The sequence below is a fragment of the Schistocerca nitens genome, chromosome 1, assembly GCF_023898315.1.
Source record: "Schistocerca nitens isolate TAMUIC-IGC-003100 chromosome 1, iqSchNite1.1, whole genome shotgun sequence".
NCBI classification, from domain to species: Eukaryota; Metazoa; Arthropoda; class Insecta; order Orthoptera; family Acrididae; genus Schistocerca; species Schistocerca nitens.
The window spans coordinates 948,812,087-949,767,615 of NC_064614.1; the positions used below are offsets into that span (position 1 = coordinate 948,812,087).

General features: G+C 42.3%; 3 protein-coding genes, 1 non-coding gene and 1 pseudogene across 5 annotated transcripts; 3 read left to right on the top strand and 2 right to left on the bottom strand.

Moving 5' to 3' along the window:
• The first annotated feature begins 1,786 nt into the window (after positions 1–1,786).
• Positions 1,787–407,709, top strand: LOC126194520 (leucine-rich repeat serine/threonine-protein kinase 1). Its single transcript, XM_049932772.1, has 46 exons — positions 1,787–2,483; positions 19,802–19,958; positions 20,061–20,101; positions 39,037–39,202; positions 234,450–234,609; positions 243,904–244,048; positions 254,207–254,343; positions 265,103–265,256; positions 268,233–268,365; positions 274,626–274,798; positions 274,882–275,076; positions 276,491–276,670; positions 278,257–278,402; positions 281,179–281,329; positions 283,216–283,392; positions 283,475–283,662; positions 284,410–284,610; positions 284,835–285,028; positions 285,233–285,405; positions 289,995–290,145; positions 290,919–291,196; positions 292,503–292,648; positions 292,758–292,902; positions 293,016–293,125; positions 293,213–293,352; positions 303,261–303,485; positions 308,847–308,969; positions 313,248–313,447; positions 317,376–317,532; positions 317,708–317,913; positions 318,019–318,179; positions 331,229–331,473; positions 331,591–331,757; positions 337,216–337,328; positions 340,669–340,858; positions 340,951–341,157; positions 352,047–352,298; positions 356,476–356,617; positions 356,741–356,850; positions 361,334–361,456; positions 366,109–366,304; positions 388,473–388,659; positions 405,065–405,319; positions 405,455–405,654; positions 406,135–406,268; positions 406,660–407,709. The coding sequence occupies exons 1-46, from the start codon at positions 2,430–2,432 to the stop codon at positions 407,035–407,037; spliced, it is 7,866 nt and encodes a 2,621-aa protein (XP_049788729.1). The 5' UTR covers positions 1,787–2,429; the 3' UTR covers positions 407,038–407,709.
• On the top strand, positions 396,225–396,299 carry Trnas-cga (transfer RNA serine (anticodon CGA)). Its single transcript has one exon. It is a non-coding gene; the product is annotated as a tRNA-Ser (tRNA).
• A 7,194-nt stretch (positions 407,710–414,903) lies between the features above and the next one.
• Positions 414,904–783,314, bottom strand: LOC126194536 (serine/arginine repetitive matrix protein 1). 2 transcript variants are annotated; one of them, XM_049932774.1, is made up of 9 exons: positions 783,148–783,314; positions 550,395–550,488; positions 434,824–435,029; positions 430,371–430,446; positions 429,967–430,104; positions 428,041–428,104; positions 426,300–427,755; positions 421,232–421,489; positions 414,904–415,758 (listed from the first exon to the last, which is right to left on the bottom strand). In XM_049932774.1, exons 2-9 carry the CDS (start codon positions 550,486–550,488, stop codon positions 415,618–415,620), a joined length of 2,433 nt encoding a protein of 810 aa, XP_049788731.1. In that variant the 5' UTR covers positions 783,148–783,314; the 3' UTR covers positions 414,904–415,617. The 2 variants fall into 2 exon arrangements, with proteins under 2 accessions (XP_049788731.1, XP_049788730.1); XM_049932773.1 differs by lacking the exon at positions 783,148–783,314 and adding an exon at positions 628,015–628,083.
• LOC126203040 (5S ribosomal RNA) lies at positions 597,930–598,047 on the top strand (annotated as a pseudogene).
• Positions 783,315–795,260: 11,946 nt separating the features above from the next.
• LOC126194562 (cathepsin B) lies at positions 795,261–836,316 on the bottom strand. Its single transcript, XM_049932775.1, has 6 exons — positions 836,013–836,316; positions 809,278–809,487; positions 806,719–806,919; positions 804,139–804,286; positions 799,275–799,391; positions 795,261–795,484 (listed from the first exon to the last, which is right to left on the bottom strand). The coding sequence occupies exons 1-6, from the start codon at positions 836,130–836,132 to the stop codon at positions 795,267–795,269; spliced, it is 1,014 nt and encodes a 337-aa protein (XP_049788732.1). The 5' UTR covers positions 836,133–836,316; the 3' UTR covers positions 795,261–795,266.
• Between the last annotated feature and the right edge of the window lie 119,213 nt (positions 836,317–955,529).

Genomic DNA, 955,529 nt, shown 5'->3' on the forward strand with positions numbered 1-955,529 from the left:
TTTGGACTATCTTTATCAAAACATAAGAAGCTTCTTAAATAAGAAAGATGAGCTTCTGATACCAATACAAAACATTGAATAATCTGAAGGCATTTCTGCAGATGTGTTATACATAACAGAATGTTATTGGAAAATAACAGAAATTGAACACACGCATTTACATGGATGCAAGTTAACATCACATTACTGTAGGAGGAATACAATATCCAGTCACACTGTGACCATCTGACGGAAGCCTCAATAGCTATCTTTTGCAGTGCAGACTACTGTGAGACATGCAAGAAGAGAGTCGATGAGGTTCTGGAAGATACCCACAGAAACGTGGAGCCATGCCAACTCCAGTGAGTGTCAAGCTGTGCTAAGTTTCTCGGTTGAGGATCCATGTGCAAACAACCCCTTCGAGGTGGTCCCACAGATTCTCCATTGGGTTTAAATCCGGGAAGATTGGTGGCCAGGTGATTAAAATAGTCATCCCGGTGCTTTTTGAACCACGAGCTGCACTGTGGACTGTAAGACACACTGCCTGATACTGCAGCTTTGAGTGTGTGTGTTGTCATCAATGAACAGCAGTCAGCGTGGGTGCATGAACTAAACAGGTGTTGCAGAGGTCCATGCGCAGCAACATTCATTGAGGAGATGTTGCTGACAACCCCTTGGTTTATCTGGGTGGACATTTGCTCAACAGTTGCTCACATCTATTTGCCTCCACAACTCTGCAACTGTCATTCACCCATCATCTGTGGCCCATGGTGCACCACAGTTACCTTGGCACCAGTTTTGTATAATGCTATTTTGCCATGCACAGTATACTTTAACCATGCCATGTAAACAGTTTACAAATTCAGCTATTTCAGAAATGCTTCCACCCTTGCCCCAAAAGACAATGGTCATACCCTTTTGGACATCAGATAGATTGCTCTGTTTTCACATTGTGACAACGTCACTGTTTTCTGTCTCTCCCCAAAATGCTTTATATACTCTCCACTGCTAGTGCTGATATCTGTGAGTTGTTATTGCTCATTGACAATGAACATTGGCGGTGGTCGCAATAATGTGACTGGAGTCAGGGGGAAGTGGCCATATATTCAAATTGTAGAATAAAGTCTCATGCTCTTGAAGGAGCAATGCTTTGGCTGTCTTTACGAGTACGGTCAATATTAAGGAAGCAGCATTCTCAGTAAATGGGTAGGGGGGGGTTATCAAAAGACTTTGAAACCCGTTGCCTGAGACACCGTTATCGTTATGACAAAACTAAGTTGGTCTGTGGGTATTAATATATAAAATACGTGTATTTACTAACAGTTCATTGCCACTGAAGCAGTTAAGCTTACTTGCAATTTAGTGTAATAATAATAATCCTCGTCGTGCAGGGCATGAAACATTTCCTCTTTGCATGAACACCAGCGCTGCTTTGGAAATCCAAAAGTAACATTTTTTTCTTAAAAAATTGCAATGACGCTTGTTAATTATTAAATACAACAATACTGAACCACCTGCCTTAATATTACAGTGTTTTGGAGTCTTTTGGGTAACGCTGATCTACTGCTTTACACACGACATGGTGTGTTTACAATTTGCTGCTTGAGTCATTTTCGGCTCTTATTTATGAGTCAATGATTTCTACCATATGCTCCATCAATGGACCATTTTTTGGGTATTATTCATATATTTATTGGTCTCAATGTTTTTTGCATTATAAGTCCACTTAATTTTGACCCTCGATTTACGTTATCAACACCTATGGCATAAAACCCGTTTTCTCACTGAGCTGAAATAGCAGGTCCTAACAAATACACAAATACGAGTCAACAATGACACTAAGCTTAACAGAAGTACAGTATTCACGACACCAAAAGTTAACAAACGCGGTTTTACTGTATGAAACTGGTATAAAATATCAGACGAACAGTGGACTCTTGCGTGGGTGTTTCGCTACAATAACCAACCTTCCCTTTTGCGCGACTTCCTCTTCGCGCTTTGAGAAGCTACAAAAACTTTCACTGTCATCGTTAGCGTCGTCTGCAACACATCGGGACCATTTGAGAGAGAAAGTGCGTCAAAAACTAGAGAGCAATGGAATAAATGGAAATAATGCAATGAACTTTAGTTAGTTATGTCCATTCATGTCATTTTGCTGTCTCTGTAGAATTAACGATGCATTACTGCAATAAATATTTCAGTTTACTAATGTCAAACGGGTTTGTATCTCATCAGCCAGACATGTCTTCGTGAAGATCTTTGAACAGAATGTTTATTTAGAAATCATTGACAGTTTCGTCTGTACGAAAGAAAGTAAAATCATTATCTTAATCATGTTGCAAATTTTACGTATTAGTGTTTCTTCAGGAAAGATAGTATCCTCTGTTGTGGCTATATTTAACCACCTTTCCGGCTGTATATGGAAGAAGTAAGTGGGTGTCTACTGAACCATGGATAATTTGACTCCTGAAGACGAAGATTTTCCTGGCAGGCTTTTACACCAGGTAATGTCAAAATTTAAAATGCATGTAAAATTAAGCGTCTGAATTTGATGTGTAATATTTTATGTTACATGTATTAAGTGTCAAATATTCTTTTTTGTTTGGTGGACGAAAAATGTTAGATGATTAAGACAGCTTTTTGAGAAACAGGCCGCGGTTGGCAATGTTATATTAACAAACACTGTTTGAAGTTTCTACACAGAATAGGAGAATTAAGTTTCAGGAGAGAAGTACGAATCTTAAATGTTTCCCATTGATCATCAGGGGATCATACAGTAGACAACCTGTAATGATGCAGCCTGTCTCATTGATAGTCATCAATCCACGCCGTTCATTACATGGACACACTGATGTAATGTAACATAAAGCAAACACGGAAGCGCTCACTCTTCTATTTCTTCCAGTTTGCATACAGCACCTCTTGTGACATATACTTATTGTGTGGCATCCAAACAATGCTGCAGTCCAATGTGACACTCAGATATTTCTGTTTTGTACTGTTGTTTCGCCCCAGGAGAATTATAAGTTCCTCATTGCCTCCTGATTTCTCAGGTAAAATCAACTTGCTTAGATTTTCTGTGTGTGGGTTGAGTGTTTTTGTTTTATGACAAGCAGAGACTATGTCTAGGGTTGTTGACAACTTCTGCATTCTCAAATATCTTGCTGTGGACAATGATAGCATGATTGTTGCTATCCATGAAATGTCAGTTCCCTTCAGGTAAGGGTTGGTCAATAGCATAAATATTCTGGAATCAGATGTGCATCAATCTTTCTCCATGTATCTTCAGATGATTAGTCTTTGCAGCTACTAGCATAGGTGGTATAACAAGGAAATTAATCAGTAATTTGTTAGGGGCTTTTTCTCTTCTGTAAAACATTGGTAAACCCAGGTTTTTTTTGCAAATGCTGCAGTTATCTATAATGAAATACTAGCTAGTTTTTTTATATACATATAACGGTTGAAAATGGTCCAAAGATTGGTAGCTTGCCTAAATGTTCAGAAATTGAAATTGTGTGCTTCATGAATTGCAAGAACATAATATCCTATGCACAATATCAAATAGATACAGTTGGAATGAGCCAATTCATACAGATTTACATTTGCCTGTACCATACATCCGCACTCTGAAAACCACTGTGTTGTGCATGGCAGAAGATACCCCTCCCCCCTCCATATCATATATTAGGATTTCTTAAACAACTGTTGCCAGGGAAAGGAACACCTCATAAGACAAATGGGCAGCTTTGAAAGATGAAATAGTGAAGGCAGCAGTGGATGAAATAGGCAGAAAGATCTGTGTCAAAACAAGGCCTCCTTAATAGGTGACATTTGTTGGAAGAATCAACTGTGACAGAAATACTCTCCTTATTTGTAAGATATAGAAATACCCTCAGACTTCAAGAAGACTTTAATAATCCCATTCCAAAAAAAGGCAGGTGTTGATAGATGTGAGAATCTCTGAACCATCAGTTTAATAAGTCGTGGACCACGGGATTAGCCGAGCGGTCTAAGGCGCTGCAGTCATGGACTGTGTGGCTGGTCCCGGCGGAGGTTCGAGTCCTCCCTCGGGCATGGGTGTGTGTGTTTGTCCTAAGGAAAATTTAGGTTAAGTAGTGTGTAAGCTTCGGGACTGATGACCTTAGTTAAGTCCCATAAGATTTCACACACACACACACACACAAGTCGTGGTTACAAAATACTTGCACAGATTATTTACAAATAAGTAGAAATACTGGTGGAATCTGACGTTGAGGAAGATCAGTTGGGCCAGCCGGTGTGGCCTTGCGGTTCTAGGCGCTTCAGTCTGGAACCGCGTGACTGCTACGGTCGCAGGTTCGAATCCTGCCTCGGGCATGGATGTGTGTGATGTCCTTAGGTTAGTTAGGTTTAAGTAGTTCTAAGTTGTAGGGGACTGATGTCCACAGATGTTAAGTCCCATAGTGCTCAGAGCCATTTTTTTGAAGATCAGTTGGATTTTCAGAGAATGGCTATACTGACACTGTGGCTTACCATAGAAGATAGACTGATGAACGACTAATCTACATTTACAGCATTTGTGTATTTAGAGAAATTTTGCCAATGTTGATTGGAAAACATTCTTTTAAATTCTTGACATATAAGATACACGGGGTAAAAAGGTATCTAAAACTTGAACATAAACTGGACTGCTATTATGAGAAGTACATTAAAGGAATACCCAATATTGTCTGGAAAGTTCAAGTTGTATGGTGCAGTGGACGTCTGGTTTCAACTGGAGGAGTTGTTGCCTGAATCATATGTGTAAATGTACATTGGAGAATGTGATGCAATGTGTGGGTGATCCACCAAAAGTGGTATTTTGTGGACAAAAATCTTCAGGCAGTGGGAGTAAATGATACTTTTGTTCTGTATTGCATGAACTGAAATACAGTGTTCCATTACAAAACAGGTACAAAGCTCTGTCTGAAGACAGTGAAAACGTTGGAAAAGGACTGCAGTGTCATAAAAGAATGCTGAATTGACCGAAACAAGCATAGACAGATTTCATTCACATTACAATCTAGGCTTAAGATTCATGAATGCTCAAACTTGCAGAGGAAAAACAATTATAAACTACACAAATCATATCAGGCATTGTCATAAGAAGGTGAAGGGTAAAATACTCATCTTATCCACAAGCCATGGAAAGGGTTTACCTGTAATCATGGCAGAGAAGTACGTACAGTACCTAGTGACAAGAAACACAAAACCAAGTGTACCATTAAGTGAAGTGCTCAGGTAGTGTGATAAATTGGTGAAAAAGGTACCAACTGGATCGTAATTGGCAGAAGTGGGGTTTCTACCCTGTCCGGCCATCCCGACTTAGGTTTTCCATGGTTTTGTGAAGTTGCTAAGGTGAATGCTGGACTGGTTCCTTTGATAAGACCATGGCCAACTTCCTGCCCTATCTTCACCTAATCTTATCCTAATTTGTGTGTGTTTATACATGTATATATTACTTCTGTCATGTATCTGACGTGTGCTATATTATTGTGCTGAATGATCAAAGGATAAATAAATAAATAAAAATGAAGAAAATGATTCCTTTTATAGACTACCAAGCCCCCCCCCCCCCCCCCACACAACCCCCAAATATAACCAGAACTTCAGAGAAAACCCTGAGTCCAGTTGTGCATATGTTTGTCAATCATACTGTTGTCATTGAAGGAGACTTTAATTGTCCAACAACCAAGTGTGATAGTTACAGTTCTGTAAGCAGTGGGTTTGACAAAATCTTTCTGTGACAAAACAAAATGCATCCTCTTAAAAACTACATAGAGCAGATAGTTTGGAAGCTCACTCATAACAATAGTATATTAGATCTAATGGTAACAAATAGACCTGACCTCTTTGAGGAAATCATGTTGAAATTTGTATCAATGACTGTGAGATAGTTGTGGCAAAAAAAAAAAAAAAAAAAAAAAAAAAAAAACTGGAAACTTAAACAAGCAGAAATATTTATATGTTCAGTAACCGAGATAAAGAAACAGTAGTGTCATATCCCAAGGAGAGGCTCTGGGCAGGATCTTATAGAAGAATAATTGACCAAGAACTAGATACATACATGCATGTAGTAGAAAGGTTTGCAATGGGAGGTACCGTCCATGTTATACAGTCTTTACAAAGAAACTACAAAAGAAACAGGAATGACTGCACTTGAATGTGAAATAAAGCATAGAGCTCTCGGTCTGTGGGAGGTGCTAATGGAAACATGTTTGTCTGTCAGAAGGGAAATGTATGAAGCTACAAAGACTGTTAAAGATCTCAATAAATCCTAAGAAATTCTGTTGTTTGTAAAGGCTGTTAACTTGTGCCTTAGTGCCCAGACATCCATTAATGACACAAGAACTGAAATTGAGGAAGCAAAGCAAAATTAGAAATGCTGAACTCCATTTCCAAATTTTGCTTTACAAGGGGGGAATGCAGAAGAGCAGCTCCAGATACTAGTGTCAGCAGCATTAAAAAATAGTGGGGGTGGTTAAAACTAAAAGAGACTCCAGAGCCCAACAGAATTCCTACCTAACTCTAATGGAATTTGTTGCAGAGTTAGTCTGTATTTAACTGTGATATACTGTAGGTGCTGGAAACAAAAATCTGTAACCGGTAGATGCCTTTCATACCCATCTCTTGCAGAAACATTGAATGTTTTCTGAGCTTTAACATAATGAAGTATCTCCATGCCAACCAACATGGATTCCAGAAACATTCACATTGTGAATCCCATCCTGCACTTTTGTCTACTGATGTTCTGAAAGCCATAATGCAAGGCAGTCCAGTGGATGCACTATTTCCTGACTTTCAAAAAACATTTGTCTCAGTACAGCACCAATACTTATTAATGAATATATGATCATATGGGTTGTTTGTGTTGTGGTCTTCAGTCCTAAGACTGATTTACTGCTGCTTTGCGTCCTGTTTTTCCTGAGCAAGCCTCTTCATTTCTGAATAACTACAGCAGTCTAAAGCATTTGGATCTGCGTACTATCGTCATTTCTGTCTCCCTCTACGGTTTTTACTCCCCATATTTCCCCCGATACTGTATTGATGAGCCCTTGATGTCTCAGAATGTGTCCTACCAACTGGTTGCTTTTTTAGTCAGGTTATGCCACAAATTTCTTTGCTCCCATATAACCTTCAGCGTTCTTCTGGAGCACCACATTTCAAAAGCTTTTATTCTCCTCATGTCTGAACTGTTTATCATTCGATGTTTCACTTCCATACAAGGCTACCTTCAAAAAAGATTTCCAAACACTTAAATTTATATTTAATGTCAACAAATTTCTCTTCTTCAGAAACACTTTTCTTGTCGTTGCTAGTCTACATTTTATATTCTCTCTACTTCAGCCATCATCAGTTATTTTGCTGCCCAAACAGCAGAACCCATCTACTACTTTTAGTCTCTCATTTCCTAATCTAATTCCTTCAGCATCACCTGATTTGACTGCACTTCATTATCCTTGTTTTGCTTTTGTTAATGTTCATTGTATATTTTACTTTAAAGACACTGTCCATTCTGTTCGATTGCTCTTCCGAGTTCTTTGCTGTCTCTGGCAGAATTATAGTGTCATCTGCATACCTCAAAGTTTTTTTATTTCTTCTCCCTGAACTTTAATTCCTTCTCTAAATTTTTCTTTGGTTTTCTTTACTGCTTGCTCGATGTACAGATTGAATAACATCGGGGATTGGCCACAGCCTTTTCAACCACTGCTTCCCTTTCATGCCCCATGACTCTTGTAACTGCTGTCTGGTTTCTGTACAAGTTGTATATAAACTTTCACTTCCTGTATTTTACTCCTGCTACTTTCATAATTTCAAAGAGTGTATTCTGGCATATGGGTTGCAAACAAAATTTGTGATGGAATTGAGAGTGTCTTGGCAGGAGGATGCAGAATGCGCCTAACAAGACAATTTATTAACAGATGTAGGAGTAACTTCAGATGTGCCCCAGGGAAGTATGTTGGAACTCATGCTGTATATTAATAATATACCTCAGACTTTTTAAGGTGATGACACTCATTGATAATGAAGTACAGTCTGAAAGAAAAAAGGACTAATATTCAACCAGGTCTTGATGCAATTTCAAAGTGTTGCTAAGACTGGCGACTTCCATTTAATGTTTTTTTTATTATTATTTTTTATTTTTTTTTTAAATTTTGATCCAACATCAACTGATTACAAAAAAGGTTTTTTTTCCAGTCTTCTGGATAAGTCAGAGCCTTACTTACTAGGGTTACATATTATTGGCTGGCACTTTTATCTACACAACTTTTTCTAAATTTAGTTGAGAGAACAGAGTTACATATATGAACTACACAGAAAAAAACTGTTATTGCCATACTTAGATTAAGGAATCTACAGTTTGTAACACAGTATTCATATCTGACATTCAAATATTACAGTTTGTGACACAGTCTAAGACCTGAGATTACATATATTTTTAGATAGATGGTCTTCCATCATACGAGTGTACTAAATCTAGAAACTCATCTATTGAATATACAGGATTGTTTAGGAGCCATAATTTTAATTTAATTTTTAGTTTTGTAATGGGCAATTTGGAGATATTAGGATGGAAGCAATTCAGTAGTTCTATGCCTGCATAGTGAGGGCTTTTCTCATACAGTGTTGTTCTATGAGAGATGATGTGGGGTCTCTCTCTACCTCTAGTGTTGTGATCGTGTATTTCTTTATTAAGTGTTTTGTTACTGTTTACTGCCATAATGATGATCTTCAGCACATACAGGTTATGAACAGTTAGTATTTTAAATTCTTTAAACAAATTTGTGCAGGACTCCCTGGCACATTTCTTTCCCATAATTCTAAGTGCCTTCTTTTGTAAGGTAAGTACACTTTTCTTATTACCTTTACTGCTGGATCCCCATACCTCTATCCCATAACTTAGATGGGATTCAAATAGTGCAAAATATATTTGCCTCAGAGTGGTGATGTTGCAAAAAGGTGTCAGTTTTCTTAGGACATATATGGTAGTACATAGCATTTTGCAAATATCATTCACATGATCAGACCAGTTTAACTCTGCATCTAGTATCAGCCCAAGAAATTTGGTCGAGTATTGTTTTTTAATGCATTTGTCACCCATTAAGATTTGATTTTAATGAGTTTTTTGCCTCCCAAGATCAAATTCAATATAGACAGATTTATTTGTGTTTAATTTTAGTTTGTTTTCATTAAAATTCTGCAGAATTAAGCCTGCTGCAGTATTGGATTCCACTTCGAGCTGTGAATAGCTTGGATTGCTGCATATTAACGTGGTGTCATCTGCATATAAAATAGCTGTTGCATGGTTTGTTATGGACTGAATATCATTTACATAGATAATAAAAAGAAGTGGTCCTAATATTGACCCCTGTGGGATACCAAAATTTATGTCAGTGGTGTTTGATTTGTATGTTCCCTCTGTAGTGCTAATAGACACAAACTGCTTCCTATTTGTCAAGTAGGAGCTCATCAGATTATGGGCTGTGCCTCGAATGCCATAGTTCCACAGTTTGTCCAGCAATATGGTCGTATCAACACGGTCAAATGCTTTTTGTAAGTCTAGAAAGATGCCACATACATGTTTTTTATTATCTATTGCTTGAGTGACACCTTCGATTAAGTTGGATGCTGCTGTAATGGTGGATGACCCCTTGACATCACTTTTTTGCATACCAGGAAGTTCCAGATTCTTATGTATATTACTTTCTCAAAGATTTTGGATATTATTGGAAGAACAGAAATGGGTCGAAAGTTTTCTACTAAATTCCTGTTTCCTTTTTTGAAAATAGGCACAACTCGGCAATTTTCAACTCATCTGGAAATAGACCATCTTCCATATGAGAATTGATAACTGTTGATACCGAGCGAGGTGACGCAGTGGTTAGCACACTGGACTCGCATTCGGAAGGACGACGGTTCAATCCCGTCTCCGGTCATCCTGATTTAGGTTTTCCGTGATTTCCCTAAATCGTTTCAGGCAAATGCCGGGATGGTTCCTTTGAAAGGGCACGGCCGATTGCCTTCCCAATCCTTCCCTAACCCGAGCTTGCGCTCCGTCTCTAATGACCTCGTTGTCGACGGGACGTTAAACACTAACCACCACCACCACCACCACCACCACCACCACCACCACTGTTGATAAAGGTGATGCAATTTTATGTATACATTTCTTAAGAGTGTCCAGACTAAGACCATCATATCCTGCTGCATGGGAATTCTTTAAACTACTCACTATTTTAATTATTTCTTCTTTACGTGTTGGCATCAAAAATATACTTCCTGACACTGGTGTTCCTCTGAATTTGTATTTATGATTTTTAAGCTGATTGTTTATGCTCGAGCCAACAGAAGCAAAGTAATTGTTAAATAGATCTGCTATCTTATTCTGATCAGTTTCTATTGTGCCGTTTATCAGCAAGTGATTTTCAGTTGTATGGTTCCCAGATTTACCTATTTCTCTATTTACTAGTGACCATGATGTTTTGGAGATATTATTTGAGTTCTGAATGACACTTTCAAAATGTTTCTGTTTTTTTGAAATTAGGAGGTCTACATAGTATTTCTGATACTTTTTGAACTGTTCTTTTAATTTTTTATTGCTCAAGTCATTTAACATAGCATACTCATACCATCTTAGTTTTTCTCTAGCCTCAGTGACTGAACTTGATATCCAGTTTCGGGTTACAGCATGTGACTGAATTCTCTTTTTTATTAATGGGCAGGCTTGGTTAAGAATGTAGAATAGTTCACTTGAGAATTTGCCATAACTATGAAGTGTCGTTAGAACACTGTTCCAATCCACATTCCTTAGCATATTATTCAACTGAGTTATATTTTGGTCTGTATTCATCCTAATATATCTATAGCAACTGTGTGTAGGAACCTTTTTTATGTGCACACTTAGTTCTACTGCATGGTGGTCTGACAAAGCACTTATAACAGCAGAAGATGTAAGATCGTAAAGATGAATACCAGTGATTATGTTATCTATTGCAGACTGGCATGTTTCAGTCTCCCTGGTTGCAGTGTTTATCAGGTATCTTACATTATATTCAAGCAGAGTATTCTTGAATAGTCTAGTGTGTAACTTATCTGCTAATACATTTATGTTGAAATCTCCTATAATTACTAACTTGTTCAGGTGTGATATAAAAACATTCTCTATCATGTCACAAAACATTGTTAAGAAAACTTCGAAGTTTCCATCTGGTGGTCTATATATACATGTAACATAAATTTCATCATATGGTATCTTTATACGTGCTGCACATAATTCAATTGTTCCTTCTAATGAATATTTATTTACATTTACAGAATTAAAATCAAATGTGCTCTTTACATACATTGATACACCCCCACCTCTGATAGTAGATCTGCAAAACTTATTAGCTAGTACCATGTTTAGAGGTTTAAAAAGTTCTAATTTGGCATCAGATAGCCAGTGTTCACTAATACCTAGCACATCAGGCATAGTTTCATTTACAAACATGTCTAATTGTTCATATTTCTTGCTCAATCCCTGTACATTCTGGTGGATTATTTTAAAGTTGTAAATACCTTGTTGTAGATTTCTCTGCTTTACTGACTTAAACAAGGTCAAATCTCTGTTTCTCTTGTGGGCTTCCTCCTCTTTCTGGTTTCCACTAAAAAATCATTTAGATGGGATGGAGGCACTGGCTTCCGTCTGCTGTCTGAAGTTTTTTTAGTTGACAGTACTGGTTCTGATAATGTTGGAGTTGATTCTGCTGCTATTGTGGATGGTTCTGCTGTTGCTAATGATGGTTCTGTTGTTTTTGCTGTTGATTTTCCTGCTGGTATTAAGGTTGGCTCTGCAGTTGATGGAGCTGTTACTGCATTTGTTGTTGTTAGAATAACCATTCTTGATGCTTTTACTACTTTTGGCGGAGTTGGTCCAGCTGCCATTGATTCTGTTGCCGTTGCTGGTAGCAGAGGTGGCTCTGCTGTTGATGTAGCTGCCGTTGCTGCTTTTGTTGTTGTTGTTCAGAACTATTAAATTGTACACTTACAAAATGCATCTTCTTTCTCAACATTTGTCCCACAATTTAATGGGATTCGCCCATTTGGCTCTTCATATCCACTTATCACGACCTTGTGCTTCGTCAGGATGGAGACTTGCTATCAAGAGGTCTACTTGGAGGGTATCAAGCCAGTGTTGCCTCAGACTCCCAATAGATCACTGACCAACAATTTTCAACAAAAACTCAGGTTTTTATTATTATTTCTTGATCTGCTCAAAGTATGTGCCCATACCAACATAGGTCCCCCATCTTCTCAACAGTAGGTGTCATGCTGTACTGCCTGAGAATGTCATCCTTGGTCACATTATTGTAAGGTGTCAGGTTACATGTCAAGAGAAGCTTTTTGATTTCCTGTGACTGCAATATCATTGAGTCTCAGTTGGAATTGGTCAACTCATTCAAATGCCATTGTGTTAATGTTCGTGGGGTTTATGGTACAGAACATAAGCTCAGTTGTGGGTAATGCAGGTAGCAGACTTCAGTTGGTTGGTATGATACTGGATTAATGCAATCTGAGTACAAAGGAGATCTCTTGCAAAATATTCATACACTGCATCCTGCACTGTCTGACAAAAACACTGAAGCACTCAAAAAGGCAAATGAAATAAAACTTCATGCGATTGAGTGGGAATGTGATGTTATTTTAGTGATTACAAGAGTTGAATCAAATTTAGAAAGAACTTGACAGTATGAGCCAACTTATCAGTATGATATTGCACCCCCTCTGGCCTGGATGCATGCACAAATTCCATTGGAAAGGCTGTCATAATGTTGGCCCACAACTGTTGTAACTAGTCCTCAGTATACTGGATACTGGCACTGGTAGGGAATTGACATCTGAGATGGTCCCTCACATGTCTTGGTGACACATCTGGGTATCTTGTTGGCCACAGCAGTACCTCAACACCACGCAGACAGTATATAGAGACACATGCCAAGTGTGGACATGTATTGTCCTTTTAAAAAATGGCAATCTGACACACTCACATGAGAGGGTGTCCACGACTTGCCATTATGCTGTCAGAATTCCCTCAATCACTACCAGCCATGACGCACGAGGTGTGGCAATCAAGAAACTGATCTGGTTGTTGTGTGCATTTCTGGCTTCATCGATGAAAAAGAGAAGATTGGGGGAATAACCGTGGACCCTTGCTGACACACATACAAAATTACATGCCACTGTGATGGTTAGTCTGGCTGTGAGTCTTCCTAGAAATGGGTCATGTGTCTGAGCCCTATCAGAGCTGTGCTATGCACTAGAGTGGAACAATGTGTTAACATTGAATTCCTCACAAAACTTGGAAAATTCACCACAGAAACTTACAATTTTTTGAAACAAGTTTATGGTGATCAGTGTTGGACACCCAAGGTTTTGATTGGGTAAAGAGGTTCAAGGATGCTACGGAAGACATCGAAGATGATCAAAAATCGGTTTGTCCTTCCACTTCAAAAACTGAAGAGATTGTGGAGAAGGTCAGTGGAATTGTTTGAGTAATTTCAGAACTTGCCTGCACCGTTAGATTTTGCATGATGATCTGGGCATGACAAAGATTTGTGTCAAACTGATGCCAAGCATCCTTATAAACAAGCAAAAGTAACATTGAATGGACTGCTGTGCTGACACTCTTGAAAACATTGAAAATGACCCTGATTATCCAACAAAGTAACTGTGTGTGGGAAACATGGATATTCTAATACAATCCAGAGACTAAGTGACAATCCAAGCATTGGAAGAGTCCTCAATCCCCTAGGAAGAAGGAAGCACACATGAGCAAATCAAAATTCAAAGCAATGATGATTGTTTTCCTTGATTTCTGAGGGGTTATTTACATTGATTGGGTGCCCGAAAGTCAGACTGTCAATCAGGCTTATTATGTAACTCTTCTGAAGGCCCTCCATGAATGTGTGTGATGAAAGAGACTAGATCTGTGGATGAATCGCACTTGGGTTCTTCGTCAAGACAGTGCGTCGGCCCATAATGTGATGCCTGTGGCGCCGGCCGCGGTGGCCGTGCGGTTCTAGGCGCTCCAGTCCGGAGCCGCGCTGCTGCTACGGTCGCAGGTTCGAATCCTGCCTCGGGCATGGGTGTGTGTGATGTCCTTAGGTTAGTTAGGTTTAAGTAGTTCTAAGTTCTAGGGGACTGATGACCACAGCAGTTGAGTCCCATAGTGCTCAGAGCCATTTGAACCATTTTGATGCCTGTGAAGACGTTTTTGGTGAAAAGCAACATTCCAATAATGGAACATCCACTGTATTCTCACGACCTAGCCCCATGCAACTTCTTCTCTATTCCCAAAACTGAAGTCTCCACTCAAAGGAGTCAGGTACAAGTCCATGGATGCAATGAAGGAAAAAGTAATGAGCCTCCTCAACAGCATAAAAGAAAAAGACTTACAGCACTGCTTCCAACAGTGGAAAATTTGCATGGAGCAGTGCAGCGATCGGGGTGGGGACTTGCTCAGTAGAGTGGTAGCCCATGAGTCTGGTTTCTTTATTGCCACATCTCGTACGTCATACCCTGTGGCTTCATACACCATGACGCCAGGAGTAACATTGATGTGCCTCTCCAAAACATTAGAAAAATGGGACACCTCACTAGCCCTACGCGCCAATGTGTCCATGCTTCCTGGTCATGGCTCCACTCAAGACAAAATTGTTTGTGTTGTGGTAAAAAGTGCAAAAAAGAACGCGTTAAACTTCAGTTACACGATAAATCAGTCTAATCTAAGAGCTGTAAATTCAACTAAATACCTAGGAATTACAATTACAAATAATTTAAATTGGAAGGAACACATAGAAAATGTTGAGGGGAAGGCTAACCACAGACTGCGTTTCATTGGGAGGACACTTAGAAATTGTAACAGACCTACTAAGGAGACTGCCTACACTACACTTGTCCATCCTCTTTTAGAATACTGTTGTGCGGTGTGGGATCCTTACCAGATAGGACTGACTGAGTACATCGAAAAAGTTCAAAGAAAGGCAGCACGTTTTGTATTATCGCAAAATATGAGAGAGAGTGTCACAGAAATGATACAGGATTTGGGATGGATATCATTAAAAGAAAGGCGTTTTTTGTTGCGACGGAATCTTCCCACGAAATTCCAATCACCAACTTTCTCCTCCGAATGCGAAAATATTTTGTTGACACTGACTTACATAGGGAGGAATGATCAGAAAGATAAAATAAGGGAAATCAGAGCTCGTACAGAATGATATAGGTGTTCATTCTTCCCGCGCGCTGTACGAGATTGAAATAATAGAGAATTGTGAAGGTGGTTCAATGAACCCTCTGCCAGGCACTTAAATGTGATTTGCAGAGTATCCTTGTAGATGTAGATGTAGATTAATGGCAGCATACGCATGACATGATAATTCTGTAGTCTGGCTGCTACTAGTCTTCAACCAGAGGTGCAGGGTGTCACAGAATGTTGCAGAGACTCCTTTATGTGTTCTCAGATAACAGGCACAGATTTTAAGGGGATGTGATGTGCTTGGTACATAATGTGGCAGTCCTCTCTTGAGGTGCTCAGATGTGAGTGACTGGAATCTTGATGACGAGCATGCCTGCCCTCAGGTTCCAATGCAGTCCAACTTTGGGCCACTATCACATGCGAGTGTCCCACAAATCTGGATATTGCCCAATTTGAAGAGCTGGACAACTGGAGACTCAATGTGAGGCCCCTTTCAAACTGTCAAACTCTGTTAAGTGCTTCTAATGCTGTCTCACACTAGTACACTGTGTCTCCATGTCCACCATAGTGTTCACACAACACCGTCACACTCCTATATGCCCTAGTAGGTCTGGTAACAACACTAGACACGAACAACGCTAACACTCTCTGACTGCTGTCTACCTCTCACAGAGAATTGCAGCTCTGATCATTTTACATACAAGCTGATGGTGTGTACATATGGAAAGCTACATTGACATCTGACAATGTCTTTTTGGGCCCTTCACTTTTTGTCAGACACTGTAAACCATTACTCAGATGTGTGGGACCCACAAGGGGTTATTGATGTACCAGGTGATAAAAAAGTCAGTATAAATTTGAAAACTGAATAAATCACAGAATAATGTAGATAGAGAGGTACAAATTGACACACGTGCTTGGAATGAAATACAAAAGTTCAAAAATTGTCGGACAGATGGCGCTTCATCTGATCAGAATAGCAATAATTAGCATAACAACGTAAGACAAAGCAAAGATGATGTTCTTTACAGGAAATGCTCACTATGTCCACCATCATTCCTCAACAATAGCTGTAGTCGAGGAATAATGTTGTGAACAGCACTGTAAAGCATGTCCGGAGTTATGGTGAGGCATTGGCGTCGGATGTTGTCTTTCAGCTTCCCTAGAGATGTCGGTCGATCACGATACACTTGCGACTTCAGGTAACCCCAAAGCCAACAATCACACGGACTGAGGTCTGGGGACCTGGGAGGCCAAGTATGACAAAAGTGGCGGCTGAGCACACGATCATCACCAAACGATGCGCGCAAGAGATCTTTCATGCGTCTAGCAATATGGGGTGGAGCGCCATCCTGCGTAAACATTGTACGTTCCAGCAGGTGTTTATCAGCCAGGCTGGGGATGATGCGATTCTGTAACATATCGGCGTACCTCTCACCTGTCACGGTAGCAGTTACAAAACCAGAATCACACATTCCCTCGAAGAAAAAAGGCCCGATGACGGTAGATGTGGTAAATCCAGCCCATACCATGACTTTCTCGTAGTGCAATGGAGTTTCCACGACAGTTCTAGGATTTTCGGTATCCCAAATTCTGCAGTTGTGGGCGTTGACAGACCCCCGGAGCGTGAAATGAGCTTCGCCGGTCCACAACACGTTACTCAACCAATCGTCATCTTCCGCCATTTTTTGAAACGCCCACACCACAAATACCCTCCGCTTCACTAAATCGCCAGGTAACAATCCACGATGCCAATGGATTTTGTACAGATAGCATCGGAGGGTACGCCTAAGTGCCAACCAAACAGTAGTGTATGGAATGCCGGTGCAACATGCGACTGCATGAGCGCTGACTTCTCCGTGCATAGGCAAACCCGCTACAGTCTCCATTTCTTCCTGAACTGTCTCAGCAGCATTACGCCTTGTGTTCGGTCGGCCACTACGGGGCCTATCGTCTAAACGACCCGTGGCTTCGAACTTCGAAATCATTCTCGCTACAGCTGCTTTCGTCAACGGACCTTTACCCGTTCGAATCCCCTTCCTATGGCGATAGGATCGTAATGCTGAACTAGCACATTCCCTATTCTGATAATACAGCTTCACTAAAAGCACCTTTTCAGGTAATGTCAACATGCTGCGACTGCTGGCGCATCTGATTCTCTCTCTCATTATAGCTCCTTTTATACACGATTGTCATGCGCAGTCACTGACATTTTGCTGTCCAACTCCATCTGTCGGACAATTTGTGAACTTTTTTTTTTTTTTTGGGGGGTGGGGGTGGGGTGGGGGGGGGTCTGATAAAACCCCACGTCATTCCAAGCATGTATGTCAATTTTTACCTCTCTATCCACATTATTCCGTGGTTTATTAAGTTTTCAAATTTGTACTGACTTTTTGATCACCCGGTATTCAGAAAAATGCAGTGTGGATGGTCACACATTCATTTGATCCACTAGAGAACATCTTGTAGATATGAAAAACCTGAACTGGCAGATGTTTGGATAAGTGCCAGCTATCCTGCAAAATTCTATTTACAAAGTTTTAAGAATGAATGTTAAGCAATAAATATAGGAATATACTACAGCCCAATATGTATTGGTCCCATAAGGACAGTGAAGATAAATTTATACTAACTACAGGTATTTAAGCAGTCATTCCTTCAGTGCTCCATATGTGAAATAAATAGGAAATACCATTTGCAATGCACTTTCCACGGTAACCTCATTTTCTGGGCATCCTGGTGATCCTCATCAAAAACAGATGTTGGACCATATTTAAATTTGTTGCACTGTTTCTAACTGTTAAAATAAAAAATTGAAAGTCCAGGATGGAATAATGACAATATTATGAAAAGGATAGTTGCTACTCATCATATAGTGAAGATGCTGAGACACAGACAGACACAACAAAAAGACTGTCAAACAAAGCTTTCGGCCTATCTGTGACTCAGAATCTCCACTGTATGATGAGTAGCAACTATCCTTTTCATAATCTTGTATCCAACTGTTGTCATATTTGGTGAACAGCCACCAAAATTAGGATTGAGTTTTTGCTTGTATCACACGCATTTTCCCATCCAAAAGCAAAAAGTGAATCACTGAATGACACTACACTTTCTCCATCTGGGTGAAAACCATGTGACTCCATTTACTGAAATGGCTGAAAATCCAAACTAAGTGACAAATCAGAGCAATTTTTTAACACATGGTAATGCCAGTTTGTGTTAACGACAATGTCTGTCTTCAAACATGGGTACTTACTGAATCACCCTCATCTCTGCACTCAAACACTGGAAAGATGCAAGTGTTACCATGATTTTTATTGTATCAATGTACATTGCTACCCAGGCATTAAAGGACAATGTGGAGCATAAATAGATTGTACTTCCATGTTTTTATACCCATAAATGCAAGTTTTTGATATACAACTTACAATGATGTCACCACTGAAAGATTTAATCTGTTCTACATTTTACGTGCTTTGTCAGCTGTTGCTTAGTTTGCCAAGTGTTAGTACAGTTGACTTCTTCTTCTTTAATGTGTCTGTTATATCAAATTTCAATTGGAGGTTCTCTTCTTCTTTAATGTGTCTGTTATATCACATTTCAATTGGAGGTTCTCTGTTATGTCCTTTCCTGAGTATTATGCTTCATCATGTTTGTCCATTTCTTCCAAATCTCTTTCTATCTCTTCCTCTCATTTCTTCCACATTTTCTTCTATAATTCTTTGTTGCAGATAATTCCTATGCAGTAAATGTCCCAGCCAAGAGTTTTTCCTCATTGTGATCAATTTTAATAATCTCTTTCCTTCCTCTATTTTCTTCATTAGCTCTTCATTCTTAAGTCTATCAGTCCACTTCACCTTAACCATTTATCTCCATAGCTACATTTCAAACCTTTTGAAATATTTTACTGTCCACTGTTCACTGCTGTATAACATTGTACTTCAGATGTAACTTTTAGCAGGTATTTTCCTCGGCTCTATTGGAAATCTTCTAGCTTTTAGCAAGTGCTACACCTTTTCAAATGCTTTCTTTGCTACATATAGTCTCCTCCTTAATTCCTCTGTACAGCTTTCCTTCCATGTCATTAAGCTTTCCGGGTACAGAAAGTATGTGATTTGTTCTATCTTTTTTCTGTGTAAGAACATTAAAAGTACCACATACTAAATAGTTAATATTTATGTTGTGTCTTCTGTCTGTAGGTTTCATAGAGGATAATTTCATGCTTCTTTCTTGAATACTTTTATTGCAGTGAAGTGACATATTGATGTACTTTAATGGCAAGTCAGTTTAGTTTTAGCCAGAGAATTTAGTAAAACTGACACAATGTGAATTTAGTATTATACCAAATACTCATGGCCTGAGCTAACTCTGTATTGTATATGCAGTATTCTTATTTGTGTGTTTTGGCATAAACTTTGTTTTCTTCTTTTGTATGATTTATATACATTAAAAAATTTCATGAAATACATATATGGACCTGTGAAACATGAGTGGTATTTTGTAATCCGTATGTTGTGTGAAATATCCCTATTGTTAGTCAGTGATTGTAAGTTATTCTTTCTGCAGGCAGCATTATGGGATAATGCCGAATTGTTGGAAGATTTATTGCGTGGAGAACAGGTTGCGCACATCAACAGTCAAGATTCTTGGGGTCGAACTCCTCTTCACGCAGCAGCAACTACAGATAATTCCCGCTGCTTGAGTGTTTTGTTAAATGCTGGTGGTATGTTCCTTTATTTTTGTTTCTGTGCTTTTTGTGTTGATGTAATAAATTTCAAAGTATAGCATCAGTAACACAAATTTTATTGATTTTTTTTTTTTTCAGCTGATCCGAATATTGCCTGTGGAATAAGAGGTGAAAATAAGGTAATAAGGTTTTAGGGTTATAAATCATTTGTATTTTTTAACTCTTGAATGCACTGCAAGGCATTTACTTGTGTGTTGTTAACAAGCTTGTGTTATCGAACTACACCAATAAGTGAATGCTTTGAAAGTGTGTTGCGTATGCACTACGTAATGAACCTGTAGTGTACAGCTACATCAGGAAGTTACTGTAATGTTATTACTTAAATAGCTACTCATAATTGGTGTCACAGACTTGTAGAGAAGCTAATATGTGAGAGATTGTATGTGGATGCCAATACTTTAATATCCTTCTACCCTCATTTGAAATACTAGGTTATTATAAATGGTTGAAGGAATTTCACAGGTTTACTGTAGCTATATTACAGAAAGAGAGAGAAAGAGAGAGAGAGAGAGAGAGAAAAGCAGCAGTTGAGTGACATAAATGAAAACACCAAGAAGCAGTCGGGTGACATAAATGGGGAGTTGATGTCAGTCAAGAATACTGTGAAGGCGAAAAAGATGCCATGTGGTTGAACGGGGTCATGTAATAGGGCTGTGAGAAACTGGATGTTCCTTCTGCAATACTACAGAAAAACTTGGCAGGAATGTAGCCACTGTACATGGTTGCTGGTAGTGGTTCCCACAAGGATGTACTGTTGCAAGAAGGCCAGGCTCTGGACAGCCACATGGCACTACGGAGAGGGAAGACCATCGTGTTCGATGTATTGGCTGTGGCACATTGTACTGCATCTGCAGCAGCGGTTGGCAGCACAGTGACACAATGAACTGTTACAAATCAGTTACATCAAGAGCAGGTTCAAGCCAAGTGCTCCGTAGAGTGTGTTCCACTGGCTCCAGACCACCACCATTTGCAACTTCAGTGGTATCAAGCATGAGTCCATTGGAGGGCAGGGGGACATCTGTTGTGTTTTCTGATGAAAGATGGTTTTGCCTTGGTGCTAGTGATCACTGTGTGTGTTGGTTAGGAGGAGGCCAGTTGAGGACCTGCCCACGACGTGTCTGCATGCTAGACATACTGGACCTACACCTGGAGTAATGATCTGAGGTGCAATTTTAGATGACAGCAGGATCACTGTCATGGTTATCCGATACATTTTTACAGCCAATTTGCTTGTCAGTCTTGTGATACAACCTGTTGCTCTGCCAGTCATGAATGGATTCCAGGGAGTGTTTTCCAACAGGATGATAATGCTCGCCCACAAACCGCTGTTGTAACCCAACGTGCTCTACAGACCATCAACACATTGCCTTGGCCTGCTTGATCACCAGATCTCCAATTGACCACGTATGGGACATAATCGGATGACAACTCCAGCGTCATCCACAACCAGCATTACCCATCGCTGTCTTGACTAACCAAGTGCAACAGGCAAGGAATTCCTTCGCCCAAACTGACAGCTGGCACCTTTACAACACAATGCTTGCATGTTTGCATGCTTGAATTCGACATTCTGGTAATTACACTGGTTATTAATGTACCAGCATGTCTCATTTGCAGTGGCTTACATTAATCTACGATCTTGAAATTTTAATCACGTAAAAAAAGTTACATAGACAAATGTATTCCCAAAATTTCATTACTCTAATTAGCTTTTTTTAGTGGTGCAATCCCGCCCGTACTGACACTGCAGATATCAAGTTTATAACATCTACATATACATAAATACTCTGCAAGCCACTGTTTGATGCAAGGTGGAGGGTACCCCGTACCACTGCAAGTTCTCCCCAAGTCTGGCTTAGTGTGTCCCTGTCAATCTGTTAAAACACTGTTGATATGAGCTCACAGTATGGTAGGTTTGATTTTAGAGGAGGTGTAAACACCTAATCTTTCACATAACTTCACTCAAAAAAATTGCGTGGGTGTAGGTCGAGATGCCTTGACATGAATTGCTGATCATCAACCCCACCTTGACCGATCAATCGATTTCTCAAATATCATGATGGAAGTTGAGTGGAGCACCATCCTATTGGTAGATGAGGTCCACATATCAAGCTCAATTTGTGGCCTGATCCAGTTTTCCACCATGTTCAGATACACATGTCCTGTAACAATCTTTTAGCAGAAGAATAATAGACACTAACTTTAAGCTGTGAGACTGCACAGAACACATTAACTTTGGTTGAAACCTGAGTGTTCTGCATGATAGTGTTGGGATTCTCTGTACCCCCAGATTCACACATTATGTTTGATCACTGACATTATGTCTGATCACTGTGCCTGTCACAAAGATGTTGCTTCATCATTGAAGATGAATTTCTCACAAAACTCATCCTCTTCCATAAACTTCTATAACTGTGCCGAAAATTCAGAGTATCTGATTTTGTCTGCAGGATTCAGAGCTTGTAGCAATTGCAAGCGGGAGGCTTCAGTTTCAGTCATTTCTTTAAGATCTTCCAAATGGTCAGCTGTGATATGTTCAGCTCTATGCTTGCTCTGTTCATAAACTTCTCTAGGCTACATGCAAAACTCTCCTGCATGCTGTCAACCATTTCTTCGCTTGCTATATATCAGCCCATTGATTTCCCCTTGCAGATGTATACTGAAAGTTTAAAGTGCGCGTATCATTGGCGAATGTAGTTGGCAAATAATGGATATTTGTTCAGCTTTATTCTGAAGTTTTATTGCACCATTGCGGCAGACTGATGTTAATGCATTTCAAGCACAAAATAAATTTTCTTGATGCTTGCCACATCTTGCCAAACTGCTCACTTCTGCACTCTCATGGCAGAAACCTGAAGTGCAGCTGCTGCAGTGCAAAACTTTTTGAGCTTCCTATATGAGTGTTGAATTTTCTCACAATATATCAGTTAATGCAGATGTTGTGATTTTATGAAATTGCTTCACTCATTTACAATGACCTTGCACGAGCATCTCCCTGCAACAGAATGCAGCATAGAAGGGTTTGAGAATATGGACACTGCTGGTATGTGAATCACACATTGGTTTCTGATGAAATTACTCTGTTCTGCAGGTAAAACCCAGATTTAAATGAATGAGTGAAGTTGTGAGCTACTACAATGGATAGCAACAGTCAGACACTGAGTTTTTTCATTAAATGGAAGCAACAGTATGAATATCAGCTAATCAGAAGTGGAGTGAATGCCCAAGCTCTCTAATGACTTCACCAAAAACAGTCGCCATAATGATATATCATTTGCATTGACTGTTGGAGAACAGCTAAAAAATGTTGGAGCTTTCCATCATTGAACATAGTGTAGTTACCATTATTGATAAAGGGGTTTCCAAAGGTTTTGAGCATGATAGGTACTGCAGATGACAACTAGCCGTAATAAAGTTACAAGGAAAACAGTAGCCAACAATTTGTTGCATCATTTCAAAACTGAAAGAGAAAACTGTGATGACATGGGCTGATTTCTTCAAACTTAAATAAAAAATAATGGCAGTTGACAGCACAGCCTAAGGAAAAAAATTTAAAGCTGTATCCACAACAAAAGTGATGGAAATTTTCTTTTGGAATTCAGAGCCTGTACAACCTGGTGATGTTTTTGGAGAAGGGGAAAGTAATCAATCCTGTGCAATGCATCAGCAGCTAGAAAAACTTGAGCCACAACTTCTTCAGATTTGTGAAGTGAAAATTCTGGTGCTTCTATGTGACAACATTAAACAACAAATACTTGATCTTACGAGTACATCCTAATTACAGTGTGCTGTATATCTGTTAGTATGCAAGTACTATTCCTTTTATTGCCCATTTTGTATCCTTTTAATTTTTTTTAACTGTTTTGATACTATGCTAGTAAGTTTTTGCCTTTTTCTCTCTTTTTTACCATATCATATGTCTTCTTCTCTAGATTTCTCTCCTCCTGTGTCAGCAGAGAGCCTATCTTTTATTTTCCCTAAAATGTTTCTTAAATTTCACTGTACATTTGACCTATTTTTGCAAGTATTACTCAGCAACATGAACTGGTTTCCTGAGTATAGCAGGAGCTACGTTGGTCTATTTACAGTCATATTACAGATCAAATTAGGGTGTGTTATTACCTTGCAGTGTGGTGCTAAAAGTGATAGTGGAAAATACCTTCACAATAAACTGTGACAAACAGCCGTTAATGTCATTAATCTTACTGACAGTTAGAATGAGAGAAGTATGATAGTGCTGACAGAGAAGGCAATGGAATGAGCAATCAAATGATTACAAGCAGATATAAGTAAGTCAGTGGTGTGCAAATTACGGAAGGAGGGAATGATGCCGCATTGAACAGTATTCAAGTATCTGCCCCAAAGGAGTATAAGTAAAATGAACACAACAAATATTTCATTGATGATACAGACAAGTGTGTTATTAAACAGCATTTTATATATCATGAACAGTACAAGGAAATACTATTTTTGCTTGCATGGAAGTCCAGTTTTGTGCAGCAAAAGCTGTGAAGTCTTTGCAAAAATAGTTTTCATCAAAGTCATTATTTGCAGATGAGAGAACATACAGTAAACTCCCATTTATCCAAATTGCGTTTATCCGAAATCTGCTTTATCCTAACAAATTTTTCCAATTTTTGCTGCTCTCATTGGTGCTGTCTGACGCATCGTGCAGCTACACTTTTGGCTACCTAGACTGACACTTGACAAGTTTCAACTTGTTTGCACCTCTAAACATGCATTCGCTGGTGTTTTCCGGCAGTCTACTGCTAATCAGTGCACTGGCACTTGTCAAAAGTCTGAGTGTTGTCAATTTGTGCGAGTGTTGGTTGAAGTTTTAGCGTGTTTCTTGTTTGTATTGTGTGGTTTCATGACATTGCCATCTACTGGAACTCCTTGGACGTACGGTACATAGAGTATTGGTCTATGCAGCACAACAGCCCTGTTGAAACCGACAATGAGAGTGCAGCGGCACACACTTTTTGCCTGGTATCGGTACATCAGACGAAGCCAAGCATTTAACAGTTTAGTAGTGAATGTACAATGCATTGTTGTGATGCTGCATGGGCTTGGGTAGGACAGGGGAGAGGGGATAGATGTATCGAATGTTTTCATGCGATGGCTGCCATAGTGTGGTTTCAAAACTCAAAACCTTTGTCTAGTGCTCCTCGACTGTTGTCAAGTCTTACATGTGTGTTTTCTATTTAATGTTTCGTGTTTACACTACATGCTTTAAAATGTCCAGATATAAAAATGGCCAAAAACCAAAAGAGAATCAGTCGAGTGTCAGCAAAAAAAAAAAAAAAAAAAAAAAAAAAAAGAAAAAAAAGAAACCCACTGGACATGACTACGGGTGTGAAACAAAAAAAGAATGTGATCTGGTTGGAACAAAAGCTTTGCACTTTGCAGAGAATTGATGCTGGTGAGCCACCTGTGAAGGTTGTGTGGATTTGAACATCAGGAGGAATACGATTACTGATTGGAAGACAAGTCGATCATAAATTGAAAAATTTGGTATGTCCAAGCGTCAGGAGCACAGTGACATCTCAAAAAACAATGAGAAAAGGTGCGCATCCTCAGTTAGAACAGGCCTTGTTTTTGTGGTACGAACAAATAAGAGACAAAGGTGTGTCAGTTTCAGGTCCTGCACTTTGTCAAAAACTGAAGAGTTTTTATGAGCTGATTGAAGGAAAGGAGCAAGAATTCCTCGGGAGTGATGGCTGGCTGGATTGGTTCAAGAGGCGGCATGCCGTTCATGAAATTGCCATCAGCTCAAATCATAATCCGGCAATGAAGCCACTATCGCTGATTTTAAGAAGAAACTGCACACAATCATTGACAAAGGTGGTTATACTGGTGATCAGCTTATTAACGGCGATGAAACCGGGTTGAATTATAAAATGTTGTGAACGGAAACCATTGTCTTTAAACTAGAAAAACGGCATCTGGATATAGAAAAGCAAAGAAAGAGTTACTGTCCTCACATGCAGTAATGCCACTGGCAATCATTAATTGCGCTCTAATTTAATTGGCAGATCCAAAAAGCCAAGAGCATTAAGATGGCAGCCAGCTGATAAACCTTTGCCATTGTGGTACACGAATCAGTCTAAGGTATAGCTGAATGGTGCCATCTTCAAAGAGTGGTTCCAGGGAGAGGTTGTTCCAGCTGTAGAAAAATACATGGAGGAAAATGGACTTCCTCAAAAAGCACTACTTGTTGTGGTCAATGCTCCTTCTCACCCAGGAGATTACAAATGGAGTTGTGAACGCTGTGTTTCTCTCACCAAATGTCACATCTCTACAATGGACCAAGATGTTCTTGAGGCAATGAAAAAACATTACAGATGCAAGCTGCTGGAATTCTTAATCAGTGCGATTGATGCTGAAGATGATTTTGTGCAAGCTCTTAAACAAATCGATCCATTGGATTGCTGAAGCTTGGAATCTAATTCCTCCGATTTCTCTCTTTAGGTCATGGAAAAAACTCTTAGGTCATAAGGCAACTCATCAGTGGTGGGAAGAAGGAGGCAACACTGTAACTCAAGCTGACGTGCCAGAAACAGATGAAAATGATGTAATTTTGGTGAATTTACTGGAGAAGCTACCAGGTTGTGAAGACAAAATCTTCAAAGACATTGAAGAGTGAATGGAAAACAAATTTTTTGATTTGACTGAGGAAGAAACCGTCCAAGTTGCGACCAATCAGAAAGCGTCAGAAGAATGTGTCTCTAATGATGAAGCAGAGAAAAAGATTCCTCACACAGTTGGCTACGAAGCAATCCAAACTACCCCGGAGTACATCAGCCAACAGGAGGAGGCGACTTATCCCGTATTCGTTTGTTTCCACAGTTGGAGATATATTGCTGCAACAAAAGCTTCTCATGCCAAAAACCAGAAAACAATTATAGACTTTTTTTACTGAAAAGTAAATTCTAATAAGTGTCCTAGAACACAATGTCTTTTTACTGTAAAGTTCCTCTAGACAAACTTTTTGTTCCTTTGAGTAATCTCTAGATTTGTTTCTTAATTTTGTACATTAGTTTATTTTTTATTCAGAACAGTAGGTTGTAAAATTAAAACTTCTGTTTTTTCCTGCTGCCAAATAAGTCAGACTTTTTCTGTAAGAACACAAAATAAACAAGCTTTGTTATTTAGCATTTAAAAGCTTAGAGTTTTCATTCATACTTTGGCACCTTTTTAACACGTTAACACAATTTTTTCAGTTAAAAACATGTAGGCTTATTCACAGCCATATCAATAACTTTCTACATACCCTACGCACGTTTTACAATCATATTTCACAGTATTGACGCAATTTGGGGTGTTTAATGTGTGAAAATGGGGACTTTGGTTTATCTGAAATTTTCGTTTTCCGAACCGGTTGCTGTCCCGATCATTTCGGATAAACGGGAGTTTACTGTACTAGCAAAATGATGCAAAGATGACATTTGTCCTCATAGGAAAAATTTTTTGACAGTCACTTGACAATAAATTTGCAATCTGACTTCTGTTGTGGTTAGATCATCTCAGCCCTAAATGTGACATATGCATTCTTGTAATCAGTTTAGTTCTCTCTACATTTTGCACTTAGTGCAGTTAATATTTCACTTCACTTTTGCTTGCTCATGTAAACATCAACATAAAACTTTGTTTCATTTTTCACTGCACTTAGAAACACACAGAAACATCAATATAAATCATTGTGTAAAATGTTTTCCACAATACATATACACAGCAGTATTTTATGTCACCTGTGCATTTACACATCAATATTTATTTGCAGTGTAGAAAAAGATAGATTGCTACTTACCATAAGGAAGACGTCTTAAGCTAGAGACAGGCACAACTGAAAGTGTCTTTCAGTGAAGTACAACACCTCTGTGGGACAGAAACAAATTGTGATTCCAAGACATTTCTGAGTAAATATGCTGCTCTCGGAAAGCTGTTTCCTCCTCTGTTTCTGCTATTTTATGAGCCGCTACACTAAGGTCATCTAAATGCTGTATTAACAATATAGGGAAAATAGATTGCTACTTACCATAAAGATGACCCTCTATGTTGCAGACAGACACAATTGAGACACATATAAGCCTTCGGCCACAGCCTTCATCAGAAAAAGAAAAACACAACATTCATTCACGCAAGCAAGCATATCTTGCACACACATGACTACCAACACTGGCAGCTTGGACCAAAATTTTAAGCTTTATTGTTATATTACATGCTTCATTGGCATGCCCAACTTCAACTCAGAAATGTTCCTCCATTCCTTGTTTATTATACAGCAGTCAGTCTACATGTTTAGAGCCAGTACTATATCCTCATTGGTTACATTAATTATTTTTATTTGTTTAGACTATATGAACACCTGTGTTCCATATTCTTCACAGTTGCCATAAAATGTAAGTTTCCATATATCTTTAGCCAGTACATCTTTTGGCTTGTCGTTATTACACAGAATTGTCAAGCCTTCCCCTTTCGGGGCAATGAATAACCATAGTTCCTGACTCAGGGGAGTCCAAATACTATCATATAATTTTGCAAACTTCTTAATGCAGTCCTTGGGAATTTCTCGTACTGGTTGAAGCATTGTAGCTTCACATGGTTAATGATCATAAGTGGACATTAAAATAAACTTTTGCTCACAAATTTTGTGACTGTGATCTATCTCTTTACACATCAGTTAGTTGTTGCTCAGTTTTGCGTGGTACTGCTTTGGCTTGTCTGTTAACATATAATCTCTCTGTGGTTGTGTGTTACATGAATATATTTTGACTTCCTTCAGTTTTGGAAGGTATGGGTAGTTCTCTGTATGAATGAAACCCTTAATTTTCCACTTATGGGACATTCAGTACACAGCTTAATATATGACCAGACATAAACTCCTATCAACCTTACTTATGCATAACAACTGGTGTCCACTCTGTTCTGTCAGAGCAATTTGGGACTCCTTGTCTCTAATGTCATTGCAAATAAAATGCAAGTATTTAACTATTTGTACTGAATTATTAAGTGAGGTTCCAGTATTTCTTTCTGTGCATTTACTCTGACTCATTATGTATTGATACCAATTGTATTAACTGTTCATTGAAAGTAGTGATCACAAATTAAGAACTGTATCATCTGATCAGTGCTATTAGCAAATTCATTCAAGTATTCATGAAGCCTTTCCACAGTCTTGACAGCGATTTCCTCGTTACCATGAAGGTTAGCTACTATGTAACTGAAACTTTTTAAAGTTGCTTTGACTGTTACTTGCTCTTTGGTCAACTTAAGCAATTACCTCTTTTCATTTTCAATTAAATCAATATTTGAATTGAAATGTAGGGCATCCTGTTTATCTAATATCCCAGACAATATTTTACTAATTTCCCCCATGAAATTTAAGACACCTCGTTTCCTCTGTGTTTCACGTTTTGTTAATAGTCCAGTTAGATCTTGCAAAGACTTGATATTTATCACATGCCATTCTAAGGTTTGTTCTATGGTTGTACTTTCTTGATCACTTATTCCCAAACTTGTTAACTTTTTTTAAAATAACCTACAGATAAATGTGCCAGTCTCTCTGCCTTATTAGATTTTCCATGAAGCTCCCTGAAATGAGCATAGCTAAAGATTTTCCATTTCACACTATAAATTTGTACTTTGCTGTAACTATCGTAACGTAAGCCTGGTGACAAAGGAAACTTATCTTTGCCAAAACCCTGATATTGTCCAATGGTCTACACCGCTGCAATACAGTTCATCAGGCGCAACACCCTCGTCAGTTTCTTCATCTGAAATTCAAATAAAACTTCTATTTTAGTAGAACTCCTTTAATCTATTGGCATGCACCATTAAAAATTTGTTTCTCTTTCAACAAATGACCACATTTCAGCTTTTTTGGCCTTGTCACTGTGTATCTATCTTATTCCTTCTGCCCCTTCTAACTCTTTCATTGTATAATAGAACTTGATCACCTGTATTAAAATCTTTTGAATTCTGATCTCTATCATAGTACTCCTAATTGTTCTCTTTACACTGTTTGTTATAATCCATGGCACATTGGTGCATCTGACTGATCTCTTTAAATTCAAGTACGCAATGTTGTAATTATAACTGACACCTGTGGCACCTCTTTGCAATGCACACAGTATGTTACATTGTGTGCTGGAAAACAACTTGTGATGTTTAATTTTTTATGTTCTGGGGAGTGGTATTATACACAAATACCACAAATTGGAACTGTTGGTTGCAATCTGATTGCACCTTGTTGATGCAATGACTCAGAAATTCCACTGTATTTGTATGTAATCTTTCCAATGTTCCATGTGACTGGAGATTGTAAGAAGTAGTGTGTAGCCTACCAGTCTTTTACAATCTGCTCGCTTTCTGTAGTGTCACTCAGTATTACCGACAGTTTCCCACATCTCAAAATGATTATTTCCTCAAGGATATGAGCCACTGTACCTGAACCCTGCTTTTATATCAGTTCTGCTACTATGGACTTTGTTGCAGCATCCTTTAGTGTTACTATGTACTTATTATTTCTATGCGTTACCATCAATGGACCGACAATATCAATATCACATTTACCAAACACCCCTTGATGTTGGTGGTGCAACCAACGGTATTTATGTCATCTTTTTTTAAATTTTTTTTATTATGTTCTTGTGATTCCGTGATGACCATCTATGGGTGCATCATGGAATTGCCGCAAAATTTCCACTTTTTCTTCAGCAGTAATCTCATGTCATTCATCTTCCTTGACTGTTGACTTTTCCTGCCTTTCATTTTCCCCAGTTTTGGCATCAGCTGACTGGACCTCCCCTATTCTAACCAGTGCATCAACTACCTGCTCATTTTTGCTCTTTTTGTATAATTTTGCAATCACACTCCTCTAATTTCAGTCTGAACTTCTTTAAACATAAGGACAGATTGCCAATATTTGTGAGCCACTGCAGTGGTTTACGATCTGTACAAATGGTAAACTTATGGCCAAACACATACAAGCTGAAATGTTGGACTGCCCAAACTATGGCTGATAACTCTTTTTCAGTTGTTCAGTTTATTCAGCATTGTTCAGAGTTCTGGATGTGTATGCAACGAGGTCTTTACCTACCTCCCCTTGGCTAAGAACAGTGCCAATTGCTTGTGTCAGTCAGGATTATAAACTTTTTACAAAAATCAGGGTACAGTAATACAGGGAGGTTGAAAAGCTTCTCTTTTAGCACTTGGAACATGTGCTCTTGCTTGGTGTCACTCGACTTTTTTCTCACTCCAGAGTTATTCTATCTTAAATGCAGTCTGCTTCAGACTTGTGCTAAATTGCGGAACTTCTGCCACTTTAATTTGAGGCATCTCAATAGAAACCACCTCCTCTCATGTATTAACACAGTAATCAAACAAGAGCTTTCTCATACTCTCACCAGTATTTCTGGTTGGTGCGTGCCTTCCTACAACATCCACACCCTTTATCCTCAAAATCCTCTCGCCATGAGGACCTAATTTTTTATTTTAGCTATCTGACCTTCCTTACACTCTGCAACTTTCATTTCTTGTTGGCGACACGTCTGCCTACCGATATACGAGTACCTTGTTTACTTAGCCATTTCTTTGGCTTACTTTTGTTTACTGGCTCCTCTGTGTGATTCAGAGAAATATTAACTCTAGTGCATACACACTTCACAGTTTAAAAACGTTTTTGTGGCTTTGTAAGCCTCCACCCCTGTGTACTTGCACCCAGCATTTTTATCCCTGTACATAGTTTAACTGGCTTGGCCCTGAACCACAGGTTTTACTTTGCTGTAATTAATTACTATGCAATACTTCGTGAAGAAGTCTATCAGTTGAACTGGCAAAGGGAATATCCAGTTCCTCTCCTGCCTAGATCTAAAACAGCTGTCAGCACTACAAACTCATTTTTATTTTCACTGTCAACTTGAAATATTTTTCCCAATTCAGTGTAAGGCAACTAATCTTATGCTTTGCTGTCATTACCCTGCTTCTTGTTTTTCACAGACTACCACATTTTGTTGGTACACTCACTAGCCATGTGCCCTGGCCTGTGGCACTTGAAACACACAATTGGCTTCACTTTCTTAGAGGGACTCTGACTGTTTTTGAAGTCTCTGATTCTCGACTCACGTGAGCCAATTATACTTTATGTGCCCATCAAAGATTCTCTGAATGGCTACTGCTCTACTTAATACTCCCACTTATGCCAAAAATCTTGCCGGTTTCTTACTCTGGCATTGCACCATGGGCAGCCTCACAAAATTGATGTTGAAGCAAATCTACTTTACTTTCCCAGTCTGCAATTGATTCTCTGATTGTTTACTGGAACCCTTTTTAAAGGCATAGAAGTCCGAGGTATATGAACGTGCATAATTTTTGAACAATTTTTTTACTTCTTCCCATGAGCACTTTACTCCATGTAGGACCCCAATATGGGTAATTACAAATTTTAATGTATTGGATGGTCCACTTCATGCACTAGTTCAAAAGCAATGTCCACAGTGTTTATAAATTCAGTGAATGCAGATTTTGTACCATTGAAATCCTGGAGAATAAGTTTAAGGGCATCACTGATGTTAATGTTATCTGCTGCTCCATTCCTGGCATTTGTAGTGTCAGATGAGGCCATGACTTACTTTGTCTACTGAAGAGTTGTACAGAGACAAGCAGAAATTTCATAGCCACTGAGTGTGTGTCATCACAGGTATGCCGTGCTATGAGGGACATGACTGCACGACTCCCACAGTGTTGCTTTGCTCTCCTGTGCAGGGCCATTGCCCGCTGAGTCGCTGCTCACTGCATGTAGTTTGCGTGGAAATTGCTGGAACTCACAAAGACGCCTTGCGCCCTCAGGACCACGCTGCCTCTGCTGCCATCACAGCTGAGCTGTTGCCGTGGCGGCCTGTCAGGACCAAGGCCCCTGTTCCAGTACGTTGTTGCTCAGTCATTCCCATGCCTTCCATGACGTCGTGCAGTCATGAAGATGGTCTGCCCTGGCTGCATTTTCCATTGTCCGGACATTTGATTCTTCCTTCTACTCTTCTTGCTCCATCTGTTCTCACTGGAGTGCATGTGATGCTTTTAATACAGTTTCAATGATATCAGTCCAGTCATGACATTGGGCTTGGTCTGAATATATGTGAACTACCCATCGATCTCAAAAATCACATAAACTACCCCTCACCTTGCTCCAGAAATTGTTTACATATGTCTTGTCCTGGTATGTCTTGTTGTGGCATAGGATGGAGGAAGACTCTGAGAACTTAAAGGGGGTTGCAGGTCAGTCTGCAGTTACTGAGCAGTTAGGAGCAAATGCAGGAAGGTAAAAAGCTTCCCATTATGGCAGGTGATTGTAAGAATATTTTACACAACGTTAAATAAGTCAAAGGTCTGAAATATACGTACTTATTGCATTCGTACTAACTAGTGCACTGAAGGCTATTTCTAAGCATTAGAAAAAGCAAATAATTTGACTTTTGGCACAACAGATGTCAGTATCTGAATCCGTGGGGTGAGAGCTAACAGAAACAGTAGTCACTAGAATCATCGTAAGGTACAAAAATTCTAGGGGGCACTCCAAGTGAGAAAACAGACTTGTTGAGGAACACATAGTTAATGTCCTGACAGTCTGACTAAGCATTCTTTTGAATAAAAACAAGAGTTTTTAAAGGATAATTGTGACAGACAGTTCTCTCTATCAATCATCAGTGCGCAAAACCACCGGTGCTTTATAAACATCGACCAGTCTGACATGTGGCTCTGCACCTCCCTGATGCTGTGGCCAACCACCCTCAGATCCTTTCCCTTCTCCTACTCTATAGGTAGGAATTTTCCTGGCCTCTACGCTAACAAACTCTATGTTTTGTAGCAACAGTGTTAAACTAAAAACTAAACCTCACTACTCTTCCTAAAATGCTAGCAACAACAGTGTTTCACGTTGCTTTGGCCCACCCTATGAGCGAGGACTGTTTCTCAGGGGTAGGCACTACAGTTCCAGCAGTTTAATTCATTTCCTGCCTCACTTGTGTGAATCCACTGGCACTGCTGTTCTCAGGAGTAAGTACGAGCTTGCTGCATATGCTAAAATGTGCCATTTTGCGATTGCCATTTACTGTGACACTTTACCAATGAATTCTCTGAACTGAAATTCCTGCCTTGGAACAGCTGCCTGGAGTCTCTGCAAGTCCAGATGTCTCTCCATTACTGTTTACCTCCTGAAATCTAAACGCTACAATTTCCACCTGCCCTCTGCATTTTGTCTCTCTTTCCTGTCTTGGAGTGCCTTCACTGGCTTCCAACAGTCCCATACTTAACAATGGATTAGTCAATAAGTCATCAATGCATGGGAGACTAACAGCTGATGCTTTTACTGCTACGTAATAAATGTCATGTGCCATCTAGCCTGATGTAAACTGTTTCATGTAATGATACTTCAACGACTTGGGCATCAGTTGTGCTGCATTGTATATAAAAGTGGCTTTTCAGTTGGCCTCACAAGGCTGAGTGGTTCTCCTTCCAGATCTTTCAACCAGAGAAAAATTTGAGTTCATTACAGGGATTTGAACTAGGACTTTGGCATTAACAACCAAAAACACTAATCATTACATCACACACAAGTTTGCTCACACTTCTGTGACATTAGCATTTAATTAATTTTGTGACATTATAAGAATTGAAAGGCTGTGTATCATACCAAAATAGCGTTTGCTGACTTCTGGGGCAGAGGTACTTTGAGAGGAGACAAAACTGAAAATGTAATAAAATCAGGTGGCATAGCTTCGAACAAAGGGTCGGCGTTATTACCCATGACTGAAGCAGCATATGATGAATCAACAGATATGGCTGCTGAAGATAGCAGTGTCAGTGGAGAAGGTAATTTTATGGATAATGCCACCGAAGCATTGTGAGCAGCCAAGGTGAGATAAACTGTATGTTCTGTTTCTGCTCATGTTGTAAACAGGTACTTCATTCAGTGGCACATACAGATATGTAGCGTGTCACAGTGCTGCACTTTTAATATTACTGGAGTGTAGATCATTACTCCCTCTCCTCCACGCTTCTTGGACATAAACACAATGGTGCTGAAAACCTGACTGTGTAATCATTTTGCTTTGCCAAATAATACTTTATATGTAAACTGAAGGGGGAGGGGGCAGAAAGCACGGGAAATGGAAGGGATTACTAACGTCACCCGCATTGGAAAATTGGAATCAACAGCAACAAGTGAAAATGTGTGCTGGACTGGGATTCGAACCGGGGGTCTCCTTCTTACTAGGCAGGTGCATTAACCAGTGTGCCACCCAGACACAGTGTTCATCGCAACTGCGTGGACTATCTTGGCATGCCTCACTGCTGACCCACATTCACACTGAGCACCATCTATCCACAGTCCCTGTCCATTTCCCCCATGCTCGCTACTCTGAGATTCCCACAGGAGCTTAGATGTACTTTTGCATCTGCACTGAAGAATGTGCATCTATTGCCCATCTAGGTGAACCAATTATATGAATGCAAGGTGTCTGTTCTTTCGGACGTGTCTGATTTCATTGTTTCCAGTCTTGACATTTAGTTTCCAGGTCTGCGACTTGTCTGTTACATACCAAGCTTGCACATTGCTAAGACACTGGTCTCATATTCAGGAGGACTGGGGCTCAGATTCAGATCTGGCATTGCAGATTTAGGTTTTCCATGGTTTCCCTAAATGGCTTAAGTAAAATCTAGAGGAGTGGTACATTTGAAAAGCACAAATGCAATTTCCTACCCCTGCCTTCTCCAATTTGAGCTTGTGCTCCCCTTCTTCAATTTGAGCTTGTGCTCCAGCTCTAGAGATTTCATCATTTATCTTTTATTTTTCTCTTGTGTAATAAATGTAGAGTCTGAAACATTGTAACTAATGCAGTCTCAGTTCTTAATATCTTGTGTCATTCTAAGATTTTGATACTTGTTATTGAAGTTAATAGTTTTCAGTTTTGGAAGCTTTGATTTTTCTAAATTGTTCCCTAATAGTGTTATATGCCTACACGTATTACCACTACCTTTTTACTTTTGCTCCCTGAGAGGGAGAACAAGCTACATTTTATTTGTATTAAAAGGCAAAAAAATCATACATCAGTGGCATTATTAGTGAAATCAGTTAGTGATATCAGATTTAATCTGTACCTAGGACATGTTAAATTCCTTTTTGGTAACAGCAGCCAATCTCATGGCCTTTTCAGACATGGCTAGAATGTTACTGAAATTGATCCACGTGTGAATGTTAAGAGTCATGGAAATAAATTATAGCCTTATATGATCAGATATTAAAATACATCTTGAGAAGGCACTTCTTTCATTGTTATATCGTGATGTTTGTTCACTTCCATATTCAGTGTTGATGAAGTTAAGGCAAAGTGTGGAATCATGTTACAATTTGAGTCTAAATAAATCGTAAGATTAAGCACAAATAAAAAGATTAAGTTCTCTGAGGGTGGTGATGAAAATGACAGAGGAAAAGAATGTAAATGAAATTGCATGTACTGAAAATGTGCCATTCACTTACAGGCCTGCTTCTGTAAATAGTGTTGTTTTTGATCTTCCTTGCTGTTGGAGAGTAGAACAGGAAATGTTTCTTTAATGAGAACAAGTCGTAGATAGGAAAAAAAACTAGAAACTACCTAGCAAAAGTTGTAAGAAATTTGGGATACTGGGTCCAGGAAGGAGTATATGAGGAATTAATATTTCATAGCAGTGTTCAACAGTTTGTGTCATGCTGTGGAGAAAGGAAAATAAACCAGATGATGTCCCTGTGAAAGAATATCTTGAAACATAAAGTTCAGCCCACAAAGCTGCTTTGTAAATATTATCTATAGCAAGTGAAAAATCTTTAGAACTTGTGTTAAAGCACTGGAGAGAGACAGATAAGAAACAGCTAATGTTTTCAGAACTGTCTAAAAAGTTGCCAAAGCGAATCACCTGTTAGATGATTTTGAGTAAGAAATTGATGTTCAGAATTTAAATGAAGTGCACATGGGTCGTACTCATTCCAAGTTCACCTGTGTCAACATACTAAGTCATGCTGCTGCAGACATGAAATCCAAAGTCTTCAAAAAATAATTGAATTGTATAGCAAAATTTCTGTGATACTTGATGCAAATTCAATGATCAGCCAATTGTCTTAAATGATTATTGATATTTGAGCAATGCTCCCTGATATGTTGGAACCAGTTGATACTTCCCTACATGTCATTGAAACAGAATGCATGACAGCTGAAAGCACAGTCAATACTGTGATGCAGGAACTCCTTCACAACTGTTCAACCTGACTCTTTGTGGAGACATGGTTCCTGAATGGAAGATAATTGATAAGAGGCAACAAAAGGAAGGAGCAGAAACAGGAGAAATATGTTAAAGATATTTTGATGCTGATTTGGGACCTGATTTAAACAATCAGATTCATCTGCAAGGCATTTCTTTTCACCTTAATTCTAGATATTATACATGAATCTGAATTACGAGGGCCATTCAGAAAGTAACCTCCGGTTGATTTAAAAAAATACACCAAGTTAAATAAAAATATTTTAATATATACATCTTACAACTACATCTTTGCACTATTTTTCTACATAGTCTCCATAGCGATTGAGGCACTTATCGTATCTCTTCACAAGCTTTGAAATTCCTTCTGCATAAAAATCACCCGCTTGTGCCTGGAGCCAGCCTGTGACCGCATCTTTGAGCTCTTCGTCGTCATCAAACCGCTGTGACCCGAGCCATTTCTTCAAATGCATGAAGAGGTGATAATCACTTGGCACCAGGTCTGGGCTGTAAGGTGGATGGTTGATAACGTCCCACTTGAAGGACTCAAGAAGGGCCGTTGTTCTGCGAGCAGAGTGAGGACGGGCGTTATCGTGCAAAAAAACGATACCGGAAGTCAGCATACCACGGCGTTTGTTCTGTATAGCCCGTCGTAACTTTTTTATTGTTTCACAGTACACCTCTTGATTAATGGTCGTACCACGTTCCATGAATTCAACCAACAACACCCCTTTGGCATCCCAAAACACCGTTGCCATCAGTTTTCTGGCAGAAAAATCTTGCGAGGCTTTTCTTGGTTTGGTAGGTGAATTTGAATGTGCCCACATCTTTGATTGTTCTTTTGTCTCAGGGTTCACGTACTTAATCCAGGTTTCGTCACCGGTCACGATTCTGTTTAACAATGGTTCTCCTTCGTCCTCATAACGTGACAGAAAGTCTAATGCAGAGGCCATTCTTTGAGTTTTGTGGTGGTCGGTAAGAATTTTGGGCACCCATCGTGCACAGAACTTACGGTAACCCAATCTTGCTGTCACTATCTCGTACAAGAGAGTCTTAGAAATCTGTGGAAAACCAGTAGACAACTCCGACATTGAGAAACGTCGATTTTCACGAACTTTTGCATCAACTGTCTGAACGAGTTCGTCAGTCACCAATGATGGTCTACCACTCCTCTCTTCATCATGAACGTTTTCTCGTCCACTTTTAAATAAACGTACCCATTCACGGACAACTCCTTCACTCATATCTCTTGGTCCGTACACGGCACAAAGCCCACGATGAATAGCTGCTGCAGAATATCCTTTGGCTGTAAAAAACCTTATGACAGCACGCACTTCACATTTGGCGGGGTTTTCTATTGCAGCACACATTTCAAACTGCCACAAAAACTAAACTAGCGCAGGTACGACGTTCACTCGATCACGGCTTGATGCCGACTGACCTGTTGAGTGCGTGAACACACAGATGACGTCGCTACTCCCCCCACAACCCGCACTGTGACCAATCGGAGGTTACTTTCTGAACCGCCCTCGTATTTGCTTACATTAAGTTACACATTAAAAGCATGATGTAATTTCTTACAGAAATAATTTCCAAATGTTAGACATTGGAAGCAGGTCACTCCAGTACCACTTAACTTTTTCCAGAAAATCGGCACTGCATATTACCAATTGCAGCTGTCAGAATAAATATTATAACTTTATTTAAACTCAATGATTTCAAGTTTCTTACCTTGCTTTGAAAGACTGTATATATGTGTTTATAGGTCCCTCTGCATATCAGTGCTGAGCATGGGTATGTCAATAATATTAAACATCTCCTAGCACGTGGTGCAGATGTGGTGGCAACAGACAGCAGTGGCCTAACAGCCCTGGATATTGCTGAGAAATGTGAACATACAGAATGTATGGAAGTACTGAAAAGGGCAGCTGGTAAGTGTCAAGTTCACGCAGAGTTTTTGTTAACTAAGATGATGATGGATGTTATATTCAGATTTTCATCAGTTAAGAGTTGTATACAATTTATATAAATAAAAATGATAATTACTGTCTTACATTACTGTTATTTGAAGCAGAGAGAAAAATGTGTGATTTTTCACTATGTAGTGACTTTATCAATAAGTATTTTTATGATTATTTAATTGATATCAGGTGAATGGTATTGGAAAGAGGAGGAAGAGAATTGACTGGTAAATCAGCGTGTTGTGTACTGGATGACAACATAGCAAAATATTGTATCTGGGAAATATGTAAATGGTACAGTTGCTGTTACAGAATCATAACTTTCTTTGGCAGATGTGTGATATAAAATATCTTTTGTGAGAAACAGTAAACAGAAAAATTACAGAATCTATCTCATACTCAAGAATATGAAAATTGGAGACTAGAATATGAAAATTGGAGACTACAGTAGTCAATATCAGGTCATTACCACAGCTAAAAAACAGAAAACATATTTTAAAACATAATGTAATTGGATAGATAAAAAATTTACTCACCAAGTGGCAGCAGGAGAACACACAGATATATTTGGCTAATAGATAAACAATTGTGAAATTTATGTATCTGAATAAGCACAAATGTGAAGAACATAGTTGTTTTACGGGTTGAATTAAAAAAGTGACAGCAGAACACATCAGGAAATGGAAATTGGAATGTTATTGTCAGCTGTGTGTTTTTCCTTTTTAAAAAAGATGTAAAAAGACATGGGATTCCATTTTTTTTTAAAATAATAATGTAATGTTATTGCCAGAAGAGTTAAATTTTTCATCAACAGATGGTTCTTCACTTGAGTTAGTAGAGTATGGAGAGCTGTAAAACAACCCACAGTTGTGTACATTTACACATACAATTTAAAAGCAAAAGTCACTTTTCCACAGGGTATTTTACAGGAAGTTTGCACTAAATTATCCATTTCTACCAGACAACAAGTCTTTTAAAATAACGCCAGCTTAGCAAGATGAAGCTCTGTATATGGAAAGATTGGCCATTCTTTTCCTCTTTGCATGCTGCCATCAAGTCACATCTGACCGTACTGGATACTCCTGTTACGTATGTAGCATATAGGATGTGTTGTATATTTCAGTAGTTTCCTTTGAAGTAATGGAACAGTGTTGTTGGCTACACCTTTCAAGGCGTGGAGGGTGGAAAATTTTATGCGATATATTTACACACATTTATTGCATTGTCACAGGAAGCAAAGTGATAAAAAAGAAGATAAGAAAAGACATGAAAGATGTACAAATTTATTTAACAAAAGCTACTCCAGAATTCTGCTGTTCGTCCTGCTGCTTGGATGTTCCCTCGTAAAAATGATGTTTTTCAATGTAATATCAGTACATTTTTTTCTGCTGCTATTGCTGATTTTTTTCTGCTGCTGTTGCTGATGAATCACAAAGCTACTTATGACAACACTAGCTATAGCCCGCGTCACGTAGTATGGTACTACCATGCATAGAGGCAGAGTGTAGGCAAGCGTGGAGGCTATGAGGTCTGTGCGTGCGTGGCTGCAGAGAGCGGATAAACAAAAGTCCGTGTTGCCGAACTGTGTTGCTGCCATCAATAGTCAGGTTCACTTGCCTATGGTGCATGTTATTATTTGTTCAAATCTATGAGAGGGAACAATACATTTTAAAACCAATTTCGATCAGTCGTCTACATGAGAGAAATCTTACTTCACGTCTTGACTTTGCGTCTGCTACTCCACAACATTAGCCTGCATTATGTTGGAAAACAAGAACAGCTGATGCAGCTTTATGGAGACATCAGGTACAATTTTTCTCAAAATCATGATTGTCTAATGACAAGATAATCGAAACTGGTTGTGACACTTGTCATTTATTACAATTTGGATTGTATTATAAGTAAAAATGTAATACACAAGAAAATTAACTTAAAACTGAAATCAAAATCATTATATACGCTTGACAGCTGTTTTTACTCCATGCATTTTTTTAAAAATGTGTATAATTTGTGAATCTCTATGGGTGTGTCTGACTGTAGTTAAATGTAAATTCTTGTGAGTAAAAATGTATTACTGGTATGAAAGACTAATGCAAAAGACTATCATAAAAATTGGCTGTATGTTATCGTAGTTCTTGCTGTCAAAGGCCATTGTGTGTGGAAACTAACTCTTTCGACTCTACAGTGAGAGAATGTATTTATGATCCACTGCAGAGACAAATAGTTGACCATCTTCTATGAATAACTCGAGGGAATGCTGACCAATAACATCAAAAACCACCGATATCTTGACAGAAAACACTTCTCGTCATTTTGAGGCATTTTCCAGTTCATGCCTTGATAATGATAGGGATGTACTTGTCGCAATATCGAAGTTTATGACGAATTTGTCCAGCCACATTCTTGCGAGTAATTAGGCATACAGCACGCTGGGCAGAGCTTAGCTTCTCCTTGAACAATATGTTGAACATTATAGTCTACATACTTCATGACATACTAATTCCTAATCAATAAAGCCTAGGAAGTTCTTGTATACCATGTGTGCAATTGGTATGTTGACAAATATATTTTCTTAAACCATGAGTCTTTAAAATGAAGAAATAATATTAGTGCACTATGTTCCAAAGTCTGCATTGTAATACAATCGTCACTGCTATCTGAGTCCATGTCTGAACCACCTAATTGTAGATTCAGGATAGGTTCACTGCTTCTGTCCATCTTGAACTCCCTATCAAAGTCACCCTTTCCAAAATGTACCTTGTAACACAATCGCCACTGCTATCTGAGTTCATGTCTGAACCACCTAATTGTAGATTCAGGATAGGTTCACTGCTTCTGTCCATCTTGAACTCCCTATCAAAGTCACCCTTTCCAAAGTGTACCTTGTAACACAATCGCCACTGCTATCTGAGTTCATGTCTGAACCACCTAATTGTAGATTCAGGATAGGTTCACTGCTTCTGTCCATCTCAACTCCCTATCAATGTCTTCTTTCTGAAGCTTTTCAGTGTGCCGCACACAGTGTGCTTACGCTGAAGGAGATGTTGTCTGTTGCTTTACGCACATGTGATTCAGGTTCTGTTATGTTGAATGTTTTGTTTTTTCCTCCACGTATCCCTTAACCTAAGCCCAAATTAATTCTGTCGGATTATACTGACAGTGATATGTGACTAAGTGTAAAACTGTGTGACCACATTCATGTATATGGAAGTGACCACATTCATGTATATGGAAGTCAAATTCACATGTCCTTTGGGTGACTTGTATAAATTAACAAGCCACAGAAATTTGGCATGAGCCTGGCTTATAATGTGCAGAATATTTTCATTTAAGCCAGAGCACTATATCCGCTTTCGTGGTGTTTGTACTTAGTGTTTTCTCTGTAACAGCTGATTGATAACAGGCATTTTGATTACTATGACCAACTTTGAAGCAAGGTATGGCAAGAACTGTTTGGTGAACCACTTCTTGAAACTGACAGTATTCATTTCCAAATGATAATCGCTGCTGTTATTCTTATACCTATATATAAGTTTACTCTCTGGAACGAAACAAAAGGAAGAGCCACCATGCAGTATAATTATCCAAGAATGTTTCATACAGGTAATACATTTTTAACTACTTCCTTGTCTTGTATCGTGCACCTTTATAAGAGATTTGGTTCATGCTGCATCTACACTATGTGACACCCCCAAAAAATACGTTTTTCATACTAGGTGCATTGTGCTGCCATCTACTGCCAGGTACTCCATATCAGCGACCTCAGTAGTTATTAGACATCGTGAGAGAGCAGAATGGGCTGCTCCACAGAACTCACAGACTTTGAACATGGTCAGATGATTGGGTGTCACTTGTATCATATGTGTGTCACTTGTATCATATGTCTGTAAATGAGATTGCCACACTCCTAAATATCCATAGGTCCACTGTTTTCAATGTGATAGTGAAGAAGAAACATGAAGGGACACATACAGCACAAAAGTGTACAGGCTGAACTCGTCTGTTGTCTAACAGAGTCTGCCGACAGTTGAAGAGGGTTGTAATGTGTAATAGGCAAAAATTTATCCAGACCATCACACAGGAATTCCAAACTGCATAAGGATCCACCACAAGTACTATGACAGTTAGGTGGGAGGTTGGAAAACTTGGATTTCATGATCGAGCGACTGCTCATAAGTCACACATCACGTCAGTAAATGCCAAACAACGCCTCGCTTGCTGTAAGGAGCATAAACGTTGGGTGACTGAACAGTGTAAAAACATTGTGTGGAGTGACAAATCATGGTACACATTGTGGCTCCCCAATGGCAGGGTGTGGGTATGGCGGATGCCCAGCTTGTGTAGCGCCAACAGTAAAATTCGGAGGCGGTGGTGTTACGGTGTGGTCATGTTTTTCATGGAGGGGGCTTCCACCCCTTGTTGTTTTGCCTGGCACTATCAAGCAAAGGCCTACATTATTGTTTCAAGCAACTTCTTGCTTCCCACTGTTGAAGAGCAAATCAGGGATGGTGAGTGCACCTTTAAAGACGATCGAGCACTTGTTCATAATGCACGGCCTGTGATGGGGTGGTTACATAACAATAACATCCCTGTAATAGTCTGACCTGCACAGAGTCCTGACCTGAATCCTATAGAACACCTTTCGGATGTTTTGGAACACTGATTTAAAAATGGGCTGCCATTCCCCAAGCACCTTCCAACACCTGACTGAACATATGCCTGCAATAGTGGAAGCTGTCATCAAGACTAAGGGTAGCCCAACACCATATTGAATTCCAGCACTACCGATGGAGGACGCCACGAACTTGTAAATCATTTTCAGCCAGGTGTCAGGACATTTTTGATCATATGAGGTATGTCACTTCTTTCAATCAAAAAGTCTTTTCTTAACATATTTGAAATCAATGTCTTTTAAAATTATTTGCATTGACGAAGTGCTATCTCTGAAGCCAATTTTCTCATGAATAACTGTAACAAGTTTTTGTGATGTCGGGTATTCACTAGTTATGTTCAATTCAAACATGGAGCACTTTAAAATATCATTGTCAAAACCATCCATTTGTGTTACAGGTTTCCTGCGATTTCAATGCTTTCCAGGTGACACAAAACCAAATTTTCCTGAGGTTTCTATAACCCTGACTCTTTCATTTACTATTCTCTGTATAGTTCTTTGCTAACATGTACTTCTGCAATTTGCACTTGTATCTTCAAAATGTCAAAAATAGGAGTCCCGCTTTCACATCCACGTTTGAAAAATTTGTAAATGTGGTAAACAAGCCTATTGCCTGCTTGTGAAGCACTTCACATCTACTGCATTCATTTGACATATTTATTTGGCAATCATTCCAGAACATTTACAGATACACATTCACTTCTATACTGATACAATAAAGTAACATTGACAACTGAATGGATAATTCGGTTGGTCTGTGAATGAAACTGTATTGTCCCAAAGTATGGCGACAGTGCAGCATGCAGGAGAGTAATTTTTGCAGTCTGGTTGTAAATCATGGCTAGCAGTTCAGAGAGAGAATGAATCTTACTGGTTGCATGCAGTCAATGGAGGGGGATGCGCAGAATGGCTGAAAATTGGACCGCCTTTCTACATGAAGCGAACTGTAACTGAGCTTGCTGCTGTAAGAGGAACTGCAAAAGTTGTTGCTGTCACTCGTAGCAAATGAAAGCAATACAAAACTCTAGGGTTTATTCTCATCACCAAAACTATTTTTGATACATTTTGTATACATATTTTGTTGCTAAAGTTCTTTTAATAGAAACTGTTCAATATACTATGGTAGTCAATGTATGAGCAGCAATGTATGACAACTGCCAGCAAGCAGACAATAATTTCTCTATGCAGAGCCTTCGCTTAGAAACAGCTACAGTGCCATTTGTTTGTGAGAAATATAACTGTAAACATTTTTGTATTATTTTTTAAATAATTCCATGTTTCTGGCTATTTGTTGAAACTGCATTACAAGAGGGCAAGTACGAAAAAATGTATAGAGTAGCCAAGGAAGTAGTATTTCAGGGAAGGAAGAACAAAACAAATAAGGAGATAGAAGGGAAAGTAACCCACATGCTGTTCAGAATAGATCTAAATAATATATTGAAACACACTATGAAATGGATCAAAGACCTTCCAATCTGCAGATTGAAAAGGAAGGATCAGTAAATGAATATAAGTAAAGGAGATTTATCCTAGTTTCATAGGTAAATAAGGCATTGGGAGAACTTACAAACAACAAAGCATATGGGGTATATGACATTCCGGCAGAAATGAAATTTAAAAGAAACAACCGAAAATGAGTTCACCTCTCTTTGCAACTACATCTATGACAAAGGGGAATAGCCAGAAGACTTTCTCGTAAGTATGATAGTCCCAATTTCAAAGACTAATAATACCAAAAAGTGTGAAGACCAAGGGACAATCAGCCTAATATCGCAGGCAGCAAAAGTAGTTCTTCGAATTATGAATAGGAGACTATATCGAATGCTGGAAGAAACACTTGGTGAAGAACAATATGGTTTCATAAGGGGAAAGGGAACATGAGATGCCATTGGACTTCTTAGAACCATTGGCGAAAGATACATAGAAAAGGGCAAAGAAGTGTATGCTGTCTTCATAGACCTCATAAAGGCCTTTGATAGAGTGCAGTGGGATAAGCTGTTAGATATCATGAAAAAGAAGGGAGTAAAGTGGAAGGAGAGAAGATTGATCGCAAATCTGTACCTGAATCAGAAAGCTTGGGTACGAATAGGTAATGGGATCCTGAAGACAGCAAGATTGGAAGAGGTGTTAGACAGGGCTGTTGTCTCTCACCGATTCTTGAGGAAGTACTGGAAAGCTATTTGGATGGGATAAGAGGCATCAGGATAGGTGGGCAGAAAATTGAATGTATACAATTTGCAAATGACATGGCAAACCTTGCAGAAAATCAAGAGGTGCCAACTTAAATGCTAAATTACCTGAATGGAGCCTGTGCAGCATATGGCATGAAAATTAATAAAAAGAAAACCAAAAGCATGGTGATAGTCCTAAAGAAAAGAAGAGTGAAAATTAAGTTGGGCTCAGAAATCATAAAACGGGTAAGAGCATTCAAGTATTTGGGAAGTTGAATTAAAGAAGACATGGATTGCCAGCAAGATATCAAAGTGAGAATGGCTCTGGCAAAAGAGGCATTTCAAAATCAGAGAAGACTCCTAACTAGTTGTGTAAATAAGGAAATAAAGAAGCCAACTGGTTAAGTGCTTAATATGGAACCCCCCAATAACCATGGATCTTGCAGTTGGTGGGGAGGCTTGCGTGCCTCAGCAATACAGATAGCTGTACCGTAGGTGCAACCACAACGGATGGGTATCTGTTGAGAGGCCAGACAAATGTGTGCTTCCTGAAGAGGGGCAGCAGCCTTTTCAGTAGTTGCAGGGGCAACAGTCTGGATGATTGACTGATCTGGCCAAGCAACACTAACCAAAACGGCCTTGCTGTGCTGGTACTGCGAACGGTTGAAAGCAAGGGGAAACTACAGCCGTAATTTTTCCCGAGGGCATCCAGCTTTACTGTATGGTTAAATGATGATGGCGTCTTCTTGGGTAAAATATTCCGGAGGTAAAATAGTCCCCCATTCGGATCCCCGGGCGGGGACTACTCAAGAGGACGTCGTCAGGAGAAAAAAAAACTACTCTACCATATGGTGGGAAAGATGTATGAGACAGGCGAAATACCCTCAGACTTCAAGAAGAATATAATAATTCCAATCTCAAAGAAATCAGGTGTTGACAGATGTGAAAATTACCGAATTATCAGTTTAATAAGTCACGGCTGCAAAATACTAACATGAATTCTTTACAGACGAATGGAAAAACTAGTAGAAGCCGACCTCGGGGAAGATCAGTTTGGATTCTGTAGAAATATTGGAACACGTGAGGCAATACTGACCCTACGACTTATCTTGGAAGCTAGATTAAGGAAAGGCAAACCTACGTTTCTAGCATTTGTAGACTTAGAGAAAGCTTTTGACAATGTTGACTGGAATACTCTCTTTCAGATTCTGAAGGTGGCAGGGGTAAAATACAGAGAGCGAAAGACTATTTACAATTTGTACAGTAACCAAATGGCAGTTATACGAGTTGAGGGGCATGAAAGGGAAGCAGTGGTTGGAAAGGGAGTGAGACAGGGTTGTAGCCTCTCCCCGATGTTATTCAATCTGTATGTTGAGCAAGCAGTGAAGGAAACAAAAGAAAAATTTGGAGTAGGTATTAAAATCCACGAAGAAGAAATAAAAACTTTGAGGTTCGCTGATGACATTGTAATTCTGTCAGAGACAGCAAAAGACTTGGAAGAGCAGTTGAACGGAATGGATAGCGTCTTGAAAGGAGGGTATAAGATGAACATCAACAAAAGCAAAACGAGGATAATGGAATGTAGTCGAACTAAGTCGGGAGATGCTGAGGGTATTAGATTAGGAAATGAGACACTTAAATTAGTAAAGGAGTTTTGCTATATGGGGAGCAAAATAACTGATGATGGTCGAAGTAGAGAGGATATAAAATGTAGACTGGCAATAGCAAGGAAATCGTTTCTGAAGAAGAGAAATTTGTTAACATCGAGTATAGATTTAAGTGTCAGGAAGTCGTTTCTGAAAGTATTTGTATGGAGTGTAGCCATGTATGGAAGTGAAACATGGATGATAAATAGTTTGGACAAGAAGAGAATAGAAGCTTTCGAAATGTGGTGCTACAGAAGAATGCTGAAGATTAGATGGGTAGATCACATAACTAATGAGGAGGTATTGAATAGAATTGGGGAAAAGAGGAGTTTGTGGCACAACTTGACTAGAAGAAGGGATCGATTGGTAGGACATGTTCTGAGGCATCAAGGGATCACCAATTTAGCATTGTAGGGCAGCGTGGGGGGGTAAAAATCGTAGAGGGAGACCAAGAGATGAATACACCAAGCAGATTCAGAAGGATGTAGGTTGCAGTAGGTACTGGGAGATGATGAAGCTTGCACAGGATAGAGTAGCATGGAGAGCTGCATCAAACCCGTCTTGGGACTGAAGACCACAACAACAACATGGAGCATGACCATGTCTGGAGCAGAAACATGGACTTTGAGAAAGCAGGATGAGAAGAGAATTGAAGCTTGTGAAATGTGGATATGGCAGAGAATGGAGATGATCAGCTGGACTGATAAAGTCAGGAATGAAGTAGTACTGAGGAGAATTGGAGAAGAATGGAGGATGCTGCTGACGGTGAAGAACAGGAAACTAAACTGGATAGGCCACCATCTAAGAAGAGATTGCCTTCTAGTTCAGGCAATTGAAGATTTCATTGAAGGAAAGACAGGGAAGGGCAGAAGAAGGTTCCAGATGCTGGATGATGTCAGCAGGCAACAAGGAGGGTACCAAAGAATGAAAAGAAACACAGAAGACAGAGAAGCATGGAGGGCTATGCAGTCAAATCCTCCCACAAGGCAGACAACCCAATGATGATGATTACTTTAACAGCAGTCTTTCTCTTGTTTTTTGAGTAGTAAGCAAATTTGAAAAGGGATGCAATTTTTCAGAAATACCTCATGAATATGGATAAATGTCTCGTAGAAATGTCTCACTATGGCAATCATGCCTTAAGGATTCATTTACTTCAGACTAGAATGACTAAGTGAGAAAGAACTTTAAATGCTGTGGTGCTATGTATTTTTCTTACGAAGATTATAGTGTAGTAGTATGACTTACTTAGATGTTAGTTATATAAAAGAAACTATTTAAGGAGTGGTTACACAACTACTTAATAATTACTATTTTACCAGTTTCAAAATTGATACAAGCAACGTTACATACAATTAAACTCAGTTCTGACATGTTTGTTGTCTCATTGCCACATCAGTACTTAACTACTGTAAAGTACTAACAAGTAGCCTACAGTATTTTCACCAAGTGAGCTGGTATGGTGGTTAAGACACTGGATACACATTTGCTAGGATGGTGGTTCAAATCTGAGTCTGGGCATCTAAATTTAGATTTCCATTCCTTACATTAATTAGGGCAAATACTGAGATGGTTCCTTTGAAAAGAATGTGGCTGGCTTCCATCCCCAACCTACGCTTGTGGTCTTCTCCTAATGGCCTCAGTCTTCTTTCTTTTTTATAGTATTTCCAGATCTATACTATTACTTTGTGCAAAAATAAAACAGCACTTTTCCAAAAGAGAAAGGGAAGATGAACATCTGGGCAGTACCACTTCTGTAATTCATTTGTACTCACAGCTTATCAGCATGTCCATATGGCTCATTGTGAAGGATGATATTGGTAAATCATAATCTTATTCGAAACATTACAGTACTCAGTAGTGCAGGCACTCTTAAAGTACTACTAGTCTTTTTTTTCCAGGTGTTCCTTTCATTTCAGGAATGCATTAAGTGCTAGTGGAAGATTATTCATCTCCTGCCTATGGAAGGAGCATATAGACGGCTGTGAAATGCTAGGGAGTTTCTAGTAGGAACCATGTTATTGAACTATAGCAAACAACTTTCATAGCCATTTGGAGGAGGGGGGAGGGGGGGGGGGTAATGCTGACCACATCCGTGGTATTTTCAATAAAAATTAATAACTGAGATGAAAGCAATAGAAAGGAAACAGTATAGGTAGAGATAAGAAAGAAATAATGACTACCAGCCGCATAGGGCATTGCAGCAATGCAATGGTGCGACTTGAAAATTTATGACAGACTGAGACTTTAACCCAGATGCTCTGCTTCTTTAGAAAGGTTGCCTTAAGTGTCTCAGCTATCCGGACAAGCTTTCTGTCAGACCCAACTTCCCACTTGTTGCACTGCAATGACTCCCACCCATTAACCCCCTACTCATATATTTGTGATTCTTGTATGAGTTCAGACGTTGACTGTGCCTGAGCTATGCTGTGCTCATAGAATTATAGATATGAGTGGCGTCTGTTTTATCAGACATGTCTGACAAAACTCAGTTCTAAGCACAGAAGGGAAAGCAGAAAGGTGGATGAAGTATATAGAGGGTCCATACAAGGGCAATGTTCTTGAGGACAATATTATAGAAATGGGAGAGAATGTAGATGAAGATGAAATAGGAGATATGACACTGTGTGAAGAGTTTGACAGAGCACTGAAAGACCTCAGTCGAAACAAGGCCCCCGGAGTAGACAACATTCCATTGGAACTACTGACGGCCTTGGGAGAGCCAGTCCTGACAAAACTCTACCATCTGGTGAGCAAGATGTGCGAGACAGGCAAAATACCCTCAGACTTCAAGAAGAGCTCTTGATATTCGTGCAAGTGGTTCTCTTTTCTCCGAAGGTCTCTTTAATTTTCCTGTAGGCAGTATCTATCTTACCCTAGTGATATCTGCCTCTACATCCTTACAATTGTCCTCTAGCCATCCCTGCTTAGCCGTTTTGCACTTCCTGTCGATCTCATTTTTGAGACGTTTGTATTCCTTTTTGCCTGCTTCATTTACTACATTTTTATATTGTCTCCTTTCATCAATTAAATTCAATATCTCTTCTGTTACCCAAGGAGTTCTATTAGCCCTCGTCTTTTTACCTACTTGATTCTCTGCTACCTTCACTATTTCGTCTCTCAAAGCTACCCATTCTTTTTCTACTGTATTTCTTTCCCCCATTCTTGTCAATCATTCCCTAATGCTCTCCCTGAAGCTCTCTACAACCTCTGGTTCTTTCAGTTTATCCAGGTCCCATCTCCTTAAATTCCCACCTTTTTGCAGTTTCTTCAGTTTTAATCTGCAGTTCATAACCAATAGATTGTGGTAGAGTCCACATCTGCCACTGGAAATTTCTTACAATTTAAAACCTGGTTCCTGAATCTCTGTCTTACCATTATATAATCTATCTGATACCTTCTAGCATCTCCAGGCTTCTTCCATGTATACAACCTTCTTTCATGATTTTTGAACCAAGTGTTGGTTATGATTAAGTTATGCACTGTGCAAAGTTCTACCAGGCTAATTCCTCTTTCATTTCTTTCCCCCAATCCATATTCACCTACTACATTTCCTTCTCTCCCTTTTCCTACTGTTGAATTCCATTCAGCCATGACTATTAAATTTTCGTCTTCCTTCACTATCTGCATAATTTCTTTTGTCTCATCATACATTTCATCAGTCTCTTCGTCATCTGCGGAGCTAGTTGGCATATAAACTTGTACTACTGTGGTAGGCTTGGGCTTCATATTTATCTTGGCCACAATAATGCGTTCACTATGCTGTTTGTAGTAGTTTACCCGCATTCCTATTTTCCTATTCATTATTAAACCTACTCCTGCATTACCCCAATTTGATTTTGTATTTATAACCCTATATTCACCTGACCAGAAGTCTTGTTCCTCCTGCCACCGAACTTCACTAATTCCCACTATATCTAACTTTAACCTGTCCATATCCCTTTTTAAATTTTCTAACCTACCTGCCCGATTAAGGGATTTGATATTCCACCCTCCGTAGAACACCAGTTTTCTTTCCCCTGATAACTACGTCCTCCTGAGTAGTCCCCACCCGGAGATCCGAATGGGGGACTATTTTACCTCCGGAATATTTTACCCAAGAGAATGCCATCATCATTTAACCATTCAGTAAAGCTGCATGCCATCGGGAAAAATGTTCTTCATACCACAAACAAATAGTGAAGAATAAACAGTGCCAACACCATGATTTTGCCGAACTGAGAGTGTTGTGCTGACCGAGAAATGCCGCACTGCAGTGCTAAATGAAATGAGTGCTGTTCTGTGTACTTCCAAGGAGGACCGAGCAAATCCGAATGACAGGCCGGGCCTTGGTCCAAACGCGGCTTACACACGCTGCACTCGTGAAGTTGGCACACCATGGCCAGCCCCGGTGTGGAGGAAATATAGCTCGAGTTCAGAAGAATAGTTAACTATGCACTGAAGAGGTATGTATCTAATAGGGATACTGTATGGGAGGGACACTGGATAAAAATGTGCCCAGTAAAACACTTCAGGATGGGAGGGATGCATCATGGAAGAAACTTCTGAAGACACAGAGACTACTGCATAATGGCTGTAAAACAGCAGGGGGCTATAGAGAGAGAGAAATGTTGAATAAACGTGTTTGGCTGTCAAGAGAGCACTGTGTTAAGCCTTTAATGACTGCTATAGCAGAATTTTATTGAAAGATTTGTCTGTATGTAGTGGCTGTTAGTGGCAACAAAGATACTCATGGACAAGACAGGAACTGAAATAGGGGGTAGGAAAAAAAACCAGAAATGCCTATTTTCAATAACCCTTTACAAAGGAAAGTTCAATAGTAATGCACCAATTCGATTCTCGCACTGCTGAAAAGCTGAGTGAAATAGATATTAGTATCAGTGGCATTGAGAAACAGCAGAAATTATTCAAAATGAACAAAACTCCTGGGCCTGATGGAATCCCTAGTAGATTTTGTACCAAATATTTGGCTGAGTTAGCTCCTCCATTAATCATAAGATACTGAAGATCCTTCAAACAGAAAACTGAAGATAGCACATCACACCCTTCTATAAAAGGACAGCATAAGTGACCCAAAACTACCATCCAGTGTCACTGACATCCATTATTTGTTGCAGAAGCTTACAATATATTTTGATATCAAATATGGTGAGTTACCCAAAACAGATGACCTGCCTCATGCAAATCTGCGTGGATTCTGAAAATATTGATTGTGTAAAAATAAATTTACACTTATCTCTTATGATATTCTGAAAGCCATGGATCAAGACAGTCAAAAAGATGCAGTATTTTTTGACTGCCAGAAAGGCATTTGACTCAGTACCACACATATGCTTATTGTCAAAATTATTATCATATGGGGTATGAAGCAAGATTTGTGCCTGGATTGAGGATTTTTTGATGGGAAGGACACAGCGTATTATTTTTAACAGGGAGTTACCGACAGATGTTCAAGTAATTTGAGGTGTGCCCTGAGGAAGCATGTTGGGACCCTTCTTTTCATTTTGTATATTAGTGACCTTGCAGACAATATTAATAGTAACCTGAGACATTTTGCAGATTATGCAGCTATCAATAATGACGTACAGTCTGAAAAAGCTGCACAAATATTCAATCAAATCTGGATAAGGTTTCAAAGTGATGCAAAGAGTTAAAACTTGCTTTAGAAGGTTCAGGAATGTAAAATTGTGTATAAGGCAAAATGAAAAACTATAGTATCATATTATTACAATATCAGTGAGTCAAAGGTAGAATTGATCAACTCAGTGCAACGGTTTGTAGGTATAGAAAATGGAATGATACCATAGCCTTTGTTGTAGGTAAAGCAGGTGACACACTGCAGTTCATTGGTATGCTAGGGAACTGTCATCAGTTTACAATGAAGGTTGCATACAGAACATTTGTGCAGTCCATCTGGAATATTGCTGAAGTGTGTGGGAGCTGCACCAAATAGGACTAACAGTGGATATTGAATGGACACAGAGAAGGGCAGCACAAATCATAACAGGTATGTATGACCCACGGGAGAGTGTCATGAAGATGCTGAAAGACCTGAACTGGCAGAGACTTGAAGATAGATACATGCTACCCCATGATAGCATACTAGAAAGTTTCTAGAACCAGCATTAAGTGGTGAATCTAGTAATATATAATAACCCATAAATATTGCTCCCATAGGGATCGCAAAGACAAGGTTAGCTAATTACAGTGCAGACAGATGCTTTTAAGCATCATAATCACAAGTACAAATATTTGTTGTCAAATATAACATTCATACATCATCAAAATTCACGAGACTTCAGACCCTTTCATTACAAATCAGTTTCATTTGTTCGTGGTAGCTCTTCCTTTACTTCTCACTGAATCCATATACAAAATAATCTAATCATCATATTGCTACCCAAATCCTTAAGATACATTTTTTACTCTCTGCCTACTTGTTCTCTATCTCTCTTTTTTTTTATTAACTGTTATATTTATCTCTTTCTCATTGTAAGTTTGGTAGTGTTATACTGAGTGCAATATAAGACATGAGTAATTGCCATGGTGCTCTTCAGTTGAAAGACACTTTTTCTGCAGGCTTCCATAGTAGTTGTACCATGTACAAGCTTCTTCTGCAAAACTATTACATTCTACAGCCACATGTACCTGCTTGCTGTAGTCAGGCCTTGGTTTCCTCTGTGTTGTCCACCTCTCTCCATTATAAACCTAACTATTCCCTGATTCTTCAGGATGTATCCTAAAGATCTCTTCTTTCAGTGAAATTGTGCCATAAATTTCTTTCTCTTCACTTTGATTCAGTACTTCCTAATTAGTTATGTGATCTACCTATATAATATTCAGCATCCTTATATAGAAACACTTTCAGAAGTTTTTGTTTTCTACTTGTGTGAACTGTTTATCATCTGCATTTAATTTCCATACAAGTAGGGCAAGTCTGAGGACATTTTTCCACACAAGTGTCATATCACTTGGTGCCGTCTCCCCCCTTCTTTTTTCATTTCCACGTAACGTTATTCCTGAGAACTTCAAAGCTTTTGGTGGATAGAGAAATAAGTAGGTCTACTGTATTGTTGTAGTTGTAAAAATGTGTGCCATTTATTAAATTGAGTTGAAAGAATGAAAAAAAATATATTTTTTGAAAGTAATGGAAACTTTTAATCCTATAATTTAAGCATTATTTCATTATCCTTTGGAAAAAGTGAGACAGAAATACATGTTAAATATAAGCACTGTTTAACTACATAAGTTGTATGCTGTGTATCAAAGATACTCAGTCAACAGGTAAATTTTAGAAAATTTACCATGAAAGTAGTTGAAAGATTGATAAACACTGTCAATTTTTTATGTATGCAATTGGAAAGGAAAACATAAACTTTTGTGTGGTACAAGATACTAATATTAAGAACATGAAAATAACTGTGTCTATTAAGTTTTCACAACTACTGAACAGATATCAGTGATGTTTGGCATGGAGATAGTTTGAACGTTGAAGAAGAACATACACTACTCGAGAAAGTGTGTAGTACAGTATGTTTATTGGTATGAAGAATGTAACACAAATTAGAGAAAAATTTTTGCTTTTTGAAAGAGTTATTTACTCTTTGAGTTTTGAACTTTATCATATTTGTGAAAATGCTGTCCTTGGTTGATACGTTTTCTGTAATACAATTCAACATAATAGATACAATGCAGGTTTCATCTGTTTCATCTATACTTCTTCCATACTAATATTATTAAATGTGGAAGTAGCTTCTGTTACATTTTCATGAGTACACTGGTGAAGTGATTTTGATGAGATTTGATATCAATAGGGCTTGAACCCTGGGGAGTAACATAGGCTACTTTAGCAGAAAAAAATCAACCCCTAATGTGTGAAGTGGGGAATGCAACATCCTTTTTAACATCACTGAACATAAGCAATGTTAAAAAATTATTAAATTTGTTGCATAATGTATAACTACTTCGATAGCTCGATGAGTAAATGTCCATACCTCTCTGCACACAACTTTATAGCAACACTGTGTGTGCTGCTTAATTGGGTGGTGGGGCAATTGCTGGCGATGGAGGAGGGGGGAGGAGGTGACACATCATGAGCTATGATTATCTGAACAGCCAGATGTATGAGGACAGCTGACATTATTGCATGCACAGTAGCTTACTTTCTCACTATCAGTCATCTTAACAAAAGTACTGATGAGCGAGCTTGGCTGTGATAACACCTAGTTCTGTTAAAAAAGTCATTTATAATTTTCAAAGTTGTTCAGCATATATACCGATGTTATTTCTATTGAATAAGAAGGTTATATTGAAATTTTTCTAACATTTATTTTAGCACCATCTTCTGAAATATAAAATTTGACACTATTGACTTGCAGCTATAGGCTCAGATGGCTGAGGTTGACACTCCACAGAACCATTATTCAGGAAATGTTGACTTTTCAGCTTGGGTTTTAAAAACCTCCTTTCACTGCTAGAAGGATTCATAAGCTTACAAATGTATTGGAAAATATTCCAATAAAATTGCATTTTTTAATCGACATCACTTGACAGAGTTTCAAGATGGAGGCATGTGGCTTGTAGTTGTCCACCACCCCACATCTGCAGACCAAGAATATTGTAAAGAAAGCTGAATCCATTAATATTACTATCCAAAAGTTCATATCTATTTTTGTGTGTGCAGGCAGCTGTATCTACAATAATGTAGAAAAAAATTACCGTAAAGGTATGATCTTCTTCACTTTCATCAATGGATTCATCGTCAGACTCATAAGTAAATTGTTTCTTCACTCTTCTGGGTTGAATTTTCTCTCCTTTTTCAAAGTGTGAAAGAGATCCAACTTTGCGTCCATTATCATGCCTCTGGAACCGCTCTCACCTCAGCATCCTAAGAAGCTGCTTGTTTTGCTTGGGCTTTAAATCGTCCATGCACACAAGGCAATACACCAGATAAATGCCTTCTGAAAAGACTTCCTAGTTCTTACATTTACATTCAGTGATTACAAATTTATCTTGTAGAGAAATAGTTTTGTTGTTATGGTTAGTCTGCATTTTAATTCTCTACTTACCATTGTCATTTATTTTGTTGTCCAAATAGCAAAACTCATCTGTTGGTTTTAGTACCTCATTTCCTAATCTAATTCCCAGATTAAATTTGACTACTTTCATTAGACCACAGATTTTTAGGTCATTAAGAGTGCATTTTAGGCACTTAAAATAGGCTCTTTCAGGTACCACGTTTACGCTATGTAAAACCTAAAATAGGCCCTAAAAAGTATTCTGCAGAAAAACTAAACATAATGTAAAATACACAGTGTTGACATATGAGCATATTATTATTAGTTAAAAATAGGAAAATGAAACAGACAGGTTGCAGTGTCATTAATTAAAAGTGTTTGCTTCAATTTTGATTTTAGTTCAACATTTGTCTTGTGTAAGTGGAACATTTTATCATTCGAAACTAATGCAAGAAAGAAATGAGATGCTATATAGAAGAGCATATAAAAAGCTCTTGGTATTATTAAGGGTCACTGGTAGTTAATTTTATCAAAATAAAATTAAAAAAAACATACAACACACTTTAGTGATTTTAGTTTTCCACCCATCCTGCCCATGCCTAGATTTTTGTCACAATTCAAAACTTTTGAAAAAAATCAAAACTTGGTGCATCATGTTAAAAACATTTATGCTTTGCCTTGCAGGTTTGACATTTTCACAATGTTTACTTCTCCTTTGTATCAAAATTGAACTCTGCTATTTAAAAATGATGAAGTAAACAATTGAGTTCCGGTGTCTTTTAGTGTAAGTTTAAGTGGTATTTCTAAAATACTCTGCATCACAAATGCTCTGGTGTCAAAAGATGTGAGAAGAAATTCGCAATTCTGAAATGGCAGGAAAACCTAAGAAGGATAAAAACATAACACCTAACCTCTTTGTTCCATGGTTGGCAGAATATAATTTTTCTATCAGTTGTATAGTGCGGAAGCTCTGGTAGCCACAGTATTATACACCTAGATTTTCCACTGGTAGTTTTCGGCATTTTCTTCTGTTTAACTATTGGTTCACTGAAACTAGAATGAGTTTTGAACGATGAACATCTTACACTTCATGCGTCCATCAGTACACTCCGTACCAGTTCAGTTCGATGGGTGGAAAACAAAAATTTGACAATATCCTCACTTTCCTACAGTGAGAGCCTGTGTGTAAACAAGGAGTGAGATGAGGTTCTATTACTAAAATGGCTAGCCAGCTTTTAAGTCTCCCTTCTTGTATGTGCTCGTTCATTTGAGGTCAGTTCAAGGTCTATGAATTATTTCCTTTGTGGAAACAGGCAGTTGGATAGGATTATATGAGCTTCAGACATTTTTTCCCCAATTATTGCAATTCCGAAATTACAGGGAAACCTAAGAAATATACAAATATAACAACTAACCTCCTCGTTGCATGTTTGGCAGCCTTGTAAGCAAATCTAATTTTATGAAAATACAAGAATTTTATCTTAAATTAAAGAAGTAGATACATTTTGTGATTTTAAAGCCAGAATAGGCAAAAAATAGGTGTTAATGTCGAAATAGGCTGTTTTAGGTACTAAAAAATTAATAGTTTCAAGTTTAATTAGTCATGAAATGCATAAGTACAAGTTTATTTGCAACTATGAACCCAGAAAAAGAATAGGGTTTTCCCTAAAAGTCCGGAGTGTATTCATTGTGTATTTTTCAGATTTGTTGATATTCATCTTATAAGCTCTTTTCAAGACATCAATTCAGTTCAACTGATCCCTGACACCCAAACTAATCTTCCTGAAGGTTGGCTGCTACCAGTTTTTCCATTTCTTTTGTAAATAATTTGTGTCAGTATTTTGTGGCAATGACTAAATAAACTGATGGTTTGGTAATTTTCACTTCTATCATTACTTGCCTTCTTTGGAATTGGTATTATAACATTTTTGTTGAAGTCTATTTTACCTTTCTCATATAGTACATACTAGTGGAATAGTTTTGTTGTGGAAGGTTCTCCCAAGGATGTCAATAATTCTGAGAGAATGTGCTTTACGCCAGATGTCTCTCAGTGCTCGTTCAAATTTCTCTCATATCTTATCTCCCATCTCATACTCATCTACTTCCTCTTGCCTTCCCATAATATTGTCTTCAGGGTTGTTTCCATAGAACTGTCTTGCCACCCGTGCTCTTTGATATTCATTTGATACCTCTCATTTTTTTTTCCCCCAAGATCTCTTTAATTTTCCTCAAAGTGACATCTATCTTGCCCATAGTCATGCACACTTCTTCAGCTTTGCATTCTCCTCTAGCCATTTCTGGTTACCCATTTTACTCATGTCAGTCTCGTTTGTTAATTATGTGTATTATTCCCATTTGCTGTCTTCATTTTCTGCATTTTTATATTTTCTCATTTTGTCAGTTGAATTCAGTATTGTATGTTATTCAAATATTTCTGCTGGGCCTTGTGTTTTTTATTTTTTATCATCTGCTTCACTAGTGCAGCTTTCACAGCACACAATTTATTGTATGTGTTTCAGTGATTGTATGTGATTCAGTTTCTGTCAAGAAAGAGAATATGAATAAGTAAGTGCACGCCATTAATTGTAACATCCGTGGTTCAGTATGAGAGAGTCTCTGAATGTTTTAATCTGACTATCGTAAATAATTCCATAAAAACTAAAAAGATGGCCTTATGATCTCCTTCACAGATCTGAGGAAGGCTTGGGAATTCCATTTAATAAGATCATGCCTAGTAAAGTAATGAAGTATTCAGAACATTGTTTGGGCTCATGGCTATTTCAGTACTTTGTCAAGCTATCAGGATAACAGGTATTAACATTTTTCCTGTTGTTGCAATTTCTCTCAGAAACCTGATGTACTGGCCAAATGAAAAGTCATTAACCACATTACTTTTTTTGGTTTTGCTGTAGGTTCATCATTCTGCCAGCTGGTTTGATACAGTTTACAGTTTCTTTTTGCAATGTGCTACTCTTTTCATCTATGTATCTGGGTATATAAGTTTTTGCCCTTTTTAAGTGTCCTTCCAGTGAATAATTTACCATTTTGTATAAACTAAATCAATCTGCAAACGTGTTTCTTCTTCTGATAAGAGATTTTCCCTTTCCTTATCTGTTCCTTTCCTCCTTGTACCACCCCCCTATTTTATGTCATTGTCAGATTGCTAAATTTAACATCAATCGCTGGGTGACAATATTTGAAGGGAACATCATTTGCTGCTGTGTGGTATCAGCGCTGCAGCTCTATTTCTGTGGTTGGCATAAGTTCGTTGCTTCCTCCTATCCCTGTTCGCCCCAGTCAGAACTCGCGCTGGTCCCGGTCGAGTGTCTCCCAGTCTGCAGTCACAGCGAAGGTCGCCCACTTTCCCTGCTGCCAACGGCCTGCGGAAGGCACAATGTCCGCAGCGTCTTTCCGTGTCTTCCCATACCCCTCTGCTTTGTTGACTTGGCGTCGCGCACGCCATTTGGCAAGAACAGGTGCAGGAAACAGCGGAAGGAGCGACTAACGTCTCTCTTGTCTCAGCGAAGTACCTCCGCGTCAGGCTGTCTGCGGGAAATGTTTGGCTCGTGAGTGAAGTAGTCGCCAGTGCGAAGCATATTTTGAACACGACAGTACTTTTCTGTGCGATCTCCGTATTAGAAGTGCTATTTCTGACAAAAAGAATGTATCAGTTGGCAGGACACATCCTGGGACATCAAAGAATTGTCTGTTTAGTGATGGAGGGAAGTGTGTGTGTGTGTGTGTGTGTGTGTGTGTGTGTGTACAGTAAGCAGATTCAAATGGATGATGGTTGCAGTAGTTATTCGGAAATGAAGACGCGTGAACAGGTAGACTAAATGGAGAGATGTATCAAACCAATATTGAGACCGAAGACCTCAGTAACAACCTTTGTTTTCCACCAATCTGATAATCGGTTTACCATACCAGCTGAGGGAATCTACCATTGAACGTAGCACCTAAACTACATTTCTTATCATACGGGTATGCAGTGCATTGGCTGAGGTGAAAATCGCATTTAGTGTCAACATCTGTAGTTGCTTGGGAATCGAAACCTTTTTAAAAATAATCTGACTCTGACGTCATATAGTAAACTTATAAATTTGTTACCATTTACGAAGTGTTAATCGCAAGCGGTTGACTTCGTTTGATTGGCAGGATATTGGTAAAATGCATGTCTACAAAAGAGATCACTCGCAAAACACACGTGCTACCCGTCGTAGATTATTGCTCAAGTGTGTGGGACTCACGCCAAATACGTTTAACGGGGATATTTGACGTATACAAAGAGGGGCAACACGAATAGTGACAGGTTTGTTTGAGTCACAGGAGAGTCTCACGGAAATGCAGAAATACCTGAGCGGACAGGTGATTGAAGATACACGCAAATTATTCCACGAAAGCCTGCTTACAAAATTGCAAGAACCAGCTTTAAGTGAGGAATCAAGGCATATACTATTGCCCCCTACATATCGACATCGTAGCGACTGCGAAGGCAAGATGAAATTAATTACTGCGCCCCACTCCCCCCCCCCCCTTCCACCACACACACACATACATTTAAAGCACCCATTCTGCACTCCATACACGAATAGAACGGGGAAAGAAACCGTAATGCGTGACGCTGTGGGATTGCCCTCTGCTATGCACTTCACAGTGGTTTGCGGAGTATGGATGTAGATGTAGAGAGGGCGACTGAATAAAAAATGTATTGCTTGCAGTTAAAAAAAAACTAGCAGATCCGAAGTAAGTTGTCGTTCACCATGATTTTCCGTGTGTCAGTACGTATCCGGAGAAAATATTTAAATGCTCTCCGCCCCCTTAGCTGAGTAGTCAGCGGACCGGGATTCGATTCCCTGCCGGGTCGGAGACTTTTTCCGCTCGAGGACAGTTCTTGTGTTGTCTTCATCATCATCGACATGCAGGTCGCTCAGGTGGGGACTCCCGTCCATCAATGCCATCAGATCATTTCATTTAAATGATAGTTGGTTTTGATTCGTCGCATGTTCTATATTCGATAGGCCTAACACACACGTTTTAATGGAAAAACCTTCGACCACATTCGTAGCCGAAGGTAGCCGGCACGATAGCTCAGCGTGGTCGGACAGAGGTTTAGCTGCCCTCAGTAATAAAAAGTTGAGTGAACGGATCAATGATGAACTTGGACCGATGTCATGGGAGGTCCGCCCCAGACAAATGCAATGAACAATAACGAACAAAATGAGATCAACAACAACAAAAAAGTTAGCATCGCTGCTTTCGGTGCGGAAGGAGCCGGGTTCGATTCCCGGTACTTCCTCAATTTTTTGTAGGTAGGAGCATTTGTGGGGTCATATAAGGAGCTGCTTGAATAAAGAATCAGCGGCATCATCGGTATCCATCTATTGGCAATACAACTGATGGATTGATCGATCATCTCACGTCCCACTTTCATATATCGTTTCTCGCACTACCTTGTAGACAGCAGTCGGCCACTCGCAATAGGCCTAAAGCAAATTCGTAAATGGCGTTTACATTTACGGAAAAAGCTCCAACTAGTGGGATAGCACTGAAAAATATAAGTTCTTCAGTTAACCTTAGATGTATCACTAACATGACATGTGAAATGTAGCCGAGATGTACACAAAGTTAGCAGTGGTCGGTATTCATTGTGCTTTCCGAAGTAAATTATTGATTGTGTATATAAAATAAAAGTAAAAAGAAGTTTGCAGACCAGTGTGACCCGCGTTCCTCGGTGACAGATACAGTTAAGTGCACAGTGAAGAATATTGGTACTGCAAGAAAAATAGAAAACTACGTCAGATAAATTGTAAGACTAATTGAAAAGAAGTAGTAAAGCTTGAACATTTAGTTACACAGTGCGTCGCCGATTTCGTTTCTGGTGACACATTTCCAGTGGGGCATCCCTTTGCGGAGTTAGTGTTTATAAGCTGGGTCAAAAGCGTTAAGGAAGCGTGCGTCCTTGTATACGCTCCCAAGTCCAGTGACGGTAAAGGAGTGTTTTTTCAGTGGAATATTCATGTGGGGTGGCCTTTAAGATCAGTGCGAGTATGAGAGACCTCTGTACATGACGTACAGTAAAGCAGTTTGGTTTGTGACCTGATCCGTTGGTGGCAGTTTCCGCATTCTGATGGAAGAGGATGGGGAGCTGTCTGTGTGGTCAACAGTAAGAACCCTCATATCTATAATTAAGAATCGAGATACTTCTTACTGTACGCGTAAGTACATACACTAACAACGCTTTCCAGTGCGCTGAGAATGTGCGAATCAAGACACTGTGAAATACCGCTTACACGAGCTACAATCAGCGCTCATCGTACTTTCTGGATTTAGGCAAGTCAGTGAGTGGAATCCAAAGGGTTCGAGGTCGATCCTCGGCAGCAGATGGTATGGATTTGCAACTCATCTTTAAGAATTGCAAAACATGTTTGATCCACCGCGTGAAAAGGCGCGTCCTTGTTTTGGCATATGATCTTGCCTTCGGTACTTCTCCTGGATTACTCCTGAAAATTTAGCATACAGCACTTCGACTGAGGATTTCTGAAAAGGCAGTGCACAAAATTTAGAATTTGTTGGATGTATTCCAGTTTGTCTTCCCTTATACACTCTACAGCTCGCCCAAGTAGGGGAAATTATTCCCTGGTGTCCTTAACCCATGTTCTAACTTCGTTTACTTCGCCGTCCACAGTTCTCCTACTCTTCGTTACTTTCGTCGTTCTTCGGTTTACTTTCTGTCTATATTCTACACTCGTTCGACTGTCATTCCATTCAATAGGTCCTGTAATTCTTCTTCACTCTCATAGAAAAAAACCAATGTTATCAGCGAATCCTATCATTGATACCCTTTTACCGGGAATTTTAATCGCACTCTTGAACCTTTCTTTTATTTCCGTCAATACTCCTTCGACGCATAGATTGAACAGTAGGGGCGAAAGACTGCATACCTGCCTTATACCCGTTTTAATTCGAGCACTTCGTTCTTGGTCTTACATTTTTACAGTTTTCTCGTAGTTACCCATCTTTCCCGGTGGCTCATTCCTATTTTTCGTTGAATTTCGAACAACTTGCCCCGTTTTCCAATATCGAACGCCTGTTGTAGGTCGACAAATCCCTATGAACGTGTCTTGCTTTTGTTACAAAAGTCACGTCAGAAATTCCTTGGTGGTGTCTTTACGTTTCCGAAAAACCAAACTGATCCCCATCTAATAGATCTTCAATTTTCTTTTCCATTCGTCTGTATATTAGTCATGTTCGACAACTTGGATGCATGAGCTCTTAAACTGATTGTGTGATAGTTCTCGCTTTGCTTCTGGATCCTGTGGATGAAATTTTTCCTAAAGTCTACGTCTATGTAAATCTGTAGTCTCATAGATTCTACACATCTACTTGAACAGTCGTTTGGTTGCCACGTTTCCGGATTGTTTTAGAATTTCTAATGACTCTTATCTACCGCTTCTACCTTATTTGATCGCAAGTCTTAAAACCTGTGTTAAATTTCGCCTCTAATACTGGATCCGTTACGTCATCCATATCGACTCCGTTTCTCCTTCTACTACATCATCGAACAGTTTGACATCTGTATGACTCTCATTTCTTCTTCTATCACGTTATCGGATAGTTCCTCCACCTCAAGTAGCCATCCAATTTTCTCTTTTTCCTACCCATTCTACTATCTGCGTTTAACAGTGCAATTCTCATTGCACCCTTAACGTTGAAGCCGTTGCTTTTAATTTTACCGAAGGCTGAGCGTTTTACGTTGGTACTCGCGTATCAGAATACTCTTAATGATGGCAGTAGGCCGTAACCGGTCATATCGTGAATTATACAATAATGTGCGATCAAGACGGATAATGATTATTATTATTATTATTATTATTATTATTATTAGCGAATTTACCAATAAATGTAAACAAACAGTTAACTCAATCAAATTTTCTTTAGGATCTTCTTCTTGTTCCAATAGGCTTTCATTCTTTACGAGAGGGCTTGTTTACGTTCTTCCCACCCCTTTGCTCTGTACTGTTTTTGTGTTGATTGCTCTGATGTAACTTCCCATTTGTTTACTTTTCATTGTCCACTTTCAGATGTCGGTTGGTCTTATCAACGGTCGTGGATATGTCGTCCTAAAATGTTCCAAATGATTTTTCTCTCTTCTGCGTTGATATTTCAAGTTCTTGTTTTCTGTTGAGCGTCAGTGTTTCGCTCGCGTAGAGGACGGTTGGTTTTATGACTGTCTTTAATAGTGCCGAATTTTTGTCAGCCTGACATGGATTTTTTGTTGTAGAGGTTTCCTACCAACCATAATGCGATTTTACTGCGAGATGTTTTCAAGGCCTGTCGGTTCGATGAATTCTCAGAGATATTTAAAGGGCGGGACACTTGATTTTACTGTATTTTGTTTTGTGGCTCGTGATTTCTGTCTTTGAACTAAGAGCTCAGTTTTCTCAAATGCGATTCGTATCCATACTCTCTAAAAAGGGCCATCACAGAAGTTGGGAAGGAAAACATAGGTACAAAGAAGGTAGCTGCGAAGAAACCATGGGTAGCAGAAGAAATACTTCAGTTGATTGATGAAAGGGGGAAGTACAAACATGTTCCGGGAAAATCAGGAATACAGAAATACAAGTCGCTGAGGAATGAAATAAATAGGAAGTGCAGGGAAGCTAAGACGAAATGGCTGCAGGAAAAATGTGAAGACATCGAAAAAGATATGATTGTCGGAAGGACAGACTCAGCATACAGGCAAGTCAAAACAACCTTTGGTGATATTAAAAGCAACGGTGGTAACATTAAGAGTGCAACGGGAATTCCAATGTTAAATGCAGAGGAGAGAGCAGATAGGTGGAAAGAATACATTGAAAGCCTCTATGAGGGTGAAGATTTGTCTGATGTGATAGAAGAAGAAACAGGAGTCGATTTAGAAGAGATAGGGGATCCAGTATTAGAATCGGAATTTAAAAGAGCTTTGGAGGACTTACGGTCAAATAAGGCAGAAGGGATGGATAACATTCCATCATAATTTCTAAAATCATTGGGGGAAGTGGCAACAAAACGACTATTCACGTTGGTGTGTAGAATATATGAGTCTGGCGACATACCATCTGACTTTCGGAAAAGCATCATCCACACAATTCCGAAGTCGGCAAGAGCTGACAAGTGCGAGAATTATCGCACAATCAGCTTAACAGCTCATGCATCCAAGCTGCTTACAATAATAATGTACAGAAGAATGGAAAAGAAAATTGAGAATGCGCTAGGTGACGACCAGTTTGGCTTTAGGAAAAGTAAAGGAACGAGAGAGGCAATTCTGACGTTACGGCTGATAATGGAAGCAAGGCTAAAGAAAAATCAAGACAGTTTCATAGGATTTGTCGACCTGGAAAAAGCGTTCGACAATATAAAATGGTGCAAGCTGTTCGAGATTCTGAAAAAAGTAGGGGTAAGCTATATACAATATGTACAACAACCAAGAGGGAATAATAAGAGTGGACGATCAAGAACGAAGTGCTCGTATTAAGAAGGGTGTAAGACAAGGCTGTAGCCTTTCGCCCCTACTCTTCAATCTGTACATCGAGGAAGCAATGATGGAAATAAAAGAAAGGTTCAGGAGTGGAATTAAAATACAAGGTGAAAGGATATCAATGATACGATTCGCTGATGACATTGCTATCCTGAGTGAAAGTGAAGAAGAATTAAATGATCTGCTGAACGGAATGAACAGTCTAATGAGTACACAGTATGGTTTGAGAGTAAATCGCAGAAAGACGAAGGTAATGAGAAGTAGTAGAAATGAGAACAGCGAGAAACTAAACATCAGGATTGATGGTCACGAAGTCAATGAAGTTAAGGAATTCTGCTACCTAGGCAGTAAAATAACCAATGACGGACGGAGCAAGGAGGACATCAAAAGCAGACTCGCTATGGCAAAAAAGGCATTTCTGGCCAAGAGAAGTCTACTAATATCAAATACCGGCCTTAATTTGAGGAAGAAATTTCTGAGGATGTACGTCTGGAGTACAGCATTGTATGGTAGTGAAACATGGACTGTGGGAAAACCGGAACAGAAGAGAATCGAAGCATTTGAGATGTGGTGCTATAGACGAATGTTGAAAATTAGGTTGACTGATAAGGTAAGGAATGAGGAGGTTCTACGCAGAATCGGAGACGAAAGGAATATGTGGAAAACACTGATAAGGAGAAGGGACAGGATGATAGGACATCTGCTAAGACATGAGGGAATGACTTCCATGGTACTAGAGGGAGCTGTAGAGGGCAAAAACTGTAGAGGAAGACAGAGATTGGAATACGTCAAGCAAATAATTGAGGACGTAGGTTGCAAGTGCTACTCTGAGATGAAGAGGTTAGCACAGGAAAGGAATTCGTGGCGGGCCGCATCAAACCCGTCAGTAGAATGATGACAAAAAAAACCCTACTCTTTCTGCACATTCTTTAAGCGTCTCTTCGTCCTCTGCAAGTATCGCTAGGTCGTCCGCAGAAGTGAGATATTGTATACAGAGGTTGTTTTTGGGAAAGCCCAATAGGACTGGCTTCCAAAGCCCACTTTTCTCGAGTTCTTTCTTCCATTCTTCCATAACCGTATCTAGGACGACGATGAACAGAATAGGAGAGAGTACATCTCCTTGTGTCACACCTGTTTGATGAATGTCAGATTTCTGAGATTTCCCCCAGGAATTTTACTTTAGATTTCGTGCCAGTTTGTGTTTGTTTTATGAGTTCCCTTGTTGTTGGATCAAGTCCCCTCTCTTCTAAAATTTGGAATAGTAAGGGCCTGTAAACAGAGTCGTACACCGTTCAGAAATCTACAAATGTGGATACTAGAAGTTTTTGTCTGAGGGCTCGCTTTTGAGTATTGTTTTGACTTTAAAATTTTGTTCTGGGTGTGACTTGTTCGGTCTGAATCCTGTATGATATTATGTTAATTTGGGTTCTCATTGCTTTTGTGCTCTATCCAAGAGACAAGCCGATAGCATATTGTAGGTGAACGGTAAGAGGGAAAGTCCTCCGTAGTTGTTTACATCTGATTTGTTGCCTTTTTTATGTAGTGGATGGATTAGAGCAGTCTTCCAGCCAGGATTTTTCTTTTTTTCTTTGAGTGAGTACGGGCCTAAATTTTTCAAGATATTACCGTCCTCCCCTGAGTTTTCTGCATGTGTTGGTGGTGACGAACTCTCTTTTGTGATTTCTGGATGTAATTTCAGGAACCTCTCTTTCGGTCCAGGACGATTTAAAAGCTGTGAAAAATGTGTGACTAGTTCATAGCAGTTTTCTTTATTTGCGAAGGTTGATTTACCATCTTGTTTTCGAAAGCAGTGGTTCAGTGGCGTGAGTACCCATTGATTAGGTTTGCAAAGGTCTCGTAGAAATCACATGTGTTGTAATTTTTGAAGTTTTCTACAATTGACTCCAGTTGGTCACTGATATTTTCGTTTATTTTGTCTTAAAATCTTGGACATTTGTTTGCGAACTTCGGGGAATTATTTCTGTGTTTCTTCTGATTTGTTGGATTTGTGATTTTGAAATACCTTTTTTGTTTCTTCTAATGCGCTTTATACTCTTGATTCCAGCAGAGGTATCTTGGTTTCTTGTGAAGAGAGATCAGGTCTTTCACTGTTTTGATGATTTTAGTTAGAAATTTCTCCCAGTCTTCTGCAGTTCTCCCCGTTTTTCTGTTATTTGAGCGTATTCGATTTTGTGTATATCAGATTTTGGGATCATGGGTGTTTTCCTTATGAATTTTTTTGGGTGTGACTTCAGTTTTGATTCTGGTTAAATAATGATCCGAGACGTTGTTTGCACCTTTGCGTACTTGCACATCGCGCGTTTCTATTTGGTAGTCATACGATATAGCGACATGATGAATGTGCAGTTCTAAATGGCGGATTGGTAATCGCCAGGTTTTTTTGTTTTTTGGGCTTTCCCCGAAGTGAGATTGACATAATTTTTAGATTGTTCTGTTGGAATAACTCAACGAGTCGTGTACCATTGTTATCGGTGAACTTATGAACAGAATAGTCTCCCTCCTTGTCTAGCTTTGGTTAACGTGAGTTTGTGGAATTGTTGACTAGTAGGTCTTTGGCCGTGCGTTGGTACACTTACGTTATGAATGGGTAGTGCGAGAGGATTCGTTGCCCACTTAACACTCAAATAATACACAGCAAGATATATGATACAAAAACCAAATTTATTAAATCAGGTGGAAATACACGGAGTGTTCCATTGATTGCGGAGCTAACAGGCTGACACATACACTATCTGTTCAAAAGTATCCAAACACCTATTGCTGAACATTAATGTAGGGTGTGTCCGCCCTTCGCCTTTATAATGGCCTGAACTCTGCTGGGATATCTCTCTGTGGTGTGTGTGTGTGTGTGTGTGTGTGTGTGTGTGTGTAGATGCATGGCAGCCAATTCTTCCTCAAGGGCCGAAAACAGTAGCTATGTTGGACGCTTGGGTCTGGAACGATGTCGATGTTCTAACTCATAGCAAAGGGTTCAGGTCGAGACTCTTTGCACGCTAGTCCATTTCAGAAACATTGATGTTCACGAATACAGCTTTATAACAAGGTGCTTTGTCATGCTGATACAGTCATCGACTCCATAAAAATGTCTTCATATCTTTCCACATTTAGAATTTATTTAAGTGCAATAAGAAGACCACACCCTAAGCACGAAAAAAAGTAACACCAAGTCCTCCGTACTTCAAAGTTGGCCCTACACATGATGCCAGAAAACGTTCTTCAGGCGTTCGCCAAACCCAAACCTTTTCTTCGGATTGCCACATGGTATAGCGCGATGAATTACTCCAAATCACTCGTTTCCAGTCATTCACTACCCAGAGACGTCGCTCTTCACACCAACTCAAATGTCGCAGAAATGTGACTTGCGTGTCGATGGGTATGAAATGATGATAATAAGGACAACACAACATCCAGTCGCTGAGCGGAGAAAATCTCCGACCCAGCCGGGAATCGAAGCCGGGCCGTTAGGTATGGCATTCCGCCGCGCTGACCACCATCCTTTGGCACTTTTCTCCTTTCAGGAAGTGCACGAGAAAAAATCGATTGAACATGAGCTAATTTTTCAAATTTTATCCTCGCTCTTCTTGTACGGCTTTCCAGGGTTTGTGATATTTCTGCGCTGTTCTATTTTTGTCCAAGAGTATATTCGTGGGAGCTCAATTCTATTTCTTGTCGTGGAGAGTGTTGATTTTCAGTTTACCTGTCACCGTTGTTCAGCTAGCATCTACGTAATAACTTTGTGTTGATCAAACTGGCCTACAAATTTCTCCATTCATTTTAGTTCGGCAAGAATCCGAGACGAGTATCTGCACTAAAGAATTGGTTGAACCATTGTGTGAGACGTCTTTGATAATTTAACTGCACCTCCTTAGTACGTTCTTAATGTATACAATAGGTTCCACTAAATAATATATTTTACTGTGTCAGAGTGGCCAGCCGTAGCTATTGCTTTGTGCTACTGATTTTAAATGATTCGTCTTCGAAGTACTGAAACGTCGCGGTGACCGAAGACAAATATGGAGTCTGTGAGAATTTCAGAGAAACTAACGTCATTAAAAAGAGAGAGAGAGAAAATATGGTCGCACATTCAGGAAGACAAAGCACCACACATGAATACCGAATTGCCAACGAGGAGCTCGATGAAATTCCTCGAATACGAACTATATGCTCGTTTCCCGACGTTTACGTATGCATATGTGCTCCGCAAGCTGAGTACAGTGCGTTGTGGACGATAGTTCGTGGTTCGTACCACAGTTAGCGACTTTTGGTTCTGTTCCTTCGCGTATGGGGAGGGTAATATGACTATGCGGTCCTATACGCGCCCCACGTCTATTATTTTCATTATCTCTACGAGACGAGTATGATGAGGCTAGAATTGTTGCACAGTTTTCCACGAATACCATTCTCTAAACTTACCAGACCAGGGTATCGCGAGAAACCAAGGTATTCTTCCAGATTTTTGCATGGACTGTAAAAGACGTTACGGTCCTAGCAGGATGTATCAGAATTTTTCTCGTGTCTGCTTTCACATTTGCGTGATAAACACACTGGAGCAGTACTCTAAAATTAGTCGCATTAGCGTCTTGTGCGTGATTTCCTTCATAGAAGCACAGAATTTTCCTCGAATACTCCCACCAAAAATATCCCGTTCACCTTTCTGAATACTGATTTCACTCGTTCATTGCGTTGCATCTGTCTTTGAAATATTACCTTTTGATATTTAAATGCTCTTATACGCTCCAGAAGTATATAATTCATCTTGAAATCGTATACTATGAAGTCACTTGAGTCTGTTCTTTTAAGCACAACTGGGATAGTGTAGAGTGGGATGTGCGAACCTTGGACCCTGCCCCGACCAAACTGTGAGCCTTGTGGACGGCTGTTTAAAGACAGAGTATCTCCAGTGCTTCCTATGTGTTGCAGAGTTGGTGATGCGATTAGTAGCTCCGCCGTAGCTATTTGGCAGATGTGTCTTATTGTATTGTTAATTTATGTAGATGACATACAGCTGAGATGACTGTCTAGAAACATCTGTCAAATCGATACTAGTGACTAGCATGTACGATTATTCAGAATTATTTTTTACTTTTTTAAACCGCATGGAAATTTTGCAGTAAATTGTGACACCTATTCCAGTAGCGAGAAATTTTTCAAAAAAAGTGGTTTAGTTATGGCTATCTGACACTGTCAGCAGGAGAGCGATTTCTGAATTCGAAAAATGTAATCTTACTAAAGAGTGTGCAGCTCGTGGTCTAGTGGCTAGCATTGATGCCTGTGGATCACGGGGTCCCGGGTTCGATTCCCGGCCGTGTTGGGGACTTTCTACGTCTGTGGACTGGGTGTATGTGTTGTCCTCATCATTTCATCATCATCATCATCATTTGTGACAGTGGCCAGATTAGACTGTGTAAAAAATTGTATTGTGAAAAAAATTGAGACTTTGTATGGGCGCTGATGACCGCGCAGTTGAGCGCTCCATTAACCAATCATCATCATCACTAAAGAAGTTTTATTTGCCCAGATCGCAATAAATACATATATAGACAACTAGTTTCGGCACTCTAAATTGCCATCTTCAGATCGTCCACATACATCAATCATTGTGCCACTCAGTGTAGCGCCCTGTCATCTAGTCATAAACATATTTGGAAGCAATTCGTTGAAGAAGACGCACCAGTGTAACGTCATATATCATACAATGAAACGATACCTGTGCTAAACACAAAAGTTTTTAATAAAGTACATTTGGTTCACAGGGTGTTGCATGCTGTGTCTGTGTTGACAGCTGACGGTACAAACATTTTTCAGAATAGTGTAGGTTTACAGCTAGAGAGCCTTAGCAACGTTTAACATGAACGCTTATTTTGGCAATCACAGTGCACAATATGTGCTTCCGTTGCGATAGTGAAACGACTACTTAAAGTAACTAGAAAAGCTGTCACCAACAACAACAATAGCATAACGAATAGTTACTTGAAATTTATGTACATCACTGTCTGCTCACACCTCGGGTGTGCCATCCGACACCAAGCAACCTAATGTGAATCATTTCAGAGAATTTAATGTCACACATTAATTACAGTAATAATTTAATAACTACCAAGAAGATCGCTGTCATAGAAACATGCGAGAAGAAAACTCAACCAAACATTTAGCACTAAAGCGCCCATGGCGCACTGGAGAAAAGTATGACTTTTTCTAGTGTGGCCAGGAGATGACTTTAACTCCCCTGCATCTTTTCTCATTGGCGTCCCGTGTGTCACAACTCCCAGTTAATCTCGTGAATCTTCGGAGCGGTGTTTGTGGGGCCGTGACCCCAGCCAGATGCGGCGCCCCAACACGTGTGTGGGATTAAATGGATTATCACACAGATGGGCGCTGTGTTACTGAAGGTGAACACACTCAGCACCTGTGGACGGCGTGACAAGCGTTGATAACTGATCAGTGTCACGAAAGTGTATCTGTTCCTTAAGTTATTCATTGGTAATCTGTTCAACTAGTTGAAGTGTAGTAGGGCATGAGAAGAAAAAGTTGAAATAATTACCAGCTCATTTGTTTGAAATAATGTAAGATGTAACATAACATTTTCAATAGTCGAACTGCACTTTCATATTATACAACTTTCTGTACCATTCGTGCGTAGTTTTACGCAGTTTGTTTTATTATCGCACTAAACAATTTACTTGCAACTCATGAGAACTTAGTCCTAGATGGCATGGGAGTCTGATCCAAACTCTTAAAAGGCTTAAATGATGTATATTGAGTAGGGAGAGATGATAGTCTGGATAAAACTATTGTTATTCAACGTGTCAGGTTTCACGATTAGCAGAGGTGGAAGGAAATATAACCTTCGTGCAGCAGCCATTGCCAGTGACACCAGCAATGTTAAATTGCACCAACAGCCAATCGTGTAAGTTTAAGAGACTTGCAACTCCGTTAAATATTTGCAACAGCCAAGTTTTTCTCGTAAGCTCTAAACCTTGGTAATACAGGGTGTTTCACAACTCCTATTATAGGCTTCTAGCGGGTTTCTTACGACTACAATGACGGCTGCGAGAAAATGGTACGTTCGCGACTAGGGGGGTTGACCGAGGTGTTCCACGGGCGCCCCGCATTCTCGACTTTGAAGAGCACGTCCTTCGTCACGTAGAAGAGAACCCTACGACGCCCGTGCCGTGGCTTCCTGTAGAGCACACGGATCAGAGCTCAGGCTGTGTGCCACGAATCGGGAGATAGGAAAGTGATCCGATCCTCAGACTTACTTTACATCCGAACGCTACTTTTTCGGACGTGGGTTCCTTATAAAAACTGAAAGCTTGTAATAGGAATTGTGGAATACTTTTATGTCCTCCTTCAGGGGAAAATTTGAGCTTGAAACAGTAGAATATTGCGATTTTGAGGATGTACTCTGCACCACAGATATCCATATTTCTGAATCACTGGTTCACTACTCTGAAAGATTAATTCCTCAAACATGAATAATGAAATGATTAAGCATCGCATCGCCTGCAGGGATATACGAGGGTCATTCAGTAATTAAAGAGACAAATTGGTGTGAGAAAAAAACTGTTTATAGGGCAAGTTTGGTACTTTTATGGCTTTAAGTTGGCATCACTGGGATAAGTCCTGAACAGCTGATGTATCACCACTGTTTTGTTTATAACCTCAAAAATACATTTCAAGATGGCTAGTCCGCTTGAAACGTCCACATTAGTGGAAAAATGTTCTGTTACTCGTTTTTTATTCGCTGAAGGCGAGAAACCAGTTAGTATATACTGTGGAATTTCTAAAGATTATGGTGAAGGTTGTACGAATCGTGTAAATTTTTACAAGTGGGTAGAGCCGTTAAAAAATGGTCGCGATTCAGTGACTGACGAACACCATTCTGGCCGACCAGTTGCGGTTTCAACTCCCTCACTTGAAAGTCGAATTGATGACATTATTCGTCTCGACCGTCTTGTGATTGTGGAAATCATAGTTTATAAGGTTCAAATTAGTACTGGTACGGATCATAACATCTGTAACAACCCGAAATACCACAAAACGTGCAAGATGGGTCCCAGAGGAGTTGACGCGGATACACAGGGAAACAAGGTTGAGAGTGTGCACGGAGCTAAAGGAACGTTATGAAAGATAAGGTGGGCACTTCCTCAGCAAAATTTTAACTTGTGATAAAACTTGGAGTCACTATTATGAGCCAGAATCAAACAAAGTATGGAGTGGAAGCACACAAACTAACCAGTCAAGAAAAAAAAAAAAAACAAAACCCAGGCATCAGCAGGAAAAGTCATGTTGACGGTGTTTTGGGATGCTGGAGGTCCAGTATTTTGTGGTTATGTCGAAGAGCAGCGTACAGTGAACAGCCAATACTACTCGGATTTGCTTTTAAACAAGGTGAAGCCAGCCATGAGAGAGAGACGTCATGGATCTCAGAGGAGACATGTGGTCCTCCAGCAAACCAACGCGCGTCCTCATACACTACTGGCCATTAAAATTGCTACACCAAGAAAAAAATGCAGATGATAAACGGGTATTCATTGGACAAATATATTATACTAGAGCTGACATGTGATTACATTTTCACGCAATTTGGGTGTATAGATCCAGAGAAATCAGTATCCAGAACAACCACCTCTGGCCGTAATAACTGCATTCATACGCCTGGGCATTGAATCAAACAGAGCTTGGATGGCGTGTACAGGCACAGATGCCCATGCAGCTTCAACACGATACCACAGTTCATCAAGAGTAGTGACTGGCGTATTGTGACGAGCCAGTTGCTCGGCCACCATTGACCAGGCGTTTTCAATTGGTGAGAGATCTGGAGAATGTGCCGGCTAGGGCAGCAGTCGAACATTTTCTGTATCCACAAAGGCCCGTACAGGACCTGCAACATGCGGTTGTGCATTATCATGCTGAAATGTAGGGTCTCGCAGGGATCGAATGAAGGGTAGAGCCACGGGTCGTAACACATCTGAAAGGTAAAATCCACTGCTCAAAGTGCCGTCAATGCGAACAAGAGGTGACCGAGACGTGTAACCAATGGCACCCCATACCATCACGCCGGGTGATACGCCAGTATGGCAATGACGAATACACGCTTCCAATGTGCGTTCACCGGGATGTCGCCAAACACGGATGCGACCATCATGATGCTGTAAACAGAACCTGGATTCATCCTAAAAAATGAAGTTTAGCCATTCGTGCGCCCACGTTCGTCGTTGAGTACACCATCGCAGGCGCTCTTGTCTGTGATGCAGCTTCAAGGATAACCGCGGCCATGGTGTCCGAGCTGATAGTCCATACTGCTGCAGACGTCGTCAAACTGTTCGTGCAGATGGTTGTCGTCTTGCAAACGTTCCCATCTGTTGACTTAGAGATCGAGATGTGGCTGCACGATCCGTTACAGCCATGCGGATAAGATGCCTGTCATCTCGACTGCTAGTGATACGAGGCCGTTGAGATCCAGCACGGCGTTCCGCATTACCCTCCTGAACCCACCGATTCCATATTCTGCTAACAGTCATTGGATCTCGACCAACGCGAGCAGTAATGTCGCGATACGATCAACCGGAATCGCGATAGGCTACGATCCGACCTTTATCAAACTCAGAAACGTGATGGTACGCATTTCTCCTCCTTACACGAGGCGTCACAACAACGTTTCACCAGGCATCGCCGGTCAACTGCTGTTTGTGTATGAGAAATCGGTTGGAAACTTTCCTCATGTCAGCACGTTGTAGGTGTCGCTACCGGCGCCAACCTTGTGTGAATACTCTGAATAGCTAATCATTTGCATATCACAGCATCTTCTTCCTGTCAGTTAAATTCGTCATCTTCGTGGTGTAGCATTTTTAATGACCAGTAATGTATATCTCAACTAACCCGGGAAACCATCGACAATATGGGCTGGGAAGTACTGCCTCATTCCCCTTACAGTCCTGATTTGGCACCTAGTGATTTCCATTTGTTTTATGCACTGAAGGAGGCATTATGTGAGAAGATGGTTCAAATTGCTCTGACCACTATGGGACTTAACTTCTCAGGTCATCAGTCCCCTAGAACTTAGAAATACTTAAACCTAATTAACCTAAGGACATCACACACATCTATGCCCGAGGCAGGATTCGAACCTGCGACCGGAGCGGTCGCGCAGCTCCGGACTGTAGCGCCTAGAACCGCTCGGTCACTCCGGCCGGCAATGTGAGAAGAGGTTCCAGGACAACGAGGACGTGAAAAAGTTTGTGGGGAAATTGTTTCAAACATCAAGATATAGAGTTACTTGGAGCCGGAATAAAAAAAAACTTGTAGCCCGTTGAAACAAGTGCATAAATGTTCAAGAGGATTCTATTGAATAGTAGAAAAAGTATTGCTTTTAAAAATAAACGCTTTTTTCTCCATACCAATTTATCTTTTTAATTATTGAATGACTCTCGTACATATTGTTGGGATTTTCTGGTATATTGCCGTTGATCTACATCGAGGTAATGTCGAAACAATAAGTTTTGCTAACATATGTTTGTATCATATAGTGGTTGGGCCTAATAATGAAAAATACATCGATAAATAAAAAGATGTCACAAAGTGCAGTGAATTATTCTTATGTCAACAGATCAAAGATGCTCCAATGTTTATCGAGATTGGTCTTCAGATATTAATTATTCGTGTATTTTAAATCCAGTTCCCTTTTTTTATCATAGCGTATGGCTTTAGACAGGCCTACGAGCCTGCACTTTGAAACTGCATACTCGCTCACGGCCAACGTGTTTATAGGAGCTTCACATGAGTCCACGGAAGAAGGAAGCTGACTGCCACCACTGCAGAAGTGTAATATCGTATTCGAGGAATAAAGGACGTTGTTTTTGCGGCGGACGATGTATGACGCTACTTAGTCTCCAGAATGACCAGGGTTTGCTTCCACTATCATGACAAATTCGCGATTGCAGCGTGCACTGTTGGTTTCAACGGCGTTGAACCATTAAAAGCGATGTAAATATCACAGGTGTTACGAAAGTAAGAACGTAAAAGTTCGGTGTCGTTCGCAATTGTGCAAAGAGCTGAAAGGCGACGCTTTTCCACGACAGTCTTTTTTGGAATTCATTTAAGTGCCTAAGATCATTATATTTTTCATTTGGCATTTCTTCTCGCTCCATGGCCACGAACTTTGGTAATTCATTCACGCGGGTCAGAACTTCTCTTGGAGATCAGAGACGACCAGGAGTCCAAACAAGAGCAGCCACTAAAGAAAACTCGTTTCATATTTAGGGAACTGAATAGAACGCTCGCCGCACCTGCCAATACATTACGAGTGCATTCTGATACAGATCTGCGCTTCTGTATAACGGCTCACAGTGAGAGCGTTCATGTCAGTAAGGATTATACTCTCTCTGTTTGTTTGCATTAAAACCTGAAATTTTCGTGGCGGTTCCGATCTTTTAACGTCGCCTCTTGTAACACATGTATACAATGTGCATTTTTGCTTTCGGTCACTGGTATTGTACGAGCACAATGAGACTTCGATAACGTCTACCGGCAAATGGCTGACTTAACGCGGACACATGGCTGAGTCCTGGAGTTTTTTGTTCCCTGAGTCAATTTGCACATGTGATTTTCCAACACCTTCTGTAAAGTATAACAAAGTAGTTCCTTTGTCTTCCTTTCCAGTGCATTTCGAATGTTTACCATATTGAGAGCTGGTTAGTAAAGTTATCCCTTGCGCTGTTTGTGGATAGGCGTATGTAGACAGTATTCGAATTTCCGGAAACAAATGTAAACTACTGGATGTCCTTCACGCTTCGGAAGGCAGACAAAGCGTTTGTACGGAAGTATAAAAATGCTTAACGTTGACAGAAGTTTTGAGGAAACAAATGTTCGTGTTTGGTGAAATCAGAACATTTTTCAGAGAGATCGAAAATACTAATGCCTAGTGAAAGTGGGAACAGAAATAAAAATCATTATAGCTGGTTCTGCCTCAGCGGATTATGTTCTCTGTAGATTAACTGTATAAAGTTCCATAAGCGTCCATGCCGTGGCGCACGTGAGCCGTCCGATTGCATGTATAAATTATATAAGCAGTCTCACCCATACTGAGTCACGGGTCACAAGACGCCATTTCGACACTGGCTCGGCGCAGGAGCGCTAACCAGGAAAAATTTACCACATCGAAATACGAAAACAGGGAGATGATCTGTTCATAAAATATTTTCATCCTAACTAAACCTGCAGCTATTTTTTGTACAAAGTGTTCCCTTTCGAATTGCAGTCAATGCAGTCGGTTCAAAGAGTGTACGGAAACCAGCGTCGCGAAAGTAATTCATAATCGTCATAAAATTACAAAGCATAATTAACAACGTTATCAGGAGAAAGAAAACTGGCATTCTACGGATCGGAGCGTGGAATGTCAGATCCCTTAATCGGGCAGGTAGGTTAGAAAATTTAAAAAGGGAAATGGATAGGTTAAAGTTAGATATAGTGGGAATTAGTGAAGTTCGGTGGCAGGAGGAACAAGACTTTTGGTCAGGTGATTACAGGGTTATAAATACAAAATCAAATAGGGGTAATGCAGGAGTAGGTTTAATACTGAATAAAAAAATAGGAGTGCGGGTTAGCTACTACAAACAGCATAGTGAACGCATTATTGTGGCCAAGATAGACACAAAGCCCATGCCTACTACAGTAGTACAAGTTTATATGCCAACTAGCTCTGCAGATGATGAAGAAATTGATGAAATGTATGACGAGATAAAAGAAATTATTCAGGTAGTGAAGGGAGACGAAAATTTAATAGTCATGGGTGACTGGAATTCGTCAGTAGGAAAAGGGAGAGAAGGAAACATAGTAGGTGAATATGGATTGGGGGGAAGAAATGAAAGAGGAAGCCGCCTTGTAGAATTTTGCACAGAGCATAACTTAATCATAGCTAACACTTGGTTCAAGAATCATAAAAGAAGGTTGTATACCTGGAAGAATCCTGGAGATACTAATAGGTATCAGATAGATTATATAATGGTAAGACAGAGATTTAGGAACCAGGTTTTAAATTGTAAGACATTTCCAGGGGCAGATGTGGATTCTGACCACAATCTATTGGTTATGAACTGCAGATTGAAACTGAAGAAACTGCAAAAAGGTGGGAATTTAAGGAGATGGGACCTGGATAAACTGAAAGAACCAGAGGTTGTAGAGTGTTTCAGGGAGAGCATAAGGGAACAATTGACAGGAATGGGGGAAAGAAATACAGTAGAAGAAGAATGGGTAGCTCTGAGGGATGAAGTAGTGAAGGCAGCAGAGGATCAAGTAGGTAAAAAGACGAGGGCTAATAGAAATCCTTGGGTAACAGAAGAAATATTGAATTTAATTGATGAAAGGAGAAAATATAAAAATGCAGTAAATGAAGCAGGCAAAAGGGAATACAAACGTCTCAAAAATGAGATCGACAGAAAGTGCAAAATGGCTAAGCAGGGATGGCTAGAGGACAAATGTAAGGATGTAGAGGCTTGTCTCACTAGGGGTAAGATAGATACTGCCTACAGGAAAATTAAAGAGACCTTTGGAGAGAAGAGAACCACTTGTATGAATATCAAGAGCTCAGATGGCAATCCAGCTCTAAGCAAAGAAGGGAAGGCAGAAAGGTGGAAGGAGTATATAGAGGGTTTATACAAGGGCGATGTACTTGAGGACAGTATTATGGAAATGGAAGAGGATGTAGATGAAGATGAAATGGGAGATAAGATACTGCGTGAAGAGTTTGACAGAGCACTGAAAGACCTGAGTCGAAACAAGGCCCCGGGAGTAGACAACATTCCATTAGAACTACTGATGGCCTTGGGAGAGCCAGTCATGACAAAACTCTACCATCTGGTGAGCAAGATGTATGAGACAGGCGAAATACCCACAGACTTAAAGAAGAATATAATAATTCCAATACCAAAGAAAGCAGGTGTTGACAGATGTGAAAATTACCGAACTATCAGTTTAATAAGTCACAGCTGCAAAATACTAACGCGAATTCTTTACAGACGAATGGAAAAACTGGTAGAAGCGGACCTCGGGGAAGATCAGTTTGGATTCCGTAGAAATGTTGGAACACGTGAGGCAATACTAACCTTACGACTTATCTTAGAAGAAAGATTAAGAAAAGGCAAACCTACGTTTCTAGCATTTGTAGACTTAGAGAAAGCTTTTGACAACGTTAACTGGAATACTGTCTTTCAAATTCTGAAGGTGGCAGGGGTAAAATACAGGGAGCGAAAGGCTATTTACAATTTGTACAGAAACCGGATGGCAGTTATAAGAGTCGAGGGGCATGAAAGGGAAGCAGTGGTTGGGAAAGGAGTGAGACAGGGTTGTAGCCTCTCCCCGATGTTATTCAATCTGTATATTGAGCAAGCAGTAAAGGAAACAAAAGAAAAATTCGGAGTAGGTATTAAAATTCATGGAGAAGAAGTAAAAACTTTGAGGTTCGCCGATGACATTGTAATTCTGTCAGAGACAGCAAAGGACTTGGAAGAGCAGTTGAACGGAATGGACAGTGTCTTGAAAGGAGGATATAAGATGAACATCAACAAAAACAAAACGAGGATAATGGAATGTAGTCAAATTAAATCGGGTGATGCTGACGGAATTAGATTAGGAAATGAGACACTTAAAGTAGTAAAGGAGTTTTGCTATTTAGGGAGTAAAATAACTGATGATGGTCGAAGTAGAGAGGATATAAAATGTAGACTGGCAATGGCAAGGAAAGCGTTTCTGAAGAAAAGAAATTTGTTAACATCGAGTATAGATTTAAGTGTCAGGAAGTCGTTTCTGAAAGTATTTGTATGGAGTGTAGCCATGTATGGAAGTGAAACATGGACGATAACCAGTTTGGACAAGAAGAGAATAGAAGCTTTCGAAATGTGGTGCTACAGAAGAATGCTGAAGATAAGGTGGGTAGATCACATAACTAATGAGGAGGTATTGAATAGGATTGGGGAGAAGAGAAGTTTGTGGCACAACTTGACTAGAAGAAGGGATCGGTTGGTAGGACATGTTTTGAGGCATCAAGGGATCACAAATTTAGCATTGGAGGGCAGCGTGGAGGGTAAAAATCGTAGAGGGAGACCAAGAGATCAATACACTAAGCAGATTCAGAAGGATGTAGGTTGCAGTAGGTACTGGGAGATGAAGAAGCTTGCACAGGATAGAGTAGCATGGAGAGCTGCATCAAACCAGTCTCAGGACTGAAGACCACAACAACAACAACAATTAACAACGATTTAACTGTTGAAATACTATAAATAAATTGCTTCGAAAAACGAGTAGCAAAAATTCGCACACACAAGTGACGACAGAAGTCGGAGGGCGAGAAATTAATTTATGTTCGTAAACCAAATCTTCCGTAATTGCAAATTTTATTTATACTTGATTGTCTGATATATTCACATACTTGTCTTTTTATTATTCATAAATAAGCTGTTGCATCCTCAATCATATTGATGGAGTTGACGACTTGTCAGGGGAATGAGTGGATACTAAACTTTCACAGGCCATTTAAACAATATTGCGAGTTCCTTTCCCCATTCAAAGACTTTTCGTGAGCGATGGTCGCTTCATCCTTAATGAATCGTCGCCGCACACCACTAGATTAGAAGTGAACACACTTCAAGTTCTATACTAAACGTGTCCACGGACTTTGGGTCTTGTCACTAGGGTGTTTTTAAGGCGAGGACGGGTTGGAAGGAGGGGGGGGGGGAGGCATTGTGTGTCTCATCGATACTGGTAGTCGCAACATAGGCGCAAATTAACAAAAATGGTTCAAATGGCTCTGAGCACTATGGGACTTAACTTCTGAGGTCATTAGTCCCCTAGAACTTAGAATTACTTAAACCTAACTAACCTAAGGACATCACACACATCCATGCCCGAGGCAGGATTCGAACCTGCGACCGTAGCGGTCGCGCGGTTCCAGACTGTAGCGCCTAGAACCGCTCCGGCCGGCTGCAAATTAACAGCTGAGGAGTGTCTGTCGAAAAGCCAGAGTAACATGTCTTTTCAGCATTTTTAGCGGCAACAATTGATTGTTTTAACGATATGGCCTTGTAACATTAGGTAGCATGGCTTTGCTGTGTTGGTACTGCAAACACCTGACAGCAAGGGGAAACTATTGTCGTTATGTGCACCTTTAATGTGCGTCTTAATGATGATGGCATCCTCTTGGATGAAATATTCTGGGTGCTAAATAGCCTCCCATTTGCATCTCTGGGTGGACCTACACAGGAGGATGTGGACATAGAGAAGAACAAAACTGACATTTTACACGTCGTAGCGTGGAATGTCAGATCTCTTAGTCGTGTAAGCAGCTTGGAGAATTCAAAAAGGCGAATGGATATGTTAAAGTTAGATGTAGTGTGAGTTAGTGAAGTTCGATGGCAGGAGGAACGGGCTTGTGGTCTGGTGAATACAGGGTTATAAATACAAAATGAAACAGGGTAATGTAGTACTACGTCTAATAATAAATAAGAAAACATGAATGAGGGTAAGCAATTATAAGCAGCATAGCGAACATTTTATCGTAGCGCAGACAGAAGCGAAGTCAACATCCGCCACTGCAGTAGACGTTAATATGATGGTGAAGCGATTGAAAGAATGTATGATGAGGCAAATTATTGAGATACACTATGCGATCAAAAGTATCCGGACACCCCCAAAAACATACGTTTTTCATATTGGGTGCATTGTGCTGCCACCTACTGCCAGGTATTCCATATCGGCGACATCAGTAGTCATTAGACATCGTGAGAGAGCAGAATGGAACCGCTCCACGGAACTCACGGACTTTGAACGTGGTCAGGTGATTCGGTGTCACTTGTGTCATACGTCTGTACGCGAGATTTACACTCCTAAACATCCCTAGGTCCACTGTTTCCGATGTTATAGTGAAGTGGATACGTGAAGGGATACGTACAGCAAAAAAGCGTACAATCCGACCTCGTCTGTTGACTGACAGAGACCGCCAACAGTTGAAGAGGGTCGCAATGTGTAATAGTCAGACATCTATCCAGACTATCGAACAGGAATTCCAAACTGCATCAGGATTCACTGGAGGTACTAAGACATTTAGGCGGGAGGTGAGAAAACTTGGATTTCATGGTCGAGCGGCTGCTCATAAGCCACACATCATGCCGGTAAATGCCAAACGACGCCACGCTCGGTGTAAGGAGCGTAAACATTGGACGATTGAACAGTGGAAAAACGTTGTGTGGAGTGACGAATCACGGTACATAATGTGGCGATCCGATGGCAGGATGTGGTTATGGCGAATGCCCAGTGAACGTCATCTGCCAGCGTGTGTAGTGCTAACAGTAAAATTCGGAGGCGGTGGTGTTACGGTGTGGTCATGTTATTCGTGGAGGGGTCTTGCATCCCTTGTTGTTTTGCGTGGCACTATCACAGCACAGGCCTACATTGTTTTAAGCACCTTCTTGCTTCCTACTGTTGAAGAATAATTCGGGGATGGGGATTGCATCTTTCAGCACGATCGATCACCTGTTCATAATGCACGTCCTGTGGCGGAGTGGTTACACTACAATAACATCCCTGTAATGGACTGGCCTGCACATAGTCTTGATCCGAATCGTATAGAACACCTCTGGGATGTTTTGGAACGCCAACATCGTGCCAGGCCACACCGACCGACATCGTTACCTCTCCTCAGCACAGCAGTCCGTGAAGAATGGGCTGCCATTCCCCAAGAAATCTTCCAGCACCCGAGTGAACGTATGCCTGCGAGAGTGGAAGCTGCCATCAAGGCTAAGGGTGAGCCAACACCACATTGAATTCCAGCATTACCAATAGAGGGCGCCATGAACTTGTCTTTTTCAGCCAGGTGTCCGGATACTGTTGATCACATAGTGTAGTTAAGGGAGACTGGAATTCAACAGTTGGAAAAGAAAGAGAAGGAAAAATAGTAGGAGGATACCAACAGGAGAGAACGGAATGAAAGGGGAAGTCGCCTTGTAGAATTTTGCACAGAGCATAATCCAGTCATTCCTGACTCTTGGTTTAAGAGTCATGAAAGAAGGTTGTGCACAGGGAAGAGTACTGAAGTCACCAGAAGCTTTTGTGCAAACGAGGAATAGATGAAGAAATCTTGGGCTGACACAGGAATGGCGTTGAAATCGATGAATGTTGTATTTGTCATGTTGTTGCGTCGTAATAACAGTCAAACGTCAATGTCGTACTTTAACTAGTTTTCTTTATAGCTTAAGTAATCTTGTTCTGTGTGTTTCGTTCCGTTGGGTAAACTGGAATGCTGTAGCATCATGGTTTTGCCGCTGGCGAAAATGTATGGTGAAGGTGTGTGTGGAGTTTCCTCTTTTACTTTCTACAGTGAATAAACGAGAGTAGCTGAATTATGGCAGAACGTCTATTGAACAGGTTCCACGTGAGGGACATCCCGAAATGTAAACACTTGAAGTATCTGTTGACTAAACACGTGTCAGATTTAGCAGAGACCATAGGCATACCGGAAGAGAGTAGGGTGAAGTTTTACGTGAAAAATTGAGTATGAGAGGCTTTGGGCTACACGAATGCTGCAGTTGTGGAATGATGACGGAATGTATATGAAATAACGAATTTCTGAAGAATGTTTGATCATTCTGAAAGTTATCCAGCTGATGAGATGCGCTGATTTGTTATTGTTGGTGAGACCTGGATCAACAGCGCCAGAAACAAAGCAGGTATCGAAGCCGGTGGCTGTACACCGATAAGGGGACGTCCATTTTATATGCCGAAAAGGTTGCGGCCAATTTCTTCTGGGAGTTGAAATGGAATCTTCGTTTTCATTATCTGGGAAAAACAGTAAATAGCGAACTCATCACTCCTCTAACGCAAATTGATGAGACAATACGTTAGTAAAGACCTGTATTGCAAATTGTAAAATCACTCCTTAGTACAATGCACATCATCTTAAACCTGTTTTGAAAATTAGAAACTTTAGGCAATAAAGTACGAAATGGCCTTTTATAACAACACTTAGTGTGTGTCTCAGTGGTTCAGTGGTAAAGTGCCTCAAATCCGAAAGTCACAGGTCCAATTCCCGATCACTCCTAGAATTTTATTTAAATAGTTCGTTCACCTCTGGAAATTTTTATTACTGTGCAAAATGCACCTACATTTTACTGAAGGCTTCACGATGGTTACATCAGTTCAGTTGTAGCTAACAGCGTATCGCCACCAGTAGGACTCTGCCTAGTATAGCACTGTGGTGTTCAGACCAACCTTTAGTTTGCTGACTGCTGTGCGTTTTTAACTGCACTTCGAGAGTGGGATCTAGTCCTGAAAAAATGTTCAACATACAACATTGACCCAAAACGGGATTACGTCAGAAATTACTGCATGTTTCTGATATTATTATTATTTTATTTATTTGTTTATTGTTTTGCAACTCGTCTCACGTAACGTATCAAAAACTTTACCGTGCTAAGGACGCAGAAAAATTCTCTTTATGTGCCAGCATTCTCCAACTACTTGTGATGTGGTCTGAATCAGATACTGAACCTGTAACATCCATGATCACTCAGTACCCGAACCTTACAAATTCCCCATCGTCTGTGAATGGGAAACGAGAACTTTATCAGGGAGAGGGTTTTTTTCAGTTCCTACTCTCAAAAAATGAGCCTTTTGGGGTATTTAAAGTGCAGTCTTAGATGTTTTCCTCCTATTTTGTTTTTCTTTTCGCAGTGCGCTATAGTTGCCTGAAAAAAATTCATGGATAGAATCAGCGGAAGTCGAACTGTGGCTATTAGCACCCCTCTTACAATTACGCGCGGCTGTCAGGCTTCACACGCAGTTCGTAGTTGTCACAGTCCGGTTTTAGACAAGCATGCTGTTGCCCCCCCCCCCCCCCCCCCTCTCATATAGCGACATCGAAATTGTACGTTCTGCTACAGCGACCAGGTCAAAATTCTCTGTTGACATCCGTGTCGGTCTCTGTGCCATCAATTTTAAATTGGAAGTCTGGGAATAATGGCGTACTATGACGTTACGTTTTTACTTTGACACGGGATTTTGGCTATTAATTAAATTATTGTCTGCTCCCTCATGCTTGACGCACTATCGGAGACACGGTGCTTTTTCTGAAAGAGACGTGGTCACGAATATGAAATTTCATCCGCAGTTACATAATACGCCAGCTGATTAAGTTCCGTCGCAGTTTATCTGACAGTAATATATGCTTCGTAGCTGCCGAGTTTGTGTCTTGTGCATTGACATTACTTCGACGATGTCCTTGAATAATCCTGTAGTTCCAATTTACGGCATTAGTGCGTAAAAATCGGCGGAAGACTCATTCCTTGAATATTACTGAATAAGACAATTTTTGTGCTACATGCCACATCACGGATTTCGAGTGCAAATACGGATCTCCTATATATCATTCTATTTCAAATACTTTATTGTATCGATTTTCAACAGGTGGGTTTGCGTGTGGTCGGTGGTGTGTCGGATATACGAGAGATCAGTATTGACGGGAAGGGGTAATAAAGCAAATTAAGAAAATAGAAGACGGTTCTTACGATGGATAAGTGACATCCAAATAACAGCTAATGAAGCCAGATCTAAACTAGCTCATTTTATAGTTCAACGAATTGTAGGGGCACATGCATGACGTCTTGTGCTCTATATATCGCTACGCACAGTTCACGACCTATTTCTATTTCGCAGTCACGTTTTCAGAGTGCGGTAGCTACTTTTTCATCAAGGTCGTTCTCAAAGAAGTGAACTGAATGACATTTCCGATAAAGGTATAAAAGTAGGGTTGAGTAAAGTACCATGTGAAGGAATCGACAATACCTTTTTTGGCTGGAGGGTTAGACACTGAGAGTAGTGTATTTTATGGCTTTTTGCACACATATATATCTCTCCACATATTCCTTTCAGTATGTGGTTAGCGCCTGATTCCCATGTTTATTGACGGTAACCTGAAGTTTCGCACCTTTGTTAGGTCAGTTACGAAGAAACCAATTTCCGTAGTACCTTGTGGCAGCGGGTGGAATACCCCAATACATGAAAGAAAATAGTGTCACGGAAAGTATTTCAAAGAAGTTAAATTGTTAGTCATGAAAGATGGACTGTCCACTGAATTTACACATTTCTGAAAGTTCGTTACTGCAATCTGCGTAGATCAGGAGAAATACAATTGCGGAAATATCAAAAATGGTTCAAATGACTCTGAGCACCGTGGGACTTAACTTCTGAGGTCATCAGTCCCCTAGAACTTAGAACTACTTAAACCGCGCGGTTCCAGACTGTAGCGCCTAGAACCGCTCAGCCACTCCGGCCGGCGCAGAAATATCGTGAATAACTCTTACCATTTAGTAGGTCTGTGTTGGCGGCGAGAGAGCTTTTTCTGCTTGAACCAACATAAAAACTTAAAGCAGCTTCGCGTTATGGTTAATGTTTTTTTGGCTCATTAGTTTCATTCAGGTAGACCGAACTGCTGCAACATCAGTTTCTCACTTGCTTGTGCACCTGATTTATGTAACATTCCTACAGATGCAATAACACACAAATTAATACAAGCCAATTAAAAATTGGCTGAATTGTTCCTCTAAATCAGGGATGTCCAACCTTTTAGCTCACCTGGGGCACATTGGAAGAAGGCGAGTATTTTCGAGCTACACATAATATACTGTACTTAACAGTAATAATAACCGCTGAGAGAAAAAAGGAAGACGGTCGGAGGTATATGGTTAACGCATTTAAGTAGTTTAGAATTTATTATTTCATGATTCTTTATTCCAAGAATGCAATATGGAATTAGACATTTTATACAGTGTGCTCAGAAACAGCCTGAAAAGCTTGTAAGGGTGCTGCAGGCTTGTCTGTGTTGAGACGTACTCGTTAAGATACGTTACGCCGTTTCCGAGTTAATTAGCATTGAAGTTAGCCAGTCAGGCCGTTGCGCGCGTGAATTCAAGTGGACCATCAGAGACGGAGCCGCTCGACGTGGTCTTTCGTTTTGCTTTCCTAAAACCGAACGACAGAGCGATACAAAACTTGGGCATGGGACGGTAGTAAAGATCGAACCCGAGCCAAATGCTGAGCAGTCTCGTGCGCTATACGAGGTGTGGCTAGAAAAAAACCGGACTAGTACTGGTGAAACAATAAAACGAATGCAATAAGGCTGAAAGTCGCGTGGCCTGTCACGTGACTCTCGCTCCGCCTACTGGTCGAGTTTCATCTGCCTCCTGCACTCAGTCTGCCCGTGGCGTCTGTTTTAAGTAGTTGACGTTTTGTCTGTGCGTCGGAAAATGTTGAGTGTACAGAAAGAACAGCGTGTTAACATCAAATTTTGTTTCAAACTAGGAAAATCTGCAAGTGAAACGTTTGTAATGTTACAACAAGTGTACGGCGATGATTGTTTATCGCGAACACAAGTGTTTGAGTGGTTTAAACGATTTAAAGATGGCCGCGAAGACATCAGTGATGACACTCGCACTGGCAGACCATTGTCAGCAAAAACTGATGCAAACATTGAAAAAATCGGTAAACTTGTTCGACAAGATCGCCGTTTAACAATCAGAGCAGTGTCTGAGTTAACAGGAGTTGACAAGGAAAGTGTCGAACAAGTTTACCGATTTTTTCAATGTTTGCATCAGTTTTTGCTGACAATGGTCTGCCAGTGCGAGTGCACTGGTGTCTTCGCGGCCATCTTTAAATCGTTTAAACCACTCAAACACTTGTGTTCGCGATAAACAATCATCGCCGTACACTTGTTGTAACATTACAAACGTTTCACTTGCAGATTTTCCTAGTTTGAAACAAAATTTGATGTTAACACGCTGTTCTTTCTGTACACTCAACATTTTCCGACGCACAGACAAAACGTCAACTACTTAAAACAGACGCCACGGGCAGACTGAGTGCAGGAGGCAGATGAAACTCGACCAGTAGGCGGAGCGAGAGTCACGTGACAGGCCACGCGACTTTCAGCCTTATTGCATTCGTTTTATTGTTTCACCAGTACTAGTCCGGTTTTTTTCTAGCCACACCTCGTAATGTACATTACGAGAACAACTGACACTATTTGCTTCTGGTGGGCCGCTTTAGTTTGCGCCCGCAACGGCCTAATTGGCTAACCTCAATGCTAATTGTCCGCCTGCTTAGCTGGGCGGTAACGTGCTCTTGCCTTCTATTCACTGGGCCCGGGTCCGATTCCCGGTCGGGTTGGAGATTTTCTCCGCTCGGGGACTGGGTGTTGTGTTGTTCTCATCATCATTTCATCCTCATCACCGGCCGCAAGTCGGCCAGTGTGGCGCCGACTGAAATAAGACTTGCACTTGGCAGCCGAACTCGACTGGGACTTCCCGGCCAACAATGCCATACGATCATTTCATTTCAATGCTAATTAACACGGAAATGACGCGACGTGTCGATTTCTTTCCTTAACAGTTATTTCTCAGTAAATCTACCCTGGAACACCTTTACAAACTTATGGCAGTTTGTAACCGCTGTGTATATGCTATTTCATTATTTGCTCACCTCTTGGGCCGCATGCGAACTGCGGACCCTGAGTTGGAAACCCCTCCTCTAAATTTTGGTTACACGAAACGTTAGCTGAATTGTCACTCTTTAAAGACTATTGCCTACGTAAAGAAGATATGTACGGTTACAACTTGTGGTACACGAGTAGGTTCTTACACTGTTACTGACATATGTGGTATGCTCTCGTAGTTTATCTGGTTTCCTTTCACAATATTTGGAAATAGAAAATGTATCAATTAAGAACTGTTGTGTTACTTATTTTAGCTAAATTTACCTTCCATGAACCAAACGATCAGACCATCCTTTGCGTGTAGTAATGCGCCTATCGTGACGATTATTTCACAAATAATGTTGACCTGAACACCTTAAGTGAAAAATATAAGAGAATAATAATAATAATAATAATAATAATAATAATAATAATGAAAGGCACGTTTTCTCGTACGTACACTGAGATGAGAAAAGTCATGGGATACCGATATGGCCGGCCGCTGTGGCCGAGCTGTTGTAGACGCTTCAGTCCGGAAACGCGCGACCGCTACGGTCGCAGGTTCGAATCCTGCCTCGGGCATGGATGTGTGTGATGTCCTTAGGTTAGTTAGGTTTAAGTAATTCTAAGTCTAGGCGACTGATGACCTCATATGTTAAGTCCCATAGTGCTTAGAGCCATTTGAACTATTTGACACCGATATGCAGATATACATATGGCAGTAGCGTCGTATACAAAAAGTATAAAAGGGTAGTGAATTCACGGAGCTGTCATTTGTACTCAGGTGAGTTATGCGGAAGGGTTTCCGACGTGGTTATGGCCGCATGAAAGGAATCAACAGATTTTGAACGCGGAATGTAGTTGGAGCTAGACGCATGGGACATTACATTTCGAAAATCGTTAGGGAATTCAATATCCCGAGATCCGCAATGTCAAGAGTGTGCCGAGAACACCAGATTTCAGGCATTACCTCTCACCTCGGACAAGGCAGTGGCCGGCGGCCTTCACTTAACGACCGAGAGCAGCGGCGTTTGCATAGAGTTATCAGTGCGAACAAACAACACTGCGTTAAATAACTGCAGAAATCAACGTGGTACGTACGACGAACGTATCCGTTAGAACAGTGCGGCGAAATTTGTCGTTAATGGGCTATGGCGGCAGACGACCGACGCGAGTACCTTTGTTAACAGCACGACGTCGCCTGCAACACATGTCTTGGGCTTGTGATCATATCGGTTGGACCCTAGACGACTGGAAAACCGTAGGCGGGTTCAAATGGCTCTGAGCATTATGGGACTTAACTTCTGAGGTCATCAGTCCCCTAGAACTTAGAACTACTTAAACCTAACAAACCTAAGGACATCACACACATCCATGCCCGAGGCAGGATTCGAACCTGCGTGGTTCCAGACTGTTGCGCCTAGAACCGCTCGGCCACTCCGGCCGGCGTGGGCGGGCCTTATGAGGCCCGATGTCGGTTGGTAAGAGCTGATGTTAGGGTTAGAGTGTGGGCAGACCTAACGAAGCCATGGGCCCAAGTTGTCAACAAGGCATTGTGCAAGCTGGCGATGGCTCCTTAATGGTTGGGCAGGAATGGTCTGAGTCCTCTGGTCCAACGGTACCGATCATTCATTGGTAACTGTTAGTTCTGCTACTTGGAGACCAATTGCAACCAGTCATGAAGTTCACGTTCCCAAACAACTATGGAATGGGACAATGCGCCATATTAACGGACCATAGTTGTTTGCGATTGTTTTGAAGAAGATTTTCGACAGTTCAAGCGAATGACTTGGCCACTCAGACCGCCCGATATGAACATTTACGGGACATAATTGAGAGGTCAGTTCGTGCACAAAATCCTGCATCGGAACCACTTTCGCAATTATGGACGACTGTAGTGACAGCATGGCTCCACATTTCTGCAGGGGTCTTCCAACGACTTGTTGAGTGCGTGCCAGGTCGAGTCGCTTCACTACGCCGGGCAAAAGGAAGGTCCGACACACTATTAGGAGGTACTCCACGATTTTTTTTCCACATTGTATAACTTAAACCAAACTAAAGTAATAGGTTGGTAACGGTAGCTATAGCGGTGCTACTTTGCTCTTGTTGTGCTCATCAGTCCGAAGATTGGTTTGATACAGATCACCACGCTAATCTGCACTGTGCAAGCCTTTTCATCTCTGAATAACTGCTGCATCATACATCCATTTGAACCTGCCTACTGTTTTCGATCCAAGCATCACAGTTCCCTCCACTACCAAACAGACGATTCGTTGATGCCTCAAGATGTGCCCTATCAACCGATCCCTTCCTTTATTCAGTTTTCGTCACAATTCCCCCCCCCCCTCCCTCCCCTCGCTACCGTCTGAATTCAGTACCTCCTCAATAATTATTCTACCTACCGATATAATCTTCAGCGTTCTCATGTAGCGCCACAGTTAAAAAAGCGTATATTCTATTCTTGTCCACGTTTCACTTCCGTAAAATGCTACGCTACAGATAGATACCTTAAAAAAAGAGTTCCTAACATTTAAGTTAATATTCAGTATTAACAACTTTCTCCTTTTCAGAAATGTGTTGCTTGCTGTTGCCAGTCTACATTTTATACCATCATCAGTTATTTTTATGCCCAGATATCAAAATTCATTTAGTACTTTACCACTCCTTCAAAAAATGATTGATCAGTATTAAATGTGTTGGCATTTCCGTTTGTTCTAGTGTTTAGCTCATTCCTATTAATGATTCTCTCTTCCATCTCTTTTGTTATTATCTTACCTGTGACGTGCTATGCAAGAATGCGTGGCACTTCTCAACACTATTAGTCAGAAGTGGCACAGCAGTAGTGTTATGTCGCCTCCTGCACCGGGCCACTTGTGTTGAACGGAAATCGCGCTATAGCATTAACTAGCCAGCTGTGTGGCTGAATTAGTGGGGTTAGGAAGAGGAGGGAGGGCTACCGGGCTTATGTATACAATCCGTGTCGAGCTAACGACTGTCCTGAGGCCTCAGTCTGAGACAGAGAGCGTCATAAGCCTGTACGAAGAAGCCTACAATGACTGGTGCGTAAAATTACTAAACACTGTGTAGTCTCATTTGCAACAGAAAACGTGGGGGGGACGCATGCATTGTGAAAGTGAAAGAAACCTTTTTCGACGCGGTACGGGACGCAAATAGATCAGTCGTCACCATAATGGAACGCGTTAGTCTCAAATGCAACGAAAGAGTTATTCTAACAGTGCATTGACAGTATACAGTCCCCACATCATCAAATCAGTCTCGTTACATCGTCGTCAATGGACATATCCGCTTTAAACGGCAATACGTGTAGTCATGGCCTCGTGTTAACTCCAGCTAATTGCTGCACTAGGAGGAAATTAACGCTGCGGATGTAGGCGGGCATTAAATTTAACGTCTTCCGCTCTAATTATGATTCGAGTTTTTGCAGAAACTCAACCTTCTTTGGTGCCGTCTTAAATCGAGATAGCGATCTGCTAACGATGTCTCTGATGTCTTCAATATGTCACTGACAAAAAAGGTGTGGTTATAGCCAAGGAGTAATGCACGGCGCCCGCAATGCCGGTCAGGACTATGTCGGTGTGTAGCATCAAAGGAAGTGGAAATCTCAAGCAGACTGATAGAGGAAAATACACGTTTACGTGGAGAGATGAATAACAAGGCTTCATTCTTTTTATCTCAGAGGTGGAAGTAACGCGACCTTTCTTGTTACTAGTCGTCAATAGCAAGTTGCGAAATGCAAGAGAACTTACTGCAAAATCTGGCAACTAATTTTCTATACAAGCATATGTAATATGTTATGTTCAGGTGCAGGGTTATGTCGTGTCATACATCGATCTCATTTGTTTACACAATATTAATAATATATTTAAGAAATACTGCAATCATGGACATGTGGTTTATACCACTTCGAGCTGTAAAGTCTGCCAGACGGTGACGAAGATTCGAAACAAGGTGCAGGAAAAGAATAGTTTATTTAGTAGCAGCTTTCGGTGTTACATGTTAAAAATGGAATGTCACGCATTGACACAGGCGGTAATGATCATGTAATGTTGGTGTGTTTCTTAGATTTGCAGCCCTCATCTCGTGGTCGTGCGGTAGCTTTCTCGCTTCCCACGCCCGGGTTCCCGGGTTCGATTCCCGGCGGGGTCAGGGATTTTCTCTGCCTCGTGATGGCTGGGTGTTGTGTGCTGTCCTTAGGTTAGTTAGGTTTAAGTAGTTCTAATTTCTAGGGGACTGATGACCATAGATGTTAAGTCCCATAGTGCTCAGAGCCATTTGAACCATTTTTTTTTTTTTTTTAGATTTGCAGCCTGGTCATGTTGCTATAGTTGCATGACGAAAAAATGGTTCAAATGGCTCTGAGCACTATGGGACTTAACATCTATGGTCATCAGTCCCCTAGAACTTAGAACTACTTAAACCTAACTAACCTAAGGACAGCACACAACACCCAGCCATCACGAGGCAGAGAAAATCCCTGACCCCGCCGGGAATCGAACCCGCGAACCCGGGCGTGGGAAGCGAGAACGCTACCGCACGACCACGAGATGCGGGCAGTTGCATGACGTTTTGTGTGATAACCTTCACGGTGTCATCATTCGAAACATTTCTAAAACCTCGAGATACAATTTAAAAAGTAGTAATAACTATCACGACATTGACGTTAAACGTTTATGGCAACTTATGTTGTGTATGGAATCAAATGGTTCAAATGGCTCTGAGCACTATGGGACTTAACATCTATGGTCATCAGTCCCCTAGAACTTAGAACTACTTAAACCTAACTAACCTAAGGGCATCACACAACACCCAGCCATCACGAGGCAGAGAAAATCCCTGACCCCGCCGGGAATCGAACCCGGGAACCCGGGCGTGGGAAGCGAGAACGCTACCGCACGACCACGAGATGCGGGCAAGTATGGAATCCTTACCTGCATGTCATAGTGCAAAATGCGTCGCTTGGTAGTTAACAACGTTGGCAAAATTGATGCTCTTTACTTGATGTTGTACTCGTATAATAAAGTTAGGTGTAAAACAGTTTTAATGATCTCATCCAGAAGCTTGAGATCTGGAATCACGTTTTTCGAGATGTTGTACTCCATTTTACATTCCTCCCCTTACGTAGTGCTCGGCAACTTCAGAATTGTTAGGCCGCGTGAGACTCGGTTATTTCGATGTTCATAGAAGTGGTTATTAACATTGGTTTGCTCTGTATATACATGTCCATACTCGCAGAGAATATTGTACATATCTGTTTTTCGCAACCTAAATCACTCTTCACGGAACCGAACAGTTTCCTGGTTTTGTGTGTGAATGAAACTCGCATTTTTCTTTATAGTACCTCGAGGTTCGTACAACTTTTAACTCTATTTATGGAAGACATTTTTTTGTAATCGTTTTCTCCCCAATTAAGTCTGTTCTTGTTTAGAACTTTCTACTCGCCCAGACGCCATTGAAATGCTTTAAGTCAAAAAGCGTTCAACGCTCACAGCCAGCTAAATTTAACTAGTACTTTTCCGAAACATCTCCGTCTGACAAAAAATTCTACGTTTTTGAGTACCATCACTCGGTTGTGAACCCAGGAGACATTTCAACAGTCGTTACGCTGGGAAAATCTTAAAGTTGAGATCCTGCGTTTTTGTTTTTTGTTGATACAACTCTGTGTCATGAGAGACCATCGGAAAAAATGAGATTTTTAAAAAGGTACTACGACCTAAATATAATTGTAGCGGTGTCTGATGTCGTCATGAGATTTATCGCGAGCACTCGCAAATGCATAGGAATGTAAGTAGGAATTTTCTCACGGAAATACCGTCAGACCCAAATTTCGGATACTGTCCGACTCCCTGGGATCCACACTGAATGGAATTAACAAAGCAGATAGATAAGGTTGATAGGTTAGTTGTGTGCTTAATCGCGATTTTATTTAGGTAGATCGAATGTGCCACAGGTATGCACAACAGGGTCTGATGTGAGATGCCAAAAGGAAGATGCCTTGCTTCGTAAGATGTAAGTTCGAGACTCCACATTCTTAGAGGAGCCATGGAAGAACTAATGCTAGCTGCATATACAGGGCTATTACAAATGATTGAAGCGATTTCATAAATTCACTGTAGCTCCATTCATTGACATATGGTCAAGACACACTACAGATACGTAGAAAAACTCAAAGTTTTGTTCGGCTGAAGCCGCACTTCAAGTTTCTGCCGCCAGAGCGCTCGAGAGCGCAGTGAGACAAAATGCCGACAGGAGCCGAGAAAGCGTATGTCGTGCTTGAAATGCACTCACATGTCAGTCATAACAGTGCAACGACACTTCAGGACGAAGTTCAACAAAGATCCACCAACTGCTAACTCCATTCGGCGATGGTATGCGCAGTTTAAAGCTTCTGGATGCCTCTGTAAGGGTAAATCAACGGGTCGGCCTGCAGTGAGCGAAGAAACGGTTGAACGCGTGCGGGCAAGTTTCACGCGTAGCCCGCGGAAGTCGACGAATAAAGCAAGCAGGGAGCTAAACGTACCACAGCCGACGGTTTGGAAAATCTTACGGAAAAGGATAAAGCAGAAGCCTTACCGTTTACAATTGCTACAAGCCCTGACACCCGATGACAAAGTCAAACGCTTTGAATTTTCGGCGCGGTTGCAACAGCTCATGGAAGAGGATGCGTTCAGTGCGAAACTTGTTTTCAGTGATGAAGCAACATTTTTTCTTGATAGGGAAGTGAACAGACACAATGTGCGAATCTGGGCGGTAGAGAATCCTCACGCATTCGTGCAGCAAATTCGCAGTTCACCAAAAGTTAACGTGTTTTGTGCAATCTCACGGTTTAAAGTTTACGGCCCCTTTTTCTTCTGCGAAAAAAACGTTACAGGACACGTGTATCTGGACATGCTGGAAAATTGGCTCATGCCACAACTGGAGACCGACAGCGCCGACTTCATCTTTCAACAGGATGGTGCTCCATCGCACTTCCATCATCATGTTCGGCATTTCTTAAACAGGAGATCGGAAAACCGATGGATCGGTCGTGGTGGAGATCATGATCAGCAATTCATGTCATGGCCTCCACGCTCTCCCGACTTAACCCCATGCGATTTCTTTCTGTGGGGTTATGTGAAAGGTTCAGTGTTTAAACCTCCTCTACCAAGAAACGTGCCAGAACTGCGAGCTCGCATCAACGATGCTTTCGAACTCATTGATGGGGACATGCTGCGCCGAGTGTGGGAGGAACTTGATTATCGGCTTGATGTCTGCCGAATCACTAAAGGGGCACATATCGAACATTTGTGAATGCCTAAAAAAACTTTTTGAGTTTTTGTATGTGTGTGCAAAGCATTGTGAAAATATCTCAAATAATAAAGTTATTGTAGAGCTGTGAAATCGCTTCAATCATTTGTAATAACCCTGTATATAAAAATCTGGACTCATATGGAGGTGTGCAGGCATTCGTCCCGTGAGCGCACCATCGGCGATTGGAACAGGGAGGCAGACTAATGATATGGTAAAGTACAGTTGACTTAATCTATGGGGTGAAGTGTGTTATGAAAACAGGTGTCACGTAATAGCCGTGTGAGAAACCTGGTCTACAATGTGCAGGATATAAGCTGACGCGTTTGTGTTATAGGAATGAAGACGTTGAGGAAGAAAGGAACATTATTGTTTAAGGTCCCGTCGACGACAAGGTCACTACAGACTGAGCGCAAGCCAAGGTTGGGGAAGGATAGAGGAGGTTATTGGCGCTGCTATTGGAACAGAACCATGCTGGCTTTCGCCTTAATTGATAAGTGGCGGTGGAGGTATACTGGAAAAACAGGAACTAGCGGAACGTTATGGGGGTGATACGATATTACGCAGAATGGGAAACACATGGCCAATTATCGCTCACAAGTGTGAGTGAGGTTCGATTCCTCCCTCGGCACGGGTATTTGTGTTTGTCCTTAGGATAATTTAGGTTAAGTAGTGTGTGAACTTAGGGACTGATGACCTTAGCAGTTAAGTCTCATAAGATTTCACACACATTTGAACATTTTTTTCCCCCGAGTATTCTACCAATGAACCGAAGTCTGCCGCCTGTTTTGGCTATGACTTTACCTACAAGCTGTATGACCGTTCCATTTCACAACCCTATATTTGAGGCACTGCTCAAAATCTTTCAGCCAAGATGTTGTTGTTGTCTTCAGTCCTGAGATTGGTTTGATGCAGCTCTCCATGCTACTCTATCCTGTGCAAGCTTCTTCATCTCCCAGTACCTACTGCAGCCTACATCCTTCTGAATCTGCTTAGTGTATTCATCTCTTGGTCTCCTCCTACGATTTTTACCCTCCACGCTGCCCTCCAATACTAAATTGGTGATCCCTCGATGTCTCAGAACATGTCCTACCAACCGATCCCTTCTTCTAGTCAAGTTGTGCCACAAGCTCCTCTTCTCCCCAATTCTATTCAGTACCTCCTCATTAGTTACACGTGATCTACCCATCTAATCTTCAGCATTCGTCTGTAGCACCACATTTCGAAAGCTTCTATTCTCTTCTTGTCTAAGCTATTTATCGTCCACGTTTCACTTCCATACATGGCTGCACTCCATATAAATACTTTCAGAAAAGACTTACTGACATTTAAATCTATACTCGATGTTAACAAATTTTTCTTCTTCAGAAACGCTTTCCTTGCCATTGCCAGTCTACATTTTATATCCTCTCTACTTCGACCATCATAAGTTATTTTGCTCCCCAAATAGCAAAACTCCTTTACTAATTTAAGTGTCTCATTTCCTAATCTAAAACCCTCAGCATCTCCCGACTTAGTTCGACTACATTCCATTATCCTTGGTTTGATTTTGTTGATGTTCATCTTATACCCTCCTTTCAAGACGCTATCCATTCCGTTCAACTGCTCTTCCAAGTCCTTTGCTGTCTCTGACAGAATTACAGTGTCATCGGCGAACCTCAAAGTTTTCATTTCTTCTTTGTGGATTTTAATACTTACTCCGAACTTTTCTTTTGTTTCCTTTATTGCTTGCTCAATATACAGATTGAATAATATCGGGGAGAGGCTACAACCCTGTCTCACTCCCTTTCCAACCACTGCTTCCCTTTCATACCCCTCGACTCTTATAACTGCCATATGCTTTCTGTACAAATTGTAAATAGCCTTTCGCTCTCGGTAGTTTACCCCTGCCACCTTCAGAATTTGAAAGAGAGTATTACAATCAACACTGTCAAAGGCTTTCTCTAAGTCTACAAATGCTAGAAACGTAGGTTTGCCTTTCCTTAATCTTTCTTCTAAGTCGTAGGGTCAGTATTCCCTCACGTGTTCCAACATTTCTATGGAACCAAAGTGATCTTCCCCGAGGTCAGCTTCTATCAGTTTTTCCATTCGTCTGTAAAGAATTCGCGTTAGTATTTTGCAGCTGTGACTTATTAAACTGATAGTTCGGTAATTTTCACATCTATCAACGCCTGCTTTCTTTGGGATTGGGATTATTATATTCTTCTTGAAGGTTAAGGGTATTTCGCCTGTCTCATACATCTTGCTCGCCAGATGGTAGAGTTTTGTCAGGACTGGCTCTCCCAAGGCTGTCAGTAGTTCTAATGAAATGTTGTCTACTCCCGGGGCCTTGTTTCGACTCAGGTCTTTCAGTGCTCTGTCAAACTCTTCACGCAATATCATATCTCCAATTTCATCTTCATCTACATCTTTTTCCATTTCCATAATATTGTCCTCAAGTACATCGCCCTTGTATAGATCCTTTATATACTCCTTCCACCTTTCTGCTTTCCCTTCTTTGCTTAGAACTGGGTTTCCATCAAAGCTCTTGATATTCAAGCAAGTGGTTCTCCTTTCTCCAAAGGTCTCTTTAATTTTCCCTTAGGGGGTATCTTCCTTACCCCTAGTGAGATAAGCCTCTACATCCTTACATTTGTCCTCTAGCCATCCCTGCTTAGCCATTTTGCACTTCCTGTCGATATCATTTTTGAGCCAAGATGTGAGGATTGCTATATAAACTGTCTCGTTTTGATGCACTGTCTACGCATTTGCTTTAGCGTTTACTTTGATGCGGAAAAAGAGGAGGATCGGTCCACTTTTTGTGAGACGGCCACCCACTGCTGTGTCGGTGGCTACATCTGAATTTGGTTGTCGAGCCTCTAGCGCACGGACTGGTCTCAGTCGCACGCATTAGGCAATGGAGCAGCAGTGGCAGCCTCCGCCTTCCACGGTGTCCACCCAGCTGTGGCGGCAACAGCGACGGGTCGATTGCGCGAGAAGTCGACCAGCGTGATTCGACCGTCGGCGAACACACGTGCGAGAGCGCCGCCGGCTAGCCGCCAGTGCTCAGCCGACGCTCAGCCCGGCAACGTCTGAGCGAGCCTGCGTTAAGTCGTCGTGCTCACAGTTCCGTCCTCGCGTGCCTCCCCGCACAGCATAATATATAGATTATCTGTGCAGTAGTGTTCCTATATCGCATTGCTCACCAGGGATGCGCGTCGACCGCTGCTGCAGCCCGACTCTCGCCAACCACATCTGCCGTGCCAGTCTGCGGTAGCCACACGGTTAGAAGCCGACCAGGACCCTGTGGTGATGCTACAGCATAAGCCGCTATCGCTCGCTTCCCGTTCTCTCGGTCGCATCAACAATTTGTAACGCCTTGTGAATGCCTTGTGTTCACTTGAATCGTGTGGGTAGCGGATACCTAGGAAAACAATGTGTTACTGGTTCCCTGCAAGAATCTACCGGAAGCCAGTCAGACGCCTTCTCCCATCTATCTTCTACGTGATTTTTATTTTTTTCTTCCGTATCATTTTATCTCATCGTGTCCAGCCCATCTTTTCTGTTGACTGTTTACGATTGCTTTTCGCACTAATAGAGGATTCATTTGCACGTAACCTTTATCGATGCCTGATCTTTTTGTCTCTTCTTGCAATGCATCACCTCATCAGAATCTCTTCACTTGAAATATTTACAGTTTCGTGCTCGAGCGTGGTAGCTTAAGACATGGACTCGCTTTCTGGGCACTAATCTGCTGTTCTGTTTTGGTTGCTCTTGCATCATTCGTGTCATATGTTGGATTTAGTTAGTGTCTTTTTTTTTAGGTTCACTAAATTCCTTGCCCATACTTGGATGCTTTTCGATTGTACAGGATCGCATATAGTATTCACGATTTTCATTTTCTCGCTGTAATGAAACTCGTTCACTTTTCGTAATATTCACTTTCTTTTATCCTTTAATAGCAGATAAGTATGACAATAATAGCTACAGTTGGTGTAATCCTCACATATGTTGTGCCCTTATAGGACTAGTAATATTGACTTATTTTCAAGATGGTGCAATGGTGTGTAAACACTGTTCTGCCTAAAACAGCACTCGGAAATGGCTAGAATGGAAACTTGTTAATTGCAGGCAGGTGGACTTTTAATGTCGTTGCCTTAAAAAAATTACGGTAGTTGTAAAGTTTACTGCCCAGAGCACTTTGCGTTTGCTCGTTTGTTTCCTCGTTACCCTTCTGTAAATAGTGATAGCATCTAAAGTTGCGTTACACTTCATAAACTTACGTTCCATACTTGTTCATTTTCGTTTGTTTATCCGTACGCTTGTAAGTGTAGCGATTATTTTTATTACTATGACTCGCATAGACCATGTGAATAGTACAAAATGGCTCTGAGCACTATGGGACTCAACTGCTGTGGTCATAAGTCCCCTAGAACATAGAACTACTTAAACCTAGCTAACCTAAGGACAGCACACAACACCCAGCCATCACGAGGCAGAGAAAATCCCTGACCCCGCCGGGAATCGAACCCGGGAACCCGTGCGTGGGAAGCAAGAACGCTACCGCACGACCACGAGATGCGGGCTGAATAGTACAGACATCGTGTTGCTTCAGCGAAATCGGTTCAGTTATGAAATTGCAGAACGATTGAGACCAACTGCACCAACTTTATTGTCTCTTCGCGAATTCTCCGATTGTGAAGTAGTTTGGGCCTGACGGGAAAAACTCGACGAAGAAACTAGACATGTCCTCTACTTCAAGAGGTAGGGGTGGCGTAGATTATTTGTTGTGTCTCAGAACAGTCGTTTTATCCATGAGATTTTGCCCTTTGTAGTGACCGATGTAACATTGGTAAAACGAAGAATATCGTCGTTACTAAACAGATAGTTGACAAAAGTGAAAGATTGTGTAAATGCTCGTGAAAATTTACAACATAAGCAGCACAATAATATTCACAGCTCGACATATTCACTCTGGGAAAATTTGTGAACAAAGCACAGTCTGTCTCGGCCGAACAGGGCTCTTCTTATGTAAAATGTGGAGCGCTCTGTAGGTGACAACTATTATCGGCATCGGCTGATACGCATCGTCAAAACTGCAATTGATGCCGGCGATCCTCTCTACAAGATGTGCACCAACGGATGCCGGTCATGCTATCATACCATCCATATTCCGTACACGAATACGAACTATTCAGCCGATACCGGTCGTTACAGTAAATATACAAATTGCAGATTGTGCTTTGTTGATACATTTACATAAAAAAAACGAGTTCACCTGCCCTGGTGACATGGCCGCTTTCCTGAAAACTAAAAATTGTGAATCCCGATTACGTTCTACAAATGACTGAAAAAGTGTCAGTGTCTTAAGAGTCGGGTGGATACGGTTCTCGGAAGTGTGTTGCAATTAGGGATGTGCGTTGTTGGCAAATTGTCGACGCTGATTTATATTTAATGGTAGACGTCGTAATATCCATGGCCAGTAACAATAGACTCTAGAACATCGATGTTAAATACGAAAAAGCTGAATTTGAAGAATGGCATATAAAGCAACGTACAGATACGTCTAATATTATATTTATCAACCTTAAATACAGCAATGATTAAGATTACATAACTAACAACATTGTGTCTACAGACTAAAAAAAAAGACATTTTCGAAAGATATTTATCCTTCAGTCTTGCTATTTTGAGAAGGAGCATATCCTGCTCTTGAGAACAGTCTGGAAAGTGATGATGTGGCTATATAGTTAAAATATTTAAGTGCAGTTTTTTAAAATAATTTCATACTTCTAATAGATCGCGTTTAAGATGTAGGAGGCTAAACAATGATTTTACTTGCATTTCTATTACAGTTCGCACATTAGTCTTTTTTGTGCTATTTTATAACGCTCAATTCACAAATAAAATTTGGTTTCTCAGTTTACCCAAGCTGCTCACACTACTTGACATCGCGAAAGCACGAAGTCAGTGAACAATAAAAAGCTTAGGCAACACACAGCTACAACACTAGCCAATGGTTTTAGTTCCACTTTACCTTCCCATGGCCACAACTGACAAGTGGTAAATGTGTTGGGCTTGTGTTGTTACGCAGTGAAGAAAATGCTGACTGGTAACAAGTAGCCTGGTCTTTTTGCCAGCATGATGGTCGATATTTTATCTTTAAGATCCGCGTTTTAAATACTTCAGTTTCGATATTGTACCGTTTCATCCGTGTTTAAACGTCATATATCGATGTTAATCGAACATCCTTGGATGCGATCTCCTGAAAATATGATGTGCTGCGTGTCGAAGAATTATTGTCTCTGTTGTCAGCTCTTGGGCTCGCAATCCACAACAACCCTTAGCCGTTTGGGCCGGCCGAGAAAAAGCCTCTTCTCGCTACGTCGTTTTATCTCGGAATTGATGCCTCCGGTTGCAGGTGATTGCGGCCGATTGATATAGCGAGGTAGAGTTTCTAGGGTGAGGAATTCGCGAGGAGCGGCAGTTGCATAATGCTCACGTGGGTCGACCCCGTGAGCCCCGCCGCCGCGGTGCAGTCCTGCCGGCAGACGCCGCTTAAGAAACGCACGCCGGACGCCGGCTGCTCGCCATGTGGTCTTCGGCGTCGGGCCTCGCTCTCGTATCGATTGGCCGTGTCGTCGGCCCGTGCGTAAAGACCTCCCCCGACACACGCGCCGAGCCCATCACGCCACCCTTCCATTGTGGCCTCTGCCAAGTCACTCCACTAGGAGCACAGCCTCGTGTGAGACAGAGTTGACTCCCTGTTGTGCTCTCCATTAGCGAGCTATCCCTTCCAGTAATATTTGAAGAAGAAGAAGAACGGAGAAACTGGTAGTATCCGAGCTCGTAGAAGATCAGTTTGGGTTGTGGAGAAATGCAGAAACACGCGAGGCCACACTGTCCTTGCGATTTTTTTCGCAGAAGAATGTCTGAAGAAAGGCAAACCTACTTTTGCAGCATTTCAAGACTTACAAAAAGCTTTTGTTAGTGTTGAACGGAATACACTCTTTGAATCTCTGAATGTAACGGGGCTAAAGTACGGGGAGCGAAAGGTTATGTACAACTTGCACGGAAACCGGACTGTAGTTGTAAAAGACGAAAGACGAGCAGTAGTTGAGAAGGGAGCGACACAGGGCTACAGAGCGTAATCAGCGTTATTCGATCTGTCGACTGACCAAGCAATAGAGGAAACCGAGAAGAAATTTGGCAAGGGATGTAAAGTTTTGATGTTTGCCGATGACACTGTAATTCGGTCAGAGACTGCTAGGTCTTGGAAGAGGAGTTGAACGGAATGGATTGTGTCTTGAAAAAGAGATCATAAGCTGATTACTAACAAAAGTAACCCATTCGCCTTCCCCACTACAATTCTTACATGCTCGTTCCATTTCGTATCGCTTTGCAACGTGAGGCCTGTATATTTAAACGACGGGACTTTGTCAAGTAGGACACTACTGATGCTGTATTCGAACATTACCGGTTCGTTTTTCGTACTCATTTGCATTAGCTTATATTTTTCTATATTTAGAGCTAGCTGCCATTCATCACACCAACTATAAATTTTGTCTAAGTCATCTTGTAACCTCCTACAGACACTCATCTTCGACTCCTTACCGTACACCACAGCATCATCAGCAAACAGCAGATTGCTGCCCACCCTGTCCGCCAGATTTTTAGGTACATAGAAAATAATAGCGGTCCTGGCACACTTCTCTGGGGTACTCATGGTTCTAACAATGTCTCTGATGAATACTCGCAGTCGACGACAACGTACTGGGTCCTATTACTTAAGAAGCTCTCGAACCACTCATATTTGGGAACCTATTCTGTATGCTTGAACTTTCGTTAACAATCTACAGTGGGGCACCGTGTCAAATGCTTTTCGGAAACCTAGGATAATAGAATCTGCATGTTGCTCTTCACCCATACTACATAGGGTTTTTGACTGTTGCCGTACCGAGCACGATCTCCACATCTCTCACTCAGTGAGAATATCTCGTAATGCGATGCCGAGAGACTGGCTTTCTACCACTCGCCAGGCACTACGATGCACGAACAGTATGGCACAGACTTGAAGCAGATTAGATTAGATTAGATTAATACTAGTTCCATGGATCATGAATACGATATTTCGTAATGATGTGGAACGAGTCGAATTTTCCAATACATGACATAATTAGGTTAATTTAACAACATACTTAAGTTAATATAACAACTTTATTTTATTGTGTTTTTTGTTTTTCTTTATTTTTTATTTTTATTTTTTTAATTTTTTAAATATTTTTTTGTTTTTTTTTTTTAATATTTTTTTTGTTGTTTTTTCCTTAATTTATATCTAAAAATTCCTCTATGGAGTAGAAGTAGTTGTCATTCAGAAATTCTTTTAATTTCTTCTTAAATACTTGTTGGTTATCTGTCACACTTTTGATACTATTTGGTAAGTGACCAAAGACTTTAGTGCCAGTATAATTCACCCCTTTCTGTGCCAAAGTTAGATTTAATCTTGAATAGTGAAGATCATCCTTTCTCCTAGTATTGTAGTTATGCACACTGCTATTACTTTTGAATTGGGTTTGGTTGTTAATAACAAATTTCATAAGAGAGTATATATACTGAGAAGCTACTGTGAATATCCCTAGATCCTTAAATAAATGTCTGCAGGATGATCTTGGGTGGACTCCAGCTATTATTCTGATTACACGCTTTTGTGCAATAAATACTTTATTCCTCAGTGATGAATTACCCCAAAATATGATGCCATATGAAAGCAATGAGTGAAAATAGGCGTAGTAAGCTAATTTACTAAGATGTTTATCACCAAAATTTGCAATGACCCTTATTGCATAAGTAGCTGAACTCAAACGTTTCAGCAGATCATCAATGTGTTTCTTCCAATTTAATCTCTCATCAATGGACACACCTAAAAATTTGCAATATTCTACCTTAGCTATATGCTTCTGATTAAGGTCAATATTTATTAATGGCGTCATCCATTCACTGTACGGAACTGTATGTACTGTGTCTTATCAAAATTCAGTGAGAGTCCGTTTACAAGGAACCACTTAGTAATTTTCTGAAAGACAGTATTGACAATTTCATCAGTTAATTCTTGTTTGTCAGGTGTGATTACTATACTTGTATCATCAGCAAAGAGAACTAACTTTGCCTCTTCATGAATATAGAATGGCAAGTCATTAATATATAATAAGAACAACAAAGGACCCAAGACTGACCCTTGTGGAACCCCATTCTTGATAGTTCCCCAGTTTGAGGAATGTGCTGATCTTTGCATGTTACGAGAACTACTTATTTCTACTTTCTGCACTCTTCCAGTTAGGTACGAATTAAACCATTTGTGCACTGTCCCACTCATGCCACAATACTTGAGCTTGTCTAGCAGAATTTCATGATTTACACAATCAAAAGCCTTTGAGAGATCACAAAAAATCCCAATGGGTGGTGTTCGGTTATTCAGATCATTCAAAATTTGACTGGTGAAAGCATATATGGCATTTTCTGTTGAAAAACCTTTCTGGAAACCAAACTGACATTTTGTTAGTACTTCATTTTTACAGATATGTGAAGCTACTCTTGAATACATTACTTTCTCAAAAATTTTGGATAAAGCTGTTAGAAGGGAGATTGGACGGTAATTGTTGACATCAGATCTATCCCCCTTTTTATGCAAAGGTATAACAATAGCATATTTCAGTCTATCAGGGAAAATGCCCTGTTCCAGAGAGCTATTACACAGGTGGCTGAGAATCTTACTTATCTGTTGAGAACAAGCTTTTAGTATTTTGCTGGAAATGCCATCAATTCCATTTGAGTTTTTGCTTTTAAGCAAGTTTATTATTTTCCTAATTTCAGAGGGAGAAGTGGGTGAGATTTCGATTGTATCAAATTGCATAGGTATGGCCTCTTCCATTAACAGCCTAGCATCTTCTAATGAACACCTGGATCCTACTATATCCCCAACATTTAGAAAATGATTATTAAAAATATTTTCAACTTCTGACTTTTTGTTCGTAAAGTTTTCATTCAATTTGATGGTAATACTGTCTTCCTCTGCTCTTGGTTGACCTGTTTCTCTTTTAATAATATTCCAAATTGTTTTAATTTTATTATCAGAGTTGCTGATTTCAGACATGATACACATACTCCTGGATTTTTTAATAACTTTTCTTAATATAACACAGTAGCTTTATAATTTTTGATAGTTTCTGGGTCACTACTCTTTCTTGCTGTCAGATACGCATGCACTCGTCAATCAAATAAGCCAAAAATCGCCCGCGCCTCTCTTTGTATGCACTGAACGTCCCTTGAGAGTCCGATCTGATATAGGATTAAGACTTACTGAACGAACATGGCACCAAGCGTTGGTGGTATATCTGTTCCCTCTCACATAGTGTACGCTGAGGAATTGGCCCCCTTTCGTGGCTTATGTATATCGAAAAAGCGATCCGTCCCTGGTGGCTGCAAAAGCGCGATTCTCTTGCGCGTATAAAGAGAGTGAGAGAAAGGATGCGCAGGACTGCAAACCAGTATCACTAACGTCAATCTTTGCACGGAGAATTTCCTAGCCTCCAACATCATGACGTTCTTGGGGGGAAAGAACAATATCTTGTGAAACATAGCTTCCCCCCCCCCCCCCCCCCCACACAACGTATCTTCCAAATAGAGCATTTGTGTGACAGAATCACGTAAGTTACACTGGATGGCTAATGTTCAACAGAAACGACAGGAATGTCGTGGGCCTCAAGGGTGCATATAATACGGCTGGTTATGTTCTCAATATATAAATGGTTCATCAGACAGATCAGTGCCATTGGTTTATCAGACAGGATCAGTGGCACTCTCGTTCGCTCATGCTCTGTTGTCTCTGCGGAAGAACAGTTGCTGTACGATTGTAAAGAAGTGCAGAAAGATTTCCACAGTATTTCCACATGGCGTACATAATATGAATTCTACTTAAATATGAGTAAATCCAAGTTAACGTTCATCACAGTGTAACAGTGCAGGATAGAATTCGATTAAAAGAACAGGGTAAAACTTCTGTAGTTTGTCATGCCTTTGAAATACCAAGGAATAATACTACGAAGTAATCGGAATTGGTGCTATGGGAAGACAGATTTGTTGGGCGGTCCGCGGAAACTGCGATGCATTTGTAACGTAAACCGCACATAAGATGCTGTTGCGACCAATTCTCTAACCAATTGCCATAGACACGTAAACCAACTTGTTGTCTTCCTTTCGTTATGTTAGTCACTACGCTTTGGCAGACTTGTCTCCGTCTTGAACAGTGCCGAGATACGGTGTTACTTTGTTACGAAGCAATAAAGTAATGTTATCGTGATACAAAAGGAATTTTCATTTCCTGGACATTTGAAGTTCCTTGAGGCTTTCCGCGTATGATGATGTATACAGGGAAGTCACAACGCTAGAAAATTGTAGCGACGCTTGTTGGAAGGAGTAGCAATGGACCCTCAACATAAACAAATGTAAAGGATTGCGTGTCAGTATGCAGAAAGATTCGTTATTACACGATAGCAAGCCCAGGTACTTCCATAAAATATATAGAGTATGCTTACGGAGAGATCTGAAATGGAACGACCGCATAAAATTATCACGACTAAGGCGGACACCACACTGAGGTTCATTGGAAGAATCCTCAGGAAATCTAGTCCCTCAACAAAGGAGATAGCTTATAAAACCTGCGCTCGATTAGTACTTGGATATTGGTCGTCACTCTGCGATCTGCACCGGATAGCTTTGATAGAGGAGATAGAGAAGATCCAGAGGCGAGCAGCTTATTTCGCTAAGGTTCATGTAGTAAGGACGAGAGGGTCACAGAGATGATCAATCAACTCCAGTGTCAGATTCCGCAAGAGAGACGTTCTGCATCACGGTGTGGTTTACTGCTAAAGTTCCGAGAGTGTACCTTCCTAGATGAGTGAGTAATTATATTGCTTAACCCCAAGTATACCTCGCGAAAAGACCATGAAGATAGAATTAGTGTATCGAGCCCACGTGTAGGCTTACCGACAGTCGCCCTTCCCGCGAAACATTCGCTACTGGGACAGGAAAGGAGGGGAGTGGCAGTGGTACACAGAGTATCCTCCCTCACACAACGCAAGATGACTTGCTGAGTGTAGACGTACATGAAGAATCCACGAGCTCCTAGTGGAAACAGCGAAAGAGATGATGCAGCGCTTAAGCCATTGGAATCATATTCTATAGAACAGCTGTTTAGATGCTGACCCGGGCATCCACTGTAATGTTTTCCACGTTTTGCCTAAATCCATTAAGAGAAAGGCAGGGGTGCTTTTTATCTAAAGGACACGACCGATTTACTGAACCATTCCGATATGGTCCCCAGTCTCTAACGAACTAGTCGTCAATGTGACATTAAACCTTAATCTTTCAGTCCTCCCGAGTGAAATACGAATGTGTCGCAGAACAGTGAAGAAATACTACACAGCGGTCTCAAACTGGACTGGTAATAACGCTTTATCGATTGAATCAGTTTAGTTACTTGCTCGGTCTCAACGGATAGTGCAAAGAAAATGGACGCTCTTGCGTCGATGTTATTACACTTCTTGTAGATTACAGTGGTAATGAGTTAAAGTGACGGCATTTCGTAAAACTTACCTACTCTCCAGAGACGTTTAGAGCGCGGAAGTCTCTATAGCGGTCAGCCCAATCCCTAAACAAAAGGGGGCGGGGAGAGGGGGTGGGGTAAAATAAAAGTAAAGCTGCTGTTTCTACACAGATTCGCGTTCCTTATACAGTTACGAGTTCAGTGGTTGTTGGCATGGGGCTGCACAGCCCTTGATTAAAAAGATGATGAATTTAATTCGCTTGATTGCGCTCTGTAACCACAGATAGCTTGTCTGAGTACAGGACTATCAAACGGTGAGGGCGGGGAAATTTCTGGGTTCAACTACCAGTTCACAGTGGCTTAGTACTCTACAAGGTCTAGTGGTCAATGGTTTGAAACATCCCCACAAGGCGACGGTTGCGCGAAGGGACACCGGCCTCTTCGACGGCCAGACTCCCTCTCATGTTGGCAGCAGGGACCTTTTCCTCTTGGAGGAGGCATACAGTGTGCAAGGACCCGAGTTTAAAAACCTTCTGAGAGTCGCTCTCTTGGGCTCAGTGATTGGTAGCGTCACTTCGTGGCAATGTAGTTTAGGCTTTATTTCGTGACCAGCAGTCGTGCAACAGTATCTGCCATTTTCCGCTTCATGTGTTCGTGTCCAGTGTCATGGAAGCAACCAGGCACCCTTATCCTCAGTTTTTCTCAAGCCATTCGCGGTAGAGTGCTCATTGCAAAGCCGACCGTGTTTAAGATTTAAATATTCGGTTATAACCGCGAGATATCAGCATCAGCCTCCCGTTTTTATCAATGTTAATTCGATTGTCTTTGTCGTGCTGTCCCCTGTCCGTATGCTCGCAACGCATTTCCACTCGCGGCTCTTTACCATAACTTGTGATTCGAATCCTGGAATTCATCTTTGTTAAGTTGCATCAAAACCCTTTGTAGGGACTGAAATAGTATTCATATTTTGTATCTTTCCATGTACTTGTGGCTTGGCCCACAGCAACTCTGCAGGTAGCCTGTATAGTCAGAAGTTGTGAACTGGCTAGTTGACGTCAGTTTCTATCGAGACTGCCTCTTATTTCAGTACGTAAACTACGAGAATATATCTGCTTTTCTTTTAGCTCTCAGTTACTGGGGTGTAGTCTCCTCCTGTTCTCTTCATTAACTAGTTAATTTCAACCAGCAGTCGAAATCTTTGCAGTATCCGACGCTATCATAGCCCGAAGAGCAGCAGATCATGAGGTGAGGGTCTTCTAACTTCATGATAGGGAACACGGTGACAGACAGGACTTACTTCTTTCATTTCGATCCCTCCCAAGTGAAAAGCAAACAGCAAGCAACAGTGCAAATAAACCACGAGTCACTGACATCACTGATGAGCCAAGACATTATGTCCGCATGCTTAATAGCTTGCTGATACACTTTTGGAACGCAATACAGCAGCGATTTCTGCGTGACACGGAATCAACACGTCTGTAGCAAGTTTTCGTACGCATGTCGCCCCAGATGTCTACGCTCAGACCGCACAATTGCTGTAAATTGCGGACTGGTGGTTGGTGGCCGCGAAGCTGACGCCGAATAGGACCCAAAGATGTTCCACCAGGGTCAGATCAGACGAATTTGCACCTCAAACCACTGCAGCCTGATTCCAGTCTTTTGAAAAGGACTGTTATTCTACTGGAAGATGCCATCGTTGTCGGCGAAGACATCAAGCAGAGTGAATGCAAGTGGTCCGCAATAATGTTCACGTAGTCCACGGCCGCCATGGTGCCATCAGTTACTACCACATCTCCTGTGGAAGTCCGGTGACTGTCCGTCATAACGTAGTAAAGCCCCCAACGGCCCGAGTCTGTGGCGCGGTGTATTTTTCGAGCAGCCGTTCACCTGTATGAGGGCGTATCTACATACTACCATCGACCAGCTGCTAAAGAAAAATTATTCCTCTGATCAGGCGACATATTTCCATTGATCTACAGGCCAATATCGATGATCCCATGCCCACTGCAGTCGTAATTGAATTACAGGTCATCTTCTGCGGAGACCCATGTTCAACAATGTGCTCTGAACAGCGTGTTCCGAACGCTTCTGCCTGCACCAGCACTGTGCTCTGTCCTCAGATCTGTTGCAGCTCGCCTTCTATCCTAGTTGACAGAGCGGGCAAGCGGCGGCCTCCGAGGTCTTTGATGAGGTAGTAACGTCCCTACCTTGTTGCCTACGTATGATTTTGCCGTTCTTCAGCCGCTTTCCATAGATGCTCGTGACAACAGTAGCGAACAGATGACAGCTTCGTCGTTTCCGAGAGGCTCTTTTTCCCGGCACCTGGCCATAAAAATATGCCTTGTATCAAAATAGCTTATGTCATTCTCCATTTGAGAGCAGTATCGAAGCTAGAATGATTCCCTGTTCGTCTCTAATCCTTACCGCGTCACATACCCACTTCGCGCGGCGTTCAGTCTCGCCGTGGGCTGTGGTCATAATCTTTTAGATCATTAGATTAGATTGCAGATCAGCGTTTTGATAAGGACAGAAAATACACATACATTTATGGTGTGGAAACCGCAATATCTAAGGTTCAGGTGACTAACTGGAAATGTTTTTATTTTCTTCACACATTACCAGCTTTCCTATATGAAACGCGACAGTCGTCTGTAGTGTAATTGATTTTACTGTGGGTAACTGGTCAGTATGTGCAGTCTAATGTTGGTTCTGGTTTGTTGAACACAATGGTAGGACTGGGAGATGGTCAAACAGGGTGCAGGTACCTGGCTACTTTTCTCAAATACCACCAAGGGAACCTCTGAGTTGAAAGTGTCTACATGACAAGAGAGACACCATCGACACTGGTACATGGCCTCCATCTATGGGGAGCTGCTGAGGGGCTTGGAATTTAACACAAGGCACTGACGGATCGCGTGTGTCGTTAAGGCCCGGACTATGCAGAGCACAGCGGCTACGCGCTTTCGCGGCTTCGCGCTGCTGAGGACAGAAGGGGGTCACTACGAAGATCCAAAGAAGACTCCACACTTCGTTACAAGTTTGCTTGCTCACATTAGAAGTGCCTTCGACATACCGAGAGATAAAAAAGGGAGGTGCCGTAGAACAAAGACATTGCTGATTACACAAAGGATTATTCTTAAAATCCCATTAACCTTCTTCCGAGCGCAGGAAAGGGCTAGACTGACCACAGTTGTGAAATTAAGAAACTGAGTTTCTTAGAGGTATGTACAGAAGCTTCATTCTCGTATGAGGAAAGCATGGAGGCTAATGATACTGTTGTTGTTGTTGTTGTTTTCAGTCTGAAAATGGTTCAAATGGCTCTGAGCTCTATGGGACCTAACTGCTGAGGTCATCAGGCCCCTAGAACTTAGAACTACTTAAACCTAACTAACCTAAGGACACCACACACATCCATGCCCGAGGCAGGATTCGAACCTGCGACCATTTCAGTCCGACCACCGCAGCTCTCCGCGCTAGCCTGCCCTGTGCAAGTCTCCTCATCTCTGCATAAATTAATGCGACCTGTTTCCGATTAAAATTACTTGTGTTACCCAAGTCATCTATTACTTTTTATTGTTCCATTTCCTAATCTAATTCCCTCAGAATCGCCCGATTTAGTTGGACTACATTCTATTACTCTTGTTTCACCTTTGTTGTTGTTCAAGTTGCAACCTTTTTTCACCATTCAACTACCCTTGCAAGACCTGTGCCGTCTCTATAAAAGTTTTTACAGATATTTCTTCTCCGCGAATTTTAATGGCTTTCTTAAATTTCTTCTTGGTTCCTGTTACTGCCTCCTCAGCCTACAGATCGAATTACGTCGAAAATAGGCTACAACTCTGCATTATTTCCTTCTCAACCATTGCTTCCCTTTCATGTACTTCGACTCTTTATTAACGCAGTCTTTAATCTGCGCGAATTGTGGATAAGTCTTTTGCGCCCTGTATTTTATACCTGCTACCATGAGAACTGCAATTTCAATCAACACTGCCAGAAACTTTATTGAAATCTATGAACGCTAAAACTAATTCTGCCTTTCTTCAGTCTGTCTTTTAAGATAAGTGATTCCACACTGACCCACTTTTTCCGCAGTTTGTGCGGAGTCCGAACTGATTTTTCCCGAGTTTACCAGTTTTTCCTGTAACAAGGGCCTTATCGACCATACGCTTGTTCTACGAGCCTCTTACATTTCTCTCCGTCGAGTGCAGCGCTTGTCCATTCGGCGTTGATGTTCATCCTATCCGTGTCCTCCCGGATGTTATCTCACCACCTAATTCTAGGTCTTCCTGTTCCTCTCGTTCCACCTACTGTCCTGCCGTATGGTATTTTAGATAGTCTGTTATTGCTACAGGGCCTACCCAGTTCAACCTTATCTTCTTTAAGATATCAACTAAGTCGTGATGTTTGTACAGCTCTTTTAATTCTTCATTTTTTTCTAATCTTACATTCCATGTAATTTTCATCATATACCGATCCAAAATCCTTCCTTAATATTTTTCTTTCGACTATTAACAGTTTTCGTTTATCTTTCTTTCTGAATTTTAATGCTTCACATCCGTATGATGGTAGTGGTATAATAGTCGGTGGAGACAAGCGGATTTTTTGATAAGTTGGTCCTTTCTTTAAGATTTTGATAAAACTAAAATGTGTTCTCGCTGTTGATAGACGTACATCTATTTCTATGTCCATTCTACTGTTGTTAGTAAAGATACTCCCTAAGTACTTGAAGCGGTCAACTGACTTGAAAGTGAATCGCTGTACAGCCAATGTTGCATCACTTTGGATTTTCTTACTTATGACCATATATTCTGTCTTTTCTTCATTGACACGTAATCCTGTTCTCTGAGTGATTTTGTAATAATTTTGCATCATTCTTATTAATTGTATTGTGGAATTACTTCTTAATACTACTTCATCTGAGTGGGCAAGTGCGGTAATGTGCAGCTCTTGTCTTCGGACTCCTTATGGACTAGTTTTCCTAAATTCGTTATAGATCTTAAGACGAGGTTAAAGAAAGTAAGTGCCGCGCTGGATTAGCCGAGCGGTCTGAGGCGCTGCAGTCATGGACTGTGCGGCTGGTCCTGGCGGAGGTTCGAGTCCTTCCTCGGGCATGGGTGTGTGTGTTTGTCTTTAGGATAATTTAGGTTAAGTAGTGTGTAAGCTGAGGGACTGATGACCTTAGCAGTTAAGTCCCATAAGATTTCACACACATTTGAAAGAAAGTAGGTGAAATAGCGTCCCCTTGCCTGAGTCCAGTGACCACCTTAAAATTTTAAGTTTCTCCTACAGGTGTCTCCGTATGATATAAAGTTCCATCAATACAGGTTTTTACTAATCTGATTAAATCCGACGATATTTCAAATTCCCTCGTGATATTTAGGAGTGTCTGTCGGTGTGTGCAATTTTTTATGACCATGACTTTTTAATGTGTACATCTGTCAGCACTTGCTTTCCTTGTAATTGGAAGTATTACGTCGGTCTCGAAGTCTGAGGGTAGTTCACTTGTTTCATATCTTGCATAACAGGTCGTGCAAAGTAATTCTCCTGTAACATTCCATTGATATACACGTCAAGCTAGTTTTACGCCTCAGATTTTATCTCCGTTAAGGACAGCATTCCGTATTGTGTTTACTAGGAAGCGGAACTAGGAATTCGGTCACAAGGTGCTCTACCTTAGTGCGAGGTGGTTATTTGCTTGTCTAAAAAGAATCCATTTAGGTTGTTTCTCCCCTTCTTAGCTACCTGACACAGCCGTATTAGTGCAAGATCTAGCGACGGGTAATTGGCAGAAGCGTGATGGATGTAGCGGGTGAGGCGCCGTAAGGGGTGGGCGGACCTGTCGCCCTCGCAGTGGCCGGAACCTGCTGCGGAGGCCGCGACGGCGCCCGAGTCAGCTGCCTGCCTCTAGCTTGCCGCCTGTCCCTGGCAACGAGGCTCTTCGCCGTTCCTGGACCGCTGACGAACAAACCTCTCCATGGAGACAAACACGGGGTGTTCAAAAAGTCTCTCCGCAGTGCCGTATGATTGTTAGCCTCGCGTGCCGTATGCCGCAGTGAATATGCCGAAATGAAACTCAGTGAAATACAAGTTATTTATTACTGACGCTGGCTGAGATAAACGAAACAGTGGAATGTCTACTTTGAAGGGAAGTAACCCAGGCAGGCGAGCAGTCATACGGCACGCGCGGCTAACAATCATACGGCACTGCGGAGAGACTTTTTGAACACCCCGTATAACTTAATATGTATACGTACACTAACAAACCGTACGTAACGGGAACAACAGCGCCGCTTTGATGACAACGTTGCCCGTGTGTAAGGTTTGACTGAGAAAAATTCAGTGTCACAATGTTGATATCGATCATGGTGCGGGAATCCCGCAGTGCCAGAAGAGGTTTTTTATTGTCTTCGAATCGTCAATAAAGTGACAAGTATCGTAGACCAATGTCTGATTCACCGAAGGACGTCACTATGTATTTCCTAGGTTTGATCTCCGCACGGATGCGAAAGCGACAGTTGTAGAAATAATCAAGGGTTGTAAAAATAAGCGAGGGCAGGTTTGAAAAACAGCGTAAATACTTACATATTATAAAAATGGATGTGCGTGTGTATAATTTCAAACCCTTACGAATTTTTTTCTCGCTTACAACCCCTACAAAATAATGTAAGGAAACACGTTTATCGCGTACTGCTTTTCCATTGCTAGTGCAATAAAAGTGCCGCATGAGGAATGACTTTATAATTTATTACTTCTTTATGACTAACTGCATTAACGATTTTGTGGGCAATATGCACATATGCCACTGAATGTAAGTGCAAAATTATTTAATAGTACGAGACATAGTTCAGGAGATATGACGTCATAAACAGTGAGATGCATGAAAAACTGCCGCGTTGTGCATGAAGTTTAAATTTATTACTTCGTTGGTGCTGACTCCATTCGCAACATATTTTGCATACAGTACCAATATTTGCCGCTGAATGTACCTACAAAATTATATCATTGTACGATTCACAGTTCAGGAAATAAGACGCCACAGCTATAAGCAAGTCATTCTACAGGATGAAGAAAAACTCGCAGCGCGATTCCTCACATAACTGGCAATACAAAAATGTTTCCCACGAAGTTTCGTCGTGCGCATAGTTCGGGCAGTAAATGGACGTTAAAGATCGGGACTCTGGCAACACAGTAATCAGGTGTACGGTAATTATCTCTGTCAAGATACAGTAGTATTGCTGTGCAGTTGGTGCAGTAGATAGCGTTCTGGGTTAGCATGCAGGGGAGGTTGAGGATTCGATTCTGCGCCGTGGATTATTTGTTTTTATTTGTTAAAAGTAGTCTTTTTGGTACGGTATCTGGCGCCTTGATCGTCACACAGCGATTGCGGTGGATCTTCTACGAAACACTTGCAGTTATGCATTACGAACACAGAAATGGAAATACAATCGTTTTCACTGGTTAGATTTCAAAGAAACCTTTTGTATGTTGTGGACGCGAATTATTTCGCACCACTGCATGTACTAGATTTCAAACTTGTTTTGTGTACCCTCCACCAATTGTCCCATAGATTAATACCAACCATTATTCTTACCACGTTCAGGTCCATTACAGTCTGTTAGGGCCTTACGTCAACTGTAGGGCTAGCAAAGTGCTTTGCAAATAATTTCGATGGGAGTATTGGGGAAGGGTACACAGAAAACAGAGTAAATCTAGTAGTTGCAGTGCTGCTAAAGAATTTGCGTCCATGACGTACAAAAGGTTTCTTTAAAACCTGGCCAATGAAAACGTACGTAACTGCTAATATTTGTAGAAGACCCCCTGTGATCGTTGTATGACGATTAAGAGGACAGATACCGTATCACACGGACTACTTTTAGCAAATAAAAACAAATATGTCTCGATTAGAATCGAAACCGAGACCTCCTGCATGCCAACTTAAAACACTATCCACTGCACCAACTGCACAGCGCTAAGCTGTCTGCAGACAGAGATAGTTACTGTACATGTGATTAAAGTGGTACCAGATTGCTAATCTTTAACGTCCATTTACTGTCCGAAATACGAGCAGGACGAAATTTTGTGAGAGAGATTTTTGTATTCCCAGTACGAGAGGAATCGCGCTGCGAAGTTCCAGTGCGCAAGTTTGTCTTCGCCCTATAAATAGGAAAGGCCATAGGACCTAACGATGTGTCTGTTAGATTCTATTTCGAGTATGCGGAAAAAACTGACCCCTCTTTTAGCATCAGTTAATCGTAGGTCGCTCGAACAGCGAAGCGTACCACGCGATTGAAAAAAGAAAAGCGCGGCTCGTTCCAGTCTATGAGAAGGATCACAACACCGGTGCCGAGAACTGTGAACCTATCTGACTGTGATCAATTTCTTTTGGAATTATGGAAGATACACTTTGTTAGGATATGAAGACATTTTGGAGACTGGACAACGCCTTTGTCAGGATCAACATGGTTTCTGTAGCAGCGATCGTGTAAAGTTCTGCTTGATCTGTTAGTGAAATCGAAAAGGCGATAGATAGCTCAGATCAGCTCGATGCTGGTTTCTTGATTTCCAGAAAGCCTTTGGTACAATCCCATATCGTCGCCTATTAAACAACGTACTCTGGTGAAGCAACCATTGTGACAACATGTTAATAGCGGATTGGTCCACCTTTCGAACGCAATACAGCCGCGATTCTGCATGGCGTATATTCGACAAGTCTTTTGTAAATTTGCGTATGTACGTGGCACCAGATGTTCCTCAGTGGTTCGTTGCCGCGGAGCTGGCGCCCAGTGGCGTGCCAAATGTATTCCATTGAGTTCAGATCAGACGAATTTGGCACCAAAGACGTCGAAATGAGTTCACAGCCCTGCTCCCAAACCACTGCAGCACGATTCCGAAAGTTACCCGCTGAAAGATGCTGTAGGCAGCAGTCATGAAGGGATGCAAGTGGTCCTCAATGTTCAGTAAGACCGCAACTGTCAAAGTGGCTTTAATTACTTCCACAGGTAACTCCACGTCAACGCCCCCAACAGCATACCCCACCAGCCTGCGTCTTCGCGATCGTAACCTACGATATGGTTGGTTGGGTCATCATGGGAACACGCTGTCCTCACCACACTTTTCTATAGTTTCTGATCCATTGTCAACATGACATCCCCGACAAAAACTCCAACTCCACCCATATGTTTCTTCTTGCTCTAACCCTGCTTCTCTTGCTCGCCACTATTAAAATCATATTCCTCCTAGGTATGTTCTTTTCAACTGTATGTGCCACAGAATCACATGATTTTAAACGTATTTTTTCACACTATCTGCTACATGGGATTCCAGATTCCGATATGTTCTAAATGAAGATTCTTGCTATACATGTGGTTACAGTGTTGCCTAATTGCCATTTTTGACGCTCATTTTCTGTCGAAACTATGAAGAAGGCAAAATTTTGTTTCTGGCTTTTATATATGGGTAGTAGACAAGGAATTGCGCCGTGAAGCTCAAGAACGCGATTTTTATTTTATTTTTATTTTTTACTATGCGTGTTAGCGACTTGGCCGATAAAATATGGTAACCGTTTGAGCGTGTTTGCAGACAACGAAATTGTGTACATGCAGCACACACACACACACACACACACACACACACACACACACACACACACACACACAGAGAGAGAGAGAGAGAGAGAGAGCGCATGGGAACATCTAGGGGTCTTCTGCTGCCTGCACCGTACTTCTCTATATTTTCTGATCCATAGTCAACATGACTTCGCCGATAAAAACCCGTCTGGCATCAGAACCCCGACGATACTTGTGCCTTGCCATTGAATTCTTCGTTTTGTCCCAACGGTCCTACTGAGAAAGCTGAGACAGCCCCTCACCACAGCGAATGACATGTTAAGCTCAAGAAATTGGAAAGAGGGTAGAGTAGCCATCACAGATCCTGGGCATAAAATTTTATAATAAGACTCGTAAAACTTTTGCAGTTTACTGTGGAATGTGAGTTGCTGATTATTATTAAATGTTCATTTTTTTACCATTCCGTACTCTGTGTTGCCTCAATCTGTGTAGCATGAATTACGTAAAAGCTATGCTTTAACTGTCTTTATGAGAGTTTAATGACATTATAAAATTTTGTATTTCAGTTATCTCTTTAATATCCTTCAGTAGTTCATTGTACAATTTTATATCCTTGTGTTAAATGCAGTTTGGTGATTTTTGTTTGCTTACTCTTGGTAAATGTAAGGTTACTCTGCCACCCCGGTAAATGTTTCTCGATTTTATTGGCGCATCAGATTTGTTTGCGTACTCGAGCTGTCAACGACCTCCTGTGTCGTCATCGCCAGGAGTTTACTGTCGTACTAATAACTCGTGTTGTTGTTTCGTGTGTAGGTGGCCAAATGTACCACGTGGCCTATTAGTACGACAGTAAACTCCTGGCGACGACGACAACGGAAGACGTCGAAAGCTCGAGTATGCAAACAATTATGGAGCGGAAAGCAAACCGACAAACGTTTATGCGAGAATGTCGCCGCGAAAAACTAAGTTATCATAACACACTTCCTCCAACTCAGATCTCGTGTAATGGTCACGATGTTAAAATTAGGGGAATTTGGCCTCACTTGGAGGAGCACTGAAATCTTCCTTTCCTCATATCATCTGATAATGAAACAGGTTGGTAGGAAAACGAGGCTGGGTATCCTTTGATCCCTCCTACCCAACGTGCGCTGACTTGAAGAGTACAGATGCAGCTATATGTATATGTATGGGTGTGATGAGTGCTTGTACAATGTAGCGTGCGAACCATGGATGCAGGCCAACAGGCACATGCCATCTTCGTAGATTTCTGGAAAGCTTTTGATACAGTGTCACACTGAAGGCCGTTAATGAAGGTCCAAGAATGCGGCATAGGTTGTCAGACATCTATGTCTGAATGGCTCGAAGGCTTTAAGTAATACACCCCAGTAGATTGACCTGGACGGCGAATGTTCATCAGAGACAAAGATATTGTCGGACTGCCACAGGGAAGTGTGATAGTATCTCTCTTGATCTCTATATAGGTTCGGTAGTGGACGATAACTTGTGTGACCACCTTCTCTTCGTCGTGAAACCACACTGGCGCTAAGCAACATTAAACGGTGCGCCCGCGTCGGTCTCTACCAATAGATGACGACACCTTACCCGCAGTTATGTGGTGCCACCTTACGTGTAAAGCAAAGGTAGACGCACTGACCAAGTTTCATTTGAATGAACCTCATACATAAATAATGTCAAGTACAGGGCGAGCAGCAGTTTGCGACTGTTTGCTGATGACGCTGTTGTGTACAGGAAAGTGTCATCGTTGAGTGACTGTAGAAGGACACAGGATGACATACACTCCTGGAAATTGAAATAAGAACACCGTGAATTCATTGTCCCAGGAAGGGGAAACTTTATTCACACATTCCTGGGGTCAGATACATCACATGATCACACTGACAAAACCACAGGCACATAGACACAGGCAACAGAGCATGCACAATGTCGGCACTAGTACAGTGTATATCCACCTTTCGCAGCAATGCAGGCTGCTATTCTCCCATGGAGACGATCGTAGAGATGCTGGATGTAGTCCTGTGGAACGGCTTGCCATGCCATTTCCACCTGGCGCCTCAGTTGGACCAGCGTTCGTGCTGGACGTGCAGACCGCGTGAGACGACGCTTCATCCAGTCCCAAACATGCTCAATGGGGGACAGATCCGGAGATCTTGCTGGCCAGGGTAGTTGACTTACACCTTCTAGAGCACGTTGGGTGGCACGGGATACATGCGGACGTGCATTGTCCTGTTGGAACAGCAAGTTCCCTTGCCGGTCTAGGAATGGTAGAACGATGGGTTCGGTGACGGTTTGGATGTACCGTGCACTATTCAGTGTCCCCTCGACGATCACCAGTGGTGTACGGCCAGTGTAGGAGATCGCTCCCCACACCATGATGCCGGGTGTTGGCCCTGTGTGCCTCGGTCGTATGCAGTCCTGATTGTGGCGCTCACCTGCACGGCGCCAAACACGCATACGACCATCATTGGCACCAAGGCAGAAGCGACTCTCATCGCTGAAGACGACACGTCTCCATTCGTCCCTCCATTCACGCCTGTCGCGACACCACTGGAGGCGGGCTGCACGATGTTGGGGCGTGAGCGGAAGACGGCCTAACGGTGTGCGGGACCGTAGCCCAGCTTCATGGAGACGGTTGCGAATGGTCCTCGCCGATACCCCAGGAGCAACAGTGTCCCTAATTTGCTGGGAAGTGGCGGTGCGGTCCCCTACGGCACTGCGTAGGATCCTACGGTCTTGGCGTGCATCCGTGCGTCGCTGCGGTCCGGTCCCAGGTCGACGGGCACGTGCACCTTCCGCCGACCACTGGCGACAACATCGATGTACTGTGGAGACCTCACGCCCCACGTGTTGAGCAATTCGGCGGTACGTCCACCCGGCCTCCCGCATGCCCACTATACGCCCTCGCTCAAAGTCCGTCAACTGCACATACGGTTCACGTCCACGCTGTCGCGGCATGCTACCAGTGTTAAAGACTGCGATGGAGCTCCGTATGCCACGGCAAACTGGCTGACACTGACGGCGGCGGTGCACAAATGCTGCGCAGCTAGCGCCATTCGACGGCCAACACCGCGGTTCCTGGTGTGTCCGCTGTGCCGTGCGTGTGATCATTGCTTGTACAGCCCTCTCGCAGTGTCCGGAGCTAGTATGGTGGGTCTGACACACCGGTGTCAATGTGTTCTTTTTTCCATTTCCAGGAGTGTAGATAGAATTTCTGTTTGATGTTATAAATGGCAGCTTGTTCTACTGTTATAAATGGCAGCTTGCTCTACAGGTAGAAAAATGTACTTTAATGCAGATCACTACAAAAAACAATCCTGTAATGTTACAATAAGGTGTTAGTAATGTGCTGCATGATGTAGTCATGTCGATTATATGCATAAGCAGGAGGCCACGTTCTCTTCTGCTCGAGTGTTCTGGATTCTCACCAAGTCGGATTAAAGGAAGACATCAAAGCGATTCAGAGGCGTGTTGCTAGATTTGTTACCGTTGGGTTCGATCAAAATGAGTATTACAGAAGTGGTCCGTGAACTGAAATGGGAATTCATGGAGAAAAAGAGGACGTTCTTTTCGCGAAACAGTATTGAGCAAGTTTAGAGAACGGGCATTTGCGACAGACTACAGAATGCTTTACTGCCACCAACATACATCTCCCGTAAGGACTTCGAAGACAAGATAAAATAAATCCGGACACATAGTATACAGGGTGGTCCATTGATCGTGACCGGGCCAAATATCTCACGAAATAAGCATCAAACGAAAAAACTACAAAGAATGAAACTCGTCTAGCTTCAAGGGGGAAACCAGATGGCGCTATGGTTGAACCGCTAGATGGCGCTGCTATAGGTCAAACGGATATCACTCCCTTTTTTAAAAATAGGAACCTCCATTTTTTATTACATATTCGTGTAGTACGTAAATAAATATGAATTATTTACTTGGACCAATTTTTTCGCTTTGTGATAGATGGCGCTGTAATAGTCACAAACGTATAAGTACGTGGTATCACGTAACATTCCGCCAGTGCGGACGGTATTTGCTTCGTGATACATTACCCGTGTTAAAATGGACCGTTTACCAATTGCGGAAAAGGTCGATATCGTGTTGATGTATATCTATTGTGATCAAAATGCCTAACGGGCGTGTGCTATGTATGCTGCTCGATATCCTGGACGACATCATCCAAGTGTCCGGACCGTTCGCTGGATAGTTACGTTATTTAAGGAAACAGGAAGTGTTCAGCCACACATGTGAAACGTCAACCACGATCTGCAACAAATGATGATGCCCAAGTAGGTGTTTTAGCTACTGTCGCGGCTAATCCGCACATCAGTAGCAGACAAATTGCGTGAGAACTGGGAATCTCAAAAACGTCGGTGTTGAGAATGCTACATCGATTGCACCCGTACCATATTTCTATGCACCAGGAATTGCATGGCGACGACTTTGAACGTCGTGTACAGTTCTGCCACTGGGCACATGAGAAATTACGGGACGATGACAGATTTTTTGCACGCGTTCTATTTAGCGACGAAGCGTCATTCACCAACAGCGGTAACGTAAACCGACATAATATGCACTATTATGCAACGGAAAATCCACGATGGCTGCGACAAGTGGAACATCGGCGACCTTGGCGGGTTAATCTATGGTGCGGCATTATGGGAGGAATGATAATTGGCCCCCATTTTATCGATGGCAATCTAAATGGTGCAATGTATGCTGATTTCCTACGTAATGTTCTACCGATGTTACTAGAAGATATTTCACTGCATGACAGAATGGCGATGTACTTCCGGCACATAGCTCGCGTGCGGTTGAAGCGGTATTGAATAGCATATTTCATGACAGGTGGATTGGTCGTCGAAGCACCATACCATGGCCCGCACGTTCACCGGATCTGACGTCCCCGGACTTTTTTTCTATCTGCTGCTTTGCTATCGTGATCCACCGACAACGCCTGACAACATGCGTCAGCGCATTGTCAATGCATGTGCGAACATTACGGAAGGCGAACTACTCGCTGTTGAGAGGAATGTCGTTACACGTATTGCCAAATGCACTGAGGTTGACGGACATCATTTTGAGTATTTATTGAATTAATGTGGTATTTACAGGTAATCACGCTGTAAGAGCATGCGTTCTCAGAAATGATAAGTTCACAAAGGTACATGTATCACATTGGAACAACCGAAATAAATTGTTGAAACGTACTTACGTTCTGTATTTTAATTTAAAAAACCTAGCTTTACCAACTGTTCGCCTAAAATAGTGAGCCATGTGTTTGTGACTATTACAGCGCCATCTATCACAAAGCGAAAAAAGTGGTCCAACTAAAACAATCATATTTCTTTACGTACTACACGAACATGTAATAAAAATGGGGGCTCCTATTTTAAAAAAACGCAGTTGATATCCGTTTGACCTATGGCAGTGCCATCTAGCGGGCCAACCATAGCGCCATCTGGTTTCCTCCTTCAAGCTAGACAAGTTTCGTTCTTTGTAGATTTTTCGTTTGACGCTTGTTTCGTGAGATATTTGCCCCTGTCACTATCAATGGACCACCCTGTACAGTAATTTCTTATTCGCTCCAGTTGCGAGTGGAACAGTAAACAGAATGAGTAGCAGAGGTTAAGGTACGCTCCGTCAAGCAGTATGGGGGTTTGCGAACTCTGGATGTTAATATCTTAAAACTGAACTTTTTATGGCAGTATTTCAATTATTGTTCTTCCTTAGAAATTTCAGTCACCTTAATCGTACTTAAACCAATAATCAGCTGCTTCACTTCCACACTTACGAGGCAGAATAAGCATAGCCAAATCATTCAACTTACAAGAATATACAAGTGAATATACAAATCCGTGTAGGACTTACAGAACACTCGATGGTAGCAATAGTAACCAAATGTTCTTAATGTTCACTAACATTAGTTTTGATACAATTAGAAGTGGAACATTGCTTTCTCTTGTAGTAACGTCTGGCCGTGTCACGGTCGCTGCTCCGTCACACACCTTGTCTAACGATGTGCTCAGTCTTACTCAGTCCACATACATGCAAGACAATGTCAGCTCAAACACCTGAAACAGTTTGTGTGAGGCAAGAAATAACAGTATCTGTAGAAGACAAATAGCTTCAGCTGCAGCCACTTGCCACCACAGTTACGGCAAGCGGTCTTTACCAGCGCCATTAATAAACAACCAGGCATTAATTCTGTCATTAGTGACAACCCCTACTTCATGGATCTATTTAGCACAATACACTGAAGCAACAATTCAGTCTCTTAACTCAAAACGCTGCACAATCCTAAAAAGTCAAGGCTTTAAACACAAGCATGAGAAATGTGATACTGGCGCTCCATAAGTTAATGTTCGACCAAGATGATGAGCCTATAATATTGACGAATGAAAGTACCTTTAGCAAACCTTCAATTAACTCAGCGGCTACATTAACACTTCAGGTATCGGGCCACTTGAGACATGTTAGGTGTACCACTGTCTGCCTCTAGCCACTGTGCCTCTTACTTCCTCCGTCCACGAAGCTAATCGCTCTTGAAAGCGTATGTTCCATAGAGTAAACACCAGCGCACTCGCTTCGCGCCACGCTTTCCTCTCAAACCCAAGTTTCTTCCTTCTCCGTACATTCGACTTCTCTCTCTCTCTCTCTCTCTCTCTCTCTCTCTCTCTCTCTCTCTCTGACCACTGATGGTTAGGTTAGGTTAGGTTAGAAACTTTGCCTGTTCCACAAGTAACCCCTTTCCTCCTCAGAGGAGTTCCACAAACATAGGCAGGATAGTCCGACCAACCCAGATCGGTTCGTGCCGACATAAATCATCGTGCTGTACACGCACAGTGTCAATGTAAATTAGACAAAGAAAGGGACGGAGAGGACGATAACTGGCATCGGCACATAATCTACGCCTCTGCAGTATGACAACGGGGCCGTCAAGCTTAACATTTACATCCGAGGGACGGTTCACTATCGGCTATGCCACATGCCCTCATTTCATGAGACATTGGGGTAGCATTTGTGACATAATCCATGATGTTCTTGTATAATTTGGTGACGAGAACTTGTATACCTCCACTACCACTCACCATGCCGCCAAAATTTTGTCGATAAAAACGTCTTTCATCGCAAGAAATCCTCTTGGTTAACTTCGACTCGGCACTCGATACTACCGGCATGCGTTCACGATCTCGGCAACGGAGACTTCTTTTCTTTGGTTCCATAAATCACGGGTGATTTTCGAAACATTTTTTGAAGAAGACCACTACCGACATCTTCCCCTTTTCTCAGAATAGTGTGTAATGATCTTTCTATCGTGAGTACATTGTCAGAATAACTCAAATTCCTATCGGACTTAATTTTATATATTTTTCATTTAGGCATACTGTTTAATATAAAACGTACAGCAAACTCTGGTGTTGATTTATATTGTTTGTTCTTCACATAGACGTACTTTCCTGTATTCTAACGAATTAGTATTCAATACTCGTGCGTCCCGGCCGTCCTGATTTAGTATTATCGTGGGAATGTTCCCAGTGGAAGACCGCTGTCGAAATCTCCTCTCCTCCCCTGGGCGGCCAGTGACATCGCTGTGTGCGGGACATTAAACCCTCTCCTCCCGCCCGAGTCCAACAACCATCGCGTGTCTGCTGAGTGTTGTCTCATTATCCTGCTGATTATAGATAGGTAACGAAGATTTCTCGGTATTGCCGCTGAGTAAGTACGTTGCTGAGTGTAGCCCGAAGCGGTCCACCGGCTAAAGTGGAATCCGTGAGTTTTTTGCCGTCAGTGCTCGGTACTGAGGGAGGTGGTGCAGTCGTTAAGTCACTGCGTTCGCTGTCTGGCGACCCGGGTTCATATCGCCTGTGGCCATCCAGATTTAGGTTTCTGTGCCTTCCCTCAATAGGTTGAAGCAGCACAATTGCGCAGTGGTTCCTGTGAAATGGACACGGCCAACTTTCTTCCGCTTCCTTCCAAAATCCGAGCATGTGCTCCATCTCTAATGATCTCGTCATTGACAGGATTTTAACCCTGATTCTCCTCCTCCCTCCATCTTCCTCATCTTCATCGCCTCCGGACGTCCACTGTAATTAGTGGTAACAGTCAACCGTGTCTACCCCTGCAGTTTTCCTCCTCTTACTTCCAGCGCCAAGTTAGTTATTCGTTAGATGTGATAGCACATGCCTCAATAATCACCCCGTTCATTTTCGCAGAGTTACATATAAACTTCCTTTTTCATCTATTTTATGTGATCCCCTTTCATTTCATACTTTGTAATTTTAATTAATATACACAGCGCCCTTTAAAATTGCAACTCTGTGAAGACAACATGCAACAAATAAAAGTGTAAGTGGAAACTGTTCGAAGTGACAGTTCTTATATTTGTCAGAGGAATGATAACACAGTGTACCTCTCTTTGTACACAGCTAATCTGTATCCAGAAAACTGAGTAGGTAACTGATAATGCTGAATTATGCTGCTTACCGCAAAAAATGATACAAATTGGAAAATACTTCTTTGAGAACGTTGTAAGTGCTGTACCTGGAAACTGACTGGTTGCAAGTGCAGTAAGAAAGATTTTACAAGTTGACTCAAGCAAAGAAGAAAACAGCAACCAGCCACTGTTAATAATGCTATTTACTTATACAAATAGCGCCGTTACTCGTTTCGAACCGACAGGTTTTTCATCAGACGGCTCTTGAGGTTTGTATTACATTTATTATTGTTTATATTAGTTCTTAGCTGTTTTTTGTTCGGCAACTAATGTAAATGACAGCGAATATAATATAAACATGAACAGCGGTCTAAAGATGAACCTGACGATTCGAAACCGGCAACGGCGCTATATGAGTAAGTAAATCGCATTAGTAATAGTGGCTGGTCGCTGTTTTGTTCTTTGCAAGAGTCGACTTGTATTTTGGTCACAACTACGGCCCCTGAAATGCCAGTTTTCGGCAAGACAGGTGGAAGAAAATATTTGTTTGAAGTGCCATTAATAGAGAGGCACTTGTAGATCGTAGTGAAAAAAAAACTGTTTCTTGTGCCTTTTAATGTTTGGGCCTTCAGAGGGAATCACAGCTTGGCCCAAAGACGATGTGCTGTCTAGTAACGCATGTATGTAAGACTTTCTCCGTATTTGGCACCTGAATCAAGTCTGTGGACGTGCAACAAAGTACAGAGAACAGAAAAGTATTGAAAACGCGTTTTGTGAAATAGTGGCGTTTAGAACGTATTCCATTTCCACTTTTCAAGTCTCTAATTGACACGCTTCGATACGCAAATGATAAGCCTTTCGCCGCAACCCAGTGATGTAGGTAAGAGGAACGCCATCATCATTCCTGCACAAGAAAAGATTACTCAGCGTGTTTATCGTCCAGAAATCGTGTCTGAATGTTGGATGTTTGTGAGAAGATCGTGTTATGGCACGTATAAGGAGGAGAAACGTCTGCCAGCACGTATCGCGACTGCACCGCGGTCCGCCGAAACTGTAGTTTATCGTTCCGCGGTATTGGTGCTCGCCGTGGTTGGAACCCTACGACTACCATGTAGATACGGATGGAATCTATGGATTCAGGAGGGTTATACTTAACGACATGGAGGGTTCCAGCGCACCATGTACAACTACCGCCCGAGAGGATGAGCATAAGTGTTCGCTCGGCCGTGCAAGATCGTACAGCCTGGTCATCTACCTTGAATAGGAGGTGGTCTTCGTTGCAGTGAGACAAGCGCGACGACGTCTGGAGCAGCACGGGGATCATTGTTGCTATTTCCCTTCGCGACAGCAGAGAGATGTGCGCGGAGAATTTGTGTCGATGGACAACACTGTACACATAAGTGAGGAATCCCACCACCACCACCACCACCACCACCACCACTACCACCATCGTCATCGTCATCATCATCTTCTTCTTCTTCTTCATCATCATCATCATAAGGGACCCAGTATGGCGTGGTGTTATCTCTGTATACTAAATTTTGCGTCCTGTATATCCCCAAAGCACCTAAAAACTTAGTCATGAATTGTTCCTGCCCTCCTGTTTGCGCACAATAAGTAAAATTTCCATATTTTATAACTTTCCCGGTGTTCCAGTTTTAATGGCCAGTAGTGTACTTACAATCTGCTCTCGGACTGCATCCTCCATGCTATCAGTTTCTCTTTCCTAGTTTTCGCACAGTCCACATTTCGTTTCCATTAAGCGCAGTTTACCAAATGTACAGTTTCAGAAATTCTTTACTCAAATCTGCATCAGTATTTGTAAATATGTAGAGGTCTTCTGTTGAAAAACTCATTTTTGGCTTGTGCCAGTCTGCTTGTTGTGGTTCCCTCGCTTTGGCATATTTGGCTTATCTGAAGTCTCATTGGTTATCGTTATGTATAGTCTTCGGTAACTGCCTCCTTTCTCCACTGTTACAGTTTCCAGCTGACAAGAATGTCATATTCTCAGCCCATTCCACAAATTTTATAAAAACTCGCTTGCCCCAAACGTTCTCCAAGTTTTATATAAAACTAAACAACGGATGTCAACATTCGCTTCATAGTGACTCCCGCTATTTACCACCTTCCTCTTCACAATACTGCCAATATGTCCATTATTCGTTAACGCTGTTGTTGTGGATGGCAGTTATCAGAATTGTTTTTAATTTTTCTCTTGCATGACACTAGTCTTCACTAACTTAACGCTCTAGCACTGAATCTCACTCTTTGGATTTTCCAGTTTTCCCATGTTGTTCACACTTCCAGCATCGCACAATGTGATTTGCAGAATTTGAATTCCACTTCTTCACTCTTAATACCCTTTACTGATCTTTTCTACTCAAAGATTTGTACTGTGGCCAGGATGAGATTATTTGAGAAGCCTGAAACTAAAAAAGTTCCTAAACATGGGATTTTATTTCACAGCTAGAACCCCCAGTACTCATCTTCATTTTCATAATCTCAGAATATCTCAGTTCACTGTTTCGAAGATCACTGTCCAGTCACATTTATGTGACCACCAGGAAAAGCCTGAATAACAACGTTTTCTAGCGCGGACCGCTGCGAGACGTGCAGGAAAAGAGTCGGTGAAGTTCTTGAAGGTACCGACAGTGCTGTGGAGCCATGTCGGCTCCAGTGCCGTGACCAGCTGTGATAGGTTTATCGGTAGTGTTCATGGCACGAACAGATCGATCGAAATGGTCCCACAGATTCTCGATTGGATTTAAATCTGGGAGTTTCGGTGGTCAGGGATGTAGGGCAAACCCATCCCGATGCTCTTCGAACCACACACGTTCACTACGAACTGTGTGATACGTTGCGTTGTCCTGCCGATAGATGCCATTATTTTCGAGAAAAAATAAACTGCATGTAGGGGTGGACATGCTCCCCGACTTGTGTTGATCTATTGTGCCTTTCTGAAAGGCGAGATCACCCAGGCATGTCACGAAAATATTTCCCAGTCCATAGCTCTCCCTCCCCTGGCCTGGACCCATTGCTTTCAGACGTTTCACGCCGTAATTGCCAACGGCGATGGCGCATAAAACGTGATTCATCTGAAAAGGCCAACTGTCGCCATTCAGTGGACGTCCAGTTGCTCATTGGCCTGCAAATTCCAACCTTCGCCGCCGATGAAACCTGCCAACACGGGTGCATGAACCTGGCGCCTGCTCCAGAGGCCCGTACGAACCAACGTTCGCTGAACGGACGCTGTTGGTAACCCCTTGGTTCATCTAGGCGGTCAGTTACTCAACAGTTGCATGTCTGTTAGCCCTTACGCATCTCCGCAGCTGTTGTTCACACCTGTCATCTGTGGCCCGTGGTGCACCACAGATGCTTCGCCACGGTATACTTTAACTACGGCGGCACGCGAACAGTTTACACACTTACCTGTTTTGGAAATGCCCGAAAGCCAATGATCATGACCGTTTGGACGTCAGGTAAATCTCTCAGTTTCCCATTAAGCAGTGTCTTCCTCGCCCCCGCTCTCCTCCTCGAAACGCTTTATATACCCTCCAGTGCTAGTGGTGTCACCTGCTTTGTACCGAGCGAGGTGGCGCAGTGGTTAGACACTGGACTCGCATTCGGGAGGACGACGGTTCAATCCCGCGTCCGGCCATCCTGATTTAGGTTTTCCGTGATTTCCCTAAATCGCTCCAGGCAAATGCCGGGATGGTTCCTTTCAAAGGGCACGGACGACTTCCTTCCCCATCCTTCCCTAATCTGATGAGACCGATGACCTCGCTGTCTGGTCTCCTTCCCCCAACAAACCAACCAACCAACCTGCTGTGTGTCAGTGGTTGTTGCACGTTGACGCCGAACATAGGAGGTGGTCACATGATTGTGACTGGACCGTGTATTACCAGCATGTTCGTCTCATCCGACTGGCTTGTAACCTATTCGCATTCAAAGGTCTTGCCCATCCAGTTTTCAATCAACTGAATTCAATCTATATGACACCCGTTACGTACCTGTCATTACGATTATTTTCGGGGATTGAATCATGTCACTGTAGTTAATCTGGAGGGTGCGTTTTGTTTAAGGCATTGCGAAAGTTAACAGCCCTTGTACTGCATATTTTGATTTCCATATGTAAGAAGCAAACTCTGATGTGCAGATTCCCGTAGACAGCGCGGTCATTAGAGTGGAAATTCATCGCTACGCCATAAATGTACAGGTTGTCAGATAAGTGACCCGTCTTGTTTATAGGAAGCGTGTTGGAGCTGGTACCATATGAAAATGCAGGACTGTGAAATACTATTCGTGGTTTATCGAGGTAAACTTAAGGACAGGAGAGAGAGAAAGTTCCCTAGAGCGTACTGCATGCTGCATTACCTTCTTCGCAAGAGGTCAAATTTCCTGAGAGCCAGGGTTAAAAAGCAGTGGTCGAAAGGATAACCAGTTAAATAGAGACAAACCTGTTTGGAGTTTGTGATTTCTGAGGTTTCAGGATGTGGCTGATAGAATGTGTGTTTCTGAGTGTGCACTCAGTGCAAAGAAATTGAATTATCAATCCCTCTGAAACAGTACCCAGGATTCCCCCACCGCGCCAATGTAACTTAGCCTCCACCATTATTTTTAATATGCCACATATAACGTTCTAAACTTATTTTTACTGCTAGTATACGTCTGCTAGGGTTCATTAATATCTGCAACCACAGTAGCTGCTTAAGACCTAGACTCGCGTCTAGAGTGGAATTAACGCTTTTCAGTTTTTAAGAGAAGAGAACGCGGATTAACTCAGTCTTTTTCTGTTTGTGGGATAAAAGCTTTCTCAGAGAGTTAGGGTGCAAGTACGATTCCTCTGACAATAATTCAGCATAAATCGCATTTTCAGTAGTACAAGATAATCGTTTCATATCTCTCTGACAGTCACGTCAACGTATAAAGCAAGCCTGTTGCACGGTCGATTAGCGGTAACTTGCTATTACTACAGATTACTGCTATTCTAAGTTGAAATGCCATTTTGAGACTTTGAATTGAAATTCACCACTGTTTACTGATGGAAAAATTGAAACAAAAAAAAAATAATTAATGCAGAGTAATGATATTTCGAGAATACAATTGTCTTGGTGACATATTCAAGTGATTAACCCGTTAAGTACCAAATTTTTCTTCGATCTACATGTATTTTTGTGTTGCCTGATTGACTTAGACATGAGGAAAAGGAATATAAAATAAAAAAAATGCATCAACCTTGAAATAGATGATTGATTTTAATCTATCACCAAATGGGTATCAAAGCACATGCAACTCTCTTTTAACATTTTCTTTTCTTTTTGGGCCAGACAACAAAGCAATCAATATGAAGTCCCACATCGCACATACAACGCTGTTTCCTCACATTTTTCTTGCAAATTGCACATTTTCTTTGTCTCCCTAGTGTTGTGTGCGTTCAATCACATGTCCGATTCCAGAAGTCCTGAGTTCAATTGGAACACGCGAACGGGATGATTTTGGATATGATGGACGTCTTGCCATTTTCGGATCAGAAGCAGCAGATGATTGAACACCATCCTTGCCACCACCATCTGGAATTGAAGCAGTGGAATATTTTCATTCGGGAGGCAGTAGATGACGTGCGCTTTGACCAGTGCTACATGTATTGCAGTGATGAACAGTGGGAAGCACCATTTCTTACCTCGAATTCTCACACGATATTTCTGCACAATCCGGTCCAGTCTGTCCACACCTCCCATATGATTGTTATATTCCGACATCATTCTTGGCTGTGGAACTTGGCACTTCTTTGTTCTCAGTTTTGCTCCATCTCTTTATTTGGCTTACTGGATGCACTGTCTCATGTAAAAAGAACTTTACACAGTTGTTATCCTTCCACATTACTGCCATTATCTCCGTATTCTTGTCAAATCTATAGTCATACGCTTCTCTTCGTTTATTCTTCATGCTGTTCTCAGATTCTATTGGACAACTATTCATTCGGTTCGTATGGGCAGTACCAGTTGCCCTTACTCTCATTTCTGAGATCTTTTTCATCAAACGGAAGCTCATGAAAAAGTTATCAAAATATATTTTGTGAAGTTCAGGAATCTGCAGAAAAGAATTCATGTTCAACACAACTGATCCGCCAAGTCCCGGAATTAAAACATCACTTGTATCCTTCGATTTTCCTTCATAGACTAACATATGGTAACAGAAACTGCTGTGACAACAGCACGTGGCCCACTGTTTGAATCCAAATCTCACTGGTTCCCTGAGAATGAACTGTTCTAGGTAATGGTGTCCATAATCATACCATTTTCTCATCAATGTTCAGGATATCGGAAAAAAACTTGGAAATTTTATGAAATTATTATTCAGTAAGTCCATCAACGGATGAATTTTAAAAAGTTTACCCCTTGTATCAGGTAGGATTCTGTTCAGACGTGTGTCATCATAGAAATGAAGGTGACGCTTTATTTCCAGATATCTGTTGCGACTCATACACTGTCGTTCACACCTTATATCAAAGTCCTAATCTTCATTCCAATATAGCCTTTCCTGTGGAAGAGCATGGTATACAGTGAAGACTAGTATACCTATGAACTTTTTTACGCATCCATTGGATAACTCATAGCTGTGATAATTGTTCTGTGTAGAATATCGGACACTTTCACTGACAACCGAGTTCAATAATAGTTCATCAAAAGTTCATCAAAAAATTCTTCAAAGCACTCAACAGCAGATTTTGGTTTTAGTGCTGCTACCAAACTGGATTTTCGCTGTTCAATTTCTGCTGTATCAGAATAGGTTTTAGAGTAAGTCGCATCTTCTGTTGTCCAATTAGAAGTGATGGTAGCTTTCACTTTCTTCTTTCGTTGGCCTGCATGGTCCTAATTTCCCTTTTCTCCATTGGCATCAATTTCCAAGGAACCTGACATATCAGATGGAACGGTATTTTCAGCTATATTTTCGTCGATATCTTCACAGTCAGACATCTCATCTACACGATCTGGAGGGAGCTCGATAATACCAGTGATCTCATTCACATCACCATCACCACCAAAAGAAGCCATGAAGTTCGGATAATTAACATTTTTTTTTTCAATTTCCCTCATAGAAAGTGCTTCATAGCGATTCATTGTGCCTGAGGAGCAAATAGAAGGAAAATAAAGTTTTACGTGGAAACTGCCAATAGCCCCAAATCGGGATCGAAGGTCAGACAGGTGTCATGCAGAAGTAAAATAGGTCTTCGAAATAAATGATCGATAAACATCTTCTCAAATCATTACAGAGCATACCTGTACGCACATATTGGAAGTGATTTACATAATAATATAACTAACGCTGTTTTGAAAATGTGCAACTCTTGTACCATTGAAAAACGTAGCTTCTTCACAGAACTTAGAGTGTACAACTCACTAGTTTAACAACTACTGCCGGAAGTTCAACGCAAGAATGGCAAATGGTAGCATTCGCCGCCAGCATTATTAGAATTACAAAATTTACGTTACAAACTCAAATCCCCAAATGGGGATCATTGCAGTTAATGGGTAACATTGGAGGATCACAGGTTAAAAAGTGCGAGAAAAGCCATTGCAAATGTGAAACGCTGGTATATTAATAACTGGTTGACAGCAAGAATGTTGAATGCAAGCTTGCAAACGTGCATACATTGCGTTATGCAGGAGCCGGATGTCAGTTTGTGGGATGGAGTTCCACAGCTGTTGCACTTTGTCGGTCAATACGGGGACGCGAAATGCTGTTTACGGAAGACTATGGAGTTGTCGTCTGATGACGTCCCGTATTTGCTCGATTGGAGACAGATCTGGTGATCGAGCAGGTCAAGGCAACATGTCAACACGCTGTAGAGCATGGTGGGTTACATCAGTGGTGTGTTGGCGAGCGTTATCCTGTTGGGAAATACCCTCTGGAAAGATGTTCCTGAATGACAGGACAACAGGTCGAATCACTATATTTGCAGTCAGTGTGCGTTAGGTAACGACGAGAGTGCTCCTGCTGTAATACGAGATCGCACCCTAGACCCTAACTCCAGGTATAGGTCCAGTGTGTCTGGCACTCAGACGTGTTGGTTGCAGGCCCTCAGCTGGCCTCTTAACCAACACACGGCCATCACTGGCACCGAGGCAGAACCGGTTTTCATCAGGAAACACAAGAAACCTCCACCCTGCCCTCCAATGAGCTCTCGCTTCACACCACGAACTCGCATATGAAGGTGGTTTTTGGGGTCAGTGGAATGCACCCTACAGGGAGTCGTCCTTGAAGTAACCGATTTGTAACAGTTCTTTGCGCCATTGTGGTGCCAACTGCTGCACAAATTGCTGGCAGATGAAGTCGATGCACCAGAGCCATACACCGAAAACGATGGTATTTCTCTCGGTAGTGCCATGTGGCCGTCCAGAGCCTAGTCTTCTTGCGACCGTACATTCTCGTGACCACCACCGCCAGCGGCTACATACCTGCCAAGTCTTTCTGCAATATCGCAGACGCAGTTCAAACTCAGTGAGGGCTTGACAATGGCGTCTTTGTCGCTGTAAAGACATTCTTGAGTGACATTAACCCACCACGCCCAACCTCAAATGTAACCAACTCTCACGACCGTTACGGCGTGTATTTAAAGCATATCTGATTTGCATCCTCATAGTGGCGCTACTAGCACCACTCGTATGCGAGTGGCGGGAAATTTGAGTAGACATCATCTTTCAGATGCAGAAACACGCCTACCAACTTTCGTTTATGTCGCATAACTTTGTCGGTTAAATATCTCTCCTTCGTATTATCTACGGACGCTGTTTTATTATTTTTATTGTTGTGGTAAAATGTGATCTGCAAAGCACTTGTCCAAAAATTTGACACGCATCTGTGTCATGCGAACTATTGAAGTTACAAACTTTCACAGCTTATTTTCTATACAGTATATAAATCGAAGGCACTTGCTCGCGTCCATCTGTATATGGAGGCTAATCTCAGGAACTGCTGCAGGGATTGTGATCCGGTTTTGACTAATAGATATACTGATTCATGATTAAGGTTTTTATATGTAATTTATAAATATTTCGTACATATTGTCTGAATTATAATGAATTAAAGATAAGTTGTAAAAACCATGCTATCGTAACGTAGCCAGCAGCCGCCATAACTCGAGACAGCAGCAGTGTAGTGTATCGAGAAAGCGGCAAGCTGAATCTAATTTGCATCTGGTGTGGTGGTCCAGCGTTAGCGTATGGAGCTGGCAACCGAATGTTTGCCGGATCGAATCCTAGGTGGATCACTTTTTTTTCGCTGTGCATTTTCAACTAGCATTTACCTCTCATTGATGCGTATGTCGAAATATGACGACAATTTCGGCCAATCTGCTTTTCCCACAGGATAGCAATCGTAATTCGCACTCTTAATTCACTGCAAATTCTTCGAACAACGGGCAATGATTTATTCAACATTTAAATATCGTTACAAATACAACCAATAACGAAACGATAACCACCACTTCATCACGTTGTGAAGTGGGACTTGAAATTTGAAATAATCAAATATTTGTAACCAATAGTTTCCTGCAGTCGTTTGAGAACAAACATGCAGTTCCAAGATACAGGGTGGTTTGTAATTAAAATCTCGCTATTTTAGAGGCCCACTATAATAAACGAGTGATGGTAGGACAAAAATGTTTCAAATGGCTCTAAGCTCTATGGGACTTAACTCCTGAGGTCATCAGTCCCCTACACTTAGAACTACTTAAACCTAACTAACCTAAGGACATTGCACACATCCATGCCCGAGGCAGGATTCGAACCTGCGACCGCAGAACCGCTCGGCCACAGGATCGTAGGACAGTGAAAGTTAGTGGAAACATTTGTAAGGACATGCGGAAAAGAAATAACAAACAAACCATTGAAAGAAACACATTTTAATTTCCACACGAGAGAGTAACATTTGTTAATTGCGTATCATGTGTGCGTTCCAGGTTACAAATGTTGCTCCGTGTGAGACCAGCTGCATTCACGACAGTCTGGAAGTTTGTACGGACGCCATTTCGCAATTGTTCGTTGCACTTTTCGAACTGTGGACGGTGGAATATTCAGCTATTGTGGCATAAGTTGTGCACTGCTTGAAGATCGCACCTTGCGTCCAGCATTCTCAAGCAATAACAGCTACTTCTTCAACAGTTTATGGCGTAGTTGACAGTCGGCCTCTCCCAGATGTAATATCCAAATCGCCAGTTAATTCAAATTCCCGAATCACGCTTTTCAACGCTGTGAGGAAAGAGGATCTCGCTATATTCCTTTAAAGCGCCGATTCTCGCGAAGAGCAGCAGCACTATCGCTGTTGTTTTATAAAACAGCTTTGCAAGTAAAGCCCTGCTCACCTTGTCCCGACCCGTGCTGACGGTCTGCAACTGTAATGCACACTGAATCTTGCGTTTCAACTTTACATCTGCCAGGCACTTAAATGTGATTTGCAGAGTATCCATGTAGATGTACCAGCACCGGCGGCTAACGGCCGGTGATGACACTAATACTACCAACGCAGATCGTGCAGCGCACACTCTGGACATCATTCCTATAAAGTTTGGTACCCGCGAGGTAAATAGTTTTCCGGCAGCACTGGCTTAGGTAGCGAAAGTTAATTATAATCACCCTTTGTGTGGTGTTTTTGCTACAAGTAAAAAGTTTTACGAAAAACTTCTTCAGTATCTTTGGTTCGTTTGCATACGGTACGGTCTTTCAGCAGCGCAGCAGATGACTCGACTTCAGCTTTCTGACTTCTTTGTATCAAACCTAGATATGGACACGATTCTTTGCGTGACAGGACGAAGTAGTCTGCCATAAAGAGTCCACGACAAAGAATTTGATTCATAATATGAATGCTGAACCACGACTTAAAGATGTACATCATGAGTAATTTTTTGTATTTTTTCTTTTCTTTGTGTCACTTCAAGCAGCTTCCGATACATATTGAATGTCTTTCTCACACACACTCACAGACACGATTCGCATATAATATTTACATTGGTTGTAAACATATTACTTGCATTACAATGTCTTCCCATCATTTCCGTGAGATGTCAGTCCAAACGCCCGTTCAATATGGAACACACAGCGTTCATGCCTCCAGATAACTATCCTGTCGTGCGCTGCTTTGAATTTTATTCTTAACTCTGCGCATTGGACTTCAAACAAAATACATTGAAGCGCCAAAGAAACTGGTAGAAGCATGCGCATTCAAATACAGAGAGATGTAAAAAGGCGGAATACGGCACTGCGCTCGGAAACGCCTATACAGGGTGAGTCACCTAACGTTACCGCTGGATATATTTCGTAAACCACATCAAATACTGACGAACCGATTCCACAGACCGAACGTGAGGAGAGGGGCTAGTGTAATTGTTTGATACAAACCATACAAAAATGCGGAAGTATGTTTTTTAACACAAACCTACGTTTTTTAAATGGAACCATGTTAGTTTTGTTAGCACATCTGAACATATAAACAAATACGTAATCAGTGCCGTTTGTTGCATTGTAAAATGTTAATTACATCCGGAGATATTGTAACCTAAAATTGACGCTTGAAACCTCCGACGTTCAGTTGCGTGTTGTAACAAACACGGGCCACGGTCGGCGAGCAGCATCTGCAGGGACATATTTACGATGACGACTGTGTTTACGCGTGTGGCTGTAGTGCACTGTTGTGGCTTGGTCTAGCTGTCGCAGTGTCCGCATGTAGCGCTTGCTGCTATTGTTATTCTGCATTCGTCTCCGCACGCAGACCAACTGTAGTACACCGTGTTACCAGACGTCTGTGATAGTGTAGTGTTGTAGGAACTGTGACCATGGTGTATTCGAACTCTGAAAAGGTGGAGATGATACTCATCTACGGCGAGTGTCGACGAAATGCAGCTGAAGCCTGCAGGGTGTATGCAGAACGGTACCCGGACAGAGAGCATCCAACGTGCCGCACATTGCAAAACATCTACCGCCAACTGTATGCAACAGGTATGGTCGTAGCACGCAAACGGGTCCGTAACAGGCCCGTCACAGGAGAAGCGGGTGCAGTTGGTGTGTTAGCTGCTGTTGCCATGAACCCACACATGAGTACACGGGACATTGCGAGAGCCGGTGGACTGAGTCAAAGTAGTGTCATGCGCATACTGCATCGTCACCGCTTTCACCCGTTTCATGTGTCGCTACTTCAGCAATTACATGGTGATGACTTTAATCATCGAGTGCAATTCTGTGAATGGGCATTAACAGAGAATGCGTTGCAGTTCTACCTGTTTACCGATGAAGCGGGTTTCACAAACCACGGGGCAGTGAATCTACGGAACATGCGGGGCAGTGAATCAACGGAACATGCATTACTGGTCCGTGGACAATCCTCGCTGGCTCAGACAGGTAGAGCGACAGCGACCGTGGACTGTAAATGTATGGTGCGGAATCATTGGCGACCACCTCATTGGTCCTCACTTCATTGCAGTGCCCAAACAGCTGCAACATACATCGCGTTTCTACAGAATGATCCGCCAACGTTGCTCGAAAATGTCCCACTGGAAACGCGTCGACGTATGTGGTATCAGCATGATGGTGCACCTGCACATTCCGCAATTAACACTAGGCTGACCCTTGACAGGATGTTCGACGGGCGTTTCATAGGACGTGGAGGACGCATAAATTGGCCAGCCCGTTCTCCTGATCTTACACCTCTGGACTTCTTTCTGTGGGGTACGTTAAAGGAGAATGTGTACCGTGATGTGCCTACAACCCCAGAGGATATGAAACAACGTATTGTGGCAGCCTGCGGCGACATTACACCAGATGTACTGCGGCGTGTACGACATTCATTACACCAGAGATTGCAATTGTGTGCAGCAAATGATGGCCACCACATTGAACATCTATTGGCCTGACATGTCGGGACACACTCTATTCCACTCCGTAATTGAAAACGGAAACCACGTGTGTACGTGTACCTCACCCCTCGTGGTAATGTACATATGCGTCAGTGAAAAAGACCAATAAAAAGGTGTTAGCATGTGGACGTAATGTGCTGTTCCAGTCTCTTCTGTACCTAAGGTCCATCACCGTTCCCTTTGGATCCCTACGTAATTCGGTGCTCTCCGATACACACGATCGAACAGCGGAGGAGTGGTACTCAAGCGTCAACTTTAGGTTGCAATATCTCCGGATGTAATTAATATTTTACAATGCAACAAACGGCACTGATTAAGTATTTGTTTATATGTTCAGATGTGCTAGCAAACCTAACGTGGTTCAATTTAAAAAAAAACGTAGGTTTGTGTTAAAAAACATACTTCCGTGCATTTTTTTATGGTTTGTATTAACCAATTACACTAGCCCCTCCCCTCACGTTCGGTCTATGGAATCAGTTCGTCAGTATTTGATGTGGTTTACGAAATATATCCAGCGGTAATGTTAGGTGACTCACCCTGTATAAGACAAGAAGTGTCTGGCGCAGATGTTAGATCGGTTACTGATGCTACAATTGCGGGTTATCAAGATTTAAGTGAGTTTAACGTGGTGTTATTGTCGGCGCACGGGCGTTGGCTCACAGTATCTCCGAGGTAGCGATGTAGGGACGAAGTGGGGATTTTCCCGTACGATCATTTCATGAGTGTACCGTGAATATCAGGAATCCGGTAAAACATCACATCTCCGACATCACTGCGGCCGGGAAATGATCCTGCAAGAACGGCACCAACGACGACTGAAGAGAATCGTTCAACGTGACAGAAGAGCAACCCTTCCGCAAATTGCTGCAGATTTCATTGCTGGGCCATCAGCAAGTGTCAGCGTGCGAACTACTCAACGAAACATCATCGATATGGGCTTTTGGAGCGAAGGCCCACTCGTGTACCTTTGACAACTGCTTGAGTTGATAACTGGAAATATGTAGCCTGGTCGGACGAGTGTCATTTGAAATTGTATTGAGCGGATGGTCGTGTTCGGGTATGGAGACAACCTCATGAATCCATGGATCCGGCAAATCACCAGGGGACTGTTCCAGCTAGTGGAGTCTCTGTAATGATGTGGGGCGTGTGCAGTTGGAGTAATATGGGACCCCTGATACGTCTAGATACGATTCTGACTGGTGGCATGTACGTAAGCAGCATCCTGTATGATCACCTGCATCCATTCATATCCATCGTGAATTCCGACGGAATTGGGCAATTCCAACAGGACAATGCGACAGCCTAAACGTCCAGAATTGCGAAGGAGTGGCTCCACGAACAGTCATCTGAGTTTAAACACTCCCGCTGGCTACGAAACTCCCCAGACACGAGCATTATTGAGCATATCTGGGATGCCTTGCAACGCGCTGTTCAGAAGAAATCTCCACCCCCTCGTACTCTTAGGGATTTATGGACAGGCCTGCAGGATTCATGGTATCAGTTCCCTCCAGCACTACTTCAGACATCAGTCGAGTCCATGCCACATCGTGTTGCGGCAGTTCAGCGTGCTCGTGGGGGCCCTACACGATATTAGGCAGGTGTACCAGTTTCTTTGGCTCTTTAGTGTACGCTGCGCCACACCAATCGGCCCGATCGCTAATATGGTACAATATCGAAGCGTACACTCACCTATCAATATTTCACTTAGATCTAAGTTTGTGCGCACAGATCTTCAGACTATGACTGTGTAAGTGCTGTGGGAGGTGAGGATGATGTATCGTTCTGCCGTTTTAACCGACGTTCGGGGAAGTCAGTCTTCCTGTAATTTTGTCTTAGTGAATCATCTTTCCCCTTATATCTTGCCTTCTCTCGCCAGTTCCACCTACAGACTCACGACCCGTATCATATTTGTTGTTGGTAGCGCGTATGGTTAGTCTGTGAATGAGCAGTTTTTCTAAGCTGGAATGTTTTCGACACACCATAAATCAAGCCACGTGGGCTAACCGTCAAGAGCGCAACTGAAATGTATCCTGATCTAAAGGAAGATCCCTTTTTTTAACAGTTTTTTGCCATTTTCATGATTGTTAGTTTTCACGATACTGCAGTCTCCGAAAGTTAGCTGAAGAATTTGGAAATTAATAATGTAAAATTTTTAACGATTTTAGTAATTATTTGTTTCGTGCGAGGAAAGGGGGGGGGTGTCGGTCATTACCTACCGCCTTGGAGTTGTTACCTGCTATGAATCCTCAGAAATATATCCTTTTAGGTAATGAGGCACTGATAGCAACCAGTTAGTCATTGATAATTTTACTGCTGCAAACCTGTTTTACCACGACGCGACGCTCAGCTTAACTGATTTGCAGTGTTTCTTTTACTGTTTTGAATAGCTCATATTGTTTAGCAGCTGCCTAGAGTAACGTGCTTGCGTTTTGATATGAAAAGTATTTAGGACCATACTTGATATGAGTGTTTGGTTGACACCAAACATCTGCTAAAGACATAGCATCCATTTTTCAGTCTCTCTGCGGGAATAAATCACATTCTTTCCATACTTCGGGGTGTTTTGTGAGACCTTGCTTCACAGTTAACAGCAGATTATTGCGACTTACCACTTTTAGGTACAAAGTGGAATAGAATGAGTGTGTCTGCTCTTTTATAAATGACTGCATGCACGACTACATAGGTAATAAATAACTTCCAGTACTGAGTTACAGTGTATGTAGAGGAAAGTGATAATCTATTTGTCGTGACACACAAATATTTTGCAGCAGAATTAGTGAGAAGAGAAACATATCTCTCATAAAGGGGGCCAGCTGATAACGCCTCTGCGTACTGATTAACCCACATTCCTGGCTTAAGATGCAAATATGCCTGAGTGTGCCGTAGGCAGCCAGCAGCTGCCGTTACGTCATCGTCATCTGCGAATATCACCAGTGCAAAAAATTGTGTGTGTGTGTGTGTGTGTGTGTGTGTGTGTGTGTGTGTGAGAGAGTAAACTTCAGGAAGCAAACTGGCTACGGCCATAAAGCCCGAGTCGTGGCTTAAAATGGGCGAATTTCTAGGGAAAGCAATGCGTTGTTCTTGAAGTTCATACAGTGGAATCGAACGGCTTTAGCATATGCGTAAAATTATGATGAATGATGATAGAGAAACCAGAATGCTAGTTATAAATCAACAAACATAGTGGAAAGATGAATAGTTACAACGACCCTCCTTCAGGTAAGAGTTCCTAGGATAACCGGTGTCCGCGATCGAAAATTAAATCTCCTCCGCCATGTTGCAACCTCGAGAAAAGAGTAGTAAGCGTTTTGCATCCTGTGCTGTACCTGCTAAATCAAACCTCGGATAGCTCAGATGACAAACGCGCGTAAAAACATAAGATGTTAGATTGACACTGGGTTGGAAATTGGATCTAAATGGTGCGTCACTTAATAGACGACGATGACTGAAACGAAAGTGCTCCCTGTATGTAGTCTAGTTGAAAATTATCTACCCGCGACGAGATGGACGAGAGGAGGCGAAGTTGATAGAAGGCATCAGCCAATTTCCCGAATATCAGGAGTGAATTATATGATCGGCAGTCTGACGACGTGGATGTCACTGACCGTAGCTATAGTACGGTTCTCTCCTTTGATAACAAAAAAGTCAGGTCTCTCGTATTCTTCGCCGAACCTCAATGAACAGCCACCATGGTTAGCGGGCTATATTATCGCTGGTATTTTACTTATTTTGCCATTATTTTAAGATTTGGTGCGTTCGGAGGCTTGTCTGCTCTGTAAAGTACGATAGATGATGATTTGTGGCATCTCTACCTAAAGAGCACAATGCTTGCGCTCGCAGAAGTGTTTCCCCTACGACGATTGCAGTGGACACGGAACCAATCGGGATTCGACCGTCGATCAACGGAAACGGGTGAATCATATTTTTGCTATTCTAGGTCGATGGTCGCCTCCACAAACGGCGTCACCGAGGTGAACGGCGGGTCGAAACGTGCAGCCCGCCTCGGACGTAGGCTGGTAAGAACAGTATTAATGCTGTGGCAGGGATTGTCCTGCGCTTGCATGGAATCTGTGGCAGTAATCGAACACACAATGACAGCAGCTGCGAACCGTTTGCGACCCTTCATGGTTGCTGTCTTCCGCGACGGCAACGACATCTTTCGGCAGTGTAATTGTCCATGTCTCGGTGCTAGAAAAGTGATAAATTGTTTTGAGGAGCATTATATTGAACTCACGTTGATCTCTCTGCGATCTGAACCCTTCTTGGTCGCTATAGGCCCCATCATCGCGTATGCAAATCAGCGTCCCGTTATTAACGCGAATTACATGACCTGTGCGTAAACGTCTATGCTACATACTCCACAAACCTGGAACAAACTGTCGGTTGCCTGATACGCAACATCAGTGATGTATTTCTTGCCTAAGACTGACAAGCAAGCTATTAAGCAGGGCGTCAAAATGTTTTTGCTCATCAGTGTATTCATTTTAATTGCTTATGACAAAGCTGTTCGTATGTACATTGCGGTCTGTGTGGTTTCCTCGCGGAGGTCGATATTTTCTCACGTATATTTCATTTTCCGATATTACAAATTCTCCGTCTCGTCTGGTTTAGCTTAATATCGTAGACGGGTTCTGAATAAAAGAATTTCGGATTGGTACCTGTTCTTTCTCGTTAAAAGCAAAGAAAGCTTGCTTGATCACCACTTCCGCTGTACTTGACCTCACGGCGCTCTAGATATTCACAATTGCGTGCATCGTTCAGGGTGCCCTTCCTGCTGTCAGACCTTCGGCCAAGTTACCGACATTGATATGTCTGGATCTCCTTGAATAGCGTTGTCGAGTAAGTATTACTATCGTCACTAAATACCACGGTCATTCATATCACTCGCGATCGTTAACTTTTTATGTTTTCTTTTCTTCGGACGACTGTTTAGATGATTTGCAATCGGCAGGAGCGCGGTTCGAATCTCTGTGTAGTTTGTTGGTGCGATTCCCATGTAGAGAAGCGCAATTCTGTATCTTCTTTTTCTTCGTCTTTTTTTCTGAGGAACTGTTTGTCGTATATCACTGTACTACCGACCCTCCCCGATAATTTTGTTTTCGTTCCATTTCAAAGATAATCCGTAACAACACAGTCGATACAGTAGACTACAGAGACATCTGTTGGAGACAGGCTAAATGGTGGGAAGCTCCTGGTCTGCCACTCTTTCCGTAAGTCAAATGTGGCACTCCTACACTGAGACCATCTAGTCCCCTCCAAACCACTCCATCCTCACCGTTGTGGGTGTTACTCGTCATTCAACATTCTACAAAGGCCCACTTTCTCTGGTTTTGTTATCGCTCTGTTCAATCCAGAGCCTGAAATTCTCCCATTCAGTGAAATATTGTGGTTCAGTTTCTTCGGTAAATCCGTTCAACCACTGGAATTATTTTGTGTAAGAGGGGGTGATGATAAAACGGATCATCTATATTTACGAGCTTTTCTTATCTTTTCAACAAAAATGCAAGAAATGTATTCATAATCCTCCAAACCTTTAACCATGCTTTTATTATGTCGCTTTTTTTTGCATTTGATTTTAGACTAAAAACATCCCGATGAGCTAGAAACTTGAAATTTTAAACGTAACTCAGATCTGGATGACAATGCAATATTAACAGCCTTGCTTGCCTGCTGTGTGGTGGAGCGTACTTTCTGTACATCTGTCGTTTCCCCGCCGGCCGGAGTGGCCGTGCGGTTCTAGGCGCTACAGTCTGGAACCGAGCGACTGCTACGGTCGCAGGTTCGAATCCTGCCTCGGGCATGGATGTGTGTGATGTCCTTAGGTTAGTTAGGTTTAATTAGTTCTAAGTTCTAGGCGACTGATGACCTCAGAAGTTAAGTCGCATAGTGCTCAGAGCCATTCGAACCATTTTTTTTTTTTTTTTGTCGTTTCCCCTTTTTCCTGTTGAAGCCGTGAATGGTTCGCGGGAAGAACCATGCTGGTAAGCCTCCATTTGAGCTCGATTCTTTTGTTTTTAACTTTTCGCGAGATATATTGAGAACGAAGCAATATATTGGTTGAGTCACGTGAAGAGAGGTTGAAATAAACCTGAAATGTACCACATGTTTGTTATAATCTTATCAAACTGTTTGAAATCGATGAAAATTTTCACGCAAACAAGACTAAAAGATAAATAATTATTTTAATGAAAATCAGTTTTTAATATACCATCTTTTTAAATCGCACTAAAAAGTATAAAGTAACTTTTCCTAGTCCCATACAGATTCCTAACTCTGTGCAGGTAGTCTTGACAACTTGAGATTACGATTTTTTGATATCTATGGAGCTCATGCATTTCATAATTGATGCATGATTATTTCACTTCGTCACCGTCACACTACTTACTAATTGATGAATTATCTGTTACAGGCGTCCACGTTTTTCTTTTTAAATCGTAGAAGTATTGTCATGACTACCAAACATTCAGAATCACAAATTTTGAGGTCTATCTGTGTGGGGTTAGGAATCTGTGTGACACTAGGAAGAGTTACTCTATACTTATTAGTTCGTTTTAAATACTTGATTTGTAAAAACACCATTTTTATTTAAATAACTGGTTGACGAACTCAGCATTACCCACGTATTCAGTTTGCCAATTTTTTATTAGAAACAAAAAATGAACTGTGTTTGTAGTGTACTATCGAAAAAAAAATCATTTGTATGTGTTCGTGAGAACACTGTGAAACTATGGAACAGTCGTACAAAGAAATATGGGTAATACACAAATCTATAAGAACACTGTCCAAATTAAGAAACATAGCATGCAAAATAAAAAAATGTCTGTAATGTTTGTTTATTTCAGAACTTGATTATAAATAATATTTCTAATAACATTTCCATCGATATTTTTTCACGCATCTCAGTGTTTATGACGTCATATTTCCTGAACTATGAGTGGTACCATAATATAATTTTTGGGGGGAATTCAGCTGAATAGGTGGATACTGTCTGCTAAATTTATTGCTAATAGCGTTAGTAACACAGAAGTAATAAATTTAAACTTTATGCATGATGCGGCAGTTTTTCACGCATCTCATTGTTATGACGTCCCATCTTCTGAGCTATGATAGGTAGGTGGTTTTTACACCCCCCCCCCCACCCCCACCCCCAATGATCGTTATCTGACGGTAAGGGATACACGGGGTGATTTTTTCCAACGTATTCAAACTCAAGGGATTGATCGATGAGAGGATACGGAACAAAAAAGGACTAATGAAGTTATGTCCGGAAATGCATGGTTTCCATGCGAGAGCCCATTTGTTCAATCATACATTGTTACAGTGACTGCGGTCTAATACGCGCCGTCCTACGCTTCCAAAGTTACAGTATGTGTTGAAAATAGTTTCAGTGGGCCTCAGCGCATGCGTGTAGGCGTCTTAGCATGTTCCGTATCACACGTTCACATCCGGCAGGCTGCATCCGAAAAGTGTCAAAGACAGCATGAATACGCTACTCCAGTGTCTCAACATCTGGAATGGGTTCTGCATACACGATACTTCTGAGATGGCCCCTTAACCAGAAACCACACGGCTTGAGATCCGGTGAACAAGTAAGCTACGCAACTGGACCCCTTCGTCCGATCCATCGACCAAGGAAGACACCATTGAGATGCGTCTGGTCGTTAACAGCGAAGTGGGCTGGAGCACCGTGATGTAGCAGCTACATCAGCCTTCGAATCATCAATAGCACTTCTTCCAGTTGGTGAAGCAAAGTGACCTGAAAGAAATACCGATAGTTCCGGCCCGTTAGGCGACATGGAAGGAAGACTGATCCCAAAATACGGTCGCCAATTATCCCCGCCCACACATTGCGGCTGCACCGATGTTGATGATTCGCTGTCACTATACCATGGGGGTTCGGCATACTATCCCACAAATGACCGTTATGAAAGTTGAAGATATCACTCCGCGTAAAGGTGGCCTCATCTGTGGGTAGGATGGATGACACAAATCCCGGAATCGTGGTTGCCTGGTGAAGAAACCAGTGACAAAACTGCTCCCGATGTGGAAAGTCTGTTGCTAGTAAGCCCTACACACGCTGTAAGTGATAAGGATAGTAACAGTTGTCATTGAGAATGTTCCACACGGTCGTCTGGCTTACCCTGTACTGGCGAGCTAACTGCGTGGCAGTGACATGGCGGTCACCTAACAGTGTTAATCACATTTTCCTCCAAGTCCAGTGTCCGAACATTTCGGGTACGTCCTTCGTGATTTCTTACTTCCTGAAACGACCCTGCCTCAGACAAACGGTGAAACACTGTTGCAAATATTGAATGCTGTGGTTGCGGTGATAGGTCTCCTGATACAACATTACTGCTCGCCACCCATTGCCATTTGCCTTTCCGTAAGTAAGCACCACGTCGACAAGCTCTCGATTCGTATACGGAACCATTGTGTACAACGCTGTATCAGATCCACTACAAGGTGAGTCAGCAAGAGAAGTGAATCGGGCACAACTTTACCAGTGACAATGGCAGGAGAAGGCGCTAGGTGTAACGTATGTGGAGCACACCCACCCTCTAGGAGGAAACCATGCATAGTGTAACTGTGCCTGCATGATACAGCGCGTATTACATCACAGTCTCTAGCATGGAAACCGTGCATTATACATTTTTGTTCCGTTCCTCTCATAAATGAATCCCCAGAGTTCGAACAGGGTGGAAAAATTCACCCTGTATGTACCAAGTTTGGTTGAAATCGGTCCAGAAATTAATAGTAGGAGATATGGAACAAACATACATACTTGCATCTTTATAATTCTCATATGTATGGCTTATTCGTAACTTATGTTGTTTACGGTAAGAGTTCAAAAGAAACTTGGACTTAGAATTAAGGTAGGACTGTGGCAGTGTACAATTTTGTTACTACCGTTCAAGTTTGGTGGCCTCATTATGACTGTAAGCCCACACAGGCACCTTTTCTTTAAGTTGAATCGAGCCATCTGGTTCAATGGTAAAGGCGCCGAGTTCTCATTCGGGTGGGGCGGCGTTTCACATTCCCGCCCGGCCATACAGATTTAATGTTTCTGTCGGTTCTGTAAATATTTAAAGGAAAATGCAAGTGTGGTGCCTTTGAGGAAGACGCGAACAATTTCCTTCCCCAAATCGAGCTTTTACTCCGTCTTATGTGACTACATTGTCGGCGGGTCGTGGAATCCTAGTCTTCCTTGCCACAACTGAACATGTATTTTACATCAGTAGCACCTACTTCAGCTACCCCCTATAGGGCCTATCGTAGCAAAAGCAGCACGCACTCATTACGCAGAATCAGCCAGTGGTCGCGCTAGAACAGTAAAATACGAAAGCCTCGATGGATTTAATCTTTACGTTCGCTATTTGATTTGGGTTTGTTCCTCTTAAGTACGATCGCGGGGCCCAACCAGTTTTCCGTCTCCTTAGCTACCACAGCTCTTAGCGTTCTTATTTAGAATAAATGAAAAATTCTAAGGCTGTTTGCTGATTGCCCGTCAATAGCGTAGTGCTGTTGAACTCTACCAAGATATGCGAGGGCGGAGCTTGTAACCGATCACGTATGGATACGAATTCATTTGAGAAAATGCTAACAGGGATATGAATTATACTTTGTGGAAATCGTAACGTGGGCTCTGTATTAACGGTAGGCTGGAGGAACTCTCAAATCATCCTTTGTGCCGTCTGGCTCCCTCAAGATATACCGTGGGGATCCTGCGCCTCTGGCAGAACTGAGAATGCTACCCTCCCCTCCTCCCCCTCCGCCTTCCCTCTCCCCCGCCAACCACCGCCATAAAACTTCCTTTCTACAATTTATTCTTTGCAGATTTGGCAAATTTTGTAGTTTTGAATGGAGATAAGATGAAGATTAAGCACCCCGAAACCGAGTCTAGAGTAGCATTTCATACAAAAACTACATGGTTTAAACTTAGAGCTTAGGGCTTAGCAAGGAAACTCAAGACTTTCAATGCTGTGACGTATGTCAGAATTTCTCTCGTGCTATAATAAGAACGACAGTACATAAGTAAGGCCTATTTCCACTCGTGTTACGCCTCCAGTTGCCGCCACTGCACTGTGGCAGAGCAAACATTTGTTTCCGCAAGATTTCAGCTAGCTTAGATGAACAGAGTACTCTTCTCTGTGAGCAAATGGGCTAAAAACTCCCTTAATATTATTAATCAGCCACAGAAGACTTTTCCTCGATTCTGTTTTATTTACATAGCAGATCGTACCAATGGGAGCTGCAAAGCACTGGTTGGAAGGCCAAGTAAATTACGTACCCCTTCCACATTTTTTTCTCGGCTCCTCCAACATCGCCAGTCTATCCAGTCCTCAGTCGGGAGAAAACGGCAAAAATCGGAAGCCTGCGGTCAAACATATTTACTTCAGCGTCCGCTCGCCAACCGTTGAGATGCTATAATGCCACAGGGAAGTGGCAGCAAGAACACCATCATAGAACACGAGCGAGCTGTGTAGGCGGACGCAGGGTGAACAGAGCGCACAGTTGCTACACGAAGCAAGTTAGCGATAGATTTCTGTTGGGTGGTAGTCTCTTCTTCATGATGTTACTTGGATGAAATGTCGCTTCAGATATGCCACTATGGCAGCAGCGTGGCTTTACAGTCGCGGGCAGAGAGCAAAGCTGCTTCATGTAGGCAGAGTTAGGAGAACTCACATACTTCGGCCGGTTAAATCTTAAACTGTCGTTTTTTTTTCCCCCACCCTCTGTGTCTGCGTCCTTGGCTGGGGTACATCCTCTCGGCCACACTTTAAGTAGTATGAGGTCGCCGGCTGGCCTTGAGGAGACAAGAGTACGGTACCAGGTGGGAGCAAGCAACCACAGCGGTGCGGGTCTCCCGCGTCGTTCCCTACGCTCTGTGAAGGAGTATGGGACTTCATCATCATGCGATCACTAGAAGGGGAGGGCGGTACCGAGGGTCTGGCGAGGCAGGCCCCCGGCAAGGGTGCGAGCACAGAGGGGGGCATAAAAACTGATCCAAAAAATGAGGCCTTTCTCTCGGGTCGCTGCTGTAAATATTCGCTCGTACCACTGTTTCATTTCTACAGTGTCCTCCTCACGTCCAAGTACCATCATAAACAGACAATTATTCCCGAACAAACGTCTATAGCTAGAACTGTTTATGTAGTAACATTGTGCATCATTCACACAGTTGCCGCTTCCACAGCTCCCTCATATTCAACACTAGAGAGCGTGCTGCTACTTCTCTGTGGTACAGTTCGGTACAACTGTGTTAGAGCTAGAAAGCAAGCCGAATTATACATATGTTTCATTGCAGACGACTGATGATGTTTTTATATCAATAAAACGAACCGCGTCTGCCTCCTGCAAAAACACGCACTTTCTTAACGTTGCATAGACGAACGTAAAATATCATTGATAAATGTAAGACAACTAAGGACATTATAGCCACACAAATGAAGAACGTAAAAGTTACTTTATTTCAGTGACGAAATCAATTAATTTGCTTCGCCAAAAGCAAGGAAAAGCAAAGTTGTGTAATAAAAACATAATTCATGGAAATGGATAGTTTCTCCATTCTTTAATTATAGCCTCTTTTTCTTCTACTAGCTTTTCCCGGCCACGAATTGCTGTAGCTCTGTCTGGTTAAATGGAAAAGAAACCAAGGAGAAAGCGCGTATTTCTAATATGTATGAGAATCAGATATAAGTCCTAATTACCTTCTCCCTCCGTTCCTGACCATCACCCCCCCCCCCCCTGTACGACTTCTCCTCCCTCGTCCCCCCTGCCCCCCTCTCTCTCTCCCCCTCCCTCCCTCCTCCCCCCGTCCCCCTCACCCCGTCGATTCCTATCCCCTTAACTTTCCCCCTCTCTCCATCCATCACCTCCTGCCCCCGTTTTATGTCCAGCTTCTTCTCCCACCCCTCTTTCCATCTCCAGAGCTTCTTCTCCCTCCCCTATTTCCATCTCTTCCTGTCTCTCCTCTCTGCCCATCTCCTCATTTCTATGTCCATTTGTTCCCACGCCTCTGTCATCTCCTGTTCGCCCCTCTCTGACAGTGAGCCTTGTTTATTGTTATTACAAATTCAGATTCTGTAGTAGTATTCTAATCATATCTCGCTAAGACATGAATACAACTTTTCTGTTTGCTAACAACCTTTCATATATACACACCTCAGTTCCGACAGTTCCGGAACCTGTACAGAAAATTGAAGGAGCAAGCTTCGTTTGGCACTGGACTGCAGGGACTCATACCTTGCACGCCTCCCGTGAGGCCCACATTCCCAACTGTCAACAATCTACATACGTAATGTAACAGATCTGCAGAAGCTTAGTATGAACATCTTGTGCTACCTACACACAAAATCTTTCCATTGAATTTCCATGTGCATAAAACATGAAATAAGCAATCTGTTGGCACGTGAAAATTAAAAAATTATTATGTACGACGCAATTCACCAATTTGTGCGTAGATGGCACAAGATGTTTGTAATAACCTTTATGAAGATCAGAAGATGGTAACTCAGTTTTACCGTAAACAGTTGTCTACAATAAAACAATCGTGGCTAAGAAGTTCTTCTCCTAAGTAAAATGAAATTTGTCAGATTCTGTGGTGCCTCAATGGAAATGAATTGAGATGCCACACACCTCTTTGATTAAAGTTCGTCCAGCGTGGGGGAATAGTTCCAGCAGTGTCCTTCAGTGCGCTCCATAAAAAGTAGTCACAATTTGTCAAAGCTAGCGAATATGTTTCCAATCCATCCTTAAGCCATGAAATGTGCAATGATCCATCGCAGTGACTCTGTTCCCGAAGTATTTCTCGAGAAAGCAGAACACTTGGTCCGGGCGATGTGGTCTGGCTCCGTCTTGCATGAACCACTCGATTCCAAAATTGCAATGTAACTTTCACTAGTGATCGTTTCTCACAGGAAAAAGGGCCGATAATGCCTCTGCTGCATAGCACAGCCACAAACAGTGACTGTGGAGGAATAAGTTTGTTTCGTTTATCACAAACTGGAATTTTCAGAGTCCCAAAACGGCCAGATATATTTATCCCGACTCCACTCTGGTATAAATGTGCTTCACGTATGAATCAGATGCGGCCGACATCAAATCCTTCATTTTCTGTCATTGTGAGAATCTGTTTCGCAAAGTGAGTCCTCTGTCGCACCACTAATACTGATCTGGTTTTGGATTTTGAGTGGGAACGAATCAATGCTCTGCCTCAATTTTATGCATGCTGGAACGCTTCAAACCAGTCTCTGTTGCAATTTTTCGGTCGGATTTCCTTGGATTTTGGTGAATAATTCCAGAAACCGTGGCGACAGTTTCAGGAGTAACTTAAACTACAGTTTGTCTACGGCCAACATTCTCCGCTAGCTCATCAACCACGCTGCCTGTCTGTTGGAATTTGGAGAAGTTGCGAGTAGTTTTCGCATCGGGTCCTTTTGGTACATTAAATTGTCTGAAAACTGTGCCTTGTTGCCGTAGGACTGTGTTCTAACCTGTGGCATGCCAGTACCGGAAAAATGCTAGCTTCCTATCACGTTTCAACAGTGGAACTAATCGCTCTGAGCTGCGGCGCACTATTATAGAGCGTTTAAAATGAGTTGCGACTTCTGACAGTTCAGTGCGGAGGGTGTGGAGGGAAGCATAGTTGCCAGCTTATGTTGGGCGTGTCAAAAGGTGGCCACAATGCAAAGCCAGATCCACTCGGAGCGGAAGCTGTCAGGCTCGTTTGACTGCGTGAACAGCAAGCCAGCCGATCTGCGAGCTTTCTCAAAAGATTAAAAAGGAACTATTCAGTACTTAACTCTCATTCTCACACACTTTATAGTTTAATTCGTCAGCTTCACTATGAACCGCCCATCGTTTTGTCAATGGTCATAATTCTTGTGATATTTCGGTAATAGGTAAACTGCTGCAAGAAATTCTTAGCTTGTAGTGCAAAATAGGTATCACTATGAATTTGTGTTTGATTCGCGTTATATTACAGGTTGTTGCCTATTAAATGTAGATAATATATTGAATTATTATTTAAACTTGAAAGGATACTTGTGTCTCTTTCCGATTTCCAGAAAATGGAATTTATGGAAAGTGTCTTCGTCACGAACTCGTACGTCAGTGAACAAACTAGAATGAAATATTCATAAATTCCTCGTATCTCATAAATGGCTTGAGATATCGAAATAAGGTTTTGGCAAATGGCAGCGTGCAAAGTCAAGAGTGTTTTGCCGCGTGATTAATGTGCGATATTTCCTTATATACCGCGATGTTCAAGCGGCTACAGATTATTTCAGTGAAATAATGTGATTATTAAGGGCCATAGATACCTGATGAAACGAGAACTGGTGTGCGTTTTGTGACAATATAAGTGAAGAAGTTAAAAGTTTATTTTCATTCTGAGAATGGGCTGTTCGTAAACTATTGACCTAACTTGCACTGAGTTGTTAGTTTAATAATACATTATTTCAGGACCCTGTCGCAATTTCAACTGCATTAGAACGTTAGAGCGATGAATATTTCTAAACTCTGCTGTGTTTCGACAAAGGAAGCAGATTTTAACATTAGAACATGAGAAGTTACGTATTCCTCAAAAGTCATCACAGTCCTTCATGAACCAATGTCTCCTCGACTACTTTCTTGGTATGACTCATTGATCGAGACCAGTCGTATCGTGTAACATTGGCAGTGTTTCCTTCTGCCAGCATTTCAACCGCAGTGAGCGTAAACTTCTTGTTGCTTTTTGCATCATTACTTTTCATCTAGGCCCATATACTCTGTCGGATTTAAATGAGCATGGCACGCAGGTCGCCTGATTAAACTATTGCCTTTACCGTTATCTAGTTCGTCGACCTGCTAGCGTACAGTTTTTGGCTTGTACAGCAATACAAGTTCCATTAACTTCGCCTTTACATGCTAGGTTCAACTTTATCTCATGGAACATTTCTATTCTCTCAGAGCAAAATCCACTTTCCTCTACTGCATTGTTGGGGCTGTACGCATAACAATAGTGTGGTATGGCGTTTTGTACATTACTATTGTCGAATTCTGAGGAATGTTTTACAACAGAAAGTTATCTTCCCAGCCATTGAACTTGTTCTTGGACACACTTTTATTGCAAATCTCGTATTCAGATGTACTGCTTTTTCTTATTAATGGAACGCCAACACAAAACACTTGTTCACAATACCTGCCGGCTGCAGAACACTTCAACGCCAGAAAATACGACTTAATAACGAGAGCTGACGAACGTTGATGCTTCTAATGCATGACACCACGTGGTACTGTTTGTTCATGGCGTGGCAACAGGGGCACTTTACCAGTCGAACCGCTGGGGGTGTGGTAGGGAAAGCCGGCTCGTCATTGGTGTTACCCGGGCAACGGGGTCACGACCCTCTTCGATCAGTCAAACGTCAAAAGTCGCAACTAATTTTAAACGCACTATAGTAGGCACTACGTATTGCCATTACTGCGCCATCTGTTAGCAGTTTTTCGAGCTATTTGGAAGCTTCTGTATAAAATTCTTACAACTTGCACAATAAACATTGTTTGTTGCATTCATCTATTGATGTTAATGTTCGAGATATTTACTTTCGAGGTCAGGGACCCCTTCACTGGACGACTCTGTATATAAACATGATCTATGCATTGCTATGTCGCCTGCCAGGGTGTACATAAAGTCTGAGAACACTTTCAATTATTTATTGTACTAGAACTGAACATTGTACGGATGTCATACATATTGCATTTTGAAGATAAACTCTGAAATGTTTTTTTTTACAAACATTCGATATGCGAACCATGAGTGACCCGGCAGACGTCAATACGGTAATATAATTCTTGCCATACCCGTCCCAGCATGGCATCGTTGACTGTGGCAGTCGCTTCCCGAATTTTCTCCCGGAGCTCTGCTACATCATGTGTTTGAGGTGGTACATACACCAGATCTTTAATATGTCCCCACAGAAAAAAGTCACACGGAGTGAGATCTGGTGACCGGCGAGGCCATTACATGGAACTACACCCTTCTGTACCACGGCCGATCCATCGATGTGGCGACTGATGATCTCAGATGTTAAGTCCCATAGAGCTCAGAACTATCGATGCGGCAGCTCCACGAACTTCACGATGAAAATGGGGTGGAGCCCCATCCTGCTGAAAGATGAATGGAGAGTCCGATTGCATTTGAGGCATCAGCCATTGCTGCAACATGTCCAAGTAGGAATATCCAGTGGCAGTGCTCTGGGCGAAGAAGAATGGCCCGTACAATTTTCGACGTGACAAGACACAAAAAAAATTTAACTTTGGGGAATCACGCTCAAATTCAGTGCATTCGTGTGGATGCTTTGTACCCCAGATTCGACGATTATGCCTGTTCACTTTCCTATTAGTATGAAAAACTTCGTCGCTAAAAATTAAGCGATCAACAACGCCATCCCCTTGCTCATCCAATTGTTGCAGCTGCGAACAAAACTCAAAACGCTTGTATTTGTCGTCGTTATTGCGTTTCTCCACTAGCTCCAATTTGAATGGTTTCATAGACAGCTTCTGTCGCCAGGACTTTCCACACTGTCATTGGAGCCATTTCGAGTTCACGGGATGCACGGCGCACCGATTTCTTTGGACTCCTTTTGAATGTGTCTCGTACGCGCTCCACATTCACTTCACTCACACTGGGACGTTCGCTTCCTTTTGCCGGGCATAAGCAACCCGTCCTAACGAATTTGTTGTGCCAGTGATAAATGGCCTTCCTTCTTACCGTACTTGTTTCTAAACATCCGTTGAACAGCTGTAGCATACTTGTTTTTGTCCAACTCCAACACACACAAACCTTGCACCGCACCTGAACTCATTTTTGCGACTAGCGCTGACTATCGGCAAATTACCAAACTATGCTGTGGTGGTATACAAGAAAAAAAAAAAACTTTCAAGGTTTCTCTTCAAAATGTATGATATCTGTACAGTACAGTGTTTGGTTCTTGTGCAAGCCGGCCGCGGTGGCCATGCGGTTCTAGGCGCTCAGTCCGGAACCGCGCGACTGCTACGGTCGCAGGGTCGAATCCTGCCTCGGGCATGGATGTGTGTGATGTCCTTAAGTTAGTTAGGTTTAAGTAGTTCTAAGTTCTAGGGGACTGATGACCACAGATGTTAAGTCCCATAGTGCTCAGAGCCATTTGAACAATTTTTTTTTTCTTGTGCAATAAATAATTAAAAGTGTTCCCGGACTTTATGTACACTCTTTATTTACGTTCAATTCAGTTTTTCTTAGGTTCAGTAATTGCCGCAAATCGATTATCGTTTGTTTTATATGGCTATTCAGTTCAATTTTGTTTAATTTAACTCTTTTTTACGAATGAATTCATCAAATCGGTGAAAGACAATTATGGAAGTCGAGAAACCTCAGAAGTTTAGTGTAGTCGCTCAAGTGTTGTAAGTGTGAAGAGGGTCCGAACCCGATAATGCTCATTGCTTTTATCGTGAATCACATATTTTGAGGCCTTGCTGTGAGTAGTAGATTTAGCAGGTGGTATATCGCATTTGTTGTGTGAAACTGGTTCTTATGGACATCAAGTTTTATGAATTGTTTCTGTGCTATGTTTTCTAAGATTATTAATTTAAAACATAGGATTGCGTGAATACACTTAGTATATTGTCCGTAGGGGGAACATTGGTACTTCAGAATATTGTAGAAGATATCACCAATAACGATTTGAAATAGGACCAGTATTCACTTACTAAACTACAGTTCTTCATTTATTGGTTGACGTTAAGTCTGCAATGTGTATTACGTTGAAAACTGCCAAAGTGCAGTATAAGATTATTTTGCCTGTCTTTAATACCTGTCGTCGAAGTTTAACACAAGTGATACTTGGACGATGTAATACTATAACTGTTGTGATTTTTAGGCCTTTCGAAATGGCTTACGAGCGCAATTTTCTGGTTAGAGATCAGACAAGGTGTACACAAGTGATCACACACATCTTCAAGCGTCAGACGACGATTTGGACGACCATCGAAATGTACGAAAAATGAAATAGTAAATTTGGTTAGTTACCCGCAAATCGGTATTCTGTTGTAACTGCTGTTAACTGTTAACTATTAGATGAAGAATTAAATGAGTTCAGGTATCGTTGATAAGCAAGTATTAATTGCCAAGCAAATGTGGGAATAACCTCGACTAATTTTGAGGCTGCGTACGCCTACGACAAACATAAAAAAACTGCTGCTATAAGGAGATGGAATTCCTTTGGCCTATCCTTCGTCTGAGGAAGCAGCATTTTTGAAGCAGTTCCAACATCTTGTCGGGCTAATAGGCCAGGTTGTAGGATAGATAGAACAACAAATAAAAATATAGATCACGTTTAATGACGCCATAAACAGAGTTTCGTAAAAAATCTGATCACGTGCCAGAAAAATACTATGAAGGACGAGAGGTCAGAGAGAAAATTGTAGTTTGAGGGTCGCAAGTGCAGTGCCAACAAACAACCAGTTTTATTATATAAGGGGTTAGGGCAGTAGTTTGGAATGTTGGAAGAAATTCTTTAGAAAGGACTCGTTCAGATTTTTCCAACCTGTATGGAAGTTATATAACGTATGCTGTGTCTGGTGAAGAGTCTGGTGCAGTCGCTCAAGTGTTGGAAGCGTACGATAATGAACTACGAGCTAATGATGTATGTAAATATTACAGTATCAACAAAAAGATTAAATTACTGACAGTTCAGCCTGTAGTAGTCATTTAATGTGAGGTGTTGAGGTAACAGCGATACCATTACACGCCTTTGCAGTTTTCTACAGCAGCATGCTTGCTCCATGTAAAAAAGGTCTTATTAGGACGTTGCTGACGAACAATTAATAGACACGTTATACATCGCACCAGCATTGACTTTATTGAAATTAGTGTCGTCAACACACCTGCGGTTACTGAGAGCTGAAAGGAAGAAAACGGAATATAGTAGCAAAGGTGGAAAATTTATTGGTCGTTGGACATTCAGTTGATGGGAGAAATGATCAAATTCTATTCCAACGTAACGACAAAAATTCACCTGGATTTTAGCAAATTACACATACCACTTGCGACGACCACTATTTGAGTTTTCCATCATGAGCGCTTTCTCCCTGACGTGTTAATTGCTATCAGGTAGTGGTATCGCCCCTATTCACCTATTACTCCAACCGGCTTATTTGAACCCAACTACACGTCCTCTCTCAAATGCTGAGATCTACGTGTATGGTTCACGTGCCTGTCTGCGGAGAATAGTTGCTGTTTAACTGAGTACCCGGAGTGAAAGTCTCAAAGACTTTATGTACCCTGGTACCGACATGTCCCGTGTTTACTCTCCTTGCCAGCTGCACGGTGAAACTGCGCCGCAGCGCCACACATTCATCCATTGGCCGCTAAAGTTCACAGTTTCGAAATTTCCGTTGATATCTGTATAAATCTCAGTTTGTCATCAACTTGCAGAACTCCTTCGTGCTGCGTCGTTTTTCTTTCCTTTTGTTATTTCTTGGAGCGTATTTTCACTTACGTCGCTTCTCTTATGTTCAAAAAGAAAGAGTTTTGTATAAATTTTGTACCTGTTCCAAGTCGTGTCACATCTGAACAGAAACTCTAGCGCTGAAATATTCCGGCAGTCAGTCAAATGTGTGCAGACCCTTAAAAACTCGAGTACCTATTCAAAAGTAACACGGCTTGGAGCCGAAGAAAATTATAGGCAACTTGCCAGATAAACGCCATACGCAACTATGTTGCCTCCAAAAACTTCCGGGTCGTATCAGAAACTGTTTATTCGTCAAGCGAAATGTAGCTGCCGCTACGCGTTGTAGGCGCTTTCAGGTTCAAATGGTTCAAATGGCTCTGAGCACTATGGGACTCAACTGCTGTGGTCATAAGTCCCCTAGAACTTAGAACTACTTAAACCTAACTAACCTAAGGACATCACACACATCCATGCCCGAGGCAGGATTCGAACCTGCGACCGTAACAGTCGCACGGTTCCGGACTGCGCGCCTAGAACCGCGAGACCACCGCGGCCGGCAGCGCTTTCAGGTAACAGCTAAATGCAGGGATTTGTCAGAATGGATTACTTGTGTAGCCTTGTGACTTATGCAACGATCTTGCGAGAAGCATGGTTTACGTTTTCGCGTCGACACACATTCGATTGGCCGCATTGTAGCCGCTGAAGCCTTATGTATGGTGAGAACACGTGATTGTACGTTTTCTTTTGTGACTGCGACGCGCCACGCACGGTATTGTGACCTTAAAGAAACAGCTCGTATTTTGTCATAGCGAACTTTATTTATTCACGTCCCTTTTTTTGTAATTTGCTTCCTAATATGCTTTGTTATTAGATTTATTAATCTGTCAGGAAGTTTCATATCAGCACACACTCCGCTGAAGAGTGAAAGTCTCATTCTGGAAACATCCGCTAAGCTGTGGTTAAGCCATGTCTCCGCAATATCCTTTCTTCCAGGAGTGCTAGTTCTGCAAGGTTCGCAGAAGACCTTCTGTGAGGTTTGGACGGTAGTAGACGAGGTACTGGCAGAATTGAAGGTGTGAGGACGGGTCGTGAGTCGTGCTTGGGTAGTTCAGTTGGTAGAGCACTTGCCCACGAGTCGGTCGGAGTGGCCGAGCGGTTCTAGGCGCTACTGTCTGGAACCACGCGACCGCTACGATCGCAGGTTCGAATCCTACCTCGGGCATGGATGTGTGTGATGTCTGTAGGTTAGTCAGGTTTAAGTAGTTCTAAGTTCTAGGGGACTGATGACCTCAGAAGTCCCATAGTGCTCAGAGCCATCTGAACTTGAACTTGCCCGCGAAAGGCAGTAAAGGTCCAGAGTTAGAGTCTCGGTCCGGCCCCCAGTTTTAATCTGTCAGGAAGTTTCGTGTTTTGTTATTTATATTGTTACAGAAGACGTAGCTGTTTCATTTTCATCTGCCATACAGATGTACCACTGTAGACAGGGCAACGCCTGACCCACATCGTTTCATTCCCATATAGTAATGTAGCTTAGAAATGAGTAGATAATTTGTTCCAAGGAATAATTGCCAACTTCGTAAACATAGAAGTAAATAAGTTGACATGTTTTCGACGTTTTGCCGCGCGGGATTAGCCGAGCGGTCTTAGACGCTGCAGTCATGGGCTGTGCGGCTGGTCCCGGCGGAGGTTCGAGTCCTCCCTCGGGCACGAGTGTATGTGTTTGCCCTTAGGATAATTTAGGTTAAGTAGTGTGTAAGCTTAGGGACTGATGACCTTAGCAGTTAATTCCCATAAGATTTCACATACATTTGAACTTTTTTTTCGACGTTTTCATTTTTTCCTGCGGTGTACTTTGAGATGTATAATTTAAAAGAAAGCATTCATTGTGCAATAGAAACGATTAGATCTGCGTATGAGGATCAAACGAGTGCTTGTGAAAAACTTCAGTTTCATCAAGTACGGCTTAAAAATTTCTGACAGTAGACTCAATCTGTCGATTCGCTCTGGTTTGGGCACAGCAGCTAGATGCAAAAAACATCTTTACTAACATCTATTTGAAGTTAAAATTGAGAAACTGTGTTATATGTAAGACCATGAAATTCCATTATAACTCAGTCAAAAAAAATAATAATAATTTTCTGTTGATCGCCATAAATACATTCAAAGGCGAATGAAGTTGTTGCTTCTCTACGACTCTTTTTGTAGTAAATGGTTCGTCCCACGAAGAATAGAACAATGTCATTGATCAACTCTTAATAGTTTACTGTTCATATATAGCCATTTGTTTTTGTGGTCCCCACTCCGCAGTCGGAGTTTTGTAAATAACATTGGAGTTATTCCATCTTTTACGACTGCTTCTTCAGTGGTCAGTGTTTTGACTGATACCGTATTTCCATGCATTCTTCTACATACAGGCGTTCGAGTTTTAGCACACTTTACTGCACTGACAAACAACAGTTTTTCGTTAGTATTTTATACATACACAATCACATTACACACTACACAACAAAATACACGTGCTGAGAGTGGATATACAGGGTGGTCCATTGATCGTGACCAGGCCAAATATCTCCCGAAATAACCGTTAAACGAAAAAACTACAAAGAACGAAACTAGTCTAGCTTGAAGGGGGAAACCAGATGGCGCTATGGTTGGCCCGCTAGATGGCGCTGCCATACGTCAAACGGATATCAACTGCGTTTTTTTTTTAAATAGGAACCCCCATTTTTATTTCATGTTCGTGTAGTACGTAAAGAAATATGATGGCGCTGTAATAGTCACAAACACATGGCTCACTATTTTAGGCGAACAGTTGGTAACAGCTAGGTTTTTTAAATTAAAATACAGAACGTAAGTACGTTTCAACAATTTATTTCGGTTGTTCCAATGTGATACATGTGCCTTTGTGAACTTATCATTTCTGAGAACGCACGCTCTTACAGCGTGATTACCTGTAAATACCACATTAATTCAATAAATACTCAAAATGATGTCCGTCAACCTCAGTGCATTTGGCAATACGTGTAACGACATTCCTCTCAACAGCGAGTAGTTCGCCTTCCGTAATGTTCGCACATGCATTGACAATGCGCTGACGCATGTTGTCAGGCGTTGTCGGTGGATCACGATAGCAAAGCAGCAGATAGAAAAAAAGTCCGGGGACGTCAGATCCGGTGAACGTGCGGGCCATGGTATGGTGCTTCGACGACCAATCCACCTGTCATGAAATATGCTATTCAATACCGCTTCAACCGCACGCGAGCTATGTGCCGGAAGTACATCGCCATTCTGTCATGCAGTGAAACATCTTCTAGTAACATCGGTAGAACATTACGTAGGAAATCAGCATACATTGCACCATTTAGATTGCCATCGATAAAATGGGGGCCAATTATCATTCCTCCCATAATGCCGCACCATAGATTAACCCGCCAAGGTCGCCGATGTTCCACTTGTCGCAGCCATCGTGGATCTTCCGTTGCACAATAGTGCATATTATGTCGGTTTACGTTACCGCTGTTGATGAATGACGCTTCGTCGCTAAATAGAACGCGTGGAAAAAATCTGTCATCGTCCCGTAACTTCTCTTGTGCCCAGTGGCAGAACTGTACACGACGTTCAAAGTCGTCGCCATGCAATTCCTGGTGCATATAAATATAGTACGGGTGCAATCGATGTAGCATTCTCAACACCGACGTTTTTGAGATTCCCAGTTCTCACGCAGTTTGTCTGCTACTGATGTGCGGATTAGCCGCGACAGTAGCTAAAACACCTACTTGGGCATCATCATCAGTTGCAGGTCGTGGTTGACGTTTCACATGTGACTGAACACTTCCTGTTTCCTTAAATAATGTAACTATTCGGCGAACGGTCCGGACACTTGGATAATGTCGTCCAGATACCGAGCAGCATACATAGCACACGCCCGTTGGGCATTTTGATCACACTAGCCATACATCAACACGATATCGACCTTTTCCGCAATTGGTAAACGGTCCATTTTAACACGGGTAATGTATCACGAAGCAAATACCGTCCGCACTGGCGGAATGTTGCGTGATACCACGTACTTATACGTTTGTGACTATTACAGCGCCATCTATCACAAAGCGAAAAAAGTGGTCCAACTAAAAGAATCATATTTCTTTACGTACTACACGAACATGTAATAAAAATGGGGGTTCCTATTTTTAAAAAAACGCAGTTGATATCCGTTTGACCTATGGCAGCGCCATCTAGCGGGCCCACCATAGCGCCATCTGGTTTCCCACTTCAAGCTAGACGAGTTTCGTTCTTTGTAGTTTTTTCGTTTGATGCTTATTTCGTGAGATTTTTGGCCCGGACACTATCAATGGACCACCCTGTATATATAAAAGCATGCAAATTACTCGTGTGTAAAAGAACATATGGAAATAATGCAGGAACCAAAAACGTGACAACTGACAATCGAAGATGTCTTAAATAAAGCGAAACGCGTCTGGTCCAAGTAAGACTTTATTACAGCCGCAAAAGACGGAGTGACACCCATATTACTTGTTTACTAATAACAATTGCATTGTGTAGAGTGGAAGCCAAGTCGATCTACCTCGGTACTTGTGTACTTTTGCAGATGTTCTGAGTGGCTCATCGAACAGCTGGAGCGGCCGTTGCCATCGCGTGAACGGAGTATACTCGCTGAACACGCTCACGCCGCCGTCACTAGGCTGAACCCGTGCATGTGCGTAATGCGTTTAACCAGCACGGTCGCAGGCGCGCGGCCCAGGCGCGGCAGGAAGTGCGGCCACGTTACTTTCTATTGTTTTCGTTGGTCAATTCGCGGTTTCACATTTCTGTTTGCTGTCCGCTGCGTACTTAGGAAATTTTTTTGAATCACATAAATAGGAGCAGGCGAGAGCATGGCTGCCTTGCACATTAGGTAGAGGCTTTCAAGTTAGAATTATATCTTTCAGCAATTATCGAGCTCATATCGAAGTATGACATGTCAGTATCAATTGGTGCAGACAACGACTATGGACTTAATGTCATCGATCCGGAAATACAGGATGTCACATACCTTGTGGGTCAAAACTATATGTGATGTCAGAGGCTCCTAAACTGATTTCTTTGACATGAAGACATACCTTTTGGAAATGTTATTTAGTTTCGTATTGATGTAGACAGTTTACAAATTATAGTGACAAGCTCATTGGAACTGGTCTAGGTGACTATCGCCAACCTCAGTATGCATTGTAACGATGCATGAAAAAAATTTGTCCCCCACTCTCCCAAATTCCACTAATACAGGGTGACACAGAAAAACGGGAAAATTGCCACAATCCAATAAAACTAGAAGTGATGAAGGAAATAAAGTGAATTCATAGTAATTGTAACCTTACAACTTTGACATTTACCAAACACAGAAGCCATTTATCATTTTTTGAAAATTACGTCCTTTAAATGGCGTCCTCCTGTACGAATACATTCGTGAAATATGCTGTTGAGATTCCTCATTGGCCGCTGCAACTTCTCAGCTGGGATACTGCGAATTGTATCCCGAATTCTCTATTTTAACTCATCCAGGATTCTTGGTCGAGTCCTGTAGACTTTGCTCTTGAGGCAGCCCCACAAGAAAATAATCACAAACGGATAAATCTGGCGATCTAGTGGGCCCGCGAATGGTACCGAATCGTGAGATCACACGGTTGCCAAATAATCCTCGCACATATGCCATTGATTGCCTCGTACATATGCCATTGATTGCCGTGCAATGTGTGATGTCGCTCAGTCCTGATGAAACCAGATTTCTTGAAAATTTGGACAGTTGTTCAATGCAGGTGTAACGAAAGTTCGTAACATCTCCACGTAACGATCGGCATTGACAGTTATTGTGTTTCCCTGTTCATTTTCGAAAAAAATACGGTCCGGTAAACTAGTGTGATGAAACACCACACCACACTGTCACTTTAATAGCGTGTAAAGGCGCTCATGAATGTCATTAAGATTTGTGTTTGCCCAGTAACAGTGGTTATGTTTATTCACATAATCTGTGAGATGAAAATGTGCCCCCATCCACATCTTGTTTAGAAATTCATTGTCATTATTTATTTTTGTTATCATTTGTTGACACAATCCTAATCGTAACCGGTAATCGTTGTCCTTCAATTGTTGCACTATCTATAGTTTGTACGGATGAAATTTTAAATCAAGATGTAGAATTGTGCGAACACTCCCTGGGGCATTCCAACCACTGCTGCTTGCTTACGAATTGAACGCCGTGGGCTCCGTAAGAGAACGCTTGCTTCTTGGTCGTCCTGTTGGTTTTTTCTTGAGGGCAGATCCAGTCTCTTCAAAGTTATTAATCCAACATTTTATCGTGTGTTTCGACGGAACGGCATCATGACGTCCTAAATTATAAAAATGTCGAAATTCCCTTTGCGCCGCTACCAAACTGTCATTGTTTTTATAAAACATTTTTGTGGCTAACGCACGCTGTTGTTCATTCCACTGATCCATGATTACTGAAATGGCGGACTGTTTACTCGCTAACTGTAACGAAGTCGCTGTGCTGCCTCTTGCCCATAGCTGCCACTACTCATTTCAAACATTCCCGTTGTTCTGTGTCACCCTGTATATACCATATAAACAGCTAAAACCGTGCCAACAAATTCTTCATTAAGTCTCTCCTCGGATTCCATAGTGGGTGGAGCACGCATACTTTTATACAGCTGTACAACAATTTATTTTAATGTTCAAATATAATGTAAATCGATTTCAAGCCTGCCTTGAAATCGATTGTACGTTAATTGAATGTGAAATTGTGGTACAGCTTGATGGAAATATTCACTTAATTATTATTGGAATAAATTGTTCTTCAGTTTGTATCGGGTTTGGTAAGGTAAAAAAAATCATGTAAATCAGGATCCCGATTTCGCTTTGACCATGGGACACGAACTCCTAGTCTAATGATGAAGGTATCAGTTGTTCATGTCCTGATCGACATTAATGTCCAAGTGGAGTGGTGTATCTCATGTTGGAACATCCTCTCGCGGACAATAAGAGGTACAATGTCCAACATATACCTAGGGGTTGGTGGTTCGTGGGAGTAATGAGCCCCCCTCCTACCCCCCACCCCCAAAAAAAGAACTAATCACGAATGTAAACAAATATTGAAATTATATTAAAACATTTCATACAGTTTGGCAAAAGTGCAAATAAGATGTCCATGGTTTTTCCGTTGCATATTGCTGTTTGTTGGAGCTTCCCGTAATGAATGTTGGAAAGTGAACGCGATGTATCATGACTCGGACGTGGATAACAAACCCCATTGTTCGTTCGTAACTTCCTATGCTTCTTAAATGAAGTTAGCTGCTATTTTGTGCCACTCACAACAACTTAAATTGAGCTGAACTAACTACCCATCACTTCAAATATCGCGACATATTCCGAAAAACACACCAAATATTTGTGACAACCAGGATTACATGTCATTGAACGATTCTAATTGGCTATCGTATACTATTAGTTGATTGACTACGATCAAAGATAACGAATTGCCAACAACAACATGCAATTGAAGGGCTGCAGACACCGTAACTGCACTTTTGCCTTCATTGTATTTTTATTATTAAAGATCTAATCATGTGTGCCTTGTTGTGCATACGTGTGACGGTACGTTATATTTGGGGTCAGGGGGATTTAGGTATGCCAGTGAGTGTCGTAGCACGTTTCGAATGAACACTGGTTAACGTGCACTTCTCAAACTACTTGGGAATATATAAGACATTGTTAGTTAATGTTGCTTCCACCCTACAAGTCGACTGAGAACCATTGCTGTTGATCTGACATGAGCTTGTCGCGGTGATTTTCTTAACTACAGACATGGTTACTGCGTCCTATGAATACACAAAAACGGCTGGGAAGAGACGTCAACCATGAACAATACAAATGGCCCTGTGCAAGATATTCCGTTGTCAGAACTAAACTGTGTGTCCAAAATAATTTGGCCTAATTGTTTGCACACTTGGTCTACGATTGGGATGTAACTGCTGCTCTGCCAGGGCTTTGCACATTGTATTCTTCGCAGCGTGCATTTAGCAGAAAATTTGGCAATTGGTTGTTGGTCGGTCTTCTTCCACACGATCAAACTCATTTTCCTCAAAGTCTACAACTCTTTGTAGGGAAACTTCACCTTAACTATCCAGTTTCCTGTAATTTTCCACGTTCGGCGGACGCTTAATGTCTTCCAATTGGGATGGCGACTGTTGAAGTTTTCTCTGTTCATTTATTCAGCTTTCCACGTCCTGTTGCATCGTGCGCTAAATGCATCCCTGCAAATAATGCTCCGTCTTCGACTATCAGTTTATGAACTGTAACCTGTGGAAAACTTCACAGCAAACTCATCATGTGGCATCAACGTCGTTGCGTGAGTAACTTGTTTTATGAAACATAGCCAGTTTATAAACGCGTGCCTCATATGCGTTGCTTATCAAAGTTCTCGTTATGACTGACGTATTCATACCTTTCCTAATTGATAAATATCCGCACTAGGATCATCTGCCGTTCAAGGTATAATTTTGACCTTATAGGTTTAGATCAAACTGTGACTTTTACGTACACTGGGCTGACTGTAATGTCTTATTGCTCAAATGGTGATAAGTAAAAGAAAAATTTGTCTATAACCCTTTTCCCTTCGACTCCACATGCCTTATACTTTTCCCAGTGTAGCGAAGTTTTGAAAAAATGGCGCTCGTGTATAGCACTTTCAATACAGGCCTACAGATTAGTGTCGGGGCCGAAAGATTTGCTGCGTGGAGATTGTAATTTAGCATCCGGGCTCGAATGATAGTGACAAGTAATTACGGAACTGCTTTAATTCGCAACCTATACGTCCAGACTGAATGACCTAAAACTGTTTACGCTTTCGACAATGACAACCGTATCGTCCCTCGTTTGAATCCTGGGTGATTGGCTTGCTTGGTACATCGGAACCAATTACGCACACTCGGTCTGCATATTAGTTGTACATTAACACTTACATTAGTGTACGCTCAACAGCTCAATATAATCATTGCGTTGGTTTGGGTTGAGCCAAGAAGGAAGCTTTCGTCTCCGTTCTTGCAGCCGATCTGCGGCTGCATGTCAGACGATATGCGGCATACCAGGAACTTCGGAACCTGTTCGGTGGTCGATGCGTCGAATACTCGGCGCCCGCTTGTAATCAGGCAGCACCCAAGTGTGGAAAGTATTAAGACTGCCAACATCCAATACAATTCGTGTTGATAATTAGTTTACCGTAAACTATTCGAAGAGCGTATCAACCGGGAAGAGCTTAACGAGTTCGCAACACGCATTCTGCGCATTATGCCGCGTAGATGCGTAAGGACTTACCAGTGTTGGTCGTAATTCCAAAGTTCGAACTCTTTTGTTTTTCGATCATAAAATTGTACAACTTGTAAATTCTTCAGTGTTTTACTTCCTACTTGGTTTCTCGCGGTCACGGTTAAGTATTTGTATGGGAAAGTTTTCCCAGAATGAGCGATAAGATAGTCTGTTTCATAGCTAGAGGAGGAAAGGTGCTGGCGTGTAGCTAATTCTGCATCGATGATTTAAAATATAAATCTCATCACATATTTAAAGACTAAGAATTCACTGTTGAGGGTGATCTGTTCTTGATGCGTAGGTTAAATTCAACGGTCTGTATGCTTACTTCTCGAGGGTGCGATTTTGCTGACGCTGCCATACCCCGAATCTTCCTTTCATTTTCGTACACGTCCATAACATTTCTGCAGCGCTAGATTGCACGAACATTCACCAAAGATACCTACACGACAGATCCTCATATGCACCACACCATGCGCCAACTGTGGAATACTAAAGACTTCACAAAACTTATTAGATATTATGCGGTACCTTTGTCCACAACTTCTGATGAAAGATTTCGTAACAGTCGAGTGTATAAATACATTTTTTAAAAAAGCGCACCACGAAGGAATTATCCAAATGGGACTTAAATGGTTGATGTGATGTATATGTACCGAAAAATAAATGACTATAGTTTCAGAAAAATTGGATGATTTATTCAAGAAAAAGAGCTTCACAGATGGAGCAAGTCAGTAACGCATTGGTCCACCTCTGGTCCTTATGCAAGCAGTTATTCGCCTTGGCCTTGATTGATAGCGTTGTTGGACGCCCTCCTGAGGGATGTAGTGCTAAATATTGTCCGATTGGCGTGTTAGATCGTCAAAATCCCGAGACGGTTGGAGGACGCCGCCCTTAATGCTCCAAACGTTCTCAACTGTGGAGAGATCCGGCGACCCTGCTGGCCAAGATAGGGTTTGGCAAGCTCGAAGGAAACAGTAGAAACTCCCGCCTTGTGCGGGCGGGCAGTATCTTGCTGAAGTGTAAGCGCAGGATGGCTTGCCATGAAGGGCAACAAAACGGCGTGTAGAATATTGTCTATGGCGAAGGGCGCCGCGGATGACAACCAACGGGTCATGCTGTGAAAAGATATAGTACACCAGATCGTCAGTCCTGTTTGTCGGACCGTATGGCTTTCGACGGTTGGATGCATATCCTACCGCTGTCCGCGGCGTCTCCAGACGGGCGCAGCCCCGAATCCTCCCGAAACCATGTAGGTAAGCAGGTAACAGGACAGAATCCTCCCAAACGGACACAATGTGACGGAGTATTGTCTGCGCTAATGACCACAGCTACCTGCGGCCACTTCGCAGTTCGCGGCAGCTTACAGTTTCAGGGAAGGAAAATGTTGGTTTTGAAAGGTAACACCTTCGGTTTTCAAAAAGGCTGAAAGATGGTCTAGCGCGATGGACGTTCAACATTAATGGCTGCAGAAAATTTCTCTAAACTGTTTCTACTGAGGAGTGCCAAGAAGAGCACAATCATGAAGAAATGCCTCATAACAAAATTCAGAGGCAAGAAATCATTTCTGACCAAAAGAAAAAAGCCACAGAAGATATTTGTGAGAGACCGTCAAAAATAATTTACCAGAAGTTAAAAAGGAGAAGATACGCAAGATATAACTACGAGAGATGTCAACAATTTTCGTAAATCTATTTACAAAGCTAGGCGCAAAATTCTGCCAACACTGCCCACGAACGCTGCAGATGTTCGTGATGTTATCAACACGCTGAATGTGGTAACCACAGACGGGACAAAGTGTTTATTAGAAAATAACACAGAGAAAAAAGTGATCAGATTTTGTGACTCTGCAAACATTAAAACAATAACCCAGTGTGAATCTATATATGTTGATGGTACGTTCAAGTGCTGTCCAAAGTTTTTTTGTCAGCTGTTTACAATATTTGGGTTAGTGAATGGCCATTACATTCCATTGGTCTTCGAAGTATGCATTTAAAAGCGTTGTTGATAAATGTAGTGATATAGGTTTGAACTTTTCGCCATCAACAGTGTTTTCTGACTTTGAAGAGAGCATAATGAAAGCTGGAAGTGAGGTCTGGCCTGATATTCGCATTCAAGGATCCAAATTTCATTTAACACAGAGCTGATGGCTAAAAATACAAACATTGGGGCTTGCACGTGACTACTACGCAAAAAATGAAATTGGAAGGTTTCTGTCGTACATATTTGGTTTGCCCATGCTGGCTCCTGATATGGTTGGCGACTTTTTTGTTAACAATTTCATGGCAGAGATACCTGCATTGGAAAGATGTATAGATTCGAGTTGCGCCCCGAGGACCAGCGAAAATGTGTCTGGAGGCGCCCCGGACGGCGGTGGGATACCAGTCTGACTGTCCCCAAGAAATAATCAGAATCTGAAAGGCCCTGTATGTACTGTGTTTTCCCATCCTTCACGCATATCGCCCTCCAACCGACCTATTATCTTAATGTGGCTTCGCTGATGCCAAGTTCTCTGCCCTTGGTGTTCCATACATCATCTTTGTATATTTTATTTCTTAGTTTTCATTCTCATAACGTGTATCCCACAGCACAGCATGCGCTGCAGATTCCAGTGCACTACCGCGCCTCTGTTGTACCTACACACCACAGTCCATAGCTTTATTAGTTGACAGGCTGACATACGACTTTGTTTCAAGGACGAAGTGCAGTGTAACCAAGAGGTGCATTTCCTGTGCTTGGCAACACAAAATTTCCGTATGGCCAGTCTTCTTTATAGAATAGGTCACTCAGAATTACACTAGTTTCTTTTACGATTCCAGCAACGTAGCGATGTGACTGTAATTTTGGAACCAAGCGATGTGGTACAATTTTTAAGACATCGAACTCGCATTCGGCAAGTTTTCCGTGGCGGAAAATTTTCCGTGGTTTCCCTGAATCTGATAAGACAAATGCCGGGCTCATCCCTTTGAAAACGCCCTTCCCCTATATGAATTTGTTCCGGCGGAACATTGAAGGATGACCTTCCTTCCTTCCTCCCTCCTCTTGCAATTCTGGACACGTGCTACACTCAAGTTGCTGTTTTGGTTGAGAATATGTTCCATTTTCATTTAGTTGTGCTACTTGTGCAGATGGTCACGAGTGTTTATAGGTTTGACTTAAGATTAAACGATCGCCTCATATTAGATTCGGACTGTGATTCGTTTTCGAAATCCACAAAACGTTATTGTAAGGCATTTATCATTAACTTTACGAAGTTCGAAGTAACGAGACAATGTCTGTATCAGCAGTTTTATATGCATTTTGAAATGTTCACGTAGGACGTTCATGATGAAGAGCGAAGCGAACAATTACCAAAGTGAATGAGAAATTGGAAATTAGAGAGAGAGAGAAGGCGAGTCGTCATAACGATGTTTGCATTCCAGTTCCATAAATGACGAAGAAAATTAAATTATCAACAATTGAATCTCATCTTGTATGAAAATTTTCTACCACCTATAACAAAAATTAGTCTCAACGTACGGTGATTATATCAACAGTGATATATCACATCGGAGCGTGTTTTCAGTCAGCCCTGGAAACAATATTATGTAGTTTGTTCGCACAAGACAGTGTGGGGTTTGTGTCGCCGTTTTCAATGCTGCCTAGCATTTGAATACCTGACTACAGGACACACAAATGGGCCGCGCTATATACTGACTCGTGTTCCCGTTCGACACGGCTGTCCCAGGTGTACGTGCACCAACCATACAGCCAGAAGCAAGCGTGGCTTTCGTCTTGTCCCGTAGTACTTGTTCTACCTCTTACGTAACGTACAGCGCATCGACTGCCTGCGCTCGTGAAAACAGGAAAGTGAAAGCAATCTGCTAACTGGAATAACGCCTTCCATAAAGAGGAACGAGGAGCGAAAAAATACATACTACCCACAGTGTCTCATAAAAAAAGGGCACATGAAAAAAATCTTCAGTAGAAAGAAGAATCATCAGTCAGCCATAAATTAAGATCTTTTCTTAATGTATAAGAAATATAACATTATTAGTCACGAATTACGGTACAGCATCTACATGTTCTTGTAGTCGTAGGGGTCTAACTATTATAAAAATTCCATAGCGAAGTTGTACTTTGTAAACAGATTTGGAGAATGATGAAAATCGCTGTCAACCGGAAAATTCATCCGAGCGTCGAGATTAAACTTTTTTGTGGTTCCCGAAATAACTACTGGTGAGTGCTGGGACAAGGCGACTGCCGATTTCATTGCTAATGCTTGGGAATTGAGCCAGGGCTCAGTCTTAATTTTCCTAGCAGTCGACGACAGATCGAGCGCGAATCCTCATTCCGAATATTCGTTTGAAAACCGTCCTCCTTTAACTGGCACGGCGGTTGTCTTTCAGCGTCCTGTAAACGGACGTACCAAGCCACCTGTCTGTTAACGTGCAATTTAATATGGGTTACGAACCACTGTGCAGTTCGGTTGTTTCCACATGCAGGAAACACTGCCAGAGGTGAAAGCCACACATCAGAAGAAAAGCTAGCACAGGGATCGAACTCTGAAGAAGCCTTCGATTGATGCTCTGACACGCAGTGACAGAGGCGTCACAATTCGGATAGTTATAGGGATTAAACTTAAACCGTTAACTGATGTCCATTAATCTTAATTTCTGAATGAGATTTCCACTCTACAGCGGAGTGTGCGCTGATATGAAACTTCCTGGCAGATTAAAACTGTGTGCCGGACCGAGACTCGATCTCGGGACCTTTGCCTTTCGCGGGCAAGTGCTCTACCATCTGAGCTACCCAAGCACGACTCACGCCCCGTCCTCACAGCTTCACTTCTGCCAGGCAAAGGTCCCGAGTTCGAGTCTCGGTCCGGCACACAGTTTTAATCTGCCAGGAAGTTTCATTAATCTTAATTGATGTCCATTACCCATTTCCATTCTTGCCGTAATTTCGCGAAGAAGGAGTAGCTTTTGTGACACCTACACTACTTAGAGGTTTCTCAACTGAAATCTTGCAACTTTCACTGCTTAGACGACGAATTGGCGTAATTTGGTTTAGAAACGTTTTGCGGCGTATTAAATACGTCAACATTTGGTCATTGCTGGTCTATTGCATTCTTTTTCCCCTCAGGGCCAGACACAAATAAAATATTATCATTGTTTATTTAAGATCGATATCTTACTTTCATATTGTAAGATTACCAGCGACGTGCAACTCTTTGCTGATATACATTTTCCGACGAGATGCATGGATGCAGCTTCTCCCGTAAGCCTATACCGAATAAAAGTGGAGAATTTTAATGTGCTTACTACGCTATGTGTTACTTTCGCATCGGGAAGCTCCGTCGCTAGGGTCGAACTGTAAAGGAGTCATGTCATGTCATGATCACCAGGCGCGTGCGGTTGAACTCGAAATTGAATTTCAGGTTTTCCCATTAATTTCAAATTCTTATTTCAGTAATAGAGATACTCGTATTTGGCGCATCGATAGTACGTCAGATCCTGAGACACATAACAGACCTCTCTCTGGCCGAGATTTGACCATTGCTCTTGTTTCTCGCGGCCCTGAGATCAGGACCTTGAGGTCAACTACTCTACCCTTTCCGCCACCTGCCGACCTTTCCCAGATGGCAGCTGTAACTTCCGACGATTCCAGTGAAGGCCAGTAATAGAGAGAGAGCTTTTGGAGGGATAGGATAATTTTCAGCATTTGCACCACGTACTCAATGGAATGTAGTCGAATTAAGTCGGGTGATGCTGAGGGAATTAGATTAGGAAATGAGACACTTAAAGTAGTAAAGGAGTTTTGCTATTTGGGGAGCAAAATAACTGATGATGGTCGAAGTAGAGAGGATATCAAATGTAGACTGGCAATGGCAAGAAAAGTGTTTCTGAAGAAGAAAAATTTGTTAACATCGAGTATAGATTTAAGTGTCAGGAAGTCTTTTCTGAAAGTATTTGTATGGAGTGTAGCCATGTATGGAAGTGAAACATGGACGATAAATAGTTTGGACAAGAAGAGAATAGAAGCTTTCGAAATGTGGTGCTACAGAAGAATGCTGAAGATTAGATGGGTAGATTACATAACTAATGAGGAGCTATTGAATAGGATTGGGGAGAAGAGAAGTTTGTGGCGCAACTTGACTAGAAGAAGGGGTCGTTTGGTAGAACATGTTCTGAGGCATCAAGGGATCACCAATTTAGTATTGGAGGGCAGCGTGGAGGGTAAAAATCGTAGAGGGAGACCAAGAGATGAATACACTAAACAGATTCAGAAGGATGTAGGTTGCAGTAGGTAATGGGAGATGAAGAAGCTTGCACAGGATAGAGTAGCATGGAGAGCTGCATCAAACCAGTCTCAGGACTGAAGACCACAACAACAACAACTCATAGAATTACGTTCCATAGTTTTTCAGCTGATGATTCTACGAGGATCAAATTAATAAATATGTTTGTCTAACAATGCGAGGAATTTTTATTAAGAGCAATAACGTCTGTTCAGGATCTATAAAAATCTGCTGTTATAACCAAGGGGACGGCTGATACTGATCCGCAAATTAAAAGTATGCAAATACTAATGAAATTTGTTAATAAGATCTACTGTTGTACACTAGGAGATGCAAGTAAAGTATTTAATTGCCAGACATAGATTCACTGAAGCCGGTCATGTACCACTGCTGCAACATAGCTGGGAGACTACTACAGCTTAACTTGTCTTACCATTTTTCCTACCAAAACCGTTAGTGTATCGGTTTCTGGGTAATGTGTATGAATGCGGAAACCATCGAGGCCATGAAAAGATCTAAGGTCAATTTCTACTTCTACACTGATCACCCAGAACATTATGGCCACAGATTGATGTAAACCCGTCCAGGCGTCACCTGCCGAGGATTGACTGATCTTCAGACACACGCACGGTGAATGTACTATCAGTGAGCGTGCTGTCCGTTTGTAAAATGGGGAAAGCGCCCGATCTATCTGCGTTTGACCGAGAGCAGATTGTGACGACCCGAAGGCTCGGCCGGGCATTTCGAAAACTGCGCAACTTTTCAGGTGTTCGGGGAGTGTTGTAGTGAGGATCTTCAGCAAGTGGAGAAACCAATCTGAAACCACGCCCAGACTTCGTGCCGCTGCGCGGCCACCCCTCAAAAAAATGTCAGACGTCGTAGGATGGGCAGACTGTTAAAACAGGACAGGCGACGAAATTTGGCGAAACTAATATCAGGTTTTAATGCTGGGCACAGTACATGTGTGTCTGAACACACAATGCACCGAACACTCCTAACGATGGGCCTCTGCAGCCGACGACCCATGCATGTTTCTGTGTTAACACTATAACATCGGCAACTACGACTGAAATGGACACGGACATCGGCATTGGATGTTAGAGCTGTGGCAGAGCGTTGTATGGTTGATGAATTCCGATACCTTCGTCGTCATGCCGATGGGAGGGCGCGAATCCGTCGTCTTCCAGGAGAACAGCTCCTTGACACCTGCACTGCAAGACATAGACAAGCTGGTGACTGCTCCATTATGCTCTCGGGAACATTCACGTAGGCATCTGTGGTTCCAGTGGAGCTCGTGCAAGGCACCATGACGTCCAAGTAGTATCATACAGTGGTTGCAGACAACCTACACGACTTCATGACGATCATGTTTCCCAGCAGCAGTGGCATTTTTCAGCAAGATAATGCGCCATTTCACAAGGCCAGGAATGTGATGGAATGGTTCGAGGAATACAGTGCCGAGTTCCAATTAATGTGTTGCCCCCCCCCCCCCCCCTCCCACCCAACTCGCCAGATCTGAACCCGATCAAACATCTCTGGGATGTGATTGAACGTGGCGTCAGAGCTCATCGCCCCTCCCCGGAGTTTATGGAAATTAGGCGAATAGCGTGTGCAGAAGTGGTGCCAACTCCCTTCAGCGACTTACCTAGGCCTCATTGCTTCCATGTCACGACGCGTTGTCACTGTTATCCGTGCCAAAGGTGGACATATCGGCTATTAGGTAGGTGGTCGTAATGTTCTGGCTGATGAGTGTATATCTGTACTAAACAAATCTCTTTAAAGTGCTTTTCATCCTTTTCGCGATTCAAACGAAGGAGATGATTGATTATATGGCTCGCTGCGAGATATGTAGTGCAGTTTTAATGTCGCACTTTCTACGGCAGTTAACAGCGAATCAAGATATTCATTCACGAAAATTCATTTTTGAAATTTCCGACGTTTGTAAGGGAGCCTTCTTGTCTCATCGGTGATCTGCCAGTAGAGAATTTTTAACCTTTGACACTCCCTCATCAAATGGTGCAACACCTAACAATTTCTGGAGTCTGAGCCTGTGTTCCAATGAGTAGATGCAAATGGAACACAATTGTTTCTAAGTTTGGTTTAAACCATTACTCGTACATTTAATGCAAATGAGCTTTCAAATACCTGTGTTCTTGTGCTTAGGCAAGTGGTAGGGTACTTACCGTAAGTACATCATCATGTGACTTCCTAAACATTTCCATATGTGGTATAAATTAACAACTTAAAACCAAAGTTTCAAATCGAACTAAATGTGTCATTTACAAATGGACAATATGCAAAAATGTTTACAAAAACAAATAAAACAAGTGTTTCGTAACAAAATTTTGTTACGCCTAATACAGTTAACCAAATGAGCTTCCAAATCACGATAGAAAATACGCTTAAAATGAGCACGAACGTTCTGTGTCGTTTCCTGTACAATTATTTCAGGGAGCGAGAAAATTACTGATCTCGCCCTCTCCAGTAACTAGATGCCTACTTGCTATTAATTGCTTTACCATCTTCATTGTGCTGGCAAATTAACACTTGAATTTCGTCGTGAAGCTCAAGCCCTGGAGAGAGAGAGAGAGAGAGAGAGAGAGAGAGAGAGAGAGATGAATGAATTAAACATTTCACAACGCTCACTGTAAAGACGTAGGCATATGATAGATTAGAAAATAGTAAAAAAATCAGTATATTTTGCGTGATGACATGTAGGGTGCCTGTGTTGACACCTTGCTTTGATCTTTTAACAAGTACTGTGCTCGGCTTAGCGATCTAGAGACGTTTTGGTGGAAACTACCTGTTCCACCATGGCTGTTTCTTTCACTGAATACAGTGCAGCCGAGCCTTTGCTGGTGTACGCGTTATATAAACAGTGGCCCCGCATGCCTGACGAGTGGCAAACAGTGGACATAACCGGAGAAACGAGTCTTAGGTGCTGTTTTCTCGTTCACCACCACCCCTCTTCTTTTTCTTCTGAATACGGTTCGCGCCAAGTCCTGTCTGCTTTAATGATCTGGCATTGAGACCCTGTAGAGCGCCAAGGTTCTGGAAGACTAATCCTTCCGTTATATAAGTAGACTTGCGTGCTCCTAAGGGAGCTCTTGCCCTTCACACTGATACTATTTTAACGAAAGGTCACGTAAAAGAAGGGGGTGATTAAAAAGCTATGTAACAAGAGCTGTCAGGGACAAAGTTTATTCCACAAACTGTTATGCAAGTACATGATAGGACACTGGCTTTCATCACGTTTCAAAATGGACAAGATGCTGCAACCAGAAGGTCGAGGCATCTGTGACCCCGTAGAGAAAATCTGGATTACCTAAAGAAAATATGTGATAAAGGACTTGGATATTGTAATAAATATTTTATTTTCATTGAAACTCGAAAATTATCTTTTGAATGATTTCTTGATGTCTTAAGCCGCCATTCTCTTTATTTCATGTACGGTTGTGCGATTTCGACCTTAGGCCATTTTCAACTGTCTGAAAGAAAACATAATACATTGGATACACCACTAGTGTCACTCATTCAGAAAATTCATCGTGGGAAAATGCGTCGCAGTTGCAGACCTTGTGGCAATGTGAAAATTATTGAACATTATCTTTTGCATTTCACTATAGTAGACACAGAAGTCATGAATATTCACTGTTAATGAAATACTTGAAAAATAAAACATGTCATTGGTCCAGTCAAGGGACAGGTTTCCTTCATCGGGCCAGGCAGTTTCCACGAATGTGCATTAGTGTAATAGCTGTTAAATACTATTCACGTGTAAATAAATGTCAATACATGTCATATTTTTGTTGATAGGCCTTTTTTGTTGGCATTTGAAACAGAATATCATGTATTCGAACCAAGGAAGCTAAAAGCAGAAATGTCACCGTCGAGGTAAAAAGAAAAGCCCATTTGGCTGATTATCAAAATGCTTAAAAACCAGTAGAAAATACGTAATGAAAACAATTACATAAATTTTGGGCATAGGAGCCTGTTTAGGCCTAAGATTAGACAAACAAGACTTTGATTGTGTACACTTTTTAACTTTTGTCACACGGACTTTAGTTACAGTTTTCACGTTAGAACACTTTTGTCCCCTTTCTTACGCCAGCACGTTTTCGTGAACCCACTCTTTGCATACGAAACACTGAATCATATCATATTTTGTGTCATTGCCACAAAACCAAGTCTCCTTCCGAGACCTTGGCCTAGTCTTCTCTGAAACTTCTAGAGGAAACGAGAGCTGAGTTCCTGCTGATGTCTTGGGTGTATGTATGGTTTTGTAGACGTCTATTAGGCCTACTTGTTGTTTCCTTTTTATCCTTCCTTGTTTTCTGCTCCTTCCAGTCTCTGTAAGCACTGCTAGTGATTTTGGTTTTCTGACCTTTATTAAAGCTTCTTACTGGAGCCAATTTGTGCGGTGTGGGAGAGATTTCATCCAAGGAACCTTTCGGTGCCAGTGTTGCTATGCCAGGTAGAATGGAGTCTGGCCTGTCCTGACTTGCAGATGCTGAGAGGACAGCTTTGGACCAAGGCCTATGTAGATGCAGAATTAGCTCACTGACAGGTGCTTATCCTACATCATTTGTTTCAAACTGCATCACAGCTACAAAATGACAATCTTTTAAAACATTCCTTTTCACTAGCCAGTGTCTTGTCTTTACAAAGCCATTCACTGTGATATCTATTGTTCCAGGTGTCCATATGCTTTACCGAATTATTCAATTAATTGTTATGCAATTTATTGCTGCAAATTAATTTTTCAGTTAACTAATACCAGAACGAGTGTTATGTAATTAGTTTTCTCATTAATCATTGCTGATTTTGTTATTAATTATTCCATTACTTATCACTCAAATTATTAGCCAATTAGTTATTACTCGTGACATTAAATCAGCTATCGTGTTTGTGTGGTACGTAACTCAAACAGCTGTTGCGAGTGTAGGCGCGGATACAGTTCCCATCATTGGGTCAAAGGCTCATTCATGGAGACGCGGTCCACCCATATAGCTGAATGGTCAGCGTGACGTACTGCTGTCCTAAGGGGCCCGGTTCGATTCCCGGCAGGGTCGGGGATTTTCTCCGCTCAGGGACTGGATGTTGTGTTGTCTTCATCATCATTTCATCCCCATCCGGTTCGCAGGTCGCCCAATGTGGCGTCGAATATAATAAGACCTGCACCAAGACGGCCGGACCTGCCCCGTAAGGGGCCTCCCGGCCAATGACGCCAAACGCTCATTTCCATTTCCATGGAAACGCGAAGTCACTCATTCAAAGCAACCCGCACGGAATTGATCAACACCTAGTCTCCTCCACAGCACGTAAGTTTATACTCTGAATAGGACAAAATGGAGTGAATTGCTCGTACTTCCGAGTGATGGCTGCAGAAATTTAATCACTTACCATACGACCCAGACGTTTCAATTATTAATGCTAGTCAATTACAAGAACATAGTGAAAGTCTTACTTTTTAAGATAAGAGAAGTCGAGCCGGCCCATCGATAGCAGCGCTACCGTAATTCCATGGGGTCACGTCATGAGAGTGTAACTAACGCCCATATACACTAAGTGATCAAAAGTATCCAGACACCCCCAAAATCATATATCAGTTGTGTCATACGTCTGTACGCGAGATTTCCACACTTCTATACATCCCTAGGTCCACCGTTTCCGATGTGATAATGAAGTGGATAGGTGAAGGGACACGTACAGCACAAAACCGTACAGACCGACCTCGTCTATTGACTGACGGAGACCGTCAACAGTTGAAAAGGGACGTAATGTGTAATAGGCAGATATCTATCCAGACCATCACACAGGAATTCGAAACTGTATCAGGATCCACTGCAAGTACTATGACAGTTAGGCGGGAGGTGAGAAAACTTGGATTTAACGGTCGAGCTGCTGCAGTTAAGCCACACATCACGCCGGTCAGTGCCAAACGACGCCTCGCTTCGTGTAATGAGGGTAAACATTGGACGACTGAACAGTGAAAAGCGTTGTGTGGAGTGACGAATCACGGTACATAATGTGGCGATCCGATGGTAGGGTGTGGGTATCGAGAATGCCCATTGAACGTCATCTGCCAGAGTGTGTAGTGCCAACAGTAAAATTCGGAGGCGGTGGTGTTATGGTGTGAAGGTGTGGTCGTGTTTTTCATGGAGGGGCTTGAATTCCTTGTAATCCCTGTAATGGATTGCCCTGCACATAGTCCTGACTTGAATCGTATAGAACACTTCTGGAACGTTTCGGAACGCCGACATCGTGCGAGGCCTCCTCGACCGACATCCATACCTCTCCTCAGTGCAGCACTCTGTGAAGAGTGGGCAGCCATTCCCCAAGAAACCTTCCAGCACCTGATTGAACGTATGCCTGCGAGAGTGGAAGCTGTCATCAAGGTTGGGTGGGCCAACACCAGATTGAATTTCAGCGTTACCGATGGAAGGAGCCACGAACTTGTAAGTCATTTTCAGCACGAACTTGTAAGTCATTTTCAGCCAGATGTCCGGATACTTTTGATAACATAGTGTATGTAAGGAATCACCCGAACGAAAGCGTAGAGATACCCATCGGCTAAGTCACTGGACTCGCTTGGCCATTCACATTTAGGTTTTATGTAGTTTTCCCTCAGTCGCTAAAGGCAAATGCTGAAGTGGTCTCTTTTATAAAGCCACTGACAATTTCCTTCCCTGGTCCGAGCTTGTGTTCTAATACTTCTCTGTCGAGGACACATTAATCCATAATTCTCCTTTTTTTTAAATTAAGGTTCTCATATCATGGTTAAAGGAAATCGTTGATCAATTTAACTAATATTCGCGTCCGTCAAAGTCTATTGCTTGTATTCGTCTGGATCCTTTTACGCAGTTTGCATGTCAGTCGTGTCAAATGTGTAACTCTGTTAGTGTTTCTGATTGTTCATAGTAAGTGTAGGCTGTAGTGTCCTGTTTGTACGACGATGATCGAAAATGGGGAGGGTGAAACACCTTTTAAAGAACAAGGGTGCATATGAAACTACCGTCCACATCGTACAGAGGGCTTACGATCATCAGGTTTCAACGATCTTATTCTATAAGACAGTGCGTTGAGTTCCGGCTTTGTGTCCCGGACATTAATGTAAAGTCTAGTGCTTGGAAATTTCAAAGTGGTTCCTCAATCCCCTTTGGTGGCCGGATAATGGCGATAAAAAATTGTTTCACCGCATGGATTCGTACCGTCTAACAACGGAGACAGGTGCTTAATAAAATGAAACCTTATTGCCTGATGACTATAATATGCAAATAATCATTTAAAAACTTAATGTTGTGTGCAGCAGGTAGAGATACTGGATAGCTAAATGTTAAACTCTAGTAGATTTAGAGGAATTGTGATCTCTGGGGAAGTAGGGTGGATAACAGAAAGGAAAATTCAAGAAAGACAGTGTTGCAAAGATTGCACAAGGCAAAAGTGCTTTTTAGAAAAATAAACAGCTAGTAACGTCGAAACTCGTAAAGCTTGAGACCGGAAAAAGGTACATTTTTAGCATAGGTTGTGTGTGGATATGAAACATGGGCAGTGGGGGAAATACAAATGAAATGATTATAAACTTTTAAAACGTGGTGTCCCAGGCGGCTGTTTAAGATGAGATGGGTTGATCGAGTAAGCAACGAAGATTTCGTGCAATGAGTCAACGAAAAAAATCTAATAACGTACTTAATCAAAAAAGGGGATGGTTGGGCGTATGTTACGCCATAAGTGTGTGCTATAACGAGACTTGAAGTGATGGTAGAAGGAAAGAATCTCAGACACAGGCATAGATATGAGTACATCAGGCACATCGTCGATGTTGTTGGAAGCAACAGCTATAGCGCCACGGCACAGTTGTGCGTTAGTGAACTCTGTTGTGGAGGCGGGGATATTCTGTGTAAATTGCGTAAATTTCCTCTGGTTTCAAGCACAGTTTTATATCTTGTGAACCGTGCGTTACAAAAAGAGTGATACACTAGAGAAAACACACAGGCTGATTCCGTGATGAAGTTGCAAACTTTCAGAGATGATGAGAAGGGTCACGACTGAGTCGAAAGTTGTAAGCGAAAATCGTTCTTATACCTTTGACAGTGGAATACATTTACCGGTACTGTTATTGCTACCCAGGTTCCTGTAACATATCCCACTTTTTACTCGTCAAGGAATATGGTTCCGGTTTGATGGGGCGACACCTCACTTTGAACTGCGAGGGTTCGTCAACACCTGGATCAGACATTCTCTGATAATTGTATACGCAGAGGAAGTGCTGTTTCGTGGCCAGTACGTTGACCTGATCTCATCCCACTTGATTTCTTCTTGTGGTACCACACGAAAAGTCTTGTGCACGAGGGACGCCTGTCGAGAGTGAAGAGGATCTCTGGCAAGAATTCTCGTTGCCTGCGACACCGTTCAGACGACACCGGGGATATTAAAAACAAGTAGGAAAAAACTTTGTGCGACGATGCCATGCGTGCATTGATGACGGCGCGGTCGGGGGGGGGGGGGAGAGAGGAGAAGAAAAAGATGATGATTAGTGCGTCGACAACGGGGTCATTAGAGATGGAGCATAACCTTGGGTTAGGTAAGGACGGAGAAAGGAAGCGGCCTTGCCTTTTTCACAAGAACCATCCCGGCATTTGCCTTTAGCGATTCCGAGAAACCACGTTAAACCTAAACCAGGATGGCCGGACGCGGGTTTGAACCGTCGTCCTCCCGAATACGAGCCCAGTGGCTAACCACTGCGCTACCCCGCTCGGTTTGACGCTGGGGGACACCATTTTGAACAACTGTTGTATAAATGTAGCAGCTTGTGAAACTTGTGTAGGCAAATTGAATTCTTTATTACTATACCGTGGACTTAGATACGTGCGCCGTTAGTAGAGCGTCAACGGGGAAAGTTATCTGAGGGTATTCGGGAGTATTCGGTGGAAATTCTGTTCGTCATGATCAGGGTTCAGGAGTTGGGTTTTTAGCAGATTTCCGCTTATACAGGGTGGCGCAGGGAAACGGGAAATTTCGAAATAACGTCATTTCCATGAAAAAATTCATAAAACTAGTAATTTATTAACGAAAGTGAATGTATTCAGTATGCCATTATTCAGCATGTCTACAATCAAAATGTCCAAAAGTCTCTCTTTACTTTTTAAAGATGACATCGGAAAGATGTGCTCCCATTTGGCGTTCACACTCTAACAGCCTGTTATGAAAACTCTGGAATGCGCGGTGTAGCAAATCTTGGGGAATGGCAGTGATTTCGCTTTCAATGTTCTCCTTCAGTTCATGGATTGTTGCAGGACGTGTACGGTACACCTTGCCTTTAAGATATCCCCACAGGCAGAATTCGCACACACTAAGATCAGGGGATCTCGCAGGCCATGCAATGTCACCGTTACGTGAAACAATGCGTCTTCCAAACAATTGACGAACTGCTGCCATCGATTGTCGAGCAGTGTGTGACGTGGCTCCGTCCTGCTGAAACCACACGTTTTCGACGTTAAGGTTAAGCTCGTACAGTCTCGGTGTAAAGAATGTTTGAAGCATTTCAACATATCGAGCGGATGTTACTGTCACTGCACTGCCATCCTCACGTTCAAAAAAGTAAGGGCCGATAACACCATGACATGAAACAGCACACCATATTGTGACCTTGGCGCTATGTAGTGGTCGCTGGTGAAACTCACAAGTATTGTCCTGTGCCCAATAACGAAAATTCTGTTTGTTCACGAATCCGTTCAGGTGGAAATGGGCTTCGTCTGATATCATAAGTTACCAAGGAAATTCGCGTCCTCGTTGATTTTAGCAAATATCTGGCTACTAAACTCCATACGTGACGCTGGGTCTCGTTCATGTAAGTGTTGCACAATCTGCAACTTATAGGGATGGAAGTCTAATTCGTGCAGTATTCTTTGAAAGCTAGGTCGCTTAATCCCTAGCGAAGATGCATGCCGTGGAATGGAGCGGCGAGGACTTCTCTCGATTGCAGCTCTAGCAGCTGCTATGTTCTCTGGGGTACGTACCGTTGGAATACCACCTGGAGGTTTCTTTTTCAAGGCAGATCCTGTTTCTTCAAAATTACGCACCCACGTTGTAATCGCATGCGCAGATGGGACACGTCCATGACGTCCAAGCTGGTAATGCTGTCGAAAGGTTCTCTGCGCGGCAGTCGCACTATCACCATTTTTGTAAAACGCTCTCACAGCTACTGCACGTTCCGCACCAGTCCAATTCTCCATGATAACTAAATGGCAATGCGTTCACATTAATTGTGCAAAGTTTCGAAGGCGCTACAGTGCTGCCAACTGTAACGTTTAAAATTTCCCGTTTCCCTGCGCCACCCTGTACTTTTCAACTCGGTCGTTTCCGGACTTGATACATTTATCCTCCTCCTACATCCATGAAACTTTGTAACATCATCACGGAATTGCCCTTTATAGCTGCTGCGAATGGAAACTGTAACTGTGAGTGCGGATATACTGTGATACAGCTAGCTACATTGTTGGAACAGATGGCGGCTCCAGACGAAAAATCAGTTTTGTCATTTTTCTGCTAATTGTAGTTATTTGCAACCTGTTTGAGTATTGACGTATGTTGCGGTTGACTGGGCGCAACTATATGGCATTTAGCGCCTGGTTCCGCAGCCGCGTGACGTGCTTTACATAAGCAGCCTGAATGCTGCCGGAAGGTCACCGGACATCGCATCGGCCGTTACGTAAATTTTTTGAAACCGCAGTGTAATGCGGGGTTTAAGGGCGTCGCTGGACGGAGATCGGATAGCCGCCACCGCGCACGTAAGCGAGCGCCCCGCCGGCGGAAGGTCCGAAGACCGGCAGAGGGGACAGGTGGCTGTGGCTGTGGCTGTGGCTGGCCCTGAGAGGACGGCCGGGCAGCGCCAGCGACCTCCTGGGAATGCCGCGGCACTCTCTGTGAGGAGCGAAGCCGCCGCCAGACTGCCAGCCACCGCGCGCTCACAGCACCACACATTTTGTACAACTTTTTTCAATTCGTGGTCGGATGTTACAGTAACCAGAGATAAATGTTTTCAAGGGCTAAACAGTCTTGGATGCACAGGAATTTTATCAGTTTTCCACTGCCCGCTTTTTGTAGCCCAGTAGCCAGTATTATTTGCGGCCAGAAAAGTGCGACTGCGTTTCTCACGTGTTTACGTTTTGTGACGCATTTTCGAATGCTTGGTCCCGTTTTTGGGGTCTTTTGTACTGCGCCATATACTCGACAAGGTATCTCCTGCCTCCTTGTTTCTCAGTTCGCAGCTTAGAGGCATGAGCTGATTACTTGCCATGAATGCTGTTTTGGCTACGTTGTGATTCATTTTGTTTAATATGTCACTGCGTGAAATCTCTTAAAACTCTACAAGGGCAACTACCTACTGATATCTCATATCTATCTTAAATGTAACTTCCCATGTACACAACACTATATTATGTAAATTGTTTTGAATGAATTTTCTGTTGTGTGTACTGGAGTCTTTGATGGACAAGATCAGTTACTGGCTTCTGAATACATTGGGCTATTATATCCTATTTATTTTTATTTTAAAGGGACACCAGCAATGTTCTTAAAATATTGATAATGACGTCTACCTGCTAAGACATTTGCGAGAACGGCACCCTATGTATTTAACACCTGTCGTGCCAATAAATTTGTTTTAATATTTTCCTTGGTAGTCCAAAGTTTTACTAAATTTTGACTGGGTTTAAGTAGTACTAAGTTCTAGGGGACTGATGACCATAGATGTTAAGTCCCATAGTGCTGAGAGCCATTTGAACCATTTTTTTTTTACTAAATTTTACTACATTGGGATCATGCTATTTTTAAGAAAAGTCTTTATTTTTCTTTGTAGGCACAATATGATGATGACTTAAACCAGGCGAAACGTGTTATTGCCAAAATATAAAATAATGAAGCCGCTTTTGCAGCCACGATTGTCACGATTGTTCACTAACCTGCTGCCGCTTGGATGATCATGAGTCCATTTAAGCACACTGAACAAGAAATTGGTCCCCCTCTAACACACCCCTAGGCTTGATAAGTGCCCCAGTTCTGGGTGATTGATAGTCCATGAGTTTCTTCAGCTATGCCATATACAGGGGCTGTACAAAAGTACAGAAACATCACAAGAAATGTGTGTTGTTGTTGTGGTCTTCAGTCCTGAGACTGGTTTGATGCAGCTCTCCATGCTACTCTATCCTGTGCGAGCTTCTTCATGTCGCAGTACTTACTGCAACCTACGTCCTTCTGAATCTGCTTAGTGTATTCATCTCTTGGTCTCCCTCTATGATTTTACCCTCCACACTGCCCTCCAATGCTAAATTTGCGATCCCTTGATGCCTCAGAACATGTCCTACCAACCGGTCCCTTCTTCTTGTCAAGTTGTGCCACAAACTCCTCTTCTCCCCAAATTCAATACCTCCTCATTAGTTATGTGATCTACCCATGTGTGCTTCGGCATAAATGCAGATGATAGTCTAGCCTGCAGGTTGCGCAGTTACACAATATTTGACCACGAACGGTAGCCGTGCAATATGTTCCAAGTGTCAGTCATGATCAGAACAATGTTCTGTGTAGTTGCAGTGCATTATGTCGGAGCTGAGTGCATTCAAACGTTGGCAGATTGTTAGTGCTCGTATGGGTTTTTTTTTTTTTGGGGGGGGGGGGAGGTGCTTCAGTAAACAAGGTAGCCGAAGTGTTTGGTGTTTCAAAAGGTATTGTGTTGAAGATTTATATTGGACACAGGGAAAGTGAAAAAACATCGTCAGCTAACTGAGAACGCAGACGAAAGTGTGTGTTGAGTGATGTCGACATACGGTCATTGAAGAGGTTTGTGACGAAAAATAAGATGACGATGGCTATAGAAGCCATCGCAGAACTGAATATCGACTCATGAACCCTGTCAGCACCAAAACAACATGAAGGGAGCTCGATAAGCAGGGAACTGCAAGGGGAATTGGAATTCCAAATCCACCCATCAGTGATGCAAATGCCCGTTAACAGGAAAGCGTGGTGGCGAAACCATAAGAACTTCACTGTGGAGCAACGGGAAAAAGTCATTTGGTCGAATGAGTCTTGTTTCATACTGTTTCCAACTTCTGATCCGGTTTACATTTGGTGTACGCTCTAGAAAGCTCATGATGCAGACTACTTGCTGTTAAGAGTGAAACATTTCTAGAATTCATTGATGATTTGGGCAGTCGTATCATGCTATTCCATGGTCCCCATAGTTACTCAGCAAGGTCTCATTATTGTCAAGGATTATGTGACTATTTTGGCTGATCAGGTCCATTCCGAGGTATAGTAAATTTTCCTCGTGGTGGTTTCGAGACGACAGGGCCCCTGATCACAAGGCTCACATCGTTTAGTGAGCACGAGAACAAATTGTAGCATCTGTTCTTGCCACCTCAGTCACCAGATCTCAATATTATTGGGCCTTTAGACTTTGGAGAGAAGAGTACGTGATCACTGTGCATCTCCATCATCAAGACCACTATTTTGTAGGAAGAATGCTGTAAGACTTGCTTGAAAACCATGCAGAATTTGTGTTTATCCATTTCGAGGCAACTTGAAGCCGTTTTGAATTCCAAAACCTTTCTTATACCATGTTAGGCATAGTAATGGTTAGGCATAGTAATGCGTTGTGTTTTTGGTCTCTATTTTTTTCCACCCTGTGTACGGTGGAAGCCACTCATTACTGATTAGATCCCATGGTAGACGTACCAGACTGTGGGATGTTGACTGCTACGTTTCATCCGCCGTTCCAAATTATCCTAGGCATTTTATATGTAATTAAGACGGGTGATTTAGCGGGCCAGTCGAGGTGCGATAGTGTGCCAGAGTGTTTGTCAAACCAGGAACGTATGCATGGAGCCATGTCAACATGGACTAATGTAACGTCGGAAGATGTAACGTCGGCATCAAACCTGCCCAATCAGCTACTGCCCAGTTTCTGTTTGTTTTGGCAAACTGAAGACGTGTAGCTTTATATGGCGTTGTGAGAAATGGCCAGTTTCGAGGTACCCACTCCAAATTTTGTATATTGCATGTGGTATTATTCGCAGTGTTTGCTCGGAAACTGGTTGAGATGGAGTGCATTCAGTGATAGCAGCAATTCCTACCGGGTTTGAAGCCGATTGTCATTGGGGAGGCGCGACAGTTGTTTCTAGTCCCTGTTGCATGACTGCGAGTGGTACACCATTCTTTGCGAACATGCCGGCAGTCTGCGTCGATGTACCAACTAATCCTGCTACTTCGTTCACAGCGTACTCAAGGGCACGTCTAAATACGGTAGCTCCTTTCTGCTATTTTGCCACATCTCCTCGTCGACCCATCTCACGTAGACGTGACTTTACCGCCATGACTTCCGCTAATGGCTGATGGTCATAATATGGCTGCCTGGTATCAGCTTAACACCATTTACAGCGCCCCAAAGCTACGGCTGTGCTCTTTAAAGGGGGGAAACTAATAACTGGTCAGGTTGAATCGATCATATAGCTTTTGTGTTTCTGAAACTGTAAGACGTACTGTCGAAGCTGAATGGATGAAAAACCTCTATAAGTAAAATTAGTTGCCAGTCGCTTTATATGCGCCCGATAAAACCACTACAACTGAGAATCTTTTTCGTGATCAGGCCGTCTTCAGTCCGAAGACTTGTTTGGTTCAAGTCTCCACGCTACTCTATCCTGTGCAAGCTCCTTCGTCTCTGCGTATTCTGCAACCTACATCTTTTGCAGCTTGCTTACTATATTCAAGCCTTGGTTTCCCCCTGTCCTCACACCATCTTCGATTACCAAATTAACAATTCCTTTACACCTCAGGTTTTGTTCTCTCAAACGATTCCTTCTTTTAGCCAAGTTGTGCCTTTTTTTTCTCCAGCTCTAATTAACATCTCCTCATGTTTTATTTATTCGATCTACTAATCTAATCTTCAGCATTCTTCAATAGCACCAGATTTCAGAAGCTTCTAGTCTCTTCTTGCCTGGACTGTCACTTTCGTACAGGGCTACACTTTAGACAAATATCTCCTAACAATTAAATCTATATTACATGTTAACAGATTCCTCTTTTTCAGAAATGTTTTCTCGCTATTGCCAGTCTACATTTTAGATCCTATCTACTTCGGCCATCATCAGTTATTTTGATGCCCAAATAGTAATACTCGTCTACTACTATTAGTATCTTATTTCCTAATCATGTTCCCTCAGTGTCGGTTGATTTAATCCAAGTACATTTAGTTACCCTAGTTTTACTTTTGACGGTGTTCATTCTGTAATCTGTTTTCAAGAAACTGTACTGCACTTCCAAATCCTTTGTCGTCTCCGACAGGATTACCGTATCATCGGCAAACATTAAAATTTTTATTTCTTCTTCCTGAACTTTAATTCCTTTTTCAAATTTCTCTTTCGTTTCTTCACAGCTTTCTCATTGTAAAGAGTGAATACTTTCGACGACAGGCTACAATCATGTCTCACTCCCGTCTGAGCTATGGCGTGCCATATAACTGTATTCTGGTCTCACAAATTGTAAATAACAGTTCGCTGCAAAATGTCAAGGAGTCCAGCAAACATCGGCAAAAGCTTTCTCTAAATCTACAGATGCTATAAAAGTAGGTTTGCCTTTTGTCAACCTATCTTCTGAGATAACTCGCAGGGTCAGTATTGCCATTAGTGTCCTGCAGTTCTTTGGCACCCAAACTGTCTTCTCCGGGGTCGGCTTCTTCGAGTTTTTCCATTCTTCTGTAAATAATTCTTGTCAATTTTTTGCAAACAGGCTTATTAAACTGATAGCATCTGACTTCTTTGGAATTGTCTTAAGAGGGTGATCAAAAAGTTTCCGTTTGAGGGTGGTGTTGGTGCAACGTACACGCAGCGTAGCACGACTCTGATACGGGTATATAAGCAACGATATATAGGGAAGGGATTAGTGTGGCATTCGTGTCTTTCCGACGTGTGCACGGTAAATGTGGAAACATGAACTATGGGGCATTTATTACCAAATGCGTCCAAACAGGAACAATGTGTTGTTGGCCTTTTCTTGGCCGAAGGACAAACGCCGGTAACATTTATCGGAAAATAAAAAAAAAATGTGTGTGGGGAATCATTTCTGTCGAAAAGCACCGTTGTGGAATGCTACACCAAGGGATACTGCTGTCCCATGATAACGCACGTCCACCTGTCACAAATAGCGGAAGTTACGCCAACTCAACTGAAAGACACTTGAGCATCCTCCCTGCAGTCCTGATCACTCCCCATACGATTTCCACACCGTCGATCCCTTAAAAAAAAGTCTGTCAGACTAGGATAGGCAGCAGGCAGATACGGACTACTTCACGCAGCAGGACACGGTGTTTCGCCAAACGGGTATCTTCGGCTTGGCGAGTCGGTGGGGATGATTGGCTCAATGCTCACGGCGACTTTGCCTTATTGACGTATTGGTTCTGGACGGTATGGCCTCGAACGGAGACTTTGTGGTTGCCCCTCATACATTCTTCCTGAGATCTGAGGCTATTTCGGCTGCCTCATGTATCTTGCCCACCAGGTAGAATAATTTAATCATGGCTGCTCATCCCAACAATCTCAGTAATTCTCAGGGAATGTCGTGTGCTCCAGCAGCCTTGTTTACACTTAAGTCTTTCAATGCTTTGTCTAATTCTGCTCTCGTTTCGGAAGGACGACGGCTCAAATTCGTGTCCAGCCATCCGGATTTAGATTTTCTTTGGTTTCCCTAAGTCGCTCCAGGCAAATGCTGGACTGGTTCCTTTGAAAGGGCAGCACCGATTTCCTTGCCTATCCTTGAAACATTCCGAGTGCGTGCTCCGTCTCTAATAACTTCGATGTCTATGGGACTTAACCGTCCTTCCTTCTAAGCCTTCTCGGAGTATTATGTCTCCTACTCTACTTTCAGCTACTTTTTCTTCTGTTTCTGTAATATTGTTTTCAAGTCTGTTTTCGTTTATTACTTCCACGTTTTAGCTTTGCCTTCTTTGCTTAATACTGATTTGCTATCTGAGCCGTTGATATTCGTACAGCTGCTTCTCTCTTACCCACAGGCCTCTTTAATTTTCCTGTAGGCGGCATTTACATTTCCCCTAGTTGCACATGCTTCCGCAGCCTTGCTTTTGGCCTCCAATCGTTTCGGCCCAACCATTTTGCATTATCCATCTATCTCATTTTTAAAACGTCTGTATTTCCTGTAGCGTCCTTTATTTACTGCGTTTTTTCGTCTTTTCCTAACGTCAGTTAAATTCACTATCTTCTGTGTTACCCAGGGATATCCACTAAGCTTTATCTTTTCATCAATGTGGCCCTCTACTGTCTTCACTATTTCACCTCTTCTATTGTCTTATTTTCCCTCGCTTCCGTCCAACAATGCCTAATGCTCCCTCTGAAACTGTCAACAACCCACTGTTCTTTCAAATTATTCGGGTCCCATCTCCTTAATTTCCTACCGTTCTGCAGTTTCGTCAGTCTTAATCTGCAGTTCATCACCAGTAAGTTAGGGTCAGAAGCCACATCTGTTTCTGGAAATGACTTGCAGCAAAAAATCTTTTTTCAGCATCTGTTTCTTACCATTTTATAATCAGTCAGAAACCTTCCGGTGTCCCCAGATGCCTTCCACGTATACAGCCTAATTCCGTACTCATTAAACAAGTGTTATTGGTGATTACATTATGCTCTGTACAACATTCTCCCTAGCGGCTTCCTGTTTCATTGCTTTTCCCCAGTCCATATTCGCATACTACTTTACCTTCTCTTCCTTTTTCTAATTTCTAATTCCAGTCCCCCATCACAATTAAAATCTCATTTTCCTTAACTATCTCAATAATTCCTTTTGTCTCATTACACATTATTTCGATCTCATCGTCATCTGCAGAGTTAGAAAGCATATAAACTTGTGCTACTTTGATGGGTGTTGGCTTAATCTCATTCCTATTTTCTTATTCACTATTTGCCCCACTGCTGTATTATCCCTATCTGATTTTGTGTTGATAACCACGTACTGATCTGATCAAAAGTCGTGTCCTTACTGCTACCGCATTTCTCTAATTTCCACTATATCTAACTTCAAACTGTCACTTTCTCTTTTTAATTTCTCTTAGCCGGCCGGGGTGGCCGAGCGGCTCTAGGCGCTACAGTCTGGAACCGCGCGACCGCTACGGTCTGAGGTCCACGTTCCGACCCGTAGATAGCCAGATTTGTTTTTCCTTATGACGTCATTCTCGTGAGTAGTCCGCGCCCGGAATTCCGTATGAGGGGACTATTTTACCTAGGAAATATTTTACCCAGGATGATGCCATCACCATTCATACAGTAGAGCTGTATATCCTAGGAGAAAAAATGACGGTTATAGTTTACCCTTGCTTTCAGCCGTTCGCAGTACCAGCATATCAAGGCCGTGTTGGCTACTGTTACAGGTACCCCTCCGTTGTGGTTGCACCTAAGGCACGGCTATCTCTTTCATAAGGGCATGCAATACACCCTGCCTCGGCAAGATCCAGGGTTCATGGAAACCCTCTCTAAGAACGACTACCCAACGTACCGCCTCAGTAAGCAAGAGGCACTTTCAAGCAATGCGTGGAAACACCTAGTTTGCCTTTATTAATTTTTATTCGGAATTTTATATATACGTCACCTACGATTTTTCAGGCGAAGTATCTTTGGTGTTTCGGTATTTATTTGCAACTGTGTTTTTGCAGCGTGTAAAAAAACAAATACAGTGCATCAGTTCATCACATGTCCATACAACGTCTAGTGTCAACGGAAAACGTTGGTATGTTTCTCGTCACAAACAGTTTGCTAAGTGGAATTTTAAGTGTTCATTAGATGTAACGGCCCCAAATAAGTCTCACACGCTATTGGGCTTAACGACATGTATTAACACGAAGTAGTAATGAACATTATTCCAGCAGCGACTGCTGCTGCTGCTGCATGTTATTGGTTGCTGCTGGAGTACTGTACTGGCGATTCTCGTGTTTTGCTGCCCCTGTTGTTACACTAAATTTATTTGTGACCACTCCATCCTATGATCATTCAAAATTCCAATTTGAACAACATTTTGTTTACGAAAGAGATACGAACCAAAGTTTTCCGTTCATAATGGCCGCCGATGAAATACACGGTGACCGCTATATATTTTAGCGATTCCATCTACACATTGCAAAAACGAAATTGCAAATATCTGAAGAAACACCATAGAAATTGCGCCGACAACTCTTAGGGGATGCACCCAATGTGTAGATATGTATATTCCTATTAATTTGTGTATTTGGAGAAATCGGATGTTTAATTATTCGGATTTTGAAGACAACTCACAATGTAATGAATTAAAATGGATTCAGAAGACTCCTTATAAAGAAATCTAGCGCACTTGAATCAAATATTACGGACGCCTAACATGAAAATATCTACCAGCGTATCGAAAACAATTGATATGCAAGAAAATCTTTACACAGGGCTAACGTAGTGGTTAATGACGATTAAAATACAACGGGTACATTCATTTGAAGATCTAGTTCGCAATAAACATTATACTGACTTAGAAGACAGTAACCAGAGGTAAAAGAAGCCGAATGGATGCATTAAAAGCCATTTTGAAAACATATGAGGAAAAATCTTGCAAGCAGAATACCTAGAATATCTCTAAACCTGCTCTGTTCTATATTAGAGAGACATGAAGATGAAGGCCACAGGATAAGAGAAGACTAGAAATTTCAGAAATAAGATTGTAACGACAGATCAAGGAAGTGACTTGCTGAAATAAGTTTGTAAGTGAAGACATCCACAGGGAACGTAATATTAACAAAATGACAAACGAAACTACAAAATTACCATGGGCAACTTATATAACATTTGCAACAAATTATCCAACACCGTCTTCCGTGACAAGCGTCGTATGGGCCCAAAAGAAAACGAGTCGTTGACCAACCTCAAGAAAGTGCCACTCAGCAATTACGTAAGTTTCGTAACTGGATTTTTACCCAACCTTGCTTGGCAGAAGAAGAAAAATACGAATACGCTCTCCCCCCCCCCCCCCCCTTCCCTCCTCCATAATACCAAAACGAAAAAAAAAACATTTCTGTCAGTAAATGTGTAATGTAAGTCCCTAGGCGTTCACTTTGGTGCATCATTTTACAACATGACGAGGTCCATAACTTAGAATATTTTTATAGAATGTATATCATTCACATTTCTATAAGCGGAGAAAACGGATAAGTGAGAAATTCCTCTTTATAAGCGAAACAGTTTCCTGACCGCTTTAACTCTCGCTTAGTCAGGTTAGCTTGTGTATAGCAGATGATGTTAAAATTATGTGGAACATGAGGCTTAAGATTTCCAGCAAGCATTATCATCACTTTATCAGAGAACAGAGGGTAAGAAAAATGCGAAAATTATACGCGATCATGCGGTTGTAAATTGCTGATCTGAGTAATATACAGAGAAATAGCGCAGAAAATCTGAAAAGGTACTGGTGGTATGACAGTATTGTTTCAGGGAAAGATAAAGGTACCTGTGAAGCAATCCTCACTTTATGCGTTGTAATGGAAATAATAATCAGGATCTTTTCATAAAATGCGTGTTATTTTATCCTCATGCACAACAGATCAGTGTTGGACTTTTCCAACCGTTTACTTCTAATTATTCCCAGTGTCGATCAACCCTTAATCAAAACCTTGAAATCGGACGAAATTTTTGCATTTGGGAGAACCGTGGTTCAAACCCGCGTCCGGCCATCCGGATTTAGGGTCCCCTTCCCCGCCCCTCCTAAATCGCTTCAGGTAAATGTCAGGATGGTTCCTGTGAAAGGGCACGGCCGACTTCCTTCCCTAAATCGATGTGACCGATGGCCTCGCTGTTTGGTCCCCTCCGCCGAGTCAACCAACAGAGCAACCAACCGGATGCAATTTCAGTAGGTTGCGGTTGCGTGTGCGAGGTGACGTACGTTTACTGGCAGACCCACTCAGTGCGTTCCTATATTGGTATCCTGTTCGTGTTTTTTATGACAGAGGTGGGTGAAACCCAGTCCGCAGTACATAAAATCAAGAGGACAGTCGAGTTCTGCGTCCCTTCATCTAACGGATACATCGCAATCAACATTTTCGTATGCTCCTTGTTGCACGAGAGACGGCGATAGTTTTGTGATATAAGCGAGTACAGTGGTGCATAGTTCGTCGATCACATATATTGCGCCACCGATTCGTTCTTCCACTGCCAGATAGCTCCAGTCCGAGTCAGGAGCCGCAACAAAGCGTTGGTTAGTGAACTCTGCTACGTTGGCGGTACCAGCCGTGTAATTCTGCGCGTTATCGTCTTGGAAGATCCAACATTCTCTTGGAAACAAGACTCCACCAGTGCTTTAACCTAATTTTAAGTTCAGTGCCCCATGATGCCCATCGCGATTACACAATTAATAATAATGTGGGTGTAATTGCTTAAAGAAACTGCGGTAGGGGACGCTTTACGCCGCGAACTGATACGGGAAGCGGGAGGCACTATACGAATCCGTTATCTGAATAAACGACTGACGGTCTGCACGCCATACTCGACAGTCAGATCGTGGTACACGGCGATGTTACACTTTCGTTGTAGCAGTGCTATTTTCTCGGTTCTGGCCTCGAATACCCATTAAGCCAAAACATATATCGCAATAGCTCCAGGAAGAAGCGCGGAGTGACGTGGGTGCTACTACCTTACACTCTGATTTCTTTGCGTTTCTGTTCATAATGTGTGGCTAGTATACCAATTCAGAATGTACAAATATGTTGTGATGATGAAAAATTGGCGAAGTACGAGTACCACTCGCACGCTGAGTGTTCCGTGTAAGCCAGACTGTGTCAAAATCTCAGACTACCCCGGACATACAAAAAGAAGTGAACAAGGGACTTCAGTTTATATGTACATAGAGAGAAGATATTTTAAAATTGCAGTGTGTGTTCAAATGGAAAAAAGATATTTTATATATGATATTACAATCTAACAAGTTTCAGTTTTTTTTGCTTTACTTGTACTGTGAAACCGTGCTTCTTGGCGAATTTCATGATTGTGGGTCAACGGGGAATATCCTACAGGTTTTGACGAGTGAGTTTGTGAATATCAAAATATGTGACACAAATGGCCTTGTCTTTTGATTGAAGTGACTTAGCAGCTTAATATTTTTCTCCTCCAAGGGATCATTGACCTTAATATGCAACATAAATTTGAAATTGATATGTTTGCGCGTTCCTGAGAAAAAGGAGTCTTCACAGACGGACAGACTGATTGACGGACAACAAAGTGATTCTGTAAGAGTCCTGTTTTAACAGGCTGAGTCAGAGAACCCTAAAAAGCGATGGAAAAGAAGCAACAATAAACGACGTTTCATATATTTATTTCATCACAACCGTTTGAGGCTTAAGTCTATCTTCAAATAATGTTATACTTTTATTTGCACTTTATTACGTTATGCTAACGTGATTTTTATAGAATTTCTCGTATGTCAAGGCCAACTTTCTGAATATTAATGTGAGCTATAGTTTGCGGCAACGGTGACAAGTTCGCCTTCTGCTACAGAACAACTGTACGACGCTGTACACAAGTGTCTCGTGTCCAACTTTGTAATTAATGTTAACACATGTTAGGTAAGACTTCTGTACGTGAGAAGAATTCTATGAAAATTGCATACGTTAACATAACATACTAAGGGGTGTGAGGCTCTATCAGGAAATACATTCAAGCCTAATTACAGTGATACCTACACATTGTTATGACGAAGAAACCTTCAGCGGATGCAACGTTTTGGATTAATTTTCGGGTCCCGGGAGGGAGACGAAGATTGCTTGAAAAGAAGAGTGATTGCAGGGTGCTCCAGGAGGAACGGTCAGTATTTGAGGACATGATACGAACGATAATTCGAAACAGAAAATTCTAGTAAACATGAGCTCTAAAATGCATAGCGTAAGAGCTATGAGTCCTTGTTCAGCAGAAGAGATGTGTTCGAAAGTAGCGAAGGTGTACACATTTTAGAGCCCATATTTACTGGACTTTTTTGCTCCGAATGACTGTTCCTTTCATTTTCCCTCCTGGGACAACCATTACTACTTAAACTGATAGAGATTTTAATATTTACGCGTATCCATTTACATACTTTACGTGTTGTGTACTTTGGGGACAATTTCGTTGAAATGTAGGGAAATGTAATAACTAACAGTCGTTTGATACCCATATAAAAATAAAATTATTTTCATCTGAGTAGGCAGATTTCAATACCTCTGCTAGTGAACACGTGTTGTTTACGAAAAAAAAGAAAAAAATAAATGGAGTGAGGTGGCGCAGTGGTAAGACACTAGACTTCCACTCGTGAGGACGGTGGCTCAGTTTCCCGTCCAGCCACCCGAGCTTAGGTTTTCCTTGTTTCCTTCCCCCGAGCTTGTGCTTCATCTCTAATGGCCTCGTCGATGGCGAGACGTTAAATCCGTATTTTCCTCCCTTCTATTTTCTCCACAGAAACTCATTTTAAGCTACAGCTATATAGCTTTTCTCTTAACATTAATTTAAGAAGTCTTACATAAGTATTTTTTTTGTATAATTCGTAAACCGAAGAAGGAATTTCAGTGAGATAGTACGAACAACCAGTGACCCGCCCGGACCGCCGAGCGCTTCAACGCGTAGCTTCTGCCATACGGGGAGGTGAACCTGCCCAGGCTCGCGGGTTAACGACAAGGGCTGGTGAGCCGCCCAGGCTGAACGTGGTTATTAGGCTGTTTCTCACATCCAACTATGTGAATAACGGGCTGTTATCCACTTCCTCCCGCAGATACAAGCTACGCAAACGTTTATTAAACAACTTTCTCACACTTGAACATAGATTTACTCTGGATACAGACAAATGAAGTACGCAACATCCGTCTCGAGTAGGGGGGGGGGGGGGACGAGTGGTGGCGTCAGGAAGGCCATCCGCCTATCACCTGCCACGAACATTGCCTCTGTCCATACACACTGCTTCACGGCTGCTAGGAACATCTGGCACTTGCTGGGGAACAACCGCCAATTTCCGCGGAATAACCGCCAATTTCTGCGGAACAACCGCCAATTGCAACAGAACATCCGACCGATTGTAGTAAAAGGAAATGTAGAGGAGAGGACGTGTTAACTGCAGCGAAGACTGTGCAGCAACGATCTGTATGCATTCGACAATACATGCAATGCGTTGTTTGACAAAGGTTGTTGTGGATCCGATTAGGGCGACGTTTTGTGTGGCATGGCAAAATGTCTCAAAGACATCATATGGGTGCTTAAAATCGTGAACGAGTAGTTGGATAGCTCGAAGCCAGCCTAAGTGTCACCGCTGTGGTCGCACCAATGAGTGTGTCGAAAAGTGTCATCTAGCGATTAAAAGAGGCCACTGAAGGTGGAAATGGCGTGCGAAAATGTGCCGGATTAATAGACAAATCTCTCATCTATCCTATCTTCTTTTTATATTCTTCTTAAAAAAACAACAAAATTTTATTTATATTTCAACCTTAAATTATTGTTATTTTGAAAAGTATCATTCTTTGTAAATGCTGCAGATAAAACAAAAGGAAAGAAAACTGTAAAAAGATGAAAAACGAAAATTGTAAGATGTACGACCTGTTTTAAACATCAGGTAACAGGTCTATAATTTGGTAATAAATAAATAAAAATAAATAAATTAATAGACGGGCCAACACACTGCACGAGAATCGATCAGCAGGCCTGGTGGCAAAAGGAACAAACATTTCACTCGAAGGCAGATCGCTGCAGACCTTACGCTACCGGTACACGTGTGTCTGCGAGAACCATTTCCCCGCGTACAGCGGTTTGTTTGCTCGGAAGCCTGTTAAACGCATCCCACTTGAAGAACGCAACTATCGAGAAAGGGTTCATTGGTGGAGGGGGCATGTTGGTTGAGGTCTGTAACAGCGGCCCAGAGTGATGTTCTCCGACGAATCCCTCTCTTTTACTCTGGCAAGTGATTCTGGCCACCAAGTGGAGTGGAGAGAGAGGGGAACGCGTTACACACCACAGAATGATCATGAACGTCATCGGTGTGGCCTACGCGTTATGCTGTGGAGAGACATTGTGCACAGTGGCCAAACACTGCTGCATATCTTTGCGCGAGTTTCCGTTGCGGCACAGAAGTATTGCAGATAGGTCCCGACTTATTGTTTGTGGACGACATTGCCCACCCATACAGCACCCATGAAGTGCTGGACACACTGGGAAGTTAGATGTCGAATGTATGAGGTGGCGTGCGTACTCCCCGGACCTAAACCCTATAGAGAGTCCCTGGGATGCTCTTGTCACACGTGTTCCTCAATCAACCCCCCCCCCCCTCCCCCCACTTCCCGAACCGCGCAGGAACTGAAAACCGCCTTGAGAGAGTAGTGGGGCAATAGCGCCCAAGGATTCCTCAACATATTGGTAGCCATCATGAATAACACGTGCAAAATGTGCGCTAGTGCCCGCGGAGGGCATACACCTTACTCAGAGCCCGATATCGAACTTTACGGTGGATGTCTGGCCTGTGTTAGAACGTTGTTTATGTCTTTTATCCTGCTTTCCCTTGTGGTGAATTCTGTACAATTTTTCGTTGTAAATATAGCACTCCACCTCTATTCCACATGTACTGTGTACCATATCGTCCACTTGTGACTATTCGTGTTCAACACTGTCTCTGTTCATAGCAATTTTCAAGCAGAATAGCAATGCCGACCTCGTGGACGAATCGGGAAAAAGAAGAGGAGGAGAAGAAGCTGAACTATTTCATATAACTAAGTTGCTCTTAACCTACGTTCTCATATCTCTTTGTGAAATGAACGACCATTCATTCGTCAGTGAAAGAGAACAGCGCGCAAGCAACAGCGTCAGACTCGTGTGTTAGTGAAAGCATCCGCCCTTGACTTTGTAGGCCGCCACTCCATTCCCCTGGTAGTGGCAATCAAGCGACTAGCTAACTCCGCAAGAGAGCTTGTGGCTCCAGCTTCTTGATTCCCTCCACACCCCTTTCTCCGCAGTGAATAGTCATGTGTGAGAAGCGTAGTTGTACGCAAAACCTGAACTCGGTGTACGCGTTTACTGCGGCAAGTTTCATTTCTCAGTAGCATTTCCTCTCCCTAAGTATACTGTGTTAAACTTCCTTTCTCTGCAGAATATTTCAAGTTCGTAAAGAGCATATCAATGAATCATTCGTATTTCATTTCGTCACACACAACGTCCGCAGCTTGTCAAGTCACAAGCGAATCAGGTTTCAGTCAGTTCTGTCAAAAGAACCGGCGTGCCTCCTTTCATTATTTCAGTTTCTCTTTTATCTTTCACTACAAGTAATAGAAAGTAACTCTTCATATTTTATGGGTCAAGATTAAAATGTGTTACCGTGCTCTATCTCCGTCATCGACATCTACATACATACTCCACAAGCCATCGCATGGTGCATGGCATAGGGCACCTTGCACCACTGCTCGTTATTTCCTTTCCTGTTCCGCTCGCAAACAGAGCGAGGAAAAAGGCATGCCTATATGTGTCAGTACGAGTCCCGACTCCTCATATCCTCGAGCTCCCCACGTGAAATTCATGTTGGCTTCAGTTCAATAGTTCTGCAGTCAGTTTCAAATACCGGTTCTGCAAATTATCTCAATAGCGTTTCGCGAAAAGAAGGTCGTCCTACCTCCAGGGATTCTCATTTCAGTTCACGAAGCATCTCTGTAATCCTCGCGTGTTGATGAAATCTACGAGTAACAAATCTAACAGTCCGCCTCTGTATTGTTTCGACGTTTTTCTTTAATCTTACCTGGTAGGGATCCCAAACACCCGAGCAGTGCTAAAGAATGGGCCGCACAAGCGTTAATTGTGTGGTCTCCTTTACAGATGAACCACGCTTTCCTAAAACTCTCCCAATTAACCGAAGACCACCATTCCCCTTCCGAGCTACCGTCCTTCGGTGCTCGTTCCATTTCATTTAGCTCCGCAATGGTACGCCCAGATATTTAAACGATGTAACTGTGTGAAGCAGGACATTGCTAAAGCTATATTCGAACATTACGGGAGTGTTTTTCCTGCTCATCCGCATAAACTTACATTTTCTACTTCTAGAGAAAGCTACCATTCATCACGCCAAGTAGAAATTTTTGCCTAAGTAGTTTCGTATTCTGCTACAGCCGCTCAACGACGACAGCTTTCTGTACACTACAGTATCGTCAGCGAACAGCCGTAAATTGCTTATCACCTTGGCCGCCAGATCATTTATGTTTATATACTTCCCTAGTGACGACACTTTTGTCGCTTACAAACATCTACGAGGACAACGTACTGGGTGCTATTACCTAGGAAGTCTTCCAGCCATTCACAGATCTGGGAACCCTTAAGCCTGCAGTAGGACGCCGTATCAGACCCTTTCCGGAAATCTAGGAATATGGAATCCGCCTGTTGTCCTTCATCCATGGTTCGCAGGCTGTCATGGGAGAAAAGGGCAAACTGACTTTCGTTCAACCTTCTAAATCCGTACTGAGTTTTGGATAGCTTCTTTTCCACCACAGAGCCGACGAATCCTTTGGTTGAGACCCTCCACTCAGCTCCAAACCAAAGGACGTCGATCAACTGTGGGATCAATGCTGCACATTGCGAGCTCTGTTTGCACCCTGCGAACGATGCCTGCAGTCTCCACCACGTCCGCCAGCCGCCCGTATGAAGTGGGGAACCCAAGCAACAGACGTCAGCCGGCCGCGGTGGTCTCGCGGTTCTAGGCGCGCAGTCCGGAGCCGCGCGACTGCTACGGTCGCAGGTTCGAATCCTGCCTCGGGCATGGGTGTGTGTGATGTCCTTAGGTTAGTTAGGTTTAAGTAGTTCTAAGTTCTAGAGGACTTATGACCTAAGATGTTGAGTCCCATAGTGCTCAGAGCCATTTGAACCATTTGAACAGACGTCATTGGTGCTGACGTAAGCCAAACTTGCAGTCGACTTGGCCCTGCACACTAGCCGCAGGCAGGACCTCCTCCAACTCTCGGATGAGCACCCACCCCCTCTTCACTCCCCCACCCCCCACCCCGTGAGACATACCGAGCGCACATTGGGTTTCTTTCGGGCCATTGACGCCATTTCCCTAAGGGGCTCCATAAGACGCCTAACAGCTACGTTCCTGATGTGTGACCAACGGAGGGTGACGACTCACTGAGCTGTGTAGCTGGCCGTTCAAACGAAATGACATCTATGCTATAGACTGCGCAAATCTACACTTTACAGTTACTGAAACGCGAGATTACACCTCTTGAAATACAAACTCCCCCTCCTCTCTGTTATGTCATTGCTATAGATGCAACACCATCAAGAAGTATCTAGATGGGAGAGAAAGGAGAGTGACGAGCAAGCGAGGCAAAAATTGAAATACGAGGTTTTCAGAGACTCACGATGTAGCAGGTTTACATAGATGAAGGGATTTGCCAAGATAAATATTGTAATCATAGATACCGTAGAATACAAAACAAACAGGATGTGAGTATGTATAACGTCCCTCAGCGTCCTTTTTTCTGAGGGAACGTAAGGAATGACTTGTCGTCGTCGTCGTCGTCGTCGTCCTCCTCCTCCTCCTCCTCCTCCTTACGAATCGTGGATCTTGTCGCAGTGCGGTGGCTCGTGTGCCTCAACAATACAATAACCACCTCGTAGATGCAACCAGACCGGAGGGTTATCTTTGGAAATGCCGGATTAGCATGTGGTTCCTGAAGAAGGGCAGCAGCCTTTTCAGTAGTGCGGGGACAACATTCTGAATGATTGACAAATTCAGCTTTGTAACATAAACCATCATGACCTTACTGTGTTGATACTACGAACAACTAAAAGCAAGGAGTATAATACAGCTGTTTTATTTCGTTAGAGCATATTCCTCTACTATACGGCTAATGATTATGGTATCACTTTATGAATGATATGTGTAATGATTATTCGGCAGGAAAAAATACTGAAACTAGGTAGTTGTAACAGACTTCACTGATTTGTGACTTCGTTTATAATGTCCAACACACATTCATTTTGCAGAAGTTTGTTCCAGAACGTGTAGACACGAAAGTGGAAAATTGCGATTGATAATCAAGAAAAATAACTTCATTCACTGAATATTCGTTTACTGTTATAACCGAAGAGCAGGGGGAGACGATGATTTGTTGCGGTGGTGCAGGTAAAAGCCTGAGCAATAGTTTTAAGCAACAAATATGACAGCAGCGACTGGCGTTAATGTATATCAGAGCGTGCAATACCTCCAGTCACACAAAAAGCAGGTATGAAAATGAAACTTTTTCTTCCATGAAAACGGGTCATCCGGATTGGGAGCGCTGCGTAAAGGTACAAGACGTTGGATCGCTGACCCGGAAAGCGGCGAAGCTTTCACGATTCAGCGCCCCTTTTTTTGCATCGGCACTCTTACAACCGCTTCCACCGTAGGTATTCCGCTTTCTTGCACCCAATTGTGTAGTTATATGGACGTCTGCCTACCTAACGGACTGTGCCGGGTACTGCATCTTTTTTTTTCGCCATCTATTGAATGAAACGTTTTACCAATATATGGGTACTAAAAGCAATTGTTACGGAACTATTGCCGGCCGCGGTGGTCTCGCGGTTCTAGGCGCGCAGTCCGGAACCGTGCGACTGCTACGGTCGCAGGTTCGAATCCTGCCTCGGGCATGGATGTGTGTGATGTCCTTAGGTTAGTTAGGTTTAAGTAGTTCTAAGTTCTAGGGGACTGATGACCACAGCAGTTGAGTCCCATAGTGCTCAGAGCCATTTGAACCATTTGAACGGAACTATTTGTTTAGTGGCATGCATCCTCAGGACGATGATACGTGGATTCCAAATCGATGGGCGGGCTTCTTTTTTTGTCATGATCGGTTACAATGTTATTCGCAGAGACCCAAGGAGATAGCGTAAGAAAAAAGAATGCTTACGCTGTTCTGTGGCGTTTTAACCCACTCAGCATTTGCAGTAGTAAGTACAATCTGCGCTGAAAACTGTTAAACGAAATCAGCACTGAAATATTCGGTCCCCAGCTTCCGTGTGCGATGAAATTAGTATTTCTCGGTTGGTTAAAACTGGGCACTGGATCCGGACTCACACAGATTCTTAGGTCCCTAAGCACCATGTCTCATAGATCGTCTCTACGAGTATCTGTTTACAAATTTTCCAATCTCTGACAGAGTCATTCTTCGCCACGTCCTTACTCGCATATCTGCTACCAGAGGGCTTCTAATAGTGTGGGAAAGTAAGGGCAGAGAGAGACTGATCGACTGAAACTCTTAGTCGATCGATAAAGCCGTGCTCGGAAGGCCGAGATGCTCATAAGTTCCGAGCGAAGGTCACAGCAGTCAGTGGCCTGTGCTTCGCTTTTTCCTGTCAGAATGGTTCCGACAGTTTCGACGAACGATCAGTAATTACCGCTTCTGTGGAGCTGCATCAGTCTTGTTTGGATTTTTCACAATTGCTTGTCACCGTCCCAGGTGAATGTTAGGAGGGTCCATCAGTGAGCCATCAGCCATCTCCATTTCTGTTTAAAGTGACATGTTGTACCATATGTAATGACGTCATTGACAGATAAACGCTTATGTTATTCAAATGTTATTTCCTGATTCACTCGACCAAAGAAACTAATCCATTGGTAGAGTCACAGTGCGTATACGAAGTTTGAGTTAAAAAAAATAATGACTGCTCGCATTAGTAAGGAATTATTTGGCGTGGCGCGCTGTTTCTGAACCCTGTGACAATTCTCATCAAAATCATTCGACTCGGTAGCATTTAGGAAGATGTTTGTGAGGCCTGACACAAAATAAAGAGAAATATACTGCTGTTTTGTGTACTTACCAGTATGTTCATTTAATGGTTGTCGCTAACGATTCATGACCGTTTTGAGTCGACACGCGTACGAATACGTTCCTGTAACGTTATGCATAAGCTCTCCTGTCTTCGCGTTTCTGCGAAGCGCAAACACGTTAGTAGTAAATCGCTCGCCCATTGCTATTGACTTGATCGATTTTGATTAAATTAAGGACACGGTTCAAGGTCGAGAAACAGTCACGTACAATTAAATTTCTGCTTTGTCATATTTTGTACTTTTGTATTTAATGCTTAGTGAGCGGAAGCCCAAAGATTGCAGCGCGGTGTGTAGTGTGCCTCAGAATCTTAGCTTAAAAATAAAGAACTTCAAGGACCATCTCTTCTACATAATCATCTACCGTGATAGGTAGTTTATGTGCCTACCGAGTGGTCATTACCAATGCAAGTAGTGGAAAGTAATCTGCGTTCGCAATCTCATTGCTGTACGATGCCCGTTGCAGGAAGATAATATTCCAGCGTTCTGTACTACAGGCCTACCGTTCAAGGTCTCATCTGACTACCAGCGTGATCTGTGATGCGTACTGAATTTTGTTCGGCATTTTATGTTGTTTTTATTTAATTGTACTAGATAGTGATTCTAAAATCAGTATGCTTCGCTATCTTTCCGAGACGATTAAAATATCACAGTGTGTTACATAATTATGGCTCCAGCCATCTGTGGATCGGCTCCAAGAGTGGAACGAAGTACAACATAGAGAGGCTAAGCCGCGAACGTAAGTGATAGATGTCAATAGTTTAACGGACTTCATAGTCGACCGAGATAATTTCGACTCTCCTTAGCAATGTATAGTAGCAGCTATGGAAACGCCTGTTATCAAATCATATGAAACGTTCTCTTCAGCTTTCGTGAATACAAGTCTACCAGCACCATATTTTATTCGTTTGGTGCTGCCTGTTGGCTTGTTTTCAAATGTTGAGTTGACGACACGTATCAGACGATGTAGCTTTCACCACATTTGTACACTAACAGCTATAAATACTCGTATTGCGCCAATGACTGAAAGTCAGCTTTCAATCGTCAAACGCTGAAGTTTGACGACGTGTACGTTGGTATTAGTGTGATGCTGCTTTTTCCTTTAAAGCTCGTTTGTTAACTGCATTTGTTCTTTAGTGTCATTCACCGATTGAGACAACGTTGGATTAACGTGCTGACCTTGTCCCTTTCAAAGTCAGCCTCCTGACAGCTTTATTTGCATTTTGTATTTGAAGTTATTTACTTTGATTCCCACAGATGAATGATGGTTTCATTAGTGGAAGTCAAGGCTGATGTCAAAACGTAGTGTTCTGTTTCTACGGAATCACCTGTTGCCAAGAAGTTGCATGAAAAAAACCTCACTCTAAATCGAAGCTGAAGTTTTACATTTTTCCTACTCGTTCCAGTCTCTCATTAATAAATGGGTTCTCTAGCTAATTACTAGACTAACTGTTGGCAAGAACCACCCACAACAGCTGGGATTGAACAGCAAAGTTTTAAAGTATTTAGGGACCCTTTCTCTCACCTCTTAATCACATTTTGTTCCACAAGTGTTTACCTGTTAGCTTTCATACTGCCACTTTCTGAACAGTGAACTTTCTTTGCGGCGGTGGCGTGACTTCATCCCTTACGTCAACTACTTTCCCCTCTTCTGCCACTTTAATCAGTTTCTCGGTGGAAAGTTCTTCAGCCTTGCTGCCAAGGAGCCCATGAATATCTTCTTCATCAGTCTTCATTTCTAGCTCACTCACGAGCTTCGACTAATAATAAGCGAGCGGAGATGCTGGGGCGCCGGCTCCATGCGTAGCTAATTAGACTGTGGGTGATGATGGCAGGCTGCCAGACTCTGGTCAACCTCAAGAATAATGATACATTCTATAAAAATGTGTGTGTGTGTGTGTGTGCGTGTGCGTGTGCGTGTGCGTGCGTGCGTCCGTGCGTGTGCGTTCCACATCTCCTTCTAAACCACTGGACCGATTTCAACCACACCCGGTACACATGTCTCTTACTGTCAGGCGACAATCACTGTGGGGGTAAGAACCATCTATCAGAGTTCAGGAGATATGACTGCATAAACACCTAGATGCGTCAAAAAAAAAAAAAAAAATGGCTCTGAGCACTATGGGACTTAACTGCTGAGGTCATGAGTCCCGTAGAACTTAGAACTACTTAAACCTAACTAACCTAAGGACATCACACACATCCATGCCCGAGGCAGGATTCGAACTTGCGACCGTAGCGCTAGCGACTAGAGCCTAGAACCGCTCGGCCACTCTGGCCGGCAGATGGGTCAAAACTGCCGCACAATGCATGACGTTTAAATTTGTTACTTCTCTGCTACTACCTCTATTCGCAATAAATTTCGCTGACAGTATCCACATACATCGCTAAATGCACGTAAAAAATTATATCATGGTCCTACTTCCAATTCAAGAAATATGACGTAATAAACACTGATACGGGTGAAAAAATAATGACGCATTTTGCGTGAAGTCGTAACACATTTATTCTTTACTACTAAGACACTCCAACAGTCGAGACAACTGATGGAAATCCCTGACACTTTGTAGCGCTTTTGACAGGTTTCAATTGCGAAGCGCTAACGGCTGTAAGCGAAAACAATAGCTGTCAATAGAGCTTTGAAGAGGTGTTGTCCTAGAGACGTTTCCCAAATCGCGTTGTTGACTCGCGAAGCAGCTGCGCCCAGAGTACAGAAACTATACTTTCTAATACAAAATTGGCAAAATGAATACCAGGGCAATGCCGGATTTGTCACATAGTTCATCGTTTTCGATAAAATTCAAACGTTTTCACCGTCGCGACCCCATTAAGGTCGGTCTCTCTCTCCCTCCACCCCCCCCCCCCCCCACCAACCTCCTCCTACTTACTGTGTTGTTCAAAAGTTAACTACTTCGTTTTCCTGCCTGTGACAACTGCGTGCCTATTTCCCCGCAAATATTGACTGACAATATCCCGCAAATATTGAGTGACAATATGAAATACTTTTGCACGCTGCTTAATATTGTTATATCTACATCCCGTTGTAGTGAAAATAACATTAAAGGGATTTCATATGTTCGTTGCTAATGGGTGTCGTCTATATCCACCAACATTCTTGGCCTGTCGTTCCTGAGCAGTATTTTTCTCTCCTCCTAGACTTACACAGTAATTGTCGATTTCCCAACATTCGTGTACCGCATACACTGTCTAAATTGTTTCGTTCTTCTCGTTTTGCTTAAGGACCCATATTCCCGTTGAAGTGCGTCTGAATTTCGTTACGGCCTTCCTGAATTAGATTGTTCATAAGTTCTCTAAATTCTTTCAGCTAAGACTATACTTTCAATAAAATATGGAGAAATTTCCCCTTCCCCCTCCTACCAACTCCCTCATTATGCTCAGCAAAGTTGTCGACGGAACGTGTTTTATTTGGAATTACCTTCGGAACATGTTTTATTTGGAACTGCCTATGCAATAATCTTAACCGTGCTTTTGCTGTTCTTTAGAGTGCTTCTAGTGTTTTAAAATTGCACAGTATGTCAGAGGGTGCTATGGTACGAAGCTACACAAGTTCGTCAGAGTACGAATTTTTACATCGTTACATCGCATATATACTATGTGATCAAAAGTCTCTTGACACACCCCCACCCCCTCCAAAAAAAAAAGTTTTTCATATTAGGTGCATTGTACTGCCACCTACTGCCAGGTGCTCCATATCAACGACCTCAGCACTCATTAGACATCGTGAAAGAGCAGAAGGGGAGCTCCGCGGAACTCACGCACTTCAAACGTGGTCAGGTGATTGGGTGTCACTTGTGTCATACGTCTGTACGCGAGATTTCCACACACCTAAACATACCTAGGTCCTCTGTTTCCGACCTGATAGTGAAGTGGAAACGTGAAGGGACACGTACAGCACAAAAGCGCACAGGCCGACCTCGTCTATTGACTGACGGAGACCGTCGACAGTTGAAGAGAGTCGTAATGTGTAATAGGCAGATATCTATCCAGACAATCACACAGGAATTCCAAACTGCATCATGCTACAATGCAAGTATTATGACAGTTAGGCGGGAGGTGAGAAAACGTGCTGCATATAAGCCACACATCATGCCGGTAAATGCCAAACGACGCCTCGCTTGGTGTAAGGAACGTCAACATTTGACTATTGAACAGTTGAAAAAAGTTGTGTGGAATGACAAACCACGGTACACAGTGTGGCGATCCGATTGCAGGGTGTGGGTATGACGAAAGTCCGGTGACCGTCACCTGCCAAAGTGTGTAGTGCCAACAGTAAAATTCGGAGGCGGTGGTGTTATCGTGTGGTGGTGTTTTTTATGGAGCAGCTTTCACTCCTTGTTTTGCGTGCACTATCACAGCACAGGCCTACATTGATGTTTTAAGAACCTCCTTGCTTCCAACTGTTGAGCAATTCGGGTATGGCGATTGCATCTTTCAACACGATCGAACACCTGTTTATAATGCACGGCCTGCGGCGGAATGGTTACACGACAATAACACTTCTGTAATGGACTGGCCTGGACAGAGTCCTGACCTGAATCCTATGTTTTGGAACGTCGACTTCGTGCCAGGCCTCACCGAACCCTATCGATACCTCTCCTAACAGGGGAACCTCCCCATCGCACCCCCCTCAGATTTAGTTATAAGTTGGCACAGTGGATAGACCTTGAAAAACTGAACACAGATCAATCGAGAAAACAGGAAGAAGTTGTGTGGAACTATGAAAAAAATTAGTAAAATATACAAACTGAGTAGTCCATGCGAAGATAGGCAACATCAAGGACACTGGGAGTCAAGGTGCGCAGTGGTCCCGTGGTTACCGAGAGCAGCTACGGAACGAGAGGTCCTAGGTTCAAGTCTTCCTTCGAGTGAAAAGTTTAATTTTTTATTTTCAGTTTATGTGACACACTCTTATGTTTTCATCACTATTTTGGGAGTGATTATCACATCTACAAGAAAACCTAAATCGGGCAAGGTAGAAGAATCTTTTTACCCATTCGCCAAGTGTACAAGTTAGGTGGGTCGACAACATATTCCTGTCATGTGACGCACATGCCGTCACCAGTGTCGTATAGAATATATCAGACGTGTTTTCCCGTGGAGGAATCGGTTGACCTATGACCTTGCGATCAAATGTTTTCGGTTTCCATTGGAGAGGCACGTCCTTTCGTCTACTAAACGCACGGTTTTGCGGTGCGGTCGCAAAACACAGACACTAAACTTATTGCAGTGAACAGAAACGTCAATGAACGAACGGACAGATCATAACTTTGCGAAAATAAAGAAAGTAAAATTTTTAGTCGAGGAAAGACTTGAATCAAGGACCTCTCGTTCTGCAGCTACTCACGCTAACCACGGGACCAAGGCGCTGCTGAGCTCGCATTCTCCTTGATGTTGCCTATCTTGCATGTGGACTACTCAGTTTGTATATTTTACTAATTTTTTTCACGGTTCCACACAACTTCTTCCTGTTTTCTCGATTGATCTGTGTTCAGTTTTTCAAGGCCTATCCACTGTGCCAACTTATAACTAAATCTGAGGGGGGTTGCGATGGGGAGGTTCCCTTGTAAGTGCAGCACTCTGTGAATAATGGCTGCCATTCCCCAAGAAACCTTGCAGCACCTGATTGAACGTATGCCTGCAAGAGTAAAAGCTGTCATCAAGATTAAGGGTGGTCCAACACCATACTGAATTCCAGCATTACCGATGGAAGGTGCCACGAACTTGTCATTTTCACCCAGGTGTCCGCGGTGGCCGAGCGGTTCTAGGCGCTTCAGTCCGGAACCGCGCGACTGCTACGATCTTAGGTTCGAATCCTGCCGCGGGCATGGGTGTGTGTGATGTCCTTAGGTTAGTTAGGTTTAAGTAGTTCTAAGTTCTAGATGTTAAGTCCCATAGTGCTCAGAGCCATTTGAACCATTTTTGAACCCATCTAATCTCCAGCATTCTTCCTCCAGCACCACATTTCAAAAGCCTCTATTCTCTTCTTGTCTATACTGTTTATCGTCCATGTTTCGTTTCCATACATGACCACATTTCATACAAATACCTTCAGAAAAGACCACCTTACACTTATATTCATATTCGATGTTAGCAAATTTTTCTTCTTCAGTCTGCTTTTTGTACAAATTGTGAATAAACTTGCGCTTTCTCTATTTTACACCTACTACCTTTATAATATCCAACACTGCCAAAACATTTCTCTAAATGTGCAAATGCTACAAATGCCAGCTTGCCTTTCTTTAGACTATTTTCAAAGATAAGTCGTTGGGTCATTATTGCCTCGCGTGTTCCACCATTTATCCGGAAGTCTCGCATTCGGGAGGACGACGGTTCAATTCCGCGTCCGGCCATCCTGATTTAGGTTTTCCGTGATTTCCCTAAATCGCTTCAGGCAAATGCCGGGATGGTTCCTTAGAAAGGGCACGGCCGATTTCCTTCCCCATCCTTCCCTAATCCGAGCTTGTACTCCGTCTCTAATGACCTCGTTGTCGACGGGACGTTAAACAATAATCTTCTCCTCCTCCTCCTCTCCGGAAGCCGTACTAATTTTTCCCGACGTTGGTCTCTGTCAGTTTTTCCATTCTTCTGTAAATAATCCGTGCCAGGTTGTTGCAACCATGACTTATCAAACTGATATTTCTATAATATCCACAGTTGTCAGAACTTGCCTTGTTTGAAATTGATAATTATTACATTCTTCTTGAAAACTCGGGATAAAATGGCTCTGAGCACTATGCGACTTAAATTCTGAGGTCATCAGTCGCCTAGAACTTAGGACTAATTAAACCTAACTAACCTAAAGACATCACAAACATCCATTCCCGAGGCAGGATTCGAACCTGCGACCGTAGCGGTAGCTCGGTTCCAGACTGTAGCGCCCAGCACCGCACGGCCACTCCGGCCGGCAACTCGGGATATTTCACCAGCCTCATATATCTAGCACATCAGGTGGAATAGTTTTGTAAGGATCTCAACAATTCTGAGAGAATCTCGTCTACTCCACGTATTTCGAATCAGGTCTTCCAGTACTCTGTCATTTTTTTCTTGCAGTATTGTATCTCCCATTTCATCATCATAGTCTACTTCCTCTTTGGTTTCTATAGTGTTGCCTTCAAATTCATTTTTCTTTTATAACCCTTCTACATATTCCTTTCACCTTTCCCTTTCTTAACTCGGCACTAGTTTGCCGTTTCAGCTCGACACGGGGTTCACATGTTCACATGTCTGTGAAATCTTATGGGACTTAACTGCTAAGATCATCAGTCCCTAAGCTTACACACTACTTAAATTATCCTAAGGACGAACATACACACCCATGCCCGAGGGAGGACTCGAACCTCCGCCGGGATCAGCCGCACAGTCCATGCCTGCAGCGCCCTAGACCGCTCGGCTAATCCCGCGCGGCCGACACGGGGTCTTGAAATAACTGTGTATCAGTGTGTGGGTCAGATGTTTGTAAACTGCTTGTTTCATAACTAACAATTGCCTGCTCCGTCGACGTTAGTGGCGCTACCTTGGAAAACAGTATACAGACGTTCGTATTTTACCCACGTCGAGTTTACCACTGTTTATAGTTCACGACTGTAGTCGGAGATGAAGCGTCATTCAGAACAGGGAGTTGCTAACATATATTTAATGCATGCTGCGGTGGGATGTAGTAACCGGAAAGTTGAACGAATGGACAGAGAAAGTGTCGCAACAGGAGCCATATTAGTTGACAGAAATTTATCGCAGCGGGTATAGATTTACAAGAAATTGGGTCCTTCACGCCAGAGATATCTGTTCATAATTCCCGACAAACCATTTCTTCGTATAGTAACATTTGAGGAGATGAATTCGGACCATGTTCTAGAAGGTTCATCATTAAGAAACCCACGTGAAATGCACTTTTTTTAAAAATACAGTGTGGAGAATACTAGTGAAGCAGCAGCATTACCCATATCGCAGGCAATGAGTGTAAGCAATGTGGCCCTAAGAATACGAACTTAGATTTATTTTTTGTCCGTGAATTACGTTATAGTGCATGCGTTTAGGCCATAATTTTGAACCGTTTCTATGAGCTTAAGTTGTTACTATAAGGCGTAAGTAATACCATTAGCTTCTTATCTGAGAGTATTCGCCTGGATAACCAGACCTGCTGGAACGCCTGCTTCCGGACACGGCGAAGCGCGCGCACCTCGGATCTAATTTGCTCGGCTGATTAACGACGAGGGCCGGTGGCCCAGCCAACCTGGATGTGGCTTTTAGACGGTTTCCCACATCCAATTAGATAGATACCATGCTTGTATCCACGTTCCAACTCAGTTACATGCTATCCAAACATTTCGAAAAACTACCTGACACTTGCATACACACTGGTGACCATTGCCCATCACGACGTTGAATCCCGCCTGATGGCTTGCGGGCACATGACTCGGTAACAAAAGTATGTAAGCGGACCAGACACGGACGGGGGATCAGCCTAGCGAAGATACGGGCTGCAAATGGGGAAATCCATTCAGATAAGTGACTTTGACAAAGGGCAGATTATTATTACGTAGGGCCTGTCAACGAGTATCTCGAAAATGGCGAAGCTGGTCAAATGCTCACGTGCTACTGTCGTGAGCATCCATGTAAAGAGGTAGGACAGTGGAATCGCCAATAGGCGCCAAGTGGTTGGACGTCCACGACTCGTGACAGAACTTGGGGTTCGGAGGCTTGTCTGCTCTGCAAAATACGATAGATGGTGATCTGCAGCATCTCTGCCGAAAGAGTACAATCCTTGTGCACGCGCAAGTGTTTCGGAGCACACCGTATATCGTACATCGTTGAACGTGGAGCTCTGCAGCAGACCACCTCTACCTTTTCACATGTTGACCCAACGATATCGCCAACTACGATTCCAGTGTGCACGCGACGATCAGGATTCGACCGTCGATCAGTAGAAACTTGTCGGCTTTTCGGGAGAATCACATTTTTGCCACACTAGGTCGCTGGTAATATCCACAAACGCCATCATCGAGATGAACGGTAGCTCGAAACGTGCAGCACGCCACGGATGCAGGCTGGTGAGAGCAGCATTATGCTATTGGAGGCATTCTCCTTCGCTTGCATGGGACCTGTGGTAGTAATCAAATACACGCGGACAGCTGCAAACCACTGGCAGCCCTTCAAGCTTAATGTCTTCGCCGAGGGCGGTGTCATCTTTCAGCAGTATAATTGTCCATGTTTTGGAGCCAGAACTGTGCTACAGTTGTTTGAGGATCATTATAGTGATCTCACGTTGATATTTCGGCTGATGTAAATCCTATGGAACCCTCTGGGTCGCTATCGCGCGCCATCACCGCACATGTAAATCGCGGTCCGTTATTGACGTGAATAAAGCGATCTGTGCGTAGACATTTAATGCCACATACCTCCATAAACCTTCCAACAAACTTTCTGGTCTCTGACACGCAGAATCAGTGATGCATTTCGTTCCAAAGATGGACGAACAAGCTATTACGCAGGTGATTGTAATGTTTTGGCTCACCAGTGTAGTGGCAGACACATAGGGAACACAAATTCCGTCTCGGGGAGAGCGGTCGCGTCAAGCATCCGGCCACCCACTACTAACATTGCCAAATCCGAATTAACACACCGGCCCCGACACTAAAGTTTTTATGCATTCGTATAGTATAGTGCCCATATTGGCTACGCAGCATGCCATTATAGATCTGATATTTGCACATCAATCTGTAATAATCACAAATTAGAAGCCTCTGTTGAAATTTTGGATCGTCTCCTAAAACTGTAACAAACAGTTCAAGGTGAAACGCGAACCGTTTTAGCAATTCCCCTAAGATAGGTGACACTGTGCTAAAACAATGGTCTCGTATTTGAGGGATGGTGATTCAAATCCGGATGGTGGTTCAAATCCCCGTCCGGTCATCCACACGCAGGTTTTCCCACGATTTCTCTGTTTCGCTTAAAGCGTATGCCAGAATCGGTCCCCTTGAAAAGGAGAGAGACGATTTCCTTCACCTACACGAACTTGTGCCTAATCTCTTCTTTCTTTGTCGACGGAACGTGAACTCCAATCTTCCTCCTTTTATCAGTTCTTAGAGACAAATCTTTGTAAAACATGAGAACAATAAATATATCGAGTGTTTCAAAATAGATATAGAGATTTTAAGGCTTTGCAGCATTTATTATATTCAACTTAAAATTGAAAACAATAAATCAAACGAAGGAGCAACTCAGACGGTTTAAATTACAGGTGTTCCATGTGAGCACCATTCGCCACACATCACATGTCGAGTCGATAGGCGAGTTCTTCCCAAATCTTGATCAGTGTGCCTGGAGTAATTGTTGCAACAACTGGTTCCGTCTTGTTTCTGAAGTCGTGTAGATCAGCCGGTAGCGGAGGCACATACACACGATCCTTTGTGAACCTCCAAAGGCATGGCGTCAGATCGGGTGAACGTGGAGGCCAACCCGAACAAGCGCTGTCGTCTTGCCCCTGCCCCTTGCGGCCTAGCCAGCGGACGTGTACAACGTCGTGTCGTTTAACCGGTCGCCCACCGTTGCTTCATCGGAAAGGCAAGGCCCCTAAATTTTCCGCCGGGATATGTCACAGAAAAGATTAAATTTAGGGGAATCTCGTTGAAATTGTGGGGGATTTGCTGACAAACAGAACTGTTCCAGTTGCTCTTTCAAGCGATGCATTATTTATAAGTTGAATGCAGTAAGTGCTACAATGCCTTAAACCGCTAACATTCATTTTGAAACCACCGGTACGAATATTGTACTAAAGAGTCTCATACGCATTGAAGGTGAAAAAGACGAAACGTATACGCCAATACTGAACTATAAAAGCCAGTTGTTTCGATACTAGAGCGTAATTAGCACCACCGTTTGTTTCAAACCTAAACATATTCTGATCATACGTTAAGGCTGGTAATGGTACCAAAGTTAGTGTCCAGTCACACACAGACGAGACAGGAACTGAAACGCTTAAATCCGTTTTCAAATGTTCCTTTACGAACATAAACACAGCAGTATTGTCCAAATTTAATTTCTGTAGCCCTGAAAAGGTAAGTGAAATAGGTATATGTGTTAGTGACGACGAGAAACAGCTGAAATCACGAAAACTGACCAAAGGTACAGAGCCCGATGGAATCCCCATCAGATTATACAGGGTGTCCGATTTATCTTGACCACCCTAAATAACTGTTTGTCCAGATGCAAATTAGAAAACGTTTCAAGCAAATGTTCTTTAGCCGTCAGGGGGACATCTATCAGCATGTTTGCCTTCGTTGTAGCTTTGTTTTTTTACAAAGATATGAACAACGGTATGACTTTTTTTAAAAAAATGGAACAATGTATTTTTATTCGGTAATTCACTTCCTCTCCTAAAAACCTATTCAAAAATGTATCACAGTGTACCATTCACTGAAACACAACGTTATTAATTACATAACACAACATTGGCGTTGCTGCTACCAGCGCTTGGTGCAGGTACTCGGGGTAATGGAACACATCCACGTGCTGACGTTGACAGAGGACAGATGTAAACATAAGTAGATTGCACACCCGTCATTTCGTCAACCATCGTCAGTTGAAGAGTTGTGTGAGTAGAATTTACACCAACGAAGAGAAGGTAGAAATGCTACTCATCTATGCGGAATGTAAGTTAGCAGAACAGCAAATGCAATACTTTCTTCTTATGTACGGGTACATTTAGTACAGTAGTTTAGTCCTTTTAAATACTGTTGTGTAGTGTAGGCATACAGTAAAGACTGTCCTTCCTACAAACTGCATCGTCATAACGTTTCTTTTATTGTTGTTGTTGTTGTTGTTGTTGTTGAAGGTAGGCGAAATGCTACGCAAGCAGCGGAACTATACAGAGAGCGATATCCAGACAATAACCCACCTTCCCGACGGATGTTTTCTCGTCTTGCTGCGACGCTTCAGGAAACGGGAAGAAGTTTCAACCCACGGCAACGCAATCGTCGTAGCACTCGTACAGGCGAAACTGCTGAAATTAACTGTTCTCGCTTCCGTTGCTATGAATCCACATGTGAGCACACGACAGCTTGAACACGAGGTTGGCATTCCTAAAACCAGTGTACATCGTATTCTTACACGTCACTGGTTCCACTCTTGCCATGTACACCTACATCAAGAATTGCAATGGAATGATTCCCAGAATAGTGTACAGTTCTGTCAGTGGGCACAACAGCAAATCCTCGCCAACCCGAACTTTTTCTCCAATGTTCTATTTACCGATGAATGTTCCTTCTCAAACAAAGGACCGGTAAATACGAGGAACATGCATTATTGGTCCAGCGACAACCCACGATGGCTTAGACAGGGGGACCATCAGCGTCAGTGGAGAGTTTAGGTATGATGTGGGATGCTTGGCACTACAATTATTGGCCCTTATTTCATCAATGGTTAGTTTAAACGGCACAGCGTATGCCAACTTCCTCAGGCGAGTTCTTCCGCCTCTTCTGGATGAAGTGCCGCTAAGAATCAGAATGCTTATGTAGTATCAACACGATGGATGCCCAGCACATAATGCCTTGCGTGCACGTAGTGTTCTGAATCGAATGTATTCTACCAGATGGATTGGTCGAGGAGGAACAGTTACTTGGCCTGCTAGGTCTCCTGATTTAAATCCTCTGGACTTTTTTCTTTGGGGATGCACTAAAGACGTTGCCTATCGCGATATTCCAACAACGTATCGTGTTTGCTCGTAATTCTCTTCAGCAGGCAACACTGGAAGCAGTAACTAATTCTTTCACTCAACGAGTGTATCAGTGTATCGGTGTCCAGGGTCACCACTTTGAGCACCTTTGAATGTTCTTCTCCTGGGAAATGGTACAGGGGAGTCAAAGTCAATTTTGTGTTATATTTTTACTTAGTTTTCATTTGCTTTCTAACAACTCCAGCAAGTGCACGAGTTTGTGATCCCGGGCTCAAAGTCAACGTTGTGTTATGTAATTAATAACGTTGTGTTCCAGTGAATGGTACAATGTGATACATTTTTGAATAGGTCTTTAGGAGAGCAAATGAATTACCGAATAAAAAATACAAGGTTCCATTTTAAAAAGTCATACCACTGTTCATATGTTTGTAAAAAACAAAGCTACAACGAAGGAAATCATGCTGATTGATGTCCCCCTGACGGCTAAAGAACATTTGATTCAAACATTTTGTAATTTGCTTCTGGACAAACAGTTATTTAGGGTGGACAAGATAAATGGGGGCACCCTGTATACTGTATTTGCAGCTGACTTGACACGTTGTTCACTCATAATATACGCTAGGTCCCTCGAACAACAAATCGTGTCCAGTAGTGACACACGTCTACAAGAAGGGTAGCAGAAGTGATACACAAAACTATCGTCCAATATCTTTGACCTCAATTTCTTGTAGAATCGTAGCACATATTCTGAGTTCAAACAAGGTGAGGTGTCTTGACCAGAATGATTTCATCCATGCCAACCAACATGGATTCTGAAAACGCCAATCGCTTAAAAGCCAACTTTTTCATATAACATCCAGAAAGCCATGGAGCCAAGCAGTTAGGTAGATGCAGTATTTCTCGATTTCCGAAAAGCATTTGACTCAGTACCTTATCTACGCTTATTATCAAAAGTACGATCGTATGGGGTGTTAAGCGAAATGTGAGATTCGTTGATCGGTGATGCATCACGTTACTTTGTACAAAGAGTCGTTGACACATACAGAAGTAACTTCGTGTGTGTCCCAGAGAAGTGTGATGGGACCCTTGCTGTTCACGTTGCAGGTTAATGACCCTGCGGACAATATTGACAGTAATCTCTCACTTTTCGCAGATGACGCAGTTATCTATACTGGAGTAGGCCTACAGTGTGAATGAAGCTGCACAAATATTCAGTCAGAGCTGGATAAGGTGTCATAGTGGTGCAAAGATTGTCAACTTTCTTTACAAGTTCAGAAATGTAAAACTGTGCACTTCACAAAACGAAAAAAATTAATATCTTATGACTACAATAGCAGTGAGTCAGGGTTGGAATCAGTGAAGGCCGGCCGCCGTGACCGAGCGGTTCTAGGCGCTTCAGTCTGGAGCCGCGCGACCGCTGCGGTCGCAGGTTCGAATCCAGCCTCGGGCATGGATGTGTGTGATGTCCTTAGGTTAGTTAGGTTTAAGTAGCTCTAAGTTCTAGGGGACTGATGACCTCAGATGTTAAGTCCCATAGTGCTCAGAGCCATTTGAACCATTTTTTGAATCAGTGAACTCGTGTATAAGTGGGTGTAACAGTCTGTTAGGGATACGAAATGGAACGACCACATATTCTCAGTCGCTGATAAAGCAGACAATATATGGTTCATTGGTAGAATATTAAGGAAATGGAGGGAAGATTTCGTACAACCGTGCGACCAGTCCTAGAATATCGTTCAAATATGTGGAATCCGTACCAAATAGGACTAACAGGGGATACTGAACGTTTACAGAGAAAGGCAGCACGAATGGTTAGAGGTTTGTTCGACCCATAGAAGAGTGTCACGAAGATGCTGAAAGAAATGAACTGGCTGACGCTTGAAGATAGGATAGACGCAAACTATCCCGTGAAAATCTACTTAAAAAGTTTCTAGAACAAACTTGAAGTGATGAATCTAGGAATATATTACAGGGATCGTGAAGACAAGATTAGACTATTTGCAGCAATCATTCTTCCAGCTCTGCATACGTGATTAGAGCGAGAGAAAGCCCTAATAACTGGTACAATGGGGTGTGCTCTGCGTCATACACTTAAGTGTTTCTCAGTATGTGAATATAGCTATATATAGCTGAAGTTAATGACTGGGAACACAAGTCAATTCTCGGAACACTCTCAATACGTTCAAGATGTCTGTGTAAAGCTTTGTATGCAAATAACTTCACAATGTCTGAGGGTCCCTTTATCTGCACAAACGGTCTGCGGCGAGTAATGTCCGTCGCTTACAACTGGTGCACCATCGCCGCCTGGCTGTTTAGCATACAGCGTTTTGTTTTCACCGGCGCCATTTCAAAGCAATTGGCTTCAGAAAGCGGGCTGGTAACGCAGCGGACGCAGCAGTCTCTTCCTCTATCGGAGGTAATTGGGCCGCTTCCTGCACGCGGCGCCTCCTCTCCCTCCCACGCGCAGCACCTGCTGCTCCTGGGTGCAGGCAACAGCGTTCACAACAGACTCAACTTTATATTCAAAGAGCGCTTCAGTCGCGAAGGTGAACCTCTTTTAGACCTGGACTGTTCGGTGTCGTCAGACATACAGGGTGTTACAAAAAGGTACGGCCAAACTTTCAGGAAACATTCCTCACACACAAAGAAAGAACATATGTTATGTGGACATGTGTCCGGAAACGCTTACTTTCCATGTTGGAGCTCATTTTATTACTTCTCTTCAAATCACATTAATCATGGAATGGAAACACACAGCAACAGAACGTACCAGCGTTACTTCAAACTCTTTGTTACAGGAAATGTTCAAAACGTCCTCCGTTAGCGAGGATACATGCATCCACCCTCCGTCGCATGGAATCCCTAATGCGCTGATGCAGCCCTGGAGAATGGCGTATTGTATCACAGCCGTCCACAATACGAGCACGAAGAGTCTCTACATTTGGTACCGGTGTTGCGTAGACAAGAGCTTTCAAATGCCCCCATAAATGAAAGTCAAGAGGGTTGAGGTCAGGAGAGCGTGGACGCCATGGAATTGGTCCGCCTCTACCAATCCATCGGTCACCGAATCTGTTGTTGAGAGGCGTACGAATACTTCGACTGAAATGTGCAGGAGCTCCATCGTGCCGGTCGCGGTGGTCTCTCGGTTCTAGGCGCGCAGTCCGGAACCGTGCGACTGCTACGTCGCAGGTTCGAATCCTGTCTCGGGCATGGATGTGTGTGATGGTCCTTAGGTTAGTTAGGTTTAAGTAGATCTAAGCTCTAGGGGACTGATGACCACAGCAGTTGAGTCCCATAGTGCTCAGAGCCAGCTCCATCGTGCATGAAACACATGTTGTGTCGTACTTGTAAAGGCACATGTTGTAGCAGCACAGGTAGAGCATCCCGTATGAAATCATGATAACGTGTTCCATTGAGCGTAGGTGGAAGAACATGGGGCCCAATCAAGACATCACCAACAATGCCTGCCCAAACGTTCACAGAAAATCTGTGTTGATGACGTGATTGCACAAAGATTCTCGTCAGCCCACACATGTTGACATGAAAATTTACAATTTGATCACGTTGGAATGAAGCCTCATCCGTAAAGAGAACATTTGCGCTGAAATGAGGATTGACACATTGTTGGATGAATCATTCGCAGAAGTGTACTCGTGGAGGCCAATCAGCTGCTGATAGTGCCTGCACACGCTGTACATGGTACGGAAACAACTGGTTGTCTCGTAGCACTCTCCATACAGTGACGTGGTCCACGTTACCTTGTACAGCAGCAACGTCTCTGACGCTGACATTAGGGTTATCGTCAACTGCACGAAGAATTGCCTCGTCCATTGCAGGTGTCCTCGTCGTTCTAGGTCTTCCCCAGTCGCGAGTCATAGGCTGGAATGTTCCGTGCTCCCTAAGACGCCGATCAATTGCTTCCAACGTCTTCCTGTCGGGACATCTTCGTTCTGGAAATCCGTCTCGATACTAACGTACCGCGCCACGGCTATTGCCTCGTGCTAATCCATACATCAAAGGGGCATCTGCCAACTCCGCATTTGTAAACATTGCACTGACTGCAATACCACGTTCGTGATGAACACTAACCTGTTGATGCTACGTACTGATGTGCTTGATGCTAGTACTGTAGATCAATGAGTCGCATGTCAACACAAGCACCGAAGTCAACATTACCTTCCTTCAATTGGGCCAACTGGCGGTGAATCGAGGAAGTACAGTACATACTGACGAAACTAAAATGAGCTCTAACATGGAAATTAAGCGTTTGCGGACACATGTCCACATAACATCTTTTCTTTATTTGTGTGTGAGGAATGTTTCCTGAAAGTTTGGCCGTACCTTTTTGTAACACACTGTATGCAACACACAAACACCGCGGGTCACTTCACAAATGTTGTTAATGTGTAACGCGGAGCAATGTTGGAAGAGGCCGGCGAGGGGTATGATGGAAATGCAAGATGCTCTGTGGGCAGCTGATTTTAAGTGACAGTGACTGATCTGCAGCACACGACACGTCTCGTAGCCGCGAATATGAACTCGTGTGGTAACTTTTAACGACCTCCTGACGTGCAGTGTCTCCGAGAAAACAGCTGTCAGCGATCTGACGATCGCTTTGTTCACAGCAGTTAACGTTAACGTCTACGAACAAACTCAAGACAGAGAGATTTCACTTTCAGCCCTAAAAGCAAACTGTAATTTCTCGCTATCATTTATTACCTGAAACCACCCTCACTCTGGCTACACGAGCTGCCGCATTACCAACCGATGAGCAGCCCTGGTTGGCACTAGGTTGCAGATTATATGCGGCAAAGGCAGATTCCAAACGAAATAAATAAATAAATGATGGGAAGAAAGATAAGAGCAAATAAGAGTCAGTAAGATGATGAAAATGGCGCTGCAGATTATTGGAAATAAAGAAATGCATTTAAACACATTAACTGAATAATCATTCGATTTATACGCTAACCATTGCGTTACGCTATTGCACTGGATTGGATTGTTATAAATATAACTCTGCTGAAGCACTCGGAACGATGAATTGCAGTCTTCAAAAATTCGGCTTCACGCAATGTCGTGCGAAGTTTATCTATCTAATGTAGGTCGATCACTGTGTGGGGGACGCTGAGCCGCATCTTGTGTCGAAGTATCCAGCGTAGTTTGGTTAGTGCTTTGTATGAAACGTGTATGTTTCATTAGCATCGTGTGTGTGTTTTTTGCTTTTGGTGTGCTTATCATGTAGGATGAAGTACGAAATAAAAGAACAAACCCAGGACTTGGGATCCAAATACATCAGGCAAGAAAACCGGACGAGGAATTGGAAGTGAAATGACCATTTCTTGTGTCAGTTTGTCAACGACGAACGGTTCGGGCGTGACGTTCAGCGCTCTGATTGGAGGAAACCAACACGTGATGTGTCAACTATCGAGTAATTTTAATCGGGTCATTGTCAACCCAATTAAGGCCGGCCGTTGTGGCCGAGCGGTTCGGTTCTAGGCGCTTCAGTCTGGAATCGGGCGACCGCTACGGTCGCAGGTTCGAATCCTGCCTCGGGCATGTATGTGTGTGATGTCCTTAGGTTAGTTAGGTTTAAGTAGTTCTAAGTTCTAGGGGACTGATGACCTCAGATATTGAGTCCCATAGTGCTCAGAGCCATTTGAACCACTTCATCCAAATTGAGTATATCTGTGATATAACTAAAGCTACTCGTGCGAATGTTACATTGGTTGCTTAAACACATTTTATCAGTCACTCTCTTACTGGCCTAAGAAAAGCCAGATGTTATGCGGAAAGTATATCGTGGCAGCCGGCCGCAACCATAAACAAACGAGAACTTCATGGAAACTGCCCGAGGGGAGAGAAGCGATGCGGGGGAATAAGCCTCGCCTCACTCTCCTACGCCGCGTTCTGTGCTTCCACGAAAGAAGGACTGACATAAAGGTCATAAGAATCGCTGATTTATTTTGTTGTGGTGAGATTCTCATTCGAATCCCTTTATGCACCAGGAGGAGAGCCTCTTCACTCATTTCAAAATAAGAAAAAGAAAAAAAAAAGACAGTCCACAAACCAAAGCAAATTGGAGCGCACAAGGGATCTGGTAGTGGTCAAGCGCAATTGTTTGCTGCGGTTGGTAGTGGTAGTCCAGGCCAGACCTCTATCGGTATCTTATGCAGCCATAATTAAAAACACTCCCTCCCTAAAACTGCCACGATGTAGTGTCCCCGTAGTATTGAAGAAGAAAGGGCAAGGGGGCAGATTACAATGAAAGATCTCATCGACGACAAGATCATTAGAGGCTTGGCAAAAGTCTATCGGATGCGTGCTTTTCAAAGAAACCATTCCGCCAGTTGCCTTAAGCGATTTAGGGAGATCACAAATAACCTAACTAACCCTCCAGGACAGTCTCATCTGGGATAAGGGGAGGCGTGCTAGCCCCGAATCGAATCCACCCGGTGGATAAAAGACGATGGCCGGTGTGCCGGTCAGCCTAGATGCAGATATATGAGGTATACAAATTGTCCCCAAGGGGGAGCGGGGGGGGGGGGGGGAGGGCGACAAAGGGGTACTCGACTACCATCTACCACAAACAGTGCCAAATCTAGATTAACATTCTGACCTGGTGAAGATATGGGATAAGGCCAGAACCCCCCGAGTGTGGATCTATTGTCTTGCCACTACACCACCTCGTTTGATTGGACTGGTAAGCAAGTAAAGTTCATCGCTTTAAACTTTATTAAATTGTGGCACTTTTAACGCTTTCGTTTGATGGCAGCCATCTGAAGCGGCAACGTTTGGCATTGGAGATAACAGTAGCTATTAACACGTTGCTAATAAACTTTTTCATTCGAAAGACTGAACAGCTGGATAGACCAAAATTGAATTGGGTTAAATTTATCCAGACTTCCGCTGTGATTGTGACTACGTACCTCTGGTTTAATCGGTTCTAAATGTCGTCGCAAAAATGAAGAAGATAAAGCGTGCTCCGATCCAGCAGTTCAATTCATCACAAAGAAAATACTGAAAAGAAGAGGCTGATGATATAGTTACTGGAAGATCACAGTGGGCAACTGAATTACTTTATTAGATTCTGCACGAGAGACTGAATATGGGAAAGCTTTTTGTGCGTCCTAGTTGACGCGAGTGCAGTTTTTTGAACCAATTCTACGCATTATCATGCAACGTTCAGGTCCAGTCTACAGGAGGCTTTCCCCTAATCGTGACCTCAGATCAAGCTTGAGTCAATCACCACACTCCCGGGTTCAAACAACAATCTTAACGACGGACAAAGGCTGGTGACAGTCTTATCGAAGGTAAAAATAAAATAAAATTTAAAAAAAAAGTTTGTCGACTGCAAAGGTTCTGTAGACTTTTTGGGCCGTAAACTATTGATGAAAAACTCTTGGGTATCTAGCAGGTTGGCAGCGTCAAGATACCGAAATGTTTCGACGAGTGTCATACTAATCATCTTTTGACGCAGTGTTATACTTTGGCAAAAGATGATGAGTATGACACTCGTCGAAACATTGCAGTATTTTAACGCTGTCACCCGATCATAAACCCCATAGCTTCGCTTTTCATGTGCAAAGTTTCTGTTTTCAGAAATCGTCGGGGTGTAATCCCGTTACATTACTCGAACAAATCAAGAATGCTAAAAGACGCCTTTAGTGCTTCGTTATTAGTTTGAACAAAACTAAATTGAAGCACGACCAAATCTGACACCGACGGAAAGTACTGATTTCAGCGGTGCACGTTCGAAGTGACACCAGCTGTCGCAAACCAAAAGTTGCATGTGTAGTAATTGTGATTAATTTTTTGAGAATCTTACTCTTTTGTTTGAACCCCAAATAATTTAGTCCTATTTCTTAACATGAAAAATAACTTAATGAGGAGAAATTACCATCAAACTAAAATCCTGATTGCTTCCATAATGCAGTGTTTTGCAGTGTTAGATCAAAGTCTACTTTCATGATAGGCTGGTAAAATGTTGAAAATAACGAGATCAGAAGAAAAACCGCTGAAGGAAATGAAGAAGCGTTGAAACATGGAAATAAAAAAAGAAAACGTCTCCGCAGTTACCAGTCATCCCGTGATCAAGACATTTGATTCTAATTCGGGGAGAACATGGTCCGACCATCCTGATTCAGATCGCTCTAGTTCAAGAGAAAACTGGGCTGATCCTTGCCCAGTTCGATTTGTACTTCATTTTTAATTATTCCCAGCGTCGGCTGCGCTTTAGATATTCTACCCCTGCACTTGCCAGTCGGAACCAACTTCAGAAAAACATTATGTTAAAAGCAATGGCGATGTATTTTGACTTCAATATCGTGTCATCGAAGACAAGGAAGAAGACTACTGTACAGTGTGTTAACTGTAAGACGGCAGAGTTGCGAGGGGAGTGCGGGGAGAGGAGGAAGCAAGCATTGGCTGGCGATGGGAGAGGAGCCATTGGGGGGGGACAAGGCACGGCTACCAGTCGCAGTGCTGGCACTACAAATTGCGCGTCATGCTTACACGAAAGCAGACGAAAGGCTTGGAAGTAAAACTCGCTTTAAATGTTGTTCGTAAATGAAACTGAAATCGTCATATATATATATATATATATATATATATATATATATATATATATATATATATATTATGCGCTCACAAACCATTTGGAAATGTACTGTAATATGAATGTTTCGAAATAATACAGTAACCAGTGGTGTTTCCATACAAAGCAATACGGTAGCACGGAAAAATTAAATATAAGGTAATTCGGACGAAATAGGAGGTTCCTTCAAAGTGATCGTGAACAAAATATCTGAAATGGAAACTCACCTTTTCTTGCCAGGCGTTTGTGGTGATACGCCAGGATTATTCTTGGAAAACTGTTTGAATCTTACAATGCTACACATGCTTTGTCCTGTGTACGTAGCAGCTCTCACTGAAGATTTGTAAATGGGGTGAAGCAATTTTTTCTGCTCCCTTTCCCTTTCGCAGCATTCAATCACACGCAATATAATTTTGCGAGCGTCGCTACGTAATACTTGTTTCCTTCTAACCGTAGGCCTACCGGTACGGGTTGTTGGCGACTCCCGAGATGGACCAGCAACTGCCTCTTCACGCATTTTGATAATGTTTAGCACAACTGCACAATAAAATCACGCAGAACAGTACAGAGAAAAACAATAACGAAGCAGACGACAATGGCTACCTTGTACAACACAGTCAGCTACGTAATGTTGGCAGCAGTCGAAACTGCGTGCCTACCGAAGCCTCCCGACGTTTACCGACTTTTCTACCGATTCAGGACTAGGGAGAGGTCTGCCATCTAAAAGTTTACACGCTGTAGTGATTCGGTATTCCGTGACGTAAAGATTCCTCCACCAATTTATACCAGATATTTCAAAGTGCTATTGCGGTAACTTCACGTTCTTTGGGTGTACGAAGTTTTAAAACGGCCAAAATTTCGGCTATGCCCTATATTTTATATACGTTTGGCAAACGCACGATCCAGCACAGATGGTTGTCTTTTATCTAGTTGAATTTGTGGCCTTGTTCATCTGTCCTTCTGTAGAGCCTAACAAGGAACTGTAGATTTCTGTGTACTTACGTGTGTCCTTGGTTTCTCATCCACATTCTTGATTCACGGTACTTTCCGCATAGTTTTTTAGCATTATATGCTATTTACACCTGGAACGAAAGGTTACATTGGACTTTATTTTAGAATGAGTTTGCATCTTAGCAGATATCTTTCTTCCCTACTCAGATTGGTACCAGTTAGCCTTCCTACCATATGTTTTCCGCCTTCACCTTCTCCCCATTTTAACTGACAAAAAAGCCCGCATCTCGTGGTCGTGCGGTAGCGTTCTCGCTTCCCACGCCCGGGTTCCCGGGTTCGATTCCCGGCGGGGTAAGGGATTTTCTCTGCCTCGTGATGGCTGGGTGTTGTGTGCTGTCCTTAGTTCTAAGTTCTAGGGGACTTATGACCACAGCAGTTGAGTCCCATAGTGCTCAGAGCCATTTGAACCATTTGAACTGACAAAAAGATTGACCATCCCTATATGACAATTTCATTCATATTCTTGATAGAGCCTTTGCTCCAGAAAGAGACGTCCTCTTTCACGAAACCGCGGGATACGTTTCGTCTTGATTTGTCGGACACAGTGTTCAAGAACCGTTTTTGGAATTTCTTCTGTTTGTCGTTTAGTTCGATCCAAATTATGTATGGAAGCCAAGTCTCTCAGTATGCCTTCCTGAAGTTCCATTGTGTTTTTGAATGGTTTTGATTATTGCTACCTGTTTTCCAGTATTTAAGATTAGTGGTCGTTGGTGACTAATGAGAATGTTTGCTAGTATTTTTCTGGAATGAGGCAGGGGAGTTAGTGTAGCACTTGTAATCCACAATACCTGGTACCGTGTGCTTTCACAACAACGAGCTGAGTTGTAGGATATCGAGCCCTTGACATAGAATGCACTTTCACACTGTTTTTGGGATGTAGTTGTGTGGTCTGATGTTGTTTGTATGTAGGCCGTTGTTGATCTAATAGGCCTACTATATTCATCCCACCTGAACCATAACCTCCACAAAAATGTATTATGAGGACAATGATCATAGAATAATGGGTAAGGTTGTCGCATCTGTTAAGATTGGGGGCTCCAGCCAGCTTTTTATGTTTCTGTTCTAGTTTTTGTCCATTAAAACTGAAAAATACGAAAAGTTCATCTAGCGGAAACCTTGACCTACTGTGTAAAATAAACTTCAAGGAAAAATTAATATATCAAAGTAGCAACATTCAATGGTGTGTGCTGGTTAGAATATTTGAGATGGTGATGTTTCCTTCCAGTAATGAAGAAGGGGAAAAAAAAGCGCGGCGTACATAGACTGCTACACGTGCTCGAATACGACCAAATGTTTTGAATTCATCTTTGGCAACAGTATTTTATGAGTAACTCTTAAATGTTGCTAATAATATATCTTCAGATATAACTTTTAAGTAAACTGTAAATATGAAAAATAAAATATCTGCCAGTTACATAATTTTTGATAACTCGTACGACAGATTTGGATACTCATCATCAGCTACAATGAGTGAATTTCTACTAGTGTTAATGAGTACATGTTCTCCTTCCGCTGGATGCAGTCGCATGTGCGTTACATTTTCTAATGTTACAAAATACGTAGTACTACCCACGTGTTATTCATAATATGCTATTACACACGGTAATAAAATTTCTTACAAGATGATACAGTTAGTTGTAAACTGTTCGCATTTATCAGTAGCACACATTTTCAACTCTGAATGACAAATAAAAACAAAGACACGCCAAAGATAATGTAGTCAGAAGGCAAATTAGTGACTTACAAGCAACGCTGCGGCCAAGGAGGTGGGAAATATCTAAAGGGTTACACTGGGTTACACTAATATTAACTATGAGTATTTTATAATATACACACATCAAAAAAAGTTTTGCATCATCCCGGTTCCCAGAACTCCTGAAGATAGATGTTGACTGTTCAGAGATGTCACTAAACTCGCCCAACGATGTAAACAACCATGCGTAAGCAGTGCATATTAGACGGAGGAGGTCCGACGGCCGATGAGTTCGACATTCCACCAGGAAGGAAGTACACGGCTCGTGTTGTCTGTAGTTCAACCATGCCTAGATGGTCAATACCGCGGTTCGATCGCGTCCACATTGTTACTTTGTGCCAGGAAGGGCTCTCAACAAGGGAAGAATTCAGGCGTCTCGGAGCGAACAAAAGCGATGTTGTTTGGACATAGAGGAGACAGAGAAAGACAGGAACTGTCGATGACATGCCTCGCTCACGCCGCCCAAGAGCTACTACTGCAGTTGATGACCGTTCCCAACGGATTACGGCTTGGAGGAACCCTGACAGCAACGCCACCATGTTGAATAATGCAGACACAGGACGTCGTGTTACGACTCCAACTGTGTGCAATAGACAGACTGCATGATGCGCAACTTCACTCCTGACTTCCACAGCGAGGTCCATCTTTGCAACCATGACACCATGCAGGGTGGTACAGATGGGCCCAAGAACATGCTGAATGGACCGCTCAGGACTGGCATCACGTTCTCTTCACCGATGAATGTCGCATATGCCTTCAACCAGACAATTGTCAGAGACGTGTTTGGAGGCAACCCGGTCAAGCTGAAGCCTTAGACACACTGTGTAGTGAGAGCAGGGAACCTCCACCTTGCTGTAGTTTTGGGGTGGCATTATATGGGGCCGACGAACACTGCTGGCGGTCATGGAAGGCGCCGTAACCGCTGTACGAAACATGAATGCCACCCTCCGACCAATAGTGTAACCATATTGGCAGCATATTGGTGATGCATTCGTCTTCATGGACAATTCGCGTGCAACAGGGTAATTGACAGGTACATGGAAAAACTGGGCTTCTTTGATTGTGAAGGGCTCCCAGTATAAATCTGGAAAAATGGAACAACAGTAAAGAAAGGATAATCCGAGTGACATTGGGCAACCATTGTTCATGATACTGTATAGATCATTATGGTACTTTTGACTGGTCAGTGAGGGGTTATTTCATAATCAGTGATGAGTCTTTCCTAATCTCCTTATCACTATCGACTGCTTCCCAGGGAGATGGACGAAAGAGGACATGAATCACACCAAACCAAAAGCTCTCGATGAACTGGAAGAGCTAATTTTAGGAAGGAAGGAGAGAAGGGAGAAATGGTTGAGCATTCTATAAACAAACAGCCATAGCATTTTTGGAGGAACCTGACAGTATCTGACTAAACTGATTACCAGCATAAGGCTGAACTTACCGCTCATTGGTATTCCATGGATTGCAGAATAGGGACTCACTGCAGGAAGCGTACCCCGTGAACAGAGTTAGATGAAATCAGCAACCTCGGATTTCTTATGTGTCTCCACAAAAGACAGAACATTTGTAAAGTAGGGGCCTATTCTCAATAGATAAAGCTTTTTGAACAGAGTAGTAAATGTTGGCATGTAAACATTTTTGTGAAATGTATGGGATGATAATAATACGTTTACTACAGCTGTAGAAGTTTCATAAAATACACTAATGTATTCTCGACGCTATTCATAAAAATTACAAAAACAGTGTGCGATTCAGTACCTGAAATAGACCTAACTAATCTACTGCTACGCAGTAATAGCCCCAGCAAGATCTAAACATTGTCTGTCTGATTTATTTGCACCAAAGTAACTTACAGCATATACATTCAGGGAACATATGTTAGTTTTGCATTGAATTAAGAAATAATTTTGAGATTTAGTGACAAATGGTTATAGCTACACTTGCTATTAGTCAATGTTCATTACGTGCCCTGAAGTTCTTCAGACAGGTATTGAATTAATACGTCTGACTGTTTGATGGAGCAGGATGAGCGTACGGTTTGCGAAAATGTTTATGTTCTGGAGGGTTGGGGATTGAAGCACCTGCCCTTTCTGTGTGCATCCTTTCTTGCCTATTACACATTATTCCTCCCCTGTACATCTGTGGGCTTTTGCTCTAATTGCTGTAATTAGTGTCAGTAGAGTTCAGAAAGAAATGATTAAAAGGAAAATGCTGTAGCATCGTTCCACATTGTGTTCCGTCTCTAATTCTATCTCTTGCTGTTGTTGCTAACTTTGTTAATGGAAATCAGTTATCACATACCTTTTTATGGAAATCCCAATTTTTTGCTGGGCTCCATTTTGATATCTTTTAAAACATTTTTTATATAATTTTGCCCCACTGCTATTGTAACTATTGTTTTAAAAAATTATACTCTAGGTTCTTTTGGTCTTGGAAAGAACAACGAATACATAACATGGAGTTGTCAATATGACAAAGAAAGTGGATAGTGCAGGAACTTAAGATAGATATGGAAGCTGAGTTATAAGGAACAATGCAGCAGCTGCACAGGATGTGGAGCTCAGGCTCTGGAACTGATATCTCGGCTGATCCAGCATATGATGCCTGCAGCTACTTTGTAGATGATATCAGTATAGGCAAGTTGAATGTTAGATCCATGTTTTTTACTTACAATGGCAAAAGCAGTTGCTTAGGCCTCTAGCTGCTAGTCTATATTTAGTTGGGTTTTGAGTGTTTTTGAAAGATGTATGTGGAATACTAATAAGTGGTGTGATTAATTGAAAAAAAAAAAAGACTGTTACTCATATTGACATATATTTAAATATGGCCTTAAATGATGATGTGTTTTACCTATAGAAGTAAATTACTGTGATTGATTCTCTTTAATGTTACACTAACAAATGTTTGTTTGGTTTATTAGCTTGTTGATCACACTCACTAGTGTTGATTATTTTAAATATTTTGTTAATTGAAAATTGGACAGATATTTAGAAAGGTATTCAGTGGTTGACTCATGTCACTGTAATGCACCTTGCACACATGCACATTCTTATAAATATAATTGAAATTTGAATTGATTGCAAGATTTTGAATTTTCATATGAGCACAAGCTGTTACTTTATTAGTTACTTCCTAGTAAATATAATTGAAATTCAAATTTACTGCACGATTTTTAACTCAACATTACCTGAGTAACAGTGTAACCACCCCTCCTGCAAGCCAAATGTTATAAATTGCAAGTTATTTTCATCATGCTATAGTTATGGATATATAGAGCCTTCTTTTCCAGGAATGTGGTCTACTTAGAATTTTCAAAAATGCTAAGCATTTGTAGAATGAAAGTCATAGGAAGTGCTGGGAGAAAACTCTGTAATACTGATCAATCATCACACTTTGGATTTATAGTCAGATATGTGCTGATGGAGTCACCAAACCTACAATTAACATACTAATAAAGTATTATCTAACAATTTACAAAAACACAATGTACATCGTAATTAAGACTGTCCAATATGAATTCTGTTATGCTAACCAACTGAATGATGAATATTCATCAGAGACTTTTTAATCTTATGCTTCAGGTGTCTAATAATTTTTTCATTTATTCTATATTGATGTTGTGATCTTTCATCTTTATAATATTTCATGTTGGAAACAGTTACTAGGTCACGCTGTACACCTGTAGTTGACAGAAGAGCAGCAACAGTTGAATGTTACTTCTACTTTTCAAAATAGCTGTTGATTAATGTATTACTTTTGATGAATGATGTCATGAGAAGTAATAAAAGATAGCTCTTGATATTATATTTTATAAAATTATTGTGCTGTTCTTGTTGCAGATCTTAAAGAGTCAGAGAGACAAAATTCTCATCAAACATTACGTGAAGCATGTCTGAATGGTGATGTAGCTCTTGTGAAATCTATACTTCAACAACTGGGATCTGATGCAGAGCTTGTAGTTAACATGGCACCTAATGGATCCAACACACTACTATTCATGTAAGTTCTCTACACTGCTAACAAGTGTTTATTATTGCTATTATTATTATTATTATTATTATTATTATTTCTTTCCTTTCTCAGACCTTAGGTCTGGTTCGAAATGAAAGTGACACGGACCTTGATCAAGCGTGACTTCCTTTTAACTGTACGGTATATGTTACACTGCGTTTAGGAACTTTCGGGTAATTGAACATGTATCAATAATTACGGATTTCTGTAGTTGTATATATATGTTTGGATGTAGCTGTATTGCGTTGGTGTACTGGTGGATATTGTGTGGTATGACTCCTGTAGTTGATAGTATAATCGGTATAATGTCAACTTTATCCTTATGCCACATGCCCTTGACTTCCTCAGCCAGTTGGATGTATTTTTCAATTTTTTCTCCTGTTTTCTTTTGTATATTTGTTGTATTGGGTATGGATATTTCGATTAGTTGTGTTAATTTCTTCTTTTTATTGGTGAGTATGATGTCAGGTTTGTTATGTGGCGTTGTTTTATCTGTTATAATGGTTCTGTTCCAGTATAATTTGTATTCATCATTCTCCTGTACATTTTGTGGTGCATACTTGTATGTAGGAACGTGTTGTTTTATAAGTTTATGTTGTAAGGCAAGCTGTGGATGAATTATTTTTGCAACATTGTCATGTCTTCTGGGGTATTCTGTATTTGCTAGTATTGTACATCCGCTTGTGATGTGATCTACTGTTTCTATTTGTTGTTTGCAAAGTCTGCATTTATCTGTTGTGGTATTGGGATCTTTAATAATATGCTTGCTGTAATACCTGGTGTTTATTGTTTGATCCTGTATTGCAATCATGAATTCTTCCGTCTCACTGTATATATTGCCTTTTCTTAGCCATGTGTTGGATGCGTCTTGATCGATGTGTGGCTGTGTTAGATGATACGGGTGCTTGCCATGTAGTGTTTTCTTTTTCCAATTTACTTTCTTCGTATCTGTTGATGTTATGTGATCTCAAGGGTTGTAGAAGTGGTTATGAAATTGCAGTGGTGTAGCCGATGTATTTATATGAGTGATTGCTTTGTGTGTTTTGCTAGTTTCTGCTCGTTCTAGAAAGAATTTTCTTAAATTGTCTACCTGTCCATAATGTAGGTTTTTTATGTCGATAAATCCCCTTCCTCCTTCCTTTCTGCTTAATGTGAATCTTTCTGTTGCTGAATGTATGTGATGTATTCTATATTTGTGGCATTGTGATCGTGTAAGTGTATTGAATGCTTCTAGGTCTGTGTTACTCCATTTCACTACTCCAAATGAGAAGGTCAATATTGGTATAGCATAAGTATTTATAGCTTTTTTCTTGTTTCTTGCTGTCAATTCTGTTTTCAGCATTTTTGTTAGTCTTTGTCTATATTTTTCTTTTAGTTCTTCTTTAATATTTGTATTATCTATTCCTATTTTTTGTCTGTATCCTAGATATTTATAGGCATCTGTTTTTTCCGTCACTTCTATGCAGTCGCTGTGGTTATCCAATATGTAATCTTCTTGTTTAGTGTGTTTTCCCTTGACTATGCTATTTTTCTTACATTTGTCTGTTCCAAAAGCCATATTTATATCATTGCTGAATACTTCTGTTATCTTTAGTAATTGGTTGAGTTGTTGATTTGTTGCTGCGAGTAGTTTTAGATCATCCATGTATAGCAAATGTGTGATTTTGTGTGGGTATGTTCCAGTGATATTGTATCCATAATTTGTATTATTTAGCATGTTGGATAGTGGGTTCAGAGCAAGGCAGAACCAGAAAGGACTTAATGAATCTCCTTGGTATATTCCACGCTTAATCTGTATTGGCTGTGATGTGATATTATTTGAATTTGTTTGGATATTAAGTGTGGTTTTCTAATTTTTCATTACTATGTTTAGGAACTGTATCAATTTAGGATCTACTTTATATATTTCCAATATTTGTAACCATGAGTGGGGTACACTATCAAAAGCTTTTTGGTAATCAATGTATGCATAGTGTAGCGACCTTTGTTTAGTTTTAGCTTGATATGTCACCTCTGCATCTATTATCAGTTGCTCTTTACATCCTCATGCTCCTTTGCAACAGCCTTTTTGTTCTTCATTTATAATTTTGTTCTGTGTTGTATGTGTCATTAATTTCTGTGTAATGACTGAAGTTAATATTTTGTATGTTGTTGGTAGGCATGTTATGGGGCGATATTTAGCTGGGTTTGGTGTGTCTGCTTGATCTTTAGGTTTCAGATAAGTTATTCCATGTGTAAGTGTATAAGGGAATGTGTATGGGTCTGCAATGTAACTGTTAAATAATTTAGGGTTATAGTAGAGGAAAACATTCCACGTAGGAAAAATATATCTAAAAACAAAGATGATGTGACTTACCAAATGAAAGTCCTGGCAGGTCGACAGACACACAAACAAATACGAACATACACACAAAATTCAAGCTTTCGCAACAAACTGTTGCCTCATCAGGAAAGAGGGAAGGAGAGGGAAAGACGAAAGGATGTGGGTTTTAAGGGAGAGGGTAAGGAGTCATTCCAATCCCGGGAGCGGAAAGACTTACCTTAGGGGGAAAAAAGGACAGGTATACACTCGCACACACACACATATCCATCCACACATATACAGACACAAGCAGACACATTTAAAGACAAAGAGTTTGGGCCCAAACTCTTTGTCTTTAAATGTGTCTGCTTGTGTCTGTATATGTGTGGATGGATATGTGTGTGTGTGTGTGCGCGCGAGTGTATACCCGTCCTTTTTTCCCCCTAAGGTAAGTCTTTCCGCTCCCGGGATTGGAATGACTCCTTACCCTCTCCCTTAAAACCCACATCCTTTCGTCTTTCCCTCTCCTTCCCTCTTTCCTGATGAGGCAACAGTTTGTTGCGAAAGCTTGAATTTTGTGTGTATGTTCGTGTTTGTTTGTGTGTCTGTCGACCTGCCAGGACTTTCATTTGGTAAGTCACATCATCTTTTTTTTTAGATATGTTAAATAATTTAATCATAGCGTGTAGGCTTTCACGGCCGGCGTCTTCAGTAATTAAAACTTCCGGGCTAAGAGGCCGTGGTCCAATAATAGAAATACTTCTCCCTGACGTTTCGTTTCCAGCTGCGGGAAACATCATCTGAGGTGAGTCTACGACTGGCTGCTAGGCCGTGGAGGTCCTGTTTATATAGAGCGCGTAGAGGGCGCCACCACTCGTCACGTGTTGTCAACAGTAAAACTATCTCTGGCTGGCGTCATTACTCTCGATCGAAGGTAATCGATTGTCACATCTATGGTACAGAGTCGATCGCCATATCTTATCTAGCTTCAAGCCTTCTTCTTTCCTGTTAAAATTATTGTGGTGTTTAAAAATCTCTACAGCCTCTCTATACATACGTGCATAATAATGCGATGTCTTAGCTAGCACGCTCGTCTCACTAAATTTTATTTCATGGTCACCCGTTTCAAAAACATGTTCCGCTACAGCCGATTTGTCCGTGTGTCCCAGTCGACAGTTCCTTTTATGTTCAGTTAGGCGAGTATTGATACTTCTTTTTGTGGTTCCAATATAAACCTTCCCACAACTACACGGAATCTTATAGACACCAGGAGTAGCTAGAGGGTGTCGTGCATCTTTCGCCGATCTTAAGCATTCACTAATCTTCTTGGTGGGTCTGAAGATTGTTTCAACTCTGAACTTGGCCAGCACTTTCCCGATACGGTCCGTAACATTGTGGATGAATGGAAGAAAAACTTTCCCCACCGATGGTTGTTGTTGTTGTACGTTTTCGGACATTTTTCTTCTGGGATGGAGTGCTCTATCTATCTCCTTGCCAGCGTACCCATTTTTCTGGAAAGCGGTTCGCAAGTGGTTTAGTTCCTCTTGCAAATAAGCTGGCTCACAGATTTTATTAGCCCTGTCCACCAATGTCTTGATAATACCTCTCTTCTGCCTGGGATGATGGTTTGAATGCTTATGTAGATAACGATCGGTATGCGTATCTTTTCTGTAGACTTTGTGACCCAGAGTCCCATCTGCTCGTTTAATTACTGAGACGTCCAAAAAATTTATCTGTCCATTACTTTCTGTCTCCATAGTGAATTGTATTTTTGAATTAATGCCATTCAAATGCTTCAAAAAACGGTTCAGTTCTTCTTCACCGTGATTCCATATGACAAAAGTGTCGTCCACATACCGATACCACTTCAAAGGCCTTTTTCTGGCTGACTGCAGTGCTTGCTGTTCAAAAAATTCCATAAAAATATTAGCAACGGCTGGACTTAGAGGGCTACCCATTGACACTCCATTAATTTGTTCATAGAACTCATTATTATACTGAAAATAAGTCGTGGAAAGGCAATGTCTAAACAAAGCTACTATATCAGTCGGGTCACAAAGTCTACAGAAAAGATACGCATACCGATCGCTATCTACATAAGCATTCAAACCATCATCCCAGGCAGAAGAGAGGTATTATCAAGACATTGGTGGACAGGGCTAATAAAATCTGTGAGCCAGCTTATTTGCAAGAGGAACTAAACCACTTGCAAACCGCTTTCCAGAAAAATGGGTACGCTGGCAAGGAGATAGATAGAGCACTCCATCCCAGAAGAAAAATGTCCGAAAACGTACAACAACAACAACCATCAGTGGGGAAAGTTTTTCTTCCATTCATCCACAATGTTACGGACCGTATCGGGAAAGTGCTGGCCAAGTTCAGAGTTGAAACAATCTTCAGACCCACCAAGAAGATTAGTGAATGCTTAAGATCGGCGAAAGATGCACGACACCCTCTAGCTACTCCTGGTGTCTATAAGATTCCGTGTAGTTGTGGGAAGGTTTATATTGGAACCACAAAAAGAAGTATCAATACTCGCCTAACTGAACATAAAAGGAACTGTCGACTGGGACACACGGACAAATCGGCTGTAGCGGAACATGTTTTTGAAACGGGTGACCATGAAATAAAATTTAGTGAGACGAGCGTGCTAGCTAAGACATCGCATTATTATGCACGTATGTATAGAGAGGCTGTAGAGATTTTTAAACACCACAATAATTTTAACAGGAAAGAAGAAGGCTTGAAGCTAGATAAGATATGGCGATCGACTCTGTACCATAGATGTGACAATCGATTACCTTCGATCGAGAGTAATGACGCCAGCCAGAGATAGTTTTACTGTTGACAACACGTGACGAGTGGTGGCGCCCTCTACGCGCTCTATATAAACAGGACCTCCACGGCCTAGCAGCCAGTCGTAGACTCACCTCAGATGATGTTTCCCGCAGCTGGAAACGAAACGTCAGGGAGAAGTATTTCTATTATTGGACCACGGCCTCTTAGCCCGGAAGTTTTAATTATTAAATAATTTAGTTAGATGTGAATGTGTTGAGGTGAACTTCTTTAGCCAGAAATTTGCTATTTTATCTTTTCCAGGGGCTTTCCAATTGTGAGTAGAATTAATAGCTTGGGTGACTTCATGTTGCAAAATTACCACTTCAGGCATTTGTGGTATCATCTTGTATGTGTCTGTTTCTGCTTGTATCCACCGTGCATGCCTGTTATGTTGTACCGGGTTTGACCATATGTTGCTCCAGAAGTGTTCCATGTCTGTTATGTTTGGTGGATTGTTTATTTTAATGTGTGTGTTATCTATTGTCTGGTAAAATTTCTTTTGGTTTGCGTTGAATGTTTGATTTTGTTTCCTTCTATTTTCACTTTTTTTGTATCTCCTAAGTCGTTTGGCCAATGCTTGTAATTTCTTCTTCTTCTCATCTAATTGCTCTATCGCTTCTTGTTGTGAGATTTTACCTAACGTTTTTCGTTTTTTTTCTGACATTTCATTTCTTATAAATTGTGTTAGCTGTCCGATGTCCTTTCTCAGTTTTTCTATTCTGATCTGTAGCCTGTGTTGCCATGCTGGTTTTGTGGGTTTCTTCTGTGTGTTGGTTGGTTCTGATCTCTGCCTAGTGTGTATATTTAGTGTAGTGAGTGCTCCTATATAAACTAGTAGTTGTAACTCTTCCATAGTTGTATATTCATTTATTTTGTTGTGTATGATTGTGTTGATAGTTTTTATTGTTGTTTCGACTTGTGGGTTACTTGGCAGTCTATGTAAGAATGGTCTAATGTGTGTATTTGTGTCTTTGTAGTCTATATATGTCAGCTGAAATTTTTCTTCTATATCTAACATGTGTGTCACTTCGTGTTCTATTTGTGCTTGTTCTGGTGGCTGTCTTAAGATTTCGTTTTCCTCTGATTGTTTAATTGATGCATGTTGTTCTTTGTTTGTTTGCTCTGGGATGTTTGAGTCCATTACTGTATTTTCTTCTTCTTCTGTTTGCACATTATTTTGTTCCAGTATTTGTTGTACTTGTTGTTTGATGTTTTCTAATTCTGACTGGGGTATCCTGTTATTTTTGATTATTACACGGATCTGATCAGCTAGTCGTTGTTCTGTTAAAAATTTTAATTCTGGGTATCTGGTAATAAATGTTGTGTATACTTGTGATCTGTATCCAGTTGTGTTGGTTCCTAGGTTTGTTGCTTGGTAATAACAGAACATGAGGTGTCGGTTAACTTCATCTGACCATCTCATCCTCTGCCTTTGTTTTCCTTCTAGGGTGGTTGTAGGAAGCATATCCTGCAAAACACCTCTATTTGGATTTAAATCATTTTCCAGTTGGCTAGCAGTGTCGTTACCATTGTGGGCGGGCGTAGGGTTCAAGCGTCGTCCCCGACCATGACGGCACTTGTCCTAGGCTTCTTTAGTTCTGTCCTGAACCAACTCATCACACTAAAAGGGGGGTTAGCCCTATTAGTGGTTTGTTCTTTTCGTCGCCTTTTACGACTGGCAGAAAATATTATTATTATTGGTATTATTATTATTATTATCTTTACTTTCTCAGACGTTAAGTCTGGTGAGGAATGGAGTGACGCGGACCTTTATCAAGCGTCACTTCCTTTTTGCTGTACGGTATATGTTATATTGCATTTAGGAACTTTCGGGTAATTGAACATGTATCAATAATTACGGATTTCTGTAATTGTATATATATGTTTGGATGTAGCTGTATTGCATTGATGTATTGGTGGATATTGTGTGGTATGACTCCTGTAGTTGATAGTATAATTGGTATGATGTCAACTTTATCCTGATGCCACATGTCTTTGACTTCCTCAGCCAGTTGGATGTATTTTTCAATTTTTTCTCCTGTTTTCTTTTGTATATTTGTTGTATTGGGTATGGATATTTCGATTAGTTGTGTTAATTTCTTCTTTTTATTGGTGAGTATGATGTCAGGTTTGTTATGTGGCATTGTTTTATCTGTTATAATGGTTCTGTTCCATTATTATTATTATTATTATTATTATTATTATTATTATTATCATCATCATCATCATCATCATCATCATCATCATCGATGCAAATTAACCTATTTAGGAGTATACTGAGTACTTAGGAATGTTGTTTGATCTTCATTTGTGTACATATTTTCTTAATTCTTTTGCCATGAGATTGTTTCTTCTCTTCTTCAGATTTTCCTTGTTAACAACATGTCATTTACATTTTAAAAAAATTCTTGCTCCGGATACCTTCTTGTCTGATACCTGCCAACTTTAGATCTCTTTTTTTACGTCCTCAATTCACTTAGTAGTTTCTGGTTTTGCTTTACTGCTTGTGTAATGAATTCAACTCTTTGTTTTTTAAATCTATGTGGTTGCATTCTCTTGATATGGCTGTAAAAAAAATTGTGTTTGTTTTCTGTTGTCATTGTAAATGCCTGTGTACTGTGTGGCTGGCTGCTTGTCAGTCTAACCAGATAGCCTAAGCCCTTTTTGTCTTGAGTATTTTTATTATAACTTTTCATCCTCTTTTTTTCAATATTTCAGATATCTGCTTTCCTGTTCAAAATTAATGTTTCTGGAATCTAGAGTAATTATGATTTTATGATAGAACTATAATGTTTCAGTTTAATATATTTTAAGATGCGCTAGTTCTTGTAGACTTTTTGATGAGATGGTATGTTCTTTCCAATTTTCCACCATGTAACATAATTAGCTTTCATTTCAGTTCCTTGTTTCTAAATCATTTAACTGCTCTACTGATATTGTAGGACTCACTTTATTTACCTGTATGGTAATTATTTATTGCATATAATATATTCTAAATACAAAGATGATGTAATTTACCAAACGAAAGCGTTGGTATGTTGATAGAGACACTAACTATTCTGCATGTTAAAATGAAATTTACAACTCCAGTTTTTCTGCAATTTCTTTAAAGAGTTCAGTCCGTTTCTGGAATGTTTTGATGTCACAGGTCAGGTTGTATATATTTCCAGGTGTGTATTTCTCTGTGTACTATGCCATTTATTCATGAAGTAACTTCACAAACAAATGGCATTGTACACAGAGAAAGACACACTTGAAAATGGGAATCATTTCCTGAAATATGTCATGCTAAACATAAATGAAAGAAAATTATGACTGTTAGCAGAAATGTTATTTCATATACAAAACGCAGAGTTGATGTAATTTTGATTGCTTTCTTATGAAGAGTTTCCCAGGTTCCACCAAATGTCTCCTCATGTCTTCTGTTGTCTTATTAGACAGCCATGTGAGAGTTTATTAGTGTATATATTTTGCTTGCATCCTTTATGGTAATTTTTATTTTTGAGTTTCACATTTATTACTGAATTCGATATGCTACTGATTATTATTATTATTATTATTATTATTATTTCTGCTAGTACCACTACTATTACTACTACTACTACTACTACTACTACTACTACTACTACTACAAGTATCAGTAATAGTATTGGGACATTTTCACATATTGTTATTAAAAAGTTAATTTTTACTTTAATGTAGACAAACTGTTTTTACAGTTTAAGTGACTGTAATCATCTGACATTTGAACCATCAAGTTCAGTTTGAAAAGACAGAATTCATGCTGAACTAAAAATCTGCTTTTCATATTTCCTGTTTACTTACTTTCTGTAGTAACTGGGTTACAGGCACATGCCATTGGGTTCTTGACTCACATTATTTGTAAAGTTTAATGTATGTTACTAACAATTAAAACTCAACATTCTGTTGTTCTAAGATATTAGTATATATGATATCATACAACGTACAGCATACATAGTCTCTGTTTGTGGTTTGCTGCAGTACCGGTAGTTTACGTTGGAATTACAGTGAAAAGCAAAGAGTACTGAAATTTTTTCTTGAGAACATATTTTGTGATCTGCTTTTGAGAGAGTAGTGTATGATTATCATTTACATTTATAAATATCATTTACAATTTATAGGGCATGTGAATCTGGGCGGAAAGAAATTGCGAAGGTACTACTCGAATATGATGCTGATGGAAGAATGCATCCTGTAACAAAATACTCACCATTGTATATTGCATGCTATAGTGGGAGAAAGGACATTGTTGAAATGCTACTGAAGGTAAGCAACACAAGATATAAATTCCTGGCTGTATGTATTATATAACATATTACATATGTGCACTTGCTTTACATCATCCACTGTGGTATTGTGTTTGTAATCGCTGGCTTGCAATATGTGGGATCAGTTGTTTGATTTTGACTTTCTGCAGTTATCATCATTTAAGATTTGTAATTTTTAGGAGAGTCTTAGGTCTTACTTATCTGTGAAATACTGGAAATTACTAGAACATTTTGTCTTTGTTTAGATGGGAACAGGTATGTGAGCTCTGTGTGTATGTCTGAGTGCAGTTGAGGGGAGAGGGGTGGGGGGGAGGGGACAAACCACAATACGTGCCTGGAGAGCAATTTAGGAAAAAATCTTGTTTCACAAAGCGCCTAGCATCCAGCTCATGCTGATCCATCGATTATTCGTATGATTTTGAAACACATCCATGTTGGTTTTTGAACATTTTTGAACACATTCTAAGTTCATTTCTGAACAAATCACAAGTTGATATTTGAATGTGTGCATAGTGTACATGATGTCTGTGCCAGGGGAATCCCCATTGTGTCAAGAAATAAAATCTTTCACCCAGACAAAAGAGGATGGGGCTATAATAGCTGAGCCAAATAAATCTGAATGGGTTAATACCAATTGCTGTTTGTTCATGTGGTTGATTGGGTGTGCGAATGATAAGCATGTTTTAATTATTAGCAAAATCCATAGAATACCGGAGAGGAAATAAACAACTAACAGGAATAACAGGTATGAAAGATTAGATATTATCATCTTGGTGTACCCAGGAGAATGAAATTCGACAGAAAATTTTTGCCAGATTGCTACACTACTAAGGGCCAGTTGAACAGTCCCCAGTTAGCATCCGCTTAAGTTCTGTTCTTGGAAAAGTGCAGAAAATGTGTTGTATGTACACTTAATAACACCTAAGTGGAGAATAAATGCGGGATAACTGAACTGGTGATTCTGACAGGTTTAGTGAACTTAACTGGAGAATAAGTTTTGAGTGTGGGAGGAATAAACAGAATGAGTTATGTCATGTTAGTTTGTTAGAATGAGCAGGGAGAAGAAACTGGGACATCACACAAATTATGTGGAAGACTATGACAATTCCAAATTTATACAAAATTTTTGTACTACTATAGTTTTGATCTCATGATTGAGAAACTGGGTCATATGAATGAAATGTGAAACCATATCCTAGGAAAAAACTTTTTGCTTGTAATAGGCCTAACAAGCATTTTATATTACTAATTTGTGAATTATATTCTGTCATGTTTTTTATGTAAATGAGATAGATAAAAGTGACCATTTGTGTCAAAACAGTCACACTTATTTTTCATGTGTTGCAGTTACTGCGACATTAGAGGAGCCTATTTCATTTTATCTAGGAGACAGTGACAAAGTAGACGTAATCAAATTGAGAAACCGCACCACTCTTGGGTACTACTCATGTTAACAGCTTTTTCAGTATTAGTCAACGACATTTGTATTTTTCATGTAGTAAAATCTTTCACATACTTTGATGAGGTAATAGATCCTTACGCTGTGGAAAGCTGTAGTAAGATTAGAGAGGAAAAAATGCTGGGGCCTAAGGATTGAAGAAATGTGTACTGTCTTGCTTGTCTCTTGTCTTTACTGGTTTTATGTTTCACGTATTTAATTTTATGTCACGCAAAAGAGAAAGTTATTAGCTAATAGGCAATAGAGAGTCCAAATTTCCTGAAGAGCTCTTATTCTCCCATTCACAAATAATCCCACATAGATTTAATTGTGAGTTCCTTTTTTAGGGGGATAGGATGTCAAACTGGCCGATTGAGAGTAGTAGAGGCACGACAGGACACTTTAATTTCCACTGTCCTGAATATATGTTTGATGTTTTCCAGTATGAAATACACATGTTTGAATTCTACAGAGCGAAATACAATGATGTGCGATAGAAGAATGCCGTGTGAAGAGGCGTGGTACTCCACTTTGTACATTTAAGACCAAATAACATCTTACATTTCCTCGAACATATATGTTTTTATGTAACAAGCTCTTCAGAAAGATGTGTGCTACAAAATGAATGTATTTTTGAAAAATGGATCTTTTTTTAAATTTTTGACATCCTATCTCGTGCTCAAGTAAGAGGAGATGGGGAAAGGCATCACTAAAAAGTTTTTGCCCCATTTTGGAAATATCACAGATACAGGTCTGATTGAATATTCGGTTATTGTAAATGTTACTTGAGTCTGGATTCTACTTTGGTGGAGATGCCAGGTATCTCAGACGCTGACATTGCCTTGGCCCCAATACAACCATGCAAAAGCTGTCACATTCATGGGCAGGAATCCAAATACAAACAGCACTTTCCTCTTATGATCCAAATTGTCAAGGTACCATTGGGTACAAAAGTGTTGGCAAGTCAAATGCACATTAGATATTTAGCATTTTTTTCGTGAGGTGCTGGCCAAGATCTGACTAAATGGCTGAAAGGATTGATCTTTTCAGTAAATACAACAGAATGGGGTGACAAGACATGTCTTGTCAGTGTCTACGTTTATTGGGACTGTGCAACCCAGCGGTGGTTGGAGAACAAAGTAGAAAAGCTCATTAAGTGGGGCAAATTTCAGGTGAAAATTAATAGAATAGTTGGTGACAACTAGCAGTAGGTCCACATAGCTAAGGAAAAACTGGAGTACAGAGTGCAGTGCCAGGCGGAGACAACATATTCCTGCACACTGTGTTTTTTGGCTTTGTGTAAAATAGCAAACCTGAATATGATAAAAGTGAAACAAGTCCTAGTCTTAAGAGATTGTGTTTGCATAGGATGTGTATCAAGTGGTGCAAGCACATCAAGGTAATGCACCAGAAAAGAATCTGGTGAAAGACATTCAACAGATTCCCGAATGCCATACAGGTATCAGTCTTGGAAGACCATCAGGACCGTGCGTTGCTAATGTGACGAGTAATAAGATATAACAACATTGAGAAATGGTGTCAGAAACATTGGGTTTATGCCATAGCCATCAATTAACATCCAAGGTTCTCCGTGACACAGATACAGCTGGCTCTTGCGAGTTCGATCATGCACAGAAAAATGGGTTTGTTGAACACTACCATAAAGAAAGCAGGGGAGTATTTGATGAAATTTATGCCCCCAAGACGTCAAATAGGGCGACACTGGATGCCGAGGAGCTGCTGATGACAGCTGACGCATTTCAAATCCTATCACCATGTACTGATCACTGTCACTCTCAAATGCACCTCACTTATTTCCTGTCACCATATATTGTGAGTGAGGTGGCACAGAGGTTAGCAAACTGGACTTGCATTCGGGAGGATGATGTTGAAACCCACATCTGAACATTGAGATTTAGGTTTTCCGTGACTTCCGTAAATCACAAGGCAAATGGCTCCTTTGAAAGGGCACGCTGATTTCCTTCCCTATCCTTGACACAATCCGAGGTTTTTCTCCGTCTCTAATGAACTTGATGTCAATGGGAAATTAAACTCAATCTTCCTTCCTTCCTTTCTGTCACCATACAGAGATTTCAGTTGCGTCTACAGCCCCTGAAATCATTAAAACTAAATGAGGTGACCATTTATGAAGATGAGGCCAACACAGATGAAAATCTTTCATGTTCGACAGATGACTAACCTTTCCAGGCACTAGCCAATTCTGGAGCATTGTTTTTGGTGAATATTGGATGCTTATCAGTACCAACTGAAGATGATTGTGTTCTGAGACTCAAAGACCATTGTGATTACATGAGGTGTGGACACGGCTTCTTTTTAGGTTAGATGCACTCCCTCTGAAAGTCAGTGATCATCAGTCTGCCAAAAGCAAAGAGAAATCAGTCACATTACTCTCAGAGCACAACTTTTATCCTTCCATATCAGAAAGAGAGAATGTTAATATGACATTAGTGAATTGTAGGAGTGTCCATTGTAACATCCCAGGATTAGTATCACTTGTTAAAGTAATAATGCTCACATGGTGTTAGGAACAGAAAACTGGCTGAAACTAGACATAAATTACAACAAAATTCTAAATGTAGATTGAAATATATGAGGTATGTCCACAAAGTAATTTCTGTTTGGTTATATAAAACAAATGTGTACAGATACAGAAAAAATATTTATTGTACAAAAATACAAATATTAAACTACTTTTCTACATAGCTTCCGAAATGTTGTAGGTACTTGTAGTGTGGCACAAGTTTTTCTAGGCCTTCTTCATAGAAGGTTGCTGCCTGTGTATTCAACCATGTGGTAACATGTTCCTTCAGCTCGTCATTATCATTGAAGTGTTGACCACCAAGGACAGATTTTAGGTGTAAGAAGAGATAAAAGTCGCTAGGAGTGAGATCTGGGCTGTATGGAGGATAATCAAATGCATACCAGTGAAATCCCTGTAAGAGTTGTTTGGTCACTTTCGCCATGTGAGATTGGGCATTATTGTGGAAAAAAAACAACACCTCTTGACAGTATTTCTCGGCACTTGTTCTGTATTGCGCACTGCAATTTCTTAATGGTCTCGCAGTAACCATCTGCATTGGTTGGCTGGCCGCGGTGGTCTCGCGGTTCTAGGCGCGCAGTCCGGAACCGTGCGACTGCTACGGTCGCAGGTTCGAATCCTGCCTCGGGCATGGATGTGTGTGATGTCCTTAGGTTAGTTAGGTTTAAGTAGTTCTAAGTTCTAGGGGACTGATGACCACAGCAGTTGAGTCCCATAGTGCTCAGAGCCATTTTTTTGCATTGATTGTTTGGCCTTGTGGTAAGAAATAAATCAGCAAAATGCCTTTTCTGTCCCAAAAAATGGGTGCACGTGACTTTTTGAGGTGTCAAGATTTGCTTAGGCTTAACCTTCATTGGGGATGGAGTGTGCCTCGATTCGTTTGGTTGCCGTTTTGTTTCAGGGGTGTCGTACGATACCCAAGTTTCATCACCCATGACTATCCGAGAAAGAAAACCATTGCCTTCTTGATTGTAGTGTGTCAAAAACTGAAGTGCACTGCCCGTCAGTTGTTTTTTGTGTTGTTCAGTAAGAATTTTGGGTACCTAACATGAGCAAACTTTCGAAATTTCAGTTTTTCAGTAACAATTTCATGAATTAGTGATCATGAGATTTGTGGAACTTCCATAGCAAGGGCACTAAGTGTAACTTACAGTTGTGCTTAATCTTCTCTTCAGTTGTGTGAACCAGTTCATCAGTAACCACAGACAAGTGTCCACTTCGTTCTTCATCGTGCACTTGATCACGTCCTTCATTGAACAGTCTGACCCATCTTCTAACCATTGAATCACTCATAGCATTTTGTTCATAAACCTCACAGATTTTCCGATGAATTTCCTTTGGTTTAACTTACTTTGCATTTACAAAACGAATCACAGATCAGATTTCACACGCGGCGGTATTTTCAATTACGGCTGACATTATAAAGAAGCACTACGAAGCACGTGTCGGCAGCAGCGATCTCAAAATGGTGTACATGTCTTCTCCTTGAGTCAGAGTAACTGCCGCGCATGCTCAGAACTTCGATCATAGCACTACCGCGGATAGAAATAGATACGGAACTTACTTTGTGGACGACCCTCGTATATCAGAAAGTTAGGCCATCTGCTAATGTTAGCAGCATATTATTTGCCATAAAGAACTCAAAACAGTCTAGTGATGTTATAACGGAGTCCAAATGTGAAATAATCACGATAAAAATAAGCATCAAAGGTGAGGCACACATGATTAGTAAATGTTTGCCTCAGGAGCCACATTGTCAGAGCACTTCAGAGAAAACGTGGAGAATAACATGAATAAGTTTCTTGAACAAGCTATCATAGTATGGGGAGACTTACATTCGCTGGGTGGAAAATGAAAGTCATGCAATTAAAACTGGTGCCAAAGACAGGGATTCTGTGAGGCTGTTTTGAACGAATGATCTGAAACCTAGTTCTGGTAGATGGTAAGACAATTGACCCAAAAGGATAATGTTTTAAATGTCCTAGTAAACTACAGGTGTTGAAAGAAATGTTAAGAAAGGTATGAAAACATTTTTGCGTATTAAGAGTGACAGTATACCAATTGCAGAGTATCTTATAAGTCATCTCTGGGGACAGAGATCTGAAGAACAAATGGAGAAAATTCAGAAGTGTTATACAATACACCTGAGAAAAATATGTACCGAACAAGGTTGTAAGGGATGGTAAGAGCTGGCCCACCATGTTAACAATAGCTATGTTAGAAAGTTACTACAAAAGCAGAAGAGCATCATCACAGATTTAAGTGAAGTCACATTCTATTTTATAGACAAAAGGTGATTGGTTGGTTGGTTGGAACAATTATGCAATACTCTTATTAGTGACACCATCACACATTGATACCCCCATGTGGATATACTGACGGTTGGAATATATTATGCATAACAATTTTTAGTGGGATGTAGCTCGAAATGATGAATAGGGTGAAATTAGCTAAAGAAAGTCACAGCAGATGTGAACCTACACAAACAAAAGCAGTAGTCTCACTGTGCATCATCATCCATGAGATGACAAGTGGGCACCATCTGTAGATAATTGTGTCACAGAGCTTTCTAATAAGGCATTGAGAAATATGCTCTCGGTGCACAGTGACATTGGGCAAAGAGACTGGGGTATGATACTGCCTGTCGTAATATTCTTATACACAGCGAAACAAGAGATCACCGTTTTCACTCCATTTTTCCTGAGCCACAGTCAGACACACTGAAATCCATTGTTGAATGGATACTTTTTTTCTGTTTCAACCTGACAATGATTATGTCAAACAGCTCATCATCAGAACTTAAGAAAGGACACATTCCATGGTTCTTGAATGCTCATTACAAGGATCTTAAACATTATACCACCAGACAGTATCCTGTAACCGACAACCGAGGTGATCTAATATGAATTTTTTTCACCTGTGTGGAAGATCAGGCTATCAGAAAAATTATTAAAGCACTACTTAGGCCTATTTCAAATTCCGTGTCAGTTGTAAGACACTGCCTAAGAAGGCAAGGGTCATAAGATTCCACCGTGGAGACAAAAGTGCAGAGATGTCATCCATATCTTTTGCAGGAAATCTTAGCCCTGAGGCAAATAACTACGATGAGTCCTTCTAATACAAGGAATGTGAAGATGTATGTGATGATCAAGAAGCCTCAAAGGAAGTAACTGCATTTGAACATTACATCGACACATATGGACAGGACAATCCAGCCAGAATGTAAGGATCCATTAGCATGAGCTTTAGAACGACCTCCGACTAGATGTAGATTTAGGAAGCCAATGTCCACTCCAAAACAGCAGGTCATTTCTGAGAGGAAGGGCATCAGCACTTTGTGGTGTATGTCATCTCCCGTGGTGCAGAGGTTGAGGTCGCTGGCTGGCTGTGTGGGTCACCAGTTTTACTCATGTGCCCTGTAAGTACGTACCATTTATGATTGATAATTTTTGGAATGTTCTAGGAAATTATCAGTCATGAATACTGATTACCACTAGTAATTTATATTCACTGTTGATAACTTTTGATGCAGGTCATTATGGTAGTTTGGCGATAATAATTGTTTACAGAGTGTATCTTGTCTTACTGCATATGCCCAACATACCTACTAGGTTTTAAATTTCCTTGTATAATCCTCTGTTCCCGCATTTGTGCCTTCAAAATGACACGGTGTGCACCTCAAAATATCGGCAATTGTTAAAGACATCACCCGCTTGCATTCTTGTAAGTTTTTTGAACATTTTGTACACCAGGAGAGGTTCAAGTTGTGTGTATGTTTAAATAGGAGCAGACAGTTGATCTCCACCTGTACTTTTGTGTGTGGTTTACAAACATACTTTTAGTGTTAAGTGTGTGTGCTATAACTGGTACTCAGTTACAGATTCTGTATAACAAAAGGAGTATTCTGTACATTATAATGGAATAAGAATGAACAAAATTCAATATTTTTAATTATTGACCAATTATTATGTGTGAGGTTGTGTTTTCATTTTATCTGTACAGAGAAATAGTGGTATCAAGTATCATATTTCATATAAAATGACCAGTAATGTAATGCACAATGTGCAGTAGATCCAGATAGAGCATCAGACTGTGACATCTATTAGATGTAGGAAGACCCTATGATAACCTCTGGACAAAGGATATATGCACACCAAGGTGACAAAAAGTTATGGAATAGTGATACACACATATACAAATGGCAGTAGTATTGATGGACAAGGTATAAAAGGGCAGTGCATTAGCAGAGCTGTCATTTGTATGCAGGTGAAAAGGTTTCCAACACAATCATAGCCACACAACAGGAATTAACAGACTTTGAATGCAGAATAGTATTTGGAGCTAGATGCATTCAATTTTGGAAATTGTCAGGGAATTCAGTATTGTGAGATCCACATTGTCAAGAGTGTGCTGACATTACCAAATGTCAGGCATCACATCTCACCATGGACAATGCAGGGCCTGGTGGCCTTCACTTGACGACCGAGAGCACTGGTGTTTGCATAAAGCTGTTGGTGCTGACAAACAAGCAACACTGCATGAAATAACGGCAGAAATCTATGTGGGACATGCAATGAAGATATCCGTTAGGACAGTGTGATGAAATTTGGCATTAACTGGCTATGGCAGCACATGATTGATGCAAGTGCCTTTGTTAACAGCACGACATCATCTGCATGGGCTTGTGACCACATCAGTTGGACCTTAGACAACTGGAAAATTGTGGCCTGGTCAGATGAGTCCCAATTTCAGTTTGTAAGAGGTGGTGATAGTGCTCGAGTGTGGTGCAGGCCCCATGGAGGCATGGACACAAGTCGTGTACAAGGTACTGTGCAAGCTGGTGGTGGCTGTGTTTGCACGGAGTAGACTGGGTCTGCTGGCCCAACTGAACCAATCATTGACTGGAAATGGTTATGTTCTGTTACTCGCAGCCATTTATGGACTTCATGTTTCTGAGAAATGGTGGAATTTTTATGCTTGATTATGCATCATATTACTGAGCCACAATTGTTCACTGTTAGTTTGAAGAATATTTTGGACAATTCAGGTAAATGGTTTTCCCACCTGGACTATCCAAAATAAATTATGGGATGTAATTGAGAGGTCAGTTTGTGCACAAAAACCTGCACCAGCAATACTTTTGCAATTATGGATGGCTATAGAGGCAGGTAGCTGCAATGTTTCTTCAGGGGGGGTGGGGGGTTGCAATGACTTGTTGCGTCCATGCCACATTGAGTTGCTGCATCACACAAGGAAAAAGGAGGCATGACATGATATGAGGTGGTATCCCATGACTTTTGTCATCTCATTGTAGAAAGCACTGACAGGTATTTGGATGACAAAAACATGTAAATTGATATTTTTAAGGGCTGAACTCAAGATCTTTCAAAATAACTCATAAGCTAAGTCTGGAAGCCAGGAGTGGTTACTTGAAATACGGCTGATAGTTAATGGGTATGAGGACAGATCCATAGACAATGTCTCAGACACAAATCTGATGAAGGCATCACCAAGAAAGGCAAAGCGATATTCTTTTGCTCAGGTAGGCACCATATGCCACAAAAGTAACAGGCTGAATAAGTATAATACTTTGAAAGAATATGCTAAAGTCAACATTTTTATGGGAGAATGAAATAAAGAACTTCAAGCAGGCCCAGAATAGACTGTAAGGTTACAGTCATGGACCAACAGCAGAGTATATTCTGGATCCATTGAGAGCCTAATGTGCAACCATCTGTTTCTATTATACTGTGTTAAAATGAAAGTAAAAAAAGGTTGCCTTGCTATGCTCAACACTGTTTTTTGACTGTGTCCCCAGAACAAATGAGTCAATGCAGGTGTTCCTGAAGATTATCCCAATAACATGGACACAATATTGAGCTGAAGATGGTTTGAAGAGTGGTATAACTCAACAGTCCAGAAATTATAGATTTCATGATGACTTGTGAATGCCAACAAATGTATTCATTGTACTTTGTTTTGCCTCACTGACTGCAAATAAAATTTTTGGTGTTTGTTCCTTTGTTATATGATTTTGATAGAAAGTATTTATAAGGAGAAAAAAATTATTTGTCAGTATCTGCAATCAGTGTCTTTTATTTCTTATCTTCAAGATGAACTTGTTTTCTGATGTGTTGTTACTAATTGTTTTGATGCAGAAATTCCCAGTGCTGGTCAAACAATATACAGTGGAAAGATGGCTGCCTCTACATGCGTGCTGCATTAATGGGCATACACATGTCATGGAACTTCTACTTAAATACCAGTATCCCCCACACATAATGCAAAAATTCAGGTGACTATTTGTATTTCTTTGTGTGTGTGTGTGTGTGTGTGTGTGTGTGTGTGTGTGTGTCAGGGGGGGCGGGTTCTTTTTATTTTAAGTTAAATTATGTGATCATGCTGAGAACAAGTGACGGGGTTGCCTTTGTAGGCACAGTGACACAGTGAAGTATTAGTTCTTAATTCATCTGGTATCACTTACATATGCATTTGGCAATAATCCTCATTCAGTACAGAAAAGAGGATTTGGTACATGTCTTTGTGTGAGATTGATTTTTTTTCCCCGGTGGAAAGTTGAAATGTCATCTGTCATCAAATAAAAGTGAACAGCATCCTTTAATTCAGTGACTGTTCTTGATAACATATTTAATGCATGTCATATTGATTATAGATTTTGTTGTACCAGTTTTGCGCTTGTGAATAGTTTTCATTTGTAATCATAAAACAACTTTTTACATTTAGATTTATTAATAATGCCTTTTAGATAATAGTTGGTGAACTCTGGTGTTTCACATTACAAGGTTTTGTGTGCTGTCATCGAACACTAGTTGATTGAGACATTGTAGTTATTTTTATTAGGTTTCATATGTTTATTACTTTTATTATTATCTTCATTCTCTTGTTTGTTTTTTTATTCCCACTTCCTACTGATCATTGTGTCTAATACGAGAATTAACTATTTTTATATCCCCTTTCTTCCTGTAGTTTTTCTGTGTTCACTTTTCTTATACATTACTGTCAAGTGAACACACCTTTCTCTCCCTCCCTTTACCTTTTCACCCTCCATGTCCCTTTCTGTTTCTTCTTAATTTCCCCCACCATTAATCGTAAGTCTTGATACTTTTCACTTACCTCCTCCCCACCTTTTATTTTCCTTTACACACCACAGACAATCTCTTTGTTGACTCCATCTCTCATCCTTCCTCCATCCTCTGTTGTGTCTTTCTCACTGTTCTCCTTCTTCCTTCATCCTCCTTGTGTCCTTTCTATTAAACTGTCAGTGAGACGCTATTTATTTCACTTGAAATGAAAGTAAAATTGTGACAACATTTTGGATATCTGCAATTTATCAATTGCTTGAATTGGAACAGTTACACCTGTACTGAAAGATATAAAACGTGAGGGCTATATGTCCCTTTTTCTCTTTTTCTGTTACTGCAATGCAGATATTCATTGTATGTCAGATTAATAAAGAAAGAAAGTTATTGCAGCAAAAAAGCATTGTTGCCTTTCATAAATTACCGGTATGTGGAAATCTACATTGTCGTAAACACACTGGAATGTAATAAAGTACAGCTGATACTTCTCCCATCCCAAACGCTTTTTGTTTGTTTCCTTTTCTGAAACTATGAGAGGTATGAAAAATACTCTTGGAAAATAAATGGATGTGGTCCAAGTATATGTACATACAAAACAAGGCTGGAATTAATCTATGGCCTGTATGATGCTGCACACAGAAAGGATTTTATAAATAATTCAGGGATGCAACAGATTGATTATTGATGACTAACTGACAACCTCAGCTGCCGAAAGGTGTTGTTGATATACCTCGATGTGGACAGCTGAAAATGTGTGCCCCGACCGGGACTCGAACCCGGGATCTCCTGCTTACATGGCAGACGCTCTATCCATCTGAGCCACCGAGGACACAGATGAATAGCGCGACTGCAGGGACTTATCCCTTGCACGCTTCCCGTGAGACTCACATTCCCAACTGTCCACAATTCTACATATGTATTGAACCTTATAGACATTTGCCCACCCACTCATTACTTGCGCACGCTTTGGCGATTCCCGTAAGAGTTTGGGCAACCTGTGCGCATTCCCACAGACGAAGGTCAATGGCTGGGTAGCCTTTAACTATATATACGAAGATAGTAACTTGTTCTCGAAAGAACAGTTACTGTTGATGACCGTGCAGCTTTTCTCTGGAATAAATGATGACTAACTGACAACCTCAGCTGCCGAAAGGTGTTGTTGATATACCTGTCCACATCGAGGTATATCAACACCACCTTTCGGCAGCTGAGGTTGTCAGTTAGTCATCATTTATTCCAGAGAAAAGCTGCACGGTCATCAACAGTAACTGTTCTTTCGAGGACAAGTTACTATCTTTGTATATATAGTTAAAGGCTACCCAGCCATTGACCTTCGTCTGTGTGAATGCGCACAGGTTGCTCAAACTCTTACGGGAATCGCCAAAGCGTACGCGAGTAATGAGTGGCTGGGCAAATGTCTATAAGGTTCAATACATATGTAGAATTGTGGACAGTTGGGAATGTGAATCTCACGGGAAGTGTGCAAGGGATAAGTCCCTGCAGTCGCGCTATTCATCTGTGTCCTTGGTGGCTCAGATGGATAGAGCGTCTGCCATGTAAGCAGGAGATCCCGGGTTCGAGTCCCGGTCGGGGCACACATTTTCAGCTGTCCACATCGAGGTATATCAACACCTTTCGGCAGCTGAGGTTGTCAGTTAGTCATCATTTATTCCAGAGAAAAGTAACTGTTCTTTCGAGAACAAGTTACTATCTTCGTATAGATTGATCATTGTTAAAATAACGGCTTAAAAGTGATGTTTGGAGAATATAGTGATCTGTAATAGTAATATGTGAACTCAATAATGTATTTACTGCGTGCAATATGAAAATACCAAGAAACATTGTTTTCTGAGGATAAAAGTCGTAATGACTCATTAATAATACATAAGAAAGGAAATTGAATTAGAAAACTATAAAATTACAGAGAGACATTACGGCTGGCCAGTATTTAGTTTCAGGAGCTGAAATGTCAGTACTGCTGTCAGACATATGTAAATTAGTGTTCCAAAAGTTAGGGACAGCTTTACGCTTCTAAATGAGTCTGTTGACAGTACTGAATTTCATCTACTGGAGGTGAGTACCTGTTAGCCATGATGTCTCTTTGTAATTTTATAGTTTTCTCCAGTGCTTGATTTGTAAAAAAAAGAGGTAAATGCACTGTGATCTTCCACAGGATATTTTTGAAATTTAGACTTCTTAAAATGTTATTGTAACACTTTTCTGAATATTTTAAAAGTATGAATATCACATTTGTTCTGGTAGAAAATAAAACTCCGATATGAACCATCAACAATCTTTTATTACATGTTTCATTAATTAAGTTAAGTGTTCTCAATTTATGCTGTGTTACAAAAAACTAAACCACAGTAAGGTGAACCCATGTAAATTTGAACTATAAGGTACTGAAAAAGGGAAAAAATCTTAAATGCTTCTTAGCATAAAGTTTACAGAACTGTCCAAAGCTTTAAGAGGTTTTCATTGTCCATCCTTCTATCTTTCCTTGCTGTTGGTGCCCATAATGGAATGCTGCCCATGAAGCAGCCAAGATTCCATGTATCCTGAAGGGTCAAAACAAGTCAGTGGCAGGCCATCTCACACTGCCAGCCACTGCATACATCTGGGTAAAGCACAATCTAGTTCCACATTAAGTAGGCATAATTTTTCATCGCTTCAACCGCAGCAGAAGTTGTATCATATCGCATCTCAAAATCTGCGGTTCTGCTTTTTTTTTTTTTTTTTATCAGTGGTACTGGTGCAAGGTACCTTTGCACATAGTCACAAATTGAGTACTTGTTTTTGCTCATAAATAGTGGAACAACTGTTTTTTTTTTTTTTTTTGCTGTGACTTACAAATACAGTTAGATCCTCGTATACATCTGCAACTACGTCAATACTTTACAAGCTTTCTTGTGGTGTGTGGTGCAAGGCTATTGGTGTGCCATTTAACTCCTATCTAAATTAAAGTTTATCCGAATAGGCCATGAAGGCCCAATGGTACCAACCAGCTGCCATGTCATCCTCAGTCCACAGGCATCACTGGATGTGGATATGTAGGGGCATGTGGTCAGCACACCGCTCTCCCAGCCTTATGTCAGTTTCTGAGACCAGAGCCGTTACTTCTCAATCAAGTAGCTCCTCAGTTTGCCTCACAAGGGCTGAGTGCACCCCGCTTGCCAACAGCACTCGGCAGACCAGATGGTTACCCATCCAAGTGCTAGCCCAGCCCGACAGCGTTTAACTTCAGCAATCTGACAGGAACCGTGTTGCCACTGCAGCAAAGCCATTGGAACTTTAACTACTGTACCTATTCCAGTCACAAATGGTTCGAGGGAGGAATGATTGTTGGTAAGACTCTGTGTGAGCTCAGAACTGTCTGATTTTACATTTGTGGTTTGTGGCATTTTCACAAGATACACATCAGAGGAAGCAATATATATATAGTGCTTGACTCTTTTAGAAACATACTCTCTCAGAATTTTAACATTAAACCATTCCATGATAAACTACACCTCTCTTGTAGCAACTGCCACAGGAGTTGGATGAGCATCTCTGTGTTTCTTTCACACTTAACTAAATGAATGTGTGATGAAACATGCTGCTCTTTGTTAGACCTTGTTTATTTCTTCCATCAGTGGTACCTAGTAAAGGTTCCTGATTGATGAGCAGTACTAAGTATTTTGTCTACATTGGTGGCCAACTGCCCATCCCTAAATCAAGTGTTGATCCTCTGCTGGTCTTCCTGCATTTCACTGTAATATTTATACTATATTGTGGTATAGTGAACCGTGCATGCTTTACTACGTGGTGAAAGTCTGTTGAATAAATATTACTTTGCCCCAATTAATTATAGTTAATGAAATTAATCTATGAAGTGGGACTTCTTCACCAAAGTGCAGCTTTGATTTTACGAAAGAGATTAATAATTACTAGTTATTCCAAAACACCAGATTGCGTGGAATATGCACCACATCTAATGTCAAGCTTGCCAAACATTTTTTTTTTCTTTTATGAAATGAAGACATAAGTATTTAATACAGTCACACACAGACATCAGGAATTACTTTACTTCCTTTTTTTATTCTTTATTGAGAACATGTTTACAACAGGTCTTCAGCAATTACTAAGCATCAGTTAAAATTGATGTATTTCTGCAAATGAAATATGTGTGAATAACAGGCATCAACTCAAAAACTAAGTGCCTTTTTCAGTACTTTCTGCCATTCCAAAGTTTACTCCAGTGAATCTAACGAGCAACATGGAATATGTATAGACTCTTGCATTACTTCACATGCATATTATCTCTGGCTAGCCGGTAACTGATCAGCAGATGCAGTGACTTCTCTATCTACAACAGCATCACCTTCGAACCGCCTCAAGATGATTTCAGTCTTATCTACTAGGTCATTTATGTATGCTGTGATCAGTACTGGTCTTATGACACTCCCTCGCAGTACACCTAAAGTTACTTTTACATCTGAATACTTCTCTTGGTTAAAAATGATATGCTGTGTTCTATGTACTTCAAACTGTTTAATTTAATCCCAAAAATGGCCTGACATTATGCATCCTCCTATTTTGTGCATTAGGCGATAGTGTAGAATTGTGTAAAATGAGTTCTGGAAGACATGAAACAAAGCGTCAACCTGGTTGCTGATGTCTGTGACTTCTGGGACTCACAGATAAAGAGAATGAATTGGGTTTCACACAATTGTAATCCATATTTGTTCCTGCAGAGGAGATTTTCAGTCTCAGGAAAGGTCATAGTAAGCAAGCATAAAACATTTCCAAAATTCTGCATTACTGATATAAGTCTGTAGTTGGGTGCATCTGTTCAACACCTCTTCTTGGACATGGGATTGCCTTAGCATTTTTCCATTTGGAAACTATTTGACACTCCTGAGACCTGCATTACAGCACTGTTACAAGATGAGCAAATTCTTTTACATACTCTATGTAGAATCTTACAGTTACGCCATCAGGTCCAAACACCTTCCTCTATTCAGCAGCTTTAGTAGATTTTCTATCTGATGGTTAAATATTTTGATGCAGATCCTTTTTGCATTCATGCAATGAATGAAAGGAGTAGCTACATTGTCCTCCAGCACACAGTTTTGGAAAAAGGAATTTAATATTTTGGCATCTCCTTCTCATTCTTTGCTTTTAGGCCATTATGGTCTATTAGTGTCTGGAAAATGGTTTTTACCTCTTCACGTATTCAACATCAGGCAAAAACTATTTGAATTCTTTGTCAGATTGCTAGGTGCTATTTTACTTTTTTTAAATTCTTTGAACATTTCATGCGTAACTCTCCTTATGTTTAAGTTTGGCTTCATTCAGTTTTCTGTCTGTCTACAAGGCTTTTGATGTGTTTAAACGTTCAGTGAAGCTCTCTTAGGTTTTGGAGCAGCTTTATAACATAAATGTGAAATTATGGCAGGTTTTTCTCATTTCTCCAATTTTCCGCAGCAAACACCTGTCTAAGACATGTTATACAAAACTCTTGAACTTTGTACATTTACACTGAGTGTCTTCACTCTCATTGCTGAATGTTTGAGCCTCACTACTCAGGTAATCTGAAATCTGTTTCTTGTCACACTTACTTAGCAGAAAGTAAATAATTTACGAGTAAAATAGACCACTTACTGAATAGCAGGCACACACGAAAGAGAAAGAAGACTTGCTAACTTTTGGAATCAATTTTTCTTGAGCTCCAGTGCACACACACGCGTGCGCTCTCTCTCTCTCTCTCTCTCTCTCTCTCTCTCACACACACACACACACACACACACACACACACACACACACACACACACACACACACGCGGGTGGAGTGAGGGGCAGGGGTGGCACCCAATGCGTATGTGTATGTGTACTCTTTCTCAAGATAGTATCAATTCTCAAACAGAGCAAGTTCTTCTTTTCTTCTGTGTATGCCTGTCAATGACTCAACATTCCTGGTATTCAGTGAGTGGTCTTCTTTACTCCACAATTATTTACATTCTACCAGAAATATATTTATTTAGAAGATGTATTTTTCTTCCTTTGTTTACATTTTGCTATTGACCCCATGGTCATTTATATTATTGGTTTTATGGATCCTTGGTTTCCTGGTCTTCATTAACGTAACTGAAAATTTTGAATCTGTTAATTTTGTTATCATAAGATCTAAGATATACACTTGTGAGTCAGTTATCTTACTAACTTCACAATGAAAGTTCCATGTAACAGTATGTATAATGATAGTGTGTTAACCAAGAGTAATTTTAAACTTAAAGCATAAGGTTATGATCTCTGTTTCATAGTTTTGTCCAGTGTTTAGACTACTGTTTTGGTTTTCAACCCATGAAGTGCTTTGCAGTAGCCATTTCCATTGTTATCTGTTCGAAGCCAATTGCTTCAGGTGGTAATAGCTGTTGTGTATCTTTTACCTTTCCTCATTTGTTTGATGTATTTCTGCTTAGGTCTTCCTTTGCTGTTCAGTCCCTCCACTGTATCGACCTATATTAATTACGCCATACTTTTATGCTTTGGAGTTGACCTATCCAAGTTTTTTGCCTCCTCATTATTATAACTCATGGATCTAGTTTCATTCCAATTCATTGCAGCACTTCATCATTTCTTTCCCTTTTTGACTCAAGATATCTTTATGATTTGATGATACATACATTTTGGAGGCTTCAGTTCTTCTTTCCTGTGGTGCTCCCACTTTCCATATGTCCTGTTGTACAACAGCATAATCCATGCAGATAATTTCAATTGATTCTTTCCTGCTCCTAGATTTTTCCTGTATTAAATAAATAGTTTTATTTGACTGTTCCTTGACACTTCTGCTTGTTTAATTCTAGTTACATTTTCAATTCTGCTCCCACTATCAGATGTTATCTTACTTTGTAAGTAAGTAAAGTTTGATACGTTCTCCATTGTCACTACATTCCAGACAGTTTTTAGTTGTATTTTTATTTTACTCACAAATAATAATTTTTTTGTTTGCTTAGCATTAGAAATTGTTTGCATTCCTGTATTGTTTCATATTTACCAACATCTCTCTCAGCTGTTCGTCACTTTCTACCAATATTTCATTTTCAAAACTCAAACATGTAAATACTCTCTCTTTGGATGTTAATGCCTGCACCATTGTAACACTGAATTATAGTGGTGATAATAAGCATCTCTGTGTTTCACCTGTTCCTGTTTTGGCACATTGTTCATGCTAGCCAAATTTTACTACAGCCATTACTTCTTCGTATGTATGTATATATGTAGGTAAAGGAAGTATTAAAGATGACAACTCACCACATAGTTACAGCATTGAGTCATTGCTAGGCAGATAAACAATATTACGAATATTCGTAAGCTTTCAAACAAATTCTTCATCAAAGTTAACAATACATATGCAGATTACATTGTTCCAAGTGGTTGCATTCAGGCAGCACTGAAGCTTGAATAGGACAAAGGGTTGTATCAGGTGCAGTGGGCAAGGGTGTGTAGGAGGGGAGCAGAAGAGAAGGTTGTGGAGGTCTGATGGCTAGGAGGAAGAGGCAGCGGGTGCATTAGATATGATTGTGATTCCAGTGATCTAGTTCATCAGAAATGATATTGTAAAAAAAAATAAAAAATAAAAAAAGTGTTTCAAGTGAGTAGTGAGCAATCCAAGGCAGAGAAAAATGATGCTTGGGAAGCTGTAGTACACTTTGAAACAGCAGGCAGCTGTTCTGCATGGAGGGGAAGTAATGCTGTATGTTGTGTGCTTTTTTCTGTTTGTCATTCACCACAGTATGCTGATTATAGTAAATCACTGGTGATGTGCAGATCACTGTTTGAATTTTTGCTTGCCTCCTGCAATTATTCATTATTTAACATTAGTGATTTCTGGAATGGTGTGGGACTAACATATTTATGGAATATTGGACTTTACTAGAAAACTCTTGTGTAAATATAAATGAAAGGACTTGCTGCTGAGGCAACTTTCCTTGTTTAGATATTAAACTTCTTTCAGTCTGAAGTGTTAGTTCTTGTTGGCAAACTTACTGTTGTAGCTGGTGCTCAATTCTGGAGTCTGTGTGACAGTATCAAGACAGAATCGAAACTTCCTAGTTGTTTGATTGCTTGTTTGTCAACTCCATTTTTGATAGATGACAGCTTACCCTTCATGATTTTTTTCCCTTTCGTCAGATACAGTAACACAGGAATTACTTTTTTAAAATTTGTTATAATGCTTCATGAATCATTTTTGTTGTCAAACATAGTTTCACTATTGAATGTTCCCTAAAACATTATTTTCATTATTGTTAACATCTCCTTGTATCTTATCGTGGTTTTGTCTTTTGTGGCAGACACAGTTTTCAGATTGTATAATATTTTGTTTTATTTCCTACCAAAATTCCTAGCAGAACTGGCTATTAACTGGCAATTCCAAGTTGGGAGGACACAGTGAGGCAATGAGTAAAAGAGGTATCAGCATGGTGTTTTGTTTAAAAGACAAAGCCAAAATCAGGGCAAACTAAATTGTGTTCAAATATTGTTAATACCTTAGCATAAGTTAAATGCACGATGAGAGCTGATATTGCAGCACTAGCACAACAGGTGAACTTCCAGTATAACCTTTGTCACTGGCAGTGTTGTGAGGTGTTGTTGATTAGCTAGAGAAAAGGGTGTACTACAAACACTATGGTGGAAACTGCTGCTCAGTCAATTGACCCTGGGCCAGAGAGTGCTGGCTACATTGCTAGTTGGGATAAAGTAAATGCCATTAACTCAAAGTATGTTGTGTGATGAAGTGCCATGATTTGCAACATCTAGTTCATCAAGGGAGAGGCTGCTTCACTTTGTAAAACCATAAAGAAGTAAGATTAAGATGAGCTCATGTTATCAGAAGTTACTTTCAATATATAGTTACTAGAATAATGAAAACTGCATTTTATGGCCTTCCACTTCTTAACTATGCATTTTCTTCCATAACTTTTCTGAGCTTCATCTTGTCAATGTGATTAAGTTCATGCATTTGTATCCATTTTTTTTTAAATTTCCAAATTACTTGAATCTCACTTCCATGAAATTTCATACAGTGGCCAGAAGTGGAACTAGTTAAAACAGTTATGCAAAGATTTTGTTGTAATTACTGTTTAGACAGATTCTTCTAAAACTGTATTATGAAGAAAAAACAAGATTAATATTAAACAAATTTTCAATTTTGTTCAGGGATGACATAATGCACAGCATTTTTTTTTTTTTATGATGTCATTAACGTTTGATTCTGCAGTGTGTCTATGATCGTATTATGCCACGTAGTTCTCAATCCAAGTTGTTGAAGTTCATTTCTTTTCATGCTTCCCAGAAGTACTTGAACATGTCTAACTTTGACTAAGTTTTTGCAGTTGTTTGCACTTTTTATAAAACATAGCAGCTTTCACTATGTGCCAGAGACTAAACAGTAGCCCAAAGGTCAATGAAAGTAATAATTTCAAAAAAGTGAGCAAAGTGGTACCTGACAATGGTATCAGCTGCATGATCACTACATCAACTGATAGATAATAAAAGGTGATGTACCTACATTTGACACTGAAGATGGACCTTTTGCCTCACAAAAATGGCATCATCACTCTTAAAATGAAGTTACAAAATCTCATGAACTGTATTTATAGTTGCTGCCACAGATGCCAGTTACTATCAGATTGAATTCATAGTAAGTTTCTGCTTATCTCATATGCTGATAAATAGCATTCTGTATACATATTAAGAACAAGAGGCTCACATTAGGAACTAAAGGAATACTTGCAATGTAGATGTAAGTAAAGATTCCTACAGAAGAGGCTCAGCCTAGTTTTGATATTAAATTTACCTCATGTGTTAGCTGTAGATACTTGTAAGTTAGTTTCGTACGTTGTAAGTAAACATTATTTTAGTGTTTAGTAAAATTGGCATACTTAGTTATATACTTATTTCTATATCCTTTAGGGATCACACTGGTGAATGGGAATATGAGATGCCTTTTGACATTAATATGCGTGATGTAACTGGCCAGAATGTGTTGTATGTTGCTTCACTTCTTGGAAATTACAAAATGGTTGATCTCCTACTGAAATTTAGAGTCAAAGCATACCGTGTAAAGGTACGTATTCTTTACCGTTGGATTGTTCGCAAATAGATAGATATTCACTTAATAGAGTAATATTGCTTGTAACTGTGTTTGTATGTATCTTATCAACTTGCTTTGTTTTTAATTTGTCACTGCCATATGCTTCTTTTATTATTATTGTGTTCTCCCTCTATCTATGCCAACTACTCCTTAGAATTTCATTTAACTCAACAGTCATGGGTGTTCATGGATATTTATACAAGAGGATGTGAGATTGTGAAATTGCTGTTTTTGATACCAGAAAATTTGAACAATTTCTGGTGGTTATTAACAAAAATAACCAGTTGAAGTGAAAAAACAGGAAATAAAATGTAAAAACTCTTATTGAACTTATGCCACATATAACACTGTTTGCTTAGAAAACTTCACGTATTATCATGTTGGTAGATTTATTACAATTATTTTCATGCCATCCTGCTATGTTTTTGGGTTGCGTGGGTAAGTGTAACACATGCCAACATTCAGTTGAGATGAATGTGGGAAACTCCCTAGTTCAGACACAAATTTTGTGGTGCAGCCAACTCTTTTTACAGCCTAGAACTGGACCAAAATAACAGCGTATTGTGCTGTGTTGGACCTCATAGAGATTTAGATGATCACATCTAGAAATGAAGATCTTCTCTACCTTGATTTTTCACACTTTTTTCCTCTCTTCTAGCACAGAAATTGTATTTTTTTTTCTTTTAATCTGATACATTTGGGTCCTTAGATGAAATACAGATGAATGCATCTACTGTATAGCAATAGTAAAACTGGATGTTATTTCAGCGACCTTTGCTGGGACTTCTTTGGCCACATACAAATGGTGAAATACTGTTGTGATTAAGCTATACAGCAGTACTAGCAGTACTAGTAGTAGAAGAATTTCTTGTGGGAATTGGGGATAACACTGAACAGGTATACTACAGCCATGTTAATTTGTGCTGGGAATAGACACTGAGATTCGTGCACCAGTTTGTTCTAATGGTCCCTTTCTGGAGCTCAGTTAATAGTTTATGAGAAAAGAACAGAGAATGATTTTGAGAGTCTGTTTTGGCAGTATTCTGCAAATATTCACTTCCAATTTGAATGCAGGACAATACTGAAATTGTTGCTGTGCCAAATAAAAGGCATAATTTCCTGTGTGAGAAGTCTATACCTCAGAATCCAGAAGGGGACAAATTCACTTGTACATTCGCCCACTGCCAGCATTTGTCCTGCTTCTCTCTACTTTTCCATAGCTAATGTGGTTTTTCCCTGTCACTTACCAGTCATGTTTGTCCTTACTACATAGGGCCACAATGGCCTCTCCCATCTTTGCCTGTGGCCTTTCTGTCTCTGCTATTGCATATTTGCTGTAGCTTTCAACTAACATCTCACTTTTGCACCCATCCCCATTCCACCCAGCCTAACCAGTGGTGTCCTCCACACTGTGCTGCTATCAGCCATCCCCCCTCTCCCTTCCATTTTTCTCTTAAGTCCGTTATTTCATGAATACTGTTTAACTGAATTTCAAGTGTGGTGTATGCCATGACCTAGTAGAAGGATGACTTTAGGAACTGAAAGTTTCCTTACTGTTTGTAAAATTACATGCACCATTAATGTGCCACTATTGTTGTATGAAGGGCAGTTATAATTATCACCTAAAAAAATCAAATAATTCATTTTATGTTTCTTGTCAGGTACACATCTGCAGTCCTGTTCAAATCCCTGCATCACACTAATTAAATATATGGCTAGAGGAGTCAAAACAAAAATGACATAGTCCATTGATAAAGTGCAGTATTGTCCATAAATCATTTTCTGGATTTGAAAAGGAACTCTATGCTGGGTCGTTGAAAGTGTATGGAAACAAATGTACCATAGTTTATGACACTGGTTAGGGGGATACAGACACTTCCACTGTAGTCAAATAAGTTTGTGTGTTGAATAATTAAGTGACTGGCCATTTCTCTGTGAATGAGAATTGCAAGAGAAGTGGAGGCCCTGTTGCTCAAAGATCAGCATATCACAATTGAGCTGGTAGTTCAAAAAGTGAAAATCAGTCATGGATCCATTTTCAGTGTCTTCCACAAGATGATGAATGAGCTTACACTCATTCAAAAAGCCTGCTAGGAAATTTTTTTAGCCACTTCAGGGCAATCATGATGAGTTCTTTAGCTGCCTAATCACTATGGCCAAATGCCTAGTGTGTCACTATGACCCTGTGACAAAGCAGCAAAGGAAACGATGGAAACGTATCGATTCAGTACCACTGAAGAAAAGTAAGGGGCAAACCATTAGCAGTCAAGACTGCGCTGAGTGTTTTTTGAGACTGCCGTGGGTGATGCCACCAGATTATACTCATGAAGGTCAAACTGTCACAGGAGTATAGTACTGAAATCTCCTGATGAGGTTACGGGATACTGTCAAGACGAAGCATTATAGGAAGCTGTTCAAGGGGGGTAGTTTTTGCCCCTTGGCAACACCACAGCCTGTAATGCACAGAATCTAGTCACCCATGCTGTTTTTTGAGCTATTAAATTATGCCTCACTTCATCCTCTTCTCCTGACATGGCACTCTGTGATTTGTTCCTCTTTCCTTGGGTTAAGAAACCACTGTGTCACAGGCATTTCCACAAATACAACAAGGTGATGTTTGAAGTGGAACATTTCCTGAACAGCCAGAATACAGACATCTATTGTCATTGTCTCCAGAAACCCATCCATCCATCATGGAAAAAATGTGTTGCATTAAATAGTCAGTATGTAAAAAAGGACTGACACAATCACCAAGTTTCATGACCACAACTTAATATTTTGTAGGTGATGATTTAAACTTTATAGTTACTCCTCGTATTGTATGTGGATCCCCTTATAATAGTATTATGATCTTTTAATATGATACTGCTGACACTGTCAGCCCCTGGTCTTGACTATAATATTTGAATTGTCTTTGCTCATTTATTAATATTAATATTATAATTTCAGTCATTACAGAAAGATGATGAGAGTGATCCTGGCAGAAGTGGAGAGATTGTTAGCCCAACAAGGAGGCGCATTTCTGATGGAATTCAGTCAATCATGGCTCGTCTTAATCTCAGTCGGGCTGGAGAAAATCAAGGTAGTTTTTAAATTTAAATCTGCCAGTCACAGTTATACTGTCACTCATTTCCCCAAGTTTTATCTTCATCTTCTTCTGCCTGACTTACCCTTCAACTTGAGTGTCAGTTAATGTTTGTTTGTTGCTGCCAGTAAAATCTAATCTCCATTAATATCTAACAATGAAAACAAACACTGCTGCATATTTATTCATGAATGAGTCCACTGTCTCAGTGTAATTTCTGCATGATAAAACCAATTTAAAAAGCACTGTAGGCTGTCCATTTTATTATACAAGATGCCTTTGTTGCACCATGTATATACATTACTGGTCACTTCTGGCCTTTAGCCATTTTCAGATGTATAGTGTTGATGATGTATGTGTCACATTCAAAACCCACATAGTCTTAAATGTGACACACTCATCACCAACACCACAAATTTCAAAATGGCCAAAGGCTGAAATTGGCCAGTAATGTGATTTATATGCCGGGTGCAATACAGGCATCTTGCATAATAAAATTGACATTCTACTATGGTTTTTAAAATTGTTTTGTGATTTAGAAATTGCTAAGTGTAATGGAGTAAATATGTAGGAGAGCTTTAGGTTGCAAGCTACTTGATTAATTGGGTCTTTAGTATTTTGCTCTTGAGGCAGACAAAAAGAGCAGGGAAATACTTAAGGAAAGAGATCACATACTGAAGCATTGAGTTGTTGACAGGCTCAAATGAAAAAGGAAAAAAAAAATCTAGCCTTCAGAGTAATCCTTCTTCAAGCTAGATTACAAATACACACAGAAAACAAACAAATGCATGCATGTGCACAAATTATAGCATGCCTGTGCCTGAACGTGCACACGCGCCCCAATGCCTGTGCTGCATTTCAGCAAATGCACTACACTAGTTTGTGGTGAGGATTGTGTCGGGTGGGATGAATGGTGGGATACAGAGCCAGGAAAAGATTTGGGGATGTGTGGGAAACAGCTCAGAGGAAGGTAGCCAGTTTGCTGGCTAGTGACCTGGAAGAGAGGGGTGGCATGTGCGCGGGCTAGGCATGTGTTACAAGGTAGTTGGAGATGCTGGGGATCAGCACATATTGAAGGTTATGTGGCAACATGGTTGACAAGATGGAAGAAGAGGAAAGTGTTGGGTGAAGGGCATGGGGACATAGGATTACTGGAGATTGATGCCAGGAGAGTGACTGGAGTGAAGCATGTATTGCAAGAGTCACACGACGAGGCCCATACAACAGGTTTAAAGTGAACTTGCTACAGCTTGTTTAATAGAAGTGACAAAACCGTATGGTTATGCATTGAGTTTTATAAAGTTGACTTAGGACATGCCTTGTTTTAGGCAAACATTTAAATAATATTTTATGTTCTGAAGAAGACGTTATTACTAACGTTGAAACCTACGTAAACGATAAAGTTAACCTGCAACTGTAGACTGTATATTCTTATATATTGCAAGAGTAACTACATCTGCCTAGTTCAGAACAACCGGTGATGGAAGGAAGGATCCAGATGGCGTGGGTTGTGAAGCAGCCATTAAAATTGAGCATGTTATGTGAAGCTGAATGTTGTGCTACTGGATGGTCAAGTTTGTTCTTGACAACAATTTGGCTCTTGACAACAGTTTGGCTGCGGCCTTTCATCTTGGAGGACAGCTGGTTGGTAGTCGTGCTGACATAAAAAGCTGTCCAGTGTTTACAGAAGAGTTGGTATATGACTTGGCTACTTTCGCAGATGCCCCTGTCTCTGATGGGGTACGATAAGCTCCAGGTCCCATCCGAAGAACATTGGGCCTTTCAGCACAAAAAAGGACAGCCATACACAACCTTGAAACATATCCCAATTTAATCATCCTTCCTGCAGAAAAAGGCTCCTCCACTGATGTAATGAGTCACCGTGTCTACCTGGCAGAAGGCCTCCGACACTTTCCCATCCCAGAAGCCTGGGTTCGATTCCTGACCGGGTTGGGGATTTTCTCTGTCGGGGGACTGGGTGCTTGTGTTGTCCTCATCATTTCATCATCATCATTTGTGACAGTGATTAGATTGGATTGTGAAAAAAATGGACTGTGTAAAAATTGAGACTTTGTACGGGCGCTGATGACTGCACAGTGGAGTGTCCCATAAACCAGTCATCATCATGATCATCATGATCATCATCATGATCATCATCATGATCATCATCATGATCATCATCATGATCATCATCATGATCATCATCATGATCATCATCCCAGAAGTCACAAGATAACCTCCCATCCCCATTGAAATGCATAGACTCTTTCCAGAACCTCTCCCCCTGAGTCCACCTTTCTCCTTAACCGAATGAATTCTTCAACACTCACCTTCTACATCAGGCTGTTCCAGCTCGTCAGCTCCGTTGTGAGCCGCGGAGCGCTCCCTGCTCCAGGGAGCCGTGTTGCTCGCTGTGACAGTTCAAGTGGGCCGGCACGTGGCACGGCTGGCTAAGGCAGGCAGCAAGGCAAGCGTTTAGAGGTGCCAGCCGCGTCTTACAAGATTGAAAACCTCATACTCTTAGCTGCTAAGACGTGGTGACATGCTACATCAGGAAATACCATGTTCAGGAAATAAGTAAGAAACAACTGTTTTACAATGAATTGCATACTAAATTTATTGGGCCCCTGTAGCTTGACATTTTCTTTTCATTACAAGATCGGAAATATCAGGCGTCAAAGTGCTCGCAGCGTTAATGCGGAGGTTGGTGTTAATTGTTGCATCCTGAAGAAAAGATCGTTCCTAACTTTTTACTCGTTTAATTGCTGAGAAAAGCTGCTCACAACAACATGTAGATCCAAACATGCACATAATTTGAGCGGCATTGTTGTGACACTTGGAAAATGTTTTTTTCTGTAATGAATGATACCATCGTGACAAATCCAAAGTGTTGTAGTACCTCTCTCTCAACAAAGTTGAATTTTGCAAATCAATAATCTCCAATTGAAGTGACGATGACAAGTCATTGGCGGAAACTGAAAAAGGAGTGCTGAACACCTTAAGTTCCATTTCCAAACTAGTGAGGTCTCGGAATCGTGTTTCAAACGACGTGATGAGCTGCTTTAACTTTGCTTGGTAATCGCCGAAAGTAGTACCTTCCGGTAGTTTTAAAGAAGCAAGACGATTGAAGAACGTTAAATGTCCATTACTCATCTACCTCTCAAAGAAACGTAACTTTTCCATGATCGCTTTGATCTGGCTGTGCACGTCAATGATTAGCTGCCCCTTGCCCTGCAATGACAGATTGAAATTATTCAGATGTATAGTTATGACAGCTAGGAACGCCATTTTATATCTTTCAGACAATGCATTTCTTTCCCTTTCATTTCGAGAAAAAGGGATATTTCCTCACGAATGGCAAAGAAAACATCAAGAACTTTTCCCCGACTCAGCCAACGAACTGTACTGTGGTAAGGTATATCCCCATACTCCGCTTTCATATCTTTCAGGACTCCTTTGAACTGGCGATGATTCATACCGTGACGCCGCACAAAATTCACACAATTTACGACATCTTTCATTACGCCACCTAGATCTACTGTTTCAACACACAGTGCCTCTTGGTGAATAAAACACTGAAGAGTCAAAATGTCTTTCCCGAATTCGTCCCTCAGTTTATTGTTCAAACAAGAAGGAAAACCTTGGTGATGCCCGATCATTTGTGGTGCACCGTCTGTCGCTACAGAATGGAGCTTACCCCACGGCAAATCATATTGTCCACTGATTCACAAACAGCTTCAAAAATGTCACGCCCTGTTGCAGTGTAATCGAGTGGTACCACATCCGAGAGTTCTTCAGTTACTTGCAGCTCCATGTCGACGCCACACACAAAGACTGCAAGCTGAGCACAGTCCGAAATGTCGGTGCTTTCGTCAAGTGCTAGCGAAAATGCAACAAAGCGCTATGCCTTTTTCCTGAGCTGTATCTCTAAATCCGCTGCCATGTCCAGGATTCGACGACACATTGTTGGCTTTGACAGGCAGACCCCTTCAATTGCCTGCACCTCCCTTAGAAACAAACATTCTGCAACTGCTACCAAGCATGATTTTACGAGTGGTCCCAACGAAAACGGTTTGCCACTCGTCGCAATGATGTTAGCGACCCTTGCTCGAATTGCAGATTCAGTAGTGTTTCCTCCGCTCAGATTCACCTGAAAATTATAAACGCATTACAGAACACGAACTATGTTGCATGTTTTGATACCCTCTGTATAACGAAACCGTTTTTAAACTTACGTCTCCTGGTATGTCGTTCTTAAGCCTGGCTACCAGTTCTCTGCGTGCAACGCCTTGTACCTGATCATAGTGCGCTGTGTGAAAACGTGTATAATGTCGTTGTACATTGTGCCTCTTCGCAGAATGAAATACTTTATGACATAGAAGAGACTGCGGACGACCATCCCTCTCAATGAATAGAAAGGTATCCTCCAATAGAGGTACAGGGCTCCCGCAGCTAGTCATAGCTGTCATTGAACATGGATTATTGCGTCAGTTACGGCTGCATGCGGCCAGGGGGCAGTGAGTTTGCTTTCCCCCTCCACGTGGGCTCCGAGCTGCCGCAGTGAGCGCTCCGGAGCGCTCCGGCTCCCTGGAGCTTGGTTGGAACAGCCTGTTCTACATGCTCTCCAAAATCCACAAATCCAGCAATCTTGGACCCATTGGAGCTGATTGTTGTGATCCATCTGAAAGAATTTCTGCTCTTGTTGATCAACACCTCCAACCATTTGCCTGAAACGTAGCCTTCCATTTCAAAGACCAACTCTATGTAGTGACATTCCACCATCTCCACCCTGTTACCTTTTGGATCCCTACTCATCACTGTTAATGCCACCTCCCTGTACACCAACATTCCTCGTGTCCTTGGCCTTGCCGCTATCCAGCACTACCTATCCCTTCATTTGAATGGAAAGTATACAAACAAATCCACGGCGCAGTTAAGGGTACCCTTCTCACACCCCTAATCCCCTGACATCACCCTCATGAATCAACTACAAAGGGGTATTCTGTGGAAGACCAAGGTTTAAGACCTATCTGATCCACCAGTCTAGCACTTCTGGCTCCAGTCCTTATCCTACACCTTCAGAGGCCAGGCCAACTGTGAAAGCAGTCATGTCATGCACCAACTCTGCTGCAAACACTGCACAGCTTTTGATGTCGGTGTGACTACCAATCAGGTGTCCATCAGGACGAATGGTAATGACCAAACTTTTGCCAGGAACAAAGTTGACCACCTGGCAGCACAAAAATGCAGCTTAGCATAACACACTCAATTTCAGTCGCTGCTTCCCAACCCAGGCCATCTGGATCCTTCCTTTCACCAACAGCTTCTCTCAACTATGCTGATGGGAGTTATCCTTGCAACACATCCTTTGCTCCCAGAATCATCCTGGCCTCAATCTCCAGTAAACCCAGTGTTCCAAGTTCCAACACCCTCCACCCAACAATTTCTCTTTCCTCCATCCTGCTGCCCTTTACCATTTCATGCTCACACATCACCTTAGGTGTACACCACTCCCCGCTAAGCCCGTGTACTTGCAACATTTCCCTTATGTACTGCTAGCAGGCAAACCAACGTGTGTGTGTGTGTGTGTGTGTGTGTGTGTGTGTGTGTGTGTGTGTGCGTGCAGGGGGGGGGGGGAGGGGGGGATGCTCTAACTCAAGAAAGGATTACTCCAAAAGCTTGCCAATTTTCTTTCTACTTTTCGATGAGTGGTCCCCTTTACTCCTAAAGTATTTACATTCTACCAGAACTTTCCTATAGCTTTAAGGAAAGAGAGCTTGATGAAGATTAGGAGGCATAATGTCTGAGAAAAAGAAATAGCACTGAAATGAAATGGAGGACATCACAAAAATGAAGCTGGAGAACTGTAAAACAGAGGTGATGAAAGAACAGACACTCACTTAAACACAGCAGAGAAGTAGACCTTCAGTCATCTTCATCTGTTAATCTACACTTACTGTGGTTGTTGCGCCATCATAAGTTAATTTCTTTGTTCAGACTTTTGCAGTAGTTAATACTTAATTCTGGAACTCTGCTTTTGCCCTGATACATTTGAATCTCTCTGCACAATTTCTTATCCTTTCAAGATAATGAAATACTCATCTCGAAAACATTCAGTTCTCTGCATTTGAGTGTCTCTGTCATGTGTGCTGTAAGCTTTGAGCAAAGTAAGATACCATCTTGTTCAAAATAAGAGTATCATGTTCCACTATTAATCTTTGCTTAGAACACATACTAATAATTCAAATTCATTTCAGGTCAAGCTGCCAAAAATGACTGCATGCTAAGTCCTTTACAACTAAATATATACTGCAGCAACAACAGTGAAACAGCTCTTCATGTTGCTGTAAGAGGAAAGCATTATGAAGTAGCCAGTGCCTTACTGCTTTGTGGAGCTGATCCAAATTTAGCGTGTCGAATGTCAGACCAGGTATTGTATATGGGACCATTCATATTTGTGACAGATACTGGACTTCTAAGTGTCTCAGTGCCTTTAGAATGCTATTTTTGCAGGTATCCTCACCTGACACTGAAGACGTTGGTACTATTAGCAGTTCCACTGCACTTGTTGAGGCATGCAAGAATCGAGATATTGGCATGACAGATCTTCTTCTAAGGCATGGAGCTCGTGACGATGATTGCAAGGCACTTCGTGTTGCTACACAAAATCGTGATGACATTCTTACTGCCAAACTGCTATCAACAAAGGTTGGTAAATTAATACTGTTCACAGGCAGTATATTCAAATGTGACATAGAAAGAAATCCAAGCAGTTGAGGCCTTCGAATCAACTGACATATTACTCTTTGTGTGTATGTGTTTATTATCTTCCCACAAAATCACTAATTACAGGCTTTAGGACATTACTTTCTTTGAATAAATATACCTGAACGTTTTAATTTTTTTATTTTTTGTGTTTGTTTAAGAAATACATAACATATCTATATGGTAATTGCACATTTGCTTATTGAAATTGTTATATTCAATTGTGAGGCTGTTATTAATCTGAAGAGAGAACATGAAAGGCTAGGATTCTACTGTACTGGTACAAAGAGTGAAATATGTGGAGGTATCAGGGGAGGGATGGGAGCATTATTAAATCTGGAACAATAACTTGTACCTGGAAGAAATGGAGATGCACCTCCGAAGGAGATCACTTTGCAAGTTGCAAAGCTTGATAAAATCTGAAGAATTTATTAAACCACACTATAAAAGCCATACAAACAACACTAAACTTCATGCACTCTCATAACATATATATTCTGTGAATAGATTTACTCTAAATGAATACAAGGCATGTAAAAGAAGTTGCTAGGTGTCATCAAAAGAGAAATTCTAACACTTTGTGGAATGAATTAATGTCCACCTTCTTTTTCTTTGTTACTTTTAAAAGTTGCAATAAAAAGCTGGAGAAAAGGCTCCAGTCCATATTAGGAGAGCGGTAGGTGTGGAATTGTAAGAGTCCTGTGTACCTTGCTCATACAATATTGCCAACAAGAAAAATTGGATCTTTTTGTGCTTCATAAAATTTCTGCTAAGTTCACATTTCCCTCGCAGAGCTAACAAAGACAAATAGCTGTATTCGGAGTGGTGCTGTGACCAAGGAGTTGTGTATAGGATCCTTGGTTCAGCATGATTCATCACTCATTATCACTCAAAATGCATGCTTTTATAATGCCTGCTGCCTTAATATCATTGCTGTCGGGCATTGCTTTGCTAGTGTTTTTCACTTGGCTACAAATCTCCTATACAGTATGTTAAACAGATGTATGCAGGTTCTCATAATCTACCGCTGACTGCATTACATGACTGCCCTACACAATAAAAATAAAAATCATATTCACCAGGAGGCAGATTCAAATCCTATTCTTGTCACTTTGATTCAGAGTTTTACTTGGTTTTCTCTTACTTACATCAGGCATATGAGTGGTGTCTTTGCAAACAATACTGTAAATTCCTACGTACTAACTGTACTCTTAGAGAACTTTATATACAATGAGGAGTTAAATCCTAATACAGAAGAATAAAAAGAGGCTGTAGTGCTAACAAATATATGTATGTATGAGCTGTAATGTTCTGAAATTCAATTAACCATTTTCTAAAATCTTTTGTTTTATATTAGGCATACCCTGATCCCGAATACAGACTGAATAAAGCAGCCATGACAGAAGAAGGAATTGGTTCGGTGTCACACTTAGGCCTCAGCAGCTTAACATACAGCTCACTCTTTCCAAATACAGCTGTAATGATAAACTGGCACAACCAACAATGTGATCTCGCACAGCTACGAAAACAGTGGTTGGTGAGTAGTGTGTTCTCTTTTCTTTCATTGTTAAAAATAAATTGCTGTTAAGAAAAGTAAAGCATCCAGAAGACATGTTCAGATGTCAATATAACTTCGTACATGTACACACCAGAGATGGCTACTTGAATGTTTAAGAGTTGCAGTTCTAGATAGAATAACCATCAAATGCATTAGTGTTGTTTGTGTTTGGTGTTGCTACCAGGTCTGAACGGTGTCAGACATTGAGTAATCACTGTGAAGGACACTAAGATGCTGTGTACTCTTGTGAGACAGAGTTATCAGCACTTGACAGAATTCGATAGAGGACCCATTGTGGCTCTTTACATTATCCAGATTTGTGAGGCATTTGGGATGTGACAGTGGCCTGATGTCAGACCGCATGGGTAAAGGTAGGCGCTGCTTGGAGTGGCCGCGTGGTTTGAGGTACCACCTCAGAGACTGCACGGCCCCTCTTGCCGGAGGTTCGAGTCCTCCCTTGGACATGGGTGTATGTGTGTTGTTCTTAGCATAAGTTAGTTTAATTAGTGTGTAAGTCTAGGGACCGATGACCTCAGCAGTTTGATCCCTTAGGAATTCACACATATATGAACATTTTTTGTAAAGGTAGGCATAATCATTATCAAGGTTCCAATCGATTAAGTCGACCACGACAAGAAAAGATCACTATAATATGCGGCAGGTACATTGTAACCCCTTGACATCTTAATCTGCCATCTGAGAATAAGTAATGGTCTCTGTCACATTCTGTATCATCCCGCACCATTAGCCAGAGACTAGCAATAGCTGGGCCAAGGAATTCCATCCAACACACAGGCTATCATCAATACCACAAGACAAATACCTGTGTTTGGAGTGGTGCTGTGACCAAGAAGCTTGCAGTGCTGGTGAATGGCATTGTATTGTGTTCAGAAATGAATCATGGTTGTGCACTACCCGGATAACCGTCATCTGCAGGTATGGTGACATCCAGGGGAGAGGTCTCATTATTCTAATGCTTTGGAGTGACATAGTGGTGTTACTTCTGGCAGTGTGGAGTGGGGAGTCATCGGGCATGACTTCAGACCACAGCTGGTAGTGATTGATGGAACTCTGACGCCGCAACAGTACCTCACTGATATTGTGCATCCTCGTGTCTTACATCTCTTGCAACAGTATCGTGATGCCCTTTTTCAATAGGATAATGCTTATCCATATGTGGCCAGCGTTACTATGAATTGTCTGTGTGAGGTACTCCTATGAGCAGCAAGATCTCCAGTTTTTTTCCCAACAGAACATGTGTGGCACCAGCATGGATGTTAGCTCTGTCCTAGTGCCAATGTCCAGGATAATAGTTGTGGACCAGTTTGCTTCAGGAAAGGATACAATGGCTTTATAACACCCTTCCCAAGTGAATCAGAACATGCATCCAAGCGAGAGGGATGCAGTGTCGTGCTGATAAGTGGGTATTGCCAAGTTCTTTGTAAATTAGACCCTATCCACTTCTGAGTGCTTCACTCATTTTGTCACATAGTGTATTTTCCACCTTCATATTCTAAGCTTATTTTCACCAGCACAGTTTTAATATTTTTCTGATTTTTTTCTAGGTTGATGCAGCTCTGAATGTCAATCCCAAGCTTAAATTAAATCCAAAGAATCAAGATATTGTTCTCTACGCAATCACAAGGATAGACTTGTCAAAAAATTCACTTACGTGGTTACCTCTAGTCATTTTTCAACTTCATAGCCTCAGGTATGTTAAGAAAATTGTATGTTTATTTTTTATTTCCATAGTACCACACGTGTACAATGTGCTGTGTAAATTTGATTGAGCATGAGTGTTTCAGGGACGTGGAGTGGTGAAAGTATGGACTTTCATTTATTTCACATACCACTGCATTCAGTATTCTCTTGGTATAGGATTGGTGATTTGCTCTAAGATCTCGCACATGAGTCTGATCTGTCTGTCAGATAATCTAGGTTTTTAGGAAGTGTCCATTACTTTTTCTCAAAGGTTCCATTGTCTATTACACCATATGGCCTTAATATTATCTTGAAAGTGAGCTGATTTGTCAATCAGTAATTCACTCCTCCGCTTTCTTTCTTATGACTAGTATTCTTTATACAAGCTCCACAGACAATACTAGAGTATGTTCTTTGCAACCTAATGCTATACTAATATTTTACAAATAACAGATAACAAAATCAGTTTTTGAAAAATTAGGCTCCTAAAATTTCTTCAGTGGCAATGAGTTATTGCTTTTGTGTGTACTGGACTTATTCTTTTATTTTAGACTTGCAGCACTAATTCAGTACTTGACAACTGTGGTTATTCTGTTCAAGAATACTGACCATCTTCCATATATTAAACTATGGAAACTCCAGGTAGAAATATCAACAATGCAGGAAAAGTGTGTGCGTGACGTGTGCTTACTTCTGTGTGTGTGTGTGTGTGTGTGTGTGTGTGTGTGTGCGCTTTATTGATAAAAGCTATGGCCAAAAGCTATAAGTGACTGTGTTTTAATCATGCCTGTCTGCAACTTGATGTGTCTTCTTTACAGTAAGTAGCAATCTGTCTTTTCTTAGATTGTTCATCTTCTATATATTGGTAGATATGACTCTGAAGGAACTTAAATGTTTTTGTAGTGCAATAGGTGCTCATATTGCACAGGCATTATACTCAAATAAGTAAGTAAACAAGTAAAAGTTAATGATTAAGAAATTAACACAAGGGAATCTACGAAAGCATAGTTTAATTTGTGGTTAATTCATCAAGTGACATTGTCTCTAAGTGTTGAACACTTTACCCTAATCTGTAAACTATAAAATAATTGTAGGAAATCCATAGAATAATCCTGAAAATATGGGATGCATTGAGTTACATGAAAGCCAGGAAATAAAAATATTAATAGGTCCAATTTTGCAAAAGACAACATTATAATTGCTTGAAACATAAGCCAATACATGAAGTAGGTTGCCATATATTAATTAACATTACTGAAGAATGTCTGAATGAGGATACACTGTCAGTTATTTACAGACAACTAAATTTGTTCGCATTGCAAAAATCCAATCAAATGCAGGATACAGCAGCTCCATAGAGCACAGTGCAACTGTCGTTAGTATCTCCAACAAGGAGTAAATAATAAAAGGAGATCTGTGGGAAAGGAAAGAAAGTATAATGTTACCAGCTGACAGGGTAATGTTATGGACAATGCAATTAGTGAAGAAGAAGAAGAAGAAGAAGAAGAATTTCGGTCTTTTGACCTCTACATCATCATGGCTTATGTCAACACATTGGGTCTGCCACACAATTTCATTAAGTGTCAGAAAGTACAAGTAGCTGTAACACCGCAACATTATGAGCTTTCTAACCTTGGGAAGAAGGAATTCTTCTTATTGTAAGATAAGTAGTTAGTATATTTTGAATTGAGCAATGCAGTGGTGATGATGGGTAGCCAGTTTTCTATATTGTAATGAGCCACTGTATTGAACATTTTGCATGTCAGAATGTGTGAAGTTGAAGCAAATATGTTTCCATCTATTAACTGACTAGGATGAGACTGTTTTTTTATGGCTGCTTGGAAGATACTGCCATGTGTTTTTAGTATAGGAGGGTACTGTGGGGTCACATAGCATGGAGAGTACTTGTATTGATTGTTTGGAGCAGACTTAAGAGAAAATCATTGTGTAAAACATCTGAAAAAGCATAGAAGCATGCCTTGACTGCAAAATCAAATCCAGCACAGTATGCCATTTATTACATTTTATGGCATCACAAGCAAGTCACACATAAGAAGAACAAGGTAACAAATAGTCAAAGTTTGTTTCCCTGTATCGTAGAAAACTAAAGGGGAAGAATAATAAATAACAACAACATTATTCAGCTAAACAGCATTGCAGATAAGCACCCACTGCACAAGGTTCGAAGTATAATCATAAAATAAAACATAACAAGATGAATCTTCTAATGCAGTCTCAAGAGTTTCTGGAATAGCATAATTCAGAATGAACAAAGCAAGGATCTTGGAAAACCTAATGGACAATGAAAGAGATTTAAAAATAAGCAAGCCTTTGACTTCTGCTCTCGGTTTATTGATGTCTTGCTGATCATTTTATCAAACACAGACAATAAACTTCAAAGAGATGTGTGTTTCATTGAAGGACATTGCAAGAGTTAAAAATGGTCATATAAAACTTCACAACAGCAATATGGGTGTATAAAACTTCATGCCAGCAACATTACTATACAGTCAAGGTGGAGTCCATAAGAACAAAGATGTCTTGGCCGATCATCAAAATATTGTCCATGGACATGGAGCATCAGTTCCGTAGGATTCCTGAAAAATCACCCTTCGTTAATTTGTTAATTTTGATATGAAACACTTCTTTAAGATTAACTCGTGTACCATAATCTTTATCCTGTTTACTTCTTAAAGCTGGTCTGTGTTGTTATTAGATCTGCCTTATCTGAGCTTTTGCTTTTTCTGAAATGCTTTTCAGTTAATAAGTACATTTTCCTATTGCAGGTACTTGAATGTTGCTCAGAATAAAATTGAAAGACTACCACCCCCAAATGAAACAGGTTCACTTTCTCCAACACGAGGAGGAGGAAACAAGAATAACAAATTTAGAAAAACTGGATATACTGCACCAGTATTGGAGGAAGTTTATTTACAGGTTACCAACTATACAGAATAAACAGAACTTTTGCTTTAGTTATTAACACACTGATTGACTAAACATGATGTATAGCAGTTAAGGTGCCAGGCTGTATTTGAAGGGAGTGCATTTTAGTCTTAAATCATTCTTTGTCATGTTCAGTATGCAACATATTAAAGGAAAACTTTCATGGGTGTGGTATAACTCAAGGTATATTTTAACAAAGACAAGCCACTGTTACAAACTAGTTATGCTTATATTCTATGTTATTTGTGCTTATACATGCGAGAAATAACTTAATAAAACTAGCAGGAAACCTGTTTCAGAAGAAGCTGCTAATTCCCCAGTTACGAAGCAGCTGCTGTATATGTGCTAATGCTAAATGAATATTTACTGACTCCACAGACCTTTGTGAAAGAATAACATTTTATCAATTTACATTGAACAGTCTTAGTTTTCCACTACAAATGCCTATTACTGGCTTTTGATAATCAGAAATTTTCGGAATGATTAGCTAATAAGATGCAATTTTAATTTGCTTTTGATACTGTACAGATTTTCAAACCTGTACTGTTAAATGTGCCAACAGCTCGTTAAAGACCTATGTGTAAGTCCTGAGTGAAACTTTGCAAAGGAGCTAAGTGTTCAGGGAAATATCTTCTCTATCTTGTATTGTGGTTGTGTGTGCCACACTTAATATTTTTGTGGTTAGTACTAGTACCATTAAGCTGTAAATGTATTGGAAATGGAGCATAAAAATTGCAAGAGCTTTGTGGAAGCCCCTGTAAGATCTGCAAGTTATCCGCTTTATATTTTTATTTATATTTTCCTAAATCACTTCAGTTTCTTAAAAAAATTCCATGATCATTTTCTGCCCCCTCCATTGAGCAAATGAACTAAGCTTTGCTCCTGATAATCTTAATATGTTAACGGTACATTCACACTCCTACCTCACTTCTACTGCCATCTATCGCCCAACCCTGAACCCTGCCACCCTTCCACCCCCTATTACTGCATGCCATTCTGCCCGCAACTAGTGATGTGAACAAGTGGTAAAACACTGATTTATTTCCATATCATTCACCAATATGAGCTTCTGCTCTGTCTCCAGTAACCTCATCATTGGAGGGTGTTAAACTCTATTCTTCCGTATTTGTTTGTCTCATTAACAAAAAGAAAAATAATATTCAAAATGTACCTCAAATATGGTGCAGGAAATCACATTTTTACAGTTTTGTAAATGAGTGGAACAAAAAGATTTTCAAAGCAAAATAAGAAAAGAAGTAACTAATATTCCTGTTAAAGTATAACTCCCCATAGAGCATTTATGGAGTTTTGAAAATAGGAGAGACATATTGGTGGATAGAAGCCTCAACTTGACCCACATATTTGATCTGTTTGAAAAAGCCGTCTGATGATGAATTGTAAAAATTTGAAAACAGTAACAGTACTTTTTGAGTAAAGTAACCTGAAACCAGTTTGTGGCTGATAGCTGTACACCATCAACAATTTACACAGATTTAATGTGCCAGGATATTTCGAAACAACATACATTCTGCCTTGGGGTGTATAAGATTCATTCTGCTGTTTCTTTAATTACATTACTGTATTAGGCTGCTGTTACGTATTATTTAGGAATTCTTACCATCAATCTTAAATAGCTTTGTGTAAAAACTATTGATACATTTATTAATAAGGAAACAATAAGATATTATTGATGAAATTACTAGGGAAAGAAGAATTATGGTCAAAGTGGAATTTGGATAATAAGACAGTAATAAGTACAATGCTGAGAGGTTGTGAAAGTAAATAGTGACATACTGTTAAGTACATTTATGTATTCTGAATAAAAAATGAAGAAACATCTCCTTTTATAGATTTTTTTTTTTTTTTAACTTCTGCAGGATAATCGACTGGAAGTCATTAGTGATGACATTTTCAAATTGTCATCTCTTGTGACGTTGGATATTTCAAATAACAAATTGCAAGAGCTACCATATGCTGTGTGGAGAGCTCCAAAATTGAAAGAACTGAATGCCGCATTTAACCTGCTGAAAGAACTTCCTATATCTCCACCAGAGGTAAAAAATTATGCAATGACTGAAAATATTTTGATACAACTGTAAATTTAAAATTACACAAATGTGTATTAAAATTATTTAGGAGCATACTGAAGCCCAGAGTCCTGTGCATAGTGATGGTACAAAATCAGCTGGTGTAGCTGATTATGGTGACCATTCAGAATCGACCAGTTGCTCAGAAATTTCAGAAGACTTGAACCTTAGCAGTGAAGATCATCTCCTTGATGCGCAAACATTCCACTCAACATTCATGAAAACCAAAACTGTCGAGTGAGTATCACGAACTTGTATCAACAATCATATAACACAATTAGTCTTTGAATGTATGTAATACAATATGTTTTTGAATGAAACTAAGTTTTCTGTGAATGAATGTGCAGTTTCTTTTTAATCAATTCATTTTGACTTTCAGATCCATATTGATATTTTGAATTGTAAACAGTTTTTTTCCTTTTTTTCTATTTCTGCGCCACGACTTCGTTTCAGTAATCACAATAAGTTTATATAGCTCATGGACCACTGCAGATTATTTATGTTTCCTTGTGTTTTAGTAAATGATGTCTTATGTATAGTTACAATATTGCAGATTTTTCCCTTGTCCTTAATCCCATTTCCTACCTTTTTTAGTTTTGTTCCTTTCAGTCTCATTAATTCTTTTATCTTTGTTCTCCCATTTCTCCTACTCACTAATCCCTCTTTCCATTCATTACCCATTACACATTACCCGTTATTCATATTCATTATGCCCTCCTGTCTAGACTATCTCCCTCTTCATCTGTTATGGTCTTACTTCCCTTCACCTTCTTTCTTAGCCATTCTTTTGATATTGATGACATATTTATGCAATCAAAATGTATAATGTATGTTTAGACGTAGTAACTTACCTATTAAAACAAAACAACCTTATAAATAGCACTGTTTTTCTGCTGGTTTAATCCTACTGCTTTCCTTTATCAGTAATACTACTAAAACATGAAGTTCATTTGGTTATGTATTTCCTCTTTTTGTTTGTTGTAGACATTTGGATGTTTCTCATCACAACATATGGAGTCGCAGTGTGGAGGTGACTGAGCAGATCATGCACACAGATGAAGAACACGATGAGAATTGCTCAAAGCTCTCAGCTTTAAATTTGGCACATAATTTATTCACTGGTGTACCAATAGCGCTGCCTTGTTTGGCTGTAAATTTGACAAGACTGAACCTTAGCTATAATAGGTATTGCTCGTTCTGAAACTCTCTTGTATTTCTAGATATAAATATTTGTCACTGTAAATCATGACAAAAACAAAAGCTTCATGAATAGGATTCCAAGAGAGGTGTCATGTCATTTTAATTTTTGCAGTTTTCTTGTAGTTTTGTCATGGCTACTTTGCTTTTCTTATTCATTAATGTTGTCACATTGTACTATGAACATACAAAATGTTGTTAATGCTTCACAGCCTCCGTAGTATGAGCCACATCACATCATATCCAAGTTCACTGAAGCAGTTAGACGTGTCACACAACCAAATATGTTGCTGGCCAAGTTTACCACAGATTGATGGTGTTGATGGTAGTGAGCATTCAGTAACTGCCTGTTACTCTCTGGTAGATGCTGGTATGAAAGGAAGTACAAAAATACCATTAATGCCAGGCAAGTCATTCTAATCAGTATTAATTAATATGACATGCAGTGGAAAATTCACAAATTAATATACCATTCAATGCCAGATGGAAGGATGCTGTATGTATGTTTCATGTGCTGCCGAGTGATTATGAAGTCACTTGCTAAGTTAATAAAGAGAAACAGCGGAAAGCTTTCTTAACTTGTTTGTAATAAGTTTCTTTGTTCCTACAGGTCGACGATCATTAAGAAGTACCATCTTGAATTATGTTTGCACACACAGGCGACATCTTCGACTTGACAACCTCCGCACACTTATACTCTCCGACAACAACCTTAGCCGTATTCAGTTATCAACAGATGATGATGGGGGAAGTTCTGTATCTGAAGAAGATGAAACTGATTGGGTATGCTCACTCTGCAACTACTGAATTGATATAACATTATGTTGAAAGAACTCAAGAAATTAGAATAGATTTAAAATCCTAATCTCTTAATGACCTAGGTAAGTGTTTCATTGGCTGTTGTATAACTACATAACCTCTGCGCTGATATTTAGATTATTGTGAAATTTCATTTTCTTTCTCCGTACGATAACACCAAATGAGATACCACAAATAAAATATTCCAGGCTCTTGTTATGAAGAACCAAGCCCAAAACTTTCGTAGAAGCACTTGACACTTATTTCCACATAGAACATGATACAAACACATTAAATGAAATGAAATTCTATGAAATGAAATTATATAGGGTTAAAAAATGCAACCTTTTGACAGCTGCAGTGATACTGGCACTCCAAGCTGCTGGCTATTAGTAACAGAAGAACGCCATGGTATCAACTGAGAAATTGCTACTTTTAATACTGTTGCTTCCATATTTCCTAGTCACTAAATGGGGGGGGGGGTCCAATACAAACAGGAAAATGTAACTAAACTAATTTACCAGCTCCTGCTAATGTTAAAATACAACAATAAAATCAGGTTGCAATATAATATATACAGTTCACTGTAACAGAGTCACAATCATATCCTGGTAAATGCTTTAACACAAAAAATGAATTGTGACCTGATGTGTTTTAAGTTCGAAAGGAACTGATTATTAGTATATCTGGATGCTTGCCACGTATTTGCTGATGGTTACCTCCGATTGCAGTTAGTGTCAAGAGTTTCCTTACTTATGTTAATACGTTCAAAACCAGGCACAACTTTACATTCTTATGCATGAGCCACTATTTATTCATGTTGAAGACTATTTGGCACTGTACTTTCTTCTACGCCATGCATGTGCCTATCATGTTTATCAATTTCACTTCACAGGTATCAAAATGTATGTATCCCTTCTACATTCTTTTTCCAGGCTGTAACATTTAGCCTTCCAGCATGTCCACCTGTAGTGCTTTCTTCTAATTTACGTGCATACCTTAATCTACAGCTAGCACATATTCCATTACATTCAGCACAAATCCAGCTCCTGTTCACTTTTGGCTATCACTGCTGTATCATCAGTGAACTGTATTGTACTAATTTTGTGTCCTTGACAAACGACAGTAGTTCTTTGATGTCCTCATTCCCTTTTCATTGAACATATAGACATCAGAGAGGTGACAGTCATCTTGCCTTACACCTTTCCTGGTTTTGATGTCTTGTACAAATATGTCTGTACAGTTTATTCTAATTCACTTTGAAGAAAGAGAATGAGTTTCCATTTCTTTGTTATAGCTCAGTTTGAAAACCAAACACAGCCCAAGAAGTCGGACAGTTCATCTCATAACGCACACAGAGGTCAGTGTGGAAAGGCAGCATGAGTAAATACTGAAGTGGCCTATGCCAGACTCTAGCCTGCTGGCGCACATGGAGCCTGGCATGCATCACAGCACTTACAGAGTGCAGTGATGTATTTCCCATATCAGTGTATAGTGAGGCTCCTTAATCACAACCCCCACCCTCTATTTGGAAATGGCCTTTAGTTCCTAAAATGGCCTACCCAGTGCAAGGAGTATGCCTGTCATGTGTAGTGTAGGTAGGGTGCAAATGGTTGGCAGTCTTCTGCTTTGGGACATCCCTTGAGTGAGAAGGCTGTGGAGATGCTGTTTCATTTAAATGGGTGTTGCCACCGAATAGGATAAGAGAACAGTCAGTCAAAAGTTACTGAATGGTAGTTGCTGCATTACCTGGTGAGAGCTCATGACACCTGGCTCAGTTAGCATAAGCACTGCTGATCCTGGAGTTGTCACAGTTGATCCCGAGATGTTTCAACCATCACCAACTGATGGCCATGACGAGCCACAGCAGATCTCTGGTTTCATCCTGGTGTGACCCGACCCCAAATGTTTGTGCTCACTTTCGCATATCAACTTGGGATGGTGTGACACTGTCCTCCTCTCCCATCGTCGGTGTGAACAGTAAATTGGTGAGCATTCAGTGAGGCTGACTGAATCAGCTTGCCTTGCCTGCTGCCCTTGACGGGTGGTACTCTGTATAATGCTAGAAAACTATTTAATTTTCTTGCAGATGTGGTAACACAAAATTATTAAGCATCTGAATTTTTAAAAGTGCTGTTGTATGCAGGGTGATACAGGGACATGGTTAGAGGGTTCATGTTGTTGCAAGTGCAGAAGCACTTAAAAGTGGCTGCTGTAAGTTGCAATCCATTTATCAGTCTTGCACTGCGTGTACCCTCAGTGGTAAAGATATTTAATAAAGTCATAGTGGTGGCTCTCATGGCAGTGTGCTGTTAACTTAAGCACATATAGGAAGTAGGAGTATGAGTTATTCCAGTGAGCCACATGGCTTCCAAGAAATGTCCCACTAAATCAGCATCGGGACATTTGCTTGGGCTCCAGCCTTGTGGAAAATGTTTGCGAAGGCACTGATTATTGTGTTCTATGTACCTGGCAATGCTGGACAAGGTGTGTAATGCCCCGTCCAGTTTGGTTTAATTGACATACTTCTTATAAATATTTTTTATACTTGTAATTGATGAAGTAAGTTAAGAATGCAGTATAACAAAGAGTATGGAATAACAACCCTGCATATTTCATTCTCAGAAATTAAGAATAGCACACTTTTGAAAGCTTGAAGTTGTTGCTTTGCAAAATGTTGACACAGGGTTGACTGTTCAGTTGTTGATAGTGTGATTGGCCAAGCTTGTTGCGTATAGGGTAGTGCTTTTCTGAGAGTAGGATCTTGCCTCTTAGCTATTGCTACATCCTGAAACATGGTGAGGAAGCCTTATGGCAGTTGATTGATGTCACAGCCCATTTGAAAGGGAACAATTTAGTTGCTATTGATCCCTGGATCTGGTCCCATAGGCAGTGTAGGTAATAACTCTGCATTTGAGCATTGTTATGATGAGCAGTAATAAATGCTAATGTGCTTGATTTGAATGGCTTCTTCACAACCTGGATCATCTGGATACTTTCCTCCACCATCAACTCTTCTGAACTGCACAGATAGAAGCTGTAGTTATAGCACATTCTCTGCTCCCAAAATTATCCCACTCATCCTACAATACCTACTGTCCACACACCCTCCACCCAACAGTTTCTGCCCCCTCTGTTCTGTCACTTCCTCCCCTCAGCCTCATTGCATGCCACTCTCTTGCAATGCACCCATCAGTCTTTTCTCATTCTTCACTCCTTTCCTTTTCCATTCCCCATCCCCTCCCCCCTTACCTCCCCACAGCCTCCCAAAGCTGCCCCTGGCAGCCATGTTCTGCTGCCTTCTAGTCCTTGCACACACTGCCAGACAGCACTCTTCCCACCCCCACCTGTGCTCTGCTACCCTTCCCTTTTTCATGCCCCACTCCTGATGGCTGCTTTCCTTCAACACAAGAGTTGCAGTCCGGTCAGAGTGGCCGGAGATAGTCATCATGTGTGCATGAGGTGCATCTTTGTGTGTGTGTGTGTGTGTGTGTGTGTGTGTGTGTGTGTGTGTGCGCGCGCGCTTGCCTGATGTCATCTTCATGGTGAATAGTGATCTATCCTTTCATAATTGTTGATATTTTGGAGTGGAGCTGGTGTACAGTTTGATGGACAGTTGGAATTTTGGCCCAGAAAGGGAATGGAAGGTTTGTGCTTTGTAATTGGGTGAAATTTATAGCCATGTAAAAAAATATTTTAAATTTCTGTACACCAAAAGTAAAGGCTACAGCCTCCTTTTTCATTTGAGAACGTTATTTTTATGTTGGAAATAATGTTTTTTATGCAATTGGTGAAGGCCACTTGGAAAGTTATGTGATAAGACTGAGCCGATTCCATGTGAAGAGAAGTCAATTGCTAGGATCAGAGACAGACCTGGTTGATATGCCCATTGACAGGGTGATAATTTTATCTTGTTTTATAGTTACTGACATGTCAGTTGACATGCCTGGAATCACTCAAATTTTGAGTTTTTCTGGCATAACAGATTCAGAGAGAGATAGAGAGAGAGGGAGAGAGAGAGAGAGAGAGAGAGAGAGAGAGAGAGAGAGAACATCCAAGGATTTTGTTCATTAGACATTATGACTGCACAATCTTTTCTCAAGTGCCTCCAGTATGGTCCTAACATTCATTTTGTCCATCATAGGTGAACCTATCATTTACCTTCGTTTCTCTAACACCTATCTAATTTTCTGGAAATAATATTTAGTTTCTTATTTCAATACATGTTAAATCCACAAACAAATAACACTATGAGAAAGTTCCTGAGGTTCAGTGACAAAGTGAAAATTCAACTTCAATAACAAATAAGGGAATGTGATCCTTTAACTAGGATATTTGTTAAAATTCATGTGTGGCCCTAAAGAAAGTCATTTCAGTATTCTGCTAATAATTTTTCTCATTATTGTAGATGTAGTAGACTTGTACTACGTGATCGGTCATACACATTTCTTTGCACTATGAATTCCACTGTCCTTAATAGCAGTAAGCAAAAAACAAGTTTTTTGTACTGGAGGGAAGATTCCTATCATTTTGAAAATAAATAAAAAAGTGCTGTATCATTTTCCTATTTTCAGGACCTGTTAAATTCTCCTGCCAGTTCAAAGAATCGACTTATGTTTCCAAATTTGAGTATGTTGGACATTAGCAACAATCAGCTCCGTGAAATACCTCAAAACATCCATGAACTGAGTAACTTATCTGTTTTAAACGTCAGTGGAAATCCAGGTATTTATATACATTAACTGTGACCATCTGGTGTAGTGAAAAGCTTAATCATATATTGGTACTGTTACATATTTATCTTTTTACATTTGCAGAAAGTGTGTCAGTAGTTCTTAAATAGCTTGCATAAAAATATATATATATATTTTTTTAATTTGCCGTTAATCAGATTCACAAAAGCAAAAAGAAAAGGTGCATTTAAATATTTGTCTTTCATAATTGCACATATTTTCATGTTTTCCAGCCCACGTTTTGTAAATGGTTTTATTAGAGTGCAATTATTTCCATTTATTCACCTAATAAATAAAGGAAATATTTTACAGGAGAAATTGCCATAAAAATTAAAAAACTATCATTGTAACTGTTGAATCATATATTAAGTGGAAGGAAACTAGGACTAGGACATGATGCTCGTTTACTGTTCTCTATGCTTTTTCTTTTACTATTATTTTCTATATACGCTGGCAGCAAATGCAATCATTACCACCAATGCAACCATAGTTATCAATGCTAGGATGTTACTGTAGTTTATTATTACTTATTAGTTTTTGATGGTTTATTGTGAAACATTATCTTCAAACTTGGCAACGGTTTTGTGTCCGCTCTGTCACCTTCTGCATTTGCTTCCATTTCAGCAAGAGATAAGCAGTCTGCACTCATACTTCACAAAATGCCAGTCTTCATCTGATTTTCTTAAATGTTTACTTTTTAATCGTAAATATTTTGTAGATGGATTTTTTTCTGTATTTTTAGTGTGAATACTGTTTTATTTTCAGATATCTGTGAACTCCCACCCCAGATGGGTCTGTTATCCAGACTATGGAATCTAAATACACGTGGATGCAGTCTTCAGGAACCACTTAAATCTATGATTGATTCCAAGAAATATAAAACAATGGATGTAATTGGTTACCTGAAATCAGTACTTGAGGATGCAAGACCATATGCACGAATGAAGTTAATGATTGTTGGTGTCCAAGGAATTGGAAAAACTTCTCTTTTGGAGCAGTTGCGGCAGGAGGGAACTGGATCATACAAAAAGAAGCCTGTTGAGGTACATATTAATTTATAAACTTCAGTGTAGGAAACCAAAATGCTTTGTTATTGGTGTAAGACGGTTGTGAGAGGGTGCTAAATGTGTGACAAACAGAGGGCAGTAATTGTTTTCCAGGAATGAACATTTAGTAAAGAGTGAATGAAATATTGTACAAGTGAAGTGAAGTGAGATGAAACAGATCAGTTGAAAGAATCACATAAATGCAACTTTCCAGACTTTTGTGTTCACTTCATGTTATTTTACCCAACATTCATCTTTGCTGTTCAGAGAAAGATTTGATTGTATGGCAGTGTAGGATATCATTGAGACATTAGGGGATTTGTTATTTGCATGGTTTTCAAACATCCACTACCTCATTGAATTTGTACATAATGGTAAAGTTTGTATTAAAGCAAAGTCAATTTCTAGACACTTTACAGTGAGAATATTTATCTTACGCATCTGCACATATGTCTCTCTTGTTCTGCTGTCATCAGTGCCATATGAAATTTCTAATGTGCTAGATTTGTTTAATCAGTCTATGTATTATAATTGTGTGGACACTTTAACATGGTAGCTGCCCACAAGCATAAGAACATGAGAACTTCAATTTCCATGGGAAGGGTAGAGGGGTGTGGGGGATCAAGGATCACCTCCCTCTCACAGGGTTGGTAGCCTACATGTGTGATTGTGTTTCTGTGGAAACAAAACTGACATCTGGTCATAGGGATCATCAGTCTTTTCTGGTGTTGTGGGAGCTGTACCCGCACCCCTAGGTACATCAGGATTAGTCCCATTACTCATTTGAAAATAAGAAAAGAAAACATAACACAACAAAGTAAAGCGGATTACACAAGCTTCTGGTAATGGTGACAACGAAACTGGTTGCTGAAGTTGGAAATATCATAAACAAGACACTTCAGGCCCAACCTGTGCTGATATCTTACATAATCATAGATCTAAAACCTCCCAGCCATAACTGTCATGTTAAAAGTGTCTGCACTATGTTGTTGTTATCGTTATTGTTATTTCTTTCCTCCATTTCGTATACACGTGTTGATATCTAATCTATCTCCCCACTCTTCATTCACATATTGTATACTTTTAAGAAAAGTGGGAAATAAAAAATGAGGCATGTTATGTAATGAAAAGTAAGGGTGTCATGCTTTGATTTTCCTACTACATCGTGTTATCTGATACAGTAGTGGCTCGTTTCTCTTTCCTCTGTAATTCTCAACAACTGAGCATACCTTAATCTTAATATTCTACTTAACAGTGATAACAATTTTAGTTTTGGAAATCATTGCCAACCTTTATTTTTCAGCACTGGGCAAAAAGGATGGGCAATAAAAATATAAATGTGAAAACTGCAAGAGGATGTAACATGTCAACAGTTGGCGTAGACATTGGAGATTGGATTTATGAGAAGAAAATAAGAGGGCAGTCATCTTATGGACCAGTTGTTTTCAGGTTTTGTCTTTTACAGTAACAGATGTAGGAAATAATATATATGACTTAAACTGCAAATATATATCCTTGCTTAAGTTTGTAATATTTTGTTAATTGATTTTTGTTTTAGAACATGGGACTTTGGAGGTCAAAGGGAATATTATGCTACACATCAGTATTTCCTGTCCAAAAGAAGTTTGTATCTTGTTGTGTGGAGAATCCCTGATGGACAGAAGGGCATTAACGAGATTTTACAGTGGCTGGTGAACATACAGGTTAGCCTTTACAAGTGTTTGTGAATGAGAATTACAACTGAAGAAATTATTACCAGTGTTCAGAAATAGTTTCATGTTTTAAAGGTAATAACTATTATTATTCTTGCTGCTAGGCTAGAGCACCAAACTCACCTGTCTTAATTATTGGTACGCACTATGATCTCATGAGAGAACAGTATCCAGCATCAACATCAGAAGAACTTCAGCAGATAATCAGGGATAAGTACGTGTAAAAAATGATTTTCCCTTGTCCTAGTTAAAATGGAGTTTTTTTACATTTGTATTTGAACTTTTCATTTTGTTTTAACAGGTTTATCAACATAGTAGATGCTGAAAAGTGTGGCCTTCCAAGAGTACTCGACACAATAGAAGTCAGCTGTAAGACACGCCACAACATTAGACTTCTTTGCAATCTGGTTTATGACACAGTTTTCAGTCTGAGGTCACCAGGTGAGTCCTACACTTTCATTTGGCATACAATTCTGTTTGTTAAATACAAAAGCATGGATCTTCTTTTATAGTTTCTGGTAGAGTGGAAGCCTTGACCTCCACCAAAATGCATTCTCTATAAAGGCATACAGCTCATTATGCCTTCGCTAGTGGTGGTGCAATTATCATCAGCGATAAAATTTTATGATGTAACTAGAAAATAAAAAGCACACTTACAGTCGATAGAAAAATTTGCAATATTAATCTAAAATTAATTAGTAGCAATTAAATCCACATTTTTGTAACCAGTCTTTCTTCTTCTTCTCAAATACGTAAAAAAAAGTTGTTTGATTCTCTAGACAGAGATTATATGTTGGTAAATAAAATGATGTACAGACACAGCCCATCAGTTGAAACAGTGGGTTAGTACATTGTTTTATGCTACCTGTCAGAAGTGGATATACACTCCTGGAAATTGAAATAAGAACACCATGAATTCATTGTCCCAGGAAGGGAAAACTTTATTGACACATTCCTGGGGTCAGATACATCACATGATCACACTGACAGAACCACAGGCACATAGACACAGGCAACAGAGCATGCACAATGTCGGCACTAGTACAATGTATATCCACCTTTTGCAGCAATGCAGGCTGCTATTCTCCCATGGAGACGATCGTAGAGATGATGGATGTAGTCCTGTGGAACGGCTTGCCATGCCATTTCCACCTGGCGCCTCAGTTGGACCAGCATTCGTGCTGGACGTGCAGACCGTGTGAGACGACGCTTCATCCAGTCCCAAACATGCTCAATGGGGGACAGATCCGGAGATCTTGACTTACACCTTCTAGAGCACGTTGGGTGGCACGGGATACATGCGGACGTGCATTGTCCTGTTGGAACAGCAAGTTCCCTTGCCGGTCTAGGAATGGTAGAACGATGGGTTCGATGACGGATTGGATGCACCGTGCACTATTCAGTGTCCCCTCGACGATCACCAGTGGTGTACGGCCAGTGGAGGAGATCGCTCCCCACACCATGATGCCAGGTGTTGGCCCTGTGTGCCTCGGTCGTATGCAGTCCTGATTGTGGCGCTCACCTGCACGGCGCCAAACACGCATACGACCATCATTAGCACCAAGGCAGAAGCGACTCTCATCGCTGAAGACGACACGTCTCCATTCGTCCCTCCATTCACGCCTGTCGCGACACCACTGGAGGCGGGCTGCACGATGTTGGGGCGTGAGCGGAAGACGGCCTAACGGTGTGCGGGACCGTAGCCCAGCTTCATGGAGACGGTTGCGAATGGTCCTCGCCGATACCCCAGGAGCAACAGTGTCCCTAATTTGCTGGGAAGTGGCGGTGCGGTCCCCTACGGCACTGCGTAGGATCCTACGGTCTTGGCGTGCATCCGTGTGTCGCTGCGGTCCGGTCCCAGGTCGACTGGCACGTGCACCTTCCGCCGACCACTGGCGACAACATCGATGTACTGTGGAGACCTCACGCCCCACGTGTTGAGCAATTCGGCGGTACGTCCACCCGGCCTCCCGCATGCCCACTATACGCCCTCGCTCAAAGTCCGTCAACTGCACATACGGTTCACGTCCACGCTGTCGCGGCATGCTACCAGTGTTAAAGACTGCGATGGAGCTCCGTATGCCACGACAAACTGGCTGACACTGACGGCGGCGGTGCACAAATGCTGCGCAGCTAGCGCCATTCGACGGCCAACACCGCGGTTCCTGGTGTGTCCGCTGTGCCGTGCGTGTGATCATTGCTTGTACAGCCCTCTCGCAGTGTCCGGAGCAAGTATGGTGGGTCTGACACACCGGTGTCAATGTGTTCTTTTTTCCATTTCCAGGAGTGTAGATGAAGACAGGCATTAGCATCCAACACAAGTATTTAACAAAAGTAGTGGCCTCAGATTTCTGGAAAAAACTTCTTCCTGTGAGGATTGTAAAAGCAAAATGAAAAAAGTCACAGAAGTGCCAGCATTTTAAAAGTGAACAACAATAGCCAAGTCTCAAAGAGGCATTGTGTGAGCTGTGCTGCATGCAATAGGGCGTTGCGCAGGTTGCTGCTTCAAACCCGCTCACCAGCAATTACTGTTTTTCTTGTTTTGTATTCATCAATACTGGAAAGTTCTCAAAGTGATTTATGTTTGTAATGTTTGCATCTTCTCAAATATCTGATACTTGTATAAGTAGTAACACTCTCTATACAAGAGTTCAGTTGTGTTTTGTCAGTACATTGGTGTTCATAGTAGTCCTAGTGTGGCCGAGCGGTTCTAGGTGCTTCAGTCCGGAACCGTGCGACAGCTACAGTCGCAGGTTCAAATCCTGCCTCGGGCATGGATGTGTGTGATGCCCTTAGGTTAGTTAGGTTTAAGTAGTTCTGAGTTCTAGGGGACTGATGACCTCAGATGTTAAGTCCCATAGTGCTCAGAGCCATTTGAACCATAGTAGTCCAGTCAACAAAGGAAAATTAATGAAAAAAATCACATATTTACAAATTTTTGTACATTGTGGGAGGTGGGGGGGGGGGGGGGGATAGTGTTGGGAAAAACATTCTAAAACTCCTGACGTGTGTGTGTGTGTGTGTGTGTGTGTGTGTGTGTGTGTGTGTGTGTGTGTTTCTAGAGATCACTTTATTACGTTCCCACATTTATCAATCCAATCCCTTTCCCACCAACACTACATTATTATATGTACAAATTAAACCCTTCTCAGTCTTTGTTTATAGGAATGTATTTTCCATAAAAGCTCACTTATAAACTGAAAATAACTTCTGCTATACAAACACAAGTTCGGTGAAATTATTTTGTCTACTTATATAAGACAGCTAGACAGGAAATACTGGGTAGGTATAGTCTGTCTCTAAACTGAAAAGCAAGCAGTGCTTGTGGTGGAGGAAGCTGCCATTCCCAGGAGAATGCTACAGCTGCTATACAGAATGACTAAAAATCACTGTAGCGGTGTAGAAAACTGTGCAGAATTTGATAATATAGATTAATTCCATATGTTTTCCTTACATTGGTGTTCTTAGTAATCCACACCAGCCGGCCGGAGTGGCCGTGCGGTTCTAGGCGTTACAGTCTGAAGCCGAGCAATTGCTTCGGTCGCAGGTTCGAATACTGCCTCTGGCATGGATGTGTGTGATGTCCTTAGGTTAGTTAGGTTTAATTAGTTCTAAGTTCTTGGTGACTGATGACCTCAGAAGTTAAGTCGCATATTGCAAAAAAAAAAAAAAAAGTAATCCACACCAATGTTCCATGTAGTATTAACATACTCTCTGGAAAATAAACACTTCCGGGCATGTCTGCACATCACATTACAAGTGATTCATAAAGATTGCTGTGAAAGGGTCATATTTACTTTGTGAAATATCCTGTAGTTGCTTGTAGTGATGTAGTGGGGTAGAAAGAATGGGGAATCACTCGTTTGCTCTTCAGTTTACAGACCTATGAAGGACAGAAGTGTGTGACCACAATCCGGCAACCTGCTTTCTCTCACACTTGTAACCTCTACCCTCCCCCTCTCCACCCTGTTACAGACCCAGAATACAGTTTATCCTTTAATATGGTTCTCCTGTACTTAGATGTGGTACGCACATTTAATATTTGTTCTTAATCCATTTCATTTGACAATAAACATCAATTTTATACCACTAAAAAACTAGTTAAAATGATATGTGATTTTTCCATTCACTGCAAAGCAGAAACTATTAGTCCTAGAGAAAAAAATTAATCGGATCTTTTTTATAGAAAATTTAATATGGTTTTAATTTTGTACATTTTCGCTGGTAGCTCTGGATTTAACAAAAGGGTGTGGGTGGGTGGGGGGGGGGGCAACCTTAAAGACCCTCCATGCCCATGCTCACATCTCACCATTCAGGATTTTTAGTACGTTGTCCATGACACTCCCCTCCACCACTGTACAAAAATCTGCAATTACACAAATTTTTCTTGCTGTCGACCTTTTTTGGTCTTCCTTTATTGTGTGGTAGTAAACATGCTTTCGTTACTACTAAGTGAAACCCTGCTTTAGAATTGGACTTGATTGTAGTTATGATGTGACATTGTTTTGATGAGATACTGGGTAGTTGAAAATGTATGCCTCACTGTGAATCTAGTTAGGCAATATAGAAGCCATCAATTACACAGACTGGAACCAGAATGTCAGTAATACATTGTTCCCAAGGTCCACATGAATTCCAAAACAGCAGTAAGTGAACTGCACGAAAGATCCAACATGTTGCTGGTCAGAACCTAACAAAATGGTGCATAGTATTTCACCAAGTCACCAGATATAACAGATGGGATAATATGATGTGTTTCGCAGATGTGTACTTTTACTTGGATGGCACAACCTAGCAGTGTTTCGAGAACAGTGAAGAGGAGCTTTATAGCTGGGAAAAAATCCAGGTTTAACTGAAGGTAACATTTGGTGACAACCAGTAATTAGTCTGCTTAGTAGCAGAACAGTTGAAGAGAAGGGACCAGTGTAGTGGAGAAACAACACAGTCATACTAGACACAGAATGGCCTTATGTTGTTTTGTGAATCTGAATATGACAAAAGCTGACAAAATCCCATATCTAATTAAAGGAATTATGGAAAACATACACCAAGCACTTCTGGTAAAGGATGTTACAGCAACTGAGAAATTCATCAAGTGGTGCCACTGCAATGAGGAAAAGTAGGACACAGCGTGCTATAGTCAGCTCCAATGAAAACTTCTGAAAAAATGAAAAATGAGAAAAGACGGAACAATTTCATGAGCTGTGTTGCATCCAGTGTGTCATAGCAGCTATCGTCACTGGTCGGCATGCGGCAAGTTGCCAGTTCTAACTCGATCAACAACAAATATTTGTTATTTAGTATTTATCATTTATAAAAATTTCTTTAACTTTCTTATGTTTGTGATGTTTGCATATTCTGGAATATTCAATGTTTGTGTAAACAGCAGCACTGTCCATACAGTAGTTCAGTTCTATTCTGTCTCTGTGTAGGGGTTCCTAATAAGCATGCTTTCATTGCTAAGTGATGTGCATCATTGAGGGCACTGCTTTTGGATTTGGACTTGATTGTGGTTATGGCGTGACAGTGTCTAAGGTCATCTTGCTGTACATTTTACCCATTTAGAAACTTATACGAAACATCCCATACTTGTGAAGAACATTCAGTCTAGATGCTACAAATACATTTCTTATACAGGATATGATCAGTTTTCTCCCATCATTCTTCTCCTGTCCATGTTTTTTCATCTTAAATAGCGTGTCCTACACGTTCAGGAGTTTGCAATTCACTATTGACAATATAATCCTGCTGAAAATGGCCTATAACAGACTTTCCTACATGGACAACATTTAAATGTAGTATTTTTTAGTATCGAAAAGGTATATGGCACTACTTGATAGCACAGTATTCATACACAGCTTTATCTATAGGGCTTCTGAGATTGTCTGCTTACGTTCATGTGATCATTCCTATGACAACAGGTTTTTTTAGATACTGCATTGGTCATGTTCTATCTGATAGGTTGGAAAACAAGAACAGTATGTTTCAAGAAACTGAAGTTTTTCATTCTTTGCCATTGCTATTAATACTAGAAACATCTTTGGCAAAGAGCCAAATGCAATGTCCCTTATTTGTTGATAAGTTTTCTTCCCCTCTCCAACTCTGCAACAGCAATTCACCAGTTGCAACTTACACTTAGATGGTTATAGAAGACATTTGTTTTAGTTTATCTACAACTAAATGTGTGTGTGTGTGTGTGTGATTTTTAACCATTGTTGTCTTTTTATTTAAATGACCTACAATTTATCTTAAGCAAGATCCCTAAAACCACTGAACATCTCAAAGTGTCTTAGCTATAAGTCTCAGAAAGCAGACAGATCATACTGCTTAATTTTTGTAGAGGTATTGTTTGATCCCAACTGGACTAAAGGTGTACAGTGTAAATGAAATGAAATGATTGTATTGCATTGCATTGATGGTCAGGAATCCCCACCAGTGGAAGTCTGAGTGCTGAGTTGCAAGTCTTTTCAGTTGACACCACATTGGGCGACTTCAACATGACACCAATTCCCCACTAGGAGAAAATCTTCGACACAAGTGGGAATAAAACTCGGGTCCACTGCATGGCAGTCAGATGCGCTAAGCACTCAGCTAAGGGGTCAGACTGCATAGTGTAAGATGCAGCGAGACCTACTTGTCTCAAGACCATGGTCACTGCCCACTATGAAATTAGATTGGCTGCCACTGCCTGCTAGACCTATACCCAAGCTCTGTAGTGAGGCTGAAAAACTACTGCTTGCTTGCCAAATGATGGAAGGTCTTCATAGTGCACGAGACATAGAAATTCCTCGCTATTCCAGAACGTTAGTAGAATATCAAAAATATAAATTCCTTGCTGTTCCAGAACGTTAGCAGCATATCAATTCTTTGTTCATTCTGCTGCAGCATCAGTTTTTGTAAAATACCCATGAGAAACAAGGGCGATAACATAAGCTAGTGATACTTCTCATGGGAAAATTACCAGTCCCAACTCGGGATTTGTTCCGATTGCCACCATGGTTACTGAAGAGGCCCAGAAGTATTTTAGATTTATTGAGGTTACTGAAGAGTAGGTTCTGTGGGATATATTTTTAACTCTACATTTTATTAAGTTTCAAATAGGTGACACAACTATAAGGTTATTTTCACAGATGGGAATGAGGGGGACTGCTGTGCGATTTACCCTTAACATTAAAATTATGAATTTTCAATATCTAATGCATAGTTACACATTATCTTTTGGGCATTGTGGCAAATGAGATGTCCTTGTGGTTAGAAATTCCTCACCTTCTATAAGTGCTTACATTACTTTTAGTCTACATAATCTGTACTTGCCAGATAAACATGTAATGAATATCCTTCTTCAGCAACAAAGACTGAAAGTAAGAGGTGTCATTCTGAAGGCTGCCAGGGCACATGAGAACTCAGCAAGATGAATTAGCAGATGTTTTAGTGAAGAAAATATTAATGAAATTCCTGTGCCTCAATGTGTTGTTCTCCTATAGTCTATTGACCCATTATTAAGTTAGTCATGCATCAGTGTGAAGAAGAGCACCCAAACGTGATAGACAACAAGTCAGCTACTTGGTCACATCATCTGCTGTTTTGACCATTGTATGATGGGCTTAAGAGTAAAAGTGGATCATGTCCATAAAATTGAAAATCTTAGTTATATGGTAGTTGGGTTCAGATTGTCAACAGTTCTTCAGATAAATTGTGAACCAATCCATACATCAATATCAGTGTGCTGGTTGCAGTAGTTACTAATGCTATAAGACAATAGCACCTTCTGACATAGCTGTTGTGAGCCACAATACATTTCATAGCACATTACAGAAAGTCTTGAGGTAAAATGAGCCTGCAATAAAATGTATGTGGCCACATTTGCTTTGCAGAAGGCAGAAGGCTTTACCTTTCCTTAAACTATTGACATCTATATCATATTAAAAAGAAATGTGTATGCATACAATTTTGTCATTCATATTTCTTCAGTCGATCCGGAACCAAAACATAAAGATGGCTCTCACCATGTTACAGCTAGTCAATGATAGAAATGCAGGTGGAAATAATTGACCACATATTTATTATATTGAGCTATTTATAAAATTATTAATTAAAATTTATTAAAAGACAATTCCATTTCCAACCATGGCTCTTATACAGTCTCATCATTTATATCACAAAATTAGCTGATTTCGGCGACTTGCCATTTATATGTGCTACTCCTATCATTGTTTCTTTACACCATCACCCTGTGAGTGTATAGAAATGTGTAAATGTCATTTACACATATTGTTAATGTAACAAAATTGTTACATCCCATCCTGGATTTTACATTGTTTGATTTTTAACTGTCATTTAAATATTTAACCATCATTGTAGTAAACTGGAATGTAGACTGTTGTTTTCACTCAACCCATGCACAATGATTGTTCAATATTTAAATGACAGTCACACATTTGTACACATTCACACAAGGTGATGGTGTAAATTTACAGTGATGGGAGTATCACTGGAAAATAACATGTCGCCGAAATCACATAATTGTGTGATACGAGGGCGTGCTGAAAAGTAATGCCTCCAGATATTTTATGCGATAACTCTTAAAGCTTTTTCAACTGTAGTGTGCAACATGACAGTGTGTAATGAAACTACATCAGTACATCAAAAACAGCATGCTGTAATTGAGTTTCAAATTCAGAGTGTTTTTCCACAATGGAGTACCCCCTCATTCAGCATGACAATCCCAGACCACACACTAGTACTGTGACATTTGCAAAATTCGATGCCTTGGGTTCACTGGCATTGATCATCTTCATACAGTCCTGACTTGACACTATCCAATTTCCATCTGTTGACAAAACTTGAAGAATGCCTTTGAGGACTTCACTTTGGTAGTGGTGAAACAATGCAAACAGAGGTGAGTGAGATTGTGCATCCACCAACAAACATTCACAGCTATGGTATCAACAAACTGGTCTCTCGTTGAAGAAATATGTTTGTCACCAGGGTGACTATATTGAGAAATAAGTGTGTGTACATGAAGAATAAGGGTGTAGAGTGTTAATGATTTCTTTTTAAGTCAGTAGGTTTTGAGAGTATTCACATAAAAAATTTGGAGGCATTACCTTTCAAGCACACCCTTGTGAAATCTACAAAATGCAAAGCACCAAAATTTGAAGTTAATATAATGAAAAGGTAAAATCTTGTAAGTACAGATTCATTAGACCAGGCAATTACAAACAATAAACAAACTTTGATGGCTATGAAATAGATTAGATAAAAATTCAACAAGAGGAATAACAAAAAATGGCTGGCAACATTTTGTGAACATACTGATTTAGTGAGTTGAGGTGAAATGCTGTTATGTAATTAAGCAGAATGAGAAGAAGAAAAAGAAAAAGAAAAAACAAGGTTAAGTAAACTTGCTTGTAGGCTTGCAGTTTGGATAATTAATTAGAAGAAAAAATAATTTAAGAGTACACATTAAAATGTGGAAAGAATCAGAGGTGTAAGTTTAATTATATTTGAAGTCCACAGTGAAAATTTTGCAGTGTGCTAGTGATATGAGCCGTGTCCACTAAATTGAAAATAAACTGTAAACAAAACTTTTACGTTAGTGAACATGTCTGTATACATTGTATACTAGATTAGTTCATTTTGTTCTTTCCACTGTAAAAAATGTTAATGTTTAATTCTTCACCTACAATTAAAGTTATTACTTCAATTTTATATCAGTTTTACTCAAAAAGAGTATAATATGGACTTTGTTCACTTTATAATTGTAATTTGTGCATCAGAATATTGATTCTCATTCCAGATGTTATGACAGTTAGTGGAATGGGATGCTGTTCAGGGAGTGAAATGAAATACCATTCAGCGGCTATATCTTAAAACAGATACTTATTGTTGACTTGCGGCAGCTGGTTTGTGGACATGTGAATGCAACTGCAGAATACACTTTTGTACACTTTTAACCTGTAGTGTGCAGACTGTGCAGAAAAATTTCTTATAGCTGCTGCTTTGTTCTGTGGACAATTGAGTGTCCATTGATTCTATTCTTTTACATTGTTTGGTTTTTAGGGCAGTATTCTCACGGCTACACATAACTGATAAAATAACTTATCATATAGTATTTTTATTTTTATTTTGTGTACAAAAACTCTATCAATAATGCTGTACTATCAATCTTACCAAAATAATCCCTTGAAATCTGGTACTTGATGTAAAATACAAGTCATTTAGTTACTGTTACAGGTATCATTCCCTTGTCAGAATTTGAAGCTTCCAGGCAGTCTATCTGTGTATCAGTTTATAAACTGTTTTGTTAATTTATTCTTGGCATTCTATTTCAATTTTTCTGTTGACAGGAAGTAAGGAGTTACTTTTGGAACAACGTGTGCCAGCAAGTTACTTGGCCTTGGAAGATGTTGTCACACATCTGGCAGCTGAGAGACGACAGACTGGTGTGGACCCTGTCCTGAATGCCGAGCAGTACCGCGCTGTTGTAACAGCAGAAATGCAGTACCGATACCAGAGAACTTTCCGTGATGCAGCTGAACTACACCAAGCAACACTGTTCCTACATGATAATGGTAATCCTTTTATTCTGCTTGCATTTCATTTCAATTGCCAAATTGGCTTTGCAAATTAGCATTTGTTCGCTTGGTTGCAGAAATAAGGTACTGGTTGTTGTGCAGGCAAGCTATCAGGGATTGTGTCTCATTATGTGTGGAGTGAAAAGACAATAATGTTCAGTATTTAGGAACAGGATTCCTCATGTAAAAATACACAAAACAGTGTATAAAGACAAGTACAAAAGTCCTTACTGTGAGTAATAAGATAGCCAACTATGGATACTTCATCAGTTGTGTGTGTTTCAGAACTGAATTAAATATTTCTGGAACTATACATTATCGATTTACAAGAGTGTTCCACATATCATGGGCCATAGTAGCACAGTTAGCCAGAGAAATTATTTTAAAATCTGTCACATGTAGTAGAACACTGCTAACGAGTCAAACTCCCTTGCCCATACAGCAGGGTGAGACAGTGAATTCAGCAGAAGTCAGTGATGTCATCGAGCCAAGCAGTAGTGGCAGTGAGAATACAATGATTTAGTATAGCTGGCGATGATCTGCTTGAGGTGACTGGCTGAAGAGAACTAACTCATGTATGCTTTGTGACCAGTTATATTGCCATCTTATTAATTCCCCAGATTGCCGACTTGTGTTGCCTGTGGTCTATGACGTAGTTACCACCACTTGTGATGGGTCCCTAACCCTACAATGTCTGTGGTCTCTACCATTGATGTGTCTTTGTCCACTGATACAAAGATATAGCGTGATTCCGTGATGATGGAGAAAGATAAATGTATCAGTTTGAGATAAGGGACCCTGGGGGGCAGAGAGCTTTCAGAGATTGTAGTGCGAACATAAACATAAGCTCTAAACTGCATACCTTAAGAGCTTTGAGAACTTGTTCATCTTTGCTACTGTGAAATACATCTACTGAACAAGTGCTCATATTTTTCTTGTTTTGGTTCATACTTTGTATCACTCTGAATATTGTCTGCCCTACAAACTTATGTTCAGGATCCCCGGAACGGCTAAGGCGGTGGGCAGAAATAAATCATTTGGACAATTTTCGTGTGACAAGGCCATTTATTGGCAGAAAATGCATTCATATGGGCAACGTGAGTCAGGCCTAGGAAGGCGAGGGTGAGCCAGAGTGTAGTGGTAGGCGATGCATACTTCACATCAAACCTGGGCAAAGTTAATGAATAGTTGCATCTGCCATTCGGACAAGTCTGAATGGCATGGTGGCTACAAAGACAAAGTTCACGGCGCCGCAGCACCAGGAGAGGCAGGTGGTGTTCACAGCTACAGGGCACACGGCAGAGAGAGCGTCTCGCTGACAGGCGGCAGGGTACATCCAGCCCGGCCATGTGGCTTCCTCTACCCTGATTGGTCAGAAGCCGAGATACCCACTGGGGCAGCATGGAAAGTTCCGAAGCATGGCCCGGTCAGTGTCCGTAACGAGAGAATGAGTTTAACCTTTCGAAATAAATGAACGATAGAATCCAGAATCCCCTACTATCTGGCTCAACCTTACATACTAGTACATGTATTCCACTGTCAGAGGTATCAGAACAATTTTCGTTTGTAACTTTCAACGTGGTCATTTCCAGACCAGGGTCCAGTACTTCAGATTGATACATTTACTCTTTTCCATGATCCCTGAAAGTTTGTAACATCATCACACAATCATCCTCTATAACAGTGGATGAATTCCCTTACCTTCCCTAATCTTTCTTCCACTTTATTATTTTCACAGCAGATGACTTTATTTGTTGCTTGTCATATACTCATGTTTCAGTTTTTTTGGGAATAGATACAAAAATTAACTTTGTGCATGCTTGAGCAGCCTGATTCCATTGGACACCAGTCGTTTTTGGTAATGTCTAATAAAAGTGACAGTCACCATCTTTAATCATTTTCATAAATACTGTTTCATAATTTCCATATAATTCTTCTGGACTGTAGACCTTACCTGCTGTAAGATGATTTACCAGTGTTTTGTCCACTCTTGTAAGTGGACTTCATCAAAGGGTATATAACACTAGCAGAGCAGTGAAACCTTTTCTCTGATCGGAACACGCTTCTTTTGTCACCACAGCTGCCAGCTATAGCTACACATAGACACGCTGCACTCACAAGGCTGTCTCATCATGCATGGTTGCAACAACTTCTGCGGTAGGTATACTACATGTGCTGATCTGTCCAAACTGCTGTAGGCACAGCATCACATTGCAATTCTGATTTACCAATGTGAGCCAATAAAATGCCATCTTACAATTAATAAAGAATATCAGCTCCCTACTCTTCACTCCCACCATCTAATTGTGGCAGTTAAATTTTATTTATACTACTTTTAAGGAATTTTTGGGGATTGGAGGTAAGCCTGTGTCTTAAAGTTGTGTTGCGCCAATGGTATTACATTCCCTAATGGAAAGCCATTTGCAGCAGGGCTGAAATGTTGATACGTCATTTTATAATATGAAATAATCTACAGCAGTGAAGAATTCCAGGGGAAATTGAATCCAGCCATGAAAGCTTATGAACTTTCCCATGTTTCTTTAAATCTTCTCCTGTGCATGTGATAGAAAACTACAGGATCAGTTCTTATTTCCTCTCTTTTTAGCTGTGTATACCTCTCCTCTCTTCCAGTGCTCAAGTGCTCCAGGTGATGCAGTTAAGAGCAGTTGAGGAATTTGTCCCTTTAGCATTATTTTATCTGTTTTACTTTTCTTTGTGATGTTTCTTCGCAAAAGATTAATTAGTTTTATTCATTTTTGTAATAATGTAAGAACACCCTTTGGGATTATTTGGCTTGCCCTGCTATGTGATTGATGCCATTTACCTTCAGATATATTTCTTTATGTTTTCAGAGTGCCTTAAATATTCTTTTTTACCATTTTCTCTGGTGCTGTACAGAGATACTTTTAGTCTACTGGTCTAAGTTTATTGTTATTCAAATGGAAAATCCCTAAAGGAATAATGACAGTATTATGAAAAGGATAGATTGCTAATTGCCATATAGTGGAGATGCTGAGTCACAGATAGGCACAACGAAAAGACTGTCAAACAAGTAAGACTTACTTCAACAGCCAGAGACTGTGGTCAAGTAAGTGTGAGTTGTGTTTGCATGAGAGAGTTTGTTTCATTCCAGTGAAGGCATTTTTGGCTGAAAGCATTCTTGTTTGATGGTCATTTTGTTGTGCCTATCTGTGACTCAGCATCTCCCCTTTATTGTTTGTCTTTGGTATATAATTTAAAATGACGGTTTGTGTAACCAATTAGAATGTGTTTCCATTAACACTTAGCGTAGGTGTGTTATGGCCTTAATCTCATATTTGAACAGCCTCGAAAATATTAATCTAGTATTCATGTGCTATAATTCATTTCTTCCCACATTTTCAAACAGTGGAAAATCAAGGATAGAATAATGACAATGCAGGGTGTTTATAAATTAGTTACACAAAAGTAACCCTTCATTGTGAAAAAGGTAAATAATGTACAGAGACATTTGATACAGGCCTGAATGCAGTATTTCTTTAAGTTCTTTTCCTGCTAACCATTGTTAGTTCTGACATTCCTGCTAGGCTATATGTGCAAATAATTTGTTTCTGTGGTGTCACCGCTAGACACCACACTTGCTAGGTGGTAACTTAAATCGGCCGCGGTCCTGTGGTACATGTTGGACCCGCGTGTCGCCACTGTGGGATCGCAAACCTAGCGCCACCACAAGGCAGGTCTCGAGAGACTGAGGAGACCTCGCCCCCAGTTGTACGGACAACATAGCTAGCGATTGGACGTGCTAAGCCTTGCTCTCATTTGCCGAGAGATAGACAGTAGAATAGCCCTCTGCTAAGTTAAATGGCGACCACCTAGCAAGGCGCCATTTGTATCAGTGCCAATAGCTTACGAGTATGCAGGAGAGATGTATTCCAACAAGAGAATAAAGTTAAGTATTAAAAAAGCTACGTATTTTTCTTTAGTGCATTTATAAGTCTCATGTTCCAGACTTCACGCCCGTCTGCGTTAGCCTTGCGTGCCCTATCGGCTACAGCATTGTGTCTGGGCTGTATGGTCTAGACACAACAGTTTCAACAATCATCAGGAAGTTGTGTAACATTTGCTGGGCATGTGCATTGAAATGATTGTCCAATTATTAACAGTTTTCTTTGAGATCGTGGCTTGTGATATTCAGTCCTGAATTGTCTCTGAACTGTATTAGCAGATTTGGGTTTATGAAACCATAAATAACACTGTGCATGACGACTGTAGGAATATCTCTAATGTGTGTGCTACCTATTGAGTTTGTCAGGAACAAATAAAATTTGAAGACATACTGCATTCAGTGCTGTATATACCATTTCTGGAAGTTATTTATCCCTTTCACAATTAAATGTTACTTTCTTATAACTAATATATAAACGCCCTGTAAAAGATAGATTGCCACTCACTATATAGAGGATACATTGTGTCAAACACGAATAACAAATAGACTCCTACACATTTAAGCTTTCAGTCAAAAGGCCTTCTTAAAACACACACACACACACACACACACACACACACACACACACACATATATTCACAAAGCACAATTCACGCACACATGACAACTGTCTTTGGCCGGACTGTGCCCAGCAGATGCACATCATGGAAGAACCAATCAATGGATGGTGGGGGTAAGGAGAGGGCTAGTGCAGTGAGGGGTGAAGGATTGCAGGGTAGGGATGGAGGAAGGGTAGTGCTGGTTGTGGGTGCATGCAGGGATGTGGTGGGGATAGGGTAGGGCTGCTTGGTACAGCTGTCTCCACCGTATTCCTATGTGCTCCCACAAGCAGCACTACACCTTTCTAACCCCTATCCTGCAATCCCTCTCTATCCCCACCCCATTCTCCCCATTACCCCATAACATGCATTTGCTGGTCACAGTCCAGCCTCAGCAGCTAGACACAGTCGTCATGTGTTAGTTGTGTTTGTGTGAAGAAGGCTTATTGGCCAAAATCTTAAATGCTTAAGTCTTTTTGGTGTGCTTATCTGTTACTCATTGTCCCCTCTGTGTGGAAATTTGTCTTCCCACATTTTGTTCTGCAGCAGTTTGGGGTTCCACAGCACTTTGGGGTTCCACAGAAGCTACAAAGGGGTACTATGAAAAAAAGACCCCTAGGGTCAAATGTAAAATGAAATTATTTGAGTGAAATATGTTTAGGCAACAAAGGTCACTTTATGTAAGCACTTGGAAACTAAACTCTTGTGTGTTTTTAACAACACTGGTGTGTGGTTGTTTCAGCAGGTTTATTGTAAAATACATTGTGTAACTAAAGACTGGTAAATATTCCAAGTTTAAATTCTAAATTTGATGAAGTTTATTTGTCTTTTCAGGTGTTCTCCTCCACTATGATGATGCTACGTTGAAAGATTTATATTTTTTGGACCCACAGTGGTTATGTGATATGCTAGCACATGTTGTGACTATTCGTGAAATTAACCCATTTGCTCGTACTGGTAAGTGGAAAAAATCATTTAATACCTTTACCTGTCTTTGTTACATTGTCAACATTCCTGCAGAAATTTTTTTCAGTTATGTAGTTTGCACTATTTAACAAACAGTAGCATACATTTAAAGAAATTCTTTACAGTGATTTGTTGGCTTTTCCATCATGTTATGTTGTTTTTGAAGTGTCTAGTTTTGAAATTTTGTATGTACAAACAGTGAAGTAAATATGTGAGGGGTAATAGATAACAGATTATATTCTCGGTAGGAAACTTTTATAACCCACTACATATCCATAAACATAATCTCAAGTACCAGCAATGATAAGTTCCTTTTTCTCAAACTAAAATGAAGAAAATAAATTAAAAGATTGTATAAGCAAAACTGTATGCATATTTAGTATGGGTTGGTGATCAAGAAAAGCCCATGAGATAACAGATAACAAAGAAATCTGGATTGAGGATGTTACTTTGGTTCTGAAAGCTAGTGACTTGAAGAGCTTACTTGTGTGCTTTTGTATGTGCCATCTGTGTTTACCTTAGAACTCTGGATGAATTTGCTGCTTTATTCATGAATGACCCAATTTCCTCTCTTTGTCTAGATGAGAAAACCCTTGGTTCAAAAGCTAATGTTTTCATAATGTTTTGTCCTGTGCCATGTGTTGGCATGGAGTTTACTCATTACATAAAACACATTTAAAACTTTAATCAGAGTAAACTCCAGCTCAGAATCTCAACAATGTAAGGAAAACGTAGATTGCTGCTTACCATAAAGATGACATGAAGTTGCAGTCAGGCACAATTAAAAGACACTTGCATATCGGTTTTTGGCCACAGCCTTCATCAGAAAAAGAGAAAGAAAATACACACACACACACACACACACACACACAGATATATTCATTCACACAAGCAAGCACACCTCCTGCACAAATGATCACCATATCCAGCAGCTCAGTCGAGAATTCTTTCTGGTTCAAGCTGCTGGAGATGGTGGTCATGTGTGCAGGAGGTGTGCTTGCTTGTGTGAATGAATATATCTGTGTGTGTGTGTGTGTGTATGTGTGTGTGTGTGTGTGTGTGTGTGTGTGTGTGTGTGTGTGTGTGTGTTCTTCCTCTTTTTCTGATGAAGGCTGTGGCCAATAGCCGATATGCAAGTGTCTTTTAATTGTGCCTGTCTGAAACTACAAATTTCATTGATGTGTAATTGATTCCAGTGAATTCTATGAATTTTTAAAGTAGTAGTTTAATGTCTTTCAGAAAGTGACCTTGCCCTGGGGATATTAAGATTCAAAGCCCAAGAAGCCATTTTCATTTACACTATGTAATCAAAAGTATCCGGACACTTGGCTGAAAATTACTTAAAAGTTCCTGGTGCCCTCCATCGATAATGCTGGAATTCAATATGGTGTTGGCCCACCCTTAACCTTGATGATAGCTTCCACTCCCACAGGCATATGTTCAATCAGGTGCTGGAAGTTTTCTTGAGGAATGACAGCCCATTCTTTACAGAGTGCTGCACTGAGAAGAGGTATCAATGTCGTCAGTGAGGCCTGGCACGAAGTCGGCATTCCAAAACATCCCAAAGGTGTTCTGTAGGATTCAGGTCAGGACTGTGTGCAGGCCAGTCCATTACAGGAATTTTACTGTCATGTAACCACTCCACCACAGGCCGTGCATTATGAACACGTGCTTGATCATGTTGAAAGATGCAATTGCCATCCCCGAATTGCTCTTCAACAGTGGGAAGAAAGAACATAGGCCTGTGCTGTGATAGTGACATGCAAAACAACAAAGGGGTGCAAGCCTCTTCCATGAAAAACACAACCACACCATAACACCACCGCCTCAGAATTTTACTGTTGGCATTATACACTCTGGCAGATGACGCCATGTCCACACCCTGCCATCAGATTGCCACGTTGTGTACCGTAATTCGTCACTCCACACAACATTTTTCCACTGTTCAATCATCCAAAGTTTACGCTCTTACGCCAAGCAAAGCCTTGTTTGGCATTTACCGGCGTGATGTGTGGCTTATGAGCAGCCGCTTGGCCATGAAATCCAAGTTTTCTCACCTCCCGCCTTCCCGCCTAACTGTCATAGTACTTGCAGTGGATCCTGATGCAGTTTGGAATTCCTGTGTGATGGTCTGGATAGATGTCTGCCTATTACACATTACGACTCTCTTCAACTGTCGGTGGTCTCTGTCAGTCAAGAGATGAGGTCGGTCTGTACGCTTTTGTGCTGTACGTGTCCCTTCACATTTCCGCTTCACTATCACATTGGAAACAGTGGACCCAGGGATGTTTAGGAGTGTGGAAATCTTGCATACAGTCACATGACACAAGTGATACCCAATCACCTGACCACATTCGAAGTCCGTGAGTTCTGCAGAACACCCCATTCTGCTCTCTCATGATGGCTAATGACTACTGATGTCGCTGGTATGGAGTATGTAGCAGTAGGTGGCAGCACAATGCACCTAATATGAAAAACATATGTTTTTGGGGGTGTCCGGATACATTTGATCACATAGTCAATTACCATTATCTCCCTCGTCCATCAGAGGTACACTACCATCTCTAAGTACATTGATGTCAATGGACATCTAACCGTAATGGTAGAATGAAAAAATCTAAAATTTTTGTGGACTATATAACACAATTTCAAATTCTGAAGGTGGCAGGGGTAAAATACAGGGAGCGAAAGGCTATTTACAATTTGTACAGAAACCAGATGGCAGTTATAAGAGTCGAGGGGCATGAAAGGGAAGCAGTGGTTGGGAAAGGAGTGAGACAGGGTTGTAGCCTCTCCCCGATGTTATTCAATCTGTATATTGAGCAAGCAGTAAAGGAAACAAAAGAAAAATTCGGAGTAGGTATTAAAATTCATGGAGAAGAAGTAAAAACTTTGAGGTTTGCCAATGACATTGTAATTCTGTCACTGACAGCAAAGGACTTGGAAGAGCAGTTGAACGGAATGGACAGTGTCTTGAAAGGAGGATATAAGATGAACATCAACAAAAGCAAAACGAGGATAATGGAATGTAGTCAAATTAAATCGGGTGATGCTGAGGGGAGTAAAATAACTGATGATGGTTGAAGTAGAGAGGATATAAAATGTAGACTGGAAATGGCAAGGAAATCGTTTCTGAAGAAGAGAAATTTGTTAACATCGAGTATAGATTTAAATGTCAGGAAGTCATTTCTGAAAGTATTTGTATGGAGTGTAGCCATGTATGGAAGTGAAACATGGATGATAACCAGTTTGGACAAGAAGAGAATAGAAGCTTTCGAAATGTGGTGCTACAGAAGAATGCTGAAGATTAGATGGGTTGATCACATAACTAATGAGGAGGTATTGAAGAGGATTGGGGAGAAGAGAAGTTTGTGGCACAACTTGACTAGAAGAAGGGATCGGTTGGTAGGACATGTTTTGAGGCATCAAGGGATCACACATTTAGCATTGGAGGGCAGCGTGGAGGGTAAAAATCGTAGAGGGAGACTAAGAGATGAATACACTAAGCAGATTCAGAAGGATGTAGGTTGCAGTAGGTACTGGGAGATGAAGAAGCTTGCACAGGATAGAGTAGCATGGAGAGCTGCATCAAACCAGTCTCAGGACTGAAGACCACAACAACAACATCTAACACAAAAAATGAAATAGGAAGTCTTATGTTTACTAGAATCTTTACAGAAACGTCTTTAAGATAACATCAAATCAGTGCAGTCTCAAGGCTGTGTAATGTAGTATTAAGGGCCAGATTCTTTGAGAAATATGATTTTGAAGTATGAGTGATATTTGTCGTCTACAGAAGAAGTTATTAATGAAAGCTATTTCCATAAGTGAGGTAGGGTATTTTTTTATTTAATATGATTTGTTTGTAATATAAACAATGGAAGGAATAATGGTAATAGTTGAGGTGTTGAGCAGTAAACAGGCAGAACTGAAATCATTACAAGGCTTTCTGAGAGCTTAGAGGCTAATAGACACAAAATGCTAAATGTGTGTCTGTTTTTATTAAACTGCTAGCTCTGAAGAAGCTAAATGACAGTCTCATTCCTGTTTACATGCCTGTCGACCACTCCATGCCTCAGTTAATGGTGGTTGGGTACCTTTACTCATTCCTCTGTCCCTTCACAGCTTGATATTTTAATATTCATGCCTATTGACATTGTTGTGATTTTAGACAATGATGAGCAAAACTTTGTAGAATGTGCAGTGCTTCAGTTTCTGCTTTAAACATGTGTTATCACGTGAATGTTGTATCTGAATTTAAATTTTCAGGCGTGATGAAATTAGATGATCTGAAACATGTCTTTAAGTCATCAAACATTGGACCAGTGGACACCCGTGGCTACATTGTGAATTTGCTGAACAAGTTTGAAGTAGCACTAACATGGGACAACAGAACACTACTCATCCCATCATTGCTTCCCTCAGAAGAAAGTTTCAAAAGCAGTCATGTTCAGATAGTCAGGGTAAAGGTGCTGCAAATCATCTTCTTCTCTTTCTCTCTTTATTGTAAAATGCATGTTCTTTTTTATGAGCATTGCATTAGTATATCTGAAATCATGCATGCCTTGTATAGTTCTGAAATTCTCAATAATTTTTCTGTTGTATGAAGATGTAACAATGTTGTTTTCTTTTTCTTTATTTTGCTTAACAAGCATGTTCCTCTTGTATTGTTATCATATCTTGCACCTTTGTAATTATCTGAAATTATTTTATTTAACATATTACTCTTACTTCATATTGTTTGTTTGTGGTGTTTAGCTATACTAGGGAACAGCAAAACTGGCTGCAGAATGGGGCATGTGAGTTCTCTCATCCTTTGCCTTCTCTTCATTCACAACTGCCAATAAGCAGCTTTTGGCCTATCTGGCTTGGTCTCTGACCCTTAACTGCACACTGTTGTTACAGGTCATTTCTGCCACAGCTGCCATCCTGATCGCATATTAAGAAGTAACAATTACCAGAGACACACCTATTGCTTAGAGGTGTGGCAACACTGTGTTTCATTCATGCTTTGCAGTTTTGTAACTTCTGGTCCTTCACTACATAGAAGTGTTCTATGTTCGTGAAGAGAGCTATGATTCAGTTCTTGCATGCGAATTAAGAGATCACGTTATAAGACACACAGAGCCAAACAATAGAAATCACGTACTATGTGTGCAAATTACTGACATACAGGATTATGGATGTGCAGAATTTACTTGAGGAAATCACTGATGATGTTATTGTCGAAGGCTGAGTTAAATACATACACAAGCCCACAAAATTTGCAAGAAAATTACTGTCTGTAGAAAGCCATCTGAGAAAAAAATCATTAAGAGCATTTGATTGCTTAGTTCTTGGATACACTTAGTTCTTCTGAGCAGGACAGTTAAAAAAACCAATAAATTACATGTATTTTTATGTTTCTTGCTCTTTTTTTCCCCAAACTTGTAAACACTGCTCCCTCAATACATTTCCTTTCCTATCATATTGTCCTTTCTCCACTCTGCCAAAAAATTTATCAGTATGATGCAGAACAGTCGCCAAGTGTATAGTAACTGTGCTGGCGTGTTTGTCATCTACATCTACACTCCGCAAACCATCATGAGGTGCATAGCAGAGCGTACGTCCCATTGTACCAGTTATTAAGGTTTCTTCCCATTACATTCACACTTGGAGCACACGAAAAATGATTGCTTGCATACCTCTGTGCATTCAGTAATTAGTCTAATCCTTCCTCACAATCCCTATGTGAGCGACACATAGGGGGCTGTAGATACTCCTAGAATAATCATTTAAAGCCAGTTCTTAAAATTTTATTAACAGAATTTCTCAGGATAGTTTACTATGTCTGTCTTCAAGAGTCTTCCATGTCAGTTCCTTCAGTATCTGTGTGACACTCTCTCATGAATTAAATAAACCTGCAACCATTTGTGCTGCCCTTATGTGTATACATTGAATATCTCCTGTTAATTCTATCTGGTATGGGTCCCCCATACTTGAGCAATATTCTAGAACTGGTTGCACGAGTGATCGCTAAGGAATCTCCGTTGTAGATTGATTGCACTTCCTCAGTATTTTACCAATAAACCAAAGTTGTGTTAGTATTATTTGTGGGGAGCACAAGACTTGTATTGTCTGCTTTGTACCAAGATTAAAACTAACGTGCAGAACTGATGAATACGTAAACGTTCATGTAATCAAAACTGAAATAGCTTTTTAATTTAACAGATGAATACTGAAAGTGTAGTTTGCTACAATATAACTTAAAATACTGTGAAAATACATTAATATAGAAAGGCTCAAGAATGGACTCTGCCTTCTATTTCACTACAGCATTTTTCAAACATTTTCGTGATGTATTACTCCATAGTCATAAAAAATGACATTAAAGAGTCATTACTCATTTCTGGTTTTAAAATCTTTATTGCAGTTTGCTATGTGCTGATTTCAGTAATCATGTCATTTTCAAATGTGCGCCTAGTAGTAGAGTATGCATACATTTGTCAGACAGCAGGGTTTATTGATAAAGTTCGCTGAAGGCTTCCACATGGTGTTGGCGGGTGTATGACTAGAACTTGAATGAGTGAAGAATGCAAAAAATATAAAGGAAGCTACTTTCTATACGCGACCCTCCAGCTATCATTTTTGCTGTTCTGTAGAATAGCAGTGTTAACTGTTTTGCATTTCCTTAAAATTCCTAGCATAACTCTTATAATCCATATTATTTGTTCAATGCTCACAATTTCCTTGCATGTAATATCATATTCAAGCTTTTGAGGAGTTACATTTCAGTTGTTTGACTATTTTGTTTTTATGCATATTTCTGTGCTGTTAAGACACGTATTTAGCAATGCGTATTGATCCATTTCTATTGTAACTTGTTTGTAAAATAATCCAGTTACTTGTGAACAATAATATGAAACCTTTGAAAAATATGGTATGTAAGCATGACATAAAATTAACATGAACATTAGCAAATTTTATATTAATTTAGGTCTCAAACAAAAAACATATTTACCTCATGATTTGAAAAATACTGTGAAATTACTGATATTACAGTCTCTGCTAAGCTTAGTGAGTGTTAACTACCTTAGATAAATCTAGAATGTAAAAAGTAGACATTCATCAAAGGTCTCAATCAGGTTTCAGTGTCCTGTGCTTATACTGATATGCACCAAGCAAACTGATGATTGCATAATTTCTCCGTTATATCAACACTATCAAAACAATGAAAAACGCAATGCTAAATTTAGAACTAGTGGACATTAACTTCCTTTCGTGTCTCCCAACAGTGTTTGTGATGACAGTATATACTTGACATTTAACAGCACTTCAAGGTAGGTTTATTTGCTTGACATATAATGAAGTATTGGAAGGAAGTTGAATAGAGTAATGATTCACCAAACCTAATATGACATTCAGTTGAGTGTGATTGGACCCAGCAAATACCTAGTGAACAGTATTGTGGCTGTTGTGACATTTGGAGTAGTTGTATGGTGAAAATTTACCTTCTGCTTGGCCTTCTGGTTTTGTATGATGACAGAATAAACACAAATGTTTACAAAAACATTTTAGACAACAGGACACTTTGACAATGTTTTGGTATTTTACCTTAGCATTAATAATTCCCCTGTATACCAGGACAAGTCTTGTTGTATACCAGATCAAACTCCTACTTGAACACAAACATACATCTAGGAAAGTGCTTGTTGCATGCACGATGTTGAACAACAAAGCCTGACAGTCATTACTCGCCATACTTCATGATAAAATGGTGACAAGTAAGACTTCTGTACATGAAATTAAGCAATAACATTTTGAGGAGAAAAGTACCAACAGAAGCAGAGCTGTGAGGGTGGGTTGTGCCTGGGTAGCTCAATTAGTAGAGCATTTGCCCGTGAAAGGCAAAGATTCTGTGTCCATGTGCCAGTCCGGCACACAGTTTTAATCTTCCATGAAGCCTTATATTCATTATGAATTAGATATAAATTTTTTACAGTCTTTTAGTCCTATTAAGAGAGGACACTTCAAAAATGAAATGTAGCATGAAGAATTAAGTTACTTTTAACCCACAGAAATGAGTTGCTACTATGCAGCACTAGAAGTGAGACAAAATTCTTTTTCTCTTTGAAATTTCTTAGATGCATAAATCCAAAATCAGTTTAGTGTATTTTGATTAAATAATTTGTCAAAATTACATGGTGAATTACAAAGTCTCTAACATTTAAGTTTTTGCTCTTTCACATGTAACAAATGTGTGTGCACTGCATGTTGAAACAGCTTGATATTAAAATAATAGAAATGGGAAAATTTCACTGTATTAATCTGACAACAATATGTTGGACCTGTAAATAATTTTTTATGTCTATTTATCATTGTTTAATTTTTTTTATTAAATCTGGAACTTTGTGTCAGATTCCAGTTCGGTCCCGTGGGTGGGCAGTTCGAACCAAGAAAATGGCTATATCGAGTGCTTCTACACTTGTTGGAAATTCATCTTTCTATACACAGAGTCCAGAAAAATTTCGCTTGCAAAAACCGCATAGCTCCCCAGGTGCATTGAGGATATCAGGTAATTGCATACAGCAGCAAAAATGTCTTACAGATAGTGTATAAGCTAGGAGCAGCTGTTCATCTCTCACTAACTATGTTCTTCTCAGTTGTTTAAGTAAAGGCAAGACCGTAATGTTTGTCGATTCTTTTGTACTAAGGATGTTGATTTTGAAATCTTTATTTGTTTATATTAGGACCAGCTGCACCAGAAGAAGGAATGGATGTCTCAGCAGCAATGCAATGTGAAATCACACACCGGTCTGACCCTGAATGTTCCATTCGGCGTTTGCTCTTGATGTCATATTTTCCAAGTGGTTTTTGGTCCAGACTTATCACACGAATTTTAGCAGATGATGCTATTGTAGATATTGTCAGGTCATTTTTCATTATGCCAAAGGAGGTGAGTTAACATTCTAAGTTCCACTGGTTTCTACAGTGTGTATTGAACATTACTTTTGTCTTGATCAACTTGTACTTTCCAAAATCACACTGTCATTCTTATTAGGTTGTTCAAGATGCAAAGTTGGCTCATGTTCTTGATGTCAGAGCTGAATGGATTTTGTGGCAAACTGGAATGGAACTTCAGTACGCTGATACAGTCCTGTTTCGAATGAAGGAAGTTCTCCCTTCAATGAGAAACTCTCCAATAGACTACAGGCAACTGAGGTACAGCTTTTCTTCAGACATGAGGAAGTCATAGTGTACTTGAACAGATATTTTATGCATGTTTCTATGGTTTGTTACCATGTCTGAAATGAAAACTTTGCAAAGATTTTGTAATAATTTTTTCATTGCAGCCAATTCATTTTTTCTCTTTTTTTTCTTCTTTCTTTATGCTTTTTGTTTCTGTGGTGTAATGAAAACTACTTTATGCGAGTAATCTGGGGCAAGAGTAAATTACGAAAAATGCCTATTCTATACAATAAAATCAATTTCTGTGTGCAAGCAAAGCAAAACATAATATGTGAAGAAAAGCATTTTTATAGCCATCAGCAGGACACATTCAGCTTCATTCTTTTCTGGTTTCAGTTTTTACAACCATCATCACTGGAAGGAAAGCAGTACATCAGAAGGATCAAAACTGCATTCTATTCATACAAGACTCATTAGGAAACCAAATACAACAGTACCTCAAAATGGTATTAAAATACACACAATTTAACTATATAATGTAATTGGATAGATAAAAAAATCTACTAACCGAGTGGCAGCAAAACACACACATAAAAGAAGGTTATAATAAGGCAAGCTTTCAGAGTCTTTGGCACCATCTTCAGGTAGAAGTGTTGAAGGGGAAGGAAGAGGGTTGAAGGAAAAGAACTGGAGAGATCTAGGAAAAGTGGTAGATTATGGAAAAGTCACCCAGAACTTCAAGGCAGGGGAGACTTACCAGATGGATGAGAAGGAAGGACTGATTGCTGGGGACTGCACTGGATGAGATTTGAAAATCTGAGAGCTTAAAGTTGGTAGACAGGGTAATATGCAAGACAGAGATTACTGCTAAAAAATTGTGTACGAGTTAATAAGAGACGGAAGTTAAGTGCATTGTACATAACAGAGGTGGGAGGGTGATGGCAAAAAATAAGCAGGTAAGAAAATGACGGATTTAGAAAACTAAAAGGGAGTGAAGAAATGAGTAGTTACTGTGAAGAAATGCTGAGACCGAAGAAATTAACGTAAATTAAGGCCATTTGGGGGTGAGAACCATGGACTTGTTGTAGCACTAGTTCCCACACGCAGAGTTCTAAGAAACTGGTATCTGGGGGAAGAATCCGGATGGCACATGTACTGAAACAGGCACCAAGGTCATAATTGTTATGTTGTAGTGCATGCTGTGCAACAGGATATTGTGTGATGCCAGTATACACCCTGTGCCTACACCCATTTATTGTAACTGATGTAAAAGGCTGAACAGTGTGTACATAGCAGCTGGTATATGAAGTGTTGTTTCACATGTCTCTCTCTCTTTGATAGTATATGTTTTGCCAGTTACAGGGCTGGTATAGGGAGGGTGCGTAGGGCAACTCTTGCAGCATGTGCAGTCACAGGGATATGGACCATAGGGTAGGGAGATTTGTGCTAAAGGAGTATAGGGTCTGTCAAGAATATTGCGGAGATTGGGAGGGTGATGAACAATTGTGACCATGATCCCAACTTGATCCACCACAACTACCTCAAAATCATCCCTTATATGCATCCCAAGAATTCCTCACATCCAGCATTGCTTCACAATTCTTCCTCAGGTCTCTACAACTTGACCATAACCTGTCCTCTACAGAACTCCAGGCTTTACATTCCCTAAAAGCTAATGACTCCATCATTATCCTCCCAGCAGACAAAGAATCTACCACTGTGGTATTTGACTGAAAGGAGTATGTAAGTGAAGGTGTACACCAGCTATCTAACACCTCTACATACAGCGTGTGCCATCGAGATCCCAAACTGATTCAAACTGACCTGCAGGCCCTCCTTAAAACCTCAGGCACCTCACAAGGACTGTCACCTCAATCCGTAGAACTTCTCACTCCATCCAAACCACACATTCCTACCTTTTACTTTCCTCCTTAGATCCACGAAGCCAATCATCCTGGTCAACCTGTAGTTTCTGGCTTCAAAGCACCCACCGAATGTCTTTCTGCTTTAGCTGTTCAGCACCTGCAACCCATAGTACAAAGGCCTCCCTCCTATATCAAAGATACCAACCATTTCCTAGATTGTCTGAAATCCATGCCTGTCCCACTCCCACCGCACACGTTGCTTGTCCACATAGATGCCACCTCCTTCTGTACCAACATCCCCCACATACATGATCTGTCTGCTGTTGAACATTTCCTCAGTCAGCACCCACCTGATTCCAAACCTATGACATCTTTTCTACTCACCTTAATCAGCTTTATTCTTACCAACAACTACTTCACCTTTGAGGGCAGACATACAAACAGATGATGTGTATGGCCATGGGAACCAGGATGGCTCCTTCCTATGCCAACCTTTTCATGGGTCACTTGGAGGGGGCTTTCCTGGGATCCATAAGACTTCATCCCTTGGTTTGGTTTAGGTACATTGATGGCATCTTTACCATATGGATTCTGGTGAGGCTGACCTGTTAAAATTGCTGGAATTTCTGAATACCTTCTCCCAATTAAATTTCAAATGGTCCTATTCCAAATCCCATTCCATTTTCCTTGATGTTTATCTCATCCTCACCAAAGGACAGCTACTCACCAAATGCCAGTTGCACACTTCTGTCCACATTAAACCTACTAACAAATAACACTACTTACGTTTTGACAGTTGCCATCCTTTCCATATCAGGCGTTTCCACCCATAGAGCCTTGGCTTCCGAGGAAAACCTGTTTATTTGGGTGCAGACTCTTTACAGAAATACACCACCATTCTTCACTGGCTTTAATTACCCCACCAACCTAGTTCAAAAGCAGATTCCTCAAGCCATCACATCCAGTTCTGATACTGCTGATACCTCCAAAAAACAACTTCAGAACACACCACTGGTCACTCGGTATTATCCTAATCTGGAATGTGTTAATCAGCTACTTCTACAAGGCCATGACTTCCAAAAATCATGCCCTGAAATGAGATCCATTTTGTTGGAGATTTTGCCCACCACACAGAATAGCTTTTTGTCGCCCTCCAAATCTCCACAGTAATTCTTGTCAGACCCTATGCTCCTTCTGCAGTCATCTCCCTATCCTATGGCTCCTATTCCTGTGACCGTACCCACTGCAAGAGTTACCCCATGCACTCTCACACCACCACCTATACCAGCCCTGTAACTGACAAAACATATACTACCAAAGGGAGAGCCACCTGTGAAATGACACGTCATATACCAGTTGTTATGTAAACACTGTTTGGCCTTTTATATCGGCGTGACTACCATCAGAACATCAGTTATGATGAATGGGCATAGGCAGAGGATGTATACTGACAGCACACAAAATCCTATTGCAGAGCAAGCTCTACAACATGACAATCGTGAACTGGGTGCCTGTTTCACCACATACGCCATCTTGATTCTTCCCTCAGACACTAGTTTCTCAGAACTCTGTAGGTGGGAACTAGCGCTACAACATGTCCTTGGTTCTCACCACCCAAATGGCCTTAATTTACGTTAATTTCTTCGGTCTCAGCATTTCTTCACAGTAACTACTAATTTCTTCACTTCCTTTTAGTTTTCTACATCTGTCATTTCCTTACCTGTCTATTTTTCGCTGTCCCTCTCCCGCCTCTGTTATGTACAATGCACTTAGCTTCTGACTCTTATTAACTAGTATATGATGTTTTAGCTGTAATTACTCTATCTTCCACCTTTAAGCTCACAGGTTGTCAAATATCTTCCAGTGCAGTCCCCAACAATCAGTCTTCCTTCTCATCCCGTCTGATAAGTCTCCCCTGACCTGAGGTTCTGGGTGACTTTTCCGAAATTTGCTTCTTTTCCTAGACCTCTCCAGTACTTTTCCTTCACCCCTCTTCCTTCCCCTTCAACCTTTCTCCCTGAAAAAGGAGCCACTGGCTCCGAAAGCTTGCTTTATTATAACCTTCTTGTATGTTAGTGTTCTGTCACCGCTTGGTGTGTAGATTTTTTATCTATCCGATTGCATTATACTGTCAAAAATTGCTTGTTTTCATAGTTACATAATTTAACCAGTGTCATAAATCACATAGACAGTTTGCATAAGAAACTACTAACCGTTGTTTGCAGTAGCACACATTTTTTATCTATCTGATGTGTTGTGTTGGCAGAAGAGCCAACACCGTGTTACTAATGGAGGCCGAAATGCACACATTTTAGCTCAAGCAGGCTGGCGGGAGGAGGAAAGAACTATACTGACGTGAGGTCTGGAACATGACAAGGAATTAGAATTCAGAAAGCGGACGTAATTATTTTGATACTTAACTTTAATCCATTAATGATGTGGACTCGCATTCGGGAGGACGACAGTTCAATCCCGTCTCCAGCCATCCTGATTTAGGTTTTCCGTGATTTCCCTAAATCGTTTCAGGCAAATGCCGGGATGGTTCCTTTGAAAGGGCACGGCCGATTTCCTTCCCTAACCCGAGCTTGCGCTCCGTCTCTAATGACCTCGTTGTCAACGGGACGTTAAACACTAACTACCACCACCACCATTAATGATGAACGTCACTCTGGATGGTACATGATTCACAATATTATCTGTTCGAAGACATATAGTAACTGAATATGTTGCCTTTCTAGGTCGTAGCAAATGACGTAGCTGACGGCTATGCTAAATTGTCGTCTCTGCGAATGAGAGCGTATGTAGTCAGTGAACCATCGCTAGCAAAGTCGGCTGTACAACTGGGGCGAGTACTAGGGAGTCTCTCTAGACTAGACCTGCCGTGTGGCGGCGCTTGGTCTGCAATCACTGATTGTGGCGATACGCGGGTCCAACGTATACTAACGGACCGCGGCCGATTTAAAGGCTACCACCTAGCAAGTGTGGTGTCTGGCGATGACACCACATGATGTACTACTATTCTTCCAGTGGTGATGGTTTGATGGTTGTAAAAACCAAAGCTGGTTAAGAAAGAACTTGAATGTATATGACTGATGACTACAAAAAAGGTTTTCTTCAAATATTTAACAGCTATTGCAAGTTACTTATACAGCGTAACAAAGTATAATTTTTGGAAATTGGTGGATGGGTGTCTTGCCATCTAGTCTCCATAACATAAGAAATAATGCATCACAGTATCTGTGAGATAATGGACATGTTGATTCATAAGAAATTTTGTAATCACTTGTGCATTAACTTTATAAAATTTGAAACCATTGTGTGCTGTGACTTGACTAACGTCCTTGATTGATATCACACATATTGATGTTAGTGTGTTGCTGCTTAATATTTCATTATGTTTGGTGCACATGGTGACTTTCATCTGCCCAAGTTCCTATCATTTTTAAATATTTTAACCAGTCATATCCATTCTCTTGTTTATGGATGGATGCTTCATATTGGTACAATGTCAAGGTCTGAATTCCGTAAGGTATTACATCCTCTGTGTACAGGCACAGGACGGTTTGGTGATAAAGTCTGGCCACTGGCAAAGAGAGTAGGCTGAAGCATTATAATCGATTTGTTAGAGAACGGTGTTGTATTTCAAGTGTTTCAGAAAATAAATAGAATGACAAGAGGAAAAATGTGTGTTTTAAAACTAATACCAAGAAAAGGGATAGATTAATGTAACACATATTTAGAGAAGTCACTGACACAGGCTATTGATTGTTAACCCCTCAATTTCCCATCTCATAGTTGTTAACACTCCAGTTTTGTCATAGGCATATTCATTATGAATTAAAAATAACTTTTTTCGCCATCTGTTGATCCTGTTAAGAGAGGTATTTCAATAACAATGAAATATATCCTTGAGGAACATAGAAAAGTAAGCCTTGTGTAATTCAGAAAGAAAGTGGTACATGATTTCTTCTCTCAGAGTTTAGCACGTGAAGCTTGTATTAGGGATTGTAATACTATTAATCTAGTGTTGTGTGAGGTGTCGCAGTGCTAATGTCATTGGTCTTACATTTGGGGTGAGTGAGGATAAAATCCCCATGTTTTTCATATTTCTTCCAAATAAGTTATGGTGTACATAGGATGGGTCTGTAGAAAAGTAAGTGGATGCATTTCTTTCTTATACTTGATTATCCAAACTTGAGCTCCACTTCTAATGACATCACAGCCAACAAGAGATTAGATTTTGCTGTTTTCTGTTCCTCCTCCTGTGCTGCAGCAGCGACCTGTCAGTTAACAGCCTAGAGTGCGGGGGTTAGAAGAGTGGACTGCAAGAGAGGTTTTTCAGTTTTTGCAGATAAGTGTGTGTGTGTGTGTGTGTGTGTGTTCATTTTAATCGTTCGCAACATATTTTTAATTTACCTGACTTGCATATGAGGGCTATCATTCTACATTTTAAAAGACCCAGCGAGGTCTCTTGAGTCCAGACTGTAATGGTTACCACACTTGAGACACCTGAAAGCCAGGACCCAGAAGGCACTGTATATCTTAAAGTGCCTTAGCCACAGGTCTTGAGGAGCAGACAGGACTCATCTGCTCCAGTTTTATAGGGCTTTCTTGCACTCACAGGTAGACTGTGGGAGCACAGTGTATGGTACAGCGAGGCCTTCCTAACTGAAGATTATTGATGCTATCCACCATGAGGAAATTAGGCTGGCCAGTGGTGCATAGAGGACAAGGCCCATACCCAGTCTCTATGCTGAGGCTGGGGAACTCCCACTCGCCATCCAGTAGGAGCTTCTCAAGGTGTGTCAGGCATTTAAGTTTCTCACAGCTCCAACTTCATCTGCATACCATACTGTTGCTCGTCCACCTCTGGAACGCCTTTTCTCCAATTGTCCATATGCAACAAGGTCATTTGGTATCAGTGTGCAGAATGTGCTGGAGTCACTTGGCATGGAGCACATACAACCCCAAATCCAGGGTTTTAACTGCCTGCCAACATGATTACTGCAGAAGCCCAGAATAATTTTAGATTTGGTACAGTACAGGAGAGATTGCACTCCTGGATATGTTTTTAGTTCATTATTTTATGATTTTTTAACCGAGCACCACAACTCTAAAACTGCCTTTACAGGTGGGTTGAAATGGGAGAACTCTGTTGGTTACTCTGTTGTTTTCCCTGATCGTGTCCTCAAAGCCTGATTGCCTCTAGACTTTACTGTATTTAATGCAGTTCTTGCAGGCACTGGAGCAGATGAGGCATGCTTCAAGTGTTAAATTTTTGTCTGTTCCAATTCTTTGAGTGCTGTTCACTCTCTACAAATAAAGTAGTCCAGAATATTCAGGATGCCCTCCTTCAACTACATCGAGTGGGAAGGAGGTATCTTTCTCCTGGGGAGTGAAAGGAGGCATGTAGCAATCATCAGTTATTTCAGTGTGTTATCCTCTGCGTTCTATTACCTCTTTGTTGAGATACACAGTTATGCGTCGATGGGAAGATGAGTGGCTGGAAGTGACTAATAATAAACTGCGTCTAGTAAAGACCACTACATGGCCATGGCGCACCTCCTTCCAGCCATGCAGACAGGATGAAGTTCTCCTTACTCGTCTTTGCATAGGCCACAGTTCTCTGACTCATGGCTTCTTGCTCTGCCTAGAGTACCCTCCAGTGTGTGGTGCTTGTGACCTACAGATCACTGTACATCACATTTTACTAGATCAAGTGGCAGTGGCAGATTTGCTGGCAGATCTACCCTCTATTTTAAGTGAGAACAAAACAAATTTGGTTAGAGGTTTAAGGTTTTGTGCTATGTCAAACTTGTTTCCTCAGATTTTAGGGAAAGGTTCTTAATGTTTTAACAGGGTGACTGGCTCCCTATGTCGTTTGTAAGTGGTCAGCCAGTCACATTTTCCTATGCCTTTCTTTTAGCTCTTCTGTGGTTTTACTTATGTTTTAATCTACATCTACATCTACATTTATACTCCGCAAGCCACCCAACGGTGTGTGGCGGAGGGCACTTTACGTGCCACTGTCATTACCTCCCTTTCCTGTTCCAGTTGCGTATGGTTCGCGGGAAGAACGACTGTCTGAAAGCCTCCGTGCGCGCTCTAATCTCTCTAATTTTACATTCGTGATCTCCTCGGGAGGTATAAATAGGGGGAAGCAATATATTCGATACCTCATCCAGAAACGCACCCTCTCGAAACCTAGCGAGCAAGCTACACCGCGATGCAGAGCGCCTCTCTTGCAGAGTCTGCCACTTGAGTTTGCTAAACATCTCCGTAACGCTATCACGGTTACCAAATAACCCTGTGACGAAACGCGCCGCTCTTCTTTGGATCTTCTCTATCTCCTCCGTCAACCCGATCTGGTACGGATCCCACACTGATGAGCAATACTCAAGTATAGGTCGAACGAGTGTTTTGTAAGCCACCTCCTTTGTTGATGGACTACATTTTCTAAGCACTCTCCCAATGAATCTCAACCTGGTACCTGCCTTACCAACAATTAATTTTATATGATCATTCCACTTCAAATTGTTCCGCACGCATACTCCCAGATATTTTACAGAAGTAACTGCTACCAGTGTTTGTTCTGCTATCATATAATCATACAATAAAGGATCCTTCTTTCTATGTATTCGCAATACATTACATTTGTCTATGTTAAGGGACAGTTGCCACTCCCTGCACCAAGTGCCTATCCGCTGCAGATCTTCTTGCATTTTGCTACAATTTTCTAATGCTGCAACTTCTCTGTATACTACAGCATCATCCACGAAAAGCCGCATGGAACTTCCGACACTATCTACTAGGTCATTTATATATATTGTGAAAAGCAATGGTCCCATAACACTCCCCTGTGGCACGCCAGAGGTTACTTTAATGTCTGTAGACGTCTCTCCATTGATAACAACATGCTGTGTTCTGTTTGCTAAAAACTCTTCAATCCAGCCACACAGCTGGTCTGATATTCCGTAGGCTCTTACTTTGTTTATCAGGCGACAGTGCGGAACTGTATCGAATGCCTTCCGGAAGTCAAGAAAAATAGCATCTACCTGGGAGCCTGTATCTAATATTTTCTGGGTCTGATGAGCAAATAAAGCGAGTTGGGTCTCACACGATCGCTGTTTCTGGAATCCATGTTGATTCCTACATAGTAGATTCTGGGTTTCCAAAAACGACATGATACTCGAGCAAAAAACATGTTCTAAAATTCTACAACAGATTGACGTCAGAGATATAGGTCTATAGTTTTGCGCATCTGCTGGACGACCCTTCTTGAAGACTGGGACTACCTATGCTCTTTTCCAACCATTTGGAACCCTCCGTTCCTCTAGAGACTTGCGGTACACGGCTGTTAGAAGGGGGGCAAGTTCTTTCGCGTAGTCTGTGTAGAATCGAATTGGTATCCCGTCAGGTCCAGTGGACTTTCCTCTGTTGAGTGATTCCAGTTGCTTTTCTATTCCTTGGACACTTATTTCGATGTCAGCCATTTTTTCGTTTGTGTGAGGATTTACAGAAGGAACTGCAGTGCGGTCTTCCTCTGTGAAACAGCTTTGGAAAAAGGTGTTTAGTATTTCAGCTTTATGCGTGTCATCCTCTGTTTCAATGCCATCATCATCCCGGAGTGTCTGGATATGCTGTTTTGAGCCACTTACTGATTTAACTAAGACCAGAACTTCCTAGGATTTTCTGTCAAGTCGGTACATAGAATTTTACTTTCGAATTCACTGAACGCTTCATGCATAGCCCTCCTTACGCTAACTTTGACATAGTTTAGCTTCTGTTTGTCTGAGAGGTTTTGGCTGCGTTTAAACTTGGAGTGAAGCTCTCTTTGCTTTCGCAGTAGTTTCCTAACTTTGTTGTTGTACCACGGTGGATTTTTCCCGTACCTTACTGTTTTACTCGGCACATACCTGTCTAAAACGCATTTTACGATTGCCTTGAACTTTTTCCATAAACACTCAACATTGTCAGTGTCGGAACAGAAATTTTCGTTTTGATCTGTTAGGTAGTCTGAAATCTGCCTTCTATTACTTTTGCTAAACAGATAAACCTTCCTCCCTTTTTTTATATTCCTATTAACTTCCATATTCAGGGATGCTGCAATGGCCTTATGATCACTGATTCCCTGTTCTGCACATACAGAGTCGAAAAGTTCGGGTCTGTTTGTTATCAGTAGGTCCAAGATGTTATCTCCATGAGTCGGTTCTCTGTTTAATTGCTCGAGGTAATTTTCGGATAGTGCACTCAGTATAATGTCACTCGATGCTCTGTCCCTACCACCCGTCCTAAACATCTGAGTGTCCCAGTCTATATCTGGTAAATTGAAATCTCCACCTAAGACTATAACATGCTGAGAAAATTTCTGTGAAATGTATTCCAAATTTTCTCTCAGTTGTTTTGCCACTTATGCTGCTGAGTCGGGAGGTCGGTAAAAGGAGCCAATTATTAACCTAGCTCGGTTGTTGAGTGTAACCTCCACCCATAATAATTCACAGGAACTATCCACTTCTACTTCACTACAGGATAAACTACTACTAACAGCGACGAACGCTCCACCACCGATTGCATGCAATCTATCCTTTCTAAACACCGTCTGTACCTTTGAAAAATTTCGGCAGAATTTATCTCTGGCTTCAGCCAGCTTTCTGTACCTATAACGATTTCAGCTTCGGTGCTTTCTATCAGCGCTTGAAGTTCCGGCACTTTACCAACATAGCTTCGACAGTTGACAATTACAATACCGATTGCTGCTTGGTCCCCGCATGTCCTGACTTTGCCCCGCACCCATTGAGGCTGTTGCCCTTTCTGTACTTGCCCAAGGCCATCTAACCTAAAAAGCCGCCCAGCCCACACCACACAACCCCTGCTACCCGTGTAGCCGCTTGTTGCGTCTAGTGGACTCCTGACCTATCCAGCGGAACCCGAAACCCCACCACCCTATGGCTCAAGTCGAGGAATCTGCAGCACACACGGTCGCAGAACCGTCTCAGCCTCAGATTCAGACCCTCCACTCGGCTCTGTACCAAAGGTCCGCAGTCAGTCCTGTTGACGATTCTGCAGATGGTGAGCTCTGCTTTCATCCCGCTAGCGAGACTGGCAGTCTTCACCAAATCAGATAGCCGCCGGAAGCCAGAGAGGATTTCCTCCGATCCATAGCGACACACATCATTGGTGCCGACATGAGCGACTACCTGCAGATGGGTGCACCCTGTACCCTTCGTGGCACCCGGAAGGACCCTTTCCACATCTGGAATGACTCCCCCCGGTATGCACACGGAGTGTACATTGGTTTTCTTCCCCTCTCTTGCTGCCATTTCCCTAAGGGGCCCCATTTCGCGCCTGACGTTGGAGCTCCCAACTACCAGTAAGCCCACCCTCTGCGACCGCCCGGATCTTGCAGACTGAGGGGAAACCTCCGGAACAGGACAAGCAGCCATGTCAGCACCTTTTACCCTCCTCCGTTGTATTAAGGCCTGTAAGATAGAGTGATTGTGTGGGTTAATGCAAGTGAGGTGGGAATGAGTGCATGAGATATTTTATAGGTTTGCTCCTCACTGTGTAACTTAGTCATTTTATCCATCTTCGTTCCTTTTAATATGTACAAGGACACTGATAACCTTGTCACTGAGCACCTGTAAGCTCCAAATGCGCGCGCAAGTGGTCGCACGCGAACGCACGCGCACACACACACACACACACACACACACACACACACACACACACACACACACACACGTGCACACACTAGATGAGACTCCAGTATTCTTTCCATTCTTGCTTTCTTCATTTTTATGGAAGATGATACAGGTGTGAAGTACAACAGCACCACTACTAGTGTGGAGGCAGACAGTTGAGGCAGTTTATTTAATATTGGAAACTGTAGAAAAAAGGTAACTTTGTTGTGTTATGTTTTCTCTCAAGCCAGAAAGGTTACTTATTTTCATGTTTTAGAAGGCTGCCAACACTGTGTTGGCACATGACCTTACAAGTTTTATTTCATGGGATTTTATCAGCTTATATTTGTTGTTGCTTTGCTAAGAAATTTGTCTTTTTTTGTCATTGAGTAGTAAAAAACACACATTTTCTATAGTCTGATGTGAAATCAAAACTAGCAGAATTATACATCCACAGGATGAGAGAAAACTATCATTTATGCATTGGTAAAGAAAATATTTTGTAGTAATTTTCCAATCTGTTTTTCTTAACTTTGTTAGAAAACATATTTCCATTCAGTTCTAATTAACAACTGGACAAGGAGGTGTCCATACACAAGAGCTCATCAGAAGTTTCTGTTTTGCTCTTCTAACTTATTTTGGAAATAGTATTTTGCTACAAAGGTGACCTTGTGTAGTCAGTAATTAAAATTGCCCAGTGAGATGGCACACTGATTAAGACACTGGATTCATATTTGGGAGTATGGCTGTTCAGAACTCTGTCCAGTTATCCAGATTTTGATTTTCTTTGCTTTCCTCATCAAATGCTGTGATGGTTCATTTCAATAAGACATTATCCATTTCTTACCCATTGTTCACCAATCCAGGTGTGTGTTGTGTTCCCTCTCTAACAACCAAGTGATTGGTGGGAAGTTAAGTCATAATCTTTTTCCTTCTTCCAAAGAATGAACATTGTCAAAATTGGTACAAAATGTAATAGTTTTCACTCTTCTGGCATTATATTTTGAGGCTGGATGCAAAGTATCAATCAGCTAGATCTTGTAAATTAAACCCATAACATTAGAAGAATTATTCTCATGTTATTCTGTGCTCTGTGATATGAACATTTGTGAAAGAGAGAAATGTTTTATAACATATGCTTACATTACCTCTTGCTGCTAAACATATGACAATGGTGCCTGTGGTTTTGTGGGGCTTCTTGCTCCATTCTGGATGTAACTGGTTGCTGCATACTGAGATACCTGCTCCACTGATAATTACTCATTGTAAGAGACATTATCAAGAAGCAAATAAAATAAATACATTTTAAATATTTTTTTAATTTTTCTTCTTTGTGGATTGTTTAATTAGTCACCATATTTGATTTGTGCTGACATTGGTATCCTCTAGATGCCATGTTTATATCACACACACAGCTCAGATCAAATTTAAAACTGTTGCACTTTTTGAACTGTGTTCATATTTACTAAGAATTGTTCAATAGTCACAAGTATATTTTACATTACTTTTTATTTTTATTTTTTTCTTTTCTCTGTAGGTTTCGTCTGAAACAGGAGGAAGCTTGGACTGATGTTGATCTGATAAATTCTTCTATACTTGAAATATATTTTCCTGTAGATACCATTGTTATAAAGAGACCTATCACAGATGAATATGCTGAAGGAGAACCTATAGGTTATCAGGCAATTGTTCTGGACCCTAGTCCAGAATGCACTGCAAAACTCCTAGCATTAGCTGTGGATCATATTGACATCTTACTAGAGGACTGGTACCCTACTCTAGGTAATACTCCAATGACTGATTCCATCATATATCTCTTTGTGTTATCATTATCATTGGTGAATAGCACAGTTCTCATTTGTAGCTAATAATAGTTATGTTACTTGTCATGAATGACAGGAACCAGGTTTGTGCACACCTCAGAAGGAAAATTCCTGGTTACAAGACTAGTACCTTGTCCGAGGTGTCTCGCATCTTTGGGAGACATGGATCCTATGCAGCGTATGGAGAGCTGGCACAGTCACGATCCTAATAACTTAGGAGTAGGTCCAAGAAGCTTGGCAGAGGTAAAAATAAATTATACTGATCATTTTGGACATAGAGAAAGAATTTCACAGTAGAGAGGACTGCATATTCTAGTTGTGTATTGCAATAAAATATAACATAGATAAATCATAGGTAATTGTTGTATAACAAAGAGAAATGTTAAACTGGGTGCATATTTTTGAGTACTCATTACTGTATAAAATATAATGTCCAATATAGCAGGTACATCCTTGGTTTTTCATGAATGATTCAAAATATTGGAACAAGGTGTTTTGCAAGTAAAAGTACAATAAGGGATAAGTTTTTTAGTGTAATGTAAAAATTCTTCAATTTTTATCAATTGAACTAGGAAAACTACTTTGACATGATGAAGTTGCCAAAGTTTGCGATTAAAAAGAAAAAACAGGTTGACAAATGTGCTAAATATTTACGCTGAGAATATTATCGATGGTTTCACCTCCATTCCCACTTAAACATTACATTATATGTAACAAATTAACTGTGATAACTATCGAGTTATAAATACAAAATCAAATAGGGGTAATGCAGGAGTAGGTTTAATAATGAATAAAAAAATAGGAGTGCGGGTTAGCTATTACAAACAGCATAGTGAACGCATTATTGTGGCCAAGATAGACACAAAGCCCATGCCTACTACAGTAGTACAAGTTTATATGCCAACTAGCTCTGCAGATGATGAAGAAATTGATGAAATGTATGACGAGATAAAAGAAATTATTCAGGTAGTGAAGGGAGACGAAAATTTAATAGTCATGGGTGACTGGAATTCCTCAGTAGGAAAAGGGAGAGAAGGAAACATAGTAGGTGAATATGGATTGGGGGGAAGAAATGAAAGAGGAAGCCGCCTTGTAGAATTTTGCACAGAGCATAACTTAATCATAGCTGACACTTGGTTCAAGAATCATAAAAGAAGGTTGTATACCTGGAAGAAACCTGGAGATACTAAAAGGTATCAGATAGATTATATAATGGTAAGACAGAGATTTAGGAACCAGGTTTTAAATTGTAAGACATTTCCAGGTGCAGATGTGGATTCTGACCACAATCTATTGGTTATGAACTGCAGATTGAAACTGAAGAAACTGCAAAAAGGTGGGAATTTAAGGAGATGGGACCTGGATAAACTGAAAGAACCAGAGGTTGTAGAGAGTTTCAGGGAGAGCATAAGGGAACAATTGACAGGAATGGGGGAAAGAAATACAGTAGAAGAAGAATGGGTAGCTCTGAGGGATGAAGTAGTGAAGGCAGCAGAGGATCAAGTAGGTAAAAAGACGAGGGCTAATAGAAATCCTTGGGTAACAGAAGAAATATTGAATTTAGTTGATTAAAGGAGAAAATATAAAAATGCAGTAAATGAAGCAGGCAAAAAGGAATACAAACGTCTCAAAAATGAGATCGACAGGAAGTGCAAAATGGCTAAGCAGGGATGGGTAGAGGACAAATGTAAGGATGTAGAGGCTTGTCTCACTAGGGGTAAGATAGATACTGCCTACAGGAAAATTAAAGAGACCTTTGGAGAGAAGAGAACCACTTGTATGAATATCAAGAGCTCAGATAGCAACCCAGTTCTAAACAAAGAAGGGAAAGCAGAAAGGTGGAAGGAGTATATAGAGGGTTTATACAAGGGCAATGTACTTGAGGACAATATTATGGAAATGGAAGAGGATGTAGATGAAGATGAAATGGGAGATAAGATACTGCGTGAAGAGTTTGACAGAGCACTGAAAGACCTGAGTCGAAACAAGGCCCCGGGAGTAGACAACATTCCATTAGAACTACTGATGGCCTTGGGAGAGCCAGTCCTCACAAAACTCTACCATCTGGTGAGCAAGATGTATGAGACAGGCGAAATACCCACAGACTTCAAGAAGAATATAATAATTCCAATCCCAAAGAAAGCAGGTGTTGACAGATGTGAAAATTACCAAACTATCAGTTTAATAAGTCACAGCTGCAAAATACTAACACGAATTCTTTACAGACGAATGGAAAAACTGGTAGAAGCGGACCTCGGGGAAGATCAGTTTGGATTCCGTAGAAATGTTGGAACACGTGAGGCAATACTAACCTTACGACTTATCTTAGAAGAAAGATTAAGAAAAGGCAAACCTACGTTTCTAGCATTTGTAGACTTGGAGAAAGCTTTTGACAACGTTAACTGGAATACCCTCTTTCAAATTCTGAAGGTGGCAGGGGTAAAATACAAGGAGCGAAAGGCTATTTACAATTTGTACAGAAACCAGATGGCAGTTATAAGAGTCGAGGAGCATGAAAGGGAAGCAGTGGTTGGGAAGGGAGTGAGACAGTGTTGTAGCCTCTCCCCAATGTTGTTCAATCTGTATATTGAGCAAGCGGTGAAGGAAACAAAAGAAAAATTTGGAGTAGGAGAAGAAATAAAAACTTTGAGGTTCGCTGATGACATTGTAATTCTGTCAGACACAGCAAAGGACTTGGAAGAGCAGTTGAACGGAATGGACAGTGTCTTGAAAGGAGGATATAAGATGAACATCAACAAAAGCAAAACGAGGATAATGGAATGTAGTCAAATTAAATCGGGTGATGCTGAGGGGATTAGATTAGGAAATGAGACACTTAAAGTAGTAAAGGAGTTTTGCTATTTAGGGAGTAAAATAACTGATGATGGTCGAAGTAGAGAGGATATAAAATGTAGACTGGCAATGGCAAGGAAATCGTTTCTGAAGAAGAGAAATTTGTTAACATCTAGTATAGATTTAAGTGTCAGGAAGTCGTTTCTGAAAGTATTTGTATGGAGTGTAGCCATGTATGGAAGTGAAACATGGACGATAACCAGTTTGGACAAGAAGAGAAAAGAAGCTTTCGAAATGTGGTGCTACAGAAGAATGCTGAAGATAAGGTGGGTAGATCACGTAACTAATGAGGAGGTATTGAATAGGATTGGGGAGAAGAGAAGTTTGTGGCACATCTTGACTGGAAGAAGGGATCGGTTGGTAGGACATGTTTTGAGGCATCAAGGGATCGCAAATTTAGCACTGGAGGGCAGCGTGGGGGGTAAAAATCGTAGAGGGAGACCAAGAGATCAATACACTAAGCAGATTCAGAAGGATGTAGGTTGCAGTAGGTACTGGGAGATGAAGAAGCTTGCACAGGATAGAGTAGCATGGAGAGCTGCATCAAACCAGTCTCAGGACTGAAGACCACAACACAACAACAACAACTATTAAGTCTTGTGATTTCAAACTAAATGCAAGAATTTCAGAAGTTTTGAAGAGCCAGAAGAATTGGAATGACAGTTTGTAATAGATAGTACGGGTCCTTTAGAAATCATGGTCAGGAAAAATTTGCGATATGTGGAACCAAAGGGAACTAAGTGTAACGAAGGTGACTGTAGGCAAAATTAGAATTAAAGAAAATGTTCTTAGATTGAATTTTCTCATGTTGAGAAATCAGAAGGGAGTGATCTGTTTTATGTGCTAAAAAGTTTCTAAAGCCAAGATCACATAAATACTCTGGAAAACTACTGCAGATACAAATCCGGGACATGTTTTATTAGATTCACCAGATCAATAACAACAAAATAAATGGAAATCATGCTTTACTTTAACCTCATACAGTTTCGTGATGGCTTCTTATTAGCAAAGTTGCTAAATTTCAGGCAAAATCTTTTATTAACTGTAACTTCGTAGCTAAACATTTGCGGACCTATGTTTATACGAACTTTTTCCTTTAGTTTTACCTGCAGAATAACATATTAAAATATTTGCATATCTTTGTGAATCACCATGTATAAAGGTTTGTCATAAATAATGGAAAATCCAGGAAGGAATGTAACAATATTATGAAAAGAATAATTGCTACTCACCATATAGCAGAGATACTGAGTCACAGATAGGCACAACAAAAAGGCTGTCGGAAAGTTAGCTTTCGACCAACAAGGTCTTCATTGAAAATAGACAACATGCACGCACATACTCATGGAAATGCAACTCACACACACATCATCACAGTCTGTGGCAGCTGAAGATAGACTGCAAGCAGCAGCTCATAATTGGGAGAGGCAACTGGGTGATGGGGCTAAGGAGGAGACTAGGGCGGGGAGGGAGAAAGATAACAGGGTAGGGGTAGGGGTAGGGGACAGTTAAGTATTGTTCGTGGGAGCATGCAGGTATGAGGGGGAGAGAGGGTAGGGCAGCTAGGTACAATTGGGAGTTTAGGTGGAGAGTCTGGGGGAGGGGGGCAATAGAAAAGGAGAGAAATAAAAGAGACTGTGGATGAATTGGTAGAATAGAGGGCTGTGTAGTGCTGTAATGGCAACAGGAAAAGGCCGGAATGGGTAAGGACAATAACTAAAGAAGGTTGAGGTCTTGAGGTCAGGGGAGTTACAAAAAAGTAGGATAAATTTGCAGGGAGAGTTCCCACCTGTGCAACTCAGAAAAGCTAGTGTTGGTGGGAAGGATCAAGATGGTACAGACTGTGATGCAGTCACTGAAATGAAGAACGTTGTGTTGGGTGGTGGGCTCAGCGATTGGTGGTCCAGCTGTTTCTTGCCCACACTTTGTCGGTGGCTATTCATGTGGACAGACACCTCTTTGGTTGTCATTCCCTTGTACAAAGCAGCAGAGTGGTAGCAGCTTACCTTATAGATCACTTGAGTGGTTTCACAGGCAGCCCTGCCTTTGATGAGGTAGGTCATGTTTGTGATCAGACTGGAGTAGGTGGTGATGGGAGGTGTTGCATCCAGGTCTATTACAGGGTTATGAGCCACATGAGGCACGGGGCTGGGAGCAGGTAGGGATGGCCAAGAATATTGTATAAGTTCGGTTGGCAGTGTACTACTGTGGGAGGGGTGGGAAGGGTAGTGGGTAGTACATTCCTCATTTCAGGGCATGACAAGAGGTAGTCGAAACCCTGGTAGAGAATGTAGTTTAGTTGCTCCAGTCCTGGATGGTACTGACTCATGAGGAGAATGTGCTACATTTTATATGTATGACAGCTCGTCATGAGGTCCAATTCAAAATGAACACATTTTATAACAAAAATTTTTGAAGACCTGAAGATGGCAGCATAGTCTGTTGGCCTGGTTGTTAGTAAATGAAGAAATATTTTGCAATCATGTTCTTAAGTTGCAGAGGTTGGAAAGATGAGAAAAGAGCAATAAAGAAATAGGGAAGAAACAGTAGAAGGAAATGCATGGAGGAGTGAAAAGCCACTGGTATGAATGAAACCAAGCAAAGCACAATATTTTATTCATAATGCATTTAGCAGTGACAATTAACATTTGTTTATTGTGTGTGGCACCCTTACTACAGAATCTCCTTTTTTCTAGTAGCTATGTAAATCATGTATATTAAGTCAAAATTAACAAAAAAAGTAATATTAAAATAATAGTGATAAACAGTAATTGTTGCTTATTATAATGATAATGTGAAGTACAGACAGATGAAGAGCATTCTATATTGATTTTGATTTGTTGAAAAGGCACTACATCAGGCTGAGAGGGATCGCCAATATGGACCACAATTACGGAAGTCACAAGAGAGTTACACGTCAGATGTTGATAGTGGTGTTGGTCCTGATAGCACTGGCTCCAGGTATAACTTCCGATGTTACTTCAGTGATCTTGTGAGGAAATTTTAATTATATTCTCTTTCCTTTTAACACAGCTGATAAAATACACACTGATCAGCCAGAACATGATGACCACCTACCTGATAGCCAGTATGTCCACCTTTGGCACAAATAACAGCAGTGACACATCGTGGCATGGAAGCAATGAGGTCATGGTAGGCCGCTGGAGGAAGCTGGTACCACATTTTCACACCCAAGCTACCTAATTCATGTAAATTCTATGGGGTGGGGGACAAGCTCTGACACCACGTTCAGCAGTCATATTCCAGGTGTATTCAATTGGTTTCAGTTGGCAGGCCAGCACATCAATTGGAACTCACCCATATGTTTTTGGTAAACATTCCATCACACTCCTGGCCTTGTAACGTGACACACTATCCTGCTGAAAAATGCTACGGGTGTCGGGAAACATGATTGTCATGAAGGGTTGTACGTGGTCTGCAACAAGTGTACAATATTCCTTGACTGTCATATTGTCTTGCATGAGCTACACTGGACCCATGGATGCCCATGTGAATGTTTCCCAGAGCATAATGGAGCTCCCCGCACCTTGTCTCCATCTTACAGTACAGATATTGAGAAAAAAGCTGCTCCCCTGGAAGACAACGGATTCATGCCCTCCCATCGGCGTGGTGATGAATTTATCTGGATACATCAGATCATGCAACGCACTGCCACTGCGCCAATTTCCACTGCCAATATCAGTTGTATTTGCCAATGTCATGTGGTGTTAACCTTGGCACATGCACAGGAGGCTGCGGAGGTGCATCGTTAGGAGTGTTTGGTGCACTGTGTGTCCAGAAACACTTGTATTCTGCCCATCATTAAAGTCTGATGCTAGTTCTACCACAGTTTGCTGCCTGTCCTATTTTACCAGTCTTCCCAGCCTATGACACCTTATATCTGTTATGAGATGTGGCCACCCATTCCCACGACATATGGACATGGTTTCACCTCGGTTTCACCATGTGTTGAAGACACTCTCTACAGCATTCCTTGAACACCCAAGAAGTCGCGCAGTTTCCAAAATGCTCGTGCTGAGTCTCTGGCCCATCACAATCTGCTCTCGATCCGACTCAAATAGATCACATGCCTTCCGCATTCTACACACAGACAGTGTGCTCAATGGTACTGCATGCACCCTGTGTGTGTCTAACTAGCCGTCATTCCTTGCCAGGTGACCTTGCTATTGCTTGGACAGGTTTATATTGATAGTAGGTCAGTGATTATAATTTTCTGGCATTATCAGTGTAAATGCTGCTCTTTGTGCAGATTCATAGCTTAAAATAACAATATTTTATCCTTCTCCTTTTAATGCGTAGAATAAGTCTTACTTGGTTATACTTAAAGCCTATTTTACATGATGACATTGGGTTGCGCCACTTGTTGCATGGAATGAATTGCATGCAAATGATTTCGTATTTGACTGTAGACACGGCGAAACCAGTATACACTTAAGTTTCGTCATTTTGTGGGTTAATGAATCGTGTCTGAAATGATAGTTTTGGCAGCTGCACATCACATGAATTGTGATGGAGTTAAAACTTGTTGCATGGGATCGCTGCATAAGAAAATAATAAGAAACATGTTAAATTCGTGACTGAATGAAGAAAAGACATCAGCTCTGAAATAATTTGTAATGGAAGACCCAAGAAGTTCTTTTAATTATCTTAGAATGTCACCAGAACTGTTCATGTTTCTTCTAAACAGAGTTCATTCTGCGCTAAGGAATAAAGGTACTGTAATGCATGAAACACTGTCGCCAGAACTGAAATTACATATCACGTGTCAGGCATTACAATCGAGAACACTCGGCATGCCATATGAAGAGGTTTCAGTTGGTGATGACGCTTTTTCATTAACACCAATAATTATTTACATTAACAGTAATAATTATTAACATTAACAGTAATTATTTGAAGCAGGCCGCATTAAGAAGAGAATAGTTTGCAAACTACTCTCTTGAAATCTGTACAGTGGCAATATTTCAAAATTCAAATGTGAATGGGGAGCACTGCTGCGACTTTTTAAATAGATTAATATTGAATAAAGATTGCAGCTTCTTTATTTGTGTAGCCTTTCCTCCTGTCAACAATATTCCTTAAAAAAAAAATTTTGGCAAACTTGAACGATGGGATTTTAGTCTTGTAGACGAGCATTTCCACAGCTAGAATTACATTTGCTTGTATTTTTCTTAATTCAGTTGTATATGTGCTCTTAATTCAATAAATTTTGCCCTGCAGCTCAGATATTGTCAAACTGACTGTGTTCTGATCGCATGTGACGCTCCCAGGAGCACCAATGTGCTTATTTTTGTAATCCGCATCAATGAAATCTCACAAACACCTATGCAAAGTATAGAAATCCAAAAAGCGAACATTATTCCCCATTCCTCATTGCATATTTCAGTTTGTCTACACTCTACGAACACATATAACCTCAAAACTCATGCAACTAGTATCGCCAAATTTGGAAAATGCCGAAAATGTTTAGTTTCACCGACGAGTTGCGCGAACGTGTGGCGCGCTTGTGCAGTGGCGCAGTTGCCTGCAACCTAGTGTCTTCATGTAAACAAGGCTTAATGGTAAGTTGTAAGCTGAGGCTTGTTACTTGTAATGAAACCATTATAACTTCTGCTGTGCAGCCTTTTTCAAGTTGAATGGTGGCATCTTCATTGAGAGCTGAATTATCTGGAGCAATTAAAACAACTTGGTAAGTGTCCTGTTGGAGTGATGGAAACTAATGTTGGAAGACAATTTCCAGTGTACTAATGCCGCCACATCGTTTAGATCACCTGTCTTGTATATCACTTTTTCTGTGCAATTCTGAGGGCGCCAGATGGGAAAGGGATGAGTGAATGTGATCTCTCACATTGGAGGCAGGCACATATTTGTAATTAACTTCTGGGAGAATTTGTGGCTGATGTTTGTGGTGAACCAGAAAGTGAGTCATTAACTTTTGTGCGACTACTAAAGATTCATTACAACAGATGAAAAACGGTGTTCAGCAAGTCCTGTGGGATTGGCCCATTGTTTCATTGATCAGTTCGCCAGCAGCCATTTATCCAAAACTATGTAATTTTTGTCATATCAGTCACAGGCTACTGATAACTTGTGTAAGTAATATCTTGGTAGAAGAGATCCCATAACAAGTAGATACAATCTGAGTGGTCTTGTAAACCTGAAAAGACACTGCAACTCATTTACAGTTTCTGTTTTAATTTATTCTTTACACAAATGCTTTCTGTTTGTCTTATTTCTCTAGTAGCTTTGGTATTGATCTTCCTTCATTGATTTTGTGCAGCCGCAAGCCATCTGTTGAAGGTCACCCAGGAATTTGTGGAGAGGAAAGTTCACATTTACAAGAAGAAGTTGAGTCACCACCACAGTATAGTTGGATAGTTGAAGAATGTATCTTAGCTGCATATGACAAGAAAAGTGTGACATGCCCCACACATGGTGATATACCTCTTGCCCAAGTAGCACCAGACACAGTGAGTTAATTTTGTAGTGGTTTATAGGAAGAAATGGTGCCCATAATCAAATGTATATACAGCTTATTGAATTGATATTCTTTTTGCCAAAGGTGTTTTTAGACTTAGGAGAAAGATACCTTATCAGACCGGGAAACATCAAGAAAGGTCGCTTATTGGGAAGGGGAGCATTTGGCTTTGTATTCAGAGGATCATGCAAAGTACGAGGTTCCAACAATTACATTGACGTGGCCATGAAAATGTTGCAGCCTGTTCAGCCTGGTCCAAATGCCAGGCAATCTGCAGTAATTGCTTTCAAGGTAATGCAAGTTTTTCCCATAGAAATTTATATCTGAGTTGGAGGATGCAGTGTTTCAGTTTCTTGTTAACATTTTCTGTTTTCATTTTTTTTTCTGAATTGAGTTTAGTGCTTGAATAGCTGACATTTCATTTCAAATGTTCACCAAAGAAAACAAATTAAGACTGGTGGAGACCAGATGTTACTTAGAGTAGATGTTTGTAAAATACTTACTGCTACTACTTAGTGGACTTTTTTGTGGATATGAGTAAATCTGTTGATACTGTGAATCATAACATTTTATTGCATAAATCAGAGGAATCCAAGAAGATAGGATTAACCTTTAAACTACCTACCTAATAATTAAAAGATAGGAAACAATGTTTTAAGGTAACTTATAACAGGAATGAAAACTTGCTAAGAAATAAATCAACTTAAAATGTACGTCAGTGAGGCAAGCCCCAAAGGAGTGTATTAGGGCCTTGTCTGTTCCTTTTGCATGTTAATAATTTAATTTAGTTGCAAGATTAAAACCTATGCAGTTGCACATCCTTTGTCAGCTGGGGCAATGATGTGCAATCTAAATACAAATATTACTCCATTTACATCTCCGATGGCACTCTTGTATATAGATAAGCACAAATTTATGGGTATGATTGTAGATGAACATTTGTCATGCAAAGAACATATGAATCATATTTGTAAGGAAGTCAGTGGAAATTTGTATTGAATAAAATGCACCTCAGCCTTCCTGAACTGTGTTACCTAAAGGCAAATATATTTTGGATTGAAAAATCCTCATCTTCAATATGATATTGAGATCTGGGGTGAAGTACTAGCAGTCTATAGTCAGGCTTTTAGATCACAAAAAAGGCAGTATCAATGTTAGCAGTCATATGCAAGTAAGAACCTTGTAGTGAAATTTTCAGAAAATACAGGGTGATTCAAAAAAACATATTTTACAAACTGAGATGACATATCAATCATACAACAGGGATCAATAATCACATACGAACAAGATATTGCAAAGGCCATCTGGAGCTACTAAACAGCATTTCAGTTATTTAGTCATGTGCTAAAAATGGACACCCATTGCAGGAGATGCGCAAAGTTTTGTCCAGATGCATCAAGGCATGCTTGACATTGATGCTGCATTTAACGACAAACCCTTTCAAAGACGCCTGGTGTACCTCAAAGACGACCTGCTGCCACAACAATACTGCCTACTAGGTCCTCTAGTGAGATAACACATCTTACATACACAAGGCCCAGCAGATACCATCACAGAAAAAAATTTATTTTAGACAGATTGGGTGATTGTGGTGGCCATGCGACTGATCCACCGTGACCAATCCAGCGGCTGGGAAATGTTACCTGCAGACATGCCCTCATTTGTCTGCTGAAATGCCTGAGGTGCCATCATGCTGAAATCAAGTACAATGATGAATGGGCTTGGGAACATCATTCAGCATGTCTGGGAAAACTTCTTGCAGGAATATGAGATACAAATAATGATCAAGTCAGTCTGGGAGAATGTACAGCCAAATTCAACAGTCTCCAACAATGCCAGCCCACACATTAAGGGTAAATTGTCATTGTGAGACATGCATATGTACAGCATGTGGGTTCACATCCAACTACTTATGAAGGTTGTGAAAACAGTCATAATCACATCATTTAGCTGGTTCGAGAGTCTCATCATGACATTTGGTTTACACAATGCTGCTTTCTTACAAAGATTCATCGACTCCATGTTGCAAGTGTTGTCATTCTGTTCAGGATACCTAGATGACATCCTTGTCTTTTCACTCATTGCAGAACAGTGCCAGCAACACTTGATGGAAATTTTTGATACTTAGAATAGCATGACATGGTATTAAATACTGTGTGTTTTTGGTAACCCACAGATTACCTTCTTGGGTCATCTAATTCGACAGCTGCTGCTACTCGAGAAAGTAGCCTAAGGGCAGTTCACCTATCCGATGAATAAATCCAGTGAACTCTGCTTTTGAGGCTGCAAACCAAAGCATATAAAATGCTGCACTTCTAGCACACATCGCATTGGATGTATCTTTTGAATGGGGGATAGAAGCTTGCCAGGCTGTTATTGGTGCAGCATTGCAACAGCAAGTCGATGGTGCTTGATAACTACCCACCTTCTTCCCACACAAGCTCTCCTCTTTGCAACAAAAAGGATTCTGCATAGAACCTCCTCATTCCTTACCTTATCAGTCCACCTAATTTTCAACATTCGTCTATAGCACCACATCTCAAATGCTTCGATTCTCTTCTGTTCCGGTTTTCCTACAGTCCATGTTTCACTACCATACAATGCTGTACTCCAGACGTACATCCTCAGAAATTTCTTCCTCTAATTAAGGCCGGTATTTGATATTAGTAGACTTCTCTTGGCCAGAAATACCTTTTTTGCCATAGCGAGTCTGCTTTTGATGTCCTTCTTGCTCCATCCGTCATTGGTTATTTTACTGCCTAGGTAGCAGAATTCCTTAACTTCATTGACTTCGTGACCATCAATCCTGATGTTAAGTTTCTCGCTGTTCTCATTTCTACTACTTCTCATTACCTTCGTCTTTCTCCGATTTATTCTCAAACCATACTGTGTACTCATTAGACTGTTCATTCCGTTCAGCAGATCATTTAATTCTTCTTCACTTTCACTCAGGATAGCAATGTCATCAGCGAATCGTATCATTGATATCCTTTCACCTTGTATTTTAATTCCACTCCTGAACCTTTCTTTTATTTCCATCATTGCTTCCTCGATGTACAGATTGAAGAGTAGGGGCAAAAGGCTACAGCCTTGTCTTACACCCATCTTAATACGAGCACTTTGTTCTTGATCGTCCACTCTTATTATTCCCTCTTGGTTGTTGTACATATTGTATATGACCCGTCTCTCCCTATAGCTTACCCCTACTTTTTTCAGAATCTCGAACAGCTTGCACCATTTTATATTGTCGAACGCTTTTTCCAGGTCGACAAATCCTATGAAAGTGTCTTGATTTTTCTTTAGCCTTGCTTCCATCATTAGCCGTAACGTCAGAATTGCCTCTCTCGTCCCTTTACTTTTCCTAAAGCCAAACTGATCGTCACCTAGCGCATTCTCAATTTTCTTTTCCATTCTTCTGTATATTATTCTTGTAAGCAGCTTCGATGCATGAGCTGTTAAACTGATTGTGCGATAATTCTTACACTTGTCAGCTCTTGCCGTCTTCGGAATTGTGTGGATGATGCTTTTCCGAAAGTCAGATGGTATGTCGCCAGACTCGTATATTCTACACACGAACGTGAATAGTCGTTTTGTTGCCACTTCCCCCAATGATTTTAGAAATTCTGATGGAATGTTATCTATCCCTTCTGCCATATTTGACCGTAAGTCCTCCAAAGCTCTTTTAAATTCCGATTCTAATACTGGATCCCCTATCTCTTCTAAATCGACTCCTGTTTCTTCTTCTATCACATCAGACAAATCTTCACCCTCATAGAGGCTTTCAATGTATTCTTACCACCTGTCTGCTCTCTCCTCTGCATTTAACAGTGGAATTCCCGTTGCACTCTTAATGTTACCACCGTTGCTTTTAATGTCACCAAAGGTTGTTTTGACTTTCCTGTATGCTGAGTCTGTCCTTCCGACAATCATATCTTTTTCGATGTCTTCACATTTTTCCTGCAGCCATTTCGTCTTAGCTTCCCTGCACTTCCTATTTATTTCATTCCTCAGCGACTTGTATTTCTGTATTCCTGATTTTCCCGGAACATGTTTGTACTTCCTCCTTTCATCAATCAACTGAAGTATTTCTTCTGTTACCCATGGTTTCTTCGCATCTACCTTCTTTGTACCTATGTTTTCCTTCCCAACTTCTGTGATGGCCCTTTTTAGAGATGTCCATTCCTCTTCAACTGTACTGCCTACTGCGCTATTCCTTATTGCTGTATCTATAGCATTAGAGAACTTCAAACGTATCTCGTCATTCCTTAGTACTTCCGTATCCCACTTCTTTGCGTATTGATTCTTCCTGACTAATGTCTTGAACTTCAGCCTACTCTTCATCACTACTATATTGTGATCTGAGTCTATATCTGCTCCTGGGTACGCCTTACAATCCAGTATCTGATTTCGGAATCTCTGTCTGACCATGATGTAATCTAATTGAAATCTTCCCGTATCTCCCGGCCTTTTCCAAGTATACCTTTTCCTCTTGTGATTCTTGAACAGGGTATTCGCTATTACTAGCTGAAACTTGTTACAGAACTCAATTAATCTTTCTCCTCTTGCATTCCTTGTCCCAAGTCCATATTCTCCTGTAACCTTTTCTTCTACTCCTTCCCCTACAACTGCATTCCAGTCGCCCATGACTATTAGATTTTCGTCCCCCTTTACATACTGCATTACCCTTTCAATATCCTCATACACTTTCTCTATCTGTTCATCTTCAGCTTGCGACGTCGGCATGTATACCTGAACTATCATTGTCAGTGTTGGTCTGCTGTCGATTCTGATTAGAACAACCCGGTCACTGAACTGTTCTCAGTAACACACCCTCTGCCCCACCTTCCTATTCATAACAAATCCTACACCTGTTATACCATTTTCTGCTGCTGTTGATATTACCTGAAACTCATCTGACCAGAAATCCTTGTCTTCCTTCCACTTCACTTCACTGACCCCTACTATATCTAGATTGAGCCTTTGCATTTCCCTTTTCAGATTTTCTAGTTTCCCTACCACGTTCAAGCTTCTGACATTCCACGCCCCGACTCGTAGAACGTTATCCTTTCGTTGATTATTCAACCTTTTTCTCATGGTAACCTCCCCCTTGGCAGTCCCCTCCCGGAGATCCGAATGGGGGACTATTCCGGAATCTTTTGCCATTGGAGAGATCATCATGATACTTCTTCAATTACAGGCCACATGTCCTGTGGATACACATTACGTGTCTTTAATGCAGTGGTTTCCATTGCCTTCTGCATCCTCATGTCGTTGATCATTGCTGATTCTTCCGCCTTTAGGGGCAATTTCCCACCCCTAGGACAAGAGTGTGCCGTGAACCTCTATCCGCTCCTCCGCCCTCTTTGACAAGGCCGTTGGCAGAATTAGGCTGATTTCTTATGCCGGAAGTCTTCGGCCGCCAATGCTGATTATTTATCAAAATTTAGGCAGTGTCGGGGATCGAGCCCGGGACCGAAGACGTTTTGATTATGAATCAAAGACACTACTTCTAGACCACGGATCTTGCTGTCTACTGATCAATAAAGTCCTTTCATCCCCAGTTGGAAGTCAAGAGTTCATAATATTCACAGTCTACAAGCTACTTGTCTACATCTTCAGACAGAACAAGTGCTCGCTGTGACAGTGTAACTGCCTGAAATTCATTGCCCATTTCAGCATCAACATCTGCCATATTTCAAATATTGACAATGTGATTACCAACTACTTGTCTCAATTTAGCAGTGTATCAAATGTTATTGTTTTTGGCCAAATTGCAAGACACAACAGTCCGACCAGGGACTCTGAAAACTGTTGAATGACGCATCATCCACCCTTCAGTTGGTCAGTGTTCTGGGCTCAAGTGTGAAGCCACAATGACGAGTCCAACATATGACGACCACCTGCTTAATAGCTTGTTTGTCCATCTTTGGAAAGAGATCCATCACTGATTCTGTGTATCAGGGATCCAACAGTTTGTTTGTGGGTTTGTGCAGGTATATGGCATTAGCTGTGTGTGCACAGGTCACGTAATTTGTGTAAATAATGGGCCACTTATTTGCGTACATGGTGATGACAACCCAGATGGGTTCCAAAGGATTTCCATCAGGTGAATTTGGTCCCCAAGACATCAGAGTGAGTTCATTGTAATGCTCCTCAAACAACAGTAGCACAATTCTGGCTCCAACACACAGCTAAAAGATGACATCGCTTTCAGGGAAGACATCAAGAACAAAGGGATGCAGGTGGTTCGGAGCTATCAGCGTGTCTTCAATTACTAACATAGGTCCCATGCAAGTGCAGGAAAATGTCTCCCCATAGCATAATATTGCTCCCACCAGCCTGTGTCCATGGCGTGCTGCACATTTCACCCTCCGTTCACATCAGAGACGATGTTTATGGAGATAAGCATCGACCTAATGTAGCAAAAACGTGATTCATGCAAAGTGCTGACACATTTCCATTGATTGACAGTTGAATCTCGATGGTCCCATACCCATTGCAATCATAACTGACAATGTCATTGGTTCAACAGGTGAACGCATGTGGTGTGCTGTGGAACTCCATCTTCAGCAATTTACGATGAACGGTATGCTCCAGAACACTTGTGCGTGCACGAGCATTGTGCTCTTTTGGCAGAGGTGCCGCAGATCACCATCTATCATACTTTACAGAGCAGACAAGCCTCCAAACCCCAGGTTCAATGAAGAGTCATGAACATCCAACCATTTAGCGTCTATTGTTGGTTCAACTTTCCTCCTACCTCTTTCAATAGATGCACATGACAATAGCACGTGAACATTCGGCCAGCTTTGCCATTTTTGAGATACTTGTTCATGGGCTCTGTGTAATAATAATCTACCCTTTGTCAAAGTCGCTTGTCTCAATGGATTTGCCCATTTGCAACCCATATCTTCACTAGGTGATCCTCCATCAACGTCTGCTCCGCTTACATACTTTTGCCAGGCCATCACATGCCCACACCACCACCTGGTGGCATCCAACGTCGCAGTGGGCAGTGGTCATGAAGTTTTGGCTTATCAGTGTATATTGCAACATTTCGAGCTGAAGATCTCATCCTTTTCTGCTAAATGCATTCTAAATACATGTTTTCAATAGCCTTCACAGCGATGCCACCCTAGCATCAGGTGATCAACTCACATGTTTTTAATACATTTTATCTGGCCTGGTATCCCAAACGGTTGTCACAAGTGGGCTCATGTGTGCCTTCAGAATTACCATAGTAAGATATTCTGTCTTTTGCATGTGCCAGTTGGAGATTTTGTAGGTATGACAACACACTTTGTGCATGTACACATGGATGTGGTAGATCCACTTCCACCATCAAATGGCCAGTGCTATGTATTAACTGCAGTTGATTGTTTCACTTGTTTGTCAGATAGTACGCCAGTTGACAGCACATTGGCAGAAACACTAGCCTTTGCCTGTGTGTCAAATTGGGTATTGTGCTTTGGATGTCCACTGCACATCACAATGGACCACAGCTGGCAATTCAAATCATAGTTATTTACTCAACGTAGTAAATTATGTGCCATCATAGGCAATCAACAACCATCCAGGAAGCAATGTCGTGATCAAATGCTGGCACAATTCTTTAAAGGGCTGGACTGATGTCTCATTAACAACTGCCTTACCCATGGTCTCGCTTGGTCTTTGCACTGTGTACAAACTGGACTTTAATTCACTACCAGTAGAGCTAGTGTACGATGAAGCACTCTGACTGCATGGTGAGTTTATCGACCCAAGTTCTGTACGACTACCTGACCACAACCAATCAGACTTCATTTGTTGCCTTATGTAACATATTGCATGCATTTTACCATGTCAAGTGCCAAGTTGTGGAAGGATAACTGCCTACATGCATTGGTGACTTGCAAAAATACACGTCACGTTATGAACCAATGATTTCAAACCACTGCTACAACCCTCATACAAAGGGCCATATTGAGTCATCAGAAAAGGAGCACAAACTCTGGAAATACTATTTAATGGTAAGGTTACTATGGTCTCAATTGACAGACTGAAACGTTCAAACATTTTTCCAGGAGTGTCGCCAACACTCATGCTGCAAAACCAGCCACAGCTCCAACCACAGATGCAACCATACAAACCGGATTTAGTATCTGATCAAAGAATAAGTTCTGGATGTTGAGTGCACTTTTGTGCAAGATTTTTGGATGATGCTCTGCCTCCAGTAAGGTGGCTGATGGAGTGCTAGATCACTGACTGCTGTCTTTGTCAAAACTGTCAAGATTTCACATGCCAGCTGCCACAGTTACTGATGTTTGGGATCATTGATTCATTCTTGTTGTGTCTTGTGACATACTGTGAAAGTGTCAGGGTGTAAGAGCTTCATTGCAAATAGAGACAGATCTCTACGAGCACTAATTTAATGCAGAAAACTGGTCTCAAGTTCTTACACAATATCTTTTTCTGTTTACATTAATACAGGGCCCTGAGTTTGATTCCTGGCTGGGTCAGAGACTTTCTCCATCTGGGGCTGGGTGTTTGTGTTGTCCTCATCATTTCATCACTCGGGAAAGTGGCAAGACTGGACAGTGAAGAGATTGGGAATTTGTAGGGGTGATGATAACCACACTGTTGATCGCTCCACAAACCAAATATGATCATCATCATCATCATCATCATCATTATCATGTTTACATTAATAAAAGTCTGTTATTCCTGGTACATTGGATGCACACCCGGAGAGCATAATTAACATAGAGATTATTCCTCATGGAATTGTCATACAGACTATGCTAAAATGTTTCTCATATGCACAGAAGCTAATAAAAGTTAGACTGTCTGAAACAGTCAAGGTGATCAGCATTGTTTGGAATAGGTATGCTCAGCCAGAGAGATGCCCAGTAACCTGAAATCATAGAAGCAAGAAAAGAGAAAAGTCTAGATGATTTCTGAGAATTCATATTCTTTGAGAATTCTGGCAAAAGTTTTTTCCTTGCTATGTACATTTTCCATGAAGATAACAAAAAAAATGAAAGCATTAATGTTGTTTTTGTGGAGCAACAGCAATTATTCCTTTCGTTTTATAATTTATTCATCTCTGAATACAACGTGGAGAACCAAATGAAGTAGTACAATGCTTGGAACAATGGACTGTTATTTGGGAGGAGTGACCACCAATTCATGTCTGGCTTTCCAGATTTAGGTTCTACTACAGTTTCCTTAATAATATTAAGGTTCGTACTACAGATTTTCCTTTGGAAGATACATGGGCAATTTCCTTCTTCATCTTTATTGAATACTATTACTATTCTGTTTATAATGACCTCATCTTCCTTCATTTTTTCTTCAAACAAAAGAACGAAATACACCCAATCACACTCTACATTATGGTTCACAAAATACTTTTTCATACAAAATGTAAGGTCAGAGTATAAACTGATATTTCAATGAATTACTGTGGGTTACTCAGGTAATGGTTTACACCACTGAATTTTCTGCACTTATTGAAAGAACAATTCACACAAGTTACTACAGTCAGTGCAGGTATACATTTAGTGTCCTTTCCAGGATTATTGCATTTTTATTGCAGTGATAGAAGTTGGAGAAAGCTAAAAGATTTGAAAACCAAGACAGTCTTGATAGTCTCTGATCAACTGCTTTTGGTCCATGATAAGAAATTGTGCTGGATAACTAATTGACATTGAACAAACGACCTCCATTTAATGATAAATAAATACCATCTTCAAAGATAAAATTACTTTTCTGTTGCTGCTTACTGAATATCAAAATCTGTGGGTCCATTTTCAGGTACAGGTAACAACTGAAACATTCTGTTGTATTATGTGAGTATTTTGTGACTGAAGGCGGCCTGTATTTATCACAGAAGTGTCACAGCAGCAGTTGTGAAAACTTCCATTATAGATCAAATGAAGCTTTCAGTTTTGAGGAAATGCAATATTACCATCATAACACTGTTAATTAACTAAGCTGACATGATCTTGGAGTATTGCTTATGCCTTTTCTGAGAGACTTGACCATATTCTACGTCATTCAGTAGCTAAATGGTTTAACGTAGGAGGTCAGCTCCCTTAAAATTGCATGGGTTGCTATATACTTTATTCCTCAGTTACAACTCTAGAATTATTCATGATTGAGCATTAAGCTTGTAGATGCTGAGTAAGTGGTAAGGAGACCAAACAGCTGAGGTCATAAGTCTCTATTCATCTGCCAAGACAGAGGCAGGGTACTCGATATGTCTATGTATAGAATAAATTCATGATATGATTATAATAGAGGGAAACATTCCATGTAGGAAAAATATATCTAAAAACAAAGATGATGTGACTTACCAAATGAAAGTGCTGGCAGGTTGACAGACACACAAACAAACACAAACATACACACAAAATTCAAGCTTTCGCAGCAAACTGTTGCCTCATCAGGAAAGAGGGAAGGAGATTCCCTTTTTCCTGATGAGGCAACTGTTTGTTGCGAAAGCTTGAATTTTGTGTGTATGTTTGTGTTTGTTTGTGTGTCTGTCGACCTGCCAGCACTTTCATTTGGTAAGTCACATCATCTTTGTTTTTAGATATATAGAATAAATTCTGTATGCAAGTGCAAGAAACTGTTCTAATTGTTTTTGTAGCATGTTATCTGAGGCAGAACTTGGGAACAAGCCCACTAATCACCTAGTGGGAAATGGAAAATTGCCTAAAAACCAAACCATATTATTCTAGTTGCAAAGCATGGTATCTTTTGTGTTCACTGCATTGATAATCTTTACCCAGAACAGCAGTTCTGTTGGTTTTAACATGTTGTAATGAATTTTTGAAACAGATCCAGTGATTATTTCAGTTTCTGCTACTTTGCGGGAATAAACGCAAGTAACAGTTAATGAAATTATTTGAGTAATAGAAAGGTCTTTTCTTTAAGTTACTTGGTGACTTTTCTATTATCTATTAATTATTTGTTATATATAGTTTCCTCCCTTGTGCATATCTAAGTTTAAACATTGCAATGTTTTAAAATGTATATATTAACAATGTATGATTATCATGTGCAGTTAAATCTGACATTTGTCTTGGGAAATATACTTTGTTAAATGGTAATGAAATAGAACTGTGTGTGAGAAATTAATTTCATCTTCCTTTCAAATCAGTTTAAAGAAGTTGTGTTTTCATTTGTTGATATAGGCAGCCCAAGGAAAATGGGATCGCGATCCTTTACAGTATGCATGTAAGGCGTACTGTACAGCACGTCAAGAGCTCAACATTCTTCTGAATTTGCGGCATCCAAATATAGTGCCACTAGTGGGTGTCTGCCCACGACCACTCGCCCTTGTGCTGGATCTTGCACCCCAAGGAGCACTGGATGCAACCTTGAGACACTACAGACGCTCTGGTGCTCGCATTGGTGCTTATGCACTACAGGCCATTATCTTGCAGGTAGCTACATTGCTTTAAATGTTCTGTTTGATTATTTTTGAGTAAGTGTTGTAACATAAAGTTTATGTATAGATTTTACTGTCTTATATAATTCCATCCACAAAGAAGATGGTTGACTTTTCCTGTTGACGATGTTCCACAAGTCACAAATTACTTAAAATAAATTTGTGTACTTGACGGATAACCCTTTACTCAGAATGGCAGTTGTATTTTTTTACATGCCATGAATAATTTTTGTAAAAATTACAGTTTTTCTTGCTTTCAAAGCTCTCAGTCAATAATAAAAGTGCTCACAATGAGTCATTGGCTCTAACCAATAAGAAACAAGATACTTCAAGTACTTTCCTTTCTCCTGCCTTTAACTTTTTTATGTTAATTTCAGTAGATTCCTGACTTAGCAATACACAGACTGCATGTGCCATGATTTGTATCATTCCATTATTGGTAGGATGAAAAAGACCAAGTGTGATGACTCAGTGGTAAGACACTGGATTCACATTTGGGATGATAATGGTTCAAATCACCATCTGGACATTGGGTTTTATTAAATTATTTAAGGGAAACTCTGGGTTGGTTCCTTGGAAAGGGCACAGCTGATTTCCTTCCCAATTTTTCCCCAACCTAAGTGTTTGCTCTATCTCTAACCACCTCATTGTCAAAGGTATGTTAAATCCTGATCTCCCTTCTTTTGGGAGGAAACAGATTGTTGGATGTGACACATATGTATGGATTTAGTCACTCTGATTTTGAGATGCCATATCTCATTTCATAGAATGGTGTATTACAGTCATGTAAATATTCCTCATCTGTTGTTGTTGTTTTTGTTGTTTTCGTCATCATCATCTGGCTGAAAGCTAGTCTGGTACAGCACTCCATGCTAACTTCCTTGTGCAAGTCTTGGTTCCTTCTATTAACAAACTGATGATTCCTTGATGCCTCAGGATGCATCTGTATCGTATCCCAATCAATTTGTGTCATAAATAAACTTTTCCTTGATTCAGCAGTATGGAAAGGACAGATAGCTACTCATCTCATAGAGGAGTTTCAGACAGTTACAATGAAAAAGATACTAGAAATAAGACCCTTAGTACCCAGAGAGAGTGACTGTGTGTGTGTGAGTTGTGTGATTCTGTGAGAGTTCTACTTCTAAAGGACTTTGTTCGATAGCTGAAATATTTCTAGTATTCACACTGCTCGTGTGTGACTCAATGCCTGCTCTAGCAATATCTTCAGAATATGTTCTTCCCATATGGTTGTTTTTCCTTGATTCAGTTTGGTACCTTTTTGTTAGTTATCTTATGCACTCATCTGATCTGCATCGTTCTTCTATAACACTATATTTCAAACACTTTTATCCTCTTCTTGTCTGTATTTTCTGTTGTCAATTATACACTTCTATATTAAGTTATGCTCCAGACTAATACTTCCAGAGAAAACTTCCTTACACATAAACGTATATTAGAGGTTACAATATTATGAAAAGGAAAGTTACTACTCACCATATAGTGGAGATGCTGAGTCACAGATAGACACAACAAAAAGATTGTCATAAAATAAGCTTTCAGCCAACAAGGCCTTTGTCGGAAAATAGACACTCACCCCCCCCCCCCCCCCCACACACACACACGAAAATGCAATTCCGTGTGTGTGTGTGTGTGTGTGTGTGTGTGTTTTGTCTATTTTTGACAAAGGCGTTGTTGGCCGAAAGCTTATTTGTGACAGTCTTTTTGTTGTGCCTATCTGTGACTCAGCATCTCCACTGTCTGGTGAGTAGCAACTACTTTCCTTTTCATTATGTTGTTACTTTCCATCCTGGATTTTCCATTGTTATATCGGATGTTAACACCTTTTTCAGAAACAGTTTTCCTTTGATTTCCAGTCTGCATTTTATAGCATCTTTACTTCTGCAATTATCAGTTATTTTATTGCTGAAATAGTAAAATTCATTTACTTCGTTCAGTGTTTCATTTCATAATCAGATTGCCACATCATCACTTAATTTTATTCAACTACATTACATTAACATTACTCAACTTTTGTTGATGTTCACCTCATAACTTCTTTTCAAGGCACTATCCCATTCCATTTAACTGATCTTCTATGTCCTTTGCCATGCCTGGCAGAAGTACGCAATCAGAAAACCTCAAAGTATTTGTTTCTGATTGCTATTCCCATTTAATCAGTGTACGCATTTAACAAAATTGGGGTAGGCTACAACTCTCTCTCTCTCACCCTTCCCACCGGCTGCTTCCCTTTCATGCCTTCGAGTCTTGTAACTGTAGTCTAGTTTCTGCACAAATTGTGGATAACCTTTTACTCCTTGTATTTTTACCCTTCTATCTTCAGAATTTCAAAGAATCTATTCCAATCAAAAGATATCTCCAAATCTACAAATGTAGGTTTGTCTTTCTCCAACCTGTCTTGTAAGATAGGGTCAATATTGCCACTTGCGTTCCTACCTACCTCCAGAATCCGAACTGATCTTCTCCCAGGACAGTTTCAGTCTTTTGTAGAAAACTTGTGTTAGTGATTTGCAGCATGTCTTGTTAAACTGATAGTTCAGTGCTTCTTGCACTGTACAGCACCTACCTTCTTTGGTGAAGTCTTATCGTGTTGTGACTTTCTCAGGTGTCTTGCATACCAAGTATAACAGGATGTTAATGATCAGAAAGGAATGTATTCCAGGTACCCTTTTCCCATGTAGGTCATTAGACCAATAAGTATTCAAATTTTTATTACAAGTTTCAACTTACTTATTAAAAAAAGCATTGTCAAAATAAGTAATCCTGCCCATACATAAACATGCAAACATATGTAAGGAAAAAAAATGAAAGAACTGCAGCCATCATTTTTATGTTATTTTATTATATTGCAGCCTGTTTTTGTGACTCAGTAAACCATCTTCATGCCTTAATTGCTGCTGAGTGGTTGACCCCCATGCATCCAATTGTATACACAAACCATGAATGGTCAACGCCTATGAAGTGACTCCCATAGAATACTGTAAAAGCAATGTTGTGTTTGCAACCATCAACAACCTTTCCACCCCTGTAGTTTAAGGGACTGGCAATTATCACATTCAACTGTTTGCACTACTTTATCTTCCCATACCTAACTCTGCAACCTTATCTCACTTACTCTGCAAAATCAAAATGTGAATAACATGTTGCTACAGATGGTAAATAACTCCTGCACAGGAGACTGTTGTATAAGTTTTTTCACACCAGATGTCACAGCCTTGAATTTATTAAAAGACATTTCCACTTTGCTGTTATAAAATCACAGTCATTTATATTGCACAATTAGCTGATATCAGCAACATATCATTTTCAACTGCTACTCTTACAATCGTAACTTTACACCTCATGTGAGTGTGTACAAATATGTAACTGTCATTTAAATATTTAACCACTGTTGTAGTGGACTTGAGCATTCCAAAATGTTGTTCTCAGTCAAGCCAACTACAACAGTTGTTCAATATTTAAATGACAGTCACACATCTGTACACATTCATACAGGGTGATGGTGTAAAGCTATAATGACAGGAGTAGCACTTGAAAATGACATGTGGTGTTGTGTAATGTAACTGTGTCAGTGTGTGAGAAACAGTATGCTGTAATTGAATGTTATTAAAAGACAATTTCATTTACCATCTTGGCTGATTGGCCACACATGAAACACCCTCTCCTTCAGTATGACAATGCTAGACTACACATTAGTGCTGCGACATCTGCAACAATCTGATGCCTTTGGTTCACTGTCATTGATCAGCCTTCGTACAGTCACAACTTGGCCCCATGTGATTTTAATCTGTTCTAAAACTTAAAGATCACCTTCAAGGACTTATTTTGGTAGTGACGAAGGGGTGCAAGCAGATAATGATTTTATAATAGTCAAGGTGGAAAATGAAATTGTCCTAAAAGAAAACAGTTAAGTGGTAATCTTCAGCCTCTCCCTCTTTCTGCATGTTTCAAAAACTAAAATACTTTTTGTGTGTTTCCAGTGTGTTCCGTTGTTTACAGCATATGCTGCACCTTCAAAATGTTGATATGAAAAATAATTGTATGGTTGCAAACCTCCTGTCCTGATATTTCTGATTTCATTGTAATTTCACATGTTATTCATTTATATTCATTACAGATTCATTGCAAATATATTATTATGTTCTCATTCACAGGCAGCAAAGGCAATAGAATACCTCCATCAACAGCACATTATTTATCGTGATTTGAAGTCGGAGAATGTTTTAGTGTGGGAAATGCCACCACCATTTCATGACGAAGCTGATAACTGTGTTCATATAAAACTAGCTGATTATGGTAGGTTGTATCTCTTAGCTTAGCTTATTAATTTATGCAGTTACTGTTTGGGGAAAAAATATCATTGACACTTCAAACTAGAAGTTAAGACTGACCTTCTCAACAATAAATTCTCTATTTCAGGAATTAGTCGGTTGACGTTACCCTCTGGAACAAAAGGTTTTGGTGGAACAGAAGGGTTCATGGCTCCAGAAATTATGCGTTATAATGGTGAAGAAGAGTATACAGAAAAAGTAAATTTTTGTTTGTCACTTGTGTTCTTAGTAGTATTTAAATTAATCCTCTATTTTCCAAATATGTGTGCATTGAAACATTTTTGCAATGTATACTTCTGATTCATTTCAATTTACCACCTAGTTTCTTTAACTGAAATTACAGAGTATAAATAATGTTAAATTACAAAGGGACAGAATGGTTGTTCAATACTTACCTTTAGAAGGTGTCGTTCCTAATAAAGCCAATAGAAACACTTAAGCACGAAATAAATATGGAATGGAAAGGTATGTCAGAATGTAAATAATTTAACAACTCACCATGTGGTAGAATCATTGAGTTGTTACATTAAGTACAAAATAGTAATCCTAAAATTAAATAACTCCCTAAGATGATTAGGTGACATTTTAGAACTATGTGTTTCTTTCTTAATAAGAATGTAGGATTTGGTAAACAGAAGGGAGGGGGCACAGATCTCTAAGACAATTGGTTGAGAGGATGCCACCTGCTGTGAGGGTAAGGGGGATGTAAGGTAGGTAGTATGAATAATTATAATTGAAGCTTAGTCTTTATGTATAACTATTGGATGCTTCAGGTAGGTGGGTGCAAAGTGTTTTCATTGTTCAGTCACACAGGACATATATGGAGACTCTTGTGATATTGAACATTAGCCAGAAAGAGAGTCCTTTTAATCAAATCAAATATGTATTCAGTTAAAAACTGAAATCATAGAAATATCCATTTACTTTTCCCAGCAAAAATGAAATCCAGTCCTCTTCAGAAAGAAATACAGTAGTATGATTTTTGAGATGGTGTGCCTTTCCTAGACATTCAAATGCAACTTTTTATAAGCTGCTGAGAATTAAAGCTCATTTATTCAGTTCAAATTACAGCACACTCAACCTACTCTTAAGAGGAATTAGAACGGAAAAAACTTTTTTTCACATTTTTGGATTTTTATCTCATTACAAAATTTGCAATTTTCCAAATAAAATGATATATACATCACTTATAAACTCACATGGGAAGTATTCTATTTTATTTTTTTAAGTATAATCTACACCGATTGAGAATGTTAAAATTTATATGTGCATTACTTCAAGATTTAATAAAATTGGTAATTTTTTATATAGAAGGCTGTGTATTGCTGTGTTATAAAAGTTAAATTACGTGTTTGTATTGGTAGCACTGTCAAAAACAGTCGCGTATCATTACATAGTATAAACATGCGTTGTATGTCAAAGTGCTAACGTTTTTCTGAGGAAAAGTGATGAATAGATTGGTAAATCTCTCAAAAACAAAGTGTTTTTAAGAAATGTGGGTTTCACGGTAATAGATTTTTGAGTAAAGGGAAACATTGTATTCAACATGTGGTGTGTGAAGTTACAAACAATGAAATACAGGCAAACTCATCAATATCTAGAGAAACACCCATTAGTGCTTCGAAGATTAAAATAAAATGTTTTGATACACAGTTTTCTCAAAACAAAAGTGATGTAAATGGTAGGTTAGGTTATATTCTGATAGATTTACACATCCTAACAAGGGTGGTAGGTGAATGTGTGTGTGTGTGTGCGAAATATGTGGAGGGCCAATTAGTTTACATGAAGACAGTGAGGTATGAGATGGGATAGCCAGGAAACTTATCATTAATTGTGCCAGTTGTAAATATACTCATTCATTGTGGAATTCTGATAAGTGTAAAGATTTTTTGAAGTAAATGTTAGGTGCTTTTACGGATTGAGGGCTACTGGCAAAGGACACACTGCAGCAGAAACAATGTGCGCCGTGATGAATATGCCGCGCCCACCTTGTAAAATCAGCAAGTGCGCAGGATTTATTGGAGCTGCTGTGGAATCTGTTGCATGTGAGTCAATGAAGGGTGGTGCAAATGAAGCTGAGAAATAAATGATGGTATGACTGACATACCAGTAGCTTTTGATGGAACTTGACAGAAGAGCGGCTACAGTTATAGGAATTCTGAATGGTGGGCTCCATATGGTTCCCAAGTTGTGCAGCGATCATAAACCATAAAATTACCAAATAAGCAGCAACCAGTTGCAAAATCATGTTTTCTTTATTTACTTTTGCAAATCGATTTCAACTGATTAACAGCCATCATCGGTGCTTTCAACGTATATGTTCCCTGAGTAGTAACACTGTCTTAAGCACCGATGATGGCTGTAAATCAGTTGAAATCGATTTGCAAAAGTAAATAAAGAAAACATGATTTTGCGACTGGTTGCTGCTTATTTGGTAATTTTATAGGAATTCTGTTGCTACGGTGACCAGTGTGGAAAGGTAATAGATTTCCATATTTTAATCAAACATTGTTAAAAGTGTAAATCAGGAAATGAAAAGGGGCATATCTGTGACATAAATTATGAAGGAACAAGTAGTGGTATGGAGGCCTCTGCAGCTATTGAAATTTTTAGTGGATCTGTGAACGAAAGGGGAGTGTGTTACACTAAGTTCCTAGATGATGGAGACCCAAAAGCATATAACAGTGTAGCAGCCGCTCAACCTTATGGTGAGAAGATTATCACAAAACTGTAATGTGTTGGTCATGTCCAGAAGAGAATGGGCACCAAGTTGAGGAAGTTGAAACAAAATTTGAGAAGCAAGACACTCTCTGATGATAAGACCATAAGGCACAGGTTGACAGACAAAATGATTGATGAGTACAGCAGCATTATGAGATGGCCATTAGAAATAATACTGAGGATCTGTTGAAAATGAAGCAGACAGTATGGGCTACCATCTTCCACAGACTGTCAACTGATGAAAAACCAGTACATCACCTTTGCCCTCCTGGACCTGGTTCATGGTGCAATTACCGCAATGCCCAGTACTCAAACAGTTCATACAGCCATAAACATTCCATCCCAGCAGCAGTTCATGGATATCATAAAACCTATTTACAGAAATCTGGAAAATCCTGATTTACTGAAGAAGTGTCTGCATGGTCAGACTCAAAATCTCAATGAGTCATTCAATAATCTTATATGGACTCACTTACCAAAAACAATTTTTGTTGAAATTAAAAAATTGTATTTCCAAAAGCAGTGGCTGAAATGCAATTATTGTAATTCAGTAGACTCAAAACATACAGTTTAATGTCCAGTGAAAGTTTCATGTCAATGGCTACAGTGGTTCCTGAAATACAGGGAAGCCAAGTCACTAAATTTAACATTGTCAGGACAGGGCTTTCCAACTCCCCTTAAGAGAATGCGGATATGTGGCTCATGTGAGCACATCACAATCTTGTATGTTGAGAGTGTGACATTGAACTGAGCAGTAGCACATCACAGTCTTGTATGTTGAGAGTGTGACACTGAACTGAACAGTAGCACATAACTTCATATCCTTCATAACAGCAAATAAGGAAAAGGGTGATGCCCATGTCACTTCTCTGTGCCCTGTTCCTCATAGAACATTGTTTCAGGTCTGATCAGACCCAGTGTACAGCAACCATACATCTCCTTATGCGCTGTGCACTGCACATGTACAGGATGCGTTCCCTTGATGTGTGCTCTTGCTTAGCACTACCTGAGAACTTGCAGCAATATAGGACAATAGTGAAACTATACATAGTATAAAAGTACATACAATGCACTAACACAAAAGATCATATTTTTGAGCATCAGCTCCTCCCTTCAATCTGCTCTACTGGTACCTTCATGCTATTTCTTTGATCTGACAAATATTTATAGAGTAAAAGACACATACCAGTTCAAAGTTTACTATTTTTACTTTTGAAATATAGACTGTGCAAGTAATTTGAGTGTCCCACTAGTGAAATGCATGAGGAATCGCTCCAGTGGTGTGTATTTCACATGCCTATCCACCACAAATAACTGACATCACAAGATTGTCCTGTTATATAAGGTGTGGGCACGATTTCATCTCTCGTATCTTGAAAACAACAAAAAAACTAGAATTTAGTTCATCTCAATTCCAAGACACTTAAAGGATTCATTTGCTATCATTTTTGGAGAGATTTGGAGTCATGTTTTAAAACAAAAACAGAGCACTGATCTTTCAGATAAGTTATTTGAAGAGAGAAAGTAAGATGAAATACCTTATATTCAGGTATTTAGGTAAGATCAAACATTGGAAAATCCAGAATGGAACATAAAAAAACTATAATTAAAAGAATAGTTGCTACTCACCACATAGTCAATATGCTGAGTTGCAGAAAGGTGCAACAAAAAGGCTATCAGTAAGTTAGCTTTCGGCCTACAAGACCTTTGTCAAATCAACTATCCTTTTCATTGTGTTGGTATTTAGGTAAGATTACACAGCTACTTTTTTCTTATAATTACTTCCTGTTACTTTCAGTGTTGAACAACAATCACAATATTTTTGGATTTTACTGAACCAATTATCTTGTGTTGTAATTTCTTATCCCATTATGCTGCTGTAATTTTCTCTCTTATTTTACAGTTGAAGGAACATCTTCTGCCATAACTTCATGAAAATATTCTTTTTTTTTTTCTTCAGGTTGACTGCTTTTCATTTGGAATGTTTATTTATGAGCTGTTGACCCTTCACCAGCCTTTTGAGGGACATGAATCTGTAAAAGAGTGCATACTAGAGGGAGGAAGACCACCACTGACTTACAGGGTAATGTTTATTTTTTGGTTTTTCAAGATCTCTTTGCATTTTATGCGAGTTAAAAACATACGCAAAAATAAGTAAGACTTTTCTCAGTAAGCATGAATTTCTCTGCAGTTGAATATATGGATGTGACCAAACCTTCTAAACCAAAACAAAATATGTTCAGAGACAGGCTGAAAATGACATACACATTGATAAAACAAGTAGCCAGAAAGCAAATTTTTAATGTACACAATTCATGCAGACAACCTCTGATTGAAGAAAGAGATACTCAAAAATTGGCCAGAAAATTAGGTTCACCCAGTTGTAACTCAGCCAGTGCACAAAACCAATTATCCTTATTGCATCAGAATATCCAAGGACTAAGGAGTAAGCTTATGAGTTGCTTATTTGTGTTGAAGAATTGCAGTTGAGAAAACCAGTTGATATATTCTGCCTCTCTGAACATCCTGTGGCCGCTGGTATAGATATGTTTAATGTTACAGGACTCAAGTTAGCTTCTTACTTTTGTAGAGAAAATATGGAGAAAGGAGGAGTTGCCCCATTTGTCAGAAACTGTTTTGGTTCGAATAATATTGATATTAATAAATTTTTGCTCAGAGCAGCACTTAGAATCTTGTGCAACAGAAGTAGTATTTCATGAAAAGTCTTTTATAATAGTATGTATATACAGATCACCTTCAGGGAATTTTAACCTCTTCATAAAAAATCTGGTAGCCCTATTGTCCCATGTCACAGTAAAACATAAGGAAATAGAAGTTACCCAGAGAGGTGGCACAGTGGTTAGCACACTGGACTCGCATTCGGAAGGACGATGGTTCAATCCCACGTCCGGCCATCCTGATTTAGGTTTTCTGTGATTTCCCTAAATCTCTCCTGGCAAATACCAGGATTATTCCTTTAAAAGGGCACGGCCAGCTTCCTTCCCTAATCCTATGAGACCGATGACCTCGCTGTTTGGTATCTTCCCCCAAACAACCCAATCAAGGTCATGGAAATAGTGGTTGCTGGTCATGTTAATGTGGATTCATTGAAAAGTTCTGTCAGTGAAAAATTATTGTAGTCAGTAACACTATCATTCAATTTAGTTCCTTCTGTGAACTTTGCAATTAGGATATGTAAATGCTTTGAGATTGCTGTTAATATCTTTGTAGACAAATGTAGGGAAAAAAGTCATATCACAAAATCAGTAGTAAATGGGGTATCTGATGATGACATGCAGCATCTTGTGTTAAATGTTGGAACTTGTCAGGATAAAAAGTCTCTTAAATCAGCGTACAGGAGGGTAATAAATAAGTCAAAACTTGAGAAATTCAGGAAACTGCTCAAAGACATGAACTGGATAGATGTTTACAATACTCCTGACTCAAATGGAAAATACAAAGCATTCGTTAATAAAGTTACCTTCACTTTTAAAAATTGTTTTCGCCGAAAGGTAATTGAAATCACACAGAAGTCAAAAAATAAACCATGGATTACACAAGGAATAGAGATATCCTGTGGGACAAAAAGGTAACTGTATCTACTATCTAGGAACAGCTCTGATGTTAGCATTGTAATGCGTTACAAAGAATACTGCAAAATATTAAAGCAAGTAATCCAGAAATCAAAGCAGCTTTATTATGAGAAAAAGATAACTACATCAGGCAACAAAATAAAAACTGTATGGGATATTGTGAAGACAGAGACAGTTGGCACCAAGAAGGAGATATAAGTTTAAAAAATCTCACATACTTTGGTCACTTTCATTCAATTATGTCATACGGGATCATATTCTGGAATAACTCATCAAACCGAGCAAAAGTTTTTAGCGTGCAAAAGTGTGTAATAAGAATCATTTGCGGTGTAAATTCAAGAACATCTTGTAGAAACCTGTTCAAGGAACTTTGCATTCTAACCACTGCTTCTCAGTATATTTATTCCTTGATGAAATTTGTTTCGAGTAATATATCTCTATTTCCAACCAATAGCTCAATACATAGTATCAGTATTAGGAATAAGAGCGATCTACATAAAGACCTAAAATCACTTACTTTGGTCCAAAAAGGGGTCCAATATTCAGGAACACACATTTTCAATAAATTTCCAGCGACTATTAAAATTTGATTTCAGATAAAGCACAGTTTAAACAGAGTCTTTCTGACTTTTAGATAGGCAACTCCTACTCTGTAGATGAATATCATAACAGAGACTGTTAGGCCAGCGTAAGTAAAAATGTCTGTTGGATTTCAGTTTTGATAGCACTTTGTCACAACAGTCAAGATTAGGTATTTTGTATGTGATAAATTTATTAATAGTGCATAACAATATTTCATTCTGACAGTGTATTAATTCTGTAAATATTAGCTGTTCCAGTTTACTGTGTTGTATTCACCTATTTTGACGGTCTCCTGACATGTGATCAGGGTAGTAAGTATTATATTCAAATGTTTTATGTTTTTATGTTGTACTTTCTGACATGTTCCACACCCACGAGAATCATTTCATTTTTTGGGTCTGTGGAATGAAAACTGAATGTAACCCTATGTAATCTCTTTATCTCCTAAGTTGAAAGATTACCGTGTCCTACTATTGGTTTCCTTATTTCTCTCAGTATGTTATAGCCTTTATACACCTAATTATGACATGCTAATGAATTACTGTGTTGATATAAAGTCAGATGCGAAAATCATAAACTCTATTTTTTACATACATTTTTGTTTTTTCTGTGCTGCTAATCTTACACTATTGTTTACGTGAATTATCATATGACACTCAAGCCTGCTACATAAGTTACCAAAACTGTTCCTAATGTTTTTTTTTTTATCTACAACTGTAAATATTCCATCCATTACTCTATTTGTTCTTATACACAATTGAACTTGTCTCCTCAGTCTTTCACACATCCCACATTGTACTTAATGATGAAGTTGTCTACATGCACAGGAATTACTACAGAAGTTTTTAATTCTGGGAAACTAAATAAGATCTCTGAAGGTAGATGTAAACAAGAAATTGAAATAATAAAACAAACAGTTGTTGCAAATGGCTATAACAGCTCCTTAGTAGACACCCCAAAAACACTCAATAGTGCCAAAGCATTCACATCACAATAATAATAATAATAATAATAATAATAATAATAATAATAATATTGTCCATAAAATCCCATTTGTGGGTAGTACTTCATATCAGACTGCCAATGTCCTCAAATGAAAAGCATAAACATATCATTCACCACTGACAACAAGATTGCACAGACATTACCTCACAACAGCAATGGAATGGTCTCATTTACAAATATACCATCACACCAAAGGCTTATTTCTCCTGTCGGCTTGGGAATATATGTACATCAACTAACAGCATAAATTGTATATCTATCTGCATATTTTTAAAGCATAACCAATGTATTACTCCACCTTTTACTTAGTTATTATGTGAACAGATATAATCTTAAGAACCTTCCAATAAGCAAAAGTTTGCTCTCCTCCACCACTCCTTTCACCCTCTGTATCTGAATCTCTCCCATCACCCTGCCCCTGATATCTCTCTCTCTCTCTCTCTCTCTCTCTCTCTCTGTTTCTGCCTCCATCCTTTCCTTCCTATCTCTGAATCCCAGCTAAAATTATTAATTATGTGTAATTTTACCACTGTTAGCAGTGTAATTATTCTGCTTAAAGTTTGCAACCTGATGTAAACGAGTATAAAATTTAGTCTATATAAACTTGACAGAAAAGGATTTGTACACCACTTGAAATATTTATTCCAACACATGTATTCAGCAACTCAAACAAAGATTTCCCAAACCTTTAAAACTTATTCTGAAATAATAATGATGTTGTTGTGGTATATATTCTTTGTACTTCGAGATAATGTTTCTGTTTTGCTGTATGTTCTTTGCACCTAGTAGTTTCCAGAGACTATATTTGTTCACAAAATATGACAGTTTATGTATGTGGTATTATAACAGAGAAAGGAGCATGTGACCACAGGGGTTATTTTAGTTTAGTTTTATAAGTCTCTTTAATTCAGATATCTGAGCTTGTGGTGACTTTCATTTCCATTTTCAATAGGAGTTAAAAGGCTGGATGCCAGAAAAGTTACAGAATACCCACTTTTGTAAATATTGGTCTGGTTCCCAGGTTCTGCCTTGGTTAAGTGTTTTGTGAACACCTTGAAACATGATGTCACATTTAATCTATGATATACACTAGACACAGATAGGACATGTACATGGGTTCCTCTCTGGGATGGTGAGGGGCAGGGGTGAGCTAGCAGTAACTTTGAAATGTGTTTGGGAGTTGTGGCTTCATCATAATAACAGCATATATACAGGTCTGGTTCTCTGTGTAATTGGGGAATACCATATCGGACCCAACATGACATTCATTGGGTGCAGGACACCAAAATGGATGAATGAATAAGCTCTACAGAATGTTCACAGTTTTGTTAAGTAAGTTGAAATAGATGAACAGTGGATTCTATCTGTGTTACTGTGCTATTATCAACACAGCTTAATGAAGTTTGTTATCAACTTTTATGTTGTTTTTATTATACCACTACACACACCAGCACACATTAGCCAATTACTTCTTTTCCTTAAAAAGATACAGTATCATAACAAACTAATATTTTATTTAACTAACTCGTGAACTAATATACAAGTTTCATTGCAGGAAACACTTTATCCAAGCTTTATACTTGATCTGATGGTGCTTTGTTGGTCTCAGTCTCCAAGAGATAGACCATCTGCTAGCCAGATTGTGTCAATAGCATCTGCACCTGAATTCACACACCTTGGAGATACTGTGTCCCTAAGTCACACTGCTCCAGTTGTTGCCACAACAGTCGTCAACATGCCACAGTCTGCAGGTAAATCACTTTACTGATTTTTATTTTTCTGTAATCCATCTTAGCATTTCTTGTTATGATACTTTTAGGATTCATTGATCAGGTTCTGACCTTGATAATGAAAGAAAAAGTTTATAATTTGAAAACTGTTTCACTTTTCATTGTTCAGTAGCTCACAAACTAAGACTTATACTTAAGGTCTACTACGCTGAGAAGAAAAAATCATTTTTAAATTACAATCAAACAGTGGAGACACCAGGTAGTAATATCAATATCATTGGAAAAGACTGATTGCTACTTGTCGTAAGGAAGATATGTCAGGTTGCAAACAGGCACAAATAAGACACTTACAAGATGCTGGAGTTGGTGGTCATGTGTGTGTGTGTGTGTGTGTGTGTGTGTGTGTGTGTGTGTGTGTGTGTTGCTGATGAAGGCTGTGGCTAAAATCTTCATGTAAGTGTCTTTTAATTGTGCCTGTTTGCAACTTGATGTCTTTTCTCTATGGTAAGTAGCAGTCTGTCATTTCCTACGTTGTTGTTTTTTAAATTACAATTTTTATATGACATGAGGCTTTCTTGGTTTTGAAGATACGTAATTAGCTATGAGGACCAGTAACAAAACAGGATGTAGATGGAACATAATACTTTGATGCAGTGGCGGCTGCTGACGCATTCCATTGGCGGTGTCAAAAAAAGCTTAGTTTGGTAGCATCAAACGTATTAAGGAATTTTGTCAATAATTTATATATTTCATAAGATATTACATCAAACAAAACATACAGCGAAACAGAAATAAACACTTATTACAACAGCACCCTTCTTATGCACAGTAAGACTTTGATAAATTCCTGGAGAACATGATAGCAAGCGTTTGTATGAGAGAGAGAGATAGGTGGGGGGGGGGGGGCGGGGGGTCCTTCCTTAGCTATCTTTTTCGCATGCCTGCATGAGATATGAATCATAACACTAACTTTGAAAATCTCTCTCGCACACACAAAAGGTATGTGCGGTCACTTTTACTTGGTAGTCATAAGTACGGGGTGTTTTGCTGTATGGTTGCTTAAGGTACGTGTGAAGATCAAGCCTGAACTACCATGTTAATGACACTGCCAACCTCAGATAACAGTTGCGCTCTAGCTGTTACCGAATGATGTATGTGCTCTGCTTGACTTTGATTTGTGATTTCTTATTTTGAAATGAGTGCAGAGAGCAATCAGGATTTGAACATGACCCTCACAACACCAGATGGAATCATTGGTCCATATCTCCATTAGTAGGTCATTTCTACTGTTGTGGTTGGCAAGAGAGCCAACACCGTGTTACTAGAGGAGGCCGAAAGGCACGCGTTTAAGCTCATGCAGGCTGGCGTGAGGTCTGGAACAGGACAAGGAAATTAGACTTTAGAAAGCTGGTGGAATACTTAACTTTAATCCATTAATGATGAATGTCACTCTTGACGGTACATGATTCACAACATCAATAGTAACTGACTATGGCGCCTTGCTAGGTCGTAGCAAATGACGTAACTGAAGGCTATGCTAAACTATCGTCTCGGCAAATGAGAGCATATTTTGTCAGTGAACCATCGCTAGCAAAGTCGGTTGTACAACTGGGGTGAGTGCTAGGAAGTCTCTTTAGACCTGCCGTGTGGCGGCGCTCGGTCTGCAATCACTGATAGTGGCGACACGCGGGTCCGACGTATACTAACGGACCGCGGCCGATTTAAAGGCTACCACCTAGCAAGTGTGGTGTCTGGCGGTGAAACCACATCTACCTTTTCAGGAGCACAAAACATGAATGTAGGTTGGCAGCCATATGAGAGGGAGGCGTGGCTTGTACCCCCTCTATGCTCTTCTCCCATCGACAGCCAAAACTCCTCGTTTGTTTTCCGTTCTCAGCTGACTGCCGAAAGAGTATCCGCTACAACATGAGTGCCAGTACGAGAAATAATAGAGCATGTATAAATTATTCGAACTTGTAATCTAGATTTTATGAAGCAAATTTAATCAACTTACCAACATTTTAAAACTAAAAGCATTGTACTCACCAAAAGCAGCAACTCCGTGACTTCAGGAAGACAACTTCAAAATAATTAGTAGGAATAGTATTGGAAATCCATTCATTGCTCCTTCTTGTTGGCAAATAAATCTACCACTCTTGAACTGAAATCTTCAATTTTACACATGAATGACTTTTCACTGCATAGCATCCCTTAGGCACTCAGCTGTTCTTCTTTCATGGTGTTTCACAGGATTGTTTTAATTCTCTAGGGCATTCAAAAGCTCAGCTCAGTTTCTGATTTCAAGATGGGCATTGCGATTAGCAGTTTCAAAACTAGTAGTCTCATCGAATGCGTCACAAAGTTCATCGTCCAGAATCAGTGAAAGACATGGAACTGCACTAGAAACTGCTCTCAGCTCAGGCCTAGCATAGAAGACTTGAAGCTCACCCTTCAACTTTCTTTTTTCCAGAAATGTATATATGTGTGTAATTTCAAAGTATTTGTCTGGAAAATTTGTGATGTAATTGTCAAACTGATTTACATCAAATAAGTCAGCTGCAATGAGGTGTCCAGTCAACTGAAAACATAATTTTATTTCTGAATCGATGGCATCACACACTTCAAAAGCGTCTCTTTCTTTAAGAATCCATGGCTTCTTGGCAGGGATCATTTCATTGTTTTCGAAAGTAATCTCGTTAAGGATGGAGTCAGTGTCATCTCTGATGTTTTGCATTACTGCTTCAGAGTTCTGATTGTCTTGGTTTGCTTTGGTCAGTTCAGTTATCTTCTTCTGAAGCTCATTAAAAAGTAATCTGCATGAGGCGTTATCTTATAGAAAAATGATAGCCAGAAAATGAATTCGTTATCTTGCAGTCTTTGTCTGTATGAACTAACTTTTTCAATAGCAGAAGATAGTTTTATGCTCTCACTTGGTTCAGTGACTTCCATAACGGTAATAAGATTTTCCCTGTTTTCAAAAACATCTTTTACTCATCATGAATGGTAATTCCATCTCGTGACACACACATGGGGCAAACTTTTTTGATTAATGCTATGCAACTCTTCTGATATTTGTGGCGAGTTAGAAGATGAAGAAATATGTGGAAGATGTACAAAAAAGATGCAGGCTTCGCGATTAACAGAGGCTGCTGTAGACATCAGGTTGAACTGATGCGCATAACAATGGATGTAATTTGCATTTGGGTATTTGTCTTTAATTAATTTCTGCACCCCATTCAACTTTCCACTCATAATGTTTGAACCATCGTAACTCCGAGCTATTAGTTTTGCTCGGTCATCACCAATTAATTGATCAGTTTCTTTCAGAATATCCTCACTATTGTATGAGCATTCTGACTTTCTGGATTAACGAAGTTCCAAAATACTTCAACAGTTTTTCCCTCAACAACATAACACAAAACATTTGAAATTCACAAGACACATGTGTGGTTTCATCCACGATTATTGTAATGTAAACGGCATGTTTTATTTCTTTATGAATTTCATCATGGTACACTACCAACATGCATTGCAGTAGTTCGTTCTGAACAGTTTTAGAAATGCCTTTGCACAATGATGCTTGATTGAGGTGAGATCTTTATCCAGTTCCACATTGAACTGAATTAGCTCACAAGAAACCCCCTTATTTTGAGAGGCATCAGATTCATCGTGGCCTCTGAGAGCAAGTTCCAAAGCACCACAGAACCGAATACAGTTTACATTTAAGTTCAATGTATATCTATTCTTTTCTACATTTTTGTTGTGGCTGTCAATTGCTTGTCTATATCGCGAATCTAATTTCTGCTGAATTTTGGTTTTGTCTACAAATTAAAGACTAAGCACATTATTCCTGTGTCACTTTGTCATTTCATGTACTTTCATTCTAGACCATATGTGCCCAATATCAGTTCCCTCAGTCTTAGACCAATGAACATCTCCCCCAAATAACACACAAGGAAAACAGAAAATAGTGTTTCTTTTTTCACAGCCAAAAATCCATTTCTTCTTTTGGTAAATTTCTGGATTGAACTTACATCATCGATTTTTCTGTTTGCTGCTGCAGATTCAGATTTGGGGGCAGCCTACTTAGCGTTTTTATCTGAATTTTTTCACTGAAGGTCCTGTTGGTAAATGGTGTTTTTAATAACTCATTTATTTTGTTCATGTTTGCTATTTGCACAGTCAACTGAATTTTCCCTTGCAGATAACACTGCACACACCTATATACGGTCAATTATCTGACCTCACAATAACTACAGCTTGTTTGTAGAGAACTTATTACACGGACGTAATGACTAAGGAGTACAAGCAGAAATACTACACTGTTGTTTGGACGACAGATGCTCAATACATTAGTCTTTTTGTTCTGTAGCAATAGCCCTATTGTTGTGAAATATACCAATATTGAAATAATGCCTCTTAGTTTCAGAATCTAAGGGCATAACTATATTCAAATTGACAAACTGCCTATAGGCTTCTGTCTCGGGTTCTTCGGCCGACGTTCATCTAATGATTTTTCTGACGTTTCGCCAGCACGAGTGGCTGGCATTGTCAAAGCTTCACCCTCCATTGCCGGTGGTGAACTGGAGCCGAGCTCGCGGGCGCAGACTATATGTACCTGGCGCGCCAATGTCCGAGGGCTTCTCCGCGGTCATTTCCGGTGCGGTTCTCCTCTTGCTACCTGCGACGGTCGTTCGCTGCAGTACGGGAAGCCAGGATCCGTTGACCTTAAGGCTTTCCTCTTTCTTGTTCAAACTGTTCGCGTGTTTTTGTATTTCTACAGCTTCTCTGAACAAGCGCGTGTGATAGTGGTTCTCTACAGCCAGAACTTCCGTGTCGGCGAATTTTATTACGTGGTCGGTCTCATTCAGTGCGTGTTCTGCCACGGCCGATTTCTCCACCTGCCCCAACCTGCAATGTCGCTTATGCTCCTTGATCCTGGTGTTAATGGATCGTCCAGTCATCCCGACATAAACTTTTCCGCATGTGCATGGTATGCGGTATATTCCCGACATTGAAAGTGGGTCTCTTTTCTCCTTCGCCGATCTAAGACACTCTTTGATCTTCCTTGTCGGTTTGAAGATCGTCTTTACGCCATGTTTGCGCAATATACGGCCGATTCTGTCCGTCACTCTGGGAATGTATGGCAGAAAGGCCGTACCCGTATTTCTTTTTCTGGTTCCTTACTTCGCCGAGTGTTTGGCTCAGTTACACTTCTAATATAATTTGTGGAGTACCCATTGCTCCTCAGGACTGTTTCCAGGTGTTGCATTTCTCGTTTGAGGTGTTGCGGCTCACATATTCGTCCTGCTCTCGTTACGAGCGTACTAATCATGCCCCTTTTCTGGCTCGGGTGGTGGTTTGACAGTTTGTGCAGGTATCGGTCCGTGTGAGTCGGTTTTCGATACACGCTGTGTCCCAGGTTTTCGCCGTCCCTTGTGACCAGCACATCTAGAAATGGCAGTTTCTTGTCCTTTTCTACTTCCATGGTAAATGTTATGTTGGCATGGAGGCTGTTCAAGTGTCTTAGGAAGTCACCGAGCTGTTCTTCACCATGGCTCCACACCACGAAAGTATCATCGACGTACCTGTACCACACCTTAGGTTTGCAAGTGGCCGAGTCCAGTGCCTGTGCTTCGAATTGTTCCATGAAGAAGTTGGCCACCACTGGACTGAGAGGACTACCCATGGCGACGCCTTCCAGCTGTTCGTAGAAGTCGCCATTCCACGTGAAATAGCTCGTGGTGAGACATGCATGGAAGAGCTTTCTGATGTCTAGCGGGAAAATGGAACCGATGTGCTCCAGAGCGTCACTGAGTGGCACTTTCGTAAATAACGAAACAACATCAAAGCTGACCAGGATGTCGTTTGGTCCAAGTTTCAGTTTCTTCAGCTTCTCAATGAAATGTCCTGAGTCCTTAATGTATGTGTCGGTCTTCCCCACGTGTGGTTGGAGCAGAGAGGCCAAGTGTTTTGCCAGCTTATATGTCGGTGATCCAGGAGCGCTAACAATCGGTCTCAGTGGAACGTTGTTCTTATGGATCTTGGGTAATCCATACAGCCGAGGTGGTAGGGCTTCTGTGTTGCGCAGGTTTCTCTGTATGTCCGCCGGCAGAGAAGACGCCTTGATCAATCGATTCGTATTCCGTGTGATACGTTGCGTCGGATCTGCGCTTAGTTTTCGGTACGTCGTCGGATCTAATAGGTCTCGGATCTTTTGCTCATAATCTTCGGTCTTCATTACGACGGTCGCATTCCCCTTATCGGCAGGCAGTACCAATATACTCTTGTCGGCGTTGAGATTCTTAATGGCTTGTACCTCTTCTTTCTTCAGGTTGCAAGCTGGCGGTTTTGCTCGGCGCAGTATCCTGGCTGTTTCCGTGCGTATTTCCTCTGCCCTTTCACAAGGAAGGGCACGAATGGCTGCTTCGGTGTTGGCAATGATGTCCTCCATAGGTATGGTTCTCGGGATGATAGCGAAATTCCCTCCTTTTTGAAGAACAGACACTTCCGCTTCGGTCAATTGTCGTTCAGTGAGGTTGACCACTGTGTGTGACATGTCGGGAGTCGCCTTGTCGGTCTGATTCCGGCATCTTTCAAACTTTTTCTTCTGTCGCTCGGTGCAGCGCTCGAGTTCGTTCTGCATGCTCCTGTGAGTGATGCTGTCGATCTTGTCCCAGTCGTCTCGATGCATTCTGCTACTTAGTTGATAGAAAATGTCCAGAAGTTCCTGATCCGTTCTTGCCAAGTCTCTTCGTGTTGTATGTATTCGCTCACGAAGAAAAGCTCGTTCCATTCTGTCGTAGATACGATGTGCTTGGGCGGTGGTGAATAGGCGCTTGCATCTCAAGAACTTCGGTGTAGCGCATTCATCTCGGCACCGTGACAGAAAGGCGAGAGAGGACATCAGTTGCGCTTTCTTCTTCCGTCGTTGGTCAAGGCGTCGGTACAATCTGCAAATCTCCTCCCCGTAGAGGCGTAATACAAAATTGTTGAGGCTTTCGTGGCCACTTGTTGACAAACTGCCTATAGGCTTCTGTCTCGGGTTCTTCGGCCGACGTTCATCTAATGATTTTTTTTTGACCGCGGAGAAGCCCTCGGACGTTGGCGCGCCAGGTACATATAGTCTGCGCCCGCGAGCTCAGCTCCAGTTCACCACCGGCAATGGAGGGTAAAGCTTTGACAATGCCAGCCACTCGTGCTGGCGAAACGTCAGAAAAATCATTAGATGAACGTCGGCCGAAGAACCCGAGACAGAAGCCTATAGGCAGTTTGTCAACAAGTGGCCACGAAAGCCTCAACAATTTTGTATTACGCCTCTACGGGGAGGAGATTTGCAGATTGTACCGACGCCTTGACCAACGACGGAAGAAGAAAGCGCGACTGATGTCCTCTCTCGCCTTTCTGTCACGGTGCCGAGATGAATGTGCTACACCGAAGTTCTTGAGATGCAAGCGCCTATTCACCACCGCCCAAGCACATCGTATCTACGACAGAATGGAACGAGCTTTTCTTCGTGAGCGAATACATACAACACGAAGAGACTTGGCAAGAACGGATCAGGAACTTCTGGACATTTTCTATCAACTAAGTAGCAGAATGCATCGAGACGACTGGGACAAGATCGACAGCATCACTCACAGGAGCATGCAGAACGAACTCGAGCGCTGCACCGAGCGACAGAAGAAAAAGTTTGAAAGATGCCGGAATCAGACCGACAAGGCGACTCCCGACATGTCACACACAGTGGTCAACCTCACTGAACGACAATTGACCGAAGCGGAAGTGTCTGTTCTTCAAAAAGGAGGGAATTTCGCTATCATCCCGAGAACCATACCTATGGAGGACATCATTGCCAACACCGAAGCAGCCATTCGTGCCCTTCCTTGTGAAAGGGCAGAGGAAATACGCACGGAAACAGCCAGGATACTGCGCCGAGCAAAACCGCCAGCTTGCAACCTGAAGAAAGAAGAGGTACAAGCCATTAAGAATCTCAACGCCGACAAGAGTATATTGGTACTGCCTGCCGATAAGGGGAATGCGACCGTCGTAATGAAGACCGAAGATTATGAGCAAAAGATCCGAGACCTATTAGATCCGACGACGTACCGAAAACTAAGCGCAGATCCGACGCAACGTATCACACGGAATACGAATCGATTGATCAAGGCGTCTTCTCTGCCGGCGGACATACAGAGAAACCTGCGCAACACAGAAGCCCTACCACCTCGGCTGTATGGATTACCCAAGATCCATAAGAACAACGTTCCACTGAGACCGATTGTTAGCGCTCCTGGATCACCGACATATAAGCTGGCAAAACACTTGGCCTCTCTGCTCCAACCACACGTGGGGAAGACCGACACATACATTAAGGACTCAGGACATTTCATTGAGAAGCTGAAGAAACTGAAACTTGGACCAAACGACATCCTGGTCAGCTTTGATGTTGTTTCGTTATTTACGAAAGTGCCACTCAGTGACGCTCTGGAGCACATCGGTTCCATTTTCCCGCTAGACATCAGAAAGCTCTTCCATGCATGTCTCACCACGAGCTATTTCACGTGGAATGGCGACTTCTACGAACAGCTGGAAGGCGTCGCCATGGGTAGTCCTCTCAGTCCAGTGGTGGCCAACTTCTTCATGGAACAATTCGAAGCACAGGCACTGGACTCGGCCACTTGCAAACCTAAGGTGTGGTACAGGTACGTCGATGATACTTTCGTGGTGTGGAGCCATGGTGAAGAACAGCTCGGTGACTTCCTAAGACACTTGAACAGCCTCCATGCCAACATAACATTTACCATGGAAGTAGAAAAGGACAAGAAACTGCCATTTCTAGATGTGCTGGTCACAAGGGACGGCGAAAACCTGGGACACAGCGTGTATCGAAAACCGACTCACACGGACCGATACCTGCACAAACTGTCAAACCACCACCCGAGCCAGAAAAGGGGCATGATTAGTACGCTCGTAACGAGAGCAGGACGAATATGTGAGCCGCAACACCTCAAACGAGAAATGCAACACCTGGAAACAGTCCTGAGGAGCAATGGGTACTCCACAAATTATATTAGAAGTGTAACTGAGCCAAACACTCGGCGAAGTAAGGAACCAGAAAAAGAAATACGGGTACGGCCTTTCTGCCATACATTCCCAGAGTGACGGACAGAATCGGCCGTATATTGCGCAAACATGGCGTAAAGACGATCTTCAAACCGACAAGGAAGATCAAAGAGTGTCTTAGATCGGCGAAGGAGAAAAGAGACCCACTTTCAATGTCGGGAATATACCGCATACCATGCACATGCGGAAAAGTTTATGTCGGGATGACTGGACGATCCATTAACACCAGGATCAAGGAGCATAAGCGACATTGCAGGTTGGGGCAGGTGGAGAAATCGGCCGTGGCAGAACACGCACTGAATGAGACCGACCACGTAATAAAATTCGCCGACACGGAAGTTCTGGCTGTAGAGAACCACTATCACACGCGCTTGTTCAGAGAAGCTGTAGAAATACAAAAACACGCGAACAGTTTGAACAAGAAAGAGGAAAGCCTTAAGGTCAACGGATCCTGGCTTCCCGTACTGCAGCGAACGACCGTCGCAGGTAGCAAGAGGAGAACCGCACCGGAAATGACCGCGGAGAAGCCCTCGGACGTTGGCGCGCCAGGTACATATAGTCTGCGCCCGCGAGCTCGGCTCCAGTTCACCACCGGCAATGGAGGGTGAAGCTTTGACAATGCCAGCCACTCGTGCTGGCGAAACGTCAGAAAAATCATTAGATGAACGTCGGCCGAAGACCCCGAGACAGAAGCCTATAGGCAGTTTGTCAACAAGTGGCCACGAAAGCCTCAACAATTTTGTATATTCAAATTATATATAGCTGTTTATAATGATATTTAAGTGTATTATTTCTGTATTCTATTTAATTAAGCAATAATTTTCTTTTAGGAACACATTAGCATTAACTTGCAGAAAGATTGTAAAACTGGATTACAAGAAATTTTCGCCCTAATCTATTCTAACATGATTTTTTTTTTTTTTCCATACGAGTGGTGCCACAGCATAGCGACACTACCTCAGAAGCCGCCCCTGATTTGATGACGTACTGTGGTACTATTGGCTGGCAACTTTATTCTACTGAGGTCTTGCACTGAACGAAAATTTGTGTGTATTCTGATCATAAAAATTACTTTGCAGTAATGTGAAAGTTCACTACACCCACACTATCATTACTATGTGCTCACCACTTCTGTGGCTTTATCAACTCAATGTCGTTGTATGCACTATTATTTCTGGATGTAGTGCACACCTTAAAGGAGCCTCAATTCTTTTGGACCTTCACACTGTTCCTCAAAATCTGCACTTTTGCTTTAAAGATGGAAAAACTCTCCCATACTTAACAGCAAGTAGAAATGCAATTTTGCCTGATAAAGACATGATTGGAGACCATTGCTGTTATGTGATACAAGTCTTTGATGCTGTACCACAGCAACCAGCCATGAATTTGTGGCTGGTTGCTGCTGTACACCATTAACAATTTGTAAGAAAGTAGGAAGTTGTATTGGATAGTGAAGATAATGTCTCATCATCACCGTCGCCACCACCACCACCACCACCACCACCACCACCACCACCACCATTTGCAGAGTTTGTATCAAGATGTACTCGAACTTAATGTGTCAGTAAATAGGGCTTTTGCAAAGATGGATACTTCAAAGTACTTGGGCCTACATATTGATGGCGAACTGAAGTAGTCAATCAACAGCCTAAATTTGTGCCAAAAAAACTGCATTCTGCAACTTTTGCATTACATATAGTTTGCTATTTTTAGAATGGAGGATTCTGGATTGCTGGATGTAGAAGTATTAGCTACTTGCTTGAAAATTGGTGTGCACAAAGAAATGAGTCCTATGAACCATTCAAGTTCACCCTAAGTCTACGTTTAGAGAACCTCTTTTTTTGTCATCAGTCTTCTGACTGGTTTGATGTGGCCGACCACGCCATGAATTCCTCTCCTGTGCTAACCACTTTATCTCGGAATAGCACTTGCAATCTATGTCCTCAATTATTTGCTGGACATATTCCAATATCTGTATTTCTCTACCTTTTTTATGCTTTACAGCTCCCTAATGTCCTATCATCCTGTCTCTTGTTCTTGTCAGTGTTTTCCATATATTCCTTCTCCCGTCAATTCCCTGGAGAACCCCCTCATTCCATAGCTTATCAGTCCACCGGATTTTTAACATCCTTTTGTAGCACCACTTCTCAAATGCTTCGATTCCAGTTTTCCCACCATCCACGTTTTACTGCAGTATAATGCTGAGCTCCAGACATACATTCTCATAAATTTCTTCCTCAAATTAAGACCTATGTTTGATACAAGTATACTTTTTTGGCCAGGAATGCCCTTTTTGCCAGTGCTAGTCCGCTTTTTATGTCCTCTGTGCTCCATCCGTCATGGGCTATTTTGCTGCCCAGGCAGCACAATGCCGTAACTTCATCTCCTTTGTGATCACCAATTCTGATAAGTTTCTCTCTGTTCTCATTTCTGCTACTTCTCATTGCTTTCATCTTTCTTTGATTTATTCTCAAACTATATTCTTTGCTCATTAGGCTGTTCGTTCCATTCAGAAAACACTGTAATTCTTCTTCACTTTCATTGAGGATAACATCATCATCAGCAAATCTTAGCATACATATCCTTTCACCTTGAACTTTAATCCCACTCTTGAAACATCCTTTTACTTTTGTGATTGCTTCTTTGATGTATCAATTGAACTGTAGGTGTGAAAGACTACATGCCTGTCTTACATCCTTTTTAATTAGAGCATTTCATTCTTGGTCTTTATATACACGCACACATACACTCACACAAGCACACTCACATGCATGGCAGCAGAGCAGTTTCGGTTGCCTGATACTGCAGTTGTATGTGTGAGTTGGGTTTGCGTGAGTATATGTATGTGTGCTTATGTGTGTCTATTGTTGAAGGCCTTAATGGTCAAAAGCTTTAATTGTGAGAGTCTTTTTGTTGTACCTATCTGCGACTCAGCATCTCCGCTGTATGGTGAGTATCAACTTTGCTTCTCATAATATTGAAAACTGGTATCTGATCTGTTGCTTCAAAATAAAAAAAAATATATTAGGGGATGAAAGTTGCAATGGAAATGTCACCCCAAGACCTCAAAAGCAGTTTTAACAGAAATGTTGGGCTCCAACTACCAGAATTGCTTTTTGGTCAAAAATACATTTGGGAAAGACCATGCTTCTGTGGCATTAATTAATGTGAAAGTTTAGAAGGGGGTAACAGTTTGTGATCTAAATCAAAGAAAGCTATTTAACAGTCACTGCGACAAGTTGGCTTTGTCAGAATTGCATAAAAAAAGAAACGGCTCATGAATATATCAGTTTTTTAGTAGATCTAATATATGTTTATACATTATTTTCATAGTAATTACTATGAAATGCGAGCAAAAGAGTGAGTAGTAACATAGTAGTTTATATAACAGTCATTGTACTAGACGGAAATAAGACAATAACTTTGAGTTCACAAATCTGATTATGGTGCAGAAGGGGATCCAGTTCAGGTGCTGCAAGGTTTTTAAAGCTGTGCCTTCACAAAGTATGTAATGTACAGCCAAATATGCACCTATTTAAATGCTAGCTGTTACCTGCTGCTTTGCTTGCATATGAGTAATTTTATATGGTGAGTGATGGTGAATAAAGAAGCTAGTAGTTTTACAATATGTGTGCGTATATAATGGTGTAGAGCCGTAAGTATAAAAAATGTATGCAGTGCTAGTATGTATGTGCATAATGAATATGTTTCTGTTATTGTGCTGCTTGTCAAATCTGAAAGCCTGCATTAGATTTTCTAAAAATGCCTCGATTCATTAAATTTGTGCAGAAATAGAATTTGTAGGGGTTTCCCTGGCTCACCTCATCCTGGAAGTGAGATTTTGCCAGCAGAGCAACACATACCAGCCGTTTCTCCCTTCCATTTTTAATGCGTTGTGGTTCCTACATTTTTGATCCATCCTCCTATGATGATTAATTTATGATTAACATAATCAGTTAATAGATCATAATCAAATGCAACCTCACCAAAAACCTCCCACACTCCACATGTACAGGTATGATTCTCTATTTGTCATACAGCCTTCAAATGACGCTGTTGCTGTGAGTCTACAAGTGTCTTTCAAGCTGTAAGAGATGTGTGATGCTCAGCGTCTAAAATTTGATATACTTGTGACTGTTTTAATGTCCCTACAGCTCATAATGCTGCCTGAAGTTCTGCACCCAAATTCCACTAAATGTGAGATTGCTCTGAGATTTGTTGAATTTGAGTAACTTTCACAGCTTGCGCTCTTGTAAAACTATGCACTAAATCAGACTTACATTTCCGTTGCTTATAGTAACAGTTTTAAATATGGTTCTCAGGCTTAGTGCCCAATTGTATTGTTGTATCTCCACCAAAACAATCCAGCTATGCCATATGGTGTAGGAACTGGTTACATGCACAATAACATTGGATTTGCACTGTTACAGAATAATCGATAGACATTAAGATTCGGTGACCATCTCACAACCATTGTCCGCATGCATCTCACACATACCGTATCTAAAAAATGTACAACTTTCTAAAGTAGTCAATGACCTTTCTAAAGGCTGCAAATACCTCCATACCAAATACTATTGCAACTGGTCAGCAGTAGACTCGTTAAAATGTAACAGAGTGAGTTACTTTTGCAATTAATAATACTGTTCTTAGTATGATAGTATGGACTGAACATGTTGAGAATTGTATAAACGTTGTATTGCTTATGTTGAATCGTATTACGTAGAGCATATCTACCAACATTTATAATATTAGTAGCAAAGTGTGGACTGCCATGGATTAAACACGTTGAGGATTGTATAAGCATTGAATTCTAGCTGTTACCCATTACTGCGCTCACATACCAATAAAATGAAATGGCTTTATTGGACCGGAGACCCTGGTTGGGAAGTTTGGGATCTTGGTGCAGGTCTTTTTATTTGTGTCCATTTTGATGACTTGCAAGTCAATGATGATAAAATGATAATGACAAAAGACACATCCAGATTTGAGCAGGGGCTGGGGGGTGAGACCAAGCTAGAATTGAACCCAGGAACTCATGACCAAGAAATAGCAACACTAACTGCATGATCACATGCTGTTCATGCAAAGTTGAAAACAACAAAGGACTTACAAGTAACGCGAGATACACAGCAGTAAAAATGTGACAGACTTGTGATTGATATTAGTATGAAAGTATGGATTAGACACTTATAGGAGTATAGAAACATTGCACACAATACATTGAATTGTATTATGTAGAACATATTGAAAAACAAAAACATTTTCTCAAATATGATGATGATGATGATGTTGTTGTGGTCTTCAGTCCTGAGACTGGTTTGATGCAGCTCTCCATGCTACTCTATCCTGTGCAAGCTTCTTCATTTCCCAGTACCTACTGCAACCTACATCCTTCTGAATCTGTTTAGTGTATTCATCTCTTGGTCTCCCTCTATGATTTTTACCCTCCACACTACCCTCCCATACTAAATTGGTGATCCCTTGATGCCCCAGAACATGTCCTACCAACCGATCCCTTCTTCTAGTCAAGTTGTGCCACAAACTCCTCTTCTCACCAATCCTATTCAATACCTCCTCATTAGTTACATGTTCTACCCATCTAATTTTCAGCATTCTTCTGTAGCACCACATTTTGAAAGCTTCTATTCTCTTCTTGTCCAAACTAGTTATCGTCCATGTTTCACTTCTATACATGGCTACGCTCCATACAAATACTTTCAGAAATGACTTCCTGACACTTAAATCTATACTCGGTGCTAACAAATTTCTCTTCTTCAGAAACGCTTTCCTTGCCATTGCCAGTCTACATTTTATATCCTCTCTACTTCGACCATCATCAGTTATTTTGCTCCCCAAATAGCAAAACTCCTTTACTACTTTATGTATCTCATTTCCTAATCTAATTCCCTCAGCATCACCCGACTTAATTTGACTACATTCCATTATCCTCGTTTTGCTTTTGTTGATGTTGATGATCTTATATCCTCCTTTCAAGACACTGTCCATTCCGTTCAACTGCTCTTCCAAGTCCTTTGGTGTCTCTGACAGAATTACAATGTCATCGGCGAACCTCAAAGTTTTTATTTCTTCTCCCTGGGTTTTAATACCTACTCCAAATTTTTCTTTTGTTTCCTTTACTGCTTGCTCAATATACAGATTGAATAACATCGGGGAGAGGCTACAACCCTGTCTCACTCCCAACCACTGCTTCCCGTTCATGCCCTTTGACTCTTATAACTGCCATCTCGTTTCTGTACAAATTGTAAATAGACTTTCGCTCCCTGTATTTTACCCCTGCCACCTTCAGAATTTGAAAGAGAGTATTCTAGTCAACATTGTCAAAAGCTTTCTCTAAGTCTACAAATGCTAGAAAAATAGGTTTGCCTTTCCTTAATCTAGCTTCTAATATAAGTCGTAGGGTCAGTATTGTCTCACGTGTTCCAATATTTCTACGGAATCCAAACTGATCTTCCCCGAGGTCGGCTTCTACCAGTTTTTCCATTCGTCTGTAAAGAATTCGCGTTAGTATTTTGCAGCTGTGACTTATTAAACTGATAGTTCGGTAATTTTCACATCTGTCAACACCTGCTTTCTTTGGGATTGGAATTATTATATTCTTCTTGAAGTCTGAGGGTATTTCGCCTGTTTCATACATCTTGCTCACCAGATGGTAGAGTTTTGTGAGGACTGGCTCTCCCAAGGCCGTCAGTAGTTCTAATGGAATGTTGTCTACTCCCGGGGCCTTGTTTCGACTCAGGTCTTTCAGTGCTCTGTCAAACTCTTCATGCAGTATCGTATCTCCCATTTCATCTTCATCTACATCCTCTTCCATTTCCATAATATTGTCCTCAAGTACATCGCCCTTGTATAGACCCTTTATATACTCCTTCCACCTTTCTGCTTCCCTTCTTTGCTTAGAACTGGGTTTCCATCTGAGCTCTTGATATTCATACAATTGGTTCTCTTTTCTCCAAAGATCTCTTTAATTTTCCTGTAGGCAGTATCTATCTTACCCCTAGCAAGATATGCCTCTGCATCCTTACATTTGTTCTCTAGCCATCCCTGCTTAGTCATTTTGCACTTCCTGTCGATCTCATTTTTGAGATGTTTGTATTCCTTTTTCCCTGCTTCATTTACTGCATTTTTATATTTTCTTCTTTCATCAATTAAATTCAATATTTCTTCTGTTACCCAAGGATTTCTACTAGCCCTCATCTTTTTACCTACTTGACCCTCTGGTGCCTTCATTACTTCATCTCTCAAAGCTACCCATTCTTCTTCTACTGTATTTCTTTCCCCCATTCCTGTCAGTTGTTGCCTTATGTTCTCCCAGAAACTCTGTACAACCTCTGGTTTAGTCAGTTTATCCAGGTCCCATATCCTTAAATTCCCACCTTTTTGCAATTCCTTCAGTTTTAATCTACAGTTCATAACCAATAGATTGCGGTCAGAGTCCACATCTGCCCCTGGAAATCCCTTACAATATAAAACCTTGTTCCTAAATCTCTGTTTTACCATTATATAATCCAGGGCTTCCCAACCTTTTCAGCTGGCGGACCCCTTCTTCAGTCGAAAATCCATGGCGGACCCCTAGTCAGTCACGAGCACAGTAACTTTAAATTTCATAGCTAAAGCCATGGGAACTGAAAGCTTCTTAATGTAAGTCCATGTCCCCAATGACGTCCCCCCCCCCCCTCCCTCCGCCCCCCCCCCCCGAAGTATCAATAGTCTTTGGTTTAGAGATGAATGAAAAAACTTGAAGGTCAGAAATCGACTTATGAAATAGGTAGTACACTAACAAAGCAAGTTTAATATTTAATGATGCCTGGGGCCACATACATGCCAGCGAGTGCTGTGATTGGTCGACAAAGCTTGCTCCACTCATGCATAAAAGGTTTCAGCGCCGTGAGCCGGCGCACAAACGGCCCCCGTATTGTTGCGAAACAGTCGATCAGAGAAACCGCATTCTCAGGCACTAAACTGTGTATGCGTTCTCATTTAGGAACCGCAAAGGCTGCTTGGGAATACGACCTGAAGTAAAAGTACACGTTTTTCACACGAAAAGAAGTGATGAATTTGTTCACATTTTTATTCAATAATTTTATTGATTATTTTACACGATTTGGTGAAAGGTGGACGCGGACCCCCAAGAAAAAGCCAACGGACCCATAAGGGGTCCGCGGACCACACGTTGGGATGTCCTGATAGTCTATCTGAAACCTGTCAGTGTCTCCAGGCTTCTTCCATGTATACAACCTTCTTTTATGGTTCTTGAACCAAGTGTTAGCTATGATTAAGTTGTTCTCTGTGCAAAATTCTACCAGGCGGCTTCCTCTTTCATGTCTTAGCCCCAATCCATATTCACCTACTACATTTCCTTCTCTCCCTTTTCCTACTACCAAATTCCAGTCACGCATGACTATTAAATTTTCATCTCCCTTCACTATCTGAATAACTTCTTTTATTTCATCATTCATTTCTTCAATTTCTTCATCATATGCAGAGATAGTTGGCATATAAACTTGCACTACTGTAGTAGGCGTGGGCTTTGTGTCTATCTTGGCCACAATAATGCGTTCACTTTGCTGTATGTAGTAGCTTACCCACACTCCTATTTTGTTATTCATTATTAACCCGACTCCTGCATTACCCCTATTTGATTTTGTATTTATAACCCTGTATTTGCCTGACCAATAGTCTTTTTCCTCCTACCAGCGAACTTCACTAATTCCTATTATATCTAACGTTAACCTATCCATTTCCCTTTTTAAATTTTCTAACCTACCTGCTCGATTAAGGGATCTGACATTCCACCCTCCAATCCGCAGAATGCCAGTTTTCTTTCTCCTGATAACGATGTCCTCCTGAGTAGTCCCCTCCCGGAGATCCGAATGGGGGACTATTTTACCCAAGAGGACGCCATCATCATTTAACCATACAGTAAAGCTGCATGTCCTCGGGAAAAATTACGGCTGTAGTTTCCCCTTGCTTTCAGCCGTTCGCAGTACCAGCACAGCAAGGCCGATTTGGTTAGCGTTACAAGGACAGATCAGTCAATCATCCAGACTGTTGCCCCTGCAACTACTGAAAAGGCTGCTGCCCCTCTTCAGGAACCACACGTTTGTATGGCCTCTCAAGAGATACCCCTCCATTGTGGTTGCACCTACGGTATGGCTATCTGTATCGCTGAGGCACGCAAGCCTCCCCACCAACGGCTAGGTCCATGGTTCTTGGGGGGGTCAAATATGATAAAATTCAAAATTCAAAGAGTAAATAGTGTTTTCAAAGAGTTATTATTGTTCCACATTTCACATTATATTCTTTACATCAGTAAATATGTTTTCATGAAAGTGTAACAGACAGGGTTTGTTTCACATGTATAATATTAGTATGGATTAATTGGGTAGTACAGTAAAACCCTTTTTTTAGTTATTCTGTTGGTACCTAAGTATGTGATAAATGGAATTTATAATGTTTGAACTTGGAATATCTTCAAGAATTTTGCAGGATACTGCCGTTGAGGATATTCTTCTGTAATTATAGGGGTCTGTTCTTTTACCTTCCTTATACGCAGGAGTCGCCTGCACTTTTTCCAGTGACTTGAGAGATTGTGCTGAGCAAGAGATTCGTGATAAATGCAAGCTAACGCAATAAATGTAAGTTAAGTAAGTGGACAATGCCGCTGAGTATTCTCTGTAAAACAGAATTGGGATTCCTTCTGGACCTGGTGAGTTATTTGTTTTCAACTCTTTCAGTTGCTTCTCTACATCAGGGGTGCCTATTTCTATGACTCCATACCGAAGTGTGTGTGACACTCAAATAGCGATATGTTTGTGCAACCCTATTGTGTGAATGGTTTCTTAAATGTGAAATTTAAGACTTCAGCTTTCCTTTTGCTGTCTTCTATTGCCATCCCATACTGTTGGATGAGTGACTGGATAGAAGCCTTCAACCTGCTTATTGATTTTATATACGACCAGAATTTTCTTGGTTTCTCAGCAAGATCTTTCAGTAAGATATGATGGTGGAAGTTGTTGTATGCTATGCACGTTGAACTTCTTACAGATTTCCGAATTTCTAATAACTTTTCCGAGTCAATATTTGTGGGTTCTTTTTTGGACTGAGTATGAAGTAATCTCTTCCATCCTTAGTCCATTTACATGGTGCATAGTCTCCAGAGCACTATTTATAAGCAGGTTAAACTTTGCCTGTAAGTCAGTCATATTGGAATTAAATGATGGCCATTCATTGTCTAAGTGGTATGCTATCAACTGCTTATCTACTTTTTCTAGCATAAATACTCTCTTAGCCTTATTGAAGACTTCATTAACATTAAGGCATGCCTGTTTGTAGCTAGAAGGTCTAAAATATTTCCATTATGCATTGGTTGTCTAACTAGTTGTTCAAGGCAGTTTTTAGATGACGTATTCACAAGTACTTCATAAGACTGTCTGTCTGTACCGCCTGCAGTGAATCCATAGATGTCGAAGCCTATAGTCAATAGATTAAAGTCGCCTCCAACTAATACTGCACTGTCTACATATTTCTTCACTACTGAGCAGATACTTTCCTTGAATGATTCTGCAACTCTTACGGTTGAATCATATGGCCAGTATAAAATCTGACACCTAACTTGAGTTCACCTAGACCTGCTATTTGTGTCCAGATAACTTCACTCACAGTCAGACTGCATTTCGTCCTCTACAGACATAATATTTTTGTCACTGGCAATGAACAGTCCCCCTCCTGTGGTGTCTAATCTGTATTTTAATATATGTTCCATCCCTTGCTAAATGTTTCAGAGTTTTCTACTTCAGTTAATAGCTAGCTCTTCGGTCTGAGAATAATTGGAGCATATCAACTTTCCTAGAGATCAGTTAAGTTCAGGTACTTTGTTACGAGTACTTTGACAATTTACTGTTAAAATTATGTCAGTTGAAGTGTGTCTACTTTGTATGTGATCTGATTTCACACTCTGTTTATCAACTGGCAGTCATTCATCAGAGGATCTCAAACTACCGCCTAGCCTAAAAAAGCCCCATGTATAGTCTACAAGTACTGTGCCGCCCACTAGCTGCTTCCTTTGTGTAGTGCTCCCCTTACTTATCAGTGCGAGTCCCACACTTCTCCACCCTTAACACAGGTCCAGAAATCTGCAGCCATGGCCATTGCAGAATCAGCAGAGCCTCTGCTTGGGACCGTCCACTCAGCTCCCAGACAAATGGCCCAATTGCCTCTGGGTACGATGCTTGGCTTGCATCACACGAACAAGGCCAGCAGTCTTCAGCACTTCTGCCACTTGCCCACTTACAAAGAGAATGGGGAAGGCCAAACAACCAGCTTCCACACTGACTCTCCATCTCGAGCAATGCAACCATTTAATAACCCACCACTCACCCTGCAGTTATTGCAGATTCCCCACATCGGGTTTGCTGGAACGACTGTCAGCAGCAGAACCCATGTGCTAAACAAGCAACATCTGATGTCCACCATGCAATGCGCCAGTTTGTTTGCTGGCTGACTGAGCTGTGGTTACTGATCATTCAAAACAAACAAAAAGACAACCAAACAAATGATACTGTTTTACGGACTCTGCGAATGAACATGTTACCTTTACTAAAATGCAATGTTACAGCTCTCAAATATAAAAATACACAATAAATTTAATAATTAATCTGTTCAAACATACAAAAACATGCAAAGAATTTAAGAATTGAACTGTGAAAACAGATCAAAAACCTAAATAGGTGACTAACTAATCTGCTAGTGCTTGACCAACCAAAACAAACAAACAAATGTCTACTGTGCCACAGACTGCATAAATGTACCTGTTACCATTACTGAAATGCAATACTATACCTCCAAATACAAAAATATGCAGTGAATTTAAGAATTAAACTATGCAAGCACACAAAGGATGGAGCAATTAAGCTATGGAAAGAAACAAAAAAGCTAAATATGGAACTTGCTAGTATCTGGGTGCTTCATCAATGAAGGCATACTTGTTTGAAAATGCAAGGGATAACTCCAGACTCTTGGACTGGTTGGGAATTTCATAGCCGTTTACTGTTTGCAAACTTTTACTGCTACTGAAGGAGATATTCATTCAAGGTGGGAATTGCTTGAAAGTGGGTTCATTAATATGAGCTTTAACTGCAGTGTGCACTTAATCCCATGGAATGTTGTATTTCACCAGCCAAAACAATGTTCTAAAATTGAACTGTAACATACTGTATTGGTACTCACTATGCCCCCCCCCCCCCCCCACACACACAAACACACACACCAGCCCTCACCAGTGGCAATATGGTTAGAGCTACTTAGTAAACTTCCTGCACTTTCTACCTCAATTTCCAAAACTCCTCTGCTTTATTGTCATATATATCAAAATGGCCAGATGCCTGAAAAGGTCACTCTATTTCTTCCTAATCTTGGTTTCTGTAACTAAATCTGTTTCCCATATCCCATCCCTTCACCAGAAGCCATTTTCCTGAACATCAGCACATTGATACTTTCATGACAATTCAGCCAACCACCACAGAAGTCAACACTTCAACAACTGTCACATCTCAGACTCCAGTATTACTTTTCCCTACAGCCTTGATATATGTGAATGTCACATGCCTAGTAATGAATTGACTCTGATGGTGTGATGGAAACTTCCTCTACTTGGTCAAGTTAATAAACAAATCCTGCAGAGTTCTAGGATGAGAATGTAGTGCAGTTCTTCGTTCACGAATCTCGTATGTGGTTAGTTGTATTTGTTTTTTGCTCGTGATTAATTAGAATTGTTGGCACTCGTCACCATGAAAGGAATGTTTTTATATAGTTGCTCCTTTGTGAGTATTGTGCTTGCTAGTTTGCCACTCCTCCTAACTCTCTCTCTCTCTCTCTCTCTCTCTCTCTCTCTCTCTCTCTCTCTCTCTCTCTCTCTGCCCGTATATAGTGCCATAACTCCCAATTGCAGCCACTGTCACAAGCAAGCACCAAAATTATCCCAGCCGTTGACCTCCATCATCTTATAAATCATGAGTGGAACATAGATATTTTTTTGTTTCAGAAGGAACTGTCAATGGTTCTGAACTGTGGTTGGCATGCTCCAATGCCAGGGTGGATCTGCTGCTGGCTAGTAGCCGTGGCTGGCTACAGTACTGCAGCCTTTCTCTGCCTAAAAAGCCAACAGCAGCATGCACAGTCAATGGCAATGTTTGGCTTGGTGATAGCATTGGCCAAATACATGCATATGTGTGAGTACATGTTTCTGTAAGAAAAATTGTTTAATAGCTGTATTTAATCAAATTTGTATACTTTGATGTTAAAGAGCTATGCAGTTTTTATTTCAGTACTAAAGCTAAAATTAAAACATCTATTATTTGAAATACTATAGTTCATTGATAATTGTTGAGATATACGCAAGTCAGTTGCTCAGTTTAATACCTCAAAATGTGTACAATGTAATGGACTTCTTGTTTAAATGCAGGCATCTTCTAAACACAGTATATTTTTCTGACAAAGCAGTCATCATCACATTTAAAGAGTGTGTTATTTATGCATGCTTTATAGCACATTGCATTGGAAGCTCCTGATTGTGATTCAGGTAGGAACTAATGGCCATTCTGTTATAAATCAGTCTGAGCAACAACAATCATATTTCAGGATGAGTAATAGAGCATTGCCCTAAAAAAATGGCACACATGATAATCACAACTCTCTTGAAAATGGGAACATGCTAAAGCAACTATTATTTCATGGGATTTGAAACAGCTCCACTTTATTGTTTATCCTAGCAGGTGCTGCAGAAATTTCATGTAATCTACTTCAAGACTCAGTGATACAATAAATGTCTCCTTTGAAACCCCAGAATGGTGTTTTAAAATTAGATGCAGTAGTATGTAATTAACTTACATACTTTTTTAGTTTTTCAACAGATTTTCATAATATGATACTGGTTGCAAACTTTAACTGAAAGGAAGATCGTGATCTAGGTATTCTAGAAATCACAAATATTATGGATTCATGGAAAAGAAAAATATTGATTGTGAGATACTTGCGTTGAAATCTGTCAACAGCAGAATGATAAGTACTTAATTTTTTAGTAAATGGTCATGACAGTAATGAACTGTGAAGTTAAGCGGCTGTTGTATTGTGAAGCAACATAGTCCCATTTCGAACCTAAATCTGTAGTCTATGAATTTTCTGGAACAGTTTTTGTAAATGAGTAGGCCCCTTTAAATGGATAATGTCAGTTCTGCATATAAAGTCAGAGAGAAAAAGTTTGCATGCTTTATTACAGAACCAATATTGAATGTGAGTCAGGAATGTGTGTGATGGATTTATCTTCTAAAAATCAATTTTTCAAAAATATGTTTTGTAATATACAGAGTATGATTTGTGTAGTCTATAAATTTTGTTAGGATAGTAACATTGGAAATGCATTACAACTATTAAAATGTTTAACTCTGCACCTGCTGTCATACTTTCATTCCAGATGTTTGGGAAACTGGTGCCCATTGCAGAATTTGTTCTTATGTCAAGGCTCTTTTCATCTGATGTCTTTAACTGACAATTTTGCTGCATGACCCTACATTTCAGCTAAAAGCAGTATGTTTATGTTATGAATACAGTATATTTTTGTTATGAATACAGTTTAGTATGTGGTGAATGAATTTTCCAAACTGTATGTGAAAGTGAACAAAAATACATAATGAGAGGCAGTAAAATTGTGTTTAAGAAATATAGGTTCATGGAAATCGGTGTACCAAGAAAGCAGAGAACGCAACTAGAAATAAAGAACATAACCTTTCTAATTCAGCATCAAAAATTGGGGTGGGGGAGGGGAAGAAAAGCAACTGACACTGTTAACTATGAAACCAATTTTAGGCATTGTATGGTCTGAGATGCCTTGGAGAAGGTAGGGAAGAAGATAATTTATTGTCTGCTTTCCTGAACATGCCTCCATCATGTGTAAGGATGGACAAAATAAATAAAGAAATTTCTGGTGCTGTATGTGATATTGCCAAATTTGCAAAGAAGAAATCAGTAGAATAATCAGTGAAAATTAATAAAAAAGAAATAGATATTGAGGAAGATACCATGATAGTGCATCTCTTGCAAATACTATGAATCTATATGTTTTTGTAGATGGGACCTGGATGAACAAGAGGCACAAATCTCTCATTGTTATTACACCTGTAATTGACATTGATTCTAGTAAAGTTCTAGATATTGAAATTGTATCTAAATACTCCCACTTATGTAACTCTTAGGCTTTCCCAGCTTGGGTTGTCAGGTGTTCTGCCAGATATCAGCATCATACTTGCACAATGCTGATATCCGGCTGAACACCCGACAACGCAAGATGTCATTGCCACTTATGTTCAACAAGAATGAAGTCAGTCTTATAAATAAGAAGTCTAATTACTTCTTATTTTATTGTTATATCAATTTAAACCCTATTAAGTATTCTCTCTCTCTCTCTCTCTCTCTCTCTCTCTCTCTCTCTCTCTCTCTCTGTGTGTGTGTGTGTGTGTGTGTGTGTGTGTGTGTGTGTTATAACCTTTAATCACTAATAAATTGTGTGGATATACAAACGTAGAAACAATAGCGGGTTACATGCTACCAACTCCGTATTTGTCACTCAACTGCCGTGCCGTGACATGCGGCCGGCGCCGTTCATAGCCAGGTGGCGCGCTCCCGCGCTCGGCCGAGCTGCGGAGCGCCTCTATCGCCGTGTTTGCGTACTGACGTAGCGGCACTTTTAAATCTCGTGGCCCAGTCACAACACTTTTCCCCCCTTTGAAAAAAAAAAAAAAAAAACACTCACTTCCTTGGAGTGCGGAGACATCCATGGCCTCTTGGGAGGCCCCGAGAAGATCTCGCGGAGAAACACGAGAGTATGGTTGAAAATGTCCAGGACGGAAGCTTGCACGTGGAACGTGCCTCCTGGACGAGATGATGGGTGAAAACTCCAGAGCAGCATCCATAGGTGTCGTGGACCTGGGGGTGTGCTCCAGCGAGATGGGTCCCGGAGAAGGCGGCGTCGCGACTGGGGCCGATTCCGGCGTACTCGGAAGCAGTAGCGACGTCGGCTGCAGCAACACGCACGGGAGATCAACAGCAGCGACAGGACTGGCTTCTCGGGCTGGTGGAGGCAAAAGAAGGGGCGGTGGCACCGGCGTGGCCACCACTCGTGGGCGCATCTGGTCGTAATGGCGAACAACCATGCCGTCGTCCGTACGTATTTCACAAAGCCAGCGGCCGCGAAGAGCATGGACCACCCCTGGAATCCATTTAGGGCGAGATCCATACCCTCGTGCCCACACGTCGGTGCCCACCAAGTATTTTCCTGCACTAGGGGACACAGTACAAGGCCTGACAAGGTGAAGCAGGTGCAGTAGAGTGCGCGGTTGGCGGCCATGCAAGAGTTCAGCAGGGCTGCGATCACCCAGAGGCGTGAAGCGATAAGAACTCAGAAATTGCAACAGAGCGTCATCTGTGGAAAAATCACTAAGGAATTTTTTCATCTGGCTTTTGAAAGTGCGGACAAGGCGCTCGACCTCCCCATTCGATTGCGGATGGAAGGGCGGTGCTGTAACATGATGAATCCCTTGTCCATTACAAAAATCACGGAAGGCCTGCGAAGAGAACTGAGGGCCATTGTCCGTGACAATCGTGGATGGAAGACCTTCTAGCGCAAAGATTTTGGACAAAGCCAGCATCGTCTCCGCAGTGGTGGGCGACGGACATCGAACAACAAACGGAAACTTCGAGAAGGCATCAATCAACAGTAGCCAATAAGTGCCGAGGAAGGGGCCGGCAAAGTCAGCGTGCACCCGTTCCCACGGCTGCGCCGGATCAGGCCACGGAGAGGGCATTGTACGGGGTGCAGCCAGTTGTTGAGCACACTGACCACACGCAGCAACCATGTGGGCGATGTCCGAATCAATACCGGGCCAATAAATGTGCCTGCGGGCCAGGGACTTAGTCCGAGAAATCCCCCAATGGCCTTCATGCAATAGTTTGAGAACATCTTTGTGAAGAGAGGCTGGAACCACGACCTGTGGAGATGCGCCATCCATGGCCAGAAGAACAACACCCTCACGAACAGATGGACGAAGTCGCAAGGCATGGTAGTTGCGAAGGGGATCCGATGCCCAGCCCTTGGTCCTCTCTGGCCAACCCCGTTGAACAAAACCGATCACCTGACGCAGGACCGGGTCCCGCGCAGTAGCCGACGTGACCTGCGAACCTGTAAGTGGAAAACCCTCGACCGCACGACGTTCTTCCTCATCAATGTGGAAACAGTAGTTCATGTCGATCGAAAACCAGGTCGGGGCCCATCGGCAAACGCGACAACGCGTCAGCGTTGGCGTGCTCGGCCGTGGGGCGATAGTGAATCTCATAGTGAAAACGAGACAAGTATAAGGCCCAACGTTGCAGGCGGTGAGCTGCCTTATCCGGAAGCGACGCCGAGGGGCTGAACAGAGAGACCAGCGGCTTGTGGTCGGTGATGAGGTGAAACTTAGAACCATACAAAAAAACGCTGAACTTTTTTAGAGCATAAATGATAGCGAGCGCCTCCTTTTAGATTTGAGAGTAACGCCGTTGGGCATCATTGAGGGTCTTGGAAGCGAAGGCAATGGGTCGTTACGACCCATCCTCATACCGATGGGCGAGAACAGCCCCTAGGCCATACTGTGACGCGTCAGTCGCCAGAACCAAGTGCTGACCCGGACAGAATGTGGCAAGACAAGGCGCTGACTGCAAATGAGCCTTCTCACACTCATCGGACCAACAGAAAGGAACGTTTTTGCGTAACAGCTGATGCAGAGGATGAGCCACCGCCGCCGCGGATGGAATGAATTTCTGATAATAAGCAATCTTTCCTAGAAACGCCTGAAGTTCTTTGACCGTAGACGGCCAGGGTAGAGCGGTAATGGCCGCAACGTGCTGTCGTAGAGGACGTATACCCTCACGGGACAAGTGGAAACCAAGATACACAATGGAGGGTTGGAAGAACTGTGACTTGTCCAGATTGCACTTCAACCCAGCCGAATGCAGAACCCGAAACTGAACGCAAATTGCGAAGGTGCTCCTCAGTGGAGGCCCCCGTGACAACAATGTCATCCAGGTAGTTGATGCAGCCGGGAACGGAAGCCGTGAGCTGTTCCAAAAACCGCTGAAAAATGGCCGGCGCGCTAGCAACGCCAAATGGTAAACGCTGGTACTGATACAAACTACAAGGAGTGTTGATGACGAGAAATTCCTTTGGAAGATGCATCCAATGGCAACTGATGGTACACCTCCGATAAGTCAAGTTTGGAAAAGAACTGGCCCCCAGCGAGCTTGGTAAATAACTCCTCAGGATGGGGAAGAGGATAAGTGTCAATGAGGCTCTGAGGCTCTGAGCGTTGACAGTAGCTTTAAAATCACCACACAATTGCAGACTCCCGTTTGGTTTAGAAACCACCATGATTGGCGATGCCCATTCGCTGGAGGTAACAGGAAGGAGAATCCCTGAAGCTGTTAACCTGTCTATCTCAGCTTTGACAGGTGCACGCAACGCCATCGGAATAGGGCGTGCCCGGAAAAACTTAGGGCGAGCTGTAGGTTTAAGAGTAATGTGGGCTTCAAAATCCTTGGCACGACCCAGACCAGCAGAGAACATGGACGAGAATTCAGAACACAATCCATCCAGCTGTTGATACGGAATATCCTCAGATATGAGGTGCACATCATCATCAATGGAGAACCCGAACAACTGGAAAGCATCATAACCGAACAGGTTTTCAGTGCCCGCATGATCCACCACATAAAACGTGAGGGGCCTAACAACAGACTTGTAGGCAGTGGAAGCATCAAGCTGGCCAACAATAGGAATTTTCTGCTTATTATAAGTTCGTAGATTTTGCGTAACTGGAGACAATGGAGGGGAGCCCAACTCCAAATACGTGCGAGAATTAATGAGAGTTACTGCAGAGCCAGTGTCCACTTGCATGTGAATGTCTTTATCCAGAACACGAACAGTAACAAACAACTTATCTGTTTGAAAAAGCACACAGTTAACACCCATGTCCGATGCCTCGTCCTCGTCGACAGGAACTTTAGGGGACTGACACAAAGAACCAATGTGGCCATTTTTCTTACATGAATTACACGTGGCCCAACGTTTTGGACACGCGGCCCTGTCATGCTGTACGAAACAATGTGGACAAGAAGGAAGTGCGGAACGAACCTGCTTCTGTGGTTGCTGTTTTCGCTGCGAGCGTGGCGGCCCAACGCGACGTTGTTGACGCGAGTGAACTGCCGCCACATCGTCGTTCCCCTGTGAAACAGGCAAATTGTCCGCGTCGAAAGTGGTCTGTACGGCGCCTACATCACATCACGCGTCTATTTGCGCACCAGCAGCGTGAGACACTTCAAAAGATTGAGCGATGCTGAGAACTTCCGACAACGACGGGTTTGGCAGTTGTAAGGCACGTTGCCGAACTTCTTTATCAGGAGCAAGCCGTAGAATAGTGTCCCGAACCATTGAATCAGCATAAGACTCATGATGAGTGTCCGTGACAAACTGACATTTCCTACTCAGACCGTGTAGTTCCGCCGCCCAAGCCCGGTAAGATTGATGGGGCTGTTTACGACACCGGTAGAACGCCACGCGGGCGGCCACGACGTGGGTGTTTTTTCGGTAATAGTTAGACAATAAGTCACACATTTCTTGGAAGGACAGAGAGGCAGGTTCCCACAGAGGGGCTAACTGAGATAGCAGCTGATAGATCTGTGGGGAAATCCAAGATAGAAATAACGACTTACACATAGGGGCGTCGACAACACCGAAAGCCAAGAAGTGTTGCCGCAAACGCTTCTCATAATCCTCCCAGTCTTCAGTGGCCTCATCGTAAAAAGGGAACAGAGGCGGAGAAGAGGAAGACAGACGATGAGTAAGCGACGTCGACAACGCCTGAATAGCAGCCGTCAGCTTTGTTTGTTGTTCAATGAGCACTTGCAGAAGCTGTTCCATGTCTGCCCCGACACGAACACACAATTCCACAACGCAGGAAAAAAATATCCATCCTCATCGCCAAAAAGTGTTATAACCTTTAATCACTAATAAATTGCGTGGATATACAAACGCAGAAACAATAGCGGGTTACATGCTACCAACTCCGTATCTCGGCAGAAGTAAAACTGTGAGGACCGGGCGTGAGTCGTGCTTCGGTAGCTCAGTTGGTAGAGCACTTGCCCGCGAAAGGCAAAGGTCCCGAGTTCGAGTCTCAGTCGGGAATACAGTTTTAATCTGCCAGGAAGATTCATATCAGCGCACACTCTGCTGCAGAGTGAAAATCTCATTCTGGAAACATCCCCCAGGCTGTGGCTAAGCCATGTCTCCGCAATATCCTTTCTTTCAGGAGTGCTAGTTCTGCAAGGTTCGCAGGAGAGCTTCTGTAAAGTTTGGAAGGTAGGAGACGAGATACTGGCAGAAGTAAAGCTGTGAGGACCAGGCGTGAGTCGTGCTTTGGTAGCTCAGTTGGTAGAGCACTTGCCCGTGAAAGGCAAAGGTCCCGAGTTCGAGTCTCAGTCGGGCACACAGTTTTAATCTGCCAGGAAGTTTCATATCAGTGCACACTCTGCTGCAGAGTGAAAATCTCATTCTGGAAACATCCCCCAGGCTGTGGCTAAGCCATGTCTCCACAATATCCTTTCTTTCAGGAGTGCTAGTTCTGCAAGGTTCGCAGGAGAGCTTCTGTAAAGTTTGGAAGGTAGGAGACGAGATACTGGCAGAAGTAAAGCTGTGAGGACCGGGCGTGAGTCGTGCTTCGGTAGCTCAGTTGGTAGAGCAGTTGCCCGCGAAAGGCAAAGGTCCCGAGTTCGAGTCTCGGTCGGGCACACAGTTTTAATCTGCCAGGAAGTTTCATATCAGCGCACACTCCGCTGCAGAGTGAAAATCTCATTCTGGAATTTATGGACTGCTGTTTACTTTTAATGTCAAGCTCCCATTCTTAGTAAATTGTACAAGTTTTACCTCACTAAGCCTACTGGATGGACTGACTGCTTGTCCATCATTTACTTCTTTAGACATATGTTAGGTTAAGGCAGCAGTGGACTTGAAATGAAGTTTTTTTTTTTTTTCATTTTTAATGTAGGAACGGAAGTATCAGGCTTTTGATGAACTTTTAGCTTCAAAATAAACAGTTTTTCACTGGTTATTAATTAGCTCAGTCATAAAGAAAACTATACTGGAGATAAAAGTCAGTCATGGCAACCAATAACAGTCACTACTGAAGGAACAATGCCAAAGGTTTATAAGATTCTGCATGAAAAGCTTCAGGTTGAAAATAACTGCACTCATTGAGTGTGTCATCTTCAGACACCCTTAACAAAAAAATAAATGTGCTTGTTGACTTCAGCTACCAAATCGTACAAAAAATCAGTTCTATGCAATAAATAGCAGTGCTTAATGTTGTAACTGGTGATGTAACATGTCTCTCTACTACTTCGACTCTTACTCTTAAATAAAACAGCACTCACACTTTTGGGACCTGTTAAAAGTGAAAAAGAGTGTGAAGTGTGGGAAAATACTAACAATATAAAATCCAGATTAGAATGTAACAGTAGTGTGAAATGGAAAGTTGCTAATCACCATATAGCAGAGATACTGAGTCGCAGATAGGCACAACAAAAAGACTGTCACAAATATAGCTTTCGGCCAGTAAGGCCTTCATCAAAATTAGACAAAAAACACACACATACACACTCACGCAAATGCAACTCAGATACATGACTGCAGTCTGAGGCAGCAGAGGCCACACTGCGAGCAGCAGCACCAGTGCATGATAGGAGTGGCGACTGGGTGGGGGTAAGGAGGAGGCTGGGGTGGGGAGGGATAGTAGGGTAGTGGTGGCAAACAGTGACGTGCTGTGGGGAGCACGCTGGGACGTGGTGGAAAGAGGGAAGGGCAGCGGAGAGGTGGGGAGGGGGGGATAGCAGAAAAAGAGAGAAGTAAAAAGACGGATGCGATGGAGGAATGAGGGCTGTCTACTGCTGGAGTGGGAGCAGAGAAGAGGCTGGGTGGGAGAGGACAATGACTGAGGCTGAGGGCAGGAGGGTTATGGGAATGTAGGATATATTCCAGGGAAAGTTCCAACCTGCACTGTTCAGAAAAGCTGGTGTTGGTGGGAAGGATCCATATGGCACAGGCTGTGTAACAGTCATTTAAATGAAGGATGTCATGTTTGATAGCGTGCTCAGCAACAGAATGCTGCATTCTATGTGGGCATGACAACCAACAAGTTGTCTGTCCAAATGAATGGCCACCAACCAACAGCGGCCAAGAAACAAGTGGACCACTCTGTTGCTGCGCACACTGCCTAACGTGATGTCCTTCATTTCTGACTGCTTCATAGCCTATGCCATATGGATCCTTCCCACCAACACCAGTTTTTCTGAATTGCACAGGTAGGAACTTTCTCTGCAATGTACCCTATATTCCCATAACCCTCCTGGCCTCAACTTTCATTAGTCATTGTCCTCTCCCATCCAGCTCCTTCTCTGTTCCCATTCCAGCACTACACAACCCTCATTCTTCCATCTCACCCAGTCGTTTTACTTCTGTCCTTTTCCACTATATCATCCCCCACCCCCACCTCTCTGCTGCCCTCCGTCTAACCTCCCAACTGCACACAGTTGCCCTACCCTCTTTCCACCTCATCCCTGCGCGCTCCCCAACGGCACTCCTCTGTCCGCTACACCTACCCTACTATTCCTCCCTCTCCCCTCTCCTGCCTTCTTGTGCATTGGTGCGGCTGCTCCCAATGTCGCCTCAGTTGCCTCAAGATTGCTGTCATGTGTGTGAGTTGCGTTTGCATGAGTGTGTATGTGTGTGTTTGTCATCTAATTTTGACAAAGGCCTTACTGACCGAAAGCTATATTTGTGACAGTCCTTTTGATGTGCCTATCTGCGACGCAGCATCTCTGCTATATGGTGAGTAGCAACTTTCCTTTTCACAAGTGTGGGAAAAATATTGATCTGCATATTCTATGCAAAAAGTAGCCACTTTGCTACCTTTATTGAGAATAAAGGCAATAGAGTAACTTCAATTTGGTGTCCTGGATTCTGTCTGTCAAACTCTTCATATGCATAAAGGCAAAGTATCAGAATTTCGTTCTGACCTGGATCGTGTTGCATCTTGACAAATCACTAGCACACCTTGTGGAAAAATAACAATAGCTCTCCATAAGGTGACTCAAGTATATCCCTGATCTAGGTCCATGCATTTTCCTCTTGTTCCTCAAAGCAAAAGAAACCATCTGTGGTCATCAATTTGAACCACCAAAAGGAGCCACCCAAGTGTATCTGTGGACCTCATAATTGAAGCCTTCAGGTATTGGTTTGAACAGATGCAGTGATGCATAGAAAATCAACATACTTTGAAAAGATGTATTGGGATGAGGTTTAAAAGATGATGATTAAGTAAACATCTCAAAACATTCATAGTGTCCCTCTTGTATGTTAAAATTCAGTAAAATTCATTTGTAAAATAGTAGTAGTCCTAAGCAATAAACTACGGATTAGTGATAAGGGGTCATAAATTTTCATGATTGCATCTACAAACATAGTACATACTCCACAGGCCACCATGCACCACATGGTGGAGGATCCATTGAACCACTGTTATTCATTCTTGTCCCACTTGCAGATGGAGTGAGGGAAGAACAACTGTTGCTAAGCCTCTGTAATTTCTCTCACCGTATCTTCATAGTCGTTACACAAGATTATGTTGCTGGCAGTAGAATCATTCTGCAGTCAGCCACAAATGTTTTCCAAACTTTCTTGGTAGTATTTTGCGAGAAGCACATGGTTTTATCTGCAGGGATTCCCATTTGACTTCACAAAGTATTTCTGTAAATTCGCATATTGATCAGATCTATTGGTCACAAATCTAGCAGCACAGTGCAGAATTGCTTTGCTGTCTTCCTATAATCTGACCTGTTGGGAATAGCAAGCAGTTGAGCAGGACAAAAGAATGTGTCACACAAGTGTTCTATATGTGGTCTCTGTTATATATCAGCTACATTTTCATACAATTTTCCCAATAAATTGAAGTTGAGCATTTACCTTCCCTACAACCAATCTTATATGCTCATTCCATTTCATGATGATTTGCAGCTTATGTGCAGGTATTTAATCGACATGACTACATCAAGCAGCAAACCATTAATACTGTATTTGAACCTCAAATGATTCATTTTCATACTCATCTGCACTAGCTTTCATTTTTTAACACTTAGAGTAGTCTGTTTTTCAACACATCAAACAGGAATTCTAAGTCATTCTTTATTGGATGAAGGCAAGAAAGTCACTCAATGATGACTATCCTGTACACAAGTGTGTCATCAGCAAACAGTTGCAAATTGCTGCTCACCCTATCATACTTTTCAAACTTTTGGATCGACAGCTGTTCTTGAATTGAACATAAAAATGCACTGCTCATTTCTCAGTTTGACATCTTACTTGAAGTTGTGGGGTAAATAAACTTAAGTTTTGAAAAAATGAATGAAGGTAGTTATTTCTTTATAAGTGTTGGCATAACACATTCAAATCAACTTTTAGTGTTATTCTATCTTATCCTCACTATTAAATCAAAGGTAAGGATGAGCTTGCATAAGTAAGATATTGCAAAAGGTCTAAAAACTCTAAAGGCCTTGTTACTGGTTTGCTGGTACTCCTACTTCACCAAGCTCCAAAACTCATTCATTGATAAGGAAGTGAGTGATTTCAGAGTGGATTCTTTAGAGATATCAATAAATTGCTCTTGTTCTCCAGTGCTAAGTGTTGGTGGAAGTTCTGTACTGAAAGGGTCTTTGATCAAGTTGTGCTGATCTTGTTTTGGGAAGTGCTTCAGATAGTAATCACACAGTTCAGTTAAATTATCCACAAACACAGACTTCAATTCTTCTCACTGTCTTCTAAAACTGTGTGAAGAGGAGAGAAAACTTATCAGTTTGAGGTAAAGGATCCTGATCCAGAAACTACAGGGGTGGAAGTTGTAAGAGTCTGACTTTTAACTGCATACCTTTAACTGCTGTGAGCACTTGCCCGTCTTTGCTGCTGTGAAATGCATCTCTTCTACTGAACCTTAAAAGCTATGAGATTTGTTCATCTTTGCTACTGTGCAATGTATCTCTTCTACTGAAGAAGCTACCCATATTACTGGGCATTTTTTCTTGTTACAGTTCATACTAAGTACTCCCAAAACTTGGAAAGCAAAGAGCTTGGAGTAGAGGAGTTCCATTGTCAGGGATCTCAGATTGATTTTGGCCTATAACTTACGACTCTGTCATTTCTGGACCAGGATCCCTTATCTCAAACTGATATATTTACCCTGCTCAATCATCTCTCATGATTTGTAACATCATCATGAAATCATCCTTTGTATCTTTATCATTCAGCTTCCTGTTTCACAATACTTGTTTCTTTCTGAAGGCTGTGAATTGGTCTGACAGTTGCAGAATGTTGGTCTTACTACTTTGAAGAGATACAGTCAATGAATGGATTTTCAATGATTTCTCAAAGGTACACCAGCAACAAAATGTAGTCACCATTCTACGAACTTCTTGGTATGCAAATGTTCCTCTTGAACAAAACAAGGATAAAAGCCATTCCTGAGTTCAGACTTGCTTTTCAAGATATTCTTATGTGAAAGCCAATTAATAAATTAAGGAAATGGGCTCAACCCCCATGCCAACACACATCTGATGAAAAACATCTCAGTCCGCAGCTCGTGGTCGTGCGGTAGCGTTCTCGCTTCCCACGCCCGGGTTCCCGGGTTCGATTCCTGGTGGGGTCAGGGATTTTCTCTGCCTCGTGATCACTGGGTGTTGTGTGATGTCCTTAGGTTAGTTAGGTTTAAGTAGTTCTAAGTTCTAGGGGACTGATGACCATAGATGTTAAGTCCCATAGTGCTCAGAGCCATTTGAACCAAAACCATCTCAACTTAAGTAGCTGACATTTAATGAAGTTAATTCACTGATTGTAGAATGAACATCAAGGGCTCATGATTTTCAACACCACTACTTTTCGGTGAATAAAACAGTGTATACAGATGGCATGAGGAGTCTTCTTACAGATGAGAGCTTGCAGTCTGGTATAACAGCCTGCCATGCTATGACCTCCATCTGTACTCATACGTACACAGTTTTCCTAATTTATGTTATTTTGGTCCACAAAAATGTGTGATATTTCAAAGAGGCCTGTTGCATTTGTTCCATGAGTTATATTCATGCAAAAAACAAGATCTTTGATCTTTGTGAACTTTATTGCCTTGTGTCAATCACCATGTATCAGATTAGATAGACATTATTGTGTCTTCATTCAGCTGAATAATGGAATCACCATTACATTTGAGGTTTTAAAACACTGGATCATTAATGTCATCATTCATATTGAGTATTTGATTTAATAGTGTTGTCTGACAATGGCACACTTGCCAGCTGCTTAGCAGGAGACTCACCTATCACAATAGGTAACATGACCAGCTCCTCTCAGTTGCACAGACTTCTGCGAGTCCTTGCATTGTTGTGGAGAAGAGGAGGTATGTTTGTATTTTTGTGATGAAGAACACTTCCATAGGCCACTTTCGGCAATATCTGTGTCTCTGATTAACACTCGCCACCCAGGACAGTGTAATGGTGTAATGGATTGCATTACTTAAAAAGTCTTCAAGCCACTTGCATACCTGAGAACTTTTAATATTCGGAGACCTTAGGTAACAGGCTGCAGTGGGGCACTGTGTCAAATGTTTGCCGGAAATGTAGAAATATGAAATCTGCCTGTTGCCCTACATCCATGGTTTCCATAATATCATGCGAGAAGAGGGCAAGCTGAGTTTTGCATGAACTCAATTTGTTTTTTGCCTCTCTTGTGCCTGACTAAGATTAAATTAAGACCACTGGATGTAATTTTTATTCCTACAGTGTTCCTACCCCGTTATTCAGTAATACTACTGCATTTGTCAGATTCTGTGATAATATCAAAAGGCACAAAATAATTTTTATTATTATTTTATTCTTGATGATGCTACCACTGGACTAGTCATAATATTTGTCTGAAGTGCAGCGTGTAGAAGAATGGTCCTAATGAATCCTGCTTTGAAGAATATATAGAACAGTTTACAGTGATAAGTGATTCAGAGTGCTGCCTGTAGTGAAATGAACTGACTGGTGGGATAAACCCAAGAGTACCTTCTTTTGTGTTTATGGAAAATTCAATGCTATGGTAAGCTAAGTCACTGAAGAACTGTGAAACAAAATGAACAATGTTAGTGCCTTGCTAGTTATGTGAGGTATCTTGCTCTTCAATATGTATCACAAAGATGGAAGTTGGAAGGTGTGAGATCCAGGCTGTTGGGTGCATGAGGAAGAACAGTCCCGTGAAGTTTTGCGAGTTTTTTTCAGGTGCACAGACTTGAGAGTCCTTGCATTGTTATGGAGAAGAACAGGATTGTTTGCATTTTTGTGATGATGAATACATTGCTGGAGTCACAGTTGCGTGCAACCAGATGCCGTGTGGGAGATTGGACAGGTTTGCACAACTTTGTTGCAATGGTCACAGCGTCCAATGACTTGCCATGCTTTTGTTCACTGCCAGGTCTTTGTAGATGTTCTTCAGGCACCGCAATGGTCACAGCGTCCAATGACTTGCCATGCTTTTGTTCACTGCCAGGTCTTTGTAGATGTTCTTCAGGCACCTGCAAAAGTCTGTGATGCTGTGGTTTTCCACCAAAAGAAACTCAATGATAGCTCTCTGATGGGAACACATCTCTGTTGTAGACGCCATTTTGAAGGCTACATATAGTGCTGCCACATTTGAGAACTTCATGAAACTTTGCGGGCTGAAGCAGGAATATTCCACAATGTCCCAGAACAAATTTGACATTTTGTCATTGTAAATTGGCCTAGGAAGAAACGGTGTTGCACTGCATATTGAAAACCCCTTGTATAATTTGACTTCAATGCACTATGGGGATTCTGAACAAAAATCACTGCACTGACAAAATTTTGGAGCTCGAAATTCTATCCCTCCTTCAGAGAACTCAACATCCTTTATTTCAGGAAAACTATGCTTGACTGCATATGGTGAATAATGGTAGAACTATCTTTAATGAATGAGTACCGCTGCTTCCCAGGCAGTGTGTGTTTGTATGATGTGTCACCCATCAAAAATCTCTGGTATATGATTCATTGACAGTTTATTTCTTACCATCGTCAAACTTCCACTGTTCATACTGTGTGAGCTCACATATAAATCAGAGAGAGAAAGAGTCCTCAAGGACATATCCAGGCACTCTAATTTGCAAAGTCAGATATCATTTACAGTTTTGGAATTCATTTGTGTTAATCACCAGATGGCAGTTATAAGAGTCGAGGGACATGAAAGGGAAGCAGTGGTTGGGAAGGGAGTGAGACAGGGTTGTAGCCTCTCCCCGATGTTATTCAATCTGTATATTGAGCAAGCAGTAAAGGAAACAAAAGAAAAATTTGGAGTAGGTATTAAAACCCAGGGAGAAGAAATAAAAACTTTGAGGTTCGCCGATGACATTGTAATTCTGTCAGAGACACCAAAGGACTTGGAAGAGCAGTTGAACGGAATGGACAGTGTCTTGAAAGGAGGATATAAGATGAACATCAACAAAAGCAAAACGAGGATAATGGAATGTAGTCAAATTAAGTCGGGTGATGCTGAGGGAATTAGATTAGGAAATGAGATACATAAAGTAGTAAAGGAGTTTTGCTATTTGGGGAGCAAAATAACTGATGATGGTCGAAGTAGAGAGGATATAAAATGTAGACTGGCAATTGCAAGGAAAGCGTTTCTGAAGAAGAGAAATTTGTTAACATCAAGTATAGATTTAAGTGTCAGGAAGCCGTTTCTGAAAGTATTTGTATGGGGTGTAGCCATGTATGGAAGTGAAACGTGGACGATAAATAGTTTGAACAAGAAGAGAATAGAAGCTTTCGAAATGTGGTGCAACAGAAGAATGTTGAAGATTAGGTGGGTAGAACATGTAACTAATGAGGAGGTATTGAATAGGATTGGGGAGAAGAGGAGTTTGTGGCACAACTTGACTAGAAGAAGGGATCGGTTGGTAGGACATGTTCTGAGGGATCAAGGGATAACCAATTTAGTATTGGAGGGCAGCGTGGAGGGTAAAAATCGTAGAGGGAGACCAAGAGATGAATACACTAAGCAGATTCAGAAGGATGTAGGTTGCAGTAGGTACTGGAAGATGTACGAATAGCAGCTTGCACAGGATAGAGTAGCATGGAGAGCTGCATCAAACCAGTCTCAGGACTGAAGACCACAACAACAACAACAACAACAACAACAACAACAACAACAACAACAATCATGTATATAACCTGTGAGATAAAAGTCCATTTCAGTTACATATATATTCATGTACATTTTTCAGAAACGTTTATGTAATTAAACTGGAGCTTCTGTAACAAAGAAACAGCACCTACACGCCCAACTGTACAAAAATAACGTTGTTATAAAGTAATGGAATGTCACTTCATGTTCTTCTTTTGTATTGTGTGTATAGCTTCAGGAGACAAGTCTTGATTCTATTTATTTTGTCACAACCGATTTAGGGGGAGTGACTGTTGCAAGCTCTTCAGTTATGCACTTGACCCAGATGCACCAAAACCAGCAGCTGTCTGCAGCCTGGTACCTCTTCCAGAACTCCAAAGGGTCGCTATTGGACTTAGCAATGGCAGGCTATTTCTGGTTCGTAGTGATATGTTGCCTACATCTCCCACTATGGGAGAAGGAAGCTTTGTTATGACTGAGTTGGGAAGCAGCACAGCATTACATTCAATTACTGCTGTTTTTAGGGATAATGGCATGTAAGTACTAGCTTTCTAACTAATCACATATAATGACACATTTTCACTTTAACTGATAATATTACTGTGATTATGAATCAGTTTGCTGTATTTTGTAACCATGAAAAGTAATGTCCCATACTGGTTTTCTTTCAGAGAGTGTGAACTGTGGTGTGGAGAATCTCAAGGAAGTATTTCAATATACACAATCCGAGACAATATTGTAATGGCCCACAAAATTATAAACCATTATGAACCTGTGATTGAAAATGTTAATGTATTAAATCTTATTTCTACCCATGTTCCAATATATTATGACAATGAAGAAGTTGTTGTTTGCTCTTATGTGTACCCAGGTATGATTATATAAGAATGAAAATAATCAATTCTTGACAATATAATGTATTCGGATAGATAAAAATCTACTTACCAAGTAGCAGCAGGAAAACACACACATAAAAGGAAATCATACTATTGCAATCTTCGGAGCCAGTGGCTCCTTCTTCTGGCAGAATGGTTGAAGGGGTAGGAAGAGAGGTGAAGGAGAAGGACTGGAGAGATTTAGGAAAAGGGGTAATTTCAGAAAAGTTATGTAGAACTGCTGGTCAGGGGAGACATACCAAATGGGATAAGAGAGCAAGTTTCTGACTCAGAAAGCTTGCAGTTGTATAACCTTCTTTTATGTGTTTTCCTGCCACCACTTGGTGAGTAGATTTTTTTATGTATCCGATTACAGGTATGATTTTATGATTTTGTATAATCTCAGCACATATAAGTTACTAATTCTTCTCTTAAAATCCGTGATTAACAATTTTATGTATTCTTCTGTAACTTAGGGTGTGTTGTATATCAATGGGAAACAGCATCTCACACCATTGTCAATAAACTGGACTGTTCTAAGCTGGTTCCTTGCTCCGAAAGTTTGAAATCTATCAGTATTGAGGAACACCTGAGCCCAGGAAAGTGTCAGGTAAATTATTTTAATATTTCAAAATATATTAATCATAACTTCCCAGGACGATAGTGAAAGAGATCAAAAAATGTTATGACATTGAGTCATCAAGCAGTAGGAGGAGGAGGAGGAGGAGGAAGAAGAAGAAGAAGAAGAAGAAGAAGAATCCTCCGGTCTCATTTCATAAGCAGGGCTGCATTGTATTGCCCACTACTTTCAATTGTCTTCATAGTTAGCCTTCTTGTCACATGCTATAATGAGTTTTTCTAGGCATTTGTTATTAGCTTATTGCTTCAATATTAATATTTGTCCTCTCTTGACTTTTGAAAGAAAGATCCTGTTTTTGTTACTTAACTTTTTCAGGCATAGGATAGTTGTTTATGTATGTTATGAACTTTATCTGTTACAGGTAACAAGTTTAGCCATATTAAACAGTGAGTTGTACATTGGTACAACATGGGGATGTATCGTTGTCGCAGAACTGTCAACAATGCGCCCAATTACCGTGTTTCGGCCGTATGAGGAAGAAGTGAGAGCCATCATACCTTTAGTGAGACTTTCTGCTGATATTACTGGTTTCAGAAATACAACAGAGGACTGCAATACTGGAAAAATTTCATATCCACTGGTTGCTTCAGTAGGAAAAGGTTACCGCAGCTTAATTTCCCGATACACTGATACTGTTGTCACACCTTCAATACAGAGTCCTACAAGTGTACCTGCTGATGCACGTAACCAAAATATGTATATTATTCTGTGGCGAACAGAAAATTGGGCAGCTGCTTAGAATCTCTTATTGTCATTTCTTGGGGTATATTTCAATTACCTCATAACTATAGCACAAATTAACAACCTCACCTGCTCAGAGTGAAAAATCAAGTGATCTTGAAGTAATCATATAGTGAAATTTATTGACTCGCAGACATTGAGTTTCTTTTCTTATTCTCATCAGTAAAAATAAATGGATTTATTAATAAGAAATGATTGTGCACTGAAATCTTCAGTTGATATTATTGTGCCAGTGCCTCGCTTGACTGCTTGCCTTATACTTGCGATTTTTTGAGGAAAAAAATGTAGTAATAGTGTGAAAAGTTCATTTATTTTTGTTTGTTTAAATGTTCAGATGCAGATTCCTTGTATTTAAGTTCTCCTGCTTTGCAGCATTAAAACTCATCAGGTACTGCAACTAATTGGTTGTCAGTGCATAGAAAGGAGAAATGGGAAGTTTTCTCACTGCTCACCATTTTCTGGGTTCAGTATACTTATCGTAATACTTCTCCGGGTATTTGAATATATTTTCATAACTGCATATTTTTCACTTATGAAATAATTCAGCAACAGTTTCAGTTTGTTCTGGAACACAAGCATTTAACAATATGAGTCTTACTTTGTTTCTAGAGTACTTGTCTGAAAATTGCCATGCATATACAAATGTATGAAAACTGACTATATCTCAAAAAGTGTGAAACTATATAAGCTTTTTTTTTTTTAAAAAAAAAAAAAGAAGAAGTTATATATCTTATTCTGTTCTGCTTGAACAAATGAGTAGTATACATATGTGTAAATATTAAAAAATTATTTTTTTAACTTTTCTCAGAATGTAAGACAGAATTGCAGGAATCTCATCAAACTATCAGTTAAATTTTTTTTATGACATTCAGTTCATTCAGGCTTTTAACACAAAGCATATTTTAACATTGCAGAAAACTGCAAAGCCATACTATTTAGTACACTACTTGTGATACTCTATATCATTTATCATCTGATTAAATCCTTCGCCCGCCCCAGAATGGTGGAACTGTTACAGTGAAACATAATGATTGCAGTCTTCCTGTTTTCTGACAAGCAGATAATGTAAATGTAAATTAAAAATTAATACAGTCATTGAAAAGGAAGGTGGGGATAGTGCAGATTGGTACATGACGTGAACACCTGTCTGCAACAATTTCTCACTGTTGTATAATTCTGGTTTTTACTTTCGTTGTGAGATCAGTTATTAAAATTAATATATGCCTTCTGCAACATCCTCTGCTTGTCTGCAACATCCTCTGCACATTTGAAACAGGCTGTATGCTTTTTAAAGCAGGAATCTTCTGACTTTGGTGAGGACTTCCTGGAAAGTAACTTCTGTTAGGCTATAAATCAAATAATGGCTTAGCTAAAGCAAATTTAGTAGAAAAATCTTGAAAACTTCATCTTCTGTGCATAAAATTCTTTCACTTAAGATTTCTGGAACACAACGAGTACAGAACTTGCAGTACCCGAAATATTTAGCACAACTTGATGTGAAACACTTCAAGAACTCTGTGGAAAGTGCTTTAACATTTCGGATATTGTGAAATTTGTTCACAAATTTTTGTCAATTTTTTGTACCAGTTTGTTGTTACTTACAAGTGGACAGTCACTTCCATTGTCATCGTCATCGTCACCTGTTTCATCATATTCAGTCCACTTATGGCACAAATTTTGCAATAAATATCAGCAGCTTTCAGAATTTTTGTTACTAAAAATCAAATTTCTTATTTGACAAGATGTTCAGTTATAAAAATGAGCTTGAAATGCTCATTTTGAATGGCTACTGTAAGCAAACAAAAAACAATGTGGCTTTCTCATTATCTCAGCTCACTGGCCTACTGCATTTCGTATGCTCCCCTCTTTTTCCTATGCTACTTTTCAATAATAAGTACTGTTTGCCAACTTTTTGCATATGTTTTAATTAAATTTCTTGTGAAGCACATATGAAATAAATACAAAACTGAAGGCATATGTAACAAACATTTAACACTCATCAGGCAGTTTCATAATTACTACAAAATGTGATAAAGAATAGACGCACACAGAGTGTATTAAATATCTCAACATTTTGCACTCATTAAAATGGGTGACACTTTAGTTGTTAATTTAGCACATTTTGAAATACGATTTCAGAAATCACAGCTTAATAATTTCAGTAGCACATCCTGAAAGGTAATGTTATTTTGTTACTGACTTCCTAAAGCTATAGTTTGAAAGTAGCTACCATAAAATAACACCCTCTCTCTCTCATTAGGATGCATCTGTAGAATTTTTTTGGTAGGGAATTACTTGAGTTTACTGCCACTGACATTTATACTGTTTACAACAAAAATACATTCTTATTTGTAGAGCTTTAATTATATTGTTACTGTATTCATACAATTTTTTGTTCATGATAGTTCATTTATAATTAAGGCTTAGCAGTAGTATTTGAATCAAGTACCAATGCATAATTTCTTAACACTAGGTTCCTTTATCTTGAATGGCGAAAATATTTTGAGAGCATTTAAATGAAAAGCTTCCCCCTCAGAACAGATTTCAATGCAAGCATTTCTAAAGACTCACCACATGTTGTTTACCTCAGCAGAGGATTTTTACTGTCCATTTGTAGCAATTTTTATGTGTTTTAAAAGTATTAATATTTTCTTTAAATGCTGTGATACCTATACAGCTGTAAAAAAGTATGTTGGCCCAAAACGTCAGTCCTATGAAATATACTAGAAAAGTTGACTTCACAGCTTTTTTTTAGATTCTTGTGGTGTGATGATTACTGTGTTTGTAACAGTTTGAACATTTTGTATTTGTGTTATAGACTTAATTTATAAGAGAAGCTTGAAGCAATACTGTTGTTGTTGACAGTAATCCTGCTGTAACATTTGTAAGTCTGTATATGGTTGTGCAAATTACTGAAGAATTTCTAAAGTCTGTATTTCTAGTCATTTCAGTTACTCAGTGAATCCCGTAAATGTAAAGTATTAAAAGCAGCACTGACATCCAAATATATGTTTAAATGGAACATATTTTCATAGCATAGTGATTGCACATCTGTTTGTAATACTTCAGAAAACTGTATCAGATAAGAGGAAATAATTTTATATGAATTGTTTACAGAAAAAAATGAGGAAGCAATTTTTGAGAAAGTGGTTTCTTTGTTGTTGGTGTAAAGTGATCTCATTATTTTACCTGTTGTAAACTGTTGTTAATGAATGTAAATAATGATGTACATATTGTTTCTGCTTATAGTAAGCAATAAATTGTTCATGTTTCCAACTTTTGTTTACCTATCAACATAATCTTTATTGAAGAAAAATTTTCACTTATATTTTTGAAGTAGCAGTGACCTTTCCTGAGTAACACTTCCTCTCCTAATATAAATCTACAGATATAAAGTAATGCAGACATAGAGGGGTACTGGGGGAAGTACAACTGTGAGAGTGGATCATGAGTCATTCTTGGATAGTTTATTCTGTAGAGCACTTGTCCATGAAGGGGAATGGTCACAGGTTCGACTCTTGGTTCACCATAAGTTTTGATCTGCCAGAAAGTTTCAACGCAGAAGTAATTCCCATAATTATCAGTGTTTGTTGTTAGTGTATTTTATAGCAGTAGCCTGCAGCAACTGCTTTGCCTATTAACATATAACTTAACTTTATCCACATTCCTTCATTATGCGATTTATAGATGATGATGTCTGAATGAATGAATGAATGCAGTACATTTTTCCATGCCATATGTGCTGACTGCAGAACTGAACTGTGGGATGGAAGGTTGATAGCTTGGTAGAGAATAGGATGGGATGGTTCGTAAAGCAAATACAGGATAGTGCAACAGCAGGAATAACAGTACAGTATTAATCAAGCAGAAACATCATCAGAAAATTCCATAATTCAATCCTTAACTATGAAATCATTTTTTGGAGATCAAATACACAAGATATTGCACCATTTTCAAAGAAGTTTCCTTTAAAAATTTGAAGTGCATGTTAACTTCAATGATTTAGAAAGTGTCCACAGAGACAAAGTAGGTGATCGAACAAAAAACCAACCTTACATGTTTTCTGTGTCATGTCTGCCAGATTCCTTACATTTAGAACAAAGGCTTGTTGTGTATGAACTTCCCTATAATAAAGATTTGTGCAGACCAAGAAATCACAGGGCACACTTTTTCAAATCAGTCTGAATTCTTGCTCTGTTTACAAGGCATAAAAGGCACACGGTCACTTATCCTAATCCTCTGCTATAAGACAAATTCTACAGGATGCCTTGTCTGTGCCAAACTCCCCAGAAGTTATTTAAGTCAATGCCAAGGAGTAAACAAGGCATCAAAATTGCACCATGATAAGGAAGATATGATAATCCATTTGAACTTTCCTTTTTGACACTGTAGCCACATCTTACACAAAAAAGTTCAGAATGATCTCATTTATAAATTAAAAGCTTTAAATATTCAAGTAGAGCTGTTAGCATCCAAAACAAAAAATAGGACCTCCTCTACAAACCCACCAAAGTCTGTGTACAGCTGCAAAGGCATATGTAGTTTCTGATGTACTTTCTTCAACAACAGGAGCTTATATCCCGCTACGGCATTTCCTTTATAAAAACAATCAATTAAACTAGTGGTATTTGTTTATGCATATTACACTCGGTCTGGTGAGAAATTCTGTTGATGCTCGCCATAAAAATGGTACCGGATTTACACCAAAAACTAAATTTCCTAAGATATTTGGTGCGAAGGTGAAATAAAGAAGTGATATGTGGTACAAGTTTTGGCCATACAGTGAATCCAACAGGAAGATCTACAAGGGAAGCTTTAATGGATGTTCGAAATAAATGTTTTTCAAGACTCCATACAGCAGAAGACAACAAGGACTTTGTGAATGGTATTTTAAACATGTATGGAGTATCTATTACCAAATGTTTTCTTTTGTAGAAGTAAGCATCCAGTCATGCATGTGGTGTACCACTGCAGCGATAGATTTCCTGTCAAGTAGAAGCTGGTGCTCCACCTCTATTAATGTCATTGTTGACAGAACATTAAATGCTAAAATTCATCTTTCTTTCTTTCGGCAAATTTTATGTAAATTATCTGGCATATCATTCTTTTCAAACCTAACCATAGTTGAATATTTCATTCAGTTATTTTTATAAAATCATAATCAGACCAAAGGGCGCAGCTTGTGGTCTAGTGGCTAGCGTTGCTGCCACTGGATCACGGGGTCCTGGGTTCGATTCCCAGTCGGATTGCGGATTTTCTCTGCTCAGGGACCAGGTGTTTGTGTTGTCCTCACCATTTCATCATCATCATCATCATCATCATCATCATTCGTAACAGTGGCTCGATTGGATTGTGTAAAAATTGGACTGTGAAAAAATTGGGAATTTGTACTGGTGCTGATGTCTGCGCGTTTGAGTGCCTTCAAACTGAACATCATCATCATAATGAGACAAAAAAATTTACTATGGGCTTGTATAAATTTATTTGAAAAGGTTGAATTATAAGTCATTGGTATTAATTTAATTACAGCTGGATGTAAAAGCAAGTTGATGGAGTCAGTTGTAGAAAGTCCTCTGGTCATTGTTAGGAGTACCCAAAATGAACATCAATGTTGTACATTCAAATGATCAGCTCTATCTAATACAAAAAATTAACAGTGAAATATTCACTCCAAATATTGCAACAAATCTTATTATTACCCCATACAACTCCTTGGTAAAGTTTGATTCATTTTGTATTCACGGTTTGCACACATTCAGAAATGTGGCACAGAAGTCAAAGAAATATGTAGCACCGTTCTTGTTAGTAGCTTAGGTCGAGACTTGACATTGCTTTTTGTGTATATTATTACTTCTCCTTTCCTGTAGCCCTTTCTATACTAATATTCCTGGTCATCTTTTGTAGCTCTTCTGTTGTGCAGTAGTTTGGACATCTGTGGCTTATTCTATCAGTCAGAAGCATCACAATCTTCACACTAATGTCAGAGAATGCTAAGCCACCTGTCTCTTGTGATTTTCAATTCTGGAATTGAGTTTACTGTCCAAATTTTTATCTGGATTGTCATCTCTTTTCCTGACATGCCCCTCTAATGTGCTGACAAGTTAGGTCAAGATATTTATTAGGTTCATAATACGTGCAAACTTATGCCATGAATCTCATGCAGTTGATATATTTTTTAATCATTTCTCTTGAACTCTCTTACTGTAAATTAAGGCTGATAATGACCTGTTTTCAGTTTGAAAATATTTATGACAGGTTGGATATTTTATGAAGTATTGTATACAACGACTGTTTTCCAAAATTTCCACCAAAGAGTGTACTGAGCTGAAAGCAGATAAAGTTTATCACTAAACAGTTCTGAAATTGCTATAGCTGTATGCAATAGAGATGGGCAAACTCATTTATCCTTGGGAGCTAGTTCACTGGTGATCGCTCTTTTTTTGGAACTGTTCATTTTTACTCGTTCACCGTTCATATGTGCATGGTATATGGTTCTTATGAAAAATTGAAGATTAGTAGCATAGGTGACAGAACAATGAAAGATGCCAAGAGAGGGTACTTGCCTCTCCCCTGGAGTACAGAGTTTTTATTCATTACAGAATTCTCATGCACTCGTAGAAGGAATTTCCATGATTCTGCAAAACCTCTCATTTAGCCATCTGTAGCATTCTGTGGCTGATCGCAGTGAAATAATACAAGGTGGCACATGAAAAACCAACTCCAAGTACAGACTGCTCACCAATTATGCATGATTTGTTTACCACTATGAGCAGAATAGATAAATATGTAATAATTAGGCAGTAAAGAAATAACAAATAAGCTAATGCAAACAACAACTTCGAAACAATAGATAACTATTGGTGGGCGACATTGGGCAGTCTAGTACTTGGGCCAATTTTTTGTGCACCACCCTGTGCCACTGAAATAATGCTGTAGAACTTATCCCATTCTCTTTACAACATTTTAAACCAGACATTTGGTTGTAAGTTGGTCTGCATTCTTTAACAATGAACATTCTGTTTTACCTTGGATCAAAAAGGACGGAAAATGGTCACTCGTGTGTGGCATGCCGACTTCCTTTGAATGTGTGATAACGAAAAAATGTGCCTTTTCATAACTATGTCTTTGGTTGTTTATCGAAATAATGAAGTAAGCTGATATGCCCTTTTGTTACCTGAAAAGATGTATGTATTACATACAACATAATTTTTTATGTAATTTACATAATTATAAAATACATTTTAATTATTGGTCGTGAATGCTGAATAGAATACGGAAAGTACCAGAAGTCCAGAGTTGAAGAAAGGTTTGAAACAGATCTAGAATAGGCGTGTGCAGTGAACGAAATGAACAACAACTCAATACTAAACTAACTATGGGCAGCCGGCAGTGGAACTGCGATGAGTGGCCACACGAAGATGAACGAGTCCAGCCAAGGAAGACAGAGACGGGGATGAGTCCGAGGTTGTAACGAGACCAAACAACGTGCCATTGCAGGAACAAGACTGACTGTTTCTCGTTCCCGGGAACTATAACTAGAAAGCTGCAACCGAAGTGAATTATGAAAGATCATTTTCCTCCCGTTCATCTTGGTGAACCGTTCCACTGGGTCCATTAGTTCGTGAACGACCCATCTTTAGTATGCAATCAATGTAATTTTGGTAGCATAACAAATGCAAACTCCAGTGAATCTGACTTTTTGTGTTTTCTAGTATTCTTCATTTATGAGTTGATCATAATTGTACTCAAACATACTTAATCAGAATTTTGTGCCTCTTTAAGTGTTCTTAGTTAAAATTGGGAAAATAAGTGGAGAAAAAACTCATTTGTTGTAACAGTGACAAGACAGAAATACTATGCAATATTCATCTTTCATGAAGAAATATACAAATGTTTCTTTATTATTATTCAAAATAAAGAATATAATTTATGGATATTCTTATTACAAAATTATGGTGTTTTAACTTACTCCTCATTTTAGTGGCTGAGTTACAAAGCCTTGCAGCACAATGTACAGGTTAACTTTTTTCACTTATTAAAAAGCAAGCAGAAACAGTTTTACTTGATAACATCTATCAACAAGAGCTTTTAAAAAGTCCGTAACATATACCATATAAATCAATAATTCTATACAGTAAAAATATTCAGACCAGTGATTTCACAAATAAAATGCACACTAAATAAGTGACATCACAGTTCTTCTTAAAGCTCAAGTTCATTTGTGAATCATTCACTCACAATATCATTAAAAGAAGAAAAATTATAATTTTACAACTTCTTTTTGAGGCCATCGAAGCACTTAGCAGTTTCTCTATAAGTAATTATCATCACAGTCCTTCAGTTAGAGCAGCATGTACTTACAACACAGCATTACTGAAATTATATTGGGTCTTATTTCTAAACCCAAATGAAGTTCCAGTAAAAAAAATTGTTATTGGGGAAAGATAACACTCAGCATAGTTTAATACAATAACCAAGTAGGAGAATAGTGTGTATTTGAAATTAGACACCAGTTGATGGTGTTAGTTGTGACAAAATAATTTTCAAATTTATTCCCAGCAATCACTTATATGAAGAATCACATTATCACACATGGCATTGCACAGCACAAGGGGAGGCATACTGGCACAACAGCTGCACCTCCTGAGCTACTGCTCTTGGATTTACTGTAGCTTTCTGCTTCATATTTGTATTTCCCCTTTGCCCTCCTACCAGATGCCTGGAAAAAAAATGAACACCAGATTCAGTAAAGGACAGTGGTTTAAAGCAAAACAGAGCAAGGCAATGAACATTTGATACAACCTTTTTATTTCACTTTTGTATATGAGGTAACTTAATACAGATAACTAAGTCAGAAAAAAAGTTTGTATAAGGAAGTCATTTTTTTACATCTTACGAGGAATGTGAAATATGTGTGAATTAAGTATTTTGAGCAGACTCATGTAAGATAGTCATGGAGTCTTTATCAACCACAAATACCATCCAATACCCTCTAGTGATCTACAATGCTGTCACAGAAGATGATACGAAAATGTACAAGGTGGCCATTTGATGAAAGACAGCAATTGGATTGGCTTGTGTTTTCTAATATATCATCCATACTGTCTCATAGAGAGCAGCCAGTTAGTTAGTTTATATACACTCCTGGAAATGGAAAAAAGAACACATTGACACCGGTGTGTCAGACCCACCATACTTGCTCCGGACACTGCGAGAGGGCTGTACAAGCAATGATCACACGCACGGCACAGCGGACACACCAGGAACCGCGGTGTTGGCCGTCGAATGGCGCTAGCTGCGCAGCATTTGTGCACCGCCGCCGTCAGTGTCAGCCAGTTTGCCGTGGCATACGGAGCTCCATCGCAGTCTTTAACACTGGTAGCATGCCGCGACAGCGTGGACGTGAACCGTATGCGCAGTTGACGGACTTTGAGCGAGGGCGTATAGTGGGCATGCGGGAGGCCGGGTGGACGTACCGCCGAATTGCTCAACACGTGGGGCGTGAGGTCTCCACAGTACATCGATGTTGTCGCCAGTGGTCGGCGGAAGGTGCACGTGCCCGTCGACCTGGGACCGGACCGCAGCGACGCACGGATGCACGCCAAGACCGTAGGATCCTACGCAGTGCCGTAGGGGACCGCACCGCCACTTCCCAGCAAATTAGGGACACTGTTGCTCCTGGGGTATCGGCGAGGACCATTCGCAACCGTCTCCATGAAGCTGGGCTACGGTCCCGCACACCGTTAGGCCATCTTCCGCTCACCCCCCAACATCGTGCAGCCCGCCTCCAGTGGTGTCGCGACAGGCATGAATGGAGGGACGAATGGAGACGTGTCGTCTTCAGCGATGAGAGTCGCTTCTGCCTTGGTGCCAATGATGGTCGTATGCGTGTTTGGCGCCGTGCAGGTGAGCGCCACAATCAGGACTGCATATGACCGAGGCACACAGGGCCAACACCCGGCATCATGGTGTGGGGAGCGATCTCCTACACTGGCCGTACACCACTGGTGATTGTCGAGGGGACACTGAATAGTGCACGGTACATCCAAACTGTCATCGAACTCATCGTTCTACCATTCCTAGACTGGCAAGGGAACTTGCTGTTCCAACAGGACAATGCACGTCCGCATGTATCCCGTGCCACCCAACGTGCTCTAGAAGGTGTACGTCAACTACCCTGGCCAGCAAGATCTCCGGATCTGTCCCCCATTGAGCATGTTTGGGACTGGATGAAGCGTCGTCTCACGCGGTCTGCACGTCCAGCACGAACGCTGGTCCAACTGAGGCGCCAGGTGGAAATGGCATGGCAAGCCGTTCCACAGGACTACATCCAGCATCTCTACGATCGTCTCCATGGGAGAATAGCAGCCTGCATTGCTGCGAAAGGTGGATATACACTGTACTAGTGCCGACATTGTGCATGCTCTGTTGCCTGTGCCTATGTGCCTGTGGTTCTGTCAGTGTGATCATGTGATGTATCTGACCCCAGGAATGTGTCAATAAAGTTTCCCCTTCCTGGGACAATGAATTCACGGTGTTCTTATTTCAATTTCCAGGAGTGTATATTTAGGGGTTCTTCTCACACGTGCTTATGATTATTATTACATTTGTAATCAGAAATATTTTTAGATACATCAAAATGAAGCAAAAACATGTTAAATGTAGCTTGTATGGGTAGTCCTATATCACAGATGGAGGTGTGTTTGTGTGTGTGTGTGTGTGTGGGGGGGGGGGGGGGGCACCATTTGAACGAACACCATCCATAATTCTGTGTTTCTCTCAACAGCAAAATGCTTCGCCAAAACAAGGTACTCGTGTAATTGTGTATGACTACTCTGGGTTTATGTTGTCCATAAAGTAATTAATTTTATAATGTTATTATGTGCAACTGGTTTTAGGATCACAATGATTTTTATTAATGAAGAATTATCTGACAGTGTGCAAACTTATGGAACATGCATAAAGAGCAGCAGAACTCATCTAAACTTATTATTCTAGAATCAAAAAATCACCTTGTTTCTTGCAAAAAAAAAAAAAAAAAAAAAAAAAAAAAAAAAAATTGAATGTCTGCATCTCAGTAGTTAACAAGGTTATGATAAGACATGGTTCTCTATTTTATTAGGCCATAGTGGATAATGGGTCAGAGTGAAAGTAGATTATCAATATCTTTAGAATATCAAAAAGTACTGTAGTGCAACAGGTGCCTCGCCCTATATGAGGGATTTCAGTGAGCAATGCTACCCTGAGACCATGTTGGCTGAATTTTTGAAATTCTCTCGCTCAGAGTGAAACGGCCTGAAAGTTCTGCCCCAGAAAAAAATGCTCTGAGAGCAGCACTTGTGTTGTCCTTATTTCTACTTAAGGCAGTAAAACATGGTTTTTCAATGCAAAAAAAAAATCATTAAAAAATTGAAGGTTGCTCTGTGAGCTGGGAATCAGTAAGAGAGACAGGCAAAAAAAAAAAAAAAATATCAAGGGAACAAACTGGAAGAATGATATAATTACGACTAGTGAAAATGGAATGGAGGTGGGTGAGACATGTAGGAAGGTGAAGAATAGATAGTAGATGGATCAATGAAATTCTTCACTAGATTCCAAAAGATAAGGAAAGACATGATGATGACCTAATCAAAGGTTGGCGGCTGTACTTAGAAAATATGCAGGAATGACATAAATGCATAATATTGCCAAAATATGTATGAAAAAGTCTAGAGCAGGCCTTTTTTCCAGAAATGGAAGTCAGATGGCTGTTGTTGCTGCTAACGATGATGATAAATAAATCACAACAGGCAAGCTGCATGGCTTACAGTAGGAGAAGGATGAGCTTATCAGATTTTTCTGTATGTTACACTTAAATTTTGTACAGTAGGTGCTACAATTGCTGGAGCTTAAATTGTGTCCAGTGCATGGAGATTTTATAATCATCACCAGCAATTTAAGATATTTTTCCCCTTTCTGTTAGGTAGAGGCAAAGCTGTTGCAAAATGTGCTGAACAGTAGTGAAATTAAAAATGGTACGAGTGCAAGACTAAACAAAACAGTTTTATGGCACCATGAGAACAGCAGATTATTGTTGACAGAGATTTTAGGAGACAGTGTATATCACTTAAGTTTCACCATATGACATATGGTAAAGGATGCTCTCTTTTTTGTAAGATGTGTAACTATTGACAGAGAGCATAAGAAGACTAACAACCATACCAATGCAGCTGCCCCCCCCCCCCCCCCCCCCCCCGCCCCCGTCCCGCCTATCAGCAGATACCAGATACTGGCTTCAGCCATTAGCTCTCACGCTCAGATCAGAATCTGGGCTGTATCTCACTGAACTAATGCCACATATATAGGCTGAGAAAAGCATATGTCGCATGAACCAAAATTTGTGTCAGCACTGCCATTTAATGATACAACCTACACTAGTGAGCAATTGAATTACCATAGAAACAAATTCCATATAGAGGAGAACAGGTTCTTGTCACTATTCCTGACTATTGTGTTGCAGCTTGTCATGATTTCCTCCCTTGTGCCAATTCTTCATCTCAAAAGAGCACTTACACCAGACATCCTTAGATATTTGTTGGATACATTTCAGTCTCTGTCTTCCCTTACCATGGTAGACTGACCCCTTTGCCTGTGCTAGCCTGCTTTTTATGATCTCCTAGCTTCATTGGTCCTTCTCCATCCGTGTTTTGCTTCTAAGATATAATAATTCCTTCATTTTGTCTGCTTTGTGGCCCCAACTTTTATGTTAAGTTTATTGCTAATCTTATTTCTGCTACTCCTCATTACTTTCTTTATGCCATTCACTCTTCATCTATTAGTGTGTGGTTCTTAGACTGTTCCGAAATTCAACAGGTTCTGCAAGTGTCATCAGTGAATCTTAACACTGATATCTTTTCACCATGAATTTTAACCTTACTTCTTAAGTTGTCTTATTTTATTCATTGCTTCTTCAGTATACAGGTTTGAACTGTAGAGGAGATAGTCTGCATCCCTAACTTGCACCATTTTTAATCTGAGCACTTTTCTCCTGGTCTTTCAATCTTATTGTGGCCTTTTGGTTCTTGTGCATGTTGTGTATTACCAATCATTCCCTATAGCATATAACTATTTTTCTTGGGATTTCAAACATCTTGCACTGCTTTAAATTGTCAGGCACATGTTCTACATCATCAAATCCTGTGAAACTGACCTGATTTTTCTTGTCTTGCTGTGCAAAGATGTTTCATCAGTCTGAAAACTAACAGATTTCAAGTAATAATTGTTGGAACATCCATGCTTTTCACCAGATTCAGCAACCATTGGCTTTCAGTTATTCCCACATCTAAAGAAACCTGTGACAAGAATACTTTTAGCCTACAATTATAGCAAACATAGGCAGATGTTTTACAAACCTGCGAGGATCACATTAAAGGTATGGAGTCCCTACTTACTGGAAAACTGTTACACAAAGTGAACTGACCTAAAAGGCATATATAAAAGTTCTCACTGAATACTGTGCAGTTAGCATCTTGCATTATAACTAAACAAATCTGAAGGGCTGAAAGCTAATTAATTTTGCACAATTGAAAATGGACCACTTAAGAGTTAACAGTGTGCTGGTTGTGGGTTTTATGGCTGTGAGCTCAGAGTCCCTTAACAGCATATCTCACAGTGTCACAAACTTAATGCAACTTAAATTACATCAGTAACCTGCAGTTAGTTCTCTGTCTGATATTTAATTTTCTTTCTAGCTTCCTTGCATGGAATATTTTGATTCCTGTCATGAATCAGTCACTTTTATAACTTATAATTTAATTTACCTTCAGCTGATTTCATTGTGGGATAGGCAATAATTTAAGGAGTAGGTGGCTGTTTTATGTGCATATTTTCTGCTTCCTATTACTCTGCTCCAGATTACCACTAAATACATTGACTGAATTATTGCTGAGCTCCTTAAATGTAATCAAAATGACTCAGAATATTACCCTGAAGTATGACACATTTGACCAGAATGTTGCTTTAAAATTAAATTTCTCAAGCTGTTATTTGACTCTATAATGGTTTTGGCACTTTTAGTGCATTAGGCATACTGGACATTTTACTGTTCAAAATTAAAATAAAGACATGGACTATCATTGTTTTGGAAACAATAAGACTGCGTACTATACATATTTAGAATAAGAAAGTAATTCAATATACAAATAAAATTTTACCATTGCCATTGACTCCTCTTTCTTTGAAAAGAGCTCCACACCAGGTGGGTAGAACACGGGAGGTCCAGCCTTGTTGACAGTTCTTTCCCTTGCTTTTATTTCAGTTTTAGCTTTAGTTTCTTCGACTTTCACATTCTGCTGTGTTGGTGTGACAACAGCTACAGCATTAGTGTCAGCAGGCCCTCCCGGTGGATGAGCTGGACTGGCAGTCATCTGTTTTTCTACATTGTAGTGCTTGGGATGAGGTGATATATCAGTCTGAAACAATAAATTAATTGTTTGTCTATTGATAATGGAATTGTGGAGCACAATATACTAGAAAATACCATATGCAATGTTATGTCAATGCTAATTCCAAAATTTCCAGGAATGTCAGTAAATCAGTAAGTGTTTTGCACAGATAAAACAGATGACACTTAAATAGAAAGTTTCAAAGGCTCATTAGTAGGTGTAACTGGCAGTAATTTTTCAAAGGATGCAGAGATGTGTGAGGAAAGAGGAAGGATACTTAAAGCTCAGTGTACAGGTTGTATTAAAAGTTATGTTACAAGGCATGGTGATTATTAGATGGGTACCATGTGAGCATATTTTGCTAATAAACTTATGTAAAAAACACTTTGTTTGTTTGTTAACATCCCTAAAATGTGGACGTGGATGTACGCAGTGTGGACCACACAAGCTAGGTGAGGACTAAAGGAAAGGTGCTCAATATGAGTGCCACTGACTTCGATACATTTTGTGTATCACCTGATGACGTCTTACCGAACCCTGGAAAAGTTTCCAGCATATCATGGATGACTCAAGCTGTTACTTGTATTCATGCAGAATGATCTTGTGGAGACTCAACAGGTGTTTCGTACACCACGGTTTTCATGTACCCGCAAAATGAAAATCCAGTGGCATCATGCACGGTAAGCGAAGAGTCAAGAGTTTGGCAAGACATCATCAGCTAATACACATAATATATCAAAGCTGGTGGCTGTCATCTTAGGCACCTACTGTAAGTGCATTAAGCTGATGTTTATGGACAGTAATGTACATTGTCTCGGGTTACATGGTACCCATCTGTCAATCAAAAATACACCCTGCAGAGAATGATAACGCTATCAGGAATGATGTTGTTATGAAAGTAATTCACTTGCTAAAACAACAACAACAAATAAATTTCCCCTCTCTGATATGTTGAAAGAGCATTTTAATCTTGCATCAGTAACAAAATTCCCTTGTCTTCACAATGCAATATAGATTTTTTAAATGTTTCTCTCTAGAAGGTAGCTTCAAGCAGACATGTAAGCCCATTTCCTTCAACCCTTTTCCCTCTTTCATTAGACAAAAGGCGCTCTTGTTTTTGTAAAGTAATATTAGTATCAGTATTTTTGTTTCTTTTTTTGACTGTCATCAACTTAGGAGTAGTAGTTTCTCCTATATCTATTTGGTTATAGTTTCACTTGGAAATAGTTCTCTCAATAAATTATTCTTGTTTTTTATAAGGAATAAACTTGCTGTTTCTCTATTCTCATTTTAGAACATATGGTGAATATTCAAACAAGAAATGAATTATACAAAATCCAAACATTTTAAATAGACATTACAACATAAATATACTGCAGTTAAAACAGTTAAAATTGTGCTCAAACAAAGGTGACATTTTCCACTGAGGCTGTAATATTTATTAAGATCTCATGTTGATAACATCATATACACTGAAGTGCCAAAGAAGTGGAGTAGGTATGCATAACAGACATGTAAACAGGCAGAATATGGCGCAGCAGTCACAGATGCCTATATACGACAACAAGTGTCTGGCACAGTTATTAGATCAGTTACTGCTGCCACAATGCAGGTAATGAAGATTTAAGTGAGTTTGAACGTGGTGTTACAGTCGGCACACGAGCAATGGGACACAGCATCTCCGAGGTAGCAATGAATTGAGGTTTTTCCTGTACCACCAGTCCATGAGTGTACCGTTAATATCAAGAATCCAGTAAAACATCAGATCTCTGACATCGCTGTGGCCGGAAAAAGATCCTGCAAGAATGGGACCAACGATGAGTGAAGAGAATTGTTCAATGTGATAGAAGTGTAGCCCTTCTGCAAATTGCTGAAGATTTGAGTGCTGGGCCATCAACAAGTGTCAGCGTGTGAATCATTCAACGAAACATCATCAATGTGGGCTTTCAGGGCTGAAGGCCCACTCATGTACCCTTGATGACTGCACGACACAAAGCTTTATGTCTGGCCTGGGCCCTTCAACACTGACATTGGACTGTTGATGACTGGAAACATGTTGCCTGGTTGGATGAGTCTCATTCCAAATTGTATCATGCAGACAGACTTGTATGGGTATGGAGACAACCTCATGAATCCATGGACCCTGTATGTCAGCAGCGGACTGTTCAAGCTGATGGAGGCTCTGTAATGGTGAGGGACGTGTGCAGTTGGAGTGATATGGAACCCCTGATACATCTAGGTATGAGTCTGACAGGTGACAATATTATGAAAAGAAAAGTTGCTACTCTCATATAGTCGAGACGCTTAGTCACAGATAGGCACAACAAAAAGACTGTCACAAACAAAGCTTTTGGCCAGTAAGACCTTCGTCGAAAAGAGACAACCCCCACACACACACACACGCACATGCACACGAACATGCACGAAATGCTGCAGGTTAGACAGAGGGCAGGGGAGAGGTGGGGAGGGGTAGCAGAAAAGGATAGAAGTAAAAACACTGGGTGAAATGGTGGAATGATAGCTGTGTAGTGCTGGAATTGGAACGGGAAGAAGCTGGATGGGTGAGGACAGTGGCTAATAAAGGTTGGGGCCAGGAGGGTTGTGGGGACATAGGCTGTATTGCAGGGAAAGTTCCCACCTGCAGAATTTGGAAAAGCTGGTGTTGGTGGGAAGGATCCACATATCACAGGCTGTGAAGCAGTCATTGAAATGAAGGATGTCATATTTGGCAGCATTCTCAGAAACATGGTGGTCCACTTGTTTCTTGGCCACAGTTTATCAATGGCCATTTATGCGGACAGGCAGCTTGTGTGTTGTAATGGCCACTTCGAATGAATCACAGCGGTTGCAGCTTAGCTTATGGTTCACATCACTGGTTTCACAGGTAGCTGAGCATGCTGCCAAATATGACATCCTTTATTTCAATGACTGCTTCACACTCTGTGCCATATGGATCCTTCCCACCAACACCAGCTTTTCTGAATTGGACAGGTGGGAACTTTCCCTGCAATACATCATATGTACCCACAACCCTCTTGGCCTCAACCTTTGTTAGTCACTGTCCTCACCCACCCAGTCCCTTCCCTGTTCCCATTCCAGACTACATAGCTGTCATCCCAGCATTGCACCTAGTCTTTTTACTTCTCTCCTTTTCTGCTACCATTCCCCACCTCTCCTCTGCCCTCCATCTAACCTGCAGCACTTCACAATCCGCCATCTCTAGCCCTACTATCCCTCCCCCTCCCTTCCCCAGCCTCCTCCTTATCCCCACCCAGTTGCCACTCCCATTATGCACTGATGCTGCTGCTTGCAGTGTGTGTGGTTTCAGTTGCCTGAGACTGCAGTCATGTGTGTGTGTGTGTGTGTGTGTGTGTGTGTGGGTGTGGGTGCGCGCGCACGCAATCTATTTTTGACAAAGGTCCTGCTGACCAAAAGCTTTATTTGTGGAAGTCTTTTTGTTGTGCCTGTCAGCGACTCAGCATCTCTGCTACATGGTGAGTAGCAACTTTCCTTTTCATAGTATTGTTACATTCCATCCTGGATTTTCTGTTGTTTGATTTTTGCGTGGCAGGTGACCAGTACATAAGCATCCTGTCTGACCACTTGAATCCATTCATGTCCATTATGCATTCCAAGAAACTTGGGCAATTCCAGCAGGACAATGTGACAGCCTACACGTCCAGAACTGCTACAGAGTGGCTCCAGGAACACTCTTCTGAGTTTATACACTTTCGCTGGCCCCCAAACTCCCCAGACATGAACATTACTGAGCATATCTGCGATGTCTTGCAATGTGCTGTTCAGAAGAGATCTCCATCCCCTTGTACTCTTACGGATTTATGGACAGCTCTTGCAGGATTCATTGTTTCAGTTCCCTCTAGCACTACTGAAGACGTTAGTCAAGTCCATGCCACATCGTGTTGCGGCATTTCTGCATGCTTGTAGGGGCCCTGGATGATATTAGGCAGGTGTGTCACTTTCTTGGCTCTTCAGTGTATAAACGGTATTCAAAATCATTGCCTTTGAGATTAGTTAGTGGCTGAACTACAGCATATATTTAGTCAAAGGAATAAATCTACACAAATTTGTAGAATTTATGTTAATATGAAATACTAAAATGGTAACAATGTGTTTTGTGTGGACAGTTAGATCAGAATTTCTAATCTGTCCATTGCTTTGTACTGACACAGCCAAACGATGTACTGGCCTAATGTAAAATTTCCTGCTGGCTATATCTTTTGTCTACTGTTCTGGTCTCTTCAGTTAGTTTGTTACTGAAGAGGTAGCACTAGCACTAGCACTAACGGGAGAAATAATTGTGAGGAACATATATATTACATAGTGTGATATTAGTTCCAAAATTAATGTACCTATGCACTGAAATGAACCTTCACAGCAGTTGATGAACTGATCAGGGACATTCAGCTGAAACTATGGAAGTTTTGAGATTGCTAGACAGAAAGTACTATTTATGTAACCATAATGTAGAAAACAACATGCACTCTTTCTTGCAAACCTTTGAAATGTGTGTATACACAAGAAAACTACCTAAATTTCCATGCACTGATACAGCTTCAGGGAAAGATGGAAAGTCTCAGGATAAATGTGGTGTGTTTTCCTCTAATGAGCTAAACCTCCACTTCAGGCACAAGAAGGAAAAAACTGAGAAAAGTCATCAAGCTATGTAAAACATTGAGATTAAAATTAATGACCTAAAAAAAGAACTTATTGAATGCAACTTCCTGTCTGTGTTTCTTATAGACTCAGACATGAATTAATTTATACCATAACTAATACATTAAAGCAAGCATTACAAACTACAAGTAATCCCTCTTACCTCTGTATCAGAAAACGATGCCATAAGATCATCCAGCCTTTTTGGTGGTTGACCATTTGGAGGATAATCTGGTCCTGGAGAAGATGTAGGGAACGGACGAGGCAGAAGTGGTTGCTGCTCCTCTGGATGTGAGTGTGGTGGATATTTGTTGGTGGTATTATGACTGGAGTGGCTTGAGTATTTGTAAGTGATGACAGTGGGTGGAGGATTTGGCTCTGCAGGTATGACCAGTGGCTGGTGTTGTATTGGGAGGAGGGGTTCCTTCTCAGGCTGATGTTGTGGGGAAACATGATACGTCACCGTGTGTTCTACGTTTGGTTTGTGAGGCTGTTGATCTGGGTATGGATGGTCAGGTCCTGGTGGATAGGGGTGAGTATGCAAAACACCAGGCTCTCCTGGGAGCTCATAAGTGTACGTTCTCACTGTCGTCGTAACTTTAGTCGGAGGTTGGTCTGGACCATCACGGTAGATCACAGTCTGAGTTGGCGGTGATGAATGTTGTGTCGGTGGTGATTGTGGATAGTGAGATGGGATAGGAGGGGAAGTGTCAGGGTAAGCCGGTCTAGAATCAGGCACAGGACCAGACGTGTACGGAGGCTGAGTTACTGAACTGCTACTAGAACTGTAGTTGTAAGTGCGATATGCAGTGACAGATGTTGGCGCACTATTGGGCTGTGGAGCATAACGATCAGGCTTGTCTGTAGTGTCTGCAGGTGGTGATGTCTGCAGCCTATGAGGAGGTGGTGAAGGCTCTCTGTACCTGTCTGGTCTAGGAGAGGGCACTACTTTTGACACATTTCTGGTTTCATAATACACTTCCTGTCTCTGTGGTGGAAGGGTAGATGAATTTTTCGTTTCATAATAGACATCGTGCCTCACAGGTGGAAGTGTAGACGTTTTTGTGTCATAGTAAACGTCCTGTCTCTGTGGTGGTAATGTAGAAGTTTTGTGTTCATAATAAACATCTTGCCTCGGAGGAGGAAGAGTGCTGGATTTCTCTGTTTCATAATACACCTCGTGTCTTGACGTCGATGATGGTGGAGGAACACCAACTCCAGGTTCTGCATCGTAATAAACTTCGTGCCGCACAGTTGTGGGGTAGGGTGTCGAATCCTTCGTCTCATAATACACTTCTTTCTGAAGACGACGGTTAGAAGGTGACTTGTCACGATATCTGGCACTTCCGTCAGTCTCGTAATAGACTTCCCTTCGAGTGACAGATGTAGCTACAGGAGAAGGTGAGCGTGTGCGCGTGGACCGAGCCGGTGGCGACGGCTCGTAAGTGAGTTCACGCTGTGCAGAAGTTGAACGACGTGGCTGTAGCTGTGGCGCATTTCCAACATCGGTGTCAGCACTCGCACTGCGGGCTGAACTGTACTGACGATACTGCACGGACCGAGAAACGTGCTGCTGTTGCCGAGTTGGAGGAGCCGGTGTGCTTGTGTCCAGAGGTTCCCTGCAGTTAGGCAAGATAAAATAACTGTAATGTTCTTAAATCACTAGAGATAAAGTTAGATGATGCAGCTAGTCATGAATTTTTCAGTTGTGATTTGTCAAATGTCTTGTGTGTTCGTCTTGTTATTTAAATAATTTACTATTTTAGTACTAATAAAGTAACACTGTTCTAACCTGGACACTTGTTAATAGATCAAGGAAAATATTTACGGCACATTGCAGATACATTGTTAGAAAAATTTATCACATTTTTGGAAAATCATCAGTTAATGACAGTGTAACTTACAACAATCCAGGGTCCACTCCTGTGCGTGACACTTCAACTCTATTGACTGTGGCGCTTGCAGTTCCTGAAAACAAGCAGAATGTAAGGTGAACTAAAATGTATGTAAAACCTTTAGTGACAAAAAATGCAAAGATCAGAAATTAGATGTACTTTTCATACCAACTGATCCAGTGTGAGAAACTCCTCCTGAATGAAGAACATGTCAGAAAAACAATACACAATAAAAATTTTCAAGTAAAAACAAATATGTACTGTTCACAGATCCAAAGTGAAGTGGCCCTCAAGGATGTGGAATAAGTCAAAAAATCTTAAACATATTTTCATTTAAAATATTTATATTTAAAAAGTAATAGCTTGTCACAAAACATGTAAGAGTTCAGTACACTGACATGCATATGATAATTCTTAGGCTGTTAAAGCCATGCGTCGTCAAGCAGAAAAATTGTTTCTCAGCACTTGTTTACAATGACCACATTATTGCACTGAATTTTCAGAGTAGTCAGAGTTTACTAATACGCACATTACTTGATATTATTAGTAACATATATACAACAGTTGGTTCTACTCATAACTTCATCAGTGAAGTAGGAGTTGGTCACCATTTAATCCAATGGTCTCCTCTTAAACTGAACTTTATTAGTATTAAACTTTTTATAGCTGCTGGCAAGTTACTGAAAATTTGTGTTCCTGGATAATGGACACCTTTCTGGGCCAACATAAGTGACTTCAATCTTTGTGAAGATTATTCTTATTTCTAGTATTTATTCCATGTCCTTAGCTGTTGGTTTGAAAAAGAGATACTATATCTTTAGTGACAAATTCAGTTTCACAAAGGAATAAATACCAGGTGATCAAAAAATTAGTATAAATTTGAAAACTTTATTCCGTGGTTTATTATGTAGATAGAGAGGTAAAAATTGACACACGTGCTTGGAATGACACGGGGTTTTATTAAAACCACCCCATATTCATAGACATGTGAAAGATCTCTTGCGCACGTTGTTTGGTGATGTTCATGTGCTCAGTTGCCACTTTCATCAATGCTTGGCCTCCCAGGTCCCCGTACCTCAGTCCGTGCGATTATTGGCTTTGGGGTTACCTGAAGTCGCAAGTGTATCGTGATCGACCGACATCTCTAAGGATGCTGAAAGACAACATCCAATGCCAATGCCTCACCATAACTCCGGACATGCTTTACAGTGCTGTTCACAACATTATTCCTCGACTACAGCTGTTGTTGAGGAATGATGGTGGACATATTGAGCATTTCCTGTGAAGAACATCATCTTTGCTTTGTCTTACTTTGTTATGCTAATTATTGCTATTCTGATTAGATGAAGCGCCATCTGTCGGACATTTTTTGAACTTTTGTATTTTTTTGGTTCTAATAAAACCCCATGTCATTCCAAGCATCTGTGTCAATTTGTACCTCTCTATCTACATTATTCCGTGATTTATTCAGTTTTCAAATTTATACTGACTTTTTGATCACCTGGTATATTGGGAAACAGTATTTCCCTGCAGAATGTTCTTGAGTTCATACCACAAATAATTACTATTCATGGTTTTTAACCCAGAAAACTTTAGCTTGGCTTGATAAGTCACTCCAAAAAATAATCTCCTGTGACATTGTGGCATGAAGATAAGCATATTATGCTAGCTTTCATATTTTTATATCGCCTACATCTGACAACATTCACATTACATATAGATATTTGTTCACACACTGCAGCAGTTCTGTGGTACAATGAGAGGAAGTGATGGATGGGGGAGGTAGGGGGGGGGGGAGATGTGGTGATATTTGATAAGTATGACAATATGATCTGATTTAATGAAAATTCGAGGCACAGTGGCTAGGACATACAGAACATTATAAAAGGGCTTTGGAAGTTGTTAAAAAAATTTGTAAATCCTGAAATAACTCACCTTGTGGTGTTCCAAAGCCAGCTTTCTGTGCCTGGTGAAGGTCAACAAGCAGGCTATCAAGTTCATTTAGATTCTCCCTTAACCTCACATCAGGTGTCTGGTCTGAAGGACTGCCAGCACTGCTGCTCAGTGCATGCCCTTGAAAAAAAAAAAAATTTAAAATGTCCAATGACATCCAAATGTAATTATCAACAGAAGAAATGTGTTTTTCAGGTTTTCATTTAAGTTATATAATTTGAAAATATATTAAATTTTCATGTCCTCAAACAAAGTTATGAAACAATGCTTTTTTTTAAAAAAAATTCTTATTCAATTTTCTATTTATATGAAAGGCCCTGGATACACCAACTTGCTCAAAGTGAAAGAGTTAACCTAAGAACAGAGAAGTAAAGACAATATCTTACCAGGCTGACCATCAGATGCACTGTACTGATAAGAGACAGTTTTGTATGCAACACTTCTTTGTTCTCCTGCAGCAGGCTGAAAGAAATAAAAACATGTATGCTCAATTTCAAGTTTTAACAAAGCATAATTGATCTGTAAACATACCTATATGTTCTAGATGCTGTGTCCTGTGAATCAATAATAGCCTTAAGGCTACATAACAAAATCAGTCTCATTGTGAAAGAAACATGCAGTGGATGTAGTCTGAAAATAGTTTTGCAAATTAGAACACACACCCAATAGATCCTAGTTAAGGGTATTGAGTGATCTGGTCTGACACACACATGTACTCTGCTGAGGAGTAAAAACATGTCACCTCGTAGAAAATTTGTTTATTTTGAATACAGTAAGCTTCTAGCCCATTCTCTCCTAATTTCTCTTACGATGTTACTTTCTTGCTCCTAGTGAAACATGTAAATATAACAGTTTTTGTAGTTCACTCCTTCATACCGTATAACACTTATGCACTCATTCCAATACACAGATTGCTCAATATGTGACTTTCTCTACCTTCTGATAATCATTTTCATCTGACTAGACTTTCATTTAAGAGAGACAATTGTTTTATTTGAATGACAGCTGATATATGTTCTGCTCATCTAACAATTTTGGAGTTGAACCTGCCATGAACATACCTATACCACTTTTTTTTTTTTTAATTAATGATGATACCATGGAGTTAGCTGATGAGCTTTTGTAAAAAATGTCCTAGAATTTCTGTTGACGAGTACAATGGATCCTTTCATGAACAAAAGCTAAACCAGTTCACTCCTTGATCCTGTTAGTGCATGAGAATTGATATGATACACAACTTTGGTGAACATTATAACAACATTTTGGTCTTAAAACCATAACAAAAATGAAAGTGCACATCGTTATCTCACTCCTCTACTGTAAAGCTTATCCAACGTATGCAAGCAGTCTTAACATTCCCACACCAAAGAGGTGAACAATGTGAAACTTGAGTCAGGAGAAACTCAGGTTTCACATGTCCCACAGAATTTCTGGTAAACTAAACTGAATTATTAAAACAAAGCTTTGAGTACTTCTGAAACAAAAAGTTTACTGTCAATTTGTGTTAGCAGTTTTGATTTATGCTAATGAGACATGCACTTTTAATTAAAAACTAAGTGTTGCTCAGTGAACATGTTGGGAATTACTAGGAGAGAGAACAAAACAGATAAATGGATCAACAGATGGGTGGCCAAAAATTGTGTGGTACATCACAGAAATTACGCAGGAGCAGCAACAATGTGTAATACTGAATACTGTAATGCATGGAAAAGTCTAGACGAGGCCATTATTGAGCCGTGGATGTCAGGTGGTTGATGAGTATACCATTATTCACCTTTGTGTTCAAGCTAACAGAGTAATTACTGGTTTTTCTGAAAACACTACACATATAACCACATCAGGCAGTCACACATAATTCATCACATTCACCTCCCGTCAATTATAAAATGGCTGTATGTACAGTAATATGATCAGGTGTAGTGTGGTAGTTTTTTGCACCTCACAGGTGGAAATTCATTGTGGGGTGCACTGCTGATACCATCTTATAAACAATAGCTGTGGGTTTGTTGCAGAATGTGTAATTCGATACCAACATGCTTAGTGGGCAAAGATAAAATCAGCAAAGCACTGATGACAAATGATGATGTATGCCATATTTAAAATCTGGTGGTAAATCTTGTGAACAGAGTAATGGCCATCACTTACTGGTGGTACGTCTTGTGAATAGAACAACTGCTGTCACTTATTTGCCTCCCACCCAGAAGAATGTTAGCAATTATGCAATGAAATATGTTGGGAATGCAAAACATTGTGTTTATACTTGGTTTTAAGTAATCAATGAGAATGTACGTAACAGGTAGCCAAAGTATTTATAGAGATAGACTGAAGATAAACTTTCATATCATAATCTTATGAAATCCTCAGGTGTCCACTGTATTTTAAAAGGAAACTGATGGAACTAATGGAGAACCATGAAACACATAGGCTGTATGAGCAGCATATCTGAATGTCACTATAATGTCACATTTTGCAAATTACTCAAGAATATTGGGGTTAGCAATAGGTGGCATTTAGAGTGGAACTGTTAAACATGAAGGCCATGCTGCTGGAAATTTAAGGTAAGCTCTCACATGCCAGCCTAACCACAAACTTAAATCACATGTCTTTTAGTTTGAAAAACATTGGTCATCTATGTGTGGCAACTGATACAGTTCTCCTAAAGGATAAAGAATGGCTTCCAATACAGATTGTCTGCCTTAACATTTAGTGCCACTAACAAAATTACTTTCTGTGGGATGTACATAGTCTGTGAACATTGTCTTCTGAATCTCTCTTTGAACATTTCAGTAACTTCATTCAGGCTTCTCATGCTATTATATTTGTTGGTTTTACTAACCACACAACCAATCTAACCTAGACCTAGACTACACTACAGGGCAGTCTTGTACCACAACTTTCATTCCAGATAAAACTGAATGAAATACAAATATTTCAATTCCAGTGCTAATGCTAACTGACTCAAACGATCAGTGCGCATTACGCACACACACACTCATTCATGAACAACTTTGATAACAAGATATATGTTTACCCTGGCAATCAAAGATCACAAAGACATCAATGAGTGTCTGTGTTTCCCCATACACGAGATATTCTGAGAAAAGCATCATGTAAGACCACCTTTTGCCCAGAATAGTGCAGCAACTCAGCTTGGCATGCACTCAACATGTCTTTAGAAGCTCCAATGCTGCCTCTGTAGCCATCCATAACTGTGCAAGTATTGCCAATGCAGGATTTTGTGCACGAACTGACCTCTCATTTATGTTCCATAAATGTTCAATGGGATTCATTTTGGGCAATATGGGTGGCCAAATCATTCACTCGAACTGCCCAGAATGTTCTACAAACTGGTCACAAATAATTGTGGCCTGGAGACCTGGCAAATTGTCATCCATAAAAATTCTCTCATTGTTTGGGAACATGAAGTCAATGAATGGCTACAAATGGTCTCCAAGTAGCTGAACATAACCATTTCCAGTCAATGACTGGTTCAGTTCCATGTAAACCAGGCCACACTATTATGAAGCCACCACCAGCTTGCACCATGCATTGTTGAAAACTTGGATCTGTGGCTTTGTTGGGTCTACACCACACTCTAACCTTAGCATGAGCTCTTTCCAGCTCTTTCAGTTCTCATCTGATCAGGCCACTGTTTTCCAATTATCTTGGGACCAACCGATATGGTCATGAGCCCCTGAGGGGAACTACAGATGATGTCATACTGTTAGAAAAGGCACTCATATCTGTCATCTGCTGCTATAGCCCATTAGTGCCAAATTTTGCTGCACTGTTCTAACAGATATGTTCAGCATATGTTCCACATTGATTTCTGTGGTTATTTCTGTGCTTGTTTATCTGTTAGCATTGACAACTGTACAAAAACTCTGCTGCTCTCAATTATTATGTGAAGACATTGGCCACTGCATTGTCCATGGTGAAAGTAATGTCTAAATTTGGTGTTCTTGGCATGCTCTTGACACTGTGAATCTCACCGTATTGGCTTCCCTAACGATTTCTGAAATGGAATGTGTCATGTGTCTAGCTCCAACTACCATTCTGCAATCAAAGTCTGTTAACTCCCATCGTGCAGAGCCATAATTACGTCAGAAACCTTCCCACATGAATCACCTGAGTATAAACAACAGCTCTGCCAATGCACTGCCCTTTATGTATGCAATACTACCACCATCTGTATATGTGCACATCACTGTTCCATGACTTTTGTCACCCCAGTATATAATTACAACCATCAAATAAGGTTTAAATTCCTCAATTTACAAAGGAAGTTGAGTAAATTGCAAATGCCTTTGCTGGATTTCTGTAAAAGGAAGGAACAACTTATGCTGCCAGTTACTGAGGTAAAATAGAGTAGGCGGTCTGCAGAAAACAAATTACATTTCTGTTGACAGATGGGTAACATTTCTACTGCAATTTAATACTTATCTGTCAGCGCATGTAAATCATTACGTCACTTCATTAGTGCTGTACTGGGCTACCCCTGTCACAGTGACAAAAATGAATACAATGTTTTAGGCCCCCGAATAAGGAGCAGAACAGTCGTTTGTTCATACAATTGGCATGGCCACTTAGCACTGTACTGTGATATCGATGCACACACTTCTACAGATTTTTGCTTTTCGGACACGACATGACTTGGTATACTAATGCAACAAATATTGGAAAAGCTTGACTATTATGTTGAGAAGCAATGAGTACCAGTGCCACACTAGAGTATATTAATACACATGCTGTGGAGTGAGGGTGGTCTGTGAGAGCACTTGTTGCTCTACTTTCTGAATCAGTCTCATACAAGCTCACAGTGTGCTCGTGCTTACTGACCTGCAACAGGGGGCTGGGCTCCCGCTCAGCGACCACAGTCGTGGGGTTGGCAGGAGACAGGTATTGCACCTGCGGGGAGCCAGACACCTGCTGGCGTACTTGACGTATTTCGCGGTACTCCTGATGTTGCTGGTGACCGCCACTCGGCCCGTTCATGGCGCTGCGGCCTCGTGACACACTAGTCTGCAGGTCCTCCAGTAGTGCGTCTGTAACATGTCAGTAGTTTGACTCCTGTGCAAGCCAAGCTGGACTTATATGTAATGTAATACATGGAGCATTCATTCATTTATATATTGATCTTGGTAAGTCCCATCATGTTCAAGAAGCTTTGAGGGGAAGAATACATCAACAGAAAAGAAGTTACCAAAAACTAACTACTTTCAACTGTTGGTACAATGTACTGTCATTTAAAATAATCTCAATTAAATTTGACATTTTCAAACTGGAGCACACAATCTATTTTGAAAAATACTTTTTCATCCACAGTTGTCTTGATCGCACTTGGTGGGCTTATGACAGTTTGCTGGTTTCATTTACTATGAGTCATCATCAGAACTTAAAATCCAGAGAAGACTAAAATGTGAAATTACTATTAAATATTGAAACTTTTAAAAATATTAAAAAGTGGCAGATAAAGAGAAAAATTTATAATAACAACAGTTCACCTTTTGTCTTTTCTTGATGTTTAGTTCTGATGGTGGCTCAGAAGATTTGAAACTGATAAAACTGTCAGGTTCACCAAATGTGACCATGAAAGTTGCAAATTCTACAGTATTTTTTAAAAAAATAATCTAATGGACTTCTTGTGTTCCAAAGTCACAAAGTGTACATTTGTTTAAGTTGCCGCAGAAACCAATAGTTTGAAAAAAATATATAAGCATGTTATTTGATTCTTTCATCACTGCTTGGTAGGACTACTTCATAATTATAAATGAAAAGCATATAATTGTGGGTGTCCTACAGTAGATTTTGTGCTTTTCATATACAATTATACACTGAAGAGCCGAAGTAACTGGTACCCCTGCCTGATATCGTGTAGGGCCCCTACGAGCATGCAGAAGTGCCGCAACACAATGTGGCATGGACTCGACAAACGTCTGAAGTAGTGCTGGAGAGAATTCACATCATGAATCCTGCAGGGCTGTCCATAAATCCTTAAGGTACGAGGGGGTGGAGATCTCTTCTGAACAGCACATTGCAAGGCATTCCAGATATGTTCAATAGTGTTCATGTATGGGAGTTTTGTGTCCAGTGGAATACTTAAACTCAGAACAATGTTCCTGGAGCCATTCTAGCAATCCTGAATGTGTGCGGTGCCGCATTGTCCTGCTGGAATTGCCCAAGTTTGTCAGATTGCACAATGGATGTCAAGTGATCAGACAGGATGCTTACATACATCTCACCTGTCAGAGTCGAATCTAGACGTAACAGGGATCCCATATCACTCCAACTGTACATGCCCCACACCACTACAGAGCCTCCACCAGCTTGGACAGTCCCCTACTGACATGCAGGGTCCATGGATTCATAAGGTTGTCTCCATACAAGTACACGTCCATCTGCTCGATACAATTTGAAATGCGACTCGTCTGACCAGGCAATATGTTCCCAATCATCAACAGTCCAATGTCGCTGTTGACGGGCCGAGGCGAAGCATAAAGCTTTGTGTTGCGAAATCATCAAGGGTACAGGAGTGGGCCTTCGGCTCCAAAAGCCCATTCGATGATGTTTCACTGAATTATTTGTACGCTGTCACTTGTTGATGGCGCAGAGTTGAAATCTGCAGCAATTTGCGGAAGGGTTGCACTTCTGGCACACTGAACGATTCTCTTCAGTCATTGCCAGTCTTGTTCTTGCAGGATCTTTCTCTTCCCACTTCATCACTACCTCAGAGATGCTGTGTCCCATCGCTCGTGCGCAGACTGTAACACCACGTTCAGACTCACTTAAATCTTGATAACCTGTCATTGTAGCAGCAGTAACAGATCCAACAACTGTGCAAGACACTTGTTGCCTTATATAGAGGTTGCCAACTGCAGCGCCGTATTCTGCCTGTTTTCATGTCTCTGTATTTGAATACGCATGCCTATACCAGTTTCTTTGGTGCTTCCGTGTATAACCACTGTTCCATTACAGCTGTACAATAATACCCTTAATTTTATTTGGTGTACAAGTAGATTCTGTCATTTTTTTTTTCCAGATGTTCCATGTGAACTAAGCACATGTCATACATATCATCATACAATAATTTGATTATTCTATGAATTTCAGTAGGCTTCATCCTTCACAGCTGAAAAACTGAATTCTTTCCTTTTCCGCATTAGTCTGAAATGAAGTAACTATTTTAATGTAAAAAAAACTCATCTTTATGTTAATAAACTCAGTGTCTGTTCATCTACTCTCCGCTGATGCCATATGCTGAGCAAGTCGGTAGGTAATATTTTACAACACTTCCTACACTAAGAAGTGATGGAATTCTTGAATTTTCATTATAAGGGTGTACTGAAGATGAAGATAAACTGAACGGCTTTTTAAATTCCATGAAACACTTGACTAATTCACAACCTAAGACTTGCATGAACGGACCTGAAAAGATGGATGTGAATATATTGGCAATCCAGTGATACAAAAAGGTGTACTTCAAGGTATTGGTTAATATTGTAATACATCTGGAAACAACGTTTTCATATCGTGATAAACTGCTGTTCCTTAAGTTAAGCGATACTACTTACTTCGCCAATTATGCGTAGTATTTCCCCGTAGATAGCGTGCAATCAAACAAACGAATGGTACATCCTTCAGTCACTAACAGTTGCATACAGAACTGGAGACTGTATTTTCTTCCAAGCGCAAGGAAACACTTCACTCTGTCAATTTGTGAGACACCCAAAAGAATCACTAACAATAAAATGGACCCAATTTTTCTAAAAGCTTTCAAAATATTTTGTCCAAGTGCTACAAATCCTGCAACAGGTGCTTCAGTTGAAAGGAGTTTTTCTTGTCTTCAATGCATTAAAATACATTTGAGAGATAGCATAATGCAGGATCGTTTACCAGCTCTTGCTTGTACCTCAATTGGAAAACTAGCAGTGCGAATACTTAAAAAGGCGACACACACGGTACGGCAATGTCATCAAAAAATTCAGGAAGAATAAAGATTGTCGAGTGAAAAACGCTCAAACGCAAAGTCTATCAGTTCGTTCGTAAATATGTAAATAAAACTTAGTGTTAATTTTATTATAACCAGTAGTTGTTACAGTGGAAGTCGTCGCATTGGTGGTCGTTGGGAAACGCTAGGTAGGCCTGTCCTTACATTAAAAGGGAATAAAAGCGGATTTTCAAAATGTTTCCTGGCCACCCGGAATTTTCGTTCATAATAGGCTACTGCTGCGAAGAAAAAATAGACTAATTATAGCACGGACTGAGGTATTTAATTACGGATGCAGATCACGGATGGAGGTTATCGCTGAACAACCGATTGCAGTAATAAGGGTTTTTTCCACGCCAATTTAACCTAACTTAAAACGGCTCGAAAAACCGGTTTCTCAAACAACCAATTGTCGGTTTTTCATTCATATTATTTCCTGTAATAAACGTACAAATCAAACACAGATTGAACAGTTTTGACTCATTCAGTTTTAAGATACACAGAATCAAATTATTAAATTGAATACGCAAATAAAGCTTTCTACGCCCATAATCCGCTGCTTCTCGAAAAGTGGTCGAATGTTTCAAAAAATCACCAGTATTCTCTTGCTGATTCTAATTTTTTTAAACTGCTTAAAAACCATGTTGTAATCGAGAATCGTGCCACTGTTTGGGCATTACAAATACTCAGTGTTAATGGGTGAAAACTACGGTTGAAAAACACTGCTTTTCGTGTTGATTTGTCCGTTTTCAAGAGCTATAAGCGAATAAAGGCATATTATGTAGACACAGACAGCAGATCAGCCACTTCCTATTTTTATTGTATACTAAGAATGAATTGTTGTTTTTAATTTATTACTGCTACCATAATTTACTTTTTCTTTTATTATTTCATAGAAATGGCAGACAAATTTTAATCTTTTAAAGCAAATGAAACATAGTACTTTGTTCCTACGTTACTTCATAAAAATATTTCAGACTATTGTTTATGCCATTTTGGATTACAACAGTGAGAAACCACCGTATTGACCAGGTGCGGGCATACCTTGCACTGCACTAGGTCCGTGTTGCACACTGCACGTGCACGTATACGTTAGAACAACGACACTCGGCAACACGGACATTATCGTCTGTGCAATGCTACATCAATTCTTATGCCATGTATTTGTTGCTCCTTACTGTCGGCATTGTTATTAAAACAGCACTGATCGCTTTTCCCTTCTTCTATAAGAAGCCAATATGTCAAACCAATGAAGATTTTACGAACAAAAATTACTCCTCCTTTAAAAAAGGTTTCTTTAAAAACGAAAAATTTTAGCACTGTTGCTGTGTATAATTGGTATTTGATTTTTTACTCGGTTGTAAATAAAAACTAAAAAACTCCTGTTATAACTGAGATCAAACACCGAAAATACCTGTCATTCAGAACTAAAATACCGATATCGGTTTTAACTGGTCTATTTTTCTCCATCCCTAATGCAAATGTAGATTGATCCTGCATAATATGTCTAAAAGTGCCATGTATCCTCATCCTTCTTGGTTGAAAACATTAAATGTGTGCTTGTATCAATAATTATGTCAACAGGACGCCATATTTTGTGAGTCGAATATAAGAGGAAAAATTCCCAGGATCCTCTATTGCAAGCTCTCATGGAGGTAGGCATTTGGGTAGCAGTAAAAGTGTATGCTTTTGTTATGGTCCGGCGTCTACTTGGAAGGGTGGGGATGTTGCGTAGGCCGCAACGGCTCCGCAGAAGCGGTCAGAGGCCCTCCTGTGTGGCTGTTCCACTGACCGAGTGCGCTTTCCAGGGAGCCAAGTGTTGCTCAACAAGAGCTCTTTATAGACTCTGTGTTCATAATGACTCAAGAGCGCTTCAAGGATTCGCTGCGCTAGAACTGTGTATATTCACGTTTGTTGCTCTATACATGTAATGCATACGCTAGTAGGCGGAAGCTACGCTATGTACCAGTAATATTTTGCACCATCTTGTTCCTTTCACGGATGTTGCGAGGCAAGAATGACGATCACAAGCCCTATGTTTAAGCTCGAATTTGCCATATATTACTGTCATGTTCATTATGCGAAGTATATGTCGGAGAAAGTATTGTGTTCTTGACTTACCTTAGAATATGATGTATAATATGCTTCTTATATACCGCGTAGCATTTCGCTCTTAAGCTAACTGTGGTCTGACAAAATAAACGAGGTTTCTGTCGTTACTAGAGGACTCTCTGCCGTAACGGGTATGTGCATGTTTACTTGTCGTTTTTGGACTGTGTCTTTACATTGTGACAAATTTCATCAAATTTGACAGCTTAGCGACAGCAGGCGACAAAATTAACGACGGATGTGTTTATGACTGTTGCCTTCAAGCTTACAAGTGCTAGTCCAATAAAGCGAACACACAGTTTGCAGTATTTTCTAACATCTCTAGATATAGCATCAATTACGGCACCAGAGTCTCAGGCCGGCCGTTGTGACCGAGCGGTTCTAGGCGCTTCAGTCCGGAACCGCGCGACTGCTATGGTCGCAGGCTCGAATCCTGCCTCGGACATGGATGTCTGTGATGTCCTTGGGTTAGTTAAGTTTAAGTAGTTCTAAGGGACTGATGACCTCAGATGTTAAGTCCCATAGTGCTCAGAGCCCTTTTGAACCAGAGTCTCATTACTTATTTTTAAAAAAAGGCCGTGGTTGGCAACACGAAGTTTATTGAGCGCAAGTTTTGTAGGCTTCCGAATATGACAGATTAATTTGTCGAAACTGGTAGAGCAGAATAAAATTTATTTGCAACTGATGACTAAAATTTACCCTGAAAAAATAATATTATAGTTGTAGAAAATTACAGCCATGAATAAAATGGCTCTGAGCACTATGGGACTCAACTTCTGTGGTCATTAGTCCCCTAGAACTTAGAACCAGTTAAACCTAACTAACCTAAGGACATCACACACATCCATGCCCGAGACAGGATTCGAACCTGCGACCGTAGCGGTCTCGCGGTTCCGGACTGCAGCGCCTAGAACCGCACGGCCACTTCGGCCGGCTACAGCCATGAATAAAATAATACTTCTCCGTTTCTCGCTGACACATGAAACGTCACTCAAAACATTTTAGACGCTTTTCATAACCACAAATGTGCGAGAAAACGATTTTTGCCACTCACACACACCCTTTTCCAGCCACCCCTACCAGACTCCCTAACTATAACAGGAGGGACCAAGGGCTATCTACCACTACAATCGCGAGTGGGTGGCAATGGGTGGTCATGGAATAAAGTATGTTTTCGCGCGTACGCACTTGCCTATATATATATTGATTAACGAGCTGATAACTATATAAGAATGGCTTATCTGTAGCTTTCATGATGTATGAATATAGGTTCTTAACGGAGCCCCTATTAATATCCAAATAATAGCTGCAGATTTATTTTATTATTATTAACGTGTAAAGCAATTCTGCTGCGATTTTGATGCGTTTTACTCTTGCTGTCGACCGGCACTATAGAGCATTTCCTCAGATTTATTAAGATCCTTGGAAGAGTAAGCCACGACAAAACTATTCCTGCTGGTATGCAACATACATGATCCAGTCACGTTAATGCTACAGCTATTATGTTCGACCTCAAAGTGCAATAATCACTCACAGAAGGCAGGTGGCAGCACTAGCAGTGGAGGGTTATACAAGCGTGACGGGGGGGGGGGGGGACACTACACTCGTTGTTGATATGCGGAAACGGGGCGATTTATCTGACGTCCAAAAGACCGTGACCATTGGCTCTCAGGCCTAGGTTGGAAGGATTTCCGGAACGACTAAGTTTGAAAATCGTTCGCGCGCCGTCGTGATTAAAGCATACCGTTAAGGCCAGTTTTAAGCTATCACATTTCTTTGTCAAAAATTTGATCAAATATTCGTCAAATATATTTGACTAAGATCTTTGACGTGGCGCTAGAAAGGGGTATTACACTGTCATCATATTTTTCGTCAAAGGTCAAGATGGCTGACAACAACAACTGACTGGCTGTTGTTGTGTCGTCTGCATCATCATCATTCATCCCCATTACGGTCGGAGGAAGGCAATGACAAACCACCTCCGCTAGGACCTTGCCAAGTACGGCAGTGCGGGTCTCCCGCATCGTCCCCTACGCTCCTCGGAGTATGGGACTTCATCATCATCACCTTCGAGAACCTCACTGACTCTCTTCCTGCACTTCTCGCAGCGGTCGGCGTTGCAAAAGATGGTTACTTAGCCTCTTGTCAAGTGGTCACATTAACGTTACTAGTCAGTACATAATAGCCCCATACTCCAAGAAGAATGCAAGAATTTCGGCTGCGAAAAAGGCAGATGCTGACAATTCTGAATATTGCAGAACGGTTAGTTTAATAAGTCATGGATGGAAAATACTGACACGAATTATTTACAGAATAATGGAAAAACTGGTGGTTCCACCAACTCCCTCCCGAAATATTTACTATTTGTCTCGAAACACTCTGTATACTAAAATGTCTTTTGATGCTAATAGTCTACCTCTACTTGGTTACTCCGCAATTTCACACTTAAGTGCCTGGCAGAGGGTTCATGGAACCATTTTCATACTACTTCTCTACCATTCCACTCTCGAATGGTGCGTGAGGAAAAGGAACACTTAAATCTTTCCGTTCGAGCCCTAATTTCTCTTATTTTATTATGATGATCATTTCTCGCTACGTAGGTGGATCTCAACAAAATATTTTCGCGTTCGAAAGAGAAAGCTGGCGATTGAAATTTCGTAAATAGATCTCGCCGCAAAGAAAACTGCCTTTGTTTCAGTGACTGCTACCCCGACTCGCGTATCATATCAGTGACACTCTCACCCCTGTTGCGCGATAACAGGCAACGAGCTGCCCTTCTTTGCACTTTTTCGATGTCCTCCGTAAATCCTACCTGGTAAGGATCCCACACCGCGCAACAATATTCCAGCAAAGTAACTGATGTTTCAAGCAGCTGATGTTTCTTAATAACGCTGTTGACATGTCCATACAGTCGAAGAAAATGTGGTTTTGGTCTTCTTTACGCCAGCCGCACAGAGAATGATGTTCGAATCGATCGTGATTAAACGTTATACGGGATATAATGCCTAAAAACCGTCTGCACCTGAGCTCGCGGTACCGAGGTCTTGTTGCCATCGTTAATGCTAACGTATCACACGCTCTTCTTGTCGCCTGTGAGACTATCCAATATGTCTTCTTCCATGCCTTTGTAAATTACTCTCTTCGCCAGAGCGTCAGCTATTTGAATGGCTCTGACAAGGGAACCTCCCCATCGCACACCCCTCAGATTTTGTTATACGTTGGCACAGTGGATAGGCCTTGAAAAACTGAACACAGATCAATCGAGAAAACAGGAAGAAGTTGTGTGGAACTACGAAAAAATAAGCAAAATATACAAACTGAGTAGTCCATGCGCAACATAGGCAACATCAAGGCTAATATGAACTCACGAGCGCCGTGGTCCCGTGGTTAGCGTGAGCAGCTGCGGAACGAAAGGTCATTGGTTCAAGTCTTCCCTCGAGTGAAAAGTTTAATTTTTTATTTTCAGACAATTATCAAAATTCAGGCACTCACACACAATCAACTTCGCTCTCCAAAATTTCAGGACATGTTCAGATTTGCTTGGACATATGCAGGATTTGACGGTCTACACACGGAAAAATTTAAGAACGTTAGAAACATGTTTTGACAGAGCACAGGGAAAACTGCGACTGTGAAACTGTTGCATTCATTTGTTGCAGTTTATGTGACAAACTCTTATGTTTTCATCATTTTTTGGGAGTGATTATCATATCCACAAGAAAACCTAAATCGGGCAAGGTAGAAGAATCTTTTTACCCATTCGCCAAGTGTACAAGTTAGGTGGGTCGACAACATATTCCTGTCATGTGACGCACATGCCGTCACCAGTGTCGTATAGAATATATCAGACGCGTTTTCCTGTGGAAGAATCGGTTGACCTATGACCTTGCGATCAAATGTTTTCGGTTCCCATTGGAGAGGCACGTGCTTTCGTCTACTAATAGCACGGTTTTGCGGTGCGGTCGCAAAACACAGACTCTAAACTTATTACAGTGAACAGAGACGTCAATGAACGAACGGACAGATCATAACTTTGCGAAAATAAAGAAATTAAACTTTTCACTGGAGGGAAGGCTTGAATCAAGGACCACTCGTTCCACAGCTGCTCACGCTAACCACGGGACCACGGCGCTCCTGAGCTCAGGTTAGCCTTGATGTTGCCTATCTTACGCATCGACTACTCAGTTCGTATATTTTGCTTATTTTTTCGTAGTTCCACACAACTTCTTCCTGTTTCCTCGATTGATCTGTGTTCAGTTTTTCAAGGCCTATCCAGTGTGCCAACTTATATCTAAATCTGAGAGGGTGCGATGGGGAGGTTCCCTTGTGAGCACTATGGGACTTAACATCTTAGGTCATCAGTCCCCTAGAACATAGAACTACTTAAACCTAACTAACCTAAGGACATCACACACATCCATGCCCGAGGCAGGATTCGAACCTGCGACCGTAGCAGTCCCGTGGTTCTGGACTGAAGCGCCTAGAACCGCACGGCCACCGCGGCCGGCAGCTATTTGATTCGCTGGTGTGTTGATATGTGCTTTTGTCCAACAGTTTGCAATGCGGTGTCCCTTTCTAGTCAGCCGCGTCACATTGGACGCTTTCCGCTTTCTATGCGGCCCGTGGACGCAAATTTCAACGCTGCAGCGGTGACATCAGGCGTGGGCTGATCCAGCCGCAGTATTCCAGTTTGTGACGGGCCGACCGCAAAACCGCAGGCGTTCGCGACCCCACGAGGTCCAGTGCGAGAAGCAGCACGAACAGACCACTACAAGATGGCTAAGGAATTCTTTGGTTCAAAGAACGCACTGGCGATTCCTCTTCTTACGGATGGGGCGTTACTTTCTGTTGTTACTTCGCAGTTGTCCTAGCGATGCACTGACCTCAACCTTTCTTTAAGAAGTTAATTTCCCGTGATGATCATCTTAATGTAATTTTTTTGCTGTTAATAATGATAATGATGAAGCACAAAAATAACAAAATGAGATAAAAGATATCGATATGGAAACGCCCTAGTTAAAAGTAGGTCCTAAGTTGTTGTCAACGATCGCTAGGAGGTTGTTTCACTTCAGGGCAATCTAGAACACTATAATTACATTTACAGCAACTCTAGAGGCGACTACGTAGCATTCTAATACACTGCTGGCCATTAAAATTGCTACACCACGAAGATGATGTGCTATAGACGTGAAATTTAACCGACAGGAAGAAGATGCTGTGATATGCAAATGGTTAGCTTTTCAGAGCATTCACACAAGGTTGGCGCCGGTGGCGACACCTACAACGTGCTGACATGAGGAAAGTTTCCAACCGATTTCTCATACACCGACAGACAGCAGTTGACCGGCGTTGCCTGGTAAAACGTAGTTGTGATGCCTCGTGTATGGGGGAGAAATGCGTACCATCACGTTTCCGACTTTGATAAAGGTCGGATTGTAGCCCATCGCGATTGCGGTTTATCGTATCGCGACACTGCTGCTCGCATTGATCGAGATCCAATGACTGTTGGCAGAATATGGAATCGGTGGGTTCAGGAGGGTAATACGGAACGCCGTGCTGGACCCCAACGGCCTCGTATCACTAGCAGTCGAGAGGACAGGCATCTTATCCGCATGGCTGTAACGGACCGTGCAGCCACGTCTCAATCCCTGAGTCAACAGATGGGAACGTTTGCAAGACAACAACCATCTGCACGAACAGTTCGACGACGTTTGCAGCAGCATGGACTATCAGCTCGGAGACCATGGCTACGGTTACCCTTGATGCTGCATCACAGACAGGAGCGCCTGCGATGGTGTACTGAACGACGACCCTGGGTGCACGAATGGCAAAACGTCATTTTTTCGGATGAATCCAGCTTCTGTTTACAGCATCGTGAGGGTGGCATCCGTGTTTGGCGACATCGCTGTGAACGCACATTGGAAGCGTGTATTCGTCATCGCCATACTGGCGTATCACCCGGCGTGATGGTATGGGGTGTCATTGCTTACACGTCTCGGTCACCTCTTGTTCGCACTGACGGCACTTTGAACAGTGGACGTTACATTTCAGATGTGTTACGACCCGTGGCTCTACCCTTCATTCGATCCCTGCGAAACCCTACATTTCAGCAGGATAATGCACTAACGCATGTTGCAGGTCCTGTACGGACGTTTCTGGATACAGAAAATGTTCGACTGCTGCCCTGGCCAGCACATTCTCCAGATCTCTCAGCAATTGAAAACGTCTGGTCAATGGTGGCCGAGCAACTGGCTCGTCACAATACGCCAGTCACTGCTCTTGATGAACTGTGGTATCGTGTTGAAATGTGGTATCGTGTTGAAGCTGCATGGGCAGCTTTACCTGTACACGCCATCCAAGCTCTATTTGACTCAATGCCCAGGCGTATCAAGGCCGTTATTACGGCCAGAGGTGGTTGTTCTGGGTACTGTTTTCTCAGGATCTATGCACCCAAATTGCGTGAAAATGTAATCACATGTCAGTTCTAGTATAATATATTTGTGCAATGAATACCCGTTTATCATCTGCATTTCTTTTTGGTGTAGCAATTTTAATGGCCAGTAGTGTATTTCTGGTGTAGAAATGCATGAATAGCTACTAGGTCATAACATATCAAAACTTCCTACTCCGCTAGTAGCCCCGTTGTTCAGGCAAACGTACATCAACTATCCATAAGTCGACTATTCTATTAATTTCAGTAGGCTCCAACCTTTGCTGCTGAAAAACCGAACGCTGTCCATGTTCCACGTTAGTTTGAAATGAAGTAGCTATCTTCTGCTTGGCAATGTTAAGGGGTTTGTTCATCTGCATTCTACTGGTACTATATGCAGAACAGTCTGTACGTAACTTCTTACAATACTATCTACTTAAAGAGTGATGGCGGGACTATCAAATTTTCATTATAAAGGCATAGTTTCTATGTGTTTGTCTCATAGGAGCGACCCGTTACAGAGACCGCTCTGTACATTGCGTTGATTAGTTCCACGTTTTGTTATTTCTTGTACTTTAAAAACTGTGACCTTTGCGATTAAGTCGACAGGCAGAGTTCAACCCTGACATTACCGACAGGCTATATGAGCTCTTTAATGTTCACCAGGCTGCCCACTACTTACGATTCATTCCTACGAACTTTGATAGTTCCGATAGTGTTGCCAGATGTCTCGTTTGTCGCAATATATCATGACACGTCCAGCTTTGAGGATGCCAAATGTCCCGTCTTTACGGGACCGTCAACGATTCGAAATATAATGCCTATTTACTTGAAAAATGGTTAAGTACAAGAAAATTCCGAAGTTGGTTTCTGAAAACGTCGATAGAGGTAACCAAAAAGTTAGAATATAGTGCGTCAGGAGGTCGCGATCATGCGATGCACAAAAGGGATGCCTCAGAGCATGCACGGACTTTACGTTACGAAAACACTTAACCGCGTGACTTCCATTCTTATATTATTACCACCAGCCGATCCTTTCTGGACAGTGTTTGAACTTCTTCCTCCTTCATCTCACTGACTGGCCGCGACTTCTTCAATTAGGACTTTGTTGAATTGTGCTGAAGTGTGTTGGAATTTTTGTTATTGTCAGCCTGAAGCTGGTACAGCAGTTTTAAAGAATAGAAAAGTGCTTTTGAATACAGCTGCAACGGTGTACCAACTTTGTTCATTATCTATTATAAGGTTATATAATGATTGAAAATTTATTTTTTTCACATCTCGACTTTTACATACTTTTCCTGCAGATTTTTTAAAACCACTAGCCCCTAAGTTACTAAATTTTGCAAACAAGTTCTAGTACTAGTACTAACGCATCTGTGACCAGTGGAGACGCATCGTTCTGATGGCTTGTAATTTAGCGAAGCTCAATGGCTTCTGCAAGCTATCATCTAATCGTTCAAGGATGTTATCAGTATATCGAAAAATACCTGAATATAACTATCAGATTTAAAGCTTCATTTATGAGAGGCCTGACAAAAGCAAACAAGACTTTCCGTTTTACTAAGCAGGTGTTATCTTTTAGCAAAACAACACAAAAGACCCTGTTGTGAGTTATACTGGGATGGAATAATACACTATATGAACTTCGTAAGTGCTAAAGCGAACCTGGACTCTAAAAACATGAATTATTAATTGTTCACTCTGGAGTTACGGCGCAATGGCTCACGGAAGTAGCCGTTTAGACAAAAACTGTATGATTTGCATTGATTAGTCAGAACATTATGACCACCTAGCAAATGACCTTTGGGACGGATAAAAGTGGCGACACGTCGTAGAATGGAAGCACTGAGGCCTTGTTAGGTCGCTGGAGGGGGTTGGCACCACATCTGCAGACACAGGTCGCCTATTTCCCTTAAATTCCAAGGAGGGGGCGATGAACTCTGACGTCACAGTCAGTCACATCTTAGTTGTGCTCGATTCGGTTCAAGTGTGGGGAGTTGAGGGGCCAGCACATCAACTAGAATTCGCCACTGTGTTCCTCGAACCATTCCATCACACTCCTGGCCTTGTGACACGACGCATTATCTTGTTGAAAAATGCCGCTGCCGTCGGGAAACATGTTCGTCAAGAAGGGGTGTATGTGGCCTGCAACCAGTGTATGATACTTCTTGGCCGTTATGGTGCCTTGCACGAGCTCCACTGGACCCATGGGTGACCACGTGAATGTTCCCCAGATCATAACGGAGCCGCCGCCAGCTTCTCTCCATCCCACAGTGCAGGTGGCAAGGAGCTGTTCCCCAGGAAAACGACGGATTCACGCCTCCCAGCGTCATGATGAAGAAGATATCGGTATCATCAGCCCATGCAACGCTCTGCTACTGCGCCAATGTCCAGTGCCTATGGTCAGGTGCACATTTCAGTCGTAGTTGGCGATGTCGTTGTGTTAACATTGGCACATGTACGAGTCGTCGGCTGTGGGCCATCGTTATAAGTGTTCGGTGCACTTTGTGTACAGACACACTTACACTCTCCCCAGCATTAAAGTCTGATGTTAGTTGCGTCACAGTTCGCCGCCTGTCCTGTTTTACCGGTCCGTCCATCCTACTACGTCCGACATCTTAAATGAGGGGTGGCCAAACAACCCGACGACGTCTGGACGTGGTTTAACCTCGGTTTCACCACGTGCTGAAGACACACCACAGCAGTCCTCGAACATCCGACAAGTCGTACAATTTACGAAACGCTCGGGCCGAACCTACAGTCCATCACAATCTGCCCTCGGTCAAACTCAGATAGATCACGCGCCTTCCCCATTCTACACACAGACAGCACGTTCACTGATAGTACATGCACCGTGTGTGTGTCTGACTGGCAGTCATACCTTTCCAGGACACACCGCTATCGCCTGGACGGGTTTGAATCAACAGCAGGTCAGTGGTCACAATGTTCTGGCTAATCAGAGTATCACCGGTATACACTTGCTTCCAGTCGCTACCATCCTTCGCTTTCAATACTGCGTGCAAAAAGTAGAATATCTTCGTTGAACATATCAACAAATATAAACCATTTCAAATACGTATAACATTTCTGTGATCTATATCGTGTGCGAAGAGTATCTTCAATGAACAACAAATTAGAGATCACAAAAATTTTGTATGTAACTGAATTTGAAATGCTTTAAATTTGTTGATACGAGGGACGTTTGAAAAGTCTGTGCAAAAATAAAAACTACTTACGTGTTTGGGGTAGACCTTTTTTATTTTTCGACATAGTCTCCTTTTATACACTTCGTCCAACGCTGTTCTAATTTGTTGACCCCTTCCGAATAATAGGAATTGTCCAAGTCTGCAAAATAGCTACTAGTTGCTGTAATCACCTTCTCGTTTGAATAAAATCTTTGTCCCGCCAGCCATTTCTTCAAATTGGGGAACAAATAGTAGTCCGAGGGAGCCAAGTCTGGAGAAAAGGGGGATGTGAAACGAGTTGGAATCCTATTTCCAATAATTTTGCGACCACAACTGCTGAGGTGTGTGCTGGTGCATTGTCATGATGGAAAAGGACTTTTTTGCGGTCCAATCGCCGCCGTTTTTCTTGCAGCTCGGTTTTCAAACGGTCCAATAACGATGAATAATATGCACCTGTAATAGTTTTACCCTTTTCCAGATAGTCGATGATTATCCCTTGCGAATCCCAAAAGACAGTCACCATAAACTTTCCGACCGAAGAAATGGTCTTCGCTTTTTTTGGTGCAGATTCTCCCTTGGTAACCCATTGTCTAGATTGTTGTTTGGTCCAAGGAGTATAGTAATGTATCCATGTTTCTTCCACGGCGACGAAACCACGCTTTAACTCCTGCGGATTCTTCCTGAACAGCTGCAAACCATCCTTGTAACACTTCACACGATTCCGTTTTTGGTCAAGCGTGAGCAATAGTGGAACTCATCTTGCAGATAGCTTTCTAATGTCCAAATGTTTATGCAAAATATTATGTACCCGTTCATTCTAAATGCCCATAGCAATCTCACGTACCTTAACTCTTCTGTCATCCATCACCATATCATGGATTTTATCAGTGATTTCTGGAGTCGTAACTTCCACAGGGCGTCCAGAACGTTCAGCATCACTTGTGTCCATATGGCCACTCCGAAAATTTTGAAACCACTTATAAACCGTTCTAAACGAAAGTGCAAGACGCCGTAATGTTTATCAAGCTTCTGTTTAGTCTCCTGAGGCGTTTTGCCTTTCATAAAGTAATGTTTAATCTCCACACGAAATTCTTCTTCGTCAATTTTTTGTCAATCACTCGGCTTCCTTGATTCACACAAATGCCAAACACAAAGAAATAGACCAATATGGCTGAAACTTGGTGTGCGTTCTTTCCAAAGATGCTACTAATTAAACATAACCTCGGTATGCGCCGGTGGTGCCATCTCTCGGAGTTTGCACGGACTTTTCAAACGCCCCTCGTATATACAGTGAAGATAGTCTTCGAAACAATATTGAAAGCAAAGGTTGATAGCGACTCTGTGTTTTACGTGTTTTACGTCAGCTTTTTTTACGAGTATGTAAACGCACTGGACACACTGCTAATTATATACACATCAACGAAAGTTTTGCATCACCCCGACATGACGTCCTGTACCGATCGGAAGGTCACCCGTTGATGTTTGTAAACACACACGCAGTTATCACAAGCCATACTTACGGGTGGAACGACCCCAGCGAATGGACTGTAGCATTTCAGTTGAAAGTAAAGCACCAGTAGGGACACATAAGAGACGTCTGTGGTACAGCCATCATGCCATGAAGGGAAATGGTCCATCACGTTACGAAAAGAAGGCTTTTCAACCAGGGGAGAAGCTCGATGTGTGCACTAGGCTTGTCAACCAGGAGAGAATCTCGTTGTGTGCACTGGAGTCAATCTGGTTTGGTGTGAACATGGAATTGGTTCCAACTGACGGATTTACACCGCTCAGGCCGTCCACGTTCGACGCGTGTACAGGATGATGGATATCTATGACTTTTGAGTCAGAAGTACAGTGGGCTGTGTGCTCCAGAACTGAATTCGGTGTTGTAAGAGGTTACTGGACGTAATGTATCGCATCAAACTGTTAGGAGACGATTGCACGATGTAAATCTCTATTCAAGATGATCACAGGGAGCACCACGTCGGACACCACAACACCGAGGACTCCATTACAGATGAGCAAGAAATCATGCAGAATGGACGCCTCATGATTGCCATCGGGTGTTGCTTATGGGCGAAACTTAGATCTATTTGTTCTCTGATAATCGCAGACAACTTTTTTGGAGAAAATCTGGTAGTACAGAACGTCTCCGACGCTGTGTCTCACGTGTGAAACAAGGTGGTGGAGCAGGGATGTTCTGGGTTGTCATTACAGGGGGCCACCGTACATCTCTCGTGCTTGTTGAGGATAATTTCACTGCTCTACAGTACAGGGACGAGATTCTGCAACCAGTAGTGGGAACGTATCGCCACATTTTGGTGACATCATCCTTATGGATGACAACACGCATCGTCATCGTGCAGTTCTCATGCTAGGGTCACCAAAATGGAATGGTCTCACCGTTTCCTGGACATGAACCCAGTCGAGCGTGTGTGGGCTCGATTAAAACGAGCTGTTTTTGGATGTCGACAATGACGATCTATCTGCGTGACTTACACAGAATCGTCATTTGGAGCAGGTCTCGCTTGATGTTCTCGTCGATGGAATGCCACAACAGATTCAAGACGGCGTCGGAGCAGCGGGATGTTCCACCGCGTATTGACGTTGTTCTGGAACGCTGGGAGAAAACCCCCATAGCAAATGGGCGATTTTATCGTTACAAAAATGCTCGTCTTTTTGATTTGGCGATGTGGCCACACTGCAAATGAATGCGTGTCTCCGAGCCAATTTTTGTTTTCTGTGCCATGAATTTCGAAACAAAGGGGTGGTGCAAAGCTTTTTTTGCCCTCTCCTTCACCATCACAATGCAAGACCACACACGAACGCTGCAACAATGGAGGCCTTGGGTTCCCTGTCTCCGTTCATCTTCCATATAATCCCGATTTTGTCCCATCCGATTTCAATCTGTTTCCAAAACTTAAAGAACATCTTTGAGGACTTCACTTCGATAGTGATGAAGCGTTGCAAGCAGAGGTGAAGATGTGACTCCATCAATAAAGTCAAACATTCTACAGTGACGGTATCGCTAGGAGAAATGTGTTCATCGCCAGAGTGACGTATGTTGTGTTGAGAAATAAATATGTAGACATGAAGAATAAAGATGTAGAAGGTTAATAAAAAGCTTTAAGCGTTTTCACAAAAAAAAAAATGTAAATATCACTTTTGAGCATGCCTTGGTATTAAATTATCTTTAATGCCAACTCATAGGAACAGTATAATAATTCTTTGTAAAGTAAAACTAATTTCTCCATTCAGCTCAGATGACAGTTTAATTTTGCAATCGAACTGAACACTTTGTAAGAAAGGTAAGTAGGTCAGATTAAGGGGGCATTGCACGAAAAAATTCGTTGATATTTGAATTTTCTTTTTTCTACTCCATAATATATTTTGGACTTTCCTGAACATTTTCGTATATAGTACATTAAAATCAGACAATTGTGAGAACTTCAAATATTATTTTGAATGTTGACGTGTGACTGTCAGATTTCGCGGCTACGCATATACTGCCACAGTTGAGCAGTCATATCTTGGGAACTACACAGTCTAGAAGGCTGTGAATTTCTTTGTGTTGTGCCTACTGCTATGTCTCAGAAGTTGGCATTACGAATAAACAAATCAGTCCTTTGTTTCTGATACTAGTTTTCGTTGAAATTAGTGTGATTATCGGCTATTTTTGTAGTAAGCTAACTTCTATTGCTTTTTGTATGTAAATAAATTAAATTACAAGAATATTATGGGAAGGCCATTAGAGATGACTGTGACAATTTAGAGAAGATGAAAAGAGCTGTGGGGGGCACTTTCTTTCATCGAATATCAACCGATGAAGAGCCATGTCATGCTGCACCAAACACTTGGTGTAAATATAGGCAAGCTGAATTTTCTGGCACCCTGCATGAATTTACACATGAACATTCTCTTCCCTTGGCAGTAATGGAGGCAATCAAACCTATTTACAGAGATTTGGCAAATCCTGAGCTACTAAAGAAGTGTTTACATGGGAAGACCCAGAACGTGAATGAATCCTTCAATAATGTTGTGTGGTGCCGTGTGCCTAAAAAGGTATTTGTTGGCTTAATGACTCTAAAGTTAGCAGTGTCTGATGCTGTAATGACTTTTAATAGTGGGAACTATGAAAGACTTCAGGTTCTGGAGACGTTAGGGGTAAGATTTGGACAGAACACAGCTAAAGAACTGGGGGAACTGGATGAGTTTCGTGTACGTGAAGCAGAGTTACCTGCTCAGCAAATGACACAAGAAGCGAGGAAGAAAAGGAGGCAAGTACTGGGCTGTTGTGACACTGAAGAAGACACAGACTATGGGCCAGGGCAATCCTAGTGCGTAAAAGACGCAGAAATGTAAGTCTGTATAAGAATTTGTAATAAAAAAGGTTTTAAACCTCAATATCTCTGAACAAAATTTTTTGCAACAAATGACCCATTTTCTAAAAAAGTACTGATGGTAGAGACATGAAATTTTCACAGCATGCCAAGTGTTAGATTCAATACATATGGAACTAGAATAATTAAAATATCCTGAGTTGCTTCGTTTTTATGTTCATTTAATTACAAAACTCCGTCAAAAAATTGAGTGTTTGAAAAAAAACTAGATAACATGCCCCACAATACAATTTTACTAATAATTCTATTTCACTGTGTCTAGAAATGTGCAGTCAATTAATTATGGAAAATTGTAAGTCGGTGTCTTAAAAAGTTTCCAAGATAATGGGTCACAAAATTCGATAATTTAACAATGGCGGCATAGGACATACAATGTCCCCTCAATTGATGTTGGAGACATGCAGTCCCCACATGAATTATTCACGCGATATACTGCTCGCACACGGCGCAGAGTAAAAGTAGTATGTGTATACAGCAGCTCCTTACTGCTTAGCGCCAATTACGATCTTGCGGCAAAGTCCTGCGTGCGTCACGGTGTTTCCTCGCCACGTGTCCCTACCTTCTGTGTCCAGCTGTCTCTTTCAGGGCCGCACCGAGGGCCTGGCGAGACAGACAGGCCCCTGCCAAGGGCACAGGCGCAGAAGGGACACAAAAACTGACCGGAGAGAAAAAAAGGAGTTTTAAAAACTGACTGTGAGAGGTACAGGAGATCTCCTACACGTCGTGTACGTATCTTCTGTCTACGAGAGGAAGCTTTTGCTTTGGTCAGTGACGATAAAAGACACTGTCGTCACCGTATCATTTCGCCCGTGTTCTAACATAAAACATCTACCTACTGACGTCCATCATGTGACAGCAGTGCGCTTGGTTTACTTAGCTGCTGCCTCCTACAAAGCTCGTTCAAGTTCATCAGTGGAGTTCTGGCTGCTGCTATTCATCTGCAATGACTTAACATTTATTCGTTTGACAAACTGCCAATTGACTTCTGTCTCGGGTTCTTCGGCCGACGTTCCTCTAATGATTTTTCTGACGTTTCGCCAGCACGAGTGGCTGGCATTGTCAAAGCCGGTGGTGAACCGGCAATGGAGGGTGAAGCTTTGACAATGCCATTCACTCGTGCTGGCGAAACGTCAGAAAAATCATTAGATGAACGTCGGCCGAAGAACCCGAGTCAGAAGCCGATAGGCAGTTTGTCAACAAGTGGCCACGAAAACCTTAACAATTTTGTATTTATTCGTTTCTTCTCGAGACGAGCGGTGACCAGATAGCTGTTTGGCCTTCTGCGGTTTCTCTAAATCACCTTTGGTGAATGCTGGGATAGTTTCCTTAACGAGGCCACGTTTTATTCCGTCCCTTAAGCTGCTACACCAGGTATAGCGCTTCAGTTCTAATTGTCTCTGAGCTGACAAGATGTGAAACCGTAACCTTCCTTTTTCTTCGAAAGCTTCAGAGCTTTGGAGGCCAAGGACAAAAAGATAAAACTACTCAACGTGATGATAGACAGATTGGAAATGACGGGCGTAAGGCGAAAGCCAAGGCAAGGAAGTAAAGGGTACCGTAGCTATAAGACACGGAAGGAGACTAGTATGGCTGACGAATATCAGATAATTGATATTTTTAAGCCAAATGTAAAGTTTAGCGATTTCGCCTGTGATTTAAACTGTGTGGGTGACATCTTGACAAAGGAGGTTATTTTGCGACTACTGAGAGTGTAGGCCAGAATCAAACTGCGTGTCCCGACACCCCGGAGTCTCGAGTAACTGTAGCAAAGATGTCGCGGGACTAGCAGCATGTAAAACAAACGAAAAATTTGTAATAAAATAATACAAAAAATCCTTCTCTTCGTTCAGTGTAACCACAGATCAGGTATTGAACGAGTGATCGATATATTCAATTCCACTATTTTGTGCATGTTAACTCCAACTACGACACTATGTGTCTCTCTTGATTATTACGCGCTGCTTTTTTAGAAAGAGAAGCGCTCGTAACAAAAACCACTGGAAAGGATTTGAAATCAGTTTTGGAAAAGACTGTTAAAATGACAAGTTACATTAAGAGTAGGCTTCTCAACAGAAAACTTGTAGCTCAAATACACTCCTGGAAATTGAAATAAGAACACCGTGAATTCATTGTCCCAGGAAGGGGAAACTTTATTGACACATTCCTGGGGTCAGATACATCACATGATCACACTGACAGAACCACAGGCACATAGACACAGGCAACAGAGCATGCACAATGTCGGCACTAGTACAGTGTATATCCACCTTTCGCAGCAATGCAGGCTGCTATTCTCCCATGGAGACGATCGTAGAGATGCTGGATGTAGTCCTGTGGAACGGCTTGCCATGCCATTTCCACCTGGCGCCTCAGTTGGACCAGCGTTCGTGCTGGACGTGCAGACCGCGTGAGACGACGCTTCATCCAGTCCCAAACATGCTCAATGGGGGACAGATCCGGAGATCTTGCTGGCCAGGGTAGTTGACTTACACCTTCTAGAGCACGTTGGGTGGCACGGGATACATGCGGACGTGCATTGTCCTGTTGGAACAGCAAGTTCCCTTGCCGGTCTAGGAATGATAGAACGATGGGTTCGATGACGGTTTGGATGTACCGTGCACTATTCCGTGTCCCCTCGACGATCACCAGTGGTGTACGGCCAGTGTAGGAGATCGCTCCCCACACCATGATGCCGGGTGTTGGCCCTGTGTGCCTCGGTCGTATGCAGTCCTGATTGTGGCGCTCACCTGCACGGCGCCAAACACGCATACGACCATCATTGGCACCAAGGCAGAAGCGACTCTCATCGCTGAAGACGACACGTCTCCATTCGTCCCTCCATTCACGCCTGTCGCGACACCACTGGAGGCGGGCTGCACGATGTTGGGGCGTGAGCGGAAGACGGCCTCACGGTGTGCTGGACCGTAGCCCAGCTTCATGGAGACGGTTGCGAATGGTCCTCGCCGATACCCCAGGAGCAACAGTGTCCCTAATTTGCTGGGAAGTGGCGGTGCGGTCCCCTACGGCACTGCGTAGGATCCTACGGTCTTGGCGTGCATCCGTGCGTCGCTGCGGTCCGGTCCCAGGTCGACGGGCACGTGCACCTTCCGCCGACCACTGGCGACAACATCGATGTACTGTGGAGACCTCACGCCCCACGTGTTGAGCAATTCGGCGGTACGTCCACCCGGCCTCCCGCATGCCCACTATACGCCCTCGCTCAAAGTCCGTCAACTGCACATACGGTTCACGTCCACGCTGTCGCGGCATGCTACCAGTGTTAAAGCCTGCGATGGAGCTCCGTATGCCACGGCAAACTGGCTGACACTGACGGCGGCGGTGCACAAATGCTGCGCAGCTAGCGCCATTCGACGGCCAACACCGCGGTTCCTGGTGTGTCCGCTGTGCCGTGCGTGTGATCATTGCTTGTACAGCCATCTCGCAGTGTCCGGAGCAAGTATGGTGGGTCTGACACACCGGTGTCAATGTGTTCTTTTTTCCATTTCCAGGAGTGTATGTGACGAGCTAGGACACAGCATTGTCACCTCCTCCTTCATACAAAAATCCGCTGGCTATCGAGACGGAGAATACTTAGTACTGAATATGAACTTAAGGATGCAATGCTGCAATTATTTGAGCAAGAAAACAAAACCGAGTTTGTGGACACATTAGAAGACGGGTTGTGGAGCACAAAGCTAACTTTTCTTTCTGATTTATTTGAATCACTCAACAATACAAATGCTAGTCTACAAGGTCAGAGTGCGAATTTCATTACCGCCACTGACAAAACGTCAACCTTAAGAGATAAAGTCGAGGTATGGTTTAGAAAAATAAAACAAAGCAATTTTGAAATATTTCCATGAAATCTAAAATTGCATTTAATAGAAAAATTCAACCATTGATAAAAGACCATTTAGTGCTGCTGAAAGACTGAACAGATATTTCCCAACACTAGAGATAAATCAGTCTGGCTGAATGAGAAATCCGTTCGCGCTTTCCAGTACTTGTGGACTTCAACACGTTGAAGAGGAGGCAGACGTGAAGAACCGTACTTTAAAACTTAAGTACCAACAACCAAATTTATGCCCCTTCTGATTTTTAGCAAGACCATCCTCACGTACGTAAAAGAACAATCATAGTTTTGCTGCAGTTTTGTACAACATATTCGTGTGAAAGTGCCTTTTCTAGTATGTTTAACATAAATAAAGTTAAACTAGGAAGTATGAGAAAGGATGAGCAAATGGGTGTGAATTTGTCCTATATTCGAGGTGATATAAGATAGCTTTGTAACGCTCGTCAAGCCTACGTGAGTCACTGAATTCATAAAACAGTAGTAATGAGAAGTTTTGTATCTGTGAAAGGATATTTAATCTGTAATTATACTGTACTTGGAAATGAAATATGAAAATTAATATTCCTTTAAAATTTCATGTTACAGTAGAATCTCTTTTACTAATATCAGTGAAAGGATGTCTCGTGAAACTGTATCTATTTGAAGCGGGTTGCTATGAGGAAAAGTTTGGGAAGTTCTGGAGCAGGCAATACCTGGAGCTACCTTTACAAGAAACCAGTCTATGGACACTCAATTCTCTCCACAGCCGATCTACCCACGAAAGAGGTAGCACACACAAATCTTGTTCGACAGATTCTTGAGTCTGAGATTCTTAGGATTAATAGAGGAAATAGAGATTATCCGAAGAAGAGCAGCGCTTTTCGTCAACGGGTGGTGTCACTCAAGTCATAGGCGCTACAAGACAGGAGCTGTGCGTCACGGAGAGAAGTGCTGTTAAAATTCTGAGAACGTACAATCGTAGCAGAGCTCAGAAAGACATTGCTTCCTCTCACATATATCTCTCAAAATGACCACAACTGTAAAATTAGAAAACACGGGTCAATACGGTTGAATACTAACAGTCGTTCTTGCTACCCGACGTTTGCGAAAGGAACTTACGATTTATACATATCTACGTAGTCTAATGCTGAGCGAGTTTCCCAAATCCCTCTTTTCTCTGTCCTCTTCCCACATTTAAAACTTTGCTTTCGACGTTTCACTAACTCATAACCTTCTGATTCAAACAGAAAGTAAAGGTGAACATCAGCATCCATTGCCTCCCTTTGTCCTCTCAGCCAAACACTAAGAACTCTTCACAGATTATTAAGACTTTGGAAAAACAGCGACATCTTGCTTCATTTGTTGAAACATTTGGTTCAGAAATGTGTTCACTATCCGGGAACACAAATTTTCAATAACTTATCAGCTATAATAAAAAGTTTATTAGTAGTAAAAGTACAACTAGAGAGTAGGGTACACGATTTATTGGTGGCCAACTGTTACTCCAATGACGAGTAATTTTTTAGTGGAACCAACTGATGTAGATACCTTACATTTTTTTCATTTAAATCTGTGGAAGGAAAATTAGCGCATCTATTCAAAGTATATTTACCTAGTTATCTACCTATATTCTATCTACACTCCTGGAAATGGAAAAAAGAACACATTGACACCGGTGTGTCAGACCCACCATACTTGCTCCGGACACTGCGAGAGGGCTGTACAAGCAATGATCACACGCACGGCACAGCGGACACACCAGGAACCGCGGTGTTGGCCGTCGAATGGCGCTAGCTGCGCAGCATTTGTGCACCGCCGCCGTCAGTGTCAGCCAGTTTGCCGTGGCATACGGAGCTCCATCGCAGTCTTTAACACTGGTAGCATGCCGCGACAGCGTGGACGTGAACCGTATGTGCAGTTGACGGACTTTGAGCGAGGGCGTATAGTGGGCATGCGGGAGGCCGGGTGGACGTACCGCCGAATTGCTCAACACGTGGGGCGTGAGGTCTCCACAGTACATCGATGTTGTCGCCAGTGGTCGGCGGAAGGTGCACGTGCCCGTCGACCTGGGACCGGACCGCAGCGACGCACGGATGCACGCCAAGACCGTAGGATCCTACGCAGTGCCGTAGGGGACCGCACCGCCACTTCCCAGCAAATTAGGGACACTGTTGCTCCTGGGGTATCGGCGAGGACCATTCGCAACCGTCTCCATGAAGCTGGGCTACGGTTCAGCACACCGTTAGGCCGTCTTCCGCTCACGCCCCAACATCGTGCAGCCCGCCTCCAGTGGTGACGCGACAGGCGTGAATGGAGGGACGAATGGAGACGTGTCGTCTTCAGCGATGAGAGTCGCTTCTGCCTTGGTGCCAATGATGGTCGTATGCGTGTTTGGCGCCGTGTAGGTGAGCGCCACAATCAGGACTGCATACGACCGAGGCACACAGGGCCAACACCCGGCATCATGGTGTGGGGAGCGATCTCCTACACTGGCCGTACACCACTGGTGATCGTCGAGGGGACACTGAATAGTGCACGGTACATCCAAACCGTCATCGAACCCATCGTTCTACCATTCCTAGACCGGCAAGGGAACTTGCTGTTCCAACAGGACAATGCACGTCCGCATGTATCCCGTGCCACCCAACGTGCTCTAGAAGGTGTAAGTCAACTACCCTGGCCAGCAGGATCTCCGGATCTGTCCCCCATTGAGCATGTTTGGGACTGGATGAAGCGTCGTCTCACGCGGTCTGCACGTCCAGCACGAACGCTGGTCCAACTGAGGCGCCAGGTGGAAATGGCATGGCAAGCCGTTCCACAGGACTACATCCAGCATCTCTACGATCGTCTCCATAGGAGAATAGCAGCCTGCATTGCTGCGAAAGGTGGATATACACTATACTAGTGCCGACATTGTGCATGCTCTGTTGCCTGTGTCTATGTGCCTGTGGTTCTGTCAGTGTGATCATGTGATGTATCTGACCCCAGGAATGTGTCAATAAAGTTTCCCCTTCCTGGGACAATGAATTCACGGTGTTCTTATTTCAATTTCCAGGAGTGTATGTATATATCATCTATAGGAGCTTGCAATTTTTGAGAGAGAACGAAGATTTCTAGAAAATTATATGATGGTATGAGTACGTGGAAAACATTGGTTCGAAGTCAGGAGCGCATAGGAAAGATGTAGAAAACAGAGGACGTGAAAGAGTCAAGAAATAAATTAGTTTAGTTTAGTAAGTATCATGTTTAATTGATCAAATTTGTAATATGTCGTTATGGTGTGGAGATGTGGAACGTTTCAATTGCTTTACAAATATAACAAGCTTCTTCAGTGAAAGTGCAGTAAGCTAACCCTTTTACGATTGGGTTTTACATTAAATTTAATATAGGACTACGTTTAAAGATAGTAACTGGCTCTGCTTACAGACTTTATCTATGCAAGAGATGGAGTTGTCGCAAAAATAAGATTTATGTTCAGTTTATCTTGATCATTCTGAATAGCTTTTTGTTCGAAAGCAAAATAAAAAAAGTTGTTTAGTTACAAGAGGGCATTATCTAGCATGACTGCCTTTCTTGTAACCTTCTTCGTTACGAAGAGCAACTCGTCTTTTTTAAATAGCACCCCGTATTTTTATTCGGTAATCCACTTTCTCTCCTAAGATGCGTTCAAAAACGTTTCACATTGTGTCGTTCTCGTAAACGTGAAGCTATTAAAAACGTAACACACAACTGTCTTTGGCTTTACTTTTCCAGCAATACACCCGGGGTAACCTAACTCGTCCACTCGCTGGAGTTGATAGTAAACAAATGGAAAGACAGGGCAAACGCACACTAATAATTCAGTCGACCGTCTTCAGTTGAGGACTTGTGTGAGTACGATGTGCACTACCGAAGAGAAGCTAGAAATAGTTCAAATGGCTCTAAGCACTATGGGACTTAACATCTAAGGTCATCAGTCCCCTAGACTTAGAACTAATTAAACCTAACTAACCTAAGGACATCACACACATCCATGCCCGAAGCAGGATTCGAACCTGCGACCGTAGCAGCAGCGCGGTTCAGGATTGAAGCGCCTAGAACCGCTCGGCCACAAGGCCCAGAGGAGAAGGTAGAGATGCTGCTTATCTTCGGAGAAAGTAAGTTACCAGATCTGTAACTACGATAATGTTTTACCTCCTCTTCCTCAGTGTACATTGCACTCGCATGATCTCTAAACTGAAGACATTTGATTGAATGTCGAAATGCATTTACCTTTTGTTCCTATTTGTCCCTGTCAACTCCAACAAGTGGGACGAGTTAAGCTACCCCGGGTACCACCTGCAGTGTGTGAGAAGCCTCAAAGTCAGTTTTTTGTTAGGTCTTTTTGTAACGTCATATTTAATGGCTCTGAGCACTATGGGACTCAACTGCTGAGGTTATTAGTCCCCTAGAACTTAGAACTAGTTAAACCTAACTAACCTAAGGACATCACAAACATCCATGCCCGAGGCAGGATTCGAACCTGCGACCGTAGCGGTCTTGCGGTTCCAGACTGCAGCGCCTTTAACCGCACGGCCACTTCGGCCGGCATATTTAATGAATGGTACACTGTGATACGTTTTTGAACAGATCATGATGAAGTGGATTACCGAATAAAAAAATGTAGGGTGCTATTTAAAAATTTGCTGTTCATATCTTCGTATCGAACAATGTCATAAGAAGGACGATAATGCTGGTTAATGTCCCTCTGATAGCTAAAGAACGTTTGATTGACACTGTTTTCATATTTCTTCTGAAGAAAAATTCATGTAGCATCGCCACGATAAACGGGACACCGTTCATTTAATTCATAAGGGAGGTAGTCGAATATCCTTAGGCCGCATGGCTCATCTTGTGGTACATGAATTACAGGAAAGTAAAAAGAGCACAGGAGGAAAGTGACTAACGGCAAGGCCCAGAACGTAGAAGCGGCTTCAGGAAACGTCTTGCCGTGAAGCTGATCAACCTCGCAGCACAGTGGCAGATATGCCGCCGTAGCTGATCCAGGCTGCCACCCACGCAGGCGCCATTTAAAACCGGACTCCAGCGAGCTCTAGCTACAGCTGCAGCCACAGGTGCAGTTGGCGGGCTACGTTGGCCCGGTACGATGTCTGACCTTGTACGTTTTGCAAGGCTGTTAACCCGCCGTTTCTCCGCGTCACTGCTCTCTCGCGAAGGAACGTTGTTTGTGGCTTTGCGGTTAAGAAGGCAGTGTACTGAGCAAAAGGTTCGCTATTCGACACCTTCTCAGCCTATCTGGAAGGGGCACTTACGTAAAAATATGGCGTCGCTGAATAAAATATACGTAACTTCGGCAATCGCTCCTGAGGTATGTCCCTTCCCACTATCTAAGCGAAGCGCCACTTTGGAGAGAAAGGATCATCCATTAGCAAATGTTTCTGTGGGAGCAACGCACAGGCTCACTTTCGTGGCACGAGACAATGTTGAAGACAGATATATGGAGTTTTTGGTCACGAGTACATGTACTGTACGTGTCATTTTTTTCTCAGTGATCATTCAGTTCGATAAAGCGACAAATAATATCACAGCTGTTGTGTCAGTATCTTAAGGACGTCAAACGGGCCGACTTTGAGAAGGAGAGGCACCACAGGACATTTTAATTTGCACTGTCTATACTTTTACAAATAAATTCATAAAACTTTGTCAGCATGACCAGGAAAGATTCAGGATTCACACTCATAGCAGTGGAAGCTCAAAAACACGAAAAAATAATATTTTTTAAATGTGAAATTTCATGATTTTTTTCATTTGTTGCTATAGGTACATTTTTCTTCATAAGTAAGAGAGATTCTTCGATGAATTTTGCACAGCTTACAAACCATACTTACAGGTGTACGAAACTCTAGAATTTATTTAATCTATGGAAAAATGAATGGGCTGTTACGTTTTAAACTTCGTGTTGAGAGAAAACTCGAATTTTATAGTTAATTATCTCAATTTTTACCACAGTTTTTAACAGATTTTGGAAATTCTAGAGTTTCATACACCTGTAAGTATGGTTTGTATGCTGTGCAAAATTCATCGTAGAATCTCTTTTACTTATGAAGAAAAGTGTACCTATAGCAACAAATGCAGCCAATACCAAGTGAAAAAATGATGAAATTTCACATGTAAAAAAATTGTTTTGTTATGTTTTTGAACTTCCTCTGCTATGAGTGTGAATCCTGAATCCTTCCTGGTCATGCTAACAAAGTTTTATGAATTTATTTGTAAAAGTATTAACAGTGTAAATTAAAATGTCCTGTGGTGCCTCTCCTGCTCCAAGTCGGCCCGTTTCACGTCCTACCCCCCTTAAGGCAGTTTCACTACAGCAAACACAATTGCGTTTCGGTCACAAGGCTGTGAATGCTTATGAAGCAAACTGGAGTCGTAATTTAATACGAGACCGTGCCGTAAGCACTAAGCACACGGGGGACGTTCGATGATAGAACGGATACTGGCTGCTGTACGTCACAGGTGAACTGCATTATCGATGAATGCTTATCATTTGCAACGTAAGCCTCTCAGTGTACCCAACATAAGCTCATACAAAGGAAATACATTAATGAACTTTCTCTTCAGTACGAAAAGCTCATTCAATGAATTCATGTAGCGTCCATGAAAGAAAAAAAGAATACTCTATTAGTTACTCAGAATCTTATGGTGCTGTTGAATCGTATTGATTCAAGTTATGTATCTAGCAGCAGCGAATTTCAATATTTGTGCCTACACCTTGTTTAAAAGATGTATGTATTTCTCTAAATCTTTTTATTTATATTTAAGATTTGATTTGGTTCATTCGTCATCAGTTTTAATACGTCCAGTATGACTTCTTACTAATCACACTGCCACGCTGAAATTTCAGAATACTTTCAACGTTTCCGCCAAATTTGGCAATAGATTAGACGTCCAGTGCTCCAGTTTAGTTTCTCTTCAGAGAGTGAACTTTGTTTGTGAGTAAATGTCAATATGTATAGAGTGCCAAACTACAACCGCTTGCATTCACGGTTGGTGTATCAGCAAAGGCACAACATTTCTAATGTTACAGCTCAACGCAATGAAGTCAAGAATATTCTCAGCTTGACTGAACTTTGGACAGAGGAACACTCTTTGCATCTCCGTGTAAATTCATTAGTGTGACCGACTGCCTCAAATGCTTCGGCAGTTTCTTGAGCACTGTGTCACTGGCCTCGTTGTTGACAAAACACAAAGTTATGGCTTGGCTCTGAGCACTATGGGACTCAACTGCTGAGGTCATTAGTCCCCCAGAACTTAGAACTAGTTAAACCTAACTAACCTAAGGACATCACAAACATCCATGCCCGAGGCAGGATTCGAACCTGCGACCGCAGCGGTCTTGCGGTTCCAGACTGCAGCGCCTTTAACCGCACGGCCACAAAACACAAAGTTACTGAGATTTAAAAACAGCGCACGCTTGTAACGCGGAGTAATGAGTAATGCCTTCGGAGAAACAAAGTGAGGAAAATTAATGAAGTGGGCTCTTTAACACATCGGTACGGAAGTGTATAGAGAAGATACAACATCCCACTTGAAAAAGAACAAAACCTAGTTTATTTGTTGATCCGGTAAGTATATAATTTATTTAATACTGTTCCGTCACTCAGAGCATGGTACCGTTGTTTCATTCCGACACCACATTGTACGTTTAGCAGACAACGAGTGAAGAAGAGTTGATAAAGTTCCTGATCACAAGACTGTTCGTCGATCTCCCGAAGAGACACAGTGAACAAGGCTAGAAGGTACCGTTGACAGAGATCGTTAAAGCCACAGCCCCTGTTGGTATAGACTGGAAGTACCACTTCCCACGCTTTCTTTCCTATGTGTATCCACAACAATATTAAACACAAAACTCCACTGGACTTGCTCACCAATCACACGATACAGTTCTAATGACACATTGAACACAGATCGAAGGAAGTTAATGAAGAACAGTTTTCGCTAGCTTCTTGCCAATGACTAATTAATACAATCTCACATCTCGCAAAAGGCTCATCCTCAGAACTATGCTTTAATATACCCGCAGGATGCATAGCAGTCAATTTCCTTGATAAACAATCAAAATGCATATCGAATCAAGAGAAAATCGCAAGGAATTGTTCGTTTGTAAGAGACACATGCTGCGAGTTGTGTTGTCCACACCCCATACTAGTTATTTATAACACAAACTAGGTTGTATTATGTGAGAAATAAAATATCAGGACCACATGGCAACTGAAGTGATAATCTGCTATCTGACTCTAAAAATATACACAAAATTAATGCGTGAAATTGCACTTTTTTCTGAAACGAGTCTTGTAAAGTATCTCAGCGAAGTTCGTTGTAACTGTTCAGGATTGATGAAGGAAGTAAAAAGATACACATGTAAATGTCTCAAAAATCTGGTAGATTTCCCTTCAGACACATTTCAGCTGTCTCGTACGGAACAGTAAATTTGAACTGGCTTGTCGGCGCTAGGAAAGGTACATTCTTAATTATGCTACCGTCGTCTCCGTCAGTGTATTGTGTTTATATTAGAGATACTGTCTATAAAAGGTTTTCAGCGACCAAATACAAAACAGCTGAGTTTACTGACCTCCCTCTTCTGTATGAGGATGCAAGGAGCAAGAGCCAACAACCAACACATCTGCATGGAAAACGGTTCTCAACGAGGGCTTTACCTTCCCATCTCCAGTTTCAAAGATTTTATGGTACTTTTCGCGAGACAGAATCTTTAAAACCACATAACTTCAGCTTCGCTGATCTCGGAGTGTGAGAATAGTTCCACCTAAGGAGGCCATGTTATGGTCATTCGTGCAGTCCTTTAACCTGTGTGTTGTTCATTGATGAAATTTCTTTTACAATGGAAGGCACTGTCAGGAGAATTAATAGCCATAAATGAGACTTGGCAGGTTTGTGCGAGGTACTACAAACACAGGATTTACGCAAACGAATGAGACGGCATTCTACGTTACTGCCTGAGAGTAACATTTTGTCTAACACTCTCCGGGGAGGAAATCTGCTGTGAACCGTTACCAGAACTGGATATTGTCCCGCTAGCACTAAGACAATGATTATGTTTATAACGCGACGATGCGCTTTCACAAATTTGATATTCCTGTTAGCGATCGTATAAAAGATTATCTCACAGAAGTTGGTTGGATCCGATTTAAGAAGTATGAACTATGGAAATGATTAGTTAATATGAAAAATACAAAGCTCCACCATAGTCCGCAGTCTGTGTTAAACTGTAGATACCACAATAATAACTACATCGAAAAGGCAGTTCAGAGATCGGAGGAAGGCAAGGACATACCACCTCCAAAAGGAAGCACGAGTCGTTCAAGCTGCTTCCATCATTTGTGAAACTGCCAGCCATTTTGAGTGTGGTGGAGATTGTGGAATAACGTGCACGGAATGCAGTTTTATCTACATTCCCAAGTCGGCCAACAGTGAGCCGCAAGGCAGTTTGAACGCCATTTTCACTTACCAGTCCACAACCACGCAACTGTGTGTCCGCGAGTTTCTTCTTCACATAAAAGAGTGAGTCTCCTTACCCGTCTATCATCCGCGAAACGTTGTAAACGAACTACCTTAGGCGCACTGTACAAAGATATTCACGAAATTCACTTGCTGAGTTGTGCTTTCAGTACAATGAAAATGGTTAAATGAAACAGGTGTAATTCTCTTTAATCCCAGTTTTTGATCGCAAACGTAAATAAATTTACTATCGGCTTCTAATCTATGACAAACATCTTAAGACCTGTCTTATGGCCGGCCGAAGTGGCCGTGCGGTGCTAGGCGCTGCAGTCTGGAACCGCAAAACCGCTACGGTCGCAGGTTCGAATCCTGCCTCGGGCATGGATGTGTGTGATGTTCTTAGGTTTAACTAGTTCTAAGTTCTAGGGGACTAATGACCTCATAAGTTGAGTCCCATAGTGCTCAGAGCCATTAGCCTGTCTTATGATGGACAAATAAGTACCTTATGTAGTTTAAATTATACAGTTTTATTTATTTTATAATTTTTTTATATTTCTATTTTTCTGTAATAAAACATGGCTGAAATGATGAAATCTCGGCTTATCGACAGAGTCGTGGCGTTGTGTTGTCGCAACGTTTCGGCGAGTTCCCTCCTCATCATTTTCAGACCTGAAGATGACGAGTAGAAAACTCGTCGAAACCTTGCGACAACGTGACGCCGCGAATCGCTTGATAAGCCGAGAAAATTTGACCAATGAAATTCGCCGAGGAAGCCTACGTTTCCCCAAGGTCTGGAGACAGTCATCAAACACCGAAATCGATAGTGATGTACGTTTGCGATCAAACGCCTGGATTAAGGGGAATTAAAACTAGCACGCCCCAGATCGCTGTTTCTCTTCACTAACAAGATGCCACAAATAATTTAAATGCACGTAGCACGAGAATGGCTCCGGCTGGAAACACAGGTGAGATCAGTAAGGCCGGAGCACCATCCGCGTAACGGCGCTGAGGCAGCCCGACCGGGCGCAGGTTATCGCGTACCTCCCGGCCGTGCAGAAGCTCCGCCGTCGTGGTGGGTCGTAGCGGCAGCGCCTGGCTCGGCGGCTCGGCTCGTACTGGCGTGCTGCGGTGCAGCGCCTGCCGAGCAGGGGCAGCGCGCCGTCCGTGGGTGGCGAACGCCGTGGGCCGCGGACCGCTCCGCCTTACAAGGCACACCGGCTCACCGGCACGGCGGTCCAGTCCGCACCACGCCCACGTGCTGCCCTGGCCGCACACGGCAGTTATCACACGCCAACTCTCGCGACACCTGTTGTCCCACACGACGGACAGAGCACGGTTCAGCTGAAGACTGCCTGACGGGATTCGTGTCACTGCACAAGTGTATACACGAAAAGGTGAAACCACGGTCCCAGCTGTGTTGCTTGGAAACAAGAAGCAACTAGTCTAGTCCGTGCCTGTAGCATCGAATTCGCTTTCTGCTACATCGAATTCGCTTTCTTGACAACGACAGTGGAGTAGATTACACTGAGGTGACAAAAGTCATGCGACATCAATGTGCACACATACAGATGATGGGAGTATCGTGTACACACGGTATAAAAGGGCGATGCATTGGCAGAGCCGTCATTAGTAATCAGATGATTCCTGTGAAAAGGTTTCCGACGTAGTTAAGGCCGCACCTACTCCTCGATTTTTATAAAGGAGTTAATGGGGTTGATCAAAAATTATTATACTGCTGAGATGCTATACTATGTGCTCATATATTATTATACATATAAACTGAAGATCTACAACGTTACAATTATCCGCTTAATAGCGTGTTGGTCCGCCTTTGGCACACGACACAGCGGTGCCTCTGCGATAGGGTTAAATTCGACAAGTTCTTGGTAGGTTTCCGGAGGCGTGTGGGAGCAGGTCAGGCAAATCGCCGTAGATTACGGGCCAGTGCGGGTCTGGCGCCTGATAGCGTCCCACAAGGCTCACATCAGGTGAATTTGGTGCCCAAGACATCAACGTGAGTTCAGTATAATGTTCCTCAAACAACCGTAGCACGATTATGGCCTTTTGACACTGAAAGTTATATTGTCTGAAGAGGCAGTCGCCGCGGAGGAGGACACCGAGCATTACAGGATGCAGGTGGCGCGCAGTAAAGTGTTCAAGTGTTCGTAGTCCACAGTTGTCATGGTGGCTTCGATGACTATCACAGGTCTCACAGAAGCCCAAGACAATACCCCCCCCCTCCTTACAGCATAATAATTGTCGTAATTTAACCAGGTTAAAAAAATTAAGAAAGAAAGAGAGAGAAAGAGTTTAGAAAAAAGTTTAAAAACCGTAAAAAACAATAAAAACCAACTACATACTATTATAAAAATTTAATTAACATACAAAATGTTACTTGGTTAGCCGTACAAAAGTTAAGATCCATATATTTATTAAAGACAACTACTAGGGGCGCTCAATTAGTAATGCAACACATTTTTTTCTCGGCCAATTTAGGTTGAAAAAATGCGGAATTTGTCGTGAGACTTTGTGGAATACTCCCGCTTCAGCCCTTATAGTTCCCTGAAGCTCCGAGGGGTGGCAGCACTATACGTAGCCTTCAAAATTGTGTTTGTAACGGAGATGCGTTCGAAGCAGAGAGCTGTCATTAAGTTTCTTTTGGTGGAAAACCAGAGTATCGCTGGTTTTCATAGGCGACTCTAGAATATCTACGGAGATTTGGCGGTGAGCAAAAGCACGGTGAGTCGTTGGGCGAGGCGTCTGTCATCATCACAACAAGCTCTCGCAAATCAGTCCGATTTCCCACTGGCCGGCCGGCCGCACACGGCTGTCACTCCTACAACATTAGACTTCGGCGTGTTCGTCCTCACGAAAATACAAACGAACTTCTCCGTCTCCACGAAAACGCAAGGCCTCACGCAAATCTGAGCTCACAAACTTTTATTGGACTGTTCTTTCTCAGCCACCCTGCAGCCCGAATCTCGCACCTTCTATTTGTTTGGCCCAATGAAGGATGCACTCCGCTGGAAGCAGTACATGTGTGATGGGAAGTTTATTGATGCAGGAAGACGTCCGCTCCGACGCCGACCGGTACAGTGGTACCTCGCGGGCATACAGGCCCTGCCAGTAAGGTAGCGAAGGCCGTCACAATGAACAGACATTATGTTGAAAAATAGGGTTTTGTAGCCCAAAGGATGGGGAATAATATGGTGTACTGGAATCCTGAGTAAGACCAACCTGCTGTCAGAAAAAAATTTGTTGCGTTACTAATGGAAAGCCCCTCGAATTTACTAATACGAGAATATATTTTATTAATATTGTGTTTTAAGCTTTCATGCAATGTAAGAAACACAATTAAATAACAATTAACTTACAGAAAAAACTTTTACTGTTGTAGAATCGTAGTGAACATAAAGTACAATTTAGTCCTTTTTGGAACTATGCAGAAATTCACAAGACACTAATTTCTCAGTTTTATTCTCTGCAAAATTATTTCTTAAGTTTGACTAAACATTCGAGACGATTCTCTCAATGGATGCAGTGCTGTTAGGGCAAGAATTAAGCTTTTCTTAAAAGTAATAAATCCTGTTGGTTTGGATACATCTCTAAAAATAGTGAAAGGGTTCCAGTGCTTTTCGTTTCGTTCTTTTTTATTGCCGTCTTACAGGGTTCCATATCAGGACGTTCTAAAGATCTATCCATAGTTCGACAACTTGTGCAATATTTGTACTGTCTACCTGAAGAATGTCCACGGCTCTTCAAAGCTCTGACAGCTGTCGGAGGTGATAAGTGGCATCTTTATAAATTATAAGATTATCGAAGATTTTTCTAATGTCAGTAGGGACTTCTTCAGAGTGCTCTGTTACAATTTATATTTACTTAGAATAAAGTGGTTGTAAGAATGGATTAGTGTTTTAATCATAAAAATTTTAAATGAGCTATTTAATTGTCAGTGCAAAAAGTCCCAAAAATAATAAAAACTATAAAAACCCACTTAAGCCCACCGGGTAGATGGGATAGATATTCAACGATCACAGGCCCTGCAGACCACGCGCTGCTTCCACAAACTGCCTCCATTCCTCCCTGTTTTGTGCCCGGTTCCGGTTCCACCAGGTGTCTTCAATTCCCAGGGCTGCTAGGTCCTTCTCCAGGTCGTCCATCCAGCGTTGCCTTGGTCGTCCAATGGGGCGTTTGGTTTTTGGTTTCGCCGCTAGTGCCATCTTCGCCTGTCTTCCATCTGGCATACGGGCTACATGGCCCACCCATTGTATTCTTTTGCTCTTTATCTTCTGTAGGATAGTTGGTTGTCGCATCAGAAGGTAGATTTCCTCGTTTTTCCTCCTCCTCCATTCTCCATTATCTAAAACTGGTCCCCATATCTTCCTCATTACTCTTCTTTCAAATATTAATAGTTTTTCCCTTTCTCGCTTAGTCATTCTCCATGTTTCTGAACCGTACATTACTGCTGGGCATATCACCGTGTTGTAGATTTTCATTTTCGTGTTCACTGAGATCGATTTAGAGCCAAGCGTCCCTCTGAGGGTATGCATGCATTTCGTTCCCGCTGCTATTCTTTCCTTGATGCCCATTTTTATGTTGTTGTCCGTGGTAAACCACGATCCCACGTATTTGAACTGGTCTACTCTCTTGAACCTCTTGCCATCTATCTCAAGAAATTCTATCTGCTCTTGTCTTCTTCCTAATTGCATGAACTCTGTTTTGTCTCGATTCACTTTGAGCCATACCTTCTGTGCATAAGTGCCCATTTTCTGGTACATTCTTTCAACTCGTGCTTTGATTCACTTAATAGTACTATGTCATCTGCATATGCGAGACAACTGAAGTTACCGTCCATCTCTACTCCAGCCCACTCCTGTCGCCTGCACTCTTTTATTACTTTCTCTAAGATGACATTGAACAGAACACATGAGAGAGCATCCCCTTGTCAGAGGCCTGTCTCAATCTCGAATGTTTCTGATGTGGCTTCTCGGAAACGTAGCTGCTGCCTTTGACCCCGTGTACCGCAAGTCTCTAGAGGAACGGAAGGTTCCAAATGATTGGAAAAGAGCACAGGTAGTCCCAGTCTTCAAGAAGGGTCGTCGAGCAGATGCGCAAAACTATAGACCTATATCTCTGACGTCGATCTGTTGTAGAATTGTAGAACATGTTTTTTGCTCGAGTCTCATGTCGTTTTTGGAAACCCAGAATCTACTATGTAGGAATCAACATGGATTCCGGAAACAGCGATCGTGTGAGACCCAACTCGCGTTATTTGTTCATGAGACCCAGAAAATATTAGATACAGGCTCCCAGGTAGATGTTATTTTTCTTGACTTCCGGAAGGCGTTCGATACAGTTCCGCACTGTCGCCTGATAAACAAAGTAAGAGCCTACGGAATATCAGACCAGCTGTGTGGCTGGATTGAAGAGTTTTTAGCAAACAGAACACAGCATGTTGTTATCAATGGAGAGACGTCTACAGACGTTAAAGTAACCTCTGGCGTGCCACGGGGGAGTGTTATGGGACAATTGCTTTTCACAATATATATATAAATGACCTAGTAGATAGTGTCGGAAGTTCCATGTGGCTTTTCGCGGATGATGCTGTAGTATACAGAGAAGTTGCAGCATTAGAAAATTGTAGCGAAATGCAGGAAGATCTGCAGCGGATAGGCACTTGGTGCAGGGAGTGGCAACTGACCCTTAGCATAGACGAATGTAATGTATTGCGAATACATAGAAAGAAGGATCCTTTATTGTATGATTATATGATAGCGGGACAAACACTGGTAGCAGTTACTTCTGTAAAATATCTGGGAGTATGCGTGCGGAACGATTTGAAGTGGAATGATCACATAAAATTAATTGTTGGTAAGGCGGGTACCAGGTTGAGATTCATTGGGAGAGTGCTTAGAAAATGTAGTCCATCAACAAAGGAGGTGGCTTACAAAACACTCGTTCGACCTATACTTGAGTATTGCTCATCAGTGTGGGATCCGTACCAGATCGGGTTGACGGAGGAGATAGAGAAGATCCAAAGAAGAGCGGCGCGTTTCGTCACAGGGTTATTTGGTAACCGTGATAGCGTTACGGAGATGTTTAACAAACTCAAGTGGCAGACTCTGCAAGAGAGGCGCTCTGCATCGCGGTGTAGCTTGCTCGCCAGGTTTCGAGAGGGTGCGTTTCTGGAATAGGTATCGAATATATTGTTTCCCCCTACTTATACCTCCCGAGGAGATCACGAATGTAAAATTAGAGGGATTAGAGCGCGCATGGAGGCTTTCAGACAGTCGTTCTTCCCGCGAACCATACGCGACTGGAACAGGAAAGGGAGGTAATGACAGTGGCACGCAAAGTGCCCTCCGCCACACACCGTTGGGTGGCTTGCGGAGTATAAATGTAGATGTAGATGTAGATCCTTCCATACAAGCTTGCACCACTCTCACTAGCTTCTCAGGGATTCTGAAGTCCCGCATTGCATTGTATAGGCTATTCCTGTGGATGACGTCATACGCACGTTGAAAATCGACGAACAGGCTGTAGATATCTTTATCATATTCCCAATGTTTTTCAAACAACTGCCTTAGTGTGAAAATGTGATCTATTGTCGATCGGTTTGATCGAAAGCCAGCTTGGTACTCCTGTATGTTGTTCTCTATGAATGGTTGCAATTTTATAAGGATAATGATGGACAGCACCTTATACGTTACATTCAACAAGCTGATTCCTCTGTAGTTACCGCATTCCATTTTGCTTCCCTTCTTGTATATTGGGTATATTACAGCCAATTCCCATTCTTCTGGCAGTGTCTCCTTCTCCCATATCAACAGTTTATATATCTCTAAGTGTAAGCTCTCACCTCCCTCCTTGATTAATTCTGATGTTATTCCGCCCTCCCCTGGGGCTTTGTTGTTTCTGAGTCTTTTGATTGCGATTTTCACGTCTTCTTCACTAGCTTCCCATTCTTCTTCATCTTTCCTTTCCTCCGTAGTGTTTGCAGGTAATATCTCATCTTGGTCTGGGCGATTCAACAGTTCTGAGAAGTATTCTTTCCATCTTTCTAAAATTCTTTCATTGTCATTTCCTGGGTAGTTTTTCTTTTTAAACACCGAAGTTTTCCATACGCAGCTCACTGGTCTGCATCCACGGCAAGAAGCATGTTTCTAGTAGCACCGGCAGAGGGAGTTGCCGTTGTGGGGGCGCTTCGTTTTCCACACGTTCAGGCGCCGTGCGCTTAGCGCACGAGCAACACGCCGTCGTGCTGTGGCGTCATCGCTTCAGTGGATGCCGCCCACACAACTCACCACTTGGCGATACGGTACGAATAACTGTTTGTAAACACACGCTGTGTCCTGTTTAGCGGGCTTAACTACAGTTGTTCTCTGTTGCTCAACGGGACAGCGTCTGGACCACCAACTGTTTCAGGCACTTTCTCTGTACATAGATTCGCGCAGTTAATGGCACATTGAACAAAAAGGCCGTAGTTGCGACCCTCGAGTTCCTCCCAGGGGACTGAATACGAAAATAACTTAGGGCAGCCGACTAACGTCCTCGACAACGGCAGATGTTGAAATCCGCTTTGTTATTTGGCTGGCTTCCGTTCCGTGATGTTTCTCTGAGGAGGAAGGATGGTGGTACCTGGGACAAGTTATTTATAGCAAGCCATCTCATACTGATTTTTTAACTTCAGGCTGATAATTGTCAGCGCAAATCTCAGCGTAAAGGGATACTTCACAGCGTTGTTCATATGACCATGTCATCTAAGACCCAGAAAGTTTATCAGTTGAATTAATCCATCCTGAGGTGATCTTTCGTCAGATTGGGTATGGTGAGGGACAGATTGCAAGTGCATTGTGCTATCGACTTACTGTGAATGACATGCGTGATGAAAATAATGAGGTGGCAGTTCAATGTATAGTTTTCTCTCCTTATGCTGATAATATTTACAAAGGCATTGGAGAAAGAAAGTATGAATGTGTGTTTTCGATTTCCGTCTGAGGTTAGGTCTGTAAAGAATGATCTTGGTTTGCTAAGGCGGATTTTACCTTATACCGTGCACTTGTGTGGTATACATCAATGAGACCATAAGGATCGAGAAGGACCGGTGTGCAGAACATAAAACTCACCTACGCTTACAACTGTCTTGTCAATTTGTGATTGCAAAACACTGCCTTGGTACCAGACATCCGACGAAATATAACAACATACATATTCAGTTACTGTGATGGTCTTACTGAGGAAGCTGTTGGGATTACATTAGCAGCTGGCCTTATTACTAGAGGTGGAGCTATTTGCTTAACTCCTGTTTGGAATCTTGCTCCTTTCAAAAGTTATTTAGTAACATTATGTGTCAACAGAATTATCCAACGTGAAGAACCTTTCATTTTATTCACATGTTGAAATTTACTCACATTTTGTAAGTAACTGACAATTAGTCTAGGACACAACCAAATTTGTTCATTCTCAGAAGGCATAAGCAACCACAAGAAGTCAAATTGTCGTTTATAGCCAAAAGCTCAAGTACACGCTTTGAAATCCACCGAGCACTGAGAAAAATACAGCTTTAAGTAACGTTTAAAAAAAATGGTTCAAATGGCTCTGAGCACTATGGGACTTAACATCTGTGGTCATCAGTCCCCTAGAACTTAGAACTACTTAAACCTAACTAACCTAAGGACATCACAAACATCCATGCTCGAGGCATGATTCGAACCTGCGACCGTAGCGGTCACGCGGTTCCAGACTGAAGCGCCTAGAACCGCACGGCCACACCGGCCGGCAGTAACGTTTCACCCCGAGTATAATTTATTTAAATTTCAACTTCACAGCACATGCGGCATGGTGGAGTCGTGTCCGCAGCACATGGTCTAGTGGTTAGCGTTGCTCTCTCTAGATCCTGGGGTCTTAGGTTCGCTTCCCGGCTGGGTCAGGGATTTTCGCCGCTCGTGGACGAAGAGTTTTATTATTTCATTCATCACGACGGGCAAGTCGCCGAAGTACCTTCAATAGAAAGACTTGAATTAGGCACCCCAGACGAGATCTCCCGGCCAGTAATGGTATCCGATCATTTCATATCAGCAGAGTCATTATTGTCGTAATGTGTATCATGTGTGACCGTGCGGTTCAAGGCGCTTCAGTATGGAACCGCGTGACCGCTACGGTCGCAGGTTCGAATCCTGCCTCGGGCATGGATGTATATGATGTCCTTAGGTTAGTTAGGTTTAATTAGTTCTATGCTCTAGGTGACTGATGAGCTCAGAAGTTAAGTCGCATAGTGCTCAGAGCCATTTGTTTTATGTGAACTCTAATAAACTGGAAAAATTACACCATGGAGGAAGGGCTTTTTCGTATCGAGTTTGGAGATATTGGGTCAACGGCCTTGCCGCAGTGTAGCAGGGGTTTCCGTCATGTCACCGTAGTTAAGCGCTATCGGGCTTGGCTAGCACTTGGATGGGTGACCGTCCGGTTGTGCCGAGCACTGGTGCCAAGCAGGGTGCACTCAGTCCTTGTGAGGCCAATTGAGGAGCTACTTGATTGACAAATAGCGGCTACCTTCATGAAAGCTGACAACGACAGTGAGCGGTGTGCTTACCACTTGCCACTCCACGTCCGCATCCAGTGACGCCTATCATCGGAGGATGACACGGCGGTCGGTCGGTACCGTTGGGCTTTCAGAGGTCTGTGCGGATGGAGTTTTGGAAATATGGAATGGTGCGTGGTGTGTAATACATGTTTCAGAACAACGGATGTATGACCATACCACTGTGGTGGCGAGGAAAGTTGAAATCGTGAACTCCCATTATTTCTTGCCTCGTGGCTGTAATCTTGTATTTGTCAGACTACACACCAGAATGTTGTTGTTCGGGGAAAGTGATAATCGTCTCTCTATTTATACCTCTCACGCATGATGCTAGCGAGAGTTGTATTTGCATATTGTGCAGTGATTTTCCGTTAGTTGAACATGAGGGGAAGCGACTTATTCTGTAATCGCATTTTACGTGTTGCATAGACAGAGATACCGTTACAAGATGTGGTGTGTGTTCTTATGTAATGGAGAGAGATAGCGTCTCTTGCAGGAATAAATTCACACTAGCCGCATGTTCTCGAGTGAATTACATTTTCTCTTAAGTAATGTTCGCGTCGACAAGTATCTGTGCAGAAGATCTTGAAAAACGGTAGAACGTTGGTGTGAAAATAAAAAGCCTACAGCTGACGTGGCTTGGAGCAAAGACCGACAACTGATCTCAAATGTAAGCAAACGTAAGGCACCCAAACTCAGTAACAACCACTACGGCTACCAAACAGTAAAGGGCTATCTACGGGAGAGCAGATTATGACGGAACGATCACACAAATCCATGCGTTGGAAAGCAGATGCCAGGCTACGATTCATAGGGAGGAGTTCACTTACGAAAGACGTGATTTACAAAACTCTTGCCGGCCACTGTGGCCGAGCGGTTCTAGGCGCTTCAGTCCGGAACCACGCGGCTGCTACGGTCGCAGGTTCGAATCCTGCCTCGGGCATGGATGTGTTGATGTCCTTAGGTCAGTTAGATTTAAGTAGTTCTAAGCCTAGGGGACTAATGACCTCAGATGTTAAGTCCCATAGTGCTTAGAGCACTCTCATCCAGTGGTTCTGATTACCGTTCAGCGATCTGGTACAAAAAAACGATCAGAAAAGAGAAAATTGTTGAAGAAGAATTTCCAGTTTAGTTATTGGTTTGATCAGTCAGAGCTTAGACTCACGGATGGCATCATCCAAGTGCATGGGATACTCTCGAAAGATTTTGAGCATTACTCTTAAAATTCCGAAAACTCAACTTCCAAGAGAAAGAATCAGATTTCTTCGACCTATACACAAAAATGAGTAACGCCCACGGCAGTGAAACTGACGAGGTTTGAACTCAGAAGGATTCTTTTGTCCTTCCCGTCAACGACTGGAATGGAGAGTTTGTGGTGTTGGTAGTGATTGTGACTGTATACTGTGACCTGAGAAGTACAACTGAATTTGTGAAAGTTGGACGAAGATATAAATAATGTACAGACAATTCTGCGGAGGCCAAGAAAGTTCTTGTAATTCTCTGCTTTCACATCCGTTGTCTTCGCCAACTCACAACTAGACCGACACATTCCAGCGTAACCTGGACCTCGCGCTAAGCTACAGATCAGTCTGTTACCACAACCAGGTTTTTGCTTCCATATTCGTTAGCTTCGCCAGTCCACGAACTACCTGCAGAATGCCTCTCAGCCCAGCGACCGCCCCAGGCTCCGCAGAAATGTCACTCCGCAGAAGTGTCACACCGCACACGTGTACCAACACCGGGGCAAATGCAGCTGTAGGTTCAGGCTGGGAAAAGGTGCCTAAAAATAGAACTTGGCCTGGGTGACACATCAGATACTGAAATGTTCTTTCTTCGTGGCCGAAGGCATTGTTCAGCGATGTGCGGCGTACACAACTCTGCTTTGCGACGTTAGCGATCTTTGGTCGATAATTAAAATTCATTGGTCCACCACATCCAGTAATTTGTTCATTTAACTACTAATTTGACCCACAACTCCTCTTCCAGTGATCTGGCCTCTGTTAATATCTGGTTGCACTTCGGAAAATCCCAGATGCGGCTACTTGACGGATGTTGCACATCGCCTGTTGTCGCTTACCATCAACAAAGAGAATGTCTTTCTATGTCTGAGAATAGAAGTGTCAGGAGAATGCTTAATAGGACGAAAGTTCGCTGTCACTCAAATTTAAGTACGTTAGGTTACACAGAAACAATACTGTTAATTCGTTTCGATTGATCTCAGCCAAGTTCGCTACGTCAATCATAGCCTTGACATAAAGCTGAAGAATCTACAAGAAGAGTAAAATACATTATGAAACTTAGCTCGTTTAGAGGCTATGTAGTTTCATTTCAGTCATAACAAACTCAAGTTACATGAATAACAGAATGGGCAGTAAGAGCAGTCAGTTGGATGATGCTTCCACTTGGGCTCACACAAGCACCCCACATGAGACATCGCGCTAACACCAGCTAACACCGCCCCTAGCGTTGATAACTGCTTCGATTCAGCGAGGAACAGGGTCCAAACGTTTCTTCGGTACGTCGTATCCGACCAAAGCCAGCCACTGCTGAGTACATCCCGTGGAGCTGCTAAACCGTGCGTGTCTTGACTGCTACATTTGACAAGCAGTTTAAAATAGTGAATGCAAACGCCACTCAGGCCTTGGGCCTGCTCCGACTGGCTGACTGCTACCTATAAGGGAATATCAAGAGCGATCTATAATCTTGGGACATGTGAATAGCATGTCGCCAGTCCCTCCGGTCGTTATTGTCGGTAGATGGATCCTAATTGTGCCACTGCTTCTTCGCCGCTCTTCATTTGGACTCTCGCGACTGAGTGGATCCCGTTCCAGACATCTCCAGAGAAATTCGAGGAGGCAACAATCTCCAGCGTCGAAGGCAGCAACGTTAAGCATTCGGCTACGAAAACGGTCATTGTAAATAGTTCCAAATAGTTTCAGCCATTTTCTATGGGATTAAGATCGGATGATACAGAGGCCAGTCGAGGTACGATATGCTGCCTGATTGTTCGCCAGGCCATGAACGATGCTTGCAGACCTGTGAGTACATGTGTTGTCGCCTTGGAATACAGAAGCATGTATGTCCTTGATAGTTGGTTGGTTTTTGGGGAAGGAGACCAGACAGCGTGGTCATCGGTCTCATCGGATTAGGGAAGGATGGGGAAGGAAGTCGGCCGTGCCCTTTCAGAGGAACCATCCCGGCATTTGCCTGGAGTGATTTAGGGAAATCACACTTGATAAATTTCTCTGACAGAGAAGAATGTTCTCCACAAATCAACATGGATTTAGTAAGCATCGATCTTGTGAAAAACAGTTTATCCTTTTCTCGCACGATATCCTGCAGACCACAGATGAAAGACAAAAGGCAGATTCTACGAGTATACTATCAGGTTTGCGGAAAGCGTTTAACGCAGTGTCACAGTGCAAACGGCTGAGCAAAGTCCAAGCATAAGGAATATTTTGCTACACATGTGAATAGCTCGAAGACTTGTTAAGTGATACTGCCTAGTGCGTTTCTTGAAATGCTAGTGTTCGTCGGAGACAAAAGTATCCACAGCAGATTCGCAGCGAAGTGCGACAGGACCCGTCTTGTTCACTATATACGTAAACGGTCTGGCTGATGGGGTGAGCAGCAATTGTGACTGCGATTGCTGATGACGCTGTAGTGAACGGGAAGGCTCGTCTTTTAGTCACTGTAGGAGGATACAGGGTGACGTTGTTAGAATTACTATTTGTTGTGATGAATGGCAGCTGGCTCTACATGTGCAAAAATGTAAATTAACGTAGATGAGAAGGACAAACAATTCTGTAATTTTCGAATAAAGCATTCAGCATTATGCATCTTAACACAGAATCACCGATTAAATACCTACGAGTAACGTCGCGAAACGACATGAAATGGAACGAGCACGTAAGGTTGATTGTAGGCAAGGCGAACTGTCGACTTAGGTTTATTGCGAGAATTCTAGGAAAGTGTAGCTCCTCTACAAAGGTGACCACGTGCAGAACTCTTTTGGCACCTATGCTTGAGTATTGCTCGATTGTTTGGAATCCCCAGCAGGTCGGATTAAAGGAAGCGACTGAAGCAGTCGAGAGATATACTGTTAGATTTGTTACCAGTAAAATCGACTGACACCACGAGTGCTATGGGAATGCTCCTCTGGAATCTTACAGAGATCGTGTTGCCACACCAAAGTTGGCAACGCGAATCGATACCACAGACATTAGAGAGGGATCGCTGCAATCCGCAACATATGGGAGGCGCCCCTGAAGACTACGCCTCACCTCTCAACACTGCAGTGCCCTCACCCTGAGGTCAATATAGTGCCGAGATAGCAAGAGCTCTGCCCCAGTTCGTCACGTCATTTGAAGGAGCCAACGTAACAGTGCAGGACCAACATGATGGTTAAAGTTTCTGATGGACATGTTTATTTAAATGTCGAACATTGTATCCGAAGAGAACAGTTTGTTAATTACAACATCAAGTGATGCTTTGCTAGTAAATGATGCTTGTAAATTATAAAGCAATCCTTTGGGAAAGATCTATGTCGAAGTTAAGTAAATCTTTTATTCATTTATGCAATAAAGTGAACTAATATTTCATGTGTTCTAGGTTGATATGCCGCCTCACCGAGCAGTCAAAGAATCCACACTTTTGGCAAGACGAAAGTAGTTTCGCCTGGTTACAACAGCTCCGTGAAATCAAATGGGAACCTCTGGAAGGAGCACGACGATCTTTCCGCGAAACATTGTTGAGAAAGTCTAGAAACTGGTTGTTGTTGTTGTGGTCTTCAGTCCTGAGACTGGTTTGATGCAGCTCTCCATGCTACTCTATCCTGTGCAAGCTTCTTCATTTCCCAGTACCTACTGCAACCTACATCCTTCTGAATCTGCTTAGTGTATTCATCTCTAGGTCTCCCTCTACGATTTTTACCCTCCACGTTGCCCTGCAATACTAAAATTGGTGATCCCTTGATGCCTCAGTATATGTCCTGCCAACCGATCCCTCCTTCAAGTCGTGCCACAAAGTTCTCTTCTCAGCAATTCTATTCAATACCTCCTCATTAGGTATGTGATCTACCCATCTAATCTTCAGCACTCTTCTGTAGCACCACATTTCGAAAGCTTCTATTCTCTTCTTGTACAAACTATTTATCGTCTACGTTTCACTTCCATAGATGGCTACACTTCATATAAATACTTTCAGAAACGACTTCCTGACACTTAAATCTATACTCGATGGTAACAAATTGTTATCTGCCACAAACTGCAGAACGATCCTACTGTTACCAAGATCCATCTCGCATAAGTACTGCGGAGACAAAATAAGAGAAATTAGTGAGCGTGCGGCAGCATATAGACTGTTGTTTCTCCATCGCTCCTTTTGCGAGTGGAACAGGAGGGAGAATGACTGTCAGTGGTACAAGGCACTCTCCGCCAAGCACCGCGTGGTGGCTCGAGCATTACCTAGGTAGATATGGGCAGCAGATTCACCATAAATACGTAGAAGAAAGGGCTACGATTACATTATTGAAAGATTCACACCGGGAATCGTCGAAGGAGACTACACGACTCCAGTTTCTGTCTTCTTTGGCTCACTGAAGATGTGCAGCTTTACGTGCCGCTACGAACAATGACCTTCTGCGATATACCCGACTCCAAACTATTGCCGGCCTTTGTGGCCGAGCGGTTCTAGGAGCTTCAGTCTGGGACCGCGCGACCGCTACGGTCGCAGGTTCGAATCCTGCCTCGGGCATGGATGTGTGTGCTGTCCCTAGGTTAGTTAGGTTTAAGTAGTTCTAAATTCTAAGGGACTGATGACCTCAGATAGTAAGTCCCATAGTGCTCAGAGCCATTTGAACCATTTTGAATCCAAACTATTGTTGCCAGTCCCTTCGCAACGTTCTTTCGGAAACTCGTTGAGACGTACCTGCATTGGCTGACGGCTTCTGTACGTCATTTGAAATCGATTATCACCACTGATAAGGTGTGACACTCGACCCGGTCTCTATCGATTAGGACCCTTTCACGACCACTGTTATTACGCCATTGATACTTGGTGCAGGTGGTACACCATTCCTCGTCATATTGGACTATCCAATTTGATACAGCAATAGATAAGGCAGCTTCATTCGCAGGTGTGGAATGTCTTCCATTTTGTTGCATCCAACACGTCGACCCGTTTCATTGCGTTGATTACACACAACCTGCTGGTACATATGCACCACTCGACTGCCACGATTGAAGAAGAACGTGAGTTTCTACCAAAGAAGTTGGTGACTGGAGTCTGCTGCGAGGAACGGGCCTGCGAGATGCGAACCATCCCAGGCCGGGCCTTCAAGGTCGACCGCAGCGTAGCCGCAGAGCCTGGGGCACGGAAGTGCGCGGCGCGGCAGCTATAGAGGCAGGGGCGCACAGCCGGCGACCTGCCTTCCTGCCGACACGGCCTCGAAACTTGCGCTCTCGGTCTGTACCACCAACAAGGGGAAGGCCTCAGACACGACGCCCCGTATCGGCTCATATTTGGCAGCTCGCTTGTGCACAACCTACACTACTGGCCATTAAATTGCTACACCAAGAAGGAATGCAGATGATAAACGGGTATTCATTGGACAAATATATTATACTAGAACTGACATGTGATTACATTTCTACGCAGTTAGGGTGCATAGATCCCGAGAAATCAGTACCCAGAACAACCACCTCTGGCCCTAATAACGGCCTTGATCCGCCTGGGCATTAAATCAAACAGAGCTTGGATGGCGTGTATAGGTACAGCTGCCCATGCAGCTTCAACACCATATCACAGTTCTTCAAGAGTAGTGACTAACGTATTGTGACGAGCCAGTTGCTCGGCCACCAAATGGCTCTGAGCACTATGCGACTTAACTTCGGAGGTCATCAGTCGCCTAGAACTTAGAACTAATTAAACCTAACTAACCTAAGGACATCACACACATCCATGCCCGAGGCAGGATTCGAACCTGCGACCGTAGCGGTCACGCGGTTCCAGACTGCAGCGCCTTTAACCGCACGGCCACTTCGGCCGGCTGATGGTCTCCGAGCTGATAGTCCATGCTGCTGCAAACTTCGTCGAACTGTTCGTGCAGATGGTTGTTGTCTTGCAAACGTTCCCATCTGTTGATTCAGGGATCGAGACGTGGCTGCACGGTCCGTTACAGCCATGCGAATAAGATGCCCGTCATCTCGACTGCTAGTGAAACGAGGCCGTTGGGATCCAGCACGGCGTTCCGTATTACCCTCCTGAACCCACAGATTCCATATTCTGCTACAGTCATTGGATCTCGATCAACGCGAGCAGTAATGTCGCGATACGATAAACCGCAATCGCGATAGGCTACAATCCGATCTTTATGAAAGTCGGAAATGTGATGCTATGCATTTCTCCTCCTTACACGAGGCATCACAACAACGTTTCACCAGTCAACGCCGGTCAACTGCTGTTTGTGTATGAGAAATCGGTTGGAAACTTTCCTCAGGTCAGCACGTTGTAGGTGTCGCCACCGGCGCCAACCTTGTGTGAATGCTCTGAAAATCTAATCATTTGGATATCACAGCATCTTCTTCCTGTCGGTTAAATTTCGCGTCTGTAGCACGTCATCTTCGTGGTGTAGCAATTGTAATGGCCAGTAGTGTAAGACGGAAAACTCTTGAGATACACTGAAGGATAAAATCGCAACACCAAAAAATTATTTATGTAGAGTAATGAAATCACAGGTTAATATAAGCGCGAGATAAACCGTTGCAAATGTGAGACGCTGGTTTTTTAATGTTGAATGTAGCATGCAGACGTGCATGCATTGCGTTGTACAGGTGCCGAATGTCAGTTTGTGAAATGGAGTTCCATGCCTGTTACTCTTGGTCAGCCAAGACAGGAATGCTTAATGCTGTTTGTGGATGACACTGGAGTTGTCGTCTGATGATGTCTCATACGTGCTCGATTAGAGACAGATTTGACGATCGAGCAGGCCAAGGCAACATGCCGACACTCTGTATGGCATGTTGGGTTACAACAGTGTGTGTGGACGAGCGTTATCCAGTTGGAAAAGTCCCACTGGAACGCCGTTCACGAATGGCTGCACAACAAGTTGAATAACCAGATTGACGCACAATTTTCCAGTTAGGGTGCGTGCGATAACCACGAGAGTGCTCCTGCTGTCATAAGAAATCGCACCCCAGAGCATAACTACAGATGTAGGTCCGGTATGTCTAGCAGGCAGACAGGTTGGCTGCAAGTCCTTAACTGGCCTTCTTCGAAACCATCACACGGCCAGCACTGGCACCGAGGCAGAACCAGTTTTCTTCAGAAGATACAACAGACCTCCGCCCACGAGTGAGCTCTCGCTTGACACTACTGAAGTCGCAAGTGGCCGTGGTTTCGGGTCAGTGGAAAGCTCGTTATAGGGCGTCTGGCTCGGAGCTGTCCTTCAATTAACCGATTTGTAAGAGATCGTTGTGTCACTACGGTGTCGTCTGCTGCTCAGATTTCTGCAGCAGGTACAGTACGATGCGGCAGTGCCTCGGTAGTGCCACGTGTTCTTCCGAAGCTCAGTCTTCTTGCTACCGTACATTCTCGTGACCACCGCTGCCTGCAGTCATTTACAGTGGCTTCATTCCCGCCAAGCCTTTCTGCAGTATCGCAGAAGGAACATCCAGCTTCTCGTAATCGCATTACACGACCTCGTTCAAACTCAGTGAGGTGTTGATAATGGCGTTTTTGTCGCCTTAAAGATGTTCTTGACTAACATGAACTCACCAAGTCCAATTTCAAAGGTGACTAACGCTCAGCTAATCTAATATGCATCCTCATAGCGGGCTACTAGCGCCACTCTTATGCGATTGGTGCGAAATTTGCATAGACATAGTCTTTCTGATTAAAAACAGCCTTCCAAATTTCGTTTATGTCGCGCAACTCCTCCTTGGTGTTGCGCTTTTTTCCGTAAGTGTATTTTGGCTTAGCACGCCTTCGGCTTGGAGAAAAACCACCACTAAAGTTCACAACGCGCAATCGACTCAAAACTGACAGGATAGGTAGATAATTGGAAACTGAGAATTTTTCGTAATCATATACCGAGTGAGCAAATGGATATTTTTCCCAGAAATCGAGGTAGAACTCTGTCACAACCGCCGCTTAGGTACCAATAAAGTAACTTCTGTTCATCGAAAGCGTCGATAGCGTTGCGATCAAGTCGTCTGACGGGGAGGAAAGAATCTGTATTCGAATCTCATTCTACAGCTTTTTTAATTTGTATTTTTTGCGCATCAGAATTGATAGGAATAGTATGGCTTGTAAGGTAATCAATAGAGGAGTAGTAACAAGGAAGGCACTGAACTGCTACACTGTAGTACAGTAGTAAACTGAAAGAAAGACGCAGTTACACGAACAGAAATTACACCCTTAATGAAAGACAATAATTACATTAAAGTCACCGCGATTCCTATTGGTTGCCTGGACTTTCCAAAAAGGGGGACATGGGTAATGGTTCATCTACATCTACATACATACTCTGCAAATCACATTTAAGTGCCTGGCAGAGGGTTCATCGAACCACCTTCACAATTCTCCATTATTCCAATGTCGTATAACGCGCGGAAAGAATGAACACAAATATCTTTCCGCACGAGCTCTAATTTCCCTTATTTTATCGTGGTGATCGTTTCTCCCTATGTCGCTAGGTGGCAACAAAATATTTTCGCATTCGGAGGAGAAAGTCGATGATTGGAATTTCGTGAGAAGACTCCGTCGCAACGGAAAACGCCTTTCTTTTAATGATGTCCAGCCCAAATCCTGTATAAATTCAGTGACACTCTCTCCCATATTTCGCGATAATACAAAACGTGCTGCCCTTCTTTGAACTTTTCCGATGTACTCCGTCAGTCCTATCTGGTAAGGATCCCACACCGCGCAGGAGTATTCTAAAAGAGGACGGACAAGCGTAGTGTAGGCAGTCTCCTTAGTAGATGTGCTACATTTTCTAAGTGTCTTGCCAATAAAACGCAGTCTTTGGTTAGCCTTCCCCACAACATTTTCTATGTGTTCCTTCCAATTTAAGTTGTTCGTAATTATAATGCCTGGGTATTTAGTTGAATTTACGGCTTTTAGATTAGACTGATTTATCGTGTAACCGAAGTTTAACTAATTCCTTTTAGCACTCATGTGGATGACCTCACACTTTTCGTTATTTAGGGTCAATTGCCAATTTTCGCACCATTCAGATATCTTTTCTAAATCGTTTGTCAGTTTGTTTTGATCTTCTGATGAGTTTATTGGGCGAGAAACGAGAGCGTCATCTGCAAACAACCTAAGACGGCTGCTAGGATTGTCTCCCAAGGAACAGCAAAGGGCCTATGACACTACCTTGGGGAATGCCATAAATCACTTCTGTTTTACTCGATGACTTTCCGTCAATTACTACGATCTGTGACCTCTCTGACAGGAAATCACAAATCCAGTCACATAACTAAGACGATATTCCATAAGCACGCCATTTCACTACAAGCTGCTTGTGTGGTACAGTGTCAAAAGCCTACCGGAAATGCAGAAATATGGAATCGATCTGAAATCCCTTGTCAACAGCACTCAACACTTTATGTGAATAAAGAGCTAAGTTATTAATAACTTACCGTGTTTGATCACCATACGCGGTACTGCATGTTCTGCAACTTGCACCCATGCCGGCTGAAACGTTGATACGGAGTTCTTGTGGTGGGCGTTCCATTCCTCCACCAGCGCGGTTCACGACTGCTGGACGATGGTTGGTGCGTGTGGACGTGCTGCAGTACGTCTGCCCATCTCGATGGGATTTACGCCGGAGGAAAGGACAGGCCAGTCCATTCGCTAAATATCATCTCATTCCAAGAGATCCTCCATCTGAGCTGTTCGATGCGGTTGCGCATTTTCATTCGTAAAAACAAATTCAGGAACGAACGAACGCCTGGAAGGAGGCATATGGCAAAAGAATACAGTGTCACAGCACCACTGACTGTCGAGTGGACCGTGTTCAAAGATTTGGAAGTCAGGGCGCCTATGCAACATTATGTTCGATAACGTTCCTGGCTTTACGTGTTCCCACCTCTCACCATATGAGGGTACGTGCAGCATTGTTCACCACGATCGTTCCGATGGCACAGGTATTATGATGTGGCGGCATAATGTTGCCTGGCAGCGGTGACCCCCAAATCTTTGACAACTCTAAATTCACCAGTAAAGTTATTGTGACGCTGCTGTTCTTCTTCCCCAACTTCGTCTTTTCAAGGGCACGTTGGGTCCGGACTTCATTTTCATGAATGACAGTGGACGACAGCACAAACAACGCAGATGGAAGAGGGCTTGGAACGCGACCATATTCGGCAAATAGACAGGCCTACTCGTTTCCCTATTCTCATCGAACATGTCCCCTGATAGCTGAGGGGTCAGCACGACGGAATGTTATACCTAACGGCCCGGCTTCGTTTCCCGGCTGGGTCGGAGATTTTCTCCTCTCAGGGACTGGGTGTTGTTGTTCTTATCATCATCATTTCATCCCCATCGACCCGCAAATCGCCGAAGTGGCGTCAACTCGAAAGACTTGCACCAGGCGAACGGTCTAACCGACAGGAGGCCCTAGCCACACGCCATCTAGCACGTGTGGTATGCGTAGGGGAGAGGTATTCCAGCATGTCCACATGCACCAACGACCGTTCAGAAGCCGTCAGCTGTGCTGGTGGAGGAATGGAAAGCCCTACACAAGATCTTCTCCTAAACCTTGTGGCCAGTGTGGGAGAACGTTGCACAGCACGCACTGCCGTCCGTGACGTCACACACCACACTGAGAACCATGTAAACCATGCCCCGCCTTTTGCAATGCCCAGAGGACCGTCAATAATCGCGGTGGCTTCATTGTAATTACTGTGTCTGAATGACGTCTAACTTCTGTTTGTGTCATTACGTATTCCTTTCAATTAACTTCTGTAATATGCTGTAGCAGTTTCTTCTATGATTGGTCCAAGTTTCATCGAGGTATGTTACTTGGCAGCGACACATCATGCAAAGGTTATTTTCGCCCTTAACTTTTACACACCTGTGTATTTTCACAATCTGTAAGAGGAAGCACGAAGAATCATCGTGTAATAGCATGTTGATGTGTGTTCTGTTATTCGCAACAAGGAAAGTTATTACGGTACATTCACAAGTGGACATTTGTTTACGTTTCATCTGGTGAGAGGCTTCACGGACTGTGCAAAATGCCTCTGTTAGTTGTTGCCCACATTAATAGTCTTATTTACTTATACTTTGCATCCGAAGAGTTTGCTACTTTTGAATTCCCACTCCCCTTCCACTACTTGACAAGCAAACAAATTACGATAAGAAGACATACATAAGAACGGCATGTTACGATATACCAACAGGAATTACTAACTCACTTTGTATGCGATCGAAGTATGTCACTTTGGGCATAAGGTCCTTTATTTCATACTGGAGGGTTCTAGTTGTAGGACCGAGCGAGGTGGGGCAGTGGAAGACACTGGACTCTTATTTGTGAGGACGACGGTGCAAATCTCAGTTCATCCATGTAGATTCAAGTTTCCTGCGATTTGCTTAAATTGCTTAAGACGAACTCCAGGAAGGTTCCTATGGGAAGGTATGGCCAACTTCCTTTTTAGGCCTTTCCTAATCCGAATATGTGCTCTGTCTCAAGTGACCCTACCGTGAAGATTTTTTCTTTCTGACTAGTGCATTTACGCAGTACTCCGGAAAAGAAGAAGTCCCATGATCCGAAGCAGACTTAAGCAGTCATTACGTAAAATACAGCTTCAGTAAGGGTAGTTCTATGGGAATTGGTACTCCCTTGTATTTGTGAGACATCATACGAATTACAAGCAGAAAGTGAGCCATTTTTCAGAGTATTGCCATATCTCCAGGTGACGGAAAGTGGGATAATAGATCCCTGAATCACCAGGTGATCAAATCGTGTACTCTGTTACTGTACGCACAGTCACCAGGCCGCATCACCCCTTCCCACAGACGGTTGACTCTTAACACTTGTTGGGCTCCCGTCCGCTTGACTCTCCGTAAAGCCGTCTTCATACGGAACACCGTTGATCTTGAATGTACCGTGGATTTTTTACGCCGTGGGGCATTTCCGGGAGCTAAGAGCGCAAACATGTACTTAGGATTTTCTAATCGTGCTATAAAACGTAAACCGATGCTTTGCAACATCGATTTCTACGACACAAGCCGAACCGAGAAGTCTCTGTATATTTCTCAAGCTAAAGTGCCTCATTCAGTGCTTTTTATGCTAGAACTTGAGCAGTTAAGAAACACATTTAAGACACCAGCGTTATTATTATATTATCTCAAATTGGTCATTTTTGTTAGAAAACATCTTTGTCTAAATGTAAGAATGGGGACAAGAACTTCTCCAAGGGGTTTCTGTCCAACGGCTGTGGAAATCTCCACTGATGATAGGGCCTCCCGTCGGGTAGACCGTTCGCCGGGTGCAAGTCTTTCGATTTGATGCCACTTCGGCGACTTGGCGCGTCGATGGGGATGAAATGATGGTGATTAGGACAACACAACACCCAGTCCCTGAGCGGAGAAAATCTCCGAAAAAGCCAGGAATCGAACCGGGACCTTAGGATTGACATTCTGTCGCGCTGACCACTCAGCTACCGGGGGGCGGACATCGAGATAACTACACTATCTAGTCAAAAGTATCCGGAAACTCCTATGTAATGCGGAATGTACCATTGGATGTCACGAGAGACGAATGTGCCTTGTAAAAGGAAACGGAAAGTATTGTTTTATTAGTAGAAAAGCAGTAACAGCGAAATGGATCGGTCAGGAAACCTCACTGCCTTCGAACGTCGACTAGTCATTGGATGTCACCAGAGCAACAAATCTATCAGGAACATTTCAATCCCTCTAAAGCTGCCCAAATCGACTGTTGAGGATGTGATTGTGAAGTGGAAACGCAAAGGAACTGTCACAGCTAAAACAAGACCAGACAGAACTCACGTACTAACGGACAGGGACTTTCGAACATTGCGGATGATGGTTGCAAAAAATCGCATAAAATCAGCGCAAGAAATCACTCATCAGTTCCAAAGTTCTACCAGCCAGCACAGTGATTGTGCCTACGGAGTTAAAAAAAATGGCGTGCAGTGGATCGAGATAATCCTCATATGGCAGACGTTTCTGCGAATGCCCGGAGAACGTTATCTGCAATCTCGTACAGCGGCAGCAGTGATGCACAGAAGAGGTGGTGTTACGGTATGGGGATGTTTTTCGTGTTCAGGGTGTGGTCCCCTTATTCCGCCTAAGGAAACGGTAAATGTGGAAGGATATGAACATATTTTACAGCATTGTCTATTGCGTACAGTAAAGGAGCAGTTCGGAGACAATGATTGATTGCATCGGCATAACAGTGCACCGTGTCATAAAGCATCATCTATGAAGCAGTGGTTTGTGACAATAGCATCGCTGAAATGCACTGGCCTCCCCAGCGTCGTGGCCAAAAACAATGGAACACGTTCGAGATGAGTTAGAACGTCGACTTGGCTCCAGATCCCAGTGTCCAACATCACCATTTTCTCTGGTTTCGGCTCTTGAGGAAGGTTATAAATTCCTTCACAGACATTCAGATATGCCGGCCACTGTGGCCGAGCGGCTCTAGGCGCTTCAGTCCGGAACCGCGCTGCTACTACGGTCGCAGGTTCGAGTCCTGCCTCGGGCATGGATGTGTGTGATGTCCTTAGGTTAGTTAGATTTAAGTAGTACTAAGTCTAGGGGACTGATGACCTCAGATGTTAAGTCCCATAGTGCTTAGAGCCATTTGAACCATTTGAACATTCAGATACCTCACTGAAACTGTCCGCAGCAGAGTTCTAGCCGTCATTAAGGCGAAGGGTGGACACACTTTATAACGTCCACTACTAGGTGACCAGATAATTTTGATCGGATAGTGTACGTTTCGTTATCGAGTCTTCATAGCGGATAGTTGAGGGGTTGGTTTGATTGAGTGCGATGACGCGATCCGCAGCTTACAGCAGCCTATAAGCGTCTACCCGTCTTTGCAAAGAAAGAAAACAACTGCACCGGTAGACACATTAACGGGAGGAGATCTGCGCAGCCCTCCGAACCATGCTTCCAGAGACGGGTAGAAATGTACGCGGGACGTCTGCCGACTACGGGCTAGAGACGACGGTGACGTAACAAGGTGGCGAAGAGCAGGTTCGCGGAAAGCGGCGGTCAGCGGTGAGATCAGCCCGCATTTCACTCTCCCGCAGCTTCTGGTAACTGGGACGACCAGTTAGCTGGTAGCCGATGGCCTTATACGTGCGGACTCGGCGAACTGAGACTCTAGTCACTTTCGTGCTTAACCCAAGCGGTAAATAACGCGTAATTACCCACGAACACAACGTTAAACCCTCCTCCGCCATCGTCTTACTTCCCACTTTTTATTACTACAAAGAAAATCACAAAGCGCGTTGATTTGTTTAAAACTGTGGACGCAGAGAAATGTTAAGCCGTGGATATGACGGATCAACTGAGTAAGTGAGTTTTTAGGCGCTGCCAGAGACACTTCGTGATCGTTATGGCCGTATCATCAGATGAAATCTGCATCTTCTTGTAAGGTCATTGAGTCTCGCAGCCGGTGTCAATTTCTATCGAATTCTTTTGGATTGCCGGCCGAATCATGTCGTAAAAGTATGTGCGAACGTTTTGATCACTGCTACAGTTGGTCTTCATCAGGCTATCTGATACTACTCGAGCAATTACTGCCCCAGTAGTATTACGTACACCGGTGAAGGTCATTTCTAACAATGACCGAAACTAAGTTTGATCTTACATAACTTATCTGAAAGACACATGTGATAAATATGACAGTGCAAACGATAACCATTTTAGTTTTACAGCAACCCATCTGTGTGGTGCTCTCTCAATCATCCTCTTGCTCTTTCTCCTTCGACTTTCCCCTCAGCAACATTGGTAATCCAGTTGGAGTTTGCAGAAAATTCTTTTTTCCTTGTTGTTAACGAAAACCTACAGTTTGACACCTTGTCAGTTTATGGTATTTTATTGCTCGCCGAATGCACAACATTTCGAAAGCCTCCAATTTATTTGTTTTATTTATCCTCGTGCTCCATCCTCTACTCGTAGCGCAGTAGGTAACGTCACTGTCTCTAGGCTGGATTTGATTCGTGCCGGGTCGAGATTTTCTTCGATGGGGGTTGGATGTTTGTATTGTCCTAACCAACTCGTCAAAGTAGCGTCAGGCAGATTTTCACCAGGCGGCCTAGCACCCGTCAATAGGATGTCGCGGCCACTAAGGACATACCATTATATCTCACGCTCCATGTCACTAGAAAATGCTTCTTCCGATGTAGATGTCGATATGGATGTTAACAGGGTTCACTTTTTGTTAAATGCTTTCCTAGTGTTAGCAATTCTTGATGGTGTCATCCATCACTTGCAGCTTCCACCTGAGGAGATAACGATGAGCAGATATCAGAATCCCTTCACGTGGATGAATTATATATCTCCAAAAGCGACTTACGCCTTTCAGTCCATTTGATACCTTTTTTTGGACATGTTTCTGTTCGTCATAAATTTGGCATATAGTTACTCATTTCATTGTTTCAGTGAGTTTTGTAGTTTCTCTTTAGTCTCAGCTTCACGGGCAATGTCACTTGTCAATCTGGTCATGATTTGTAGTACTAAAATGGTGTTTAGCTGAAATTTATCAAGTGGTATTGCATAAATGAATAGCTTTAAACTTTAAAACAACACACTTCTCGCAGTTTAGCACTGCAAAAAACACGAATATACTACAAGAGGAAACAGTAAACGGGGCAGAAAATTCTAAATTTCGCAGTTACGTTTTTGTGAGAACTTAACTTGGAAAAAAAAATTATATTGAAGGGGCTGCTAAAACGATCATTTCTATACTGACTAAGAAAATAATTTCTAACTTTGGAGTTAAAAGAATTGGAAACTTTTTCTCCAAATATTCCTTGTGAGCTACAAAATAAAGGCATACGGCAGGAACAACGGCAAGTGTATTTCTTGTGATTGTTCGCTACGACTCTCGCCTTCGAATAGTTCATATTGATCACCAGTCATGATCCATTCTTGCGTAAATTACTACGGACATCTGCAGTGCCTTACAACTTCGATGACTCATCTGCATTCATCAGCGTACATTTAGGTTTGTCAACACGGACGACAGAGAGCATCGTGTTTTTCTTTCTACACTGATGGCCATTAAAAGTGAGAAAATAACGCAGTGCTACTTCTTGTGTGTACAATATAGTAAGAACAATACGTATTTTACTACACATAGCTACGAGTCTGACGCAACAATGGCTAGAAGCCAGCTGGGCATCGAGTCGAACTGACCTTGAATGACAGACAGGGATACGTCTTTGGTTCAAATGGCTCTGAGCACTATGCGACTTAACTTCTGAGGTCATCAGTCGCCTAGAACTTAGAACTAATTAAACCTAACTAACCTAAGGACATCACACACATCCATGCCCGAGGCAGGATTCGAACCTGCGACCGTAGCGGTCGCTCGGTTCCAGACTGTAGCGCCTTGAACCGCACGGCCACTCCGGCCGGCTGGATACGTCTTTCAATGCCGCTTCAACTCTCTGCCAGAATTCATCAATCGTACAGTAATGCAAATCAGTATAAGGCAGGGTTCCTACGAAAGTAATGATACATTGTTCGAAGCATACGTGTATCGAATTTATTATGGGAATAGCCGATACAAATGACAAACAATCGTGACGAAATTACATAGTTTCTTTCATAGCACGAGTAACAAAATAAGGCGTTTGCATTTCCTGGATGGAAATTTATGTTATGTCACTCGCTGTGCGGTTGCGGTATTGCACTGTTAGTACTTTCTTCAACTTCCGTTCTTCCTAATTATCGCAGAAATTCCCTTCGCGTTGATTTTGTACAGGTCTGTAGTTCTTGCAATTAAATTGTCGCCCACTCTTCTTGTCAGGCTCTTTTCATCTCACATACGGCCTCACATTGCCTTCCATTGCGATATACAGCCTTGCAAGTACTCCCCAAAGGTTATCCGCGGGCAGCATGCCTTTATCTTCAAACGACTTTTTGTTTGTAGCAGGAACATGCACAGATGCCTAATCTAGTTGAAACATTAGAATTTCGCTCCTAGGCCCTTAGAAGTCCTACTCAATTTTGTCTCTAGCTTCTCAGTATACACGTTAAGAGTTCATTCTAGTGTTCAGCCAAGCACTGCTTGACTTACCTTTAGCGCAGAAGGATGCCTGCTACCAAAATTTCTGCTGAATGAGATTTTCACTCTGCAGTGAATGTGCGCTGATATTAAAACAATGTGCCTGACCGATACTCTAACTCACCATCCATTCTTACAGTTTATTTCAGCCAGTTCCTCGTCTCCTACCTTACAAACTTTGCAGAAGCTCTCCTGCGAAACCTGCAAGACTAGCACCCCTGGAAGAAAGGATATTACGGAGAGCACTTGCCTGCGAAAGGCAAAGGTTCCGAGTTCGAGTCTTGGTCCAGCACACAGTTCTAATCTGCCAGGAAGTTTCAAAATTTCTGCTCATTCTTTCCTGCTGCTCTGTTCTCAGATCATGCCAGTAGTATTGAATACCATCCGACCCGTCTAAATTAAACTTCTTCTCATCACTGAAGATCACGTTATCCCATTTTGGAGTCCGTGACACATGCTTTTCAGCGAACTCCAATCTAGCTGTTTATGTTTGGGTGTTACAGTAGGTTTCTGCAGTCGTTTCTTGAATGCAAGATATTTATCATTTGGCAAAATTTTTCGTACACGCATATCAGTTACTGGCAACTACAAATCAGTAACAAGTTGAGAAGAATAACGGTTTGAGACTCTTGCTATGCTCAAAAGCGACAATTTCGATGTCTCAAATAATTTTCTACTTTATCCATATTTTTCGTTCAGTCAACATCGTGCGCCCAATACAACAAAATTATCAGTCAACGTACTTGAAAGGCTCAACGTCTTTGCGATTTGACAATTAGAGAGCCTGATTTCCATGTACGAACCGATCTTTGCTTTTTCATCCCATGATAACGGTTTTCCGCATGGCACTGTCACAATCGTGGTTTATGTACACAACACGCACTGTCACTAATGATTACTACGAGGCCCACTAGAAAGACAGGCCGTGGAGCGTACGTCACAGCACGTGACATTGCAGGTCTTACGAGTGCCAGCAGCCGTCTCCGGAGGGGAGCGAATAACTGTTTCAGCCGAGTTTAATAATTCTTGGCTACGTGTTTAAGCGCATGCAAGTTCTCGATAGCATACGATAAAATTAAAACCTTTAGTGGGTACCTTTTCAACTATATATTGATTTCCCGTGGCCTCTGCACGGAGCCGATCGTTCCCGACGTTTGGCGGAGAAGACGACTCACGTGACGTCGCAATTTCGTTGAAGAGCCCGTATGTCTCGTTGGCTTCGTGGTTTCTGTTTCCCATCGCAATAAAGGCATGTAAGCACGCACTGACACTACACACATTGCCTCTATACCGAATTCCATCCTCTACCACCTGAATCGTTGATGTCTTGTTATGTACTCTACAGCTAACATCAAATGCGATACCATTTCACTGGATTAGTCGGTGTAATGGATGTCGTAGTACTGCATATTCATTGTGCGCAACTACTCCAATCGACAATGTTAATTTACCTACAAATATTCATGCCTTTAACTGATTTCCACTACTATAGTACCGACCGAGTGGTCTCTCGGCAATCCATGACTACATGTTTCCAGTAAGTGTGTGATCTGGAGACTGTGTTGGCCAGGACAACAGGAGAACAGCCGTTGTATCGTGGTAGGCCAGGAAAGAACGGACAACATCCGCTCTTGCTGAGCGATACTGTCACCTCTAAGATGGGGCACAGACACTCATCAAAAAAAAGTTTTGCTTCATCCCGGTTCCCAGAACACCTGAGGAGAGACGTTGGCTATTGGTATTGTATCAAGGACACAGTCCCTTTGACTGTTCAGATATGTCACTAAACCCGCCCAAAGATGTAAACAATCATGCAGGAGCAGCGCCTATTAGACGCAGGAGGTCCGACAGCCGATCAGTTTTAGTCATTCCACCAGGAATTTTTTGTCAGAAGAAATCCAAAACCATGTTCTGAAATAGTGTCTTGTTTCTCCACTAGGCAGTGCCACGAGTTCCTCCAAAAATCGTAACACAACACACATACAAATGTCATACTAACTAATGTAAATCCACCCGATGATAGAGGTTTACACCTTTGAAACGTGTCGTGGAAATAAATAAAACGGTGACTGGTAACAGTAAACTTGTTTCATTTAACTACTTTAGTCTGTTAAGGTCAATAGGCACAGTTCTATTTAAAAAAGTGTGTGTTTGTACAAAAAAATATATACTTTCTAAGTACCGGGTGATCAAAAGGTCAGTATAAATTTGAAAACTGAATGAATCACGGAATAATGTAGATAGAGAGGTACAAATTGACACACGTGCTTGGAATGACATGGGGTTTTATTAGAACCAAAAAAATACAAAAGTTCAAAAAATGTCCGACAGATGGCGCTTCATCTGATCAGAATAGCAATAATTAGCATAACAAAGTAAGACAAAGCAAAGATGATGTTCTTTAAGGAAATGCTCAATATGTCCACCATCACTCCTCAAAAATAGCTGTAGTCGAGGAATGATGTTGTGAACAGCACTATAAAGCATGTACGGAGTTATGGTGAGGCATTGGCGTCGGATGTTGTCTTTCAGGACCCCTAGAGATGTCGGTGGATCACGATACACTTGCGACTTCAGGTAACCCCAAAGCCAATAATCACACGGACTGAGGTCTGGGGACCTGGGAGGCCAAGCATGACGAAAGTGGCGGCTGAGCACACGATCATCACCAAACGACGCGCGCAAGAGATCTTTCACGCGTCTAGCAGTATGGGGTGGAGCGCCATCCTGCATTTTGGTTCTAATAAAACCCCATGTCATTCCAAGCATGTGTGTCAATTTTTACCGCTCTACCTACATTATTCCGTGATTTATTAAGTTTTCAAATTTATTCTGACTTTTTGATCACCCGATATTCTAAGGACCTGTTGACTGATTAACAGTACTAGCCACTGACTATCAATCCATTCTGTGAAAATCGCACATTAATAGCACTTTCCATTCCCGTAACATTTACGGTACAAGTTTTAGGTGATGCACCCTGTGTAGAGCGTAGATGCGTTTACCTACTTGCTAATGATTTGCACATCCCAGTATGCAGCAAGTCAATCTGATGTTTGTTTCACCCCCGCCTTCATGGTGCCGGAGTTTTAATAACCTGGACTGGATGCCAGTGGGAATTGAGGCCTTCCCTGGCGCCGCCCCCGGTTCCCTTCTGCGCAGCGACGCGGCGCCCTGGAGTGACCCGCTGTGCGTGTTCTCGCTGGCCCACATCCTCTGGGCCGCTCTAATTTTAATCGGCCCCATTACTGACGCGTGGGACGCATCTAGGAGCCCCCGTGCCTGCTACTCTCATGAAACTTGTTCAGCGCGCTGGCTTTCTGCCAGCACTGATTTCGCCTACGGCGCTGCGGGCGTGGAAACATTTCCTCTTCTACAGCCGGCAGCTTCTGTGATGTCTGGACGATAACATGGCTGTCATTCGAGGAAGAAAAACTTCCCTTTTATTAAGGTTCGATTACTGCACAATTTACTGGCTAGAGGACAAATGTAAGGATTTAGAAGCATGTATCACTAGGGGAAAGATTGATACAGCTTACGGAAAAATTAACGGGACCTATGGAGAAAATAGAAGCCGTTGGATGAACATCAAAAACTCAAATGGGAGCCAGTCCAAAACAAAGAAGGGAAAGTTGAAAAGTGGAAGGAGTATATGGAGGGTCTGTTCAAGGGAGATGTGCTTGCGGGAAGAGGACATAGATGAAGAGGAGGTAGTGTAAGTAGGCTGTTTAGGCTTTAGCGCTCTGTATGGAAATCACTGACTGTGCTGTGTGCAGTCTGTGGCTGGTTTGCATTGTTGGAATATTTGCTATTGTAGTGTTGGGCAGTTGGATGTAAACAGCGCGTAGCGCTGTGCAGTTTAGAGATGGGCAAACTGAAACACGTAACTGTTTCGAAACAAATGAAACAGTACAATGTAATGTTTCGATACGCTGTTTCGAAACAGTGAAACAGTTTGTGTTTTGTAATCTAATAAACCTAGACATTTTATCATCTTGAATGTCTACTGTATAGGTATGTCCATATAAACACAAATGAGGTGCGAGAGCGCTAATCATATCGCAGAAAGTATGAAACTATCACTTAGGCGTCTGGGCAGTTTCGTATTTCATGCAGCAAATGCGCTGCTTTCGTGTCGTGTGACTTTCATACTTTTCAATTGGCTGAGGACAGCCATAGCTGAAGACAGAAGAACCACCACGAACGGAACTGGAGGTGAGAGCGAACTGCAGAAACAACGGATATGGTACTGGGATTCCCACATTCCGCTAGTATGGGAATATACCCATCCTGCTAATTCCCATGCACACAAAGGGAATCATTGTGGATAATAGGCATAGTGACTATAGACTCACAAATAATGCCAAATAATTCGAATAAATAACAAAATATAACAGAAAAATTTTTGTCTTTCAAGGTGTTTCGAACCGTAACTATAAATTCACCATGCTTCCCAGCCCTTCCCGTTCACCATTACACTATCAGTGATATGTCAAACAGATTGCTTGCAATTATACCTACATTAAATTTATCTTATGTATAATAACTGTCACTCTACGCCTTTTTTTATTCAAAATGTTCTAGGCTTACTTGCGTTTCTTAATATGATTACTGTACTTGAACAGAGAAACGTATGTTATAAAAAAAAGTGTAATTTAACTGAATGATTTTCACATATTTATTATTTTGAATGTGAATAGTATGCGTTGTTTTATTGTTTGCTTAATGTTTATAAAGCAAATGTTACGCCATTTCGGAATAGGACAGTCATCTAGAAACGAAGCTTTATTTTCGGATATCTTAAGCTTCATGCTACTGCTTGTGAAAACGATTTCGACACTCTTGAAAGCGTTTCACGAAGTGGTATGTTGTGTTTCAGTACCTGTGCCGAGCCCGAATCTCGTCCGACACAGAGCGGAATGAAACATCACTGTTTCGATACAATCAGTCCGTTCCAAGCACAGGTGGACTGAAACAGCTTTATTTTGAAACAACGATACAGTTTCTGTGTCTGGCTCGAGATCGAATCTGGTCCGGATATCCGAGACAGGGGCAGAATGAAACACCACTGTTTCGAAACAGTGAACCACAGCCGTTCCGAAACACTGAAACAGTTCCACGTATCGATACACTGTATCGAAACATAGAAACAGTGGCCAAGTCTAGTGCAGTTGGAGGTGAGCCACCAGCAGTGTTGGATGTGGGGAGAGAAATGGCGGAGTTTTGACAGCGGATGATCTGGACATGTGTCCATCAGAAAGAATAAATTTGTAATACTGGATATCATGTATGATGAATTTTGAACATTATTAAGGTAAATACATTGTTTGTTCTCTATCAAAATCTTTCATTTGCTAACTATGCCTATCAGTAGTTAGTGCCTTCAGTAGGTAGAATCTTACTTAGCTGGCAGCATTGGCGCTCGCTGTTTTGCAGTAGTTCGAGTAAAAAAATGGCTCTGAGCACTATGGGACTCAATATCTTAGGTCATCACTCCCCTAGAACTTAGAACTACTTAAACCTAACTAACCTAAGGACGTCACACACATCCATGCCCGAGGCAGGATTCGAACCTGCGACCGTAGCAGCCGCGCGGTTCCGGACTGAAGCGCCTAGAACCGCTCGGCCAACGCGGCCGGCGTAGTTCGAGTAACGAAGATTTTTGTGAGGTAAGTGATTCATGAAAGTTATAGGTTATTGTTAGTCAGGACCATTCTTTTGTAGGGATTATTGAAAGTCATATTGCGTTGCGCTAAAAATATTGTGTGTCAGTTTAGTGATGATCAGAATAAGTAAAGAGAGAAATGTCTGAGTACGTTCAGTTTTGCTCGGCTGTTTGAAAATCAAATAATGTAAGAGATTTGTCAGCACAGTAATTCATTAATTTTTCTAAGGGGACGTTTCAGTAGTAGATACGATAGTGCGAGAGGAATTTCACACAGCCGGCCGCGGTGGTCTCGCGGTTCTAGGCGCTCAGTCCGGAACCGCGCGACTGCTACGGTCGCAGGTTCGAATCCTGCCTCGGGCATGGATGTGTGTGATATCCTTAGGTTAGTTAGGTTTAAGTAGTTCTAAGTTCTAGGGGACTGATGACCATAGCTGTTAAGTCCCATAATTCTCAGAGCCATTTGAACCAATTTTTGAATTTCACACAGCCCTGAAAGACCTAAGTTCAAACAAGTTCCCGAGAGTAGATGACATTCCGTTAGAACTATTGATAGCATTGGGGATCCAACTACCACAAAACTCTTCAATCTGGTGTACAAGATGTATGAGACAGGCGAAATACCCTCAGACTTCAAGACTAAGCTATAATTCCAATTCCAAAGAAAGCAGGTGTTAACATGTGAGAATATTACCGAACTGTCAGTTTAATAAGTCATGGCTGCAAAATACTAGCCCGAATTCTTTATATAAGAATCGAAAAACTGGGGGAAGATCAGTTTGGGTTCCAGAGGCATGTTGGAACACGTGAGGAAGTATTGACCCTTCGACTTCTATTAGAAGAAAAGGAAAGACGAATACACTTTTATAGCATTTTTAGACTTTCAGAAAGCTTTTGACATTACTGACTGGAGTGTTCCCTTTGAAATTATGAAGGCGGAAGGGGTAAAATATAGGAATCGAAAGGCTACTTATAACTTGTATAGAAACCAGTCGGCAATTGTTGGAGGCGAAGGGCAAGAAAGAGAAGCAGTGGTTGAGAAGGGAGTGATTCAGGGTTGTAGCCTATCCACGATGTTATTCAATCTGTAATTGAGCTAGCAGTAAAGGAAGAAAAAGAATAAATTGAGAGTAGGAATTAAAGTTCATGGAGAAGAAATAAAAACCTTGGGATTTGCCGATGATATTGTAATTCTGTCAGAGACAACACTGGACTTTGAAGAGCAGTAGAACAGAATTGACAATGTGTTGAAAGGAGGATACAACATGAACGTCAACAAAAGCAAAGGAAGGATAATGGAATGTACTTGAATCGAATGACGCTGAGGGAATTAGGGTGGGACATGAGTCACTTAACGTAGTAGATGAGTTTTGCTTTTTGAGCCACAAAATAACTGATGATGACCAAAGCACAGAGAATAAAAATGTAGACTGACAATTTCAAGAAAAACGGTTCTGAAGAAGAGAAATTTGTTAACATCGCATATAGATTTAAGTGTCAGGAATTTTCTGAAGCTATTTGTATGGACGTACAAATGTATGTAAGTGAAACATGGACGATAAACAGCTTCGACAGGAAGAGAATAGAAGATTTTGAAATGTGGTGCTTTAGAGGAATGCTGAATATTAGATAGGTAGATCATGTAACTAACCAGGAGGTACTGAATAGAACTGGGGAGAAAAGAAATTTGTGGTACAATCTGACTAGGAGAATGGACTGGTTGATAGAACACATTCTGAGACATCAAGGGATAACCAATTTTGCACTGGAGGGAGGTCTGTGTGTGTGTGTGTGTGTGTGTGTGTGTGTGTGTGTGTGTGTGTGTGTGCGAGGGTGGGGAAGAGGGGGAGGGAATCGTAGAGGGAGACCAAGAGATGAATATAGTTAGCAGATTCAGAAGGATATAGGTTGCTGTAGTTATTCGGAGATGAAGAGGTCTGCGCGGGACAGAGTAGTATGGAGAGCTGCATCAAACCATTCTTGGGGCTGAAGGCCACAACAAATGCGCAATATCGGCTGTAAAGCTGTATGTACGAACAGCGTATTAGAGAGGCCACAGTTGTATCACCTTCCAAGAGTTCATCATCTCACGCATGCGAGAGTGTCATTGTGGCAAGTTGGCCTCTGTATGATACTTCATTATGAAAGGCACAAGTGTATCTACACCGACGGAAATGGAGAGTGTTACACCATCAACACCTAACGATACCACACTGATACACCAGTCAGAGTTAAAATGGGCTCAACAACCTACTTACAGTGTAAAAAACACTAGAATTTACATGTTTCGAAGGTCAAGCCTTCATCATCATCATCTCTGTTGCAAAAGAACCTCTAAAGGCGACCAATATCAAACATAATAAAGAACAATAAAAATAAAATAATGTGGCTATTTCCCTTGAAGGTCTGTCTTCATTAGATGTTCATCCACTCACCGCCAGGCGGTAAAACAGACTAAAATGGAATGGCATATGTTCTCCTGAGTACTGGCAGTGTCATAATAACAGACATAGATGGGCAAGCGGCGCATATGTCTTCCTGGAAGCCGTAGCCCGTAAGACAAACACATAAGCAACGCGAGTGAACACTTCATTGACGTAAAAATGAAATCAAAGAGATACCGAAGAAACAGAGGTGATGCACGACCACGCTGCGCAGCCTGGGAATTCAGATCCCGTTATGAACAGAAAGCTAACGGTGTACAGTAATAGCAGTCGCTAAACAATTACGGATATTAAACATGACCAGCATAGTTTATGAAGAAATTGTTTATGCCACCTATAAGCTGTTCATATAATGTGTTATGATAACCCACGCTAGGTATAGTAATTTTCAACTGTTCTAGCAGATTCAGTTTCTTTGCTTTAACTTTGTATCCAGATCTGTGAGATCCTTATTAGTTGCCCAAATTGGGCGGCCCGTTTTATCGACACGCATGGCTTAGTCTGACTTCTCGAAATCTTTAAGCCGAAAAGCGTCCACGAGTTCTTTGTACTTTAACTAAAAAGGTCCTACCAGTATGGTCGGTTTAATCTGCATTGCAGTTGTTACTCTGAAGTTTGTATTTGTCGACTTCATTTTGTAAATCCTTAGCACATGGTTGGTTTTAAATACAGCATCGACTTTAAAAGATTTGAATATATTAACCACTTTTTGTGAAAGATTACCGATGTAGAGAATTGTGACTCTCTCGGTATAACGAGCAGCACTTACACTCACGAAGCGCTCGCTCGCGTTATTTCTCTGTTCGTCTGCGGGGTATGGATTTCAGGAAGATACACGGACAGTGCACGCACATGTCTGTCATTATGACGCTGCCAATCCCCAGGGAAGCATATGCCATTCCATTCTATTTTATCAGTTGAAGGTGAGGTGGATGTACATCTTAGGAAGACACAGCTGCAAGGTAAGTAGCCACGTTATTTTATTTTTCACCAGCTGCGACATAGTCGCGAATATGAACAGTGATCCAATACTGTCAAATGTTTTTTTATTCCAGTCTCTGATCACAATATAAATTCCTTTGATGATGACCGGTTTCAGTCAGTAATGACCATCTTCAGATCTACGATATATATATACCCAGTGGGCAGTCTATCTTTCAAAACAATATAGCATTTCATATCACAATATACTATCATACAACATCTACATCTACATTTATACCTGGGAAATGTACAGATAACATAAGGTAAACCATACCTGTTCTACACCATGTCCTAATGTGATAAGGCCGTAACGGCATCGTCAAAACATATATATATATATATATATATATATATATATATATGGGCACAGCATCGTCACATAAATGTAAAATACGGTGTAAAATAGGCCACATCGTCCACACTGACATTTTGCTACTGGCGTTATTGTACAAAACCTACTGAAGTACAGTAGGCCGCCAGTGTGACCGAGCGGTTCTAGGCGCTTTAGTCCGGAACCGCGCGACTGCTACGGTCGCAGGTTCGAATCCTGCAGCGGGCATGGATGTGTGTGATGTCCTTAGGTTAGCTAGGCTTAAGTAGTTCTAAGTTCTAGGGGACTGATGACCTCAGACGTTAAGTCTCATAGTGTTCAGAGCCATTTGAACCATTTTTTTGAAGTGCAGTAACTACCAGATATCTGTTTGCCTATATCCTTCATAGATGCCGCAACTGTGGGGTTAGATGCAGTCATTATTTACGTAATAACCATAATCTGATAAAAACATATTAGGTAAAATACATGTACCAGAGTAGATTTTAGATCTGAAGATGGTCATTACTGACTGAAACCGGTCATCGTCAAAGGAATTTATAATGTGATCAAAGACTGGAATAAAAAAAATTATTTTTATTGTTCACGTTTACGTTTTACAGTGGTCGCTTTTAAAGGTTCTTCTACAGCAGATGAGATGACGAAGGCTTGACTTCGAAACGCGTAAATTCTCGTGTTTTTATACGCTATAAATAGGTAGCTGAGCCGACATTTTAACATTGATTGTTACAACCACAACCTCACTATCCATTATTGATAAAATCCAAATGTTACTCTAGCATTACCACGCCTGCGGGATACGTTGATTAACTTATCACCCTCATGCGACCTTGCTTTCAGTATTCTCTGTACAGAAAATGGCCGTTCCGACAAATAAAGAACGACGCGAGGACGTCACGAGTATTGGGTGCGTCTAACATTACTGGAAGTTTCTGAGGTAAAGATCGCGGCACAGCTTGCCCAGATGCCGTGCACCTACAACTTATCGCCATTTTTCGAACTCTGAGAAAGGGTGGAGGGGGCATGGGAGCATCACACCCACAGGTCGCACAGACAGTCACCTGTAGTAAAATCACTGCACAACTTGTAGTGACGATGTGAACTCACGAGAACACTGTGCCAAGGGGACTGGCACGGGTTCATCCGAAGAAACTAAACACAATTCGACAGATAGTCTATACCCTCTATCGACCAGTCGAGAAACTGCAAGTGTCCGAGCTTAAACTACTTGAACATAAAATATTATGGGTTGTTAGGCGGCGTAATACTTCAACACGATCGACGTTTCGACCCGTCTCCTGGCGTCTTCTTCAGTATCTTACTGTGCTCACGGTTAATCTAAGAACTTGGATTTTATTTTCAGTGACAATGGCTACGGAAGCCTGCAGCTTGCGTAACTACTTGGTTCTCCACGTTAGAGAAGTACGTAAACAATGTCACACATATTTGTACAAGATTGCTGTATTGCTTCTCTGAAGCCAATCTGAAGTTTGTTAAAACGGGCGTGGAAAAAGTCATTTGCCTAATCTGTGTCTAGCTTTACTTAAGGATTCTACGGCATTCGAAGGATGCGTCTTCACATATAAAAAGTTTCGCAGACTTTACGTGTGCTAATAAGTCTGCCAGGTTGTACTCTGGAATTATTGAGCCAGCATAACGTGCTGTGGGGTATCGCCAACATCAAACTGGAATTATCACGTGACTTCAGTGCCTCGATGTTTGTTTACAAACACAAACTCCGAATCTTTAATACTACTGGTGTTGGTTCTGATTTTACTTATTTATTTGTTAGTGTCAGCAATAGCAAATCATTGTTGCTGCTGCGGATGCAAACTGCAATACACGATGGAGCAAAAGGTAATTCTCATGGGCCAGTATCTCAAGTCATGTCACTTTGTATCAGGCATTGACAGTTACTTACACTTGTATCACTGTATTCAACATAAAACTGAGGATTCAAAAGTATAGATCTATAGGAGCAAATATCTAAAAGAATGGCTGTTGAGAGCGAACAGCTTATGTGAAGACTGTAGAATTGTGCTCTAAATACGGACGAATATGTGTTCATGAAATAAATTTATCTGGAAAACTATCCAAAATAGGGCCCATGCCCATGAGTAATTTTTTCTCGAAATTATTAGCCTTTTGACAAACAGTCGGTAGTACGGTAGTAGCCCAAATTTTCTCTTTAATCAATGAATACGATTCCCATCACACCGAGAAATTGATGACTAAGTGTTAAACCTTTCAACAACGTATCCGGCCTACCTTCGAGCGAGTCAGCCGCTGCCAGTTGTGTGACTGACGTCAGACCTGGCTATGACGTCTACTGTGACGTCAGGAACAAGGTCTTGCGAGTCAACGAGGCAGAGGCGGTTCTCTGAACCATGTTTGGGCGGCGGTAGCACTGTGGCTTGCTCAAGATATGCGGAGCAGAATGCCGTAACGCCTGCTGCACGCGATGGTCTGACGGATAACGTCCTTGAAACTTGAGCGAGAACATTTCCATTGCAGCGAATACCCATTACACGTTCACCTGTTGCTGCGGCGCGTGGTGGAACTGCACGCCTCGCGCGATATTGCAAATTCTCCATGCGGGCGCGGGAATGAATGGGAAACGGAACAGAATTGTCTAAAGTCTCTTGCCACGCACGGCACAAATATTGCTTCTCTAAGAGTGCGCTTTGACGAAGGTGGATCAGATATGCAACTAAATAAAAGCTTTTACATTTTGTCATACGCGTTCCGAGTCATTTATTCAAAAGCTTCCTGAGTGTCCTCGAATACTTATCCGTACATAGGGTGCAAACTACGTAAAGGGGAAATATGGATTTGTGGGTCAGCTTTGATGCAAACTGTTATCCTCAAACTAGTTTTAATGACAATTTTACAACCATTAGCTTTCTTTAAATTCTAAACATATATGGAATATACTGTGTAAGTTCCGTCATACCACTATCAAAGAAGGCCAAATTTAGTTGATTATAAGAAACTCTGGTATCAATATCAAAGAAAAAATCTTGATAAACAGTGTAGCAGTTGGAACACTAGTAACATACGCAGATTCATGGAGAAGCTTACAAAGAATCCCGGTAATAAATTATCAGAAGAACGGAAGAATATGTACAAAGAATTTATGAAGAGATTTTGGGAGGATAAGAGCGACCAAGTTTAAACGCAGTTCTTAAGCGGGCAAAACAAAGAAAAAAGACGAAGTTTGATACATATTCAAATTGAGCTCAGTTTAAAAGTTTTTGTAATTAGTAGCGCGTGTTGAAATACCATGCATTTTCTCTTGCTGTCACTTAGATGACACAACAATGTTAACATATTATGCTTACTCATGGCACTAGGCAGGCGACGTGAGTGTAGATTCTATGCAGTTGTTAGTTTCTTTAGTTTTCAACGTTTGGTTTGTTGTACAATATTGTCCTCGTGGACACTAGACAGGTGCTTCCTGATGATGGCCTAATAAGCGAAAATCCAGTAAGTAATAAACAAATATTAGTGTAACAATAAGTAAGTTGCTTGGTTTTCGACCTTAAATATGAAATTAATCTGACAAGAATCGATTAAAGGTACACTACTTTCACGATATATTTCAAAACATCGCCGTTTTTGCTCCTGGTTCCTTTTTCAATAACACTGTTCGTTTCGCGGACTTGGAGATCTTCGAGGATGTAAGCGCGTCAGAAAACAAAAATACGTCACATAGATTTACAAAAGAAATGATATTCTAATGTCCGTTGCATAGATCATAATGGTCCTCAGACACGTAGGGTAATACATGAAGAGTGGACATGCTAAACGTTCTAAATCCAAAAACTCAAACTTTTCGGGAGAATCAAAACACCACGTATCTCTTTTCGTACGTAAATTGATGCGTCCAAAACACTGAGAAGGTATTCTAATACCACAAAATTCTGTTGCTCACCTCATCACTCAAAAAATAAAGAGACAAATTAGAAAATAAACAACATATTAGGAACTTTCCAGGTGCCATATTAGGAAACTGACTGGTTCTAAATGCAATAAGGAAGTTTTGGTTTCAGGTAGCATTAATGCTGAGGCACTGCGTCTTATTTTGTACAAAACAAGTACAGAAATACAGCAGTAATGTTTTAACTAGTAGATATGTAATCAACAAAAACATTTATTATATCTTTTAAATTTATGCAAGGGTATAACAAAATTAAATTCAAGAAAAATATCTGTTAATATTGATTTCTGTTTCTTACACAACTCAATTCTTTGGACCAGATGCTCCAATCGTTATTATAGAATTCCCTGTTCTGTTTGTAATGAATTCAAACATCTTCAACAGGTCGTTCTGTTTTGCAACTGATAAACGTGGCTAGTCTTCCAGATGAAGTCTTTTGAATGCATTGACTCATTGACGTCTTTCCATTCTGCTGTTTGAGTGCGAGAATTTTTATAGCTATTTGAGATGGATGAGAATGAGACACATTGATCATACTACGTTTGGAAATCTTAAACGTCTACATTGACATCAGCGTTCAGCAGAATCTTGAAAATCAAAGAAGTCATTTTATGCATTGGAATAATGTGGAATAGAACCATAGCTGTAGCTGACTCAACAATCTTGTGTAAATCTTCCAGCACATAGACTGTGATACATGGCACCTGAAACTCCAGAGGGCAGCATCGCTTGGCACAAAGAACATGCGCCGTCCAGTAATGGATACTTGAAACATTTTCTCCGGGGTAGAAAACATGGAACAAATCAAGGAACATGCAACGGAGTAACGAGAACGTAACAGCGTTGAAAACGAGTTTTGTGAAAAAAATGGCATATAGAACGTTTGACATTTCCACTCTTCATAATATGTTCCCCTTCTCGTCACAATAAGTGGATCCTTCTCAGACGAGAATCTGAGCGACCTACACCTTCTCTCTAATCTTCTCCCACGAGTCTGTCTTCCCTCTCTGATGAGAAGACAGTAGTTCCGAAAGCTCGGCTCATTTTTTGTGGCTATTATTACTTATAATTTCGCCTCCTGAACCTAAGTACAGGCCACCCACTCTGTCGCCAGGTATACGCAAATTAACCAAGAAGCTTATCATAAACATTGAAACAATAACATAATAAAGTGCATAAGATAATAAAGCAAATAAAAAACATTGGCAACTTGCTTTAAGTGTACAAAAATGTAAAACTGTGAACTCCCCAAAACTCAGGAAATAAGTATCAGGTGATTACAATATCAAGGCTCGCAACTGGTATTACTCAATTCATACAAACACCTGGATGGAACAATTTGGTTCATAGGCTGGACACCGTAAAGAAGCAACCAGTGCACAGTGGAGACTGACAATAAAACACTTGCGCCCCATCCTAGAATGTGGCTCAAGTGTGCGGAACCCACACCAAATAGGGGTTACTGACTGTATACAGAGAAGGGCAGCACGAACGGTCACAGGTTTGTTTGACTCACGGGAGAGTGTCATGGAGATGCTGAAAGCCTTAACGGGCAGTCACTTGATGAAAGGCGCAAACTACCCCGCGAAAGCCTACGTATAAAATTTCAAGAACTTGCATTAGGTGAGGAAGCTAGGAACATAGTACGAGGGTTAGTCAAGAAATAAGTAGCAAACTGGGGTGGAGACATCAAATAAGTAGCAAACTGGGGTGGAGACATCAGAGCCACAGGAAACAGCCTGAAATTTATATTGCTATTCAACATACTCCCCAAGTAAACTTAAACTTATATCATCATTTGACAAGGTGTTAAAAACCTGCAGAATAGAATTTTTATGGCAGCGTTCGTATCTAACGAGTGACCTCTGGGAATATAAGTATACGTGGTTCCTCAAATTGCTGGAACCCACAAGACCGATGTGTCCTGAGGGTCGCGAAGTACCCATAAACGGGCAAACAGTGTGACATCACCGGATAACCAGGGCGGCCAGGACGCTCCTTGTTTGAGACGTTTTCTTGTCCTTTGCTGAATTCCTGTACCCAATTGAAACCCGATTTCCATGAAATACAGTTTGAACCATACACGGGAGGAATTTCGCTACGGATGTGCTCTGCAGATAGCGTCTCGGCTCACAAAAATTGCGTTGTGCAACTAGGTACATACCCATAGCACAACTGTCATCTTGGCATGACTGCAGAATACTTAAGCATTGACCGCGGAATACTGTGCATCGGCTGCCTTTCATGCGTCACGTGCTACCACCTTCTAGATAGGTATATGCTCGAAATTTAAAACGGTATACGGTATTCAGGCGTTTGCGACTTATTTATTGACTCACCCTCGTACAACTCCCTATTTATTGTTCCCCTTGAGCCCACAGAGTCAAGGTTAAACTAACTATAGTGGAGTTAAACAGTTATTTTTCCCGCTATCCATATGCGAATGGAACGGGAAGAATAATTAACTGTAGAGTACTAAAGGGGTGATAACGTTACATTGCTATTAAACCTCTGTCAACAAACCGGTGGAGTCAGGCAATAAATAATTTAGCCATTTCTTAGACTTTCCCGGCGATTTGATGACATCTCGTGGAAATCGGGTTTTCTGCCGGATATCAGCGTCTTCCAAACACGATATTTCGACGTCATTACTTGATCGTGTTTGGAAGACGCTGATATCCGGCAAAAAACCCGATTTCCACGAGATGTCAATTTAGCCATTGTTGACAACTATGTTTGCCATAAGATTGCTCAAGAACACGTGTCGCTCATGTGTCCAGACTGCCGGGAATGGACAAGACATACCAACTGCAATAATAAATTTTACGAGGGTTCAGTGATCTAGGATTAATAAATGGCAGAATAAGAAATACCCTCTGCCGTGCACTTCACTGTGACTTGCAGAATGTAGATGTTCATAATTCCTAGGCTATTGTAGTCAAACGTTATCAAAACAAAAACATTCTCGAAGAGTGCACATACAAAGTTACATTACTGCATTGAAGTTGTGCCGCAGTCTAATATCATAAAGCGTTCGTGTGATGCGACAGAGTTAACAAGGATGTATGGTTCTGTTGAGAAAGTCATCAGTGGAGTAGAAGGAGTTGCCCCTCACAAGTACTTTAGGCTCCTCTTACACTGTAAACTAGACATAATTAGTAACTAAACTTTTTACGATTGTTGGCAAGCTACTGAAAGTGTATGTTTCTGAACAATGGACACCTTTCTGCACGCAAGTGAATGAATCTTAAGTCATTACGAATATCGGCTTATTCTTTATTCTGACTTTGTGAACTCAGCTGGCGGTCTGAAAGATATATATATATATATATATATATATATATATATATATATATATATATATATATATATATATATATACCTACTATTCATTACAAATTTAAGAAATAAATGCAATGAGAAGCGCTCGGTAGTATTTCAGTATTCATACCACCAATAATTCTTATTACATATTTTTGGAGCGGAAACAGGTATTTGTGTGTAATCGGAAGTTTATATAGTCCATTGTTCTGAACTCTTCACATCTCTCTCAAAAGTTACGCCACAATAAAGCTAAGAACCAGCAATCGTATCAAATTTTGAGATGCGAAAGAAATTCAAATTTCATAACCATGGTATTGCTCCATCTACAACATTGCCTACATTCCATATACTAAACAGAATAACCATAAATGACTTCCACATTCCACTCAATAATTAATATAACTAGTACTCATTTTTGCAGCGATTACGAGTGATTGATCTTTCTTCAGTTAGGATTTGAAATCTATTCTATACGCAGATTTATATCGCTGCTAAATGGATCTTGAGCTTGAGTGACGAGTACTTCACTGTCACTGGAAGGTCACCATTTTGATTCCCCATTGGTCACAGATCATCATATCAGCTAATTATCTGGTTTACTGATATGGATCGTGTTGGATTAAAGTGATGAGAAGGTCTTCATCAAAGTTCTGTTTTGTTCAAACCGCAGCTGAACACTCACGTTAAAGTGGCCCTCTTTGAAATGAGAAACTGCTTCTCACTGCGATTTAGCCAAAGGCATTCCCCCAATATACAACACAATTGTGATGGCACTTTTTACCCTTAAATAATCTGCATTTGTCGGCCGCCAGTTTCAGGAAAAAGTCGTTAGCTAAGCCTGGATCCACGAGTACCATTGTAGAAAGTGCACTGAGCGGCCAGAACGTCACGACTATCTGCCTAATAGCTTGTATGCCCACCTTTGCCATGGATAACAGTGGCGACGTTTCGTGACGTGGAAGCAATGAGGCCTCGGTAAGTCGCTGGAGGGTTGGCACCAAATCTGCACACACAAGTCACCTAATTCCCGTAAATTTCGGATAGGACGGTGATGAACTCTGGTGCGACGTTCAGTAACATCCCATATGTCTTCCATCAGGTTCAGATCTGGCGAGTTGGGGGGCCCAGAACTTCAACTGTAACTCAACACTGTTCCTCGAATCATTCCATCAGATTCCTGGCTTTGTGGCATGGCGAATCATCCTGCTGAAAAATGGCACTGCCGTCGGGAAAGACGATCGTCATGAAAGGGTGTATGTGGCCTGCAGCCAGTGTACGATACTCTTTGGCAGTCACGGTGACTTGCACGAACTCAGCTGGACCCATGGATGCCCAAGTGACTGTTCCCCAGAGCATAATGGAGCCGCCGCCAATTTGTACAGGTGTCAAGGAGCTGTTCCCCTGGAAAACAACGGATTCGCGGCCTCGCGTCGGTATGATGAAGACGGTATCGGGAAGCATCAGATCACGCAACGCTCTGCCTCTGCGCCAACGTTCAGTGCCGACGGTCACGCTCCCGTTTCAGCCGTAGTTGCCGATGTCGTGGTCGTCGGCCGCGGAAGCCCATAAGTAGTAATGTTCGATGTACTGTACGTTCAGACACATTTTTACTCTACCCGTCTAATGTTATTCCGCCACAGTTCGCCACCTGTCCTGTTTTGCCAATCTGCTCATCCTACGACGTCTGACATCTTTAATGAGGGGTGGCCGCCCAGCCTCACGACGTCCGGACGTGGTTTCTTCTTAGTTTCGCCACGTGGTGAAGACACACACCACAGCATTCCTCGAACACCTGACAAGTCGTGCAGTTTCCGAAATGCTCGTGCCGAATCTCCGGCGCCATCACAATCTGTTCTCGGTCAGTCTCAGACTGATGTATACAAAATTCCGTGTACGTGTCGTAAAGTTTATATTGGAAATACCAAGAGATCGTAAATACACGGCTGAAATAGCACAAAAGTCTTTGCCGACCAGGAAAAATAGAGAAATCAGCTGTAGCAGAGCATGCTCTTCAGTCAGGAAATCACGAAGTTTTCTGAAACAGAAATTTTATCTACAACGCCAAATTGTTATCCACGACTGTGCAGAGAAGCCATTGAAATTTATAAGCATCAGGGTAATTTTAATAGAAAAGAGGAAGCAATGAAACTTAGCGACATACGGACAGTAGCTCTGCAGAATCGCTAGACAATTTTATCTTTGACAAGACGACGATCGACAGTTAAGTTTTATCTTTGACAAGGATTATCTCTGCTCGTGTTACTTCGACCACGCTCCGTTTCCTACAGTATATATGCCGCTCTCGGACGTCCGACCAGTCAGTCGGCATGAATCAGCGGAAGAGCGCCTCTGAAGATGTCCAGCGCAGTCCTGGACGAAACGTCAGGAACGAAAGAGTTTCTTCGACCACGACCTCACACCCCGACAGGTTTACCAGCAGCTAGTCTCAGATAGATCGCGCGCTTTCCTCATTCTACACACGGGCAGTACCCTCATTGATACTTCAAGCACCGTGCGTGTGTCTGACTAGCAGTCATTCCTGGCCAGGTGACGCTGCTATCGCCTGGACTGGTTTATATCGATAGCACGTCAATGGTCATAATGTGGCTGATCAGTGTATGGGCTGCGGTCAGCGCCTCTCTGTGTTCTCATCTTGAATCACACTACAGCCATACCGTGCAATGGCAGTTCATAAATCTTAGCTTGTCGAGAATTGATATTATGAGACCATGAAGCACAATGAAGTTGGCAGTTGAACGTTGCAGCGACTTGGAAATCATTAGTTTTAAAATGACGCAGCAATAGCTCAAACGGATATGATGAAATAGGGAATTCTATCTGGCCTCGTGTTTGATGGAATTACGCCAGTGATGACTCGAAAATATTGAGGGAAACCAAGATAGCCGGCCGGAGTTGCCGTGCGGTTCTAGGCGCTACAGTCTGGAGCCGAGCGACCGCTACGGTTGCAGGTTCGAATCCTGCCTCGGGCATGGATGTGTGTGATGTCCTTAGGTTAGTTAGGTTTAATTAGCTCTAAGTTCTAGGCGACTGATGACCTCAGAAGTTAAGTCGCATAGTGCTCAGAGCCATTTGAACCATTTGGAAACCAAGATAAACCTGGAACAGAATGGCCTGTCGGTAGTTTGAACGTTGTTCTTCCAAACAAGTGTTCATGTCTCAAGAAATGCACCACTTCGTCCGATATTTTGCGGCTGTTTGCTGCCTTCCTTACAGTGAGAAACTACATCATAAGTAATTCACACAGTTGAGACATGTCTGAGTAGTGTGATGGTGCTGTTGACGCAAAGCAATGGGCGACAGCATGATGGGAGACCCAGCTGTCAAAGTGCTCCAATGTCAGCGCAGTGCGAGGTCGCCCACCCCGGAAGCAGATGTGCTAGCGCCACGGCTAGAGGGATGCGGTGGCTATTTTAGGAGGGCCAGCCAGCTGTTAGCTCATGCAAACCATGTTGACACACGGCAGCCGGGACGCAGTCACGACACGGCACCGACTAGCGAGTTAACTGCTCACCACAAACATGTGCACCTCGGGTATATACATACAGGAGAGCAACCACTAAACATGTGGTCTGTATCCACAATGGATCAGCTATTGCATACCACTGAAGCTGTACGATGGAGACGCAAAAACTAAAACTTTTAAGGGAGGCAAAATCGTATTTACAGAGATTCTGAAGTGTGATTCTGGTGTTCGATTTCCAAGGAACCTAACTGCTGAGGTCATTGGTCCCTAGACTTACACACTACTTAAACTAACTGATGCTAAGAACAACACACACACCCATGCCCGAGGGAGAACTCGAATCTCCGATGGGAGGGGCTGCGCAATCCGTGACATGGCGCCTCAGACCGCAAGGCCAATCCGCGCGGTAAGTGTGATTCTTGAAGTTTTTTCGGCGTAATGAGTAATCAAGCCACGAGGCTAGGGGATAGTAGCCGTATCTGGGCACGATATTTCGTTGAAAACCATTCAGCCATCTTCAGATGTTCCAGTGGATATTACTGGTACGCATAGCTAAGTTTACATTTAAAAAACAGTGCGGTTGCGCATGCGCATAGGTTGCCCCTGTATGATCGCCCTCTGTTGAGTTCAGAGCCCTCTGCTCGAATATTGTGTGGTGTCACAAGGCTTAGGCCTGTCCCACACCTCATAAAATCGACCAAGACTTATACGAATAATTGTAAGAACAGTTATTATTATTGTGTTCTTTAAGTTTGTTTTTGGGTTTTCAGAAATACTGTGGGAAGAGAGTTTATAAATATGGTGCAGATAACGTGGAAGACGTTGCCCAACGATCACCACGAAAGTTCGACGTAGCGGCAAGTGGGCAAGGAATAAAACGAATGCTGCAAACTACCGCGAGCCACGGAAGAGCCTGGGCCGCGAGGGCGTCGAGCTTCCTAGGTCGTTGTTGGACAACGTCAAAGAAAGAGATATTCTGCTTTCTCTTTGTAAACAGATCGATCGAGTCTGGAAAGGTTCATGTAAAACGTATAGGCGGGTGATACATTAGGTGGGACCCGATGCCCGTAATACTTCCACAGTTATTAAAAAGTTGTTAAACGGCTAAACCAATAGTTCGTCATTTATATAGATAAAAGGTAGTAAAGATATAGGAAAGGAAGAGCTGCAGCGTCTGAACGAAAAGTGATACATCGCTCAGCAACGAAGAAGGACGTTAACCGCGGGGGTTACGTGGTGAAAACAAATCAACTAATAAAATAGTAAGTCTATAATTAAGCATAAAGCCATGTAACACTGCAATTGCTCCATCTGAGGCACAATGGCGCATCGTAAACTCACCTTCTCCGTCGAACTGCAAGCTCATTGAGTTAAAATTCGGCGATGAAAATAATAAAATTAACTGCCGCTAGATGTAGTGTTTGGCATAGTTTTGTTTTTATGAAAATTCATTGTACTGAATTTGATTAACAACATACGTGTAACCTTGTCAAAACTATTATTGCAAGCAAGAAACTATTTCTTGATTTTAGTCTCAAGAAATCACAGAAAAAGAAAATTATTCATCAATGCGTCTCGCGTTTAGTGAAGTACGACCGCCGAATTACAACACAGTCGTAGAATTCTATCATTAATCATTAATTTATGTTGACAAAGTCAGTTTTCTTTTAAATGATTTTTTGTAGAAGCTCATTATAGAATCACATTCACATGCAAGATGTATGGCTTACTGTAATGATTAACTCAAGGTCTGGTCTGAAAGTACGGATTTTGCGAAAAGACGCAATTTGTCATTCACAGAGCTATCAGTCTACTTCATATAAAACACCATCGTCCGAACAGGTCTTGAAGGCCCAGCGGTACCGACCCGCCGCCGTGTCATCCTCAGCCGCAGGCGTCACGGGATACAGAGGGGCATGTGGTCAGCACACGACTCTACAGCTCGTTGCCAGTTTCCGTGACCGGTGTCGCTACTTCTCAATCAAATAGCTCCTCAATTGGTCTCACAAGGGCTGAGTGCACCCCGCTTGCAAACAGCTCTCGATAGACCCGGACGGTGAGCCGCGCAAGTGCTAGGCAAGCCCGACAGCGCTTAAGTTGCTTAAGTTGCGTGATGTGATGGGAGCTGGTGTTACAACTGCGCAAAGCCGTTGTCAATCTATTTCTTATGGGTGTTTAAAACAGAAGCTCATGATACTTTGACACAACAAATTTGTTGGATAACAACTGTTTTAAACTTACGTAAGGGACTTATAACACTGCAACAGCGTATTTACGTAGCTTACACTATGAAATACCAAGTTTGGTTTATTACGTAGTATGCCACAACAGAACAAATAGCCCTGTCACGGAAAAGCCACGTATAACTCTCCTGTCCGCTGTTACTACTGCACCATAACCTCAATGCTAGAAACAGATTGTGACATAAAACTATTTTGTAAAAGCAGTTATGGTGCAAAGCAGCAGAGCAGTGTTACCCTCTGGGAGGAATTTTGTTAAGTTGACCGTGTTGTACCTAACAGAGGTGGCTTATCGGAAATGAAAGTCAGAATTACGTAAATATTTGAACAGTACCAAACAAAATTTTGCCTATCTGCACTGTTCAACGGATAAAGAAAACGGCCGCCAGCCTAACTAGGCAAGAGAATGATTAGCATTCTCGTTTAAGAAGGTAGGTATAAGTAACTATAACGGACAAACACAACCTAGACTTGGCCACACGCGAGTGCAATGAACTCTGACACACATATGTTTTAAGATTGAAGCTAACAACTGGAGCAGCACAAAAACTATTTGCAAAATTATAACACATACAGAAAAACACTATCACTTTCAGGGCTCACACAAACTGAGTGGTCTTTATACTGTTTATATGCACACAAGAGAGACAAATACTTAGTAATCATGAGCATATAATTTCCTACTATGCAGTTTTCTACTTTTACTACCGTGAGACATAAAATTAACATTAATGTAAGATACTGACCCACTTTCTGAGATTAACAACAGGCAGTAATGTGATCATTTACTAAGCAAAACTCTATAAGCCTCAGTTTTGAGAGATTTTAATTTGAAGTTGGCAACAACACATTAATAAGCAGTTTTAATAGGAAAATTATTTCCAGCAAACATCATTAACTTTAACTCACTCTCTTGCCACATTAACTTCAACTTTCTCTTTACTATGTTCAAAGGGCATCAATTAGAAAACTGAGTTTTAACGTACTTTCAGTAAGGATACTCGGTAATCACTTTAGTTCAAACCGAGAGGACCCTGAAAGGTGTTATGATGAGGAGAAAAGTCAAGGTAGGTACATAAATTCAGATATAAATTACCTTATATTTCAGCACAATAACACATCCATTAAGCTGATCCTTCACTGTACATCATTATAGTGTTACGTTGCAATGATTGCGCAATGTGGTACCAACTGCATGTTGGTAGGTGGAATTGCAGGCAGAATTGCTGGACTCTGTCATTTCTTGGTGGCGATGATAGATACAAATTCCAGAATAGCCCAGCTATTTATCCATCCATCCGAGGCATTGGAAAATAACAGAAAAGCCTCTCTCGAAACCAGCAACTTTTACACGGCAGTGCACGGACTCGTAGCTCATCTCTGACTGCTGGCTCGTCCCCGACTGACTATCAGTTCCACCTTTTCCACCTAGGCCAACCACAATTTGCGCGCGCTACACAGTTCCGTTCCCGGGGGGGAACCACAACAACTTTTACACATAGAATAACTAAGAGCCCTAAGTGAGGATCAGCAATTTACATAACAGTAAACAATCATTTTAAACAAAACAGGACATTTGCACAATAGATATTTCTACCAAAAATTATTCACACAAAATTGCAATTATATGCAGTAAGTTTTGTTCCCTCCAAATGGGACAAAGTATTTACATTACAGATACACTACTTTGCATTGAAACAAACTACATCAAAGTTTTAACAAAGAAAAGAGTATACAATTTTTTGCTTGTTGTGATAGAATAAAGTTGCGTGGACGCTTTACAAAAAGGAAACTGTGAGCTACCTCAGACGAACTAACTACAATATCCCTCCACTCTTTTTGATACATAGCAGCAAGTTTTGACTCTTAATGAATTCTTGTTTCTTGTTCTCAGCGCTGCAGTGATAAAGAAGAGCACAACCCTAGCTTTAATAACACGGGATACGTAGTGGAGGATGCCAAAAATTTTATTTTGGCTGCTGTGCCCTGCCGTCGCATCACACGGCGTGTCAAGTACTCAACAAACACAACCATGATCTTCGCAACGTGTTTATATTTGACTGCGAGTACTTTAGTCATCCTGACAAACGCAGTTCGCCACTACATGCTGTCTTAAACTTGTTTTCTCGTCATCTGCAACTACGATAAAAATGTTTAAATTACAATGAAATGAATACCTCTAGCTGCATACAGGCGTTGATATGCGCCAACGGGGACAGTTGAAAATGTGTAGCCCGACTGGGACTCGAACCCGGGATCTCCTGCTTACATGCCAGACACTCTGTCCATCTGAGCCACCGAGGACACAGAGGATAGTGCGACTGCAGGGACTATCTTTGGCACGCCTTCCATTAGACGCACATTCCCAACTTATTGTCCCGCACTATATTCATAGTGCGCCTGCCCCTTATACTCATTACCCGCGGCTTTTTGCCGATTCCCGTAAGAGTTCGAGCACTGTTTGTGTATCCGCACAGAAGAAGATGGTCAAATGGACGGTGAGCCTTAACTATGGTATCTGTGGAGTTCAATGCAAGGCTAGTAGTTATATCGTCTATATTTGTATCGCACTCTGTCGAAGCAACAGACTAACACAATAACACAGAGTAGAATGATGTCAGTTTCAGGAAACAAGGTGACGGCGGAATAATGAATTATTAGATTTTCCGTCCATGCTACTTTTTTGACATAGTATGCTATACGATGTTCTTATTAAGTAGACTAGCTATTTCGTTATGGAAGTTCTGAAATCGATGATCGCCAAAACGATGTACACTCTTACCTCTAGTGCTCTTAACTTCCACGTTTGTGTTGCGTGAGTGTCCTTTATGTAGCAACGCAGTTTTAAGATGATGATGATTGTAATTTGAAATGGACATAAGCAAATAGTTATTAATCCCTCGATCCATTCATGGCGTTCGAAGACATGGGTGCGAGACTTTATTCAACGTAATGCTGCTCTCATATCTACCCACTACATGAATGTGGCCGAGCGGTTGTAGGCGCTTCAGTCCGGAACCGCGCTGCTGCTACGGTGGCAGGTTCGAATCCTGGATGTGTGTGATGTCCTTAGGTTGGTTAGGTTTAAGTAGTTCTAACTCTAGGGGACTGATGACCTCAGATGTTAAGTCCCATAGTAGAATGAAATTTTCACTCTACAGCACTGATATGAAACTTCCTGGCAGATTAAAACTGTGTGCCGGAACGAGACTCGAACTCGGGACCTTTTAGGGAAAGGTCCCGAGTTCGAGTCTCGTTCCGGCACACAGTTTTAATCTGCCAGGAAGTTTCAAGTCCCATAGTGCTTAGAGCCATTTGAACCATGAATGGTTAACTAAACCGATAAAATTTAGATCTCATGAAGATAAAACTAAGAATATTAGTTACAGAAAAAAATTGAGAGCTAGTATAAGTAGTTTGCGTCTATTGTGTTCAAGAATAAGTGTAGAAGGGTATTTTAATGACTGAGACGTGTTTAGGAACGAAGAATGGGTTGGGTGGCGCCTCAGAGTTAAATCGGAAACGAAGGTCCATCCTCCATGCCCTCGCCAATTAAGACATTTAGCGATGCCCGCTTTAAATACTGTCATCATACCTGTTCCGCAGGCAGTAATGTACATAAATTATGGCTGTTACGTCATATGCTGAAAACAGTCACTGGGTTTGCTAGTACAACTGAGGCCACATGTCTTGGGTAGTTGTGCGACGAAACGTTTGAGTTGTTCCACAGCTGCACCAGCAGCTTAAGAGCATAGGCACTGTACGGAAACGCAGTGGTATGTAAATTAGTTCTCGTAATGAAGTAGCTAGTTGGTTTAAGATGAATTATTACTGGCTGGGGTTCTCGGTACTCTCTTAAACTGTGGGCGCGCTTCCTCGTTACGTTAATTAGTGTGACCAGCGGAACTGTCTCCCTCAGATGGGCCGAGGTTGGCTAGAGGCGGGGCCAGATTTAGAAGCGGTGGCTGCGGTGTTGGGGCAGGGCCGACACGGCGCGGCCGGGCTTCCGCGAAGCCGCCTGCTGGCCCGGGCAGCGTTTGGTCGCCACTACACGCAGCTGCATGGCTCCCGGGATGTCCCTTCCGGCTGCCTTCGGAATGACAGAGCCTCACATTCACGGGAATTGCCCGCTTCCGATCAAGCAACAGCAGAGCCTGCAAACACCTGTAAATGCCACGTTGCAGTCACTTCGCACATGTGTGCTACGTTTTGCGTCGTTTTGTGCTTTCGCATTCGCTTACAAGATTGCGGAGTACAAGTTATACTATGGAATTTGTCAGGTAGTGTCACAGGCCCTGTGCTGTTCCTGATTTACATAAGTGATCTAGGTGATAATCTGAGCAGCCCCCTTAGACTGTTTGCAGATGACGCTGTAATTTACCGTCTAGTAAAATCATCAGACGATCAATTCCAATAACAAACTGATCTAGAGAGAATTTCTGTATGGTGCGAAAAGTGGCAATTGACACTAAACAAAGAAAAGTGAGAGGTCGTCCTGTCGACCGCGGTGGCCAACCGGTTCTAGGCGCTGCAGTCCGGAACCGCGCGACTGCTACGGTTGCAGGTTCGCATCCTGCCTCGGGCATGGATGTGTGTGATGTCCTTAGGTTAGTTAGGTTTAAGTAGTTCTAAGTTCTAGGGGACTGATGACCTCAGATGTTAAGTCCCATAGTGCTCAGAGCCATTTGAACCATTTTTGAGAGGTCGTCCACATGGGTACTAAAAGAAATCCGACAAATTTTGGGTATACGATAAATCGCACAAATCTAAGGGCTGTCAGTTCGACTAAATACCTAGGAATTACAATTACGAGCAACTTAAATTGGAAAGACCACATAGATAATATTGTGGGGAAGGCGAAACAAAGACGGCGCTTTGTTGGCAGAACACTTAAAAGATGCGACAAACGCACTAAAGCCGGCCGGTGTGGCCGAGCAGTCCTAGGCGCTTCAGTCTGGAGCCGCGCGACCGCTACGGTCGCAGGTTCGAATCCTGCCTCGGGCATGGATGTGTGTGATGTCCTTAGGATAGTTAGGTTTAAGTAGTTCTAAGTTCTAGGGGACTGATGACCTCCGATGTTGAGTCCCATAGTGCTCAGAGCCATTTGAACCATTTGTGCCAAACCCACTAAAGACACAGCCTATATTACACTTGTCCGCCCTCTGCTGGAATATTGCTGGGAGGTGTGGGATCCTTACCAGGAAGGATTGAGGGAGGACATCGAAAAAGTGAAAAAGGGCAGCTCGTTTCGTGTTATCGCGCAATAGGTGCGAGATTGTCACTAATATGATACGCGAGTAGCGGTGACAGTCACTGAAACAAAGGTGGTTTTCTTTGCGGCGAGATGTATTTACGAAATTTCAGTCACCAACTTTCTCTTCCGAATGCGAAAATATTTTGTTGACACCCACCTACGTAGGGAGAAATAATAAAATAAGAGAAATCAGAGCTCGAACAGTAAGATTTAGGTGTTCCATTTTCCCACGCGCCTTTCGAAAGTGGAGTGGTAGAGAAGTAGTATGAAAATGGTTCGATGAACCCTCTGCCAGGCATTTAAGTGTGAATTGCAGATAACCATGTAGATGTATATGTAGAGGTAGATGTAGTTAAGTTGACAATACTTTCTAAACCACCCTGGCGCTACCCTTGGTTCCGCGTTGTGCACGACAGTAGTTGTGTGGAGATATGTTTGAAGCGGTCGCCTCCACGTCGTGGTGCTCACCAGCACTATTTCGGTCTCTTCCGCATCAACGTATTTTTTAAGGAAAAAGTTAGAGATTGTTCCATAATTTTCTCGAACTTCTACGTACATTCTCGAATGTTAATGAATGTTTTCGAATGTTCTACAATATTCTAGAACACAACAAGGAAACGGCATATATCATACTGATCGCACTCCGTCATAATCGTCTTAACAGATGAGTTGCGCAACATTGTAAACACAGAGGAACTATTGATCGGAGAAATGTGTCCAGTTATAAAGAGACATTGCGAGTACAGAGAATAGTTGTGTGAGCAAACAATTTTAGTAACAAAAAGTGATACACTTCAACAAACATATCAGTGAATACAGAACTTGGTAATAGAGGGGGAAAACAATATTTAAATGCATGCATACAACGATGAACCTATGCGAATCCGTAAACTTCGCAGCAGAATTCCTAAATTCGTGCAGTGTTTCCAGTATGCCTTTACAAAAAAGCTTTTCAGCAGCGTAGAAGCAGAAATACTAACAGCGGTAAAGGTAAGTTAGTATTCATACAATGGATTCCACTCATTTTAACTAATTCATCATTCATGTTTTAAGTTTGGTCCCTTTACTTCCCAAACGTCCGCAGCTCGTGGTCTTGCGATAGTGTTCTCGCTTCCCGCGCACGGTGTCCCGGCTTCGATCCGCGATGGGGTCAGGTGTTATCCCTGCCTCGAAATGACATGGTGTTGTTGTGTTGTTTCATCATCATCATTCATCCCCATTATGGTCGGAGGAAGGCAATGGCAAACCACCTCCGCTTGGACGTTGCCTACTTGGCGGTGCGGGTCTCCCGCATCGTCCCCCTACGCTCCTTGGAGTATGGGACCTCTCAACTTCCCAAACCCACCAACCATCTTTTAAAGCTCAAATTTCCGCTGCAACTAACGTACAATAAGCACAAGGGCAAACATTCCAGTGTTGCGGAGCGTATTTAAAAGAAACTATATTCCTTGCACCGAGAACTTTATGTACCATGTTCGCGTTTTACACAACAGCAAAACTTATCCGTCTTTGCAGCCTAAAGCAATATACCGAATATAGTTGACAACATTATACAGTGAAATTTCATGCTGTAAAAATAACTGCACTTTTTTTCAATTCAGTAAGCAAATGGAAAGAAGAACAAGCGCAGCGGATTCTGCTCAGCCAGTATTCACACAAAAATTCGTACACTACGGATGTCGAGCTAGCCATCGACTTTGCTCTGTACGTACATAAAAAAATACGTTAGTACATGCACTGTGCTTACATATTTTTCCTCTGGGACATATTTTCCCAGAATTAAAGCAAAAATAGTTTCCATCCCTAGGTTTTGTGCAAAGCTTTTGGGAGAATTTTCTTGTTTGAAAGACAAATGTACTCTGCGATGGATGAGAACTGGAGCAGTCCAGCCTTTGGGGTGCGGGATGAGCAGCAAGATTACGTTCTGTGTTGCTCGCGATCGCCGGCCGGTGTGGCCGAACGGTTCTAGGTGCTTCCTGCCACGGGCATGGATGTGTGTGACGTCCTTAGGTCAGTTAGGTTCAAGTAGTTCTAAGTTCTAGGGGAATGATGACCTCAGAAGTTAAGTCCCACAGTGCTCAGAGTCATTTGAACCCATTGCTCGCGATCTTTGGAGTAAATGAAGTTAGATACTATACCTTTGTTAACAGTTAAGGATTTTATTCTCAATTGTAAATAATCACATGCCTCCACAGGAGCCTTTCCACCAATAGATGACCAATGATAATACACGCAGCTACCACTGCCGCCTTCGCCTAGACTGCTTAAGTAAACCAGCATCAAACAATATTTATGGAAGTAACGAAATATTTCAAACCTTCTGCGAATCAGTCTACATGTTAATGGGAATCAGCTGTGATGGTTGTATAGTTTTTGAACCAATATTATTGAATAGTAGCCTGGTTTGCTTCGTTTCGAGACACGTGTGCAAGTGACATGCCCCTTATTCCTTGCTGAAGTTAAGCTTTCTTCCGTCGGTAAAATCAGCTCGCTCAGTTACATGTTTAAAATACAAATACGAATATGTAATTCGACGATGTCACAGGATAACGGGATTTAAAATATGAGCAGACGCTAAATTATCAATCACTTCTCTGTGTGTCCTTAGTAAGTGCAGGTTAAATATCAAGATAGCTGAACGTATGAACGTACCCTCTGTTGAATATATCACAGCCATCATCCCTAAAATTTACTTTGTAGCAGTTTTAACCATGGCACTACCTGACAGAAGATTAGTAGCAAGTTTAGGTACATATAATACATTTATTGTAAGAATTCTTGTGTTTCCGTTCGGTTTCAATATCACAATTGCCATTTACCATAATTTCCGCAGCAAGCAGTGTCTTGCTGGCAACAGTTATTGCAGGTGCCGATGGGCTTCGTACATGAAACAACTAGTCACAATTGTTAGTCATGTTGACTGACCCACCTACGTCTCCTCTCAACACCTTGTAACACTGTAACGCATTTGAGTCGTCATTGGATTGGTAGACAACTACTTGCTTTTTAAAAAGTTGGTTAATGTGGATGAAGCTGTTTTGTGCGGAGTCAACGACAATAAGTAGTATTGGACTAACCAGGCAGTTATTCATTTCGTCTATCTGATTGACAAGAACCACATTTTATTCTTAAGAGATAGAAAAACATACATAAATTCTGATATATTCACTGAATTAGTCAGACTGAACTGCTAACAACTTTTATTCTGCGTAGCTGGCTAATTTGTAAATTGCTGAACCCACCCTCGCTTTTAGTGGCGAAGGCTCCCGACCACAATATGTAACCGGTGATAAAACATTCGCTAATTTGTACACAGCAAAGTGTTCTTGCCCATTAAGAAGCTTTCTAGCTATCCCACGTTCACAGGCATTCTTCAGATACCATCCGCTTAAAACAACTGACGCTCGTAAAGCAACATATAATCTAATATAGGGCAGCAAAATTGCCCCAGGCCTAACATGTAAAAACTACAGCGAAATTTGGTTCCCGAGATTCGATTTTCGACTTCTGGAAATTGCCTTGCACATAATAGTAGCAAGTGTCCGTTAACGTTATCATCGACCCAAAGGTTGATTTCAGTACCGCAGTGCTGTAACAGACGCGGTACGATTGGACGTTGTATGCTCTTAGGCCGGCCACGGTGGTCTAGCGGTTCTAGGCGCTCAGTCAGGAACCGCGCGACTGCTACGGTCGCAGGTTCGAATCCTGCCTTGGGCATGGATGTGTGTGATGTCCTTAGGTTAGTTAGGTTTAAGTAGTTCTAAGTTCTAGGGGACTTATGACCACAGATGTTGAGTCCCATAGTGCTCAGAGCCATTTTTTGTATGCTCTTGCTTGGTGTCGACCTTTAAACTGACTGTTGAGACCAGTTGTAGAGGCACCTAGTTTGTCGTGGATTCCGAACTATGGTAAACCTAGGAATTTGCTTTAGTGAACCACTGCCAGAGGTGAAAGAAACGGCAAGTGACAGAAAAAATCCGATGACCGGCTGGTGCTCTTTGGATTTGTAATCGGACACTGAACCACTTAAGTCATGAAAATGTAGTTTGAACTTTTTAATTAACTAATGGAAATGGAAATGCCGTGTGGCTAGGGCCTCCCGTCGGGTACACCGTTCGCCTGGTGCAAGTCTTTCGAGTTGACGCCACTTCAGCGACCTGCGTGTCGATGGGGATGAAATGATGATGAGAAGGACAAAACAACACCCAATCCCTGAGCGGAGAAAATCTCCGACCCAGCCGGGAATCGAACCCGGGCCGTTAGGTATGACATGCCGTCGCGCTGACCGACTCAGCTACCAGGGGCGGACAATTAACTAATATAGATAGATAGATAGATAGATAGATATTTGCGATACTGTTTTTTTCCTTTCCAGGCGAATAATGGACTCCATGCAGAAGCAACATGACAATCACAGAAATCTTCAGGGTGTATGCGGAAATGACATGAAGTCGCAGTTTGCAGAAGGGGAAACCTGGATTGAAGACAAACAGTGACCAAAGACGATGGTGGTGCAAAGACCTTGCTTATAATGGAGGTAATGAAAGCCACGAGGACAATGGAATCTTTGTGTACAGGAAGTTCCACTCCTGTTACATACAAAGCTTGAAGTTGCTACGTCAGTTAATGAGGAAGTAACGACCATTTCTGTTTCACTTTCGATATAGCCCTCTTATCTGCGCAAGACAGGTCAACAGAGTATCAACAAGGGGTTATCGCATTTAAGCGGTCAAAAGGACATAATGTGAAGAAACTGCTAATTTGCTAGTGTGCACTGAGAGCACATACAAACACAAATCGCAAATCAGCTCGAAATCTATAATTGTTGAACGACTCAACTGGGCAGGAAGAATGTCGCGTATCGTAACCAGCAACAGCATAGTACTTTGGAGAAAACTGGTGGAAGCCGAAAACAAAGGACCGCATTCAACGAATTCTAAATGTATCTAGAAAGACCTTAGCAGAGGTCAGAAATCGATTAGAATACTTAGGTCTGTATTACAACCACATGTATGATAGTGTAGTGGAAACAAGATGTATATGTAATATTAGAAATCATAAAAATTGCCGTAGCGTATGCTGAAAATATTTTAAGGGAAATATGCGATAGCAACTGGCAACGAAAGGTGCTGACCGATTACAGGACATGTCGTAAGCAAAGACAGAATTGTGTTCGACAACTGTCATTGTGACGTTACCAGTAGGAAGTTAACCGGTAGCACAACGAAAAATAAATATGTACGACGTGATATAGAGCGTAATGCGCAAATAAATTTAAGCTGTGGCCTTTAAATCCCAACCTAATAAAATATTCAAATGTGTATGAAATCTTATGGGACTTAACTGCTAAGGTCATCAGTCCCTAAGCTTTCACACTACTTAACCTAAATTATCCTAAGGACAAACACACACACCCATGCCCGAGGGAGGACTCTAACCTCCGCCGGGACCAGCCGCACAGTCCACGAGTGCAGCGCCCAAGACCGCTCGGCTAATCCCGCGCGGCCCCAACCTAATAACTTGTAATGTCGCGGCAGACTCCGAACGAAGCGCCACACTAGTCCTTCACTGGCAGCAATTAAGCCTGCGCTATTAGGTTCCAACACTCCGGAAATATATATGACACCACGTATACAATTAAGGCAAGGACGGTGAATGATCTCTTCAGAGCGGATGCGCACCAGGCACGAACTCTTACGGGAATCGGCGAAATGCCGCGAGTAATGAGGGTAATGGGCAAGGGGCGCTATATCAGTAGTGTGTGGGTAGGCTGAGAATTTGTGTCTGACGGAAGACGTGCTATAAGGATTGGAACATGGGAATTATCTGCCCGTTACATAAAAAAAGGCGACAAGTCAGAATGTAGTAATTATCGTGGAATCACTCTCTTGGACCTAACATATATTTAGTAAAATTTTAGCCTCCAGACTTGAAGGGATGATAGAAGGGATATCGGGGGACTATCAGACTGGATTTAGGAGGAACAGATCCACGATGGATCAGATATTTTTACTAAGACAAGCGCTAGAGAAGTTTTATGAGTATGACAAGCAACTACATCAGTTGTACATTGATTTTATGCAAGCGCACGACAGCCTACACAGGAAGAAAATTATACAGATCATGAAAGAATTTAGAATCCCACTAAAACTGGTCAATCTAACGGAAATGACAATGAAAGCAACAGTGTGTAAAGTAAGAATAGAGCAAGAACTGTCTGGTGAATTCCAAGTACAGAGGGGGCTACGACAGGGAGATGTGATCTCTACAGTATTTTTTAATTTAGTTTTAGAAAAGGTGATGCGGCAAATGCCGATAAACACAGTAGGAACAATACTTAATCGGCAAGTTCAAGTAGTAGCAAATGCGGATGACGTAGCATTAATGGCAAGGAATGCAAGGGCACTCAAGGGGAACTACGATACGTTAGAGGAAGCGGCAAGAGAAGTAGGTTTAGAAGTAAACATAAACAAAACAAAGTATATAGTGATGGGCGAGCCCAATATAAAGGATAAAAGAATTCAATTGTAATGAATGGGAAAGAATATGAAAGAGTGAAAATATTTAAATATTTAGGTTCTGTAATAACGGAGGACAATAAAGTAGCAGTAGAAATTCAAGAGAGCATAGCGAGTGGAAATCGTTGCCATTTCGCCTTGCAGAATGTATTTAATTCCAGGAATGTTAATAGGAATACAAAAATCAAAATATACACGACCATATTAAGACCTATAGTAATATATGGTTCAGAAGGCTCGGTACTGACATTAAAGGAGGAAACCGGATATTGAGATGGTAAAGAAAGATACTAAGAAGGATTTTTGGAGCAGTGGGAGATGAAGATGGCTGGAGAGTAAGAACAAATGTAGAACTACAAACACTTTTAGGACAGATGGATATTGTTGTTAAAATTAAGCAGGGAAGAATAAGATGGGCAGGACAGGTACAGAGAGTGTCATGAAAGTTTTTATGGGCAAAGGGAGAAGGAGAAGAGGTAGACCCAGGAAAAGGTGGCTGGACGATATGGAAGAAGATCTGAAGGCGATGGGAATAAGAAACTGGAGGAGGAAGACGATGGACAGAGAAAACTGGAGGCGGTTGAGACAGGAGACCAAGGTTCTTTAAGGATTGTAGAGCCAACTAAGAAGAAGAAGAAGGAACGCGTGCTAAGGCAGCCCGTGTAGTTGCGCTGACCAGTATGTTGGGATGGCGCAGTGATCAGCGCAAATGCCTAATAACCAGGAGACTCAGGTCGGAATCCCAGTCCTGCACAAATTTTCAACCTTCCGCCTTGACTTAAAGCAATGCCCGCTCACAGCAATGTCTGTAACCCAGTTGAGTCTTGTATTGTATGTTAACCGGGGGCCTAGAAACGACGCAGAGGCTCCGTCCCTGCCGCAGCCGCAGTGGTCCACAACTCTACGACGACTACCGCAGTCCACTTCACCCCTCCGCCGCCCCACAGGAACGTCTCACACCAGACGAGTGTAAACCCTATGTTTGCGTGGTAGAGTAATGGTGGTGTACACGTACGTGGAGAACTTGTTTGCGCAGCAATCGCCGACATTGTGTAACTGAGGCGGAATATGGGGAACCAGACCGCATTCGCCGAGGCAGCTGGAAAACCACCTAAAAACCATCCACAGACTGGCCGGTTCACCAGACCTCGTCACAAATCCGCCCGGCGGATTCGTGCCGGGGACCAGGCGCTTCTTCCCGCCCGGAAAGCCGTGCGTTGTTATTATTTTTTTTAGTCTCATTTTGTTCGCTTTTGTTCGTTGCATCTGCTCGGGGCGGACGTCGTAAGTCATCCGTTTAAGTTCGTTGTTGATCGATTAACTCAGTTTTTTTATTACACTGGGCAGCTAACCCTCTGACCGAACACGCTGAGCTACCGTGTCGGCTGCGTTAGACCGCACGGCCAACCAGGCGGGCCCCGTTGTGTCTTACTCTGCAAGTAGTTACATGTGACGAAAAAAAGTACGGCTTACACCATGCAATAAAGTCTCATTTAAAATTAAAGTTATTGCCATTTTTTTGGAAATAATGCCCCAGCAAATCCCATATAGGTCATATATGATAGTCGACTAATTCGTAGATTATCTGGAAGAGGCGCTACCACAACCATTACTTGTCGTTGTCAGCTTTTCTTCTGTCCGCGGTAATATTAAAGTTTAGCCGCAGACGCGATGACACATACGTCTGTAGCAAAGTCGTTTGGAGGTTATCGCTATTGAGATCTTCGCACAAACGTTAGGTATCATGAAACTTCACGAAATGCCTGTTGGCTTCTGTCTCGGTGGTGCACCACCAGCAATGGTGAGAGGAACTTCCACAATGCCAGCCACTCGAACTGGCCAAACGTCAGACAATCAAACAATCATAAGAACGTAGGCTTCCGTGGCCGGTGTCATAGTTATTGAAATTCTTCTGGGTATTATGCCACGTCATTGCTAAAAACTAATAACAGGAGGAAAACTTGCCGACTAGAAGCCGAACGCTGATTAGCGGACAGCTACCAATCATTGACGACATGGACATCCACGAATAGCCTCTTTCCTTCCATCTGCCCTTACGTCATGACTAGCCAATCATATTAGAGGGCCAATTAAAAGTTTTACAACAGTGACGTCAGACAGCGATAGTCTGTAACAAATAGAAGCACCTATCTCCATGCAAAACCAGTCGTGGCCTGAGGAAGGCCGTTGCAATTCGGCTGAAACGTCGGTTTTAGTTTATTATTGTTATTAATTTTTAGCAACGACGCGGCATAATACCCAGAAGAATTTTAATCACAATCAAACAAACGTCGGCCGAAGAACCCGAGAGTAGCCACGAAAGCGTTAACGATTTTGTATTATGAAACTTCTTTGACGTTCAGCTGCGCTCAGTGGAATACTTTCATTTCAATGTCCTTTCTCGAGTATTATGTAAGTGAGATATTGGCAACAGTGAGACGGGCAGCAGGTGCACGGCGAGTGAGCTGGCCGGTGTTGGTGTGCTGGCGATGACGGCGGCTTTATTTCTGCGCGAGGGCCTCTGCCAGGCGCCAGCATCGGCCTGCACGTGCCCGCTGCCCCGGCGCTGCAGCAGCCCGTACTGCAAAGCAAACGGCTAACGACCCTTCACTGCACGTAACACACTCTCTCCCAACTGGTGAACTTGAAATCTGGTTTCGCAGGACAGAGTGCATCAGATTGAGGAAAGAGGCCCAAATCAGTTGCTGTTAATTGCACAAACATACAAACTTTATTGCCGGCCGGTGTGGCCGAGCGGTTCTAAGCGCTTCAGTCCGGAACTGCGTGACCGCTACGGTCGCAGGTTCGAATCCTGCCTCGGGCATGGATGTGTGTAATGTCCTTACGTTAGTTAGGTTTAAGTAGTTCTACGTTCTAGGGGACTGATGACCTCAGAAGTTAAATCCCGTAGTGCTCAGAGCCATTTGAACGAAACTTTATTTTGCTAAAACACTTAATCACACATGCCCTTAAAAGAATTCAGAAACAATATGGCTGAAGGCCAGAACACAAGTTATTAAAATTTCTTTAAGGAATACACACGGCTGAAGCCCTTAGTTACAAAATAGAACTGAGGGCTTACGGCCTGGATAACAAGAATTTCAGTAAGAAAATTTTAAAAGGTTTTAAACAAATGACCTTTGAAATTTTAATTTAAGACGGCTGAAGGCGTTATCTTGAAATATTTCACATAAAGTGGGGCCGAAGGCCACATGCTGAACATAGAACCACTCAAGACTTAAGGCCTGGATTACAAAATTAAGATAGAGAGGAAAATTTTCAAATTTTCAAATGATTTTTTTTTAAATTAATTTAATACGGCTGAACGCCTTATCTTAAAATATTTCACATAAGGTTCGGCTGAAAGCCAGATACTGAACATTAAAACAAACTAAATTAATGAACGGCTGAAGGCCTCGCACAGTACTTGAGACTAAAAGAAAATCACAATGCAAAAGAACAGAACAGTGGTGCTCAGAAGTGTTCCAAGGGTCGGCCTGGGGAGGAAACTCTAACATAAGTTTAGGTGAGACAGGCACCCAAGCGTAATACTAAATATTGGGAGGGCAACACGTCCTAGGGACGGCTGAAGAACCAACCAACGACCTAATCAATTCCCTTCCACCTGACCAACGTCACGACAACCGAAAATATGAGCGAGAACGAAGATACCAGCAGCACTACGTCTTGACAATTGGTGTATAAATACAGTCAAGGCACTATAACCACTCAAAAAAAAAATTAACAACGCCAAGGCTGTCGAATTATACGCCGTGCCGGACAGCATCAACACGGCGAGGAACTGCAGTCATGGACTGTGCGGCTGGTCCCGGCGGAGGTTCGAGTCCTAAGGATAATTTAGGTTAAGCAGTGAGTAAGCTTAGGGACTGATGACCTTAGAAGTTAAGTTCCATAAGATTTCACACACACCCGGCGAGGAAAAACACACTGCCGGAAAACTACGTTGACGACCAGGGCAGGTAACCGGAACGTTAACGGCCACAAGGCAGGAGATACCGCTGGTGCACTTCACTAATAAGTTGCAATCAATTCAATAGTTAAACACCATACGGGAATACGGCTGCAAAATTTTGCCGACTCCAGCACACCATACGTTGCTATTTGCGACAATGGCCCAGGAAGCAACAACTGGCAATGAACGAAGAGGTGTCACAGCAGTTGAGGTTTCGTAACAGGTTAACTGATTGAAACTTCCTGGCAGATTAAAACTGTGTGACCGACCGAGACTCGAACTCGAGACCTTTGCCTTTCGCGGGCAAGTGCTCTACCAACTGAGCTACCGAAGCACGACTCACGCCCGGTACTCACAGCTTTACTTCTGCCAGTATCTCGTCTCCTACCTTCCAAACTTTACAGAAGCTCTCCTGCGAACCTTGCAGAACTAGCACTCCTGAAAGAAAGGATATAGCGGAGACATGGCTTAGCCACAGCCTGGGGGATGTTTCCAGAATGAGATTTTCACTCTGCAGCGGAGTGTGCGCTGATATGAAACTTCCTGGCAGATTAAAACTGTGTGCCCGACCGAGACTCGAACTCGGGACCTTTGCAGAAGTAAAGCTGTGAGTACCGGGCGGGAGTCGTGCTTCGGTAGCTCAGTTGGTAGAGCACTTGCCCGCGAAAGGCAAAGGTCCCGAGTTCGAGTCTCGGTCGGGCACACAGTTTTAATCTGCCAGGAAGTTTCATATCAGCGCACACTCCGCTGCAGAGTGAAAATCTCATTCTGGAGGTTAACTGATTACTCAACACCAGTATCTAGGTTCGGTGGGTGGCGAACTTCGTAGCTCTCGCAGCTAGTGCCTCACAAATCCGACCACGCGTGCACATTGCCAGCAGCCCCGGTCTGACCCCGTGCCGCGGAGACTTCCTCGCTGCTCTGTCGCAACCGACCGACTGCCTCACACACACCACCACACGGAAATATAGCGGTCACACCAAAGATGGTACTGCAGTACTACAATGGATAAGCGCTGCTGCTGCCACTGACGGAAGCAAGTCAGCAACTCATTATGGTAGTAACTCAAGGAGCAATAAGACGCCACTCGATTGTGGGAAAATGCCGAAGAAGAAACGGCATAACACGAGCCGGACACGACTCACAACTGCTTCTCCCAGGTGCTGCGTCATTTTCCATGCAAAGTTACTCGACAGGCAGCATATGCAGAGGTTCCCATTGTGCCTACTCTTTGTTCGCTCTGAGAGATTGAGACACAGCAAGTCGAAGGTGGGGGTCGCCGTTGCGCCTAAGCTGTGGCTTATAACAGTGGCGGCCGACGGATTGGTGGGAGAGTCATCGGCACGGCCGCGGAGACATGAATCAATACCTCGGTGTCTGGCTGGACAGGAAACTACTCTGGGGGGACCACATACAACACATGACCAACCGAGCTAGCGCGAGGCTCAAACAGCTCTATCCTATGCTCAACAGGCGTAGCACACTAAACAGAAGGGTGTCGAGGTCCATGTACATGACACTTATCCGACCCCTGATGACGTACGCAGCTCCCGTCTGGGGATACGCTGCTCCTACACGCCTGCGCCGTCTGCAGCTCATACAAAACAAAGTACTCAAAATCATAAGCAATGCTCCACGATACACACGCATCGCGGACCTTCACCGGGAATACCGACTTGAGACTCTCACGGAGGTAATCCACAAACTCACCACAAGACTATACAGAAACTCCAGACACTCGCAGAACCCGTTTATTCTGAATCTGGGGAACTACGACCACAACCATAGATGGAAACATAAAAGACCAAAAGACATACTTGCAAGGACATAACAACGGCACAGGCGAGCCCCTGTTAGACGCATTTACTGGATTTCCAGCTGAAATACACTGCCGAATACCTGGCACCACACAGGGAAGCCGTACCGTACACTGCACGCAAACAAGCTCCACACATCCCCCACACAGTGAGATGATCTATGGCCGATCTCCCACTACTGTATAACGATCTTAATTGTTCCAGGAATGTAGCAGCTGCAGCAACTGGGACACATCGCCATCGCTTGTCACGGTAATGATGCATGATACCTATACTAACAAATCCAACCTTGCATGAGCTATCGCAGCTAGTAAGGCACTACTGCTCTTACTACCCATCCCACTGTCGCAGAGGTTTTTTTTCCCACGGCACGAGCCATGGCACTTTTTTCCCTCTGCTCTTCAAATCGCTACCCTCACTCGCGTTTCGTCCACTATCTATCACCTGATGGACCATGTTAATGCGTAGCCTTACCCAGACGCACGGACAACATCACAGCCCAGCATCCTGTGATCCACTTACTAGATAACTAACATTGTTACGGAGGTGACAGTAGAACTTTTGGTTTGGTCACCACGTTGGTGCGGGCGTGGAGGGGCCCCATCTCTATTTATTTAGTCGTACACGGAGGCGACATGCAAACAAACAACAGGCTCACGGATAGTCAGTCTTGGGAAACAGGAATGGAGTCGCTATTTTCTACTACTAGTGTAGACCTCTAGGAACAAATAAAAACATTCTTCCACACGAAGCACTTTCGTAATCCCACTTTATCAGAAACGTTCACCATCTGTTCGATACTTCTGATGATGTGAACCACCAAGAGTACCGCCCACTATTCCAGAGATATCACAGAGAACGGTAACCGGAAAACTACCTTAATGAAGTACAAAATAAACCGTGAGGAGGGCTACAGACTCGCAGCCTCGGTTGCCTGTTGTTGCAGGTCGGCGGGATGACGGCGCTTGCGGAGCTGCACCGCCGTGCGTTGCAGTCACCACAATGCAGGCAACAGGAAACGCTGGGGGCGCTTTCGTATAACATGTGAGCAGAATTACGTCACAATGACAACTGCTACCTCATTCGCCAATGACGGCCAATAAAAATTCATGTCAAATATTCCGAGCAAATAGCATCTGATATCCTTCCCTCTTAATCCTGTCATCCAACATAATACCGCAAAACGCCCTGCCATTTATATCGAGTTTGTTTCAACAGCTTTTTCCATTTACCTGTGTCGTTTTTCACAAACAGGTACGTCGACTGTCGAACTGACTATTCGATTTTAGGCACTCGTCATTTTACCTGCTGAATGTTAATGCCGGCCGCGGTGGCCTAGCGGTTCTGGCGCTGCAGTTCTAGGGGACTTATGACCTGAGATGTTGAGTCCCATAGTGCTCAGAGCCTTTTTGAATGTTAATGATTAATAGGCCTCTCATTTGTTTCCAGCTCTGTCACTTACGTACAAGGTATCGCACTAAAATAAATGTGTGACAACGGCCTCCCGTCGGGTAGACCGTTCGCCGGGTGCAAGTCTTGCGATTTGACGCGACTTGGCGACTTGCGCATCGATGGGAATCAAATGATGATGATTAGGACAACACAACACTCAGTCCCTGAGCGGAGAAAATCTCCGCCTCAACCGGGAATCGAACCTTTTTTTTGTAACCATATATATTTATTTAAATATATTAACAATGACACATTAAAAAAATTCATTCTATTAACCTATTATAATTCCTAGTGTTGGTTAACATTATTGTCATTTTATAGATTTTCGTTTTTATATTCTTTTCTTTTTCGTTTTTCTCTTATTGTTGTTCCTTGAACGCTTTTACATTGCCATTTGTCGTCATTTTTTGGGCAAAACATTGCAGGACAGGCATAATAATTTATATGTAGCATCGACACATTGATTTTGAGTTCAAATTTCTGTATGTCATGCACTTGTGCTGCCACAGGCACATTGTGCATTCTGGTTTGATCTCTTCCTCTATTTTGCACTGTTAGGTGGAACAGTATGAGCAAAACATCAGCATCATAGATGGAGCAGAAGTGGAAGATTTTTTTTTTACATATACTACAGATTATACATAAACAGAAGAAGAGAGAAAAAAGTTATGTCATATTATATAAGAGAAACAGAGAGGAAAGTGTGAGTAACAATATAAATTTTATAGGGCACATAGTAAAGGAAATCATAAAAAAATATGAGTAGTTGGCACTTTCCACTATGTAATGCTTGCATCGTAGACAATATAGTAAAATAACGAAAAAAACGCTGTTAGTACTACTTGGCATAATTTTGACACTGATTTGGCTGCGAGCATGACAGTTGTTTGGTGAGAAGCACTTTGTATCACTGATTTCACTAAGAAGAAACACTTTATGCTACTATACTTCACTATTTGAGGCGAGAGGAGAAAGCACTTTATCTTTTCTGTTGCGCGTATTCACGTTATTCTTGTGGTGAGTGTGGTTAGGTGGCTGGTGGTGGTGTTGAGGGTCACAGCGGGGAGGACTCTGGCGATTGCTGTCTGCAGCGGAATCTGCAGGAAGTTTCTGAAGTTCTCGAGGTAGCGCCTGTGCTGCTGGGCCGTCTTGTTCTCCTGCCAGTGGTCCATCAGGAAGGCCAGCTGGTCGTCTGCCTCCTCGCTGCGATGGCGTGTGCCGTCATGAGTCGCCAGTCGCCTGGGTCGTGGAGATGGGTTGCAGTCTGGGGCGGTGATTGCTTCCACTGTGATGCTTCCCGGCGCCGTTCTGTTGATGTGGGCCACCATCTGCTGGCACGCTTCCCACATGCTGGTGGCATTCCCGCAGGTGAATCGATGCTCGAGGGTGTCAGTCGTGGCACATACGTCGCACTTGTCACTTAACGACGAGTTTTATCTCCGCCAGTCTTTGGTTGGTTGGTACCGTTCTGTTAACTATTTTGTACCATGTCTCCTTCGCATGTTTAGGTAACACGTTTTCCGAGACATTTTCCCATATTTGTTTCCAAAAGTATTGCGGGAGTTTGTGTTCAATTTAGTTTTTTGCCAGCTTCCCCCTTAGGGCCCCGTATATTTTCTTGGCTGTTCTGTGGCTGGGGTTCGCCACGGTGTCCAGAACCCGGGCCCTTAGGATTGACATTCTGTCGCGCCGACCACTCAGCTACCGGTGGCGGGCAGGGATCGCACTGGCTGTTCGTCACATGAGAAAAGAAGCTCGTACAGCACTATATTTGTTTGTAGGCATTCTCAGAATCATTGTAAATGCCTAGAGAAGATAGCCTGTTGTCTCTTCTTGTCAATTTTCTGTATCAGTTTGTTTATAAAAACCGGCAACAATTTTTCTTTCGACTTGCAGATTTTCCAGAGCAGAAGACAGTAAGAATCTGCAGAACGACCTGCAGAGAATTGACGGATGGTGCAGACTCTGGCAGTTGACCCTGAACGTAAATAAATGTAACATATTCCGGATATATAGGAAAAGAAATCCACTACTGTACAGCTACACTACTGATGACAAACAGCTGGAGACAGCGTCTGCCGTAAAATATCTTGGCGTAACTATCCAGAGCGACCTTAAGTGGAATGACCACATAAAATAGATAGTGGGAAAAGCAGACACCAGACTCAGATTCATCGGAAGAATCTTAAGGAAATGTAACTCATCCACGCAAGAAGTGGTTTATAAGGTGCCTGTTCGCCCGATTCTTGAGTGTTGTTCATCTGTCTGGGATCCCTGTCAGGTAGGAGTGATAGAGGAGATAGAGAAAATCCAACGAACAGCGGCGCGTTTTGTCACGGGATCGTTTAGCTGGCGAGAGAGCGTTACGGGGATGCTGAACAAATTCCACTGGCAGACGTTACAAGTGAGGCGGTGTGCATCACGGGGAGATTTGCTACTGAAATTTCGGGGTGCTGTTTTCAGGAGAAGTCAGACAACATATTACTTTCCCCCACATACATCTCTCGTATTGACCACGAGGAGAAAATTTGAGAAATTAGAGCCAGTACAGAGGCTTACCGACAATCATTCTTCCCACGCACTATTCGCAAGTGGAACAGGTTTGGAGGGATCAGATAGTGGGACCGAAAGTACCCTCCGCCACATAGATGTAAATAGATGAATCAAATGGAACGACAGGCGCACGGACGGCGGTAGGGACAGCACTGTTTCGAGCCTGAGGGTTTGAGCGCATGGTGGTTAGGAACGCGTGTCGGAGTACGCACTCGAAATTTCATGGCTCACAGCCCTCAGTAAGTCATATGATCTATTTTCTGTCGCCTGTCGCTTCTTTTGTCTCTGGCAATGGCTTCGGACACCATGGTAAAATGTATGTCCCTCTTATACACCCATTCTATACGGCAGAATAGGCGACGATAAATGGCAGATCTGACGACAGAGCACAATGCTGATGCAGGCACAAGTGTTTTGGAGCACGCTGTCAGCGAACGTTGGTGAATGAGGCTCTTCGCAGCAGGCTATGTGTTCCCATGTAGACCCAATGACATCCTCAGTTACGATTGCAGTGAGCAGGGGTCATCAGAATTGAAAAGTGCATCAGTGGAAATGCGTTGTCTTGTCGGATGAATAACGTTTTCTGTTACACCAGGATGACGGTCGTAGCCGTGTAGGCCGCCATCTAGAAGAACGGCCGCTCGAAACATACCGCCTCACGGGCGCAGGCCGGGGCCAATATTACACTATAGGGGACATTCATTTGGGCTTCCTTGGGACCTGTGGTAGTAATCTAAGGCACCATGACAGCTGTAGACTAAATTAACGTTGTTGTGGACCGCCTGCATTCCTTGACGCTCGATGCCTTCTCCAAGCGTGGCAGCTTTCGGCAGGATGAGTGTCCAGAATGGTGCATTATAGTGAGCTTATGTTGACATATTGGCCAGCAAACTCGCCTGATCCAAATGCGGTAAAAAACACCTGGGACGATAACGGCAGCGAGCTTCGTGCCCACAAACCACCAGTCCGTAAATTGCGGGAATTGCACGACTGTGCGTAGACATCTGGAGCCAACTACATCCGCTAATCTTGGACTTGCCGAATCCATGCCACGCAGAATAATTGTTTTACTGCGTTCCAAAGATGGACCAATACGCTATTGACTGGTGATGTTAATATTTTGGCTCAAGTGTAGATGGCAGGTAAGTAAGTTCAGAGATCGGAGGAAGCCAAAGACAAACAGTTTTCGACGGGATCGTGCCTTCGAAGCACAGTTGTGTCGAGATCTGACTGAGGGCAGATTTAGCTCTTTTACGCACGCTGTCACGGTGTCTCGTCACGTTAGCGGCGCCTAGGAGTGGGGAGGGTGATTGTATCGAGTGACGAGACAGCGAGAAATAACCGGGGAGTAGGCCAAGAGACGTGTCCTCTCCGCGTGATTCAGACTTCCTGTCCCCCGGCTCGCGCCACGCGCCGCCACACTAACCGCCGGGTCGACCTCACCCACTCGCTGGCTACGCAGGAAAGCTGCGTCTCTTCAGGCACACCGAGATATGTGAGAAATGTTGCAGTCACATTTTCTGCATGCAGCATGACACCACATCATTCCCCCATGACCGCCAGATTTTGTCAATTGTTCACGTATTTGCTTGGCTATTACAGCTCTTGAAAATCAGTTACCACGGAGAAAATGTGGAAAGTAATGCTTGTGCCACCGTACCTTGCGCAAAAAGAAAATCTGAACCCATACGATATCGACAGTCAGCTAATGAAAAAGAAACGCGTAGAAACACTATTTTTGCATGTGGTGCTGCCAGGGGGCAGTAAAGGATTGGTTCAAAGTTTCTCGCTGTGAACGGTGTAGGAACTACGTATTAGGCGCTTACTACGAAATGCTGAGTACTCACTGACTTGCTAAAAGAGTGGACTGTTGTTTCTAACATCGTCTCGGGATTTTAAACGATCAGGAAGGCATCGACACTGACGAAACGTCATAGTACAAGTATTTCAGCGAGGTAGTTTTGTGGACCAGCCGAAGTTTGAACGGTCCTTCCGAAGAACTGACTGACATCTTGGATGTGAGACACCGATGTTGGCACTGGTCGCAGCTCACGACAGGTACACTTTACATCTCGAAAACGTCATCGACATTACTCAGCGAGCACACTTACACATACACTAGACTTCGTATTTTTTGTCTGGGACACATCATTCCGCAACCACATTAAAAATGTTTCGCATCCTCCGGTTCTGACCAAGGTTGTCGGGAGGTTTCCTTTCGTTGTAAGGCGAATGGTGGAACTGGAAATCCCCTCTCAAATATTCCCGCCTGGGACTTCCTTTGCCTCACGACCACCTCGCCTGTTACGTGGGTCACTCCGGAAGAAATTCACCAAATTTCTTTAAAAATGCAACTTTTGTCTATTCCTTTGGAGGTCGTAGAAACATTTTCCCACTTGTATTCACCTCTAATTCAAGCTGTCTGCGCAAGTCGCCCTGTCATAGGACTTTGCCAGGACGGCTTCTGCACTAGATGTTCGCCTAAAACAGTGTTCGGTTCCGAGAATGAGACAGTGACAGACATTCATAAGGGACTGACGGAGGTGTAGAGGGATGATGCTGTTGATCGCAGTGTAATCAGCCGTTGGCCAAGCAGATTATCTGGCGAAAGTGGGCATGCCAATACTCGGGACCTCTCGCGCAACGGCAGACCGGGCACTGCACAGACTCGTGACTGTCTGTAGCGGATCCATAGTCTAATTTCTGCTAATAAACGCATAAACAGTGAACCAACTGTCAACCCGATCAGGAGTAGGAGAAGCAAGTGCGTGCAGAATATTGAGAGTGCTACAGATGAGAAATATTTGGGCCAGACGGGTGCCGAGAAATCACTACCGAGTCGCAAAGCTTGGATGGACAACACTGAAACATCCACCTTGCCTTCCTGATCTGGCACCATTTAATTACCACCTCTTCGGAACGGGAATTGAAGATTATATCTGTAGTGGACTGTTAAGGCAGCCAGTCCACAGTGAAGTAGCCGAAAGGGCACGCGTACACACACGCCGACTGGCGCGAAGTCTGGAACAGGATTCGTAATGAATGTGATAAAGAAAAGAACATAGCTACTAGAACACTTAACTTTTATCTCGTCCTTTGGTATGCAGCATTCTTGATGATACAAGTGAGACTCTTTAGATTCATAAAATGGTATAATTGGCGCCTTGCTAGGTCGTAGCCATTAACTTAGCTGAAGGCTATTCTAACTGTCTCTCGGCAAATGAGAGAAAGGCTTCGATCAGTGTAGTCGCTAGCAATGTCGTCGTACAACTGGGCGAGTGCTAGTCAGTCTCTCGAGACCTGCCGTGTGGTGGCGCTCGATCTGCGATCCTGACAGTGGCGACACGCGGGTCCGACATGTACTAATGGACCGCGGCCGATTTAAGCTACCACCTAGCAAGTGTGGTGTCTAGCGGTGACACCACAATATCTCCCCTGTGAAGGCTGCTAAACAGTGCTAAACGTGCTGGTCGTGGCTTCTACCCTGCATGGCTTATTTTAACGGTGGCGTAAGGCAGTTGGACGAAGATTATGTGGAAAAATGACATTTTATCTCTCAAGAAAGTACCAACTTACTGAAAAAATATGAAAGATACTGAAAGTGAATTGGCTATTAAGAAGACACTGCGTATTTATATGGGAATGCCCCTCATATTTGGCTGAAAATTTCATGACTCTTCAGTGGATCATTTTCGAGCAGTCCGCCCTACCTATAAGGGTACGGAATGAAAAGTGATAGAAAAATAAAAAACGAAAAGGTCGTCCTAGGAAACTGGCCGTGCTAGCCATCCCAGCCGCGTGCAGCAATGCATGTTTATATTATTCTAAACTTTGTGACGAAACATCTATTTTTGTAGTGGTTTTATATTACGTTTACACCTTTACTATTCATTACATTACGTGTACATTGCTGGAAAACGTCGGCTAACACACTTCAGATTACCGATTTCTGAAAAACAATATGTAGATAACGTATGTGAGTAAAGATACGAGTTTTGAAATCGTTGAGCGCAATTGCGGATGTTTTACGCCACTAGAGATCCAAAGTTACCATAAATTGTGAAAGTGAGAAAGATAAGTGGACGAGCAAACATTCCTCGATATTTGGCTAAGTAAAGGGGCATCTTCAGTAGAAAAAAAAGTTTTGTGATTGAAGAAGGAATACTTATATTTAAGTCCAGGATAGAAAAAAACAACCTGATGAAAGGTCAAAGTGGAATCGATCAAAATTTTCTGAATAATTGTAGATCGGAAACGCGCCGTTTGGAAGCCACCTGTACTTCCAGCACGCAAAAGCTCGTCCGCTAAGCGTACTTGTTTGGGTATGCCTAGTAGCGCATTCTATCTTAACAAATTAATGGCATTACGTTACACTTAGCGCAGTTAATGTAATACTCGAGCTTTACCAATAGACATCACAGAACATTCACATCTAACATAACCAGTCACGGAAAGGATTTTACAGTTTGCCCAGTTGTGGCTGTTCACCTGGAACCATGATCTTCAACTAAATTAATTAAAACCGTACTCTTTAGCAGAAGAGGTATACACTGGGGCAAGTTAGTTTAAATGGGTATACTTCCGCGTATTCGTCACTATTTGGCGGGCGTTTTATGCCCGTAACTCTACAACGACGCATTTCTGATCTACGGTTATTCCGAAAATTTTTCTCCATACACGTCCCCTCCGCTGCTCTGATTAGCAGATTATTATTATACAGTATATGTCATATGAAATTAACCATCAATAATACCTGTATAGTAAATGCGGAAATGTAATAGAAGAAAAAATATAGACCTGTCATGCCAGGGCTTAAATTTATTACACGGACAGATTTCCAGAAATACAGATAAATCGTTTATTCTCTGCAGCGTCTACTTCTGCGACCGAGACTTTATTGCAGGCCTAATATTGCGCTTTCATACATGTGACATAAATGGTTAGTTGTTTCCTTCTTCCTGACGTCACTCCATTTCCATTGCACTTTCATCAAATAGTCTCTGCTGATCGTGTATCTTGAATTTGTTGGCGTCTCTGAACCTTTTCTTATGCCACAACACTATCTTAACTTATGGGGAGGACTTGATGCACCTTCTGTATAGAAGCCGAATAGTTTAAAGCCTGCCCAAGTCAAGTATGTTCCCAGAAGGAGAACGGTACATTTTTAAGCTGATGGAGTTGAAATCTGCCAGCGATGTAGTTCTTTCTTATTAGTTTATATTTCTCGGAAGTATAATACTAACGAAAATAAGGCATTACATTCCGTGCTGAACCTTTTGTTTGCCTTGAATACACCTCTCCATTTCCTTGCTCCTTATGATTTATTGAAGTAAGTGCTTGCTAGTAGTTTGTTATTATCGTCTGTGTATGTTGTGACTTATTCAAGCAACAATGTCTCATTGAAAAATATATCCAATTACAGATCGCGCACTTTGACTTGCCCCTGAGCGGAGTGTGCTAAGAGCTGTGGTGGTAAATTCCTATGGGACCAAACTGCTGAGGTAATCGGCCCATTGGCTTACACACTACTTAATCTAACTTAAACTAACTTACGCTAAGGACAACACACACACCCATGCCCGAGGGAGGACTCGAACCTCCGACGGGGGCAGCCGCGAATCGTGGCAAGGCGCCCTGAGACCGCGCGGCTATCCCGCGTGGCAGTATCTTTCAAAGTAACGGGGGTCGGCTTGCAGTGCATTGACTGTTGGGATCAGCCCCGCCTCCTTCTGCTAGGGCAGCCAGATTATTCGGGGGCTATTTGGAAAGTAAGATCCGATCGGGCGCGAAATGTAAAACACAGTTAAAATCCGATGAAACTTTGCACATGAGTGTTAAACAGTGGCTCTGTTCTGAGCGCACAGTGAGCCCGTAAAGATGCCTACAAAATACTGCCTTCCGCCAAGTATGGGGGCCAGGGGAGAGATTTCGCCTGTTGTCCTGCAGCCCACATAAATACGGTTCCTTCTTCGTGACAATTGAAGACATGCGCGGAAAAACGGGCTAACCCTCAAATGTAAAAACTGAGAGATAAGTGTTGCGATCTGTTGAAGGGTACGGAAACTATCAAAATTGACAATGGTCTCACCCCGATGTGATATTTATATATTTAAGTGATATAATCACTTAGGGGTGAGACCAATGTCAATTTTGATAGTTTCCGTACTCAGCAACAGAACACAACACTTATCTCGTAAGTTTTCACATTTTAGGGTTAGCCCGTTTGTCCGCGCATGTATTCACTCCGCCGAGTTCTGCAGGGGCAACGAAGATGCTCCTGCAACATTTTCAGTGGGAGGTGGTTGATCACCCACAATACAGCCCGTAATTGGCTCCCCCTGAGTTTCATCTCTGGCTCACATGAACAGCTGGCTATGAAAACATTTCGGCAAAGGCAGCGAGCTGTAGGCCAGCGTAGAGAATTGGCGGAAAGCGCAGGGGTACCTTTCTAAGACGAGGGTGTCGGAAAGTTGGTACAACGCTAGACAAATGTCTAAATCGGAGCGGCGACTGTGTAGAGAAGAAGCTGGAAGGTGTAGCCAACAGTCGCAAATAAAACATTTTTGAGAAACAATGTTTTCTATTTCGCGGCTGATCGGACCTTATTTTCTGGATAAAGAAACGAACATGTCATGGGTTAATACGTCGCAGAAGTGACATATAGTTGACGGCGAGTCATTAGTAAGACCAGGTACAGGCTTCTCGCTCATTTTGTAAATAATATTAACAATCACTACGAACAACAGTGCACGCGAATCAACAGTAGATTCACAAGGTTACTTATTGCTGCGACATACAGTGCTGTTACGTAGCTATGGTTGACAAGGAGCATAGCATTCTGGAGTTACACGAAGTCAGCCGACTTTCACCGATCAGAAAGGCCAAGTAGAAGTGTGTGAACTGTACGACAGAATAAATTAAACAAAACAATTGAATGTTCCCTTTCACCGCGATACGCAACATTGCCTCCCTCATGATTGTAAACAAAGGCCGCGAGCTCTGTTCTGTGTTTGGGTAGTAGTGGATTAGATTTTTATTTTGTGAAGAGGCGGAGAAAAAGTTAGAATTCACGCAAACGAGCTAGTGCTCCGTATGCTACATGATGCGAGTAAATCCATAGGTCAAAATGTCTCACAGTAACAGAAAACATTCGAAATCTAGGCGATGCCGAAGGGGCCATTTTTTATTAAGAAGAGAGGACACGCGTCTGAAATAAACGCTGGGGTTAAAAATCGATCCTTCAGTATCGATAAAGAATTCTTTGAAACATAGTAAATCGATGTAAAAGACACAACACCGATACTCGATGATGCCAAACAGGCTACTTGTTACCATTGTAAGTAAGTTTCTCGTGAGTTAAATGAATCTTTTTGCGAATATGTCTCACAACGACACCAGTAAAGCACATTTGCTGGTTGTCAAACGTGGCCATGCACACCATTAATCAATCACACCTCGTAAACCTGAGAGATGACAACCTTTCACGGTTCATTCTGTTCATGCTTTAGCGGTATGTGTGTCTGTCGTTTGAGTCTTGTTTTTCTTTCTTTTTTTTCTTCATTGCTAAAATGATATTTCAACTTACATAAATACATGCTCCATTTATGATAAGTAAGATTACATTTGACCCAGTAAATATAAGTACTTACATAAAGGAAACCCACATATCCAGAATTAAGTTTCTTCAGGTGTTTGTATTCTGTCAGTTGTCGAATAATTGAAGGAGTCAGCGAAAAAAAAAGTGCTAAACCTCAATATCGCAACGATGAGTCTAGTCACGTTAAATGTAGTGTTTTCGAATGTGTCGCATACTGGTAACAAGTAGTTCTAAATTGTTGATGGTGTACAACAACCAGCTAAAAATTGGTTTCTGATTATTTTATTGAGAAAGATCCGTTACCCGTTTCGAATTTACACAAATCATCACAAGACGGCTTTTACGCTCTTGTCAAAACATATGATGCACAGGTTTACTGGTGACTTGCCGTGGAATGTCCATGTGGTGCGTCTATTCTTGCGGTTTTCTTCCAACGAATTATATTCACAAAGATGTTTGTATTTTCATCATCACACTTGTCAGTTAGCATTATACAATACTTTCGTTTAGTCAAAAAACGGTTTTCCAATGTGCACCACTTTTTTTATTCACAAAACACAATTTTTTTCATACGTTGTGAATGAAAACATGTGGTGCACATTGGGAAATCGTTTCGTGGCCAAACGAAAGTGTTGTATAATGCAAACTAAAGAATGTGAAGATGAAAACATCTTTGCGAATATAATTCATTAGAAGAAAATCGCGAGACCAGATGCTCCACATGAATATATCACGGCAAGTCACCAGTAAACCAACGCATCATTTGTTTTGACAAAACCGTGAAAGCCGTCTGGTGATGAATTGTGTACATTCGAAACCGGTAACGGTACTTTTTGAGAAAAGTAACCGAAAACCAATTTGTGGCTGGTTCCTGCCGGCAAGAAATTTATTTCATACAACAGCCACTGTCTCTGAGCATGTTTTTATTTGACAAAATTGCAACAAGTAGTTCTATTTGTACTGCCAGAAATTTGTACTATGTAAATTGTTTTGTCTCATTGGGTTTGTATTCAAATGCCTCTAAGCACCATGGGACTTAACATCTGAGGTCATCAGTCCTCTAGACTAGGAACTACTTAAACCTAACTAACCTAAGGACATCACACACATCCATGCCCGAGGCAGGATTCGAACCTGCGACCGCAGCAGTAGCGCGGTTGCGGACAGGAGCGCCTAGAACCACTCGGCCACAGTGGCCGGCTGCGTTTGTATTCTTGTGTTTGAATTTAATGAGCATATAATGTGCTCTCGTGTGTTTCCACTTTCTTCCGCCGACCCTTCAGTTTTATTCTTTTCGTATGTTACTTTGGAAGGTACTGCCACGCGGGGTAGCCGCGCGGTCTTAGGCGCCTTGCCACGGTTCGCGCGGCTACCCACGTCGGAGGTTCGACTCCTTCCTCGGGCATGGGTGTGTGGATTGTCCTTAGCGTAAGTTAGTTTAAGTAAGATTAAGTAGTGTGTAAGCCTAGGGACGGATGACCTCAGCAGTTTGGGCCCACAAGAACTTACCACCAATTTGCTTGTTTTGAAAGATAATTATAACAAATTACAAACAGTTTCAAAAGGTTTTCACGCGGTCAGTTTTAACATTAAGGATGATTATGAATTGATACAGCAATGTAGGGACGTCACATTCGCCCACCAGCTACGTCAGCGGTTATTGATATTCTATTTTTTTAACCCTTACCTTGTTAGGAAGCGTACTCCAAGAAGTGGAGGGTAATTCTGTGATATGTTACAGTGGAGAGAGTAGTAAGAATCACTTTTTACGTGAATCGCTATATGAAATACCAAGAGGCAATAAAAAGAATTATTACAGTCTCTAAACAAAAAAGTTGTGGGATACGTAACGTTATTTGTCCCTTTTTTGGGTCATCAGCCCTCTGGTTTGTTGCGACCTGCAAACAACTCCCTCTGCTACTTTATTTATTAATAAATAAATACAATATGAGACATATTTTTACGCTGATTTTTAAACCATTCTGTACAATCATCATGTAACATTGATGTTAGATACATCTACACTAATGGCCATTAAAATTGCTACACCAAGAAGAAATGCAGATGATAAACGGGTATTCATTGGACAAATATATTATACTAGAACTGACATGTGATTACATTTTCACGCAATTTGGGTGCATAGATCCTGAGAAAACAGTACCCAGAACAACCACCTCTGGCCGTAATAACGGCCTTGATACGCCTGGGCATTGAGTCAAACAGAGCTTGGATGGCGTGTACAGTTACAGCTGCCCATGCAGCTTCAACACAATACCACAGTTCATCAAGAGTAGTGACTGACGTATTGTGACGAGCCAGTTACTCGGTCACCATTGACCAGACGTTTTCAATTGGTGTGAGATCTGGAGAATGTGCTGGCCAAGGCAGCAGTCGAACATTTTCTGTATCCAGAAAGGCCCGTACAGGACCTGCAACATGCGGTCTTGCATTATCATGCTGAAATGTAGGGTTTCGCAGGGATCGAATGAAGGTTAGAGCCACGGGTCGTAACACATGTGAAATGTAACGTCCACTGTTCAAAGTGCCGTCAATGCGAACAAGAGGTGACCGAGACGTGTAACCAGTGGCACCCCTTACCATCACGCCTGGTGATACGCCAGTATGGCGATGACGAATACACGTTTCCAATGTGCGTTTACCGCGATGTCGCCAAACACGGATGCGACCATCATGATGCTGTAAACAGAGCCTGGATTCATCTGAAAAAGTGACGTATTGCCATTCGTGCACCCAGGTTCGTCGTTGAGTACACCATCGCAGGCGCTCCTGTCTGTGATGCAGCGTCAAGGGTAACCGCAGCCATGGTCTCCGAGCTGATAGTCCATGCTACTGCAAACGTCGTCGAACTGTTCGTGCAGATGGTTGTTGTCTTGCAAACGTCCCCATCTGTCGACTCAGGGATCGAGACGTGGCTGCACGATCCGTTACAGCCATGCGGATAAGATTCCTGTCATCTTGACTGCTAGTGATACGAGGCCGTAGGGATGGAGCACGGCGTTCCGTATTACCCTCCTGAACCCTCCGATTCCATATTCTGCTAGCAGTCATTGGATCTCGACCAACGCGATCAGCAATGTGGCGATACGATAAACCACAATCGCGATAGTCGGAAACGTCATGGTACGCATCTCTCCTCCTTACACGAGGCATCACAACAACGTTTCACCAGGCAACGCCGGTCAACTGCTGTTTGTGTATGAGGAATCGGTTGGAAGCTTTGCTCATGTCAGCACGTCGTAGGTGTCGCCACAGGCGCCAACCTAGTGTGAATGCTCTGAAAAGCTAATCATTTGCGTATCACAGCATCTTGTTCCTGTCGGTTAAATTTCGCGTCTGTAGCACGTCATGTTCGTGGTGTAGCAATTTTAATGGCCAGTAGTGTATGATTTTGTGTTGATTTTTATCAGCTATGTGTTTAGACGTTGATGATGAAATCGAAATCATGAAGATCTTCCAACATCGTTCATCGCTATCCATAGAGAGAGGTGTGTGTGTGTGTGTGGGGTGGGTCTACTCACCGAGGCTGTTGTCGAGGGGGTGCGGGTGCAGCAGCTGGCCGCCGCTCTGCGTCTGCGTCTGCACCACCGTCTGCGTCTGCCGCACCGCCGCCATCTGTAGGGAAAAGCAGCAACCATCACACACCCCGCAGCACACAAAGCAGGCAGAGAGCTTACAAAGCTAGCAACAGCTTAAGCTTCGCGTCCGAGTTTCTGGAGCACCCGTGCACGAAAATTCCTCCCAGACACCTCCGGCCTCTTGTAGCAATACATTCGACTCTCGATGAATCGAAATTCGAGTGACCCAAGAAAAAGATCGAATAACTGAGAATTCGATTTAACGAAAATTTGACCGATCGTGATCGAATCAAGAATCTTATCGAAATAAGGATATCCCCAACAAAAATCAAGATAAAAAATGTAACTTTAGTTAATTTCAATACTATTCTCATTTATTTACAGAACGTATCGGAAAGACAAACTCAAACTGATTAACATTTTAATCGTAACGCATATACAAATTTTCTAAAACACAAAAGAAACTTCAGGTTGTAATGGTCCCCCTGGTCGTCGTTGATATCGCTAATTGCTGTAAACGCACTATTTCACTCCAATTTACGGAGCTTGTTAGCACTTGATGTTAGGTTGGCGCCATTACAATGTATTGTATTGTAGTAATCGCTGCTGCTTGCTGGATCGCTGCTGTGTCTCGATGCTGATGCTGGCTCTAAATCTGGTTGTCTAGGGTTAAAAAACATGAGGTCCCGTGTTTTTCATGTGCTTTTGATGATAAAGAACAAACGAAACCAACACATATGTAAACATCAAATATTTATTACTTTGGTGGCCATCTTAATTCCACTGTCCACCAAAGACCATAACACAACACAAAGTAGTACTTCCTTTACATGTTCTTTGCATTGTTTTTCCATCCCAAACAATAACACAGAAACACACTTCACCAAAGTGACATTCCGACTGCCCTGACTGCCTCCGACTGGTTTTTCAACCATTCTCGCTGCTTGTATTTATAACATTGTCAAAGAACTACTAAAAAGAGAAATAGTTTATGAGTCACATGTACATCTGTTATCATAATTTGTGCAGAAAAGTTATTAATTTGCATCGAGTGACATAATTTAACATGTTATTAAAATGACAGATTTGTTGACTTGACAGAATAATTCTTTGTTACAAAAAGGTCGTTTTTTAGAAGTTTGTCAATTGACTTCTCTAATTTGCATAAATAAGTAAGTAACGTGAATTATGAAGAATTACATTGGTTTTCGTCTAAAATAGGATTGATTACGTGAATACTGAGTGAAAACGCTCCTAGTGAACAAATAGGTTTCACTGGGTGATTTTTATTTAAGGAGATCCAAAATACCTAAGTTGGCCACTATTTTTCGTACTTCATATTAATTATTTAAGATAAACTTAGTGTTTTTCATGATGACATTTGCTGTATCAGTGATCAAGTGATATAAACTTTTGTGTGGGTCAGTTATTCAGTATAATTTAATGGGTTGACTGTTTATGGAGACATGTTGTGCAATCATTGTTAACATACACAATAACTTTTCTATAATCATAAATACTTGTTAAACTGATTGAATTTGGAAGGGATCGCATACTTCATTAAAGTAAAGCCTTTAATATGTTCCGTTACAATACCCCCCTCGGGTAATATCATTTACAGAATGTTAATGATATTAGCCGACTAGGAAAAATGTGTCAAATGGTTAAAATTTGGAAAAGTACTACAGTGACCGCTACACAGTTTCAAAATGACTTTTTCCTGGAAATATTTTAGTTGTGTTGTTTCAACTGCACTTTGTGTTATGGCTCTCAGTATGACAGCATAATAAAATTATTTAGTAATATATGAAAGTAAAAAAATTGTTAATCTTTGCTCCCAGTGAGCCACAATGGAAAATGATCAAAAACAGACACAAATATATCACATGCGATGTTAAGATATATAAAAAATATATGTAAATTATTTCAAAGTCAGTTCTCATTGAGTCACAGATTAATCAAGATAATATAAGGAACATAAATATATTACATAGATGGACAGGTCAGATGTCCATAGCAAACTTTTGCAACTGTCTGCTCGTTTTGAGCCACATAAAGGAAATGAAAACAGAGAACATAATTATAAGTATGGACATGATATATAAACACAAACACTAGGGAAGTCACATGTATGAATATAATATGCATTTAAAAAAAAGAAAATATTTAAAAAACTTGTCTCCCATTGAGACACATAGTCAAGATAGTACAAGAACATATTAATACCAAAATTGCACACTTAATTTGGTCACAACATAACACAAACATCAAACTTGGTAAACATCTGATTGGTTGTAGAAAATTGTACACAAATCTTATGCCTAAGAAAAGAATAGTAACAAAATGATGGGTCTTGCACAACAATTTTTTCATTGTCTTTTATATTTGGTGCAAGTATGTCCCATATTCAACAATACAAAAAGAAAGTAATAAATGTTTGTCACCTTCTTGCCCGTTGCAAGTAAAGAAAATGTCTCAAAATTTAATATTCAATAGTGACAATAAAAATATAAAAACACTCTCTCAGAGATCTGGAACTTTTCCAGGGTCTGTAGCATGAGTGGTAGTTGCTATTTGACACACCCAGTAAAAACTTTGCTGATAACATGCTTTATGGAAACTGGGTAAGTAACTGTATTCAAACAGGGAAATGTGCTTAATCATGTTTATATGGTTTCAATTCAGTGATGTTTCTTAATCCAAATAACCTTCTTGATCTGGGAAAGATAAGTCTATACGCACTAGGATGTGGGCTTTCTTTTATTTCAAATGGACCAACGTCATTGTTTACTTTAATATATGGATAACCTAGCTCAACATCTTTGTCTATTTCAGTATTTTCAAACAATAGATCATTTTCAATTTCTTTAGTTCCTAAGTCTAATCCCTCTTTCCTACACTTAGACACATCCCTCTCTGTTTGCAAAGCATTGACATTTAAATATAAACCTTTGTTTTCATCTGTTCCTCTTAACACTGTGTTGCCACTCAACAAACTACTGTTTTCACCCCATTTTTTATGAAATCCACTACGGATTCTTGTCCACCATGTAGGATACAAGGTAGCACTTACCTTTGCTAATTCTTTCCAAAAGGCATCTTTGTATATACAGTTCCCATAGTTGTTCCACAAAACTTCTAAAAACTTTTCCCCTTTTTCTTGAAAAAACACATTTACATTCCATCCGTTTATATTTTCTTTAATATTATTATTGTTACCATTCTCATAGATTAGCGTTTCATAGTTCCCAATAGGCAATAGCTTGTCCTCAGATACACATTCCCTAGTCTGCATTTCACTTAAATTAACCTCATTATTACCCATGTTTGTCACATCACTTACCTTTACCACATCATCACTTTTCAATTCTACAAATACTTTTATTTCTTCCTCCACACTCTCATCAATAACATCAATTGATTTAGGATCATTATTTAAATGTCCCTCTATTACTTCTTCCTCCTCCTCAACAACAACCTCATCTGCAGTTTCCCCCCTATGTATCTGAATCTCAGCAATTGAGTCTTTGGCTCCATTAAACACTTCGTCATCCCCCTTCTTATCAAATAAACCCCCCAAAATAGATTCTACTTGTGGTGTGTCTGACTTGTTATTAACACCAGTATCTTTTTCAGCCCAACTATGGAACTCTGCAATACCTTCAACTTCTGCACTTTCACTAACTACCTGTGCTTGAATACTGTTTTTATTAACTGTATCACTTTTACTCATAGTATCCCAAAACCTTTTATTAAATTCTAATTTATTCATTCTAACAACATCAGTATTTTCATGGTATTTATCTTTACATTGTATCCTCTCCTTTTCCAGTTTCGGTTATGTGTTGTCCTGTCATAATATTGTCTAGTCCCAAAACTACGGACATCTAGTGGGACTGTCCACCGTTTCCCGGCTGGTTCCCTCTGTCTGTCTGCTTGTAGTTGTCATTTTCTTCACTAGTTTCAAGAAACCCCCTTCTATCTGGTTCTCTTCCCCAATACCTATTTCTATCATTCCTGTTATCTCTCCTCCATCCTCCCTCCTGTGTATTGTTTCTGAAATCATTTTCATATCTCCTATTTCCCCTATTTGGAGCATTATTTCCAGAATTTTCAAAGTTTCTCCTCCCATAATAATCTCTATTTACATTCCTGTTCCACCCCCCATACTGGTTGTTGCCAGAGCCAAAACTTTGGTTACTTTCTCTTTCCAAGGCCCTATCTAATCTATCTACAAATTTCAGGAACTCTTCCATTGAATCGTCTGGTCCATGGACCAATTCCCACTGCAGTCTCTCTGGTAATCTTCTTTTTAAAACATCAATTTGTGTCATAATATCAAAAGAGTTATTCAAGTGAGCAAGTTTTTTCAATTGATCTCTGCAAATTTTTTGCATTCCCCCTACTTTCCCTCTATACACTGGTCCATTTAGAAATTCTGACTTTAATCTGACTTGTATGGATTGTGACCAAAATTTGCAAATAAATTTAGCTTCAAACTCTTCAAAAGTATTCCAAGAATCATTATTCTCATTTGCCCAGGATAGGGCCTTCCCTTCTAGAAACCGTTTTACTAACTTAATTTTTAGGTTATCTGACATTCCTACAACAAACATATCCTTACATTGGTGAATAAAGTCAATAGGGTGCAGATTTTCACCAGGAAAGCATTTCACTTGGATGTGCCCATACATTGTATTTTGATTGTAAATCGTTTGTTTGGACATCAATGCATCTTCCAATTGTGAATATTTAGTGTGCATATTTTCTACTTTTGTATCTACATTAGTGGTGTACAGGTTGTATTCTTGTTTAAGGTCTTCTGATGTTTTGTCTATTCTTTGATCTAATCTTTTAGCTTCAGCATCTACTCTGTTGTAGATGACAGCAATGCTGTCTGTGTTAGCTTGTATGTTTTCATTTAAACTTTCAACTTTAACTTGAAATTCTTTTCTGAAGTGTATCAACTGTTCTCTAGTGTCCTTACTGAGGGTAGTTTTAATTTCCTCACACTTCTCATTGAGATGAGTATTTAATAGATCAAAATTCAAACTTAACTTATCCAGTCTATCTGTGTTTTCCTTAAGTTTCAAACTTACTTGTTCACTCGATTGTTTAAGTTGCGAGCTTATTTGAGTTGCAAACTCTGCTAGCCACTCTGTTAAGTTTAATTGTTCACCATCCCCTGGTTCAATTTTTACATTTCCTACGATCTCACCCCTCTCAGGTAGAGACATGTTAACAATTAATTATTTTAAATGACAACAACAACAAAATACCTTGCTTTATGTCTATGCTATGATGTCGTGGTCGGTGTTCTTGTTGGCTTTCTTCACTTATATTCGGTTTTATTGAAGCTGAAGTCTTGATTGATGAAATCCATTGACATAATCCAGACGTTAATCTTCCGAGCGGTGTGATGATAGTTTTTCGTAGTCGCACAAACACAATTTATTTATTTATTTTTGACATATTTTCACTGTTGACACACTGCACAAATAAACTTTTTTTTTTTGGAATGCTAAGCACTTACGAAATTTATCGCTGCACTACTATCATCGATGCACTTAAACATCCCGGACGAGCCCCCACTTTTGTAATGGTCCCCCTGGTCGTCGTTGATATCGCTAATTGCTGTAAACGCACTATTTCACTCCAATTTACGGAGCTTGTTAGCACTTGATGTTAGGTTGGCGCCATTACAATGTATTGTATTGTAGTAATCGCTGCTGCTTGCTGGATCGCTGCTGTGTCTCGATGCTGATGCTGGCTCTAAATCTGGTTGTCTAGGGTTAAAAAACATGAGGTCCCGTGTTTTTCATGTGCTTTTGATGATAAAGAACAAACGAAACCAACACATATGTAAACATCAAATATTTATTACTTTGGTGGCCATCTTAATTCCACTGTCCACCAAAGACCATAACACAACACAAAGTAGTACTTCCTTTACATGTTCTTTGCATTGTTTTTCCATCCCAAACAATAACACAGAAACACACTTCACCAAAGTGACATTCCGACTGCCCTGACTGCCTCCGACTGGTTTTTCAACCATTCTCGCTGCTTGTATTTATAACATTGTCAAAGAACTACTAAAAAGAGAAATAGTTTATGAGTCACATGTACATCTGTTATCATAATTTGTGCAGAAAAGTTATTAATTTGCATCGAGTGACATAATTTAACATGTTATTAAAATGACAGACAGATTTGTTGACTTGACAGAATAATTCTTTGTTACAAAAAGGTCGTTTTTTAGAAGTTTGTCAATTGACTTCTCTAATTTGCACAAATAAGTAAGTAACGTGAATTATGAAGAATTACATTGGTTTTCGTCTAAAATAGGATTGATTACGTGAATACTGAGTGAAAACGCTCCTAGTGAACAAATAGGTTTCACTGGGTGATTTTTATTTAAGGAGATCCAAAATACCTAAGTTGGCCACTATTTTTCGTACTTCATATTAATTATTTAAGATAAACTTAGTGTTTTTCATGATGACATTTGCTGTATCAGTGATCAAGTGATATAAACTTTTGTGTGGGTCAGTTATTCAGTATAATTTAATGGGTTGACTGTTTATGGAGACATGTTGTGCAATCATTGTTAACATACACAATAACTTTTCTATAATCATAAATACTTGTTAAACTGATTGAATTTGGAAGGGATCGCATACTTCATTAAAGTAAAGCCTTTAATATGTTCCGTTATAAGGTTTACCATTTAAAGCAATCAGTGTTGTTCTTCTGCTACTGTCAACGTCAACGTGCTTGGGCAAGCGAACTTTCTATTGCGACAGTCGCCGTCTATTTCCCTCCTAATGATGTTAATTACGAAGTACTTCCAATGTGAACTTTGCTCGTTTCAGTTCACAAGTGGAACTGGCTCCGCTCCGTCTTCTTCTGCTACGTCATCGCCTTTGTTCTTGTCACCCGGAACTGTCGGATTTGCCGCCGCAGACTTCCATCATGATCATTAAAATGCACATCATCAAAAGTCATGTTTTGCTCTTATCAGGAAAAAGACCCCTAGGTCTTCGAGTCAGTTTATCTGCCTTACATCTATATCTACATACATACACCGCAACCCGCCATACGGTCCATGGCGACGGTTACCTTCTATCAATACTAGTCATACCGTTTCCTGTTCCTCGCCAATGGAACTTGTCCCACGCATGTTCTATGAGTGACAAATTTGGGGCTTCAGTCCGGAACCGTGTGACAACTACGGTCGCAGGTTCGAATCCTGCCTCGGGCATAGATGTATGTGATGTCCTTAGGTTAGTTAGGTTTAAGTAGTTCTAAGTTCTAGAGGACGACCTCAGATGTTGAGTCCCATAGTGCTCAGAGCCATTTGAACAGATTTGGGGATCTTGCTGGCCGTGGGAGTACCTCGTCACGAAGACAGTTCATAGAGACAAGTGCAATGCGTGAAAGAGCCTCGTTCTCTTGAAAAATGCCACCACAATACGGTCACGTGAAAGGTAATATATGAGAATGTAGAAGGGCCGTGACGTACAGTTCTGCCGCCAGAGTTCCCGCAATCACTAACATCCGTAACCTAAAGTTATACGCGGTGGCTCCTGACACCCTGACGCCAGGAGTAAGGGCACTGCATCTCTCCAAAACATTCAACGAATGGCACCTCTCCTCAGGTTGCCGCCATACTCATCACAGTGGCCATCCGGGGTAGTGCAGAACCAGCCACGGCACCATTCCAAACGCAGCCGTTTTTGTTGTGGTGTTAATAGCAGCCTACGCAAGGTGTGGTAATTCCCTTGTCCAGCCGTTGATAGTCTCTGACCAGTGATGTGGGATGGCGCAGTGTGTTGCGAAGAGTACATTATTTGCTCTTGGGGAACAGGCGCAGATGTGAACGATATACAATGTGCTTGGTGTCCAGTACAGAGTTCCTTGCGTGTGGCAGTCGTTGTTGACTGTGGCCGAGCGGTTCTGGGCGCTTCAGCCTGGAACCGCGTTGTTGTTACGTTCGCAGGTTCGAATCCTGCCTGGGGCATGGATGTGTGTTGATGTCCTTAGGTTATTTAGGTTTAAGTAGTTCTAAGTCTGGGAGACTGATGACCTCAGATGTTAAGTTGCATAGTGCTCAGAGCCCGTCGAACCCCCGCCCCCCGTTGTTGACATCAGGACGCTTTCACATCCGAGTGTCTCATGTGTATAATACGCGATTCGACCAGCCGGTCAAATAGGGGCCCACAATGAGACGTCTGTAAAATTCTTTCACGTGCTGATAACACTGTCTCACACGTGTATACGGCATCCCCGTGTATTTCACAGCGATCACTCGACATCTGACGCTGTTCACGCTCCTTATATGCCCTACGGCGCCTGGTAACAACACGGATACCAACAACGCTAACGTACTCTGATGGCCGTCCTACCTGTCACAAAAAGTTACAATTATAATCAATCATCTATATAGACCGATGGCGTGCACATGTAAAAAGTTACGTTGACACCCGACCATGTCTTCTGGGTACTTCATTTCTTTCTGTTTCTTTGGCGGCAGTGTTGATTATATTTCACTGCCTGCATTGAAATTAGCGCTCGTCACTTTCAACAGTTGCTAAGAGTCCAAGTTTTGTTATAAAGTAGAATGGTTTTTGTGTAAATGAAAAACTAAATATTGATTTCCATTCCTTACTTCGTTATTTCAAAGGAGTGTGCTCAGGACCCGAAAATTTGTGTATAATTTTAATCCCAATGTTTGTCATACCCTGGATGTTATTAGTCTGAATATTTTGTTGAATACTAAAGCGAACCCCTTGAGTATGAGACAACGTTAAGAGGAAGACCTTGTTGCAAGACTTGGCAATATTTGTGGTGTAAATAAGGATAAATCAATATATTGCATTTTTATATTTTTACAATGATATCTAAGTGTAATTATCTTTAAATCATTCTCATTCACGTACTTGTACTTAATAATGTACTTAAATACTGGACATCTGTCCGGGCTTTCAAACATCATCAATCTCATGAGTATTTTATGAGTCTGTAGTTATTTTAGGAGAGCTAGGAATTGAAGAACGTGTCCATCTAGGTGTGAGAATCAAGCAAAGGATGCATTCATAGTCATTAGTTCAAACTCGAGAGCTGTAGACAATTCAGACAACGAGGAACTGCAAATGTGTGTATTCAACTCAGGATCAGGAACTATGCCCCATGACTGAAAATGAACATTTCATCCATTAACAATATCCCAGCGCTTCCCTCTAAGATGTTTTAGTTTGGACAGATGGGTAAATTCATTGTGTCACTCGTAATTTTCCCTCTGTTGCTGGAACGACTCTTTATACACTTCGATCGTTCCAATCTTTATTTAGATACCTGTTATCCACTCTGTCTGAGATTTGTTTTTCCGGCAATGATGCTGAATTACTCTGTGTTATTTTGATGGTTGCATAATACAGGCTTTTTTTTAATTACTGCTGTGAGGGTATTTTCAGAGAAATACATCGGATTAACCAGAAGAGTCCGTGAACGACCTCCAAAATTCTCTCTATGGAGTAAAGGGACGGACCTCACTGGTGCAAGAACAAACTTTCAGTGTCATAAAAATTAATTTGTGCAGTTACATTTTCATGCACAATACATCGTTTGACTACTTGGTTCATGGTCACTTAGAACACACATTTTTTAAAGTCAGTCAGAGGAAAATGCACGGACGTAAGCAACAATGAGAGGTCAAATTACAAAAAGAGAAAATCAGTAGCTGTATAGATAGTATCTGCAGGAAGGCTCAGGATGAGCGCCGACAACCACATTGTTGAGTGTAAAAAAAGAAAAATAATGTAGTAGTAGTAGTAGTGAAGGGTCTGTCGGGTATCTCGCCAAACGTAAATGTCGAAATATCGTGCCACTTACATCTCACGAGGTACCCGAGCGTTCTTCCTTTAAGACATCATCCAGGAAGACTGCAATCTGCGGTATTGTATGGAGGAAGGCACTATTGACACGAGTAGTTCCCAGAATCGCCGTGGGCGGCGCGTCTGTTGCGGCCGCCTGTGATGTCGCCTCCGCTCCAACACATTATTTAACATTTAAGCCTTTCAGCCAGTCAGAACCAGGAGCAGAATGTGTGCATCCTCATTTGCTAGTTCCTTCTGTCACTTACAGAGAATATGTAAGGTGCTGATTCTGGCTGGAGCTTTAAAAGTTATTCTGTAGTGAGTTTTGGAAAACTCGTCAGTGATGGGTAGACTACTGCCCTTGAAATCCTCCCACTCGGATCAGACCACCACCGATGCTTCATGAATGTGTATTGGAAGTGACCACGAATGAAATGTTTAAACGGGATACTGCGCATGAAAATGTGACTGAACAAGAATGGCCCATCATTTTTAGGACGAACGGAAAAGTCCGTCCCCCTCTCCCCCCCCCCCCCCCTCCATCCCCTTTCCACTGCAGCCGGAAACCGACCGAGTGATGGCAACAGGGATCGGTGCTCATCGGAGACCAGCATGTAGATGACAATGGCTTTTGTCCTTGGTGTTCGAGTTACGAGCAGCCTCGCTGTGAGTAGAGGCGATTTTAGCCGCGTGCACAGGGAATTTGACGCAGTTGCAGCGGTGGTGCAGTGTGCGGTACTGTATGGTGCCGTGGCTGGCTAGTGGCTACCCTCCAAGGTGAGCCAGCCTCTGCCTGCACTCTGCAACTCCATTCAGCAGACCGGTTGCTCTTCCCGCGCCTACAGGTCACGCCGCGCAACCTGCAAGGCTGCCCACCTGGCCGCATGATCTTACTGCAGTCTAGAAGCTCAACCACAAGTCCACCCACAAACTTTCACATGTGCCAGCATGGACCACAAAAAGAAACAAAAAAATGTCGAGTAAAAATGGGCTATAAAATTCATGATGTGATTCTTGAGTTTCTCCCGGCGTATTTGATAATCAAAATATCCACGGGTGTACTGCCGGTCTACAGTGTCCAACGGGCACAATATTTCGGCGATCATACATGTCGCCATCATCAGGTGAACTGACGGACTGAGCTCCTGTGAACGTGCCGGCACGGAGATCCGTACGCTATGGCTGCTCAGAGGGAACTGGGTTCAGTCGCGGCGGCCATAGCGTACGGATCTCTGTGCCGGCACGTTCACAGGAGCTCAGTCCGTCAGTTCACCTGATGATGGCGACATGTATGATCGCCGAAATATTGTGCCCGTTGGACACTGTAGACCGGCAGTACACCCGTGGATATTTTGATTATAAAATTCATTTTCGATAATGTGAAACACATCTCTTCTAGTGCAAGCTCTTTGCTTTCGCTGTTTTGGGAGGTGATGGTAGGGACCAAAACAAGAAAAAAATGTCCACTAAACATGCGCTCTAACATGCATACCTTAAGAGATACGAGCACTTGTTCAGTAGAAGACATGGTTTTCACAGTAGCGAAGGTGAACAAGTGCTCTTAGCCCCTAAGTCGTGCACTTTAGAGTCCACGTTTACCAGACTTTTTTTCTTGCTTCGGTCGGTACTACCACCTCCGAAAGTTTGTCGGGTCAGTTCTGTTTCACCCTGTAGAGAAGGCTATACAGAATGACAACAATCTATTTCACATTTTCTTTTTCTTGCCGATGTCCATAATAAATACACACTCTTCCTTTCACAAGATGCTGCGCTGTACCGGAAGTTAGTTCGATGTGCTACATTTAGCATTATAACCATTTAACTTGCGATAGTGTAATTTAATTATTTAGTGGTCTTCACATTGTCCATTGTGTAAATTTCAAAGTTGCGAAACAAGTTCTGTGCACAACACTCTATGCAAGTGATTGAATGTTTGAGTGTAATGTTTGGTTATCTTATAACTAGCGTCTCTTTCAGACACTAGTCAGTTGTTTCCTGAAAATGGCCTAATAAGCCGAAAACTAGTTTGAAAAAAAAATCAGTACAACGAAAACACTGTACTTGTTATTCAACCTTAAACAAGACATTATTCATGAGATACAGAACCATCAACTCAGCAAGAAAACCAGAAGAAACCTTAGGGGAGCTGCGTTCGTCAGGAAAAATGCTCCATTTAGACGATAAAAACAGAAAATGGCTCAGTTACAAGCAATTCAAAATCAAAACATTCGTAGAGATCTAACAGAATTGTGAGTGGCTCAGCACTTAATTCAGATGGTTCAGATGACTCTGAGCACTATGGGACTTAACATCTGAGGTCATCAGTCCCCTAGACTTAGGACTACTTAAACCTAACTAACCTAAGGACAGCACACACATTAATGCCCGATGCAGGATTCGAATCTGCGTCCGTAGCAGCACCGCGGTTCCGGAATAAAGCGCCTAGAACCGCTCGGCCACAACGGCCGGCGTCACACTCAATACACAAATCTTCATTCGGCTTAGGAAGGCAGTTGACTAAAAAAATGGTTCAAATGGCTCTGAGCACTATGGGACTTAACATCTGTGGTCATCAGTCCCCTAGAACTTAGAACTACTTAAACCTAACCAACCTAAGGACATCACACACATCCATGACCGAGGCAGGATTCGAACCTGCGACCGAAGCAATCGCGCGCTTCCGGACTGAGCGCCTAGAACCGCTAGACCACCGCGGCCGGCGGCAGTTGACATTCATGTATCTGTAGCAACAGAAAACTAAAGATGCTGGGACCGAAGTTAATTTTTTTTTAAATTCGGACCACGATAATCTTACAATTGTTGTTAGTCTGTTTCTTTGTTTAAGAAGAAGTATTTCATTAATGGAGTGTGTCTGACGCAGTGTACATCTGACCATTTGCTGTTCCTAGGTTTGGAATGTCCCAAACGTCACTACGTTTGTTCTCTACATGTTTCAGTTGTTCGTGTCGTCTGGTTGTATAAGCATCTCCTCTACATCTTTTTTCACGTTCATGTACTACGGTATTCTTGTTTTCGATTTCGAGTCACGTATGCCGAAGATATATTTCCCCATTCGGTGCGATCCATTTCTGTTATTTGTCCGTTTGCGCACAGTGTTGGCTATTTTATCTAGTTTAGGAAAAATGTTTCTTGTTTGGACATTTTAATATAGCTCCCGGTTTTTTAATGTGGAATATTGTGTATCTACTGCCTCTGTATTTATGATAAAATTGATAACTTTAAAAAGGTTAAAATACAGGATTGAAATATGTAAAATACTAAAAGTTGCAATGTTAGGTTTGGCTGTGCACTGCTATTGAATAAGCAACTTCTCCAGGTAAAACGCAGTTAGATGGCTGAGTGTGTACGTGGGATATGGTGGCAGAGGCGCTGCAGCTACCCAGTTTGCGTGAGTCGTGGTGATACGACGATGTTTTTGCTGGCCAAGCTTACGGAATATGTAGGGTATATGATTTAATACTATTAAACTCGCCGCTCTTTCCGTTATTACGAGATATATTGCGAACACTCGGACTACACCAAATCGATTGATTCAGATGAGACTGCTTTGTTCGTCATAACCTAAAATTCTAAGCAATAAAAGTTGGCTCTTATGTAAAACAACAAATCGGTTCGACTAGTATTTAAAAAATTGCTTGAAATTATCCGTCCCTTTCCATATCGACCTTATACTAACGCAGAAGCAAAAAATTCAACACCCTCAAGGACTATGTTTAGTGGCACCTGGGTGTAACATGAACATAATCGGGGGCTGCAGTGTTAGTAATTCATTTGCCACGTTCATCGGCGATAAGGTGGTGCTCAGGACACCAGTCTGTGCATCCTCTGTTTTAAACTATATTTGCAGCTACATGATTACTCTGAAATTCACAATTAAATGTCTGGCAGAGGCTTCAACGAACCACCTTTAAGCTATTTCTCTACCGTTCCACTCTCGAAAAGCGCGCTGGAAAAAGAAACACTTATGAGGGGCGTGCAAAGTCCGAGAAATGGCACCACTGGCGTTGGGTACATTCCATAAACATTTGGACATGAGAAAGCTATCCGCAAGATGGGTTCCGCGATTGCTCACGCTTGACCAAAAACGGAATTGTGTGAAGTGTTGCAAGGACGGTTTGCAGCTGTTCAGGAAGAATCCGCAGGACTTTAAGCGTGGTTTCGTCACAGTGGATGACGCATGGATTCGTTACTATACTCCCGAGACCAAAGAACAATCTAAACAATGGGTTACCAAGGGAGAATCTGCACCAAAAGAGGCGAAGACCATTTCTTCGGCCGGAAACATTATGACGACTGTCTTTTGGGATTCGCAAGGGATAATCCTCATCGAATATATGGAAAAGAGTAAAGGTATTACAGGTGTATATTATTCATCGTTATTGGACAGTTTGAAAACCGAGCTTCAAGAAAAGCGCCAGCGATTGGACAGCAAAAAAGTCCTCTTCCATCACGACAATGCACCAACACACACCTCAGCAGTTGTGGTCGCAAAAGTAATGGAAATAATATTCTAACTCGTTTCACTTCCCTCGTATTCTCCAAACTTGGCTTCCTCAGACTACTATTTGTTCCCCAATTTGAAGAAATGGCTGGCGGGACAATTTTGCAGACTTGGACGATTCCTATTATTCGGAAGGGATCAACAAATTAGAGCAGCGTTGGACGAAGTGTATAAGTCTAAAAGGAGACTATGTCGAAAAATAAAAAGGTTTACCCCAAACGCGCAATACACGTCTCCGTTGCCACCAGTGGGGTACGCTGTTTACAGATGCGATATTTTTGGCACCTTTTACTGTGACATATGAGTTTCATTTGGCGTGTATCTACACTACTGGCCATTAAAATTGCTACACCAAGAGAAATGCAGATGATAAACGGGTATTCATTGGACAAATACCTTTTACTAGAACTGATATGTGACTTCATTTTCACGCAGTTTGGGTGTATAGATCCTGAGAAATCAATACCCAGAACTACCACCTCTGGCCGTAATAACGGCCTTGATACGCCTTGGCATTAAGTCAAACAGAGCTTGGATGGCGTGTACAGGTACAGCTGCCCATGCAGCTTCAACACGATACCACAGTTCATTAAGAGCAGTGACTGGCGTATTGTGACGAGCTAGTTGCTCAGCCACCATTGACCAGACGTTTTCTATTGGTGAGAGATCTGGAGTACGTGCTGGCCAGGGCGGCAGTCGAACATTTTCTGTATCCAGAAAGGCCCGTACAGGACCTGCAAAATGTGGTCGTGCATTATCCCGATGAAATGTAGGGTTTCGCAGGGATCGAATGAAGGGTAGAGCCACGGGTCGTAACACATCTGAAAGGTAAAATTCACTGCTCAAAGTGCCGTCAATGCGAACAAGAGGTGAACGAGACGTGTAACCAATGACATCCCATACCATCGCGCCGGGTGATACGCCAGTATGGCGATGACGGATACACACTTCTAATGTGCGTTCACCGCGATGTCGCCAAACACGGATGCGATCATTATGATGCTGAAAACAGAACCTGGATTCATCCGAAAAAATGACGTTTTGCCATTCGTGCACCCAGGTTCGTCGTTGAGTATACCATCGCAGGCGCTCCTGTCTGTGATGCAGCGTCAAGGGTAACCACAGCCATGGTCTCCGAGCTGATAGTCCATGCTGCTGCAAACGTCGTCGAACTGTTCGTGCAGATGGTTGTTGTCTTGCAAACGTCCCCATCTGTTGACTCAGGGATCGAGATGCGGCTGCACGATCCGTTACAGCCATGCGGATAAGATGCCTGTCATCTCGACAGCTAGCGATCCGAGGCCGTTGGGATGCAGCACGGCGTTCCGTATTAACCTGCTGAACCCACCGATTCCATATTCTGCTAACAGTCATTGGATATCGATCAACGCGAGCAGCAATGTCGCGATACGATAAACCGCAATCGCGACAGGCTACAATCCGACCTTTATCAAAGTCGGAAACGTGATGGTACGCATTTCTCCTCCTTACACGAGGCATCACAACAATGTTTCACCAGGCAACGCCGGTCAATCATCATTGGGTTTCTTCGGTCGAAGTCTGTGTGAGGGTCGTCTACGATGCCAACGCAGCGCCGAAGCGAGAGCCGGGCTCAGAACACTCAGCTCAAGTGAGCGCCCATCAGTCCGATGGAATTAGCAGAGCTGTTTAAGCCGGAGCGGAAAGATTCTTCGTGGCTCGTCTCCAATGCGTATTCGCAGCGGACCAACTGCCGCGCGCAGTACAGTTCGCTGTATTTCTGGGCATATGTGAACGCTCTTCAGAGACAGTGTTTAGCGGTTTACTGAGATATACGTCATCCCCCTCTCTTGCTTCGCCTTTTTCCTCATCTTGGTCTTCCCCCTCCGTCCGTCGTACCTTCTTTAAGGATTTTGTTCTTGACTGCTATGTTCTCAAATAACAAGTTATTTTTTGCTATTCAAGTTAAGTCCACCTTATCCTCTGCTGACTAGTTACCTTTAATCGGAAAGAGAACACATCCCTATCATAGACACAGAAAAACTCAATTTATTTAATCTTTCAAAATAATTTCCTTCAAACTACGTGCGTCGCAACAGCCACCGAAACAACTCCAAATACATATTTTTGAGAGTGTCCTTTCAAAGTTTGACTCTTTTTCCCTTCTAATCGGCCAGCTGCATACATCTGTTATGTTAATCTTATTTGTATAATTAGTCTTTCTTCTGTCCCGATGTACAGATGTCACATCACACTTTTTATCCGCAAATAAATTCAGCAGCTGTAACTGCGTTTTAACATATTGTCGGCTATGTCTCTGTAGGAATTACTAGCGAATGGATCAAGTATATTATTTACTAGTGCAGCGCACAATAATATTTTCATCTACCATACGGTATTTCATCTCACTCATTTCTCTCTCTCTCTTCTCAGCGATCGCAGGCCCTGCAGACCACGCGCTGCACCAACGATCTGCTTCCACCGCCTTCTATCTCTCGCAGCCTCTCTCCACCCTGCGGAAATTCCTAATGCTGCGAGTACAAGAACAAAGTTCCTACGAAACTTTCAGATACACGTTGTGCTTTTTAGATTTAACTGTTGCACGCATGGAATGTGGAACCTATACTGGAGTTTTGATAAATAATGAGCATATGGCACCGGCGGCCGGGAGACCCCTCGCGGGGCGGTTTTGGCCGCCGCTCCACAAGTTCTTTAACGCCACTACGGCGACTTGCGAGTGAATGAGGATCAAATGATGATGAAAGACACACAACACCCAGTCATCTCGAGACAGAGAAAATCCCTGACCCCGCCGGGAATCGAACCCGGGACCCCGTGCGCGGGAAGCGAGAACGCTACCGCAAGACCACGAGCCGCGGACGGAGTTTTGATAATTAAATTTCATACAAGGAAGCGTATAAGACAGAATACGCGAATCTCCAGACCTATTTTCAGATCCGCGCACCGGGCAAAGTTGAAACATCAAAATGTCTCTAAATCTGTTAAATGGTTCAAATGGCTCTGAGCACTATGGGACTCAATTGCTGTGGTCATCAGTCCCCTAGAACTTAGAACTACTTAAACCTAACTAACCTAAGGACATCACACACATCCATGCCCGACGCAGGATTCGAACCTGCGACCGTAGCAGTCGCACGGTTCCGGACTGCGCACCTAGAACCGCGAGACCACCGCGGCCGGCTCTAAATCTGTTACAATAAGCCCAATCTCCTAGGCTGAAAATTAAAACTAAAGATTTTAAGTTCTTAGTGTTTGATCATTCATTTCTGCCTAACGATGCCGACTTCGCTATAACCAAAATAGCCCAAATAGTAATATCAGCAAAGATGGATAAGCTTAAGTTCACAGATTTCTGCAAGTCAGCCAATGAATTTCCTAAAGGTATGAGAGGACAAATGAGGGGGACTTGGTGAGGTCTTGTACACAGTCCATGGCAGTCGGAATGCACAATGGACATGAATGAGTGCAGGTGATCAGACAGGATGCTTACGTACGTGTCACCTGTCAGAATCGTATCTAGACGTATCAGGGGTCCCATATCACTCCAACTGACACTCTCCATACCATTACAGAGCCTCCACCAGCTTGAACAGTCCCATGTTGACTTTCAGGATCCATAGATTCACGAGGTTGTCTCCATACCTGCACACGTCCATCCGCTCGATACAATTTCAAACGAGACTCTTCCGACCAGACAACATGTTTCCAGTCATCAACAGTCCAATGTCGACGTTGACGGGCCCAGGCGAGGCGTGAAGCTTTGTGTCGTGCAGTCATCAAGGGTGCACCAGTGACCCTTCGGCTCCGACAGTCCATATCGATAATGTTTCGTTGAATGGTTCCCACGCTGATAGCCCCGCATTGAAATTTGCAGCAGTTTGCGGAGGGGTTGCACTTCTGCCACTTTGAACGATTCTCTTCAGTTGTGATTGGTCCCGTTCTTGCAGGATATTTTTCCGGCCGCAGCGACGTCGGAGATTTGGTGTTTTACCGGATTCCTGATATTCACGGTACACTTATGAAATGGTCGTACGGGAAAATCTCCACTTCGTCGCTGCCTCGGACATGCTGTGTCCCATCGCTCGTGCGCCGACTATAACACCACGTTGAAACTCACTTAAATCTTGATAACTTGCCATTGTAGCAGCAGTAGCCGAGCTAACAACTGCGCCAGACACTTGTCGTCTTACATAGGCGCTGCCGACCGCAGTGCCATATTCTGCCTGTTTACATTTCTCTGTATTTGAATACGCTTGCCTATACCAGTTTCTTTGGCTCTTCAGTGTAGAAGAAGCCGAAGAGGACTGTGTTCATCACAGGACAAAACAAATGAGCCAAAAAATACAGAAGGTAATACAGAGATCCAAGAAAGAGGATATTGAAACTACACTAACGTAGGAGAAATGGGAATATTACAGGAGATAATAGAAGTCAAATGAACCACAAGTTAAAGGACGTAATCCAGAAATACAACGAAGAAGAAACTTTTATTAAAGACACAAAGGTGAAGACCCTGACTAATGACACTGATGTTAAACTGCGATGGGCAGAGTACTTCGCCGAATTAGTTTGACGTCCCCATTGAGTCTCTTCTATGTGAGGTACCAGACACCGTAGACAGCAAAGTAGAGACCCCTAGTGAAGAAGAAGTACGACAACTAATCAAAAATCTAAATAAAAACAATAAGTCTTTCAGCGAATATCAAATTGCAGGAAACCTATTGCAGAGTAAAGATCACTACAGGAATATCAGAGCACTTTGAAGTCAGAACTCGCCTTACACAAGAAGACGCATTATCTCCAATACTTTGTAATGTAATTTTTAAAAAAGACGAAAGTGAACACAAAAAATTAAACCAATCTGGAATAAAACTGGGGAACAACGCAGTACATCGACTTGCATACGTGGACGACGTCATTCTAATAAGTGGTGGCAAACAGAAGTTACAGCTCATGACAAATTCTTACAGAAATACTGCATGGAAAGCAAGATTACAAATGAATGAGGAGAAAACTGAGTACAAGTTCGTGGCCAAAGCACCCAATCTTGGTACCCATTAAAAGTTGATGAAATAACTGTTAGAAGGATAAACACTTTTAAATATTTGGGAAGCATTTTTTAGCGAGTAGAGTAGAATGGAGATTGAGAGTAAGGAAGGATCGCAGCGGCAAATAGTGTATATTTTGGATTAAGGACATGCTGTGCAGCAGAGCACTTTCTAGAAGTTTTAAAATCAGACTGTACCAGAGTGTAATTCTCATGGTAGCTCTACGTGAAGATGAACAAAAACGGCTAGTCTTCACGAGTAAGACATCAAGGAAAATTTATGGCCTCAAAAGAGACATCCAGCCATACGAATGGAGAATATTAAAGAAATAGGAACAGGCAGATATATACTCACAAGCTGATACTGTCTGTGGGATGAAGAAAAGGATTGATGTGGGCAGGACAACTAGTTAGGACGGAAGAGGAAAGCTATCACGAGTAGCATTCTCAGGGTCTCTGGAAGGCAGAAGGGGCCCAGGAAGGCGACGGACAAGGTGGAACGATGATATAACGATTGGCAGGAGTAAGAAAGAATGAATCCAAGGAGCAGAAATGACAGGTGGAGGTACGTAAAGAATGCATGGTCTCCCAGGCCAAAGCGACAATTAAGAAGAAGAAGAAGAAGAGGGAAGAAGAAGAAGAAGAAAAAGAAGAAGGGATGGAGAAAAGCTTCCGTCAACGGAAACCGAAAAACCGACGCTGGTGTTCACAGTGCAGGTCAGCATTAGCCGATGCGTGCGGCCCAATAATGAAATATTGCAGGGTCAGCACTGCGATACCCCGCCCGTTAATGCCAGCTCCAAAACAGTTCACTCATACGTCTTCTCCTGAGCCGATACCTAGAGTCTGAGTGGACAGAGAGGAAAGCCCTTGGCGCTACCACACGTCGAACAGTGGTTCTCCCCGCGGCGATCAGATGTGAACACGAACAACGCTGACACCGGATACTTATTTGGGAGTCATGCCTGCCTGAAGATTCCATTTTTCTGTACAGTGACTTAGTCATCCTCATCATGTGTTGCCTGTAACGGCTCAAAACATGCAGAATATGAAACACTCAACGTCACAATGTACACGAACGGTAGAATATCGCAACATCACAAAATATTAATGTAGAGTAATGAAATTTCAGGAATACATTTTTCTAGGTAACATAATTTAGTGGTTAATATTGCGAGATAACAGGTTTATGTAAGCACAAGATAAGTCACTGCAAATGTGAAATGCTGGTATATTAATAACCGGTGTAACAGCCAGAATGTGGAATGCAAGCATGCAAACGTGCGTTCGTTGTGCTGTACAGGAGCCGGATGTCAGTTTGTGGAATGGAGTTCCATGCCTGTTGCCCTTGGTCGGTCGACACAGGGACGGTTAGTGCTGGTTGCGAATGACGCCGCAGATGTCGCCCGATGATATCCCGTATGCGTTCCATTGGAGACAGATCTGGTGATTTAGCAGGACATGGTAACACGTTGACACTCTGTTGAGTATTTTGGGTTACAACAACGCTGTGTGCGCGAGTGTTATCCTGGAACGCATAGTGCATCGTCTCATATCAGTCCATTGTCTGAATCTGCCTTTCAATCTGATCGCTTCCATCAACGGCCAGAGCCCTGTCCTACCACTCAGTAGTTGGAAAACTTGGTGCACCATCCCATATGTTGGCAAAATTTCGGATAACCTCGCCAAAAATTTTAAGTGTCGCAACCACAGATCTCATTTTTACAGTTCCAACAGCATAACAACATACTTATTCAATAGTAAGAAAAAATTTAACTTTTGGCACAGAGTGGTGTCTATAAAATCACATACAACTACTGTAGCAAAGAGCATGTGCCTCTATAACTACATGACTTCATTGCAATTCACACTTATGTGCCTGGAAAAGGGTTCATCGGACCGCCTTCAGACTACCCGTCTATCGTTCCACTCTCGACATCACGCTCGAAAAACGGACACTTAAATCTTTCCGTGCGAGCTCTGATTTCTCTTATTTTAAAACGACGCCCTACGTAGACGCGCGTCAACAGAGTATTTTCGCATTCGTGGGAGAAAGTTGGTACTTGAAATTTTGTGAAACGATCTCATCACAATGAAAAACACCTTCGTTTAATTATAGCCACTCCAACTCGCGTATCATATCCACGACACTCTCTACCCTCTGTCCCGGGTTCGATTCCCGGCGGGGTCAGCGATTTTCTCTGCCTCGTGATGACTGGGTGTTGTGTGATGTCCTTACGTTAGTTAGGTTTAAGTAGTTCTAAGTTCTAGGTGACTGATGACCATAGATGTTAAGTCCCATAGTGCTCAGAGCCATTTGAACCATTTTTTTCTACCCTCTGTCGCGATAACACAAAACGAGCTACCCATCTTTGAACTTTTTCGGCGTCCTTCGTGAACACTATCTGCTAAGGATTCGATACTGCACATCGATACTCTAGCAGAGGACGAATAAGCGTGGTGTAGGCAGTCTTTTTAAGTGATTCGTTGCATCTTTTAAATGTTCTGTCAATACAACGCAGAGTTTGGTTCGCCTTCCCACAAAATTATCGACAACGCTGTGTGCGCGAGTGTTATCCCGGAATGCTGAACACGAATGGCAGCACTACAGATTAAATCACCGGACTGAGGTACAAGTTTGCAGTCAGGGCGCGTGGGGTAACCACGAGAGGTTCTCCTGCTGTCATACAAAATCGCACCCCAGACCATAATAACTCCAGGTGTGTTTAGCACAGACAGGTTGTTTGCAGGCCCTGAACTAGCCTCTTCCCAACCAACACACGACCATCACTGGCACCGAGGTGGAAACACTATTCATCAGAAAATACAACAGACCTCCACCCTGCCCTCCAATGAGCTCTCGCTTGGCAGCAATGAAGCAGCAAATGGTGTCAGTGGAATGCACGCTACAGGGCGTCTGACTCGGAGGTATCCTTGAAGTAACAGATTTGTAACAGTTCATTATGTCACAGTAGTGCCAACTGCCGCTCAAATTGCTGCTGCAGATGCAGTAAGATGTCCCCAGAACCATACGCCGAAAACGATGGCCTTCGCTCTCGGTAGTGTCACATGGCCGTCCAAAGCCCGGTCTTCTTGCGACCATACATTCTCGTGGCCACCGCCGCCAGCAATCAGGTACTGTGGCTACATTGCTGCCAAGTCTCTCTGCAATATTGCAGAAGGAACATCCAGCTTCTCGTAGCCCTATTACACTACCTCGCTAACTCAGTGAGGTGTTCATAATGGCGTCTTTGTCGCCTTAAAGGCATTCCTGACTAACATCATCTCTCCACACCCTATCTCAAAGGTAACTAACGCTCACAGCCGTTACTGCGTGTATTTAAAGCAAACCTGATTTGCATCCTCATATTGGCACTACTAGCGCCGCTCTTGTGAGACTGGTGCGAAGCGTGCACAGACATTACCATCTTTCAGATGCAGAAAACACGTCTACCAACTTTCGTTTATGTCTCACAACACGTTCTTGGTGTTGCGAGTTTTTTCCCGTCAGCGTGTTTTCTATCAAGACCTCAAAACTGAAGTAAAAAAAATTGCGAAAGGTGACAGCTGATGATTTTCAACAAGTAATATTAGTCAACTTACTCATAGTAACTAAAGTGTTGTGGACCGCAAATTTGTAATGATATCGCTCGCTGTTCGTTTCCACAGTGAAAGAATGTGGGGCAAATAGGGATGTGCGCAGTAGTTTTCTCATGAAGAGAAATGATAAACGTGGGCTACAGTGACGATTTTACGCTGTAAGAACCTAAATGACTTCAGTTACAGGACTGGAAGGGCATGAAAGGGAAGCAGTAGTTGAATAAGGGGTGAGACAGGTTTGTAGCCCTGTACCCGATGCTTTTTATTGTGAACATAGAGCAAGCTATGAAGGAATCCAAAGATAAATTTGGAAATGGAATTAAAGTTCGGGGTTTGAGAATTCTGCTAGAGACGGCAAAGGACAGTGTCGTGTAAAGAGATTATGGAACGAGTACCGACAAAAGTAAAACAAGGCTAATGAAATGTAGTTGAATCAAATCATGCTATCAGTAAAAATGGTTCAAATGGCTCTGAGCACTACGGGACTTAACATCTTAGGTCATCAGTCCCCTAGAACTTAGAACTACTTAAACCTAACTAACCTAAAGACATCACACACATCCATGCCCGAGGCAGGATTCGAACCTGCGACCGTAGCAGTCCCGCGGTTCCGGACTGCAGCGCCTAGAACCGCAAGGCCACCGCGGCGGGCTGCTGGATCAGTAAATGAGACACTAAAAGCAGTAGATGAGTTTTCCATTTGCGCAGCTAAATCTACATCTACATCTACGTGATTACTCTGCTATTCACAATAAAGTGCCTCTCTACCGTTCCACTCTCGAACGGCACGCGTGAAAAACGAGCACTTAAATTTTTCTGTGCGTGTCCTGATTTATTTTATCGTGATGATCATTTCTCCCTATGTAGGTGGGTGCCAACAGAATGTTTTCGCAATCGGAGGAGAAAACTGGTGATTGCAATTTCATGAGACTAACTGACGATGGCCGAAATAGAGGGTCTGAACAATAAAATTCTACTAACACTGAATACAAATGTAAGGAAGTCTTTTTCAGGGATTATCTGTCTGGATTGTAGCCTTGTACGGAAGTGAAACATGGACAACGAACAGTTCAGACAACAAGAGAACCGACGCTTTTGAAATGTAGTGCTACAGAATAACTCCGGATATTACTATTGAGTCCGGAACCGCGCGACTGCTACGGTCGCAGGTTCGAATCCTGCCTTGGGCATGGGTGTGTATGATGTCCGTAGGTTATTTAGGTTTAAGTAGTTCTAAGTTCGGGGGGACTGAGGACCTCAGATGTTAAATCCCTTAGTGCTCAGACCCATTTGAACCGAAGATTACTAGAGTGTAACGGATAAACAATGAAAACGTACTGAGTTGAATTGCAGAGAAAATATTTTGATGGCACAATGTGACCAAATTAAGGAATTGATTAACAGAACACATCGTGAGGTACCAAGGACTTGTCAGTTTGGTAAAGGAGGGAAGTGAGAGGATAAAAACTGTAGACGGAGGCCAGCATTGCCGACAATAAGCACTTCTAAAAGGATGTAAGTTGCAGTAGCAGTTAGGCGGAGATGAAGTGTCTGCGAAGTATAAAACAGCTTGCAGAGCTGCATCGAACCAGTCTTCAGACTGAAGACCAGAACAGCAAGAGTCGACAGCATAAAATATTTTGACTAGATAAAGACTGTCGGCTCCCAGAGAGCGGGAAAGAACTCGGCGCTTTGTATTGCAGGATTTTAATACAGACTGCAGGATTCAATTGTCAAAGGAAATGTATCAGGGCTAATTTAACTGGCGGCCACAGTTCTTTGCTATTCGTTCGACAGTTCACGAAGCGGAAAAAATGCAAAAGGGAAAGAAAATCATGAAAAACAGAAGACATCCGACGTTTGTTGTAAACCGGCACTAATTACCGAAAAGGAAAAGTAAGAGAGACGTAACGAAGCAGAAATAGCGTTGGTCGCTAGGCTGAGAACCGCGATAACTCCGTCGTTGCCAGCACGGAGCTAACGTATAAGCCTTTAAAGCCAGGGACGTGCGCGCGACATTTGCATGCCGTGACGTACCGTATTAATGGCCTGCCCTCGGAGACCACGTGTGCTGCTCGCACCGTTGCCAACGCCACAGCACCTGGTCGACGAACTGCCACCTCCTTCGCTTACAACGCAAGAACACTATTCAGGTCTGCCACTGGTACCTTAGCCAACGATTTATAAACTCTCTTTCACAGTAAGGCTACTAAGAACCATCGCGTAATGACGTGTGGTGCGAAGTGTTGAAACGAAGATCCCATTGACGCGCAAAGCAATCTCAAAACAAATGGTGTGATATTAAATCACATGATAAGCAACTCGACGATCCTGTATTCAAATAATTATGAAAAATCCGCCTCGATTGCACAAACTACCTGGTGCTTACCTAGGTTTCAGCGTGGATAACCACGCCTTCTTCAGAACAAATATGAAACAGCTTGCCTAAATGGCTCTGAGCACTATGCGACTTAACTTCTGAGGTCATCAGTCGCCTAGAACTTAGAACTAATTAAACCTAACTAACCTAAGGACATCACACACATCCATGCCCGAGGCAGGATTCGAACCTGCGACCGTAGCGGTATCGCGGTTCCAGACTGCAGCGCCTAGAACCGCACGGCCACTCCGGCCGGCGTTTGCCTAAATAGGCATAGTCAAAGGCCTATATAGGCAAGCTGTTTTATATTTGTTCTGAAGAAGGCGGGGTTATCCACGCTGAGACCTAGGTAAACACCAGGTAGTTGTTCAATCGAGGCGGATTTTTCATAATTATTTCGATACTTATGATTGCTGACGCGCTGCAATGCTGAAAATTCTTAGACCCTGTATTCATAAATCACTGATGACCTCAGTATCTCAAATTCTACTACTCAACCTGACGAGGAAAGGTTCTTATAGTCCTCACCACAGTTATACCTCTTTTATCTGTGTTATCCTTTTGTAAATATCTCTCCCTCTCTTCTCCGTTGTATTTGTCTTCCTCTTTTTCCTTCTCCTAATCTTTATTATGTTCCTTTTCTAATCTACTTTCGCCAACACACATATCTCTTCATCTGATTCTCCTCAGCATACTCTACCATTTCATCCACATCCTCCTACTCAAACTCACCCGAATCCTTTTCTTCTCAGTAAATTCATTCTTTTCATCTTGTCATCTTCTGGTCCCACTTCTCTTCATTCTTCTGCTTTACCTTCCTTTCCTTGTCATCTCATGCAACTCCTCATTTTCCACACAACAGCCTTTTCCTTGTCATCCGTTCTTCTTTCTTTTGTTCCTAACCAACATATTCCATCTCTAGCGAATGCAGGCATCGCCTGCAGAAAGAACACCGACCGTTAGAAATTAAAATTATACAACACTCACAAGTCCGTACATCTTTCTTTTATTGACAAATTCCCCTCGACAGACGTCTTCCGAAATGCAGTTCCGCCACTTTTCAAATACAGTAAGTTTCAAATCAATCCATCAAACGTCTTGGGAGGGGGAGGGGGGGGGGGGAATAGATCAAGTCATGAGGAAAAGCTTTTGAGATAAAATGTTTGCTGAGGTTTTCCAGGTTGATGACCTCAGTATCTCAAATTCTACTACTCAACCTGACGAGGAAAGGTTCTTATAGTCCTCACCACAGTTATACCTCTTTTATCTGTGTTATCCTTTTGTAAATATCTCTCCCTCTCTTCTCCGTTGTATTTGTCTTCCTCTTTTTCCTTCTCAATTTGCAATTGATCATGCCCCTAAGAGCTGGCAATATGTACGCGTTCTACGGCGTTTGTATGCAACGTGTGTTGCCTATAATCCAGTTATCTGCTGTGTGTGAAAGCGTGCAGGCCGAACTTCGAAAATACACTCTAAGACAACAAAAACGACGCGCCACGATGGAATTATCCGAATGGGACGTAAATCGGTAGATGTGATATACGTGTTCAGACAAACAAATGATTACAGTTTCAGAAAAATAGGATAGTTTATTCAAGAGAAAGAGCTTCACAAATTAAGCAGCTAAATAACGCATTGGTCCACCTCTGGCCATTATGCAAACAGTTATTCAAATTGTTTCAAATGGCTCTGAGCACTATGGGACTTAACTTCTGAGGTCATCAGTCCCACAGAACTTAGAACTACTTAAACCTAACTAACCTAAGGACATCACACACATTCATGCCCGAGACAGGATTCTAACCTGCGACCGTAGCAGCAGCGCGGTTCCAGACTGTAGCACTGTAGCACCTAGAACCGCACGGTCATTCCGGCCGGCCAAACAGTTATTCGCCTTCGAGTCCGCAACTCGTGATCTAGCGACTACCGTTGCTGCCTCTGGATCACTGGGTCCCAGGTTCGATTCCCGGCCGGGTTGGGGACTTTTTGTCTGCCTGGGGACTGGGTATCTGTGTTGTCCTCATCACTTCATCATCATCATCATCATTCGTGACAGTGGCTAGATTGGATTGTGAAAACAGTGGACTGTGAAAAAATTGGGACTTTGTATGGCCGCTTATAACCGCGCATTTCAGTGCCCCACAAACCAAACATCATCATCGGCTCCACATTGGTTGTTACAGAGTTGTTAGATTTTCTTCTAAGGGATGGATATCATGCCAAATTCTGTTCAACTGGCGCTTAGATCGTCAATATCCCGACCTGGTTGTAGGGCCCTGTCCATAATGCTCCAAACGTCCTCAGTGGGGGGGGGGGAGAGATCCAGAGACCTTTCTGCCCAAGGTATGGTTTGGCAAGCACCAATACAAACAGTAGTAGCTCTCACTGGCTGCGGGCAAGTATTATCTTCACAATATGTAAGCCCAGAATGTCTTTGCACAAAGGGAGAAAAACGGAGCTTTGAACATCGTTGACGTAGTGTAATGGTGCCATGGATAACAACCAAAGGGGTGCTACTATGGAAAGAATTGGCACTCCACACCGCCACTCCTGGATGTCAGGCCATATTGTGGGCGACAGTCAGGTTTATGTCCCGTCACTGTCCGGAGCATCTGCAGACACATCTTCGCTGATAATTGGGGCTCAGTTCGAAGCGGGAAGACCTGAAGACAGTTCTACTCCAGTTAATGAGATTCCAGGCCGTAACCTGGCCATCCCCGCCGCCACCGCCTACCTTGACATCTGCATCTGAAAGGTGGATCGCCATCAGTGTCAGTAGAGAAATAGAGAGTTATGGAGCAGTGTGGTAACCATTTTTAAAGCCAAATCCTACTAACTAAAACTGCTTCCAAGCGGCTACCTGCGAATTAGTCATCTGGTCTCGGCTACACTGGTGGGTATCAACAGGGGTTTGGTCTAGATTAGGGGTGGATAAGAAATCATGTATTTATTAAAAATTACAAGTAACTGAGAAGTTGCTGTTATCACAACACCAGGTTATCAGTACCTGGGTGTGATTTCAGTCATAACTAGACTGTGTGCCGTCTGTTTTGCAGCATTGATACTAACATGGAAGTCACGTGTTATTTCGATTGTTATCAAGAGCAATTGCATTACAACATTCAACGCCGTATACCACCGGCTGACCAACGTTCGTACTTCGTTCTATGAATCTTAGGTCTCACGTTATCGATATATAAATGTATCAATCTTCGAAGAAATGAACCACGTATTTAAAACAGTGCGTATAATAGTAATACGAGCTCGACGGCATTACATGATATCTTCAGTTTGGATGCACCCTACGTCCGACCTCTTGCGGGAATCATGCTAAATGCTGTGAGCAATGAGGATGGTGAACACTGTGGGGCGCGACGTATGTAGTGCGTGACAAGTTGAGAATTTGGAATGGAAGAGAAGCGTGCTCGGACAGCCGAACGGTGAAAGCAACCGCTCGCGCACAGTGGGAAATCCGGGTTCGATTCCCGGATCGGTACAAAATTTCACTAGTTACCATTGAATTATTTCAATCCCTTCATGAGGCTGAGGTCGTTATTTCTCTTTCAATATGTTATTAAAATTTATTTCTTCAGTTTCTGTCACAGATTAAAATATATTTCTTTGTGGTGACTAGCCCCAGACTACATTGCATTGTCCATTCTCAAACCATAAGCTACTTGTAAATGTTAACATACATTTCCATCAGTGCACACGTATACAATAGCCGTAATTGATATTTTTACGTATATGGAATAGTAATGTTTTTTCAGGATCCAGTAACTTCACAAAGCCAAATGGTGAAGCTCCCTCCAAAAGTCCATGGTATAATATTCTGTACATATAAAAGTATCAGTTATGCCTATTGTACATGTATGTGTTGGTGTAAACGTATGTTAACATTTACAAGGAAGGCTATGGTTTGAGAACAGACAATGTATTCCGAAGCTAGTTACCACAAATACAAATTTTTGGACGTAACTATGACAGAAACTGAAAAAAATAAAATTTGGTAATCAAAGTTGCTGGTCTTCGCTCCTACATTATGTTGAAACTTCATAAACTTATGTTTTGATTCCCGTCATCACACTATTAACATTTTCAAACTTACTTCCTTGCTACAAAATTTCAAGTGAAAGGAAGCGCAAATGTAAACCATACTTAATAAATCAAATATCCGCTCAGTTGCAACATGTTAAAAATTCTTAGATAAACCATATTTACTGTAGATTGTTTTGTTCTGATGAAATTTTCTTTTTGCACAAGTATGTCCCGTTTTCACTTAACTTTTGTGCATTTGTAGTAGGCGAACGTTGTGGCCGAGCGGCTCTAGGCGCTTCAGTCCGTAACCGCGCTGCTGCTACGGTCGCAAGTTCGAATCCCGTTTCGGGCATGGATGTGTGTGATGTCCTTAGGATAGTTAGACTTAAGTAGTTCTAAGTCTAGGGAACTGATAACCTCAGATGTTAAGTCCCAAGTGCTTAGAGCCATTTGAACCATTTGAATCATCTTGTAGTAAAAGTCACATCGTGGATCCCCTTGCGTTTTTTGACTTCTGTGTACGATATAGATATATATATATATATATATATATATATATATATATATATATATATATATATATACACATCATATGCATCAAAATATACGCCATCTGATCCATTATCTAATATACGTTTTCTGAACTTACCTTGCAGTTTTAGTTTTATTATGAAAATTGCGTTAAATGTAGGAAAGTATGTTTAAACAAGGCGCGAATGTAAACATTAGGCTACGCTACAGGTCTATGTGTTTCCATAATTTTTATTTGGCATCCACATTCGTTCACTTCGCCAATTCACAACCAGATTATCACTTTTCAACATAACCTAGAAACCAAGCTACACTGCAGATCAGTCTGTCACCATAACCAAAATTTCATGAGGATTCCAGTATTACTCTCTACCCTGTCATGAAAAAACTGAGGAAGAATAGCTAAAAATATTAACGATGTTATCTCACGCACCTTTTTGTCATTTGGATTACTGAAAAATTTAACCACAGTAATAGCCTTTGGCGGCGAGAACATAAAATTTCAGTTGAATCAATACATTTCAACTGGACGTGCCTGTTAGTTGTGACTATTCACAGTGTAACAGTTACTGTGATAAAAAACAGAAGAAGCAGTTTAACGTTGGTGGACTGCACAGTGATACATGTTGTGAATTTATAAAATGTGATTTAAAACTGTGCCAATTCACAACGAAAAATACCAGTTACCTAAACGTAGCAATAACAGAAATCACTGCTATCGGAAAGTCACAGTACAGTGCATCCCTAGTTTAGAGTGTGGCAGTTCCGTTACCTTTGTGACGTCACGGCATCTTTTCTGCTGGACAGTTGCGTATCGTACCGCCTCCACAGCGAAGATGTGGGCACGACCGTGGGTGTGGGCGACGGCTGGGCAGCTTCGACAACAGCTGACCCGCGTGCCTGGATTCTGAGGGGCTTGGCCCGCGTTGCGCAAAACCAGCCAGGCGTCTCTCCAAGGACCGTTCTTCCACACGGCATGCCTCGCGCTTCTACGTCTACATCGACATCAGTAGGACGCAAGCGATCTCGCGGTGTGAGGCGACGGGTACTTCCTGTACCACTACCTTTGCCCTCTCTTATCTGTTCTATTTAGTTCTGACGCGTGATTGTCGATGAAGCTCTGTATCACATCTAATTTTTCCGATTTTATCGTTGTGGTCCTTTCGCGAGACTAATGTGGGAGTAAATAATATGTTGCTCGACTCTTCTCAGAACGTACGCTCTCGAAATTTCAACAGTAAACTCGCCGTTACGCACGACGCTGCCACTGGAGTTTGTTGAGCTTCTGCGTAACGCTTTCGCGCCAAGTGAACGATCCCGTGACGGAACGTGGTGCTCTTCGTTGGATCTTCTTTACCTCCTCTATTAATCCTGCTAAGTAAGGGTCCAGACTGATGAACAGGAATCAAGACTCGGTAGAATAATTGTTTTGTAAGCCACTTCTTTCGTGGATGAGTTACATTTCTTTAACATTCTCCATACGTGTCTCAGTCTGGCATCTGATTTTCCTGCAATATCTTTTGTATGCTCCTATCAATTTAGATCGCTTCGGATGGTTATTCTTAGTTATTTTACGGTAGTTACTGTTTTCAGCGATTTGTCACCAAAAGTTCAATCGAGCAGTACTGGACCTCTTCGCCATTTTTACGTAGTAGTAATTTACGTTCACTGGCAACTTACAGCCCCTGCACCGATCGTCTGTAGATCATCCTGAATTTCGCTTCAGTTTTCTGGCGTCAGGTCAAAACTTCGCACGGACTCCGCACCGTCAATGAAGACCATTTATTTTTAGATTAATTAATTTAAACGTGGTCGGACAAGCAGCGAAGACGAAGCGCGCTCCGGCCGTCCGGATGAGGTCACCGCAAAGGAAACCACTGACAAAATCTACATTACGGTAACGCAAGACTGCCAAATAAAAATTCATAAGACTGAAGAGACTGTAGGGTCTCAACTGAGCGAGTTCATAATATCCCGCATGGAGAACTGGAAATGAAGAAGCTGTGTGCGAGGTGGGTCCCGCGATTGTTCACAGTTGAAGGAAAGCGCACCTGGCACAACGTTTCACCACAACGTCTGGCCATGTTTAATCGCAATCCGCAAGACTTTTTGCGCCGATTTGTGAGAGTTGGCGAAACCTGGATCCATCAGTACACACAAGAGTCAAAACGGCAGTCGAAACAATGGAAAAAGGCTGGAGAAAGTGCACCGAACAAAGCAAAGAGCCGGCCGGGGTGGCCGAGCGGTTGTAGGCGCTACAGTCTGGAGCCGCGTGACCGCTACGGTCGCAGGTTCGAATCCTGCCTCGGGCATGGATGTGTGTGATCTCCTTAGGTTAGTTAGGTTTAAGTAGTTCTAAGTCTAGGGGACCGATGACCTCAGAAGTTAAGTCCCATAGTGCTCAGAGCCATTTGAACCATTTGAACCAAAGCAAAGACCATTTTGCCAGCTGGCAGGGTGATGGCCACTGTTATTTGGGATTCCCAAGGTACAATCCTCGCAGATTACTTGGAAAAAGGCAGAAATATAACTGCATACTATTATGTTTCGTAGTTGGATCGTTTGAAACTTGCTGTGGCTGAAAAAAAGACCAAGTCTGGCTCGCAAAAAAGTACTCTTTCACCAGCCTAATGCACCATACCACACATCAGCGATAACAATGGCGAAAGTAACAATTAACAAATTATTCCGGGCTATTATGCCGCAGTCGAAAGGATTTCATTTTAAAACCCGACGTTTGGTCTCCATCTGCGGAGGACATTTCCAAGGCGGATCGTAGCTTTGTCGAATGTCCGATTCACACCTTGGTTCGCTACTGACTACAGCTTTGAACTGGTTTCTCACCCAACCTATTCTCTGGACTTAACCGCAAGTGACTTCTTCCTATTCCCGAACACGATACTTGGTGGGAATAAATTTTCATCAAATAAGGAAGCGACAGTTGTAGTCAACGAGTATTTTGCAGAGTTTGACAGAACATATTTTTCTGATGGGATGAAAGAGGTGGAGGATCAGTATGCCAAGTGTATACACCAAAGGAATCGAGAAGTAAAGTGATTTGTTTACGAATCAAACTTTTTTTTTTTTTTTTTTTTTTTTTTAGAAGAGTTATCAAACCACTTGCAAAACGTCCGGGAATTTCGAAGCAGCCACCCAGGCGGAGGCCCGGGAAGATTTCATAAGCAATGCAGGGTGGTAAATTCTGCATTCACATATTAATCGAAATGGTTAAAATGGCTCTGAGCACTATGGGACACTATGGGACTTAACATCTGAGGTCATCAGTCCCCTAGAACTTAGAACTACTTAAACCTTACTAACCTAAGGACATCAGCACGGTTCCGGACTGAAGCGCCTAGAACCGCTCGACCACAGCTCCTGGCACATATTAATCCATCTTAGTTCTTGTTTTAAGTATGATGAAAAGAGATATAGTGGAAAAAGCCGCCGGCCGAGGTGGCCGAGCGGTTGTAGGCGCTACAGTCTGGAACCGCGCGACCGCTATGGCCTCAGGTTCGAATCCTGTCTCGGGCATGGATGTGTGTAATGTCCTTATGTTAGTTAGGTTTAAGTAGTTCTAAGTTCTAGGGGACTGATGACCTCAGATGTTACGTCCCATAGTGCTCAGAGCCATTTGAACCCTTTTGGAAAAAGCCATCAGTGTACTGCAAATTTACCCCGTTTCCTCGTTTAGAAGGGTTCTCACTTACTGAATGGTTCCAAATGCAAGAATTATTCCTGTGAAGCTATAAACCAGTGATTACAAGCCGGAATATCACTAACACACGAAACAGAATGATCCTAATGAACTGTTAGCTCTCCAAACTGCTATTGTTGTTGTAGCTGAATATTGTGAAACTACGTATCAGTGCTGTTAACATAATGTGACGGCGGACGGGGGTGCGGCCGGCCTCTCGCTGTCACGTCGAGGTCGCGGCAGCATCGGCGGCGGCGCAGAGGTCCGTGACGCAACGCCCCAGTACCAGCCAAACCATCGGCCAACCTACCTGTCGACGGTAGCGGACCACCACGCCACGCCACGCCACGCCATACCTCGCTTCAGTAAAAAATAGTCCCTTTTTGAGTTAGCAATGGTGTACTTCCAAGAACTGAAGCACTTTTGTCCCATAGGAATTCACACAAGAACTGAGATGCCCAATTTCCATCGATTGTAAGACGTAGTGGAATGTGATTTGAGTCCCTGCACGAAAACTCATACGAAGTTTGGAAACTGAGAGACAGATTCTGGCAGAAGTGAAGTTGTGCCCGCGAAAGGTGAGCGTACATATTGGAGTTCAGGTGTCGAAGATAGTTTTAATTTGCTAGCAAGTTTAAAAGATACTGACGAACGACAAGTAAAGTACTTTGGCAAAGGGTTTACATGAAATGAATGCGCACCTGCGAATACGATCGACCATCATCTGTATCAGTGAATGACAACAACGAAAATTATTGCGGATTTCCCGCTGTACGCGCGCGGTCTCCATAACCACTTTGGCTATCCATGCACGACATGAATGCATACCCGAAGGAAGGTCACATCGTTCTTCTTAATAACACAGACACTTCAGTATAGTGTTTATCCGCCGATTTTCAATAAAAAGTTCCTCCCTAGAAAGGGAATTACAAATAATGTGTTTAAGAGTACGGGTTATAGAGCAGGAACGAGGACGAATGCAAGTTTGGGTCTGTCCGTGAGTGCTCGGATAGCCAAAGCGATTAAGGCGACCGCTCGCGTAAAGCGGGAAATCCGCGTTCGAGTCCAGGTACGGCACAAATTTCCACTGTCGTCATTTCCCTGCGTATTCGCAAATGCGAATACATTTCATGTATGCCACAACGGCTGTAGTCATCGCAGACCTGTTCCTTCGGACATATATGCATGTCCGAGGGCACAGTGCATCGTTCTTCTTAATACCATAGGCACTGCAGGATCGTAATAAAAGGTGAAGCACCCAGAAGGGGACGGGGAACCGAAATGTAACTTCACAGGTTGAACCAGTATATGATGTTATTTCAGTGATTAAAGTATCTAGTCAAATTTACAAAGAACTTGGCAGTATGGACGCACTTTCCCGTAAGACTCTGAACTCCCTCTGGCCTGGATGCTTGCATTTATTCGGTTGGAAAAGGTATGAAAGTTGTTATATCCCCTCCTGAGATAAGATGGCCCACAACCGTTCCAACTGGTCCTCAATATCTCGAGTACTGGAACCGAGATGACGTCCTAGGTGGTCCTACACTGCTTCTATCCGGGACATATCTGGGCGTATTGCTGGCCATGGGAGTAACTCAACAGCCGCTGTGGCCGAGCGGTTCTAGGCGCTTCAGTCCGGAACCGCGCTGTTGCTACGGTCGCAGGTTCTAATCCCGCCTCGGGCATGGATGTGTGTGATGTCCTTAGGTTAGTTAGGTTTAAGAAGTTGTAAGTTCTAGGGGACTGATGACCACAGATGTTAAGTCCCATAGTGCTCAGAGCCATTTGAACCAATTTTTTTAAGAGTTAACAAAAAAGATGGCAGGCTGCGGTAGGGAGGATCCCATTAAGCCAGCTGTAGTTAATGCTGTTGTATCACTGTTTATTTATGATCATGGGTTCTTATTTGGTTAGGAGACAGTTTGTAACGCTGGTTAATGGGAGGAAGACGTTAAATTTCTTATCTGTGTCCGGTCGCATTGGACAATCAGACCGACATATCAGGAATTCCTGGTGTGGTGGAGTCCTTTATTTTCTGCGCTAGCTGATGTAGTCTGTTCTTTCTTTCTACGCTGGATCATCCCATGTTCTGGCTGGTCTAGTTGATCTATGAAGGCTCTCGTTTATTCTTTCATTATTTACAAATTACTAGTTGAAAACGTCTGATGCAGTTTAGAGAATGACATGAGAGGCGTATTTGTTCAAATGGTTCAAATGGCTCTGAGCACTATGGGACTTAACATCTGAGGTCATCAGTCCCCTAGAACTGAGAACTACTTAAACCTAGCTAACCTAAGGACATCACACACATCCATGCCCGAGGCAGGATTCGAACCTGCGACCGTAGCGGTCGCGCGGTTCCAGACTGAAGCGCCTAGAACCGCTCGGCCACATCGGCCGGCGGCGTATTTGTATTTGAAGTTGGGTATCTGAAGTTCATAAGTTCGTGCTGTTGACTCACTATGTAGCGCATTTCTCCTTGAATCTACCCTGTATTTTTTTATATTGAGAGTTTCGTGTAGTGAAACCACAGAAAACCGAAATCTGGATAGCCGAACTGGGATTTGAACCGTCATCCTCCAGCATATAAGCCCAGTGACATATCTACTACACTGCCTTACGTTCTACTAGCGGCTGTAGCTTCATAGCAGCAGTAACTGGCAGCACGTCTTTCCCTCATGTCGTAACGGAGAGATGTAGAGATAACCGCCACGCAACCCAAAGGATTTACTGTCTGCTGTCGAAAGCTCAACGGGATCTGCCAGCCGCGTCGCGAACGTGCGAGGGAGTGTTTCACCGTGTCAGAGCACACATCGCTATTCCAGTAGGAAACAGCAACTGCGCTATAAATAACAGCACGCAGCGCGGGAAATTAGGCAAGTTTCGTCCTGGCGACGAGGCCGGGGTGACGTTGATTTCCTCTTGTGTTGATTTGTGTCTTCCTGCGTGACTGTGCTTCTCCCAAGCGGGAAACGAATTACTGAAATTTCCTTCGCTAAGCTGGGGAGATCACTGAGTCATGGTTCGTAACAACACCAGGCAAACAGCAAACTATTATTAAATGGGTGGTCCGTAGTAATGTTCCTTGCAACTGCACTGAGCGAGGGCAATTCAGCCAAAAAGAGAATCTTCTTTTCTCTCGTACATATGACGCGTCGTAAGTAGAAAAGTCAGCGCACTTTGCAATACAAAATTGCATTGCGTGTTTTGTTCACAATTACTAGCGGAGGACTTCATTTTGTTTTTTGTCTGCAGAAACGTACTACAGAAACTTCGGTGAAAAATGCTTCCTGAATCAGTCGTTCTTTGGTAGTTAAAATACCAGCTGATTTGATCAATCTGTATGCTACAAGACTCAATCGGGAAAGTTCCAGTTAAACCCGTATCAAATATTTTAGATTTCACTGTGAGAAACCGGACAGTAATTTCGTAGCCCACCTCGTTATCCACAGACCAACGGCGGTTGAAAATCGACCACCTTCCGCCACCGTCATCATAAAATAAATTCACTTCAGGATCGAATACGGTCCTAGCTCTTTGATCATTTTGCGAGGGTGAAAGCTTAGAGATGCCGCCTCAAGCTGTTATGGACGGAAGTTACAGGACATTGGAACAATAGGAAGCCACTGACTGCGAAGTAACAATAGAGTGTTTTTTCCTATTGAATCAATTTGTTTCAGAGAAACCACATCACGGTAGAACTCAACGGAGAGACAAAGGTCGTACTTAACAACGAGGAGACAGCTAGTGTTGTGATGAGGTTTGATGTACCAGGCGGTGTTCATACGGAAGCTTGAGGGTTTTGAAGTGACTAAAAAATGGCACTGATTGATCTGCAAACTGACTATAACAAAACCTGCAAATGTGAGAGTTACAGTGCAAACTTGTTTTCCTTGGAGGTTATACTTTTTTCGTGGCGACTTCACACTGATTGACGGCGTATCTGTTCTCCACCACTGTGGAAGATTACAACAATAGCCACATCTTCACGAAAGGGTACTTATTACCTGACTCCTAGTCGACATCAATAATGGACGTTAATGTGGTCACACTTGGTTCGGAAGCAATCAGCACGAATCCCTACAAAGGAACCCAATTTTCATCTCGGCAATTTGTCTGGCAAGGAGAGGAGTGGTGTACAGTGCATGATCGCCAAGTATGAGACAATATGTTGAGTTCAATCTGTCAACTCTCTGAAGTATTTCGTGAAATATTTCCACTGTAGACGTCAATCACTGCATTGGATAGGAACGCTAAGCTCTGCAGCCCCTTGGATCCTAATCGTTAGCATAGCCAAGGTGCCGGAATCAGTTTTCACTCCTTCTCTTCTTTCCTCAACAACACAAACGCAAACCCATACATTACACGTATCCGTTACAGTCATCTACACTTACCAGATACGCTTATAATACAAAGATTAAAAAGTTCCTGAACGGAAGGCACCACTCGAAATACACTCCTGGAAATGGAAAAAGGAACACATTGACACCGGTGTGTCAGACCCACCATACTTGCTCCGGACACTGCGAGAGGGCTGTACAAGCAATGATCACACGCACGGCACAGCGGACACACCAGGAACCGCGGTGTTGGCCGTCGAATGGCGCTAGCTGCGCAGCATTTGTGCACCGCCGCCGTAGTGTCAGCCAGTTTGCCGTGGCATACGGAGCTCCATCGCAGTCTTTAACACTGGTAGCATGCCGCGACAGCGTGGACGTGAACCGTATGTGCAGTTGACGGACTTTGAGCGAGGGCGTATAGTGGGCATGCGGGAGGCCGGGTGGACGTACCGCCGAATTGCTCAACACGTGGGGCGTGAGGTCTCCACAGTACATCGATGTTGTCGCCAGTGGTCGGCGGAAGGTGCACGTGCCCGTCGACCTGGGACCGGACCGCAGCGACGCACGGATGCACGCCAAGACCGTAGGATCCTACGCAGTGCTGTAGGGGACCGCACCGCCACTTCCCAGCAAATTAGGGACACTGTTGCTCCTGGGGTATCGGCGAGGACCATTCGCAACCGTCTCCATGAAGCTGGGCTACGGTCCCGCACACCGTTAGGCCGTCTTCCGCTCACGCCCCAACATCGTGCAGCCCGCCTCCAGTGGTGTCGCGACAGGCGTGAATGGAGGGACGAATGGAGACGTGTCGTCTTCAGCGATGAGAGTCGCTTCTGCCTTGGTGCCAATGATGGTCGTATGCGTGTTTGGCGCCGTGCAGGTGAGCGCCACAATCAGGACTGCATACGACCGAGGCACACAGGGCCAACACCCGGCATCATGGTGTGGGGAGTGATCTCCTACACTGGCCGTACACCACTGGTGATCGTCGAGGGGACACTGAATAGTGCACGGTGAGCGCCACAATCAGGACTGCATACGACCGAGGCACACAGGGCCAACACCCGGCATCATGGTGTGGGGAGCGATCTCCTACACTGGCCGTACACCACTGGTGATCGTCGAGGGGACACTGAATAGTGCACGGTACATCCAAACCGTCATCGAACCCATCGTTCTACCATTCCTAGACCGGCAAGGGAACTTGCTGTTCCAACAGGACAATGCACGTCCGCATGTATCCCGTGCCACCCAACGTGCTCTAGAAGGTGTAAGTCAACTACCCTGGCCAGCAAGATCTCCGGATCTGTCCCCCATTGAGCATGTTTGGGACTGGATGAAGCGTCGTCTCACGCGGTCTGCACGTCCAGCACGAACGCTGGTCCAACTGAGGCGCCAGGTGGAAATGGCATGGCAAGCCGTTCCACAGGACTACATCCAGCATCTCTACGATCGTCTCCATGGGAGAATAGCAGCCTGCATTGCTGCGAAAGGTGGATATACACTGTACTAGTGCCGACATTGTGCATGCTCTGTTGCCTGTGTCTATGTGCCTGTGGTTCTGTCAGTGTGATCATGTGATGTATCTGACCCCAGGAATGTGTCAATAAAGTTTCCCCTTCCTGGGACAATGAATTCACGGTGTTCTTATTTCAATTTCCAGGAGTGTAATTTCCAAATTGAAAGATGAACAACCTCTCGTGGTTTCCCGACAGTCTATTGCATTTCTCTCTTAGTAACTCATGATACATTATTAGAAGTGTGTCGTTTGATGAAAGCAGTACCGATCACCTCTTAGCCTGTTCAGAATCACAATTCTAATCACACCGTGTTTACAAGTAATTATGGAAATTCATCTTTACTCCAGTTCATACATTGTCATTACAGCTTAGGCCAAGAATAATGACAGAATATCGTTCGAAATTTTTTTGTTTGATCAGAAGAGTGTTACGCAGTAAATTGCAAGGACAGACTGAAATATTTCTGCGAGAACAGCAGGCTGTTGTGTGGATTCTACTCGGAAGGGGTGTAGCAGACTGAAAAAACGTACTGCCGTATTGAAGATACACGATGAGACTACGCTGCAGACACTCGATTACGACGTTGTTGTAGAGCATGACTCAATATTATGCTTTTGTTGGTTTTGCTATTATCATTTGATTTCAAACGACGGAGAGGATTTGGAGTAGTCTCAGGAGCACTTCATTTCACGCAGTGTACCTAAATACCACTTCCGGCACACATCTAATCTTCTGCAGCCAGAGAGAGAAGTCAAAGGTAGTTAAAGACTACAAGGACATCAGCTCCGACTGCCACATAGTGCAAGTTCGGTGAGCACCATCCGCCTCAGATGACTGACGCTGCTATGTGAGACAAATGAAACACTAGAGAACATTGAGCCAAGAGAAGAATGGAAGAAGAGCTGCAAAAAGTCTATACCTTTGTAATGATGCAATAAGTAAGATAGGCTCCTACCTCACTGGAAAGCGACGGATGATGTCGGACGAGATGAGGAGGGACTGGGCCATGCTGGGAGATCACGACAGCACAGGACATTCAAAATGACCTGCTGTATGATTTTTACACATTTGAATGTAAGAAATGTTACTCTTTCTGTGGTCTTATGAGAATAGTTGCTTTAGTTATTTTCTGGAAATGTTTGTTTCAGTTCCAAAACACCAATATGCACTTTTCAGCTGACACAGGAGATGTGGGGAAACGATTGCAATCGGAGATTACTTTTTGCTAATGGACTGTGAATAATTTCACTCTGAATGCCTTACAGACTGTCAATTTCTCTGATGAACCAATGATCACAAAGTATGGTGTAGTGAACCGTCGTAAGAGGTTTTGTGTCGTCTCATTACTACTATAGAGTCTGTTGCACCATGGGAAGCAAGGAGAGGATGTTGTTTAGTGGGCAGTATCCTCTTTCTATAACACAACTGCACGTTTGTATTAACAGAATTCTTTATTAACCAGAACAGAAAACTATCTTAAGCTAGTCCATGTTAGCCTCACTGCTGGTGAAATACAAGTCCCATTATGCAGTCTACTCTGGTCGCTATGTGCTGCCTGAGACAGAGACTCTGATTGCGCCTGCAACTGCAAGTGACTGGGCTGCGACTGATGACTCGACTCTGCCTGCGACTGACTGGGACCTCCGTTCTGTGGCGGCTATCTAAATATTGGCGGTCGAGAGGGCGTTGGCGGCTCGTTTCTTGCGAGTTTGTCTTTGGCCTCTCTCCTGATGGGCTCACTTGATCTGGCGCCTACTATCGATCTTCTCGCTGCCTCTTTGCCAACCGGAGTGCTGGCGACAGCTTAAGCCAGCACAATATGCATTATTCGATCATGTCGATCTTCTAAAGATGTGGTCTACTAACATGTGGTGTGGGATCTTTGGAGATGAAGTCGTCGATCCAAACTACTTTGCAGTACTCTGAGAGGTAGAGTCGTTGTCATCGAAAGTTTAGGTGCTCTCCTTGAAAATGTCAGTGCAGATATTGCAAGCTACACGTCGCAGCACGATGGTCACCCAGCTCGTCCTTAGTGTGATGATGATCAGTAACTGATCAACAGATCTGAAAGACGGTTATGATGCTGCTGTCATTAGTCTTGGCCATCACTGTCACCCTATTTAATGCCGGTAGATTTCTATTTCAAATGGTACCCAAAGAATCGTGTTTATGTCACCAAACCTGAAACTCCATATGACTTCAAACAACGCAATTTCTTGCTCCATGAGACTACCATCTTTATATACAGTTATGTACAATATGTTGCAACAACTCGTAAAACTTTGAACGTTTCTAGCTCCCTAACTAAAGTTGATAAACTCTTGATGTAAACTGATTTTTGCACAATTGGTTTAACTAAATTAGTTACACGTTACAAAAACAATGTTGCGTTAAAAATTATAAGCTCTCACGTAACCAAACTGTGCAGCATAATTAAAAGAGCGCTTCTTCGAAGAGCCGTAATTCTCTCCCATTGCGACGCGTAAGTTTAAAATTGGCTCAAATGTGCTTACGACCTTTCTGTGTAATGGTGCAAAAGCGTAGGGCCCTGCTACGCCACCCTCGGGCTCGGCGACGCTTCAAACAGCAAGGTGTCGACACGTACGAAAAAGGGCCACAGCTCAGAAGTTCATGTCACGTGTAAAGTGGGTTGATGACGTAACATTAGAACCAAATTTCACCACAACTCTGGTCACAGGTTCCGTGTACGTGTCCCAAGATGGTAAAGCCGTCACGCTCCCTCTTACCCACATTTCACTCCCTTTTTTGGAGGTCAAAACCGCGATGCTCAGCGCTGAAACCATGCGGTTCTCTTATGGGTGGCCGAGGAAAACATTTCACGCGCACCACCACTCACAACCGACATGTAAAGGCCTTAGGAGATGACATAAAGGGCGTAAAGGAAACCGCCCCTTCCATTGGGGTGTTGATTATCATACATCTCGTGGTCGAAAACGACAGTTCACAGTTCGATTACCAATAGAAAAATGCAACAGCTTAATTTCTCTGAAAGTGCAATGAGATGGTTTGAAAGCTACTTAAAAGACAGACAGCAATGTGTTGTCTGCGTAAATGAAAAATCTTCCTGGAAACATGTTTCCTCGGGAGTGCCACAAGGATCAGTCTTAGGACCACTTTTGTTTTCTTTATATGTCAACGATATTTCATCGGTTCTGTCCTCCTGTAAATATCATTTCTATGCCGACGACCTCCAGCTCTACCTAAGCGTCAGACCTGAAGATGTAAACACTGCAATCGCTCAGATGAATGATGATCTGTCTTCAGTAGTGACATGGGCGAAAAACCTGGGGCTTAAACTAAATGCAAAAAAGACGCAAGTAATCTTAATAGCCCATCAGAAATTAATAAGTTCAGATTTCCGCGAACGGCTACCTCCTATTCTGCTCGACGGTACTCCAATACCATATCAGAAAACAGTGAAGAACTTGGGTGTAACTTTGGATGAGCATCTCAACTGGGCGGAGAATACAGTCTCAGTGTGCCGAAAGACGTCTGCTTGTCTCTATGCTCTCAAAAAGTTTCGGAACATATTTCCACAGGACTTGAAACGCCAGCTCGTGCAAGCACTCGTTCTACCGAACCTCCACTATTGTGATGTGATTCAACAAGGCATGAGCAGTGAAAACAAAAGACGGCTAGAGCTAACCATGAATGCCTGTGTGCGTTACACCTGCAACATTCGCCGATACGATCATGTTAGTGCTTCATACTCCCAGCTAGGGTGGCTGCGGCCGGACAAATTGCGCGACTACCACACTCTATGTCTACTCCACCGACTCCTCGAGGCGCAAACACCCCAGTACCTTGCTTCAGAGATTAAAAACCTGTCATGTCATCATAATCGAAACACGAGGTCACTCTTATTTGGTATCCTAACTGTGCCCACTCACAAAACAAAAACTTTTGCAAACTCCTTCTCAGTTGCCGCTGTCCGCCTCTGGAACAAACTACCCCTTACCTTGCGCAAAATTCAATCTCCTGCTGCTTTTAAGAAGAAGTTGAAGCATTTCCTACTATCATCCTTATAAAGTTCTCCACAAAATTAACGTACAAGGACAATCCCCTCATCTGTCAAATAGCAAAGCTAGCGTCTCCTATGTTGCTCCTGAGATGCCTTCCTCTTCATCCATCTCTATTAGCCACGCAATATTCTTTTCCTTTATATTTCCTTAATTATGTTTCATCATGTCTCTATTCTTCTCCTCCCTTCACCATGAGTCTCCCTCATACTCCCTGCTGCCAGCACTCCTATCTCAAATCTGTCTGTTCAATAATGTCTAATTATAACAGTACTTGTGATCTAAGAATATAAACTCTATATGTATGTATTTTTCCAGGTGTACCTTTCAAATTGTTTATTTCACTTTTTGTACTAGATGTAGTTTAACATGCCTACTAAAACATATGAATGTAAAATAAGTAGAATGCCTGGTTAGATGTAAGAGAGGGCCTGATGGCCCTAATCTTGCCAGGTTAAATAAATCAATAAATAAATAAATAAATAAATAAAATAGGACGACGTTCTTGACAACCTTTGACACTGCTGACACCCTGCGGACGACTCAACACTTCTCTAAGGACATCGCGAGCCGCACGGGATTAGCCGAGCGGTCTAGGGCGCTGCAGTCATGGACTGGGCGGCTGGTCCCGGCGGAGGTTCGAATCCTCCCTCGGGCATGGGTGTGTGTGTTTGTCCTTAGGATAGTTTAGGTTATGTAGTGTGTAAGCTTAGGGATTGATGACCTTAGCAGTTAAGTCCCACAAGATTTCACACACATTTGAACAACATTTGACATCGCGAGCCAGCAACCCCACTGAACGCGACCACACCCCTTTGGAGTGCAGTGCGACATCAGGTTTTGCTCTAGTGTACAGGGTGAAGCCAGTAGATACCGTTAAAATACATTCGACGAAATTTGAACACGATTCAAAATTGAAAAGAGTGTTTATGTTTTTTCAGCCCTCCTGTGCCGTGCCCCGCTGTGGCGTTATCACTGAGGTACGCAGCATTGACACACGCGTGAATAAAATGGCAAAGGGTTGTTCTAAGACCCTCAGTTCGGCAGCACTCTCCGTGCCGCCCATCCGCCTTTGCTGAGCACTCTTAAAATGAACCTCAAAGGAGACAACCTACGATGAAGTCCTAGGACCTTGCAGATAAGCAACCATTTCGACACTCCTCCAATTCCAGATGGCCTACTACTAGGCGCAAGAGCAGCAGCTTAGCCTGCTTGCAGGCACCTAGAACTCTCGTTACGGGTTCTGTCTGTGCCGGTGGATTTTTAAAGTGCTCAACAAACGTGGGCAGGTGGAACTGGGGGTGTTTCAAAACTAGGTGGTTTTAGAGGGACCCTTTTCTGTTTTTTCCACGCATGCGTTAATGCTTCACCTCTTCTTAATCACGTCACAGGAAGGGCGAAACAGGAGGCCTGAAAAAGTATAAACATTCTTTGCTGCTTTGGTTCACCAGAGCAAAAATAGCTGTCGCACTGCACTCCAAAAGGGTACGTTCAGTTTAAATATGGCTGCAGCCACGATGTCCTTAGAGAAGGACTGAAGCGTCCAGGACGTGACAGCAGTATCAAAAATTGTCTAGAACGTCATCCTGTTGCTCATCGCTCTGTGAATTGTCATTTTCGACTGCGAAATGTGTAGGAATCAGCGCCACAACGGAAGGAGTGGTTTTATTGTAGCCCTTTATGCCACTACCTAAGGACTTTTCGCGTTGATTCTGCGTGGTGGTGTGTCTGGAATATTTTCCGCAACTACCCATAAGAAAATAGCGTGATTTCAGTGCTGGGTGTCGCGGTTCTGACCTCCATTGCAGAGGCGTCAAAAGAAGTGGTGAAGTGTGGGTAAGAGATGGTTGTGAAGATAGTCTGATCCTGTGACCCGTCCACGGTGCCGTTTGGCAGAATTATGACGAAATCTGGTGCCATTGTGACACAGCAAACCCACATTACACCTCATATGAACTTCTACGCACTGGCCTTTCGTCGCATATGGCGACACCCCGCTGTTTGAAGCGTTGCCGAACCATAGGGTGACGTCGCAGGGCTCCACGATTTTGCATCATTACAGAGGGAGGTAGGAGGCACCTATGAGCCAAACTTCAAACTTACGCGTCTCAATAGGAGACAGTTACCGGTTTTCGAAAAAGTGGTTCTTTAATTGTGTTGCGCAGTTTACGTAAATAATCTGTGTTCATAAATCCACAGAAATATAGTATTTCTTAGGTTCAACTATATGAATAAATATTACTTTCACTTATTACCTTACAAATTATTTGCACAGACAAACACTGTGTCGGAGATACGCTGTATATGTGCTGGACAAAATTGAATTGCACAATTTACCAAGTGCAACATTGAATAGGATTGCAACTAGGGAAGTAATGCAGAACTAGGTGATCTTTTTGTTGTGGATTGGCAAGACAGCCAACCCACTATGAGGAAGCCGAAAGGCACGCGTTTAAACTCACGCGGACTGGCGTGAGGTCTGGAACAGGACAAGGAATTGAGACTGGCAAAAAACGTACGTATCTTCTGGAATACTTAACTTTAATCCATAATTGGTGAACATCGCTCTTGACGGTACATGTTTTACAGCATCAATAGTAACTGGTAATGGCGCCTTGCTAGGTCGTAGCAAATGACGTAGCTGAAGGCTATGCTAACTATCGTCTCGGCAAATGAGAGCGTAATTTGTTAGTGAACCATCGCTAGCAAAGTCGGCTGTACAACTGGGGCGAGTGCTAGGAAGTCTCTCTAGACCTGCCGTGTGGCGGCGCTCGGTCTGCAATCACTGATAGTGGAGACACGCGGGTCCGACGTATACTAACGGACCGCGGCCGATTTAAAGGCTACCACCTAGCAAGTGTGATGTCTGGCGGTGACACCACACTTTTTATTCGTTTTAAAAATAAGTTTTATTTTGAAATTGTAAAATAAGTATTACAAGCGTAGACGAAGTAGTGTAACATATACTTTGCTGAAGTGATGTGTTGCACAAGCATTTTTACAACCGACGAATGATGATTGCCGCTATAAAAGATTTATTTCCGTGGTGCAATAGATAATCTATAGTTTGGATATATGTTTTATTTATGCTCATGTATCATGATATGGATGGACGCAGCGTATCTACAAGCTGGAATGACGATAAACATCGTACCACACTCGCGGTACCTGGTGGTCGGGCGGTTTATTCCGTATCGTCGGATCCTGCCTTGGAGATGCGAGGTGAGCCACAGAGAAAGAGCTGTCGTGACAATGTCTTTGACGTAACAGAGACAAGAGTAAACTTACTGTATAGACACTTCCGATTGGAATCCGTTAATTAAGACAGACTGTTTTTGGTTTTTATCCTTATCAATGTTTTTTTCGCTGTTCTAGATAATATAACAACTTTGAAACACACAGTTATTGTAGACAGGACGCTGTTAATGAGAAACTACAAATTTATTTCGACAGTTGGATGGTGGACTTGTACTCCTAACTTCCAGCAGTGACTGCAGCACTTCGACAAACGAAGTTCGATCACAAGAGGTTAGCAAGTGCGGTGAAATAGTAAACCGAGCAAGCTTGAATAATAGGAAGTCTTAGCACCCCGATCAGACTTTACTAAGCCACTCGATATCACGGTACAGAACCATCGAACCGTTGCAACGAGCAAAATGAAGACGACAACGATGAATACGTTGTCTCATTCTCCCAATTGCGGAAATCCAAGAAATGTTGCGAGTATTAGGCGATGTAGACAGAGTGGCATATGGAGGTTTGGATCGATCCGGGGAGTGTCCACGGATAGCCGACATAGTTAAGGTGACCGCTCACGGTACGCGGTAAATCCGGGTTCGAGTCCTTTAAGGAACCAATTTTCATGTGTCAATAATACAGCTGATGGGCAACGGCCTTGCCACAGTGGATACACCGGTTCCCGCCAGATCACCGAAGTTAAGCGCTGTCGGGAGTGGCCGGCACTTGGATGGGTGACCATCCGGGCTGCCATGCGCTGTTGCCATTTTTCGGTGTGCACTCAGCCTCGTGATGCCAATTGAGGAGCTACTCGACCGAATAGTAGCGGCTCCGGTCCAAGAAAACCATCGTAACGACCGGGAGAGCGGTGTGCTGACCACACGCCCCTCCTATCCGCATCCTTATCTGAGGATGACACGGTGGTCGGATGGGCCACTTGTGGCCTGAAGACGGAGTGCTTTAATACAGCTGATATTAAAGAATTCGCTATCAGCGAATATATTATGTAATAAATTTTATGCTTTGTGAGATATATATAGCCCTTTATGATGTTGAGATATTTAATATACACTGACGGAAAGAAATTACAACACAAAAAAATAGTTAATGCAGAGAAATAAAATTTCAGCACTACATTTGTCCAGGTAACATATGTAAGTGATAAACACTGCAAGATCACAGGTTAATGTAAGCGCGAGATAAGCTATCGTAAATTGAAATGCTGGTACGTCAAAGCCGGTGTAACCGCCAGAGTGTTGAATGCAAGCATGCAAACGTGCATGCATTCTGTTGTACAGGTGCCGGATGACAATTTATGGGATGAAGTTCGATGATTGTTGTTCTTGGTCGGTCTGTAGAAGGACAGTTAATGCTGTTTGTGCATGGCGCTGAAGTTGTCGTTCGATGATGTCCCATGAGCGCTCGGTTGGTGATTGAGGTGTAGAGCATGTTGGGTTACAACAGTGGTGTGTGGGGGGCGTCACCCTGGAATGCTTTTCGTGAATGGCAGCACAGGAAGCTGAATCACCAGACTGAGGTACAAATTTGAAGTCAAGGTGCATGGAATAGCCACGAGAGTGCCCCTGCTGTCATACGAAATCTCACTCCAGACAATAAGTGCAGGTGAAGGTCCACTGTGTCTGCCAAGCAGACAGGTTGGATGCAGGCCCTCAACTGGTTCTCCTTCTAACCAACACGTGGCCAGCACTGCAGAAATACTTGGCAGGAATTTAGCTGCCCTTCAGTGAGCTCTCGTTTGACACCAGTGGGTCCCGCGGTTTGAGGCGCCGTGTCACTGATCACGCGGCGCCTCCCGCCGGAGGTTCGAGTCCTCCCTCGGGCATGGGTGTGTGCGTTGTTTTTAGCATAAGTTAGTTTAAGTAGTGTGAAAGTCTAGGGACCGATAACCTCAGCAGTTTGGTCCCTTAGGAATTCACACACATTTCAATATTTGACGCCAATGAAATCGCAAATATCGGTGGTATGGTGTCAGTGGAATGCACGTTACAGCTGTCTGGCTTGGAGCTGTCCTTGTAGCAACCGATTAGTAACAGTTCATGGTGTCACTGCTCAAATTGCTACTGCAGATGACGTAAGATGTGACAGAGCCTTACGCCGAACACGATGATGTCCCCTCTAAGTAGTGTCACGTGGCCGTCTGGAGTCTGGTCTTATTGCGACCATACAGTATCGTGTCCACCGCTGCCAGCAGTCTTGGTCAGTGGCTACATTCCTGCCAAATCTTTCTGCAGTATCGCAGACGGAACACCCAGCTTCTGCTAGCCCTATTACACGATGTCGGTCAAACACAGCGAGGTGCTGATAATGGCGTCTTAGTCGCATTCTTGACTAACATCACCTCACCACGTCCAGTCTCACAGGCAAGCAACGCTCACGAGCGTTGCAGCGTGTATTCAAAGCAAACCTGATTTCCATCATCGTATGAACAAAAACGCGCGTACAGACTTTAGTTTATGTCGCACATCTCGTTCTTCGTGTTTCGATTTTTTTCTGTCAGTGTAGTAAACAAACGGATCCATACTTTCATCTCACGGTTCCTAGTGTAAGTAGGCTGTTTAGGTTTTTATGTTGGTAACGCCACGTAGCGCTCTGTATGAAACACACTGACTGTGCTGTGTGCAGTCTGTGGCTGGTTGGCATTGTTGGAATATTCGCTATTGTAGTGTTGGGCAGTTGGATGTGAACAGCGCGTAGCGTTGTGCAGTTGGAGGTGGGCCGCCAGCATTGGTGGATGGGGGGAGAGAGACGGCAGAGTTTTGACAGCGGACAATCTGGACGTGTGTCCGTCAGAAAAAGGAAATTTGTAAGACCAGATGTCATGAACTATTAAGGTAAATACATTGTTTGTTCTCCATCAAAATCTTTCATTTGCTAACTATGCCTATCAGTAGTTAGTGCCTTCAGTAGTTAGAATCTTTTATTTAGCTGGCAGTATTGGCGCTCGCTGTATTGAAGTAGTTTGAGTAACGAAGATTTTTGTGAGGTAAGTGATTCATGAAAAGTATAGGTTATTGTTAAAATCAGGCTGCGTTGCGCTAAAAAAAATATTGTGTCAGTTTAGTGTTGATCAGAATAAATAAAGAGAGAAATGTCTGCCGCGCGGGATTAGTCGAGTGGTCTAGGCGCTGCAGTCATGCACTGTGCGGCTGGTCCCGGCGGAGGTTCGAGTCTTCCCTCGGGCATCGGTGTGTGTGTTTATCCTTAGGATAGTTTAGGTTAAGTAGTGTGTAAGCTTAGGTACTGACGACCCTAGCAGTTAGGTCCCATAAGATTTCACACACATTTGAACATTTTGAGAGAAATGTCTGAGTACGTTCAGTTTTGCTCAGCAGTTTGAAAATCAAATTACGTAGAAGTTTTCCAGCACTGTCACTTATAAATTTTTCTAAGGAGATGTTTCACTAGTACATCTGCTGTTGTAAAGGACGTATTTGTCCAAAAATGTGTTAGACGCCACATCCTGAGCTAGACCATCACTCTGTAATCCTTTGGTCACTCAATACACCTTGAAAAGACACTATTCGAACATGAATCGTGCACATAAGACTGGAGGAAGGTACGAGATTGGCGTCCCGCCGGTATCAAGGTCACTGGCGCATTGACCCAGACCAGCAAGCAAAGGAGAAGAAATGGGCTGTTACCTATGTGTGCTACTGCTAAATACTGCATATCATTCCTCATTCTTTGAATGCTGTAATTTATGATTGCAATTATCTGTCACCTTATTTATGTCATTTCATTGTAAGCTAGCCATTTTTTGTTACTGTTTTTGTGGAATAATTAAAAAATTCAGGGAAGTACACGCCTACCTTACTTGAGTGGAGCACCACTTCTGTATGTGCGGGGGGGCAGGCCGGTTGTGTGCAGGTTACGGAGTACGGGGTGCGGCGGCTATCCATTCACGCCTCGGCTGGCGTCCTATTTCTGCGCGACGGCGTTTCGACGTGCGCCACGTCACCTCCTCAAGGAGCGGCTTACCCCGTTCGTTTTCAGCACACGACTACAAAAATACGGCGGCTGACCCGACTCTGTTACGGCAGCGCTCCTTCGCAGAGAGGGGGATGAATCACGGGGCAAGGTGCCTCAGCCGTGGGAGTGTCTGGCTTGTCAGACCATTCACACGGCCGGACCAAACAGTTCTGTGCAGAGACCTCTGAAAGCGGGCTGTGGAGGTACAGGGTTCATACAAAATACAGTTCGGGGACTGCTGTGTAGAGTATTTATATTGCATCTCAGAGCTCATTAATCTCCAGTTTCCACTGCTTAATGATCTTTGTTTAACAATGAGCTACGTATGATTCGGTAGGAGAGGAAAAAATTAGCACGTTCATTCAAAACCCAGTTACTTTGCCTCGGTACTACTACTCCCTCGCGCTGTCATTTACAAAAATGGCTCTGAGCACTATGGGACTTAACTTCTAAGGTCATCAGTCCCCTAGAACTTAGAACTACTTAAACCTAACTAACCTAACGACATCACAAACATCCATGACCGAGGCAGGATTCGAACCTGCGACCGTAGCGGTAGCGCGGTTCCAGACGGTAGCGCCTAGAACCGGTCGGCCACTCCGGCCGGCTATCATTTACAGTACAGCCTACAATGTACAAACCTTTCTATCCATTATAATTACTTCACTACTCGTAGAAAAAAGATCTGAAATTTTACTGCAAGGTGCGTTTAAGTCGCTAACCTCTTCATCTCAGAGTAGCACTTGCAACCTACGTCCTCAATTATTTGCTTGACGTATTCCAATCTCTGTCTTCCTCTACAGTTTTTGCCCTCTACAGCTCCCTCTAGTACCATGGAAGTCATTCCCTCATGTCTTAGCAGATGTCCTATCATCCTGTCCCTTCTCCTTATCAGTGTTTTTCACATATTCCTTTCCTCTCCGATTCTGCGTAGAACCTCCTCATTCCTTACCTTATCAGTCCACCTAATTTTCACCATTCGTCTATAGCACCACATCTCAAATGCTTCGATTCTCTTCTGTTCCGGTTTTCCCACAGTCCATGTTTCACTACCATACAATGCTGTACTCCAGACGTACATCCTCAGAAATTTCTTCCTCAAATTAAGGCCGGTATTTGATATTAGTAGACTTCTCTTGGCCAGAAATGCCTTTTTTGCCATAGCGAGTCTGCTTTTGATGTCCTCCTTGCTCCGTCCGTCATTGGTTATTTTAGTGCCTAGGTAGCAGAATTCCTTAACTTCATTGACTTCGTGATCATCAATCCTGATGTTAAGTTTCTCGCTGTTCTCATTTCTACTACTTCTCATTACCTTCGTCTTTCTCCGATTTACTCTCAAACCATACTCTGTACTCATTAGACTGTTCATTCCGTTCAGCAGATCATTTAATTCTTCTTCACTTTCACTCAGGATAGCAATGTCATCAGCGAATCGTATCATTGATATCCTTTCACCTTGTATTTTAATTCCACTCCTGAACCTTTCTTTTATTTCCATCATTGCTTCCTCGATGTACAGATTGAAGAGCAGGGGCGAAAGGCTACAGCCTTGTCTTACACCCTCCTTAATACGAGCACTTCGTTCTTGATCGTCCGCTCTTATTATTCCCTCTTGGTTGTTGTACATATTGTATATGACCCGTCTCTCCCTATAGCTTACCCCTACTTATTTCAGAATCTCGAACAGCTTGCACCATTTTATATTGTCGAACGCTTTTTCCAGGTCGACAAATCCTATGAAAGTGTCTTGATTTTTCTTTAGCCTTGCTTCCATTATTAGCCGTAACGTCATAATTGCCTCTCTCGTCCCTTTACTTTTCCTAAAGCCAAACTGATCGTCACCTAGCGCATTCTCAATTTTCTTTTCCATTCTTCTGTATATTATTCTTGTAAGCAGCTTCGATGCATGAGCTGTTAAGCTGATTGTGCGATAATTCTCGCACTTGTCAGCCCTTACCGTCTTCGGAATTGTGTGGATGATGCTTTTCCGAAAGTCATTTGGTATATCGCCAGACTCATATATTCTACACACCAACGTGAATAGTTTTGTTGCCACTTCCCCCAATGATTTTAGAAATTCTGATGGAATGTTATCTATCCCTTCTGCCTTATTTGACCGTAAGTCCTCCAAAGCTCTTTTAAATTCCGATTCTAATACTGGATCCCCTATCTCTTCTAAATCGACTCCTGTTTCTTCTTCTATCACATCAGACAAATCTTCACCCTCATAGAGGCTTTCAATGTATTCTTTCCACCTATCTGCTCTCTCCTCTGCATTTAACAGTGGAATTCACGTTGCACTCTTAATGTTACCACCGTTGCTTTTAATGTCACCAAAGGTTGTTTTGACTTTTCTGTATGCTGCGTCTGTCCTTCCGACAATCATATCTTTTTCGATTTCTTCACATTTTTCCTCCAGCCATTTCGTCTTAGCTTCCCTGCACTTCCTATTTCTTTCATTCCTCAGCGACTTGTATTTCTGTATTCCTGATTTTCCCGGAACATGTTTGTACTTCCTCCTTTCATCAATCAACTGAAGTATTTCTTCTGTTACCCATGGTTTCTTCGCAGCTACCTTCTTTGTACCTATGTTTTCCTTCCCAACTTCTGTGATGGCCCTTTTTAGAGATGTCCATTCCTCTTCAACTGTACTGCCTACTGCGCTATTCCTTATAGCTGTATCTATAGCGTTAGAGAACTTCAAACGTATCTCGTCATTCCTTAGTACTTCCGTATCCCACTTCTTTGCGTATTGATTCTTCCTGACTAATGTCTTGAACTTCAGCCTACTCTTCATCACTACTATATTGTGATCTGAGTCTATATATGCTCCTGGGTACGCTTTACAATCCAGTATCTGATTTCGGAATCTCTGTCTGACCATGATGTAATCTAATTGAAATCGTCCCGTATCTCCCGGCCTTTTCCAAGTATACCTCCTCCTCTTGTGATTCTTGAACAGGGTATTTGCTATTACTAGCTGAAACTTGTTACAGAAAATTAGTCTTTCTCCTCTTTCATTCCTTGTCCCAAGCCCATATTCTCCCGTAACCTTTTCTTCTACTCCTTCCCCTACAACTGCATTCCAGTCGCCCATGACTATTAGATTTTCGTCCCCCTTTACATACTGCATTACCCTTTCAATATCCTCATACACTTTCTCTATCTGTTCATCTTCAGCTTGCGACGTCGGCATGTATACCTGAACTATCGTTGTCGGTGTTGGTCTGCTGTCGATTCTGATTAGAACAACCCGGTCACTGAACTGTTCACAGTAACACACCCTCTGCCCTACCTTCCTATTCATAACGAATCCTACACCTGTTATACCATTTTCTGCTGCTGTTGATATTACCCGATACTCATCTGACCAGAAATCCTTGTCTTCCTTCCACTTCACTTCACTGACCCCTACTATATCTAGATTGAGCCTTTGCATTTCCCTTTTCAGATTTTCTAGTTTCCCTACCACGAAGAACGTTATCCTTTCGTTGATTATTCAATCTGTTTCTCATGGTAACCTCCCCCTTGGCAGTCCCCTCCCGGAGATCCGAATGGGGGACTATTCCGGAATCTTTTGCCAATTGACAGATCATCGTGACATTATTGTAATACGTTTCTCCAAATAATTTTAAGTAATTAAATAATCATGCGAAATTTTTAATAGGGGAAGTAATTAAATTTAAGCTTTATGTTCAAGGACATCAAAAGTTCCTCAAATTACACATACATCGTAAATCTAGATTTGCGGTTTTTTTTCTATGTAATTTCACATAGTTCATTTTCCAGTAGCATTGGGCGCACATCATTTGCGCTGGAGAAAACACAGTGAAAGAATCGAAACAATTCTGCTATGAATAAAGAAAGATTACTTAAGACGGCCGAAGTTTGGAAGACGTGATTAAATTGACGCACACGAAACGACTTTTACGTATGAGATGTGCCATGTTATCCGTAGAGAACTGAAGAGGAATTTGTTCATGAACATCTTTGTATAAGTTGCATAAGGTGTATTCAAACGAAAATCGAACACCCGCTACAACGGGACCATGGAATGGTTACATTTAACAGCAATCATCACACGTGTTAAGATATTTATCTTACTGGGAGACGAGATGCTCAATTCCTGTTTCATAGAACGCGGTCGGTCGTCTACGAATCCATAACCGCACCCAATCGTGCACTTACTTTTCCGACTGAAACTGGCGTCCACGCAGGTCTTTCTTCAAGCCGTCAAAGACGCGAAAATCACACGGTGAAAGATCCGGGCCGTACGGAGGATGTTGCAGTATTTCACAACCAAATCGCTGAAGCGTAACCTTCGTCCGATTGGCCATATGGTAGGGGTGGGGTGGGGGGTGGGGGGGAGGTCATTAATGTGCAACAGGATGAGGCTGTCCGACAGCATTCCGACAGCCCGAGGGTAACAGGCAAAGCCAACAGTGGAAACGTACCACAACTCAGTGGAAACATACCACAACTGCGCCGCCACAGAAATCCAAAGGCCGGCCGTTGTGGCCGAGAGGTTGTAGGCGCTTCAGTCCGGAACCGCGCGACTGCTACGGTCGCAGGTTCGAATCCTGCCTCGGGCATGGATGTGTGTGACGTCCTTAGGTTAGTTAGGTTTAAGTAGTTCTAAGTCTAGGGAACTGATGACCTCAGATGTTAAGTCCCATACTGGTCAGAGCCATTTGAACCAAGAAATCCAAAGCTGTTCATTAGAGCGGCCCTCTCGAGCGTGGAACCACAATCGGTGCATAGAGCTAAAAGACACTCTGCACAACTATGAAGCGCCATAAAATCAAAACGCCCAGGAATGCTGTCCGACGGAATCATCCTGTTGCACGATAACGACCACCCCGACACTGCCAAGCGGACGAAGGCTACGCTTCAGCGATTTGGTTGCGAAACACCGCAGCATCTTCCGTATGTGCTGGATCTTCCACCGTTTGATTTTCAAATCTCTGACGACCCCAAGAAAGATATGCGTGGACGTCGGTTTCAGTCGGACGAGGAAGTGCAAGAGTGGGTGCGGTTGTGGATTCGTCAGCAGCCGATCGTGTTCTACCAAACAGGAGTTGATCGCCTCGTCTCCCAATGGGATAACTGTTTTAACATGTGTGGTGATTACTTTTTAGTGTAACCATCCCATGGTCCCGCTGTGGTGGGTGTTCGGCTTTCATTTGACTGCCTCTCATAATTCGCAAACCAAAGCACCTTAAATCCCAGAGAATAGTGCGTACGACTATCAGCCACTATATACACAACTGTTTGCGCATATCGACAGAAGAAAAAATTACTATATGCCTCCATTCGCACCTTATTACCTCTTACCTTATGCTCATGTTCCCTATGTGAGGTAATTCTCAGTTTTCCTAACACTATTTCGTAATAATAAAATCGCTTTGTATATATATAGTATGGGACTTAACTGCTAAGGTCATCAATCCCTAAGCTTACACACTACTTAACCTAAATTATCCTATGGACAAACACACACACACCCATGCCCGAGGGAGGACTCGAACCTCCGCCGGGACCAGCCGCACAGTCCTTGACTGCAGCGCCTAGACCGCTCGGCTAATCCCGCGCGGCATAATTTTTTTTTCCCATGACCATTTTGATTTCCTTTTTCATCTCTGTTATATTTGCATATGAATTATACCGCTGTGTTAGGGACGTAGTAACTCGTGCATGAATTCTTATTTTTCTCCTTCCTTCATCTTCCGAACTACTGAGTTCAGAACTACAACCTGTTTCATATATCTGCCCCTTGAAATGTAAACGATTTTACAGCATCCAAAAGCTTACCACCAAAATTTGAGTCTTTAATCCTTTAACCTGCTAGTGAGAATCTTTTATTACAACTACTTCATTCTCTTCCGTAGGACTGCCTGGTCTTACAGCTTACAACTTGAGAGAATGAGCTCGTTAGCTTGCAATGGCTACAACAAAAATACCAAAATCCTCCATCGAATTAGTGAGCTCTCACTCTACAATGATGACTCGGAAGTTGATGAACCGCGAAAGAGCAAATACGGTGTTACATGAATACCACATGACGATTCTCAGCAACGTAAAACACCGGAAAAAACCGCGCTCTAAGAAATGTTAGACTACATGTCGCTTTATGTAGGTGTAATATGCAACCAGTCGAATTTCATTCGATTTATGATAATTGTACCATTAACTAGTTTTCGAGCCACTCCAGGCTCATCCCATCTGTTGGGGGTGTTGAAGGAACGTCGTTATTTTGGACCAAGTGCCTCTAGACGCCAGGGTCATGGTGCTGACGAAAATAACGGAAATTTAGCTGACGAAATGTTTAAGAAACGATCATTATATTTTACATAAACGCGTAATATAGACCGAAATAGTTATATGTAGATAATAGTCATGTAGTAAATATCTCACTCTTCGTTTATCTATAACTTTTTTGATCACATTACACGTATATTCAATTACTATGGTTATAAATACTTTACTCATTAATTTAATGTATCTCATGACAAAGATCGCGATGTGGCAAAATGTGATATCTGGCATGTTCATACTCTTTGTTCAAACAGTTAGTGTTTCCAGAATGAGATTTTCACTCTGCAGCGGAGTGTGCGCTGATATGAAACTTCCTGGCAGATTAAAACTGTGTGCCCGACCGAGACTCGAACTCGGGACCTTTGCCTTTCGCGGGCAAGTGCTCTACCATCTGAGCACACAGTTTTAATCTGCCAGGAAGTTTCATATCAGCGCACACTCCGCTGCAGAGTGAAAATCTCATTCTGGAAACATCCCCCAGGCTGTGGCTAAGCCATGTCTCCGCAGTATCCTTTCTTTCAGGAGTGCTAGTTCTGCAAGGTTCGCAGGAGAGCTTCTGTAAAGTTTGGAAGGTAGGAGACGAGATACTGGCAGAACTGAAGCTGTGAGGACCGGGTGTGAGTCGTGCTTCGGTAGCTCAGATGGTAGAGCACTTGCCCGCGAAAGGCAAAGTTCCCGAGTTCGAGTCTCGGTCGGGCACACAGTTTTAATCTGCCAGGAAGTTTCAGTTAGTGTTTGTTTACCACTAAACCAAATGCACATAAATACAGTATGTGTGTGTGTGTGTGTGTGTGTAAGCTGGCAAAATGTACGTTACAGAAATGAATTGGTCGTGAGTACCACGGAATAGTCCAACGTAAGTAAAACTTTGTGTTCTGCCTTACGGTAGGTCTTGTCATGGGGGAAGCCTCGTCAGAGAGGTCCACCGCATGAGCGTCTAGGGAAGTGATTCCAGTGGTGGTTTCCCGTTGCCTCCCACTGATAATGATAATGAGGACAACACAACGCCCAGTCCCTGAGCGGAGGAAATCTCCGACCCAGCCGGGAATCGAACCCGGTCCCCTTAGCGTGACAGACCGACGCGCTGACTACTTTTTTTTTGTTGCATTTTTGTTCGTTGTTGATCGTTGGGTTTGGTCGTTGCGGACGTCACAAGACATCCGTTAAAGTTCGTTTGCTGATCCTTCCACTCAGTTTTTTATTACAGAGGTCAACCAGCTCTCTGACCGAACACGCTGTGCTACCGTGCCGGCTACCACTCAGCTGTCGGGGCGGACCCAACGTAAGTCTCCCAACACGTAATGATCTTTTCGTTCCGTAAACATTATGTTGACTGAATTTCTGTTATTTCTGCCAGCATCACAACCAATCTTGTAATACTTCCATCTATTTACGAGCCAGCAGTGGCTCCCAAAATAGTTAGGGGTACAAATTCAAATTCAAAAAACGACTGGTTGCATATTATACATACATATGTATGTTCTGAACAACTGGTACAGTTCGTTTTTCACAACGTATATAATGAATAGACTACTGTTTACATAAACTACTGGCCAGTAAAATTGCTACACCACGAAGATGACGTGCTACAGACGCGAAATTTAACCGACAGGAAGAAGATGCTGTGATATGCAAACGATTAGCTTATCAGAGCATTCACACAAGGTTGGCGCCGGTGGCGACACCTACAACGTGCTGACATGAGGAAAGTTTCCAACCGATTTCTCATACACAAACAGCAGTTGACCGGCGTTGCCTGGTGAAACGTTGTTGTCATGCCTGGTGTAAGGAGCAGAATGCGTACTATCACGTTTCCGAGTTTGATAAAAGATTGGATTGTAGCCTATCGCGATTGCAGTTTATCGTATCGCAACATTGCTGCTCGCGTTGGTCGAGATCCAATGACTGTTAGCAGAATATGGAATCGGTGTGTTCAGGAGGGTAATACGGAACGCCGTGCTGGATTCCAACGGCCTCGTATCACTAGTAGTCGAGATGACAGACATCTTATCCGCATGGTTGTAACGGATCGTGCAGCCACGTCTCGAACCCTGAGTCAGCAGATGGGGACGTTTGCAAGACAACAACCATCTGCACGAACAGTTCGACGAAGTTTGCAGCAGTATGGACTATCAGCTCGGAGACCATGGCTGCGGTTACCGTTGACGCAGCATCACAAACAGGAGCGCCTGCGATGCTGTACTCAACGGGAACCTGGGCGCACGGATGGCAAAACGTCATTTTTTCGGATGAATCCAGGTTCTGTTTACAGCATCATGATGGTGGCATCCGTGTTTGGCGACATCGCGGTGAACGCACATTGGAAGCGTGTATTCGTCATCGTCACACTGGCGTATCACCCGGCGTGATGGTATGGGGTGCCACTGGTTACAAGTCTCGGTCACCTCTTGTTCGCATTGAGGGCACTTTGAACAGTGGACGTTACATTTCAGATGTGTTACGACCCGTGGCTCTACCCTTCATTCGATCCCTGCGAATCCCTACATTTCAGCAGGATAATGCACGACCGCATGTTGCAGGTCCTGTACGGGCCTTTCTGGATACAGAAAATGTTCGACTGCTGCCCTGGCCAGCACATTCTCCAGATCTCCCACCAACTGAAAACGTCTGGTCAATGGTGGCCGAGCAACTGGCTCGTCACAATACGCCAGTCACTACTCTCGATGACCTGTGGTATCGTGTTGAAGCTGCATGGGCAGCTGTACCTGTACACGCCATCCAAGCTCTGACTCAATGGCCAGGCGTATCAAGGCCGTTATTACGGCCAGAGGAGGCTGTTGTGGGTACAGATTTCTCAGGATCTATGCACCCAAATTGCGTGAAAATGTAGTTACATGTCAGTTCTAGTATAATATATTTGTCCAATCAATACTCATTTATCATTTACATTTCTGCTTGGTGTAGCAATTTTAATGGCCAGTAGTGTACATACATATGTTTGTTCCGAACTACTGGTATAGTTCGTTTTTCACAACAGATGTAATGAATGTTAGACTACTGTTTACATACCTCCACTTATGTCCTCCGATTAGTTACAAGACACCGAAGTGATTTTATTCCCGGTCATTAGTGATTGAAGTATGTATGCCACAGTCACCTGAATGCCTCAAAGCACACAGTGTTGTTATAGTTAACAACGAGTCATATGCATGGCAAAGAACTAAGAAAAAGTAGATTTTTTTCCACTGATCTCATCGTTCTCTCTGTCTCTCTCTCTCTCTATGTGGGTGTGTGTGCGTGTGTGTGTGTGTGTGTGTGTGTGTGTGTGTGTGTGTGTGTGTGTGTTCCCCGGACCTGTATGCTTCTGCGTCATAAGGAGTAAATTAGCGCGACGATTTTTCACTGATGCATTACAGCCAACACGAACCCCAAGACAAGAACTGAAGTGCGGCCATACGCACTCCGCCCACACACAGAGCCCCGCAAGACTCGGTGTTTCCGCAACAGCCCCGCTCAGTGCTGGCGTTAACGAGGGGACGGCCTGCAGGAGCGGGGCAAGTGACTTCCAGGGTCAGCACTTAATTGTTGCGATAGTCCGTCGGTCGCCTTTTGGAGTCTCTCCTTCTGCGCTTCATCTATTGGTCTGAATTAAGTGTAATTGGCTAACTTAAGCAATCCCACAGCCCGCTATATATAGCGACCGGTCTGTGCTTCCCTCAGGAGCGGTCCCTTGCGTATCCTTTGCTCTTCGCCAGCGTAAGCTTCTGGGTTTGAGAGCCTGCTTTCTTCGTCCGGGTAAACCAGACTATATGTGTTTGAAATCTCAGCACTTTAAGCAATGGCAACGAAGTCATCGTCAAAAATAATTTGGCCGTGTCTGGGTGCCGCAGCCGTAAGAGTTTCCAGAAGGATCAAAGAGCAGGAAAAGCTAGAAGTTTTTATGTCGTAAAGACAGTCACGACCACTGTGTCAATAATAATTCTTATTTCAGATATAACAGGTTTCGGCTTCGAAACAATCCGTTTTAAGATCTTTTCTTGTTAAAGTTTAGTAAAATGTCGCCAGTCAGGCAAATTATACTATTTATTTATAAAATAATTAATTTCGAAACTTTATCTCTTATTCTCGAACATCACAGAGAGCACGTGCTGTGAGCCGGTAATGAGACATAATTACTATAACTGTAGTATCGTTCAGATATCGCGATGCTTCACCAAAGTCGGCAACGCATGTTCATTCCACGGACGTTAGCGAGGGCTCGCTGCAATCCACAACGACGTGTGGGAGTCTCTCTTGAAGACACCCCCCCCACACACACACACTCGCCACAGCAGCGCCCTCTTGCTGAGCTCAATATAGCGTCGAGCTTTCCACCCAGTTCGTGACCTCATCTGATGGAGTCAATAAAGGCTGTACCTCAAGAGAAAAACTTGTTAATTAGTGCATGAAATGATGCTTTGCTAGTCAAGGGCAGTTGTAAATTATCCAGTATTCCTGTGGCAAATAAGGGCGTCAAAGTAAAGTAAATCTTTTATTCATCGATGTAATAAAGTGAACCAATATTTCATGAGTTCTAGTTCCCATGTGCCACCTCAACGAGCAACCAAACAACCCACAATTATGGCCGGAGGATTATAGTTTCGTACGCTCATAACAATAATCGTCTCAGGACAATGTGTGAAGAACGTAAACATCAGAGTGAGCAATGATAATTCGTGCAGTTCAGCAGCCAAGTGGTCGAAGGAGGGCCCCTAATATCTGAAAAGACTTTTGCGATGCCAGTCTGCTAAAGAACAACGTTTCGCTCACTAGAGAAGGGTGACTGTTCTCATGTGGCTCTGTTGCTTACCGGATGCACCGCGTGAGTGTCGTCTTTTACATGTATCACATGAAAAATGTGCTTCTTCGCAACTAATATACGCAGATTCGTGCCTATACTAACCGGAAACTAACATTTATTCGTAACTAGCTGTAGCTTTAATTACAACATTTAGAACACGCCTGTGGTAGTCTTTTCGCGAGCCCACAGTCCTTAACGACGGGAATTCATTTTCCATCAACATTTCTAAAAAGACAGTTCCATTTTCCATCTCGCCTCTTCTACAATTTCACTCACTTTCTTCACACAATCACCTGATTTCGGCTGTTTGCCATTTTCCAATTGGTACTCGTATTCTCGTAATGTTTCACCGTCACCATTTGTAGGTGTGCACAAATATGCATCTGTCATTTAGATATATAACTGCTGTACTCGTCAACAATTTCAAAAAACACTATTGCCGTAGAGGTATGCGTAAGTAAACATACACTCCTGGAAATGGAAAAAAGAACACATTGACACCGGTGTGTCAGACCCACCATACTTGCTCCGGACACTGCGAGAGGGCTGTACAAGCAATGATCACACACACGGCACAGCGGACACACCAGGAACCGCGGTGTTGGCCATCGAATCGCGCTAGCTGCGCAGCATTTGTGCACCGCCGTCGTCAGTGTCAGCCAGTTTGCCGTGGCATACGGAGCTCCATCGCAGTCTTTAACACTGGTAGCATGCCGCGACAGCGTGGACGTGAACCGTATGTGCAGTTGACGGACTTTGAGCGAGGGCGTATAGTGGGCATGCGGGAGGCCGGGTGGACGTACCGCCGAATTGCTCAACACGTGGGGCGTGAGGTCTCCACAGTACATCGAGGTTGTCGCCAGTGGTCGGCGGAAGGTGCACGTGCCCGTCGACCTGGGACCGGACCGCAGCGACGCACGGATGCACGCCAAGACCGTAGGATCCTACGCAGTGCCGTAGGGGACCGCACCGCCACTTCCCAGCAAATTAGGGACACTGTTGCTCCTGGGGTATCGGCGAGGACCATTCGCAACCGTCTCCATGAAGCTGGGCTACGGTCCCGCACACCGTTAGGCCGTCTTCCGCTCACGCCCCAACATCGTGCAGCCCGCCTCCAGTGGTGTCGCGACAGGCGTGAATGGAGGGACGAATGGAGACGTGTCGTCTTCAGCGATGAGAGTCGCTTCTGCCTTGGTGCCAATGATGGTCGTATGCGTGTTTGGCGCCGTGCAGGTGAGTGCCACAATCAGGACTGCATACGACCGAGGCACACAGGGCCAACACCCGGCATCATGGTGTGGGGAGCGATCTCCTACACTGGCCGTACACCACTGGTGATCGTCGAGGGGACACTGAATAGTGCACAGTACATCCAAACCGTCATCGAACCCATCGTTCTATCATTCCTAGACCGGCAAGGGAACTTGCTGTTCCAACAGGACAATGCACGTCCGCAAGTATCCCGTGCCACCCAACATGCTCTAGAAGGTGTAAGTCAACTACCCTGGCCAGCAAGATCTCCGGATCTGTCCCCCATTGAGCATGTTTGGGACTGGATGAAGCGTCATCCCACGCGGTCTGCACGTCCAGCACGAACGCTGGTCCAACTGAGGCGCCAGGTGGAAATGGCATGGCAAGCCGTTCCACAGGACTACATCCAGCATCTCTACGATCGTCTCCATGGGAGAATAGCAGCCTGCATTGCTGCGAAAGGTGGATATACACTGTACTAGTGCCGACATTGTGCATGCTCTGTTGCCTGTGTCTATGTGCCTGTGGTTCTGTCAGTGTGATCATGTGATAATTCTGACCCCAGGAATGTGTCAATAAAGTTTCCCCTTCCTGGGGCAATGAATTCACGGTGTTCTTATTTCAATTTCCAGGAGTGTAAAAACGTAAAATGTCGCACAGGACAGGAAAAAGGCCCAGGTCACAGCAATCTATAAACAGGGTAGAAAATCGGATGCACATAAGTACCGGCCAATTTCACTGACATCGATTGTTGTAGAATCATGGAACATATTTTGTGTTCAGACATAATGACCTTTCTAGACTCTGAGAAGGTCATCTGCAGAAACCAGCACGGTTTTAGGAAACAGCGAGACACAGCTGGCCCTCTTTGTGCATGATATACAACAGGCTCTAGATACCGGCTCCCAGATTGATGCCATATTTCTCGACTTTCGAAAGGCGTTCGACTCAGTTCCGCAATGTCGCTTGCTCCAAAAAGTGCGCGCTTACGGTGTATCCGATGACATATGCGGTTGGATGGAAAGTGTTCTAACAGACAGGGAGCAGTATGTCGTCCTGAACGGGGTGACTTCAAGAGAAAGAAGCGTAACTTCAGGTGTGCCCCAGGGCAGCGTAATAGGTCCGCTGCTTTTTACGATCTGGTTGATGGTACTGACAGCGGCATTAGACTGTTTGCCGATGATGCTGTAGTCTACAGGAAAGTAGTATCACACGAAAGTTGTGAACAAATCAGTGAGGATTTGCAGAAAATAAATGCGTGGTGTAATGACGGGCAATTGTCTCTCAATATTAGTAAGTTTAACTTACTGCGTATAACAAGGCGAAAATCCCCATTAATGTATGAGTACAAAATAAATGTCCAGTCTTTGGAAGCGGTAACATCTGTCAAGTATCTGGGTATGACTGTTCGAAATGATCTCAAATGGAATGATCAGATTACACAAGTAACGGGTAAGGTGAATTCTAGATTGTGGTTTATTGGTAGAATCCTGAGGCGATGCAGTCCTTCAACAAAGAAAATAGCTCACAATACGTTAGTTCATCCAGTCTTAGAGTACTGTTCGTCTGTATGGGACCCTTACCAGTTGGGTCGGATTCAAGAGATTGAGAAGTTCCAAAGAAGAGCACCAAGATTCGTGACTGGTACATTTAGCCATCACGAGAGCGTTACAAATCTCATAGAAAGTTTGAAGTGGGACACACTTGCAGATAGACGGCGCGCTGAACGGAAGGGGCTGCTCACTAAATTCCGAAATTCGTTCTTCACCGAGGATGTAGAGCATATATTATTACCACCAACTTTCAAATCGCGCAATGATCACCATTCAAAGATAAGGGAAATTAGAGCCCGTACTGAGGCGTTCAGACAGTCGTTTTTCCCTCGCGCAATCCGCGAGTGGAACAGAGGGGAGGGGGGAATATGACTTTGGCGCGAATTGTGTCCTCCGCCACACACTGCTTGGTGGCTAGCGGAGTATATATGTAGAAGTAGATGGACATTGCTATCCAGGCGGTGATTCGACACTGTCCAGTCTAGAGTAAATAGCAGTTCAAAGATGTACAGACAGGCAGTCATCACTGCCCAGGTGATAGCACCTGGCGACAAGTGCCTAACTATTGTATATCTTTTGTCGGATAGTTGTCCGCCCCGGTAGCTGAGTGGTCAGCGTAACAGACTGTTAATCCTAAGGGCCCGGGTTCGATTCCCGGCTGGGTCGGAAATTTTCTCCGCCCAGGGACTGGGTGTTGTGTTGTCCTAATCATCATCATTTCATCCCCATCGACGCGCAGGTCGCCGAAGTGGCGTCAAATCGAAAGACCTGCACCAGGCGAACGGTCTACCCGACGGGAGGCCCTAGCCACACGACATTTCCATTTGTCGGATAGTTTAATATTATTATCATATATGTACTTTATCTCGCATACACAAATGTCTTCAGGTGTAAGTCACGGCTGTATTCATTCCACAGGGTGCACTTAGGTACCTTGGTTTCTCCGACACGACACATTATGACTGTACATCAACACCTTGTAATAGAATCCCCCAGGATCCAGACTGCAGACAGGCACTTGAGGACAAATACATCACAACAAGTGCTCCCCATGGCCGCCGTTCACGTGAAAGCAGGCTTCGGCACGTCTCCTCATTGACGCCTGTACACTTTCAAGAACCCATTGCGTTGACAATTATCCACAGAGTTCACCGGCGCTATCAACAATGCTGAAATACATCGAAGCATTTAAATATCCTCATACAAAAAACTGCCCCAGGTTCAAGTCGGGTGATCTGGGAGACTATGGTATTGGCGAGGCACGACCAAGACACTTGTATAATATTCTTGCTACGTATTACCAAGCAGCCACATGAAAGTGCGCCGGTGCATCATCATGCATGTACCACATACGCATCCTATCACAATAAACGTTGCATTGGGCATTAACATGACCTCAGATGTGAAGTCCCATAGTGCTCAGAGCCATTTGAACCATTTTTTCACCGGTTGTGATCTTCAGTTCTAATAAGTGAACAGCGGCGTATGAATACTTTTTCCATGACTGTGTATTCGTCCAACGTACGTCTTGGCGCAGCGCCCCTAGCGGGTTCCGTGACTGGAGGCGAGCAGTACAGGCCTTGTGGCGAGAATACACGACGCAAACACGGACGGTGTTTGCCGAGGGCGGCGTGAGATGTGGGCTGGCGGCTTCCCAGGCTGACGCGGCGCCCTTCACTGTGGTCGCCAAACTCATACAAGACAGCCAGCTGTCGCCTATCCGGCGCTTTACGAGCTGTGCCGCCCACACACAGGCTTACGTGCACTGTGGAATGGTGGCCACATAAGCAGAATTGGTGCAAATATTAAAGCAAGAGGAAACAGAAATCTGTAGATCAAATGTGATCACCGGCAGCTAGATCTTGCCGATTGCTCTGCTCTCTTCGATTTTCTTCTTACTTGTAGTATTTGAAGCTCAGCGTCCGGGATCAGTTTTGTAAAGGAGTACTAAGCAATTCTCAAAAGAACTCGAAAAAATCGTTTTTGAAGATTCGAAGATTTTTGTGCTCTGTTAAGTACACAACATTTGCAGATAGCTGACATAATCGCTTGTAGCTAGGCGTGTTGCGTAAAAGATTTGTAATGGGAAAGTCAGTGATTCGAGTGTGACGGTCTGCAAACTTCTTTATTCACTTTTGTTAAAATTATGTGTTTAATATCAAATGGAAAAGTTAAATAACATATTGGATCATATTTTTCAATAAAAACAACTTTTTATTTTTAATTATTGATTGTATGACAAATTAAAATTTCATACAGACATGTATTGTAAAATGAAGCTATTATATACAACAATAATACTGTTCAGTCTCTAGAAATGTAGAAAAGAGTTTCATTTTCTATTTGATGTTTCGTATTTTTGTGCTAAATTTTCATTTGTTGTGAATGCCGGCATTTTAAGCGATTACGCGGCGGTGAACCAGTCACGGCATATTTATCATACTATGTGCGAGAGAACCAAAGGTCAGTAGTTAGTATGTGAGACCCCATAGGTAATATCTACATTCGGATTTACCACTCTTACCTACTTGGACACTTATTGTCTGTGTGTTTTCCTGTTTCAGCAATTTCTGGATCCTGATTCGTAGACTGGATACTGGCCGGCATTTACCTACACGGATGTGGCAAACACTCTAAAAATCCACTCAGGGTGACCGGTTGCTGATTCGGCGCTTCGGATTACTGCAGGTCTGGGTCACTGTACTGTCTCGGAAAGTAGCGTAATACGAGCAGGTCGTTAACCACCTATTTTATGCACGTTTTGTAGTTTTAGATCGTCACCTGACGCCTAATGCTGGAAACACCGTGGCCTGAATAGCGATCCTCCAAGGTCCCTGGTGTAGATCACGCGGGCAGGCTAACGCGTTGCACCTGTTGCAAACGCTGCCTGCATCATGGAGTTAGCACTGCCGGAGCCCAGGTATTTAGAGGCGGGGCTTCTGTGCTAGCCTCCTGCCCTGCGGACACTATACGCTGCCGAGGCACCACAGGGATGGGCGCGTTCGTGACAGAATCTACGCCTCCTTTTAGTTTATGTATTCTGCGCAGGCGTATCTATGAACGTTGTTGTTGATTTGTGTGTGGGTTCTGTGTTCTGTAAGGTGACAAATGCTTTATGAGTTGCTTCAAACCGTGACCGTTTTAAAATGGTTCAAATGGCTCTGAGCACTATGGGACTCAACATCTTAGGTCATAAGTCCCCTAGAACTTAGAACTACTTAAACCTAACTAACCTAAGGACATCACACACACCCATGCCCGAGGCAGGATTCGAACCTGCGACCGTAGCCGTCCCGCGGTTCCGGACTGCAGCGCCAGAACCGCTAGACCACCGCGTGACCGTTTTACGTAAACTTAAGTAAAAGAACAGATTATTGTGCGCCCAGGAGGTGCAATTTCGTGGATGAGGAAGGAACAGTTCGCTGTAGCTCTGTCAACTACTGAAAATGACTACAGGACTCTGACATCATTTTGTCAAGAAGCATTGTGTCCGCAAGTGTAGGCACTAAAAACTCTCTATGTCCTGAAATTGGCCCAGTTAAACATTTCTCTGACAACAAAGGTCACACTGTCTTATTCAAAACAAGTGGTCCCAATGGACGAACCAAACATATTGATATAAGACATCAATTGATTAGAGAAAAAACTGAATCGGCTGAAGCAATCACAGTCAAAGTAGTCCCGTACTCATGGAATTAGCTAGCTGAGGACACACAGGAATCTACATTGCTGTTCTATGCAATATACTAGTGGAAGTGGTTTGCTGTTGCCTTCCTCCGATCTGTTATGAAGCGTTAAGCGTGCATCTCTAACGTGTGCATGAGTGTGACAGCGACGTGTTGCTGTTGTGTTGTTGTGGATGAAGGGAAGGGAGAGAGTGAAACCCGGTGCCTATTCCTCTTTAGTAGCACCCAGGGGCAGCCGAGCTTAACGTCAGCGTGCGATGGACGGATCAGTGTCACATGCCCTCACTTTATGAAACACTACAGAGAGGTTTTTCAAATCGTTCAACTGGCTCTGAGCACTATGGGACTTAAGATCTGAGGCCATCAGTCCCCTAGAACTTAGAACTACTTAAACCGAACTAAGCTAAGGACATCACACACTTCCATGCCCGAGGCACGATTCGAACCTGCGACCGTAGCGGTCGCGCGGTTCCAGACTGAAGCGCCTAGAACCGCTCGGCCACAAAGGCCGGCAGAGAGGTTTTTAATTTAATCCATCACGTTAGCCCAAAAACTTGGTGTCAGGAACTTGATGACACCTCCTGTCTCCCCCGTGTCGGCCAAATATTGTCAGTGAAAATTTCTCCTGGCAGCAGGGTCCGAACAGACTTATTTCCGAATCGAGGTCACCGCAGAAGCTATCATTTCCGAATTCGGCAACAGAGGTGGGTGCTCAAGTTATGGCAGAACAAATTCCGACAAAACGGATGCTCGCTGATATGCTGACGAAGGCGTATTCAAGAATACGACATCATCAAATGAGTAAGGAACTTTGGCTGAAATTAGGAAGATTCTACAAGCATTGATGCTAGTGGGCGTGTTGTAAATGAGAATCGATGCTTCCTGCATTTACTGCAGCCACGCGGTCTAAGAGCACCTTGCCACGGTTCGCGCGGCTCCCCTCGTCGGAGATTCGAGTCCTCCCTCGGACATGGGTGTGTGAGTTGTCCTTAGCGTAAGTTAACTTAAGTTAGACGAAGTAGTGTGTAATGCTAGAGACCGATGAGCTCAGCAGTTTGGTTCCATAGGAACTTACCACAAATTTCGAATTTAATTTACTGTATCCTTTGCCGACGTACCTATGAACATTTTCATTGATTTGTATGTGTTCTGAGTTCCAGGCGTGAAATAAATATTTCATGTGTTGCTTCAAGTCATGATCGTTCTACTCAAATTTAAGAAAATCAACATGGCCAAAAACTGAATTTTGAACGCGCCTATGAAAGATAAGGGGCTTGTTAACGTGGTGTTAATCTTCTCGCATATCTAAAAACTGATCTCTGTGTACGTTAGAATTCATAAAACACGCCCTTCTTCGACAGATTTCGCATTCACCTATAACAGCACATTATTATGGACGGAGGATCACCCACAGGTCCAGAAGCAATTTTGGGAATGCACCAGCGACATGTCAGGGGACTCCTACCATTCTTTTGGTACTGTCGTGCACTACGGAGGGAGCGTTAGTAGTGACGTGTTGTGCGCTCGACATTCGACTGCAGCGTTACGCTGGGGCGAGTTTCGTCAAATTCGATCAGTTCAGACCTAGTGCAAGAGCAGTTCACTGTAACGCGTTCTTACACTCCGCAAGCAATTGTTGTGAACGATTTATAGCACAAAAGTAACGACCATTATTTCGAACCATTTTTTCAAAGAAAATTCCGCACTGGCTGTATGAATGATTTTTATTAAACCTGCGACAGGTTTCGCACCACTTATCGGTGCATCCTCAGGCAATATACGCTATTTATAACATAGTAACGTTGAACATTGCTCTGTAGCCACTCCCCACCATTCACGTCCAATATACCGTCATCTGGTGAAAGCGGTAGTTAATATTTGAGAATCTTTTTTAAAATTTTTTTAATGAACCAGTCAGGTCGTGTCCGCTACCACGCGGCTCCTCTCAACTTGCACGGTCACTGCCGCTCCCATAATTTAAAAAATTTTTAAAAAAGATTTTCAAATATTAACTACCGCTTTCACCAGATGACGGTATATTGAACGTGAATGGTGGGGAGTGGCTACAGGGCAATGTTCAACGTTACTATGTTATAAATAGCGTATATTGCCTGAGGATGCACCGATAAGTGGTGCGAAACCTGTCGCAGGTTCAATAAAAATCATTCATACAGCCAGTGCGGAATTTTCTTTGAAAAAATGTTGAAGTTTAGCTGTGGTTGCCCGCCGTACAAAACAACACATTTCGAACCAGTTTAGGACCTATCGGGCCAGCGAGAAGAAACAACTGAGCATATGTTAAAGATACCAATAACATACACAGATTCTTTGGTCGTGACATAAAGTGAGAAATGTCCAGTCGGATGCTCATCATTCGTTTTATAAACCAAATATGTTAAATAACATCGCTAAATTACCATTGCGATGTGGATAGTATCAAATACGGTACATAAGGTAGATATACGATATTAAAATACACAAGAATCTAATATTAAAGTAATGCATCACATTTTCAAGGAAGAAGAAAGCTATCTTATGTAATTTCTTAAAATTTAAGAACTCTTTTTTCAAAAATCATTTAACAGTCTAGATCGCGTACGTATATATAACATTAAAATATGATGAGTAGAAAAGTTTCAGTTGTAAAGTAACCATCCTCAGATAACGGTGGTATGAGAAGCAGGTTGACCAAAACCTGGATGAGCCAGTAACAATAATACCATGCAATACCTTGCACTTGTATAAGAGGCGTGTTCAGTGAAAAATTTTGATTGTAGCAGCACAATAACGAGACTAGTTCTAGACTGTGGATAATATAATCCTTTGACTACATCTCGTCAGCTAAAAAATAAAGCAGTTTTAAACATATAATAACATAGTCGCTACTTTCGCTGCTATCACTTACCAAAAATTTATTTCGATGTCTTTAGATGTTTGAGAAATATTACTAGTGTCCACGTTACTACGTTTCGGTAGGAATACATTTCCTTTTACTTCAAGATTAAAATTGTTTACCTGTTAATCGAAGTGTAGTTCCTCCAGCGAGACAGTTTAGAGCTCTCTCCTCAGTCTGTACTGTCAAGGTCGGAAATCTAAGCTCAGTTATCAGCTCGCTACCAGGTTTTATCTGATAGCGAGGTTCAAGTCCAAGTGCACACGCTAGGGGAGTTGAACAACTCATTGAGTGCGAACCTGCGCTCTAGCTGGGTCTTAATCGCGCATGCACAACATTCATTACCGACAACACAGATGAGCTCCACATGGCGTCTCGTCTGCAGGCAGTTCAAGGACGAGAGACGAGTGGCACGGATTTCCCCTTCAGCAATTGAAAGTGAATGGTATGAATTATCTTCGGCTGCCATTTTTCACAACGTTCGTGTAGCGAAACATCCAGAGATGTAGTGAGCTCTGACTCACTGCTGTGTTCCTTTGGTGCGGCTGCAACCATCGCACTGTGGCCGACAAGTGCGTAAAACAGCTGCGGCGTGCGGCTCACAACAGTACATGAGCAAATCGAGTTTTCTCATTTCGTGATATAAGAACATCCTCGCGAAAACGAAGCAACGCTGCATCAATTTGTAGAGTATGTTCCTCGAAGTTTTATACGGAGAAAAGAAGAACCACTATTTCTGGTCTCACGTGATTCAAAATCTCTGTAGAGTAAACCTGTAAAAAATATTTTTAGTGTAATGTGTTAGATTTGTAACGGTGTACCTTATAATTACCGTCAATAGTTACTTAATAAGAAACTCAATTCCGAAGAAGACACATGATGACAGCTGTGAACACTACGACACCATCAGTTTGAATAGTCATAGTTAGAAAATTGTGACACGAATTATTTACAAAAGAATGGAAAAACTGATAGAGCCCGACGTTGGGCAAGATCAGTTTTAGTTCTGATGAAATTTAAGACGCGCTTAGCAATATCGACCTTTTGTCTAGTCTTAGAAGGTAGAATGGAAAAAGGGAAACTTACATTTATAGCATTTGTTGATGTGAAGAAATCTTTCGACTTTGTGGATTGGAATACACTCTTCAAATCTCTGAGGGTATCAAGGATAACATACAGGAAGCGTAATTTTTCCCGAGGCTTGTACAGAAAGAAGGCTGCCGTTGTAAGATTTGAAGGCAGAAATTGAGAAGAGAATGAGACGGCGTTGTCTGAATGTGTACATTGAGTAAACAGTATTGGAAACAAAAGAGGCGTCCAGAAAAGGAATTGAAGTTCAGAGAAAAGACATAAAGGATTTAGGGTTCCCCGACGACGCTGTAATTCTGTCAGAGGCAGCAATAGACTCGTAAGGTCAGTTGAACGGAATGCATATGGATGGGTCTTGTAGCTGATGAAGAGGCACTCAGTCGAATGGAGGAGAAAAGAAACTTATGGAACAACCTGAAAAAAAGATGGTATCGGCTGATAGGACACATTCCGAGGCATCAAAGAATCTTCAATTTTGTAACCGATGGGTATGTGTGTGTGGCCTTGCGTGGAAGAGGGGAAGGTAGGGGGTGGCGGAGGGGGGGGGGAGAGGAGGAGGACTGATAGAAATTGTAAAGGGAGACCAAGGTTTGAGTACAGCAAGCATGTTCAAAGAACTGGAAGTGCAGTAACTATGCAGAGATGAAGAGGCTACCACAGTCTAGACTGACGTGGATAGTTACACTAAGTGAGCAAAAGTATCCGGACACCTGGCTGAAAATGACTTACAAATTCGTGACCCCCTCCATCGGTAATCCTGGAATTCAATATGGTGTTGGCCCACCCTTAGCTTTGATGACAGCTTCCACTCTCGTAGGCATACGTTCAATCAGGTTCTGGAAGGTTTCTTGGAAAATGGCAGCCCATTCTTCGCGGAGTGCTGTACTGAGGAGCGGTATCGATGTCGATCGGTGAGGCCTGGCACGAAATCGATGTTCCAAAACATCCCAAAGGTGTTTATGGGTTTCAGGTCAGGACTCTGTGCAGGCCAGTCCATTACAGGGATTTGTTGTCGTTTAACCACTCCGCCACACGCCGTCCATTATGAACAGGGCTCGATCGTGTTGAAAGATGCAATCGCCATCCCCGAATTGCTCTTCAACAGTGAACAGTGAGGTGCTTTGAACATCACTGTAGGCCTGTGCTGTGATATTGTCACACAAAACAACAAGAGGTACAGGCCCCCTCCATGAAAAACACGACCACATCATAACACCACCGCCTCCGAATTTTACTGTTGTCACTACACACGCTGGCAGATTATGTTCACCGGGCATTCGCCATACCCACACCCTGCCATCGGATCGATACATTGTTTACCATGATTCGTCACTGCACACAACGTTTTTTCGCTGTTCAATCGTCCAATGTTTACGCTCCTTACACCAAGTGAGGCGTCGATTGGCATTTACGGGAGTGATGTGTGTCTTATGAGCAGCCGCTCGACCACGAAATCCAGCTTTTCTCACCTCCCGCCTAATTGTCATAGTACCTGCAGTGGATCCTGATGCAGTTTGGGATTCCTGTGTGATGGTCTGGAAAGATGTCTGCCTATTACAAATTACGACCCTCTTCAACTGCCGTCGGTCTCTGTCAGTCAACAGACGAGGTCGGCCTGTACGCTTTTGTGCTGTACGTGTCCCTTCACGTTTCAGCTTCACTATCACATCGGAAACGGTGGACCTATGGATGTTTAGGAGTGTAGAAATCTCGCGTACAGACGTATGACACAAGTGACACCCAATCACCTGACCACGTTCGAAGTCCGTGAGTTTCGCGGAGCGCCCCATTCTGCTCTCCCACGATGTCTAATGACTACTGAGGTCTCTGATATGAGTACTTGGCAGTAGGTGGCAGCAAATTGCACCTAATATGAAAAACGTATATTTTTGGGGGTGTCCGGATACTTTCGATCACATAGCGTGTATCAAACGAGCCTTTCCGAGTGAGGACCTCGACAACAGTATTCACTTGTAAACCAAATTTTGATTTTGAGTAAACATGCGCCCTTGACTCATGGATACCATACCAGAGCATTATTTACGATGCATTTCGAAGTATACTCTGTTGCGGTAAAAAGTAGCTATCACTGCGATATAGGTTTCTTCGTTTGGAATATTATCGACTTTTGTGTAATTTCGGAAGTAAATGCATTTCGTTTAAGTGCGTGGCGTGGTGCTCGCTGTGCAGCGATCGGCTGCAGCTGCCACGGTCTGTTGCAGACTAGCGACACTACTTCTCTCTGACTGTGAGCAGCGTGGTCGCGACGTTCACACGGCCCATCTCCACCTAAAACCCGCACCCCTGACAGTAACGACGTCCTCAGCCACCATCTACGGGTTCCGACGCAACGGGACCACCCCGATATCACAGACGAACATGCCGGATGGTGAACAAACTCTGTGGTAAGGAACAGTGCAAGCAGTGTCGGCTGCTGTGTAAGAACACAAGAGCACATGACCACCGTAAATTTTGACACCTTGCGGATTTACTGCTTATTTTTCTTTGAATGCTGTTCATCAAAAAAAAAAAAATGTTCAAATGTGTGTGAAATCTTATGGGACTTAACTGCTAAGGTCATCAGTCCCTAACCTTACACACTACTTAACCTAAATTATCCTAAGGACAAACACGCACATCCATGCCCGAGGGAGGACTCGAACCTCCGCCGGGACCAGCCGCACAGTCCATGACTGCAGCGCCTCAGACTGCTGTTCATCGTAATGTACATGCGGTAATCTGAAATACTAAATGTACTCAGCTGCACTACACTGCTACTGCTCTGCAATGAGTGAAACTTGGCGTCAGGGTCGCCAGCACGCCTTGGGTTGCGCACTTAAAATAATATGAAACTGAATCTTATTCGTAAGACACGGCGTAATTCTGACCGAGTGATTGCTGAAGGCCAAGGGAAAGACACCACAAGCTACCGGAATAAAAGAAGCAGCGTCAGCTGAAGATGTTTTAGAGATTGTGAAACGAGTTAGGCCATAGATATTGCTTTTACATTTTACTAACTAATATGTTGGCAATACTGACTATGTCAGGTGCAGGATGTCTTAGCTTTTGTACTCAGAATATAATAAACAGAGATTACTCAAAGATTTGTTCGTCTTCCGTTTATTCCGAGACTCGTCCTATTCCGAGACTTATTATTTCTGTGAGAAGCCTTAGAAATTTTTATCCCAGGCGGGATCCTAAACGTCACCCAGGAATCCTCAACCTCGAGGACCAGGCTTTTGTTCTTCGGCCTCTCCTTCACCTAAGTGGGCTGCCTTCACTACCAGTTCGCAGCTGCTACGGTGGCAGGTTCGACTCCTGCCTCGGGCATGGATGTATGTGATGTCCTTAGGTTAGTTAGGTTTAAATGGTTCTAAGTCTAAGGGACTGATGACCTCAGATGTTAAGTCCCATAGTGCATAGAGCCATCTGAACCATTTGAACCAGTTCGCGCAGCCCTGCCTCCACTGAAAGTATATAGTTAAGAGAAAAATGAAAGGCATTCTCAAACCTCGAAACCTAATACCGCTGGGGTCGAAGAAACAAGAGTTGGCCATGGGAGGCCGATGGAAAAGAAAACACGGGCAGCCTGGCAGGAGTAATGTTAGCTAAGTGCCCATGTGGTTGCCACCCATATACTCCCAAGAAGGGAGCCTTAGGACGACTACATTTCGTCTGTAAACCCACCAACCAACCAGTCCGGCATGGGTGTCTCTAGCAGGAGCGTAGGTCCAGCCAGCATAGCTCAGTGGATCACTGACACACACAAACCTCCCCACCAGCGATTGGCAGTGACACAAAAGACAGATCCGTGAAGTTACAGCCTTCAGTGAAAGACCACTAAATAAGTATATCCACGAGGGTGCTATTTGATCGAAAACTGATATTTTGGGGCAGTGGCTGTGTGCAAAACACAATTTGATCTTTGAAAAGAAGAAAACAGCAACCAGCCGCTGTCAGTAACGATTTAGTTTACAGAAATAGCGCCGTTACCGGTTTCGAATTGAGAGGTTCATCTTCATACGGCTGTTCACTTTTAGCTTACGTTTGTCGTTTACATTAAGGGGGGTAGGACGTCAAACGGGCCGACTTGGAGCAGGAAAGTCACCACAGGACATTTTAATTTCCACTGTCTATACTTTTACAAGTAAATTCATAAAACTTTGTCAGAATGACCAGGAAGGATTCAGGATTCACGCTTGTAGCATAACAAAATAATTTTTTTACATGTGAAATTTCATCATTTTTTCACTTGCTATTGGCTGCATTTGTTGGTATAGGTACACTTTTCTTCATAAGTAAGAGAGACTGTTCGATGACTTTGCACAGCATACAAACCATACTTACAGGTGTCTGAAAATCTAGAATCTATTTAATTTATGAAAAAATGAATGAGCTGTTACGTTTTAAACTTTATGTTTAGAAAAAAAATCAAATTTTGTAGTTAATTATCGCAATTTTTACCACAGTTTTTAATAGATTTGGAAAATTCTAGAGTTTCATACACCTGTAAGTATGGTTTGTACACTGTGCAAAATTCATCAAAGAATCTCTCTTACCTGTGAAGAAAAATGTACTTGTAGCAACAAATGCAGCCAACAGTAAGTGAAAAATTGATGAAATTTCATATCTAAAAGAAAATTATTTTGTTGTGTTTTGCACTTCCACTGCTATGAGTGTAAATCCTGAATCCTTCCTGGTCATGCTGACAAAGTTTTATGAATTTATTTGTAAAAGTATAGACAGTAGAAAATAAAATGTCCTGTGGTGCCTCTCCTGCTCCAAGACGACCCGTTTGACGTCCTACCCGCCTTAAAACCAGTGTAATGTAAATGGGAACAACCTGTCGGTTCGCAACCGATAATGGCGTTACTTGTATAAATAAACGGCATCATTAACAGTGGCTGGTTGCTGTTTGCTTCTTTGTAAGAATCTACTTATATCCACGGGAGTTGCGGATTTAGGAGTCGGCTGATGGAGGTCTGCTATTGTAGACTAAACAAAGAAATATAGGCAGTTCTACAAGCAACATTCCAAACAACATGAAAGCAAAAGAAATGTCAGTAGGTTGCATTCTGTCCTCGCCTCCGCACGTGTCATGTCGCACACCACAGCACGTGCGGTAGCGGCTGGTTGAGTGGGTTGGAGTACTCACGCCGCAGGTGGGGCAGCGGTCCGGAGAGGGCGTGGGTCCCCTGTGAGGCGCCATCCCGCCGCTGCGAAGCGCTCGGCCGCCGCTCGCTATCTGAGCGATGCTGCGCAGATAGTGAGCGCCTGCGTTACGTCACGCTCACCGTAATCAGCTCACGCACACCGTGTCGCAAGCACCTGCGCATCTGCACAGCCGCCGCTGTTCGACAGGAGCAAGGCCACCGCTGCAGCCCGGCGTCTGCATCTTACGAAGAGTGGCCGGACCCTCCGACCCACCGACAACGCAGACCTTCGGCATATACTGAGGTGGCAAAAGTCATGGGATACCGATATACACACATACAGATGGCGGTAGTATTGTGGTGTCACCGCCAGACACCACACTTGCTAGGTGGTAGCGCGGTCCGTTAGTATACGCCGGACCCGCGTGTCGCCACTATCAGTGATTGCAGACCGAGCGCCGCCACACGGCAGGTCTAGTCTAGAGGGACTCCCTAGCACTCGCCCCAGTTGTACAGCCGACATCGCTAGCGATAGTTCACTGTCTACAGACGCTCTCAATTGCAGAGACGACAGTTTAGCATAGCCTTCAGCTACGTCATTTCAAAAATGGTTCAAATGGCTCTGAGCACTATGGGACTCAACTGCTGAGGTCATTAGTCCCCTAGAACTTAGAACTAGTTAAACCTAACTAACCTAAGGACATCACAAACATCCATGCCCGAGGCAGGATTCGAACCTGCGACCGTAGCGGTCTTGCGGTTCCAGACTGCAGCGCCTTTAACCGCACGGCCACTTCGGCCGGCTAGCTACGTCATTTGCTACGACCTAGCAAGGCGCCATATTCTTCAAGAAGGTATTCTGAACAGATAATACTGTGAATCATGTACCGTCAAGAGCGACGTTCATCATTAATGGATTAAAGTTAAGTATCAAACTAATTACGTCCGCTTTCTGAAGTCTAATTCCTTGTCATGTTCCAGACCTCAAGTCAGTAGAGTCCTTCCCTCCTCACGCCAGCCTGCGTGAGCTAAAACGCGTGCATTTCGGCCCCCACTAGTAACACGGTATTAGCTCTTCTGCCAACACAACAAGTATCGCGTATACGAGATATAAAAGGGCAGTGCATTGGCAGAGCTGTCATTTGTGCCAGGTGATTCATGTGAAAACTTTTCCGACGTGATTCTGGACGCAATACGGGAATTGACAGATCTCGAATACGGAGTGGTAGCTGAAGCTAGACGCGTGGGACGTTCCGTGTAGGATATCATTGGCGAGTTCATTATTCCGAGATCCACAGTATCAAGACTGTGCCGAAAATAGCAAATTTCAGGCATCACCTCTCACCGCGGACAATACAGTGGCCGACGGCCTTCATTTAACGACCGAGAACTGCGGCTTTTGCGTAGAGTTTTCAGTGCTAACAGACAAGCAACACTGCGTGAAATAACCGTAGACATGGCGGTGGGACGTACGGCGAACGTATCCGTTAGGACAGTGCGGCGAAATTTGAGAATTATGCAGTTACGGAGTTGTTTTTGTTTTCAGCCAGTTACCGGATGAGCTGGTACTGGGACAAGTAATTACCCAGTCGAGAATATTAGAACCAAAGCAATAAAAGAAGTGGCCATGGAAATCGGAACTTTGTAATGGATCAGTTTTGTAAGCAAGCTAGCAGAACAACAAGATAACATTAGCAAATTTCGTTTCAGTGGCAAAAAGAGCATATCTTGAAATTAGAAGTTTGATAGAAATTCCAACACGCCTTTGTCTGGTATTATTTCACAGCTGCCCTTTGTTACTCAATCTGTCTGCGGTAGAACGAAACTGACAATAAACGCATTTGATTATCAGTTCACACAGCAGCTTTCGCTGTCATAAACGAGTTAAGATACGGAGCAAAACACGAGTACGAAACCGCGTGTTATGCAAGGATTCGCTCGTCGGGTGCCTCAATGGGTGCCTCCAGGAAGCGAGTTAAGCAGCGGCCAGCCACGAAATTATCTGCGACACAGTATCGCGACAGAGACGAAAAGAGAAGAAAGGAAGGATGCATTTTGTGGGCATTATAAAATTGTGCCAAAATGTCTCGTGTACTTTGCGTTCGACAAAGATGTCAGCCCTTCCGATGTTGCTAAAATTTGAGATTTTTGTGGTATCAACGTTCAATACCACACTTGTTAGGGGTTGCAGATATCCGCCGTCCGTAATAGATACCGCTTGTATCAAGTTTCTAGCGAGCTCTCGTCCAATATTTGCTCGGGACGTCAACTAAGAATGTAGCATAGCCTTCAGCTCATAGGAAGCAACCTCTAAGAAGGCGCTTAGTCAAGTAAGGCATATGTAATGCCTCTCTAGATATGTTTGTAATTATATGCATGCAGCATACGAAGAAGCCTGTAACACAAGTTTAGTACAATATATATATATATATATATTTACCAACGACTACTAATTATTTCAGTCGTTGCAGATACAGACTAAGCAGCCAGCTCTTTACCGACTTCACTGCCATACCTGCAATATATGTTTCTATTTAGCACTGGCCACCTGTCATCATAACAGCTGACGACGAGAATCATAACACTATTCATATACTCCCCATGATTCGGCTCGAAGTTTTTACACTCGTGACATGTTTTGACCGTGACTGGACTGTCTGAGACTTAAAATGAGAGTAATATGCGAGCTGGGGGTTTCGTGAAACTGTTTCTTCAATGCATATACACTGATCAGCCAGAACATTATGGCACGGATAACACCGACGACGCTTCGTGGCATGGAAGCACTGAGGCCTTGGTAGGCCGCTGGAGGGAATTGGTACCACATCTCCAAACAGTTGTTGTTGTTGTTGTGATCTTCAGTCCTGAGACTGGTTTGATGCAGCTCTCCACGCCACTCTATCCCGTGCAAGCTTCTTCATCTCCCAGTACCTACTGCTACCTACATCCTTCTGAATCTATTAGTGTATTGATCTCTTGGTCTCCCTCTACGATTTTTACCCTCCACGCTGCCCTCCAATGCTAAATTTGTGATCCCTTGATGCCTCAAAACATGTCCTACCAACCGATCCCTTCTTCTAGTCAAGTTGTGCCACAAACTTCTCTTCTCCCCAATCCTATTCAATACGTCCTCATTAGTTACGTGATCTACCCACCTTATCTTCAGCATTCTTCTGTAGCACCACATTTCGAAAGCTTCTATTCTCTTCCTGTCCAAACTGGTTATCGTCCATGTTTCACATCCATACATGGCTACACTCCACACAAATACTTTCAGAAACGACTTCCTGACACTTAAATCTATACTCGATGTTAACAAATTTCTCTTCTTTAGAAACGATTTCCTTGCCATTGCCAGTCTACATTTTATATCCTCTCTACTTCGACCATCATCAGTTATTTTGCTCCCTAAATAGCAAAACTCCTTTACTACTTTAAGTGTCTCATTTCCTAATCTAATCCCCTCAGCATCACCCGATTTAATGTGACTACAGTCCATTATCCTCGTTTTGCTTTTGTTGATGTTCATCTTATATCCTCCTTTCAAGACACTGTCCATTCCGTTCAACTGCTCTTCCAAGTCTTTTTCTGTCTCTGACAGAATTACAATGTCATCGGCGAACCTCAAAGTTTTTACTTCTTCTCCATGAATTCTAATACCTACTCCGAATTTTTCTTTTGTTTCCTTTACTGCTTGCTCAATATACAGATTGAATAACATCGGGGAGAGGCTACAACCCTGCCTCACTCCTTTCCCAACCACTGCTTCCCTTTCATGCCCCTGGACTCTTATAACTGCCATCTGGTATCTGTACAAATTGTAAATAGCCTTTCGTTCCCTGTATTTTACCCCTGCCACCTTCAGAATTTGAAAGAGAGTGTTCCAGTTAACGTTGTCAAAAGCTTTCTCTAAGTGTACAAATGCTAGAAACGTAGGTTTGCCTTTTCTTAATCTTTCTTCTAAGATAAGTCGTAAGGTTAGTATTGCCTCACGTGTTCCAACATTTCTACGGAATCCAAACTGATCTTCCCCGAGGTCCGCTTCTACCACTTTTTCCATTCGTCTGTAAAGAATTCGCGTTAGTATTTTGCAGCTGTGACTTATTAAACTGATTGTTCGGAATTTTCACATCTGTCAACACCTGCTTTCTTTGGGATTGGAATTATTATATTCTTCTTGAAGTCTGTGGGTATTTCGCCTGTCTCATACATCTTGCCCCAAACAGAAGTCACCCAATTTCCGTAAATTCCGGGAGAGGGGGTGATGGCCGATGGACGATGAGCTCTGACGCCACATTCGTTCGTAACCCAGATGTGTTCGATCGAGTTCAGATCTGGCGAGGTGGGGAGACAACACATCATTTTAAACTCGCCACTGTGTTCATAGAACCACTCCATTGCAATCCTAGCCTCGTGACATGGCGCATTATCTTGTTAAGAAATGCTGCTGCCGTCGGGAAACACGATCGTCATGAAGGGGTGTACGTGGTCTGTAACCAGCGTGCAATACTCCTTGGTCATTATGGTGTCTTGCACGAGGTCCGATGGACCCATGGATGCAGTACGGGTGTCAAGGAGCTGTTTCCATGCAAGACGACTGATTCGCACCCTCCCATGGGCATGATGAAGAAGGTATGGGAATTCATCAGATCATGCAACGCTCTGCCACTGTACCAATGTCGGCCGCGGGGACTCATCGTTAGTAGTATTCGGTGCACCGTGTGCCCAGACACACTTGTACTCTCTCCAGCATTACCGTCTGATGTTAGTTCCGCCGCAGTTCGCCGCCTGTCTTCTTTTACCAGTCTGCCCAGCCAACGACGTCCAACTGCAGTGATGAGGGGTGGCCGCCCGACTCCTCGACATCTGGACGTCCTTTCACTTTGGTTTCGCCACGTGTGGAAGACACTCACGACAGCGATCCTCGAACACCCGGCAGATCGTGCAGGCTCCGAAAAGCTCGTGCCTAGACTCCGGCGCATCACAATCTGCCCTCGATCAGACCCAGATAGGTTGAACGCCATTCCCATTCTACACACGAGCGGCACATTCACTTACACTACGTGCACCGCGCCTGTGTCTGACTAGCGGTCATTCCTCGCCAGATGGCGCCGCTGTTGCCTGGACGGGTTTATGTCGATAGTAGGTCAGTGGTTACAATGTTCTGGCTGGTCAGTGTATGGCAAACAGATAACCAGCGAGCTTAAACTGGGAACTTTCTACACACGTGGCTTGAGTCCATTTTTCTGTATACGAACATATTACAGTGCAACCATCCCTGATAGCTGAGCACCTTGGTGCGCCGCTTCTAGGCTTCGGGGAGGCGCGCCGGTCCCAGATCGAATACGCCCGGCGGACTAACGACAGGAACCGGTATCCCAGCTACTCTGTATGTCATTTTTAGGCAGTTTCCCGCGTTCAGCTAGGTAAATGCCGGGCTGGTACCACGTCCCACCTCAGCTACACGTTACGAAAACATTTAGAAAACGTTTCAACACTTGAGCATGAGATTTATTCCATACGCAGACAGATGTGTACACGAATTCCGTCACGGAGGAGTCGTGGCTTCAGCAAAGTCATCCAGTCACCCACTGCCACTACCGTTGCAATGGCAAGTGGCAAGGAAGAAGACAAACATACTTATTACAATGTATGACTGGACAATCACTTATTTTCACGCAGATTCAATCTTTTAAGTTACAGATGTGAAGCAATTTGAAACCGGAAATATCGTCATATGACTTCATTTGAAAGTTTGGACACATTTATGAATGTCTGCAGCATTGAAATTGTCACGCCAATATATTCAAGACCGTTGTGTCTTAGATTTATTTACTGTATTCATAAAACTGTTATAAGACAGCAAACCAGTTGATGCGATACAACGCCGAGAGAGAGTGTTACGGGCAATTGGAGGTGTCGGATCAGAAATGATTTCTCGCATTGGATCGAGAGGTGCTGCTCAGTTGTCAGCCTTCTTGTGATGATGCAGCAGAAGTTCTTCCTTTCTCGTCTCGGGCTAATGCAGCGACGGTTAATTATTTCCGACTCAGGATAGGATACGTGGGCAGACAGAACAGGCTATATGCCACACACAGGGACATGGTGTATAAGCATTTTAAAACGGCATTGGTAGGTGTGAGGTTGAACAGATACGTGCAACGCTCATTGTATGCGAACACTGCAACGAAACCGAGACAATAAATGAAAAGGGATGTAACGGTGTAACAGTCTCTTTTCTCTCACTGATGGCGAATTCTCGAGAGCATGTAAGTAACGTGGTCCACACGCTCCAGTTTTCTTGCGACACACATACATAAAGGGCAACAATTGGGCCAAAGTTATCGTACAAAAATCACCCCCTCCCCCCCCCCCCAAAAAAAAATCTCAGGAACTAAAAAAGTTCGTAAATTCCCGTTATAAATTTCTAGCACTTGCCGAGGGGAGTGAGTACATAATATCTTGCGTAAGAACCAGTGTCTGCAAACGTACCGTTTTCATTCTATGACGGTTTTAATTCAGATCTCTAATCCATCCACTTCTGCTCGAGGAAATGAATTAGGAGTGACGCAGTACAATTAGTAGGTAACAATTCGAAAGGAAACATAATGAAACATCCATTTATCACTTAAGCACATTTGTTTGTATTGCTGACCGGACACGGAAATGAATGAATGAATGAATGAATGAATCTGCTGTCATAGCCCTTTCGCTGCACTGCCCTAACGCATTACTTCGTCGTACGTCCCATATTGATTTCTGCCGTTATTTCACGTAGTGTTGCTTATCTGTTATCACGGACAACTCTACGCAAATGCAGCTGCTCTCGGTCGTTACGTGAAGGCCGCCGGCCACTGCGTTGTCCGTGTTGAGAAGTAATGCCTGAAATTGGTATTCCAGGCACACTCTTGACATTGTGGATCTTGGAATACTGTCTTCTCTAACGATTTTCGAAATGCAATGTCCAATGCGTCTAACTCCAACTGCCGCTCGGAGTTCAAGGTCTGTTAATGCCCGTTATGTGGTCATAATTTCGTCGGAAAGCTTTTCACAAGAATCACCTGACTACAAATGACAGCTCCGATAATACACTGCGCTTTTCTACCTTGTGTACGCGTTACTACCTCCATCTGTATATGCGCATATCGGTATCCCATGACTTTTTCCATGGGATTAGTTGCGATTAGTTTGGAGAACACTCTGGATAATTCGAGCGCTGCCGACATGAATCCCATCGAACATTTGTGGGACGTAATCGAAAGGTCAGTCCGTGCCCAATCTCCTGCACCGGCAACAATTTCGCAATTATGACCGGCTGTAGAGACAACACGCTCAATATTACTGCAGGGGACTTCCAACGACTTCTTGAGTCGACGGCACACCGAGTTGTTGCACTACGCGGGCTAACAGGAGGTCCGACACGGTATTAGGAAATATCGCATGGCTTCTGTTACCTCAATGTATTAGTTCTACGATAAATTCGAGGCTGCCATCGAGTGATAACACAATTTGGGCTAAAGCACAGTACAAATCTTTGGTGTCCTTATCAACTAGGCACGACAACACACTCCGAACGGATTTATAGAACCGCTGCTAGAATCGTAACATGTAGATTTTGTCCACACCTAAGAACAGCACAAATATTCAGCGAACTGGAATGGGAATTCCAGGAAGAAAACCGTTGTAATTCCCGTGAAAAGAGTTGGATGTATTTAGAGAATCTATATGCGAAGAAGGCTGGGCGACTGTTATACTCCACACATCGTATATCTAATGAAGATACCACAAAAGTAATATAAGAGAGTTAGGGCTCTCACAAATGCAGACAGTAATTTTTCCCTCACTTAATACTCGAATGGAATAGAAAAGGAAAACTGATGACATTAGTAATGAAATAGTACTATTTACCCTCCGTCACTCGATATACAATACTTCCGGAGTACATACGTAGATACGGAGAAGTCGTAAGTGCCTATCAGCGATCACCACAGCAAAGTTACCATCATAAAATCGCGCGTAGCTGCGTAACAAAATACGCATATCGCCTCACGCACGTCGGAACTGTAAGCAACACTCCGCTCCTCTGTCGCAATGAAATTTTCTCCTTTCCTCGATGAGGCTCCACGATCGACTTCCTATTTTGATGAGTTGCGAACAACTCTCCAAATTTGTTAAACATTTAAACCTCTTATCCAGTCTGTGCAGTGGCCGCAGTATGATTAACTTGTGTTTTGCCCAAGTGCATTCTCAGTGGTTTTACCCTCTACTGATTAGAGCTCTCTCTTTCCTGCTGCCTTTTGGTAGAAATATATCTTTATGGTATCGGGCCGACTGACGGCCAGTGATGTAATTGCAGATCCTGTGAAAGTTCTGTGCAGTGGAAGTATTCTCGACTTCCACATTAAGCTCCGATCTGGAAAAATTCCCCCCAACCCCATAAAGGAGTGCCCCAGATTCCGTGCAATTCTTTCGCGCACCCCTCACTGGCTCGCGAGAATGGCGACCGCAATTGGTACGTATTAAATTACTCTCCGGATTTACCTTCGGATCCAACATTTACTCCTCTTAAGAGCATACCTATTGACTTGGGAAAGACGGAACGAAACACATGGGAATTAAGAAGATTATGACAACACGGCGTTTGCCCCCTTTACATGACCTGCTGGGCGAGCGAAGCGGAGTCCACGCTGGTGCTTTCTGACGAACTGCCTTAACAAGTTAGAGGCGTGCGGACTATGAGCATCAAAAGATACGACCTCCCGTCGGTGGAACATAATCCACCAGAAGTCGTGAAGATAAGAGAAAGCAGATAAGCTCAGTACCGCCTCATTAATACTCTCAGCGCACCGTCTAATCCTGAACGAGAATAGAGCAGGTGTGGTACGAGTTGGAGCACAACATCGTATGGAACTGAATCGTGGACTGTGGGAAAGCCGGAAGAGAAGCGAATCGCAGTGTTTGAGATGTAGTGCTATAAAAGTATAATGGAAATTAAGTGGACTGGTAACGAATGAGATGCTCCTGAGGGTCTGTAAGGAAAGGGGCATATGACGAGCCCTAACTACACTCATGCTCATAAATTAAGGATGGTGCTGATACATTGTGAAACAACGCTCTGGTTGGCGGTTTGCGGGTTTAAATCACCTCGGGGTATGACCATGCGGTGTATTTGACCTGTGGTCGTCGCACAGTGGTGCTGGCAGCAGTCCACATACACAGAGGTGTGTTGGTGCATGTCAGAGTACGGTGCAGCGAGCAAGTGTGCAGAAGTTTTCAGACGTGCTGATGGTGACAGTGTGTTGAAAATGGCTCAAAGAACACATACTGATGACGTTATGAGGGGTAGAATACTAGGGCGACTGGAGGCTGGTCAAACAAAGCAAATCGTAGCACGGGCCCTTTGTGTGCCACAAAGTGTCATCTCGAGATTATGGCAACGATTCCAGCAGGCAGGAAACGTGTCCAGGCGCTACAGTGCGGGACGTCCACAGAGTACAACACCACAAGAAGACCGATATCTCACCATCAGTGTCCGCAGACGGCCACGGATTACTGCAGGTGGCCTTGCTCGGGACCTTACCGCAGCCACTGGAACAGTTGTCTCCAGACACACAGTCTACAGACGACTGAACAGACATGGTTTATTCGCCCAGAGACCTGCAAGGTGCATTCCACTGACCCCTGGTCACAAGAGAGCTCGTAAAGCCTGACGTCAAGAACACAGTACATGGTCATTGAACAGTGATCCCAGGTTATGTTCACGGACGAGTCCAGGTATAGCCTGAACAGTCATTCTAGCCGGGTTTTCATCTGGTGTGAACCAGGAACCAGATACCAACCCCCTTAACGTCCTTGAAAGGGACCTGTATGGTGGTCGTGGTTTGATGGTGTGGAGTGGGATTATGACTGGTGCACGTCTCTCAAAACGGTGATGACCTGTGCCCATTCCCAATCTTTTGGAACGCTACGCTCTTCTAGAGATTTACGGTACACCGCTGCAAGAAGGGGGGCAGGTTCCTTCGTGTACTCTGTGTAAAATCGAACTGGTATCTCATCAGGTCCAGCGGCCTTTCCTCTTTTGACAGATTTTAATTGTTTTTCTATCCCTCTGTCATCTATTTTGATATCTACCATTTTGTCATCTGTGCAACAATCTGGAGAAGGATTGCATGCCTTTGATAGAGGAACTGTAACAGATCAGGTGTATCGGGGCGTCATTTTGCACCAGTATGTACGCCTTTTCAGTGGTGCAGTGGGTCCCACCTTCCTCCTGATGGATGATAACGCACGGCCCCACCGAGCTGCCATTGTGGAGGAGTACCTGCCTGTTCTCCAGACCTAAACGCCATCGAGCTCGTCTGGGACGCTCTCGGTCGACGTATCGCTACACGTCTTCAAACCCCTATGACACTTCAGGAGCTCCGACAGGCACTGGTGCAAGAATGGGAGGCTATACCCCAGCAGCTGTTCGACCACCTGATCCAGAGTATGCCAACCCGTTGCGCAGCCTGTGTACGTGTGCATGGTGATCATATCCCATACTGATGTCGGGGTATATGCACAGGAAACAGTGGCGTTTTGTAGCAATGAATTTCGTGACGGTTTCCTCAGATCTGTGTCATGTGTGTTCCATATGTGCCTATGCTATTAGCGCCAGTTTTGTGTAGTGCCACGTTGTGTGGCACCACATTCTGCAATTACCCTTAATTTATGAGCATGAGTGTAGAAGAAGGGATAGGATAATGAGACATATGTTTAAGACATGAGGGAATAGCTTTGATAGTAATATAAAGAGCCGTAGAAGGAAAAAACTGTAGGTGACGAGAGACATTGGAATATATAAACAAATAATTTTTTTAATTTATTGGCTTTTTAGATATGCCCATACAGCCACCTCAGTAACGAATGTCATTTCTAGCGATACGAAAATAAGGACAACACCCAGTCGCCGAGCGGAGAATGTCTCCGATCCGGCTGAGAATCGGACCCGGGCACTTTCGGTTAACAATGCGCCGCGTTGACCGCGCAGTTTCCGAGGCAGACCAACAAATAATTCTGGATCTGGGGTCGAGGCAGGCCTCATAAAAACAAGTCAGAAGACAGTCGCGGAAAAAAAGGATTATGCTCTCTTCTGGACTGTATGGTGTAAATTGAGTGGCCGAGGTGTCCGTCCGCCTTTTGTTGTACACAGAACATCTAAAAATGGCAGCCTTCTCTCTTTCTCTGTCTCGACGGTGAACTGGATGTTTGGGAGCGTGCTGTTCATATATTCCTTGTGGTCAGACCATAAACGTGTTGTCAACAAGGACGGCTGCAGGTCACAGCGCTCTCCAAGAAAAGGAAACGTGAAAATGTTGAACATTCGCGCGACGAACCACCGACAGCATCCCTTCCCTTTTGCGGCGCTACGTCCAGCAAAATAGGGAGAGTCCTGCGAAGATGAGGTATCAGATGTATTTTCCGACCTCCTTAGAAGATAAAGCAGATGCTACGCCCAGTTAAGGAGACTCTCGGCCTCAGGATTCCTGGGATTTACAAAATCCCATATGAGTGCGGAAGCAACTACATCGACTAGTCCATTCGCGCCGTTTCCGACCGCTGTGCAGAATATCAGCGGCATACTAAAAATCCAGAACTGGAGAAATCTGCAGTTGCAGCCTCACAAACAAACAGAAAATACAGTTTGAAGAAACAAACGTTCTGTCTCAGGCTTCCACATATTGGGACTCCATAATTAAAGAATGTAGAAACAAGAAAGTGTGAGAAAACCTTCAATCGTGACGGCGGATGTGATCTTAGCGGTCACGAAAATGGTTCAAATGGCTCTGAGCACTATGGGACTCAACTGCTGAGGTCATTAGTCCCCTAGAACTTAGAACTAGTTAAACCTAACTAACCTAAGGACATCACAAACCATGCCCGAGGCAGGATTCGAACCTGCGACCGTCGCGGTCTTGCGGTTCCAGACTGCAGCGCCTTTAACCGCACGGCCACTTCGGCCGGCTTAGCGGTCACGGAAGCGAGCTCTCGATGCAGAGAAGAGCCAGAGATATTCGTCGCAATGTTTACGCTACGGCGGGAACGGTGGCGCCACCATCGCAGACGTTGACACCATTTGCGACAGCATGACGTAACTACCGACCAATCAGAAGCCGTCTTTGGGCTATATAAGACCAAAACAGCAGCAATTTTGACTGATGCCCCTGATGAAGACGATGGTGGAAAGCGTCGGAAACTCGAGGTTTTATCCTGAATTGACGCGGCAAGAAGTCCGAGAAAGTTTTATACAACAGAGCGATTCTAGGCGCTTCGGTCCATAACCGCGCTGCTGCTACGGTCGTAGGTTCGAATCCTGCCTCGGGCATTGATGTGTGTGATGTCCTTAGGTTAGTTACGTTTAGGTAGTTCTAATTCTAGGGGACTGATGACCTCAGATGTTAAGTCCCATACTGATTAGAGCCATTTGAACCATTTTTTATGCAACAAACGCGTAAGTCAGCATTTTAGAGACGACGCGTAGTAGGGCTCAGAAACCAGTTAAAATAATCGGTGAATCACTCGACATTTCAAAATAGGAGCGATGCCAGTATGCGACGATGCAGGCAGGAATGGGGGAACCATTGCTGAATACAGCGTCAAGAAGGAAGCGGTTGACCTTGAGAGACGACCGAATGTGAGGACCGAGCAATCGTCAGAGAGGCACTCAGAGCTCCGGATTCATCGTCATCATCGATCCGACGTGCAACTGGTGCTTCGGTGAGCACAAAGACAATTAATACGTGGCTCACAGGATGGAGACTAAGCTCATGGCACCCCTTGCGCGCGCCGACTATCATTGACCTCTGTTCACCAACAAGCCCGTTCGCAGTGGCATCGGGCACATTAGCCAATCTCATTAACTGGAGTAGAATTATTTACAATGATGGGTCCCGCTTCGAACTGAGTTTCGGTGACCTGCGAAAGCGTGTCTGGAGACGCCCCAGATAGCAGTGGGATACCAGCCTCAGTGTCGCATGCCGCACGGCCCGACAATCAGTAGTGATGCCCTGGGGTAGTGTTCCATTTGATAGCAGGATCCCTTTGGTTGTCATCCACGGCACCCTTGTAGCACACCGGTAAGTCGACGATATTCTACGTCACGTTTTGTTGCTCTTCATGGCAAGCCATCCTGTGCTTACATTTCATCAAGATAATGTCCGCCTGTACACGGCGAGAGTTTCTGCCGCTTATCTTCGTACTTGCCAAAGCCTTCTCCAGATTGTCGCACAGATGACAAAATGGTAGATATCGAAATAGATGACAGAGGGATAGAAAATTAAAATCGCTCAAAAGAGGAAAGGCCGCTGGACCTGATGGGATACCAGTTCGCTTTTACACAGAGTACGCGAAGGAACTTGCCACCCTTTTTCCAGCGGTGTACCGTAGGTCTCCAGAAGAGCGTAGCGTTCCAAAAGATTGGAAAAGGGCACAGGTCATCACCGTTTTCAAGAAGGGACGTCGAACAGATGTGCAGAACTATAGACCTATATCTCTAACTTCGACCAGTTGTAGAATTTTGGAACACGTATTATGTTCGAGTATAATGACTTTTCTGGAGTCTAGAAATCTATTCTGTAGGAATCAGCATGGGTTTCGAAAAAGACGGTCGTGTGAAACCCAGCTCGCGCTATTCGTCCACGAGACTCAGAGAGCCATAGACACGGGTTCACAGGTAGATGCCGTGTTTCTTGACTTCCGCAAGGCGTTCGATACAGTTCCCCACAGTCGTTTAATGAACAAAGTAAGAGCATATGGACTATCAGACCAATTGTGTGATTGGATTGAGTAGTTCCTAGATAACAGAACGCAGCATGTCGTCCTCAATGGAGAGAGGTCTTCCGAAGTAAGAGTGATTTCAGTAGTGCCACAGGGGAGTGTCGTAGGACCGTTGCTATTCACAATATATATAAATGACCTTGTGGATGACATCGGAAGTTCACTGAGGCTTTTTGCGGATGATGCTGTAGTATATGGAGAGGTTGTAGCAATGGAAAATTGTACTGAAATGCAGGAGGATCTGCAACGAATTGACGCATGGTGCAGGGAATGGCAATCGAATCTCAATGTAGACAAGTGTAATGTGCTGCGAATACATAGAAAGAAAGATGCTTTATCAGTTAGCTACAGGATCATTTAGTAATCGCGAAAGCGTTACAGAGATGATAGATAAACTCCAATGGAAGACATTGCAAGAGAGACGCTCAGTAGCTCGGTACGGGCTTTTGTTGAAGTTCCGAGAACATACCTTCACCGAAGAGTCAAGCAGTATATTGCTCCCTCTTACGTATATCTGGCGAAGAGACCATGAGGATAAAATCAGAGAGATTAGAGCCCACAGAGAGACAATACGAGACTGGAATAGAAGTGAGAACACGTAGAGGTACTCAAGGTACCCTCCGCCTCACACCGTCAGGTGCTTTGCGGAGTGTGGATGTAGATGTAGATGTAGATGATACCTTGGCCAGCGAGGTCGCCGGATCTCTTCCCAATTGAGAACGTTTGGAGCCTTATGGGCAGGACCCACCAGCCATCTCGAGATTTTCACGATCTAACGCCCCAACTGGACAGAATTTGGCATGATATCCCTAAGAAAGACATCCAACAACGCTATTAATCAATACACGCCGAGTACCTGCTTCCGTAAGGGCGAGAGGTGGACAAACGCGTTATGACTTGGCTTCTGAAACTGTAATAAATTTTTTATCTGTACATGTACATCACATCTACCGACTTCCATCCTGTCCCATTTGGATAATTTCTTCGTGGTGCGTCGAGTTTTCATTTTTTGGTCTTGCAGTGTCTGATTGGAATGCTTTCTGTAGAACTGTTCTTTTACACTGTGTAAGAGTTCCTGACACTAGTTTACTCGCTACCACTGTGAAATACTGTTTGTTGCACAATTGTAACCCTTGGTGTGTGTAACAATGGCAACAAGGAACTTGGCTTTGCTGATAACGTGCATCAAATTCGTATGTAACGGGTGAAAACGGCAACAGAAAAAGAAGTAGGTGTTTTGACATGTCCTAAACAACGGAAGCTAGACCAAAACATGAAACCACTGTAAAATTCATGTTAGATATAAAACTTCCAACTGATAGAGGCATGTGAGGAAAAGAATAAATAAAAAAGCATTGAATAGCACAGATGATGCTGAAACATACTTGTGTTAAACAAAGCTAGTTGAATAGTATGTTGGATAAGGCTGAACTCCTACCTAGTTTGGCCGAGCGGTTCTAGGCGCTTCAGTACGGAACCGCGCTACTGCTACGGTCGCAGGTTCGAATCCTGCCTCGGGCATGGATGTGTGTGATGTCCTTACGTTAGTTAGGTTTAAGTAGTTCTAAGTCTAGGGGACTGATGACCTCAGATGTTAAGTCCCATAGTGCTCAGAGACATTTGAACCTACCCAGTTTTTCTTCGCAAACACGGAAAGTAAGAGGAGCTAAAACATCAAAGGATGATTACGAAATTATGTCCCCTACATATCGCTCAAGTAAAGACGACAAAGACACAAGGACCTTAACAACAGCAAGCAGAAGGGCTAACTAGCATTCATTTGACAAACACTCTTCTACCCTGAATTATACAGCAGAGTACAAGTGTAGAATTAAAGGCCATTATGTTTCTTGCAGAAGGTCATTTTATTGCGCATAATGTTCTTTTATTTTCAAGCAACCGTTTTACTTCAATAATATGCAATTACCAAACTTTGACCACTTAGGCATTATGAAGTAATATCACTACAAGAAATTGTTGAGCCTGTAATTCGTAACGACCCATAAAACAGTGTAGTAGTACCACAAACACGTGATGACGTCCCTAATAACAGTTTCGCACAACCACAGTACGTGCGGGCACAGCTATCACAGATGTAATGTACATACAGAAAATGAGAAGAGTGGAATCCTTACACAGGTTTTGTCACTGTACCAGCAAACATATCACAGTAAAAAAACGAAAACGTAGTTACTTAAGTTGAAACATACATGGCGTAGGCGCGACATCAAATGCTTCTTCTTCGCCACATTGATGTGTGGTTCACATGCTGTAACCATAACAATTTTTACTGTGATGTAATTGTTAATGGCCAAGCCAACTGGGCATTGTTGTATATTGAAATAAAGTGATTATTTCTTGCACGAGCAGCAAAATGAGTCCCCATAAGAAATTTACAGCAGCTGCAGATCCATACAGAAAAAAAGACGAAGACTATTAAACCCTGACCAGGAGTTGCAGTGTGAGTGTACTTCAGGTCGGTTTTCGCCACTGGCGATGCTTGTAGAGCACTCCCTGCAATCAGCGATGATAGTGTCAACGGCAGCGCCTGTCGTCTGCGCAAGCGCAGGTGGTCCTGAATGACAAAGAGTCCGTCCGTATTAGGCCGGGCAGCGCCGCGTGTCGCGGGGAAAGCTTGGCTGCGGCCTTGCCCCGCTGACCGCGCTACGCTGCACGCTGATGTCACCAGCCGTGCGGGTAGCAGCCTCGGCAGGGGCACCTCGTCCTTTCTGCACGCTCGCGTTCAGGTTCCTCCAGCTGTGTGCCTTTAGCCGACACGTATTCCTCTCTACAGAGCAACCAAGGCAACAGAGGGGAAGGAGTCACCAAACCTCCCTTTCCCCTGAAAAAAAAAATATTTCCCTCAAAAAACCTCACGTTTCACCTACCAAGAGCTGCCGATCGATAATTCTTTATTTACGACCGGTTTCGACCTCTGATCTTCTTCACGCACCTTAAAGTTGATTATAACTGTCGGCATTACAGCATTAATAACTCAAAAGCCATCCTGTATCACTGCCATCAATACATTACACAGTTAATAGATAAATGTGCGAGTTGCTCTATACTTATTATTTTACAATCTTCCGATTGGCCGCGAAATTAAAACCACAGCGAAAATCCGGTGAAGCTTTGCGTAGATACGAGGGCTATCCAGAAAGTAAGTTCCGATCGGTCGCGAAATGGAAACCACTGGAAAAATCCGATGAAGCTTTGCACAGATGTGTTGGGCAGTGTCTGTAGAACGCCCGTCGATCACGTCACATCCCTCTTTTCAGTTGTGAGCGCACAGTGTGCACGTAAACGTACCTAGAAAATAGTATCTCCCGCCAAGTACGAGGGTCTAGTGAGAAATTTCGCCTGAAGTTATGCAGCCCACGTAACACAACTGTCACGCCGTTCCTTCTTCATGACAATTCTCAGCTGCACTCTGCAGGGGCAATGAAGATCCTCCTGCAGCGTTTTCAGCGGGAAGTGTTTGATCACCTACAATACAGACCGCAATTGACCCCCTGAGTTTCATCTCTGCTCGCACGAACCGCTGACTATGAACATTTTGGCGCAGACAACGAGCTATAGATCTGCGTAGAGAATTAGAGGAAAGCACTGGCGGCTGCTTTCTATGACAAGGGTATTGAAAATTGGTACAACGTCACGACAAATGTCTAAGTCTGAGCGGCGATTATTTAGATAATTAGCTGGGAGTTGTGGCTAGCTGTTGCAAATAAAACATTTTTGATTTTTACAGTAGTGCCCATTTCGCGGACGATCGAAACTTACTTTCTGGACAGCCCTTGTATATTGCGCAATGTCTAGTATACCCGTCAATCGCGTCTGTTCAGTTCTGAGCGGATAGTGAGCTCTTAAAGATACTAGAAAATAGTGACTCCGCACAGTGTGAAGTCTGTGGAGGGATCTCGCCTGATTTCATGCAGTCCACATAACATAACTGTCATGCGTTTGCTTCTTCATGACAATTCTCGGCCTCACACTGCAGGGACAATGAAGACGCTCCTATAGCGTTGTCGATGGGAAGTGTTTCATCACGCACAATACAGCCCAGACTTGGTTCCCTCTGAATCCATCTCTTCGTTCACATGGACCGATGGCTATGACAACAGCATTTTGACACAGACAGCGAGCTGTAGATCAACATAGAGAATTGTTACTTCTATGACGAGGGTGTTGGAAATTTTGGTACTATGAAACGACAAATATCTAAGTCGGAGCGGCGACTATGTAGAAATGTAGCAGGAAGGTGTAACTAATTGTTGCAAATAAAACACTGTTAACCTTCGTCTGCTGTTATAAGCGAATACGCTGAGTACTTCACACGTAAAAATCGAACTAGAGTAAAACATTAGACGATGATTAACAGTGTTGGTACATTTTACTGTCGACCGTACAATGTATTTTACTATTCACGTTTGTGATGCAGAATTGCTTTTCAGTTATTTGACGCCACAGTATTAATGCTACCATAAAAGCTGTTGTAAATAACTTCAAGATACATTAAGACGATCTGAAGATTCAAAAAAATGGTTCAAATGGCTCTGAGCACTATGGGACTCAACTGCTGTGGTTATCAGTCCCCTAGAACTTAGAACTACTTAAACCTAACTAACCTAAAGACATCACACACATCCATGCCCGAGGCAGGATTCGAACCTGCGACCGTAGCAGTCGCACGTTTCCGGACTGCGCGCCTAGAACCGCGAGACCACCGCGGCCGGCGATCTGAAGATTGAAACCGACTGTAAATAAAGAGTTATTTATCAGCAGCTCTTGGAGATTAAAACATAACGTTTTCAAGTATTATGGCAACAGCCTTGCCGCAGTGGATACACCGGTTCCCGTCAAATCACCGAAGATGACACGGCGGTCGGATGGTCCAGATGGGCCAATTGTGGTCTGAAGACGGAGTGATTTTTTTCAAGTATTATCGAGCTGTGGGATACCACCAATACAAAATGTATTTTAGTGAAAGCATTTATATATTGACATTCATAAATTTCAAAATTTTCAGTTAACTTTCAGAGAATAAAGTAACATGAAAACTAACAGTCTCGAAAATAGCAACGAATTCTAGAAAATTACAAGCTATGACAAAAAAAAGATAATTTTCATATAGATTATAATGAACCCATTTATGGACTTGTTGTCACATGTGAAACTGGCAGTGCCGGCCGTTGTGGCCGAGCGGTTATAAGCGCTTCAGTTCGGAACCGCGCTGCTGCTACGGTCGCAGGTTCGAATCCTGCCTCGGGCATGGATGTGTGTGATGTCGTTAGGTTAGTTAGGTTTAATTAGTTCTAAGTGTAGGGAACTGATGACCTCAGATGTTAAGTCCCATAGTGCTTAGAGCCATTTTTTTTTCTTTTGAAACTGGCAGTTAATATGCCGAAACCGGTAATTTGAATGTTTATAGTAAGTAATGGCGATCTTGCATTTTATAAAAATTAATGTGTGTGTGTGTGTGTGTGTGTGTGTGTGTTTTCACATCCCCTAAACCATCCGACCGATTTCAACCAAACCTGGTACACATATTCTTTACTGTCAGGTAACTATCACAGTAGGGGTGACAACCACCTGCATATCACAGTTCAGGAGATATGACGCCATAAACAGTTACATGCGTGAAAAGCAACTGCATCTTGTATGACGTTTAAATTTATTACGTCTTCGCTACTATCTCTATTCGGAATATATTTCGCAGACGGCATCTATATATGCCTCTGAATGTACCTACACAAATACATCAATGTGCGATACATGGTTCAAGTGATATGACATCAGAAACGCTGAGATGCGTGAAAAAATGCCGCACCATGCATTAAATTTTAATACATTTATTCTGTGCTGTTAAGACTCTCCTACAGTAAAATCAACTTCAGGAAATACCTGGCAGCTCGCAGCGCTTCTGACAGAGTTCAATTGCGAAGCGTAAGCGTGTGTAGGCGAAAACAATAGCTGACTACAGAGCTATGAAGAGGCGTTGCCACAGAGACATCTACAAAATCCTGTTGCAAACAAGCGAAACAACTATCTAGTACAGTATGCATATTTCTTTGTTGACTGTTTCATAATTTCAACGGTGTTATCGCGAATACATGGAAACGAAATGTTTTCGATATTACACGAAGAGTAAACCAGCGCCACTGTTGCATGGCGGCAGCTGTCGGCTCGGACCGAGGCGGTGTTGTCGCTGCCTGAGTACTGGTTTACTCTTCGTGTTTCACCGTTCCTTTTAAAACACACATATGTAAAACGAATATCGAACTAGACTAATTTGGGACAAGTCTGTCGAATGTATCCGTAAGATTCCATCTTAAAAATCGTTTTGTTTGTAGCGGGATACAAACCGCCGCTTTCCATCAGCGCTGGGCGTCGGATGAAACACGTGATGTGCAGCAGTTGTTTGGGTTGACTCCAGCTACACGTTGCAAAAACAAAATTGCAAATATCTGCCGAAACAGAGAAAATGTGCCTGACGCCTCTTAAGAGAGACACCATGTATCTGAAATTGTGGTCCGCATTGAAATCTCGACGGCGCAGTGCTCCAGCACCATGATGTAGCAGCAGGGCCTCCACTTTTCCTGTGATACCCGGTTCTTTATAGAGAGATGGCCGCCGCTTCGTTCTCTGTCACTGTGACTCGTCTGACCAGATTGGAAGCGTCTGCGCCATCTAACCACTGTGTCACATGATAGGGCGCTGTTGCCGTAAAGGTCCTTCTACTAAAGATGGATTGTTCTACCGTTGTCCCGATTCAAACGTTTAAACTAGTTATGCACGGTGCTCCACTTTATCGGTGGGCTGCGCCGTTTTGTTTTGGCTCCTTGCGCTACGGTAATGCGGCGTGGGGATTTCAGTGTGTACAACGGCTGCACGCATGTTTCTGCAAACGAACAAAACATTAATAACGTAATTTTTTTCCAAGCCGGCTGCTGTGGCCGAGCGGTTCTAGGCGCTTCAGTCCGGAACCGCGCTGCTGCTACGGTCGCAGGTTCCAATCTTGCCGCGGGCATGGATGTGTGTAATGTCCTTAAGTTAGTTAGGTTTAAGTAGTTCTAAGTCTAGGGGAGTGATGACCACAGATGTTAAGTCCCATAATGCTTAGAACCATTTTTCCAAGTGGTCAGTGAAGCTTTATGACACTTATTATGTTGGTACATATTGGCCAATGACGGTGGACAAGTATCAACTTAGCGTGCGGAATTTGCGGTGATGCAGCTTTTTAAAATCAGGAGTTTAGCGCGTGTTACAATGAAATGGTTAACTCGGAATAACATCCCGTCATATAATTCTTGTCTTTGAAGTCGCCGAGGAAAAGTCATTGAAAGATAGCGAAGATTTACAGGGAGTCTGCTCTAGCGTGGAAAGAAAAAAGGAATTAATGTTTGCTTCCTGTTGTGCTGACTCTTTTTTATCACTATACTAAAGCTGGGAATCATTCGAGGTGTTTTCGCGAAACAGTTGACGTCAGGACTTGAGACCGCCGGCAAGCGTCGTGGAGGCCGGAGTGCGTGAGAAGCGACGCAGCCGAGACGCGGCGATTAGGCAGGTACGGACGAAGATACAGGCCGCCGCCAACAACCAGGGACGCAGACAGTGTTCCTCACGAGCACAATGTCCTAGAGTTACGGCGACAGGGCAGCGCGTTTTCGTTCCCAACACTTCCGAGCTCATTCGTCCCCTTCCGTGCCACAATTGCAGTACTGTCCATTACAACTGCAGCACCAAGAAGGATATCAAATAACAAAATTTTGCCTGTTGTGCATGTAGAGTACAGTAGGAAGAATACACGATTAAATCTGTAGACAACATGCGAAATTTTTCTACACAGATCTGCAGCGTCAGGCAGCAGAACAGCTCCAGTCAACAGACTTCGGGTAACAAATACGAGCACCCCACCTCTTTCATGCTGCTTCACTATGCCAGTGTTCATCAGCTTTAGTGGCTGGCTTGGCAGCGAACCAAGCTCTCGGCTACACGTGACGAGATGTGTGGCGGGTGAGGTATCTGGAGAACGTGCTGGCCACGGTAACATTCGAACACCGTCTGTGTCGAAGTAGGCGAAGGCGGCCTGAGTAACATGAGTCTCGGATACCTTGAAGATAGTGCACAATGACAGAGCTTAATACGTCAGAAATGTAACGTCTACGAGGACCAGAGGGGGGCACTGTTGTGTACCCAATGGCACCCTTTCCCATCACGCCAGGTGTTGGGTCCGTATGATGTTTGATGATGGCTTTCGTTCCCCTCGGAATTACCACACACGGATATGTCCATCGAAATGCTGTACACAGAATTTGGATTCGGTTAAAAAGGCGACTTGGTGCCATTCCAACGTTCGGTCTTGTCGTTGCCCTCACCACTGTCGGTGCGCCTCTCTTTCCTGGCCGGCCGCTGTGGCCGAGCGGTTCTGGGCGCTTCAGTCAGGTTCGAATCCTGCTTCGGGCATGTATGTGTGTGACGTCTGATGACCTCAGATGTTGTCCCACAGTGCTCAGAGCCATCTGAACCATTCTCTCTCCTGCTGCGTCAGTGGCAACCCCAACAGTAGCCGCCGTGCTGACAGCCTGGGGTGCTCTAGACCTCATCGCACTGTACGTATGCAAACAAGTCAATTTCCTGACTCAATATAACATGATTTCGCTGTATGGCCTCCGTGGCTGAGCGAACAAGGTATCTGTCCTCTCGGGCGCTAGTTGGGAGAGGCTGCATAGCTACATAGAACCCACATGGTGTTGGGCATGCTCCTCCTGAACACACGGATAACGTATTCCCCTGACAGTCGTAGGCTCTCGACATATGCCAGCAGCAATATCACGAACGACACACCATAGTCTCGGTAGGTTACGAGGCTGTCGCTGTCGTATTCTGACATGTGCCGACACACTTTTCTTTTCCTTACAGGAGGCATAACACGATCTTCTCACAAACAAACAACATTCAAAGGACGTTTCTGAATGAGAAACCCGCTGCGTGATCTTCCATACAGAATGTAGATGACGTTACTGCTACCTACTTTCTGCGGTTGCGCTGAAATGCTAATTATTTGCATATCCAAGAATTTAGCGCACTTCACGCCAAATTGACGTTCATTGAATGCCGCCTTCGTCACTTTGCAGTTTTAATGACCAGAAATGTAGAACTCAGTATTTTACCACCGGCACCGCGACCATGGAACAGGATTAGGGTTTCAGAATGTTCCACTTTCGTGACCCATCCCAGCGTTCACACTGTCTTCCTGTCTCTATTCTTCTTACATCCTCCAGCCAACCCGATTTACTTTCTGAGATATTGCTCAGCACAAATTTCGCGATTAGTTCTTACGTCGTCATCTTTCACGTGATCTAAGAGAATAAGGGAAATCAGAGCTCGTACACCGAGCGAGGTGGCGCAGTGGTTAGACACTGGACTCGCATTCGGGAGGACGACGGTTCAATCCCGCGTCCGGCCATCCTGATTTAGGTTTTCCGTGATTTCCCTAAATCGCTCCAGACAAATGCCGGGATGGTTCCTTTCAAAGGGCACGGCCGACTTCCTTCCCCGTCCTTCCCTAATCCGATGAGACCGATGACCTCGCTGTCTGGTCTCCTTCCGCAAAAACAACAACAACAACAGAGCTCGTACGGAAAGATAGAGGTGTTCATTCTCTCCGCGCGCTATACGAGATTGGAATAACAGAGAATTGTGAAGGTGGTTCCATGAACCCTCTGCCAGGCACTTAAATGTGATTTGCAGAGTATCCATGTAGATGTAGATGTAGAACATATGTTTTGACAGTTTTAATTTTTATTGATGTGAATGTTTTGATTCATCACCACAAACATGGACGAGTGAAACTGAGGCACAACTAGCTATTTGTAGATATGCATATTTTTAAACTATCAGTAACATGAGGGATGGCGATGACTGAGGAACCTCATACCGCACATGGCTCATGGTTCTGTGCTGGGGGAAACTGTATTGTGGCCACTTCTTGCGACAGGGAGCAAGACCGAGGTCACTAGGTTCAAACTCGGCAAAGAAGACGCTGTCAGTCGCAGGCCTTGTTCGAAATTGATCTTAGCGCGAAACTTAACACAGACAAATTCTTCTGTCATTCCTCTGGGAGGGACGGGTCTACGGTACCAACTGGGCTGGCAACCTGTGAAGTCAGTATAGTAGATTCTCAGCAGCCATCCGTGGAAGAAAGTCCAGTGGTTTTCGGGGTGCAACAAGACGTCGCTTCTATGCGGACAGTGCCATAGACGAGGCGTGTCGTGCGGCCGTCTTCGGGAAGAATGAGCCTCTGTTTCCGACACCGGCTCCCTACGCCACTGAGGTCACTGTCGCCGTTGCAGTATGAAAGTAAAACTCTCTGTCCGTGGCAAAACTCTGCCGCAGTTGTTCTTCTGATTTCTCCTCCGCTTATCGGATTTTCTATCTTTAGGAGCATTCCTGAGTTCAAAAATTCTCTGCATGTTCAGCCCAATAAATACAGATTATCCATTACAGAATGTCCCAGTTATAAATTTTAATAATATAAACTGTAAGCGTTGTAGACTGTTGCTTCAAGGTCACACCTTAAGAAGAACTCAAACGATTTTAGATAAGGGTATGCGCGAGTAGTGCTTTATTGTTTCTCCGCTTGCTGCGCCACTTACGCAAAATGGCGATTCCTGTGCGTACAGCGTACTGCGTTCTGCAGTTTGCTAAAAGCAAGTCTGTAATTTCACTTCAATGTGCACCTCTTTTAAAGTGTAACTCTGATTGCTCATGTGGCAAAAATATCCTCTGATGGTATAGTCAATCAGAAACGACCAGGTGCATATGTAAAGGAAAAAGCACGAGATGACGAAAAGTGTCTGAAGAGGATGTTAACCATGTCAGAGCATCCTTCATTCGTAGTTATAAGAAATCTGTTTGGAAAGCAGGTCTTGAACTTCAGTTGCCACAGACTACAGTGTGGAAGGTTTTAAGAAAGCGTTTGCACAAGTGTCCATATGGTTTTCAGTGGTACATGCTTTAAAACCAGATGACTATAGTGTACGTTACAACTTTGCAAATGAAGTGTTGCAAAGGGCAGATGACTTTCTCGATCGTGTGGTATTCAACTATGAGGCAACTTTTCATCTAAGAGGGAAGATAAATAATGTTCGTATCTGTGGATTACTACATCCTCATGAACTTGTGTAGTATCAGATAGATTCCAAAAATTAAACGTTGTCTGCGCTGTGTCCCAATGTCAAGCGTGCAGACCTCTCTTTTCTTTCACTGAAGCTACCGTAACAGGGGTGGCTTACCTGGATATGTTGCAAGAATTGCTCTTTCCCCAATCAGAACGTGAACCAGAAACTTTATTTGGCAACAAGATGGAGTACCTCGTCATTGGCATCTCTTTGTAAGACAGTGGTTGAAAGTCGAAATCCCTGACTCTTGGATCCGGCGTAATGGTTAATATGACAGGGCTCTTTTCTGCCGGCCTCCACGTTCACCTGAGCTTACGTCGTGCAGTTTTTTCCTTTGGGGCTTTATACGAGAAGATTGTGTCTACTCTCTGTCACTACCTAATGATTTGCCAGAGGTGGGACACAGAACTGAAGAAGCTATTGCTACCGTTAGTTCGGACTTGTTGATCAGATTGTGCGAGGAATGGGATTATAGGTTCGACCTAGATGTAGATGTGGAAGTGTTTCCCGTATAACTAAAGGTGCACACACTGAACATCTGTAAGAAAGACCAGGTTAGTTTACCTGAAATGTGATGTATGACTTGTTGTAAATAATCTAAATTAAACTGTTATAATGTACCATTCAAACTGGGACATACTTTTATGGACCCCCTGTCGATTGTGTGTCGCAATCCTCACCCATCTAGCAGCAGTAGAATCGATCCACTGTTAAACCCTGCAAGTAGGATCGACCTTTTGCCCTGGAGAATTTCTATTTAGATTAAAACGTGCAGTTACTCTTTCAGATAAATCGTTCAGCTCGTGGTCTTGCGGTAGCGTTCTCGCTTCCCGCGCACGTGGTCCCGGGTTCGATTCCAGGCGGGGTCAGGGATTTTCCCTGTCTCGAGATGTGTTGTTGTGTCGTCTTCATCATCATCATTCATCCCCATTACGGTCGGAGGAAGGCATGGCAAACCACCTCCGCTAGGACCTTGCCTAGTTGGCTCCTCGGCGTATGGGACCTCATTGTCATCATCAACGTTAATCTGGCGACCGTATGCCTAAGGCTGCGGTCACTGTGGCTCCGATATCGGTGGATTCCGCTGACTCCAACATCGGCCGAAGACGGCCGGTCTTTTAAAATCAGTGCCCCATTACGTGCGCGGTCACACTACAGCCGATCTTATCTCCCGAACGTACGGACTGAAATTCAAATCAGTTTGTTTTCTTCGGTCGCGTGTGAAACATGGAGCGTGAGAAACTGACAAGTTTAGTCCAAACAAGATTGAGTTTGTGACATCCTGAGGGCGAAAATAAAATTATTATTACTGTTTACTGGCATTTTATGCGAGTAGGGTAGAGTTTCTACTAATATAAAGTGGTTTGGAAATGTGGTGAACGGTATGTATTTCCACTTTCAAGTGCTTTAGGTTAGCAGACTATCACATGCTACACTTTATGCTACTATTTCACTCGTCTGCTAAACGACAGCTATTGAAGGTTAATTGACGTACGTCTTCACAATTTTAAACAAATACAGCGAAATGAATGTTTACAGCTTGCTTTTCAAGAACAACACGAATTTTCTCGAGTATGTAACAGAACGTCTCTCCCGTCATCTCATATATTCGTAAAACTTGTCTGATTATTCCGATAACTGAGAACGGAATGTATAGTACTCGCCAAGTTCTTTATGAGACAGGAAAGCTCATTCACAAGCATTCGGCGTCTCTTTAACCGTAGAAGCCGCTATGCAGCACTCGTATCCAAGCACAGAGGCATCGTGGTATCCACCGTACCCTAAGTGGTTAAAATCTAACCTGCTTTACACATGGAATAACTTCTAACCTAACCTAACCTAACCTAACCTCCTCGACCCTGCCAAAAACTGACGAAGGAGATCGGACACCCTATGACCATGCTGTCGGCCGATGTTATCGGCGACCTCTGGCGACGTTGTGTGGCGACCGTTGTCGGAGCCACTGTCAACGCAGCCCTACAGTTAGTTCAGACAGCCGTAAGGCACAGTCGGTAGAAGTAATGACTCACGGGCAATAATCTCAGGCGGAGGCCGACAGATGGGTACTACCACAATTTCCTTCCATGGCGTCGCGCGAAGTCTTACTGCGGAGCAAGGCCGGAATGTACGCATTCGTAGCGACGTTCTGCAGAATGCACACTTCTATAAACAACGTCTGCATCAGTTTATCCATTGTTAGAAAAAAAATGTCTCGCATTGAAGAGCGATTGTGCAGAGAAGGGCCAACACATCATCAAGTTTCACGGTCGCAGCTAGTTTTTCCGAGACGATAATTACAACTTTATGACGACACCACGTTATTAATATCTACGGGCCCACCTTGAACACTGAGAAATCTGACTCGGCCAGCTTCTGACAGCTCCTCATCATACCCATTGTCTAACTGGTCAGCGTACCCCCGCCCCCCTGTGACGACTGTATAGTGCCGCCTGCGGCTAATCAGCTGAGACAATGCGCTGTAAAGCTTCGCAGAGAACTCCCCGCCCAGTGGAGGCCCCTCGAGAGCCGGCGCCAGCTGCAGATGGCACGCTTCCACCTCGCGGGCTGCCAGGTCAAACAATAAACTATTCACGGTGGCGCTCGGTTCCCTAACGGTATACAGTTCAAGACTAACAGTCAATTCTGCGCTGGTAAAGTCGACGTTGCCGCTCTAAAAAGCAATCACACGTACGTCTGAACTACATTTCTAGGTGAAACCCTGCATCACAGTCAACAGCCCACTGATACAGGTCGGGGCAAATAAAAGTTGCCCGGACGAGTGGTTACGATTGGACGTGAATGTATTTTGTAGCTAACGGAACAGGAAAAGACCTACAGTTACTTCCAACAGGATGGAGCAACGGCCCATATAGCTGGCGAATCTTGCAGCACATTCACACACTCTTCACGCCTGACAGAGTTGTTAGCAATCTGGTTGCGGTCCTAACTCCCCTCCATGGTCACCTGATATGTCGGCGTGCGATTACTTTGTGTGGAGATCGCTCAACTCTAAGCTGTATCGCAGCAATACTCGTGATCTTTAAGAACTGCAGCAGTACATTTCGGATGAAATTGCAGCAATACCAGCAGCCCAGCTTTGATCCGATTTCAGCATCTGCTGACCAGGCCTCAAAAGTGCCAATAGATGAATGGTGGTCACTTGCAACAACTGCTGTAGTCAGGGTAGTGCTGTATTTTCTTTGCTCTACTGTGTTCCTTTGTACCCTGGAATTCTGTTCTGCGGGCCACTTTTATTTGACCCACCCTGTATAAATGCTTCGGTCTCGCAAACTGACACGGCCGGGAGAGCGATGTGCTGACGACATGTCCATCCGTATCCAGCGACGCCTGTGGGCTAAGGATGACACGGCGGCCGGTCGGTATCGTTGGGCCTCCATGGCCTGTTCGGGCGGAGTTTTTGTGCTGATGACCCTATGTAGGTTGTATTCCGAATCTTTTCTAGAACTCAGCAGAAATACAGGTATGCACTGGTGTTTTTCCTTATCCACTCAGTACAGGCTTCGCTTTGCGTCTCCTTAGGAAGCATCTGCAAGAACTCTCTGTAGACACTTATAGACGCTTCCAGGAATTCAAAACAATTCCAATTAAATTCTCTTCTGTGAAGAGAAAATTTTGCACTACTTGATATGGAATGTGAAGTCTGTATTCGGTACTCCTCAAGGGGTTGTTGTCTTAGGCGCCCCGTGAGAAGGCCTATCACAGAAGTCAAATAGGTACATGGTTTCGTCATCACTTAGGATACTGAACAATGACTGTGAGCAAATTTAATTAAATCTATTCAATATCTGTTAACAGAAAACCTACCGTGGGGCGTTCTGTAGCATGGTTGGACAGTGAGGAATACTTTCCTAAGACTGCTCTCCTTGTGTTATGCTTGCCGCACGAAGCGGTACATTGTCGTAATTGGCCGTGTAAGTAATGAGTAAATATTGTACTGGCATGTACCCGCTATAGTCGAGCCATGACATACGCCTTATAATGTATTTCCTACGCGGTACGTACGTTAATGAACGTCATTACGCATAAAGCGGCCAAAACATGTTGTTGCCGCTGGTGTTTGTTGACAAATGAATGATACGACAGATGACGAGGTGGGAACATGGACCGAACGGCTATTTTGTGGTACCAGATATCACGGTTAAAGTTACATTCGATGTCAGATTTGCCGACCGCTGTGGTCGAGCGGTTCTAGGCGCTTCAGTCCATAACCGTGCGACCGCTACGGTCGCAGGTTCGAATCCTGCCTCGGGCATGGGTGTGTGTCATGTCCTTAGGTTAGTTAGGTTTAAGTAGTTCTAAGTTCTAGGGGACTGATGACCTCAGATGTTAAGTGCTATAGTGCTCAGAGCCATTTGAACCATTTTGATGTCAGATTTCATATCGTAGCTCTGAAGGTAAAATGCCGTGTTGGGTGGTTTCTGCATTATGGCTTGGGTGCAACGGAAAAAATGCTGTTTCTAGCTGCCGACGCATAGAAGAACTGTCAGAAATGCGTCGATTTGGTACGATTTGCTAAATAAAGTGGCAGAAAATGCCACGCCGACTGTTAAAATGTTACCCTTCTGATAGCGTCATTATGTCTTGAGGTACAGCTAATATCTCAAGACATAGCAGCCTTCACAGCTAAGTATATTGACGGGAATGATTACCAGGCATGAGTATGACATCTGAATAAGTACAAACAGCTTGTCATCCTGCCTTGCGTGAAAATTGTCTGACGTAATAGGTCGAAGTAAATGATGGCGGCCCGCCTGGTTGGCCGTGCAGTGTAACGCACGGCTTTCCGGAGCGGGAAGGAGCGCCTGGTCCCCGGCACGAATCCGCCCGGCGGACTTGTGTCGAGGTCCGGTGAGCCGGCCAGTCTGTGGATGGTTTTTAGGCGGTTTTCCATCTGCCTCGGCAAATGCGGGCTGATTCCCCTTATTCCGCCTCAGCTTCACTATGTCGGCGATTGCTGCGCAAACAAGTTCTCCACGTACGCGTACGCCACCATTACTCTACCACGCAAACATAGAGGTTACACTCGTCAGGTGTGAGACGTTCCCTGGGGGGTCCACCGGGGGCCGAAACGCACAATAACCCTGGGTTCGGTGTGGGGCAGTGGAGGGGTCAAGTGGCCTGCGATAGTCATGGTTCAAATGGCTCTGAGCACTATGCGACTTAACTTCTGAGGTCATCAGTCGCCTAGAACTTAGAACTAATTAAACCTAACTAACCTAAGGACATCACACTCATCCATGCCCGAGGCAGGATTCGAACCTGCGACCGTAGCGGTCGCTCGGTTCCAGACTGTAGCGCCCAGAACCGCACGGCCACTCCGGCCGGCTGCGGTAGTCATCGTGGGGTTGCGGACCACTGCGGCTGCGGCGGATATGGAGCCTCAGGGCAGATGAGTAACGAAACATTTCCGCTGCTCTTGAGTGAACCGAGGATAACAAATTGGCGGAATAAGAAAACCACAGACTTGCCCCTAGTCGGTCATGAGCTGCACACGGAGAAGAAACATAAGAGTAACAAACCCTTTCGGGGCAGTAACGAAGCGGTTCTTCGACTCTTGTCGAATATGCCTTAGTAGCGAATACATACTATATGAACAGCCCTTCTCGTAATGCAACAAGCTGCAAGTTAATTTGATTATCAAAGGTCTTCGCGGTTAACACTCGTGTATTGAGCGTGACGGAAAGCGTACTTTCGCTTTCCATCTTCTACTGAAGTGGCGGCCTGTCACAGTCCGTCTCCTTATACAGGTATCGGCAGCGGGTATTTAAATCTCAGAACGGCCGTTCCATTTACGTAGCTGGCAACTCGCTTGCGCTGTCCAACGCGCCCTACACAATACAGATAGTGTCAACACACCGCGAAAACCTTCATAGACCACCACGGGGTATTGTCATGATTCCTCATCTTACGGGAACGAGTTTCCTTTCAAGCGAAAATAGCGGATATCCTGCGTAATCCTAAATAACACTGTCGAATTTTGGCAAGCGTGCGCTCGGAGGATATTATAGGTCAGAACAGATGAACAATAGAAGTAACTTGAGAACTTAATAGATTGTATGACATCGTCTTACACACGTGTCTGGTATGCTTGTGTATTCCATCATTAAAGGTTTCCCGAGCCGGCCAGAACCATAAGAATTTCCAGCTCAGGATGCCATTGACCTTAATCGGATCGCTAACTGACATCAGACCACGGCAGTATAGCACATTTTTGAGGACGCGGAAGAAAGAATGCAAGTATTAGCATTTATTTACTGTTTGAGTTTGTTCTAAGAATGTCTAGAACTTAAGAAAGCATCCCTTCGATTTGAGGGTGTATTCTGAAAAACACTGGTAAGTTCATTTCAAAATAGTGAAAGGATTTAATTAGTAAAAGAACATTGTCATTGTCAACGAAATTATAAATATAAAATTATAAATATAAAATATAAATATAAATATATATATAATATATATATATAATATATATAATATATATATATATATATATTATATATATATATTATATATATATATATAATATATAATATATATAATATATATAATATATAATATATATATATAATATATAGAATATATATAATATATATAGAATATATAATATATAATATAATATATAATATATATATATATATATATTATATAATATGTATATAATATATATAATATATATAATATATATAATATATATAATATATATATATATAAAATATAAATATAAATATAAATATAAAATATTCCCGCTCCGGAATAAATATAAAATTATAAATATAAAAATATTTTGAGTTCCGTGTTTTATTACAATATAAGTAGTTGCAGATTTTTCAGTTCACGCTGTAACAATATGCGGAGAAATGGCATTTCTCAAGAAATAGGTAGTCCTACTGACACGCACTCATACCTTGCGGACAATATTAATAGCAACCTCAGACTTTTCGCAGATGATTCTGTTATCTATATTGAAACACAGGGCTGGAAAAAGCTGCACGAATATTCAATCGTATCTTGATAAGATTTCAAAGTGATGCAAAGATAGACAATTTGCTTTAAATGTTCAGAAACGCAAAATCGTGCACTTCACAAAGTGAAAAAACATATTATCTTACGACTATAGTATCAGTGAGTCGCAGTTGGGCTCTGTCAACTCTGGGCGTAACAGGCTGCAGACTTCGGTTTACTGGTAGAATATCAGGGAAATGGAATCAGTCTACAAAGGAGGTTGCTTTACAAATCATTCGTGTGCGACCCATCCTAGAATGTTGCTCAAGCGTACGAGACCCGTGCCAAATAGCAGTAACAGAGGATATAGAAAGTGTGCAGAGACGGACAGCATCAACTGTCACAGCTTTGTTTGATACCTGGGAGACTGTGACAGAGATGCGGAAAGAACTGAACTGGCAGACTACTGAAGATGGACGTAAACTATCTTGAGAAAGTTTGCTTACAAAGTTTTAAGAACCGATTTCAAATGATGAGTCTGGGTATAGACTACAACCCCCTACGTATCACTCCAGCAGGGATCAGGACAGGATTACATTAATTACTGCACGTAAACAGGCGTTTAAACAGTCATTCATCCGGTGATCCATATGTGAATGGAACGGGAAAATGCCCTAATAACTTGCCCTCTACCCTGCAGTTCACAGTGCTTTGCAGGGTACAGATGTAGATGCAAATATAGATACGTACAACATTGATTCTCCATACTTAGTGTATTAAGCTGCGAGAGTGTAGAAACTTTCAGTAACACGCTCAGAATTTTGAAGGAGTTACTTCCAGAATGAAATTTTCACTCTGCGCTGATATGAAACTTCCCGACAGATTAAAACTGTGTGCCGAACCGAGACTCGAACTCGGGACCTTTTTCTTTCGCGGGCAAGTGCTCTACCAACCGATCTAGCCAAGCACGACTCACGACCCCTCCTCGCAGCTTTACTTCTGCCAGTACCTCGTCTCCTACCCTTCAGACTTCACAGAAGCTTTCCTGCGAGCCTTGCAGAACTAGCACTCCTGGAAAAAGGATATTGCGGAGACATGGCTTAGCCACAGCCTGAGGGATGTCTCCATAGTAAAATTTTCCACTCTGCAGTGGAATGTTCGCTGATATGAAACTTCATGGCCGATTAAAACTGTGCGCCGGACCTATTTCGTGAATAATGTTCTCATAATTTTGTCTAAACAGTTGAATTTCCTTAAAAATAATCTTCGTCACTGTCCCTGCAAACCCGCGGAAAAAATTAAGAATGTGGAGATAATAAAACAGCTTACTACTTTCGCCAGTTGAGAATTGTTGAAGGGATCTCGACAAAAACTCGCCGGTTTGTCGGCAAATTACGCACTTAGAAATTCAAGATCATGTAACTGGTTTAGCATATCGCGACAGTCAACACAAATTGACACGGAATTTTCTCCGAAACGAGAAGTGGAAAAGTACGGCGGCGCGACGGCGTTTAGCACCTAGACTCGGCAGGCGCCCAAAACCGGATTTCTCCTGCTCACCATGGATCGAATACCGAGCAGCATACAGTATAGCGCGGTACGGTATTCTACTTATCTCACCACCTGCAACTGTCGTCTTTCAATTTCCGTTGTCTATTACAGTCAGAAGAATTGTTCTTCATTTGTCTTCCTACCTTTGCGTTTCATATTTCTCTCTCTGAGTTCTACTGATCTCGCACTAAGAGTACATACAAGTGTAGCTACCTTGACAGAGTCCTTCCAAATCAGCCCGAAGCCACCAGGACACGAAGATAGCTAGCTAGCTGTTGCGGCTACTGGGCGTCGACTTACCTGTAACAGAAACAATGCAAAGCTTTAATAGGCGATGCTCCTTTCAATGTGGTGGCACTACATTAACTATTATCTGCTGGAAATAAAAACTGAAGGCAGTTAGAAAGACGGAGAATTAACAACAGTTATATGTAGTCCTGCCTAGGAGAGCGGGAGCGCATAATAATGAGGAAATGAACGCGCTGATTTTGTAGTTTCCGCGGTGATGAAAGATGACGGGGACGTCAGGTGCAAAGACTGGCATTCACAGCCGAAAATAGATACTATTTACTGCCCTTTTATTTCTACATCCAAACAGCTGTATTTATTGCTTTCCAATTCATCTGTCTTCGATTTCGAAGTCTTGAGGCTCCATCTTCAGACCCAAAATGCAAGAATCGAGGCACTAATTTTAGTCAGTTAGTTAGTCACTCAGTAAGTTGCACATGTCAGTTCAAGTTGGGTTGGGTCGATTGGGGGAGGAGACCAGACAGCGAGGTCATCGGTCTCATCGGATTAGGGAAGGACGAGGAAGGAAGTCGGCCGTGCCCTTTCAAAGGAACCATCCCGGCATTTGCCTCGAGTGATTTAGGGAAATCATGGAAAACCTAAATCAGGATGGCCAGACGCGGGATTGAACCGTCGTCCTCCCGAATGCGAGTCCAGTGTGCTGACGACTGCACCACCTCGCTCGGTCAGTTCAAGTGTATTCGCTGCTGTTGAACGGTGGATGAGCAATTTCCTCCTGAAACACTTGTCAAAGAACTGTTCATAGCTTACCACATATTTTGCCTAAAAAGAAGCATAGAGGGGTCAAACTCGATTGCAAATTCAACTGGAAGGCAAAAGTACATCTGTTTGGATACAGAAATAAAATGGGAATAAATAATTTTTATGAGTGCTTAAACCAGTCTTTGAAAACTTACAGTGACGATCATCGTTAAAAAAGATTGTGAAGCTTGAGAAGCAAAGACTAAAAGAGAAAGATTAAATCTGCGACTTTAAAGTCATAGCTGTAGATTGGCGTCCTTGTCTTCTTCACTTCCTCTTAGACCTCCTGATGAAGGACCATGTTACTCTTACAGCTTGATATTTGTGTGTCTCCGTTTGTCTACCATCTGGCGCAATGCTGTGGTACAGTGTTTCTGATGATTTATCAGTATACGTTTTGTCTATGAAGCAGCCAAAATAAGATAAAAACAAACATGACAGGCAATAGGCTGCCCATTGACGTAGAGAGTGGTGTACTGACAGAGCTAAAACAGTGCTGCTTTGTGAAAGTGAGAAGGCTGTTGACATAAAGGCAACAACCATTCTACCGTTGTTGAAAATCACAAATCTTGTTGACAGCCGGCTCATTAGAACTATGAAGTTGTATACGAAGAAGGCGCTAGCCCTTTACTGAATGTGAAAACTTCGACAGACTATAAAGATAATGAAGAAAATGAATTTCAGTGTAACTGATGTAGTGATACTTTCAACAATCAAAACGAATCGAATATATTAATCGTGAATGGCTGTTAACGAAATTTTATATCATCCGTTCCAAATCCTTGAGAGATTTGGAAAGAAGGAAGATTAATATGTTACACTCCGTCAACGAAGAGGACATTAGAAGTGGGGCAGTAGTCCATGTCAGAGAAAGAGGGCAGCAAATCGGCCTTAAATTTTTCACATTAATTATTCTATGTTGCGATTTAGGGAAACCACGGGATATGAGTTTAATGTGCCAGTCACCCGCTCAGTGAAAGTTGTATGTAAGTAACTGATCCTTAATTGTTTGTTTAATGCGAACCATAATATTTCCATGCTATTTTTTTAAATTCTATCAAACGTGATAGACACGTTCGACCCACAGGAAGAACGTTCAAAATTTTCAGTCGTGCCGGCCGGGGTGGCCGAGCGGTTCTAGGCGCTACGGTTGCAGGTTCGAATCCTGCCTCGGGCATGGATGTGTGTGATGTCCTTAGGTTAGTTAGATTTAAGTAGTTCTAAGTTCTAGGAGACTGATGACTTCAGAAGTTAAGTCCCATAGTGCTCAGAGCCATTTGAACCATTTTTTCAATCGTGCGAGTTGAATGATGCAGGGAGCAGTGTCAAAATCTAATAAACATTGTCATGTAATTGAGTTCATAAGAATTACCAGTTTCCTTTTAGTCTCACCTTAGGGTAAAAATAAGACGAAATCACTGGAGGATCTTATCGGGTTTTTCCTATGGAAAGAGACAGTGGGCATTCAACGCTTCTGCTTTGGGTACCCCACTGCGCTCCACGTCAGAATCATGCTACAGTGGTTTGGGGAGCATCATAGGGAACTCAAGATGATGTCTTGGCCACTGAATCCAATGGATCACGTCTTGGGCAGTTGGACTCCAGCTTCACGGCCACGAGTTACAGGGTCGTAATTTACGGGAATTGCGTTATCTGTGCATTGACACCTGGCGGGACATAGCTCTGGAAGCCTACCAAGGACTTGTCCAGTCCATGTCACGCAGAATCGCTGCTGTATTGTGTGTCAAAGATGGACTAAAAGGCTATGAAGCAACTGGCCATAATTTTTTATCTCATCAGTGCATACCACGAGAACCTGGAATAATTAACCTGGCGTTGGGAGATGCACTACAGGAGAAGAACTGTAGGTAGCGGACAAGGACTAGAACATGTAAAAAAGATAATAAAGGATATTGGTTGCGGCAGTTACATAGAGATGAATGATTAGCGCAGTATAGCATGAAACAAGTCGAAAGTTTGATGACTTTAATGAAAATCGAATGAACATGAAGAAAACCTGGTATCTCTCATACAACAGCTGATATGAATCTTAGATTCTGAGCTGCAGTTAAGTTAGGATGTTCGAGAAACAGATGTGTAAATACCATCCGAGGCAGTACAAAGGAGGAAAAAGGAAGAAGGGACAGAATGAGATTTACACTCTGCAGCGGTGTGTGCGCTGATATGAAACTACCTGGCAGATTAAAATTGTGTGCCGGACCGAGACTCGAACTCCGGACGTTTGTCTTTTGCGGGCAACTGCTCTACCATCTGAGCTACTCAAGCACGACTCACTCGCGACCCGCCATCACAGCTTCAATTCTGCCGGTACCTCGTCTCCTACCTTCCAAACTTCACAGAAGCTCTTCTGCGAACCTTGCAGAACTAGCACCTCTGGAAGAAAGGATACTGCGAAGACATGGCTTAGCCACAGGGTTCGGGATGTTTTCAGAATGAGATTTTCACTCTGTAGCGGAGTGTACGCTGATATGAAACAACCTGGCAGATTAAAACTTTATGCCGGACCGAGATTCGAACACGGGACCTTTGCATTTTGCCTGCAAGTGCTCTACCATCTGAGCTACTCCCGAAGGCTGTGGCTAAGCTGTGTCTCCTAAGCCATGTCTCCGCAGTATCCTTTCTTCCAGAGGTGCTAGTTCTGCAAGGTTCGCAGAAGAGCTTCTGTGAATGTTAGAAGGTAGGAGACAAGGTACCGGCGGAATTGAAGCTGTGAGGGCGGGTTGTGAGTTGTGCTTGGGTAGCTCAGATGGTAGAGCACTTGCCCGCGAAAGGCAAAAGTCCCGAGTTCGGATCTCGGTCCGGAACACAGTTTCAATCTGCCAGGTAGTTTCACGAAGATGGGAGTTTAACACCTCATTGACGACAAGGTCACCAGAGACAGAAAGCAAGCTTGGGTTGAGGAATTCGTTACTATCCTTTTCAATGAAACTTTCTCAAAAAAATGGTTCAAATGGCTCTGAGCACTATGGGACTCAACTGCTGTGGTCATTAGTCCCCTAGAACTTAGAACTACTTAAACCTAACTAACCTAAGGACATCACACACATCCATGCCCGAGGCAGGATTCGAACCTGCGACCGTAGCAGTCGCACGGTTCCAGACTGCGCGCCTAGAACCGCGAGACCACCGCGGCCGGCAAAACTTTCTCAGCATTTTCGATTAAATGAAACAGGAAAAATCTATATCAGGATAGCTAGACGTGGACATGAGTCGCCGTACTACCGAATTCATCCAGCGCCACTCGGTCAATACTACACAGCAAAGAATGACAAGAAGTACCGTACTCGACACAGCTCTAATTTATACTACTACTAAGTGGCTAATATGGCGCACAGTTCCAGTTACAGACTGCCTATCTGACTGCTTCCAAGGGCAACAAAATACAATTTCAGTGTTTCAGATAATATATATAATTATCGAAAAATTTATAAATTAAAAATCTTCTCATGATCTAATGTGTTAAACCTTCACCGTAAGATGATTACATCTTAAGAGATATAATCTTATGGTAAAGGTTTAACACATTAAAACAAGTATTAAAGTTAGAAACTCTTTATGTCTTGAAGTAGCAAACTCATGGCGCGCAAATTATACAGACTATATTCGTCCAGTACTTGAGAATGAGGGAAGTTATCGACTTCCAATAATGTATATAATTTCAGTAGTTTCAAAATTTTTCTCGCTTACACACCCCGACTCATCCCCCCCCCCCCCCCCCCCGGACACACACACACGCACACACACACACACACACACACACACACACAAACACACACACAAAATAATGAAATGAAAAAAGTTTATCACTTCCTACATTTTCGCTGTTCATGGAGTATAAAACTTCAGCGTCAGGCACGAATTTTTAATTTATTACTCCTTTACTGCAAATTCTATTCGGAATACATTTTGCAAACAGTAGCTACATACACCGATGAAGGCACCTGCAAAATTATATCGTCCTAGGACACACAGTTCGGAAGATATGACGTTTTATACACGGGAGTTCTGTTCTTTACAGAATCGGTGGTGGTGGTGGAGGGTTATTGATGTAGATGTGATCGGGATCTTTACGTGCCGATGAGAAACAGCAAACAAGTTACCGCGGCTTGACGTCACTAGTGGGCTACCGCGGCACGTGCATCCTGATTCCCCTCGCTCTGTTTGCTCCCACTTAAAGAGTGCCAGAGTCGCGGCCGGACGCACGGACAAAATATTTGCATTCCTGCAGCCCCGACCCTCTGCTGTGTACGCGGCCAGTTATCGCGGACCGGGCCGCCTAATATTAGGACCGCCCCGCTGACCGACTCTCCAGCGCCGTGCCGGCAGCATTCGGCGCTACATACGGGGGGCGATTGAAAAGTCCGTGCAAAAATAAAAACTACTTACGTGTTGGGGGTAAACCTTTTTTTGTTTTTCGACATAGTCTCCTTTTAGGCTTATACACTTGGTCCAATGCTGTTCGAATTTGTTGATCCCTTCCGAGCAATAGGAATTGTTCAAGTCTGCAAAATAGCTAATAGTTGCTGCAATCACCTCCTCATTTGAATAAAATCTTTGTCCCGCCAGCCATTTCTTCAAATTGGGGAACAAATAGTTGTCCGAGGGAGCCAAGTCTGGAGAAAAGGGGGCATGTGAAACGAGTTGGAATCTTATTTCCATTAATTTGCGACCACAACCGCTGAGGTGTGTGCTTGTGCATTGTCGTGATGAAAAAGGACTTTTTTGCGGTCCAATCGCCGGCGTTTTTCTCGCAGCTCGGTTTTCAAACAGTCCAGTAGCGATGAATAATATGCACCTGTAATAGTTTTACCCTTTTCCAGATACTCGATGAGGATTATCCCTTGCGAATCCCAAAAGACAGTCGTCATAATGTTTCCGGCCGAAGAAATGGTCTTCGCCTCTTTTGGTGCAGATTCTCCCTTGGTAACCCATTGTTTTGATTGTTCTTTGGTCTCAGGAGTATAGTAATGTATCCATGTTTCATCCACAGTGATGAAACGACGCTTAAAGTCCTGCGGATTCTTCCTGAACAGCTGCAAACCATCCTTGCAACACTTTACACGATTCCGTTTTTGGTCAAGCGTGAGCAATCGCGGAACCCATCTTGCGGATAGCTTTCTCATGTCCAAATGTTTATGCAAAATATTATGTACCCGTTCATTCGAGATGCCCACAGCACTAGCAATCTCACGCACCTTAACTCTTGTATCATCCATCACCATATCATGGGTTTCATCAACGATTACTGGAGTCGTAACCTCCACAGGGCGTACAGAACGTTCAGCATCACTTGTGCCCATATGGCCACTCCGAAAATTTTGAAACCACTTGTAAACTGTTCTAATCGAAGGTGCAGAGTCACCGTAATGTTTATCAAGCTTCTCTTAAGTCTCCTGAGGCGTTTTGCCTTTCATAAATTAATGTTTATTCACCACACGAAATTCTTCTTCGTCTATTTTTTGACAATCACTCGACTTCCTTGATTCACACGAATGCTGAAAGGTGGCTACACTGAGCCACAGCGCCAGAGATCGCTAGAGAGCATTGTTCCGCCGCCTCCACTGGCAGTGATTATTGAGAACTCGTAGTGGGCAGTGCTTGGGGAGAGCTCGTGGTAGCAGTGCTTGTCGAGGACTCGTAGTAGTCAGTTCGTGTTCAGATGTGCTAGTAGGGAGTGCTTGCTGAGATGTGATACTGAAAAGTTCTTGTTGAGATGTGGTAATAGCGAGTCGGTGTGGAGATATATTGTAATGATTAGAGTGATTTTGGTCAATATATGAAGGTAACGAAACTTGATTTATTTTTCATTATTTCCATGTTTTAAATAATGCGTCATTACAGGTTCAGTCAACAAAGCATCTGGCTTGTGTTCTTGTATTAGAGTGTAATTCTGGTTTTCTTGAGTAATTATGGTATTTTTATTTTCTTTAATTAATTCAGTATAAACGATATTTAAAATTTCTTGTGTTATTGAAGAAGAACCGTGCCAGATGCGTACGTTGAGTCATACTTCCACACACAGAACAGTTACACTTGTGCTTTGGTTTCGTAGGTTTTTATAGTTGCTGGGGACTTAATTAATTAATTGTGTTAATGAAAATTTCCATTTCATTCTTTGTTATTGTTCTAAGCAGTCAGATTGCGTAATAATACTAGTCAGGGCCAACCGTTTACGAGACTTCGTAATCGGACAAACAGCTACTAAAGCAGAAATTAAAATTATTTGCATTTTATTTTAATTAAGCCCCCATGCACGTGGCGACCGCTGCTTCGGATCGTCCCTTGGAATCTTCTGATTGTAGAAATAGTAGACAGTAGGATTGTTGTAGTAATCTGTAGTTTAGTAATAGTAGTCTATATTGCATGTGTAGATTTGGTAATTGTCATTCTTCTAATGGTATTTTTTTTTTGCAAAATTTCATTTCTGTTGTCTTGTCTACGGGTTTGACAATTAGTGCAATTATTTCAATTGTTCGATGATCCTGTTTGAGGAAAACATCTCGTGTGAATGATATTGTTGATGATAAAGTGTCATTGTGTGTAATTTTTTTTATAGTGACGAGTTTTGTATATTTTGTAAATGATCACGCGATCAATGAAAAAGGCAAAAATGATGGATAGTGAGAATGACGAAATTGTTAACATGGCGAACTCGCCAACAGAGGAAAACAGTATGATGGATAATGAAGTGGAAAACAATGTAATAAGTCGGGAAAATAGTCCGGAACCATTTCAAAATTTTTCTCAATCAGAAAATTCACAGAATAAGAGATTAACGACAGAAGATTCTGTAATAGTATCGAACACAGATAGCTTTACAGCTATGACGAAGGAAACTGGTTTTGCGAGAAATGTTAGGGGCGAAAAGAATTTCGAACCAGATCATACGGAGCAGTTGATGAGTGCAATATTAAATTTGGGATCACAGTTACGATCTGAATTAAAAACAGAGATGGGAACTTTGGCAACACGGTTAGACTCACAAATGGAAACACGGATGGGAACAATGGAAACTCGGTTAGGATCTGAATTAAAAACAGTGGCAACACGTTTAGAAACAGAGTTGGAAACAATGGAAACACGGTTAGACTCACGAATAGGGACATGTTTCAAAAATATGAAAGATGAGTTAAAGAAAGAAATCAGAGAAGAAGTACAACCGATTTTGAATTCTCACAATAATAGATTAATTGCAGTAGAGATTAGACAAAGGGAACAGGATAGAGAACAGGAAGAAAGAGATCGCGTGATAGTACAAAAATTTTCAGAGTTAAATTTACAACGTGCACACGATAAGAAAGAAATATTTGAGAGAATCGAGGAATCCGTACCAAATGACAGAATAAATAATCTAACACAACAATATGAACAGTTAACTACCAAATGTGTCAACACTGAAACCCGAGTCGCGACACTTACGGAAGACGTAAATAAACAGAAAGAAAAAACAGGTGACTTATCGGAAAGAGTTGAGGAGATTTCAGATAAATTGACAAATCTTAGTTTACATGGGGACAGAGATTCAGATGATACAGCACCATTGCTATTTGCAGAAACCGAAGAGTATCAGAACATAAATAATCATGTTGAAAATCAGGGAAAATTTAATGAACGCGTGAGAAGGGAATTTGAGGCATTAAAAAAGCAAGTCAAACAAATTGAAGGCGAAATCGTAGGAAAAGACAGCAGAAGAAATTTAGAATCACAGATAGCAGAGGGCTTTGAAGAAGATAATTTGTTTCATTTACGGGACGCAACAAGAGAGCGCCAGGCGCGCGAACTTGACAATAATCGACATTCAAACTGGGACAGACGCGGTAGGTCTTTGTCGCCACGAGGCGAAAACTTTGACTATAAACACTTTTTGACTGTTCGGAAATTTAAGATCCTCCGCAATTCTAAGAATGACATACATCCATGTGCATGGTTAGATCAATTTATGTACGCACTCCCACCAAATTGGCCACTAAGTCACAAACTGGAATTTATGTGTGGATATTTAGAAAACGAACCGGCGACGCGGATGCGCGCACTCATTAGGGATTGTAATAACCTAAATGATTTTTATCATGCATTTCTATCGGCATATTGGTCCGAAAACACGCAAGACAGAGTCAAACACAGTCTTATTATGCAGCGTAATTTCAAACAGTCTGAGTTCCGCACGCCAGCGGAATATTTTGAAGACATGATTCGAAAGAATCAGTTCCTTTCCAACCCTTATAGCCCGACTGAATTAATTCGCATTTGTTTAACTAAGCTGCCACAATCCATAAGACAAATTGCTTTAGCTGGAAGATGTAAAGACGACATCGAGACTTTTAAGACTTTATTGCAAGAACTTGAGTATGACAACGACGACGGGACTTCTTGTAACTTTTTCAGTAACAGTAATTACAATAGATTTTCAGAGAAAAGGGATAGTGATCGGAACGGGCGTTATATGGGTAATTTTGAGAATGACAGACGTAACAGACAGGACAATAGATACCAGCCTTATGACAATAACAGACGTTCTAACAGAGATTACACAGACAATTATAATAACGGTAATTCTTACCGGAATGATCAATCATACGGAAACAGTAATCGGTATCATCAAGACAGAAATTATTCATACAATAATAGAAATTCTTACTACAGAAATAACCAGGGTAGTAGATACAACAATAATTACAGAAGTGACAGTCGAAATTATACAAGAAGTAGTTATGCAGACAGACAGGAAAACAGAAATTTTAATAACAGACACAACCAAGAATTTGCATCTAACAGACAGGAAGGACCTAATTGGCATCCTCCGCGTGACAGAAATTCAGAGAGACAAGTGGAAATAGTAGAAATTGATCCGCGAAATGTCGGGAATAATCAAAGACGTGACGCAAACAATCGACAATGACTTGCAGCTTCGGCTTCTGGCAGCAACATAGACGGTTCAGAAAGTAATGACACTTCGACTTTACACTACGTACGCCTGGAAGACATGAGAGACATTTTGTTAGACGAAAAGGAAAATAATGTAGACGCATTTTTACATCCTGTTATTGAAGTATGTGTGGGTAAGAATAAGTTCACTGCAGTTTTAGATTCTGGGAGCCCATTGAACGTCATTAGTGAATCAGTTTTTCGTATATGTGAAAGAACTATTGCCTGTCCTGTGTTACCTATTTCTAAAACTACAATTCGAGGAGCGATTTCTGGAAAAAGTGTGGAAGTTAAACAACAGACCAACCTAAATTTCATTTGTCAAGGATACGAATTTTATGCTAATTTTATTATTGTTCCATTACTCAGTACACAGATTATATTAGGTATGGAGTTTCTTAACACACATAAGGCAATTTTGAACTTTAAAGAAGGAAGGGTGAATTTGACTGTTGCCGGAATGCCGAAATGTTTGAAATTTTTCGAGTGTTTAGCAAGATCTGAATCAGATACAAAATGTTTAAGGTTTCTTACTTCTGATGTTTTCGTTGAGCATTATGACGACAGAGTGTTATTCATGACAATGACAATAGATACAGGGACGCGATGGAGGATATAATTCATAGCGAAGAATTAATTAATGAAAAGGTTAAAACAGCTGAAGTGCCAGATGACGTTGCAAGAGAAGAGCTGCACCATATTTTGACTTCACATGCTACAGTGTTTAGTCATCACACAGGAACTATACAAGGTTTACAATATTTATTTAAAGTAAAAGAACACACACCATTTCGCGGAAAAACGTACGCTATTCCTTTGGCTTACAGAGACAAGGTTAAGAATGAACTTCAATACATGTTAGATCAGGGCATTATTGAGCCAGCAGTCAGCCCTTATACCAGACCATTACACGTTGTTCTTAAAAAGGATGGGTCAATTCGTTTGGTTCTGGACTCCAGACAGATAAATAATATTATTATTCCTGAAACTGACCGTCCACAAAATTTAGATGAACTTCTTCAACATTTCCATGGAATTAAAGTTTTATCCACGATTGATATGCGCGCAAGTTTTTGGCAAATAGAACTCCACCCTGATTGTAGAAAATATACTGCCTTTTTAGCCTTTGGTAACTGTTACCAGTTTCGGAAATTACCGTTTGGACTTACTGTATCTTCAGCAGCATTCATTCGTAGCTTAAATGAAATTTTACCTGTTTATCTTCGTGACAATATTACTTCATATGTTGACGATATTCTTATTGCTAAACATTCTTGGAGTGAGCACAACAAAATTTTGGATTCATTATTACGTATTTTTGCAAGAGTTGGCATTACAGTGAACTTGGAAAAATCTGAATTTGGTCGTTCTCAGGTGAAATTTCTCGGTCACATTATTTCTACAGAAGGTATTCTTCCTGATCCAGAGAAACTAGACGCTATTCGTAATTATGCTGTTCCTACCACAAAACGTGATGTTCGTAGTTTACTTGGTGTCTGTAATTTTCTTAGACGCTTTGTTAGATTGGACAATTTGGCCACACCTCGTTTATGTGAACTATCTGGAAAAAATTCTAATTGGTGTTGGGATGAGGAAGCTCAGTCAGAATTTGAACAACTTCGTGATGCTTTAGTTGCTGCTCCACTTCTTTCACATCCGGATTTATCTAAAGATTTTTGTTTGGCGACGGACTCATCATATAAAGGCCTAGGTGCACATTTATTTCAAGAGATAGAAGAAAACGGCGTTGTAGTACAGAAGACTATTGCATTTGGAAGTCGTGTTCTCTCTAAATCCGAAAAGAATTATTCGATTACGGAACTTGAAGCTTTGGCTGTTGTTTGGGCTTTCACAAAATTTCGCAAATTTTTGTTCGGTAGACATATTAAGGTTTACACTGATCATCGAGCTTTGGAATTTCTTATGTCGACAAAATTAACTCATGGCAGATTGTCACGATGGGCGTTGTACCTACAGGAATTTGATTTTAGTATTGTTTACATACAGGGATCTTCAAATATTGTTGCTGATGCTTTATCACGTGCACCTATGGGTTTGCAACAAAGTGCTGAAGAGGACTGCAAAGAAAACCATTATTGTTTGATGTACATTCAAGGTGTTGCGTTTGAGAACTTTATTTCGTCTTCGCTCCAGGACATCGCTAAGGAGCAAAATAAGGATCCAATCTGGAAGGACATTAAGGAGAAGTGGAGGAGAAAAGGAAAGCGTAGCGATTAGACAGCATTATTTAGTTCGCAATGACATTCTTTTCAAACGAAAATCGGTCGACAACTCTGTTTGGTTAGTTTGTATTCCTGATGAGTGGGTCAAGAAATTGATTTGGTACACACATTTTAGTTATGCGCACTTTGGTCCCAGAAAATGCTTTCATAAATTACGAGAAAATTGCTACTTCAGTAATATGGAAAAACGTATTCGTTCTGTTCCTGCCAAATGCAAATTATGTCAACAGGCTAAGCCGCCAACTGTTTCTCACAGAGCACCGTTGTTTCCTATCATTCCAGCGAAATTAAAGGACATGGCTGCAGTCGATTTGTTCGGTCCAGTGGTTCGTTCTACTAATGGTTTTGCGTACATTTTCGTAGCAGTGGAATTGACATCAAAATATGTGTGTTTTACACCTTTACGCAAAGCAACAGCTCGTTCAGTATCTAACGCTTTCATCAAACATTTTCTTAAAGAAGTTGGTCATGTTGATAAGGTTATATCAGATAACGGATCACAGTTTCGCTCTAAAATTTGGCTTCGTACTCTACGGCGTCGTAAAATTAAACCAATTTTCATTTCACTTTTTCACCCCCAGTCTAACGCTTCAGAAAGATGGATGAAAGAAATTAATAAATTGTGTCGTCTTTATTGTCATCAGAATCACAGAACGTGGGATCAGTATCTTCATATTTTTCAAAACATTCTGAATGAACTTCCTAATGACTCAACTTCTTTACCGCCTATACTGATATTAAAAAATAAAGTACCAACAAATCGCATTTCTGAAATCGTCCCTTTTCCGCCTTCACGGAAACTGCGGCATTCTGAAGTTGTCAACCTGGCTCTACGAAATATTGCGTCTGCGGCTGCAAGAAGAGAGAAATTAGCTAAACGTCCTGGTCGTTTAAAAATTTGGTCAGTTGGTCAAAAGGTGTTAATTAAGTCTCATCGTTTGTCTCATAAAGGAAAAGGCTTATGTCGCAAATTTTTTCTGCTTTATAACGGTCCATACAGAATTCGCAAAATTATCCATGATAACACTGTTGAAGTAGAAACTCTTAAATCTCGACGCTCTAAGGGAATACATCACATATCTAACGTTAAAATTTTTGTGGAATGACATACTTTAGAGAAACTAACAGCTACATGTAAACATGCGGAGAATACAAGGATACCGCGCCGTGTTCCGGCGGCGGCGCGTACTCAAAGCAACAGTGAAGTCTGCGCGCCGCACAAGGCTGTCGTTGACCGCAAACAATTGCTTCCTACGTCACGCGCCTACAGCTGATCGAGCGCTCAGTGCGAATGCACTGACAGACGTAAACAAATACTTAGTCTAATTTCTCGGATTAAATTCAGTATAAAGCTATGGTGACTTTATAAATTATGTTATTAACGTTCAGTATTTTTCAGGATACGGTTGTATAAAATATTTAAGAACTTCAGGTAAATTCTGTGTGTGTCCGACGTTAAGAGGACTTGCTATCGAGAAATTTTCAGGAAGAATGTAAAAAAAAAAAAAAAAAAGGAAGTAAAAAACCAAAAAGGTAACGATTAATTAAGTTTATTTTTCAGGTAACATATTTCCACTTAGGTACGTACTTTAGACGTAATTTGCTGCTTGCGATTACGTGACTCATACTTTGTGCTAAATTTCATGTTCTATGAATTTACTTATGAAGCGACGTGCTTGTGTACATTTACTGATTTTGACAATGTTTTATTAATGAACAGTGTTGTTACTTGCGTATATTATGCATCGCTTGGCTACTGATGTCATATTTTTTTATTATGTGCCTGCTGTGTTTATTTATTTGAATTATAATTGTCACCTGATTAGTTGTGCTGATATGTATGTAAGTTATACTTTGTGATTTATCTGCTTGCGCCTTCATATTTACTTATTAAGGTTACGTATGAACATTTATTTGCTTATGCTGATATGATGCTAATGACTTGTTTATCACGTAAGATATATGTTTGCTGCTTTTTGTATGGATTGCATATTTACACATTTCTGTTTTGTTGTCATAACTACTCTTCAATTTTGAATATAGCAATGCTGATGTACAGTGTACGAACATAGAGTTTAGGTTACACTGTGGTATTAATTATAGATTGTTCGCTTGGCAGAGCCTCGTTGTAGGAATTGTGCTGCATCCACTTGTTGACATTCAGTTCTCTACTGGTATATTTACTCGCTATTGCATGTTTTGCTTATGCTCAGTGCCTTATATTTTTAAGATAAGAAAATGAACTGCAGTAATTCGACATAAACGACATTAGTACAAGAAACTTCATAGAAGTCACATGAGCTGGAGGTTTTATGAAAGCTGTATAAATGTATGCTAATAGGAAGGAAGCTAACGACATGACATACCAAAACTAGGTTTAGACCATTGACAGTTATTACACTGCGTTTTTCGTGAGCAATTGAAATAGGAAGTGACATTTAACACAAGAAATACTCCACATGTTTGCTTCTGCTATGATTCTTGAAGTGGTGTACACACTGTGAAATATTATGATCATTCACACTCCGTAATCGTACTTAATTACTGAGAGTTATTCGAACTAAGTCTGTTAGAGGTCATGTATGCATTTCTTTTATTTAATGATGGACAAGGAACCAAAATGTATCTTATAATTTATAATGAGTAGAAAATTTGGGTCAGATGGATTACACAGAGGTTGTGTGTAGACACTGTGTCTTCGGATTGTATGGGATGATGAATTGAAGTTGCACTAGGATTTTGTCTGTACTTGTTCGAGGCGACTGACTAGAGGAAAGAGTTGTTATGGAAGTGAAATGATATTGGTGCTGAGGTTTATATATATCGACGTAGTGAAGAGGTATTATTGAAGTATTAAGATTAAGTGATGATTATTGGAGTTTTCGTGGACAAGAGGTAAGGTAAATGATATTGATGATAAGGTTTATATGTATCGACGTATTGAAGAGGTATTAGTGAAGTATTGAGATTATGCTGATGATTATTGGAGTTTTGGTGGATAAGAGGTAAAGTAAGTGAGGAGCATATTTTTTTGTGGTCCATATGGAACAAGGAGGATGAAGATGGCAGACTAGAACACTAAAGTGGAAGGAAGATTGTCTACACACACACTTTGTCAAATCACTAAGCAGTATATACTTTTTTTTGAGAGAGGAAGCATTTGAATATCTTGGTACACTGACAGTTGTTCAGCAACCGTACATTTTGATCTGGCTTGGCAAACATTGGTCTTGACATGATGACTATGACGTTGACTTAACTATTATTGACTGTTATACATTGCTGCCACTACTACTTGGTACACATGATGAACATCAAATCTTGGACAGAGTTACATTTACACAGTTAACACTATTCAATTACACAGTAGTACTTAATGTGGATGAAAGATGAGTGAGTGTGTTTTGTGTGTTTTCCTTTCCTAATCCTACCCACCTATCTCCTAAATATTATTTTATTTGTTGGTAGTGGCTTGCACTGACACCCATAAATGTTATAGGTTTACTGGTATTTGTGTATTGTGATAGTTAATAGGACAATTATCTGATATCATTTGTGTGTTTGTTATGATTTGTATGTTTAGTGTAAAAGCATTGTATGTGTATTCAAACTATTGTTCATGCCTGAACTGTCTGATTAGTGATGGTGCTGCACTTTTCAACATGATGTGTGACATTTAGTCATGTTTAATTTCTGCTGATGAACTGTGTGATCAGTGATTGTAAAAATTATGGACTGTTACTTGTACCTTTTCTACATGATTGGTGCCACTAGGACATGTTTAATTTCTGCTTATAAACTCTGATGAACAGTGTGATCAGTGATACTGAATTTTATGGAACTGCTTCTGCTGAGAAATGTGACTTGTTGCTGTGTGTACCTGCTCAACATTGCTGGGTACCACTGATGGACTGCTTCTACTGAAATGATGTTGCTTCTGGCTGTCTGCACCTGGTCAACATTACTGGGTGCCACTGATGGACTGCTTATACTGAAATGGTGTTACTTGTTGGTGTCTGCACCTGCTCAACATTGCTGGGTGCCACTGATGGACTGCTTCTACTGAAAAGATGTCACCTGTTGCTGTATGCATCTGCTCAACATTGCTGGTGCCACTAATGGAACTGCTTATACTGAAATGGTGTTCCCTGTTGATGTCTGCACCTGCTCAACATTGCTGGGTGCCACTGATGGACTGCTTCTACTGAAATGATGTCACTTGTTGGTGTCTGCACCAATTCAACATTACTGGGTGCCACTGATGGACTGTTTCTACTAAAAAAATGTCAATTGTTGGTTTTTGCACCTGTTGACCATTGCTGGGTGCTACTGCTGGAACTGTCAACTGCTTATTCTTGGGCTATGGAAAGCGTTTATGTGAATATTTGTATAAACTGATTTTTTGTGTATTACTGTTTGTGAAAAGTTATGAGACTCTTACCTGCACATATTCGTCATTGCTGACGCTATTCATTGAACTGTTTAACCACATAATACTTGTGTAAACTGTTATGTAAAGTCACATGTATGAAAGAATTTGTATTGCTTACTGTATTCTATATAATAGGTTATTGAAAGGTCAGTGCAAAGCCAAAATTTTATCTAGTTATATGATATTTACGTATTAATATTATCTTTTATTTTTGTCTGTATTTTTTTTTGACGAATTTGGTGGTATTTTCACCACCAATGCTGGCAAAAATACCATCAAATTCTAGCCCGTGGAGGAAGGGCATATGAAAGGTGGCTACACTGAGCCACAGCGCCAGAGATCGCTAGAGAGCATTGTTCCGCCGCCTCCACTGGCAGTGATTATTGAGAACTCGTAGTGGGCAGTGCTTGGGGAGAGCTCGTGGTAGCAGTGCTTATCGAGGACTCGTAGTAGTCAGTTCGTGTTCAGATGTGCTAGTAGGGAGTGCTTGCTGAGATGTGATACTGAAAAGTTCTTGTTGAGATGTGGTAATAGCGAGTCGGTGTGGAGATATATTGTAATGATTAGAGTGATTTTGGTCAATATATGAAGGTAACGAAACTTGATTTATTTTTCATTATTTCCATGTTTTAAATAATGCGTCATTACAGGTTCAGTCAACAAAGCATCTGGCTTGTGTTCTTGTATTAGAGTGTAATTCTGGTTTTCTTGAGTAATTATGGTATTTTTATTTTCTTTAATTAATTCAGTATAAACGATATTTAAAATTTCTTGTGTTATTGAAGAAGAACCGTGCCAGATGCGTACGTTGAGTCATACTTCCACACACAGAACAGTTACACTTGTGCTTTGGTTTCGTAGGTTTTTATAGTTGCTGGGGACTTAATTAATTAATTGTGTTAATGAAAATTTCCATTTCATTCTTTGTTATTGTTCTAAGCAGTCAGATTGCGTAATAATACTAGTCAGGGCCAACCGTTTACGAGACTTCGTAATCGGACAAACAGCTACTAAAGCAGAAATTAAAATTATTTGCATTTTATTTTAATTAAGCCCCCATGCAATGCCAAACACAAAGAAATAGACCAATATGACTAAACTTGGTGTACATTCTTTCCAAAGATGCTACTAACTAAACATGACCTCGATACGCACCGGTGATGCCATCTTTCGGACTTTGCACGGACTGTTCAAACGCCCCTCGTACGTCTCTCGCACAAATTACTTAGTGTGTTAGTTACGTGCCCTGCACGTCATATTCGCGATAAATCTTATGGTCTTGAACGAGTCATTTGAAAAACGGTTGTGAAACTCGATGTACACTATCTGATCAACAGTATCTGGACATCTCTATGTAATGCGGAATTGACCACTAGGTGTCAAGAGAGGATGCGCCATTATAAAATGTGGCGTGGACTACGATGTTGTCAGGAGAGAAGCAATAACAGCAGAATGGCTGGAACTGAAGAACTCAGTGACTTTGTACGTCGCCTTGTCACTGGATGTCACTTAGCAGCAGATGCATCAGGGACATTTCAACTCTTCTATAGGTGTCCAGGTAGACAGTCGCTGATGTAACTGTGAAGTGGAAACGCGAAAGAACATCCACAGCTAAACGAAAACCTGGCAGATCTCGTGTACGGACTGTCAGGAACCGTCCAGCATTGAAGAGGATGGTTGTAGAACCAGCATGAAATGAGTAGAAGGAATTATTCGTGAGTTTCAAAGTCCACCTAGCACAGTGACTGTACATAGGGAGTTCAAAACAATGGGGTACAGTGGTCGGACAGGTTCTCATAAGCCACACACTGCTGCAGTCAGTGCTATGCGATGCTTGATATGGTGTCAAGAGCGACGACAGTGGACAGTGGATAACTCGAAACGAGTTATATGGAGCGATGAATCCAATGGAAATCCAATGGAAGCCACCTAATTAGCAGTGCTTCGCTCAGTGTTGTCTTGTGTCTGTGTGAATGCAGATCACTGTGATTAGGGCGTATAGACTTTAATGGCTGTTATTCAGTTGCTTTTCTGACAGTTTGTCTTGTAATTTCGTATTTCAAATTATAAATTTTTAAACATTTTAATCTGTAATGAAAATAAAAACAATGCTTGATTTAACGCTTGTGTCAGTGTATTTAAAACGGGTGGAAATCGAGTATTTCTCTCTACTATAGTAAGAGTTTAAAAACAGGGTTGGCGAAATTGGTGTCAGTAGCGTGTATGAACTCCTTAGACCAAACATACATATAGACTGCGCACTCCCCTCTTTTTCACGTTGAACACAACATCTGAATCACGTGTCTGTCATTACGCACTCTGCGAAGTGAAGCTGTCAGTTTTTCTCATTTATAACTAAAACCAAGCATTAATTTTAACAACTGAATGACTTGTTGTATTAGTATTACAGGCGCAATAATATAGTTAACCTAATTTCTCCGACATCCCCAATATTAATGCTGTGGTTATGGTTTTTACATTTGACGAGGCGAAATGTTGACTACCAGTTTGAAACACTGTATTGGCTATTCTTTCTTCTTATAAGCGACACAATTACAGTTCTTCAGTCAGTTCTTGGTTTGTTCCTCTGTGAGCTATTTAGTTCACCACTTGCATAGGAGCATACGGTAAAACATCAGTTTGGCAGAAGCACTTGGTTTTCTGACGATTTTTCAGCAATACGTGTGTGTAACAAGTGATATTACCGTCTTATAAGAAGTGTCATCCACTTCTGTCCATAACGTCCGTTTTTTACACAAAACAAACGTTTATGCTTTATGACTTCTGCCGAAACAGTATCAAGATACGAAGAATAATATACTAGAAAACTTTGGTTAAAGGGAAAATTCTTGTAGTGAATTTTTTCAGGGTGTTCGGAAATTCTCGTTACAGGCTTACAGAACTTGTAGAGAGGAGTGAGTACACAATATTTTGAATAGGAATCAATCTTCGTAAAAGTACCGTTTCCGTACTACAGCCTTGTGAAAACATGTTTGCAACAGGGCAGTCATGGTGGGAGGTTCTTACGTCGCTCTGAATGACGTCATTTTATGTCTATCCTATCTTTGTGACATGGTTCGAGCCTCATTCACGGAAGAGCCGGTCGTATCATTTATCAAGATCGTTCTCCACGACGTCCGACTCCATCGCATGGTAGCTTTCGCCACAACTACGCAACAGCTTCGAGAAAGGGGTACATTCACCGTCAGCAGCCGTGAGCGTGGTGCTTCAAGGAGACGCCGCATGCCCGCATTGTAAAAGGCCGTATTGCAACACGTTAAAGAGAACCCGCCAACGACATCAGCAGTTTCTTTGGCTGTTAATGAGTGGAATTGTAAAACAAGTGATATAGGTGATCAAACCTAATCAGTCGCTCGTGAAAGTGGTGACGTGGCCAATATTTTTTACAAATGGTAATAGCACGGAAAGGGTACGTTTCCGGACGTGGGTTCCAATTCAACATACGAGGAGTGTCCAATAAAGAATAATCATAATTTTTTATGATCATTCTCGCGTTAAAATTTAATCTTATGATATTCTGTTAGCTTAATGTGCAACAAACACGCCGTAGTAGTTTCATTGTTGGGATTCCTGGTTGAGAGGCTGGTAAGGTCAAGACATTGTTCAGTATCGCCTACCGCTGCAATGGAGGTAACACGCGAGGAACAATATGCGGCTTTGAAATTCTGCTTTCGTCTCAACAAATCTTCATCTGAGGCCTATACAATGTTACAGGAGGCCTATGGAGAGTCTGTTCTTCCCTACAGCACAGCTCGTAGGTGGTTTAAAATGTTTAAAGAGGGGAGAGAGTCAACTGCAAAGGAAGGCGGATCCGGTGCTCCACTTACTGCTCTTACGGAAGAAAACATCAACACCACTGCTGTCATTGTGAGAGAGGATCGACGAATTGCCATAAGATCACTTTCCGAAATATTAAACATTTCAATGGGTGCCACCCATACGTTGGTGACAGAAAAATTGCACATGACACGGGTTCGTGCGCGATGGGTTCCAAAACTATTGATTCCCGAACGAAAGGACATTCGCGTGCAGGTCTGCATGCAGTTAAAGCTGATGTTAGAGGAAGATCCGGAGTTTCTTTCAAATGTAATCACTGCTCATTAAACTTGGCTACATCATTTTGATCCTCAGAGCAAACAGCAAAGCTCAGTGTGGAAATCTCCTTCATCACTAACACCCAAAAAAGCAAAAGTGGTTACTTCTGCTGGGAAACTTATGGTCAGCTCATTCTTTGATATTCATGGAATGGTTTATCAGCATGTTATACCTGCACACACACTAGTACCTGGACAATACCACAGGGCTGTCCTGAAAACATTGCAATTTCATATCAGGTAAAAAAGACCACATTTTCGTGAAGCAGGCTGGATGCTGCACCACCATAATGCGCGGCCGAATATTGCCAATGTTGTTGCCGAATATCTTGCAAATATCAACGTGAAGTGCATCCATCACGCTCCCTATAGTCCGGATTTAGCCCCATGTGACTTTCTTCTATTCCCTAATATGAAGCCTCCGTGAGAGGCATTATCAATCATTAGAAGCAGTGGTGAAGGCTGCGGAGGCGATTTTGAAGGACCTCTCAAAAAATGGTTTGCAGCTTGTTTTTGAAGACTGGCAGAAAAGTTGGGACAAGTGCATCGCATTCGTGGGAGATTACTTTGCGAAGGACCATCAAAATTATGAGGATGAGTAAAGATATGTTGTCAAAAAAAATATGACCATTCTTTATTGAACAGCCGTCCTATTATCTAGTCGCTCCCCTCTACAAACGCTAAACGTTTGTAACGGGAATTTCCGAAAACACCGTACATTAACACTCTACCATCGAAAAACTTCGTCAGTCATCGAGTTTTAGATCTGAGAACCAACAAACAACTTTCAAAAAATGCATACGCAAATTTTTTTGTATTCTTAAAGCAACATTACTTGTGGAACTAACTATTAGTTGTCTTCACATATCTTTCGGCGCAACCAAACGCTCAACAAGATTTCTTCATTGTAATAAAGAAACCTTTACTGATAATACCACAGTTAACACGAAGATAAGTTGCTCACAAGGGAACCTCCCCATCGCACCCCCTCAGATTTAGTTATAATTTGGCACAGTGGATAGGCCTTGAAAAACTGAACACAGGTCAATCGAGAAAACAGGAAGAAGTTGTGTGGAACTATGAAAAAATAAGTAAAATATACAAACTGAGTAGCCCATGAGCAACATAGGCAACATCAAGGATGATGTGAACATTGGCGCGACGTGGTCCCGTGGTTAGCGTGAGCAGCTGCGGAGCGAGAGGTCCTTGGTTCAAGTATTCCCTCGAGCGGAAATTTTACTTACTTTATTTTTGCAAAGTTATGATCTGTCCTTTCGTTCATTGATGTCTCTGTTCACTAGAATAAGTTTAGTGTCTGTGTGTTGCGACAGCACCGCAAAACCGTGCGATTAGTAGACAAAAGGACGTGCCTCTCCAATGGGAACCGAAAATATTTGATCGCAAGATCATAGGTCAACCGATTCCTCCACAGGAAAACACGTCTGATATATTCTATACGACACTAGTGACGGCATGTGCGTCACATGACAGAAATATGTTGTCGAGCCACCTAACTTGCACACTTGGCGAATGGGTAAAAAGATTCTTCTACCTTGTCCGATTTAGGTTTTCTTGTGGATGTGATAATCACTTCCAAAAAAGTGATGAAAACATAATAGTGTGTCAAATAAATTGCAACAAATGAATGCAACAGTTTCACAGTCGTACAGTTTTCTCTGTGCTCTGTCAAAACATATGTTTTTAACGTTTTCAAATTTTTCCGTGTGTAGACCGTCAAATCCTGCATATGTCCAAGCAAATCTGAACATGTCCTAGAATTTCGGAGAGCGAAGTTGATTATGTGTGACTGCTTGAACTTTGATAATTGTCTGAAAATAAAAAATTAAAATTATCACTTGAAGGAAGACTTGAACCAAGGACCTCTCATTCCGCAGCTGCTCACGCTAACCACGGGACCACGACGCTCCTGTGTTTACGTCGCCCTTAATGTTGCCTATGTTGCCCATGGACTACTCAGTTTGTATATTTTGCTTATTTTTTCATAGTTCCACACAACTTCTTCCTGTTTTCTCGATTGATCTGTGTTCAGTTTTTCAAGGCCTATCCACTGTGCCAACTTATAACTAAATCTGAGGGGGGTGCGATGGGGAGGTTCCCTTGTCAGTATTCCAGAAGTCTTCTGCAAATGGGTGCTGCCACTAGTCAGTTAATCGAGATGTTGGTTTCAGTATAGTAACGTCATACGCGGTCTACATAGTCTATTATGCGAAAGCTGCTCTAATATTGTTGTCAGACATAAGTATCCGTGCCTGAAGGTATCGATACTTTCCTTACAATACTACTCATGAATGATGTAACAATAGTTTTTCTTCCGTGCCGCGTCCTTGGCGCTACACGCTGGCCTGCGCTCTGTGATTTTTATTTATTCTTCTTCCTGACTGCCGCCACAGGCGATGCTGGGAGTCGCGGATGAGGTTAACGCTGTTTATGATTAATAACGCGCAAAGGCGAGCGGACGCCACTGCCGTTTCTGCGACACGCTAGACAAGTGAGCGTCTCAGGAGAGAGCCGCGAGGCTGTGAGTAGTGTGTAGAGTGCAGGCAGCGCGCAGCGGTCGGCCTTGGCGTTCCGCCGCTGTGTGCTGGAGATGGCGGCGCACCTGCTGCCCATCTTCCCCGGCAGCTACTCACCCTTTTTTTATATACCTTGGATACTCCTGCCTGCGTCTCAAGGGGCAGTTTCATTCTGAACCAGCGAAGCCTGGAACCTGTACTGTCGCGAGCTACAACTCACTGTCTTTCCACATTTTTTACGACTAATGTCCAAGACGACTGATTGCTTCTGTTCGAGTCCGACTTAAAGTTTCTTTACTAGAAAAATTATTTTCTCTCTATGTCTACCTACGAGGTGTGATCAAAAAGTAAAGAGATTTTTTTTAGCCGGCCGCTGTGGCCGAGCGATTCTAGGCACTTCAGTCCGGAACCACGCCCCTGCTACGGTCGCACGTTCGAATCCTGCCTCGGGCATGGAGGTGTGTGATGTCCTTAGGTTAGTTAGGTTTAAGTAGTTTTAAGTCTAGGGAACTGATGACCTCAGATGTTAAATCCCATAGCGCTTAGAGCCATTTGAACCATTTTTTTAATTTTTTTTTTATTCTATGGTCTTTACACATCAGATTTAATTTTTGCCTTGTTGGTAAACATGTTCCTCACACATGTCTGCATTTTCAGTTGCTTTCAATATTTCGTTTTATATGTTATATATGTTTTCGAGTGCTCGGCGAATGTTTAATTTCGAAACATGTAGCTCAAAGAATCTGCATAAACTTTTGTTTGAAGTGTGGAATAAAGTACAGCAAACATTCGAAATGTTGGCTGTGGCTTTTCGCGAATCTACTGCAAGTAAGACAAAAGTTTAAGAACTGTACATACGTTTTCTTGTCCAAAGAGAAGATGGACAAGAAAAGAATAGAAGCTTCGAAATGTGGTGCTACAGAAGAATGCTGAAGATTAGATGGGTAGATCATGTAACTAATGAGGAGGTACTAAATAGAATTGGGGAGAAGAGGAGTTTGTGGCACAACTTGAAGAAGGGATCGGTTGGTAGATGTTCTGAGGCATCAAGGGATCACCAGTTTAATATTGGAGGGCAGCGCGGAGGGTAAAAATCGTAGAGGGAGACCAAGAGATGAATACACTAAGCAGATTCAGAAGGATGTAGGTTGCAGTAGGTACTGGGAGACGAAGACGCTTGCACAGGATAGAGTAGCATGGAGAGCTGCATCAAACCAGTCTCTGGACTGAAGACCACAACAACATACGTTTTAAAGAGGGTCGAGAAGGCGTTGAAGACGTTGACCGTACTGGACGCCTTAGCGCATAAGTTACTGACAATGTGAAAGAAGTAAAGAAAACGATTCTGTAGAATCGCCGAATCACGGTCAGAAAGGTTGCTCATGATGTCGGCATATCCTTTGGCTCACGGAAGGAATTATTTCGGATACTTTGAGCACGAGAAGTGGAGCAGCAAAGTTTTTTTCCGAAATTGTTGAATTTCGACGAAAAACGGCGACGGGTAGACATCGCTCAGGAATTGATGAATGAAGTCAACAACGATCCAGAACTTCTAAAGAAGATAACAAGTGACGAAACATGGGCATACGGGGTATGACTTCGAAACAAAGGTCAGATCGTCCAAATGGAAACTGCCTGAAGAGCCAAGACCGAAAAACATTCAAAAAATTTGATCACATGCGAAGGTTTTCCTGACTGTTTTCTTCGATTACAATGGAATAGTGCGTCATGCCTTATGATCGTACGCGCAATAAGTATTACCTGAAACTACTGCGCCGTTTACCTCAATCGTTTCGAAGAAAACGACCGGAATTGTGGCAAAACCACTCGTGAAAATAGCGTTACGGCTGACACCTCAATGCTTGTTCGTGATTTTTTTTGGCAAAAAGCGAAACCGTTATGTTCGACGGACATTGCCCCCGTGATATCTTTCTATTACCGAGGCTGAAGAGAAACATCAAACGACGTCGTCTAGTCATCACTGATGAGATAAAAACAGAATCGCTGAAGGAGCTGAACACAATAACGAAAAATGAGTTCCAGAAGTGCTTCCGATTTGGAAAATGCGTCGGCACACGTGTGTTATATCTCAGGGGGATTACTTTGAAGAGAACAAAGATGTTGATGATGAATAAATAAAGATTCTTTAAAAAAACAAAAATTCCCTTTATTGTTTGATCTGACCTCCTACATACGCGTGCATCATGATACGGAACACAGCCATACATAGGAGAGTGCCAAGCTGCCTGCGCAACAAGGCAACGCCTGTTTTATGCCACCACTCAACAACACACGAGTAGTTCTCAACTGGAGATCCATCTCCCACACACGGATATAAGCCGACACACGGCTCCAAGCGAGACTGCTATTCGTACAGTTCCATCGCCAGCTGAAGACAGCATCAGGGTCGCGTCTACAGTCGCCGTCCAGAAGAGCCAAACTGGACATTCTAAAAGCGATCGTAGTTGATTGATGATAAGATCTGAGCTATGGATTGCAAAAACGCTAATATATGGATCCGATATTATATTGTTTGCGGAATGTGTGTGCAGAAAGGAGAAAAGTGGCAGAAATATATGTTTCATAAAAACGGAATCCACAAATGATAATGAGAATGTAGATTAGCTACCTTCCTCCATTTATGTATTACTTGCACTTGTTCTGCATATGTGGACCGCCGGTCGCTGTGACCGAGCCGTTCTAGGCGCTTCAGTCAGGAACCGCGCTGCTGCAGCGGTCGCAGGTTCGAATCCTGCCTCGGACATGGATGTGTGTGATGTCCTAAGGTTAGTTAGGTTTAAGTAGTTCTAAGCCTAGGGGACTGATGACCTCAGATGTTAGGTCCCATAGTGCTCAGAGCCATTTGAACCATTTTTGAACCGTATGCGAGTAGTGGGACTACCTGTGTGCGGTCCCACATTCCGTTTTTATTTAACATATATTTCTATCACTTTTCTACTTTCTGCGCACAGATTTTACAAAACACATGATACCGACTCCACCTTTGCTCTCCATAGCTCATACTCTTTGTATGTTTACATTTTTGCCGCTTTTGTGATCCACTTATCATGCCGCTACATTAAATTTAAACCTCAGTGTCTATATCATTCTAACATGTTTATATTTTTATTTCTCCAACTTTCTCACGTGTATATTACATGGAACAGCAGATAATTTTAGCTACGATAATATGACAGAAAACTTCATATCGGTAGGTAAATGGTTTGTGTAGTTTATGTTTTTAGTGTTATAACTTGTGTGCTACGGAAGTATACCCTCTCAATGCAACGGCACAGTGATCATTTATGAAAAGAACGTCCTTTGCTAAAATCTGCATATTACATACAAACTAGGCACATTTGTAGATACAATCTTTACGCAGTCTGTGTCACAAACGGAGGCCTTGTTCTGTCGAAGATGTAGTTCAGTTGATAGTGACGTGAGCTGTTGGCTTGTGAAGGGAAATACAACAGGTTCGCAACTACCTCCTTTCAATTTTTTTAACCTTGGGTTTCCTAAAAGGTTCCGAGTCTTTCTTATTCTTTTTAGAAGTATTAGCTGTAGTAGTCGATGTTATTTATTATAAACAACGTATTTGCTGCAATTCTTGTTGCATAGGCCAACAACTGGAATGCTTCCCCAGTGGCAGTCTTGATACGACTGCCAGTCTACATCTGGAGGTAAACACAAGTTAAATACTGGAAAGTTTTACTATTATGAAACTTCCTGCAAATATATACATACATCCATCTCTGGGTTTGTGGACTGGTTCATGTTTGTAGCTTGCCGCTAAATATTTTTTTCAATGATGGTGAGCAACTTCGAAAAAAATTCAGAGTACTGGTAGTCAATGCAACATAGAGAATATGGATAGTATGCATGCACAAACTGACATGAGTCATCGCTCCTTAGCCATATGCAATTTAAAACCAAAAATGCAATGAAAATTTATTTGAATCAACGAATAACTTCTACTAGTATACAGGGTGGTCCATTGATCGTGACCGGGGCAAATATCTCACGAAATAAGCGTCAAACGAAAAAATTACAAAGAACGAAACTCGTCTAGCTTGAAGGGGGAAACCAGATGGCGCTATGGTTGGCCCGCTAGGTGGAGCTGCCATAGGTCAAACGGATATCAACTGCGATTTTTTAAAATAGGAATCCCCATTTTTATTACATATTCGTGTAGTACGTAAAGAAATATGAATGTTTTAGTTGGACCACTTTTTTCGCTTTGTGATAGATGGCGCTGTAATAGTCACAGACGTATAAGTACGTGGAATCACGTAACATTCCGCCAGTGCGGACGGTATTTGCTTCCTGATACATTACCCGTGTTAAAATGCACCGTTTACCAATTGCGGAAAAGGTCGGTGTCGTGTTGATGAATTTCTATTGTGATCAAAATGCCCAACGGTCTTGTGCTATGTTTGCTGCTCGGTATCCTGGACGACATCATCCAAGTGTCCGGACCATTCGCCGGATGGTTACGTTATTTAAGGAAACAGGAAGTTCAAAACCTACATGTTACCAACTGTTCGTCTAACATTGTGAGCCATATGTTTATGACTATTACAGCGTCATCTATCACAAAGCGAAAAAAGTGGTCCAACTAAAACATTCATATTTCTTAACGTATCACACGAATATGTAATAAAAATTGGGGTTCCAATTAAAAAAAAAACGCAATTGATATCCGTTTGACCTATGGCAGCGCCATCTAGCGGGCCAACCATAGCGCCATCTGGTTTCCCCCTTCAAGTTAGACAAGTTTCGTTCTTTGTAGTTTCTTCGTTTGACGCTTATTTCGTGAGATATTTGGCCCGGTCACGATCAGTGGCCCACTCTGTATATCTCATATGGTTGTAAAGCATTACGTAGTGTTCTCCTCTAGGAGCAATTCGCTGCTGAAGCCATCGACGAGTACAGAATCTTCTTCGAGATTTTCTCCTCTTTTCTTCGACTACTTCTAACAGAATTAACGCAGCTATTTCACGCGCGTCCATTTTCGTTAAGAAATTCTGTATTTTGCGACCCAAATAAAGTCGATAACGGCCGCAGGAGAGCGCTGAGATGGCAAAACACTTTAACTAGGTCGTTCCGTGTGCCGCGGACCCGCTTCTCGGTGACGTCGGATGTCCCGTCTGCGCCCACGTCAACGTTAGCTGCCTCGCCCAGTGTGAGGACGACTTAAGGAAGAGTTCGCAGCGGACACCGGATTATAGCGCCTACGTTATGAAAAGTGTGTACGCTTCCGAGATGATTGCGTTGAGAAACGGCGTGAGTTTCAAATTCTGTGAAAAAGAACACGAGAAACCGTAGAATATGTAGGCACGTGCGTGTAGCCAGCGCTTTGACTGTAACACTGCGGCAGTGAAGAGAGGGAGAGAGAGAAGTTTTCCCGGAACTGCGCCAGCAGAGCAGCGCGCCGCGCCCAAGTGGACGGACGCGGCACACGCCCTGCCGCAGCCGCGCGTCGGCGGGCGACTGCGTGGGCGGCGCACGCGAAGCGCCGCTGTGCTAGTTGCGCGACCTGCCGCTGCGCGGCGCTCGCCACAGAAGCGTCTCTGAAAACGAGCACCATCCAAGACGCGCAGAATACACTGGGGTGAGAAAAGTCATGGGATACCTCCAAACATCGTGTCGGACCTCCTTTTGCTCGGCGTAGTGTAGCAGATCGACGTGATGTGGAGTCCCCTGCGGATATACTAAGTCATTCTGCCTCCGTAGCCGTCCATAATTGCGAAAGTGTTGCAGGCGCACGTATTTTGTGCATCAGCTGACCTCTGTGTATCATATGGATTCATGTCGGACGATCTGGATGGGCAAATCATTCGTTCAAATCGTCCAGAACGCTCTTCAAACTGTTGACATGGCGGATTATCGTCTATCAAAATTCCATAGTTGTTTGAGAACATGAAGTCCATGAATGGCTACAAATGGTCTCCAAACAACATAAATATTTTATAAAATGATTTTTGTCGTAATAATATGAATATTTATATATGTGTTTGGAGAGAGAGAGATTGATTTTGATTGAGACTTTAAGTCGTAACTGGTACCTGAATTTTGGTTGCTGCCTTCTTAAATGATCAGCTTCTGCACCAGTTGGTGAGGTATTGCAATTTGGAGGAAGTTATTGTTTTTTAAGATTTAAAGTACGACTCTGTTGGTTACTTGGTGGTATTGCGGATAGCTTTGAGCCCAAGTTTTCGTAGCTTATGATACCTAAGGGACCACTGTTGTAAGTAAATAAGATCAAACAGCAATCTGCCTTTCGTGAGAAAAGGAGATTGCTTGGCACAGAAACTTCCTTCAAACTACACGTCCTGCTGCATCAAAATTGGTAAGTGGAGGTCAGCATCATACTATTGTACAAGAACATAATCCAATTACTGTAATTAATAAATTATGAGAGGTTGTTACGTATTGAATGAAAACTATAGAGAATGCATTTCTTTTCCTGTATTTTAGTGAACTTTGTACACTTACAATTCTGTCGATTGATAGACGGCGACGACAGTGAAGTTCACCTCCTTTTCCAGAAACAAGATATTTCTATTCTTCTCTTTCAGAAATTTATACATAAATGTTTGGCAACTCTTACACATACTTTACTCGGTTTCATTACTAAAATATCAATTTCCATTAAATGTAACAATAGGTTCTGAGCGACGGCCTAGCAACACGTCCTCTTTCCACAAGACACAGATTAACAGTCCTCTTTTCTTGTAATAAATCAATTGTCTTCTTTTTAGAGTCCATACTCAAAGATTCACAACTACTATCGTTGCGGGAATTGCGCGCTAAGGAGTTTCTTGCTGTTCAGCTGCGTTTCACTTCACTTCAAGTGCTCTTTGAATTACATTTACGGTATTTACATACATTACTGAGCTTCTCAGAATAAAATCAGGCACAAATTAGTTTTAAAAAGGGCAGTGAGGCTCACATAACATTACAATTTCCACTCCGTGATCGGTTCACTTGCACCAGGAGACTCAGTCTGTTCCACGTAAACACAACCCGCACCACTACGGACGCACCACCAGCCTGCAAAGTGTCTTCTTGACAACTCGGATCCATGGCTTCGTGAGGTCCGCGCCGTACTCGGGCTCCACCTGCAGCTCTTCCCAACTGGAATCGAGACTCATCTGACCAGGCAACGGTTTTCCAGTCGTCAAGGATCCAACGTAGATGGTCACGAGCCCAGGAGAGACGCTGCAGGCGATGTCGTGCAGTTAGCAAAGGCACTCGCGTAGGTCGTCTGCTGCCATAGCCCTTTAACGCCAGATTTCGCAACACTGGCCAAACGGATTCGTTCGTCATACTCCCACCTTGATTTCTGCGTTTATTTCACACAAAGTTGCTTGTCTGTTAGCACTGAAAATTCTACGCAATTACCGCTGCTCTCGATCGTTAAGTAAAGGCCGTCGGCCACTGTGTTGTCCGTGCTGAGAGGTAATGTCTGAAATTTGACATTCTCGGCACGCTCTTGACATTGTGGATCTCGGAATATTGTACTACCTGTCGATTTCCGATATAAAATGTCTCATGCGTCGGCCCTGCGTTCAAAATAGAAATGACAGCTCTGCCAGTGGACAGCCCTTTCGTACCTCGTGTACGCGTTACTGCCGCCGTCTATATATGTCCATATCGCTATCCCATGACTTGTCGTCATAGCGTAGGTACAGCAACCCAACGGCAACCAACGAGCAGAGCTAAACAGCAATACGCACAGTTGATCGGTGTCGATTTGCGGTATCATAAGAACTGTACGAAAAAAATGTAACATACTTTTGGCATGCAGATTTGTGTTATATATCGTCACCGTGGCGTTGCAAGTCTACATGTCATCACCGAAACCTACCCAATTCTTGCTAACAATGAGAAATATAAAATCAAATTTACCGCCTGAGCCTTAAGCGAATGTGGTGTTGAAGCTAGCATGGAACAAATATATCTACCTAATAAATGGGTTAGTATTTAGTATTGGGTAAGAAAAAAGCTCTCTACTCTCACAAAAACCGTCATAAATGTAGTAAATTTGTCCCTGATTCTAAACGATTCCAGGATATTTGGCGTTTTTCTCGGCAAAATCAAGGGCACTGATAAACATGAATTTTCCCACTATTGGTCGTAGTAACATTGGAGCCTTAAATCTCATCTAGCAACCAGATATGGAGCGTCAGTGCACAGTTATGTGCGAATTCTCGTGGCAGGTAAGGAAAGGAAAATGACGATGCAGAGTCGCCTTAGTCAGTAACATAGCATGACGGAATAAGACGTTTGAGAAAATCATTTTAAGTTACAAAGAAAAATACTTCAAATGCAGACTGTTTCGAGATTACATCCGAGAATAGAACAGAGAAAAATCATTGTTTGGTGTAACTTAGTGATACTTTTTCTGTTAATTGTATTATTATTATATTAAGTGTAAGAGAAGGAAATTATATGTTTTGCACATGCATATCAGGTTTAAAAATTTGTAAAACCTTGTAATTATTATTTCAGTTCAATATTAAAAAAGGCCTGCAGTAGACTTGCAATATTTTCCTTGCTTCCGCAGTCGTATGTAACCTTACTTATGCTAGCATTCGGGAGGACGACGGTTCAATCCCGCGTCCGGCCATCCTGATTTAGGTTTTCCGTGATTTCCCTAAATCGCTCCAGGCAAATGCCGGGATGGTTCCTCTGAAAGGGCACGGCCGACTTCCTTCCCTAATCCGATGAGACCGATGACCTCGCTGTTTGGTCTCTTTCCCCAAAACCAACCAACCTTACTTATGCTAGCACAATTTAAATAGCTGCGACTCAAACAATCGTCGTTTACTTGTTTTACCCTTTCTTCCGACTGTATTACTTCGAAACCCGTCGTCCGCCTGCTGGTCTCTCATTGGCTGTGTAACACGAACAGCTGCCACACCTTTATTTGTTACCATCATACCTCACGGTAAAAGATGACAACATCCCTGCAAAAAACACTTACGTACGTCACTGGCCCTATTCTAGATTTTTATCCGCACGAACAAGCTGACGAGTTTCCAGAATGAATTTTCACTCTGCAGCGAAGTGCGCTGATTTGAAAGTACCCGGCAGATTAAAATTGACGTTTGAAAGGAAGTGTGCGTGTGAGGGCCGGTCGTGAGCCGTGGGTGGCTAGCTCCTGCCGTAGAGCAGTTTCCCGCGAAAGACAAAGGCCCCAAACTCGAATGCCGGTGCGGCACATAGTCTTTATCTGACAGGAAGTGTCAAGTCCGTGGCACCTGTAGTGTAGAGAAGGCTGCGGGACTGCCGTGGTCCTTATGATGGACGTCAAGGTGCCGTCTACCGCGTGTCTAGTCTATAAACTAGTCTTTTAGGGGGTGGGGGAAGTGTAGAGATGGCTGCGGGACTGCCGTGGTCCTTATGATGGACGTCAAGGTGCCGTCTACCGCGTGTCTAGTCTATAAACTAGTCTTTTAGGGGGTGGGGGAAGTGTAGAGATGGCTGCGGGACTGCCGTGGTCCTTATGATGGACGTCAAGGTGCCGTCTACCGCGTGTCTAGTCTATAAACTAGTCTTTTAGGGGGTGGGGGAAGTGTAGAGATGGCTGCGGGACTGCCGTGGTCCTTATGATGGACGTCAAGGTGCCGTCTACCGCGTGTCTAGTCTATAAACTAGTCTTTTAGGGGGTGGGGGAAGTGTAGAGATGGCTGCGGGACTGCCGTGGTCCTTATGATGGACGTCAAGGTGCCGTCTACCGCGTGTCTAGTCTATAAACTAGTCTTTTAGGGGGTGGGGGAAGTGTAGAGATGGCTGCGGGACTGCCGTGGTCCTTATGATGGACGTCAAGGTGCCGTCTACCGCGTGTCTAGTCTATAAACTAGTCTTTTAGGGGGTGGGGGAAGTGTAGAGATGGCTGCGGGACTGCCGTGGTCCTTATGATGGACGTCAAGGTGCCGTCTACCGCGTGTCTAGTCTATAAACTAGTCTTTTAGGGGGTGGGGGAAGTGTAGAGATGGCTGCGGGACTGCCGTGGTCCTTATGATGGACGTCAAGGTGCCGTCTACCGCGTGTCTAGTCTATAAACTAGTCTTTTAGGGGGTGGGGGAAGTGTAGAGATGGCTGCGGGACTGCCGTGGTCCTTATGATGGACGTCAAGGTGCCGTCTACCGCGTGTCTAGTCTATAAACTAGTCTTTTAGGGGGTGGGGGAAGTGTAGAGATGGCTGCGGGACTGCCGTGGTCCTTATGATGGACGTCAAGGTGCCGTCTACCGCGTGTCTAGTCTATAAACTAGTCTTTTAGGGGGTGGGGGAAGTGTAGAGATGGCTGCGGGACTGCCGTGGTCCTTATGATGGACGTCAAGGTGCCGTCTACCGCGTGTCTAGTCTATAAACTAGTCTTTTAGGGGGTGGGGGAAGTGTAGAGATGGCTGCGGGACTGCCGTGGTCCTTATGATGGACGTCAAGGTGCCGTCTACCGCGTGTCTAGTCTATAAACTAGTCTTTTAGGGGGTGGGGGAAGTGTAGAGATGGCTGCGGGACTGCCGTGGTCCTTATGATGGACGTCAAGGTGCCGTCTACCGCGTGTCTAGTCTATAAACTAGTCTTTTAGGGGGTGGGGGAAGTGTAGAGATGGCTGCGGGACTGCCGTGGTCCTTATGATGGACGTCAAGGTGCCGTCTACCGCGTGTCTAGTCTATAAACTAGTCTTTTAGGGGGTGGGGGAAGTGTAGAGATGGCTGCGGGACTGCCGTGGTCCTTATGATGGACGTCAAGGTGCCGTCTACCGCGTGTCTAGTCTATAAACTAGTCTTTTAGGGGGTGGGGGAAGTGTAGAGATGGCTGCGGGACTGCCGTGGTCCTTATGATGGACGTCAAGGTGCCGTCTACCGCGTGTCTAGTCTATAAACTAGTCTTTTAGGGGGTGGGGGAAGTGTAGAGATGGCTGCGGGACTGCCGTGGTCCTTATGATGGACGTCAAGGTGCCGTCTACCGCGTGTCTAGTCTGTAAACTAATCTTTTAGGGGGTGGGGGAAGGAGATTTGGGAGAACGAGGAGAAGTAGTACCTTCTGCCAACAGACTTTAGCAGTTTTATACAGCAAATGGGTTGCATTTGCACAATACAGAATGTCGCCGTTTGAAATACAGCTGACGAAATTACACCTGATCTGCTACTATGAAGATGGTATCTGTTCTTTCGGACACGTTCGAAAGAACAGATACCATCGGTGACCATGCAGCCCTCTTAAAATGAAATCTTAATTAAATCAAGATCCTAATCTATCGACACGCGTTGATATGCATCAACGGGGACAGTTGAAAATGTATGCCCCAACCGGAACTCGAACCCGAGATCTCCTGCTTACATGGCAGACGCTCTATCCATCTGAGACACCGAGGGCACAGAGAGAAAGAACAGATACCATCGGTGATCATGCTGCTCTCTTAGAATGAAATGATAATTAAATCAAGACCCTAAGCTGTCTGAGCCGTGGCAAAAATTGCTGTTTTGAAGAGCGCGCCGCAGCGCGTAGTGTGAAGCAGTCGCCCTCCATTTCTGGCGGTGGCACCGCTGTGGCAATCGCAGCTTCGGTGTCTCCCTCTGGTGGGAAAAGGGAAAAGGTTGCCTGTTCACGTGCATTTAAGGGGCGCTATGAGCTCGCCAGTCACCCCCCCCTCCCCCGAGTCCTTTTGTATTCCCCTCCTCTGCCTTCCCCACTCCCTGTCGCGTCTGCCCAGCACCCCCCACCCCTCTTATGGGTCCTCATCCTCCATCGGCTCCTTTTCCCCCTCCCCCCTTCGCTTTTCCTCTCCTCCCCCCACCCCTTTTTTACTTTTCCATCCAGTTTCCCCCCACCTGCTCTCAGCTGTGGTATGTCACATTTGCCAACTTTTTAGTGCAGTGTTCCAGTGAATGTTCAGTGTGTGCGTCTTTCTAGTGTTGCGAATAGAAACCATGCTGTCGCTGGGGGTCACTTTTATGTCTTTTGCATACAGAAACCAGACTGTCGCCGTGTTTTTTAGATTGTCTGTCTATTATTTTACCTGTCTGCTATTTATTAGCATCATCACCCCTTTGTTCTATGTTTTAAGTTCCACAATTTTTTTATCCCTGTTACTATTTAAGTCTCCGATTTTATCGCCTGTTTTTATTATTTATTCTCTTCATCTTATTCAAACAAAGTCTGTAGGCTGAAGAGCGGCATACTAAGCTGCTGCCAGCCCGCCCCCTTCGGGGGGAATCGAAATTCAATAGAGGAAAAAAAAAAAACAAAAACTCGCCGGTCAGTCAGTCTCTCGTCCCCAGCTTGCTAGTCTGTCCCTCGTCCGCATTTGTTATGCGGTTAGTGTCTGTCTGTCGTTCGGATTAACCTTTAAAGCCGGCAAAATGAGAGTCTTTCCACTCCGCCAGTAAGAGAACTCAGCGAGTGGTCGCCCGGTCAGGACTTTGTTCCCGCATCTGAGTCTGCACGTTAGGCCGCCAGTCTGCTCGACTTTGCTCATGCAATGGTCATTGGCGGTCGGATCGATCGGTTGGTCGGTCGCGCACCGAGATACAAGATGACTTGTCCGTCTTGCGCGTCGGCGATGTGAGGTCACCACGTGAGTTCGGTGGGCCGCGGCGTACTGTCGCCAGGCGTTGATACACGCTGCATGGTCACCGATGGTATCCGTTCTTTCGGACATGTCCGAAAGAACAGATACCATCTTATATAGTTAAGGCTAACCGGCCATTGACCTTCTTCTTCTGTGCTGGATGCACACGCATTGCCCGAACTCTTACGGGACTCGGTAAGATTGTCTGCCGCGAGTAATGAGTGTAATGGGCAGGGGCACTACGAATGTAGTGTGTGGACATTAAGTTGGGAATGTGGGTCTCGCGGGGAGCGTGCAAGGGATAAATCCCTGCAATCGCACTATCGTCTGTGCCCACGGTGGCACAGATGGATAGAGCGTCTCCGTCGTAAGCAGGAGATCCCGGGTTCGAGTCCTGGTCGGGGCACACATTTTCAACTGAACCCGTTGATGTATATCAACGACTGTCGACAGCTTAGGCTCTTGATTTAATTATCATTTGATCTGCGATGGTGAGCGGTCCCGGGTTCGAGTCCTGGTCGGGGCACACATTTTCAACTGTCCCCGTTGATGTATATCAACGCCTGTCGACAGCTTAGGGTCTTGATTTAATTATCGTTTGATCTGCTGATGGCGAGCAGTCCTTACGATAAGAGTCAGGGATCGTACTGCAAACAGCAATGGTGTCCAGTAGGACGTCGTCTTCTTGTGGCTTAGCGCGCGTTAGAGCAAGTCGGGGACATATCGTCACGCGCTGCCGCTGCATGCCTCGCGCAGTACGATAAGCGGCGCGAAGGTCGTGGATAGCAGCGACGAGCTGTCAGCTGTCACGAAGGCGGCGCCTCAGCCGATGGCGGTGACTTGCTCGTGTGGGCGCTAATCTAGGGTCCGTCCGGGGCATCTACAGCTGACTGCAAGCAGTCCAGAAACTTCTCACTCTCAAAGTACGAGGGCTGTTCCGAGACTAAGGTCCGATCGGTCGTGCCGGCCGCGGTGGTCTCGCGGTTCTAGGCGCTCAGTCCGGAACCGCGCGACTGCTACGGTCGCAGGTTCGAATCCTGCCTCGGGCATGGATGTGTGTGATGTCCTTAGGTTAGTTAGGGTTAAGTAGTTCTAAGTTCTAGGGGACTGATGACCTCAGATGTTAAGTCCTATAGTGCTCAGAGCCATTTGAACCAACCGATCGGTCGCGAAATGGAAACCACTGTGAAAATCAAAAATGTTTTATTCGCAACAGTTGGCTACACCTTCCAGCTACTTCTCTACATAGTCGTCCCTCCAACTTTGACATTTGTCGTACTATTGTATCAACTTTCCAGTACGCTCGTTATAGAAGGCAGCCGCCTCTGTTTTCCGCCTATTCTGTACGCTGGTCTAGACCTCGTTGACGTTGTCAAAATGTTGTCTTCATAGCCAACGGTTCACGCGAGTAGAGATGGAACTCAGGGGGCGCCAATTACGCGCTGTATGATCAAACACTTCTCAAAGAAAACGCTGCTGGATCATCTTCATTGCCCCTGCAGAGGGTGGCCGAGATTTGTTGCGAAGAAGGAAGTGGATGACCAAATGGCTCAAATGGCTCTGAGCACTATGGGACTTAACTTATGAGGTCATCAGTGCCCTAGAACTTAGAACTACTTAAACCTAACTAACCTAAGGACATCACACACATCCATGCCCGAGGCAGGATTCGAACCTGCGACCGTAGTGGTCGCGCGGTTCCAGACTGTAGCGCCTAGAACCGTTCGGCCACTCCGGCCGGCCGCGGTGTGGGATCCGCATCAGGTGGAACTAACGGATGACATCGAAAAAGTACAACGAAGGGCAGCTCGTTTTGTATTATCGCGAAATAGGGGAGATAGTGTCACAGACATGATACGTGAATTGGAGTGGCAATCATTAAAACAAAGGCGTTTTTCGTTGCGACGGGATCTTCTCATGAAATTACAATCACCAATTTTCTCCTCCGATGGCGAAAACATTCTGTTGGCAGCCACCTACATAGGTAGAAATGATCATCACGATAAAATAAGAGAAATCAGGGCTCGCACAGAAAAATTTAAGTGCTCGTTTTTCCCGCGTGCCATTCGAGAGTGGAACGGTAGAGAGACAGCATGAAGGTGGTTCATTGTACCCTCTGCCGGACGCTTTGTTGTGAATAGCAGAGTAATCACGCAGATGTAGATGTAGATGTAGGGATACTGCTCAACACGTCAATGCAAAGCTTCATCGGATTTTCGCTGTGGTTTCCATTTCGCGCTCGATCGGAACAGTTCCTGAGTAGCCCACGTAATAGCGTACCGATTAAGCAAGTTACTTTTCTTCGGCAGAGTATGAGCTTTTCTTTCCCGCGGCTTACGCAGTAAAATCACTTGGCCGTCGCCACTTTCACATCCGCATGGTCTAATGCTTTCCAGTTGGTGGTACTGACAGACAGTTCGACGTAACACAAATGACGTCATGGCAGACAGCAGTTGCTCGCGAGTACGTCACACATGGAAGGCCACGTGAAGTCACGGAGTTGGGTAGGGGCAGCGGCCCAGCCTACGGCAGTAGCATTCGACTGAGTTCGTTAACCTCTAGGAAAAGTCGGAATGTTTCACTTTTCATACGAGCTGCCCACAGGTTTTGTGCGTAGCACAGATCGCACAACGTTTTGCATCCCGGTTATACAGGGCATCGTGCAAACAAAACAGTGGCTCCGTGATGTCGTAGGGAATATTTACACGGCAAAGTTAGAGATTCTCTACGTAAATTTAACCATCACTGGTCAAAATCATTACGTTCGCCTGACAGGTAACGATGTACTCTTCTTCATGTCGTCATGGCATTTTCCAGGCAGACAATTCGATATTCTATGCGAGTAAATATATCGCACTTCCATCAGTGATCCAAACGTCTATTTTATAAACAACGTGACGGGCAGTCACTATACCGAAAGGATGCATTAAAAACGAAACAAAATTATTTGTGGGGGCATATGATGGGTCCTGCATGAGATATGGATTTGTTTGGCGTCTATATCAAGATAACAACTGAGTTTGTTCACTCTGATAAGTCAAGAGAAAGCACTGAAGACAGTTACTCAAAAGGAGTCGCAGTTACGTATATTATTTGAAAGCATAAGCCATCTAACTTAAGGATGGCCTGACGAAGCCTCTTTACAACGCCACACTATCATGGCGGTGCTAAAACTGGAAGCTAATAAAAAAAATGCGGTAGGCAGCGTAGTATCGAGTTTTTCAGCTGTGGAGTATTCCAGCCGAAGTCACTGTTTCGACGAATAAATTACTAGTGTGTGGCAATGAGACGTCAAACTGGAGGAACTGGAGCTAATTGCTCCCAACGTCTGTGATCGCTTTCTACGGCAGCTACAACCATTCACAACATCTAGAGAAATTAGTGATTTTAAATTTCCAATAAGATTTTCATCTTTGCAACCCGGACTCATCGAGATATTTAACTAGTATAGTAAATTACTGAACAGCGATCTGCTCGCATGGCTTAAGGCGCACTGCCTTAGCTTGCGAGACAGGCGTGTTAGCCACACTCGGATCGAAACCGCTCGCCGAGTTAAGGAATGTTACTGCGTAAGAGCACAGGCGAAAGAGGAATAGAACCTTTTGAATTGTAGTGCTGCAGAAGAATGGTGCAGGTTAGATGGATAGATCAGAATAATGACTACATCGAATCGGATAAAAACGCAACTTGACTAAAAGAAGGGATCAGTTGACGGGACACACCGTCAGTCATCAAAGAATTGTCAGTTTGGTAATGGAGGAAAGTGTGTGTGTGTGTGGGGGGGGGGGGGAGGGGGGAATAAGCCTTAGAGGGAGACTAAGGCGTGACAGATGAAGAGTCGTGCACGGAACAGAATAGTGTGGAAAGCCTCATCAATCCACTCTTCGGACTGAAAACACAGGAATAGCAGTCAGAGTATTGATCAGCCGGAAAATAAAATCGTGTCCAAAATTAAAGCAACAAACGAAAATTTTCCAGGGTTGCCTTTATTTTACCTCAAAGCAGTATAAACAGGTGATAGTAAAGTAGAAACAATGTAAAGAATACAGAACGCAAACAACTTCAACGGTAGACAACTTAACGGATTTGCACACACATTCCGATAGCTGATTACTGTGCTCAGCATAGGGTGTAACCATCTCTGGCAGCAATACAAGCATGACAACGACGGGGCATGCTGTGAATGATGCCATCTATTCCATGTTGAGGCAACAGCGACTATTATTCCTGCAGAACCACTACTATGTCTTGTAGAGTGGTTGGTTGATGCTGACGTGATACAGCCTATCACCCCAGTGCACTCCAGACGCTCTCTGTGAGATTGAAATCGGGAGAGCGAGCACGCCACGTCATGCGTGCAATATCTTCCGTTTCCAAGAAAACATCAACTACTAGCGCTCTGTGAGGTCGAGAATTATCGTCCAGCAATACGAAGTCTGGGCCCACAGCACCTCGCAACAGCCGCACATGAGGTCCCAAGATATCGTCACGATACCTGACAGCAGTTAAACCTTGCCGATTCACCCGTACAGTTTCATGAAGTGGTGTTCGAGTGGTCAACGTGATCTCTGCCTGCACCATCAGGGATTCTTCACCATATCGGCCTCTTTCCACAGTCTTTTGGTCCATAAATTATGTTCCACGTTCCCTTTAGATGGGATCCGTCGAGAATCACACTCCACTCCACATCAGTGAAGAGAACATTGGCCCACTGCTCGGCTGTCCAGGTGCCATTTTGACGACTCCACTCTGGACGTTCTCTTCTGTGAAGACACGTCGGATGTACACGTACAACAGGTCTCCGACAGTAAAAGCCACTCTGCCAAAGCCTTCTGTACACCATTTGCCTCGATTCAACACGTCCAGCGGATGCTGCGAGGTCAGATGCCAGTTGCCGTGCAATACTATGGCGGTACCGTCGTGCCCTTACAGTCAAATAACTGTCCTTTTGTTCGGATATCAGACGTGATCGACTCAGCCCTGGTCTTTGGGATACAGTTTCGGTCTCTATTAACCGTCGCCACATCCGAGAAACAACAGAACGATTCACATTAAGGGCCACATCGTTTTGCGACTGTCCTGCTTCCATTCTGCCTGTGGCCTTCACCGCAGACAGTCTGGTAGGTGTCTTCTCTGTGCCATACTGCACCGTCTATGACTGTGTACACAGCGATTGTCGATGTGGGACTACCCGTCAAACACTATACCGTTCGATAGGTGCCCTGACGTCATCGTTGGGGTGGTTGACCGTTGACCAGAATGCCTTTCTATTTTTGACAACATAGTTGTATGGAGGTAAACAGCGATTAATTTACTTATAATCAATTATTCAAAATGACAGTCACAATCGCATTATTTACACTCCTGGAAATTGAAATAAGAACACCGTGAATTCATTGTCCCAGGAAGGGGAAACTTTATTGACACATTCCTGGGGTCAGATACATCACATGATCACACTGGCAGAACCACAGGCACATAGGCACAGGCAACAGAGCATGCACAATGTCGGCACTAGTACAGTGTATATCCACCTTTCGCAGCAATGCAGGCTGCTATTCTCCCATGGAGACGATCGTAGAGATGCTGGATGTAGTCCTGTGGAACGGCTTGCCATGCCATTTCCACCTGGCGCCTCAGTTGGACCAGCGTTCGTGCTGGACGTGCAGACCGCGTGAGACGACGCTTCATCCAGTCCCAAACATGCTCAATGGGGGACAGATACGGTGATCTTGCTGGCCAGGGTAGTTGACTTACACCTTCTAGAGAACGTTGTGTGGCACGGGATACATGCGGACGTGCATTGTCCTGTTGGAACAGCACGTTCCCTTGCCGGTCCAGGAATGGTAGAACGATGGGTTCGATGACGGTTTGGATGTACCGTGCACTATTCAGTGTCCCCTCGACGATCACCAGTGGTGTACGGCCAGTGTAGGAGATCGCTCCCCACACCATGATGCCGGGTGTTGGCCCTGTGTGCCTCGGTCGTATGCAGTCCTGATTGTGGCGCTCACCTGCACGGCGCCAAACACGCATACGACCATCATTGGCACCAAGGCAGGAGCGACTCTCATCGCTGAAGACGACACGTCTCCATTCGTCCCTCCATTCACGCCTGTCGCGACACCACTGGAGGCGGGCTGCACGATGTTGGGGCGTGAGCGGAAGACGGCCTAACGGTGTGCGGGACCGTAGCCCAGCTTCATGGAGACGGTTGCGAATGGTCCTCGCCGATACCCCAGGAGCAACAGTGTCCCTAATTTGCTGGGAAGTGGCGGTGCGGTCCCCTACGGCACTGCGTAGGATCCTACGGTCTTGGCGTGCATCCGTGCGTCGCTGCAGTCCGGTCCCAGGTCGACGGGCACGTGCACCTTCCGCCGACCACTGGCGACAACATCGATGTACTGTGGAGACCTCACGCCCCACGTGTTGAGCAATTCGGCGGTACGTCCACCCGGCCTCCCGCATGCCCACTATACGCCCTCGCTCAAAGTCCGTCAACTGCACATACGGTTCACGTCCACGCTGTCGCGGCATGCTACCAGTGTTAAAGACTGCGATGGAGCTCCGTATGCCACGGCAAACTGGCTGACACTGACGGCGGCGGTGCACAAATGCTGCGCAGCCAGCGCCATTCGACGGCCAACACCGCGGTTCCTGGTGTGTCCGCTGTGCCGTGCGTGTGATCATTGCTTGTACAGCCCTCTCGCAGTGTCCGGAGCAAGTATGGTGGGTCTGACACACCGGTGTCAATGTGTTCTTTTTTCCATTTCCAGGAGTGTATTTTGCCGCCAACCGGTTTCAACCCGCGATGGGGTCATCTGCAGGGCAATTTACACCATTTGGTCGCTCGCTGGAGTCGTCAACCTGCCTGTATACGGTTGGTAACATTGCGACAACAGGAGGCGCATATAATCACAGAATTAAAAGAACTGACCAGACATGGATAAGTGATTGCCTTGCTCGAAATAGCGAGGAAAATGTTTACTGTGTATTTTACCAGTAACCCTAATGGTTCTAACAAGAATCGATCATCGGCGCACCGCACAATGTCGTAATGGCATCGCAGGTGACAAATCTAGGCTAGCTTCTCAGTAGGATGTCTTAGATCTTCCAACAAATGATTTGAACATACAGATCTGCACGTTCGAATACGGCCAAACATATTGGGGGCATGATACAACCTATACACTCATACTCAAAACCCGCCGAGTTTAAGAAGAACGAGACAGTAAGGTCTCCTTCACACGGGGCCACTGAGAAGCGCCTGTCATTGGTGCTTCCGGTGGCAAAACATTGGTTTAAATGTGCTCAGTGGGCCACCGGTGGCGGAACTTAGCCGTGCGTGGCTCGTGTTCGTGCCATATCTCATTTGACATCCTGTTTTTACTGTACTACCACCTTGTTATGTTAATTTCAATTACTGGTATCACAGAGTTGCCGCCTTGCCTGCCCTTGCGGCCCTTATCGATATAAGCCCTGGCGGCTATTACTTCCCTGTTGTCGTGTGTTCGGAGTTAGTTGGGATCTGCCAGTGAGTGGGGAGGCGCTTGCAGTGAAGTTCGGACCTGGCAGTGTTTGACTTATGACGGGGCAGAAGTTCAGTCGCGGCGCGGCTGCAGTGAGGTCCGGACAGCCGTGACTCGCCCGACGGTTGCCGATAGATATCGCTTGAGTGCGGACCACCTTGGTTGGTCGTCGGTCGGTCGTCTTGTCGGACAACGTGTATGTTGGCCGGCGTTCGCTTATGGGTTCCCTGCGTGTGCCGACTCGTGATTCGTCGTTGTTATTACACAGTCGGTGGCTGTTGTCTCCGCTGGAGGTCTCTACGCAGCGTCGGAGTGTGTGGGAGATGTTCCGATAGCTACGAGGTTCTTGGCTCACCGACCCAGAACATAAAAGTTGAATGGTGATTTAATTACCGAAGCCAGTCTGTTCACATTGTGCCGTTGGTTTTCATGGTTGGCTGTTGGGGGTATTCCCATGAGCAACAGCCAGTGTTCCAGCTGGCGAAAGTTTGGCCGCTATCCGGTGAATTTTAACTGTATTTTCATTATTTGAAGTTCAAGTGCACCAGCGGTATTTTCTGCCCTCTGGCCGTTAGCGTTCCGGTTATCTGCCCTAGCCGCTGACGTAAAATCCAGGCAGTGTCCTTTCCTCACTGTGTTGTCGCTGTCCAACATGTGTGTGTAACTTTGATAGTTTGTGCATACTTGGGTGTGGGCAGCTACGCCTTTTACGTTTTGGCATTGGAGTTCCTTGTGTAATGGCTGCGTGGAAGGTAAGTCGTCTTGTGGGTGGGTCCGTTGCTCTTCGTTGGGTTGCTGGCGGATCGGATATAGTTGGGCCGACTACCTGTCTCCCCTAAGCCAACGTTAATATTTCAAGTGCAGAACGACCCCCGTAAACTTCTGAGCGCCGCTGGCTGTACTGCCTTTTCTTATTAGTGTTTGATTGTGCATTTTAAGGGCTCACAGCCGATGGTCTGAAATTGTATGCTTTTAATTGGGTTTTAAATAATGGGCCTTTTAAAATTGAAAGTTCCTTCTTTGTCAAGTCTTGCATTGTTTGGGCCTTCAGCCTCATTTAAAATATTTTTTTGGGATAAAGCTCTGGGCCTTCTGCCTTTTGAAAATTCATTGTAGTTGTGTTTTTCAATCATGGGCCTTCAGCCGTCTTAAAATTAAAATTCCTTACGTGCTAAGTTTTAGATTGTTTGGACCTTCAGCCTCATTTAAAATATTTTTTTCTGGATAAAGCTTTGGACCTTCTGCCTTTTGAAAATTTATTGTAGTTGTGTTTTTAAATCATGGATCTTCAACCGTTTTAAAAATTAAAGAGGTTGTGCCGTTAAGCTATAAGACTGTATGACATATTCAGTCGATAGTTAAGCTCGGAAATTTGCGCTGTAATGTTTGGGAGACTAAATAAAGTTATATGTGTTCGCGTGTAACTGACAGCTGCTCCTTTTTGGCCCCTTTGTACAATTACAATTACCTGTCCTGTCCTGCGAATTTAACCAGGCGTTTCAGGAACAATGCTTCCTTCAGCAGCCTTCACGCCTGAACGAGAAGCGATAGACTTGCTCTTCGAAGGAATACATCATTCACATTCGCTTGATTCGACGATACTAGTCTTACCGTTGCTGTTAGTGCTGTATTGCGAAACCGTCGAATGGTGTTTACTCGTCAATGGCATGTTAGGTGGATACGCCGTATTGGGCGAATATTTACTATTTGCACGATATACGAGAGAGAATTGTCAGAGCATGTGCTTCGATAAGTGCCGATGTGATAAGGTGTACTCAATCCACGATAAGAAGATTGCAGCACTGCATTGATACCAATGGTCATCACTTCGAACACCTTCTGTAAATGAACGTTCATGCCACCTTTGTGACTTTCGTTGACCTCCAAAGGCGTTACTGTTACGTATCATTGGATTCGTTTCGATAACCGCTATCAAAAATAAGTACCAAATTATAGCATCCCATTTAAAAAAAACAAAGTTGACTATCATACCTTTGAAGCGACACAGCCTAGCAACAAAAAACCAAGGTCATATCCCCCCTTGTCCCATTCAACATTTGTTCCGCAAACTTTTTAGTTCCTATCACACTTTCGGAGTTATTCTTGGTGGCAATAGTTCGTGACTCACAACAGCGGACAGATATTCTGTTAATACCGATTGCGAGAAAGAAAATGCTCTGCTGTAAAAATGTACAGTTTTGTTTCCTTATCGCAGCCAGATTTACCAGCGGTGCATTTAAACCAGATTGTTTTTACCACATACATTCTTCCTTACTACATATGTTTTCAAACATAAATTGCTATTTTCTTTTCTTCTTCGCAGACGGTTTTCGCAGAAGACAGCAAAGTTGTATTTATGGTTTGTTGTTGTTGTGGTCTTCAGTCCAGAGACTGGTTTGATGCAGCTCTCCATGCTACTCTATCCTGTGCAAGCTTCTCCCAGTACCTACTGCAACCTACATCCTTCTGAATCTGCTTAGGGTATTCATCTCTTGGTCTCCCTCTACGACTTTTACCCTCCACACTGCCCTCCAATACTAAATTGGTGATCCCTTGATGCCTTAGAATATGTCCTACCAACCGATCCCTTCTTCTAGTCAAGTTTTGCCACAAATTTCTCCTCTCTCCAATTCTATTCAATACCTCCTCATTAGTTATGTGATCTACCCATCTAATCTTCAGCATTCTTCTGTAGCACCACATTTCGAAAGCTTCTATTCTCTTCTTGTCTAAACTATTTATCGTCCACGTTTCACTTCCATACAAGGCTACACTCCATACAAATACTTTCAGAAACGACTTTCTGACACTTAAATCTATACTCGATGTTAACGAATTTCTCTTCTTCAGAAACGCTTACCTTTCCTTGCCAGTCTACATTTCATATCCTCTCTACTTCGACCATCATGAGTTATTTTGCTCCCCAAACAGCAAAACTTCTTAACAACTTTAAGTGTCTCATTTCCTAATCTAATCTCCGCAGCATCACCCGATTTAATTCGACTACATTCCATTATCCTCGTCCTTTCAAGACACTGTCCATTCCGTTCAGCTGCTCTTCCAAGTCCTTTGCTGTCTCTGATAGCATTACAATCTCATCGGCGAACCTCAAAGTTTGTGGTTTATCGGTTTATAATTAGAATACTACTATAGAATCTGAATTTGCAATAACAATAAACAAGACTCAAGGTCAGAGGCAGAGGGGGAAAGAGGAGACTGACAGAGGGCTGGGAGTGAATGGAAACAGAGAGCTTAAAGGAGGAGACGGACAGAAAGAGGGGGCAGGAGGAGATGGAAAGAGAGGGGGGACGAGAAGATGGAAAGAGAGAGTGGAGGAGGTGATGAACAGAGAAAGAGCGAAGGAGGAGGGGTGGACAAAGAGAGCGGCGTGAGGGCTTTCCTGAGCCACAGCAACGCTGGCTGGGTGCAGCTAGTTTAATAATAAGGCTGAATTAAAGGATTTTAATTGGAAATTTCCCCTAAAATCATTTTTCTTTCGGGTGGTTTGTCACAAAATTTCCCCTGGCAGGCCCGCACCCAGGGTTCAGCCAGACCCTAGACACGGCCCCGGCCGCGGGTGTGCAGGCACCGAGGCGTGCGTGAGCCGACGACGCAGCGGTCGGCGGTGTGTGGCAGTGGCTGCGTCTAAATGCGTCAATGACGCACGCAGGTGCTTGCCCCCCCCCCTCCCCCTCTCCACCTGTTTACGTCGCGAAAACTGTGCACACAACGCCGCGCGACAGCCAAAGGCAGGCGCCATCGCCAATACCTGCAGCCGCAGTCATCGCAAGCCACGGGCTGACCACGGCACGGCAAACCGCTTGTTCCCAAAGTCTGATGGAGACCAACGTTCCGGGTGGGAAGCTAATGATCATGAAATTGTCAACACTTGCTATAAACTCTTACAAAGAGGGTCACATCTGTTTGCAGTGTCGCAGCACCATTAGTCCAAACGAACATACCAGTTCTATATAAACCAACGATAAACCTTTTCATCTGCTTCACCGGCCTTCGACGCCGGTTGCCTACTGACTGGTTACTTAGTTAACGTTATACCCTGAAGAGCCAAAGAAACTGGTACACCAGTCTAATATCGTATAAGCCCCGCGATCAAGCAGAAGTGCCACAACACGACGTGCCATGGTCTCGACTAATGTCTGAAGTAGTGCTGGAGGGACCTGAAACCATGAATCCTGCACACTGTCCATTAATCCGTAAGAGTACGAGGGGGGGTGGAGATCTCTTCTGAACAGCACATTGCCAAGGATCCCATATATGTACAATAATGTTCATGTCTTGGGAGTTTGGTAGCCAGCGGAAGAGTTTAAACTAAGAAGGGTGTTCCTGGAGCCACTCTGTAGCAATTCTGGACGCGGGGGGGGGGGGGGGGGGGGGGATGGTGGTCGCATTGTCCTTCTGGAATTGCCCAAGTCCGTCGGAATGCACAATGGACATGAATGAATGCAGGTGATCAGACAGGGTGCTTACGTACGTGTCACCTGTCGGAGTCGTATCTAGACGTATCAGGGGTCCCATATCATTCCAACTGCACACGCCTCACACCATTACAGAGTCTCTACCAGCTTGAACAAACCCCTGCTATCATGCAGGGTCTATGGATTCATGAGGTTGTCTCCAAACCAATACTCGTCCATCCGCTCGGTAAAATTTGAAACGAGTCTCTTCCGACCAGGCAACATGTTTCCTGTCATCAACAGTCAAGTGTCGGTGTCGATGGGCCCAGGCGGGCGGCCCGTAAAGCTTTGTGTCGCGCAGTTATCAAGAATACACGAGTGGGGCGTCGGCTCCGAAAGCCCATATCGATGATGTTTCGTTGAATGGTTCGCACGCTGATATTTGTCTATGGCCAGCATTAAAATCTGCAGCAATTTGCGGAGGGTTGCACTTCTGTCACATTGAATGATTCTCGTCAATCGTCGTTGGACCTGTTCTTGCAGGATTTTTTTCGGGCCGCAGCGATGTTGGAGATTTGATATTATACCAGATCCCTGATACTCACGATGGAATGGTCGTACGAGAAAATCCCCACTTCATCGCTACCTCGGAGATGCTGTGTTCCATCTCTCGTGCGCCGACTACAACACCGCGTTCAAACTCACTTAAATTTTCATAACCTGCTTTTGTAGGAGCAGTAATCGATCTAACAACTGCGCCAGACATTTGTTGTCTTATATAGGCGTTGCCGACCGCAGCGCCGTATTTTGCCCGTTAAGTACCTCTGTGCTTGAAATTTTCTTTAAAAAAAAATTGTGGTAAGTTCTATGGGACCAAACTGCTGAGGTCATCGGTCCCTAGACTTACACACAACTTAATCTAACTTAAACTAACTTACGCTACGTACAACATACACACCCATGCGCGAGGGAGGACTCGAACCTCCGACGAAGGGAGCCGCGCGAACCGTGGGAAGACGCCTCAGTTCGTACGGCTACCCGGCGGGGCTCTGTGTTTGAATACGCATACCTATTACCAGTGTCTTTGGCGCTTCAGTGTAATACACATATCACAGCGTAGTATATAAGTGTGAAACCAACCCTCCAAAACAAAAACAAAAAAAAAAAACTGGTGACTAAATATAAGTTTAAAGCTAAGTGGTATGAAATGGAAGAGAGGAGGGGGGGGGCGGAATGGTAAAACAACATGGCGACTATTTTGGAAGCCGCCATCTTGGATGCAACTCGTAATTTTCAAACGGAAAGGTGGTCATGTGAGATATGTGAGCAGTTAGAGAATTATACGGAAAGAAAACAGTGGTATGTTTTATTTGAACATAGTTATGACTGATGCTTCTTCCTTCCAGATGACGTGAAAGCTGATGGCGTTAACACAAGCCAAACGCATTAACATAGTCTTGATATCGAGAGAGAGGAGCACCCCTGTTACGGTTGAGGATTTCGACCAACGCCAATCAGCCTGACCACGCTTTACACACAGTGCGGGGGAAGAACTTCTCGCGTAATTCCGTGACACTGGCTCTGTCACACACAAGTCGAAAGCTGGACAATCGAAAACGGCTAAGAATGAAGCAACATCAACAGCAAAACGCAGCACTTACCGCATCTCGCAGGACACAGGTGTCACCAGTACATCAAGAATGAGGATTTTGGCCATATAAAAAATAGCAGGCTTACAAAATAAAAATGTTACATGTCAGCGAGGACAACACAGATCGTTGCGTTCAGTATGAAGTGTGGGGTACAAGCAAGCTGGACGAAAATCGTCGGTTCCCCTATAACGAACTGTTTACAGATGGAGCTACTTTCTGAATAAAAAGAGTGACAATGGTCAGACGTGAAACCTCACTGGATGGATCCATCGAAAGTAGTCGAGGAATCGGAAGTGGTGATTTGGTGTGGAATATGGGGTTCTCGCATTTTTGGGCCCTTCATCATTCAGGGTACACCACTAGCAGCCTGCTGACTGCAGTTTGTTATGCGAAGATGTGTTGCCGTCGCTGTTGTCTGAAGACGGAACAACTTTATTTCAGCACCTCGTTATAGGTTGGTTGTCTGAGCGTACCTGGTCAAAGGACTTGCCACGTTGGTAACACCTGTTCCGTCCGAGCACTGAAGTTAAGCAACATTGAGCCTGGTTAGTACTTGGCTGGGTGACCGTCCGTGGAAATACGATGCTGTTGGCTGACGGACTCGCAAGTCGCAGAACTGCCACACATTATTATTATTATTATTATTATTATGGGAGTACCTGGCTAACCAGTTTTCCCAGAGATCCGGTGTGGTGGGCGGTGGTCGCCACGTTTCCCGGATTTAATTCCATTAGATTTCTATTCTATTCAATTTCCTTTTTATACTATCACCAGCTTTTGCCTCATTCTGTACAACTATGAGTAACTATGCTCAAATGACAAGACACCATTTCCTATGTGTATAATAAACTACATGACTCCCGTTCCATTTGAAAATTACGAGTTGCATCCAAGATTGCGACTTTCAGTCAAAATGTCCGACCTGTTAGCGTCGTAGCCTCAGAGGTTTTTCCCCCTCTCCCATCTTATACTGCTGGAATTGACATTTCTGTTCATCCATCTGTTTTTGTTTTAGGAAGTTGATTCCACACCTATGGACCACCTTCTAGAAGAGCAGTAAATACTACTACTACTACTACTAATAATAATAATAATAATAATAATAATAATAACGGACGGGAAATTGACTAAGGGAGAGATCAGCTTGATTGTAAGAGATAAGGAAAGACCGATACGATGGCCTAATAGATGGTGGGTAGGATGAATTATAAAATATACATTAGCGACTGAAGGCTGTAATTCATGAAATATCAGATTATTATACAGGTTGAGCCCGGACTCCATCGACAAAATTTTGGAGGTTATTCAGGGATATTTCCTTAGTATATTGATATATGGCAACAGCGGTCTGTGGTCGCTCGTTAACTGATTGATAGTAACAGATGATTGATTAGTTCTGCTGTCACAGTTAAGTTTCTGTCAAAATACTTTCGTAACAATGAAGAAACCTGTAACATGCACTAGCCAAACCGTACAACACATACCGCGGAGTAATGCAACAATCCTCAGACAGATGCACGAGTGCTGCAGTGTGGCTGCCGCCGCTGCGACAACAGCTCAGTATAGAGTCGCTCTGCCGTTCTTCCGTTGCACTCGGTGTTCCCATAAACCAGTTGCATATCGTCAATAAACCTATCCACACTGCTATGTATCACTGTCAACGTACAACTGACAGCACCGGGAACACAAACACGAGACTGGATCGAGCGAAAGAGTAAAGTGGGCATTACTACTGTTTAAAACATGTACCGTAAGTGAAAGCCGTTTGTTACCAAACAAGCCACGGCGCATACCCTTGACATCTGCAGTGTTGCATAGATACCTCCCGTTCAATGCACTGAAGTAATCTGACAGAAAAAAATCGCAACACCAAAACAAAATAATAATAATAATAATAATAATAATAATGTAGAGTAATCAAATTTCGGGAATACAGTTGTCTAGGCAAAATATTTAAGTGATTAACATTGCAAGATCACAGGTTAATGTAAGCTCGAGTGAAGACAAATCTGGTGATTGAGCAGGCCAAGGCATCATGTCGACAGTCCTTAAGTATGTTGGGTTTCAACAGCTGTCTGTGGGCGAGCTTTATCCTGTTGGGATACTGTTCATGAATGGCAGTACAACAGGTCGAATCACCAAACTGATGTTCAGATTTGCAGTCACGGTGCGTGGGATAACCACGACAATGCTCCTGCTGTTATACGAAATCGCACCCCAGACTACAACACCAGTTGGTGGTCCAGTGTGTCTACCACACTCACAGGTCCGTTGCAGGCCCTCAACTGGCCTCTTTCTAACAAACACACGGCGACCATTGGTACTGAGGCAGAATCAGCGTTTATCCGAAAACACAACAAACTTCCCATTTTGCTATCCAATGAGCTCTCGTTTGAGACTACTGAAGTCGTAAACGGCGGTGGTTTGGGGTCAGTGGAGTGTACACTGCACGATGTCTTGCTCGGAGCTGTCCTTGAAGTATCCGATTTGTAACAGTTCGCAGTGTAGTGCCAACTGCTGCTCAAACGTCTGCTGCGGATGCAGTACGATGCGCCAGAACCATACGCCCAACACGACGGTCTTCCCTCTCGGTAGTGACACGTGGTCGTCCGGAGCTCTGTCTCCTTGTTACCGTATATTCTCGTGACCACCGCTGGCAGCAGTCACGTACTGCGGTTACATTCTTGGCAAGTCTTTCTGCAGTATCGCAGAAGGAACATCCAGCTTCTCGTAGCCCTACTACAAGACTTCGTTCAAACTCAGTGAGGTGTTGATAACAGAGTCCTTGTCGCTCACCACGTCCAAACTCAAAGATAGCTAACACACACGACTGTTAGAGCCTGTTTTAAGGCAAACCTGATTTTGATGCGACTAGCGCGAAATTGGAACAGACATCATCTTTGAGATGTAAAAACACGTCTACCAACTTTCGCTTATGTCGCAAAACTCCTTGGTGTTGCGATTTTTATCCTGTCAGTTTATACATGTCCGCCCCGATAGCTGCGTGGTCAGCGCGGCGGTCTGTCACCCCAAGGGGCCCGGGCTCGATTCCCAGCTGGGTCGGATATTTTCTCCGCTCAGGGACTGCGTGTTGTGTTGTCCTCATTATCAATTCATCATCATCAGTGAAAGGCAACGGGAAACCACCACTGGAATCACTTCCCTAGACGCTCATGCGGTGGACCTCTCTGACGAGACTTCCCCCATGACAAGACCTGCCGTAAGGCAGAATACAAAGTACGTATGTAAATAAGTATATACATAGAGATAAAAAATCAAATGAAAAGCAATTACTTTGTAACGACGGACGAGTGCCTTGTTCAAAAACACTCAGAAAATAGCCCTGAACAACCTCCGAAATTTTGTCGTTGGAATTGGTTTTCACCCTACATATTAGTCTCTTACCACTGGACATTGTTAGAATATTAGTTACGAATTTGATAATTACAAGAGCCAGCAAACTACTCTCGCTCTATATCCAGGAGATGTGAGAGAGTGGAACCCATTGTTTTATTTACTGGTTTCGGTAGCATAGGCATGGGTTTCGATTCAAAATCTGAGTAGTCCAACGCTGATAACCTCGCTGTTGAGCGCCCGTATGGAACTTGTTTACTACGCCTCCCCGTTATTACTCGATTTGTATAACGGAAATTTGTATACAACTATGTACTGGGTAAGAAACAAGGACGCAGTGTGCAAGTGAGGTCAGCGCTTGATTCAGATTATGGCTTGGCCGTCGTAATTTATGGATCATGCTGTATTTTTTTTTCTTATCACCACCAACAGTGTCACATGCCCTCGCTCCAAGATAAATTGCGACGAGGTTTGGAATTTTAGACAGGATTTTGTACAAGATTCTGGTGATGAAAAACAGTACGCCTCCGCATTTGGTCTTCTTGTTTTCACCACGAAGATTCGAAACAGCTAATCCCCTAGTCGTTTGCGGTCGCACAAGGTTGCGTTAGCGACCTGCACCACCGAGGTAGGTAAATGACCGTCTGTATTGACATCTCTTTTGCCGGCACATTAAAACCGCAATAACAAAATACGAGTACATGTTACACTGGCGCGTAAAGCTGTGATCTATACCTTTCGCTTTCTTGTGCTCCATGAGAGAGGTCCTTAAATAAGTTTTAACTGCTGAAGGACATTTTTTTGATCTATATTTGCATGAACGACCTTCGACGACGCAGTACAGAAATGAAAGTAACGCTAGTTGCCTTCACTAAATGGGCGGAACGACAATGATAGACTTCCTCTAACAACGTACCTACTTGTTTGGTTTGAAACGAAACTCATTACGGGACAGCATTGCAAATCGCCAGTTCTCGGAATCCATTTACTCCCTCTGGCGTGCGTAACATCGGCACGACTGCGCCGTTGCAGGAGAGCCACAGTAAAACCAGTCCGACGTGCTGTGTGACGCCAGTGCACAAATACGGCGTCTGACTCTAACCCCGCGTCATTAATTTATGAAGTCTGCCCTCGACACTTGCCACTTATCTTTAGTAACCTTTCACAGCGACGAGAGACAGCGTGGCAAAGGCACGCGTTGCGGTCTTATTCTGAGATACGGAAATTCATTTGCACTTCTACTCCAACAGAATTAGAAGTACGACCATCCGCCAATTTAGTCGGTACTGGGGGGTCAAAATTTTCGGCATGAAAGTCGTGATAGCAGTCTCGTATTCTCTCAAATAAGCTTTCCTGATAGATTACAACTGTTTGCCAGATCATGACACAAGCCCAGATCCTTATCGTCTGCTAGTAGCACCCCATTCTTGGCAGGAGGAAGGTTCCATTGGAAGAATAGAAGCATGAAAGGGAAAGCAAAGTAGTTTAGGAAAGGATCGTTTTGTGTTTAGGAGAAGAAGGGACACCCCGAAAGCAATTTCAGCGCTGTGGATAAAAACAGAGGACAGGTTTAGGAATTTTCGTATATTTGGATAAGTCTTTTAATAATGTGGATTGGAATAAAGTGTTTCGCATACGTAGGCAGCGTCGTATCAACTACAGGGATAAAAGGGTAATCCATTCTCTTTCTCTGATGCGGACGTTAGTACATAACACCAGCGAAACGGTATAACATACCAAAATAATGAATGGCATAAGACAATGTTCCTCTGTAACTCCACAGATATTTAATTTGTATATTCAAGAAGCTGTGATTGAAATAGGCTATTCCAATGTGGGAATTGTTTGTCACTGTCAGAAAATCAGCACATTCACTCTTGGTAACAGGAATAAACAAATTAGATAATGGGATTCATTCCAAGCCATCACCTCTCAAGAGCAGTGCAGTAAAATGGAACAGATGGAATGCCTTTGTCTTAAAGCATTGTCGATAGAAATCAAAAATTTCATTTCGCTTATCTGTCCAGCTTAAAGCTCTAAACGTTCAATAAGTCTCACGGTCGCCGGCTGGTGTGGCCGAGCGGTTCTAGGCGCTTCAGTCTGGAAACGTGCGACCGCTACGGTCGCAGGTTCGAATCCTACCTCGGGCATGGATGTGTGTGATGTCCTTAGGTTAGTTACGTTTAAGTAGTTCTAAGTTCTAGGGGACTGATGACCTCACATGTTAAGTCCCATAGTGCTCAGAGCCATTTGAACCATTTTTTAACCAGTCTCACGGTCGGAGTCATTTCACTTCACATGCACATGTAAATACTAGTGTTACATTTTGTATTTGAAATTTCACACCAAATGGTCATTTAAAAACGCAGAAGAAATCGTAATAAACGGCGAGAATTAGGGGTGCCATATAATTTTTGTAGAAAACATGCAACGGTGAGAACGTGAGAAAGGAACATCGCAAATGGACTCGAAGTATGAGGAAGAAAAGCAGGTTTTGGTAAAGCACTATTCATTGTTTCACTGGTAAAAATAAAGCGAGTTTTAGAAACATTACAATGAATGGACAAGTTATTTTGCACAGAAATAAGCTGCAAAAAAAATAATAATAAAATAAAAAAAATAAGGTTAACAGCGACAGCAGGTTTGAAAATAAAGTTAGAAATCAAAATTAGTAACCACAGGGGAGAAGTAGAAAGTATTTCAACTATATAAGTTGGCCGTTGTAATGAAAACATATTAAAGATTAGAACATGCAAGGAAAGCTATATTCAATTACATAAATCAAATGTCAAATATCGCTCTGAATTCAAGAAATAATTTTCTGAAAATTCCAATTCTGACGAAACACAAATATGGACATTAAGAAATTAAAAAAGAGGCAGGTAAGAGAGAGAGAGAGAGAAACAGAAACAAAGGCAGTTTAAAATGGAATACCACATAAGTGTACATAGCCTTAAGTAAACAGATAACGAAATGAAGAACTACTTTTCGCCTTACCAAATGAATAGATAGGATAGTGTGACACATGCTTAGATACCTAGTACCAGTTACTTCGGAAATCGACGATCAGCAGAGGGCATAATTTTGCAGAACGCGCAAAGACTCTAAAGTGTAACATGTACTATGGATGATTCTCGATCCGGAAATAAATGCTGACGAGAGTTTGTCAAAACAGGCAATTTCAGTAGGCAGCAAGAGCAATTAGGTATTCCGTGATTTTATCCCGAAGGACGGAGTGAGGTGGCGCAGTGGTTACGGCAGTGGACTTGCATTCAAGAGGAGAGGGGTTCACTTCCCCGTCCCGACATATGGATTACAGTTTATTGGAATTTCTCTACATCGAACAGCGAGCTTGCTTTTCATCTCTAATGGCATCAGTGACTACGGGATGTTAAACCCTAACTCCATCCTTTTTTTACCCAAAACAGTCTAATGACAACCGTTTTTAATGGTGTATATCAAATTACTTATCGCTTTTGTGGGAGTTTCGTCTGTGAACACATTGACATTTGATTAATTCGGCTATATTATAGGTCTACATCATTCACACTCCGTCTTCAGGCCACGAGTGGCCCACCGGGACCATCCGACCGCCGTGTCATCCTCAGAGGAGGATGCGGATAGGAGGGGCGTGGGGTCAGCACACCGCTCTCCCGATCGTTAGGATGGTCTTTTTGACTGAAGCCGCTACTATTTGGGCGAGTAGCTCCTCAATTGGCATCACGAGGCTGAGTGCACCCCGAAAAATGGAAACAGCGCATGGCGGCTGGATGGTCACCCATCCAAGTGCCGGCGACGCCCAACAGCGCTTAACTTCAGTGATCTCACGGGAACCGGTGTAGCCACTGCGGCAAGGCCGTTGCCACATCATTCACAGAACACCAGATTTCAAAAGGCCAGACAGTCTTACCACATTTCTTAGTAAACGTAAATAATATACTTTGCGTTCTTCAGTTTCTGAATTAGTTACATGAATTAAACAACGCCATCAAGGATATATGTTTACAACAATTTACTGTCTACAACAATTTACTGTGATGTAAGGAAGACAGATAGCTTTGAAATAATCAAAGGGACGAAACACGCTAATAGGTAAATCATGAAATAATGTAATTATTTCAAAATAAAATAGCCTAGGCAGCAAAACAACTTCCGCCAAGACCTTCAAGGGCGTTGAACCGCATCAGAGGAACTATTTTGTTGGTAAACTACCAAGCAATGAAATACTTCGAATACCCATAATAGCCGACAAAGAACAGTTCCGCTATGTACCTTGCACAACACCTTTCCCAGTGGAACTTTGCAGGTCACTGGATCTGTACATTGTCCAACAGTCCACTTGATCGAATACATTTTAGTCTTATACATACTGATTGGGCAGTTCCAAAAGCACGCTTGAGTTCCCATATTTAAGAATGGTAATGTGGCCAATATCCTTCCTTCGGCTAGCACACAGTGTTCTTTAAGTAATATTTACAGGGGGAAACCAGTAAAAATATCAAAGTATGAGTACAATTTCAATAGAGATGACGGCTATAGGCTTCAGTCTTTGTAGCTACCCACTATCATGGAAGGAAACATGCAGTCAAGGCGAGCAAGGAGCATAAACAACTACGAGGGTAATCCCAAAAGTAAGGTCTCCTTTTTTTTTTAAGTACATAGACCTGTTTATTTCTACAGTGGCTTACATCAGTTTACAGCTTGAACATTTAGCTATTTTTCGACATAATCAGCATTTCTGTCGATGCATTTTTGTAGACGCTGTGCAGTTTTTGTATGCCCATGTCATACCAGCCCGCCGCCATGCTGTTCAGAAAGTTATGAACCTCTTCTTTCACCTCGTCGTCGGAGGTGAATCTATGGGACCACAATTAACGCTGACAGGTACTTTGAGACTCTGAAAAAACTCTAACGGGCAATTCAGAACCGGAGAAGAGGAATGTTGAGCAACAGCGTACACATTCTTCATGACAACGCTCACCCACACATCGCTCGGCAAACCGTTGCTCTCCTGCAAAAGTTTCAGTGGAACATTATCGGGTGATAATCCTGATAGTCCTGACTTGGCACCCAGTGACCATCACCTGTTCCCTAGGTTAAAAAAAAACATTTGGCCGGAGAGCGATTCAGCTCCGACGACGAGGTGAAATAAGAGGTTCATAACTTTCTGAACAGCATAGCGGCGAGCTGGTATGACATGGACATACGAAAACTGCCACAGCGTCTACAAAAATGCATTAACAGAAATGGTGATTATGTCGAAAAATAGCTAAATGTTCAAGCTGTAAACTGATGTAAACCATTGTAGAAATAAACAGGTCTATGTACTTATAAAAAAGTAGGAGACCTTTCTTTTGGGATTACCCTCGTAGCAGTAAACAACCGAGGCGGCACAGCAACAATAATAGAGGGACACCATTGGAGTTCTGAAGATGATCTCTGCAAAGGGATCGAAACGTCAAGCACGGAGGAAGTTTGAAGAGGAATCTGTGAGGTCTAACGTATCTGATTTTACTATCAATTATCAAGATTTGACAGGAAATTTGTGCAGCTTTTTTCAGAGAGTACTCCATATGCACTGCCTGATCAAAAGTATCCGGACACCCATATGCAATGCGGAACTGACCAATAGATGTCACGAGAGGCCGAACCGCTAGTATGAATGGAGGCAGGGAGTGTTGCGTTGTGACAGAGCGGCGGCAGTCAGCGCCAGCGCGCCGCGAAGAACAAGATAGTGCAGTGGCGGCGTGGAAGATGCCCGCCGCACGACGGCCGACGCCGCCAGTGAAGAGGCTGAGACTAGATTGAGGACATCGCCCCGTGCCGACATGGAAGCTGTCTGCCTCCTGTTGCGGAAAGCCTTCCATCGTCACGCACATATGGAGTCACGAGCCGCGCAGAGCAAAGCGCACACGAGCGCAACGACGTCGTCACAAACCTAGGACCACCCGCAACGGCTTCAAATGGTTCAAATGGCTCTAAGCACTAAGGGACTTAATATCTGAGGTCATCAGTCCCCTAGACTTAGAACTACTTAAACCTAACTAACCTAAGGACACCACACACATCCATGCCCGAGGCAAGATTCGAACCTGCGACCGTAACAGCAGCATGGTTCCGGACTGAAGCGCATAGAACTGCTCGGTCAAAGTGGCAACAGAGGACATAGACGACACAGACGTACGAGCCCGAGTTCCGCCGAAGATGGTGGTCAATCGTGCAGTCCAGATGGCGGAAGTGGACGGAGCATAAAGATCCCCAGACCCCAACACCTCACGAGGAGACCGAGGAACGACATGGCCCAGCGGCAACTACCAGGGGCGACGCCCTATGCAATGAAAGCGGGGGCAGCGGTACAAGCCACCGAGATGACAGACAGCAGAAGAACGTTGCTGTCGAAACACGTGCAGTGGTACAGGTGGCAACAGCACAGTTCCAGCAAGAGTTGTTGGACGTTTCCCCTGGTAGTAAGATGAATACCTGATCTCTCTCCCACAATCCGCTCCAAATACGTTAACAATTATGAGATGTTAAGTCACCCCCCATACCCAGGCGTCAATTGACAGAAATACTAATAAAGAAGCAAAACAGAATACGCTTTGCTGCAAATAGTAGCATCACTGCCGCTCTCGAACAGATCGCGTTCCTCCCTACGAGGAAGGAATGTAAAGTTCTCTTGTCAGTGGAGAAGCAGAAACAGAAGAATGGGTCGGTGAGGAAGGGTCAGTGACTTTGAACGTGGACTAGTCATTGGATGTCACCTGAACAACTACTTGATCACGGACATTTCAGTCATTCTAAAGCTGCCAGAGTCGACTGTTAGTGATGCGAATGCGGAGTGGAAACGCGAAGGAACAACCACAGCTAAACCACGACCAGGCAGACCTCATGTATCGACCGACAGGGAGAGTCGATCACTGATTATTGTGGGTATAAGAAATCGCATGAAATCACCGGAAGGAATCACTAGTGAGTTCCAAAGTGCTGCCAGAAGCCCAGCTAGCACAATCTCTGCATGTAGGCAGTTAAAAAAGAATAGGGTACAATGGTCGAACAGCTCTTCGTAAGCCACGCGTTTCTCTGGGCAGTGCTAAGTGCCGCTTGAGGTGGTCACTACACCATACATCTACACGGATACTCTGCAAATCACATTTAAGTGCCTGGCAGAGGGTTCATCGAATCACCTTCACAATTCTCTATTATTCCATTCTCGTATAGCGCGCGGAAAGAACGAAAACCTATGTCTTTCCGTACGAGCCCTGATTTCCCTTATTTTATCTTCTTAATCGTTCCTCCCCATGTAAGTCGGTGTCAACAAAATATTTTCGCATTCGGAGGAGAAAGTTGGTGATTGGAATTTCGTGAGAGGATTCTGTCGCAACGAAAAACGCCTTTCTTTTAATGATGTCCATCCCAAATCCTGTATCATTTCTGTGATACTCTTTCCCATATTCCGCGATAATACAAAACGTGTTGCCTTTCTTTGAACTTTTTCGTCTGGAACCGCAAGACCGCTACGGTCGCAGGTTCGAATCCTGCCTCGGGCATGGATGTTTGTAATGTCCTTAGGTTAGTTAGGTTTAACTAGTTCTAAGTTCTATGGGACTAATGACCTCAGAAGTTGAGTCCCATAGTGCTCAGAGCCATTTGAACCATTTTTTGAACTTTTTCGACGTACTCAGTCAGTCCTATCTGGTAAGGATCCCACACCGCGCAGCAGTATTCTAAAAGAGGACGGACAAGCGTAGTGAAGGCAGTCTCCTTAGTAGGTCTGTTACATTTTCTAAGTGTCCTGCCAATGAAACGCAGTCTTTGGTTAGCCTTCCCGACAACATTTTCTGTGTGTTCCTTCCAATTTAAATTGTTCGTAATTGTAATACCTAGGTATTTAGTTGAATTTATGGCTTTTAGGTTAGGCTGATTTATCGTGTAACCGAAGTTTAACGCGTTCCTTTTAGTACTCATGTGGATGACCTCACACTTTTCGTTATTTAAGGTCAACTGCCATTTTTCGCACCATTCTGATATTCCTTCTAAATCGTTTTGCAGTTGTTTTGATCTTCTAATGACTTTATTAGTCGATAAACGACAGCGTCATCTGCAAACAACCTAAGACGGCTGCTCAAATTGTCTCCCAAATCGTTTATATAGATAAGGAACAGCAAAGGGCCTATAACACTGCCTTGGGGAACTCCAGAAATCACTTCTGATTTACTCGATGACTTTCCGTCAATTACAACGAACTGTGACCTCTCTGACAGGAAATCACAGATCCAGTCACATAACTGAGACGATATTCCATAAGCACGCAATTTCACTACGAGCCGCTTGAGTGGTACAGTGTCAAAAGCCTTCCGGAAATCCAGAAATACGGAATCGATCTGAAATCCCTTATCAATAGCCTGGATGACTGGAAACGAGTGATGTGAAGTGATGAATCACGCTATGCCCTGTGGCACTCTGGCTGAAGAGTTTGGGTTGGGCGAGTGCCTGGGGAACGTTACCTGCATCAGTGAAGTAGGGAGGAGATGTTATGGTAAGGTGGTGTTTTCCAAAGTTAAGTTAAGGTGCCCGAATTGCGCTTATGAAAACGCTAAATGCAAGAGAATATGAAGATATTTTACAGTACTGTGTACTGTATATAGTAAATGCACAATGAGGAGGCTATGATTGTATTAGGATGACAATACAGCCAGTCGTAAAGTACCATATATGAGGCGATGGGTTTTGGACAATAGCGTTCCTGAAAAGGGGTGGCCTGCCCAGAGGCACGACCTGAACACAATGGTACGCCTTTCGGGTGCTTTAGAACCCTGACTTCGCTTCAGATCCCTGAGTCCAGGATCACTGACTTCTCTGGTTTCGGCTCTTGAGGAAAAATTGGTTGCCATTCGTTCACACACACTCATTAGACACCTCACAGAAAGTGTCCCCAGCAGAGTTCAAGCTGTCATAAAGGTAAAGGGTGGACACAGAATATGTAAAAACATAATAGTAAATGTCTAGATACTTCGGTCACGCGATAAATCAGTCTAATCTAAAACCCGTAAATTCAACTAAATACCTAGGTGTTACAATTACGAACAACTTAAATTGGTAGGAACACATAGAAAATGTTGTGGGGGAAGGCTAACCAAAGGCTGCGTTTTATTGGCAGGACACTTAGAAAATGTAACAGACCTACTAATGACACTACGCTTGTCCGTCCTCTTTTAGAATATTGCTGTGCGGTGTGGGATCCTTACCAGGTAGGACTGACGGAGTACATCGAAAAAGTTCAAAGAAAGGCAGCACGTTTTGTACTATCGCGAAATATGGGAGAGAGTGTCACAGAAATGATACAGGATTTGGGCTGGAAATCATTAAAAGAAAGGCGTTTTTCGTTGCGACGGAACCTTCTCACGAAATTCCAGTCACCAACTTTCTCCTCCGAATGCGAAAATATTTTGTTGATACCAGCCTACATAGAGCAGAACGATCACCACGATAAAATAAAGGAAATCAGAGCTCGTACGGAAAGATATAGGTGTTCATTCTTTCCGCGCGTATACGAGATTGGAATAATAGACAATTGTGAAGGTGGTTCGATGAACCCTCTGCCAGGCACTTAAATGTGATTTGCAGAGTATCCATGTAGATGTAGATGTAGATGTAGGTGTACTTTTGATAAGGTTGTGTAGATAACTGCAGAATCTGCAAAAAGTGTGAGCTGCCATCTAAAGGGCCCTACAAACGTACCAAATTACGGGGTCCAATTTATCGGCCGTCCTATAAACTGGACGTGAGTAAAGGGCTTCTCGACCAGTTTCTTTCGTCGGGCGACGGCTGGCTCTGATTACCCCACAGCCGACCCCTCGCCTCCTCCTGAACACTTCACCCAATGAATCGTGCCATGTGTAGCTCTGTCCGACCAACTTCCCGACTGACGATCGTCTGCAGTCTGTGCGTGCGGAAATATAAAAATGGCTGATGTGGCAGATAGCGAGGCAGACAGAGGCAGGATGAGAGATGAGAGCGACCTTCTGTTTCTTTCATTACTATCATTTATTACGACTACTTACGTCACAAACGTACGATAATAAAATTTACTTGAATTTCATTTGTTTTTATTATTTGTTTTGCATTACCTGATATATTTCCTCAGGCAATAGGTTGCAGTTTTAAGGAATCATTTTGGACAATAATTGTGGAGGTGCAATAGCTCTGAATTTCCGATTGTCGTAACTTCTTCCAATGGCTAGAAACCATAATGTTGCTAACGGCATCTCCTCGCAGCTTACAGACTGTCTCGTGACTAAATTCTTTTTCGTTAAGAATGCTTTCACATGATGTTCGGTAGCTCCAAAAAATAATGTATCATCCATTCTCAGTTAATTACGAAAATCACTGGTTCCCAGCTCCTTGAGTAACATAGTGTGGGTGACTTTGTTTTTCTTCGCACCAGCCACTTCCTCGCCCACAGCTTTCTCTCGGCATCTCTTGGCCTCGTTACCTTTACAACAGCCAAGGTATATCCAAGTTTTTATTTCTAAGTCAAAAAACTGGCATCTCGTCAACATAACCTCAATTAATCTACTACCAGTGGAAAAATCCTCCTATCGGGACACAAAAAAAGGCGAATATGGTCCTGTTTAAATGACTCTGAAAAGTGGGGCACCAGCTACCTCATTCTAACTTCCTCAGCACCTTTAGAAAATTTTGCATGAATTTTGGCATGCGAACATTTTCGCACTGTCCTTAATATGCATCTCTCCTCTCACACCTACAATTTCCCCTAACCGTAACTCGCTCACATCCACATGTCCATCGCTGTAAGCCGGTCATACCCATCCGCTCTCACTTGCCCATATTCACTCACTCATACAGCCCAACTTGTTGTCATTACCCCTTGGTGCCTCTCTGTCACTGCGTCTCCTTCGTTCTGTCCTACTACCACAGTCACCTCTCACTGTCACTGTCACATTCTGCCTCGGGCATGGATGTGTGTGATGTCCTTAGGCTAGTTAGGTTTAAGTAGTTCTAAGTTTTAGGGGACTGGTGACCTTAGAAGTTAAGTCTCATAGTGCCCAGAGCCATTTTTTTTGTCACTGTCACAGCCTCCGTCTTGTTCTCTCTTACTTCTACTAGTTCATTCATTCCTTTCCTCTACTGCTGTCCCTTCTCACTGTCTCCATCTTCCTCATTGTCGTTTTCAGAGACTCTGCCTCTCATCACTCGCTCTCATCCACTTCCACTTTCTCCTTCTCTTCGTTCCGCTCCCACTGGCACTGTCTCCTTCACGCTTTTCCTAGCACTCTCCTGCCACTTTAACTTTGTTCCACTGCCACCATGTCACTGCCTCCGTCTTGTTCTCTCTTACTTCTACTAGTTCATTCATTCCTTTCCTCTACTGCTGCCCCTTCTCACTGTCTCCATCTTCCTCATTGTCGTTTTCAGAGACTCTGCCTCTCATCACTCGCTCTCATCCACTTCCACTTTCTCCTTCTCTTCGTTCCGCTCCCACTGGCACTGTCTCCTTCACGCTTTTCCTAGCACTCTCCTGCCACTTTAACTTTGTTCCACTGCCACCATGTCACTGCCTCCGTCTTGTTCTCTCTTACTTCTACTAGTTCATTCATTCCTTTCCTCTACTGCTGCCCCTTCTCACTGTCTCCATCTTCCTCATTGTCGTTTTCAGAGACTCTGCCTCTCATCACTCGCTCTCATCCACTTCCACTTTCTCCTTCTCTTTGTTCCGCTCCCACTGGCACTGTCTCCTTCACGCTTTTCCTAGCACTCTCCTGCCACTTTAACTTTGTTCCACTGCCACCATGTCACTGCCTCCGTCTTGTTCTCTCTTACTTCTACTAGTTCATTCATTCCTTTCCTCTACTGCTGTCCCTTCTCACTGTCTCCATCTTCCTCATTGTCGTTTTCAGAGACTCTGCCTCTCATCACTCGCTCTCATCCACTTCCACTTTCTCCTTCTCTTCGTTCCGCTCCCACTGGCACTGTCTCCTTCACGCTTTTCCTAGCACTCTCCTGCCACTTTAACTTTGTTCCACTGCCACCATGTCACTGCCTCCGTCTTGTTCTCTCTTACTTCTACTAGTTCATTCATTCCTTTCCTCTACTGCTGCCCCTTCTCACTGTCTCCATCTTCCTCATTGTCGTTTTCAGAGACTCTGCCTCTCATCACTCGCTCTCATCCACTTCCACTTTCTCCTTCTCTTCGTTCCGCTCCCACTGGCACTGTCTCCTTCACGCTTTTCCTAGCACTCTCCTGCCACTTTAACTTTGTTCCACTGCCACCATGTCACTGCCTCCGTCTTGTTCTCTCTTACTTCTACTAGTTCATTCATTCCTTTCCTCTACTGCTGCCCCTTCTCACTGTCTCCATCTTCCTCATTGTCGTTTTCAGAGACTCTGCCTCTCATCACTCGCTCTCATCCACTTCCACTTTCTCCTTCTCTTCGTTCCGCTCCCACTGGCACTGTCTCCTTCACGCTTTTCCTAGCACTCTCCTGCCACTTTAACTTTGTTCCACTGCCACCATGTCACTGCCTCCGTCTTGTTCTCTCTTACTTCTACTAGTTCATTCATTCCTTTCCTCTACTGCTGCCCCTTCTCACTGTCTCCATCTTCCTCATTGTCGTTTTCAGAGACTCTGCCTCTCATCACTCGCTCTCATCCACTTCCACTTTCTCCTTCTCTTTGTTCCGCTCCCACTGGCACTGTCTCCTTCACGCTTTTCCTAGCACTCTCCTGCCACTTTAACTTTGTTCCACTGCCACCATGTCACTGCCTCCGTCTTGTTCTCTCTTACTTCTACTAGTTCATTCATTCCTTTCCTCTACTGCTGCCCCTTCTCACTGTCTCCATCTTCCTCATTGTCGTTTTCAGAGACTCTGCCTCTCATCACTCGCTCTCATCCACTTCCACTTTCTCCTTCTCTTCGTTCCGCTCCCACTGGCACTGTCTCCTTCACGCTTTTCCTAGCACTCTCCTGCCACTTTAACTTTGTTCCACTGCCACCATGTCACTGCCTCCGTCTTGTTCTCTCTTACTTCTACTAGTTCATTCATTCCTTTCCTCTACTGCTGCCCCTTCTCACTGTCTCCATCTTCCTCATTGTCGTTTTCAGAGACTCTGCCTCTCATCACTCGCTCTCATCCACTTCCACTTTCTCCTTCTCTTCGTTCCGCTCCCACTGGCACTGTCTCCTTCACGCTTTTCCTAGCACTCTCCTGCCACTTTAACTTTGTTCCACTGCCACCATGTCACTGCCTCCGTCTTGTTCTCTCTTACTTCTACTAGTTCATTCATTCCTTTCCTCTACTGCTGCCCCTTCTCACTGTCTCCATCTTCCTCATTGTCGTTTTCAGAGACTCTGCCTCTCATCACTCGCTCTCATCCACTTCCACTTTCTCCTTCTCTTCGTTCCGCTCCCACTGGCACTGTCTCCTTCACGCTTTTCCTAGCACTCTCCTGCCACTTTAACTTTGTTCCACTGCCACCATGTCACTGCCTCCGTCTTGTTCTCTCTTACTTCTACTAGTTCATTCATTCCTTTCCTCTACTGCTGCCCCTTCTCACTGTCTCCATCTTCCTCATTGTCGTTTTCAGAGACTCTGCCTCTCATCACTCGCTCTCATCCACTTCCACTTTCTCCTTCTCTTCGTTCCGCTCCCACTGGCACTGTCTCCTTCACGCTTTTCCTAGCACTCTCCTGCCACTTTAACTTTGTTCCACTGCCACCATGTCACTGCCTCCGTCTTGTTCTCTCTTACTTCTACTAGTTCATTCATTCCTTTCCTCTACTGCTGCCCCTTCTCACTGTCTCCATCTTCCTCATTGTCGTTTTCAGAGACTCTGCCTCTCATCACTCGCTCTCATCCACTTCCACTTTCTCCTTCTCTTCGTTCCGCTCCCACTGGCACTGTCTCCTTCACGCTTTTCCTAGCACTCTCCTGCCACTTTAACTTTGTTCCACTGCCACCATGTCACTGCCTCCGTCTTGTTCTCTCTTACTTCTACTAGTTCATTCATTCCTTTCCTCTACTGCTGCCCCTTCTCACTGTCTCCATCTTCCTCATTGTCGTTTTCAGAGACTCTGCCTCTCATCACTCGCTCTCATCCACTTCCACTTTCTCCTTCTCTTCGTTCCGCTCCCACTGGCACTGTCTCCTTCACGCTTTTCCTAGCACTCTCCTGCCACTTTAACTTTGTTCCACTGCCACCATGTCACTGCCTCCGTCTTGTTCTCTCTTACTTCTACTAGTTCATTCATTCCTTTCCTCTACTGCTGTCCCTTCTCACTGTCTCCATCTTCCTCATTGTCGTTTTCAGAGACTCTGCCTCTCATCACTCGCTCTCATCCACTTCCACTTTCTCCTTCTCTTCGTTCCGCTCCCACTGGCACTGTCTCCTTCACGCTTTTCCTAGCACTCTCCTGCCACTTTAACTTTGTTCCACTGCCACCATGTCACTGCCTCCGTCTTGTTCTCTCTTACTTCTACTAGTTCATTCATTCCTTTCCTCTACTGCTGCCCCTTCTCACTGTCTCCATCTTCCTCATTGTCGTTTTCAGAGACTCTGCCTCTCATCACTCGCTCTCATCCACTTCCACTTTCTCCTTCTCTTTGTTCCGCTCCCACTGGCACTGTCTCCTTCACGCTTTTCCTAGCACTCTCCTGCCACTTTAACTTTGTTCCACTGCCACCATGTCACTGCCTCCGTCTTGTTCTCTCTTACTTCTACTAGTTCATTCATTCCTTTCCTCTACTGCTGCCCCTTCTCACTGTCTCCATCTTCCTCATTGTCGTTTTCAGAGACTCTGCCTCTCATCACTCGCTCTCATCCACTTCCACTTTCTCCTTCTCTTCGTTCCGCTCCCACTGGCACTGTCTCCTTCACGCTTTTCCTAGCACTCTCCTGCCACTTTAACTTTGTTCCACTGCCACCATGTCACTGCCTCCGTCTTGTTCTCTCTTACTTCTACTAGTTCATTCATTCCTTTCCTCTACTGCTGCCCCTTCTCACTGTCTCCATCTTCCTCATTGTCGTTTTCAGAGACTCTGCCTCTCATCACTCGCTCTCATCCACTTCCACTTTCTCCTTCTCTTCGTTCCGCTCCCACTGGCACTGTCTCCTTCACGCTTTTCCTAGCACTCTCCTGCCACTTTAACTTTGTTCCACTGCCACCATGTCACTGCCTCCGTCTTGTTCTCTCTTACTTCTACTAGTTCATTCATTCCTTTCCTCTACTGCTGCCCCTTCTCACTGTCTCCATCTTCCTCATTGTCGTTTTCAGAGACTCTGCCTCTCATCACTCGCTCTCATCCACTTCCACTTTCTCCTTCTCTTCGTTCCGCTCCCACTGGCACTGTCTCCTTCACGCTTTTCCTAGCACTCTCCTGCCACTTTAACTTTGTTCCACTGCCACCATGTCACTGCCTCCGTCTTGTTCTCTCTTACTTCTACTAGTTCATTCATTCCTTTCCTCTACTGCTGCCCCTTCTCACTGTCTCCATCTTCCTCATTGTCGTTTTCAGAGACTCTGCCTCTCATCACTCGCTCTCATCCACTTCCACTTTCTCCTTCTCTTCGTTCCGCTCCCACTGGCACTGTCTCCTTCACGCTTTTCCTAGCACTCTCCTGCCACTTTAACTTTGTTCCACTGCCACCATGTCACTGCCTCCGTCTTGTTCTCTCTTACTTCTACTAGTTCATTCATTCCTTTCCTCTACTGCTGCCCCTTCTCACTGTCTCCATCTTCCTCATTGTCGTTTTCAGAGACTCTGCCTCTCATCACTCGCTCTCATCCACTTCCACTTTCTCCTTCTCTTCGTTCCGCTCCCACTGGCACTGTCTCCTTCACGCTTTTCCTAGCACTCTCCTGCCACTTTAACTTTGTTCCACTGCCACCATGTCACTGCCTCCGTCTTGTTCTCTCTTACTTCTACTAGTTCATTCATTCCTTTCCTCTACTGCTGCCCCTTCTCACTGTCTCCATCTTCCTCATTGTCGTTTTCAGAGACTCTGCCTCTCATCACTCGCTCTCATCCACTTCCACTTTCTCCTTCTCTTCGTTCCGCTCCCACTGGCACTGTCTCCTTCACGCTTTTCCTAGCACTCTCCTGCCACTTTAACTTTGTTCCACTGCCACCATGTCACTGCCTCCGTCTTGTTCTCTCTTACTTCTACTAGTTCATTCATTCCTTTCCTCTACTGCTGCCCCTTCTCACTGTCTCCATCTTCCTCATTGTCGTTTTCAGAGACTCTGCCTCTCATCACTCGCTCTCATCCACTTCCACTTTCTCCTTCTCTTCGTTCCGCTCCCACTGGCACTGTCTCCTTCACGCTTTTCCTAGCACTCTCCTGCCACTTTAACTTTGTTCCACTGCCACCATGTCACTGCCTCCGTCTTGTTCTCTCTTACTTCTACTAGTTCATTCATTCCTTTCCTCTACTGCTGCCCCTTCTCACTGTCTCCATCTTCCTCATTGTCGTTTTCAGAGACTCTGCCTCTCATCACTCGCTCTCATCCACTTCCACTTTCTCCTTCTCTTCGTTCCGCTCCCACTGGCACTGTCTCCTTCACGCTTTTCCTAGCACTCTCCTGCCACTTTAACTTTGTTCCACTGCCACCATGTCACTGCCTCCGTCTTGTTCTCTCTTACTTCTACTAGTTCATTCATTCCTTTCCTCTACTGCTGCCCCTTCTCACTGTCTCCATCTTCCTCATTGTCGTTTTCAGAGACTCTGCCTCTCATCACTCGCTCTCATCCACTTCCACTTTCTCCTTCTCTTCGTTCCGCTCCCACTGGCACTGTCTCCTTCACGCTTTTCCTAGCACTCTCCTGCCACTTTAACTTTGTTCCACTGCCACCATGTCACTGCCTCCGTCTTGTTCTCTCTTACTTCTACTAGTTCATTCATTCCTTTCCTCTACTGCTGCCCCTTCTCACTGTCTCCATCTTCCTCATTGTCGTTTTCAGAGACTCTGCCTCTCATCACTCGCTCTCATCCACTTCCACTTTCTCCTTCTCTTCGTTCCGCTCCCACTGGCACTGTCTCCTTCACGCTTTTCCTAGCACTCTCCTGCCACTTTAACTTTGTTCCACTGCCACCATGTCACTGCCTCCGTCTTGTTCTCTCTTACTTCTACTAGTTCATTCATTCCTTTCCTCTACTGCTGCCCCTTCTCACTGTCTCCATCTTCCTCATTGTCGTTTTCAGAGACTCTGCCTCTCATCACTCGCTCTCATCCACTTCCACTTTCTCCTTCTCTTCGTTCCGCTCCCACTGGCACTGTCTCCTTCACGCTTTTCCTAGCACTCTCCTGCCACTTTAACTTTGTTCCACTGCCACCATGTCACTGCCTCCGTCTTGTTCTCTCTTACTTCTACTAGTTCATTCATTCCTTTCCTCTACTGCTGCCCCTTCTCACTGTCTCCATCTTCCTCATTGTCGTTTTCAGAGACTCTGCCTCTCATCACTCGCTCTCATCCACTTCCACTTTCTCCTTCTCTTCGTTCCGCTCCCACTGGCACTGTCTCCTTCACGCTTTTCCTAGCACTCTCCTGCCACTTTAACTTTGTTCCACTGCCACCATGTCACTGCCTCCGTCTTGTTCTCTCTTACTTCTACTAGTTCATTCATTCCTTTCCTCTACTGCTGCCCCTTCTCACTGTCTCCATCTTCCTCATTGTCGTTTTCAGAGACTCTGCCTCTCATCACTCGCTCTCATCCACTTCCACTTTCTCCTTCTCTTCGTTCCGCTCCCACTGGCACTGTCTCCTTCACGCTTTTCCTAGCACTCTCCTGCCACTTTAACTTTGTTCCACTGCCACCATGTCACTGCCTCCGTCTTGTTCTCTCTTACTTCTACTAGTTCATTCATTCCTTTCCTCTACTGCTGCCCCTTCTCACTGTCTCCATCTTCCTCATTGTCGTTTTCAGAGACTCTGCCTCTCATCACTCGCTCTCATCCACTTCCACTTTCTCCTTCTCTTCGTTCCGCTCCCACTGGCACTGTCTCCTTCACGCTTTTCCTAGCACTCTCCTGCCACTTTAACTTTGTTCCACTGCCACCATGTCACTGCCTCCGTCTTGTTCTCTCTTACTTCTACTAGTTCATTCATTCCTTTCCTCTACTGCTGCCCCTTCTCACTGTCTCCATCTTCCTCATTGTCGTTTTCAGAGACTCTGCCTCTCATCACTCGCTCTCATCCACTTCCACTTTCTCCTTCTCTTCGTTCCGCTCCCACTGGCACTGTCTCCTTCACGCTTTTCCTAGCACTCTCCTGCCACTTTAACTTTGTTCCACTGCCACCATGTCACTGCCTCCGTCTTGTTCTCTCTTACTTCTACTAGTTCATTCATTCCTTTCCTCTACTGCTGCCCCTTCTCACTGTCTCCATCTTCCTCATTGTCGTTTTCAGAGACTCTGCCTCTCATCACTCGCTCTCATCCACTTCCACTTTCTCCTTCTCTTCGTTCCGCTCCCACTGGCACTGTCTCCTTCACGCTTTTCCTAGCACTCTCCTGCCACTTTAACTTTGTTCCACTGCCACCATGTCACTGCCTCCGTCTTGTTCTCTCTTACTTCTACTAGTTCATTCATTCCTTTCCTCTACTGCTGCCCCTTCTCACTGTCTCCATCTTCCTCATTGTCGTTTTCAGAGACTCTGCCTCTCATCACTCGCTCTCATCCACTTCCACTTTCTCCTTCTCTTCGTTCCGCTCCCACTGGCACTGTCTCCTTCACGCTTTTCCTAGCACTCTCCTGCCACTTTAACTTTGTTCCACTGCCACCATGTCACTGCCTCCGTCTTGTTCTCTCTTACTTCTACTAGTTCATTCATTCCTTTCCTCTACTGCTGCCCCTTCTCACTGTCTCCATCTTCCTCATTGTCGTTTTCAGAGACTCTGCCTCTCATCACTCGCTCTCATCCACTTCCACTTTCTCCTTCTCTTCGTTCCGCTCCCACTGGCACTGTCTCCTTCACGCTTTTCCTAGCACTCTCCTGCCACTTTAACTTTGTTCCACTGCCACCATGTCACTGCCTCCGTCTTGTTCTCTCTTACTTCTACTAGTTCATTCATTCCTTTCCTCTACTGCTGTCCCTTCTCACTGTCTCCATCTTCCTCATTGTCGTTTTCAGAGACTCTGCCTCTCATCACTCGCTCTCATCCACTTCATCCACTTCCACTTTCTCTCACACTGCGATTGGCTCATTCGCTCTTTCTGTATCACAACCAATCTACTACCGTCCAGTATTTATTACTTCTCCGTCTCTTTCCCACTATCACTGTCTCTATCTTTCTCAGCATAACAAAGCCGGATGTGTTCGCGTGACAATATTTTGGTGAAAATTTTTAAAGGAAGGGAGAATGAAGCAGCTGGTACTCCACTGTTCAGTCAGTCTTTTAATAAAGAGAAGCATGTTCGCCTTTTTTGTGCTCCAATAGGAGCATTTTTCCGCTGGTTCCTTTCCTTTCCCCGCCACAGCGGGGCATTTCACTGATATGGAAAGAACTTGATGAGTCAATGAAGTTTTGACAGTTGACTTATGTGAAATAGAAATAACGCAAAACTAATTTTACATCTCAGACAAAAATTTTGTATCTGCTTTAGTTCTGCAGCATAGTGCTCCGAGAATACTTCTGATGATAAAGGAGACACTTTGAAACGTATTTCTCCGTGCTGCGTCACTTTATAAACTATGTTTTCGCCACTTAGCGGATTTTACGTGCGTTTTTTACGTGTACAAGTAGAATAACTTTGAGTCTCTGAACCTCGGAACCGGATAAAGATATCAAGAAAATTCTCAAAGTTGTTCGAGATACGTATCTTGGAAATATATCGTAAAAGTTAAGCCGTCTCCTGTGTATAGCCATCTTGGCATCAATGGTTCGGTTTTGGTACCCAAAAACCATGTTTTTGGGGTGTTTCTATATACTGGATAAGATTTCTGAAAACTAGAAGATGGCCGTTTATCTAAATGGCTAGAGAATATGCTGTTAAAATATGAGCAATTTTCTGCAATTAGTTATTTAGAAATCCGCTACTGACGGCAACAAAGTGGTGAAAACGCTTTTTACGGGTTTTGTAAGAAACCGCCCACGAACTAAATACCGTCTGCGTAAGTCCCTTAAGGTGCACCATAGACCTCATCTAATGCGAAAAGAAGCAACCGATTTAATCCATTTGCCTGAGCTGGAGTATGTAATATTGAAACTTTGGCCCTGTACTATAAGACAGTTACAGTAAGACGATGTTTTTGTTAGGCATACAAATGGTTGTTATCCCAAGGATTATCCAAAACACTTGGCTCTACGACTCTAGCTTTATATCAACAACAGAGCCCGAGGTCTGAACCGCAGAGAGATCCCGGTTTTATGCGCGGCGTTGTGGATCATATTGGTAGAGCATGCTGTCGCATGTTTACCGATGAACTGTTCGCAACCAGCGACAGGAACAGAGCAGTGTTGCAATCGCTAAGAGCAGTTTGTCGGGACGTGTGTAGGCTCCCACAAAATTGGGTGGGTTGTTGGTCGGACGATAAACTGGTAACTGTGTAGGGCCCTTAATGGTAGGGCCAGCATAATTTCCGAGCAAGAGAGGTACCGCCTGACACGCAAGCTCTTCCGCACTACGGCAGAGCGACGGTTCCAGGAAGACGGGTCCTCGCTAGAGAGCCCCGCCGCCCCCGCATCTCGGCCATCGCTATCGCCATCGCGACGCCTGGAATGCAGAGGACAGCCGCCGCGGTCAGCGCCCGCCTACTCGAGTCGCCGCCGCCGAGCTCTTCCTGGCCTCACACCACTATGCTACCAAGAAGGCCGACAAGGGCGGCTGCTCACTGACTGCTTCAGCGCACCGGGAAAATTCACCGTGCCGCCGAATACTATCTCAGAGTGAGTATCCTGTTGTTCTGTTACCTACTACGTTTCCGATGGGTACTCATAAAGTACTGTAGTAACCACCACAAAAATACGTATAAACTTTTTAAATAAACTTTTTGTTTGTTGGCAGATACTTGTGCGCACTCCTGGTAACAATTTACGAGGGGCGTTTGAAAAGTCCGTGCAAAAATAAAAACTACTTACGTATTTGGGGTAAACCTTTTTCATTTTTCGACATAGTCTCCTTGTAGACTTATACACTTCGTCCAACGCTGTTCTAATTTGTTGATCCCTTCCGAATTATAGGAATTGTCCAAGTCTGCAAAATAACTATTAGTTGCTGCAATCACCTCCTTGTTTGAATAAAATCTTTGTCACGCCAGCCATTTCTTCAAATTGGGGAACAAATAGTAGTCCGAGGAAGCCAAGTCTGGAGAATAGGGGGATGTGAAACGAGTTGGAATCCTATTTCCATTAATTTTGCGACCACAACTGCTGATGTATGCGCTGGTGCATTGTCGTGATAAAAAGGACTTTTTTGCGGTCCAATCGCCGGCGTTTTTCTTGCAGCTAGGTTTTCAAACGGTCCAGTAACGTTGAATAATATGCATCTGTAATAGCTTTACCCTTTTCCAGATAGTTGATGAGGATTATCCCTTGCAAATCCCAAAAGACAGTCGCTATAACCTCTCCGGCCAAAGGACTGGTCTTCGCCTTTTTTGGTGCAGATTCTCCCTTGATAACCCATTGTTTAGATTGTTGTTTGATCTCCGGAGTATAGTGATGTATCCATCTTTCATCCACAGTGACGAAACCACGCTTAACGTCGTGCGGATTCTTTCTGAACAGCTGCAAACCATCCTTATAAAACTTGACACGATTCCGTTTTTGGTCAAGCGTGAGCAATCGCGGAACCCACCTTGCGGGTAGCTTTCTCATGTTCAAATGTTTATGCAAAATATTATGTACCCGTTCATTCGAGATGCCCACAGCACTGTCAATCTCACGCACCTTAACTCTTCCGTCATCCATCACCACATCATTGATTTCATCAACGTCCAGAACGCTCAGCATCACTTGTGCCTATGTGGCCACTCCGGAAATTTTGAAACCACTTATAAACTGTTCTAATCGAAGGTGCAGAGCCACCGTAATGTTTATCAAGCTTCTCTTTAGTCTCCTGAGGCGTTTTGCCTTTCATAAAGTAATGTTTACTCCCTACACGAAATTATTCTTCGTCCATTTTTTGACAATCACTTGACTTCCTTGAGTCACACGAATGCCAAACACAAAGGAATTTACCAATATGGCTGAAACTTGGTGTGCGTTCTTTCCAAAGGTGCTACTAACTAAACATGACCTCGATACGCGCCGGTGGTGCCATCTCTGGGACTTTGAACGGACTTTTCAAACGCCCCTCGTAAATCCACGCATTACAACACAGCAGCACGCCGTTAGAAAATCCAAAACACAAGGCCGGACCCCTTTGTTTAGGTGGATTATTGTGTAGTAATTTGTTTTCTGCATTTGAAGGCGAGCTTCGCTGCAACAACGGATGCCAAGTTGGTGGAATTTTACGACATAAATGCAATATTATACACAGCTAGAAAAAAAAATGCAGTACTGTCAAGAACAAGTTCATTTTACTGACAAGTGATGTGGAAGGCAGTTCATCATTGCAAAGGGTATATGATAACAAATTCAGAGCAAATGAAACACAAATATCACAGTAAGGCGTATACAAACAATCGCAACAATACACAGCATTCCCCCCTCTGCCGAGAACGCAGGCGTCTATTCTCGCAGGCAATCATAGAGTTGCTGAATGGCATCCTGTGATAGTTTGTCCCATGCATTTTGCGCCTCTTGTTGGAGATCGGCAACGCTTCTTGTAGACCTTGAGAATTAGCAAGTTTCCTCTTCGTCATGCCCCGCACGTGTTTAGTTGGCGATAGATGTGGTGATATAACTGACCAGGATAGTTGTTTTACACCACGAAGAGCACGTTGCGTCACAGCCATCGTATGTGGACGTGCATTGTCCTGCTGAATCATCACCTTCCTGTCGAAGAAATGGCTGTAGCAGGGGGATACCGACCTGTACATTGTAGCGGACACTGGTTACTTTACCCTGCAGAAACACCAGATGTGACCGCAAGTTGTGCCTGGTCCCCCCGCCCCACATGATGAAGCCTGGGATGGCCTCATGCACTCCGGACTATTCCGGAGAAACACACTCGCCGAAAAACACAGACGGCAGCAGAAGCGCCATTCCACACTGGAGTCGAGTCTTTCTCACCGGAGTAGCCACGCTTGGCGGTGTTGTGGTATCAGTGGTAGCCTGCTCAGAGGCATACGTCATGTATGTACTGCTCCAGGCAGATATTTCTTAGCCATCCCTGGTGACACAGCAGCTGTCCGGTTTTCGTCCCTGGATGATCCTCGGTCGGTCACCACTGGTTGCACAATGCAGCGTTCTTGACGTGTGCCTGCTCTACGCGGACGTCCAGAACGCGGTCTACAAGTGTGGAAATGCTCCACAGACCACTGCTGAAAGCAGCGACACACCGCCGATATATTGCGTCCAACATGTGAAGCAATTCGCCGATGTCCTCATCCAGGATCCTGCAGGTCCACAATGTGACCCCATTCGAATGACTCAGGCTGTTCCACTCGTGGGTGGGACATTTTTGTAACCTAGATTGAATGTTGTTAACACTGCTCACCTCTAAACTCAGCACAGTCACTGCCAGCAGAGTCAAAACAGAGGGTGCACAGAGAGACCTCCTAAGCGCCATCTGATCGCCGATGACCGTCATAAGTGAATCATTGGCTCTACAACCCCTCAGCTAATGGGGTGTCGACAGGAACTGCATCATGCCACTCTCTACCGCTAACACTGTCTTATCCACGATAACACGTCGACCCCGTGAAGACACCGAAATGAGTGGGGGATATATTGAACTAAAGACATTTATTGGCCATGACAGTAAGAATAATCAGTATTTTTAGCGACGAGTAAGTACGGCTGCTGCGCGGTGGAACTATGATGTAAGCGAAGCTCGCCACGGCGGCCGTTCTCAAATCTCCGCGGGAAATATCGATTTTTTGCATTAATACGCGGGTTGCAACTTAAATAGTGGCAACTATTTATTCACAACTGATACAAAAGAGTACATGTTGCACCTGTTACTGTCCTTAAAAGTAGTTACCACCGAGCGAAGTTGCGCAGTGGTTAGTACATTGGCCTCGCATTCGGGAGGACGACAGTTCAATCCCACGTCCGGCCATCCCTAAATCACTCCAGGCAACTGCCGGGATGGTTCCTTTGAAAGGGCACGGCCGACTTCCTTTCCCGTCCTTGCCTAATCCGATGAGACCGATGACCTCGCAGTTTGGTCTCTTCCCCCAAACAACCCAACCCCCCCCCCCCCAACCCTCAAAGTAGTTACCAGCGTTGTGTAGAATACGTTGCCACCGATGTGGAAGGCGTAGTATACCGTTAGCAGAGACTGTTCTGTTGATGGCGCGAATGGAGCGGTCTACTGCCTGTCGAATCGCTGGAACAGTTCTGAAACCACGAAGTGATTCCTTCTTCTTCGGAATCAAATCAAAGTCACAAGGACTTACGTCCGGGGAGTATGGTGAATGGCACAGTACTTCCCAGTCCCATCGACCGAACAGAGCAGCCACAGCTTGCGCTGTATGCGCCCGCGCATTGTCGTGCAAAATGATGGGTGGGTTGCGCAGAAAGTGTCGCCGCTTCTTTCGCAAAGCTGGTCGCAGGTGATGCTCCAAAAACGAACAGTAATACAGTAATACTGGGCATCGACGGTCTGCCGTGGAGGAACGTAATGCGTTGGGATAACACCATCACAGTCGTACACGAGAATCACCATAACTTTAGACCGTTCCATTAGCACCATCAACAGAACAGGCTCTGCTAACGGTATACTACGCCTTCCACATCGCTGGCAACGGGTTCTACACAACACTGGTGACTACTTTGGAAGACAGTAACAGTTGCAAACATGTAACTCTTTTGTATCGGTTGTGAATAAATAGTTGCCACTATTTAAGTTCCAATCCTCGTATATCGCACACGTGAACACACAGAAAATTATCGTCATTATCATCGGCAGAATGTTGAGGTCTCTTCAACCGACACATCGAGATCCGTATTCAACAGTTGTCTCTGAAGTCAATCCAATGCCTTTTTTTTTTTTTTTTTTGGAAAAGTTGATAATTCCAGAACACCATTAACCTTGCCCCTTTCTGATTTTGTTTAATGCTTATCGTGGACCTTTCGACAGCTCTTTCGGGCTGTTCCAAGCTTTCCTCCGGTGGATTGGTTCAATATCAGTTTGGTGACTGACGTGTATGTTGTGTTGGATAACATACGTTTAGCCCAGATAACTGCGATGAGGAACGAACTTCTACCTCCCCTCCTTTCTCCCTCACCACATTCTTTTTTCTAATGCTTTAGGCGTTACAGTTAGTAGGTCATTATTATAATATGGTCTTCTCTGAATATAAGTAACTACTACTTCTTGCGTCGAATCTGGCTGACTGTGGACCACATAAAATTACAGGAATTCTTCTCTCGGATGAGGTTCTTCTTCCTATCTTCCCAGAACATTTTCATTCTCTCGCTCTACTGTTGTTTTTGTTCCTGGCTGAAGATCGTACTATATTTCCTCTCTATTTCTCGAAAACCCTTGAACTGTTTTACGTAGATCCTGAATTTTTAATGTCTTCTTCAATTGTGTTCATGTTTTCTTTTAGTCTATCTTTGATCCACTGATTTTTGTTCCTTTTTGTTATAAAAATATTGGAAGATTATTTTACTTAATCAGTTGTCCTCCATTTTTTTATGTCCAAAGAAACTTATTCGCTGCCTCTGGATTGTGTCTGAGATTTTCGTAATTTTTGGATAGATTTCTTTGTTGTTTCTTAACTTGCACTACCATTTTCGTCCACGGTGCGTCACAAAATTTTTCGAACGATTCTCTTCTCCTTCTCATAATTTTTTTCTAATTCTCCTACTTTAAGTGTGTCAATATACTCTGCTGCATGCAGAGCGCTTGTGGTTACGTAACGTTCCATAGCGTCTCTTTTTTGCATTAACGGAGGTTAGTTTTTACTGTAGGTTCCGTTGGAGAGTTGATACGCCATCATCTTCTGGGTTCTGGCACTGTTTGTTTCTCTGGTCAGTCCACTGCTTTGAATGACTTATGCCAAGTACTTAAATTTTTGAACTTTGTTAATTTTTTCAAAATCTGTTTTCAATAATTTCGGGATACTTGCGATATTTATCATGTGTTCCACTTTGAATGTCGAGTTTTATGGGTCTGCTTTCTCTGTTATTCAAATAACTTGTACAACTAACTTTCTTATTTATCATTTAAAATTTGTAAAGGCATATGTAAAACCGACACTCACTCCCTTAGCGGCACTCGTAACGGCGACCTATGCTTATGAGACAGTGACGTCTCTGTGAAGGTGTGGACTGTGAGTTTGGTGATGATGATATTTTGTTCGTGGGCCGCTCAACTGCGCGGTCATCAGTGCCCAGACAGAGTCACAATTTTTACACTGTCCAATTTCTTTCACAGTCCAATCTAGCCACTGTCACGAATGATGATGATGATGAAATGATGAGGACAACGCAAACACCCAGTCTCCGGGCGGAGAAAATCCCCAACCCGGCCGGCAATCGAACCCGGGACCCTGTGATCCAGAGGCAGCAGCGCTAGACAATAGACGACGAGTTTTGAGTTGTTGATAGTGACGAGGGCGCGGTAAAACTCTGCATGCGTGCATTGTAGTTTACTTCTCCCGAAGACTGCAAATGGAGTGGCGAACTTGATGTAACGAGCAGAGATCTGGAACGAGGTCTGTATACTTGTTTTAAATTCAGCAACGGATCCTATGACGTCATCTCCGATCTGGTCGTCTCCGTACGCTTGGAAACTCGTCTCGCCGTCTCCGCCGCCGCTGCCTTTTAGCTAAAAACTCGTCACTTGAATCTGTTGTCGGATACAAGTGAACTACGCCAGCATAGAAAGGGGAGCCAGTACAGAAGTTCGCAAGCGCATAACTGTTGAGCAGACGATTATTATTTACACTTGTTGGACAGAATGTGTACACATGGTGCACGACATTAATACAACTCTAATATTACAACAGATGCTGGTAGTTTGCACCACGCTTGGCACTGAAGGAGCGTTGACCACCGGACACACTTGAACGCACCGGGAGTTTCGTTGATTGTAGCATCTGCACAGATTCGTACGACGAGATGCATTTCAGCATTTCAGGCTCCACAGGATCGCCATTCATGAAAGATTTCATGGCTCCCCACAGAGAGAAATCAAGGCTCCATAAATCCGATGAGCGTGGCGACAAGGGGACCGGTCCACCACACCCAAGCCATCTATGCGGAAATGAACTCTTCAAATGCATACAAACAGCCAGTCCAAAATGAGCAGATGCCTCATGTTGTTGGAACCAGATGCGATGCCTCCTATCTTCAAGCAAGCCGGGAAGAACCCTATTTCAGAAAGCTCTGATAATTCGCGATGTTCAAGCGGGATGGTAAAAGATACGGTCCGAGTGGGCATTTGGGACCAAACCCACCTACAAATTAGTTCTGAAGCGATGTTGTGCCCCGTGGTGCCGCACACCATTGGTGTGGACACAAATACTCACTGTAGTGATCGAATAAACCATCCCTAGTGTATATGGTTTCATCAGTGAACAACACATACGCTGGGAGACTCACACCTCGGCCGTCTTGCTGCAGAAAGCCACACGTGCAGGATGATCACCAATGTGCAATACCCGCACTCTTTGAAGATGAAAGTCGTATCAGGACTTTGCGTTCAAAACACACTGCTTAATACTACGAGATATTCTTCAGTCTGAAACAGTGGCACATGTGTTGGTGCTTGGATTAGTTTCCACCGAGTTCAGCGTACTTTCTTCCCTAACGACAGAACGCTCCGATCGTGGCCTGCTCTCACTAGCCCTTCCGCTCCTTAATGACCCGTAATAGCACTAATTTCGATGCAGAGGTGCAAAGAAACTCTGGTGGGGTAGATGTCTGGGAAGCGCTGTTGATAAATGCGTCCAGTGGCTCGTTCATTGCACTCAGCCATTCCATACATTAAGTGCATGTCTACAAGCTCACCGTTCGTACACCGTTCCACGCTCCTCGTAAGCTGGCTAGCACTTGAATGAAGAAACCGTCGCATTTCCCTCGAATACTCTCCTGTACAGCACCACCTGGAGGCGCCCCCTCCCAGTACTTTGTGTACAGCATCACCTAGCGGCGTACGACAATATTTGAAGCGATGGGTTACTATGCAATTCTCAGTCCTTATGATGTGCCCCACCTCCCATAGAAATTTGCCGCAATATTTCTGGGACACCCAGTAGGGGACTGCTGTGAAATTATTATTTATTGCCGGCCGAAGTGGCCGCGCGGTTCTGGCGCTGCAGTCTGGAACCGCGAGACCGCTACGGTCGCAGGTTCGAATCCTGCCTCGGGCATGGATGTATGTGATGTCCTTAGGTTAGTTAGGTTTAATTAGTTCTAAGTTCTAGGGGACTAATGACCTCAGCAGTTGAGTCCCATAGTGCTCAGAGCCATTTGAACCATTTATTATTTATTAAACACGAATCAACTATTTTATTTGGGTTGGACGAACTCTCTATGCACACTGATGCCTCGGTTCCGAGAGTTCCGAAACCTGTATAGAAAATTGGAACAGAGATCAACATAAATATCATTTGCGCTCTTATTATTGCTCATGAAAACCATAAATTGCATGTTGTACCACCATACAGCGAGACCTTCAGAGGTGGTGGTCCAGATTGCAGAACACACCGGTACCTCTAATACCCAGTAGCACGTCCTCTTGCATTGATGCATGCCTGTATTTGTCGTGGCATACTATCCACAAGTTCGTCAAGGCACTGTTGGTCCAGATTGTCCCACTCCGCAACGGCGATTCGGCGTAGATCCCTCAGAGAGGATGGTGGACCACGTCGTCCATAAACAGCCCTTTTCAATCAACACCAGGCATGTTCGAAAGGGTTCGTGTCTGGAGAACATGTTGGCCACTCTAGTCGAGCGATGTCGTTATCCCGAAGGAAGTGATTTACAAGATGTGCACGATGGGGGCGCGAATTGTCGTTCATGAAGGCGAATGCCTCGCCAATATGTTCCCGACATGGCTGCACTATCAGTTGGCATTCAAGTATCGCACAGCCCTTACGGTGCCTTCCATGACCACCAGCGGCGTACGTCATCCCCACATAATGCCACCCCAAAACAGCAAGGAACCTCCACCTTGCTGCACTCGCTGGACAGTTTGTCTAAGGCGTTCAGCCTGACCAGGTTGCCTCCAAACACGTCTGCGATGATTGGCTGGTCGAAGGCATATGTGACACTCATCGGTGACGAAAACGTGACGCCAATCCTGAGTAGTCCATTCGGGTGTTGTTGGGCTATCTGTGCCGCGCTGCATGGTGTCGTGGTTGCAAAGATGGACCTCGCCATGGACGTCGGGAGAGAAGCCGCGCATCATGCAGCCTATTGTGCACAGTTTGAGTCGTAACACAACGTCTGTGGCTGCACGAAAAGCATTATTGAACATAGTGGTCAGGGTTCTTCCGAGCCATATCCACAGGTAGCGGTCATCGACTGCAGTAGTAGCCCTTTGGCGGCCTGAGCGAGGCCTGTCATCCACAGTTCCTGCCTCTCTGTTTCTCCTCCATGTCCGAACAACATCGCTTTGGTTCACTCCGAGACGCCTGGACACTTCCCTTGTTGAGAGTCCTTCCTGGCACAAAGTGACAATGCGGACGCGATCGAACCTCGGTATTGACAGTCTAGGCATGGTTGAAATACAGACAACACGAGCTGCGTACTTCCTTCCTGGTGGAATGACTGGAACTGATCGGCTGTCGGACCCCCTCCGTCTAGTAGGCGCTGCTCATGCATGATTGTTTACATCTTTGGGCGGGTTTAGTGACATCTCTGAACAGTCAAAGGGACTGTGTCTGTGATACAATAACCAGACAACGTCTATCTTCAGGAGTTCTGGGAACTGGGGTGATGCAAATCTTTTTTTGATTTGTGTATAATTCATCTCAACTGTAGAGCATAGCATGGAACTTTTTCGGGACATTATTCTTTCTCTTATGGACTAAATTTGCAACTCTACGATCTAGCACTTAATTTTTGTCCTGCACTCTTCACAGTCGTACAAGATACTGTTTCGTTAGACACCATCTGATCTCCAGAGTCGTTCAGTTTTGCTCTGTCAGTGTTACAATCCAACAGCAGAGGAGTAGGAAGCAACAGCAGCAGCACCGTTCTCGCGGAACTACAACGGGAAGGAAGGGGGCCAGTGTAGCTCTGATATAACAGCAGCGCCTTGATTTCTAATGTAGGCAACCCTCAACTACAGACTCGTACTCGTTCCGTTTCTGATCTGTAGTGCCCGCCCACGGGCGACGGTCATCAACACTACCACATGTTCTCGTTTCAAGGAGCACTTCGGAGAGTATTGGGATTGTAATCAGGAGACCGGTGACCACCTGCTGTTTGGGAAATCTCCTCAACGGACGTTGTTGGCAGCGGCCATCTCAGTCTCGGGGAGCGGGCTCCTCAGTGTCGAGCATACCGCAGCTGCGGCTTGTTGTGGCGACCTGGACTGCGGAGATTCCTCGGACCAGCCCGGCTGGAGCGCCTTGGCGACTGCGGGGCGCGTCCGCTGCCGGATCGGCTTGTTGTTATGCAAAGCACGTGCTGGCTGTCGGCAATCGTAGTTATGACGTCCGGGAACTCTGGAAATAGCTGCACCAGAAGCGAGGCGCCGCCGCGACGCTCGTGGCCAGGGCGTCGCGGACGCGAGCTGCCGGCGCCGCATTGTCCCGAAAACACGCGTCTCGCCTTACACCGCCTCGCCACAACAAACGGAGAACGCGACTGAGGTCCGGTTTCAGAAGTCAAATACCCGCGGCAGTTTCACGCTCCTATAATCATCGACAGCGGGATAACATCTGGCAAGAAAACTCTTCTCCGTTTTATGCTTTGGAGTTCTGATAATCAGACAACAGACGTAAAATATAATAATCCAATGAGGCACACCGGGTCAGGTGATGCTGCGCTGAAGTCAGGAGAATCTGAGCTCAAATTTCTGTCTTCTTCTTTTATTTCAGGGCCTTATCTAGTGTCGTCACGGGATCGGCGTGTTTGTTCCGGATTTGGGAATGGCAGTGGTAGAGGATGGCAGGATGCCCTTCCTGTCGCCACCGCTTCCCCAGTGGGGCAGAATTTGTGTACCCCATCCGTAAGCGTCTAGTGCTGTTCCATGGGAAACTGTTTGCGAATCGTGTAACTGAGGAGGGACCCGGTATTCACATAATCAGATGTGGGAAACCACCTAAAAATCACATGCAGGCTGGACCGTTCTCGTCGTTAATCCACTGAGCGGATTCGATCCGGAGCCGGCGCACCTCCCCGAGACCCATCTACATCTACATGGATACTCTGCAAATCACATTTAAGTGCCTGGCAGAGGGTTCATCGAACCAACTTCACAATTCTCTATTATTCCAATCTCGTATAGCGCGAGGAAAGAATGAACACCTATGTCTTTCCGTACGAGATCTGATTTCCCTTATTTTATCGTCGTGATCGTTCCTCCCTATGTAGGTCGGTGCCAACAAAATATTTTCGCATTCGGAGGAGAAAGTTAGTGATTGGAATTTCGTGAGAAGATTCCGTCGCAACGAAAAACGCCCTTCTTTCAATGGTTTCCAGCCCAAATCCTGTATCATTTCAGTGACACTCTCTCCCATATTTCACGATAATACAAAACGTGCTGCCTTTCTTTCAACTTTTTCGATGTACTTCGTCAGTCATATCTGGTAAGGATCCCACACCGCGGAGCAGTATTCTACAAGAGGACGGACAAGCGTAGTGTAGGCAGTCTCCTTGGTAGATCTGTTACATTTTCTAAGTGTCCTGCCAATAAAACGCAGCCTTTCGTTAGCCTTCCCCACAACATTTTCTATGTGTTCTTTCCAATTTAAGTTGTTCGTAATTGTAATACGTAGGTACTTAGTTTAATTTACGGCTTTTAGATTAGACTGATTTATCGTGTAACCGAAGTTTAACGACTTCCTTTTAGCACTCATGTGGATAACCTCACACTTTTCGTTATTTAGGGTCAACTGCCACTTTTCGCACCATTCAGTATTTTTTTTATAAATTGTTTTGCAGAAGCGGCGTACTAACGCGCGGGGCTATACGGGAAGGTTTGTGTTGAAAATTCTGTCTTGCGATTCAAATTAAGTTTTCTCGTGGTATTTCTGAATCACTTGACTCAATTGGTGGGAAGATCCTTCTACTGACGGATTCCCTCTCTCGGCCTTCTCAGAGTGACGTAGTACTCTCATGTGGCGATATGGTTACGACCCTGGACCGGGATCGAAGTTTACCGCGGCGGTATCCTTGTGTAAAGCATTTTCGGTTCGCTTGCATGTCGTATATAGTGTCAGTCAGAAAAAAGTTACTGTCGGGGTACCTAGCAAAATAGACGGGATCCTGGGAGGAAGAGGTAGAAGGCCTATTTTCTAATCACCTAAGAAGATAAAGGAGATGCTGCGCCCAGTTAACAACAGTCTCGGTCTCAGAGTCTCTGGCATTTGTAAGATTCCTTGTCAGTACAACAGCAACTAAATAAACCTGTCCATCCCTTTCGTTACCGACCGCTTGGCGGAAAACCAAAGACACATTAAAAAACCAGAATTTGAGAAATCTGCAGTTGCTGAGCACAGTCTCACCAATAAACACAGAATTACGTCTGATGAAACTAAAATCTTGTTCCACGCTTCTACATATACATCTACGTACTGAGATTCTGTTAATTAAGAAGAAGTAGAAATTATAATGTGCAAGAACAGCTTCAACCGGAACACAGAGAAGTGCGCTTAACTGTTCACGTTCCTGCGATAGGGTGTCGCCGCCAGTGGAGACATGGACACAGTCTGTGGCAGCATGACGTAATGATGACGTACGCTAGCCAATCGTAATCGTATGTGAAATGTAAACAGCAGTACTGGCAGTTGTTGCTGATCAACATGAAGCAGGATTTTCTCGAAAGATGATATTCTACCCTAATTTTAAGCGGAAATTAAATCGACAATGATCTAAACACTGGATCGGGGTTCAAATGTCCGCTCCGCCATACACGTTTAGGTGAATTACGGGCTGGTTCCTCTGATGAGGGCTCGTCTTACGTCTTTCCGATGCTTGCTCTATCTGAGCTTGAGCTCAAATGTTCTTCCTCTTTTTTCTGAGTGCTTACGATCTCGATAGCAAATTCACGTAAAACTAAATCTATATCTGCACTCTGCAGGCAGTCCTATGGTATAGCGCCTCTATAATCACTGTTCCAGTGGTGAAAAGTATACGGGAAGAGCGATCGTTGGTAATCCTCTGTACGAAATCGAATCTCTCTAATTTGACTTTCTTTATGTTTTTGTGAGGTATGTGTGGGAGGAAGAAACAAGTTGACTGACTCTTCTAGAAACGTACGTTCTAGAAAGTTTTACAGTAAATGACACGTGCTACAAAGAGCCTCTCTGCCACTGGAGTTGGCTGAGCATCTTCGTAAACGAATCTGCTCTTCTTTGGACCTTTTCCATCAACCCCACATGGCAGTGGTGCCTGGCTCAGGAGCAGTATTTTAATTTCGGTCGAACGAATGTTTTGTAAGCCACATTCTTTGTGAGTGGACTACACTTCCTCAGGATTCCTCCAATAAATCTCTTTGCCATTTACGTTTCCCATTGCTAGTTTTACGTCGTCGTGTCACTTTAAACTCGTCGTACTCATACTGCCGGAAGTGTAATGGAATATATTGTTTCCAGTGATTGTTTGACAGTCGTCGTGTAATCAAATAATAATGGACCTTCCCGCCTAGTTGTGTGAAATACGTTACATTTCTTTACGTTAAAGATCAGCTGCCAGCCCCCGCATCGAGCATCTATCCGTTACAGATATTTATCCATTTCTCTACAATTTTTTAGCCCTGTGATTTATCAGTATACAGGCTGATTAAAATTAAAGATAAACTTTCAAATCTCTGCAGAAATAACACCACTGGTCAGAATGACGTCAAAGTGCAACGGAATATTATCGGAGAAGGGAGCAAACGTATGACAGAAGGAAAATAAATAGTTACAAAATATAGCAATAAACGGCGCTGTAAGCATCATAATTTAATTGTGGTCGACTGCAAATGACAAATGAATCATACAACAATGCCTAAAGTGTACGTTTGACGTTAAGCAAACTGTACTACTCAGTGTGCATGGGTGTACAGGTGTGATACTGTCAGTTACGTGAGCCCATCCACCACGACAAGGTCAAATCACATCGGATGGGAAAAATCGGTTTTTAATTGTCCTGAGGCCAAAAACCGCATAAAAAGCATCAATCATATCGGTTTTTAATTGTTCTGAGGCCAAAAACCGCATAAAAAGCATCAATCAGATCGGTTTTTAATTGTTCTGAGGTCAAAAACCGCATAAAAAGCATCGATCACGTCGGTTTTTAATCGTCCTGAGGCCAAAAACCACATAAAAAGCATCACTCAAAATGAAATCGGATTATTAATTTCCGTCTGACTGGCGCAAAAAACATGTTCAATATGCTGTCCACCGTTTCCTGCAAAAGTTGAAATCGGGAAGCAACATGTTTCACAACTGATGGAAATGTTTTCGGGGTCACTCCAGAATGCGTTGCGCAAAGCGTGCCTTCGGTGCAGCAAAGTGTGCAGTCACAACACTGAACAAAACATCTTTCAGACAGCCCCAACGCCAGAAGTCACACGGATGAAGATCAGGTGATCGGGACGGACAGGCTGTTTAAATGGCGGCTGATAATTCTAGAATTTCCGAAATGGCGCTTCAGCAGCTGCTTAACAGGATTTGCTATGTGCGGAGGTGCGCCATCTTGCATAAAAATGATCACATCCACGCTGCTGGAGAGCTGGAATGACGTGATTGCGCAAAAGACACTCACAGCGCTTACCAGTGACGGTACAGCTAACAGGACCGGAAGCACCTGTCTCTTCGAAAAAACATGGCCCTACGATAAATGATGCCGTAAACCCGCACCACACAGTGACCTTTTCAGGATGAAGTGGTACTGGTTGATTTGCGTGTGGATTTTCCGTTGCCCATATCCGACAATTCTGTGTATTGACATATCCCGTGATATGGAAGTGGGATTCCAGAGCGAATCATTGTCCACTTCGATGCGAACAAGAAATTCTAAAGCAAAGGTCTCTCTTGCTGGCAGATCAACAGGAAGCAACTCGTGCATTGCTGTGGCCACTGCTTCCATTGACGATCTAATCAATTTGTTTCCTCCCTCTACCAGGTTGCACACCAAAAGCACCCCTCTTTTCTAATTTCCGAGTCATTTTCTCCAGACCCACGGCAATCACCGGACCAACGCCTTTTTTCAGACCCTCCAGTGTCCGGAACTTCTGCAGAGCGTCATGTGCACAGTCATCATTCTTGTAATAGAACTTTACAAGAAAAGCGCGATCCTGCATTGAGACAGTCATGGCGAACGTCGCAGACGCGAAAGTAGGAAAAGCCTTGTACCCAGCACGTTTATACCAACTTAAATTAGTCGTGCGCGTGGCAGGTGTTTTCATTTACGTATTCTGACACATACAACACCATCTGTTGATCAATTTTTACACTGTTTTTTTTTTTCTTCTGCCATACGTTTTCCCCTTCTCCGATAATATTCCGTTCGAATTTGACGTCAGTCTGGCCAGTGGTGTTATTTCTACAGCGTTATGAAAAATCTTATTTTAATTCTAACCACCCTGTACAACAGCATGATCCGTGAACAGCCTCATGGAGTTTACAACATTATCTGTTAGGTCGTTTACATATCAGGTGGTTGCAATTAAAACGCATCTATTCAAGGAGGTCCAGTGTCAGCTGTAATTATCGTATGGCAGCCAAACTGGATAGATATGCTGGTGTGTTAATGCGGAACCAATTTACGTTGGGGAAAAAAATTAGTTCCAATTTTGGCCACTAGGTGCAAATCTGGTGCTGTACAGCATCTCGTCGACCCTGATATTTAATAGTTTATGTAAGCAGCGGATAATAATAAAATCAACATTATACCTTTCTCATTTGTTTGACATTTTCTGCCCATATCACGTTCCTAATCCATTACATATGGAAACATTTCTGTACCTCTTTCTTGCATTCAGAGCGCCCAGAAATGCATCTAGTGGCCAAAACTGGAACCATTTTTTTTTCAGCGTAAGCCGGTTCTGCATTAGCGCATTAGAATATCTACAAAGTTTCGCTAATCACAGTCCACACTCGACCTCCGTGAGTAACTGCACTTTTATTGTAATCACCCGATTTATTGCGGACATTAATGGCATTGAAACTTCCTGGCAGATTAAAACTGTGTGCCGGACAGAGACTCGAACTCGGGACCTTTGTCTTTCGCGCGCAAGAGCACTTGCCCGCGAAAGGTAAAGGTCCCGACTTCGAGTCTCGGTCCGGCACACAGTTTTAATCTGCCACGAAGTTTCATTTCAGCGCAAACTCCGCTGCAGAGTGAAAATCTCATTCTGGAAACATCCCCCAGGCTGTGGCTAAGCCATGTCTCCGCAATATCCTTTCTTCCCGGAGTGCTAGTTCTGCAAGGTCTGCAGGAGAGCTTCTTTGGAAGGTAGGAGACGAGGTACTGGCGGAATTAAAGCTTGAGGACGGGTCGTGAGTCGTGCTTGGGTAGCTCAGATGGTAGAGCAGTTGCCCGCGAAAGGCAAAGGTCCCAACCTCGAGTATCGGTCCGGCACACTGTTTTAATCTGCCAGGAAGTTTCATATCAGCGCACACTCAGCTGCAGAGCGAAAATCTCATTCTGGATTAATGACCTTATAACCCTCCATTGGGGGTGTACCCGGAATTTCCTTTACATCTCTGTTAAAAAGAACATGCTGTGTTCTATTTGTCTGCGAATCTTCAAACCAGTCACAAAGCTTTCTGGATGCTGTATGTGTATTTTGAATATTTGGTGATAGTGTGGAACTGTATCGACAATGTTTGGAAGTCAGCACTAGCCATTGTTAGTTTCTCGGCAATACGACACGCCTGGAAGCATTAAAGGTTACACGAAACCATCGGTCACCATAAGAACCAATGTGTTCTGTTGAAATATATTACAGCTCAATACTGTGTTCCGAAGTGGAATTCAAATCAACTGTAATCTCACAAAATATAACTAAACTATCACTCTGTGTCGCTCTGTATTGGTTGACGTATGAAATTTCAGAGATACCACTGATATCCATAGGGTTGCACACGCGTGACCGCGCGAGAATGGCAATAGTGAGATCAGCTTTTTACAACGGCCCATCCTGTTCACTGGGTGAAAAATTAAATAATAAAAAAAAGAAAAAAAATGGCATGCATCGTCGGCAAAGAAATCAGACATTGCCACGACCTCTCGTTGCACATAAAACGGGCGTGATTAAGAATTAAATGAAAGTGGTCGTCTACACGTAAAACCGAATAATATGATATAGATACCCAGTGACAGAACTCGCTAGAGGCGAGAGGTTCCCCAGAGAAGCTGTGCTAGAATGAGTACAGCTGTACTCGCTGGCGAGCGGGCAGTGGAAGAGGCACCAGACGAGATCTCGTCAGGGAGACAGAGCAACCTCTGAATGCAAGACACCAAGGTTAATAGGCGCGTCTGCGTCCGCGCATCTTAAATGAGGACGTGGAGGCGCGTTGCGTCACGTCTCAGGAGTGACTTCAGTGCGAAACTCCAACGAGCAAGACAAGGATGTGCGAATTTGGCGAACTCGTCAAGCTGATGACTGAACTTGGTGCCTCGAAAAAATGTCTCCGATCACCAATAGCAAGAAAGTAATACGTGTATTTATAAATTTCTCTCACCAACTCCAAGAATTTGTAGAAGCCACTGAGAATAATGGTTGGAATAGGAAAGTATGTCCAGAGTGGAACCGTTTCCATACTACAGGAATAAACAAATGAAACTATGTGTTCCCCTCTCCCGTGTCTGTTGGGCGAAGGAGTTGTAGTCATTGATTGTGATTCTGGAAATTCCTAGGTTAGTAATCAACTTAACTAATGTAGTTCCAATGCTCATTGTTACCCGCTATTGTAGATACTTCACATTTGCAATGTTTTTGGCAATGAGGACCAGCAAGCACATTATTTTTAACAATGTGGTTTATTTCAATCAATGCACATATAAACTGTTTAATGGCAATGTAGTTTTCAACTGAGTAGCTATAATCAATAGCCCATAAATACTCGTCATCCGATGGCTGCCTCAAAATACGCTAGCAGTCAACACTTCCACAAGGCTTCTACTACTCCAGTAGTGTTGACTTCTAGCATACTTTGACGCGCCGACGACTAAGGGCCCGCATAAACGATCCAAAAAATATCAAATTTTACTGTTTGCCAAATATTTGACCGTGAACGGAACTGTTTAACGTGTCTGTCAAACTTAAAGCGTGTCTGACATGTTTACCAGAAATTATGATTGACGGAACATTTGTCAAGATGGTGAACGCAGTTTGTGTTGATGTTTGGCGGCATACGTTTAGTGAAAAATGGTTTTAGTACAATTTATCTCACCGTGTCGTAAATTTCCACAACTGTGGAAGTTTAGATCAAGGATAAAAACAAAATGGTAGAGATGTCACATTTTCCCCAGTCGTATACTACGCAGGAAGAGATAAATAAGCTATTACAAGCACTATTAAAAGCTGGTGCGCAATAAAACAAAAACACAAAAAATCGAGGCTCTCCCATTCTTCTACAAACGATGTAGGCTATATCTTCTCACGTTGTGCATCTTAATGAACCGTCATTAGAGGACCAAATAGAAGCGAATAAATTTTCTTATACTTGTGACTTCTTTTTCAATGTGAGGGCGAAGTTACTCTAAAAGTTATTAAAAGTTTCATCGCCCAGTTGCAGAAAGTTGATGTATTCATCACGTTCCGAGTGTATCATGTCCTTTAACAGGTTTTCATGCGTATATTTCTCTCACTTAAACCATTCCCTTGATCACCGTCTTGTTTTGTTCTTCTCTTCATTAAACACAGTGCCAGAGTCAGTTTTAGGAATTCTTTATCTGCATTAGTAGACATCCCTACTACTGTCAAAATACAGCATACCCGAACAGTATCTACTTCAAAAGTGAGTTAAAATTTAACGAACTTCACTGTTACTTGTACGAACTTGTTTGATAAATCCATGACTAGGTAAGAGCAAATTTGACGAAGTAGTTTGATCGTTTCCGAGGGTCTTAAGTAGTGTTTATGGGCTTTTCGTTACAGCTACTCATTTGAAATCAGTATATCCATGAAACGTTTTATGTGAGCATTGGCTGAAATAAACTTTGTGTTTTTATATTGTTATAGTATTGGTTGTGGTGATATAGTGGATAGAGCAGTAGACTCTGGCCCTACTGAGCGAGGTGGCGCAGTGGTTAGCACACTGGACTCGCATTCGGGAGGACGACGGTTCAAACCCGCGTCCGGCCGTCCTGATTTAGGTTTTCCGCTATTTCCTTAAATCGCTTCAGGCAAATGCCCAGATGGTTCCTTTAAAAGGGCACGGCCGACTTCCTTCCCTATCCTTCTCTCATCCGATGGAACCGATGGCTTCGCTGTTTGGTCCTCTTCCCCAAATCTACCAACCAACCAACTCCAGCCCTTGGAAGTCCGGCTTCAGTCCCAGATAGGAGCGGTAATTTTTGCTCTTGCAGTCCCCCCCTCCCCCCCCACCGCCACCCCTTCCCACTCCATGACGGCATGACGGTCCCAGGTTCACTCAGCCTGCTATCAAATGAGTTTCAGGGTCTCTTCCGGAGGTACCCCCCTCCCCCTTTCCCCCTCCCCCCATTGAGCACGGCAAAGGAAGTCTGCACTCTACTTGCAGCCAGACCAATAGCCCGTTCACGGGCTTGCCCTGCAGACCGTTTTTTATCGTGGGATTGGAACAGGATACGGACTAGCAGTGGAAAAGTAGATACAGCTCATAACTGTTTCAGTAGTGTATAAGAACTGACAAGAAATCGGAGGATCAGTTTCATTCAAAATCCTCCATTGCAACAGCGACCCGGTTCAGAACTGTTGTGGAAATATATACTTATATGGACAGGGTGTCTGTTCTTTCGGACATGTCCGAAAGAACAGACACAATGGCAATACCGACCATGACCTTCCTCTTCTGTGCGGATGTTATGGAAATGGTCGACTTGCAGGATGAGAGAGCCCTGATAGTGGAAGAATCTGCCTTTAGGGCGATGCCTGACATTTACATCAGGGCACTCCGAATGTTGCACAGCGTACACCCAATGGCACTAGTAATGCTGCATTTATCTTGTAGTGACTTCTGCCCAGTAATCGAGTCCAAGCAGTTTGCATGCTGTTCAATCTCAGTAATATACTCAACTGCTACTATCAAGAACAACCACAGTAGCTAAACAGCCTAGTACTGAATACCAAGTGTTGATAGATGTCAGCAAGTAATCACGTCGAAAGAAAATCAGTCGCCCCTAAAGAGACACCACGCTGACACCATGTAACGGAGCTAGCCTTAATATGGCCTCAGTGTAACGAGGAAGAGAGTCCCTAGGTATGCTAAATCCATTCAGTGGCAATCAGATCCCGTAGACCTACCAAATTCCAGGGGCGTTGACTGCTGCGTTTCAGCCGCTGTTTTCTCTGGGATTAAGTAAAGGTCCGACGAGTGCACGGGTGTCTACAAAGAGTGGTGGTTAAATCTGTTGTGGACGGGCAAGACAGCCAATCCACATGGACGGGAGACCGAAAGGCACGCGTTTAAGCTCACGCAGGCTGGCGTGAGGTCTGGAACAGGACACGGAATGAATACTAGCAAATAAAGTACCTAGCTTCTGGAATACTTAACTTTAATCCGTAATTGGTGAACATCGGTCTGACGGTACAGGCATCACAAGATAAATATCAAATGATAATGGCGCCTTGCTAGGTCGTAGCAAATGACGTAGCTGAAGGCTATGCTAACTATCGTCTCGGCAAATGAGAGCGTAATTTGTCAGTGAACCATCGCTAGCAAAGTCGGCTGTACAACTGGGGCGAGTGCTAGGAAGTTTCTCTAGACCTGCCGTGTGGCGGCGCTCGGTCTGCAATCAGTGATAGCGGCGACACGCGGGTCCGACGTATACTAGCGGACCGCGGCCGATTTAAAAGGCTACCACCTAGCAAGTGTGGTGTCTGGCGGTGACACCACAAAATCAGAAACATATGCGTGCAGCTCTGTGACTACGAGTTTTGTCGTCTACAAAAACTGCAACGTCCACAGCGTACTCGTCACGAAGATATAGAAGAAAGGGCAACACTTGGCCATCGAGAATGCTGACGTAAGCGCCCTGGTTCAATTTGACGGTAACCTGAAAGAGATGACCCAAGTCGTGGTAGCAAAAGACCACCGAAACACCACAGAACCACCTCCATCATGAAATACACCCTCAGCGCACTGCGGGTAAACGCCTCGTTAGGCCGTTTGAGGACTCGGCGTCCCGCATCATTTGAAAAGAAACACATCGGGCCACACTATACGCCTCCAGTCCGGTACTGACCAGTTTCTGTGTTTTTTGGCCAATTGAAGAAGCGCAGTTTTTTGTGCCGCTGCGATCATTGCCCTTTGAGAGGTACCCGACTCATATCTTCACTTCAAGCAGTTCCCCTCTCAAGTGTTCGCTCGGTCGAGACTGGCCTGCAGTAGCAATTCCTGTCAGGTTTGAAACCGATTGCCACTGCTCACTAGTCTAGGATCTTTTTACGGTCACTGTTCTTATGCCCTGTTACATGGATGTGAGTGGTACACCACCCCATACAGGCACACTGAACCGTTCGCTTTGATAACCAACATATCGGGCAACTTCATTCACAGTGTGGTCATGGGCATGTCAAAACACGATAGCTTCCTTCTGACATTATCACTTCGACCTTGGCACCAGTACTACAGCATCTACAGTGCTCCGAGGCGATCAGTATGCTGCTTGGTCCAGTGAACATATTTGTACTTACGTAGAACGTTCCACTAAATTCCAGTATTCCATAAATACACCCAGGACCTTCCAGGAGCTATACTGTGTGGCTGAGCTGCTCCTCCTTCTGAGTTTTTTGCAATCCACAACACCTTCAAGTACAACGCACAAGATTTTTGCATTACCTTGCTCACTACACAAGAACTATTAGTCCTACAGAAAAAATGAACAGGACCTTATTGTAGGAAATTTAATGCAGTTAAATTTTGTACTAGGATGTCTTTTCGCTAGATACCATAGTTTTCAAACTACTCAAGAAAAGCGTACAAAAATGACTTTCAAACGCGTTTTTCTTGAATAATTCGAAAACCGTGACCTCCAGCGAAAACATATCACAGTACAAAATTTAACTACATTAAATTTGCTGCAAAAAGATGCTGTTCATTTTTCGTGTGGACAAATAGTTTGCCTGTAGCGGGAGATGAGAATATGGAAATCTTACATGTGATATTCGAAGGCGTTGCGGGTTGCATAAAACCCAATCGTAGGGACAGCTGCAGCACCCCGTACATTTTAAACGATAAATACACTACCGGCCATTAAAATTGCTATACCAAGAAGAAATGCAGATGATAAACGGGTATTCATTGGACAAATATGTTATACTAGAACTGACATGTGATTACATTTTCACGCAATTTGGGTGCATAGAACCTGAGAAATCAGTACCCAGAACTACCACCTCTGGCCGTCATAACGGCCTTGATACGCCTGGGCATTGAGTCAAACATAGCTTGGATGACGTGTACAGGTGCAGCTGCCCATGCAGCTTCAACACGATATCACAGTTCCTCAAGAGTAGTGACTCGCGTATTGTGACGAGCCAGTTGCTCGGCCACCATTTTCAATTGGTGAGAGATCTGGAGAATGTTCTGGCCAGGGCAGCAGTCGAACATTTTCTGTATCCAGAAAGGCCCGTACAGGACCTGCAACATGCGGTCGTGCATTATCCTACTGAAATGTAGGGTTTCGCAGGGATCGAATGAAGGGTATAGCCACGGGTTGTAACACATCTGAAATGTAACGTCCACTCTTCAAAGTGCCGTCAATGCAAAAAGAGGTGACCGAGACGTGTAACCAATGGCACCCCATACCATCATGCCGGGTGATACGCCAATATGGCGATGACGAATACACGCTTTCAGTGTGCGTTCACCGCGATGTCGCCAAACACGGATGCGACCATCATGATGCTGTAAACAGAACCTGGGTTCATCCGAAAAAATGAGGTTTTGCCATTCGTGCACCCAGGTTCGTCGTTGAGTACACCATCGCAGGCGCTCTTGTCTGTAATGCAGCGTCAAGGGTAGCCGCTGCCATGGTCTCCGAGCTGATAGTCCATGCTGCTGCAAACGTCATCGAACTGTTCGTGCAGATGGATGTTATCTTGCAAACGTCCCCATCTGTTGACTCAGGGGTCGAGATGTGGCTGCACGATGCGTTACAGCCATGCGGATAAGATGCCTGTCATCTCGACTGCTAGTGATACGAAGCCGTTGGGATACAGCACGGCGTTCCGTGTTACCCTCCTGAACCCACTGATGCCATATTCTGCTAACAGTCATTGGATGTAGACCAACGCGAGCAGCAATGTCATCATCATCATCTTGGACAGTTTCCAGCCACTGGCTGGGTCTGTCGGGAACACAAGCCTCTCCATCGTGTTCTGTCTTTCCACCATTCCCCCTCTTCCACCTTCGTCCAGTTCTCTCCTCTTCTCGTCAAACATTCCTTCACTCCCTTCACCCATCTATCTCTTGGTCTTCCTCTGGGCCTCTTCCCCTCCAGTTGCAGATCAAACATCCTCTTTGGAATTCTTCCCTCATCCATTCTCTTCATGTGTCCATACAACTGCAGTCTTGATTTTTCTATTCTGTCCTGTACTGGTTCCTCCTTTAGTCTTTCCCTCACATAAACATTTCGCAATCTGTCTCGTCTTGTTACACTCAACCTGCTCCTCTGGAACTTCATTTCACTAGCCTGTATTCTACTTTTGTCGCTTTTGTGCATTACCCATGTCTCACTTCCGTATGCCAATATGGGGACAAAGTAGGTTCGGTATATAATTCCCTTGGATTTCTGTGGCACCTCCTTGCTCCAAATAAGCCCCCTAATGCATTTGTAGAACTGCCCTGCTTTTCTGCACCTTTCATTTATTTCCATTGCGTTTCCCCCCTTACTTTCAATCATGCTTCCCAGGTACTTGAAGCTCTCTACCACTTGTAGTTTTTCCCCTCCACAAGTTATATCCACATTTGGCCTATTCTTCTTCCTTGTTGTGACAATTATTTCACTTTTCTTTGCAGAGAAATGCATTCCATATTGTGCTGCCGTTGCCTCACATGCATCTAACTGCTCTTGCACCTCCTTCTCGCAATTTCCCCATAACATCAGGTCATCGGCAAAAAGCACTGCTTTCATTTTATGATCTCCAATTGCATCTGATACTTGCTGTAGGATTTCATCCATAACAATAATAAACAATAAAGGCGAAAGTGCACTTCCCTGTCGCAGCCCATTTTCCAGCTTGAACCATGCAGTACTTTCCCTCCCCACTTTCACACAACTCTCACTTCCCTCATACATTTTTCTGACTTTTCGTGTTATCTCTTCATCTATCCCTTTTGCGTTCAGCACATCCCAGAGCTTGTCCCTACAGATACTGTCATACGCCTTCTCAATATCTAAAAAGGCCATGATTAAGTCCTTCCCGTACTCATAGTGCCTTTCCTGCAGTTGCCTTACCGCAAATATGAGGTCCGTTGTTGATCTTCCCGGTCTGAAACCGTACTGCTCCTCTTGCAGTCTACTTTCAATACTGCTTCTTATTCTCTTCTCCAGGATCTTTTCATAGATTTTTCCACAGTGGCATAGCAGGGTGATTCCTCTGTAGTTCTCACATCTCCTTTTATCCCCTTTCTTGAAGCTCGGGCAGCAATGTCGCGATACGATAAACCGCAATCGCGATAGGATACAATTCGAACTTTATCAAAGTCGGAAACGGGATGGTACGCATTTCTCCTCCTTACACGAGGCATCACAACAACGTTTCACCAGGAAACGCCGGTCAACTGCTGTTTGTGTACGAGAAATCGGTTGAAAATTTTCCTCGTGTCTGCACGTTGTAGGTGTCGCTACCGGCACCAACCTTGTGTGAATGCTCTGGAAAGCTAATCATTTGCATATCACAGCATCTTCTTCCTTTCGGTTAAATTTCGCGTCTGTAGCACATCATCTTCGTGGTGTGTAATTGTAGGAGGTGGTAACTGAACAACTGACAGAATGCGGAAGCATGACAATTCTAACGTCTAACTACAATGAATACAGTGACAAATATTGGTACCGACCCAAAATGATTGTGATGTTAGTAAGTAACGACAAAGGAAAATACTGAAATTTTCTGCCGGCCGGGGTGGCCGAGCGGCTCTAGGCGCTACAGTCTGGAACCGCGCGACCGCTACGGTCGCAGGTTCGAATCCTGCCTCGGGCATGGATGTGTGTGATGTCCTTAGGTTAGTTAGGTTTAAGTAGTTCTAAGCTCTAGGGGACGGTTGACCTCAGAAGTTAAGTCCCATAGTGCCCAGAGCCATTTTCTTTTTTTATATTTTCTGTTTCGTGTGACAGCTATCGAGCACAATGTACGGGAGATGGGTTTCAGCTGGTTGTTCCGCGACTTCGGCCAATCGCTATGAGCGCCGTGTTGCCCCGCCTGCCCCAGCTGAGCCGAGCCGCGCCGCTGGGCTATTCTGGGCCTGGCCGGCTCCCCTCAGCACAACAATCACTTGCTGACCTCACGGCGCGCGAATAGCCGCCTCTGTTTACGCAACTGTTGACGGACTCTCCAGCGACGTGGTTTCGTGGACAACCTACTCGATGCCTTGACTTGTTCCCACGTTTTTCGAAGCCGTTCTGCCTTAACACGTTTCGACAATGGGGTCGTCTTTCAAGATTTTACAATCCGGGATAGTGTTGCTTCAAAATTTGTCATTCGTGTTGTTAAAACAAAGGTAGCTCAGAAATTGGTCAAGTAGTTTTTTTTTACAGTGAGCGGCTGAAGAAACAGTGTTCTGGAAAAAAATAGGAAGTTCACGTAAAGGTTTTCGCTCTTTTTAGCATTATACTTGTAGCTACACTTAACACGAATGGATTTGCTTCGTCCTGCTGTAGTATTGAACTAGTAACCACACATCGCCGATTCTTTAAGGAATCAAACTCCCATGTATAAAACAGTTACAAAAGTCTTGCTACTCTAGAAATGAGTTAATATTTGACGTGTAACAAGCGGGCGAGAAAAAGTTTAGAAAAGATTGGAAATTACGATTTAAGTTTGTACGAAGTCACTAATGCTCTCATCATCAAACACTGAGCGTGTACAAGTCTGTAATTTCCTCTCAGTTTTAAGCAAAAGTTACTTTTTCAAGCATCTCAACGTTTATTGAGTCATATCACCTGAACTATGCGTCGTACGGTGACATAATTTTGCAGGTATATGCAGTGAAATATATCTGTAGATTGTCTCCAACATGTGATGTAAATAGTAATAAAGAAGTAGTGAATCAGAAAGTAATGCCTGATGCATCATACACTATGTGATCAAAAGTACCAGGACATCCCCAAAAACATAAGTTTTTCATATTGGGTACATTGTGCTGCCACCTATTGCCAGGTACTCCGTATCAGCGACCTCAGTACTCATTAGACATCGTCAGAGAGCAGAGGTTCGAGGCGCTTCAGTCTGGAACCGCGCGACCGCTACGGTCGCAGGTTCGAATTCTGCCTCGGGCATGGATGTGTGTGATGTCCTTACGTTAGTTAGGTTTAAGTAGTTCTAAGTTCTAGGGGACTGATGACCTCAGATGTTAAGTCCCATAGTCAGAGCCATTTGAACCATTTTTGAGAGAGCAGAATGGGGCGCTCCGCGGAACTAGCGGACTTCGAACGTGGTCAGTTGATCGAGTGTCAATTGTGTTACACGTCTGTACGCGAGATTTCCACACTCATAAACATCCATAGGTCCACTGTTTCCGATGTGATGTGATGTGAAGTGGAAACGTGAAGGGGCACGTATAGCACAGAAGCGTACAGGCCGACCTCGTCTGTTGACTGACAGAGACCGCCGACAGTTGAAGAGGGTTGTAATGTGTAATAGGCAGACATCTGTCCAGATCATCACTCAGGAATTCCAAACTGCTTCAGGATCCACTGCAAGTACTATGACAGGAGTGAGCGAGGTGAGAATACTTGTATTTCACGGTCGAGCGGCTGCACATAAGCCACACATCACGCCGGTAAATGTCAAACGACGTCTCGCTTGCTGTAAGGAGCGTAAACATTGGACGATTGAACAGTGTAAAAACGTTGTGTGGAGTGACGAATCACGGTACACAATGTGGCGATCCGATGGCAGGGTGTGGGTATGGCAAATGCCCGGTGAACGTCGTCTGAGAGCGTGTGTAGTGCCAACAGTGGTGTTATGGTGTGGTCGTGTTTTTCATCGATTGGGCTCGCACCCCTTAATGCTTTGCGCGGCACTATCGCAGCACAGGCCTACACTAGTGTTTTAAGCACCTTCTTGTTTCCCATTGATGAAGAGCAATTCGGGGATGGCGACTGCATCTTTCAACACGATCGAGCACCCGTTCATTTTACACGGTCTGTGGCGGAGTGGTTACACGACAGTAACATCTCTGCAATGGACTGGCCAGCACCGAGTTCTGACCTGAATCCTACAGAACACCTTTGACATGTTTCGGAACGCCGACTTCGTGCCAGGCCTCACCGATCGACATCGATACCTCCGCTCAGTATATGGTGAAGAATGGGCTGCCATTTCCCAAGAAACATTCCAGCACCTGATTGAACGCATGTCTGCGAGAGTGGAAGTTGTCATCAAGTCTAAGGGTGGGCCAGCACCATATTGAATTCCAGGATTACCGATGGAGGGCGCCACGAACTTGTAAGTCACTTTCAGGCAGGTGTCCGGATACTTTTCAAAATGGCTCTGAGCACTATGGGACTCAACTGCTGTGGTTATCAGTCCCCTAGAACTTAGAACTACTTAAACCTAACTAACCTAAGAACATCACACACACCCATGCCCGAGGCAGGATTCGAACCTGCGACCGTAGCAGCAGCGCGGCTCCGGACTGGAGCGCCTAGAACCGCACGGCCACCGTGGCCGGCCCCGGATACTTTTGATCACATAGAGTATTTTCTGCATGAGCAGCGAAAAAGTAGTAATTGATAAGCATTTTTCTTTTCATTATTTTGCGGGGGATATCAGCGACAAAAAGGTTCGTAGAAGTTTGAAATTATGTCTACAATTCGTTGGAAGACGCTATAAGTGCCCTCATTCCCAAATACTGGATGTATATAACCAGGGTAATACGCGTGCCGCGAGTTATGTTGTCTCAAGACATTCAGACAGTCACTGACGTTAATACTTGACTTCTTATCATAAACCTTTATCGAAATATAATAATCTCTTAATGAGAATATTATAACAAGACTTTAAATTATTAAATTCGGTCAATAATTATATGAAATACTGACAATTAAACTTTTGTTGCTCCTGGAAGCCGTTACATAGGCATCCTGCAGTTGTAACTGTCCACTGTGACAGCTCGGTACGGGCTTTTGTTGAAGTTTCGAAACATACCTTCACCGAGGAGTCAAGCAGTATATTGCTCCCTCCTACGTATATCTCGCGAAGAGACCATGAGGATAAAATCAGAGAGATTAGAGCCCACACAGAGGCATACCGACAATCCTTCTTTCCACGAACAATATGAGACTGGAATAGAAGGGAGAACCGATAGAGGTACTCCTCAAGATACCCCCCTGCCACACACCGTCAGGTGGCTTCCGGAGTATGGATGTAGATGTAGATGAATAGATTATCCGTTTAGTAATGGAAATGGGTTGAATAGAAACAATTTTTTAAAAAGTAATAATTTTAATTAGAAATATTAAAATAAAAATTAAATGGGATGATAGGTCTAGAGCTTAACTTTTAAACGATTATTAGATTTTGGATGTAGCTCATGCTTTTATACCAGAAAAAAAAACAAAAACTTGTTGTTTCTATTCACAATACACAGCGTTTGTCTTATTATATTTTTATTTATTGGCCTTTGGAATATTAGGGACTTGTCAAGAGTTAGGTTAGGTTAGGTTAGGTTAGGTTAATCTGTTTTGGATCTAGGAGAATAAGAAACAAAATTTATCTGGTTCAAAAAATGTTTTATTCAACAGAAATCTAAAAATATTGAATGAATTGTTTTTTTTTAATTTTTTCCATATAAAAATTGCTATATCTCTAGTTACTTTATTGTAACATTAAACTGATGCACTTGGTTTACTTCGCAATACATTAAGTTACTGTCTTGCTTTCTCGAAGAAACATCAACGTAACCACTGATTTCTAAACAACAAATTTTACATGCATACAATGTAAATGACTGGTTACTTTTTTTTAATACACATTCTCGAATAACTGTATAAGCTCCTGTGTTGAGAAGAGTGCCAGGCTGTGATTCATTTCCTGCAAATTCTTTGTCTTCCAAGAAACGCGATTACTGTTTCTATTCACCCCACAAATTCCGAAAACACAACCCTACGTTTTCAATTAGCCGAAACACTAGTCAGATTAAAGTATACTTGAAACTGAACTTTTGAAAGTAAAACGCAACTGAAAATGTTCTTTCTATGTACTTAAATTAAAATAACACAATTCAGACTAGTGCTTTTAAATAAAGTCTGAAGTAAGAAATTTCAGCAATGTCTGTTCAAAAATATTTTAAAAAATGGCTCTGAGCACTATGCGACTTAACATCTGAGGTCATCAGTCCCCTAGAACTTAGAACTACTTAAACATAACTAACCTAAGGACATCACTCACATCCATGCCCGAGGCAGAATTCGAACCTGCGACCGTAGCGGGCGCGCGGTTCCACACTGAAGTGCCTAGAACCGCTCGGTCACACCGGCCGGCAAAAATATTCAAGTGTGTGTGAATTCCTAAGGGACCAAACTGCTGTCATCGGTCCCTAGACTTACACACTACTTAAACTAACTTATGCTAAGAACAACATACACACCCATGCCCGAGGGAGGACTCGAACCTCCGGAGCAGTCCGTGACATGGCGCCTCAAACCACGCGGCCACCCCGCGCGGCCCGATATCTGTCATACAGTGAACAAAACATCAACTGACATGTCGTTAACTTTGAAATTCACTATTTCCCTGTTAGACTGATTCACTAATAACCTTGGCAAACAAAGTTTTCACCGATATTCCCGTTTTTCTTGCGACACAATAGCATAGAATGTTTGTTGAAGTTTCGCTTCTATTCACCACACTGTTTCCATTCACCCCATTTTACGATAAGATAGATCACGTTCCGAAAAGCTGTATACAACTGACTTGCAGAATTTCATGGAGGTAGCGCTTCTGTCAACGATGAATATCGTGTTGGTCGACGCACATATGTTCCAAAAAGCACCGTTGCTGCGCGCAACGTGATGGAAGAAGATCATCATGTGACCTGTCGTGATACAGAGGCATTCTTATGCATATCGAAGAGTGGAGTACATTCGGTTTTGCACAAACAGCTGTGCAAAATAAGTGTTTCCGGTGGATTCAGCACAATTTCCTGAGCTCAAGAACCTGCTCACGGCAATTGGTGTAAAGGAAGTACTCGAAGAAATAGACCGAGGCAATGCGTGATCCGTATACAACATGAGACGACACAGGAGACGAAACATTGATGTACATTGCTCAAAACAGTTAGGAGATCAAGTGAGATATCACACGCAATAGACATATGGGCCGGCCGTTGTGGCTGAGCGGTTCTAGGCGCTTCTGTCAGGAACCGCGTTACCGCTACGGTCGCAGGTTCGAATCCTGCCTCGGGCATGGATGTGTGTGATGTCCTTAGGTTAGTTAGGTTTAAGTAGTTCTAAGTTCTAGGGGACTGATGATCTCAGATGTTAAGTCCCATAGTGCTCAGAGCCATTTGAACCATTTTTTTTTTTTTTAGACATATGGTAACGTATTTCATTCAGATCGGTTACAATTGTAATTTGTGTGTGATACAGTACGATATTTTGCTGTCTCAGCTCTTTGCTTGAGGTTTACATGGCGTTTACGTCGAGCGAGGCACCATGGGGCTATCATAATAGTGAAACAGTCATTCTCGTTGCCTTCTAATATGGTGTATGATCAATCAACTCTTGAGGGATATTTGGCAATGAGTGCAATATCCAGCTCTGCAACCGTTGTGGGAGGTGCTGGTCTGACTGCAATGCATCTGCCAAGTGCATCCCAGACGAGCTCAGTCGGGTTTAAGTCCGGTGAACATGCTGGCCACTCCATTCGTTCAATTCCCTCAGCTACAAGCATGTTGTCCACCAGTGCAGTTCTGTGGGGACGACCGTTATCGTCAACCAGAAGAAACCCATCTACTACGTCACCAGCGAAGGGCACAACAAAAGGCCGAAGGATCTCGTCTCTATATCCCTGAACAGTCAAAGCGCCATTATGAACGGCATAGAGGTCCGTACGTCCGCCAATACTGACTCCTGCCCACACCATTCGCCCACGACCATGATATGGTGATGTTTCCTGCACATAAGCAGGATTGTTCCGTGTTCCACGTTCTCTCCAGATGAGAGAACGACGATTGTCCGGCTGAACACAAAATCTTGACTCATCTGTGAACATCCCGCGTCCGGCCATCCTGATTTAGATTTTCCGTGATTTCCCTAAATAGCTCTAGGCAAATGCCGGCACGGCCGACTTCCTTCCCCATCCTTCGCTAATCGGATGAGACCGATGACCTCGCTGTTTGGTCTCTTCCCCCAAAGCAACCCAACCCATTTGTGAACAGCACCTGGCGCCATTCGTTACGACTCCAGTCCTGATGTTCCTCCGCCCAGTTTCTGCGGGCTAAACGGCGTCGTGGTTTTAATGGGACGCACACCATAGGCCTACGTGCGTAGAGGCCACATCCCCGAAGGCGATTTCGGACTGTTTGTGTTGATATTGCGCCTTCTGATGCTGCCTGTAGCGTGCGTTGCAGTTGAGTTGCATTCAGCCTCCTGTCTCGACGGGCTGTTAACCGGAGATAACGGTCATCTCTTGCTAAATAAAATGTCGTGTGACTAGGGACCCCCGTCGGGTAGACCGTTAGCCGGGTGCAAATCTTTCGATTTGAGCCACTTCGGCGACTTGCGCGACGATGGGGATGAAATGGTGATGGTGATTAGGACAACACAACACCCAGTCCCTGAGCGGAGAAAATCTCCTACCCAGCGGGGAATCGAACCCGGGCCCTTAGGATTGACATTCAGTCGCGCTGACCAGTCAGCTACCGGGGGCGGACATCTCTTGCTGATGTTACCAGAGGACGATCTCGGCCTTGCCTTCTTTTAACGGTTCCTGTTGTCTGAAATCGCGTCCAGATCCTGGAAATTACACTTTGGGACACTCCAATAGTTGCAGCTACCTCCCTCATTCTGTCCCGCTTCCAACGGTCCTATAGCTCTCCATGCCATAGCTTCGGGTAAGTCACGTTCTTGTTGTATTGCACTACCTGCTCACTACACTATCTGAACCCAACTGCTTGTGTAATTCGTTTGGTAGAGTAAAGACAAGTCAACACCAACCCCCTCTGCAGCAACTTCCCGTTGTTGCCACTATCTCGGTGAGCGTAATGTCGTTGTCTCCACTCCGTAGAACCGACTGAAACACGTCGAACCATTTTAGTCCATTCTGCCGATGACAGTATTTCAGAACCTAGTTATTTCAGCTTCAGTCCGGAATCGTGTTGCTGCTACGGTCACAGGTTCGATTCCTGCCTCGGGCATGGATGTATGTGATGTCCTTAGGTTAGTTAGGTTTAAGTAGTTCTAAGTCTAGGGGACCGATGACCTCAGATGTAAAGTCCCATAGTGCTTAGAACCATTTGAACCATTTTTGCTATAGGTCCCCTGCTGTCCTGATCTGTGTAACAGATTTATTGATCTGAGAAGCCGTTTCCAGATAAAACTGTTATTTACCGTCTCGTAAAGTTATCAGATGTTCAAAGCAAATTGAAAAATGATTTAAACAACATATCTTTATAGCGCGGAAGGTGGCAATTGACTCTAAATAATGAAAGGTGTGACGTCATCCACATGAGTACTAAACGGCGTGCGCTAAATTTAGGTTACACGATAAATCACACATATCTAAAGGATGTGAATTCAACAACGGGAATACAATTATGAATAACTTAAAATGAAACGATCGCATAATAGTGGAGAAAGCAAATCAAAGACTGCGATTTCCTGGCGGAAAACTCCAAAATGCAACAGGTCTACTAAGGAGACTGCCTCCATTACGCTTGTCCGTATTGCTGCTCGGCGTGCGATCCGCATTAGATAGGATTGACGGAGGACATGGAAAAAATTCAAAGAAGGGCAGCTCCTTTTGTATTTTCGTGAAATAGTGGACAGGGTGCCACGGATATAATACACGGATTGGGGTGGCAATCGTTGAAACAATGGCGTTTAGCGGCAGGACTTTCTCATGAAATTTCAGTCACCAACTTTCTCCTCCGAAAGTGAATTATATATATATATATATATATATATATATATATATATATATATATATATATATATATAGCGTCCACCTACATAGGGAGAACTGATCGTCAGAATAAAATAAGAGTAATAAGAGTTCGCATGGAAAGATTGAGGTGTGCGTTTTCCTTGCATACTGTTCGAGAGCGGAACGGTAGAGAAATACGAGTGTCTCCCAGAAAGTAATGAGTGCATTTTTTTTTCTCAACCGAAAACAATATTACGAATGCGAAACGTTACGTGTGTATTATTTGAAGTCTCCTGAGTGAGCGCGCCAAGTTTCCGTCACTTTCAACAGATAGCGTAGCTGCAGGACGGTCTCAAAATGGCGTCTGTAGGTGATGTATGTTACAAGCAGCATAGCAGCATGCCGTCATTGAATTTCTCACTGCAGAGAAAGAAACTGTGGGGAATATTCACAAATGCTTGTGAAAAGTGTGTAGAGCATCTGTTGTCGACAGAAGTACGGTTAATCGCTGGGCACAAGGGTGAGGTCATCAGAAGGCGGTTCGGCGGAGTCCCATGATTTGCACCTGTCGAGGAGACCATATACGGTTGCCACACATAACACATCTGACCTAGCCCCCTCGAACTTCCACCTGTTTGGGCCATTAACGGATGCCATTCGTGGAAGACATTTTGAGGACGAAGAGGTGGTGATCCACAAAGTGAAGCACTGGCTCCGCCACCAGGACAAGGATTGATACCGACAGGGCATACACGCCCTCGTTTCGCACTGAAGGAAGACCATAGGATGGGATAAAGATTATGCAGAAAAATAGGGTGTGTAGATAAAACACCATTCTTTCGTGTGTGTAATTCTCATTATGTTCAATAACAAACTGATGAAGAAAAAAAATAGGTGCATTACTTTCTGGGCAACCCTCGTAGCTTGAAGTGGTTCGATGAACCCCCTGCCTGGTACTTTATTGTAAACTGCAGAGTAATAACGTAGATGTAGATGTTATGACCAATGTGCCTGGCATTGATTATCATCTCACTTCAGTGGCGGTTAACTCGCGACGTGCTGCATGTCGGCTACACATCTGTCTGTGACTGGCTGCTCTGTTATCATGTCTACAGTCGCACCATATGCCGCATCGCGCCACAACATTCGGACGTTAAATGGCACAACCCTTCCCATGATGTTTGGGACCTCGATTTATTTTCAGGAGCAAGTACGACCTTGTTTTAGGACTACTGTTGTATTACAAACGGCTGTTTCCGGTGGATCCCCTTTTGCTAGAAGAATTAACCGCATGTCAGCGCTGGAACAGTGCTATTGAGCGAATTGCAAGTAACAGCGGAACTCTGGGATGAGCGGCAGGGAAATGGGGACAAGGGTGCGCGGAGGCGGTTCCAGGTGGGCGGCCGGCGCGTAAACACAGGCGCGTGGCACGGCCCGCGCATGCGCAGTATTTGTCACTGGCGCAGCAAAACAAACTCGCGCTGTTCTCTTTGGCCAAACGCCCAGCAGCCTCCAACGCTCACCTTACGCGTCTTTCTGACTTCTCCGCTACGGAAGGATAACTCTCCAGATAGTGGAGGACATCTCTCGCATAGATAACATGCTAGATCTGTCGTCTTCATCAATTTTACTACCGTGCGATACATAAAAGAAGGGAGACAACACAAATGGAAACGGTTGGCTTCATAAACTCTACTTAAATAAAACATCCGAAGGATGGAAGTGTCGCATTATTGAATCAACACGATGATATCCGTCATAGACAGTGAGATTCGCAATTGACAAGATACTAGCTTCGTAAACCAGTCGAGGGTGTGCTAATCTCTGCTAGTCTTTCAGGCTTACATGTTATGTGTGGCAAAGGACGACGTTAAAAAAACAGAGAATTGATCTAGGCGTTGAATTCATGATCTGTGTTGAAAAATTGGCTTAGGCATGTGCTCGTAGAGGGACATGAATTTTCTCTCTACAACTGGCTAGACGTGATAACACCTGCAGTTCATACCAGTCGAAACTGCTGATGATATTCAAAAGACCTCTCGCATCGCGCTTTTCATTCAGCTTCTTGGTTTTTTTTTTTTTTTTTCATCAGTCTTCTAACTGGTTTCATTTGGCCCGCCGCGACATCCTCTCTTCTTAAACTCTGAGTGACACACATCTGACGTCCTCAATTATTTCTTCAAAATATTTGCCCTCAGCAGCTCCCTCTATTCCGTAGAAGTAACTCCCAAGCGTCATAATGTATGCCCTATCACCCAGTCGCTTCTTACACTCTCCTTCAGTTCAAGATACCACCCAGTCATCTTGCTTTAGAAATTGCTTGGTTTGCCTGGTTTGCTTCAGACAAAGTGCTCTATGTTTTCAAATAGACCACAGGCGATTTCTCCCATCATCCTAGTGGTCTGTCTTCAGTGATATCGTCGAATGTGACTTTTCCTTCTTCACAGTATATTAAGTATACGTATGCAGAAATAAGTCAGTTAATGCCTACGTGGCTATGCCCGCATCTCGTGGTCGTGCGGTAGCGTTCTCGCTTCCCACGCCCGGGTTCCCGGGTTCGATTCCCGGCGGGGTCAGGGATTTTCTCTGCCTCGTGATGGCTGGGTTTTGTGTGATGTCCTTAGGTTAGTTAGGTTTAAGTAGTTCTAAGTTCTAGGGGACTGATGACCATACATGTTAAGTCCCATAGTGCTCAGAGCCATTTTTGAACCTACGTGGCTATCATGCGTTCGAAGATCAAGCGAGCTCGTTTGACGTTTAGTAGACCAGTTGATTCAGCTCATCGATGACTCCCTACAGCGGCTCTAACACCATGGCAAGGAGGTGATCTTTTGCTGGGTATCTGGCCTCATCGGGATACAGGGAAACTACATGGCCGGCAAAGCGGCCAAAGGAGCATGTCGGAATGGTGTTGTCTGTCAATGTCCCATTCCGTTTCAGGCCATCATCTCATTTTCTGGTTCAAATGGCTCTGAGCACTATGGGACAACATCTGAGATCATCAGTCCCCTAGAACGTAGAACTACTTAAACCTAACTAACCTAAGGACATCACACACATCCATGCCCGAGGCAGGATTCGAACCTGCGATCGTAGCGGTCGCGCGGTTCCAGACTGAAGCGCCTAGAACCGTTCGGCCACTCCGGCCGGCTCATTTTCTGGCAGATGCATCGTGCGTCAGTGGGAGACTGAGTGGTTGAAAGTGACAGAAAACAAACTGCGGTCGCTCAAGACGACCACACAGGCATGGCGGACTTGACGTCAGCCTACCCACTGGAAGGCGGTTCTGCTTACCAGGCAGCGCATTAACACACGGCTTCCTCCTCCGGCGAGAGGATCCACCACTCTGTGAGGTTTGTGGTGCGCCACTTTCAGTTCATATTTTGGCAACATGTGTCCTATGTACTGATATTAGGGCAGCACTCAGTCTCGATGGAGATCTGCCCACCGTCCTCGCCGACACTGATTCCAATATCACTAGAGTGGTGAAATTCTGATGAACTGTCAGGCCCACTGTCCAGCGTGTGGGGACAGCCTTCGTTCACATCCATGAGACTCGCTTGCTGAATTTTCGTCAGGGCGCTGATAACCATGATGTTGAGCGCCCCTCACCTCAAATCATCCTCGTAGTTTGACGTTACTTATTCTCGATCTGCAAGTTGGGTGCTTTGGCAGTACAAGAGGCAGGATGCGCTTTACGTTATCTTCGAAGATCGCAACGGCTTTGAATTGCGGGTACTCTGATCATCAGGCGCCGCCCCAGGGAGGTCTTCTTGCAATTCGTTAGTCTTCTGGCGTCGCTACCTTCTTGTACCCTAATGCACCGTCTGCGAAGAGGCTAATAGACTTTCGGCTGTTATCCATTACTAAACTAAACTAAACTCCGTCCGAACAGGCCTTGGAAGGCCCAACGGTACCGATCGGCCGCCGTGTCATCCTCGCCCACAGGCGTCACTATGTCGCGGGACTTTGGAATTCGCCACGCTACACTCGTTCCCTCAGATACAAATTATACCGTCGCAGCTGTATGAGCGCTCGACGGCACAGAAAATATTTGTAAGAAAATGAAGGTACAAAAATTCTAACTCTTTTTGTTTTCTACTCGCTATTGTCTCTTGTGAGCGAAAGCTTAATTTAACTTATTCGCTAGTCTTGGTACGTTTCAGACGTAAAAACTTATTCGTTAGTCTTGGTCTGATTAAGACGTAAAAAACTTATTGATGTGCAGACATATAGTATTGTGGAAGCTTGTATGAAATTTGGAGGATGGAAGCAGCTGTAAAATTCATTGGATTCAAGATCAAGATGGTTTTAATTTGTAGACATTAGTAATTCCTGGTCGATGAAATTTACTGCAAGATTTTGGAGCAGCTACGACTTTTTCATGCAGAAATGAAGCAGAGATCGTTGGAGAACAAGACCTGAACGCAGCACGAGAGAAGACATGTTAACTTGGCAATGAATGTACTCTTATCTACGCTATTTCCCCCCGTTAATCACATTTTGTTATTCTCTGTTCTCTTTCAAATAATTTTTGTAGTGGAAATTGGTTTGACTTTTGCTCAGAAATGCCACAAGGACCACCCCAACAATAGCTTTTCCGAATCATGAAGTCCGATAGCTTTTCTGTAATTCGAAGTCCGATTTACATTTCATTCTTTGCCTTTTTCACGGTCATTAACGATTTTAAAACCCCCTTTTTATTCACCATTTCTTCCCACATTTTCAACTTTTTCTTTTCTTCTCTTTTTCTTTTTTATTAGCCACTACAACTGCGTGCTGTTATGGAGGGGCATGTGGTCAGCACACCGCTCTCCCGGCCGTATGCCCGCATCTCGTGGTCGTGCGGTAGCGTTCTCGCTTCCCACGCCCGGGTTCGATTCCCGGCGGGGTCAGGGATTTTCTCTGCCTCGTGATGGCTGGGTGTTGTGTGCTGTCCTTAGGTTAGTTAGGTTTAAGTAGTTCTAAGTTCTAGGGGACTTATGACCACAGCAGTTGAGTCCCATAGTGCTCAGAGCCATTTGAACCATTTGAACCGGCCGTATGTCAGTTAACGAGACCGGAGCCGCTACTTCTCAATCAAGTAGCACCTCAGTTTGCCTCACAAGTGCTGAGTGCACCCAGCTTACCAACAGCGCTCGGCAGACCGGATGCTAGCCCAGCCCGACAGCGATTAACTTCGCTCGCGGTTCTAGGCGCTCAGTCCGGAACCGCGCGACTGCTACGGTCGCAGGTTCGAATCCTGCCTCGGGCATGGATGTGTGTGATGTCCTTAGGTTAGTTAGGTTTAAGTAGTTCTAAGTTCTAGGGGACTGATGACCACAGATGTTAAGTCCCATAGTGCTCAGAACCATTTGAACCATTATTTGATTAACTTCGGTGATCTGACGGCAAACGGTGTTACCACCGCAGCAAGGCCACTGGCTGTTATCCATTAGGTTATTTATATGTATTATATGCAGTGGTTGTCCTATCAGTCTTCCTATGGTACTCTAAAATAAACTTTCATCATCAGAAGTCGTTGTGCTCATTGCTGAGCGTCGTGACCCTATTAACGAAACAGCTCCATTCTGGACGGTTCCCAGCTTCTCTTAGATCCTGTCGAATAGGTAGACCAGAGATCACCTTGATTTGATCACCCGTTCGCTCCTCTTCCCCTGAGTCTCTAGCCCTCGATCTTTCCTTCCATGATTATTTTCTATAGGTTTTCTCCATCTCTTCTCACAATATGACAACAGAACTGGAATTTTTTGGTTGAAACGCGAAGAATGGCGTTTGGAGATACTGAGCGGCTCAATAACAGACACACTTGTTCTTCTTTCAGTCCACTTTGTGCGCAACATCCTGCGCCAGCACCAAAACGCAAATGCATCGATGCGCTTATTGTCTCTGGCTTTACGGGTCTTTGTCTCTTAACGATAAAACAAGACAGAAGACACGAGTGTCTCAACAAGCCGGACCCCTGTGAAGTTCGTTATAGCTGTGTTCTCCCATATCTTGGTGAGCTTCTTCATAGCCACTCACGCTAGCGTGATCCGTCTTCTTATCTCATCTTCACAGCTTACCGTGTCACAGATGGTTGCCCCACGACAGTTGAAAGAATGCTTGGCTTCCAGTTCCTTTAATTGACTTGTGAGTTGAATCTGTACTCCTCGATCAATTATCATGATTTTGTATTTGCTGAGTCTAAGGTCCAGTCCACGTGATAGGCTAAGGTCCTTAACTTTTGTTAAGAGCTCTGCAAGTTTATCTTCTCTGTTGGCTAAATGCACGGTGTCATTAGCAAATTGAAGGATGTTAATAGTTCTACCATCAATCTAGATGCCTACAGTCCAGTCATCAAGAGCGTTCCTAATGAAATGTTTCGCAACGATGTTGTAGAGTTGAGGGGATGGAGTGCAGCACAATCTGGCACCTTTTGATACACTGAAGAAATCAAACGTGCCAGCAATTGTCTTCACAGCTGCGAGGTGATTATTGTGTAGACTTCTGATTAGTGCTGACAAATGTTGTGAGGCACCGAACTCTGCAAGTACCTACCACGACTTTTCCCAGACAACGCAGTCAAAGGATGGATGTAGATGAAGGCAGGAACACGGAACTCTCGCGATTTCTCTATTATTTGTCGTATTTGATAATCTTGTCGAGAGTTGCTTTTTCCTTCAACAAAACCTGCTTGTTTTGTGAATATGTGAGGCTCAATGTATGGCTTCAAACACTAGTTCCAGATGTAAGCAAAATTTTGCTTCTCTGGGACATGACAGCATTGGTTCGTTAGTTGGAGCAGTTTTCCTGATTGACCCTTTTTTGTGTAGTAGGATGGCGGGAGACTTCGACCAGTCTTCTGACTACTTCCCCATTGCCATATTCTTGTATACATTGAATGCAGCACATCAACAGCTTCCTGCTCCATTTCCTCGATCATCTCGCCATTACCTTTACGTATGTCGAAGTCTAAGTTTTGTCTGCATGGAAGTCTTGTATGCATTCATAAATCGGATCCGATTCGCGGTAAGCTCGTATTTTGTTCATTAAACGACAGTGCGGAACTATACCAAATGCCTTCCTGAAGTCAAGGAACACGGCATCAACTTGCGCGTCGTTCCCTAAGGCGCTCTGCGTCTCACGGACGAACGGAGCGAGATGATTTACGCAAGATCTTTGGTTGAGTAATCCGTGCTGTGTTTTATGGAGGAGAGTGTCACATATGAGCATAAAACGTGTTCTATTTATTGACTCCATGGGGGATTTTGCGTCAAAATACGTTCAATTGATGGTGTGCGGGTAAGTCTGGAGCTGCCTGGAATAATGTACGTACAGTACCTGTTTTTCTTAAGTCGTCTGGATGAACACCTGCGAATAAACCTTATAATATTAATGGTTACGAGCCGTCCACTCTCTCACTGTGTTCTGCCACGTCTCGTTGCGCCAAAATAGCTTATTAGTTCCCAAAAGTTATTTAAACTGGTATTAGTATTTGAAAACCTGATAGAACTCAGCAAAATGTCCAGTAATTGAATAAAACCCAACAGGGTTACAACCACTTCGGCCTACATAAAACAGTCGCTTTCACAACCAGTTTCGAACGCAGTTGACATCCAAGTGAATTCATGGTAACAACAGACCACAGTGTTTTGTATCAAAATCTGGTGGCAAAAAAAGTTCATTGCTTCCTAGAACAGACTCATAATTCAAGTTTCGGAAAATAAGTTAAGGTGTAACAACATGAAACGCACAAGCGTGTTTTTTTCGCATGTAAAATGTGAAAATAGTAAAAAACAATAAATGGAAGTTCATTGTATTAGTTTCAGAAGGATTATTCGTCATAGAGCAGCATCATGTAAGGCATACGTTACAGCATTGGAATCTAATGATCCGAAGATCGTTATTACCGAGAAATATAATATAGAAAAACAAATGTTCCACTCTACCCATGCAATCAGTATTGGTAATATGTTAAAAACTGTTTATGAACGATAAGTGACAACCAGGCAAAAGGAAAATAGGTTGTTTACTTGACCGAGGTTGACCGTTGCATCGAGGGCAAGTGTGCGATTATACTGGCCTCGTAACAACATAGCTGCGAGAGCACAGAGCATACGCCAAAAGATTGCAATAGTGAAGACAAGCGAACAATCCAATAACACTACGAAGTGTTCCAACAATGGGCAATCTTTTGAACCTGACACTATAGCCATATTGATTCCAGAAAGAACCTTCCTCTACACGTTTGATTCATGCAAAATACTTCCATGTAATTTTCATTGTTTTTAACATCTCGACAATGTTTTTTTTCATTTTTTCCAGTGCGGCCTTAAGCTCGTTTTGTAACATGCTATGAACTGTGTGTGCGCCCATGTTTTCAAATACATACTGACTCTTTACTGTACTTGCACTTCATAGGCACGTATGCACTTAAAAATGAACTATGTTCTACACCGTTTTTAAAATAAACGTTGTTTTATATTAGTCTAAGTGGTTATAACGCTGTCAAGTTCCTTCCGTTTCTGATGAAACGTATTTCTCGTTGAAAAGTGGGTAAGTATTTACCGAAATGTTTCTTACTTCTCGAGCGAATTGTGATCTTAGTATACTTTGAAAAAGGCATCTCATTCGTACGCAACAACGCGTCATATTTGCGAATGGAATTGGACAGAAGAATCACCAACCCCTGTCGAGGCACATTATTTATCTTGGCTGTAATGTTTTGCTCCTATTTCTGCCTCATATAGATACTTACAAACAGGAAACCAAACAGCTTACATAGCATGTAGTGACACTACCTCACACTGACCGGTACACTAATCTCCGTGTAAGGCTTATGCATGCGGAACTGACACGTCAGCTAAGACGAACTGAAATTTGTGTATCCTAAACTCAGTAACCAGTTCTGTAAAATTCGCTAAATAGCGAAATGATCACTGTATTGGATCTAATTTCAAAAACAGACGACCAGAAAGTGCTGCAAGGACGCCAGAGGACTGCTCCAAACTCGGTAAGAATAAGACACAAGGCAGTACCAGCTTCTGTGAACGGGGAAAGACAAGGGATACACGGCAAAAATGTTTAACTACGCTGGAATGGGCGAACCACTAAAAACAGTCGCAGTGACAGGCTTCCAGGTTGTGTTCGCCAACCAAAAATATCCTATCATCCTGTCATTTGCACATTGTACAACAACCTGAGGTAACTCGTTTCAAAGCTTCCACTGCTTCAGCTCCCGTTCGATGATCTGTAGAGTACGGTGCGTGCTTGTCAATAGCTCCCATTGGCCGGAGTCCAGCGTCGCCGTATTTTAAGCTTGCGCTGTCCTGTCACTGTCATCATTAGCGCCCTGTAGCGTCTGACTCGCCACGCCCGTTTATCTGCTTCCAGGAAACCACAACAAACACTCATATTTAAAGATGAAAATATGATCTCATTGCTGACTTTCCCTTGTCGAGTTATTTCCATTTGCAAGCTTCCACTGCTTCACTGTCTCTTAGTTTGTTTTTGGTGCTTGGAACGGAGAACAGGGAAATTCGTAATCTTAAGTTCGGGGTGAACGTGTTACAATATGCTTGTGCCATTCTTATTCCTGTCCACAGGTGCGCTTCTTCTGGCAGTTTTGTCTTGTGCATTTACATAGGCTGATCTTAAATATGCAATCAAAGTTGCATACTGAGAGTATTTCCACATTATGCTGCCTTATGCATACATGTTGGCCATCGTCTGTCACGCCTGAAATACACAGGAAGCAACTGTCCGATCATGTGCATCCGTTAGTTCGTTCAGAAAACCTCAAAGGGCAATCTGTACCTTCAACAAGGCAGTACATCACCCTAATCTTCCCGACTTGCGTCAAAATGATTTGAAGAAAGATAATTATACAGGGTCAGCTCCTACTGTTGAAAAGGAACTGCATGCTAACCTCTGGCGTATTAGACGGAGCTTGGGAAAACCACTTCCAATGCATAAACGTACTCATATTTAAGTGAAAAGCTTCTGTGAAAACAAGTAAACAGTCAAAAGGCTCGATTCAACTATGCCGCTTGGCAGTGGAGCCACACTTAGCGGTGTTTACACTGGACTAACAGGTTCCGACCACTCTTGCCTTTCAATTTAATCACTTTTTTTCTGAGTTTTTTCCGAACTGTTTCAATACCAGCATCAACAAGCGTTATATCACTATACTTGTCTTTGAAAGAGTTTTTAACAACAAGACATAAACTGCAAGAGATTTTAACCAAACTATGTGAGTACATTTATCAATCAACTGTACATATCAAAAACCATTGATAATTGCTGCACAAACAGGGCTCTGTATGTCCATGAAATAAGGAACTAGGCTGAACTTACATTTACCAAGCAAGTATAAACACAAAACTCAGAACAGCACTTTCGGCAACGAATAAAACTTTACAATAAAGTATCCAAATCAATTACTAAAACGAACTTATTTAAACAGATAATTAAAAAAATTCCTATTCGGCAATACATTCTATACATTGAAGGTTTACTTAGATAACACAGAGTTGGGGTTTAGTAAAGAGATATTGCAGGAACAATCTGTCGAAGCAAAAAATTCTAGTAAACATGGGCTTTAAATTGCGGACCTTAAAAGCTACGAGCACTTTATCTTAGACACATTGAAACAAATCTCTTCTATTGAACGGGTGCTCAAATCACTTAATGTATATATTTTAGAGCCCCTACTTATTAAGACTGTTTTGTTTCGAATGATCGTCCCTGTAACACTTTCGCACTACGTTTTTTCTTCTTTGTTTCTTTCTTACAAAAACAGTCTCCCAAAACTAAGTAACGTATAGTACTAACACCTTATCCTCTTTCTGAGCTCAAAATGTCACTCGTTATAGAGGAATGCAGACTAGTTTTTCAGTCTCGCAAATGGGAAGTTGCCGTACACAAAATGAACGCCATGCGTCGTCGCTATGGTCCTGACATCAGCTGATTGTGTGTGTGTGTGTGTGTGTAGCGTTATGTTACGAAGCAATGCATCTAGTCTGTGTAGTGACTGGGACTGAGACAGTATTGTACAGTAAGGGTAAACCGAATGAGATAGCACTTTTTTAAACAGATTAGCCCTGTATTTGAGAGAGTAGTGGAGGCTCCAACCCTCATCCGTCCGTCCTGATTTAGGTTTTCTGTGGTTTCCCTAAACTACTTCAGGTAAGTAGCGGGATATGTTCCCATCAAAAGGCCACGACCGACTAACTGTCCCATCCTTTTCAAACTAGACCACTAAGGATGTAAATGCCTGTGTATACAAATTACGCTATTATTAAACTGCAATACCAAGACACGTCCAACAATCTTGTAAAAAGTGATCTACGAGTGAACAAGGATACTTGGACTACTACTTTCGAGTACCGTGAAAAGGAGTATATCGTTCTACTTTTTAAAAGAGCAGATAAATATCTGGTTAACTTAAATAATGATGAGTGGATCCTGTTTGTGAGGGACCTGATGTGACTTTTCATTGCACAAAATTTATTGCGATGCGACTGTGTAATTGTTTCAGTCACCGGATAAAATTTTGAAAAAGAAGTTCACTTTCAGAACGGAAGACCTGCATTCTTACCTCTCACACAATAAGATGTTTACACTTTCAGCAGGAATATACCCTTTCTGTCTTTTATTAGTAACAAATACTTCTCTGCCTCCACAACTTTACTCTCGTAAAATACATCGATCACGAAATTGCGGTAACCATCCGTAAAAAGCGAGGGAGGGGAAACAAACTGCAAACATGGTTCTTCTGTAATTCGTTGTCACCAAGTTCAAGCAAAGATTTTTTTAAGAAGCGTACGACTCTGTTGTCCCCTGGCACAATTAATCACGATTGAATGAAGAACTGAATTCCGTTCCGTGCGGATATTATTCAGGACCAACGCGTCTGTGCAACCACCTAGAATATCCGATGTAGAGCTAATTACAGAAATATTGCCAGAGCGGAACATTTGCTTCTTAATGGTACGATTATTCTGGTGATGTTATAAATTTTAATTTAAGAAATTGTTTACTGGTGAAACACTACGGACATGCCTTTAGGGAACAGAAAAGACGGTTTTAATGAGAACGACATGCCAAAGTACAAAAACTGTTCCGTTTGACGGGTAACTTTTGGAGCACGTGAAGATTGCAACATGAGCGTCCAGTCCAACACGCGAGGCAGGCAAGGGGAATATTTAGCTACTCGCCTTCTGCTGCAGAGTCCGGACCATCTGGAGCGAAAATGTATGACAATCATCATGTTTTGGGGGAAGGAAACTGCCAGCTACGTGCTACACAACTGTTGACGTTGTGAGATGCGTCGAGTTAAAATGTATGGGCTGTTTGGTTTGAAAGGGCTTGTTTCTGGTACATCACAGCACCAGGTGGCACATTTAACTCGTCCCTAGGTCTGATGTAACCGCTGCATTTCTAACTGAAGAAAAATACTATCGGAGTTACATAGTCACAAAGTACGCCATTCGGGGCGAATGCATTTTGCATTTCTCATGCTCAACTACTCTTGTGATTATGATCTTGCTGGATCATTCCTGCAGAGGTGGCCCGGACGGTTTTTGTTCAATCGATTTTTACAGTCACGGGTTTTAGAAAGCTGTATGATGCCGGACAAAAAATACTCTGTACGCGATTTATCCTAGACTACTCCTACAGTTTTTGGGAGGCCCCGCGCGTAGAGTAGAATCTAGAGTCAAGAAATTTTGAGACGAGGAACTCGTGTTCCAGTCTGAGTTCGTTTAACATTTACGGGTTACGGATGTAGGAAACTGAGGGGGTCACTGGAGGAAAAGAGATGTTATTCGTACTAAAAGCTGTCGAAAAAAATTCTCCACGCTGTTCTGTTCCTGTGCAGATATCTAACAACTATTGTGACCTACATCCTTCTGAATTGCTTACTGTATTCATCTCTTGTTCTCCCTCTACAATTTTTACCCCTACACTCCCCTCCAGTACTAAACTGGTCATCTCTCAACAGAGTTCTTCCTTTAGTGAATTTGTGCCATAATTTCTTTTTCCCCCCATTTCGAGTCAATGTCTCCGCGTCAGTCATTCTATCTACTTACCCAGTCTTCAGAATTTTTCTTTAGTACCACATTTCACAAGGTTCTGTTCTTGTCTGAACTGTTAATCGTCCACTTTTCGCTGCAGTACGAGGCTGCACAGCAGACGAATACCTTCAGATGAGACTTCCTAACACTTCAATTTATATCCGTTGTTGATCTTTTTCATAAAAGCGTTGTTATTGCCAGTCTGTATTTTATATTCTCTCTACTTCGGCTATCGTAAGTTATTTTATTGCCCAGGTAGTAAAATTCATTGAATACTTTTACTGTCTCGTTTCTTTATCTAATTCCTTCATCAACACCTGATTTAAATCGTTGTACCAGGCAAATATTAAGACAAGATTTGAATAGATATTACTACAGTTTTTAGAGAATAAGACTGTCATATATAACGGCATTCACACACACTCTTGATGTATACTGGAAATTGCTTTTGTGATGTTGCTCCTTCCAGGATAAGATGCTGCGATCTGGATCCGAAGTTCTCAAGAGATCTGTAGCAAACTTTGCTGGACGTCACATCAGCAGATTCTTACAGTTCTTTGCTTGTTGCAAAGAAGTGGTCATCTTCTGCAGGCAATGGAGGTGAATTTTATTACTATGCTAGTCTAGCTGTTAAGAAACATGAAGTTGTTTGGAGATGCCGTAGTTCAAAGTCGTAGCATGTAGAAAAGAATGCAAATGATTGTGGCTGGTTTCTTCACTGCAAGGATGGTGTTAAACGTGTTTAATTTGTCCTTCAAAAGACAAGTCACTACTTAGTACACAGAGGAAACCCTGCTTCAAAGACGAAATTGTGTTTAAAAGTCATCTGTCCAAAATTACATATGCTTCTCACATCACAAAAATGCTCCGACGCATTGAACTAAGATTTTGATTGCCGTAGATTATTCGGATTAACGAAAATCCGGAAACTCCAAAAAAAATTTGGACGACTTCGGTTAACTGCATTAAACACGCTCGTTATACTTGTTTCCGTGTAAACAAATTATCCATTATTTTAACAAAAATTGTAACTGGATATTGACAAAGAACACAATGGGTTTTACATACTGAAATATCCACTATGTATATTTCTATGAGGCCAGATAAGGACGTTGTTTATGCGTATCACAATCAAGTTGGTGTGCCTCCAGCATTAGTTCTGCCGAAGTATTTTTCGTTCAGCTGGATTATGGCGTGTTATGTCTTCAGATTGAGCTTAACTAATCCATCATCAATATTGTCATTGTAGACAAACAAACGGCGACAACTTCGTCATCAAGATCATTTCGCAGCCAGTTATTTTAAGTCAACATCTACTTCTGGTTAACATGGAGCACTTGTATATGCTACAACGAATTCCGCAGGGTCAACATTGTTTATTCAATGTGGAGACTGCGCCAGTGGGCTCACAAACGGATGGACTTTGTTCTTTGGACAATGCCACGTTCTCTCTGATGTCATTTTACACTCTCAGCAAACGGGCAATAAGTACTGTACAACTCAATGTTGATTTGTTAACCAGCACCGTGTCATGATCCGTGAACGGATGTTGACTAGATTAACGCTTGTCGTCATCGATTGTTGCCGCTTTTACTGCCAGTCCGAATTAACAGAAGATGAAGATTAATGTGGACCGGATAAACAAGGTTCCACTGTACTCGCAAGTCAAAACTCCACAGAAATAATGGAATTTTTCTTCAGGTGAAGAGCTTTTACACTGTGGAATGCTGACTGTATTTACCAGCAGGCACCAACATTGTCTTTTGGAGACCTGAGAGTCCTACAAACACTGAATGCGCCTGAAAATATCTATTATAGGTTCTTAGATGAATGGAACAAGAACTGGTCATTGAATCAAGTTCTCTCCGCTGTATAGTGTGGCCTGCGGTGTGGGTACGCGTAAACAGGCGCTGTCATACGTGCAGCCTGCATCCCGCCAAAACAGACACCAGCTGTCGGGAACGCACGCGAGTCGCCTACGGCAGGTAAAGGCAACCGCCGACAGCACGCTGCGCAACTCACCGGTCCTGTCCCGCTGATTCCGTCCGCTGAACAAGGCGCCGTCTATGTCACCGCCTCCTCTGCCGTTGCAGAACACTGCTGCGGGGTCGCCACTGGTCGCTGTCGCGTTGTTTCGCTCAACCCCGTTCACATCCACCGAACGTGCCAAATGCCGGGTTAAAAGTGAGACGAGACACGGCACCCCTCCCCTGGCCGCCCCCTCCCCCACCCTGGCTGACCATTCCCCCCACCCTCGGCTATCTCTGAGGCGCTGCGCTGCGGTGAGTTCCGCAGCCGGGCTCGGAGCAGTGTTTCTGTTTCGAGACCGGTGTCGGTTGCGTAACACTGTCTCACCTCGCTACCGGCTACGCGCGCGTTTCAATTTAGTTACTTTACAGCGCTACTAAAACCGTGGCCGGCAAATCAAAAATTGCTATGATTAGTGGTGAAGCTGTGGACTATCATTCTACTTCCTCGCAGATTACGAGCATCAAGCAGTCACTGAAGCTGTTGATGGTCTCTTAGGCAAGTTGCTTCATACATCCAAACTTGTAAACAACCCCGATACAAACCACGGTGTATGCTCAGTATATTGAAACCATATTCACAATGCATGCTTTTCCTACTACCCGACAACTGTTTTCCATATTACACGGATACTAATAAAATTTCTGAGAGTATTCACTACTTTGAAGTGCATGTAGTACTTTAAAACTTTGACAGCACATCGTAACCAATGGCACTCATCGATGACTAAATGCAAAGAGTGAAAGGGAAAAGATCTTTAGCAAAAAAATCTGTCTCAATCTGTAGCTCAATTTGTAAGACTTTGGCACCTCTTTTTTTTATTTATTTATTTTTTTTTTACACCAATATTTTTCTCAATATCTTACAATCTTATACTTTCACCACAGGGAAGCTTATTGTAATATTTTGCAAGAGACACTAAGAAAAGTATCTCAACTTTGAATATATCTTTCCTCACTAAATAAATCCTGATATATATATATATATATATATATATATATACGGCCATATATCACTGGGTCATAGGATGCTTTTCCCTCAGTGTATGTACTTTTCCCTGGGTTTCTCCACCAAATTATTATAAGCTAACGTTCAATACAATAGAATTCTTAATCTACAACTTACAAACTGTGCTGCCAGTAAGACATGATTGTTGGGCTTAGGTGGTCAAACTTTCATCTTCCACTTTGTTAACTTTAAACACAGTGAATGTTAACACACACGCTCTGCATTCATCAGTACTATTGCTTAGCAAGTGGTGACAGAAAAGGGGTTCTGGAGACAGCCTTAAGAAATGCAATTATTTCAGACATTGATTCACCTGGCAAGAGAAAGTTAAAGGTTTGAGGAAATAATGGTAAAGGGGTGGGGGAAGAGACGTTCGGTGACAAGCACTTCAACGAACACTGTGATACCTGTCCATCTGTGAAGAAGTTTGATGACTGCAAAGAACAGAGGTTTCTTATTTCAATGAGCTCCTTCAGGAAGATGTACACAGCAGGTGCGGCCATACAACAGCCTCCTCTGTTCTCTGCAACAAATAGGAGTCAGTCTGGTAATACTGCTCACATGCATTCGCAGGACTTTCTCCACTTGTTTCTGTGCTGCTGCTATGTTTTTCTTCAGTGAACTATTAAGGTGTTCAACTTTTGAGTGGGAATCATCTCCCAGGATAAAGATATACCTTATTATGACAGAACCATGAGCACAGTTTTCTCCATGTGCTAGGGTCAGTTCCTCAAAGCCATTTGAATATATCAAAAACTGCCGTTAACCTAATAGTTAACAGCTATGGAAAGAACCAAGACCTGTTTAGGTCATAGACTACAGTGCAAGTGCACTAAGCATGCACACATGCTGGTGATAACTTCTTCAGTAACTGTCTTGCATTCCAAAACATTCCAAGTACTGTGTTGTCACACAGAACACAAAAGATGAGGAATTAATTATTTCAACAACATTTTGTGTCAATTTCATACATATATGAAGGTGGTTTGAAAAGACTGGCTGGCTGATGTGGCTGAGCGGTTCTAGGCACTTCAGTCTGGAACTGCGCAACAGCTAGGGTCGCAGATTCGAATCCTGCCTCGGGCATGGATGTGTGTGATGTCCTTAGGTTAGTTAGGTTTAAGTAGTTCTAAGTTCTAGGGGACTGATGACCTCAGATGTTAAGTCCCATAGTGCTCAGAGCCTTTTTTTTTTTTTGAAAAGACTGATGAAATAAACAAGAAAAAAATGTTCAAGAAACACCTCACCTTACTTCACGATACAGTCTTCTTTGAGGGATACACACTTGGTCTTGCTGCCCCTCCAGCTTTTTCATCCCACCAGAAAAATAAGTTCTGTCAAATTCTGCAAACACACCTGTTGAGTGCGACTATCACTTTCTCATTTGATGAAAATTTCTTCCCAGCAAATCAATGTTTCATGTTAGGGAACCACAAAGAAGTCATTTGGGGCTAAGTACAGTGAATAATGCAGATGAGGAACCAAAGTCTAATTCATGCAGTTCACCACTGTTATTGCTTTTGCGTGGGATGGTGCATTAACACAGTGAAAGAACACTCTTTTGCATGCCAACCTTTATCATCTTTCAGGCAATGCAAGTTTCAAATGAATGAAGCATAACCGGGTCCAGTAATGGTTCTGCCTTTTCCAAGTAATCTATGAGGATTATTCCTTGGAAATCCCAAAGGAACAGTGGCAATCACCTCTGTTCTTCTACAGTGCACTTTCACTACCCTTTGTCCATTGTTGTGACTGCAGTTTGATTGTGGTGTGTAAATGATGGATCCAGATTTGATCAACAGTCACAAAAAGTTTTGTGGATTGTAATTGAACATCACCAGACATTGTGCTGAAATGTTGTGTCACACACGCTTTTGGTTGACTATGAGCAATTGTGGCACCCACCTCTCAAACTGTTTCTTCACAGCCAATTCTTTGTGCAGGATATTATGCACTTGCTCAGCTGAGTTGCCTACAGTCTCAGTAATCTCAGCAATCTCGCATTACCCTATCATGGATTTGTCAATGATTTCCTTTGTTGTGACCTCAATTTGATGGCCAGAGTGCATTTTGTCTTTGGAGATTGTCCGACAATGTTTAAATTCATTAATCCACAAGTAAATTGTCTTTAATGATTGTGTATAATCTGCATGAGTTTCATCCAATTCTTTTTGGATGTCTATGGCAGTCCAACCCTGCAAATGAAAATGTTTGATAACAGCATGAAACTTTTCTCCAGTTCCAATTGCAGTTCCACTGATCAATTCAGACAGCTGTCAGAACAGTGGACTGTACATTGTTGAAACTCTTTATACAATCCTTGGAATAATCAAGCATACCAACTATGAAGGTGCAACAAAAATGTTCCGTTCTTTCCTGGAAATTTACCAGACTCATCAAACCATCCTCACACAGAAGAATTATAAATTTTGTACTTGGGGGGGGGGAATCAGCTCTGCACAGAGTAAATATGTCTATCTCAATAGAGATGGATGAACTCCGTAGCATCATTTCTCATTTTTACCTTTACATCAGCACTCCGAAAGCAACAATGCAGCATGTGGAGGAGCACACAAAGGTTTCCTCTCTTCTCTCTCCTCCCCTGTTCCCCTCTCCCTTCTTATTTTATTCACAAATGGAATGTAGTGATATGAACCTCTTCTTCCAACATATTTTCTGAATTTCAATGGAAATGTTCTATATGCCAAGTTTTACTGTAACATCTTCCACTGTTGTTTATTAAGCACTTTTGTGATACTCTTACATTGGTTAAAAAATTGTTGGTAAAATACATAGCACTTCTTTAAATCTTCAACCTCTATCAATAATACGACTTAATACAGGTGCCAGATTGATGAAAGCAACTATCAGTAGAATGATAATTCCTCTCTAAACATATAACACTATTTACCCTCAGATTCATTACATGGAATTTTGTAGTGAGACAAAAGATTCACTTTAATTTGTCATATTCAGAAAATGGCATTATTTCCCCAGAGACTATCTGGGTTTGTTTGGCAACCCAGTACAAATCTTTCTATTTGACTATTTCAGCAACTTGTACACCTTTTTGAGGAAGATTAGATGAAATAATACAGCACTGCATTTTCTCAATGAATTGGTGGCGCATTCACAGGCAATGCTATATATCCCAGTTATGTTCATTCTGGGCAAACGCAGAACCGTATTTTGAAACACTGCAAGGATCACATCAGCCATATCTGACTGGAACTTACAGTAAATTCGGCGACAGAGCACTGTATCAATGAAGACCACAAATTTGCTTTTCAGAACACCAAGGTGCTATGCCAAGCAAATCGCCTTGGGACAGCAATTTAACAAATCCAATGAAATATGTATTCATCAGAATCTGGTCAACAGGGATGAAGGATTCCAACAGAGCACTGCAGGTAATTCTACATTAGCAGCAATATGACTACAATGGGCCAACACCATCGAACTCACAAAATGCAACCAACATTTCCAGACAGATGCAGACAAGCACCTACAGCCTTGTCACCCTCTCTGCCTATTGGCTGGACAGTAGCCAGCTGACCATAGCCACAGGTGGAAGGGAGGCGGAGAGGGGGAGGGACAGTATCTGCAAAGGGACAGTATCTGCAACATCTCGACACTTTGGCAGATGATGATGATAAGTATGACACTCTTCAAAACATCACATTATTGTAACTGCCACCCAGCTGGAATCCTAAGAGCTTTTCACCAACAGTAAATGGTAGGAGTGTCTGCATTCACACTTCGTTTCACTGCTTAGCAGTTACCTAATTTCGTCCCTTGGGCATTACCAAACAAAAACACACACACACACACACACGAGACAAAGAAACTGGTACACCTGCCCAATATCACGTATGGCCCCTGCAAGCATACAGAAGTGCGGCAACACAACGTGCCGCGGACTCTACTAATGTCTGAAGTAGTGCTGGAGTGAACTGACACCATGAATCCTGCAGGGCTGTCCATAAATCTGTATCAGCATATTGCAAGACATCCCAGGTATGCTCAATGATATTCAATGTCTGGGGAGCTTGGTGGCCAACAGAAGTGTTTAAATTCAGAAAAGTGTTCCTGGAGCCCCTCTGTAGCAATTCTGGATGTGTGGGGTGTCGCACTGTCCTGCTGGAATTGCCCAGGTCCGTCAGAATGCATAATGGACATGAATGGATTGCAGGTTATAAGATAGTATGCTTACATATGTGTCACCTGTCAGTCATGTCTAGACATACAGGGGTCCCATATCACTCCAACTGCACACACCCAGATGACAGGGCCTCCACCAGCTTGAACAGTCCTCTGCTGACATGCAGGGTCCACGGATTCATGAAGTTGTCTCTATACCCGTACACATCCATTCGCTCGATACTATTTGAAACAAGATTTGTCTGACCAGGTAACATGTTTCCAGTCATCAACAGCTCAATGCGCTGCTCACAGGCCCAGGTGAGGTGTAAAGCTTTGTGTCGTGCAGTCAAGGGTACTCGAGTGGGACCTCGGCTACGAAAGTCCATATTGATGGCATTTTGTTTAATGGTTCGCATGCTGACACTCGTTCGTGGTCCAGCAATGAAATCTGCAGCAACTTGCAGAAGGGTTGCACTTCTGTCACGTTGAACGATTCTCTTCAGTTGCCGTCGATCCTGTTCTTGCAGGATATTTCTCTGGCCCCAGCAATGTCTGAGATTTGATGTTTTACTGGATTCCTGATATTCACAGTACACTCGTGAAATTGTCATATGGGAAAATCCCCACTACATCGCTACCTCTGAGATTCTGTATCCCATCGCTCGTGCGCCGACTATAACACTACATTCAGGCTAACTTAAATCTTTATGACCTGCCACTGTAGCAGCAGTAACTGACCTAACAACTGCACCGGTCACTTGCCGCCTTATACACGCATCGCTGACCACAGTGCTGATTTCACCTGTTTTTATATCTCTATTCTTTGGTACTTCAGTGTATACGTCTACGTCTGTATCTTCTCGATCTTTATTTTATAAATGTAATATAAATTATTCCTCTTTTTTAATTGTAACTGAAGTGAATCATTAAATGTAATAACACTAAAATGCGAGCTGTTGTCAAAATTCTATAGAAGGACCAGAGTTAGGCCAAAGCAGTTAGCAGTTGTAAGCAGAATCTGATTTGCCAGAATGAAATTTGTTAATAAACTAGGAAATTAATTAATTAATTGGACATCAGTATTTACTTGAAAATAATAAAACCTGTTCCATATCAAGTATGTAATTAACAAAAGGAAAATCCACTACTTTCACTGCAAAATAGAATGGAGTATTACAACCAACAATCATTATTGACATTGATCTTTTCAAGCTATGTACATTAGAAATAATGTCATGGCCTCCTGCTTTAGCACATGAGATGCTGCAATAATCTCATTTAATTACTTGAGGAAAGTGTAGTTTATGGCTAAAAAAGTGTGAATTTTGTACATATTGAAAGCAAGAGTGTTAGATCTTACACCCACCTGAGATGTGCACTGAACTTTTCACCTCATGCCATTAAAAAAAAAAAAAAATCACTAGAATACCATATCGATGGTAATTAGTACAGATGGTGATCTGTCTCACAACTGTCTTGAGAAAAAAAAGCCAAATCATCAACAATCTCTTGAAGCCACTGGATAAATGTTACATGTGCTGCCTTCTGCTGAATAGGAACACAAATCGACGTACTGTTAGTGCAGATACCACTCCCTAGGGATGCAACTATAATGTTCAGCCATGTATCAACTTGTCACTTCTGCCAAGTGCCATGTAGTGATTTCAGAGTTCAAATCAGTGGTTCCTGTATAAACACTACAGTTCAGCTAAATATACTCCATTTTCCAGAATTACACATGTCGAAAATTTGTGAAATTTTATAATTTTGTAATAAAAGTTATATTTTGTGAACAAAAGCCATGATTAACCTGGGGTGAAATATTGACAATGAAGACACAAACTAATAAACAACTAATAAGAGATTTCAAATAGTACTTGTGCAGAAAAAACAAGGCATACGTTTACAATTACAGTTACTGCAGTAATATACACTTATCTTTTTTTACGTTCCATTATTTTGTTCGTTTCCTACTTTTAAAAATAGAAGTCACAAATTAGGATATTCAGCCTTCTGTTTTTATTGATATCGTTGCAATAATTGATTCCCCACACAACCTTTGGATTGAAATTGCCTCTGTGCTAGAACTCACTTTTAAGTTTGCAGGTATGTTCTATTTAGCTTAATGTTTTATTATTAATTATTTCACGTAACCCAATCTCCAGTAAATTTTATAGCCTCTACAGTCTGTGATGCACACACGTGTTAATACAGTGATTCTTCTCCTAAACAAGCTCCAAAGGTGAAAAATGAATACATTTTACACTCCACTTACAAGAAGAGTCCAGAGGTAGATTTGTAAAGGAGCAATTACATAAAGCTAACAAATATGTTCACGCAAAGAGAGAGAGAGAGTGTGTGTGTGTGTGTGTGTGTGTGTGTGTGTGTGGGGGGGGGGGGGGGGGGAGAGACTAGTCTTGTTCATGCTTGTGTCATACTATCCAACAATGTAGCAGAACAACTGTAGTTCAAATCTTTAATCTCGGCGGCTCGCGCATGCCCGCCCAGATGCGGGAGATTGCTGCGTTGCCAGTTGCAAACGACGCACGCGCCAAGAGAAGCAGCGCCATAGTATAGTATAGTATAGTATAGTATAGTTCGCATACTTACGTTTGGGGGTGGAGGGGGGGGGGGAGCACGCAGTTTATGAAGTAAAGCCACCACGGCCGCATTAACCCTTTCGCTGCTACAGAGACGTGCTCCCCGCATTCCGCACTGTGCACGATTTTGTCATCACTGCACTGCTCGCCTGTGCAGACACATGGTGCTCCGACTGCTTTGACACACTTATCATTTGATTTCACAAAAACTATGTGGCCCAAAAATTTGATTTTTACACATCATCTTGACTGATACCTTCCCCCCATAAATGACTTAATTTTGTTTCCATGTTCAACGCAGTTATTGTGCGGCATTAAATGTAGTAAACCATTGCACGAAATTTTGAAGAGTTTGTAGAGGTAGAAGTCCATGGCGTATACTTTCCGTATGGTCGATTTTAGTTGCCACAATGTTGAGAATGAAATGTGGACAAGATACCTAAATTTCATATAAAATTTACTGTATAACAATATCTCATTTAACTGAAGTACCATATAGGTGTCGTATGTAATATTCAGAAATATTTTATTTATACGTGAGTCATTTCGCTTTTTTCTGAAATGTTCTGATTAAAACAACATTGGCGAAGTACACAAAACTGAATTGTGGACGTAATAAAACATAGAAACTAAAATATATTGTCAGTGAGGCGCAGTGCGCAAACAATTTGTGTTTGTCACAACAGACAGCAAATACTTGCCAAAACATAGACCAGTCAACGAAAACATTGAATATGATGTTGCCAAAGCAGCGAAGCAAAGAATTGAGTCAGACAATCAAGTAGCTCAGTAACGTACGAGCCAAAATTCTGCTCTAAATAATAGTTTTAATACTGTCACAAAAGAATATATCTCATTATGAATAGTAAAACAGCGACTGCAGAAGAGAAGATATACAAACAAAACAGATAACATGAATATTGTATGTGTGCTTTTTCATTGTTTTTAATTGCTGTGAAAAGAAATATTGGAAGACAAAATTAGAAAAACCGAAAACTTATTATGTTTATAATAAAGAGAAAGCACTAGAAATTTCAAATTACATTCAAACTAATAAAATTCGTGAAGTAAGACACTTCGAAATTGTTTTTAAATGAAGAAAATATTAAGCACCGACAAGGTTTGAACGCAGAGCCTTTGGCATAGCACTCAAACACCTTAACCATTATGCTAACGCAGCTCCTCGTTCGACAGAAGTCTAGGAGGACTCTAAACTATCACGCAAAATACCAACAAACACTGTTGGCACGACTATGAATTACTCACGTTTCATCGAAGTACAATAGTGAATAAACAATTACCGCTGTTCTTTATTGCGAAAAAACGGTTCGTGAGAATGATACAAACACCTTTCCTTGCTATTGCCTGAATTAGGAGGCTTATTGCTCGTTTGGTTTAATTAATTAATAGAATATGAAGCAATTGGTATAAAGAATGCTTTTTCCAAACTTTCTATAAAAGAAAGTCTGCTATCAAGAAATTGCTTTTGTTCAATTAATTTATTTACGACCGAACGTTTCTAAAACTGAAGACACTCATCCGTGCTCTGCACTGCAGTCGAGCTCTGGCAACGTCGTTCTCTGTTCATTGGCCGACTGTGTTTTGTGACGTCAGATGCGCAGAACGAACCTAAACTCAGCCGCTGTCATAAATGACGCGCACTTTAATCGTGGCTGTCTTGAAATATTTCATGGTTCAAATGGCATATGCTGGTTTTATTCCTGCTTTCAAATGTAGTTATAACAGGCACAAATGAGATATTGCACTTTATTCCCTGTGACACCTGAGAAATATTCCAGGATTTCCTTCAGTACAGATGACAAGTATTGTGTTAGCACAGTTCTTTCCCACTCACATCAAATGATACAACTCAAATGAAATTACCAATTTTCCTCATGTTATTTGGCATATTAGACTTACCAGACTGCGCATATGCCATTCACTGAGAAAAGAAGGTCACACCTCCATTTACAGCTCAGCTTATTCAAGTCGTCAGTGTGTTGTTCTCTTCAAACACTTACAGGGCTATAGAGTTACGACATTAGAAATGTGTTTACATTCTCAAAAGTCTCAAGCTGCAGGCTTTAAGAGAAATGCATAATCATTTTCTGCCCCTAATAATTAGTATCATGACCATTGATAATCTTTTTTTTTTACTATAAAATTTTCAACTCAGTACATAAACACTATTCACTATAGACGAAAGTTAGTGGTACGATAGCAGATATGGTAGAACATAGTCATGGTGGAAAACACCTTTGAGTCTAAGACCACAAATTTTCTCTGGTGAGCCAGTAGTTACTTGTTACTTGGAGACTACAGTAGTGACATCTATGTGAATAAGGGTTACCAAGAATCTCATGGACATAAATGAATCTTATCATTTCAGCTTAGTGTTAATTCCATGTTTTCAGCTACGTGCCTAAATTTCACTCTATGAGCTGAGTAGTTATCAATCCCCCACCTTTCTCCACTACTGACCCCTACAACATGATCCTGGCACCTGAACCAGAGTGTAGGAACCAGCCATCTCCGATTGAATAAATATGAGGACACTGATAATATCTCAATATCTTGGCAAATTATTGTATGTGACAATTCTGAAATATCACAAAATCAAGACAATGACAGCTTGATGGAAATCAGAGTTTATCACCACCCAACAAGAATGCAGTGTAAAAGTCCTTTAATGGATCATCAGGCAGAGGTCTCCTCTGAGGCTTTCACATTTGCATACTTTCATTGTATAATGCAACTTCCTGGTAACAGGAAGCCAGTTTTTGTTCAACCGTAAGTTGTCAATGAAGAGAACTTGTCTTCTAACAGTCAACAGATGCCTACTGGGAAACTTCCCACTATACAGAAGGAATCTATATTCATTTTTTAACCACCTAATAGATTTAATGGTTTGCAAAGGTTTCATGAACAGATCTGGGAGAGGAGCAGCTTGAACTTTACTTGGCTTTGACAATCTGATTCCAGCAGTAACTTTTCTAATTCCTCCACAACAAGATGGAAGACTGATAATATTTTCAAAGACTATATTCATACTGAAAAAAATTGAATGTTTATCCCATTGTTTATATACTATCTAAAAATTGCATACAACTTACAAACATTAGCAATGGAGGATAATACAGCAGTGAGGAGACATGACTATGCAATACAGCACAACTCAGTGATACCAGAATATAATATTTTAGAAGTAAGCCAAGATGCAGAACGGAATCCACCATGTACAGAAAGAAATTCTAACATAAAATTTACTGTATTTCAGTAACAATCTGTGTCAATATTATGCAGAAGCTTTCCTAAAGAAAATGTACAGAAGCTCAACAAAAAGAATATAATCCATTGATAACTAAAGGTAGTAAAATATGCTGTAAATGAAAAAAAGGTGTATGCAATATGTAAGGATCCTTAGCAAGTTATTAAAAGGTCCAAAAATATAATTATCATGACAGAAATAAATAATGCTGACATGAGAATTGATAGTGTGTATAGAGTATTGCAAAATGAGAAAAGAGTAAAACTGACATTACACAAGAATGAATGTGACATAATTCATAAGCTGCAGGTAATTTAAATAATTTTTTTTCTAAATGTAGCAGCGAAAGTATGTTTAAATTGTTAAGTTAAAAACCAAAGGAGTATAATGAAGAAAGGAATCCACCAATTATTCCATCAGTACTAAGTCAGTCAATATCACAATGCATATAGCAGTATAAAATAAAATCTAAAATTTGTCAATCAAAATATGCAGATTTCATAGAAGATTACTGTATAAGCAAATGCCAAAGGTATTTAAATAAATTAGGAGTTTAGTAAAGGAATTTTTTTAAAACTATAACCAAACTTTATTGAAGTTCTGTCATATAAGTAGTACAAAATAAACGTCTATATAAACAATGTGATGCATAAGCTCAAACAAGTTCAACAGATAACAGTATGCAGGCACTCAACAGCTTTCTAACAGTAACTTTTGTTGTGAAGGCACATACTGCAGACTACTAAAAATGTCATGTTTTATCACAAAATTATTGTGTACAATGTCTCTCCTCAATGGCTGCAAAAATTTTATTTCAATAGCTTTTGCACTGGCTAAGCGGCACAGATATAATAAGGCAAAATCTCAGTTACAATAAAATATTGGCTATATGCCCCTCATTATATGTAGCAATGATTTGCTCAACAATATATAACAAATATAACTTTCAACAAATGTCTTATTGATTAGTGTTCCTCTCCCCCTCTTTCATCATCTTTTTTCTTGTTATTACAGAGTGAGTTACTCACAGTATGCATACAGAGAGGGCATTTCACGAGAGGGCATTTCACAATCCGAAGTCACTGATGCATTATTCAAAATGACTCACTGAGTTTTGGGAGCCCTGCATTAATTTGGCTCTCAATTCCACATTCATTGCTTCCTCTCTTGATCCGGAAAAATCCACCATCACCCCAATCAGAGTTCCAGGAATTTGCAACAAGCCAGTATGGAGTGTCATCTAACACACCCCAACCTATGATCTTGATCGCATGGCCACCAAGAGCAACACCAGAAACATGTTGATAAACACCTATGAAAAAAAAAAAAAATTAATATTAGGGAACAGCAAACACCTCTGCAATAATTCCAAACACTACCTAAATATTAAACAAAAAATCCTCCAACAAAACTATATCTTTTCTTTGTCAATGAATTGAAAAATCTAGTTTTTTCAAAGTGTTAAGATGCTGAAACCTAGTCTGTTTGAAAAAGGTTTCATATTTATAATGCAAAATTAACTATTTTTCAGCTGCTCCCCTTTCTGCCCATTCCAATTCTTAAGTAGTAGTGCAGAAGTTGCAGGGAACCACATTCACCACAGGGTGAGTGGCTGGTTGTAACACTGGCTAGTTTTAACATGTTCATGTCACTTGAAGCGAAAAGTCAATGGGGAAGTTGGTTGTCTGGTCTCACCCATTCATCCTGTGATTGGACAGGTTGCAGCTCCTTCAGCTGGGTCCAACCAGGCATACAGGTAGGAAGTGTTTACCAGTTATCAGGAGCTCTAATGCTAGATGTGTTATGGAACCCCTTCGGGAAACAGCATCCAGGGCCGGAAAGAAAGTCAATGCACACTTGTATGTCTGCCTGGGCAGCTCATCCAGACATGGCGGAGGCCCAACCTGTGGTCATCAAGCATGCAAGGTGCAGTCTTCTGCAAGTTGTGGCACATGTCAACATTAATGACATCTGAGGCCATCCTCAGATGGTACAGGGGATTTGGCAGAAGTGCTGAAGACTGCTAACACCATTCAAAGGGTTCAAGCAGACCCCACAATTTGCAGAATCATTTCTAGAGTTTATTCGGGTCCTTTGGAGCCAAGTGGAGGGTCTCAACCAAATGATCACCTGCTTCTGTGATGATATCTGCTGCATTAAGGGGCGGAGAATTTTAGGATTCCCCATGAAAGGTGACTGAGCAAAATCAAGCTATGTACAAGGTAATGACACAACTGTCAAAATTTTAAGGGTAAATTGTCAAAAATATCAGTAGCAATGTTCCTGAATTTACAGACTTATAGTAAATTAGTTATGCTCTAATAATTCTCAGAATCTAGATCTTGCTGAAATCCGAAGTAAGAAGTTCAGAAATATATAGCGAAGCATGGCATATTTATTGAAAGGACAGACTGGATGCCATGGAGGGGGTGTGTTCATTATTGTCAACAAAAAATACCGTGTCCATTGAGGACATAATTGGGTCTATCTGTTAAGTTATCTTGACACAAATAGCAGGCCTAGGTGAACTAAATATAATTACTGGATATTTTTACAGACTGCCCAATTTTGTTGTAACAATTGTAAAATTATTCAAAGAAAGTCTATGTGCAATAGTGCAGAAATACTCAGATGACGCTTTTGTGAAGCATTTCTGAACATGTTTTCCGAAAAGTGTCTTAAACAACTAGTTAAGACAACCCCACCCAATCGAAATATTTCAGCCCTTGTAGCTACAAAAAGACCAGACCTTATAAACAGTGTCGGTATAGAGACAGGGATTAAGTGATTATAATGTCATTGTGACAATAGTTACCAAAGTTAATAGATTCATCAAGAAGGGTAGGAGAGTATGTTAGAATGAGCAGATGAACAGTTAGTAGCATCCCACTTAGACAATGAATGGACGCTATATGATACATAGATATGCAGTAATTATTGGCAAAGTATAACAGATTGTAAATTGCGCCACAGATAAATATGTACCGAGTATATGGATTAAAGATGGAAAAAGACTCACCAAGGTTAAATAATAAGGTTCAGAAATTCTTTGCAAATGATCTTTCTGTAAACACAAGAAAATTCAGGTCATGTGTCGTATGTAAAATCTCTAAAAAGATCAATGGTTTCTACCAGTCACTTGTTGATCAGTCTCTTGTGGCAAGAGAAGACAGCAAACGAAAGCTGAAGAAAAATCATTCATGCAGGAGGACCATACACACATACTGTCATTTGAACACTGCACAGGTTCCCCTATGGAGCACACAGTAATAGACATCCCTGATGTAGAGAAGCAACTAAAAGAGTTGAAAGCGAATTAGTCACCACTTCCAGATGGAAAACCAGTTTAATTTTACAGAGAGAACACTGCAGCATTGGCCACTTACTTAGCTTTCATTTATTGTGAATATCTCACCCAGTGCAAAGTCTCAAGAGACTGGAAAAAAGTGCTGGTGACTCCTGTATAAAAGAAGGGTAAAAGAATGGACCCACATAATTACAGGCCAATGTTCTTCACATTGGTTTGCTGAACAATTCTTGAACATACTCTCAAGTTTAAACATAATCTATCAATGGAAAAATACTCCTATCAGAACACAAAAATGTGAATATTTTCCTCTTTATTTAAAAGACTGACTTCAACCTGATCCCCTAACTGTAACGAACTCACACCAATTCATGCATCACTAAAAGTCACTCGTACCTATCCATTCCCAGTTGCCCTTTCTCAGTCACTCCTTCAGCCCAACTCATTGTCATTCTCTCTGCTTCCCTGCCATTGTCTCCTGTATCACAGTGACAGTCCCCGTCACCCTGTCCTACCACCACAGTTTCTTCTCACAGTCACTGCCTCCCTCTTGCTATCTCTTACTGCTAACATCTCATTCCTTCCTATTGCTGATGTCTTTTCTCAATGTCTCTGTCTCTCTCTTCCTTGTTGTCACTGTCACATACTCTGTCACCCACTTCCACTTTCTCTTTGGGAAAAGAATAGGAAAGGAAATCTCTAGTAGTGGTACAAGATACCCTCTGCTATGTACCATATGGTGGCTTAGAAAGCTTAGATGTAGATCAATAAAAGTTGTGTGGTAACTTCTATTTCTTCATTATATAATAAGGTTGGCAGAACTGGTCACAGCTTTGTTGTGTTGAGGCATATGTGCTGTTCTTAAACTGCAACAATTCTATCTAATGCATCTCCACATTCTATTGCCCTCTTTTTTTAACACACAGAGTAATGGGTAGAACTCAATGAATGTTGTTCTTGGTGTGTTCAGTTGACCCTACAGGTAGCAGAAGCAGTACAGTGGAATAGGGATGAAGAAAGCATGAATCACTACATTATTGAAATGGAACAGAATCCACAAAAAAACTACAAGGATAGAAAATAAAATAATGTAACAGAAGTAATATTACCACCCCAAAGCAATATTACTCTCCCAGCAGCTATTTTTCAAAAGTGATACTTGTTAGTGAAAGGTTTATTGTGACAACTCAATTTGCACTACTGGGGATGACATTCATAAAAAAAAGATAATTTGAACAGATTTCATGTTGCAGCTTAGCATTTTTCTCCCATCACCTGCCAGATATTGCATCAATGAAAATCACAGAACAGTGGGAATTCACTTTCATACAAGCTAAATCACTCAAGATGAAAACAGAGAGTGCTTATGATAGAAGTGTGGTAATAGCCCTTTCTTGTGGGAAGAAAAATTCAGTTGAAGAAACTACAGAATTATACAGAGACAATGTTCCACAGGTACTTTACTTCATGAGCCAAAATTCCAGTACAGTTGATAAGTTTAAAAAATACTATTCAACAAATTTCTTCACTGTTATTATTGCTAAAATTCATATAATATTTTTTCCTTGCTGCTCTTTCTGTCAACAGAATACTGAGAACAGCCTGACTATTACACCTCTTTCACCTGATAATATATACATATTACAGTTCTCTTCACTTTCTTTTCCAATTCTCACCTCAAACCCTACCAAAACCTTCTGCCTCATTATCATACCACTGATAATTTTTTCCACTTAGTGTCAGGCCAATATATTCAAACAAATGTTCATTATATGCAAATATATACAACACGTACCTGATTTATAGTGTACAAAGTCTTCATATACTGTAAATGCACCTTCAACAGGGCCATTTTTCATAATTTCAGCCTGTATCTGTTTGCTGCTGCCTTCAACAGAATATGCCGATTCACCTGTAATGTAAAATGTAGTTGCTACAATATAATTTTTTTAATACAACAATAACATGAATTTAAAAAAAAAATCAACTTGGGTGAGCCACAATGACCTTTGTTGCTGAGAACCTTAAATAAGTTAAGTCTACATGCTAATTTTATTTTTACTGTCTCACTTTAACACTGACTTATGCAAAGATTGTGTATGTGGAACAAGAACATAATCCACAAATGTCAAACACAACCATTTTTGTTCCATGACCAATAGCAACTAAATACAGCACAAAGCACAACAATGAAGGATTTTGTCACTTTTTTGAAAAGTATTACATAGCTGACATGTCTACCACTAGTAGAGACAGGGGTGTCAAGAAATCAGAACCTAGTCTTTCCCAAAGTATTTGGAGTTGCCTTTGTTTTATGTGGGATAGTTCATACATGCACACAAGTGATAGTAACTCATTCTTGAATGAGGTATTACCTCAACTAAGGTCACCAGACAGGCACATACTGTTAACCTGTTATAACTGTGCAATTAAATCTGACAAGTGCCTGTAAAATGGCTATGAAGATCAAGTGAGTTATGCGAAGTGGAACTACATGCTGTCCCAAGGGATTATCTTCTTGGGCATGCAGCTAAGGTCAAAAAAGCGTTCTGTAGAAATGCACATTAAGAACACTATGCAAAAGTGTCAAGGTTAGTGATAGACGTGAGGTAGGAAGCTAGAAATTGCAGAAACAAAGAAGGGGGGGGGGGGGAACTATCCTTTAACTATAGAGGACTGGTGCGTTACACACAGAAGCATATAACAGTCCTTCAAGCTCTTGTTCTTTCTACTAAGAGTACACACATGCAAAACGAAAACACATATGGTTGCGGTAACAGCAAGACTGCTTATTGAAATAAGTTGCCTTGGTAGATGAGGGAGTCTGGGGCTGCACAACAAGATGAAAGGAGTTCAGAGGGTACAGCATATGAGGGATAGAGTGAAGGATGCAGGGGAGGGGAAGAAAGGAGAAGATGGTGGTGGTGGTTGCTGTTGTTGTTTTGTGTGTGTGTGGGGGGGGGGGGGGGGTGTTTGAATGGGGAAAGGTTGGTGTGGACAGAAGAGAGGTGGGAAAAGTTTTAGGGGCATGTGCAGTAGCAGAATCAAGAATTCTCTTCTGATACTTTTTGGATACACACTGTTCAACTCTTGGTATTCTGAAAGATGAAAAGATTGTGAAGAAAGAAAGACTGATACCACTGGTCCAGTGGTATATCCAATATCTAGGACATACATGCTTCAGAGTTTTCTTTGCCTCTTCATTCTGCAAGTTCTGAAATTTCTAAAGGAGTTCTTTTCTTTTGACACTATTCTCTAAGAAATTAAATAAATTAATAAGGATCTTTCCCACTTTAAGTGGTAATCTTCCAGCACATTTTTCAGCTATTAAATCAATCAGGTGGCAAATGCAACCTATGATGGCAATAACTGGTTGAACTTACTTCAGAACAGCTGAAACCCTATTTTTGTGACTTATCATAACAGGAGCACTGTTGGAGCAGAAAGTCACACAATTTTCAGTTGATGGGCCTATGTTATGAGAATTCAAACACTGGTATGGATAGCACAGTACTCGCTACTTTTTCGTGTGGAATAGCATAGAATGTAACAACAACATGATACAACTTGGCATTCGTATCATTGCTTCCACCCGTTGCCAAAGAAAATGGTCCACTCTGAAAACACAACTTCAGATAATACATTTTCCCCATTTTATTTACAATGCATGCTTTTCTCGTGTGAGCACAGTTATATTTCTTTGCAACTTCTAATGTGGGTATCATCATCTCAAATACAGCACCAGCTTCATCGGCTGGGCTTACGAGCACAATGTGTCACCAAAAAGGGTGAAAATAAACAGTCAGCCCTAACTACATCACTGTCAATGTTTTCAGACTTGGCAAAAAAGGTGTTTATTTATTGTTACCTTCCTTCGATTTAACATAACTTCACATGATGACTTACATCGTTTCTTACACCATGTGCAATATTAAAAGCACACCCACATACCACGAGATGTGCAAATTTTTCTTCCTTACTTGATTTTAGTATGCACGGAAAATCAACAGAATATGATTCTTTTTATGTCTGGAAGTGCTGTTTCTTGCTGAATTTATTTGTGAATCCTACAATGGGAATGTAGTGTATGAAAATGTCCAAGAACAAATATTTTTATATGTACTGAAACACCAAAAGGGATGTGGATCACTGAATGTCATAAAATTACAATAAACACTCAAGGCAGTCAAACACTTGATTGAAATATGTCAAAGCACACAAAAGTCCTAAGCCATTAAATGAACATGACACCAACCTCGTGAACAAAGAATATGCACACGGAACAAATGTAATTAGTCCATATGTGGTCAAACAATATGGGTTAAATCACAACAAGTGAATGGAGTGGAATTTGCATATCAGAGCCTGTTGACACTTGAGTTATTGACTATCAGACTTGCCTTCAACCCAAGCAAACAATCGAGTCTACGGAAGTTGAGTGATCATCAAATGTTAACATCTCAAATTGTCGTCCGCGAAGTCATAAAATGACACAGTCTATCTGTAAAACCATAACCTGCTGCAATTTCCATAAATTTTGTGGATAAACTGTAAAAGCTGGCAGGTTTGAATGTGATATGCCTTACAGGTGATAGACATCAAACAGTTGAGGATAGATGCAAGGGACATCAGTGACCCACCATACTACAAGAACCAACTGTTGTTGATCACTGCCTTGAGAATAATTAGGAAGTGATAACACAGCGACACGAGTATCATAGTGCAAACACCAAATACCTTTGACAGTGTAATTAAGGAATCTACAGAAACAAAGAAGTTAGAAAACCTTATAAACTGAATGGAGATTAACAATTTAAACAAAGCTTGAGATCTGGCACTAAATTTATTAAGACCTCACAGGCCATCTCATTCAGAGCCGGAAAACATGCAGAATGTGTGTTTTACAAAACAGTGCAGGTTCCAAAAATCATATGAATGTAAGCATAGCAGGTACCGGGATTCAACCCCAACTGCAAACCATGGCAAATCAACAATACTTCACAGCTCGAAGCACCTGAAGCTGATGGCAGGGTCTGTCACCAAAATATTGTGGAGTAAAATGGAATCAACACATCCTTAAGGTTTACTTTTGCCTCCGGCACACAGTCTGCTGTACACAGTGACAGACTGAACTAAAGAATATGACAAGTTTATGATTAAGAAACACTAACTGTGCAAGTCACCAGTCACTTCAAAAATTTTTCATCAAGTTACATATATATAGACAATAATCTAGAAAAAAATACTGTAATTATTAATATGATTAATTTACCATTAGTTACATGTGGTGTTTTACTAGAGGGATGTGTGTCCATTTTGGCATAATGGGTATTAGTTACATAACATCCTTGACACAAACAGTCTGGCATACAGTAATGCATATACTTCTATGCAATTTAATTATCTCACTTGGAGAGAAGATACAATACATCTATCTACCTTTTTTTACTCAAATGAAACAGGCTGTTTTCTGCACTTCACTTTGAACAGAAAAAGAAACTACATAATAGTATCATTTGGAAGATGTCACAGAATAAAGTCACTGTATTCTAAACCACAGTAAGAGATGCAGGATTTACACTTTGAAATTACACCGATTTCTGATTTTATTGGAAAGCAATAAAACACTTGGTCACTTCAAGTTTCCAGTCGGTGCTTCTTTTTCTGGAGTTTTTCTTTCATTAACTTTAACATCACCAACAACAACAAATATTGTATTCAATGACCAGATTTCAGATTCATTATTTAGTAGTAAATACAATTTTTTTGTTGTTGCCATTGTCTTCAGTTCGAAGGCTGGTTTGATGCAGCTCTCCACATTACTCTATCCTGTGCAAGCCTGATATTCTCCAAATAATTACTGCTACTAACATCTGAACCTGTCCCTGCCCACATGCACTTCCCTCCAATACTAAACTGGTGATTCCTTGATATCTCCTCAGATGTGTCCTATCGACTGACCCCTTCTTTTAGCCAAGTTAAGGAACACAATTTTCTCCCCAGTTCTATTCCGTACCACATCCAATTACATGATCTACACCTCTAATCTTCAGCATTCTTCTTTAGCGTCACATTTCAAAAGCGTCCCGTGTCATCTTGTCTGGATTGCTTATCAACCACGTTTCACTTCCATACAAGGTTATACTCCAGACAAATGCCTTCAGGAAAGACTTCTGATGTTAAATTTCTCTTTTTTAGAAATGCCTTTCTTGAAATTCCCAGTCTACATTTTACATTCTATCTACTTCGGCCACCATCAGTCATTTTACTGCCCAACAGCAAAATTAACCTTAACTATTATGGTATCATTTCATAATGTACTTGCCCCACCATCGCCTAAATTAATTTGACTACATTCCATTACCTTTTTTTTTTTTTACGCTATCCCTATTTCCTCTTTTCAAGACACTGTCCATTACATTCAACTGCTCTTCCAAGCTGTTGACAAAATTACAATGTTGTCGAGAGGCATCAAAGTTGTTATTTCTTCTCCCTGAACTTTAATTCCTTCTCCAAATTATTCTTTGACTTCTTTTACTGCTTTCCATACGTATAGATAAAAAAACACTGAAGATAGGATACAACCCCTCTGACTCCATTAAAATATATATTTTTGTTAAAACATTGATTATTGTACTGGTGCTCTACAGATATCTTACCATAATGCAGATCCTCAGAGTATGACACAGGGTAACTGTCTTCACACTGCTTCTCACATCGAGGTGTATTGCCACCCTCTCCAGAGCATGGCATTCGAGTGCCATTTACATGGTGTTCGCAAGGTGGTATTTCATAAGGCTGACATCCCTACAACAAACAAAATCAACATAAAGACAAATCAATCATGAAATGTTAGGTAAATGTCACTGAGCACTACCAACAACTTGTGCTTACAGAAGACACTAAAACCATCTATCCTCATCTGCCACAAAGTCCCAAATTTAATCTTGCACAATACTAGTATTACATTTTTTCCATCAAATAAAAAGGTTCACGAATTGATGTTGCATGTGTGAATGTGTCAATGCACACCCACCCTCCCTTGCTGTCAGATAACGAAAGAAAACAGTGTCGATCAAATATTATTTCATCTGATTACACATTCAGAACCTTTGATAATCAACAGTCCACTAATGTATTCATTTTTTACATCAATTTTATTACAAGTTCTTTTAATTTTCACTTGCATTTTAACCCTTCAATAAAAATTCTGAAAGTAGAGAAACATTATTGTACGCATTCCTGAAGTAATGTGGAACCAAAATTTGGTTCCTTCTCTTTACAAGTGAAGGTTTAGGGACACAGTACGGATCATTTTACCAACAGATGGGACTATGCCAAAATGTGAAGCTTCTGTCAGCAAGAGATGTGATCAGTTCTCTGTCACAGCTGGTAGACTTTGGTCTTTCCCTTCCATGTAAGTTGGTAATGGCACCGGTTTTTGGGGCTGGAAGCTCGCTAGAGAGTGGCACCTCCACTTTCGTAGAAGATCAGACCATTGCCATATGAGCCTCATTTAGTTTCAGCTCCAATGTGGAGCAAAAGCTGCAGCTTTGTCTCCTTCGCAAATGTTTTGCTAGAGGCACTTGCCACCTTTCATTCTATATAAGTTTAACAGAAGTTGGCAATGTCACTACATATTCATTTACATGCTGAGTGTGACCATCTTGCACTTCAGTCACATTCTAAGGGACACATGCGGGGTAAGATTCCATGTTGTGACGATTGGTATCTTATGATTTGGTTCATCCATCTCTCTCTCTCTCTCTCTCTCTCTCTCTCTCTCTCTCTCTCTCTCTCTCTCTAGCACATTCTATCCAGTCTTCATCTAGCCCAGCACCAATCTTCGTATATCTCAAGCAAGTTTGCCTCAAGCTGTGTAATTTCTGTGCACTTTAATCTAAATTTTTCTATTCGGGTATTATTCTTGACTAGTGCTCATTAGTGAACGCTGCCCTTGGCAGAATATTGTGAACCTATAATCTCTGAATACATTTTTTTTCCTGCTAAATTTCGAATTGTGACCTTTCGCCTCTATCTTCAGTTTCCATACTAATCACAGATTCCCCACGCAAAAGAACACTGACATATTACAAAGTCAGAGACTGGCTGGATAATCATTATTAGAACCCCAGCGATCTGTTTATCTGTTCTGTCTCTGCTAACTGCATCAAGCTGCTTTCACATTAGCTGGCTGGGGTGTGAGCACTGCCGCCAGCCAGCAAGGGGGACCAGCACAGTCTACTTGAAGTACCTGTTAAGAATACACCCCCCAAGAAAGATGGGGGGGGGGGGGGCTAAGAAACCAATGCAAACAGTTTGTTCTGAGACACTTCACCATTGAGAGGGAGGCAAACATTGTAGATGGTAATCTCCTGAAATGCCCTTATCCTAACACCGAGTCTCCAAGAGCGTATTAAGAGGCACAAATTCACCATACAAAATGTCTAAAACACATGTGCGAATTCTGCCTGACGTCCCAATCATAGGCAGCACAATTCTTATACCATCCACAAAGGGTTGGGGTCGCATTGCTGGAAACCCAGTCTCCTTGGGCAATGCAGAAGGCAGATGAAGATCTTAAAAGATGTCGTAGCTCAGCCAGGTGCTGAAAAAAAAAAACTGTTATTATTTCACTGGGGAATAATGTTGTGAAGTACAGTGTAGGCATGAATGGACCAAGGAGGCAGGTTATGCCTCTGGGTCACCTGCTGCCACTGGTTGGGGGGTTGTGGCATCAACAGACATAGGCAACCTGAAAATGGTACCAGGTTCTAGGATAGGCACTTAGTAGTAGAAATTTATGATAAATAGCAAATAGTCACCGAGCACTACGAAAACTGCCCACAAAAAGTTTACAACGTAATTATATCACTGTTATTCACAGTGCAACATAGTTAATACAATAACTACTATATTGCCCCTGCCTTGAATTTAAACTAATTCATGTTACTTTTCACAAATGGTACGATATGACAATTCACACACGCTCCTTCCAAACAAATCTGAAATATTGCCAACATTCAAATTTCTCTCTAGCTGCAAAAGGTAATTACAACGAAAGTATTTTTATGATGCAACAGTTCTGAAGCTACAATTAGCAACAGATTGCAAATATTTCTGTGAACTTCCTTATTAAAGTGAGAATACCATACACAAAATACGTTTAATAAAGGCCATGAAATTTATGTAGTTAAAATGCCTGCCACACAAGCAATAAAATATAAATTTTTGCTTACCTGTGATGAATTGTAAGCTCCACCACTGACAATGCCTTTACGTTTCCAGTATGCCCATGCAGCTCCTGGAAAACCTCCGTTGCAACCAAATCCGCAAGAGTGACAACAAGATACAAGATCTTCTGCTGAGAAGTGGAAATTCTTTTCACCTTTTGAATGAATGCAAACTCTGTCTGACATTGCTTCCACTGCACCAAATGCCTAAAATAAACAAATAAATTGCTTTAGTGAAGACTGTGTGTCAGTTGCTTCACATGGGAAAAAAAAGTACATTTAACAGTCGTTGGCAGCATTGCACTGGTGCCCGGTGTTTGGTTGTAAACAAAAAGACTTTGGTGACAAGAAGATTTTTATCCCATAGAGGGGAAAATGGTTCTGAATGGTTGAATTGGTCACCTTTTATGAAGCACTTACTTGATGCACTGTGGCATGCTTATCCAGTGTTAGACAGCAAATTACATTACAGTAAATCACATTGTCTGCAAATTGCTAACCTGGACAATTAACATATTGGGATGGATATTGAGTTTACTTGTGTTTCATGTGCCATCTATTGCAAACGGATCGTGAGAACTCGCGTTTGCTACATGCTGCCTGTTGACTTTATGTAGTTAGGTGCTTACACCTATATGCAATGTAGCAAAAATAACTGCCTCTAATACTTTTTGCTTATTTAGCATTGCGAGAGTATTTTGATATTTCATATAGTTACCATTTCAGTCTTTAAGATCATCCTGCTTCTAGAGATGGCCCTATTCAGAAAACAAAGGGAAATGGACAATTTTGAAATACTTTCAGATGTTTTTTCTGATGAGTAACTAAATGTTCCTAGTGAGAACGAAGACTGTGTGATGGAATGTATGTACAGTTCTGGGGACAATGACAGTGGCATTTTTAGACTCTTAAAGAACCATAAGGTGACACTGTTAAGTGATTCTGAAAATAAGTATAAAGGTGCTTCTGTTTGTGTGAATGATTCAGTTTGTGAAATGATAAAACGGACTTCTATGAAAGTAACAATCAACCATACATTCTACTATTTGAAGATCATCCTGGGGCCATTAAATTTTCAATGCAATGTGAGTCTTAGCTTCTGTGATTAGCCTGATGTTTGGTAATGACATCTAAGAAATGGTTTCGCAGGGAGTTTTACACCTTCCATGATAAAGCCTGTAAAATGGAAAATGTCACCTAAAGCATTCAGGTGGTCTCATGTTACACAAAGAGAGATGAAGAAATTCCTTGGGCTAATTCCTCTGATGGGACAAATAAGGGAAAAGAAATAGATGGAAAGATTATTTTTAGTTTGAGTTGTAATAATTTTCAACAGATTTGGACATTCTGGCACTTTAATGACAACACAAAATTGAACAATAGCTCTGGAAAACTCTTCAAAGTGCACCCTGTGCTGGATTATCTCTTCAATAAATTCAGGATACTTTAAAAGCAACAGTTGTCTTTCAATGAGGGGACAAGTCCATGGAGAGGACCTGCAAAAATTATGCAGTATGAGTTACTTGTTAGGATGGTGTGCGAGAATGCTATAGGCTATATCTGCAATATGGATATTTGCACTAGTGAAGGGAAGAAATCTGAAGAATCTGTTCTCTCCATTCTTGGCAAATATCTTGGTATGTGGCACCATATACATCAGGATCATTGTTATAACAGTTCCTCTACTGCATAATTACTACTGAAAGACAATCAGAATCTGTGGTACTATTAGAATGGACAAAGATTTACCACAAATTCTGAAATGCAAAGCATCAAGAAAGAAGAAAGCCCAGAGCTGAGTTTTCTGTAGGAAAGGTAACCATCCTCTTAAGGAAAGACAAGCAGGACATGAGACATAACAATTCTCAATGCTTATGTCTCAAATACAGGAAAGAAAAATAGAAAAACCAGAGGATATATTGAAGCCAGTGTGTAAATCAATATATTGCCCACATGAAAGGAGCTAATTATGCAGATCAGTAGCTTTGATTAAACAGACAAAATGTCATCCTCTATCTAATAAACAGTGGAATTTTCAATTCATTTAGAATTTATAATGTCATGAACACAAAGGGGTAAGAAACATAAAAAGAAAAAGCACACACAGTTCCTCCTTTCAGTGGTACAATACTGAATTACGGACTATGATAATGGCGGTCTCTGGACCTAGAGACACACATCACGCCCATTTAATACATTTATTATAGTGCACACTAATAAGATGGATTAGATTGTGATGACTATGTTTACAATTCCATTATGATTATAGTTTACAAAATGCTTTTCTATATGCATTAAAATTGTTGGTTCATCATGTGAAGAAACATTTTATGTTCATATACTGAAAGGTAAAATGGAAATGAATCTTGGACAGGCAGTAGCAATCTGACAAAATTAAACTGGATACAATCTACTTCAAGTAATGCCTCTCCTCCTCACTGTGTATATAGCAGCAATACTGGGAAAATTTGACACCTTTTGTAGGCACCAAAATTAAAAATGTTCTTTACAACATAAAGAAACAAAATGTTACCTGGAAAAAAAGATATTTTATTCTGAACTTACCCAACAGGAACCACAGGATCCTTGATCCCGAATCTCCTTTATTGTAGGGCAGAAGGACCATTTCTCACGGGAATCAAACTCCTCTGGAATTTCCAAGTCCTCTACTGCATGTCTCTGAACAGGTGGTTGGAAGAGGTAGGAATCTGGATGAACTCCCATCAGTCGTTTTAAGTGTTTCACTGGTGTTTCTTGTGGGAAGTTTCTGCCAGCCTGAAATAGTTTTTATTGTTATTACTATTAACTTTAGAAATCCTATAAGCAACAGAACTACTTTAAAACTTCAACAACTGATTTCTTTGACTGGCTTCATTACTAACGACAATGGACTCCTGTGATGAATAAAACTTCAGCTATTTCTCTAACAGTAAGTAATAAAATGCTGTTTATGTTTATACAAGCTTAAGTACTTGCCCATAACAGTGTGTGGTGGAAGATTCACTGTGAGCAAAACAGAAAACCTCTTGATTTACTTAGTGCCTCCTGAAGTTTATTCAGTTATAATAACTATAATACAAACTAAACAAATGTCCATTACTTATAATAAGCTGCTAAGGGTGATACTATTTTTTTTCCAAGAATTACATCAATAATACAATGTTCATAGATTTCTACCTCTTTTGGCACACACTGTAGCTGTGAACATTGGATGGCTGCAGAAATTTATCCAAGAGGGTGTAAGATTCTATAATTTTCATTTTTATATAACTGAATAGGTGAATCAGACGACATCCAATGCCCCAAGATTTAAATTTTGTATGAATTACACAGAAGTTATATAAAGGATTGCTTGTTATTTACTCAGCATTTCTGTGGTAGATCATTTTTATACATATAGCAATAAACATATTAGTATACGTAAAGTATATCTTAATATTAATATGCCACCTTTTTAATTTGGTGATCTGAAATTACATCCTCAAATGATGAAATTCAAAACAAATGTCATGTGGAGCTAATCAAATTGCTTCTGCTGTATAGCACTAATAAATTTAGAGAAGAAACACTAGGTGGTGAAGAATTGAGAACTGATATTAAGAATTTTCTCAGCCTCATAAGGACCACAAAACAAAAATTCAGTGATGATAGTGATGCTCCTTTGATTTCATAAAGTATCTAAAGTTTTCACAAAAACCTGCATTATTTTCCAATGGCATGTGCCACAGTTATATGCCTCCTTAAAGGGTATTCGTAGTAGTTTAAATACTAGAGATTATCACAGTACCATCTACAGCTACATCAACACTCTGCAAATCACCGTGAGATACATGGCAGAGGGTACATCTCACTGTACTTGTTATTAGGGTTTCTTCCTGTTCCATTTTCATATGGAGCATGGGAAGAATGAGTGTTTGAATGCCTCCGTGTGTGGAGTGATTATTCTAATCTCATCCTCACGATCCCTATGCGAGCGATATGTAGGATGGTGGTGTATATTCCTTCCCAGATTAATCGCTTAAAGCTGGTTATTTAAACTTTGTTAATACACTTTCTGGGATAGTTTACGACTATCTTCAAGAGTCTTCCAGTTCAGTTCCTTCAGTATCTCTGTCATACTCTCCCAAGGATCAAATAAATCTGTGACCCTTTGTGCTGTCTTCTCTGTATACGTTCAATGTCCCCTGTTAGTACGATCTGATATGGTTCCCACACACTATCAATATTCTAGAACCACAGCACTTGAGACAGTCAAATTCACAAAACAGCCAGTGCTCAATCACTAAGATTGGAAAACAATGTCTGTTGTAAGAAGGCTAAAGAAGTAAAGAAACTACTCAAGTATACAGACAACTCTCAAGATGAACCAAAAACATATCACACAGAATCTCTTCAAGAATGCAGTAACAATAACAACAATGAAGCCAAATATGATGAACCATTGTATTAGAAGGATTATATGAATTAAATTTAAGTCATTCCCTAATAACAGATTACTGGTAATTTCAAGGAATGGTGATGTTGCAGTTTTTCATTCTTGCAAAAACTCTACCCTTTCAACATATTTTTTGTAATACCTACAAGAAAATATGCATTCAGGCACACAACCACACAGACATCTAAACTTCCACACTCAGAGTGGTGGTGAAACTGATCATTCAATATCAATTATTGAAAGCTGTTACCTGGGTAAATGGAGGTGGGTAGAGGGTTGTGAGGGGGGGAGGGAGAAAAATGCATGAGCAAGGAAGGGGTAGCAGGATAGTGAGAGACAAGTCTTTCGCAAGATGACTCAGCAGCTACACAACAAGGCAAATGGATTTCAGTAGGATGGGCGTGTGTGTGGGTGTGTGTGTGTGTGTGTGTGTGTGGGGGGGGGGGGGGTGAAGCAGACAGAGGGGTGAAAATAATGGACAGGGTTGGGGGGAAAAAGGGACAAGAGAGAGAGAGAGAGAGAGAGAGAGAGAGAGAGAGAGAGAGAGATTGCACATCGGTGATGGCGGGGGGGGGGGGGGGGGGCGGAATGGCAAGAAAATGCAGTGTACAAGCTGATGTGGAAGGAGCGGTACACAGCATATTTGTCAACTGGATAGTAAAATTTGTAGTCTGCCTCAGTTTGGCCGTGGCCACTCGTGTGAGTGGACAGTTAAGTTACTTGATAGGACACTACTCTGGATGATGTGGGTCGATATACCTTACCTCAGGGCATGATGAGAGGTAGTCAAAGCCCTGATGAAGTATGTGATTTGGCTTTTCAAGACCAGGGAGGCACAGGGTTGGTGGAGGGTTAACATGGTTACTTGTGTCACTGGAGGAGATGCAATGGGATATCTGTTTGTGGATGAGCTGGATAGAATATTGACAGTCAGTAAAGGCTCTAGTAAGGTTAACAATATACAGGGTGATTCAAAAAGAATACCACCACTTTAGGAATTCAAAACTCTGCAACGGCAAAAGGCAGAGCTAAGCACTATCTGTCGGCGAATTAAGGGAGCTATAAAGTTTCATTTAGTTGTACATTTGTTCGCTTGAGACGCTGTTGACTAGGCGTAAGCGTCAGTTGATGCTAAGATGGCGACCGCTCAACAGAAAGCTTTTTGTGTTATTGAGTACGGCAGAAGTGAATCGACGACAGTTGTTCAGCGTGCATTTCGAACGAAGTATGGTGTTAAACCTCCTGATAGGTGGTGTATTAAACGTTGGTATAAACAGTTTACAGAGAATGGGTGTTTGTGCAAAGTGAAAAGTTCTGGACGGCCGAGAACAAGTGATGAAAATGTAGCACGCATCCAGCAAGCATTTGTTCGCAGCCCAGGAAAATCGACTCGCAGGGCTAGCAGAGAGCTGCAAATTCCACAATCAACTGTATGGAGAGTCCTACGAAAAAGATTAGTTATGAAACGTCAACTACCCGAGGCGATGGATCGGCCGCCAGGCAGCCCGTGACAGAGCACTTCATCACTGGCCTCCAAGAAGCCCTGATCTTACTCCCTGCGATTTTTTCTTATGGGGGTATGTTAAGGATATGGTGTTTCGGCCACCTCTCCCAGCCACCATTGATGATTTGAAACGAGAAATAACAGCAGCTATCCAAACTGTTACGCCTGATATGCTACAGAGAGTGTGGAACGAGTTGGAGTATCGGGTTGATATTGCTCGTGTGTCTGGAGGGGGCCATATTGAACATCTCTGAACTTGTTTTTGAGTGAAAAAAAAACCTTTCTAAACACTCTTTGTAATGATGTATAACAGAAGGTTATATTATGTTTCTTTCATTAAATACACATTTTTAAAGTTGTGGTATTCTTTTTGAATCACCCTGTATTTTGACAACTTCTGCTGTCAACTGTAGAACTGGCATCCACACATGGTGAGGCTGTGGGCAAGAGAGATTCCGACATGGAACAGGTGTCAACTGTCAAAGTGCAGGTACTGTTTGGTGGTTAGTGCACTTTGTATAAATGGACATATTTATCGAGCCACCTTAAGAGGTGGCGATCATCAGCTAGGGAAACGGGTCAGTGGGTTGATAAGGACCAGGTGAAGTGCAGTAGGTATTAAGGTTATGGAAGAAGGAGGTATGGTTGTCCCTGCCAAAAGTCCAACCATGGAAATGTCAAAAATGAATCCAATCCAGGTGTTGACTACATACAGACGATTCCTCCAGATGGTCCATAAATAAGTTGGCATAGGATAATGTCTTTCAAGTACCCAGGGCAGTACCACTTTTGAAGGCCAAATCTATAAACAAATCCATGTGAACATCCTTGAGGGTTTGATTTTCTTTGTCTAATGGAGTTACTGTGTCTTATCAGTGACTATGATGTTCACGACAGGGCAGAATGTAATAAACTAATGTTGGACATTAAGAAAATAGTGTGCACTTCAGTGTAGAGAACACAGCTGTAGTATTAAGCATTTTTTGAACCACGTGAGCTATATTCTTTTTATTATCTATGCGACTGGCCAATTTCAGCCTCTGGTCATTTTCAAGCTTCCAATACATTTTACAGTATAATAATTGGATGGTACATGTGGAGTGGGATACATGTATTCCAGTCCACATGTACCAGTGATCTATTACAATGTAAAATGAAGTTGGAAGCTTAGTATATGCGATTGAAAATGACCAAAGGTTGTGGTGGCCAATAACATAGGTAATAAAAAGAGTACAGCCCACCTACACCATGTTTTCATTCTCATTCTCAAAACATGTTGAGGCTGTGGAACCCCCCAAAAAATTAAGCATAGATGATACATCTGTACATTAAATAACAAATGTTTTTAGGGCTGAATATTGATGGTCAGTTAACAGTAAATGAACACAAAGATACTTGCAAAAAGGATGTCATCAGCTTATTATGTTTTTAAGAGTTCTATCATCAGTATGTAAAGGCCAATGTCTTGTGTCATACTATTTCTACATATACTACATTCTCCATTATGGGATTCTTTTTTTAGGGATACGCGACAAAAACAGGAACAATTTTTAAACTGTGGGAAGGGGCCATATGAGCGACAGCTGTAAGCAATAGTCGGGCTCATTGTGAATAATTATTTACAAAACTTGGTATCATTACGGCAGTAAGTGAGCACATCTACCAATCTGTTGCGCAAATCAATGAAAATGCTACTAAATGTTTCACTAATAGTTTTATACATAATTACGGAACAAAAGCAAGTTTGGACTTAAATTTAGCAATGAAAATCATAATACTCTGAATAGCATTTTCTGTCAGGGAATGAAACTGTATAATAAATTTCCCAAGATGATGAAATAATTACTAAAATACATCTGTTTGAAAGGGCTATTAAACTTTCATAAGTAATCAATACTACATAATTGAAGATAACTTACTCAGAGTTGAGGTTAATAATGAAAAAGGATAACTATGACACTATCATGTTCCAATACATGATCAAAATTTAACTCTTTTACAAGAAAATGTCCCACTTTTAGTGTATCGTGCAGACTGAGGGGAAGGCATGAAGATGTTATATGGGGAAAGTTGCATGTTTACAGGCCTGGTGTCAGGTTTCTGAACAAATAGGAGGCAGTGCAAGGGGGCAAGCAGCCCATCCATAGTCAAGGAGTCACCAGCAAGTGTCCTCAGCATGTGCAGTGATACAGAGCAAAACTATGTTTTATAATATTGTTACATTCCATCCTGGATTTCCCATTGTTTGACAGGTAAAAGAAGACAGATGACGCAGCAGCATTGAGTACAAGAGGGTCTAAAGGCACAACAAGGTGAGGAGGGAAGAAAGAAACCTGCACCCACATGGGAGGTACACTCTGCAAGGGAAGGCTCTGCCCCCTACAACCACTCCAACACAAAGTTAGGGAGTATTTAGTGCAAAATCCCCCCCCCCCCCTCTCTCTCTCTCTCTCTCTCTCTCTCTCTCTCTCTCTCTCTCTCTCTCTCAGGAAATACAACACTTTGGTAGTGGTTGTCTCCTCATCTGTACCCCTTAATCACTCTTAACTTGTTTTGGGTCATAACAGACTGCCAGAGCCTCGAAACATCGCATCAAAGTTGTACTCTTGTCTGTGGCCAGTATTCCATCATCATTATCACTTCACATAACTGCATCTTGGGCTAGACAATAGGCAAGTTCACTTCCTGCAATACCTATGTTGCTTGATGTCCAGATGAAGATCACTGACTTTCCAGAGCTGAGCTGAAGAGCTCAGCCAATAGGTCCTGGATGTCGGCGACAATTTTGGGAGGATAATACAGGGATATGCCTTTTAAGCAACTTCAGGAACTGCTAAATATCAAAGTTCATCGTGGCCAGAGATTTGACATACCGCAAAGCCTGAAAAATGGCAACCAACTCTGCAGTGTATATGTGATATATTCATCTCATTACGGACAATTTTCAAATCATTTGATTTGATGTACAGGAGACTGCAGGCACCTGGCAGAGAGTGCTTCTCATGTCCCCTTGCATGTGCAAAAGTATAACCAACCCAGTCATTGATTTTCAATCTATCCATGTAGATGCGAACTGAATTAGAATAACTGTGGAGGATCAAACGAAACATGTGTCTGAGAAGGATAGGATCAGTGTCCTCCTTTGGGTTACAAAAGATGTCTAACTGTATCGTAGCACAGGCTACAGACCACGGATGGTGTCGAAAGGGAGCCTGGGAACACATGCTAAAGGAGGCTGCTGGTGGCCCTTCACTAGAGTATTGAGTCTGATCGCAGCTGGTCCACCCAATTTTAGGCACTGCACAAACAGTCTGAACTGCTGGTTATGGAACAGTGTTGAGTGACATATGTAAGTAGGCATCTGATAGACTGTGATGTGTAATTAGCCAGAAGCTGCTGTCATCTAACCCGCAGCATTGGGACACTGTCTGCCACCAGGAGGCTGCCTGTCAACTGTGCTCAGACAGAAGGGCTCCACTGCCAACTGCACACCAGTGTGATGAACTGGTTCCAAGTTCAGTATGGTCGGTGCTGCCGATCCATAGGCAACACATTCAAAGTCCACGCAGTATAAAGTCAGCACTCTAAAATCTAAGAAGTAGTATGTGGTCCGTGCCCCATGAGGAGTTACTAAGAAAGTGGAGAGCATTTAGCTTCTCCATGCAGGTTATCTTGAGCCAGCACACATGTGGCATCCAAGTTAGCTTGTTGTCAAATAAAATACGTAAGAATTGACAAGTTACAATGACTTCAAGTAACTCGTCAACAAGATAAATTTTGGGTGCAGGTGCACAGTCCAGAGTTAGCAAAGATGCACAACTCACAATTTTACAGGAGCAAATTGGTAGGTATGATTCAGGACCCAATCGTGTACCCTCCGGACAACCCCTAGAAGTTGGCGATCAGCGGTGGGCACGCATAGTACAGGTAAAGATCATCCACACACAGCGATGCAGAGATTGTGGGGACCACTGCGTTTATGATACCATCAATGGCAATAGCAAACAGCGTTACACTTAGAACCCATCCCTGAGGGACTCCAGTTTCCGGTATGTATTTGGGTTACTGAGAACTGAATGTATCTGGACATTACTGAGAACTGAATGTATCTGGACACGAAAAAGTCTGAGATATAGGAAACTAGATAAAAATGGATAAACTGACCCCCCTACATGCAGTGTAAGTAGTACACAACATCACCACATGGTATTGTATGCCTTCTGTAAGTCAAAGAACAGATAAATCAAGATCTGCGGTGGACCGGAGAGCCCAAAAGTCACTTTGGAATCTTAATATATGATCTCCATCTCCAAGGCAACAGCAAAGATGGCGATTGACCATGTGTTCAAATAGCTATTGTGGGTCCTTTCCCAATTTCAGGACAGGAGTAATACTACCTTCTCGCCAGTGAGGGGGAAATTCTCCTTCCTGCCAAATGCAACTAAAAAAGTGGAGGATATGTTTCATGTTGTTGCGCCAAACATGTTACAGCATTTGATTGTGAATTTTGTCGAGTCCATGGGACATACTTTCACATGCCATGGAAGCACTACGTAACTCCCTTTCACTAACAGGGATGCAATACGACAGACCCATGTGCTTGGAAGAATGGCAGGCGGCACTCAGTTAGGTGTTTCTGTGTCAGGAAATGAAGATGGTAATTACTGCTAGCAGACACTTCAGCTAAGTGCACTGCAAAACATTTGACAACTACCACAGAATCAGTGCAGATGTTCCTATTAACAACGACACCAGGAAACACTGTGGGTGGTGGATGGGCACAAATGTGGTGGAGTTTCGTGCATACTTGAGACGATGGGATGAGAGCTCACACAGATGATACAAGTTGCTCCCAACATCACTCCCTTCTTTTCTTGATTAAATCTGCACTTTTGCCCAGAGTCACTCTAATGGTATTAAATTATCCATGGCACTTGCACCGCTGAAGCACCCTTTGGCATTCCCTGATAGCTCTGGCTTTATCTTCAGACCACTGTGGCACCAGCAATCACTGGAATGATCCAGACGTAGGGTAGTGTTGCTGCAGCAGCGTGAATGATAGTATCCTGCACCAATCTATTGATACCAGTCACATGGCTAGCTGCAAAAGTGGCTGTAGAGGAGAAGCCTGCCACTCAGCTTTCCAAAGCAATCAACATGGTGCATGTTCTTGATGTCTGCAAATTGAGAGGGAGAAAACAATATGAAAACATTCACTGTCAATAGGATCACCATAGACTTGCCACTGAATCAGGGGTAAAGTACTCAGGTTGCAAACTGCGAGATCAATAGTCCAGTATGTTCTGCGGGCTGCACTGAAATGTGTTGTAGCTCCAGTGCTGAGTAGGCAGATGACCAATTTCTAAAGGAGGTGTTCTAGTACCCAGCCTCTGTGAGAAACTGTCACCACCCCACAGGGAATTACGGACATTTAAGTCCCCCAGTAAGATGAATAGGAGGAGGTAGCTGTTCCGCTAACTCTAACAGCTCGTGATAATGGAAAGGTCCATCTGATGGTAGGTAAACATTATAGATTGTCATCCAAACTGATACACACTAACAGCCACAATCTTTAGTTCTGTGGTAAAGGGGGCACCTGCTCACTGAAAATATCAGAATATGAGGGTACAAACCCCACCAGACGCACTCTCAAAATTAACATGATTAATACAACAGGGTTTGTAGTTTTTCAGAGGAGGGAAAGAGTTGCCATAAACCGCATTTCCTGAAGTGCTACGCCAATAACAAAATAAGTAGCTAGTAAATGACGAAATTTGTTCAGTTGATGAGAGCACATCACAGTTCCATTGAAGCGTTGGAGTCAGGCCTGAGAAAGTGGTGGATGGAAAAGATGGGTGTGATTCCTTTGCTACCAGGCTGAAGTCTGCCTGTTTGGAGATCTGTCATCAAGGTGCAGAGGCTTGACCTTTGCAAGGGTGGGGAGCAGAAAATCTGAAGCCTCAGAAAGTAGTTTATCTTTCTGCTTATTCTTCTTATCCTTGAAGAGACTTCAATTTCTGTGAAGATTTCCCATTTTACCTTCCAGGAGCAAAGGGGGTTGTGCTTTTCTTCGGCCTAAAGCCTGTGGCTGCCGGTCCTCGTCTTGAGGGCACCTTGAATGGTGTCCTCATTCCTGATGACGACAGAGTCTGAGAATGACTAGGCATCTCTGGCCGCGCCAATGGTGTGAGAACCACCAGTGCTACATGGGTAGGAGGCTTGGGAGCTGATGTTTCTCCCCCAACTGTGGGGCAAGCCCTGTAATATGACCAGTGCCAGGAGGTGTCATGCAAGACCTTGTCAACGCGTCAGGTATGGACTGAGGCAACAGTTGCAAAATCTGAGACCATATCAGTCTTGAAAATTTTTTTTCTTTTTCTTTTCTTTCTTTTTTCCTCCAGTCATTAGTCTTCCAACTGGTTTGATGCAGCCTGCCACGAATTCCTCTCCTGTGCCAACTACTTCATCTCAGAGCAGGATGGAAGGATGGAAGGTTCATCCTCAATTATTTGTTGGATATATTCCAATCTGTATTTCTCTATAGTTTTTGCCCTCTACAGCTCCCTCTAGTAACATGGAAGTCATTCCCTGATGTCTTAACAGATGTCCCATCATCCTGTCCCCTCTTCTTGTCATTGTTTTCCACATATTCCTTTCCCCTCTGATTCTACGCAGAACCTCCCCATTCCTTACTTTATCAGTTCACCTAATTTTCAACATTCGCCTGTAGCACCACATCTCAAATGCTTCGACTATCTTCTTTTCCAGTTTACCCACAGTCCTTGTTTCACTGACATACAATGTGTGCTCCAAATGTACATTCTCACAAATTAAAGCCTATGTTTGATACTAGTGGACTTCTCTTGGCCAGGAATGCCATTTTTGCCAGTGCTAGTCTGCTTTTGATGTCCTCCTTGCTCCATCCATCACTGTTTATTTTGCTGCCTAGGTAGCAGAATTCCTTAACTTCTGTTACTTCCTGACCATCTATCCTGATGTTAAGTTCCTCACTTTTCTCCTTTCTGCTACTTCATTACTTTCATCTTTCTTCGATTTACTCTCAATTCATATTCTGTACTCATTAGATTGTTCATTCCATTCAGTGTCATGTAACTTCTTCACTTTACTCAAGATAACAAAGCCATCAAGGGATCTTATCATTAATATCCTTTCACCTTGGATTTTAATTCCAACCCTGAAACTTTATTTCAGTCATTGCTTCTTTGATGTACAGATTGAACAGTAGGGGGAAACACTGCATTGCTGTCTTAACTTTTTTAATCGGAGCACTTTGTTCTTTGTTCGTCCACTCTTATTATTCCCTCTTGGTTCTGGTACATTAATTATCCATATCTCCCTATAGCTTACCTCTATTTTTCTCAAAATTTCGAACATCTTGCACCATTTTACAGTGTCTAACGCTTCTTCCAGTTTGATAAATCCTTATAAATGTGTCTTAATTTTTCTTTAGTCTTGCTTCCATTATCAGCTGCACCGTCAGAAATTTTTCATAGCATCTTGACAAGGCAAGCAGTCAAGCGTTTTATACGCTTGAATTTTCTTCTCCCTCTTAAGATCTAAGCACTGTGGTGAATGAGGAAGGTGCAGTTCCAGACGGTTGACAAATTGAGGGTGTTGGTCACAAGGTCTGCCTTCATGGGATATCAGTCTACATGCCCAATAGATAGCCTCACTAGAACAGCAAGAGGACATGTGTCCGAACCTCTGGCACATAAAACATCTCATTGGAAAATAGGGCCCAGCATCACACCAACCATGACCTTGACCTTCCCAGGCAAAATGTTTCCGTCATAGGCCAGAATAAAAGCTCCAGTGTCCACTCTATTACCTTTAGGTCTCTTATGGATTCGGCAAACAAAATTGACTCCACACCTCACCAGATTAGATGAAGCTCTTTATCAGTTTGTAGCATTAGGTCCCAATGGAAGACAACATGTTTAATTCTATTGAGCTTGTTATGAGGAGAAATGGTGACTGGTATATCTCTTATCTTAACATGGGCCTGAAGTGCCCGTGATTCGTTGGCATGCGATGTTTTGAACAGCAAAGATCCATTTCTCATATTTTCTATTGCTGCAACCTGCCCAAACCAAGCTTCAGTATTTTCAATGAACCACAATGGTTGTGTTGTAGAGAAAGATCCACTCTCAGTTTGGAAACAAACCAAGAACTCAGCAAACTGTCCAGTTCCATTTCTCCTTACCTGGTTTAGCGAAATTGCTATGAATGATTTTTCGTTAAAGAATAATAAATTTTTGCTTTTAAATTAATTAATTTTACCTTACTTTCTTTGCGTGCGAACTTTGTTGTAGCCCCTCACTCTTATTTGCGTGTGGTAATAAAAATTTTCACTTTCAAAAGAATTACGTACATTTAAAAATTACGTGAACTCATATTAACTGATTAAGAATATCTGGTTGAAAATTAAATTCTTTACATTATTCGGCCTTGGCACACATTTTCTAAATGCAGTGGATTTTTTGTTAAAATATTTACTGAATTTTTTCCTGGCGTTAGCTTTTGAACACAAGATTATCACTATTGCAGAAAATGGTTAATTATTACCAAGCCAACATTTAATTATCACTGATCAAACCTACTTCGCTATACATTTAAGTTATTTGAAAGAACCAAAATTATTAAATTTCAACGTTAACTATCCGTCTAAGAATGCACAAATGTGTAACTATTTTTAAAATCTCAGTCAGTCTCTGGATCGCTGTAAAAGAAGAACATTCTCTTAATTCACATTTAATTTTTATCTATCTGTTCCCGATTTACGGGTTTGGTTGATATTTCCTTTAGCGGAACAATTTTTAAATGTGCCGCCGCTGCAAATCGATTGGTCGCGGCACAGCCCAGCAACACCGCTAAAAAATGCTGAAAACACTTTAAAGAAATATTATAGATGACATGGGCAAGCTAATTTACATTAATAATACACACTTTTTATAAATCTCAATATATTTTTACCACAACAAATATTCAACTCACATTAGTTCGTAATTTCTCCTTCAATGGCGGCTAAATCAAGATACAGACAAATGACATCTACCCATTCACCAAATACATCGACACAGCTTCCTACCGCTTACAGCTCTAAACGAGCAAGACCAAAGAATACATAGTGCATTGTGCTTTTATAGTATTGCTGAATATTAACATTTCTTTGTAATTTCACGACATTATTTTCCACTGGCTGAATTTCACACCTCTGTTATCACAGATATTGACACATTTCACAATTACATTATTAATATCGAAATATTACTATCCTAAATACAGAAAGAATATTACTACAAAAAATATTTCAATAATAACAAATGTCTTTTACACAAAATGCAATAATATTTTTTGTTAAATAATTACATTATATACAGATTGCTCAGAGCGGCGTATATGGTACAAATAAATTTCAGTTTGTTAATGTGTGAGTTTGCCAGGGAACGTTACACTGGCTCTCGTCTTGAGGCTTGGTCAAAGGTGAAAATGCCACAGGACTTTCAACCTCTGCATTAAAATCACTTCTCTTGATTGTTGAGACAGCCTTGCTGGCACCCTACCATTAAATTTGATCAATTTCATTGTGGATCATCTGCCCCAATGCCAGTCACTCTGATCAGGAGCTCTCCCTATGGGTGCCAACCTGCCAAGGCAATGGCCACCTGGCACAGTAGCCATTGCCCGCAGTTCCAGCACATCGAAGTTTATGGGCACCTACTCCTTGGTTGGCAGGGACGTTAGAGCTCGTGCACTAGCAGTGTGATCCCTGCATTGTCAGGGGGATATCACCAACAAGGTACATGACAACTCCACCACAATGGACTGACAACTGGGCTGGATTTTGGGTGCAGAGGTAGATCCACTTGATTGGTAGGTGCAAAGGATAACAGCACACAGTAGAGAGCTGATACGCCACAGTATGGCATCCTCCCCCAAATGGCATGCACTTACTGTAAAACTTGTAAAGTGGAGGCCTAACCCAAAACGGGTACCAGCATTTAAAAAGCCAAAAAATGTGATGGCAAATGCCTTAAAAAAGTTTCAACCTTCAGAGGTACAAAGTATAGTCAAAATGCCATGGAACATGACCAAATAAAGAGACTCCAATTAGTCGCCTTTCACAACATGCAGAGAAGGCTCGTGGGTCTATTCCAGCCATCTCCCCCCCTTTCCCCTCTATAGGGAGCTGATGTGAAAGGCCAAACACAGGTTTTTTTGTTGTGTTTTGTTTTATGGCACAAAAACAAATAGCGTTATATGTGGCCATGTCAAAAATGTAGAACACGAAGACAAAGAGAGGAGTTAAAAATGACTACGTCAATCCCAAACAACGGAAGAACAAGACAGCTAAAAACAGGGACGTGGAGAAAGGTCTATAAAAATGTGCCAGAGAGAAATGGTGGTCCAGAACTAAAAATTAAATGACCTTTGCCATACTGCTACAAGAGATAAAAAGTAAAACGTGGTCGACAACCTTCACACCATTCACTAAAACGTCTGATAACTCAGACAGCAAACACAAATGGGAACATAAGTGGTTAAATATTTCATCAGGAAACGGCGGACAGTCAAAAATTGGGTGCAATGGGCACAAAGTGGTCAGGGAGTCCCACTTAACAAATGAAGATGGCTAGAGGGACAGTGCCCAATACACAACGTAGTTAAAATAATCTCTTCACAGTGAGAGGGCCGAGAGGAAGTTGTCCAAGCCACTGGGACAGGCTTTATAGCCCACAGCTTGTTCCCATGAAGGGAAGACCAGTGGTGATGCCAAAGTGACACCACCTGCTGACAGACAGCAACACAGAGATCATTGGAGGGAATATAAGAACTAGCAGGCTGAAGTATGAAGACTGCAGCCTTAGCAGCAGCATCAGCAGCCTCGTTTCCTGTCAGACCAATGTGGCCAGAAACCCACATAAACATTACAGGGGCTCCCTCAAGAGTGTGCAAGTGACAGCTTTCCTGGATCTGTTACACTAGGGGATGGATGGTGCGCAGCACACAGAGGCCTTGAAGGGCACTGAGAGAGTCATGCAATTGAATTGAAAAGCATGTGTCGCCGGATGTACTGCGTGACCTAATACAGGGCAAAGAGCTCTGCTGTAAATAATGAGCAGTGTTCCATAAGCCGATATCAAAAAACGTTGGCGCCAATGATGAAGGCGTCCCCAACACTGCGGTCAGTCCAAGAGCCTTCAGTGTACACAAAGGTACTGTCGCAAAATTCAATGCGGAAATTGTGAAACTGAAGGCCATAGAGCGAGGCTGGAGTAGTGTCACTAGGAAGCGAATGAAGGACAAGGTGAACATGGGTCGCCACACAAAGCCAAGGTGGTGAAGGGTTCACTCCCGGAAAGTTGGAGGTAGTGTGAAGTTAAGCTGCCAGAGCAAGAGCTGAAAGCGAACTCCAGAAAATAACAGAAGAGGGATGCACCCCATACTGGCAATCAAAGGAGTCACTGAAGAAGGCAGCATAGAATGTGTGGCCATGCACAGCCGACAAATGGCATGCATATCTCCCGAGGAGAAACTGACAGCGGTAGTTCAGCAGCTTCAGCTCTCAAAAGGGCTTCTGTAAAAGGCGACAGTGGCCAAACGGATGCCATTATGGTGGATAGTACTGAGATGGCATAAGGACAGACGGATGTGCAGGTGCATAAACAAAGCACCAATAGTCTAGTTTCGTATGGACAAGGGGCCGTTACAAATGGAGGAGGAAGGTTCGATCTGCACCCCAGGAAGTACCACTGGAGACACGTAGGACATTAACGGACTGCATACAGCGGGCTGCTAGATAAGACACGTGGGAAGACCAAGAAAGTTTCCTATCGAGCATGAGCTACAGGAATTTTGTAGTTTCAATAAACGAAAGAGCAACAGGCCCAAGATGTAAAGATGATGGGAGAAATCAATTGTGCCACCAGAAGTTCATACAAACAGCTTTGTCAGTGGAAAGACGAGCAATTGCCGATGCTCTGAGTAAAGACAATCGAGAGATCGCTGAAGATGCCACTCAATGAGACAGGTATGTGGAGCACTGTAATAGATGGCAAAAATCGTCAACGAGAAGAGAGCCGGACATGCCCAGCAGCAGTCAGGCCACTATAGGGTTAATGACAATAACAAAGAGGACAACACTCAGGATGGAACAATGAGGCACACTGCTTTCACAGATAAATGTATCCGACAAGGCATAACCCACACGTACCTTGAAAACTAACTCTTCTAAATATTCCTGAAGGAAACGGGGCAGGCAAACTGATTACACAACAGCTGGTATATGACATGTTGTTTCACAGGCAGTTCTCCCTTTGATAGTATATGTTTCACCAGTTGCAGGGCTGGTATATTAGTGGCAGGTGGGTGCATGGTCGAAGTCTTACAGTGGGTACAGTCACATGAGTAGGTGCCGTAGGGTAAGGAGATGGGTGCAGAAGAAGTGCAGGGTCTGACAAGGATATTGCAACGACTGGGATGGTGATGAAAAGCTATTCTAAGTGTGGAGAGCAAAATGTTGGAAAGAATGGATTTCATTTCAGGGCATGATTTTAGGCAGTCATAGCCCTGTAGAAGTAGCTGATTAACACATTCAAGACCAGGCTAAAACTGTGTGACAAGTGTTGTTTTTGGAGGGACCAGCAATACCCAGATTGGATGTGATGACCTAGAAATCTGCTACTGAATGAGGCTGGTGGGGTAATTACACCACCTTTCTTTTGGGCAGATCTCAGTAAGTATGAGAAAATACATCCCTCACTGATGGCAGGGTGAGGAGCTATGCAGGCATTTAAAGTAAGAATCGTGCCAAAAGTTTTGAAGAACGTGATTAAAAGCTGACAAAATATATTATTATAAGGTGACAAATTATTACAACAAACAGATATGGCAGATTTTTTTTTACATTTTTCATAATTCCCTATCAAAAAGGCTTGTCAGGTCCATGATCCTGGATGGGGTATGGCCATTTTTTCCATCATACAAATTTATTAGTTTATGCAGTATTGGTAATCTCACTAACAAAATCTACATCATATTTTTAGAACCAATGACATTCTAGACTAAACACACTGGAAAAATACCAATAAAATATTTTTTGGATTACCATTTCTTAGAAGTCTTGGCAAAGATGAAGAAATCCAACTAGATTTTCTTTTCAAGATTTTTCTGAATAGTTTCCACCTCCCTTTATTTCCATCATACTTTTACTTTCACGATTTGTGCAGCCTCAAGTATACCTTAGACCAATTTTGCTGTCTTTACATCTTTTCTCAAGTGCTTTTTTCAGTTTAGCAGACCTTTCCATTTTCTAGTAATTAATCTTGCCAGACATGGAACAGCATAATTTTTGCAATCTTTGACATGTCACTGCAACTTCTGCTCTTTATTCTTTCTTTGGGGTCTAAAAACGTACAAATTTTCAAGGGTGAGCTTAATAAATATGTCTTTTCCATCACATGATTGCAAGCTGCAATGTAATGTCATTGGGCATTCTTTAGAAACCACAACTTCTTATGTTCTTCCAGTTAACTTAGGTCTTGTTACTTGCCCACTAACAACTAGTTGTTCAAGAGGAAGCAGATTATCCTATGTAAAGAGGCATTTATTTAGGGACAAGTTGGCCTCATAGAGCTTCACATAATTTCTTATGTAATGTTTCACCATCTGCTTTACTGACAAAATTCTTCAGTGATTGTTGATATGCAATGCGTACACTCTAACCAATAAATATTGGTTGGTTGTATTAGGATTTGGTGAACAAGATATTTGCTGTGTATATTAGCAGTGAGTTAATGTGGACAGACATGTCTGCTATATTTGAATTCTTAATAATCTAAACTACATGTTCTGTGTTACTGCCTTTGCTTAGCACCCCTTTGAAAGCTGCCGCCAGGAACACATCAAATACATGTTCCTAAACAGTGCTTCTCCATCCATATTATTTTACTCTGCAAATATATAATCCATCTGGTTATGGGCCCAGGAAGACTGAATTGAATAACTTTCAACAGTGAAGTGTGTAAAACTTATTACTGTTTGTGGGCAGTTTATAATTTAACGTAATTATTTTGCAACTGCACAAATGGTTTCTGCCCAAATACTACAGATTTGGAAGATCATGGGTCGAGAGAATCACGCAACTTTAAAGTCTGCAGCAGAAGCTTATCTACAGTTGGACAACATTTGGGACATCATTGATGGAACCCTCAAGTCCATGGATTCAGCGTTCCAGAGTAAAGACTGTAAGGAAAAATCCAAATTAATTCTTCTAGTCAATCTGTATATTAATTTCATTTAGAAAACGCCAATATGGCGAAGACAGTATGGGACAATCCAAGAACTTTTGAAGATGGAGGTTCAACTGGGAAAGTGTGTTTGCCACGACAGCTAATGACCATGTATGGACAAATGTAAAAATGTTGTTGAATATGTAAATAAAATCATTTCCACTTCAAATCATCTAAGAAATATTGGATTCGTTCTCACAGAAGAATAAATTTGTACTCTGCTACTTGCAGGGCTACTCACTCATGATAATGGTCTTAAAGCATTTAGGGACACCAATTACAGGAGACAGCATAAAAGTCAAGATATCAAAAGATGTTACAAGAGTCCAAGAACATGGTGCTCAAGACAAGAAAATGACTCTGTATTCATAATACAAAAAGAAGAATCCTGTTCACATGCCAAACAATGAGACATTTTACGTCATACTGCATGGAAAGAAACAAGCACAAATAAAAAAAGTAGGTTTCAAAAGGTGCAGAAAGGCAATTAATCAACACAATAAAGATAAAGCAGTTACTGCATATTACTCTTATGATAAAACAAAGTACAAGTACAGATTGGTCTCTGGATTCTGGGGCAACAAAGAGCAATCAGTTTTATATGATGTACTTCGTAAAACACACAATGGTGTTTCAACAGTGGAAGGCTCTCAATTAAAATGTGAACTTGCAAGAAAGAAACTTTAATTTGAATGTTAAAGGAGAATCACAACATATTACAGCACAGAATGTAATTATGTGATGAATGTTGCTACAAATTTGCTTTCAGTGAGTGAAATAGAGAACAACAGCAACAAGGTAATTTTTTATAGACATGGTGTAGGATTTATACAATAGATGTTTACACTGGGAAAAATTATCTAGTGTATTCTGCTAAAAAAAATTATGATATCACAGGCTGGGGTCTCAACAAGAAAAGTATGGCCTTGTTAAAAGGTATGGCAACAGGGGTAAAGTATTGTAATAGTTTTACTTTATCTTGTGAAATTTGTATACAAGGAAAACAAGCGAGATTATCATTTTAAACAAGTAAAAATAGGTCTACTGGGCCTTTACAAGTGACACACACAGACCTTTAAGGGGCTAAGGAAAAAGAATCTATTTCCTTACCTTGATTGATGGTTTATCAAGATATACCCATATTTATATCCTTAGAGCCAAGGACAAAGTGAGCGAAATATTTGCCAATTTTTGCACCATGGTTGAAAGACAGATTGGTAAGAAGAAAAATGTTCTCTTATCAGACAACTGCACATGTCAAAAACAGTTTAGGCACCAACTGAGTGACTTCGACATCCAACTACAAGTCACTATAGTTCAGCTCAAAACGGAGTAGCGGAACAGGCTAACAGAACAATTGTAGGATAATGAAGGAGCATGATAAAGGAGGCATGATTAGCAAAATGTTATTGAGCAGAGGCAGTATTAATTGTAGCATACCTGGATAAAAGGTTTCAAACTAAAACTTTAACAAGAGACCCCATTTGATATGAAGTGTGGACTGGAAAGAAATTTTATCTAGATTGTATAAGAACTTTTGGATGTAATGCCACAAGACAAGTTGCCAAACAACTTCGACGGAAATGGAACTCTAAATCTGAAAACCATATTTTCATCGAATACTACGAAGGTTACAGATTCATTAACCCTAGAAACAAAAAGCTAATTACTACCAGATATTTAATATGTTCAGAATTCTGAACATGATGACCAAGAACATGCAAAATGCACCAGTAAATTCAGAAAATAAAGAACTGAAGAAGTAGTTCAGAAACAATCAGATATTCTTATTAAAGATTAAGTGGATAAGATCCACAAATCTCCAGCAGGAGAGGACAAATTTAGGATATTCATCACATACAATAAAACCCAAGTTATATCCAGATATAGAGATTTATATGGCTGCTCAAACATTCACTTATGGAACTGCTACTGTTTAAGTAACCTTGGCCAGTCTGAATGCAGTAACTACAGTCTCTCACACTCATGAATGGGTTAATGCATCACTTGGAAAGAAACCATTACGAGCGAGATGGGTCTCTAGTATTAAAAACCTTGAGGAAGCAGTATCAAATTTTGAAGTTTGTTTGGTATTTAAAGGTTGCTATCAGATAGAGGGCACACACTATAAATAAAAATTCACACCTGTAGTAAAATATACGTCTTTAAAATATCTTATGTTACCTTGCTATAAAAGAAAATTTATTCATCCATCACACGGATGTAAAGACCATATATATCCATGGAGAATTGGAGGAAGAAATTTTTCTGATTCTGCCAGAGGAAGCCAAGAAAACTCCTCGAGAAAAGAATGAAATTAGGTGTCTGGAAAGAAGCGTGTATGGTCTTACACAGATGGATACTGTTGGGATCAGTGCTTCAGTAAAACATTAACAAGGATGAATACGAGTCAAGTCATCAGATGATCATGGTGTATATCACAAAAAGTGACAGTTCAATGAGTATTTTCAGGAAGCAACTTCAATGTGAATTTGATAGGCATGATTTGGGGAAGTCAAACAATATCTTGAAGTGAAGATCATAAGAGATGGCACCTGAGAAGAATTTTAAATTGACTAATCAATGTACATCAAGAGAATAGTAGACAAATTTGGCATGAATAATTGTAAGCCATGTGCCACACCTATGGAACAGTGTGACATAGCAGAAGATGAAATGTATAAAAATGAAGTAGGCTCTACCTTATTTGGATGTAGAGAGATCTTCCAAACCACATACTGGCTTTGCTACTAATGCTGTCAAAAAATTTTCCAAAGACCCTAAAATTGAACATTGGGTTGTAGTTAAGAGTATTTAGATAGTTAAAAGGAACTGTTGATTACAAATTTAAATACCTTAACACAGTCAACCAAAATTCTACATTGCAGAAACAATAATAATGACCTTGACGGAATGAAAAAAGGCAGTATGGGCTACCTTCTTTCAAAAATCCTCTAAGGATGACAACCATTGCCATGCGCTCTGCCCACCTGCAGTGAGTCATGGAGTGGCTACCAGAGGACTGTTACTCAAGGTGAGACCTACAATCATAAACATTCTTTGCCATTTACTATAATGGAAGTTATAAAACCTACATATAGGGATCTTAGTGACAAGATTAAAGATAAGACTCAAAATCCAAATGAAAATTTAAACAATTGTACATAAGAACATATACTGAAAGCTGCTCTAGTAGGACTAAATACTCTGAAAATAAGTGTGCTAGATGCTGTTCTAAAGAAGCAAGAATAAAATGAAGTGTGAAAAAGAGAAGGGAGGAAGAACACCACATGAAACAAGATGGATCTGGGATGGATTAGTGCCATGCAAGTTTAATAGGAAATAGCAAGTTTTAACTTTAACTTGAATTTCCCAGAAGTTTAATTAATCATGTTTAGGGACACTTTGGCTAAAAAATTTTGAACTTAGAGCTTAAATCTTGTATACTTTCTTAAAACATGCTTAACTAAAAATTAGACTGTTCTTGTGGTTTAAATTTGAAAATAAAATGCTTTTTTGAAGAAAACCCCTGTATTCATTTCCACAATTTTTGATAATCATACTTAAAATTTTTTGTAGCGCAATTTATGACAGTACCACCTTTTCAATAGGTTGCTTTAAAGATAATAGTGCAAAGAACTTACAGAAAAAAATAAACCTTCTACTTTGTTTGTATTTTGAGTAATGTGTACCTATGATGTACATAAATAATTAGCATGGTTTATTTCACTTGCAAAGAAAGAAGTGCGAGAGCTAAAGCTGTGGTTCATACATGAAAATGTTCCCAAAAGATGTCTCAAAAGATGGTAAGCATTATATGGGCTTACAGATCTTACTCTTTGAGTAACACTGTTTAGAAAACTCACAATTATTTCAAGGTTTCCCCCGGTATTCACCAATCAGTTCCCTTAACTGATTCTGTAAGAACTCTGTATCCTAGACTATGTGAAGATATTATGAATCTGTTTATTGACAACTGATTAACTGATCACTATTTCGCAAATATCTATGGTTTCACACATCTTCACAGTCCCATATAAATAATCTGATGCAAAACTTTTTACTACAGTATTTACGATGACTTCAATACATATTCTCTCAAACAATGGACAATCCAGGATGGAATGTAACATTCCTAAAACCCACAGCATTACCGTTATTGGACACTACCTTTCCCAATGCCTGATGGGTTACAAACCAACCTCCTTTCTGGTTGCCATGACCAACTATATCCTCACCCACAATTAATTCTCCTTTGAAAGCATTACCTTCAAACAAATCCAGGATACAGCTATTGGCATCTGCATGGCACCATCCTATGCTAACCTATTCATGGGCCATCTAGAGGAATCCTTCCTAAAAACCCACAATCCTAAACCCCTCACCTGGTTCAGATTCACTGACGACATCTTTGCGATCAGGATCGAGGATGAGGACACCCTATACACATTCTTCCAGAACCTCAACTACTCCTCCCCCATTTGCTTTACCTGGTCCCACTCAAACCAACAAGCCACCTTCCTAGATGTTGACCTCCACCTCAAAGATAGCTACATCTGTACCTCCGTCCATATCAAACCTACTAACCACCAGCAATACCTCCACTTCGACAGGTTCCATCCATTCCACACCAAGAAGTCCCTTCCATACAGCCTAGCCACCCATGGTCATCGCATCTGTAGTGACAAGCAGTCCCTCTTGAAATATACCAAGGGTCTCACTGATGCCTTCACAGACTGTAATTATCCACCCAAGCTTGTACAAAAACAAATCTCCCATGCCTTATCTTTCCAGTCTCCCAAACTATCACCATCTGGCCACAGAGGAGCATTCCGGTCATAACTCAGTACCACTGGAGCAGAGCAACTGAATTACATTCTCCACCAGGGTTTCGACTGCCTGTCGTTTGGCCCTAAAATGAGAAATGTCTTGCCCAATATTCTATAATCCCTCGAAAAGTGGTATTCCACCATCCACTGAACCTACACAGTATACTCGTCCATCCTTACACAACCCCTTACCTCATGGCTCATACCCATGTAATAGACCTAAACGCAACACCTGTCCCATACATCCTAAGCTGCAACTACCGCGCTGCATTTTAAGTGGGCATGACAACCAACAACTTGTCTGTCTGCATGAATGGCCACCAACAAACTGTAGCCAAGAAACTAGTGGACCACCCCATGCTGAGCATGCTGCCCAACACAGCATCCTTCATTTCAATGACTGCTTCACAGCCTGTGCCATAAGGATCCTTCCCACCAACACTCGCTGTTCTGAATTGTGCAGGTGGGAACTTTCACTGCAGTACATCCTATGTTCCCTTAACCCTCCTGACCCTTGTTAGTCACTGTCCTCGCCCATCCAGTCCCTTCCCTGTTCCCATTCCCGCACTAAGCAGCCCTCATTCCATCATCACACCCAGCCTTTTTACTTCTCTCCTTTTCCACTACCCCCCTCTCCCCTCCATCTAATCTGCAGCACTTCACTATCCGTCACCCCTACCATACTATCCCTCCCCCTCAGCCTCCTCCTTACCCTGGCACTCCCATCAAGCACTGGTGCTCTTCCTGCTTGCAGTGTGGTTTCAGTTGCCTGAGACTGCAGTAGTAGTAGTAGTTGTAGTGTGTGTGTGTGTGTGTGTGTGTGTGTGTGTGTGTGAGAGAGAGAGAGAGAGAGAGAGAGAGAGAGAGAGAGAGAGAGAGAGAGAGAGAGAGGGGGGGGGGCTTACTGGCCTAAAGCTTTATTAGTGACAATGTTTTTGTTGTGCCTATCTGTGACTCAGTATCTCCACTACATGGTGAGTGCAACTTTCCTTTTCATAGTATCAATACATATTCTGATAGTTAGCCTATATACTCTACTGGCATTGCTCATGGTCTGAAACTGTACAGCAATATTTGTTAGAACCTAAGGGATACAACAGATTGTATTTGTGTAGCAATCTTCGATACAAGTCCCACCTGTTCTACATCATACTACGGACCCTTTTGTAGTCCACAACAGAGTCCTGTCACCACCAAGATTTCATTTTGTTAAAAATTTTGATAATGGGAAAAAAGCGATAATAAAATACACTAAAGATACAAATGAATGCATTGTATTTATCATCTACATTATGTGCACTGAACACTCCTATCACTGAGGATCCTTGATGTTAATAATGCTACTGAAAGTAGGATGGTTATTGAATTTCCTCAATATCAGTGAACTCAGGTTTGGATCTTAGTACTTTCCTGAGACAAGTATAGTGCATTATCATCTGATGATACTTTCATAACTTACAGTGAACATTTAGCCTCATAAGTGAAACTAAGTGCAATGTACTAATACAATTACTACATATACTTTCTTGCTGTCTGTTCGAGTATGAACTTCACAGAAGGAAACAAACATAAAAAGAAAAGCATGTTTCACTTTTCTTCCCCATAAACATTAAATGTTTAAGATTCAGTTGATTACGTAAACACCAAAAGGTGAGAATTTTCTTTGTGGAATAAATATACTGACGGAAATAAGCTGCAATGTATTTAAAGGAACATTCCCGACATATTCCTGAAATGATTCAAATAAACCTCTGCAAATCAATCAGTAGGATGATTTGTATCACATCTCACACTCACAATGACGTCGGTGAAGACAGAATACTAGCTGGGATTAAGGAGGATAGGATTTGAAAATAGTCACGTCTTTTTAAAAGGTATATTCCCATGATTTACTTTAAGCAATTTCAGGAAGCCACAAAAATTGAAGTTTGATGGCCAGAAATTGAGTTTAGAAGTCTGAAGCCTATTAGGGGGTAAGACCTCAGACCCCATGAACAAAATTCTTGGCAGAATTGACTAATTAAACATACACAATTTTAATAACATCAAATAAAGTGAGTTATGTAAAATCTGACCTCTGCACAACTTCAATGCATTTATGTCGTCAATGTAAATTAGTGTTCAGTTACAGTTCTAAACATTTTATTTCATTACATTCAAACTTCCATCACATTGAACTCCAACATCCTCAAACGTGGGTCTTTCTACCATGAATCGTGTCACTGGAATAAATGACAAGCACTCCTACTGAAATGGAATAATTATAGATGAAATTGGTTAGTGTACCCACTGTCTTTTCACGTTAATGATGAGAGACATAACCTACATGGAAGTTGCACCACCATACTGGCCATCGTCCAAAGTGGGCCTGCACAATAATCATGCCCCCCCCCCCCCCCCCCCCGTCAGCCATGGCCTCATCGAGATGCAGTACAGAGTTGCATGTGACCAGCTTAACTCTCTGCCAGCCATTAGCGGGTTGGTGCACCTGGCGCTGCTGCTTCTGCTACTAGGTCAAGTAGCTCCTCAATTGGCATCAGCAGGCTGAGAGCTCTGTTCCAGCCCTTCCACAAAGGGAAAATCCATGGCAGTACTGAGAATCTCTCCCCTATCCTCTGCAGGACAGTCAGTTGTGCTGAAACCACAGCTGCAGTGGCAGATGAATGCAAGATGACATTTCTATATAACTTTTTCCCTAAGCCCTTTTATGCTGTTATTTTACGGACAAATTTCACTTCAACAAGCACATAAAAGCATGAAAGACGTATGTTTCCTATCCATAGGTGGTAAATGCCTGTTTCCTTACACTCAGTCCTATCATATATCTGTCACAAATGGAAACCACAGTCGCATTCACTATAGTCCGACTGAAAAGTAAAACTAGTTGCACCTTCACATTCCTGTTTACATTGCAACCCACGATTTAGAGGGCTCTGTACAACTTTCAGCTCAAAATTTTAAGCGATTGAACACAGGAGTTTTTGCTCAGTGACATGGACAGCTATGATAGTTTCACTACGTAGATCTGCAATTTAATTAATCTTTCAAAAGCTTAGGTTACTAAAAATTTTGGAATGATGAATGTTTTTCCATTTTTGAATGCCCAAGTGACTAAGCTTTGGTATAGGCCCTATATTGAGGCGAGCATGGCAGCTACTAGAAGAACATGTATTCCTCTGTTTATAATCTGTGTGAACTTTTTATGGGAGTCTAAGACACTCTGAGAATATGTTGCTAATGTGTGTAATTACATCTGAAAATTAAAAAAAAGTTTGGAAATTATTTTTGCTGCTAGCAGACACTGAGCATGAGTATAAGCGCACACAGTTTCGACAATGCTTGTGCAAGATGTTACTCAAGCCACAAATCTAGTGTACAGCTTGCACGAATGTTTCACTTCTTGATGTTTCTTTGTGTGACAAGGTGAAAACTTTATATATCTAGCAACACAAAGTAGTTCTTAGGGCTAAACTTTATGGAAAAGTTTTTTTTAAACTAAACTAGCTTGTATTGGTATACCGTATACAGTTATTAATTTATAGACAACTGTGTAATAAATACTGAATAATGTGTAACAACAAAACCTATTATCTTATACGATTTGATTTTGGAAGGTTTGTGGTTACATCGTTTACAGTTGCGCTGCTTTTGTGGTTTACATCTTTTACTGTTGAGTTGGTCCTATTTAGCCACCTAATTGTAGCTCTGGTAATTACAATTCTTTCAATGTACAAATTTATTATTCAAGCTTAACAACCATAAATTTAACAATAAAAAGTTATCTGTAGACAAGGACGAGAGAAAAGTAACTACATGAATACCACTGTTTACAATTGTTTCTGAACAGAACGTATATTAAAGAAATGTCCAATTGCAATTTTAACATTTGCCTCCTCTTCATTATGGCCATCTTTCAAGTATTAATCTGTACGGAACTTTACAATGTGTTAGTAGGTCTACCATAACGTAATTAGTTCAATTTTCAATGTAGTCTTAATCGTAAACAGAGGACACAAAACAAAGGATTCTCAATGCACGACAATTATTAGCACTTGGGGTAATCATAAATTAATTTACCAAATCTCATTACTCTTGCACTTTTACTGTAATAAAGAGATTATCAGTTTGTTTGTCAATTTATATCACGAGGCTTTCAATTAAAATCTGACGCAAAGGTCTGCGGATCCAAACTTTATATTTACTTAACTTAAATTTCTTACCTTCCATGTCGAATTTAGCGAATTAATGTAGTTTATGAAGTCATCTGACAGAATATCATAATCAGTTGGTTGACAGTAAACGGAATACACCGAAAGTAGAAGAAGTAATATGCGCCCCATTTCGCAATGTTGTTCTACGCACTTCTCTTCCACAACTGACAAAGCGCTAGCCACCAGATCGACAGGATACTAGGGAAGTCAGATGACCCGTCAGACCCTCGTGCCGCGCGAATGAATCAACATAGATAACTCACAAACTCAGATAAGCCAATCACTACAAGTAGGCCTGTCCAAAGAAAGGCATTTCTGTCTTACATTACAAAACCTAAGCAGTAGGCAGTCGGAACATAACGTAGAGAAGCACACGTCAAGTAGGCAAATACAAATAATCCGTCAAACAGCATGATCACATCACCTTGTAATGAGTGGGTTACGTAACTGATCCAGGAAATGTCGGTGGTGTAATTGTAGGGGAATACCTGACTTGAACGACTGGACGTTTTCAGCTATTGAGATAGATTAAGGTTTGGGATGAAATAACATGTTACCGTATAAAAACGACGCTTCACGTTTCTCCATACTATTTCATCCCACCGTGATTAAAGGGGATGAGTCTGCCGACTGTAAAGCTAGTTATAATTTCTTAAATACTGTAACTTTTTAATTAACCACGATACTTTTGTAAATAATGATTATGTGATGGTAATTCAAAACAAGAGATCACGGTATTTGAGAGCAGTGACAAGCTTTAATATTTTGTGACTACGACGGATTGACTGAGAGTTCGGTGATATCCACACCTGCTAGCACTTGCCTTCTCTGAAGCTAACATTACATTCTTCGATGTTTGATGTTCTCCAAACGATCTCAATAACTCCTAGGGAATATCATTTACTCCAGATGCCTTGTTTCGACTTCGGCATTTCACTGATCGGGCTTACTTCTTTTCCCGAAGCTGTAACTACCATCTCATTTTCATCTACACCCTCTTCCCTTTCCAAAAGATAGCCTCAAGTTTGTTTTCGTTGTTTAGCATTTCTACAGACCTTACTATTACTTCCACGTTTCGACTTCCTCTGCTTACTACTACTTTGTCATCTAGCTTCTAGATTTTCATACGTATTTTGGTACCTCCCTTGTCACCAGAGGTTTCTTTAATTTAGCTATAGGTACGAACGCAGTACTAGCATACAGGGAGCGAAGGGGTGTCTACAGCTGCACAGAAACCAGATTGCTATTGTAAGTACATGAAAGGGAGGCAGTATGGGAGTTTAGAAGGGAGTGGGAGAGGGTTGTAGCCTGTGCCCCGTGTTACATGGCTGTAAACTGAGCAAGCAGTAAAGGGAACCAAAGCGAAATTTGGTAAAGGATTTAAAGCTGAGGGAGAATGACATTGTAATTCTGTTAGAGAGAGCAAAGGGCTTGGAAGATCAGCTAAATGGAATGGATAGTGTCTTGAAATGTGATTATAAGTACAACAGAATTAAAATGAGAGAAACAGAACATAATTGGGCTCAGTCTTGCAACAATGAAGGAATTATAACTCTTTTGGGAATCACTGAAATGCTGCGAGTAATGAGGAAAGTGGGCAAGGGGCACTACATTTGTAGTGTGTGGATAAGTTAAGGATTTGGGTCTGATGGGAAGAAGTGTACTAAGCTGGTCCATGCGGTTACAATGATCAGTATGTCTGGATGGCCCAGTGGTCAGAGCATCCGCCTAGTAAGCAGGAGACCTGGGTTCAAATACCAGTCAAAAACAAGTTTTCAACTTGCCTCTTTGATTTTAATCAATGGCTGCTCACAGCCAATGTTTGTAAATTCCTCTTGATAAATTCGTGCTTAATACTATCAAATTTTAAATGATTAGCTATAAAGGGGTTACTACTGGGTGAAATCATACTTAGAAAACTGAGAACACATAGCAGAAACCAATCACCAAAAAAGAAAGGATATAAAGGTAAATTCCAGTATTGAAATTCATAAATAACTTTAAACCTTCCAACTTTTCACAGACTACTATAAAGGTTGTGGATGATACCAATGTATTTGTCAAAGAAACACTAGAACTGAGGAACAAAATTTAATACCATCTGCAGAGAATAGCTTTGTAGAGATCAAGATTGCTATCTGCTGCATGTATGTTGTGCGTAAGTTTTTATTGTGACTGTCGAAGTGTTCATGTGCCCTCCGCCAGAGGTGCTATTTTTACTGTCGACTATTTAGTCAAAAACTTTGGAAATATGTTGTGCTGCATGGAAATATTATGCCATCTGTGGGCAGTATTGATAATATCCTTACAATGTCTCACATCCTACACATAAGAAGGAAGTTAATGTTGTTGTTGTTGTGTGGAAAATGAGTTTGAAACAATGTGAAAGAGCATTTTATTAGAGAGCACCGAAGTTTATAAATCATTGCTGATGTTGTGGGATGTTAGTGCAGACATGTACAAAAACAGAAGGGTTAAGAATGAAGAATCGTATGATTTGTTTCTCAGAAAAAGGAACAGTTATAAAGGAAAATGATGTTAAAAAAATTAATTAATGCAAAATCCAACAATGGAAAGTCCACGTTGGAATATCAACAATTCTTTCTATAATTGTTAATTAACACCAAGTTATGAATAAAGTATATATAGATATTTATCTCTGTGCATACATTACCTACCCAATCATAATCCTTTAGTGCATGTATTATTGCAAGATACATCTCCATAACTTTGTCTCAAATACTGTAAGGTGAAACTGCACAAGCAGATTCCAAGTCTTCAGTGGAACTACATCTCTCATTCTATTATTTATTTAGTTTTTGATTATGGGAATATGGTTGTCCACAGAAACTGATCCAGAGGGGAGGGTGGGGGGGGGGGTGCCTATGTATATGGAGCACCAGTTCCAGTGATGCGTCAAATGCTGGATAATCAACACACAAGAAGTTTTGATAATTTTTTTTTTTCAACGTCATTTCTCACAACAGGTCTTCATGAGTGATCTTCAAAGCTCCTTGAACCGCTCTTCCATCCAGCACTTCTTCTGCTTGTCACAAAATGTAGCAATTATTCTAGCAGTAGTGTGTGTGTGTCATCCAACATTCCAAACCACAGTATTAAGTCACCATATTATTGACAATATTACTGAGTAGCCTTGGGAGAATGTCATCAGCATTGTACAATGTTACAGTGAAATATTATCTATCATCTAGGGACTGCCTTAATAGAGTATATAGTTAAGCAATATTCTTCTAAAGACACGTTTCTACCCACATGTAAAGTTCCTCTTAAGCTGCTTTTCCTAAGATATTTTCCTTCTGTGTTGTGTTAAATAAAGTATTTTTCCGTGGTGTGTGAGAATTATATTTTGTGTACCAGCCTAGCTGAATATTACGACATGCAAACTTAAGTTGTTTTGATGGCTGATACCAAGTTTTTCCAAAAGTTCTCCACAAACATTCATTTTCTAACCACAAAAATGTCTTTGCATATTGTACAAAATACACATCTATTAATCCCTTCAATAAATCTAATCAATATACCAATAGCCACTGTCGATTCCATCTTGTTTCTTGTAGTATGAACTCAGGACATTTTAAAGTGAGATTTCTACCAAAAATTAGCCAATAATAAATTAAGTGTAATCTTCTACTGCATCAAAATTCTTGAAGGATGTGGAATAAAATGAATATCTAAACATGTGTAGACCTACTACGTTTAGGCAAAATCTTTATTGATATGTGATGTAGTTTCTAGGGCAGTTCACCAACTAGTAAAAATTGTTTCACAGCTAAAAAGGGAATTATAGAAGCCATCGGGAGCACAAAAATTCAAGCAAACCTTTCAATTTTATTAAAGAATATTATTCAAATGTTTATCCTTTATCCACATCTGTACTCATATGCCATTGTCCAATGTGTAAATTTGTAATACCTGGGGAAGGTTGTTTTCAACTGTGACCTCTATGAAGGTCAGCTGCTTGCCATTTCTCAGCCTGTCAGTTGATACACAGAACTTTCTTTCGTGTTGGGATACCTGTTGGGAACCAAATTTTAATACGTCAGCAAACTATGAAATGTGTGTGAATCTTTTAATGCTGTTGGCAGGTGGACAAATGCCATATCAGTGTAACAGTTTTTTGTTGTAAGGTGGGGGTCTCACACACTGTTTGAATGAGTGGTGGTTTGAGGTATGCAAAAGAGGCATCTATGAAACTTTGAGAAAAGTTCGATGTGGTTTCGGATTGTGGAGGATACTGGTGCCATCTGGAAAGAGATGTAATGTAAGTCTAGAATAAATCAGTAAGTGGTGACAGAGTCAGAAGTAGACTAAAATTCATGAAATGTGTTTGCAGTTGTGAATACAAACAACTGTCAGCTGTATAAGGGAACGATGACAATGAGAATTTGTACCAGACCAGAAGTTGGACCCAGATTTCCTGCATTATATAAGCGGTCACCTTACTGCTTTAGCTGTCCATGCATGACCTGTGACCAGACCCAGATTTCCATATGTCATCGATCCTGCACTACGAACTGTACTTGTACACTCATTATGTAATTCCCATACAGGGAGTGATATTTTAACTGAAAGTCACTGCCCAATATCAGCAGATAAATATGATACTGCTGTGCCTATGTTGTTAAGAAGAATGATGCGGGCAAGTCTAAAGGAACATTGCATCATTCTTCTTAACAATATAGGCACTGCAATATTGTAGAAGAAACCTGAAGGAGAATGATTAGACATCTGTCCCTTACTAAGCTTTAGTGGTGGTGGTGGTGGTGGTGGTGGTGGTGGTGGTAGTAGTAGTAGTAGAAGCAGTGGTAGTAGCAGCACCAGTAGCAGTAATGGTAGTTAGTGTAGTTAGTTGAAGTATGAAAGGTGGTGCAAACTACTCACAAAGTATTGTAACTAGTTTTCTCCTGCTTGATGCTACCCATCACTTGTGTGCATGAGCAAACATTGAAGCAGATTGTGGCCCATTGTAATTCTCAGATATGATCCTAGCAATCAGACAAGTGATGCTAACAATTTGGCAGGAATTCAACTTAGCCACATTGCAATCCCTTGTTTAGGTCCAATGACAGTTGGTAATCAGAGTAGAGGCTAAGAGTGTTGGTAGTCAATCTGTGACATTAATCTAAAATGGTAGAGTTTCAGAAATGTGACAGCTCCCTCTGCTACTTAGATAATTGCATCTGTATGCTGAAAAGCAAGCCATCAAGAGTGTAGGGTGTGCATATATGCAGATTGAGGACAGAAACATTGTAAGTTTATGCCTATCTCTTGATAATTGTATGTTATGAACAATAAAAAATTCACATTCCTCTAAAAATTGTAATCCTGTTACAGATATCAACAGAGTTGATTTTTTGGTTTAAAGACTAAACTGTCAGAACTTGACAATCCTTGCAATCTTTGAAGACTACTCTTGCAGATTTGAAATATATATCTTTGTAGAACAATATTAAGACGTGTAATATATCATGTTTTACCAGTACTGCGACGAAAAATGCTCTTGCGTGTATGCCAAAGGGTTGTTGTATCTTTTGTGCATAATATTTGGACGGCGTAGCTCACTGTTACTGCCCATGCTCCCTGACATACTGATGTGACATGGCAACACCACAGTACCCTTGACATATCACTACATTAAAAAGCACCTCATCAAGACAGTAGTGATGACAACCAAGTCTCCCTAACACTTCAGTCTGTTAGGGAACACCAGTTGGTGGCATCCCAGACTTCCTATCACTTCACTACGTCAGGGAAGATCTAATGATGACAGTGTAGTCTCCATAACACTTCAGAACACCAGGAAACACCTGATGGCAACAGTGCTGCCACCCCTTATGCTTTAATATGTCAGGGAGCATTTGAGTACATCAGGGAGCACTCAGTAATGAGACTGCAACCCCTTAATGCTTCTGTACATCAGGGAGCAACTAATGGTGACAGTCCGGACCTCATTTCGCTTAAGTATCTCAGAGAGCACCTGATAATGGCAGCACAGTCTCAGTGATGTTCAGTGCATCAGTAATCACCAGATCATAACAGCACAGTACTCTTGATGCTTCACCACATCAGGGGATATCTGATGATAATAGTGTAGCCCCCCTAATGCTTCAGTACGCCAGGGAGCACTTGGTGATGGTAGCACAGCATCCTGACAATTCTATATGTCGTGAGCAACTGATGATACAAGGAGCAACTAATGATGGCAGTCCAGACCCCATGCCACTTCACTACTTCAGAGGGCATCTGATATTGACAGTGCAGTCTCCACAACGTTCAGTATGTCAGAAATCACCTGATGGTAACAGCACAGTACTCCTGACACTTCATTACATCAAGGAACATCTGATGATGACATTGTTGTAGTCCCTCTGACACTCCAATACACCAGAAATTACCTGAGGGTGACAGTGCTGCCACACCAATGCTTCGGTACGACAAGAAATACTTAGTGATGACAATGCAGTGCCCCGACACTTCAGTATATCAGATGGAACCTGTTGATTACAGTGCAGTCAATGTAACACTCCAGTAACTAAGGAAGTACCTGATTATGAGAGTGCAGTCTTGATGATGCCTCACTGTCAGGGACACCCGAGGACAGTGCAGTCCCCCTTACAATTTAGTGTGCCAGGGAGCCCCTGCATTTTCAGTGCATCAGGAAGCACATAATAATGATAGCGTCCCCCTAAATCGATGCTAATGCCAGTGCTATGAACATTTTTCAGTGCACATAGTTTCCATTAACAGAAAGAAATTTTAAAAATGAAAATATCAATAAAACTAGGCAGCTGACACTAATGTTGTACATGTTGTTGGGATTACATAGTCGTCCCTATTACAAACCGGTGGCACTACCATCAGTGTGTGGAATAGGAGGAAGGAAAATTAGGTTTTGACATCCAGTAGATGATGTGGTCATTAGAGACTGAGAAACTTGGACAGGGTAAGTGTGAGGAAGGAAATTGGCTGTGTCTTTTACAAAGAAAACATCCTGACGTACATCTTTTTTAGCGAAACAATGGGAAACTTAATTCAGGAAGGCTGAACATTGTTTGAACCATAGTCCTCCTAAGTGTGAGTGTTCACTTTTTGTTCATCTGCATGTTTTGGAATAGGACAGAATTTTTTTGGTATGGCCATGTCTGATGCAAAAGGCCAGGGATGGGCAACCACTCAGCCACATTCACTGTGCAGGTATAGTGTTTCTGTCTGCCTCCACCTGCAAGGGTGGGCACTGCAGTTGAGATCTGTATTCCTCAATGGAGACCACAAAGGGATCCCACACATTCCAGTGCATCCTATCCTGAGCTGTGTCCAGATGGTGCAAACGCAACTCAGGCTGCCGCAAGCACCTCGCATCAATGCCTTTACTGTGTTGCTGTCATCGTTGTTTGTCGAGGCATGTGATACTGCAAGCTGCCAGAGACTGCAGGCTGCTTGCTTGTCTCATCACCTCTGCACCCGCCATCCACAGTACACACCCTGGGGAGCATTGCCACCACTGAGATTATTAAGGTGGTCGTAATTTGATCACTAATGAAAGTGAATGTTTGATCAATGCTGTCTCCATGATATATTAGAATGCAACTAGAAAATCACCTGCCACTCCACTGCTACTCTGCTCAGAGTGCCGAACTACCAACTCCCTGTCACAAACAACTGAATTCCACCATGTACTGTAGTTTTTATGTATTCCTGGCTGTTACAATTGGTGTCTGGCACGGAATCAACGTCTTCAGCTGGATCCAGAACCATGTATTCAGTTGCAATGTCTAGCAACAAAACATAGTGTGGTGAGTACATCTTTTTTGTGTGTATTTTTTGCTGCAAGTATCACGTTGCAAACTGCATCCATTTGTGAAGTGTGGCAAGTAAACTTAGACAGTGTTCTGAAGAGATGTAGATATGAATGTTAGGTTTCACCTTGTTAGTATGGGCAATATGTATTCTCATGGGCAAGGGTCTGTGGCTCATGGCCTAGAACTATATAAAGTTTTAACAGTGCAAAGCACTTCAGGAGCTGAAGCTGAGTTTTGTCAAGAAATGTGTTACATTTAAGTGCACTTCTTGTCATTTGATTGTGTTACAGTTTTGTTGTATTTATTGAATAGAGTCCCAACACTGTCAGAGTCTGACACAGACATTTTTTCAGAGTGAGAGGCGATTAGATCCATATGAGAATGCACTGTATCATAGAGGCAGTATATCTGGTTGTGAGCAAGGGGAAAGTCTCTTTGCCCTCAGTATGTAAAGTAGTAATTATGTGCAGCTACTCAGGTGGATGAGTTAAGATACAGTAAGAAGTGTTATGATAGCATTGTGCTTCAGTAGCCTTGTCATTTGTGTGATTGATAGAGGGTTAATCGTGTCATGTGATACCATAAGGAGCTACACTGGTGGAAACATTGCAGAGTTTAGCTACTCAGAAGAACATAGTTCTGCACAGTAGAGTTACTCCAGACATGCAAAGAAGAAGCAGAGATAAATTGATGAGTGACTGGTTGAAAACAAGCACTGGCAGGTTTTTCTTGATAACGAATATAAGGCTTTTGGAGAGGCCTGAAGAAGGGAAAAGTGTAGCACTCATGCGGAAATGGAAAATAAGGAGGAAGGAAAAGGACAAAGCGAATGTGTACTGTATTCAAGTCAATGAGTGTGTGAGTAGCAACATGAGTGATATTGATGTGTTACAGTAGGACCTACAGCACTGGGTGGTGATGGGTATTGTTTTAAGGCCATGGAGCCTGGACCGGATATACTGAGGACATGTGCCAATGATTTTTGTGTCATGCGGAGAGAAACTACAGATGGTTATTTTTTGCATATATTGTGCAGAGTGCACAGAAAGCTATGATAATGTGGTACTACCTCCTCAGAAGCAGAGATAGGGTATGAAAAGAGAGAGTAAAATGTTTGTGTGAGACAACTGGTCAGGTTGACAAGGTTAAATCCTCCCAGGATTGCTCTAGATAAGAGGGGTGTCATTCAAAAACTACTGCTGGATGACATATGGTGGAAACTGGGAGAACTCTGTTCCATCTAGGGGAAACTGTCGCCAATGATAAACAGCCGCAAGGCTTGCCTGACATGGAGGACAAACTAGTCAAACTGTAGACAAAATTGCTATGGCTCAGTTTGTATATTGTAGTATTGCAGGCTGCAAGGAAACATAACCTTGGCAGAAGGATTCAGTCTGTGATTATCATTACAGCGAGGGAAATAAGTGGAACTTACTGTCAACATATTGCGAGTAGTAGTATTATATGCGAGCATAGTTTTAGGCGTGTGTTTTCTGAGAAAACATAAGATGAACTATTGTCGCATAGACGAAGTTCCAAGAGCTATACCAAAGCAGTGAGTAAAGAAGCCACCGGAAAGATAGGAAAAAATGATTAACTTAAGAAATCAATAGAATAGGACAAGTCATTGTGAAAAAACGATTTGTTAAGAGGAAAAAAGTTTCCAGTATTATTTTCAATTTGTTGTCTGCTAGATCAAATGAGTAATGTTTATGGATGAAATATGGGGAAAGTTCATCAGACTTGTAAGTACATGAAAGGGATGCATTTCCACAGTGGGGTTGCTTCAACATTTGCAGCAGTACTGAGATAACTAGCAACTCAACAATCACAGCCATGAGTGTCACAATATCTGGCACCTTGGTGACTTAAACTCTGCTTTGTGCAGCCTTCATGTGTGTCAGGTGGAGAACTGCCCATTCATGTGCACATCCAGGAGATCAACTGCTTACAGACTGGATCACCCATAGCCCCAGCATTACTTCAATGAAATATGGCCCAGAAGCTGCTCATATGCATTAGGAATTTATCGAGTAAGTTCATGTATTGTTAAAAGATTGTTAGGGAATTTGTCAACAGGACATAAACTAGTATTGTTACTTTGCTAGTTTGTAAGTTGTAATTTCATTGAGTAATGGTCTTGTATAAAAAGGAGGAAAGGCAGTTGGTTAATCAAGGAAGTACCACTGAGGTTAAGCTTGCAGCCAATGAACCTCGTGGTTTAAACTTATTGTTGTTTGGGAAAAGCTGAATAAACTATACACCAATGAGCCAAAATATTATGACGAACAGTTTAATAGCGTGTTGCTCCACTTTCCAGACACAATAAAACAGAGATTCTGCTTGGTGTGAATTCTGCAAGTCCTTGACAGTATTCCAGTAGTATATAGAACCAGATGTCTATGCATAGGTCAAACAGTTCCCATAAATTATGGGACAGTTGTTTACAGGCACACAGCTGTCACCCAATATGTGTTCCAGTGGATACAGATCAGGCACATTTACTGGTCAAGACATCAATATGAGTTCACTATAATGCCCCTCAAATCACTGTAGCACAATTCTAACTTTGCAACACGCAAGGAGGATGTCATCGCTATATGAAGCCATGCAGGTAATCTGCAATAATGTTTGTGTAGTTCACTGCGGTCATGATGCCTTCGGTTATCAACACAGATCCCGTGCAACTCAATGTACCCCATGGTGTAATTCTGCCCTCACTGGCCTGCATTTGTGGCATGGTGCATGTTTCGTGTAGCCATTCGGCTGGATGGTAGTGTAGAAGAATCCAACAGTCAACCTGGAGTAACAAGAAATGCAATTCATTCAACAGGTGACAAGTTTCTGGATCCACAGTGAAACCTCTGTGATGCTGCAATCATAACTGATGATGTCGTTGGGCCAACACAGGAACACATTGAGATTGTGTGACGTAGAGCTCCATGTTCGACAATGGACTTTGAACGATGTGCTCGAAATACTTGTGTCTGCACCAGCATTGTACTCTGTCTTCAGATCTGCCACAGATCGCTGTCTATCCTAGATTACACATTTTGTGATGAGACGTGGTTGTCCAACACTATATGGCCTACTCATTGTTTCAGCACCCTTCAACCATTTTCCATAGGTGCCCACGACGGTAGTACACTGACAAGTGGCTGACTTTGCCGTTTCAGTGGTTCTCATTTCCCGCCGCAATGCCACAACAATGTGCCCTATGTCAAAACCGCTTATATCAGTGGATTCCCGAATTTGCGGTCAGTATCTTTGCTATAATGACTGCCCATTCGTCTCTTTTCCGCTTATATTCTTTCCTTACTGCGTTACATGCCCGCAATACCATCAGGAGGCATTCAACCTCGCGGTGGGCAGTGCTCATAATGTTTTGGCTCATCATTGTATGTAATTGTCAATTTGTAGGATGTATGTGGAACCTTTGGATAATTAACATGAGATTAGATCCGGAGACCGTATCTACTAAAGAGGGGAAGTGTGCAGGGCCGGCACTATTTTTTGCCATGGCTGAATAAAGTAACAACACTGCTGTAGCTAATGCAAGATGCTGAGGATGGGCAGGCACTCAGCCACCTTCACCTGTGAGGCATACTGTCACTGTCCACCTCACTTTTCAAGGGTAGGCACTACTGCTGAGAGCAGACTTACCCTAAAGGGTGCACAGTGGGCTGCTGCTCCTCCTGCGCATCCTGTCCTGAGCTATGAAGCTGCATCCGGTAAGCGCTCACGAAGCCCGGGCCGTGTCGTGTATCTCTCTTCGGCACCCTCGGAGAGTTGCTGGTGTCGTTGCTTCACTGGGTGCCAGACACTGTGAACTGCTAGAGACTATAAGTCGCTTGCTTGATTCAGTGTCTCCACACCCCCATCTCCGGCATGTCTCCACACCCCCATGTACGGCACACACCCTGGAAGACATTGCCACCACCGAACGTCGCTAAGACTGTTGTAGTTTGATCACTAATAAACTGAATGTTTAATCAATGATGTTTCCATGATACAGCCGCTGCTTCCCTGCTATCCCTCCCAAGTTGGTGAACTACCGACTTCCTGATATGAACAACCCAGTTCCACCACTCATTATAGTGGGCACACATTCTTGGCCATTAGACACTGCTGTAGATGTGACAGAGGACAGTTGCAGTAGTCAAGTGACATGAAGCCATCACTGAATGAGCAAACAAAAGGAAGACACTATGTTATATTGGAACAGGCCAATTTCTAACGGAAGTAACCAGATCACGAGATGTTATACCATCTGCTGTTCAGAGACTGTTGCAAAAATTTCTAACAACAGGTTTGGTGTCAAGATGCTGCAGTCAAGTATGACTAGAGGCTGTGATGCACAAGTGGCGATTTTTTTTTTTTTTTTTTTTTTGGTGACATATCACAAAGAACACAGGCACAACAAAATCGTAATTATGGACTATGTGTTCTACAGCAAGTGAAAAGTGACATTATTGGCTACTGTATACAAAAAATTTTACAAAGATGTTAAATATATATGACACACTCATCATTCTATGTATCCTGCTCGTATTGATCATTGGAGGGAACACCTTTAATGAGCAAGCCAACATGCAGAATTGGTCACACCGCACTGGACTATCATTTATTCAGTTGACGGCCTGTAAAAGGTATTGACGACATTCTAGTTGCATGACATGCAGAACTATTCCATTCGCAGTGGCGACAAAAGCACTCTCTCTTAAGTTAGCAAGCATCACAACACACTTTTCGCATGCTAACAGACCAAGATGTCGAAACGACACTTGCTGCAAATAACAGGACGCAGAGGGAAACGTAATTTTGTTGCATGGGTAATATTCTTAATACTTGTATCTACAAAGATATTGAACCAAGTATTTTGTTTGAAATGACACGATGTGCGTTTCTAACACCATACGAAAACTCTTAAAAAGACGAGTTAATGCTGGCGTTGAAACTTTTCGCAGAAGTAGCCGGGAAATGTGCTAGAATTCAATGGCAAGACAGGTAGAACCGACTACTGCATTCAATAAAAGTTGCTGCACCTGCCATAATAATGTGTACTTTACACTAACTGGTCAGAAGTATCTGGGCACACCTATGTAATGCGGAATTGACCACTAGATGTCGCGAAAGGCGGATCCACCAGTATAAATGGAGGCGCGGAATTACGTGGTTATAGCCGATGACACCGCCTTCCTTGCCCTTGCCCCCACCCTGCAGCGCTCCCAACACCTTCTCCAATCCCATCTTGACCGGTTCACCGCTTGGTGCAACCAGTGGTTGCTCAAGGTCAATCCCTCCAAAACCCAGGCGATCATTGTAGGCAAAACCACCCCTTCCTTCCGCCTCCTTGATTTCTACATCACCATCTATGGCCGTCCTATCGCCCTCACTCCCACCCTTAAGTACCTTGGCGTCACCCTCGACCGTCGCCTCTCCTGGACTCCCCACCTCCGGACAATCCAAGCCAAGGCACGCTCCCGACTCAGTCTCCTCAAGCTCCTCTCCGGCCGCACGTGGGGTCTGGACCCCTCCACCATCCTCCACACTTATAAATCCCTCATCCGCCTTATCCTTTGTTATGCCCATCTGGCTTGGATCTCCGCCCCCCTTCCTTTTATCAATCCCTCCAAATCCTTGAACGCCATGCTCTCCGCCTCGCCTATCGCATCCGTCTCCCCTCCCCTAGGCGGATCCTGTACGATCTCATCCCCTTCCCCCACCTCCTCCTTTTCCTTGAAAGGATATGGATCCTGTACACCTCCCGCAAACTCGATCCTCCTCACCCGCTCGTCTCCCCAATCCTCTCCCACCCCCGCCCGCTGCCGCGCCTGTATGCCCACGTCCCACCTGGTCTCCATCTCTCCACCCTCCTTACCCTCTCCCAAGGTGGCTTCCGCCAGCTCCCCCTCCCTGATGATGTCCCCTCCATCTACCCCTCCTATCAACTTTGACCCTGCCCCACCCCCCACTTCCGGTGTCCTTTCCTTTAGGCACCCTCCCTCCCTCCCTTCTCTTCCCTTCCCTTCTCTTTCCTTTTCCCCCATCCCCTCCCTCCACCCCTCTTCCCCCGGGCTTCCCCTCCCCCTTCCTCCCTCCTCCCTTTCTCCCCTGCCCGTGGCATCTCTGCTCTCCCCTCTCCCTCTCCCACTCCCCTTCCTCCTCCTCCTCCTCCTCTCTTGGCAGGTCCCCGGACTCGCACACGCATAGTGAACATTCGCGCGCCGGAGATCGTCGCCATCAGTGTCTAGTGTGTGTGCTTCGTTTTGTGTTTCGTGCAGTTACAACTCAACTGTTCACATGTGCCGTCGCCGTTCTCCGTGTTTTGTGCGCCGTGTCACCAAGTGTTAGTGTTTTTATCGTCCAACGTGAACGGCTTCTTGTTTTTTGTTTTTTGTATCTACCTTCTTTGCCCGCCATTTTTTGTATTGTCTGTGTCACCTATATCATATTATTGTACCCCTTAAGGCTGAAGAGCAGCGTATTATGCTGCTGCCAGCCCGCCTTTTATGAGGTGATTAAAATTACAATAAAGGAAAAAAATACGTGGTTATAGTGACGCGCTCCTGCCGTCGCAGCGGAAGGAGCTCTCAGCCGGTGATGGCCGGTGCAACGGTAGCTATTGGGGTTTAGGCCTCGCTGACCGCTCTGCTCTACAGAGAGTTCCCTTTCGAAGCGCCAGTAGCGCTCGGTGGATCGGCGGAAGGTTGAGCTTGCTCCCTTTCGTCGAAAAGCCGCGTAGCTAGCGGAGAAGCTCAATTGTCGTAAGAGTCACTGACTCACAGTAACCCTAACTTCGGTTACAAACTTAGCGAGACTATCTCGTTCTGTGTTAGGGTTGATCAGTGCCAGGGGCCCGTTCACGTCGGACCACCCCGCGTACTGTAGGCCACTTCTCTTCCTCCGCACCTCCTTTAGGTGCCGCGCCACTGCACCAACGGCGCACGCTAGGCCGTAGGGCATTCCCCCTCTTCTGTAGGACCTACTTGTTAGCCTTTTCTTCTCAGAAAAAGCATAATTGTCGTGCCCACCCACACCAAATAAAGCTCCTGTAAACACTAAGATGGCAGATTCCGCCCGTGTTTCCCCCGCCCTAACCCGCAGCAAGGCTGCAGCTAAAGAGGCGCGAGAGTCGGCTGTTCCCGTCGACGTCAGCGTCCCGCTTGCCGCCGTTGAGGAGGTGCTGGCCAACAAGGACCGGCAGATCGCTGCGCAAGCGCAGGAACTGCTGAGCCAGCGTCGATTGATAACCGACCACTGCGGCCCAAGTGAGTCCCCCACGCGGACAAATACACTGCACATAACACTAAATTCACCCGCAACTGGTGACTCATGCACCACTGTCCCACTGCGGCAGCTGACTCCAACGGCGGAACCAGCAGCCGCAGATGCGGACACAGAACAACACCACACTGGGCCCTGGCAGGTGGAGGGCCCATGACGCAAACAGAGAAACACCACGCAAACAAGCGAGCAACCACACTCGCATGGTAGACGAAAGGCGCTGCTACCTACACCAAAACCCGCACTTCCGGTTAGGAACACCAACACAACAACAAACACGACCCGACCTGCGGTCAGCAACACCAGACAAGTACCAACCGCAGCTACGCCCGCACAACAGAAGACTGGTTTTCCCCAGTCGTAATACAGAACTACGGGGACCTCAGCGTCCTCAACACAACATTCGCGGAAAGGCACTCACCTTGCACGCTACACACGAAGTACTCGCCAGACTGTACGTATCAAGTAACAATGAATATAAAGATCTCCTTATCTTCCTCAAAGAAAAGGAGATCGAACACTATACGTACAGGACCGCCGAAGAACGGACACAGCAGTACGTAGTAAAGGGAGTGGACCCCAGTACCCCAAACAAAACAGTACAAGCGGCGCTCAACTTCCTTGGATTCGACTGCAAAAGTGCTTCCAGGATGACAGGCTTCCGCTCCCACCACCGTCTACCACACTACCTGGTCGAGATGGCCGACACGGCCGCCTCCCGCGGCCTTCTGCAGATAAAAAGCCTTCTGCGGATGGACGTAAGGGTAGAAATATACGAACCGCCACAGGTCCCACAACAATGTAACAACTGCCAGCGGTTCGGTCATTCGGCCCTCCGCTGAGGCCTGGTACCCCGTTGCCGCGGATGCGCTGGCAAACACGCATCCAACGCATGTACACTAATACACGAAAACATACCCAGTTGCGCCAACTGTGGCCAAGGCCATGCGTCCAACTACAGGGGCTGCAACGTATACAGAGAGGCGCAGAGGCGCAAAAATCAACAGTCGAAGCCACCCAACGTCATAACACGACCAAGGCCTGCACCAAACCCTGTCAGGAACGGAGTGTCGTTCGGCATGGCTACACGCCCTGGAGGAGCGGAGCAGGCCGCGGAACCTCTGCGCTCAACACACGCACCTAACACAACCGCTGCGACAGCAACACAATCGTCTCAGCCAACACACGACACTGTAACCACACCGGTACCAACACCAGCCCCCAAAAACAACACGACCCCGCCCCCTGAAGCCACTGCCTGCGAACCTACACACGACACACAGGAAAACATACTCACACAAAGAACCCCAGAACCAAAAGCCCAGAGAAGGCGTAGGCGAACACGCGGAAACAGGAGTGGGGACACACGTGCACCACAACAAAGTACCCAGCGACAACAAAACACTGACACACAGACATACAGTCAACAAGCCAGCGACACCAGCACACACACTACTCCACCCCCCACCACGTCTGACACACAGGCACCACAAAATGTTCCACATAACAACATCACAAGCGCCAGCCCACACATAACGCCAACACCCGCACCAGCGGCCGCCAACACCACAACCGAGCCACAGGCCGACACACACAACACCAACACAACATTTGAGGGTTTATTGGAAACAATATTCCCGCGTCACACGACCACTCAGATCTTTCACAAGATCATGGCGGTCGTCGCCACACTCTTCACACAGCTCACGACTGCTCAACCCGGGCAGTACTGGGCTGCCATACAAACAGCGCTCACCACACTGATTACACCCGTACATGGATAACACGCCACACCGCGCCCCCATCGCAAACAACCAGACACTGACACAGATCCTGTTCTGGAATGCAGACGGGATCAACAACAAAAGGGCGGAATTTGCCGCGCTCATGGAGCGTAAGGGTATCTTATCGCACTATTGAGCGAAACTAAGCTCAAACCACGCAACCAACGAAACTTCACCGGCTACTGCGTCTAGCGTACCGACCGACCGGACGGCTCCGGTCACGGCGGAACAGCCATCATCATACACAAAGACATAGAACACACAAACATAGTGCTCCCTGAACTTGAAAAACTAGAGGCAACCGCCGTCAGGGTCATGTTCAACGGAGCCTACACTACACTGGTGGCAGTATACAACTGCCCTAAAAACATTAAAACACGCGACATCAGCACAATACTCAACATATCACCGCGCGTAATAACCGCTGGAGATCTTAACGCAAAACACCCGGACTGGAACTCACGAATACGAAACTCCAACGGCAAGAAACTATACGAACACGCACTAGGACGAAACTACATCACACTAGCGCCGACCGAACCGACGCACATTCCCTACCGGAGGGGACACATGCCAGATGTGTTAGACATGGCCCTCACCAAGGGCATAACAACGACACTCAACGTTGCAGTTGAAAACGATCTGCCCTCAAATCACCAACCCGTTATACTGTACATTGAAGAAACACTGCAGCACATGGAACAACGCAGGATGTTAGACTACAGGCGCGCGAATTGGACCCAGTTCAAGGAAACGCTTGACAGTCGCATCCCACCCACCCACGCGATTAACGAGACGGCCCAAATTGACAAGGCAGTCGAAACCCTCACCGGCGCCGTCCAGGACGCAATAGCCGACACCATACCAATCCGCACGCCACAACAACACAGTGCTGCCCTGCCCCAGGAAATCCTGGGCCTAATCTCAATGAGGAACCGTCTCAGGAGACATTGGCAGCGTACCAGGCGCCAGCACTTCAAACAGCCCATTAACAGGCTCCAGGGTATAATCCGGGAAAAAATACAAACATTCAAGACACAACAGTGGGACCAGAAACTCGAAAGGCTGGACACCACGCGACCTGGCGTGTGGCAGCTAGCCCGACACTTCACCAGGGAGAAACTGTACACCCCCACGTTACAAGGGCCCGACGAACCAGCATATTCTGCGGAAGAAAAAGCGGAACTGATGGCCCTCACACTCGCAGCGTCATCCACACCGAACCTGGATCCCTCAGACCCAGCGTTCACACTTGCTACGGACAAGGAGGTCACACGCATCATGGCCCAACCAGCGCGCAACAACACCCGACAAGCTAGTACAGCAGAAGTCAAATGGGCCATCATGCATACCACTGCTAGGAAGGCCCCTGGTCACGATGGCATTCAAAACCGTGTCCTCCAGGAGTTCACGGACAAAGCTGTAGACTACCTAACACACATCACGAATGCCATACTCAAGCACCAACACTTCCCCGCCTTTTGGAAGACGGACAAGGTCCTGATGTTCAGGAAGCCGGGGAAAGACCACTCCCTCCCACAAAATTACCGACCCATCAGTCTGCTGAGCGCGCTCAGCAAGATCGTTGAGAAGGTAATATTAAAACGACTCACCAGGCACTGCATCACAAACGACACCCTGAGACCGGAGCAATTCGGTTTCAGGAATCACCACTCAACAACACAACAACTCCTCCGCGTCGTTGAATACATAACACACGGATACAACACAAACAAGGCAACTGGGGCGGTGTTCCTGGACTTCGAAAAGGCTTTCGATCGTCTATGGCACAACGGCCTAATACGCAAACTTAGTGACGCAGGGTTCCCCGACGGGCTCGTACGTCTCATACACTCATATCTCACGGACAGGAGTTTCAACACCGACGTTCAGGGCAAACAATCGACACGACATGGTATACAGGCAGGAGTACCCCAAGGAAGTATCCTAGGGCCCTTACTGTTTAACCTCTACATTAACGACCTCCCAGCTACACATAACACGACGGTAGCAATCTACGCGGATGACACTGCCATCCTTGCGCAAGATTGGAAGCCGCCTAACATTAACTCACGGCTACAGACTGAACTCAGAACGGCGGAGCCTTGGCTGGTGAAATGGCGTGTTAGAGTAAACGTCGACAAGTGTGAGGCCGTTCTGTTCACTAGAAGACCGAAGCAACTGCGCAAACATCAGCACTGCAACCCAATAACACTACACACACGCCCAATACGTTTCCGCGAGAAGGTCAAATACCTCGGTGTCTGGCTGAGCAGGAAACTACTCTGGGGGGACCACATTCAACACGTGATCAACAAAGCCAACACGAGGCTCAAACAACTCTACCCTATGCTTAACAGGCGTAGCACACTGAACAGGAGGGTGTCTAGGTCCATGTACATGACACTTATTAGACCCCTGATGACGTACGCAGCCCCTGTCTGGGGATACGCTGCGCCAACTCGCCTGCGCCGTCTGCAGCTCATACAGAACAAAGTACTCAAAATCATAAGCAACGCTCCGCGCTACACACGCATCGCGGACCTTCACCGGGAATACCGGCTAGATACTATCTTGCAGGTATTCCAAAAACTCTCCACACGACTGTACAATACCACGAGACACTCGCGCAACCCGTTTATCCTTTCTCTGGGTAACTACGACCACAACCATAGATGGAAGCATAACAGACCAAAGACATTACTGGCTAGGAACTAAACATCTATGGTCTATAGAATGCTAACACGACAGTACTGGCGAGCCCCTGCAACACAGTTATTACTGGAAACCCAGATCTGCGACTAGCCGAAAAACAGGCAACCGCGGGGAAACCGTACTGTACACAGCACGCAAACCAGCCACACACACCCCCTACACCGTCTGTGAGCCGATCTATGACCGATCGCCCACTAATCTACAACGACCTTGACCTTGAACTGTTGCAGGGACGCAGCAACTGCAGCAAGCACCGCAACAAGCTCCAACAACGACAAAGGTAACGATGCACGATACCTCGAACTAACACAACCACACCTTGCATGCACTGTCGCAGATAGCAAGCCGCTACTGCCCTTACTACCCGTCCTACTGTCGCAGAGGTTTTTTTCCCTTGGCTCTTGCCTTGGCACTTTTTTTTCCTCTGCCCTTACAACCGCTACCCTTCAATCATTTTCGACCACTTCTATCTCCTGATGGACCATGTTAATGAGTAATCTTACCCAGACGCATGGACAACATCACAGCCCGCATCCTGTGACGCCTGATTCAAAACCTAACATGTTTACGGAAGTGACAGTAGAACTTTTGGTTTGGTCACCACGTTGGTGTGGGCGTGGAGGGGCCCCATCCTATATATACGTGTTTTTAGTAGAGAAGCAGTGACATCGTAGTGGGTCGGTTAGGAGAGGTCAGTGGCTTCGAATGTGGGCTACTCATTGTATGTCGCCTGAATAACAAATCCACCAGAAACATTTCAACTCTTCTAAAGCTGCCCAGGTCGACTGGGTGATGTAATTGTCAAGTGAAAATGCGCAGTAGCAGCCACAGCTAAACCTAGAACAGGCGGAGATCATGTGCTGACATGCAGAGAACCTTGAGCATTACAGAGGGTTGCTGTAAAAATAGCATGACATCAGCAGAAGGAATTATTCGTGAGTTCCAGAGTGCTACCAACAGTTCAGGTAGTGCAATGACTGTGCATAGGGAGTTAAAAAGAATTTGGTACAATGGTCGAGCAGCTCCTCATAAGTCAAACATTTCTGTTGTCGGTGCTAAGCTTCACTCGAGATGGTGTTTCACTCGAGATGGTGTAAAGGGTGACGCCACTGGAAAGCGAATCACAGAAAACGACTGATGTGGAGAGATGAATCTCGCTATACCCTATGACAAGCCAACATTATCTACAAGAACATTATCTACTATCATGTGAAGTGCCAACAGTGAAGTACGGAGGAGGTGATGTTATGGTATGAATGTGTTTCTCGTGGTTAGGGTACAGGAGGATGTGAACTCATTTTACAGCACTGTACTATGTATAGTAGATTAACAATTCAGAGACGAAGATTATTTGCATCAACATGACAATCAGTCTGTCATAGAATAGCATCTGTGGGGCAATGGTCTGTGGACAATAACGTTCCTGAAATGTATAGGCCTCCCTAGAGTCCCTATTTGAGCCCAATGGAACACCTTCAGGATGTGTAGGAATGTTGATTTCGCTCCAGATCCCGGCATCCAACATCACTACCTCCTCTGGTTTCTGCATTTGAGGTGAACGGGCTGGCATTCCTGCACATACTTTCAGGCGCCACCTGGTAAGTGTTCCCAGCAGTGGTCAAGGCGTCATAGAGAGGAAGGGTGGATACATCCCATATTAATGCCAGGTGTTGGATGTCCAGATGCTTATATGAGATTGCATATGCTAACTTCAGACATATCAGACGGCACTTACCAAAACTATTTCAGATGTGTGTATGCACTTGACACTAAGACAGGCTGTGGCATGAGAGCTCACTTGGCCGAGTTTACTTCAGAATAGCCGAGTCCGGTTGCTTGCCTTTTAATACTGGCAAGTTTTTGAAATTTTTCCAGAAAGTTTCAATGCCAACATCAACAAACTTGGTGTAACTGTATTCGTCAAGAGCTTTAGAAAGCCGTTAAGAATGATATCGTTCTGTTTTAAAAACATCACACTCGCTTAAATTTCTCTGTAGATCCAAGAGTTAAGAACGTTAACCACGCTATGAAATTAATTGACCATTTGCTAACAATTGCCAGAAACCTCATTTCGATGTCTTCAAAAATGGTTCAAATGGCTCTGAGCACTATGGGACTTAACATCTATGGTCATCAGTCCCCTAGAACTTAGAACTACTTAAACCTAACTAACCTAAGGACATCACACAACACCCAGCCATCACGAGGCAGAGAAAATCCCTGACCCCGCCGGGAATCGAACCCGGGAACCCGGGCGTGGGAAGCGAGAACGCTACCGCACGACCACGAGTTGCGGGCTCGATGTCTTCAACCGTTCACGAAATGACAGGCGTGTTATGTCTTACAGGAGTCACCCTGTATATGATTCAATTGCTCACTTGCTTAAGACTGCATCCCCATTCTCTCGTATTTACTTTATTCAGTCTGCACCCAGTTCATACTATTTCTTTGTCTTCAGTCGATGTCCTCTGTTGATATTAGGCGACAGCATTCTACGAGGTCTGTCTAAAAAGTACACGACCTTTGATTTTCCCGCGCAAAATAGAGACGATAGCGTGGCGCCACTGTACACAGTAAAGGAAGAGACCTTTATTCGCATGCGTGAATTTTGTCCCTCTCTTCCAGCGCTTCAGTCGCTGCCTGTTGGTCGCTGAGTGAGCTGCTACACAACGTGTTCGTCGGACTACTGATTCTCTCAAGATGACTGAACGTGTTGAGGAAAGATACTACATCAAATTTTGTCAAAAGCTTGGTGATTCTCAAGGCGAAACAGTTCGTAAGATTCAGCAGATGTTTGGAGAAGATGTGATGGGTGAACAAAAATTAAGGAGTGGTTCAATCGATTCAAAAACGGCCGCACATCAGTGGAGAGTGACCAGCGTTCTGGCAGGCCCCAAATTGCTCAGAGTGCAGCTGTTGTTGAGAGGGTGCAAAATTTGGTGATGCCGGAAAGTCGTATAACCATGTGGGAGATTGCCCAAGAGGTTGGAGTGAGTAAAGATTCTACACATGCAGTTTAGCGTGATGATTTAAACATGCACCGAGTGGCTGCGAAATTCGTGCCCAAGTTGTTGTCGCCGGAACAAAAAGACCTCCGTTTTGACGTTGCACAGGACCTTCTGGACACCACCAACACTGATCCTGGGTTTATGAACACCATGATAACTGGAGATTAGTCATGGGTGTATGGTTATGACCCGGAAACAAAAATGCAGTCATTGCAATGGAAGCATCCCAAGTCTCCAAGACCGAAGAAAGTGTGACAGATGCAAAGGAAAATCAAGGTGATGCTGACTGTCTTCTTTGTTGGCCATGGAATTGTGCATCACGAATACGCACTGGAAGGACAAACAGTGACAAAGGAGTACTATCAAGACGTTTTCCAGCGACTTCGTGACGCAGGTCGGCGCGAAAGACCAGACATGTAAATGGCGAAAAACTGGCAACTGCATCACGCAACACCCCCACACATTTATCCCACTTGACCCAAAATTTCTTGCCCAAACATGGAAGTGCAGCCGTTCGCCAACCTCCCTATTCTCCAGACATGGCTCCTTGTGACTTCTGCTTGTTTACAAAATTGAAGACGCCACTGAAAGGATCCAATTTTGAGAGTAGAGAAGTAAGATAATGCGGAACACGACAATGGAGCTGAACACCATTCCAAAACAAGACTTCCAGAGGCGTTTCCAGCAGTGGAAGGATCGATGGGCTAAGTGTGTGCAAGCGGAAGGGTCCTACTTTGAAGGGGATTAGGGTCCCAACCCTGTCAGGTATTCGAAATATTTTTTCTGGCTAAAGGTCAGATACTTTTTAGACAGGCCTCGTATATTTTCCTCCAAGCATTGCTACACAAATACATACGTCCTCTCGTAGCTGTCGCTCAGGAATACATAACTTCCTCTGTTGCTTCTTCATTGTTCAGTTTTCACATTGGTTGGCCTCTAGGTTTTTGTATTTACGTACACTTTTTTGCGCGGGATAAAATTCCACATGCAAATTGCTCAAAAAAAGTTTTATCCACCCTTGAGACTTGTACAGTTATCTTCTTTTTTTTAGTTGTAAAGCTCTCTTTCAGTTTTCTATTGATCATGGAAAATTGCTGTGTATTGGAATTCTCAGCACAGTAAAAGACCCTTGTCTCCCCAGTCGTGACGGGGTAATGCGGTTTGTATACATTGTTCAGTCCTTCACAATACCTCGAAGGGTCATTTCAACCTTAGACAGTGCTCATGCTGTCACTTTACGGAAAACTTGGTTGCCACCTCGGGAAGTTGCCAGCCAAATTACCAACCGCTGCAGAGAAGTCATTCGAACATTCATGCGCTGTTGTGAGATAGAATCTCATACAGGGTGGTGCACGAATAGTTGACATTTTTATTTCCGATATGAAGATTTTCACATTTTACACACAGATAGTATGATACATGGAAATGCATTCCACTTTATCATGTGTTCTTTATGCGCTCCATAACAGCATATAATTTCGCGAAGGCGAGTACACAGGTTCCTTACAGCTTTGCAGCACATGTCTTGAGTTATGTCGTTGAAAAATTGCACTATCTGGGCATGCATTTCCATAATATTCTGTGGTCTCAAAGGGAGCAGTCGGCCTTTCAAATACCCTCACAAAAAAATCACATGTGCTTAAACCTGGACTTGAAGGAGGACAAAAATATCCCTCATGATTGTGGTGTTGGTAATGAAGGAACATCACACGATTGCTGAATATTTCCTGTAGAAAACCCAATACAGGATTAGCCATATGAGGTGTTGTGCCCTCTGGCGTAAATCAAGCTGTGTTCATTGGAAGAGTGGTGGCAAGAAGATATGGCACAAAGTTATTTTCCAACATTGTTTCGTATTGGTCAGCATTGACAGTTTTGTTGAGAAACACTGCTCTGATTAGGCTACCCGCACTGTCCCTTTCCCACATGCCTTGTTTTTTCATGAACAGGCATTTTGCTGTTTTTCTCTACCCCAAATCGAACTTTTTCCAGTGAGGTGGAAAGAAGCTTTGCCTGAGAACCAAATGCTCAACATTATTTAACATTTACTTCTGCCCATAATGGATACTCAGTCTTCTCTGTTTGTTCTGCATAGTCGGCTTCTGTAACACAGTCATTTTGTAAGAGAAAAGCTTGAGATCACTCTGTAAAATTCTTTTTACAGAGTACAGAACGACGGGACATCCCCATTTCTCTTGCTGACCACTGGGATGACTTGTTTGGACCCGTAGTGTTGTGAAGTTTTCCGGAAAACGAACAGTCGTTGCCCGAGTTCGTATCCCTTCCAACGAACTGACTCCCCCCCCTCCTCCTCCTCCTCCTCCTCCTCCTCCTCCTCCTTCAAAATTTCTCTTTCATCGTAGAATTGTGTTCCTTCATGCATCCCAACGCATGTGGAATATTGTCCTAAATCTTCTTTGCATTTCTGTGACACTTTTCAATTCAACGTAAAGGAGAACTGCATTAGCACACTGCTGAACCTATAAATGTCCATACTCGGTGATTGCGAAACACTAAAAGCGAAGCAAGACACTGGCGATATTGCAGCGACACTACAGTGAAACAAAACACGTTGGAGCGACATTTGAATGAAATGTAACTAGAGGTATCATTTTTATTCACTGTTGAAATTTGTTAACTATTTGTGCGCCATCCTGTATCTTTGCATCGAAAGACAAAGACCCTTGGATGGCAGAGACCATTTATCTAAACCTACATTGTGAAAATCACTCTGAAGTGCACGGCAGAGGGTACTTCCCATTGTACCAGTTATTAGGCTTCTACCCATCCCATTTGCACCATTCACATTTGGAGAGTGAGAAGAAAGTTAAATCACTCTGATGTAACTGATCTAATCTTATACGCTAGACCACTACGGGAGAGATATGTAAGGGATTGTAGTATATTCTTAGAGTTATCATTTAAAGCTGCTTATCGAAACGTTACAGTAAGTATGCATTTTCGGAATAGTATACGCCAGTAATAGGGTAATGGGTTATCAAATTGATAAGCAAATCAATTAAATTGATCTGTTAACTAACCCAATCCCCAAACTGCCAACACACACTGATTGGATGTGTTACAGCAACAAAAAAAAGTATTAAACTGCGTATGGAGCAACAATACAGGAACCCTCTCTTATGATTGATAGTGTGTTGGATATGGTCTTCCTCCAGTACAGTCCACAAAACTTAGTGCAGATCTGTGCAAGCGACTTTGACTACTGGCCTCCAGCTCCAATGGAACGATACGTGTGTATGCAATATGCTCAACATCAACACGCATATGGTATCTGTTTTTCGATATATCGGAAGAGAGAGAGTTGCGGTAAAATCTTATGGGAGTTTCTATTACATGAGTGGTATAGCTGGTTAAAGTTTGGATGCATATAGTTCTCTCAAAACTACACCGATTTTGCTCATAAAACTAATAGACATCACACGTGTCTGTTCTCATGGAATCATGACTGGTTTTATTATTATCGTCACGAATGCATGTTTAAAAATAGGTGTTACCACAAGTCCTATGTTATTTCATACTTCATAACATCTAGTTATATAGCGGATGCACTTGAATTATAGCTCATTATGGAACCTCAAAATGATAGTGTTTTTTCTCGACATGTGAGCAGAGTGCGTGAAAGTTGCTGCCTTTGGGTCATGGGGTCCCGAGTTCAATTCCCAGTGAGGTTGGGGATTTTCTCTGCCCGGGGACTGTGTTTTTGTGTTGTCCTCATTATTTCACCATCATCATCATCATTCATGACGGTGGCTAGAATGGACTGTGTAAAAGAATTGGACTGTGTAAAGGCCCCTCCCGCCGGAGGTTCGAGTCCTCCCTCGGGCATGGGTGTGCATGTTGTTCTTGGCATAAGTTAGTTTAAGTAGTGTGAAGTCTAGGGACTGATGACCTAAGCAGTTTGGTCCCTTAGAAATTCACACACATTTGAACATTTGACTGTGTAAAAGAATTGTAACTTTGTACGGGGGCTGATGGCCGCATGGTTGAGCGCCCTACAAACCAAACATCATCATCATCATCATCAGATTGCGTGAAACAGGCTGTGATGATCACATTGCTTACATAACTAGAACTCAAGAATCTGCTGCTATTGTGAGTGATTGTCTGTTGTATGATAGAAATTTTACACACTGCTCGGTAGAGGGGAATTGTGGAGAAAAAATGTCAAATGTAAGCATGCAAACGGGAATTGGTTTCGATGTAATGGAAGAGAGAGATAGATAGGTAGATAAATAGAGAGAGAGAGAGAGAGAGAGAGAGAGACGATAAAATCTAAAAGAGGTTCTATTACAAAACAGGCTCTCACGATTTGTTTCATGATTGGCGATGTGATGTAGCTTCATATTGCTAAAACGGGACTTGCCATAGTGTAAAAAACAGTAACGTCCTCTTGAATTATAGCTTCTGGTTTCGAACATAAAACGATTCTGTTTTTTTTTTCTGACATGTGAGCAAATGGCTTGAAAGACTGTATTCTCTAATGTTATTTCGCATATCTGAAAGGTTTGTAATACACAAATGCATGACATTTTATTTACAGACACTGATTTGAATGCGAGAGACGCTCTCAGGTTGTGTAATTTGTCCGTAAAGCTGAAAGAAATTGCTTAACATAAATGTTTAAATTCTCGTTTTCTCTTTACTTCAGTGATGGTTTCAATATAACTAGGTTTTGCAGCTAAATGGTGAAAGTTTTTTTGCTGATTTTACAGGGGGTGCACATGTATAGGGGGTGTACAGCCCGACCTCTGAATTTTGGTTACCTGTAATCGGCAGCGATGCTCTTTGTTGAATGTCGCAAAATAATGAGATGAGAATTGTATCCTGCAGTCGAATGTAAAATCTATGTCGACTTTGCTCATAAAACTAAAAGAAAATTTATACGCCAATATCATTACAATTGCGTTTTCCTTTTTAATAGATGCTCGCTTATAAGAGACGCATTGACATTGAATACAAGTGTTACATTGCAGTTGTTTGACACTCAGAATGGTGAGCATTTGTGGGAGCATGTGGGGACCATCCAGTGTGTGTGTGTGTGTGTGTGTGTGTGTGTGTGTGTGTGTGGTTGTCTTAGACACCTGAGCCCTGTCCAGGGCGCAGCTACATTTTAGCCTCATTCATCTCGTTTTGTTCTGCAGGCAGCCGACGATTTGGTCTTTTGTCTTGGCGAAGGACCGAAGCTGGGCTGTCGCCTTAAGATGGACTGGGTGCAGCTCGTCTGCCGGCGTGTATGCTGCAGATAAACACATTGCATGCTGTTGCAACTGACCGTTTGAAGAAGTCTGTGTCTCCCCGTAGGTGGAGGGAGGGAGGGGAGGAGGGGTGATGAGGAGAGATAAGAGGGCCGCTAATTTGGGCAGTTTGTGATCATACAATGAGGACAATGTACGTCCACCTACTACCCCCTCTGCGATCTTTTGGCACAATGTTTTGCCCCAGTACATTTGTTGCTTTATGACCCATTCATTACGAGTGCTGGCTTTTTTCACGACAATTTTGATGTGTAATTAGAGCAGTGAAGCATTTGTCGTCGGTTGTTGTAGGGTGTATTGGCTTCGATTACCTGGGCTGCACCGAGCGAGGTGGCGCAGTGGTTAGACACTGGACTCGCATTCGCGAGGACGACGGTTCAATCCCGCGTCCGACCATCCTGATTTAGGTTTTCCGTGATTTCCCTAAATCGCTCCAGGCAAATGCCGGGATGGTTCCTTTCGAAGGGCACGGCCGACTTCCTTCCCCGTCCTTTCCTAATCCGATGAGACCGATGACCTCGCTGTCAGGTCTCCTTCCCCAAAGCCAACCCACTAACCTGGGCTGCAGGGTGGTTGTCAAGCAGATGTCTGCAGCGAGCTCGGATGTCAAATAACAATAGATACAGTCCTCAGCTGTATGCTTACAGATAATACACTTATTCAACTCCTCTCTGTCCAACACCAGCATCTCATCAGTTTAATATGTTTCCCATCAAAAACCGAAGATAATACTTCCCAATCCTGCCTTTTTCCCTCCAGATTGTAGGTGAAGGGTAGAGTCTGAGCGCGTCTGCCACTAGTTTGGACTGATTGTGAAATTTTTTCCCAACAGGATAACACCATTTATATGGCATCGTCAATTTTTGAGCTGTATTGCAATTTTAGGCAGTGCCTGTGTAGTGCTTTGATTAGAATTGTGTAATTGGAGCCGATCCTTATGATTAATTACGTAATTAGGACCAATATATACTTCAGCTTCCAACCAAAATAAATAAAGTACACTACCTCTCCTGCATCTGGGTAGTTTTCGCGTGTTGGAGGGTGCACTTTGGCTTTCCATCAAGAAGGACCAGGATTTGAGTCCCGGAAAGGGCACCGCCATTTTTAACTTTGCGCCTATTACCGGATCGGGGGTGGAGTGCGACGTCAGCACGCCCTGGGACAAAAAATTGTCACCAAAATACGAAATTCCCACAAAAATTCGAAATGCCCTCAGGTGGGGTGGGGGGGGGACGGGGAGGAGGGGGAAGGGGGGTTGTTACTGGGAGGTGGAGGGGCGGGTACCCATGTGCAGGTTGAGGAAAACACATGACATCATCCAGGAGCGGGTAGAGTGGCGTGGATGTAGGGTGGGGGTGGGAATTGGGGGTTGCAAGGGTGGGTGTAATTAATTGAGCAGTCTAATTCATTTGCATAACAATATGATATAAATTTGATCTTCAGGTTTCTGCCATAGTTATTTCAGCATCTCTGTAATACTCGCACACCTGTGGCCATTGATGCTGTCGTTCTCGGTATATGTTCATTATCCCCTATCAGTACTGTTTGGTATCCCACACACTATAACAATATTCTAGGATGGATCGCACGAGCGATTCGTAATCAGTCTTCCTCGTAGGCTGATTGCACTTTCCTAGTATTCTATCAATGGCCCAAAGTCTGCCAGTGAACCAATGAACAAATACACCACCTTCATTTGCCTACTTTTTCGGTATACGCTTAAATTTCCTCCCAATATCTCACCGCTGTCAATTTTTAATCAGCTTTCCGTACCTAGTGCAATGTGACTTCCATAGTTTTTTAGGAGCATTGCAAAGTCTGGCACTTTGTTACGAATGTTTCCACAGTTAATCACTAGAGTTTTAATATTCCAGCTTGTAGGGTGCATTTCTATGGATCTGATGCTGACACTTTCAGGTCTCCTACTACTATCGTTAAGTGGACTGGATGGAAAGTCACCTAATCTAAAAAAGAAAAACCCCTCGTATTACACCCCACGCTCTGTTAGCTACCTCTAATGGGCACACCTGATCCATTTAAGGGGACCCTACTGTTCTCGACCCTAGGGCTGAAGCCCAGGATGTTGCAGGTTAGCTAGTCACAGACCTATACAAGTCTCTGGTTCAATCCTTCCACTCGACTCAGAACAGGGGACCAACATTAACTCTGGGGACAGTACTGAAAAATTTTGAGCTTCGTTGAAGCTCTGTGAGCAAAACGTTGGTACTCTCAATGTTCTCTGCCAGTCTTCTGAATGATTTAGGTATGACTTCAGGACCTAGACGATAGGCAACGTTTATTCTAACATGCGTCACAATCTCCAGTTGGGTCATTCGAAGAGCTTGGAGGGTAGGTGGAACATCCTATTCAACAGGAACCAATAGCGCCGCCTCCAGTACTAATATTCGGCGAAGATAATGTCAAAATTTTCAAGCTACTGAATCTCTTTCTCTGTTAGGCCAGCGGAAGCAATCCTGTTCGAGATGATACTGAAGACGGCAGCCGATTACAGACGATTTGGGGAGCAGTAAATGCCATTCTGAACGTTACAATCGTCTTCTGAGAAGACTTGAAAAACAGTGATTCGTGTCTTGACATGTACATTCGGCCTGGAACATCTCCACCAGCAACTAGAAGACAAGGTGTATGGCTATGGACTATGATCGTTGTCGTGCCTTCTCTCCCCAAGAACCAACAAGGAGACACCACTTGCGTTGTTTATCATGAGTGATATCCTACACAAACTTGGATTCTGGCACATCACCAGAATTGCAGCAACTCCAGTGACGACGTAGAAGCTATGAGCAAACCGCGTCGAGGCGGAATGCTTCAGTTGTCGGGTGGTTAGACACGTTGCACAATTCTGTACAATTTATTTATTTTGTTTTGATCCTCTGACATCTTGCACGTAAATAGGACAAGTCAAAAGAAAATGCAGAGGCGGTAAACTTACATTAATAGAACAAGTTTGACCACAAATATAAACGACTACGTTAACACGTTATCACACAAACAATTAATACAATTCATCGCACACATGATTGCTAATAGCAATCTTGCTATAATATGTCTGATAATTTCACATTATAAAATTACACTTATTTCGATGAAATATTCATTTACAGAGTAGAAACTGTGGTCCATCAGAAACGGCTTCAGCGTTTTTCTTTATATGTGTATATAAGCTTTCCTTCTATAGCATCTTGAGGTTAGCAAAATGACCGTGTAATTGAATTACTTTAAGGACTCTGATCAGAATTGTTTTGATGATATGCATTGGAGGTTCCTGAATGTTCTCTTACAAACACTGTTTTTGTACAGGCGTAGAAGATTCAGTGTCTTTAGTGTAGGGGAAAGAGACCGACACGAATCTTGTCTTGGGTTGCTTAAATTCGTTTTGGGTACTGAATATGGATCGACTACAAAGTTGGGTGGGTGGGAAGAGAGTGAGACAGGGTTGTAGCCTCTCCCCGATGTTATTCAATCTGTATATTGAGCAAGCAGTAAAGGAAACAAAGGAAAAATTTGGAGTAGGTATTAAAATCCATGGAGAAGAAATAAAAACTTTGAGGTTCGCCGATGACATTGTAATTCTGTCAGAGACAGCAAAGGACTTGGAAGAGCACTTGAACGGAATGGACATTGTCTTGAAAGGAGGATATAAGATGAACAGCAACAAAATCAAAACGAGGATAATGGAATGTAGTCGAATTAAGTCAGGGGATGCTGAGGGAATTAGATTAGGTAATGAGACACTTAAAGTAGTAAAGGAGTTTTGCTATTTGGGGAGCAAGATAACTGATGATGGTCGAAGTAGAGAGGATATAAAACGTAGACTGGCAATGGCAAGGAAAGCGTTTCTGAAGAAGAGAAATTTGTTAACATCGAGTATAGATTTAAGTGTCATGAAGTCGTTTCTGAAAGTATTTGTATGGAGTGTAGCCATGTATGGAAGTGAAACATGGACGATAAATAGTTTGGACAAGAAGAGAATAGAAGCTTTTGAAATATGGTGCTACAGAAGAATGCTGAAGAATAGATAGGTAGATCACATAACTAATGAGGAGGTATTGAATAGGATTTGGGAGAAGAGAAATTTGTGGCACAACTTGACTAGAAGAAGGGATCTCTTGGTAGGACATGTTCTAAGGCATCATGGGATCACCGATTTAGTATTGGAGGGCAGCGTGGAGGGTAAAAATCGTAGAGGGAGACCAAGAGATGAATACACTAAACGGATTCAGAAGGATGTAGGTTGCAGTAAGTACTGGGAGATGAAGCAGCTTGCACAGGATAGAGTAGCATGGAGAGCTGCATCAAACCAGTTTCAGCCGGCCGCGGTGGTCTCACGGTTCTAGGCGCGCAGTCCGGAACCGTGCGACTGCTACGGTCGCAGGTTCGAATCCTGCCTCGGGCATGGATGTGTGTGATGTCCTTAGGTTAGTTAGGTTTAAGTAGTTCTAAGTTCTAGGGGACTGATAACCACAGCAGTTGAGTCCCATAGTGCTCAGAGCCAAACCAGTTTCAGGACTGAAGACCACAACAACAACAACAACAAAGTGCAGGGACCGATGATCTCGCTCTTTGGTCCCCTCCCACAAATCAACCAACCATCAACCGACAAAGTGCGTTCCCCATGAATTTTATTCCACATTCGATGGCAAACTGGAAATACGCTTGAGATATTTGTACTAATGTTTTTCTGTTACACCTTGCACTCGGTAGCAGTTAACAGATTGATAGTAGTTCAGCTGTAAGAAGTTGAATATGTGCATTCTATTTCAGATATATTTCTGGGAATTTATCATCATCTACTAATTTTAAAATTTTGCTTTTTATTTTCATTGTGTGATCAATTTGTTGCTCTTGGGTGGATATATGAGAGTTTATGGCTAACGTTCTTCTGGTGTTCATTGAAAGTTTATTTTTTTCATACCAGTGTATTAGCTCTATCCATGATGTGTCTGCTGAGTATTAATGGTCTTTTCGGTCTAACCCAGTAATAAAAATTCTAGTGTCATCTGCAAATAGTGTTTTCTGTTTGACATGAACAGTGGCACTCACAATAAACGCCTTGTGTGCGAGGTTGCAAAAGGCCAATGATGTTTACGGCATTCGATGCCCCACATGTCTACCATGCAACCACAATATGGCTGGTAATGGCAACAGGGGACGGATCTGGAGGTATCCAGTGGTGAACACAGCATGAGGATACGGAGCCTAGTTGAACTGCTTAGTTGACAAATAACTAGCAATAGTGAAACTTCCTGGCAGATTAAAACGGGACCTTTGCCTTTCGCGGGCAAGAGCTCTACCAACTGAGCTACCCAAGCACGACTCACGCCCCGTCGTCACAGCTTTACTTCTGCCAATACCTCGTCTCCTACCTTCCAAACTTGCCCGCGAAACGCAAAGGTCCCGAGTTCGAGTCTCGGTCCGGCACACAATTTTAATCTGCCAGGAAGTTTCATATCAGCGCACACTCCGCTGCAGAGTGAAAATCTCATTCTGGAACTACCAATAGTGCTACAGTGTTATGGGTGTTGATACAAAGCAGGGCAACGGCCAGGCCAGCCGGTGTGGCCGCTTCAGCCTGGAACCGCGCGACCGCTACGGTCGCAGGTTCGAATCCTGCCTCGGGCATGGATGTGTGTGATGTCCTTAGGTTAGTTAGGTTTAAGTAGTTCTAAGTTCTAGGGGACTGATGACCTCAGATGTTAAGTCCTATGGTGCTCAGAGCCATTTGAACCATTTGGCAACGGCAACGATAAACAAAACAAATATTGCACTATATCTACAACAGTTGCCGAAGTTGACATTTCGAAAGAAAGGAACCCAAGGATTTTCACAGAGTGAGAAAGAAGTGGCAGATGAAATATTAGCGTTTCTGCAATATGAGTCAGTGGAATGTGTGGTGTCGTATGCGATAGACTGCGTGGACAATGAGCATGAAGAGTACAATAATGGCGATACGTGCTTTAACAAGTGAATGTGATAGCCACAAAGTTCATCATCCTAGTCGGACAGGGAGCCACGGATTCCATCTCCAGTTAATGTTGTAAAGAACAGTCCTTGTCCAAGAAGCAGGTACTAAACATAATTACGTACATATAAAGTCACCCACAACACAGTAAAAAAAAAACTATTATGAACAGATTTCGAGTAAGTCCGCAGCAATATGACCGTGTAGTGATAAGAAGCATTACGGATATTCAAGGCAGTACAAGGCGTACTTGTTACAAAAACTGGTATTTGCGAGTTTTAATTTACAGGATGTACCTGATAGTATTCTACTACGTTGAAACTTCCTGGCAGATTAAAACTGTGTGCCGGACCGAGACTCGAACTCGGGACCTTTGCCTTTCGCGGGCAAGTGCTCTGCCAGCTGAGCTACCCAAGCACGACTCTCGCCCCGTCCTCACAGCTTTACTTGTGCCAGTACCTTGTCTCCTACCTTCCAAACGTTACAGAAGCTCTCCTGCGAACCTTGCAGAAGTAGCACTCCTGAAAGAAAGGATATTGCAGAGACATGGCTTAGCCACAGCCTCGGGGATGTTTCCAGAATGAAATTTTCACTCTGCAGCGGAGTGTGCGCTGATATGAAACTTCCTGGCAGATTACGTTACTCACATCAAATTGCTGCGACATAGATTACAGTGATTTCACAGGAAGCCGTGGATGGTTGCATAACTTCAAACAGTACTACCGAATTGGAAGACGTAAGATAACGAAATTTCAAACAAAGCGTCAACTTGACGATGCACAGCAAACTGTGGAAACCGCACGAAAATTTGTAGATGAGACAAACAGAGTTATCCCATCATTCAGTAAGGCATTTGTTTTCAACTCCGCCCAACCGTGATGTGAAGAGGAAATACATATGAAAGGAATCCTGGAAGTCAGAGGTACCAAGAGAACTGTATCAAGATCAGCTAACTTCGACACCTTAACGCCTCTGTCTACAGTTATGCCGACTGTTAATCTGGATGGTAAATTGGATGGGAAGTTAATTATTGTGCTGCGAGAAGTTGGAGGTGCTCTGCCCCCTATGATTCCTTCTCGTATGTGTGATCTTGCAAGAACAGTAGGTAATATTTACGTCACAGCAAGCAAGAGTGAGAAAATGGGCGTAAGAGAACTACAACTATGGTATGAGTACTGCTTTTGGCCAATAGATGGTCAAAATAAATTACTTGTGCTTGATTCCTGGTCTGCGTATAAAAATCATACTCATTTAGAGAAAACTATCCCTCCTGAAAATTGTGTGACATTGCAGTTCATATCATCTGGAACCAATGGACAAATTCAGTCTTTGGACGTTTGTTTTTCCATGCCTATAAAACACATTATCGCACTACCTACTCCTTAAAGGATAGCTAGTTTCACGATAAGCTCCACGACAAACTGTTTGGCCGGCCGCTGTGGCCGAGCGGTTCTAGGCGCTTCAGTCTGGAACCGCGCGACCACTACGGTCGCAGGTTCGAATCCTGCCTCGGGCATGGATGTGTGTGATATCCTTAGGTTAGTTAGGTTTAACTAGTTCTAAGTCTAGGGGACAGATGACCTCAGATGTTAAGTCCCATAGTGCTTAGAGCCATTTGAACAATTTTCGAGTCAAAATCACTTCCAGCTGCAGATTGCTTTCAAATCGGCCATTCCCTTTGTTTTTGGTCTCGTGTTAGATGTAACTTTCGAAGTTAAGCGCTGCCGGGCTGGGCTTGCACTTGGATGAGTGAGCGGTCTGCCGAATGCAGTTGGCAAACGTGGTGCACTCAGACCTTTTGAGGCAGACTGAGGAGCTACTTCATTGAGAAGTAGCGGCTCCAGTCTCGTAAACTGACATGCAGCCGGGAGAGTGGTGTGCTGACCACATGCCCCTCCATATCCGCATCCAGTGACACCTGTGGGCTGAGGATGACACGGCGACCGGTCGGTATCGATGGGCTTTCATGGCCTGTTCGGGCGGAGTTTAGTGAACATTAGTGTATTCCACTCTTTGGAATAGGTCCTGGATTCGGAGGGAATTATTGCGTACGTGCAGTCTAACGTGCTGGAGCAGACCAGTATTTTTCCGCCGTTGATTGCCTTAGCGATCGGGTGCATAATACTCCTAAGCATCGCAAGATGTCCTCAGTCGCCGGCCGCTGTAGCCGAGCGGTTCTAGGCGCTTCAGCCCGGAACCGCGCTGCTGCTACGGTCGCAGGTTCGAATCCTGCCTCGGGCATGGATGTGTGTGATGTCATTAGGTTAGTTAGATTTAAGCAGTTCTAACTCTAGGGGACTGATGACCTCAGATGTTAAGTCCCATAGTGCTCAGAGCCATTTGAACCATTTTTGAACAAACTGTTTCGCACTCGGTTGCATGCTATCACATTCCATCAGTTATCATCACCCCGTTACACCAGAATGATTCTGTATACATTCTTTATGATTGAACGTCCTGCAAAGTTAGCAACTCCAAAGGAGTTCGCCTTTGTTCTTGATGGTGCGAACCTTTGTGATCACTGTGGCGCCCTATTTTCCATTTGGTGTTCATGGTGCAAGTTAATGGTTTGTTTTGAAGATTTCTCGAATGTCGACGATGGCGATTTTGTGAAATGTAATACATAAATTCCATAGAAGATTGATCTCTGCATCTCCCAGACACTCATTTTCTGTTGCTCTCCAGGTGCTTCCTGCCGTAATTGCTAACACAACACTTTCAAATGAGCCTTACTAAAGATTGAAGTTGCGACCTCACACTGAAGGGGTTCCTTTTCAGATTATCTATATACAAGAGAAAGAGGATTGGATCTAACGTCGACCCTTATGGCCCACCATATTTTATTGTAGTTTTTTTCTGATGTGTATGCTGGTCTTCTTCAGATGTGTCCAGTGGTTATATCTTGTTTAAGAACAAATCTCTTTTCCATTTGTTTCGAATATCTCTAATTTCATTTCTTTCAAACTTAATTAGTAGAGTAGCATGACCAGCAACGTCGAACGCGTTGGACAGATCCAAAAATTTTCCAGTATTCATTTCCTTTTCATCTACAGCTTTTAGTGTAGCATGCAAGTAAATTGACTGCTGTGGCTGTGGGTCTAGACTGTCTGAAGCCATACTGATGATTTGACAGCAGTGAGTGTCTATTTGTAAACTGTGTCAACCCATTATAAAAAAGCTTCTCGAAGATCTTTGAGATACCATTAGGCTGGGCTACAGGTCATTAATTTTTGACAATGTCAGTGGAAATGTATAGAAGATTTGGAAACGTACCTGTGGAAAAGGGGTAGTTAATAATATGTTTCAGAGATTCTACACTATAATGTCCTTTTCGATTAATAACGCAGTCTGGAATATCATCAAATCTACACAAAAGTTTCTTTAAGATTGTATACCAGTATGACACGCACTCATCAGGCATGCCGTCCCATGAATTCAGTGGATAGGTGGGGCAGTCATGTTTTGGCTGCTATCATGTTCGGATCTTCGATCGCTACCAACGGTAATTAGATGGTTGTCCAGCATCGGAACAGCGTCCTCAAACCTGCTCTCCAGCCTTCCAGTTAAAATTTTGGCGATGGGTTCGTCTTTCAAGAGGATAATATACGGCTCACAGCTCCCATCTCGTGAACACCTTCCTCCAGGATGCAGAAACCAATCGAATTGAAATGGTTGGAGTTTTCTGTTGATATGAACTCGAACGGTCGTTCTTAGGACCCGATGAAACTTCCTGTGCTCTGCCGCTGGATCCGTACTTAAACACTACATGATCTCATAAGTATCGCCGTTGAACAATGGATATGATTGAGCAGCAACGTCTCCATCGTCTTGTGAATATACAGGGTGATTATAATTTAACTTTCAAAACTCTTTAGAGATAACACCACTGGTCAGAATGACGTTAAATTGCAACGGAATATTATCGGAGAAGGGGGGAAACGTAATGCAGAAGAAAAAACATGGTGTGAAAATTGATCAATAGATGACGCTGTATGTGTCAGAATACGTAAATGAAAACACCTGTCATGCACACGACCCATTGAAATTGATGTAAACACGCCGTGTACACGGCTTTTCCTCCTTTCGCGTCTGCGACATTCACCACGACCGTCTCATTGCAGGTTCGCGCTGTGCTTGTAAAGCTGTATTACAAGAATGATGACCGTGCAGAAGTTCCCGACACTGAAGGGTTTGAAAAAAGGCGTTGGTCCGATGACTGCCGTGAGTTCAAAATCAACTAACCTAAGGACATCACACACAACCATGCCCGAGGCAGGATTCGAACCTGCGACCGTAGCGGTCGCGCGGCTCCAGACTGTAGCGCCTAGAACCGCTCGGCCACTCCGGCCGGCGTTCATACAACAGCTACAGGGTTTATTTTTAAAATGTGCATAAATTTTCATCTCCTCCTCAAGCGTATTCAGTGGTAATCTCTTAGGTGCGTTATGAATAATTCTCAAGCTGTTGTCAGTGGAACCTTCTGAATGCTTATTCTGTCCAAAATGTTGACCGAACAGTGACTTTTTGCGAGAGGTACCTAATACACGTTTCTTAAACCGCAAAGCATAGTTTGTTCCTGTCTGGCCAACATATTGCTTATCACAGTCTTACCACAATATTATATATACACCTGAATTCAAGTACATAGCATTGCGCTTCCCAATCGTGTGCCTCACTTTAGTGGTGAACGTAATGGCTGCTTCAGTGTTTTTAAATAATCTATTTATTCTCTCCGAAATAGTTCCTATATAAGCCGTTTTAGTAAATTTTCAAATATTGGATACAGGACTGTTATTGAACATTTGTAATTTACGCAATAAAGTGTGAACTACATTAGTGTTAAAAAGATTGACTACGGCAGCTTGCTTTAAAATATCTAATTCTCTCTCTGAATATCAGTGGGTTCAAGGGGCAATTTCAACATTCTATGAATCACAGATCGGAAAAATTATGTATGCATGTACGTAAAAGATATATAATTATAAAATGGGATGGTTCTTCTCAGAATAAACACCTCGTAGTCGTACGTGAAATGTACTCCCAAGTTTCTATCTCAACTCATGTGGAAGGTACAGTCTTACGAAAGCCGATGAATCTTTTTCAAAGACTCTGTAGATATGCCTGGTAGACTTCGATGTTTCAAAGACCTATGCGTACTGCTCCTGGTTTTTTCCTTCTGGCGCATGTCGCTTTCCTTTCTGGGGCCTAAAATATTCATAAGCGTTTTCCTCTGTAGCTTTCTGATCTCCTCCGTTTGTGCGTCGCTGTTTTGAGTCAGATGTATGGATGCTGAAAATGAGTTACAAGTTCGTGGCGCCCTCCATCGGCAATGCTGGAATTCAGTATGGTGTTGGCCCACCATTAGCCTTGGTGACAGCTTCCACTCTCGCAGGCATACGTTCAATCCGGTGCTGGAAGGTTTCTTGCGGAATGACAGCCCATTCTTCACGGAGTGCTGCACTGAGGAGAGGTATAAATGTCGGTCAGTGAGCGCTGGCATGTACTCGGCGTTCAAAAATATCCCAATGGTGTTCTATAGGATTCAGGTCAGGACTCTTCGCAGGTCAGTCCATTACAGGGATGTCATTGTCGTGTAACCATTCCGCCACAGGCCGTGCATTATTAACAGCTACTCGATGGTTTTGAAAGACGCAATCGCCATCCCCGAAATGTTCTTCAACAGTGAGAAGCAAGAAGGTGCTTAAAACATCAATGTAGGCCTGTGCTGTGATAGTGGCACACAAAACAACAAGGGGTGCAAGCTCCTCCCCCCCCCCCCCCCCCATGAAAAACACGACCACACAATAACACCACCGCTCCAAATTTTACTGATGGCACTTCATACTCTGGCAGATGACGTTCAGCAAGCATTCGCCATACCCACATCCTGCCATCGGATCGCCACATTGTGAACCGTGATTCGTCACTCCACACAACGGTTTTCCGCTGTTCAATCGTCCAATGCTTACGTTCCTTACACCAAGCGAGACGTCGTTTGCCATTTACTGGCGTAATGTGTGGCTTATGAGCAGCCGCTCGACCATGAAATCCAAGTTTTCTCATCTCCCACCTAACTGTCATAGTACTTGCAGTGAATCCTGATGCAGTTTGGAATTCCTGTGTGATGGTCTGGATAGATGTCTGCCTATTACACATTACGACCCTCTTCAACTGGATGTTTAGAAGTGTGGAAATCTCCCGTACAGACGTATGACACAAGTGACACCCAATCAACTGACCACGTTGGGAAAGCGTGAGTTCCGCAGAGCGCCCCATTCTACTCTCTCACGATGTCTAATGACTACTGGGGTCGCTGATATGGAGTACCTGGCAGTAGGTAGCAGCACAATGCACTTAATATGAAAAACATATGTTTTTGTGTGTGTCCAGATACTTTTGATCACATAGTGAATGTAATGCTTCTAGCCTTATCACTGCGCAGTTCGCACCGACGGATATAGATTTGTCTGCTTCTTAGTTTTCTAATTTGTATGATGGACTGTTGGTTTTACGACCATGTCTTTTCGGCACAAGATCTTCCTTTACCAAATCTTGCTTGGTATTCACCGATATGACTTTCTGTCTGCTTGTCCACCGTCTATCAGCGGTAGTTTTTGAGAGGATATTGCAAGTGGCTGATGTACCCCTGTAGTTACTCATACCATTGAGGGTTCCCTCCTTGTGTAATGTGCATATAATCGCCGTACTCCAACCCTCTGGTTACTTCCTCTTTTACCACTTCTTTCACGAGCATTGTGATATTTAAAACCATTTTATTACCTGCCAATTTTCTCATTTCAACCCGTACTTGCCCTTGTTATTATTTTTGATCCCCTTCATTTCTCTTACTTTCTCTTCTTGTGGTATCTCCTCCGACTGTTAATTCTCTTTAGACCTGTTCCTTTCTAGTTTTTTGAAAGGAATTACATAATTCAGTTGTTCCTCAACGTTTCCTGTTAACATTTTACTGCCATCTTTCATATTTACTGCCACTACCAGCTTTATCGCTGAAGATTAAGCCTCTGCTGCCGTATCCTCTCGTTCTGCTTTTGAACACTCTGTAGAGCTGCCTTACGTCGCTCTTTTCTGGAGTTTTCTTCTCATTCAATCAGTTTGGCTTTACTTGGTTCTAATGGTTCTAATGGCTCTGAGCTCTATGGGACTTAACATCTATGGTCATCAGTCCCCTAGAACTTAGAACTACTTAAACCTAACTAACCTAAGGACAGCACACAACACCCAGCCATCACGAGGCAGAGAAAATCCCTGACCCCGCCGGGAATCGAACCCGGGCTTTACTTGTTTCCATTTTGTCCCATCGCACAATGATTGCTGTCTGCTTTATAGTTTCTCGGTTACCTTCTCTCTCTGTTCCAGTTATCTGCCCTTAGTTAACTTTCTCAAGTAGCCCTTCTCCTATGATACTTCTTCCCATGCCTCATGTGTATCCATACCTCTAGTTGTCACTATTACCGTACAACTGACACTGATGGATTAACACATTCGAGGCAGAACCGAGAAGTACTGAATGCGAGCTTGAGGGTGAACACAGAATTGGATACTATTGTTGTCAACAGCAAGTATCGTGAGTAAGAAGGACAACATTGTTGCCAGACAAGACACACAGCGCGCCCCGTAGACATCTGCTCTGCTGTGCAGATTTTTCAGTGTAATACAGGTACTGATATATATGGGGAAAGAAATCAAACGAAAAATTACTCTGTAACGAGCTACTGTAGGCCACAGGTTCTTTATACGTACGTACTCAGAGATTGTCCCTGAACAGTCTCCGAAATTTTATTGGTTGAGTTTATCTCAATGGTATGAACTCTCGATATATTTCATCATCATCTGATAGTCTTAAGAGCTTTTCGAACAAACTCATGGTCAATCAAGTAGACTGCAGCTGGGTAGCGCATCTGGCGTGTAAACCGGCAAAGAGACGAACACATTCTGAAATGTATGTGGATGTTTATTTTTCAATTTATCAATCAGTTACCTGACTAAGATGTGATCTATTCGACCGTCCTCTCATTCATTTGCTATTTAAACTGTAGAATACAGTCCAATTTTGTGATTACTGTGAAGTACATTTCTTTCTTTTGGGAAGTAGTTACTGCAAGAGGAAGACGATGTACTGTCAAGCGCTATAACGTGTGATGGAAGATCCAGGTAGCTGTCAGTGGTGATTCCCCTCGGCGACAGTCGAAAACGATAAGCAAGTGGGTGCTTGTGCGCTGATTAGTTGACCTCGTGCTGCGTAAGGTTGATAACAACTCCGCTACATTGCAGGCAAATAATAATGCCCGAAGAACCTTCGCTAAGTTCGTACACATATGTAACAAAAATCTCAGAGACTACTCTGTAACGGATCACAGTGGGCCACAGGTTCCTTAGACACACATCAAAAAAAGTTTTGCATCACCCCAGTTTCCAAAACTGCTGAAGATACACGTTGACTGTGGATATTGTATCACAGACACAGTCACTTTGACTGTTCAGAGACGTCACTAAACCCGCCCAAAGATGTGAACAACCATGCGTGAGCAGCGCCTATTACACGGAGGGGGTCCGACAGCTGATAAATTCCAATCATTCCACCAGGAAGGAGGTACACGATTTGTGTTGTCTGTAATTCATCCATGCCTAAATGGTCAAAACCGCTGTTCGATCGCGTCCGCATTGTTACTTTGTGCCAGGAAGGGCTCTCAATAAGGTAAGTGTCCAGTAGTCTCGGAGTGAACCAAAGCGATTTTGTTCGGACATGGAGAAGATACAGAGAGACAGGAACTGTCGATGACATGAATCTCTCAGGCCTTCCAAGGGCTACTACTGCAGTGGATGACCGCTACCTACGGATTATGGCTCAGAGGAACTCTGACAACAAAGCCACCATGTTGAATGATGCTTTTCGTGCAGCCACAGGACGACGTGTTACACCTCAAACTGTGCCCAATAGGCTGCATGATGCGCAACTTCACTCCTGACGTCCATGGCGAGGTCCATCTTTGCAACCACGACATCATGCAGCGCGGTACAGATGGGCCCAACAACATGCCGAATAGACCGCTCAGGATTTGCATCACGTTCTCTTCACCGATGAGTGTCGCATATGCCCTAAATCAGACAATCGTCGGAAACGTGTTTGAAGGCAACCCGGTCAGGCTGAACGCCTTAGACACATTGTCCAGAGTGTGCAGAAAGGTGGAGGTTCCCTACTGTTTGGAAGTGGCATTATGTGGGGCCGATGTACACCACTGGTGGTCATGGAAGGCGCCGTAATGGCTGTACAATACGTGAATGGCATCCTCCGACCGATAGTGTAACCATATCGGCAGCATATTGGCGAGACATTCGTCTTCATGGACGACAATTCGGTCCCCATCGTGCACATCTTGTGAATGACTTCCTTCAGAATAACGACATCTTTGGACTAGAGTGGCCAGCATATTCTCCAGTCGTGAACCCTATCTAACATGCCTGGGATAGTTTGAAAAGGGCTCTTTATGGGCGACGTGACCCACCAACCACTCTGAGGGATGTACAACCAATCGCCATTGAGGAGTGGGACAATCTGGACCAACAGTGCCTTGATGAACTTGTGGATACTATGCCACGACGAATACAGGCATGCATCAATGCAAAAGGACATGCTACTGGTATTAGAGGTACCGATGTGATCAGCAATCTGGACCACCACCTCTGAAGGTCTCGCTGTATAATGGTTCAAGACGCAATGTGTGGTTTTCATGAGTAATAAAAAGGACGGAAATGATGTTTATGTTGATCTCTACTCCAATTTTCTATACAGGTTACGTAACTCTCGGAACCGAGGTGATGCAGAACTTTTTTTTTATGTGAGTATCTTGTATGGAGTGTAGCCATGTATGGAAGTGAAACATGGACGATAACCAGTTTGGACAAGAAGAGAATAGAAGCTTTGGAAATGTGGTGCTATAGAAGAATGCTGAAGATAAGGTGGGTAGATCACGTAACTAATGAGGAGGTATTGAATAGGATTGAGGAGAAGAGAAGTTTGTGGCACAACTTGACTAGAAGAAGGGATCGGTTGGTAGGACATGTTTTGAGGCATCAAGGAATCACAAATTTAGCATTGGAGGGCAGCGTGGAGGGTAAAAATCGTAGAGGGAGACCAAGATGGTTCAAATGGTTCAAATGGCTCTGAGCACTATGGGACTCAACTGCCGTGGTCATCAGTCCCCTAGAACTTAGAACTACTTAAACCTAACTAACCTAAGGACATCACACACATCCATGCCCGAGGCAGGATGGAGACCAAGAGATGAATACACTAAGCAGATTCAGAAGGATGTAGGTTGCAGTAGGTACTGGGAGATGAAGAAGCTTGCACAGGATAGAGTAGCATGGAGAGCTGCATCAAACCAGTCTCAGGACTGAAGACCACAACAACAACAACATCTTAATATTCGCTGTATACGTTACATACCATCGCCAGCAATGAAAATGAAAAATCTAGAAACTCAAAAATTACTAGTAGTTATTCCTGATTGACAGTCTCCAAGCCGGCCGCGGTGGCCGTGCGGTTCTAGGCGCTCCAGTCCGGAGCCGCGCTGCTGCTACGGTCGCAGGTTCGAATCCTGCCTCGGGCATGGGTGTGTGTGATGTTCTTAGGTTAGTTAGGTTTAAGTAGTTCTAAGTTCTAGGGGACTGATGACCACAGCAGTTGAGTCCCATAGTGCTCAGAGCCATTTGAACCAGTCTCCAAAATAAATATCTATTTTCTCTGTTCCCGAGTACATATATGTCCTACTATCAGTTCAAAGGTATCCGGGTTCCCATTAGTGGACTTTAATACGGGATGTGTCCATCTTCCGCCTGTATGATGGCTTGAACTTTGCTGAGGACACTTCCGAGGAGGTGTCTGAATGTCTATGGACGAATGGCAGCCCAGTATTCTTCAAAAATCGAAACCAGAGCAGGCAGTGATGTTGGTCGCTGGAGGCTGGAGCGAAGTAGACGTTCTACCTCACTCCAGAGATGTTCCATTGAGTTCAGGTGGGAAAAACCCGCCCATTTCAGGAATGCTGTTCTGTACAAACCGTCACCTTACACATACTGCTTTATCACAGCGTACATTGTCATGCTGATATAAACAATGATCGTCTGCCAAATGTCCATCTGCTGTATGCAGCACACAGTGTGTAAAATGTGTTTGTTCTGCATTCAGCGTTTTCTTAATCACAGTAAGGTGACCACATCCTAAACATTAAAAACAACTCTCCCCAACCGTAACACCACCTTCTATATACTTCGCTGTTAGCACAACACATAATGGCAGGCAACGTTCTCCAGGCATTCCACAAATCCAAACCCTTCCATCGCATTGCCACAGGATGTAACTTGCGTCATAACTCCAAACCGCTCGTTTCCAGTCATACAATGCCTGGCGGCGCCGCTGTTTAGACCACCTCAAATGTCATTTAGCACTGTCTACGGAAATGTGTCGCTTATGAAGAGTTCCTCGACCATTGTACCCTATTCTTCCATTGTGCTGCCGCGAGGGGTAGGTGCGCGGTCTGTGCGTCTTGTCACGTCGGAGGTTCGAGTCCTCCCTTGAGCATGGGTGTGCGTTTCGTCTTTAGCTTAAGTTAGGTTAAGTAGCGGGTAAACTTAGGGACCGATGACCTCAGCAGTTTGGTCCCATAAGACCTTTCCAATCTTTCCATTGTGCTAGCTGGGCTGCTCGTAGCGCTTTGGAACTCACGAGTGATTCCTTCCGTTGATTCCATCCTGATTTTTTGTTTGTTTTGTTTCTGTTCTTTTTTTTATTTTTTTGCAACCATGCGCCTCAATTCTCCATCGTCTCTTGTCCATCAGTAAATGAGGTCTGTCTGGTCTTGGTGTATCTGTGATTGTTTCTTCGCAATTTCAGTTCAAAATCACGTTACCAACAGTACACTCGACCTACGCAGCTTTAGAAGGGTTGGAATGTCCCTGACTGATTCGTTGCTCAGGTGACATCCATTGCCTCGTCCACGTTCGAAGTCACTGAACTGTACTGACAGACTCATTCTGCTTTGCTGCTTCTCTACTGATAACACAATATTCCCTGCCTCCTTTTATACTCGTGGGTTCACCTATCAAGGCATCCTACAGTCGATTCCGCACTACACAGGGCTGTCCGGATGCTTTTGACCAGATAGTGCAAGCGAAAAATATGTAGACGGTAGGTAAGAAACGTGCTTAACAGCTATAACAACATTCTGTTATGCTATTCTATTCAGAAAGACTGTGGTGGACTACGATAGTAGTCGATTTTGTTAGAGAGTCATTTAGTGTCCAGTGTAAATTGAAAGTAATTGCAGAAGATCTGTTTCGTCTCTGAGTAATTACTGCAACCTACATCCTTCTGAATCTGCTTACTTTATTCATCTCTTGGTCTCTCTCTACGATTTTTACTACCCCCCCCCCCCCCCCACACACACACTTCCTGTGATCCCTTAATGTCCCCCTTCTTCTAGTTAGGCTGTGCCACAAAGCACTTTGTTACCCAATTCTTTTCAGCATTTCCCCATTAGTTACGTGATCTACCCGTCTAATCTTCAGCATTCTTTGTAGCACAACATTTCAACTATTCGTCATCCATGTTTTACTTCCGTACGTGGCTACACTCCAGCCAAATACTTTCAGAAAAGTTTTCTTGACACTTAAATCTATACTTGGTGTTAACAAATTTCTCTTCTTCAGAAACGCTTTCCTTGCCATTGCCAGTCTACATTTACAGATTCTCTATTTCGGCCATCATCTGTTATTTTGCTGCCCATATAGCAAAACCCCTCTACTACTTTAAGTGTCCCATTTCCTAATCTAATTCCCTCTGCATCACCCGATTTAATTCGATTTTATGCCATTATCCTTGTTTTGCTCTTGTTGTTAGTCGTCTTATATCCACCTTTCAAGACGTTGTCCATTCCGTTCAACTACTCTTTCAAGTCCTTTGCTGTCTCTGACAGAATTACAATGTCATCGGCAATCCTCAAAGTCTTTATTTCTTCTTCCTGGACTTTAATTCCCACTCCCAATTTTTCTTTTGTTTCTTTTACTGCTTGCTCAATATACAGGTTGAATAAAATCGAGGATAGGTTACAACCTTGTCTTACCCCCTTCTCAACCACTGCTTCCCTTTCGTGCCCCACGACTCTTATAAATGCCATCTGGTTTCCTTACAAATTGTAAATTGCCTTTCACTCCTTGTATTTTACCCCTGCTACCTTCAAAATTTCGAAAAGAGTATCCAGACAACATTATCAAAAACCTTCTCTAAGTCTATATATGCTATAAACGTTAAATCTTCCCCGAGGTCAGATTCTACCAGTTTTTCTATTCTTCTTTAAAGAACTCGTGTTAGTATTTTACAACCATGACTTATTAAAGCGATAGTTCGGCAATATTCGCTCCTCTCAGCACCTGCTTCCTTTGCTATTGGAATAATTATAGTCTTTTTGAGGTCGGAGGGTATTTAGCCTGTTTCATGCATCTTGCTCACTAGTTGGAAGAGTTTGAAACGGCTTGCCTCCCAAGGCTATCAGTAGTTCTAACGGAATGTCATCTACTTCCAGGGCCTTGTTTCGACGTAGGTCTTTCAGACCTCTGCCAAATTCTGCTCGTGGTATCGCATCTCCCATCTCATCCTCATGTACGTCCTCTTCCATTTCTATAATACAGCCCAGACGTACATATCCCTCGTATAGACCTTTATATACTCCTTCCACCTTTCTCCTTTCCCTTCTTTGCTTAGGAATCATTTTTCATCTACTCTCTTGATATCATACCCTCATGAACCATGGACCTTGGACCATGGACCATGGACCATGGACCTTGCCTCAGCGATACAGATGGCCGTACCGTAGGTGCAACCACAACGGAGGGCTATCTGTTGAGAGGCCAGACAAACGTGTGGTTCCTGAAGAGGGCCAGCAGCCTTTTCAGTAGTTGCAGGGGCAACAGTCTGGATGATTGACTGATCTGGCCTCGCAACACTAACCAAAAAGGCCTTGCTGTGCTGGTACTGCGAACGGCTGAAAGCAAGGGGAAACTACAGCCGTAATTTTTCCCGAGGGCATGCAGCTTTACTGTATGATTAAATGATGATGGCGTCCTCTTGGGTAAAATATTCCGGAGGTAAAATAGTCCTCCATTCGGATCTCCGGGCGGAGACTACTCAAGAGGACGTCGTTATCAGGAGAAATAAAACTGGCGTTCTACGGATCGGAGCGTGGAATGTCAGATCCCTTCATTGGGCAGGTAGATTAGAACATTTAAAAAGGGAACTGGATAGGTTAAGTTAGATATAGTGGGAATTAGTGAAGTTCGGTGGCAGGAGGAACAAGACTTTTGGTCAGGTGAATACAGGGTTATAAATACAAAATCAAATAGGGGTAATGCAGGAGTAGGTTTGATAATGAATAAAAAAATAGGAGTGCGGGTAAGCTACTACCAACAGCATAGTGAACGCATTATTGTAGCCAAGAAAGACACGAAACCCATGCCTACTACAGTAGTACAAGTTTATATGCCAACTAGCTGTGCAGATGATGAAGAAATTGATGAAATGTATGATGAGATAAAAGAAATTGTTCAGGTAGTGAAGGGAGACGAAAGTTTAATAGTCATGGGTGACTGGAATTCGAGAGTAGGAAAAGGGAGAGAACGAAACACAGTGGGTGAATATGGATTGGGGGGGAGAAATGAAAGAGGAAGCCGTCTGGTAGAATTTTGCACACAGCATAACTTAATCATAGCTAACACTGGGTTCAAGAATCATAAAAGAAGGTTGTATACATGGAAGAATCCTGGAGATACTAGAAGGTATCAGATAGATTATATAATGGTAAGACAGAGATTTAGGAACCAGGTTTTAAATTGTAAGACATTTCCAGAGGCAGATGTGGACTCTGACCACAATCTACCGGTTATGAACTGTAGATTAAAACTGAAGAAACTGCAAAAAGGCGGGAATTTAAGGAGATGGGACCTGGATAAACTGAAAGAACAAGAGGTTGTACAGAGTTTCAGGGAGAGCATAAGGGAACAATTGACAGGAATGGGGGAAAGAAATACAGTAGAAGAAGAATGGGTAGCTCTGAGGGATCAAGTAGTTAAAAAGACGAGGGCTAGTAGAAATCCTTGGGTAACAGAAGAAATATTGAATTTAATTGATGAAAGGACAAAATATAAAAACGCAGTAAATAAAGCAGGCAAAAGGGAATAAAAACGTCTCAAAAATGAGACCGGCAGGAAGTGCAAAATGGCTAAGCAGGGATGGCAAGAGGACAAATATAAGGATGTAGAGGCTTATCTCGCTAGGGGTAAGATAGATACTGCCTACAGGAAAATTAAAGAGACCTTTGGAGAAAAGAGAGCCACTTGTATGAATATCAAGAGTTCAGATGGAAACCCAGTTCTAAGCAAAGAAGGGAAAGCAGAAAGGTGGAAGGAGTATATAGAGGGTCTATACAAGGGCGATGTAGTTGAGGACAATATTATGGAAATGGAAGAGGATGTAGATGAAGATGAAATGGGAGATACGATACTGCGTAAAGAGTTTGACAGAGCACTGAAAGACCTGAGTCGAAACAAGGCCCCGGGAGTAGACAACATTCCACTGGAACTACTGACGGCCTTGGGAGAGCCAGTCCTGACAAAACTCTACCATCTGATGAGCAAGATGTATGAGACAGGCGAAATACCCTCAGACTTCAAGAAGAATATAATAATTCCAATCCCAAAGAAAGCAGGTGTTGACAGATGTGAAAATTACCGAACTATCAGTTTAATAAGTCACAGCTGCAAAATACTGACGCGAATTCTTTACAGACGAATGGAAAAACTGGTCGAAGCCGACCTCGGCGAAGATCAGTTTCGATTCCGCAGAAATGTTGGAAAACGTGAGGCAATACTGACCCTACGACTTATCTTAGAAAATAGATTAAGGAAAGGCAAAGCTACATTTCTAGCATTTGTAGACTTAGAGAAAGCTTTTGACAATGTTGACTGGAATACTCTCTTTCAAATTCTAAAGGTGGCAGGGGTAAAATACAGAGAGCGAAAGGCTATTTACAGTTTGTACAGAAACCAGATGGCAGTTACAAGAGTCGAGGGGCATGAAAGGGAAGCAGCGGTTGGGAAGGGAGTGAGACAGGGTTGTAGCCTGTCCCCGATGTTATTTAATCTGTATATTGAGCAAGCAGTAAAGGAAACAAAAGAAAAATTCGGTGTAGGTATTAAAGTCCATGGAAAAGAAATAAAAACGTTGAGGTTCGCCGATGACATTGTAATTCTGTCAGAGACAGCAAAGGACTTGGAAGAGCAGTTGAACGGAATGGATAGTGTCTTGAAAGGAGGATATAAGATGAACATCAACAAAAGCAAAACGAGGATAATGGAATGTAGTCGAATTAAGTTGGGTGATGCTGAGGGAATTAGATTAGGAAATGAGACACTTAAAGTAGTAAAGGAGTTTTGCTATTTGGGGAGCAAAATAACTGATGATGGTCGAAGTAGAGAGGATATGAAATATAGACTGGCAATGGCAAGGAAAGCGTTTCTGAAGAAGAGAAATTTGTTAACATCGAGTATAGATTTAAGTGTCAGGAAGTCGTTTCTGAAAGTATTTGTATGGAGTGTAGCAATGTATGGAAGTGAAACATGGACGATAAATAGTTTGGACAAGAAGAGAATAGAAGCATTCGAAATGTGGTGCTACAGAAGAATGTTGAAGATTAGATGGGTAGATCACATAACTAATGAGGAGGTATTGAATAGGTTTGGGGAGAAGAGGAGTTTGTGGCACAACTTGACAAGAAGAAGGGATCGGTTGGTAGGACATGTTCTGAGGCATCAAGGGATGACAAATTTAGCATTGGAGGGCAGCGTGGAGGGTAAAAATCGTAGAGGGAGACAAAGAGATGAATACACTAAGCAGATTCAGAAGGATGTAGGTTGCAGTAAGTACTGGGAGATGAAGAAGCCTGCACAGGATAGAGTAGCATGGAGAGCTGCATCAAACCAGTCTCAGGACTGAAGACAACAACAACAACTCTTGATATTTATACATCTGGTTCTCTTTTCTCCAAAGGCCGCTTTAATTTCCCTGTAGGCTGCATCTATGTTTCTTCTAGCGATATATGCCTTGAAAACCCTACATTTGTCCTCTAGCTATTCCTGCTTAGCCATTTTGCACCTCCTGTCAATCTCATTTTTAGACGTTTGTATGCCCTTTCACCTCCTTTATTTATTGCATTTTTATATTTCCTCCTTTCATCAGTTGAATTCCATATCTCTTGTGTTATCCAAAGACTTCTACTGGGCCTTGTCTTCTTACCTATTTGATCCTGTGCTGCCTTCACTACTCCACCTCTCAAAGCTACCCATTCTTCTTCTATTGTAATCCTTTCCCCTGTTCTAGTAAACCATTGCCTAATACTCCTTCTTAAAATCTCAACAACCTCTCGTACTTTGAGTTTATTCAGGTCCCATTTCCTCAATTTCCTATCTTTTTGCAATTTCTTCAGTTTTAATCTACGCTTCATAACCAATAAACTGTGGTCAGAGTCCACATTTTCCCCTGGAAATGTATTACAATTTAAAACCTGCTTCCTAAATGTGTAATCAATCTGAACCCTTCCAGTGTCTTCAAGTCTCTTCCACATATACAGCCTCCTTTCTTGATTCTTAAACCAAGTGTTAGCGATGATTAAATTATGCTCTGTGCAAAATTCTACCAGGCGGCTTCCTCTTTAATTCCTTTCCCCCAGTCCATATTCACCTCTATTTTTCCTTATCTTCCTTTACCTGCTGTCGAATTCCAGTCCCCCATCACAACTAAAGTTTCGTCTCCCATAACTAGTGAATAATTTCTTTTATCTCATCATACATTTCTTCAATCTCTTGATCTGCGGAGCTAGTTGGCATGTAAACTTGTGCTGCTGTAGTGGGTGTGGGCTCCGTGTCTATCTTGGCTACAGTAATGCATTCCCTACGCTGTTATTAATAGCTTACCCACAGTCCTATTTTCCTATTCGTTATTAAACCAACACCTGCATTACCTCTATTTGATTTTGTTTTTACAGCCCTGTATTCACCTGACCATAAGCCCTGTTCCTTCTGCCACCGAACTTCACTAATTCGCACTACATTTAAATCCGACCTATCCATTTCCTTTTTCAAATATTCTAACCTATCGGCCCGATTAAGGGACCTAGATGAATGGAACAATATTTACTTTCAAATGTGACAGACTTCTTTTTATTCTGTCTGGAGGCGATGGGTGATCTTTGCTGCCACTTCATGATAATTATCCTTTACTTCATCTTACAGACCTAGAATGACGAAACTCAACAATTGGAGTAATAATAAGGAGTCATCCTGTTTGACTAGAGAGGAGGGGGAGGGAAGCCTTCATTTTCCCCCCACTTTTTAGTCACACAGACGCCTGAGAGACATGGGTGACTTTGTCTTTGATCGTGATCTGGTTAGATCTCTCACAGTGGACGGGTCACATTGCAGGGGAAACGTGACAAGTACCAGGATATATTGCAAACCTGAAAATACGTCACGCATTAGCCCTAGAGGCGTGAGTGGTGACCTTAAGATCTTAGACCCCGTCCTGACCCAGTAATGAGACTCCCGATGATTATAACATGTAAATAACACTGATGAAATATTCTCAGATTATCAGCCGGGTCGTAGTGTCGCAACGTTTCGGTGAGTTTCCTACTCGCTATTTTAGGCGAAGATCTTGACCTGAAGATAACGAGTAGGAAACTCTCGAAATAATGCCAGAAGACGACGCCACGGATCGGCTGAAACACAAGATTTGATCAGTGAAATTCGCCGAGAAAGACTACTTTCCCCTGTGAAATAAATTATGGAACAGATTGGCTGTGGTAGACACATAAGAACGAAAAAGAGAATCCTAAAATAGGAAGAGGTGGAGAGTAGCGTAAAACTGATAACTTTAAAAAAAGGTTAAAAGAAACCAGAAAAAAGCACCGAGGAGCCGACAAGTGCAATCTGCAGAAAAATTTCAGATTTCCCTTGAGGCTAGTTTCGCCATACATTACATGTGGCTCTTTGTCACTTATCCATACCATACCAGTGAAATCTTCGTTTATCTGCGGTTGATGCAAGACTTTATCAATACCGGATAGTGATAGCGTTGAAAACACTTGTTGCATCAGTACATCCACTGCTATCTTGTGCTTAGGCCTATAACGCCTCGCTTTCCCACACTGATATGTACACGATCTTACGTAAAGAGGTTGTAAAACTCCCATCCAAGTTTCACATTACTCTTCTTCTCACCCCCAGTTCCAATCTTATTGGCCGGACGGGGTAGCCGAGCGGTTCTAGGCGCTACAGTCTGGAACCGCGCGACCGCTACGGTCTCAGGTTCGAATCCTGCCTCGGGCATGGATGTGTGTGATGTCCTTAGGTTAGTTGGGTTTAAGTAGTTCTAAGTTCTAGGGGGCTGATGACCTCAGAAGTTAAGTCCCATAGTGCTCAGAGCCATTTGAACCCCAATCTTATTCCCGTCCTAGTCTACCTTTCCCTAGAGAACGGGTCATAAATCTCTATTTACCACGTAACCAGTGGCATCAGTTTCAGTAATGATTGTTTCTCGTGATTGAACTATGATATGGAAAATTACGGCTTCAAATTAAAACAGTTCGTTATGGCTAACATACTTCTTATTTATTGCTTCATTTCTTACACAAATATGAACTGAAAGAAACATACTGTCGTGAAATGCTTATTTGCCACGCTTTCATTAAATTAGTCGAGACTGAGAAACGTAACACGAATAATTTTGCCAATTTCTAGCATGCTATCAATAACAGTAATTATTTTGATGATAATTATAATTTTGTCTGGCACAATGACCAGTTGCAAGTCTTTTAATAGGATGCGAATTGAGTGTCCCTGATCTACCCCAGTTATTGAGGCGGAAAAGGGGTACTTACAGTGCAGTTTAACATGGAGTCCGAACCAGATGTCATTCCTAATGACCCTTCACATCGTTGAGGGGTGAAAGCTAGATTAAAGGCAGTGTCAAAAGTTCTATGCTCCGATCAGGATTTGATCCCGCGGCATCTGGGTTTCCAGGTATGCTCTTTACTACTACATCACCGGGCTCGTTATTTTGGTGATTAAGCAGGCCCGACCACCCTACCTTAACTAAAAAATTAAGCTCAGCCGCCACACCGCAAAAAAACATCAGTACATAATTCTTAAAATATTATTTTTTGTTGCTGGATACACGTTGACCAGCTGTCGCTTCATGACATTTCTGCGATTTGTGGAGTCGCCAGAACACCACGTGGTTCGGATTCTATTATCAGCTGTAGTTTCCTTTTCCCTGCCTGGATAACTGAGATAGAGACACGCAAGTCGTCGAAGTGGCGTCCAATTAAAGCAGTTGCACCTGGCCATTGAGTCATGCAAAACTGTTAACTCGATATGCAACCTCATGAGAGCAAAAGTCTAAGAGAAGTGCCAAAAAATGTTAAATAACTGTGCTTTGTGAAGATACAGATCTTCACAGGGTGTTAAGGTGCATCGAAATGGATGTGGAAGCGAGACGTAAGCATAGAAAGATTATCAATGGTGCGTCGATTATCTGCTTCATACGTCACACGACTCGCCAGACTGCAATAAGCAGTCAGATATGACATTCCCGGCACAGAAACTTATAGACGCTGTGTGTCGAAAAATTACTACAGGTCGTGGCTGTTGGGTGACCTAGTGACGTGGCGCAGAGGTAAGACACTGGATTTGCATTCGGGAGAGCGACTGTTTATTGAGAACTGCTTCAATGATTATATAAGGTACAATCACCCACAATGCGACAATCTTCCAAAGAAGAAGGACCACTAGCCTTCACCCATAAGTGAATACTACAATCGGAATTTATCTTACAACGTCTACGACATAACAAAGACAAACTCCCGTGCGGAAAAAGATAGGAACCCTCACTAGCTATAATAATCTCAGAAACAGGTATAGTACGGTAAGCTAAGATTTCCCGACTTTCAAAGGATTCCAAACCGGCTCTACCTGCATTGTTACAAGCAACGAAAGCAACAGTTAGCCATCCGTTACCCAAACTGGAGGAAGAAGAAACTTTCATTAAAGAAAAATTTAACCTCGCACCACAAAATAAAGTAGGCCCATGAATAAGAACAAATTGAGTAGTTTTAGAAACTCCTCTCGTTTCGTTCTTTTTTACCCTTACCAGAAGATGTCGAAGCACCAAGAGTGCCGTCCACATTGACAAGTGATTTGTAAACCAACATTCGCCGGCGACGATGAAAATACTCTGATGGTCACACGATTTACCTTTCCCATAGTTTCCCGAAATTGCTTAAGGCAGCTGCCGAGATAATTCCTTTATAAAGAACACGATCGATTTTTTCTGTCATCCATCCCCAATTCGAAATTTTAAAAAAAATGTTGAATCAGAACACCTTCAGCATTCTAAATTTCCAGTCGTTATTTCATTGGAGCAAACAGCTTCAGCGCGACATCACTCTGTCTTCGGGCCCTTGACCAACGTATAGTAAGCACCTCTGATCCAGTCAAAATAGGGGCCAGAATTCGGTGACCGGTACCCGTAGATTTCTTCTGACACAGCGATACCTCCGATCAATACTTGTCGACTTGCTTTGCACTCGCTAGTAGTACCCTGTGTACTATACTTCTAGTATCCACAGCGGCGCTCGGGGTCAGAGCACAGAGTTATCAGGCCTGTTGAGGGGCATATAACGCCCCTAAACTGGTCGTGGTTTAAGCATTGGAAAAAGACTCTTACAACTGAATGGGTATTTCCAACCTCTAATAAAAATGGGTAGTTACATTATATCTAAATGTGGAGGTTACTGCTCGTCAGGATGAGACTCTTACCAGGATTGATTAATAGAAGATCTGAAACGGGGCAGATATTTTGTCGGTTCAACTCCTGTGGTAAATGCTACAAAATGCAATGCAGCATGAAAGCTTACTTGATCATTGCTCTGTACAACTATTAGTCTGTGTTCCCCTACACTCTCACCATTAAAACAGTTATCTTCGAGATATACAACAAATTTGGTCTTCCTGGTTTTGGGATGCAATTTGCTTTTTGCCATTAGCGCTTCTATTTCTGCAATTGTTGTATCACAGTTTGGCAGCCGTCCAACAGTGAACCCATCCTGCAGACTGCGGAGTGTACTTGGTTCGGATTTCAGCAAAACATATGTTTAAAGGTAAAGTGATATGCTAACACATTCCAATTATATATCTCTATATACACTCCTGGAAATGGAAAAAAGAACACATTGACACCGGTGTGTCAGACCCACCATACTTGCTCCGGACACTGCGAGAGGGCTGTACAAGCAATGATCACACGCACGGCACAGCGGACACACCAGGAACCGCGGTGTTGGCCGTCGAATGGCGCTAGCTGCGCAGCATTTGTGCACCGCCGCCGTCAGTGTCAGCCAGTTTGCCGTGGCATACGGAGCTCCATCGCAGTCTTTACCACTGGTAGCATGCCGCGACAGCGTGGACGTGAACCGTGTGTGCAGTTGACGGACTTTGAGCGAGGGCGTATAGTGGGCATGCGGGAGGCCGGGTGAACGTACCGCCGAATTGCTCAACACGTGGGGCGTGAGGTCTCCACAGTACATCGATTCGATGTTGTCGCCAGTGGTCGGCGGAAGGTGCACGTGCCCGTCGACCTGGGACCGGACCGCAGCGACGCACGGATGCACGCCAAGACCGTAGGATCCTACGCAGTGCCGTAGGGGACCGCACCGCCACTTCCCAGCAAATTAGGGACACTGTTGCTCCTGGGGTATCGGCGAGGACCATTCGCAACCGTCTCCATGAAGCTGGGCTACGGTCCCGCACACCGTTAGGCCGTCTTCCGCTCACGCCCCAACATCGTGCAGCCCGCCTCCAGTGGTGTCGCGACAGGCGTGAATGGAGGGACGAATGGAGACGTGTCGTCTTCAGCGATGAGAGTCGCTTCTGCCTTGGTGCCAATGATGGTCGTATGCGTGTTTGGCGCCGTGCAGGTGAGCGCCACAATCAGGACTGCATACGACCGAGGCACACAGGGCCAACACCCGGCATCATGGTGTGGGGAGCGATCTCCTACACTGGCCGTACACCACTGGTGATCGTCGAGGGGACACTGAATAGTGCACGGTACATCCAAACCGTCATCGAACCCATCGTTCTACCATTCCTAGACCGGCAAGGGAACTTGCTGTTCCAACAGGACAATGCACGTCCGCATGTATCCCGTGCCACCCAACGTGCTCTAGAAGGTGTAAGTCAACTACCCTGGCCAGCAAGATCTCCGGATCTGTCCCCCATTGAGCATGTTTGGGACTGGATGAAGCGTCGTCTCACGCGGTCTGCACGTCCAGCACGAACGCTGGTCCAACTGAGGCGCCAGGTGGAAATGGCATGGCAAGCCGTTCCACAGGACTACATCCAGCATCTCTACGATCGTCTCCATGGGAGAATAGCAGCCTGCATTGCTGCGAAAGGTGGATATACACTGTACTAGTGCCGACATTGTGCATGCTCTGTTGCCTGTGTCTATGTGCCTGTGGTTCTGTCAGTGTGATCATGTGATGTATCTGACCCCAGGAATGTGTCAATAAAGTTTCCCCTTCCTGGGACAATGAATTCACGGTGTTCTTATTTCAATTTCCAGGAGTGTATAAAAGGCAGTGTCCTGGCTGGCTGACTCACCATCGCCGTGCCCAAACCGCTAACAATGGAAACTTGAAATTTGGAGAAGTTGTGAATCTTATACTGTAGGTGTCGTTTACGACGACATTCGAGCAATTTTAAAGATACATCTCCGAAAATTATTAGGTCTACAACTTTGCTTCCGCCGTTTTGCAATAGACGGCAGTAGCGGCAAGTAGGGTTCGAGTGGTTGGTCATAGGTGTAATACAATAAGCTTAGGCATCTGTAAACATAATGCCATAAAATACTAGTCGATTTGTAATTGCATCATAAGGTTATTCTCGATTAAGTACGTCAACTTACGTACCCACTTCTCGCCATTTGCGGGAAGTTCAAATTTTCTACTTTAACATGAAGAAATCTGCGGCTGTGGCTCTTAAAACGCTGGGTAAGACCAATGGTGAGGGAACTATTAGTGGAAGAATGTGCAGAGCATGTTTTCAACGCCTTAAGAACAGTGATTTTGATGTCGAACATCGGCATGGCGGTGGAAGACGGAACGTTGTCGTAGCTACTGAAACAGACGAAGACAGTCACAGTACATCATTATCGAAAGCAGTTGATGCCTTATAGAGTCCAGCACTGAAACACAAACGGCCACAATACGGCGATACACACGTAAAGGTAATTTTGCAGCAGGTCAGTGCTCGATCCCATGTCGCAAAACCCATCAAAATATACATGGAAACGTTGAAATAAGAAGTCCTATCCCTCCCGCCGTATTCTACATACGTTGCTCTCTCTGACTACCACCTTTTTCTATCAGTGGCATATAGTCTCGCTGACCAGCACTTCCGATCACATAAACAAGTGCAAAATCGAATCGATTCATGGATCCCCACAAAAGACGCCCAGTTCTTCTGCCACGGCATTCGTATGCTATCCGAAAGACGGGAAAATGTAGTGGCCAGTGATGGGCAATACTATGAATCATATTTTTTTTGTAAGTTTTTCACAATAAAGCCCCGAACTTCGAGAAAAAGCGGCGGAAGCGAATTTGTAGACCTAGTAGTATTTAGTTTCTTGGTCAGAAATAAACAAACACGTGTTTCAGCATTTTTGGAAATTTAACCCTATGGGGTGAAATAATGGGCGAAAGCTTTTTTTGAAAATATATCATTATTAAAGAACCATTAAAGTAGTTTTGAAGCTACATCTATGAACATTAATTAGTATTTGACTTCTCGGTTACAAATAAAAACATACGCGTTTCGGTGTTTTTGGAAACTGGACCCCCAAGGAGGTGAAATTGGTGATGAGATTTTTTATGAAAATATTTTATTATGAAAGCATTTTTGAAGCTAAATCTTTGAAAACTGTTGTCTGTCTTCTCCGTTAGAGACGAAAAAATAGGTGTTTCGCTGTCTTTGGAAATTCAACCCTTAAGGGGGTGAAATAGCGTCTGAGTGATTCACTGTCTCCTCATCGACCCGCCCAAACCACTAAGGATAGAAACCTGAACTTTGGAGAGGGTGTGGATCTTATACTGTGGGCATTGGTTAAGAAGGGACAGTCCGAAATTCCACTCCTAAGAGGGTGAAATAGGGGATGAAATGCTTTTTGAAAGTATGGCGCTGTTAAGGGAATTTTGAAGCTAGAACTACGAAAACGGGTATTTGGTTTCTCAGCTGGAAAATAAAAAAAAATATGTTTCAGCATTCTTGGAAATTCAACCACTAAGACGGTAAAGCTAGATTTTAAAGCTACACTCCATACAAATACTTTCAGAAACGACTTCCTGACACTTAAATCTATACTCGATGTTAACAAATTTCTCTTCTTCAGAAACGCTTTCCTTGCCATTGCCAGTCTATATTTCATATCCTCTCTACTTCGACCATCATCAGTTATTTTGCTCCCCAAATAGCAAAACTCCTTTACTACTTTAAGTGTCTCATTTCCTAATCTAATTCCCTCAGCATCACCCAACTTAATTCGACTACATTCCATTATCCTCGTTTTGCTTTTGTTGATGTTCATCTTATATCCTCCTTTCAAGACACTGTTCATTCCGTTCAACTGCTCTTCCAAGTCCTTTGCTGTCTCTGACAGAATTACAATGTCATCGGCGAACCTCAACGTTTTTATTTCTTTTCCATGGACTTTAATACCTACACCGAATTTTTCTTTTGTTTCCTTTACTGCTTGCTCAATATACAGATTAAATAACATCGGGGAGAGGCTACAACCCTGTCTCACTCCCTTCCCAACCGCTGCTTCCCTTTCATGCCCCTCGACTCTTGTAACTGCCATCTGGTTTCTGTACAAACTGTAAATAGCCTTTCGCTCCCTGTATTTTACGCCTGCCACCTTTAGAATTTGAAAGAGAGTATTCCAGTCAACATTGTCAAAAGCTTTCTCTAAGTCTACAAATGCTAGAAATGTAGCTTTGCCTTTCCTTAATCTATTTTCTAAGATAAGTCGTAGGGTCAGTATTGCCTCACGTTTTCCAACATTTCTGCGGAATCGAAACTGATCTTCGCCGAGGTCGGCTTCGACCAGTTTTTCCATTCGTCTGTAAAGAATTCGCGTCAGTATTTTGCAGTTGTGACTTATTAAACTGATAGCCCAGATCACGTAAGAAACAGATTGCCCAATCGCTTGGTCTAGCAGGCAACCCTTGTCAGGGAACAGCCACCAGGTGGCAACAGCGTCACACCCTTACTTGTGGCACCAACCACTAGATGGCACTCCGTTGTGTGAAATATGTGGCAACGTCGTCCGAACGCATGCAGCTAGTTTCCACCATTTGGCCGTTGGCGTCTGTGAAGTACAGCTGTTGCTGACATACCGGTGGTAGTGGATCGAGTCGTCATGTCGAGGGCGTGCGAGTATATCAACTGTGGAAGGAGTAGACGGACAAATCCTGAACTAAGAATGTTCAGATTTCCCGTCAAAGATAAAGAAAGGTTACGGGAGTGGATTTTAAATTCAGATAAATCAATAAATTAGTTACGAGTAAGAATTAATAAAGAGCCCTAAGCATTCGATCCTATCTAAATTTTGTCGATCTTTTATTCTGATATAACGTGGCAGCCCTTCCTGTACAAGAATCATAGCATACAATTTTTAAATGAAATCTTTGCTGCGATTTGGACTTTTTTAAACTGTTTATTCACTGCACTATTGTAATTTTGGCTGTAGAGGAATTTTTGTGTGCAATGTGAAAACTGAAACAAATATAAGATATGGATAACAAAATGCAAAGCATAGTGTGGTAACATTTGGTAAACAATTTAAGAAGCATTACCTTACAAGACCTTTCCCTTGGTACCTGAAAATGGCAATAGAGCTGAAACCGCAACAGTGAAATAAATGAATAATAGCCGTCATCTAACTGCTAGGTCATTGGTCCCTCTAAATCCTGGTATATACTAGAGCGAACGAATTGAACGCGTGTAAAACCTCGTTTACACTGCAGCAAACGATTATTCATAGATAATTCGCCAATTTTCACTGCCATTCGTTTATACTTGTGAACAAGCGTTTATACTGGAATGAAGGGAGGAGAATAGAAGAGAACGAGCATAACATGCAAACTATAGACGCTGCCTATTTTAATTTTTTTTATCTGTGCGCTAATAATCCTCTCACAGCTTTCACTCGAAAACAACACTACTTATAGTAACAGGTCTGCGCGAGTGCGGATATCCCCAGTAATAACTGTGTTGCAGATAAAAGCGTACCTCTGTTGCGAATATTTGCGGGTTATCTTTAAACTGTACAAAGTAAATTTTTAACATAATTATGGTTTGCCGTCTGTGGCTCTTCAAAGTTGACACCGCCAAAATATGCTCGAAAAACACGCTTCCACTTGTATATTACCGCGTTTGCACCCCCCTTTCAACAACAATCCAAAATTCATCGTTTTGTGCCACTCATATCATTTACGATAAGTTACATGCAAAGTAAAAGAATTTAAATTTGAAATGACTGTCACTGAAATATGTCCAGCATTAATTCGCATCATAACGGAGTGCGGATTTTGAAAACTTTCTAGTGTTAACCTGCACATGGAGATCTTTTTTACCACCATAATCCGTATGAGAAGAGCTGTATAGCAAAGAGGAAATAGGCGGCATGGAAGGCGAGTGTAAAACCTATGTGACTGCAATACAGTCTGCATTTAAACAGTAACTCGCGAGAAATGTTTGTGTGTTACGTTTCATTTATTTCATTTCGCATATGATTGTGAGAAATAAACTTGGTTTGTAGAATTACAGGAGCTAATCTACATTCTTAGATTGAAAACTCGGGAAAAACCACAGCCGATCATGAGCTACTACAGTCAGCAGTGTGACGAATGCATTTCGCGCGCATCGCTCTAGCCGAACGCAAATCAGCGTCATTCACGTCACAGAAAACACAGCGTTGCCAATTCCGCGACATGGACAGGTCAGTTAGCGTTGTAGCGTCGCATGCGACATCCGTTGACCGACGGGAAAACTATTTTTTCGGTTGCCTGATCTGCCGTAAGGACGGTCAATCTGTTTCTTACGTGATCTGGGCTGATAGTTCGGTAATTTTCACATCTGTCAACACCTGCTTTCTTTGGGATTGGAATTATTATATTCTTCTTGAAGTCTGAGGGTATTTCGCCTTTCTCATACATCTTGCTCACCAGATGATAGAGTTTTGTCAGGACTGGCTCTCCCAAGGCCGTCAATAGTTCCAATGGAATGTTGTCTACTCCCGGGGCCTTGTTTCTACTCAGGTCTTTCAGTGCTCTGTCAAACTCTTCACGCAGTATCGTATCTCCCATTTCATCTTCATCTACATCCTCTTCCGTTTGCATAATATTGTCCTCAAGTACATCGCCCTTGTATAGACCCTCTATATACTCCTTCCATCCCTCTGCTTTCCCTTCTTTGCTTAGAACTGGGTTTCCATCTGAGCTCTTGATATTCATACAAGTGGCTCTCTTTTCTTCAAAGGTCTCTTTAATTTTCCGTAGGCAGTATCTATCTTATTACCCCTGGTGAGATAAGCCTCTACATCCTTACATTTGTCCTCTAGCCATCCCTGCTTAGCCATTTTGCACTACCATACGAATCTAGAATTTCAAATCAGGGCACAAATCTGGCACACGGGGTCTCACACAAAGCAAAATTCCGAAATCGGCTTTCGCAGATAAATAAATGTGCGAATTGTACGGATCTTTTTCTTAGCTGATTTTGTGACAACTTTTACACTAGTGTGTTGAAAATGAACACTGCAGCGTCGGTTTACTTCAGTCAAAACTACGAAAATGTGCAGCACCAACAAAGCACCTCTTCGGCCTGGAGCAGCTATTGCTAACGCTCTCATTTTAAGAGCTTTAATCACCCAAAGCTTACATTTATTTGCGGCAAAAGAATTACTCTTTTCCTTGCCGGTCAACACTTCATAAATTGGCCAAACAATTCAAGTGTAGGCCCAGAATCCTGAAAGATGCGCTGGGCCTTAAGCAAACTAAGACAGAAACATTCAAACCTCTAGAGCAGGGGTGCCGTGCAAAACGTCACGCGCGCATCGTGTGCGGGCCATGGGCATTCCAAGGCCGGCCTGGCCTGTCACTCAGCCATTGATGAATACAGCCACTTTCCCCCAGGGGGGGGGGGGGGGGGGGGGTATAGCGTGATGGGGGGGGGAGGGGTGTTGAGGACAAAGTTATAGGCTTAAAATTTAAGTGATAGCGTTCTAATGACGTAGCAGCGCTATTAATATTTAAAATTTTTCATGAATAGCTAATATATAATTAAATAATAAGTAGGTTAAGTACTAAGCCGTTAGGCAAAGCCTATGTTAATTATATTAAATAATAAAATAATTTTATTTGCATGCAAAAAAACATTTACATCAAACTAATACGTCGACGCTTGTCTACAGCATATCTCTTGATGACGTCATCAATAAAACTTTCTGTTGGCTCGTCATCCCCTTCAATTGAAATCTTCACACAAGCTTGGAGCGTTTCCTGACCCATCCTATTCCTTAATTTTGTCATCGCCCTGTTCATTGTACTAAATGACCTTTCCACACTGCAAGTCGAAATGCACAGTACACATTCAGCGAGTGTCCGTAGTGCTTCGTAGCCGATGTCGGCTCTCAGAATGAAAGAAGCAACATCAGAAGACGTATCGTCTAATTTATTACTAACAACGTACCTAAAAGAATGCAAGTCTCCAATAACAGCGTCGACGTTTGTAAGTCCTAAACTCAAGCACAGTTATTTACAATCATTATCACTAAACTCTAGAATTTTCTTAAAACTTTCAAAATATGCAGTTATAGCCTTCTCATCAACCCGTTGCTCAGTTTCACCAATCATACTTTTAACAAATTTCCTTGCGCTTTTCATAGCTTGAATCTGCTCAACGTTCGTGAATAGCACATCTTTAACTTCTGTTGCGTCTTCCTGCAGTTTTTTAATTTTATTAAGTGTTTCATTTTCTGAACTATGTCCATCGCAGTCACAAAGACAGTCGATGTGTTAAATGTTCCAGAGTTCCAGAAACAAGTAGAGGGATTTGCGAAATGCAATCGCTTAGATTGTCTCTGCAAAACTTTACAATTTAACGTATCGTCTAAAATCACTAAAATTTGAATTCATCATTTCTAACAAGATTCCTCCAGCTTAACTTGTTAAATCCGCCCCGTCCTTGTGTATATGTTCACATGCCATTATAATGGACTTCTAGATTCGGAAAATAGCATGAACTGTGCGATGGGTACTTAACCATTGGATGTCGACAGCTTCGGGTATTTTTAAAACAGGTTGTTTTAAAGCACACTGAATTTCATGCAAAACATTTTCTCGTTTGGAAGAACCATGAAAAAGTTTGTAAATGTCTTTAACAACATGTAATGTGCGTTTTATAATGGGGTGTTTATTCCTAGAGTTGTTGGCAGCAATTGACAAAACGTATACTCTACAATGAATGTATGGCAACTTATGGCCCTTCCTCTCTGACAACCGAGCGCGGACTCCTGAGATAGAACCACTAAAGTTAGCGGCACCGTTGAAAGAACAAGGTAATATCTGTCGTAAGAAAGTTTTCTTTTCTTTAGTTCAGTATCAATTGCTGTAAATATGGATTCAGCTGAAGTGCTTTTCAACTCAACGAGACATAATAACCTTTCCTTCACTTCAAACGATGGAAACGGTGCAAAATATGAAACTACTAAAAACAGTTAACTTTGATTTGAAACATTTTTAGATTCACCTGCCATTAATGAAAACTATTTGGCATGGAGAAGTGTTTCACCTTCTTCTAATTTCTTCTAAAGACTCTCTCAAACAAGTCAACAATTCTGACGCAGTATACTTACTAAGATATGTGGACCTTTCGCTCTGAAATTTTAACCACTTTTCAAGATTAATGTCGCTTTTCAATACTACCTTACGAATTAGAGGTTCATATTTTGTTGTGTGGAGTATTTATTCCTTACTAAGGAAATACAGACTTCGAATTAACGATGACAATGCTTGGCGGTTTATAGCTTTTTCATTTTCATTTTGTTTAAATATCTGTGTATGAATTGGAGCGTTTAATCCCTGTAATCTACAATTTTCAAGTGGAACGGCTTTTGCATGTTTTTCTGAGTGGCGTGCTTTTCTAGTTTTCCTTTGCTTCCGGTAGCTTTTCTAAATTTAGTGAAAGGTACAGAAATGAACACTCCTCCTGTTTTCCATATTGTTTTTTAAATGCATTTCACACAATTTGCAGAAAGCCCCACCCTGCTCGTGATCAAAGTAGAACCAATTGTACTTACACTCCCATTTTTTCTGATACTTAATCTCGCGTTCAATACTTTGTTTAGAATTGCAATTTACGGATGGGCTAGAAATAGCACATTTATCGTTTGAAAACTGTGGAAGGGAAACTGAAGACTTGGTAGACCTACGCAATTCATCGTCACAATCACTAGCACTTCTTTCAGTAGACTCACACTTGTCTTTGTCTTTTGCAATACACTGCCTTTTATTAGAAAAGAAAGAAATTAAAGTTTGTTGTTTCGACATTGTATTTCGGCACTAACACTTCTTTTTATGTTATAAACTGACGAAGACTGCACGTAGTGCACTACATAATCACACCACACTTCCATAGTAACCTGTCGACTGACTGTTACAACCTTACAACAGTTTCAACAATGCATTGAGTTTTTATACAACAATGAAAGCTTAGATTATACTTGTAGAGCAGCGTTGCCAAACGTCCCACTCATGGTGGAATGTACCGCTTCTTTACGCAAAAATTGTGAATCCCCATTGACACTGCAAAAATCATTGTCAAGTGTACACAAATATTTGGTTTGATCTTTGGACTCATCGATTAGGAAAACTCTATATGGCTATTAAATCTTGGAAATATTCCCAGTAACGCAATAAAAAAATTAAAACAATCTTTTATAATGTCAGATGCTACTTCCAATTCCGTAGCAATACCTGGGGGCGTGTTTTGCGACATCAGGTTTATTCTCAGGGCAAATAAAGTATAGATACGAGTGGCGGATAAGAATAAAGTTCGCAGCGAGGATGGGCTGCGTAGCTAAGGAATTAGCTTACACGTTAGGCCGATTGGAGGTGCGGTGAGGGAATTCTCCATAGTTGACTCCAAACTTCGTTAGCAACAGAAGCTGGCGCAGTTTAAATTTTGTCACAACGCTACAAGTTAACAGACCAGGTGATAATTTTTATGTATCACCAGAACTATAGATATGAATTTCTCCCGGGGGAATTTCCAATTTCCAATTTCCGGGGGGGGGGGGGGTGGCTTCCCCCCCCCCACTCTCTCCCTCCCCCCCCGGGCCCCCCCCCTGAACTCATCACTGCACTCAGCTTTACTCGGTCCTTTTCGGAAATATCCGGAACAGTGCAACGTTTCATTAAGCATTGCCATGCGGTATTTTTAGGTCTGCACAAGTCTCTTCAGTTCGGAAGAATTGTGCTGTCAACGCTGTTTTAACTTTCGATATTTGTTTGTGGTATGAAGGACGCTCATTGGTCCAGTGGCTGTATCCATGAAGGAGACAGTCTATCAATCCATCGTCGGAATCCTTTAAAAAGAGTGGGAATGACAGAAGAGATTTATGAGAATTCTCAACTCGCATATGTCACTCGTCTGCGGCTCGTGGTCTAGTGGCTGGCGTTGCTACCTCTGGATCACGAGGTCCCGTGTTCGATTCCCGACCAGATTCGGGATTTTCTCTACCCGCAGTCTGTGTGTTTGTGTTGTCCTCATCATTTCATCATCATCATCATTTTTGACAGTGGCTCGATTGGACTGTGTAAGAAATTGGACTGCGAAAAAGTTGGGACTTCGCACGGGCGCTGATGACGGCGCAGTTGAGCGTCCCACAATCCAAACATCATCATCGCATATCTCACACGTAGTGCATATTTGCTATGAAACGATTTTACAGTACCATGCAGAAAGAATTTAAAGATTTGGTTGACAATGAAATAGCAAAAACTTACAAAGATCGACGAATAGGATTAATTACTTTGTACATCAAAAAGCAATATGTGCTAAATTTGCAGGCCTGGAAACTTGAAAAAATTGGTGGTATGAACAGTAAAAGTTCTGAAGTCACATGCCTTATTTCATTGTCAGTTGCAATATTTTTCAGTGGAACTGAACGATGGGTAAGGAGTCTTCATATGTTACTATAAAGTACATAGGTTAACTCAAGGGGTATGCCTACGGCGATTTTTCGGTTTAAAACTCGTCACTGCTTAATTTTTTTGAAGAAAAAAGGAACGCAGGAATGAAAATTGAAACATCTGAAATGGAATGCAGACTTGGCATCTTAAGTGGACTTGATTGCACACTGCCCACAGTACGACATTACAAGGTAACTTCTTTCTGATTTGATCGTCATGCGTTTAAAAAGAAAATCACGTTGTAGAAACGACGCATTCTGACAAAGACAGTCCAGTTCCCAAAGCAAACTGGCGTTAAGGAAAATGTGGGGTCTGAAGAATTCATTGTGGCCTACAAAGGATATGCGAATTTAGACTTTCTCGGTGAACCTCGATGATGAAGTCTTCTCGTGTTATCAGACAAGTCAAGGTGTCGTTCTGTGGCTACGTTTCAATAAGTTTTCTACTTGTGAATTTCAGGAAAAGATCTTCACCTGGAGATGACAAGAAAGAAACTTGTTGAAACGTTGTCAGAGAACGACGCCTTGACTTGGCTGATAACCCGACAAGACTTCATCATCAATTACAAGGATAGTTTTATAAAGATTTTGAGGACGCTGTCAATCTTACATCTGTTTCCCGTCTTTTTTCGAGACCGTTTGTCATTTCAATTGAAAGCAGCCGTGTGCATGTGCAAATGTAACTGATTGACCTGCAAGGTAATGCCAGTTATCACAAATATTTTTACGTTGAAACTGTCCAGGGCGTCTATATTGCTTTCCTTAAGTAGATTTTCCTCGTCTCCATAATGAGGTTACCTTTTTTGGGTTATGAAACTAAACAAGTCACAATTATGTAGCAACTTGAGTGAAAACTCTGTCAAATTGTCTGCGTATGTACGTATGCTGGCAGTTTATTCTAGGTAAAAATTGTGTTATATCTTCAGCGCACCAAAAATAATTAAATAATAGTGAAGATTTGTTTTGTTTGTGACCTGTGTTGTTGAGAAATGAGAAATGTAATACCAATTGTACTGCCATTTAAATATGGTGCGTTTGCAGTTTTCTCCTCTTCCCCCTCCTTAGGTTTATACAATGTGGCGTGGTGGTGGGGGAAACGTGAAGCGTGGTCCACAAGCTGAAATCTTGGCCGCCTCTGCTCTAGAGAAAGAATAGGAATTTTTTGTATTGAAAAGATGAGTATTGATGGTAACATGTGCTTTGACCCATCAGATGATATGATTTTAGGATCAAACAAAAACGTTATGGTGGTCATGATTTGTGGTTTGTTGTCATCATGAAAACAACATGTAATTTTAACTTCGATGGTAAAATTACTAGTGAGTTATACTTGAACATAATACAGCAGTTGGAAGCACTGGTAACCAAAGTGTAGCAGTAATTGGTGATGTGATACGTATGAACATAAAGATCTGGAAGGACCTTGGAATTTCTACAACAAAAACCTACTTTACGAAGTCTGTACATCCAATGAGAAGAGTGTGGGTTTTCTGTGATGCCTAACATTTCCTTAAATTGCGTAGAAATCAAGTTTTAGATGATGAATTGACTCCACCCAACATCACGGTCCAAAACAATAAACTTTTTTGAGAATCTATTAGCGACACAGAACAGGGATTTAAGATTCATACGTTACAAAGGCTAATGTAGAAGTAAGAGGACGATCTGAGCAAGATCTATGAATGACAGCCCAGCTACTTTCACACCGTTGTACCTGAGCCGTTTAATGCCAAACAAAGTACTGTAAGACGTATGCTTTGCCGGCGATGGGCGAGGCATGACAGAGTCTCTGACCAGAGAGTAGTATGTCGTCAGTTGTTGCTTGTCGCTAGTCTGCACTTGTCTGCGCGAGTCGGCTTTAGTAGTCAGTCGGCTTTAGTAGTGAGTCGGCGGGAGTCGGCGCGTGTCGGCTGTGTGCTCTGCTCGGGACTCTGGTCAGAACTCTGCAGGATGGGTATTGTTGTAGAAGGTAAAGAAGCAGCCTTGCGCATATCTAATAATGTATGTTAATTGTCATTTAATTTGTTCCAAAAAATGCCCCAATAATAATTTTTATAATATAAAGTAACTTTTTTAAAGAAAAGCATTCATTTCAACTTAAAGAATATTTCCTATGCATTCCTTCCAAGAATAAAAAATATATATATATACGCCAGCATTGCACGAAGCTGTGTCAAAAAAATTTCTACTTAAGAGCAGATATATTTGCAGTCTTTTATTGAGGTAAGAATTTTTGCTTTTTATTCAGAATACAGGGCAGAAGGACAGCGCTGCTGTCCTCATAAAATTTATCAGGTTACTAATTTGTTTTTTTATTATTATTTCCGGATTTACGAATTGAATTTTGAGGTTACATTAAATGTGAATGCATTTTTGCACACAGACTATAAATGGGAGCCAATTTTGTTCAGAGGTTACATTAAAATCAATTTTGTTCAGAGGTTACAATATTATTAGAAAAATTCATTTAATTATTAATTTTGTGCGGACTTTACGCTTGGTTCATGGTTCTTGGTTCATGGTTCATGGTCAATTATTTTCATTCATTAATTTTTCTGTGGGGAGGTTACACTTTACGTTTGGTTCTTGGTTCATTATTTAATTAATATTATTGTGTGGCTCATGGTCCATTATTTTGATTTATTATTTTTTCTGTGGGGAGGTTACACTTGGCGACATCCGGCCAGGGTCGTATTTCTTTGTGAATCTTCTGAGAAGTAGTCATATATCTGCTCTTATTTACTTAAATGTAGTTTGCATCTGGCGCAACGCATTTACTAATTTGTCACTCTTTCTTTTACAGATCATCGGCAATTTGTTGCTCTTTGTTGTATTTGTGTTTGTTGCATTTTGCATTGTCCTTGTTTCATTTGTGAATAATTTTGATTTGTGTAAAAATGCCGCGAAAAACTGTTAACAGTACATCGCGATGTGTAATGAGTGAAATAGCCGACTCGAATAATTTGTCCGATAGTACTTGCGACACTCAGTGTAATGATGACAATTCTCCATTTACAGACAATCAGTGCGTACTGACCACTAGTAATGATTTTTATCCTAGTGATGAGCAAACAAACTCAGTTGTGTCCTCTGTTAATTTAACGACTATTGATGACGCGGCACGTTCTGTTACAATGAACGCTGCCCAGCTTGACACACCCGGTTTGCAAAATTTACGTAATGAACAGACAAATTTTTCTAACGAAAATGAACAGTGTACTCAAAGTACGGCAGATTTATTTGATTCCGAGGTAGTGACTAACAGTGCACATCCGAATGGAAAACATTTTCAAGAATCACAAAATGACCGAATGGTTACACAAAACGTGACAATTGCAGGTACGCCATCAAACAGCACAGAGAATAGAGTAGGTAATATTGGCTTGGATCAAATTATGGCAGTATTGCTACAACATAGTGAATATTTCAAACAACTTGAGGAATCGTACAAACAACTTAATGAAAGTTTCAAACTGTCGAATGAAAAACACGACAACCATATTAAACAACCTAATGTATCGTGCAAACAACTCAATGAAAAATACGATGACAATCCTTCAAATACAGACAATCAGTGCGTACCGACCACTAGTAATGATTCTAATGCTAATGAGGAACAAACAAATTCAATTATGTCATCTGTTAATTTAATGACAATTGATGACGCGGTACGTTCTGTTACAATGAACGCTGCCCAGTTTGACACACCCGGTTTGCAAAACTTACGTAACGAACAGATAAATTTTTCTAACGAAAATGAACAGTGTAATCAGAATACTTCATATTTATTTAATTCCGGTGTAGTGAATAACAGTGCACATCCAAGTGGCGAAGCTTTTCAAGAATCAGAGAATGACCAACTGGTTACACAAAGCGCGACAAAAGCAGATACACCATCAAACAGCACAGAGAATAGAGTAGGTAATTTTGGCACGGATCGAGTTGTGGCATTATTTGTAAATGAAAAACAAGATAACCTTAATGAATCGAATAAACCACTTAATAAAAAACTTGACAACAATTCCAAACAGTTGAATGAAATAATAGACAACACTTACAAACAACTTATTGAAATGTTCAAACAGTGGTATGAAAGTTGCAAACAGTCGAACGAAAAACACGACAACCTTAACGAACAGAACAAACAACTTAGTGAACAGATTACAACCATTGCCGCGCAATGTCATGATACTAAAGAACAATTACGTGACGAAATTAAGGCTTGTACTACGAACAGTAGTGAAGAAATTAGATCTGTTGCACAAGAATTAGGTAATAGACATGCAGTCACTGAACAATGTTCAGAAAACGCAATACAGATACGCGACGAGTTTAATTTAAAGTCACCAGAACTTTCACACACTCTGGATACGGAAGTCGATAAGAAATTTGAACAACAGACCAGTCAAATTGAGGAACGTATTAAAGTAACAGAAATGAAAAATGTTTTAGCCTCTAACACGACACAGCATACGCCACATTCCGAACATTTCTCACACTCGTACAGCCAGTGTAACGACTAAGCGACTTAAAATTCGAAAAGATACAGACAAACAGATCTTGTGCAATCCTGAACCTGTTTACACATTCAGTGACGATAACGTTGATTATAAGCAATTTGTATGTGTAAAAAAATCTAAGGTATTTGAAAATGACAGAGCACAAGTACATGCTTTGAACTGGCTACGTCGATCTATTTTTGTTCTTTCACCAGCTTGGCCTGTAATGCAGAAACTTGAATTAGCATGGATAGAACAATTTGCTTTTGAATTTTCTCCGCCATTGCCTGTAACGCAAAAGCTAAAATTTATTTGTAGCGCATATTGGACCTCAGGGGATGCATTACGCTTTAATGATTATGTGCCGTAGAGCGCACAGGGCCCCGAGCCGTAGTAGTGCTATTTCATCTTTAGTTTTCTGCACTGCTGCTTTCTCTTCTACTATCCTTTATATCTATTAAAACAGCTCTTCAACTATCGCTCTATCTACAGTAGTATTAAGAAACGTGTAAAGAAAACCCGATATGACAAATTTTACCGAAAGTGACAGTACTCTTTAGACACTCCCGAAATGACAACAATCGCCGTAATTTTAATAACAGATAAAATTTTAATCATCAGTATGTGTAAAATTATCAGCAACAGGAACCACATTTTGGTAACAATAGACGTTCTTCACCGCAACAGCATGAAAGTCAGCCGGTTTGCATACCTAACCAACAATGTAATGTACAAGGTCAACCAAGCTTTAATGTTTCGCCGCGTGCACGTATAGCGTCAGCTCCAACAAATAGTAACGCACAGCAACAAGGGAATCAGTACGTACAGAAAACACACTATTGCAATTCCTATCGCAATGCACCGTATAAAAATGACTATCATGACAGACGTAAAAATAAGGAGCACAATTTTCAGCGTACGTTTAATAACAGTCGTTCTTATCAGCAGCAAGAACATTCGCAACATCATATTATCATGAATGAACTAGACAGTAGGTATCATCCAGAATGTAATACGTCAGGAAGAAATAACAGAACAGTACAAATAGTTGAAATGCCACAGCATCCTCCTGAAAATAATAACACGTCAGCTAGAATTTGACTAGATACAGTACAGGTTGCATCTTCCAGTAACGTAAGCAATACTTCAGATACACAGAATCTTGTTCACGAAAATGTTATTTGAAACATGCCTTGTTGAATGCACCACTTTTATCGCACCCACTTCTTACTAGGAATTTTTCCATTGCTACCGACAGTTCTAACACCGCTTTAGGCGTACACATTTTTCAGGAAATTGAAGAAGATGGTTGTACAGTAATCAAAAACATCGCTTTTGCAAGTCGCATTCTGTCACCTGCTGAACGCAATTATTCTGTCACAGAACTTGAAACATTATGTGTTGTATGGGCTTTTACCAGATTTAGGCATTTTCTTAATGGAAGACATACTACCGTTAACACAGACCACAGAGCGATACAGTTTTTACTTTCGGCTAAATTTACACACGACAGATTAAGTAGATGGAAAATTTATTTGCAGGAATTTAATTTTACAATTGTTCACATTCCCGGCACACAAAATATTGTAGCAGACGCACTATCCCGTTCTCTCAGCAACAATCGGCAAGACATCGCAACCAAATTCTGCAAAACAAATTTCAGCGTCATGTACATTCAACAAGTTGCATTTGAAAATTTCATTTCGTCGTCATTACAAGACATAGCACAAGAGCAGAGTAAAGACAACGTGTGGAAAGAAATTAAACACCTTTGGCAAGATAGGAATAATGTTACCATTAGAAACCATTACACTGCATGCAATAATATTCTGTTTCGCCGCTCTCGTCCTGACAGCAACAATTGGTTATTATGCATTCCTGACGAACTTGTTAACAAATTAATCTGGTATACTCATTTAAGTTACGCACATTACGGAGCCAGAAAATGTTTTCTTATACTGAGACAGAACTGTTATTTTACCAACATGGAGAAACGTATACGACGAGTTTTAGCGTCATGTAAAATCTGCCATAAAGCTAAATCAGACACGACTTCACATGTTCCTCCGTTACATCCTATTATACCGATTAAATTGAGACATATGGCCGCTGTAGACATTTTTGGTCCGATTCCCAGAACTAATAGAAGTTTTTGCTACATCTTTGTCGCTGTTGAACTCACTTCAAAATTTGTTACCTTCACTCCGTTACGCAAAGCTACTGCTAAAACTGTTTCGAAAGCATTTGTAAAACATTTTTTTATTTCATGTAGGGCATGTGTTGAAAGTAATTTCCGACAATGGATCACAGTTTCGATCTGGTATATGGACACGTATGTTACGAGCTAGAAACATTTCTCCGATCTATATATCCAGGTACCATGCTTCTTCGAACCCTTGTGAACGATTAATGAAAGAAATTGGTAAACTGTGTAGAATATACTGCCATAAAAGGCACATTGATTGGGACACATACATACTCTCATTCCAGGATGTAATTAATTCCATACCAAATGAATCTACTATGCTATCTCCATCTGTTATACTGAAAAATGTTGAACCACCTAACAAAATTAAAGAATTAGTAACCTTTCCTACATCTCGTCGACTACGACACCATGAAATAATTGACATTGCGCTGAACAACATCAAACGTGCCGCAGAGCGCCGGAGAAGACAGCAAAAACAGGATTGTATACGCCGTGACTTTCACATTGGACAGAAGATATTAGTACGTACACACTATTTATCCAACAAAGGAAAGAATAGATGCAGTAAATTTGAGCTTCTATACGCAGGTCCATATCGAATTCGCAGCATTCCTCACCCTAATGTAGTACACGTCGAAACTTTGAGAACCAGAAAAACCAAAGGGAACCACCACGTCTGCAACATCAAACCTTTTGTTGAATGAACATACTTTATGATTTATCACACTGTAATGCCATTTCCTAATTTTTTATGACCACTTATGCAATTATATTCACATGAACACTTACTGATGATTATCATATTTCTTCTTGGCAAGTGCCCGGCAAGGTAAGGTTAGCAGGTCGCTTTTCTTGTCGTTACACATCAGACCATGCACATTTTTCCAGATAAACTTACGTATCTTATGAATAATTATGCAATTCTATCTAGTGACATATTAATTTTATTAAATTCTCTCTCCATTAAAGTCTACAATTCTCGCCTCTATTAAATACACAACATACAAGCTGAACACAAAGAAGGTCACATTCCTTGTCGTTATATATCAGACCGTGCATATTTTCCATTTTTGATGTATGTATGATTGTTTTCCTGGTTTGTTTGTATGCACTATAAAATATTTAAGATAGAACAAACAGCAGTTGACTTTGACATTTTTGCCTTATGTTAGCTCAACACCGTGACTATTTTACATTTTTTTTTTTGCTGCTACATTGTGATACTCTGTGTACATTTTTTGCACCTGCACACTGTCTATGTTTTTTGACATATTACGTTTTCTGTCGTGCTATGCTGTATGCTCAATTATGTTACTATAAACCAGTTTTTATTTAGTGGGTATATGATTTAAATGCAAGACATTAATCTTTGTTCATCATTTTCAGAAAGAAATAATGTGTAAAGGAAATAAATTAGACAGAAATGGGAATTTCACCTTCGGAATGAACGAAGAAGATGCAATACCTCATGACGAAGAGCAAATGGATCAGAATTAACAAGCATTAACAAGAATATACTATACACATCGTAGAATGGCAGTCTTAACTAATTTTTTCTTTCAGAATACGAGGCGATTGATGCAGGCTGTCAGACAGAACTACACATCTTAGTTTTAGTGATGAAATATGCTAGAAATAAGGAATAGTTGTATAATGAATAATGAAGTGACTTTTTTGCAGATGATAATGAATGGTGATGAATAATGATGAAGAATATGCTAATATGGATAATGAAGTTTTTCTTTACAGGTGATGATAATAATGGAGTTATGATGATATGGATAATGAAGTTTTTCTTTGCAGATGAGGATAATGTTGAAGTTTATGTATTTATGCTATGTAGTTATTTAAGTATTTGTTGCAGTTCGTTTTGACAGTATGTCTTATGCCGCATGGTATGATGACTGAAGGTTTTGGAAAGAACAGCTAGAGAACATGTATATTTATACACATTTCACTACCTGTTAATTTGAAGTTCACTACTTTTCAGCATAATATGCGTTTCTTCTTTCCGTTTAATAATCCATTTTGTATTTTTTGCAGGAGAAATTATTCATGAAATTAATGTGCTATAAGCAGTTGGTCATTAAACCTGTGTCATTTATGAATGTGATCACATATACTCTACTTGTTTCATAACATTGCTACAGCTGACTCATGACGAATGACGTTACACATCTTCATTTGCAGCAATAGCTCAAAAGCAAATATTGTTATGCCCCAGTAATTAATTATCAATCTCAACGCAATGCATTGCTAGCACAAAAAAGGGAATTCTGAGTAATTCTGAGTAATGTTTCTAGTCACAGACGTTGAATGATAGTTACAGTATGTTACATTTTCAATATGTTCTATGTCACTGGAATGATCAGTTCTGAGTAATATGTTTTGAATGATGATTTCTGATGCTTTGTAACTGGCCAATGAGTGCCAATAATTATTTTAAATATGTCGTATGTCACTTGAATGATGAAAAATGTTTTGTACTATTCAATACTTGCTACATGTTTTGTAACTGGCCAATGAGTGCGAATGATTACTATAACTAAGTGAATTATGTTAATATTATGTCATTCATTAGCTCCTGTTTTGAATGATGACTTCTGATGGTTTGTAACTGGTCAATGAATGCCAATAATTATTTTAAATATGTCATATGTCATTTGAATGATGAAAAATGTTTTGTACTATTCAATGCTTGCTACATGTTTTGTAACTGGACAATGAGTGCCAATAATTATTTTAAATATGTCGTATGTCACTTGAATGATGAAAAATGTTTTGTACTATTCAATACTTGATTCATGTTTTGTAACTGGCCAATGAGTGCCAATAATTATTTTCAATATGTCATATGTCACTTGAATAATGAAAAATGTTTTGTACTATTCAATACTTGCTATATGTTTTGTAACTGGACAATGAGTGCCAATGATTACTATAACTAAGTGAATTATGTTAATACCATGCCATTCATTAGCTCCTGTTTTGAATGATGACCTCTGATGGTTTGTAACTGGCCAATGAGTGCCAATGTTCTCTGTAAACAGATAATTTCTGAACATTATTCTGTAATACTTCATACATGGTACAGAAATGTACAGTAACTGGGCGATGAGTGCCACCAATTACTCAAATCAGTTGTTAGACTAGTGTAATTCTCAATGAAGACTAGCATGTGACTTAATGTCCTTCACCTTCTGACCTAATTACCAGAAATTACTGCAATATCCGTTTGTCCTGTCTATCCTCATGATCATGGAGCACTATATTTGGTTTTTGCACTAATTCTACGTTGGTGTACTTTACAAGAACGTGGTGTTGACACGACATGCTGTCCACCACCTTGAGCGATGGAGATGCTATTATGGTCCCACTGTTTGGTGTGCCTAGTGTACTACCAAAATGGTAACATGGAATATTACTCCGACATTTCAGTGTCTTGGCTACACTGATTAATACTTCAAGGAAAAGAACTTCAGATTGTCTCACTTGGTGTTGTGCTTCTGTAGAAAGATATGGACTTCTAGTGCAGCTGCGTGCAACCTAAAGTGCTACAACCATGACGCAATCCTTCCCATTCCTTTCCTAGTTCTTGTAAAATGGTAAACACTTATACAATGCATTTAAACTCTTGTAAAATGCTAAAGACATATACAGTGCGTGTGCACTTCATTTTCATTTGTTAATATGATCAGTTGTCCTAAATATGCTAAAGACTTATACAGTGCGTGTGCATTTTATTTCACTCTATGATATGTTATGTTAAAATGATAAAGACTTCTACAGTGCGTGTGCACTTTATTTCACTCCATGATATGTTATGTAAAAATGCTAAAGACTTATACAGTGCATATGCACTTTATTTCACTCCATGATATGTTATGTAAAAATGCTAAAGACTTCTACAGTGCGTGTGCACTTCTGTCATTTGTCAATATGATTTGTACTCATTGCCTATACATTTGTGATTTCCTGATATGTTCACTACTACAGTGCGTATGCACTTTTGCCATTTGTTAATATGGTTTGTACTCATTGTGTATACATTTTGTCTTTGCCTGATATGTTCAGTACTCAGTGCACGTGCACTACATTTTATTTCATGTTCTGCACCTATATATATATATATATATATATATATATATATATATATATATATATATATATATATATATTCTCTGTGATTGTAAAGTTAGTTAATTAGGAAAAATTTGTTGCTCATGGCAAGTCCAATTGACTCACCATCGCTGCCAAATTTTTGCCCCCCCCCCCCCCCCCCGTGGAGGCTTATGTAAGACGTATGCTTTGCCGGCGATGGGCGAGGCATGACAGAGTCTCTGACCAGAGAGTAGTATGTCGTTAGTTGTTGCTTGTCGCTAGTCTGCACTTGTCTGCGTGAGTCGGCTTTAGTAGTCAGTCGGCTTTAGTAGTCAGTCGACAGTAGTCTTGAGTAGTCTGCTTGAGTCGGCGGGAGTCGGCTGTGTGCTCTGCTCGGGACTCCGGTCAGGACTCTGCAGGATGGGTATTGTTGTAGAAGGTAAAGAAGCAGCCTTGCGCATATCTAATAATGTATGTTAATTGTCATTTAATTTGTTCCAAAAAATGCCCCAATAATAATTTTTATAATATAAAGTAACTTTTTTAAAGAAAAGCATTCATTTCAGCTTAAAGAATATTTCCTATGCATTCCTTACAAGAACCAAAAAGATATATATATATATATATATATATATATATATATATACGCCAGCATTGCACGAAGCTGTGTCAAAAAAATTTCTACTTAAGAGCAGATATATTTGCAGTCTTTTATTGAGGTAAGAATTTTTGCTTTTTATTCAGAATACAGGGCAGAAGGACAGCGCTGCTGTCCTCATAAAATTTATCAGGTTACTAATTTGTTTTTTTATTATTATTTCCGGATTTACGAATTGAATTTTGAGGTTACATTAAATGTGAATGCATTTTTGCACACATACTATAAATGGGAGCCAATTTTGTTCAGAGGTTACATTAAAATCAATTTTGTTCAGAGGTTACAATATTATTAGAGAAATTCATTTAATTATTAATTTTGTGCGGAGTTTACGCTTGGTTCATGGTCCAATTATGGTTCAAATGGTTCAAATGACTCTGAGCACTATGGGACTTAACGTCTGTGGTCATCAGTCCCCTAGAACTTAGAACTACTTAAACCTAACTAACCTAAGGACATCACACACATCCATGCCTGAGGCAGGATTCGAACCTGCGACCTTAGCAGTCGCGCGGTTCCGGACTGAGCGCCTAGAACCGCTAGACCACCGCGGCCGGCGGTCCAATTATCATTAATATTTTTTCTGTGGGGAGGTTACAGTACAGAAAGGAAATTGAATTAAACTGACCAGTGACACTTCTGATGTTTCAGACTCAAGTGTTCCTAAGGATGACAAGGCATCTCTTCAGTGTGACTATGGCCTTAGTTTCCAAAGACTGGAGAGAGTATTAAAACACTTCCATCCAGAGTGTTCTAACATGCATTGTGAAAAAAGGCAATGGTTGCTGCCATTGTGTAAGTGGTTCATAATTTCAATAAACTCTGTTTGATGTCTACAGTGACATAAAGAATGTGGGAGTTTTGTACACCTTGATTTACAGGCTAAACCAAGACTGTCTGCAGAACTTTCTAGCTAATATTCTTTAACTGGGTTTATTTTACAGCAACCCAACACATTTCGAATGAAAAATAGAATGTGGCTTCCAATATTGTCTAGTAACACAGAATACATCCCCTTGTTGGTTAATACATCCTGTAAGGTGGCGTGGTCTCCTGACCTTCATTTCTTACATATTCTGACCTCACCATCGTATTTTGCGTATCAAGACGTTTCATTCGAGCCCAAACTCGGTAGGGTAGAGTGAATTTTACATATTTCCATTTAATCAATATGCAAATCTAATAAATAAATCGCAAGTGTGCACCGAGATTAAAAAGTTGAGGCTGGCGTACACAAACATTCCAGTCACGATGGCCACAGGAGTTTTTGTTCGACGGAGGCAACCAGCCCGCTGGAAGGGACCAAAACAGTTTTTTGCCAGAGAAAAGAGATAATGGCCTGCGTGTTCATCTTAAAAGTAAAGCCCACTGTATTGTCTGGGAGAGCCCCAGTATATGAACTTTTGATCGACCTAGTGCGCAGTTTCAGAGTTCTCACAGGTGGACAGTAAACGCCTACCACAGATGCTGTCTATTTCTGGATTGGTCGGCTTAAACGAAGCGCCATTCTTCCGTTTGTAAGAGTAAGAGTAACGCTGATTGGCGGACAATTTCTGACGCAATGAGTCGGAGGAGTGAGGGAAAGACAACGGATGATATACCCTTTCGCTTTTTGCGTGGCGAGGAGTCGTTCCGGTGACGCTCTTGAAGCGGGAACACGTAGCAGGAGCGAGTACGCTCGTGCGTGTACAGAGAGAGCGAGGAACAAAGTCTCTACTCAGTACTACACTGAGAGAGCACCTCTGTCACTAGCGAATCGGAGTGATACTCTATATTGAGTTGCTCACGAGTAAGCGTTTGTTCACTGTTTTGGCCGCGACACTAAATGTGCGGTGTGAACACAGACAGAGCATTAGTTAGCCCATGCGAGCAAACATTGAGTGGTTATCTGACCAGTAGAATCTGAACATGGTCATTCAATGGCTGAAACCGGTTACGACTGTGTCATAACAATGTGATTGTGTCTATAAATAAACAAAAAATTTTACAAAATTTATAAAACACTAACGGTAGAACAGTATTCCCAATGACGTCATACGTCTTAGCCAATAGCAGCGCGACCCCACGGTATTGCCCCGCCGAGACAGGCTCTGTAACGTATTTCAACCCTGTTCGATTAATATCGTGAAATCTTTCGCTCTACAGCCGGCAAGCACCTATTACCTACGCACGTACCGCATGAAGATACGACTAGCTCGCTATCTGTCTATGATAGTGCTGAGCGCAGACGATATTCACCGACTCCCACCCTCTCGCACGACGCATCTGTTTTACATTATTCTGTTTGTTTGTTATCCATCTCGCTTTCTTCCTACAAATTCGTGTTTAAAATTTTAGTTTGTTTGCTAACCTGTTTAATGGTATGTCAACGCACGTTAAAATACTGAAAGGAGTTTTTAATTTCATTCTTGATTGCTATTCTAGTTTAAAGCCTCGCTCATTGATTTGCAAGAGCTGCTGAGTGTTTAATGTGTCACGCTTGTGAAGTATTTCTAAAACTACAGACAAAATGAATGATTTAAGTGACAGTGACACGGATAATTCATCCAAAAGTGGTGGAATACCTTCTAAGAAAGCCAAAAGGCTTACGCACTATGATCCGAACTGGGAAAATAATTATTTCTGATTAAGACAAGTAAAAGACAATTCGTAGAAGGCGTACTGTCGCCTGTGCAATCCTCGTAAAGATTTCTCGTGTGCTTATGGAGGCGTTGCTGATGTAAAACATGGATCTACTAAATCTCACATGGCTGTAGTTACCAAGAGCATCAAGTACCTTATCCAAATACTTCCCGAAGTGTGAACCATCTTTGAGACGAACAGGATTACTGCTGGAGAACTCGCATCTCTTTATCACACAGTAAAGCATTCTCTTAGTTATAACAGTGTGGTTTGTTCACACAAATTATTGCCATGTATCTGCAGTGATTCAAAAGTCACACTGTGGAAGAACAAAAACAGAAGCTATTATATGCGAAGTATTGGCCAAAGAATCTGTTAAAAATAATTTAAAAGGCATCCAAGAAAAAAAATCTATACTTTTCTACAGCGACAGATGCAGGTAGCAATAAATAAATAAATAAATAAATAAATAGAAAAGTGTTTACAATTTGCAAACGATTCTTTGATTATGTTGCTAGGATTGTAATCCGTCTACCGGAATTTGCAGAATGTAACTATGAATGTGCACATCAAGTTTCGAAGTTATTAATAGACACATTGTGGAAGAATGTATTTGCTTCAAATTAAGTTTCTGCATTCGCCCCTGACAACACTAACGTAAACTTCAGCAAAAACCATTCCATTCGTACACTGCTTTTAGCGGAAAAAGATAAAATTGTCAAAGCTGATTGCCCCGTCCGTACTCTCCACAATGCTACAAAATACAGTTCTGATAAACTGGAAGTTGATGTAAAATGTTTTATACTGGAAATATACAGTCAGTTAAGTACATCTGCGAAACGAAGAGCTAACTTTCTAGCCCTATTTGAAGCAAATGAAATGCAGTGGGAAGAAATAATAAAACATGTTACCTCGAAACTGGCTCAAATGGCTCTGAGCACTATTGGACTTTACTGCTGTGGTCATCAGTCCCCTAGAACTTAGAACTGTTTAAACCTAACTAACCTAAGGACATCACACACATCCATGCCCGAGACAGGATTCGAACCTGCGACCGTAGCGGTCGCGCGGTTCCAGACTGTAGCGCCTAGAACCGCTCGGCCACAACGGCCGGCCTTATCTCGAAACTTATACAGTATCTCACGGTCCTGCTGTCGAAAGAGTGTTAAAAATATGGCCTGCACTAAAATATCATTTTCTGGAGTATTTGTCGTATTTGTCGTTTCTGCATAACTTAATGTTTTCGGTAGAAACAACAATGAAGAAGATTGAATCAAATTCTCCGTCAGTTGTTGACATGCATGTTGAAATGCATGGGATTCAAAAAAATGGTTCTGAGCACTATGGGACTTAAAATCTGAGGTCATCAGTCCGCTAGAACTTAGAACTACTTAAACTAACTAACCGAAGGACATCACACACATCCATGCCCCAGACAGGATTCGAACCAGCGACCGTAGCGGTCGCGCGGTTCCAGGCTGAAGCGCCTAGAACCGCTCGGCCACACCGCCCGGCGCTGCATGGGATTCGCGAAAAGATTGAGCAAAGAACAAAAGCCACCTTTTTCGGAAGTAAGACGAAATAATGGGTGAATTAAACAATGACGCAAAGAACCTATTCGGAACGATTTTCTACAGTTATGCAACAATTTTTTAGGATATTTGTTACCATGATATGATTTCTCAGAAAACACCATCCTTTCCAAGACACTGTTTTTAAACTAAATCACCAATAAATTACAACCATTTTGAAAAATATGCGGAAACTTTAAGGATCGAGGAACTGAACATGGATTCCTTTCATAAATTATTTCAAATATTTAAAAAAAACCGTGGACATGTCACAGTCTTTTAATGACAAAAATAAGGGTGTGATTGAGAAATGGAAGAAAATAATGGAAGTGTTTTCCAACACTGAAATCCCTAACATTTTTCACGTCTTATCGTTCATCTTTAGTATCCCTAGAGCCAATTGATTCGTAGAAAGTGTTTTTCACAAATGGCATTACAATGGACTGATGTACTACACGAATGTACCCAGAATTTGATAAAAAGTGAATTAATGGCCGTTTTAAACTATTAACTGCATTGATTTTTTTAATATGTAAAATGAAACAAGGGCGTGTTACAATCTATACATCCTTCATTAAAATATAATACAAACCAATAAATCACGAAAACGTTTTTTCTGTTCAAAAAATGGCTCTGAGCACTATGGGACTCAACTGCTGAGGTCATTAGTCCCCTACAACTTAGAACTAGTTAAACCTAACTAACCTAAGGACATCACAAACATCCATGCCCGAGGCAGGATTCGAACCTGCGGCCGTACGGTCTTGCGGTTCCAGACGGCAGCGCCTTTAACCGCACGGCCACTTCGGCCGGCGTTTTTTCTGTTGACCCGGGTAAAAAAACGAAATACCGTTTTTCTTATCAACTAGACTTTTGTGCCTTACAGGGTAAAAAACTCTTGCAACATTAACCTGATTGTTTCTAGTTACCTTGCGCTCATCCCAGCCACCTCACCCCCCCCCCCCCCCCCGTCAGGGATCCCTTCGGAGCCCGGAGGATGAAGATGTTCGCCAGCCCTGCACAATGGTATCACTCACCTCCCCTCTGCAGGCCCCGAAAATTGGTTCTAACCCCCTACTATTGACAGCCTGCGGAGAGAGAAGCAACACAATAGTAGCTTCCGTTAGATGGACTTCCTAACTAACAGTCGAAATCTATACACACATCAAAAAAAGTTTTACATCACCCCGGTTCCCAGAACTCTTGAAGATAGACGTTGACTGTGGATATTGTATCACAGACACAGTCCCTTTGACTGTTCAGAGATGTCACTAAACCCGCCCAAAGATGTTAACAACCATGCATGAGCAGCGCCTATTAGACGGAGGGTGTCCGACAGCCGATCAGTTCCAGTCATTCCACAAGGAAGGAGGTACACGGCTCGTGTTGTCTGTAGTTCAACCATGCATCGCGGTCAATACCGCTGTTCGATCGCGTTCGCATTGTTACTTTGTGCCATGAAGGGCTCTCAACAAGGGAAGTATCCAGGCGCCTCGGAGTGAACTAAAGCGATATTGTTCAGACATGGAGGATATACAGAGAGACAGGAACTGTCGACGACATATCTCGCTCAGGCCGCCCAAGGGCTACTACTGCAGTAGATAACCGCTAGCTACGGATTATTGCTCGGAGTAACCCCTAACAGCAACGTCACCATTTTGAATAATGCTTTTTGTGCAGCCACAGGACGTCGTGTAACGACTCAAACTGCGCGCAGTAGGCTGCATGATGCGCAACTTCACGCCCGACTTTCATGGCGAGGTCCATCTTTGCAACCACGACACCATGCAGCGCGGTACAGATGAGCCCAACAACATGCCGAATGGACCGCTCAGGATTTGCATCAACTTCTCTTCACCGACGAGTGTCGCATATGCCTTCAACCAGACAATCGTCAGAGACGTCTTTGGAGGCAACCAGGCCAGGCTGAACGCCTTAGACACACTGTCCAGTGAGTGCAACAAGGTGGAGGGAAGTTCCTGCTGTTTTGGGGTGGAATTATGTGAGACCGACGTACGCCGCTGGTGGTCATGGAAGGCGCAGTAACGGTTGTACGATACGTGAATGCCTTTCTCCGACGCATAGTGCAACCATATCGGCAGCATATTGGCGAGGCATTCATGGACAACAATTTGCGCCCCCTTCGTGTTAATCTTGTGAATGACTTCCTTCAGGATAATGACATCGCTCGACTAGTGCGGTCAGCATGTTCTCCAGACATGAACCACATGAATATGCCTGGGATAGATTGAAAAGGGCTGTTTATGGACGACATGACCCACCAACCACTCTGAGGGATGTACGCCGAATCGCCATTGAGGAGAGGGACAATCAGGACAAACAGTGTCTTGATGAACTTGTGGATAGTATGCCACGACGAATACAGACATGCATCAATGCAAGAGAACGTGCTACTGGGTAAAAGAGGTACCGGTGTGTTCAGCAGTCTGGACCACCACCTCTGAAGGTCTCGCTGTATGGTGGTACAACATGCAATATGCTGTTTTCATGAGCAATAAAAGGGGCGGAAATGATGTTTCTGTTGATCTCTATTCCAATTTTCTGTCCAGGTTGTGGAACTCTCGGAACCGAGGTGATGCAAAAATAGCTCTGAGCACTATGGGACTTAACTGCTGAGGTCATCAGTCCCCTAGAACTTAGAACTACTTAAACCTAACTAACCTAAGGACGTCACACACATCCACGTCCGAGGCCGGATTCGAACCTGCGACCGTAGCGGTCGCGCGGTTCGAGACTGTAGCGCCTAGAACCCCTCGGCCACCCTGGCCGGCGAGGTGATGCAAAACTTTTATTGATGTATGTAATATGTTGTCCATAGATCACTGGTTCGCCTAACCCGAAAGAACATTTTAACTTATTTTTAAAAGAACTCGACAGTCCTCTCATATTATAACCAAATCACAATTACAAAACACCACACCAATTAGTAACAGAATATTATTGTGTTTTCCTTACTGTTTACATGCGCTTACATTTGGAACAGCTGTTCACGCATGTTCCATTCTAAAAGATATTTTCTAGTTAATGTCACCCACAATTTTTTCTTTATTAGAAACAATGTATTTACCTTCCAACTATCCAGCTAGGATTCCTATTGTTTAAACTTAAAAGATGAAGTAACTCTGCTGAACTCACAAACAACGCACCCCTTACGTTTGTGTCACCTGCACGCTTTATACACTCCTGGAAATGGAAAAAAGAACACATTGACACCGGTGTGTCAGACCCACCATACTTGCTCCGGACACTGCGAGAGGGCTGTACAAGCAATGATCACACGCACGGCACAGCGGACACACCAGGAACCGCGGTGTTGGCCGTCGAATGGCGCTAGCTGCGCAGCATTTGTGCACCGCCGCCGTCAGTGTCAGCCAGTTTGCCGTGGCATACGGAGCTCCATCGCAGTCTTTAACACTGGTAGCATGCCGCGACAACGTGGACGTGAACCGTATGTGCAGTTGACGGACTTTGAGCGAGGGCGTATAGTGGGCATGCGGGAGGCCGGGTGGACGTACCGCCGAATTGCTCAACACGTGGGGCGTGAGGTCTCCACAGTACATCGATGTTGTCGCCAGTGGTCGGCGGAAGGTGCACGTGCCCGTCGACCTGGGACCGGACCGCAGCGACGCACGGATGCACGCCAAGACCGTAGGATCCTACGCAGTGCCGTAGGGGACCGCACCGCCACTTCCCAGCAAATTAGGGACACTGTTGCTCCTCGGGTATCGGCGAGGACCATTCGCAACCGTCTCCATGAAGCTGGGCTACGGTCCCGCACACCGTTAGGCCGTCTTCCGCTCACGCCCCAACATCGTGCAGCCCGCCTCCAGTGGTGTCGCGACAGGCGTGAATGGAGGGACGAATGGAGACGTGTCGTCTTCAGCGATGAGAGTCGCTTCTGCCTTGGTGCCAATGATGGTCGTATGCGTGTTTGGCGCCGTGCAGGTGAGCGCCACAATCAGGACTGCATACGACCGAGGCACACAGGGCCAACACCTGGCATCATGGTGTGGGGAGCGATCTCCTACACTGGCCGTACACCACTGGTGATCGTCGAGGGGACACTGAATAGTGCACGGTACATCCAAACCGTCATCGAACCCATCGTTCTACCATTCCTAGACCGGCAAGGGAACTTGCTGTTCCAACAGGACAATGCACGTCCGCATGTATCCCGTGCCACCCAACGTGCTCTAGAAGGTGTAAGTCAACTACCCTGGCCAGCAAGATCTCCGGATCTGTCCCCCATTGAGCATGTTTGGGACTGGATGAAGCGTCGTCTCACGCGGTCTGCACGTCCAGCACGAACGCTGGTCCAACTGAGGCGCCAGGTGGAAATGGCATGGCAAGCCGTTCCACAGGACTACATCCAGCATCTCTACGATCGTCTCCATGGGAGAATAGCAGCCTGCATTGCTGCGAAAGGTGGATATACACTGTACTAGTGCCGACATTGTGCATGCTCTGTTGCCTGTGTCTATGTGCCTGTGGTTCTGTCAGTGTGATCATGTGATGTATCTGACCCCAGGAATGTGTCAATAAAGTTTCCCCTTCCTGGGACAATGAATTCACGGTGTTCTTATTTCAATTTCCAGGAGTGTATCTCACCATATAACGTCATCGTCGTACTCCTCGTTGTACTGGGGGCGTATGGTGCTTCTAGCTCCACTGCTAGCAATGCTTTCCAAAAAAAGTGAACTGCTTGTTCACAAAGCAAATGCATTTATCCTCTGTTGTTCATTTCTCAGACTAAGACTAATGTGAAACTATATGCACTGAAGAGCCAAAGAAACTGGTACACCTACCTAATATCGTGTGCGGCCACCGTGAGCACGCAGAAGTGCCACAACACGACGTGGCATGGACTTGACTAATGTCTGAAGTAGTGCTGCAGGGAAATGACACCAGAATCCAGAAGGGCTGCCCATAAATCCGTAAGGGCACGTTGCAAGGCATGCCAGATGTGCTCAATAATGTTCATGTCTGGGGAGTTTGGTGGCCAGCGGAAATGTCTAAACTCAGAAGAGTGTTCCTAGAGCCACTCTGTAGCAATTCTGGATGTATGGGGTGTGGCATTATCCTACTGGAATTTCCCAAGTCCGTCGGAATGCACGATGGGCATGAAAGGATTCAGACACCTTGCTTACGTACTTGTCACTTGCCAGAGTCTTATCTAGACGTGTCAGGGGTTTCATATCAGTCCAACTGCACACGCCTCACACCATTACAGAGGCTCCACCAGCTTAAACAGTCCCCTGCTGACATGCAGGGTCCATGGATTCATGAAGTTGTTTCCATACTCCATACTCGTACACGTCCATCCGCTCGATACAATTTGAAACTAGACTCGTCCGACCAGGCAACATGTTTCCAGTCATCAACAGTCCAATATCGGTGTTGACAGGCCCAGGAGAGGCATTTAGGTTTGTGCCGTGCGGTCACCAAGGGTAGACGAGTGGGTCTTCGGCTCCGAAAGCTCATATCGATCATGTATCGTTGAAAGGTTCTTTTTCTGGCCACAGCGGTCGGAGATTTGATGATTTATGGGATTCCTGATATTCACGGTGCATTCGTGAAATGGTCGTACGGGAAGATCCCCATTTCATCGCTACCTCGAAGATGCTATACCCCCTCACTCTTGCGCCGACTATAACACCACGTCCAAACTCACTTAAATCTTGATAACCTGCCATTGTAGCAGCAGTAACCGATCGAACAACTGCGCCAGACACTTGTTGTTTTATATAAGGGTTGCCGACAGCAACGCCTTATTCTGCCTGTTGACATATCTCTATTTGAATACTCATGCCTATACCAGTTTCTTCGGCGCCTCAGTGTATAATATATCCCATAATCGAAACAACTGCTACAATCAGTTCTTGCTTCCACTGTTTTCGTATTTCGTGTAAAACTTTTAAAAACACACAAGACTTACTGCATTTATCTGCAGGGTGATGCGCTTATTCGTTGTGCCACCGATCGCGTACTAGGGACAGTGTGTTACACACTGGAAATCAGCACGAAGTTCTGCCAAGAATAATTTTATTGTGCTTTGGGTCGTAGGTCATGACTGATAGTCGACAATTAGTTATAATATACGAACCCATTTGCAAAAGTTCTACAATTCTTCAGTTTTTAGCGAGTTTAGTGATGTTGCAGGGACCAGGGAAAAGAATGTCCGTCGTTGCACATATCGCTGCTCTAAATGGATGGAGTATAAACGGATCAACTTTCGCAAGGCTTCCGCTATCAGCGTTCACAAAATTGCTTTCTATTCTTACTTAAAGTTGTAACTGCGTTTTCCATCATTAAATAGCTATGATGTTTCCAGAGAAAGTACGTAAAAACTTCGTAAGTTCCGCTAATGCTCCTGTAACGCGCATAGAGCTTCCTCTTACTCCTAGCCTGTGTCGTCACCAGAGCATCAGCCAATAACAGAGTGTATTCGTTTGCTTGACCAGATACTGATATTTAATGATTTTTAAATTTTAATTACATAAAAATAACAGATATTTTGTGAGAACATTGGCCCTAAATGCTATTTAAATCTTATAATCAATCAGTATAGCAATGATCCGAAACATTTTTACACAGGAAAATAGCCTATTGTTCAGTCACATTATAGTCATAGTGCTTCACTACTTGTGTGTACTTTTGCGTGTATGTGTCTGCTGGAATCGAGTCATCGCGCAAATGTACATTATCGAAGATTACACTCAGATGGCAAAGTGTTGATAAATAACGTAGTTCATACTGTCGAGAAGGAAAACAGAGAAGCTTGCTTCGTTTTAAAAAATGTAAAAATAGAACGTTTCTGGTTGAGAGGGAGGACACTGTAGCATGGCGTGCACGCTTTCTTAGAACAACTGAGAAAACGAGAAAGGTGCAAAGAAATCTACGGCTGTGGACTGAACCTCAAGTCCAGTTATTAGGTCGTAAAACAGCAGTTTTAATTTCGTGCGCTTCTCTGTAGAAGAATATATTAATAACAAATGTATTACACGTTAGCTTCAGTTGTTAAATAGTTTTTTTTTCATTTCTTACTTTCCCTGTAGAAGAATATATTAAAAGCAAAATACTATTGTCTCTTACACCCACAGCTACATTGTTCGACCATAAAAAAGAATTTATTTTCTTATTGTTCATTTCGATGTTTTCTGTAGAAGAATACATTAACAGAATGCGTGTTTGTTTTATTTGCTGCATGCATGCCAAGTACAGTTCAGGAAACGTGTTACATTTTGATAGAGCGCAGTTATATCGGTCGTGCGTCATTCGAAACAACCAAAGCACAACACAGTTCGCGACAGGCTCGGCTGGGACGACAGTTGTAAAATGAACAGGTGATATATTAATGAGCGCATAAATTCAGTACTATAGGTAACGTTGTGAACAAAATAATATGGGTGATGTCTTTTTTTTTTAAATCGGGCAGTATAGGCTGTAGAAAAATACAATGCGCATTATGACTCATAGTGTCTATTCATTTTCATTAAGTTTTTCTTTAATTTGCAGCATTCGTTAGTACCGGCAGCACTGCAAGAACAGAAACGTGAGGCATCTCCGCACTCGATAGCAGCCGGAAACAGCCACGCGTATGCCTCGTAGGCGCCAACCTCGTCGTGAACAATCTCCATTATACCTGTCCGCCTGCTTAGCTGAGTGCCGGCACGGTAGCTCAGCGTGTTCCGTCAGCAAGATGGCTGCTTACTGTAATAAAAAAACTGAGTGTCGGGATCAGCAAAGAACATCGGAGATTTTCTTTACTCGTGGACTGGGTGTTGTGTTGTCCTCATCATTTCATCCTCATCACCGGCACGCATATCTCCCAATGTGGCGTCGACTTGCACTCGGCGGCCGAACTTCCCCGGATGGGGCCTGCCGGCCAACAATGCCACACGCTCATTTCATTTTTTCCAATATACCTAACGTATTTTCTCGCGAATGGAAGGAGGTATGACTCTCCTTCCACCATTAAAAGCAATTTCGATGTGGTAGCTACATTTTGTACACAGCAATGCTGAGCATAAGCACCAAACGTGAACTGGCTAGCGACTACTTTTCAATATACGAGGGTGAGTCTAATGAAAACCTTAAATTTGTAATAACAAATAGAAATTTCGCGCCATTATTCTGTAAGTTGGTAAGCGTGATACAAACACCGTGCAGAATGACCTGTAGGTGGCAGCATATTGCAGGTGCACACATACCATCGCAGTATCAGTATAAAGATGACCGCCCCACTTGCGACTTGCACCAGGGAATAACAGCGTTCTGTTATCCGGTTTTTGCGTTGTGAAGGTGTGAAACCTATTGGAATTCATCGACGAATGAAGGTTCAGTACGGTGATACATGTTTGTCACAGCAGCAAAAAAATGGCTCTGAGCACTATGGGACTTAACATCGAAGGTCATCAGTCTCCTAGAACTTAGAACTACTTAAACCTAACTAACCTAAGGACATCACACACATCCATGCCCGAGGCAGGATTCGAACCTGCGACCGTAGCGGTCGCGCGGTTTGAGACTGAAGCGCCTAGAACCGCTCGACCACATCGGCCGGCCACAGCAGCAAGTCTACGAATAGAGTAGGAAGTTCGCAAACGGTGTGACTTCAGTGGAAGATGTTCCTCGTCCAGCTCAGGCACAACGAGTTGTGACTCCACAAAACATTGCAGCAGTTGAAGCCATAGTGAAGGAAAACCGCCGAGTGACACTGAATGACATTGCAGCATGTTTACAGATTAGAAATGGGTCAGCACACCACATTGTGCATGATGTGCTCCAGTTTCACAAAGTGTCTGCAAGATGGGTGCCACGGCAGCTGACTCCTGAAATGAGAGAACGACGTGTTGATGCTTGTGAAGAGCTTCTTCGGCGCTTTGAGCGAGAAGGTGATGGCTTCCTTGCAAGAATCGTTATTGGGGACGAAACCTGGGTTCACTTCCACCAACTGGAAACGAAAAGAGCGAGCAAGGAATGGCGCCATTCCTCATCACCAAAACCAAAGAAGTTTCGAACAGAACCATCAGCAGGGAATGTTAAGCTGATTCTCTTTTGGGACTAAAAAGGCTTCATTTTGGAGCATTACATGCCTAGAGGGACCACTGTCACCAGTGTATCATACACAGATCTCCTAAAAAATCATCTGTGGCCTGCAATCAAATCAAAGCGACGTGGATTGCTGTCAGCAGGTGTCCTTTTGCAACATGACAATGCGAGGCCCCACACTGTCCGTATAACAGTTGCAACAATCACAGACCTGCATTTTGAGTGTCTTCCTCATCCACCATACTCACCAGACCTTTCCCTAAGTGATTTCCATGTTTGGACCGCTCAAAGACGCAATGGGAGGAAAGAAGTTCCGTTCTGATGAAGAGGTACGCCACGCGGTGCATGAGTAGTTGCGCGGACAACCAAAAGAATTTTTTTCTAAAGAAATTTATGCATTTTGTAAGCGGTGGAGGACTTGCATTGAGCGTGGGGGAGATTATGTTGAAAAGTGATACAGCTTTGTACCACCTCTGCAAATAAATAATATTTAAAAAAATATTTAAGGTTTTCATTTGACTCACACTCGTATGTGCGGCGTTGTACTTTGACGTGTCACAATAACTATGGACCACAATGAAAACGAAACAAGGTCATTATCAAACTGCAATGTATGGCTCTAAGATGCGGAAAAAATATTTTCCTACCGAATAGTTTCCTCAAAATCGAATCAAAAATACTGCATAGTAGAGAACACGCGCAACTCACGAAACAGTGGTTTTATTTTTTTTACGCGAAAAGTAAAAGTATTACTGAGAAATTAACTGCTGTGATGGAAGTGGTTTTGCTTCATCTACATTAAGCAATTTCTTAAGGGGCTCCGGAAAGGCTCAAAATAATGAAAAGTTCAATTTTTACTTTTTTGCGTTTTCTGAATCTGCAGACTATTACCTTCAATTCCGAAGACTACAACTATTTTTAATTTTTTTTTGAAATGTGTTCTACATGGGCGTGACCCACTGTGGCGCTGTTAAACTGCTGTCAAATGGTGTTATTATTAACGTCCGTGTTCATCAGGTACATTTTAGTGATGTGAGATAAAGTATGTGTTGTGGCTAACCTGTGATGGTTCAATATATATCGCTGGTGTGATTGTCGATTGTTTCATGTTTATTTACTCTGTCGTTATCTCGAAAATATTCGTAATTAATTCTGTTTCTTGAGTCTCTGTTTTGTTGAAGTATAATAATGAGTAAAAGTAAAGTTATTAGAAATCCTCTGAAGGCTTTGAAGAAAAGGAGAAATGTTGGAAAGCCAAAGGTATGTGTTATTACTGTAAACAATAAAGACGATGAAAATCCCCACCACAGCTTGTGTCCCAAAGAAGAAGACAGTTGGTGTAAATATAACAAAGGATTGCTAACTGGTGAAGTGTACACTCATAAGCATAGTCTGCCTCATGCAATAATGGAGGTGATAAAACCTATTTTCAGAGACTTAGTAGCACCTGAACTGTTGAAAAAGTGTATTCACGGAAAAACTCAAAACCCCAATGAAAGTGTAAATAGTGTTATACGGTCGAGAATCCCCAAGACTGTATTTGTTGGAATAGAAACACTTCACTTTGGTGTGTATGATGCTGTTGCGACTTTCAATGATGGCAACATTATAAGGTGCAAGGTATTTAGAAATATGGGAATGAAGATAGGTTCTAACATGGTACGAGCGATGCTTGCTTTAGACAAGGAACGCCTTCGGGCTGCAGACAGGGCTGTAAAGAGTCTAGAAATACAAGCAAGAGTAAACAGGAGGAGAAACAAGAGGAAGCTGGAGGAGGAGTTTGCAGAGGATGAAGATAATCCATCCTATGGACCTGGAATGCACTAAAAAGTTAATCCAATCTTTGTCGCTCGATTCCCAAAACTTTTATTTTCTCATACTAATTACATGTTTTCTAAGGATTTTCCAAACATATTTGTTTCAAACTTTCAGTAAATGTTACACAGTACCTTCTGCATAATTTAACACAGCCTTTTTCCAAAAAACTGTATATTTTTGAATATATAAATAAAAAATTGCAAAAAAATGTTGTGAATTTTCATTACAATTGAAAAAAAATCATCTTTAATAACTGAACTAAAATTTTGTAAAATCCCTGTGTTAAGTTGTAGCCAATATTCCAATAAATAATCTGTAAAAAGTTCAACTTCCTACCTCAAATACTTTGTGAGGAAAGATGTAATTTATAAGCGTTATTTTAACATTGCAAGTATAGGGCGTTCCGGAGCCCCTTAAAGGCAAATCGGATGATTTGAAATTTCAGTCCCCGTGTATCGTGCGATACGAGATGCTTGGAGCGACATCCACCTCAGCGTTTCTGGGTACCCAGTGGGATGGGGAACTTTGACACACCTCGTGCGCTCCAAAGGCCATTATATTTACTCCTCTGCTCTGTGCACGGTGTACGGTGACACACCCCGCAAACGCGTCCCCGCAGGGGAGGGGCAGGCAGGGGGTTGGAGTCTGCCTCGGGTATTGGAATGCGCCAACGCCCTGTGGTATCCAGCACGCGAAAAAAAAAAAAAAAAAAAAAAAAACTGTGGCGAGTACTTCTGACCAGCCACACAACAGTGACGTGAATCCAGTTTTGATGCACACCCTTCGCGGTGTGTGATCCAAGGTTCTGATACCAAATTTATAGGGACGCATCGCTGAGACATGGAGGCGACCTTTGTCGACAGTGAGGTGCCGGAAGGGATAGTTATTTGAAATGGAAGAGAGAAATTCATTGAACTTGGGATCTGTATTCTCAGTGACGGAGTGCACTAGAGCTCCTCTTGGGGAGTGGAAGTTACGGGATGGCTGCCAGATTAAGAACTGGGTGTAACTACAAGAATTAGAAGCAGGAAAAGTGGCGGTTCAGGTCCATGCAGCCCGTGGCCAGACCTGGTTAATGCTGACAGAAGTAGGCGACACTAAAGTCTAGAAACTAAGCTCTAGCTGAAGTCTGAATTACAGGAGATATCAAAGACTGTGTTCTGCTCTTCAGAGCCGTCCAGCGACCACACATGTGACCCACATCCTGTACTAGTCATCTGCTAAAGCTATGGCCTGAATTCGCCAGCAAATTCAGCGGTTGCCTGAAGGCGTCTCTTGTCAGCGGCTATAACTATGAGTGCATGCTGAAAAGTAATGACCCCGAATTTTTTATGTCAAAACTTTTAAAGCTTAAATGGTTATTAATGGGTCAATGGTTATCTGGAGAGTGATTCGCAAACAGAAAATGGGGAAAGATAGCCAATGTGAAACTCTGCAGTCTACTGTAAGTTTCGTGTGACACAAAATTTTTTGGGGTCGCCACGCAATTTAATTAAAATTGGGAAAATTTCATATAAGAACTAAATTAATCACTGAATTGGTAAGCATAACTACTGTGTTAATATTAATAAAAAGATCCAAGTCAATATTTGGAATGAGCATATGGAAGCAATTTGAGCACAACCGTTAAATCAAATAATTCGGAGCAAGCAGGAGCTTAAGCCTCAACAAAAAGAAAAAGATAACCATACGAAGCCTACAAATATAAGGCCTGTCCTTAGCACTTCAGAAACCCCAGGTGAGATGTATTGAAATAACCTAACAAAAGGGAATGGGTTTGTCTGAGAAACAGTCATCACAGTTTAACATAGTTTATTAAAATAAAACATCATATTAAAACTTCACAAAATAATTTCAAACTATGATCTGTCGTTGCCTGTTGCTTAAATAATTACTTCACTTATATTATTATTATATTGGGTTCAAAATGGTTCTAAGCAGTATGGGACTTAACATCTGAGGTCATCAGTCCCTTAGACTTAGAACTACTTAAACCTAACTAACCTAAGGACATCACACAAATCCATGCCCGAGGCAGGATTCGAACCTGCGATCGTAGCAGCAGCGCGGTTCCGGACTGAAGCGCCTGGAACCGCTCGGCCACAGCGGCCGGCTGTAAGGTAAATACTGTGATGAACATACAATGTCTCCACTCTTCGAGCTCCATCGTTCAAAATACATTGAAAATGAGCGACGTAAATGCGCTTTTGACTGCTGAACAGTATTATAATAGTAACTGGCAAAGTGTGGCGAATTCTATCAGTCGTTTGACATTTGCGAACTGTCGTGGTTCATTCCTTTAGCTTGATTTCGTTGCGATCTTTTCAATTAAAATAGAGGAAGAGCAAAGACAACTGTCTTTACACATACGTTTATAGTGGGATGTGAATGTACAGCTATAGTTGCAGCAGTATATGGTTAGTGAGACATCATCGAGAATGTAAACATTCTTTAGAACTCCATGGTTACATTGAACGACGTTTACAACTAGACAAGGGATAGTTACTGTCTCGGAATCCCTGGAGGAAAGAACAACACTTCTCCAGACACTTCCACATTCTACAGTACTGCCAGATCGTGCATAGCACCTGACTTAGAATTCTGAGGGGCGATCGACTTTATTGGCCACCATAAGTGAACGACTCGGGCTTAGCTTCTGCGGCCGGCCGACGATAATTTTTTTTGTTTAAGACTGTAAGTTGGCGGCAGAAGAATAGTTCCGCAATCAGCCTCAAACGCTGGGTGTCTGAATTTTCTCATTTCTCAATAGCGTTCCTTGTGAAGAATGTCGCCTTCCCTCCAGGGATTCCCATTTGAGTTTGCGAAGCGTCTCTGTTGTTCGAACCTACCGGTAACCAACTTAGCACTCCGTCTCTGTGTTGCTTCAATGTCTTCCTATAAGCCATCTGGCGCGGATCCTAAACACTCAAGCAGTAGTCTATTCAAGACTAGGTCGCACTGGCGCCCTATATGCTGTCTCCTTTACAGATGAATCACATTTTCCTAAAATTCTCCCAGTAAACCGAAGTCAGCCATTCACCTTCCTCACAACAGACCTCACATGTTCGTTCCATTCACATCACTTTGCAACTTTACGCCGAGATATTTAAACGCCATGATTGCATCCAGGAGGGCGCAACTAATGCCGTATCCGTACATTACGGGTTAGTTTTTCCTACTCATCCACATTAACTTACATTTTTCTACATTTAGAGCCAATTGTCACTCATCACACAAACTGGAAATTTTATCGAAATCATCATGTATCATGCTGCAATCACTCACTCATCTTCTACATCTCCCCGTACAACACAGCAACATCAGCAAACAACAGCAGATCACTGCCTACCGTGACCATCAGGTCATTTATGTATAAAGAAAACAGTAGTGGTCCTGTCGCATTTCCCTGGGGCACTCCTAACGATGCCGTCGTCCCTGATGAACACTCGCTGTCGAAGAGAACATAATGGGTTTTATTACTTAAGAAGTCCTCGAGCCACTCACATATATGGGAACCTATTCCATATGCTCATACCTTGGTTAACAGGCTACAGTGGTGTGCTGTGTCATATGCTATTCGGAAATTGTTGCTACGATTATACATACCATGATAAGGACGGGAACTCGACTAATGTTGATACTTCCTGGCAGATTAAAACTGTGTGCCCGACCGAGACTCGAACTCGGGACCTTTGCCTTTCGCGGGCAAGTGGTCCCGAGTTCGAGTCTCGGTCGGGCACACAGTTTTAATCTGCCAGGAAGTTTCATATCAGCGCACACTCCGCTGCAGAGTGAAAATCTCATTCTGGAAACATCCCCTAGGCTGTGGCTAAGCCATGTCTCCGCAATATCCTTTCTTTCAGGAGTACTAGTTCTGCAAGTTTCGCAGGACAACTTCTGTAAAGTTTGGAAGGTAGGAGACGAGGTACTGGCAGAAGTAAAGCTGTGGGTACCGGGCGTGAGTCGTGCTTCGGTAGCTCAGTTGGTAGAGCACTTGCCCGCGAAAGGCAAAGGTCCCGAGTTCGAGTCTCGGTCGGGCACACAGTTTTAATCTGCCAGGAAGTTTCATATCAGCGCACACTCCGCTGCAGAGTGAAAATCTCATTCTGGAAACATCCCCTAGGCTGTGGCTAAGCCATGTCTCCGCAATATCCTTTCTTTCAGGAGTGCTAGTTCTGCAAGTTTCGCAGGAGAACTTCTGTAAAGTTTGGAAGGTAGGAGACGAGGTACTGGCAGAAGTAAAGCTGTGGATACCGGGCGTGAGTCGTGCTTCGGTAGCTCAGTTGGTAGAGCACTTGCCCGCGAAAGGCAAAGGTCCCGAGTTCGAGTCTCGGTCGGGCACACAGTTTTAATCTGCCAGGAAGTTTCATATCAGCGCACCCTCCGCTGCAGAGTGAAAATCTCATTCTGGAAACATCCCCTAGGCTGTGGCTAAGCCATGTCTCCGCAATATCCTTTCTTTCAGGAGTGCTAGTTCTGCAAGTTTCGCAGGAGAACTTCTGTAAAGTTTGGAAGGTAGGAGACGAGGTACTGGCAGAAGTAAAGCTGTGGGTACCGGGCGTGAGTCGTGCTTCGGTAGCTCAGTTGGTAGAGCACTTGCCCGCGAAAGGCAAAGGTCCCGAGTTCGAGTCTCGGTCGGGCACACAGTTTTAATCTGCCAGGAAGTTTCATATCAGCGCACACTCCGCTGCAGAGTGATAATCTCATTCTGGAAACATCCCCTAGGCTGTGGCTAAGCCATGTCTCCGCAATATCCTTTCTTTCAGGAGTGCTAGTTCTGCAAGTTTCGCAGGAGAACTTCTGTAAAGTTTGGAAGGTAGGAGACGAGGTACTGGCAGAAGTAAAGCTGTGGGTACCGGGCGTGAGTCGTGCTTCGGTAGCTCAGTTGGTAGAGCACTTGCCCGCGAAAGGCAAAGGTCCCGAGTTCGAGTCTCGGTCGGGCACACAGTTTTAATCTGCCAGGAAGTTTCATATCAGCGCACACTCCGCTGCAGAGTGAAAATCTCATTCTGGAAACATCCCCTAGGCTGTGGCTAAGCCATGTCTCCGCAATATCCTTTCTTTCAGGAGTGCTAGTTCTGCAAGTTTCGCAGGAGAACTTCTGTAAAGTTTGGAAGGTAGGAGACGAGGTACTGGCAGAAGTAAAGCTGTGGGTACCGGGCGTGAGTCGTGCTTCGGTAGCTCAGTTGGTAGAGCACTTGCCCGCGAAAGGCAAAGGTCCCGAGTTCGAGTCTCGGTCGGGCACACAGTTTTAATCTGCCAGGAAGTTTCATATCAGCGCACACTCCGCTGCAGAGTGAAAATCTCATTCTGGAAACATCCCCTAGGCTGTGGCTAAGCCATGTCTCTGCAATATCCTTTCTTTCAGGAGTGCTAGTTCTGCAAGTTTCGCAGGAGAACTTCTGTAAAGTTTGGAAGGTAGGAGACGAGGTACTGGCAGAAGTAAAGCTGTGGGTACCGGGCGTGAGTCGTGCTTCGGTAGCTCAGTTGGTAGAGCACTTGCCCGCGAAAGGCAAAGGTCCCGAGTTCGAGTCTCGGTCGGGCACACAGTTTTAATCTGCCAGGAAGTTTCATATCAGCGCACACTCCGCTGCAGAGTGAAAATCTCATTCTGGAAACATCCCCTAGGCTGTGGCTAAGCCATGTCTCCGCAATATCCTTTCTTTCAGGAGTGCTAGTTCTGCAAGTTTCGCAGGAGAACTTCTGTAAAGTTTGGAAGGTAGGAGACGAGGTACTGGCAGAAGTAAAGCTGTGGATACCGGGCGTGAGTCGTGCTTCGGTAGCTCAGTTGGTAGAGCACTTGCCCGCGAAAGGCAAAGGTCCCGAGTTCGAGTCTCGGTCGGGCACACAGTTTTAATCTGCCAGGAAGTTTCATATCAGCGCACACTCCGCTGCAGAGTGAAAATCTCATTCTGGAAACATCCCCTAGGCTGTGGCTAAGCCATGTCTCCGCAATATCCTTTCTTTCAGGAGTGCTAGTTCTGCAAGTTTCGCAGGAGAACTTCTGTAAAGTTTGGAAGGTAGGAGACGAGGTACTGGCAGAAGTAAAGCTGTGGGTACCGGGCGTGAGTCGTGCTTCGGTAGCTCAGTTGGTAGAGCACTTGCCCGCGAAAGGCAAAGGTCCCGAGTTCGAGTCTCGGTCGGGCACACAGTTTTAATCTGCCAGGAAGTTTCATATCAGCGCACACTCCGCTGCAGAGTGAAAATCTCATTCTGGAAACATCCCCTAGGCTGTGGCTAAGCCATGTCTCCGCAATATCCTTTCTTTCAGGAGTGCTAGTTCTGCAAGTTTCGCAGGAGAACTTCTGTAAAGTTTGGAAGGTAGGAGACGAGGTACTGGCAGAAGTAAAGCTGTGGGTACCGGGCGTGAGTCGTGCTTCGGTAGCTCAGTTGGTAGAGCACTTGCCCGCGAAAGGCAAAGGTCCCGAGTTCGAGTCTCGGTCGGGCACACAGTTTTAATCTGCCAGGAAGTTTCATATCAGCGCACACTCCGCTGCAGAGTGAAAATCTCATTCTGGAAACATCCCCTAGGCTGTGGCTAAGCCATGTCTCCGCAATATCCTTTCTTTCAGGAGTGCTAGTTCTGCAAGTTTCGCAGGAGAACTTCTGTAAAGTTTGGAAGGTAGGAGACGAGGTACTGGCAGAAGTAAAGCTGTGGGTACCGGGCGTGAGTCGTGCTTCGGTAGCTCAGTTGGTAGAGCACTTGCCCGCGAAAGGCAAAGGTCCCGAGTTCGAGTCTCGGTCGGGCACACAGTTTTAATCTGCCAGGAAGTTTCATATCAGCGCACACTCCGCTGCAGAGTGATAATCTCATTCTGGAAACATCCCCTAGGCTGTGGCTAAGCCATGTCTCCGCAATATCCTTTCTTTCAGGAGTGCTAGTTCTGCAAGTTTCGCAGGAGAACTTCTGTAAAGTTTGGAAGGTAGGAGACGAGGTACTGGCAGAAGTAAAGCTGTGGGTACCGGGCGTGAGTCGTGCTTCGGTAGCTCAGTTGGTAGAGCACTTGCCCGCGAAAGGCAAAGGTCCCGAGTTCGAGTCTCGGTCGGGCACACAGTTTTAATCTGCCAGGAAGTTTCATATCAGCGCACACTCCGCTGCAGAGTGAAAATCTCATTCTGGAAACATCCCCTAGGCTGTGGCTAAGCCATGTCTCCGCAATATCCTTTCTTTCAGGAGTGCTAGTTCTGCAAGTTTCGCAGGAGAACTTCTGTAAAGTTTGGAAGGTAGGAGACGAGGTACTGGCAGAAGTAAAGCTGTGGATACCGGGCGTGAGTCGTGCTTCGGTAGCTCAGTTGGTAGAGCACTTGCCCGCGAAAGGCAAAGGTCCCGAGTTCGAGTCTCGGTCGGGCACACAGTTTTAATCTGCCAGGAAGTTTCATATCAGCGCACACTCCGCTGCAGAGTGAAAATCTCATTCTGGAAACATCCCCTAGGCTGTGGCTAAGCCATGTCTCCGCAATATCCTTTCTTTCAGGAGTGCTAGTTCTGCAAGTTTCGCAGGAGAACTTCTGTAAAGTTTGGAAGGTAGGAGACGAGGTACTGGCAGAAGTAAAGCTGTGGGTACCGGGCGTGAGTCGTGCTTCGGTAGCTCAGTTGGTAGAGCACTTGCCCGCGAAAGGCAAAGGTCCCGAGTTCGAGTCTCGGTCGGGCACACAGTTTTAATCTGCCAGGAAGTTTCATATCAGCGCACACTCCGCTGCAGAGTGAAAATCTCATTCTGGAAACATCCCCTAGGCTGTGGCTAAGCCATGTCTCTGCAATATCCTTTCTTTCAGGAGTGCTAGTTCTGCAAGTTTCGCAGGAGAACTTCTGTAAAGTTTGGAAGGTAGGAGACGAGGTACTGGCAGAAGTAAAGCTGTGGGTACCGGGCGTGAGTCGTGCTTCGGTAGCTCAGTTGGTAGAGCACTTGCCCGCGAAAGGCAAAGGTCCCGAGTTCGAGTCTCGGTCGGGCACACAGTTTTAATCTGCCAGGAAGTTTCATATCAGCGCACCCTCCGCTGCAGAGTGAAAATCTCATTCTGGAAACATCCCCTAGGCTGTGGCTAAGCCATGTCTCCGCAATATCCTTTCTTTCAGGAGTGCTAGTTCTGCAAGTTTCGCAGGAGAACTTCTGTAAAGTTTGGAAGGTAGGAGACGAGGTACTGGCAGAAGTAAAGCTGTGGGTACCGGGCGTGAGTCGTGCTTCGGTAGCTCAGTTGGTAGAGCACTTGCCCGCGAAAGGCAAAGGTCCCGAGTTCGAGTCTCGGTCGGGCACACAGTTTTAATCTGCCAGGAAGTTTCATATCAGCGCACCTCCGCTGCAGAGTGAAAATCTCATTCTCGACTAATGTTGTACCGGCCACAAAAATCATTCAGCGTGTTATCCATACAAAACCAAATAATACCTAGGTCGTACTTCACTACGGACTATAGATAAACTAGTAATTCCGAAAAGAGGTCAAATTTCGGAATATCAGATGTTATGGCATTTTTGAAGATATCAAGAGAAACGTAAATATAATCAGTGCATCAACCACCAGTGTTATGGAGATCCAGCTTTTATTTATGCAGTCTACTTTTGCCTCAGAAAGAGGTTAAATCATGCAAAGGGAATAGTGCCACGCGGGATTAGCCGAGCGGTCTGGTGCACTGCAGTCATGGACTGTGAGGCTGGTCACGGCGGAGGTTCGAGTCCTCCCTCGGGCATGGGTGTGTGTGTTCGTCCTTCGGATAATTTAGGTTAGGTAGTTTGTAAGCTTAGGACAGATGACCTTAGCAGTTAAGTCCCATAAGATTTCACACTCATTTGAACATTTTGGAATTGCAGTTCACGGAATCCCTTTGGAATGTGTTCGTTCTAGTAAGTAAGAGTTTCTAGAGTAAAATGTAAAAAGAAGCAAGGTAGAAAAATAATGTTGATCCAGGATAAGATTTGTTCTGATCAAAGGAACAAAAGATTCAAAGTAAATATAAGTATGTAAGATAATTAACCAAACTGATAGAAATGGATAAAATTCGGGATGAATTTTATTGAAGTGGAGGTAAATATTATACGACAAAATTAGTAAGGGACCTTGAGAGAAAAATTTTTTCTAAGTTCGAACAGTCGGCGCAGCTCAATCACGTGGAAGTGTCGCCAGTCGTTAAGCGTAAACTTTTCAACGTCTTTACTGGGGCAGGAAGGCAGCCACCTCGACACTCTCAAGAGAGAGTGCGAGCAATTCAGCAGAAAATGAATAGAACAGTGCAGAACGAACCACCTTTTTCACTCCCATAACATTACAGGAGAGACACGAGGTAGGACGCAGCAGTGTCTAGCAGTAGTTTGACTACGCAGTAAGGCTCTGTTAAAAACTTTTAAGCAAACTAAGCGGAAATGAAGACCGCTGACGACTCAGGAAGAGCAGAATCAATTCGGTCATTACGAATGACGTCGTAGTGTAGAACCTCTCTTCGGCGACATAAGTACTTTATCCCCATTAGCTTTTGAGACTTGATCAGTACGATCGATGGCATTCATGCCGTTCACACTCGATTCTTTGCTTATGTTCAAATGTGAGTAAATTCCTAAGGGACTAAACTGCTGAGGCCATCGGTCCCTAGACTTACGCACTACTTAAACTAACTTTAACTAACTTATGCTAAGAACAACACACGCACACACACGCCCGAGGGAGGACTCGAACCTCCGGCGGGAGGGGCCTCGCAATCCGTGGCATGGTGCCTCTAACCGCGCGGCCACTCCGCGTGGCGCTGCTTATGGTACGGTAACATCTTGTGTGTGAGTCTTGCACTTGCTGCTCTACAAGACGATCAGCGATCCGAAGCCACAGCTGACGGGGTCCAGAATCCACTACTGACTTCAAACAGCGGTCAGTGCTGATGGGTAGCCCGAGGACGACACCAGTCCAGGGCAGAAGCTGCCGTAAACTCTAGCATGACTCGGGTCTGGCCAGGTTCAGCATCCAGCATGACTACAGGGCATCTGACATTGCGGTCCATCTGAGGGGACGAGTGGACTGTGATCTGTTAGAGATGTGTACTCGCCGAAACGATATGTGAATCAAAACACAAACGTCACGGTCAGCGCCATCTCCAAGCAAAGTTGCCATCGGGGCGTGACTACCTCGCCAGAGGGCAGAAAACTGCCGCATCAGTGTGTCATCAACTTCCACCCGAGCTGATGCAGCGCCCACGGCAACCGTCAGTCCGTTACAGGATTCAGTAGATTCTTCTCCAGATTATGTAGCCGCCAGTGGACTCAGAAGCAGTGGCAGATGTTGTTCTAAAATCTATCTGTCGAATGCATACCCTTAATTACACTTGCATCTGGACACCAAACGAGTGCTCGTTTTGAGCATCTTGTTCGGTCTTTATCAGTACCAGCAGATCCCTTTCGGCATTTCTAGTGCACCTACCACTTTACAAAGATACTAGGAACAAATGATTCGAGAGATTCCGTAATTTTGTAACTATTTCGATGATATAATCATCACGGATTCTAAAATCCGTGAGTATTTCGAAAACATATCCCTTAAGTTTATTTGCCTTACATAGAGCTGGCGTAAAGTCCAATCTCTCGGTGAAGCACCTAGGTGCATTATAAACAAATACTGTGTACTTCGAACCAAACACCATGTATAGGCCACTTAAGACACGCTCCTGCTCTTGAGCTTAAAAGAACTACAGTTTTTCATGGGAAGGGCAAACTACAAGGTTTACAGAGAATGCGACGACCACTCAATGTTCTCCATGATAAATGGACTGGATTCATTTGATGCTCGTATGCAAAAATGCAATTTGCACTTTTAAATACTTTGTTTGGTGCCCTGTTACCACTGGAGACCTTCGTTTCTAACCACGGCTGCTTACTAGCATGGTATCGACGCCACCTTTTCACACTGGGAAAAAGATGGCTCAGAATACTCGATATCTTTCATTCCCAAAATATCAAATAAGTACAACTTTACTATGCCCAGACTGAGGAAGAGGCTCTCATGATATCATTTATTCAATGAGCAAATTCCACACATCCCTTTACGGTGTGAAAGTCTACATAGTGACCGATTACAAGCCTTCACTAGCTTTATTTGGATCGCGCTCATAGTTTCTTGCCAAACTGCACCGTTCTTACATTGATGGCTTCTCTTTTTTGTCTGCAGATCGGTATTCTGTCCGCAGTTCGTGGTCACGGGTCCCGGGTTCGATTCCCGGCGGGGTCAGGGGTTTTCACCTGCCCCGAGATGACCGTGTGCTGTTGCGTCGTCTTCATCACCACCATTACGGTCGGAGGAAGGCAACGCAAACCACCTCCATTAGGACCTTGCCTAGTACGGCGGTGCGGGTCTCTGTCAAGAAGCATGGGACTTCATTTCTATCGGTATTCTATCGCACAATACCCGACAGGCCAGGAAGTGGCTGCAGATGCTGTTTCCTGGCTCCTGGGCATCTCTGATGCAAAATTAAGCCAACAGGAAGTAATGTGCTTCCACATCGACTTGGATGCTCTTTCTGGTTTTAATGATTTTCCAGACATTATACAAGATCCACCACTGCAACAGAATTTCAGAAGGACCCCACGACGCATGAACTTGTTAAGTTCAAATGGTTCAAATGGCTCTGAGCACTATGGGACTTAACATCTATGATCATCAGTCCCCTAGAACTTAGAACTACTTAAACCTAACTAACCTAAGGACATCACACACACCCATGCCCGAGGCAGGATTCGAACCTGCGACCGTAGCAGTCGCGCGGCTCTGGACTGAGCGCCTAGAACCGTTAGACCACCGCGGCCGGCACTTGTTAAGTAATTAAAAGCCGGCCGTGTATGTGGCACGATATCCCAATAGATGCCAACCATTCGGCAATTATTTATCAACCTCTTCAATCACTTACGTCAAAAAGTAGTTGAGCAGCATCTGGACACCGCAACAGAAAGAAGAAAGTGTCGGCAGAAGAGGCTGCTATTGCAGTTGACCCACACATTTGTTTCCGTGCAATCGCTCGAGCAAGTGGCATGGGTCAGGCAAGTTATCCTATGCATTCTCCAAAGACATAGGTTCCATTCCTATCATACCTGTCTCCATCAAGAGCTGCATGGAAACGTTTGTGGGAATTGTGTTAACTTCTGTGCATGTGCATTACAACGGAATACTCTAGATGTATCATGAATCTTGTTTAATGGTGAAACCACATTTACTGGCCAGGTAAATCGCCGAAATATGCACTATTGATCTGTTGAGAATCCCTGTTGGCTTCGTCAGGTAGAACGTCAGTGTCCATGGAGTGTAAACATGTGGTGTGGGATAGTGAATCATCAGCTCTTAGACCGTTTTTCGTAGATGGAACACTGAACAATCAGAAATATCGCAGCTTCCTAACAGGCCACCTAATAGAAAACTTTCCTGTGAAGACTAGGAGGAACCTGCGGTACAACATGATGGCTGTCCAGTCCATAGAGCACCAAATACTACAGATGTCTTCATAGATTGTTTCCAGATCATGATGTGTTACTCCAGCCTGCCCTGACATCTCCACTGAAATAATAGGACATGTGCAGCAGTCGTTACATACGAGGCTGGAAACATGTATTGCCATTGCCTGTGATCATTCTAAACACATCCTGTGATGGTGAATTGTCTCGTTACTGATTAGAATCCACGTAACCAGTGCCTGCACTCGTGTTGTACTTTATTGTGTACTACCACATGTATTGTATTGTATGTGCCAACAAACTTGACACTCGCCGCGGTGGCTGATTGGAGCGACAGTAAAGGCATTTCCCATTTACCGTCACTCCCATCATCCACCGCGCCGAATGTCAACTTTGTTTGCGCGTTCAGTACGAATGTCAGTGTGGGAACTTTCCAAAATACGATATCTCGTAAACTACTCACACTACAATCCTGCAACGAACATCACTGACATTCTAATTTATCTACTTTTAGTATGTTAACGTCAATAGACATTGTCCATTAAAAAAGTGTATATTTGCACAAAAATTACTATCCGTTGATTGGCTAACAATACGAGCCCATGACTACCAATCCATTCGTGAAAGCTGCACATCAGTAACACTTTCCATTTCCTAAAATATTTGCAACATTTCCGTAATATTTGCATTGCAAGTTTTAGGTGATTCATATATATATATATATATATATATATATATATATATATATATATATGTGTGTGTGTGTGTGTGTGTGTGTGTGTGTGTGTGTGTGTTTATGCACTACTTATCCAGATTTAATCCCTTAGTGCACGTATTTTTATATGGCACGTTTCCATAGCTAAATCTCGAATACTGTGAGATGAAACCGCATTTGTAAATTTATCGTCTTCGAAAGAATTGCTAGTAGTAAGGTATCGTAGTGCAAAAGGTAAGTGCTGACTTAGCTGAACTGTGTCTCTCATTGTATTATTTTGTTTGTTGATGATGGGGATATGGGCAAATAAAGAAATGTAACTGGAGGATGTGTGTATTTGGGGATGGAGGGCCAAGGGGACAAATGCCTATGTGTGGGAATCCTAATGATTGGGTAGAACCATTTCTAGCGATGTATTAAATGTTGGACCATCAACATAAAAAAATGTATGCTAATTTTTTTCATTCAACCTCCTTCTCTTTACAAGCTTTTCTACTGCTTGAACCAGTTTTTCATTTATCTTTTTTTCTGCTTACAACAAAGAAGAGCAATTACCACAGCATTAGTGTTTTTATCGTCTAACATTCCAAATCACAGTATAACTGCACAATATCATTGACAATATAACTCACAAAATTATTGAGTGCACTAGAGAGAACGTCAGTAATATTGCACAATATGATTGGCCATCTAGGGGCCGTTTAATTCTCTAATGGAAAACTAGTATACTTCTCACTTTGAAAGGAGCCCACGATCCTTTACCCAACGATAAACACATTTTCGCCTCATACACTTGATGGTAGTCAAAGTCGATTGTCAAGTGCCACTAGCGCCAAGTGAAAGAAGTGTCAGTTAGTTGAGTCTGGGTGGAGTTCGAGTTTGGGAGTCACAATGTGGAGACAAGAGCTACATGTCATGTCCTACCAGCTGAGTGAGTCCCCACCGATGTGGATTGACCCTCAGCAGAATATTACCAATTCATGACGTACGATATTCCTGACAAATGTTGTACAAAGGTTTTCAGTGTTACGTATATTCGTTCACATCAACTGGGCTGGTCACATCTTGGACTGCAGTGAGGATTGTGTGTGATGACCATTGTTAAGCGTGTGATGTATCATTAAGAACTCTGACCTGTGCTGAGATTAACCATAATCAGAAGTGTGAAATGAAAGTAGTATCTGCCTCATACGAGGTCTGTTCAAAAAATTTTGGAACATTCGTAATTTCGCGCCAATGGTATGTTGGAGCGAAATGCAGTTGGCATCCCTGCACACACCTGTGTTTACTGTGTAACAGCCGAAAGTTTCATTGTTGTATGTCTGTTAGTAACTGTTCAGTGCTATATTGAGTAGAACGTTGTGTCGCATAGTTTGCGAATTTCAAGATGGCTGAGTTAGAGGAGCAAGGCGTCTGCAGCAAATTTTGCGTCAGACTCAATAAAACCTTTACAGAGATACGGCAAATGATGCGAGAAGCCTACGATGATGAGCGCTTAAGCCGTATTCGGTGTTACGAATGGTTCACACGGTTTAAAATTGGCTGCGTGGAAGTTAAGGATGACCCTCGGTCAGGACGCCCTCCGATGTTTACCGACAAGGCTCATGTCATGAACGTCAACGAAATTATGCTCACCAAACAAAGACTGCCTGTCCGAGAAATTGCAGAAGAAAATAACATTTCAGTTGGATCATGTCATGAAATCCTGTTACTGCATCTTGGAATGCATCGTGTTGCCGCAAGTTCGTCCCACGTCTAGTGAGTCAAGACCAGAAAGACCGCCTCGCAGTCTGTGCAGATCATTTGGATCGCATAAATGAGAACTAGATGTTCCTTAAGAGAATCGTAACTGGAGACGAGACGTGGGTCTACTGTTATGATGTTGAGACCAGGGTTCAATCTTCACAATGGGTCGGATAAGGTTCTCCAAGCCCAAAAAAAGCTCGTCAGGTCAGGTCAAATGTTAAAGCCATGCTGATAGTTTTATTTGACTTTGAAGGATTAGTTCATCATGAATTCGTGCTACAGGGAAAGATTGTTAATCGATGGCACTACCGGAAAGTGTTGCGACGCCTGCGAAAAAATGTGAGAAGGAAACGGCCTGAAATGTGACGAGACAATTCATGGCTCTTGCGTCACGATAACGCACCCACACATTCTCTGTTGGTGAGCGACTATTGCACATAAACCAAATCACTGCGCTGCCTTATCCTCCGTATTGAGCAGACCTGCCCCTGCAGACTTTATTTATTTCCAAAATTGAAAACCCCGTTGAAAGGACGAAGATTTGCAACGATAGACGAGACAAAAAGGAATTCGCAGACGGCGCTTCGCGCGATCCCGTAGGAGGCGCAACAAAAACCATGCCTAGACGGTTAATCCCGCGGTTCGATCGCGTCCACATGGTTTCTTTGTGTTAGGAAGGGCTCTCAACATGGGAAGTGTCCAGGCGTCTCAGAGTGAACCAAAGCGATGTTGTTCGGACATGGAGGAGATACAGAGAGACAGGAACTGTCGATGACATGACTCGCTCAGGCTGCCCAAGGGCTACTACTGCAGTGGATGACCGCTATCTTAGGATTATGGCTCGGAGGAACCGCGACAGCAAAGCTACCATGTTGAATAATGCTTTTCGTGCACCACAGGACGTCGTATTACAACTGCGCGCAATAGGCTGCATGATGCACAACTTTAGTCCCGACGTCCATGGCGAGCTCCATCTTTGCAACCACGACACCATGCAGTGCGATACAGATGGGTCCAACAACATGCCGAATGGACCGCTCAGGATTGGCATCACGTTCTCTTCACGGATGAGTGTCGCTTATGCCTTCAACCAGACAATCGTCAGAGACGTGTTTGGAGGTAACCTAGTCAGGCTGAACGCCTTAGACAAACTGTCAAGCGAGTGCAGCAAGGTGGAGAGTCCCTGCTGTTTTGGGGTGGCAATATGTGGGGGGCGACTTACGCCGCTGGTGGTCACGGAACGGCTGTACGATATGTGAATGCCATCCTCTGACCGATAGTGCACCCATATCGGCAGCATATTAGCGAGATAATCGTCTTCATGGACGACAATTCGCGCCCCCATCGTGCTCATACTGTGAATGACTTCCTTCAGGATAACGATATCGCTCGACTAGACTGGCCAGCATGTTCTCCAGACATGAACCCTATCGAACATGCCTGGGACGGATTGAAAAGGGCTGTTTATGGACGACGTCAACCACCAACCACTCTGAGGGATCTACGCCGAATCGCCATTGAAGAGTGGGACAATCTGGACCAACAGTGCCTTGATGAACTTGTGGATAGTATGCCACCACGAATACAATCATGTATCAATGCAAGAGGACGTGCTACTGGGTATCAGAGGTACCGGTGTGTACAGCAGTCTGAACCACCATCTCTAAAGGTCTCGCTGTGTGGCGGTACAACATGCAATGTGTGATTTTCATTAGCAATAAAAAGAGCGGAAATAATGTTTATGTTGATCTCTATTCCAATTTTCTGTACAGTTTCCATAACTCTCGGAACCGAGGTGACGCAAAACCTTTTTTATGTGTGTAGTAAAATCTATTGGCATTGGTTTTTGCAAAATCCTTTAACATTTTGTGAACATTGTTGAGTAGCCGCACTCCGATGAGAAACGACTCCTGAAACAGCTAAATCTGATTACCACTTATCTATTAGGTTATGCTCACATCAAAATTAAAGCCAGGCTGCTGTTTCGGTTAACAACAATCTACGTCACATTAATCAGGAATGTTTCATCTCGGCTACTGTGCTTGGGATTTGTTCTTTGGACTGAACAATAATCACTACTAAATTGTGAAAGGACGATTGCAATTTTCGGTGAAGAATAGACTACAGGATACCGAATTTCATCTCGCTGCCGAGTTTCATCATAGCGATGTACGAAATGGCACCTGCAAGTTCCAGATGAACAGTAATAATCCGACACAGTAATGTTTCATCTTGGCTCATTGTCAAAGGTGCGATTTTTGCTGAAGAATAGATTACAGAACGGAATATTTCGTGTATTTTCTGCATTTCATCTTGCCTTGTCCGAAATGGAAAGTATAACATACTGTAAAGTAATTTGTAGTCAAAACCGCGGAAAGGAACAATATGCTTTGACAGCGCAGTGGAATAATGTACTGTATATTATGGACAAACTTGTACTCACAATATCAAGCAGGGTTAATAGTGCGAAAGTGAAAGCGTGAAAATCTGCGTGAAAACTGTGATATTCAAGAGCAAAAGCAAGACACTGTGAACATTATCGCAGCCAAACAAAACAAGATTTCGTTATGAAACTATTAGGAAAGTGTTATATTGTGATTTTAGGTCTGAAATTGGTTTTTGAACTGTCAAAATCAGTTAGTTTTACATGGGCCCATTAACTGTGATGTACACGCGAGTTCCGACAAAGACGCATTTGCTGAGTTACGTCACACACGCTCTAGTGTCTCGGACATAGACCATACATAACATAGACCGCGCGTGTCCCTATCTCTGCCGTATGAAGTCTTGAAACCAACATCTAAGTCACGTGAGTCGGAGCGGAAAGCCGAGTTCCTGTCATTACGCGCTGTATGATGTGAAGCTAACAGTTACAGTTTCCCTCTTTTATAGCTGAAATCAGGCACTGATTTCGACAATTCAACGAACTTTAGTACTACTCTTACACGTGTAGTAGTGTAGTTAATCTAATTTCTCCGAAATTCCTAGTAATAAAGCAGTGGTTATCGTTTATGCATGTAGTCAAGTTGAAACGTATAGACAGTTATTTTAACATGCGACAGGATGACTGTTCTTTTTTTGCACTTGTAGCTCACCACTTCAACAGGAGTGGAAGACAAGATAACAATTTCGAACACTGGATTAGTTTTCTAATATGTGTAAATTATTTAGTAAGGTATTGTAGGAAAGGAAATTCGTTTATGTGCATGATGTCAGGTATTTACACTAAATAAACACGTATGTTTTCTGACTTTTGCTTAATCCAGCAGAGATACTGAAACGATATCAAGATAGGGAGTTTAATACATTGAAAAATGTTGATTATACTGGTGTAGTGAGATAGATATTAACGATATGTCGTCTCAAAACCTTAGTCGTTCAGCAAGTTTTACATGGAAGGACCAACATCCATCCTATTAACTTATGGAAATACGAGGGTCACTCAATAATCAAAGAGACAAACTGGTCTGGAGAAAAAAGCGTTTATTTTTACAAAACAATTCTTGTTCTACTTTTCAACATAATCCCCTTGAACATTTATGCACTTGTTCCAATGGGCTACAAGCTTTTTTTATTCCGGCTGCAAAGAACTCTTTACTTTGTTGTTTGAATCAATTTCCCACAAACTTTTTCACGTCCTAGTTGTTCTGGAACCTCGTTTCATCTAATGCCTCCTTCAGTCCACCAAACAAATGTAAATCACTAGGTGCTAAATCAGGATGTAAGGGGGGGGGGGGGGCGAGATAGTACTTACCAGCCCATTTTGTCGATGGTTTCACGGATTAGTTGAACAATATGAGGGTGTACATTGTCTTGCTGGAGAATCTGCATCCATGACAACTCTTTCTCATGGCTGGCTTCACCTTGTTTAAAAGCAAATCCGAGTAGTATTGGCTTTTCATTGTACGCTGCTCTTCGAGATAATCACAAAAAACTGGACCTTCATCATTCAAAAACACCGTGAACATGACTTTTCCTGCTGATGCTTTGCTTATGAATTTTTGCTTCGCAGGTGAGATGATGTGCTGCCACTCCATGCTTTGTCTTTTTGATTCTGGCTCATAATAGTGAACCCAAGTTTCACCACAAATTAAAAATTTGTTGAGGAAGTGCTCATCTTCTCTTTCATAACGTTCCTTTAGCTCTGTGCACACTCTCAACCTAGTTTCCTTGTGTAGCCGCGTCAACTCCTTTGGTACCCATCTTGCACATGTACTTCAGCTTGTTACAGATAATGTTATGAACTGTACCAGTACTAACTTGAACCTTATCAACTATCATTTCCACAGTCACACAGCGGTCGGCATGAGTAATGTCATCAATTCGACTTTCAAGCGAGGAAGTTGAAACTGCAACTGGTCGGCCAGAACGGTGTTCGTCAGACACTGAGTTGCGATCATTTTTGAATTGCTCTACCTACTTGTAAAAATTTGCACTATTTGCACAACCTTTACCACAAACTTTAGACGTTACACAGTATATATTCACTGGTTTCTCACCTTCAGCCAGTAAAAAACGAATTACAGAACGATGTTCAACTAATGTGGACGTTTCAAGTGGACTCGCCATCTTGAAATGTATTTTTGAGGTTGTAACAGAACGATGTTGATACATCAGCTGATCAGGGCTCATGCCAGTGATGTCAACTTAAAGTCATAAAAGTACCAAGCTTGCCCTATCAACAGTTATTTCCCAGACCAATTTGTCTCTTTAATTATTGAATGACCCTCGTACCACTGCAAGATTGTTAACGTAAATCACTTACACATTTGATATTTTCGTCACTTTACTTAATCTGTAGGACACAAAACAAGGATAATCTGAGCATATGTGAAGGTCTTTACTTCTGCATTTAGTAAAAAGAACAATATTTGATCTGTAACAATAATGTCATACATTGTGCACCATAAATGTGTAATGACAAGCTCGGCTTCATGCCCCGATTCATGTGACTAATATGTTGGTTTCAGTAAAATGACGTAATGCACAGTCTATGTTATATAACGGTCTATAGTATCGAGCAGTATGGAGCAGACGAGTCAAAGAGTAATGTTTAGGGAGATGACTCCATACACTTTTTACAGCAAAACACGCAAGGAAATTGGATAGTGTAGAATGTCGAACTCGACATCTAGTGGCGAAGTCTCGAAAACATTCAGCAATGCAACCTGATCGCAGTCCGGCGGACGATGACGACTGCACCTGCACTAGGTGGCCAACCATCGAATTTCGACCAACAAGCCAAATAACAGACAGTTCAGTGGGTGTTGCACATGGCTCCACAGCAAATAGCTAACAACCCGACTAGCTAGTTGTAAAGAAAAACATGTGACTGCTTTAAATTTCAAACATCGAGACTTTTGCTAGCGTCAATGGGTGAGTGAAGGCGATTAGCTGGCACAGTAATAAACTACATTACGCTATCTTCAGCATATAAGTGACTTTACATTAAATTTTGCATTAATACAGGTAACTGTACATAGCATTTTCAATATTTTTCAAAATATTTCTCTGAAGTATAGTATGTCAGTATACGGATATTTACATCAATAGGACTATAGGAGCTGCACAGTTTTGAATAATTGTTAATCACAGGTTTATGTATGTCATTAGTTTCTGATTTGTACCTTATTTCAATGTGTTTTGTAAAATTGTGAGTGCTGATATAAATGTTTGATTTTTTTAGGTGTGTTCTCCTTACTATCTTTCATGGTGAAAGTTATGTTGTCAATTTTGGGTTAAATAGTGTGGAAAAGAAAGGTTTATTTAACTGATTGCTAACTGGGAAGAGTTTTGGATTACCAGTGGTCCTTTAATGGTAGTTATCAGTGGATTACAATTAGTCAGGATATCGTCTGAACTAGAACAACAGGCTGAAGCTGTAGCAGCTGGGTAAAAGTAAGTGGTCCAAGGAGAAGATATGATCCAGGAATCAGATGTTGAGGATTGTCAGTTCAAAACCCATTAGTTCATTCTACCAGGCACCCTGGGACACCAATGAAACCATTGAGAGACAACCTGATATAGATGGGGAGTAATCACAAATATCTTTGGCAGCAATCACAAAGTTATTATGAGAAAATAAAGAGAAGAGGGCATGAGAAAGAATAGAAAGTACAGAGAAGAAATTGCAAGAAAACATAAGCAGACTGCAAGAAGAAGATAGGAGGGCAAGAGAAAACAAAGAAATCGTGATGATATTATGAAAAAGTGAAAAGAAGAGAGCACAGGAAAACAAAGAAACCAAAAAGAATATAGAAAAGACACTACAAGAAGGAATTCTGGGAACAAATGAAGAGAGACTTTGATGAAAAAGATAGCAAAATGCGCAGAACATGGACCAACTCCACAAAGATCTTTGTAGGATCAAAATGTGGCTAACAGGAAAATGTAAGGATGGTGTTATGGGAGCTAAGACTGAAATACAAGTAGAGATTCAGGAAACTGAGGAACTTGAACTGGCTGTGGATTTGAGGGAAGAAATAGCAACACAAAGGCAGTGTGACGATCAGCAAATCAGGCCAGAGATTAACTATTTACAAGAAGGTATACAGCTGCAGTAGAATAAAACTATGGAGGGAAGATTAACAATGAAACTTTGATAATGAAGGAAAGTAATGTCATTGCAATAACAGATAATGATAACATGTACATCCAGGCCAATACATTGCAGGAGAATAAAGTGAAGGAGGCATTCTACCCAGTGATATGGTTAAAATAAATATTTACTATATCCATTAAAAATGAATACAAGGTCCACTCAAAAGTAGACAGAATGGAATGTAACATTTTCACCTGGGAAGTAAAGAAGAAAGAAGAAGTTAATGATTATCATCATGTTGAATGGGAGTTTATGAAGAAAGGCTAGTCCAAGGTTTATCACAATATAACACAAAAGGTGTACTATATCACAAATTTTTAACATGTATAGGGGTAACCCAGACAACAGAGTAGAATCAAAAGAGGGCATAGGGAACCAGTGACTCTTTTGTTGACATACCCATCTTCCATTATTCTTATCCCTTGACTTAAGAGAATTGTAGGAATTATTAAGTAGATAAAGCAATGATTGTCCAAATATTTCATTTATGAACAAGTTAGTATAACTTGTGGTACATTATCCCTTACTATTATGAAGTCAGCGTTAAGGCAGTAATTGAGATATCAAAGAGTCCATAATTTGTGTATTTGTTCAAAATCAGACTGCAAAAACAGTTGTGCCAGAAAGGATAGAAGAAAATGGCATACTGAAGAAACCGTGTATTAAAATCTTAAGCAGGCTAATTAGTATCAGTAGAGAATTCTATGTAAACTTGTAAATATGTTTCAGGAGTCATGAAAGAGCAGAGGAACAGTAATGAAATAGTTTAAGATAATAGCTGCTGATTACAACAAATAGTAAAAACATGTAAATTGACATATAGATAAGGAGCTACTTCTATATATGAATAATGTGAAGTGCAGGAATGTTTAATATGATGTAATAATAATGAGTAAGGAAGTCATGGACCATGGCGGCATCTTTGTGTATTTATTGAGGTGATTAAGTAGAATTAATAGATGTTGAAGGAGTATAAAAGTGAAAGGAGATTTATATTTAATTTCAGAGATGTATATGTAATGTGAATTGAAGGGTATACTGAATATGGAATATTAAATATTTTAAGAGCTAGTGACTGAACACTGTAATTTTTTCCAAATAATTTGTCTTATTAGTATTTATATGTATTGTAAGCCTTGATGAGAAAAGTAAGGTAGTGACAGAAAGAGAATTACTCAAGAGAAGCAGGGGAATGATGATTTTGTGGTATAATTAGCTGTTGACATTTGTATCTCACACTTTTGTATTGTGTTTCATAAAATACAGCGTTAACACAATTTAGTGGATAATGTGTACTGATGTTTCTATGTTTCAACGATTAGTCAACATGATAAAAAAGTATGTAATATCTTATCTTCAATTTTAATACCAACTGTTCAAATACAGAAACGTAATCTGCGTTCTTCTGAAATTATTTCAAGACAATCATATTTCAAGACAATTTATATCTGAAGGATTTAATAGAAATTAAAGCGTTGTCACTTATCTGTATAATTTGTTGTACTGAAATTATGTTTTGCCAAATATGCTTCATGCTAATATTTTGTTAAAGGCAAGAATAGAACATTTGGTGAGGTGAAATAATGCAAATAGTATGGATGATGAAAGCTTTTCTGAAAGGATGGCACACCAAAACGCTAGTTGAACTAGGTTAAGTGAAATAGTGATGCTAGGATTAAAGGAGAAAACCTTGATGAAAGGATGGCACACCAAAGGGGTAGCTGAGATAGGTTACACAAGAGTATTTTTGTGCTGTATTACAGGAAAAGTAACCAGCAATAAATATGTGTCTGATGGTTCACAAAAACTACTCAAAAGGGTAATTCTTTATCATTAACTACAAAACAAAATATTTACTACTTTTTCCTAAGGCAGAATTTCTATGTCATTTAATGTAAAACAAATTTGTGTAAAATATTTACTATTTTTCACTGATGTATGTTAAATTTTTGTATTTATGTTTGTAGAGGTAGTGTACTACCGAAATCAAAAGAATTTGTCAGATTATTTGTAATGTAATTGCTTGTTCTTGAGTTTAATGTTATTTACTCGTTTTATAATCTGTAGTAACTTCACTGCTTTTTGCCTACAGCTACAATGGTGTATTTTAAGGCAGGAATGTAAGGAGTCTTTGATTCCTTCACCCCACAATAAACACATTTTGCCTCACACAGATTGATGGTAGTAAAAGTCGATTGTAATGCGCCATTAGCGCTAAGTGAATGAAGTGTCATTTAGACGAATATGGGTGGAGTTTGAGTTTGAAAGTCCTTCGAGTCAGGGCAGAGATATATGCTACGTGTTGTGTCATACTGGCTGAGTGAGTCCCCACCAACATGGGCTGACACTCAGCAAAAAATTACCGATTCGTGACATATGATATTCCTGACAAATGTTGTACAAAGGTTTTCTGTTTACCATATATTCATACATTAACTTCAGCTCCGCTGACTGAATCTTGAAAATTGCAGTGAAGATTGTGTGTTGTGACCTTTGTTACAGTCTGTGATGTAACACTAAAAATTCTGACCTGTGATGGGAGTAACAGTAATTTGACACAAAGACGTGTCTACTTCATGTTATGTCTAAACGGAATATATAAGTCAAACAGAAAATGTCTTGGCACTGGTTATTGCGAAACCCTTTTTCATTGTGAGAAAATCGCTGAGCAGCCGCCCTCTGGTTAAAAAGTACCCTGAAACAGCTAAGTCCGACTAACACTTATCTATTAAATTGCAGTCACATGAAAGATAAATTTTGGTTGCTGTTTCGGTTAAAAAGTACTGACATCATATTAACTGGAAGCGTTCATTTTGGCGTGGGACAGTGTGAGGAGGCTAAATCGTCTCATCATCTGTTCATAATTGACTGCAACACAAATCTTCGATCTTTGATTGATTCCAGAACAGACGTTTATGTACACTCAGCGACGCTATTAGATAGCAAAAACGTTCAGAAATGGCAACTTTAAGACTTAAACGGTTCCATCACACACATGTAGTTAACATTTACCAAACCTTGAAGTAGGGCTTCAAAGATGATTTCCATGGCCTTGTCTTCTTGCAAACATTCGTCAGCCAATTACTGGTACCGTTTTTTTTAGTTATTATGGTGTGTTAATTGAGGGCAAGTCAAAGAAATTGTATGACTGAAAAACTTAAATCACTAGTATAGGTTGTGCAGATGTATCCAATACGAGATTAGTAGTTTTGATTGACCCAGAGCAGAAATATCGAGACTTCCTAAAGAGATGTCCTAACATTCTCACAAAGAAATCTAATTACGATTTTCCTGAATTTAGTGTGCAACACTCAGTCACAAATATCAGACTTCAAGCCAGACCCTCGTCACTAAAAAAATTGTTACCAGCAAAACTTGTATTTCAGAACATGATCAGCCTTGGTATATATCGTCCTTCGAAAAGTATAGTTCTAGTCTTCTTCACCTTGTTCCAAAAAAAAGATGAAACTTGGTGTCCCTATGGAGATTATAAAAAGCCTTAAATGCAGTCACAATTCCACACTGCTATCCAATATCTCATTTACATGATTTTAACTGCCAACTCGCCAACAGAAAGATAGTCTCTAGAATTGACCTTATTTGAACTTATCACTACACTCCTGTTGCGCCAGATGATGTGCATAAAACAGCTGTGATGATATCATTCGGCTTTTTAGAATTTTTGAAAGTACCATTTAGTTTTTGCAATGCAATCAGGCATTCCAGTGATTTAGTCAGAGAATTTTGAACGATTTGTCTTTGCTTATTCCTATTTATAAGATATTTTCGTTTTTTCAGCATCAGATGAAGAACACACGAATATAATGCATCTGCAACAACTTCTTCAATGGTTGGCTAAATATCGCCTCGACATTAATGCAGATAAACACATTTTTCGAGAGAGGGATACCACTTCTGGTTTATCGTTTTTCATCTCAAGGAACTTCATTATTAAAAGAGAAAGCGAAAATGTTCGAAGTATTTCCTCATCCTAAAACAGTAGCAGAAGAATGCTGTTCTTTAAGAGTGGTGAATTTCTACAGATGCATGTTACCACATACTGCAGAAATACGAAAATCCTTACTTAACTTGTGAAGAATGCACAGAGGAAAGATAAACGTCCTGCCACAAGGCCCAACAAATCATTCAAGAACTTAAAAAAAGAACTTTCTACTGCAACTCAGCT

Coding starts and splice junctions, on each gene's coding strand:
- LOC126194562 (XM_049932775.1), bottom strand. CDS start 836,132: ATGGGGCGCATATTACTTCTTCTACTTTCGGTGTATTCCGTTTACTGT. Junction 804,287..806,718: donor GAGCTTACAATTCATCACAG/GTAAGCAAAAAT, acceptor TGTTTGTTGTAG/GGATGTCAGCCTTATGAAAT. Junction 799,392..804,138: donor CTCTGAGGATCTGCATTATG/GTAAGATATCTG, acceptor TTTACATTACAG/GTGAATCGGCATATTCTGTT.
- LOC126194536 (XM_049932773.1), bottom strand. CDS start 628,068: ATGGCGCCTCACAGGGGACCCACGCCCTCTCCGGACCGCTGCCCCACC. Junction 427,756..428,040: donor GGAGTGGACCCTGGATTGTT/GTAAGTTACACT, acceptor GCCTAACTGCAG/GGAACCTCTGGACACAAGCA. Junction 421,490..426,299: donor CATCGTTTTCTGATACAGAG/GTAAGAGGGATT, acceptor TTATTGTTTCAG/ACTGATATATCACCTCATCC.
- LOC126194520 (XM_049932772.1), top strand. CDS start 2,430: ATGGATAATTTGACTCCTGAAGACGAAGATTTTCCTGGCAGGCTTTTA. Junction 285,406..289,994: donor AAGAAGATGAAACTGATTGG/GTATGCTCACTC, acceptor TCCTATTTTCAG/GACCTGTTAAATTCTCCTGC. Junction 293,353..303,260: donor TTTCAGTCTGAGGTCACCAG/GTGAGTCCTACA, acceptor TTCTGTTGACAG/GAAGTAAGGAGTTACTTTTG.